General features: G+C 47.2%; 4 protein-coding genes, 2 long non-coding RNA genes and 3 other non-coding genes across 10 annotated transcripts; 8 read left to right on the top strand and 1 right to left on the bottom strand.

Moving 5' to 3' along the window:
* Nucleotides 1-114,209: 114,209 nt before the first annotated feature.
* Nucleotides 114,210-131,971, top strand: LOC138493351 (phospholipase A2, minor isoenzyme-like). Its single transcript, XM_069620407.1, has 3 exons — nucleotides 114,210-114,316; nucleotides 119,076-119,203; nucleotides 131,702-131,971. Exons 1-3 carry the CDS (start codon nucleotides 114,210-114,212, stop codon nucleotides 131,821-131,823), a joined length of 357 nt encoding a protein of 118 aa, XP_069476508.1. The 3' UTR covers nucleotides 131,824-131,971.
* A 104,646-nt stretch (nucleotides 131,972-236,617) lies between these two features.
* Nucleotides 236,618-272,967, top strand: LOC138493350 (phospholipase A2-like). The gene is made up of 3 exons (XM_069620406.1): nucleotides 236,618-236,772; nucleotides 265,829-265,956; nucleotides 272,592-272,967. The coding sequence occupies exons 1-3, from the start codon at nucleotides 236,666-236,668 to the stop codon at nucleotides 272,711-272,713; spliced, it is 357 nt and encodes a 118-aa protein (XP_069476507.1). The 5' UTR covers nucleotides 236,618-236,665; the 3' UTR covers nucleotides 272,714-272,967.
* Nucleotides 272,968-322,297: 49,330 nt separating this feature from the next.
* LOC138492530 (phospholipase A2, minor isoenzyme-like) lies at nucleotides 322,298-382,491 on the top strand. The gene is made up of 4 exons (XM_069619748.1): nucleotides 322,298-322,362; nucleotides 332,030-332,192; nucleotides 354,548-354,675; nucleotides 382,046-382,491. The coding sequence occupies exons 1-4, from the start codon at nucleotides 322,329-322,331 to the stop codon at nucleotides 382,165-382,167; spliced, it is 447 nt and encodes a 148-aa protein (XP_069475849.1). The 5' UTR covers nucleotides 322,298-322,328; the 3' UTR covers nucleotides 382,168-382,491.
* Nucleotides 382,492-423,279: 40,788 nt separating this feature from the next.
* LOC138492529 (uncharacterized) lies at nucleotides 423,280-453,343 on the bottom strand. Its single transcript, XR_011276218.1, has 3 exons — nucleotides 453,232-453,343; nucleotides 430,326-430,457; nucleotides 423,280-423,852 (listed from the first exon to the last, which is right to left on the bottom strand). It is a non-coding gene; the product is annotated as an uncharacterized lncRNA (long non-coding RNA).
* A 107-nt stretch (nucleotides 453,344-453,450) lies between these two features.
* On the top strand, nucleotides 453,451-1,078,866 carry LOC138492526 (uncharacterized). Of its 2 annotated transcripts, XM_069619746.1 has the most exons (7): nucleotides 453,451-453,558; nucleotides 556,735-556,957; nucleotides 770,922-771,045; nucleotides 913,877-915,426; nucleotides 963,100-963,164; nucleotides 1,009,874-1,009,996; nucleotides 1,075,085-1,078,866. In XM_069619746.1, exons 2-7 carry the CDS (start codon nucleotides 556,736-556,738, stop codon nucleotides 1,075,257-1,075,259), a joined length of 2,259 nt encoding a protein of 752 aa, XP_069475847.1. In that variant the 5' UTR covers nucleotides 453,451-453,558; nucleotide 556,735; the 3' UTR covers nucleotides 1,075,260-1,078,866. The 2 variants fall into 2 exon arrangements, with proteins under 2 accessions (XP_069475847.1, XP_069475848.1); XM_069619747.1 differs by lacking the exons at nucleotides 453,451-453,558; nucleotides 556,735-556,957 and adding an exon at nucleotides 763,810-763,944.
* LOC138496255 (U4 spliceosomal RNA) lies at nucleotides 624,057-624,196 on the top strand. Its single transcript, XR_011277784.1, has one exon. It is a non-coding gene; the product is annotated as a U4 spliceosomal RNA (small nuclear RNA).
* On the top strand, nucleotides 720,257-725,193 carry LOC138492528 (uncharacterized). Its single transcript, XR_011276217.1, has 3 exons — nucleotides 720,257-720,325; nucleotides 724,564-724,687; nucleotides 724,840-725,193. It is a non-coding gene; the product is annotated as an uncharacterized lncRNA (long non-coding RNA).
* On the top strand, nucleotides 720,933-721,072 carry LOC138496254 (U4 spliceosomal RNA). The gene has a single exon (XR_011277783.1). It is a non-coding gene; the product is annotated as a U4 spliceosomal RNA (small nuclear RNA).
* LOC138496253 (U4 spliceosomal RNA) lies at nucleotides 733,622-733,761 on the top strand. The gene has a single exon (XR_011277782.1). It is a non-coding gene; the product is annotated as a U4 spliceosomal RNA (small nuclear RNA).
* Nucleotides 1,078,867-1,150,549: the final 71,683 nt, after the last annotated feature.

The following is a 1,150,549-nucleotide window of genomic DNA, read 5'->3' as shown; positions in this document are numbered from 1 at the left end:
TTTGAAGCTAAATGGTGTAATAGTATTATGCTCAGTGGACGGTGCTAGTAGTTGGTCAGCGATGTGCAGAGAGTCTTTTTTTTTAGTTATTGTGAGTTGAACGGAGGACATTTTATTTGATAAGGCGTTCTGTATATTAGTACACTTTGAGACAGTGTCAGCTGGTTGTATGGGGGATTCAATTTCACGGAGGATGGAGAAGAGTTCTTTCGTGTTTGATTGGGCCTTTGTGATTCTGTCATCAAATAAGTTTTTTTGTGTTGATGATTTCTTTCTTGTAATGTTTAGATAGTTGGGCTAATTTGGCTTTATTGTTGTCAGTAGGTGAGTTGCGCCAGATAGTTTGTAACTTTCTTTTCTGTTTTCTTAGGTCATTAAGTTAGGGGGTGAACCAGGCATTTAAATGCGCTTCCTGTTTACTTTTGCGCAGTTTAGTAGGGGCAATGATGTCTAGTGCTTTGGTCATGGCAGAGTTAAAGGTGTCCACTAGGGTGTCAGGATCATTGTTATTCTCCAGACCATTAATAGCGGGGATGAGGAGCGGGATGAGTTTTTCAGCAGTGATATCTTTTTTACTTCTGGCAGGTAAGGGGGTATCATGCTGATAGTTTTGGAGGTGAGGAGATCAAGTGAGGCGGTGAAGTTGATTAAATAGTGGTCTGTCCAAGGTTGTGGGACAATGTCGGTGATGGCAATGTTGCAATTAAGTTCAGATACCCAATCGAGAGTTCTGCCCTTAATGTGGGTAGGTAAGAGGACTTTTTGGGTAAGCCCGTGGTCGTTGAGTAAGGCTGTTATTGAGTGGGCGTGCTTATTGTCTGGGTTGTTAAAGCCGATGTTAAAGTCATCCATCAGTAAGGTTTGGGAGTGGTTTTTGCGTGTTATTCGCTATAAGGCTGGTGAGGTCCTCTTCGAAGGTTCCTAGTGGTCCTGTGGGCCTGTAAATCAGGTCGATGGTCAGTGTACGGTTGTTGGAAAGCATCAATTTAGCTGTGAGTATTTCACAGGATGAGCAGGAAGGCGAGTTGGCAAGTCTAATAGGTAAGGTATTTTTATAGATGATGGCTAAGCCACCGCCTTTAGCTTTTGGTCTATCTGCTCTAAGTATATGGTGACTGTCAGGTACAGCTACCATCAAAGTAGGTCCTGCCGCCTCGTGGAGCCAGGTTTCTGTGATGGCAAGTAGGTCTAGGCTGCCATTACTTAGCATGTCAGAAATTTCAGGGGCATGGGCTACCATAGATCTGGCGTTGATGAGAGACCCAGTTAATGTCAAGGTGCTCTTAGGGATAGGATTATGTGAGGGTTTGATTAAATGTTTGCCTTGATTAGGGTGCTTCTTTGTGTGAAATTGGGTACGCACCAAGTTTGGGATCTCTTTTTTAGTAGCCTGTGTACACTTGGCTAGGTAGTATGGGGTGGGGGGGAATCCGGTAGCATTGTTATTTCTTTTAGGTTCGTAGAAACGAGGTAGTCGTGCCCCAAGTCTAATGTTTCTGTCCAAAGGTGGGCTTGTATTTAAGGTAGCAGAGGCCATGATGGTGAGGAGCCCAATCTTAAGTAGGAGGGTCTAAGTGTTTAGGTTTTTGCTCATGGTGTTAGGTACAACTAAGTTAGGATTCTCAGTGGAGGCAAAGAATGACTTGTGCCAAATAGATGCAATGGAACTGAGAGGTTCACCTACATTTAAGGTTCACCAATGTGCGAGATCGCATTGAAGGCTAAAAATGGCATGTGCAAGTTAAGCAGTATATAGGGTTCACCTAAATTCAAGATTCCTACTAAAGGCTAAGATGGCGTGTGCAAACAGATGCAATTGAGCAAGGGGTTCATCTAATTTCAAAAATCACACTGAAGGCTAAAAATGGAGTGTGCGGGTTGAGCAGTAATTCAAAATTCACAGTAAAAGCTAAAATGGCATGTGCAAACAGATGCAATTGAGCAAAGGGGTTCACCTAAATTCAGAATTCACACTAAAGGCTAAAAATGGCATGAGCAAACAGATGCAATTGAGCAAAGGGGTTCACCTAAATTCAGAATTCACACTAAGGCTAAAAATGACATGTGCAAACAGATGCAATTGAGCAAAGGGGTTCACCTAAATTCAGAATTCACACTAAAGGCTAAAAATGGCATGTGCAAACAGACGCAATTGAGCAAAGGGGTTCACCTAAATTCAGAATTCACACTAAAGGCTAAAAATGGCATGAGCAAACAGATGCAATTGAGCAAAGGGGTTCACCTAAATTCAGAATTCACACTAAGGCTAAAAATGATATGTGCAAACAGATGCAATTGAGCAGAGGGGTTCACCTAAATTCAGAATTCACACTAAGGCTAAAAATGGCATGTGCAAACAGATGCAATTGAGCAAAGGGGTTCACCTAAATTCAGAATTCACGCTAAAGGCTAAAAATGGCATGTGCAAGCAGATGCAGTTGTGCAAAGCGGTTAATCTAAATTCAGAATTCACACTAAGGCTAAAAATAGCATGTGCAAGCAGATGCAGTTGAGCAAAGGGGTCCGCTGCTAGCTTAGGGCTCTACTGGGAGTACAACATAGGGCTTAATGAGGTGGGAGGGTGGTGGTGGGAGGGCTTTTGGGTAATGGTCCCCGTGTTAGACCCCGATTAATGGTGAATAAATGTGGATGTGGCATTTAAGTTAAGGCATAAAGCTGTGCAATGTATGGTGCTGAGTGATGTGAGGACATGGGGCCCTCATCTTCAATCTCATAGTCGAGAGACGTTCATGCCATCTTCACGTGAAAGCATTTTGACTGATACTCAGTTATAGTTCAGACATGTTGCTATTCAACCTCAGTCACAAAGACCAGATATGCTGATAGCCATCTTGAGGTGCAGGCATATCAATGCACACATTTTAGATGTGGACATATCAATGCCTATCTTCAGCCGCAAACGTGTCGATGCTCATCTGCAGATGCAGATATGTCAACGATCTGGTGCTAACAAACAAATGCATATCTTGAGGTGCCAACATGTTGATGCTTCTTTTCAGTTGCAGAGATATCAATAGTCGTCTTTTAGGTTCAGACATGTTGGGTCACATCTTCAGGTGCAGAACTGTTGATGCTCAGCTTTAGGTGCATACACGTCAATGCTCATCATCAAATTCATCTTGGGGTTCTGACATGTCCACGATCATGCTAACATGATGATCATCATCTTCAGGTGCTAACATGTTGATCGTCCTCATCCAGTGCAGACACGGTGATGGTCGTCTCCCAGGACATCTTCAGGTGCTGACATGTTGATCCTCATCATCCGGTGCAGACACAGTGATGGTCGTCTCCCAGGACATCTCCAGGTGCTGACTTGTTGATCGTCATCATCCGGTGCAGACACAATGATGGTCGTCTCCCCGGACATTTTCAGGTGCTGACCTGTTGATCCTCATCATCCGGTGTAGACACGGTGATGGCCGTCTCCCCGGACATCTTCAGGTGCTGACCTGTTGATCATCATCCGGTGCAGACACGGTGATGGCCGTCTCCTAGGACATCTTCAGGTGCTGACATGTCAACGATTTTATGCTAACAAAGAGATGCTCACCTTCAGGTGCTGTCAGGGTGATACTTCTTTTCAGGTTCAGAGATTTTTTTGATCACATTTTATGTTCAGACATGTTGAGTCTCATCTTCAGGTGAAGAAATGTTGAGGCTCATCTTCAAGTGTGGATATGTTGAGTCTCATCTTCAGGTGTGGACATGTTGGGCCTCATTACAAGTCAGTCAGTCCGGAAAGAACGGTGGTGGTAAATCCGCCACCACTGTTCTTTCCGGACCGGCTGATTAAGAGTCCTGCAGGCAGGTGGTGTCACTCCCACCAGGTCTGACCTGGCGGGTTTAACACCATCCGCCTGCAGGCGGACATGGAAACACCGGCACCATTACAGCATGGTGCCGGTGTTTCCACTTCCCCATTCCCAAGGAGTCCTATCGGACTCCTTGGTAATGGTGATGAACAGAATTCTGCATCCGGAATTACCGGGTTGTAATGCCCCGGTGATTCCGGCAATCACAGAGGCGGAATGGTAATACGAGTCTGGCGGTAACCTGCCGGAATTTCCGGCACAGTTACTGCCGGACTCGTAATGAGGCCCATTGAGTCAAGGTGCAGACTTGTTAAGTCTCATCTTCAGGTGTAGACATATTAATGTTCATTTTAATATGTCAACATGTTCATGGACATCTCCTGGTGCAGGTATTTTTCAATTTATGGGGGTTGCTTTTATTACTCTTACGTACCCCTAAAGACATTTCAACGGTCTAAAAATGTTGAGGGGTGGTGTAAATTGAGTAGAAGTTGGAAAAGAGAGAAGGAAAGGTGAATCCGGCAAAGGAAGGAGCCAAATATTGTAATGTTTTGTTTGGTTGTTTGTATACCACTTTCACCTTATTATGCAAAGTGCCAAGGAGGATCAAACGGGGAGAGAAGGAAGCAGATGCAGGGGACGATGGAGTAGAGGGAGCAAAGAGATGAATGTATATGATGCAAAGGCTGTATATTGGGTGTATTGTGAATATCAGGTAGATGTGGTGTGAGGGTCTGTTGAGGATGTGTGAGGGACACTGTGTAAATGTCTAGGCACTATGTAATAGTATTTTAGGCCCCTGTGAGTATCTACTTGAAGCTTTACAAGGCTCTGTTGGAGGTTGTGCGAGGATCTGGTGGAGATTATTTGAAGACATTTTTGAGGTTGTGTGGGGATCTGTTGGTGGTCACATGAAGCTCTGTTGTATGTTGTATGTGTGTCTTTTGAATGGTTATGTAATTTAGTAATTATGAGTATGCAGGGATTGGTGCAGTCCACGCAGCAGAAAAAAGAACCAAGCCAACAGAGGGAGAAGGATATACGTAATTACACCACAGCGCAAAATCACAAATTCAAAAATGTCAAATTCGAAAAGCACTTTGCAGTGAAATTCTGCATTAGTTCCCCCACATTACCTTAACTGCACCCCTCTCACCCCCGACGTACATTTTGGCGGCACACCTCGTTGTGTGGTGCCAACTCCTCTGTCTTCCTGCAATACCAGTTCCCTTCACTTACGTGGATGGGAACTGCCGCTGCAGGGTCCTTTTTTTCTTCTTTTCTAAACAAACTTTATTGTAAAGAAAGCGGGGGACAACCCCGCAACCCTTGATGTCATTATAGCGAACAAGAGTGCGGGGGATACCCCCACAACCCCTGCCCCCATTGTTCGCTATAATGGTCTCGTATGGTGTAACTGTTTGAAGTTTTGGGCTGTAGGAAAATTGAGTACAGCTGAAATCCAAACAATTATACCATACGTTTTAATCTTTTCGAAATGTTCTACCGATACTAGAGAGAAGAGTCGGAGGTGGGGGATTTGCTAGGTGGGATACAGTGAAATAATTGTTGTAAAATAGCAGCATTCTGGCTGGACGATGAAGACTCCCCTAAAATAGAGACAGTTGCACATGGGCTGCTCATTCATAATGAGTGACACCAATCTGCCACCTATTATGGACGAGCCAAGCTAGCCCAGTGAAAACAGTGAGTGCTCCCTCTGCTGAAGCAAGCAACTGAGGGAGTGCTCCAGAGCTGGCTTGAACTACAAGGGGGAAATGAGTTTCCCTTTCACAGTTTCAGTAGCCCAGCGGGTATGCCCAATCGACCATCATGCAAGACCAGGGACATTTTGCTTAACTGGCCTTGCATGGCCCACTGGGGATGCAGGCTGGGCTACTGCAGGGTTGAATGTATGTGTGAGGCTCTTCTGTGTTTGCCTGCTTATTCAGAGGTTGCATGTATGCATGAATGTGTGCATGGGATTGTTTGTGTGTGCACGTTTGAATGAGTGAGTCTATGTTGACGCGACCAGGAGCTGCCACTCGGTTGCTCCTCCCACCACCTATTTAATCATTCCTCTTTTGGTGTCCCCATAGTCGGCGTCCTCAGCAAAGGATGTGCAAAGACAAGGACCTCACCTGTTTGCGCCTGTTTGGGCCTGATAGGGCCATGGGCCTGACCTGCTATCCTGCATTTCACCTACAAACCAATTGCTACTACTGCTACTCACTAAAAGACATCACCATGTTTCTCTTCCCTCCAAAGACCATACCCATTCTTACTAGAGCTTGAATGGCCAAGTGCCCTGGGCAGTCCTGGCAAGCTACCCTAGCAAACCTAATCAATATTGCCCTCGCCCTGATCCACACCCACGGACCACATGCACACGCCCTCTCATGTTGATCAATGCTTGCTCAGCAGTCGCTCATGCTGCAGAGATCACTGACCTCATCTCATACAACAACCTTGATGCCCTGACCATCACTGAAACATGGTTTACCCCATGCTTCCCACATGTTTTCGACATCCTCCTACCCCAAGCATACTGCATCCAACATGCCGACCAACCAGGAAGTGTAGGAGGCGGAGTGGAAATCATCCACAGGAGTTATTGGCCATGCTCCATCATCCCCTCTCCTAGAACAAGCTCATTTGAATCACTCGTCTGCCTTCCCTCTATTGCACAAGGAATCCATCACCTTTTACCTCATTGACAGACCACCTCACAGGAGTGACTCTTTCATGGGACATCGTCACCCTTAATCTCCTCTGCCAAATGAGCACATTCTTTCTCAGTGATTGTAAGGTCCCAGAGTCACAGGCTGACAACCACACTTGAAGCACGCTTTTCGTACTGACTGCTACCATGGACCTTAACGAAATTGTGATCTCCGTCACGCACCACAAAGGCAACACCCTAGACCTATTCTTCACATCATCCCCCTGCATCACCTGTGCAGACCCTATACCACTGGACTGGTCTGACCACGCAGCCATCCCATTATCAGTCACCCACTCGACAATGGCTCACAAAGGTCAGGCTAAACACGCCCTCACTCAACGGCACTCATTCAAAACCTTCCCAGTCAATGGGCTAGAAGAAAACGTTGGCGACTTACCCACCACAGGGAATGCTACAGGCCTCCTGGAATTATTCAGCAACTCTGCTGTGAAACTGGTGGGAACTCATGCCCCTCCAAAATCCATCCGAGCTAAGACCAAACCATCAGCCCCATGGTACTCCCGAGAGCTAGCCACCAACAAATGCTCAATCAGAACCCTAGAAAAGCGGTGGTCAAAAATCAATTTCTCGTGAGACCTCACCAACCTCAAATCTCTGCGAGCAAACACTAGGACTTTGATTACGAGGCCAGAGCTGCTTCTACTCCACCACCATTGTGGCAGCCTCTAACAGGAGAAATGCCCTCTTTGAAGTAGTAAAGAATTATACAAAATCCTCACCAAAACCCAAGGTACTGCCAACTCAGGAACAGTGCGACAGAATCAACAAATTGTTTGTTGAAAAAATAGAAAGAATCCTAGAGAACATCTAATCAACCTCTCACAGTTGTAGCATCACCTGCACCCTGTGCTGAATTCTTTGCTCCCTTTCCCCTGGATCTCCTAAAAATGATTGCCTCCCTCAAACCTACTTCTTACTCTGATGATATAATTCCAGCCTCCATCATTAAACAATTGACATGCCTGGCACCCAATGCGCTCCTCAGCATCATCAATGCCTCCCTCACAGAATGATCATTCCAGGTCCAGGACAATCTCAAAACTTCTATGATACAACCTCTTTTGAAAAAACCAACCCTAGATCCAGACTCCCCGGACAACTACAGGCCCATTATGAACCTCCCGTATATTGGCAAAATCTTGGAAAAAGTAGTTGCTACACAACTACTTGGCAGAATCAAACAACTCCATCTCCTAAATGATTAACAGTCAGGGCTCTGCCCAAAGTGTAGCATCGAGACAGCTATCATCCAGCTGTGGATGATGCTCTCCAAATCATGGATAAGGGCGACCTATGGCTCCTCTTCCTCCTTGACCTCTCGGCTGCATTCAACAGCATCGACCATCACATCCTTCTCTCCCTCCTTGCTGAAAGGATGGGATTCTCTGGCACTGTCCAGAATTGGTTTTCCTCCTGCCTCTCAGGCAGACACTAGGCTGCCCAGATGAACCTGTTGCATTTTAGCTGACTCCAGGTCTCCTGCGGAGTCCCCCAAGTCTCCAGCCTCTCACCAATCCTTTTTAACCTTTACATGGAGCCTCTGAGCATTCTTCTCAAAGATCCCAATATAGGCATCCAACAGTACACAGACAATGCTCAGCTGTACATGAGAGTAAATAGCACGCAGGACATCATTCGTATCCGCGATTACATAGCCATCATGCAGTCCTGGATGTCGACTGCCTATCTCAAGCTAAACCCATCCAAGACTGAATTCATCCTCATTGGCCTGCTCACTAAAAGACAACGTGTTCAACAATGGCTCAATGATAGGCGCCTAGAATAATTTGATCCACAACTGTTAAACTCATCAAAATTCTTAGGTTTCACCAATGACATCAATCTGTCCTTCCAGAAACACATAGCCAAGAAGGCTCAAATAGCTTGGCTCAGAATCTATACCCTTTGAAAAATATAACCCTTCCTCCTGCCGCAGGACTTCCGGACCGTAGTGCAGGCACATCGATCGGGGAAATGCTCTCCTGACAAGGCTCCCAGCTGCTCACTTGTTTGCCCTAAAAGCAGTCCACCACGCTGCAGAACGTCTTATTACGAGAGCACTGAAATTTAATTGAGTTACCCCCATCCTACGTAAACTACATTGGCTTCCACTCCTAGCCAGGATACCTTTCAAGACTGCATGTATCATCTACAAAGCAGTCATGAGTAGCACCCCAGCATTCCTGGCTGCTAAGCTCCACATATCTGGTGGCACATGCTCCTCGCACAGTAAGTCAGCCAACCGGCTTGAGTCATGACTCGCCCGCAAAGACAGAATCCGCAAACAATCCTTCTCTTGTCATGCACCCACCCTCTGGAACTCAATCCCGGCAAATCTCTCAAAACATGGCACTTTCATCAACAAATTACCACCGACCAATTCCAATGAATGCACATACCGATGCATAGACCTTCCAGGGCTGCGCTACTGTTAAAAGATGCCAGTCCAAATGCCAGCTACCCACACTCTGTACATTGCTCCACTGCTCTCGAGCTAGGTTTGCGCTTTAAACAATAACATTAAATTAAAAAAATATATATATGTTATTTGGGTGTGCAGGTGAAGGAGAGCATGCATGTGGCATGGGTACATGGGAGAATTAGAGAGTGTATAACTGTTTTATGGGTGCATGGATGAAAGATTGAGAGAGTGTTTGAATACTGCATGAATGCATTTGTGTCAGGCTGTGGAGCAGGCCTCTGATTTGGGGGGAGCCATTTCTGTAGCACATCCAGTCTAGACATATTTTCTTACTGTGTCATCGCCTTTTCTATTGGACAATAAATGTAAAGTCAACATGATGAGTGTTCTTGCATGGCAGTACTGTCCTACATTGGTGGAGCCAGTCTGGACACATGTTCTCACTGTGGAATGGCATGTTTAACTGGCAAAGCCAACAGGAGTTGGAATAAGTGTTCTTACGTGGCATTATGGGCATGCATTGGTTAAGCCAATCTGGACATATTTATTTACTGTGGCATGGTATTTTGTACTGGACATCAAGGGTAAAGGCAAATATGAGTGTTCTGGTATGGCTGTACTGCCCTACATTGGAGGAGCCAGTCTAGACATACTTTCCTACTTTGGCATGGCATTTCTAACTCTCAAAGCTAACAGGAGTTTGGATGAGTGTTCATATGTGGCCTTACTGGCATGCAATGGTTGAGCCAGTCCGGACATTTTTCTTACTGTGGTATGGCATTATGTTTACTGGCATCAAGGGTAAAGCCAACATGATGAGTGTTCTCAAGTAGCCATACCGGCCTACATTCGCACATTCTGGGCATGTTTTCTTAATGTGGCATGGCATTTTGTTACTGGCATCAAAGGTAAAGTCAGCATGATGAGTGTCAAGATGGACCAATCAAGGTAGCATTGGCGGCGGTCAAGACACCGTCTCAGGAGGGGTGTGGGTGATTGAAAGTCCACCATGAGCGCACACAGTAAATGACACCACACATTACTCTCAGTTAGGTGTATATATCAAAAATACATTACATTTTTAAAGTCCTTTTAAATCAAACACAAGATGAAACCACAGCAATATTAACAATACTAACACAACCTTATATTAGGGAACATGTATACATTAACTATTGGCCTAAAGCAATATTAAACAAGTAAAGATCCACAAACTGTAACAGAAGAGGGTCAGACAGTGCAAATATACTTTAGGCAATTCGTCTGCAACCCAAACCCTAACTAATAGGCAGTCTCAATCCCTACGAAGTGTGCAGCATTGTGATCAAAAGTACTTTTAGCGCGGCAGCGCTTGATCGTGCATTAAAGTACAAAAACGGGTCTCTTGAAGGGGCTTTAGTGTCGCAGGAAGGGGCGTAAGGCGATGAAGAATAGAGTTCCATTATTGAAGGAGGGTCTCCACAACGTCGCAGAGCTATTTCCAGGAATCGGAAATAGGATGATAGTTCAGACTATCCTTACAAAGGTGAGTGGCCATTGGAGGACAATCATGCGTAAAAGTCTATGGATGTGACAGGGGCCACCGGTAAGTGTTACAAGTACTCATCGACCCTTAATGAGGTCCAGACAAAACTTCATCAGACAAGTCCAGTTCGCTTGCAGGTTCGAGTCCAGCAGTTGCGCGCACCTCTGGCTTTCAGCGGCTGCGAGCCCGGACCTCAGTCCTTGGCAGGACAGTGGCCTTTTCTCAGCTTCTGGGGAAGGGATTGGGCATGTTCCACTGCAGGTAGTCTTAGGGCACAGGAGGGCACAGTAACAAGACACCCACAAAGCTCATCATCAGAGCAGGGAGACACGGGTACCGCATAGGTTCGGGTTCAGGCAGACTCTCCTAATTACAGACCTAGGAATTCTAGGTGTACAAATCTTGGCGGGTGAGTGCCTTCTAGCAGGAGCGTACTGTTCCCAAAGTCTCAAGTCAAAACTCAAGATGGCGCCGGATCCAGATAAAAGGTCCTGTATGAGCTGGTCAGTTCACCGGCCAGCCCAGGAACACTTCAGAAGGGGCTCGTTTGCAGGTTAAGCAGGAGGTGGTGAGAGTAGTTAGTCTCTCTACTCCAACGGGTCAAAGCGCCCTTGCAGGCCTTCTGTGGTCCATGAGAAACAGGAGCTCTGACGGGACAACAGCGGGGTTAGGGTGCCAAAGCTTCCAGCGGCTCACCACCGGGTCACCACTGGGTCACCAGAGGTTTCATCAATCTGTTTCTTCAGTTCAGGATACTTTGCTCCTTTACTAAATTCGGTGTGACCGCAGAAGATCGACCTGGAATAGGTCTGGAGCGCCTTCTCTTATCCGAAATCTCCTTCAAGAATTAAGCGAACCCAATAGGAGATCTGCTCACATTCAACCATTCCAAACGTGCACCAATCACGGATCACAGTGGTCCCAGTCATCCCAGCACCCCAGACATCCTGGCACCCAGGATGTGTATTGGAACTAGACAGCTCCAGCCCACATCCTGGGCACACACACACACACACACAAGGCATGCAGAAGCCAGTGAAAGCTTTGGTTTGCACGGGGGTCTGCATGACCAAATAAGGAATTTTCCGGTTCTGTTCGACCTGGGGAAAGCAAAGGGACAAAATGGTCAAAGGACAAAACAACGGACTTTGTGGCATGGACATTTTAGGCACTGACCACTGTCCTGGGCCAAACACAGTAAACGCGGTTTGGACCATTGAAAAGAGTCAACAATGCTTTAAAAGTAACAGCTGCCACCAGCTCTGTCCTGCACACACTTGTACATTCACCAAAAATCCTTTCAGGGTGTCTAGGGCCTAAAAAATGTAAAAGAGACACCAGTGCATTGTCCTGGAAGGTACATTGCGCACTGATAAAATGTTGCCAAGAAATGGCAACAAAATGAAAGACTAAGGGAAACAAAGTCTCCCAGTACTGACAGTGTGTAGGGCATGTCAGTTTCCCCTTAACAGGATGAGCAAAAGCCCAGCAGAGTACAGCAGAAAGCTGGGCTCCACTGGTAAAAGTCAGACTAGGATGATTAGACAAAAGCAAAAAGTTGGGGGGGGTTCACAACTGGAGGGAAAATTACCCATAAATGGAAATCTTTCCTAACACTTGCCGCTCCCAGACCAAGGGCAGGGGGAACTAATACACCACTGGCTGAGTTTGTTGTCCAGGTTGACTAAACATTCTGGACAACCCATCAGCATTGCATGTTGGACACCTGGCCTATGCTCTATGGTGAAGTCAACACCTTGCAGGCTTATGGACCACCTGAGCAACTTTGGATTCTCCCCCTTCATGTTCATGAGCCGCTTTAAGGACTTATGGTCAGGCTGCACAGTGAAGTGTGTCCCACAGAGGTAGGGCCTCAGCTTCCTTAGGGCCCAGACAACAGAGGCACATTCTTTCATTTTTTTATTTTATTTTTTATTTATTGTGCAATAGCCAATTTGACTTTTAACACATTTCAACAAAAAATAACAATACGCAAACCAACAGAAATTTACATATTCTAAAAACAACAGAAGCATCTTGAATAAAAATTTAAAAAAAAGAAAAACACAGGGATACAAATCACTATTAACAATTCAGTCTAAAACTAACTTCAGTTCCCTTAAGCACCTTACAACCTCAATTGATAAAGCCGACTCATTCCCAGAAGATAGTCTTGCCCAAAACTCCTCAGAATTAATATAAGACTTATCATGAACAAATCTATTAAAATGGCCAGCCCTAAGGCTCCAGGTCCCAGAGCAACTAGATAGCAAATGCTTGGTAGTCTGGAGATCACTACTAGGGCACCTATTACAAATCGGTACAATCGCTCCTTCCTTATCTCTAATAGCTAGTAACTCCAAGGTAGGAATTAAATTTAGACGAAACCTAAAAAAAGTAGACCTAATCCGCGGATTTGGGGACTTCTTTGAATAAGCCGGCACGGTTGAAAGGCGTTTATCTAATACTGACAGGGAAGCTGATCTTTTCATTTTTCGCATATCTTCAATGGTTCTTATCCAATCAATCAATTTCATTTTTTCTTTCACTTTCAAAGGGTTCTGTAAAAGGAATTCTGCATCACAGTCGCAGCCAGACAAGAGTTCCAAACATTTTTTCCCCAGTTTACACAGGAAAACATTGTTCCCTAGTTGGTACTCAATAGCAGTTTCCTTAAATAAGGAATTCTTTGGAGGATCTAAGATTAGTCTACAGAGTCATCCACTTCCATTCTAGCCATGATCTAAGTGACGAGAGACCAAGTTCATAGCGCAAACTAACAATTGAAACACAAACTGGCAGACCTAAAGTACTTTTCCAGATCCTAGACTCTATTACATCCCAATCTATCTCCAAAGCTATAATGCTATAATCCAATCCATAAAGAATTATGGGAACTACCTTCCCTATGTAGAATCTTATAAGGGGGGAAATAGAAAATTTGCCGAAATTAGATTTAATTTTTTTCATCTGAGCACATAATTTCACTACTTTTAGGTCAATAGATGACATTAGATTACTCTTTGTAGGAAAAGATCTTAATACGGCTCCCAGATATGTTAATTCTGAAACGGCCTTTACCGGACACTGATCTAACTTCCAGGCAAAGTTCTTAACTATTTTGTTTGGCCTCTTGAATAGTAGGATCTTAGATTTTGAAGGGTTAATATCAAGTTTATTGCTCCTTGCATATGATTCTAAGGCGGTAAGCAGACGTTGTAGCCCCACTTGAGAGTAATCCAGGACTAATATGTCATCCGCATAAGATAATCAATTTATTTTAGTGTGGCCGATATATGGAGATATTAAACCAATATCATGCAACCAATTAGTTAGATCCGCCATAAAGAGAATAAAAAGCAAAGGAGCAAGTAAACAGCCTTGTCGAACCCCTCTAGTTATCCTAATTGGATTAGAAAGTAAACCCGATCTACCTAATCTGACCCGCATATAGTTGTTAGAGTGCAGCTCTCTCAATATAGAAAGTAAACCCGGAGGAATTCCCCAAGCATCAAGTTTTTTCCAAAGTAAATTCCTATCGACCAAGTCAAAAGCCTGGGAAAGGTCAATCCAGGCTCCAAAAAGGGTGGGGCCATCCTTGGTGAATGACTTTACAGCTAAACAATTTAGAACAAGCCCATTCAATGAAGTAGATAAACCCTTCCTGAAGCCAGATTGCTGCTTTGGGATAATTCCCTTTGTTTTAGCCCTGGCTTCCAATTCCCCTAGGATGATGCCCGAAAAGATTTTACTATCTGCATCTAACAAAGAGATAGGATGATAATTAGAGGCCAGAGACCTGTCACCCTTTTTGTAGATAGGAATAACTGTGGAATGTTTCCAGGTATCTGGAAATCTCTTCTGTCTAATGACATTATCAAAGAGTATTTTTGGAACCTTCGCCCAGGTGATTGGATCCTTTTTCAGGATTGAATTACTCAAACCATTCGGACCAGATGCTCTAGAGGCTGAAGATTTCTTAATTAGTAATTCTAGGTCCAAGACATTAAAGACTAAATCCCAGTTAGATGTTAAGGTCTTCATCCCACACTCTGGAGCCTCAGAATCATAAACCATGGTAAAATGATCCAGCCACACCCCCTCCTGAATTACTGAGTCCTGTTTCTGATGGTGAGCTACCTCATTCATTCCCACCATTGACCAGAAATTACGAGAATTCCTGTGAGAGAGAGCAGAAAGCATTCTCTCAGCATCCTGTTGTACCACCAGATGCTTATGGGCACGAAGCCAATTCCTATAGTTGTTCCTTAACTTAACTACCTCTGCCCTATACACTTCCACACATAAACCCGAATTCTTTAAGACAGATCTTTGAGACCTCATCTCTAACTTTTGGGTACTGATTTGATCATTGAAAGAATGTTTATGAATCTTATGGGGTTTCTGTGAGACAGACACTACTGGAGTCAAATCAGATAAAAAATTCATTAAGAGCCCTGGCATGCATAACTCAGATAATTGCTGAAGCGATAGATCATTCACCCTGTTTCTCAGAACCTCATTTAGTAATTGACCCCCTTTTGGAAACTTTCTGATTACATTCCCAGCATTGTTAATGAGCAGCGCTTGACCATAGCAGGGGACCTCCAGGGCACACTCATAAAAGAGGGTCAAGAGAGGCACATTCTTTCTCTACTGTAGACCATCTGAGCCGGCTACCTATGAATCCAGTAGGGTGTTCCTTGCCTTTGTCATCTACCTGTGATAGTACAGCACCTATCCCAGTGTCAGAGGCATCTGTCTGCACAATAAAAGGTCTTTTGTAGTCAGGAGCTCTGAGAACAGGGGCCTGGCACCAGGAGTCGTTTAAGCAATTGAATGCCTTCACCACACTACTCAGACCAAGAGAAATTCTTGGGTTTCTTTGGAGTTGTGAGAGCAGTCAGAGGGGCAGCTATGGTGCCATAGTCTGCCATAAAGTTTCTGCAATACCCAACGAGACCTAAAAAGGCTCTCACCTGAGTTTGAGTGGTGGGGGTAGGCCAGGCTTGCACTGCTTGTACTTTACTGGATAGAGGCTGAATTCTCCCTCCAACTACTTCATGCCCAAGGTAGACCACTGATCCTTGACCAATATGGCACTTGCTGGCCTTTATGGTCAAGTGGGCCTTCTGAAGAGCCTGCAACACAATTCTGAGGTGCTTCACACAATCCTCTCAGGTGGCACTGAAAACTGCTATATCATCCAGATAAGCAAGACAGAATCCATCCATCCCATTAAGGACATAATTCACAAGCCTCTGAAAAGTGTCAGGTGCATTCCTCAATCCAAATGGCATTACCCTGAACTGGTGAAGGCCTTCCGGAGTCAAGTATGCTGACTTCTCCTTGGCATGTTCTGCTAGGGCTATTTGCCAATACCCTGCAGTGAGGTCAAATGTGCTGATGTACTTGGAGGCACCCAAGGTATCCACCAGCTCATCAGTTCTAGGCAAGGGGTGAGCATCTGACTTGGTGACAGCATTCAGAGCCCCGTAGTCCACACAGAACCTTAGCTCAGAGGGACTGCCTTTGGTACCAGAACCACAGGACTGAACCAAGGATTACTGGGGGGCTCAATCACCCCATGATCCAACATCCTTTTGACCTCTGTCTTGATTAAGCATCTCACCGTATCTGACATTCTGTACCCCCTTACTTTTGGTAGGTACCCTATCTCCTGTGTCAATGTCATGTTTGCACCAAGGTGTCAACCCAGGAGCTGCTGAAAACAAGTGGGAGAATTGCCTCAACAAAGTTCTCACCTCATCTTGTTGAACAGTAGTCCGGCGAGGGGCCACTTTGACACCCTCAATGGAGCTGTCTGAAGGACAGCCTTGGAACAGGTCAGGAAGAGGTTCCGATTCCTCCTCTTCTACATATGATGCCTATAGCAGTGCAGCGATTTCAACCCTAGGGATGAAAGACATCAGTCTATTCACATGGAGTACTTTTGGAGCTTGTCCAGCCCTTCCAAGGTTCACTAAATAGTTCACCTCACCCAGTTGCTCCACTATTGAGTAAGGGCCTGACCATTTATCATGTAAAGCTCTAGGCCTTATAGGGTTCATGGTCAGGACTTGCTGGCCTGCTGTAAAGTGGACAAGGGAAGCCTTTTGGTCATACCAGTGTTTCACCAGAGGGTGCCCAGCCTTCAACCAATCACTGGCCTGAGCCATCAGGAGGACCATTCTCTTCCTCAATCCTAGCACATAGTCCACTACATTGGTAGTGATGGGGGAGTAGGCATCTCCCACCCCTCCTTGCCTATAGCCAAGGGTCCCCTAACAGGGTAACCAAAAGAAGCTCAAAGGGGCTGAAGCCAACCTCCTCTTGAGGTACCTCTCTGTAGGCAAAACGTTAGCATGAAACAAGGAGATCCCATTTTCTCCTATGGGGCTCTTCCAGAGCCCCAATGATGCTTTTGAGGGTTCTATTGAACCTCTCAACTAAGCCATTGGTTTGTGAGTGGTATGCTGAGGAAAACGTATAAGTGACCCCACACTCCTTCCACATGGCTTTCATGTATGTGGACATAAAGTTGCTGCCCCTATTAGACACAACTTCTGTAGGGCAGCCAACCCCAGTGAATATGCCAAGCAAAGCTTTAACAACTGACCTGGCAGTCACAGTCTTCAATGTGATGGCCTCAGGATACCTGGTGGCATGGTCGACCAGCAGCAGGATAAACCTATTGCCTGAGGATGTCTGAGGGTCAAGGGGACCAACAATGTCAATCCATACCCTCTCAAATGGTACCCCCACAACTGCAAGTGGTACCAATGGAGCCTGGATTGTTGTGCCACTTTTACCAGATAAGTAGTATGTGGCACAACTCATGCAGGGACTTTCTACCTTACCCCCATCTTAGGCCATTAGAAGTGCATGGCTAACCTTTACTTGGTTCTCTTGATTCCAAGGTGACCAGCAAGGGGGACTTCATGTGCAAGCTGCAAGAGGAAGGGTCTTACATGAAGGGGAAACACCAACCTCCTATGATCTCCTTCTGCTGATTATGTGGGCTCACTGTGGAGGAGCCCACCTTTCCAATAGATCCTATGCTTCCCGGGAGGTTCACCCTCAAGCTGAGAACATGCCTTCCAAAGATGGGCACTCACGGTGGCCATTACTAAACTCAGCCCTATCAGGACCACCTTCAACCAACACACTTTGGAGTTCAGGATGGTCATGTGGATTGAGAATTTCAGTCAACACCTCTTCCTCGTCAGGTTCAGGTGTTTGGTCAACTACCTCCACCTCAGTGGTAGGTGAGTGTTACAACTGTCCACTTGAACTCTGCTACCTTTCTTCGCCGGGTTGCATTTCCCGATTTCCGGCTCAGGATCGGAACTCCCAACATGGAGGTACCCGAGACTGCGAGCAACGCACCAGTTGTTTGCGTTCACCGGACTTTACGGGTAGCCCCGCCCCCGACTTCCGGGATGGGATATCCGGCAGCTGGAGCTTCAGTCCTACGCGTTGCTTCTCTCCTTAGAGTCGCGCTGCGCATCGTGAGTTCGTCTTTTTTCCACCTTCTAGAATCAGCTATCATGTTAGCCTGAATATTAGTCTTATTTTCACTTACCTTTTCTTGTTCTGGCTCCAGAAATCTCCGTTGCTATTCTCATCCGGTAGACGATACCTTCCTGTTGTCACAGCCACGTCCACCGGTAGTTATTCGCCATTTCCTTTGGCCCGATTTTCCCGCAGAGATTTCTCTCTTTTAATCTGTTTCTTTGTATTTACGTCCCACAGGACGCGACCTCAGACCTTACATTTTGCTTCCAGTATCTGCTTGTCATAGCCTCATTATTCAGTTTTCACCCATATCACCTTGGGGCTTGTATCTGTGGGTAAGATTCTTTCCCTTTCTTACGAGTTCATTTCCGAGCTGAATTTGAAACTTTGTCTAACTGTCGTGCTTGACTATAGGCTCCAGGTCTGCATTTTCCTTCGGAGTTTAATACCGAAATCTAATTAAGATCAGGTCTGTTAGGGTAAGCCTTTCTCTTACTTTTCTCTTTCGATATTGGAGCTCAGGAACCATACTTATCTATCTCTATTCTTTTCATCCAGAATTCTACCAGACAAGACTTAAAAGAATACCTTTCTACAGGCGTGAACCTTCAACAGCCGTTGCAGGAATCCACGCTCTCCAGCAGCTCATCGCGGGGTTTTTTCCCTTCGGGGTTTCCCCTGGGGGCTCCACTTCACCCTACCCTCTTGGCCGGGGTTGAGAGGAGTTTCCAGGTGATTCCCTCTACCTTCTATCCCGAGAAGGCTGACTGAAGAGAAGGTAGGTGTCATTCACATTTGCCAAAGGATTATCTGCTTTTTAGAAGCATTATTTTAACTAAGTTATTACAGTAAGCAACGCCTCGCTGACCTTGATAATTATCCTTATTCCTGGCATTTGTGAAAGACTACCTCCGTTATGGATCAACAGATCCAGCAACTTATAGCGGCTGTGCAATCTCTGACCTCAGAGGTACAAAATCTGAAACAAGAGAATGCTAACCTTCGGCAGGCTCAACAGCAATCTCAGCAACAGACTGCGCAATTGGCTTCCCAACAGGCAACAGCCTGCAGGGTTCCTCATTGCTCTGAAGTTCCCCCGGGTCCCCTTCCAGGGGGTCAATTTGATGGCAATCCCCATAAAATAAAAGAATTTCTTGATGCCAGCGCAGTTCAATTCGTTTTTAAAGCAGCTTTCTTTCATACTGATCGGGATAGAGTAGGGTATATGATTTCGCAGATGACAGGACCTGCTTTAGCCTGGGCCACGCCTTTGGTCACTACTAATAACGTCATATTAGACTCATATACTGCTTTCTGTAACAGCATCAGATCTATGTTTGGTAGACAGGAGATTCGAATAGCAGCTCAAGAACAACTACTTGATCTCAGACAAGGGAATCAGGACATCTTGACCTACATTACTAGATTCAAACAGATTGCCAGTGAATCTACGTGGTCAGATGATGCCCAGGTTACTCTTTTTAGGAGAGGTTTATCGGAAGATCTAAAGGATGAAGTGTCTAGGGTGGCTCGCCCCACGTCATTGACTGAATTTATCGCCTTAGTCATGCAGATTGACTATAGGATAAAGGAACGGAACAGTGAACGGCGCAAAGGAAAGCCCGCAACTCGTCCATTTTCCTCTGCTCCTCTTACATCAAGAGGAAGCTCTAATGAAGAACCAATGCAGTTGGGATCAGCTACCCGAGGGCCTTTATCTCCTGAAGAGAGATCCCGTAGAAGAACTCAGGGATTATGTATGTATTGTGGCTCAAATACCCACACGGTCCAGGAGTGTCCTATCACTCCACCGAGGCGGTCGGGAAACGCCAACTCCCGGTCGTAGGAGGAACCACGATCCGGGATTCTAATGTATATTTAGGTTCCTCTTTAAACATACCAGCTTCACAAGGGAGTCAGTATTCCCACTCTCTAATGTTAGTTTTACATATTACTTTTTCTTTTGGTTCCCAGAATTTGACCGAGATTCCGGCACTTATAGACAGCGGCGCAGCCGGGAACTTTGTTGATGAAATTTGGGCTAGACAACATCAGTTACCATTAGTTTCTAAAAGCGAAGCTATCCCGGTGGAGAGTGTAGATGGTAGTCCGCTAACTTCTGGGCCAATTGTCAACCAAACCGGTCCGTTGGCTATGTCTATCGCTACACACAAGGAAGTCATTACCATGGATGTGATACGAACTGCCCATTACCCTGTTATCTTAGGACTGCCTTGGTTGCGAAGACACAATCCCTATATTAATTGGGCAGCAGGTTCACTCTTTTTGGGTTCTGAGTTTTGTCTCCTTAACTGTTTGGGAAGAACTAGCACGATGTGTCATCCTCAATCACAGGAGAACAGACAGGTTACTATTATCGGGTCTGTAATCGGTCTTCCCATCGAGTATCAAGAGTTTTCTGAGGTCTTTTCCTCCTCCGATTTCTCCCTACTTCCTCCTCATCGCAGAGACGATTGTGTGATTGATCTTATCCCAGACCAGCCTTTACCCTTCGGAAGGATGTACATACTTTCCTCTTCAGAGAAGCTTGCTCTTAGGGAGTACCTTGACCTGAATTTACGGAACGGACTTATTACCGAATCTACATCTCCAGCGGCCGCATCGCTTTTCTTTGTGCCCAAGAAGAACACTTCAGAACTCAGACCCTGTATAGATTTCAGGGGATTGAACAAAATCACTATTCCAGACAGATATCCGATGCCCTTAATTCCTGATATCTTAGAGGCTGTAAAAGGATCCCGCATTTATACCAAGTTAGATTTAAAGGGCGCTTATCATCTGATCCGGATTAGAAAGGGAGACGAATGGAAAACGGCTTTCCGGACACCTTTTGGCCATTTTCAATACCAGGTTATGCCCTTTGGATTGTCCAACGCTCCGGCAGTATTCCAGAGATTTATGGATCATCTATTTTCGGATCTATTATTACACACGGTCATCGTCTATCTAGATGATATTCTGATCTTCTCTAAGGAAGCCTCTGAACATCAAACTCATGTCCGAGAAGTGCTATACAGACTCCAGAATAATCATTTGTTTTGCAATTTGGAGAAATGTTTTTTCCACCAGCCCCAGGTGACCTATCTGGGTTATATCCTTTCAGCACAAGGCATTGCAATGGATCCAGACAAAGTAAAGGCAGTCCAGAATTGGGCTAATCCTCGATCAATTAAGGAGATTCAACGTTTTGTGGGATTTTCAAATTTTTATCGTCGGTTTATCCCAAATTTCTCGGCCCTTACTCAGCCTTTAACCAATCTTTTGAAGAAAGGAGTTCCATATGTCTGGAATGAGGCAACTCAAAAGGCCTTCGATACCTTAAAGAAGAGGTTTACATCTGCACCCATACTGATGACGCCTGATCAAACACGTTGTTTTATTCTTGAAACAGATGCTTCTCAGTTTGCCTTAGGGGCTGTTCTTCTTCAAAAGGATGATCAAGGGGTAGAACGGCCTATTGCGTATTTGTCCAAAACCCTCGCTCCAGCAGAATTGAATTATACCGTTCTGGAGAAGGAGTTATTGGCAATCAAGAAAGCTTTCGAGGAGTGGAGACACTTGTTGCTAGGAGCTCAGTTTCCTGTAGAGGTTCGTACCGACCATCAAAATTTAAGGATTCTTCAATACGCCCAAACCTGCAACAGTCGTCAGGCTAGATGGGCTCATTTCTTCTCTCCTTTCAGGATATTATTCTCTTTCATTCCCGGAAGAAACAATTTGCAAGCAGATGCCTTGTCACGAAAGGAGACCTCTTTTCAATGTCCAGTCAAACCAGAACCCATTTTTCCCAGGGGTATTCTTAGCGTTGAAAAGAAATATAAATCTACAGATTTTCTCAAACGCTTGGAATTAAGTTCTGTACCATCTGTCCTAAGAAGGCTGACCAAGAAGGACTTGGAGCTCCTGTCAAAAAAGGACGGTTGCTATTTTCATGGGAAACAGGTTTATGTACCCACTAAAACCTTACAAAAGGAGGTTCTAAATATGTGCCACGACTCAAAATCCGCAGGACATAGAGGTAATATGAATACCCGCGAATTAATCTCCCGATATTTTTGGTGGCCATTAATGCGTAAGGACATTTTTACATACATCAGGTCCTGTCCGGTTTGTTTGCAGAATAAGAGCCCTAGGCATTCACCTTTTGGAACTCTGGTAAAGATGCCCCTACCTACACGGCCTTGGCAAATCATTTCAACAGATTTCATTGTGGAATTACCTATCTCCGAAGGATGTTCAACCATTATGGTGGTTGTCGATTCATTCACAAAAATGGCTCATTTTCTCCCTTTCACCGGTCTTCCCTCAGCAGCTCAAATGGCTCGAACCTTCATTTCCCGTATCTTTTGCCTCCATGGTCTTCCAGAGACTATAATTTCGGATAGAGGTTCTCAATACACGTCCAGATACTGGAAGAAGGTCTGCCAAATTTTGGGTATCACTCGGGCGTTGAGTTCCGGTTTTCATCCTCAAACCAACGGCCAGACCGAGAGACTGAATCAGACATTAGAAGGATACCTGCGGAGCTATATTTCAGCAGCACAAGACAACTGGTTGGGTTTGTTACCAATGGCTGAATATGCTTATAATAATGCTCATCATTCAGCGATTAAGACCTCTCCTTTTTTTTGTTCCTATGGATTTCACCCTGCCTCATTTCCTGATAAAAGGTTTTCGGATGACAAATGCCCGGATGTGAAGGTTCTTCTGGAAAAGATACACCAGGGTCAACACGCAGCCTCTCAGGCACTCAGGACTGCTCAAGAAAGAACAAAAACGATGGCGGATCGTCTTCGATCTAAAGCTCCGGTAATACAACCTGGGGACCTGGTGTGGTTATCTTCCCGATTTTTGCCTAGACATCTTAGACCTTCAAAATTTTCACCGAAATTTATGGGCCCTTTTCGGGTAATTTCGGCAATAGGAGCTGCAGCCTTTAAACTGAAACTACCCAAGACTTGGTCACGGATACACCCAGTCTTCCATGTCTCTCAGCTAAAACCTGACATTAGAAGCACTTTCCATCCGGTGGTTTCTTCTCGTCCCCCTCCAGTTATGCTTGATACTAATGCAGAGTACGAAGTCTTAGAGTTGTGTGATTCACGTATTCACCGAGGGAAATTACAGTACCTAGTGGATTGGAAGGGCTACACCCCTGCTGATCGTACTTGGGAAATTGAATCCTGCATTCATGCTCCACGATTAATCAGAGCATTTCACAAGAAGCATCCGGACAAACCGGGGGGTAGTAACTTTAAGAGGGGGCATACTGTTACAACTGTCCACTTGAACTCTGCTACCTTTCTTCGCCGGGTTGCATTTCCCGATTTCCGGCTCAGGATCGGAACTCCCAACATGGAGGTACCCGAGACTGCGAGCAACGCACCAGTTGTTTGCGTTCACCGGACTTTACGGGTAGCCCCGCCCCCGACTTCCGGGATGGGATATCCGGCAGCTGGAGCTTCAGTCCTACGCGTTGCTTCTCTCCTTAGAGTCGCGCTGCGCATCGTGAGTTCGTCTTTTTTCCACCTTCTAGAATCAGCTATCATGTTAGCCTGAATATTAGTCTTATTTTCACTTACCTTTTCTTGTTCTGGCTCCAGAAATCTCCGTTGCTATTCTCATCCGGTAGACGATACCTTCCTGTTGTCACAGCCACGTCCACCGGTAGTTATTCGCCATTTCCTTTGGCCCGATTTTCCCGCAGAGATTTCTCTCTTTTAATCTGTTTCTTTGTATTTACGTCCCACAGGACGCGACCTCAGACCTTACATTTTGCTTCCAGTATCTGCTTGTCATAGCCTCATTATTCAGTTTTCACCCATATCACCTTGGGGCTTGTATCTGTGGGTAAGATTCTTTCCCTTTCTTACGAGTTCATTTCCGAGCTGAATTTGAAACTTTGTCTAACTGTCGTGCTTGACTATAGGCTCCAGGTCTGCATTTTCCTTCGGAGTTTAATACCGAAATCTAATTAAGATCAGGTCTGTTAGGGTAAGCCTTTCTCTTACTTTTCTCTTTCGATATTGGAGCTCAGGAACCATACTTATCTATCTCTATTCTTTTCATCCAGAATTCTACCAGACAAGACTTAAAAGAATACCTTTCTACAGGCGTGAACCTTCAACAGCCGTTGCAGGAATCCACGCTCTCCAGCAGCTCATCGCGGGGTTTTTTCCCTTCGGGGTTTCCCCTGGGGGCTCCACTTCACCCTACCCTCTTGGCCGGGGTTGAGAGGAGTTTCCAGGTGATTCCCTCTACCTTCTATCCCGAGAAGGCTGACTGAAGAGAAGGTAGGTGTCATTCACATTTGCCAAAGGATTATCTGCTTTTTAGAAGCATTATTTTAACTAAGTTATTACAGTGAGTTAGAGGGAATATTTCTTTCCCTCTCTTGTCTTTCTTGACTCCTGTAGCCTTGGGTTTCACCTTTGGCTTGGGCTTTGCCTTGGTCTTCGCTAAGGCAGCGCTTGTTTGTGACCTTGTGCATGGTCTCTCTGCTGTGTCAACCACAAGACCTAAGTCTTTGTGATCATTCCCCAGCAGGACCTTACCTGGGACTTGCCTCTGTATGCTCACTGGGATCGTAACCATTGTACCATTGATAGTAACATTTACAGGCATTATTGGAAACTTGAGAGGGGAACCATCAGATAACTTGGTGGGCATCAGGGGATCTCTGGCAAGCTCCTCTGGGTTTACCAAAGTTGAATCCACCACGGTTCTGCTGGCTCCACTATCCCTGAGGGCAGGAGTATCTACTCCTTTGATTAGCACACTGTCTTTAAAGTAGTGTGTGATGTTATCTGCAATGCTAGCATATGCCTCTGAGACTTTCGGCTCCCAGGATCCCAGGGGAAACTAGGACTGCTTCGGATTCTATCCCACTGGGGAAGGAGTCTGAGGAGAAGGATGCCCCTTTGATCACTTCCTCCTCATAGGAGGGGAAGGCCAGACTCACAGTGGACCCCCATGGTTTTGACCTTACATCTGGAGGCCCCCTTCACATGGTCACTTGTGCCATAAGCCACACAATATCCACTGGGTTTTGGGACCAGAGTTCTGCCTGGGAGTATAACTCCCACTACCCTGAACATTCTCTTGGGACTTACCCTTGTTTTTCTTTGTGTGGCCCTTTTGGAGGGAGGAGGAAGTTTTATCAGATCCCCCGCCCTCCTTATCTTTGTTTTTTTCCCCTCCTCCTGCTTACCAGGAGTAGGCTTGTACTTGTGGGACACTCTGTGTGACACCCACAAATCTGCTGCACTGGCCAGCTTCTTAGGATCTATCTCCTTTGAATCAGCCAAGTGCTGCTTAAGCTCAGGGGAACAAGATGCAAAAATATGTTCAAGCATGACCAAACATATCATACCCTCAAAGGTGGTGACTCTATAGCCTTCAACCCAGCCAGTCAAGTTATTCAAAGAACCAGTAACATAGGACACCCAAGAGTTACCTTCTTTCTTTTTATACTCTCTAAATCTCTTCAAGTATTGAACAGGAGTCTTCCCAAACTTTAAGTTGACAGTTTGTTTCAATCTTACAGTCTTTTCTGTCAGCCTTTGACATTTCCATAATGTCACTGCAGCCAGAATGGGGTAGTCGAATGAGCAACCATGCAATCTTGTCAGCATCCACAACCTCTTGGACTTCACAGGCATACTCAAATGCAGTTAACCAGTCCATGGTGTCATTCTTTTCATCATACATACTGAGCAGATCTTTAGGAAACCGTGGATGAGAGGAGAACCCAGGCCCATTTCCAGATCTCTTGGAGGAGCCAGTTGTTGCCTGAATCTTGGCCAGTTCCAACTGTGATCCATGTCCTTTTGTTTTTCTGCTTGCTCAACTCTCAGCTTTGCCATGTTGAACTCAACATTCTTCTGCTTAAACAGCAGCTCTTGCTTCTTGAATTCAAGCATGGCTTCAGCATCAGAGCTAACAGACAAAACGTGGGACTCTTCATCATCCCTGTCTTCATGGACCACATGGATGAGGGCAGAGACAGCTCTGCTGGAGCTGCCAGTGGGAGCAGCCCCACCACCTTCTGCACTCTCATCTGAGGTAATGGCATCGAGCTATACCTCTCGGCAATCCATGATCTGTTGGATCATTTCACCTTTGGTACCTTGAGCAGAAAAGCCTCTCTCGATACACAACATTCTCAGTGTCTCTGATTTGGAAGCATTCAAAGTTATGTTAGTTATTGCTTCCATGTTTTAAGATAGGTTGTTAGCCTTTATAGTTACATTTCTACTAAGGTCACTATGTGCCTTGGATAAGTGTAATCTGGGTAACTTTGCCAGTGCGCAACACTGGTTATCTTGGATCCTATCCCACCGCTGTACACCAATTTGTTAAGATGGATTCCTGAACTCTGACCTGGTGGACAGAGGTTCAGAAGGCCAGCCTAGTTTCTTGGAGCAGGGTTAAACATCTGGACAAGCCACACCAATCAAGGTAGTATTGTCGGCGGTCAAGACTAGGGGCCTCATTACACGGTAGGCTGTGGACCAAGGTGCTATTAGAACCTTGATCCATGCCGGTAAAATACCGGCACTGCCTTGGAGCAAAGGGGAATTACTGCCCTATTCCAAGGTTGGCGGGGCGGTAATTCTCCCTTCCCCCATTGCCCTTCCCCATTCCCATTTTTGCCCCATAGGGCATAATGGGAATGGGGAAGGTGCTAATTACGGTACCGCAAATTGCGGTACCGCAATTAGCACCCTGGTCCCATTGCGGGTTGGTTTTTAACGCATGCTAACAAGCAGCCGTTAAAGTACCAACCCGCAAAGGGACCTCATAATCAGGCGGTAAGGGTTAACGGTCACCGGTACCATTACCGGTGACCATTAACCCTTACCGCCTTCCGTGTAATGAAGCCCTAGGTCTCAGGAGAGGTGAGGGTGATCGAAGGTCTACAATGCACACACACAGTAAATGACACCACACATTACTCTCAGTCAGGTGTATATATATATATATATATAAAAATACATATACATTTATTAAAGGCCTTTTAAATCAAACACAAGGTGAAACTACAGGAATATTAACAATACTAACACAACACTATACTAGGAAACATATATTCAGTAACTATTTGCCTAAAGGAATATTAAACCAGTAAAGATCCACAACCTATAACAGAAGAGGGTCAGACAGTGCAAATATACTTTAGGCAATTCTTCAAAGAGTCTCAACCCTAACTAATAGGCAGTCCAATCCCTATGAAGTGTGGAGCCTTGTGCTCAAAAGTACGTTCAGCGTGGCAGCATTCGATCATGAATTCAAGTACACAAGGGGTCTCTTCAAGGGGCTTTAGTGCCGCAGGAAGTGGGTACGGCGATTATGAATAGTATTCCACTATTCAAGGAGGGTCTCCACAAGGTCACAGACACATTTTCAGTAATTGGGAATAGGATGGTAGCATAAACTACCCTAACAACGGTGAGTGGCCCTTGGGGGACACTTGTGCGTAAAAATCTATGGATGCGCCAGGGGCCACCGGTAAGTGAGGCAAGTACTCACCGACCCTTGACGCACTCGGACCAAACTTCACCAGTCAAGTCCAGTTCGCTTGCAGGTTCCAGGTTCTAGTCCAGCAGTTGCGCATCTCTCCGGCTTTCAGGGGCTGCATTCCGTCACTTCAGTCTGTGACGGCAGAGTGGCGATTTCTCAACTTTGGGCAAAGGGATTAGGGCAGTTCCACTGCAGTTCGTTTTAGGGCACAGGGAGGCATAGCAACAAGGCGCCCACGAAGCTTGTCACCATAGCGGGGCGACAAAGGTAACGCATGGGCTCGGGTTCAGGAGGATTCTCCTAATCCCAGACCTAGGAATGCTAGGTGTATGAAACTCTGTGGGAGAGTACCTTCTACCAAGAGCTTACTGTTCCCAAAGTCTTAAGTCAAAACATGAGGCAGTGGCGGTTCCAAGGCAAAGGTCTGTACAAGCTGGTCAGTTCACTGGGCGGCCCAGGAGCACTTCCAAAAGGGCTTGTTTGCAGGTCAAGCAGGAGGTGCAGAGAGTAGTTAACCGCACTACTCCAACGGGTCGAAGCTCCCTTGCAGGCCTTCTTTGATGGATGAGAAACAGGGGCTCCGACAGGACAACAGCAGGGGTCAAGGTGCCAAAACGTCCAGCAGGTCACCAGCGGGTTACACAGATCTGCTTCTTCGGTTCAGCATACTTGGCTCCTTTAATAAGTTTGGTGTGAACTCAGAAGATCGACCTGGAATAGGTTTAAAGTGCCTTCTCTTATCCAGAATGTTCTTCGTGCCAAAATATATCTGAGATGTTTGCGGATTTCGGGGAAGATAAACACCCGATGTTTGGCTTTTTATGGCCATATCCCATCCCATTTTCATCACCCCTCACCTCCCCAGAGATTGTTGAATTATTTTGACACTGTTGTTCCTTGTTGTGTCGGACTATGGCAAGCTGACCATTCAAATACAGTTGCCAAAACACTACATCAAAATTTAAGTGTGTCTTAAAGAATAAGTGCCCACTCAAAAAAGAAGTCCCAGGGCTCAGGTCTGGCAAACACCTACACAAATTAAGCACTACCCTAGAGCCCTGAGGGAAAGGCCTCTAAAATGCCCATGTCATCCCATGGGCAAGTTTCCCTGACCCCTCCTCGACCTTTACTTTCTCCTTGCTCCTATTCATGAAAACACCAGGAAGAATATTTGCGGTGACAATTGGACTGGGTCCAGAATAGGGATCCACCTGGCCATGGAAATCTGACATTGGACTCAATACCTAATGTGAAAGAGTAGGCAAAAGAAAGCTTTCACCCCAGCACAGGAGCCCTAAAAATCCTCTACTGACCAAAAAGAATCTGACTAGCCACGGGGGCTCACTTGATAAAGGGACGTTTTTTTACAGCATCCCTTGGGGCCCCCGGAACTGTAATGCTGAACTGGAAGGACCACCAGAGATGTTAGGGATCCCTGAAGAACAGGATAAAGAGGATGCTGTGAGAGATTAGAGCAGCAATAAGAAGTCACATGACCACATACCCCTTATAACCTCCACCAGTGAGGAACTGAGCCCATCTGTAGTCTCTAATTCCATACCCCTAGTTAGTCAATCTCCCAGAGACAGTTCAAAACACTGTGGTACGGAAAGTCACAGCACCTAGGGAGGATAATTGAAAGAGGTAAAGCAAGCCAAGGAATAAACAGCCACACTAATCAGAGGCTTTATTGTCAAAATTAACAACCTAGGTCCCGATTCATGGAATTATTTGCATGGAAAATAGGGTACTTGCGTGCCAAATTGTGCGCATATCCGTGTTCGTCAATTAATGGAATTGAAAGCGCAGTACTTGCATGGAGTTTGCACAGGCTCGGCACTTCTCTGCGAGCCGCCGAGCGCCTCGAGTGAGACACCACGCAGCGCGTGGGCGAGGCCTGTGCAGAGGGCGGAGTATGGGGCGAAGCACAGAAAATAGGGAAGAACATGCAAAAAAGTGGGCGCTACGAGGGACGGCCCGCAGGCAGTCCATCGCACGCCCACAATTGCATGGCACGAGACGTATTCATGGATTGGAGCGCGCAACCTCTCGGCAGGCAGTTGGCCATGCAAGTTCTTCACATTATCTGCCACCCGAAGGCAGGCATACAGGCACTTGTGCATGGAATTGTGAGATGGTATAATCGCAAGTCGTATTATGGGGAGAGTGCACGCAGTCGGGGTTCCGATCAGACTTAGGGGTGCGCGTACACAGTTTAGCAGGGTGCAGGAACAGTTTACGGGGGTTTGTACGCAGATTTCCCGAGTGATTACTAAATCACAATTTTTCATATGCATGTTGTCAGGGTGCCGGCAAAAGTTACAGGGACCTTGCGCAGGGTCCCCAAGATGCAGGTCTGGTTGCAGGGGACCCTGTGCACTGTTTGAAGGATGCGTGTAATCGCACCCAGGGGAGCACGCAAAGGTAGCTGTTCTAGCTGTTTTTACTTTGCGTGGGGGTGTGTCGGGGGCGTTCCGGGCATGACTTGCGAATACGGTTACTTTGCGCAGTGAATTCCATGAATAGGCAGGGCGCGCATTTTTTATTCTGCAGGCAGGATTGGGCAGTGGCCTTCTCAACGCGCAGCACTTGTGGGATTTCTGCACACATTTCCATTAATCAGACCTTTTCTCTACAGTATCTGTAGCAGCCATCTTGCCTGGAAGATGAGCGGCGTGTTTCTGATGTCTGAGTATGTCACCCAGGTCAGCTGCTACAGAATGCTTCCACATGAACACAGGGCTGACCACGGCCCCTGGGTGACAAACTCACACATCAGAAACACACTGCTCATCTTCAAGGCAAGACTGCTGAACACAGGGCTGACCAGGGCCCCTGGGTGACATACTCACACATCATAAACATACTGCTCATCTTCAAGGCAAGATGGCTGCTGCAGAATACTTCCACATGAACACAGGGCTGACCAGGCCCCTGGGTGACATACTCACACATCAGAAACACGCCGCTCATCTTCAAGGCAAGATGGCTGCTGCAGAATACTTCCACATGAACACAGGGCTGACCAGGCCCCTGGGTGACATACTCAGACATCAGAAACACGCCGCTCATCTTCAAGGGAAGATGGCTGCTGCATAATGCTTCCACATGAACACAGGGCTGACCAGGGCTCCGGGTGACATACTCAGACATCAGAAACACGCCGCTCATCTTCAAGGCAAGATGGCTGCTGCATAATGCTTCCACATGAACACAGGGCTGACCAGGGCCCCGGGTGACATAGTCAGACATCAGAAACACGCTGCTCATCTTCAAGGCAAGATGGCTGCTGCATAATGCTTCCACATGAACACAGGGCTGACCAGGGCCCCGGGTGACATAGTCAGACATCAAAAACACGCCGCTCATCTTCAAGGCAAGATGGCTGCTGCATAATGCTTCCACATGAACACAGGGCTGACCAGGGCCCTGGGTGACATAGTCAGACATCAGAAACACGCCGCTCATCTTCAAGGCAAGATGGCTGCTGCATAATGCTTCCACATGAACACAGGGCTGACCAGGGCCCTGGGTGACATAGTCAGACATCAAAAACACGCTGCTCATCTTCAAAGCAAATGAAATGATATTCTATTTTATTTATATCGCGCTCGTACACAAGTGTTTCAGAGCGCGAAAGGCGAGATAGCTGCTACAGAATGCTTCCACATGAACGTATGTCTGACAAGGGCCCCTGGGTGACATACTCAGACATCAGAAACACGCCGCTCATCTTCAAGTTAACCCATGGTTAATGCACATGTGTGATTTCAGGCTGGTGGAAGACTGTCATCTATGCCACATGAGAGTGAAGAGGCATGTTAGGCGTAAATGCATGATGTCTTTTCCGTGATAGGGCACATCCACTGAATTCAGATTAGATAACTTTAGCATAGCATGTGATTTGAAGCATGTGATTTGAAGCATGTGATTGAAGCATGTGATTTTGACCAAACTACTGGGAAGTCTCTAAGGAATTGTCAGTGTTATATGGGTTGTGTTATTTTTGTTACAATGAATAGAATGATATGCTATGTGCCCGTTATGCATGATCTTATTAGTTTGCTTGCATTTTTAGTCACATTTTAAAACATTTTAATAGGAAAACCGCCTTCATGTCGTGGCATCATCTCAGGTCTGATAAGATGAATCTTGCACAATTCATAGGGTGCATGAGCGTACCCTATTAAAGTACAGGCTTCTTTCGCTCCCCTAAGGGAAACTTTCGTTTCAGTTTAGCTACTCTTTTGGAGATGGACAGCGATAGGATAAGTATTTTAATGAAATTCATTTTGCTCCATGAGCTTAATTTCAAAAGGGGGCTCCTGTCAAAATGAAGAAGAACCGTCTTCCTTAGGTAAGTAAGATTTGTGTTCCATCTTTGAGTCAAATCTCTGGGAATGTGATTCCTAGATAGTGCTGATTGCTACTAGTAAATTGTGTTGCGAAGTCGGGATTCTGTAATGACATGGATGGAGGCACGTGGTACGTCTTTCTCTTTTCTACGCTTTATCATTAGTTGTAAGAAAGAGAAAAAAAACTAAGGGGCTGATTCATGGGATTATTTGCGCAGAAAAACGGCGATTTGTGCACCATTCTGCCCGCAAATCCCTGTTTAACAAATGGGGATTTGCGGACAGAATGGCGCACAAATCCCGTTTTTTTCCGGCGCAAATAATCCATGAATCAGAGCCTTAATCTTATTCCTTTAGAAGTACACATCCCACAAACCTCTTTCCCTCTCCTTGTGAGTCACAGTCCCACCTTATCAATTAGTCTCTATTCTCTAAAGTCCTTCCATCTTTTAATCAGCTCCACCCGCTCCTTCATCCCCTATTCAACTTTTCCATCTATCAACGCTGACACCACTCACAGTAGGAACACCAAACACTCCAATACTCCCATAATGCAGATTGTTATTCCCAGAAATCAGCTCTTCTGTTCCTCCAGATAAATTACGTGTTATCTCTGGAAAGCCTCCATGGATGTAGTGGGGAGATAAAGATAATAGGGCTAGTGACTAGGGAGGGATAATACTCACCTGGCTTCCATTCATAGAATACTGCCTCTCCATTGTAATTTACTAGGCACAATTGGCATTCTTGTGCTGTTACGGAGGCTTCCTATTATGCAAGTTCAAAGACTAGACATCACAACAGATTTGCAATGACATTTGTGAAAACCCTGTTTGTAAATCCAACAGTCAGACCTGAGAATGTCCTCTGACCTGGAACCAGACCAAGATGCATTGGAAGCTTCCACACTTCACCCCTAGCTGAATGAGCTACTTATGCTGCCACAATGACTTCTGCTAAAGGCATAACCCATCTAACCCACCTGCTTAGCATTGATGAAGACACTGGAAGACAGGGTTTTTGAGATGAGATGAACAAATAATCTGCGGTCACTGTCAGGTGTGCCATGAGATCTTTAAATACTTTCAGGCACCGAAGAACACAAAAAGAAGGACATTCATAGAAATACGGACATTCAGTCAGTGAAGAACCCGTTTTTATTCCCTGGGTAATCCTGAACCTCACACCATTTAACAAAAAATACTAATCCGAAAGGGCCATAGCCCTAACATCAGGCATTCTCATGACAACAGGAACATGTACATAACTAGCTTGACTGATAATTCCAGCAGTGATAAACCTCCAACCTTTAAATAAAAGGAAAACCACCATGACATTACGCTTAGATCAGATCCCTTCCTTTGGTCCTTACGCAAAGGCCTGAAGACCTGACTCTTTTCACAAGATACCTAGAGGAAGGACAACTATATAGTTCTCATCTTGACTATGTACCAGCAATCTACCTGTATTGATACCTGTTACCAACTGTATATAGTTTGCCATGCATACAATGTTTTTTACTGGCACAGCCTGTAACCAACTGCAATATGTAACTACCGTAATCATCATTCGTATGTATGCCAGCACCCAGTTGCCACCAGGCTAGGCGGGCTTTACAAATGCCAAAATAAATAAATAAATAAAGAGACGTTATTTTCTATGTCTGGGTGTACCGAAATGCACATTCTTTTAAGAAGGTGACAAATTTGACAACAGCTGATCAATATACAGTACGATGAGTGGAAGAAGAAGTAAGTTCCACAAAAAAGTTAACCTGAATCACATTGGCTTGAAAGGGATCTACACTCCTTCCACTTGTTGTACAAACCAAGCTCCTGCCTCATGCATCAATTTCGGGTGATAAAAACGAGAGGCTGCTTCATTCATTCAATTGCAAGTCAAGAAAACAGCATCCTACATCTATCGGGAACTGACAGCTCTAACCTAACCTGTCCTCCAGACCGCTCAACTTAGTAGGTCACAATTCAACGGATCGATTTGAAAACAAAAAACATACTGTAACCCATCACGAGACCTTCCGGCTGATGCAGTCCGCCTACCACCAGCACAATTAATGCTTTCATTAGTCATTACATCTTCCACAGTGTCCACTTAAGGTTGCCACATCATATGATGACTTCCACTCTTGCAATCACTGCTGAGGGTGGCAGGCATCCATCCCACCATGAAGTCTTCACAGTGGAGTAACTTTGCTGAAAATGTTGGGGGGACATGACATCTGAAGAAAAGGTGCCCAGCCAAACGAATGGGGACAAAATGGTGTGTCATGAAAGTTGGGGCGGACAAATACCCCTGCCCCCCCTAAAATTACGCCCATGAGTCTTCAACTATTTTATGGGCAGTGCATGTTTCATACCATTCAAAGCCACTGCGTGTGCCAAAACCACCTCGTCTCTGGTTCCTGCTGAGCATCACTTTTCCAGTCCCATCATTTGCACATGCTCAAAACTCGCTAAAAACAAGCAGCGGCAAAGCCAAACCTTTCATTCATTGCACCAGTGTCCGACAGCGTCTGCTGAAAGAGAAATATTACTAAGGTGTTACTGACATGATGCAGCTGGGAGGGGGCTGGGCGTGGCGTGAGGCCTAGATTTCAATTTCTTTGGCTCATGTTAATTATAATACATTTATTTTTCTTTATTCACTTTATTTCTCTTTTCTCACACAATCCCCCCTTTTGCAATTGGGTGCAACTCAACACAGAGAAATATTCAGCCTTGATTGTGTTCCAGAAAGCAATCTCAATACTGGTTCCTTGCACTGTTATATCATAGTAGGTTTCATGGGAACCGGGCCTTCGCAAGTAGGCATTGAAGACTTCCCTAAATCTTTATATATAAAGTGGAATGTATGTGTGTGTGTATGTTTGCCCGGCTATACAAATCCACACCGCTGAACCCACTGCTACCACATTTTGCATGGATTCCTCATTTGTCTGGGGCAAGATTGTAGCTTATGTTTGGATGGAAAAAATTCACTCCGTAGACACCCTCATTTACTGATGCTCACCCAATTCACTGCAGTAGGTACTAGACGGAAACACATGTGTGATGTGTTGGTTATCCCTCTGAAATGTATTACTACTGTATACAGTTCCAAAGTGTTTATTGAAGCATTTTTAAAGGGAATTAAAATAAAAAGTATCATGCTACTCCAAATATGGGAAATGGCAAGGATACTGTTTACTTAAGTTCATTCACAAGAAGAGAGCACAATCAATCAATATTTCTTGGACACTTTCTCAAATGTGCTGAAGCCACTGAGTGACTGAAACATGCAGCACAAAAAACGTACATAAATTGAAAAAGCTCCATCTAATGCAAAGCGAAAATCAATATCAAGAGCTTCTGAACAACAAACAGCAGCATGACTTGCCGACCAGAGGACAAAAACAACTTTCTCCTGGGCACATGAGATGCCAGAGCAAACTGAAGCAGGACTTGCTGACATGATGACAAGAACAACATCCTCCAGGGCACGTGAGACACCAGAGCAAACTGAAGCAAGACTTGCTGACACAAGGACAAGAGCAACATCCTCCAGGGCGTATGAGACACCAGAGCAAAATGTAGCAAGACTTGCCAACAAGAGGACAAGAGCAATATCCTCCAGGGCACGAGATACCAGAGCAAACAGCAGCACGACTTGCCGACCAGAGGACAAAAGCAACTTTCTCCAGGGCAAATGAGATGCCAGAGCAAACTGAAGCAAGACTTGCCAACAAGAGGACAAGAGCAACATCCTCCAGGGCACGAGACACCAGAGCAAACAGCAGCACGACTTGCCGACCAGAGGACAAAAGCAACTTTCTCCAGGGCAAATGAGATGCCAGAGCAAACTGAAGCAAGACTTGCCAACAAGAGGACAAGAGCAACATCCTCCAGGGCACGAGACACCAGAGCAAAACGTAGCAAGGCTTCGCGACAAGAGGACAAGAGCAACATATTTCAGGGCGCATAAGACACCAGAGCAAACTGAAGCAAGACTTGCAGACACAAGGACAAGAGCAACATCCTCCAGGGTGCATGAGATGCCAGAGCAAACTGAAGCAGAACTTGCTGACATGATGACAAGAGCAACATCTTTCAGGGCGCATGAAACACCAGAGCAAACTGAAGCAAGACTTGCCAACAAGAGGACAAGAGCACCATCCTCCAGGGCACGAGACACCAGAGCAAACAGCAGCACAACTTGCCGACCAGAGGACAAAAGCAACTTTCTCCAGGGCAAATGAGATGCCAGAGCAAACTGAAGCAAGACTTGCTCACAAGAGGATAAGAGCAACATTCTCCAGGGCACATGAGACACCACTTGATCAGGACAAGGGCAACGCTGGGTACCCCAGCTAGTAACAATCTACATTTCAATGTTCATCGGGGCATCTACTTCTTCTTTTAACTCATGTGGGGCTGGCAGAAAAACATCATTAAACATGATAGATGAATATCCGTTTTGGGATCTGGAGGTGGCAATGTCTATGCTGCTTCCATTATCTCTGCGTTTGCAGCAACATATCAGCATGCATAGTAAAAGAGCAGAGAACAGCAGTAGACTCAGGGCGGTGGTAACCAAAGATTTCTTCTTAACCCTTTGAGTGAAATAACATATCACATCAGTGGGGGTGCACAAGGTGGCCGTCTGGTGTGCTATCTGAAATGCCTGTCTTTCTTCATAAAAGGAAATCACCTCTAATGTGTGTAACTCCTTTTGGACCTCATTAATGCTCTCAACCTGTGGCAGCAAATCTAAACAATTCTCAAACGTAAGAGGAAACAAACTGGTCCAATTTTGTTCAAAGTCAAAATGCAAATTTACCATCTAGTTCCTTTCTGATATCCAAAACACATCATTCTTTGTAGTATTGGTCTGGACAATCAGTACAATGGTGTGGCCCAGTCCAGTACCTCCCTCTACCAGGATTACACTAATACCAGCGCAGCACCTAATGGGGGCACTCTGCAAAGTTTCTTCCTATTCTGATCACACCATTCCACCAGTTTCACTCAGACGCGTGTTATAGCAGTACAATCCAACCTGCATTTGGTTAAAAACATATATTCAACTTTATCTGTTAGCAAAACAGTCTAAAAGAAATTCACAGACAACACTGAAAGAATACATCTAGCTCTGTTTTAAAGTATTTTTATCTATTACCGATCATTAATTTCAAACAACATGGAAGTTTGAAATTGTTAGTCAGTAAGTGAGTCCATAGGGTACTCATGCTCAATGCATCCCTAATCAAGGGCCTCATTACGACTCAAGCGGTAAGTGTTTTACGGCGGCGTAAACAGCGCCGACCCTTACCGCCTGAGTACGAGGTCCCTTAGCGCCATGGCGGATTTAACACCTGCTTTTAGCAGGTGTTAAAATCCATGGCGCTAAGGGACCATGGAGTTAATTACGCCACCGTAATTTACGGTCTCGTAATTAACGCCTTCCCCACTCCCATTATGCCCTATGGGGCAAAAATGGGAATGGGGAAGGGTAAATGGGGATTGGGGACTTACCGCCCCGCCAACCTCGGAATGGGGCGGTAAGTCCGCCAACCACCATGGCGTAAACGTAGTTTACGCCATGGTGGTAAAGTCACGGCCCAGGCGGTAACTTACCGCCTGGGTCGTAATGAAGAGTCTAATAATATTGCCATTTCATCGGTCTAGACACATATACAAGTCACTCATAGGCAGCGGTCCGCAAGTGTTAAAGATACATTGCTTATCAACATTGGCTACACCATGGATGTACACATCAAAAGCCACATGTTATAACAAGCCGAAGATGTCACATCTTTATATGCAATGGATTTCATTCAAAGGAATGTCGACACAGGTGTGTTTCGGCCTTCTTGTTTGGGGTTGACTCTACTAGTATTAATCTGGAGTTAGAAGTGGATGTCTAAAGATGCTAATGAAACCATCACTACACAACTATTGTTTTCCTGAAACAGAATAGCACCTTGTAGCATTGCACCTTTTGCATATCCCTCCCAACATAACCTATTCCCCACTACCAATACCTAACCTCTAGCTAACTAGCTAAGACATTGCAGCTTTGGTGGTTGAGGGTGCCATAATAAACAACGTGTGCCAAATTCTATCCACAGATCACGGGCTGCTCCTCAGGCAATAGTCAGATAGCAAGGCAGGCATCCAGGTGGTTGCACCTCCCATACATCGCAATGGGCCACCCGGTCCCAGTTGCAGTCTGCTCACGATCTGACTTGTCAGAGGCCAAACATCATCAATTGGACTTTTGGTATCGAAGTTGCCCCGCCAACTGCTATACGTCCACTGGTTCGTCTATGGCCACAGACCTTCTGTGATACCAGAATCAATTCCAAGTTCTCATCGCCAGCTCTGAAGGATCACATCTTCCCAGGTTCTTATGAATTGATTGTTCAGGGAGTCCTGCACCTTGGAACAAGTGACGTCACATACCCAGGATTCTCGAGTGGCTGTGATGTTGTGAATGAGCTGAGGCAGAACTCTCTTGTTGTACAGCTGAGGGCAGCAATCGCACAAAGCTCCACGAAATTAGCAACGCAGCCAGGGTTGCACTTGCTCAATCCCAGACTTTGGGCCTCATTACGACCCTTGCGGAAGACCATGGTGCTATTAGCACCATGGTCCATGCCGGTAAGTTACCGACTCCGCCATGGAGAAAGGGGGAATTACCACCCCATCACAAGGTTGGCGGGCGGTAATTTCCCCTTCCTCCATGGCCCTTCCCCATTCCCATTTTTGCCCCATAGGGCTCAATGGGAATGGGGAAGGCGCTAAGTACGGTGCCACAAATTGCAGCACCGTACTTAGCACCAAGGTCCCGCAAAAGGACCTCGTAATCAGGCGCTAAGGGTTTAACGGCGCCGACACCTTTTACGGCGACGTTAAACCCTTAACGCCAGGGTCGTAATGAGGCCCCTGGTCTACACCAGCCATTAAGGTCGGGTCCCGCAAAGGGACCTCGTAATTAGGTGCTAATAGGTTAACGGTGCTGCAGCCTTTTACGGCGCTATTAACCCATTAGCGCCTGGGTCGCAATGAGGTCCTTTATCAGAAAATGTGCTTTAACCCCTCCTGGATAATAGTAATTGTTGTTCATGCTCGAGGTGAATATCTGCTCCTTTTGACTAATTTGGTAACTGAGAGGTTACCTGAAAGGCAGACAGAGGCACGGCAAAGGTAACAGTGCCCAACAATGGATTCACCCCAACATATCTATCTCACTAACTGCATCATACTGGATAGATTGCAGAGTTATCCTAGTGACATTCTGAAACTCAGAGAGATTCATTGAATGAGAAACTAATGTTTGGACAATAGTGTGATTTTCCTTACCACTTACATGTCAACAAACTAGATGGGATGTGTTTGTACATGACCTATTAATGCAATATTTATTGAATTCAGATAAGTTATGAAGAAACAGAAACTGTTAGAGGATTGGTTCACTGCACTATGGGCCTCATTACGACCCTGGTGGTACGGAGTGAACGGCGCCGTAAAAGGTACCGGCGCCGTTCACTCCGTACCGCCGCATTACGAGTTCCCCTCGCGGGACACGGTAAGCACGCCTGGGAAAACCAGGCGTGCTTACCGGGTCCCGCGAGGGGAAGAGGGAGCAAACAACGGGCCATCTCGTAATGGCCCGTTGTTTGCTCCCTCTCCCATTCCCATTCAGCCCTATGGGGGCAGAATGGGAATGGGGAAGGACCGTGTCCGGGTCCTTGGAGGGAGGAATTACCAGGCCTTCTGAACTCGGAATGGCCCGGTAAGTTCTCATTCCAAGGACCTGGACCCCGACGCGATTTCGGCGGCAGCCATGTCGCCAATAGTGGCATGGTTACCGCCGAACTCGTAATGAGGGCCTTTGACTATACTGTCATCGTACCACAACTGTCTCTCCATATCCCAACCGCCATCTTCAAATTACAGGATGGAAACACAATAAAAAGGCAAATTAGATAAAGGTGAAAGTGCAGGCCATGATACTTCACCTGGGGTAGTTGAGGTAGGGGTATACACAGTTCTGGTTTGAGCAGCAGATGCTGGAGTCACTGGCTGTTCGCTCTGCAACAAACACGCAGTGCCAGAGATCCAATTAGGAATGGCTTTACACGGATAAAGGAATTGGCCTACTTGATACTCAGCTGGATTCGGAAGGAATTCCAAGAAAAGGTCTATTGCCCAACCCACAGTTCCCTCCCTGTCAGGTTATTACATATCTTTTCTTATGCCATGGCCAAAACCCAGATTTGGATATAGTCACCACCTATGACGTTTGCGGTTCCCTGCCAGGTCCATGTCTGGTTGGTGCAGGATAAAATTGCTTTGAAAGGAGAAAGCCATTCAGGGTAATCAATATATAACAGAGTGCCAACAACACCTATACCCAGTAGCCTTAAGGCTTCATTTTCAGGTGGTAAGCTCCACCCGCAGTGGAGTGCATGCACCCATGTGTGGAGCTCCCTAACCTTCACAGCTGACCCAGTAGCCAACAATACCTCGAAGGGGCCCTCGACCTGGGTGCCAATGCTGATTTCCGATGGAAGCAGCGAATAAGAACACAGGGTCCAGGCTGAAGGGAATGACAGGCCCTTTCTGGCTCCTTTGGCTGCACTTCCTTCACCTGCTCATGGACAGATCTGATAGTGGAGATCACATGCCTGCAATAGTCAAGAAGAGCGTCATCAGATAGGTGAGTACTGGCGTGTGCATTCTACCACCGGTGGTGAGGAGGATAAACTGCGGCTGCCTCTGCATTTGCACTACGGACACTAAAACACTCCCTGAATTGCGCAATAAATAGTGCAGTGTAATTTGCGCAGCAAATCCCTCACCATTAGATTAACGGGGGCTGTTGGCGTAAGGAGGAAGCATGTGTGTCAGTGATTGGAACATGGGTAACCGTTACTGGTTCAGAAACCTGGCGAGGAACTGGGATGTTAGAAAAGCCCACTGCCTTTACTGTTTCAGGACACAGAGGGATATCCAGAAAGTAGCCAGATTGAGTGGCTGACCTACTGGCTCCTGAGCCCACCAGGGAAGGAAGGGGTTGCCTGACAACTTCACACTGACTCTATGGTCCACCCTCATCTAGGAGTATTTTGGGGTACATAGTGAGGTCTCCTCTCGGGCTGTCTTAGTATTACTCTTCCTTTTGATGCGATTGCAGTAGTTTACTGGGCAGAAAGCTCAGAAGATTAGGGTTGGGTAAGATGCTGTCTCTCGGGAGGGGTGGTGCGGCTGTTGTACTGTGATCTGATTGGGCACTCATTGTACCAGTGTCCTACCTGCTTACAATAGCTACAGGGCAGAGGGTTTGTTTGTTTGTTTGTTTGTTTGTTTATTTATTTATTGTGTGCGCCGGACCCAGAGGTAGCAGGGCGCATGTGACAAGTGGGCTTACAGCTTGGTTACAGAAGTTACAAATTTACAGCAGTTACAAGTTTACAGAACAAGGTAGAAACAGTTTTCTTGGCTCCACAGGATGAGGGTTAGGCAATAGAGTACAAGTACAAACGGAATGATGACAACAAGTCAGCAGGCTGACGTGACAAAATAGCAAGTCTATGTCAGGTACAATACATGCAGTAGGTGAATGGGGAGAATGAGGGTTACATAGCATTCTCAGTGAGCCATTTTATTGTGTTCATTCTGAATTTGTTGAACGTTTGGTCCGATCTAAGTGCGTGAGGTAGGGAGGGTCAACATGCTCAGCAGCTTGTCCGGGCTAATCCCCATTTCATGCTCCTCTTTGCCTCTCTCTTCCCCTCCCCACGAATCCACTTCTGAAGCCTCCCCTTCCTATTGGGGGACCCTAGCCCTGCAGGTTCTGTAACTGTAACGTCATACGTTTCTTCTCAATAGTTTCTTTCTTTTGTTCTTGACACACTACACAGTAGTTCACCACTGTCACTAGCTCAGACAATGGAGTCTTTAGCTGAGCTTGAATTTTAGGGTGCAACCGAGAAGCAAAAGCATTGGGGATACATGTCTTTATATCGAAATATTATATAAAGAATTATTATATGTCGAAACTTTTATATCGAAACATTTTATGTAGAACACAATTTATTCGGGGGTTCCCCCCAAATCCCCATTTCTCACCCCTTAAAACTCACCCCAAACCTTTCCCCACCATATGTAACCCTTTAACCAATCCCTAAGTGCATTCTTCATAAAGATTTCCGTTATAAAATATTCAATATATAATCATTCTTTATAAAATATTTCGATATAAAGACTGCATACCAAGTACTGGCTACCGCCACCTGGACAGTTTTGTCAGGGACACACCTCAGGACACACCTCAGGAACAGAAGCAAGAATCCTATTCTGAGCCCACTCTAATAGCTCTCCTATCCTGGTGTCTGCTCCTGGCCATTGGGTTTGCACAGTACATCTGTGTCCGACCTCCAGAGCCATTACTATCCTCGTGAGTTGGTTCATGTCCTCCCAGGCAGGATGATAACATTGTGTGACAATTTGGAGCGCCACTGTGAAATGCTCAGGCTCCTCTCTTGTGTTGGGAAGTCTTTAGCCAGGTTTCTCAAATCACCTGGAGTCCCAGGCATATGGACCGTCACAAAACAATGATCTACTCCGTCTCCTCCCAGGACCTGCGCACTGGGTGCCAGGAACGTCACACTGGGCCTCATTACGAGTTTGGAGGTAGCCATGCCCTTAATAAGCGCATGGCTACCTTCAAACTCGGGTCCGGCACCAGGTCCCACGAAAGGGGAATTACTGGGCCATTCTGACCTTGGAGGGCCCGGTAATTTCCCTTTTGCGGGACCGAGAGCCAGTACATCCCGATTTCCATTTGAGCTCCTATAGGGCTCAATGGGAATGGGGAGGATGGTAGCAGCGGTACCGTTTATAAAGGTACCGCTGCTACCAGCCTGTTCTGCTCGCAGGTGCCGCTCTGCACGCCTGGTCTGACCAGACGTGCAGAGCGGCTGCCATGAGCAGAGCTCGTAATGTGGCGGCAAGATAACAACGGTGCCGGTAGCACTACCGGCACCGTTGTTACCTTACCGCCACAGTCATAATGAGGCCCACTGTCTTCTCCATAATTAGTTTCTCCCCTAATCAGATTCATGGTTAAGAAGGAAATACCGGGTAGATGCAGGCCCGGCTCCAGCAGTGGGGTCTGGGGGTCCAGGCCCCCCTACGCCAGTCTCTGTCCCCCCCCTAGAAAGGATGCCATGTCAGTGATGTTATACACCACTGGTAACAAAGGGTGTGGGGGGGGTGATATCACTGTAAACATTCAGCAGCAACCTCAGAGGCATCATTCTGAGAGGATGAATTGATTTGTTTTCTTGCCCTGGACAATGATCTATGTCCCACAGCCATAAAAGTAGAAATAACCAGGGAGGTGGAGGACCATTCACACCTCTAATGAGGTAGCACACTTATTCAAGCAGGCTGCCTAGAACTATTTTCTCAAACCTAAAGTCACAATTTTGGTGTCTGTAAATTTATTTTTTGTGGGAATAGCGGTCTTTCACATCATGCTTAATAAAATGGTTAACTATATCAAACAATAAATGACAGGTAATGTTGCATGGACACAGATTTCTGCCGAAGGTGCGTCAACTGACTGGGGGCCCTCACAAATTACATTCAAAGTATATATTCGGCTGCATTACCTACTCGAGTATAAGTGAAAAGATAAGGTTGGTAGTAACAAAAATGTAATCCTGGAGGGGAAGAGTGTAGTAAAATCAAAAGGTGATAAATGCAAAGCTTTGAATTAAACATTACCACTACCGTTGCTCCGCGAAACATTCCATGCCATAATTCTGAAGTATTTCTGTGCGTTTAGGGAAGGGGACAAGCCATTAGCAAATCACTTTTGGTGCTGCCACCAAAAGGTGCAGTTCAATCTCCATTGCTAGGTCGTGTTCCATCTGCACTGGAACACAAGCCACCTTATGAATTCTTAGGTCCTGTGGTCTAGCAGTTTGGGAAGGGCTTCTGACATTAGTGACAGGGCCAAGGCTGATATGCAAACAATGGTATGGAAGGCTGGCCAGAGCAATGGCAGTGGTTCTAATTGATTCAGAGACTTTTTACATAATAGGTCAAACCAGAACACATACTGTGGAACACAGATAGGATGGCACACAAATGTGAGGAGAAACACACATCCTATGGGTGTGTCTGGTCCTTTACCTACCTAACGACTAGCCATGGCTATGTCAATGCCTCACCACCAAAACCTAACCTTTCTAGAACTCTTTGAGCAAGCTCTATCACAAAGTAACACCCAACGTGTTGCTGTATAGGGCCTGACAGTGTCATATCTAATCTTTCTTTTGAGTGTTTAATGACTTAATTGCCTCTGTAAATGATCTCCTGGTGTAATAACATTCTCTTAATGTGTGTCTTCAGCCAGTCGATTTTATAAGCAATATATATGTCAATGCCTCTGTGACTTGCACTGAAGTCCTGTCTTAAAAAAGCAATCACAAAGCCAGCATTTGTGGCTTGCTTATAGGTATTATCAGACATTTCCCAGGCAATGCCATCATATGCCCAGTTACTGGCACCATTTTCCAGCTGTTCCCATTTTATGGCCAGGTGCTACCCTTGTGGCAGGGCCTGGCAAATGCCTATACATTCCTAATCAAAAGCCCAAGCTGTTGGCTTTGCCAATGCATGTTGGCTTATGTTTGTCTCCCTAAGTGATGTGCCCAGATGTGGGTGTCTTGCTTGCTACGCCTAGGGAATTCAAGATGCACCTCACTGAGCTGGTCCAACAAGGCCCTACCTGAACATGATAAGGCTAGGTTGGCAAGTATTGACCCATTTCAGATCTTCTCATGCATACTTACCAGTGGGGCTCCGACCTAAATAGAATGTATCTTTGTTTGGAAGTCTAGTCTACTCTGACAGAACGTTGCATGATTCAAACCGATATGTACTGACTTGATAACCTCATTCTGTTTGAGTAACTTTACAGAGTTTGCATGCAAACAGAATATGTCATGTGTGCTGTGGGATTTGTTTGGAAAGTATGATGTAATTCCTGGATGCTGGGTGGTTAGGCTGTGCCGGAAATGAAACATAAACACCCGTTAAATAACAAAAAAGAAGAGCGTTTTCTATAATGTTGCAGCAAAGTATAAAAGGTGTGCATCTTTTATAACTAAAAAGCAGTATTTAATATTTTCTAAAGAGTGCAATCAGAGGTGGATTTAAAATTTGGACAGTGGACAAATACCAATGCCCCTCCCCCTTGCTCTACTCTCTCCCCTCAAATACAAACAGCCAGGGCTGATCAGGCCCTACCAGTGAGATCTTATCTTTTTAACGTGTCTCAGAGGCAGATGATTTACAACAGGAAGTGATTAGAGATGAGAAAAGGTAAAAAGGCAATAACCACGTCTATGGCACTTAGAAAAAAATATATTGGGCCGCATTATGCAGTAGAAGTTAGCCATGGTGCTGCTAGCCATGGTGCTATTAGCACCATGTCTACCCCCTTACCACATTCCAGGTCCGGGTTCCCGAAATAGGGACTTACCGGGTCTTTCAAACCTTGGAGGACACGGTAAATCCCCATTCCGGGAACCATTCCCCATTCCTATTCGAGCCCCCATAGGGCTCAATGGGAATGGGGATGGAGCTAATAACGGTACCGCAATTTGCGGTACCGTTATTAGCTTTGTAGTTCCTTAACGGGTCCCATCCATAACGCCTGGTAAAACCAGGCGTTAAGGGAGGGACCCGCTAAGGGACCTCGGAATAGGGTGGTAAGGGATTAACGGCACCGGTGACCTTACCGGTGCTGGTAATGCCTTACCACCTACCTCGTAATGAGGCCCATAGGGTTTTAAGAAGCTATTTAAGTGTGATTGTTGGGTGATTAGTAAGTAAGGGGATAAAGAACACGCTGTGTGAAACAATAACCTTGTCATGCATTTCATTTCACTTTGTGTCTGTATGAGATTTTTTGTAAGTTCTTATTAGAGGAATGGTTCGCCAAAAATTTTTATTGCAAAAAAAGATGGGCAATAATAAAAAAAAATAGATTGGCATTTTTTTTTTAAGTCCCTATGTAATATTTTGAGCAATTGAAGCTCAAAATTTACAAAAGCAAGCACATGGGGGCATCCATTTTGTGAAATGGATGCCCGCCTGTGCTCGCTTTTGCTTTTGCGGCACTAATGAAGGAAAAGCCAGCCAGCTGTAGTAAACAAAAGCTACCACTGGGTGGCTTTTCCTTCATTGGTGCCGGGACTCGGAGGACGCAGACCGGAGACTACAGGCAGAAAAGCTGCAGCTGCATCTCGGTAAGTGCTAATTATTTTAAAAAAAATAAGCACTAGCTGCATTTTTTTCCTAAGTTTTCCGGGCTGGAGGAGCCCGGAAAACTTAGAAATAAAACTGCAGCTTTCAAAACGTTGTATTTATGTTTGCGGTAGCCTTTGAAGCTACGGCACACATAAATACGTTATTCTGTTTGAAAACGCTGCGGTTTTTCTTTCTTAGTTTCTCAGGCTCCTCCGGCTCGGAGGAGCCTGAGAAACTTAAAAAGAAAAACTGCAGCGTTTTTGAAACACAACCGCGTTGTGTTTCTGCCTGCCTTGACTTTCACTTCCCCCAGGGGAGCACCGGAGACCCAAAGTGAAAGTCAAGGCAGGCAGAAACACAACGCGGTTGTGTTTCCATGCCACAGTGTTTCTGCCTAAAGCTGTTTTCCCATTTGGGGCTCTCGGGCTCCGAAAAGCCCCAAATGGGAAAGCAGCTTTAGGCAGAAACACAACACGGTTGTTTTCTGAAATACTAAATGCTGCAGTGTTTCTGCCTACAGCTGTTTTCCCATTTGGGGCTCTCGGCTCCCCATGGGGAGCCCGAGAGCCCCAAATGGGAAAACAGCTTTAGGTAGAAGCACTGCGGCATGGAAACATAACCGCGTTGTGTTTCTGCCTGCCTTGGCTTTCACTTTGGGTCTCCGGTGCTCCCCTGGGGGAGTACCGGAGACCCAAAGTGATAGCCATGGCAGGCAGAAACACAACGCAGTTGTGTTTCAAAAACGCTGCAGTTTTTCTTTCTAAGTTTCTCAGGCTCCTCCGAGCCGGAGGAGCCTGAGAAACTTAGAAAGAAAAACTGCAGCGTTTTCAAACAGAATAATGGTGTATTTATGTTTGCGCTAGCTTCAAAAGCTACCGCAAACATAAATACGTTTTTAAAGCTGCGGTTTTATTTCTAAGTTTTCCGGGCTCCTTCAGCCCAGAAAACTTAGGAAAAAAAACGCAGCTAGCGCTTCTTTTTTAGAAAATAAATAGCACTTACCGAGATGCAGCTGCAGCTTTTCTGCCTGTAGTCTCTGGTCTGCGTCCTCCGAGTCCCGCACCAATGAAGGAAAAGCCACCCAGTGGTAGCTTTTGTTTACTACAGCAGCTGGCTTTTCCTTCATTAGTGCCGCAAAAGCAAAAGCGAGCACAGGCGGGCATCCATTTCACAAAATGGATGCCCCCATGTGCTTGCTTTTGTAAATTTTGAGCTTCAATTGCTCAAAATTTTACATAGGGACTTAAAAAAAAAAAAGTGCCAATCTATTTTTTTTTTATTATTGCCCATCTTCTTATGCAATAAAACTTTTTGGGCGAACCATTCCTTTAATTGCTATGCTGGAGCTTGTAGGCTTCCATTCAGGATGGGGATAATAAAGCTATGGTCCGGTTTGGGTCTATTTGACCTAATCACATTTGATCAAATTTATTTGACCTTTTTTTGGTGTAAAATGCGGTAGGAGGCCCTGACAAACCCACACCAACTTTCATTAAACCTAAACTATACCCTTACCCACCGCCATATATATATTTAATTAAATTTGACTGAAAAAAGTTTGAAGAAATCCGATCAAATGTCTTAGGTCAAATGTTTGTAGGTCAATTATGCTAATACCACAGTCATAGGGGATCATTTTCCAAGCGGAGTGGAAGAAGTGGCATTAATGCATGTATCTCCACTTTTTATGAGCTGCTGGATTTTGTATGATTTGACTGGTGAAGTTGGAGAGCAGATCAGACTTAACAAGGTCCCCCTGCCAAATCCGATTGGTATTCCACCAGCATGTATTTTTACGTTGGTGATAAACCGATAGATTCCTATGGTACCTGCCTGACTTTTACACCTGGAAAAAGAGGGCAGAGTCTAAATGAATCCATTGTGGATGGCTCCCACAATTGTTAATTTTGGAAGTCATTTACACTTTTCCAGACACATTGGGCCTCATTACGAGTATGGAGGTAGCCATGGTGCTATTAGCGTCATGGCTGCCTCCATACCGGGCTCCAATACCAGGTTCCTGCAATGGGGAATAACCGGGTCATTCCAACATTGGAGGACCCGGTAATTCCTCCTTAAAGGAACCATTCCCCATTCCCATTTGAGCCCCCATAATAATGGGCATGTTAATAACCCCTCCCGGGACCCAGAAAGGACATCTGGTTTTACCAGACGTCTGTTCCGGGTCCCGCAAAGGGAACCTCGTAACAGGCGCTCCCGTAATGAAGGGTGCCGGTCCCGTACCAGCACCCTTCATTTCGGGACCGCCAGTGTCGTAATGAGGCTCATAGTGTAAAGTAAAGAGGAAAGGCGATTTTTACCTGTGTTTTACTCTCAGACAGGAAGGGTGACTGGTGGAGAGGGTATGAGAAGCAGAAAAGCAGGCAGGAAGAAAGGGTGACTGGGGGATAGGGTAAGATGAGCTGAAAAGGAGCCAGGAACAAAGGGTGACTGGAATAGAGGCTATGAGGAGCAGAAAAACAGGCAGGAAGGAAGGGGGTGGGCTGGAAGGGAAGGTAGGCTAAGAGGAGCAGAAAAACAGGCAGACAGAAAGGGTGACTGGTGGAGAGGGTATGAGAAGCAGAAAAGCAGGCAGGAAGAAAGGGTGACTGGGGGATAGGGTAAGATGAGCTGAAAAGGAGCCAGGAACAAAGGGTGACTGGAATAGAGGCTATGAGGAGCAGAAAAACAGGCAGGAAGGAAGGGGGTGGGCTGGAAGGGAAGGTAGGCTAAGAGGAGCAGAAAAACAGGCAGACCGGAAGGGTGACTGGTGGAGAGGGTATGAGGAGCAGACAAACAGGCAGGAAGAAAGGGTGACTGGGGATAGGGTAAGATGATCTGAAAAGGAGCCAGGAAGGAAGGGTGACTGGAATAGATGCTATGAGGAGCAGAAAAACAGGCAGGAAGGAAGGGTTTCTGGAAGAGAGGCTATGAGGAGCAGGAAAACAGGCAGGAAGGAAGGGTGACTGAAAGGGAAGATAGGCTAAGAGGAGCAGAAAAACAGGAAGACAAGAAGGGTGACTGGTGGAGAGGGTATGAGAAGCAGAAAAGCAGGCAGGAAGAAAGGGTGACTGGGGGATAGGATATGATGAGCTGAAAAGGAGCCAGGAAGGAAGGGTGACTGGAATAGAGGCTATGAGGAGCAGAAAAACAGGCAGGAAGGAAGGGGTGGGCTGGAAGGGAAGGTAGGCTAAGAGGAGCTGAAAACAGGCAGACAGGAAGGGTGACTGGTGGAGAGGGTAAGAGAAGCAAAAAAGCAGACAGGAAGAAAGGGTGACTGGGGGATAGGGTAAAATGAGCTGAGAAGGAGCCAGGAAGGAAGGGTGACTGGAATAGAGGCTATGAGGAGCAGAAAAACAGGCAGGAAGAAAGGGTGACTGGTGGAGAGGGTATGTGAAGCAGAAAAGCAGGCAGGAAGGAAGGGTGACTGGAGGAGAGGCTATGAGGAGCAGAAAAGCAGGCAGGAAGAAAGGGTGACTGGGGGATAGGTTAAGATGAGATTCCCCAGATGGGAAATGTGTATGGCCAGACCAGAGCTCCAGGTTTGCTGGGGATGCTTTGTCTGGCCTCTGGTGCCTGTTTCGCACATGGGTCTATTGTCCGCCAAGCCCAGCGGCATTCCTGGTGAGCCCCAGTAGTGTCCCTGTCCCTCTTTGGAGGAAAAAGCTCTAATGCTTACCGGCCATAGCTCCCGGCATGTTGGGGTTACTGGTTACAGCCTTAGGCACCTGCCTTGTTTGCGGGTCGACCTTCCCCAAGCCCATCGATGGTCCCAGGGAGCCCAGTGTGTTTGTTGTCCCTCCCTAGAATGATAAGCTCTAACACAGCCTGGCCAGAGCTCATGTACGGCCAGGGGTGCTGCCCCCTGCATCGGACACCTATCTCACACATGGTTTTGAACGTCCCCAAGTCCCCAGCCCTCCCTGAAGGGAAAATCCCTAAAACAAAGTAAAAAGCTCTAATGCTGGCCGGCCAAAGTGCCAGGACGTGCCAGGACGTGCAGGTGTGCTAATTCTGGACTGGGGCACCTGCCTCGCACATGATCGAATGTCCCCAAGCCCAGCAGTGGTCCAGGGGAGTCCCCGTCTGTCCCAGGATGGAAACACTCTAATGTAAAGGGAAAAGCTCTAACACAGCCTTTCCAGAACTCCAGGATGACCAGTGGTTCTACTCTCGGCCTGGGGTGGCTGCCTCACATGTGGATTGACTGTCCCCAAGCCCAGCTGTTGTCCCGGGGAGTCCCTGTCTCTCCCAGGTGGGAAAAAGCTCTACGCCTGGGATGTAGAACCCTTTGAAGGATCTGTGACTCTATGAAAGAAACCACTAAAGAGCAGTGTCATAAAATCCTAGCGATGAAAGTGTAGTAAGAAGAATAGAGTGAGCCACTGTGTCAAAGCTGCACTAAGGTCCAGCAAAACAAAAATCGAGGAGAGGTTATGGTGACGGCCATGAAGAATGTCATTTAAAACAGAAAGAGGAGCGGTCTCAGTCGAGGAGCCAGAGCGGAAACCTGATCGATAAGAATGGAGAAGATTATGCAGATCGAGAGAGGAGCGGATTTGAGAAGAAACAAGTCGCTCTCGAATTTTAGAAGGGTAAGGAAGAAGAGAAATTGGACGGAAATTGTACAGTGCAGCAGGATCGAGAGAATGAAATACCAGGTGACCATGTGTATGTTCATTGTGTGCATTTGGGGCACTTTAACCCCCTGATCTCATGCTTCACCCCTCCTGCTTCATGCGCAGCTGCTCTCTTCCAGTCAGGGTAGGATGGCGCAATCTGGCTACTGTGGTGATGCAAGCCTTGCAATGTCTGCTCTTACCTAGTGGGATCTGATATTGACCCCAATATCAGACTATTCCATGTATGTGAAGTGCAGTAGAGTGCTATCGGGCCCGATCTGTCTCTAAACTCTCCCCGACCCCGCCATCCTAACATCTTTAAAAGCCAGAGACATTCCTTGGCGCCATCAGTTTTGCCAAGCCCAAGCCTTTGGACCTCACTGTCGGGAGGAGCTCAGGCCACTGGTGGGTGGTGCCAAGGCGCTACTTCAGGAGCCTGGCGAGGATTCATCCTATCATGGCTGGCATACCCCTGCTTCAAGAACCCCGCACTGATCTGTCAAAGGAAGATGTGTGGACCTGCCAGGCTCCCCTCTTTCCGCCCCTGTAATTTCCAGCATGGCTGGCAGACCCCTGCTTCAAGAACCCCGCACTGATCTGTCAAAGGAAGATGTGTGGACCTGCCAGGCACCCCTCTTTCCGCCCCTGTAATTTCCAGCATGGCTGGCATACCCCTGCTTGAAGAACCCCGCACTGATCAGTCAAAAGAAGGTGTGTGGACCTGCCAGGCTCCCCTCTTTCCGCCCCTGTAATTTCCAGCACGGCTGGCATACCCCTGCTTCAAGAACCCCGCACTGATCTGTCAAAGGAAGATGTGTGGACCTGCCAGGCTCCCCTCTTTCCGACCCTGTAATTTCCAGCATGGCTGGCATACCCCTGCTTGAAGAACCCCGCACTGATCAGTCAAAGGAAGGTGTGTGGACCTGCCAGGCTCCCCTCTTTCCGCCCCTGTAATTTCCAGCATGGCTGGCATACTCCTGCTTCAAGAACCCCGCACTGATCAGTCAAAGGAAGGTGTGTGGACTCCCCTCTTTCCGCCCCTGTAATTTCCAGCATGGATGGCATACCCTTGCTTCAAGAACCCCGCACTGATCAGTCAAAGGAAGGTGTGTGGACCTGCCAGGCTCCCCTCTTTCCGCCCCTGTAATTTCCAGCATGGCTGGCATACTCCTGCTTCAAGAACCCCGCACTGATCAGTCAAAGGAAGGTGTGTGGACCCGCCAGACTCCCCTCTTTCCGCCCCTGTAATTTCCAATCAAGCCTTTGCCAAGACATGATCTTAAAGATCGAAGTAGAGATCCGGTAGTGTCTGTGGATTCTGGGTGGTGGGCACCCTGACCCCACACTGCTCTCTTGGCGCCCGGACCTGGTCTCCCGTCCCCACCCCCCCTATCCGGTTTTCATTTCCCGTTCACCTGGTTACCATGCTTTCTCTTCTACCCTCTCTCTCTTTCTTCAGGGTCGCTGGTAGCGTGTGCACAGCAGCACGGAACTTAGCATAACCTGCCCTTTTTATTGGCATAGCCTGTTTTTAATGTTATGTGTCTTGCGTGTCCTTCATTATTACCCCCATCTCATTCTATTGCCTCATGTCATTTTATATTACACTCATAGATTGTATCCTTTTTTTATTACCTATCAATTTTTCTATTACCCCAGTACTTAATTGTACTGTGGTTTATTGTCCCCTGTCCTTATCTATTGCATGGCCTCCGTCTTGTGCCCTTGTATTGGCCATTGGCATTTTATTGCCCTTCCTTTTTGTTATTGCCTCAATCATTTTAATAGCACATGGCATGCTTTGCCCTGTGCCCATGTTTACCCCTTGGCCTTATTGTTGTCCAAGTCCTTCCTTATTGCCTCATGTACCTTTTCAGTTCCCAAGTTTTTACTGATTAAATCATTTTCCCCGGTTTGCTGTTTATAGCCAGGTTCTCTTTTATGACCTCCTGTTATGGCCCTCTGTTATTGCCCTCTTTCACTGCCCAGTCTGGTTCTAGTCTCTCTACCCATGAGTAGCTGCTATTTCTCACACTGTACATTTATACCCACTTTCTATGCTCGCTGTAGTTTCTCAGCATCTGTCCTTGAATGCCAGCCCAAGAGACGTTGCGGCATCTGCTCCTGCGTCTACCCCACAGTCCCCCACCTGTCCCCGGCGTGATCTTCTCTGTGCATCAACGCCACAATGAATAGTGTTGCAGACACAGGATGTCCTTTCGCTTTGGAAGGGGTTAGTCTCTGTGATACTCAAGGAGGGGCTTAGTCGAAGTGATACTCAGTGGCCCATTCTGGCCCTGCAGCAGCGACTGATGGCGCAGAATTACTAATCGGAATCTAGAAATGAATTTCCGGTCTGTAATGCCATGGCACACAGCAACCATTGCACAACATTCTTAATTGAGGGACCTCTGAGTAAGTTTATGGCAACTTGAGTAGATGGGCATTTAGATCCTGATGAAACCCTTAAATGGATATTTCGACTGAAACCAGTTGATCCTAAGATAATTATGAGTGCCAGCAAGTCCCTTTCATAGCCCCAAGACAATGGAATGCCCTCCCAACTATCCCAAGGAATGAGACCTTGCACCTTGCCTTCTGCAAAGCCCTGAAAATGAGGTTCTTGAACTAGTCCACGCACCACCCTTATGTTCCCCCCTTTGCTACCTTTGTTCACGAATGTAATAGCTGTAGCTGGGTAACCCTCTGAGCCATAGACTCTTCTATCCTCTGTAACACTATACTTTGTAACCGCTATGTCTTGTATTAGGTTCTCTGTAACCCACAAACCACAGACAGACTGTCATTCATGTGTAACTAAGCAAGCCTTTCATGTAACAGCGCCACGATGCCCAAGGGCTGCTTTGTGCGCTTTATAACTGTAAAAAATAAATAAATAGAAATAGATGGATAGCAAACTTCAATGCTTTTGCCACTGGATTTATACATAGATTCGATACGTGATTCACCATTTAAATAAAGAGAGTTAGGGTCTCTGTTTACCACCGCTAAGGTGTGAACATTGCTCTGTAGTAGGTGTGACGAAGTGGTAACAACACAGAAACACAAAATGTTGGTTCAACAAATTGATTAAAGAGAGAGTGGTTGGGCAACACCTATTAGAAAGCGCGTAACTCACAAGGGTCGTCTATTGCCGCAAAGTGTCAGGGTAGGGTAAGAGTAAATGCATGAACAACCTAGTCTGCAAGGACCTACTAAAAAGTCCTTTCCAGTGCCTAAGTGTTAGTAACTCAGAGGGCCTCATTACAAGTTTGCTGGTCCGGTAACTACGGTACTGGTAAGCTTGCCGGTACCATAGTTACCGTACCGGCAAACTACAAGTTCTGCTTGCGGGTGCCTTTTCACCCACCAGGTCCGACCATTCTGAATGTTGCTGGTGCATCCGGCCTCCCCATTCCCATTGAGCCTTATGAGACTCAAATGGGAATGGGAGCATTTTTTACCAGCGCCCGGGTATGGGAAAATACCGGGTCCGGCGGGGCTGTAATGACCCGGTAATTGCCCATTCCCCAGTGCTGGTAAAATTCGCAAGTTCGGCGGCAGCCTGCCGGTTTTACCGGCAAGGCTACCGCCGAACTTGTAATGAGGCCCTCAGTCTCGCTCGCAGTCTCCGAAGTTATAGTGCCCAAGAACACTTTTTTGTTTGTTGGTTGATCTAGTTCTCCCAGCAGGTGCCGTTCTGGCTTCTCTTTGCCTTTACCTTGGCCTTGTGTCGTCTTCAGGACACTGGTGATGAATGGACCCCTCATCCCTCAGGGGTTCTATGGTTGCTATGTTTGGCAGGGCCTAGAGTTCCCCCTCTTTCCATTGTGGAATCCGTCTCTCGGCAACAAGTGCGTGCATTCTCCCTTCACCTGGGTACTTCCGGGTTAGTATTTCCTCCCCTGGTATGGGTACTAGTGGAGGGCTTGCCTCAGTGGCCTTGCAACTGCCCCCAGTTCTAAATCTTCTGTCCAGGCTGACTCTCAACTTCTAGTCTCGGGGCTATAGCGCCTCACTCGCTTCACACTCCTTTGGGGATATAGCGCCCTACTCACTCAAGGCGATCTAGCAACCATGATTTGGTTTAGCACCTTTCTTATATCTGTCTGATCCCTGGAAGTCTCTGCACCCAGGTCCTCAGCAGGTCTTCTGCACATGCCTAGAGTTTTAGCCAGTCCTCTCTAACTGGCAGTGCATCAGAGGAATACTGAATGGAAAAGACGCACTAAAACCGACACGTGAAGACCAGCAATTTCTTGTGATGTCAGCTAGTTGCTGTTAATTGAGGATGCAGTTGTTTCTACCAGTAACACTTACACAAGTGATGACCAGTCAGCAGGTTATCCAGGGTCAGTGCTGCACAACACAGGGACAAAGAGGTGGTTGCTGGCTGGTGGACGATGGAGGGAGACATGTCGCAGGGACCGGGGACAGGACAAACACATAGAACAGATCTAGTTTTGGGCAGGTTAGGAATAGTGAGCAGGAGGGTCAGAGAGTAGGAGTAATAAGGACGTAGGAAGAGGCAGCACTTTCTTGGATGAGTAGGAGGAGCGCAAGAGAGGACCTGAAAAAGTGGAGGGTAGTAGTGATGTTAACATATAGGGTGTCCCAGTGAAGGGAGGCAAAGAGGAAAAAGAAGTCTAAGCGAGAGAGAGCACACAGACGATGGGGACATAGGGCCTCATTACGAGTCCGGCGGTAACCAGGCGGTTTTACCACCTCGGTTACTGCCGGACTCGTATTAGCATCCGTGACTCCCGGAAATACCAGGACATTACGACCCTGGTGTCCCGGGAATTCCAGAAGCGGAATTCTGTAAATCCCCATTCCCATTGAGCCCATAGGACTCAAAGGGAATGGGGAAGTGGAAACTCCGGCACCATCTTGTGATGGTGCCAGTGTTTCCACGTCCGCCTGCAGGCGGGCGGTGTTAAACCCGCCAGGTCAGACCTGGCGGGAACATCACCTCCTGCCTGCAGGAGTCGGGATCGGGCGGTCCGGAACTAACAGTGGCGGCGGGTTAACCGCCACTGTTAATTCCGGACCGCCCGACCTGTAATGAGGCCCATAGAGACTGGGGAGTGAAGAAAAGCATACGGTGTACAGGGAAGTATAGCAAATGATAGTCTGCGCTAGGTGTGGGAGGAGGGCAGTCAACCAGTAGAAATTTAAGGAGAAATTGGTTTTTCAATTAAAGACAACCTGCAGCAAGTCAGTCTTTGGACACGGGTGAAGAGCGGGGACGAATGTAGGGCGTGGTAGGCAAAGCTGAGCCCTTTGTTGAGCAGAGAGAAGGAGCAGAAAGGGAGGCTAAAAAATAGGATAACAGAGGAATCCAGGTGGCTAATTACTAAGATAAGAATGTGCTGCAGGTAATGGGCCGAGAGCCCTTACCAAGCTAGGTCCAAGCAAAGTGAGGGCCTCAGCAAGGGCTTTGGGCCGTTACCGGCCATGTCAGCCCCCTGCCAAGGGGCTGAAAGCCATTCGCACCCCAGGATTTACCAGGGTGCAGATGTTTTTTGTTTTTTTTCCTCCATCGGGAGATGGCCGCAGCGCGTAGATTGGTGGAGGTGCACCAGGACTGGATAGCAGATAGGCAGTCAGGGATGATGGAGGGTGAAAGAGGGTCAGCAGGAAGTTTGAAAAAGAGTTGTGTGTCATCTGCATAACACTGGGGTTCTATGTTCATTCATTCCCAGATTTGTTTTTGCTGATTTTGTTGCCAAAATCTTTTTGCTGAAAAAACTCATCAAATTTCTTTTGTTTATTTGGGGGGGTTTACCCCCCAAACCCCTTCCCTTTTTATTTGGTCTCAATCCTCCCATCACCCCTACCCCTTATATTCCCTTAGACTCCCGCCCCCCATATTTTTCGATTCGTTTTTTCAGCGATGAATGAACGTTGTACCAACACAGGAAATTGGAGGAAAAGGAGGAGATGATGGTTGCAAGCTGAGCAAGGGAGATGTTAAAGAGCCAGGTGGAGAAGATAGAACCATGCAGGAAACCACAGGTGGCGAAGGAAGTAGATGATGAGGAGGTGCCCAGGATGACTTGGGAAGAGCAGTCAGTTAGGAAGGATGTCAGCCAGTCCAGTTCCCATTCCGAGATACCAAGGATATTGTGGAGCCTTTGCATGAGGATGAAATGGTTGACCGTGTCAAAGGCAAAGGAGAGATCGAGAAGGGTGAGGACAGCTGGGGAGTTGGAGTCATGATATGCAAGCAGTTCTTCAGGGGTGTTCAGAAGAGCAGTTTCTGTGCCTCTAGATGCTCGGAATCCAGATTGATGATCGTGGAGACCACCAACAATTTCAGTGTGCAAGTTGAGCTGGGGCAATGCCAGCTTCTTCAGCAGCTTCCCCAGGAAGGGGGTGATGGAAATAGGGCGGTAGTTGGCAGGACAGGTAGGGTCTGCTGAAGGTTTTTTCAGGAGGGGGCGCACAAGGGAGTGCTTAAGGGAGGAGGGGATAGATCCAGTGGCAAAATAATTATTGTAGAAATCAGCAAGTGCGGGGCAAGAGAGCCCATGTTGTCCTTGATGGTCCTGGATGAGCAAGGGGAAGCCTGTTTAGAAGAGACCTTGAGGTGGATCCTCATGACTGGGGCAAGAATGTCAAGAGTATTGGTGATGGACATGTGGCGGTCACTGAGAGCAGAATCAAAGGAAGAAACTGGGGTAGGGGGGAAGGGAGATGAAGGTGGAAGCGAAGGCAGCAGCTGACACTCGTTTCATTGGGCGGATATTAGTGAAAGAGTTTGGCAGGGCTTTTCGGGGTGTGGTCAGAGGGCCAAAGAGACCCAAGTGGGATGAGAGGAGAGAGTGGCCTGACAAGGAGTGCGAATAAGACTTTTAAGTCTAAGGCATCAGTAAAGGTGTTGAAGTAAGATACGTGTATAAATTGGCTATACTTTGTGATAAAACACAAAACACATTGTAACATGGCTTTCTTGTTCAAATGAAAGTGGCAGGTATATAGTTATCTTATTTCGTATTTTTTTTTAAAATCCCAACATTGTTTCGAGATCTCTAGGGAAAATGAATAACAAATTAGACTTGACATTACTTCTATGAATAAAGGAAGAGGCAGGCTTCTTTAAACTCCAAATTAAAGTAGCTTCTCTGGAGCTAATCTGTATGAGGTATTGAAGCGGACAGGTTGCATGAATGCATGTACCTACCATAAAGGCCTCTTTTACGAATACAACCCTTATCTCGGCTGACCATAGCATCTTGGGCAGCGTGTAACGCATTACCTGTTAAAGAGTGGACATGTATGTACTAGACAGTCAACTGCGACATATAAACACTGGGTGCAATGTTTGGGGGACTTGAGGCTAGTCGTGGCTAATGGGAGGGTGGGCGGTGATATCCCTGGAGATGTTACTAAGAGATCAAGCAGTAGCATTTCCATGCATGAATATTTCTTTATTACCTGGGGCCACTTTGATCATATTAAACAATGATTGTAATGAAAAAAGGGAAGAATAAATGGATTATTCATTGTTTAACATGATGCAATGTATATGTGTTGCCTTATGTAACCCCTCTCTTTTAACTTGGTTCAAATGATTATGAATTATTTCAATCACATGTCACGTTAATGTATTCATGTGACCATTGATGATTGGATCATTCTGGTCATGTACAGACTAATTACGAGCAATTTGAACACTGTTTAAGTTTGCCTTGAAGAAGACCAGAATGGTCGAAACATGTGTTGGCAATTGTAGAGGAGGAATGCATTGAGATCAATAGGAAAAATTACTTTCGTGAAAACTATCTTTTGTTGTCTAAATTAGGCAATTGTAGAGGAGGAATGCATTGAGATAAATAATAGAAAATACTTTCGTGAAAACTATCTTTTGTCGTCTAAATTAAACAGGCTATTTCTACAAAAAAACGAGTACTTCGTTGATCAAAGAATTGGGACGAGCGCATTGAGCTTTGCCCATATGTTTGTAACTATTTAAGGCTGTAGAAAGGGGTAGCCTATTTGATGCAAGGCTCTGCAGCTGTTCCAACTAATGTGTATAACGAGTTATTATAACCGAAGCGCCCATAAAACCTGGTAGAGACACCAATTTTCTCTCTAGTGATACTTTTTTAACATGCACAAGTTGGCCTCTTTGAAGGAAAATGCCCTCGCGGTGTCTGACGTGCATTAATGATGGTTACTAGGGTCATTGTCAGGCCATAAATCAAGCACAATCTAAGAGTTGAGGCTTTGAAGTCCAAACACCACATTCTTTCATCCACTGAATATGATGCTTTTCAGAAAAGTGCTGTTCCTCCACGAACAACACATTTCTAATTTTGTGCTGACCTCTGAATTGGGACCTGGATTTGATGACATGACAGGGCACCCAGGAACGCAAAAAGGCACATATTTGATAGCCTCTTGTTTCTAGTTGCCATCAATGTATTGAGAAACTGAAGAACATGTCCATTCATGTGGAATGTTTCAGCAGGCAAATGGAGTACTGCATACAAACTGTGGGGATTATGGTAACCATTCCTAGTTCCTAAGGAGCCATGGCACAGACTAGTTTTGGTTTTCGCTACAGATCTTACAGTGCCGCGGAGGAGCTGCGACTCTCGTTCTGGGGATTCTTTTCTCCAAAATGTCTCATTCCACAGCGTGGTGCTCACATTTCTGTATGAGTTATGCAATCTAATTGTTTTTTAATGCCTTTTGTCATGGCTGCCCACCCATCATAGCATCTCACCAACATGCTTGAAGTGAGACAGCGTTGCTCAGTAAGGGCTGCACAGAGTTTGCTTTGGTGTCAGGGAGTTGGTAGATTTGGCTCTCTCTCATGGGTGAAGTTCCACCGTCTTCTGTGGTCGCTGCATCGTCCCCATCTGATTTCTCTAGCATGTATGCTCAGTTGGGGTAGGGGAAAGAGCTTTGCAGCTTTGTGCTTTTCACTGCATTTCGTTCTGTGGGTCCTTTCACCTTGCTTCTTTAGCACCTTCTTGATTTTGGTAGCAGTCAAGCTCTTGTCGCCTTCCATGTTCTCCTTCAAATCCTCTTTCTTGTTTAGGTCCAGTTTGCTTCTCTGGTACTTGGCTTCAGCCAAGTGGGGTTCCCGTTTGCCTTCTTTCCTGCCAGTGGTATTACAGTTCTCCTGACGTCCGTTGCCCCTGCCATGATCTGCCACCTGTAACCTTTGGTCATTTTTTGAAGATGGAATCACACGTCTCCTCAGCTTTTCATCTGAAGTCAGATGGCCAAACAGAAAGAATGAATAATACATTGGTGAAAAACGTAAACTCTGGGTAGACATATTTGACATGGTGGAATTTATGTACAATATCACATCACATATTTCAACTGGAATTTGATTTGATCTTTTGTTGCAACAACTTTGTGCCATGCACCCCCGGCCAAAGTAGGCATACCACAATTGCACCATCATAAAGTACGCACCTGTGGCATTTATCTTTAGCTAACGCAAATTAAAAGAATTATGCAAATGTTGAATCAGGACGAAGATCAGAGTATCAAGCTGGAATCAAACTGTGGGTGTAAGCCCTGAAACTCTGCAAATACTGTAGTTTACAAGAAAGGTGTGCCTTGTTTGGGGCTCGACTATCTGTTGAAAGGTTATTAACCATTTGACTGTGAGACTTAAGTGAGTATGTCATTGTCAAGTACATCCCAAAATATAAACTATTGAGATGCAGAAAATGCTCACCTCTGAAGTTAACAAAGGTCAATTATTTATCTAGTTGATGAGGAAATGGCATGAACCCAAACAGGATCAGTAGACAGAAAGCATCTCGCTGCTACAAGCTCTCTGCTTGCCCATAACCGCCCAAAGCAACCTTTCAATAAAAGTAAGTCTCACTTTACTACCATGTCCTACAGGCCGATCCGGAGACACTATGCTACTACAACAGATTTTAGAGCACTACACTGAATTCTTTTTTGGGGGCATTCATTCAAGTGGCCGACAAAGAATGGGCACATAGCCTGTGACAGTCCTCTGCCACATAGCTGGGATGTGGTCCAGAGGATCCCCCATATAGCGTGTCCAGGCCGAGCATCACAAAGCTGGTGTAGGCGCATGACCCCTGTGGCTACTCCGCCCAGCACGTCAGCGAAAGGCTCAGAGTTAGTGCTAAAGCAACCTATTGGCAGAGGCGTAGCCAGGATTGTCTTGCAAGTGGGGTCTGAAGCTAATGTAGTTGGCCCCACCGCAGTGACTTTATTTATCTATTTATGATATGATAAGGCATTTATCACGTGCCTATACACATGTGTTTCAAGGCATGACGAAGCAGGGAGGGAGAACATAGGGAAGACAAAGACAACGATTTTACTAGGTCAGGAAACATTGAGATCGCACACGCGCAGTGGAGGGGGGGAAAGGAAAAGTGCGGAGAGGACAGGGAAGGGGGCAGAGCAATACAATGCATAAGATCAACAGTAAGAATAAATAAAAACAGTAGGTAAAAGTGCAGCCAGCTAGTGGCAAGTGCAGGGGTAAGTGCAGTCATCAAGTGTCAAGAGCTGGGGGTCTGCAGGGATACAGAAACAGCCCCCAAGAGCAGGGGTTGCCCGGGAGGCAGTGCAGGTGTGCAGCTGGCGGGGGAGGGGACCTGGGTCAGGGATCAGAGGGTAGTCAGGTGACCAGTGCAGTTTCAGTCAGGAGTTCAGCAGGGGAAAGGAGGAGAGAAAGCAGAAGCAAAGAGGAAGGTCTTGAGGTGCTTCCGGAACCGGAGATGGTTCTCCTCAAGTTTCAGGAAGGCTGTTCCAGAGGGAGGCCACAACCGAAGCAAGAGATCTACCACCAACTAGTTGCTTGGAGAAGCGCCTGACCCTTAGGGAGTTGGAGGTGGATGACATTTATATAACAACCCAAACCCTGGGGTATCAGGGCATTGTTAAACATATATCATCAGGTTACACATATAGCATTAGATTGCAATAGACATCATTAATAATTATTGAATAGACATGTTTTGACAGGTTTTTTTAATACATTGTACGATTGCTCATTTTTGATGTCCATCCGGAGGGTGTTCCAGAGGGTGGGTGCGGAAACGGCAAAGCTACAGCCTCCTGCCTTTTTTTGTCTAAAACGGGGGGTGACCAGGGAGATACTGGCATTGGATCTGAGGACTCTACCTAGTGGTTTCTGAGTGATTGTGTAATTGAGGAAAGTGGGTGCTACTTTGTATATGCATTTGTGTACCAGGGATAGGGTTTTGAACTCGATGCATGCTTTAACTGGCATCCAGTGTACCTCGCGTCTGATGGCAGAGGTATGATCTGAACCCTTAAGCCTAAGTGTGGCTCCAATTGCTTTGTTCTGCAGTAGCTGCAGTTTGGTTAGGTTGATGGCAGAGGGGCCCATGAGCAGCACATTGCAATAGTCCAATGTTGATGGGATAAGAGCATGTGCAAGTGTAAGGCAGTTGGTACGAGTCAGGAATTGTCTGTTCAGTGAAATGAGTTACAAAGTGTAGGCCGTGGGTGACAAAAGGGTATTTATGTGTTTTGTCATGGTTAGTGCTGCCTCAAGGTGTACTCCCAGGGTTTAATCTGTTTCCCAACAGGGATGGTGATACCACCAATGCAGATGAAGGAGAAAGATGGGTCAAGGTTTTTAAGACGAAATGGAGAGCCCACAATAAAGAGCTCGGTTTTTTCATCATTGAAGCAAAGGTTGTGTGTAGCCATCTGGATTTTTTATTATAGTACTGTAGATGGAATTGTCATGACGGTGTCCTAGGAGTTATCTGTGATGGGAATGAGTATTTGGGTGTCGTCCGCAAAGTTGGTGTAGATGACACCCAAGGAATCCAGAGGTCGAAAAGGGGTTTGGTGTAAGTATTGTAGAGCATGCGTGAGAGGCAAGATCCCTGCTGTACCCCTAGGGACGCTGGGATAGGGTCAGCAGCAGCTTCCCCTGTGAACACTCTAGTGGTCCGTTCACTGCGGAAGGACTGAATCCAGGCAGAGGCCTCCAGTGAGAAGTGAAAGTGCTGACTGAGATGCTGACACAGTGTGCCATGGTCGACTAGTTTGAAGGCGGCAGATACATCCAGTAGTAGTAGTATGCCTGTGTGTCCTGAGTCCCTGATGAGATCCATTTGGTTTTTGAGATCCAGTAGGGCTGTTTCTGCGCTGTGTTTTGGGTGGAAGCCTGATTGCCTTGTTCCAAGCAAATGGGTATGTTCTAGGAAATACTGAACTTGGGTGTAGGCCATACGGTCCAGTATCTTGCGGAGAAAGGGGACTTTGGTGATAGGCCTGTAGTTGATTGGGATAAAGTGGTCAAGAGGGTGCTTTTTAAGTAGTGGGGTGATCCAGGCTGATTTAATATTGGGTGGGACTTCATTGGTAAGGAAGGAGGCATTGACAAAATTTGTAATTATGGGGGCCAATGTAGGTGCACAGAGTTAACTACATGTGTTAGGTAAGCATCCTCTTTGCAGTTGGAAGGTTTTAAAGCGCGGATGGTGGCAAGCACTTCCTCTTGAGTAACTTTATTAAATTTGAAAGGGGCAATGTTGGCGGCATGGTTCTTCAGGGGGAAGTTCAGTCTGGTGACGATGGGTGCTTTGGGAGAGAGGTTGGCCTTTTTAACGCTGATTTTCACTTGTAGGGAGGAGCATTTGTGAGCTAAGGCATTTTGTGTGGTGGTGCACAAAGATTTGTCAGCAAGGGACGGGAGGTGCGGTGGGGATGTGATTGTCTAATTCCTTTAGGATGGCAAAAAGTTCTTTGGTATTGGAACCAGCATTATAAATGAGTTCATTAAACGCATTAGCTTTGGTGGTTATGACGGCGGTCTTGTACTTTTGTACTGCTGTGACGAAGGCGATGCTGTTGCTATGGGAGGGTTTCTTTTTTAGAGGTGTTCCAGAGCTTTTTTGTTTCTACGCAGGGAGGTGATGTCGTCATTGAACCAATAGTTATTACTTATGCAGGATTTCGGCGTTTTAGTCCGGCTGGGGGAGTGTTTGTCAATGGTGGTAAGCAGGCAATCGTGATATTGATTTGCAATATCACAGGGGTTCAAATTGAAGATGGGGGGCATGTTTACAGCATGGCTGTCAAGGTGGGCTGTAGCGCCTCGTGTGGCAGTTTATTGGTGTTTCTGTCAAGTAAGGGACTTAGCTTGGGGTCTGGTTGGTGACAGGGGTGGAGGTAACTAGGTTGAAGAGGATTAAGGAGTGGTTTGACCACAGGACTTCGTAGATGGCAGTGATGTCTGCAGTAGCATTGGATGTGAGAAGCCAGTCCAGTATACGGCTTTGGTGTGTGTGGGGTCATCTATTATTTGGGTGAAGCTCATGTCTTCCAGGGCAAGAGCAGGGGCAGTGGCTTTGGTGTCAGCCATGTCCTTAAATCCCAAGTTAATGATGCCTTGGATGATGCATTTGGTGGCTGGTTTAAGGAGTGGTGTGATCAGTAACGGTATGTCTGGCATTGTTGGGCTGGCGATAGATGAAGATTATGTTGATGGTGGTTTTAGGGTTGGTTGGATTACAGAATATGATCAATAGATGTTTGCTTAGCGGAGAATGTTTTCTCAACGCCCATTGACTATTCATGATGTACTGCTTGGATATAGTGTTTTAAAAGGAAGATATGGTATGGCTGCCTGCCATTGCCTCACAACACCACCCTGTCTGTCTGCATTAAAAACTAACAGCACACCTGCCAGAACTAAAAAGTGTTTTCTCATAAGAGTTCTACATTAATTGACCCTAATGTGTACCTCTCAGTGCAATAAACAAAAAAGGAACGTAGATTTCACAACATTCACCTGTAGACATAATTTAGCAATTCTACACATCAATGCTTGTAATCTCTACAGAACGGTAACAACAAGAGGACAAGATAATTGTAGGGTATTATGAAAGTCTGTGAGGTCTCAACAGGGTCAAATGTCTGACAATCTTTGGATTGCAAAGGCTTGAAAAATGTCTGTGGGGCGATATTAGACATAGACTCCAAGGAGGACTTGATAATCAGTGTCAACCCTCAATCCTCAATTGAGATGAAGATTAATAGCAATTCTTGGGCACAATTATTTACCAAATTATTAATGGAATCTTTGGGCTCTTTCCAAGTTATGAGCAGCTCATCAGTATTGAGAGAGCACCTGGACACACTCCAGCGCTTACCTTGCCCTTAACCAGATCAATATTACACAGAGATGGGGAGTGACTGGTTCTTCCTGGAAGTGCAAGCGTGCCTGTCATTGTGCCTGTCTTTATCTGTTCATTATGTGTGCATGCTAGTCAATTTCATACACACACACACACACACACACACACAGACACACACTTCCTGTTATGTGGCTTAAATACCCAGTGTTGCAGCACTGAAGATTTATTGTACAATTTCTTCCATTCCTTTACAGATGCTGTGAGGTACATGACAACTGCTACTCTCAAGCTATGAAGCATCCCAGCTGTGGGGGTATTTTTGACAACCCCTACACCGAGATCTATAGCCACACATACTCTGGAAACACCATTACCTGCAGCAGTACGTACCACCGGCAGAAGCATTTACCCTCCCATTCCTTGAAGGATGCCCTGTACTCTCTGTTACTATCCCCATTCACCCAGAACAGCCTATCCCAGATACTCTCCTCCCCTCCGGATCTTGCAGTTATGTGTATCCCAAAGGTTCTTGGCCTTCCCTCCTAGTCTTGAAGGCGTATATATCCAACAGACTCTTGAACATCCCTCATGATCTTGCAGGAACGCATCCCAATGGTCCTTGGCCATCATCCCTGCTGATATGCAGCGTATCCCTGATGGTCTAGCAACATTGTATCTCAGGGAGGCTCTTTCACCCATTCTGATTCATCAGCTGATGTAATCCATCTTCTTCCTATTTGAATTTCAGATTTAGCTGAAAACATTTTGTGCAACTGTGTTGTTGGCACTGGTCTCCCAACCAAAAGCACACAGGAGTTGTTAAAAATGTAGCTCTTCCGTTGAGTTAAAACACCTTTATTAAGAGTCGTCTTAGTGCATTTAAGTTAAGTGGTGTCACCAACGATATGACAGAAACGGGAACAATAACTTTATTCTCTGCTATTAGTCCTCTAGCCCCAGGTCTACTCTCACCATCAGGTAACACGCAACTCTTTACATCTCCTTCTCTTATTTCCCCAGGTAAAAACAATGAGTGCAAGGCGTTCATCTGTGAGTGCGACCGCGCTGCTGCCATCTGCTTCTCCAAGGCTGGTTATAACCCAGAACACAAGAGCGTGGACAAGAAAAAGTACTGCAGTTAGGGAAAACTGAAGGAAAGAGCCTCATAGGGTGAAATCTGTCTCATCCTATCAACATTGACGAACGGCCCAGTAACCAACATCAACAATATCCACAACATGCCTAGTAATGGTCCAAGCAATAACCAGGGCATGCGTACTATGTCTCAACGATCTGCAGTACTTGCTCCAAGAAAATGTTCCAACATCCTGAGACTGCACAATAAGGAACTCCATCTAGATCCAGTACTTGTTAAGTACCCAACTTCTACATTACAAAAACTACACCCATGGAAGGATGTCAACGATCACCCGTAACTTCACAGCTTCAATAGTTTGCAGACTCTGACCAGTAAAGAACATTAACCACCTTCTGTATATGCCCAACGAAGAGCCTCAACAATGTCCAGTGCCTGCCAAGCAAAGAGCCTTAACTATCTAGAGTACCATCCATACAGTACCATCACAGTGAAGCGCTGCTGTACCTAGCCCAGCAAAGAGCCTTAACTATCTACAGTAGCATCATAGTGAAGCGCTGCTGTACCTGCCCAGCAAAGAGCCTTAATTATCTACAGTACCATCACAGTGAAGCGCTGCTGTACCTTCCCAGCAAAGAGCCTTAACTATCTACAGTAGCATCACAGTGAAGAGCTGCTGTGCCTGCCCAGCAAAGAGCCTTAATTATCTACAGTACCATCACAGTGAAGAGCTGCTGTGCCTGCCCAGCAAAGAGCCTTAACTATCTACAGTACCATCCATACAGTACCATCACAGTGAAGCGTTGCTGTACCTAGCCCAGCAAAGAGCCTTAATTATCTACAGTACCATCACAGTGAAGCGCTGCTGTACCTTCCCAGCAAAGAGCCTTAACTATCTACAGTGCCATCACAGTGAAGAGCTGCTGTTCCTGCCCAGCAAAGAGCCTTAATTATCTACAGTGCCATCACAGTGAAGAGCTTGCGCAGCAAAGAGTACGGTACCATCACAGTGAAGAGCTGCTGTACCTGCCCAGCAAAGAGCCTTAACTATCTACGGTATAATCAAAGTGAAGCGCTGCTGTACCTGCCCAGCAAAGAGCCTTAACTATCTACGGTACCATTACAGTGAAGAGCTGCTGAACCTGCCCAGCAAAGAGCCTTAACAATCTACAGTACCATCACAGTGAAGAGCTGCTGTACCTGCCCAGCAAAGAGCCGTAACTATCTACAGTACCATCACAGTGAAGAGCTGCTGTACCTGCCCAGCAAAGAGCCGTAACTATCTACAGTACCATCCATACAGTACCATCACAGTGAAGCGCTGCTGTACCTGCCCAGCAAAGAGCCTTAACAATCTACAGTACCATCACAGTGAAGAGCTGCTGCCATCTGCAATGCCAGTCTTGTTATGCCCTGCAGTAACCTCTCAAGAAAGTGTTCCTCAAGAAAACATCCTGACGCTGCCCATAAATGAGCTTCAACCACATCCAGAACTTGTCCCGTAACACGGTTATTGGGGTTTGTGTGTTGGTGTTGCCTGCTGTAATTGCACCAACCCTCTGGTGGTACACTATCTTGGAGTATTTTGGTGCCTGGACTGTTTGTATGCAGCAGGTGGGGGCAACACTGGAACACCTTACCAGTCGGTTAAAGCAAAGGTACACAGGATTTTCTCCTCACAATAGTGCGCTCGTTGTCCAGTTAGTCTAAATAAATACTTGATACTTTAACTTGTGTCTTTCCTTTTTTGTGTATTTCATTCATTCAAATATGTGGTCAAGTTATTGATTCATATCACAAGGAAACATACATTTGAGTGTGTGACTTCTGTGACATTCAGTGACTTGGTCAGTGTTTTACATGCATTCGTGTGCTAAGCCAACAATCACCTTTGGCGCACGTGCATCGATACTTCGTCAATTATTTATTTATTTTAAATTTGTATACAGCGCAACACGCCCTTTGGCCTCAGAGTGCACAATTAAGCACAGACAAACATACAAATGAGGGATCAGCAGAACATATCATGTCATTCTATGGCTTTGTCAAGGCTGGAGTTACAGTTTAATGATTCTTAAAACGTTATCAATTTTTCGGGTATTGTTATTTTCGGCCCATTGGGTTTGCTACTTTCTGTATTTTAACCAAACTAGTTAAATGTTGTTTTAATACATGAAATCAGTACATTCATAACATTCCATGGTTTTTCCATCTGCCAAAAAATGTTACGATATTCCACTTTTAATGAAGGTCTGTACAATATTCGGATGCATTCTTAATGGTTTGATTCCTTCTAGCGTATAATATGTATGTTTGTGTTAGTTATGTGAGCCATGGCCATAAAAACTAACATGCACCACTCCTGGGCCCTCCAGCGCCTCATATGCACATATAATCACACATACTCACATTGATTGTGTGCTTGTGAGGTGCTGGGGGCACCGGGGGCAGGCATGGCAGTTTCTACTGGGCATCTATCATAGCACCTCTCATGCAATCTCGTTCTGGAAGCTGAGCACCACACACGCACACATAATTCATTAGACCGTACTCGTTAGTCCAATAGAACAAAGCTGGATGTTACTGCGTAATGTACAGATGTCATCCTATAAACAACTGCAGACCCAACGAGACACTGGGACGACGATAGACCTGCAATCGATTAGCCCAGTAAAGTTTTTGGAAACAATGACGCTGCCAAGCAGGGAAAGACACGCTCAAGCTTGGTAATCAGAACAAACTCCACACTAGACCGAGAATGTCTCAGAGAACTATGGCTCCCAACCTCTAAAATAGATATGGTCACCCCTGCAAGTACTGGAAGGTAATCAGGAACAGGGGTCTACACAAACACTCAAATATACCAATACGCTCACTCTCCCCTCTACACCAACTAACCATAGAATACAGCTATACCCCTCGATCAATTTCGGCCTAGCTGCACACATACCTATACACCTCCATGAACACCTCAAAAGTTTTTAGAACGCAGCTGTACCCCACAGAAAATCGGCCTACCTGCACTCATAATCTCATACAGAGGCTCCACCACTGCCAGAATGCAGATACCGAGGTCAATTCTGCCTTGCTACACACATTCTACTGATCTCACACAATCACTGCACCACGCATAGCCTTAGAATGCAGCTACACACCACGTAAGCCTGACTGGCTGCACACATACTGAGTGCACCCAAGCACCATCTACTACCCTACTCTCTTCACTGACCTGGACTACGGTCCCCGAGGGCATTCAACCCACAGTGCTTTGAGATCATACCAATGGTAACAAATGCGCTATACAAATGCCCAATAACATAACATAACATAACATAACATAACATAACATAACATAACATAACATAACATCTGTGCGTGCACGGGGCTGGGGGCCCCAGGAGGCAGGCATGACATTTTTTACTGGTCATCTCTGAAAGATGACCAGTAATTACTGCCATGCCTATCCGCTGGTGCCCCCAGCACCTTGCACGCACACATAATTACGATGTGATTATGTGTAGGTGCGAGGCGCTGGGGGTCCCAGGAGGCAGGCATGGGAAGTTTTACTGGGTAACTATGCTCAGTAAAAATGCCAGGGGTGTCTCCTCCAGCACCTTGCACACATAAACTGCCCCCGGGGACCCCAGCACCTCACACATAATCACATTGGTATGTTATGTTTTGTTCTTCTATTGGAATACTGGCATGCATTGTTGTAGTCATCCTGATCATGTATGGGCACAGCCAGCTTGAAAATGTTATTCACCTGGCATATATTGTGGGCAAATGCATCATGAAAATGTGTTGGGAAATACTCCTGGGCACTGTTAGTGAATTGCATCTATTGGGCTTTTGGATTGGAGTTACCCTACAAAACCAATTACAAACTGTTTGGCTTTTTACATAAAGTCTGCTGTATAATGCATCATTTTAAACCATTATTCAAAAAGATGGTTTGGGCTCGGTCGCTACGCTCGGGGTTCTGGCAAATCTGTGTGAATTCTTTTTACAGCCCTCCATTTAAAACATTCACCAGCCATCACTGGATGTGTTCCTGGTGGGTGAACGGGTATGAATGTGTGTGTGAAAGGCTGGGGCCCAGGCAATGGGCATTGGAGCAAGAATGTTTTCTTACATGTTTTACTGGTGTTTTGGGCCACAGCCAACTTGGTGAATGTTATTACATGGAGGATGGTTTGGGGTGGGGTGTTTATAGCACAAAGGGGCAGGTAGACTACACATTCTCTTTCTGTAGCAGGGTCTTTTAACTCGCATACGGAGCAAGGCCAATATGATGTGTACATAAAGAGGGTGGGGGCACTTGTGCAGTCAGCAAGTACATGTTTTCCTACTGTTCCATTAACACCAGTAAAACATGCAATACCAAAGTCAACATAATGAGTGTTCTAGCATGTCGGGTCGTGGGTTTAGGCATTTCGGCAGCCAAACAAGGAAATGGGTCCTTACTGTGGCATTGCATGTTTTACTGGCTTTGAGGTGTTCGGTTGGTGGTTTGGCAAGCATTTCTGCAGCAGCAATAACATGTTTTCCTCCTGTGGAGGAAGATTTATACTGGAATTAAGGGCAAAGCCAACAAGCTAATGTTCATAGATGGGGACACTGGCATATACTGGCAAAGCCAGCCTGAACATTTTCGTATGGTCTCATTCCTCTGCGCAATATTACTGGCCATGTAGAGAGTTGGTACATTTGGGTGTCAGAACTCCGAGGTCAGGCACAGCCTCCTTGTTTCTATGTTAAGTGAAAGATTTAAGGGTTAACTAAAATACATGCTTACATCTTTCACCTAGTGCAATGCACAGCGTGCCCATGCAGCAGCATGTTCATAAGGCAACTTGTGCATGTATGGTGGTCCCGGCTGGCATAGAATTTGGCGCAGCCCATGCTTTGGGATGAGCTTGGGCAGTGGGGGACCGTCATCATGGCTAGCCGGTGCTGGACTGCCCCAGGGCAGGACAAAGACTGATATGTTTGGGATATTTCTTCTCTGTGAAAGATAGTGAGCAAAAGACTCTGGGTAAGTCTCTCGTAACCAGGACTAATGTCTGGCAGAGGGACTCCCAGGACCCCCCTTGTTAATTTGCATATTTAAGTAACTTTGGGTCTCACCCCAAGTTACTAGGGGAATCCAGACGTGGACCCCTTGCTCACTATTCTTAGAGAGGCACAGATCCACCCTACTGATGAGGTCCAACCAGACCGAAACACGTGTCTGGGGTTTCTGTTGGTACTCTTGTTCAGAGGAGAATTGCCTAGCATTTCGGTGCTGGACTGCCCCAGGGCAGGACAAAGACTGATATGTTTGGGATATTTCTTCTCTGTGAAAGATAGTGAGCTAAAGACTCTGGGTAAGTCTCTGTAACCAGGACTAATGTCTGGCAGAGGGACTCCCAGGACCCCCCTTGTTAATTTGCATATTTAAGTAACTTTGGGTCTCACCCCAAGCTACTAGGGGAATCCAGACGTGGACCCCTTGCTCACTATTCTTAGAGAGGCACAGATCCACCCTACTGATGAGGTCCAACCAGACCGAAACACGTGTCTGGGGTTTCTGTTGGTACTCTTGTTCAGAGGAGAATTGCCTAGCATTTCGGTGCTGGACTGCCCCAGGGCAGGACAAAGACTGATATGTTTCAGATATTTCTTCTCTGTGAAAGATAGTGAGCTAAAGACTCTGGGTAAGTCTCTCGTAACCAGGACTAATGTCTGGCAGAGGGACTCCCAGGACCCCCCTTGTTAATTAGCCGGTGTGCTGCCACATTTTGTGTAACGCCACTGGTTACGCTCTTCCTCTCGAGTGGGTCTTCAGGAGAGCTACAATCATGCGCTGGTGTTGCTGATAGCATAAATTGGGGATCCCTCCTGCAGTAGCAAGTAGGGCACCGCAGCACTCTACAAAATGTAGAGGCCCGCTGTGACAGTTTAATCATGGGCCCTAACCTCACCTCCAAACTTCCTGAATCTCTGCCTTCTTCCACTCATTTAACTTCAACCCCCCTCTCCTTCTGCTCCAGCGCTTATCTCCTTCACTCTGAAGGGTCCTCCCCTTGGCCTGAGTCATCAGATACAGCTTCTCGAACACACCAAGCCTGGTAACTCCTAACCTCCCTGACTGTTGATGGCAAAATGTATCAAGTCGTGAAACTGAAAGCAGGTGGCCATGTGGCTGAACCTCATTCCCATTCCATGGCATGGCAAGCAGATACAATGTTAGCCCAGAGGCGTTGCCAGGAATCAAATTTAAGAGGGTTTCAGATGGGGGGCCAAAGGCAAAAGTAGGGGGGCCGCCTATAAAAGGTTAATGTTTGACATCAGAAGCACTCCTGCAGAGAAGCTTTTGTGCAGACAAACTACCACACCCCACTGCACCCCCCCTCCCATCAGACTGTAGGCATGAAACCATTAAGTCACTAATGACCCATCATTAGCGCTTTCGTGCTCTACATTCTGATTGGAGGGATTGGTCTTGGCTGCAGGTGGAACCTAACAGTTCTTCATTGTTGTGGGCAGCATTGATTTCAGCCCTGTGTGTGTGCCTTGCGGGCAGACACACCACTGCAGACAGTGCAGAGATAGTAGCCCAGCTGAGGTAGGTGGGGCAGAAGGGGGGCCCATGATTGTAGAGGAGAGGCCCTGCCCCCCCTCTACACCTCCCACCTAACGGCTCCCACATAGCGACAACACTGTGTTAGCCTGGTTTATCATGTTACAACGCACACTGCAGTATTTCCCCAATGGGGGCGTTGGTTACATGCACTGGCGTAGCTGGGGCACCCGTAGCCCCCACAGTGCGGGAGGGCCCGCTGTACAATAACCTATGGGGGGGTGCTATCCAACTTCAGAAACAAATCATTTCTTTTGAGGTCGGAGTGCACTGTGCACTTTGACTCCTGAAAGAAATGATCTCTCTGAGGGGCAAGGCATTTCTTTTTGAAGTTGCATTTCTTTTTGAAGATGGATGCAACTTCAGAAAGAAAAGCTTAGCCTCTGACACGGGATAGAGGCGTTGCGGCTCCACTGCGCACGTCTGAAGCCAGGAAGCTGCCCCTGCTTCCTGGATCTTTTCTGCATGGGGAGCTGGAGGCCTAGATTCCCTCCGTTCGGAGAAGATGGCAGCAGGTAAGATAACAAATATATTTATTTTGTAAGAGTGTGTGAGTAACACATTTTCTGTTATGCCACTGCTTGCACCAACCTTCCTCATAGTTGCCCAAACATGACCCGATAATGCCTTCTTAATTATCCAGGTCCTGCTTAGTCCAAGACCTACTCTAACTAAGAACTGCCACGTTGCAGCGAGCGCTTGTTCTTCTTCTTGCTGATAGATGTTTATCCATCAGCGGTGATTTTTGGATACCGAGGCTTGAGCCTCATTACTCCATCTTCTCGGGTTGAGTATGTAGTCGTGGGTTTGTATTCTTCTTGACCTGTGTGGTCTTGTCACAGTAGGGCTGGTTTCACAGGGTCTTTGCAGTGATGGGCAGCGTGTAGCGGTCGAAGGGGTTTGCAATGGTGGCAGTGAGTCTTCTGATCAGAGGGTTTGGGTTCTGATCCAGTCCTTGGCAGAAGTTCTTACTCAGCTTCCCTAGATGTTCGTCCAACATCTCGATGTCCAGGTCTCTGTGAAGGTTATCTATCCTTGGAAGAGTAGATCTCCAGACGATATCCGCAGGGCCCTTTTCTGGACTATCTGAAGACTCTTCCTGTGTCGCTCATGGCAGGCCATCCATGCTGGGAGGCATACTTCAGGGTTGGTCTGATGATCGCCTTGTAGACGTTGATCTTTGTCCGGAGGGGCATGGACTTGGTCTTCAGGAGTGGTTACAGCGCTGCCATCTTTCCTGTTGCCTTCTGCCAAGTATTCTCGATATGGCTTCTACAGTTGAGCTTGCTGTCCAGGGTCACACTGAGGTAGCGGCTGCTGCTCTCCCATTTGATGGTCTCCCCGTTGAGGCTGATGTGTGGGTGCTCCTGCAGCAAACTCCCTTCCCCAATATATAGGCATCCTTTGGATTTTGGCAGAAAAAGGGTTCCGTTTTCTGGCTGTGGTTACCTGAGTGATTTAGGCCCTCATTACAACCTTGGCGGAGGACCATGGTGCTATTAGCACCATGGTCCATGCCGCTAAGGTTGCAATTCCGCCATGGTGGATGGTGGAATTACCGCCCCATTCCAAGGTGAGTGGGGCGGTAATTCTCCATTCACCAATGGCCCCTTCCCCATTCCCATTTTTGCCCCATAGGGCATAATGGGAATGGGGAAAGGCGATAATTACGGCACCGTAAATTACAGTGCCGTAATTATCGCCAAGGTCCCTTTGCGGCATGGATTTTAACAGCTGCAAAAAGCAGCCATTAAAAGCCATTCCGCAAAGGGAACCTTGTAATCAGGCGTTAAGGGTCGGCGCCGTTTACGGCGCGTAAACCCCTTAAGGCCTGAATCAGAATGAGGGCCTTAGTTTGATCTTTTGATAACCTTAGCCTCAGGTAAAAAAAAACTGCAGATTAAAGTGACGTTAGCCTGTATTTTGTCTCCTTCAGTAGAACAATCTTGTCCTGGCCTGTGTTAGAGCGAATAGCACCACGTAATGTCAGAAGCCAGTAATAATTTGTGTAACCTTTTGGTCAGCTGTCTTATTCAAACTTTACTGTCGTCCCACACAGCTACCTAATCTCTTCAGAATTAGTAGTGGACACAGAGATGGGTATGTACCAACTTTATTCCCTAATCCACAACTGTAACTGAACTCTGTCACTTCCTGCACCTGCCATTTCCCCACCACGCACCCCATGCTTGCAGGCTCCCTCCCTTGACACGTGACTTCCCTCAAGGCTTCATCAGGATGTCGCAACCTCCCCCTTTTGAAAACAACATGTCACTTCTCGGTCCATCTCCTTAATGAGTCTGTGTGGTCTATTCTGCCCCCCCTGGAGCTGCCCAGAGCCATTCACCTGGCCTCAGTCAGGACTCGATCCCTCGGGGAATCACCTGGCCTCAGTCAGGACTCGATCCCTCGGGGAAGGCAGGCAATTCTTCACTTGATTCTTCTCCATCTCCTTCATGTGGGGCAACCCGCCCCTTTGGGTCTGAGTCCTCCTGTCGGGATCGTCGCATGATGATCCCTGGCATCCTTTTGAAATGTGATGAGTTTCGAGGCACACTCCTTCTTTCTCCTTCTGCAGTGACGAGGAACCCCTTAATTCTGGTGACAGCCATCCGAGCACTGTCAAAAGCGGCCATGTGTTTATGGGTCCGGGGTTGCGTCACTATCACAATGTCTCCTGGAATCATGCTGCTTTCACAGGCTCTACGTGTGCTATCCGCAAGCCTCTTCATGTTCTCTTTGGCTCGTGTGTGTTGTTCATGCATTTCTCTGTCTCCTTAATAGGCTTCTTCCGGGACCGTAACATGGGGTAACCTTGTCCATATATTGCGACCAAACATGACCTCCGAGGGTGCCTTGCCTGTGGTGCGGTGAGGGGTATTCCGATAGTCCCTTCGTAGCATCTTCTCGACTGGTTCTCCTGTCAGATGGGTCATCTGAACGTTTTGCTTGATGTTGCTCATGAAACATTCCACCGTCCTGTTGGCTTGTGGCCACAAAGGTGTGATCCACCAGTGCTTGAACCCCATGTATTCAGCGAACGTTTTGAAGTCTTGGCCTGAGAAAGGGGGTCCATTATCTGATTTAACCACTCGCAGTACCTCATATGCGGTGAACATCCTATCCAGGGCCGGTATGGTGTGATACACGGCTGTCGAGCTCACCAGCTGGATGTCCGGGAAACAGGAGTACTCGTCCATTGCTACTAGTACGTGTTCCCCTCCCGCATTGGGTCCAAAAAAGTAAATGGCTATTTCATTCCACGTTTTCTCTGGTACGTCGGTCATGCAAAGAGGTTCAAGTCTGGTGTGAGGGCTGATGACTACATATGTGGGGTACTGCTTAAGGAGCAATTGCACTTGTGGATCCAGTTGGGGAAACCATACCTTTTGCCTCAGCATTCTTTTCGTAGGCACTATTCCTCTGTGTCCTTCATGTGCCAGCTCTGGGATCATTCTTTGTAAGGTCTGGGGATTGACAATCTTGGTTTCTTTTAATAGTATTCCATCTTCTGACCTGGTTAGTTCCTCCTTGACTAATACGAGGCTTCCAATGTCTGCTGTATTTCCGGCCTGGCGCCATCCCCTGAAAGTTTGTCCTGCTTCCACCAGCCTGACGCAACACACCTGAAGATGACCTGGATGGCTTGGTCATTCTCTGTCTCTTTCGCTAATAGTGACAGGTCAACACCCTTTGGTGCAGCGCCTGGACAATGTAGCGTATGTATTGATCTGCAACCGAGGGGCTCGAGACAGCTGATGCAATGGGGTGTCGGGACAAGAAATCTGCAGGGTTCTCATTTTTACCCGGTCGATGGATGATCCAAAAGCTGCCGTCCTGATGCCTCAAACCCCATCGTGCAATCCTGCAAAGCATTTTTGCCTAGGGGTTTCCACAGATAAATAACAGCTCCTGGTGGTCCATGACCACTGTGAATGGCTTTCCATACAGAAACAAGTGAAAGTGTTTGCAGGCCCAGGCTACAGTCAGTCCCTCTTTCTCAGCCTGTGAGTAAACCTGTTCTGTTCTCGAGAGGCTCCTGCTGGCATAGGAGACGATGTGGTGCTTACCTTTTCCAGCTGGGCCTACTTGGGTCAGTGTAGTACCCAGCCCAACAGGGCTAGCATCCACAACAAGCTCTGACTCACTGCAGAGTTGAAATATGCCATATTTTCGGCGGTTGAAATGTGCTGGCGAGCTGTTTCAAAAACTTTCTGGCGGAAATCGCACCACACAAAGGGTACTTGCTGTTTGGTGAGGGCTCTCAGTGGTTCACTCACTGACGCGAAGTCCTGAATATAGCGGTTGCAGTAGCTGGCAAGTCCCAAGATTGATCGTAGGTCTGACACGTTGGCCGGAGGATTTGCACTGTTGAGTGCGGCTACCTTTTCAGAGTCCGGGGTTATGCCTTGGTCTGAAAAGACATGGCCAGAAATTAAAGAGTGCCTTTTCTGAATTTGCATTTTTTCCTGTTGAGAGTGAGGTGGGCAGCTTCCAACGCCACGCACACTCTTGCTAGTGTGTTGTGGTGTTGTGATTGATCTTTTTGGGAACACCAGGATATGGTTGCTGTAATTGAGGCAATTTGGAAAATGCTTAATGATGTAGTGGATCTCGGGTTGGAAAATGTCTGCGTATGCCTTTAAAGTCCCAGGTGAGTGACAAAAGTAGTTATGTACCTGAAAGTAGTATGGTCCCGGGTACCTTGAGCTCTTTGGTTGCAAAAAGATAGATATCTACTACAGCAGTTTGATTTTAAACCCAATGTGGTTTTATTATTGTAAACAAAGATATGTGGTCTTGATGAGTCAGCCGACACGTGTTTCGACCTCTAGGGTAATTCTCAAGGCTGTCATTAAACATACATGTAACATAGTGATAGTTGTGACAAGTGAGTATGTCTGGCATAAGTGGGTTAAACACAAAAATGTGTTAAAAGAAATAGAGCAGGGGGCGGCCCCGGTTTAGATAACAGGTATTGTCATGCAAATCTTTCTTGGGGACTGCAGGCCCCCATGGCGAGGGCCCTACCACCGGTTCGATAATGTCCTGTTCCAGTTTGAGTAGTTCTTCTTCAACCTGCCCTTGTATGTTTACAGGAATGTCACATTACTGTTGAGCCACTGGACGTACCTCCGGGTTGATGTGAAGGGTGATCTGTCGGTCCTTCAGCTTACCAAGACCTTTAAAGAGAGTGGGAAATAATTGTAACATTTTCGCTGATAGGTTGATGTATTTATGGGCCATGAGGCGGTAAAGTATGTTTATCAACCCCATACTAATGCAGCTTTAAAACCTAGGATGCACCCACTGGCAGTGGCGGCTCCCAATACGTGCCTGGGTATTCTTTTGTATTGCGGTTTATACTTGCAGTGTGCCATAAAGTATCCTTTGAACGCAGTGGGTCTTGGACCCATATGGATAGATGTTTACTTCCGCTGGTCATAGTTTCGGGCATGTGGTAGGTTGCCATAGACTTCCTCGCTAATGCTCTTTACCCTAGCTCCCATGTCAACTAGGGACTCGGCAGGCATGTTGTTTACTTGGAGCAGCAGTATGGGGCTCTGTTCTTTTGCTGCGGGATTGCCTAGAGCATACAGATAGCCTCTCTTTCTCCGGTCGTCATGTGGATGTTCCTTCTTTTGTGGCTCTTCCGCCCATGATTGACTGGACACGCTATCTGTTTGGGATTGCTCTACCAGGTAGCAGACATATAGCAGACATATATTTTGGGTCTTCTCCCGGTGTCTTCGTGAAGGTGGTTCATAATACTGACTCATCCCTGCCGTAGGTCCCCGGGGTTTGTCTCTTAAATGCGTTACCCTCTGCCACTCCCTTCTGCTTGTGCCTGACTGCGGTACATGTGACAGACGGCCTTAAATTGGTTGTCTCCTCCACACGCCAAGCATTGTTGTCCTACAACTGGACATGTACCGTCATGGAGAAACTCATATCCACAGCGGTAGCAAACAGGTTATCCATTCCCTTTATGTGGTGGTGTGGTTTCCATTTTGATGATGACCGACTGTCCCGTGGAGACTTTTACATTGGTCATGCCCTCCATCTGGAGGGCTAATGCCATGCCTGATCTCGCTAAGTGAAGGACTTCTTCCAGTGACCAGGGTTTTTGAAGAAATCTTTTCCTGAAGTCCGCACATTCACAATCCGTAATTATTTTGGACCAAAGTGCCTCCTCGTTAGAGCACTTATTAAAGTCAGAATGTTTGAGGCGAATGCAGAGATGAATTACGAAAGTGTTCATTGACTTGCCTTCGATCTGTTTTGTCGTTTGAAATATATGACGTTCATAGTGTGCTGGGTTTAATATTCTGTAAGAGTGGTCCTCAACCCTGCATAGGTGTCATTAGATCCTGCCGGGAACTCATCTACAATGTCACGTACATTTGGAACAATGGTCCAGAGGGCCTATGACCTTTTAGTGTACACCAAAATCCCTTGCCCACTTCTTCCACCTGGGCCCCAGGCTGCTGGTGTCGGATATATCGAAATGGGTGGGTAGTTGCATGACAAGATTGTCCTGAAGTCTCGAGGGTAGGGCCACAGGTGGCATGACGTGCACTGTCAGGTTTTCGGCATCAGACATGATGGCTGTGTGCACAAGTCGGTTGGGGCAATACAAAACCTACCTGCTTCTTGTTGGCTGAGGCAGCCAGTAGCTCAACTGCACACTGTGTTTTCAAATGCTTGTGGACGTGCAGTGCTTTTAAAACGGCATGATTTATTTTCAAGTCAAACACGCAAACACTTGCAGGACACCGTGGCAAAGGCGGTATGCATATTACAGCGGCATGCAGTGGCCCGGAGAGCTGGGCAGTATTGTTTTTCTTCCTGTTTATGTATTTTACGAATGGCTTGGCCTTCCTTGCAACTGGCAAGTCTATTTTTATATTTCTTGTGTGAGCTGATGTCTTGTGCCACTGTGTTTTTCGGCATGACCTTAGTTCCCCGCGTGAGGAAGGCTAGGGCTCTCGCCTAAGTAGCGCGTGCCTCACATTCACTGGTAAACAGGGCCTCTGTGCAGCAAGCCCTGCGCGAACCGCGTCGCAGTGCTCTCTCTCACCTATCCTTCACCGGAGCAACGCCGTAACCCCAGCATAGCTCCACTAGGAGAAAACAGTGGATCCTCGCCCTCACAGCCACGAGGACCACTGGACAGTTTATGCCACGGCTGCATAGCCAGATCACGGGCTGCCGTACCAGCAGAGTCGTCCTCCACGCCGGCACCAACACTGCAACGTTGCGTAGTGAGCCACACTACAAAGATAGCATGGCACGAGTGGGCCAACCTCCCTCCTCACCAGTTTACTGTCATCCCACACGGCTACCTAATTTGTTCAAAATTAGTAGCGGACACAGAGATGGGTATGTACCAACTTTATTCCCTCATCCCCAACTGTAACTGAATTCTCTGTCACTTCCTGCTCCTTGTCATTTCCCCACCCTGTGCCCACAGGCTCCCTCCCTTAACACGTGATTTAACACGTGACTCCCCTGAAGGCTTCAGCTGGACATCACACAAACCATGCTGAAAACTCAATATTCGCAACTTTGCAATGGCATTTATACCTAGCACCCTTCAATCGGCCTCACCCGGTGTGTTGGTGCTTTATCTATTACAGCAATGCTCAATTCATCTATAATAAGGCTCTTAAGTGCAGTACCGGAACTCGAACCTGACTTGCTCTGTGTTGTCTTACTTCCAGGACAAATGCGTTGCCCCTAAGCTATCCTCCTCCTCATAGATGCCTTTGTTTATAAAGTGCTCCAGACACTACACACAGGGAGACAATCTAAGCTACCGTTCAATAATAGGAGGGCAGCATCACTGCACTTTTCACCAAAGTAGACTTAATTTGTGGGTAGAGATTAAGGCCAGGCTTGTTGAGTCAAAAAATAGTAAGATCCCATTGGGGTTTGGAATGGCCTAAAAAGGACAAATGATCTGCAATGAAATTCCTTGTATATAAATGTTACCCATGTGTATTCATTGTGGATGTCTTGAAGCCCTGAGTGAATTGTACACATTTTCAATGCCCTGTTACAAAGTGCGCAAGCACTTACAAGTTTAGGAGGTGAGAACATTGACTATAGATGAGTGTGAAATATTGAATGGGCAGACAAGAGAAGAGAGCTGGCATGATGGGCGACGGCCTGTAAGAGAAATCTTTCGAAGAATTACCCTAAGAGTTGTATCCATACTGGCAGGAAGACAGGAGGGAGTGGGGGATATTGATTGATTGATTGATATTTTATTTCTATCGCGCTCGTACACAAGTGTTTCAGAGCGCGATATGACAGGTTGAGCATGCTCCAGGGGAGGTCTTCTTGCAGAATAAAAGGCGACGTGATCCACCACAGAAAACTCAGGATTGACTTCAAAAAGTGCTTACAAGAACTCTGGATTGATTTAAAGAAGTTCTTCCAAGAAGTCAGGATTGACTTCAAGAAGTTCTTCCAAGAATTTAGGATTGACTTCAAGAAGTTCTTCCAAAGACTCAGGATTGACTTCAAGAAGTTCTTTCAAGGACTCAGGATTGACTTCAAGAAGTTCTTCCAAGAAGTCAGGATTGACTTCAAGAAGTTCTTCAAAGAACTTCGGGTTGACTTCAAGAAGTTCTTCAGAGAAAGCTGAAGGTGTTTTCATCTTGAGGTTTTAATGAAAGTTTTTCTCACACCTTAGCAAACACCACTACGGCAATTAAAAGGACAGACTAATAAAGTGGGTTTAAGCAGTGAATGAAAAGGCTCAGTCCCAGAAAGATGGCTGCTCTTCTTAGCCAATCCAGTCAGTCGAATGTGTCTATTAACTGATGCCATATTTACACAGTTCCAAGCTACTTGAGTGTTTGGTGCAACAACTAGCTTTTGTTTTAACTTACCTTGGCTTCAGCAGCATCAGGGATTCCTCCACCAGCTCCTCTGCAAACTTAATTTCTTCTTGCCACAGGTTTCTCAGCATGGAATTAGAAAGGGGGCTCTTTTCTTTTGAGAAAGAGATCCCCTTCATTTTGCACAGACGGTGGACATCTTTATTTTATTTATTTATTTATTTATTTATTGTAACATTTGTATAGCGCAAATAACTCAAAGGCATCTAGGTGCTTCTTCTTAAGAATTCGGTTACATTGGTTACTTGCATTGACATGTTACAGAAATTTCATTGAAAAGTCTCACATGACGGATGCAGTGCTACAACATTGTGGATTATGGATTGACTATATTGCTTTGTGACAATGGAGTCATTACATTGGTGTCATTGATAAAGCATACATTAGGTTGCAACAGTATCAGAGAGAAGATTGCAGCGCTTTCCTACTCGCAGTGCTAGCTAGGATACCGATCACCTGAGGGGTGTTTCGTTTACCTGAGTTACAGGCAAAAGCAAAGTCATGTGGGTAAACAGAGGGGTACCTAGTGAGCAGATAAGGAAGGAGCAGCGCCCACTGCCGGCTGCCAGAGTGGTCATCAGTCTTGTGTCAAATGAGGTCTTGGGTAAAGAGCCAAGTTTGAAGGATTTTTCAGAAGGACCAGTATCCCTACAGTCCCCCACCAGCACTTGACACCTGATGTCTGCACTTGCACTTGCCACCAGCTGGCTGTACTTCTCTTATTGTTTGTATTTATTACATTTATCCCATGTACTGCACTGTCCTCACCCCCCTCCCCGCTTCCCCTGCACTTGCACGATCTGAATGACACTTGGCCTAGTAGAATCGTTGTCTCTGTCTTCCCTCTGCCCCCTGCCCCCTTGCAGTGTCGCACCTTGAAACACTTGTGCATATGCGCGTTATAAATGGCATATCGTATCATTCATATAATGTGAGGGGTCAGTTCTCGAGGCTGCAGGCATAGTGTCCTAGAGTTTGGCAGCAAACAGCAAGCTAGAGCCACCTGCTTTCTGTCATCGGAATCTGGGGATAGCCACGAGGCCCGCGTAGGTGGATCGGGTGGGTCTATTAGATTGTGTTTTCGAGACTTGTTTACATTCAGGGAAACAAGTCTGCGCTCCGATCATGTTCCATTTGTAGCGCAAACACCATTACCAAAATAAAGAAAAATGTAACTTGACCTGTTGACCCAGTTACTAATACCCTTATAGCTAACAGCTGAGGTCTATACCGGAATGTTAAAGCCCTGAGCACTCGTCTACCTCCTTTGCTTCCCCGGGGTCATGAACTCAGATATACAGACTGCCAGTTGCGAACTATAAAGCTTGAATGCAGTGGCAGCTGTACACTCCATAGCTCATCACTAGAACTAGGAACCTAGGAGTCTAGAAAAGAGAGTAAGTACTCAATGGGCCTCATTACAAGGTTGCCGGTCTGGATTCAACGGTACCGGTAAGCTTACCAGTACCGTTGTATTCAGACCAGCAATCTCCAAGTTGTGCCACGGATGCCTTTCATTCCGCCAGGTCTGCCCTGCACCTGCGAGCACTGCAAGCCTGTAACACCGGCACCGTTCTGAACGGTGCCGGTGCTACAGGCATCCCCATTCCCATTGAGCCCTATCGGGGGGAATGGGGATATACTGGCACAGGCACCCGCGAAGGGGCAATTACAGGGTCAGGCGGCATTCTTGAAGAACTGTCCATAAAAACAAATTTTCCACCTGGCAAGCCATGTTCTTTTACTCTTTGGATTTCGTCCTAGAACTCCTCATAATGAAATATCCTTAAATATGCACATATCAATTTCCATCGCAAATAATGGTCTCTAAAATCGTACAAGACATGACAGGTCTGGCAGCTGAGTGTCCCCTCCAGGCCTTCTGGGGGATTTCAAATGGGGCAAGGCCTCCTGGGTGGTGCTTGTACTTAATCTCGAAACCAACAGGTTTCACTGGCAGGACAAGCTGGCCAGACCCGTCCTGTGTGTCATCTTATGTTATGTTTGTTAAATCCTCCTTTTGCCAAAACAGGCTTCCTTTAAGACCAAACCCCATGGGCTGACACACCAATCTACTGCATAGAAATCATGGCAAATACCAATTTTTCTTACACCCCTCCTCTACGGAGCCCATTATAGTCAAAACAATGTTGTAGATGTATCCAGCGTATTTTAAGTCACTGATAGTGCGACAAAGACCACTCCTATGCAGGGGCGTTGCTAGGGGGGGGGGCTAAGTGGGCTATAGCCCCTGATCTTTTGGTTGTAGCCCGGATAGAATCTCAGGAGCTACAGCCAAAAGACTAGCTAGCCTCCAGTCCCAACAGTTCCGACATCAACTTAGCCCCGGGTCTTTTCCAGACCTAGCAACTCCCCTGCTCCTACGCTCGTCTGGTTTCTGTTAAATTCCCATCTAGCCCAAAGGATCATTGGCAGGGAATCTGTCAAAATGATCACATCTCCATATGCCCAACTTGCTATCATTACATGCAAGATCACCATTCTAACCACCTGTCTTAGAGGCATTCCCGCTAGTACATGATCCATGCTGGCTCTTCTCAGTCTCCCATAGTCTTGTGACGTGTACATCTATAATGCCAGCCTACGGTAACTCACGCACCACCCCATCTAGCATTCAGAACCAGTGTGTGAAATAAAATCAAAGCAATGAAGCTTCCTCTGGAGCAAGGGAGGGGTCCCCCTCCAAGGGCCTTCAAATGCACCCAGGCCCAGAACTGGCTGACGGAGCCGCAACCGGGTGGATTCTCCACTCAGGTCGCAACCAGCGCTAAGTCCTCTTCTTTACCACCGACTGTGACCTCGCTTTCCAACGTATGTCACAAAGACACAGACAGCCAGGTATCAGCTCTCTCTCTCTCTCGCTTCCCACAGAATCAAGCCTGTTGCCCCTGTCTCCAGTTTCAGAACTGTCAACTAACCTCTGATGCTCTCCCATAAGGATGGTTTCATGGTAATACCCTCCTGGCGGGTTTCCCAACCACTTTTATGGTACAGGTGAGAAAGCAGTCCAGCACAATGCAGTGCTCCTCCTCACGGAACTAAAGAAATTCAGCCACAACCCACCCACACTCAAGGAAGTTCACTGGGTACCTCTCCATGCAAGCATCGCCTTCAAGTCGGCTTCTTCCACAGACTACAAAGAACTGATCAACAAAACACTTGTGTACTTTATCTATTTATTGGACATTTTTTATGGCACCTATACACACGTGTTTCCAGGCACCACAAGACAAAAAATGGGCAGAGGGGACATAGGAAAAAAAGAACAACAACAATGGCGGTTAAATTGGCCTTGTGATAATCCTACCGTGCAAGTGCAAGTGCAAGATAAAGTTGGTAAGTGCAGGGGAGGGCTCGGGGTGAAGTGCAGGAGTGGGGAGGCCAAAAGCAGGTGACAAAGGTCTGGGGGGCAATGAGGGCAAGTGCCAGGGAATGGAAGATACGTGCAATGGAGAGGGTGGACCAGGTTAGGACTGGTCTGGGAAAGGGTGCCCAAGGGCAAGTGCTGAAGGGATGCTATGGGGACTGGTAGGGGGTGGTCGGCACCTGTATGACTCAGAAGGGATCAGGCCCCAGTCGCAATGGCAGAGGGACGTTAGCACGAGAGGGGGAGAGGGAAGGAAGGGGAGAAAAGGAAAGTCTTGAGAAGTTTCCGGAACTTTAGAAGATCCGGCTCAAGTCTGGGGGGGGGCAGGTAGGCCGTTCCAGAGGGAGGTTCCTGCCGAGGAAAGGGATCTACCTTCCACTCTCTGCTTGGAGAAACCTCTGACCTGCAGAGAGTTGGAGCTAAAGGACCGAAGAACTCTAGCAGAGAGGTGTTTATAGAGAGAAAGCTGGATGCAGATCGGTCCCAGGCCCCAAACAGCCTTGTGGATGATGCAAAGGGTCTTGAATTTGACCCTTGCGGTCACCAGGAGCCAGTGGAGAGATTTTAGGACTGGAGCGATGCGGTCCCTGGGCTTGAGGTCAAGGATAAGTCTCCCAGCCCTATTCTAGATTAGTTGAAGGGGGGGTCGAAGGGAGGAAAGAGGCAGTTTGAGGAAGAGGCTGTTGCAAAAGTACAGCCTAGAGAGAACCATGGCTCTGGAGACATTGAGCTTCTGTTGGAAGCTGAGACAAGAGAGAATGTCTCTGAGGAGATGGAGCTGAACATTGGACTTCTTGGCAAGGTCTGTGATGTGCGAAGAAAAAGAGAGAGAGAGGAGTCAAAGATGATCCGAAGGCTTTTTGCCTCACAGGTGGGTGAGGGGAGGGGGCCCAAGGAGGGTGTCCAAAGAGTGGGGGAAACAAGGAGCAATCGTGCCAATGAGAAGGATCTCTGTCCTACTGGCATTAAGGCAGAGATCATTGGCCTAGCACTACGGCTGATTAGCAGTCAGGCAGTCAGGTATGAGAGAGGAAGGAGTGGAGGTAGAGGATGGCAGCTTAAAGGAGAGCTGTGTGTCATCTGCATAACATTGGAAATGAGGGGAGATGGTGGAGATCAAGTGGGCCAGAGGGGCTAAGTAGATGTTGAAGAGCCCTGGGGGATCCCACAGGTAAAGAGTGAGGTGGACGAGAGGAAAGGACCCATTTGCACATGGGAGGGTCTGTTAGAAAGGAAGGAGGTCAGCCACACCAGTGCCCGGTCTGTGATGCCGAGTATCATGGAGGCGATTTATGAGGATGGAGTGGTTGATTGTGTCAAAGGCAGAAGGAAGATTGAGGAGGATCAGAACAGAGGGAGCGTTAGAGTCCAGGTTTGAGAGCGAGCAGGTCTTCACAGGTGTTCAGGTGAGCAGTTTATATGCCTCGGGATGCTCTGTAACCAGGCTGGTGGTCATGGGGGCAGGAAGCCATAGTTAGTCGGGCAAGAAGTGTCAGCAGACAGCTTTTTGAGGAGAGGGTGCATAAGAGAGTGCTTGAGAAGTTGTGGGAAGGAGCCGGTGGCAAAGGAATGGTTACAGAGGTCAACAAAGGCTGGAGTTAGAGAGGCAATGTTGTTCTCTATGGTTCTGGAAGAGCAGGGGAGCACCTGTTTAGAGGAAACTTTCATAGAGCAAACTACTCTAGAGACCTCTTCCGGTGCAATGGGAGAGAAGGAGGAGAAGGTGGCCAAGGGAGGCAAGCAAAGAGGGAGGGTGGGGGGGGAAGTAGATGACAGTGAGGACAGGATGTCCAGAGTTCTGGCGGAGAAGTGGGTGGCCAGTGCAGTGCAGAGGGCCTGGGAGGGAGGAGTATAGGAGGAGACTGCAGTAGGATTGGCAAGTTCCTTGCAGATTTTAAAGAGTTCAGCCATGTTATTGGTGGCCCCAGCGATGCGGGCTTGGACATGAGCCCTTTTCTTGGAACAGATGGTGAGGTGATATTGCCTTTGTAGTAGGCGGCAGGCCAGTTTATCAGAGGATGAACTAGAGGCCTGCCACTTCTGCTCAGCAGCTTTGCATTTCTGTTTTAAAGCTGCCAAATCTGAGTCATACCAAAAGTTTCATTTGGAGGCAGGCTTCTTGCAGATCCTCATGGCAGGGGCAAGGATGTCCAAAGTTTTTGAGATAGAGAGATGGAGGTTAGACAGAGCAGAGTCAGAAGGAGAGTCAAAGGTAGGGGAAGGCAGAGGGTTGATGGTAGAGGCAAATGCAGCGACTGACACACGCTTCATCGATCGAATAACGGAGGAGACTGGCAGTGCGAGCAGAGGCGTCATCAGGGGAGAGGGGAGCTCAAGGTGGGTGGAGAGGAAAGAGTGGTTGCACCAAGAGAGAGGGGTAGTTATGGTAGGTCCAGGGGGGTGTAGATGGTAGCAAGAGTAAGGGAGAAGGTAGGCGAGACAGACAGCCTGCAGACAAGGCGTTCAAAGGAACAGTAGGATTGAGTGGGGAGGATGGTGGTAGGAACACACTCAGGCAAGATCAGTGCCACTCTGCCACCCGGCGGTAGTGCCTGGGATTCGACAGGATTTTATAGCCCTCAGGGAGAAGAGTGTCAAAAGCAATGATGGAGCTGGCCTTCAACCATGTCTCAGTGAGAGCAAGGACGTCGAGGTCAAGGTCTTCAAAGAGGAGACAGATGTCAGAGGAGTGTTTGATAGCAGAGCGAGAATTGAAGGTAGCTAGTTGAAGCTGGTTGTCCCCACTAAATGTTTTCCAAGGGGGGGCCCAGGGGCAGGGTGCCACCAGCCGGGGGGAGGGAGAAGGGGTGATGGGAGATGGGGGTTGGCAGGAGAGGGGCAGTTGAAGAGAGACAGATGACACCTGTCAAGAAGGAGGAGGTTGGGCTGGCCAAGAACCCACCATCTTAAGTGACCAATGCAACATCTTCAGAATGGAATTCAAGAAGTGACTAGAAAGTAAGCATTCTGCTGCTACGCTCCCGCACTCTGACACATCATTTCTCCAAGCATGAGGCTGCACCCCCTCTATAATTTAGGAAGGAAATGAAGACCCTGCTCTGCTAGGAATACTGCAACTGATGAGAACAGGATACTGATGGCGACACCCCTCCACTATCCACCACCCTCTCCTCTACCGTTTACCGTTTCCTCAACTTGTACAGCATGATAATGCTCTCTAGCTTGGTTTGCACTATTTTAGTCACATACATAGGTAAGCCTGTTTTTCCTTGAAATTGCCTTGGTACTTGTGCACACTCCTTTTACCCCCCAGGTCACAGATAGACCACTGAACCCATCCTCATACCCGAGACCAGTTGAACAGTGAAGGACATTGAGCAACCTGCAGCAGAAGGATGTTAGCAAGTCTCACAGGAGACGGACTACGTGCTGAGTTCTTACCATACCTCATTCACTGCATCATAGACACCAAGGTGGATTATTTTTAATGGCTCCCAACAGGGACCCCTTTCTGTTTTTACACATAACTCAATAAATAACATTAACAGCACTAAACCACATTACACTCATATTCCCCTTATTTTCCCCCAGCAAGATTTCCCTCTGAGGGTTTTGCCCCATCAGCCCACCCTCCCTAAGAGGACTCATGGATTGGCCCTTAAGGTTGGACAGACCCCCTACTCCCTACCAGACACCACCCACTGTGGAGGAGGGGCCGGAAGATGGACCAAGTGGATGGTCCAATCCCATAGGCAGCCTTCAATAGGCTGCCACTTCTCCTTCCTATCGCACGCTAGGTTATCACTCCTTATTTTCTATACGTAACTCCCCATATATGGCATAAGATACATAAATAACTGTATATAAATACACACACACAATACACACACACATATATATTTCCGAGGCTTGTGGAATCTGCTTAGATCACATGCTAGGCATAGGCCTGCATCTAGTGGAAACTACGGAGTATTACAGTTGTTGTTTTCGGAACTCGCAAAGGGACGCCGACAGGGCTTGCCAGTAATACTATCCAAGTGTGACTTCCACTGTACCGATGTTCTTTCACACGTCAAGGTCCCTCCGATTGTTTTTTTCCACCATCATCTTCCGACGCTATAACGCACAGTTCCCTTCCATCCAATTACGGAAAACATACCATTTAAGTTTTTCCCCAGTTACAACAAAAATTTCCCCTAGAAGGACAAGCAACGGGTGTGCAACCTCTTTCTCCCGAGGGACCACGACGAGGGCCACTTTAGAGCTTGTCAGCTCTTTAAACCAAAGACCCTAAAGGATCGACCAAACCTTGGGCCCACAACGCCATGCAGGCCGAGGCCGTCATCGACGTGGAGGGTGCATCCAGCGATGGCAGCATCGGCGTCTTTTCGGATGACGAAGGTGATAGGGAACCTACCGATTCCCATGTGCTAGCCCCCGACCCCATCAGACAGGCCGGTGGTGCTGTTACGGGGACGAGACCCAGTGGCAGCAACACACACAAGTTAGCCCACACAAAGCACATACCCCAAGGCTGAAAGTCAACGACAACATCGTCTACACGGCTACACACGGCGTTGAGGGGTAGGTCCACTAGCTCCCTGTCCTCTGGGCACTCGAGATCATGATCTCCGCACGACAGGGCCCCAAAGTCGCGAGATAGAGGTGACTCGGACGCCGTGTCCAATACAGCAGCCGAAAGCCGAGCGTTGGAAGACGCAGCTTCGGACCTCCCGTTCGCTGAAATTCAACATTCCTCATTAACGTCAAAATCGGCAAAAAGCACCAAGACTTCTAAAATAGCCCATCTAGTGCAAAATCTTGTCTCAGAAACTCTCCTTAAAGGGAGAACTTCGAAAAAACACTCTTTAAAAAGTCCCCATTCCCACAGGGAGAAAGTGAGTGCATCACATAAGGAGAAAGAGGGTGTTTCTCAAGGGGAGTATACTATAGCAGCAGCCATGGAAAACAATGGGCAGTCTACTCCAGTAATACCACACACACCTGTAACTATACCAAGTTCCTCTCAAGGTCCTCTGAAGACATAGATAGAGTGAAGAGACGCATGTCCTTTATGGCAGACATTTTTTAGAATATCCCCAGGCTATGCAAAGCTTACAGAACATGCCACCCACTACTGGTCCCACTTCTTCACAAACCCCAGCAAAAAGGCCACGTCCAGACACCCTTCTAGTTACTCCTCAACAAGATCCGGTCCAAATTGAGCTATATGATCAAAATACAGACTCAGAGGAGATTGATACACTAGGGGAGGTGGATCAATACTATGTTGAGGATGAAGAAGACGTTTATATCTTACCCTCTCCTGATCACCTAGACCCGCCGGTGGCAGACTCACCGGTGGACAACCAACTTCAATTTAACTATATGCCCATAAAAGCAGCAGAGCATTTCCAAATCCAAACCCAGGAAACGCAATTGGATGAAGATTTTGTAGAGGACATATTGGGGGACAAAAAAGGTGTTACCCAATTTATACCCATTCTACAGTCAATACAAAGGAGAATTCAGCCCTCTCTAGAAACCCGCATATTGAGAAAATGTTCTGCCCTGCACCCACAGACCCACTGTACATCAGGGGCCAATTGAAACCAGATTCACTAGTAGTGACCACAACACGGAAAAGGGCAGAAACACCTCTAGCTTCATCGGAAGCACCCACCCCCGCCCCCCCAATGATAAAGAGAGCAAGAAGCTTTACACTCTTGGAAGGAAAGTGGTCAGCTCAGCGGCTTTTCAAACAAGGATTGACAACAATACCACTTTGCTGTCAAGTTACAACTGCCGCAAGTGGGAGGAGATTGCAACTTTAATGGCCTCAGCCCAAGAACCTCTAAAGTCCCAACTGTCTCTCGCAGTAGCGGAAGGAAGGCAATGTCCAACTGCATCCTAAAAAATAACTTAGATACGGCAGACAATGCTGGTAGGATCATCGTGAAAGGGACACTTATAAAACGCCATGCATGGCTACACCAATCACGGTTTAAATTAGAGATGCAGGCTACGCTCCTCAATAAGCCTATAGAACCTAATGTCTTGTTCGGCAAAGCGGTTGAGGTTGCGTTAAAGAGTGCTAAGGAAGAGTATGACACTCATAAGTCTTTAGGACAGCTCACTAATAAACCATCAGGCCAAAGAGGTGGAAACAATTTTCGTCGCTTTAGAGGACAAAACTCGCAGAGGGGTTCCAGATATAGCCAAAATCAAAGCTCATCTTGGGGTTCCAATGAAGGACAAGCCTCTCAAGGCTTCCAAAGAGGCCAGCATAGATCTCGTGACCGGGGGAGGCCCTCCACTTCCAAAGGGTGGAGCAACACTTCCAAACAATGACCACCTGCCTCAGGTCCCCTCCCATGCCTCTCCAGTAGGAGGGCGTATTACAAACTTCACACACGCATAGGAGGGAATCACCTCGGACAAGTGGGTGCTATCAAGCGTGGTGGGCGGTTATTGCGTGGAGTTACTGCAGCAACCCTCAAACCACCCCCCACGTCAAAAGTCCATCACAAAAGAGGAGCAACGCATCCTTCTAGAAGAGGTCGTAATGCTGCTGCTCAAGGACACCATCGAAATCGTCCCGGCGAACCAGGTAAACAAGGGTATCTATTCAACCTACTTCCTTGTTCCAAAGAAAGATCTAACAATGCGCCCAGTATTAGACCTGCGCCCTGCAAACACCTATGTCAAGCCACAGAAACTCCACATGACAACGATACAAGACGTAATCCCACTGCTAAAGCAAGGGGAGTACATGGCAACCTTGGATATGAAAGATGCCTATTTTCATATTTGAATGTTCCCAGCGCACAGAAGATTCTTGCGTTTCAAGATAGCAAACCAGCACTACCAATTCAAGGTGCTACCCTTCAGAATATCATCCGCTCCAAGGGTATTCACCAAGTTACTGGCAGGGGTGGCAGCGCACCTGCACAGGGAGGCAATCCCAGTGTACCCCTACCTGGATGACTGGCTGATAACAGGGGAGTCTCCCCAGATTTGCAGGCAAAATACACAAAGAACAATAAACCTTCTTTTCCAATTGGGTTTCTCAATAAACAAGACAAAATCAAGCCTTGTACCAAACAAGACCAAACAGTTCCTAGGAGCTGTCATAAACACGGAAGAAGGACTAGTCTTTCCATCAAAGGAAAGAATCCAAAACATGCTACTGCTAATACCTCAGTATCAAGCCAGTCACCAGATAAGCTTACGCAAAGCTATACGTTTACTCGGCATGATGCCATCTTGCATTACCTGGTCCCACACACACGTTTGCGCATGCGCCCGATGCAGCAGTAGTTGGCGAAACAGTGGTCTCAGGCAAGCAGTCAGTGGGGTGATCTAGTGGTTGTTTTGCCAACACTAGTACAAGCCCTTTCGCTGTTGGACAAAGGAGAATCTGTTAAAGGCAAAACCCTTCCACGATCCGGCGCTGCAAGCGGTAGTTACAACAGGCGCGTCACTCTGCGAGTGGAGGCGACATCACCTTCATCTCACAGCACATGGTCTGTGGAATCACGTCACTGCACAGAACCATATCAACCTGCTGGAACTTCTAGCGGTATTCAAGGCGCTTCAAACATTCAAAGCACAGCTGACAAATCAGTCGGTACAGATCCTAAGCGACAGCACCACTGCAATGTTCTACATCAACAAGCGGGGGGAACACATTCTCCAAATCTGTCTAAGCTAGCACAGAAAATATGGAAATGGGCACTCAAATGGGGGATGTTCCTAACTTCCCAACATGTTCTAGGGGACCACACCCCAGCAGACTCGCTAAGCAGAGATCCCTTCCAGAAGAACACTAATGGCGACTCGACACAAGCGTCGTAGATCAAATTTTCTCACAGTGGGGTTACCCCACGCTAGACTCGTTCGCTAAAAGGGGAAACAAGCAATGTCCAGACTTCACGTCCATGTTTGCCCAACCAGACTCTAAGAGGAACGCCCTATGGATGAGTTGGTCAGGGAAATTTCCCTACGCTTTTCCCTAAACTCCTCTAATGAACAGGGTGGAGAGCAAGATTCACAAATAACAGATGACGCTCATCCTAGTGGTTACCATGTGGGCAAGGCAACCATGGTATCCACATCTGCTCAAACTGGCGATGTGCATTCCCATCAAACTCCCATGCCAGACAAATGTTCTGACCCAGCACGGGGGAATAACATTACACCCTCAACCTCACTCAATGAACTTGGCTGTGTGGCTCTAGAGGTTATAGAGTTTAGACTCTAAATCTACCACAAAGGTGTATGGATATCCTCAAGGAGGCACGTAAACCAAACACCAGACACTGTTATTTCGACAAGTGGAGAAGATTTGTAATTTGGTGCCAGTCTAAACAAATAAACCCCATAGAATGTACTCCATCATACATTCTTCATTATATCCTCCACTTGCTAGACTCAGGGTTAGTATTTAACTCTATAAAGGTTCACCTTGTGGTTTCATCAGCTTACACCACGGCTCACAATAAGGTATCATGGTGGAAGGTTCCAGTCATTAAGGCATTTATGGAGGGAGTAAGGAGACTCCACCCTCCTATTTCAAACCCACCACCAGGCTGGGATCTCAATGTAGTACTTGTAAAGCTCATGGGACCTCCCTTTGAGCCTATGCATAAGTCAAGTCTTAAACACCTCACATATAAAACTGCCTTCTTGGTGGCTATTACATCCATAAGAAGGGTTAGTGAACTTCAAGCATTGTCAGTGCAAGACCCATTCTTTGTCATCCACAAGGACAAACTGGTTTTAAAAACACACCCTAGGTTTTCTCCTAAATGAATTTCCAAATTTCATGTAAACCAATCCATAGAGCTACCATCCTTCTTTCAGAACCCATCAAGCTCAGCTGAGAGAAAACTCCATACACTAGATGTAAAGAGGGCGGTCTTTTACTATGTAAACAAGACCAGACCGCTCAAGAAAACAGACCAACTGCTTGTCTCCGTAGCACCAGGCAGAGAAGGAGACTGCATTTCCAAGAATGCTATCTCCAGATGGATAGTCAGATGCATACAGCTCTGTTACTCTTTATCAAGCAAAACACTGTCTTTCACACCAAGAGCTCACTCCACAAGAGGTACAGGAGCTACTTTGGCCTTTATCGCAAACATCCCGCTAGACACCATTTGCTAAGCAGCTACATGGAGCTCAGTACACACTTTCACTCAGCACTACTGCATTGACACTCATTCTAAAGCAGATACACAGCTCAAGCGGTTCTAAAACATCTATTCCACTGGTCCTTCTCACAACTCACCACCTTCTCCTAACACTGCTCGCTAATCTATGCATAGCATATGTTCTATGCAGATTCCACAAGCCTCAGAAGGGATACATTACTTACCGTAATCGTATTTCTGATGCTTGTATCTGCTTAGAGTCACATGCGCCCACCCTTTCTGATGTTTATCTGACCATTATCTGATACATATCTGCTTTAATACACCTGTACTCTACACTTCATGCTACCTCATGCCAGAAACAAAACAATCTGTGGGACCTCGACGCGTGAAGGACCATGGGTACAGTGGACGTCACACTAGGGATAGTATTGCTGGCACGCCCTGTTGACGTCCCTTTTCAAGTTTCAAAAACAACAATTGTAATACTCTGCAGCTTCCAGTAGATCTTGGCCTATGCATAGCATATCAAATCTAAGCTACAAGCATCAGAAATATGATTACGATGAGTAATGTATCCCATACATATATAACTAAACACTAATTACTAATTATATATGCTATAAGCACTAATTGCTAAACACTACAACTAATTATACACATGTCAACCTATATACATTGAAACTTTGCACATTGGTGGCTTAGGAAAGACTTCTGCAGTCAGCCTTACCCTTCCAGTACATGTTATGTGGCATCATTGGTGGGGTGGGCCACCCCAGGCACTGTTCTCTTCCTTGTAGTGCCCTATCCATCACATGGGGCACCAGTTCACTGTGTCCTGCCCATGCCTTTTGCTTGTCCTACAGTGGTCCAACATGTGGGGTTACTGCATCGCTGCTGTGCCACTAGGCATGGAAATCTTCTCTTGGCGTCCTCATCCACCACACTGGCTGCCACGCACACCTCGCACTGGGTGTGCATCCAGTCCTTCTGGACGTTGCCATGGGGATGATGCAGGTGCGTGTTGGAAGTGGAACACCTGAAGCAGAGGTCATTGGGGGGCCTGCCCCCTACATCTTCTGCACCTGGTGCAAGGGGCAGGCCAACCCATCTTCCTGCCCCTCCGGCAAACCTGCCACAGTTCTACACCTGGGCCGCACAAATACCATGGCACGTGACTTCACCTCTTCAGCACATGCCTGTCTGGTAGTGGGCAGGGCAGGCTTTGGACACTGCCTCTCTCACTTCCTCCCGTGCCGCCTCTGGCATGCATGTCCCGGGAGGGCTTCTCTTCAGGCCCCACCCTGCCTGGTCCCGGGACACCCCATTCTTGTAGCTCAGGGGTCCTATTCTTCTACACGGGCGGCCCTGCACAGGTGACCCAGTGTATTTTGTTCTGGTCGCGCGCTAAGGCCGCGCCAGCCATGAGCTTGGGAGGTCTAAAGCCCCCACTTTGACAAAGCAGGCATCACTCTGCTGTTACGCCCAGACCGGGACTCAGACTGCTAGAACCTGTCATATTTCTCACCTCGTAGAGTGGTGTATTTACTTAGGCAAATACACTTCTCTCCGAGGTGAGAAAACAAGCATTGATGTGAAGGTAGAGGCAGAGGACAAAAGCCTGCCATGGGGATATCAGCAGACCCCGCCATGTTGCAGTTAAATGCTTAACTGCTTGCTCAGCTTTTGCATGACCCATGCTTTCAATAATTACCTTGAACTAAAAAAAAGTGTATTTGTGTGCATGCAGGGATTATAGGTATGCATACATGTATAAATGTATTTGTGCATGCATGCGAGGGAGTGTGTAATTGGGTGTATGTCTGTATGCTAGGAGGTGTCAGAAAATGCATACCTATGTGTGAACGGTGTACACTGTACGTGTTAATGAGCGTACAGTCCCTGATCATGAGTTGGCCGATATCCGGGCTGGTATATCACCCCCTATTATTAGTGCTAGCGCTCACCTGTCCGGCAGTATTACCGCCGGATCCTGAGTTGGGCTCTAACTGTTAGTCCCCTTTCCCATTTGGGTTCACTGGTAACTGCGCCGGTAATTGCGCCAAAAATTTGCATTTTTCCAGCGTGTTTTCCCCCAGCTTTGAGCTGGGGGAACAAGCCTGACTGGAGATTGGGCAGACCTTTAAATGTGCCGGTAACACCGTTACCGCTGCATTTAAGGGCTACCACCCAACTCGTGATAAGATGTTTATCTGTATGTATGCACGCTGGGACCTGGACAGGAGCATTAGAGCATGAACATTTTTTGACAAGAGCATGGCATGTTTTACTGCCATTTTTGGGCAAAGGAAAGCCAACATGAGTGTTTTTATGTGATAGTGGAGTTGGATGGAGGGTTGGGGGAAATACTACAGTGGGGCTGGCCTGGCTTGGTCTTACTGTGGCATGGAATGTTGTACTTGCATTAAGGGCAAAGCCAACATAAGTGTTCTTACATATGGAGGGCATGTTTCCTTATTTTGACTTGGCTTTTTATTTTACTAGTGTTATGGTCGAAGGCAGCATAAATATTCTTACATGGGGGGGATGTAACATGACGAGTGCAACATAAGTGTTCTTATATGGGGGAATTTGTGTAATGACAATATGCCCCACTTGTTACAGAATCATGGCTATGATGTTGGGCCGAACCTGGCATACACCGTGTGCCACAGGAAGTTTATTTAGCCCTGGGGGGCTTCTTGAGGCCACAGTACCCCCAGGAGCTGGAAATGTCTGCATCCCTCATTTTCCTTTGCTTGCAGCCAATTTTCTTTTTCCTAACACTTTTCATCTCAACGTTCTCTCTCCTCAACATTCTCTCCCCTGCGCAGTCTACTCATGGGCAGGGAAGGCTTTGTCCCCTTGTCTTTTCAATTCTTTTTCTTTTACATTCCATCCAGCCCCTTTTACATACCATCCAGCCCTGGGTGGGCTGGATGGTATAGTCTACTGTACATAGGTACATGAAATATTTTAAGTATACACTCAGAACAGAGCAAAAAATAAACACAACAATAAATAAAATACTACCCCACCCCGGTTCCCATGTTACCCATGAGCTATACAAATTTCAAAATAAATAAATACATTTCTTTCTTTCTTTATTTATTTATTTCCCTCAGTGGACAAGCATACAGTCGCACCTAGCCGGCATAAATTGGGCCAGGAGCTAAACATTATTACAGATAGCAGCTTTCTAAGAGATGCAGAGGTAGACATATAAGACCTTAGAGAATTCTACTCTTTATATTATCTTAGTGTAGAGATTACACCAGTGGTGCAGGCCGCTCAGTGACTCCCTCTCCAGGCCTTACCAATGTGGGATTTCAAAACCATCAGACTTCTCCTCTTTAGCACCCTAATGGGTAGCAGGCAGTGTGGCCTTGTCGTTATTTTAGCAGGTGAAATTAAATCCTCTTCACTTTCTCCCCACCCCTTGAAAGAAACTTCAATGTGGACCTATCAGATCTATTTCACAGGCTCACTGGTCCCCTTCCAGTGGCAGCGCTCCGCACATATGTGATTTGCAGTAGGATTTTAATTTGAATGTAATTTATTCTGTCCCATGGGCTTACTTTTAATGCACACACGCGGGTATCAGGTGGCAAACAGTTCGGCGAGCGAAGCTGTATTGACAGCTGCAGGCTGGCCTACACAGCGGCTCTGGGCCAGGAATCTTTGTCTCAGTGCTGGTCGGTGGTTCTGAAGCACTGGTCGAGACATCTGAGGTGGCTTTAAGCGACTTCAGCGGAACAACAGTGAACTTTGCAGTCGATTGCAGCTCTGGGGACTTAACTTGCTCAAAAATGTCCTTTAGGTGGGCATCTATAGATGCTCATCAATGCACTTCTCCTCGCTTCTTCACTGGGCTCATGTCGTCCTCTAAGGAGGACGTCCCAAAGCTGCAAAGCTGGGGAGTGTGTTGCAGGCATCTGCCTTGTACTTGTCAGAGACCTTCTGGCACACTGTGTGCTGGCTGGGTACTGGTTCTGGAGCTGATGGAGGTTCCTCTTGATTGGGTATCTCGCCTCTGTTCCCTGGGAGATATTTTGGGGAGGGATCTTGCTTCCCTCTTGGAGTTCCTGGCCTTCCTTCACTAGCGGAAAATGTAAGGCAGACTGTACTTTCAGCCAGGGTACATTGATGAGTTCTTCCTTCTGCTTCTGGTGAACCCTTCAGATGATTTGCCAAAAGAGGGGTTTGACCCTCTTTTAAAGCCAAATGGGCCACAGTGATTGGTGTATAATTGGTATAGTAAGCCTATCTTAATGAACCAATCCTGGGTGCCCACCACAATATCCTGTATGCGTGAGCTTATAACCAAAGTGCTTTGCAACAGAAAAGGTAAAGGGGTGAAAACATGTAATACTAAGTCCCACCCATCTTCCTGTCTGTTGTGGATCAAAGGGTCTCTCTGGTTAATGGAGCTCTCTGTCATTCCTGATTAAAGCAGCAGGTCTGCCTTGAAGCTGCAGCGAGACCAGACTCTGCTGCTCCAGCAAACAACATTCATACCTTATGAATGGTGTCCCCTGCGAGGTGAACTACTGTAAACACACAGTCCCAGACATGACAGTTCACTCTCCATCGATACTCAGGGTGGGAGCTGACTTCAGGTTGACACAGTTTCATATGAAAGGTTGTTGGGGTTCCCTGTTTCCTTTGTTATCCTTAGCAGCCAGGCCCCATGTGGGCCTGTTTGAAGTACAGTCTATTAGTATGTTAATTATGTTAATCACTGTCACCAGCTTCAAGGCCCAACAAAAGGACAGGGCGGATCCATGGAGCCTTTGCCAGTTAATAAGGCAGGCCATGACAGGGGAAGGTTTTGTCCTCCCCCTTCTGGAGATGCATCGTATACTCTTCCTGTCATATCCCAACTAAATATGTCAGGGGGACTGAGTCTGTAGGCTGTGTCCACCCAGACTACACAGTTCTATGTGTATGTCGTGCGGTGAGCATATAAAAATGTGTGTGGATTAGCTCCACACATTTTCCAGAGGTGGATCTACTATCATTCACTTTAATTTAAAATTTCAAGAAAGCTCAGGTGAGCGCACACCCCCATACGGATGGTCGAATTCTTGGTCCTCCCCCTTCTGGAGCTGCATCGTATACTCCTCTGTCATATCCCAACTAAATATGTCAGGGGGACTGCGCCTGTAGTCTATGTGCACACAGACTACACGGTTCTATGTGTATGTCGTGCGGTGAGCATAGGAAAATGTGTGTGGATTAGCCCCACACATTTTCCGGAGGTGGATCTACCATCATTCACATTAATTTAAAATTTCAAAAAGGCTCAGGTGAGCGCACACCCACAATAGGATGGTCGAATTCCTCACACCTGCCCAAACAAATATTGTGTGTTTTCACCCACCTTGGTGACACAAAAGGTTGAGAGCGATGATAAACACATATATCAGAGAGTAACACAATATAGCATAACAAACAAAGCGTAAAGTGGCTTGGCACAACTGCATAGAATGCCATATCATATCAGATTCCAGCTTGTGAGCTTCGGGTTACTCTTAGACCCATACAGTAGATGCATGCACCTCTCATATTATTTTACTAGCTTAACCTTAAAATCAGTGGCCACAGGAAATGTGTGCCTGTCGACTGGCAGATGCATAGACAGGTTGCTAGGAAATCATTATTGAGGTCCTCTAGGCCAATCAGACTGTTTTCAGTGCAGTCAATAACTACTGGTATTGACTGCATTCTGAAAATTCTGTCTTCAAAAGCAGACAGAAAAACAACAATGCAATTTCCAGTCTTATTGCAACGAGACACTTATTTCTGGGAGGAATTTTCTTTCACGGAATGACCTTTGGCGCCCATGATAACGACCCCTCCCTTGGTCTTTAAGGCTATATTATTGTGCCTTTAATGTCTTTTATCAGCTCCTGCTTTAGAAGGGTGCTCCATGGTCAGTCGTGCTATATCTTGACTGGACATAGACTTGTGGAACAATCTTTACATCTTCCTTGCACCAGTCTCAGTTACTGCATCCTTTGGGGATTAAGAGAGCATTAAAGCCCAATCTGTTCTGAGTGGCCAATTTGTTAACTTCTGCCTCTTACAAGCTGCAGAAGTATCAAGAACTCTATGGGGCAGATTCTAAAAAATGAACTCGAATGAATGGAGGGGATTTTTTCATATCACTCATTTCAGAAATTGCCACATTCCTGGGGGGCTGCAATGGCCTGCCACCTTGAATACAATATATTTAAGGCTCCCGGAGCAAACGTGGAACTGCCGTTACACATTTTAAAAAAAGCATCTAGCCGTGTCTGCTGCACACAGCCAGAGGCCTTTGTGGACCTGGCCGCACCTTTGATTGGCACAAGTGATGAGATGCGCGAAAAAGTGATGAGATGCGCGAAAAAAAGGTTTGCGAACCTGGCGCTCTACAATCATTGGAATTGATCAGTCATCAGATTAAAAGTATCAACAGTGCATTAACTCCCCTTAAAGGCAGAACTCCACTGATGGAGTGGTCCGTGATAGTTTATTCCAAGAATTAGTCATTCCTCTTATGGGAAGGCTCCATGTGTTCAACATTCCGCAAAGCCATAGATTTCCCCATATGGTGAAGGTCAGACCCGCGTGGAAAGCAAGGGAACGATAGTGCAGGTCAGGCGAGCAGTGGAAACCCGCAGCCGTCACTATTATCTCGTTCCAGAGGGAAGGTCAGGCAAGGTCAGGCCCGGGAATAAATACCCAGCCGCCAAACCCCACATTTACAGAGTTCTCTCCTGGAACCAACCCACTCGCCAACACCATGAAGCTGCTCCTGATCGCCCTTCTCCTGACAGGTAACTACCCCTGGCTGTACTCCTTACGCAGGGTCCTTCATATTTTAAGTCCCATTTCTAATTCACTCAACTCTCCTCTGTGCCACCTGGACTTTCACGCCTCACTTTAAGTGTCAGACTATTATGCAACTGTATGTAAAAAGGACGAGCATACTCGTCCTTGGCACTTAAGGGGCCTCATTGAAGAAAGTGCTTCAGGGACACAGGTTGGGGGCCAGGTACGATATGACTCTGGGTCGCTTGCAACCAGAGGCTGCAAGTGAGTGGGCCACAGATTAAAATACCTCTGGTTCACTAAGGTGGCCATTTTAGCTCATTGGACAGTCTCATCAGCTAGGTCCCCTTTAATTCCATGGTGGAGTCACGTCAGGGCTGGGAGGGACGGGGTGGGGGGCAGTTCATGACAGAGTGACATTGGGTGGGGCACACAAACAGTCCTGCCAAGGAGGTATTCAAGGCACAGTGGTCCATTCTCGCCAGAGTTGATGCTCTTAGAGCTCGTGGCAACGTTTATTAGGGAGGGTCTCTTTTAGATTATAGCACAGTCAAGTGAACAGGGTCTCTTTCAATCCAGGACACACACTCATTAGGGAGGTGTTCTTATGCCATATCAGTCTCATAGGGGTAGTTTGACTCCCCAGGGCGTGGGTCATAGCTCATGGCACAGTCTCCTGGGGATAGGTTGACTCTCCAAGGCTATGCTCTTAGCTCATGGCACATTCTCACAGGGAGTCTCACAGACTCCCCAGGGCGAGGTTCTTAGCACATTGCACAGTCTCATAAGGGTAGGTAGGCTGACTCCCCAGGGCGAGGTTCCTAGCTGGTGGCACCTTCTCCTAAGGGTAGGCTGACTCCCCAGGGCGAGGTTCCTCCCTACGAGGTTCCTAGCTGGTGGCACAGTCTCCTAGGGGTAGGCTGACTCCCCAGGGCGAGGTTCCTAACTGGTGGCACAGTCTCATAAGGGTAGGCTGATGAGTCAGGGCGAGGTTCCTAGCTGGTGGCACTGTCTCATAAGGGTAGGCTGACTCCCCAGGGAGAGGTTCCTAGCTGGTGGCACAGTCTCCTAAGGGTAGGCTGACTCCCCAGGGCGAGGTTCCTAGCTGGTGGCAAAGTCTCCTAAGAGTAGGCTGACTCCCCAGGGCGAGGTTCCTAGCTGGTGGCACCGTCTCCTAAGAGTAGGCTGACTCCCCAGGGCGAGGTTCCTAGCTGGTGGCACCGTCTCATAAGGGTAGGCTGACTCCTCAGGGCGAGGTTCCTAGCTGGTGGCACCGTCTCATAAGGGTAGGCCGACTCCCCAGGGCGAGGTTCCTAGCTGGTGGCACAGTCTCCTAGGGGTAGGCCGACTCCCCAGGGCGAGGTTCCTAGCTGGTGGCACCGTCTCATAAGGGTAGGCTGACTCCCCAGGGCGAGGTTCCTAGCTGGTGGCGCCGTCTCATAAGGGTAGGCTGACTCCCCAGGGCGAGGTTCCTAGCTGGTGGCACAGTCTCCTAGGGGTAGGCTGACTCCCCAGGGCGAGGTTCCTAGCTGGTGGCACCGTCTCATAGGGGTAAACTGGCTGATACGACGTCCTTTCATCACAGGATGTTTTTTCGCGGGTTTATTTACCGCGATTTCTTTGCTGAAAAAATATCCCACAATGACATGACATGGAACCAAGCTGGCTCCCCAGGGTGAGGTTCTTAACTTTTGGTGCAGTCTCATAGGGGTAGGCTGACTCTATTCTTAGCCCATGGCACAGTCTCCTAGGGGTAGGCGGACTCTATTCTTAGCTCATAGCACAGTCTCCTAGGGGTAGGCGGACTCTATTCTTAGCTCATAGCACAGTCTCCTCGGGGTAGGCTGACTCTATTCTTAACTCATGGCACCGTCTCATAAGGGTAGGCTGACTCCTCAGGGCGAGGTTCCTAGCTGGTGGCACCGTCTCATAAGGGTAGGCCGACTCCCCAGGGCGAGGTTCCTAGCTGGTGGCACAGTCTCCTAGGGGTAGGCCGACTCCCCAGGGCGAGGTTCCTAGCTGGTGGCACCGTCTCATAAGGGTAGGCTGACTCCCCAGGGCGAGGTTCCTAGCTGGTGGCGCCGTCTCATAAGGGTAGGCTGACTCCCCAGGGCGAGGTTCCTAGCTGGTGGCACAGTCTCCTAGGGGTAGGCTGACTCCCCAGGGCGAGGTTCCTAGCTGGTGGCACCGTCTCATAGGGGTAAACTGGCTGATACGACGTCCTTTCATCACAGGATGTTTTTTCGCGGGTTTATTTACCGCGATTGTGATCATTATTCATATATCTTATCTAAGCAAGTCAAAAACATCCTTCAGGATGCACGTTCAACCTTTAACATACGCGATCGCAAAAACAAACCAATTCATCACATTTGACACTGGGGAATTCGCAAGCTACACATATCCTGCCGCGGCAGTGATAGCAATTTCCATATATGGCTGTTTAAATATTGGCAGAGCATATCTTTTACAGAGTGCCGCACAAGCGCTTGATAAGGTTTCCCTTTCACACACATTCTCAGAAAATAGCAAGTCCAAATATAGATATGTTTATGCTTATATTTTGAAAAGAGTGCAAATGCTAACAGTCATTATTCATAGATATACCCAAGGGTCAGTGAACACATGCTGACTTGCAAGGCCACTTCCCGTGCGAGCGATGCATGAGGCTTAACAGATGCTGGCTATGTGTGTGGTTTTTTAGAAAGGCAGGCTGAGAGTATAATTTTCTGATTCTGTGAGCGCGGTAGGCCCCAAGGCGAAACCTTGAGCCTTTAGGCCTTGTACACAGACATGAAGGCAGTTGCTTTAACAGGGAAATGATGCTATAAGCAATGAGGTAGTCTTGCTGAAGCAAATCATTATAGCAATTTCCAGGGGAGAAGGGTTTTCATATTAACAAAACGACCCTTTTGCGTCAGCAAGACTATCCCAACAATCTTAGTATGCATTTAGGTTTATAACTGGTCCTCGTTGTGGCTGTTTGTTCACCACTGGGCATAGTGCAACTGCTGCGCTCTGTTCATTTAATTGTCCTGTATACATTATGCATCGTAGTTCAAGTGTTCCCCTCTCTTTATTTTCATTGTCAGTCATATCAATCTTTTGTAATCCTTCTATTGCCTCTTCCAGTCTTATTATTTCATTAGTGATCATGGCATTAGTAGGTTTTGGTACCAGCGCCCCCATCATTTTCCTGCAACAATCTCCTATGACAGATACACATAAGGGAAAGCACTGAATGCAACAGCAGCAAGCAGCTATTAATCCACCTATGACAAGAAGGGGGGTGAGGAGCTTCCATCCCCAGCTCCGTAATAGATCCCAGAACCACGATGTCCCATCCCCAGGCCCGAATTCAGAATGTATTTGAGCTGCCATTTTATGCATTTCATCGATCCCTTTAAAGATATCGGTGCTATAATCAGGTATAAATGTGCAACAGGAAGTGCCAATTATTTTACAAGCCCCGCCCACCTCTGCCAGCATTGTGTCCAATACCAGGCGATTTTGCAATGCGACCATCCGAACTGCCTGTACTTCTTTAGTGAGGTTAGTCAGTATGTCACCGGTCACGTTTAGTTCCCTTTCTACTAATCTAGCCAAGTGCCTAATGCTCCTGGAATTCATAATTATCCCCATGGGCATCACCATACCTTTCAGAAAATCAAAGAATTCATCCCAAGTGGTGTCTTCCTTAGTTATTACGCCCCTTTTCCTCCGCCCGTAATTTCCTATATCCAAGTTCATTCCTTTTCTTTCCTGTTTTAGGTTTACTGCCCCTAAAGGTTTATAATGTAATCCTAACATTACATAGCCAACGGTACATCTTCCTTTCCAATAGTTGGGTAACCAAAGAAAGGCTTCTTTCCCGCAGATAAACATTGCCCCTTTAGGGGGATAGAAGGGTATAGGAAAATTATTCAGATCTATGATAAATTGACAGTTATGTAGGCCCATAAACATGCCTTCCCGTTCCACCCTAGGTGAGGGTGGAATCCATGAATCTTCTTCTCCTTTTGGTCTAATAAACATACTTTCGTTATATACTCTGTTTCGCTGATAGCAAAAGGGTGCCATACGTACTATATTATGCACATGAATTGGGCGGGGTAGTACTTCTTTATTGTTCCTTTTATATATTGTTAGGGGGATCATCTCTTCCTCCCTGTTTGGACAAGCAGTAGATTTGTTTATATACTGGATGGCACTAGGTGTTAGGGAAATGAGCCTCTGGTTACGGGGTCGGGTAAGGTTATTAGAGGAACGCAAGATAAAATCTCTTAGGGGTATACATGTGTCATTTGTAGCGGGGGTTGCATACCACTCGGGCCCACTTTCATGGCTGTGGGGAACATACGTGCATATGTAACAATTGGTTTTATTTAGAATCTGGTTTGTATCATTCATCCATGTCAGGATGCTATTTCTGGGGTGTTTCTTTCGATACTCCTGATCTATGTGAGGAATAGTTATCAATTCTGGTGTGGGAGGCAATGGTGTAGGAGGCAACAAGTTACGGGCAGCATAAATATCGTGGTGCTCAAGGTACCACAGAAATATTGCAAAGCCTACTGTTATAAAAATGCAAACTAGTGATAAAATCAGTTTCTCCTTTGGGGTACATGCATACTTATTCACTCGAGGACGCCTCTGTCCAGCATCCTCGTTATCCATTGTAACAACCTGTTTTGTTCCCTCGCACAGGGCTAACCCCAATAGCTGAGTTCCGGAACTTGGCCGTTAAATGTCGCACGTATTATATATTTACACAGAGATGTTCAAAAGGGTCCCTAACAATTACCCTAACGGTGCCGTCCGTTTATGCGCTAAGTCGCAAGGGTTGCACAGTATAACCCGTTCTGCTGTCACCGCTTCTGGCACCTTCCTTGACACGTCTCGTTGAGGCTACTTCCTACCCTTGAGGGGAAGCTGAGGCCGTTTCATCTGTGTGTCGGTGAGGCTATTTCCTTACCCAGGAGGGGCTGCTGAGGCCACTTCGTCTGTACGTTCAATTGTCCTTGCTTGTTCCGACCCTTTACCAAGTCCTTTTCTCAGCCAGGTGTCAGAGTTCAAACATAGGCAATCAATGCTGTTTCCTAGGACGTAAGTTGTACCTTGGAGTATCCTCCGTAGGTTCGGCTGCAAAGTGACCCGTGTCCTTGGTCGGGGGGTGGTCTATCTGAGGTGGTGCCCTTTTAAGATGGTTGGCATGGATCCACGTCTTGTGGCCAGCAACCTTCACAGCGGTCTGAGTTGCCAATAGGACCAAGTACGGCCCTTTCCAGCGGGCCTGCAAGCAGTTGGTCCGGTCAAAGCTTTTCACCAAAACGTAATCCCCTGGTTTGATGGCGTGGCCTTCTTCCTTTAAGGCCGATGGAGCTGCTTCTTTCACCTGTTGATGGATAATAGACAGTTTATGTGTGAGTTCAGCACAATAATCTCTCAACAGTGGCTGCTCAATATTTCCAATAACCTTTGGTTTTGGGATGGACCATACGCTTGGAGGGCGGCCCATCACAATCTCGAAAGGGGACAATTTGTGTGTTCCCTTCGGAGTGGTCCGCATGCTCAACAATGCTAAAGGAAGGGCATCTGGCCACTTCAGGTTTGTGGAGGCACAGATTTTTGCCAGCTTGTTTTTGACTACGGCATTCGATCGTTCTATAATCCCTGCACTTTTGGGATGGTAAACGGAATGGAATCTCTGATCGATACCTAGGGCAGTGCAGACATACTTCACAACTTGACCAGTAAAATGTACGCCATTGTCAGAGTACAAAAGACTGGGCACCGTGTACTGGGGCACCCAATATTTTAGGATACATTTGGCTGTGGAAATGGCAGTGTTGTCTCTCAGGGGGTAAGCATCTGTCCAACCGGAGAACCCACACCTCATCACAAGACAATATTTTAATTTGGCAACTGGTTCCATCTGTATAAAGTCCATATACACAACCTCGAAGGGCTGTGTTGGGAGCCTGCTATGACCTGCTGGTACCTTTACTGATTTGCCCACATTGTGCTGGAGGCAAATGGCACATTGTGCTGCCCACCTCCTGCAATAGGATCCAATTTTCCGGTTCTTCCATACCTTGCTCACGATATCCTCCATTGCACTTGCATTGACGTGGGCATTTCCATGGGCCATGTCTACTACCATAGGCAAATAACTATCGGGGAGCAACCACCTCATTTTAATTCTGTCCAACCACACCCCCTTAGAGGTTTGTTCGTTGTTACTGTCCTTAGTCCATGTCTTGATTTCACAATCTGCCGCTTCCTGTTGAATATCCTTAACCACCTCCTCAGGGTCATTTTCTAGTCCACCACCATCCCTCTTCCCTTCCACATCCCTTTGCAACATGTTACACTCTGGAAGAGGCAGTTGACAGTGTTCCGCGGCATATTTAGCCACCTGGTCTGCTAAATCGTTTCCCTGCCCCACAAAATCTACCACTTTCTTATGGGCGGAGCACTTTACTATAGCCACCTGTGCGGGTTCAGCCAATGCTGCTAATAACTTATTTATCAAATTGCCATGTTTTATTTTTGTTCCATGCGAGGTGAGAAACCCTCGCTCTTTCCACAGCAGGCCAAAATTAAAGGCCACACCATGTGCATATGCTGAATCCGTATAGATGGTTACAGCTAAATCTTTGCTTAGTTCTAGAGCCTTTGTCAATGCCCTTAATTCTGCAGCTTGCGCTGATAACTCGGGTATGCGTTCCATATGGACAATCTCACTTTCAGTTGTTACTGCGTACCCAGCTACTGTCTCGCCATTTTCCAGTTTGTAACAGGAGCCATCACAAAATAAAATCCCATCCCCTCCTTCTAGGGGAAGGTCGCTCAGATCGACCCTACCTCGGGTCTGTTCGTCAGTGCGTATAAGGCAATCATGCATGTCTTGATCTCCCTCCCCACTTGGCAGGGGCAGAAGGGAAGCTGGGTTCAAAGTATTGCATCTCATAATAGTCACATTTGGCGCAAACAATGTCAACTCATATTGTGTTAACCGGGCTGCCGTGAGATGCTGAGTCTGAGTTCTATTGAGCAACACATCTACTGCATGGGGAACTCTTACAATAATAGTGGTTCCCAACACTAAACCTGCACTTTGCTTAAGTGCTAACGCTGCGGCAGCAACTGAGCGCATGCATGGGGGAAGCGCTGTGGCCACACTATCCAAAGTGCCAGAGAAATAAGCACAAGGCCTTTGCCTTCCACTTTGTTCCTGTGTCAATACAGATAGAGCACAACCTTGCTGTTCATGTACAAAAAGAGTAAAAGGCTTGCCGTAATTGGGTGTCCCGAGCCCTGGGGCACTGCACAAGGCGCTTTTTAAAGCGTCGCAGGCCTCTCTCATTTCTTGTGTGCAAGTAAAGGGTACCTGATCCTTTTCTGTTTTCAAACATTGTAACAGGGGCTTAGCTATCAGGGAGAATTCTGGGACCCAATGACGGCAATATGAGGTAATACCCAACAATCGTCTCAATTCTTTAAAGGTACTGGGATAGGCCATTTCCTGTATTAACCGTACCCTTTCAGGTGACAATGATCGACCCTCTGCAGTGAGGACGTATCCCAAATAATCAACCTTGGCCTGTACATACTGCATTTTCTTTAGAGACACTTTGTGACCATGGTATGCCAAATGCCGTAACACAATCAAAGTACCTTCTTTACAACATAATTCGGTATCTCCACAAATGAGGATGTCATCCACATATTGGATGAGCATTACGCCAAGGGGTAACAGAATTTCATCCAATTGTTGTTTTAGCGCCTGGCTAAAGATAGCCGGGCTTTCTGTGTAACCTTGGGGTGCTCGACAAAATCTGTACTGTCGTTGTGCTAACACAAAGGAGAAGAGGTATCTGGATTCTTCAGCTATGGGTATGGAGAAAAATGCATTCTTTAAATCCACAACACTAAAGTAAGTGGCCGTGGGAGGGACCATGGTGAGAATACTCGTTACACTGGGGACAACGGGATACCTGGGCTCTACTACCTTGTTTATTCTTCTAAGGTCAATAATAAAACGATACGGAGTCACTTCATCTCCTTTCTTATGCACGGGAAGCAACGGAGAGTTGCATGGGCTATCATCACACTCTTCGACAACCCCAAGTTGCATTAGGTCGTGCACAATCTTAATCAATGCTGCCTCGCCTTCTGGAGATATTCTGTACTGAGGGGTCCGGGGTAGAGGGACTCCATGTTTTACCTTGATCACAACAGGGGGAATGTCCAAAACACCTACATCATTACTACCAGCAGCCCAAAGCTCTGCGGGTAGTTCCTGTAACTCTGGTGGTAATGGTTCAATCAAATAACACCCACCAATTTTGGATTTACATATGGTCATATGAACGCCTGTTGGGGAACAATAGATAGTCGCATTTAAAGCTTTCAAAAGATCCAACCCAAGGAGATTCTCGGGGCACCTGTTAGTGAGTAACCATTTGTTAGTCAATTTCACTCCGCATATAGATGTTTCAATTCTCTGGGACACTGGAGTACATATGGGTTCCCCACCGAACCCTACCGAAACCTTATTTTCACCCGATAGTGGAACTGAGGGGACGGCCTTGGCGTCAACCGAGCTGTTACCTGCTCCGGTGTCGACCAAGCATTTAATGGTGGGGTGCTGTCCTATCTGTAAGTTAACATATGGTCCCTTTTGGTCTATAGGAACAGACACCGTCTCCTCGCATTCACTAGGGGCGTTTCAACTCATTGCTGCTGTGTTATCAAAGAACATCATTCCACTCAGTTCGTCCTCCACAAACCCATTGCCATCCACTCTAACCATTTGTCGCTGCGCTGCACCGTTTGAGAATACATTATTTTCGGGGTTTACAAACCTTCCTTGGCCTTGAGGTGGTCCCGCGGGGGGTCCACCTCGGCCCCTTCCTCTCCCACCCGCCGGTTGACCATTCCGTGCCATTAATATGGGACATTCATTTTTCCAATGTCCCGTCTGCTTGCAAAATGAGCATTGGTCTATTCGCGGGGGTGTCCATTGCGCAGTGTTACCAGTGGGGTTCCTTACCTGGGGTTTCTGGCCCTTTGGTTTATTGTAAGGTGGTTGCACCAATTGTTGCATTAGTACCTTATTCTTTAAATTTCTGTCTGCCTGCTTTCTATTGTCACTCTCCTCTTCTTCTTGTCGTTCGTAATATTTTGCCATTTCCAGGATCTGGGCTGGACTGCTGGTTTGCCACGTACATTGACCTAGTTTTAATGGCTTTTTTATGGTCTTCCTAAGTCCCTTCACAAATCCTGTTGAAAAGTATCTCTGTCCCGTAGGGTCAGTAAGATTGTGGCCTGAATGAGCCTTATATGCCGTTTCAAAACGCAGGAAATAATCCCCCGCATTCTCTATTGGCCCTTGTACTACGGCTTCCAATTTTTCTACATTAATATCAATTTCGGGCAATACTTTTGTTAATGCTGCAAGGATCCTCTGACCCAAACGCTTATCTTCTTCTGACATCATCTCAGTCGGGTTTCGGTTTTCGTCTCTAGCCTCGAAATCCGCCCACTTTATCCCGTCTTCCTCATGGTCCCTCCTCCGAAAGGGCTCCCAAATCTCTGATGGTGTTACCGCCGCCATTATAGTGTCAAGGTCTCGTAGTGTTAAGGATGTCATTTTAAACAGGGCTTTTAATTCCTTATAAAACCCTGCTGCATTTGTTCGAGGGTCTGGTGTACTCCTGGCTATACTTATCTGTTCTTGTCTGGTTAAAGGGACGTACACATAGGTTCTAGTTATTATATCCTTTGCCCCATCTTTCGGATCTATTCTTATTGCTGGGGCACACTCCCTCATGGGCATGGATTTGTCAGGTTTCGGCCACAATTTCTCTAATATTTCTCTAAGGAGTCTGAACATGGTCAGGACGTCAACGTCATCCCAATCGGCATCTACTGGAAATTCCTTCCTACATTCTCTCACCTTCTCGCAAACTTCCTTTTTCCTTTCCTCCTTTCCGCACTCTGACCCTATTCTGGTCAAGAGTTCTTCTAAACAGGCTGCTATTACCATATGTGGGTGTGTTTCGAACACCCCCATCCAAGTTGTCACCTCCTTATTTTTGTCATCTAGTAATAATGTTATGATAGGCCCCGCTCTCCTAATTCCATCCTCTCTCGCTCTCCTTTGTCCGTCTATTTGCATGAACTGTCCTATGGCCTCCTCCTCTTTTTTATCTTGTAACCTTTTTACTCCTTTCAGTACTTTCTCAAACAATATCCATAAACTTGTCCTGCTTCTTTCGGTGACGATTGCCTCAATGTTATTTTTTAAATCTTGTGGCCATTGGTACCCTTCCGTCATTATCCAAGCGTGTAACTCGTCCCCATATTTCCTCATTGTTTCCCTGAACTCTTTCTTTGTACATTCCTTTAATTTACTTTCGATATCATGAGTGGGATGCATAAAGAGTTCTTTACTTAGTGCTCGCGTTTTTTCTTCTGTTGCTTCACTGAACCCAGATGGGGTTCGTATGGATAATTCTACCTCCTCAGGTGTTGTTTCATCCATGGTTCCTCTAACGTACCTAGGGGGGGGGTCTTGTGTCGGGGCGTTTGGGGCAGTTATGTAAATAGGTACATTTAACTTTAAGAGGGCGTCAGTGTCCCTCTCATTTTGTTCGTCGGTGGGTTTAGACTGTTTTTCCGGTAATAGGGGATACATCCCTTTACCGTACTGTATCAATCCCTCCCGGTCTTCCTTTTCCATCTCCTTTGCGAATTCTATATTGTCTAATTCACAAGCCTTCTGTGATTCTGTACGGCGGGCAATTTTATTTTTCCGCGCCTTTCTTTCCGTCATCATTTTTTGTTTTATCGCTTCCGTCCGCCATTGTCTAATAGCATCATACTGAGCTGGCCGGACTTTCTTCTGTAATAGGACTAGCTCCAGATGTTCGATAACCTTAAGGTCAAAGGTCCCCACTTCCGGTGGCCAACGATACTCTAAAGACTTTCTGGTATACTGTTCCCAATTGGGACAAAACTGGGTGGCTCCCAACCCATATTCTGTTAACATAACATAACATGGGGTTCCAATAGCAGGTGCACGTATTGCTTTCTCATTTTTATCACGGTCACATAAGTTTCCCATTATTAATAATATCCTTTGCCAAAGATCAAATAATACGTACCATAAAACTGATACCAATTGTGGCTTACCATCCAACAATACAATTCTCTGCAGATACAATTCACTCACCGCACCAGGGAGACCTCCCCTCTGTCTGGTTCGTCTGGGCCTTGGCAGAGCAGTCGCCTCTCCTTCTTCCCGATCTCTTGTCTCAAGATGAGGACCGCGCTGTTTTGCATCAATCGTGCTATGAAATATGGGCCCAGTTAGTCGTCGCCGGAGACAGGAGCTCGATGGAAGGCACGCATCAAAGCGATGGACTGCGTCTGCAAGAAACCGCCAGCACAGGGACGCCAATTGTAAATGCTAAAATTCACAAGGCGGAGGTCTCCATCAATAAACACACTATTAAGTGAGTTTAGCAATCATTTATTGTAATCAAGACAACAGCTTCCGCGGAAGGGCCGACACATAACACATCATAGAGATGCTGCCAGTGTGTGCTGCTGGATATCACAAAGAGCATGTCTTTTATAGCAACACAGATACATTAAGTCTTATGCCTGGCTTCAAGCCCAACCCCTTTCTATACATACATTTCCTGCCAAAGCACTTTTGGCTGTTATTCCAAACATTGCGGTGAGATTTACAAAGGCCGGACATTGTAAGTGATCATTATTCATATATCTTATCTAAGCAAGTCAAAAACATCCTTCAGGATGCACGTTCAACCTTTAACATACGCGATCGCAAAAACAAACCAATTCATCACATTTGACACTGGGGAATTCGCAAGCTACACATATCCTGCCGCGGCAGTGATAGCAATTTCCATATATGGCTGTTTAAATATTGGCAGAGCATATCTTTTACAGAGTGCCGCACAAGCGCTTGATAAGGTTTCCCTTTCACACACATTCTCAGAAAATAGCAAGTCCAAATATAGATATGTTTATGCTTATATTTTGAAAAGAGTGCAAATGCTAACAGTCATTATTCATAGATATACCCAAGGGTCAGTGAACACATGCTGACTTGCAAGGCCACTTCCCGTGCGAGCGATGCATGAGGCTTAACAGATGCTGGCTATGTGTGTGGTTTTTTAGAAAGGCAGGCTGAGAGTATAATTTTCTGATTCTGTGAGCGCGGTAGGCCCCAAGGCGAAACCTTGAGCCTTTAGGCCTTGTACACAGACATGAAGGCAGTTGCTTTAACAGGGAAATGATGCTATAAGCAATGAGGTAGTCTTGCTGAAGCAAATCATTATAGCAATTTCCAGGGGAGAAGGGTTTTCATATTAACAATATCCCACAATGACATGACATGGAACCAAGCTGGCTCCCCAGGGTGAGGTTCTTAACTTTTGGTGCAGTCTCATAGGGGTAGGCTGACTCTATTCTTAGCCCATGGCACAGTCTCCTAGGGGTAGGCGGACTCTATTCTTAGCTCATAGCACAGTCTCCTAGGGGTAGGCGGACTCTATTCTTAGCTCATAGCACAGTCTCCTCGGGGTAGGCTGACTCTATTCTTAACTCATGGCACAGTCTCATACGGGTAGGCTGACATGGCAATGTGCTTAGCTCATGGCACAGGATGGGCCTGGCTCTCCCCGTGTGAGTATTTGGGCTTTGGATGTGTAGGTTCAGTAAACAACCCACCAGTAGTAAAACCTACTGTTTAAATGCAAATGCAAACTGAAACCAAGAACACCACTGAGCAGTTCGAGGATAACACTTGTCAAATGCGGAAAAAATCCATATGAATACTAATGAATGAGCTAGAAACGATTTGCTATTGGTCGCCTGGAATTACCAACCTGGGTAAACTTTGTTATAGGGAAATGTGTAAGCTCTTTGGGAGTTGTGTGCTTCTAAAATACTATTACGGCTGGGACTGAGTCGGTCACATCTTTACAATCTCCCAATTTCCCCTAAAAGTGTCCCACCACTGCCATGGTCCTGGCCTGCTAGGCCGCGAGTCCCCTGCTCTTGCTTTCTTCCTGCCTCTGATAGCCACAGCATACCTGACGTGGAGTCTCTTCTTCCTCTGCAGTGGCTGCTGCTCACTGGTCCACCCCGGACATCAAGGCTCTGTGGCAGTTCCGGGCCATGATAAAGTGTGCCATCCCTACCAGTGACCCTCTGCTGGACTACAACGACTACGGCTGCTACTGTGGCAAGGGAGGCAGCGGGACCCCGCTCGACACCTTGGACAGGTGAGTGAACCACCTCTGAGTTTATGGCGCATTACAGCCAGCCGGTCCTCATCTTGCCACACCCTCACTTGGTTGAACCAATCTCACCACCCTGGTTAATCACTTCACTATCTTGTACTCACCCGCAACACAAATACCAGCTCGAAGGTAGCAATCTAACCCTCAGGCCTCCCAGATGATCCACCAAGACCTAAAAGTACCTTTTAAAAGTGAAAAGAGATTAGAGTTGAATCTGAACTCACACATCTAACCGTCAAGCATTCACCCTAACTGCTCCTGTAGCCCTGTCAATCTTTTATATTGATACCTGACTGAAAGTGGCGTCCGGGAACTCAGGAAGCAACTATTTGTTATGTTTCTGCTGTTGTCACTCAGTTTGGCCCTATAAGGGTTGTCATAAACCCTTACATTCGGTGTCACATGCTTACAGCTGTGTAGGTAAGAGCCGCAAAGTTCAGAACACTATAGTACAAAGCTCTTCTCTTCTCTTCTCTTCTCTTCTCTTCTCTTCTCTTCTCTTCTCTTCTCTTCTCTTCTCTTCTCTTCTCTTCTCTTCTCTTCCCCTCTCTTCTCTCTTCTCTTCTCTTCTCTTCCCCTCTCTTCTCTTTTCTCTTCTCCTCTCTTCTCTTCCCTCCTCACCTTTCTGCATTGCTCTTTTTCTCTTTCTTGCTCTCACTATCTTTTTGTCTCACTCCCACTTTCTCTTTCTTGCTCTCACGTTCTCTTTTGTGTCAATTTCTCTCTCCCTCTCACTTTCTCTTTTTTTCTCTCTTGCCCTCACTTTCTTACTTTCTCTCACACTTCCTATTTCTCCTTCTTGTTTTCTCTTTCGCTCTCTCTCAATTTCTCTTTCTCTCTCTATTTTAATTTCTCTCTCGCCTTCCCTCTTCCACACCCTCTCCATTTAGACTTAGAATGTGGCAGAATTGTGAAACTGCAATTCTGGGTGGGTCTGGAGAACCTGGAGAAGATGTACACAAAGGTGTCTTTCACTCTTTTCCATGTGCTGACATGCCTCAAATACGGCTTCCCTGCTAGTGAACCGTGCTCCTTTTAGTGACCAATGGAACAAACCATGGTTTAGTAACTGTTATTTGAATTTCCCAGCCTGAACAAAATAATCATGCTTTGGGTATAATTTCTTCAGATTTGGAGAAACTGCCATTAAGGGATGTTATATTGCTGGGATCTCTTGTCCCGTGTTTTTTATGGTTGAGTATAGTGCTTCCGTCTTTACAAGACATCAGTGTAAAGGGCCCCTTCTTATGCGTGTAAAAGAAGATTACAAAATAACCATTGTTTTTCCCAAATGCCTTGCGATCCAGCGTTTACCATCCCACTGGTTCAGCCATGTTGAAAGTTATAATACTGATTCTAGCCTTCCCGTCCAGATTGTCAAAATATCCTTAAATGTACAGATTGTCAAAATATCCTGCCGACCCTACCTGTCTGACAAACTATCGCCCAATCTCTATCCCTTCTTTCCTGGGCAACCCCTGGAAAATCTGGCCATCTCCCAGGTTACTCTCCACACTGAATCTGTTGGTTGTCTCTATGACCATCAGTCTGGCTTCAGAGCAGCCAGAGTCACGGTAACTGCTCTCCTGAGCACCTGTGAAGATCTGCTCTCTAATCTTGATTCTAGCCTTCCTTCTGACCCCATCCTCCTTGACCTTTCCTTTGCTTTTGACATGGTCATTCACGCCATCCTGATCAATCGACTCCGTGAAAACCTGGGCATCACAGATCAGGCCCTGGAGTGGTTGACCTCCTTCCTCCTGGACTGACCCTCCCAGGTCCAACTTGGGTCCTTTCTCTCTGCCACCTCTCTCTCCACATGTGCTGTTCCCCATGGCTCTAACCTCTCACCCTAGCTTTCCAATGTCTACCTGGCCTCTTTGGCCCAATCTCTGCCTTCTCCTCTAACTTTCAATGTTATGCGGATGACACTTAGCTCACTTTCAGACTCCCCTCAGACTCCCATCCTCTCTCGCTCATTCCGGACTGTCTATCTGTGATTCAGGATTGGTGGTCTGCAACGATTTCTGCATTAATGCCAGCAAGACGGAGATCCTTCTCACTGGTAGCCCTACTCCTACTTTCCCTCCCTCACACTCTGGCCACCATCCTTGGGCCTTTTTCTTTGCCTTCCTGTGAGGCAAAAACCTTGCTGTCATCTTCGATTCCACTCTCTCCTTCTCTCCTCGCATCACATACCTTGCCAAGAAGGCCCACTACCAGCTGCACCTCCTCAGAGGTATTCTTCCTTTTCTCACTCTCCCCCAGAAGCTTACTGTCTCCAGAGCCCTGGTTCTCTCTAGGCTGGACAACTGCAACCGCCTCTTTCTCTGTCTGCCTTCCACTACTTTCCGCCCTTTGCAACTAATCTAGAACAGGACTGCAAGACTTATCCATGACCTGAAGCCCAGGGACTGTATCTCTCCAGCCCTGAAATCTCTCCACTGGCTCCCAGTGGCTGCAAGGATCAAGTTCAAGACCCTCTGCATCATCCACAAAGCTTTATGGGACCGTGGCCTGTATTACATCCAACTCTCTCTTCCAAAATACCTTCCTTCTCGTGTCCTTTGCTCAGCTACCTCCAACTCTCTAAGTGCCAGACACTTCTCCAGACAGAGAGTGGGGGGTAGTTCTTTCTCCTCTACAGGCGCCTCCTTCTGGAATGATATCCCTGCCCCGCTCAAACTTGAGCTGGACCAGTGAAGTTCCAGAAGCCTCTCAAGACCTTCCTTGTCTAGTCTGCTTTCTCTCTGTCTCTCCCCTGCTGACCTACCTGTTTGCTGCACCGACAGGTTGATTGGCTACCACCAGAGTCTCACTGGGTACCAGGCTCTTCCATGATCAGTCTCCCCTGCTCTGCCTCCAGGCTTACTGTGCAGGTAGGGGCTGTAGCTGTAACCTCTACAGCCCCTTGCATCCTTGCACTTATCCAGAGCCGTGCTGCCCTGGCAGCGCTCACTCAGAGCAATGCTGCCTTGATTGCACTTCCCCTTTTTCCCTCTCTCTGGCACTTCCCATGCACTTTTTTGCGCTGTCCCACTTGCATGATCTGAATGACACAAGGCCTAGTAAGATCATTTGTCTTGTCCTGCCTCTGTCCCCCACCCTTGTCTTGTCGCACCTAAAAACACTTGTGTACAGGCACGTTTTAAATGACATATCATACCATATCATTGTATTTGCACCACAGGTGGATATTTCCTTAGAATGGTGAGTTGCCACATAGCCATTGTTTTTCAAAGTCTCCCATTAACATATTTGCCAAACCTTGTGCAAAAGATGCACCCATTTCTGTACCCTTGTCTGTAAGTAAAAATCCCCACTACTCCCGTGCAGCATGCATATTGCTAATTCAACAAAATTGTGGGGATGGGTTGTGTGTTCACAGAATGCGTCAGTTGCATTATTGTTGCTTCTCGTTTAATAATGGTGTATAATGCATTAATATCAAAATACACTCAGAGATCAGATTGTGTGTTAAATTCCAAATTTTCCATGATGTTGATGACATTGCGTGAGTCAAAGAGAAAACATTTAGGACCTCATTCCAGGTATTGGGGTCCGGCACCCTTTCCGGACCACCATACTACAATGATGCCGGTAGGTGCCACGGATCCCCCAGCAGGCCAGACCTGCCGGCTTTTTTCAGGTCCCTACCGGCATGGTTGTCACAAAAGCTAGCAACGGTGCCGGTGCTTCCGTGTCCCCATTTCCATGGAGTCCAATCAGACTCCATGAAAATGCGGAGTAACCATTGCCGCCTCCCCTGTCATATTCTGGTGGCACCGGGATATCAGGCGGTAGTACTGCTGTTACACGGTTGCCGGAAACCCACCGCCTACCGGTGGGTTTTCCAGCAACCCCAAAATGAAGGCCCTAATCTTCTTGGCTAAGGGTTGGAGAATCTGATAATACGTTTACTGATTTTGTACAAGCACTCAACTATAGCCAGCATCCTGGATGGCTGATAAAGTGCCTATGAAGGTTTGGAGCCACAAAGAATGCAGTAGTTTGTGGGTCTTTCACATCAAGATAATCATGCTTATTTTGGGGGGCACACTCCTCACTATGTTCCTGGTTTAAAATGTCCCATGCTAGGGTTTGTGTTTCATGTTAGTGGTAGCTAGGCAGGTTTGGCTAATGCTCTATGTTATTATTAAGGTCATGTGCTATTTCATATGTGGGAGACATTCATTACTGCAATGTCACCCATTTTACTTTCAGGTTCAATAAATAATACTTGATTCGATATATGTTCCATCAAAGCTTTCTGTTCTACTTTGTTCAGATTGTGAGATTGATAAATAGGAATCGTATGCAGGTTTTGTTAACATTTAGTAGGAATTCTCTTGAAAGTGTGTACCACAGCTGGCATGTTTGTTCCAAAGTGATAGAGGTGGACCTAGACATGAAATTGGTGTTCATTTCTTCTCGTACCTCATTATGTGTATAAAAAAATAGTTTCAATTTTATTGTATGAAAAAATATATGCAATTCTATTTTGTTTACGTTATGGTGTATAATTGAATAGATACAATTTATGTTGCTGCCTTTATTTGTCTGTTGGTATATGCCATTCAACTTCACGCTGCCTGTATTTGTCAATACATGTCAATACATGTCCTCCTTTGACAATATCATACTGTTAGTATGTGTCTGCATGTGTCAATAACACCATGAGTCCACCTCAGCATCACACAGTCCCCTTATTGGGTTGCATGTTTCTGTCCTTCTCTTCCAGATGTTGCTATGTCCATGACGACTGCTATGGACAAGCAATGAACCATCCCGACTGTAACTGGGTCTTTGACAACCCCTACACCGAGAGCTACAGCCACACGTGCTCTGGGACCAGCATCACCTGCAGCAGTATGTACAGCAGTCGCCTTTTTGCATGTCTTTTCCGTTGGCAGTGTTTCTACGCCATCCTTTGTTCAGCCTATTCACATAACTTCCTCAGTCACTGCTCCACCTCCCACTAGTGGGTTGGGTCTGAGTACTTGCATTACCACAGCATGGAAAAACAGGGCTGTATGGCATTTTCATCATGATTACAACCAACAAGAGGGTTCAGATAGCCAATGGACAATGTAGTTAATAACCATGACCATATAGCAAAAATGGAAGTGGCAGGAAAGGTTTGATGTGTTTCCGACCTTCAAATTACTTTTTTCTAAGTGAAAGAGCGCCTTATTCCAGAGCGAAGGGGCAAGTGTTGAGAGTGCACCACCTCCTTTAGACCTGCACAAACTCCCAAGACAGACAGAAGACCCATATGGGTCTTGGTAGACAAACGAGAACATTTATCAGCCACAGACTTTCTCTAGCTTCATCCAGCATAACTGGCCTGAGCAAGGGCGTTGAAGCTCACTGCAGACCTCTGGGTTACATTCTGCTCCTCTGAAGTGGGCGCCACATGATTACAGCACACAGCAGTATGTGACTGAGGGGGACACATTCTTCACTCATCGAAATAAGAGTCATAGGATCAACGACACAGCTGGGACCCAATTAAATATACACCAATCAGAAACTCACAAGTGCATATCTTCCAATCAGAATAGAGTCACACTAATCTATAGGGAAGTGTGGAAAATTCTATACAAGCTGTGGTCCTGCTGAGTTGCTAGTAGCGCTATGACAGAGGCAGAGGCCAGACAAGCCGCTCTCTGATGGAAATTCCAATTGGCCACTTTCATCTTGGTCCAGTTGCTGACAGATGGATTTCAAAGACATCTTCTGAACTGCCATAGAGGCAATTCCAGTTGATTTAAGATGCATTTTTAGGACTGGTGTTTGGCTTCTAATGGTGTCTGTTGGGTTCAGTTGGTGTATTAGTTCATCAGTAGAGTTTGGATGGTCTTTTCCACTGAAACTATGTGTGCAGCGTTCGTGACCTGACCCACTTGGGTCATTTTTTGAGGACATTGGCCACCTTCTTGGTCACATCCTACCTAGTCCTACTCCACTTACCTTACTTGGAGACTTTAATCTCCATCCCTCCTCTCCTCATTCTGCTTCTCATTTTCTAGCCATACTTGATTCACGTCTGCTCTCTTCACTTCCTACTCCTCCCACTCATACTTCTGGTTCCACTCTTAACTTGATTTTTATTTCCTCATGTACTGCTTCTTCTATATGTGCTCTACCTCACCACTTATCTGACCATTCCTTACTTTCTGTTTCGTTGCTCCCACTCACTTCTCCCAGTATCTCCAGTTCTTCCTCATCCAATACATTCTTTAGGCGTGACTTACGCAACTTTAATTCCTCGCTCTTCTATGATACCTGTATTGACTCTCTTCTGTCTCTCACAAACTTTTCTGCTCTCTCTGCGTCCGCTCTTTCATCTCTTGCTTCTAGTCTTGATCAACTTTATCCTCGTTCTTCTTTTCAGCCCACTCTCAAACCTGGCCAACCATAACTTTCTCCCCATCTCTGTTCTCTGCGCTGTTTTCTTTGTCGCCTCGAAAGGCGATGGCACAAACTCTGTTCTCCCATTAATCATGCCACTTATTTTTCTTATCATACTCTTTATGTCACCTGTATTAACTCTGCTAAACGCACTTATTTCTCTGACCTTCTCCATTCTCAATCTACTCACCCTCGGCGTCTCTTTCAAACACTAACTCGGCTTCTTTCTCCTGCTTTACCTGATCCTTCTTTTAATTCATCCTTATCAGCATCTGATCTCGCAGCAAATTTATTTTCTTCTAAAGTTCACTCCTTACGTCAGGATATTCTATTGTCACCCTCTTATAACTCCTCTCCTTCACCATTCCCTGCTCCTTCCAACACTGGGCCTCATTCCGAGTATGGCGGTAAGGATAAGCGGCCACCGGTAACGAGACCGGTGGCGGTGATCTCTTACCACCATATTCCGAGTTCCCTTTGCGCCCTCGCCCTTAACGCCTGCTTTGAGCAGGTGTTAAAATCGAGGGCGCAAAGGGGCCTCCAAGCCAATAACGGTGACCGTAATGAACGGTCACCGTTATTTCCATCTTCCCCATTCCCATTGAGCCCTATGGGGGCTCATTTGGGAATGGGGAAGAGCCTTGGTGAATGGGGAATTACCGCCCCGCCAACCTTGGAATGGGGCGGTAATTCCGGCATCCACCATGGCGCTGCCGGTCCGGGTACGGCGTCAACCAAGGCGTTAATAGCGTCATTGGTTAGCGCCGTACTCGGAATGAGGCCCACTGTCTCTAACTTCGCCCCTGTTTCTGATTCTGAGGTGGCTCTCCTCTCCTCTTGTCTAACGCTCACCCCACTCATGCCCCTACTAACTCTATTCCTTCTTCACTCATTCCCAAAATCTATCTGCTTTTGGTACCCTTTCTTACCTCTTTATTCAATATCTGTCTCTCCACTCCTACCTCCCCCTCTGCTTTCAAACATGCTATCATTATTGATATACTAAAAAAAACCTACAGCTAATCCCCTTCTTGTCTCAAACCTTCATCCTATATCTCTCTTACACTTTTTATCTAAACTCCTTGAGCGTCTTGCTTATTCAAATATCTCCACATTCGTGTCTGGTCTATCTCTTCTTCTTCCCACTCAGTCTGGCTTTCGTCCCTGTCACTCCACTGAAACAGCCCTGACTTGTGTGCTTAATTCTCTTCTCACAGCTTGTTACTCTAAACACTATTCTGTTCTCATTCTTCTTGACTTATCTGCTGCTTTCGACACTGTGGATCACTCTTTGCTTCTGGACTCTCTTTCCTCATATGGCTTTCATGTCTCTTTTCTCTTGTGGATTTCCTCTTACTTTTCCAATCGCACATTCGCTGTCTCCTGGGGTTGTAACACCTCTTCACTTTTTCCTCTGGATCATGGTGTTCCCCAAGGCTCAGTTCTTGGTCTGTTTCTATTTTCTTTATATACTTACTATTACTATACTATAATCTCTTCTTTTGGACAATCACACCACTTCTATCCTGATGATACTCAGCTCTTTCTATCCTTCTCCTCTTTTACGCCTGACATTCACTCTACTCTCTCAACTTGCCTTTCTGCAGTTAAATCCTGCATTGCTCCCATTCTCTAACTCTGAACGCCGGAAAGACTGAAGTCTTATTCTTTCTCGCTAACACTCTCCTACCACAGTCTCCTCCCCCATTTATTTCTTTTCATCCCTCCTGTCTGTCACTTCTGCTGCCCGTAATCTTGGTCTCTACTTCGATTCTAACCTTTGCTTTGTTCATCATATCTCTCTCACATCCTGTACCTGTTGATTTCATCTCTACAACATTTGCAGAGTCTGACCTTTTCTCACTTTCCATGCCACACAACTTCTTATCTCATCGTTAATCTTTTCTCGACTTTTCCATTGTTCTGTCAGGTTCTTTGGTCTTCCTCACTCATGCCTTGCTCCTTTTAAATCTATCTATCATTCGTCTATTCGTTCACTCTGTCTTCTCTCTCATCGTGACTCGATTTCTTCTTCTCTTACCTCACTTGGTTGGTTGTCTTTCTACTCTCAGGTTAAATACAATTTTCTTTGCCTAGTTTTTAAATCTCTTTATGGACTTGACCCTGACTATCTTGCATCTCTTCTCTCATTCTACTCTCCTTCTCGTTCTTTCCGTTCCTCTGCTCTTTTTAGACTGACCGTTCCCTGTCCTCCTTGCGCTCAATCCCGCTTTCGTTCGTTACAGCTCCTTGCCCCTCTCCACTGGAACATGCTCCCTCTGTCTCTTCGTTCTATTACTTCTTACTCTTTGTTCCATTGCTCCTTAAAAAATCACCTTCTTCAGTACCCTGATTGGTTGTTACTGGCTGTAGCTGAACCATGATTTGCACCATTGATTTTTTATTTTTTTATTCTTTTTTATTTTACTTGATTCAATTTACAAAAGAAATTTTTACAAGAAAAATAGACATTTTCCCTCCTTCCCTACTTTAAATTGTATGTTCCAACCCAAAGATAAATATCGACAATGAGCGAAGGAAAAAAGAAAGAGAGATTCCTTGACACCAGACTGGTTGTGGTCGTGGGTGACCTAACGATGGAATGGTCCATCACCCTTCCAGTCTGAGTGTAAATAGGATAGGCAGGGGTCTCCAACTGGTCTCATTCCTAGATTTCAAGTTCATGAAAAATTGTGAGACTGCAATCACATAAGAGGTGTTGTCTCCCTCTATTAGTTTATTCCACCAGTCCTCTTCTCCACATATAGTCGACTCCTTGAATATGTGGCCAAGGTGTCTACTTTTCAGGTCCGTCAAATTTGTACATGCCAATAGTAGATGTCTCAGTGTCTCAATTTGATCTGTTTTTTTACAGTAACGACAGCTGTTATCCAATGAAATTTTTCTTATGCCTCTGATTTCATTTGTTAACAAAAGGTTCATTCTGAAGCGCATAAACGTGTTTCGTAGACGTCTGTTTGGGAACTTTTTTAGACAGTTTGACATATCGTTTATGCCCTTTGTTGTAGGCGGCTGGTGGTTTATTAATTTGCTTCAGTTTTCCAGAGATGTCGCCTGAATCCAGTCTCGTTCCCACAGTTTTTGTTTAACTTTATCTGGATTTTGTATCAGTTCTTCCTCCGAGCTATCTATCTTGTCCAAAGTTTTTTGATTTTCTATCTCCCAGTTCGTCAGAAGGTTACTTCTATGATCTTCAAGTTCAGCACAGATAATAGTAGCTACATTTGGACATTTGCTGATTTTAATCTTTCTGTATAGCATTATTGTATTTCTTACCACCATCGACTCTAATGATTGTAGTCCCAATTCTTGGCGTATGGTTGAAACAGGCGTTGATGCTGGTAGGTTCAATGTGCTTCGCCAAAAGAGCCCTTCAATACGCTTCCAGAATTTTCGCCGGATCATCCGAATTGCATCTGCTCCGTATGTTAGGGATGGTACCACCTTTCCCTTATAGAATTGTATCAAGGGAATTATTGTAAATTTACAGAATCTTCCGTCTATCATTTTAGCCTGAGTGGCCAACTTATTTGTTTTTTCCAAGAGATGTTCTTACATTGGGCACTCTTGTTTGTTATTGCTAAGGATTACCCCTAGGTACTTAAATTCTTTCACCTCTTCGATCTTCTCGCCTTCCAAAGTCCAAATGAAGTTATCAGTGCATGGGTTATGTTTTTCCATAATCATGACTTTGATTTTAGTTTTATTGATTTCCAAATTGTTCTTCTTTATATAAGCTGCCAACTCATTTAGTTGGTGCTGAAGTCCAATAGGTGTAAAATCCAATAAAATAAGATTGTCTGCATAGAGTAATCTGGAGATCTTAGATCTTCCTACTGTGGGTGGAAATGAGCGGATCTCTAGTTCTCCATCTTTGATATTCCAGAGCTATGAATTAAATAGCGTCGGGGCAAGAGGGCACCCTTGCTTTATTCCTCTGGCCGTGGTGATTTGTTCTGAAAGGCACCCTGCTTGGTTTAGATGTATTCTAATAGAGGTCTTTTGATGACGAGCTCTAATGGGTTCCAAGATCCCTTCCGAGCAGCTTTTTGTTCTTAGTTTTCCCATAGGATTTCCCGGTTGACCTCGTCGAACGCCTGGACCAGGTCAACAAATGCCAGGTGTATTTTTGGGCTTCCTTCATGGATCTTACTTTTTAAGATGCTTAACAGCAAGATGTTTACAGCTGTCCCTGCATCCTCCACAAACCCAGATTGAAGTGGATCTTTATTGCCCGAGGTTCTTGCCCAGATTTGAAAGTTTTCCAGGAGTAGTGAGCCAAAGATTTTTCCAACCACATCGAGGAGAGCTATTGAGCGATAGTTCTTAGGTTCCTCTCTAGGGCTGTGTTTATATATCGGCACGATAGTTGCTGTTGTCCATGAGGTGGGTATGGATCTATGGAATGTACACTTCTTTATCACTTCATGGATAAATTCCACCCATTCTTCTTTATTTTCTTTTAAATCAGCGTTTGTGATGCCGTCTGGGCCAGGGGCCCTCGAGTTGTTTAACCGTACAAGTTTTCTCATGATGTCGTCCCGCTCCCATGTTGTCGCCCAGGAGATGTTTGAGGGAGCAGATGTTGTTGTATTTTGCCATCCAACTTTCTGGAATAAATTACTAAAATGTTTCCTCCAGGCCTCTTCTACGACAAAATTATTTATTGCATTTGCTCGGGTCCCCGAAGTTGTTCTTATCAAGGTCCAAAAATCTCTATCATTTCCTGCTAAATATCGTCCTCAGCATTGCGGCAGCGTCTGCCTGGTCAATTGTTGCTCTATGAAGCCATAACCAGCTTTTATACAACCTTTCCACCGCTTTTACTTGGTTCTTCATTTCAGGGGTTTTTATTTTTCTTGCAAGACGTTTAAGTTTTCGTAGTTTTTTCCTCTCCTCCAAAATGCATTTGTTAAATTTGTGTATATGGTTTTTTATCTCACGATTGGGCCACACTTTTTTTTTTTCATAGATTTTTAATAGTGAACGATAATCAATGTTGTCTTTTTCTATTATCGATCCACTTTGTCAATTTAATTTGCATATGGCAGTATGCATATTGTTGTTAATTCTTCCACTGCCTTAGTCTTGTGCCTCCTTTGCACTCTTCAATCTCAGCAGTCATTGTTGGCCTAATAGTCCTTATATGTGTCCATTTTGCCTTTAATAAATTGTGATCACTATTAGATGTTTTACCACCTCAGAATCGACCATAATCCTCAGCATTTCATTAGAGACAAATATGTGATCTAAATTTGCCTTCTGGTTGTTTCTTTCCCACGTCGGAATTGGTGGGCCATCACTAAGCATCGTTGTTTCTAAACTGTGGAGGTCCCATGCTGACATCATCCCCTTCCATAGGTGGCCTCGGACCATGTTTAGGGGAATTTTTTTCATAGTTCCCTTAGCAACTTTGGTTTTAGGGCAGACCGCGTTCAGGTCCCCACAAAGAATAATACATTTCGGGGCCCATTCTAAGTGTGTTTCTTCTAATATGCTGTTTCCTGTTTTCAGAAAATCTTCGTTCCTAATTGCCGCAGGATTCCAGTAGGTATTTATCAAGACAATTATTTCGTATTTTGCGCTTTTTTTAATTGTTGATGTCTACCGATGTTTTGGTCCATCTTAAAACGGATACTTGGAAGTGGGCGTTAGAGACTTCTGTTTTTATATGTTGGATTCCCACACATGATCTAATGGCCGTCATCAAACCTGACGCTGGTCGACCCTTGCCAGAAAAGGTTGCCGGGGCTAGGAAGGTTTCGTATCCCTCCAAAAAGGGTTTATGGGTTAGCCATGTCTCTTGGAGACATAAGATATCAAACTCCCCAAGATTGACGTCACATTCTGCCAGGGGGTGGGTGAAGCCTCTGGTGTTCCAAATTCCCATTACAATGGTATCAGTCTCATCTTCCGTCCCTCCTCCCCGCACTTGGTCCGTGGGCTCCCTAACTTCTCTTAATGGCTAACTCTTCTTACTTAGTGCTTTTGAGATCCATGACCATCTCTCGACCACATCTTCTTCTACATCCTGAGGGGTGTTCCTAGCTGTTGATCTGTTTTCCCTTGGTAGATCTTCTTGTGGAAATGTTATTGTCAGGCTCCGAGAGGGGCCCTTGGGTATCTTCCATTATTATTTTATTTCTCCTCTGTGTCGAGCTGTAATGATTCTGAAAGCTTAGCATTTTTCTGTGTGACCCTTTCCTTAGATCTCCGTGAGGGGCCTTTTGAGCGTGCCCGCACTTTCTCCAGTTTAAGTTGTGCACTTTCTTGTGTTTCCCATTTGTTGTTTTCATGGTCCCGATGTTTATTTCTTACGTGGTGCTCACACAGACCGTATCCCAGCATTTGGAAACTTTCCTGTTCCGCTGTTATCATGGCCCTAATTATTGGAGATGGAATGTGCAAATAAACACAGCTCTTTTACCCGACGTACTGAATTCCACAAATCTGATATCACCAGAATTAATCTGTCTCAGATTTGGTATACATTTCATGAGGGCCAGTGTGTTCTTCCTGTTCAATATCAATTTATCTCGTGAGTCACCCACACGTTCCAGTTTGAAAGACCTTTCACTTCCAATTTTTTTGCTAGATGGAATATAAACCTCTTTCTCGTTTTCTGAGTTGTTATTTCTTTTGTTTCTTAGTTTTCTCTCAGGACGTGAGTCTCTTTGGTTTCTTTTTCGAATATATTCTGTCTTTATCTTATTAACAGATTTAACTTCCTCCCGTGTCTGGTTTTTTGAGGTTCTTTTTGGGCTTCGTGATCTGCTTCTATAGTTCCTATCCCTTGGATTGCATTCTTTCTCTCTAAATGGAGATCCTCCTTTGTTTCTTTCTCTCGTTGGCATTGTATCCCTTACGCTGGCCGCTTGAACCCCAGCGACTATTTCACGCCGTTCTTCTAGGGTGAGAAAAGAGCTGTTTTTGTCTTTTTCTACCATTTCACTATTTTTAACTTCACGTTCTATTATCTCACGTTCCAATTGGTGCTTCTCTAGATTGGGGTCTATATCCCCGCTTTCGTCGGAATAAACCGACAAGTCCATAATGTCAATGCTTTCTTCATGGTCTTCAGTGTCCTGTTGACATATAGTTAACGGTGCGACTTGAGCTGATTTTTCCCCCGTTGGGAGTTCTACTTCATGAAAAAACACTGATCTCTTTTTCATTTGTTCATTTGACTGCGTTTTCTTTTCCTGGGGATTACAAACTTCCTTTGTTGTCTTAGTGTGAGCTTGATTTCTTTCTAACATAACCACCCTTTGTCCGGCTTTGGTTATGTTTATTTTTCCATTTTCAAAAAGCGGATATGTTAATTGTTCCCTTGTTTGTAATTTAAAATGTTCTGACTCAGAGTTCTCATTTTATGATTTATGTTTTTTTCGCCTCGGTTTGAGGCTCTCTTCTTCCTACATCCTCTGCAGATACTTAGCCCATCTTTTTCCAAGGTCGAAACGACACACCCATTTGTAGGCTGTTTCTTAATTGGTCCCTTCAGTTTTACCCCTTGTTGGTTTCGTACTTTAGTTTGGGGGACTTTCTTGAGTTCTTCTCCGAGATTCAGAAGGGGGATGTCGCTCTCTTTTGTCATTTGTGGTTCACCCGGCTGGTCTCCTGGCTCTCGATCCAGTTCATTTCTGACTTCTTTTAGTGTGACTTCCGTCTGAGTAGCGATTGAGTTGTTTTTCAGGTTGCACCGCAACGTTTCTATGTTAGTTTGTTGGCCAGAATCTCTGTTTATTACGTTATCGGGAGCATGAGGTTTCCCCCCCCTTAATTCCATAGCCATGATAAAACCTTCAACATAGGTCATCTTCGTGTGGAGCATTGCTACCAAGGTTAGTTGGTCCTTTAAAGTATCATGTATGGACTCATACAATTTACAAAATGGGTTAATTGCGATATTTATTGCTGACATTATAGCATATATGTCAGTTTTATTTATTGTTGGTTCCTTCTCATTGTCAGTGGTCACCGTTGAGGATCTTCTATTTCGTGTTGGTGTACTATTCTCATTATTCTCTGTCCAGTTCAAAGATCTTCTATTTTGTGGAGGGGATCTTGTGTAAGGACCTGGCGTGGGGCTATGGACAAAATCGTTAGCCCTTACAGATTTTTCCCTTTGGAGTTCCTCTTCTGTAGTTGTTATTTTTTTCTAGAATGTTATCTTGTTTTTTCCTCCCAGATCCACCCTCCAGTGACAGATCCCTTGGGTTAATTCTCACTTGAGGTATGATTCTGTCTTTCGTTGAAGTTGAAATGACCTTTTCAGCAGCTGGGGTCTCCTGTAGAGGATCCCTTATGAGGATCTCACCCCCCCTCGGGGCAATTTCGTCTATTATCCCCACACTGGGGTCCTTCGGTGTGTGTTGGTCGATCTCATTAATACTGTCGAGTGCGATTACTCCCTTAGATGTGCAGGAGCTCCCTTTGGCCGGTGGTTTCTGTTTCACCGTAGAACAATCGCTCTGATCTTCATGTGTTTTCTCAATTTGTATGTTATTTTGGGATGGCAGGTTCATAGCGGGCGACACCCCCTGAAATTCTGGATCTTTGAAGTATCGAATTCCAGGTTTTAAGGTGGCTCGAGGGGAGGCTCTTCTCATCCCTGACCATACAAACCTTGGCTCTTGCATACTGTCTTATGTTTGGGAAATATCTCCCTCCAGTAACTCAGTGTCTGATAGTTCCTCCCTTTGGTCTTGTGATTCCATTGATGTTTTTTTGAAAAATCTGGCTACTGAGTTTGCAGAGTGCTTGTTTGCTTTTAATCTGAATTTGGCTTTCCTCACCGTTCTTTTAGGTTGTGACCCTAAAGTGTTTTCCTGAGTTGGTTTCTCCTTCTCTATTGATGATTTTGATTTGCTTTCTCTTTGTTTTTGAACTGATTTTTTTGAGATATTGTTTGATGACGGTTTCCTTGGTGTTGTACCCTCCTCACTCTCGTTGGGTACGCTATGTACTTGCAGTAAGCCAATATTCTCGGAGTTATTGTCACTTAGGGGGACCTCCTTTTCTTTGTTTACTGAGTCCTCCTTATGTGGCTCCTGTTGTTGGGTATTTATTTCTGAGACAGCTTTGTCGCAAATGGTAATTGTGTTGTACTTTTCGAGTCGTCTGTTGTTTTTTTCCCCTCGTTACATGTAGGTGGGGGAACATAGTTTTGGGCGTGACTGTCACCCGAGTCCTCCCTCAATTCTAGGTGCATTTTGTAGAGTGGGTCCACCCACTGACACAGCACAGTAAAGATAGAGAGCAGACTGCCCCAGACTGCTTCCAACCTCAGCTTCCAAACTCTGCGTCCGCTCCGTGGACTGAGGTGGGTTTTGTAGAGTGGGTCCTCCCACTGACACAGCACAGTAAAGATAGAGAGCAGACTGCCACAGACTGCTTTCAACCTCAGCTTCCAAACTCCGCGTCCGCTCCGCAGACTGAGGTGGGTTTTGTAGAGTGGCTCCTCCCACTGACACAGCACAGTAAAGATAGAGAGCAGACTGCCACAGACTGCTTCCAACCTCAGCTTACAAACTCTGCGTCCGCTCCGCGGAGTGAGGTGGGTTTTGTAGAGTGGGTCCTCCCACTTACACAGCACAGTAAAGATAGAGAGCAGACTGCCACAGACTGCTTCCAACCACAGCTTCCAAACTCCACGTCCGCTCCGCGGACTGAGGTGGGTTTTGTAGAGTGGGTCCTCCCACTGACACAGCACAGTAAAGATACAGAGCAGACTGCCACAGACTGCTTCCAACCTCAGCTTTCAAACTCTGCTTGATTTTATGTACTGTTGATCTTCTATGTAAAGCGCTTTGGAAAAAGGCACTATATACAGAACAATACAAATACAAAAACTACTATTAGGTTTTAGTGTCTCATTAGATTTTAGTGTGTTGATGTAAAGATCAGAAAAGAAGAAGGGGTTGTGTGGACTAATACGGCTTCCTCATGGAGATTGAAGAGTGAACTGTTTGACAGCACTGGTCAGAGTGTGGATAGAGTCTGAAAGCATAAGAGAGCTGTGATTTTACAAGCGAGAGACACACCACACATAGACAGATGTGAGGGACACAGAGACACACACCAAAGCAGGTACAAATGGGGCAAGAATGTGCAGGAGTGCAGGGGATATGATGTACTTGGCAGTGGTTGAGTTGAGGTGACTCAACCGAGAGATGTTTGTGTTCAGTGGATGCTGGAAGGAAGTCATGGGCGCACAGCTTCAAATGTTGGTATGAATCCATGCCTAGACCGAGCTGGAAGGTTCAAGTTCTAGACCGAGATGGAGGGTTAAAGTTCTGGCCAATACCAATGCCTGGAACAATCAGGGACACGACCATCAAAAATCTTGAAGCATCGCTGTAGCCATGGCATCAAGTCTCTGAAGATGAAGGTTGGTCGGGTGGAAACTAGTAGTCTAGATTACTGAGGACACGGACTGCTAGTGGTTTATTGGTTATATAAGGTCTTCATAGGGTCTGGTTGGCATAGCATGGACATTAGGGCTCAGCAAAGGTCCAGGTAGTAGAATTAATTTGAATTGACTCAAAGAGGGGTCCATGGACAGGGTCATAGTTGTGAAGAGGCTCTGCTAGGCTCTGAGCATCATTCAGGCTGAAGGCTAAACCAAGTACAAGGTAGTATGATGTTGCCAGTAAAAGAACATCATATGTAAGTTATAATCAAGTTAATAAAGAAATATACTGAGGTTGTTGGGGTAAAGTTGAGTTGCAGCCCTTAGGCAACAGGGAAGGGGAGACTGGAACATGGTGTTGCATATTGTACAATGTCCAAAGCCCATATGCTGTGCTTGGATCCAGTGGAAACGATTTGCAACTGGTAAATTGTATCTTTCCCCAGGGCTGAATCTCTCTTTTGTGATCCTGTGTCCCTCAGCTCTCCCCATCTCAGCTCCTCATCTTCTTTCCACAGGTAAAAACAACCCTTGTGAGGCATTTATCTGTGAGTGCGACCGCGCTGCCGCCATCTGCTTCTCCAAAGCTGGCTACAACCCCGAATACAAGAACGTGGACACAAAGAAATACTGCCAGTAAAGATCACCACAGAGCACAACCTGCCCAACAAAAATACCTGGGCGCCATAGTAAGATTAACAACATTTCCAGAGCAAGGATAATCCAAGACCAACCATGATACATACAGAAGCAGGAGGTGGAGCCCTTTCCAACATGGTGCCTGTGCTCACCCTCCTGTTTCAACTGCCTTTATGGGACAACCGACATTTTATTAGCTTTTTCTGATGAATGATCCTCATGGTCTGTCCATGTAGCAAAACAAAATAACCAAGGACAGCTCATGAAGCCGTAAATCCTCTCTTTAACTTATCTGTGTTCGATCATTTAATAAACATGTTTTGAAAAACGATGTCATGTGTACTCATCTCTGTTCAGGTGATCATGAACACCATTGCTGTGCAATAATTAGTGACTTTCCACACCTAGAGGTCCATTGTAGGCAAGTTTGTTTGTTTGTTTGTTTGTTTATTGATTTGATAATGCGCCCTGAGCGCTTGAGCAGCTGGGCGCAGCATTACAGGAATTCTCGAAGCTTAGTTGCAATGCCTGTCACAATTTAATACATACATGTAGTTACAATGTGAAATACATAAAATAATACATCAAACAGTGCAGTCATTTGATACAATGTGGATACAGTGAGTGAGGTGGAATAGATATTGGCTATTCCTAGAGCATGGAGGGGGTATATCGGATAAACGTTAGACTAGCAGGACGTAGGTTAGTAAAAGCCTGTGGTTACAGCTATGAGTAGGAAGATAAGTAAGTCACCGTAGTGCTGTCAGGTGCTTTGACAAGGTTGTCAGAGTGAAGAGGTTAAAGGTCGTTAGAGTGAAGCCATTTGAGGGCATTGGTTCTGAATCTAGTGTAAGGTAAGGGGCGTCTAAGGTCAATAGGGAGTGTATTCCATGCTTGAGCAGCTTTAACTAGGAAGCTAGTTCCTCCCGCCGTGGTGAGTTTAAATCTGGGGATGTCAAGCAGGAAGGTATTGGCAGATCTCAGAGGTCGGGAGGTGAATTTCCTGGTGATTTGTTCCGATAAGTAGGGGGGGTGCTAGATTGTTGAGACATTTAGAGGTGATAGATATAGTTTTGAGGAGGATTCTGTCCTTTATTTTTAGCCAATAGGCCTCTTTCCTGAATTTAGAGATGTGCTCTCTATGAGGGATGTTCAGAGCTGCTCTTAGAGCATTGTTTTGCAATCTTTGGAGGTTGTCAGTGACATACTTGTTGGCTCCTGAGCACAGGGCATTGCATTAGTCTAGTCTAGACATGATAAGAGCATTGGCCAAGGTGATGCAACTGGCATTGGATAGGAATGGTCTGGCAGCTCGGATCAATTTACAGGTGTAGGCGGTAGTGGAGGAGAGGGAGCTAACTGACTTTTTTAGGTTAGGAGAGGATTCCAGGTAGAATCCTAGAGTTTTGACCTCAGGCATAACCTTAATGATATTGTTGTCAATGTTGAAAGATATATAGTTTGGGGTTAGTTTTTTTAAGTTGAAGTCAAATCTGAGGAGTAGGATCTCAGTTTTGTCGTCATTCAGGCAGAGGCCGTGGGTTGCCATCCATGCCTGAATGAGGATGTATATTTTATTCACCAAGGCCAGGTCTTCTTCATAGTTGCCGAAAGGGGTATGAGGAGCTGAGTGTCATCTGCGTAATTAGTGTAGGTGACACCCAATCTATCCAACTTGTCAAATAGTGGCTTGGTGAAGATGTTATACATGGTGGGTGATACACAGGATCCCTTTAGGATTCCACATGTTATTTGGATAGGATCAGCGCAAGAGGAGGTAGAGAAGACTCTGAGAGTTTGGTTGGCTAAAAAGGATTGAACCCAAGCTATGGCTTGTCCTGTGAAGTTGGCAGCAAGTCTTAGGTGGCTACATAAAACTGCATGGTCCACCAAGTCAAAAGCTGCTGATAAGTCCAGCAGTATCAGCAGGGAGGTTTTGCCATTGTCTTTTAGCTCCTCGATTTTAGTCTTAAGGTCTAGCAGGGCTGTTTCGGTGCCATGGAGAGGGCGGAATCCTGATTGTTGTGAGCCTAACAAATGATTTGTTTCTAGGTAGTCCTGAATTTGTAGGTAGGCTACTATGTCAATAATTTTGAGTAGGAAGGGTACAGTGGTGATGGGTCTATAGTTAGTGGGTATTGAAGGGTCAAGAGTTTGTTTTTTCAGTAACGGGAGGACCCAGGATTCTTTCAAGTTGGTACGTATAGTGTTTGATTTAAAGGAGGAGCTGTTAATCTTTGAGATGAAAGGGCCTAAGTCTCTAGCCACATCCTTTATTATTTGCGGTGGGCAATTGTCACCCTTGCAATTGGAAGGTTTCAGGGAGAGAATGACCTTTTCAGTATTGACGATTGAGATGGATTTGAAGCTAAATGGTGTAATAGTATTATGCTCAGTGGACGGTGCTAGTAGTTGGTCAGCGATGTGCAGAGAGTCTTTTTTTTTTAGTTATTGTGAGTTGAAGGGAGGACATTTTATTTGATAAGGCGTTCTGTATATTAGTACACTTTGAGACAGTGTCAGCTGGTTGTATGGGGGATTCCATTTCACGGAGGATGGAGAAGAGTTCTTTCGTGTTTGATTGGGCCTTTGTGATTCTGTCATCAAATAAGTTTTTTTGTGTTGATGATTTCTTTCTTGTAATGTTTAGATAGTTGGGCTAATTTGGCTTTATTGTTGTCAGTAGGTGAGTTGCGCCAGATAGTTTGTAACTTTCTTTTCTGTTTTCTTAGTTCATTAAGTTGGGGGGTGAACCAGGCATTTAAATGCGCTTCCTGTTAACTTTTGCGCAGTTTAGTAGGGGCAATGATGTCTAGTGCTTTGGTCATGGCAGAGTTAAAGGTGTCCACTAGGGTGTCAGGATCATTGTTATTCTCCAGGCCATTAATAGCAGGGATGAGGAGCGGGATGAGTTTTTCAGCAGTGATATCTTTTTTACTTCTGGCAGGTAAGGGGGTATCATGCTGATAGTTTTGGAGGTGAGGAGATCAAGTAAGGCGGTGAAGTTGATTAAGTAGTGGTCTGTCCAAGGTTGTGGGACAATGTCGGTGATGGCAATGTTGCAATTAAGTTCAGATACCCAATCGAGAGTTCTGCCCTTAATGTGGGTAGGTAAGAGGACTTTTTGGGTAAGCCTGTGGTCGTTGAGTAAGGCTGTTATTGAGTGGGCGTGCTTATTGTCTGGGTCGTTAAAGCCGATGTTAAAGTCACCCATCAGTAAGGTTTGGGAGTGGTTTTGCGTGTTGTTCACTATAAGGCTGGTGAGGTCCTCTTCGAAGGTTCCTAGTGGTCCTGTGGGCCTGTAAATCAGGTCGATGGTCAGTGTACGGTTGTTGGAAAGCATCAATTTAGCTGTGAGTATTTCACAGGATGAGCAGGAAGGCGAGTTGGCAAGTCTAATAGGTAAGGTATTTTTATAGATGATGGCTAAGCCACCGCCTTTAGCTTTTGGTCTATCTGCTCTAAGTATATGGTGACTGTCAGGTACAGCTAACATCAAAGTAGGCCCTGCCGCCTCGTGGATCCAGGTCTCTGTGATGGCAAGTAGGTCTAGGCTGCCATTACTTAGTATGTCAGAAGTTTCAGGGGCATGGGCTACCATAGATCTGGCGTTGATGAGAGACCCAATTAATGTCAAGGTGCTCTTAGGGATAGGATTATGTGAGGGTTTGATTAAATGTTTGCCTTGATTAGGGTGCTTCTTTGTGTGAAATTGGGTACGCACCAAGTTTGGGATCTCTTTTTTAGTAGCCTGTGCACACTTGGCTAGGTAGTATGGGGTGGGGGGGAATCCGGTAGCATTGTTATTTCTTTTAGGTTCATAGAAACGAGGTAGTCGTGCCCTAAGTCTAATGTTTCTGTCCAAAGGTGGGCTTGTATTTAAGGTAGCGGAGGCCATGATGGTGAGGAGCCCAATCGTAAGTAGGAGGGTCTGAGTACTTAGGTTTTTGCTCATGGTGTTAGGTACACCTAAGTTAGGATTCTCAGTGGAGGCAAATAATGACTTATGCCAAATAGATGCAATGGAACTGAGAGGTTCACCTACATTTAAGGTTCACCAATGTGCGAGATCGCAGTGAAGGCAAAAAATGGCATGTGCAAGTTAAGCAGTATATAGGGTTCACCTAAATTCAAGATTCCTACTAAAGGCTAAGATGGCGTGTGCAAACAGATGCAATTGATCAAGGGGTTCACCTAAATTCAAAAATCACACTGAACGCTAAAAATAGCATGTACGGGTTGAGCAGTAATTCAAAATTCACAGTAAAAGCTAAAATGGAGTGAGCAAGCAGATGCAATCAAGCAAAGGGGTTCACCTAAATTCAGAATTCACACTAAAGGCTAAAGATGGCATGTGCAAACATATGCAATTGAACAGAGGGGTTCACCTAAATTCAGTATTCATGCTAAAGGCTAAAAATGGCATGTGCAAACGGATGCAATTGAGCAAAGGGGTTCACCTAAATTCTAAGTTCACCGTAAAGCTAAAATGGCATGTGCAAGCAGATGCAATTGAGCGAAGGGGTTCACCTAAATTCAGAGTTCACACTAAGGCTAAAAATGACATGTGCAAACAGATGCAATTGAGCAAAGGAGTTCCCCTAAATTCAGAATTCACACTAAAGGCTAAAAATGGCATGTGCAAACAGATGCAATTGAGCAAAGGGGTTCACCTAAATTCAGAATTCACACTAAGACTAAAAATGGCATGTGCAAACAGATGCAATTGAGCAAAGGGGTTCACCTAAATTCAGAATTCACGCTAAAGGCTAAAAATGGCATGTGTAAGCAGATGCAGTTGCGCAAAGGGGTTCACCTAAATTCAGAATTCACGCTAAAGGCTAAAAATGGCATGTGCAAGCAGATGCAATTGAGCAAAGGGGTTCACCTAAATTCAGAATTCACGCTAAAGGCTAAAAATGGCATGTGCAAGCAGATGCAGTTGCGCAAAGGGGTTAATCTAAATTCAGAATTCACACTAAGGCTAAAAATGGCATGTGCAAGCAGATGCAGTTGAGCAAAGGGGTCCGCTGCTAGCTTAGGGCTCTACTGGGAGTACAACATAGGGCTTAATGAGGTGGGAGGGCTTTTGGGTAATGTTCCCTGTGTTAGACCCCGATTAGTGGTGAATAAATGTGGATGTGGCATTTAAGTTAAGGCATAAGGCTGTGCAATGTATGGTGCTGAGCGATGTGAGGACATGGGGCCCTCATCTTCAATCTCATAGTCGAGAGACGTTCATGCCATCTTCACGTGAAAGCATTTTGACTGATACTCAGTTATAGTTCAGACATGTTGCTATTCAACCTCAGTCACAAAGACCAGATATGCTGATAGCCATCTTGAGGTGCAGGCATATCAATGCACACATTTTAGATGTGGACATATCAATGCCTATCTTCAGCCGCAAACGTGTCGATGCTCATCTGCAGATGCAGACATGTCAACGATCTGGTGCTAACAAACAAATGCATATCTTGAGGTGCCAACATGTTGATGCTTCTTTTCAGTTGCAGAGATATCAATAGTCGTCTTTTAGGTTCAGACATGTTGGGTCACATCTTCAGGTGCAGAACTGTTGATGCTCAGCTTTAGGTGCATACACGTCAATGCTCATCATCAAATTCATCTTGGGGTGCTGACATGTCCACGATCCTGCTAACATGATGATCATCATCTTCAGGTGCTAACATGTTGATCGTCATCATCCGGTGGAGACACTGTGATGGTCTTCTCCCAGGACATCTTCAGGTGCTGACATGTTGATCATCATTATCCGGTGCAGACAGTGTGATGGTCTTCTCCCAGGACATCTTCAGGTGCTGACCTGTTGATCGTCATCATCCGGTGCAGACACAGTGATGGTCATCTCCCAGGACATCTTCAGGTGCTGACCTGTTAAGCTTTAGGTGCATACACATTAATGCTCATCATCAAATTCATCTTGGGGTGCTGACATGTCCACGATCATGCTAACACGATGATCATCATCTTCAGGTGCTAACATGTTGATCGTCCTCATCCAGTGCAGACACGGTGATGGTCGTCTCCCAGGACATCTTCAGGTGCTGACCTGTTGATCGTCATCATCCGGTGCAGACACAGTGATGGTCTTCTCCCAGGACATCTTCAGGTGCTGACATGTTGATCGTCATCATTCGGTGCAGACACAGTGATGGTCGTCTCCCAGGACATCTCCAGGTGCCGACTTGTTGATCGTCATCATCCGGTGCAGACACAGTGATGGTCGTCTCCCCGGACATTTTCAGGTGCTGACCTGTTGATCCTCATCATCCGGTGTAGACACAGTGATGGTCATCTCCCCGGACATCTTCAGGTGCTGACCTGTTGATCCTCAACATCCGGTGCAGACACGGTGATGGTCTTCTCCCAGGACATCTTCAGATGCTGACATGTTGATCATCATCCGGTGCAGACACGGTGATGGCCGTCTCCTAGGACATCTTCAGGTGCTGACATGTCAACGATTTTATGCTAACAAAGAGATGCTCACCTTCAGGTGCTGTCAGGGTGATACTTCTTTTCAGGTTCAGAGATTTCTTTGATCACATTTTATGTTCAGACATGTTGAGTCTCATCTTCAGGTGAAGAAATGTTGAGGCTCATCTTCAAGTGTGGACATGTTGAGTCTCATCTTCAGGTGTGGACATGTTGGGCCTCATTACAAGTCAGTCAGTCCGGAAAGAACGGTGGTGGTAAATCCGCCACCACTGTGTTTTTCCAGACCGGCTGATTAAGAGTCCTGCAGGCAGGTGGTGTCACTCCCACCAGGTCTGACCTGGCGGGTTTAACACCATCCACCTGCAGGCGGACATGGAAACACCGGCACCATTACAGCATGGTGCCGGTGTTTCCACTTCCCCATTCCCAAGGAGTCCTATTGGACTCCTTGGTAATGGTGATTAACAGAATTCTGCATCCGGAATTACCGGGTTGTAATGCCCCGGTGATTCCGGCAATCACGGAGGCGGAATGGTAATACGAGTCTGGCGGTAACCTGCCGGACTCGTAATGAGGCCCGTTGAGTCAAGGTGCAGACTTGTTAAGTCTCATCTTCAGGTGTAGACATATTAATGTTCATTTTAATTTGTCAACATGTTCGTGCACATCTCCTGGTGCAGGTATTTTTCAAATTATGGGGGTTGCTTTTATTACACTTACGTACCCCTAAAGACATTTCAACGGTCTAAAAATGTTGAGGGGTGGTGTAAGTTGAGGAGAGAAGGAAAGGTGAATCCGGCAAGGGAAGGAGCCAAATATTGTAATGTTTTGTTTGGTTGCTTGTATACCACTTTCACCTTATTATGCAAAGTGCCAAGGAGGATCAAACGGGGAGAGAAGGAAGCAGATGCAGGGGACGATGGAGTAGAGGGAGCAAAGAGATGAATGTATATGATGCAAAGGGTGTATATTGGGTGTATTGTGAATATCAGGTAGATGTGGTGTGAGGGTCTGTTGAGGATGTGTGATGGACACTGTGTAAATGTCTAGGTACTCTGTGTAATAATATTTTAGGCCCCTGTGAGTATCTACTTGAAGCTTTACAAGGCTCTGTTGGAGGTTGTGCGAGGATCTGATGGAGATTATTTGAAGACATTTTTGAGGTTGTGTGGGGATCTGTTGGTGGTCACATGAAGCTCTGTTGTATGTTGTATGTGTGTCTTTTGAATGGTGTTATGTAATTTAGTAATTATGAGTATGTAGGGATTGGTGCAGTCCACTCAGCAGAAAAAAGAACCAAGCCAACAGAGGGAGAAGGATATACGTAATTACACCACAGCGCAAAATCACAAAATCAAAAATGTCAAATTCGAAAAGCACTTTGCAGTGCAATTCTGCATTAGTTCCCCCACATTACCTTAACTACACCCCTCTCACCCCCGACGTACATTTTGGCGGCACACCTCGTTGTGTGGTGCCAACTCCCCTGTCTTCCTGCAATGCCAGTTCCCTTCACTTACATGGATGGGAACTGCCGCTGCAGGGTCCTTTTTTTCTTCTTTTCTAAACAAACTTTATTGTAAAGAAAGCGGGGGACCACCCCGTAACCCTTGATGTCATTATAGCGAACAAGAGTGCGGGGGATACCCCCACAACCCCTGCCCCCATTGTTTGCTATAATGGTCCCGTATGGTGTAATTGTTTGAAGTTTTGGGCTGTAGGAAAATTGAGTACAGCTGAAATCCAAACAATTATACCATACGTTTTAATCTTTTCGAAATGTTCTACCGATACTAGAGAGAAGAGTCGGAGGTGGGGGATTTGCTAGGTGGGATACAGTGAAATAATTGTTGTAAAATAGCAGCATTGTGGCTGGACGATGAAGACTCCCCTAAAATAGAGACAGTTGCACATGGGCTGCTCATTCATAATGAGTGACACCAATCTGCCACCTATTATGGACGAGCCAAGCTAGCCCAGTGAAAACAGTGAGTGCTCCCTCTGCTGAAGCAAGCAACTGAGGGAGTGCTCCAGAGCTGGCTTGAACTACAAGGGGGAAATGAGTTTCCCTTTCGCAGTTTCAGTAGCCCAGCGGGTATGCCCAATCGACCATCATACAAGACCAGGGACATTTTGCTTAACTGGCCTTGCATGGCCCACTGGGGGTGCAGGCTGGGCTACTGCAGGGTTGAATGTATGTGTGAGGCTCTTCTGTGTTTGCCTGCTTATTCAGAGGTTGCATGTATGCATGAATGTGTGCATGGGATTGTTTGTGTGTGCACGTTTGAATGAGAGAGTCTATGTTGACGTGACCAGGAGCTGCCACTCGATTGCTCCACCCACCACCTATTTAATCATTCCTCTTTTGGTGTCCCCATAGTCGGCTTCCTCAGCAAAGGATGTGCAAAGACAAGGACCTCACCTGTTTGCACCTGTTTGGGCCTGATAGGGCCATGGGCCTGACCCGCTATCCTGCATTTCACCTACAAACCAATTGCTACTACTGCTACTCACTAAAAGACATCACCATGTTTCTCCTCCCTCCAAAGACCATACCCATTCTTACTAGAGCTTGAATGGCCAAGTGCCCTGGGCAGTCCTGGCAAGCTACCCTAGCGAACCTAATCAATATTGCCCTCGCCCTGATCCACACCCACGGACCACATGCACACACCCTCTCATGTTGATAAATGCTTGCTCAGCAGTCGCTCATGCTGCAGAGATCACTGATCTCATCTCATACAACAACCTTGATGCCCTGACCATCACTGAAACATGGTTTACCCCATGCTTCCCACCTGTTTTCGACATCCTCCTACCCCAAGCACACTGCATCCAACATGCCGACCAACCAGGAAGTGTAGGAGGCGGAGTGGAAATCATCCACAGGAGTTATTGGCCATGCTCCATCATCCCCTCTCCTAGAACAAGCTCATTTGAATCACTCGTCTGCCTTCCCTCTATTGCACAAGGAATCCATCACCTTTTACCTCATTGACAGACCACCTCACAGGAGTGACTCTTTCATGGCAGACATCGTCAACCTTAATCTCCTCTCCCAAATAGGCACATTCTTTCTCAGCGATTGTAAGGTCCCAGAGTCACAGGCTGACAACCACACTTGAAGCACGCTTTTTGCACTGACTGCTACCATGGACCTTAACGAAATTGTCATCTCCCTCATGCACCACAAAGGCAACACCCTACACCTATTCTTCACATCATCCCCCTGCATCACTTGTGCAGACCCTATACCACTTGACTGGTCTGACCACGCAGCCATCCCATTATCAGTCACCCACTCGACTATGGCTCACAAAGGTCAGGCTAAACAAGCCCTCACTCAACGGCACTCATTCAAAACCTTCCCAGTCAATGGGCTAGAAGAAAACGTTGGCGATTTACCCACCACAGGGAATGCTACAGGCCTCCTGGAATTATTCAGCAACTCTGCTGTGAAACTGGTGGGAACTCATGCCCCTCCAAAATCCATCTGAGCTAAGACCAAACCATCAGCCCCATGGTACACCCCAGAGCTAGCCACCAACAAATGCTCAATCAGAACCCTAGAAAAGCGGTGGTCAAAAAACAATTTCTCGTGAGACCTCACCAACCTCAAATCTCTGCGAGCAAACTCTAGCACTCTGATTACGAGGCCAGAGCTGCTTCTACTCCACCACCATTGGGGCAGCCTCTAACAGGAGCAATGCCCTCTTTGAAGTAGTAAAGCATTATACAAAATCCTCACCAAAACCCAAGGTACTGCCAACTCAGGAACAGTGCGACAGAATCAACAAATTGTTTGTTGAAAAAATAGAAATAATCCTAGAGAACATCTAATCAACCTCTCACAGTTGTAGCATCACCTGCACCCCGTGCCGAATTCTTTGCTCCCTTTCCCCTGGATCTCCTAAAAATGATTGCCTCCCTCAAACCTACTTCTTACTCTGATGATATAATTCCAGCCTCCATCATTAAACAATTGACATGCCTGGCACCCAATGCGCTCCTCAGCATCATCAATGCCTCCCTCACAGAATCATCATTCCAGGTCCAGGACACTCTCAAAACTTCGATGATACAACCTCTTTTGAAAAAACCAACCCTAGATCCAGACTCCCCGGACAACTACAGGCCCATTATGAACATCCCGTATATTGGCAAAATCTTGGAAAAAGTAGTTGCTACACAACTACTTGGCAGAATCAAAGAACTCCACCTCCTAAATGATTAACAGTCAGGGCTCTGCCCAAAGTGTAGCATCGAGACAGCTATCATCCAGCTGTGGATGATGCTCTCCAAATCATGGATAAGGGCGACCTATGGCTCCTCTTCCTCGTTGACCTCTCGGCTGCATTCAACACCATCGACCATCGCATCCTTCTCTCCCTCCTTGCTGAAAGGATGGGATTCTCTGGCACTGTCCAGGATTGGTTTTCCTCCTGCCTCTCAGGCAGACACTAGGCTGTCCAGATGAACCTGTTGCATTTTAGCTGACTCCAGGTCTCCTGCAGAGTCCCCCAAGTCTCCAGCCTCTCACCAATCCTTTTTAACCTTTACATGGAGCCTCTGGGAATTCTTCTCAAAGATCCCAATATAGGCATCCAACAGTACACAGACAATGCTCAGCTGTACATGAGAGTAAATAGCACGCAGGACATCATTCGTATCCGCGATTACATAGCTATCATCCAGTCCTGGATGTCGACTGCCTACCTCAAGCTAAACCCATCCAAGACTGAATTCATCCTCATTGGCCTGCCCACTAAAAGACAACGTGTTCAACAATGGCTCAATGATAGGCGCCTAGAATAATTTGATCCACAACTGTTAAATTCATCAAAATTCTTAAGTTTCACCAATGACAACAATCTGTCCTTCCAGAAACACATAGCCAAGAAGGCTCAAATAGCTTGGCTCAGAATATATACCCTTCAAAAAATATAACCCTTCCTCCTGCCGCAGGACTTCCGGACCGTAGTGCAGGCACATCGATCAGGGAAATGCTCTCCTGACAAGGCTCCCAGCTGCTCACTTGTATGCCCTAAAAGCAGTCCACCACGCTGCAGGACGTCTTATTAAGAAAGCACTGAAATTTAATTGAGTTACCCCCATCCTACGTAAACTACATTGGCTTCCACTCCTAGCCAGGATACCTTTCAAGACTGCATGTATCATCTACAAAGCAGTCATGAGTAGCACCCCAGCATTCCTGGCTGCTAAGCTCCACATATCTGGTGGCACATGCTCCTCGCACAGTAAGTCAGCCAACCGGCTTCAGTCATGACTTGCCCGCAAAGACAGAATCCGCAAACAATCCTTCTCTTGTCATGCACCCACCCTCTGGAACTCAATCCCAGCAAATCTCTCAAAACATGGCACTTTCATCAACAAATGACCACCGACCAATTCCAATGAATGCACATACCGATGCATAGACCTTCCAGGACTGCGCTACTGTTAAAAGATGCCAGTCCAAATGCCGGCTACCTACACTCTGTACATTGCTCCGCTGCTCTCGAGCTAGGTTTGCGCTTTAAACAATAACATTAAATTAAAAAATATATATATATGTTATTTGGGTGTGCAGGTGAAGGAGAACATGCATGTGGCATGGGTACATGGGAGAATTAGAGAGTGTATAACTGTTTTATGGGTGCATGGATGACTGATTGAGAGCGTTTTTGAATACTGCATGAATGCATTTGTGTCAGGCTGTGGAGCAGGCCTCTGATTTGGGGAGAGCCATTTCTGTAGCACAGCCAGTCTAGACATATTTTCTTACTGTGTCATCGCCTTTTCTATTGGACAATAAATGTAAAGTCAACATGATGAGTGTTCTTGCATGGCAGTACTGTCCTACATTGTTGGAGCCAGTCTGGACACATGTTCTCACTGTGGAATGGCATGTTTAACTGGCAAAGCCAACAGGAGTTGGAATAAGTGTTCTTATGTGGCATTATGGGCATGTACTGGTTAAGCCAATCTGGACATATTTATTTACTGTGGCATGGTATTTTGTACTGGACATCAAGGGTAAAGGCAATATGAGTGTTCTGGCATGGCTGTACTGCTCTACATTGGAGGAGCCAGTCTAGACATACGTTCTTACTTTGGCATGGCACTTCTAACTCTCAAAGCTAACAGTAGTTTGGATGAGTGTTCATATGTGGCCTTACTGGCATGCAATGGTTGAGCCAGTCCGGACATGTTTCTTACTGTGGTATGGCATTATGTTTACTGGCATCAAGGGTAAAGCCAACATGATGAGTGTTCTCAAGTAGCCATACCGGCCTACATTCGCACATTCTGGGCATGTTTTCTTACTGTGGCATGGCATTTTGTTACTGGCATCAAGGGTAAAGTCAGCATGATGAGTGTTAAGATGGACCAATCAAGGTAGCATTGGCGGTGGTCAAGACACGGTCTCAGGAAGGGTGTGGGTGATTGAAAGTCCACCATGAGCGCACACAGTAAATGACACCACACATTACTCTCAGTTAGGTGTATATATCAAAAATACATTACATTTTTAAAGTCCTTTTAAATCAAACACAAGATGAAACCACAGCAATATTAACAATACTAACACAACCTTATATTAGGGAACATGTATACATTAACTATTGGCCTAAAGTAATATTAAACAAGTAAAGATCCACAACCTGTAACAGAAGAGGGTAAGACAGTGCAAATATACTTTAGGCAATTCGTCTGCAACCCAAACCCTAACTAATAGGCAGTCCAATCCCTACGAAGTGTGCAGCATTTTGATCAAAAATACTATTAGCGCGGCAGCGCTTGATTGTGCATTAAAGTACAAAAACGGGTCTCTTGAAGGGGCTTTAGTGTCGCAGGAAGGGGCGTAAGGCGATGAAGAATAGAGTTCCATTATTGAAGGAGCGTCTCCACAATGTCGCAGAGCTATTTCCAGGAATCGGAAATAGGATGATAGTTCAAACTATCCTTACAAAGGTGAGTGGCCCTTGGAGGACAATCATGCGTAAAAGTCTATGGATGTGACAGGGGCCACCGGTAAGTGTTACAAGTACTCACCGACCCTTAATGAGGCCCAGACAAAACTTCATCAGACAAGTCCAGTTCGCTTGCAGGTTCGAGTCCAGCAGTTGCGCGTCCCTCTGGCTTTCAGCGGCTGCGAGCCCGGACCTCAGTCCTTGGCAGGACAGTGGCCTTTTCTCGGCTTCTGGGGAAGGGATTGGGCGTGTTCCACTGCAGGTAGTCTTAGGGCACAGGAGGGCACAGCAACAAGACACCCACAAAGCTCGTCATCACAGCAGGGAGACACGGGTACCGCATAGGTTCGGGTTCAGGCAGACTCTCCTAATTACAGACCTAGGAATTCTAGGTGTACAAATCTTGGCGGGTGAGTGCCTTCTAGCAGGAGCGTACGGTTCCCAAAGTCTCAAGTCAAAACTCAAGATGGCGCCGGATCCAGATCAAAGGTCCTGTATGAGCTGGTCAGTTCACTGGCCAGCCCAGGAACACTTCAGAAGGGGCTCGTTTGCAGGTTAAGCAGGAGGTGGTGAGAGTAGTTAGTCCCAGTACTCAACGGGTCAAAGCGCCCTTGCAGGCCTTATGTGGTCCATGAGAAACAGGAGCTCTGACGGGACAACAGCGGGGTTAGGGTGCCAAAGCTTCCAGCGGCTCACCACCGGGTCACCACTGGGTCACCAGAGGTTCCACCAATCTGTTTCCTCAGTTCAGGATACTTTGCTCCTTTACTAAATTCGGTGTGACCTCAGAAGATCGACCTGGAATAGATCTGGAGTGCCTTCTCTTATCCGAAATCTCCTTCACGCCAAACTGAAGCGAACCCAATAGGAGATCTGCTCACATTCAACCATTCCAAACGTGCACCAATCACGGATCACAGTGGTCCCAGTCATCCCAGCACCACAGACATCCTGGCACCCAGGATGTGTATTGGAACTAGACAGCTCCAGCCCACATCCTGGGCACACACACACACACACACACACACACACACAAGGCATGCAGAAGCCAGTGAAAGCTTTGGTTTGCACGGGGGTCTGCATGACCAAATAAGGAATTTTCCGGTTCTGTTCGACCTGGGGAAAGCAAAGGGACAAAATGGTCAAAGGACAGAACAAAGGACTTTGTGGCATGGCCATTTTAGGCACTGACCACTGTCCTGGGCCAAACACAGTAAACGTGGTTTGGACCATTGAAAAGAGTCAACAATGCTTAACAAGTAACAGCTGCCACCAGCTCTGTCCTGCACACACTTGTACATTCACCAAAAATCCTTTCAGGGTGTCTAAGGCCTAAAAAATGAAAACGAGACCCCAGCGCACTGTCCTGGAAGGTACATTGCGCACTTATAAGAAATGGCAGCAAAGTGAAAGACTAAGGGAAACAAAGTCTCCCAGTACTGACAGTGTGTAGGACATGCCCAGCAGAGTACAGCAGAAAGCTGGGCTCCACTGGTAAAAGTCAGACTAGGATGATTAGACACAAGCAAAAAGTTGGGGAGGGGGGTTCACAACTGGAGGGAAAATTACCCATAAATGAAGTCTTTCCTAACACTTGCCGCTCCCAGACCAAGGGCAGGGGGAACTAATACACCACTGGCTGAGTTTGTTGTCCAGGTTGACTAAACATTCTGGACAACCCATCAGCATTGCTATGTTGGACACCTGGCCTATGCTCTATGGTGAAGTCAACACCTTGCAGGCTTATGGACCACCTGAGCAACTTTGGATTCTCTCCCTTCATGTTCATGAGCCACTTTAAGGACTTATGGTCAGGCTGCACAGTGAAGTGTGTCCCACAGAGGTAGGGCCTCAGCTTCCTTAGGGCCCACACAACAGAGGCACATTCTTTCTCTACTGTGGACCATCTGAGCTGGCTACCTATGAATCCAGTAGGGTGTTCCTTGCCTTTGTCATCTACCTGTGATAGTACAGCACCTATCCCAGTGTCAGAGGCATTTGTCTGCACAAAAAAAGGTCTTTTGTAGTCAGAAGCTCTGAGAACAGGGGCCTGGCACCAGGAGTCTTTTAAGCAATTGAAGGCCTTCACCACACTACTCAGACCAAGAGAAATTATTGGGTTTCTTTGGAGTTGTGAGAGCAGTCAGAGGGGCAGCTATGGTGCCATAGTCTGCCATAAGGTTTCTGCAATACCCAACGAGACCTAAAAAGGCTCTCACCTGAGTTTGAGTGGTGGGGGTAGGCCAGGCTTGCACTGCTTGTACTTTACTGGATAGAGTAGACCACTGATCCTTGACCAATATGGCACTTGCTGGCCTTTATGGTCAAGTGGGCCTTCTGAAGAGCCTGCAACACAATTCTGAGGTGCTTCACACAATCCTCTCAGGTGGCACTGAAAACTGCTATATCATCCAGATAAGCAAGACAGAATCCATCCATCCCATTAAGGACATAATTCACAAGCCTCTGAAAAGTGTCCGGTGCATTCCTCAATCCAAATGGCATTACCCTGAACTGGTGAAGGCCTTCCGGAGTCGAGTATGCTGACTTCCCCTTGGCATGTTCTACTAGGCCTATTTGCCAATACCCTGCAGTGAGGTCAAATGTGCTGATGTACTTGGAGGCACCCAAGGTATCCACCAGCTCATCAGTTCTAGGCAAGGGGTGAGCATCTGTCTTGGTGACAGCATTCAGAGCCCCGTAGTCCACGCAGAACCTCAGTTCAGAGGGACTGCCTTTGGTACCAGAACCACAGGACTGAACCAAGGATTACTGGGGGGCTCAATCACCCCATGATCCAACATCTTTTTGACCTTGTCTTGATTAAGCATCTCACCATATCTGACATTCTGTACCCCCTTACTTTTGGTAGGTACCCTATCTCCTGTGTCAATGTCATGTTTGCACCAAGGTGTCAACCCAGGAGCTGCTGAAAACAAGTGGGAGAATTGCCTCAGCAAAGTTCTCACCTCATCTTGTTGAACAGAAGTCCGGCGAGGGGCCACTTTGACACCCTCAATGGAGCTGTCTGAAGGACAGCCTTGGAACAGGTCAGGAAGAGGTTCCGATTCCTCTTCCTCTACATATGATGCCTATATCAGTGCAGCGATTTCAACCCTAGGGATGAAAGACATCAGTCTATTCACATGGAGTACTTTTGGAGCTTGTCCAGCCCTTCCAAGGTTCACTAAATAGTTCACCTCACCCAGTGGCTCCACTATTGAGTAAGGGCCTGACCATTTATCATGTAAAGCTCTAGGCCTTATAGAGTTCATGGTCAGGACTTGCTGGCCTGCTGTAAAGTGGACAAGGGAAGCTTTTTGGTCATACCAGTGTTTCACCAGAGGGTGCCCAGCCTTCAACCAATCACTGGCCTGAGCCATCAGGAGGACAATTCTCTTCCTCAATCCTAGCACATAGTCCACTACATTGGTAGTGATGGGGGAGTAGGCATCTCCCACCCCTCCTTGCCTATAGCCAAGGGTCCCCTAAGAGGGTAACCAAAAAGAAGCTCAAAGGGGCTGAGGCCAACCTCCTCTTAAGGTACCTCTCTGTAGGCAAAACGTTAGCATGAAACAAGGAGATCCCATTTTCTCCTATGGGCCTCTTCCAGAGCCCCAATGATGCTTTTGAGGGTTCTATTGAACCTCTCAACTAAGCCATTGGTTTGTGAGTGGTATGCTGAGGAAAACGTATAAGTGACCCCACACTCCTTCCACATGGCTTGCATGTATGTGGACATAAAGTTGCTGCCCCTATTAGACACAACTTCTGTAAGGCAGCCAACCCCAGTGAATATGCCAAGCAAAGCTTTAGCAACTGACTTGGCAGTCACAGTCTTCAATGTGGTGGCCTCAGGATACCTGGTGGCATGGTCGACCAGCAGCAGGATAAACCTATTGCCTGAGGATGTCTGAGGGTCAAGGGGGCCAACAATGTAAATCCATACCCTCTCAAATGGTACCCCCACAACTGGAAGCGGTATCAATGGAGCCTGAATTGTTGTACCACTTTTACCAGATAAGTAGTATGTGGCACAACTCATGCAGGGACTTTCTACCTTACCCCCATCATAGGCCATTAGAAGTGCATGGCTAACCCTTACTTGGTTCTTTTGATTCCAAGGTGACCAGCAAGGGGGACGTCATGTGCAAGCTGCAAGAGGAAGGGTCTTACATGAAGGGGAAACACCAACCTCCTATGATCTCCTTCTGCTGATTATGTGGGCTCACTGTGGAGGAGCCCACCTTTCCAATAGATCCTATGCTTCCCGGGAGGTTCACCCTCAAGCTGGGAACAGACCTATCTCCTTAGGCCTTCCAAAGATGGGCACTCACGGTGGCCATTACTATCAGGACCACCTTCAACCAACACACTTTGGAGTTCAGGATGGTCATGTGGATTGAGAATTTCAGTCAACACCTCTTCCTCGTCAGGTTCAGGTGTTTGGTCAACTACCTCCACCTCAGTGGTTGGTGAGTTAGAGGGAATGTTTCTTTCCCTCTCTTGTCTTTCTTGACTCCTGTAGCCTTGGGTTTCACCTTTGGCTTGGGGTTTGCCTTGGTCTTCGCTAAGGCAGCGCTTGTTTGTGACCTTGTGCATGGTCTCTCTGCTGTGTCAACCACAAGACCTATGTCTTTGTGATCATTCCCCAGCAGGACCTTACCTGGGACTTGCCTCTGTATGCTCACTGGAATTGTAACCATTGTACCATTGATAGTAACATTTACAGGCATTACTGGAAACTTGACAGGGGGACCATCAGATAACTTGGTGGGCATCAGCGGATCTCTGGCAAGCTCCTCTGGGTTTACCAAAGTTGAATCCACCACGGTTCTGCTGGCTCCACTATCCCTGAGGGCAGGAGTATCTACTCCACTGTCTTTAAAGTAGTGTGTGATGTTATCTGCAATGCTAGCATACGCCTCTGAGGCTCCCAGGGGAAACTAGGACTACTTCGGATTCTATCCCACTGGGGAGGGAGTCTGAGGAGAAGGATGCCCCTTTGATCACTTCCTCCTCATAGGAGGGGAAGGCCAGACTCACAGTGGACCCCCATGGTTTTGACCTTACATCTGGAGGCCCCCTTCACATGGTCACTTGTGCCATAAGCCACACAATATCCACTGGGTTTTGGGACCAGAGTTCTGCCTGGGAGTATAACTCCCACTACCCTAAACATTCTCTTGGGTCTTACCCTTGTTTTTCTTTGTGTGGCTCTTTTGGGGGGGAGGAGGAAGTTGTATCAGATCCCCCACCCTTATCTTTGTTTTTTGCCCTCCTCCTGCTTACCAGGAGTAGGCTTGTCATTGTGGGACACTCTGTGTGACACCCACAAATCTGCTGCTATTGCCAGCTTCTTAGGATCTATCTCCTTTGAATCAGCCAAGTGCTGCTTAAGCTCAGGGGAACAAGATGCAAAAATATGTTCAAGCATGACCAAACATATCATACCCTCAAAGGTGGTGACTCTATAGCCTTCAACCCAGCCAGTCAAGTTCTTCAAAGGACCAGTAACATAGGACACCCAAGAGTTACCTTCTTTCTTTTTATACTCTCTAAATTTCTTCAAGTATTGAACAGGAGTCTTCCAAAACTTTAAGCTGACAGTTTGTTTCAATCTTACAAAGTCTTTTCTGTCAGCCTTTGACATTTCCATAATGTCACTGCAGCCAGAATGGGGTAGTCGAATGAGCAACCATGCAATCTTGTCAGCATCCACAACCTCTTGGACTTCACAGGAATACTTAAATGCAGTTAACCAGTCCATGGTGTCATTCTTTTCATCATACATATTGAGCAGATCTTTAGGAAACCGTGGATGAGAGGAGGACCCAGGCCCATTTCCAGATCTCTTGGAGGAGTCAGTTGTTGCCTGAATCTTGGCCAGTTCCAACTGTGATCCATGTCCTTTTGTTTTTCTGCTTGCTCAACTCTCAGCTTTGCCATGTTGAACTCAACATTCTTCTTCTTAAACAGCAGCTCTTGCTTCTTGAATTCAAGCATGGCTTCAGCATCAGAGCTAACAGACAAAACGTGGGACTCTTCATCATCCCTGTCTTCATGGACCCCATGGATGAGGGCAGAGACAGCTCTGCTGGAGCTGCCAGTGGGAGCAGCCCCACCACCTTCTGCACTCTCATCTGAGGTAATGGCATTGAGCTATACCTCTCGGCAATCCATGATCTGTTGGATCATTTCACCTTTGGTACCTTGAGCAGAAAAGCCTCTCTCGATACACAACATTCTCAGTGTCTCTGATTTGGAAGCATTCAAAGTTATGTTAGTTATTGCTTCCATGTTTTAAGATAGGTCGTTAGCCTTTACAGTTACATTTCTACTAAGGTCACTATGTGCCCTGGATAAGTGTAATCTGGGTACCTTTGCCAGTGCGCAACACTGGTTATCTTGGATCCTATCCCACCGCTGTACACCAATTTGTTAAGATGGATTCCTGAACTCTGACCTGGTGGACAGAGGTTCAGAAGGCCAGCCTAGTTTCTTGGAACAGGGTTAAACGTCTGGACAAGCCACACCAATCAAGGTAGTATTGTCGGCGGTCAAGACTAGGGGCCTCATTACACGGTAGGCGGTGGACCAAGGTGCTATTAGAACCTTGCCGGTAAAATACCGGCACCGCCTTGGAGCAAAGGGGAATTACTGCCCTATTCCAAGGTTGGCGGGGCGGTAATTCTCCCTTCCCCCATTGCCCTTCCCCATTCCCATTTTTGCCCCATAGGGCATAATGGGAATGGGGAAGGTGCTAATTACGGTACCGCAAATTGTGGTACCGTAATTAGCACCCTGGTCCCATTGCGGGTTGGTTTTTAACGCATGCCAACAAGCAGCCGTTAAAGTACCAACCCGCAAAGGGACCTCATAATCAGGCGGTAAAGGTTAACGGTCACCGGTACCATTACCGGTGACCATTAACCCTTACCGCCTTCCGTGTAATGAAGCCCTAGGTCTCAGGAGAGGTGAGGGTGATCGAAGGTCTACAATGCACACACACAGTAAATGACACCACACATTACTCTCAGTCAGGTGTATATATATATATATATATATATATATATATATATATATATATATATATATATGTATATATATATATATATATATATATATATATACATATACATTTATTAAAGGCCTTTTAAATCAAACACAAGGTGAAACCACAGGAATATTAACAATACTAACACAACACTATACTAGGAAACATATATACAGTAACTATTTGCCTAAAGGAATATTAAACCAGTAAAGATCCACAACCTATAACAGAAGAGGGTCAGACAGTGCAAATATACTTTAGGCAATTCTTCAAAGAGTCTCAACCCTAACTAATAGGCAGTCCAAACCCTATGAAGTGTGGAGCCTTGTGCTCAAAAGTACGTTCAGCGTGGCAGCATTCGATCATGAATTCAAGTACACAAGGGGTCTCTTCAAGGGGCTTTAGTGCCGCAGGAAGTGGGTACGGCGATTATGAATAGTATTCCACTACTCAAGGAGGGTCTCCACAAGGTTGCAGACACATTTCCAGTAATTGGGAATAGGATGGTAGCATAAACTACCCTAACAACGGTGAGTGGCCCTTGGGGGACACTTGTGCGTAAAAATCTATGGATGCGCCAGGGGCCACCGGTAAGTGAGGCAAGTACTCACCGACCCTTGACGCACTCGGACCAAACTTCACCAGTCAAGTCCAGTTCGCTTGCAGGTTCCAGGTTCTAGTCCAGCAGTTGCGCATCTCTCCGGCTTTCAGGGGCTGCATTCCGTGACTTCAGTCTGTGACGGCAGAGTGGCGATTTCTCAACTTTGGGCAAAGGGATTAGGGCAGTTCCACTGCAGTTCGTTTTAGGGCACAGGGAGGCATAGCAGCAAGGCGCCCACGAAGCTTGTCACCATAGCGGGGCGACAACGGTAACGCATGGGCTCGGGTTCAGGAGGATTCTCCTAATCCCAGACCTAGGAATGCTAGGTGTATGAAACTCTGTGGGAGAGTACCTTCTACCAAGAGCTTACTGTTCCCAAAGTCTTAAGTCAAAACATGAGGCAGTGGCGGTTCCAAGGCAAAGGTCTGTACAAGCTGGTCAGTTCACTGGGCGGCTCAGGAGCACTTCCAAAAGGGCTTGTTTGCAGGTCAAGCAGGAGATGCAGAGAGTAGTTAACCGCACTACTCCAACGGGTCGAAGCTCCCTTGCAGGCCTTCTTTGATAGATGAGAAACAGGGGCTCCGACAGGACAACAGCAGGGGTCAAGGTGCCAAAACGTCCAGCAGGTCACCAGCAGGTTACACAGATCTGCTTCTTCGGTTCAGCATACTTGGCTCCTTTAATAAGTTTGGTGTGAACTCAGAAGATCGACCTGGAATAGGTTTAAAGTGCCTTCTCTTATCCAGAATGTTCTTCGTGCCAAAATATATCTGAGATGTTTGCGGATTTCGGGGAAGATAAACACCCGATGTTTGGCTTTTTATGGCCATATCCCATCCCATTTTCATCACCCCTCACCTCCCCAGAGATTGTTGAATTATTTTGACACTGTTGTTCCTTGTTGTGTCGGACTATGGCAAGCTGACCATTCAAATACAGTTGCCAAAACACTACATCAAAATTTAAGTGTGTCTTAAAGAATAAGTGCCCACTCAAAAAAGAAGTCCCAGGGCTCAGGTCTGGCAAACACCTACACAAATTAAGCACTACCCTAGAGCCCTGAGGGAAAGGCCTCTAAAATGCCCATGTCATCCCATGGGCAAGTTTCCCTGACCTCTCCTCGACCTTTACTTTCTCCTTGCTCCTATTCATGAAAACACCAGGAAGAATATTTGCGGTGACAATTGGACTGGGTCCAGAATAGGGATCCACCTGGCCATGGAAATCTGACATTGGTCTCAATACTTAATGTGAAAGAGTAGGCAAAAGAAAGCTTTCACCACAGCACAGGAGCCCTAAAAATCCTCTACTGACCAAAAAGAATCTGACTAGCCAAGGGGGCTCACTTGATAAAGGGACGTTTTTTTACAGCATCCCTTGGGGCCCCCGGAACTGTAATGCTGAACTGGAAGGACCACCAGAGATGTTAGGGATCCCTGAAGAACATGATAAAGAGGATGCTGTGAGAGATTAGAGCAGCAATAAGAAGTCACATGACCACATACCCCTTATAAAACCTCCACCAGTGAGGAACTGAGCCCATCTGTAGTCTCTAATTCCATAACCCTAGTTAGTCAATCTCCCAGAGACAGTTCAACACACTGTGGTATGGAAAGTCACAGCACCTAGGGAGGATAATTGAAAGAGGTAAAGCAAGCCAAGGAATAAACAGCCACACTAATCAGAGGCTTTATTGTCAAAATTAACAACCTAGGTCCCGATTCATGGAATTATTTGCATGGAAAATAGGGTACTTGCGTGCCAAATTGTGCGCATATCCGTGTTCGGCAATTAATGGAATTGAAAGCGCAGTACTTGCATGGAGTTTGCACAGGCTCGGCACTTCTCTGCGAGCCGCCGAGCGCCTCGAGTGAGACACCACGCAGCGCGTGGGCGAGGCCTGTGCAGAGGGCGGAGTATGGGGTGGAGCACAGAAAATGGGGAAGAACATGCAAAAAAGTGGGCGCTACGAGGGACGGCCCGCAGGCAGTCCATCGCACGCCTACAATTGCATGGCACGAGACGTATTCATGGATTGGAGCGCGCAACCTCTCGGGAAGGCAGTTGGCCATGCAAGTTCTTCACATTATCTGCCACCCGAAGGCAGGTATACAGGCACTTGTGCATGGAATTGTTGTGAGATGGTATAATCGCAAGTCCTATTATGGGGAGAGTGCACGCAGTCGGGGTTCCGATCAGACTTAGGGGTATGCGTACGCAGTTTAGCAGGGTGCAGGAACAGTTTACGGGGGTTTCTTTGGAGTTGTGAGAGCAGTCAGAGGGGCAGCTATGGTGCCATAGTCTGCCATAAGGTTTCTGCAATACCCAACGAGACCTAAAAAGGCTCTCACCTGAGTTTGAGTGGTGGGGGTAGGCCAGGCTTGCACTGCTTGTACTTTACTGGATAGAGTAGACCACTGATCCTTGACCAATATGGCACTTGCTGGCCTTTACGGTCAAGTGGGCCTTCTGAAGAGCCTGCAACACAATTCTGAGGTGCTTCACACAATCCTCTCAGGTGGCACTGAAAACTGCTATATCATCCAGATAAGCAAGACAGAATCCATCCATCCCATTAAGGACATAATTCACAAGCCTCTGAAAAGTGTCCGGTGCATTCCTCAATCCAAATGGCATTACCCTGAACTGGTGAAGGCCTTCCGGAGTCGAGTATGCTGACTTCCCCTTGGCATGTTCTACTAGGCCTATTTGCCAATACCCTGCAGTGAGGTCAAATGTGCTGATGTACTTGGAGGCACCCAAGGTATCCACCAGCTCATCAGTTCTAGGCAAGGGGTGAGCATCTGTCTTGGTGACAGCATTCAGAGCCCCGTAGTCCACGCAGAACCTCAGTTCAGAGGGACTGCCTTTGGTACCAGAACCACAGGACTGAACCAAGGATTACTGGGGGGCTCAATCACCCCATGATCCAACATCTTTTTGACCTTGTCTTGATTAAGCATCTCACCATATCTGACATTCTGTACCCCCTTACTTTTGGTAGGTACCCTATCTCCTGTGTCAATGTCATGTTTGCACCAAGGTGTCAACCCAGGAGCTGCTGAAAACAAGTGGGAGAATTGCCTCAGCAAAGTTCTCACCTCATCTTGTTGAACAGAAGTCCGGCGAGGGGCCACTTTGACACCCTCAATGGAGCTGTCTGAAGGACAGCCTTGGAACAGGTCAGGAAGAGGTTCTGATTCCTCTTCCTCTACATATGATGCCTATATCAGTGCAGCGATTTCAACCCTAGGGATGAAAGACATCAGTCTATTCACATGGAGTACTTTTGGAGCTTGTCCAGCCCTTCCAAGGTTCACTAAATAGTTCACCTCACCCAGTGGCTCCACTATTGAGTAAGGGCCTGACCATTTATCATGTAAAGCTCTAGGCCTTATAGAGTTCATGGTCAGGACTTGCTGGCCTGCTGTAAAGTGGACAAGGGAAGCTTTTTGGTCATACCAGTGTTTCACCAGAGGGTGCCCAGCCTTCAACCAATCACTGGCCTGAGCCATCAGGAGGACAATTCTCTTCCTCAATCCTAGCACATAGTCCACTACATTGGTAGTGATGGGGGAGTAGGCATCTCCCACCCCTCCTTGCCTATAGCCAAGGGTCCCCTAAGAGGGTAACCAAAAAGAAGCTCAAAGGGGCTGAGGCCAACCTCCTATTGAGGTACCTCTCTGTAGGCAAAACGTTAGCATGAAACAAGGAGATCCCATTTTCTCCTATGGGGCTCTTCCAGAGCCCCAATGATGCTTTTGAGGGTTCTATTGAACCTCTCAACTAAGCCATTGGTTTGTGAGTGGTATGCTGAGGAAAACGTATAAGTGACCCCACACTCCTTCCACATGGCTTGCATGTATGTGGACATAAAGTTGCTGCCCCTATTAGACACAACTTCTGTAAGGCAGCCAACCCCAGTGAATATGCCAAGCAAAGCTTTAGCAACTGACTTGGCAGTCACAGTCTTCAATGTGATGGCCTCAGGATACCTGGTGGCATGGTCGACCAGCAGCAGGATAAACCTATTGCCTGAGGATGTCTGAGGGTCAAGGGGGCCAACAATGTAAATCCATACCCTCTCAAATGGTACCCCCACAACTGGAAGCGGTACCAATGGAGCCTGAATTGTTGTACCACTTTTACCAGATAAGTAGTATGTGGCACAACTCATGCAGGGACTTTCTACCTTACCCCCATCATAGGCCATTAGAAGTGCATGGCTAACCCTTACTTGGTTCTTTTGATTCCAAGGTGACCAGCAAGGGGGACTTCATGTGCAAGCTGCAAGAGGAAGGGTCTTACATGAAGTTGAAACACCAACCTCCTATGATCTCCTTCTGCTGATTATGTGGGCTCACTGTGGAGGAGCCCACCTTTCCAATAGATCCTATGCTTCCCGGGAGGTTCACCCTCAAGCTGGGAACAGGCCTATCTGCTTAGGCCTTCCAAAGATGGGCACTCACGGTGGCCATTACTATCAGGACCACCTTCAACCAACACACTTTGGAGTTCAGGATGGTCATGTGGATTGAGAATTTCAGTCAACACCTCTTCCTCGTCAGGTTCAGGTGTTTGGTCAACTACCTCCACCTCAGTGGTTGGTGAGTTAGAGGGAATATTTCTTTCCCTCTCTTGTCTTCCTTGACTCCTGCAGCCTTGGGTTTCACCTTTGGCTTGGGTTTTGCCTTGGTCTTCGCTAAGGCAGCGCTTGTTTGTGACCTTGTGCATGGTCTCTCTGCTGTGTCAACCACAAGACCTAAGTCTTTGTGATCATTCCCCAGCAGGACCTTACCTGGGACTTGCCTCTGTATGCTCACTGGAATCGTAACCATTGTACCATTGATAGTAACATTTACAGGCATTACTGGAAACTTGACAGGGGGACCATCAGATAACTTCGTGGGCATCAGGGGATCTCTGGCAAGCTCCTCTGGGTTTACCAAAGTTGAATCTATCACGGTTCTGCTGGCTCCACTATCCCTGAGGGCAGGAGTATCTACTCCACTGTCTTTAAAGTAGTGCGTGATGTTATCTGCAATGCTAGCATACGCCTCTGAGACTTTAGGCTCCCAGGGGAAACTAGGACTACTTCGGATTCTATCCCACTGGGGAGGGAGTCTGAGGAGAAGGATGCCCCTTTGATCACTTCCTCCTCATAGGAGGGGAAGGCCAGACTCACAGTGGACCCCCATGGTTTTGACCTTACATCTGGAGGCCCCCTTCACATGGTCACTTGTGCCATAAGCCACACAATATCCACTGGGTTTTGGGACCAGAGTTCTGCCTGGGAGTATAACTCACACTACCCTAAACATTCTCTTGGGTCTTACCCTTGTTTTTCTTTGTGTGGCTCTTTTGGGGGGAGGAGGAAGTTGTATCAGATCCCCCACCCTTATCTTTGTTTTTTGCCCTCCTCCTGCTTACCTGGAGTAGGCTTGTCATTGTGGGACACTCTGTGTGACACCCACAAATCTGCTGCACTGGCCAGCTTCTTAGGATCTATCTCCTTTGAATCAGCCAAGTGCTGCTTAAGCTCAGGGGAACAAGATGCAAAAATATGTTCAAGCATGACCAAACATATCATACCCTCAAAGGTGGTGACTCTATAGCCTTCAACCCAGCCAGTCAAGTTCTTCAAAGGACCAGTAACATAGGACACCCAAGAGTTACCTTCTTTCTTTTTATACTCTCTAAATCTCTTCAAGTATTGAGCATGAGTCTTCCCAAACTTTAAGCTGACAGTTTGCTTTAATCTTACAAAGTCTTTTCTGTCAGCCTTTGACATTTCCATAATGTCACTGCAGCCAGAATGGGGTAGTCGAATGAGCAACCATGCAATCTTGTCAGCATCCACAACCTCTTGGACTTCACAGGCATACTCAAATGCAGTTAACCAGTCCATGGTGTCATTCTTTTCATCATAAATACTGAGCAGATCTTTAGGAAACCGTGGATGAGAGGAGAACCCAGGCCCATTTCCAGATCTCTTGGAGGAGCCAGTTGTTGCCTGAATCTTGGCCAGTTCCAACTGTGATCCATGTCCTTTTGTTTTTCTGCTTGCTCAACTCTCAGCTTTGCCATGTTGAACTCAACATTCTTCTGCTTAAACAGCAGCTCTTGCTTCTTGAATTCAAGCATGGCTTCAGCATCAGAGCTAACAGACAAAACGTGGGACTCTTCATCATCCCTGTCTTCATGGACCCCATGGATGAGGGCAGAGACAGCTCTGCTGGAGCTGCCAGTGGGAGCAGCCCCACCACCTTCTGCACTCTCATCTGAGGTAATGGCATCGAGCTATACCTCTCGGCAATCCATGATCTGTTGGATCATTTCACCTTTGGTACCTTGAGCAGAAAAGCCTCTCTCGATACACAACATTCTCAGTGTCTCTGATTTGGAAGCATTCAAAGTTATGTTAGTTATTGCTTCCATGTTTTAAGATAGGTCGTTAGCCTTTACAGTTACATTTCTACTAAGGTCACTATGTGCCCTGGATAAGTGTAATCTGGGTACCTTTGCCAGTGCGCAACACTGGTTATCTTGGATCCTATCCCACCGCTGTACACCAATTTGTTAAGATGGATTCCTGAACTCTGACCTGGTGGACAGAGGTTCAGAAGGCCAGCCTAGTTTCTTGGAACAGGGTTAAACGTCTGGACAAGCCACACCAATCAAGGTAGCATTGTCGGCAGTCAAGACTAGGGGCCTCATTACACGGTAGGCGGTGGACCAAGGTGCTATTAGAACCTTGCCGGTAAAATACCGGCACCGCCTTGGAGCAAAGGGGAATTACTGCCCTATTCCAAGGTTGGCGGGGCGGTAATTCTCCCTTCCCCCATTGCCCTTCCCCATTCCCATTTTTGCCCCATAGGGCATAATGGGAATGGGGAAGGTGCTAATTACGGTACCGCAAATTGTGGTACCGTAATTAGCACCCTGGTCCCATTGCGGGTTGGTTTTTAACGCATGCTAACAAGCAGCCGTTAAAGTACCAACCCGCAAAGGGACCTCATAATCAGGCGGTGAAGGTTAACGGTCACCGGTACCATTACCGGTGACCATTAACCCTTACCGCCTTCCGTGTAATGAAGCCCTAGGTCTCAGGAGAGGTGAGGGTGATCGAAGGTCTACAATGCACACACACAGTAAATGACACCACACATTACTCTCAGTCAGGTGTATATATATATATATATATATATATATATATATATATATATATATATATATATATATATATATATATATATATACATATACATTTATTAAAGGCCTTTTAAATCAAACACAAGGTGAAACCACAGGAATATTAACAATACTAACACAACACTATACTAGGAAACATATATACAGTAACTATTTGCCTAAAGGAATATTAAACCAGTAAAGATCCACAACCTATAACAGAAGAGGGTCAGACAGTGCAAATATACTTTAGGCAATTCTTCAAAGAGTCTCAACCCTAACTAATAGGCAGTCCAATCCCTATGAAGTGTGGAGCCTTGTGCTCAAAAGTACGTTCAGCGTGGCAGCATTCGATCATGAATTCAAGTACACAAGGGGTCTCTTCAAGGGGTTTTAGTGCCGCAGGAAGTGGGTACGGCGATTATGAATAGTATTCCACTATTCAAGGAGGGTCTCCACAAGGTCGCAGACACATTTCCAGTAATTGGGAATAGGATGGTAGCATAAACTACCCTAACAACGGTGAGTGGCCCTTGGGGGACACTTGTGCGTAAATATCTATGGATGCGCCAGGGGCCACCGGTAAGTGAGGCAAGTACACACCGACCATTGACGCACTCGGACCAAACTTCACCAGTCAAGTCCAGTTCGCTTGCAGGTTCCAGGTTCTAGTCCAGCAGTTGCGCATCTCTCCGGCTTTCAGGGGCTGCATTCCGTGACTTCAGTCTGTGACGGCAGAGTGGCGATTTCTCAACTTTGGGCAAAGGGATTAGGGCAGTTCCACTGCAGTTCGTTTTAGGGCACAGGGAGGCATAGCAGCAAGGCGCCCACGAAGCTTGTCACCATAGCGGGGCGACAAAGGTAACGCATGGGCTCGGGTTCAGGAGGATTCTCCTAATCCCAGACCTAGGAATGCTAGGTGTATGAAACTCTGTGGGAGAGTACCTTCTACCAAGAGCTTACTGTTCCCAAAGTCTTAAATCAAAACATGAGGCAGTGGCGGTTCCAAGGCAAAGCTCTGTACAAGCTGGTCAGTTCACTGGGCGGCTCAGGAGCACTTCCAAAAGGGCTTGTTTGCAGGTCAAGCAGGAGATGCAGAGAGTAGTTAACCGCACTACTCCAACGGGTCGAAGCTCCCTTGCAGGCCTTCTTTGATAGATGAGAAACAGGGGCTCCGACAGGACAACAGCAGGGGTCAAGGTGCCAAAACGTCCAGCAGGTCACCAGCGGGTTACACAGATCTGCTTCTTCAGTTCAGCATACTTGGCTCCTTTAATAAGTTTGGTGTGAACTCAGAAGATCGACCTGGAATAGGTTTAAAGTGCCTTCTCTTATCCAGAATGTTCTTCGTGCCAAAATATATCTGAGATGTTTGCGGATTTCGGGGAAGATAAACACCCGATGTTTGGCTTTTTATGGCCATATCCCATCCCATTTTCATCACCCCTCACCTCCCCAGAGATTGTTGAATTATTTTGACACTGTTGTTCCTTGTTGTGTCGGACTATGGCAAGCTGACCATTCAAATATAGTTGCCAAAACACTACATCAAAATTTAAGTGTGTCTTAAAGAATAAGTGCCCACTCAAAAAAGAAGTCCCAGGGCTCAGGTCTGGCAAACACCTACACAAATTAAGCACTACCCTAGAGCCCTGAGGGAAAGGCCTCTAAAATGCCCATGTCATCCCATGGGCAAGTTTCCCTGACCTCTCCTCGACCTTTACTTTCTCCTTGCTCCTATTCATGAAAACACCAGGAAGAATATTTGCGGTGACAATTGGACTGGGTCCAGAATAGGGATCCACCTGGCCATGGAAATCTGACATTGGACTCAATACTTAATGTGAAAGAGTAGGCAAAAGAAAGCTTTCACCACAGCACAGGAGCCCTAAAAATCCTCTACTGACCAAAAAGAATCTGACTAGCCAAGGGGGCTCACTTGATAAAGGGACGTTTTTTTACAGCATCCCTTGGGGCCCCCGGAACTGTAATGCTGAACTGGAAGGACCACCAGAGATGTTAGGGATCCCTGAAGAACAGGATAAAGAGGATGCTGTGAGAGATTAGAGCAGCAATAAGAAGTCACATGACCACATACCCCTTATAAAACCTCCACCAGTGAGGAACTGAGCCCATCTGTAGTCTCTAATTCCATACCCCTAGTTAGTCAATCTCCCAGAGACAGTTCAAAACACTGTGGTACGGAAAGTCACAGCACCTAGGGAGGATAATTGAAAGAGGTAAAGCAAGCCAAGGAATAAACAGCCACACTAATCAGAGGCTTTATTGTCAAAATTAACAACCTAGGTCCCGATTCATGGAATTATTTGCATGGAAAATAGGGTACTTGCGTGCCAAATTGTGCGCATATCCGTGTTCGTCAATTAATGGAATTGAAAGCGCAGTACTTGCATGGAGTTTGCACAGGCTCGGCACTTCTCTGCGAGCCGCCGAGCGCCTCGAGTGAGACACCACGCAGCACGTGGGCGAGGCCTGTGCAGAGGGCGGAGTATGGGGCGGAGCACAGAAAATGGGGAAGAACATGCAAAAAAGTGGGCGTTACGAGGGACGGCCCGCAGGCAGTCCATCGCACGCCCACAATTGCATGGCACGAGACGTATTCATGGATTGGAGCGCGCAACCTCTCGGGAAGGCAGTTGGCCATGCAAGTTCTTCACATTATCTGCCACCCGAAGGCAGGCATACAGGCACTTGTGCATGGAATTGTTGTGAGATGGTATAATCGCAAGTCGTCTTATGGGGAGAGTGCACGCAGTCGGGGTTCCGATCAGACTTAGGGGTATGCGTACGCAGTTTAGCAGGGTGCAGGAACAGTTTACGGGGGTTTGTACGCAGATTTCCCGCGTGATTACTAAATCACAATTTTTCATATGCATGTTGTCAGGGTGCCGGCAAAAGTTACAGGGACCTTGCGCAGGGTCCCCAAGATGCAGGTCTGGTTGCAGGGGACCCTGTGCACTGTTTGAAGGATGCGTGTAATCGCACCCAGGGGAGCACGCAAAGGTAGCTGTTCTAGCTGTTTTTGCTTTGCGTGGGGGTGTGTCGGGGGCGTTCCGGGCATGACTTGCGAATACGGTTACTTTGCGCAGTGAATTCCATGAATAGGCAGGGCGCGCATTTTTTATTCTGCATGCAGGCTCGGGCAGTGGCCTTCTCAGCGCGCAGCACTTGTGGGATTTCTGCACACATTTCCATTAATCAGACCTTTTCTCTACAGTATCTGTAGCAGCCATCTTGCCTGGAATATGAGCGGCGTGTTTCTGATGTCTGAGTATGTCACCCAGGTCAGCTGTTACAGAATGCTTCCACATGAACACAGGGCTGACCACGGCCCCTGGGTGACAAACTCACACATCAGAAACACACTGCTCATCTTCAAGGCAAGACGGCTGAACACAGGGCTGACCAGGGCCCCTGGGTGACATACTCACACATCATAAACATACTGCTCATCTTCAAGGCAAGATGGCTGCTGCAGAATACTTCCACATGAACACAGGGCTGACCAGGCCCCTGGGTGACATACTCACACATCAGAAACACACCGCTCATCTTCAAGGCAAGATGGCTGCTGCAGAATACTTCCACATGAACACAGGGCTGACAAGGGCCCATGGATGACATACTCAGGCATCAGAAACACGCCGCTCATCTTCAAGGGAAGATGGCTGCTGCATAATGCTTCCACATGAACACAGGGCTGACCAGGGCCCCTGGTGACATACTCAGACATCAGAAACACGCCGCTCATCTTCAAGGCAAGATGGCTGCTGCATAATGCTTGCACATGAACACAGGCTGACCAGGGCCCTGGGTGACATAGTCAGACATCAGAAACACGCTGCTCATCTTCAAAGCAAATGAAATGATATTGTATTTTATTTATATCGCGCTCGTACACAAGTGTTTCAGAGCGCGAAAGGCAAGATAGCTGCTACAGAATGCTTCCACATGAACGTATGTCTGACAAGGGCCCCTGGGTGACATACTCAGACATCAGAAACACGCCGCTCATCTTCAAGTTAACCCATGGTTAATGCACATGTGTGATTTCAGGCTGGTGGAAGACTGTCATCTATGCCACATGAGAGTGAAGAGGCATGTTAGGCGTAAATGCATGATGTCTTTTCCGTGATAGGGCACATCCACTGAATTCAGATTAGATAACTTTAGCATAGCATGTGATTTGAAGCATGTGATTTGAAGCATGTGATTGAAGCATGTGGTTTTGACCAAACTACTGGGAAGTCTCTAAGGAATTGTCAGTGTTATATCGGTTGTGTTATTTTTGTTACAATGAATAGAATGATATGCTATGTGCCCGTTATGCATGATCTTACTAGTTTGCTTGTATTTTTAGTCACATTTTAAAACATTTTAATAGGAAAACCGCCTTCATGTCGTGGCATCATCTCAGGTCTGATAAGATCAATCTTGAACAATGCATAGGGTGCATGAGCGTACCCTATTAAAGTACAGGCTTCTTTCGCTCCCCTAAGGGAAACTTTCGTTTCAGTTTAGCTACTCTTTTGGCGATGGACAGCGATAGGATAAGCATTTCAATTAAATTCATTTTGCTCCATGAGCTTAATTTCAAAAGGGGGCTCCTGTCAAAATGAAGAAGAACCGTCTTCCTTAGGTAAGTAAGATTTGTGTTCCATCTTTGAGTCAAATCTCTGGGAATGTGATTCCTAGATAGTGTTGATTGCTACTGGTAAATTGTGTTGGGAAGTCGGGATTCTGTAATGACATGGATGGAGGCACGTGGTACGTCTTTCTCTTTTCTACGCTTTATCATTAGTTGTAAGAAAGAGAAAAAAAACGAAGGGGCTGATTCATGGGATTATTTGCGCAGAAAAACGGCGATTTGTGCACCATTCTGACCGCAAATCCCTGTTTAACAAATGGGGATTTGCGGACAGAATGGCGCACAAATCCCGTTTTTTTCCGGCGCAAATAATCCATGAATCAGAGCCTTAATCTTATTCCTTTAGAAGTACACATCCCACAAACCTCTTTCCCTCTCCTTGTGAGTCACAGTCCCACCTTATCAATTAGTCTCTATTCTCTAAAGTCCTTCCATCTTTTAATCAGCTCCACCCGCTCCTTCATCCCCTATTCAACTTTTCCATCTATCAACGCTGACACCACTCACAGTAGGAACACCAAACACTCCAATACTCCCATAATGCAGATTGTCATTCCCAGAAATCAGCTCTTCTGTTCCGCCAGATAAATTACGTGTTATCTCTGGAAAGCCTCTATGGATGTAGTGGGGAGATAAAGATAATAGGGCTAGTGACTAGGGAGGGATAATACTCACCTTGCTTCCATTAATAGAATACTGCCTCTCCATTGTAATTTACTAGGCACAATTGACATTCTTGTGCTGTTACGGAGGCTTCCTATTATGCAAGTTCAAAGACTAGACATCACAACAGATTTGCAATGACATTTGTGAAAACCCTGTTTGTAAATCCAACAGTCAGACCTGAGAATGTCCTCTGACCTGGAACCAGACCAAGAGGCATTGGAAGCTTCCACACTTCACCCCTAGCTGAATGAGCTACTTATGCTGCCACAATGACTTCTGCTAAAGGCATAACCCATCTAACCCACCTGTTTAGCATTGATGAAGACACTGGAAGACAGGGTTTTTGAGATGAGATGAACAAATAATCTGCGGTCACTGTCAGGTGTGCCATGAGATCTTTAAATTCTTTCAGGCACCGAAGAACACAAAAAGAAGGACATTCATAGAAATACGGACATTCAGTCAGTGAAGAACCCGTTTTTATTCCCTGGGTAATCCTGAACCTCACACCATTTAACATAAAATACTAATCCGAAAGGGCCATAGCCCTAACATCAGGCATTGTCATGACAACAGGAACATGTACATAACTAGCTTGACTGATAATTCCAGCAGTGATAAACCTCCAACCTTTAAATAAAAGGAAAACCACCATGACATTACGCTTAGATCAGATCCCTTCCTTTGGTCCTTACGCAAAGGCCTGAAGACCTGACTCTTTTCACAAGATACCTAGAGGAAGGACAACTATATAGTTCTCATCTTGACTATGTACCAGCAATCTACCTGTATTGATACCTGTTACCAACTGTATATAGTTTGCCATGCATACAATGTTTTTTACTGGCACAGCCTGTAACCAACTGCAATATGTAACTACCGTAATCATCATTCGTATGTAAGCCAGCACCCAGTTGCCACCAGGCTAGGCGGGCTTTACAAATGCCAAAATAAATAAATAAATAAAGAGACGTTATTTTCTATGTCTGGGTGTACCGAAATGCACATTCTTTTAAGAAGGTGACACATTTGACAACAGCTGATCAATATACAGTACGATGAGTGGAAGAAGAAGTAAGTTCCACAAAAAAGTTAACCTGAATCACATTGGCTTGAAAGGGATCTACACTCCTTCCACTTGTTGTACAAACCAAGCTCCTGCCTCATCCATCAATTTCGGGTGATAAAAACGAGAGGCTGCTTCATTCATTCAATTGCAAGTCAAGAAAACAGCATCCTACATCTATCGGGAACTGACAGCTCTAACCTAACCTGTCCTCCAGACCGCTCAACTTAGTAGGTCACAATTCAACGGATCGATTTGAAAACAAAAAACATACTGTAACCCATCACGAGACCTTCCGGCTGATGCAGTCCGCCTACCACCAGTACAATTAATGCTTTCATTAGTCATTACATCTTCCACAGTGTCCACTTAAGGTTGCCACATCATATGATGACTTCCACTCTTGCAATCACTGCTGAGGGTGGCAGGCATCCATCCCACCATGAAGTCTTCACAGTGGAGTAACTTTGCTGAAAATGTTGGGGGGAAATGACATCTGAAGAAAAGGTGCCCAGCCAAACGAATGGGGACAAAATGGTGTGTCATGAAAGTTGGGGCGGACAAATACCCCTGTCCCCCCCTAAAATTACGCCCATGAGTCTTCAACTATTTTATGGGCAGTGCATGTTTCATACCATTCAAAGCCACTGCGTGTGCCAAAACCACCGCGTCTCTGGTTCCTGCTGAGCATCACTTTTCCAGTCCCATCATTTGCACATGCTCAAAACTCGCTAAAAACAAGCAGCGGCAAAGCCAAACCTTTCATTCATTGCACCAGTGTCCGACAGCGTCTGCTGAAAGAGAAATATTACTAAGGTGTTACTGACATGATGCAGCTGGGAGGGGGCTGGGCGTGGCGTGAGGCCTAGATTTCAATTTCTTTGGCTCATGTTAATTATAATACATTTATTTTTCTTTATTCACTTTATTTCTCTTTTCTCACACAATCCCCCCTTTTGCAATTGGGTGCAACTCAACACAGAGAAATATTCAGCCTTGATTGTGTTCCAGAAAGCAATCTCAATACTGGTTCCTTGCACTGTTATATCATAGTAGGTTTCATGGGAACCGGGCCTTCGCAAGTAGGCATTGAAGACTTCCCTAAATCTTTATATATAAAGTGGAATGTATGTGTGTGTGTATGTTTGTCTGGCTATACAAATCCACACCGCTGAACCCACTGCTACCACATTTTGCATGGATTCCTCATTTGTCTGGGGCAAGATTGTAGCTTATGTTTGGATGGAAAAAATTCACTCCGTAGACACCCTCATTTACTGATGCTCACCCAATTCACTGCAGTAGGTACTAGACGGAAACACATGTGTGATGTGTTGGTTATCCCTCTGAAATGTATTACTACTGTATACAGTTCCAAAGTGTTTATTGAAGCATTTTTAAAGGGAATTAAAATAAAAAGTATCATGCTACTCCAAATATGGGAAATGGCAAGGATACTGTTTACTTAAGTTCATTCACAAGAAGAGAGCACATTCAATCAATATTTCTTGGACACTTTCTCAAATGTGCTGAAGCCACTGAGTGACTGAAACATGCAGCACAAAAAACGTACATAACTTGAAAAAGCTCCATCTAATGCAAAGCGAAAATCAATATCAAGAGCTTCTGAACAACAAACAGCAGCATGACTTGCCGACCAGAGGACAAAAACAACTTTCTCCTGGGCACATGAGATGCCAGAGCAAACTGAAGCAGGACTTGCTGACATGATGACAAGAAAAACATCCTCCAGGGCACGTGAGACACCAGAGCAAACTGAAGCAAGACTTGCTGACACAAGGACAAGAGCAACATCCTCCAGGGCGTATGAGACACCAGAGCAAAATGTAGCAAGACTTGCCAACAAGAGGACAAGAGCAATATCCTCCAGGGCACGAGATACCAGAGCAAACAGCAGCACGACTTGCCGACCAGAGGACAAAAGCAACTTTCTCCAGGGCAAATGAGATGCCAGAGCAAACTGAAGCAAGACTTGCCAACAAGAGCAACATCCTCCAGGGCACGAGACACCAGAGCAAAATGTAGCAAGGCTTCGCGACAAGATGACAAGAGCAACATCTTTCAGGGCGCATGAGACACCAGAGCAAACTGAAGCAAGACTTGCCAACAAGAGGACAAGAGCAACATCCTCCAGGGCACGAGACACCAGAGCAAACAGCAGCACAACTTGCCGACCAGAGGACAAAAGCAACTTTCTCCAGGGCAAATGAGATGCCAGAGCAAACTGAAGCAAGGTTTGCTGACATGAGGATAAGAGCAAAATCCTCCAAGGCACATGAGACACCACTTGATCAGGACAAGGGCAACGCTGGGTACCCCAGCTAGTAACAATCTACATTTCAATGTTCATCGGGGCATCTACTTCTTATTTTAACTCATGTGGGGCTGGCAGAAAAACATCATTAAACATGATAGATGAATATCCGTTTTGGGATCTGGAGGTGGCAATGTCTATGCTGCTTCCATTATCTCTGCGTTTGCAGCAACATATCAGCATGCATAGTAAAAGAGCAGAGAACAGCAGTAGACTCAGGGCGGTGGTAACCAAAGATTTCTTCTTAACCCTTTGAGTGAAATAACATATCACATCAGTGGGGTGCACAAGGTGGCCGTCTGGTGTGCTATCTGAAATGCCTGTCTTTCTTCATAAAAGGAAATCACCTCTAATGTGTGTAACTCCTTTTGGACCTCATTAATGCTCTCAACCTGTGGCAGCAAATCTAAACAATTCTCAAACGTAAGAGGAAACAAACTGGTCCAATTTTGTTCAAAGTCAAAATGCAAATTTACCATCTAGTTCCTTTCTGATATCCAAAACACATCATTCTTTGTAGTATTGGTCTGGACAATCAGTACAATGGTGTGGCCCAGTCCAGTACCTCCCTCTACCAGGATTACACTAATACCAGCGCAGCACCTAATGGGGGCACTCTGCAAAGTTTCTTCCTATTCTGATCACACCATTCCACCAGTTTCACTCAGACGCGTGTTATAGCAGTACAATCCAACCTGCATTTGGTTAAAAACATATATTCAACTTTATCTGTTAGCAAAACAGTGTAAAAGAAATTCACAGACAACACTGAAAGAATACATCTAGCTCTGTTTTAAAGTATTTTTATCTATTACCGATCATTAATTTCAAATAACATGGAAGTTTAAAATTGTTAGTTAGTAAGTGAGTCCATACAGTACTCATGCTCAATGCATCCCTAATCAAGGGCCTCATTACGACTCAGGCGGTAAGTGTTTTACGGCGGCGTAAACAGCGCCGACCCTTACCGCCTGAGTACGAGGTCCCTTAGCGCCATGGCGGATTTAACACCTGCTTTTAGCAGGTGTTAAAATCCATGGCGCTAAGGGACCATGGAGTTAATTACGCCACCGTAATTTACGGTGGCGTAATTAACGCCTTCCCCACTCCCATTATGCCCTATGGGGCAAAAATGGGAATGGGGAAGGGTAAATGGGGATTGGGGATTTACCGCCCCGCCAACCTCGGAATGGGGCGGTAAGTCCGCCAACCACCATGGCGTAAACGTAGTTTACGCCATGGTGGTAAAGTCACGGCCCAGGCGGTAACTTACCGCCTGGGTCGTAATGAAGAGTCTAATAATATTGCCATTTCATCGGTCTAGACACATATACAAGTCACTCATAGGCAGCGGTCCGCAAGTGTTAAAGATACATTGCTTATCAACATTGGCTACACCATGGATGTACACATCAAAAGCCACATGTTATAACAAGCCGAAGATGTCACATCTTTATATGCAATGGATTTCATTCAAAGGAATGTCGACACAGGTGTGTTTCGGCCTTCTTGTTTGGGGTTGACTCTACTAGTATTAATCTGGAGTTAGAATGAAGCTAATGAAACCATCACTACACAACTATTGTTTTCCTGAAACAGAATAGCACCTTGTAGCATTGCACCTTTTGCATATCCCTCCCAACATAACCTATTCCCCACTACCAATACCTAACCTCTAGCTAACTAGCTAAGACATTGCAGCTTTGGTGGTTGAGGGTGCCATAATAAACAACGTGTGCCAAATTCTATCCACAGATCACAGGCTGCTCCTCGGGCAATAGTCAGATAGCAAGGCAGGCATCCAGGTGGTTGCACCTCCCATACATCGCAATGGGCCACCCGGTACCAGTTGCAGTCTGCTCACGATCTGACTTGTCAGAGGCCAAACATCATCAATTGGACTTTTGGTATCGAAGTTGCCCCGCCAACTGCTATACATCCACTGGTTCGTCTATGGCCACAGACCTTCTGGGATACCAGAATCAATTCCAAGTTCTCATCGCCAGCTCTGAAGGATCACATCTTCCCAGGTTCTTATGAATTGATTGTTCAGGGAGTCCTGCACCTTGGAACAAGTGACGTCACATACCCAGGATTCTCGAGTGGCTGTGATGCTGTGAATGAGCTGAGGCAGAACTCTCTTGTTGTACAGCTGAGGGCAGCAATCGCACAAAGCTCCACGAAATTAGCAACGCAGCCAGGGTTGCACTTGCTCAATCCCAGACTTTGGGCCTCATTACGACCCTTGCGGAAGACCATGGTGCTATTAGCACCATGGTCCATGCCGGTAAGTTACCGACTCCGCCATGGAGAAAGGGGGAATTACCACCCCATCACAAGGTTGGCGGGCGGTAATTTCCCCTTCCTCCATGGCCCTTCCCCATTCCCATTTTTGCCCCATAGGGCTCAATGGGAATGGGGAAGGTGCTAAGTACGGTGCCACAAATTGCAGCACCGTACTTAGCACCAAGGTCCCACAAAAGGACCTCGTAATCAGGCGCTAAGGGTTTAACGGCGCCGACACCTTTTACGGCGCCGTTAAACCCTTAACGCCAGGGTCGTAATGAGGCCCCTGGTCTACACCAGCCATTAAGGTCGGGTCCCGCAAAGGGACCTCGTAATTAGGTGCTAATAGGTTAACGGCGCTGCAGCCTTTTACGGCGCTGTTAACCCATTAGCGCCTGGGTCGCAATGAGGTCCTTTATCAGAAAATGTGCTTTAACCCCTCCTGGATAATAGTAATTGTTGTTCATGCTCGAGGTGAATATCTGCTCCTTTTGACAAATTTGGTAACTGAAAGGTTACCTGAAAGGCAGACAGAGGCACGGCAAAGGTAACCGTGCCCAACAATGGATTCACCCCAACATATCTATCTCACTAACTGCATCATACTGGATAGATTGCAGAGTTATCCTAGTGACATTCTGAAACTCAGAGAGATTCATTGAATGAGAAACTAATGTTTGGACAATAGTGTAATTTTCCTTACCACTTACATGTCAACAAACTAGATGGGATGTGTTTGTACATTAGCTATTAATGCAATATTTATTGAATTCAGATAAGTTATGAAGAAACAGAAACTGTTAGAGGACTGGTTCACTGCACTATGGGCCTCATTACGACCCTGGTGGTACAGAGTGAACGGCGCCGTAAAAGGTACCGGCGCCGTTCACTCCGTACCGCCGCATTATGAGTTCCCCTCGCGGGACACGGTAAGCACGCCTGGGAAAACCAGGCATGCTTACCGGGTCCCGCGAGGGGAAGAGGGAGCAAACAACGGGCCATCTCGTAATGGCCCGTTGTTTGCTCCCTCTCCCATTCCCATTCAGCCCTATGGGGGCAGAATGGGAATGGGGAAGAACCGTGTCCGGGTCCTTGGAGGGAGGAATTACCAGGCCTTCTGAACTCGGAATGGCCCGGTAAGTTCTCATTCCAAGGACCTGGACCCCGACGCGATTTCGGCGGCAGCCATGTCGCCAATAGTGGCATGGTTACCGCCGAATTCGTAATGAGGGCCTTTGACTATACTGTCATCGTACCACAACTGTCTCTCCATATCCCAACCGCCATCTTCAAATTACAGGATGGAAACACAATAAAAAGGCAAATTAGATAAAGGTGAAAGTGCAGGCCATGATACTTCACCTGGGGTAGTTGAGGTAGGGGTATACACAGTTCTGGTTTGAGCAGCAGATGCTGGAGTCACTGGCTGTTCGCTCTGCAACAAACACGCAGTGCCAGAGATCCAATTAGGAATGGCTTTACACGGATAAAGGAATTGGCCTACTTGATACTCAGCTGGATTCGGAAGGAATTCCAAGAAAAGGTCTATTGCCCAACCCACAGTTCCCTCCCTGTCAGGTTATTACATATCTTTTCTTATGCCATGGCCAAAACCCAGATTTGGATATAGTCACCACCTATGACGTTTGCGGTTCCCTGCCAGGTCCATGTCTGGTTGGTGCAGGATAAAATTGCTTTGAAAGGAGAAAGCCATTCAGGGTAATCAATATATAACAGAGTGCCAACAACACCTATACCCAGTAGCCTTAAGGCTTCATTTTCAGGTGGTAAGCTCCACCCGCAGTGGAGTGCATGCACCCATGTGTGGAGCTCCCTAACCTTCACAGCTGACCCAGTAGCCAACAATGCCTCGAAGGGGCCCTCGACCTGGGTGCCAATGCTGATTTCCGATGGAAGCAGCGAATAAGAACACAGGGTCCAGGCTGAAGGGAATGACAGGCCCTTTCTGGCTCTTTTGGCTGCACTTCCTTCACCTGCTCATGGACAGATCTGATAGTGGAGATCACATGCCTGCAATAGTCAAGAAGAGCGTCATCAGATAGGTGAGTACTGACGTGTGCATTCTACCACCGGTGGTGAGGAGGATAAACTGCGGCTGCCTCTGCATTTGCACTACGGACACTAAAACACTCCCTGAATTGCGCAATAAATAGTGGAGTGTAATTTGCGCAGCAAATCCCTCACCATTAGATTAACGGGGGCTGTTGGCGTAAGGAGGAAGCATGTGTGTCAGTGATTGGAACATGGGTAACCGTTACTGGTTCAGAAACCTGGCGAGGAACTGGGATGTTAGAAAAGCCTACTGCCTTTACTGTTTCAGGACACAGAGGGATATCCAGAAAGTAGCCAGATTGAATGGCTGACCTACTGGCTCCTGAGCCCACCAGGGAAGGAAGGGGTTGCCTGACAACTTCACACTGACTCTATGGTCCACCCTCATCTAGGAGTATTTTGGGGTACATAGTGAGGTCTCCTCTCGGGCTGTCTTAGTATTACTCTTCCTTTTGATGCGATTGCAGTAGTTTACTGGGCAGAAAGCTCAGAAGATTAGGGTTGGGTAAGATGCTGTCTCTCGGGAGGGGTGGTGCGGCTGTTGTACTGTGATCTGATTGGGCACTCATTGTACCAGTGTCCTACCTGCTTACAATAGCTACAGGGCAGAGGGTTTGTTTGTTTGTTTGTTTGTTTGTTTGTTTATTTATTTATTGTATGCGCCGGACCCAGAGGTAGCAGGGCGCATGTGACAAGTGGGCTTACAGCTTGGTTACAGAAGTTACAAATTTACAGCAGTTACAAGTTTACAGAACAAGGTAGAAACAGTTTTCTTGGCTCCACAGGATGAGGGTTAGGCAATAGAGTACAAGTACAAACGGAATGATGACAACAAGTCAGCAAGCTGACGTGACAAAATAGCAAGTCTATGTCAGGTACAATACATGCAGTAGGTGAATGGGGAGAATGAGGGTTACATAGCATTCTCAGTGAGCCATTTTATTGTGTTCATTCTGAATTTGTTGAACGTTTGGTCCGATCTAAGTGCGTGAGGTAGGGAGGGTCAACATGCTCAGCAGCTTGTCCGGGCTAATCCCCATTTCATGCTCCTCTTTGCCTCTCTCTTCCCCTCCCCACGAATCCACTTCTGAAGCCTCCCCTTCCTATTGGGGGACCCTAGCCCTGCAGGTTCTGTAACTGTAACGTCATACATTTCTTCTCAATAGTTTCTTTCTTTTGTTCTTGACACACTACACAGTAGTTCACCACCGTCACTAGCTCAGACAATGGAGTCTTTGGCTGAGCTTGAATTTTAGGGTGCAACCGAGAAGCAAAAGCATTGGGGATACATGTCTTTATATCGAAATATTATATAAAGAATTATTATATGTCGAAACTTTTATATCGAAACATTTTATGTAGAACACAATTTATTCGGGGTTTCCCCCCAAATCCCCATTTCTCACCCCTTAAAACTCACCCTAAACCTTTCCCCACAATATGTAACCCTTTAACCCATCCCTAATAGCATTCTTCATAAAGATTTCCGTTATAAAATATTCAATATATAATCATTCTTTATAAAATATTTCGATATAAAGACTGCATACCAAGTACTGGCTACCGCCACCTGGACAGTTTTGTCAGGGACACACCTCAGGACACACCTCAGGAACAGAAGCAATAATCCTATTCTGAGCCCACTCTAATAGCTCTCCTATCCTGGTGTCTGCTCCTGGCCATTGGGTTTGCACAGTACATCTGTATCCGACCTCCAGAGCCATTACTATCCTCGTGAGTTGGTTCATGTCCTCCCAGGCAGGATGATAACATTGTGTGACAATTTGGAGCGCCACTGTGAAATGCTCAGGCTCCTCCCTTGTGTTGGGAAGTCTTTAGCCAGGTTTCTCAAATCACCTGGAGTCCCAGGCATATGGACCGTCACAAAACAATGATCTACTCCGTCTCCTCCCAGGACCTGCGCACTGGGTGCCAGGAACGTCACACTGGGCCTCATTACGAGTTTGGAGGTAGCCATGCCCTTAATAAGCGCATGGCTACCTTCAAACTCGGGTCCGGCACCAGGTCCCACGAAAGGGTAATTACTGGGCCATTCTGACCTTGGAGGGCCCGGTAATTTCCCTTTTGCGGGACCGAGAGACAGTACATCCCGATTTCCATTTGAGCTCCTATAGGGCTCAATGGGAATGGGGAGAATGGTAGCAGCGGTACCGTTTATAAAGGTACCGCTGCTACCAGCCTGTTCTGCTCGCAGGTGCTGCTCTGCACGCCTGGTCTGACCAGACGTGCAGAGCAGCTGCCATGAGCAGAGCTCGTAATGTGGCGGCAAGATAACAACGGTGCCGGTAGCACTACCGGCACCGTTGTTACCTTACCGCCACAGTTATAATGAGGCCCACTGTCTTCTCCATAATTAGTTTCTCCCCTAATCAGATTCATGGTTAAGAAGGAAATACCGGGTAGATGCAGGCCCGGCTCCAGCAGGGCGGTGTGGGGGTCCAGGCCCCCCTACACCAGTCTCTGTCCCCCCCCTAGAAAGGATGCCATGTCAGTGATGTTATACACCACTGGTAACAAAGGGTGTGGGGGGGTGATATCACTGTAAACATTCAGCAGCAACCTCAGAGGCATCGTTCTGAGAGGATGAATTGATTTGTTTTCTTGCCCTGGACAATGATCTATGTCCCACAGCCATAAAAGTAGAAATAACCAGGGAGGTGGAGAACCATTCACACCTCTAATGAGGTAGCACACTTATTCAAGCAGGCTGCCTAGAACTATTTTCTCAAACCTAAAATCACAATGTTGGTGTCTGTAAATTTATTTTTTGTGGGAATAGCGGTCTTTCACATCATGCTTAATAAAATGGTTAACTATATCAAACAATAAATGACAGGTAATGTTGCATGGACACAGATTTCTGCCGAAGGTGCGTCAACTGACTGGGGGCCCTCACAAATGACATTGGCCCTCATTACGACCCTGGCGGAGAGGGGTTTACGCCAGCGTAATGCATGGCGTACCTCTCCGCCAGATTAGGACTTTCCGTAGCGCCATGGCGATTTTTACGCCCGGATTTTCCGGGCGGAAAAATCCATGGCGCTACGGGTCCCCTCGTTAATTACGCCACCGTATTCTACGGTGGCGTAATTAACGCCTTCCCCACTCCCATTATACCCTATGGGGCAAAAATGGGAATGGGGAAGGGTAAATGGGGATTGGGGACTTACCGCCCCGCCAAGGTCGGAATGGGGCGGTAAGTCCGCCAACCCCCATGGCGGAGTTGGCAGCTCTGCGCCATGGTCCATGGTGCAAATTGCACCATGGACCTCCGCCAGGGTCGTAATGAGGGCCATTCAAAGTATATATTCGGCTGCATTACCTACTTGAGTATAAGTGAAAAGATAAGGTTGGTAGTAACAAAAATGTAATCCTGGAGGGGAAGAGTGTAGTAAAATCAAAAGGTGATAAATGCAAAGCTTTGAATTAAACATTACCACTACCGTTGCTCCGCAAAACATTCCATGCCATAATTCTGAAGTATTTCTGTGCGATTAGGGAAGGGGACAAGCCATTAGCAAATCACTTTTGGTGCTGCCACCAAAAGGTGCAGTTCAATCTCCATTGCTAGGTCGTGTTCCATCTGCACTGCAACACAAGCCACCTTATGAATTCTTAGGTCCTGTGGTCTAGCAGTTTGGGAAGGGCTTCTGACATTAGTGACAGGGCCAAGGCTGATATGCAAACAATGGTATGGAAGGCTGGCCAGAGCAATGGCAGTGGTTCTAATTGATTCAGAGACTTTTTACATAATAGGTCAAACCAGAACACATGCTGTGGAACACAGATAGGATGGTACAAAAATGTGAGGAGAAACACACATCCTATGGGTGTGTCTGGTCCTTTACCTACCTAACGACTAGCCATGGCTATGTCAATGCCTCACCACCAAAACCTAACCTTTCTAGAACTCTTTGAGCAAGCTCTATCACAAAGTTACACCCAACGTGTTGCTGTATAGGGCCTGACAGTGTCATATCTAATCTTTCTTTTGAGTGTTTAATGACTTAATTGCCTCTGTAAATGATCTCCTGGTGAAATAACATTCTCTTAATGTGTGTCTTCAGCCAGTCGATTTTATAAGCAATATATATGTCAATGCCTCTGTGACTTGCACTGAAGTCCTGTCTTAAAAAAGCAATCACAAAGCCAGCATTTGTGGCTTGCTTATAGGTATTATCAGACATTTCCCAGGCAATGCCATCATATGCCCAGTTACTGGCAGCATTTTCCAGCTGTTCCCATTTTATGGCCAGGTGCTACCCTTGTGGCAGGGCCTGGCAAATGCCTATACATTCCTAATCAAAAGCCCAAGCTGTTGGCTTTGCCAATGCATGTTGGCTTATGTTTGTCTCCCTAGGTGATGTGCCCAGATGTGGGTGTCTTGCTTGCTACGCCTAGGGAATTCAAGATGCACCTCACTGAGCTGGTCCAACAAGGCCCTACCTGAACATGATAAGGCTAGGTTGGCAGGTATTGACCCATTTCAGATCTTCTCATGCATACTTACCAGTGGGGCTCCAACCTAAATGGAATGTATCTTTGTTTGGAAGTCTAGTCTACTCTGACAGAACGTTGCATGATTCAAACTGATAAGTACTGACTTGATAACCTCATTCTGTTTGAGTAACTTTACAGAGTTTGCATGCAAACAGAATATGTCATGTGTGCTGTGGGATTTGTTTGGAAAGTATGATGTAATTCCTGGATGCTGAGTGGTTAGGCTGTGCCGGAAATGAAACATAAACACCCGTTAAATAACAAAAAAGAAGAGCGTTTTCTATAATGTTGCAGCAAAGTATAAAAGGTGTACATCTTTTATAACTAAAAAGCAGTATTTAATATTTTCTAAAGAGTGCAATCAGAGGTGGATTTAAAATTTAGACAATGGACAAATACCAATGCCCCTCCCCCTTGCTCTACTCTCTCCCCTCAAATACAAACAGCCAGGGCTGATCAGGCCCTATCAGTGAGATCTTATCTTTTTAACGTGTCTCAGAGGCAGATGATTTACAACAGGAAGTGATTAGAGATGAGAAAAGGTAAAAAGGCAATAACCACGTCTATGGCACTTAGAAAAAAATATATTGGGCCGCATTATGCAGTAGAAGTTAGCCATGGGCCTCATTATGACCCTGGCGGTAAGGGGTTTACGCCAGCGTTAGCTGCGCCGACCCCTTACCGCCAATTACGAGGTCCCTTAGCGCCATGGCGCTTTTAACACCTGCTTTTAGCAGGTGTTAAAAACCATGGCGCTAAGTGACCATGGAGTTAATTACGCCACCGTAATTTACGGTGGCGTAATTAACGCCTTCCCCACTCCCATTATGCCCTATGGGGCAAAAATGGGAATGGGGAAGGGTAAATGGGGATTGGGGACTTACCGCCCCCGCCAACCTCGGAATGGGGCGGTAAGTCCGCCAACCACCATGGCGTAAACGTAGTTTACGCCATGGTGGTAAAGTCACGGCCCAGGCGGTAACTTACCGCCTGGGTCGTAATGAGGCCCATGGTGCTGCTAGCCATGGTGCTATTAGCACCATGGCTACCCCCTTACCGTATTCCAGGTCCGGGTTCCCGAAATAGGGACTTACCGGGTCTTTCGAACCTTGGAGGACCCGGTAAATCCCCATTCCGGGAACCATTCCCCATTCCTATTCGAGCCCCCATAGGGCTCAATGGGAATGGGGATGGAGCTAATAACGGTACCGCAATTTGCGGTACCGTTATTAGCTCTGTAGTCCCTTAACGGGTCCCATCCATAACGCCTGGTAAAACCAGGCGTTAAGGGAGGGACCCGCTAAGGGACCTCGGAATAGGGTGGTAAGGGATTACCGGCACCGGTGACCTTACCGGTGCTGGTAATGCCTTACCACCTACCTCGTAATGAGGCCCATATGGTTTTAAGAAGCTATTTAAGTGTGATTGTTGGGTGATTAGTAAGTAAGGGGATACAGAACAAGCTGTGTGAAACAATAACCTTGTCATGCATTTCATTTCACTTTGTGTCGGTATGAGATTTTTTGCAAGTTCTTATTAGAGGAATGGTTCGGCCAAAAATTTTTATTGCAAAAAAAGATGGGCAATAATAAAAAAAAATAGATTGGCACTTTTTTTTAAGTCCCTATGTAAAATTGTGAGCAATTGAAGCTCAAAATTTACAAAAGCAAGCACATGGGGGCATCCATTTTGTGAAATGGATGCCCGCCTGTGCTCGCTTTTGCTTTTGCGGCACTAATGAAGGAAAAGCCAGCCAGCTGTAGTAAACAAAAGCTACCACTGGGTGGCTTTTCCTTCATTGGTGCGGGACTCGGAGGATGCAGACCGGAGACTACAGGCAGAAAAGCTGCAGCTGCATCTCGGTAAGTGCTATTTATTTTTAAAAAAATAAGCACTAGCTGCATTTTTTTCCTACGTTTTCCGGGCTGGAGGAGCCCGGAAAACTTAGAAATAAAACTGCAGCTTTAAAAACGTTGTATTTATGTTTGCGGTAGCCTTTGAAGCTACGGCACACATAAATACGTTATTCTGTTTGAAAACGCTGCGGTTTTTCTTTCTAAGTTTCTCAGGCTCCTCCAGCTCGGAGGAGCCTGAGAAACTTAAAAAGAAAAACTGCAGCGTTTTTGAAACACAACCGCGTTGTGTTTCTGCCTGCCTTGACTTTCACTTCCCCCAGGGGATCACCGGAGACCCAAAGTGAAAGTCAAGGCAGGCAGAAACACAACGCGGTTGTGTTTCCATGCCACAGTGTTTCTGCCTAAAGCTGTTTTCCCATTTGGGGCTCTCGGGCTCCGAAAGCCCCAAATGGGAAAGCAGCTTTAGGCAGAAACACAACGCGGTTGTTTTCTGAAATGCTAAATGCTGCAGTGTTTCTGCCTAAAGCTGTTTCCCATTTGGGGCTCTCGGGCTCCCCGTGGGGAGCCCGAAAGCCCCAAATGGGAAAGCAGCTTTAGGCAGAAACACAACACGGTTGTTTTCTGAAATACTAAATGCTGCAGTGTTTCTGCCTACAGCTGTTTTCCCATTTGGGGCTCTCGGCTCCCCATGGGAGCCCGAGAGCCCCAAATGGGAAAACAGCTTTAGGTAGAAGCACTGCGGCATGGAAACATAACCGTGTTGTGTTTCTGCCTGCTTTGGCTTTCACTTTGGTTCTCTGGTGCTCCCCTGGGGGAGTACCGGAGACCCAAAGTGATAGCCACGGCAGGCAGAAACACAACACAGTTGTGTTTCAAAAATGCTGCAGTTTTTCTTTCTAAGTTTCTCAGGCTCCTCCGAGCCGGAGGAGCCTGAGAAACTTAGAAAGAAAAACTGCAGCGTTTTCAAACAGAATAATGGTGTATTTATGTTTGCGCTAGCTTCAAAAGCTACCGCAAACATAAATACGTTTTTAAAGCTGCAGTTTTATTTCTAAGTTTTCCGGGCTCCTTCAGACCAGAAAACTTAGGAAAAAAAACGCAGCTAGCGCTTCTTTTTTAGAAAATAAATAGCACTTACCGAGATGCAGCTGCAGCTTTTCTGCCTGTAGTCTCTGGTCTGCGTCCTCCGAGTCCCGCACCAATGAAGGAAAAGCCACCCAGTGGTAGCTTTTGTTTACTACAGCTGGCTGGCTTTTCCTTCATTAGTGCCGCAAAAGCAAAAGCGAGCACAGGCGGGCATCCATTTCACAAAATGGATGCCCCCATGTGCTTGCTTTTGTAAATTTTGAGCTTCAATTGCTCAAAATTTTACATAGGGACTTAAAAAAAAAAAAGTGCCAATCTATTTTTTTTTTATTATTGCCCATCTTCTTATGCAATAATACTTTTTGGGCGAACCATTCCTTTAATTGCTATGCTGGAGCTTGTAGGCTTCCATTCAGGATGGGGATAATAAAGCTATGGTCCGGTTTGGGTCTATTTGACCTAATCACATTTGATCAAATTTATTTGACCTTTTTTTGGTGTAAAATTGTAAAATGCGGTAGGAGGTCCTGACAAACCCACACCAACTTTCATTAAACCTAAACTATACCCTTACCCACCGCCATATATATATTTAATTAAATTTGACTGAAAAAAGTTCGAAGAAATCCGATCAAATGTCTTAGGTCAAATGTTTGTAGGTCAATTATGCTAATACCACAGTCATAGGGGATCATTTTCCAAGCGGAGTGGAAGAAGTGGCATTAATGCATATATCTCCACTTTTTATGAGCTGCTGGATTTTGTATGATTTGACTGGTGAAGTTGGAGAGCAGATCGGACTTAACAAGGTCCCCCTGCCAAATCCGATTGGTATTCCACCAGCATGTATTTTTACGTTGGCGATAAACCGATAGATTCCTATGGTACCTGCCTGACTTTTACACCTGGAAAAAGAGGGCAGAATCTAAATGAATCCATTGTGGATGGCTCCCACAATTGTTAATTTTGGAAGTCATTTACACTTTTCCAGACACATTGGGCCTCATTACGAGTATGGAGGTAGCCATGGTGCTATTAGCGTCATGGCTGCCTCCATACCGGGCTCCAATACCAGGTTCCTGCAATGGGGAATAACCGGGTCATTCCAACATTGGAGGACCCGGTAATTCCTCCTTAAAGGAACCATTCCCCATTCCCATTTGAGCCCCCATAGGGTTCAATGGGAATGGGGAGGGAACTAATAATGGGCATGTTAATAACCCCTCCCGGGACCCAGAAAGGACATCTGGTTTTACCAGACGTCTGTTCCGGGTCCCGCAAAGGGAACCTCGTAATAGGCGCTCCCGTAATGAAGGGTGCCGGTCCCGTACCAGCACCCTTCATTTCGGGACCGCCAGGGTCGTAATGAGGCTCATAGTGTAAAGTAAAGAGGAAAGGCGATTTTTACCTGTGTTTTACTCTTTTCTTTTCCTGTACTTGGTGCAAACAATTCAAATTAATGAATGGCCCTTTTGCAAGAAAGTGCCAACAGGAGAATTCTGATCTGTGGAATTTAGGATTCAAAACAAAATGCCCCCCTTAATCTTTTCATAAACATTTTTCTATAATGGTGACATTGTCAGGTTGGTTTATCATGTGACTTGTGCATTTTTAAAGTAATCTGTATACAATTTAGTATCATTTTAGGTATTCAAAGCCAACAAATATAATTCACACCAGAATAACTGAACATTGATGCAAATAGATGACGTTTTCATTATCTCATAACGGAATGATGCATCTCATCAAATGGTTGAACTAACATAAGAAAGACTTTTTGAACTACAATAAGACATTAATTTTCCTCCTGAAGAAGAGAGTTGAACTCTCGAAACACGTAGAGCTCTGTACTAATTTGTTTTATTTCTGTCATTTAGGGTCAATCTGGTTTTACTTTTGAGCTCAAACAGAGTAATATAATTTGGGAATTCACTTTTGAACTCAAAGAGAGTAATTTAATTTTGGAATTTTTTGGTATGTGAATGTAGTGAATAAATAATGTACATGGATCACTAAAATGGTGTGTCTATGAAACATGGTGAGATTATACATGCAGAAATTGTTGTTTTCATGAAATTTCTGGATTAATGAATCATTAAGAGACTTTTGAGTATTTTGTTACTAAATTTGATTGGAAAAACATTTTTTCCATTAACTGATAGGGGTGCAGGGGACGGGAGTTCCCATTACCAATGGGAATTCTATTGTGTTCATTGTTTTGCTGACTTTTGATACCAGAGTCACTTGTTTTCTCCCCCGGACCCTTTCAATTTACTGAGATTCAATGAGCTTTAGGAGCTCTACTTCACTAAAGACTATAACCAACATTCAGTAACACAGGGTGTGCTTTCTCTTATTTCGTGGTGTATTTAACCCCTTAAGTGCCAAGGGCGAGTATGCTCGTCCTTTTTGCATAGACTTGCAATAACCTGGCACTTTAAGCAGATAACTGTCCAAGTTGAAAGGTTCCGTTAATCCGGATTTTGGTGTGTCTATTCACTGAGTTAAGTTGTGCCAGGCTTTAATGAACTTAATGTGGCACTAATGTACATAGTAAACATATAATGTGCAGGCGTACCCTTAGGTGATACAGGCACCTAGTTTGACTGACCTGTGCACATGGCTGTTCTTCAGTTTTAGTGCCACTCATTCAAATCGTCACTCATCCCTGTTCTGCTCAGACGTACTCACTTTCTACGATGCCGTGAGAAGGGGGGGGGGGCAATTACCAGTCCTTGTGAAAGTGATTGAGGAACTCACTTTCTACATAGATCTTCTGACCCTAATTGCAATGGGCAGGTCTAACTGCCCCGTTTCCCTTACATTATTTCAAACAGATCATGAAAGGTCGCCCAACTTCATCTCATCAAAACAATACACCCGAAGGCCAATAGACCTTTACCAGAGCAGATACCAAACCAGAATAACTGTCAACCGTTTGCAAGTCATTACTAGGTCAAAACAGATAAACCAGAACATGTACCATATCTATTCACCAGGTTACTACTATGACCAGCCCAAAATATCCAGACCAGAATCTTAAATCAGTATTAACATAACCCTGAAGAATTCTGCGTCCTGCTTTGTCATCGGGAACGCCCTTGGCTTCTCTGAGCGGCCATGCAAGTGCACCACTTATGGTCAGTCTTCTCCCAGCCACCCTCTAGTGTTTTTAAGAAGGACTCCTTGGGCCTCATTACGACCCTGGCGCTCCCGTAATGAAGGGGGCCGGTACGGGACCTGCCCCCTTCATTACGGGAGCGCCGATTACAAGCTTCCCTTTGCGGGACCCAGATCAGACGCCTGGTAAAACCAGGCGTCCTTTCTGGGTCCCGCGAGGGGAAGAGGGAGGTAACAACAGGACACTTGTAATGTGCCCGTTGTTACCTCCCTCGCCATTCCCATTGAGCCCTATGGGGGCTCAAATGGGAATGGGGAATGATTCCTGCAAGGAGGACTTACCGGGTCCTCCTATGTCGGAATCACTTGGTGATTCCTCATTGCAGGAACCCAGTAATGGAGCCCGGTTTGGAGGCAGACATGGAGCTAATAGCTCCATGGCTACCTCCAAACCCGTAATGAGGCCCCTTATCTCTGTTCCAGCATGCAGGGTTATTCGGGAGAAAGCTGGTCACAAGTTATCTGCAATCCCGCATTGCGCGACAGGTCCGAGTCACAGCACCAAACTATCGGAGAAACCAAGTTCATCCAACAATTTCGAGCGCTGACGAACAGATGCAGCTTTATTCGATACCCAGCGAATCGCCACACTCTGTGGAAATTGGTAGACAACTGGAGCAGTTTAGACCTTTTCGTAGGCCCTTGCTTTGTAACCTCTGCAGGGGTCAGTAGAGAACGTGACCTAGGGATGCCCTCTGAACGGGGGAGGACAACAGATTGATTATCTGTGCCAGATATCAGGGATTGGCATGACCAGTGCTTGGAATGGGAATACTGAAGTGCAGATGGTGCACTCACTATCCCAGAGTACCTGCTTTCTGTTGAGAAGTGCTGGCACTCCTCCATTCAAAGCATTACATTCCTGCTGAGAAGTGCTGGTACTGTGTCTTCCACATAAAGGAAGTGCAGGTACTCAGGACCGGCCAGTACCCACCCATTTAAATCAACTGACATGACTTTTTTCATTCTTTTTTTTTTACCCCACACCTTACCAGCAGCAATCATCCTCTTGCAACAGAACTGTCCAGTGCCCCACCCGTATATCCTCTGCAATCAAATGCCAAGTTATAAGAATGTCCGATGTGTAAGGAGGCAGCGAAAGGCCTATTCTTCCCCTAAGCCCCAAATAGTAATGACACCTCTATTACTAGTACCTGTGGGGAGACACCATGGCCTGACAAGATTATGAGCAAATTAAATAGTTTTCAGCTATTTATATGTTTTCGATTTTTGTTTCAAAATGCCTCCTAGTGACAACTAACAGCAGAATTGAGCAGTACGTTTTCTCAGTGTTTGCACCATTTCGCAGTGTGAACACACTTAAATGATATAGGGAATCGTGCTTCCTCTTGTCAAAAAACAAGATCAAATATAAAATACTGCCTACAACTGCACCTTGATATTGGATAAGGCAATTACTGAAGGCATGGGTCTATAAAAATGAATGGCTCACACTGCAGATTGTCCACTGCTCATAAAATATTTTGATATCTGCAAAAGAAAAATCAAAGTGTGTCCCTGGCTCCTATCAGCGCCAGTTTAAAGTTCCCTGCCAGCGGCTTTTTGCTGTAAGGGTTCAAAGGGAGTTAAACAGCAAAAACAGCAAAACCAACAGGAAGCCGCAGATGCGGCCTAGTCGCAAACTGCCGATGTGGACGTCAGCAGTAATGTAGAAATGATCACACACATGAAGTGTCTTCTTCCTGACCCATGCTCCACATATCTCCACTTCCCTCTTCCTCGTCCCGCATCTGAGGCCCCAGCCTACATGGCTGGACCCAGCTTCCAATTCCTTGCTCCCGTCCCTTTATCCTCCAGGAGGTATAAAATCTCTCCTTACCCATAATTCCCAATTACAAAATGTCCTGTCCCCCGAACAGGGGCTCAGGGTTAGACATGTGTTTGTCTTTTTTCCAGGATCTTTCTACTCCTGGGCTTTGGGGGGCCTTAACTTCAGGTCCCTTCTGCTATGCTCTGGATGTGGGCGAGCTGGCATAGAGGATGTGAAGCTCTCCTGACACTCTGGTGGGGCAGAATGGTCAGTGGAGGGATGAAGAGGAGCAAGGCGGACCTCACAGCACGGGTGCGAGCTATGCTCTGGGAGCAGCAGGCCGAGGACCAGGAGTTGTCCCATGTCTTGGTGGAGGAATGTGCTGCTTATGCTCACAGGGCCATGCCAAGAGGGAGGCACAGTCCATTCTGGGAGGTTCACTTGCAGGTCCTGGTAGGGCCAGGTGGCCGTGCTTAGAAGAGAAGCAAAGTACAAATAGGGCCCCGGGTGGCCCACTTGCTGATGTGGGCTTGAAGCCTGGGAAATCTGGCTTGCAGCAAGGGCAGCCTGGCAGTGATGCTAGGGGGCGGACTGTACTTGAGTTACCTATTTTGGGGACAGTCGCGGCCATCTTGGAATGGGGAGCTTCTTAAACTTAGCCCAAGGGGGCCGGACCCACACATGACTTAGTCTAGAGGCTGGCATCAGCACTATGAGCTCACGGAAAAAGAGGAGAAATGGAGGTGAAAGATGATGGTGGCTTTTCCTCCTTGGAAACCCAGCCCCACAAGAAAAGGAAGGGGCATCAGAGCTACAAGGCTGGCAAAAGAAAGAAGGTGAAGAGATTGTCAAACAAAAGAGGTTAAACTGATTATGAAACAGGCCATGCAAGGGCAGAAGGACAGGAAAAAGAGGAAGTATCATTCCATTACTTCTTCTTTTTCATCTTCCTCTAGTCCGAGTTTCTCTTCTTCATCTTCTTCCTCAGAAGAAGATACAGACCCCGAGGGAAAGTACTTGGACAGAGAGCAGGGAGGAGGTAGCAAAGATGCTTCTTCAGGTATCAGAGTCCGTTGTGTTTGTGGTCCCTCTTGTTCCCGACACTTCCTCAGTCCCAAGAATTTGCTAGTATTGTTCTCCGGGGTGGATAATGTAATAAAGGACACAGCACCGGAGGATCTGGGATAACGTCTATCTTTATTGAGTTACAACTACGTACTAACTTTCCCCTCGCCAAACTCCTCCCCTACCTCCTTTATTCCTCTTCCCCCCACCAGGCTCATGTCTCCCCCTTAAAGGAGCAGAGACATGTAACATCACCCCCGGACAAATGTTCAAATGTTCAGCATAACATTCTTCAACCAGGCGAGTGGGTCTCTTAATCGTCTCCGGCACCCAATTGTGGGCCTCTTCCAGAGAGGTCCACGGATCATCTTGCGGTTCCTTTGGTTCAGGATCAGGCTCAGAAGGGGGTCATTCGCAGTTCATTCTTTTGATGAGGTGTTTGAACTGCAAACTCTGTCTTGTGACTTCACGGTCCGCGTTTTGCACCATCACCATGGTTCCTTTGATGGTGACAATGTTCAGTGGTTTCAGTGCATGCCTTGCATCTGTCTTCCTTGTCATAGCTTGTTGAATGGGAACCTCAGCTCCCACGTGGAAGACTTTGGGCACAGCTCTTCATCTCATGTCTGAGTCTGCCTTTGCCCGTTCTTTCCTTTCAGTGTCCCTTCTTATGATTTCTGCGTCTCCTTCCCCCTGGGCACTGGGATGTCTCACAATGCGGGTGTGTACCTCGTAGCGTATCATTAGTTCTGCCGTTGTCTTGTTGGTGGCTTCATGGGGCGTGTTACAATAGTCTCGTAGTAGCCTGCATATAGCTTGATGTGGGATGGTGCCTTCTACGCAGGCTATTTGAATTGTCTTCTTGATGGAAGCCATGAAGCGTTCAGCCATTCCATTAGCTTGTGGCCATCAGGGGGTAATCCACTGGTGCATGAACCCCATATGTTTTGCGAAGGCTGCACATTTGTGGCTGTTAAATGGGGGCCCGTTATCCGATTTGATGGACCTAGGGATGCCCCACTCACTGAGCACTTCGTCGAGCGTTGCTGATACTTGGGTCTATGCAGTTGTTGTCAATTTCTTGAATATTCGTGATAAACAGCAGAAGATATTCACCCGATTCCATAGGCCCGTAAAAGTCAACTGCTACTCTATCCCATGGCCAGTCTGGAATGTGAGTCGGCTGTAGTGGGATTGAGGCTTCCGCTCTTGCTGTAGGTTGTATTGTAGTATCACGCTATGGGATCGCCGGCACTTGAAGAGATATGTGTAGTGCGTATGAGGTCAGGATGGATGGGACGGCACAGTGGGATCACCTGCTGGTTTTCGGAGCTCCGGTCCACTGCAGACAGCCTCGTCGCCAGCCGTTACCCGGGATAGATAATGTAATAAAGGACACAGCACCGGAGGATCTGGGAAAACGTCTATCTTTATTGAGTTACAACTATGTACTAATTTTCCTCTCTCCAAACTCCTCCCCTTCCTCCTTTATTCCTTTTACTCCCGCCAGGCTCATGTCTCCCCCTTAAAGTGGCAGAAACATGTAACAAATATAAGCATTTTCCTAAAGCACTTCCGATTTCTGAGACAAGATCCTGGATGAATGGAAGGACCCAGAAAATATTCAAATGCCAAGGTTCATATCCAAATTGTATCCTCTCAAAGGGGATTACAAGGACATGTCACAGTCAGTCGATGTGTAGTCTGTTATTTCGATTCTAGTGAGTTGTTCCTTGATGGCAGCTGAGAATGGGTAGTCCGCGATGCTGTGGACAAAAATAATGACTCTGCACTTAGGAAGGCCTATGCAGGGGTCTTTTTAGCATTGAGGGCTAATTCTAATGGCTCATACTTGGCAGAGACTGTTCGGAATGGATTAAAAAACTGAAAAAGGACATTGAGGAATGGGGGTTCGTGCCCCTATCCCAAGGGGATGCAGAAGCAAGCAGCCCCTCCCTCATTTTCACAAACATACTAGTCTAGCTGACTGTCACAATAGAACTAAGGGAGGAGGATATCAATTCCCTCTCCCGAACCACAGAAGCCGAATGGATCGACCCTCCCACCGTGGTTGGCACGGGCGCCTGGATTTTTTAAATACAGGTAGCCACGTGGCAGTCAATGGGGGGAAGAAGGAGTTAGGGAAAAGGGATGGACTAATAAAGGTAAGGAAGGGAAGACAACTAGACATAAAGAGCAACATCACATACCATTCCTGACTTGATACTGTAATACCCTGGAAACCTAACCTGACTCTCTCTACATAAACTAGTGGGACATAACATAGGTTTCACAAAACACATGGAGCAATATACATGACCTTTCGATTGTTAGTGACCATGACTTACAAAGCAATGACTTAAAGCTACATCAAACATATAGCAAGCAATGACACTGAGACAACAACATACCCCAGTTATGGGTTGACACAAACTCCTGTACATAGCACGACGCTTTCCCCTTGTGGACAAAACAAGGTGACTGAGGAAAGCAGACTTTAGCAGGCTTTTGGTTGTTTCTGGTTAGCAATCATATCCATGCTGTAATTCAGACCATATCATCCAAACATAGGGTTCATAGTAGCAAGTAGCACAAAAAATACTATTAAGAGGGCACACTTTAAGAAAGCACACTTAACTAATGGTCCGGACGTTTCCTCATAACGTCCGGACATCAACGAGTTGAAGCGTTGCTCAATACATGTCGCCGCCGCGGCCCAGGAGGACACAGAACACACATAAACACTTAACTGAGTGTCCGGGCGCCTCCTGTGGCTGCCCCGGACCTGACGCAAGAGAGCAGATCACACATTAGCCAGCGTTAACCGCCGCGACTCGGGAGATGCGAATGCCGCCACGCATGGTCAGCGTTAGTTCTAAAGCTGCCTCGAATTGCCCGCCCCCGCCTCTCACTTCGCTGCTCCGCTGCTGCTGCTGCCGCCGCCCATGCTCTCCAACATCAATTATCAGCACATGAGTATGGGCGGGCGGCCGTTAAGAGCACATCCTCCTAATGCAAAGTGCCAGCAGCTGGTTACCAGCGCGCTTCAGGAAACTACACCCATTCCCCATTCCTGCTGGGAATTGTAGTGTTTTCCCCTATCTAGGCAATACACGTCTTCTCCTGTACCACAACCCCTGATTCCTGGCAGTACCTCCCCTTCCAGGGCTCTTCCCAGGAACTGCTTTTTCTGGATATTTTGCATGAAACATTCTTACCAGGCGAGGAGCATGAACTGCACTAGCAGGTTCCCAGGAACAATCTTCCAGTCCGTATCCAGCCCACTGGATCAGATATCATAGAACTTGCCTTCTCCTTTTCGAGTCCAAAATCTTCTTTACCCCATATTCCAACTGACCCTCTTTGTGGATGCTGGAGTCTCTGCACACGTGTTCCAGGCACTGCGGGTTTAAGCAGACACACATGGAATACCAGGTGGATTTTTAAAGTTTTAGGCAAACGTAATTTTACAGCAACTTCTGACACATTTTTGACAATTTCATAGGGTCCAATAAATTTTGGAGCAAATTTTTGAGATCCTATTAGAGGCAAATTACGTGTGGATAGCCACACCTTATCCCCAACCTTGTACTGAGGAGCCTCCCGTCTCTGTTTATCTGAATACATCTTATATTGAGTCTTTGCGTGTTCGAGATTGTCTCGAGCCTTCTGTCTGATGTTCAGAAGCAATTGTTTTCTGTCTTGGAGTATTGGAATGATTTCTACATCTGGTAGCTGCTCCGGTAACATTTCTTGTACCTGCCCATAAAGGCACTCATTGGGAGCCATTCCCAGGGAAGTATGTTCATTATTATTATAGGTGAATTCAGCTAACCATAATGCTTGAACCCACGTCTCCATTCCGTCATGTAAATAACAGTGCAAGTATTATTCAAGCGTCTGATTCACTCTTTCCGTTTGTCCATCTGTCTGAGGATGATAACTAGTGGACAGGGCACAATTGATTCCTAGCATCTGACAATAGGCGCGCCAGAACTTTGATGTAAACTGTGGACCCCTATCTAAAAGAATAGTACGTGGTAATCCATGAAGTCGAACCACATACTGCAGCCAACTTCCCTGTTCCTGGAATGCCTCTACAAGGCACAAAGTGAGCCTGTTTAGATAAGTAATCCACTACCACCCATATTGTATCATACTGATCATCCAGTGGTAAGTCTGTGATAAATCCCATTGATATGTGTGTCCTTATTTTAGTTGGAGTAGGCAATGGTTTAAGTAGACCTGACTTCTTGGTATGATCTGCTTTACTTTGTACACATGTTTCACATTCCTGCACGTACCTAGTTACCTCTCGTCTCATATTTGGCCACTAAAAAGTATCTTCTACTAGAGTCTGTGTCTTTTTACTACCCGAATGTCCGGCCAAGGGTGAGTTATGACACCAATGCATAGCCTTTTTCTTGTTCCAAATTAGGCAAATACAACCGCCCATCATAGTAAGGGAGGTTATTTTTAAATGTTTCCAAGGGAATATTCACTCCCCAACTCTGATTCTTTTGATTCCTCATTGCCTGTTTCACCTGCTTCATCAACTTGGAGACAACTGCACCTACCACCTTCTCTGCCGGGATTATAGATTTTGTCTCCGATAGAACGTTGTTCATATTTTGTTGACAAGACAATGCATCTGCCTTTCCATTTCTTTTCCCCGGCCTGAAGGTCACCACAAAATCAAACTCGTTGAAAAATTGGGACCACCGTAATTGCCTAGAGCTCAATGTGTGAGCTGTCTTGAAATACTGTAGATTTTTATGATCCGTCACTACCACCACCTGCTGCTTGGCTCCCAGTAAATAATGCCTCCATTCCAAAAATGCTGCCCTAATAGCTAATAGTTCTTTATCTGTGATGGAATAGTTTAGTTCACATGGAGTGAGTTTTCGTGAATAGTAGGCCACTGGGTGCCAAATCCCTTCTGAATCCTTCTGAGATAACACTGCACCTATTGCCAAATTGGACGCATCAGTTTCCACTTGAAACATCCTATCAGGATCTGGATGTCGTAATACTGGGGCTGAGGTGAATGCCATCTTTATTTCTTGAAAATCCTTTTCAGCCCCCACATCCCAACAAAAACTTGTTGCCTTTCTTAACAATCTTGTTATAGGTGCCACAGTCTGTGAAAAATTAGTAATAAATCTTCTATAGAAGTTAGCGAAACCCAAAAAAGATTGAATTTCTTTAATACACTGTGGTGTGGGCCAATCCAGAACTGCTTGCACCTTGCTTTTGTCCATAATTATCCCTTCCGGGGTCAATATGAAACCCAAGAACTCCACTCTTTTAATGTGGAAAGCACATTTTTCTAATTTCACATATAACTGATGTTCTTGTAATTTCTTTAACACTGCCCTTACATGACTCACATGCTGCTCTTGTGAATTGGAATAAATGAAAATGTCATCAATATATACAATAACAAAAATGTCCAAAAACTCACTTAATACCTCCTGCATAAAAAACTGAAATGCTGCACGAGCATTACATAAACCCAAAGGCATAACCAAATATTCAAATAATCCAAACTTAGTTCTAAATGCAGTCTTCCACTCATCCCCTTCATTGACCCGAATCAAATGATATGCTCCATGTAAATCAAGTTTTGTGTACACCACTGCTGTCTTTACTTGATCCAGCAGTCCAGAAATTAAAGGTAGTGGATATCTGTTCTTTACCGTCACCTTGTTTAATGCACGATAATCAATACATGTCCTCAACGTACCCTCTTTTTCCGGAACAAAAAACAATGGGGATGAGACTGGTGATGTGGAATGTCTAATAAATCCTTTCTGTAACATATCATCCAAATACTCTCGCAGATGTTGATTTTCTGTTTCCGTTAATGCGTATATTCTGCTACATGGCAATTTAGCCCTTGGTTCTAACTCTATGACACAGTCATATGGTCTATGGGGTGGCAGTCTTTCCACTCCTCCTTTGTCAAAAATATTCACAAACTCTTGATATTGAGCCGGAACCTGTAACCCCACAGCCCACACCACTTGAACTGTCGGTGGCTGATCTGCCAAAAACAATGCCGGACTCACCTCCTCCTCAATGTGACCTATACATTCTGGATTCTCAAAGAAAAAACTCCCTAGCCGCCCAGTCAATTCTTGGGTTATGCTGAGTCAAACAAGGAATTCCTGAAATAAGACCAAACTGGGGAGCTGCAATTAAATCCAGTACAATTTCCTTCACATGTCCTGACTGACACCTCATTTCTATTGGTTGAGTTTGCTGACAAATGGGTCCTGATATTAAAGGAGACCCATCCACCGACTGCACCCCTTCCACCTGAGTCTTTTCTCTTAATGGCAACCCCAACCTTTTGGCCAAGTCAATGGGCCTCATTACGACCCAGGCGGTAAGTTACCGCCTGGGCCGTGACTTTACCACCATGGCGTAAACTACGTTTACGCCATGGTGGTAGGCGGACTTACTGCCCCATTCCAACCTTGGCGGGGCGGTAAATCCCCATTTTCCCATTTTCCCTTCCCCATTCCCATTTTGCCCCATAGGGCATAATGGGAGTGGGGAAGGCGTTAATTACGCCACCGTAAATTACGGTGGCGTAATTAACTCCATGGTCCCTTAGCGCCATGGATTTTAACACCTGCTAAAAGCAGGTGTTAAAACCTCCATGGCGCTAAGGGACCTCGGAATCAGGCGGTAAGGGTCGGCGCTGTTTACGCCGCCGTAAAACCCTTACCGCCTGAGTCGTAATGAGGCCCAATGTCAATAAAGTTTCCAGTTGCTCCCGAATCTACCATGGCTGACACCATTTGTTTTGTACAGGCAAAAAATAAAGTTACTAGAATATACAAATGGGAGTTACCTTTTTGTGTAGGATTTGCTACCCAAGTGGGGAACCTTTCTACCACTGAGCCTGACATCTGAGTTCCCCCTAAGGCCGGCCCAAGCCTTTTCCTGACTTGCCTTTGCTCTTCTCTCCGCCACCTACCTTCTTGGGAGTGTTTGGACAAGTACGAATATAATGTCCAGGTTGACCACAGTACAAACACAAATTATTCTATTTTCTCTGCTCCTTTTCCATAGCCGATAATGGTCCCCTCACCCCTCCAATCTGCATAGGTTCACCCTCACCATTCCTGTTCACCCTTCCTCTATCCAACCCTACAAAGGGTACCACCTCTGGTTTTTTCCTGTCTCCCTTTCGTTCATTCATCCGATGATCCAACCTTAATGCCAAGTCAATCATAGCTGTACATGTGTGGGGCTGAGGCTGTACCTGTGCCATAGCGTCTTTTAATTCTTCTTTCAATCCTTGATAAAACAAAACTGTCTGTTTATTTTCTGGCCAATCTGTTTCAATTACCAGTCTATTAAACTGTGTCACATAAGAGATCAAATCTCTGGTACCCTGTTTTAGCGCCAATAACTCCTTATCTTGTGCCAATGACACTTCCCTTCGATCAAACAATCGACCAAATTCTGCCAAAAAATGATCCCAATGATAAAGTAACGGGTCATCTTTTTGTACCAATGGCATCGCCCAAGCTGCCGCATCTCCTGTTAAGTATGCAATTACAAAAGCAGTCCTCGCTTGAATAGTCTCAAATGCAGAGGGTTTACAAAGAAAATGTAACCTACACTGGGTCAAAAACATCATGAATTTTTTAGGTTCTCCGGAAAATCTTTCGGGCGCTGCCAAGGGCATACTACTAGGAGCTTGAACCACTACAGTGGGCGCTCTAGCTACTGTTCTGCCGGTAGAGGACCCTTCTTCCTCCAACGGAGTCCCTTGTGCTACCAATCCTTGCACTTGAGCCTTCAGAGTACTAGATTCCTGTGTTACATGTACCAATTCCACTTGAATATCCTGTAGTGCCTTCAGCACTTCTGCTAAAGCGGGAGGGTTCTCCATTTGGCCTGGGTGGTTCAGTAATCCCAAAATCGGTGGCTGATGATTCTGTCACAATAGAACTAAGGGAGGAGGATATCAATCCCCTCTCCCGAACCACAGAAGCCGAATGGATCGACCCTCCCACCGTGGTTGGCACGGGCACCTGGATTTTTGAAGTACAGGTAGCCACGTGGCTGCCAATGGGGGGAAGAAGGAGTTAGGGAAAAGGGATGGACTTATAAAGGTAAGGAAGGGAAGACAACTAGACATAAACATCAAAATCACATACCATTTCTGACTTGATACTGTAATACCCTGGAAACCTAACCTGACTCTCTCTACATAAACTAGTAGGACATAACATAAGTTTCACAAAACACATGGAGCGATATACATGACCTTTCGAATGTTAGTGACCATGACTTACAAAGCAATGACTTAAAGCTACATCAAACATATAGCAAGCAATGACACTGAGACAACAACATGCCCCAGTTATGGGTTGACACAAACTCTTGTACATAGCACAATGCTTTCCCCTTGTGGAAAAAACAATTTGACTGAGGAAAGCAGACTTTGGCAGGCTTTTGGTCGTTTCTGGTTAGCAATCATATCCATGCCGTAATTCAGACCGTAGCATCCAAACATATGGTTCATAGTAGCAAGTAGCACAAAAAATACTATTAAGAGGGCACACTTCAAGAAAGCACACTTAACTAATGGTCCGGACGTTTCCTCATAACGTCCGGACATCAACGAGTTGAAGCGTTGCTCAATACAAGTCGCCGCCGAGGGCCAGGAGGACACAGAACACACATAAACACTTAACTGAGTGTCCAGGCGCCTCCTGCGGCTGCCCCAGACCTGACGGAAGAGAGTGAATCACACATTAGCCAGCGTTCACCGCCACGGCTCGGGAGATGCGAATGCCGCCACGCATGGTCAGCATTAGTTCTTCATCTGCCTCGAATTGCCCGCCTCCACCTCTCACTTCGCTGCTCCGCTGCTGCTGCTGTCGCCGCCCGTGCTCTCCAACATCGATCATCAACACCTGAGCATGGGCGGGCGGCCGTTAAGAGCACATCCTCCTAATGCAAAGTGCCTGCAGCTGGTTACCAGCGCGCTTCAGAAAACTACACCCATTCCCCATTCCTGCTGGGAATTGTAGTGTTTTACCCGTTACAAATGCCACATCATATCATATCACATTTTTAATTAAACAAAAACACATTCATTTAAGTCATTGAGCCCTTTCAGTCTTAAACTGGATAATAAATGTGTCCAAAAATTATCAAGTTGCAAATGTTTCTGCAGTCTATTGCCTGCTCTCTAATGTTTTTGAAACACCTCTGTAGCCCCGGTTTCTCGCAAGGGAGCATCCAATCCTGTGTTAGGTCAGGGACAGTTCCCATGGAAACCACAACGCCCATCCTCCAGCACACTAGGTAGGGAGGGTAGCTGCACCTGCTCAATAAAATCACTAAGAACAGGATATGGGCCACACCCTGAGTTGCTTGATCACTAAGAGACACAGGGCCTCATTACAAAAACGGCAGTAGCCATGGAGCTAATAGCTCCATTACCAGGTTTCTGCAATGGGGACTTACCGGGCTACTCCGAGATAGGAGGACCCGGTAAGTCCTCCATGCAGGAACCCATCCCCATTTGAGCCCCCATAGGGCTCAAATGGGAATGGGGAGGGAGGTAATAACGGGCAGATTATGGGCGCGGTGGGAAGCTTGTAATCGGCGCTCCCGGAATGAAGGGGGCCTGTGCTGTACCGGCCCCTTCAATCCGGGAGCGCCAGGGTCTTAATGAGGCCCACAGACACCAGAGGGAATTTTATAGGGATCCCAACAGGGACCACTTTTTCTTTAATAAAAACACAAATTAATTTCTACTTAACAATAATCATAACTCCACATATATACATACAACATAATGCATAAGACACTAAGGGCCTCATTTTAACCCTGGCGCTCCCGGATTGAAGGGGGCTGGTACGGGACCGGCCCCCTTCAATCCGGGAGCGCCGATTACGAGCTTCCCATCGCGGGATCCGGATCGCACGCCTGGTAAAACCAGGCATGCTTTCTGGGTCCCGTGAGGGGAAGAGGGAGGCAATGACGGGCAAGTTGTACTCTGCCCGTTATTACCTCCCTCCCCATTCCCATTGAGCCCTATGGGGCATGGAGGACTTACCGGGTACTCCTATCTCGGAGTAACCCGGTAAGTCCCCATTTCAGGAACCCGGTAATGGAGCCCGGAATGGAGGCAGCCATGGAGCTAATAGCTCCATGGCTGCCTCCATTCTCATAATGAGGCCCAATATGTCTAATTATAAGTTTGGTGGTATCCGACTGGTAAATCCAGAGGGATACCACTAAACTGTATGGCCCTCATAACGACTCATGGCTAATAGCGCCATGGTTAACGCCGGTAACTTACTGATTCCGCCAATGGTAAATGGGGAATTACCACCCCATTCCAAGGTTGGCGGGGCGGTAATTCCCCATTTAACATTGGCCCTTCCCCATTCCCATTATTGCCCCATAGGGCTCAATGGGACTGGGGAAGGCGGTAATTACAGTACCGCAAATTGCGGTACCGTAATTACCTCAAAAGTCCCCTTGCGGGTCCCTACTTTAACGGCTGGTCCAGACCAGCCGTTAAGGTCGGGAGCCGCAAAGGGACCTCGTAATCAGGCGTTAAGGGTTTAACGGCGCCAACACCTTTTACTGCACTGTTAACCCCTTATCGCCAGGGTCGTAATGAGGGCCTATTTCTGTTACCGGCACTCAGACTGGTGGCATTACCGCCAGATTCTGAATGTCAGTAAGGGCAGTTATTCCCCATTCCATGAAGTCCCACAGAACACCATGGGGGGAGTTGCCGTTATTACCAGAGATTTTTGCTGGTGGGGTGCTGGAATTACCTCAAGCTCCAAGCTAGAGGCAATTCCGGCAACCCCACCGGCAAACTTGGAGTTTGCGGGTGCACAAACGTGCCGGTAAACGGAATTACTGCCACAATAATTCTGGACCGGCAAACTCCTAATGAGGCCTTTCACAATGGGGTGACTGCTGCAGTCAGTTACTCCCTTCACAGTACCTTTGTGGGTCTGTCTTTGTGGTGCTGGCTGTAGGCAATGCTGAATGGTAAGCTGGATACAGCATGCTGGCTGATGTTGACTTTGCTGACCAGTGACTGGCTGGCTGCTTTTCTGACTATAGGGCCTTTCCCATGATGACCAACTGATGGGGCCCTGGGCCCTTTTCTTTCTTCAGAGTGCTCCACCAACCACGTGGGGCCACCCGTACTCACCGGGCACCCTGTGCTCTTAGCCAAGCCCTGGCGGCCCCCGGTGGGAGTGGGGCCCAGCCATGTTCACCGCCACACCCCGTGGCAATATTTATATATTCAGGTTGGGGCCCATTAGTTTGGGGGCCCACCTGACATCACTCCCTCGCCAGCAGCGCCATTTTGACTTCTGGCGATGTCCCCGTTGTTATGGGGATGCCACGTCGTTCACCGCTGCATCTTAGGTTTGATGGCATCCCCATGAAAATGGGGGCACCGCTGATCTCACGTCCACACATCGCGGCCTAAATGGGGCTTCTGGCGCACCCCCTCTGCAATGCATTGTGAGTCACAGGGGACAGGGTGCTGCCTTCACCTGGGCTGCTCCCTCCTCTCTCTTCACCGGGGTTGGCCTTCATGGCCCACCCGGGACTTGAATCTTTGCTGCTCCACCCTCTTGGGAGGAATGGGCTTCACTGCTCCTTCCTTCACCTCCTGAGCTGCACCTGGCATATTCAGCCCGGCAGGACTTCAACGTATAGCCCGCCTTGCTAACCATGAGGCGGGCCATGAGAGGGCACAGCCGGGCAGCCTGGCTGACCCACAGCCCTCACGTGGCCTGGGCCGGGTTGTTCTTCTTAGCCCAGGCCAACAAGCACCATTACTTGAAACAGTGACCCCCCCCATGTAAGCCTTTCTCTATCCCTGCTTTCTCTTCTCTCACTCAATTTGTCCTTTTTCAACTGTTTTCTTTTCATATCCCTCTAGATTCTTTTCTCTCCCCTGCCCAGCCCATTGCTGCGCAGGAGAGTTCTATTCCTTTGTTCCTTTATTCTTCATTTCTTTTTAAACATTCCATCCATGTCCATGGTAGGCTGAATGGATTCTTTCAAAAACACACACACAGAACACATACAAATAAACACACACTACACTTTAAATAAAACCTTTATTATCCTGGTGTTTGCGTCTTTATTTCTAGATATTCCCTTAGTGGTCAGGCATGTAGCTGCACTAGCCCGGCCCTGTCGGGCACAGTCTACATTACTTTGCCCTTTGGGAAATTCCTGTCCCAGGAATGCCACCCACAGCGACGCTAGGGGTTGTCGCTATGATATGACATGATAAGTCATTTATAACGCGCCTGTACACAAGTGTTTCTAGGCGTGACAAGGAAGGGTAAACAGAGGGAGGACAAAACAAATGATCTTACTAGGCCTTGTGTCATTCAGATCGTGCAAGAGTGAGGGGGAGGAAAGAGGAGTAGTACCGGGGCGGGGAGGGGGGGTGAGAGTGCAGTGGCAAGATGCAGTAAGCGCTGCCAGGGTGGTGATTCAAGTAAGTGCAGAAAGGCAGGGGACTGTGGGTTTGCAGATACAGTACCTAAGTGGGTAGGAGACCCGGAGGCAGTGCAAGCAGCTACTGATTGTGCAGGAGAATGGTGCCTGTGAGGTTCAGTGGGTGGCCAGGTAACCAGTTAGTGCAGCAGACAGGAGCATCAGCAGGGGAAAGAGAGAGAGAAAACGTGAGCGAAAAGGAAGGTCTTGAGTTGTTTCTGGAACCTTAGGTGGTCCTGCTCAAGTTTGAGACAGTCGGGGAGGCTGTTCCGGAGGGAGGCCCAGCTGAGGACAGAGATCTACCCCCCACTCTTTGCCTGGAGAAGTGTCTGACCATCAGAGAGTTGGAGGTGGATGAGCAGAAGGCTCGAGAAGGAAGATGCTTAGGAAGAGAGAGTTGGATGGAGTGTGGTCCCCGGCCCCAGAAAGCCTTGTGGACAATGCAGAGGGTCTTGAATTTGCAGCCACCGGGAGCCAGTGGGGAGATTTCAGTTGCTGCAGAGATATGATCCATGGGATTGAGGCCAAGGACAAGTCGCGCACTCCTGTTCTGGATTAGTGGCAAAGGGCGAAGAGTAGAGGCAGGCAGATTTAGAAAGATACTGTTACAGTAGTCCGTCCTAGATAGAACCAGGGCTCTGGTGACAGTGAGCTTCTGGGGGAATGTGAGAAAAGGAAGAATACCTCTGAGGAAGTGCAGCTGTTAGTGTGACTTCTCAGAGATGTCAGAGATGTGAGGAGAAAAGGAGAGGGTGGAGTTGAAGATGACACCAAGGTTCTCTGCCACACAGGAAGGTGCGGTTGGAGGACCCAGGGTGGCCAGTCAGAGTGCAAGAGGAAAAGCAGGAGCAGGGGTCCCAATGAGAAGGATCTCATTCTTACTGGCCAGGGCTGGACTGCCCCACCGGGACACCGGGACATCCCCCGTTAGGCCTCTGGGCATAGGGCCTCTTTGGCGGAAGGATACAAAATGAGTGATTGCGTGCGTCACATGAATCTGCATGGGTGTATTGCATTGAATTGGCTGCCCAAACCCCTCACTGACCGAGGCGCGCTGGCTGCGCGTTTCGTTTCTTCCCAGCAGGGCTCGGCATCTGAGCTGACATCTGAGCTGACTTGACTGATGACGCTGGCTTTTCAGCATGGGCGCGGAGTGGTACGGTTTGAGTATTTTTTTTAAATAGGCATCTTCGAGTTCAGCTTTGTGAGGATGGCTACGATTAATGGTGTTCAAGTGAGGCAGAGGAGACGCTGTGATGGCGCGTGGGGCTCACTTTGTAAGCATGGTGGTTTTAACCTCACAGCCGCTTTGCATTCGGTGGGCAGAATGAAGCCCACATACTGCAACATGTTAATCTGTTCAATGAGTCATGTGAAATATTGATCTGATTTTGTGGATACAGCTGCTAATTACGTTGGTGCACGATGGCTGCAGAGTAGTGAACTTTTCTAGGTCCCATGCTGCCCCCAATCTGGAAGCCGCATTGTAAATGAAATAAAATGTTTACATTGAGGGGAGCGGCTGGCCTGGACAGTGCACCAGAACCCGCACGTGCCCTGCCTGCACAGCACCTGGAGCCAGGACGGAAGTACCAGACTGGAGGGCATCCTACGGAAAGCTGCAGAAAATGTCCTGCAAACCACCGGAACAGAACTGAGATGTGAAGTCAGACAGGTACCGTACGAACTTGAGAGCATCCTTACCATTTTTATAAGAGGCGACAGCTGGGTAAAAGAAGGCGTGTGCGACCGCACATTTGTTTCATGAAGTGGAACTATTTCCTGTATTTTTACAGCAAGTTATTTTCTGATCATTTCGGCACCTTAGGAGCTTGCAATCAACATTGCACATGCAATTCTGCTCAGTGAGCGGTTGAAAGCACAGCACAGAGTTAACCTAATCTGCTGCAGACTTAAGCTGTCTGTTCTGCTTAGGTCTCGAGTGGGCCTCTCTTAAGACAGGGGACGGGAGCTTGAAGGGAACCGAGGGTCCCCAGAAACAGCCACAGGCCCCTAAGCCAGGGGTCCGGGCATGGAGGCTGGACCCCTCCTCCTCCTCCTCCTTGAGCATTGGCACGGCCTACCCCGTGTGTTGCGTGATCTATTTGGTGTCCCCTTCACAACGTGTACCCCTTGCCCTTCTGCTGTATACATAAATTGAACAGCTTTCAGAGGCCGGCATTTCACCCCCTTTGAAGCAGAAACAAGTGGAAAGCGCCACAAAGCAGAGAGAGCAGTGGCCCTCCCTAGACAAACACTAGAGCGTGTAAAGCGGGAATGTACACACTACACGTAAACACTGAGCCACGTGCACTAATATTCCAGGACCAGTACACACATACAGTAATATCCACACTACACGCGCACACTGAGTAACGGGCATTCAAATAGCAAAATAAACAAAACGCACACACACCGCTCACAGTGCAGTAAAGATAGTCCAGCACACAGAGCACAACACACACACAACACTCACTGAGCACAACACACGAATATACAGTAAAGCACACACACACAGCACAGCACTTTCAGTACAGTAACAACAGCCATGCTCTGATACTGTGTAGCACACACCATACAACACTGTGATTCGAATCAGTGATATTTTCTCTCTCTGAAGTGCGATACTGGGATGTCGCTTGGCTTTCAACTTTGCAGTTACTCATTACTCTAAGATGAAGCTTGCCTGTCATCTACAGTAGTCAGGCGTTGTTCTATGATTAAAAACACATTTTAAGCCCTACATGTAAAATCCTATCCTTCGGTGGTCGGTAGCTCACAAGATACATGGGGCCTCATTACGACCCTGGCGGAGGACCATGGTGCAATTTGCACCATGGTCCATGGCGCTAAGCTGCCAACTCCGCCAAGGTGGTTGGCGACTTACCGCCCCATGCCGACCTTGGCGGGGCGGTAAGTCCCCAATCCCCCTTTTACCCTTCCCCATTCCCATTCTTGCCCCATAGGGTATAATGGGAGTGGGGAAGGCGTTAATTACGCCACCGTAAATTACGGTGGCGTAATTAACGACAAGTCCCGTAGCGCCATGGATTTCTCCGCCTGCAAAAAGCAGGCGTAAAAATCATCCATGGCGCTACGGGAACTCGTAGTCAGGCGGAGAGGTACGCCATGCACTACGCCGGCGTAAAACCCTCTCCGCCAGGGTCCTAATGAGGGCCATGTCCTCCTTAACCATGAGACAGTTTGCATTTAGCAAACGGAATCCTGCTTCAAGAACAATTTAGTCGATTGCACTTCCAAGGTGGCAAAGGCTAGTACATTAAAGTGGGTTACCATCTGTTATTACAGCGCTTAGAAGAGGGAAGATGAAGCACTATATAAACAAGCATTATTATTTCTCTTACTCTTGGATATAACTATTTACAATTATTCAGCTTCACATAAAAGGCAACAAAAAAAGTCATACATGTTTTCCATACATGTTTGTAGTGAATAAACTATTTGAATTTCGAAGAAATAGTTCTTCATACCTCAATATAGTTGAAAACATGTAAAAGCACAGTATGATTGGTCTAAGAAAATGAAAATATGCTGTTCATGATTAGAATAACAAATACAAAGTCCCTAGAGACACTGGTTTCAAAAATGGGTCATTCATCTGACACAAATTTACTTCAGTAACCCAAGTTGAACAACGTTGTGATATCAATATTGCAATAAGTAGTTTATTGGTAAAAACTTGAGTAGCAAATCATATTTTATGGGCTGTTAATCAAGCAAGGGATTGCATTTAAAACACTGGATATATTGTGTATTTATTTATTGTAAACTAGCAAAAAGTAGCAGTATTCTGCACGGGTTCTGTAGACAGACATGATAACACTCATCAATTGTTGAAAATCAATGATCCTGTAGGTCGCTGTTCCGAGTTGATTATCGCTTAATGTGCTTTGCACTCTGAAGTAAACTGCACTGAGAATGGGAGCGTGTGGCTGGCTGACATGGAAGGGAGGCGAGAGTTGGTGTGCTGCAGCATACTGGGACCTTCTGTGTCCTCTCCCCACCTGTCGCATCACTCTGGCGTGTTGCAGTGCAGTGCAAATATCTCAGAAATTGTGCATCCTAGGGCCTTGGAACATGGTTTTCGAGGCTTCTCATATTTGTTTCCCGAGCCGAGACGATTAAAATGAGCTTTGCCTGGTTCTTCTACGTCCACATTGATGTGTTTTGCTATTTTCTGGCAACCATCTCTCACGTGAAGGGGCTGAAAGCCAGGGAAAGGAGTGGGGTGTCCAAACGTCATGTAGCCAGTAATGTCTGCAGGGTCCTAACATGTAACAATGCAAAATGTTGTGCAGATTGGTGGAACGGTGTGGAATTGCATAAGGAACAAACAACCAGATTTTCTTCTTTATATATAGACAGAGTAAGCCATTTGAGCAAAGCCACACACAGTACAGCGCCACCCAGTAGCCATTGCTGGAAGTTCCCCTCCAGTTCAAAGCTTAATGGGCAAGTGACCATTGCTTCACTGTGAAGCATTTTATAAAGGATGTATTGATGTCTGACTCAGACCCATTGCTGGGAGCTTTGCTAACAATTACAAAGCCATGATGTAGTAGTAAATATAAATACATAAAACCGACTGGTGGTGGGAAAGGAGCTGGAAATGAAACAGTAAAGGGGAGAGTAGAGGACAGACTTCTTCAAATACATTTTCAGTAATAGCAATACTCTTGGGGTGGAGGCCGCAGATGATCACATTCAACCCTTAGCCTCTCTCGTGGGAGGCAAGGTGGCTCCTAAGGGCCATCTTGAAGATAGTCATTTCCGGAATGTCCTAGAGTTCAGGGATATAGAGTTCCAGTGAGGTGTAGCCGGGAGGATAATAGAATAGGCAGGTGACAGAACAGGGTGCAGGGGTTATGGTTAGGTTGAGGAGAGCTTGAGAATGTACAGTCCAGGGGGAGGGGGGAGTATAGAGTCAGCCAGGTTGGTCAAGTGTCAGCCCATGGATGGATTTAAACACAAGAATGATATTTCATTTATTGGTGTATTGTATACATTTGACTAGGAAGCGATTTAGCTTGGATAGCCACCCCACATCATGATGCTGCTCAGAGGTGAGCGGTGATGGGGGGAGTTTTAGAGTTTGTTTTGTAAGGTTCAGTGACTTGATGAAGCAAAGCGAGTGAGGAGCGTCCTAGGTGGAGACAAGTGAAGCAATCCTGCCGGCTCAGGACCGGAGTGGCGGTGAGTGTTCTGGTGGAGTAAAAGGTTGGCCTCTGTGGTGGCCCCAACTTGCTAGGTGGCCTCGGACAGGCCGACCAACCTATCCCACTACCTCACACCAGAGTACCTCCCCTCTGCACCCTTCTTTAATTAACTAATGGCCATACCTATACCTCATCCTACTAAACTATTCCTTCACCAGGCCGGAGTTTGGACGAGTTCGGAGGCAGCCATGCCGCAAATAGCGGCGTGGTTACCCCCGAACTCGGAATGAGGCTCAATAACTATATACATAACTCCACAAATATACATGCATATATACATACAGCATAAACACCACTTAAGGCACTACGGGGGTCATTACGACCCTGGAGGTAGCCATGCCGGGTACCGGGGCCGGGTTTGTGGAATAGGGAAATACCGGGCCATTCCGACCTTGGAGGGCCGGGTATTTCCCCATTCCAGGAACCCAGACCCTGTACATCCCCATTCCCATTCGAGCCCCGATAGGGCTCAATGGGAATGGGGAGGATGCAAACAACAGGCCAGTGAATGACGCGCCCGTTGTTTGCATCCTGGTCTGCTCGCGGGACCCGCTAAGGATGCCTGGTAAAGCCAGGCGTCCTTAGCGGGTCCCGTGAGGCGACCTCGTAATGAGGCAGTAGGGGGTTAACGGCGCTGGCAGCTCTACCGGCCCCGTTAACCCCCTACCGCCTTCCGTGTAATGAGGCCCTATGTCACAATGGGGTGACTGCTGCAGTCAGTCACCCCCTTCACATTGATCTATCCTTGTGGCGCTGGCTGTAGGCAATGCTAAATGGTGTCCTGAATGCAGCATGCTGGCGGATGTTGACCTTGCTGACTGGTGAATGGCGGGTTGCTTGTCTGACTATAGGTCCTTTCCCTTGATGACCAACTGATGGGTCCCTGGGCCCTTTTCTTACTTCAGGGTGGCCCTGTCAACCACGTGGGGCCACCTGTACTCATTGCACACCCTGTGCTCTTAGCTAGGTCCGAGGTGGCCCCCTGTGCGAGTGGATGTCCACCCATGATCATCGCCGCACCCGCAGTGTTGTTCATCTTCAGGGTGGGCCCTGTTGTCTGTGGGGACCACCCACGCTCACCATCGCACCCCGCGACAATATTTATATTTTTGGAGTGGGCCCCCCTGGCTGGAGGGCCCACCTGACATCACCGTTGCACCTGCTGCGCCATTTTGACTTCTGGTGGATTCCCCGTTGTCATGGATATGCCACCACATTGCCCGCGGCCTTCTTGGGTTTGGTTTCATCCCCATGACAATGGGGACAATACCGATCTCACTGCCACGCTCCGCAGCCTTAATGGTGTTTTTGGCCCACCCCCTCTGCAATGTGTCATGAGACATAGGGGGCGGACCACTGCCTTCACCCGGGCTGAGCCCTCCTCTGAGTTGGCGGTCGTAGCCAACCGAGGACTTGGGCTTCACTGCTCCCTCCTTCACCTCCAGGGCTGCGCCTGGCATACGGAGCACGGGACGACTTCAACGCAGGGCCTGCCTCGCTGCCCACGAGGTGGGACATCAGGGGGCACGACTGTGCAGCCTGGTCTGGGCCGCCCCCTCACACGGCCAGACTGTTCTTCTTGGCCCAGGCAGCACCTGGCACGCTGCCTGTGCCATTGATCCCAATGAGCCCTTCCGGTCTGGAACCCGGGGAGGCCATCAAGTGCCAACCTCCCTTGGATCAGTCTCTGTGGTGGGCTCTCCACGAGCCGCCTGGCACCCATTGCTGGATTTAGGACCCGAGGGCTGCTCCAGGCAGCAACCCCTTCAGGTAAGTCTTTCTATATCCCTGCTTTCTCTTCTTTCCCTCAACTGTCCTTTTTAAACTGTTCCCGCCCATCCCTGCCCAGCCCATTGGCGGGGCTGGGGAGTTCTAGTCCTTTGTTCCTTTCTTTTATCTTTTCTTTTTAAACATTCCATCCAGCCCCATGATGGGCTAGATGAATTCTTCCAAAAACACACACACAGAACACTTATACATAAAACACACACTAAAACCTCTATTACCCTGGTGATTGCGTCTGGGTATTCCCTCAGAGGTTATGCATGTAGCCGCACTACCGGGGCCCCGTGGGGCCACAATCTACACTTCCACAATTTGAAAATGCTGTTATGCAAATGATGATCAGCTAAAAAAAATATCTCACAACCACTGATTTTGCTTTTCTATGATATATATATCTAACATGTGGTTAATAACCCTTTCCTTGATTGGTCTGGTAGTTTGACCAACATTGAATAAAGTACAAGGACATTTCTGTACATAGACACGGGGTGGAGGGCGGTCATTCCGAGTTTGGAGGTAGCCATCACAATGGCTGCCTCCAAACCTGGGTCCGGGTTCTCTGAATGGGGACTTACTGGGTAATTCCAACCTTGGAGGAACCGGTAAATCCCCATTCAGAAAACCATTCCCCATTCCCATTCGAGCCCCCATAGGGAAGGAGCAATAGGGAAGGAGCAAATAACGGGCCCGCTATTTGCTCCCTGGTCCCTTAACGGGTCCCGCTAAGAATGGCTGGTTAGACCAGCCGTTCCTGGTGGGACTCGCTAAGGGACCTCGGAATGTGGCGGTAGGGGGTTAACGGCACCGGCATCCTTACCCGTGCCGTTAACCCCCTACCGCCATACTCGGAATGAAGCCCACATTGTCCAGTTACGCAAGTAGCATATGATTTCAATGAAAACATCTTACCAGGATAAGGGTATGCTGTAGCGTTACCTTTGATATGATATGATATAATGTGGCATTTATAACGCGCCTGTACACAAGTATTTCTAATTTTCTTTCAGAATATTATTGTATATGCTACAATTCAGACATGGTAATGTGCTGGTGCTCTGAGCTGCCAAAGTCCTCTGCGACTTTATGGCCTGCTTCATATCACATCTGATATACATGCAAACATTAATTGATGAAGGTTTAAAGTCAAGGGGCATCATTACACGGTAGGAGGTAACCATGCCTCTATTAGCGGCATGGCTACTCCCTTACCGCATACCGGGTCCGGGTAGGCGGTATGGGGATTTACTGGGTCATTCCGACCCTGGAGGACCTGGTAAGTCCCCATGCCAAATACCATTCCGCATTCCCATTGGAGCCCCCATAGGGCTCAATGGGAATGGGAAAGGAGCTAATAACGGTACAGCAATTTGCGGTACCGTTATTAGCTCTGAAGTCCCTTAGCGGGTCCCGTCCTTAACACCTGGTCAGACCAGGCGTTAAGGACGGGACCCGCTGAGGGACCTCGTAGTAGGGCGCTAAGGGGTTACCGGCACCGGTGACCTTACCGGTACCGGTAATCCCTTAGCGCCTACCGTGTAATGAGGCCCAAGGTTCAGTCAGGAAATAGGTTTCTGTTTTCATCTTTCTGTAACAACTCTCAGTAATATTTCTTGATGATTTTAGACATTTCTGGGACAGGTGGTTCACCTTTCAAAAGGTTGATAGAAATTCCTAATACTTTTGCAATTGAGTCATTGAATAGTTTTGCTGAATACTTTTAATCAGTACATTTTTGTTTGAGTTTAAACAATTCTTCAACCAACGATTCATTGTTGCTGGCAAAACCTGTGATCCTAAATAGGGAACACGGCAATGCAGTTTTGACAGATGTTGGATGAAATAAATTATAATTTGGATTATTCCTAATAGCCTAAGGCCGAGAGTCGCGATTCTATCGATGAGCACAGGGGCAAGCTTTTACACGCAAAACTCTGTTTTTAAATGTTTAAACATCCGTAAGAAAAAACGAATTCCTAGAGTGCTACCACCCCCATAATTCTCTGTTGTAGGGCATGTGGCTGCTCTCCTATAACCAAGTCCTCCCTAAACAGAGCTCTGCCCAATCAACTTCCTCTTTTCGGTGCTAGAGTAGATCCCCATCCGTCAGTCGTGGTAACATCAGGAGCCAGATCCCCCGTAACCATGTGGCCCAGGACAAACCCTCTCACGAGCTTGCTGCGCCATCAGAAGAAACGCTGTAATTCGAAACCTTCTGTGTCTGCAAAACATAACCACGTCGGGAGGGATAATACTCACCTGCATGCTAAAGTCAGGAGGGATAATACTCACCTGCATGCTAAAGTCAGGAGGGATAATACTCACCTGCATGCTCAGTAATAGAATCTCGGCTCTCTGTCCAGGGCTACAAGGAAGTAGTCAGTATTCTGTGTCATGGTCAGGAGGTTTCCAATGATGCATGCCTAAAGCAAAGACATCACTGTAGAGAAAAAGAGAGTAATAGGGTTACACTCAAATCTGTAAAGGACAGATTCATCAGACCAGTCTGTCACCCAAGGGATATTCTAGAGCCTGGCTTCACCACAAACATTTTCGAACAATAGCCACTTGGATAAAAAGCTCTGAATAAGGACATGTCTACATGTGCATGAGCCATCAGCCACAGGACCCACCTGGTCAGGGTAGCAGCTGAAAAGAGGCACTGAGGTTTAAAAGGGAAGTGACCAGCTGGATTGCAAATCTCCCTTGAGTGGCTGTCCTGTGTTTGCACTCCTCTAAACATTGTACCACACAAAGAGATGGAACATCCGACAAAGAAAGAACTTCAGTCCTAGAATAGCCATTCTTAGTCCTTCTAAATAGCTGAACCACATCCCATCTGGAGTGAAATATCGACCTGGCAAGTCTAGAGCCTTTGCATAAGCCACTCTGCGAAAAGACAATAGATACATGTTGATAGGCGATTTCGCGGACAGTTGTTGTAAGGATAAATTGTGGTTATCAGGCCAACCAGTAAGCAGATTCAGAACCAAGATGACATCCCAGAGGGATGAATAGCTGGGCTCCAGAGGAGAAGAAAGCCTCACCACTTCCAGAACCCATTGTTAAATCCTCCTACAACATGTGAAAGGAAGGCATAGCTGAGCAATAGGCATGTATAGTTCTAGAAAGTGCAGCCATAAAGTGGGAAACATGAACTACAGCTGCAGTGAAGGCACACACACTCCGCTGATTGCAACAACATATCAAAGGCGTCCATGTGCATTCATAAGAATTAATGGTGCTGGGAGCCATGAGAGCCAAAGGAAATTCTCAGCGTCTGAAGAAAGGCCGCAGATTGACCATCGACCCCCGAGATTCTCCGGACGAGAAGGGCATGGGCAAGCAAACCTTTTTAGGATTAAAGGACGCAGATCTCCCATGCAGTTCTGGAGGCGAGCCTTTTAGGATTAAAAGATGCAGCTCCGCCTTGCAGTTCTGGAGGAGAGCCTTTTAGGATTAAAGGATGCAGGTCCCCCTCGCAGTTCTGCAGGAGAGCTTTTTAGGATGAAAGGACGCACGTCTCCCTTGCCGTTCTGGGGCAGAGCCTTTTAGGATAAAGACGCAGGTCCAACCTTGCAGTTCTTGAGGAGAGCCTTTTAGGATTAAAGGACACAGGTCCCCCTTGCAGTTCTGCAGGGGATCCTTTTAGGATGAAAGGACGCAGGTCCCCCTTGCCATTCTGGGGCAGAGCCTTTTAGGATAAAGGACGCAGGTCCAACCTTGCAGTTCTTGAGGAGAGCCTTTTAGGATTAAAGGACACAGGTCCCCCTTGCAGTTCTAGAGGAGAGCCTTTTAGGATTAAACGTTGCAGGACCCCCTTGCGTTCTGGGAGAGAACCTTTTAGGATTAAAGGATGCAGGTCCCCCATGCAGTTCTGGAGGAGAGGCTTTTAGGATTAAAGGACGCAGGACCCCCTTGCAGTGCTGGAGGACAGCCTTTTAGGATTAAAGTACGCAGATCCCCCATGCAGTTCTGGGGGAGAGCCTCTCAGGATTAAAGGACGCGGGACCCCCTTGCAGTGCTAGGGGAGAGCCTTTTAGGATTAAAGGACGCAGATCCCCCATGCAGTTCTGGGGGAGAGCCTCTCAGGATTAAAGGACGCGGGACCCCCTTGCAGTGCTGGGGGAGAGCCTTTTAGGATTAAAGGACGCAGGTTCCCCTTGCAGTTCTTGAGGAGAATCTTTTAGGACTAAAGGACGCAGGTGTCCCTTGCAGTGCGCCAAAAAGACCACGCAGAGTGGTGATAGTGCGTGTTATAAAAACCTTGAACATAACATAGCATTTTGGGTAGGCAGGGGTGTGGCCTAAATACATTGCCTGGTGTGCGCATGTGCGTGTTTCCGTCCTGTTCTGTGCCTGCCTCGCTGTGTTCCTCTTGGCGTCCATATCTCTGTCGGAGTGATAGATACGGTGTAGGCCTTGTCCATATCAATGAGCATATCTGCATACAGCTGATTGCTCGATGTATGTGGCTTTATCCATATTCTGGGTACGTTTACATGATTCTGCATGATGGTTATATAAGCGTGCATGCTTGTGCATGTGATATCCATGTTCTGGCATGTTATTAACCTTTTACATTGTGCTAATCACTATAATGGTCTTCAAGCACGGAGGCTTGTCAGGATACCTGGGTTACCAGACCATGGACATGCGCAAAGATATGTGATTGGGGGGGGGCAGTACGCGCGAGCACATGCGTTATGCATATCTGTGAGCATGACTCTCGGAATTGAGTTGATGGTAGGTCGCATGTGTGTTCACTCATACGTAATCAGTGCTTGCTTATCTCTCTCTCTCTCTCTCTCTCTCTCTCTCTCTCTCTCTCTCTCTTTCTCTCTCTCTCTCTCTCTCCAGAAAGATTTAAACGTTTCTCAAGTGTGCTTGTTCGGACTTTGCAACCTTTTGTGGGTGCACCAGCCCCACCTAAGTGCATGAGTGTAAGTACAAGAAAACTCGAAAATCGAAGTGGATAATTTCGAAACATTTCTCTAATGGTGCTATGAGCCCCGTGTAAAAAAAAAAAACCTTTTAAACACCTTCTTTGTCAACATGAATCAAAAATGAACACATTTTGCATGTGCTCGGATGGGACCAAACTTGGCCTCGTTTTCCAATTTGGTGAACTTTCATGGAAGATATCAAAAGTTCAACAAGGAAATATTTTCCTTAGTGTCGTGTAAACGTACCCGTGGTGTCGCCATATCACACCTGTAAATATTAATTGAGGTTAATCTTTATTTATTTATTTTTTAAAATGTATTTATATTTATAAAGCGCACTACAGCCCTCGGGCATCTAGGCGCTGTGAAGGACATGGATGAAGGCATGATTCAGGGTTACAAGAATGCAGCCCCACAAAAGTACTTAGTGCAAAGTGATCGATTGCAATAGTGATCAGTTACATTAAAAATGCCAAGGAAGCATACCGTGTGTACAGCCGCTTATGGCGGTGCCAGGAAGACCTGTCATACAAAGAGCCTAGACTTGATAGCTTTCCCGAAGGCTGCGTGAGAGTCAATCAATAAAGTATCACCCCCCCCCAACCGAACTGGCTTTCTCTAACATAGCATCACAACTTTATGTCTGTCCTAAGCGGTGCAGCCAGCGAGATGACACCTGTCCTGAGCTGAGGGTTGAAGAAGGCATACGTCTCATTTTGAAAAACGTAAAGGCTCGTTGTGCCAGTCTTAGAACGCTAAGGCGGTCACACACAACTTCTCCTCCGGTCTTATGATAGGCTGCTGTGATGGGTGCTGCGCTGCCTGCTCTCTATGATCTGCGCCGAGCCCCTATTTTACGGTCATTGGTGGTTTTTGGCTATTTTATAGGCCTGGTAAAGGCATTTGCCAGGCACTGCCATGAGGGTATTAACTGGCCATCAATGGTAGCATCTGAAAAAGGGAGTGAGTGCATGGGCATGTAATAGCAGTGCCTGGCAAATGCCTAATACTTATACACACGGCAAGGTTGTTGGCTTTGCCTTTGCTTGTTTTACCAGTACTTCGGTGCAGGGCACGCAAAGTGCTATAAATCGAGTAGCTGAAGGCGGACTTGGTTAAGACATTTTATTACACCAGTGGCACGTTTACAGCTCCAATTAGGTCATTAAATCTCAGAAGTCTGCTTGCTTTGGAAAAAGCAGTCGAAGGCACTTCGAGCACAAAGGTTGATAGCAAGGCTTGATAAAGCTAGCTCAAAAAAATCCCAGGAGGATGAGTTTTGGGTGGGGAAGGGCAGGAAGTGGGTGGCAATGGTTATAGGGAGTAGTACGGCTATGCAGAGACAATGGGTGGGTAAATAACCAAACAACACCTACAAGCTTTGCGTCCCTCCTCACATACCATTTCTACTAGCTGTACTCCAATGCAATTCAAAGGATTCTAACATAGGTCGACCAAACTTCCCACAAAAAAACTGAGGTCGATGAAACCACAGAGAACCCTATTTTCCATGTTCACAGGGTGGTTAACACATTCGAATTATGTCTTCAACCTCTTATTTGGGTCCCTGGCTAAGTCATGCTACTCGTAAATGTGGCGTACACTAGAACTGCACAAAGTATGCTGCTAAAATGTACATTGGCGAGCGCAGCTACACCCGGCCCTTTCTGCTTTTTGTGCACGGGCTATCAGCATCAGCATTCACACACTGTGATAGCCTCATTACGACCCAGGCGGTAAGTTACCGCCTGGGCCGTGACTTTACCACCATGGCGTAAACTACGTTTACGCCATGGTGGTTGGCGGACTTACCGCCCCATTCCGACCTTGGCGGGGCGGTAAGTCCCCAATCCCCATTTACCCTTCCCCATTCCCATTTTTGCCCCATAGGGCATAATGGGAGTGGGGAAGGCGTTAATTACGCCACCGTAAATTACGGTGGCGTAATTAACTCCATGGTCCCTTAGCGCCATGGATTTTAACACCTGCTAAAAGCAGGTGTTAAAAGCGCCATGGCGCTAAGGGACCTCGTACTCAGGCGGTAAGGGTCGGCGCTGTTAACGCTGCCGTAAACCCCTTACCGCCTGGGTCGTAATGAGGCCCAATTGATCCTCCGCAAGGTCGGTGTGCACTCGCCTGGGTTGTTTTGAAATGTTTAAATAAAATTGAATGATGGTAGATCGACCTACGGAAAATGTGTGGGGCTAATCTACACACATGTTCCTATGCTTTTTATCTGATTTTCAAGTTCTTGTCGGCTTTTGATCATCTCTTGTGGCGAATCTTTGGTGCTGGTATTATACTTTAGTGCTGCGATCTGCACTCGAAGTACCTCTATTGTGGCTGAAGCAATAACAAAACCTGTATTTTTCTTAAATTGGTACTTGTGTGCGATCCCAGGAAATCAATGCCAGTTGGTAATCCAATAAATAATAAACTGATATGTTTATTAGTGTACATTGTGTATATGTGTTTTTCATGTATTAATTGCATACATTTCCATTGTATACATTTGTCATATGCTTACTATGATATTCGTTATGTTCTCCCATGCATTTTTCATGTATTGATTCCATATCAATACATACAAATTGCATGGGAGATCATAACGAATATCATAATAAGCATATGACAAATGTGTACAATGGAAATGTATGCAATTAATACATGAAAAACACATATACACAATGTATACTAATAAACATATCAGTTTATTACACATTTCCTATGCTCACCGCACAACATAACCATAGACCTGTGTACTCTGAGTGGACACAGCCTAGAGGCACAGTCCCTCCTGTCATATTTAGTTGAGATATGACAGGAGGAGTACACACTGCATCTCCAGCAGGGGAGGGACAAACCTTCCCCCTGCCATGACCAGCTTGATTAACTAACAAAAGCTCCATGAATCTGTTCTGTCCTTTGGTTGGAACCTGCAACTGGTGGCAGCAATTCTGATAATATTCAAAGGGTAATTCAAACAGGCCCACATGGGGCCTGGCTGCAGAGGTTAACAAAGGAGAAAGGAAAGTCCAGCAAACTTTCATATGCAACCGTGTCAACCTGAAGCCAGCTCCCGCCCTTAGTATCGATTGACAGTGAACTGTTGTGTCTCAGACTGCATATTTACAGTAGTCCTTCCTGTAGGGGTACCCCATTCTTAAGGTACAAGAATGTGGTTCCCAGGATCCAGAGAGTCGGTCTTGCTGCAACTTCAAGGGAGAACTGCCGATTTAATCAGGAACCACAGTGAGCTCCATTAACCAGAGAGATGCTTTGATCCACAACAGAGAGGAAGATGGGTGGGACTTAGTATTTACATGTTTTCACCCCTTTACCTTTTCTTTTGCAAAGCACTCTGGTTATGACCACACGCATACATATGATCTTTGGTGGGGTCCCAGGATTGGTTCATTAGGTAGGCTTAGCCTACACAAATCTCTGTGGTCCATTTGGCTTTAAAAGAGAGCCAAGACCCTCTTTTGGCAGGTCTTCTGAAGACTTTGCACCCAGTAGCAAGAATAACTCATCATTGGACCCTGGCTGAAGGTACAGTCTGCCTTACATCTTCTGCCAGTGAAGGAAGGCCAGGACCTCCAACGTGGGAAGCAAGATCCCTCCCGTAAACATCTCCCAGAGAACAGAGGGAGATACAGAATCTGGTGGATCCTCCAGCGCTCCAGAACTGGTACCCGGCCAGTACAATGCGTGCCCTGCTAGGCTCTGCAGCATGCTTCATAGGTAGGAAGTGCCTGAAGGTTTCTGAACCTGAAACCAAGGACAAAGCATCTGCCTGCAACACACTCGTCAGCTTTGAGCCGTCCACCTTAAAGGACGACTCAAGCCCAGTGAAGAAGCTGAGAGAAGTGCCTCGATGAGCATCTACCGAGGCCCGCCTTCAAGGACATTTTCGAGCCAGTCGAGTTCCTCGAGCAGCAACCGACTGCAACTCTGACCATTGTCAAGCCACAGTCGCTTAAAGACATCGAGCCATCTCAACCAGTGCTTCAGACCTGCCAAATAGCACTGAGACAACGATTCCTGACCCTTAGCTGACATTTAGGCCAGCCTGCAGCAGTTCATCCAGCTTCCCTCGCCGAACTGTCTTGCCACCTGATACCCACCGCTGACTCCCATCTTGAACTCTGTTGCAGAATCCTGCAAAGCACCCCGAAGCCGACTCAACCCAGTCAAGCATCAAGAACGCCTACAGCACAAGGTACATTGTGGTTCTGTCCCCCAATCCTTCCCGGTAGGCCCATAGAGACATATTGGCCCTCATTCCGAGTTTGGAGGTAACCATGCTGCTATTTGCGGCATGGCTGCCTCCAAAATCGTTCCGACTCCGGCCTGGTGAATGGAGTAATTACCGGTCCATTCCGAGGTCGGAGGGACCGGTAATCCCCCATTCACCAGGGCCATTCCCCATTCCCATTTGAGCCCCCATAGGGCTCAACGGGAAGGTTGAAGCGGCAATAACGGTACTGCAAATTGCTAAAAGCAGGCGTTAAGGAAGGACCTGCAAAGGGAACTCGTAGTAGGGCGCAAAGGGATTACCAGCACCAGTGTCCTTACCGGTGCCCGGGATCCCTTTGCGTCCTACTTGTAATGAGGCCAATCAAGACCCATTGCTCCATTTGTGCTGAAACCAAGAAACCGTAAACAGTTGTGGTTATTAACCATATCAACTACCCTTCTGTCAGTATCGAGCGTGCATCACTTTTCCTTCTTTGAAACTGTCTGTCCTCTGCATTCCTTTACAGGGTGGGCTGTATTTCATAGTATTGCTAGAAGTGTCTGTTGTGTATAAATAAAGTAGATAAGCCTGATGTTCCATCCATGTTACCAAAATTGGACAAGGAGGTTTGGATCCCTTCTAGTGTACTAGAGGTGTGGGGCTGATTGATGGTTTTGAAACCGATATTCATCTGTCACATTGGTGGCAGAGAGTGGTGTGGTAGCAGTCACCCCACTGTTGAAAAAAAGCGGGACTAGAACCTACTGATGCAGTGAATCTGAGACCCATTACAAATACCTTATTTTTTCTCAAGCTAATTGATAAAGCAGCCACTGTACAGTTACAATCCTATGTCCAGGCCGCTGGTATACTTCATGGGAAACAGTCAGGCTTTAGGAGCTATCACGGCACTGAGAGTGCACTTTTTGGCTTACAGACGCACATGCTCTCGAAGTTGGAACAGAGTAAGTCAGGGCTGCTGAAGTTATTGGATATATCGGCAGCCTTTGACTTGCAAGATCATACAATTTTGCTGGACCGGATGGCCACTGTTGGGGATCTCTCTATGGAGGAAATTACCTGGCTTAGATCTTTCCTAGAGGGCCGCCACTTGCGAGGTCACTGGGGCGACAGTGCATCTGAGGTAGAAATCATAACTTGTGGAGTGCCTTAGGGGGCCTGCCTTTCTCCCTTGTTATTTAATATCGATATCCTCCATTTGTGTAATGACCTGGAAGTGTTGGACACATTTTTCTGCAACTATGCTGATGATTACCAACTGGTTCTGGAGTTCACTGGGGTTCATGAGAAGGATCAACGGATGTTGGACGCCGTATACCAGACTATCAAATGCTGGATGTCAACTAACTGGCTCTGTCTGAATGCGGCTAAGACCGAACTCATGTTGTTTAGTCCCTGGCAGGCCCGAGTTAGCTTCGGTCAGAGGTATGCCAGCTTCATCATTGACGGCAGCCAGATCGAGGTTGTGCAGAAGGTTAAGACTCTTGGTACCTACATGGAAGAAAGTTTAGACTGTGATGCCCATGTAACAGCGATTACCACAAGTACCAATTACCATCTCAACGTGCTTAGGCAAGTAGCGCCATTGGTCTCAGCAGAGAACTGTATCAAACTTGTGAGAGCAGTGATCCTCCCGCGTGTGGATTACTGCAAGGCACTACTGGGAGTTGCTAACAAGTCTGACATCCAACAACTGCAGAAAATCCAGAATGCTGCTAACCGTATCATCTTTCAGATGAAACATTTTGAACCAACAACCACAGCAAGAAAAAAGCTGCATTGGCTCCCAGTGCAGCCCATATTCAGTTTAAACTGTTGTCCACATGCCACAAATGCATCTTTGGAAATGCCCCAGCTTACCTGAAAGATAGGGTAAATATTTAACATCGTAAAAAAAAATCTGGGATCAGCCGAGGGCTCCCTGTTGGAATTACATTGCGTCATCGCGTCAAACGAGCCCATAGACTCGGTCGGGCTTTCCACATGCAGGGAGCAAGGGCATGGAATGCCTTACCAGTACAGCTACGCAAAACCGAGAACTACCTCGTGTTTAGAAAGCAGCTGAAAATGATCTTATTCAACCAGTATGAATGATTCTCTTGCAGACATAACTTCTGCTTATCTGCCTCTAGGCGCGTGGACGCCTACGGGCTTTGGCGTGGTATAAATATAATAACATAACATAACATAACAGAGAGTTGGATCTAGTTGGACCCTTGTGCACAGCTTACTCACCCAACGATAAAAGTACTGTTGCAGGCAACGTTTAGAACACTGCTAGGTATTTGTAATAATCATGGATCTTGACATCGAGACTATGAAAGGCATGATCAAGGATGTCCTGTGCATCCTATGTCAAGAGAAGGGACTGCCCCACAACACAGAGGATAATAAACCTGAGTTGCGGACCAGCCTCCAAGCTTGGGTAGAAGAGAGGGCAGTTGGGAAGAAGACCCCAGGAGACGGGTTAGACCGCAGGTACCCGAATGAAGAAGACCTTCCGGGAGGGGTGGTGGAAGATAACGAGTAAGACATCATGAGTAGTGTTTCACGCCAACCATCCCTCTCGGGGCAAGCATGGTTTCTCAACACTCTAGAGTGTCCGTGAGGTCAGGGGCTAGTGCAGCATTCTGCAGGTACCAGGCCTGGGCACAGTCTCTACGTGGCCATGTAATTGTTCCGGCTGTTAACGATGTAGCAGCTAGAAGGCTCCTGTAACAGGTGAGGAGACTAGCGCTGGAGGAACAAAAACAGTGGGACAAGGTCCCCATAGAGCTGCATAAGCTGGCACTCAAAGACTAGAAGGAGGCCAACAGATCCAACTCTAGTGAAAGCAGCAGTAGTGGCTCAAACCAGGGTGCCCGGAATAAACCCCAGCAGCACATCCACAAAGACTTAGTGCAGGCTTAAGAAATGGGGAAGGAGGTTTTTGACTGGTTTGAAGTGCTCTAACTGGCTTTTCAGCTACAGAAAGTGGACAAGGTACTGTGGGGTGCAGCCCTGATGAGTCACTTACTGACACGAGGGATTGATGTAATTCTTTAGTTAATTCCTGCAGAGAGGCCCATTTATGAGAGCATGAAGGCGGCCCTCCTCAAGAAGTTCTGTAAAACCCTGAACAGTATCTCAAGAGCTTCAGAGAGCTCAGAAAGAAAAGTGGGCAGACATTTGAAGCGTTCACACACTTGTTGAACTATCTGAGAGGGTGGGTGTCTGGTAACAAAGTTGACCCATTTAAGGGGATGTACAATTTTATTGCGTGTGAGCATGTTTTGAAGAATTGTGAGGTTGTCCTATTCTTGTGGACAAGCCTTTTACAGACCAGCTTGCAAACACTGCCGACAGGTTTGTAAGTATTCGATTCCAGAAAAGGGCTCAGGTGAGCACACCTAAACCAGAAGAGAAATCTTCTGACAAAAAAGTTAACAAGGATTGGAAGGACAAAGATCCAACCCACTCCTCTTCGAATTCAGATCCCAAAAAGAATGATGGGACATCCCAAAACTTTAGTTCAGCTGTACACACCAAAAAGAAGAGTGCAGGAACCCCTAACACTGGGACACCTACGTTCTCACCACCCAAAGGTTGTTTCGTGTGTAAGGAGCTGGGCCATAGGAAAGTGGATCCTGCTTGCAAGGGCTTACCCAAGCAATCCTTAGTGAATGTTGGACTCATAGAGGAGGCCATCATTAGTGTGGACCTCCATGAGGAGGACTTCCCACTAGGCCAGGGAGTGGCTGAATATGAATTGGTTACACTGAGTGGAAACCGTACCAGCTCTCCAGAAGAGTTCCCAGTTCCCAATAATAATCAACTCTATTTAGAACATGTGTATATCAATGGATACAAAGCTCCTGCCATCAGCAACACAATGGCTAGCCTCACTGCTGTTCCCCCTGGCAGTGAGTACAGCCAGGCTAGTATATTTGTGGGCCTGATTGTAGCATCAGTGGGTTTGATGGAAAGAGTAAGTGCCCCTTGGCGATAGTAGATTTCAGCTGGCAAGGTGCAACAACCCAGCGCCGTGTAGCGGTGAATGACTCGATCCCTGCCCCATGTCTGTTGGGTAATGATCTTCCTGATACCGAGATAGTCATGGCGGCTACACGATCGAGGGCCAAAGAGGTTGCCAGATTGAACACTCCCAAAGCCGTAAGGCCTGGAGGACTTCCATCTCAGACTGCTGAGTCGCCTACTCCTGAGCGAAAGGGGCCAGTAGCCAGTGGACTCAATGACTTCAGAGTTGTCTGGTGCAGCAAAGGAACCTGAGGTGGAGGACCAGGTGGGTGCAGATCTGAAGGGTCTGCCTAAGCTAGATGAGTTTGCATCAGCAGGGGCCCAGATGAGACTGACCTCTTTAAAGCCCAGAAAGAGAATCCCACTCTGGTGGGCCTGCAGAAGCAGGTGGAGGAGCAGACTTAGGGTGAAGCCCCTGGACTGTTCAACGTGTACTGCGAGGATGGACTCCTGTACAGTGAGCCAAAAGACTCTGAGGGTGAGGGCACCAGAAGGTTGGTGATTCCCCAATGTCACAGAAAGTTCCTTTTGGATTTGGCTCACCAAATTCATTTAGCGGGTCACTTGGGAGTGGCTAAGACATCGGACCGGTTGTCTGCGCACTTTTACTGGCCGCACTTGGGGTAAAAGATAAGGAATTTGCCCAGTCCTGCCCGACTTGTCAGGCTTCTGGCAAGTCAGGTGGTGCCACAAAGGCCCCCTTAATTCTACTACCCATGGTTGGGCGGCTTTTCGACAGCATAGGCATGGACATTGTGGGTCCTTTTATCCCCATATCAGCTCAGCAAACAGATACATCTTGGTGGTGGTAGACCATGCCACAAGTTACCCTGAGGCTGTCCCTCTGAGGAGCATCAAAGCCCCTGTGGTTGTGAAGGCTCTGATTGGGATATTCTCCCATGTTGGTTTCCCCAAGGAAGTTGTTGCTGATAGGGCAGGAAACTTCATATCATCATATATGAAGGCTGTGTGGGAAGAGTGTGGAGTCACCTTCCATCCAATACTAATGGGCTTGTTGAGCAGTTCAAAAATACCCTGAAAGGCATGATAAATGGCTTGGAAGAGCACCTGAGGAGAAAATTGGATATTTTCATGCCATGCCTACTGTTCGCCCACAGGGAGGTGCCACAGAACGGAGAAGGGTTTAGCTACTTTGAGCTCCTGTTTGGACACCCTGTACAAGGCCCCCTCAGTCTAGTGAAAGAGGGATGGGAGGGCAACCCCTAATCCCCCACACGAGATGTGGTGTACTATGTACTTGGCCTTCGGTCAAGAATGACAACGTACATGAAACAGTCGACGAAAAACCTAAAGGCCAGTCAGGAGCTGATGAAGCACTTGCACAACCAGAAGGCCACAGTAACGGTCTATTCTCCAGGCTAGTGGGTGTGGATTAAGGATCCTTTCAAACCCAGTGACTTTCAGGACAAGGTAACTGGGCCTTACTGTGTGCTGGAAAATGTCAGTGAGGTCAATTATCTCACTGCCGTGACAGGACCTAGACAGATGTGTAGGGTCTTTCACGTCAACCAGCAAAAACACCATTAAGCCGGGATGACTTGGTCATGGTGTTAGTGACTAACAGAGAGACTGAGGAGGAGACCGATCCCCTCCCAGACCTCCTGCACACTGAAGCCACAGATGGGTCAGTTGAAGGTGTCAACCTTGCAACCAGACCTGTCAGAACAGCATCTGACAGATTGTCACCGGTCACTGGGACAGTTTGCTGAGCTGTTGTCGCTGACTCCAGGTCACACAGATGGGTGCATCCATGATGTGGACACTGGGGACAGTAAGCCGGTGAAGAGCTGGATTCATCGGATGTATGATAAGGTCAGGAACACCATCAAGGAGAATGTTTCCAAGATGTTGTCCATAGGAGTGATGGAGCCATCCTACAGCCCCCTGGCTAGCCCAGTGGTACTGGTACCTTAAAGGACCAGTGGTGGGAAGACTGAAGTTCACTTTTGTGTGGACTACAGGGGGCTCAATTCTGTCACGAAGACAGATGCTCACCTTATTCCTCGGGCAGATGAACTCATTGACAAGCTTGGCGCTGCCAAATACATGAGTACCTTTGACCTCACTGAAGGGTACTGGCAGGTCAACATTAAAGATGGAGCAGAGAGAGGTCAGCATTTTCAACCCCAGAAGCACATCATCACTTCACTGTGATGCCCTTCAGATTGAAGAATGCCCTTGCCACTTTTCAGAGGATGGTTAACTAGGTTTTGTCTGGACTGGAAAACTTAAAGGTCACCAATTTAGATGAATACAAAAAAGGTAGCAGGCGCCCCTCTCTAGAAAGAACATGGCATGATAGCCTGTTCTGTGTTTTTTTCCCACTTTGAGAGTCCGCAGCCATCGCTTCGCTTTATGCTCGCTGTACTTTTCACAAAGGAGGAATATCCATTTGCATATCAGACTTCGTCCTGTCCACAGGGGCATTCCAGCACCGAAATGTCAAGCAAACCTCCTTTGAACAAGAGTACCAACAGCAACCCCAGACACGTGTTTCAGCCTTGTTGGGCCTAATCAGTGAGGTGGAGCTGGGCCTCTCTGAGCACAGTGAGCAAGGGGTCCACGCCTGGGTTCCACCAGGTAACCTAGGGTGACCAACCCCAAGTTCCTTACAAAAATACAAAAAAGGTTGCAGGCTCCCATGGCATGATAACCTGTTCTGTGTTTTTTTCCCACTTTGAGAGTCTGCAGCCATTGCACGTGTATGGGGTTGCTGTAGGTACTCTTGTTCAGAGGAGAATTGCCTAGCATTTCGGTGCTGGACTGCCCATGTGGGTGGGACAAAGAATGATATGCAAATGGATATTTCTCCTCTGTGAAAGGTACAGTGAGCTAAAATGTGGCTGCGGACTCTCAAGTGGGAACTTTCCCAAAGAACAGGTCAATTGGCCGTGTTCGTTCTCGCAGAGGGGCGACCATATCTCTTTTTGCTTGTTTAAGGGACTTAGGGTTGGTCACCCTAAGGTATTTAGGGTTATCCAGACATGGACCCCTTGCTCACTGTGCTTAGAGAGGCAAAGCTCCACCTCACCAGTGGCACGTTTATAGCTTCAATTAGGTCATTAACTCTCACAAGTCTGCTTTGGATAAACAGTCGCAGGCACTTCAAGCACAAAGTATGATAGTAAGGCTTGATAAAGCTAGCTCAAAGAAATCCCGGGAGGATGAGTTAGGAAGGGAGGGGCAGGAAGTGGGTGGGAATAGTAATAGGGATTAGTACGGCTATGCAGAGTGAATGGGTGGGTAAATAACCAAACAACACCGACAAGCTTTGCGTCCCTCCTCATATGCCATTTCTACTAGTTTTACTCTAATGCAATTCAAAACAATTCTAACATAGGCCGACCAAACTTCCCACAAAAAAACTGAGGCCAATGAAACCACAGAGAACCCTATTTTCCATGTTCACAGGGTGGTAACACATTAGAATTATGTCTTCAACCTCTTATTTGGGTCCCTGGGTAAGTCATGCTTCTCGTAAATGTGGCGTACAATAGTACTGCAAAGTATGCTGCTAAAATGTACATTGGCGAGTGCAGCTACACCCGGCCCTGTCTGCATTTTGTGCACAGGCTATCAGCATCAGCGTTCACACACTGTGATAAATTGATCCTCCGCACGGTGGGTGTGCTCTCGCCTGGGGTTTTTCTGAAATGTTTAAATTAAATTGAATGATGGTAGATAGACCTATGGAAAATGTGTGGGGCTAATCTACACACATTTTCCTATGCTCACCGCACAACATACGCATAGACCTGTGTACTCTGAGTGGACACAGCCTACAGGCACAGTCCCTCCTGTCATATTTAGTTGAGATAGATAGGAGGACACAGGAGGAGTACACAATGCATCTCCAGCAAGGGAGGACCAAAACCTTCCCCCTGCCATGACCAGCTTGATTAACTAACAAAGTGCAATGGATCTGCTCTGTCCTTTGGTTGAAACCTGCAACTGGTGGCAGCAATTCAGATAATATTCAGAGGGTAATTCAAACAGGCCAACATGGGGCCTGGCTGCAGAGGCTAATAAAGGAGAAAGGAAAGCCCAACAACCTTTCATATGCAACTGTGTCAACCTGAAGCCAGCTCCCGCCCTCAGTATTGATTGACAGTGAACTGTCGTGTCTCAGACTGTGTGTTTACAGTAGTCCTCCCTGCAGAGGGACCCCATTCATAAGGTACGAGAATGTGGTTCACAGGATCCAGAGAGTATGGCCTTGCCACAACTTCAAGGGAGACCTGCCGCAAACAAGAACCACAGAGAGCTCCATTAATCAGAGAGATGCATTGATCCAAAACACACAGGAAGATGGGTGGGACTTAGTATTAACATGTTTTTACACCTTTACCTTTTCTGGTTATGACCTCACGCATGCCTGAGATCTTTGGTGGGGACCCAGGACTGGTTCATTAAGGTAGGCTTAGCCTACACCAATGCCTGTGGCCCATTTGGCTTTAAAGAGGGCCAAGTCCCTCTTTTGGCATATCATCTGAAGACTTTGCACGAAATAGCAAGAAGAACTCATCATTGCACCCTGGCTGAAGGTACAGTCTGCCTTACATCTTCCGCCAGTGAAGGAAGGCCAGGACCTCCAAAGTAGGAAGCAAGATCCCTCCCCTAAACAATTCCCAGGGAACAGAGCGAGATACAGAATCCAGTGGATCCTCCAGCCGCTCCAGAACCGGTACCCGGCCAGCACACAGCGTGTCCTGCTAGGCTCTGCAGCAAGCTTCATAGGTAGGAAGTTCCAGAAGGTTTCTGAACCTGAAACCAAGGATAAGGCAGCTGCCTGCAACACACTCCTCAGCTTTGAGTCGTCCACCTAAAAGGATGACACAAGCCCAGTGAAGAAGGTGGGAGAAGTACCTCGATGAGCATCTACCGATGCCCGCCTTAAAGGATGCTTTCTAGCCAGTCGAGTTCCTCGAGCAGCAACCGACTGCAACTCTGACCGTTGTCAAGCCGCAGTCGCTCTAAGAGATCTGAGACATCTCGACCAGTGCTTCAGAACCGCTGATCAGCACAGAAACAGCGATTCCTGACCCCGAGCTGCTGTGTAGGTCAGCCTGCAGAAGTTCATCTAGTTTCCCTCGCCAAACTGTCTTGCCGCCTAATAACCGCAGCTGACTCCCATCTTGAACACTGTCGCAGAATCCTGCAAAGCCCCTGAAGCCAACTCGACACTGTCGAGCATCAAGAACATATACAGCACAAGGTACATTGTGTTGACGTCCCCTTGGTCCTTCCCGTGATGCCCCTAGAGGCATACTAAAACCCATTGTTCCCTTTGTGCTGAAGCCAAGTAACCTTAATCTGTTGTGGTTATAAACCGTACGAACTACCCTTCTGTCAGTAACCAGAGTGCATCCCATTTCCTTCTTTGAATCTGTCTGTCCTCTGCATTCCTTTACAGGGTGGATTGTATTTCATAGTGTTGCTAGAACTGTCTGTTGTGTATACATAAAGTCGATATTTGTTATAAACCTTGGCTGCAAAGTCCTTTTTATCATTGGGTAATAATTGTATTTTCGCTGTGTTGCAACTAACCAGCGATCCACAACCTTTTCGGAGTTAAGCCTGCCGTTCCGTCCACGTTACCAAAATTGGACAAGGAGGTTCATAATTTGCTTGTGTTTCCAATCTGGTCGGATCCCTTCTGGTGTACTAGAGGTGTGGCAGCTGGTTGATGGTTTAGAAACCGATGTTAATCTCTGGACCACTGGTGCCCATGAAGTTGATTGGTCATAAGCACGAAATTCTGGCTGCCAGTGCCATGCCCTTTCCTCAACCCTAGTTCTGGGCTGATTTGCTGTAATCACGAAACTGATAAACTGTCTGGCTCATCAGGTTTTTTTTTGTTTAATGATTTTTATTGATATTTTTATTGATAATTTATTTTTATTGATAATTTAATAGTAATAAACGTTTTAAGAATAAATGTGCTGGAAAGCAGTGCGATCCAAACAATAGGGTTTGGCTTGGTTTGACTGACAACAAAAATGAAAAGAATGACTTTTGCATGTATTGTTGAAACTATCATGACATTACATGAAAGCCACTCACAAAAACTGCCACTGTTGACAAGCACTGGGGCTCGGGCCCTGCAAACACTGGCACAAATTAAGCACTGTCTCTTGCTATGGCACTTCACGCTCTGGTGTCGCTCTTGGGGGTTTCGGAAATCATGAAAACACTATCTGACGAATGTTTGCCTCTTGAGGAATGTTATTTAGCAACCCCAGTAGCGCCTAAAAGCAATTGTCTGTGGACCTCTGTGTTCTATAAATTCACTTTAATCTCTCAATCATCAAACGAAAACTAACACCACCGAATTAACTCCCCGTAAAGATTGATCACCACTGATGTGGAGGCCCTCAATAGTTTATTCCACGAATTAGTCATTCCTCTTATGGGAAGGCTCCATGTGTTCAACATTCCGCAAAGCCATAGATTTCCCCATATGGTGAAGGTCAGACCCGCGTGGAAAGCAAGGGAACGATAGTGCAGGTCAGGCGAGGAGTGGAAACCCCGCAGCCGTCACTATTATCTCTTTCCCAAGGGAAGGTCAGGCCCGGGAATAAATACCCAGCGGCCAAACCCCACATTTACAGAGTTCTCTCCTGGAACCACCCCACGCGCCAACACCATGAAGCTGCTCCTGCTCGCCCTTCTCCTGACAGGTAACTACCCCTGGCTGTACTCCTTACACAGGGTCCTTCATATTTTAAGTGCTGTTTCTAAGTCACTCAACCCTGCACTCCTTCTGCTAGTTGTTCACGTCTCACTATTTCAGAAGATTGCTTTACCTGTTGGCATGAGTTGTGGATTTAAAGCACCTATCCTGGTGGTTCCGTTCCCCAGAGGCGTTGCCAGGGGGTGGCCAGGGGGTATAGTCCGTGGTCTTTTGGTTGTAGCTCTGGACAGAAGCTCAGGGGATACTAGCAAAAGGCTAGCTAGCCCCGACATTAGTGTAGCCCCCAATCTTTTCCAGACCTAGCAACACACCTGCCCGTCCCATTATTTAAAGAGTGCTCCACCTATTGGTGGGATTCGTGGGGCTTCTAAGGTCCTTCTATGGTTGTGTGTTTCTTACTTTTTAGAGACTCTGCTTAATTCTCGGGAGGATAGCTTAGGGGCAAAGTGCTCGCCTTGGAAGCAAGACGACACAGAGCAGCACAGGTTCAAATCCTGGCTCTGCGCTTAGAAACCTCTGGGTATTATAAATAACCTATCATATCATTCATCCAAGGAAAGGTCTTGTACATTCTCCATTGTTGGGGTGCATTGTGAAGAGGTGCCCAGAAGTCTAGCAATCAAAGTATGCCAAGAGCTATCCAGATGAATATTATTGTATTTACTTCTTCAAATCCAAATAGTTTTCTGTAGTGCTCCCCAAATGCTCATTAAGAAAATTCACTTTGATTAAAAAAAATGTATTTCACATACTGCGATCCCATTTTTACATTCTGAAAAAGTTACTATTTTCTAGCTTTGATGGTCTAATTGCACAAATTGTGCTGATATAAATAAGAAAATAAAAGTAACACAGAGCACACATTATTGAGAATTTAGTGTAGTGGTTTTGTGAAATGTGTGTGTGCATGTGGATCAATACCTAGGTAACTGTTAGGTATCTGCCCAAATTCTGTGATATAATAGTTGCTCCCCTGTGTTATTATCTTCCCATAATGAATCTCATTGAGTGAAGTATTGCAGGGACGGAGATAGGGGTGCAGGTACTCGATGCCCCTAGGCCTCTTGCAGGCATAGATGGGTCCTGCCACTGAGCAGTATACACATAACATATGAATTAAGGAAATTCTGCAGGGCCAACCCTAACAGCTAACCCTCAATTGGCCCACCTTGCTCGTCATACGCAAACTCTGTGTTAGGGAGTTTTACAAAAGTCCACCTTAGGTAGGACTGGAGAAGAATCACTCTTAGATGAACAGGTTTCCAATTCTTAGATTTGGCCTGAACTACCCAAAGGTTTGGTAGCTATGGCTGAGCAGCCAGGCTTAGTCTAGGAAGCAAGAGGGCTGTAGGAAGGCACACATGACGCAGAGCATACAGGGTAGTTCAACGATACACAGAGCAATTAGTAGTTCATATAAAAATCTAATTTATTATATACACACTAAAGTTACGGCTGTTAAGAAAGGTAAGTACTAGTCACAGTAAAATCACAGTCAAATAAAAATAGAATGAAAGGCTGTATGCTTTAAGTCAAGCTAGAATAAAAGGTTGTATCCTTTAAATCAAAATATAATAAAAGAAGTCACACTTTAAATCAAAGTAAGAATAAAGCAATGTTAAAACTCTTGTAACAGGTAAGCATACTTTTATAACACCCTGGTAACTTAAATTAACCCCTGCTTAACCAGGCTTCAGCAGTCCAACCCTATATTAGGTGTTACACACAGAGTCCAGGGGTACACTGGTGATCCAGTGGCCAAGGTTGAGAAGGAAGGAAGCAGGTGAGTAGTTGATAGAGTAAAGTTCTATGAAGAAGTCTTCTTCTTTCCAGGTAAGCACAATAGTTTTAGAAATCTAGGCCCAATAGGTTGTTCACTCTAATGGGATCTAGGGTGCCCTAGAGAGGGGTGCAAGTAACAGCTTAACTTCATCCCTCCCATTGCACAGAACACACACCAATACCAAAGTAAGTACCAAGACTTGTCACAGTACCTTTTCAGTGGAGAATTCACCGCTGCAGGTCGGGCCACCAGGTGAGGCAATAGATGTCCTTGAGTTCCGGTTTGTTGGACTGGTAGGCTGAAGAAGGTCCTTCGAAGGGAGCAGCCAGATGCACTCTAGCAGTGGGACGCCCTGCAGTGGATTTCCGCAGCACAGGTGTGTTGAAGCCTTTTACAGGCTTCGGATGCAGATCGGTTATCGTCTGTGGCGTTGAAGTGCTTTCTCAGTCCTCGTCTTGGTTAAGGGGATTTTCCGGAGTGTCATCGAGTCATTGGAGGTCCAGAAGGATGCATACCAACTTTCAGGCGAAACCAACCTTCGGCAGATGTTGCACCGCAAAATGGCACAGGACCCAAGGTATTTGTGAATGGCAGGCTGTGGAGGTCACAGCTCTTCCAGGGAGGGCTCAAACTGAAGTTCTTTAGGGACTGGTTGATCCCACCAACCTAGGGGAGGAAGTCATCATGTATGTGTCTTCCCTGCTGTCCAGAAGTTGATGTTCGCTACAGTGGTTACTCGGCTGGCACTGGCGGTCACTGGAAATTGCTGGAGGCTTCCTTCTTCTTCTTCTTCTGCTTCAGATCTTCAGTCCAGTGGTCGACTCTGAGTTTTGGTTACAACACCCTCACCTTTTATGGTGAAGAAGTGGCTAAGCACACCAATCATACCACATGCCTCTCAAGCAAATCTGTGGTGTGAGCTGTACAGAAGGACAGGCAGCCTTCATTTGGAACTGGTTCCAAGCAGGCACATTGGAGAAAAAAGACCCAGGGGATGTTGGACTCCTGCCCCACTTCATGTCCTTTCAGGCACTCAGAGAGCCTTGGTGGGGTTTCCAAGTGCACCCTGTGAAAGACCAAAGACCCAGGGAAGCCGCTCCCACCCAGTTGGGTGTAAGAAAGCCTCACAAAGGACAAGTCATCAAGAAATGGCGGCCTGCAACAAAAGTTCAAATATATCCACTGCCATGAACCATTCAGATAACTTGGCACTGTAACTAGAAAGTTAGAGGATAAGTGGGAAAAGGGATACAGTATGCCCCCGTCAGCACCCCACATACAGTGTGGGGTGCTGATTCCACAAAATAGAGGTCAGGGTGGATAAAAAGGATTCCCCTGCACTGATAACAAAATACTATCACAGAAAAGTAAAAAGGAAAGCGCAAGGAGTTTCCTAGCAACACTGCACAGAAAGTGGTATGTGCTGCAATAACACATTGCAGATGCCATAAAGTTGGAGGAAAACATAACTCGAAAGGAGAGTATCAAAAAGAGATACAAAAGCTTCCCAAACATAGAGTAAAAGCCTGGGTGAGTGTGGAAAAAGAGTTGCACTCACTCAGCAGAGTCAGATAAAAAAAAAAACAAGAGTCCAGCAAAAAGTGCCAGGGGGCTCACAGGTGGGGAGAATTGCACATAAAAAGGAATTCTACTCTAACACTCAGAATATCCAAGCTTACATGGCTTTGAAAATGCCTCCTCCCCAGAGTCCCAATAGCACAACTCTGCAGCTCAAACACCAACAAACCAGCCCCCCCCCACCAACCTACGCCCACTCTGCAAGCATGAGGTTGCCACGCTGGACATAAAACCCTCAATGCTTGTAACACATCACACCTGGAACGCCGTCACGCACGCAGAGCGTAGGGGGCTTCAGATCTGCACCATCAACACAAAGCACCTCCATCTTGTTTTCCCCTCTCCTCCCTACTAACCTGAGCAATCCCCTCTCCTCCCTACTAACCAGAGCAACGATCAGACCCGATCCACTGGACTCCCGCAGACCAGGCAAATGGCAGGAGCACGTTGTGCAAATCCTACTAGATATTATATTGTATTGTTTATTTATATAGCGCCTACACACAGGCAAGTGTTTCAAAGCGCTCAATAGCAGAAAATAATATCAACAGGGAGGCCACAGCTAATGGCACAGTCTTATCTACCAGGCCTTCTTGCATCTCATGACAAAGTTGCAGCAGGGGTCAGGGCGAGATCACGGTTTATTGGCAGAATCTATTGAGCTCTGTGGCAGTCCAATGAGAGCGGTGTTCCAACCTCACAAGATAGTCTTGAAAAGGAGGTGCCCAGAGCCCGTTGGCACTGTTTTACCAGGGAGGTGCTCTTCCAGCTCATGGCAAAGTTACATCAGATAGGGAGTGCCTGTTTTAGCTCATTTCACTCTCATGTGATGAGACTTTCTTTTTCAACTCAAGGCGCTTGGCCTTATTTATTTATTTCATAATACACATACAGCCAAAGGCTTTGCATATACAACATAAAAACACGTTATACATACATAAAAACATTTCAATTATCACAATTTTCTGTTAATAACCTATCTTGGCCTTATTATGAGTTCGGGGGTAGGGTAATAAAGGTGAGGTAATTCCGTTACCGCCACTTTTTTTGGTCAGTAACAGAATAACCACTGTTTTTACTACACCACCAAATGCCAAGTTTGGAGGAGGAAAAGTGAAGGATTTACCTCCTGCAAAAAGCTGAAGGTAAATCTTCCACTTTTCCTCCAAAAAATCGGCAGAATTACCACAGCAAAATTGCAGGTCGCAGGAATTCTGCCAAAATCCCCATGGAGTCCTATGTATGAACTCATGCAATGAGGACTTACACCACCCTGCCACCACTTGTAATCCCATGGTAAATCCGCAAGACCAGTGGCTGTAACAGTGATCGAGTTTGGCAGATTTATGCCGAAATACCGCCAAACTGGTAAAGTATGGAATTGGAGAATAGAACAGGAAGGCTATGGAATAGTGTAGTTGTGAGGGAGTCGGAAGTGGGCCCTTATGTGAAGGTGTGAAGGACCCCCTCTGCCCCCCATTAATAGAAGGGGGAGAAGTACTTTATAAAAGATACATTTCAGTAACCACAACCATAGATATATCACCCTGGAATGATGTTCTATGCCCATGGCACATTTTTAGAGGGAAATGCCCATTTGGCTCAGTGGCACTGTGTCGCCAGTGAGATCAAAGTTTTATGTGTGAGGTGCTCTTTTTGCTCATGGACAAGTCTAATCAGGGCCGCCTTCTCATTAAGCTCATTGTCATGATCTTATAAACAAGGACACTTTTTAGTTGGGTGGCACAGTCTCCCGATTGAGGTCAAAGCCTCATGTGAGCTCATGGCCAAGTCTAATCAGGACCTCCTTCTCTTTTAACTCATTGTCATGGTCTCATCAGGAAAAACACTTTTTAGTTTGGGGGCACAGTGTCTCCATTCAACTCAAAGTCTTATGTGAGATGTCCTCTTTTAGCTCATGGACAATGTTCCCTCTAAGCTGTGCGTATGTGCGCTTGCCCAGATTCCTCCTGGGTGCCACTCAAAAGAATTTTAGTAACGCACACAGACAGTTCTCACCTATTCAAAATGATTTAAAAAGACACAAGCCACAGCAATTACCTGAAATGTTCTTTCTCTTAAAATAAGCAACTAGTCTTGATATTCTGCTCATTTGCAAGGGTGACTGTAACATCTAAAATCCCTAACAGCAAAATACACACACAAGAGTTTAAACACTAATATGAAAAACTCGCTCCATGAACAGAAGAATCTAACCAAGATATGCCTGCACACATTAAGCAAATAATGTTCCCTCCCCACCCATGACTCCTAAACTTGACTACCACACTTTCACCTTGTGACTCTAACTTCTGCCCCAAGATACTGCTGGACAACCTTGGCACTTCTTCTCTTGGCTCTGCGAAAGGTTAGCAGACGTGTAGCTGCAACCACTTGTTTTATGTCTGTTGTAATACGAATAATGTTACGCGCCAGAATTTCTGCGTCACCCGCCCTATATAATCGAACTACCAGCTGAAATATCAGATACTGACTGTAAGTAAGCAGGCTACTCGGATGTGTAACCTTATCCCATACTTCCTCTTCTTTGTACACATGTCACACAAGTGTTTTGAAAACAGCCCCCTTCAAAGTTAACGCATTATAAACACTCAAATATTAATTTGCCCTTTAAGGATTTTGAGAAGACTAATGTGATGCTCAGCATCTCCTAATTTAGCATTGCCATCATTACCCTATAAGTGGAGAGCAACATTGCAATATAATTTACTTTGCCTACAAGGGATAATGGGTATGGACTATGCCTGGGATTACTCATCCATAGTATCAGGGCACCGGATATTCAGACAGGAGAATGCTTTTCACATAATCTGCATCGTTTCCAAGTGTTCAGAGTTCCCTTGGGCATAGACCTTTACAAATTATAAACTCGCTGCTATACAAAAACGGTTTCACTGAGCACTTGTGTAACCCTACACAATGATATAAGGGTAGGGTATGTTGCAAACAATCTTGTATGCACTGCAAAATAATTGTGTACATGCAGAGTTATGACATTCTTAAAATGCACATAATATGTTGAGGCATTAAATATGACTTGCTTGCATTGTATTGAAGGTCTGCAAATATCCCAGTGGGTGTGTACTGCTACAATCACTCACGTTTTACAGTGCTCTCTCAACTAGTATTGGAGGCTAGCACAGGGGCCGGGGAAGAGTATGGGTTGAACAGCATAGGTCATCACTCCTTGCGTGTGATGAACAAAGCAGCACATTTCAAAAACCAAGGCAGACGTTGCGGCAGTACACTGAAGGAAATGTGTTGCTTGTTTGCTAAAGGATAGGAAATTCTAGTATGTGATATTTCCACATTTGAAAGACGAAAAACACAAAAGATATTTTTTTCAAGCCCTTTTTGTGTTGGCTTTAAAATGCCGAAATATCACATACTGCCCCTGCACGACCAACACGACCCTCTCCTGCTGGTTGTCCTGTTAATCAGGGATTTTAACAACCCCACAAAAACCCTGTTTCACCACCCACAACACTCCCTTCTCAGCATAACACACACTTACTCCCCACACATACGTACACAGACACACACAGACACACACACACATACACACTCACCTGACACTCCTGCAACGACTCCTCTGGGTCTCGCCATGTATGTCAGCCCCTGCGTACACTTGTGTGCGGCAGGGGTGTGACTTTTCGATTTAGAAAGACCGCTCTGTTCGGTCACAGAGCATACTTTCTAAATCAATCTTTTTTTTTCTGGGTGAAGTAAAAACAATTCTTTCACTTAACACCGTCTAGACGGCAGCACCTTCTTTTTCTTTCTATGCTCAGCTTCTGAGGGCTTTTCAATATAACAATGTGTTCTGTGTGTATCGTCTCTAGCATCTCCCTGCATCTTATTTAACTGATAACAAAGAATTACAGAAGAGGGATCCAGAGTTACAGAAGAAGGCACTCAATCAGTTGTATCTCTGATGAATGGAGGCTATCAACTTAAAAGGCATATACATGGGATTTTCTTCAACAGGCCTCCATAATAAACTCCAGTAAGGCTCTTGTTTAAATATGATCTAGGCTGTGGTGCGCAAAGGTGGGCAAAACTATACTTTATTATGTGCCCTGTAATTTCACTCCCTATGTCAGGAGTACAAGAAGGGCTCTAATCAGATGTTCTCCCTACCTGGAGTCAAATGATTTTTGAGGGAGTAAAAAGGTAATTAGCTTTGCCAATAGGTATACTTTCTGTGTATTAAAATGTTTTTCTTTCCCCTTAAAATTTCTGTTGAGTTCGGGCATTAATATTATTAGAGTTCCTTCTGGTCACAAATTAAAAAGAATATCAGTGGAGCTTTGTGGGTTGAAGCAATGATATGTGTAGTACCTTGGGTGGCAGGAAGTTTCAAGTAGTAGGCAGGAACCACTCCAGAGCCAGACATGTACAAAAGGTAAGCTTGCGTTATTGTTCCAGTTACAGGGAGGAAGGGGAGGAAGGTGAGTAAGGAGAGCAGGTAACAAGCTTCTACTCCATCTGGCTCTCCATCTCTTTCCCCACCAACCGGCATCCCTGGAACCTACACACACACACACACACACACACACACACGCACACGCACGCACGCACGCACGCACACACACACACACACGCACACACTCCCCCCCCAACCCCTGATCCGGCGAGGGCACTACAATATGTTCATTGTTTCTCGTTTATTTTATGCACATTTGTTTAGGGAGTAAACATGGATGATGCATATGTCTCTTAGCTGTAAAGCTGGTGTTATCATTACCCACAAAACAACCTAATGTCGATAGTAAGCAGAAGCACAGGAATTTTTGATCATCATATTGTGAGGTTCATTATTTTGATGCAATTATCATCATTACACATTATTAGAAGCATGTTCTCCTGGCCGTTGAATTAGTTCATTAAAGTGTCACTTGAACTCCAATAAGCATGTTTTTTGACACATTGCTTATAATTAAGCAATATAACCCGAGCGGCGGGGGCATTACCGACTCAGGTAATGCCGTGGGGCCGCGAGGGTTATATTGCTATTAGTACCCCAGCCCGCATTATGTGCGTGACCGGGGCACTAAAAGCATTTTTTTCTGTCCCGAAACGCGGTGGCGTTTCCGGACAGAAAAAAAAAAAAAAGAAACGACCAAGAAAATGGCCGCCATGGAAAGGGAAAACGGAGTCCATCTTCCCTTTCCATGGCGGCCATCGGGAGCGGACGCTCTGAGAACACAAGTGTTCCCCGCATGTCCGCTCCCGAAAGAAAAAAAGAAGCAGAAGGTAAGTGGGGTTGGGAGGGAAGGAAAAAAAAACGTACCTGCGTCCCCGGCGAGGGACGAGGGAAGCCTCCAGCCGTGTGGAGGCGCGGAGCGGGAATGGCCCCGCTCCGAGTCTCCACACGGCTGGAGGCTTCCCTCGTCCTTCGCCGGGGAAGCAGGAACAAGCAGGTAAGTGGGAGTAGGGGGGAGGAGGGAGTAAAGGGAGTTTAAAAAAAAAAGCCTTACCTGAGTCCCCGGCGGGGGGCGAAGGCAGGCCTCTCAGCCGCGGGGAGGCTCGGAGCAGGGATGGCCCCGCTTCCAGCCTCCTCATTGGCTGAGGGGCTGCCACGCCCCCTGCCGAGGACAAGGTGGCTGGAATCCCGGCCGAGAATCGAAGGATTCTCGGCCAGGTAAGGACCCGGCGAGAGCCAATCAGAATGCGTGTTGCATTCTGCTTGACTCTCGCCGGGTACTAATTGCCATTAATCCATCGGCAAATGTTGTATTCTTTCTGAATTTAACAGCCACATCAGTTATGACACGAGATATTTGTGTTTTGGAATGCACGTGACAGGAGTGATTTTGCAGTGGCATAAAACATACATTTTTCTATGCATAGAAGTAAGTTTGCAAGGTACTTTGGCAGATGTTGAAGTCTTGGACTGTTTGATGACTTTTCTGTATAATCACATATGACAGATTTTATTTAAGCCTATGTGTGTGGAAAAAGGGTCTTAAGATTTGCAAAGAATTGTAGTGGCTGGGAAAAAGACATTCCTTTCCAAACTGAAGTCTGCAACAGGAGTTCACTAAATATGCATGCTCACAAAGTGGCTTACCTCATTAGTCAGCTGCGCACATAGAAAATAATGTGCGCACAACACCGAAGTAGTTCCGCACATAGAAAAAAAATTATTAGAGGGAACATTGCTCATGGGTATGACTCATCGGGGCCTCCTTCTCATTTAGCTCATTGCCATGGTCTCATCAGGAAGGACCCTTTTTAGTTGGGTGGCACACTCCCCATTCAACTCAAAGTCTTATGTGAGATGTCCTCTTTTAGCTCATGGCCATGACTCACCAGGGCCTCCTTCTCTTTTATCTCATTTTCATGGACTCATCACAAAGGGCCCTTTTAAGTTTGGTGACACAGTAGCCCCATTGAGGTCTTAGTTTTATGTGAGATGTCCTCTTTAGCTCATGGCCATGACTCATCAGGGCCTCCTTCTCTTCTTGCTCATCGTCATGGTCTCATCAGGAAGCCCCCTTTCATTGTAGTGGCACAGTATCAACACTCAAATCAAAGTCTCATGTGCAAGATGCACTTTCAGCTCATTGCTAAATCTAGCCGGGGACTTCTTCTCGTTCCACTCATTGTCATGATCTCATCACCAAGGGCCCTTGCTAGTTTGGTGGAACCACATCCCCACTGAACCCAAAGTCTAATTTGGAAGATACTCTTTTAGCTCATGGCTAGGTCTAATTAGGGACTTCTTCTCTTTCAGCCCATTGTCACAGTCGCATCAGCAAGTGCTCTACTCAGGTTAGGGGCACAGGATTCACATTGAGGTCCCATTTGAGTCTCGTGTTGGAGTCACTCTTTTATGGCAATGACCCCTCCAGGGCTTTGCCTTTTTCTCACTGTCTTTAGATGTGACTGGCGCTGTCATACCCGTACCGATCGCACACCCTCCCAATTCTCCCCATCAGTGACACCACCCCTATGCCGGGCAGGGCTGGCTACACTAGAAGACCTCCCTTTGTTCCTTTCCTTGCGCAGGTGAAGGTCGCAGGGTACCTGACGTGGCGTTTTTTCTTCCCTGCAGTGGCTGCTGCTCAGTCTTTCACCCCGAACATCAAGGCTCTGTGGCAGTTCAGGGCCATGATAAAGTGTGCCATCCCAACCAGTGACCCTCTGCTGGACTACAACGACTATGGCTGTTACTGTGGCAAGGGAGGCAGCGGGACCCCACTGGACACCCTGGACAGGTGAGTGAAACCATCTCTGCTCTGTGGTTCAGTATCCACTTAATCCAGCTGTCCCTCGCCCTGTCCTCTCCCCTGTTCCACCTGCCAGAGTCTCTATTCTTAGTTCATCTCTGTCTTCTGTTTCTCTTCACCACACACACATATGTTCTGCACTGACCTCTGACAGGAGGTGAAAGATTGTTGGAAAAGTCCCATGGGTGGAATCATGCAGGGGTGGACTGGCCTATAGTGAACTCTGGAAAGTTCCCAGTAGGCCTCTACACCCTGGGCCTCTTTTGTGTGGTAACCTATTTTATTTCCAAATTTCCTCAAAGGAAAAGGGTTGGGTTTGCTGAAAATGTGTAATATGGGGCCACTTTGAACATTATTTCCATGGCCTCTTTTGGTTCCCAGTACACCCCTGGAACCTTGAGGTTCAAGAAGTCGAACCAGTTGTATGTTCTTTCATCTCTCCAATGCTTAATGTGGACTCTTTGGTCGAGGCAATTTGCATGTTGCCATATCATCATTTTCTTCTTTTTTTTTTTCGTGGCACCATACCCTCATTCCCCCCACTGTGCCCACCCTCTTCCCCCATCGTCTCAAACCTGCATACCCTTAACGCCCCATGTACACCTATATCTGTTGTGGCAATCAGATTACTACTACCGAACAGTTCACTATAACATTTCTGGAGATTAAACCAGTGCAGACCAGACTAATCCCATCTTCCCCACTTTATTAAATTGTGTGATCCTTGGCAAATCACCCTATATCCTTGTGGCTCAACATCTGTACAACGTACGGGGGCTTTGAAGCAGTTTTAAAGGATTGGTATGATTTGACAGTGGCATAATTGTTTGCTGGGGATTTGACTGTAGTAAATTTTGCGGCGAACCCAATTTTCCCGAGGGCAAAATCATACGAATCCACCCCCAATACATCCCCACCTCCCTCCCGCCCATCTCCCCAGTGCATCCCCACCTCCCCCCTACTTACCTTCCACCGTCCGCTTTACATCTGACCCTACGGCATCAGTTCAGTCCCTGCAACGCGGGTCGGGACTGACGCCGCAGGGTTCCTTACTCTGTTTTCTTTGAGATCTTTTTGTTGTTTTTTTTAAAGTCCCCTGCTTCCAATATCCTGGAAGTGGGAATCACCCTTGCAACCCTTGTTCCCATTGTAGAGAGCAAGTGGAGCGGGGGACCCCCCCCACCTCTGTTCCCCTTGTTCGCTATAACGGAACTGTATGGCCCATTTGACCGAATTTTTGGTTGTTTGATAATTTCGTACAACCTAAATTCGGTCCAATGGGCTGGGCCATACGGTAATAAAAAAAAGAATCGGTCAAATTGGCCAATGCCGTTTTTAATGCTGGCTGTATGCAGCATGTGGACCTTGTAGCATATTCTAGGGACTCGCTGCTCCATGCATCACTGTTCAGCTGCAGCACACATAGACATGTCACATAGACATGTCACACAGACATGTCACATAGACATGTCACATAGACATGGCAGCCACTGTGGTCAACTTGGGAAAGGTCATGAGCTCCGCGTTCAGGGTTAGGATCCTGGGTCCTTAGGCTGAGCGTTTGGGACATATATGATGGCTCGACTTCAGTTTTTAAGTTTTATGTAGCATGTTGATATTTCTATCACTACCACTGTATAGTGCTTTTCAGTGTGAATAAACCAGCCGCAGGCGAGCTATGCTCCGTATTATTTTACTTATGGCTGTGATGAATATATTGGGTTTCCCCTTTAGATTCCTACATGAATCCTTTTGCCTTCAAAATGTGCTCTTTCCAAAGCTATAACCAGCCCCACAGGTGTCGTGTACAGGACACATTCCACCCGTGGTACAACTCCTGGGTGGCTAACTCATCGTGGCCGTTTCCCCGTATTTTTTGCAGCATTCATTTTGGGTGGTGGGAGGGAAGCAAGTTCCTCACCCTTTGCCCAAACCCCCCAAAATTATTAAAAAAAATATACCGTAAACATGCACCTCTCTTTCCCCCCCCCTAAAAATGCCCCTATGAGATAGGTCGGCACTAATTGTTTTAGTGTGTTTGCCATAAACTTTTGCAGGTTGATGCAAACACTCACCCCATGTAACCAGCCTTGGCAGCCTGTAGTCCCCCCAACACCACCAGAACAACTTGGATGTTATCACGGCAACCTCCAGGTGTCACAGGTGTACTGCCCACTTCTAACCAGTGACCGCTAATTGGCTCCTTTTTAGTTTGGGATCTTAGGTGGCACTTTAGCGACACCTAGAAGCTGAAACAATGGCATTGGAGTACAAGAAAGAGGTAGATGAGACCTGCGGAGGGACACACAGCCTGTAGGTGTTGTTTGTTTATTTACCCACCCGTTGACTTCCCAGGGCTATGCTAATCCTGATGGCCATTTCCACCCACTGCCTTCCCCCTACCTAAATGCATCCGCTTGGGATTTATTTAAGCTCCTTTTGTCAAGCAATGAAATCAAACTTGAGCCTGCTGGTGTTTTTTCTAGGCAGTCTGCTGAGAGTTAATGGCTTTATTGCAGCTGTAAATGGCTACTGGCCTAATAACAATGGGCCTCATTACGACCCTGGCGGGTGCGGTATGAACCGCCAGGCCGTCACATTACGAGTGTGCTCGCAGGTGGCAGTATGCACGTCTGGACTGGGCAAAGGTGCATACCGAAACCCGCGAACAGACCAGGATGCTAACAACGGACCCGTCATTAACAGGTCCGTTGTTAGCATCCTCCCCATTCCCATTGAGCCCCCTGGGGGCTCAAATGGGAATGGGGACGTACCGGGTCCCGAAAATGGGATTTACCGGGCCCGCAAATGTCAGAATGGCCCGGTAAATCCCATTTTTCGGGATCCGGACCCGAGTTTGGGGGTTGCCATGCAGCTAAAAATGGCATGGCTACCTCCAAACTCGTAATGAGGCCCAATGTCTTAACCAAGTTTGCCTTCAGACACTTCATTTATATCTCTTTTATGCACTGAAATCCTGTCAAAAACAAGAAATGACAAGGCCAACAGTTTTGGGGTGAGGTATTGGATAAGCATTTGCCAGATACAGACATCATATGCAGAGGTAATCACTCAATTTGTCAACTATTACAATCATATGGGCAGGTAGTCAGGGCTGGTCTTTGCATCAGGCAGCCCAGGCGGCTGCCTGACGTCAGTCAGCCTGTAGGGGGCGCTGCACCAGCAGTCTACAGTGCCAGTGCTAGAATACACATGTAACACGTTAGTTTCCTAACATTATAAAAATGAATGTGCCTTTTCATTTTTATAATGTTAGGAAACGAACGTGTTACACTTGTATTCTACCACTGGCACTGCTGCAGGCTGTGGCCTAGGCCAGGGCAGTTTCTTGTCCATTTGGTGCCCAGGGCGAAACACTAGGAATGCGCCCCCCCACTCCCCATCCCATGCGCCACTCCCACTGCACCCCGCGCTCCACTCCCGCCGCGCACCACTCGCACCGCACCCCACGCACTACTCCCACTGCACTCTGCGTGCCATTCTCAAACTACACCGTTAAAGAACTCCTACCCAAAGTCAAACAGTCCGTCACACAAGGAATGAATTGCCATTTGCAACAGTGGGACACTTTTTCACTGGTGCCCAGGACAATTTTATGCCCCAGTCCCACTTAGGCTGCAGATAATGAGGACTGGACACACCAACCAAGAGACCATGAATATGGCACAGGATGCAGTATATACAACCAACAAAGAACACAAGATGCTGAAGGGGGTTTGGAGGCAACCTAAGCCAAAAGGGGAATGACAAGGAGACACCTGAACCCAATAAACAATCACTTTAACATTCTTTGAATGGGAATCAAGTGTATGCTTTGATACAGTAAAGACTTGACTGTTGTAAGGATACATGGACCAGGATTATTTATTTATTCATGCAATGTTTGTCGGGTACCTGCATATTTATTTATTTATTTACAGGTATCCGACAAACATTGCATAAATAAATAAATTATCCGTCTCCATGTACCCGACAAACATTGCATAAATAAACCGGTTCATAGCTTAAAAGAATATTTGCTCAGCAACACTGGTCAAAACTATTATCCGCATAGTGAAGTAACTCATCACCAGTGCCATGGAAGTGGTTTAAAGTGTAATTGATATATAGTTTGGAAAAGAAGAGACATGAAAGAAATTGCGCTACTTTAATCTATTATTTTGGCCATTTTCTGGGCTTGCAGGGACTCACCATGGGCCCAAACGGGTCTCCGCTTGTACTGTGTCGGGGCCCATGGTGCGTCCCTGCAAGGCACGCCCACTCCCCACAGCCCACTGCACCTCCCCTCCCATCTCAATGCCAGCACGAAACCATTTAGTGACGAATGGGCCACCATTAGCAGTTTCCTGCCGGCATTGTGATGGAAGGGGCTGGTCTTAGCTGCAGGGGGACCTAAAGTGTTTTTATTGGTGTGCTTATGCCCCCCACCCAAAGCGCCATGAAAGTGGTCAGAGGAAGCCTCTGACTTCTGTAATGTCACGTACTTTATACTACGTGACATTACAGTCGGAAGAGGCAGCGCCAGCACCTGACCTGCGGAACTTTCCCCACGTCAATGCGCAGCCCCACAAACTGGGGAATTCCATCCCCTCCAGATGCTCCAGAGACCAAGGCAATTGCCCCTCCGGGGCTATTGCGCCACGGGCAGTTGCCCGCCTCGCCCGGGCCAAGAAACGGGCCTGGCCTCGGCGCTCAGGCAGGGCAGGGCAATTGGCAAATAAATTAGCAAAATGTGTTACTTTATTACCTTCCCCTAGCCCCGGGTGGCGCCGGCGCTGCTGGCGCCAGACAGGCCCATGGGCGCACGTGCGGTGTGCCCTCCTCCAGGCTATGGGCACGCACTGACACTGAAGTGTGGATCGATTGGGGCTGGATGGTGTTGTCGGCCCCGGCCATTACAGAAAAGAGGAGCGAGTGGGTCACTAAATCCTGAATTTGTTCCCATCACAAGCACACACTGCCAAGCAGCAGCAGAATCAGCAAATACAAACAGTTGCTGCATCCTGCCCTCGCTGATTGGCCTTGTTTCAGGAAACCTGGCAGTAACCACAGCCTGCCGAGGCACGCACACTTCTTTCCTCCTGCTCCCATCCTCGCAGGTGAGGCGTATTGCTGCAGAGGCATTTTATTTATTTTAAAATGGTATTGCAGAGATGACTGGGCCATCCAAGAACAGCCTTTGGAGGCCACAAAGCTAGACACTTTTGTCAAGGCTCAAGTAGTCATGAAAAAGGAAGCGAGCACTGGTGGTGAGCTCTCCTCAGATCAAAAGGCCGGTTCTCGGAAGACCTGGGCAGAGTGTCACCGTCAGCAGATCTTAGACAGTTGCACGTTCCAGCAGGGTTGGATTGGTCGGTCCATTGGCCGGGCCAAAATCACTTCGAGGGCGAGTGCCTGGGGGCCAGTACCACGCTTGGGCCGGTTTGGGGGTTACTACGCCCCCTTAGTTTCCGCTCCCGAGCATATTGTTCATCGTTTCCTCTTTCCTGGGCATGCACTGCTGACTTTATTTTAGTGCAAGAGTTTCATACATTTCACTGTTCGCTCAGACTTGTCTTATACTCTTCTTTGTCGTTGTGTTTCTTTTGTTTGGAATAGCAATCACGCTAGTCTAACGAGATAAACAAACACCTACACAAACGCACCTTGTGAATGATGGTGTTAAAGATGGATGCAGGCGCTGGACCAAAAGCTGAGCAAAGTCTGCACAGCAGCTGGCTTGGGAAAGCGACTCAGCAACTACAGTAGAAACCGTCTCCGTGGACGGTTGGTCCGCCTTCCGTATAATGCAAATACCTAGACTTGCAGGATGCATGCTTCACTTTCTTTGTTCCATTGGGGGTGACATGCTGTAACATCAATTCATGGCCTTTAAAATACCCTGCACAGTGTAGCTTCTGATCTCCTTTAACACAAACGCTGGGAAATGGCCATGAATAGCTAACGCCACATTAATCAAAGCCAGGTCTCTAAAGAATGGTTCAAGTGTTGGGGAATCACCTGCTCACACTTTCTGTCGTGTGACCAACCAGTGCGCAAAATATGGTTCAGAGTGTGGGGCTCTTCATGCCACCCATTTGTGCATTTGATACACCAGCAGGTAAACACACCTGGGGAGGACGCTCCTTCTGCATAGTCCATTTCTCTCCCAAGCTCGGGACAATGTGCTTTACTATAATGGAGAATGTGAAAAAGCGCAGGGCTGCAAGGCTGGGGGGTGAGGGTGAAGGGCAAAGCGCACTATGCTTGGGGTACACTGGAGATGCTTCCCCTGCTACCTGCAGTACTCCAAGTCACTTGAAATAAAATGTGTCTATATTTCAAGCAGCACGCGACTAGTTATTTGCAAAAAGTAAACTTAACGAGTCCCAAGAAAAGGTCATCTTCCACCCTTTAAGAATTTTTGTTTTTTTTGTTTTTATGTTGGGATGGTAAACATCATTTTTCTTTGCGATCTTACAGTTTCATGGTGCTGTCGGGAGCTAAAATGCGTGATCACGAAAAAAACATTTAAGAATTTTGAGAGTTCACAAGCATGAGCGAAACAAACCCCAATACTCAAACTGCGATTTCTCTGCCGCGGTAATGCACTGCAGTGTGGTTCAATGTAAAGTCCACATTGGAATGTCATAATTTTAGAAAGCCACCTCTCCAACGTTAACATCGGGAGCTATGTTGAATTGTACATGCACGTTAACTCTCTGCATATGTTTAAAGTAGACTTTACCACTCACATGGAGTAGTGATATTGTTTACGTGTGTCCCTCCTAAATATATTTAACTTCCCGTGAAATATTTGATGCAATACATCTTGCATAAATGCATGTATTTTAATGCTGAGATAGACGGGCTTCTACAGCTATCGGTGGGTCTGTTGCTGGTGCTTGTTCTTGGAGGTTTGAGTAACACTGTTCAAGACCAGTTCATCACCTTTTAAGAGTGGCTAAATGTTTGAGGTCATACGAATGACATTAGTGTAGATCTGAAATTGTTGATTCTCTGACCTGAGTCACAGCAGCAAACTGGTAATTGTTTCTAAAAATGAAGAGCAAAAGCAGACTAACATAACCAGGCCTGTTCGGGTTTGACCCTCTTATTGCTGTTTTCTGAGGTTCATGAAATTCAGCAGATGCCAGAATTGACCATTTTGTTAACTCATAGTCCCCACTCCCGCTCCTCAGCCCATAACACATGCATGAGATCACAGGTCGGGGTAGGGGGCGCCAACGATGCTTCCCACCTGGGGTGCAATCTGTTGTAAGACCGGCCCTGCAGGTAGTATTATTATATCAGGGCCTAGTAAACGCCTATTCCATCCCTGCACAAAAACCCAGACTGTTGATTTTGCTAATGCTTGGTATTTCCTGTCAATGTTTTGGAAAAGTGAAGGAAATAATGATAGAAACTGTCATCACATCAAGCATTCCTCCTACCATTTCCACCTGTCCTGTCTCACAGTGGGACACCGCTGTATCGGTAATTGACTTTATGGAGTTGGCACTTTGACCATTTTGTTAGTTGTTGCCTCTCAGCCCTTCCAATCCTTTACTCGTGAACCTTTACTTTGAGAGCCCCGTCCTCGGTGGCGCAGCTTAGACCAGGCCTGGGAGAGCTATAACCCAGAGTCCAAGCTTCCATGTCACCTATTCCTGAGTGTTGCAAAATCCTCCAGAGAGGGCTGGCCTTAGCGGTGGCACCGTCCTGAGCAGTGAAACAAAAATGTGGGCCCTGAACGCCTCTGGTCAATGCTGGGGGAGGGTGAAATTTTTTTGTAACTCCCTGCTCCCGCGCCACAGCAGGGAGTTAATCACTGGAATAGGGCGCTGAGCAAATGCACCACCGCCCTATTCTAATGAAAACCTCTGCCCACTCCCACGGGGAGGTAACCGCTGTGCATTACGTGAGGATGCGAAAGCCTCAACACCCTCTTGTTACATGCACCCCATTCCCATGCGTGAACGCCCAGCGCCAGCACAAGAGAGGGGTGCATTTAATTTCAATAGGGCGCCTGCTGCGCCTTCTCCCACCACACCAGCTTGAAAGACTCCCCCGAGCTGGCATGCTGGGTGGCTAATGGTGGCCGGGGGGTCGCCCGGTCAGCCCTGTCCTAAGGCTGGCCCTTTCCCCAGAACCTGCTAACGCAGGCACTCTTGTAGCACTTACCTCAAATATATTGACTGCAGTTCAGACAGAAAACCGAAGAAAGAAAAAAACAGATGCATTCAAATCTGATAAACCTACTATGATGACATTCCATTCTTGTCCTACAAAGATCATCAAAGAGAAAGGTCATCAAAGTTCCTTTAAAAAAAACACTTAAATTGGATAAATGAGAAGAAGGTGCTGGAAGTGAAGTGGATGGAGACTCCATTTAGAGAAAAAAAACAAAGTGTCAAAGAAATCACCAAGAAATTCTCATTTTCAGAGAGTTCTTCAGACTTTCCAAATGAAATAATCACACATTCGGCACTCATGCACACTCTTTATGCTCATGTTTTCTCAAATAACCACATCTGAGTGTAAGTAACAGTTAAGAGTCCGGCGGTAGCCGTGCTGGTAAAACCGGCAGGATGCTGCCGCCCCCATAGGGATTTGCCGGTGGATTTGCTGGAATTACCAGGGCATTACAGCCCCAGTGATCCGGTAATTCCAGAGCCGGCATTCTGTAAATCCCCATTCCCGTAAGGTCAAACACGTAATTCAGCGGTGCAGTAAAAGCAAAGTTTATCCGTAAAAAAAAAGTGGCTGCAAAATAACTACTGCCAGTTTTTTACGGCAACACTGAACTTGTAATGAGGCTCGTTGTACTTTATTCTGTTCTGGCCTGTCTCTTTCTCTCACTCTCTTTTCATTCCATCTTCCTCGCACCCGTCTCTGTTAGACGCAGTATACATCTGTCGCTTGCAGGCGAGCACGCCCTACTGGTGCCAGTGGGACGGAACCCACTAGCATGGAATGTCTCTAGGGTTACTGATGGTCTTTGAACATATCCCCCCACCACAACTTGCCAGAGCGTTATTAGTGCCGAGTACAGCCTGAGCCAGTCCCAGCTTTATAGAGCTTGTCATCTGGCTCTACTTGTAACATTTTGGGTCCTTTCTCTGAAGTCTCCGAGGATATCTCAGGGGCAACAGGCTTGGCTTGCAAAACAAGCCAATGCCAGAACGACATGGGTTCGATACCTGGCTGTAGTTCAGCACGAAGTACGATATAAATAACCAGTTTTCGCCCTGATAGATTTACAGCATTGAAGTTCAAATTATTATCCACCCAAATAGAATATTTGAGAATGGTGCTTAAATTTGGATCTACTACAATTTGGAATTTTATTTAAAAAACTTAAATTAAATAATCTTGTAAATGTGTTTGATAAAGGGGCGCCCAACCAACAAAAAAAGAAAGCCCATACTCCTCTTCGCATAATTTCCTTTATTTTCTGTCTGGGGTCTTCTAGAGAGCCTGTTTATTGCCAAAGCTCTCAGGGATCACTAACTCCAAACTGTCACATTCGTGTCAAGGGTGACCATTTGCCTGGAGTGAAACTAGAGCTAGGGGAGTCAGGAGAGACATGGAATTCATGGGTAGGGGTGAACCAGTGCTGAGCCTGGGCGGTGAGGGGGTCGCTAGTACTAATGGTCAAACACGAGCCAATCCAGACAAATGGCTATTTAAAACATGGAGGGGTATTGGTTGGAAGGCATATGATAAAAGGGCCTCAACTGCAGACTGGGCTCACACCCTGGCTTAACCAAAGCCACACCTTGCTTTTCGTAAAGCACTCAAAACCTTGTTTTGTTTGTCTGAACCTTGAACTCTGTACTTTCTCAATATGCAATCACGCTCTGTAACATTCATGCTACTAAGTCGCCCTGTCTGTAACAGCGCCTCGATGCCCCCGGGCTGCATGCGCGCTTTATAAATGTAAAATAAATAAATAAATAAATAAATAAATGTGTGATCTTGGGCAAATCATTTGATCATTTAATCAAAAAAAGTGTGGGGGACTCAATAGACACATTGGGATGTGACATCACCAGAAATTAGCATGCATATCAAGGTGAAATATGCACATTTCATTAAATTGGCTTTGCATAACCACCCAAATTGAACAGTACACATGGCATTTGCTTTTCATAAAATCAACACGCACAAAAAACCAAGGGAGGATATTTTCTTCCAATAGTGTTTTGAAAATGTTAAAATGTGTGTAAACTCCAAGAATCAATACCACTGATGCTGCCCAAGGAAGGACAGTCAATGTTTCTCATTTTGCACACAGCCTCTAAAATACAGGGGGGGAGACCTGTCATGGATTTAAAGACATGGCACAATCCCGACCAGGATTCTTTCTACTGTCCAGGGATGTGGCACACAATAAAAACGCTTTCAAGTTTATTACATTCAGATTCTGCTTTGAGAAGGCAGCCAAACCGTCTCACCCTCCACCCCCCTTGACGTACACCCCATGTCACAATGGACCATGAACCAGGCAGGTGTGCAATAATGAAATATTTATTTATTTTTAAATTTGAATAAAAATCAAACAGATTCATTCAATATAGGGCAGCAATCACTAGTGGGATGATAATTACACAGCAAAATGATAGGATACACTTAATTTAACTTTCTAACATCAGACACAGCAATGCAAATATGAATGAAAGCAAGATTACTTTTGGGTAATACTTTTAAATGGCACAACTGTTATGCATTCCCGCTGCAAAACACATCTTAAGCAGTTCTTCTAAAATAAATCTTATGATAAAGAAAAGAACAATAGCGGTTTAAAGAACCCTTCCAGTTTTTGTCCACCCACAACAAGTTTAACACCTGAAGCGCTAGTGTTTGAGGAAAGAGTCTTGACAGAATTGAAATTGTTGGAAAAGAACAATACCACCACCCACCAGTTTCAAAACCTTACACGAGTTGAACGCCAAGCCATACAACAATTGAAGGACAACAAACAAATAGTAGTGCGAAAAGCAGATAAAGGTGGAGCAATAGTGTTACTAGATTGCGACTCCTATATCTAGGAATGTGAAAGACAACTAGAAGATCAGACTTTTTACAAGAAAATAAAAAGAAGATCCAAACCCACGATTAAAATCGATTATAGAGGAAAATATAAGAAAAGCGTTCAAAAGAGGTTGGATATGCAAACAAGAACAAGAATTTCTACTTAAAAAAAAAACAGTCATACCGAAGTTTTACATCTTACCAAAAATTCACAAGTCATTATCCAACCCACCAGGGCGCCCTATCGTGTCCGGTTTAGGTTTGCTGTTAGAACCTTTATCAAAATGTGCTGACGCCTACTTTAAGAAGCCGCGGGTCTGGGTTCTAAACTAAATGCTCGACGCTATCCGAAAAAAATTGTAAAGACAGCTTGGAAGCGAGCAAGGAACAATAATAGAGAAGCTCTTTTAGAATATAGAGCCAAATCGAAGACCAAAGATCAGATTGTGTTTGTGAGCACCTTCAATTCGCTTTCCAATAAAGTGAATTCCATTATAAAACGCAATTGGCACATACTAAGTGGAGGCAAATGCCCCCTAGAACGCCCGCTATGTGCGTTTAAAAGAGATCCTAATATTAAAGACTTGGTGACCAGGAATGACATCTCTTTAAAACAATCTCAAAAGACACTTACAGAGTCCTGGGGGATGAGTAAGCCCGTAGGCCATACACCCTGTGGCAAATGTAGCTGTTGCTCCAGTACCAAAAGCACCAGAGAAGTGGACTTGGCACTTAAGAAACCGTGGCAACAACGTCAATTTACTAATTGTAATTCAAAAATTTGCAATCTACGTTATCTGGTGTCCTTACCGTAAAATATATATCGGCATGACAGAAAGAAAAGTTAAGCAACGAATTACAGAGCACAAGAGTTGTATAAGGAATCACAATATAACTGCCCCAATGGTAGATCATTTTTTGGCAATGAACCACACACCAGAGTCACTTACGTGGAGCGTACTCATTCAGTTAAATACAATGGAAGATACGACAGCCAATAAGAAGAAATTATTCAACTAAGAACAAAGATTAATTTATCTTTGTAACTCGGTCGAGATAGGCTTGAACGAATCAATTGATTGGAAATCTTTGTAATGAGGAACGGTCACGTTTCACATCTTTTATAAGAACACCATGAATGGCGAATCATACAGAGACATCTACATTGAAGCCATGCCATTAATTGAGGCATAATAATGATTTTTTAAATGTTATCACTTATGCAATCCCAGTCTGAAGGCTCAGGGTCCTCACTTTTGCCGATATAGATTAGAACACCGGCAATCCGCCAATGGTTCGGCGAGATCACTAATACTGCAAAAGCTGAATAATTCAAGGAAAAATACAATCTAAGCTTAAATTTTGCCATTGAGCATTAGTTTCAACTTTTGAGATGATCGTGTTAGAACAAAGTGCACAATACCCCAAAAATAGAGATTGAGGTAATTTTGCTCCAGTTTTAGGATACTTACCATATCTAGTATGGCAGAGCGAATTAACCACGTTGCAGACTTGAGCGCGCAGCTAGTGGTTTTGCAAATGGCAGCTAGTAGTTTTAAACTTCCTGTATGCCGCGGTGAACACAACGCTATCCGCACTTGGAAGGTGACAAAGAAGAATCGACCGCGGACACAGCAAGGCACGGAGAACGTTAGCAGCCTGATAAGGGTGTTTCCCGACAGAGCTGTAAGTAATCGCGAGACGACAAGCCCGTGGGTGCATAGAAGAGTCCGTTAGATCGATAGTATAACGCGAGCAAGCCAAGCCTTACGCAACACTCGTAAGAAGAAGTCGTTCATCACTTAATGTTTAAAAAGATAGTCCTTTAAGGACTTAAACAACAAAGCCTACTTTCGTGTAGATCAAGAGTGACTACATGAAACATCATTCTAGATTATAAAAAGAAAAAAACAGCTTAGACCTGTGTTTTTGGTATTTGTGTTTCCGTGCATAAACCGAGAAGAGCTTCAATGTTATTCTGACGACAGAACGGAAAGAAAATGTTTAACACTTCTTTGGGCATGCAGAAGTCACGGTAGTGATAACATGCTTCCATAGATTCATGGACAAACCGATTCCTACACACAGAATGGTAAGAATCCTGTTGTATTGAATACAGTATGCAGTAGCTCAGGTTCAGTTGCTACATATGTATCGAGTCTTATAGATTAGATGCATCATGCAGGAATTGAATAAGAACACAGCCACCAGGTGTTGCATTTAGCCACATGTGTGATGAGTTTTCACAGAAGAGATTATCGTGCATGAGACCCATAAAAGTATGGATATCAGTTAACACATATTACTAGAGGCGATCTCCTCTCTTTCAGTATTACAACTGACAATTTAGAAAGTGTCTAGTTTCAGTCCGTGGTATTAAAACATCACCCGTCTTGAAACTGTTTTGTCTTTGGAAAGAACGTGTGTAGCTGGATGGAATAAATAATAAATATTAAACCTTTTTTTAAAAAAAAGTAAGTGTTTTGTTCGAGCTAGACACTGAAAATGTGCTACTTTCTTTCACCCCCTAGGGAATAAGCGTTCTACTAAAAAGAAGTGCCTTCTATTACACTTGCCATAAATAAAGATTGCAGTGCTGTAAGCCTCACCTAGAGAAATAAATACTCAGGGTGAGATGATTGTTCAGAAACTGTTCTTAGAACAATACAACTCATTTTTTGTGTTGTTTTCTCCCCTTTTGGGAAGTAACCCAATGAGGTCTGCAACATCGGTCTAACCATTTTTTTTACAAAACATACACTAGACAAGTCTGGTTAATGATACACCATTCGAGCATTGAAGAAGTCCCCTGAAGAATTTCCCTACAAATGATTTACAGATTTTGGGAATGAAACATGTTGGGCCAATGATACTGTGTGACTGTCGGCACAGGGAGAATAGAGCATTCAAAGCTTGAAGTCATTTAGAGATACTAAGGAATCCTAAGAAATAAATATAGGATCCAGTACTAGACATCAGAATATTAAATTTGTGATTCTTTGCTAGTAATGTAAGTTGCATCATTTGATTTGTACAGTGGTTTCTTAATGTGTTTTTACCAAATTATTTTATTTTCCAATGTCAATTTATTACAATCAGTTATTTGATATTGTTTTTACAGTTGGTAATTGAATTTAAGACTGAGGTTTAAACATTTATTTTTTCCTTCTTTTACTTTTTCTATGTTTCTCTTTTTTTTTAAATAATTTGTTTAAAAAAAAGATTGCATATTTATTTGTGGTAATATGCATTTTAGGGAATTATGTATTTTGGTGTAATAAAATAAAATATATATATTTTGTCTAAAATGATGGGTATATTACTGTACTTTGGTTTTTGACTTGGTGGTACAGCCCTCATGGTGGTGTTTTGACAAACTGTCTCATTTTGAAGGGGGGTCTCTTGAGAGGTGACAGGACCTTTTCGTAAATTTCAGTTTTGTGAGAGGGGCACGGTCCTGTCCTCTATTTAAAAAAAAACAGTCCTTCTAAAGTTTAGAGGATGCATTCCCCCTGCAACACTCCCCCAAACCCCTGTTAACCAAGTTTTGTGTGGGCGGAGTGTAGCAAGGAGTCAAATGTAAGAGGCAAAAATCAGATTAGAAATCCAACCTACCACCCCTGAATGGGAGGCCAAAATCGAATTGAAAACCCTTGAAATTGAGGAAAATGGCACTCGGAATTCACTGGATAGTTATTTTACACGTGTGGTTTAAAGGATAAGAGAGGAATTTGTGTGGCTGTACTATATTTTATTTTTTACTTATTTATTTTATTTATTTGTTACACACCCAGACCCTGGGGTATCACAGGGTGGTCACAGACAGCTTAGGCATTGGGCATACATTGTTACAGTGTACAGAAATTAATAACAGACAGAATATCATGCAAAACATTCATGAACATAATTTACAACTTTACAACTTTAGAGCTTATGCTAGCAAAGAATAGCATGCTAATATTGATTAAATAACCAGGTTTTTAGCCGTTTCTTGAAGCTAGGGAAAGAGGACTCTTTTTCCATATTGAGGGGGAGGTTGTTCCAGTGTTTAGGAGCTGGAACAAGGAAGCTACTGGCCCCGCCCTGGTAGTTTTGTAACAAGGGGATACTAATAGTAGATTGTCATTGGATCTCAGTGGTCTAGTGGATTCTTTTTTCTGTAGGGTGTTTTTGAGGTAGATTGGGACTTTCTTGGCAAGACATTTATGCGTGATGCATAGTAAAGATAATTCTAGCTTTGATGGGTAGCCAGTGGGCATCCTTCCTTGTCTTAGAGATGTGATCAGACTTTTTTTATCCCTAGTGCTGCCCTTAAAACTTTATTTTTGCAAGTGTTGCACTTTAGTGAGGTTGGAGTTGGAGGTCCCTAACAATAACACAATGCAGTAATCCAACTTAGATAATACCAGGGACCTGGCCAGGGTGAGGCAATTGGTGGGGGTCAGAAATTGTCAACTTAGACCGATAAGTTTGGATGTATAGGCAGTGGATGATGAGAGCATGTTGATATGTTTAGTCATAGTGAGATTGGTGTCTAGATATACACCTAATGTTTTCACTTGCTTCAGTACTGGGATCAGAGTACTGTCGATATTGATGGGGGAGTAGTTTGGGTGGAGGGCAGCTATTTTAGATGAAGATCCCACAATAAGAACTTCTGTCTTCTCATCGTTGAGACAGAGACTATTCAGTGCCATCCAATTTTGGATAATGGCATATATTTTATTGATGGTCACAGTATCCTGGTCATAGTTACCTGAAATGAGTATGAGGATCTGGGTGTCATCCGCAAAATTGATGTAGATGATACCTATATTGTCTAATGCTGAGAAGAGGAGCTTTGTGTAAGCATTATATAGTGTAGGAGAGAGGCATGATCCTTGGGGTACTCCGATGGGGACTGGTATGGGATCAGCAGATTCTTTGCCTATGGAGACTCTGAAGTGTGTTTGGCTAGAAAGGATTTCACCCACAGAGTGGCATCTTTAGAGAAGTTGAAATCCTTGGACAGGGAGGTGCACAGTTTTTCATGGTCTATGAGGTCAAATGCAGCGGAGAGGTCTAACAGAAGGAGTGTGCAAAGATTCCCAGAATCTCTGATAGCATCCATCTGGATTTTGAGATCCAGGAGGGCTGTTTCCGTGCAATGATTCGGCCTAAAGCCTGATTGTCTAGTTCCGAGGAGCTGGTGCTGTTCCAAGTGTGCTTGGATTTCAGTGTATGCTATTTTGTCGATGAGTTTAAGTAGAAATGGGACCGTGGTTATTGGCCGATAGTTGGGCATCATTGTGGGGTCCAGAGTTGTTATTTTTAGAAGTGGAGTCACCCAGGCTTCTTTAATGCTGGCTGGGACTGTGTTGGTGTTGAAAGAGGAATTGACAAAATTGGTGATAGTAGAGGTATGGGTGGATGCACATGCTTTGACTAGTTTAGCTGGGACTCTGTCCCATTTGCAATTAGAGGCTTTTAACTTCGAGACAGTGGCCCTCATTACGACCCTGGCGGAATTCGGAAAACGATGGCGGAAATGCAATACCGCCATCGAATAGCGCTCGGTGCGACTATGACCCGTCACCGCAAAGTACGATGCCATTAGCGACACCGTAGTGAACGCCAACGCTAACTGCACCAAGCACGCGCGCGCGCGCCATGCCAAACCGTAAACACCACCATGGCGCAAGGGTACGCCAATTCCGACCCTAGCGGACATGTACCTAACGCCATCAAGCATGGCGGAATGCACCATTCCGCCATGGTGAGAAGTACGGCATCGCGAATCAACCGTAAACGGCCCCACTGAGTGCCCGTACACCGCTCCCTGCCCACAAAGTACAACTCCCCGTAGGTGCAATGAAGTCACAATGCAACCAGTGAAATGTACAAGTCACCCATGCATGCCAACGAACAAAAGAAACACAACAGGGGCCAATGGGAGCTGCAGGGCACAGATGGCACGAATACAGAAGCCATCCCAATGGACATGACCACAGTCCCCCACCAAGAAACGCACGCAAACACAGGCACCTGTGACCAGCAATATTCCGAAAATCACATCATTCCACCAGTCCACCTGGCTGACCGGCATCTGTTACACAAAACCCAATCCCCCGCCCCTGAGCATGACAACATTCAAACTGTCATATTGGCAGCCCCCATCCCTGACCTCACGGGCTTCGTAGGCAAACGCGCCCAGTACAGTACCACGCAACTAAACTCCGAAGCTGGAACCCAGTGCAGATCTCCTCACAATACATCGCCCCCCAAATAGGCATATGCCACATCACTTGCAAAGAAGAACGCTACACGGGCCAAATCAGAATAGAAATTTAATGCACATCAAAATCACCAAGCCCATACAGCCATCAGGCCATGAACTCCAAAACACATTTCACCATTTGGGCTGCATCCGCAAGAAATGACCAGCCACTACTTGTGTGACGCCCTGTTCCCTCATGGTACACAGAGCCACATTCACGTACGAAAAGGCAACATGGAAGCGCACAGAACCGCAGGGCCGTCCCAATGGGGAGGCACTAGTCCAGCTGAAAGGCCGAAATGTTGCTCCGAGCCACCAGTACTGCGTAAGGGCATGTGGCCCATTGGCGATCGTCCCATAAGATCGTAATGCTGCTCCACTGATTAACACGAAGCAGCAGGTGTCGGGAGTAAAACCCATCTGCAGGAGTGGCATACAGATGGCAGTGGCAAAAGGGGAGGAGATACCTGTCAACCAAAAGAAAAGAAAAAGAACAGAATGGCCATCAGTACTACATTCCAACAACTCACTGCAATGATCACACTAAATCCACAGCCACATGCATGCTAGCCCACTCCAAAGGTCCATCACCACCCAAAAACCACTTGCGACTCATAACTATCTATATCGAGGTGTAAACACCATCACAAACGAGTGTACCTGTGCATGCGCCTGTGAAAACAGAATCCATCTGATGGGATTGGTAACGTGCATGGACACAAGTGTCTGAGGGCGCGTCGAGACAGGGAGGGCTCAACAAGGCCAGATAGACGATGGTCCCACTATGGCAGCCCTGCATCACATAGCGTAGGGGAGGCGGATAGATCCCAAGAAGCCCTGTACATGGCAAACTCTGTATCAAATCACCTGCCCATGCATCCATTCATCATTCCCTCATCCCGGGATTAAAACGCCTGAATATTTACTCACATAACATTAGAAATATCCATTGAGTCTGTGCGTTATGCAGCCTGCAAAATCCACAGTGCCCCAGCCCGTAATTCCAGTGTAGTGAAGTAACATGTATTTGGGAACGTCCGGCCTCATCGCCCACGTCGCTATTGCGCATCCCAAACCATTCATATCAATCATTGCATTCTCGCCATGGCCCCTGTCTCAAGGACATTGAACAATAGAACGTTATATTTGCAGTCAGACCTGTGGGCATCTCCTCGCCGCTAGCTGAAAACCGAAAGCGCCGCCCTTCGAATTCCTCATTTGCAACATCACGTCGAAGAGGCATCTGTGGCCGTTTGAAAACACTAATTAATCCATCGAGTGCGGCTGTGTGTGAAAATGGCAACTGCCTTCACCCACGAATGGGACGCCCCGCCCGTCGTTGCAACTCGGTACAGTGATGAATGAGGGCCCACCGTTACTCGAGTACTACGTTCCACTGACCCTTCACAACTCTGTTCGCGACTGCACAGATAGTATGTGAAACAATGGGACCACAGCAGAATGAACATATCAACCAATGTTACACGGCCATCGGGTACAAATACATGATTGCAATAGCAAGATGCCATTCCACGAATTGCAGCGTTGTGTGCGGGACGTGCTCGGCCAAAGGGGAGAGCAGTTTGCACAGGTGGAATGAATCACCACAGGTGGAGGCCATTCAGCCTGAAAACACATAAATTGCACAGCCAGTCTCCTCCCACAACCACACCGAAATGCTACCGGCAGGACTCGCGATGTTGGCCCTGGGGGACCTGATAGCACTGCAAGTACTCCAACTCCAAGAAGAAGACGAACACCAACTACAACCGGCCGCACGGAGGAGACGCAGGAGGAGGAGGAGGCCAAGGCAGGGCCAGCAAGGGCCGCCAGCACAGCCACTACCACCACGCAGGCGGCCCGCAATCCCACGCCTCCGAGCACATCCGTTCAACCTCACTGATGAGCAGATCCACACCCTCTACCGTCTGGACCGGGACACCATAGCCGCCATTGTGGACATGACACAGGCTGACCTTGTCAGCATGATAGATAGCCCAACCGCCATCCCACCCCTACTGAAGGTGGTGTCTGTACTCCACTTCCTGGCCACAGGCCCCTACCAGCACACAGTTGGACAGTTGCATGGCATTTCTCAGCCACTGTTCTCACGGACACTATTGCAAGTGCTCGATGCCCTCCTGCAGCACGCAGACGACTACATCTCCCTACCACGCTCGGAGCAGGAAATTACCAACACAAAAGTGGGATTCCATGCACTTGCCGGCATACCGGGTTGCATTGGTGCCATCGACTGCACCCATGTGGAATTGGTCGTCCCACATGCCATGGAGGCCCAGTACCGCAACCGAAAACAATTTCATTCTCTGAATGTACAAATGGTGTGTGACTCCAACAGGATCATTACACATTGTTGTGCCCGATTCCCTGGATCAACCCATGATTCTATGGTCTTGAGGAACTCTACAATACCACGCTACATGGAGCGACATGCAGGGAACAGATCCTGGCTACTCGGTGAGTCTCATTACATGCATGATAATGTGGGGTATGTGATTCGGCAATGACCTGGCAGGAAGGGGGGGGGGTGTGCGTACGTAGCAATGGCATTCCACATCATACGTTTCTCGTCCACATACAGGTGATCGCGGATATCCACTGAAGAGATGGCTCCTCACACCAGTCCGGAACCCACGGGACCAGCATGAGGAGGACTACAACCATGCCCACTCACGTACCCGTGTAGTCATTGAACAGGCATTCGGCCTACTGAAGGGTCGTTTCCGCTGCCTCAGCAGGTCTGGCGGGGCACTCCTGTACCGCCATGAGAAGGTTGCAAAGATGGTGATGGCATGTGTCATGCTCCACAACATGTGCGTACGTAGAAATGTGCCCATGCCCCCTGACGCAGAACTGCAAGCACCTGATGATGGTCATGATGAGGGTGGGGATGTGGCAGCACCTCAAGGAGTCTGCGAGGCACCGGAGGGCCGTGACATTCGTCAGCATCTCATTGATGTATGCTTCTAGCACTCACGCCTGGTGGCTGATACATGGACACGGGACTCGTGGCACTGTGTGTGTCTGGGACATGCACAATATGGACTGTACGCCTATGATGGCCTAGTACACAAAGATCAATGTCCACACATCTCATTGGTTGATCGTGCACTTTTTATGGCATATGTGATATCATGTTGTACACCCTATCGACCCGCCACCCAAGTGAGCCCAACACACCCCCTCCACCCTCCTACCTCCCCCCCGAACACCAGTGTCCAAAGATGCTCATTGTCAGTGGGCAGTCGCTATTGCAAGCCCCCTCTGCGGGTATCAGGGGCACCCCTGCCTGTGGAGCGCAGGTTCCTCCCAGATCTACGTTGGGGGCTGCCCTGGACGGAACTTGCAACGGATGATGTCTCTGCCTGCTCACGTCCATGCATGTCCCTAAGGGTTTGCGAGAGCTCAGTGAGCACACGGCGCACTGCGGCAAGTTCGGCACATACGTCCTTGGACGTCGCATGCAGTTCCCCCCTCAGGCTCTCGGTGCTTCTCTCCATTTGTGCCCTTAGTGTCTCTGTACCTCTCTCCATTTCTGCCCTAAGTGTCTCAGTTGATGTTTCTATGTCTGCCTTAGTGCCCCCACATTCATCAGCATGGTCCTTGAGGAGCGTGGCCAGTTGCTGCTGTTGCACGATTAACTGGTCGAGGGACTGTTGCCTCTGCTGGGCCATGGCCATTTGCGGGGGTGTCACAGAGGGGCTGTTGTCCTCATGTTGCCTTGCCACAGGGCTTGTGGGGGATGGCCAGTCGTCGTCTTGTGGGTGCCCCTGCGTGGTATCCTCATGTTGTACGGGATGGGACAGACAGGGGGATTGGGACAGGTCATGGATGGATCTGACTTCGACATCCCCGTCTTCTGTGTCGGAGCATGCTGCCATCAATGGGGTGTCACCTATGGTGCTGCTGCCACCGGAGGCAGTGCCTTCTGTGGCATCCGTTGGGGGGACCTGTGGTGGTGGTGTTGTGGGCATGCTGGCTGCTGGGGTGCCTGTTGATGTTCCCTCCTCTGTGCTGCCACCTGATTTGTGCTGCTGCCGTGTCTTGATGCGTGCAGCTGAGGTGGAGGGTCTTTGGCCGTTGGTCTTGGCCCTCTTTGCAGGTGTGCTGGTAGGGGTGTCCTGAAGCTCGTCGTTTGGATCGGACCCTGTGGTGGAGTAAAGGAGGGCGAGGGTTATTGATGGGTCTGTGGGAATTGGAATGGCATTGTATCACATGCATTGGGGTGGTACCTGAGGGTGATTTGGGTCGGGGCCTTGGAGGTGCTTTCATTTGTGTGTGGAGTGAGGGTGCAGTTGTTTGGCAGCCTGCAGTTAGGGTGTGCCTGCTGCACGTGTAGTGCGTGTTTTAGGGGTTTTTAATTATTTATGTATTTATTGTGGGTTTTAACGTGCGCTATCAGGCCGATGTGTGTGGACGTTCTCCTGGACATGTGTTTCTGTTGCACTATGTGGACGCATGGTACTTCACATGGATGGACTTTGTGGATTTGGCATTGTTTTATTTGGGCCACCTACCTGAATCTTCGGATGTCTGCACTCCTTTCTCCATCCCTCCGACTCCCTCTATGCTCTCCATTCCGATGGTGGAGGCAAAGATTTCTTCCCAGGGGGTCAACTTGATGGGTGATTCAGGACCTCCCCCGGTGGCTGTGGCAATGTTGCGGTTGGCAGAGAGTATGCTGCGGACGCGTATCCGCAGGTCGTCCCATCGCTTACGGCATTGCTGTGGGGTGCGGGGTGCGGTCCCCACCGCACTTACCCGCTGTGCCACCAGAGCCCATATGGCCTTCTTGTTTGCAAGTGCCGTCCTGGTCATTTGCGTGCAGAAGACGACGGCAGCATTCTCCTGGAGGGTCTCTGTTAGCACGGTGAGTTCCTCACGGGAGAAGTGGACCTGCCGCTTGCGGTCGCACGCTTTCTTCGCTACTTTTCCCATTTTTCTTGGTTTCGCTAGGGTGGATGACGGGTTGGGGTGTGTCTCAGGGTAGTGATTTTAGTGGTTGTGTGGTTTTAGTGGTTTTATAGGTGTACGGCGGGATGTTTCCCGTTCCGGGCCCATGTTTTAACTTCCGTTTCCGTATATTTCCGGTCACCGTACTTTCCGGTAGGCGCACACTGCGGTGTCCGCTGTGATGGGTGGTGGTATTGCACCTAGGGCGCCGTACGGCGGCGGTGTGGGCCGTTTTGGGGTCATTTCCGCCATCGCGGACTTTGCACTTCCGCCATGCCGTGGTGCTCGTGCCCGATGGGTCGGAATGGGCCGCACTTTGCTCCTTCGTGCAATGGCGGAAACGCTATTTACGCTGTGGCGGTCCGGTCAGTCACTTTCCGCCAGGGTCGTAATGAGGGCCAGTGTCAAACACTAGTTCTTGGGTGACTGGGCCGAAGTGGAATAGGGAGTTAGGGTTATCGTTGGGGGTGGGAAGGGGGTTAGGGGTTGAGGCATTTTTATCTTCTAATAACAGTCTTTTGGTGGTTATTTTGTTTTGTAGCATGACAATTTTGGAGGCAAGAGCATCTTGTATGATGGTGCACCTTTCTTTACTGGAGTTGGCGGTGGTTGTGGTTGGTGTGGGATTTTCTAATTCTCTAAGGATAGAGAAGAGTTCTCTAGAGTCTGATGCTGCATTACTGATGCGTGTGTTGTAGGAGTTAGCTTTATGGCAAATGATGGCTGTTTTATAGATTTTGTTGGCGTCCTTGAAAGCTTTGGCAGAGTCAGGAGTGGGTTATTTATTGTGGGTGTGTTCAAGAGAGCGTTTTGGTCCCTCTTAGGGAAGCTAGTTCTTCATTGAACCAGAAATGAGTCTCTTTGTTGGAACGTCGCGTTTTAGTTGTGATGGGAGCTACTTCGTCAATAGTAAGGGTGAGGCATTTATGGTAGTACTCTGCAATGACATTTGGATCATTGCTGACAACTGAATTTGTTTCTAGTGTTTTGTTGAGGATAGGGGCACAATTCTCTGCAGTGAGCTTCCAAGAGTTTCTACCTTCAAAGCTGTCTGTTACTTTGGCCTTGGGAGGTCGGGGATCATCACTCATGAGGGTGAATTCTAAGCAGAAATTGTCCGTCCAGCCGAGGGGTTTGAGTCTATGGTGAGTTTTGTGTTAAGTGTGAGGATCCAATCAAGGGTTCTGCCCTTAATATGAGTGGGGGCATTAACCAATTGGATGAAATTCGTGTCTTTGAGTGCTGAGTGTATGGCTGCAGCTTTAAGGTCTTGGTCATCAGTGAAACCTAGATTCAGGTCTCCGAGGATAATGCATTTCGTGTTAGGTTTATTGATAGGTGCAAGTAGTAGTGGAATGTCTATTTCTGGGTGACTATTAGAACTAGGTGTTTTATAAATCACCACGAAATTGATCATGGTATTTTCATCAAAGACATTGCAGTAGTTCATACCCTGCAATGTCTTTGATGGAACTTGATCTAATTTGTAAATTACTCTTAGCTATGATGGCTACACCACCTCCTGTAGATTTGGTTCTATCGGTTCTGAGGATGGAGTAGTCAGTTGGGACAGCAAGGGCTAGCAGCGGGCCTGAAGTTTGGTGAAGCCAGGATTCTGTGATAACTAATAGGTCCAGGTTTTGTTCAGTGATTAGGTCTTGGATTTCGATTGCGTGAGCTCCTAAGGATCGGGCGTTGATGAGGGCGCTTTTGAGGCTAATGGATGGCTTGGGTTCCACTACAATAGCAGGCTTGGTCATCAGAAAATAAGAAACATTAGGAGTTCTTTTGGTGTTCAAGGCAGCAAGTGGATCGTGTTTTTTTGTTTTGCCAGTAGTCATTGGACTTGGGTGGTTTGGATGTCACAAAGGTAGGTGTAAGGCTATGGTGGAGTAGTTTGGTGTGTGATCTTAAGTGAGGCGTTCTATCGTTCCCTTCAATGGGGTAGGTTTTGATGCCTAATGTGGATTTGGGGATGAGCGAGTGGTCAGTTGTAAAATACGTAGGAGAAGGCTCTCTCCCAAAGATGGTGGTGATGATACTAGGACTATGGGCATAGTTTAAGCTAGATGTAAATGGTGAGGTGGGGGTAGGAAGGGCGTCAGGCAGGGTATGGGGTAATGTCTAGAGCAGGCCAATCTGGCGAGTCTGTTTCTGAAAGCATGGAAGTGGTTACCTGTGCACAGTGTGCTATCTTGGACAAGGCAGAGTGGGAACATAATGATAAATATCCAGCCAAGCATAGCTGTCTTTGGTATGGTGTGGAACTGGAGAAGGGGGTGTGCAGTGCTATGTATACCAGGCATAGGGTTCAATATAAAGTTAGGTGAGCGGTTTGGCAGGTTTAAATAGTCAGTTTGGTGCCAGAAGGCCAGAGTGGCGGGACGGCTAAATGCAGTATGCTACAAAAACATAGAATAGCAGATGGGCTAAATGCAATATGCCATTGAGGGCACAAAGTGGTAGGTAAGCTAAATGAAATATGCTACAAAAACAGAATAGCAGATGGGCTGAATGCAATATGCTACAGAGCATAGAGTGTCAGATGGGCTAAATGCAATATGCTACAAAGACATAGAATAGCAGATGGGCTAAATGCAATATGCTACAGAGCATAGTGTCAGATGGGCTGAATGCAATATGCTACAAAAACATAGAATAGCAGATGGGCTAAATGCAATATGCTGTCGAGGGCACGAAGTGGTAGGTAAGCTAAATGCAATATGCTACAAAACATAGCATAGCAGATGAGCTAAATGCAATATGCTACAGAGCATAGAGTATCAGATGGGCTAAATGCAATATGCTACAAAAACATAGAATAGCAGATGGGCTAAATACAATATACTACTAGCAGTTCAGAATGGCATGATAAGTTAAAAGCACCAAGCTAACAGAAACACAGGATGGTATAATCAAAATAGGGCATAGTAGAATAGATGCATCAAGCTAGCAGCATCACAGTAAGGTAAGGTGGGCTGTATGCAACATACGACCAATACACAGTATGGTGGGGTGTGGAACATGTAAAGCCATGACTAGAGATGGCGGCGTGCTAGATAAAGAAATGTGTTGCTCCAAAGCTGATCGGTGAGCGGCAGACTCTGCTCGGTAGCAAGGACAACAATAGAACATGGCAAAGGTGCTAAGGCATACTGTTTTTTACCTTGGTAAAGCGGTTTAGTCACGGGCGTGTGCTCAAATAGATTATGTTTGATGTAGGTTGCGAGGGTGATTATTGAGACTTTGAATGTTTCCTGCGTGCGTGGTCTCCTAGCACTGTTGCACGGCGGCGCGGGTGCCAGAGACAGATAGGGTTCAGTGCGATGGGCAAGAGTAGCAGGAGTAGTGGAGGAGGAGTAGCGGTCGGGCGGAGGGTACAGGATCACTTTAAGTGAAATGTACTTACAGTGATGCGTTGTGGGGCAGGGACTGCTCGACCAAGTGACCATGCACGGACAGCCACAGACAGGCCCTTAAAATCGCGGCCCTTCAAAGCGAGCAGCCAGCTTCCGCCTCCTGTCGGTAAGGCGTGATTAAATATTGCGCAAGCAATATAGAAGCAAGAAAACTTACAAGCTACAAGGTAAGGCACTAAAAACAGGCATACAGCTGAGAAAATTGACTTTGGGATTTGAAAAACACTGCAGCAAGAATCACACGTGGCAAAATTGCAATTTCTTAGTTTTCACAGGATTAAAAAAGGCAAACAACTTATTAATTGAGCTAAAATCGAAAATCAGTTTTACTGATGAGGTACAAAGCCACATAACAGGTATGATACTAAAGAGAAATGGTGACTCTTGATGACTGACGGTATGGTATACTTTATAGGGAAGGAAAATCAGATTTTTTAAAAAGGGAAATACTTTCACAGGCAAACTCGGTTTTGTTAGCAAAATTATTTGTTCTACTGCAACTATATTTTAGTGGCTATATAGTTAAAGAAAGACACAGTACGCAAGGAGGTTAATTTGCAAGGTTAACCTATTCACGCCACGTTAATCTCTATGGAAAATTAATACATTTATTCAAAATAGTACTTACACAACGGACTGAAATGATTTGGGCAAATTGCGCTAACACATGGAGACTAACACAGATTCTTCTAAGGACAGGATACATGCAGGATTCTGAGAATTTAAGAATTTATGAGGGTGTTTATAGGATTTCTATAGGGTTGGACTGAATGCAAGGTAACAGAGCGGTGTATGCAGCTTTTAGTACTTGGGAAGGTAATACTTACAAAATGCACTTAAATTTGGTAGTTTGGACATCTAACTGGGTCTCTGGACAGCGGGACAAGGATCTGATCACTGCGCAGTGGCTGGGCTTTCCTCTAAGGGATTTTCGGGGCAACCAAAGTCTGGTCACAGTGGGCAGCGGGTGCATCAGCTGGGCAAGGACAGGTCTGGCCACTGGAATCTCCCAAAGGGGTCAGCAGCCTTTCCCCCTTTTTCCCTGAATTATTGGCATTTTTGTAGGGTTTAATTCTAGATAAGTGGTTCTGGATAGGTAGTTCTGCCTGGATAGGAGGTTCTGCCTGAATTTGGATCAGCTACCTCTGGCCTGGCTCTGGAGTCAGGAGTCTTGCAGGGTGAATGTGGAATGTCTGGATCTCTGGATGTTGAATGCCCTGAATTTTGAATTTCAGATTTTTTAATGTCCTGAATTTTGAATGTCCTGGCTCTCTCTATGCTTCCTCTTTTTATAAGCAAGATGACATCAGAGGGTTTTACTATGTGGGCGGAAATAACCTGGACCTACCTCTAAGACGGGATAGGTCAGGCTGTGGATGTTGACCCCTACCTCCGAGCTGTTTGGACTGAAGGAAGGGACCTTCCCTTAAGTGTAAGCATTTTATGACCCATTTTGTTCCACAAGCCACATTTTTCACAAAAAGAGTTATGGAATACAACTTCATATTTTCAATAGTCACCCTTATACAAATCAGGTAGGCACATCCCATATTTCACAAGGAGTGTGCCTGTCCAAACGCCAAGTTTGTGGGATATTGTTTCGCCCTTCTAGCACTCTTTCACAAGTTCTATGGAAACCATTTAATCAAAAATCCTACAACTAGATATACACAAGCCTACCAGTGTCAGGCACATTTCCATCAAATGTTACATCTGTGTCATGTACGCTTTCCCCAGAAATGCCTCTTTACTGCCATTCACGTCCCCCACATGCTATGAAGACCAAAATAGTCTCATCTTGCTGATACACAAATGACATTAAAAACCGTCATAATTTCACAATACTGCTTATTCAGATTACTGAAATAAATGTCTCCATATAAAAAGTCATTTAAATCAAATGGGCTGGCTTTGATCCCAAAAGTCGGCAGTCTTTCCAGCCAAATGTCTTTCCCTGGTCAGCTTTGCACAGAGGTTGCCATGGCTTCTCCTTTGAAGTCCTTCAATTTGAATGCAGAGGATTTCACACTTCTGAGGCAAACACATGGGTTGGAACCCTCCTTTGTTCTTGGGAGCATCTCTGCCATGCAGCCTCAGGCACCCTGTAATTAGCACACCTGTCAGCCCAAAGAACAGGGTCCCTGCCCTGGCAGCATCAAATCACGAGTTAGTGCGACATTTGGCCGTTAAGCCAAACTGGTCTAACAGGAATGCTTGCCTCAATTAGGCTATTGAAGTTCTTTTTGGGAAGAAATTTTAAATAACACAGAGTTAAATATAACTGTATTTTGTTTGAACCTTTTCTTCCCCAAATGCACAGATGTGTTTCTGGGCATTTTACAGTATTATTTCCCATTTAGCTGTCCTAATGTCATTTCCTTTCTCTGATTTTCATTTTTATGTTCACTTAACAAAATGCAGTTTTCCTCGCATTTTTCATTCTGAAGGTTTTCATAGCTATGGTCAATTTCTGTACACAGGGATATGTTCAAGAAATTGATTATTTGAAAGTGACACCAGGCAAAGAGAGATAGAGAGCTCCTTTTGAAGAGCTTTGCATGTGTTTGTTTGTTGCAAAGTGGACGCTGGCCGTGTGGACTGAAATGAATGTCTCTGCTCTTCACAGATTTTATTTGACACAACAATGACGTTCAGGGAGGAATGGCCCTCATTTTATGATGTTCAGCCTGAATATAGATGGGCATGGCTGTGTTTTACTGGAACCAAACTGTGTAATGTTTAAAGATGGAAATAGCACCAGAGCAATGTCATTTTAAATGCAGGTCCTTTCTGGGTGCAGCCTTGAGTTTTCAAGATGACAGCACAGCAGCAGAGAGCCATTCTGCATTTAATTTATTTTCTTTGGGGTGACATGAAGAAAACAAAGTGCAGCCATTCTTGGGGGGCTATGTTCCATCTCGCCCCATATGGGCTCAGCAGTCCCAGTGCAGCCATTACTTCTGGAAATGCCAAAACGCAGTTTTGCGATGCAGGGATTATGTGCTCAGCAGACACAGTACAGCCATTATTCTTGTAACAGCTGAAAATGCAGTTTTGTGATGCAGGGGAGTTCTGCTTGGCTGGTAAATGTACCCCACATCCCTTCAGGTCCCATTATGCTCTGTGGAACCACATTCAGCAGTGGAACCATATTCAGCAGTTCCCCATGCAGAAATGGTAGGGGCTACGCAGGTTTCATCTATGGCTTGATATGGTCTGGCCTACAGCTGCCTATCAAAACAATTTAATACTACCAGTATTCTCACTGAAAAAAGCGGTTTAAATCAGGCCATATGAGTCCACCTGAGCACCACACAGTCCCCTTACACAATTGGGTCTCGCTTTTCTTCCCTTCCAGATGCTGCTATGTCCACGACGGCTGCTATGATCAAGCAAAGGTGCATCCCAGCTGTGGCGGTATCTTTGACAACCCCTACACCGAGAGCTACAGCCACACGTGCTCTGGGACCAGCATCACCTGCAGCAGTACGTACTATGGTCACTCTTACCCTCCTCTTCTTGTGCTAGTGCACCCACACTATTCCGCACACACTCTATACATGTAGAATGGTGCTTGCTTCTTTACCTCTCAATTTGCAAACAGTGAGTTGAGCTTGAGTTCTTAACTTATCCCAGCAAGGCCCAGCAGGGGCTGCAAGGGGCCTTGATCAGGACCACAACCTGCAAAGGGCGGCAGTCGGATATCCACTTGCAAATGTAATTCCTGGACCAGAGATTATAACACAGAACTGGCAGTTGAAAGCAATGTTTGATGTGCCCCTAACCTTCACAGGGCGAATGTTCTCACTGTTAGGGGGCCTTAGACCACAGCAAAGTGCAAGTGTGGTTAGTGTACTGCCTCCTTGAGACTGGAACAACATTTCCCGACAGCTAACAGGCCCACTCGGTCTCAGAGTGGGATGGGTAGAAGAGGCTAGTTACCAGCCACATACTTGCAATGGGTTCCTCCAGTGTCGCTGTCCTCACCAAGGGCTCTGGGGTGCACTGCAGACCCAGGGCCACACCCTGCACTGCATCAATGGGGTCAGATGAGCATAGTGTTGTTTCCCAGTCTGCAGCCTTGTGGGCAGATTCTGCACTTCTGGAGAGGGAGACTCGTGATCACACAGAAGCAGCGCTATGCAGTTGTGAAAGTGTGGCTCCTAAGCAATGTGTTATGAACACCAAGCGATCCCCCTGCTGCCCTGTTGTCTACTCAACTAACTGCTCAGAGGAAGAAGCGGGAAAGGCCGAGTTCCACACAAGCTGGCTCTCCTGAGTAGCCAGAAGGGCTATGGCAGAGGCAGCAGGTGCCAGGCCAAAGGCTGCCTGGAGGAAATTCCAATGGCTTTTTACAAATTATTTCTTCTGGGTTCAGTTGCTGACATATGGGTTGCTCGACATCCACTCAACTGCTACTGAGGCAATCCGGTCGATCCAGTTGCATCCTGAGACTGGTTAATGGTTTCTAATAGTTTGTATTCAACTACTAGAATTCAGATTTTCAACACATTTGTTCCAGAAAGTCACAATTCTATTAAAGACACGGATGTGAAGGATTATGCTTCTCTTTCCTATTTTCTACTCGAGCAGCAAAGAACAAAAGCAATAACATGAATAGTAACAAAGATCAAACTACAACTCCCAGTGAAGCTAGAGTCTTTGGTAGTCCTAATATTATTGGTCTCTTAACTGACCGCGTGACCAACATAACCAATTAACACAGTTCATGTCCATAAACACACCGATCATCCTCCATCACTTCCTCTTTCTTTGCTTGATCGAAATTGTGCCCACCAGTAAGCACAATCCCGTTGCCTGATCAGTGCCTCTCCTCAACTCACCGATGGTTGGAAATCCACCACCATACCTAGTATGACAAAATATATTCGGTGAATGTAAGTCAAAGAGGGTGGGAAAATCGTAACAATACCAACAATTCCAATTTTATACATTTGTACATTTATATAATTTATACTGATTTATACATTTATATACATTTACAACAACAGATAAATAACATGTTCAACATTCATCATTGATCCTATGATTGTAAGGGTGGGATAATCCTTCGGCCCTGTGTCTTTAATAGAATTATGACTTTCTGGAACAAATGTGTTGAAAATCTGAATTCTATGTCAAGACTGGGGCTTGGATTATGCTTGTTGAAAGCTTACTCATCACTAACGATGCCATACTCTCCATTAGCTTGAAATAGAAGGTCTTAAAGGTTGATTCATTCGACCAATCTGCTGACCTCATGATGTCTTCTAGTCTGGCTCCTATGTTAAAGGCCTTGGTGGCCATCGCTCCCCTCACGGAGTGAGCACCGTAAATCACTATGTCAATGTCTGCCTGTAACATCACCCATCTCAACCATCTGGCTATAGTCGCCGGTGTTACGGCCTTGTATGGTTTGCATAATGCTATGAACAATTGGGATTACCCTGGGGGTCTCACTTCCCTCGTAATATCTTCATATGCTGTCAAACATCTAATCGGGCATAATATGGGCTGCACTGGAAAGGAATCGTATGATATAGATTTAAATCCTGTCTTGGTCCTCTTCGCTATGAAGAAAGTCACTCCATTCTGTGATACGCTTTTCCTATTGACCTCCAATGCTCTAATGTCCGAAGATCTCTTGCATGACAACAGACTTAGAAGCATGGATAGTTTTGCTTAAATGGCCTTCCTGGATAAATCCTGTTTGTCAGGCCATGATAAGAATACATTCAATACTGTGTCAACATCCCACAGTTGACACAGTATTTTTCTCTGGACATTTTCACTATTTTTAAAAGTCTGCAATCCCAGGGGTGTTCACCTATAGCGACCCCTTCAATCCTGGGATATCCTGCTGATATTGTGGACCTGGCCGTATTGATGGTCCTATATGCTTTCCATCGGGATGAATGTTCCTCTCCGTACACCAACTATTCCAGTTAGCCCATGCAGATTTGTAAGCCCTGTGCATTCCTGGTGCCCAGGATTAATTAATGATGAGTTCAGCTTCATTCGATAATCCTGGCCTAACCCAAGCTCCCCTGAAATCGCCCATGCGATCAGCTTGAGTTTTCCTGTCCTCACTAGTGGGTGGCTGAGGCCTCTGGGATCCTGTATGATGAGCTTTTATTTGAGTAGAGCCACTGGGTCGTGATATGATAGTTCCAATAAGCTGGGGAACCACACATGTTCCCTCCAGTCTGGAGTAATCAGAGCTAGGGATGCTTTCTGCCTCATCACTTGGGCTAGTGTCCTTGCAATCACAGAGAAGGGGGAACGCATAGTTGGTTTGCTGACCCCATGCTTGGAGAAAAGCGTCTGTTGCTTCCGCTCCTGGGTCCGGCCTCCAGCTGAAAAACCGAGGTAGTTGGCTGTTCAATCTCAATGCAAAGAGATCTATTTGGCATGGTCCCCACTGAACCATCAGGTCTCTGAGATATCTGGAGACTTCGTTCGGCCTGGTAGGTACTCTGCTGTCATGGACACCTGCCTCTGGGGGCAAAGTTCCCAGAATTCCTTCTGAGACATTGTCCATCTTGAGAAGAACACAGCATTGTGCTCTCTCCTGAGTACAGCATCTCACTGAGAAGGACCCGGCAAGCAATTCCAGACTGTTGATGCACAGAGATGTCTCTTATTCTGATCCTCTGCCCCTGTCGACAGGTTCCAGCATCGGGCTCACCAGCCCCATCTGCTGGCATCAGATTTGATGACCAAGTCCAGGGACAAGCCAAATACGGCTCCCCCGTTCCAGGCATCCTTGTGATGCAGCCACCATTCAAACTCCTCCCTTACCTCCTGGGAGATTGTGACGCTTGATTCATAACATGCACTCCTCCTGAGGTGTCTGATCATTAATCTTTGTAGGGCTCTGTAATGTAGAGGCCCCGGGAATATAGCTTGGATCGATGATGCTAATTGTCCAAACAGCCTCGCAATGTCTCTCAGCGACATCTCTCTCCTTGATAAAGTGGCCCTTATCTGTTTCATGATGTCTTCACTTTTGGTAATCAATAAGCTGAGGGATCCCTGTATCGAGTCTACTACGAAACCGAGAAATTCCATGGTTTGTTCTGACTGCACTTTGGATTTCTCCCAATTTATCAGGAAGCTTAGATTCTGCAGTAGATCGACTCGCGTCTGTACTTGTATTCGGAGTGTCTCCCTGTCCTGACACATTATGCATATATCGTCCGGATCGATTATGAGTCAGATCACCTGTCCCCTGAGATGGGTCACCACTGGTTTCATTACCTTGGTGAAACACCATGGTGCAGATGCCACCCCGAAAGGTAGGCACTGAAACTCCCATGTTCCCTCTCCCCAGATAAATCTTAGAAATTTCCGGTGATCTGTCGCTATGGGCACTGTCAGATATTCACTCTGAATGGTGCCGGTGCATCCGATGTCTCATTCCCATTCAGCCCTATGGGGCCGAATGGGGATGGGGAGTCCCTCATCACCGTCACCCGCGAATGGGCAATTACCGGGTCCGCCATACTCGGCATGGCCCGGTAATTATCCATTCGCGGTTGCCAGAAAAAATGGATACCGGCGTCGGCAGCCGTGCCTGTAATACAGGCACAGCTACCGCCAGCCTCGTAATGAGGCCCATTGTTTATGAAGCCTGCTCAGGAGTCCATCACTTGTTTCATCGCTTTTTTGTTTTCTAGCCCTTTCAGTTCTTCTAACAACTGTATGTCTTCTTTGCATAGACATAAACATCTAGGGGGTTCATCTGGTGTGGTATTGTGTAAAAATCTATGTGGAAACCCTGTACCATCTCTAGAACCCAGGTATCTCTGGGTATAAAGTGCCAGCTTTCTATATGCTCTGCTAGTCTCCCCCCTACCGCTGGGGTAATTATGTGCAGGTTGCTTGCCCTCACCTGTGGAATTCTGTTGTCAATCTCTGAGTCGCCAGCCTATGCCCCTACCTCTACCACTGGAGGGGAAGAAAGGGATCTGTTTCCAATCCTTTTGATCTCTCCAGTGTGTCCTATCGCTTGTAGGGCCTGTTGTATGGGAAGTGGCCAGGAAGAGCGACCCCTTGCTCTGCCGGCCTTCCCGAAAATGTGTCTCCCGAACACTCTCTTGAATGACGCTTGCGCCTTATCCAGCGCTGCATAGGAATTTGCGAATTTTGTTAGTTCTTTGATGAACGAGTCCCCAAAGAGTTTCCCCTTCGGTGCAGTCGCTGTCTCTGAAGAGGCTAACTCGCTCTCTGTGATCATAGCACAATATGCGTTCCCCAGCATACAAATGGCCCTTTGGGCCCACCCAATTGGTACCATCAGGTCCACTGGTTCGTTCTTCTCTCTAGTCTCTTCGCCCATCTGCAATATTTTTGTGAGTGGTCCTACTATATCCAACATCTTGTCCTGGCAGGAGCGCCAGGACCTAACCAGACCTTTCCTCACATCCCTTACATATTTTCCCATAAATGTGACAATTTTCTCGTCTATCTCGGGAGTCTCAGCAGCTCGTTCATGTAGGTTTGGTCCTGGGAATTCTGCCCGCAATTTGCTTCTGACTTCTTTCACCAGTGGTTCCCTCAGATGTTTTTTTAAGAAAGGCTGCTATCTTTTTTGGCAGTTCCCATTCGGAAGTCTGTGGGTGTATCAATGCCTTAGGGTCGAAGTCATAGCCTGCCCCGTCCTCCTCGTTATCAACTTTCTTTTTCTTTGGCGCTTTATGGCCTTCTTCACCCTAGAATGATATTGAGAAAACCTCTTCTTCAGAGTAATCATCCTCCCAACTGTCATCCTCCTCTTCTGAGGTATCATATGGTCCGTCTTGCCACCTGCTAGGCCTTGCTCTGGCTCTCACTTTCCTTCTTTTACCACCCTTCTTTTTTGGTGGAGTGCCCGTGGGGGTATGGGCCTCATCTGCCCTATGGGCTGTTTTTCTGCCCCCGTTCACTCTCCACTGGGCTTTAATCACTTTAAGCTCCTCCAGCCCCTGTGAGAACTTGAGCCAATCCTCCATCAGAGCAATTTGCTTGGGTCCCTGCCCCAACAAGGCTCCCAGAGCTTTCTGCAGTACCTGAGTCATTTCCATATGGCTCCTCTTTTGGCTACTACTAGCCTTACCCTCATCACTGGAGGAACTCATTGTTAGCACAGACACCAGGGATTATAATATTGCCAGGTGGTTTTATGGGTTAATTCCATCAAGATTGCAATATATGACTTGTTCCAAGTCAGCGAGCCTTAATTATATATAGTGTTACCTAGGACTGTGCCTGTCAAAAGTGGAAGAGCTGCAGTAGCTCTATGAGGCCTGCAGAGGTGCTGTTCTCAGCACCCGCGATTGTGCTAATGATAATCTCAGTGATTTGTAAAGTGTAAGCGTTCTCTCGCTCCAAGTATATGTTGTTCAATAGGGAAGTATCTACTCATAGGTCTTTGTGGCAGCTTTGATACGGTCACAGGAACAAAGAAAGCGCCAGAACGTTGCAGCCCCATCACGCTCCTCCTTCCGTGACCATGCTGCTCTCTGTGGCTTCAAAGCATCGTTGCGGTCGCTGGAGCACCAGCCGTGTTGCGGCCGCAATAGCTTCTGTCCCCACTATTGCGGATATGCTCCGCCAATACCTACACTGCGCGCGTGCTAATCTGTCTACATAAGTAATCACAGTTATCAATCATAGCATTATAAGGAAAAAAAGAAATGTGTACTTAACTCGCTGCCGAGCAGCAAAGAAAGAGGAAGTGATGGAGGATGATCAGTGTCTTAATGGACATGGACTGTGTTGATTGGTTATGTTGGTCATGTGGTCAGTTAAGAGACCAATAATATTGGGACTGCCAAATACTCTATCTTTACTGGGAGTTGTAGTTTGATCTTTGTTAGTATTCATATTATTGGTTTTGTTCATTGCAGCTTGAGTAGTAAATATGAAAGAGAAGCATAATCCGAGCATCCAGTCTGGACATAGAATTACCCTTGTCTGTACTACTTATCATGTACAGTCCATTGTCCACAACCTTTATCCACCACCTGGTTCCAGTAGAAACAAGTCAACTAGTATTTGCACCGGGGCTGAAAGCCTCCCTTGTTATCATGTCTCCCCAGGTGTACCCCTTATCACAGCTCCTTCTCTTCTTTCCACAGGCAAAAACAACCCTTGCGAGGCATTTATCTGTGAGTGTGACCGCGCTGCCGCCATCTGCTTTTCCAAAGCTGGCTACAACCCAGAGTACAAGAATGTGGACACAAAGAAACACTGCCAGTAAAGATCACCACAGAGCACAACCTGTCCATCAAAACTAACTGTTTGCCACTGTTCAATCCTGGACATGCATAGAGAAGGGTGGGCAAAGATTCAGGACTCTCTCTGAATCCTCCATGCGCTGCAGGTTGTGGCCATTCCAAGGCTGCATCTCTGCTCGTCGTCTTCAGGTTATGCTTCTGGGCCCCTTCATGGAAGAAGAGACCTGCTAGGAGTGGTATAACCTATGCCGAAGGTCAGTCCGGAGCAAATGCCAGCTACCCCTTTCTTTAAAATGGCTGCCTGCTCTCTCGTGCAATAAATGTGTTTTCAAAACAAACTAGTATCATATGTATTCATCACTATACAGGCGACAACTAACATTTTCTTATGCAATCATTAGAGCTAATTTCTTTCACTGTTGCAACTCCAGCTCAAGTGTATGAGGGCCCAAGTACTGGTATGCAAATGCTTGCTAGAATAGGCAGGTACCAAATAGGTTGCAATTAGATGAGTTTGGGCAGCGGCTGGTGATGGACTGTGGGTCACAGTTACCTAAACTAGGCATGCCAGAGTGATGGATGAATGCAGTTGTGCAGAGGACGCAGCATTTGACTTAGTTTTTTAAGCCGCTAAGTGAGATGGAATTTCAGGGAGCTTGGCCCATCAGAGACCACAGAGAACATCTTCTGTCTCCAAGTGACGACATGTCAAGGCTCCTCTGCAGATGCTGCCATGCTGATGCTCACCTATATGCCCAGAGATGTTGATGCTGATCTTTACGTGTTGGCAAAGCAATACTCAACTTCAGGTACAGACTTACCGATGTTCATTTTATGATGTAGATATGTATGATTTCTGGTGCAGACATGTCAATGATCATCTTCAGGTGTTGACATGTCAATGCTTATATTCTGGTAGAGACATGTTGAAGGCAAGTCCCTTTACGCTCATCCCAGAAATAATACAACCCTCTAGTAGAAAAGGCCAAGAGATTGCTTGCAAGGATAACAAGGTTTAATTGTACAAAAGACAAGGGTTTTCAGCAGAGGACTCTGCTGCTCGAGAACGTTCTGGTTGAATTATCATGAACAGTACATTATAAGAGTCCACAGCGTCATACCTGCACAGCTGATTGGTGAGACGATACACAAGGTCCTGCTCCATAGGGGATGCCTATGATTGGTTCCTGTCTCCGCTGTCTGTCTGGTTCCACATGGGTCAGCTGGACTCATCCCTCCATGGACTGAAGGTCAGGCTCTTCACATGTTGCTGTTCCAAGGCTACTATTGTAAGCTAATGTCACTACTACATCATTATGGCATGCACCTGGGAGAGTTGGGGACTGGCACCATGGGGGGGGGAATACCATCAGGCTGACCCACACATTCTGTGCTCTGTTTATATTGCACTCCTCACACCCAAGGCTTCCACCCTCGTGTTCATCTATGATGTATCCCACCCTGTACCTCGTAATACAAAGGGTTACAGATCTTTTATGACCAATGGTTTTATTGCTGGTGGGCTGCGGTCACTTACTATCATGGAATGCAGGGTTTCTTGGACTAGGTCAGTGGCGGGTGCCATTACTCCTGTTGGGCTGGGTGGGGGTTGGAGATCTGCTGTTGGCCTGGCTGTGATGAACGTGCTGTGAGGAGCCTGGCGCTGTCTCGTGGCCTTGCAGGGCACATTCCTTTCTGCGATAGTGAGTAATTGCAACAGTTAAGCGAGAAAGGGACGTTACTGTGAGAATAAGCAGCGCACGCTCACCTGTCCTCAGTGTTTGGGCCTGTTCAGACTTCTCTGCCGGGCCTACGTTTACCGCACAGCCATGTAGGTCTGCTTGTGTCTTCCATAACTAAAACATGGCATCTCTTTATGTGCGCGCACTAAGTCTATGCATCTATAATTCCTGCAATATTGTATCCTTGCCGGGTTTCTTAACACAGCCCTTTCCCCCATAGTGCATCGCACAGCTACCTATGAGATTCGCCTCACTCTAAAATAATTGTAAATGTTTATTTATAATGCGCTTAATACCAAGATGGTTCTAAGAGCAGACCCGGGGATCAAACCTGTGTTGCACTGCGTTGTCTTGCTTCCAAGGCAAGTGCCTTGCCCCTGCGGTATCCTCCCGAGACTAGGGGAGTGGAACAGACTAATTTCCTTTCCAACATTGTCAATGCTCATCTTCTGGTACAGACATGTCAATGCTCATCTTCAGGTGTTGACATGTCAATGCGCATCTTCCGGTAGATATATGTCAATGCTCATCTTCAGGTGTCGACATGTCAATGATCATCTTCAGGTGTCGACATGTCAATGCACATCTTCTGGTAGAGATATTTCAATGCGCATCTTCTGGTAGAGATATGTCAATGCTCATCTTCAGGTGTCGACATGTCAATGCTCATCTTCAGGTGTCGACATGTCAATGATCATCTTCAGGTGTCGACACGTCAATGCTCATCTTCAGGTGTCGACATGTCAATGATCATCTTCAGGTGTCGACATGTCAATGCGCATCTTCTGGTAGAGATATGTCAATGCGCATCTTCTGGTAGATATATGTCAATGCTCATCTTCAGGTGTCGACATGTCAATGATCATCTTCAGGTGTCGACATGTCAATGCGCATCTTCTGGTAGAGATATGTCAATGCGCATCTTCTGGTAGATATATGTCAATGCTCATCTTCAGGTGTCGACATGTCAATGATCATCTTCAGGTGTCGACATGTCAATGCGCATCTTCTGGTAGAGATATGTCAATGCGCATCTTCTGGTAGAGATATGTCAATGCGCATCTTCTGGTAGATATATGTCAATGCTCATCTTCAGGTGTCGACATGTCAATGCTCATCTTTAGGTGTCGACATGTCAATGATCATCTTCAGGTATCGACATGTCAATGCGCATTTTCTGTCAGAGATATATCAATGCTCATCTTCATGTGTCGACCTGTAAATGCTCATCTTCAGCTGTCGACATGTCAATGCTCATCTTCACGTGTCGACGTGTCAATGCTCATCGTCTGGTACAGACAGGTCGATGCTCAGCTTCAGGTACAGCCTTGCTGATGTTCATTTTCAGATCCATGATCCTCTTCAGGTGCCAACATATTGATGCCATCCAAAGGCACAAACATGTCAATGCTCATCTATTGGAACAGACACGTTGATGCTCATCTTCAGGTACCAACATATCATTCATTATCTTTAGGCACATATATGTCAATGCTTATAATAAGGTCCAGACATCTTAATATTTATCTTCAGTACTAAACATGTTAATACTCATCTGCAGGTTCAGACATGTCGATGCTCATCTTCAGGATCATACAAGTCAATGTTCATGTTCAGGCATAAACCTATCATTGATTATTTTCATGTGCAGATATGTCAATGCTTATAACAAGGGGCAGACATCTTCATTTTCATCTTCAGGTCAATGCTCACCTTCAGGTTCAGACAAGGTAATCCTCATCATCTGGTGCAGATATGGTGATGCTTATCTTCAGGTGCAGATGTGCCTATGCTCCTCTACAGGTCCAGACATGTCTATACCCATCTTCAGGTGTAGGCACATTGATGTTCATCTTCAGATGGAGACATGTCGATGCTCATCTTTCAGCATAGACATGTTAGTGCTCATCTTTGAATCCAGACATGTCAATGCTCATCTTCATGTACACACATGTTGATGCTCGTCTTCATGTATACACATGTTGATGCTCATCTGTAGTTGAATACATGTCAGTAGTCGTTTGCAGGTACAGATATGCTTCAATTATTCAGCTGGTCAAGTGACGCAAAGTCACATGCTGTCAGGAATGGCACTCTGTCAAGAGTGGCACAGGGTACCCAGGTAGGGTTTGGGTGGCTGTGCTGAAGTGAGGTAGCAGATAAGCACACACAGCAGGAAGTTCAACAAGAAAGAAGAGTAGGAAACTGTAGCTGTGAGCCAAAAGGGGCAAAAGATACAAAGGTACAAACAAACTGGATTCCCTCTTGGGGTGTATGCTGAAATGGGAAAGAGTGTTCCACGAACCTTAGGAAACTCCAGCCTTCTGCACAGATTGCTATAACAGAGGCCCACGCTGTATGCTCATGGCTGGGAACAACAGCAGTGGGTGTCTGTAACACTGAAAACGCGACAAGGGAAGGCGCAGAGGTTGCCTGCCGGAAACCAACAGGCAAGCTCTGTACAAAGGGATTACATAAGACACATGAGAAGACAAGAACAGAAATATCCAGCGAAAAGGAAGTCAATGAGCTATCTAGCAGAAGGAAATGAAGGAAAGGCAGTTAGACTGAAATAGATAACCTAAGGTGGAGTACAGAGGACTCAAGGAAGAGAACAAGGGAGCAGCAGTCAGGAAAACAGAAGGGCTGCAAAGTAGGAAGCAGGTCTGCAGTCAAGAGTGGCACTAGGTGCAGGCAAACTGTAGTACGCTGCATGGCAGGGAGTCCAGAAGAACAGGACAGAGAGAGATTAGTAGTAGGCGACAGACAGAGAGCCCAAAAGAATATGGCTGCGAGGTAGGGAGCCCAGAGGAGCAGGGCTGTAGGCAGCTAAGTGTAAAACAGGCTGTAAGGCAGAGGAGTGTAGCAAGCCGCAAGGCAGGGAGCCCAGAGGACAAGGGCTGTAGGCAGCAGAGGGAGACAGGCTGCAAGGAATGAGCCCAGAGGACACGGGCTGTAGGCAGCGGAGGGAGCAGGCTGCAAGGAAGGAACCCAGAGGACAAGGGCTGTAGGCAGCGAAGTGGTGCAGGCTGCAAGGTAGGGAGCCCAGAGGACAAGGGCTTGGAGACAGCAGAGGGTTGCAAGCTGCAAGGTAGGGAGCCCAGAGGACAAGGGCTGTAGCAGCCGGAGTGAGGCAGGCTGCAGGGCAGGGAGCCCAGAGGACAAGGACTGTAGGTAGCCGGAGTGAGGCAGGTTGCAGGGCAGGGAGCCCAGAGGACAAGGACTGTAGGCAGCCGGAGTGAGGCAGGCTGCAGGGCAGGGAGCCCAGAGGACAAGGACTGTAGGCAGCCAGAGTGAGGCAGGCTGCAGGGCAGGGAGCCCAGAGGACAAGGACTGTAGGCAGCCAGAGTGAGGCAGGCTGCAAGGCAAGGAGCCCAGAAGCGCAGGGCAGCAAGGAGTGAGCCCAGAGGAGCAAGGCCGCTGACTGTAGAGGGCTGCAGAGGACTGTAGTAGGCTGCAAGGCAGGAAGCCCAGAGGACAAGGGCTGTAGGTAGAAGGCAGCGGAGCGTGATCGGCTGCAAGGCAGGGAGCCCGGAAAGGGCACTGGATCAAAACAGGATAATGCAGCAACAGGAACAGCAAAGTAGAGGGTCAAGGAAAACAGGAGCGGGGTGATCTCAAGATCAAGACACAGTGCTCCTGCAGGCAGCTGCTTATAAAGAGCCCTGCCCTGTTCTGAGGCAGGTTAATTGACAGCACCTGGAGCAGCACACCTGAAGACAATCTGCCTCCTCCCTCTCTGGTCCTGAGCAGGTGGAAGCAGCACTGGCCCCTAGGGCTTCTGGGGATTGTGGTCCCAATAACGATGAATGAGAATAGCCAGGAATTGAGGACTGTATCCAGGTGCATTATGGCAAATGTAGTTAATTGAATAAAATAAGAAAGAACCAAAGTTGAGCAAATGGAAATAAAAGACCAAGGCGTGAATAGGAGTTGTTCAAAGAGTATTGGAAGGATAAATGAGTACCAAGTAGTCCATGATGGTTGCCAATGCGCGCGCCAGTGGCGCGGGCATAACAGTATGCCCCTCTCCAAGCTCCTCTCCAGGCCCCCTGTAGACTGACCAACAAGAAGAGCACGTCCAAGGCCTGTCACACCGCGAGAGAGTCTTATACCAAAAAGGCACATCATGAAGCACCAAAAACTGTTTAATGCTGCAAGGTGAGAGTCTTGAAGGGAGGAGACATTACCAATGTTTCGAACCTTTGAGGTAGAATTCAGAAAAGACAACTTCTTAGGGACCCAAAACCCAACAGTGCGTTCATGAACTGAGGAACTGTGGAGATGTGCTGCAGGCTCCACGGCATATATTGCTTTGAAAGAAGTGGTCTTCCTTAGGACTGGCAACAATAAAGTGCTGAAAGGTGGAACCAGAGATTCAGCTGAATTGGTTGCTCTAGGACGGTCGTCCAAATAGTCAGAAGCAGCAACGGCAACATGAAGATTTGCGACAGAGACTTCTGGAGTAACAAATGTTGCAGGAACTCCATGAGTTGCAGGGAGATCAGGAATGGCAGTAGGAAGTTCAGATGCTGTAACAGCTGGAAGTATAGGTGTCACAGGAGCACCAGCCGACAGGGACGCAACTGAGACTGATGGCGTCGTGACTGGTAGTTTAGGTGCAGCAGTGGCACCAACAGGATCTACCGGCTTAATAGGAGAACCTTTAACTGGCTTTGCAACAGGTACTGTCCTTGCAGGCGGAGAGGAAGGGGGTGCTTCGACTGCAGTAGGAGTGATCTGAGATGCGGCATCAGTAGCAGATTCAGGAGTACTAGCAGGGGGAGCAGCAGAGATTGGGCTTGCAGATCTTGTAACAAGTAGCATGGTGGATGTAGGACCAGGAAAGGGTAAGCTTTCCGAAGGCTGGCCTGCAAAGTCTTGTGTGCCCAAGTTGATACATGGATCTGGGGTATTGACAGTAGGCAAAGTTGGATTCCAGACAGGTACTGGGTATGTTTCAGGATCTGACTCATGGTCAGGAGTACCAATGTTCATAGAAGCAGAGTACATCTCTGATCTGGTCACTTCAGTAGAGGCTGTAAGTGGGAGTAAAGGACCGACATCAAGGGCAAGAACGGAACAATCCTTTGACTCAGCGGAATCTCTAGTCAGATGATTACACTTGCTCTTTGGTGTAATGGCCGTGTGAGCGATCTGGCCCACTGGAGGAGTCCATTCTTCACTATCTGAACGACAGCCTAAGTTACTGTGGCTAGTAAGTGAATGAGCGGTGTCAAGCTTTAACTGGTATGTATATGCCAAGTTCAGGTCTTCCATCTGCTCTGTATAAGTCTGTATCCTTTTCTGTGTTACCAGTACAGGCCTTAATCTGTTAAACTCTAAAGACAGAATGTCGGGTGTTGGACATAGTGTCAGATGGTCTGGTAAATTGTGTCCCTTTGCTAGATTCTTATAATGCAGATGGACAAATTCATCATAGAGGTCTTGGGTTTGTCTTTTAAGGCGCAAGAGCTGTTCTTGAAACTGATATGTTCCATTAGCCAGTTCTACAACTTCAGAATCTGGTGTAGCAGAAAAGCCAGGTGTTACAATCTGAAGACTGACCTTAGAGTTATCGTGGTTACTAGTTACAGGGGAAGCATTAAGACAACCGATGGTCAGTATTGGTCCTTTGTACCCAGGACTAGCTGCTCTAACTTCAGGATACTGAATGTCTTGTCCTGTTAAATGAGTGGTATCGGTAGTCTGGGGAGGTTGTGTAGCTTGCCAAGCTGATCTTGAGGATGTCACTTTGGCAATAACGTACTCTGGTTGAGAGTTTGCCACAATGAGTGCAACATCTTTGGTTGAAGTAGTGTCAAAAGTAATGCCAGAAAGCGCATGAGTGTTTTCCACTGGTTGGGCTAACACAATCTGCAAAAATTCGTTATCTTGCTGTAGTTCTTCTACAGATAAAGACTGTGGATCATAGTTGCAAATGTCATAGTAGTTATACATAGAAGGGTCAGAGAGCCAGTGAGTGTAGTACTGTGCTTGTAAACCTTTGTTTACTAGGGCGAGTCTGTCTTTTAAACTAGGGTTTTTGTTTGCTGTCCTTAGAAAAACCTTAGATTTTTGTAGAGGTTTCTTGAACCAAAAAGAAAGCATCTTTGGTCTGTGTGTGCCTTTCCTGCCTATGGAACAAGAATCTTTTAGGTCTTGCATTCTGTCAGGAATGGCACTCTGTCAAGAGTGGCACAGGGTACCCAGGTAGGGTTTGGGTGGCTGTGCTGAAGTAAGGTAGCAGATAAGCACACACAGCAGGAAGTTCAACAAGAAAGAAGAGTAGGAAACTGTAGCTGTGAGCCAAAAGGGGCAAAAGATACAAAGGTACAAACAAACTGGATTCCCTCTTGGGGTGTATGCTGAAATGGGAAAGAGTTTTCCACGAACCTTAGGAAACTCCAGCCTTCTGCACAGATTGCTATAACAGAGGCCCACGCTGTATGCTCTTGGCTGGGAACAACAGCAGTGGGTGTCTGTAACACTGAAAACGCGACAACGGAAGGGGCAGAGGTTGCCTGCCGGAAACCAACAGGCAAGCTCTGTACAAAGGGATTACATAAAACACATGAGAAGACAAGAACAGAAATATCCAGCGAAAAGGAAGTCAATGAGATATCTAGCAGAAGGAAATGCAGGAAAGGCAGTTAGACTGAAATAGATAACCTAAGGTGGAGTACAGAGGACTCAAGGAAGAGAACAAGGGAGCAGCAGTCAGGAAAACAGAAGGGCTGCAAAGTAGGAAGCAGGTCTGCAGTCAAGAGTGGCACTAGGTGCAGGCAAACTGTAGTAGGCTGCAAGGCAGGGAGTCCAGAAGAACAGGACAGAGAGAGATTAGAAGTAGGCGACAGACAGAGAGCCCAAAAGAATATGGCCGCGAGGTAGGGAGCCCAGAGGAGCAGGGCTGTAGGCAGCTAGGTGTAAAACAGGCTGTAAGGCAGAGGAGTGTAGCAAGTCACAAGGCAGGGAGCCCAGAGGACAAGGGCTGTAGGCAACGGAGGGAGACAGGCTGCAAGGAAGGAGCCCAGAGGACACGGGCTGTAGGCAGCGGAGGGAGCAGTCTGCAAGAAAGGAGCCCAGAGGACAAGGGCTGTAGGCAGCGAAGAGGTGCAGGCTGCAAGGTAGGGAGCCCAGAGGACAAGGGCTTGGAGACAGCAGAGGGTTGCAAGCTGCAGGCAGCCGGAGTGAGGCAGGCTGCAGGGTAGGGAGCCCAGAGGACAAGGACTGTAGGCAGCCGGAGTGAGGCAGGCTGCAGGGCAGGGAGCCCAGAGGACAAGGACTGTAGGCAGCCGGAGTGAGGCAGGCTGCAGGGCAGGGAGCCCAGAGGACAAGGACTGTAGGCAGCCGGAGTGAGGCAGGCTGCAGGGCAGGGAGCCCAGAGGACAAGGACTATAGGCAGCCGGAGTGAGGCAGGCTGCAGGGCAGGGAGCCCAGAGGACATGGACTGTAGGCAGCCGGAGTGAGGCAGGCTGCAAGGCAAGGAGCCCAGAAGCGCAGGGCAGCAAGGAGTGAGCCCAGAAGAGCAGGGCCGCTGACTGTAGAGGGCTGCAGAGGACTGTAATAGGCTGCAAGGCAGGAAGCCCAGAGGACAAGGGCTGTAGGTAGAAGGCAGCGGAGCGTGATCGGCTGCAAGGCAGGGAGCCCGGAAAGGGCACTGGATCAAAACAGGATAATGCAGCAACAGGAACAGCATACAAAGTAGAGGGTCAAGGCAAACAGGAGCGGGGAGATCTCAAGATGCAAGACACTGTGCTCCTGCAGGCAGCTGCTTATAAACAGCCCTGCCCTGTTCTGAGGCAGGTTAATTGACAGCACCTGGAGCAGCACACCTGAAGACAATCTGCCTCCTCCCTCTCTGGTCCTGAGCAGGTGGAAGCAGCACTGTCCGCTAGGGCTTCTGGGGATTGTGGTCCCAATAACAATGAATGAGAATAGCCAGGAAATGAGGTCTGTAGCAGGTGCATTATGGTAAATGTAGTTAATTGGATAAAATAAGAAAGAACCAAAGTTGAGCAAATGGAAATAAAAGACCAAGGCGTGAATAGGAGTTGTTCAAAGAGTATTGGAAGGATAAATGAGTACCAAGTAGTCCATGATGGTTGCCAAAGCGTGCGCCAGCAGCGCGGGCATGACACATGCTTTCTGCCACACACAGTTGGCAATCACAGACTGTCTTTGCGGGCATACATCCTTGCACCCTTTTTCATTTTCTTTTGTGCAGTTGTTCAGCCGGTGCAAGTGGAGAAATGTTACGTGAGCTCTGCCCTGCCTACAGCCAATTGCCGCCTGTCTTTTCCTGCCCTTTTTGTCTGTTCTGACCCTCCTGTACACTCTTAGCTCAGCTCCCAGGGCATCACGCACCATGGCATCCAAAGCGAAAGCAAATTAAAAACAAGAGGCATTCTTGGTTGAAAGGAGCCCTGACCCTCACACCCCACACTTCAGGGAACCCATAGACCATGTGCCTCAGTCCAAATCATGTGCCCACCATCACCAGACAATGCAAACAACACACACCACAGACAGTAACATTGATACCATGCTAAGGTAACCTCATCTCCCTCGTCTACAAACCAACCCACACAATATCCCCTCAAGAACCTAGAACATGATTCAAATCAACACCTCCTCAGAAATCGCACACACCACCAAGATCACAGTCATCATCACTGCCGACTCGCGGGATGCACACTTCATCACTAAAACCTGGGCAACACCAAATTATACTCACAATCTGGGCATCCTCATGCCCATTGGCTACAGTATTCAACTCAGAGTTAGACCTCACAAGTCTGCCAAAGGACTCATCATCATCCACAAGCCAGCCTCACCCAGTAACAGGTTGGAAGTAACCACCACCTGCTCTTTCAAAGCACTCTCCTGCTACTTCCTCCTCTGACCCTGTCGTCTTCAATCTCATCTACAGAACATTAAAGCAGACCAAATCCTTCAGGACCATTTCATCAACTTGGGTCACCCTGTCACAATACGTTTCAGAGTCTTCAAACCCACTACCCTCCTCCGACTCCTCACCTGTAGAACTGGAATACGTCTTGTAATGCGCTGGCTCACGGTACTGGCGTGTAGATGAGGCGGAAAACCTACCTCGATAGGAAGCCACAGTGGGCATCTGTGAGCTGTAGCCCCTGTGGCCTCTCTACCGAAGCAGGTAAATAAGAGAGGGGAAAAAGCCACCGGCTAAAAAGAAACCTCTGCCAGTTTGATGCCGTTCTGGATGTTTAACTTGATGGAAGTATAAGATGATCGAGTCCAGAAGGATTTCCAGGCCAGGTAAAACAGATACCTCCGGTCACCAGGAACTCAATCCAATAGTAGGTATGAGTGGCAGGCATATAAATCAGGCAGCGGTAGCAGAGAAAGAGGATTGCGCCCACAAAAAATACTGGGAAGCAAAAATGGAATGAAAATATCCAGAAGAAAACAAAGGAAACCGAAAGTAAAGAAAGAAGGAGGAACAGAGAGACTTGCAGGGCGAGGAACGTAAGAACGGAGAAAAAAGGCGATGAGGCGGTGGGGGCAGAGCGCCCACACCGTCAAGGTAAGCAAAAGAGGGAGCGGAGAAGGAAATCCACAATGGAGTGTGAAACGGAGGAAAGAGAGTGCTGAAACACACACTGGAGAAAGCAAAGCGTATCCCAGACGTTGCACGCACGGGTAGCTGGGAAGACAGGGAATATGTACCTCCCAGCTAGTCATGCACCACAACAGAAACGTGGAAAGACTAGACCATCACCTTACCATAAGAAACAACGTGTTGGAACAGTGAATGGCTGCTCCAATGGAAACGATGTAACTGTTTCCAGGCACCCGCTCGCATGACACACCCGCCTATCTCCCACACACATCAGCCACACCTTCCTCTTAGGCTTTGACTTCTCAGGAAACACTTCCATCAAGACCCGGAAGGAGCCCCTGCACAGCCTACTGGGCACATTGAAAGTCACCCTCCACACAACCAACCCAACTGACAACAAAGGCAACACCCTGAATTTCAACATCACAGCCTTAACAACTCTCCAAAATAATGCACTGCTATTTCTTGACGGGTCAGATCACCTTCATGTTGCCTTCACCATATAAGATGCCCCCCAGACCAGCTGCTCCAAACCCAAGACTATCAAAGAGACATCTCAATTCTTCAAACACTTTGGGCCTCATTACGAGTTTGGAGGTAGCCATGCCCTTGGAGGGCCCGGTATTTCCCCATTCAGGGAAGCTGGACCCTGTCCATCCCCATTCCTATTTGAGCCCCCATAGGGCTCAATGGGAAGGGGGAGCATGCTAACAATGGGCCTGTTAATGACGGGCCCGTTGTTAGCATGCTGGGCCGCTCGCAGGACCCTATAAGGATGTCTGGTAAAACCAGGCATCGTGAGCGGGTCCCGCCAGCAGACCTCGTAATGGAGCGGTAAGGTGTTTACGGCTCCAGCACCTTTACCGGTGCCGTTAACCCCTTACCGCCCTCCTCGTAATTAGGCCCTTTCTCTTTAGAGCCACAGAAAATACAAAACATCGCCCATGCCTTTACAACATCGGCCACCCTATCAGGAACCCATTAGAAGGGCTGCAGCACCCTACTAAAAACACTTAGGATTAAACTGAAGTGAATTATCACCAACATGGCCCAGAAAAACAAGTAACCATCAGACTTAAACCACTGACTAACTACACACAAGAACTCCAGATCAGCAAAAGCGTGCCATAGAATCAAGAGATGACCTCACATGCTTTCATCCCATCACACATGTCTCTTTCCCAGATAAGATCCTTCAAAGAGATGTAACCACCCGGCTTCAAGCAAGCATTGATCTCAACGTGCCCCTACAGAATTATCAATCCAGCTCCGACACAGATGCAGCACAGAGACTGCCACAGTCCACGTGACAGATGATTCACTTTGAATCCTTGATGATGGACACCCCTGCCTCCTGGTAGACCTCAATTTCTTTGCAGCCTTCTACACATTAGACCATCAAGTCCTTATCAACACAATGCTGCTTCACTCCCCACCTAGAAGATTGCCATCAGTTTATCAAGACGGCTACCTCCTAATTACCAACTCATCCTTATCCTGTAGATGCCCAAAGGGATTGATCCTCTCACACATGATCTGCCACTTCTACACAGAGTCAATGGACGCCTTCCTCATCAACCACAACATTCACAACCACCAATAGACAGAGATTACGCAACACTATCAGAACACATCATTAAACAAAGACACCCACCAAGCCAAAGGATTCCTTGGCCTGATTCAACCCTTGATTTCTAGTGTTAACCGTGAACTGAACCCAACCACATGGAATTCATTCTCCTCTCCAACAACACTGACCACTCCCACATGCAGATCTGTCTGCCATAAACTTGAGGGACTCAGAACACAGCTGACACCCCGTCTCAAGTCTTTGAGATTCCACGCAGACATCCAGCTCTCCTCCAAAACACACATAGTGAAAAGAGCCAGACAGCATAGTACCAACTATCCCCCCTTTGGAAAATGTACCTCTTTATACCAGACAACAACTTCAGATCCATCACAACGTCCCTGGATAGAAGAAACAAGCTGATCCCTGGGCTAAGCGTCACCACCCTGCACCTATGAAAATCACCCTGCAGGCTGCTGTTTGCCTCAACAAAGGTGTTTGCAAATACCACCATGTAGTGATCATGCTCATTAGACTTTATTGCCCACAACCACTACAATCATGTGTCCCATTCAGAGCCAGCAGCATCATACCCAAAGATGCCCCAATGCACTCTCTCTCCCACCTGGAGAAGTCACCATAGCTGGCAGTCAGTGCATCGGATGTCAGTGCCAGGACAGACGAGGGCAGCAGAAATGTATAAAAGAAAGATGGATACATGCGTTGCAAGTCTATGCCCCCAGACGGCGGAATCTCAAAGCCATCGACATGAGACTTACCCCCATCCTCATGCCATTCAGAAGAGAAATAAAGAGCATGCACTTGAAGATGAATATTCTTCACAGTCCTTTGCAGCCCACACCCCTTCTCCACCCATATGCCAATTTCAGCAACTTCCATGTTCCTCAATAAGGGCAATGTTAGCTATTCTCTGCTGGTTAAAATAGTGTGGCAATAATACATGATATGTTACAAGGACTGTTCGCCCATGTTGCAATCCATAGTTACTCACTAGCACAGTCAGTGGCGAAGGATCATGCGAGTTCTAATTCAAAACATCCTGAGGGCCTTAAAATAAGTAACCATGTAATCCTGTAACTGCTACCTATGCATACTGTTCCCTTGCTTTCTGAAGCTAGGATGGCACTCAGTAAATATTCAAAATAAAATAAATAAAACTAGCTGTACCCAGCATATCCAACATGAATCTACCATTCCGCCTTCTCTGCCTCTCCTGCACGCTCTTTCTCTCTCTGTCTCTTTCTCTGCTTCACTCTCCTTGGTGGCAAGCGTGCCATTATCAGGTGAGGGCTTTCTACAGCCAAGTCAGCCTATGCTGACAGCAGTGTGGCAGGGAAAACACACATCTTGAAGGAGGGGCAGGAGGAGGGTTTTTTAAAGGGTTAAAAGTAGAAGGAGAGCAGCAGTGACAGAGACATCTGCAAAGCGGGGATTGACCTGGTACCAGGAGGCATTCAATGGCATTCTGTGTCCTGCAGAAATGTCGCCATCACACTGTGGGCACATTGTGCATGTGTGGGGAAGGGAGGGAGATGCAAACAGGCTCTGGCTGGGGTGCTGGCGTTCCGGCAGATCTTCTAGTGGACCAGAGGACCAGTTTGCAGAGTCTACAACTGTGTTTATTATTATTCTTTTTTTTGTTAATCGGTGATGATTTTACAATCAGTGGCCAGCACACAAAGTTAAACAGAAGAAAATAATTATTGTTTTTATCTAAGCGTGAATCTTCACAAGAAGGTAGGACATTTTGAGTGACATAATGGTCCGTATTCCCAGCAAAGAAAACTATTTTAAAAAATGGACTTAATTAATTCTATTAACATTGTTAACTATTTTTTCTTTACAATGCTCCGTTCTAGTATTTGTTTCCAGTACACACTGTAGCCATAATAAGAATGCGGCACTTGTTTTCCTGAGAAAAGCAAATGATCAAAACCTAAAATAACTATATAAACTAACTGCACCCAGCGTACAACACACCAATCTAGCTTTCTCTCTCATTTTCTCTGCTCTTAGGGGACTGTTTCACTTTTGGCATCTGTTTCCTTATCTCTCTCTGTCTCTTTCTCTTTTTACTCTATGGGCCTCATTACGACTTTGGAGGTAGCCTTACTAAGGGCATGGCTGCCTCCAAAACCGTGTCCGGGTCTGGATTCCCTGAACGGGGAATTACTGGGCCATTCCGAGTTTGGAGGGTCCGGTAATTCCTCCCTCAGGGAACCCGGCCCGGACCTTCCCCATTCCCATTTGAGCCCCCATAGGGCTCAATGGGAATGGGTGCGGGAGCTAACAACGGGCCGAATACGACCGGCCCGTTGTTAGCTCCCTGGTCCCCTCGCGGGACCCGCTCTGGACGTCTGGTGAAACCAACCGTCCAGAGCGGGTCCCGCGAGGGGGACTCGTAATATTGCAGAATGGGTTTAAAGGCGCCACCACCATTAGCGGCGTCCGTTAACCCATTCCGCAATAGTCATAATGAGGCCCTATGTCTCTATCTCTCTCTATGTGGGCAAAAGCCACATTCTCAAGTACGGGGTTGCTAGAGCAACACCAGAGAAAAAGCACAGATATCCAGAAGGAGGAGAAAGTGCAGTGGGAGGGTGCTTTTTATGATTGCAAGTAATATGAGGACAGCAGAGACAGAGGAACCCCTCAAGGTGCGGTCTGGTATTTGGAGAAATATATTGTCATAGCGTATAAATGTCACTATCACATTCAGGATTCATTTTCCGTACGAGGAAGTTGGAGTGGAACAGGGAGAGGCACAGCGGGGGGGCTGCGAGGGTTCCAATATACCTTGTAAGGGACTAGGTGGCCAGGCTGCAGGGTGTACAGCTGTGTTTGTTATTTTCTATTTTGGTTAATTATTAGTGTTTGTGCAATCAGTGGCCAGCATGTAAAACTAAACGTTGCCTTGGTGCTCACAGAGGAAAGAAATCGTTGATTTTAATCCATGTGTGCCCTTTGGATAGACAAAATTATATGTATTCCGGCAAAAGAAGGTATTGAAAAAAATACATTACTTAATTGTGCTCTCATTGTAAACTACTTCTTTTTAAAAATGCACAATTTTCATTTCTAATGATCAGTTCCAGTTTATTTTGTAGTCATAATACACATGCTATACTTCTATTACTAAGCAAAGCACATGATCAAAACCATGTATTATCATTATCATTTGAAAATGCACAGTTTGAGTAATTCAAGTTGTACTCTTTCACACTACCCTTATGGGAAAGCGAAAGGGTAAAATAGCAAACATTAGGATAACTGACTGCTTTTTACAACAGCAAAGAGAATTTTTGAAACTCAAGAATGACCACAGATCTTTACATTTGACAAATATGTCTGTGATAAAGGGCTTCATGCTTGACTCACTAAGTACATAATGGACACAGGCATGAAGCTTATTTTATTTTTCAGAACACTCACCCGAACCTTAAAAGGTTTATAACCATGAACTGTACATACTCATTCATACACTATCAGGCTTTGAATAAGAGGGTAAAATGGCTGTGACGTCTGTTACTCCATTGGGGGACAGAGGACTCAAAGGTTTGGTCAGAAATGTTATTGGCCAAATCGATCAGGTATGTATTTCCGAGCATACATCTGTCGTTCTTACACAAAAATTTCCAATGCAACGCACCCAAGTTTTTTCTCACTTTAACACATGCGAAAACGACGAGCCGGGTACCGCCATCTTGTGCTAATTTGAACCATTAATGCATAGCCCTAAGCTCAAGTACCCTTGCGGCACTAATTCATATCACCCGCCCCTAATGCTAACATCACTAAAGGCTCACGATTAGCTCCATCTAGTGTAATGATGTTAGAATGCAGCGTAGACAAACGTACCCTGTCATCACCAACGTCATAAGGTTATCTAACGCAGTACCAGGAACATAAACACACACATCCACAACAAATGAAAACCTTTGTTTCTTCTCACAAAAGCGAGAAGAAAAAAATCGATAGTCGGGAGCACAGCAAGGACTTTTCATTTTGGCATAGTGCTGAAAAGAGTTCATTAAGTCCACAAAAACTTGGGTCACTTTTTCCAATAGAGGATATAGCTAGCGAACATCACATGGTTCTCATTTTTGTTTAACTGTGAATGGTGATCTTATAATGCCGATTCCATTCATTGATCAATGAATCCCAGTCTTTGCATTCTTCACAGAAAGTTATTATCTTCAATTGCCGATTTTTGATCGACACACATGGGGTTGCAACACTTTCACATCTGCAGGTTTTCAGTACCTATAGGCTGCCATTTTGCTCCTTATTGCTGCAACCACGAAAGGACAGATTGGTGTCTGGCGATCGTCCCAGGTAATGGTTATCACAGATGCATTGTTGATGATAATTGTCCAATTATGGTTGAAGAAGCAGTTGACCGGTAGACTGTACCCATGACAGGTGCACATCGGTATAATATAACTATGTAAAATGGAGAATGCAAAAATATATTTCAGTACACACTTTATAATTGAATATACAAAGTAAATATTTATGTTAACTATCAGATAAGTTACAATTAACACATACAAAATCTATTCTTTGCATCAAATTGGACATTCATCCATCACAACGTTAATCATGTAGCATACAACACACTTTCCATCCTCATTTGCATAAATATTACTCAAAACTTTGCTTACATTGTGTCTTGGGTGTCCATTCTCCCTATGTGATGGATGACCAACCGCTTCGAAAGACAGATCTCAGTAATAGAAACGTAACTTTCCAAAGTAAGCTTTCAATATAGTGAATCTTATCAATCTTTATGGATATTCAACACATTTTGTCCTTCAAATTGTTAGAGCGGTGGATTCAAGGACAAATAAAAATAGGAACCTTCACTCGGTGTTCACAGCGTGCCAGAGTGAGTTTTGTTTTTGGGAAGGCATGCCGCAAAAATGTACAATATTAATGGCAAGCTGTGCAGTACAAAACAACAAAATATTTAAAGTATCCCACATTTGAAAATATTTACATCCACTTTAATTATATCAATGCACCTGGTCACACAACGTTTACGTATTCTTTCAAAGGTTACCCTATGCGAGGTGCAGACAGGCTCAGATTTCCCTATACGTCAAAAGGGCAATGCCTGAAAAAAGCCAAATTAATATTGTGGGGCAGTTTGTTTGGACAAAGTGGGTCACTTCTTTTCTGAAATAAACAGAATTCGAATACACATCAGGAAAACAGGCTTTTGCATTTTGAACCCAATACAATGACTTCGGCAATTCTGTCAATTGGCTAAATAATTTCACCGTTGGGACTATGCAACCTATTTCAAGAGTACTCTATGCACCTAGTACACAACACCTGATAAGTATGTATTGCAGTTATCTAAGTAGGTATTCACTACCCACCATCAGTTCAGATTAAAAACGCACAAACTAATTTCATTAATCTTACTTCACATATAGAGATGGTTACAGCATGAAATATAGATCAATTGATACAGATGAATGAAAAGCAGTGGCTTAATATATAGAGATGGCACAGCCGGACTGGGAAGGGGAGGGGGGGGTGCGATTTAGTACCAGGCTTGGTGGAATGTTGAACCCAGGGCAACCCGTGCAATGAGCAACAATAAAAAAGAAAATTATATCACTTAAATTCCAGCACGCCTCAAATTAGTGCAGTTCTGAAAGGCTTACTAGGTTCTGTGTAGATCTATTCCAGCAATCATATTGATTTCTGCATTGGTGAAGGCATGCCTGGTTGTCCCTCACATGTGGGCCTCCGCAGTAAGATGTAAATGTGCAAAGGCCAAAGGCGCATGTTCATAATGCACATCGGCAAGATACATTCCTTCACCAGTTATTTCAATGTTGGCTAACACTGTGGCACATAAACCTTTTGGTCTATTACAATCTGCAGCCACTTATCATGATTTGTGCTTTCCAGCGAGTTTAGACTTCATTTATTTTATTTATTTATTGGTTATTTGTAAAGTGGCCATACATCAAATGGTGTTTCAAGGTGCCACAAGCCCAAAAAGGGATGGCAGGGAGGAAAACAACAATAGCGGTCCTACTAGGCCTTGTGCCATCCTGATCATGCAAGTGCAATAACAAGAAGTGCAGGGGAGTGGGAGTGGGAAGGGAGAAGGGTATTTCGGGCGGAAGGGAAAATGCTAGATTGGGAGGGAAGTGTGGGACAAGTGCAGGTATACAAGTGCAGGGGAGCCAGGGGGAGAAGAGGGCCAATGAGGCTAGGCAAGTGCTAAGGGGAGGCTAGGCGGGCAAGTGCCAGGGGAAGCAGGGAGTGAGAACCAGATGCTAAGCGCAAGGAGGGGGGTGGACCAGGCCCGGTAAGGATGCACACCCCACCGGGCTTGTCAAGGGAAAGGGGTCTGCAAGGGCAAGCTGTGGGTGAGAGACAGGAAGACGGGTTGCTCGGGTATACTGGGCGAGGAGCTATACAATGCAGGAGGTACCCTGCGGAGCTCAGAAGGGACCAGGCAGCCAGTCAATGCGGCAGAGGGGGGCATTAGCAAGAGTGGGGGGAGGTAATAAAGAAGAGAAAAGGTGGGTCTTGAGGAGCTTCCGGAACTTAAGGACATCAGGCAGAAGCCTGAGAGGGGCAGGGAGGCAATTACAGAGGGAGGCTCCTGGTGAGGAAAGAGATAGATCACACACTCTCTGCTTGGAATAGCGTTTGATCTGCATAGAATTGCAGCTAGATGACCGAAAGTCTCTAATCGGGAGGGATTTATGGAAAGAGTCGGATGTAGTGGTGTCCCTTGCACCAGAATGCCTTGTGGATGATGCAGAGGGTCTTGAGCTTGATCCTCGCAGCCACCGGAAGCCAGTGGAGATACATTTGGGCTGGAGAGATGCAGGCCCTGGGCTTGAGGCCAAAGATAGTTCTTGCAGCCCTGTTCTGGATTAGTTGAAGGGAACGAAGGGAGGATAAAGGCAGATTGAGGAAAAGGCTGTTGCAGTAGTCCAACCTGGAGAGGACCAGAGCTCTGGAGACATTGAGGTTCTACATGCCTGCTACTCCAATATTCTGCTTAGATTCTTCAAATATTTTGAGTTCATTACAAACAGGGCACAAATTTAGGATAGGATAAACAGGAATTACAAGCAGTGCCTCGGTATCCAGCAGTAACCGGTCACCAGGTGCTACCACTAGGGAACAAGGAGCTAGTTTATAGCTTTACATTAGTTGGCCGGGGAAGCCAGAAGTATCTCCTGGTAACTGTTGGTTTTAAGCTAGCCAGGCCCTTTTACATGTGAATTTGATTTAAGTCACATAGTTGAAATATTCAGACTGACATTTATTGTTGTAATATAAATCAATTATTTTAAAGGTAATAAATACAAAAAGCAACGAAAAATAGAAATGTTAAGGCCTACCTATTAGTGTTGCTTCATAAAAAGTAATGAATAAAAAAACAAAGCATTTAACAATTACATCTCAAGTCACATACTATTTTGTACAATGAAAACAGATGCCAAACACTGTGCAAAAGCTTGAAACTTGTTTTGTTAAACATTGTAAAGAGAGCCACAAATCATTTGAATCTTGAAGTCAACCTTTCCACAAGTTCAAGTTTTGGAGGGCAAACCTCTTTTGCAATGTTCCTTGGCATACGCTGGGCCCTGGAAACAAAATCTGGATCAATTCCATGTGTTTGCATGGCCAGCACATTCAGTGTCAGGTCTTTCACAATTCAAAATTTCAAAATCCATCTTCTGGAAGATTGGTTTTGCCACCCACTGTTTGCTTCTTTTGGGAAACACCTTGTTGTAACGAGGCATCCTGAAAATTCCTGCAGTTTTTGCTTGTTCCCTTCCAATGTTCTTGTTGTGTGCAAGCCAGTCTTGTTCTGGCCTTCACACCGTCTATGCCAAAATGCAACCTTTTAGGCATATATTGTGGAACACTTCAAAATCTCCAGTGTGGCAGAATTCAGCGAGTCCCCTTATGTCTCTTGAAAGTGTTGTGTCGTACACAATCTTCTCAAATGCTGTGTGAGGATGGGAGCCTGGAACCAAGCACCTTTTCTTACGCTACTGCTCCTTGCGCAAAGGTCCATGTGCACATTGGTGGAAATGTTTGTTTACTTCCCAAGAGTGTATGTTAGCACAATGGTGCATTAATGAATGCCATTTTTCAAGCAGATTATCAACAGATTCAATAAAGGTTTTTGAGCTCCACCAAAGATGGTTGCTGATAGACTGTGACCAATTTAACATGTTTTCTATAGCATTTTTTTGCAGCAGCTGTAATTCTTTTTTTTTATTGATATTGTGACTTACCATACATCATATCAATGCTTTTTGTCTGAAAACTGCTCCCAAATTGCCTTGGCTATTGAAACGTGCCTGTCTGTGGCTAGCAGGTTCTATTTGCATTCCTCTGGATTGCAGAAGTTGAATGGCTTTAATGAAACCATATTTTATCATGGCAACAGAAGATGTACATGCAGGTACTTACACAATGACTGAACTCAGTATTTTTTGGGTTTCCATGTCTTGCCAAGTGGTAAGTGCAGTATTTAGCAGAAAAACCTGGGCTGTCACACTGTCCATCACTGTCCATCACCAGCAAGACAGAGCCTTTTGCCAGCAAGAGAATTGTCCATTAACATCTGTTCAAGTATTCCTGCCGGGCTAATAGCGGGGAACAAGCAAGAAATCCTTCTGATATTTGTAGAATTGGGTTTTTGAAAGGAACTAGAGTCCCACAAAGTTAGAAAAAACCCAAATCATACTGAAAGTTGATCCACTAAACAACTAGCAGATAAACAAAGTACATTTCCAAGTATAGGTTGAGCAGACCATGAACATGAGTTATGGTGTGCTCACAGTTACCCTTTTCCTTCAGGTTGGTGCCTTTGACTGTATGAGTAAACTCCACCAATGGCTCCCCCCAAATCCTCCTATATAATTTATGATCACATTTAGTCATTTTCATATTCTGGATCAGGCAGCAGTTGAATACATTGTATTTTGGTTCCTTTAATAGCCAATCATCAAGAGTGAAGTCCACATCACAAGCGCAATAGTCAATCAGTAGCAAAGATGATTCAGTTATTTCTGTGTGTGATATTTCCGATTCGTCTACATGTTTTGGGGAGACAGGGACCATTGTCTGTTTCTTAGATAGAATTATTTTAAAGGGTGTTGATTGTGTTAGCAGTTTTGCAAGCAATTCTGAAACATATTCTATGTTGTCTTTCTCTTCTGGGTGACGTTGTGTGCTGTAACAATGATCCAGGGTTACTTTCCATGGGTTGCTGATGACATTCAATTCAAATTCTGGCCACTGGACATCTGCATCACAACACTGAATCTTGCGAAGACCACACTGAGCCTCCAAATGTAGCTGCCCCAAGTGACAACAGTTTGGCAACTGACATCATTAGTTTGTGTAGTTGTCTGAGTCTTTATGCTCCTCTTCTTCCTAGGGCTCTAATTTAAGAGAGAAAAAAACATGCTTAATTTATAGTACACATACAGATATATGAATTAAAACATGAAAATGCAATAACAATGAAACAACTCAGAAACAGCTTATTTTTTAATAAAATCTTTCTGTTATGTACCCATGTTTTTTTTAATTTTCCTTGAAACAGCGAAATTGGATTTGCTGACCACCAAACCAAGCTGAAAAACAGCATTTTGAAATTGTGTAAACCTTCAAATGCACTCTTGTACTTAAAGAATCATATATACATGTATACAAATATAACAAAATGTCACTATGGAAACCACTAAAACATATTAAATATTACATCGCAGTTCAAATGGATGATAACTGATATCTTATGTATACCCCTTGTTCATGTGTCTCTTCAATTTCGATTGCTTCAGTAGTACATTCCTTGTACATAACAAATTCAAAGAACATTGAAGAAATTGTTAAACAATTTAATGTTAAAATCTCAAAGTACATTTTGAGAAAGTTGATTTAATGATTGTCGACCTTATATTATCAGTTAAACTATGTAAAAAGATCCAATAATTGTCTGATTAAATTATTTTTATTAGTGCTAACATAAAGTTGAACACTGTGTACATATAACATTTTAAAACGACATATGTGAAAAATGTACCTAATAACCTTCAGAGATGTCGGAGGGAGTTGGTGTGAGATCATCCTGAAAAACATATTGATTAAATTGTGGCCCCTTTAATGTGTTGTAATGTTATTTTGTTTCACCTAGTCCATTTTTCACTAAGCCGCTAAAGTTTATGAACAAAAACATATACCAATCATACAGTGAAATGGTCTATGTTATTCAGTGATAAAGTACATTTTTCTGAACGGTTTACTTTCATTGTTGCATGTGTTTCTGTGATAAATACATAAAGGTTGTTGATCTAATGCAACTCGTACCTTGTAGCCTGTAATTTGAAGCCTGTCTCTTGTCCTGTCACTCGCTTGGTCTGTTGTCTTTATGTCCGAACTGTCATTGATAGCCAATGGGGATGGATGTGGATGAGGGGAGCGCAATAGGGCCGGTACATTTTCAAAGGACACATGCATATGTTCTTTGCAGGGACGGGGTCTTCAAAGAGGAGACTGGAGACACCACGTCAGGACTGGCCATGTGGATAAGGGTCCCCAGGCGAAAGAACCCTTTGAGGTGAGCATGGTATTCGGCACCTTGGGCGTTCCCATCCACCCAGCTTCCTTGCCAGAGCACCCCCAGAGGTACAAACTGTCATTGATAGCGGAGGGGGATGGATGTGGATGAGGGAGTACAATAGACCAGGAACACAGTCAATGGACACAGACATATGTTGATTGCAGCGACAGGGACATCAAATGGAAGACTGGAGACAGTACGTCTGGGCTGGCCATGTGGACAAGGGACCCCGGGCCAAAGTACCTTTTGAGGTGTACATGGTATTCGGCATCTTGAGCATTCCCATCCTCCCAGCCCCCTTGAGAGCGCACGCCCACAGGAGCGAACTGTCATTGATAGCGGGTGGGGGGTGGATGTGGATGAGGGGAGTGCGATAGGCCAGTAAACGTGTTAAAGCACATCCATTTTTTTACAATACTCTTAGATGTTTGGATGTGTTGTGGACTTACAAAAAACTTCTAACAACTGTTCAGATTAACTCATTTTTTATTTTTTTATTTAGTTTGGTAAAGTGGATGGCAATGTTTTGGAACAAAGAACCAAAATGCAACATTTTTAACACTCATTTGTAGCAATTATGGGACTATCACAGAACAACTCTGTAGAAGTACACGTAAACATTTAACAATAGTAGCGGCCATTCCCAGAGCCATTACTACCAAATGAAAATCCTGCATCATCAGTTTCCAGATGCAGACATGACGAATTTCTTCCTCGGCTGAAGACATGTCGATAATCCTCTACAGCAGCAGACATGTCGATACTCACCTTCAGGTACAGACATGTGAATGCTTATCTGAAGGTCTGTTATATTGCAATGAATTATCTTAGCAAGCACAGGATACACAGGATCATTATGTACAGTACAGCTTCATGCTACATGTTCACATAAAGTTCCAGTTACTCTTTGTAGATGAAGACAAGGGAGAACACCCACCGGCCATCCTCAAGATTAGCAGCGCAGGTTCCATTTGACACGCTCAGAAAACACAATGCATCATCACCCATCCAACATTCTCTGAGCTGTCCGTCAGCCATGGGCACCAACGTTCTGACACCAAGCAACGGATGAACACCAGGATATTTGAACAAGACAATCCAAGTACAATCCATTCATGCTTCTCACACGAGCCAAGATGACATGCTATTAAATAACGCAGAGAAGGGAGTCAGAACGCACACCACCTAAACCACGCGCATACAAGCCATCGAAGGAGAGAAGTAAAGGAGGACCAAAAGTGGTAGCTACAGGAGAAGAAATAGTCACAGAATGCTCAACCGCAGTAGCAGGCAGAACAACAAGAGGGATACAGCCAACAGCACATCCGGTGCTGAACAGAGAAAACACCTTAACCACTGCGGATGTTCCCTTGATCAAACTTCGACGGCAACAAACCCTGAGTCGCCCTCTTGAGCAGAAAGAGGGAGAATAGAAGAGGTAGAGATGCGTAGCTAACAGCCCGGAGGTTAGGGTTGCCTTGAAAAATTGGCAACTTTCATCCAATTCAAACAGTAAGAGAAACAACTAACCACATATATTCGGTGTAGACGCTGTGAGCACAGACAACCTTAAGCTCATTACAACACATGAGCACCTATAGCAAAGCAGTTACTCTGGAGTGATGGCGAAATCCACCTCCAGCACAACAGTAAATGTCCTCTAGTCAAACGCTCAACAGGAGGGAGTGGCCTGGAATAATGGTGAATCCCACGCAAACTAAACATCTACAGGATGTACCCAGAAGAGAACACGCCATGGAGGAGTGGCAGCTACCAATGGAAACTGCCTAAATAAAATACCTGTGAATGAAGTAATTGAAAGAGGAGACTCCTCCGAGAAATGATGCCCCCAAAATGCCACAACTCTGCAACAGCTGCACAAAGTCCACCAAAGGATTCAATTAAATGCAAGTGGATAGCATGGAGGGACAGGAGGCATATAAGAAAAACCATGTATTCAGGCAGAACATTGACCAGACAATGCCACCTACACGTACACGGGGAGGGGGGCGCCCACAAACAGCAGTGCACACAAACTAGAATATCAATTGAATTCACAAATACAGATGGTCAGAGCAAGATACAGATGCGCTGCAGAAGCGAACGCCAAGCAATGGCTGCGATAGCCAATGCAACAAGGTCTAATTTATACTTTTCAGATTATCACCATTAGAGATTGACTACATCGGTTACCAGCGTACTCCAATGTCTTTTGGTTATACTAATACATTTAAGATATGGTGAGTTCAAACGTTTAGTGCACCATAGGGGTGACAATATGCTCTTCCCTATTCTAATACACAGTGTTTTCTTGTTCTACTTTTTTCATTAAGATTGACATCATCCTGAAATGATGAGGCTCACCTACTTTTTAGAAGGGTCTTTTTTCCATGTTGTGTCTGCAGGTGATCAACCTTCTTTTGACATAATCCTTAAGCCTGGTGGTCAATTCTCCAGGTTGGGTTTTCTTGCATGGAGTGATATTTTGGGAAATGTGCTTTGCACTATTGCACGAGCCCCAATGGCATACTACGTGTTCTGTGTCGACACTTTCTTGGGAATGGAATTGGCGCTGTGGCACCCTTGGTGTATGGGATCACCTTAAATTCGTTTTTTGGACTTCTCATGGTGACAGGACACTTTAAATGATCGTGAAAGGGTGTCTTGTGAATAATTCGTTTTCTAATATTGTTTGGGTCGAATGTATGATCTAATTGTATTACTGCATATTTTTAGGTTGACTGTGTACCCCTGATGAAGACGTGTTCATTTATATGCTATTCGTCGAAACCGGTCGGTCCATTACAAATAGCCTGAAGAGGGAAATATGAAATCAAATACCATCTCAAGTTTGGCTATACTGACAAATTTGTGAATATGGTTATACGTTTTTAATTTACATCGATTATTGAAAGCAGTATGTTTGCAATTGATTAACTGAGTACATGGGTGTGACTGTTATTATTGATTGTGTTCATGTAATTTTTTCATCATTGTCCTTCTGCCTTGAATTGATTATGCCTTTGAAGGAGACTAATGATTCATTTTGTTTATACATTTATATAAAATAAATACATTGAAATCTCTGGACTTTTTTCCTGTGTTCTCGCAGACATGTCAATACTCATCTTCAGATGCCGACTTATTGGTGCTCATCTTCAGGTGCAGACATGTCAATGTTAATCTTCCGATTGAGGTATCGTCTAGACCGCAGACTTAAAACACGACACTCAAAAGGGAGTTGCACCTAGGCTGGTGCACAGTGCGTCACGCTTCAGGCCTGCAGGACGGGGACTGCAACCGGCACCAAAGCGACGCGCCGAACGTAAGGGGATGGGATAGGGGTCTGATTGGGCGAGAGTAGCAGGCAAGGTGTGTAGGTCCATGCAGTGGAGAACGAGGTGCCCGGCTCAAAAACAAAATGGCATGGGGCAGAGGAGAGAAAACATAGAACAATCCTGAGGGGAAAGCTTTCGCTGGGCGGCCCTCCACAACAGCAGTCTTTTGCATGCAGGCTTCGGTCTAGACCCTAATCTTCATATACAGGTATTAGTCATGTTACAGTGATTGCTTTTATAATTATTACACAGCCCTCGTGGGCTTGAAAGTGCTTCAAATATCTGAGGATTTTCTGAGATGGGCGACAGGTGGGGGGGTAGAATCAGCAGATGGGGGCAGCGTTATACCTATGCAAGGGGTTTTCTAAACTAGTTGTGTAGCAAAAGAACTCTAAGGGGACAGAGGAGAAGCGAGGGGACAGTGATCATAGTGAGGGTCAAATGATCAGCATCTGACCAATTGTCTTTTTACGAGTAGACTCTTGATTTATTTCCTAAAGTGCCATAGGAAGGGAGCAACGGAAGCGTGCTTCATAATAAGGGTACGTACACATGAGGAAAAGGGTTGTTTTGCATTTTTTCTTTCCTGTTTTTCAGCCTTGAATGTCAAGGCTTTGTACTGAGATGTGGTTTGCAGCCTGGTAGGGGAGACCTTGGTAGCCGCTGCCTTGTACTTGGCTGCTGGCTGCCCTAAGGGTGATGCTTGCCTGTAGTGCGAATCGGTGCCATTCCTTGTGGCTGAATGTCTTTGCACCATGGATGAGGCGGCTGTGGCATGCTGGGTGGGTCACACCGGGGCCGGTGTGGAGTCGGGGCTACCTGCAAGGTGGGCTTTGCCCCATCCCGGTGGTAGACAAGTCAAGCATGGTGGGCCAGGTCCTCCTGACATCAGAAAGCAAGCTCCACCTGTGTGTTTCTCTTGAATTAACACCACAGACCTTGCTTGGGCTATAGCTTGGAAACAGCGTCATCTATGTGTCACTGACTCAGCCCCTTTTATGTCAAACAAGTGTCCAGTGATATGTCACAGAAGAATGCATCATGCTGTTAGAACCTCATCCTTTCTTTGCTCAAACATCTGCTAATTAGGGAATAATTAATCTGTCATTAGAAGCTCATGTCACCGAGGGGGAGGAGCAACGCATTGGTCTTGGAAGCAAGACAACCTGCCGCACCACAGGTTCGAATCCCGATCCTGCGCTTAGAAACCGCTCCCTGGTATTAAGCGCATTATAAACGAACAATAACATTTTAAAAAATGCTAAAGGTAGCAGTGTGCCCAGATATGGTGGGCTTCCCGGGCATTGTTCACCTGAGCAGGCTCAAAGCTACATGATGCACCATCTGCAATGGAGGTGACAACGGGAGGACCTCAAGGAGGCGCCCCGATAACGCGGCCGTGTCCTTCCTTCCCCCATGATAGAGGGGAGGGAGAGGGCAAAAGCCAGCAAAATCAGGACTGCAGCCTGTGAAAGGAAAAGGGGGCAGGATGCCAGCGAGAATGGGCAGCAAAGCCAGCAAAGGAGAACAAAGGGTCGGGGAAGCCAGGAGGTATAAGGAGGCTCACCCAACAAGCAGCACCATCTTTTCCTGCCACGACGCTGCAAGGAAGGAGTCCCGGCCCTGTTTTCTGTTTTGTTTCTTTTTCTTTGCTTCGCCAGCTTTGGTTTCGGTCCTTGAGCGATTTGGAGCAGAGCGCAGCAATCGGGAAGCAGCTGCTTACACCTACTATTTTCAAGCAGGCGGTGCGTGTGCCAGGAGGCCGCCGCCTAGAAGAAAGTCACCCCACCAGGAGTGGTCACCAACGTTGTCCAAAAAAAGCCAGTCTAGTGCAGGAAGGAAGAGGGACCGCATTCTGCACGCTGGCAAGGACCGATCAGCTGACGGCCCGCAGCAGTGAACTATAAGGCAAGGAAGCAGAGGTACGTGCCAAAGAGAAATATATTTCTCAAAGGCCGCTGCAAGAGGTGGAACACGGAGACACAAGGGGCTGGCACACCGGGATCATGCAGTGCTGAAAAAGATCTAGAGCAGTTTCTCCAGATGGCGAGGATGGCAGCAGCCAGGCACGGGGCCAACTGGCTACAGAAAGTTGCAACAGACCTGTAAGGAGGGGTAGCAGGACCTTCACGGGACAGGTTGCAGTCCCCATGGTTGTTTCCTGCTTCTACAGAGGAACAGGTGATGCAGGAGCTGATTGCCATGGGGGACGAGGAACCTGGGGCTAGGAAGAGGGGGACTCTGATGGTGAAAGCAAAAGCAATCAAACAGCAAACAGAAGCTGCCAAAAAAAGAAGAGAAGCAGGGAAAGCAACAGTGGGAGAGGTAGGCAGAGGGAAGAAGCAAGGGCCTGTTGCCACCACGGCAGCTCATGCCATAGATCATTGATGGCCCAAGGGCTGACAGCAGTGGACCCGGCACGCATGCAGCCATCATGGCAGCAGAGGCCCCAGAGGTACCTGCATCCTTGGAGCAAGTGAAAGGTAGAGTGATGCAGTGCTTGCAAGCATGGGGCAATGGGGTTAATGGGCAAATGCTGTGTGAAAATGTTAATGCTTTTGACCAAGTGGGGAGGAATGCAGAAGCAGGGGGATGCTCATAGAGGGGAGGTCAATGTCCGTGGTAGGGGCGGTGGGGTTGGTACACCAGGGCAAGTGGGAAGCGGGCCTGGGGTACTGCCACAAGGGGTAGCTATGCAGCTACATCAGGTGGCCGAAATGGCGACCAGCAGCCTGGGGCAAGGGGATGTGTCAGTTAATTATACCGATTATTATTATTTTATTTTTTTAAAAACTTTATTTTTGGTTTTTCAATATTCTCACCTTACAAAGGCACCTCTAGGGTGCCTAGTCAGAGTGAGACAAACACAGCACAGTTAGAAAGAAAAAAAAAACCTGCAGCTTCAAACAACCCTGCCGAGCCACCCCCCACCCCTTACAGGATCTCGTGGGTTCCTTCCTTATTTACAGTTCAAGATTGTCAAGTGCCCTCTTGCGGGTCTGGACTTCACCGCTCATCTTCTAGTTCACAGATATATCACAGTCTGAGGGATCAGCATTTCTTAGCAAATAATTTATGTATGGACCCCAGATATCCGTGGGGCGAGCATGCAGTGGTAGGAGTCTAATAAATTCGCATTCAGTGTTTTGACAATAAACAATGTCTTTTTTCCAGTCTTCAATCTTGGGGAGCGGGCCTCGACCCCATGACATCGCGATTCTCCTGCGGGCCAGCACCAGGAGCAGGGCCGCAAGTTTTCAAGATGCCGGCTGCAAGTATTTCGTAAGGCAGAGCAGAGCTCCGAGGGGTGTTGGGGTCACTTGTTCGCCAATGATGTCTTCGGTAACTTGTAGAACGGAGGCCCAGAAATTGTGGATTCCCGGACAATTCCAGGCTAGGTGGAGGAAGTCAGCGTTAGCTGCCGCACACCTGTCACATCGGGGTGATGTTTGTTCCTCTTGACTGGGGTGTAGTACGTCTGATGCACGAAGTTAAAGTGAATCAATTTATGCCGAGTGTTTATTGCCACTTTTTGCATCTGGCGGAGGATATAAGACCAGTCGTCATCAGATATCGCTTCTTGAATGGCTGTTTCCCATTTTTGCTGCGCCTTGGATTTGGGAGGTGCATTGCCTAATATGAGGGATTTATATAACAACGACACTAATCTTCCCTCCCCCTGTGCTTGAATTGTATTGTGTAATAAATCCCATGTGGGAGGTTGTTTGGGAAAGGACGGAAACAGCTTTTGAAGGGTGTGGCGTATTCTAAAGTAGATGAACACGTCTAACGAGGAGTTGCCGCCTCTATCTTTGGCCATTTGTGGGGTCAGGAAAGTGCCTCTGGGGAAGAGGTCACCAAAGGAGTGAATGTTGACCTTGTCCGTCCATATTAGGAACACTTTCTCATTAGTAATGGGAATGCCGGGAACCAATCTAATGGGCAATAATGGGGAAAATCTTATTGTCACCCCGTATTTATTAGCTATTTTTTTGCAAATTGCGTAGGTGGATAGGACCGTGTTTAACGTGTTATATGGGACCGGAATATGACTGATAATGACAGCCCTCAGGAGATTAGGGGAGGCTAGGGCACGTTCCACTTTCACGTGGGGCCGAACAAAGTGGACCGTATACCAGTGACTGAGAAATTGGGCCTGGGCTGCCCAATAGTACTTTTCAATATCGGGGAGCGCAAGTCCTCCGTTCGCCACCGGCAACGTAAGTGTGTTGTACGTCACGCGTGCTGGTTTCCCAGCCCACACCAATTCTAGTATTAGGCTCCTGACCTTTTGGAAGAAAGACCTGGGGACCAGTAACGGAATGTTCGTAAACAAATAGAGGAGTTTGGGTAAGATGACCATTTTCGTTAAGGAGGTTCTTCCCCATATCGTTAAAGGTAGAGTTTTCCACCTGTGAATTCGTTCCACCTGTGAATTTGTTCCTGCAAAGAATTTAATGCACAGACATAGTTATCCCTATAAATCTCATGATGATTTCGGGACATATAGGTACCCAGATAGCGAACCTTTGAGGTTTCCCATTTAAAACCGTAATCATCTGGGAATTCAGTTGTGGTCAGGGTCAGGGGGAAGATTACGGATTTTGAATGATTGGTTTTGAGACCTGACATACGACCACATTTTATGACTTCTCGCTTTATCGGGTTGAGATTGGCCTGGGGGTTGCTGACAAATAACATAACATCATCAGTGTAGAGGGAAACAATTAATCTATGGGGACCCAGTTTGAGACCTCGTGTCAGATGGTTGGCGCGAAGCCTGGATGCCAGGGGTTCCATAATGAGGGCAAAGATAAGGGCGGAGAGCGGGCAGCCCTGTCTTGTTCCGCGTTCTAGTGTTATGCCTGCAGACCTGGAGTTTCCTAGAGTAATATATGAGCGGGGGGCACTATAAAGCAGGGACACTAACTTGATGAAGAATTTGCCAAGGCCCATTTGTGTAAGCGTTGCAAACATGAACGGCCATTCAACCGAGTCAAATGCCTTCTCGCGTCGAGAAGGACTGCTATAGCCCATTGTGTTGGATTTAGAGCCTCTATGACGCCAAACAGTCTCCTGATCCCGTAGGTTGTGCTTCGCCCCGGGATAAACCCAGCTTGGTCTCCGATTACAATTGCGGGCATAAGAGGCAGTAACCTTGCAGCAAGGATTTTAGCTAGAATTTTATTGTCCAGATTAATCAAGGAGATTGGCCTGTAGGAAGCACAATCGTCTGGGGGTTTGCCAGCTTTGTGTACCACAATTACGTTGGCTTCACGTGATGTGGGGGGGAGGAAGCCAAGCTGCGAAGATTCTTCAAAAACTCAGAGCAGAAGAGGAGCTAGGATAGATGCATGGGCCTTATAAAACTCTCCGATGAGCCCGTCAGGCCCAGGTGCCTTGGCATTTGGGAGGGATTTTATTGCCTCCAGAACTTCTTCAACTGTTATCGGAGCATTTAGGGGTTCACGTAGCTCTGATTCAACCCAGTACAGCTCTGTGTCATCGAGGAACTTTTGTATGGTTTCTGGATCGGAGGCCCCTTTAGAACTATAAAGATCTTGATAGAAGTCTCGAAATACCTTGACAATGTTTTCTTCAGAATATACCAGTCTACCCTGGTCATTTTTGATACACTCGACTTGAGTCAGGGTTTTACCTATGGATAGGAGACGGGCTAACAAGGCGCCTGGTTTCTGGCCTTCCCCATATTGGCGGACCTGATGCTTGCGGCTCGTGAACTTTATTTCTCGTTCGGCTGTTTCTTTAAACTTCAGCAGTTCTTTCTTTATTTCGGCCTGAACATGTAGGTCTTGAGTAGTGGAGGCTCTCATCTCTAGTTCTTTCAAGCGTTGTTCGCTACTGGTCAAGTCCTTCCGGATCAGTTTTAGTATGCCATTTTCTTTGGCCAGGCAGACTCCTCATACAAAGCATTTTAGTGTTTCCCACATGGTGCTGGCCGAGGCGACCGAGTCTTGGTTTATTTCGATAAAGGATGTTATTTCCTTGCGAAGTTCATCCGCAAAGATGGTGTCGGTGAGTGCTCCGGGCTTGAATCTCCACCGGAGTTCAGGATTGGTGGTGCCTGGAAGAGTGGCTTCTAGTGTGACCATTGAATGGTCAGAGAAGGAACGCGGCAGGATTTGACTTTCTCCCCAGTTAAAAGGGCAGTGGATAGATGCTAGAATGTAATCGATCCAGGAACTAGTGTTGTGAACAGCAGAATGAAAGGTGTACTCTCTGGCGTCACGATTGTGGCGCCTCCAAGTGTCGGATAACTCAAACGTGTGGCAAATCTCACGGACTTGGGCACTGGCTTTAGAGGGGTGTCCTGTTGTATTATGGGACTTGTCGAGAATGGGGTCGATTGGCGTGTTAAGGTCCGTTCCCCAGATAATGGTTGATGCGTTGAACTTCCCCAGCTGAGTCATGACCCAGTTAAAGTTGTTGGGTCCATCGGTATTTGGTGCGTATGAGTTTACTATTACTACCTCTTTCCCTGAGATCAACCCTCTCACCAATAGAGCTCTTCCCTCTGAGTGCTTCACTGAGTTGATGAGGCTAAAGTTCGATTTCCTGTCTATTAAGATTGCAACACCTCTGGCGTACGAAGAATATGATGAGAAGTACCTGTGACAGCCCCATGATTTAGCCCAGAGTTGTTCCGATGAAGGCAGGAGATGCGTTTCTTGTAACATGGCTATATTGATTTTGTGGCGTCTGAGATAATGGAGGATTCTCCTAGTCTTTGCTGGATGGTTACTCCCACGGATGTTCCAGGTGGCGATTTTAAGTGTTGTTCCCGCCATCTGGGTGGTCAGTTAAGCTCCGGTTTATCAGGACTGGAGGTGTTGACTGGATTCTTGCGATCTGGAGGTGGCCGGAAGGGCCCGGCTTGTATTGGAGTAGCAAGGAACCTGATGGTCGTTGTAGAATAAGGGTGAAAGGTAGGTAGCAGCCCGGCTGAACTGGAATCCCACCCTTGAGTGGGCAACCCCCAACTGGCCCACAGAGAACAATCCCTTACAAACAGAACAGACAACATAGCAGTGCTAGGGGCGCCGGTGGCCCCGCAAGAGGCGGCTGGCTCCCAACTCTCGTTGCAAATTACGGTCCGTGGTGATAGAGCTGCTGTATGAGTTTTGTTGAGGCGTCATACCTAATGCGACAATTATGAAGCTGATGTTTATGGTGGATCTCTCCTCAGTCTGTTACCCCTCTGGGGGATGTGGTTGTTTGGGGCGGGCCGGCAGCCGGCTCGGTCTAAGTATTCGCTGATCTCATCTGGAATGTTGAAGAACTGCGTTTTGCCTTCATGCTGAAGGCGAAGTTTCGCCGGGAAAAGCATGGAATATTGGATCTGGTTGGAATGAATCTTAACCACTGGCAATGCTCTGCGCAACCCTCCAGACCACCGTTCTTCGCCTGCCAAGCCATTACAGAAGGGGAAAGACCATATGCAAATCAGGCTTGGCTCCACCCCAAAAGGGGCAGTCCAGCCCGAACTGCTAGGCCACATCCCTTCTGCAAGAGACCACAAGCATCCCCAAACATGTTTCGCCCTTGTTGGGGCTCATCAGTGAGGAGTAGCTTGGGTCTTTAGGCCCAGCAGGCACGGGACCCACGTCTGGGCATACCCGTCCCAGTCGGTGACAAAGCAAAAACAAAGAGGTGATGGCTGGAAGGTTTAGAATGAATTTTAACCACTGGCAATGCTCTGGGCAACCCTCTAGACCACCGTTCTTCGCCTGCCAAGCCATTACAGAAGGGGAAAGACCATATGCAAATCAGGCTTGGCTCCACCCCAAAAGGGGCAGTCCAGCCCGAACTGCTAGGCCACATCCCTTCTGCACGAGACCACAAGCATCCCCAAACATGTTGCGTCCTTGTTGGGGCTCATCAGTGAGGAGTAGCTTGGGTCTCTAGGCCCAGCAGGCACAGGACCCACGTCTGGGCATACCCGTCCCACTCAGGGTGACAAAGCAAAAACAAAGTGGTGATGGCTGGAAGGTTTAGAATGAATCTTAACCACTGGCAATGCTCTGGGCAACCCTCCAGACCACCGTTCTTCGCCTGCCAAGCCATTACAGAAGGGGAAAGACCATATGCAAATCAGGCTTGGCTCCACCCCAAAAGGGGCAGTCCAGCCCAAACTGCTAGGCCACATCCCTTCTGCACGAGACCACAAGCATCCCCAAACATGTTTCGCCCTTGTTGGGGCTCATCAATGAGGAGTAGCTTGGGTCTCTACGCCCAGCAGCCACGGGACCCACGTCTGGGCATACCCGTCCCACTCAGGGTGACAAAGCAAAAACAAAGAGGTGATGGCTGGAAGGTTTAGAATGAATCTTAACCACTGGCAATGCTCTGGGCAACCCTCCAGACCACTGTTCTTTGCCTGCCAAGCCATTACAGAAGGGGAAAGACCATATGCAAATCAGGCTTGGCTCCACCCCAAAAGGGGCAGTCCAGCCCGAACTGCTAGGCCACATCTCTTCTGCACGAGACCACAAGCATCCCCAAACATGTTTCGCCCTTGTTGGGGCTCATCAGTGAGGAGTAGCTTGGGTCTCTAGGTCCAGCAGGCACAGGACCCACGTCTGGGCATACCCGACCCACTCAGGGTGACAAAGCAAAAACAAAGAGGTGATGGCTGGATGGTTTAGAATGAATCTTAACCACTGGCAATGCCCTGGGCAACCCTCCAGACCACCGTTCTTCGCCTGCCAAGCCATTACAGAAGGGGAAAGACCATATGCAAATCAGGCTTGGCTCCACCCCAAAAGGGGCAGTCCAGCCCGAACTGCTAGGCCACATCCCTTCTGCACGAGACCACAAGCATCCCCAAACATGTTTCGCCCTTGTTGGGGCTCATCAGTGAGGAGTAGCTTGGGTCTCTAGGCCCAGCAGGCACGGGACCCACGTCTGGGCATACCCGTCCCACTCAGGGTGACAAAGCAAAAACAAAGAGGTGATGGCTGGAAGGTTTAGAATGAATCTTAACCACTGGCAATGCTCTGGGCAACCCTCCAGACCACCGTTCTTCGCCTGCCAAGCCATTACAGAAGGGGAAAGACCATATGCAAATCAGGCTTGGCTCCACCCCAAAAGGGGCAGTCCAGCCCGAACTGCTAGGCCACATCCCTTCTGCACGAGACCACAAGCATCCCCAAATATGTTTCGCCCTTGTTGGGGCTCATCAGTGAGGAGTAGCTTGGGTCTCTTTCGACAACAAAACACTTAGGGCCTCATTACACGGACGGCGGTAAGGGTTAACGGTCACCGTTAATGGCAACGGTGACCGTTAACCCTTACCGCCGTACTACGAGGTCCCTTTGCGGGTTGGAGGATTTAACGCCTGCTTCTTGCAGGCGTTAAAATCCAACCCGCTAAGGGACCTCGGAGCTAATTACGGCACCGCAAAATTGCGGTGGCGTAATTAGCGCCTTCCCCATTTCCATAGAGCCCTATGGGGCAGAAATGGGAATGGGGAAGGGCAATGGCGGAAAGGGGATTTACCGCCCCTCCAACCTTGGAATGGGGCGGTAAATCCCCTTTCCGCCAAGGCGGTGCCGGTATTTTACCTGCATGAGCCATGGCGCTAATAGCGCCATGGCTCACCGCCTACCGTGTAATGAGGCCCTTAGACAGGATTTCTGAACCAAACAGGTCCGTGCAAATTTTCTCCACGTATTCCTCCATTTTCAGGGCGGGTTGGTGTTCTCTGATTCCGACTATCCTTATGTTATTACGGCGTGAGCGGCCTTCCAAGTCCTCATTCTTGGCATTTACGGCCTTCATTTGGGCCTCCAGTTGGGATACTCTGGAGGATAAGGCCGACGTCCCATAGTCAAGGTCGAGAAACCCTCTATTCAACAGTGTCGAGTCTGTCAGCATGTTTATCCAACCGATGTTGAAGCAGGTCTACTTTGGTGGAAAGCGAGTCTAGTTTGCTCCCCAGGCTCCCTATCCCCGCCTTGAGATCTAACAGAATTTAAAAAGTCTTGTGTCACCTCATCTTCGTTGGGCGGACTTAAATTGGGCGATTGTGGTCTGCTGTTGGAAGAAGACGCTTTGACAGAGGAGCAGCTCTCAAAGTTCAGATTTCTTTGCGATCTATCAGTTTTCCCCATGATCTCGATGGAAGAGGGTGATGAAGTGCCGAGAAGGCGACACGGAGTGAGCTTTGAATTGCCAGTCAAGAGTCTGCTGGGTGTGTTCGTAGAAGGCTTTCCGGGGATCTCTTACGGTTTGCTTCGGCACGCACACTACAAATTTTGGTTTCGCCTCTGTCCCCTCTATTGTCTCCGAGAGGCGTTGGTGAGGGATTTCATGTCGCGGCTGTGGATGAAACGCCAACGTCCCTCGGATACACCAACCTCTCGATGAACACTTGAGCAATTCGCGGGTACAGGCTCAGTGATCGACGCCGTTTATGGCCCAGAACTGATGCAGTGACCTCGCGTGAGCCCTAGGGCGGTTTCACCGTCAGCGGCCGGTGGTGGGGTGCTTCTGCTGCGATCCAGGGCACTGTTTAAATGACTGGTAACCCACCGTGGAGTGATGCACATAGCCGCAGAGACCTTCTCATTCGCGGGGTTCCCGGTGCTTGCCCTGTACCCTCTGGTCTATGGATCTCAGTTGGCCTCTTCCACTGTTGATGGTGTCGCAGGGCTTGTCTATACTCGTTTTATGTATGTGTTCACTAGGCCTCACCACACCGTTGCGGCCGCAGGCTGTGTTGGCGAGCGGAGGAGCCGGGAGACCAATCCTACTTATCGTGGGTGCTGACGATTAAGGGGGCGCACATCGCGCTCGTACCTGGCTTTCCGGTGGTGTTTGGTCATCGGCCTCCGTCGTTCTGGCTCATCCGCGCCTGTCCGCTGGGCCTTCTCCGAGCTCTGCGGCCTCTCAGGGATCGGCCCTCCCCCGTCTCCAAGGAGTCTCGACGCAGCGCGGTCGGTGCTCGGGGGGGCCTCCGCCGCACACCACTACCCTGTGACTTCTCCGCTCCGTCTAACGCCTCTGTGGTACGGTCGGTGCCTTTTGGTGTTACTGCCGGGCACTGCCGCCTCCCTTACGACCGCCCTGCCTCGGCTCTGCCGAGGTCGCGTCACCACCAATATGGCGGAAGGGGGGGTGAGTCCTTTCTCGGGACGTCGCTCGTGGGCAAAAACTCATGCGACAGCCGAGCTCGTTCCAGAGTTGTGCACAGAAATGCCTTAGCTCTCGCTGGGTGTTCACAGCAGCTCGACTAGTCACCTCGGAAGCACGCTATTTTCAGGATCTTTAGGGAGCTACACGGAGCTCACAGGAAAGCCGCCATCTTGGACGGCTCTCTAGCGCCCTCTCAATTATACCAATTATGGGAGAGGGATGCCAGGGTTTGCAACAGTGTGGGCAAAGGGGAACACGTTAGCGTGGCATATCTCAGCACTGATCAAAGAAAGGGTATGGCAGAAGGAGTTTATTGATATTTTCACCTTGCTTGATTTGGAACAGACAGGTCTTGACATGCACCAAATTATGGAGAAGGAGAGGGAGAGGGTGAAGAAAGAGACCCCATTCACAATTGGTTGGCTGGTTTACGAATGCTGGCATCCATTATGGTAGAAAAATACCCAGAGGATGCAGGGGCTTTATAGATTTATGAGCAATACATTTACAACGATTACTTAACTTATGGGGGAGATGCATGGTTAAAATATGACAAGGGTTTCCGTTTAAAAATGCAGATTTGGCCAGCTATGTCTTGTAACTAGGTGGATGTTATGGGTTTCATTGAGAAGATGGTAGCAGCAAAAGAATTGGGGGAAAGGGCGCAGGGTGAGAAGCCTTACTATAAGAAGGATAAATAGTCATATGGGGACATGAAGAGAGGGTCCTTTCGCGGGCGCTCTTCCTGGAATAATAGATCCAGCTATCAGCAGGGAGAGCAAGCTACAAGCTGGAATTTTGAGCAAGGCTATTGCCCTTTCGGCAAAACCTGTAAATTCAAACATGCATGCACCAAATGTGCCGGGAGTCATAGCACGACATCATGTGATGGGGGAAAAAAGAACAATAACACAAAGCCAAAGGAGAATCCAAAACAAAATTGAAAGCTCACTGCCTACACCCATACTCCTAACCAAAATGATGCAATTTCTAAACTCTTACCATAATAGTGCAGATGCAAACGTAATTTGGGAGGGATTTCGGGGAGTTTTGTAATCCCTTACTCTGATCCCACAGGTCACAGGGAGGCGGAGAACCTGAAATCAGTACTAAAACTGCCAGAGGTAGTGAAACAGAGAATTGCCAAAGAAGTTTGTTTAGGAAGGGTGGCGGGTCCTTTCGGCACCCCCCTCTGAGAACTTCAAGGTATCCATCCTTGGTTTGGTGCCCAAAAAGGAGGAGGGGCTGTTTTGACTCATACAGCACTTATCCTTCCCAGAAGGAGAATCAGTTAATGATGGTATCGCAGAGGAAAGTTGTTGGGTGACCTACGCCTCCCTTGAGGATGCAGTGAAGCTGGTGAAGGCCTCGGGGAAAGGGGCATTGATGGGGAAGGCAGACATAGAATCCACCTTCAGGCTATTAACAATCAACAAAGGAAGCTATCATTTGCTTGGCTTCAAGGTCGATGGACAGTTTTATTGCCTGCCCATTGGTTGCTCAACGTCCTGTGCATACTTCGAAAAATTTAGCTCGTTTTTGGAATACGCACTAAAGGAGAGGGCCGGTGACAGGAAAGTGATGCACTATTTGGATGACTTTCGGTTCATCGGCAGGAAAGGGACAGAGGAATGTGGCACTTTAATGGACAAATTCAAGGCATTGACACATGATCTGGGGATCCCTTAGCAAAAGGAAAGACAGTTGGCCCTCTCTCGAGGCTAACTTTCTTAGGAATTGAGATTGACTCAGAGGAGGGGAAGACTGGGCTACCAAGAGATGAAGTGGAGACCCTAAAGGATACTATCATGGGATTGAGGGGAAGGAACAATGCAACATTGAGAGAGCTACAGTCTTTTGCAGGGAAACAGAATTTCGTCGGTAGGGTGATCCCATCGGGCTCGGTTTTCACCAGAAGTTTTGAATTGAAGACAGTGTGCCTGCAACATGTCCATCTGGGTGCAGAAGTAAAAGAGGATCTGACGATGTGGGATGGTTTCCTAGACAGATTTAATCGAGTGCTACTCGTGAGAGAGCAGTGGGCAAGTAGCGAAAGTATGAGGCTTTTTACAGACATATCAGCCGCTCACGGGTTTGTGGCAATCCTGGGGAAGGAAGGATTGGTGTGCATAGGCATGGCCAGCGTCATGGCATGAAGAGGGCATAACCTGAGACATCACACTGCTGGAGTTGTTTCCCATCGTAGTGGCATTTCGGCTATGGTAGACATCACTGGCCAATAAAAGGGTGATTCTGTGGTCAGACAACCTGGCAGTAGTACAGATCATAAATCAAGGGACATCTTGCAATTTAAGGGTTTTGCGGTTGCTTAGGGAGCTGGCAACGAGCTTGCTCACTTTAAACATGAAAGTGTGGGCGAGACACATATCGGTGTAAGGAACATAGCAGCTGACTCTCTCCCTCGTTTACGCAAGGTTTCGTGAGAGCAGACCAGATGCAAGCAAGATGATGACCCCATTCAAGTGCCAGTGGTGGGGCATGATTGGGAAAATGACACAGGGAGGCGATACAAGGTGTGTTGGGACCGATTCCTGACATTCAGGGAAGGTTTTCTGGCAGAGGACCAGGGAGGATCTTCAGTGTGCGCCTTCATTGGGTGGGGTTGGCAGACTCAGAAAACCAGAGCCTGGGTAGCTTACCATCTGGCAGCAATAGCCCACTACCAGAAATTGGAAGGGAAGCATGACCCCACTAAGGACCATTATGTCAGGATGGCAATGAAGGGTTGGGCTAAACGCACAGAGAAGAAAGAGGATCCAAGGTCGCCCGATAGATATGTTGAAGCTCCACAAGTCAATTGAATTACTACCAAAGACATGCAGGAATGAGTTGGAGGTTGTCATGTTCATTGCAGCATTCACCATGGCCTTTTTTGGGTCGTTCAGGGTCAGCAAGCTGGTTCTGGAAAATAAGAAGGGACGGGGTACAGCTTTTTTTAGGCTGGAAGATGTCATGATGGCAGGGATTGGGCACAGATACACCTGAGAAGGTCTAAGAAGAACCAAAAAGGGAAGGGGCGAACAATTACACCCTACTGTGTTAAGGGGAGCCCATGCTGTCCCGTAACTGGTCTAGCCGCATACCTAAAAATAAGGCGTCCTGCAGGAGCAGGTGCGCCTCTCTTTCTGCACAGGGACGGGACGGCCCTGAGCAGGTACCAGTTCAAAAGCGTGATGGACATGGCATTAAAGGACATGGGAATAAGGGAAGGGGTTTTCGGGACCCACTCGTTCATAATTGGGGCAGCCACATCAGCAGCAGGTCTGCGCATGTGGCCAGAAGCTATTATGGAAATAGGGGGATGGAAGTCTAGCAGTTTTAAGAGATATATAAGACTGGACATAATGTGATGTGAATGTGGCACGTTCTCATCTCCCCTTAACAAACAGCAGCCATAAGGAAGAAATGGTCAGTTTGGGTGGTAGGTCACTCTTCCTAGCAAGGGCCAGGGATAAATGGACCCCAGGGAGGGAGAGGATGACAGCAAGCGAGTTTCGGATCTGGTGGCATGGGGTGTCGTGGACGAGATGGGGCCAGCTGGAAGGTCACGTTCAAAGGCTGTTGAGAAAACACCCCAGGCCTGATGTGCTAATGATTCATCTGGGTAGAAATGACCTCACAAGCTTGGGCAGAGGGGCGCTAATGACGGAAATGATGGAGATGGACACCCTTCAGAAATTGCCTTCCCGGTTAGGGGATACCAAAATCATTTGGTCTGAGGTCATACCAAGGCAAACCTGGAGAGGAGCTGACTGTCATTTAGCAGTGGAAAAAACAAGAAGGAAGTTGGACGGGGCAATGGCCAAGTTCTGCAGAGGCAGAGGTTTCACCCAGGTCAGGCACGGTTTGATCAACCGATAGTCTCCGGAGTATTATGAGAAAGATGGAGTGCATCTGTCAAGGGCAGGCATGGATTTGTTTTTCTGGAACCTGTTCCCAAAGCTGCTGGAACTATGTGCCATGGATGGGGGGAGCCACGGATGGGTGTGGGCCCATCAGTGGCGTGGCGGTGTGTTAGCACCATTGACACTGTAGGTGCTAAAATGAGCTTGGGAAAGCGGGAGGTTTTTCCCTCCTCTCGGATCAGCACTCCCCTGAGGTCTAGAGGCATCTAGGTATCTAAGAGGGCTCGGCTTCCCCCGGCAAGAACAGCACTCCCCCAGCCAAGGATCACCTGCAAGGGCAGGTGGGGCACTGACAATAACGGTTGGGGGAGCTTTGGCATAGAGTGGACTTGGTTGGAAAATGGGGGAAGCAATGTAGAGAGGGGGCTGTCGGCTGGTCGCCGCACCTGGAGAACAATTTTACAAACAGTTTTTTGCGGTGATAACAAACATGTAGTGTTTAGTAATGTTGTGATAATAAACCTGCAGCCTTTGATTCCAACAAAAAGAACCAATGTCTACATCTGCCCTTTTTCCAGGAATAGGGGGAGGTAAGGGTAAAAGATGGAAAAGCAATGCTGTTGGTAAATTTCATGGACAAGTGCCCAGGTTATGGAGGTGACGATAGGGGGACCTCAAGGAGGCGCCCAGATAACATGGCCGCCTCCTTCCTTCCTTCCTTCCCCGTGATCGGGGGGATGGGTGGCCAAAAGCCAGCGAAATTGGGGCTGCAGCCCGGGATAGGAAAAGGGGGTGGGATGCCCTCAAAAATGGGCAGCAAAGCTAGCGAAAGCAGAACAAAGAGGGGGGAGCCAGGAGGTGTAAGGAGGCTCACCCAACAAGCAAAACCATCTTTTGCTGCACCGAAACTGCTAGGAAGGAGTCCCAGAGCTGTTTTTCCTTCCATCCACCCTAAATAGGGAATACTACGATGAAGGAAGCAGAAAGACTTCACCGTTGCAGTCACAGAACGCTGGGGCGTTGTGTTAGTGACCAGTGACACTGTAGGAACTACAAATGAGCTTGGGAAAGCAGGAGGTGTTTCCGCTCCTCTCGCAATCAGCGCTGCTCTGAGGCCTAGCGGCAAGGGCACTGGAGGTATCTAAGAGGGTTCGGCTTCCCCCGGCAAGAGCAGCACTCCTCCAGCCCAGGATCACCTGCAAGGGCAGGTGGGGTGCAGACAATAACGTTGATGGAGCATTGGCATAGATTGTACTTGGTTGGAAAATGGGAGAAGCAATGTAGAGAGGGGGCTGTCGGCTGGTCGCCGCACCTGGAGAACAATTTTACAAACAGTTTTTGCACTGATGACAAACATGTAGTGTTTAGTAATGTTGTGATAATAAACCTGCGGCCTTTGATTCCAACAAAAAGAACCAATGTCTACATCTGCCCTTTTTCCAGGAATAGGGGGAGGTAAGGGTTACAGATGGAAAAGCAATGCTGTTGGTAAATTTCATGGACAAGTGCCCAGGTTATGGAGGTGACGATGGGGGGACCTCAAGCAAGGAGGCGCACAGATAACATGGCCGCCTCCTTCCTTCATTCCCCGTGATCGGGGGGATGGGTGGCCAAAAGCCAGCGAAATCGGGGCTGCAGCCCGGGATAGGAAAAGGGGGTGGGATGCCCGCAAAAATGGGCAGCAAAGCTAGCAAAAGGAGAACAAAGATGGGGGGAGCCTGGAGGTGTAAGGAGGCTCAACCAACAAGCAGAACCATCTTTTGCTGCACCGGAACTGCTAGAAAGGAGTCCCAGAGCTGTTTTTCCTTCCATCCACCCTAAATAGGGAATACTACGATGAAGGAAGCAGAAAGACTTCACTGTTGCAATCACAGAACGGTGGGGCGTTGTGTTAGTGACCAGTGACACTGTAGGAATTACAAATGAGCTTGGGAAAGCAGGAGGTGTTTCCGCTCCTCTCGCAATCAGCGCTGCTCTGAGGCCTAGCGGCAAGGGCACTGGAGGTATCTAAGAAGGTTCGGCTTCCCCAGGAAAGAACAGCTCTCCTCCAGCCCAGGATCACCTGCAAGGGCAGGTGGGGTGCAGACAATAACATTGAGGGAGCATTGGCATAGAGTGGACTTGGTTGGAAAATGGGGGAAGCAATGTAGAGAGGGGGCTGTCGGTTGGTCGCCGCACCTGGAGAACAATTTTACAAACAGTTTTTGCACTGATGACAAACTTGTAGTGTTTAGTAATGTTGTGATGATAAACCTGCAGCCTTTGGTGCCAACAAAAAGAACCAATGTCTACATCTGCCCTTTTTCCAGGAATAGGGAGAGGTAAGGGTAACAGATGGAAAAGCAATGCTGCTAGTAAATTTTATGGACAAGCGCCCAGGTTATTGTAAAAGCCGATTAGCGCTTCTCAATCATTACTTACAAGGAAACTGACTACATCCTTACAAGTCTGCCAAGTCTGCCTCCTAGGGGGGACTGTGAACTCTTACCCCACCACCAAGTCAGGTTTCGGGTGGGACCTTGATTGTGTCGAGACCCCGGATTGCATTACGTGGTGGGTGTGCACAGTAAGTCTTGCTTTATCATTGGCTGGTTCTGGGTACTCATTTCCCAGTCTTCCTAAGGTGCAGGTGCAGAATAGGCTTGTGGTCCATGAGCCCTGTAGTGTCTATTGCTGCATAGGCAAGGCTGGTGCAGCCAAAAGGACCAGTGTGACCGGAAGTACAGTGGGTGGCTCCTTGACCCCCATGGGCAGGGGCCATGGTAGGGGAGGACTCGAGTGACCAGTAGCATTACGCTTGCTGCAGTGCAGGCTTACATGATCATGTAATTAAAAAGCCTCAAATGCACCAATCTCTCCTACGTATAGTCGTTTGTGGACAAAGGGCTCCTGGGCTAGTATGGCTATGAGCACCTAGTATACTTCGACCTGTGTGTCCTGGGTGACCCCCTAGACCATACAGGTGGGCCTCTCTGCAAGACAAGTGCTGCAAGCCAATGAAAAGTGGGCAGGCTGGGGTCAAGCTGGAGTCAAACTGCCACTCCTGTGACTTCAGAGAGGGGGCGTGTGATCTTCAGCTGCTGCTGGTGTTGAGCTGAGCAGGCAGGCAAGGTGTCAAGCTGCCACTCCTGTGACTTCAGAGAGGGGGCGTGTGATCTTCAGCTGCTTCTGGTGCTGAGCTGAGCAGGCAGGCAGGCAAGGTGTCAAGCTGCCACTCCTGTGACTTCAGAGAGGGGGCGTGTGATCTTCAGCTGCTTCTGGTGCTGAGCTGAGCAGGCAAGGTGTCAAGCTGCCACTCCTGTGACAGAAAACGTGAATGAAAACCCTGGTTTAAAAAAATGGTGACATAGAAGTAGAATCCTTTACAGTGTTATAACAAAATTCGGCAAACCTCAACAACTCCACCCAACTGTGATCAGAACCCAAATAACAACAAATGTATTTTTCTAACCCCTGGTTTACCCTTTCTGCTTGGCCATTACCCTTGGGATGATTACTAGTAGTCAAGTTAATTTCAATTCCCAATTCTTGACAGATTGCCTTCCAAAGCCTTGAGACAAACTGTGTTCCACGATCTGAAATCACTTGACATGGTAACCCATGAAGTTTCACTACATTCTGCAAAAAGGCTTGTGCTAAAGACATAGCTGTAGTGGCACCCTTAATAGGAATAAAATGTCCTGCTTTAGAAAAAACATTTACTACCACTAAAATTGTTTAACATCCCTTGTCAGATGGCAACTCAACAATATAATCCATCGATACAGTATGCCATGGACTAGGTGGGATTGGCAGTGGTACTAATAAACCAGCAGCCTTTTGATCAGATTTTGCTCGAATACATACTTCACAAGTTCTAACATAGTTTACTGTGTCTTCAGGCATCTTTTCCCACCAAAATTCTCTTCAAAGAAGTTCTAAAGTTTTCTTTACTCCTGGATGACCTGCCAATGGTGAGTCATGGCAATTCTTCAAAGCCTCTTCCTGTAATTCCTCAGAAGGAAGATAGAATTTTGCATCTACATAAGGCAAACCTTCCTTAATACTTCGCAGAGGAAGAATTGCACCCAACTGCATTTAGAAGCTGCGCCCAATTAGCCTCTCTGTGAAAGTTGAATTTAGAATTGTCCCCACCTGCATTAGAATTGTACCCAATTGCATTTAGAAGCTGCGCCCAATAGCCTCTCTGCGAAAGTTGAATTTAAATCTGTTACCACCCGCATTAGAACTGTTCCCACCTGCACCTAGAAGTGTACCCAATTACAGTTGGAAGTTGCGCCGGATAGCCTCTCTGAGAAAGTTGAATTAGAATTGTTCCCTCTTGCATGTAGAAATGTACCCAACGGCATTTAGAAGTGTACCCAGTTGCACCTGAAAGTTTGCACCCAATAGCCTCTCTGTGAAAGTTGACTTTAAAATTGTTCCCACCTGCATTAGAAGTATACCCAATCTTATGTAGATGTTACGCCCAATTGCCTCTCTGAGAAAGTTGAATTAAGAACTGTTCCCACTCGCAACTAGAACTGTACCCCACACCCCCTCTGAGAAAGTTGAATTAGAATTGTTCCCTCTTGCAATTAGAAGTGTATCCAACGGCATTTTAGAAGTGTACCCAATTGCATTTAAAAGCTGCACCCAATAGCTTATCTGAAAGTTGATTTTAAAACTGTTCCGACCTGCATTTAGAAGTGTACCCAACAGCATTTTAGAAGTGTACCCAGTTACACTTGAAAGTTGCACCCAATAGCCTCTCTGTGAAAGTTGAATTCAGAATTGTTCCCAACAGCGTTTAGAAGTGTACGAGGGTGTGAACTAGACGATGATAATGACTGGACGAATGTGTGGGGCGGACGAGTATGAGGAACGGGCGAATATGTGCAACGGACGATACTTAATATGCTTTGGAATGAAGGAAACACTTGAAAACATACATCATACCACACCCCACGCTTACTCTCCCTCTTACACCACCACTTATCTAGAACACAGAGTTACTATGACATCATTCGGTATAACTGTTCTCATATCTACATCTCCCGCTTACTCCACATCACTCTAAGTAATCATTGCTGGTTTCACACCCCCCAGCCAGGCGTTCTCCTCAGGCCTAACGCAGCCACACTCGTTCTGGGTAAAACCGACCAGAGCGAACACATACTCCTGACCTCTCAACCACCACACCTACAGCTAAGAAGCAACTACCACTCGATTTCCGCACCAGCTGCACACATACCTGGTGCGCACACGCACGTTTGGACTCCCTCTACTCTCTATACTGACCTGAACTTCGGTTCCCAAGGGCGTTCAACCTACCAGCGCCTTCAGACCATACCAATGGTATATAAGGCGCTATATAAATGCAAAATAACATAACATAACATAACTTCAGAGAGGGGGCGTGTGATCTTCAGCTGCTTCTGGTGCTAAGCTGAGCTGAGCAGGCAGGCTGTGGCCAAGCTGCCACTCCTGTGACTTCGGAGAAGATGAGCAGGCAGCATCTGCATGAAAGGAGGTTAGTTGTTTGCAGTGATGTCAATTCTCCCCAATTCCAGGGATAGCACACGGGTTCACATGGCCCACGACACCATACAAAGGAACATCACATGGCCACTGACCCACCTACATCACAGAAAGCGACGTTACACGTGTCCTTATACCCCTTATCTGGGAAGTACTTATACCCCTTATCTGGGAAGTAAAAGCGAGCAGGGGTGGAAACAACCTCTGGGCCTGTGAGGCGTAATATTGAATTGGATAATGTGAGGCATTTGAGGCTGCAGTTGGCATACACATTTGATGTTGTACATCCATGTGGCCTGTATACAAGATTTATGGGGTATTAACTGGCACACAATAGCAGCACTAGGGCATTTGAAACTGCACTTGGCATGTGAGGTGACAAACTACAATAAGCAAAAGGCTCATATGATACAAGTAGTTACAAGCTGTGATAAGGCTATTTTAATGCAATCTTGGGCATTTATAGCCTCACATATCCAGGTAATGCCATCGCATGCCAAGTACAGTTTCAAATGCCCTAGTGCGGCCATTTAATACCAGTTAATACCCCATGAACCTTGTATACTGGACACATGGATGTCCGCACGTCACCATGAGATGCCCCAGCACTGCCATCTTGAAGTCGTGTAATTCCTCAGATGTTCGGAATATTCATAATATGAAAGGTACAGCTTCACCCATCTAGGTACTGCCGTAAAATCCCAATTTCCTCTTCAAATACACATTGCAGTCATCTTATTCCAAGAAATTGCTTAAATGCTTCGTTCAGTTATCCAATTCAGTATAACGTCTTATAGGCCACGGTGCTGTATCCCACCCCTGCTCGCTTTTACTTGCCAGATCACGACTGAATGTTAAAATGTTTCTAAAACTGAAGTGACAGGAGTAACTGAAACATGCTGGACCTCTGGTAGTGCTTTCCCCCTACAGATTCTAGGAGCGGATACTTTACTATTCCCATGCCAGGCCTAGAAAATCTGAGGGAAGTTTTTTGTTTGGAGCCACAGGGGGGAGAAATATATTCAGGAGGTCTTTTCTGAGAAGTCTATGATACAGTGCCTGACAACCACACTGCACCCCCAATAGTCAGGGCTTTAAGTGGGCCGGGGCAGAGTCCCGGCAGAAGCCAAGAAGGGCTCCTAAGTTGGGGCCCTGCCGTGGCTAACCCCCGACTTGCCCCAGATATGCTAATGCCTCAGGAAGCCTGTTTTGCCAAAGTGCTGCATGCTTAAAGAGCAGTCGGCACTTCTGATTAGAAAAAAGGGGAGGCATCAGGCAATGCCACTCCTTTTTTCTAATCAGAAGTGCTGACACCTGCAGGCAGCCCTTTAACCATGCAGCACCTGGATGAAAGGGCTACCTGCTGGGTGCTGTTGACTCCCCACTAAAACAAAAAGAGAGGGCGAGTCAGCCCCTCTTCTGTTTCTCAGTGAGCGGAGCTAAACCCAGCAGGCAGCCCTTTCCCTCAAGGAGCAACATGGTTAAAGGTTTGCTGCAGGGGTCGGCGAACCCTGCAGGAAGCCCTTTAACCATGCGGCTCCTTGAATAAAAGGGCTGACTTCAGGGGGTTAGCTCCTCTCATTAAGAAACAGAAGGAGAGCTCTGGTGCACTGGTATCATACTTTTGGTGCGCCCTGCCTCTCCTTTCTTTTCCTGCAAGCGGGATTCGGAGCCTGTGATTTGGGACAAAAAGGAGGGGCTGGACACACCAAGGGTATAATGCTGGTGCACCCACACTCTCCTGCTTGGCTCTCACTGCCTGGGAGCCAAGCAATTACCGCGCCCCCGCACCTCATAGGCAGAGGAGCGGCTCTAGTCAGGGTGTGTGGTCTAAGTACACACATCCGCACTTAGGCCACACCCCCTACCCACAGCCCCTCCCCCTCGATTCTGCCTTCCACTTGAAGCACTGCCACGAGTCAATTTCATGGTGATGAAACCCCAACTTTGATAGGGAGATTCAATTGCTGGAAAGAGTCCAGGTGTAAACACACATTTACAATTAGCTTGAAGGTTAAATCCTTGTGACTGTGCCACCCGGAGGGGAGGGGGGGGGGGCGATTATGCATGTCGGGTCAGCAGTGGAAAGATTGCAAGCTATATGATTAATCTGTGCCAAAGTGAAGGTCAGGCCGCGGGATAAATACACTAGCGCACATTCACAGAGATCTCTGCAGGAAGCACGCACCCGCCAGCACCATGAAGCTGCTCGCCTTCACTCTCCTCTTGGCAGGTATGTATGTGTGTGAGCTTTGTAAAGCACACAAGTTCACCTAGGTTTCTTGCCGCCGTAAAAGGATGTGCCTGAAGACGAGAGGAGGAGAGCAGGACGATGCATCAAGACGATTAGAAGATAGAGTGATCTAGGCTGCGAAACAGGAAGGTTTTTAGAGATTTCCAAAATGCAAGTAAGTTTCTGCAGCATCTAATAGTCAAAGGCCATTGGTCCATATTTTAAAGGCCCTATACCAAAAAGTGATATGGGATGTTCAGGAGACAAAGATCTTGAGGTCTGGCCAGAAAAGCTTCAGTCTACCTGCTAAGGGATTCTTATGGTGGCCGTGTACCATTTTGCAAACTAAACACATGTGTTTAAACACAAACCTTTGTTTTACCGGGGACCACTGCAACACACTAGGCGGCATGTGGTCAAATGTCCTTAATCAAAGTAAGATGCTGGCAGCTGCATTTTGTACACGCTGCAATCTGACAACATTTTTACAAGGAAACCCGAGATAAGCATTGTTACCAAAATCTAGTCTTGATGAAACAATTTCATGAAGGATTGTGATTTGGTTGCATCCACTGAGCCCTGACTCGCCTTACAGGGGAACCCTGTTTTTCAGGAGACTGCTTTCAAGTCTTACAGCTCCTTCCTAACTCTACTGATTGTTCGCCTCTCAATGCTTGTAGGGACTCGACATTCCTTGTTACCAAAATTGAGTTTACTTTAAAATCCTCAACAGTGCCGGCCCTCTCTGACTGAGTTGGCATCTCCCAGTTACAGGCGTGGAAAAACCCAGTACAGAATCTGTTATTGAACAAGTGGATTATGTGACCATAATGATGCTGCATGACCCAACAGCTGGGTCAATGGAAGACACAGTCCACCGCCAGGTGACCTACAAGTGGGGAGGCTCCAAACAGCGAGCCGAATCTTCTGTAGCTCATTGGACAAAGGCTCAAGACAGATGTTGTTTTAGCCCATGGGCATAGTTTCATCAGGGAGGAGCACTCTTAGCCCATTGGCACCGTTTCATCAGGGAGGAACACGCTTAGCTTATTGGCACAGTTTCATGGGAATGGTCTTTCAGCTCATGAGCACAGCTTCATGTGCGTGTTGCACTCTCATCTTATTGGCACAGTTTCATGGGAATTGTCTTTTAGCTCATGAGCACAGCTTCATGTGGATGTTGCACTCTTAGCTCATTGGCACAGTTTCATGGGAATTGTCTTTTAGCTTGTGCGCACAGTTTCATCAGGGAGGAGCACGCTTAGCTAATTGGCACAGTTTCATGGGAATGGTCTTTTAGCTCATGAGCACAGCTTCATGAGGATGTTGCACTCTTAGCTTATTGGCACAGTTTCATGGGAAAGGTCTTTTAGCTCATGAGCACAGCTTCATGAGGATGTTGCACTCTTGGCTCATTGGCACAGTTTCATGGGAATGGTCTTTTAGCTCATGAGCACAGCTTCATGAGGATGTTGCACTCTTAGCTCATTGGCACAGTTTCATGGGAATGGTATTTTAGCTCATGAGCACAGCTTCATGAGGATGTTGCACTCTTAGCTCATTGGCACAGTTTCATGGGAATGGTCTTTTAGCTCACGAGCACAGCTTCATGCAGATGTTGCACTCTTAGCTTATTGGCACAGTTTCATATGAAAGGTCTTTTAGATCATGGGCACAGTTTCATCAGGGAATAGCACTCTTACCTTATCGGCACAGTTTGATGGGAATTGTCTTGTAGCTCATTGGCACAGTTTCATCTGTGAGGAGCACTCTTAGCTTATTGGCACAGTTTCATCAGGGAGGAGCATGCTTAACTTATTGGCATCGTTTCATGGGAATGGTCTTTTAGCTGATGAGCACAGCTTCATGAGGATGTTGCACTCTTAGCTCATTGGCACAGTTTCATGGGAATGGTCTTTTAGCTCACAAGCACAGCTTCATGCGACGTTGCACTCTTAGCTTATTGGCGCAGTTTCATGGGAAAGGTCTTTTAGCTCATGGTCACAGTTTCATCAGGGAATAGCACTCTTCGCTTATTGGCACAGTTTGATGGGAATTGTCTTTTAGCTCATGAGCACAGCTTCATGCGTGTGTTGCACTCTCAGCTTATTGGCACAGTTTCAGGGGAATGGTCTTTTAGCTCATGAGCACAGCTTCATGGGGATGTTGCACTCTCAGCTCATTGGCATAGTTTCAGGGGAATGGTCTTTTAGCTCACAAGCAGATGTTGCACTCTTAGCTTATTGGCACAGTTTCATATGAATGGTCTTTTAGCTCATGAGCACAGCTTCATGTGTGTGTTGCACTCTCAGCTCATTGGCATAGTTTCAGGGGAATGGTCTTTTAGCTCACAAGCACAGATTCATGCGACGTTGCACTCTGAGCTTATTGGCACAGTTTCAGGGGAATGGTCTTTTAGCTCACGTGCACAGCTTCATGCGATGTTGCACTCTAAGCTTATTGGCACAGTTTCATGGGAATGGTGTTTTAGCTCATGGACACAGTTTCACTCTAGGGAGGAGCACTCTTAGTTTACTGGCACAGTTTCAGGGGAATGGTCTTTTAGCTCATGAGCACAGCTTCATGCGATGTTGCACTCTTAGTTCATTGGCACAGGGGGAATGGTCTTTTATCTCACATGCACAGCTTCATGCGCTGTTGCACTCTAAGCTTATTGGCACAGTTTCATGGGAATGGTCTTTTAGCTCATGGACACAGTTTCATGGGGATGTTGCACTCTCAGCTCATTGGCATAGTTTCAGGGGAATGGTCTTTTAGCTCACAAGCACAGATTCATGCGACGTTGCACTCTGAGCTTATTGGCACAGTTTCAGGGGAATGGTCTTTTAGCTCACGTGCACAGCTTCATGCGATGTTGCACTCTAAGCTTATTGGCACAGTTTCATGGGAATGGTGTTTTAGCTCATGGACACAGTTTCACTCTAGGGAGGAGCACTCTTAGTTTACTGGCACAGTTTCAGGGGAATGGTCTTTTATCTCACATGCACAGCTTCATGCGCTGTTGCACTCTAAGCTTATTGGCACAGTTTCATGGGAATGGTCTTTTAGCTCATGGACACAGTTTCACTCTAGGGGTGAGCACTCTTAGCTTACTGGCACAGTTTCAGGGAATGGTCTTTTAACTCGTGAGCACAGCTTCATGCGATGTTGCACTCTTAGTTCATTGGCACAGTTTCATGGGAATTGTCTTGCAGCTCATGAGCACAGCTTCATGGGGATGTTGCACTCTCAGCTCACTGGCATAGTTTCAGGGAATGGTCTTTTAGCTCATGAGCACAGCTTCATGGGGATGTTGCACTCGTAGCTTATTGGCACAGTTTCATGTGAATTGTCTTTTAGCTCACAAGCACTGCTTGGTGAGGATGTTGCACTCTTAGCTTACTGGCACAATTTCATGAGCATGGTCTTTTGGATCATGGAGACAGTTTCGTGGAAGGTCCTCTTTGATCTCATCACTATAGTCTTATCAGGGAGGTGCTATATTATCTCATAGGCACGGTCTCATGAAGAAGATCCTGTTTTAACTATGGGGCACATTTTCGCGGAGAAGCTATCTTTGCGTTCAGGGGCACAGTTTCATGGGGTGCTCTTTAAGCTCATCATGACCACAACCTTGGCATATCATATCCAGAAAGCGATCTTTAGCTCTTGTGTGCAGTCTCATCTGCAAGGTGCTCTTTTATCGCAGCGGTGCAGAGTCATGGTGGGATGATCCATTTAGCTCAGTGGCATAATCTCACCATAATGCAGTCATGGTATTTCACTTCAACTGTGTCATTGGGCGCTGTCACTTCTAGCTCATCATGCAATCTCTCTATAGTGGTGCTCTTTTAGCTCATGGCACTCTCTCATCATCCCGGCGATCTTTAGGGAAATGGCACACTCCACAGTCTAATTATTACCTCAATTCCTAAAATGTATTCATTTATTTTATTGGTCATTTGTTAGGTGCTTATACAATTAGCAAAACTGTTTCAAAGCGCCCACAGGGCGACAGGGTGGGCACAAAGCGAAATAACCAAAGAATTACAACAAGATAAATAATTGAATTAATAGTACAAACAAATGGTGAGACTAACAGGGAAGGGGAGCAAACCTACTATGCCTTGTGAGTGTTCAGAACTTGCACGTGCAGAGGGCGGGGGGTGAGGGATAGGTACTGTGTTGCTCATGGAGAAGTGCTCGGGGTGAAGTGCTAAGAATACAAGAACATAAGTGCAACCTCCCGTGGGAAGAGTGAGCCAAGTAAGTGCAGAAAGTAGACAGTGGTTGGGATGAAAGATGTGGGAGGGTCAGGGCCTCAAGGATACATAAGGGCCCTGCACATCAGTCACGCTACTGTATGATTAGCAGGGAAGAAAGAGTTAAAGAGAAAGGTCTTGAGGCTTTTCCTGAACTTGAGGAGGTCCGGTTCAAGACGCAGAGGGAGCGGGAGGCTGTTCCAAAGGAGAGAGTCCGCTGAGGAAAGTGATCGACCACCAGCTCACTGTTTAGCAAACCGCTTCACACGCACAGAGTTGGCACCGAGGAACGCAGGAATCTAGAAGGGGAGTATTTAGTCAGGAAGCGTTGAAGATAGAGTGGCCCCTGGCCCCAGGCCCCAGATAGCCTTGTGGATGATACAGAGGGATTTGAATTTAATCTGTGCTGAGACTGGGAGCCAGTGAAGGCTTTGTAGGGCAAATGGCTGGTTTGGGGGGACTAGAGAAAGGACAAAGAAACTCGCCATGCTTTGTTTGGGGACAGCAGGCTCTAGCAATGAAAAAAGGCCTGCCAGGCACCTGTGCAGAGCCGGCCATAGGAAAGGGCATGCCGGGCAGCTGCCCAAAGTGCCCTGCTATAAGACCCCCTCCACACCAGCTCGAGGGAATCATTCAAGGTCCCCCCCGAGCTGGCATGGTGGGAGAAGGCGCAGCAGGTGCCCTATTGAAATTAAATGTGCTCCCCTCTCGGGAGCGTAGCACATTTAAAGACAATACGGTGCCTGCCGTGCATATTGAAAAATGTGGCACCTGGGGGAGGAGAGGGCACCACATTTTTGATTTGCTGCCTGGGACGCTGCAGCTTTTAAGGTCGGTCCTGCTCCTGTGCATTAGAATTTACAGGAAAGTGGTAGCAGTGCTAGATCATTTTTGGATGTGTTTCGATGCGCAACAAGACAAGAGGGTGGGGGAACAGGGAGACTAAAACAAACGATCCTACTAGGCGTTGTGACATTCGGAACGTGCAAGTGCAGTAAAGAGAAGTGCAGGGGAGAGAGTGCCGGTCATGGTGGAAGGGCCTGTGAGAAAAGCGGGTGCCAGGGGAGGCCAGGCTGACAGAGCCAGGGGAAAGCAGACAGTGCATGGGGACGAAGGTGAAAGCTAAAGGTGAGGGCTACAAGAGTGCAGGCCCAGCCAAGCTAGTGCAGGGGGAGGAGCCTGCAAGGGCAAGTGCAGGTAGATGGGGGGCAGGTGAGACCAAGTGCAAGGGTAGACTGGATTGGGGGGCCTGGTGCTCTTTATGACTCTGAAGGAACCAGGCAGCCAGTGAAGCAGCAGGCTGGGACATTAGCAGGGGAGAGGGAAGGAAGAAGAGAAAGGGAAGGTATTCAGAAGCTTCCGGAACCTAAAGAGAGCCGGCTCAAATCTGAGAGGGGCAAGGAGGCCCTTCCAGAGGGAGGCACCTGCAGAGGAGAGAGACCTACCCGCACTCTCTGCTGGAAAAAAAGTATCTGATTGGCAGAGAGTTATAGCTAGATGACCGCAGGGCTCTAGCAGGGAGGTATTTAGGGAGGGAGAGTTGGATGCAGAGGGGTCCTAAGCCCCAGAAAGCCTTGTGGATGATGCAGAGGGTCTTGAACTTGATCCTCACAGAAACCCGGGAGTCAGTAGAGAGATTTTAGGGCTAGAGAGATGCAGTCCCTGGGCTTGAGGCCAAGGATAAGTCTTGCAGTCCTATTCTGGATTAGTTGAAGGGGACGAAGGGAGGAGTTAGGCAGATCAAGGAAGAGGTTATAGCAGTAGTCCAGCCTGGAGACAACTATAGCTCTGAGACACAGAGTTTCTGGGGGAAGGTGAGGAAAGGGAGAAGGCCTCTGAGGAGGTGCAGGTGTAAAGTGGGCATTCTTGGCAAGGTCCGTTATGTGAGGAGAGAAGGAGAGGGAGGAGTTGAAGATGTTTTGCCTCACAGGAGCATGACGGGAGTTCCCAATGAGAAGGATCTCCGTCCTACTGGCATTAAGTCAGAGATCGTTAGCAGTGCACCATGCCTCAATAGAAGTCAGGAATGAGAGAGGAAGAGGAGGAGGCAGAGGAGGGAAGCTTGAAGGAGAGCTGTTTGTCATCCCCATAACACTGGCAGTTAGGAGAGAAGGTGGAGATCAAATGGGATGCAGGTGCCAGGCAGGCCAGGCATGCACCTGGCCTGCAAACACTTTTTGCTGCAAGTGGCTTTCACCAATGGAGGGTACTAAAAGGTTTTTCTAACAGTCTGGTAAAAGGGTGGACATCTACGCTGCACACACTGTCACCTGCGCATTGGTGCTTTAGTGAATTGTGTGGTGGTATGATGCCGGCCTCACATGGACCTCATATTGTACCTTGCCTGTACTTTTCGAAATGGTAAACTACATTAGGAGACCATCAAGATGCTCATGAGAGTTTGATACCAATGGAATAGCAGCAGCACTGTCCAATGCGTGCTGTGTTTGCCTTGCTGGACATTTAAAGACATCACCTGCTCTAAATAAAACCTCCCAATCCCCTCCCCCCCCCTGTATGCCAGCCTGCTTCAATGTAGGGCACCGTCTGTTGCTCCACGTGTAACCCCTTTATTTTTCTTGACTCTAGGTGGCAGCCTCTTTGGGTGCTGTACCGGTCTCCCGTTGTTTTCACGAAGTAAATTACTTTGTTGTAATTTACTTTGTGTACAACATTAGTTCAAATGACTTCGAATTGTTGTAGGTATTTGTGGGTTAGGGGTTGCAGGGGGTGGGGTGGGTATTGGGTTGGGGGTGGTAATGAAGGGGGAGAGGGTTATGGGGGGACCGCCCCCCAAAAAAAATAAAAGTAAAATTTGAAGTAATGTACATGAAGTAAATTACAAAAAAAAGTATATTTTTTTCGTTGCAAAAGGGTATACCTACCACTGAGGCTTTGAAACGAGGAATCTGGGATTAAATGACATGGGGTACTCGTACCCACCGTTATTAGCTTGGAATACGCTTTACTATACATTAATCTGCAGTCTTATTCACCAATATAATGCAACTCAAAATGCATAAGCCAAGCAGGTACTGGATTGTAACAGACATCACAAGATGCTCTTCATTTGATTTAGACCCTTTCACTGGCAACCCCCTCCCACGAGCTCCCCTTCAGTTTCACCCTCTGAATGTCAGAAATCACTTTCTAGTTCCGGCACATAACCAAATATCCCAGAATGCACGTGGACACACATTCCAAGTGGAGAGGAAGTGGGCTCTGCCTCTGCCTCTGTGGAGAGCAGGCATGGACAACAAAGCAAAGTTCAGTGTTCCGGTGTGGGGGAGCAGGGACATGGAAAAACAAACTCCAGCAGCTGCAAAATGCGCTGTGTAACTCATAGGAAAGAACGGTGTGCATAATAAGCAGAGAATAAACCACCAACATCGGACTCTTTCCTGTGTTCTTCACACCTGAAAGGCCATACTCTCTGAGGTCCCTCAGCCTCACAGACGCTGTGTACTGGAATGCAAAGCAGGGGCACACACAGTGCGGGGGCCGGGAGTCCGTGATTTCTCCAGGGAAGCGCTCGGCGACAGGTTCCAGGCAGCCTTGGCAGTCACAAGCACAGGTGGCAGAGAGGTCGGCGCGTGGTTGTTCGCCTTGCCACGTTGGGCGACTCAAGGGAGGCAATAAATGCAGCCATCGAGCCCCAGACCAGCACTATCTGATTGTTCAACTACTGAGAGGGTTTCTCAGGCAGAAGTTCCAGCTCGAGTCAGTTGCAGCCGAAAGACAAAGAAAGGGAGAGAGAGAGAGAAAGAAAGAGAGAGAGAGAAAGATAGAGGCATGGCGATGGCACTCGTGAAGACCTCATTTATTGACTAAAGCCAATTCGCATGCATGTTATTATTGTACAGGTGAACTCCTTCCCTTGAGCTTTCTGTCATCATCCAGGAACACTCCCATGTGGCTGGCAGTGGTGTCTTCCATACGGGGAGTCCATTCCATGTGACTGGCAGTGCCATCATCCTCTGGGGAGTCCATCTCATGGGACTGGCAGTGGCATCATCCTCTGGGGAGTCCATACCGTGTAGCTGGCAGTGCCATTATGCATCTGGGGAGTCCATCCCATGAGGCTGACAGCATCATCCTCTGGGGAGTCCATACCTTGTAGCTGGCAGTGGCATCATCCTCTGGGGAGTCCATACCTTGTAGCTGGCAGTGGCATCATCCTCTGGGGAGTCCATACCTTGTAGCTGGCAGTGGCATTATGCATCTGGGGAGTCCATCCCATGAGGCTGACAGCATCATCTTCTGGGGAGTCCATACCTTGTAGCTGGCAGTGTCATCATCCTCTGGGGAGTCCATACTGTGTAGCTGGCAGTGGCATTATGCATCTGGGGAGTCCATCCCATGAGGCGGACAGCATCATCCTCTGGGGAGTCCATACCTTGTAGCTGGGAGTGGCATCATCCTCTGGGGAGTCCATACCTTGTAGCTGGCAGTGGCATTATGCATCTGGGGAGTCCATCCCATGAGGCTGACAGCATCATCCTCTGGGGAGTCCATCTCATGGGGCTGGCAGCGGCATCATCCTCTGGGGAGTCAGTCCATACCTTGTAGCTGGCAGTGGCATTATGCATCTGGGGAGTCCATCCCATGAGGCTGACAGCATCATCCTCTGGGGAGTCCATCTCATGGGGCTGGCAGCGGCATCATCCTCTGGGGAGTCAGTCCATACCTTGTAGCTGGCAGTGGCATTATGCATCTGGGGAGTCCATCCCATGAGGCTGACAGCATCATCCTCTGGGGAGTCCATCTCATGGGGCTGGCAGCGGCATCATCCTCTGGGGAGTCCATAACTTGTAGCTGGCAGTGGCATTATGCATCTGGGGAGTCCATCCCATGAGGCTGACAGCGGCATCATCCTCTGGGGAGTCCATACCTTGTAGCTGGCAGTGGCATTATGCATCTGGGGAGTCCATCCCATGAGGCTGACAGCATCATCCTCTGGGGAGTCCATCTCATGGGGCTGGCAGCAGCATCATCCTCTGGGGAGTCCATCCCATGGGATTGGCAGGGGGACCATCCTCTGGGGAGTTAATCCCAGGGGGCTGGTAATGGCATCATGAATCTGGGGAGTTCAGTGGGAAGGGGACTTCATTCCAGGGCCTGTTCAGATCCCCATCATGAAGGCAGTATTAAGGCATCATGACAATCCTTTAAATTTCATAATCATAATTGCTAAAAATCTCAAGAACCACAAACACACAATTTAGTAATTCCATACAGGGTCAAAGTACATAAAGTGTCACTTCCCACACCAGTCCCTTTAAATGTTCTAGCTTGTTGACCTCGTGAGACTTCACATGGGTTGCATTTAGCACCTCCATGCTTCCTTCGCTTGTCTTGGGGAAGTCTATGAGATGCCTGATGTGTACCTTGTTCTTCCCCCACAGTTGCCGCTGCCGTCTATGGCACCCCGGACATGAAGGCTCTGTGGCAGTTCAGGGCCATGATCAAGTGCACCATGCCAAACAGCGACCCTATACTGGACTACAACAACTATGGCTGTTACTGCGGCCTGGGAGGCAGCGGTACCCCCCTTGATGCCCTGGACAGGTGAGTGAAAGCACCTTCTGCTCTGTTGAGGGGGGGTCTCCTTTCTATCCATCTGACGCTTCTGCTGCACCAATCGCATTCCTCCTACAGTCTCTTATTTCTTTGTCTTCTCTATCATCCATGTTTCTACTCCCGGCATTCACATTGTCTTTCAGTGTTGAGCCTCCACATAAGATGCTGGAGCAAACTGAGAGCATTAAAAACAGGGCAGGGTATTGACCATGGTACCTCCTTCTATTGATGCAAGATTGGTTAAAGCTGTAAACGAGCAGCGGAGGCACGCTTAGCAGTCACCCGATTACCAGCAAGAGGGTACTTGCACCCCAACAAAATCCCCACTGCAAGAACTGAAGACTCAATCATAGGGCAAAGTTTACTGTCTTTATCAATTAGAATGACAGGAATCATACTAGAACAGCATCGAGTTCCAGAAGTTCTCATCCTCCAAATGTGGGTTACACCATTTTAAAGGCTAGCGATGTCCTAAAAACAAGTTATGTCCCAAAAAACCTTCCAGGGAAGGGGATTGGTTAGTCATGGACAATTATATAAGTAATCCATAGGGGTTAGGCTGGTTTTTGGATCACCATATCTGGTGGCTCCTCCTAGGACCACCTCTTAATGTTACAATTACAAAGTTGCGGGTTAACAGGGATGTTATTGGCCACTGCAACATAGTGCGCTTAACGTGAAAGGTAGCTAAAAATTGGACAGAATATGACTTCTCAGCCTTGGGACCTTGGACAGGTACCAGGCTGAGTGAAACTATTCAAGGCAATGGGAGCAATCACAAAGGTGTTGTGTGTTCCCAATAAGTTGCCATCTCTGATCGCCTAAGCCCTGAGGGAATACATCAGCTTTGAACCTGTGTAGTAATTGTATCTTTCCATCTCGTCCGGCGGTAGCCATGCCGGAAATACCGGCAGGCTGCCACCAGACCGGTAATACCATTCTGCCTCCGTGATTGCCGGAATCACCGGGGCATTACAACCCTGGTGACCCGGTAATTCTGGAGGCGGAATTCTGTAAATCCCCATTCCCATTGAGTCCCTTAGGACTCCATGGGGATGGGGACCATGGAAATACTGGTTCCGTCTATGACGGAGCCGGTGTTTCCACGTCCGCGTGCAGGCGGGTGGTGTTATTTCTGCCAGGTCAGACCTGGCGGTAGTGACACCTCCCGTCTGCGGGACTCAGAATCAGCCGGTCCGGAAACAACGGTGGTGGTGGATTTACCACCAATGTTGTTTCCGGACCGGTTGACTTGTAATAAGGCCCACTGTCCTGTTCTTCCAGGTTATGTGTGTACGGACCACAAAATGAAGCTCTTCTGATTGTAATTTTGAGGTTTTAAGATATATTCCTTGCAGGGGTCTTATCGCCTTGGTAAACTGGAAACTTTCTGTCTCTGATTGTCCTTGGCTAGGATGTGCAGCGTGTCTGTGCTGGAGACTCTATCTGTCTGCCTTTAGCTGAATCAGGCTGTCAGCCTCTCCATGTATTCGACGTTTGTTGTGCTTTCGACATTAACTTCAACCAACCCATGGCTTCCATCTTTGTTCTTATGGACGCTCATGTTAGTCGCAATTAAGCATAAGCAAGCTGATTGTGCATATTCTTGGCATCTTGCTGTTTCCAAATAGCTAAATATTTACTTGTATAAGTGTGTCGGACCTCTAACTACTATGAGTCCTACGCATTTGTTTCATGTCTAGCAGCAATAAACTAAAATGTTTGTGTAGCTTCAAGCATGGGTGCCTACATGCTTCATTTATAACGCATCTACGTCATGATATCAGTGGTGACATCATCAGCTTTTCAGGGTTATATTCAGTCAACTTGTTCAATCAATGACAGCTGCATCTCTTCCATATTGTCAATTGGGTACGGCTTAAATGGCTGTCTTCGTGAACTGCGCTTCTCACATCTGCAATAAATCACTGATGGCGATGAAGGGCCTAGGAGTGGGTGTAAATCTCTCATTTCTCTGCCTTTGGGCTGCAAGTCGGGTGGGAGTTATGAGGGCCACATTTGGATCATCCACTTCAATCCCCCCTCTGGTCGACAAGTCGCCACACTCCCCTAACGACCTTCCCTATTCACGTACAGTTACAGAACACAGACCTTAGTCACTCCTCCTAGATGTCCATGGTACTTCGCATGGTTGTCCAAACTCCAGATCATATAGCTGCAATCTCCAACAGGGTTGCACCATACTCATTTTCCCCAATAGTCATGTGAGTTGAAAGAAAACTCGACCACTGTGCCTGGCGGGAACAGGGGACACTCAGTGCATTACGAATCTTTGTTTCCTCTTCTTCTGTCTCTACGTCCAGTAATAACTTCATCCCTATAGTCTTTTCAGTAGTATTCCTGCTTTGTGATATTGCTACTCTGATGACACAAAAGGCATATAACACTAGTATCAATGCTGCTACCAGTACTTTCAGTCCATTGGCCATATGATAGTATCCAGGAAAAGATGTATGATAACCAGTCGTCGTCTGTTCCTATAGCATTCGTATCTGACTCCATTTTAGTGTGCCGGTCTGATATCTTCTGTTAGGTTGCCATTTTCTTTATCATGGGCGGGAATGTATGTAAAGCAGGAAGGCCCGATCGTGGCGCAAATGCCTCCTTCCATAGCTGTGAGAAGGTCTTGAATGTATCAGTTTTGTAGGGCCATTGATCTGACAGCCCTCAATTGTTCTTGATGGCTTTGAACCCCTTGACGGTTTTATCATCTGCATTAGCTCCCATCGCGTGGTCTGGAGCTATTTGGCATTCACATTTGCTTGAACTCCGGGAACGATGGACACAAAGAACATCTCGGTCCTGTTGAATGCTCTGGTCGTATTGAGTCCAGTGCATCTTCCATCTTTGATGACACATAGTTTTCCTCTGTTCACCCTTGTCAGCTCTACAGATCTCTTCTTCTTCTGATGTGCATCCTTCTTAGGGATCCCATCTACTTGTATGTCCTTTCGGGGTATTACTTGTGCTGGTGTTTTTAGCTGTAGTAGAGAGCATATCCTTCCCCAGTTTGGTGGCAGTTTCATGTATGCCTTTGACCCGCGGGCTCAGTAGTGGTCCATTAGCACTGCTGACCGTCATGCCAGGTATCTTCAATATTCGCTTTAATCTTTTATTCTCTCCAACCTTCACTGGACCATCATTCTGGAAACATAATGAGGCACTGTCGAGCAGTAGAATTAGCATAGGGCCAGTTTCATTCTCCACCCAGGTGAGCAAGGGTGCACTTGCTTCCCATTCCTTGAGGCAACCGTCCTTTTCTTTTTGTACTACTTCTACTGGAACTGCATGTGCTTTGCTCCCCACCGTTCCTCTTTGCATCCTTCAGTTGTAGGACTGAGGTCTTTCCCAGCATCCTGGCATTCTACCTCTCTCCTTTTGTCCTGTGTTGGGGCATTGTAATTCCTTTTGTGTCACTATTTTGGCTTCTCCTTTGTGTGGATCATCAGGAATGTACTCTATTGACTTGTCAGTGATCCAGCAGTCATCTATCATCTCTTGAGTCTTGATATAACTGTCTTCATATGGGAACTTCATCCACAGCATTCATCTTAATGTAGGCCATTTCCCTTGAAATCGGCCTCTGGTTGTGCAGAGTGACAAGTGCATGAGGCATTGTGCTCTGGTGGTTGGACTTTCAGTTGCTACGAATGTTCTGGATGTACTCATGAGATAGGGGACGAGAGATAGCAGCTCTGCATCGTAGTTTCTTTCCCCACCTTGGTCATGTGTACAAATGTACCTATTCAAAGTCTATGTTTGCACTACGTTTAAATCTTTTTACTTCTCTGACATCATTAGTCATCTGCCCAGATATAGGTTCCGTAAGAGCATGGATAGGGGTTGCGTTTGTGGGATTCAAGGCATGTGCAATGCAAAAATAAAATCCTGCGCAATGCAAAGAGGGTAAAGTGGTAGAGACAACAGAAGGCACAACACATCAACACAGCAGTACAAATTACAGCTCCCATTTTTGTAGTACCAGATGTCCTCTCTGTTGTTCTGAAAGTCTGTAAAGCCACTTGAAAAGCCTCAAAAACACGATATAGTTGTAGTGTGTTATTCAAGCTCTTCTGTAATACTGTGCAAGAGCTGTGAAAAACAATCATTCCCACACCAAACTAATTCTGGCACTGCTTAGTAAAGTGATGATGGATGCATCGCCATGGGTCAGAAGTGGGGATGTTTGTGCCACATAAAGCAGAAAAGCATGAAAAAACAATCTAGGTAGGATCATCTGTTCGTTCCCAATTATAAATCTGAGAAAGTACTCCTCGAAGGGCGTGTGCAGGTACGGAACCATGTTTTTAAAGCAGTCCTTTTACTTTCACGATGAATAACTAGTGTGAGAAAAGATAATGTGCCTAATTTAGCTCTGTATAGGGTCCTTCCCTAACTTTGTTCATAGATCTAGTCAATCTTTGTTGTGGTGCTCCTCCTTTGTCTTGTTCTTCTTCTTGTATCAAATCGTCTTTGAACTGGCGGGAAGAGGTCTCACTTCGGCAGGGCTTGACGTCTCCAATGTAGTTCCAGGCTTTCTTGCCACTCAATTTCACTGCGCAATCAGTGGCCTGCTTTACATCAAAAGGTCCCTCAAACCTAGGATTAAACCAAGGTCTAATGAATGTTCGTAAATACACAGAGTCCCCTGGATAAAGCAGTGGCTGCATGAGTAGCTTGCAGTTCATTTCCATTGTGTTGTCTTCCTCAACCTTCTTCAACCTCTCCCACTGGGACTGTAGCTGTCAAGAGATAAAAGAGACACTGGCCATCACCGAAGCAAGGCAATCATGTATTTCATCACCTAAGAGAGCAGCAAAGCTATGGGTGTCTGTCAGTGCTCAATTGGGAGTGGCATGCGTTGCCCTGTCACCATCACCTGAGGGGTTAAAAGGTGTCAGATCCAGGATGATTGCGCAATGCGAACAACGATAGGGGCAGGTAATGAAGCCATCCCTTCTTCAATTTGGCTTTAACTTTGGCTATTTTCTCTTTCATTAGGCCACAGAAGCCTAACTTATGCTTAATCCCCAGTAGAGCTGTAATATGTTCAAAAGTCAAATTTAAAAAATGAGGTCCATTGTCAGACCACAGGACCTAGCACACCCCTCATCGTGGGAACACATCTCAAACGAGTAATTTGGCCATCATTTGGGCATCAGGGTGTGAGCAGGGACGAGCTTCGATCCACCGGGAAAATGAGCATACAACTACTATCATATAACAGTAGCCTTGGCAGACTTGTATCATGTCTACATAATCTACATGGAGATGTTGGAAAGGCCCAATTGGGCGGGGTATTGCTCCTCGCACTACTCACAATGTGTAGCCCCAATGTATGGCCCACGTTCCAACCTCTCACCCTGGCTCTTGAACCATTACTCGACACCTCTGGCCCACCTCATCTCTGCCTTCTCTTCTAACTTTCAGTGTTATGCAGATGACACTCAGCTCTCCTTCAGGCTCCCCTCAGCCTCCTCTGCTCTCTCGCTCATTCCTGACTGTCCATGCACGATTCAGGAATGGTGTGCCTCCAACGATGTCTGCCTTAATGCCAGTAGGACTAAGATCCTTCTCATTGGGACCCCTGCTTTCCCTCTTTCACTCTGGCCGGCCACCATGGGCCCGCTACTCGCACCTTCCTGCAAGTCAAAACGCTTTGGTGTCATCTTCGACTCCACCCTCTCCTTCTCGCCCCACATCTCTGACAAGTCCCACTACCAGCTGCCTCTCCCCAGAGGTCTTCTTCCTTTTTTCACTTTCCCCCAGAAGCTCATTGTCTCCAGAGCTCTGGTCCTCTCTAGGCTGGACAACTGCAACAGCCTCTTCCTAAATCTGCCTGCCTCCACTCTTCGCCCTTTGCAACTGATCCAGAACCGGACTGCAAGACTTGTCCTTGGCCTTAAGCCGAGGGATCGTATCTCTCCAGCCCTGGAATCTCTCCACTGGTTCCCAGTGGCAGCAAGGATCAAGTTCAAGACCCTCTGCATTGTTCACAAGGCTTTCTGGGGCCGGGTACTACACTACCTCCAACTCTCTCTTCCTAAACACATTCCTTCTCCAGCCCTCTGCTCATCTACCTCCAACTCTCTGAGGGTCAGACGCTTCTCCTGGCAGAGAGTGGGGAGTAGATCTCTGTCTTCGGCTGGGGCCTCCATCTGGAACAGCCTCCCTGCCTTCCTCAAACTTGAGAAGGACCAGCTAAGGCTCTGGAAGCAACTCAAGACCTTCAACTTTGCTTCTGCTTTCTCTCTCTCTCTCTCTCTCTCCCCTGCTGATGCTCCTGTCTGGTGCGTTAACTGGTTAAATGACCCACCTCTGAACCACATGGGCACCAGGCCCCTGCATGACCAGTAGCCCCTTGCACTGCCTCCGGGCCTCCCATGAGCTCAGGAACCGTATCTGCAACCCTACAGTCCTCTGCATCCCTCACTTACTTGAGCCTCCACCACTGCAGCACTTACCATGCTTCTTTGCCAATGCACTATTGCACCCCTCCCTCCCCCGGCCCTTCTCCTTTTTCCTCCCCCTCGCAATTGAACGATCTGAAGGACACAAGGCCTAGTAAGATAATTTGTTTGTCCTGCCTTTGTCTCCCCTTCCTTGTCTTGTCGTGCCTAGAAACACTTGTGTACAGGTGTGTTATAAATGACATATCATATTTCTTGCATATAGTACAATTTTCCCTGAACGCAGCAATATGCTCTGGCATATTTGGACAGAACCACTCTTCCATAACATGTGCAGCAAGTATGTCCCTACTTATATATCTCAGAAACAGGAATATTGGCAGGAGGGGTGGCCCACAATATCTCGCTCTATGCGGATGACGTGCTGCTATATGTGGATGACCCGCTGGAAAATATACTGATGATCTTGAAAGTTTTAGACAATTTCCGTAAGCTGTCGGGATTTCAGGTTACTCGAGAACAGTTGCTGTTGTTCCCACTGGCGGGTCTCAGCGCGCAGGGGGGATTCTCTCCCGGAGTGGGGTCTCCAATGGGAACAGGAATCTCTTAGATACCTGGGGATCCAGATTTTCCATGACACGGAGGAAACATTTGTATATAATATGGGGAGGGCACTCTGAAGCATAGGGCATGTGGTACAGTTTTGGAAGAGGTCACCCCTCTCGTTAGTGGGAGAGTCGCGCTTTGCAAAATGGCGGTCCTCCCTAGGCTCTTGTACTACTTTGCAAACATTCCTTCAAAGTATTCTTTAAAATGTTGGGCAAGACATTGGGGAAGCTGTTGTGGAACACCGGGCAAATTAGGGTGGTTATACAAACATTACGTCGCAGACGTGAGGAAGGAGGACTCGACATGCCAGACTTTGAACTGTACTTTATGGCGGCACAGTTACAGGTGATAGCCCACTGGCAAGCGGCTCAAGGGGGGATGTGGCTGGGCTGCTTGGTGGAATCCTGCAAGATAGGCAAGGCGTGGAACTTCTGTGGGGATCGGTAGGGGGTAAAGGGGACATAAATATCTTCAGGGTGGTGGAACAGTATGGGGGAAACTATTAGGAAGGCTGCATGTCAAAGGTCTGCATAGAAGAGAGCTACCTATTGGGTTTGACGCCACCATCAGAATACCATTAAGGAGCATTGGACTTACGACTTTGAGGGAACGACACTGCACCATGCTGGGGCACTTCTTCGAAGGGGGCAAATTGTTAACATTTAAAGAATGGAGACAAACATATTGGGTAGTAAGCGGTCACTTCCTCTCGTATGCCAAGGTAGTAAGATGTCTAGCAACACTGTGGGATGGTATCCCAGAGGAGCTGGCGGTAAACCCATGAATTCAGACACTTTTAGACCTAGGAGTAAATGGTGGGAAGGTGTCTCGGGTGTATGGGTCCCTACAAACAACAGGACGGAATAAGGAGTTGGTGTTTAAAGACAGATGGGAAAGGGATTCAGGATCACTCATTCCGGAAAATATGTGGGCACAAATGTGGGGACAGGTTAGGAAAGCATCCAGGAATGCATAATTCCAACTCACCCAATTCTATTATTTACATTGGGTATACTTCACACCGGAGAAGTTGCATGTAATAAATCAGTCGACATCTCATGCTTGTCTGAGATGTGGGGGGGGGGGGCATGCTGGATTTTGACACATGGTTTAGGATTGCCCAGTTATCGCTAGATACTGGAGATAGGTGACGGAATAATTGAACACTCAGTTGGGAAGCAGATATGAATGTACATATGAGGTGTGGTTATGAGGACTTCTGCCAGGGTCGAAAAGGCATATAACCCAGAACAAAATTCCGAGATTTCTGTTGGTCTCAGCCTAATGGCGGATAGCAATAGCTTGGAAGGGACCAGCGGTCCTGTCATTGAGGCAATGGCTCCAAGACGTTTGTAGAAGGGGCTTTGCTGCGGTGGATTATCTGAATAAACACAGAGACCCGGAGGGGGAGAACCTCTTGGTGATGGACTGGGGCATTGTTCAATGAACTGGCATCTACCCAGGACTTAAAACCAGAGCAATCTGACTTAAAGCAAATACTACGAAGGTGGAAGGGAAAATCGAAGCGCTGTTGTCAACACCCAGTGAACCAGGCAGAGATGTTGGGCACTACAGGAGGCAGGGTTGGGACTGGATGGTACACGAGGGGTGGGTGGGAGAGTGGTAGGGGATGGGTCAGCGGGAGGGAGGGAGTTGGTAAGGGCTGGGGGAGGAGCGGGGGTGGTAATGTTAAGTGATAAGATGTTCAATTGTTTAAGAAAAACCTAATAAAGAAATTTGAAAAAAAGTATGTCCCTACTTAAATGAGCAGGCTGATGCAATTGCCTGAGTGAAATTTGGCACAATCCTACTGGAATCACTAGCTTGCCTGTGATCTCCTGTCACCATAATGCGTCCATGGGGGACATCGAACAATACCCCTACTTATCCATAATTCCTTTTCCTCCAATCGTGCCTTTTCCTGAAACTCCACTATCAGCATGGCAGGTAGTGATCTATACCCTTCCTTCAATATCATTTTGCGCACGCGTATACGTATGTTAGATGGGATGTCAAACTAATTTATTTCTGTGAAATATGCTACACACTTCGTTACCATGTCTGGGCTTTGTTGCCATGGGAGACTAAGTCCTCCCCCTTCATGTGCGCTTGGCATTTCACGACCGCTATAGCTGATGGGAGTTGTAACACGTCTATAAGTCTGCCCAATAGGCGATGTGCTGCACTGTTGTGCCGTCAGCAAGTCGGAATCCCCTTCTCTGCCATCGTGACAGTCCAGCATGTACTGTAGACGTCACGTAGGCTGAATTGGTTTACACTGTAGCCTCCTTGTCCTAGCGCGCTTCTAATGCCACTATAAAACCCACTAATTCTGCTGCCTGCGCTGAAACATGTGAAGGCAATCTAGCACTTGCTACTACTTCAACTGTCTCGTCTAATTTCATGTTCACCACTACTTTTCCAGAATGCCCTTTTCCCGTCATCTGGCCTATAGTTGATGACCCGTCAATAAACAGTATTTCTCCCCCCTCAAGGGCATTCTACCCCAATTCAGGGATGTCGTCATACTGTTCCATATATGTAGTACAGTCATGCACATAGTCTCCATCCTCCGCTGTTTCAGCTATAAATGCTGCTGGGTTTACAATTCTGCATCTCACTACCTTTATTGATGGAGTTGAGATAATCACCTCATATCCAGATGCTCTTTGTGTATTCAATGTGCTTTTGGGCTTTTCGAGGATTGCAAAGAGGGCATGCTCCATGTAAAGTGTGGTGCTGCACCCCATTGTGAATCTCGCTGACCTTTCTACCGTGAATGTGGCAGCAGCCAACGCTTGTTCACAAGGATAGTGTCCTCTCATCACTGGGTCTAAACGTCAACTATAATAGGCCTTGGTTTGCATCCTAAGGTTGTCTTCTGTGAGAGTACTGCGGTCATCACTACTCCTTTGGAGTCTGAGAAGAAGTACAATTTGTCATGTAATTGAGGATCCCTCACTACTAGAGCTATGCATATCACCTTCTTCAGCTCCTCAAATGCTTCAGTCATTTTGTGTGTCCATGACTGGTCACCGTCCCCTCTGTGTGCCTCACGAAGCCCGCTTAATAGGGATCTCATGTATGTGCTGTAGTTGAATACCGAGGCTTTGCAATAATTACTGAGGCCCAAGAATTGTTGCATCTCCCTCATTGTCCGTGACAGTGGTGTTCGGAAGATCGCCTCAGCACCCTCTGGAGTTACCCTTTGGCCCTCCTGTGATATCAACTGTCCGATGTACAACACCGCCTCCTGGCAATATTGTAGTTTCGCCTTGTCTACCTTGTAACCCTTTTTTGCTAGTAAAGTCAACAAGTGCACTGAGTCATTTCGACACTGCTCTTCGGACCTACTGCAAATCAATATGTCATCTACATACTGAATGACGATACTCTCCACTGTATGTGCCCTAGGTCCATTTGAAGGACCTAGTTGAAGATAGAGTGTGATTCACAGTATCCCTGTGGTAATTTTCAGTGTTTCCACTTCCAGTTTCTATATAGAAAGGACGCAAAGTCCTTTGACTCTTTGTGGAGTGGTATAGAAGCAAACGTGTTCTTCAAATATATTACTGTGAAGGGTAGCTTCCGGCAGAATGCTCATAGAATTGTAGCTGGATTGGTAACTAACGGAAATTCTACCTCACCAATTTGGTTCAAAGGATGTAGATCTTGAATAAAATGCCATGATCCCCCATCACCTTCTTCACTGGGTACACATCTGTATTACACTGTGACTCCAAAGGGACTAGAATGCCATGCTTTACTAAAGTGGTGATCCGTTCACAAATTCCTGTGTCCGCTTCTCTGGATAGGACATATTGTCTTTCCCTCTGTAAAATAACCCCTAGCTTTAGCTTTATTTTGATGGCCCCTATCCCTTTTAACAGGCCAACATCATATGGACTGCTAGTCCATAGAACACTGGGCACTCGAGCCAAGTCTTCCTCAAGAAAGGTTGGTAGTGCCTTTTTTAGCAAAACCATTCTCCATTGTACTTCCCTGTAATGTATCCTCACCCAAAGGGTAATGCTAATGAAAAACACTGTCTAGTGATCTGAATTAACTTCTTGAAACAGTTCCTAGTCAGTCAAGTCAGTGAGTGTGTGCCCTTCCCCTACTTCGATTACTGTCCTCCATGCTCGTCATATGTCGTCAGTCCCATGCAATACTACTCTTTCGTCACTTAGTATAACTGTCTCCAGGTCTATTGGTATCACATGCCCTTCCCTCTTATCTAGGGAAACCTCTTTTCTGAACAAAAACTGAGTATAAGTAGCAGTTTTCCTGATATCTCTGGAAGCCATGCTATCAGCACTGCCACTCCATACAGAAATAACTCATGGTTTTCTGGCACCGCCCTCTGTACAGTCTGCCCGCAATATGCCTGAATGAGTTTGCTCATGTTCATGTAGTGAATTCCTGGAGTTGAACATGCTATCCCCTGATCAGTGAATGAGACGGCCATGTTAAATTGGCTCATCATGTTCCTATCCATTATATTTACTAGTGTCTGTCGGGAATATAACAATGGCATATTCAGGTCATGTTCTGCTATGGAAATTGGAAGTTTGCTCGTAAAAGGAGACAAATCTGTAGCCCCAGAGAATCCCTGCACATTCCCATCCCGTTTAAGCCGTATCTGTCTGCTGTGAGAAACCAGAGGGTATCTCACCTGCTAGTCCGCAGGGATCTCTCTCTCAGGTGGCTATTGCCTTTGGATCCAGATCCTGGGGGTGGACCAGTGCAGCAGGAACACCTTGGTGGGGGTCTTCAGGGAGTGGGGGTGAGGAAACCAATGGTGAGATGCAGTATTTCACCCTATTTTGTTTATCCAACCGATCCTTTGTTTTAGGATGCACCGAGGTCCCAACTCCCCCCCCTCCTTTTACACAAACACTGGGCCGAGAAAGAGGGTGACTGAGAGTAACAACCTTAACTTTGACACATTGTACTGGCCATGGCCCACTAATAGGGTCAGCCAAAGTCAAGCACTTAATTCTAAGTGCATACACCAGATACCAATTATCTCTCCTCACCCGAATAAAAGGCACAATCCCAAGACACACTGTAGGCAAGGTGGAACATGAGAGCCAGCAGTGCTTCCGGGAAGAAGGCAAACCTATTGAAGCAGAGCAACGGACCAAGGGAAGAGAGCAGTGGGTTGGAAAACCCCAGAGTTCCCCACCCGAGGTCGTTGCCTCCGACAGGCCGTGAGAGACACGTGGAGAAGGCCAAATCCTGCAAGTGAAAACTGCATTATGTTTCAAGGACGCCAGCGACCCTCCCGGGTGAACAGAAGAGTTGGGGAGGCGAGGAAGAGCCTGTGGTACTAACATTGACTCATGAATTGGAAAGCGGAATGCAGAGAAGAGACGCAGACAGCCGGTGAGTTGGCAAGCGACCTGAGAGACCGGTGTGCATTAAAGTTTGAAATAGCAACAAGTTATCAGAAGTGAAGGCTGCACTGGGTTAGGCCAAAATGACTGAGGTCAAAAGGACTGAGTACCAAAAGTCTGACCCCCATTTGTTCGCATATGTATATCTGGGGGAGTAAAGTTAATAGAAAATGTATAGGCGTAAGATGGAGGGGCTGTGGGGGTCTCCCCCCATATATATATATATATATATATATATATATATATATATATATATATATATATGCGAACAAATGGGGGACTGACTTTTGGTAGTCAGACTTTTCAACTCAGTCATTTGACGCAGATCCGCTGCACGTGTGTGAATGAGATGCGAGGAAAGGCAGACCTGTGAGTGAACTTTGAAGTAAAAGATGGCTGCAAGTTCAGCGATACTAAGTAACGGAGTGGTCCGTCGAAAGGAAGTAGCCCACTCTAAGGTCTCAGTGAAATGTGAATTGTTCGAAGCGAGAAAGCGAAGATACAGCAAAAGTGATATCAAGAAAATTCACTCCTAGAGAAGGGGAGAGTGAAAGTTAAACAGTACATTTTGAGTCGAAGTGGTCCTGCAGTGGTCTGAAAAGTAAGCCACGCACATTTATTTATTTATTTATTTATTTATTTATTTATTCACATTTGTATAGCGCACTTGCAGCCCATGGACATCGAGGCGCTGTTACAAGTAGGTGTTGGATTCTTAATTCAGCAGATATGCATGAGACGAGAGGTCTTATGGATACACAATTACAGGCATAGTTACAAGTGAAGAATGATAATAATAATACAGTGACAGAATGCAGTCAGGTACGTTTCACACGTTTCATACAAAGAGCTTGGTTTTAACAGCTTTGCGGAAGGCTTGGTGGGATTCAATCATTCTGATGTGAGGTGGCAGTGCGTTCCAGTGGGTGGCGGCACATTCGAAAGCCTTCCACATCTGAAAGTGGTACGAGTCCAACAGAGGGAGACCCGAAGTGCAGTAAGCTTGGGGAAGGGAGCCCCCCTTGCAAGTTTGTGGTGAACGTTATTTTGAAAAGTCTGAGCCTGGCAGAGGGGGACTTACGAGAACTGTATGGTGCAAGGTCTGAGCCCGAAGGCAGGGGACCTTTTGTGAACTGTTTAGTTAAAACATTGTTTTGGAAGCAAAGAAAAGAGAATAAAACATGGAAGGCGAGATGGCCCTAGGTCCATGTGTTTGAACTGTTTATTGTGTCGAAAGCTGAGCCAGAGTGTGTCATCCTGCTTACAGAGACAGCCTTACTCCGTAAGGTCTAACATGGGGAGGAGAGCTGGTTCAACCACATTTATTCATTTAACATTGATCTTTCCTTTTTCATACATTTCTTCTTTTTACACTTTTTTATACAAGCGATAGGGGCAGGCATTAGGTTTTGTTAGCATAGGGCATTTTCATTTGACAGACTCCACTAGGACTGTGTTGTTTATTTTTTGTTGGTGGAGACTACTCCCATCTTAGTTAGAGGGCAGACTAGGAGTTGCTCCAACCCCAACCATTTCAATAAAGGTTTTACAAATTGTACCATGCCTCCCCTAGACCGCCTACCTATTTATTTGTCGGGACTATCGCCTCATGATCCTCACTATGGGCCTCATTCCAAGTTTTCCGTAAAAAACCTGTTAATACCTGCAATCCGGTATAAGCGTTTCTGGCTGGGCTTGCAGTGGATTTCCTGCCGTACTGCGAATACACGGGCGCACACACAAACCCATGCCGGAAGCGGCAATACCAGCATGCCAGTATTAACGGATGAATGGGAAAAACCTACGGCAATACCGGATGAAAAATGGCACCCACCACAACATTCAGCAGGTAAAGATGCAGCCGCGTTAGCCTTGCGGTAGTCTGAGATTCTACACGTTTCTTCTAGATCTGGATATTAAGGTAAGCCATGTCATGGCACTGGGATACGTTTAAGGAATTAATTACATCAGGCATTTTAACTGATTGCATCCATGTATTGCCACGGAGATCTGGACAGAATCCAGATATCTATTATGCCTCTCCATCCAGTTTTTAGGATGAATTGACCCCTGTTAAATGCTTATTTTCTTTGAATATAACTGGACAACATTAACACAGCACTATGGAACTGTACATAAACCACTTTGGTTTTGTTTATCATTTTCAGATGAGCGCTCCTTTTAAAGCAGGCCGGTAAATGGGCCTCTTATTTTTCTCTACATAATAATTTATTTTCTATGTGATGACTTAGGAATGTAGTAATGATTACTTTCAGTTTCGTTTTGTTGTTTTTCTGTTCTGTTTCTTATTTGCTCGTAAACACCGGGCACGTATTTGTGTCTTTATCTGCATGTATGCTGTCTACGTGGCTATGTTAATGTTTTACTTTGTGGTTTGGATGTTATTTGAACACGCTTATTAGTGTTTAGCCCTCAAGACGGACGTGGGCCCGAAATGCATTGGTTTTTTAAGTTACCTGTTGGATCCACAATGCCTTTTATGAAGAAATAAAGATATTGGGTCACCCTATAAAGACTGACGATTCACAGTTTTGGATGATTTAGAAACACAACAGTTCCCATAATTGTGAAAATGTGAATATGTTTTATGCTGCTTGTCTATAGGCCTAATGAGAGCATTTGGTTGGTTAAGGGGCAACCTTCTTTCAGGCAATAACAATTCTGCTGGAATAAATGGCATTAACACTAGAAAGGCAATAATACCGGCACCAGAAACAGAAATGCTGCCAAAACCAGAATGACTGCAGCGGCCATCATTAATACCCCAATCCAACTCAATACACTGGTTCCCACAGGCATTCAGGCCCAGAATGTATTCCAAAGATGTCTCAGGAGCAGAGCACCCCAGGAAAGTATTCCCGGCAACGGAAACCCAAGTTTGCTGATGCAGAGCTAACAGCCCTGGTGGACTGTGCTGCAGTATGCGGATGAGCTGTTTGAAGCCAGGCAGCGCAAGACAAACCATATGGGGAGAGGTGGTGGCCCATGTGACAGCTGTCGGGACAGTCCCCCGCACAAGAAAGGGCTGTCACAAGAGGTGGGACGACCGTGAGGCAAAGGTCCACACAGCCATAGCAAAACAGAGGAGGGAGAGCAAAGCCACTGGTGGTGGCAATGTGGAAACCCTAAGACTCATGCCATGGGAGGAGTGCCTCAGCAGCATCTCTCCACATCAAGGGGATTGAAGGCATTGGAGGGGCCGAGGCGGGAGCAGGGACCCAAGGAGATGCCAGTAAGTACACTTGCATGTACATGTGCATGTCCAACCCTCCCATTGCAAGCATCCGCCAGCAGAGTGCAGAGTAACGGGCATGGCAAGTGGCCTGGCTCGTGGCATGGCATGCAGTGCACACCCGTCAATGCAAGAGTAACCCAAAGAAATTCCGCATTCATGTTCTTTGCACACACCCAGCATGATCCCCCCGCCCCCCACTGCATGGCCACCTATTTTAGCAATACGACCCATGTGAGACACATGATACCAACAACACTGGGACACACACGTCATGGGATGGGTTGAATGCCTGACTGATGACACATGTGGCCTGACACACCAGCACTCCCCTGCACCATGCCCCCATCACATGCCACAGTTGGAGATTGCTGAGGAGCATGACTACAATGAGGAAGAGGATGTGTCCATGGACTCATATGAGCCATATGGGGGTAGAGCACACCTGTGTTCAGTTCAGCCACCCCCCACAACCCCCTCCAAGCCCACACAGACCGCCACCACTGCCTGAAGGCAACCTGCAGGCAATACGGTAATGCCTTGACCAGAACGAGCGCCAACAGGCAGAGATTCACAATATGGCAGGGGATCAACTAACCGAAATGTGTAAAATAGGCAACCGCATGTAGGGGTGAACCCGCTGCATGGCATGCTTCCTGGGTCATTCCACGCTGCCATGGTCAACTTGGACAGAGGGTCCACGAGCCCTTGGATGGCACATCTGCCTCAGCAGAGGCTCTATCACAGGCCATGCAGTTAACATGGCAGTACGCCCACTGAGGGTTCACAAGAAAGTACAGCAAGGCGTTATTCGATGCACCGCCTGACCACAAAGCTCCAGGAATCAGACCCCAAGGCAAATGCACCCAAAGTGAGGCATAGACATAATTATGGTGTTGATGCGTAGTGTTAGGGTGGGTGATTGGGGAGAGTGTTGTTGGGGTGGGTGATTGGGGAGGGATCGGACGTCTGATACACGTACATTTTGTTTGACACTTTCTAATATAAATACTTTTCCCTTGCAGAATTAATTGAGGGCATGTCTTTATTGTGTGCAATTACCAGTGAACGATGCATTGCTAGGGATAGTGCAAGCCAGCATCAGAAAAAGTTCCCAATTAGCTCTTGGCGAGCAATCCGACCCAACTTGGCCTCTGCACGCGCGGTGTGCTCATATGTGCCAACCGCAGGCGCTGCATCATCCTCATCATTGGGAGGGGGTATGTGTCATGGCCACTTGCCCAGGATCACAGGAGCGGCAACATCAAGTGGAGGGAGCAGGGGGCATCATGGTTCACGCACTTCCCTTTGGGATGTTTATACATGGGGGGTCTGGTTGGACGCAGTCCTGGCACCTTTGGCTCCAGGCTCATGGAAGAACTTAAACAAGACATTTTCATTATGGACAGAAGTGCTTGGAATGGAATGGAACTCTTATTATGGGCAGGAATACTCTCAAGAACTTCTCACGTGTGTGTAACTAGTCCGGGTGTGGCCTCCATCTGCAGCTGCACGTGCAACTTCTAGGAGTGGCAGGGTGTGGCAAGCAGGATTGAGCTAAGGGACGTGGCCTACAGAATTCCGGTTCTCTCATAAACAATTGAAAGCCCAGTGCGCAGTCTTTCCTTGTTTGCCATGGGGTACGCTTGGACTGTTGCAGTAAGTGCATCATTGGAAAACGACTGTCCATGTGTTTGAAATAGGTCAATCTGCAAAAATGTAGCCCCCTCCAAGCGTTCAGTAAATGCAAAGCATTCTTGGGCTTGTGTAACTATGATATCACATACTTCTTTTGCCAAACGATTTACAGTGGTCATATGTATATTGAGACTTGCAAAAGTTGCCTCTAGTGGAAGTTTGGCTTCCAAATTGTCAGTGCTTTCACGTACTCTGCCAATGCACTTGATAAAAGTTGCAGTAGCTTTCTGCACATACGCAGAATCAATGTCTCGCATCTGAAGCAGATTATATAGAATGTCAACATGGAGCATTATGTCATTGAACAAAAAAAGGAAGAAAAGGAACTCCTTCTCTTTCAGAGTTCTAATGAATCCCTGGGCTTCATGCACAGTAACTCCCTCAAAATCATCCTGTTTGTCAATGATCTCAAAGCATTTATGGAGTACGTCCCTATGCAGACATATGGGCTCTACTACCCGAATATGGTCGCTCCAGCGAGTGCGCGATGGTCTTGGAAATCTTTTATCTGATACCTCATCTAGAACTTCTGTTCTTTTTGGAGAGCGAGAAAAATATGCACAGAAGCCAGAGATACCAGTAAAGAACATTTGAGCTTCTGATATTTGGAAACAGCTTGTTCCATGATGAGGTTAAGCTGGTGTGCATAGCAATGTACATGATGGGCATTTGGATACACTTCAGCTGCTTTCTTTTGGACTCAACCAGACACCCCCCACCTTACACTCGCACCATCATATGTTTGCACAATTACTTTTTTTGTGGCAATCTTCAGGGAATACTTTGTCCAATTTTTCCATTATGGCAGTAGCAATGGTCTGTGCACTAGAGTCTTTCAGATGAGTAAATGCATAAAACCTGTCAACAATTCTGAAGCATTCAACAATGTAGCAATAGACTAGCACAGACTGAGTCTTAGTGGAAACATTGGTTGTATCATCTTCCTGAATAGCCACATAATCTATGCCTTTTAACTGCTCTACAATGATCTCTCTAGTGACCATGAGCATGCAGTCCAGTAGGTCATTCTGAATTGTTTTTGAAGTGCCCTTAAATACTCTTGCATTCTGTAAATGCAGTTCCATTGCACTTTCTATGCTGGATACAAAATCCGCCAGGCCTCTAAATACAGCAGGATTCATCGTGGCCATGTAAAGCCAATTCAAATGCACTGCAGAAACACACACAGTCGATTTACTTTGACAGGATGTATCGGTTTTTAGCCACATCCTCATTATGCTTCATCACGCTCTGGCGATAGGCATCGTCCAACTGTGTTGCAATGTTTACACTTCCCAACATGCGCAGCTGTAATATTGTAATATATTCTCAATATGAGATTTGCACGATTCATGTCTCTTGCTTTTTTCTGACAAATGCTTTAAATCAGTGACTCCTGTTTTTGTCCAGGCCATTTCACCTCCAAACAGCAGGCAGGGGAAGCAGAACAAAGACTGCTTAGCAACGCTACCAGTGAGCCATGTTTCTTTTCATACCAAACCATGGAAAATGTGCGTGTGTACGCCTTTCCCCTATCTTGTGCGGACTGTTCAATTTTTAAATGTGTCCGATCGGGCCCATGTAATTTCACCTCCCGTTTTTCACTGTGTGTGAGTCTGGAAAAAGGTTTTAAGAGCAATTGATCCACTGAAATAATTTTCAGCAAGAGTGACACCTCTTAATATGCAAAAAGATGATGTATATATGTATATGGGATCATGTAGTAATTGTTCAAAGGTTTGCTCTTTAATAACACAGAAGTATAATTTGTTGGTACTAGGCACAGATAACATCTGTAATTATACCCAACTCAGCTGTACTCGTCATTGACCAGTACAGTTGAGTTGGGTATAATTGCTGATGTTATCTGTGCATGAATTAACATACATGCCCATTAGCGACTGTGACACCAGCCACACAGTTAGTATTGCATCTTGTTTGGCAAATGAGTGCTTATAGAAGAAATGAGGCAAGTTTGTTCTGTTAATACTGATTTAAAAAACATTGTTTACAATGTGGGGAGAAATGCACTTTGATTTTCCCGACTGCGTCACAAACCCTACCCCACCCGAGCACTGTGCGGGCAATGGTAAAGAAAGAAGGCATTCTGATGTTTCAAAGGTCGTGAGATTTTTCAGCTTTAAAACTGAAATCACTGTATACCATTCAACTGGAAGATACCAGGACATCATGAGGTAAGTGGGAACCACAACCCAATCCTATCCTTCCAGAAACAGTTTCCAAATGGACAATAAGTTTGCTTCTTTTGACCCATACGCAGGCCTTTTAGTATTAGATGTCTAATGACTTTGCATTTTCACATGCCACCCTCTCAGCTAGCCATAGATACCATTGTTTAGTCTGTACTGTTCATCCGATTTTCCCCACCTCTTTGATCCCCACAAGCATGGGCTTCTTTTCTAAAAAAAAAATGTAAGCAAGATAGCTGTGTTCGTTCTTTAATAAACAACCCAAACAGGAACCAACCCTAAAAAAAGACTCATGCTAGCTCACCTGCCTTGTCGTTCTGGAGAATGGTCACTGCAATGAACTCCTTCTCAGGTTATGGGAAAACCAAATCCTGGAGGGTGCACTATGGAGGTTGAAGTACGATGTTTTTAGTTTCACAATTATCCTGGACTGGTTGGGTTTGTTCATGCAAGCTGTTTTCGATGGTCTGTAAAGAGAAAGCAAGAGACTGGTCTATGAAAGGGTAACATAGACTCAGAGCAGTATTAAAATGGTTTTAGACGCGAAGGAGAGAGTTAACTGCTTGTAACATTGAAGCTGCGCCAGAACAGTCACATTACAATGTGTAAAGAAGTTAGATGCCCCCATACAAGTGAGTTTGCCCTTTCCCCAAAGTCTCTAAAGTTACCCTCCCTACATTTGAAGGGCTAGCCCCTCCACCCCACTAAAATGTGTTGCCTTATTTATTTTTAAAAAAACATAACAGAACAACTTAAATGTTATGGTTATTTACCCACCATTGATTGCCCCATGCCAAGCTAATCCCCATGGCAATTCCCACCAACTTCCCACCCTTTCGTGTGCAAAACACATCCTCCTGGGATCTCTTTGAGCTAACTTTATCAAGCATAACCAACAAACTGTTTGCTCGAAAGGCCTGCCAGTGTTGTTTCCAAGCAGTCTTCTGTGAATGAATGACTCAATTGGAGCAAAGTGGTGCATTATTGCCCAGCCTGGGGTATCTAAGGTGGGCAGGAAAAGAGTGAAGTAGAGGACGACGTAGACAGAATAGTGAGCTGTTATTTTATTTGAGCTCCTGTAGTCAGATGCCCACTCTGCAAAAGCCCTTGTTCACAGTGAACACCCACTGAAACCCTGCCCTTGCACTTCAGCAGTTAGTGATGGTCATCATAGCTGGCACGCCCCATATGAGTAATAATTAAATAATCAATCCTTAACATCTTCATATTTTTTCTCCCTGAAGTTAAAGCCATTCATTTAAGGGACAAAGAATATTAAGAAGTTATATTGGTTCAATAATTAGACATTCTTTTTCAAATGTTAATTTTTCGAATGAAATCAAGCATGTTTAGTCACAGCAAACCTTTTCGCACTAAACTGGTAATTCCGGGTCATTTATCTACTCTGATATTCTCTGCAATGTCAGTCTGCCACCTCTGGGACACCAGGAGCTAGGACAGGCTCATGGGTATCTGACATCAACCTGTAGGCCTGTGCCGCCTCTGGGACACGAGGAGCTAGGACAGGCTCATGGGTATCTGACATCAACCTGTAGGCCTGTGCCACCACTGGGGCCCCAGGAGCTAGAACAGGCTCCTGGGTATCTGACATCAACCTGTAGGCATGTGCCACCTCTGGGAAACCAGGAGCTAGAACAGGCTCCTAGTATCTGACATCAACCTGTAGGCATGCGCCACCTCTGGGAAACCAGGAGCTAGAACAGGCTCCTAGTATCTGACATCAACCTGTAGGCATGTGCCACCTCTGGGAAACCAGGAGCTAGAACAGGCTCCTAGTATCTGACATCAACATATAGGCCTGTGCCACCTCTGGGGCACCAGCAGCTGAAACACAGCACAACAAAAATCTACATTCCGCATGACATGGAATCTCATTATTTATGATCTACTATAAATGTCTTCAGGATGTGTCATTATGCGTCTGTGAAAACCTTCCCAAATGCACAAAGTTAATGTAATATAGATTTGTTAGTTTAACACCAGTCTGCCCAGGGAGGCAGAGGTAGCTGCTGGCATCTGTTGGTGTCCAGCGAACCAGGCTCTCCTAGGCTAGACGCAGGAGCGAGCTACCTAGCTCCTTGCCCCCAGCAAGTTCGAACCCTGGTTGATCTTTAGAAGTTAAATCAGTTGTCTGTGTTTAATGAAGCAGACTTGCAAAGTACAACAATGGAATGAGAAATACTCCCGACATTATATGATACAGTTTTATGAAAATCGTATTTGGAAAATATTGTATAATTCAGTCTCAAGTGGTGCTATTGGCCTAAAAGAACCCTCTGTAAAAGGGTGTACAAATCAGTAAACTACACAGATTTCACATTCATTTGTGTTGGTTTCCATGGGAATTAGTGTCGATACTACCAATAATGTGAGGTTTTTCTAAGCTGCTTCATGCACACTCTTTCTGCTTCTAAGCACTTTAATAGCTGATGTTAAAATTGCCCAACGTAATCGTACTCGTACTCGATTTATAGACCGTAGAAGGATGAGAGATGAGTCGGCCCTGTCGGATTGAAGTCTTTGACTGCAAGTTGTGCACAGATATCTGGGGGGAGCGTTTAACTCACGGGGCTATCTTATCCCTCGCTATCACTGAATGAACAAAAACGTATTTCAATTGAAGCCCAATCCGACCACCTCTCCTCTCCTCTTGCAGCACCCATGCCACCAGCAGACATCTACTCAGTGCACCTTGACGCCACGTATCTCTCCTCTATTGCAGATGTTGTGAAGTCCATGACAGCTGCTACAGGCAGGCAAAGAAGCACCCCAGCTGTGGCGGCATCCTTGACAACCCCTACACCGAGAGCTACAGCCACACGTGCTCTGGCACCAGCATCACCTGCAGCAGTATGTATCATGAGGACTGTTTACCCAGCTATGCATTTGTGTTTGCTTTCTTTGCAGGGAAAGGCTAGTGCTTTTTTTCAGGAATACGGCTTACAAACAACAACAGTGGCGAGCCTCGCACCCCTTTGCATCGGCTCTATACCTTGGGTTTCTCCCTAAAGTCCCCATCGGGGATTTCATGTAGTTCCACCCATAAGAATCCAACATCTATACCTTTCCCCAAATGTTCTGGAGTTGGAATAGTAAAGTATCCGCTCCTAGAACATTGAGGAGGAAAGGACTAATGTATGTTATCTTACATTCATATAGCGCCTTCTGCCACATTATATGATATGATTTGATGTGGCATTTATAACGCGCCTGTACACAAGTGTTTCAAGGCGCGACGAGGCAAGGAGGCGGAATCAAAGGGAGGACAAAAACGATCTTACTAGGCGTTGTGTCATTCAGATCGCGCAAGGGCAGGGTGAAGTTCCAGGGGGACGGGGGGAGGGGAAGTGCAGTTAACTCACAAGTGCAGCCAGCGGGTGGCTCATAAGTGCACAGAAGTGTCATGTCTTCGGTACGTACCTCCGGCCATGTCCCGTCATCCAGCACTCACTCTCCTCCACCTGTCCCCCAGGGCTCAAACAGGCAACCCGGTGTGGCTCGCGCGCTGGCGAAACAATCGCCGCACGCTATTCAGTCGCGCCTGCGGCCGTTTTTCCATTGGCAGTTGCCATGGAGATTAGGCAGCCGCTCGAGCCCTCGTACCGTGTTGACCCGGTCACGTGACTCGTCCATACGGTCATGTGCCCCGGGGTCACGGTCACGTGACTCCAATCATCGTCGCGTGACCAGGAGGTGAACGTATTTAAACCGGGCAGTACCAGTACTCCACGCTTCACAGCTGATTTCCTTGGAGACCCTGACTGGTGGCGAACTTACTCGTATTACTTACCCGGCTTCCTGAAACCTTGCTCTTGTTATTTGGACTTCCTGCGGATCACGTTTGGCCACGGCAACACCGGCTCCTCTGTTCAGCACGGCTCTTGACCTCGGACTGTATCACGGATTCCCTCTGGATCTTGCTCTTGGTTATTCCACGGACGGCTCTTCCTGGCTTCAGACCCATCTTTCTGCTCAACGGACTTCTCTTGGATCTTCCAGATCCCCTCGCTGCACGGTGGGTCACGCCTCCCAAGTGGTGGTTGTAATCAGACTGTTGGGACCCTTTATTCCGGTACAAAATTCTTCAGGTGGAGACTGACGAATTACATCTGGTCCTATCCGGTCCCTTGCCTGAGTGAGTCCTGGAACCATCCTCCCTATCAGGTTCAACGTCCTTCCTATCAAGTCCCCGGTAAGACCCTGATTGTTCTCTGTTTGATTACTCGTTGTGCCCTGCTTTCTTGGATTGTAATCGTTGCCTTCCCTTACAGCTACCTGGGGGTTCCTGGTACTTCAGTTCCGGCTTCGGATCTTCTCCACCTGTGGCCTCAAGGGTTGCACAGGGAGTGATAAGTGATTCTCCCTGTGCGGCACTTGGGGACGGAGGTCTCCTATATCTTCACGACTCTCAACGCACAACAGACTGTGAAGCCTAGTCGTGTGAGATATGGAGGGCGCCGCTGAAGACCCCCTGGCCGCTGTTATCCAAGCACTTACGGTACTACGGGCCGACATGGTGGCTGCTAATGCAGCAGTCCATCAGCGACTCGACCTATTACAGAGTGCCCAGCATCCCCTGCCCGCAGATCCAGAGCTGGGTGACGCCACTCCAGCTTCTGTACCCTTTGTACACCCACTTCCGGCTCCCTCGGCTCCTGTTCCGGTGGTCTTGCCCTCTCCCTTTCCTTTGGCTGCCCCAGAAAAGTTCCATGGGGACCCGAGGAAGTTTAGAACCTTCCTTAACCAGTGTAAATTGCACTTTCTGTGTCGACCCCTTGCTTTTCCTGACCCCACCACCAAGGCGGCATTCACTCTATCACACCTAGCCGGCACGGCTGCTGCTTGGGCAAACCCGCTGTTAGAAAACAATCATCCTGCCCTCTATGATTTCGACCAGTTAATAACAGAAATGTCCAGGGTGTTTGACACCAGATACAAAGCGCAATCCCATGATCTAGAATTACTGGATTTATCGCAGGGGAAGAGCTCCCTCATTGAGTACATCACATGATTCAATCAGCTAGCAGCTGAGACCTCATGGCCCGAAAGCAAAAAATCGGTAGTATTCTACAGAGGGCTAAACAACCCTATGAAGGACGCTCTGGCCATGGTCCCGTCCCTACCAGTTCAGTTTCCGGCTCTGGTGGATCTGGCACTCCAAGTGGACGCACGGCGCTCTGAACGAGGGCTGAGGCCGGATTCTCCCAGTCTGCCGGCTCTGCCGTCTCATCGTCTTACTCTGAACCCACCAGTGAGCCTATGCAAATAGGGGGTGTTAGGAGTCCCATCACCTCAAGGGAAAGGGAGCGCAGAAGGGCCGAGAACGCCTGCTTTTACTGTGGATTGGGGGGGCATTTAGTCAAGGAGTGTCCTCGAAAACCCAAAACTAAGAAACCGGATTTTCGTCCAGCTCGATCCTAGATACGGGGGTAGGATCGAGTTCTCCATGCCCTTCCCCGAGTCACATTCCGTCGTTTGGTCGAATCAGGCCCATCCAGGTAGAAGCTACCATACAACCTGCCCCTGGTATCACTCATCCCGTACAGATCACCATAGATTCCGGGGCCTCCGGGAACTATATTGATATCACCCTAGCCCAGACACTGAATCTCCCTTTGATCAACAAACACCGACCCGAACCGGTTCAAGCAGTCGACGGGACTGAGCTTGTTTCTGGTCCCATCAAGCAACAGACAACTCCCCTCATCCTGACCATCCAATCGACCCATAGAGAAACCCTCCACTTCGATCTGATATCCATGCCCCAGTTCGGTATCATCATAGGCATACCATGGTTACGAGAGCACAACCCGCATATCGATTGGGGAACAGGTCAGATATATTTCGAATCCGAGCTCTGCCAGAACTTCTGTCTACCTGCAGACACAGAGACTGACACCCCAGCAGTGGCTCTTGGTGCGGTTGCCCAACTATCAATACTGGGCGGTGTTATTCCCCCTGCTTCACACATAGTGGGTTTAGTCACCAATCACATTCCTGTGGTTTATCGGGATTACAGCATGCTATTTGATCAGGGCTCCTCCGAAGTACTCCCTCCTCACCGCCCATATGATTGCCCGATTGACTTGGTTCCCGGGACTGTAGTACCCTCGGGCCGCATCTATTCTTTATCTATGTCGGAGGATCTGACGCTTAAAGAGTACATCGATAAAGCGCTGCACCTGGGTCACATACGACCGTCTAGATCTTCTGCAGCTAGCCCCATATTTTTCGTGCCCAAAAAAGAGGGCGACCTTCGCCCCTGTGTGGATTACCGTCAGCTCAATGCCATCACTATTAAGAACCGGTACCCGATTCCACTCATCTCTCCTCTTCTAGACCGTTTAACCCATGCCTCCATGTATACCAAGTTGGATTTGCGGGGGGCCTATAATCTCGTCCGCATCCGAAAGGGAGACGAGTGGAAGACCGCCTTCTGTACGCGGTATGGCCTTTACGAGTATACAGTCATGCCCTTCGGCCTATGCAACGCCCCGGCCACCTTTCAGCATTTCATGAATGACATCTTCTCGGACATCCTGGACATTTTCGTGGTGGTGTATCTTGATGACATACTCATTTTTTCTCACACATTGAAGGAACATGTCCAACATGTACGAGAAGTGTTGTCCCGGCTGCTACACCACTCGTTGTTTGTGAAACCCGAAAAATGCTTGTTCCATGTAACTAACGTGGAGTTTTTGGGGTTCAATATTACACCTGGTGGTCTAACCATGAATCATGCCAAAGTACGGGCGGTCCTCGAATGGCCAACACCAAAAACCCTGAAATCCTTGCAATCCTTCCTGGGTTTCGCCAATTTCTATCGGCGTTTTATTTCTGGGTTTTCTTCTCTTGTGTCTCCTCTCACTTCCCTTACCAGTCCTCTTGTCCCGTTCGAATGGGAGGTGATACACCAGCAGGCCTTTGACACGTTGAAGAACGCCTTCACCACTGCCCCTGTGCTCCAGCACCCCGACCCTGACCAGCCGTACGTAGTTGAGGCTGACGCCTCTTCCTTCGCATTGGGGGCTATCCTGTCACAAGCCTGTCCCAATACGGGGCGGCTACATCCTGTAGCCTTTCATTCACGTAAGTTTAACCCTGCAGAAACCCATTATACCGTAACAGAAAAAGAGCTGCTGGCGGTGATGGACGCCTTTCGTACCTGGCGTCATCACTTGTTGGGGGCCAAACATAAGGTCACGGTATACACCGACCACAGAAACTTGCAAGACCTGGCAGCCCTGAAATGCGTTAACAGCAGACAGGTCAGATGGCACCTGTTCTTCGCCGCTTTCGACTTTCAGATTAAACATCGCTCTGGTTCTGAGCATAGAAAGGCAGACGCTTTGTCTCGCTCCCCTGGGGGGGTTTCGTTACCTGTATTTCCTGACACGCTCTTGCCCCGGGGGCATGTTATTTGTACTTGTACTCCTCCTCTACCTCTACTCGAGGAGATCCGCTCTTGGGTAAAAAAACACCCCGATCATTTGTCAGAATGGGATCCCTCCTTTCATAACGGTCTACCGTATGTACAGGACCGTCTAGTCCTCCCTACCACTGACACCAGAAACCTAGCCCTAGAGTGGTCACATGACGCCCCGGTCAATGGTCACCCAGGCCAGGCCCGCACCTTGGATCTCTTAAAACGCTGGTGTTGGTGGCCCTCCATGAGACGGGACGTGGGCTGTTACGTCGCCTCGTGCTCGGTCTGTGCTCAGGGCAAACATCGTAGGGGTCGTCCGTTGGGACTATTACGCCCATTACCCGTGCCGCCAAAGCCCTGGCACACCCTGAGCATGGACTTCGTGACTGATTTACCCAGGATTCAGGGGTATGACACTGTGTGGGTAGTGGTCGATGTCTTCACCAAAATGGCTCGTTTCGTTCCTTGTCATGGTATCCCTTCTGCCCCTGTCTTGGCCAAACTGTTCTTTGATTCCATTTTCTGCCTGTACGGCCTTCCTTCTGTCCTGGTGTCCGATCGTGGTTCTCAGTTTACTTCCCGTTTCTGGCGTGCCCTGACCGCTCTGCTAGGTATCGATGCACGGTTCTCCTCCGCTTACCACCCAGAAACCGATGGTCAGACGGAAAGAACAAACCAGTCCATGGAGCAGTATCTGCGTTGTTTGATGCTGCAGCAACAGACAACCTGGTTACAGAACATCCGTTATGCTGAGTTTGCCTACAACAACGCTACACACTCTTCCACGGGCTTCTCTCCGTTCTATGCCATGTATGGTCAGCATCCCCGATTCCTCCCTGTCCCTGACATATCACCCTCCGAGAACCCTGCCGCCGCAGCCTGCATTCGAGATATGACGTCCCTCCATGCCCAGGTCCTCGTTCATCTGCAGGAGGCGCAGGCTTCCATGAAGGCCTCCTCGGACGCTAGGCGTACCATGGCACCCTTGTATCCCGTTGGTTCTCGGGTTTGGTTGTCCTCCCGTCATCTCTACTTAAAGGGTTGTCGCAAGCTGTTGCCCCGTTTCGTGGGTCCTTATGTCGTTTCCCGGGTCATCAACCCGGTGGCCTATCGCCTGGTTCTCCCTTCCTCTTGGCGGGTTCATCCTGTGTTCCATACCTCCCTCCTCAAGCCCTGTCCCTCCTCAACCCGTCTTCGCCCCTCTCCTGCCCCTGTTTCCCTGGGGGTGCCTGATGTTTTCGAGGTCACAGACATTCTAGGGTCCCGTTTTCTTAGAGGTCGCCTGCAATACCTGGTCGATTGGTTGGGTTATGGTCCGGAGGAACGTTCCTGGGTCTCTGCCTCGGATGTCAGAGCCCCCCGGTTGGTTGCTCGGTTTCACCGGGAGCATCCTTCGTGCCCACGGGGTCGTGGGCCTTTGGGGGGGGGCTCTGTCATGTCTTCGGTACGTACCTCCGGCCATGTCCCGTCATCCAGCACTCACTCTCCTCCACCTGTCCCCCAGGGCTCAAACAGGCAACCCGGTGTGGCTCGCGCGCTGGCGAAACAATCGCTGCACGCTATTCAGTCGCGCCTGCGGCCGTTTTTCCATTGGCAGTTGCCATGGAGATTAGGCAGCCGCTCGAGCCCTCGTACCGTGTTGACCCGGTCACGTGACTCGTCCATACGGTCATGTGCCCCGGGGTCACGGTCACGTGACTCCAATCATCGTCGCGTGACCAGGAGGTGAACGTATTTAAACCGGGCAGTACCAGTACTCCACGCTTCACAGCTGATTTCCTTGGAGACCCTGACTGGTGGCGAACTTACTCGTATTACTTACCCGGCTTCCTGAAACCTTGCTCTTGTTATTTGGACTTCCTGCGGATCACGTTTGGCCACGGCGACACCGGCTCCTCTGTTCAGCACGGCTCTTGACCTCGGACTGAATCACGGACTCCCTCTGGATCTTGCTCTTGGTTATTCCACGGACGGCTCTTCCTGGCTTCAGACCCATCTTTCTGCTCAACGGACTTCTCTTGGATCTTCCAGATCCCCTCGCTGCACGGTGGGTCACGCCTCCCAAGTGGTGGTTGTAATCAGACTGTTGGGACCCTTTATTCCGGTACAAAATTCTTCAGGTGGAGACTGACGAATTACATCTGGTCCTATCCGGTCCCTTGCCTGAGTGAGTCCTGGAACCATCCTCCCTATCAGGTTCAACGTCCTTCCTATCAAGTCCCCGGTAAGACCCTGATTGTTCTCTGTTTGATTACTCGTTGTGCCCTGCTTGCTTGGATTGTAATCGTTGCCTTCCCTTACAGCTACCTGGGGGTTCCTGGTACTTCAGTTCCGGCTTCGGATCTTCTCCACCTGTGGCCTCAAGGGTTGCACAGGGAGTGATAAGTGATTCTCCCTGTGCGGCACTTGGGGACGGAGGTCTCCTATATCTTCACGACTCTCAACGCACAACAAGAAGGGACTGTAGGGCGCAGATACAGACCCTTAAGTGCTGGGGAGCCCAGAGGCAGTGCGAGGGCAACTGGACATGCAGGATCCTTTAGGCATTAAGGCAGAGAACATTAGTGGCACACCATTTCTGAATTGCGGCCAGACAGTCTTGTATAAGGGAAGCAGAGGTGGCAGAGGGGAGCCTGAAAGAGAGCAGAGTGTCATCCGCATAACATTGAAAATTGGAGCAGAAAGTAGCGATGCAGTGGGCAAGAGGTGCCAGGTAGTGGTCGAAGAGCCAGGGAGAGATGCTGGGAACACCACAAGTAGAGAGGGAGAAATAGAAGCGAGAGAGGAAAGGCCCCAGTTGGACCTGATAGGGTCAGGCGGTGAGAAAGGAGGACAACCAGACAAGGGCCTGATCAGTAATACCAAGGTTGTCACAGAGACGATTAAGCAGGATGGCATGGTTGACCGTGTCAAAATCAGAGGATAGACCGAGGAGAACGAGGACAGAAGGGAGATTAGAATCAAGATGGGAGAGCAAGTCTTCACGGGTGTTCAGGAGAGCAGTTTCTGTGCTTCTGGCAGCTCTGAAGCCCGACTGGTGGTCATGGAGGCAACCAACAGATTCAGTATGTAGATTAAGCTGGGAGATGACCAGCTTTTCCAAGAGGTTGCCCAGGAAAGGAGTGATGGAGATCAGGAGATAGTTAGCCGGAGAGGAAGGATCGACTGAGGGCTTCTTTAGGACGGGTGCACAAGAGAGTGCTTAATGGGTAAGGGGAAAGTTCCAGTTGCAAAGGAGTGATTGCAGAAATCGGCCAAGGCTGGAGCAAGGGTGTCGATGTGGTCCTTAATTGTTCTGGATGTGCAGGGGAGAACCTGCTTTGACGAGACTTTCATAGTTCGACTTGTCTAGAAACATCGTCAGGGGTGAACAGGGGAAAGGAGGAGAAAGGAGGAGGAGAGATGGCCTCAGACAGGCCAGGAGTGGTAGAGATGTAGGAAGAGGAGGTGGAGGAAGAGAGTAGGGAGCAGGGAGTAGGCCAATTTGCCAGGGGTTGCGCCCGATGCCCTCCACATCCTCTTGGCCGCCCTACACTTGCGTTTAAGGGCGGCGAGGTCGGAATCGTACCAAGAGTTGCACTTGGATTTGGGCTTCAAATGGATCCTCATAACAGGGGCAAGGACTGCCAGAGTGTAAGAGATAGAGAGATGAGAGTTAGAGAGGGCTGTGTCAGGGTGTGAGTCAGCCAAAGGAGCCGGAGGAGGAGAGAAAGTAGCAGCGAAAACCTCAACTGACACACGCTTCATGGGTCGGATGATCAAGAAGGTAGATGGCAGTGCTTGCGTTGGCTTGACCTGCAAAGCAGAGAGAGAGAGCTAGGAAGAACGGAGAAAGTGATCACTCCAGTAGAGAGGAGTGGTGCGAGGGTTAGATAAGGGGAGGTCTGAGGAGATCAGAACATCCAGGGTGTGCCCTCCAGAGGGAAGAATAGAGAGAGAGCGAGAGATTCGCAGAGGTTGTGAAACAGTCCTGAAGAAGGGCTGGTAGCATCCAGGTGGATGTTCAAGTTTCAGAGGAGGAGAAGTTGAGAGGTAGAGGCAAGTAATGAGGAGGAGAGGTCAGCCCACTCAGAGAGGAAGAGGTTGACCTGGCCAGGTGGCCTGTAGATAGTGGCCACAGTGAGAGAGAGGCCAGGAGAGATAGAGAGCCTGCAGGCCAGGCATTCAAAGGAGGAGTAGTGCTGCATTGGAATGAAAAAAGCAGGGATCCACTCTGGGAAAATCAAGGCTACACCCCCCACCCCCCAAGCCTCCACCCCCCGGGATGGTTGGTTCTGGGTTCTGAGAGGCTCTTGTAGCCATTGGGAAGGAGAGTGTCGAAACTTGTGACAGTGCTGGCCGTGAACCAAGTCTCGGTGAGACTGAATACATCCAAATCAAGCTCTTCCAGGAGACGGCAGATGTCAGAGGAGTGTTTGACAGCTGAACGAGAGTTAAGAGTAGCGATGTGGAACAGGATGCCACATTTGAAGCACTTCTGGGTGGGGTACAGGCCAGAGGTACACCCTGCGGAAGTTGGAGATGCCCGAGGATGGCAAGAGGAGGAAGGAAGAGAAGGCAGGGTAGTGGAAGAGGGAGAAGAGAGTGCCGGAGGGGTGGCAGAGGAGGGGAGCAACAGGGTGGCCAGAGAAGCAGCAGGGGGTGCCAAAGAGGTGACAGAGGAAGAAGGCGGCAAAGGAGCCAGAGAGGGGTAAGAAGGGATAGCAGGAGAGGAGAGGAAGTTGATAAGATGCAGGAAGCGTCTATCAAAGATGAGGAGATTGGCCTGAGGGTCCTGGACCAAGACAGTGACATTTAAGTAGTCATTATTGATGGTCTTAGAGGAGTGGAAGGGGGCCAGACGGCCTCCCACCGGGTGCAACCATTAATGGGAGAAGAGGAAAAAGAAGAGAGAACAGAGACCATATGGGGGGGGTCGATAGACCTGGAGCGGGAATGACAAAGAGTATGTTGGTAAGGATCTGTCTGCAGGAAGCACGATAGGGAGGCCTGGGTTGGAGACCGGGATGTCCCTTTTGAGCTTCTTCCTGCCAGACTTAGTGAGAGGGATAGGATAGTTGATAGAAAATCAGGTAGAAACGATAGGTGAGACAGATAGCACCAGAGGGGGTGCAGGGAGGAAAGAAGAGAGGGGAGCCCAGACAGGGCAGGGTGGAGGGGAGGTCACACAGGGGGGAACACAGGGGAGAGGCACGGGGGGGGACACGAAAGGGAGGGGAGCACAACAAAGAACAAGAACATCGGACGTACAAATCATATGCTGTACAGAACCATCAGAAAGAAAAGAGCACAACAGGAAACCTAGAAGTAGAGAATGCAGATGCAGTACAGAAGAAAGTTAAAGCACAAAGCACAACAGGGAACCTGGAATTAAAGAAAGCAGATGCAATACAGGACCAAAAGCAAAACATAGAGGTCAGCAGGGAACCTAGAAATTAATAATACAGGCAATTGCAATGTGATGCCACAAACCGTGGCTAGCAACACAATACCAAGAACCGTAGAGAGCAAAAACAAAGTCAATACAGTCAACAAGGCACAGAACACAACAGGAACCGAGAAGAAGGATGCAGGCAATGCAAAGTAATGTCAGAAAAACAGAGGCGCATGAGACAGTGTCAGAATAGTAGACAATAGATCGAAGAGGGAAGGGCTGAGATGCGAGAGGAAGGAAGGGAAACGCAGGAGGAGGGAACGGAACAGGATGTGGGGACCTACGATGTGAGGGAGCACATGCGGCTAGAGAAGCAGGGGACCGCACACGGCCAAGTTGTGCGTGCCAAGTTGGTGGCTAAGTATTTGAGCACAGCACAATACAACACACCCAGATTTGACTTTCCCAAAAGGGAGTAAAAAGGCAAGGTTTTGGAGCACCACACAATACAACACACCCAGATTCTACTTACCTGATCAGTCGCAGCAGGCTGGCGGCTGCAGGGTAGGTGGACACTGCGGACACTGGCAGACACCACTGGAGCTGTCCTTGGCCTCTGGTCCCTGGCCGAGGGGGCTGCCATGGCAGGGGGTGCTTTGGGTGGCTGATTTAAAGGGTCTGCCAACCAATGGGAGCAAGGTGGGAGGGAGGGAGGAGGGCCGGGCACCCACGTGCTGCGGTGCAAGAATAAAACATTTACAAATGCACAATTTACTGTGCCACAGAGCATCTGTCCTCAACCCAGCACCAGAGAAGTTGGCGTTGGTATTGCCTGATGATGGTGGGGATGGCCTGTGTGGACAGAGGAAGTTCCTGGGGGGGCGGTGGGATGCTTTACAATGGTAATTACTTATTGCAGATCAGGATAAGGCCAAACTAGAAGTGAATGAAAGTACTGTACACTATTATATATAAATATATAATTCTCCAAGGATGTCTGTACACTGGGGACTGAACATGTGCACAGCCTGGCTTCCCCTCTCCGCTCCACCTCTTCTAAAATTCTGGTTCAGTTGGGTCCTCTGTCTTTAAATAGAGTAACAAATATCGCCTCTATTTTATCCTCACACCAAACTAATACAGGGGCGGACTGGGAACTAAAAGAGGCCCTGGAAATAATTACTGGGGACCAAAAGAGGCCCTGCAAATAATGTTCAAAGTGGCCCCATATGACACATTTTCAGCAAGCCCAATGCTTTTCCTATGAGAGAATTTGGAAATACCACAAAAAAAGGCCCAGGGTGCAGAGGCCCACCGTGAAATCTCCAGAGTTCCCTATAGGCCAGTCCACCCCAGGGTTCATGGTTACAAATACTTTAACGTTAGGGTGAGTGTTGTGAGAAATGTGCACCATGCCCAGTGCACATTTTGTTTTTAGTGTTTCAAGCACACAACCCTTACATCACAGACGTATTTGTCAAACAACAGGCAAAAAAAAGTTGGATGGGATAGGTAGATTTAATCGCAGGAGAGTTGGTCGAAGCCGAATCCATCGAATTTCTTCAGCCGAATTTGGCCTTAAGTATGTGCGCGGGGTTGGTAAGGGTAATAATTAAGGTGGGTGGGATAAGGGGGGCTACAGAGGTCTCCCCCGCATATATTGGCAGCCAAATGCTTTAAAATAAATCAATAAATGTTTTTAAAAACGATGGATTTTGATTCTACCAAATCTCCTCGATGAATTCACATACAACCATTTGGGTATAAGCATTTTTTATAGTTAAATGCTGTACTTGATTTCAATTGGTCTGGTGGTCAGCGAGATTACCATGTGAGAAATTGATCCAGACCTTTAGGGAATATGTTTTTGACGCAGTCATTTGATACTCAGGGCACCTTTACTATCACTTTATACATCTCTGGGCATCTCCTCGGTTGCAAATGACAAAATAATTCTGAAGCAAAAGAGGAGTGTTTCTAAGCTTACAAAGGACTCCTCTGCTTCATCAGCAAGAGGGAGTCATATTCCATAGTGAAGGAGCAGAAGGCGAGGGAGCTCAGCCTCCCCTAGAATGGCCTGTGGTAATAGGGACAAAGAGCAAGCTGATTAAGGCTAAGGGCTGAAAGCTGAATGTACAACACAGAAAAGGCTTCTCCAGATAGTGGCAGTGGGGCCATTTAGCACAGTGAACCAAAGTAAGAGGCAGCAATATTTAGATTGGTCTCCAGTGGAATGCATTGATCAGTGGTCGAGGGAAGAGGGATTTGGGAGGACCATCCCAATTATACGATTGCAAAAAGATATTTATAAAACACTGATAGTGTAATGATGACACAGTACACTTTGCATATTGCAGGGATGAAACCCAATAGAACCCTTTAAATTGTATTGCAGACTCCGGGTCATGCTCCAAACCCAAAGACTGGCCTCATGACCACAGCTTATAAGGCTCTGAAGCAGTCTGCTCTGTGTTCTGAACGGACTAAAGTGGGGCCACATGATTGACTTGGTGCTTTGAAACACAATTCTGTTGTATAAAGTGCCTTACAAATGCTCAATAATAAAAAATAAAGGCCCTGATTCATGGAATTATTGGCATGCAAAACAGGGATTTGCAGGCCATTCTGCCCACAAATCCTTGTTCGACGAAATGGGAACCCCCGTTTTACACACAAATAATTCCATGAATCAGGGCCTTAATAGCTAACGGCAAGTATCCGCTAGATATCCATGTTCTGCACCAATGCGAGGTATGATATTATGTAGTGACCGCAGCATCTAACACAGAGAAGGGGCAGCGCTGCCAACATAACCTGCGCTGTCTGATGTGCGATCACATAATAGAAGGGTACTCAATGTGTGATCATCTCAGATGTTTTGTACTACAACTCCCATTGCAACAACAAAACAAAAACACACATGGGCCTCATTACACGGTAGGCGGTAAGGGTTTACCGATATTTTACCGGTACCGGTAAACCCTTACCACCTTACTACGAGGTCCCTTTGTGGGTTGGGGAATTTAACGCCTGCTTTTTGCAGGTGGTAAAAACCAACCCGCAAAGGGACCAGGGAGCTAATTACGGTACCGTAATTTGCGGTACCGTAATTAGGGCCTTCCCCATTCCCATAGAGCCCTATGGGACAAAAATGGGAATGGGTAAGGGCAATGGGGGAAGGGGGAATTACCGCCCCACCAACCTTGGAATAGGGCGGTAATTCCCCTTTCCACCAAGGCGGTGCCGGTATTTTATCGGCATGGACCAAGGTGCTAATAGCACCTTGGTCCACCGCCATCCATGTAATGAGGCCCATAGTCTTGCACAACAGTACACGACGACTACCGGCCGCAAACACCCCAGGCCCAGCCAACGGACCCACCGGGCTGAGGCCGCCAACAGCACATCACTGCTCTCTTGCACTTTTCCTGCTTCCTCCCACTAACTCAAACTCCCCTCCTCTTTCAAAGCTGCCAGAGCGCCAGGGGACCACTCCGGTGGCGATAGTGCGCGGTACAAATGTACTTTAACATTAACATGATCCTTCATCAGTGACTAGGGTGCGTAGAGCTAATGGAGTGGATGTCCTTAACCTATGAAGGGCCACAAATTGAGTGTCCAAAGTAAGGCCATCTGATCAAAGCATCTGACACTACATATTAATCCTGCACCCATGCTCTGCACATGCTGGAATTGGGGTGGCCAACTTTACAAAATGGTTTCCCACGACACTTTAGACGCGGTAGCCAACAGAAGCACCGCGGATGCCATGTGGCGTCATTCCTGCCCCTTTTTTACTGTACTATGATAACTTTATGGGCAAAAGGCATTTTAACACAAATAAAGCACAAAACATAGCAACACTGTATGAATGTTATGCATTCAGGGAACTGACTAGTTGATTTCTCTTCAGGGACTATCTTGGGATTTCCGAGACACTATACCACAAAAGACACGCAGATCTCCTAATTTGCAGATGACCTGGCATTATCAGAAGTGACATCATGGAAAATAACATTACAAGGAGTATCATATGTTTTCGAAGCATAATTGGTAGTGGCATGAAAGAAGCTTCAATGTGTAAATCAAGAGACAAATATACATGAATGCTCACTATTATTAATATATTATTAATATCTAACAACTCTATAGTTAGGTAAAACGTGCAGACATGTTAATAGTAACAGATGCAAACTAAATCACTTCTGGGCAATTTTGGCAGATCAGGCATAGTGATATTAAATGATTTGCCCAGGATCACTCACGTTACTTGAGGGGTGAAACCAGGATTTGCAATTTAAGTACATGACCACATATTTTCCCAGCTACAGTTCATAGAAGTATGTGTTAGGGTTTCAAGGGATTACATGAAAATTCGTTTTATAGTACTGCCATGAAAAGTACACAAATCACGTAAGACACTAAACTTATATATATATACCTTGTTACAGAAATGTGTTGTGCAAAAGAATGATTATAACTTTATTTTTCCTATCATGTATGAGAGTTTACAGAAGCAGCCTGCAAAGGTATGCAAGAATAAAAACATCTGATATGGTAGTAGCAGAAAATGAGAACAATGTGAGAGAACCTGTTTGAGTTTTACCCCACACAGCTTGCAGCATTTTTCCGCCCTCCTATTTCAATTACTCACTATTCCCGCTCTTAAGGGACAACGGTTCTAAGGACGAGTATGATCGTCCTTTTTGCATAGACTTGAATAAAGCTCAGCACTTAAGGGGTTAAGAGTCCGGCGGTGCAGTAAAAAAGTGGTGGGAATTCCGTTACCAGCAATGTTTTGGGCATTGTGTTCAGTGTTGTTGATGTATTCCTCCACAACTGAAGGAATAGTGAACAAGCTTGCGACAGAAATCCTAGTGAAAATAATCGGGAGGATTGTGTTCCTTTCCGAGTCTGTGAAGGACCGTAAAATGGTGGTCTTGGAGCGGCAGATCCATTTGGTGCAAGGATGTCCATAGATGGTGAGCAGTACCTTGTGGTCAGTGTTGATGTTGAAAGACTTGCCGCAGAAAAAGCGATGGGGTGCTAGCATGCCCAAACAATGGCTGAACTTTTTTTTCTCGGCCCGAGAGTAGGCTCATTCCGTATCAGTGCAGATGAAGCTCCCATTTGAGACAGTCTTCCTTGGAACATCAATGCTGACCTTGCATTGAACTAAAATAGCTCAGAGGCCTTCCGGACTGGCATCCATGACCAGTTCAGTTTACAAATTGGCATCAAAGTATTCCATGCAGCTGGCCCCAACGATGTTTGCTTGACAGTCAGATGTCCACAGATTCCCCTTATGACCTGACTGAATGAGGCACAGTTTTGACTATCGCCCACAGTAACTCGCCATCCCCAGGAATGATCGGGAGGATAGCTCGGGGCCAACGTGCTCGCCTTGGAAACAAAACGACACGGAACACCACAGGTTCGAACCCCAGGTCCGCGCTTAGAAACCTTTCGGTATTAAGCGCGTTATAAATAACCTATCATATCATATCATGATCGAATTGCAGTAAAGTTTGAATGAGATGCAGCGAAATGTCATGGTGTCTACTTTGAACAGGTCAGGTAGCATGCCATCCTTTAAAAAGATGTGCACCTATAATTTAAGGGGAAGCCTTGTTAAATGTACACTTGTCCTTGTTTAGTGCCAGTTGAGCACTGTCCAAAGCTATGCACATTTACCTGCAATTGCTGATGTACAATTGTTGAGATGCGCCGAATACAATAAAGTTATTGCTGTTGTAGATCATGAAGTCAAGGATTACTTGGATAACATGCCAAATCTCTTCCTGAGAAACTTCGGGGGCTGAAGAAATATTGAAACTGAGTGACTTGTCGTGTATGATGAAAGTTATGTTATATCTGGATGCGGGATTCAACTCTAGTTGGTGGTGGCTTTTGTTGAGATCAAGTTTTGAGAACACTGTGGCTCCACTGCGATGGTGAATCATGTTGTGTATTGTTGGGCTAAGGTTAGCGATTAAGTTCACAGTCTGATTATGGGGACTTCTAGTGGGGTGACAAAGAGAGCCGGGTTCCTCCCCAATCCTTGTGGATGATGGGCCTGGTGGTATGGGGAGGATCCCCTAGCCAACTCTACTTAGCCCCATCCATAAGGTAGGAGCAAGTCACAGGTAACACCATGATAACTCTTAAGCCCTGTCCAAGTGATGCCCTGGCTCAGGAAGAGTCACTAATCCACCCCTTTCCAACCGACCAATGACTCTAAGGCCAAGTGCACCCTACGCCCCCTTTAAGGTCAGACCAGCTGGATGGAACTACCTCTTTAATGAAAGGGGTACTCGGAAGGGTTCCCGGGGCAACATAGAGCATACACCTCAATAAATCCCTACCCCTACTTGGAGACCACAGACCAGGGGGCCTCAGTAGATTTTTGTGCTGCTTCACTTACAGGCTCAAACTTCACAGGAGTTTGAGATGGAAGAATATCAGGAGAAGGTCAGTGTACAACGGAAACAGGTGCAAAAAACAAGGGGGGTCCTGGGCGTCCCTCTGCCAGACACCAGTCCTGGTTACGAGAGCCTTACCAGATTATTTATCTCACTATCTTTCACACAGGAGAAATATCCAAAGCATATCAGTCTTTGGCCCGCCCTCTGGCAGTGCAGCTCCAAAATCTCTGAACAAGAGCACCAACAGCAACCCCAGACACCTGTTTCGGTCTAGTTGGACCTCCTCAGTAGAGTGGTGCTGTGCCTCTCTAAGAATAGTTAGCAAGGGGTCCACATCTGGATTCCCCTAGTAACTTAGGGTGAGACCCAAAGTTACTTACATTATGCAAAAAACAAAGGGGGGGTCCTGGTAGTCCCTCTGCCTGACATTAGTCCCGGCTACGAGAGCCTTACTCAGGTTCCTTAACTCACTATCTTTCACCGAGGAGAAATATCCAAAGCATATCAGTCTTTGTGCTGCCCCGAGGCAGTCCAGCATCCCAAAATGCCTTGTGGGTGATGCAGAGGGTCTTCCACTTGATCCTAGCAGCAACCAGGAGCCAGTGGAGAGATTTTAGGGCTGGAGAAATGCAGTCCTGTAGGCTTGAGGCCAAGGATAGGCCTCACAGTCCTGTACTGGATTGGTTGTTGGGGGCAAAGGGAGGAAAAAGGAAGATTGAAGAAGAGGCTGTTGCAGTAGTCCAGCCTGGAGAGGACCAGAGCACTGGAGACATTGAGTTTCTGGGGGAAGGTGAGGAAAGGGAGAATGCCTCTAAGTAGGTGAAGCTGATAGTGGGCCTTCTTTGCGAGGTCCGCAATGTGAACAGAGAAGGTGAGAGAAGAGTCATATATGACACCAAGGTTTTTTGCCTCACAAGAGGGTGAGGGCAGGAGACCCATGGAGGGCAGCAACGGTAGGAGGGAAATAAGGACATGTCGGGGACCAACTGGTGAACTATCTAATTTGAAGCTATTCATAAAGGAAATTATTTAATTGTACTAACATTGTAAAGTCACTCTTTCAAAACTGTACAATGTTCAATACTGATGATCACTTCCAGTGTTTATATAAGAATGTTGCACCTGTCCTACTTAGCAAAGCACATTATGAAAACATAGAACAACTATATGCATTATTTTCAGATTAAAAGTTATCATTCTAAGATGGACAGTCTGTTACATTTCTAATGCTCTCCTTTAAAATACCCCTTTGAGAATTGGGACGGGCACAATAGTATCAATGCAGTTCTTGACTGTTTTGCATAAAATCAAAGCGCAATTTGGAAACATAAGAATTACCACAGATTTTTATATTGGACCAATATGTCTGTGATTATAAAAAGGTTATGTACTTGAATCACTAAGTACATTAAGTACTGTAATGCTTAACACTCGCCGCCGCCGGCCTTAGCAGTTATCTGCCTTTACCACCTTGAGGAGACGTTGGGAAGGTTATTCCCATTCCAAGATGGCGTCCGTCTCATTACAGAACGTTCTGACATCATCACGGGTGCGTTCTCGATCAGGAAGTTCGATCAGAAATATCACCAGGCTGCGGCGGGTAAGCAGTGCGTCGCAGTGATTGCAGTGACGCTGTCTCTTTTTCTTGTTTGTTTTTCGCAAGTCTCCCTTGTCCCCATTCTAGCTTCCGCTCTGTGTTTCCTATTCCTCGTCCAAAAATTCTGCCTTGCTGCCTTCAGCGCTGTTTCCTTTGTCCTCTGAGTTTTCCCCTCTCCGTTAGTTGCTCTCTAGTAATTGCTTGATGTTCCTGAGCACTTTCTGGTACCACTTTTCTCCCACTTCTGGGCTACTGCTCAGTTTATCTGTATTTCCGGTCTCCTCATACCTACAGATTCACATTATTTACAACTTGGAACTTACCTGAGCGAGTGACAACGTGCTGCTGCCTCCCTGAATCTAGTGGTGAATTATTTTTGAAGGTTTCTACCCCATTGTTTTTTTTTTCTAAAACCCTGCACTCTTTGGGTGGCCCCTGTGCCCGCCTGGGTTTTAGCAGTCGGGTTGCACCGTGGCTGCTCGGAGAGACAGGGCTTACCTCTTCGCTCCAAAGGACTCCAAGACCAGAAAGGTAAGGCCTGTCTCTGACAAGTGCTCTGGGCTTGATGCGCAAATTATTTCTCACATCACTAACCCTACCAGTAAAGTGTTTGTAAAAATTAACTATATATACTCATTTAGACAGCCACAGGATTTTGGTGCGACACTAAACTAGCAAGGAGATCTGTTCCATCATTGCAATAGAATGGACGCTATTAAATTTTAGAAGAGATAGGAAGTCGGGCTATATGCATGATCAGTCCTACATGCACAGACATCCTTGGAAGAAAAAAGAAAATATATGTGTCTGTCGCGAAACTTTCGGATTAGATTATTCCTTTTAGGGAATTCCGCATTTGTACAGCTTTTAACTCGTGTTTGATGCACCAATAAAGACTGCTTTTTTTGAATTACCAGACTCAGACCTTTCAGCCTACAGGATTTCTTAGAGTGCAACTCGTTTTACTATATATATATATATATATATATATATATATATATATATATATATATATATATATATATATATATTTCGAAGAAAAGAAGTTATCGCACTTCTCCCAAAGTGAGACGGCACTCGCCAAGTTGCAGCCGTATGCCAATTCAAAGAATTCCTTCAAGTCAGCCCATCACGCAACAACGTATGTATTTCTTATATCCAGTTTTATTTAGGCATTGGTAAAAACAGATTCACCACGGTACAACGCGTTTCGCAAAGCTCCCGTTGCTTGATCACGTACAAAAGAACAGACATACATCCAGCCATTAAATACAGGTACACATAAGAAAAACTCTATGGTTCTATTGAGTTTCTTTGTCCATTTTCACTTTCTACCATAGTTAAATTCTATGTTTTCCATTGTTAAAAGCGTTCGGCCATTTTGTAATGACTTTTGTATTCACTACACCATTAGTTTAAAACATCATTAGTGTGCATTTTATGTTAATATAGTCATTTGTGTATTTCATATATTTTCAGGAATGAATATATTGGAGAAACTACTTTACTAATTTTATTAAAAATATGTAAAGTGCATAGTGCTTGGATAAAATGTATAGTAGTTTCCAAATTGGATTTTTTCCCCGCGGGGAAAAAATAAAATTTCTTGTTATAGTTTTCCTTTTTATATTTCAAAAATATTTGCTCACGAACAACTCTTATGCACACCCATGATTGGATAAAAAGGTGGAGAATAAGGTTAAACCGATAAGAACCTTAATATTGTCAATGTGTATGGAAGCTAAAGTGCATAGTGCATTATTTCTTAAAATATATAGCTGCCACATTATTAATGCTTCTTTCACACATTTATGGCCAAAAGCTTGAAAAGGGGAAAATAGTTAAGGTAGTATATTTCATCATATTTACATCTAAGACTTTACATGGACACTCTATACTTAGGCGGATAAAAATCACATATAAAGTAATTAAACAAGTAAAAAGACTTTCTTAGGATTTTTTTTAGTTATTCCCTTCTTTCTTGGAACCCAGCATCCAAGTCATTCCAAATGTTCACTTTTTTTCCCCAAAATTGGCAAACTATTTCCCAAATTTATAAAATGTACAGTATTCAAACACTATGTGCCGAGGAAAGTATACAACTCTTCATCTAAATTATGTCCCTTAGGCTTTCTAATATAAGCCTGGTTTCCATCTAACGGAGTTCTAATTCTCGATTGCCCCCTCGTGGATTCTCTTTCACTTGGTGTATTCCAAACAACTTGAAGCAATCCAGTTTACTTTGATGGACATCTATAAAGTGGACTGCCATTGGATAGGAGGCATCAATATTCTTTATGGCTCGCATATGTTGCAGAATTCTTAATTTCAATTTGCCTATGATACTTCCCACGTACCAAAGGTCACATGAACAAGACAGTACATATACAACAAACTCTGTGTTGCATGTGATCATTGATTTTACTTCTACAATGTTGCCCAATACAGGATGCACAAAATTGTTCTTGTTTAAAGCATGTTGGCACGCTTTACACTTGGTGCATTTATGGAAACCTGTATTCTTGCTCCCTATCCATGAAGAGATACCAAGCTTTTCTATTTTAGGGGGCAAAAAACTATTCACAAGAAGATCTTTGATGGAAGTTGATTTTCTGAGGGTTATATTTGCTCGTTCCTCAAGGTATGGTTGTAGGGCCTCATCGGATTTTAAAACATGCCAATTTTTGCGCAGTATATTTCTTATTGTCTTGGCTTTGGTACCGTATGTGCGAATAAGCCTTATCTCATCTGTTTTGTTACTTCTTCAGATGTTCGATTATTTAGTAATAAGGCAGTTCGATCTAGTTTGCGTTCTTTGGAGTAAGCTCTTTCAATAATTGCTTTCGGATATCTCTGATTAGCAAAATTGTTGGCTGTGATTTTGCACTCTCTATCAAAGCACTCAAGTTCACTACAATTACGCCGAATTCTAACAAATTCTCCATACGGTATGCTCCATTTTAATGCAGTTGGATGGTTGCTGCTAGCAAATAGAGGCATGTCAGAACTAGTGGGTTTCCGATGAAGCTCTGTACTGATTTCTTTCTGGTTTGTTTTTACCAATACATCAAGGAAAATTAGTGACTCACGGCTGTGTGTCTCTGTAAATTTTAGATTTAAGTTGTTGGTATTCAAAATTTCTACAAAGTCGAGCCACTCCTTTTCCTTGCCATTCCAGAGGATAAATAGATCATCTATGAACCGTAGCCAAAGAACTACTTGATTGGTATACTAGCTATGAGCCTCTGTCCATACAGTAAACTTCTCCCACCAACCCATTGTTAAATTTGCGTATGACGGAGCGAGGCTCGTGCCCATCGCGGTGCCTCTCAACTGGTTGTAATATACATTATCGAATAGAAAAATATTGTTACATAGACATAGATCAATCATTTCCATAATCATTTTGCTGTGTGTACGGTAGTTTAAAGATCTACTGTCTAAAAAATGTTTGCATGCTCTCTTCCCATCCTGGTGCTCTATGGAGGTATAAAGAGATACCACATCTAGTGTTGCAAACATGAAGTCTTTTTCCCAAGCTACTCCTTCAATCCTGCTCAAGAAATCTTTTGTGTCCCGTAAATAGGATGGCAAAGTAAAGACTAAAGATAGCAGTGTTTGGTCCACATATTTCGACATGTTTTCAAGGGAGGCTCCATTCAGGGTAACAATGGGTCTACCTGGGGGACGAATTGGATGTTTATGGACCTTCGGTAAAAAGTAAATTGTCGGTATGGTGGGGACTTATTGTAAAGGTATTTGTAATCGTTATCATTCAGGATGTCAAGATCTGTCCATTTTTTTCAAGAAGTCTTCCACTTTCTTCTTTAATGCATCCATCGGATTCTCATTCAACTTTTCATAACAAGTGACATCAGACAATTGCCTTTCTGCTTCTTTTATATAGTCCTTTCTGTTTTGGATGACTATATTACTGCCTTTATCGGATGCTTTTATAACAACATCATTTAACTCTTGCAGATCTTTAAGAGTTTTCTTTTCTTTTATTGAAAAATTCGATTTGATTTTTTGCTTTTGAAATCTGGCTTTCTTTAGGTCGTGTATAACTAGATCCTGAAAGGCTTCAATTTTCCCTCCTGGTTGGAACATTGGGTTGAACCTAGTTTTCGCCTTCAGTTTGCTTTTTATAGGCCAATCAGTGTCTATATATGATAAATTACTCACTGTAATCTTATTTCTGATGCTTGTATCTGCTTAGATTCAATTGCTATGCATCAGCCGACATTTAGTGGTAGCTGCAGAGTATTTCATTGACAGGGCATGCCAGTAATACTATCCCTAGTGTGACGTCTACTGCACCCATGCACGCATCAAGGTTCCTCAGATTGTTTTGTTTCGACATGAGGTAGCATGAAGTGTAGCGTGAGATACAGATGTAATAAATCAGATGAGAGCAGATAAAGCCAGAGAAACATCTATGCACCTTCTACTCCACAGGGGAGGAAGGGTGGGCGCATGTGAATCTAAGCAGATGCAAGCATCAGAAATATGGAAGAATATACTGGGATTGATTCTCTACCTAGGTGCACTGCCACTACCGCTAGTACCTTGGGGAATACCATTGGAGCAGACACTATGCCGAAGGGTAGCACATTGAATTGGTAGTGTTGGTTCGCTATCTTGAAGCGCGATAATCTTCTGTGCGCTGGGAACATTGTAATATGAAAGTATGCATCTTTCATATGCAAGGTTGTCATGTATTCCCCTAGTTTTAGCAGTGGAGTCACTTCCTGTAGCTGTGTCATGCAGAATTCAGATGGTTTGACATAGGGGTTCGCAGGGCGCGTTGTTAGGTCTTTTTTCGGTACAAGGAAGTATATTGAATAAATACCCTTGTTTTCCTGGTTTGCCGGGATCATTTCTATTGCATCCTTCAGTGGCAGTGCTTTGACTTCTTCCAGCAGGATGCGTTGTTCTTCCTGTGAAGTTTGTCTTTGTCTTGGCGGGTGGTTGGCTGGTGTTTGAATTAGCTCTACACAAAACCCCCCCTGACCATGGTGCTCACTTGTCCGAAGTGATCACCTCCCATGCATGGGTAAAGTGTGAAATACAACCTCCTACTGGAGTGGCATGGGAGGGGAACCTGTAGCGGGTAGTCATTGTTTAGGAAGGGTTGAGCCCCCTCTTAAAGAGGAGGATATGCCACTACTTCTAGTCCTTTTTTGGCCTCTTTGAAAACCCTGTTGGGAGGACAGCCCTTGTGAAGAACCCCAGGACGAACCTTGCCCACCCTGGTTGTATTTAGAGGACTGCTAGGAGTTCTTTCCTCTAAACCAGCGAGAGTGTGAGCCCCCTCTCTGTCCAAAGGGTTTGTTAGTGAGCTGTCATAGGGCTTTGAGGGTATCATATTCCTCCTTTGCGCTTTGAAGTACATCCTCAACTGCTTTTCCAAATAAAGCGTTGGGCTCAATAGGCATGTTTAATAGTGTAGCCTAGGTCTCCAATTGAACCCCGATTGGCGGAGCCATGCGTGGCACTTGACCAGTGTGTCTTCTGCCATGATACTTCCATCATTGTCTGCTGCTTCCAAGTCATTTTTAAGGATGCAGCTGGCTACCTGTTTCCCCTCACCAATGGTGAGTGAGAGCTGAGTTTTTAGGGGCTCTGGGACTTAGCCTATCTGTTGAACGATTTCGTCCCCCTATGGCAATTATAGCTAGCTAATAGTTTTGTATTATTAGCTAATCGTGTCTGATAGGCTGCCGAGAAAGTTACCTTCCTGGCCAGGGTGTACATTTTTTTACTCTCCTTGTCCAGAGGGGCTTCGGCAGAGGCCAGAGGGGTTCCCGCTCTCTTTCTTGTGGTGGTGACTACCAGAGAGTTGGGCTTTAGTTTCCCCGTAATGTATAAAGGGTTTGAGGGGGCAGCTCTAAACATCTTTTCAATGCGTGGGTTGACTGCCCATGTCAAATTGGGTGTAAGCAGAGTGGGCTGAATACGTCTCTGGACCAATTGTAAGAGGGGGATAAATTGAGTTGCCGATTTTTTATCCCCAATGTACTCCACAAAGTCTTTGTCGACTTGGGCTTCTTGCGTGTTTATTTTGAAGTGTTCTGCAGCCTTTAGGAACAGGTCATCTATTGCAGTTAGTTGTCTACTGGGGAGTTAGCCGCTGGAGTGTCGGTGTGGTCTGGGGACTGGATGATCTTATTTTATGTTACTTGGTATTTATATAGCACCTTATGTATCATTAGTATGACCTCAAAGCGCTGGTAGGTTGAATGAACTCGGGAACAGCAGTTCAAGTCAGTAGAGAGAGAGTGTAGTATGGTGCATGGGCGCACCGGATATGTGTGCAGCTGGTGTGGTTGTTGCATGATAGCCGCTTCTAAGCAGTAGGTGTGGTGCTGAGGAAATCAGTTGGATGTGTTCAGTCTGGAGGGTGGAAACCCAGTTCTGGCTGCGTTAGGCCTGAGGAGACACCTAAGCTAGCCGGCATGTGCTCAGCTAGCTGTGTTTTATTAGGATGATGAGGTGTTCGTGGGGTCATGTTAGTATGAGAACAGCTAGGCCAAATGTGTCATAGCATAGCTGTGTTCTAGTTGAATGATGGTGTATAGGAGAGAGTAAGCGTAGTAGTGTGATATGGTGGTTATCAGTAAAGCACCTGCGACCAAGCACGAGAGCAGGACCAGGGGCGTACATAGCGGCATACGTATATAAAGCGACAGGATGGATAGGATAAACATGTGACAAAGTGAAACTACTCACTCAGCATCAACCAGCCCCTAAAGCTGCTTCCAAACTGGGTCCCCTGCCACATCCTTCCTCATGGCAGTCCACCAAGCAAGTGGAAAATGGCATACGTCCTCATCATCGTCATCATAGTATTGGTCCAAATCTTCCCTGTCCCCTTGGTCCTCTGGGTCTGTGTATGAGCCAGTGTCTTGTGAGCCTTGAGTGCTGTAATAATAAGTGTCCTGAGCCAGGTCCTGATGTGACGAGATGGTAGTCTGCGTGGTGTTCAGGCAGGCTTTTTTGGCAGCAGGCCGAGTGTCTGCCGCCCTGCTCTGTGGGGTCCCGTGAAGGTTGAGGAGGACTTTGGGGTGATCATCAAAGAAGTTTATAAAACTGGACATTCTCCTCATGACCTTATCAAATTGTTTTGTGGTCCATCGGCAGGAGCTTGGCAACAAAGAGGGAGCAGGAGTAGGCAGAGATCCACAAGCCTCAGAAATATATATATGCATTCATGCATATATTCAGTGAAAACACCTTTGCTACGAGAGAGTTAAGGTGATCAGATTTAACGCAACAAAACCCTTGAAATTCATCACTCGCTTTTGAAGCAAGTCCAGCTTAACATTGAGCCCCCTGTTTATTTATTTATTTTTTACATTTGTATAGCGCACAAACAGCCCATGGGCATCGTGGCGCTGTTACTTGTAGGGAACTTAGTTGCAGGGAGGTACAAAATACATTTTTTACATTTTACATTGGTAGCACATTAATACATATATTACATTGGTAGCAAATTAGTACATTCAGCTAGTTGCAGGTACAATTGCAGGTTTATCAAGAGATGTGGCGAGTAGTCCCCGGGGACTGAGGTGTTAATCAGTGGATTTTATGGCGTTGCAGAAGGCCCCGAGTGAGGTTTCGGCACGAAGCATCATAGGAAGGGCGTTCCAGTGTAGGAAGGCAAGGTAGGGGAAACTAGCGCCTCCTGCCCTGGCTCCTTTTACTCTGGGCACAGTGAGCATGTTTGCGTAGGGTGTTCTGGTTGGCCTTGTAGATGTGGTGAGGTGGATTCTTTATGATAGGTAAGCCGGTGCAGAGAGTTGGATGCATTTATGGGTAAGAGTCAGGGCTTTGAATATAACCCTCTCCTTGCACAGTGTGTGACCACAATGATGGTATCACAGAATTTCAATGGTTTTGTTGTAATATAGTTTAATGGGGCCTATTAGCCATGGCCTTCGGCCGAGGCCACTATACATATTGCACCAATAAGTTTGTTTGTCGCCTACTAGCCATGGCCTTCAGCGGTGGCCACTGTACATGTTGCACCAACACATTTCTTTGGGTCCCACTTGCCATGTCTGCACTGTAAATGTCACACCAATAGGTTTCTTTGGGGCCCTCTAGCCATGGCCTTTGGCTATGGTCAGTGGCACCAAGACCCATTACCCCCTGCCAGGATAGAGGTGATCACTGTAGGTGTCAAATTTCCTTTTTTTTCCACTCTCTCCCGATTCCCCCATAATGGCAATGAACTACACATACAGCGGCAATGAACTACCCACTCCCGTGGTAATTCCCCCGATAATCCAAAAACGTTTGAAAATCATAAACTCTTCCCAGTCCTCTCAGTCACTCACCAAGTGGCCCCCTCCTCTTTACATGGAACCGTCAACCCCCTCAGCTGCTCCTCCCATCTCCCATTACCCCCTCTCACTCTTTGTTTGTGTGATGCATTTTCTTTTCCGAGCACATCTTCTGTTGTAGTAGCGGTAATCTCGTGAGATTCCCCTGATGATCTGAAAACATTCGAACTGTAACTGGCTCCCAAGAAAACACCCAACTCTCCAATTTTGCATGGTTTCGCCTTCCTCCCTCTCCACCCCTGGCCTAATGCAATTGCATCCTTTTTCCTCTTCCAAATGGCTTTTTGAGCACTTTTCGTTTTTGCATTACCCCACTAATCGCTCTCATTGAGAGAAAAAAATGCAGCTTTTCATTTCTGAAAGGCCTCTATGCTCCAAAACATCATGGGAGATATACCTATATTGTTGGAGCAGGGGGCATGGCCTTGCCCGTGAAATATTTTTTAAAATACTGGATGGATTAACCCCCAACCTGTCGCGTAATTTAAGTCCACGGTTCATGCCCAGGTTGTTTCTTCTTTGGTCAAAACCCACCCAGCAGTTTTTGCGCTTCGGCTTTACCAAATTCAGACTTTTCCTGTATTTTAAAATGAATGGGAGTAGGCCGAAAAAGTGCTTTTTGCTTTCTTAATAACTTTTTTAATTTTTTAACAAATCTTTTCCAAAATCTCCAAACTGGAGAGGAGCCTGTGACCAACATTCTGTTTGGAATATGTCATCCTTATCCGTCATGCAAGTCAAAAGTTGTTAGCAATAGAAGGTTCGGATTTCCTATGACTCAAGGCTATCACCTTAACTATAGGGAGGCAACTGCTGTCCTATAATATATATATGATTAGTATTACTCCACTCAAGCATTTGTTTTCAAAGTGTGCTCCTAAGTGATGTTATAGAGTGAGAACTACCGAATAAGTGCCTTATTCCCATATCATGGGTCAAGTGATCCAACAGGTTCAGCACCAGTCACGAAATACAAGTGCGGCGCTGGTGTGGATGATGATTCGCCAGGCACTAAGTTATTCACAGCCCTATCTCTTCTGTCCACAGGTAAAAACAATGCCTGCGAGGCATTTATCTGCGAATGCGACCGCACTGCCGCCATCTGCTTCTCCAAAGCTGGTTACAACCCCGAATACAAGAACGTGGACGACAAAAAATTCTGCCAATAGAGGGTGCGGGGAGAAACAACTACTACCCGGGGAAGAGTGGCTCCTACACCTTAATATCCAGGACATGCCACCTAAAGGCCCAACCAAGACCCAGGATTGCACATGATCCATCCAGGAGTTGGACGCGGAGCTCGTTCCAAGGCTGGATCTGTGCTCGCTCTCCTCAGGTTGTGGTTCTTGGCGCCTCTGTAGAACTACAGCCGTTTTAGGAGTGGACATTCCACGGCCTGTCCATGCAGCAAAGCAAAAGAGCAAAAGCTAGCTGAATCCTGTCTTTGAAATTCTTCCTCTGCTTCAATAAAAGTCTTCAAAAATCTTGGCTGTATACCTGTGTACACTGAGTGTAGTGCTCTAAGGGGGGAGTCCAAGCAGTTATTTCTGCTCAACATTGTTTCACAAATCCAAGTACAGTCTGGATTTGTGCTTCTGTTAATTGTAAAAAGTGTCATTTGCCATAAAATGTAGATGTTAAGTTGCCAATGTTATACATTCTGAAAATACCAACATTCATAAGCCAAGTACCTAAACATGTACCTGTAGTACAGTTGCTCTATGTGTTGTTTTGTAGTTGTGTTACTTTAGGTTTGCAGGCCTTTAGCAGCAGGCATGGCCTGCCCACCTATTGCTTATTATCTAATTATACAATATTAAAAGGTGGTCTATCCTTGGTAACAAGCGTGAAATGAGATCCGGTGTACCGATGTGTAAATAACTCACACATGTGGCAGCTATTTACGGCAACGAGTAAACATGGAACACGCCCAGGCCTAAGTGTCTCTTAGAGTGAGTGATTTTCATTTCTTTGGGTAAGCTGGGACTTTTGCTAGACATGGAGATTTGAAGTACAAAGGTTGTTCGGTAGCATACAGCCCTGCACTGTGTTGAAAATGTGGACATTTAAGTCTGGCTCATTGCTAGTGCAGCTCTTTGCTGTTCAGCTGCTGTATACCTGCACTATCATTCCAGCCACTACCAATGAACTGGTATATGACACCAACATCTACCTTATAAGAATTCCAATGCCTAGGATGGCAAAACCTCATTGAAAATTGCACCCCCTGGTCATTGAGGGTTGTAGCTAACAGGTGGTGTGAGTACCCAAGCATATGTAGCCAATTACTGCCAAATTCCTAATGATGCCTATAGATTAGTCAAACAACTATTGGCTTGGCCAGTGCTTGTTTCCTTTGCAATGCAAAAAGAATTGTTTAAGAAGAGGATGGTCGCTGGGGTACTACTGGTTTTTCTGTTGGTGGATAATATGGACCTTTTGGAGGTATGTGGCTCCTGAACACGCCGAGGTGTGTAGGAATTGTGTACAATTGTTTTGAGGTTGGGAGGCGAGTGTGATCAGCGAAGTCTTCGATTTTTTGTAATTCTTTATTTGTCGAACTTTTTCAATGCAGGGTGGTCAGATACATGTCAAGTTGACCTTTACAACCTTGTCGCCATTAACCCACCCGTTTGCAGTGCTTGTTATGTTATGTTAGCAGTACTTGTATAGTGCACCATCACCAACGGAATTGGTCCCCAGGCGCTCTGGCGGATCTGTAAACAGGAAGGCTCGGGGTAGGGTTAGTCGGGAGGAGGGGAGAAGGAGAGTGGGAGAAGTGGTGTGCTGTTGGCAGCTTCAGCTTGGTATACACCGAGTGCTGGGCTTTGGTGCTAGTATCGGATCGGATAACATTGAAAACAACATTAACGCACTCTCCTAAAGAAAAAGAAAACTTTCAGTGTTGGATCATGCATAAAATATCCTGCAGCGGACATATTGTGTGAATCAAATTAGCAGTGGCCTAGGTTCTATACAATTATTGCACTCATCAGGGATCGTAAATTGATGGCATTCCGTGGTAAATATCACGTACTTCCATTTCTTTATCAATATAGCTCAGTGATTTGGTTAGATTTGATTTGGTTATTTATATTGCACAAATACTTGAGGAGCCAGGCAGAAACTGCATGTAGGCGCAGATGCTATCAATGTAGTGGACACCGAACTAGAGGGTCATGGAAGAAACCATTTATGAAAGAGATAGGGTTTTAACTGTTTCCTAAATAATGGTATGGAATTGATTTTTTGGAAGATCAGGGGGCAGCGAATTCCACACTCGGGAGTCGCAGTAAGGGAAGCACCTGTCTTCCCGATGTACAAAATGGGAGGCAGCGATCGTCAAAAGATTTTAACCAGCACAAGGTAGTGATCGAGCAGGACAATGTGGGGAGATTTTGGAAACAAGATAACTGGGGCCTAGGCCATGGAGGCATTTAAAAACCAAACACAGGATCTTAAAAAGGATGCTCTGTAACACTGGGAGCCAATGAAGACTTCTACGCAGAGGAGAAATTGACGTCGTTTTGGGAAGATTATCGAGGAGTCGAATGGCTGCATTTTGTGCTACTTGAAGACGCTGCATCTGTCAGTCTAGGATCTAGGCCGCTTTCATCTCAATTCAGGGCACCTGCCCTCCCATTCCATGAAGATACAAAGTTAGGGATTCCAGATGTCAGTGGGCCTGGCTTTCTGTTGCCGTGTGCCATCCTATGATCTAAATCTATGTTTCACACATATATCCAGTCTGTTAACCAGTGCGCTAGTGTGGGTGGGTTTTTTCTTATCCAAAACATGGCAATTCTTCCAGTGCCCATTATCAATGCTAGCTTTATGAATTCAGTATTTAGGTTGCACCGATCACGGAAGACCCCTAGTAAGCATCCATCAGGACTGACAGGGACATTTAGATCTATCAGAAACTGTGGTCTTCTGTTCCATCCTTCTGGTATCCCTTAATCTTTCCACATTGCCAGACCATATGGAGAACGTCTGCTGCTTGTAACAGACACCTAGAGCCTTGATAAGATCTAGTATTAACAAACCTTCCACCATTTCCTGGCGTGTAGTAAAGCCTATGTATACATGTACAGTGTATTAAAAGCACATTTGCGTCTTCTAGTGGAAGTCCTGGTATTTCTGCATGTGTGTGCGCCCAGCACTCGTCATCCAGTTCCATCTCAAGGTCAATATTTGGCCGCCGCTATATGCCTTGGTAAGGGTCCATTTTCTTGCGTACATATCAAAAACGATGTGAGGGCTGTGCCTGCCACAGTGTCTACCAAAGGATGAGGTTTTGGGGGTGCTGGGTACTGAGGCCAACAGGATTGCAATGATAGCTTAATTGTCACTTATTGCGTCACTGAGTCATTTCCGGGGCCATTGTGTGCAGTGTATTGGGTCAATAGCTTCGCAGGGTTTTACAACTCCTAAGGTCATAGATAGGGCAGGGTTAGTTGGGCACAAGTGTGTTGAATGGCTGATCAGGTCGTTTTTAGTTTTGGCTATTAAGTGGGTGCTTGGCAGGACATCGGGGTCCTGTCCACATAGTCGTCAGTTGATTTAGGGCCTGGATGCCATGGAAAAGGAAAAAAGGACATGGAGCCTGATGCAGGTATAACCTCCTTTATTCTCTACCATACAGTAAGGGCTTTCCCTTGGCCCACTCATCCATTTTGTTATTCGTTCGTACAATGGGGGGTTAAACAAATCAGAGCGTGCTTAGGCTAGAGATGAGGAGAAAGAAGGGCGGTACAAAATAGGCATTCCGATTCATAAGAGAAATAAACACTGCAGAAGAGTTGCAGCTGAAGGGAATTCCTAGAGCAAGAGTTCGTGGTATGACTCTGAGAAAGCGAAAGGGCTAAGAGAAACATCAGGAAATAAATCGCCATGCCAAAGTTATTCAATGCATGGAACTTCCTGCTGTTAAGCCGTTGCGGTATAAAAGAAATAGGAAATTGATTTTAAAAAGACTGCAGCAGACTCTGTGGTGCAACAGTAAACCCCCTATCATTCCCCCCCAAAATCCCCTCTATTGTCCTACTCCCCAACAAGCCTTTGCTCCAAAATGTCCACCACATCAGCCACTTGCTGACGAAGTAGGATTTATAGCTTTTCAGTGGGTATTTAATGTTTCAGCTCCTTGCTGATTGGCCTTCTCGTGATAACCGACAGCTATGAACCCCCGGCTGTATTTCTTTGTCTCCATTATAATGTATGCACCACACAAATGGCTCAGCCTGTTTTCCTCTCTAAGCAAGCGGGGCCCCCAACCATCATGTTGAAATGGGCCCCTACACAACTTCATTCGTGCCTTTGTGGTATTTATAAAGCTCAGTTCTAGCTGGGAATTCACGGAACACTGTATAGCGCATGCATCCTAGGGCTTGTGTGCATGGTTAGCAGAGAGGCTGGGGTAGTGTATGAACATTTCAGAAAGGTAGTCGTTGCAATTCAATTCAAGTCAGTGAACACTTGAAGTAAATATGCATAATTGTCAATAAACAATGAGTGTATGTTCTGCAAATGTCACAACCTGCACTGTCCCTCCTTCCCCCCTTGCGCTGTCCCTCCTTCCCCCCTTGCGCTGTCCCTCCTTCCCCCCTTGCGCTGTCCCTCCTTCCCCCCTTGTGCTGTCGCTCCTTCCCCCCTTGCGCTGACCCCCCCTCACCATCCCATTTGCGGTTTCACTCCTTCCTTCAAATGTTGTACAATCCTCCAGTATATGGTTGCTGGCCTATCTTTCATATATTGGATTTTTTTATTCTGACTCGTGTTGCCATTTATTTTTAAATGTTCCTCCCACAGTGCTTCCCTGACCCCCTGCCGCCGCCCTTCATCCTCCCATGCAGTCATTACTTCTTCCCTGTGCTGTCATTCCTCACTCCTTCCCTCCATGCTAAATGCAATAAAATAAAAACGCCCAAACGATTGGCTTTGCCAATGCTTGTTCTAGGGAGAAGCTGAGTGCGCCTTAATGCAGGGATATGTTCCGAGGGATATAGCAGGAGGAAGCACAGTGGTCTGTCTGTCCGGGCAAGTGGGATGTGAAGGGGGCGTGGGAGGGAATCGAATGGAGAGATGTCCTAGACATTTTGCTGCATCATCAGCAGGTAAGTCACGTGCACGCCTGAAGTATGTATCGAGAAACTATGAATGAAAAGGTAGTTCAGCATGTTCAAGTGCTCGCGCCAGAGTTGGGGCCCGTATGCAATTCGCAGGTTTGACTCACGACGAGGCCGACTCAGCCCTTCATCCTTCGAAGGTGAACAAAATGAGTAATATTAGGTTATAATAAAACCTATCATTACAGCACTTAGAAGTGGGAGGAATCCCACAAGAAGCACAATATAATGTGATATTGTTCATTTGTAATCAATGCGGTCTTAAGCACATAAAATAGGAGGTTCTCACACAAACCTGCATACAGTCCGGTTGTCACGACATCTACAAGATCACACATTGAGACAATCCTTGCATGAACTTTTTAGGTAGTGCAAAAGTAGGGGTTGCTGTTGAGAGAAATGATCACACAAATGATTAAAGGAATACACAAAAGTGGGTTGCATGGATAAGGTGTGGAGGATGGGTGCATGCTCGTCTCTGTGAGAATATTTGACACTGTCCCGGATACGTCTACTCCAGCGCTTTAAGTACAGTTTGGCAAATATTGTTTTAACATGTCTCTTTGTTATTAGAAGCTTACTTAAAACGGGAAGCTATAAATTCGTGTTGTGTGGAAGAAGAAAACAGGAAGTAGACCCGAAGTTTGTACATTGTCTGTGTCACGGCCCTTAATAAGTGTGAATGTGTTTGGGCGAGAAGAATTGTGAAGAAGCCATATGTTTCCCAAGCCCACACACATCCAGTTAACTGCTGAATTTGTACCCCATGCCATGGCAAACTGAGTCACAACTATAAACCAACATTTTAAAATATCTAGCTTATTTCCATAATGTTTGCTGTTTGTCCAAAAAAAGGTTGTTTATGAACTTCACATTTGCTATACATTTTGCATGATAACCAGCTTCATGCCTGTGCAAGATAATGACAACAGGCAGATGGCCTTATCACACAGTTACATTTGATGAATGTTTCAAATCTTGCAAGTACATTTGCAAAACCTAAAGACGATTTTTAGGCTCGTATTAATTGACATTTAAGTATTTGTATTGTTCCATTCATAATAACAAAATGTACTCCATAATGATTTAATATGCATGGTCAGGTTGTTTTTTTATGCATTGTGTGCACTTTTCAAGTCACGTCTATAAAACAGAAAATAGCTATTGAAAGCCAAACAATAGCAAACATCTGCACCAATTGGAACTTGGAAGATATTTGGTCACGATCCTAAATTGCAAACTGGACTGGTATCCCATCTTGGCCCATTATATGGTTACAAGAAGTCTAAAGGTAAATTAGCACCTGGGGCTGAATCCCACGATCCAAGCCCGCGTTCCGAGCAACCTAACAGCTACTTCCTCCATCCCACCATCTTCCCCTCACCCTCCCTTCCCTCCCCCACTTACCTGAGGTCTTCATTATGATCATTATGATAAGATATTTTTTATTTATAACGGCGCCTGCGCCACTGCTGCCACCCTGCTGCCGCTCCATCTTCCTGCTGGCCGCCATGGAAATGGAAGAGGAGCCCCGCTTGGAGCTCTCTCTTCAAACTCAATGGCAGCCACCTTGCATAAGTATTTTGTATGAAAGAACGGGACACTGCTAGCTGTCCCGTTCATTCATACACAAAATGTTACAATCAGCACCCGGGCCATAAGCACCTGCTCCACAGGCTGGAACAAGTGGTAACTGCGCCGGGACCCTCGTTAAAGGCCCTAGATACACTCGGCCCTATTAACTCGGGCCCCGGGCCATTCCCACCCGAACAAGGAGCTGGGACGGATGTGTTTGGGAGGAAGAGACAGTGCTGCTACCTTCTAAGGGTGTTGAGCAGGGGCACAAGTTGCTGGACTCCAACAACCATGTTTGTGTTACCTGGCTGATAAGCAGGCAACACCTGGCAATAATTCGAACCTCCCCGGTCCTTACAAGGTACTGAACACGACCCACAGCTGTGTGCAGGCCCAAGCTCTAGGACACGTAGCAGCCTCAGCTCTGTGAGAAGATGGGTCAGATCTATGTTTGTTTTGTTTGTTTATTTGGTAATGCGCACCAAACCCTTAGGTAGCCGGGCGCAACAGAACCCAAGAAATCTTATAGCTTAGTTACAATACGTAGCACAAGTACGTACAGTGGGAGCATAAATACATAAAATACAAAGCATAGCCTTGGTGAGTCAAGGAAACACTGACATGAATATCAATATATCCACATATACAACCATACATATATACAGCGTCATATATCCGTAGTAGATACATATATAACAATATAGATAACCATGCGTGCACAGTTACCTAAACAGTGTGTGACTATGTGTGTGACTATGAATCAGAGCATGACCTGGTGAAGGCAGCTCTGCTCACTGCTATTTGAATGCTGGCCGACACATGCAGGAGGGCGGTAGCTTTTTACAAACTTAACACCCATACTAACTGGCAGCGGGAGAAGGCACCGAAATGCATTGGCATAATAGTGTATCCCAATAGACCGGTGGGTCTATTTTTGCCTCAACAACCGTGTGAATAAACACGTTTTTTAAAAATTCTTAATTGAATTGAGTACAACATTTATTTATCTAGAAGAGTTTTTCTCTTTCAAGAAGAATGGAAGAAAAAGTATATTTATTGAGTACACAGTGAGAAATACTACTTTTGAAGACGTGGAACTAATTATTAGAGCTCGTATTTGAGCTATTTGAGAGCACCAGAGTTAGTCAGGTGGTTCCCACCTGATTTTTTCGATTGCAATGAATGCCGGGCTAGCCATAATCTATTCTCCGCACTTCTCAATATGTCTCTGTTCTTTCGCTTCAGCCTTCCTTCTTGGGAATGTCGATGTCTAGAGTGTTTTGGTTCATTCGTTGCTATCAGGGATCAGTGTCTTCTTCCCTCCCATAGTAGGTTCCTTGCTTCTTCAGGTCATCACTCAAAGTTTTTTGCCTCTACCGCTTCTGTCAATTTTCTCATCTGGAACTTAAGACCAGCCTAGTTGACAGAAGGAATGCCTCCCTCCACCCCCACGCCCCCGCCCCGTTCTCGCCATTCCACACTGCATAATACATTAGAAGGAATGTTGCCTGTAAAGTTGATTTTGCAAGCTTTTTCAGTTAAATTTAGCCTGATCAGTTGAAGCTCTACTTTCTTTCTTGTAGTCTAATTGGGGAGTGCTGGTGTCAGTGTAATCCTGGTTTAGAAGGGACGTTGGTGGTACCTGCATTTTGGAACGGGAGAGGGCTCATACAACACGGCCCCCTGAATATTTCGATTTCCCCAGCCACCACGCGGGTTACCATCCAAGTGCAGATCTCTAGCTAAGGTGTGTTTAAATTCCAAAGGGCCTCCACTTGTCATGTTCAACACACACAGTGACTCTAGGAACTACGCCGCACCCTTCGTAGTACCCCCCCGTTATATCAGGGATCATATATGTACATATAAGGAATAACCAAGCCTCAACCCACGAGAGCTCCCACACTCTGAGGCGAGAGTAGAAAGCATTTTATTTTCGGTACACTTATCAAATCCCTATCATCTTACATACCTTATGAAGTTATAGGCACATGTACAATGAGGCCTTCAGTCGTAGACATATATTTTTGAATTGCTATATTTACATTATCCAAGCCATACAGCACCTGTCTGCATACATACAGCATCATCTAATCCTTGCCTTTGGTTTTGTAGCACTTTTATACAGGTCCTTAAAGCAGAATTACATAACTTTGAGAAGGGATGTTGGAGAGGACACGGTATGCCAGAGGTCTGGCGGTCACTACGAGCTCTTCTGTTCAGCTCCCAAGGGCCCAACAAACCTTGCCCCAGAAGAAAGAGGGGACTCAGCCAAGGGCAAGTTAGAACTGTTGTTTATTACAAAAACCGACACGGACCATATAGGACATTCGCAAATCTCCAGAATCACAACTCCAATGAACATGCCACCCCTTTTTGATGCAGAATTGCGTCAGCACCTGGGCCCTCCCCAAAAAACCTATCACTCGTATTCATTGGGTGCTCGGGTGGTAGACCATATAGATGGCCCACATACATCTTATTCTACTGGTCCTTCCATGTCAGGTGGCTGGCCTGCCCCGTCCCCAAGAAACTATCTATTATATTGTTGCAGGGTTGCAGGATTACCATTGGGCCTTGCCCCCTGCCATCTAACCCTGGAATTCTGTCCCTGATTGGCTAGAACTGGTCTCCTCAGACCTGGGACCCCATTCGGTTCTCAGCCCTCTGTGCACATCTTCAAGGTGATGTGAAATAGCTATGTGTTTCCAATGTAACTGGTAGTAACACCACTTTTGCCTATGAGAGTGCGCTCCATGTTACAATATTGTTAACTTGTTTAGGTTTCATTTCTCATCTGGGCTACTGAGAACTTTTCGTCTTCCCACCACAGGTGAATACCCACTGTCTAGCTCGGCCGCATCACGTGGTTGTGGACCACAAAATCAAGCTCTTCCGGTCTGTAATTATGAGGATTTATTCTGATTTTCTACAGCTGGCCCCTTGTTGCTTGAGGCTTGGAATGTACCGCTTGTCTCTGACCTTGGCTTCGAGCCCTGCCTTCCTGTTTTGTGCAGCCTGGTTTTGCTCCCCCTTGTCTCTTGTCCTGCGGCTTGAGGCCTTATATGATTTTCATCAGACTTATAGTATGATTTCTACACACTTATATCATGCTATATTTCCGATAGGTTAGTCGTATTTGGTTCTGCCAGGCTCCTTATGTGCTCCTGTAGTTCCATAGGGTTAGTTACCATAAGCATCTGCAAGCTTGCTCTGCATCTCTTTGTTGCCTTTCATTCAGTGTTCCTGCATTAGACTAATGAGAAAAATAATAAAAGCTTTGACAGCATGTATATGTATCTGTCCTCTATCTACAGGACTGTGTAAACATGTTCTTCATGTATACGAGTGTATGTTTGTGTATGGCTGTGCATAGCTGCGAGTGTACTTCATGACTAATGCAGTTATCTCGGAAGAATAGCTCAGGGGCAACGTGTGCGCCTTGGAAGCAAGGTGACAAGCAGCAAAACAGGTTCAAAACCCGTGTCCGCGCTTAGAAACCTCTGGGTATTAAGCGCGTTATAAATAACCTATCATATCATGTTGTGGTGTCACTAATGACATCAGCACAGTGGTTTCTTGGCATTTAGTCAGTGTCATTCATCATGCCATTTGTATCCATGACCACTGCTGAAACGCCTGTATCTATAAAGACATTCACTGGATAAGGTTGGAATGGCTGTCTGAGAGAATATCTCTCTGCATACGTGTCAGTCACTGGTGCTCCTGGCGGTTGTCCGAATAATGAGGGACTTTGTGGGTTCTTGACTCTTCGGGCCATCATGTTCATGGGGATTGTTGGGTATTTTGTGTAGATTTGGGGCCTAGCGGTATTTTCTTACCGCCAAAAATAAAAATAATTTAGCAATAATCCCTCCTTACATTCAGATTGGGTTTGGTATTATAGTGGTATTGTGCCTATGCATTATTTCAGTACACAGATATATTTGGTTGGTATACATTTCGTTGTGGTATAGTGATGAGCATAATTTCTTTGTTTTATTTGTGGCCCCAACATACAAAACCCCTTTCTTTTGTCTAGACTGTTCTTGTGATCTCTAGAGGCCTCAGGCTTCTACATTATTCAATAACACCACATTTTCATATGGAGTGCCACTTATGGCTGTTATCACTGATTTATCTACACCAGTGAGCTATGCTTCCATAAAGTATTCACATTAACATGTGGTATAATCACTAATTTATTTACATTAGTGAAACTATTTCCAGAGGACTCTCTCTCTGCTGACTCATGTATGTCCAGCAGACTATCAGATTGTGTTCCACTCAGAAGTCACACACACATATACAGTGAGTGGAACCATGCACACAGCTATTTATAATTACTCATAGCATAACTTTTTCCACATGGGATGCTTGGCATATATTACCTAATAACCTCCCCTTTTATCATGTGATATGGGCTAACTGCACCAGAGAAAAACAGAAGCAAATAAAAGCCTTTACACAGATTGTGATTTACATCAGTTTCATTTCAAAAATCATACATTACCAGTTTGCGAGGCAGTCTTTTCTAGAATAAACATAAGAGAAACAATTGCAAAATACATGGCATTTCATTAGATTCTTTGCAACAATAAAAAGAACAGTGCATCAGTTGACTTGCATTTCTGAATGGCAACATTAGAATGCAGCTATCACTTCGCTGCCTGACTGAAATAGATTTCATTCACACACTGCATTCTCACTTTGTATAAGATAATTACCAGCAAATTGTAGCTGTTCAGCAAGCGAACTCTCTGGGCTGGTCGCTTTCTTTAAATGGCTGAGGGCTTCCTTTTAGAGCTACCGGCGAGAACATGCAGTTCCAATCTGCACTCTTTTGTCCTCAAGCCGGTGCTAATTGACTGGAATATCCAGCCTGTCAAGGTCAGCATTGCACTGGAACCCCACAACAACTCCCCCAAGTCCTCACCGAAGCTGTGCAAAATGTCCACTAACTTTCTTTCTCCCCGGGCTGCTTCAAGAGACCTCTGTTACAGCCCCTAACGTGATGCCTGCCCAATAAGAATCCACTATGTCATACCCTCCTTCTTCAAACAATAGCTCACTCTTCAGTAAGAAACTGTATCCACTAATTTCCTGCTTATTCGAGTTTTGTTTCCTGAGCAAGGACCGTGAAAAGCACTGAGAAAAAGAGAAAGAAAAAAAGATTCTGAATGCCCGTTTAAAATGAGTTTCAGGCTGCCTCATTTTATACATGGAGAACACATTATAATATTAATAAGTTAGAATCATGTTAGTACTGTAATTATATTAGTTCATTAATCCTCTAATGTGTCTCCTGCTACAGAGGCATTTCAGGTGAGAAAAAAAAATGGTGTGTTTTTAAATGTGAAGAAAAATGATGTGCTTTTGACTGAGTAGCCTGTCTTCATTTACATGTCCATATGTTACACTGGCAACACATGGCTTGCTGTACTGCATTATAGCAATACATTGATCCCATGCAGTGGCGCTGCACTCCAAAAACACGCTATACCTTGATCCCGTGCAGTGGCGCTGCACTCCAAAACACACTAAATAATCCTACAGGATGAGGGGGGGCATCCCCGGGACCCTCTGTTCAGTCTCCCTGCTGGTCGACATGTCGATCAATCCTCCACACTTCGTCACTCTTGCTCTTGGTAGCCATATCTTTGTCACACCTCCAAGATATCCGTACTAATGCGCATGATCATTGAAACTCCAGGTCATATAGCTACAGTCTCCTTCTGGGTTGCACCATACCCATTTCCCAAAGTACCTGTTATTGTCGAGTGGATTGTCGAATGTTATCAACTCGGTCGGGAACAGTGGACATTCTTTTATTCTTGTCCTCAGGTTATCTCTTTCTTCTACTATCTTGTCCTTTTCTTTCTCCACATTCATATCCACTATCACTTTCATCCCTGTTGTCTTCTCCGTAGTTTTGCAGCATTGTGAAATGCAGATCTTCACCACACACAGTGCCACTAGTACTAATATTAGTGCTCGTGGTAATACTCTCAGTCCGTCTGCTAGCCATGATGGCATCAATGACCATAGGTATGACGACCAGCTCTGGTCTTTTCCTGTCTCTTTGGCCTCCTCCTCCTCCATTTTGGTGTGCATATTCGATAATCTTGTCACTGCTTCTGTCAGTGTGCCATTCTCTCCATCATTTGCAGGCACGAACGTGCAACAGGAACTCGAGATCTTGGCCCAAACTCCTCCTGCCATTGCTGTGAGTAGGTCTAGAACATATCTGTTTTGGAGTGCCATTAACCCTACTGTTCAGAGCTCTTCTTTTATCACATTGAAGCCATTCACTGTAGAGTTTATTGTCTGCATCGGCTCCCATCTGGTTATCGGCAACAATTTTGCATTTGTGTATATCTGGACAGCTGGAACTACTGACATGAAAAACATCTCTGTCCTACTGAATAACCGATGTTCAGGTGGTACATCGTCTAATGATGCTTTTGACTCCTATGAGAAATAGTTGTCTCTCTTTACTCTCTTCCACTGACTGTTTCTTTCTTCCTCTTCTATCAATCTCTTCCTCCTCTTGTTAGTATCCATTTTAGGAAAGTCGTCTATCTTCACGTCCTTCTGTGGCACTACCAGTTCTGGCATATTGATGTGTACCAACAAGCAAACTCCTCCCCAGTTGGGTGGCATCTTGTCGTATGCCTTGGATCCACACGCCCAATAGTTGTCCATTAATACTGCTGTGCTGACCTTCATTGCCGGATGCTTCTCTGTGTACCTACACTCTGTGTTATCTCCAACCTTTACTACACCTTCATTCTGGTAACATAATGATGGTTTCTTCAGTGGTATCATGGACATCGGTCCAGCTTCAGTGTCTAATGTAAGAATGAACGACTACCGCCAAGGTTTTATGCAGTAGTAATTTATTGGAAAGGGAATTTAACCAAAAAATGTCCCATTCAAAGTCACTTCACTCTCACAGGCTTTTAGTTTCTTAATGGTTGAAGGTTGCAATTGGCTGTCTACTCCTACTCGTAAGAGCCCGAATAGGCCCACCAGTCTTCATCCTTACCCTCTCGTGTTCTGCCGATCTGTAGGAAGAAAGAACGTTGTGGTTACGAGATCACCAATCAGTTCCCTCCATGTTGAGACGTTCCCCAATTGGTTCCGTTCATCAGGCCCTGCACCCTGCCAGAGCCGTTGTTTGCATACTTGCAATAGGGCTACCCTGGTTGTATAAGACATGGACCAGCCTCTGCAACCACTGTAGCAGCATCTGATGGCCCGCCGGAATGGACCCTTGTTCACCAGGTAAGAATGCGTTCCCAACCGCGCCGCTTCCCGGGATGCCAAAAGGTTTCTTTGGCGGAACAAGTAACGAGTGCCATAACAAGGTGAGCGATCATCAACTCCCTGTGTGACATGAGGACTGGTAGGTGCGGTAAGACCCCGGGTAGGCAGAAGGAGAAGCAGGCTGATCTGGTATCCATCCCCGGAGCCCACCGCCGACATCATAGACAGCTGCACTCAACATCTACCCAGGTGAGTAACTTAGAGCTTGAATCCCATTCCTTCAGGCACTTGTCATTTTCTTCTTGCACTGTGTTCACTGGTGCTTGAACTAGGGTGTGTGCTTTGCTTCCTACTACTCCCTCTTTCCATCCTCCGATTGTGTATACTTGGCCATACACAAGCATCTGTGGTCTTTCCCAGCATCCTGGTTCTCCTCCTATTTCCTTGACCCCCCTCTTCGGGCAGGGTAGTTTCCTCAGTGTTATTGTTTTTGTCTCTCCTTTCTGCAGGCCATCAGTTATGTATTGTATAGCTTGGTCTAACTGCCAGTAATAGTTCATCATGTTAAGAGTCTTTATATAACTGTCTTCACAGGAGAATGTTGTCTGAGACATCCATCTCAATGTTGGTGTTTTCTCTTGGAATCGTCCTCAGGTTGTAACCATGGATAGGTACATGAGGCATTGTGCTCTTGCTGCTGGTATTTCTGTTGATATAAACGTTCTGGAGGCACTCATGGCACAGGGGATTAGTAAGCAGACATAGCAGCTCACCCCAGTGTTTTTATTTTTTTACCTACTTTGGTCATGTGTTTGTACCACATGTTGTTAGACACTCGAGCAGTGTCAGTGAAATATAGGTCCACCCCTCCCATGTCTGTGTCAGCACTGTGCTTACCTCTCCTTACCTCTGTGGACTCTCAGGGTAGTGTGGGGAGGGGGCTCAATGAGTTTAGCCAGGGAGTAGGTGGGTGACAGTGTGCAGCTGTCACACCTCTTTGTCTTGCAGGGATCATCAGCAGAGCATATTGCAGGATTAGCAGTCAGGCACTCATGTTTGAGAGCTGGGATGGAGAGGCATTACAGGATGGGAGTCTAAAGGTGGGCAATGTGTCATCAGCAGAACATTGGGAGTGGGGTGCATTGGTGGAGATCGAGTGGGCCAGAGGAGCAAGTTAGGTGTTAGAGAGACATGGGGATTGAGTGGTGCCCTGAGGGATGCCACAGGTGGGGAGTGAGGTGGATGGGTGGGAAGGGCACTATTGCACTTGGGGGTGTCAGCCTGACAGGTAGCCACTCAACCATGCCTGTGCTAGGTACGTCAGGGTGCTTTGGTTGCGTGCATGCATGTGAGTGTGTGCATGCATGCTGCCTTGGACGGTGTGTGCCTCGTAGATGTATTGCTTCTCATGTTGTCAATGTCTGGACATGGCTGGTACTCATGTGGGCATTTGTGTTTTGATGTTTGCGGGCTAATGTTTGTGCAGCTTTGGCCAACGGCCATGGTTAGTTGGCCACTGTATGGGTTGGGTGTGGTCTGTTGCTGTGCATTTGAACATGGGTCTGTGTGTTGTGCGTTACATTTGCATGCACTCTGTCATTGTTTTGGTGTTGCACGTTGTACTCACTGCCCTCTCCAGGTGTCGCTGTGCCAGCCTCCGCCGCTCCCACTCCCTCTATCCCTTCCATGTGCAGTGCACTGCTGCATTTCTCCTCCCATTGAATTAATTTTATTGGTGAGGCAGTCCCACTGTCAGCAGCCAGGTATCCCTTGTGGTGGGCTGACAGCAGGTTGCAGACCATCAGGCGGAGTTCATTCCACCACTTGTGGCGGACGCGTTCTACAAGCGAGCTTCCAGTTCCTGCGGTGATGTTTCCAGTAACAGTGTTTCCATTGCCGGTGTTTCCGTGAGTGACATAATGTAAACTGTGCGACCTACATTGCTGCTGGTGGTGCCACCAATTTTGACAGGCAATGACGGTGTTTCAGTCATGCCAGTCGCACCGTTTCCGTCAAGCCGGAATGGGCGCTCCAGGATGTTATGTGCCAGTTATTCTCTGGTTACGGTTTCTGGAAACGGTGCCACCGGATCCACGGAATCACTGGCACCATACCGGCCAGTGGTCGAAGTGAATGAAAAGAAGTAGTGGAACTATGTTCCCTGCTGGCTTGCACCCACTCCCCACAAACTCCATCATCACACCCCCTCCCACACACAATGCTAACCCCCAAACTCTTGCACCTGCCGTTTAATGGAATGTTCAGTGCAGTGCACTGAAAGTGCAATCTGCAACGTCTTTCTACACTTTTATTTTAAAACGAAACCATTCTGGAACGGTTTATTTTTAAAATAAAAGTATAGGAGCTGTAAAACGTAATTTTAAAAAGTAGAGGAGCACCGCTCCCGACCACTCCCGCTCACTTCGACCACTGAGACCGGCAAACTTACAATGAGGGCCATTGGCTTCAATGCAGTGCTCTCCTCCCAGGCTGACATTTGGCTCAGTATGTCAAAGCATCAAGTTTAATAATTGGATTTATGGATTAAAACATTATTCAACATATTTAGAGATTTTTTTGGAGGGGCAATAGCAAGTGCAGACACAGGAATTTGTTTGAGTGTCCCACATCATTTGAAGGATTGGGTTAAGTCCCAGACAGGAAACTGTTTTTTTTGTTGACTTAAGTATCATTGTAACACCTCACACACATAGGGACGGCCGATGTATATGCCTGGGTAGAGTCAACACCTTTCTGATACAAGCACGGAGTGGCCTGACAAGGGAAGGTAATTAGTGACAGAGACCCTAGGTTCTCTGGGAGGAAGGCAAAGTGCAGTAATACAGACAGGGAAAGATAACTTAAGGAAACTTGGTTCTATTCATTTGAATTTTACCGTTTACGCGTTTCTCTGCTTCCATGCAACTTCCTCTCTGGGATATCCTGGCCTACCTCGTTATCCGTATCTTGGCTTGTTGCTTTAGACCGTTAGTGGGCCCGCTAGCCCCTTTGTTTACACCCTGCTATTTCCTCAGACTTAATCTCCGTCTCGTTAATATTTTATCCTTGGTTTTTATGGGGTCAGCAACTAGCATTCTCATAAACTTTGGCTCCCTTGTATTTCACTGGGTCTTGCATTTCCCCAGATTCGCTGCAGAGCTTGACCACCCAGCACCCTTTCTTGTGCCCAAACCGCATACCTGATGCTTTGCAGTGTTCTCCTCTGCCTTCTGCCCTGCTCCTCTGCTCCCTGCCTTGCAGCCTGCTACTCTCCTCTGCCTTCTGCCCTGCTCCTCTGGACTCCCTGCCTTGCAGACTGCTACTCTCCGAAGACCTTCTGCCCTGTTCTGCTGAGCGTCCTGCATTGCAGCCCTGCTCCTCTGTTGCAGTCATAGTTCCCTGTCTGCAGTCTCTTGCTCTCTACCTCCTATTATCTGGCTCCCTGCCTCATGTCCCTTCTTCCTTTCCTTCAGTCTGTCGTTCCTGGCTTTAGCTGCCAAGTTCGTCCTGGGTTTCCTTGTATCCATCTTCTGTCCTGTCCTTGTTATCCCACTTCAAAACTACAGTTTCCTTGTTTATCTGTCTTCTGTCCAGCCCTTGTTATCCCACTTCAGAGGTACAGATTCCTTGTAATCAGAGATGTTTTTATGGGAGGGCAAAAGGGGCACTTGCCCAGGGCCCCACCCTTGGAGGGGGCCCTACAAGGCTCACTGATCTGAAGAAGTAAGATTCCATTGTTCACCAGTCTTAAATGGCACACGTCAGGATCTTTTACGGGGTGCTGCTGAGGCTCTAAACCCATTGGCTTTACGTTTTGGCAAGTGCATTCTGCCTTGACCACATCATGTATTGCTTTCTGTGTTCATTGTGGTATACATAGTATGTGTGTTACTTATGGCACAACTCTGTAGCATTCTTTCCTTCCTGTGGGAATTATGTTGATCATGTGCAATAGGCAATGGTGAAATGCATATTGATAAATTGAGTGCCACAATGGTTCAGAAGTTAGCTCAGTGTGTGAAGGACCCATTGCAGAGATATGTGTTCATATGCAAAACTAGAATATCACATTCCAGCAAGGCTGGCTGAGCCTGTCTTATGTCTGAAGTTTATAAACCTGCCTGCATATGTACTTGGTTTTGCAGAACAACATCTGCTATTATTAGCAATGTACCTGTACCAGATAGGGGTTGCTATAAAAACTAACATATCATCTGTATGGTGAAGGTCTAGAAATTGGTCTGTTTAGATGGGGTGTTGTGAAACCTAGGCAATCGCCTCCAACGATGGAATAAACTGTTAGTCAAAGAGGTGAATAAGTATCCAAATTCAAGATTATGCAACGACAGAGTTCATTTTTGTATCCTGGATTTGCCAGCAGACGATACAGTGATCCTGGTCAAATCATCTAATATATCTTACATTACTGTGCTGTCTTCTGTGAGGCTTGCCTTCTTGCATGCTGCTCGTATCGTTTAGCCCATTACTTGATCTTTCTTCTTATGTAGGGCATTTGGATGGAAGGGTTGGTATACAGAAGAGAGCAGACCTTATGTTGCAGGCCTCAGGCAAGCATATTTTAAGATCAGCTTGCTGACACAAAAAACGGTTTGCTTTTTGGTAAAAGTCAAAGGTTTATATGCACATTTATAAATGAAAATATCACAAGCCATTTATTTGGAAGTATTTAAAGCTTTAAAATACAAAAAGACAAACCCAGATTAAATTTGTTAAATCACACTGATTGGTATGCTGGTTCTTATATACTTCCCTTGATGATGGCGAGAATGAAGCTAGAATCATCCCCCTTTTGCATAACAACCTTCTATAATATTTTGTTTAAAAAGTGTCAGGTTTGGTAATGTGATTTGTGTATCATCCAAGTCTGTTTGTTTTATAAAATGAGATTGTTTTAGTTCATGGTAAGAACTGGAAAAGAAAGTGTTGAAATGCAGAAATTGCAGAGTTGTCACAAATCCCAGCTTCACCCCTTCACCAATGTGTGATCCTGGGCATCTAATTTAATTTTGTATTGCCAAACCTCTCAATATTGCCAGTCCCTAAACCTTCCAAAATTGTCAGCCCTTCCGAGTGATTTCCTTCTCATGGTATGATCTTCATAAAAAGCCTTATTCATGGTTTCACTGTGTTAACAGTGAGCATATTTACATTGCACACCACATGCATTCGTTCCTTTGATATCTAATGGCAACACTATTTGAAAACCATATCCCACTTCTAATCTCAGTCTGTCTGGATAAAGACACCTTCCTGGTAGCTTGTAATCTGCCTCCAATATCCATGCTACAGTATGTGTAGCGTTCTCATTCCTTCCAATTGGTGGTCTCTATCCATGCATGAGCACTATTGCATTCTGTGACGCAGAAGTTGATTGTATCCAACTTTAGCATTTTAGTGTATTTGTTGCCTACATGCACAAAACAAAGAATATTGTCTAGCCCCACTGTAATAAATACTGGCCTAGATCTAGCAACTCTAACGAGTTATCACAACTAGCTGTTACCATACTGTTTGAGTCTTTTGTGACTCGTCATAGCCATAGTGCTATACCATGCTAAATTGAACTTCAGAGCAATATGTTTGTCACTGTGTTAAACCTAGTATCATTAGGCATTCTATTAGCACTAGGCCTATCAGCTAACCTAACAAAACCCTCTAACCTACAAGCCCTAGATCGCAAGATTATAATTAACATGGTAATGACTCTGGGTACTATGCCCACCTCATCCCATCCTAATGACCTAGCCTATGGACAATTGTTCAGTAACTTGTACCCCCCCCAAACCCTACCCCCAAGGACCACCCTATTCTAATAGACCTTGCAATTTAGCCTCCAGGAACATAAGGCTTCGCTCTAGACTGACCAAATTATTTGAACTACTTGCCAGCTCTACAACTAATTCTGACCTTATGAGAAAAGGTCCACCCAGTAGACAAACTACTACTAGAGAAAAGCCTGCGCTCATCTTCCCACCTTCTGTTACTACGCATAACCCCTCTCACAGAAAACCTCAACAGACTAATCCTCATACCGCCGTACAGGCCACTGGAGCCATTACTAGTCCCTCAGCCCCACTATTATCAGACAGCCTTGCCCCAGACCTCAAGGGAACTCTAATAAACGTCAGATCTCTAGTCACGCATGCCACTGACCTTATTGAGGCAGACAATTATGACTTTCTTGCCATTACCGAATCCTGGCTGCACGCTGCAGCAGGCCCTGCCCTTATGTTAGCAGTTCCAGATGACTACACCATTCTGAGAGCAGACAAATGCGAGGCTCGATGAGGAGGTATAGCTCTTATCGCCAAATCTAACTTATCCATGAGATTAGCCCCTTCCCTAGACATAAAATCCTGCGAATCCCTCACAGCCAAACTACCTATCGCCAACTCCAGTCACTCACCATTCACCTCATATACAGGCCTCCAGGACCCCTCGGTTCATTCGAGGAAGATATTTCCACCATTCTCTCAGACAACCTAAAAAAGCACCTCGCAAGTACTTTTGCTAGGGGACCTCAACTTGGGTTTTAATGACCCTAAAGACCAACAAGCAACTATCACTGCCAACATCCTGTCAGAACTAGGCTTCACCCAGAGAGTGAACTTGCCTACACAACAAAGGTAAATCACTCGACTGGGTGGCGGATTATAACTGCAACGCGTCAATCACCACCATAAACCCCTCAGGCCTGGACAGACCACTACCTGTTGTCATTCCCACTAGCAACTAAAAGGCCTACCCCCAAATACACTCCATCCGCTCCTCCTACTCTAACTATGAACAAAAAGAATATCACGGCTGATAGACTTCTTCCCCATATCTTTCCTACCCTCTATTCTATACCAGATAGTATGGATCCTAATATGCTAGTCGACGAGTACAACAAAATTTTGACAGCAAGACTTGACTCCATTGCCCCCCTAAAAATGCGACAAAGCAAACCCAAAATCCACCTGAACTCTTGGTTCACCCCACATATAAAAACCTTACGAATGGAAAAAAGAAATGTGAGGCTTCATAGAGACTACTTTCCTCTGTGGAAAATAAAACCACCCTCAGCAATATACCATCTCATTGCAAGAAAGAAATACTCCTGGCTAAACGAGAATCCTATAACAATAGAATCTCACAAGCTAACTCAAGCATGAAGGAATTATGTGTAATCTTAAAAGAATTAGAAACACCTATCCCAGCACAAGACACCTGTACAAAGGACAAAACCTGGTGCTCTAATATTCAGCATGCACTAGCCAACAAAGTTACTACCCGTCAGGATAAAATTGCAAAAAAGAAAAGCTTCCTTAACTACCTTGTCCTCATTTAACAATACCCCTGTGCCCTCTCAGAACTCTGCACTCCACTTTAGCTTCTCTAGAATCTCTATTCTTGAGGTTAAAAAAGTCATACTCTCCCTCAAACCCTCGAACTGCCAGGGCAACCAATGCCCAGCCCAACTCATTAAGGACACGGCGAGAGATCTTGCACCTTTCATATCAAAGCTTATTAATGCCTCATTCTCCTCGGGAACCATCCCAAGTAACCTGGGTACTCCCACCCCTTAAGAAACAGACTCTAGACCCAACCATACCAACCAACTACCGGCCTATTACCACAGTGCCATTTCTCCTCGAAATCTTAGATGAGGTTGCCTATCTACAAATACAGACGTATTTGGAGTTTAACCAACTCCTAGGAGCTTGCCAATCAGGTTTTCGGCCACAACATGGAACGGAAACGGCATTAATTGAACTCGAGGCCCAAATTGACAAGCTCAGGGACAAGGGAAAATCAGCCTTACTTCTTGTTAGGCAATGTTTGAATGCAGTACCCTCTGGGAACACTACAAACAACTATGACTACAGGTATAGGCACCCCAACCTATGGTATAAGCTTGTACTACACAGTTTTGGTAGCGTGTTGAGCAGCCAGGCTTATCTCAAGAGGGGAAATGTGAGCTGTAGTGGAGTTACAAAGATTCACAGTTACAGGTATTCAAATAAACTCTTACACTCAAGGTTTCTTGCATAAACAATTAATAATGTATTTATCAGTCAGCTATAAAGCCTTCTTCAGAAGGGAGCAATAGAATAGTAACACACAAATATACTTCAATACTGTACACTTTGAGTTCCTGAATCAGACAAGACCCTTTTGGGATGGCCCACAGACACAACCTACACCCACAGGTGACTTCAGTAACAAGGGTGCTGGGGGCATTAATACCTTACTGTTGGCATTCAGAATACTCTTAATAAGTTGGTAAAAGGCAAAGATTATTAGAACACAAGAGACCACAAATATTCCAAAGCAGTGCAGATATTTTTAGAGTTCACTAGAAGAGTCATTCAATTCAATAGGCTAAGCCAAAATCAATGGGCAAAAGTCTTGGATAGGATAAAGCACTTCTGGTAAGTAATGGAAATGTCTTTGCACAAGTTCTTAGGAGTCTTTGATGAAAAGAAGAATGAAATGTAGGCCCACAAGCTGATTAGACATGCAAGTTGTGGAAGTTACAAGCACTTCTACAGTAATAGGGAAGTTCTCTTAGACTTGTTTTACAGTACCTTGGTAAAGAAGAAAAGATGCAGCTGAGGACTTCTGTTCCTGTGCAGCTCTGCAGATCTCGTTGTTCCTGGGCCTCAGTCGTGGGGACAAGAGGGAGGACGTCGGGGGACTCCTGCACTGGCACTGTCAAAACTGGCAACCGGCAAACTTTACTTTCAGTGAATGTTTCGCGTTTCAGCTCCTTGCTGTACAGCAAATAGCAATAAGCATGGTTCCTGGCTGTTAAGGTGGACTTCCTTGCTCCTGGGGTCCCGCACTCTGCTGAGGGGGCTCAGGCTTGGTCAGTCCTGCTTCGTGGGAGTCCGGAGGATCTTCCAAAAGCTTTAGGCTAGCTTAAAAGTAATGCACACAATCTGGTGTCCCTCTCCCTGGCTATACGGTTCCTGCAGCAACTCTGAGGAAATTCAACCAGCTCCCAGATGGGTGCCAGGTGGCTTATTCTGGAGTTGATTTGCCCCACCAACTCAAAGGGAGAAGTTGTCCTTGCAGGGTCTTCTCTGTCGATGCGAACTTGGCAAGTAGTCACTGCAGCAGGGCTTCACCGGGCAAACTGACGGTCCAGGAGTTGCAGTAGGCGCCCTCTTCGGTTCCTTCGTCTAGTGGTCGACTCTGCCTTCCAAGCCAAAAGACTTGCCTTTTATTCATTTTTCCCCCTTCATTCCAGCCTAGCTGTCACTCACCCAGCAGGGTGTCTGTCCTTGCCGGACAGTCAGCCAGCCAATCACCACAGAGTGCATTTGGGTCTCCTAGGAGACTAAGCACAGGGAGTTCCGGGCACCTCCCTCACTTCCTGCCTACCCCAGACACTCAGGCGCCAGAGGCGGGTTTCTCTCAGAAACCCAGCCAAAGGCAAAATGAACAAAGAGGCAAAATCTGGTTTGGAGCGCAGAGAAACTCTCTAGAAGGACCTTCCCACATAGACCTGGCAAAAAAAGAAGACCGGGCACCATTTTAGTAAAGATGGTTGGATGCCATTTTGAAAAAGATGGCTCCCGCGGTTACCTTACCGGAGCCGCAAATGGTTGCAGTAAATGCCAACCAAGGTAGTTCAAAACGAAACTACTGCCACCAGCCAGTCAATTGAGTAAAGGGTAACAAAGAATGTTACATGAGCATTTAGACACAGGGGATACTAAGTAACGCCTCCAGCACTCTATTGTAAGATAGGGTGTGCTGGGTCTAGCAAGTACAATGCTAAGTAAAGTTAATTTCACTTGACTGCTCTGGGAAACAGTAGTTGATCCCAGAGAAGGTATTTAAACCTTGGGAAATCTGAAAGACTTCCCTGTGCTACTGCACTGAAGGTGCTGCGTGACACAATGTAAAAGATGATGCCTATGGAGTTTGCCAGACTCCATGACCAAAAGAAACACAGAGGTAAAATTCACACAAAAAACCATGAGAGAGAGAGTGGGGAAAAAAGGGTCTCACTCTCTCCAGGTAAAAAAATCAAGTCCTCATAATCCAGCAAAGTTGCTGGTAGTCTCTAAGGTGGAGGAAATTAGCACATTTTTGAGGATTCTCCCTAACACTTCTCCTCCTCGATCTCTCGGCTGCATTTGACCTTGTGGACCACAAGGTCTAATGTAACCGCCTGGACTCAGCAGCACACTTCTCTAAGGAAGCCATAGTCTGGATAGAATCATTCTTAAGTAACAGCACTATGAGAGTTTTCTCACCTTCAGCAGCCGCAGACCCTATCACCATCACTTGTGGAGTGCCCCAGGGATCATTGTACAACATATTCACCAAGCCCCTCTTCGATGATCTGGACCATCTTGGTATCACCTACAGTAACTATGCAGATGATACCCAGATTCTCCTACCACTTACTGGGGATTACGACAAGGATTTGGCCTTGGTGAATAGAGTCTACCTCATCATCCAGGCATGGATGGCAGCACATGGTCTATGCCTGAATGATGACAAAACTGGGCACCACTCGCAACCTCAAAAAACATGGCCCTGAATACATCTCCTTTAATATCTATGGCAACTCTATTAGAGTAGCCTAAGAGAAAAAAACGTTAGGCTTTTCCCTCGACTCCACCCTCACATTCACCAAACAAGTAAACTTCATGGCTTCCGCCACTGCATATACATGCAAACTAATCAGAGCTGGTAAACCATTCTTATTCAAGAATAGTTGTATTATCTTGGCCACAGCTCTCATTCTGTCCAAATTGGACTACTGTAACTCCCTTTACATTGGGGCCAACAAGTACATCATCAGGAGAATTCAAACTCTCCAGAACAATGCCTCAGAGCTGCCCTCGGTATAGCAAGGAGAGAGCACATCTCTGAGATTAGGAGACATAACAATTGGCTATCCACCTGTGACAAAATCTGACTGAAAATGGCCTCTCTCACTTACAAATGTCTGAATAATGCTGTGCCCTACTACCTTACTGTGAGATTCACTAGAAAATCTTTAACTAGGCCGACCAGAACAGCTAATACTAACTGCCTCACTGTCCCAAGATTTAAATTATCCAAGGTCGGGGGTAGCAGCTTTCCAGTAAAAGCAGCACAGATTTTGTAACCCCCTACCTCCATCCCTACGAGCGGACCAAACATACATGAGCTTCAGACAGAATTTCATCAACTGGCTCAAAGACAATGACCAGTAAGCCCCGGTCGCCCACCTCACTGCATTGTAAATAGATATCAGTGTGCTCTATTATCATGTTGTCTGTATAGTGTTCCACCTGTACTGTATGCATCCTCCATTTTATGTACATTATGTATTGGATTTCTTGAGTTATACCTTATATACCAATGTGTAACTTAAGCTGAAAGACTTCTTGTATCCTTTGCGCCCCGATACCTCAGGGTCTGGCGTGCAATATAAATAAATAAACAAACAAGTACACTCCTTGTTTGTCCCCTAGGGTCCAGACACAGGAACCACTCCTGCTTCCCCTTTCCATGGGCTTGCAAGCAGAGCGGTGCCTGTAAAAGTAACTTACACAGAGGCATTGAGCTTCCCTTATATCTGTGGGCAGTCTCTAGTCCAACCTGTGTATACACCCCTAGTGGAAGTCCTCATTGTTTGTCCAGTGCATGGTTCCCATCCCTTTTTTTTCACCATTGAGATCCGTCCTTTCTTCCTGTTCCATAGCTCTGCATTACCTTGCCTATTCTTCATTCCTGTTTAGCTTCCTGCTTTGTGTGCTTACCTGCCCCCTTACATCAGCACAGCCACCCAAAACCTACCTGGGTGCCCTGCGCAACTTATGACACCCTTATACTTCTTGCAGTATCAAATTTCGTCACACATGGGGTCTGTACCAGGCATTTGACATCATTACTGGGGCATTTGAGGCTGCACTTGGCATATAATGGCTGCACATGTGAGCCTGTACCTTACACATGGTGGCTGTGACAAGCATAGGGTGGGATCATTGAGGCATTTGAAGCTGCAATAGTATCTCACCAACAACCCACCCAGCTTATACTGCCCTTTCCTGGCTCCCATTTCCACTGAGGGTAGCCGATGTGCGGGCGTACTGTATACACATTATGAGTGAGGAAAAGGAGAAGCCAAGCAAGCAGGGGCAAGCACCGTATTACCTGAAGGTGCTCAATGGTGCTGTTGAATTCAGAATTTGATTTTTGCTAAATAAAGCAGCTTAGCTGCAAAAACTCTTGTGTGCCGGGCTCTTATTCCAACCCACATTCTCGCTTTCGAGAATACCACAATGTTATGTTATGACCACCATGTTATGTTATGCTATGTCACATCAAGTTATGTGTCACAGTTTTGCCTGGGACTGAGAAGCAGGTCAACGCCATAAAATTAACAATGTTATTTTATTCAGGGTTTGTTGAAAGAAGGGGGTCAACTAAAGTATAAGCAGGATCTTCCCAAAGAAACAGAAATAGGATGGTTACTCTCCTTGATATAGTTTAGTCCCTTGCACCTTAGAGACCTTACCAGAATGTTCTCTGCAGGTGTTCTGGATTCTCAAACTTCCTCGTCTTGGGATTGTCGGTCTCAATCTTTAAAAGTCTAAAGGGGTTTTGCCACCAACTTTCATGGGTGTTGCAGGCTTTACGGCGGCCCAAACCATTCTTCAGTTCTTGATCTAGATACAGGCTTTTCCAGAATCCTGTACCCCAAGATTCACTTGGGAACAAAGTCTTGCAAGCAGGCAAGTCAGTAGGAGAAATTGTCATGGAGAGCTGGAGAGGGCTTTTTGGGGTCCGGTCTTGCTGGGGCGTCCTCCTTTTCAGCCTTATCTCACAGCACCTCTCCGATCTCAAGACCCTGACCGAATCTCCTTCCTCCTCTACTGTAAGGTCATGCCTAGGGTGAACCAGGCCTGCTGAAACCTTCCGACTTTGTATAAGAGGCTGTTCTCTGCCTTCTCTTCGCTCCCTCCTTTGCTACCTGATCTTCCAACCCCCTCTTTTCTGCTACTTCTCTACCTCTGTGTGGTACGTCTGTCTCGTTACCACCACCAGGCCTACACTACTTTCGCCATCTGTTGTTACCACCTCCAAACCTTCTAATCCTTTTGGTGTTCGCTCTTCTGAAGTTGCCTGTTGTTCCCTCTGTTATGACTTCCAACTCCTCTGTACCACCTCAACCAGTTGTTTTTTTCTATTTCCAACTCCTCCCTGTCACTCTCTCCGCCTGATGTTACCACTTTCTTTGTGCCACTTCTGTCCTACAATGCCATTACTTACTCCCCTTTGGGGTTCAGTACCTCCTCCTGTAACATCTTCACTTTAATGTTACCACCTCCTTCGGAGCCCTTCTCTTCTTCCTTCTGTTACCACCTCCTCCTTCACCCTCTTTACTGTCACAACCTCCTCCTGGAGCTGTTCTCCCTTTACCACCTCCTCTTCCCCCTAGCCATCATCATTTCCTCCTGCTCTCCACTGCTTTCACCTCTCCAGCCTCCCCCATCTCTCCAGTCTCTACTCATTCCAATTCACTCCAGTCTCCAGCTACCGCCAAACTCGTGCCTCCCAATCTTTGAAACCACACAACCGGACTGGGAACTCTGGGTTTTATACTCTCCTTCCTATTCCACCTGGGTGGGACTAGTAGTAAGGGTCTGCACCTGTGAGCTGTAATTGGGAGGTGGCTGTAAATGGCTAGGGGACCAGACAGAGCTTATAACTGTCCTGTCCAACATCATGGATTGGTTCCATGTGATAATGTCCCTGCAAAAATGTCGCATGGCAACAAAATAAATAAATAAATAAAACATTCGCAAATAAATGCCCGTTTTTTGCAGGGACATTATCACATTGAACCAATCCAAGATGGTGGACAGGCCAGTTATAGGCTCTGTCTGGACCCCTAGCCATTTGTTTCTCAAGGTGAGCGGGGCTCACCCCTGCAACCCCTGCTGCCCTTGAGCCCATATATATGGTCACCACATATAATGTTGCCACAACCTTTTCCCGGCGACATTATGTATGGCGACCATATATATGGGGATAATATTACCAGATACCCTTGGATTGTATTCCTCTGACCCTCACTCCCGCATGTGCTGCATGTGCTGAATGAAGGTCTCCTGTTCAGCCAGAGTGTGAATGCTGGGGACACACTGGCATAAAAGCTTTAGACTCTTTCTACATCAATAGGTTGTGCTGTGAATTGGCCACATGGTCTGCTCGGCACAAGAATGCTCAGTCAGAAGACAATGCTTTGGTGACTTCATTTCCTCTGTGATACAATCTGCAGTTTAAAGGCCACAAACCTGCAAGCTTTCATTCATGATACTGCCTGGTTCACCTCACCTCATGTCTCTTTGACATTCTGACATAACTTCTTGTGAGGAAGTGCTTTCCCTCTCATAAGACGTCCGTTCACACATATATAGGTGTTAATCATAGGTTTATTTGTAGAAGCCTCCAGGAGGCCAACCTTCCTCAACAGGCATCTTCGTGTATGGTTCGCCTTGACATTCTGGAACCATACACGAAGGTAACCATGATAACAGAGCTATATACTATGATGTAATTGCAGAACTATGTACAAAGCAATATTCTATGTGTATAAAACATCATAACACTTCTCTGAAATTATTGCCGGCTCACTTATAAACATATTAAAACCATTGCTACTAATACCTTGAGAATAAAACTAACTTTGGTTAAAAAGACAGAAGGCTGTTTCTGCCTTTACACTTTGGGTTTGCCTGGAGAGTGCATCAGTCTTAGTTGGGGAGGGGTGCCGTACAACTGCGGCATGCTCTTATTAAGGTTTTGGGAGGGTCAAGGGTTTCAGAATTGGCCTGCCCTTACTCGTTAGTTTGGCTGGTGAACATGAAGATCCCCTGGGGCTGGCCTGCATTGAGGTACTGTGATTATTCCCTGCCATGTGGCAGGGACCTAGGATGGGTGACCAGGTGAGCTTCCTCATACCACCAGAGTCCAACATCCAGTGGCTCGGGGTGGCACCTGGCTCATGAGTCACCACCATGGCGGTCTATTGAACTAGACAGAGGACTTCATCACATATGTTATGAGGACATTTCTTACAGCGCTGCTGCCACTTACGTAACCTATTGATATTGATGGCAATGAGGGCTGGGGCACTCTAATCGTTCATGGAGGTACCCCTCTCACCAATGTCCATCCTCACCATACCTCATCTGTTCATTGGGAGAAAAGAAAAAATGTGCTTTGTGTTGCTGACCTGCATGATCATGAATTGGTTTACGTAGTAGAGAGCATTGCAGAAGCTGCTAGTCACGTGATCAGGCCCTGACGCTCAGTTGCTCTGCCAACCAGCAGTTTTCACGCCTTCCAGGCGATTACTTAAGGACTAAAGGCCAGCTCTAGGAAGACCTAATTGAGGAGGCTGTGGGTCACGTGACCAGGGCCTGTCACTCATCTGCCCCACCCACCCTCAGGTTTCAAGCCTTCCAGTTAGCTACTTAAGGACCAGGCAGACAGCATTGGGGAAGCTGCTGGTCACGTGATCAGGCCCTGCACTCAGATGCTCCACCCACCACCAGCTTTCGCACCTTCCAGACAGTTAATTAAGCACTCCAGGACAGCTCCATTCCATGCAGATAGCATCGAGGAGGCTGTTGTTCACATGTTCAGGCACTGCTTCTCCGCCCACCATCAGGTTTAGAGCCTTCCAAGTACCTACTTAATGACTCCAGGTCAGCTGCAGGCACACAGCATTGAGGCTGCTGGTCACCTGGCCATGCCCTGCCACCCAGCTGCTCTGCCCACCACCAGTTTTCATACTTTCCAGACAGTTACTTAAGGACTCCAGAACAGCTCCATTCCATGCAGACAGCATTGAGGAAGCTGCTGGTCACATGTCCCGCCCACCACCAGGTTTAGCGCCTTCCAGGAATCTACTTAATGAGTCCAGGCACACAGCATTGAGAATGCTGGTCACCTGACCAGGCCCTGCCACCCTGCTCTGCCCACCACCGGTTTCCGGGCCTTCCAGGCAGCTATGTAAGGGCTCCAGGCCAGCTCCAGGGAGACAGCATTGAGGAGACTTGTGGCCACATGAACAGGCACTACCATTCAGCTGCTCCAGCCACTGCCAGGCTTAGAAGATGTGTCCATGATCCATGGATATGCAGCTTTATTTCATGGATAATTATTACGATGAGGGATGTTAATGTTTGGAAGGAACATTTATATTTCTGTCAATAAACTAGTAGTTACAGTATTTCAGAAACCCCTCAAAGGAACCCAAACTCAGAACCCCCACCCTTCTATAATTCAAATTACAGCCCAGCCCAACGATTCCCCGTTCCTCCCTCACCTAAAAGCCAAGGCAATCAAAATCATTTTATTAGCACAATCAATGTGACATGTGAGCTGGTGGCCTACATCTCATGCAGGCAAGGCAGTATGGGGCCATCTACTACCAGGATAGAGAACTGCAATTTCAGTTCCCCAAAGCTTAGCGTATATTTGCATACCCACGATTCTTTCCAACATTAAAATCGATTATGGTTTCATTTAAACATGAATAAATACATTCCCAAAAGAATTCACATGGCACATACAAATGTCTATTTCCATATGACACTGTTCAACTATTTTCATTATAGAATACTTTGTCAATGTGATATTGTCAGGGCCCTATGAAGGTGTGGACCTGCACTAAGCAGCCACTTATTATTCAACAGGGACATTTTAGGGGGGGTTGCTGTTTTTGCCATGCAATAATTGCTGGAACTGTACACTTCAAACCACAGATAGAACGAACACGGGATAAACAAGTATGCCAGAGCATCTACATGTTCATGTTGGTCCATGGATATTCATAGTTAGCCAAACTCTTCGGAATCAGCGGCAACCATGCATGTCCATGGTGCCATGGACACAATTAGACAGGGTTATACATGGTCTGTCCCAAAGCCATTTACCATCCGTGGTTAACCATGTCAACCATGGTCTACTACAGTAACACCATAAACAACCATGGTTTGTCCAATAACTTAAAAATGGGATAGGCCACTAGTATAAGGACTGGCTGGTGGGTCCCTCCTCTGAGGATGGGTCCCAGTTCCGCTGTAGGTCTTGGGGCTGGTTAGTTCTTCCTGTTAGGTGGTCCTCTGTCTGGTTGCCATCCTTTGGCCCTGCCCTCAGGGTGGACTCGCCCCACCTTTCCGTTTTCAACAGTAGGAGTGTGAAAGCCTTTTGTGAGGACTGACTGTTTTGGGGATTCACTGGCTTATCCCAGGTCCTACTCTCTCTGGATATTTTGAGCAGAGATTTCTGCACCTGTGCGATGGAAGCAGAGTATGAAGGCACTGCAGGCTCTGTGGGAGCATTGCTCCCTGAATCCCTTAAAGGGGCAGCAGGAACCACAGTAGCTACAGAGTTGCCAACTTAAGTGGAAACGAAGGAAAGCCCTGTGCTTTGGGGAGAGGTGATTTCCCTGATCCAATACGTGTTCTGTGTTATTTAGCCCCAAGGCATGGAAGGAGCATGTATAAATTGGGCAGGACTATGCTGAATAAGAAAATAGAGCCTTTATTGCAGTTGTGGTAGTAAGGCAAGAGGCTCAGTGAAAGGCAAACACAATCTCCAGGATCCCATCCTGTCTGCCCTCCACCGTCAACCAGACACACCCACGTCCAATCTACATTCCAGTTTCAGCATTCTACAAGCACCCATCATATCAGCTACTCAGGGCAGCATACCAGTGTTTTCCTTTTCTGACACATGTAATGACTTCAGAACTATTCACCCTATTACACGGACCAAAAGTTCTTGGACTCGGGAAGGCAATGACACACACAGACCAATAATTGGAATATAATTGGCTGGTTACAGACCCTTTATTCACACATAAGCATACAGATAACTATTGGAATATATGCAATTGTTATACATAGAACAAGCAAGGATCGTTCTAATAAGGGTCTAACATCACTGGTAGTGCAGTTGCAGGAGAAAACTTCATCTCGGCCACGAACACACTACCCAGTCCCGAGGCAGGTAGGCAGAGAGATCACACGTACTAACGGGGTCTGGAGCAGAGCGTCCTCCCTCTCAGCGAGACTTCATCACCCGGGGTTCCAATTCTCGCTCTACCATCAGGATACCCATCTTCTTATGGGAGACAAATCCCCCGCCCCTTCTAGGTTGCAAATTGTCCCCGGCCAAAGGACAGACAGCAAGCATGGGAGGCAAAGTGCGGCAAAAATCCAGACAGTAGTAGAAAAACACAGTTTGTCTTCCACACGTCTTTCCCAGCACCCCTTATCAATGCACCTGCACAACTCCGACTCCCTTCTCAGCTCATCCTTGAGCGAACAATAGAACTATCCTTCATAGTGAGCTCCTCTTTTTCATAATATAGTATTCCAACCATTGCAGAATTCATGTCTACCTTCCCGCTGAGCTCACAGAAATGTAGACTTTAATTGCAGTTTGGAAGGGAATGTCCGAAATGGCCACGCACATTACAACCAGGCACATAGTATACCACAGTTTCTGCTTTACAGGTAGAGGGGCTGTTTCTCTAAGAGGGAATCTGTCCTTTGTTGGCACCCAGTTGGGGATCCTTCTCATACCGCTCCTGGGCCCATCATCCGCTATCTTGTTGTGGTGGCACTAGTCTCTTTGGTTGCCTCACTTGAGGTCCCCCAGGGTAATGCAGAGGACTTTGACAAAATACAGCTCGAATGGTAACCCCACCCCTACACTTACAACCACACATCAGAATACAATATAAAGAGGGACCTGTCGGCTTTTGTGACGCTAGTTATTAGCAGAGGTGCAATACTGCAAACCAGAGGCTTATGTCATCTCTCCTAACCCTGAAGTTGAAGTTTCCGGCTTAACCATAATACCGATTTTCCATACTGACCTTTAGGACAGTCATTTTTCTATCAAATACACTGCCACAGAAGGTACAAAATCACTCCAACTCTCTGAGGCAGTTCAAGGGTTTTTATTGAAGCTTTAACGGTCCCTCTCGAGTCTTGTAATTAACCTTTCTTCCTTAGTAGCTATCTAATGTTGACCCCCCCCCCTGAGAAAGTGGACTTGTTCTCACAATGAGTCCCTAAGTGATTGTTGGTCTAGGCTCCCCCAGGGACTTCTTAACTGTCCATAGTCTATCCAAAAGCGAGAGTTCTACAGGGATAGGGGATATGCCTTGCAGACATATAGTTGTAAATGATCACAATCACTCTCCCCTTTTCCTTTCCCGTTTTCTTGCTACACTCCTTGTAAGTCTCCACTCATCTCGTTCTCTCCCTTCCTCTCTGCTGTTGATCTGAGGTCACACACTCTTACTTTATCTTACCTCCACTCTTCGATCTTAGTCCTCCCTACTGCTTCGTCCTTTTACATCCTCCTCAACACTTCTACTTCCTTGTCACTGTAGAGGAGCAGGTGGACATGTTATCTTTAGCACCCACCCCCTCATCTACGCCATATTGGACTAATAGAAGAAGAGCCCTATATGGGATACCATGTATTGTCCCAATGCTGCATCCACTGTATGGGAGATGCTATACACCCAGACAACCATATTGAATGCACTCTCACACAGAGAGTGGGAGGATGTCAGCACACACCTATGGACATTATGGACATCATGGAGCGATAAGTGAAGTCTGAAGACAGCAGAGTGACATCATGAAAAATACCTATGAAGACGCACTGAAACAAAGTGAAAATACATAAAGATAAAGATGCAACTGAAGTAACAGAGAAACATGTGCTTAAAGAATTTATACATGTGAGGAAGATAAAATAACTTGTCGATTAATAAGTGTACATATGTAGCAATGCAAGGTAGATGAGAAATATAGAAGCTTGCTTTAGAGGAAAACATAGGAAAATGTAACATGGCTAGGACGGCCATGATAAAAAGATGGACGTTAGACTCGTATTAGAATCATTCAAGCTACCTCAGAGACAGACCAGGGTTGCAGAGTCAGAAGACACTGGAAGAACAGCTTCATGTGCAAAACAAATCGGAGTCTATTGGCTTGGAATCAAGGATGCTATTTCAAAGAATAATTGCAATGCACAAGGGAAGTCAAAAGGATAAGCTATTCCCGTACAAACTATTTCTCTTAGATTAAGGAAAGAAGAAACATTTGCAAGAGCCAGGTAATGGACAATTAAAGTGTATAAAGTATATACAAGATGGAGTGAGCAAGTCCCTAGAAGCCAAGAGAAGCAATTGCACCCACTATAAAGAGGTCGAAATGGAAACTGCAGTCTCCTCACATGTGATCTAGAAGTCAAAAACAAGGGCTATTCATTAAGCCAAGAATGAAGATAGTGACGTGCATGCACTCCCTGAAAAGTCCCAGGACGGAGAACAGGCTACAAGGTCAACTACAGAACAGAAGCTCTGGCTTAAGGCCTGACTGATGAGATGATGGATTAATTGGGAATGCAGGGAGTAGTTTGATGTTGCTCAAGCACCGGAGGTCCATTCTGCTTAAATGCTGCTAATGAGTCGAAAGTACAAGGTTGGGGTAGCATGTCAACCAATCAGAGTGTCTATGAAGCAGCATGCTATACAATGTTGCACGGGCCATCCTGCTGCTATTTTTCAGTTATAATCAGTATCATACATATTTAGAGATGGTTTGAGGTGTGCCTAACAGATAAGGGGCAGCAAATGGTGTTACTAACACTATGTATCCTATAAGTGGTATATGTTCCCCTAACCAATACTTCTCTACGATAGGTTTTTGGTTTGCCACATAGGATGACGTCATAGGTGACGTGCATCGGGGTATAAGGCCCCTTTATAATTAAGTTTGTGCGAGAATGCGACTTCTGCCTGATGTTTGCTAAACTGCCCTACTTTATGCAAGCTGTTAATAAAGTAGTATTTTAGTATTTACCATATTCTTTGAGTCTGTCTGGTCATTTGGGTCTGAGATCTTTATTGGCAATTACATCTACCACATGAGATGCTTCAAGGTACAAGAGCACATCAGCACAGCTATCTTTGCCACATTACTACTTCCTCCACACTCCTCATCCCTCCTCCACACTACTCCTCGCTCCTCCCTCCTACTAAATAACCCTCCTTTCACTTCACAGTTTCTCCTTACCTTTAAAGGAGGGCTGTACGTACTGTGATGAGTAAGAGTAGGAGTAATGAAGATTTTAGTAAGTAAGACTAGGAGTAATGAAGATTATAGTAAGTAATCTACCCATTACCTCCACATCCCTGTTCCTCATCTCAGTACTTACTTGTGAGGAATACCAAATAGTGCTGTGAAACGGTCCATGAAGAAAAACATCACAGCTGCTGCACGAACACCCAATCACCAATTTGTTTCCAGAGGACACTAACCAATCACCTGTTGTAAAGGTCCAGATTCAAAGCCGACAAGCGGGGCACACATACCAGTTGCACAAATAATGTGATGACATCAAGAGTGACGTGGTGGGTGACATTGGGGGTGGGGACATCATTGAACACTGCACTGCTTGCATAAGGTGGCACAGAAGTCCCATGGTGGAAAGCAGTGATGGGTGGGTGTATTGGGCATATTATGGGGCAATTGTATATAGCGGGCACCGAGTGGGGTGTAGGGTGCCGTAGCATTGAGTAAGGTAGCAGGGGGGGGGGGGCTCTTGAGCAATATGTGACCAATGGAGAAGCCATTTTGTTTGTAGGCCCACATTAGGAAAGCATTTCCCGCAGACAGCTCATAAGAAACGAGCTGCAGGTATTAGTGTCACAAGCAGTATGCATTTCATGAACATTCCGCAGAAACAGTGCACTGAAATGTTGCACGGCTGAAGTTTCCCAGGAGAACGCAGCCACAGCAAAGTCACTGTAAGAGATACTTTCAAGGCCAATGAGCTAGGCACCTGGGTGGACAAGAATTAGCAGATAAATAGAAATGAAATACAGTTAATCAGGACTATTGCGTTGCCACACATCTAAACCAGACCCTCAGTTCAGCGGAGGACCTCCCACCTTCCCCATGCACTCAGAATCATCCATCCGTGAGAGCAGGAAGAAGGGAGCACACAGTTGCCCCTCAAAAGCCCAGCTTCAAGAGAATCAAGGAGCAGAAGTCAGCACAACGAACCACCACAGTTTCTGTCAGGATGCCAGGAAGAATACATCTAATGCTTGATGGTGACTGGGAGGGTTATGCTCTCAGTACAGAGGGGAAGGACATATTGGTATTAAATAAAAGATGGAATGGGTACCTGGCAGTTGGGACCTCACAAGTAAGTACTGGGACGAGGAAAAGGAGAGTGGAGGTAATTTGATGTGGTCTATGAGATTAAATATATAGAACCATAATGCCAGCCTCTGTTCTTGCCATAAAATAAGTGATAAAGTATTTTCTTCCACCCTCTAATATAAAGCAAATTTAGTACACTGAATTACACTGTCCTGTCTCCAACGACATGGCCACACGCGGGACCAGGAAGATGAAGGGTAGAGACCTGGTGATGGTACTTAAATATATTGGGCCTCATTCCGAGTTTGGTGGTAAATCCACCCAATTACCACCAATATTAGTTACCGGAACTTGGTCCTGTTGGTTTACAAGTGGCGGTAGTGTGGTTTAAGACCCCATTTTTGGAGTCCATGGCACTCCATATGGGTTTTTGGTGGAACCCTTCCCGTAGTATGGGCTAACCCACAGAGTGCACAGGCAGTCATTGCTGACACATCTGTGGACACTAACCCTAAAGTAATTGATGAATCTGCAAACATTATGAAGATTCCAGCTCTCCAACTAGTTCAATTACATCAGGATCCCTCATCGACCCCATTAAATAGGTCAGCCGTCCTATGCATATTCAAGTCAATCGTACCGCTAAGAGTCATTACTTCGAATGACTTACGTATAGTAGACCAGGTGGTACTGAAGAATCAAATCATAACAAACATCTCCTTCCTAGCTGATGCCTCACTGAATTATGTATGGGGGTTTGAGGCTGACTTTTTACGACTGGGTTACAATATCTCACAAGTTCAAATCCCCTTAAATAAAAATGAAATCGTAACACAAGCGAATGTACTGAATGGTGCCCCAGGAAATTCCCCCTTAAGAGCGGAACATATGGTTAATGATCAAATGGCGACCGCTGACGAGAGTAATGAAGAACTCCTTAATACTCCCCCAGACGGTTACTGGCAGTGGCTGCCTATGGCCTTCAAGACCCACTTCCTTGCTGACCGCCGGTGATGCGATACGGTGGATATGCTCTTATCTTGGAACACAAGAGGGCATACCCACCTGTTCGACAGTGGGGGCCTGATGAGCTTGTTTAGCGTGGTGGCTTTGCAGGAAACTTGGTTACTAGCAGAAGTTCAAATAGATGGTCGGTGCACAGTTCACCAGATTGCCACTCAAAGCACCAAGGGTCGTCCAAAAGTTGGCCTTCTTGTCTCTGTGCACCCCCCATGGAGGATAGAGAAACTAAAACAATCGACAGAGTATATTTTGGTCACTATGCTATCGCTAGCATCCCTTAATATATTGTTAGTGAATGTATACGACCCTCCAAGCATGACTAAGACTGTCGCGAATGTGAAAATCGTTGATGCATTGCTTCAGAAATAGAACCATGAAATTCCAGTGTGGTTAGTTGGCGATTATAATGGGAAAATTGGCCATCTCCCGCTTACTGCGGCTTGTATCTCTGAATTTAAAATGATGGAACCTTATACGGTGAAACAAAACAAGCAGGGAGCACTATGGCAGAACATGTTAGCAGCACATGGGATTGTGAAATTGAATGGTTTGACACCTGGGGACTGTAATATGGCCTTCACTAGGGTTGAGGGTCGTTCGCCTCCACAATTGATTATGCATTATCAAATTGGAATGGCATATCCTACATAAAGGACATGAGCACAGTTACCAGACATGAAAGTGATCATGTTCCTCTGTGTTGGTTACTAAAGATACCACGACAAACACCAACTGCCGCTGAATATGACGGAAATGGCCAATTATCCCTAAACGAGGCTGGGAATCGTATAAAATGGCATGAACGTAATATCAATCGTGCGGAAATAGCTGTGTCAGAATTGTTACCAAACTTCATTCAAAACGGCTCAGGTGGGGTGAATGAAGCGGATGCAATGCTATCGAATTTTTCCGACATGATGCTGAAAATAAGTGAAAAAGTGACTCAAAGACGATCATATGTTAGTAGTGCAGAGCATACCAATTACCTAAACAAACGACGTGTGGGATTTGACAATGCCATTAGTGAGGCTAAGAAAAAGTTGCGAAAAGATATAAGTTACTAGCAGAACATGTTAACAGTACATCTGCACTGGTTGTTCCATCACTAATTAAAATGGCCAAAAGGAACCACAGAAAATGGCTCTCGCATTATAAGCTACAGTGCGGTGTCAAATTATGGAAACAAATTGCAGATAAAGCAAGCACTGGTAACACCATTGGGATATGGAAATTACTCCAGTGCTCAGTTCCCCGCCCATTGACTATTAATTGTATCACAGAGGAACAATGGTGCAGTCATCTAAGCAGTACTCTGGGTCGCCCTGTTTCTAATGATAACATACTTCAAATTCCAACTGAACACTGGGTTTGTAAGAGCTCCATTTCTAATATAACTGAGATAATCACAAAACTAAAAAATTCAAGAGCTGCAGGCCCAGATGGCGTGTGTAACCTGCTCATAAAAAAACAGCCTAAATTATGGGCAACTGCCCTGCACTTATTATTCACACAGATAGGCGCAACTGGTTTGATCCCTCAGTCCTGGCAATCTAGCCATGTACTGACGGTTCATAAAAAAGGTGCCTGGGATTCCCCTAATAACTATCGTATGTTAGCGATGCTCGACACATCATCCAAGATCTTTGCTCGTGTCCTCTTACATGAACTTAATGTATGGATAACAGAAAAAGATATTCTACCTCCAAACCAAATTGGATTTCGCAAGGGGTCTGGAACCGTGCATGGTCTGATATTGCTGACTACCGCGGTCGAGCACGCTTGGCACAAGCGTAATCTTGACGTGTACTGTGCATACATCGATTTCTCTGCAGCATTCGATACGGTGCAGAGAAATCGTCTGTGGCAAAAGTTAGACAACTGGGGGATCCCTTTAGGTCTTCTTCGCATGCTGATGATGTTGCATACTAACACAAAAGTACAGATACGCTTGAATGCTGAGGGCAAATTATCAGCCACAATGCCAACGACCAGTGGGGTCAAGCAGGGCTGCATGGTAGCTGCAGTTCTTTTTAATCTATACCTGGCTGACATGCAATCTGCGTTCTGTTTGAGCAAAGCAAACCCAGTGAAAATATCCGAGGTAATTGTCGGCTGGGTGGCTTATGCTGACGACCTAATCTTGTTGGACTACACCCCTGCTGGTCTTCAGTATATGCTGAATGCATTAGAAAAATATTGTTCAGAGAATGGGCTACTTATAAACATCGATAAAAGCAAAGTGATGGTTTTCACTAAAAAAAGACATCCTAAAAAATATGTTTGGCAATTGAATAACAAAATGATAGAACAAGTAAATTCCTATAAGTATCTTGGTGTCATTGTGGATGACCGTTTGAATTGGAACACCCACTGGACTTCTCTGCAAAATCGCTGCACCATTGCGACAAATGCTCTGAGCATATTTATTGGCAGAAACTGTGGCTATTCAGCATCCGCAGTACTGACCGTATACCCAGCTAAAATCAGAGCCATATTACTATATGCTATAATCATCTGGGGACATAACATCATCAAGCTGGTGGAACGGTTTGAAGTTCGATTGTTACGCAAATTATTCCGCTTACCAGTTACTGTAAGCGCAGAATAAATCTATTTAGAATTTGACCTAATGGGAATGTCACATGTTTTTATAAATCACTGTGTGCTAAACTTTGAAAAACTAAAACGTCTGAATGTTGACACCATAATTGTCCCATATGTTGCTGCTATACTGAGCCTGGAAGGACCCGCTTCATTTGGAATAATGGGCAAACTGATAAAAATCCACTCACAGTGGATTAGATCATTGCCCTTACAATGTAACCCTAGCATCATGAGCATAAAAACAAAACTCAAAGGATTATTGAAAGAAATCTGTTACGAACAACAGCTAGTTAATCTCGCCACTAAATCCCATAGTCTATCCTACTGTCAAGAGCGAATACTAAGAACAAGAATACCAAAATACATTAATGCGTACCCAAGCCTGCAAACTGTTAGAATATATCTTCTACTGAAATTTAATAAATCAGCGGCACTCGATACTCTAGGTGCACGATTGGGATTATCCTATACAAAGCGTATGTGTCGATTATGTGGAAATAATACAACTGAGACATTACATCATCTATTAATTACTTGTGAAAGCTTGGATGCTCTTCCTTATAAACACATGAAGTCATATAACAATTGCTATGATCCCAGCGAAATAGAAGATCTATGGCCTCCATTTCTGTGTGGCGATAATCTGAATCTGATATATTTTATGACAATGTTCTACAAACAGATAGTACTGATTTTAAACTGTCTTGAGTGACTATATAATGTACTGTAGTGTGTATATATGAATTGTGTGTAATGTCTTTGATTTTGATCCAACCTGTTTTTAATCCTTGGGCTATGTGTATTGATGAATTGTTGATGTTATACAAAGCATTTGTTTTGCTATATGTATAAATAAAACCTTGTAACCTCGACAGCATGGTAAATGCGCCGATTCTTGGAGGATTTACATCCAGCAACAAACTGGGAGGTGAATCGGACACTTGTCCACCCAAGGAAATGGCAGATGTAACACACAGTAATTCCGCCGGTGGTAAATCTGCATAAAATTATAATTCTGTGGGGGGTCAGGGGGAATGGCGGTAACTGTTACTGACCAAAAAAGTGGGCATTACCACCACTTTTTTCCCGCACAGCAAACCTTGCAATGTTTTGAAGTGAAAATCACAGAGGTCTGCCTGAAGGCAGTTGTTTGCTGCAGGCTGGCACTCTGTGATGCGTCCAATTTCTAGATATGAAAATTATGTGTTGAAAATGTACATGCGCTTGCACATTTTATTCACAAGGTGCAGGTTTGTGTGAAACAATCCCCTGTCAAAATGAACGCATTCCTTGAGCAGCGACTGCGCTAGCAAACTCAATTCAAAATACCTTATTAAAGCATTCCATAAGCCCTACATAGGCACAAATAGGGTCCATAGCAAGGCTAACCCCAAAACATTGAAAAAGGTCACACCTTTTCACAATTTGTTCTCCCCAAATAACTTCGACATACACGTTTTTATTGGCAAAACATGATCACTTTATTGGAGTCATCTAAGGGGCGGTCCTTGCCCTGCTCAGGACACAAGGATGCCTGGCCTATTTTATTTATTTATTGAGCATGTGTTAGGCACCTATACAACAGAATGGGGTTTCTAGGTGCCACCAAGCAAATCGTGGAGGGAACAAGGGGAGAACATAACATAGGCAAACAGTAAATATACAATCGTGGTCCTACTAGGCCTTGTGGCATTCGGACGTGCAAATGCAGTGCAGGAGATGGGATAGGTGGGATGGCTCTGGCCATTCCGTGTTTACTTAGCATTTTAAAACCGGTAATCGCTCCTCACTTCGAGTTCCATTCTTGCGATAAAAGCACACCCTGATATCCGAATGCCAGTTCAGTCACTCCCATATCCTTCCTATGCAGCGAAACACAGGCCACTGCATTCAGTTGTTGAGGAGTACCAACTGTCCCTAGTGTGGTCAGTGCCCGTAGCACCCCATCCTGGCTCATGCAGTCAGCGGGTATAGCTCACGGCAGGACTTCAGCGTACCTCCTTCTCAACGACCGTCGTCGTAACTCCACCTGTGACAGAAAAACATATTCAAAGCATTGCCAGAAATAACCCAATTGTCAAAAAGAACAGTAGTGAATGCATGCAACACAATCCTGTTCAAACCAAATTCCTGCACCGGAGCTGGGGGGCTGCTGGTGCCCTGGCTGCAAAGAGGATGAACTCCTGCACGCCAAGCCATTTTATGTGCCTTCCCCATGGCCAGCTGGTTCCAGTCGGATCCTGGCGGCATGCCCATTCTGCCCTCCCACGGGAGAGGGGTGGCGGGCCTGACGCAGGGGGCCAGAAGGGCGCCCGCTATGCTGGCTGCCCCTGTAGCACCCCCTGCATCAGCTGGGGGATCCGCTTAGCGGGGCAAACCCCCTACTCAAACCCCTAAACATTGAAATACATCACATCTTATCACAATTTCTTCCTCCCAAATAACTTTAACCACTTTTTGATTGGAAAAACAGGATCACTTTATTGGAGTCATCCTAAGTGGCTGTCCTAACCGCGCTCAGGCCACAAGTATGCATGGCCTACAAATTCTTTCCTGGGTGGCCCTTGCCATTCCCACGTTTACTTAGTTCATTTTAAAACCGGTGCGCACGCCTCACTTCGGTTTCCGTTCTTGCGAGAACGGCCGGCCCTGGCAACCGGCTGCCAGTTCAGTCACTCCCATATCCATTCCTTGAAGCAAAACACAGGCCGTTCAGTTGTTGAGGAGTCCAACTGTCCCTAGTGGTGTCAGTGCCCATAGAACCCTCTGGCTCACGCAGCCAGCAGGTATAGCCCGTGGCAGGACTGCAGCGTACCTCCTTCTCTAGGACAACTGCCGTAACTCCACCACACTTTGAGGGTAGCCCACCCCCTGCCACCCACAATGCCCCCACTAGTTCATTCACCCTTACATCTCCTCCTGCTGACACCAAAACTCACCCTCTCCATTTATGTGCATTCAGAAAAAACCCATCAGATAAAGATGTGTCCTCGTCGGACACATGAACCCTGTCCTGGAGAAACCCAGTACTTTCTGTTGCATAAACCTCTCCGAGATTTTGTTTACCAGAATTTCGATTTTTCCATGGCCACATTGGACCCTGCTCCTCGCCATACACTCCTTGGCAATACCTCTGACCAAACAATTTCGGTTTTAGGGAGCATTTGCCACAAGATCTTGATGGCCTTCTGCATGTTCTTTAACAACCAACCTCTACCTTAGTCTCTACCTTAGTCTATGAGGTCGTGTCCCCTCCCCCACTCGATCACCCCCAGTCCTCCCGAGGTGCACAATGAGCTTTTTTGGCGCATCCATCCTTTCCAGCTGCCTGGGCACACAGCCAGACCAGCTTGATGTTTTTTAATCCTAAATGGCCCCCTCTCAGTGACCACAAACATGCTCTCTGCTCGCATGATGGAGTGGCCAATGACCCGCACTGAGCGACCTGTTGGTTCCAAAAAAAACACAAAACCAACCATTACTTCCACAATTAACCCTGAACACGTAACAAAGGTACCTGCACGATAATCCACCAACCGTTAAACCTTTGTGTGACACCTCCCCTAGGCATAACCCTTTTTCCCTCCGTTATGGCCCCTAGCAGCTCCTACTTGGACAAGGGCACACGGGGGTCATGTCCCTCTTGTCCGACATATCTTGTACCGCTCAGATTCCCATGCGCCCAACTTCATTATTGCTGCTCTGGGCATTCCCTGCTAGAATGCTGTAGTGGCCGCCCCTATTCTGAACCCATGTGAGGACCAACGACCCTGTGGCATCCCACCTTATTTAATAGTGATTCCAACACTTTGCAAAACTGAAAGCATTAATGGGGGAACCATCCTCGTGCACTAGCAGGTATTCTCCCCCCGGTGGCCGGGCCACCATATAACGTGAAAGCAGCCCGGCAGGGCAACACTCCCGGTCGGATGTCCAGTACAAATCTATACAGCTCCCTGACCCACTGGTCAGTTTTGGATCTCCTTAATCTTATTTTCATGCCCATCTTGGTGAACGTCACATCCCCCGTTCCCAGTGCCCTTCCTGACACATCATTCTTTCCTGTGGCGTCCAGTTCGCTCACTTGCAGTCCCCCCAAAAAAAGCAACTACAAATGCGGCCCAAAATGTGTTAATTCAAACCCGCTCACTTGAACATACCTCTTGCAGTGTCCCGAGTAGTTACTAGTACCCCAAAATCAATGGGCTTGCAACCGTCCTTCCTCGGTCCTTCCAAGTTCCCCCAACCTTTAAGAGCATCGTGCACTGTGAAGCCCTTGGTGGGGTTCCCCAACCCGCGCATTTAAAAGGCTATTGCTGCGAAGAGTCCTTGATCTACCTTCCTTGTTTGTCCAAACGAGAAATGTCTCCACTTGCTCTTCCAGCCCCATTGTCGTGTATCCTAGGTCATGAGACACACTCCAGAATTTACCATAGCCACGCAGGTATATGGACCACACGCTTGGTGTGAGCGAGTGCTCCCCAAGGTCCCAGAGCATCGGGTCCACAAGACCAGCTGCCACCATTCTGCTCTGAACTCTATGTGCCTGTGGATGGGCCTTCCGGAGCCTTTCCCACTGAAAACGAGAGAGAGTGTCAGCTGAGATGTAAGCAATACCTTGCACATGGCATACCCTAAACTCAATATTCTGGTACAGGCAAACCTCAACCATCTTTCTTAACAATCCCAGGACCACTGGGCATGAGGCAGATTGTAAATTAATGGCCTGTACCACTGCCATGTCAGACCAAAAGCGTCCCCTCTGTTGCACAACTCATCCGGCCACAGCAGGAGGGCTAGAACAATAGGGAAGAGTTTGAGTGCCATGACGTTACCCAATCTCCCCTTTTCACCACTGTGTAGGTCACTGCCGTGCGCACCATTATGAGCCCAAGATGGTCCCGAAACCTTCCTTTTCTGAAGCGTCAGAGTACACCTGTATTTCCCTGCTGGTCAACCATGGGGCCCGCCTCAAACTAATGACATTGAACCCCTGCAAGAAACTGCGCCACATGAGCAGGTCATCCTTGAGGGGTGCACTCAACCTATGTGATGATGCTTCTAAGCAACACCTGATGTTGCTCTTAGCAACCTTCTAGCAAACACTCTTCCTGCTGGCACTACTTTGGCTGTGAGGTTAAGCTTCCCAAGCAGTTGCTGAACTTTCTCAAGTGTTGTCCTGTACTTAGCCAAGTTGTTGTTAATCTCAGCAATCAGGCACGCCACCTGGTCTTTAGGTAGCCTGCATACACCCTGCACTGTGTCTCTCCCTATGCCCAGAAATGTGATCACCTGTTTTGGGGACTGAGTTTTGTCACGGGCCAGTGGTATGCTCAACTCTCCCTAGTTCTTGCAATGATGCCAGTTCGGCAGCGCTCTTTTCTGACCCTTCTTTTCCCTACAAAGAGGAAATCATCCAAGTAGTGCATAAAGGCCGCCCTGTGTTCCCTCCTGCATGCAGCCAACTCCAGGAACGAGCTGAATTTCTCAACAAAGGTGCTGGATACTGCACATCCAATGGGTAAGCACCTGTCAAAATAGAAATGACCCCGACATTCAAAACACAATAGATGGGAGGATCTCCGGGTGAACAGTCAGTCTAAAAGCTGACTCAATGTCCAACTTTGCCAACAATGCGCACTTACCTGCCTCCATCACGAGATTCATTGCATGGTCGAAGGAGGCATAAGTCACCATGTAGTAGTTTGGGTCTAACCAATCATTCACCGATCCCCTTTTGGTAAGACAAATGGTGGATCAGCATGTACTTCCTTAGTTATTTTTTGGGAACCACTCCTAGTGGGGACACTATGAGGTTAGGGAGGGGTGGCATTGCAAAAAGGTCCATCATTCTGCCTAGTCCTCGCTCCTTTATTTTTTCAGTCACAATGCTAGGTAGTTTGTCAGCCGATGGCAAGTTCCACGCCAACCTTGCCCTTATGGGGCCCTTCGTAAGGAATTCGTAACCCAGCCCTAAATCTCTTATACAACACTCTCACTCATTACCCCTGGGGTAATCCTTTAACAATCAGTGTAGCTCAATCCTGTTCACCTGTGAAGGGCCCTATACCAGGCACCCCCTATTGTGCTCCTCTGTTCGGACCCCTTACTCTCTGTGATCCCTGGGCCCTGTGGCACACTGTGGATGGGCGAGTGCCCTTCTATTTTGCACATTCATGTGCAAACTTGACATTTTGGACAAAACGGTAGTACCCCCCCATTAAAAAGGCTACATGGGCCATTCGAATCCCCTCCTATCCTGTGTTCCCACTGCCGGCATTCTGCAAGCCATTCCTGTGCAGCCACTCCTTGCCCCATGCAGCCCGCTTGCCCTGACGAAAGGGCTTCAAACTTTGTGTTCACCATTCGTCAAACTTACCCTGCTAAGCCCACTTGGGAGTCTTACTCTGCTCCGTTGCCTGGACCTCTCCACCCCCAATCACCCCCAATATATGCTACCCAGCCTTCCATGTCCTTTTGATCCCAGGTCATTCCCGGGACCGGCGCCATCTTGTACCTGAAATTCCTGTCATAGTCAACCCAGCCCGTAGGCCTATAGTGCCTGTGCTCATCCACAATTGTGACCCTGTTTCTCCACAATGTCGGACCCTGCTCCAAGAACCTCTTCATTAGTACTGCTGCTAACCAAGAAACAGCCTTGCTCCATTTACCAATTGTGTCCTCAGCTCTAACTTTTCTGTCTTTTTTTATCATCCTCCTTCATTACTGTCAAGCATGGACGCGCTGTACTCCCATGACCAAATGCGCTCCTTCACCTGCCTCGGGATGTGCAACGCTACTGATGATCTCCCTGACAATAATAGGGCAATTGTCACCAAAGGACCTTCCTCCTCTGAGCCCTCCCAAGGCTGGTGGTTGTCTGGACCCTACATCAGTCCCTTTCACCACCAACACCCCGCCATCCCCCAAAGGCAGCCTTCCATATTTACAAGTGGCACTGCACCTTCTTGTGCCCCTGATGGGGCATGTTGCTCTGTTCTACCCAGACCGTCAGCTGTGACTGCTGTTCACTCTCCCACCTACAGGGGGAGGGGGGCAGACCACACCTTTGTCCCAGCGAGAGCGGTGGGCTCAACAGGTCTTTCCCAAACATCCCTTGGGCTTGCTGGTGCCTTGGCTCCACACTGCTCTTGCTGGCCATTCCTCAACATATTTAACATTTGCTTCATAAACATGGCCATGTCATCCCTACCCCATTATGTGCCCCTGTTGACCACTGTCACCTCTGGTGTTACCTCGCTGCTAGCGGCCCTGGTGGGTGGGCCAGGAGCAATTTCTTCAGGCTGGACATTATAGTTGATCTAAAATACAGGCTAAATTATTAAAAAAAAATCCAAGTAACAGAAAAAACAAAACCCATCAAACCCCCTCTTGTAGTCTCTCCTCCACTTCTTCATTCAATCCTAGCCAGCAAAACGCCATTTTCACTTTCCTGGATGGACTAGTTTTGGCCACTGCCCATGCGACCTCCTCCTTGTACTCGTGTTCATTTTTTTTTCGTATAAAACAAACTTATTGCCACCACTTAGCGTTACTCCTCCTTTTACTCCTTTCACAAACCCTGTGGAGTAGATGTTGGACCAGTACCTTAGGCCTGCAGCCCACTTGGTAAAACCATGTCCCCACTAATGGTGAGAGTATCCCAAAATTCCCAAACTCATTCCCTTTTCCTTTAACTGCAGTGGGTGCCCATGGACTGTCGCATAAGGCACTTGCACCTCTAAAATCCCATGTCTTAATAAAAGCCATACCAAGTGGCCAGACCCTGGCCATATAGGCCAATAGCCAAAGCCACGTGCACACGTTTAAATTACGGCCCAAAAAAAACAAATTCAAAACACTGTTGCAAAAATGAAACATCACTCATCATAAATCGATGTAATACAGCATTGCACCAACACCCGCACGTATTAATAAACTACAGTCTGCAGGACATTCTCACTTTGGCATAACCTGTGGCTTACCAGCAAACCCAATGCTATGCAGACTCTTTGGTTAAAGGATAAAGCCACCATTTTTGACGCACTCTGCGATTTCAGCATTTGACCATATCACTTGCCAGCATTAGTTCATGTACAGTTTGAGTTCCAGGAGCATTACTAATGCATTGTTTTATAGCATACCTAGCAAGTACACACGTCATATAAACAAGGCAATTTAGAAGTGGTTATAGAAACCAGGAGCAAAAATACTCTTGTGTTAGCTTTATTTCTCCCATTCCCAAAGAAATTTCTGTATCATGACAAGTAAGGAAAACCTCACATACTTTCCCCACCTGGAGTGCCTGCAGCCGCACCGGGCAAGCAAGCGTGCTGTTAAGGGAGGGGAATTTAAAATAAATAGTGGTGGGGGCGTGGCCAATGCGTGGACAACATCAACACGTAGACCCTTATCACACTCAAAGGAGCTTCGATAATATCACAAATCAGGCATTGTAAAAGGATACTGTTGGGTTGAAACACCCTCCGGAGATATAATTACCTGCTTTTGTGTGCTGGTATGCGGTGACATCTGACAGAGCAGCTCCTTCTGTTCCCGTAAGCAGTGTCATCTGAGGAAATAGTGGGCTGACAGTTTCCTCTCTTAGCCTACTCTCTGCTGCCATCCAGTGCGCTTCAAGGAAATTACAGAAACATTTCCATTTTTATTTATTTATAGCAGCCTTTATTTATGCCACATATAATTTGTACCCACACAAACATTTGGAAGTAATCATTTCTAAAAGTCAATTATATTTTTGGAAGCCTTTTCAACAACATTAAGATTAAACACCAAAGAGTCAGTGTGCTGAGTGAAGGCAAGCGTCCCCAAAAGGCATTAACCTCCCCGCAATGAGAGGCAGTAACAGACACACCCCAAGAGGGAATGAGGCCAAGACCAAGTGCGGGTAAATTGTAAAAGGTTCTTTATCTAATCAAATAGGGCATGCAAAGGACTCTGCAAACTCCGAGAGCGCTCTGTCTAACAATAGCAAAGACAGTCTTATTTATTACAAAATTTCGTCATAGAAACCTACACACTATAGGGGGCACATGATCTTTGGGATTGGGTGGTGTCGACTAACTATAGGTGCAGTTGTGACGAGCCGCTCTGTGGACATCAGCGCGGTGCCACCGTGGGGCGGATAGGTCATCTGGGCTCATCGGGGTGGGGCTGCCAGGCGCGGTCAGTGTCGTTGATGGACGGGTGCCCTGACATTCTGCCCTTGTGGCCACACGCACACAACATTCATTCATTTAGATAATTCCGGTTGTCCTGTAAATCCTTCAATAGTTTACTCTAAGGGTTAATAAGACACAGGAGGAATACATATAATGTGAAGCTTTACTAATACATCAAGACACTGTTACTTCTGACCTGGTGTCATAAACCTGGGGGTCTGGTCTGAGGGCATGGGGTAAGCTGCACTGTCATTCTGGTCTCGTTAGATGTAATGAAGAATTACTTTACGATGTGTTAGTACAGGGTTGGATATCTGCTCTCCAAGGCCCATTAACTTAGGGTGAACCAGAGTACCACTGGATCAGCGAGGGTGTACCTCTGGCCCCTTGAGGCGGTGGGGTTTAGGACCGGGTTGTAAATAATCAAATTGGCCGACCATGGCGGTCTGGGACATGGGGGGAGGTGAATACTTGAAGCGGGTCCAGCCGAATGACATCTGACATCTTTTTCTCTACCTGTGGTGTCCTGTCCCCCAGGGATTTAACCTCTCTCCTGGCTGTTCAACCAGTATCTGGCACTTCTCGCCCACCGCATCGCCGCTCTCTGCCCCAACTTTCAGTGCTATGCGGATGATACCCAGACCATTTTCAGGCTACCCTCGGCCTCCTCTTCTCCTTCCCTCATCTCTGACTGTCTTTCTGCTATCCAGGAATGGTGTGCTGCCAACAACCTCTGCCTTAATGCCAGTAAGAATGAGATTCTACTCATCGGCACACCCACTCCCTCCTTCCCTGCAGCTCTCTGGCCGGCCTCTCTGGGCCCTCTTCCTGCTCCTACCTGCAAGGCAAAAAACCTTGGGGTCATCTTCGACTCCACACTCTCCTTCTCTCCTCACATATCCGACGTCTCTAAGAAGTCACACTACCAGATACACCTCCTCAGAGGTATCCTTCCTTGCCTCTCCTTCCCCCAGAAGCTCACTGTCTCTAGAGCCCTGGTTCTCTCGAAGCTGGACTACTGTAACAGCCTCTATCTAAATGTGCCCGCCTCTACTCTCCGCCCTTTGCAACTCATCCAGAACAGGGCTGTGAGACTTGTCCTTGGCCTCAAGCCCAGGAACCGTATCTTTCCAGGACTGAAATCACTACACTGGCTCCCAGTGACTGCGAGGATCAAGTTCAAAACCCTCTGCATTGTCTACAAGGCCTACTGGGGCCTTGGGCCAAAATACCTTCAACTCTCTCTTCCTAAATATCTTCCGTCTCGAGCTCTTCGCTCATCCGCCTCCAACTCCCTCAGGGTCAGCCGCTTCTCCAAACAACGAGTTGGGGGCAGATCTCTCTCCTCTGCAGGGGCTTCCCTCTGGAACAGCCTGACTCCCTGAAACTTGAGGAGAACCATCTCCGGTTCTGGAAGCACCTCAAAACCTTCATCTTTGACTACGCTTTCTCTCCCCCTCTCCCCTGCGAATACTACTGAAACTGCACTGAATCTGCAACTGGGCCACTCACCGTTCTCGGTCCTTGGCCCAGCCACTCTCCCCTGCACTGCCTCCCTGGCAACCCCTGCACTACGGGACTGTGTCTGTATCCCTACAGCCCCCCTTCCCAGCACTTGTCTGCACTTACCTCGCACTTGCCACCAGCTGGCCCTTGTTATTTATCCTGTATGCTGTATGCTAATAACCCTGTACTGCACTTTCCCCTCTCCCTTTCCCCCATGCACTTTTCCCTTCCCCTCTACCCTTGCACTTGCGCGATCTGAATGACACCTGGCCTAGTAGGATCATTGTCTGTCTCCCCTTGTTCCCCCCCTGCCTCGTCGAGCCCTGAAACACTCATGATATGGCATTTGTAACGCGCCTATACACATCAGTGTTTGTTCTGATACTTGTTCGCGTCTGGTTGCTCGTGATAACGGGCCTTCAGCGGATCTGCCATGGAGCGGAGGCGCCAGGGGAAGGGCATGGCTCTCTGTGAGTGGGGGCCAAGCTGCAGCATTCGCAGGCTGTCTCGTTGGGATTCAGGTTGCCAGTATCTAAAACGGAGTCCTGATGTTTTCCAAAATGGTGTCCATGGTCTGTTACAGTACAACATGATCAGTCCTGTGTGTCGATCAGTAGTCACCCCGCCACCTGGGCCCTGGTGACAGGGGGGCCCCTGACGAGCCACAAACCTCACATAGGTGGGGCATGTTGGGGAGGGGGGTCTCCTGGACCTATCCTCCCATACAGGAGTTTGATATTTTTAATTATATTCTCCTCAATTGTCTCAACCAAACGCAGGAATACTAACCCTTTCAGCTGTCTTCTTTTGCACAAAAGTTATTTATAAGATTCTTTATCAGAAATGGCTGATCAATCCTTATGCAGTTCCTCGGGAGATCTATCAAGCATCAACAATGCATGGAATTCATTAATGGAGCTCACCTCTATACAGTCTTCCATTTCAATTTTAGACAATAGATCCCTAAGCCTCCAAGATGGATTTATTGCTTTCTTTTTTATGTAGTATTATACAGTTCAATTGCTAACCTTTAATACAAGCGATTTTCAAAAACAGTAAAACAAAGTGCTAAAATCAGTAATATCTCAAATATCCTTTTCCATAATTTAGTAAAATAAATAATGCATCCTTCATTTGTTTCAGACATAAAACATTTCCAGAGATCATCAGCGGTAGTATACATATATCCTACAGCTCGAATTGCCTTGTTCGTAGCACCACTGTTGCAGAGCACTCCAAAAGGAGATGACTAGCCGACTCCAGTTCTAATTCACCACAGAGACAGAAAAATCTTTCTTTCCCGGGGATCTTGAGCCACCCCCCAGTGATTTCAAATGATTTAACCTCATTCGATTTGAGACACATGTAATCCCACACCACTGTGTTACCAATGAAGTGCTATATATATGATGGAGTCAGCGGTCGCTCCAATATTTATGGAATAAACCATTCGCCTGTAGATTTGTAAGCCAGGTTAACGATCAGCTGGTCGTGGATAAAAGCCTTCAGTGAGACCCTCATTATCCTTTTGTAAGAGTCCAGATTCATCACTAAAGGATCACCTTCTACTCTGAGGATCCCCTGGTCAACACCCTTCTTTATGGATGACAAAACACTTAGCTGCATAAAAGAGATTTTACTAGAGAACACCTCAAATAGCCATCCCATGAGTGAGTTTTTCTCAGCATGTGCCAATTTCCAATACAGAGTTAAACAATTTCACATAATTCTCTCCAATTAGCAGTATATTAAACTCCAGATAAAACATTTCTGACGAAACAAATGACGGTAACCTTAAAATGTTCTTTCAAATCATTATTTCTAATTTAGAAATAGCTTCTAAACTTCCAAGTGCCCACGCCTCAGCTGCATATGAGATAACGGGCAAGATTTTAGTAGAGTACAGTTTGACCACAGTCCCGGCAGAATAACCTCCCCCTTTGCGTGCAAAGGAACAGATGCCACCCAATGGTTGTGCTTTTCTAACAAGTCTGTTCGGGTGAGCTGTGCTAGTAAGCTTAGTGTCTTTAATGATACCAAGGTACGTAGGTACGTATGGCGGGTAACTACCTCAATGGGAACACCATTCATTTGCCAATTAATTCTGACCACCCTTTGTCTTTTGAAATCAAACATCATGATCTGAGTTTTGGAAGTGTTTGAGTGAGTTGACAGCGGAATAGGTACACACTTCGTCCATTGTAACGCTTTGTCTCCTAGTTTAGGCATTGTGCAGGTCAAATCCACCAGTGCCTTCCCCATGTTGGATAAACACAAATTAAACAACATTGGAGCCAAGATGCAGCTTTGCTTGACTCCCCTATTGGTATTAATCCAGCTGCAGGTCCCCCTGTTGCTCTCCAGCCGCACTTTCACCCGAGTCTCATCATGCAACATCGATCATTTTTAGCAAACTGGGAGAGTTCCCCCAGCTAGTCAATTTCCCCCAAAGTCTTGCTCGGTCGACCGTATCAAAAGCGGTACTGTAGTCTATGAATGCAACAGACTGGTCTATTATGAATCAGCCATAATTGTTGTACGACGGTTGTTAGAGCTAGGGCATTGAATATAGTGCTACAACCAGTTTGGTTTAATAGTATAATGTTTTCTGCCTCCACCCAAGTGGTTCATTCTGCAAGAAGGACCTGAGCAAACACCTTAGCTGAAACATCAAGCATTGCCAGAAGGCCATTTACTACATTGCACTCATAGCTAACCCGGAAAAATTATTGAGACAAGTCAGCAACCTAATCAGTCATTACATCCGTAAAGAAGTAAACCAAAGATGCAATAAAGTCCGCCTTTTCACATTGGTATACGATTCTAATGTCACTGCTTCAAACAATGTGTGAGGGAATAATAGAGTGGAACAGATCTATTATCCGAGAGCGGTTCAAGTAATCATGTTGAGCCTTGCAAAAAAAGACCTCTGATTTGCAAAGCCTGCTCTGTGTTTTCAATATCACAAGAGTATCGCGGAGTTGCCTGCTGAGTTGCTGCAGTCGGTGGCAGTCTACTCTCTTCTACTCCATCGAGACCTGAGTCTCTCTACAGTTCCTGCTTTTGTGGGTGGACCCATAAAAACTCACACTACCGGCAGAGCGGGCACGGAGTTGGCTGCTGAGTTGCTGCAGTCTGTGGCAGTCTGTGTAGGCGGGGAAGGCCCCCACTCCAACCATGGAAGAAAGACGAGGTGCTACGCCCTCTACTCCATCATCGGGTGGCGAAGACGAGGAGGTGCGGTGGATGAGAAGCTCCAGGCTTGCTCTCCACAGATTCAAACTCCCCCCGCCCCCGTCAGTTTGCCCATCATCTCGACCCAGGTTTCCACCAAAAATGGGGTCTGACCACGTCAGTATTTCCCAACAATTTCAACAAGCGGCGCCTTGTGAAGACTCGTCCCAGTTCGCCTGTGACTTTTTCACGACCTGCCCAACAAAGGACGCGGCCAGCAATAAAGAACTGCAAACTAGTTCCACAATTGTCAAGAATTCATCTACCGTGGACCAGGAGGTCGGCGAGCCAACTTGTTTCACCCCTGCGAAGAATCCATCCGTATTGGACCTGGAGGTCCGCGAGTTGAAATTGGCGCGGGAGCCGGGGAATCCCTGTGCAGAAACGTTCCCAGTGCAACCGACCGAAGGGTGGGCTGCGAGGGAACTGCATGGGGCTCCCAGGCCCGGGACGCCTGCAACGAACAAAGAGGGCACACAAAGAATCAACCCGACCAGCTCTCCAACACTTACCGGGAATGAGGAGTCCCGCACAGCGGCGAATACACAGGACCACGCGACGAGCCTCAGTCAGGCTAGCCCCTCGAGCGACTATGAGAAGTCGCCTTTGCCCGACTCCCCTGCTCCGAGTCCGCAGGGGAGCGTGTCAGAAGCCCAACAAACTCTGAGCACGTTATCTGAGAAGAAGGGTGTGTATGTCCTAGTACACGCCGCTGAGACCGAGGCTCCACTTTATCAAGGGGTTGGAGCAAAGGATCAGCACTGTGAAGGAACCAGATCAAAAGACGACGAACAACAATCTAAAACACCACAATCTCAGTCGAATGAAGAAAGTGAAGCACTTTTAACTGACTCTCCCCCCAGATTTACTCTTCCCAAAAAAATTCTTCCTCAAAAAATAAAAAAAACTCACAGGAAAAAGAAAGGCACAGCCGGCCAGTCACTGCATAATAAGCAAAAGAAATCTTCGGAAAAACTCCTGGCAAATTCAGCGATTTGCAATTCTCTAAAAGCATACTTTGCCAGCCAAGGAAAACGAAAATATGACGTCCTCCTTGAATTGACAAACGCAGAACTGCTGGATGCAACGGTCCGACCTTTCTGGAGGTCCAAAAGCCTGCAAGTTCCCTTACACTCCAAAAGAGGGAACTCTAATTGAACCAAGTCCTTCTCACCCCGACGATTTTGAAAATACTCTTCCGAACTCCCCTCCACCTCAAAGTTCGAAAGATGTTACACCAGCACAGCCTGAAGGCCCGGGAGCTGCCCCCTTCAATCCTTCCTCAATGGGGCTATCTCCCTCCTCTGAAAAATCTCAGGCGTCTAGCCCCACGGGGTCTTTGTTGCCCCCGTTGGACCCCAAACTATTGACGACCATTCAACCAGTACTAAAACAAAGGAGTGAGCGAAAGAGCCCCACGCCCCGAGGCAGAACACCTTCTTACCCGGGTCGCCAGCTAGAATTCAGCCAAACTCCGCCCTCTCTGCCTCCTTGCTGGGCAAAGAACAGCACTCTCCTAAGCCTCTACAATACCCATCTACCCCCCCCCAGCCATTCTCACATCTCACCTGTCAGGAAGAGCGGAGGGGCGGGCCAAACAGAGGAAGCTCAAAAGGATACACCAGCCAAAAAACTAGACCTGACAACTTTAATGTCAGCATTAACGATTGCGCTTGCTCCATTTGGAAAATTGTATGAAGCCATTAAAGGCATGGTCTAGTAAACATTTTTATTGTCCCTATGGGTCGGCCATGTTTTTTTAAGCCTAAGTGGCTCGACTTTAGAAAACTTTCCAATGGACCTCACCCGATTTTTCATCCATTAAACGCACGCGAAAACAAGCACCAGGGAGCCGCCATTTTCTGATAATCCTATCTTTTCCCCGATCGCCCTGGCTGACCTGCTTTTGCGGCACTAAATCAATTCCCCGCCCCTGAGCCTGACATTATCAAAACATTCATATTCCCCTCCTCTCTCTGCGCGACTCCACACAGAACCCGGAAACCAACACAGATCAACTCACAACACAGCGCGCCACAATTCGGAATATGAAACTGTACTTTCAAATGAAACAGCAACACGGTACATTTGGTAAAGTACATTTATTTGACATTAAATGTTTAGAGAATATTCAGCAATTGACATATGAACTCCGGAAGCCATTTATTTTCTTTTATCTGTATCCGCAATAACTGTTCCGTTTCATCTTGAGTCACGCGCTGTTCCTTTATGGTACACAGGGTGTTCATTTTCGTAAAAATAATCACTTTGGAAGCACGGTGAACCGCAAGGCTGTTCCATCAACTAGGCACTAGTCCAGCCTAAAGGTTGATGTGTTGCTTCTAGCCACTAGTACAGCGTAAGGGCATGTGGGCCCTTGGCGATCGTCCCATGATATGGTGATCGTGCTCCAGTTGTTGACACAAAGCTGCAGGTGTCTGCTGAAGAATCCATCCGCCGGTGTCTCAAACAGATGGCAGTGGCAGAAAGGGATCAAATACCTGTTATGAAAACAAAAAAAATGATAATTAGTCTCGCTAGCCAAACTTCATTAATATTACTCATTTTATTTATTACGGCCGATCAGAAACTATTTGCTTCCAAGGATAGTTCAATGGAGTATGTTCGTCTCTAAAATCAATGCGAAAAGTAACGAGATAAATCGAGGCCAACACACAATGATAAACGACAGTCTACATGCGTGAGGAATGATATGATATATGATATGGCATTTGTAACGCGCCTATACTCAAGTGTTTCTAGGCGTGACGAGGCAGGTGGGGAACAAGGGCAGACAGACAACGATCCTACTAGGCCAGGTGTCTTTCTGATCGCGCATTGGGGAAGGGCTGTACATGGTTAGTTGAATACAAATTAAATAATAGGGCCAGCTGGTGGCAAGTGCAAGGTAAATGCCGGGAGAAGGGGCTGAAGGATACAGAGACAGTCCCGTAGTGCAGGTAGGCAGTGCAGGGAAAAGTGGCTGGGCCAAGGACCGAGATCAGTGAGACCAGTGGACCTGCATGCCCATGTGCCCACTACGAACAGTTTTACTTGCTTTTCCTAGCTCTTCATTCATTCATTTATTCATGCATCCATTCATTAAATCTTCATTCCGTTATAAAAGCGTGTAAAGATTTACTTACATTATATTTGAAATTTCCATTGTGTCTCTTCGTAATGCAGTCTGTAAAACGGACCGTGCTCTTGACAATGATTTTTCGTATACTGAACTAAAATGAAACTCGGTCTAGTTTCTGAATTTTCTGCCTTATCGTCTCTTACGTTATTGCGCACTCCCTTCAAATGTAGTTCTTTCGGCATGGTCCCTGTCTCAAGGTTAAAAAACAATAGACCCTTATACTTCCAGTGCGACTTGTGGGCCTCATCTGGGCGCTGTCCTTCGCATTCTTTATTTGCAACATCACGTAGTATAGGCATCTGTGAGAACTTGAAGTTTAGAATCCGTCTATGTAGTGCGCCTCAATGTGCAAATGCGAACTGGCTTCTCTCCCAAATGCCACGGCCCGCTTGGCTGGCGCGTTCTAAGTGCCCCAATTTTGTCCCCGTTGTCTGCGAGCTTTGCAGCCCAAATTGAGACATTTAATTTTTGGCGGAAGGTCAGGGAAAGTAAAAGTACCACAGGAGTTGAATTAAAAGTGAGATTTATTGTTTGTTTGTTTGTTTTATTATTTGCAATACGCAAGCCTCCCCTCTGTTAACAGTGCGCAGCATTTACATTTACATGAGATGAGACATGAAAAAAATATATACATACACATATGTGAGGTGAATAGAGAGAATTCAAAGATGACACCCAGCTTGTTCGCCACCCATGATGGTGAATGTAGGGGTTAGGTTTACAGGTACACTGTACAATAACATTTATTTACAAAAAGACAATCGTATTGCAATTATTTAAACCGGGATTTGTACTTCACAATCAGCTGTGCTTCGGGTGGGCATGGCACAGTCGCAATGTTCGGTGGCAATGGATCACTGCTCTGCACAGAAACGTCCAAAATTCCATATCTGTGCTTCTCTAACACAGCAACAATAAGGCCTTTCACAAAGTCGAACTGCATTTCATCATAGACTGGTTTGACTGGCTATTACTTCAACATTGATGGGAGAACACAACAATGTCGACAGGTTTTTTGGTGGCAAATTTTTGGCGGGTGTAGATTGTGTAAATTGATCTGCAACTACTTCAGAGCTATCTTCAATACATTCAATAACATCTTCTTGTGGTGGTGCTGTCGCACTGTAGCTATGGTCCAATGCAACTTAGCTGTAGTCTCTAAACACAATTAATTCATGTTCTGGCCATTGGAAATGAGCATCTCGAGCCTGAACACGCCTCGCCTCAATTAATAATTCCTCCATAGTGTACACGGTCTGGCAAGCCACATCTCTCATTCGCTTCACTGTCTGTGTGTGTATAGTTCTGACACCCACGGGTAACTGGAGGAGAGACTGGAAAAGGGATGGTCAGTTTAAACACAAGATGGAGTGTAGTAGAATTGACTGGAAAAAAACATAAAATAGTCCCCAGCACAAACATTTTTTTAAAGTTATGAACTGTTTGTAACTAACCTTTTTTTGTTTTTTTTTTCTTTGCAACTTTTTTGACTCTACCTTTAACATCTGAACGCTGTAGCTCCGATTCGTTTCCGCATGTCCTCCCTTCCTCTTGCGCTGCAACGACTATATTTTCTGTATCCGCATAGACAGCACGGAATGAGGCTCCATCGTCTCCCTGAAACATAGTACTTTCATTACTATGTATCAAAATATTGTTAGCATAAAAACACACGTGAGGACGAACACACAGGTACATCTCAATAGCCAAATACGATTTAAACATTGTGTGCAACAATCAAACGACAAGTATTCGACCAGTGATGATCTATTTCGATGGAACTGTCAGTATCCATACCTCTGGCTCTGCATGGACTGCCATGAATGGTTGTATTGGAGAGGAGGCATCCGCATCCCCCTGAAACACAGTACTTGCATTAGTATGCTTTTCAATATTGGAAACACAACACACACTTGGGGTCGACGGCACAGGTACATATAAAGAGATAACCGTAAATGATGCATTGTCCAAAAGAATCAAGGAAAATCCAAATATGATCACATTTCATCAACTTATTTCAACGATTCCTTTACATCTGCATCATCTAAATGAGATGTTGTGATTGTGGTGAAAGCTTCGTCGTCTCCCTGAAACACAGCACTTGCGTTAATAGGGAAAAAAGTATAGCGAATGGAATCACGTTATATGATCACGCATGATGGAGCTGTCATTATCCATACCTCGTGCTTCTGAAGAATATCTATGGATGTTGCAAATGTAGTGCGCACTTCCGAAAGCTGTTGCGCCGATTCGTATACTTGAATGTCAGGCTCTGCATCAAGTGCAGGGGTTGACGCTCCATCAACTGCCTGAAACATAGTACTTGCATTAGTGAGGATTACAATTGTGAAAACATAACACACACCTTGGGTCGACAGCACAGGTACATATCAACGGCTAACCACGAATGAAACATTGTGTAGAACAATCAAACGACAAGAATTCCAGCTCTGATGATGATGCTGCTCGATGGAGCCGTCAGTATCCATACCTCCTGATGTTGAAAAACATCTAGAAATGTTCTAGATGTGGCGGACGCTTCAGCATCTCCCTGAAAGACAGTACTTGCATTAGTATGGATAACACTAATTATAACTGAAAACAAACAACAGTGGACGATAACTAAGGTGTATATCAATTGGAAAGCAGTAACCAAACATTCGGTAAAATAATTACACGATAGAATAAAACTTGACATGCATAAAACAAGTATGTAGCGGATTAGCCTAGTAAGATTACCCGATACGCGCTAGAAGTGGTTGATAACTGCGACCACGTCAAGGATGTAGAATGTTCTTGCTTCAGATTCAAGCGATAGTCAAGAAGTTGTAAAGGTCAATTAATGATTGATAATGAAATGCCAATATTAAAAATAGCCATGTAAGCCGACAGAATACTTGAAAAATGCTCAATACAGCACAGTTCCCTGTCCCCATATATATATACACATTGCGTTTGTGGGTTATGAAATCGAAAAAGAATATATTGATAAATGTCATTATTCAAAATACTATACACTCATATCAATATCGAAATTATTACAAGGGATAGAACACCTACAATATCAATTAATCCATTCGGCTACCTACATACTACCGCAAGGCCTAAAGCTAAATCCGGACACTTGACTCACCGGTGGCGGAATGTGGACGAATAGAGTGGGAATAGCGTTTTCGCGCAATTTCCGTGTCGTTCGCCGTTTATTCTTCTTTGTTACCCAAGAAGTTGTGTACATGTCCAAGGAAAAGTGCCGGCTGCAGATGCGGTATCGATCACCCCTCTTGTCCTCTAAGACTTGTTGGACTCTACTTTCCAGCTCATCCAGTGGATATCCGCAATGTCTGACCCATTCTCTTATTCGATCAACAGTTTTCGGGAATACATGCATTGTAGTTCCTTCAGATTTCGCATGGGTCTTCGAAGGGCAACCGCTAATCGAACAGGCAGGCATTGTTGATAAATCTGAAAAGTAAATATCGACATTATTATACAATCTTCAAGAGTAAAGATTTGATACAAAAGTAAATGAATCATACAATGATCAATGCAAGGTTTGTTTTGGTCGCAGGAACTATACCAGTTCATTATGTGCTGCTTAGTATTTGCATAAGTTGCAGAAATGTATAAGTTGCAGAAATGTATAATTGATGTGACTGAAATCTGAACATGTGACTCGTCCCTTGGATGTTCTGTCTTGCACGAGAAGGAAACATGCTTACATTATAGACTGGACCCCCGAAGGATGCAATTCAATGACAATAGACACAGATGAAAATAAATAGATCTATTGATAGCATAGCAATGGAAACTCAAGTCAATAGCAATGAGACCAATGAACATAGCACTATTGTGTACTCTACTCGAAAATAGATAGAAATTTAAAAATCTGCGAAATATGACCAGGATACATGGCCTTACCTTGACCAACAAACAGTTGGATTCAGCAAGCAGAGCAGTATGTTGCGGGAGAATAGGTGGATGGCCACAGGTAGCGCACTGATGGGTATGCTCGAAGCGGTCACAGAAGTTCACGGATAGCATGACGACGAGCAGATTAGCATAGATCTCAGTGGTTCCCAGGTAGCACGTTCAGGAGTTGACTTGCAAAGCACAAAGATGTTCTCATGAGACATATCGAGAGGTTTTTAAAGTATTAGAAACTGGGGTGTGTTTGTGAATGAATGACGTTATGTATGTCGTGGTATTAGGGGGGTGGCCTGCTTGAAGGGGAGGCCTGCCTGGAGACACGGGGTCTGAGGAGGCCATGTGACCGATGGCCCCTTGGCGTGGGACACCTTTTGAAGTGTACATGTAGTTTGGCACCTTGGCCGTTTGCGCCCGTCACAGCCCCCCATGCCAGCGGGCATCCCCAGGTGTGAACCGCCTTTGATAGAGGGGGGTGGCATGGATGGGCCTGGGGCATGCAGATAAGGCACAGGAAGACTGCTGAATGGAGACACACTTATGTGTATTGCAGGGGGGCGGCCTGCCTCAGCGGAGGCCTGCCTGGAGACACGGGGTCTGAGGAGACCATGTGAACAATGGCCCCTTGGCGTGGTCTACCTTTTGAAGTGTACATGCAGTTTGGCACCTTGGCCTTTCGCGCCCCTGACAGCCCTACATGCCAGCGTTCATCCACCGGCGCGAACCGCCTTTATATCAATATACAGTATATCGCCTTTATATCAATGATAGTATATCGTTGCTTATCAATAACAAATGCCACATACCGGAGATTCTTGTGAGCACAGACCCACACTTCAACCAGTGTATTATAGTGGTCAAGACTGTATAATCCAATGGTAAATGTTAGTATAGATATATGTGTGACTTTTATAGAGACATAACCTACTGAAAGACTTTGAACAAGTGTGTTTTAGTGCATGCATTATCGAGAATATGTTATGTTAGCTTAGATAGATAGTGACCACCCTGCTTCACAGCAACCAGACCTTCACCCATTCGGAGCACAGATGTCGGACGTCCATCCTTGAATGGAGACACACTTGATTCATTTAAAAAATCAAGACAACCGTTGTTAAAATATATGTGGTGTTTTATTTTGTATCTTATTTTCATGACACAAAATACAAGACTTTAAAGATTATACAGGTCAGGTTGCAGCACAGCGAGAGAAAATCCCCTGTACTGACCGCTGTCACTCGGGAACGTTTCCCTAATGGCACGAACGGCACAGGCGGGTATCACTCTTCGAACGCGGTGTCCAAGCCTCCCGTGAAGCCACCATGTAAAGGAACGATAGGCCACCAGCCTGTACCACCTGTGAAAAGGAATGAAACAAACTGTTTTTAAATGACCAAGATAAGTTTAATAAACGTTTGTTGTCAATGACAATTCTTGTAACTAATGGCATTTTACACTGACAAATGCTATCTAGACAATGCACACTATTCAACGACTTACATGCGTTACAATGATATGTAGATGTAATTTGGGATATGGTAGAAGACCATGAAATAGGAGTGGCATGACAAGCAGAGTATACTTACTCATTACTCGGATTACGAGGACGAACAGTTGCTCGAAGTTCGTGCATAAGCGCCATCATTATTCTCAACACGGCCCGTGTGAGGCAGGCTGCCCTGAAGTCTGGCAGCTCGGTGATGCATTGCGGTCGTGGCTCGCCTTCCGAAATGTAGGCCAGGCATCCAGAGTTTTCTCGGCAGCAGCAGTTCTCGTCCTCAGTTGGCATTAGCTCGCACCGATTGCATGTGCACCAGGTGGAGACGCCGTCCATGCGACTAGGCCCAGGCTCTTCATCTGTTGATTCGTCCTGCCAACTGCCGTCCGAATCCCCATCGTTTTCACGTGCTTCCCTTTCCAGTAGTTCCTCCTCGGTATACTCGGGCTCGTACATGTAGGGCATTATTGTAGCCATTGTGTGTTAAACAAACTAAAACAATTTATAGCAGTGGTACTGGTATCTGTTCGCACGGGCAACAAGCGGCGAAGGTAGCTGACCAGAGCACAGAAACGAGTCACAGAATACTCAAAGTAACACAGAGAGAGGAATGGAATCGAAAATCGGCTGCTGTGTGTTGTGAAACGGTCTGTTTATACTTATTGAGGAGAGAGGCGTCCTGCCATTTCCATGGCGACACGTCATTAGCTGAAGCGCAGCGAATGTTGACACGAGACGTGCTTTGGCGTTGGGAAATGGGCGGTACGAGTCTGCTGATGACAGGCTCAGGGGCGGGGGTACTGATTTAGTGCCGCAAAAGCAGGTCAGCCAGGGCGATCGGGGAAAAGATAGGATTATTAGAAAATGGCGGCTCCCTGGTGCTCGTTTTCGTGTGCGTTTAATGGACGAAAACTCGGGTAAGGTCCATAGGAAAGTTTTCTAAAATCGAGCCACTTCGGCTTAAAAAAACATGGCCGACCCGTAGGGACAATAAACATTTTTACTAGACCATGCCTTTAATGACACACTGAAGGACCAAACCACTCTGATCGCAATGATCCACACGAAGATGACATACTTTGAGGGGTACAGAACTGCTAAAGAAAAAATAGACAGCGTGATATACAACAATCTTATAGGAGACCCAGCACGAGCCAAACTTGCCACTGCAACTCCTCTGGCCCAACCAATTCTAATCAAAGACTCAAGATAGTGCGTCTCAAACAGACTCTACTACCCCAAAAGGTACTGACCCAAGGGACCTGACACAATCAGCAGACAAGCTGCCTACCAACAAAATGTGCTTTGATTTCGGAAAAAAGCAAACAAAAAATCAAAAACTGAAGGAAACCATGGAACCAACCCGCCAATTTCTATTTGAAGGGGCCAAAAAGGGAGCGGCCAAATCATGCTTGAAAGAGTCCGTTCCAAAACAAACACCTCCCTTTTTTGGTGAACACAGCTAAAAGCTTGTCAAAAGGAACACCAGCCCAACTAACTAAAACAAATGGGGATCAAAAAAAACCCGATCCAAAAGGACCAGATTAGTTCTTGCAATTACTCGGTCCCACAGTGGAGGAAAAGAGAGTCGGCACCTAAACCAAGTGAGCCCCGCGGATCCTCAAACTCTCCCATCCAGGTTTTTCATTTCGTTAGAAGTCCCTCGCAGACTTCCTCAATGCTTTCGCCAATCACCACGGAAGACTTCCTGAGAGATAAGGCCTCTATGAACATTACCCTCCACTCATCACCGGGACGCTGTACCCAAAGCTATAATGATGAAATTGAGTGCAAAAGCTTGTCCTCGAACCCCAACCGGGACACTTCCCCAATATAAAAACGAAGGAAGACCAGCGATAATACAAAGACGGACTCGCGAAGATCTAACTTGAGATACCCCAGAGGGCCGGAACTCTCTAGAGCGAAACCTGTTACACTAAAAAGAAACTACACAAATAAAATCACCTAACAAAACCGACGAAGACCGAAGACACAGTCCTAACCCGCACAAAAGATCAAAGGAACCCACTGAACAAAAAGAAAACAACAATTTTAGAGATAGAACTTTCAGCCAAAAAATAGCAAAACAACAAAGGCTAGCTTCGGCTACAGTTTTCAAGTTGGTACAGATCCCGGAAAACTCGGAGAAGATAACCCTAAACAGGGGAACGGTTCTAAAGATTTTCAAACGCATCAGAGACCTTGAAGACTTGACGACAGAGGATTTGTTACTAGTAGAACCTTACCACAAAGACCATAAAGCAAAGGCCTACCTACATGTGAGAGTGAAAGCTAAAGGCAGATGGTCCAAAGAAGGCGAAGCAGACCTCCTGAAAAGGGGTTATTACATCACTGACAACTTCAACACAAGGGGAATACCTACTCAATAGGGAAAACCCACTACAGGTCAAAAACAGAATTCAATTCCCAAAATCTGACCCAAACACCAAAGTTGGGCCCGGTCCGAATGTCGGCCATCACTGGCAAGCGGGAGAGTCGGCACTCTCCGACAAGGAGACACACTGAAAGAAACCAGCACAGACCAAGAAGCACCCAAGATGAAAGATCCCCCATCAAGAGCCGGATTCTGTCTCACTCAGAAACTAAAAGCGAACAAAACCAAACAGAAACCTCAATATCCCGAGACACATGGAATCTTCTTCTACTCTGAACAACTTGGCAACATTTGCCCCAATCAAGCAGCACTTGGCTTCCGAAAACTTCATCAAGCCACACGAAGAAATAGCAACAAATACCATCTAGCGTAACGCCGAAGACTCTTAAAGATGCAGCAAGCGCAAAAGATCTCAGTTCAGAACCAGACCACCAAAATCAAACGCTTAAAATGATGTCCTGGAACACCAGGGGTTACACTCACCTCACAAAAGCGGGAGGAGTAAATTTAGGGGAATTTGACATCAGAACCCTTCAAGTAATGTGGCTTCTCGCTCCCCTCACAATTGACGGCTTCTCGGTTGTGGTTTCACCAGCAAACAAAGGCCGTCTGGGCCGCCCATCAGCTGGCCTCCTTGTGGCAGTCCGATCCGGGTCAGGCCTCTCAATCCTGAAAAAGCTCACTGGTGCTCAAAACACATCTTGCAGTACTAATAAAGTGGGAACGACTGGACGCCGAGACTCGTTCCATGAAGTCCTCTCTGATCACCATAATCACAACCTATTGGAACCCTCAAGTAATCTCAGACAGGCTCTTTCTAGCGACCATCGAATCCGAGATTGAGGGCATCATGACCTTACAAAACAACCCTCTTATAATTTTAAGTGGGGACATGAATGCCAAATGCCCGAACGGACTCCCAAGAAGCTTTCCATCACGCCCGACAAGCCAGGTGGAATCCCGTGGCAAATTATGGCAATCGCTCATGGATTCCAGAAATCTCTACAATATCGACCACTCCCTACCTCTGACATCGTACATTCCGACATGGAAAAGAGGGTCACAAGAAGGGACGAGCGACTATATATATATGTATCGGAACCAATGCTGAGGCGGATCATTTCTTTTGAGGTCATAAGTGACCAACACATCCTGCAAATCGTTTGGCCGACTGAAGGAGGAGGCAGACTGCAAATGCCTGAAAAAAATCAAATCTAACTCCCAAGGAAACCACCTAAGCCTCATGGCGGAGAGATTTAAAGAACTCTAAAAAAACTATGCTACACACTGCTCGCGGAATGAAAGGGGTATTAAACTCAGCTGATTACCAACCCTTACTGCTTCCATATCAGCTGCCAAGGAAGTTAAACCCAAAGGGAAACCATCAACCATTACACACTTACGATAAGTAGTTGGTAATGAAACGCCGGATTATGAGAAAATTGAAGAAACAGGCAGCAACTTCAGAATCTGATGGTCCAATGAAAGCTTACCTGAACGAACAAAAACTGTACAAATCCTGGTTAAGATTCCGAAGAGTTCTTCTCTATCAACGCGACGCAGAAGAAATGCTTAGAAAATTGGCAGACGAGAACTCTGGGGGCATTTTGGCAACTGATCAGGAATTCAGAAGATGGTTCAACCGTTATAGGGACCAACAACGTCTCAGAAGAAGCTTGGAAACTGCATTTCTCCAAGATATTCCAGCTACCCAGGCAAACCAGTCCCTTTATTGGGTCCGAGTCAAAAAAAACAACGTGGGAAGACTTCTCAAATAAAGAGGACATCGTGTGGCCATCAGGGGTCTTAAATCCACCAGAGCTCCTGGCCCCGACGGAATTACAAACATAGACCTAAAAAATCATCCAGAGGAATGGGCGAGCTTCATTGGCCAGGTGCACAAAAAATGCTGCCTCACGAAATCGATCCCGAAGTCCTGGTGCTCAGCAGTGATTGCCCCCATCTACAAAAAAGGCGACAGAACTGATCCGGTGAATTATCACCCCATTGCACTTCTGGACACAATCGGCAAGTTATACAAATCATTTCTCTTAAAGAGCTTCCAAGCCTGGGCTAAATCAGCCCCTTGCCAGGACCCCTTTCAAGCAGGGTTTATGAAAACATCATGATGTTAGCTGTGCTCCCTGAATTTAAGTGTCATAAAGAACAAACTTACGTCAGGGCCTGGGAAAGTATAACTGGCGTTTATAGATCTCAGCCAAGCTTTTGATCAAATAGACAGAACTCTGCTGTGGTCCAAACTGTAACAATGGAAATGTCCAAACAAACTCCTTGACCCAATAAAGGCTTTTCACAACATGACGTCAATCAGGGTCAAGCTAAACCAAACAGGTACACTATCCGAAGAAATCTCCACACTCAGAGGGGTCAAACAGGGCTGCCCACTGGCCCCGGCTCTGTTCATCTCTTTTCTTGGTGACCTTAAAGAAAATTCTAGCAATACAAGATCTTTTCCCCCCAAAATAGGTGAGACTTCTGTGACCCGTCTATTGTACGCGGATGACATCATCCTTCTTGACCAGTCCGAAATTGGCCTTCAAAGACAGCTTGATAATCTGGCCAAATTCATCTCAAAAAACAACCTAGAGATCAACAAAGGGAAAACAAAAATCCTGATTCTCGGACAATCTCAAAAAAAGAACTAAAAAAACTTCAGATGGCACATCGAAAACTCGACCATAAAAGTGGTGAAGTCCTCTAAATACCTGGGTGTGATGATAGACAGTTCAAAGTCAGAGTCATCGATGCAAAACCATCTGTGGGACAAGGTCCGAAAACTCAACACCCAGGCGACAATAATCGAAAGGAAATACGGTCGTTTTTCGCTTCTACCAGCCATAAAATTCTATAAAGGCAAAGTAGTTCCAAGCTTGGCATATGGATGCGAGGCAATGCCCTCGATTCCCACGATAATATGGCCAAAACTGGAGGCCTACTTCTGGCAGAAAGTTCTTCAGCTTCCAAATTCCACATCGGTCTCGGTTATTAGAAGAGAACTGGGAACACTTTCCTTGAAAGCCGCCATCGAGGCAGGAGAAATGGCTCCGTTCAGAAAAGTAATAACGCAGGACTCGCCTCCCCTGTACAACATAATCAAAACCGAAATGTCAGCCAGAAGGGGCAAGACCCTCACAACTTGGGCGACCAAGCAGCGAGCTCATTTGGATGACATTGGTTGTTCTGAAGACGAACTGATCCGAAACCCCACAAAAATAAAACGGAAAATGGACCAATTGGACTGGATAGAGACTTTACCATCCGCAGGAAAAAATAAACTTCTCACTCATCTAAACTTCCAGCCCAAAAAACTGCATTCAACCACTGAAGTCCTAAAAAGGTTCCCAGACAAAACCTTAAGATCCATCTTTTTGAGGTCCCGTCTCAACCTACTTCTGACTAACGAAATAAGGGCCTTAAGGGGCCAGTTGCAAACAGACCACTGTCACTTATGCGAGTCGTATTACGAGCCTGAATCAGTAAAGCACCTCCTGATGCATTGTTCTCAACCGAAAAAAATGGAGAAGAGGGTACCTGGGCCCGCTGATTCAACATAGCCACTTCTACGAAGAAGAAGTCTGGTGGAACCGCCTGTTGAGTGGATCGAGGACAACATGGTCAATAGCGACTACAAAAGTTTTAAAGGCAGCCCTAGAGAAATGTGCTTCAAACACAATGGAGATGAGTGACCAGGTTTGACTAACTAAAGGTTTATGAACTTTTCTTGAACACGAGGAATCAAAAAAAAAAAAAGAAAGAATGTGAAGCTCAAAAAACGTATACATGGTTGGACAGAAAACGTAAAAAAAAAAAAAAAAAGTCAAGACTCTCTTTTTGCAAAATCATTGATATGATAAAAGCAAATAAATAAAAAAAACAAAAAATATATATATCACAATCCGAGACAGCCGATCGTGGTCTTTCAATGGTTGAGCATACAGTTTGAACCTCTGCTTTCATTACAGATTTGCATGATAATGCTAGAGCAGTGGAGGCTGTGATAGCGGGTGTGGCAAACAGTTGTTTTAGATTTACAAAGGTACCAAATCTCGCTGGAATTTGGAACTGGTTGTATCAAGTTTTTCATTTTCTCGGCATGCCACTCCCTTCCTTTTACCCACAGTGGAAAGGTCCAGTGTTCAAATCCACAGTAGCAGACTCGGTCCCTTGACTGATCACATCTGTTGGAATACATAGAGGATCAACATATTTAGAAATCTTTGGATGTTTGCACAGCACAACTGGTATGAGGTGCAGTGCCGTCTGGTTCCTGCGTTCCATTGTAAATTACGTTATTACTTTTTACAGTGTGTGAACCAGTGATAATCCAGCTATCAGAGGACCGAATGGGGCTGCCCCTGAACCTGCAATAATGACTGGGTCATAACAGCTTTGAGCGTTTATGATCAGCGTACCTTTTTGCCTGGCAGATGACTTTCCACTTCTTGTGTGGATACAAGGCAACGGGCTCATCAGCTGAGGGGGACACCCCGATGGATGGCGATGAAACAACAGCTGCATCTTGGGATTTGTTGGAAGGTACCAGAAGCTTTCTCATCGTCATCATTGTCTCTATACTAGCCCCCATTTTCTCAAAACAATTCTAGGGACCCTGTAAAATAGTCGAGTTGATGAAGGTAACCTGCATTTTTACAAATCACAATGTCCTGGTTTAAGTGGTTCAAGATATCATCAGATCGAGTAAAACGTTGTGAAAGTAGGTTCTCCAGAACTCCAAACATTGAGGCGGAATCACAACTTGTGGTGCTTATGTCACTGGATGCGAAACATTGACTACATTTGGTGTATCCGAAAGCACATCAGCAGAAAACGGGCTTACATTATCTAAGAGCACAGCCTCACTCACTCCTGAGTTAAAAGACACATTAAATTCATTTAGCACAGTAGATGTGTACACTTCCATTTGAGCCACCAGGTTGACAGTTGAAGCAACAGGAAACATGACTTCAGAGGAAGAATCAACATTGACAAGTCCATTAGTTATGTTGTCATCAAGAAAGTGCTAAACCTACTTAGTGCCTGTGGTGGTGCTATTCTGTACAAAACCAATGCCACCACTCTCGAGAGTTTCAAAGCAGTTTGATCCAGCCTCCAATCTGTATGACATAAAGCCATCCTGAGGACGAGGGACAGTTGTAACAACTCCCCCTCCTAATGCGTTTGAAACAGACTCGATTAATTTAGACCCAAGACATGGGGCAGAGACAGCTCTGCCATCAACTGATTACCAAGGACAGAACAGGGTTAGTAATACAGTCAGCCTTCACAGAACCCACAGCAGCTTTCTTACAAGCAAAGTAGAAGTCAGTAATTCAGGAAGGAGACATCGCCATCATTTTCTGTGAAACTGTTCTAACCTTTTTACTTCCCAGACAGCTCCTTTCTGAAACTCAGAGGTTACCAAATTATTGGTGCGATATATAAATACAAATACTATCCTTGTGATTGAAGTCACCTCAGGGTGTAGGAGAAGTGTATGAAGCATATCCAAAGATCATCCATTAGCTTGACTAATTCTGAAAAGTAATTTCAAAGTTTACTTGAATTGTTACAATCAATTGCCTTTTTAAAAATGTAAAAAGGATGTTAAATAAATAATTATTTATAACTGAAACCTTGAGTAAAATTGTTACTTGCAATCTTTACAGCTCACATTTACCCTTCTTGAGATAGGCCTGGCTGCACAGTCAGGCCTGGCTACACAGTCAACTTGTGTAGTACAGACCTATACCAAAAGGTGTTACCTATTAACAAGCAAATGTCTTGTGTAGTCTCGCAGTGTGACTGCGCTAATTCTTACCTAACACAGAGGGGCAGCCCACTATTCCGGCTACTCCTCTAGCGCCCCCTGCGTGAGCTGGGGTATCTGTTAAACATTTAAATCAGCTAAATATTTAAATCAGCTGAATAAAGAGTCTGGAGATTTTTCTTAAAGAGGTTTACTCAATGATTAGAGAAAAAAATGAAGTGCTCGCACAAAGAAAATGCTTGTCCTTGCTTGGGAACTTTTATTTAAGCATCCCAACTGCTTGATAAGCGTGTGAGGAAGGTTAATCGAGCAGTAGTTTCTCGTTGCGGAAGAATTCTGGGGAGTGAAGACAGCATGGCAGTGTACAGAGCGGTCCGCTTGTTTCTCTGCAATATGCATTTTCAAGCGGTAGCGTAATTGCTGTAGCAACAACGTGGTTTCAGGTGTAAGGCGTGGTTTAAATAAATGTCGAAAACAAGAAAGGGAGAGTTTAAAAAAATATTTAAAAAAATAGTGGGGGCAAGAGTGCGTATTATGCAGATTATAAGTGTCACCGTCGGGGACGTGAGGGGGGGGGGATAAAGTAGGAATACGGGCACCGAGAGTGCTAACCTTCCTCTCGGTTATACCGTAAAGGTAACAGGCAGCATTCTAACCACTTTTCTCAAGCACACGCTTACACACTAGCCAATACAGGGACACAATGTGCCCAATTCAACATGGCCACTCTAAATTGTACCTGAGGCTGTTGAAAGGCTCATGCTCGCATAGTCCATCTCATTTCCTGCTTCAGAACTTTCTTTATGCTTACAGTGTTTTGGCTGCTCGAGTTACTTATCATGTGATCGATGTAGTCTATTGTCACGTGAGTAGCTATTTGATGAATTGCTGCTCCCTGATTGGGCGTATTGCTCCCTGCGATTATTACGCACCCTTCTTCCCTGTGCGCTGATTGGTGGTTTACTGGAATTGTCCAAATTTGATTTGGGAACAGTGTGCTTCTGAATCCAGTAATATCGACGGCGGAAGCCGAGCGGGTGGACAGGAGAGCCAATCCGGCTTGCAGGTGGGGGATCAGGGAGCCTGGGGATTCGTGGGAGGGTAATCTGGCACCCTATGAACGAGCAGAGTGACTCACAAGCGGTTACCCAGCGCGCCCTGGATATAAATTAGAGCGCCTCGAATTAGTGCTCCCCTCCTCCAGTGGGAGAATGTGAATGAATCAAGGGGTGGTGGTACCACATAGCTATTGGAGAGACCAGTTAGAGGAGTAGTGGTTCCAGAGCTCTCTTGTTTTCCCTGGTCATGTGTGAGAAGGCCACCCAGTGCTGCTTTCCTCGGAATTCTGGGACTTTTCCTAAATGTCATATGGAAAATAATAACAATGTAAGTGCCAGACCCCAAAGGGAAAAAAACGAACTGGATTCTGGATTCCTTCTCATGCGTGAATACAGGGTCCATACATGCTAACATTTTGGAGAATGCAAGGGAGATTTTCTTGCATAAAGCAGGAGAATTGAATTCTCCCATGAGAATGTATTCGAGTAAGAACATTTGTAGGAGGGAGAAGGTAAACAATTGCACATTTTGAAGGAAAAACGGGAGGGTTGGCATGTATGTGGGGTGCTTGAAAGCCCTGGGGTTTATATGTATTATGTTATGTTGGTTTATACAGCGCACTGCTACCACGCAGGGGCAGTCTCCAGGCTCTTGCGTGGCTCTGCAAGAAAGAGGATGGGGTTGATTAGTGAGGGTAGAGGGATAGGCAGGTCCAGAACCAGGAGAAACTGGCATCTGCGTGTGTTGTGTTGCACATGGGTTGATTGCGTACACTGTCTTGTTGTGTACGTAAGGGTGAGGCCCAATGCCTGGCGTGGTGGTTGTATTTAAGTTCTATCTAAATGGGATGCATGGCTAATCTTCACAATTCTATCTAAATGTGACATATGGCAATCTTCCCGAAATGTCTGTTGTAACACATTTCATACCCCCAAAATATATCCGGGTGCACCACATTTCTTTCCCACAAAATACATCTATATCTTGCAGGACATCTGCTCCATAGTACATGTGTAGGTGCAACACGTTTCCTTCCACAATTCAGTACAATGGCTAACTATTAAACTTATCCCAATGGCTGACTATGGAGGGTAGCACACTTCAACACAGAGGCTAACAGTTGGCATTGTTTACTGTGACAAATCAACTTCCGGGGCACCAGTGGTCCAGGGATGAATATCGTTTTCTAAACCATCAATCAGGCCCACACCTCTGGTACACCAGAAGGGATCCAAACAGATTGGAAACACAAGCAAATTATAAACCTCCTTGTCCAATTTTGGTAACATGGACGGAACAGCAGGCTTATCTCCACAAGGTCGTGGATCATTGGTTAGTATCAACACAGCAAAAATACAATTATTACCCAATGATGAAAGGGACTGTCCAGTCGAGGTTGTATCAAAATATCTACTTTGTTATTGTTCAGCTGACAGTTCTAGTACACTACAACCCAACCTGTAAAGGAATGCAGAGGACAGACAGTTTCAAGAAGGAAAAGGGATGCATTCTGAATACTGACAGGAGGGTAGCCGGTAAAGTAATTAATTGCAATTGGGTCATAAAATGTCACTGGGGGCCTTTCGGAGAAGGACCAGGTGAACAGAACCACAATGTACCTTGTGCTTGTAGAAGTTCTTGGTGCTCGACAGTGTAGAGGCAGTTTCAGGGTGCTTTGCAGGTTCTGCACCAGAGTTCAAGGTGGGAGACGGCTGCGGGTATCAGGCGGCTGGCAGTTCCGCGAGCGAGGCTGGACGGACTGCTGCAGGCTGGGCTACACAGCGGCTCAGGGTCAGGAATCGTCTCAGTGCTGGTTGACGGGTCTGAAGCACTGTTTGAGGTATCTCAAACGGCATTGGCGACTGCGGCGTAACAACAGTCATCAGTGCAGTCGGTTGCAGCTCGAGGGGCTCGACTGCCTCGAAAATGCCCTATAAAGCTGACGTTGGTAGATGCTTGTCGATGCACTTCTCCTAGCTTCTTCACTGAGCTTCTGTTGTCCTTTAGGGTGGATGGGCCAAAGCTGAGGAGAGTGTTGCAGGCAGCTGCCTTGTCCTTAGTTTGGTTCAGAGACTCTCTGGCACTTCCCATGTAGGAAGCTTGCTGCAGGGCACGCTGTGTGCTGACTGGGTTACGGTTCTGGAGCTGCTAACAGGGTCCTCTGGATTCAGTATCTTCCTCTGTTCCCTGGGAGATGTTCAGGGGAGGGATCTTGCTTTCCTCTTCGAGTTCCTGGCCTTCCTTCATTGGTGGAAGATGTAAGGCAGACCGTAACTTCAGCCAGGGTCCCAATGAGTTCTTGTTGCTACTCCTTGCAAAGTCTTCAGATGATCTGCCCAAAGAGGGGCTCAGCCCTCTTTATAATCAAAATGGGCCACAGTGATTGGTGTAGGCTACGCCTACCTTAATGAGCCAATCCTACACCCCCCCACAACAATCGCCTGTATACATGAGATCATAACCAGAGTGCTTTGCAACAGAAAAGGTGAAGGGGTGAAAACATGTAATACTAAGTCCCACCCATCTTCCTGTCTGTTGTGGATCAAAGGGTTTCTCTGGTTAATGGAGCTCTGTGGTTCCCGATAAAAGTGACAGGTCTCCCTTGAAACTGCTGTGGGACCAGACTTTTGGTCACTGCAAAACCACATACTCATACCTTCTGTATGGGTTCCCCCTGCGGGGATGACTACTGTAAATACATAGTTCCAGACATGACAGGATACCGAGAGGCGGGAGCTGGCTTCAGGTTGATACAGTACATATCAAAGGTTGTTTGGGCTTTCCTGCCCTTTGTTAGTCCTGCGACCAGGCCTGCCGTGGGCCTGTTTGAATGAATGATTAGTATGCGAGGCTGCCGCCAGCAGCTACCAAAGGAAAGAGCGGGTCCATGGAGTCTTTGTTAGTTAATTAGGCTGGTCATGACAGGAGCACGGTTTTGCCTTCCCCCCCTTCTGAGATGCCTTGATGTACTCTTGACTGTCATATTCCAACTAAATATGACCGGGGACAGTGCCTGTAGGCTGGGTCCACCGAGGAGTACACAGGTCAATGTGTATGTCGTGCAGTGAGCATAGAAAAATGTGTGTGGATTAGCCCCACACACTTTCTGGAGGTTGATCTACCATCATTCAATTTCATTTAAAATTTCAAAAAAGCCCAGGCGAGCGCACACTCTGGAGCTCAGCAATGGTTGTGCATCCCGCCCATATTGCCCCATGAAGACTGTTATGGGGCGTGGCAGTGTTCAACACAAACTAGCTATGGTGCGGAACATAATGGCTTACTGCAAGAAGCGGCTAACTTACACCAATAGGCTAGATGTGAGATGAGGCTTCATTTGCACAAATGACCTAGTTGTGAGATGTGGCTGACTAATGGTGGCGGGCTAGATGCATAGGAGGCGAAAATATACCAATGGGTTCAATACAAGTGGCTATATGATGTTGGGTAATAACGGCAGTAGGGTTTTAATGGAGTGCAGTAATTGCAGCACTAACCACCCACACCCCGCTTACCTTGTCAGTCGTTGCTGGTTGACGGCGGCAGGCTTCCCAGGCAAACTCAGGCAAACATGGACTGGAGCTGCTTGGTAGTGGAGCTGTCCTATGCCTAGTGGCCCTTAGCCACTGACTGCCTCGGTAAGGCTGCCCTGATAAGATCCTAATGCCTATTGCACACCTACAAAACCCCCAAAACTGTTATATTCCCAATGTTTGTTTGTTGTGAGTTGACAGAAGGCCCATCTGTGAAGGTAATACAGCCTGAATGTTTTTAATTTCATTACATACAATACTACTGATAATTCTACTTCAGAACCCATCAAACCCAGCAAAGTGTGAGTCTGTTGGGACTAACTCCCGACTTCTCCACCCCTTACCTGCAGTGGCAGCAGTGCAAGGTCAAAGATTGCATGTTCATTCTTGAGTACAACCTGCTGAAGCGAAACCCCTAGAAGATGGTGGGATGGTGTTTGTAGTTCAAGACCACCCCTTTCCTCAAAAGTATATCTCTAAAATTTGTATGGTTGCAGAGGAAACTATACAGATTAAGCCCTGTGATCCATCTTGGAATGGCATTAACTTCAGGCAGGAATCACTCCAGAGCCAGGTAAATAGAAAAGGTGTGTTGCTTTAATGTCACAGTTCACGTAGGAAGGTAAGACTGGAGAACAGGTAATATGCTTGTACCTCCTCTGGCTCTCTCCCTACACACACACAACACACACACACTCTCTGATCTGAATCCCTCCCAGGCATCCTATAGGTCGATGTTAGGAAGCTTCCCTTTTAATGTTCCTGTGAAGGCATGTCACCAACGCTCCTAGGAACTCAGTTCAAAGACCTGCCTGCCAGGACACAACAGTCCAAACAAGGTTGCTGATTACCAGAGACCTGTTTAGCAGACATGGTAAGGGGAGGTCTTCGAGTAGCCTTGGACAGAGGTATAATCCACTATCTTGAATTCTGCTAGGGCACCAAACGTTCTGCCTTCTCCCCACTTCTACAGACAGAGCACTGTGGGGATGACTTCAGAGGACAAATTATACTTGTTACAGCAGCCTGAATTGGACCCCTTACTACAGGCTTGTTTTGGACCAATCAGCTGTAGTATTCTGCCTATAAAGGGGGAGACCCTTCCCCTTATTGATTCAGCTTTGGACTCAGAATAAGGATTCACTGAAACTCTTTTGGGATAACAGTCAATTGCAGGTTTTAAACTCTACTGCAGTCCAAAGTCCTCTGCCATAGAGGTACAGACAGTGGCTCCAAGGGAGAGACAAAAGCTGCTCCCAAACTATACAAAGAGCACATTTGGGGTGACAATCTGGTTCGGCCAGGCCTACTGCAACTGACATACTGGTAACCCAGGACCCTTCTCACTGCTGGTGGCAGGCCCTCCTGGCTGGGAGGTGCAGAAATAAAAGTCTCCCCTGAGGAATTTCAGAAGTTAAGGAACCGCTCTGGGCACAGATTCCCACAGCTTGCGAGCTATCACCTTTGATGCTTGTGAACCACACTGTGTGTGTGTTGGACCCTGTTTAAAAACCAGACCCTGAACCGCTGCTTCAGAAAGACCTTGAAGCAGGCTTGACGATGTTGAGCTACAAAAACGAGACCAAAAGGCATTTACAGTGGTGCTGGCCGCCTGGCCTGCCTTTGAGGGCCCTAGTGACTTGTTAGACCCTGTTCTATGAAGGGTGTTTGCTCCCCTGTGGGACTAGCCCAAATACACTACGACACCCTCCCCTCTCAGGTTTGTGTATTATGCGATGCACAATGAACTAATTCTGGAAGCAACTCAACTGAAAATGTAATATTTATTTGACAATAAGCAAATTATATAAATGAGCAGTATTTTTAGTAAAATGGGATGGAATACAAGTTATGAATCACACATATTGTGAGCACAACAGGTCTTGCGTTCGTTCCTAGGTATTAAGGACAGTGTTCCCTTCAAGACATAGAGCAATTATAAACGTATCACACTTCTTCCAGCTGAATACGTTTGTCAGGATGGCAAGACAACTTCTTTTTGGAAAATAACATTTCGTAAAGGATTGCAAACAACTTCTTCTTGAAAAGTAACCGTGCATAAAGAAATTATTATTGAAGTAATACGTTCTTTCTGCCACACCTTTTTGCCACCAATATGTTTCAACTCCTCTTCTTTCCTAGTCCACTGGCCTTACAGGACGAACTACTATGGGTTCCTTTCCTGTTTCACTCTCCTGCCAGGCTAAAACTCTCACATCTACAATTTTTCACAGTGGCAATATTTGTTCCAAAGACTCTCCACACCAGTATCCCACAAGAGGAGGGCTGAACAATGGTTGCCCTTTTTATAGTCTCTTGACTCTTGGCGATATGGGTTACACACTTTCCCCCGTAGGTATCCCACCAGGAATTGATCCTGGGTTCCTTTTTTGTGGCTCCTGTGCAGCTTCTTGGCTGTGGGTAATACAGCTTATAGGATTCCCCTAAGTGATGCCCCACAAGAGAGGAATTACACCCTTGTTTCTTATATGCCGCTTCTGTACAGCCTTTTGAATGTTGGCAGTGTGGCTTATCGGCTTCCTCTCCTTGATATCCCCTACAAGAGGAATTGTGCCCGGCTCACCATAATGTTTTCTTTGTTCGGTATTCCAAATGATCTTTTCCCATCAAACAGTCTTTTTGGAGTGCCTCGGAGTCACCTCTATTTAGGCCAGCTCAACGGATTGACTTGGCATCTCTGCTTCTTGATTACTGGAGGCGGTGGACCTCCCGTGGTCTGCCCGTGCTCCTGACAGCATCCGCTTAGCTTCGGTGGACTGCTCCTTCTACTTTTGAAGCTCGAGTAACCCTGGAGCTTCTCTGCTTCACCTTGCGCTCCACAGCAGTGTCCGCCTGAATGGGAGCACATCTCACCTTCAGCCCTCTTCCGATGCCACTTCCTGCTGCGAACACTCGGCACAGTCCCCCAGCTGCTTGTTTCGCATCAGCTGGGCTTCCTTCTACTCTAATGACCACCTCAGCTCTCTGGTCGGCTTCAGCTTCCCCGTTTCCACCCTCCCTCGGCTGCATTTTATTTCTCCATGTCCCGCTCTGGTGTTTTCCATTTCAGCAACTAGACTGCTCATTCTGATGAGTTGCTCTTTGGACCTTTACTAACTCTGAGTCCCTCTTCCTCGTCTCAGTACTACAGGCAGTCTGGATCTTGTCTCGGGAGGATAGCTCAGCGGCAACATGCTCACCTTGGAAGCAAGACGACACAGAGCAACACGAGTTCGATCCCCTGGTCCGCGCTTAGAAACCTCTGGGTATTAAACCTATCATATCATATCTTGGAGCCCTTAGTAGTGTTGAGCCTTTTGAATTCAGCCCATTGTGTCGGGGGCCGCCTCAGAACTCACCAGTAAAAATGACAAAAGTAGTCAAAAAGGAGTGTACACCAGGCAAGAAGTAACGCAGCTTTATTCAGTGCCCCATAAGCAGCTGGGATAGCAATATTCAAACAGAACGTGGAACAGAACTGCATGATAAGGCGCAGTCAAAGTAACGCTCCTAAAACGTAAGCTTTTATAACCATCTAAACTAATTAACATTAGGTATTTTGAAACATGAAAAAATCTCTCCACACACAGCCGATTGGTGATTGCATATCAAACCCCTATGGAAAGGTATACATTATTTTCTGTGATTGGGTCCCGCAAAGCTTACCGCACCACCCCTGGCTCACCCATGTGACAATTCAACCCCCAATTACCACATTATAATACCAATTCATTGAAACATTTCAGGATGACGAGCAGAACTTTATTCATCTGTCCTGGTCATCTGATCTTCGTTCTTATGAGAAAGCCTTCTACCATGACACTGTCAGAGCCTTGAACCAAGAACAAGTTACTGTATCAAAGTAACACATTAGGAACTCTTCGACCTTCTTCCCAGGCAGAAATGTATTGGGTGGGCAATTTGAAACCACCATGGGCTTTTCGAAATCACCAGTAGATCAGGCTTCGTAAATTAAATATGCCGTATTATAAAATGGTTGTGCATTCATTGCCTTTCAACTGGACCCGTGAGCTCCCATTTCATGACTTCGAAAGTAACAAACGTTGTTTTGCTTCTTGCCATGCCACCTTGGGATCGTGGGATTTGCAGTGTGCTACCTGCCGCTGTGGCTTCTAAGTAAATTAATGAAATAAACACACATTTTGTAAAAGCATGCTTTGAGGCCTATTTATCGCGCCTCGACCTAAAGCTAAACCTTGTTCTACTTACCTGTGACCCATCGTTATTATTTGTTCCTTTAAACGTGATACAGTGTTATTTTAGGGCATTCTCCAGCCTACTTTAAATTATTGTGTAGCTATCAATGACACCCCCTCCCCGTTCATTGTGCTACTCCCGCCGCTGGTAAGTTCGTGCCTTTTTCCCGCACATAACTTGCGTTTTTATTGCATTATTCCTCCTTTTATTGACCTGTCAATAACTAACACTTTTCCCCTCCCCGTTTCATTTCTGTTATTTTATCTTTGTGAATTCATATTTTTTCTCATCTTGTCATGTCACCCCCATCTTCTTCCCAATTATCTCCACCTTCTTCCCAATTATCTAATGAGTCTTCCACCCATATAAACCCCATTCCATCCTTAAGACACGAGATCCAGAATTGCTCATAGTTTTCTAAATCCTTAGGCTGTGTTCTGACCAATCCATCACTATTCTCCTCTACATCTTCCCCAATTAGTTTATTATTACCCTTCTTTTCTTATACATTTTTAAGGGCAACATACATTTTCCTCTTTGTAAGTATAAAGTCTCAAAAGATGTTTGCCAATGCAGAAGGTGACGAGCAGGAGGACCAACGCAGGGACAGTTACTCGAAATACTCTAGAAAGCTAGGTGGGTCCCCATGTGAAAATGCTGTCCACCCAGTTACTTGATTGCACTCCATTAGTTTTGCTTATCATTTTTTCGTGAAGTGTCTGTATTTCCCTTATTGCTGCTTTCACTGTTCCATTTGAATACTCTCCATCAGGTATTGTGGTGCAACAGCTTGTTTCAAACTTTGCGCACAGCCCACCTTCTATAGCAGTAAGAAGGTTAAGTACATAGTGGTTCTGAAGGGCCACCAAATGTAGTGCCCTCAACTCTTCCTTTATTGCATTTAGGCCTTTTGCTGTTGAATTGGCCAGCTGCAGCAACTCCTAGCGTGTGACTTGCAACCACTTTGCATTGGCAACAGCCTGCACACCTGGAAGCAGGAGGGACGTGAAAAATGTTGCAGGCTTTGAGAACAACCGGAACTCGTTGACGAGGATAGTAGCCAAATTCTCATCACTGTTTTGTGAAAAATAATTATTCTCCCTTTTCATTCTGTTCAATTATTTTTTTGCTTTCCAGTTTGCTGCACCTCTTTTTCCTGCAGCGTGAGTTTCATGGCAGAGCTGTTTCGAGGCACCATCAGAGCAGGGTTTCGCATAGCGCCCATTGCAAAAAGTCCACTCCAGTCAGGCTGCAGATGGATATAGGCCTTCGATCCACAGGCCCGCCATATGTCCATGATAACCGCTGCCCCCTGCGTCAGCCCCGCACTCCGCATCACCTTGGCACAGCCCGTGTTAATCCCCATATGGATAGATCCACTGGACCTGAAACCTAGAGGAAATCATGTAAAGCTCTTTCTCCAGCACGGGGTCTGGCATGGATTCACATGCTCATGAATATTCCCTGATGGGAAGCCTCGGTCAAAGAAAAAACAGTTTCACTTTCACTTAACCAATCACTGTCCTCGGGGTCATACTGCACTATCCAATGACAGTCCTCTCCCTAAACTACTCCTCTGGCAGCCATCTTCAGATTTTTACAGCATGCTTCAGTGTTGGGAGTCCTCGAGTTTGCTCTCCAAGCTATTTGTATGTTTTTTCGTGTTTTCAACAGAAAGAATTATATTTTTGTTTCAAAGGAGCCTGCATGCTCTTTTCTCCATCTGCCGACAGTGGGGACCCATTCACGCCCTCCAACCATGACGGAGGAGAAGGAAGGAAGAAATATCTCTCTTCAGGCCCTGCGCCAAATATGGGAGGACAAGCACTTGAGTGCCTCTACTGCCTGCACCCGGGCCACAAGGAGGTAGAGTACAGAATGCGCCTCGGTTGTTCCAAGAAAACCACGAAGGACAGGCATAGTAGACTGGCGGCATGGCTTAACGCAAAGGCCTCTGACCTGTGCTCTGAGCAGAGTCATGTCTCACCCAGGACCGGCCGGTCAGAGGAGTGGTCTTCTAAGTCCTTTGAGGGTACCTCATCAGTGGGGGCCTAGGATAAGGCCAAGAGCTGCAAGTCCGAGTCCACTGGGTTCGCGCAGAAGCGGTCCCAAGGTGTATAGGGCACAATCAACATCACCTTCTGCCTCCATTGCCAGCCTACCATCAAGCTCCTCTTCAAAGAGGAAGTCTTCTACCCCGGCTAAACTACATGAGAAATCCGAAAAGCCACTGACAGAGGAGAAGAAAGCTGAGCAGCCCAAGCAGGCTCAACCGGCACAGGCTAAGACCTTGTTGGCGATTCCGATAACTACTACTGCCACAACAGCCAAGGGTGCTGATTCTGCCAGGGTAGCTCCCATGCCTCAAAAAGTGTCCCTATCCCCCAAGCCGCGACTCTGCCGCAGTGACTTTGGCAAAGTCTGCAGGCATGCCAGAATGGGCTCCTCGGGGGGGGGAATAAAAGGGAGGGGCGAGTAGACCCCGTAACAGCCCTCCAAGGCCGTCACCCAAGCCATGGAGGTCTTGTCCACGGACTACGAGGATCAGGAGTCCTTCCACACGGTCCACGAGGACTTTGAAGAGGAAGACGGCGACAACAGCGCAGGGTGTAGTTTTCCTGTTCTGCCTTCTTAGCCGAGGGACATTTCCTTGGATATTCTGTCGACTCTACAAACCTTGGAGTCAGAGATCCAGGTGAGGATAGATCCGCCTCCAGTGCCTGTGGTCCCCCAGGACCCGATCAGCCTCCAGCGAAGAAGAGGAAGCGTCATCTGATGTCTCCATTTCGGCCTCCTTTACGACGTCAGATCCCTTCTCCCCCAGCAGACCTAGACACGGGTACGTGGACGGATATGACCGCAACGATGGATGATAAACGAAGACATTGTCGCAGCGGACGGTGAATCGCCACATTTGGATTCTCCACATAGGGTGTTCCCTCCGGATGAGGTGGGATCGTTCCACTTCATGATCCCCAGGGCCTTTGAGCTATTCCAGCTGGTGCCCGAGGAAACCAAGAAGGAGGGCTCCTTGTATCAAAGACGAGAGACCAAGAACAAGACTTTTTAGTGGTGCCCCTTCTGGACAACATTTGGGAAGAGGGTCTGGCCCTCATGAAGAACCCTTCAACAGCTCCAGCCAAACGGGATAGGCTGAAGAAGTAGTATAGGGTGCTGAACTATGCACCCAAGTGCCTGGGGTCGCAGCCATCGCCGGAAATCGGTAGTATCGGCGGCCATGAGGAAATGGTCGGCCAACCCGTCCTCGTCGTCTTCAGTCCCTCCGGCCAGCGAGGAGGGGGGGGTGGTAAGGATGGATGCCATGGGAAATAAGGTGATTCATACCGCAGCGCCCACTATCAAGGCGGCCAGCGCCCTGGTGTACGACCGGGAACTGTGGTACAAGCTGGGTCCGATTCTGAAGTCCCTCCCTGACGATAAGATGGAGGCAATCGATCTCTTCAAGGAAGGGTAAGTGGCGGGCGCCATCATGGTGGCATTGGACGTCCCCGACATGGGGTTCCGGCAAATGGGGAACAGTGTATGCCTTCGTCGCCAAGGTTGGATGAAAGCTATGAATTTCCGTCAGGAGGTCCAAGAGAAGGTGCTGGACATGCACTTTGACTGAGAGAATCTGTTTCGGAAGCTTGTCGACGAGTCCCTCCAGGCCATCAAGACTGACACAGAGACAGCCCGTTCCCTAGGCGCACTCCAGCAATGCTGTTCGTCCTTTCGCTCCTCCAGGGGAAAGTCAAGCAGGTCTTCAAAAGGGTTCTCCACGTCATACCGACAGCCTGCCACTTCCTCAATGCAGGAAGCCTACAGAGGCCGTTTCCAGTCCTACGGTAGCAGAGGACGGCATTGCCATCTCCCACAGGAAGGGACACTGGCGCCGAAGCAAGCCTGAACCGGCCGAGATGTCGGGCCCCCGTTCGTGCACTCTGGTGGGAGGCCGGCTGATGAAGTTCATCAGCGAGCAGAAAAAGATCACCACTGACAGATGGGTGCTGGACGCTCTTGCCCAAGGACACACCCTGGAGTTTCAACGCAGGTGTCTGCGGATCCCTCCAGTTACCCGTCAGGAGCAGCAGATCCCCCAGCTCCTTGAAGAGGTACGGGCCATGATGCGAAAAGGGGGCGATAGAGCTGATTCCTCAACAGCTCCGGGGCTCCGCAGTCTATTCCATAGACTTTCTTGTCAGAAAGAAGACAGGGGGCTGGAGGTGTATCCAAGACCTACGACGTCTAAACAAATACCTAAAGTCCCAAAAGTTCAGGATGGCCATGTTGCAGCACATGCTTGACCAACTGGAAAAAGGAGACTTCCTGATGTTGGACCTGGAGGATGCCTACTTCCACGTTCCCATTCACAAGAAACATCTGCAGTTTTGTGGTGCAGAGACAGCACTACCAATTCAAGGCTCTACCTTTCGGCTTGAAGTCAGCCCCCAGAGTGTTCAAGAAATGCCTGGCGCTAGTGGCGACCCACCTACGTTTACAGGGTATACACGTATACCCGTACCTGGACGACTGGCTGATTTGCGCCCGCTCGCTGGAGATGGCCGACGGACACACAGAGACGACCGTCCAGCTACTGACGGATCTGGGATTCTCCATCAAGTATCCAAAGTCCTGCTTAACGCCATTGCAGAACGTGCTGTTCCTAGGCTCCAGACTCAATAGTGTGTCTTGCCTGCCGTCGCCCTCAGAGGAGAGGGTAGCAGCCATTCAAGGAAAGGTGCCGCAACTGTTGTCGGCGAAGACGGCCACGGTGCGGGCCATCAAGTCATTGCTGGGCATGTCGTCCTGCATCTACCTCATCAGACTCTGCAAATGCAACCTCTTGGGGAGTTCCCCAACCCCTGCTGGATATAGGGGGTCCGGAAGCTCCACAGGCAAGATCTCTCTCAATGAAGAGTTCTGTCGGGGCATAGGATGGTGGGGCGTCCGCTCCAACATTGCCCAAGACACAGGATTTCAAAAACCCCATACCAGGAGACGGTCACCACGGACGCCTCCCTAGAACGATGGGGAGCGCACACCGGACATCTGCACGCCAGAGGTCTGTGGCTGCCGGAAGAGAAGGATCTTCATATCAACATCCTGGAGTTAGGGGCAGTGTTCTGGGCCCTCAAGTCAATCCTTCCGTCTCTGAAAGGGAAGGTGGTGAGGATCTTCACGGACAACACCACCATGTTCTACATTGGGAAGCAGGGGGGCACTCGATCCCCGGCGCTCTCCAAAGAAGCGCAGGTCTTGCGGTGCTGGGCCATCGGACAGGGGATGTTCCTTGTCCCTCTCCACCTGGCAGGAGTCATGAGCACCATCACAGACCCCCTCGGCAGGGAACTGCGCTCCTGCCACGAGTGGGAGCTTCTTCAGGATCAGGTGGGCCACCTATTCGTCAAATGGGGCCGGCCCCAGATAGCTCTGTTTGCAACGGCAGCAAACTCAAGTACCAGTTGTTTGCCAGCAGATTCCACCAGCCGAGGAGCCTGGGGGACGCGTTCTCATTCCCGTGGGAAGGACTGTTTCTGTATGCGTTTCCTCCGTTCCCGCTACGAGTCATCAACACACTCGGTGTCCATGCAAGATGCTACTCATCGCCCCAGTGTAGCTGAGGCAGATTTGGTATCTGGACCTTCTCAGCCTGTAAGCGTCGCCTCTGGTCAAGCTACCAGTGGTTCAGGATCTTCTCACCAGAGAAGCAATCCTTCATCGCGACCCAGGATCGCTGAACCTCTCGGCTCCTGAAGCCCTAGAGTTTGGAGGATATGAGATGCATGCAGACTGCAGGGAGGTCTTCGCCAGGGCGTCATCGACCTTGAAGTGCTACGGTCACAAGTGCAAAAACTTTGTAGGTGGTGCCTGTCTCAGAAGATTATCCCTCTCAGGGTTATGGCCCCATAGGTCCTTCCATACTTGCTATCCGTGGCCAAGGCCAGACTGACGCACACATCGATCAAGGTACATCTGACGGCTATCTCCCGCTACACCAGGTCTCCAGGAAGATCGCCACTTTGGTCCCACCGACTAATCACAGAATTTCTCAAAGGACTGTTTCGATCTTTCCCACCAGTGAAGGCGCCTTCCCCGGCCCGAACTCAACGTGATTCTGACGAGGCTCATGGGGGGGCCCCCTTCGAGCCTATGCATCAGGCCCCACTCAAGTTCCTCTTATGAAAAACGGCTTTCCTTGTGACCAGAGGGGTTGTGAGATCTAGGCCCTATGCTGCAAGCAACTGTACCTGACTTTCCACAAATCGACGGTAGTGCTGCGCACGCACCCCTCCTTCATGCCAAAGGCGTCTGAATTCCACCTCAACAAGCCTTTGGTGTTACCTGTTTTTTTTCCGAAACCTTTGTCGTCAGCGGAAAGGGCCTTGCACTCACTAGACGTTACTCGGGCCCTGAAGTTCTATGTGACGTGCAGAAATAGTTTTCGGAAAGACCTCACAACTTTTTGTGAACTTTGGCCATGTTAACCATGGGAAGGCCTTGTCCAAGGCTTCCGTTTTGAGGTGACTCTCTGGCTGCATCACGCACTATCTTCGGTTGGAAACGGACTTCTGCCTGGCCATCCGAGAGCCTAGTCCACCAGAGCGATCACTTCGACGCCAGCAATCCAGTCTGGTGTGCCCCTGCTGGACATCTGCAGGGCTGCTACGTGGAGGTCCACGCACACCTTCACAAAGTTCTACGGCGTCGACAAGGGGAGGAGTCCAGGGTCGGTCAGGCAGTGCTGCTCAACTTTGTCGCTTGTGGTGAGCCTGCTCCGAAGGTAAGAATTGTTTGCTTCTGTTGAGCCTTGCCACCTCCAGTGGTTGCGTAATGTTGTACTTCTATGTATTCGTTATTCATGAGCATGTGAGTCCATGCCTGACCCCATGCTGGAGAAGCTTTAAGTTACTTACCTGTAATTATTGTTCTCTAGCATGGGTCTGGCAATCTCCTACAAAACTAATGGACCCCCCAATTGTAATTGTGCTAGCTTTCTCAATTGTGGATGCAGCAGCAGCACGTTCTTGCTCACGTGAGAAGTGTCCTTGCTTTACTGGATCTAGGAATCCACTGTAGTATGCTAGTGGCTTGTGTCATTACCTTACCATCTGTATGGGAGAAAAAGTGAAATTTCTTTGTTATTGGGGGGTGGCCAATACTGGTGCATGAGCTAACTCATGTTTGAGTTCATCAAAATGTCCACCCATTTCAGCAGTCCATTTTATGTTTCTTTTGTTTTTCTGAGCTTCTTTTAGTGCTTGTAATAATGGCCTAATGTAAGTGGAATAATCGAAAACCCATGCCCTATAATAAATGCACAGCCCTAGAAACTGTTGCATTTCTTTCACTATTGCACAGCCCTAGAAACGGTTGCATTTCTTTCACTGTCTTTGGCCTAGGAGTTTTGTGTATTGCTTCAACTCTTTATGGTGTTATTTTTCTGTTTATACAATCCGGCCCAAATAAACAACCTCTTTTGTTACAGTATTGCAATTTCTCTTTGTCCGCTTTGTACCCTTTGTCAGCTAGCAACGTTAGTAGTGTCACGGAGTCCTTTCTGCACTCCTCTTCTGTCATGCTACATACCAAAAGGTCATCAACCTATTGTAAATCTGTGCTCGTAACTTGCAAATTGCTCAAATCCATTTGTATTACTCTGTTCAATATGCTGGGTCCCTCACAGTATCCCTGAGGGATTTTTGTGTGTTTGAACCTCGTCCCGCGATATTTAAACGCAGTGAGATACCTGGAATCTGGGTGTAGGGCAGTGGAGAAAAGGCATTCTTCAAATCTACCACAGTGAAATAGTGGGCCTCTGCTGGGATGCTGCAAAAAATGGTTGCAGGTTTTGGAACTAATGGGTATTTTGCCTCAATAATATTGTTAAAGGGGCCTAGGTTCCATATGAAACGCCACACCCCTCCCTTTTGATTTTTTGATTGGATAGATAGCCATGTTACAAGGTGATGTCGATTACTGTCTTATACCTTGCTACCATACAGCATACAATGTCTCATATATGCCCTCATACTTCTCTGGAGAGGGGATATTGCTTTTCTCGTGGTAAGTGCTCTTTTTAATTTGTTGTGCACTGCCCCAACCCCTTTTAGTATTGATTGGTTGATACGCTATTTCTAATGCACCTATACACAAGTGTTTCAAGGTGCAACCGGGCAAGGAGGGGAAAACGGGGGGAGAACAAGACACACAATCTTACTAGGACTAGTATCATTTAGATCGTGCAAGTGCACAGACAAGAAGTGCAGGGGAGAGGAAGGGGGAGAAGGTCACCCAGTGGAACAGTGCCCTGGGTTAAGTACAAGGAAGGCAGTGCCTTCAGGGGAACATGCCTTGGAAGTGCAAGGAAGGCCAGGTGGCAGTGCAGGTTGGCCCGAAGGCAAGTGCTAGGGACTGGGCGGGGCGGGGGAGCAGATGTCCTGTATGAGGAGCACCAGGCAGCCAGTTAATGTAACTGGCCAGGAGGAAGGGAAGGATAGTAGAGGGAAGGCAGAGAGAAAAGGAGGTGGGGAAAGGTTAGCAGGGGAGAGGCAGAGACAAGGAAGAGGAGAAAAGGAAGGTCTTGAGGAGTGTCGGGGGGAAATTCTGCCGGGGTCGGCCTGGCCGTCCGCAGACCTCCAGGCAGGGAGGCCCCAACTCCTCCCGTGTATATCCCAGATGAGATAGAGTATGAGACACACACAAGGAGCAAGGTGACTCTGCTGTTTATTAGACAAAACGGCAGGGATGGGTCAAGGAGCGTACGCGTTCGTCCTGACACACACACAATCGTGGGGCTCGCAGGCCCTTTTTACTGTATTATGACGCGCTACTTGCGTCACTTCAGAAAGTTAACAAAAAACCTATCGCCACTCTTAATTGGGTGCTCGAGTGGTAGGGTTAGTATAGCACACATATAGAGAACGATGTTAGTGGACAAAGGGTAGTCAGGTGGTATATCTGGGTTGTCCCTACAATTAGATACATGAAAATTGTTACATGAAGACTCCTGGGGATTGGTTAACATTACTGGCGTCAGTGATAAGAGCCCCATGTTCTGATTGGTGCGCCCGTGAGCTTCCCAGCCTGGGACCACCGCTGTTCCCAGCCCTCGGTGTACCTGCAAGGTGCAACAATGTTTCACTATGGGTACGTGCAGACAATGTGAGGATTTATTCATAGCTGGAAGGCTGACCGCTCCCACTGTCGCAGATGTCAATTGAGCCTTTCATGTGTATCTGACTGTGTCCCGTAGCGAGAGATCCAGACGCCTCTTCTCTCCTGGGTTTGGCATCTCGTCAGGTTCGGCTTGGTCACGTGGGGAGGGACCGTGAAAGAGGCAGAATTCTGCACAATTAATATTGTTTTTCCACTGCGCGTCTGGTTTAATTTGCCGGTGTGACTTTAACGTTGGTGCGCGGAGTACGAGGTTGCAACATCGTGCTTTTGATGATTTGTTCTTGGAATGTGGGTTTGCAACATTGCGACCTTGGCTGGTTGCTCCACCGGGCTCTTTCTGCAGAATCAGCAACCTGACTCTTGCTTTGTTAATGTCCACGGGAGCTCTTGTTTGAGGCCTACTCGGGCCTGGTGAATAAGTAGTCCGTTTGGTGCATAGGTGCTTTTAGGTTATAGTAGCATATAGTTCCATAACCAGTATCGTGTCTTCATTATACCTCTCATGGTGGTAACGGGTTTCAAGAGAAGCGTGAGCAAGCTTTATAGATGAGTTCATGACGCGTCTTGCGTTTCTGCATTCTGAAAGCCTATGTAAAAATAATAAAGATGCACGTCCGTGAATATGCCTGTCGCCTACGTCATAGCACTGAGTATATTCTTCGTGTAGGTTGGTGTGGGAATGTCCAGTGTGTATATTTGTACAGATGTGCTTCCCGTTGTCTAGGTCGTCATGGCATCTCTAACGACGTGTAGATTTTAGTCTAGTTGATCCGTGCCGCAGGTGTCGGCATGGCCAGTGCGGGCTGCTGGGCAGGCAGATGGACACATCCGTATGTTCCTGTACCAGGGTATCTGGTCGTCTGGTAAATGGACAAACTCTTCTCGTGGCGGGTGTCTGGGTCGTGACCCTCTAGGCCAAGCGCGAGAGGTGAAGGACGGGAGCCTGGTCTTCCATTCTCCCACTTCAGGAGCTTCCTGAACTTAAGGAGGTCCAGCTTAAGGGAAGAGTGGCAGGGAGGCCATTCCAGAGGGAGGCACCTGCAGAGGAAAGAGATCTACCACCCAGTCTCTGCTTGGAGAAATGTGTTACCTGCAAAGAAAATGGAAATAGACGAATGGAGGGCTCTGGAAGGAAGGTACTTAGGAAGAGAGTGTTGCAGATAGTACAGGCCCCGGCCCCAGAAGGCCTTGTGGACAATGTAGAGCGTCTTGAACGTGGTCCTTGCATCCACCGGGAGCCAGTGGAGGGATTTCAGAGCTGGAGAGATGCGGTCCCTGGGCTTCAGGCCAAGGATAAGTCTCTCAGTCCTGTTTTGGATGAGTTGCAGAGGGCGGAGGGTAGAGTTAGGTAGATTGAGAAAGAGGCTGTTGCAATAGTCAAGCCTAGAGAGAGCCAGGGCTCTGGAGACAGCGAGCTTCTGGGAGAAGGTGAGAAAAGGTAGAATACCTCTGAAGAGGTGCAGGTGGAAATTTTGACTTTTTGGAGATGTCTGTGATGTGTGGAGCGAAGGAGAGAGTGGAGTCAAAGATGACCCCAAGGTTTTTTGCCTCACACGAGGGTGAGGGCACAGAGCCAAGGGAGGCCGGCCAGAGTGAAAGGGGAAAACCGGGAGCAGGGGTCCCAATGAAAAGGATCTCCGTCTTACTGGCATCAAGGCAGAGATCATTAGAGGCGCGCCATGCCTGAATAGCGGAAAGACCGGGGTGAGCAAGGGTAGCTTGAAAGAGAGCTGCGTGCCATCCGCATAACACTGAAAGTAGAGGAAAAGGTAGAGATCAGGCAGGCCAAGGGGAAAAGATGGACATTAAAAAAAACAGGGCAAGAGGATAGATCCCTGGGGAACACCACATGTTGAGAGTGTCATAGATGAGAGGAAGGACCCAAGTTCAACCTGGAAACGTTGGTCCAAGAGGATAGCCACGCCAGAGCCTGATCCGTGATGCTCAGGGTATTTCGGAAACAGGTGATCAGGATGTTGTGGTTCACGGTGTCAAAAGCAGAAGAAAGATTGAGGAAGATGAGGTCCGGGAGAGTTAGAGTCAAGGTTAGAGAACAAATCTTCAAAGGTGTTCAAGAGTGCAGTTTCCGTGCCTCTGGCTGCTCTGAAGCCAGACTGATGGTCATGGAAACAACGAACGGATTAAGTGTGGATGGTTAGCTGGCAGATAGCCAATTGCTCCTGGAGTTTGCCCAGGAAAGGAGTCATTTGTATTTGTTTTATTTGTATAGCGCACTTGGCCCACAGGCATCTGGGCGCAAATCTTAGGTTACATTGACCTAATCTGACAGCATGACAGTAGAACACAAGAAGAACACAGAAGGAACTTTACAAAATACTTACAGGATATACATATATATATGATTACAAAATACTTTACACTATATATACAAAGAGAATGCAGGGTACTTGGAGCGTGGATCTGGTACTTAGAGCGTGAATCTGGAACCATAGAAATTGGGCGATAGTTTGCCAGCATGGAGGGGTCGGCAGAAGACTTTTTGAGCAGGGGCGCACAAGGGAGTGCTTGAGAGGAAAGCGGAAAACTTCAGTGGCAAAGGAGTGGCTGCAGAGATTGGCCAAGGCTGGATTGAGAGAGTCATTGTTGTCCTTAATGGTTCTGGAGGGGCAGGGAGACACCTGTTTGGATGAGACTTTCATAGACGGGACTTGTCTGGAAACCTAATCGGGTGTGACAGGAGAGGGAGGAGAGGAGTAGGGGAGAAGGGGCAGCCAAAGAGGGCCTGATGGAGGAAGAGGGAGCGAGGGAGGGGAGCAGATGAGAGTGAGGACACAATGTCCTGAGTTTTTGTGGTGTGGTTAAATGAGGCAAGGGCCGAGTAGAGGGCCTGGGTGGGTGTGTTAGAGGAAGATACTGCAGTAGGATTGGCCAGCTCCTTGCAGATTTTAAAAAGTTCAGCCTTGTTGTTGGATGCCGCGGAGATCCAGGCTTTAATGTAGATGTTTTGTTTTGGAGAGGATGGAGAGTCTATAATGCCTTTGAAGTAGGCAGCAGGCCAGTTTGTCAGAGGGTGAACCTGAAGCTCCCCATTTCTGTTCAGCTGCTGTGCACTTACGTTTCAGGGCGGCCGGGTTGGAGTCGTACCAAGAATTGCACTTTTTGGCAGGCTTCTGCTGGGTCCTCATGACGGGGACAAGGATGTCAAGAGTGTTAGAGATGGAAAGGTGAAAGTTGGAAAGTGCTGTTGGGATGGGAGTCTGCTGCAGGAGTAGGTGAAGGCAAAGGCTGCCACTGACCCTCTCTTCTTGAGTCGGATGACCGTGAAGGAGGGTGGCAGTGCTGGGTAGGCCATTGCCAGGGGAACAGGAAGCTTCAAGGGAGAAGAGAGAAGAAAGTGATCAGTCCAGGAAAGAGGAGTAGTGAGAGGGTTAGAGAGAGGGATATCAGAGGAGATGAGAGCATCCAAGGTGTGTCCGGCAGAGTGGGTTGGGGCAGACGATAGAATGGAAAGGGAGAGGGACGCAGAAGTTGTGGAAAAGCTCTTAGGAGTCAGGATATTCCAAGTGGATGTTGAGATCCCCAAGGAGGAGAAGCTAGGAGGGAGAGGAGAGTAGAGGAGAGAAGAAGTGAGGTCAGCCCATTCAGCGAGGAAGAGGGTGGCCTGTAGAAGGTGACCAGGATCAAAGAGGCGCCAGGAGAAACGGAGACCCTGCAGACCAGGCATTCAAAGGAGGAGTAGGCTTGAGTGGGAATGATGGAGACCGGAATCTACTCGAGGGGGGGGGGGGGATTTCAGAGGGGGGGCAGGGTGGGAGGGGGAGATCAGGGCCACTCTAGCTCCGGACCTGTTGGGCCTGGGCTCAGAGAGGTTCTTGTTGCCCACAGGGAGCAGTGTGTCAAAACTTGTGACAGAGCTGGCCTTAAACCATGTCTTGGTAAGAGCGAGAACACCCGATTTGCAGTGATTTGCCCGCTGCTGAAAGTACCGCGGTCGAAACGTTTGCATGAGAATGGTGCGAACTACCAAAAGTTTGCACCTTTCTCATGCGAACACACATACACACATACAAACTCACACAACACACCCATAACATTCCCCCAACCACACCCCCAACATAAACAAACCCCACTTACCTTCATCTTCACGCTGGGTTCCTGCAGCGCCAGTTCCCTTTCACTTCCATGATGGGGAACCGGTGCTACAGGGTTCTATTCTTTTCTTTTTTTTTTTGTTGTAACGGAAGGCTGCGGGGGTGTCCCCCGCAGCTCCCGCTCACTATACCATGAAGTGTAGTGAGCGGGGCGATGCGGGGGACACCCCTGCAGCCCCCATTCTTTTTGTTTGTTGTTTTTTCTGTTTTTTATTATTATTTCTTTTAAACGGAAGGCTGCGGGTGTGTCCCCCGCAACCCCGCTCACTATACCATGAAGTATAGTGAGCGGGGCGCTGTGGGGAACACCCCTGCAGCCCCCATTTTTCTTTTTTTTACAATGCTACCACCAAAGCTTAGAACGTCTGGTGTTTGAACCTTTGGTGGTAGCATTTTTAGAACTTTTGGTCATTGCGACCATTTATTTTCGGTAAAATTGGCCTAGACCAGAACATCTAGATCCAGCAGTTCAAGGAGGTGGCAGATGTCAGAGGAGTGTTTGACCACAGAGCAATAGCAGTGTGGAGCAGGTTGCCACTTTTGAAAGACTTCGAGGGGTACAGGGGTCCCCACCAGAAGTGGCAGAGGAGCCTGGGAGGTAGAGAGAGGAGGAGGCAGAGGATCCAAGGAAGACGTGGATTGCAAAGGGGCTAGAGAGGTGGCGGCCAAGGGAGGCGAGGTAGCCTGGAGAGGGGCATCTGGCAAGGGAGCAAGAGAGGTAGAGGACGAGGGAGCCAGGAGAGCCAAAGCTGGCAAGGGAGCCGGAGAAGCAGAGGGAGGGGGTGGCAAGGGAGCCAAGGAGGCAGATGGTGTAGGTGCCTTTCCCCGTCTTACTACGTGTGAGAGAAAAAAAAAAAATAACAGGCAAAACCCCTTGTCAGGGAAAGATGCACTGAGACCCGGCTGCAAGAGTTCAAAGGATGGATTATTTCTCCAGCTAGGAAATAACCCAAAAAACTCTCACACATTTACATCAGTGCCAACATTTACATTAGTTAAAGTAACTCTAACAAAAAATACTAAATGGACCCGATTGGCCAGACGGTGTGGTGCTGTAGGTGTGGGTAGCATCTCTTCCTCCTGGTTGGCTGAGTAGCTGACGGACGTCAAACATCTTGTGCTCCATGCAGGTCAGGGTCCGGTCACTGTAGTCACTACCTAAGCTAGTATTGTTTCATACTAAATGACAAATTATTTAAAACATTTTATGTTACTTGTCACATTTCTACATGAGTTACACACAATGATTATTGTCAGTTACAATTGGGTCATTCGTGGCTTTAATTGAAGGCCTTGACCTTTATTGTGCATGTAAAAAGAGTCAGGCTATATTCGCATCTCTTTCTAGGTTTCAAATTCATTAGTGCAAGTAAAAGCATATATAATAATAAAAATGCTTGAGGTTAGTAGTGGGTGTATTGGGTGGGTTTCGCAGCACAGGCGAGGGTCTGGCACTTGAAAGAAATACCTTACAGGGGGTGCAGGGTCAGGATGGCAATAAATTGTTTTAATGGGGGTGGGTGGCTTGCACGTTTGAGGACGAATCGAGCAGAAAGTGCTTAGCTCATCTTGGTTCACGTGCCGGTTCTCAGACGAACAGTGATCTCAGAGGAAGAAAACGGTAGCATATTGATTGTTGCAACTTTCTCCGGCTTCAGCGTGAGAATGGAAGCGCAGAGCTTTTCCTTCACAGGGGGAGTGCAAGGGTGGGGGCCAGCCAGCTCCCTGCGTGCCTTGTGTGTGTGTGTCTCTGTCCTTGGCTGCTGCGGTGGAAAGGGGAGCTGAGCATTGCTGTACTATCGCAGTGAAGCCTGTTTACCCAAGATGGAGTCGAAAGGGGGCACAAAAGATGGATGCCTCGTGTCCTGCTCAGTAGTCCCATCTATGCAGCTTTCAACCGTGGTTAACTTTACATAAGGGCAAGGGGCAATACCACTACCGGAGGCACGCGGTGCAAGCCTTGTACTGAGGAGCGTACGAAGCGAGGGGGCCTAAGGACCCCTCGCGCCCATACAATGGCAAGGGAACCAGAGTAGCAGAGGGAGGGGGTGGCCAGGGAGCCAGAGTAGCATAGGGAGGGGTGGCAAGGGAACCAGAGTAGCTGAGGGACGGGTGGTAAGAGAGCCATGTAGGAAGATGGCAAGGGAGCCAGGGTGGTGGACGGCGGTGGCCGAGGGGCCAGCGCAGAGGTAGCCGGGTTTGCAGATGGAAGAAAGTTGATGAGGTGAGGGAGGTGCCTATTGAAAAGTAGGTTGGGCTGAGGCCCTTATACCATGATAGCACTATTGAGATAGACATTAATGATGACTCTAGAGGAATGGAAGGAGGCTAAAACGACCTCCCCAACGTGTGCCACCATGAATGGGTGAGGAGGAGTAAGGAGAGAGCAGAGCGACTATATGAAGGGTCCATAGGTCGGGTGAAGGAACGACAAAGAGGATTTCAGTGAGAGTCTCTCTGGCGGAAGCACTGACATCGGTGTCAGCGATGGAAAGGTCTGGGTTGAAGACCAGTGTGTGCCCTTCTTAAGCTTCTTCCTACCAGACCTAGTGAGAGGAGATGATTAGGAGATAGAGAAACAATTAGAGAAGATGGGCTGAGCAACTGAGGTGCAGGGAGGGGTGTGATGGGAGGGGGAGGGAGAAGAGAGATCAGGGATGCACAAATACAGGGAATAGGCTAAGAGCAGTAGGTTACAGTAGGGTAACAACCTCTACAACAGAGTACAGAGAACAACAGAACAGTGTAAGGAAGGCATGGTATCAACAGTAAGACAGACACAAGTGACCACATTTCAAGGGTGTTTATTGAACTTCAACAAGGGTGTGATAAACGCCTATCTAATCCTAAATCTTCAGTTGGGCGCAAGCCACGACCATCAAATAATAATAATGCAGTCCTAGTGGAGTCTCGTTAATGTTAAAGGATATTTGTACCGTGCACTATCGCCACCGGAGTGGTCCCCAGGTGCTCTGGCGGATCTGTAACAAAAGCGTGGGTAGGTTAGGCGTATTAGTAGGACAAAGTTTGGAAAAGAGCTAGGGAGCTGTGAAGTACTGTTGGCAGCTTCAGTTCGGTTAACACCGTTTGCCGAGCATATTGGTGTGTTATTCGGTTCTAAGTCCGTCGTGTGCTGTTTGGGGGTCTGTGGTTGTTTTTGCAGTGTGGTGAAGTGCATGCGGGTTGCTGCTGATTTAAGAGGTTTGGTTGTGAAATAAAAGGGCCTATACTAAAAGAACCTATTGCCAATCCTTACCAATAAATACAAATAGTGTGGGGTAGTGTTCATGAAAAAGAAAGAAGTGTTCAAAAAATGATACGTCGGGATGTTCAGGCTGTTGGCCTCCCTTCCCCACGTTTTCAGCACGGGACAAGGCAGATCACTCTAGCAAAGCGCACACTCTGGCTTCTTCGGCACGAGAATACAGTTCCATTACCAGCATCCAGGCCTTCTCTCTTTAGTTATCAAAGTCTCTTTATTCAGAGGGCCTGACGTATCAAAAACAAAATACAAAGTTATTTTCCTTTCACAAGTATTCAATTCCTGTGATTCACTCTTCACCTTGGATCCCCCTCAGCCGGGCTCAGATCCCCTTTACAATGTTCAGAGAATATTCTTTCTCGGGTGACTCACGGTTCACCCCAGATCCCCCTCAGCTAGACTCAGGTCCTTCCTCTTTACACAATTAGTCTCCCTCCGGCCGGGCTGGGACCAATTTCAGTTTGCATCAAACTATCGAAGACTTTTCGAATCTGCACAGGGTTTAGTTTGACCCATTGCAGGACCACATCGATCTCACAATTGCAAACCGGTTGGATACCTAACAGAGACCTTTGAATGAGCACCCACGTGGTGCTGAACCACTCTGCCTACGGTATCTTTCTTGGCATCCAAAGTTCAATCACTCCTCTGGGTTTCAATTATATTCACGTCGCTCGTCACATATGTTTCACACACTCTTCTCTTTAGATTTCTTCATACAATGTTGCCGCTTGCAAACCTTGGTTCTTACACAAGCTGGTCTAGTATGAATGTCTCTGACTCACCGGCTCTGCTGTCTTTACTGGTGCTGCTTTGTTGTAGGAGCCAAGAACAGTACCACAGCGGCAAACATTCCTCCCCGCCTTGGTTATCGACGCAGGAGAGCCCCGGGTACCTGCAACACACAATTCAGGTTTCTTCAGCTTTAGTCCCAGGTCTTAGGTTTCTTATTTCCCAAGGTTCACGAAAGCCAGGGTGTGAAAAGGTCAAGGGCACTCCCCTCCTTGCAACCCTTTCTGGTCTCGCCGTCTTTCTCCTCTTATTAAACTGCCATTTTGGAACTCCTACTTCCTTGTGTGCTTTGCGTTGTTCAGCGTGTGCTTTCGTGCTCCGCCTTTTATCCGTGTGGGGAAGTGTGATGGAAGTCAGGGGTGTGTAATGATCCGTAATTGCCTGACCATTGCATTGGGACATGTCAGGTATTCGGCTCTTGTGTTGGTCAGTTTTTGCTCACAGTAACCTGTCCGTGATAAAGTATTTGTGTCGGGATAGTGGGGGTGGGGGGTTGAGTAAGTATCCTACCTGGTAGGAAGGGGAAAAGGTGTTACAGGGAAGGAGATGCCACGTCTCACCACCTGGCGTCCCACTATCACTCTCTGAAGACTCCTCATCCAGGTGATCCTCCCACACTGGTCCACCCCCAGGAACTGTATCCAAAAGTGATGGCCGTGTCCTGGCCACCTGAATGAAAGATCCCCGGGGACTAGTGGGTGAGACACCTTTAGGTGTCTCACAGTAGCCACAGGCAACGAGTACCAACAGTGGGAGCCAGCTCAGAGCACCCTAGTGGGGAGAGCTGGAAGCCAGAGTGGGGGAACCTAGAGAAGAGGACAAGGGCCTTTTGGAAAAAGCAAATCATGAGAATAGAGCCATGGCCCAATACAGACTGTAGGAGAAAGTAGTTGCATGGGTCTACAAGCGTTCACCTAGAAGGAAAAGCAGGAGATACGAGAGGAGTTCAAGAAAACAGTAGTAGTAGTGGTGAAGAAACTGAGTATGGCTACCCTGGAGAAAGGGCAGCATAGTGGATGCATGGGACACAGTGCAAGGTAAGAAATGCATTGGAAAGTACGCACAAGGCAGGGCAGTTTAGTTGGATGCAGTAATGGCTGTGGCCCCCACCCGCACCTTTCCTACCTTGCGGTTGCTGCTGGTTGACAGCTGCGCTGCATGCTCGCACTCTTCGATTCTGTGTTCCATTCCGACCCCTTCGTCGCCAAACACCTGTGTCGCTCAGCACCGCGGTCTTGTCCTGCAAGGGATTTGCCGCAGAGGGTCCGATCCTTGGTTCTTAAAGGCTTGGAAGTGTGGACGTCGCGTTTGCTTGCTATGTATCATTGGGAAGTGTCTCCTGTGCATCTCCGCCTCTTAACACTGCGGCCTTGTCCTGCGGGGGTTTTAGGATGTATTCCTACACCATGGGGTCCATAGGGTCTTTGGAACTTTCTCCAGATCTTCTTGCAAATATTTATTTTTTCATTTATTGTGTCATCAGAGACACTGCTCTTTCTTTTATGTGTACTGCACATGGAATGCTTAGTTCGAACACTGCCTCTCCCTCATCGTCTTTGGTAGTGAACAACTCTGTGTCTGTTACTCCTGTCAGATGTCAGGGTGGGACCAATATATAATATTGATCGCCACTCCATATTGTGATCATCAGTAGCAACTAGTATTATGCCTTTTTCTTACCACTACTTCCTCTAGGTACTGCAGTGTGTGTGTGCGCCTGAAGTAACAGTGGAGGGACACTGTGGTCTGAATAAAAATTAATTGGACAATCAAAACACCTTTCCTTCAATTCCTGGTATGCAGCACATGCACCCCATACAAAAACACTTCAGTGTGTGTGGGTATCTCCATCATCGTGCTGTGGGCATAGTATGCCTGTATCAGCACTGCCACTCTAGCTGGATACATCCCAGTTGCGGTGCACACCATCCCTTTCTCTGAAAATGAAATTGTGGCATTCAGTTTGCTGAGCAAGTCTCTTCCTAGAATGTTTATGCTGTGTCTCTATTGTTAAGGGTAAATCTTTAGTCAGGGGAACCTTCAAAATTGTCAGCGAAAAGCCTTGTGTGTCAACATTTTTGTTGGATAATGGAGATCACTCTTCTTTTATACATGATCCATCTGGTTGCTCCAGTATCTATGAGAGAGGAAAATTCCCTTTGTCCTATTTGAACTGCTACCTTAGGCTCCTCCTCGGGGGGTCTTCAGACAGGACACACTCACATTTCCCGTGGGCACCCCGTTGGGAAAATATATTCGCATAAAACGTAAATGGATTGCCAACCACCACTGTCACTCCTGTGTGTTGGGGCACAGTATTCTGTACGTTACCTTTTCTTGTACTTGTGTCTGTGCTGGTGCCTGAAGTATGCTCACTGCACCTTGTGTACCTGCCATTTCCCTACCTTGTACTTGCACTTGTCCCTGGGCGGGTATACCCTGTGTCTGTGCAGGCATCGATTATAGTTGCTGCTGTGGTATCACTTGCATCTGTATGTATGCCTGCCGTTGCTGCCCTATTTCTGCTGTTAGTGGGCATGTCTGGGCAAAGCGACCAAAGTTACTGCATGCAATGCGCTGTCCTCCAAATCGTGGCCCCATACCTCTAGACTCCACTCCCCTTCCTCTTGTATAATATCCTCTCCCTGTCTGATAGTGACCTGTGTAATTGTTTATTCCGCCTGCATATGAGAACCCTTGCTGTTGTTGTGGCTTTGTATATGCTGGTTGTTGTTGCATCTGCACTGTCCCCTGCTGCTGATTGTATGGTGCTTCCGTGTATCGGTATCCAGACTTTCCATCGAAAATGTATTCATCGAATACATTTCCATCGAAATGTGTTCATTGACTTGTTTTTTCATCGAAAAGCATATTCATTGAATACATTTCGATGGATAATTAGGGTTAGATTTAGGGTTCGGGATAGGGTTGGGTTAGGGTTAAGGGGCGGTGTGCGTAGGGAGGTGGGGGGGCCATTATACAATAAACAATAAGGGATAGATTTAGGATTAGGGTTGTGTTACGGTTAGGGTTGGGGTTAGGGTTGGATTAGGGTTAATGGGGAGTGTGCGTGGAGGTTGGAGGGCTGGGGGGGACACCCGCCCCAATATAAAATAAACATTAAAATGTTACAAGGAGCTGGCCAGTGCAGAAATTTCAGCACTGGACAGCTCCATATAACGTTTTAACGTGCAAAATAAATGCATCGAATTGCTATCATTTACATTTAAAAGTACATATCCATCGATACTTGCCCATTCCTATATTTGATGGACAAGTTTCGATGGATATGTACTTTTAATGTAAAAGATAGCATTTTACGATGCATTTGCTTCTATAGTTTCATTGTTCAATGGATTTATTTTGATGAAAAGACCATAAACTGTGTGTATCGTCCTTGCTGTGTTCCCACTGCTACTGGGAGCCCCCTTGCTGAGCAGGGGGACTGTGACAACTGGTCCCGTGAGCACTTCTCCCTCCATGCTTATTTTAGCCCATTTTTTCTGTACTAATCTATTCTCTGCTTTTACTGCGTTGTCTGCTGCCTCTTTATCTTTATCCTGCTTCCTTTTACAATAATGCACAATTGTTGCCTGTATCTCAGGCCATCCTTTCGCTTCAAATCCCACCATTTCTTTTTTTATTTTATAGAAGTGTGCAGGGAGGCCCCTCTCTAAGATGTGATAAAACAAAGGTATTTTGTCATCCCACAACGGTTTATTTTCCTGTGTCCACATCTCATGTATGGATGGTATATGCTCTGCTGGGTCCTCATCCGATTTACATTTTTCATGCTAATATTGACCCGTATCTGATCTATCTGGATACAGCTCTCTCAGAACATTCCGAACGTGTGCTCGATAATTGGTAAAGGGTGCTCCATCATGTATGTTGGAGCTTCATTTTACCCCTGCATATCCCGCTTGTTGCGAAATCTAGTCACTTCGTTCCCCCACCAATACCGCCAATAAACTCTTAATTTCTCCTATTGCTAGTGGAATCCCGGCTGTCTCCTTCTCAAAAACCTAAATCCATTTACTCGCTCCCGCCATTAGTGAAGGTAAAATATGGATCATATTATCCCTATCTATCATCTGCCAAGGTACGTAATGCACATCGCCTTTTGCTTTCTGTAAAAAGGGGCTTCTGTGTTTGTGCTCTGTGCTTATTCCTTTGCCACGTTTTTTTTAGCTACTCCTATTCTAGTCGTCCTGCTCCAAAGCCTAATTCCCTAATCTCCCAGTGATTCTTCTCTTTCCTGTTCCTCCCGTTCGTGCCATCTCCGGCCCATGTTCGTTATATTACATGTGTCAAGTTTGTCAACGCCAATGATCGCTGTCGCTACTGTCCTCCCAGTCGGATGCAGTGTGATCTACATCTGTCGTATCTAACTCGCCGTCGTCCAAGTCCTGTCCCTAATTATCAATTTTAAATGTTATGCGCCTTGCTGTCCTCCCTGTCGATCTGCTGCCTTTCTGTTTTCCCTTTCTTTTTTCTCTATCTCCCTTTACATTGCTTTCTCTGCTTCCCGGAACACAGAATCAAGTTGTTGTTGTGTGCTCTTCTTAATGTCCATTAAATACTTCTTTCTCCCCTTCTCATTCTTACTAACAGTTCTATTCACACTCATCTTTCTTTTGTTTTGTTCCCTCCTTATCGTGAGACATTCACTTAGGGTTTATATCCCGCAGCTGGTTTTAACAGTGGGTAGATTGCATAGGGAAACTAGCCCCTGAAGGCCTATCTTGACCAATACCTTCATCCGTCCCTCGAAGTCTCCAGCAACCAGTCCTCTATTCTTCATACCGAAAAAGGAGGGGGACTTGAGAACGTGCATCGACTATCGCGCACTGAACCAGATTACCGTAAAAAAACTCTACCCCCTGCCACTGATCTCTGAATTGCTTGATCAAGTCAAAGATGCCCAAATCTTCACAAAACCAGACCTGAGGGGGGCATATCACCTTGTTCACGTAAAACAGGGGTATGAATGGAAAACTGCTTTTCGCACCAAATACGGCTTATACGAATATCAAGTAATGCCCTTTGGCCTTTGCAACGCGCCTGCAGCATTTCAATACTTCATGAACGATGTCCTACGGGAATTGATTGATGTCTGTGCTCTAGTGTACATCAACGACATTCTAGTATATTCTGCATCAAAGCAGGACCATGTTAAACATGTCCGATCCGTATTGGAGAAACTCAGTCAACACCAGCTCTACGCCAAGCTCGAAAAGTGCTCGTTCCACGTCTCCAAGGTGGAATTCGTGGGCTTTATTCTCAGCCCGAATGGAATCCGAATGGATGTACACAAGGTAGATGCTATCCTGAACTGGCCATCCCCAAATTCATTCAAGGAGGGTCAAAGTATGCTGGGTTTTGCAAACTTCTACCGCCGGTTCATCCCAGGATTTTCGCAAATCGTGCATCCCATCACGTCATTGCTAAGGAAAAGCAACAAAAAGTTCCAGTGGACAACAGAAGCCGAGGAAGCTTTCCAGGAACTCAAAGCAAGATTCACATCTGCCCCAATCTTCACCCTCGCCCTGATCTCCCATACCTGGTGGAAACGGATGCCTCAAGCATGGCTATGGGAGCCGTCCTCTCACAAAAGGACCCCGAAACGGGCCAGTTACACCCTGTTGCCTTCTGGTCGCGTAAATTCACACCCCCTGAACTCAATTACGCTATCACAGACAAAGAACTCCTGGCCATTAAGTCAGCCTTTAAGGCATGGCGGCACTACCTCTTGGGTGCCAGACTCACAATCACAGTAATAACTGACCACCGGAACCTCCAGTACCTAAAAACGGCAAAGGCCCAATCCTCACGACAACTACGTTGGGCTCTTTTTTTTTGCTGAATATGACTACGTGATTACATTTCGACCAGGGGTGAAAAACGGGAAGGCCGATGCCCTTTCCCATATGTGGGTGGAAGAGCAAGGGTATCGGACCCTGACCCAATAGCAATCATCCCGAGTGACAAGCTTCTAGGAATCACAGCAACCATAACTCAGAAAGAATTACATGAAGAAATCCAAAACCTAATGAGTCCGGAGCAATTACAAGCGTGGAGTGCACAAGGAGAACATTACATGATAAAAGATCAGTTGCCGTACTTCAGGAATCGTTTATTCTTACCAAACCAAGAACTACGAGAACAAGTCATGTCCGGTTATCATGATTCCTTGATCGAGGGCCACCCCAGAATCGCTAAAACCCTAGCCAAGGTAAAACGAAATTATTAGTGGCCCACGTGGCGTAAAGACATTATCCAATTCTTCCTATCTTATGGAGTGTGTGCTCAAAACAAGTCATCCAAGCAGAAACCGGCTGGGCTATTACTAACATTGGAAATCCCACCAGCACCCTGGCACACGTTGTCCCTCGATTTTATTACTGACTTACCACCCAGTCAAGGGTTTAACACTATTCTTGTGGTCATGGACCTATTTTCAAAAATGGCACATTTCATTCTTCTTAAAGGCATGGTCTAGTAAAACATTTTATTTAAAAAATAGATAGGCAACATAAAAAAAAAAATACTAGCATTCTCTTTTTTAAAACTTCCTATGTAAAATTTTGAGCTATTCAAGCTCAAAATTCGCAAAAGTAAGCACATGGGCGCATCCATTTTGTGAAATGGATGCCCTCCTGTGCTGGCTTTTGCTTTTGCGGCACTAACGAAGGAAAAGCCAGCCAGCTGTAGTAAACAAAAGCTACCGCTGGGTGGCTTTCCCTTCATTAGTGCTGTACGCGGAGGACGGGGACCGGAGACCAGAGCAGGAAAGCTGCAGCTGAATCTCGGTAAGTGCTATTTATAAAATAAGCACTAGCTGCAGTTTTTTTTCTAAGTTTTCCGGGCTGGAGGAGCCCGGAAAACGTAGAAATAAAACCGCAGCTTTAAAAACGTTGTATTTATGTTTGCGGTCGCTTTTGAAGCGACCGCAAACGTAAATACAACGTTATTGTGTTGGAAAACGCTGCGGTTTAGTTTCTCAGGCTCCTCCGGCTCGGAGGAGCCTGAGAAACTCGGAAAGAAAAACCGCAGCGTTTTCCAACACAACCCCGTTGTTTCTGCCTGAATCTGCTTTCCCATTTGGGGCTCTCGGGCTCCCGGGGAGCCCGAGAGCCCCAAATGGGAAAGCAGATTCAGGCAGAAACAACGCAGCATTTAGCATTGAGAGCCCCAAATGGGTAATCAGCTGTAGGCAGAAACACTATGCGGCATGTAAACACAACCGCCTTGTGTTTCTGCCTGCTGTGGCTTTCACTTTGGGTCTCCGGTGCTCCCTTGGGAGCACCGGAAACCCAAAGTGATAGCCACAGCAGGCAGAAACACAAAACACGGTTGTGTTGGAAAACGCTGCGGTTTTTCTTTCCGAGTTTCTCAGGCTCCTCCGAGCCGGAGGAGCCTGAGAAACTTGGAAAGAAAAACCGCAGCGTTTTCCAACACAATAACGTTGTATTTATGTTTTGCGGTCGCTTCAAAAGCGACCGCAAACATAAATACAACGTTTTTAAAGCTGCGGTTTTATTTCTAAGTTTTCCCGGCTCCTCCAGCCCGGAAAACTTAGAAAAAAAACTGCAGCTAGTGCTTATTTCTTTTTTTAAATAAATAGCACTTACCGAGATTCAGCTGCAGCTTTCCTGCTCTGGTCTCCGGTCCCCGTCCTCCGCGTACAGCACTAATGAAGGGAAAGCCACCCAGCGGTAGCTTTTGTTTACTACAGCTGGCTGGCTTTTCCTTCATTAGTGCCACAAAAGCAAAAGCCAGCACAGGAGGGCATCCATTTCACAAAATGGATGCGCCCATGTGCTTGCTTTTGCGAATTTTGAGCTTGAATATCTCAAAATTTTACATAGGAAGTTTTAAAAAAGAGAATGCTAGTATTTTTTTTTATGTTGCCTATCTATTTTTTAAATAAAATTTTTTACTATGCCTTTAAGGGGCTCCCAAATGCTTCCACTCTTCCAAAGGTATTCCTTGAAGGCATCGTACGGCACCATGGGTTTCCTTCAGTTTTAGTCTCAGACCGAGGTACTCAATTCATATCTAACTTCTGGAGGAAATGCTGCTCTATGGCCCAGATCGACATCCGGCTATCCACCAGTCACCATCCCCAAACGGATGGTCAAACTGAGAGGACAAATCAGACGCTCGAGCAGTATCTGTGTTGCATGTTACACCAAGCTGAAGGAAGCTGGTTCGACCTATTATGGATAGCTGAATATGCTTATAATAATTCCCTACACACCAGCACTGGGAAGACACCCTTTTATACCATGTATGGCAGGCACCCACGTACTTCTGAGTTGGACGTTCCTACAACCCTGGAAATGCCAGCTGTCAAAACCGTGCACAAAACCATTTCTCAAACCTTTAAAAGCGCAGCTGAACACCTACTTCAAGCTAAGAATCGCCAAAAGAAGTTTGCTGATCAACACTGAGCTAAGGCCCCCAACTACCAAGTGGGAGACAAAGTCTGGCTGGCGTCTAAACACGTGTCCATTAAAGGAACCCGAACTTTCCGTCCAAGATACCTGGGCCCATTCACCGTCACCTTGTGATAAATCATGTGGTGGTCAGACTAGCTTTGCCGTCAAAATGCAGATTCATCCTGGGCTCCATGTGTCTCTCCTTAAACCTGTTCAACCTGGAACCCGGGTAGCGACGCCACCGCAGCCAGTAGTAGTCACCGGGGAGCCAGAATTCGAAGTCAAGGACATCCTGGATTCAAAGTACGTCAGATCCAAATTGTACTACTTAGTAGACTGGAAGGGGTATGGTCTACAAGATAGGACATGGGAGCCTTGTGAGTACATCCATGCACCTCGCTTGCTTAGACGATTTCATCAAAACCATCCAACAAGCCAGGACCAGACAGAAGAGCCACCTTGAGAGGGGCCTTGGGGGAGGGGGGGGGGAGTGCTGTCATGATTCCTGCCCGTCATGTCCCCAGCCCTCCAAGATGTCAGGCTGGAGCCAGGCCACGATCACCTACATGGCCTTCAAGGGCCTCTCCATCCCTCCAAAGACCCACTGGAGTTAGACTTGGCGCTTGTGGCACCAGACTCACTCACTCCCATTGGGGATTGGACTTGTAGTGCATTGATGGGGACAAGATGGATGCCCCCACATATTTCGGTTCCCAGAACTGCATGTGCAGTCTAGTCTTTTGGGTGTGGTTCAACCCAGAGACACCTGGGATACCCAGAGACTGTTTAAGCCACGCCCAGGCTGAGAAACATGCTTTGTGTTTTCTGCACTTGCAGCGTGACACTCACCGTGTTCGGATCGGTCTCTAGTAGGCCTGCATCTTTCTTCTGCGCTCAGCTCCTGCAAGAACAAGAACACCGTTAGGAACAGCCTTACCTTGCGGCGCTTCTGCCCATCATTCATCGCTTCTCCTGTTCTGCAGGCATCTTCGGCGGTGTCATTCCCATCCCGGCACGCCACTTCCTAAGGAAAAGGGAAAAGAACAGAAAAAAGACATTAGTAAGCATTCAGCAAATCTTTGCTTATTTTTAAAGACTGTACGAGCTTCAAACGCTTACCTGAATCCCAGCCGCTCTGGGGGAACTCTGTTTCCGGAACTTCTCATCCATCTGCAAGAGGGAAAAGACACTCCAGGTTAGCGTGGAAACATCTAGAGGTGCCGCATACCGCACTTACTCACCGCATTTCTTCTTCATAACCGGCATCCATGCTGAAAACGTCACAGCACCTAAAAGACACAGAAAAAGGACTCAGTTCAATACAAATACGAAAGGGTCGCATCACGCTCTCACTCACCTTCAGCGCTACTCATCTCAGCAGCACGTCACTATCCCTGGACGCCGGCCATCATCTAAGGAAGGAAAGGAACGAAGTTAGAGAACTGTTCAAAAGACTCATTATACTTACCTGTCGGACTCTTGCCAGTGAAGTAACTAGGCAGCAACGAGCCCGCATCAATGAACGCACCCCTGTGCTGAAAGCAGGACGGAGAGCACACTTTCCAAGAAAACAAGTGAGCTGTGGATCAAAGGGAAGGGTTGGACCCCGGGGAAGAAGGGGTTCAAGCACACAGAGACAATAGGGAGTTAAACTCTACCAATCCTGTGTTTCAGGCCCAGTCTCCAGTCGAGTAGACTCCAGGGACGGGTTCAAGGTTGTAAGAGGTCAGAACAGGCTGAGTGACGTCCTCGTGGATACCAGGTGAGTGTTACAGAATCCCCACACATGGTCAGTAAGACTGATGAATATCGCTGAGGCCTCCGGGGAGGGGAGGGGGTGGAGGAGTCGCCTCAGTACTCGCCAGTAATAATTTCAAAAGTAGTGAAGGCAATTCCCTGTTTACGCTCATGCGTAATACAACCCTCTGGGGAAATAGGCCAAGAGATAGCTTGCAAGATAACAAGGTTTAATTATACAAAATATCTCAAAGGACTCTGCTGCTTGAGAGCGGTCTAACTCCAGGCTGAATGTTGATGCCTTTTGAGAGGCCACAGCGTCACGTATGACATCACATATAGGGTTGGAACCCGCACAGATGATTGGTAAGACAGTATACATGATCCTGCACCATAGGGGATGCCGGGCTACAATTGTTTCCTTGTCAGCCACCTGTCGATTCCCACGTGGGTCAGCTGGGCTCATCTCTCCATGGAGTGAAGGTCAGGTCTCTCATAAGTTACATTGTGATAACTATGATAATATACTAAGCCTACTACTAGTACATCACTGTGGCATGCCTCTGGGAGGCTCGGGGACTGGTGCCAGGGGGAAAGGAGGAAGAAATACAGTCCTACTGACCCACACATTCTGGGCTTTGTTGATACCGCTTTTCTCGCAATCAAGGCTTCCACCCTCGTTTTGATCTATAATGTATCCCTCCCTGTACCTTGTGTTGCAAAGGATGTATTTTATGCTGAGGGGTGACAGTCGCACATGCTTAGATCTTTTATGGTCACTTGGTTTATGCTAGGGGCTGGGGTCACTCGCTATCATGGAATGCAGGGGTGTGTGTGGGTAGGGTTAGTGGTGTGGGCACTGGGTTGGCTGGGTGGGGTTTAGAGGCCTGCTGGCAGCTTGGTTGTGATGAATGTGCACTGCGAGGAGCCCGGTGTTGCCTCACGTCCTTGCAGGGCGCATTCTTCCCAATGGTACTAAGTATTTGCAACAGTGAAGGGACAAATGGGAAGTGAGCTTCTGTGAGAACTTGTGGTGCAGACCCATTCTGCCTTAATGATCTGGGCCTAGTCGAATCATTCCATGGAGCTAGACTTGTGCAGCTCAGCGAGAAAAGACAGTGCCTCTGACACTACACGATTTCATATGGGATTCGCCTCACCTTAAAGCGCCTAGGGGGGTGGGATGGACTCATTTCCATCCCAACAGTAGTAAAAAAGAAGTGTACGCCAGGCAAGAAGTAACGCACCTTTATTCAGGGCCCAGACATAGCTGGGACAGTGAAATTCAAATAGAATGCGGAACAGAACTGCATGAAAAGGCTCCGTCAAAGTAACACCCCTAAATCGGAAGCTTTTATAACCATCTAAACTAATTAACATGAGTTATTTTGCAACATGAAAAAGTCTCTCCACACGCAGCTGATTGGTGATTGCATATCAAACCCCTTTGGAAGTGAATACATTATTTTCTGTGATTGGGGTCCCACAAACCTTAACACACCACCCCTGGCTCGCCCATGTGATGTCACAATCTAACCCCCAATTCCCACATTATAATGCCAATTCATTGAAACATTTCAAGATGACCAGCAGAACTTTATTCATCTGTCCCGTTCATCTGATCTTCTTTCTCATGAGAAAGCCTTCTACCATGACACTGTCAGAGCCTTGAACCAAGAACAAGTTACTGTATCAAAGTAACACATTAGGAACTCTTCGACCTTCTTCCCAGGCGGAAATGTATTGGGTGAGCAATTTGAAACCACCATGGGCTTTTTGAAACAGCCAGTAGATCAGGCTACATAAATTAAATATGCTGTATTATTAAATGGTTGTGCATTCATTGTCATCCAACCGGACCCGTGAGCTCTGATTCATGACCTCGAAAGTAACAAACGTTTTGCTTCTTACCATGTGTCATGATGCCTACTCCCAGGGAACCAGACCAGGGCCAGCAACCACGGAAGCAGGCATCAAGTTATTTTGAGCAAGCCCAAAATCCCCTGCTAGGGGCTGTTTGGGTGCGGTCCTGGCGCCTAAGGCGCCAGGCTGATATAGAGAGTCAGTCCTGGCGCCTATGGCACCAGGCTCATAGAGTAAAACTTACCTGATGCAGACCATGCTGCAGAGCTCCAAGCCAAATGAGGCTTGGAAGGGACTATTTTACCTAAGGACTATTTTTTACTCAGGTGGGGCTGGGGAGGAATACTTACCTGGGACTACTTTGGAGGCTATTTAAACAACACCCGAAGAGCAACACACGCTTCGCGTTATTCTGCATCCAGCAGCGTAACGCTGACCGTGTCTGCAAGCCTGCATCCAATCTTCTGCCACGCCCGCCTCGAGTCTGCAGCTCCTAGAAAAAGGGAGGAACGGAAGGAGAAGAGGTTAGAATAAGAGCAAAACCTTCGATCCTTACCTGAATTCCGGATCCACCGCGCCTTCGAGCTGCAAGAAAGAAGCATTTTACGCGCACCGCCTCGCCTGCTGCAGCGCCGCGCTGAACTCACCGGCCTCCGCAGCATCCTCACGATCCACCGCATCCTTCTGCACGTTCCCGCCGCACTATGGCACCTAAGGGGAACACAAGAACAGCAAAGGTGAGCCAAGGGAATAAACAGAGGCAATAGTAACTACCCCCATAGACTTAACTGATTACCGCTGGGGGTACTATTCCTCTTCACGGGTCGGCACAGTCTCCATTGCATCCTCGCCGTACCCCGGCCCCTAAGGGGAACAAAAGGACAACAAGGTAAGACAAAGGGACAAACAAGGGGAACTCTTCTCACCACAATAGACTTACCTAATTTTACCGCCGGAGGCATTATTCCCCGAACTTCATATTTTCTCTCCACACCTGAATAAGGGAGCAAGCAGCAGGTTACATTCTGGCCTTATTTTATTGAACTGTGTAGGATAAGCCAAATCCTTACCTGAACTTCGTCAGCTACCACAAGGAACTCTTCGCTGGGGTCAAGCTGCAAACTGCAAGGAATCGGACAAGAGTGAAAGTCAGACATGTGAACTCTTACGAACTACATACTTTTCGGAGTCAATATTGTTCTGTAACTCACCAATTCCTTCGAGCCAGTGAAGAAACTGGTTATCAACACGCCCCTGCGCTCAATGCAGGATGGAGAGCTCATCTTTTCAAACCATCAAGTGAAACTATAAGAGGGGACATCAAAGGTGATCTGTTGGGTGAACAGCGGGGGTGGGGGGATTTACGCTCAACTCGACGGGTGGTTAATTCCGTTTCTCCATTTGCAGAAGAATATTCCTACGGGCAAAGCAAACAAAGCTAGGTGGGCCAGTCCAGTCCGTCATCTCGGCCCTATGCGTTACATTGGTGGAGACCGCAGCTGTCCAGTTCAGATGGACGCCTCTGTGGGAGTCAGGTGAGCGTAACAGAACGTGAAGCCTATCCACAAATTCCCAGCCGGGCGTTATGGATACCTCAGAGACTGACCCATTGGCCCAATTACTAGGGGAACTGAGGGCTGAAGTGCATTCCGCCCGTCAAGAAACCAATGCTCTTAGGAGAGAACTGATTTTGTCAAAGGAGCGAACTTATGACCTTGCTAGGCAACTATTGCAAAGCCAGGCTGGACAAGCACCCCTACCTGGTTCCGGGGGAAATCCAGCTCCTGTGTTATCGAGTAACCCTGTGCAAATAAACCTACCAGGAAATATTCCATTAGCTCCACCCGAACGCTTTGTCGGAGATCCCAAAAGGTTCGCCGTGCTTATGAACCAATGCCGCTTGCACTTTTTATGCAGACCTGGAGCCTTCCCAAGCGATCAAGCCAAGGTAGCCTTTGTATTGTCATATCTCAGCGGCAGTGCAGCAGATTGGTCAATTCCACTAGTTACTCAGGATGACCCAATTCATCGGGATTTTCAGGGCTTTCAAACTAGCATGAAAAGACTATTTGCCCGGAACTCCCAAGGACAGGCCCTGGATAACAAACTTTTGTCCCTACGACAGGGTAACCAGGACCTTCTATCCTTCATCACAACCTTTAATAGGTTGATAGTGGAAACTGGATGGCCTGAGGTAAAACGAATCACGTTATTTCATCGAGGGCTTCGAGGAGAACTCAAGGATGTCTTGGCTCAAGTCGTGAACCCACCTCAAGACTGCGCTGAATATATAGACTTAGTGGTCCAGTTAGATCACAGACTTCAGAACAGAAAGGCTGATCGAGCCAAGTTTGAGAATCGGGTGTTGGTCAAAACCCACGCTAACCCCAAAGGAGCAGATGCTTCAGAACCCATGCAAATCGGAGGGGTTAAAGGACCCTTAACCCAGAAGGAAAGAGAAAGGAGACGGCAAATGCAATTGTGTCTATATTGTGGAACTTCTGGCATTTTCTACGGGATTGCCCTGTAAAACCACCCAAGAAGGTGGTAGGAGCTGCTGATAAAAGCCATATGGAGTCAGACTCGGGAAACGACCACGCCCGACAAGCGTAGATGTCCGCTTGCTGAGCTTGAAGAAGGATACTCAGACCTTGCATTTCATCATACCATTGGTCCTCGTAGATCCAGGGCAGCCATCGCATATGCACGCAGTAAGGGCATACATTGATAGCGGGGCCATAGGAAACTATGTGGACTATGAATTGGCTTCCAGGATGAATCTACCTCTCTGCCGAAAAACCACCTCAGATGTCATCACCACAGTCGATGGAACTGAAATTGCCTCTGGGCCTGTAACTCATTCCACCGCAGAGATGACACTATTGGGTCAGGATGGGCATTGAGAGACTATTGTGTTTGATCTAATCAAAGCCCCACAGTTCCAAATAATACTGGGGATACCTTGGTTGGAAACACATAATCCTTGTATTGATTGGCGAGAGAAGAGAAGAACCTTCCCGGATTGTGCACAAACCTGTTACCCAAAGAAAAATCAGAATGCAGGCCTGGCCACAGTAACCACAGCAGTCATGCAACTACCTCCAGAACACCAAGAATTCCAGGATGTCTTCCAAAAGGAACAGGCAAACACCTTACCTCATCACAGATCGTACGATGTCAAATCGATCTCATACCCGGTGCACAACCCCCTTGTAGCAGGATCTATGCCCTTACAGAACCTGAGAACCTTCACCTACGACAATACTTAGACCAGTACCTTGCCAATGGCTTTATTCGCCCATCCAAGTCCCCTGCATCTTCAGCTTTGTTCTTCGTGCCCAAAAAGGAAGGTGACCTCAGAACGTGCATAGACTACCGCGCATTGAACCAGATAACTGTTAAGAACCGATACCCATTGCCTCTGATCCTTGAACTACTAGACCAAGTGAAGGACGCTTGTATATACACTAAATTAGATCTCCGGGGGCATACCATATGGTACGTGTAAAAGAGGGCGATGAATGGAAGACTGCTTTCCGCACTAAGTATGGGTTATTCGAATACCAGGTGATGCCATTCGGGTTGTGCAATGCACCAGCAGCCTTCCAATACTTCATGAACGATGTCCTTCGTGAACTCATTGACGTTTGTGTTGTCGTGTATATCGATGATATTCTAGTATACTCCTCTTCAGAATCTGACCATGTGAAGCACGTCCGAGCAGTCCTTGAGAAATTGCGCCAGCACAAACTATATGCAAAACTAGAAAAATGTGTTTTTCATGCCACAGAAGTTGAATTCCTTGGGTTTACCCTGACCCCAAAGGGAGTCCAAATGGACTCGCGAACGGTGGACCCAATCCTTAAGTGGCCATCACCAAGTTCAGTTAAAGGAGTACAAAGCATGCTCGGCTTTGCCAATTTCTACCGCAGATTCATCCCAGATTTTTCACATCGTACATCCCATCACAGCACTCTTGCGAAAAAATAAACGCTTTATGTGGACTGAAGAAGCGGAAAATGCCTTCCAAGAGCTGAAAGTGAAATTCACGTCTGCACCTGTGTTTAAAGCACCCGCGCCCTGAACTTCCATACATAGTGGAAACAGATGCATTCAGTCTAGCCATGGGAATTGTTCTGTCTCAAAAGGACCCCGAAACTGGCCAGCTTCACCCAGTAGCATTTTGGTCCAGAAAGTTCTCGGCACCCGAGTTAAACTATGCGGTTACCGACAAGGAGTTATTAGCCATTAAATCCGCCTTCAAGGCTTGGCGGCACTATCTTCTCGGTGCCAGGCATACCATTACTGTGATCACCAATCACCGGAACTTACAGTATTTAAAAACCGCCAAGGCCCAATCGTCACGTCAACTCCGATGGGCATTGTTCTTTGCCGAGTTCGATTTCGTGATAACCTATCGACCAGGTTGTAAGAATGGTAAAGCAGACGCCTTATCCCGAATAGGGATGGGAGAGGCAGAAGTGAACCCAGAACCAGTACCTTTAATTTCCGAACAAAGGATTCTTGGCATGACTACTCTACAGACACTAGAGGACATTCAGGTAAAGATCCAGCAACTCTTTGATCCTACAGCCCTGCAGGACTGGGTAAAGAAAGGCCCGGACTACTCTGTCACCAATGATCTGCCTTATTACCAAGGGCGGCTATTTCTGCCACACAAGGAACTACAAGAGCTAGTCATTTCCCGTTATCACGATGCCCTAATGGAGGGACACCCAGGTATTGCAAAAACTGAAGCTAAAATTAAAAGACAATTCTGGTGGCCCATTTGGCGAAAGGATATTAAATCATTTGTGATGTCTTGTGGCATTTGCACCCAAAACAAAAGTCAAAAGAAAAAACCAGCTGGACTCTTACAACCTTTAGACATTCCGCCTACACCATGGCACACCTTATCGTTAGACTTTATTACCGATCTACCTCCTTGTAATGGGTTTAACACCATTCTAGTTATTGTGGATCTTTTTTCCAAGATGGCCCACTTTATTCCTTTAAAGGGATTACCTTCAGCTTCAATCCTGGCCAAGGAGTTCCTCGAAAACATTGTTCGCATACATGGATTTCCGTCCCTGTTGGTCTCTGACCGGGGCAGTCAATTCATTTCGCATTTTTGGAAGAAATGTTGTCAATTGGCGCAAATCGACGTGAGATTATCGACCAGTCACCGCCCCCAGACCGATGGTCAAACGGAGAGGACCAACCAGACTCTTGAACAATACCTGCGTTGTATGTTACATCAGACTGAGAGTAATTGGAAGGACATTCTTTGGATCGCCAAATATGCATACAATAATTCAGTACATTCTGGAACTGGACAAAGCCCCTTTTATACCCTATATGGGCACCACCCTCGAACCTCAGACCTTGACTCACCCCAACACTTAGAAATGCCTGCAGTGGACCATCTACACGCTACGATTACACAAGCCTTTAAGGAGGCAACTGCACATTTAAAACAGCTGAAGGAGAAATATAATAAAGATGCTGATCGGCATAGAAGTGATACGCCACAGTACCAGATAGGGGACCAAGTATGGTTGGCCACAAAACACATACCTCTCAAGGGAACGCGGACCTTTAATGCTAGATATTTGGGACCTTACTCTATTAAGGCCATTATCAACCCGGTGGCGTCAAGTTGGACTTACCTGCTAATATGCGAATTCACCCCGTCTTTCATGTGTCACTTTTGAAGCCAGTGCAACCAGGGACAATACTAACCAAGCCACCAGACCCCATCCTTATAGACGGGGAACCCGAATTTGAAGTTAAGAACATCCTGGACTCCAAGATGGTGAAGATAAAACTTTTTTATTTAATCGACTGGAAAGGTTACGGACCACAGGAAAGGTCTTGGGAACCTAGTGACCACGTGCATGCACCTCGATTGGTGAAAAGATTCCACCGAAATTTCCCAGACAAACCAAAACCACGGGGAAGAACGACTTTAGGAGGGGCCTTGGGGGGGGGGGGGAAAGGAAGAGTGCTGTCATGATGCCTACCCCGGGGAACCAGACCAGGTCCAGCAGCCCCGGAAGCAGGCATCAAGTTATTTTGAGCAAGCCCAAAATCCCCTGCTAGGGGCTGTTTGGGTGCGGTCCTGGCACCTCATATGGAGAGTCAGTCCTGGCGACATAGGCGCCAGGCTCATAGAGTAGAACTTACCTGATGCAGACCATGCTGCAAGCTTACCTGATGCAGACCATGCTGCAGAGCTCCAAGCCAAATGAGGCTTGGAAGGGACTATTTTACCTAGGGACTATTTTTTACTCGGTTGGGGCTGGGAAGGAATACTTACCTGGGACTACTTTGGATTCTACTTAAACCACGCCCAAAGAGCAGCACATGCTTCGCGTTATTCTGCATCCAGCAGCGTAACGCTCACCGTGTCTGCAAGCCTGCATCCAGTCTTCTGCCACGCCCGCCTCGAGTCTGCAGCTCCTAGAAAAAGGGAGGAACAGAAGGAGAAGAGGTTAGAATAAGAGCAAAACCTTCGATCCTTACCTGAATTCCGGATCCACTGCGCCTTCGAACTGGAAGAAAGAAGCATTTTACGCGTGCCGACTCGCCTGCTGCAGCGCCGCGCTGAACTCGCCGGCCTTCACAGCATCCTCACGATCCACTGCATCCTTCTGTACGTTCCCGCCGCACTATGGCACCTAAGGGGAACACAAGAACAGCAAAGGTGAGCCAAGGGGAACACAAGAACAGCAAAGGTGAGCCAAGGGGAACACAAGAACAGCAAAGGTGAGCCAAGGGAATAAACAGAGGCAATAGTAACTACCCCCATAGACTTACCTGATTACCGACGGGGGTACTATTCCTCTTCACGGGTCAGCGCAGTCTCCATTGCATCCTCGCCGTACCCTGGCCCCTAAGGGGAACAAAAGGACAACAAGGTGAGACAAAGGGACAAACAAGGGGAACTCTTCTCACCACAATAGACTTACCTAATTTTACCGCCAGAGGCATTATTCCCCGAACTTCATATTTTCTCTCCACACCTGAATAAGGAAGCAAGCAACGGGTTACATTCTGGCCTTATTTTATTGAACTGTGTAGGATACGCCAAATCCTGAATTTCGTCAGCTACCACGAGGAACTCTTTGCTGGGGTCAAGCTGCAAACTGCAAGGAATTGGACAAGAGTGAAAGTCAGACATGTGAACTCTTACGAACTACATACTTTTTGGAGTCAATATTGTTCTGGAACTCACCAATTCCTTCGAGCCAGTGAAGCAACTGGTTATCAACGCGCCCCTGCTCTCAATGCAGGATGGAGAGCTCATCTTTTCAAACCATCAGGTGAGACTATAAGAGGGGACATCAAAGGTGATGGTGGGGGGATTTACGCCCAACTCCACGGGTGGTTAATTCCCTTTCTCCATTTGCAGAAGAATATTCCTACGGGCCAAGCAAACAAAGCTAGGTGGGCCAGTCAAGTCCGTCATCTCGGCCCTACGCGTCACATTGGTGGAGACCGCAGCTGTCCAGTTCAGATCGACGCCTCTGTGGGAGCCAGGTGAGCGTAACACCATGCCACCCTGCGATCGTGAGATTTGCAATGTGCTACCAGCTGGTGGGGCTTCTAAGTAAATTAATGAAACAAACAAATGCTTTACAGAAGCATGCTTTGAGGCCTATTCACTGCGCCTCCACTCTAAACCTAAACCTTGTTATACTTACTTGTGACCCATTGTTATTATTTATGTTTCTTTAAACGTGATGCCCTGTTATTTTAGGGCATTCTCCATCTTAGTTCAAATTATTGTGGAGCTATCAAGGCCACCCCCAACCCCCTTCAGTGTGCTACACCCGCAGCTGGTAGGTTTGCTCCTTTTTACCACGCAGAAAGTGCATTTTTACTACACCGATCAGATTGTTTTAAAAATTGAGAGTTGTCAGATTTATGAAATGGAAAAAAGGTTTGTGTTCTACCCTTGGGATTAGGACATCTATATGAGATAGTTGTATTACAATGAGAGGGTGTTGTATTTTCTCAACGCCCAAAGTGTACATGTAAGTCTGATTTATATGACCTGTCACAACATCTCCTCTGGTTAGTTTCCTGGGAGGGAATTGAACAATGACAACATGCCATCAGTTATCTGGGAATTATAAGATTCTCATCCTCCGTAAATCATGAATACCGTGTCCCTCCTAAAGGAATCACCACTCTTCCCTCCCCCACCCCCTCCCCTGACAGCCATCTTCTTCCATGTATTACAGGAAACTAAAGGAGCTTCTTGGTGGGTTATATGTAACAAAAAGGGAGTACCAGGCAAAGCAAGAGGGAAACTGTCTTGATTACCTATGATTAGGGATGACCACAAGCTTCTATCTCCACATCGTTTGAGGCTGTGAAAACAGACCCCTGGTCATCAGTCACTCATTTCAAAACTCACCCTAGGCCTTGTCTCAGTGCTGAAAGACAGGCATGCCTAGGTTCATGTGCTCATCAACATGATTAAACATATACAGTCAGGAATTGTAAAGTTCTTAGACTGAAAGAGATACCACTCTTGACGCGTTGCTCTGAATTATACACTTAACACAGGAGTTATCATGTTAATGCATTTAATATGACCCCCTATCTTCTGTGGGTTCTTATTTTCATTAAACAAGCTAAAGCAAAAGCAGATATAACATCACACATATGAACAAGATTGCCATGTGGGCAAAGAGCATGTTTGAATGTGTAAGTAATAGAACACGTGGTGGTTTTAGTGCACATGGGTAACCTATATCTCTCATCAAGCTGCGCTACACTACACTATACTATACGCCGTCAGTCTCCATGCACCCAGCAAGCGTCCACCTGTCACTCACGTTTAGAGCGGAGTGTGCTTCAAATGAAATGGCTCCTTCTGGGGTTGACGAGTCCTGCTTAGCTGTGTCTGGCTGCCTTGCTTGCTCATATGCTGATGCTGCTCTGCATTCCCCCTACCCCCCTCCAGCCCTTCCAGCTTGAAATGGACTGGCTAGGCTGCTGGGCTCCTTTCTCCCTTTTCCTTCTTGTGCTTGGCTATATATCTATCCAGTAACATGGCGGCCCTACATGTGTGGCTTCGTCATATCCGCTATTTGGAACAGTGAGAATGCTAGAGGTAGCGTGTCACTTTGTTCGTTTGAGTTAGAACTCCCATGTGAAACTACGTTGGATGGTTTTTTGCATCTCAAAGTGGGATCTCTGGACCCGTCAGTAAATGCCTTCACTGTACTCTATAGCATCTGTGAAGTTCTACACTATCACAGCATTTATGCTTCTGCAGGCTATCTTAGCTGGCTTTCTGTTATCAAGGGATATCGTTCATACTTGTTACCTATTTTTTTCTATTGTACCCTATGGGCTTTGACTTTGCGAATGTGAAAGATGCTTCTGTTCACGTTTCAGGTCCCTTGGTACAGGAGCCTTAGTACAGTTATTTTAGGTTGTGTTCGGTTTGTGTTCACAATATTTCCTTGACCATCATGTTAGCCAGCTACCATTCTCCCAGTCCAAAATGGTGAACTTCCTGCTCAGCAGTAACTGGAGGAGTAAAAAGCAGTAAACGCTACTGTGATGCAGTTTGGAACCTCTGGAGAGGTTCTAAGCTGCCTTTCATTCAAGATCCTTTAGGAAGTGGTCACAGCGCTCAAGAGCTACGGAGAAAACAGTGAAACCAGAGTAAAGAAACCACACAACTAGAACTAGGAAGTAGTTATTCTGAAAGTGCCTGAGATCAATTCAGAAAAGTGACTGTTGAGAAATAGAGTCCAGTTGAATTTCAAAGCAAATCTCTATATGAAGCACAGCTTATGTTAATATGTATAAGAAGAATAGTCAAATGAAAGCTAGAAAACTGTTAAAGTAGTGTTTCAGCCTTCTGTTGTTAATATTGCAAGAGACTTAAGGCAACACAGGCTTTACCCTTGCACGCGCGAGCGTTGGAATATAATTGTTTAAGTAATTGCCTGTATAGCGTGCACGTGCGATTAGCTGGTAACGTTACTGTATGTGAGCGTTGGAAACCTGGCTGAGCTAGAGGAAAGGACCTATTGGCGCGTGTCAGCGTGAGGAGGAAGCGTTGGAATCGCAATCGCGCTGCGCTAAACTCTTCGGTTCTTTCGTAACAGCTGCGGATCGCATAGTATGTCCAAGTTGTCAGCTGAGTGACAGCCGGCAAGCAAGTGCATGGAATTCGTGAGGTGAAATAAACTTTTAGTGAAATCCAGCGCGGTGAGTCCAATTAATTGAAAGGAAGAAGTGCACGCAGACCACAGTCGAATTTCAGCGCGGCGAAGTGCGTAGAGAACATTAATGCGCATGTGTTCATTTAAAAGCAGTAAAGCTCACGAACAGCAGTTAAAAAAAAGAAAGCATCAGATATATAAAAGCCAGTGGTGTTGTGGAGAAGCTTGATCCAGTTAAGTTTTCAATGAAAAGTTAAATGGCAAACAAAAACACTAAGCATGTAAATAGCAATTCAAGTCTTGGAAATTCTTCCAGTTGAAGAGGAGTTAAGCCCAAATGTTCTTCAGGCTGAGAAAAGTATCATTGATTAAAAGGTTCATAGATAAGTTAAGTCTCTGAGTAAATCTTCTCAAGGATGTAAGCAACAGAGACTATTGTCCCTGAGGGTGCAGCAAGAGACAGTTACAAAATAAATATTGAGAGGCGCTCCAGAGAGAGAGTATTTCAAGAATTAAGCTACAGAGGTTGCAGTACCGATTCTGCACAATACAAAGCGGAATACAAGGAGAATCTTCCCATAGGAAGGTTAAAGGCTGAGGCAGTCAGGTAATTGTGGGTTGAGGTGAGGTGTATATATATCGAACTAGAGATGCTAGTGTATTCAGGTTTAATGCTTAATCAGATATGTATTAATTGCAGGTAATCCAGAGTTCTGAGATATCCAGAAGTCTAAGGAAACCAGACGAATCCTGTCCTGACAATTTTTCATTTTATCCACTACCCCTTTTCCCCCCGAGTTGGTCAATTCAATAGTTGTATCCATTGACTGTTGGGTGAACAAGTTTGGGGGATGTGGTGGACTATTTGTCTGCTCCTGCAGGATTTCGGCGCTGGGACCTGATATCACGTCTTTCAATTTCCTGTTCTTGAATCCTTATCAGATAACACTTAACCGTGGGAGCTTAAAAGGCTGCTATCAGATAACACCTAATGGTGTGAAGTCAAACAGGCTGCTAGCTGACAGCTTTGTGGTCGGCCGATCTGCCAGAACAGGAAACAAAGAACGTTGGTTGATCTGCAGGTCCTAAGAACACTCGTGCACACTTTGTATGCATCATTACATTTTATGTTAATGTTGTGTCTGTGTAAAGAACATCTTTCATGACTACAGGCTGTATGAGATATGAAAAGCTGTCTTAAATTAGTCTGAGTTCATGTCAGCCCCCTCAAAACAGGTATCATAGATCAGAGATTTGTAGCACTGTGAAGCCGTCATTAACAACTTCTAGTAGCTATATTTGCAAAACAGGCCGCCTATGTTGCGGGCAAAAATAAATCATACACATCCTAGCAATGGTAAGTAATTATTACTGCATGCAAAAGTAAATGGGCCTCATTACACGGACGGCGGTAAGGGTTAACGGTCACCGTTAATGGCAACGGTGACCGTTAACCCTTACCGCCGTACTACGAGGTCCCTTTGCGGGTTGGAGGATTTAACGCCTGCTTCTTGCAGGCGTTAAAATCCAACCCGCTAAGGGACCACAGAGCTAATTACGGCACCGCAAAATTGCGGTGCCGTAATTAGCGCCTTCCCCATTCCCATAGAGCTCTATGGGGCAGAAATGGGAATGGGGAAGGGCAATGGCGGAAAGGGGATTTACCGCCCCTCCAACCTTGGAATGGGGCGGTAAATCCCCTTTCCGCCAAGGCGGTGCCGGTATTTTACCGGCATGAGCCATGGCACTAATAGCGCCATGGCTCACCGCCTACCGTGTAATGAGGCCCAATGAGTTGCTTGGTGAATACATGAGCGCCTAGAAACATATTGTAGGTGCTAGGAAAAATCAAATGAATTAGTGCATCGCACTTTGAAGCAGTTAGCGGTTATGGCTAACACAAGCATACATTAATACATGTATTTAAGAGTGAGGTTTTCAGGATAATTAGGTTAATTCAACTCCTTACTGGCAATAGTTTGGTGGTAAGACACAGGATTATTAGAGAACCCATTAGAAATTAACAACCAGCATAACCTGGCTCCGGACTTTCTGACCAGTACGCTTTAGAACGTGTGATCTTGAGTTTATGACCACATGTGTAAACCGTCCACAGTTTAAATTGGTGCTCCTTGAGGTAGACCAAAATGTGAGTGCCTCTGTTATCCACAGTGATTTGCAAGTGGAGGTCTTCCAATACGTATGTATGTCGTGTGCACACACTTGTACCTTGTGGCATATTTTCAGTTTTATGGACCCTGATTGTGATGCCAGTAGTGGCGGATTCCGCAGAATTTCAGGCTTTCTGAACTCGGGGTTTGCTGCTAATCTCTTTTTGATGTGCGTTCGGAAGCAAAGTGGTGAAGGAAACAAAATGTGCATGTCAGATTTCTGCAAGGACATGGGCATTGGCTTATTTTGCCATGCACTCATGGAACCAAAGGTATCCATCACGTGTCTCGAATGTGGTGGCTTCCCGGGCCCCAGGGTTTGAGAGTAGGCATGTGTCATCTTGTGTCTGGCTTGAATCAGGCTTTGCGACTAGAGGCTCAGTTGTTTCACTTGCTGGTGTGTTGGCCTCACGGGAGACATCTGAACGTACTCTTTGTCCGAGCGGTTTCCTTTTCCTTGACATGCTTTCCTGGCAAGCTGTGGATTCTGGTGGGGGATGGGGGGGTTTCAAGGAAATCCCAGTCGAACACTTAAGGGAAGAATCTCTGGATGCCACACACGTCTCTGTGCACGGACAAAGTTCAGTGTCTACAGCAGCATAAAAGAGAAAGTCCAAGTATTAGCAGCAGTCCACACCAGGAACCAATTGGCGAATAAGTCAGTCTTTTAATGAATGTGTCCAGCGTGGTCAGCCCTTTTTGAAGAGCTTTTGTGGCAGTCACCGTAACCACAGAAAAAAACTGTATTCATGCCAGTTAACTGTGAGCTGTCGATTTTAAAGAGTGCTTGGCCTCTTCCATTGCATCTTCGGAGGCTAGTAGAGATGCAATCTGTTTGACCACTGCGGAATGTGCTTCCAGATAAGACTCTTCACTGCAACACACTTAGACTCATGTATTGCAGTCGTGCCATATGCAAGCTCAATATTGAATATTCAAATAGTCGTAACTTGTACCTTGGCCAGTGTAAGGATGTCAATTGGGATGGCCCAGGTGGATTCAGAATAAACCCACAGCACTTAACTTGTGTACTCACAGTAACCAGGGTCGGAACCCCCATTGAAACATGACAACAGGACTCATTGATTTGCACCAGATATGAGCCATTAGATAAGCTGTGTACTTGACTGTGAAAAAATGCAATTGGTGTAATATGAAGTGTGCATTTAGTGTTACTGTCACATGAATTCACTGGCTCTGCAAGTGCGCAGACCATGCGAGTAGACCCTTTGCATTCACGTAATTAGTACAGTGTTATTTCAGGACTTGAAGATGACACACATGCATGTGAATAAGGCCCTACATAGTCTTCCCTGATCCAAGTGCACATTACCCCAGGACTGCAGTTCCTGACATACCATGGAAGATGTCGCCTGAAGGGGAATATTTAACGCACCATGCAAAATCCAGGCTAATGATGCTGCAAAACATTTTGCAAGTACACAAAGAAACAAGAACGTCGAGTCTGACATTGCCTTGCGAATTGCAACATTGGACAAGTTGAGTCTGGCCATGAAATTACATTCCAATCTGGGACTCCTCTGCTAAGAGTGTCCAGAACATCTGTTACCACAGAAAGACTTAGTGCAGCTTCTTGGTCGTTTCTAATGATAGACGGGTCACTCTGAACCAATCGCACTACATCTGTATTGACCTCTCTTAGCGCATAGAAGCTCTGTTCTAGCTCTTGATCATTAGAATCTTATGCACGAAATCCTAGTCGCTCTGCTTCACTTTCAGTCCGCAGGATTTGCATTATTGCTTGTGACAAAGTGTATGTTTGACATGTTATTGACACTTGTCCCACCGCACAAGGTACTCTAGGGTCAGAGGTGGTGCAGGTAGCTGATCTCCTGACACACCCACTCTGTGCACCTCAGAACAGCAGCTGACTGCATGATAGCTGTCCAATTCTCTTCTTTAATGAAGTTATCTAGAGATTGTATCACTTCACTCAGGTGATACTGTGTAAGCATTCCTTGGCACAGCTTATCTATGGATATAGCTTGTCAGGGAAGTGTTATGGGAATTCCATGTCCTAAATGGGCCCACACTGGTTCCTGCTTTTCTTTTATTGCATTAATTTGCTTGAACCGCCCATAATACATGCCTCCCTGAGGCATAGGTAATATGCTTGGTGCCATTGCGTTCTTTTTCTTCTCTGTAGGACGCACTCCAGAACTCACCTTCTTCCCTCTTCCAGTCGGGGTAGAAGCTCAAGTTTCTATTAATGCAAGTGGTCTGGAACTGTGTGTAATAAAAATAAAAACATCCAATGTGGGAATCTACATGCCATGTCTGACGTGTGAACACCTGTGATTTGCCATATCTGCTGACCGCAAGTAGACCACAAGGGACAGTTTCCCGCCATGTTTGTTCAGTCATGCTTGAGAAGTATTCTGTCAAAAACGACTGAGTCTGCAACATACATGTGCTGTGCACCATTTTTCAAACCTGTAATCTCCTGCTTGGTATTGTCTCAGTGAAATATATGGGAACTGTGCTTGGAATTCAGGACTATCGGGTTGGAAAGGCACTGCAGAGTGTTCCCAGAATGTGTATTTGTGCCACAGTATTATCTCACGTTTGACAAGTAAAAAGGCATTGTAATATCGCACATAACACACATGGAACCCCATCTCATGGAGCTCCTCAACAACATCAAAAGCATCAAACTAATCATTTTGCGCAAATGTCTGGAGCCTTGTTCCTAACAGTTCTCTGTATGTCCTGGACACAGAATTACTCGGTGCAAACAGTCTGGATTCATCAATCACAGAAAAATGGGAAATTGGAGCTGCTTCGCTGGGCCAGTAAACCTCTTAAATAATGCATCCACACACGACCCATGGTTAGAGGAAACATTTGTATTGAGGCTGGAGTTCATAGCTCTTGAAGCTCTCTTTTCTCTAATATGTGTGAAGAACCTAAAGAAACTTCTTTGCTGGCAGGTGGAGTGGAAACCTTGATAAAAAAATATCCCGAAGTCCGTGAGGAGAAACGCAGTGAGGCTCAGCCACAGTAGAAGGAAGTATACTGCCAGCATTATATGACACTGTTTCAGAAAGTCTGTCCAAAATAATTCTTTCATTACGTTAGCAACCAGAAAGGCTGTCTGTTTCCAAATTGGCAGACCTGCAGTACTTCCCTGAATTATGGAGTTGTAGTCGAGAGTGGCATATTCTTCCTCATCTTGCACGCCAATCATCATTTATCGAATCGATCTCCATCTCTTCTGCTGGCTCCTCATTTGGAAGAGAATGATTGCATGGAAACATTGTGGTAACCATCTGGAGCATGTTTCTGGTGATCCACCGAAACTTGTCTGGTGCCTCTCTTGGGTGGTATTGCGGGCAGGACAGCAGTTCTGGAACCTTTCAATCTGATCTGGTCTGTAGGACGGGCCAAACAGAGTCTTATCATGGATCTTCTCCAGGACCCAAACTCCTGCTTTGAGAGTGGTCTCGGGACTGGCGTCAGCAGCTTCCATCTGGAGGGATTCCCTCAGCAGCGTTGTCGCCAGCAGTTGCTCTTGCCTAGAGAGGAGGCTGGGGAGAGTGTGCAGGTCAGGCATAAACATCTTTCTCCCAAACAAGAGTTCAAATGGAGTGTTACCGTTGCATAGAGACTGGCGTGGTAAATTATTTAAACTTCTGCTAACTAGATGCACCTGGTCTACCCAGTCCTCCCCCCCCCCCCTCGCCCCCATCGAAAGGATGCATTTAGGCACGACATGGAGTGGTTTGCCATTCCTATGTGCCCATTTCATCTCTGGATAATACAGGTTTAGAAAAGTGCAGCTCTGATCCCCAAGCCTCTAATGCCTTTCTCAGGGCCTGCCCTGGGAAAGCTGGACCATTATCAGCATGGAGTGTTTGAGTTGCTTTCATGGCTACTACACCCCGGAGTGCGTGTATGACTGATTTTCAGCCAGTTCTCTTTTGAGGAATCATCAAGGTGAACCTAGTGCAAGAATCCACATCTACTAGAATGTATTTGTAATTGCTGCTAGTGGGCCTATATGGTCCAGATATTGAGTCTCAAAAGGTGAGGTTGCCTTTCTTAAAGGAGCCTCTAGGTTTTCTGCTGTGGTCCACGGTTGTCTTCAGACGTGTCACAGTTTGCTATGTATCCATTAACCTGTTGCCGTAATTCTGGCCACCAATAGCTGTCAAGGAGCAGCTGTGCAGTTGCAGTAACTCCAAAATGGTTAGATGCAAGTCCAGCATGTGTGGCTGCTATTAGCTTTTCCCTGTCTGCTCTATTAGGGATTAATCTTTGAATAGGATTCCCTTTTTTCCATATGATTTGTGACTACTGCTTTATTTTTCTCCATGTCATAAATATAATTACTTGGGGAAACCTTTCTGCCTGGGTATAATAACCAAACATGCTTCTTTTATTTCCTCATCCATTGCAGTTGCTGAGTGAGTTATGGCTGCTATTGTTTTTCTCACTGTGTGCTCTTTGGCATATTTATCTGCTAATGCATTGCTAATGCAATAATGTGCTCTTTAGTATGTGCTCTTGTGTGCATCACCCATAGCAAAGGGTAAGTCTGTTTAAGGTCCCACACCTGTTTTGCTTGAAAGCAATAGTTTTATGCCTAATGTCTCTAAAGTCATTTAGAATCCACCAATGCAAATCAGTGTTATAAGCCCTAACAATGTAATCTGAATCTGAAACTACTAGTGTGGGCTTCTCTGAGTCAAACTTTGTGCCAGACTCCCCAAAATGTACGAACCCACAGCCAAATCTCTAGACCTCCTCTCTAACAACCTGTCTAGAAACCTAAGAAGTGCCCAGCCTAATACCAAAATATCTCCGCACAACTCGACTAACACTCAGCACCCACTCCAGCTCAATAGCCAACTCTCTCGAGACCCTACCACCTGCCCAAAACTCCCCCACAACACTGCGATACCACCCACTGAGCCCACACTGCCAGGTATAAGCAGAGCCCTAATAAATGCTGGTCTCCGGTGGCACATGCCACAGAAATAGCCAACCTTATCACAACGGAAACAATGGACTTCCTCGCCATTAAGGAATCCTGGCTGCATTCAGCAGCCGGCCCAGCTGTTATATTAGCTATTCCTGAGGACTATACTCTTTCAAGAATAGACCGCACGTCCTCTTGAGGCGGTGGCCTAGCCATAATTGCAAAAACTAGCCTAGCGCTGAGACTTGCTCCTCCACTAAAGGTAGACTCCTGCGAACTCCGGACCGCCAAACTAACTACCGCAACTACTCAAACCATATCTATCCACCTTATCTACAGACCTCCAGGCCCTCTAGGATCCTTTGAAGAAGATCTCACTAACATCCTTTCAGATAACCTCAATAATACATCGCCAACTCTTCTAGGAGATTTTAATCTTGGCTACAAAGACCCCTCAGATCCTAATGCCACTCAAATCAACGAATCCATCGAGGAATTAGGCTTCGCCCAAAAGGTAACAGGCGCCACTCACACTAAGGGCAGAATCCTTGATTGGATAGCGGAACACCATTGTGTAACGTCCATTAATGCCATAACACCCCTACCCTGGTCTGACCACCACCTGATCTCTTTCGCCCTTGAAATCACAGCCCCCATCATACCATCAGTATAGCTCCTGCTATTCCTACTAGGAACAAAAAGAACATTACAGCTGACAAACTAATTCCCCTGATCTAACAAAAACAACCAAAAAAAACTAGCCTCCCTATCCAAAAAAGAAATAATCTTTGCTAAACAAGAATCTTACAATTTGCGCATCACCCAAGCTAATTCCAATGCAAAAGAACTTTTCACAATCCTTAAAGAATTGGAAACTCCTATCCAAGCCCCTGACACCTGCCTCAAGGACAAAACCTGGTGCACTAGCATTCAGAGTGCTCTAGCTAATAAAATAACGACCTTGCAGGCTAAAATTAACAACAAAAAAGAATCCCTCCTCCTCGTCTCTAACTCTAACAATATTACGGCCCCTGTGCCCTCGAACACCTCACCTCTCACCCTGTCCGAACTACCTCAACCCCTTTTCAACTTTAAGAAAGTATCCATTCCAGAAGTTGAAAAAGTTATCTGAACTCTCAAACCTTCCAATTGCCACGGCGACCGTTGCCCTGCACAAATCATAAAGGATGCCGCAAGGGACCTTTCCCCATTCATAACCAAACTTATAAATGCCTCATTCTCTTCCGGTACCATTCTCAACAACTTGAAACAGTCGTGGGTCCTCCCAGTTCTAAAAAAACAAACACTTGACCCGACCATTCTCACAAATTATTGTCCCATTACGACAGTGTCATTCCTGCTTAAAATTCTGGACAAGGTAGCGTACCTCCAAATTCAACAATATTTGGAATGCAACCACCTCCTAGGAGTACGTCAGTCAGGTTTTAGACCGCAACATGGAACAGAAACTGCACTGATTGACCTTAAAGCACAAATAGACACCCTGAGGGACAATGGGAACACAGCACTACTTCTGCTGCTCGACCTCTCAGCGGTGTTTGACTTGGTTGATCATAAGACTCTCTGCCACCACTTAGACTCGGCCACCCACTTCTCACAAGAAGCCATTGGCTGGATTCAATCCTTCTTCGATAATAGAACCATGCGGGTCTTCGCACCTTCAGCAGCCGCAGACCCTATTCCTATCACTTGTGGTGTGCCTCAGGGCTCATGTGTTTCACCCACTCTGTACAACATCTTCACAAAGCCCCTTTTTGATGGTCTAGATGGCCTGGGTATCACCTATACTAACTATGCAGATGATGCACAGATCCTCATCCTGTTGACGGGAGATTGCGACAAGGATTTGGCCTTTGTGAACAGAGTATATCTCATCATCCAGGCATGGATGGCCTCTCATGGACTATGCCTGAATGATGACAACACGGAACTCCTCATTCTGGGCACCACGGCTAATCTCAATAAATTAGGCCATCTGTATTCTAACTTTACCATAGACAACAACAATATCCCAGTAGCCAAGGAAGTGAAAACTCTTGGATTCTACCTAGACTCCACTCTCACCTTCAAAAAACAAGTAAACTCCATGGCCTCGGCCACCGCTTACACATGCAAGTTAATTAGAGCAGCTAAGCCATTCCTTACACCTAACAACTGCATTACTCTAGCAAGAGCCTTGATATTATCTAAACTGGGTTATTGCAACGCCCTATACATAGGCTGCAACACATACATTACCAACAAAATCCAGATCTTACAAAATAATGCTTTAAGAGCAGCCCTCAACATTCCCAAAAAAGCCCTCATATCTGACTTGAGAAGATCCAACAACTGGCTCTCCACCAAAGATAAAATGCTCCTCAAATCAGCCTCCTTAACTCATACATGCTTACATATGGCCGCCCTCCAGTACCTTACCTCCAGATTCCGGAGGCAATCCACTAACCACTCTTCCAGAACAGCCAATACTAAGCTACTTCAAGTGCCTAGATTCAAACGTATGAAGACTGGTGGTAGTAGCTTTCCGGTCAAAGCTGCTGTTAGGCAGAAACCTGTGCAGTTCCCTTAGGGACCACTGCAAAAAGTTTAGGACTAGAGGAGTTAGCAGTAAACCCAATTGGTAGCAGTCTGCACCACCCAGATTTACCTGGTAGCTGTGGCTGAGCAGTCAGACTTCTCTCAAGAAGAGTTAGGCAGTATACAGAGCATACACAATAGGGCAGGTAAACACAGTAGAACAAGCAAACACTGACCAGAGCTTTGGTGTAAAAGATATATAATTATTTATTTAAAAACACATCTAAGAAAACACACTGGCACTAATCTCAAGCACGTTCAAAAACACAGTCACTAAAGTATATACACTCCCTTAAAAGAATATTAGACAAGTCTTAAGTAAAGCCCCACTTATTTTCAGACAGCGGTGAGCGCTTAACGCAGATGGCACTCTAATAATTCGGTTTCAAAGGGAGAGAAAGGCAGAGCATAAGTTGAAACAGATCCCAACACTTTCAAAAGAACACAGCAAGAGAGGAAGGCAGAATCTTACCGTGAAGTTATAGTTCAGAAAGCCGGATCCACTTTAAGAGGATCAGAACGAAATGTGTCCAAGGTCACATAGTTGAAAAGTGCACAAAAGTCTCAAAGGTTCAGAAAGAAGTTGGACCAAAAGAAAGGGACCAGTTACATGGTCAAGAGGCCAGCCCAGTCCAGAAGGTTAAGGATTTACTGTCACCTTGCAGCAATCTATAGAAAGGGATGCCAGACGGACACAGTACCTTGAAATGGTGAGAACACTCCAGCGGGGGCAGTTGTTCCTGGCAGCGGTTGCGAGTCAGTGCTTCGTCTGGCAGAAGAGAAGATCTCGGCGGGGAGGAAAGCAGGAGGTCGTTGTGCTGCCAGGGAAGAAACCAGCCATGGAGTTTCTCGATTAAAAGGAGTGGTCCTTTCTTTCGCGATTCAGTGGTAAGTGGCCATCCGGTTGCCGGGGTGCTTGGCACGGGCAATTCGACCACTAGACGTCCTGGTAGGTGAAAAAGGAAAGCAAACTAGTTGTCCCCACCAGCTCAAGGGGAAGGGTCTCTCTGGCAAGAAGATCTCCTCTGTCGTCGGGAAGTGGTGAGACGGTTCAGCAGGGCACCACCGGTGGTGTCGTCGTTGCAGGTCGGCTCAGCTTCTCCCTCTTCGGATTCTCATGTCCTGTGGCGACTTATGAAGTTCCAGTCTCAAAAGCCCTGCTTTTATGCAAGAAACCCCCATTCATTCAGCCTAGCTGTCAATCAAACATGCTAAGTGGTGAGCCGGCCGGCTCACCACTTGGGCCAATCACACAAGAGTGCGACTTGAATTGCCAAGGCAACTCAGTCCAGGGTGCCTAAACCCCCTCCCACACCCCCTGTGGTACCCAGACAGAGTGGCACCACTTTTGGAGGCTTCTGTGGAGAAGCCCGCCAAAAAGTGGAACAAAGGGCTCGACTTGGGTTGGAGTCACAGAAGAGAACACAAACGCCATTTTAGAATCGAGTTCTGGCAAAAAATACCAACCGGTGAATTAATATTAAATAAATAACCCACCGGTATGTTTGAGGCTATAAGAATTAAATAATTAAATTTGGTAGCTTCGAACAATGGGAAAATCCCATAGAGATATATTCGCGGTCGAATATAAAAAGTAGTATCCACTGCCACCAGCCAAAACTCGATCAGGGGGGACGGAGACGTGCCCCCTCGAATAACAGACCCCGGGGCAATCGAATTGCCCCGAACAGTATGTCCACAATATGATGGTTTGTACTGGTTTCCGTTCATATTTTGGGACTAGTAAAGTCAATGGTGACTTTACATGCCCTGGGAGACAGTAGTCAGTCCCAGGGTATGGAGTCTATGGTGGGGTGTCACTATGACACCCCTGTGTCACTGCACTGAGGGTGCTGTGTAACACACATAATAAAAACACATGAGACCCTATGGAGTAAAAGACCCCATAGCCCATAAAACACATTAACAGTCAAAGGAACCCCTCAAATCATGTCCAAGAGTGTGAGGAAAAGAGACTCACTCTTGGTAGGAGAAAAAAAAAACTCCAGAAATCTAGCAAAGCTGCTGGGGGACTCACTGGGTTAGGAAATGCAGAATGTGAGTGTGCTCTGGCAACCAATGAGCTGCTTTGAAACATGTTTTTTTTTTATCAAAGCATACAATGGTTTCACTAGGTCGGCAAAATTAAACACAGAATATCTGCCAAAATTCAAAAGCCCTAAAATTGCTTGCAATTGTCCGAGTGTGTTAGGAGGTCGTATCCTGGCACACTTCTCAGGAAAATCTGCTGACAAGCCTCTGCCCTCATCTGTAAGAGTGAATCCTACGAAGCTAACCCCACAATGAGCTATTCTTCTGAATGACTCAATGAGTGCGTGGGTTCTGCATTCTGTAAAACCTGCAGGGCTGCAGTGTGTTTTTTCTCACCTTTCACAGTCTGGCATCTTTGCCTGTATGGAATGAGATGAACTCTCATCAATGCAATACATTTGTGTACTCTTTATTTGTCTTCTGTTTCTGAAATCATAGTCTGTTGGTCTAGGACTGCCCCCTAGGTTTACCCCAGGATCGTATACCGCTGTGAGTGCCTTGCCACTGCGGGGCATCCCTATCTCCTGTAGTTTTCCCATTCTTTGGTTCATGCTTTGGGCATTTTTCTTCCTCTGCTGGTGAAAGCTGGTGTCTCTGTGTTCTACCACCCCTTTTGCCTTGAAACAATTCCCTTCCTTTTGAGGCTCTCCCTTCCTGGGTTGTCTCCTTGTCTGGCTTACTATCCTTGTTAGCCTTCTTCTGTTACTTTTCAGGTCTCCTGACTAGGTGATCTCTGCCTAGTGATTGACAAGTGGATGTCACTATGTCCCCAAAATGCTCCCTTTTTTCTTCCTCATTTAACTGGGACAATTTTCTATGAACTTCTAACCTTGCAGGCTCTCCTTTCAATAAGGGTAGAATTATGCTCTCAACCATTTGATAATTATTGGATGCTACGGACAAGCCTAAGTTCATGGCAGCAGCAGCGCTTTGTGTTCCCATAATGTCTGCCAATATTGATGCTCTATCAGCTGTTGATAAAGCCAGTTATAAATTGAGATCCAGCTGTCACAGCTTGCTAAAGGCGATGTGCAGTCAGAGGGAAGGAACATGACTAGTGCCCTATGCCTATGCTGTGGTGTAACCTGGGGATAGGCGGCTTGCAGCTGTCCTAGCTTTTCTGAATACCACTTGGGTATTCCTCATTTCTGGAAGGGCATGGCCCTAATATAATTCTCAATGTCTGTACTTGCACTCCTCCTGCCTCTCTCTGTCCTTGTGGCTGCTGGGCAGGCGCTATGCCATGCTGCGCAGTATATTGCAATGCAAGGTTACGCACAGTGTTAAAATGTGTAGCCAGTAGTTGATGGTCTGTTTATAAAAAGGGGCCTCTGCGGTTTGGATGAAACCGGGCTAAAAATTCTAGTGACAGGTTGGGTGTGGCTAACGGTCCATGTCTATCATTTGTTTGTGGATAAACTAGATTGCCTCCAAACCAGTTAGCATGATTTGTATGTGTTAAAGCCAATTCGGGAAACTGGTATGGGCGATATTGAATGGTGTTTGTCTCCCTTATCCGGAGAGTTGCATACAGGTTATTTACCTTGTTGGCTGGGGTTTTCAAGTAAGTGAAGAGCGATTCAGCAGGCAGCCCTCCCTGTTTCCCAATCGCTACTGTAAGTGTCATAACCTTAGCCAAAGCGAAAACCTCAGTTCTGCAATGGATGGAATATTGTTTTCCTGATGGGCCATCTTCTATACCCACCTAATGGCCCTCATTACAACCGCAGCGTTAATCAATGGCGCTATTAGCGCCATGGTTAACGCCGGTAACTTACCGATTCCGCCATGGTGAAATGGGGAATTACCACCCCATTCCAAGGTTGGCGGGGCGGTAATTCCCCATTTACCATTGGCCCTTCCCCATTCCCATTTTTGCCCCATAGGGCTCAATGGGAAAGGGGAAGGCGGTAATTACGGTACCGCAAATTGCGGTACCGTGATTACCTTCAAGGTCCCTTTGCGGGTCCCTAACTTAACGGCTGGTCCAGACCAGCCGTTAAGGTCGGGAGCCACAAAGGGACCTCGTTGTAAGGCGTTAAGGGGTTAACGACGCCGCAACCTTTTACGGCGCCGTTAACCCCTTAATGCCTGGGTCGTAATGACCCCCAATGTCTTTTGATTTAAAAAGCTTTTTAGAAAAAATATTTCTGCCTGGTCCGTTTATCGTGACGGGGGCATGAGGTTATTATGTGATATGGCATTAATAACGCGCCTATACACAAGTGTTTCAAGGCTCGATGCGACAAGGGAGGGGGAACAGAGGGAAGATAAAGACAACTGTCTTACTAGGCCAGGTGACCTTGAGATCGTGCAAGTGCAGGTGAGGGGGGCAACGGGAAAGTGCGGGGGGAAGGGAGAGGGGGTAGTGCAATACATAGGATGAACAGAAGAATAAATAAAAACAATAGGTAAAAGTGCAGCCAACTTGTGGCAAGTGCATGGGCAAGTGCACACATCAAGTGTTCAATAGCTTAAGGGAAGCTGTAAGGATACAGAAACAGCGGCCAAGTGTAGGGGTTGCCCGGGAGGCAGTGCAGGTGTGCAGCTGGCGGGGAAGGGCGGGGGGCTTGGGCCCGAGATCAGAGGGTAGCCAGGTGACCAGTGCAGTTACAGTCAGGAGTTCAGCAGGGGAGAGGAGGAGAGAAAGCAGAAGCAAAGAGAAAGGTCTTGTGGTGCCTCTGGAATGGGAGATAGTTCTCCTCAAGTTTCAGGGAGGCTGTTCAAGAGGGTGGCCCCAGCCAAAGAGAGAGATCTACCGCCAACTCGTTGTTTGGAGAAGCGACTGACCCTGAGGGAGTTGGAGGCGGATGAGCGAAGAGCTTGAGAAGCAAGATATTAAGAAAGAGCAAGTTGGAGGTATTGAGGCCCCAAACCCCAGAAGACCTTATGGACAATGCAGAGGATTTTGAACTTAATCCTCGCAGCCACTGGGAGCCAGTGCAGAGATTGTTGTCCTGGAGAGATACGATCCCTGGGCTTGAGGCCAAGGACCAGTTTCGCAGTCCTGTTCTGAATGAGTTGCAGAGGGCGGAGAGTAGAAGCAGGCAGATTTAGAAAGGCTGTTGAAGTAGTCCAGCCTAGAGAGAACCAGAGCTCTGGAGACAGTGTGCTTCTGGTGGAAGGAGAGAAAAGGAAGAATACCTCTGAGGAGGTGCAGGTGGTGTGACTTCTTAGAGACATCAGAGATGTGAGGAGAGAAGGAGAGAGTAGAGTCAAAGATGGCCCTGTTTTTAGCCTCACAGGTGGGAGAAGGAAGAGGGCCAAGAGAGGCCGGCCAGAGAGCGACAGGAAAGGAAGGAGCGAGTGTGCCGATGTGGAGAATCTCAGTCTTACTGGCATTAAGGCAGAGATCGTTGATGGCACACCATTCCTGGATAGCGGACAGACGGTCAGAGATGAGAGAAGAAGAGGTGGCGGAAGTGAGCCTGAAAATTAGCGGATTGTCGTCCGCTTAGAACTGAAAGTTGGGACAGAGAGCATCAATGCGGTGGGCAAGAAGTGCCTGATATTGGTTGAACAGCCAGGGAGAGAGGTTATTATTAGCAATGCTGCGGTCATCTCTAAGAAGTCCCATCTCTCTGGGGTGCCACCTGTCTTGATTGCCTATGTTTAGGCGTGACGGCAAGCCTCTTTTCACAGCCTCAAACAAGGTGGATATAACAGACCCCTGGTCATCATGTCAAAACTTACCCTAGGCTGTGTCTCAGCGCTGAATGACAGGCAGGCCTAGGTTCATGTGCTCATCAACATGATTAAACATATACAGTCAGGCATCATAAAGTTCTTATACTCAAGAGATACTACTCTGACACATTGCTCTGAATTATACACTTGACCCACGCGTTATCATGTTAATACATTTAATATGACCCCCTATCTTCTGAGGGTTCTTATTTTCATTAAACAAGCTAAAGCAAAAGACCTAACATAACATAACATTGCACCTATGAACAATATTGCCATGTGGCCAAAGAGCATGTTTGAATGTGCAAGTAATAGAACAAGTGGTGGTTTTAGTTTACGCATGGGTAACCTATATCTCTCATTAAGCTCGCTACACTATACGCTTCCAGCCGCCATGCACCCAGCAAGCGTCCACCTGTCACTCATGTTTAGAGCGGAGTGTGCTTCAAATGAAACGGCTCCTTCTGGGGTTGATGAGTTCTGCTTAGCTGGGACCGGCTGTTTTGCTGATATGCTGCTGCTCTGAACTCATCCCCAGCCCCTCTGGCTTGAAATGGACTGGCAATCTGCTGGGCTTCCTTCTTCCTTTCCCTCCTAGTCCTGGGCTATATATCTATCAAGTAACATGGTGGCCCTGCATGTGTGGGTTTGTCATATCCGCTGTTTGGAACTGTGAGAGCGCTAGAGCTAGCATGTCACTTTGTTCGTTCACTCCTATGTGAAACTATGGTTTTTTGCATCTCAAAGTGGGATCTCTGGATCTGTTAGTAAATGCCTTCACTGTACTTTATGGCATCTGTGAAGTTCTACACCATCACAGCATCGTATGCTTCTGCAGGCTACCTTAGCCGGCAGTGTGTTATCAAGGGATATCTTTACTTGTTACCTATTTATTTCCATTGTACCCTGTGGGCTTTGACTTTGCGAATGTGAAAGATGCTTCTGTTCACTTCTGTCAATTTCCTGCACTTGAATCCATACATTTTACACTTAACCGTGTGAGGTTAAAAGGCTGCTATCAGATAACCCCTAATGGTGTGAAGTCAAACAAGCTGCTAGCTAACAGCTTTGTGGTTGGCCTATCTGCCAGAAAAGGAAACACACCATTTCCTTGACGTTGGTTGATCTGCAGGTCCCAAGAACACTTGTGCACACTTCATATGCATCATTACATTTTATGTTAAGTGTTGTGTCTGTGTAAAGAACATCTTTCATGACTACAAGCCGTATGGGATATGATGAAAACCTGTCTTAAATTCGTCTGAGTACATGTCAAAACGAAGTGCAGTGTTGGATGTAGGGAGCAAGTGACTATCTGGTGACTTAGAGGAAACCATGGTGGATAACGATTTAGTGAATCTGATGGTTTCCTGGTGAAATGTCACAAAGCTCCTGGGCCGATGGTGGGGGTGATGAAAGAGACTTGAGACTTGAGGCTGAGGGTACCTCGGGAAAGAACCTGGAGGTGGAGGGGGCTCCCGAACACACCTTTGAGGGACCAATGATGGCACAAGAGGTGTATGTTATTCCTGAGAAATGATCTGCAGTCACCCACCTAAAATAATTGCCCTAAAGGAAAATGTGACGGTTGTGGCTCCAGAAGGACAATGTTTGGCTCAAACAGAATGTTTGAGAACTACTGTGTAGAGAAGGCCGTGGACACTGGTGGCATGTCTGAGATGGTACACGAGGCACTGTGGGATCCAGTGGTCGAAGTGTATGAAAAGAAGCAGTGGAACTATGTTCCCTGCTGGCTTGCTCCTGTCCCCCACAAACCCCCATCGCAACGCCCCCTACCACGCACAATGCAAACCCCCAAACAAATGTGCCTTCTATTTAAGGGGACGTTTAGTGCAATGCACTGAAGGAAGTGCGCGTTTTAACTTGTTCCTACACTTTTATTTTCAAACGAAACCATTCCGTAAGTTTCTTTTTAAAATAAAAGGATAGGAACAGTAAAACTTAATTAAAAAGTAGAGGTGCACCGTTCCCAACTGCTTTGCCCACTTCGCCCACTGGTGGGATAAGGCTTTCCAGCAGGAGGATGAATGGACATGAGCCGAGTCTGCCCTGAGAAGGAAGATTTGCCAAGGGTCTCATTATGAGTATGGTGGCAATGGTAAAAACGTGCTATTTTAAATACCTCCTGACATTAATAGGGTGGGGGTCGGCATGGTTAATTAATCCCTTATTTACCCTTTTCTTTTTCTGTACTTAATGCTGTAAAATTCTATGCAATCTCAAGGTAGTGTTTTAAAAGTAGGATGTATTTAAAACTTTTGATGGCACCATATTAATAATTATGCTCCAAGAAGACGCTGTGAGGACCACTAGAAGGTGGGGTCTGGCAGTGGAAAGTGTGTAAGAAGAGAGTCACTTGTGTCACACCCATAAACATGCCCTTAAAATCTCATTGTGATCCGAGTGTCAGTCCCAAGGCTTGGATACAGTATTTCTAGGAGGTATACTAAACGGAAGGCATAGTTGGGGAATTTGCCCTCAGCCATTCAATCATATAGGTTTTTCCATGCATGACTCACAAGCATAGTTTTTACGTATGTTTTCAAGTCTGTTAAGTCATTACTAAGCAAGCAGCTCTGTCCTGGCCCTCACGCAGTTCCGGCGGACCGCTTTAAGTTTCATTTGGACCTCTGGGCTCCCTTTTCAAGTAATGTTTTTAATGCTTTAATGTCACTGATCGAAGCCCCGGGAGCTGGAGGCAGGCCCTCATTGTACCGATCTGTAAAAAGGGGGATCGGGCGGCTCTTCAATCATATCGCCCAATCGCTCTATTGGACACAGGAAGCTTTTTGCCAAATTGGTCTTTACCAGGCTTAATGAGTGGGTTGCGGCAGAGGGGATTTTGGCTGAGACACAGGGAGGTTTTCGCTCTCGGGCTGGGTACGAGAAAGCAAACCCTTAATCTATACATCCTACTGGCAAGATACTATTATTTGTATGAAGTACCAATGTGTATTTGGCTTTTATGGATCTCTCTACTGCCTTTAACATGGCTAATCAGGCTAGGCTTTGGGTGGTCTTGGAAGGATTAAAAATACCACTGCATCTTTTAGCAATGATAAAGCTTCTACATTTTGACACCCTGGCAGCAGTTCTCTTTGTACTTGCGGGCGAGTGTACCCAGTACTTCAACATAGGTAGGGGTGTGAACCAGGGGTGTGTTTTGGCACCACTTCTTTTCAACCTCTACACCACTGTGTTGGAGACTGAGTTGAAGGCTACGCTCACCGGCATTCCCATATTGCTGGTACACATACATACACCAGTTCTGAGCTGCTCAGATGATGCAGTGTTAGAAGCCAAGACGCCAAGAGCACTGAAGGCCCTTATTAGCAAATATTCCAAGTTCATGGGGTGAAGAGATGTAAAAGTCGACGCCACTTAGTTCAAAGTAATGACTATTGGGGAGAAATAATTTTTTCAGAATAATATTAAACTACAGCAGGTGGACCAGTTTAGTTATTTGGGTGTGGTATTTACAAACGAATGGCACCGGAGGGGCCATCTATCCAGACAAGCACTATCTATGGATATGACCTGTGTTATCATTAATAGCACTGAAAACTCTAGGATACCAGTCTGTTGCAACTACTTTGAAAATCTATAGGGCAACACCTTGTGTGATAGCAATGTATGGTGCTGAGTTTTGGGGATTTTAGGACACACGTAATTCAACGAAAGGAGGATGCATTTTATTAGATGCCTCCTCAACCTCCCGCTTTTTGACATGCACTCGGAACGGAACCATTTCTTTATAAGTGACAAGCTCAGGCTAAGACCTATTTGCTTGTGGTTATCACTATGGACTAATCTCTAAGCTGGTTTGTCCCAAAAAAGCTTGAAGGATCTTTTGGTGAGAGAAACCGTATGTAAGATCCCGTTGTTAAACTATGCATACAAGACCCTGATGGAAGTGGAAGCATGAGAACTGTTATGGACCCAAGCACCATCCCCACAAACGATCTTGGGCTAATTAGCGGGATAGTTAAATCCATATGGGACGTAGCAAGGAGAGAACATGAGTTGAATAAGAAGCATGCCACTATTACTATCCCAGGCCAAAGAATGGATTATTTTTCTTCTTGCAGCAGTAGGTCACTATAACTAGCCTTGGGTTGAGTTTTCTGTCGAGTGGAAAGGTATTTAATTGGAGAATACATACCTCGCCCCAATGGTCGGCCTACCCACATTTCCCGCATGCAGAGGAGAATACTAAATACGTTATGCTTTTATGTGAATTCTATAGAAAGATTAGGCAGAAGATCCTCCTCTCTCCGTTAAGACGTGCAGTATTAGAACTACTGGGTGGGCTTTGCAATGCCTATTAGTTGTCGCATAGCCGACACCCTAAGTTGCACTGTAGAGTTACATTTGCATTGCACTCAGGCTGTACAAACGATATATAATGGGTTATCGGCCTATTTTTAAATTTTGTATGATATGATGTGCCATTACATTTTTTTCTATATTTTAATGTATTCATGTATAATGTTTTAAATGTGTCGCACTTTTATGGCTTGTGCCGAATAAAGTTGATGATGATGATAAAAAAAAAACACGAGGGCTGACCAAAACACATGTGTAGTTACCAAAGGGAAGCGAGAAGGACATGCTCTACGCGTGTCTCAGATCGAGGCAAAGAGGAGGAATCTCTATATGAATTGATGGTGGGATCGGGATTTAAAACTAAAGATGCAGAGTGTCCTAATCGAGGGGAAGAAGCAGATGCGTTACAGACGTGCGCCTTCAGCAATGCTACTTATGTTACTAGTGGAGATGGGCGGAGACGCCAGAGACATCCTCTCTGTCCCAGACTGCATTAGAGCGGGGTAGTGAGGGTTCAGAATTGAGGATTAACAACGTAATTCATTGGGGAAACAAGGAGTATGGTCTTCAGAAGTAAGGGTCCGCAATATTACTGTCGCGACCTCGAACCGAGGCTATGGGTCTTTGGGCACCATGGCCCCCACCTCAGTACTTCTCCAAGGTCAGAAAGACCCACACTAGCCTGCTACGGGTGCCTTGGTCGCAATCCTGGCGCCAATGGCACCAGGCAAGTATGGTTCCCAATGGACAATGGGTGAACACGGCTGCCCCCGCGAGGATTATCAAGGAACTGCAGCAAGCTGGCTAGCTTCAGGACGGGGTCGGCCCCTAAGGCACCTGGGATACCTGCCGGGTATTTAAACCACGCCCGACCCGGGGCACGCGCTTCGTGTTGTTCTGCTTGCAGCGTGACGTTCACCGAGCCCTGCTCTGTATCCTGGCCTGCTCGGGCGAACAACTGAAGAACATTACTATTCTTACCTGCTCAGCTCCAGCTCTTCCATCCAGTAGAAGCCTTCGAGGACCTTTCCATCGCTCCTCTGCCACTATTTCAGGACTAAAGAGGCAAGCAGTATAAACTTACCATCTCACCTGGAAGGTCTCCGCCACTCTGAACATCTCTTTTGGCGTTCTGTCCTTCATTCCATTGTCGCTTCCAGGAACTCTTCACGACCTGAGAAGAAACAAAGCACAGGTCAGCTCATTTACAAGGACGCACTCAGCGCCGCAACTAGCGCATCCTTACCTTCTTGAATTCTGTAGCCGTCCTCGGCTTTCTCCATCAGCCTCTGCAAGACAAAAGAAGAAGGTTATTCGAACAATTATCAACATAGACTTTATTCTACAAACTCTAAAGACTTACCTGAAAAGGGGGAGTCGCAGCCGGTCTGGACTCCAGGTTAACACCAGTGAAGTAACTTGGTGGACCAAGCCAACAACGATGCGCCCCTGCATAGCTCGGCAGAACGGAGAGTGCGGCATTACGAAAACCAAGGTGAGCAAAGTCCCAAGGGGAACCCATGCATGGGAAGACTGAGAGGTGGGCCCCGGGAGACAAGGAGAGTCGCTAAAACATCCCTCCTATTTCCTAGAACTGATCCCAAGCCGAACAAAGTCCGGGAGAGTTGCTGAGAGCCCAGCAGTGTCCCAGACCAGTCCAGAGGCATCCCTGTGGATACAAGGTGAGCGTTACAGAACGCAAAGCCGTACTTAATAATCCACCCGGGCGCCCGGTATGGAAACCTCAGAGACAGACCAATTAGCCCAATTGTTGGGGCAGTTGCGCGCGGAGATCCATTCGTCGCCACAGGAGACCAATGCCTTGAGGAGAGAGCTAATTGTGACCAAGGAAAGGACAGACGACCTTGGCAGGCAACTGCTCCAATCACAAGCCGGACAAGCCCCGTTGCCTGTGGTCGCTCCCTCTAGACCAACGCCAATGAGTAATCCGGTTCAAATCAACCTGCCAGGAACAGTACCACTAGCCCCTCCGGAACGGTTCTTGGGTGATCCCCGACGTTATGTGACTTTCGTGAACCAGTGTCGCCTCCATTTTCTGTGCAGGCCCGGGGCATTCCCAACCGACCAGTCGAGGGTGGCCTTCGTTCTCTCCTAGCTCAGCAGGAGTTCAGCTGATTGGTCGGTGCCATTCATCAGTCGGAATGATCCCTATTGCAGGACTTTGCGGGGTTTCAGCGGGAGTTGAAAAAGCTTTTCGCCCGACGCCACCATGGACAGACCTTAGATAACGAGCTTCTGTCCCTTCGACAAGGGAACCAGGACCTGCTGACATACATCGCTACTCTCAATAGACTGGTGGTAGAAGCTGAATGGCCTGATGACAAGCGAACCCCCCCCCTGTTCCATCGGGGCCTGCAAGGAGAGCTGCACGATGTGTTGGGTCAAGTGGTGGATCCACCCCAGGATTGTGCGGAATTCATTAACCTTGTAGTGCAACTAGATCAAAGGCTCCAAGACCGAAAAAGCAATCGTGGCAAGCCCGATGCCCGTCCAGTGTTTGTGCGACCCAAAGACCAAGCTCCCTGAGGGTTTCAGGGTGCCATCGAACCCATGCAAATAGGAGGAGTCAGGCCGCCTATAAACAAAGTTGAACGGGAAAGAAGAAGAGAGTTTCAGTTGTGCTTGTATTGTGGCAAGGCGGGCCACTTCCTAAAGGAATGTCCAGTCAAACCGCCCAGAAGAACCGTCGGGGCTACAGACAAGGAAAATCCCGGTGAGTAGCCGGAAAACTGCCAAGCCCGGCAATTGTAGGGGTCCAATTGTCGAGCGAGGAAATTCATCTACAGACCTCCCATTTTGCTCTGCCTATAACCTAATTACTCACCAGCACCCATCGGTTATGCATTCAATGGAAGCCTATATTGACAGTGGAGCCGTGAAACAAATTACCATCAAAAACCATTATCCTCTGCCGCTGATCCCGGAGTTGTTAGACTAGGTCAAGGAAGCCCAGATCTATACTAAACTGGATCTTAGAGGAGCCTACCACCTAGTGCACATTAAAGAAGGGGACGAGTGGAAGACGGCATTCCGCACCAAGTACGGCCTATACGAATATCAGGTAATGCCGTTTGGCCTGTGCAATGCCCCAGCCGCATTCCAATACTTCATGAATGATGTGCTAAGAGAACTTATGGATGTCTGTGTCCTAGTGTACATTGATGACATCCTGGTGCACTCAACATCGGAACAAGAACATGTAGGGCATGTACGGGCCGTCCTGACCAAGCTTCGACAACACCACCTCTACGCCAAGCTAGAGAAGTGCTTGTTCCATGTTACGGAGGTGGAGTTTCTGGGTTTTGTCCTTTCGCCCAGGGGAATACGTATGGACGCTCATAAGGTTGATGCGGTACTCAACTGGCTAGCACCAAGTTCCGTCAAGGGTGTCCAGAGTATGCTGGGTTTCGCGAACTTCTACCGCCGCTTCATTCCTGGGTTTTCCCAAATTGTACACCCGATTACCTCACTCCTTCGGAAGTGCAACAAGACCTTTCGCTGGACAGAGGAGGCGGAGAAGGCGTTCCTGGAACTCAAAGCGAAGTTTACCACGGCCCCAATCTTGCGGCATCCACGTCCAGATCTTCCCTATATCGTAGAAACAGACGCATCCAGTATGGCGATGGGTGCAGTGCTGTCACAAAAAGACCCGCTCACAGGCTAACTGCATCCAGTGGCCTTTTGGTCACGAAAGTTCACGCCGCCGGAGCTCAACTATGCCATCACCGATAAGGAGCTGCTGGCCATTAAGGCAGCATTCAAGGCTTGGTGACATTACCTATTGGGGGCCAGACATACCATCATAGTGATAACAGATCACCGAAATCTCCAGTATTTGAAGGATGCTAAAGCTCAGTCCTCCCGGCAGCTACGTTGGGCTCTTTTTTTTTTTTTTTTGCCGAGTACGATTTTGTAATCGCGTATTGGCCTGGAGTTAAGAATGGCAAAGCAGACGCCTTTTCGCGCATGGGCACCGAGGAAATGGCACTCGTGCCTCCCAATCCCGTGGTCATTATCCCTGATGACAGAATCCTAGGCATCACCACCACTATGACCCAGGACAAACTCTTATATCAAGTTCGGCAAGTACTAACTCAAGAACAACTGCAGGAATGGGGTTCCAGAGGCGAACATTTCTCAGCTAAGGACCGGCTGCCGTACTACAGGAACAGATTGTTTGTACCAGTGAAGGAACTGCAAGAACAAGTTATATCTGAGTACCATGACTCTCTTATGGAGGGACACCCGGGAATTGCAAAGACCTTGGCCAAGGTGAAAAGGAGCTACTGGTGGCCAACGTGGCGCAAAGATGTAATCAAATTCGTTATGTCTTGTGGAATCTGTGCCCATAATAAATCCTCCAAACAGAAACCCGCAGGACTTTTTCAACCTCTGGACATCCCGCCGGCCCCGTGGCACACTCTGTCCCTAGATTTTATTACGGACCTCCCTTCTTGTCACGGCTACGACACAATCCTGGTAGTTGTGGACCCATTCTCCATCATGGCTCATTTTTTTCCATTTAGGGGTTTGGCCAATTCCTCCGGCCTCGCCCGAATCTTCCTCGAGCAGATAGTACGCCTGCATTGATTCCCTTCGGCCCTAATATCTGACCGCGGAACTCAGTTTGTGTCCAACTTCTGCAGAAAATGCTGCTCTCTAGCCAAGATAGACATCCGACTGTCCACTAGTCACCACCCACAAACGGACGGTTAAACTGAGAGAACGAATCAGACCCTTGAGCAGTATCTACGCTGCATGCTCCACCAAACCGAAGGGGATTGGAAGGACCTCTTATGGATTGCTGAATATGCTTACAATAACTCCTTGCACAGCAGCACTGGACAAATGCCATTCTTTAGGGTTTACGGAAAGCACCCGCGCATGGCCGAGCTAGACATTCCAACTACTCTGGAGATGCCAGCCGTCACCACCCTCCACAATACCATCACACAGTCTTCAAGAGAGCTCAACAACATCTACAACAAGCCAAAGCACGCCAGAAAAAATACGCATATCAGCATCGCATCAAGGCTCCGGACTACCAGGTAGGGGATCAGGTGTGGCTAGCCTCAAAACATATACCTATTAAGTAGAAGCAGACATTTCGCCCACGGTTTCTGGGACCGTACCCAGTAGAATCGGTCATCAACCCAGCTGCTGTAAGATTGTCATTACCTGCCCACATGAAGATACACCCGGTGTTCCACGTGTCACTTCTAAAACCGGTGAAGTTGGCCCGTAATCATCCATGGAGAACCGGAGTATGAAGTAAAGGGCATCCTGGACTGTGAGGACAAGACTGTACTATCTGGTGGATTGGAAAGGCTACGGCCCACAGGACAGAATGTGGGAGCCCAGTTAGTACATCCATGCTCTGCGCCTGCTTCAACGTTTCCATCAAGAGCACCCAGATAAGCCAGGCCCGGACAGGAGGATCACCGTGAGAGGGGCCTTGGGAGGGGGTGGGGGCGGTGCTGTCACGACCTCAAACCGAGGCTATGGGTCTTGGGCACCATGGCCCCACCTCAGTACTGTTCCAAGGTCAGAAAGACACACACTAGCCCGCTACGGGTGCCTTGGTTGCAATCCTGGCGCCGTTGGCACCAGGTGCACCTGGCAAGTATGGTTCCCAATGGACAATGGGTGAACGCGGCTGCCCCCATGAGGATTATCAAGGAACTGCAGCAAGCTGGTTAGCTTCAGACCGGGGTCCGCCCCTAAGGCACCTGGGATACCTGCCTGGTATTTAAACCACGCCCGACCCGGGGCACGCGCTTTGCGTTGTTCTGGTTGCAGCATGACGTTCACCGAGCCCTGCTCTGTATCCTGGCCTGCTCGGGCGAACAACTGAAGAACATTGCTATTCTTACCTGGTCAGCTCCAGCTCTTACATCCAGTAGAAGCCTTCAAGGACTTTTCCATCGCTCCTCCACCACTATTTCAGGACTAAAGAGGCAAGCAGTAGAAAATTCTTACCATCTCACCTGGAAGGCCTCTGCCACTCCGAACATCTCTTTTGGCGTTCTGTCCTTCATTCCATCGTCGCTTCCAGGAACTCCTCACGACCTGAGAAGAAACAAAGCACAGGTCAGCTCATTCACAAGGACGCTCTCAGCACCGCAACTAGGGCAGCCTTACCTTCTTGAATTCTGTAGCCGTCCTCGGCTTTCTCCATCAGCCTCTGCAAGCCAAAAGAAGAAGGTTATTCAAACAATTATCAACATAGACTTACTAAACTCTAAAGACTTACCTGAAAAGGGGGGAGTCACAGACGGTCTGGACTCCAGGTTAATGCCAGTGAAGTAACTCGGCAGACCAAGCCAACAACGACGCGCCCCTGCCTAGCTCGGCAGGACGGAGAGTGCGGCATTACGAAAACCAAGGTGAGCAAAGTCCCAAGGGGAACCCACGAATGGGAAGACTGGGAGGTGGGCCCCGGGAGACAAGGAGAGTCGCTAAAACATCCCTCCTATTTCCTAGAACTGATCCCAAGCCGAACGAAGTGCGGGAGAGTTGCTGAGAGCTCAGCGGTGTCCTAGAACAGTCCAGAGGCGTCCCTGTGGATACAAGGTGAGCGTTACAGACAGATTGTTGGAAATCCAAGAGGTCATTGGAAGAAACCTGGGAATTCACCTGGAGCAGGAAAGCCGACCTGTGTAGAGTATCTGAATATTTTATGCTCCGCATAAAAGACTTATCTAGGAAAAGAATCCCAAGTGACTCTGGGATGAAATTTTGTTATCCTTGAAATGAGTTTAGGGTCCAGGAGGTGCAGACAGTCAACTTGGATCCTGCCAGGAAATAATTGTTCAGACGACAGTGTTTGCTCATGACCCCAGGAAAAGAAGGAGAACATGGAAGCGGCAAGTGGGGTTTCTTCGGGATAATGGTACAAGTGCCAGTGATTCCTTTTGTTTTTCTTTCTTTTTTTAAAGCAGCAAAGAAAGCTGTAGGCTAGTAAGAGGAAGCTTGTTGCTTTTTGGTGACACAGGTAAGGCCAATGTCATGAAGGAGGGGGGGCAGGTGTGTTTAAAACTCAGTAGGAGCAAAGAAAATAAACATGGCAGTCTTTTATACAGGTGTACTCGGCACCCTTTGCTCTGTTTTCATTGCACATGCCTAGATTGCAGGCAAAGGTGTGCAGTTGCTACTCTCGCTAGTGATTTGTTTTGTGAAATAAAATAATAAATGCCCCAGTTTTGCATCCTGTACAAAGCTGTTCCTGTGACATATAAGGCACTCCTCATCTTCTGGTTGTTCAGGGCACCTGCCTAATGCCACCTAACTGTGCCTTCTTAAGTGCAGCATTATTGACTGAATAGCACACACACCATGCCCCCACGATGTCCATGTTTACATCCAACACACCCTGAATCTCATTTCATATGGGGTACCCTCGGCCTAAAGTAGTTTTCATTCTTTATTTGTTTAGATTTATAAAGCGCAAACCGCCCTCGGGCATCGAGGCGCAGTTACATGTGTTGATCTCAGTTACAGGGGGCATCGGGGACGCCCTGGGAGTCAATACTGATTATTTGCATGCATTTATACATAGTAGGCAGGCAGTATACATGGCAGGCAAGACGAATTGGCAGTGTAGTGTAGGTGAGGCATATGGTGAGGGTTTAGATGAAGAGTAGTGTCTTGACCGCTTTGCGGAAGGCTATGAGTGAGTTTTCGGCTCTGAGAGATGGCGGAAGGGTGTTCCAGTGCATTGCTGCCAGGTAGGGGAAGCTGGCTCCACCTGCTCTGACTCGCTTGATCTTGGGAACTGTGTGCCTGTTAGAATATGGGGTTCTAATAGGTATTAAGTGTATTCTTTGGTGTAGGTGAGGGGGCAGTTTGGTGGACACATTTGTGGGTCAGAGTGAGGGTCTTGAAGAGGACACGCTCCTTGATGGGTGTGCCAGTGTGCCTCTCTTCTGGGGGTGGTTGTGTGTTCTCTTTTGGGGATGCCTAATGCTGCCTGCAGTGCGCGGTTTTGGATAACTTGTAGTATCTCTATGTTTTTAGCTGAAGTGCCTAGGAAGAGGGAATTACAATAGTCTAGTCTAGAGCCAGTGATGGCTCTAGCAATGGTTAAGCAATTGTCTTTGGATAGAAAGGGTCTGGCTGAGTCTAGGAGTTTGGCGTGGTATGCCACGACAGAGGCGATGACATTGACTTGCCTGGTAATGCAGAGGTTTGAGTCCAAATAAACTCCAAGCGTTTTAACTGAGTCTGAGATTGGAATTTTGATGTTATCAATGGTGAAATGACTGAATTGAGTATTACTATTTTTTTAGCGTTTCAGTGGAGCCAATCGGCAGAAGCTCAGTTTTGTCGCTGTTAAGGCAAAGTCCGTTCAGGGCCATCCAGACTTGGATGGTGTTGTAGATGGAGTTGAGGACTCTCGTGTCAGATTCATAGTCACCTGTTAGTGGGAGGAGGATTTGAGTATCGTCCATGTAGTTAGTGTAGGAGATACCTAGTACGTCAAGGATGTAGAAGAGAGGCCTAGTAAAAATGTTGTACAGGGTAGGTGAGATGCAGGACCCTTGGGGCACGCCACATGTGATGAAGGTTGGTGCTGCGGAGGCTCGGTCGCAGAAGACTTGCATGGTCCTACCTTGTAAGAAGGAAGTGATCCAAGCGGTGGCGTTGGGCGAGAAGTTGGCTGTCAAGGTCAGGTGGTGGCACAGGACGTTGTGATCAATGAGGTCAAATGCCGCCGAGAGGTCTAGGAGCAGAAGTAGAGCGGGGTTGCCTGAGTCCCTGGCATCGTCCATTTGTTTTTACAGATCAAATAAGGCTGTCTAGGTGCAGTGGCATGACCAGAACCTGGATTGGCGCAGTCCGAGGAGTTTCTTTTCCTCGAATTGTTGTACTTGTAAGTACGCAGCTTTATCTAGTATTTTGAGCAGGAAGGGGACAGTGGTTATGGGCATGTAATTGTTGGGTGACAAGGGGTTGAAGGTGTGTATTTTTGTTTTTGTTTGTTTTTCTTTTTTTTAATTTTTTTTAGAATAGGGCGGACCCAGGCTTCTTTGAGGCAGGGCGGTTACCTTACCGTTGGAAAAAGAGGCATTGACGAAAGCAGTCAGGAATGGGGTAAGGGTTCTGGCACAGTCCTTGTTAATGGCTGCAGGGCAAATCTCTCCTTTGCAGTTGGAGGGTTTGATAGATTTCATGGTGTTGATGATATCCTCCTCCTGAATTTCCTTGAATGAAAAAGTGATGGAGGACCTTTGGTTTGAGGTGGTGTGGGGAGGGGAGAGTTGGTCAGGGTTTGTTGGGCTTTTTTGATTTTGGTTTGTAGGGTGTCAAGTTTGGATCTCATCGCACCAGGTTTTGTCTTTGATAAAGTTCTGGGTTGGGGTGGTAGGAGTCTCTAGATCCCTAAAGATAGACAAGATTTCTTTGGTGTCTGATTTTGTGTTCCAGATCCTAGTTTTGAAGGAGGTGACTTTGGCTCGGATGATGGCTTTTTTATATTCTCTAGAACGGTTTTGGAATTCTAGCTTGGCCAAGTCTGATTGGCTAGTTTGCCATAGGTATCGGGCGCCCTGTTTTTTGAAGCGGAGTTCCAGGGGGTCTGTAGTGAACCAGGCATTGGTGTGACAGATAGTTTTGGCTTTTCGAGCTTTGATGGGAGCAATAGCATCCACTGCTAGTTTGATAGCTGTGTTGTAGGTTTGAGCAAGAATCTCTGGGTCGTTAGAGAAGGGTGGCCTGAAGGTAGGAACTTGTAGGTGGGAAAGGATTCTTTCAGCAGTGAGCTGGCAAGAGCTTCTGTAGATTGTTGACGGGAGTTATGTAGTCGGGCGGGGTGTTTTCTTTAGGGTGGTGATGTTGAACAGGATGACGTGGTGGTCCGACCAGGGTGTTGGTGAGTTTCCAGTGATGGAACTAGAACAGTTGTGCTGGGCTATCCAGTCTATGGTGCAACCTTGAATGTGGGTGGGATCACAGATAGTGTTACTGAACCCTAGTGTTTCAAGGGCAGTGTTTAGGGATTTGGCGGCAGGGTCCTTAGGGTCGTTAAGGCCAAGGTTTAGGTCTCCTAAGAAGATGGCTTTAGTAGTTTTCTTGAGGTTGTCGGAAAGGAGGTGGGTAAGAGCTGACTGTAAATCGCTTAGGGGTCTTGGAGGGCGGTAGACAAGGTGAAGAGTAATTGTGCTGTTGTGAGAGAGATTACGTTTGATTAGAAGGTAGTCACTGTTGTTGTCCATCGTTTTGTCAGTTTTCCTAACGGATAGGGTATTTCTTGCTATGAGGGCAACTCCCCCTCTTTTGGCAGAGCGGTCCTGTCTAATGATGGTGTATCCTGGTGGCAAGGCGAGAGAGAGGGCTGGGCCGGAGGCTTCATGTAGCCAGGGGTCTGTTATCATAAGGAGGTCTAGTTTGTGTCTAGTGATGAGGTCATGAATGTCCAGGGCGTGTGCGTTGATGGATTGGGCATTGATAAGGGAGCATTCTGAGTTGAGTTAATCGGGATGGTTATGGTCATTATGGGTGGTGGCTTTGGGGTTTTAGTTGTGAGCAAGGCAGCAGCCTCCATAGCATTAGAGATGGGCATTGTAGTAACATGGTGCGACAATCACTGGTATCAATAGGCATGGTAGTAACATGGTGTGGCAAATCACTGGAATTAATAGGCATGGTAGTAACATGGTGCGACAATCACTGGTATCAATAGGCATGGTAGTAACATGGTGTGGCAAATCACTGGAATTAATAGGCATGGTAGTAACATGGTGCGACAATCACTGGTATCAATAGGCATGGTAGTAACATGGTGCGACAAATCACTGGTATCTATAGGCATGGTAGTAACATGGTGCGACAAATCACTGGTATCTATAGGCATGGTAGTAACATGGTGTGGCAAATCACTGGAATCAATAGGCAGGGTAGTAACATGGTGCGACAAATCACTGGCATCAATAGGCATGGTAGTAATATGGTGTGGAAAATCACTGGCATCAATAGGCATGGTAGTAATATGGTGCGACAAATCACTGGCATCAATAGGCATGGTAGTAACATGGTGTGGCAAGTCACTGGCATCAATAGGCATGGTAGTTACATGGTGCGGCAAATCGCTGGCATCATAAGTGACAGGGGGAGTATAGGCAGCATTGACAGTTACATTGGGTGGGGTGGAATCCGGGTGTGGCATGTTGCTCACAGTGGTGTGCGATAGGGGCGTAGCAGCCTTAGAGGCATCGGCAATAGTCCTATTCCTTATGATTTTTGGTTTGGCAGCAGGATTGTGTGGGGCCCCCTTGACAGAGACATTATGCAGTGGGGTCACAGCGTGTGAAATGATAACGTCGTAGGTATTTTGGATGGTAGAGGTACAGTGTAGAGCGTCAGGCCTCTTTCCATAAGTAGGCGGTAACGGGTCTCTGAAATGTCTCATCCTTAGTTTAGCGGGCGGCAGATACCGCTGTTCATGACTACCACAAGTGGCATTGTTTGAAAACGTATGTGTTATCTTGGAGTACATGGAGTAGTTTGTTCATTATGCGTTGGGGAGTGTTGAGGGTCACTGCGCATTACGAGGGATCAGCGTGAGCCAGAGTGTGGACCGCTCGGGGGACAGGAGTGGCTGTCCTGTTGTTAAGGTGAGTGTCCGGTAGAGGAGGTGGGCGCCGGATGCAGGATGAGGCACGGGGCAGGTGCGGGCGTGGAGGCGCGTGTGCCTGATGGATATTGAGGGGCATTTACTAGAGGTGACCAAGGTAAGCGGAGAAAGAGGGAGGGGCTAATGTGGCCGGATGCAATGCTCAACTGGTTGGTAGGAGTGGGGTAGTTGAGGCTTACCTGAAGATAGGGGCATGGCTTGCAGCATCGAGTAGCGGAGAGCTGCAGAGAGCTTTGGCGGCCTTTTCCTTTGGCCGTCCCTGCACGGCTTCGCCTGCCAGCCCCGCTCCCTTTGCCTTTAAGGCAGGAGGGCAGGGGAGGGGCGGGCAGGCTGGGGAAGCCAATCCAAACCCAGGCCTGCAGCGGTGAAATTTCCGGACGACTTATTGTTGATGGTGGTTGCCTCAGCAACTGTGGCAGCCATTTGATGTGCTACAGATGCCGTGTGGAGCGCAGAATACGCAGGAGATGCGGGGGAACACTCGGGTGTCCATTGTTAGACAGAACCAGCTGTTTCCTGCACCAGCTGAAACGATGCTTGCAGCAATGCTGTAAAGAGATTCGGCTGCCTTTTCCTTTGGCCTTAGGAGGGCCCAAGGTGTTATGTGCTTTTTTTTTTTAATAGTTTTTCAACACAACCAACAATACAAACAAAACACGCAGTGCAATCCACAATCATTACATTAACATCAATTGGTCTTTGTTCACTGCACCCCTGTTCCCACCCCCCTTCACGAGCCTGTTTGTCCTTCACATCCAGTATCTACCGCACATAGCTGGGCGTCATTTTCCTCAGATTCCTGAGTCTGTCATTGTCCCGAATAAGCCAGATATTAATGTTTTCCATGCCATCAGGGAACCCACTTCTTCCTCCCAAGACATGCAACTTGCCTCTTGCCACACCACCGTTTCAGCCTCCGCCCATTTCTGTAATTCTTTCCACCATACCTCCACCTGTGGTTTATGACACTTTTTCCAACCCATGGCTATCCTGCGTTTTGCAAGCACATACACCAAGTCTTTCAATTTCCCCACATGCTTCAGCTTTCGTGGCCTAGGAAACCCTCCCAACAGGCAGGCCCAGGCCGTCTCAACGGCAAGCGTGACCCCTTTCACTACTAGCTTTTGTGCGACCTCTCTCCAGAAACACTCGATCACTGGGCACGCCCAAAACATATGTGTCATATCAGCATTCTCCTCATCGCACTTAGGGCATGCCTGTCTCCCAGCATTCCAGAAATTTAGATATCCTCAACGGGGTCATATACGCCCTATGCATTACGTACAGCTGTATCTGCTGCAATCTAGCATTCCTAGATACTTTCTTATGGTATCCCAAAGCCCGCTCCCACATCCCATCCTCCATTTAGGCTCCCACTTCTGTTTCCCAGTCTAATCTCAAATGTGTCAATTCTTTCCCAACCTTAGTCATTACCATCTCATACAATCTAGAGATCTCATGTCCCCCCTCAGTTGTATCATATATCATCCCCACTACGGCGTCCGGTTCCTCCGCCAGCACCGTCTCAGGCCACATTATCCTAATCTTCCGCACCAACCTATGGTACGTAACATATTGGCCCCCATGTAATCTCACCTCCTCTCCAAGTCCTTCAAACTCACTGATAGTCCCCTCCTGCCATATATCACCCAGCATTACCAGTCCCACCGACCCCTCAGTTGCTCATCTCCTCCCGCCAAAGCAACTAGAGGTACCTGCGGGGAACACGGGAGCGGATCTAAATTCTGGGGTTGCTTCATCAGCGAGCCATTTGGCCACAACCTGTAATTGACTTGCTATGTAGTAAGCCTCAAAATTAGGTAACTTGACCCCCCCCTTTTTCGTGAAAGTTCTGCAATTTCCAGAGCGCTATTCTATTCCGAGTGCCATGCCACAGAAAGTCCCTACACACACCATTCAATTGGACAAAAAACCTCTTAGGAATCATATACGGGATGTTGCTAAAAAAAATGCAAGAGCCTAGGCAGGACTACCATCTTAAGCATCGCTCCCCGCCCCATCATTGCAAAGGGCAACTTCTCCCAAAATCTCATACATTTGCGGATTTTCTCAACTGCCCTCTCGGTATTACCCCTATGTTCCTACTCCGCCGTATTACACACATCTATGCCAAGGTAGCGGAAAGAGACCACAGTCCACGGCACCTGCAACACCGGCAACCTTTCCACAGGGATCCCTTCATAACTGCCCAGCGGGAAAATGCTAGATTTTTGGGGATTCACCTCTATACCGGACAACCTCGCATACCTTTCCATCACCTCCAGAATATACTGAAGGTTTTCTTCCGGGTATCTCAAATACAATAACAAATCATCTGCATACAGGGATATCGGGTGCCGTTCCCCTCCGACCTCGATACCTATCTCATCGTATTGCTGCCTCAGGTATAGTGCCAGCGGCTCCAGAGCTAGAATGTATAACATCGGGGACCAGGGGCACCCCTGTCTGGTGACCCTGCTAAGTTGCCATCTCTCAGATATTACTCTTCCTGTTCGTACCCTGGCTAATGGCGTACTATACAGCATCTCTGCCCACTTAATGTATCCCGGTCCCATCCCATACTCCCCCAGAGCCGTCAGCAGCCATGCCCATCTAACCGAGTCGAATGCTTTCACCGCGTCCAAGGACACGATAGCCATCTCTCCTTCATTGTCGCAGCCCCATTCAATCACCCGATGGAGACGTCTGTGGTTGTGAGTAATATTCCTGTCTGGAACATAGCCTGTTTGGTCTGGGTGTATCAGTTTGCCAATTACCTTCCGCAGTCTGTTCGCCAGGACAGCAGTTAATATCTTGCTGTCCTGGTTCAGCATCGACAACGGCCTATACGATCCGCAGCTATGCCAAGGTTTATTTGGTTTAGGGAGTGGTATTATGACCGCCTCTCTGAGCGACTCCGGCAACCGTCCCACCTCAAACGCCTCGTTGAGCATTTCCAACATCGGGGGGAGCACTTCCACCCCATATGCTTTATAAAATTCACTAGGTAGTCCATCTGTTCCCGGGGTCTTACTAGTAGGTAGTTGTCTAACAACCTCCTCCAGCTCCTCCAACGTAACGGGTGCATCTAGTTCCTCTCTTTCCTCTATACTTATCTTGGGCAATTCAATGTCTTGCAGAGTTTCCAGCATTTCCTCCCGGCTGTCTCCCCCTCTATTTTCATATAATTTTCTATAGTAATCCGCAAATTCCCTGTTGACTCCCTCTTGGGTATCTGTCACCTCCACATCTTCTCTGGTGATTGTCCTAATCGGGGGCTTTGGGGTCTCACTTTTATATAGCCACGCCAAAAGTCGGCCCGTTTTGTCTCCCCCCGCATGTTGTCTCTCAACGTACTTTCTGTAATTAAGATTACAAAGCCTTTCCCAGAGTTCCATACACTGTTGCTGTAGCAAAAGCACCAGCTTGGTGTCTATACATTCACTTTTTAGTTCTCTCTCTAATTCTCCTTCCACCTTTTGTAGATCGGCCAGAACCCCATCCTGCAAGCCTTTAGATTTAGCAATGACCACACCCCGTATCACCACCTTGAAGGCCTCCCACAATGTCCCTGCCGAGTCAACGCTGCCTGTATTCACCTCAAAATAACTGATGATTTCGTCTCTCACATCATCCCGAAAAGCCCGGTCTTTAAGCGCCTCCGCACGGAGGCGCCACGTCGGGATCCGTGCCCTAGGGCTGCAGTATTGCCATCCCACGATCAGGGGCGAGTGATCCGACAGGACCCTCGCCTTATATTCTACATTAGTGATCTCAATCACCACATCCGACGTGGCAAAAACAATCAAGTCTGGTGTGCAACTGTTGTGGGGCCGAATAGTGTGAATACTGCCTCTCATTAGGGTGTTTAGTTCTCCACACATCTACCAATCCAAAGTCGTCTAACGACGATTGCAGTGCCCTAGCTGCTGGGGCCGGCCTGACCATCTTGTCATCCGACCTGTCTACTGCGGGGTTCAGCACACGATTAAAATCCCCTCCCCAGATCACCGCGCCACCCACGCACCAGCTCAGGCTGGTGCACATGGTCCGGAAGTACTCCGCTGTGTTTTGGTTAGGGGCGTACGTGTTTACTATGCACACCTCTTTATTCTCCACCACCCCTCTCACTATGACCAAACACCCCTCAGTACCCACCTTTTCCTGTATCAGTTGGAACGGTACATGCGGCGCCACCCAGACCAGCACACCCCTAGCATATGCTGAATACGGAGACCCCACTACGGTACCTTTCCACTTTCTCCTCACCAGTTCCAGTTTTTCCCGTGTCAAGTGCGTTTCTTGCAACATCTATCTTCTGTCTTTTCAAATACAGCATAACCTTGTTCCACTTTAAGTAGCTACTGAGTCCCCTGACATTCCACGTCACTATTTTAAGCTCTCCCATTGCTCATTGATACCCACCTCCCTCCTTCTTGGCCCGCCCCATACGCCTGCGCAACACAGATACAATACTATGACTTCCCCTTGTAGGCTCGCGTGTAAACTCAAATTCCCATAAACTATATACGCCCCAAACTCCCCACCGCCCTCCCCTCTCCCCTCCCACCCCTTCCCCAACAACTTCAGCCCCAACTGTTGCCCAGCTCCATCCCTGGATCTCAGGCACCCCCACATCTAGCCCTGTCTAATACACTCAGAGCTCAGTAGGGTGAAGTCGCGGCCGTCCTAATGGTCACTTAACTAATAATACCAAATGGGGGTGTGAGGACTAGCCCTCGAGGGCTCCCTACTAAAGCAGCAGCCGCAGTGCAAATAGTGCATTATCTATGCTACTCCAGGCCCGTCTACCAACAGGTGACTTCAATACCTATAATCCAGTCCCATAGTCTTAAACCGCACAATCTCACTGTGCATTGTGCCCCCAGCACTCATTACTTATCTCTCCCATCTCCTTCTTCGGCCTGGGCGTCCGCTTCCTGAGGGCAACCCTGCGCATCAAGCCATCCCATGGCATCCTCCGGGGTGTCGAAGAATAAAGTTCTGTCTTTATGAAAAACCTTCAATTTCGCCGGATAAAGTAGCATATATTTCCGGCCCGCCTCCCTCAATCTCCTCTTAACCGCCCCAAAGTTCATTCGGCTCCTCTTTACCATCAAGGTATAGTCCGGGTAAGCTGTTATGTTTGCCTCTCCTCGCTTGATTGTTCGACCTTGGCGAAAATGTTCCAGAATCCTTTCCCGGTCCCGATAATTAAGGATCTTAGCGATCACTGGCCTGGGCGGGTTGCCTGGCGGCGGCCTCCTCGACAAAGCCCTATGCGCTCATTCCACAGGGAATCCCTGAGACAGGGATCCACCGGTGATCTCCTGTAACAACATATTTTCGATGAACTCTGTGGGGTTGCAGCCCTCTGTACCCTGCGGTATACCCACAATGCGGATGTTATTCCTTCGGGCGCGTCCCTCCGCTCTGTTCCCCAGATTTCCCACTCTCTGCACTAGGGCATGTAGATCTGATTTATGTGCGGCACAGTCCGCTGTGTTCAAGCTCCCCTCTTTCTCCAGGCTCTCTGTGCGCTCCGACAGGGACCTCACATCCTGCCGGAGTAGGTTCACTTCCTCCTGCACTTCACCGACTTTAAGGTCCAACAGTTTTCAATTCAGCCACAACTAATTCGAGCTTGGCCTCCCAGGCCGCTTTCAAATCTGCTTTCAAGTCCGCTATTGCAGCCAGAACCTCCTGATTTGGACCCACAGCAGCCATGCCTCCTGCAGGGGGCTTGTCTTTACTTCCGGCACTTTCCGGACCCATCGGAGTTCTGGCAAATTCGTCTAGCGTAGGTTGCTTCACCTTTTGTCGTGGCGGCTTATTAGACATGGCGCAATAGTTATGTGTTGCGGGTCCACCCACCTCTGTTATTCCGCAATCAGGGGGAGAAGGGCATACTCTCTGTTCCAACATCCAATGCCCTACCTCCGCATGAGGGGCCACAGAACCTCAAGAACACCACTAGCCTCCTCCGTGCCACGCTCTCTCGGCCACCATACACACCAGTGTGCAATGTATCTGTAGTTTCCTTCCGCTAGAGTCGCTGACACGCCCACTTTCACTTATAGTCTACAATGTCTAGCATCCACCATCGCCTTTACCCTAAATGCAGCGAGGACTCACTGTTGTTTGCACAGTCCCAGATGGGTGGCCCGCTGCTATCATCCGCACCTGAGGCGATCCCCACACCAGCGTCCCAAGCCTATTCCCAGCGTGCTGCAATGGATTGTGCTCCCCCACGTAGGTAAACAAGTCCCTCACGGGGGTATCTTTCGACACTCATCCGGATCACGAACAAGACCCACGCATCATCGAGGCAATTGTACCCCCTGAAGTACCCCAGTTATGTTTAGGATTACCCCGGCACTATTTTGCGTGCCTTCCAATTGACCTGCACCAGTTCAATCACGCAGTTTCATACTGCCGTAGTCCGTGCCAGTAACTATGCGCAGCACTGCCCCTAATCATGGGACACTGTCCCAGATGTTATTATGGCGCAGCTCACAATAGCACACTGCCTGTGTACAGGTGATCCCTAGCCCCCGTGGTCCAGGGAGCTCCTTTTGTGCGTGTTTGTCTACTTCATCAGCCAGCATTGGCTCAAACACTTCCTTTGTTCGTGTCGGGCTCCCATGCCCTCCATATCCGCGATGGTATGGAGTCGGATCGTATGTCAGGGCTGTCTAATACAGTGTCCTCCGGTACGCTGTAAAGAATCCTTTGTCGGCTTCACTCTGCCGGGATCTTATCTGACGCACGCAACAATGTAACACTGCCTCGTCGCGTAATGCCAAGTCACTACAGTACACTTGGCTCTAAAGGAAGCCGGAGTACAACTGTTCCCCACTGTGGATACAGTTGCGGTTTGCCACTTGGTTCGCCTGTCTCACTTGTGCAGCACCGCCTTCATTGCTCACTCGCAGCCCTTCATTACAATGTCCGCCTTTGTCTGCGGGCGTCCACCATTTCTTTTCCACCGTCACAGGGCCGGTCCTGCCTCCAGCATTACACAACTCTTATTTCACTTGGCCCGTTCAGATCACAGAAAGTCTTGACAAGCCTCCCACGCTCCGACCGCCACTAGAGTGCATATGCATATTTTCGGGCATCTCTGATCGGCGTATGCAGCAGGAGTGCCGCAGAGCAGGCAGAAACATTCCATCACGCTGCAAGTGTTCAAACCATGTCGAACACATGGGCTCTCATAAGGGGCACCGCCACAACCCTCCGGTTCGCTACAGCCTCTTCACACCGTAATCAGCCGATTCCTTTGTCCGCGATGTCGGGCGGCCATCTTGCTCCCTCCGTCCGTCCGACTCACGGTTCTTTCTTTCGTGATTATCTTCGTCGCGGCTCCACTTCTATGTCAGCAAACTTCAGAGGGCACGGCCACACCATTCATAGACCCACCCATGGGATTTTAGGCAACACAAGCATTTATCAATGCACTTCTGCCACAGGATCAATGCCGGATTAGAGGAGTGCCCTCCGCACACGTCTCTTCACATGGCCCTCTTGGCCACGCCCCCCCCCCCCAAGGCGTTATGTGCTTATAGTCAAGAGGCGAAGGGCCTTGCCTTATTTGGTTTATATTCAAACAAAGACTGAAATAAAGATTTCATGATCCGAAACAAAAATTAGATTCTGGGTATCGGGCATCGTCCAGTAAGCAGAAGCTAACTCTGGTGAACGAGGACCTAATACATAGGGTCTCATTACATGGACGGCGGTAAGGGTTTACCGGTAAGGGTACCAGTGCCGGTAAACCCTTACCGCCTTACTACGAGGTCCCTTTGTGGGACCCTTCCTTAACGGCTGGTTTTACCAGCCGTTAAGGACGGGAACCGCAAAGGGACCTTTGAGGTAATTACGGTACCGCAATTTGTGGTACCATAATTACCGCCTTCCCCGTTCCCATTGAGCCCTATGGGGGCAAAAATGGGAATGGGGAAGTGCCATGGTGAATGTGGAATTACCACCCCCACACACCTTGGAATAGGGCGTTAATTCCGCCATTCACCATGGCGGACTCGGTAAAATACCAACGGCAACCATGGTGCTAATAGCGCCATGGTTACCGCCGTCCGTGTAATGAGGCCCATAGTGTGCTGCAAATCTAACTCCCATGTGAGTTTCAACTGTGACCATTTGTGCATTATGCACTGTGCTTGTCATGTCTTAGAGATTTCCCAATGTTTCTTTATGCACCTCCTCAAGCACATTGCGTTAATGCCACATACATATCTATGTATAGCACCAATTGCTCTGGGGACTCAAAGTGGCTCCTCCTAGTTGTTGATATTGAGCTGAACAGCTTCTTTTATGTTGCGTACAAGAGAAATTTCAAACCGGTTGAGTAACTTTTGTGTTGGGTTGCGTGGGCATGCAGAAGACTCTGTGGTCCCAAACTTGTTTGCACATACAGATTCTCTCAGTCCGCAAGTGACTTCATGGGATTCTCTGCAATTGAATATTCTCCTTACAGGAATCGAAATTAAGATTAGATGAACAGGAGATAAAAGCAGCTCCTGTGTATGCAACATTAACCAGTGACCAGGAGCTACCACTGGGGAACGAGAAGCTAGTACACAGCGTTCCACAAATTGAACTCCCACCTAAGATGCAAACGTATTATTTCATCCATTATGAATGACCTGTATGCTTTAAATGTGATATACACGTGTCCTAATGTTTGTTTATGGATTGTCACAAACGCTCAGAGTTAAATTCACATAGGTGTCTTTGTCCGACATTAATTGGCGTCGGGAGCCAAAGGTATCTCCTGGCAGCAGTTTGTTTTAAACTAACCTAGCTCTTCTAGACTACATGCAGGGGCTACATAGGTCCTCTTAATTTTGAACACTCCATTGGCTTTACCCGAAAGGATCTGCAGCTGGCCAGGTGTTTTGAACTAAAACAATCATAATCCCTCACCATTGACTATGCTGGCTTGGGTGTGGGTGGGATTTGTCGTGCAAAACATCTGCATGCCGATAGATTGTAGACTAATCCTATGCGAGTTAATCCCTTATTTTATGCTGCTTTTTTGTGTTGTGAATTTTATGTTTTCAATATTGACTCTTAGTGAATATCATAAAAGCAAGACATAACCTGATTAGTGGGATAACTTCATCTGAAATTCTAAACCCAATTTTAATAACACTGACCGAAATGTAATTTTCCATACATATTAGCATCAATATAATATTGTATTGTACATTTTAGGGCCATACATGGGAATGACTTCATGAGAAATAGCAGCTGATGCATGTTAACTATGAAACTGTAGTAAACCTATTTGGTATAAAAGGACCACAGGAAATTAAGTGCTCCATATTAATAGAGACTGCAGGCTTGTGGGCAGACTTCTGTTAGGAAGGATTTCTTTTTTTGCAACTTTTCCTCCATAGTTCTATTCTTTTGCTCTGTTTTTAAACCTGTTCTGACCTTTTTGAGGGGACGTAAAGCATTCATCTTCCCGTCCGTTGCCTTTTGCTCATTGTTATGTAATGTAACTGGCATTTGTATAACGCCTTTTCCCATTGGTATGGCCTCCAAGCGCTGTAGGTGAACACCCTTTGGTGACCGTAGTCCAGGTATGGGAAATTCGTCAGAGGAGTTTATAATGTGTATGTGCATTTTAGCCGAGGTGAAGGTATGTAGGGGTGGCCAAGTCTCTGCTAGCTACCCATGTGTGGCTGGCAAGTGGATAGGTGCTGTAAGGTAGTCTGTAGAGTATGTGGGTGACCGTGCCTTCGGCTATATTGCATAAGCATGTGATATGTAACCGTGTGTCCTGGATTGTTTCGTAGATGCAGCTGGATTTAGAAAGGGGCAAATTCAAAGCACGGCTAGATTCTACACAGGGACTATTTATTAAAAAGCAGCTACATATAACACAGTGGCTGTGCTAAAAAAAAAATGCAGCTAATTGTAAACAGTGGCTATACTCAGAAAAAAGGCAGCTAGATAGAGCAGTTGCTATACAAAAAGATGAGCTAAATATAACAGTGACTATAATCAAAATGCAGCGAAGTATGTGGCTATGCAGAAATAAAGTGCAGCTAAAAACTGGATATACACAAAAAGCAGCTAAACATGACAGTGGCTATACTAAAAAATGCAGCTAAATATACCCTTGATGTACTCATAAAAGCAGCTGAATTTAACTTGGTGGATATACCCAAAAAGCAGCTAGCTAGATATGACGCAGTGGATGTACTCAAAAATGCAGCTAAATAATAACAGTGGCTTTTGTAAGTGGCTATTGTAAGGAAGGCATGGCATCAAACAGTAAGACGGACACAAGTGATCACAGTTCACGGGTGTTTATTGAACTTCAGTCGGGTTTGAAAAACGCCTATCTAATCCTAAATCTGAAGATTGGAGCAACCATCAATAATAATGCAGTCCTAGTGGTGTCTTGTAAAAATAAAAGGGCCTATACTAATAAACCTATTTCCAATCCTTACTTCTAAATACAAATCTATTTATCGATATTGGTTTTTATATAGCGCAAAGTCGCAGGCAGCCCTCTGAGCGCTTACAAATACATACAGCATACTAACAACATAGCTACAGCTGAGATCTAGTAACCTGGGCATGGAAAAGAGTTAGCATATCGCTAACTTTCTCCCTCATCGAATAGACGGGTCTTAAGTTGTTTCTTAATCACAGCAAGAGACCCACCATTCTTGAGCGTGGAGGACAGGGAATTCCATACCATTGGTGTCCAGAAAACAAAGTTGGCACCGCCTACTCTTTTAAGGATTTGACATGGTTGGTACAGATCAATATTATTATTAGAACGGAGGTCTCTTTTACTGGGTGCCTGCTTTATCTTATTAACAAGATAGTTAGGAGCAGTGCCAGCTAGGCATTTATAAACTATAACTGCGCCTTTTGAATTTGATCCTCTGTTCAACTGGCAGACAATGGAGCTTCCTCCTGGCTGCTGAGATCTTAGAACGTCGGCTAAATCTGCAAACAGCCCTGGCTGCTCTATTCTGCATTGTTTGCATTTTTGTGATATTAGTCTTGGAGGTGCCCATCAAAAGACTATTGCAATAGTCTAGCTTGGAATTTATAATGGCACCGGCGATCAAGGCGAGGTTTTGCTCAGACAAATAAGGGCGAACTTACCAGATGAGATTTTAATAAAAATGCACAGGTTGATTTTAAATATGACATGTGCCTCTTAAAAGAGAGATGTGAATCCATGTACATTCCTAACGTTGGTACATGATCTGATACCACAATATTATTATTGTCTATTTTGAAACTTCTGTATTGGTCATCCAATTTGTTTTTACTTTTGAGAAGTGCCTACTATTAAGAGTTCAGTTTTTTTCTTCATTGAGTGCTAATGAATTTGTTGCCATCCATTTTTGGAATGCACAAAACACCTCCTTGAATCTTTGAGCGTCCCTTTCATAGATTCCGGACAGCACGAAGACCAATTGGGTGTCGTCGGCATAGATGGTAAACCAGACACCCAATGTTTGCAGTATGATGCACAGAAGTTTAGAGAAAATATTGAAAAAGCAACAGGTACAAACAAGACCCCTGAGGGACACCGTATGTCAGCAAGGTTTTAAGTGAGGTGAATTTTCCTTTAGCCACTTCCGCCATTCTGTGTCCTAAGAAAGATTTAAACCATTTAGCGGCTGATGGGGAGCTTCTACCAACTGTCATTAGCCTCTCTGCAAGAAGATCATGATCTAAAAGATCGAACGCAGAGGAGAGGTCAAGCAACAGAAGTAAGGCGGTGCTTCCTAGTTCAACAATATTAGCAATATTCGCCTGGAGGTCTTAAAGAGCCGTCTCCATACCATGCTTCGCTCGAAAGCCGCATTGTTCGCTAACCAGTATATTGTTATTTTATATGAATTTTTCATATTGGAGGTATGCGATCCTATCAATTATTTTGAGTAGGAATGTAACGTTTGTAATGGGCCTGAAGTTTTCAGGGACAGAAAGATCTAAGTTCTCCTTTTTAATAAGTGGAGTAATCCAGGCTTCTTTTATGTCCACTTCAACATAAGCCTCATCGAATGACTGATTCACAAACTGAATCACTCAAGGTGCCAGGGTCTCTGCATAGTCTTTAAAAAGGTTCGCGGGAGAATCTATCCCCCGCAGTAAAAAGAAAACTGCGGGACCAAGATTGGTGCGAAACATCGGAGCAGAGAGCCATGGCTCAAGCCGCACCTGGAAGGGGAGCACGAAACAGGCTTCCCAAGTACTGCGAAAGATTCCAATGTAACAAGAGAAACATTTTCACGAAGCTACGATTGAATCAATTTTGTACAAAAGAAGTGATCAACCTGATGAGCAAGCAAAATGAGGATGACTCCAAATGCAGGTTCTGTAATACGACTGAAGAAACACTGAAACATCTAGTGCTGTATTGCAGTAATCTTAGGGATATCAGAACTAAATACATGGGCAGTGAAATTGCCAAAAGGCCACATTTAAATGGCGAGGAATGGTTGATGGAGATGGCGGAAGGTACCGACAAAAAGAATACAAGAAACACTGATGCAGACCATTTAATTGATTCATAGCGTATTTTAAATTTTAACTAAAGATTTGCTGAGATGATTGGAGATATGTGATTGCTAATAATATTTTACATTTTTTTAAATACACTGTATAAAATAAATACATAAAAAAAAAAATATCCCCCTTACATGAGGGGGTCTTGAGGTTATGGATAACCTCTAAAACCTCTTTCACCAATATTTTTTCGAAAACAAAAGATTAGCCCCAAAGGGAGGTACAGCCACTGAGCAGGGAGGAAACATCTTGGCTATTACTATGAGTATAATTATTAGCTTTTTGTCTGGGCATCCTAGAGAAGTGAACTGTATTCGCCTGGAAACAGTTACTTCTTACCTGTGATTGCTCACAGGCAGATTGTATTGCCTCTAGGACCTCCAGAAGCCCCATATTTGCTGCTGATGCAAGGCTGGTGGCCCGTACCTTTCAGTACCTTATACGGACCTTTACTGACCATCCGCGGCGTCCTGGCGCTGATGCGCTTGTCGGGTGGCTTTAACGTTGAACGAACTACACGGAGCTTGGGATATGTAGTTCTTTCAACGTCTGCGCACGTGGCAACCTTCAACAACTCTGTATCTGCTGGCGTGCAGACACAAGAGTATGGAGTCATGGCACACTCGCAAAATAGATACAACAGGAAATGGGAAGACTAAAATTACACTTAGGGATAACATTACACTTTCCTAAAAATAAAAGCAAAGACTTTAAAAGCAATAGTTAAAATATGGAAAGCATGAACAAAAAGCAAATTCCTTCCGTGGCACAACAAACCTAGGCTAAATAGAAAAATAGTGTGGGAAACAATGTTGGCCTCCCCACGTTTTCAGCACGGGACAAGGCGGCACACTTCAGCTTAGCAAAGTCTCTGGCTTCTCTAGCACGAGGATGCAGTTCAATTCTCTTATCGGGCCTTCTACGTCAGTCTCTTTGACAATCAAAGTCTCTTACTTCAGAGGGCCTGAAACATTCAAAAGTTCCTTTCTCCTCAGAATTCTCATGTATAACTTCTTGGGTGATTTTTGATTCACCCCGGGCCCTCCTCCATCTGGCTCAGACCCACAAAGCTTTCAAATGATCTCCATCTGTCGGCTCGGACCAAATTCATGTACTTTTCCAAACCTTTGACTGTGCGCGGGATTTGACTTGACCCATCGGAGGACCACTTCGATTCACGTTTATTCGTTTGATCTCCCTCTGTTGGGTTTGTACCAAATCCATCTACTTTTATCACTTCTCAGCTGGGTACCTTGCAGTGACTTTCGCTTTGCTCACCAGCGTGGTGCCGGACCACCTATACCTATAAAAGGTATTGTAGCTTGCTTTAAAGTTCAGTCACTCATCAGCAGTTTAACTTCATTCACGTCTTTCATCACACACGCTTTAACAATGTTTGTTCCAGCGCTCGCTATACAATGTTGCTGCTTACAACTTTCAACACAGACCGGTTTTGCATCGGTCTCCCCAACTCACCAGCTGTGTTTGGTTTCACTGAAGCCGCTTTGTTCTTGGAGCCAAGGACAGTACCACGGTGGCTGGAGATTCTCCCAGTCTTCATAACTGATGCTGGAGGGCCCCGCGTACCTCCAACACACAGTACAGGATTCTTCAGTCTGGTTTCCTGGTCTTACGCTTTCTCTCGTGGTTTGGTGGAAGTAACGGTTACTTGTCGAAGAGGTCAAGGGAACTTCCCTCCTTGCAACCCTCTTCTGTTTTGCTGTCTTTCTCTGTTTTGCCATCTTTCTCCTCTCGTTAAACTGCCATCTTGGAGCTGCTGTTTCCTTGAGTGCTTTGCTCATAGTGTGCTCTTGTGCTCTGCCTTTTATTTGTGTGGGGAAGTGTAATGGAAGTCAGGTGTGAGTGATTGTCGACAATTGCCTGACCTTGCCTGACCATTGTATTGGGACATGTCAAGTATACTGCTTGAGTGTTAGTCTGTTTTCCCTTAGAGTGGACTGCCAGTGAGAAAGTGTTTGTGTTGTAAAAGGGGGTGGGAGGGCGTTCTTAAATATCCTACCGGGTAGGATGGGGTAAAGGTGTTACAGGGACAGGGACAGGGATACCGCATCTCACCATCCGGTCTCCCACTCCCCGAAGACCCTTCACCCAGGTGATCCTCCAGCACTAGTCCATCCCCAAGAACTGAATCCAAAAGCGATGGCCGTGTCCTGGCCACCTGGATGACAGATCCTCTGGGACTAGTGGGTGAGAGACCTTCTGGTTTCTCACACTATACTCAAACATTACTCAAAAATGCAGCTAAATACAACAGTGGATGTACTAAAAAATGCAGCTAAGTAGAACAGTCGCTATACTCAAAATGCAGCTAAATATGTCACTGTGGATATACTCCATGGCAGCAGGATTTACCAGGGAGAGTTCTAAGCAAGGCTAGCTTTTCCACAGTGGCTATACTCAAATGGCCGCTGACTCCAGCACTGTGGCTATATTCAAGCTGCTAAGTCTTAACACAGAGGGGCTGTGTTCAAATTGCCGCTAGATTAAGCATAGTGGCCATGCTTAAAGGGCAGCTAACTTTAACACATTGGCAAAATTCTGAAACGCTGCTAAATTCAACACAGTGGTTACGTTAAAGTCGCTGAATTTAACCCAGAGGCAGACTTCAAGGCGTTGCTAAATTCAATCACACGACGAATACCGACCGTAGGGCACCCCAAGCCCAGCCAGCAGACCCACCAGGCTGAGGCTGCCAACTGCACATTGCTGCTCTCGCACTTTTCCAGCTTGTTCCCACTAACTTACCCCCCTACACACTTCCCTTTTTCTGAGCCGCCAGGGGACCACTCCAGTGGTGATAGTGCGTGGTACAAATATCCTTTAACATAACATGCAAGTTAAACTCAAAGCAGCTAAGATTAACACAGTGGCTAAGGGGCGTGGCTTGGATGGCCACGTAGGAGGCTGTGCCTTCGCAGAGCTCCGTAGATCCTGTATTGATCCTGAGGAGATGGAGCGCGTGCAGTGACCAGCCGGCGCTGCAAAATTACACACACGTGTACGAACATTGAGGCGACATTCGCTGAAAGTTTGGCGCGTGGGGAATGCTCGGAGCTCGAGTTACCCTCACCGTGTTGCAGTGGGTCCCGGACCGAAGACACAGACAAAATGGCACAAAGAAGAAGACTGGAGCCGCGAGGGAGCCGCTGCGGTCTTTGGCTTAGGACCTGTGAGACCCCCGTAACGAACTTTACGTTCGCCGCCCGAGGACAGATCGAGGAGCGGAGCAGGAGTGCTGGGAGTGAGCACTGTGGGGGCCGCGGACAAGACTGACTCGCGGGCTGTGGGCAGCTGAGATCCCGCTGGGCGACCTGCTATAAGCCCAAGCAGATACATTGTTGCCACGTGAGGGAGAAAGCCAACGCGGTCCTCGCTGGCAACAAGGTCGCTGTGGATCCTGCGCACTCGCGAGGGCGGCTGTTGCTGCGAGTCGCCTGACACAGTGTGTCCGTTCGAGGAGAAACAAAACTCTGTGAGAACTGCTGACGGAGGGCTGCGGATCTTCCGTGTGCCCCCGTGGGCCTTTGAACTAGATCGTCTGATAGGAGGGCTCATATGAGCACCGGAGGATGCGCTGGGCCCCCCCCCTGAAGACATTGGGAGCAGTGGAGGCTGTGCTGAGAAAGGGCCCAAGTTAAGTGTGCACTGGATTGCTGGCACTGTGCCCGCACGTGGAGGGGGTGGCACGAGCTTCTTGAACGGGCTGATTTGGACCTTTGCAAGCCCCTTGCACCCACGGGGGCCCCACAGTGTAGACTACCCCACAAAACGCATGACTTTGGGATTGTGAACTTGAAGCACCAAGGCACCGTGGAGTGCTGTTCATAGATCATGCACGGCAGAGCCCAGTAACTTAACGCCAGGGGTGCGCGAGCACGTGGGAGGACACAGCCCACTCGGGGCGTATGCTGCAGGCGAGCGCAGGCTTGAACAGCAGAGGGTGGTCAGCGACCACGCGAACAGTGGAGTGAGGAGCAGCACGGTGAGACCGTGTCCAACTGACGCGACAGGATGTCCAAGTGGCGAGACCCCGGATCAAGCAGCCCACGATGGAGGCCTACACCAAGTCGCCCCCGAGCGCGGAGGGGGGCAAGAGTAAAGAGACCCCTGCGGCGGCGGGGGACCCACCGGGCACAATCCCCGAAGATCTTGAATTATCGTGACCGCGAGAAGATTCTTGAATTTTTCCGGAAAGGAGGAACGATAGAAAGGGGGTCAGCGAAATTAACGGCGTACCCGGACTACACGCTCCTAGTGTAGCGGAATCGAATGAACTTCGGAGCGGTAAAGAGGAGGCTCAGAGAAGCAGGCCACCGCTACATGTTGCTCTATCCCGCCAGGTTGAAGGTGTTTTACAAGAACAAATCCCTTTTCTTCGAGACTCCTACTGAGGCGATGGATTGGCTGGATTTGCAGGGCCAACCTCCAAGAACCGGATGCCCAGACGGAAGCGGCCGGAGATAAGTAGCACGTCACAAGAGCACCCTAAGTGCCATAGTTCTGACACTGGGACTGGAATATAGAATGATATTGTGCTTGTGGGAGGGAATCCATGGCATCTGCCGGCGGGTCCCGTTGGACGCGCCTCTCCTAACATAGATGACAGAGCTCCTGGGAAGCGCCCTCTGACCCCAATAGTAGTTCATTTAGTTAGGTCACCGTTAGATTGGTGATGCCCTACGGGGTCCTTGTTCTCGGATACGGGACAGGTCCAGAAGTGGGTAGGCCTGAGATCCAGGGATGGAGCTGGGCAACTATTGGGTGTTGGTAGGGAGGGGGGAGGGAGGGAGTTGTGTGCTGTGGGGTGGATTTGGGGGATGGGGAAGGGGGATTCTGTTTGTAATTTGTCGGGAAAGAGCCGGAAAACTAATTAGTAATGGGAGCATCGGGAGAAAGTTTAGGATGGGAACAGCCCGAACAGATGGCTTCGGGTAATCTCAAAGTTGTGACCTGGAATGTACGGGGCCTCAACAGCTACCTGAAACGAAATAAAGTGATGCTGTATTTAAAGAGAATGCGCATAGATATAGCCCTGCTGCAGGAGACACACCTTACTAGGGAGAAGCAGGAGGTGGTTAAGAAGAAATGGAAGGGCACTGTGGTAGGGGCTGCGTATTCGGCGTATGCTAGAGGGGTCATCACGTGGGTGGCGCCGCATGTGCCGTTCCAGGTGCTTGGCTCCACTGAAGACCCGGAGGGTAGGATGGTGGTGGTAACGGGCCTCTTGGAAAACAGGGAAGCGCACATTGTAAACGTGTATGCCCCTAATAACGACACGGCAGCTTACTTTAGGACTCTTTACAGTAAACTAGGGCCCCTGGCAGGGAGTACGGTAGTGTGGGGGGGGGGACTTTAATTGCACTCTGAATCCCAGGATGGACAGATCAATGGACAGGGCAGGAAAAACGGCGCCGGCGGCCAGAGCGCTGGGAACATTATTGAAAGACCTAAGCCTAGAGGATGTATGGAGGAGGTTGCACCCAGAGGATAGGCAATATTCACACTACGCAGCGCCACATAATTTGCACACCAGGCTAGATTATATATTTGTAACGGCCGAGATAGTGGGAGACATAGTGGGAGCGGAATATAGTATTATCTGACCACTCACCCTTGGTAGTGGAGTGGAGACACCAACCCCCAAGACCGCGGATCCCAACATGGAGGCTCAGGACCGAGGCGCTGCAGGACGAGGGGTTCCGGGAGGGCCTACGGGATGCCATCGAAGAATATTTTGATATAAACACGGGTAGTGTACGTTCTGTGGGCACTCTGTGGGAAGCGTTCAAAGTGGTGGTGCGCGGGGTGGCCATTTCTAAGGCTAAAGGGCTCCAGGGGGGTATAGAAAGGGAACTCCAAGTAGCGGAAAGGGAGCTGGAGGAGCTCACGCGTTGTGAAAACACCGCCCACGACAGCAGAACTAGGATAAAAGAATTACAGGCTACCTGCAGTGAACTCTGGGACAGGCTGTGCAGACTTAATCACAGGAAATATACGGAGAGGATATATGCAGGAGGTGACAAGCCGGGCAGATTGCTAGCCTGGCTGTATAAGAGTGAGACCTCCCGCTCGGTGATCAGTGAGGTCAAGGATGAGGGAGGTTGCATGTGCAACACCCAAGAGGAGGTAAACAAGCAGTTCCATACGTTTTATAGACACCTGTACAAGGACACAGGGGAGGATATGTGTCAAGTCATACTTGACACACTGGAGGACATAGAGTTGCCCACCCTAGATGACCTAGAACGCGCAGAATTAGACGCACCTGTCACCTCAGATGAGCTGGAGGTGGTGATCCAGAATGTGCCCACATGCAAGGCACCTGGTTCAGACGGATTGCCTAGTGAGTTCTACAAAACATATAAGCAGGAGCTAATCCAACCACTGCTTGCCACTTTCAACGAGGCCTACGAGCAGGGGGAACTCCCGTTGTCCCTCCGCGAGGCTGTGATCATCCCACTCTTGAAACCAGGTAAGCCGGCCGAGGAGTGCGGGTCTTATAGACCATTGTCCATGCTCAACCAGGACAGCAAAATACTCACTGCGGTGCTGGCCAACAGGTTGAAAAGGGTGATTGGGAAGCTGATACACCCAGACCAGACAGGTTACATCCCGGGCAGAAACATTACAGATAACCACAGGAGGCTACACCATATTATTGACCAAACTGAAGGGGATTCGGGCGAGCTAGCCATAGTGTCACTAGACGCGGTTAATGCTTTTGACTCGGTAAGATGGCCCTGGTTGAAAGCGGTTCTGAAGGGATATGGAATGGGACCTGGATACCTCAGGTGGGTCCAGCTGCTCTACAGCGCCCCGCTGGCGAGAGTCAAAACAGGGTCCACAATCGCAGACACCTGGCAACTTAGTAGAGGGACCAGACAGGGGTGCCCCTGGTCGCCCATGCTATATATACTAACATTAGAGCCGTTGGCAATATGCCTGCGTCATCAATACGGGGAGGTGGGCATAAGTACGGGTAGCGGTAGGCACCTGATATCACTATATGCGGATGACATGCTTCTTTACTTGCGTTATCCGGAAGAAAATCTGCAGTACGTGTTAGAGGTAATGGAACGATATGCCGCTCTTTCTGGTATATCGGTGAATCTCAGAAAGTCCAGTCTCTTTCCTCTGGGCAGATACAGGAGTGTCCCGTCGCAGAGGTTGCCTATCCTACCGATTCCATGGCAGTCGGAGACATTCAGGTATCTGGGATTAAATATCTACCACAAAATAGAGGCAGAACACAAACATAGAGGCAGAACACAAACATAATACGGAAAGAGCGTTAGAAGGGATTAAGAATAGCATGGTGTTTTGGGCCAGATTGCCCCTGACCATGATGGGGAGAGCGGCCTTGCTTAAGATGGTGGTCTTGCCTATACTTTTGCACTTTTTTGTGAACGTCCCGTTTTTGATACCAAGAAGCCTATTCGTAAAACTACATAGCATGTGCAGGGGTTTTCTATGGGGAAACTCCAGGAACAGGGTGGCCCTGTGGAAGCTCCAGAACCCGTATGACAAGGGGGGCATAGGCCTGCCAAATTTTGAGCTCTACTACCTGGCGGGGCAGCTGCTGTATGTGGCTAGGTGGCTTTCAGCGGAAGACTCGGCGGAGGTGCGGCTTCTGCATGGAGATTCAGCCCCATACTTCCTGCAGGAGGTGGTGTGGTTGCGTAGGGATAAAATGGTGGGCAGGGGGCGGCTGTTGAGGCTGGGCTGGGAGATCTGGCAAAGGACTTGGAGGATGATGGGAGATCAGGAGCCGTACTCCCGGCAGGCCCCGCTGGTGGCTCTGTGCGGGAACGACTCTCAGCTATTCGAATCAGTCCGAAGATACTGGGAGCAGGTAGGCCTGGCCACCCTCGGAGACATATGGCAGGATGGCGAGGCACTGGACTTCCAGAGGTTGCAGGAAGAGACAGGGGTGCATGAAGGCCAATATATAATTTACGCTAGGCTTGTTAAAAAGACTAGAGAAAGATGCCCCGAGACAGTGCTAGCGGAGGACCCCGAGGCCTCCCTGGAAACCATGTATGATGTGTCAGAGGGCGGGCACAAAATCTCGAGGATATATGAACTCCTACGGGTGAGGGCGGGGAAAGAGTTGCTCCAACTAAGACAGGATTGGGAAGAGGAGGTGGGAGGACCTATGACGGATGGGCAATGGGAGTGGGCACAGAGATACCATAAAAAGGTGTCTCGAAATGCTAGATTCCAACAACTTCAGCTGTACGTTACTCACAGGGCCTACCTGACCCCTGGGAAGATTGCAAGGTTTGGGGGACTAGCCACGCAGCAATGCCCCAGGTGTGGGGAGGTAGATGCAGGGCTGCTACATATGTCCTGGGCTTGCCCGGAAGTGCTCAAGTTTTGGTATGAGGTCAAAACGAAGCTGGCTGGCGGGGGAGTGGTGCTGGATGTGGAATCGGCTTGGTCATGCATGCTAGGGCTTTTTCCTAGACCCAGGCACTCCAAACACATAAGCAAGATGAAGGACCTGGCTTATGTTCTGGCCAAGCGCAGGATTGCAATGGGCTGGAAGGCGGCCCATCGACCCAGGGTGGAGCTATGGTGGGCAGACCTCCTGAAATGGGCGGAAGCTGAATCTGTTGTCTGGTTTGAAGCGGTTACCAGGGGGGGCGAGGAGGAAGTGGGGCCCCTGCTGGCCTGGCGGCAACTGGTGACCTCTATGGCTAATCCCTGCCAGGGTAACAACGAAACAGAAGATTCGGGCAATGACCGTTTAAGTACTGTACTATCCGATAACGCTCCAGTAGAAGACATGGGAGATTTGGCTCTAGTTTAAGGGGGGGGGTGATTTGGGGAGTTCTAATGTAAACTAAATGGTACAATGATATTTTTTGTATATTGAAACAGTTGAAATGTGTGTTTTGTTTGGTTTTGAAAATTGAATAAAAATAAATTGGAAAAAAAAACACTGGCTAATTTCAGAGAGGAAGCTAAATTCAGCACAGTCAAATAAAGCGCATCAAGAGTGAAAGTTGTGGTGAAACTGCATATCAAGTAGATGAAGGAAAGTGTTAGGAAAGCCCAAATACAGATACACAACTGGCTGCACAACCAAACCGTCTTCTCCTACCTGGAAGTTGCTGCAGAAAGCCCCAGAGGCATGGCTGGTGCGCAAAGGGCGAACCGGCGATGGAAGGTGCCCGAGGGCAGTGCCTTTTGCCTTGGACCTTAACTGGCTGCCCAGAAAGACATACTGACATGTAGAGGATCCGGTCACATTTGCCGTGCATGCACCAATTCCAGGCTTTGAGGGCAGGTAAGAGGAGAGGGGAGGGCGCGTCTGGGGGAAGGTGCATGGTGCACTGAGAAATGGAACCCAGGAACCCAATTACAGGTGAAAAAAGGAGAAATCGACAAAGGCTCAAAGAAATGCTGACTGCTTACCCACGAGGATGGTGTTGCCTCAGAAGCACTAATGAAATGGGCCAAAAGGTGTCCCGAGTACGAGAGGGAGTCCCCTAGCCTCTAAAGTGTGTGTGTGTGTGTGTGTGTGTGTGTGTGTGTGTCTGTGTCTGTGTGAAGGTGCACCGAGAAATGGAACCCAATCACGGATGAAAAAGGGAGAAATCAGCAAAGGCCCAAAGACATGAGGGCCGCTTAACCACGAGGATTGTGCTGCCTCGGAAGCACTGATGAAATGGGGAATCTGATCAGTCCTTTAGACTATCGGTACTGGGAAACTGTTACCCTTTTGAATTCTTGTACTTTTTAACATAGCACCTAGCAGTGCAGTGCAATTGGGATACTTTTGTATCACCCTAGCTTTTTACACTAGGGTTTTGTGCTTACTTTTATACATGCCTAAAGACAAGCTGGTGGCAGCAGATATATTTTTACTATTCTTGCATTTAGTGTGCACATTCGCGTTTACCTTATGTGGTCATGCACTTGCCCGGGAAAGCTGCTCCTTTCGCAGGATAGTGATGCCTTTGTGTGTGTGTGTGTGTGTGTGTGTCCCAGGAACAGGGTGGGACTGTCTAGTACAAGTCCACCTCCACAGTGCCAGAGGTGTGAGGCAAATGTGAAACCAGTAGTTGTCCTTGATTGGACAATTACTGGGTGTTTGAATGGTGCAGATCCTTACCATTGGTGGGCTTGGACTTGCTCCCAGATAGAATTTTGGATAACAGGAGGATCTCTGCTGCCATTTCCTATGATAATCATTGGAGCCAAGAATCCCTTGAAGAAGAGCAGCCTGCTGAAGCTGAAGAAGACTCGTGAAGTGGCCCAGCATCCCTTCTTTTGTCTGGCCTTGTGAAGCACTGTTTGACTTCCTGATCTCTGAAGACCCTGAGCGGGGCACCAGCTCTGGGGCTAGTGGGACCAAGTAGTCTTGCCGACTTCCCGAGGATCCTGCCTTCTGACCCTTCGGAAGTGTGCCTGAACTGCCCACTGGGCTGACCAGCTCTCTTGTAGGTTATGTCACCAGAAGCGTCGACGTTTCCACGTTTAAGCCCGGAACTTCGATGGTCACCAGCTCGTGCCACAAGTCACCATTTCCCTGAATTTCAGCGTCCCAGCATTAAGGAATCCTGTCCTGTAGCAGCTTCTGTGACCGCGACTAGGAAACGCTTGTGTGCGGAGACATTCGCTGGAACTCGCCTCTCTCCAACCTGTGACATGTCGTGATGAGGTCTGCATCAGTGTTAATTGTATTCTTTTCATCGACAGAGGTTGCATCCTGCAGCTGCACCCAACTGGAGGAATCCTTGAATCTGCAACTCCTGGGCACCTTTCACCGGAACTAATGGCAAACGAACATGCCCCCAGTAACCCCCAGATGATCCACAGTGACATCTGGGAAAAGCTGAGTCAGGGGGGTAAGTAACTACAGTGCATCTGTCCCCCCTGTCCTACATAGGATAACATTGGGAACAATTCCCTTTGTTTCCTTATTCCATTCAACTCACCTTATGGTCGTCGAACCTGGGTCGGATATCCTGTACCTGGGTTAGTCGTGGGTCTGGAATACAAGAAAACGTTTACTTGCCTTTAGTAAAATAGTCAAACATTTAAACTATCACCAACACAAGCCTAGTGAAACCTACATGCAGAGGTGCCATTCTGGTGAACAGCATTGTGGCTCCTGTGACTTTTGGGCACAAGGCCCCATTTATCTTAGGGTTTGGACTTCTTAAGATTGATTTATTGTCTTGGGATCTGGTTCCATCATTGACTGCATCTGAAGTACTTGCCTGCTCTGCTGAAAGTTATTTGAGATATATTAATGTGAATGTATACATTTGTATCATAGTTTTGCGTGATAATGCTACCTCTTGGATTCATTTTTCAGTGTGTTCAGAAGGCCCATAATAAATAACGGTATATTTATACAAGATTGTCTAAATTGACGTACTGTGTGCCATATTAGGGGGGGACTCATTGAGGGCCCCTGATCCCACTCGCACTCTCCTGAGAATAAGCATTGACTGCTCATCCATGTACCTTGATTGGGTTTTGGCTAACCTTTCAGAGGTCCCTGTTCACTATAACTAGGGCGGCCTCCTAAAATCCATCCACCAGGCCAGATTCTAGAAATCCATCTTAACAACTGGTCAGACTGGAATGCAGACTTTCGTTCTTGGCGTCCGAGTGCTGATGGAGAGATGGGTGCTATCCCCTAAACCTCTGGCATACATGTATTATTTCTTTATGAAAATATCAAACTAAGGTTCCATGACCCATATCCTTTGGTTTGGCTAGCAGACACCCAAAATAATGCTGTTGATGAATTATTGACTTTCTACCCCTGTTTGTTCTGTCCTTTTGGTGTAGGATGGAGACCCTGGAGGAGTTTGACAAGGAGTGCCCGCTCACAATGTCGTTTTGCCAACTCATCTCGACAGAAGAGTTTGAGGAACAGTCTGTAGCTTACACTGAACAAGCCCTCAGAGACCTATACAAGTCTATGGACCAGACTCCGAGGTTGTACGAGCGGGTTATCCGCAAAAGAAAGCAGCGTGAGCTTGAGAAGGCCAGCATTGCATCCTTTATAGAGGTAAATCGCACCCTCATCCTCCACCAAAAGGTGGCTCTGTTGGCGATGAATTCTGAGGAAATGCATTTTGTGGTACTTTTCCGGATCCTTCTAATCACTGCTTGCCTCTTTCCAGATCTTTTGCTGAACCACATTACTTTTCTGTTCCCTCCATTTCAGAGTGTGTTGTGCAAGTCACTAAACTAGAAAGATACAAAAGTAAACCCTGACGCGTCAAGAGAGGCATAGATAAATGTGTATTTGTATTTTGTTTATTTGTATTGCGCTCCCAGCCTAGAGGCATCTGGGTGCGTTTCTTATAATATAGTTACAGAAGGGACTGATATATACAGGTTACATAAATTACAGGATATACTGATATATACAGCAGTTACAAGATTTTACAGAGAGTTAACACGTTGCAATGTGTGTGAAAACATAGGTTACAGCAATCTTATAGTTACAATTTTTACATAGGTATACAGTGTGCAGAGCTATGGAATGCTGCATTTAAACAAAATATCAGGCTTTACACAGTATGGGTGAGGTGAAGTATTCCAGTAGTTTGCAGATTACAGGCTGGATACAAGATAAGCTAATGTTCCTGCATTGAAAGCAAGATTTTGGCATTTCATTTGAAAGGGTGGAAGGCTGGTTCGGATCTTAGTGGGAGGGGTAGTGAATTCCATAACTTGGCTGCAAGTACTGGCAAACTATTCCCTCCTGCCTTTTGCCATTTGAAGTTTGGGATTTTGAGGGAGTGTGCCTGGGCTGATCTCATAGTTTGGTCTGATGTATTCTGTGTGATGTTGTTTGTCAAGTATGGAAGAGCTAGATTGGCCAGGCATGTGTGTGTGTGTCAAGGAGGTAGTTTTGTGGGCTATCCTTTGCTTGATTGAAAGCCAGTTGAGGTTCCGTCTCACCTCTGAAATGTGGTGGGATCTAGGAATGTTTAGGGCTGCCCTTATGGCGTTATTTTGTAGGACTTGCATTTTGTTCAAGTTGTGTTGATTAGTTCTAAGATAGAGTAAATTACAGTAATCTAACTTGGAGAGTACTAGCACTCTGGCTATCGTAGTGCAGTTAGGTGTAGTGAGAAATGGTCTGCTGGCTGTAATTAACTTTCACGTGTAGGCAGTGGATGAGGCTATGGCATTGACCTGTCTTGTTAGGTTTAGCAAGGAGTCAATGTATATGCAAAGAGTTTTCACCTCTTTGGAGACCTTGATGGAATTGCCGTCGATGGTGAAGGTGTCATACTGCTTGCTGAGTCTGTTGAGTTTGAGATTCGAGCCTAGGAGGAGGAGCTCTGTCTTCTCGTCATTGAGACAGAGTCTGTGTTTTGCCATCCAGGCTTGGATGATACTGTAGATCTCATTGAGCCGTTTGGTGTCAGTGTCGCCAGTGACGGGTATGAGGATCTGAGTGTCATCTGCATAATTAGTGTAGGTGACACCCAGATAGTCAAGGTCGTCGAACAGAGGCTTGATGAATACATTATAATGGGTGGGGGACACGCAGGAGCCCTTTGGGATGCCGCATGTGACTGGTTCAGGGTTAGCTGATGCTGTTTGAGAGAATACTCTCATCATTCTATTGTCTAAAAAGGATTGGATCCATGTTGTGGCTTTGTGAGAGAAGTGTGCTGAGGTCCTGAGATGAGCACAGAGGATTTTGTGGTCTAAGTCCAACGCTGCCGTCAGATGGAGAAGTAGGGGGAGAGCTAGTTTACCTTGTCTTTGATCTCTATTTGTGTCTTTAAATCGATAAGGGCTGGTTCCGTGCCGTGACTCGGCCTGAAGCCGGATTGCCTGAGGCCGAGGAGGTCGTTGATTTCTAAATGTTCGTGGATTTGCAGGTAAGCTGCTCTGGCAATGATTTTTACCAGAAAAGTTAAAAATAATTTCTATAAATGATATAGAAATTATTTAATTGACATTTCATAATATTTTAATGAACGTATGGTGACTGACCCAGCTGGTATTTTGAATAAGAAGAAAGTTTCCCCACTATTGAGCAGTATCCAGTACAAATAAAACTACTGAAGGTCCCCCATACCCAGTGATTGGCCATCCCGGTTCTTTCCAGAAGCAAAAGTCACCCTTTCCTAAAGGTTTTGGCTAGGCCTGGCCGTGAAGCAGGAGTCGGGACGTTCTGTGGCCAGGCTGCAGGACGGTGGAGCCTGAAATGAAAAATTCTAGTAAGTAGAGTTGAGGGAGATAAGGAGTACAGGGTGTGTACTGGAAGAGGGGAGGGGGGCCGCAGTACAGACCTGGGTTGTTAAGCAGATAGGAGGGAAGGTTGAATAGAAAGCTGACTGTAGGGAGGTGTCCACCACCATCATGGTGTAACCAAATAAAATATAATCTGCAAGGTTTGTAAAGGTAGAGGGGGGGGGTATTGTTTCAACATTTGGAATGGATAACTTTCAGGAGACAACCTTTAGGTCATTACCATTGTGAACTCAGAATGCCGATGTTTGGGAAGTCTGCCTTCAGTCTTTTTCGAAGGACTCATGAAGAATGACCTTTGAGCATGGATTGTATTTGTTTATTGTGTATTAATAATGAATGGAGTGCAGAGAGAATGAAGAAATAGCTGCACCTGTAACTGGGGGTGTCAGTCTACTTTGAAGTCGTGCTGTAACATAGGTTTTCTTTTTTTCCAGCATTTAAGAATGCTCTATACACTGGGGTGGAAGCAAGACGAGTGGGTAGAGCAAGGTTTGCATGCTTGTGGTCGGAGCTGAGAAGCACTTGCAACTCTAAGTGTTGGCATGGGACGAGTGCGTGTTGCGATAATCCGAGAGGCCAGGTGGGTCTGCAGAATGACATTCTGCACTGATGTCAAGCTGGGCCTTTCTCTTGCATGGTTTTGTGGTTGATTGAAAGTGACATTTCTTTTTGTGTACATTTTTTATTTATCCCTTTTGAAATGTACAGTACATCAAAATACATTCTCCTAAACCTTAAAATAAAAAACAAACACTGTACCCTACCAACTCCTGCCCCCTTCATGCCGGTGCCCACGCATACAGTAAGAAAACAGTCAGCGACCCCCGCCCCCTACTCATATCATGATTGGAAACCTTCAAACATCCATCACCCCAACAGCCAGGCCCGCCGTCCTGACTGCACTTTTTCCTTGGAAGGGGGTGGCCTGCCTCACCAATCCCTTGTCCCGATCATGGCGATCCTCTTTGAGCACTTACCCTACTTGGACCCTTGCTCTATACTTGCATACAAATCTCAACCACTCTCCTTCTCTTGATGAGTGAACATCATGTAGTGTAGCTGTGATATTTTCCATCAGAAATAACTCCCTGGCCTTGGAAACGTATTCCCTCTCCAATGGCAACATTCTCCTTATCCATCCAATGACTATGAACACCCTTGCAGCCATAAGTAAAAAATGAGCCAAATGCGGGAGCGACCTCCAGGATCTCTCGTCTTCCAACCCAAAGAGTAGCCGTATGGCATCCAATTGCTGCTCAAATCCTTCTACCCCTTGACCCAACACTTCTTTCCAGAAGGCCTGTTCCGTACTACAGGACCACCACATATGCCAGTAAGTGGTTCTTTTCCCACAGCCTCGCCAACACATGGGATCCACAGCGGGCAACATTCTTGACAACCCCCTGGCTCATATGCAATAACTTTATCCCATGCATCTTGTACTGGCAAGCTACCCATGTCTTCAACACTTCATTAAACATTGCCCCCCACATATCTGTATCAACATCCCTAACAAAGTCTTGCTCTCATTTGTGTCTAACGTGGTCAGCGCTGCCACCCTTAACCGTCAATAACGCTCCATAGAGTTTCAAAATAAACCCCCTATTCCCTCAGCATGTGTCCAGAACTTTTTCTACCGGTGTTAAACTTTGCTGTATTTTATTTCTCTGCTTTTCCGCCATCAACACACCTTTTTAAGCTGCAGATATAAAAACACTGAGAGCTTGCCTATACCCAATGCGCCTTCCAGCTCCTACATGGAGATAAACCTTTCCTTAACCCAGAGCTGTCCCACCCGTTTCAGCCCAGCCTCAACCCAAGCTTGAAACCTCAATGCATCCCGTCGCTCGTCCCTCACTGGGGGCCCAAAGATGACTCAATGGAGACAGTCATGTTGTGACCCACCTCGCATTCCTGGATTCTGTCTCCATATACCCCAACATGTCTCCAAAACCTCATGCTCCCTAACCCTTCTGGGAGAGTTTACCACTGGGGACTCACAACCATTCTCCCACAGGGACCGGTTGTAAACATATTTTCCAGGTATACCCATTGCTTTTGTACAGCCCAATGCCCTCAACTGTGCCGCCCTATAGTATGTGGCCAAGTCTGGAAAACCAACCCCCATTCGCCCCCCTGCTACCCTTCTTTTCTTTCGGGAAGATGAGCATACCATAGGCCACCCTTTGCTTCCTACCCTGCCATAGAAACTGCAATATCTTAGCCTTCGCTTCCCTCAACGTTTCCTCGGGTACCCTTGTCGGCAGCATTTGAAATGGGTAAAGAACACGGAGAACAGTCATCTTCAAAGCATTCAATTGTCCCATCCAGGAAACAGTCAGTTTCCCCCAGTGATCCATTTACCCATATACAGCCTTCAATAAAGGGGTGGAATTCGCATCAATTAACTTTACAAATGTTCTAGTCACCTTCACCCCCCATGCAAATCTGTAGTCCCGAATGCTTCAAAGCTTCCACGTCTCTCCCCTCCTCATCACCAAATAGAAAGAGAACTGACTTTGATTTGTTAACTTTATATCCAGCCAATACCCCATATTCCTTAATTACGTCAAACACTGCCGGTGCTGAAACTTATGGGTCTCGCAGGTGGATGAGCATAGTTCCGTTGTGAGAGCAAAGAACATCAGTGACAATGGACACACCCTATGTAAGGAGAACCATAATTTCCCATTTGCTGCCACTCGCCATCGGGTTTGAATAAATGGCACTAATCCCCCACAGTAATCAAGACCCGGATTTCGTCAGAATAGCATACATAAGGTTCCACCTCACCCTATCAAATGCTTTCTCAGCATCCAGGTCTAGGAGCACCAGGTTTCTTCCTTGAAATCTACACAAATCCATGAGATTCAGTGTCTTGCGCATTGCATCTTCCATCTGCTGCCCGGGAATGAACCCTACCTGGTCCTGGTGTACCCGTTTAGGCAGGACCCGTTCGAATCTGAACGCTATCCATTTTACAAAGAGTTTGGCGTCCAAATTGAGCAATGAGATTGGTCATCACGACGTGCATTTTGTAGGATCCTTGTCCGCCTTTGGATTACTGCAATTACAGATTATCCAAAATGAAATTAAACAGTTTTATGAGAAATGGGGAATCAAGGCTGCAAACCTATTGTAAAACCCCACAGTGAATCCGTCATCAGCAGGGGCCTTCCCAGAGGACATTCGCGATATAACCTTCAAAATGTCCTCCTTATTAAAAAGGGCATCTAAAGCTTTCATCTCCTCTGAATTTAGCTGCAAGAGCCCTATAGTCTTCAGATACATATCAATACTTCCCTCTTTGAAGTCAGACTCCTTCCCATAAAGATTCTCATAAAAGCCTGCAAAGCCCCGCAATATCTCATCTGCGTCCGTGTAAAGTTGGTACTCCCGAGTGTTCAATCTCCGCCACACACCTTTCTGCTCTCTGCGACCTCTGCCTCACCACCAATATTGAAACGGCCTTATCACCTTTTCCATAAAATATTTGCTTCAGAAACATTTACACACAACTTCACTGAGTCCTAATTCCATAAGGTCCGCCCACTTCCCCTTGGCCTCCACCAGCAGGTTGCCATACGCTAGCTTTGTGCTCTGTATCTTCTGTTCCAAGGCACCTATTTCTTTACACAGCTGGTCACACATTTACCGCCATTCTCTCTTCCTCCTAGCCCCTTCCCTTTGTAGGAGTGTGTCTTCTTGCAGGCCTGGCCTATTGGGCACAGTGGGTGTCCTGAGGAGAGACTTCTGACTGTCTCCCACAGCTACTGGCTGAATAAGGGAGACTGTGTTGTGTTTGATTTCTAACTGAGTCCCTGGTTGGCCCACTCTTTGCTGATGTGGTTTCCTTCACCACACCTCCCCGGATCAGGAACGGAGTCCCCACGGGGAATTTGGGGGGCTCTTCAGTAAATACCCAGAGCCGTGTTGTAGTCACCTTCTTATACTGTCAGAAGGCGCCACCCCTCAGCACCCCAGACAAACAGCTTTCCCAGGCTGGGAGAGGCAGAAAGTTGACAGGACCCTATCATATCTTCTGATCAGGGGTTGTAAACTGCGTAAACAAAGGGCTCAGTGGAAAAAGGATACCAGGGATTATTCTCCACGGGTGGGAGGGCTCTTAGCTATACTAGTTGTGGGAAGTGGCTTTTTAGCCCAAAGAGTTAGAAGGTGCTGCCTTTTTTACTTCACTTCGTTTTTTATATGAAGCCGTTTTTACTATGTATTTTATTTTTACATTAGAGAATGTGTAAATGATTAAATTCCATTGAGGGGTAATGCACTACTTGCCTGCACTCGTGACTTGGGGGAGAGCGTTAGTTCTGTGTAGTTGAAAACGGACTACGCTTCCCAGAAACCCGAGTGCAAGTCACATGCGTTTCGTGTCATTCAGATGAGACACAGCCCTTAACTGGCTCGCGTCAGCGCGAAGCCTGTTGAGGCCTGTTTGCGGCCGAGAGCGGCGAGCGGCGGGATACGCTTCCGGTTTTCGGTGCCACAGGGCCTTATTACTATTTTGGGTAAGTCAAAGCTACAGAGGATGGAGCTCCAAAAAATAAAGGTAACTTACACAAGTACAGAGATGAAAGCCTAGAATACTGGGCAGGGCCACTTGGACTTAAGATGTCTGGATAAAATTCGCCAGCATGGACTGGAAAGGGTTCGGCAGAGGACAGGGCAAGAGGGAAATACTACATTTAAAATTGCTTCTTTGAATGCACGCTCAGCAGTGGCTCACGCTGTAGATGTGGGAGAGCTTATTCAAGAGTTAGATTTGGAGCTGTTTTGCCTGACAGAAACCTGGTTCCAGACCATGTTCCATAAATTGGTCCCAGAAAAATATACCATTCAGTTAATTAATAGAGAAGATGGGAGAGGAGGGGGAATTGCTATAATTTACAAGTCGGCTATGACTATTTCGCACCTGGAGAAACTAGACTGGGATGATAACACCCAGTTCGGGGTTTTCTCAATTTCGGTGTCACATACACAAACTATGAAAGTACTGCTGGGCTACAGACCACCTGGACCTCTACTGAACTTTCTAGAATTATTAGATGCCCACCTCACATTATGGGGGAGAAAATATAAAGACATACTTTGTATAGGAGATTGGAATATTTGGCTAGAAAATGATAATTTGCATCCACATCATGCGGTGCTGATGCAACTCTTAGACAATCATGATCTGGAGCTTATTACTAGAGAACCCTCCCACAAGAAGGGACACTAACTACCTAGATCTTGTCGCAGCAAGAGGGGGTGTCGTTCAATTTGGAGAGACTATTCCACTCCTATGGTCCGATCACTACTTACAATTAGCGACTATTAGAGAAATAGGACATCAGAGGGTAAAAGGACGGGAGACTCCACCAATTTGGTGCCGGAAGATGTCCGACTTAGAAAAAATTCCAGGGAAGGAAATTGAAGACCAATTGGCATGCCTGGATACCAATACGGCAGGTGAATAATTTTTTAGTAAGGGGGAAGATCTGTTAAGGGTAATTTGTGATAAATACGCCCCACTTAGACTTAAGACAGTTAAAACATTCAAATCTTGGTATACCCCAGCACTGGGCCTTATGTGGAAACAAGTTCGCCAGGCGAATAAACTCTGGAGATCCTCTAAAGTAGTTGAAGACGCAGTGAAAGCGAGAGCCTGAATAAAAGATTATAAAAATGCCCTTTTTGTGGCCCAAAAAAACTTCCTTCAAGAAGAAATTAAGCTAGCAGGTAATCGGGCAAAAGCCCTGTTCAATGTAGTGGCAAGGTTCAGGAAACCAGAATGCATGGCAGTACCGACTGCCGACTCTAAGGAACAGGCAAGTAAGTTCAATGATTTTTTAGAATAAAAAATCATTGGGATTCGGAAAAGCATCACTAAATTGATAACTGCGGAAGAATGGGGAGAATCTGGAGAAGAGGGAGAAGTAGTAGAAAGCCAGGGAACCGAGGAGAACTTTCGCTTCCAACCTATTGAGAAGGAAGATATAGAAGCTTTAATACTCAAGTTAAAACCCACTAAGGACTTGGCTTTTCCTATACCACCATGTACCGCTATTCGTTTAGCAGCCAACCTCACCCCTTTTTTAACAATATTTGTAAATAAATCCCTATCAGAGGGCTATGTTCCTTGCTCACTTAAGCGAGCGGTGGTAAAATCGCTATTAAAAAAGCCCAAGTTGGACCCCATGATACTAAAAAATTACTGTCCTGTGGCTAATCTATGCTGGCCTACTAAAATTCTTGAAAAAATTGTTTGTAACCAATTCCAGCAGTTCGTCGACAATCGAGACATCTTGGACGAACACCAATCAGGATTTCGCCCTAATCATGGGACAGAGACTGCCTTACTGGCAGTCCAGGATGACCTACTAGAAGCTGCGGACAGAGGAAGCAACACAATACTGTTGATGCTCGATCTGTCGGCAGCATTCGACACAATCGGCCACAAAATTATACTCCAACGGATTGGAAGTATAGGCAGAGCAGCTAAAGTTGTGGTGGATTGGTTTGATTCCTTCCTACAAGACAGAACTCAACAGGTGGCCCTGGGAGCCTTCCTCTCAGAGTTAATACAACTGAGATGTGGAGTCCCCCAAGGCTCAGCGCTTTCAGCTCTGATTTTCAACCTATATATTCGACCACTGTTTGACATCCTCAGGAAACACGGTCTACGTTTCCACTCTTATGCCGACGATACGCAGATCTATGTGGAGACCGATAATCTGCCGGAGGCATTTGAAAGGATAGACTGGTGTATGCAAGATGTCAAAAAATGGATGGCGTGCAACCAGTTACAGCTCAATGCAGCCAAAACAGAGGTAATCCTGTTCAGATCAGAGAACAAAAACAGAGAGGAAGGAACCCACATAACTCCACAGATCTTAGGTGAAAACATCCTGTTCTCTAGGAAAGTAAAAAATCTTGGTTGCATCTGGCAAGAAAACTTGGCCAGTGAAGCACAAGTTGGGGCAAAAATAACAGCAGTATATTACGCCCTGCGCTTGCGTAGGAACGTTCTTCCTTTTTTAACACCCCAAGATCAGCCGTGGTGGTGGGAGCCTTGGTAAATGCCCATCTTGACTATTGTAACAGTCTCATGACGGGGATTCCTATGAAACAAATGTCAAGACTAAAAAAGGCCCAGAATGCGGCAGCGAGGTTAACTGCCCACCTGGGCAAAAGAGATCACGTTTCTACATCTCGGAAAGCATTCCACTGGCTGATGGTGGAGGACCGTATTAAATTCAAGGTGGCGTGTCTGGTTTATAAATGTTACCACAAACTCGCACCCAGATACCTGAACACGAGAATCCACCAGTATTACCCTACCAGAGACCTCCGTTCAGGAGACAAACTCCTGCTATGTGTCCCTCGGACAAAATACACCTCTAAAGGAGACAGGACGTTTTCCATGTTCGGCCCCAAGCTGTGGAATCAGCTGCCTTTTGGCATTCGTTCATGCACTACACTGGCAATGTTCAGAAAGGAATTAAAAACATTCCTATTCAAATGAACCTAAGTAACCATGGTGACCCTAAGCCTCCACAGCTAAACATATAACGTATAGTTAACATCTGCGCCCGAATGCAATTGCTTGCTTGGTGCGCGTATGAAATGAATCAAAATCAAATGAACAAACAGATCCCTTCCCCTTCTGGGTAGAGGAGAAGGTCATCCTGGCAGCTGTTCAGGAGCAATAAACAGAGGCCAAATGGTCTTGAAGTTGGCCAGGTGGGGTCAGGGGCACTGTAAGGTTACACATGACCACTGTGTGGGGCCTCTTGGAAAATGCAGGGGCTGCCTGTGTTGGTGACATCAGTGACCATAGTCATACATGGGCAGTTATTGGCAATTCTAATAACAGATTTTGGGCTTAGTTATTGTATGTACTTGGCTTCTGGGGGTTGTGAGGAGTCCGAAATGAAAGCCAGACACAAAGTTGGCATGTTTTTGGTTAAGGACCTTTATTAACTTAAATGGGTTGGGGAAAAGGCCTCTCTACCTATAACCAAAAACTAATGATCTGTCTGTGTCAGGAAGTCAAAATCAAAACCGTCCTTCTGTCCAAACTTTCTATCCTGACCCTCACACTATAAATCAAACTATAAGGTGAAAACGTCTTTAATTTGATGATTGTAAAAAGTGTTCATAAACCCCTGGATTCTTTAACACTCTGCCAATGAGTCTTGGTCTAACAATTCTTTGTGTCTTTCCAGGCACACAACAATCCTTGTTGCTACAAAGCTCTTTAGCCTTGTAGACCCTTCTTTCAAATGTTCCTTCTTGGATTTGACAAACAGTCTTTTCTGGGGACTTCCTATAGATTTGCATCTACCTGGTATACTCCCCTGCCAGGTGTGAGAAACCTGAAGGTGTCTCCCTGACTAGTCTCTGGGCGTCTGTCAACCAGGTGGCCATGACACAGCCATTGCTACTGGATGCAGTTCCTGGGGGTGGACCAGTGGGGGAGGATCACCTGGATGGGTGGTCCTCTGGGATTTTGTGGGACACCGACGGGTGAAACGCAGTATCCCCCTTCCTTTGACCACTTTTCCCCAACCTTCCACGTAGGATACACAAACACTTTACCTATACTGCCCCCTTTTAGAACGCAAACACTTTATAGCATATTACAAAGGATGACGGACTAACACTCGCGCCATTTACCCGACATGTCCCAACACCAGGGACAGGCAATTAACCAGAACTTCACACCCCTGACTGCCCTTTCCCTTCCCTCACAGGGATTGAAGGTGGAGCACAAGAGCACAATATGGGCAAGGCAGACCCCACTTCGTGAGAGCTAACTCAGCATGGCAGTTCAAGAGGAGAAAGACAGCGCGTACCGAGAGGGTGACCAGGAGAGAGGCGGCCTTGCCCTTTCCGGCCAAGGCCTGTGAAACCTCCGCAGAAGGAATCGTAAGACCCCGGACAATAGCCAGCGTGTGTTGCAGCAGATGTCAACGGTACACGAGACCCTCCTCTGCTGATAACCAAGCGGGGGAGAGACGCTCGTCTCCATGCTACCAACCTTGACTCCAAAGAGAAAGAAAACCAAGCGATTCATGACAGCCAGTAAGCCGAGGGGAGAGTCGATAAGAAACCGAACTGTGTTGAACGAAAAGTAGCAAACGGCTAATTCAACTGTGAAAGCATGAAGAGCGATTGATGCGAAAGGCGGAAAACCAAGGGGGAAAACCAGCAACAGAGGAGTGCGGCACCACGTGGGTGCTCACTCAGGAAACTCTGGGCGATTATCCGATTGTTGAAACTACCATAACCAGAAGGCCTTGGGGAATGGGGAAAAACGAGAATGAGATCAATGTGGTCATACAGGGGTCTTGAAAAATCCTTGGTACAGTCAAGTCTTTAACCGACAGATGATTGTGAAGCTAAGGGAAATTAATCCTGCATCGTAAGAGTTGAATGAGAAAGGCACGATTGGCAAGAGTGAACCCGAAAGAGGGATGCCGATAAAGAGGGGGTGAAGTCTAAAGTCCCGAAATTCAGTGTGTTGACAAAAGTGAACCGTGCCAAGGGATGTCCACAGTGAAGTGTATAAAAAGACATTAAGATTTGCAAAGGCCACAACAAAATTGCATTGAAAGCCATAGTGCACCAGATCGAGGGAGGCGATCTGAACCCGGAAGAGGGGGATCCAAGAGTGAGAAGCCAACACCCACCGACCCGTGAATGCAACAAAGCAAGGTACAATAGGGAAAGCCTTTTGAATGCATGCTATGGCAGAGTGACATCAGACAAACAAAAGCTAATATTCGAGAGGGGTCTTAGCCAGGAAGAAGGGAAACCCAGGGGTGAAGAACTGTCACCCAAATAAAACCAGAGAAGAACTCTAGAACCTTGTGTTGAAACTTTTACTTTGAACCTGTTAGGCCCTCTTGCTTTCGAGGGCCTAACTATCAAAGGTCCTGGTATCAATAAGGAACTTTCTAGGGATCTGCGCCTGGAAGAGGGAGATCCAAGGGTGAAAGGCATCACCCAACGTGCAAGCAGAAAATAATGTATTATTTCGAATACATCAGGCCCACAGCGGCAAGAGACTTTTTGTAGAAAAGGAGACTTCACCACGGAAGGCCCTGAGAGTGGAACTGTTGGCTTGTGCTGGGAAAGCTTGAGCATGTGCTGTGCTCAAAAATCCTACCTTATCCCGTGCAGAAAAACAGGGGGAAGAGAGACCCTAAGTACCGCATCCTGATTTATTATTATTTGTGAACACTTCCCTCTTTCTTAAGAACATTATCCCACACTTATTTTGTATTTGGTGTAAGGATTGACAATCTTTTTTTTAGTATAGGCCCAGGTGCATATTCCTGTCAGTTTATTTGTCACAGTCTGTGTACTTCTTGTTCCCAGGCACAGCCACAACTTGCAGTGGAGGCTGTGGAGGCCCTTCTGTAGCCCAGAGGGTCCAGGGGCATTGCCAGGTGGGTGGAGTTACGCAGGGTGATGGAAGAAATGATGCATAGTACCAGCTTTCAGGAAGCAAAGCGCAATAGCAGGACAGAAACAATACCAAGGGCATATGTCACTATCTTCCAGCCTATATTTTCCAAGAAGTTCTTGATGGTCTGCAGCCAGGCCATAGAGGTGTCAACAGGTACCTCCCCAATTGATGCAATATGGGAGTTGTGACTTAAGGTGACATTGTAACGGTCATCAATGAAAGTGCAACATTGTGTTCCTGTCAATAAGCAAACTATACAGGAGTGTGGTGTTTCACGAGATAGCAGCATCAACATAACCTATATTATTTCCTTACGGAGTCCATTTATACAGTATTATATATGGAAAAATACATATAGACATGAAAGCTAGTCAGTATCCTGAATACTTGGGATCATAAATTCAGTCAATTTTAATAGTGGAAAGAATGACAACAACGTATATCGAAGATTAAAATCGGCACAGGCAACAAATGAAAATAGTAACTAAACCGGGAAGAAGTCCCTAGTATGGGTGGTTGCGCACTGCTTGATTAGTTAGTGTGAAACTGGATTAGTCCGAGAGGTTAGCTGCAATAGTGAGGCAAAGAAGGGTAATTCTCCCGGTATCCCTTCCAAAAAAGTGTACACCTGTATTAGAAAATGTCTCACAAGTTGCGCCCTCCCCCACGTGTATGTTGGAGGCGTTTTAGCATAGATACATATACATCCAATTTCTGTTTATAGAGACAGGTAACCAGAAGCTATATAAATAAGTATAGTCTCCGTCAGATAGTTTTAGAGGTTTATTTGCAAACACTACACGCCAACACCTGTTTCAGCCCTCTCTGGCCCGTCCTCAGGGCGTTTAAATAGGTGATAGTTAGGATTCACTGTTAACATACATTGTAACAAAGTAAAGTGGCGTTGTCATCATTGCAATGTAATCGATTGAAAATCAAGGAAAAAACCATACCATAATATTAGATCATATTTACACAATCAGCACCAGGTGCAGGTGTGAGGAGAGAGGAAAGAGACCAAAAATTGGGGGGGGGGAAGAGAAGAAGAAAACAAATTAGTAAGTAATACAGTGTGACCAGCAACTGTAGTTAGCTGCATCAGGTAGAGAAACAAAAATAATAATAATTAAGGTCAGTGACTTTATATTTAAAATAAAGGCATCTAGTATCCTCCCACAAAATTAGTTGTATTAGAAGTCTGGCGTGACCACATCAAAGAGAGAAAAAGCAGTTCAAAGACGCTTGGTACCTGTTAGTGGTCCCTTCATCAAATGTCTTAGTTAACTTGGTGTCTTTTTCTTTTTTCAAAGTAAACTGTGAAGTGAAAAATGTGCCACTCGTTACTAAGTGTATTAGTTGCGGTGTCAAGTAATAAGGTTTACCAAATAAATGTCAAATCTGGATAATGGGTTAAAAAGCTTGTGCTTACCAACAGAATCAGGTTAAATGCATATTGTAAAGAATAAGGCACTGTCGCTTCCGTGCTGCAATTCGGTTTTCAGTTCTAGGTATAACATGGGAAGAAAGCACAAGAGGCAGGTTTCCCATAAGCCGCAGTGCGCATAGTTCTGCCGTATTGTTCAAAGGAAGAGCCGTGTTTGCAGATGCTTACCTGTAGCTGCTTCTCATTAGCCGCTTCAATGCGTGTCTGAGTGCTGTCTCCAGCACGTCCATCAGTCGAGTGACTCAAGAAATGTGGGTGTTGTCTAGTTTAGCCATTCACAGGACAGATGGGCCTTAAAGCCCACGGTCATGTGATACAGTGCAATTAGGGTTGCCAAGCAACCAAGTACAGAGTACGAATTCGGAAGCTGCTGTGTTCTTTAAGTTTTAAAGAAGGAAAACAAACGATCCTGGTACTGCAACCAGTTTTAGGAATATGCAGAAGAATATTAAGTGCTACTACTGCATTATTTAAGTATTTGGAGTGATTAACAATGTAACGTGTTATCCGAATGCTAAATTATAGTGTGCCTCACTTAAACAGCACATGCTCGTTTAGAGTGCAGTTTAACAGGGCAATGTGTTAAATATGCACAAAATGTACTAAAGTATACTGGGTGTTGTTAATGCTACTTGCTGAGTATATATTTAAGTATTCCATCCCATTGGAAAGACGCGTATATGGAAACCAGCTGCCTGGCTGGCGATTGGTCAGCCGTCTGGCTTATAGAAAAAAGTATATATGTCTAGCTTTTAATGTACTTAACAAGCCAGGCTGCTTGTTAAGTTAAGAACAGTGGTTTGTTGCTGTGAAAGTTGTTTGTCCTTTGAACAATACGGCAGAGCTATGCGCACTGCGGCTAATGGGAAACCTGCCTCTCGTGCTTTCTTCCCATGTTATACCTAGAACTGAAAACCGAATTGCAGCACGGAAGCGACAGTGCGTTATTCTTTGCAATATGCATTTAACCTGATTCTGTTGGTAAGCACAAGCTTTTTAACCCATTATCCAGATTTGACATTTATTTGGTAAACCTTATTACTTGACACCGCAACTAATACACTTAGTAACTAGAGGCACATTTTTCACTTCACAGTTTACTTTGAAAAAAGAAAAAGACACCAAGCTAACTAAGACATTTGATGAAGGGACCACTAACAGGTACCACGCGTCTTTGAACTGCTTTTTCTCTCTTTGATGTGGTCACGCCAGACTTCTGATACAACTCATTTTGTGGGAGGATACTAGATGCCTTTATTTTAAATATAAAGTTACTGACCTTAATTATTATTATTTTTGTTTCTCTACCTGATGCAGCTAACTCAAGTTGCTGGTCACACTGTATTACTTACTAATTTGTTTTCTTCTTCTCTCCCTTTCTCCCCCCCCCCCCATTTTTGGTCTCTTTCCTCTCTCCTCGCAACTGCACCTGGTGCTGATTGTGTAAATATGATCTAATATTATGGTATGGTTATTTCCTTGATTTTCAATCAATTACATGGCAATGATGACAACGCCACTTTACTTTGTTACAATGTATGTTAACGATGAATCCTAACTATCACCTATCTAAACGCCCTGAAGACGGCCCAGAGAGGGCTGAAACACGTGTTGGCGTGTAGTGTTTGCGAATAAACCTCTAAAACTATCTGACGGAGACTATACTTATTTATATAGCTTCTGCTTACTTGTCTCTATAAACAGAAATTGGATGTATATGTATCTATGCTAAAACACCTCCAACATACACGTGGGGGAGGGCGCAACTTGTGAGACATTCTCTAATACACGTGAACAAATGAAAATATACTGCAAATATAAATCTTCTACTTGAATCAATTATATGTGCAAAACACAGCTATAAAGTGCATCAAACAGTAAGGTCTACATACATATCTAAATTCATCTGTGTGAGTATTATATATCTTGGATGTAAACCTAATACAATATGAAACATACAGCATTAAAGTGCAAGAATTATTCAAAACAGAATACTGATCAAGTAATATATAGACGACATTATGTGCCCTATTAGGTCTTTCGAATGTCAATAGTCAATAATGACTGTACACTACTTTCTAAAATTTTATCTCAAACCATTCGTAGTGGACGAAATTGTCAAATATGTGGTGGTGGCAGCATAAGAAAACGTATTACCTAAAATGTTCCCTACGGTATGTAAATAACAGAGACCATCTGTGAGGGGTCAGAAATGTGAGCCAGACAACATTTAGATAATTTCTCAAACTTTAATAAAATGGCAAAGTAGAAGTCTCATCAAACGCCTCACTATCCCTACTCTGACGAGGATTTAACTTCCTATCAAAACTAAAAGAAAACACTCCAACACATGATATCTGGCACTCACACTTCAACATCAAATACATAAAGAAATATATGGCAATTCATAATAACATCAACAATGATATTCAGTCTTTCTTGGTAACCCGGGTGAACTCCTCTGCCCCAGGTTTCAAGGTAATTTCAGTTCCAATGTTCAACATAAAGAAACCAGGAAACCTGGGTTTGTAATAGTCTCGATTCAGTTCTTGGCTCCTTCAATAAGTCAAAAGAAAGTTTTATTAACCATCGTTCCACCACCAGGAAAACCTCTGTTCTTGCTGGAATAAAGGCTTTCCACTTCCATCAAGTAGCATCAGTGTTATTTCCAGGCAAGGTACTTAGCCACAACTTCTAATTGTCCAAGAAGAAACACCACAGTTCCTTGTTAGGTTCAAATAGACTCAACTGCTGGTAATATTAGTGAAACCTAGCTCTTGGTTAACACTTAGTAAGTCTTTCTGTATAATATTAGGAATAACAGTTTGTATCTTTGTCAGGATGACTTCACAGAACTTATACCTTCATCTAAGCAACTCTCCGCTTTGAGTAATGTCTGCAGGATTTCCCCATTAGGGTCTACTCCTCTACCTCACCGTAGTCCACCTCCAATTGTGCTAAGTATCAAATCTACTGACAACCAAAACATCATCACAACTGCAGTACTCTGTGACTTTGAACAGTTTGTTTCCAGATATGACAAGATTCACTTATGGCACTTCAACACCTTCAAGTAAGCAATGCACACTTCCTCTGAATATTCCCTTTCCAGGGGGCAGCCTCTTTGCCACTCTTGTCTGTCTGCAACAAATGACAACTCATAATTGCCCTTAGGATACACTTCTCTATTCTTTCTATTGACTTTGACAATATAGGTTGTATCCGCTTCTAAAGAATAATTAGAAGCAGCAAGCTTCCCTTTCCCCAGCTGTGCCTTTACCTATTGTATTCTGCCAGCCAGCATGATTTACCCAGAAGATTTGTTGTTAGTCTCTCTTGTCTTCAGGTAATGCTTGCACACTCTTGGCGTGGGCAATGCAGGTATTCTGGTATGCTTATGTTAATGCTTGCACCATTCCTTAGCTTTGGAGAAAATGATTCCAGAAACACTTTGTTCACTTTTGGCTTGGGCACTGCTTGCTCTTTACAACTTGTAATGATAACGTTTAAACGCTTAACTTTTATTGTTATCTTGAGTCAACTGATGTAGTATAGATTCAGAAGTTACCCTTCCTCTCAGAATCTTTATTAAGCACACGTGACCACCTATGTGTTTTAATAAGATGAATGCTCAGTGAAGAGGTTTCACTGTGTTTCCCTCGTACACGAGTGAAAGAAATAATGTTCGCTTAGGCGCGAGTACTACATTTCAAGTATTACATTGTTTGAAAATCAACTGTCAGTTTCATATCACCTTTACTCGCACTGAGTGATTGCATTTGGATACTGTTGCGCAAGGCAACACAACACTCAGTGAGACTCACCGGCTTTTGTAATCCTTCCTTCGCGTGCTGCAGGACTTCTGTGACTTCTGGCTTCTGTTTGGACCGAGTGCCTTCCTTGTTTAAGGTGTCTTCAGTCCGGCCACGCAATTAAGGAGCCCCTCTCACTTTTGAGGCCCACGGCTTCACAGTACCCTCTGTCCACGGTCTCCGCCATGCTTCCTGCTGCGCAGTCTCTGCAGTTAGGTTCACATGGGAAAAATCAACTTTCCTTCATGCCTTCCGCTGCTCAACCTCTGCACTTCAGAGTTAGTGGAAACAGGACCGTTGCAGGACAGGCAGTTGATATCTGCTGTAAATCCCGGCGTCCCTTCGGTTCTCCCACTTCTGCCTGGATTGCCAACACTGTGCTCTTCCTTCTGCTTTTACTGCTGCCGCAAGCACTCCAGCCACAGTTCCATCTACATCTCCATCTCCTTCTAATGGCCTGCACCTCAGGGGGCTTTTTAAACCTCTCGGCTTCCTTCAGGTGTGGGCTATCAGGTTTATTTGCCCGACTACTGCTGCAACATTTCTCTTTAGCAATTTTCCTCGTCCTAACACTTCTGGGATTATGGGACTTGTAGTCCCTGACAACAAAATTAGGTTTTCATGTCCATTTTTAATTTTAAGAGCAGATACATTTTTTATTTAAGGACAAGTCATCAGAATTCACTGGTAAAGAGGAATGCAGTAAATTTAAGTCAGCATTTATAGATGCCCTTTCACCATACCTTTGGGGAAAAAAGGGGGGATTGTTATCCTTATAGATCTCAAATGATCTTTCTTTCCTTGCGGTTTTTGAAGATGTTATATTAACTGTGTCCACATCCTGTGAGTGGTCAGAAATGTGAGGCGGACATATTTAGAGGATTTTTCAAACCATGCCATTTTATAAATCAGCACCTATCTTGCCATACTCTAACAGGGATTTTCTGCCTAAGAAAACTAAGGAAAAACACTTGTAACATTGCTGACCCTCACACTTATACAATAACATAAACAAGAAAGTATATGGCAGTTGGTAAATGGAACACCTTGTATGTGTAACACCTTTGAATTGGATGGTGTTATCTGAGTGAATTCCCCTTCCCCAGGTTTTAAGTCAAAGTCAGGATCAACACAAAACAGTAAGGAAATCCAAGGTTGAAACAGAGTTCTGACACAGTCCTGGTAAAGTCTATTTGGATTGAATGCAACTTCCAACACCTCACAGTTCAACCCAGAGAGGATCCTTCTCCTCCAGGGGATATAGTTGAAGAAGTTCTTTAAACAAAAATGTACTGCTCCTCTTGCAGTGCCTGATGACAAATTAACTTCTTGACTCGAACAGTCTCTCAGTGCTTCCTCCTGGCACCATGGAGCACTCCAGTTTCTTCTGAAAAAATGTCACAGTGCTCCCTCCTTGGCGCCATGAAACGCAAGGTTTGCTTCGCAGTGCTTTCCTCGTGACACCATGAACCATTGGGTTCGCTTCACAGCACTTGCCTTTTGGCACAATGAAACATAAAGCTCTTCACAGTGCTTCTCTCCTGGCACCATGAAATATAACTGCTTCAACTTCCACTGGGGTGATCGACTCCCAGTCTTCTACCTCTGCTTCTGTCTGGTCCACTCTCCTGCCAGACCCAAGTGTATACCACACACTATTCTGCTTTTAAACTCAACAACTTCTTCCACTTTAACTTTCAACATTTCTGTACAGTTATAATGAAGACCAGTATTTCACCAATGCCCTTTTTAGCTCTGCTGGACAAGCAATGTCTTTGCCTCCTTTTTAACACCACCTTCCTTCTAGGGCTATTCTTTAAACAGCCTTGTTTTTTTGTTCAGCCATCAACCAAGTATCTTCCAATTCAACCTCTATTGCTTTTGACAATGTAAGCTCCTGACCAATAGCTGGATCTCCCATGCCATAGTCCATCATGTACAAGTTCTATTTTTAAAGATGTTATAGCAGCCCCTTTTCCTCTGTAAGAAATGGTTATTCCCAAAGGAACCGTTATTTCTGTCTCTCTTGATTGAGGGCAATTCTTGTTCACCTCTTGACTTAAGGTAATGCTTGTTCGTTCTTTCCGAGCTTTATAGAGGTTTAATAATTGGATAACAAGATACAATGTTGTCAGGTCTTTACCAAGGCTTGATATTTGTTTAAAAGTCACTTTTTAGGGCACGCGACCACTCTTAACGTTGTTAAAGCTGTTTTGAAAACGTATTAGGTTTAAACTTCCTTCTATGGCGTATTTGCTTCTGCATGAGTGCTACATTTGTTGCACTCGATTGTCTGACACGCTCTGGTTAGCTTTATTCAATTTCACTCCTTGGTGGGTGAAAAGCAACTGGTTACAATTGCCCGCCATCACTTCCTGAAGGCTTGAGAACGTGTGCAAACACTCGCTGGCTCCTCGGCCTCTGTCACAGGCTGCAGGGCTTCTACCACAGGTGTTTACTTGACCAAGTACGCTCCTCTCTACAATCTGCCTTCTTTTCCACCCCACAGGCACAGAGTTCGGCTCACCACTACCCCATGGAGCACGCCAGCCTCCTGGCACGATCTACCTGCGCTTCTCGCTGCAAAATCTCTGCAATTAGGTTTATATGTGGGAAAGCTTTCACACTTTCCGCTGCACAACCTCAGCAATCCATACTTTGGGGGGAAATGGACCAACTCAGGATTGGAAACTGGAATAAGTGGATGGTAAATCCTGGCGTCCCTTATTTCACCAGCAAAGTGTTTTCCTCTGGCACCTCCTCCTGCCCAGCAGGTACCTCTGCTACTACTTCTCCCACCACGATTGTTTCTATTGGCATGCACCTGAGAGAGCGTTTTAAGCCTCTCGGCCTCCCTCAGGTTTTGCCTGTTAAGTCTAATTGCCTGACCTTCAGGCCTGCACTGCTCTTCAGCCCTCTTCTTCTTCCCGGTACTCTTGGGATTATGGGACGTGCAGTCCCAAGCAACAAAATCAGTTTGAAGTAGTCCTTTACTTTTCTTGACTTTAGAACTATTTTGTTGACGGATTATTAAGTCATCGTGTTTAATCACAGTGAGGAAAGGCAGTTCACTCAAGCCACCTTTTACAGATTTCCTTTCTCCATACCTTTGGGAGTAAGGGGGATGTTTAATCACATTAGGTGTAATAGGTTCCTCCTTAAGTGCGATATTTACAGATGTTACATCCCATTCAACCATAATTCTCAACTTAATATGCGGTTCATACATATATAATGACAATCCATTGTATGTTTTGGTATATATGAAAGGTTATTCCCTTTCAAAGGAGGATACAGTGTCTCATCCCACGGGATCCCTTCACCTCCCTTCAATCCCTCCTCCCAGGTGATTCTCCTGTGGTACACCACCCACAAGGTCAGAATCAGGAAGCGTCTGACTTTCCTTGGCCACCTAGGAGGAGACTTTAGGCAGGGGTACAGTGAGGGATCCATAGGATTAATCACAATCCACAGTCCACAGGTTTAATATCTGGTTCAAATGCACCATAACGACAGTATGCCATTACATGTTTGACAACTTTAAAAAGTTCTCCCCTTTTAAGGATCAATACAGTGGCTCATTCCACAGGATCTCCTCACCACCCTGTGCCTTGTCTCCACCCAGGTGATCCTCCCGCAGTACACCAACAACCAAGGTCAGGATCGGGAAGCATCTGCCTTTCCCTCGCCACCTGGTAGGAGACTTTAGGCAGGGTTACATTGAGGGATTCGTAGGATTCATCACACCATCCTTCCGGTATAGTTTCGACAGACAGAAAACTAATTTCATCCAATTGTGCCTGTGTTCCTCAGGACAAGCGGACCCACTCAGTTGCTTCCTGTATATTATTACTTCACGGTAGAGATGATGATACAACAAAGCACACAAGAATGTTCCTCCCTAGTGCAGAAAGATCTAAAAAGTAAATCGGCAAACATCTAAAATCACCCTTTGTAGTACAAATTGCCCCTCCCATGTAAACTCGCCCCATATTACTTAAAGCAATTCATGCCACGTATCTATTTAGCTTAAATTCTTTTTAGAGAAGGCTACTCAATTACCTTCAGTCTTGTTTAGATGTGGACAACCACCATAATCGCATGTTGTTCAATCAGCGTTGCTGGAGACTCAATCCCCTACAACAGCGGAAAGAAAATACAAAAAGCATACAGGCGGCCAGGGTTGAGGCTGTCCAATCGCACTGTTGTTTAGAAACTACACTTTAAAAAATACATGTCCAGCACACAGTACATGCCTATGCCTCAGATTCCATCGGCTCAGTGCTGACAGCAGAGCAAGTCACTGAGTCTCCTTTATAGTCAAGGGAGTGGTCAGAGCACTTGGAACTGTTGGTTGCTGCGCCTAACTTCTAGTGGAATGACGGGTTTGTTTGCGCAAGCTGCCACTTGTCGGAACCAAAGGGCCAGTGCTCTAAAGTTATATGTCTGGGAAAAATAGGTTTTGGTTGGGTTCCTACGTAGCTGGTGCTATATGGTTATACGCATCTTGTAGTTGTCATTCAATCATTCATTGTTCATTTAAAAAGGTTTAGAGGTCCACTCGTTTTTTTCCTTTATACCATTGTGTTTTTTTTTATTGTTGATTAGATCACCATAGGTGCCGACACGTGTTTCGACCAACAGACAGTCTTTATCAAGGCTTGGGTTAGGGTGTCTCATGCGTCTCTGTTCGGTAGGGTCTGGTGGCCCAGGTTAGGGTGTCCCATGCATCTCATTTCAATGGGGTCTGGTGGCCCAGCATAGATGTGATCACCATGATAGGTAAGTCTCGTTCTTGTGGTGCTCGAGTGCACTGTGGTCCGGTCTGGTCACAGGACTGATCGACGGCAGACCAGACCGCAGTGCACTCGAGCACCACAAGAACGAGACTTGATCTAATCAACAATTTAAAAAAACACAATGGTTTAAAGGAAAAAAACGAGTGGCCCTCTAAACCTTTTTAAATGAACAATGAATGATTGAATGACAACTACAGGATGCTTATTACCATATGTTCAAGCGTCAGCTAGGTAGGAGCCTACTTAATATTTACCACAGGGGAATCATAGCGCATAAATCATATTTTCAATCAGGTAAGGGTATTTCTTTACCCATATTTGGATGTCTGATGTATTCTCCTTTGATTAGGTTGGAGCAGTGCTAGCAATTTAGGCAGGCAAATGTACCACATTTGTGTTTTTTCCAACAATGTTTGCATTGGTTTCTGCATTTTTTCAGCCTTGATGATTGTGTCGCTGAGGTTTCTTCCTCCCTTATATGCTAACATTGGCGGTTCTGGAAAGAGACGATGTAGATTTGGGGCAATTTTTACCAGGTCCACGGTTTTGTTTATGATCCTTTTATCTGGTAGCCTTGAGTGGAAAATTTCAGAGAATGGATCAATCTGGTATTTTCTTTTTTCTTATGGCCTTTGAGGAGGTCCTCCCTCTTCAATGGCAACACTCTTAATCTCGCTTTTTCTAGAATTTCTTCAGGAAAACCCCTTTCTGAGAATCAAGTTTTCATGTTTTCATATTCCTTTTGGAGATGTTCAGTGCTGGATGTGACTCTTTTGAGTCTTAGAAATTGACGGAAGGGTACATTTTCTGTAGGATGTGTCGGATGAAAGCTGGCATGTAGACAGGGGAGCTGGGAACGCATGGCACATAATTGTGTATAGTGATATATCACAGTCACATGTTTATAGTAATCTAGCAAAAACTGTGGCACAGGATTACAGTTTAGTGCCATACATTTACAGTGAGCAATCCAATCTTATAGTGCAGGGTTTCGAAATTGAGGGGAGCTGGGAGCTATTTTGCTCCTGCTGTAGCCTAGAAGAGACTGGTTAGCTTGGCACCAACAACTACCAGCAACTACTTTTGGCTCCCTAGGCCAACTGATGCCAAACAAACACACAGATGTGAATTTAACTCTCTGCATTTGGGACAATCTATAAATAAACCTATACGACATTTAAAGCATAAGAGGTCCTAAATAATGGACAAAATAATATGTTTCCATCTTATGTGAAAGTTTGATGTGTGGAACGCTATGTACCAGCTCCTCGTTCCACAGTGGCGGCTCCAGGTCACTGATTGATGCTGCACACCCAGGAGCTGCTTGTAGCTCCTGCTTGTCCAATCTCGATTTCGAGCCCTGCAGTGTCACAAAAGAGTCTGTAGTGTAATATAACATTACACAGTTACATGTTTATAGTATTTGAAGGGACCCATTCCCTGACACTACATCCAAAACTCTGAATAATGGACACACCCCAGTAGGGAATGAGACTAGGAGATAGATTGCAAGTTGAACAAAGTTTATATCGGGTAAATTATGCATGCAGAGAACTCTGAGAGCGCTCTTACCAACAATACACTGGCAGCGCATTAAGAAGGCACCAAGCGTCATGAATGACATCACATATAGGTAACAAATCAGGAGAGTGGATTGGCTAAGTACATATATTGAACCTAGCCCCATATGGGATGCCTGGGTTCCATTTGTTGGCGTCCTCCTTCAGTCATGATGCATGTGGTCAGCTGGGCTCATCTCCGTAGGGTTAAAGTCAGGCTTGCAGATGGTTACACAGCTAACTATCTAAATAATTCTCAGGAGATGAGAACAAAAGAAAACCAACAGTCATAAACAATAGGCTGGAATGAGAGGTGCTTTAGAGTTCACTGACAGATATATAGTTATGATGCCCCTTACACTCAGGGGTCTATAAAACCCATATGCCAGCCATGATGGGTATTTGATCTACCTGATGCCTCGTGATTTAGAAAGGCACATGTAATTGCTGAGTTGTAGAATGTGTGCAGGTAATTAGGGCTATGGTGGGTGTTCTGACTTGGTCAGTTCAAGGGGTCAGATGTGCATCTTCATCAAAGAGCACAGGGGGCATTGACTGGGTGAGCTGTGACCTGGCCGGGTGAAGGAGAGGGAGAGCATGGGCAGCTTTGTGGAGACTGATGAGCTCAGCTGGCAAGCAGGCCTGGGTCGGCTCCGGTCACACACGGGTCAATGATCTCAGCGGACACGGGAAAGATACTAAACATTTGCAACAATACATGGCCGAGTTTCTGTGAGAACTGGGTTTGTGCAGAGCTGGCAGGTGGTGGAGCGTGGATCACGGGTTGGTTGTGCGAGGCGCTGGGCAGAGTGTGAGAGAGACATGCTTTCTAGAGATCATTTCTGGGCCTAGCAAAACATGGCTTTCAGAGTGATGCAAAATGGAGTCTTGGTGCAGAGGCCGTGTCTCTTGTTTATGCTTATTGTTTAGTATTTGGTTCAAATTCTACAAACAGACAAACATGGGGACGTCTCACACCTTAACAATTACAGAATCCATTTTGTGTGGGAACGTTAAGGGCGGTGTGAAAGACCACCTCTCCCCAACATAATACAGCAAACCAGTGGCACAGGATTACAGCTTAGTACCATACAGTTGCAGTGAGCGCTCCATTGGTACAGTGTACAGGTTTAGGAAGGCAGGCATGATATAGTAGTGCAGCAATGTCCGGTACACAGTACGTAGTTGGTGCTTCTGCGGTGCGGTGCTGGGGTGACATTTGCGCAGTGAATTTGTGATTTCTGCCTGTGATAGTTTGTTGTTGCATGTGCACAGTGCAGCAGTCCCAGTTGGTGCAGCGCAGGAGGGGGCGGGGGTCAGTGATGCCAACCGGTCTAGGTGTGGGAATTCCACGACTAAACATTAACAACACTGTTAGGCAGAAACCTGTGCAGTTCCCTTAGGGACCACTGTAAAAGATTTAAGACTACAGGTGTTTGCAGTAAACCCACTTTGTAGCAGTCTGTACCACCCAGATTTACCTGGTAGCTGTGGCTGAGCAGTCAGACTTCCCTCAAGAAGAGTTGGGCAGTATGCAAAGTATACATAATAGGCACTCAGATACAATAATACAAGCAAACACTGACCAGAGCTTTGGTATCAAAGTATATAATTATTTATTTAAAAACACACAGTTGAAACACTCCAGCACGCTTATGGTAAAATATTCTAAACACAGTTACTATTGTAATATATACACCCCTTTTTCCTTATCAGATAAATCGCAGTAAAACACCACTTATTTTCATACAGAGGTGAGCGCTTAACTAGATTGCACTCTAATAAGTTTGTGAGAAAGGGAGGGAAAAAGACAGAATATGGAAAGGTACACCACTCTAAGGTTCAGGAACACTGTTAGCAAGGCAGAAGAGCAAAAGTCACTGGTGAGCCAAAGTCCAAAGGCTGGGCCCACTCTTAGAGAGAGCAGAGCACAAATGCGCCCAAGATCACACAGTTACACTAGGCTTAGAAAGTCTTGCAGAGGGTTCAAAAAGAGTTTAGAGAGGCTTAAGAAAGTTTAGCCAGGGTGTCCCAGACTAACCCAGGTTCGAAAGCCGGGGGCTAAATCTACCCCGTACAGTCGGTAGCAAGGGAAGCCAGGCGGGACACGGTACCTTAAATGGGAAGGATCCTCCAGCGGTGGCAGTTGTTCCTGGTAGTGGGTGCAAGTTGCGTCGTCGTCCAGGGGAAGAGAAGATCTCGAATTGGAGGAAAGATGAAGGTCGTTGCACTGCCAGGGAAGAAACCAGCCGCAGACTTTTCCGGTTAAAAGTGGTACCTTTGTTTCGCGGTCGTGGTAAAACATGGTATCCCGGTTGCCGGGGTGCTTGGCACGGGCAAGGCGGCCACGAGGTACATCGGGAAAGCGAAAAGACGGTGAAACTGGTTATCCCCACCAGTCAAAGGAAGAAGACTCTCCGGCGGGAGATCTCTGTCGTTGGGAAAAGTGGTGAGGCAGTCCAGCAGGGCTCCACCGGTGGTGGTGTCGTGGCAGGTCGGCTCAACTTCTCCCTTGTCGGATTCTTAGGTCCTGTGGCGACTTCTGAAGTTCCAGTCCCCAAAGCCCTGCTTTTATGCAGCAAACCCCCATTCACTCAGCCTAGCTGTCACTCAAACATGCTAAGTGGTGAGCCGGCCGGCTCACCACTTGGGCCAATCAGGATGGAGTGCGACTTGAGTTGCCTAGGCAACTCAGTCCAGGGTGCCTAAATTACCCTCCACCCCTCCTAAGTACCCCAGGCAGAGTGGCACCACTTTTGAGGGCTTCTGTGGAGAAGCCCGCCAAAAAGTGGAACAGAGGGCTCGACTTGGGTTGGAGTCACAGAAGAGAACACAAACGCCATTTTAGAATCAAGTTTTGGCAAAAAATACCAACCGGAGAATTAATATTAATTAAATAAACCGGCGGTATGTTCGAGGCTACCGTAAATAATTAAATAAAGGTAGTAGCCTAAAACAATGGGAAATCCCATAGGAAAATATTCGCGGTTGAATATAAAAAGTATTATCCACTGCCACCAGCCAAAACTCGATCAGGGGGGGACGGAGACGTGCCCCCTCGACTAACAGACCCTGGGGCAATTGAATTGCCCCAGCCAGTACGTCCACAATATGATGGTTTGTACTGGTTCTGTTCAGAATTTAAGACTAGTAAAGTCAATGGTGACTTTACATGCCCTGGGAGACAGTAGTCAATCCCAGGGTATGGAGTCTATACTGGGGGGTCACTATGACACCCCTGTGTTACTGCACGGAGGGTGCTGTGTAACACACATCACAAAAACACATGAAGCCCTATGGAGTAAAAGACCCCATAGCCCATTAAACACATCTAGATTCAAAGAAACGCACTCAAATCATGCCCAAGAGTGAGGGTAAAAGAGTCTCAATCTTGGCAGGAGAAAAAAATAAACCCCAAAAATCCAGCAAAGCTGCTGGGGGACTCACTAGGTTAGGAATGTCCCTTTTGCAGGCTCACACACTGTGCATACCTCAAACTCTTCATCACTGATCTCGAAGTACTCCTTAATTGAACTCTGCTTCTCCTCTGCAAACACCCCATCCCTCCAGAGTGACTCAATACACCTCAATTAAGTGTCCTGACAGGACAAGCCTCCCTGTGTTACATTCGCTACTACCATGTCATGGTCCTACCATCCAATTGGGACCACTTCACTTGACTCCACCCTGCTTAACATTTCTCTGACACATATGTAATCAATCTGGGGGTACATACCATGAGGGTGGGAATAAAAGTTGTAGCCCACCCCCCGGGGCCGCCGACTTCCATCTCTAAAAGTCTCCTTACGTCCTTGACTCAAACAACCCTCTTAGGGTATTCCTATTTTGTGGTTCACCCCAAGGACTCACACCTTTTGACACTTTTCTATCTAATCCAGGATCCACCCATATATTAAAATACCCACTTAGCAACAGTTTCCTTCAACACCATATCCAGGGCCTCTGCACAGAAGGTTGCCTGCCCCTGATATATAGCATAAATAGTGCCGACCGTCAAGTCACAACTGCCCACATTGCCCTTGACCAATAGCAGCCTCCTGTAAGGAAGGCATGGTTATCAGAAGCACGACAGGCAGAAGGAGTACAATCCAAAGGTGTTAAACAGTATAAGGGTGAGAAAAACTCCTAATCTAAACCAAAATCTAATATAGGAGGAAGGTATGACCATCAAAGTAAAGAAATCGCTGTCCTCGTGGTGTCGTGTCAAAACAAAATGGCCTATACTAAAAAAAAATTGCCAAATCCTTACTGTATATAACAAAAGGGTGCAGAACGATATGTATAACAAAAGAGTGTAATGTAAACTAAAATGTCCAAAAGGGTTTCAGTAGTTCAGGACTGCTGAACTAATACACTCCCTTCCCCATGTTGCATCAAGGGACAAAGCGGAAACAGTGGCATGACTGTGAGCACCTCTCAAGTCTATAGGCATCAGGAAGCTGTTTCTTCCGAATCAATGTCTTTTGCCTGGCAGCATAAGTCTTTTCCCAAGCTCTCACCATGCGGCATTCACCTCTCCTGCGGCTTTCTCGTGATACCCCTTTGTTGGGTTCACCTTCGTCTTTACCCCACTGCTCAGTCACTTTATCAAAATGCCGAATTCACCTTCCCTTGCTTTCACTTGGCATCCCTCCATCGGGTTCACTTTAGCCTTCAAATCACAGTTCAGTTAACTTTACCAGTTCTATTAGCTTATAGCATTTAGGAACTCTTAATGTCTTTTTAAACAAATATTTGGTTCACTTTCACCAGTTCACTCAGGTCCCACTCCTCTGGGTTCAGACCTTCCTCTGCAAACAGTCCTGGCGCAAGCCTTCAAACCGTCAGCATCACACTTGTTTCTTTGTAATCTTTCACGCTTCCACTTTTACGTACTTGCCAGTTCGATTCAGAGACTTCTGATAGGCGATCACGTCTCGCCAGGCCACTCTGTTCTATTATAGCAAGCGCATTTGCTTTTCACAATCAATCGTCTCTTTGTCACGGCTGCTGTTCTATGCGCAACCCACAATACTGGATACAGTTCAAAGGTTTATACTGGCCTCCTCTTCCGAGGCCTTCTGGTATCTGCAGTTCCTTTCACTTCTTTTCAAAGACCTTTGAATGTACGAGGGGGGTTTGTACCCTTGACTTTCTCCTTGTATGACCACTTTGACTATTTGCCTCCTTTCTCTGTTATTTTCTCTCACAGCTTCTCAACAACCTAATCAAGCACTTCAAACGTTAATGTCCTTTTCATTCACTATCACAAGCCGGTCTCTCTTTCACTCAGGGCTTCTGGCACAGTGTGGCTCACCTCCTTTCAAGTCCTCACGCCATACATGAAGGAGGTACTACCGCGACCTTCTGCAGTGGCAAGAAGTTGTCCCTTTTGGATTCTGTAGCGACTTTGACCTCGCAGCTGGTAGGACTATGGCCTTTCGTTGGCCTCCTGGTCCTGCCGGCTCTGCTTCCATATTCGCATCGCCTTCATGGGATTTCGTTCTGCTGGTCTTGCTCGCTTTGGTTGCCCTTCTCGCCTTGCTCTCCGGGTGCTCTCATGTGCCGCTTTTTATCCCAGTGGGGGAAGGTAACAGGATTAAGGTGCAAGTCATTAAGGTTAAGTGCCTGACCCTGATGTTGGGTCATGTCAAACGGACTGGTTGTGTGTGAGTCTGTCTTTTCCTGAAATGCCTTGTCCGTGCAGCAGAGTGTGTGTAGGAAAGGGGGGTGGGATAGATAGTACATGGAATGAGGGTCTTGTACAGGGATACCGTGTCTCTCCTCTGGGTGCCCCACTCCCCAGGGAACCCCCCCATCCAGGTGACCCTCCCGCACTTCTCCACCGCGGGGGTCTTGATCCAATAGCAATGGCCGTGCTTATAAATGCTTATATTGCCTGCATCTGGACCACAATGACGATGAGGAGGGATGCAAGGTGTGTTTTGGTTTCTCGAAGAAAGCCAAAAAAGACTGCGACAGCAGACTGTCAGCATGGCTCAAGTCGAGCAAGGCCACTGAATGGACCTCGGGGCTGGATCAAGCCTTATCCAGGACCTTCCACTCCGCGGAGCGAACTCCCTCCAGGAGGAGGTTGAGATCCTTTAAGGGCGCCCCACTCGCGGGGGTCCAAGAGAAGGCCAAACTCTGTGACGCTAGCTCCGCTGGGTACACTGCTGATACGATCGCCATCACCGTTGGCCTCCACAGTGAGCCTTCTAACAAAAGGGGCATCTTCAAGGATAAAGTCACTAACCCCCGTCCAAACTCCGTGTCTGCAGATAAACCGACGAGGGAGAAGTCTGGAGGGGACTCGTCGAAGCTGGCCAAAGCCTTCGCAGCATGGCGCTGAAGGAGAGTGGGTCCACGAAAGAAGTGACGACCACTCCACGGGTGCCCTTGTCCCCAAGGTGATATACGGCTGTGTAGGCAGCGACTAAGGCACCAGAGTCAGGAAAAGACCCGGCAACCGCATCGACCCAGCAACCTCCTGAGAAGGAGAGAGAGACAGTCCCTCTGGTGGAACTTCCCTTGTACATGGACTAGAGGGCTGCTCCAGATAGGCAGGAGCAGATCTACTCAAGTACCGACGAGGGAGAGCGTGATCTGCTTGGCAGTTACTGCACAGATTACGAAGGGGGGATCTAGAGGCAGGAGTCCCCTACTTGCAAGAGAAGACTCATCAGACGAGACCCCACCCTGCTGGCTCCTTTCACCCCCAGACCTAAGGACGTGTCGCTGGACAGTATAATGACCCTGCACACACTGGTCACCGAATTCCAGCAGAGGATGCCGCCACCGGAACCTACACCTCCACAGGAGACGCCAGAGCCTCTTGAGGTTGAACACTCCCCTGCGGAAGAGAAAGTCCAAAGGAGGAGCTGGTCCTTGGCATCATCCGACTCCTCCACGATCACCCACACACGGCTGTGGGCACCGACGAGGACGATTTCATTGCAGCTGATGGAGAAAGGCCACACGCGGACGAGCCCTATAGGGCCTCCCCACCAAATGAATTTGCATCCTTTCATTCTGTCATGTCAAGGGCCTCTGAACTGTTTCAGTTGGTTCCAGAGGAGACTAAGAAAACGGGTTTCTTTACCAGCGGCACGAGTCGAGAAGAAAGACCATCATGTCCGTTCCCTTCCTGGACAACATCTGGGAGGAAGGCCTAGCTCTAATGAGAAATCCAAGCGGGACAGATTGGAAAAATGTACAGGGTGCCAGATTCAACTCCTAGGTGCTTAAGGTCGCAGCCCTCCCCTGATTCGGTGGTCTCGGTCCGGATCCAGAAAGCGCTTGCGAACTAGTCATCAGCAGCCATGGTACCTCCGGACCAGGAGGGGAAGAAGCTGGATGCAATGGGCAAGAAGTTCATTTATACAGCAGCCTCTACCATCGAAGCAGCTAACGCCCTAGCCATTTTTTCCTGATATGACCAGGAACTATCTTTCAAGCTGCATCCTATTCTGGACTAACTGCCCGGAGACAAGAAGGTTGAGGTGCTAGAACTCTTCCAGTAAGGGGAAGTGGCCTCGGATCACGCCATAACGGTGGCAGTGGACATCGCAGACACGGGTTTCCGTCAGATGGGGAATGGGTGCCCCTGCGTCGTCAAGGTTGGTTGAAGGCAAACTTCCGCCAGGACGTTCAGAGTAAGGTACTGGATATGCTGTTCGACGGGGAGAACCTCTTCGGAAAGGCAGTTGGTGAGTCTTTGCAGGCAATTAAGACCCACGCAGGGACGGCACACTCCCTGGGAACTTTGCAGCAGCAACAACAGATTTTCGAAGGGTGGTTATACTCTGTACCGGTAGCCTTCATGCTCTTCCCCTCAAGAAGCATACAGGGGTCACTTTCAAGGTAGTGGAGGACATCAGTGGTGCCGCCAGCAGGCCAGGGCTCCGACCCCCAAGCAGGTTTGTACCGGCCGTGGCCCTCGGGCCCCCACTTATGCATCCCAGTGGGAGGCCGGCTCACTAAGTTAGTCAGCACGTAGTAAAAGATCACAACGGACAGATGGGTGCTGGACGCTCTTGGACAGGGGCACACATTGGAGTACCAATGCAGGTGTCCTCGCACCCCTTCAATTCAACGACAGGAACAACACTGATCAAAGCTACTCCAAGAGGAGCGGGCCATGTTAAAGAAGGGGGATAGAACCCCTCCCCCAGCATCTACGGGGCACCGGAGTATATTCCACATATCTGGTTTTAAAGATAGCAGGGGGTTGAAGGCTGCGTCGTCTCAACAAGTACTAGAGTCCCAAAGGTTCTGGATGGTCACGTTGCAACACGTGCTTTGCCAGCTGGAACAAGGAGATTTTCTGACGTTGTGATCTGGAGGGCGCCTACTTCCACATCCCCATTTACAAGAAACTCTGCAAGTTCCTACGATTTGTAGTTCAAGGTCAGCACTACCAGTTCAAGGCTCTACCCTTCGGCCTGAAGTCGGCCCAAGGGTTTTTACAAAGTGCTTAGCTCCGGTGGCAGCACATCTTCATCGACAAGGCATCCACGTATACCCCTACATGGACGACTGGCAGGTGCGTTCCCGCTCACACTCACTGGCAAGTGAACACACATTGAAAACCGTACGTCTGCTGACTGAGTTGGGGTTCTTCATAAACTATCCAAAGTCTTGCTTGATGCCATCTCAGGATGGGCTGTTCCTAGGTGCCCGACTCAACACAGTGAGTTGTTTGGCATCGCCCTCGGAGGAGAGGGTGAGAGCCATACAAGGCAAAGTGCAACAGTTGTCATCATTTCAGACGGAGACGGTTCGGTCCATCAAGTCGCTGCTGGGCATGATGTCCTCCTGCATCAGCCTTTATTGCCTCTGCAGACTTCACATGAGACCTCTCCGGGAGTTCCTGGGTGCGAGGTGGATGCAAGCATCGGGGAACTTTGTGGAAAAGATCTTCCTCAACAAGGAGTTCCGTCAGGCGTTAGTGGGTGGGTGGGTGTACGACCGCATCTCGTCCAGGAAACTCCATTTCAGGTTCCTCCTTACCAGGAGACGGTCACCACAGATGCCTCTCTAGAGGGATGTGGAACCCACACCGGACAGTTGCACACCAGAGGCCTCTGGCAACTAGAAGAGAAGGACCACCACATAAACGTCCTAGAACTTCGGCCCGTTTTATGTGTCCTCAAGTCTTTTCTGCCATTGTGGAAGGGTGAGGTTCTTTAGACAACACCACCACCATGTTCTAAATCTGGAAACAAGGAGGGACCCGCTCACCGGCACTCTCCAAGGAGGCCCAGAACTTGTGGCGCTGGGCCATTCGTCAAGACATGCTCCTCGTCCCGTTTCACCTTGCGGGAGTCAAGAACACCATCGCAGATTCGCTCAGCAGGGAACTGCATTCTTGCCACGAGTGGGAACTTCACCAGACCAGGTGGATCCTCTGTTCGGCAAATGGGGGCAGCCCCAGGTCGATCTCTTTGCGACGGCAGCGAGCGGCAAGTGCCAGAGGTTCGCAATCAGGTTCCCTCACCGAGGAGCATGGGGGATGTGTTCTCGTTCCTGAGGGAGGGACGATTTGTGTACGCTTTTCCTCCGTTTGCACTCCTCTTACATGTGTTCAACACACTCGGACAGTGCCACTGCAGGATAATACTCGTTGCCCCAGGGGGGGGAGGATTCTGCATCACGACCCAGAGTTTCTGAACCTGAGGGCATGACTCCTACAGCTCTAGAGTTTGGGAGTTATGTTTACCTGCAGAGTGTAATGTCATCCTGGCCAGGGCCAGAGCTTCGTCAAAATTGAAGTACTACGGGCATAAATGGAAAACACTTCTGTGTGTGTTGCTGGACTCCAAAGATTACCCTGTTGCGTGTGTAAGTGAGAGGCCCCCGAAAATGCAGTTAAACCCCCTAATGGAGTCAGTAAAAACGCATCCCAGGAGGGAATGAGACTAAGACCAAGTGCTGATGGTATCAAAGGCTTTATCTAAAATAGGGCAAGCAGAATCTACTCTGCTCGCTTGTCACTGTCCTAATGGCCATATGCGATAGAATGAGAATAGAACGGAATGTAGAGAAAAAGTGAAATGACCCAGTCCCTCTTGTGCTACTGATTTCCACACCTTTTTTACCCAAATCATTGTTTATCCCAGGACCTTCTAATCTGACTCACACCCACCTTTCAATATCACCCGCACTTGATACTCATGTGTCCTTCTTGATTCGAGACCCTCCGGACCCGATCAGTCAGTGTGCTGCTCCTCGCTCAAAGACCACGCCCGGCTCCGGCGAGTGGTATGGTGGGTTTTGTAAAGGGGATCCCGTACCCTCTCGCCCTACTGCGTGCGCGCGTCTAGGTGTACCGGTTGCCGTTAGCAGGTAGTTATCGAGGGAGCGCGCTCTGGGTCAAAGCAAGGGGACGTCTCGTGCCAGAAGGACGGAAAAGAACGCTATCTCGTCGGGGTTACCAATGTAAGTGAGAGGCCCCCAAAAATGCAGTTAAATCTCCCAATGGAGTCAGTAAAAACACATCCCAGGAGGGAATGAGACTAAGACCAAGTGCTGATGGTATCAATGTCTTTATTTAAAATAGGGCAAAAAGAATCTACTCTGCTCACTCCGAGAGCGCTCTGCAGAAAACATGTTACAATTTGGTTGTATACAAAAAACTCGTCATCAAGTTGTGGGAAGGCCTAGGGGGCACATGAATAGTTGGGATTGGACACTAAGAGTGGACACCTATAGTTGCCATAGGGTCGGAGGCAGTCGTTGACTTGAGGGCACGTGGTGAGACGATGACGTGTCCTGAGTCAATCGGTCAGCTGGGCTCATCATGTTGGTATGTAGAATTGTTACTTGCAATGTTTCTTTGCCGCATAGCCATTTAACATTTGCCCTTGTGGCCACACACACCCATTCATTCACTACCATAATTTGTCCGGTAAGCTCAAAGACCTGGATCTTAAGTACTTATGAAAACATGCTTCAAAGGAAGCATATTTATTACTGGTCATAGATTAAACTTCATCCATTAAATGCTGCGCTTGACGTGTTTAGAAAATTTGGAATATATTGACTAAAGGGTAGAGCTTGCGGGGTCCTTGTATGGCCTGGGGCGTTCATCAGACAACAACAAAGAGGATTTTAAATATATGGCAGAAACGACTAGGTCACAAGAGGCACATACCATCATGGGCATACATTTCATTGTGGGGGTTTAGTGATCAGACGTCCAAACATCAATAAATCTCTACTAATCTATCTTGACACCATGAAGGGTAGTGATGAACTCTTTGCGGCATGGTTCATCGTTGCACAAAGAAACGAGGGCCTTTAGAACACACTTTTTCATGCAGACCTCTTACACATGGCTTTCTATGTTGCATTCAAGTCACACTAGTTTAAAGTATACTATATTTAGTAGTCGTGCTGACCTTTACTTCGAAACGTTCCTGTGGTAAAGATCTTTTGCTTGGAAGCTTGAGGAACTCGTGGAGGGATTTGTGTGGCCTATTGGGGGTTGATGTTCTAAAGGAACCTGGAGCCTCGATTTGGATGAACCCTTCAGTTAAGATAAATGGTGGTGTGGTGTTCTGGGCGGATTGGTTTCTGGGAGGTATACACTATATCTCCGATATGTTTAAGGATGATGTTTGGTTGACAGCGAGTGAGATGCAACATCGATTTAAAATTGAGAATTTCAGGATTGCGGATTACAGAAAGCTTAAAAAAGCAATTGGGCAAGTCAACTTTTTGAAGAGGATTAATTTGGATCTGTTCACTAGCAAAGCGAGGGGAGAGGAAGGGGGATTGGCCAGCAGAGTTTACATGGAGATTGTGTCAAATTACAGAGGTAATGATTTACTTCGAGGGGAGTGGAGTAGGAGGATAGGTTTGGATATCTCAGAGGACTTGTGGCAACGAATGTGCGTGAATGTTAGACTGTGCTCGTTGGGTCTCACAGAAAGGTCGAGGCAGATTAAGATTCTCAATCGGATTTATTGGTCACCGGAGAAAATGTGGAGAAGGGGGATGTTGGGAAATTCGGATTGTTGGAGGTGGGTACATGAATCCGGTACGGTGGAGCACATGCTGTGGGATTGTGGGTTGGTGAGGTTGTTTTGGAGTGGGGTTGGTCGAGTGTGTGATAAAGTAATTGAGGGATTGCCTGCATTAGATTTTAGTATGGTGATTTTGGGAAGTGATGAACTATTGGATGACCTTACACAGTGTCAGAAAAAATGGTTGTTCAGGGGGACTATGATGGGCAAGAAGATAATCTCGCGCAACTGAAAAACTACTCTGACTTTGGATATTGGATCTTGGATGAATGAAATGCACAATTTGGCAGACATTGAAAGGGTGTTGTACAGGAGGGAGGGGAAGATTGGTTTGTTTGACAAAATCTGGGGAAAGTTTCTCTCGCAGTACTAATTTGTTTTTTGGGGCGGGTGGTAGTGGGGGGAGGTTGTACATAGTTGGGTTATTGATTGCTTCTTAATTTGCGTGTTTTGATCCATAGGCTTATTGTGTACTGTTTATACTTATGGTTAACCTGTAAATGAAGGTTAAAAAAATAAAGTATACTATATTTTACATCTGACTAAACATTCTCATCATAATAAAAGAAAACAAAATAACTCGTCGCGAAATAAAAACGTGTACTTGAATCACTGTTCATCGTTCATTAAGAGCAGTTCATTGCTCGGGGTCTGCGCGTGCAACCTTAATAAGTGTTATAATGTGGCGAGAGCGATTAGCTGCTGTATTACGTTTGCATGACATTATGCATATGTTCACATTTGAAGTTATGAAACTGAGGTAGTTTAGTGCTGGCATGTGCAGTATTCTACTAGTTATGCATTACGTTATTACACTCTAATTCTATAAGCATTACTGTATCATAGGTCAATATGCATCATACTTTCATTATTAAGGTTTAGCATGAGAACTTCTAGTTACACATATATGTTATATTAATCACTCATATACACATTGGCCCATCTATGTTTGTACGATCCCACATGCAAAAGGCATGTTGGCTCTGTCCATATTAGCGCGTAAATAAACAAACGAGCTCAAGGGTCCCTCCTAAATGCTGACTCTATCCTGAGGGGCATAGGGATCATGTTCTTTATGGCCAGGGTCTGTGGGGTAGGTTTATAGCACAGATAGCTTTGCTCTGGTCCCGGCTCAGGGTTGTATCTGGGTCAGAGAGGTGGGGCGGAAGACAGATACAGTGTGAATTTTGTTGCATTCTCGTAGCTAGTCTTCTCATGGGAACCGATCAACTGCAGGGACGGCAAGAGGGAGGAGGTGGGGGGGAGAAACTTGCTCGCTGTGTGCGCCTGGCTGGGAGAGCTGCAGGTCTGCGTTGAAACTTCATAGCTGTTTTACTATTGCAAAATGGAGTTGGTAGCTTGCAAAATGGAGTCTTATTCGATTTTAGTCTTACACTGTTATAAGGGGTGTTACAAAGGGGGTCACAGTTCATAAGGGTATTCCCGCACAAGTGCTCTGGGGCCGGGGTCCCTGAACCCAAAGCAGCCGCGACTGGGCCTACCCAGGAAGTGTAGGAATAGGGGAGGGAGGTTCAAATTGCCCCCTCCTGCCACTCATTCCCCCCTTTCATTACTTAAGTAACGAATATTGTAACTGTCCCAATCTCTTACGTTCTTCCTCCTCTGCCACTGCTTCATCCCAAGCAGGCGTCCCCTTTATTGGCATCCAGGTCCTGCCTACGCTCAGAGGCTTTCCCCCCTCCTAGTATATTCATCTGGGGTGCAAGTCAAATACACCCTCCCTCATCCTCCAGATCCACCCATACTTCTTTGTACCATTACAGCTCTCTAGGTTCCGTTATGGTTGTGTGATGTACTCTGTGCCCTGTGTTGTATATGGCAGTCATTCTATTATTTAGGCACTGAATTGTCCCCTGTTTGCACCTCCGCCTCATGTCTGATTTGTGCCACACCATTTGCACGACCCATTGTTACCATCATCAGCGCACCATTTGGTACTGCATTTGCACAGCATCGGAGTCCTAATTGGCACACACACAAAAAATGAGGAGCAAAAAGACGATGAGTGGTATAAGGAGCTTTACTGTCATTCCTAGCCAGGAAGGTACCCAGGAAAAAAGATTGTCAAACCAGATGCTGGACTGTGCCCCTCCTTCGTCCTTCATCCGCTCTCCGAGGTCGTGCACTGCTGCTATCACGTATGAGAGGGATCCGTTCTCTGCATCTGCAGAAGGTACAAATGTGGCAACATGCGCTGCCGATTTTTCGGCAAACACCTCCATCAATTTCTGTTAACAGGTCCAGCACATATCGATTCTGCATCGTCATTAATCGCAGAGCTCTAAGTTCCACTTTGATGACATTAAACCCTTCTTCAGTGTCGTTGGCCAACTGGATGAGCTCCCACCTCGTGATTTGGAGCTATTTTGCATTCACTCTCGCCTGGATGCTTGGAACGAGGGACGCAAATAATGTTTCGACAGAGCTGAATACCCGGAATTGATCCAGTATTTGGGCCAGGAGGTCTGATGACTTGGCTGAAATATAGTTCAAGGAGTGGCTTTTGTACACCTTCCTCATCTATGGCATACACAGGAATTTCTTCAAGAGGTGTTGGTGATGGTTCTTTTGGGGCTGCCACACGTGTGCCTCCTTCATGGAAATGGCTTTCTGGGATTACCGTCAATGCAGAATGCAGCATTGCCAGGGAACATGTGCCTCTCCATGATTGCGGGAGATGCAGGTACGCCATGTTACCGCAAACCCAGTATGTGTCCATCATTGCAGCTGTTCCCTTTTTCATGTCTGGTATTATGAGAGTTTTGCACAGGTTTTTGTTTTCCCCATGACTTTTTCCCTTCCCCACTGAAGCACAGTTCGTAAGGAATGTCTTTTTTTCAATTTGAAGGGTTTCTCGGTGGCGGTAACCCAAGTGAGCTTTGTTATATGTTCAGTCCATATGGGAGTGCATGTTCTCTGTACCCACAAACGTTTTTCTTCAGACAGCCCTTGCAGTGCTACTGCCTTGCATAGTATTTCTTATTTCTTCCTTTTGCCATTTATTGTCCGTGTGCAGTGTCCCTTTTATCACCAGAAAAGGCTCCTTCGCACAAATGACTCCTTGCGCCGGGAGTAACGTGTCCGCTCGTTCTGCAATAGTTCAAATGAAACTGTGTGTGCTTGAAAAGTGTTTTTTATTCAGCATAGTGCGAGATGTAGGAGACACTGAGCCTCTGCAAATGGAATTTCTTGTGGCAGCAGTACCTTGGGAGTGTCCGAGGCATGGGGTATAAGTGAGCATACATAGCAGCTCTCATTAGTTGTTTTGCTGTGCTGCTCATGTCCGCATACCATTTATTTGTTTGGTGGGTGTGTTGGGGGTCATCAACTGTGTCTAGGCCGAATTTATAATGTTCTTCCCATTTTTCCTGTTGCGTTTCCCTCTTTTTTTCACCTGATCCTACCTCCCTCATTTCCTTGGGCCTGCTTGCCACCCTCCCATTGTGTATATAAATTGTAGTAAGTGATGGCCATATGTTGGTCATCATTTCTCCCTTCTCTGGCGGTTGTGTTTTCTGATGTTGCTATTTCTGAAACCGGCATGGTTGTTGGGTACGTGTGATTCTGCACCCATGTGAGCTCTGAAGGAGTTCTGTCATTCATTGTATACACACTAAAATCAGATTCATTTATATATGGGGACTGTGGGGTGGTCTGCATCGTTGTGATGTGTGATACCTGTTGTGCTATTATGCTCATCTTCGTGGCTTCCGTGGGCTCATATTAACTTGGCACCATCCCAAATTAGATGGGTCCCTTTCTTGATGGTTTCTATGCCCACACCCCCCTGGCCGACATCGATTGAAATATATACAATGACCCAATATAGAAACGGGCCAAACAATGTTGAAAAGAATACTACCGCACACACAAACAGCACACACTCATGAATAACTACTCCTATCTACACTATCATTTGCTGCGGTCGGGGCCTCGCCCATGCCCATTGGAGCTCCTAGTAAATAAAATATGAGCAATTGTTAATCGTACATATTAATCCTTTATGTTTACATGACGTTCATCTGGCGGATTAAATTCAGCTTCTCTAATTCACTTTTACTTTTCATTTCTCATATAGGTAAGTATCATTATCATTGTTATATTTTTTCATTTTTTCTTTCTTCGTATCCTTCCGGTTCCCTCCCCTACACCTCAAGTCTGGGGAAGGGGAACCGAGGGAGACAAACCTCTTGTCATTGAAGGATATAGTCATGTTGAGCTTGCTGAGAAGGTCCCTTCCCAGCAAATTAATGGGCGACTCTTCGTAATACAGCAGGGGTGCCCGCACAGTTTTTCCCCCCACCGTTATGTCTAGCTCTTCAGTGTATGGAACCTCGACCACCGCCCCAGAGAATCCTTGCGTTTCCAAAGTCCGATTTGAAAGCGGGAATCTGCCATCCTTGAGGCATGATTTTTCTGCTCCCGAATCCACCATGAAAATAAATTGTTTCCTATCGCCACCCCTACCAGTGGTTCCTCTGCTGCGTTAAGGGTCGTCGACAGTACTGGACAGGCAAGTGTTCCCTGTGGGCTGTCCTATGCTGAATGCCATGGGAGTTCATCAACATCAAAAACATTCCCTGTCACCATTGCTGTCCCTCTACACGGTGTAGGTGCACCATTTGCAGTGGTAGCATAAGCATTATTGCGCATGGGGGTAGTACTATCATGGCACTGAGGGTGTGAAGATGTATTGTGTGGGGACATTGGGCGCTCATTCATGTACCTTGGGTCGGGCTGGCTGTCTCGTCTATTCCCGCCCATTGGTAGCCCGTAGGGGCTTCCTGGGTGGGGGTGTCCGACCTGGTGGCCGGCTTAAGCATTCTCTCATAAAATTTCCCCACCTTCCACAATTCCAGCATTGTCCTTGCATTCCCCCTCGGGCCCTCCATACCCCGCACCCCCTCCTCTTGATCCCCTGAATCCTCCTCTATTGCCCCGCCCCCCTCTCGATGGCCACTGTGATCCCTCATATTGATTTTCCCCTGACCATTGATCCTGGCTGTTACCTGTTTGCCACCATCTGCATTGGTATTCCCATCTGTCCGTCTTCTTCCTCCTGCGCTGGTGGCTGCCACTGCACTGACCTTCAGTAGTTTACTTTGCACTAATTTAGCTTTGTCTGCCAAACGCTGATGAGCCATCTCCTTTTCCTTCTCTTTGATCCTCTTGCAATGGTGTACTATGATGCTTTGAATTTCAGGCCACCCCTTGGCTTCTATCCCAGCTATTTTATCAAGGGCCTTCTGTACTTCCTTTGGGAGCCCCCTCTTTATAATGAAGTAGAACAGGGACGTTGATTATATTCTTCCTCCCTGTCTGATGTCACCCCTTCCTCTTCTATCTCACGTTCACTGTCAGCTGTGTTTATTTCTATGATTTGCGTGGGGGTGTCATTTATTCGAAATAGTATTTCTGCCTTCTTCATCCATCTTCCCCCGCCCCTACACTTGGTTGGGGCGTCTCAGCACGTTCCACCCAGAGGGGCAGTGACCCCCCTGGTTCTCCCATGGCCCTTAGGCGGAACAGCTCAGTTTGAGCCATTGTTAGTCGTGAATCTAAATCCTGTGTAATCTTCTCAATATCGATTGTAGGGGCACTCACCTGTCCTGTTACTCCTTGGCTCTCATAAGGGGTGGTGCTGTGGTGGGTAGCATGAGTATAGAAGGTGCTGTGGGTTGTTCTATGTACACAGGGTCACTGTATCCCTCTGCGGGCACTGGTTTTGACAGTAAGGGTTACACACGTGTGACCTCTATCGTTTTCTCATTCTGTGTGGTTGGCCCTACACTGCCAGTTGTCAGGGGAGACTCATTAGGCTTGCTGCTTTTCTCTGGGGGCACTTCCTCAAACAGACGCCACAAGTCCCTTCTGTTTTGCAACTGTTTCCCCTTATATTTAATGGACTGACAGGTGGCAACCATATCTAGTACCGCTTTATCAAAGGACCCTTCCTCCGGCCAGGCTTGGAGCAATCCTTCTCCGTTCAACTCCACGACCCACTGGTCGTGGTACTTATTAATTTTTTCTGCATAACCTGGCAACGTCTTACAAATGTTGGCAATGGGCGTCTCTGCACCCATTGTACTTTACTAACAGTGGTACTCAACTGACAATTTCTATCTAGACTTGAGCACTTCTCATATGATCAACTCAATGTGCTATGCAATCCTTCTCAATAGAGATGGGCTTACTTTCCAATACGTTAAGCCTGCATCAACATAAGTACAATTCTTTCCATGCAATGTCAAACCTATTCATTGGAATTCATGCACATAAAACAATGTTTCCACAATGAGACGAACACTTAACAAATTTCACATACAACGAGAAACATAAACAACATAAAATGTACCTCACCGTCCCTAGTACCCCCTCTACTTCTGCTGAATTACCTTCCCCTAGAACAATTATCTCCCTTCACTTTGCTCTAGTCCACCCGAGAGGGAGAGTGAAAGAGATGGGTAAGATGAAGTTGGAAAAAGCGTTTCTAAATACTATTCCGGGTCTTCCTTGGGACTCCTACGTTATCCTTTTTTGCTTCAATTTCCCCACACTCATATATCCTGTACTAGTCGAGATAGCACTATGCGGCGCCGCCATTCCACCACCCACCGGATATAGGATCCACATTAACCTCTTTTGACTTTATACTTTGTCACTGTCCTAATGGCCATATGCGATAGAATGAGAATAGAACGGAATATAGAGAAAAAGTGAAATGACCCAGTCCCTCTTGTGCTACTGATTTCCACACCTTTTTTACCCAAATTATTGTTTATCCCAGGGCCTTCTAATCTGACTCACACCCACCTTTCAATATCACCCGCACTTGATACTCATGTGTCCGTCTTGATTCGAGACCCTCCGGACCCGATCAGTCAGTGTGCCGCTCCTCGCTCAAAGACCACACCCGGCTCCGGCGAGTGGTATGGTGGGTTTTGTAAAGGGGATCCCGTACCCTCTCGCCCTACTGCGTGCGCGCATCTAGGTGTACCGGTTGCCGTTAGCAGGTAGTTCTCGAGGGAGCGCGCTCTGGGTCAAAGCAAGGGGACGTCTCCTGCCAGAAGGACGGAAAAGAACGCTATCGCGTCGGGGTTACCAATGTAAGTGAGAGGCCCCCAAAAATGCAGTTAAATCTCCCAATGGAGTCAGTAAAAACACATCCCAGGAGGGAATGAGACTAAGACCAAGTGCTGATGGTATCAAAGTCTTTATCTAAAATAGGGCAAGCAGAATCTACTCTGCTCACTCCGAGAGCGCTCTGCAGAAAACATGTTACAATTTGGTTATATACAAAAAACTCGTCATCAAGTTGTGGGAAGGCCTAGGGGGCACATGAATAGTTGGGATTGGACACTAAGAGTGGACACCTATAGTTGCCATAGGGTCGGAGGCACTCGTTGACTTGAGGGCACATGGTGAGACGATGACGTGTCCTGGGTCAATCGGTCAGCTGGTCTCATCATGTTGGTATGTAGAATTGATACTTGCAATGTTTCTTTGCCGCATAGCCATTTAACATTTGTCCTTGTGGCCACTCACTCCCATTCATTCACTACCATAATTTGTTTGTCCGGTAAGCTCAAAGACCTGGATCTTAAGTACTTATGAAAACCGGGTTCAAAGGCAGGATATTTATTACTGGTCATAGATTAAACTTCATCCATTAAATGCTGCGCTTGACCTGTTTAGACAATTCGGGATATATTGACTAAAGGGTAGAGCTTGCGGGGTCCTTGTATGGCCTGCGGCGTTCATCAGACAACAACAAAGAGGATTTTAAATATATGGCAGAAACGACTAGGTCACAAGAGGCACATATCATCATGGGTATACATTTCATTGTGGGGGTTTAGTGATCAGACGTCCAAACATCATTAAATGTCTACTAATCTATCTTGACACCAGGAAGGGTAATGATGAATTGAAACCCGTTGTGGTATGGTTCATCGTTGCACAAAGAAACGAGGGCCTTTAGAACACACTTTTTCATGCAGACTTCTTACACATGGCTTTCTATGTTGCATTCAAGTCACACTAGTTTAAAGTATACTATATTTTACATCTGACTAAACATTCTCATCATAATAAAAGAAAACAAAAGAACCAGTCCCGAAATAAAAACGTGTACTTGAATCACTGTTCATCGTTCATTAAGAGCAGTTCATTGCTTGGGGTCTGCACATGCAACCTTAATAAGTGTTATAACTTGGCGAGAGTGATTAGCTGCTGTAGTACGTTTGCATGACATTATGCATATGTTCACATTTGAACTTATGAAACTGAGGTACTTTAGTGCTGGCGTGTGCAGTATTATACTAGTTATGCATTACGTTATTACACTCTAATTCTATAAGCATTACTGTATCATAGGCCAATATGCATCATACTTTCATTATTAAGGTTTAGCATGAGAACTTCTAGTTACACATATATGTTATATTAATCACTCATATACACATTGGCCCATCTATGTTTGTACCATCCCACATGCAAAAGGCACGTTGGCTCTGTCCATATTAGAGCGTAAATAAACAAACGAGCTCAAGGGTCCCTTCTAAATGGTGACTCTGTCCTGAGGGGCATAGGGATCATGTTCTTTATGGCCAGGGTCTGTGGGGTGTGGGGCAGGTTTATAGAGACAGATAGTTTTGCTCTGGTCCCGGCTCAGGGTTGTATCTGGGTCAGTGAGGTGGGGCGGAAGACAGAAGATACAGTGTGAATTCTGTTGCTTTCTCGCAGCCAGTCTTCTCATGGGAACCGATCAACTGCAGGGACGGCAAGGCAAGAGGGAGGAGGTGTGGGGAGAAACTTGCTTGCGGTGTGCGCCTGGCTGGGAGAGCTGCCGGTCTGTGTTGAAACTTCATGGCTGTTTTACTATTGCAAAATGGAGTTGGTAGCTTGCAAAATTGAGTCTTATTCGATTTTAGTCTTTGAATGTTATAAGGGGTGTTACAAAGGGGCATCACAGTTCCTAAGGTTATTCCCGCACGAGTGCTCCGGGGCCGGGGCCCTGAACCCAAAGCAGCCGTGACTGGGCCTACCCAGGAAGTGTAGGAATAGGGGACGGGGGGTTCAAAATGCCCCCTCCTTCCACTCATGTGTCGCAGCCCGGAAACTTCTACCATACTTGCTTTCCTTGGCCAAAGCGGGACTGGCTCACGCCTCAAGGTGCATTTCTCTGCCATATCCAGGTACACCAGGTCTCTGGGCAGACCTTCGCTGTGGTCTGACTCGTCAAGGAGTTCCTCAAGGGGCTCTTCAGGACTTTCCCGCCGGTGAAGGCTCCTGCCCCGGCTTGGGAGCTCAATGTGGTGCTAACTAAGCTCATGGGAGCCCCCTTCGAACCTATCCATCCGGTCCCAAGTCGGACAAGCAGTGCTACGCAACTGGTTTGAGGTGAGTCTGTTCCAGAGGTGAATGTTTTTATTTCTGTTGAGCCTTGCCACCTCCTGTGGTTGTGTATATGTACTCCTTTGTAATTGTTATTCAGGAACATGTGAATCCATGCCAGACCCCATGCTGTTGAAGGTTTAAATTACTTAACTGTAACTGTTATTATCCGTCATGGGTCTGGCATGGATTCACATGCGAACCGTCCTTCCGTCCCCTACGTGGCTCTTCTTGGTTCATACTGACACTTTATGTGCTTACCAAATCTGAAGATGGCTACCAGGGGACTGTCATTGGATGAGGGCAGTTTGACCCAGAGAACGGTGTATGCTTTAGAGGAGAAATACAGCTTTGAAGTGAAAGTGAAACTGTTTTTTGCTTTTACCGATGTGAAGATGAAAAAGGAAGCTGGCGTCCAAGAAGAAGATTGGTTCTCGCTCACGTTCAGTTGGGCCCCATCATGGATCTTGCTGTCCCGTTTCCCCTAGATCATGTCCTGCAGCAATAGCGTGTGACAATGTCCCATTTTCACCATCTTCGGAAGGTACGACTGTGCAACATGAACTCCTGATCTTTTTGCAAACCCCCTTCCATTGCGGGCAGCAGATCCAGTACATACCGGTTCTGCATAGTCATCATTCTGAGGGCACGCAGCTCCACTCTTATGACGTTGAAACCTTGCTCGGTATCGTTGGCCAATTGGATCAGCTCCCAATGAATGATCTGTAGCCATTTGACATTTGCTAGTGTCTGTATGCTGGGTATTAAGGATGCAAAAAATGTCTCTGCAGATGTATACAACTTGTATGCCATCAGATATTTGTGCGAGCAGTTAGGAGGGGATTGGGTCCTCCGACGTATTCTATATCTATGACCGGTTATCACCACAGCTGTGCTGCATCGGAAAATGTTCTGTGTCCTGCGTTGATGACGTCAATACGCCGTCCTCGAGGGCCTCCGTCGAGCCGACATCTCCGGATGTTATAAGTAGGACGCATGACGCCCGTAGCCTCAGTTCTGTTTTTTCCACAAACGTGTTCGCTTCGGAGATCTCGGCGCGCCTCTGTTCTTCTGAGTTCTGTTCTTTCGGTTCTTCGAACCTGTTTGTTTGTGAAGATTTCCATGATGTCTTTGTCTTCTTCTACCCTGCGGCCGGGTTTCAAGAAGTGTCGGGACTGCGGTTCCAAGATGTCGCTGACGGACCCGCACGACGCCTGCCTCTGGTGCCTCGGTGAGGACCACGCCACTGATGATTGTGATGATATCCAGTCGTTAACTTCGAAGGCCTTGTGGGAGCGTAAGAAGAAGCTTTCTGTCGTTAAGGTGGCCAAGCCCTGGAAGTTGAAATCCGCTGGGCTTTTGACTGACGATTCGAGGGGGGACTCTCTGCATCGTCAGCGTAAGTCCGGGGGGGGTCTCGGAGTGGGTCCTGCCATTCCTCTGCCTCGTACCGGCGCCTTATGTCGAGGGTAACGGAATACTTGGGGTGGTCTCCGCCACCAGTGGATTTTCTGCAAGATGACCTGACGGATATCCTTGACCAAGGTCCACCAACTGACCCGGTACTGCCATTCCATATGGCCTTGTAGAGAAGGGTGGCAGCGCCTTGGACTGCTCCAGAGAGTCTCCCGGCGGTGAGCAAGTCATTGCTGAAGAAATATCGTCCAGCCAGTAGCGACCCCAGCTACTTGACTATGCACCCCACTCCGGAGAGTTTGGTGGTGCAGGCGGCTGCAGCCCCGGCAAAACAGGCGTCGTACCCTACCATCCCTCCTGATAGGGACGACAAACGTTTTGATGGCTGGGCGAAGAAGTGTTTTCTTCAGGGGGTATCGCTTTACAGGCAGCCAACTCTGTGTGCCTTAGTACGTTTCACTCATATCATACTCTGTAGAATTGTGTCTCTTTGGCGGCTGAACATAATCCCGAAGGGGAGGAACGGAATGGCTTTCTTGCTCTTGTTCAGGATTGCAAGGATGCCATGTGTGAATCCGTTCGGTTGGGTCTGGACATGGCAGATTGCGTCAGCTGGTCCATGGCGGCGAGCACCGTAATGCGCAGATTTGCGTGGTTGCGGAAGTCGGGGTTTGCTCCTGATGTTCAAGCCCGGCTTCTCAACATGCCATTGATGGTGAGCATCTTTTTGGCAGCAAGGCTGACGAGAGCCTTAAGAGGTTGCAGACCTCCAAAGCTGCAGCGAAGTCGTTGAGTGCTGCAGTTCGACAACCTCTGCCTTTTCGTCCTAGGGGACAGCAGTGGAGGGGAGGTTCCTTTCGATATTACTCATCCGTTGGTAGATCGAGAGGAGCTGCAAGTCAAAGGGACCACCGTAGGAGTACCAGAGGTGGAAAACAAGGTACTCGCGGTGCCAAGGCCGCTCGGGCAGTTGCCTCTTTGCCCTCAGGCAATGCTGCAGCCGCTTCAGCGCAGTCATGAGGCCATGTCCCATGGTTCACCGGTTGGGGGAAGGCTGGCGCAGCATCTTGTAGAATGGCGTGCCATTACTTCAGATGTGTGGGTTCTCGAGATCATAGCCCACAGCTACTGTCTTCCTTTCCGGCAGAGGCCTCATGACAATCCACCAGGTAATCTCTCTTTGAAGAGTCCGGATCCGCTCCTTGCGCAGGAAATACAAGCCCTGCTGGAGAAAGGCCCCATAGAACTTCAAGTGGATCTCTTTGCCTCCAGTGTCAACCGGAAGTGACGATCATGACGGACGCATCCCTCACGGGATGGGGAGCTCATGCCGAGTTGACAGTCAGTGGTCGTTGGTCTCCGTCGGAGTCCAGACTCCATATCAATCTGTTGGAGCTGAGGACCGTCGGGCTTGCCCTGAAGGGGCTTTTCTGCCGACTGTGCGAGGAAAGAATGTCCAGATTCTGACAGACAACACAGTGGCCATGCACTACCTCAACAAAAATGGGGGGGCAGTGTCACTTGCTCTGTGCAGGGAGGCGATGCAGCTCTGGTTCTGGGCCATCCAGCAGGAAATTTCGATCTCGGCAGTTCATCTGGCCGGAGACGAAAACGAGACGGCGGATGCTCTGAGCAGGCAGAGCGCGATCTCTCACGAGTGGGAGCTGGCTCAGGAGATTCTCCTGGAGATCTTCACCCTTTGGGGGGACCCCTCAAGTGGATCTCTTCGCCTCCAGTGTCAACCGGAAGTGCGAAAGGTTCTGCTCACGGGAATTTCCTCCAAGAGGAGCCTTAGGAGACGTGTTTGTGGTGGAGTGGTCCTTCCCACTGCTGTATGCGTTTCCTCCAGTCCCCGTCATCCCGCAAGTGCTGCGGAGGTTCGTTTCCCGGATGATCCTCATTGCTCCGGCATTGGACCGGAGAACGTGGTACCCGGACCTTCTCGACTTGTCCATCTGCCCTCCACGCCATCTTCCCTACCGAGACGATCTGCTCTCACAGGAGGGGGCTCAGCTTCTCCATCCAGAGGTCAGATCCCTCAACCTTCACGCTTGGCTTCTGAAAGGTTGAGGTATAATGATAAGGACCTCCCTGAAGACGTGATGCAGGTGTTGCTTTCGGCCAGACGGCCTTCAACAAAGTCCCTGTACCGTTGCCGTTGGAGAAAGTTCTGCGACTGGTGCAGGGTTAAGAATGTGGATCCTTTTTCATGTGACATTCCTGTGGTTCTGTCTTTTTTGCTTTCGTTAGTCCACAAGGGCCTGCAAGTGGGTACCGTTAAAGGTTAACTGGCGGCGCTGTCCATATTTAAGCGCTCATCTGAGGAGTGTTCTATTTCAAAATTCCTTTAATTTCTCAGTTTCTGAAAGGGCTCACTAATGTGTTTCCACCATCACCTTTCCAGGTGCCCGGTTGGGATTTGAACCTTTTTCTAAAATTCGTAATGGGTGCTCCATTTGAGCCTTTACATTCTTGTCCTTTGAGACTGTTAACCCTTAAAACTGTATTTTTAGTTGCGGTTACTTGAGTGAGTTGCAGGCACTTTCTGATAAGCCACCCTTCACAGTGTTTCATAAGGACGGGGTTGTCCTTAAGGTTCGTCCTTCCTTTCTTCCGAAAGTGGTATCAGAATTTCATTTAAGCCAGAAGGTCATTCTTCTGGCATTTTATCCTCCTCCACATCCTGGTAAGGAAGAGGAGAGGCTCCAAAGGGTTGGATCCTAGGAGAGCTTTAAGTTTCTACATTTCACGCATGTCCCGGGTCAGAGTGGACGATCAGCTCTTTATTGGTTACGCTGGAAAGCGTTTGGGACAAGCTGTTACTAAGCAGACTTTGTCTAGATGGATTATCTTGGCAATTTCTGAATGTTACCGCTTGGCGGGTAAGGACCCTCCGGTAGGCTTATGGGCCCATTCTACTAGGGGTATGGCTACCTCTACTGCCCTGCAGAGGGGTGTTCCTATTCGTAACATCTGTGAAGCAGCCACTTGGGCTTCAGTCCATACTTTTGTAAGACACTACTCCCTAGATTCTATCCATGGGCAGGATCTGGCCTTTGGAAAGGCGGTCCTTTACTCTGCAGTTTGATTGGGCATTCTAAATTTCTATATTCTAAATTCTTTTCCCTCCTCCATACATTAGTACTGCTTTGGAGCACGTCGGAGGACCCAATCCCCTCGGAGAACAAGTTACTCTCTTACCTGGTAACGTTCTTTCGATGGGATGGTCCGACGACGTATTCCATATCGCTCCCTCCCTACCTGCCCCGCTACAGAATTTCTTATGCGATTGCAGCTTACCTTTCCGCAAGGCTTTCTGTGGTCATACTGGCAGAAGATTGGTGCCACACGTTCTGGGAAAAAACTACAACTGAGGCTACGAGCATCGTACGTCCTACTTATAACATCCGGTGACGTCGGCTCGACGGAGGCCCTCGAGGACGACGTATCGACGTCATCGACGCAGGACGCAGACGCAGAAAATTTTCCGAAGCAGCACAGCTGTGGTGATTACCTGTCATAGATATGGAATACATCGTCGGACCATCCCATCGAAAGGACGTTACCAGGTAAGAGAGTAACTTGTTCGTTGATATGTAATTTGATGCTCTTTTCCTTCTTCGCAATTGACCATACGCTGTTTCTCAGGAAGGATGCGAAAGTCTGGTGGTGGCAATGTGTGCTGTGCTTCGATTGTTGGGGGCACTGTGGGTACTTCCTCAGGCAGTGCCCCCCCCCCCTGCCCTTCTGGGACTACTAACAGGGCTCAGTGTAGTGTAGCTAGCAAACAATGGCCCCTCCAGGAGGGTGGGAGGTGCAAGTACGCCTATTGGCCACACACCCAGTAGTAGTCCATCAGTGCTGCGGCCCCCTTCTTGAGGTCTGGAATCAGCACAGTTCGGTTTCATCATTCATTTAAGCTGACCAGAATAGTTCTTTTGCTGATAAAGCACAGTTCACAAGTCTTTTCCTGGTGCACTTTTACTGGTTTCTCTATGGCTTCAATCCAGGTCAGTTTTGTGATGTGCTCTGTCCATGTTCGTGCGCACGTCTGTTCCACGAGTGCCACAGTTTTTTCTGCAAACTCTAAAAGTCCTTCAGCTTTGCTCGCGAGTGTTGTTTCTTGCCACTTGTTAGCGTATTATGCTCCGTCGATCACCAGGTAGGGTTGTTTTAAAATTTTGGTTTCACTTGTTTTGCACTTATGGATGTTCATATCAACAAGTTCTAAGTGGATTTTGTGTGCCTTGAAAGTGCCTCTGATCCTACATAGCGAACGATGAATTGAGCATTGTGCCTCTGATTGATACTTCTTGCGGTACTAAAACCTTGGGTACCCTAGATGCGTGCGGTATTAAGTATCACACATAGCAACTGGTATTAGTTGTTAGTCTTTCCACTGTACTCATGTCAGAGTACCAATTGTTGGAGTGTTCGAGATGACGGATGTCTTCAACTGCATCCAGCCTAGGCCATGGTATGCATCATATTTGGGTTTACCTACTTGTCTTTCCATTCTACTATGTCGTGGTATGTGCCTTTTTGCTAACCTACTTCTGCTGTTTGTAATATTTGCAGTACTACTTACATTCCACAAAAGGTTTTTGACATTTGTAAGTATTATTTCAAAATTTTACTTGTACACAAAGTTGTGGGGGAGTTGCTTGCATTTATGGGGGTCACATCATATATGGTTCTGGTCATGTTTTCTGCTTCTGCTTTCATTAAAGGGCGTGCTTTCATTAAAGGGCGTGCTTTCATTCAAGTTCAGTCTTGGGGGCGATTCAGTTACATTAAAGGGTGTACTTTAGTTTAAGTTCCAGTTCCCTGTGTCACTCCTTCTTTTAGATGGCCTGCCCAGATAAAAGATGCCCCCCCCCAATATGTACCTAATAGGAACATTAGAAAGGGACAATAGTAGGCCCTCCAGGTCTAGGTGGAGTATCATTCCTGGAATTAACTCTGGGGGGGGGGGGAGTTAAATATTACGGGCCGAAAGATGAAATCAGTGGGTACTCTCCAGCAAGTTCTGGTAATCTGGGGGACGGCTCGTGCGAGCACTGTGATGCCATAAATGAACATGTCAGGGTTGACGGGGATGCCTCGCACTGCTACATCTCGTGCCATTGCATGGATCAGGAGCATTGCCCTTAGTGAGCACATGCCAGGCATTGCGCAGAGGATACCGCTGTCTGTGAATGAGGTCATCATGTTTAGCTTACTTAGCAGATCCCTACCGAGCAAGTTGACAGGAGAACTCCGAGTATAAGAGGGGGGCCCTTACAACCTTCCCTCCCACCTTCACATCTAAGTCTTTTGTATATGGAACAGTTAAAACCGCCCCAGAGAATGCCTGCATGTCGAGAGTTTTTCCTGATGGCGGGATGTCACCTTCTCTGATGCACAACTTCTCCGCTCCTGAGTCCACTATAAAGATGAATTGTTTGTTCCCTATCTCTGCCTCCACCAACGGTTCCTCTTCTGGATTCAGGGTCATTAACAGGACTGAACACGCAAGTTCTCTCTGTGGACTGTCCTAGTCAGGATATGTGTCTGTCCCAGGGAATGAAAAAGAGGTTCCCCCTACCACTGTATCGCCTTGAAATAAGGCCACTGTGACATTAGGCGCAGTGCCAAAAGTGTTCCTGTTCTCCACTTGCTGGGGATTGGGGCGGGGTTGGTACTGTTGCACGGCCTGCTGTTGGTGTTGTGGATGATGGGGGCCGTGGATTTGTGGGGGTAGCTGTGTGTAAGCCTGGTGGATCTCATATGGTATCAAAGCAATTCTAGGCGGTAACCCTTAGGGGTTCCCCTGATGTGGAGGGCCATAATACGGCTGATTGTAGTTGTAACCCCCTCCCTGCCTACTCCGGCACTCTCTCGAAAAATGCCTCCATCTGCCACATGTCCAGCACTGTCCTGGGCCCCTCCTCTGGGCCAAGGCCCCCGAATCTGCCTCCCCTTGAACCTCGGAACCCACCTCGTCCTCGCTGCTGTCCTCCTTGCCAATGTGGCCCAGTGAACTACGGGTTCCCGCCCCACTGTCCTTGTCCTCCTTCAGCCCACACTGTCGCTATTCTTGCATTCGCTGCATTAGGGGCTTCCGCCGGTGCTGGCGATGGCCCTTTTGCTACCGCAGCTACTTTCACTTACCTATTTTGGACCAGTTTCGCTTCCTCAGCCTGTTGCCTCTGAATAGTTTCCTTATCTTGCTCTTTTGTTCTTCTACAATGGTGAACTATGATACTTTGAATTTTTGGCTATATTTTAGCTTCTACCCCCGCCATTTTGTCAAGCGCTTTCTGTACTTCTTTAGGTAGGCCCTTTTTTACTATAAAATAGAAAAGTGATGTTGATTGGTCCCAGGCGCTGCCCGTTTCTACTCTCCACATCTCTTGGACACTGAGAATGTATTGGGCTGCATCTTCATCACCCATTGTGCACTGCATAATCGATTGTAAGTCTGGAGTGTTGGGAAACGTTTGCTGCAACACATCCCATATAGTTGCTCTAATCTTGTTAACCAACGCTCCATCATGGGCATCATTGCTCAATGTTACTTTTGCTCTGCTTTGACCCACATATTTTTGGAGTGGTCCCCAACTGCGGCCACTAACAGCCTTTTAATAATCCCCTATTGCTAAGGGCACCCCCGCAGTGTTCTTTTCAAATGTGTACATCCACTTCCCAGCCCCTGCCGTGAGTTGTGGGAGTGCCTTGCGGAGGTTATTTTTGTCCATTTGCGCCCAGGGTACTAGTGGAGCCTCCCTGCCCCCTTGTGTATCAGTGGCATTTGCATTTACATCTTGCCTTCTCCGCCTTTATTCACACTTCCCTTTTTCCTAGCTAAGGCTATCTTACCAAATCTTTCCCCCAGTCTCCCATCCCACATACTTTCTAATCTTGGGATGTGCTGGGGTGCTTGCTCTGCGTCCCCGACCCCCACATTCTCATAGCCCAAGCTGTCTGTTTCTCTGTCACGCTCTATGTGAACGGTTCTTATGGGTGCTCTTCGCTTATTTTTAAATACTGTTCGAGCTTCAAACACTTACCTGAATCCCAGCCGCTCTGGGGGAACTCTGTCTCCGGAACTTCTCATACATCTGCAAGAAGGGAAAGACACTCCAGGTTAGCGTGGAAACATCTAGAGGCGCCGCATACCGCGCTTACTCACCACATTTGTTCTTCATAACCGGCATCCACGCTGAAAACATTGCAGCACCTAAAAGACACAGAAAAAGAACACTCTCTCACTCACCTTCAGCGCTGCTCATCTCAGCAGCACACCGCCATCCCCGGACGCCGGCCATCATCCAAGGAAGGAAAGGAACGAAGTTGGAGAACTGTTCAAAAGACTCATTATACTTACCTGTCGGACTCTTGCCAGTGAAGTAACTAGGCAGCAACGAGCCTGCATCAATCAACGCGCCCCTGCTCTAAAAGCAGGATGGAAAGCACACTATCTAAGAAAACAAGGTGAGCTGTGGCTCAAAGGGAAGGGTTGGACCCCGGGAAAGAAGGGGTTCAAGCACACAGAGACCATAGGGAGTTAAACTCTACTAATCCTGTGTTTCAGGCCCAGTCTCCAGTCTAATAGCCTCCAGGGAAGGGTTTGAGGTCGTAAGAGGTCAGAACAGGCTGAGTGACGTCCCTGTGGATACCAGGTGAGCGTTACAGCTTTTCACACATGCACCTCACGCCTTCCTGATACGTCCACACACCACATACACGCCCCTCCTGGGCCGCCTCCATACACCTAAAAATACACCAACAAAACAAATTAAAATAGCAAGCTAAAACAACCACTACTATTCCCGAGCTCTCTAATTATGTGAAGCGCCTATATTTATCCTTATATTTTTCCTGCACTGGTCGAGACAATGCACGTGGTGCCACCTTCCACTTCATTCAGGGAGGGGCTCGCTCTATTCCATTTTCCTTTACTTTAATATCCTTTCAAAGTTAATAATAATAAAAAAATGAAAAATCCACAAACTCCATAAATATGCCATATTCTTAATTTCAGTCACTGTTCACACTATACACACTGCTCCATACACCCAACCCTACTTTGTTATCCCTTGCAGGCTATACTCAGGTGCATGTGTTCTCCTGAAGACCTGTTTACAGGGTTCCATAACCGGCCTGCACCTCTCCTTGGGGCCGCACCCCACACCAAAGAGCAGGCGAGATTCTGCAAAGACGGCTCCCATAAGGCCACTCTGAGTACGCGTTTCGGGACTGGTGACTGTAGGTGTGCGCGGGGGGGCGCCTAGATACCTCCGCAGGTACGGGGGCAATGGGATGGTATCCAGGCATTGTTTTGAAAACACAGTTTCGAATGACAAAAATTTCGAAAAAAATGCATAGAAAAAATCTACTTTTTTTGTAGGTAAAGTTTTTTTTTTTTGGACTAAAATGGGTGTTAATGGGTAATTTATTTTTTTTTATTCATTTTTTCGACGCATTTTTATTCCACACTTTGACATTCAAATCTATGTCATTCGAAACTATCACTAGGAACCAATGGGATCATGTCAGGGTCAGCAAATGAAGGCAAGTTCCTGGTTACGCTTGCGCCAGAATGAATACATCCCTCTAGGGAAAGAAGCCAAGAGATAGCTTGCAAGGATAACAAGGTTTAATTGTACAGAATACAAAATAAAACAAAAAAGGACTCTGCTGCTCGAGAACGTTCTGGCCCAAATGAGTACAAGCAGAGACTTAAAAGTCACTAACACATAATCAGTATACAGTAAAAATGTGTGCCTCTAATTGGTGAGACCCTATACATGGTCCTGCTGCTTTCTCTGCCGTCTATCTCCACGTGGGTCAACTGGGCTCATCCCTCAGCGAGTGAATATCTGGTCTCTCATAAATTACAATTATCAAAAACGGGTCTAATGCACTAAACCTACTACTACATCACTATGGCATGCACCTGGGCGGCTGGGGGACTGGTGCCAGGGGGAAGGGAGGAAGAAATACAGTCACACTGACCCACACATTCTGGGCTTTGTTGATACCGCTCCTCTCGCACCGAAGGCTTCCACCCTCATTTTGATCTATAATATATCCTCCCTTTACCTCGTGTTACAAAGGATGTATTTATGTGAAGACGTGAAGCAGTCACTCATGCTTAGATCTTTTATGGCCAATTGGTTTATGATTTGGGCTGTGGTCAATCACTTATCTTAGAATGCAGCGGTGCGGGGATCAGGTCAGCCATGTGGGCCATGGCTCTAGGTAGGCTGGGTGGGGGTTGAGGCCTGCTGGCAGTTTCCTGTGATGAATGGGCACTGCGAGAAGCCTGGTGTTGTCTCACGGCCTTGCAGGGCGCATTCCTCCCAGTGACACTGAGTAATTACAACAATGGAGGGACAAGATGCTGCGTCAGTGAGAACTGGTTATGCGGGCCTCATCCCGTCTTAATGATCTGGGCCTAGTCGAGTCCTTCCCTGCAGCAAAGACTTGTGCCGCGCGGCCCTGTCCGACTATACATCCGCCATAATTACAAAATGGTGTTTCTTTCTATGAGCACGCTAGGGTTATGCATTTGTCATTCGCGCTATATTATATCTGCGCCTTGTATACTACACACTTTTTAATGGGAATAGCCTCACCTTAAAGCGCCTAGGGGGTGGCATAGGCTCATTTCCACCCCAACACAGGCCAGCAAGCCTCTGTTCATTGACATGTGTCACAGAAGTTATTTTGTATGACACACATCAGCCTGTAGCTTCATACAGGTAATGAGCATCCAAAGCACCATTCATCCGTCGTTATCTGAACTGTGCACCGACTGGGCTTTTAAACAAGGCTAAAGTCCTACCAAAGAAAGCTGTGTGTGGACACTGACGTCAAATGTATTGAGCTCCTTTCCTCTTGATCATCCATGCAATGTTTGACTATGCAAGAGGCTCATCCAAAAACCTTCACATAGAAGGTAGAGATCTCATTAGCTCTGCAATTGGGATCTGGTTTATGGCCAGTCCCATTGCTTTTATATGGACTGCTGTCTCACTTTTGATTTAATGTTGATATTTCTTGCATGCAGTTTTTTTTGTTCCAGTGTTTGTACTCCTGGCATGTCTGGGGCATGCCTGGAGCAAAGCACTAGTGCTGGATTTACCAGCGTGGAGGTTGCCTGTCAGTAGGCGATTTGGCTGCTGCTTGTACGGGTTGCTTTAATACAGTGACAATTGAGGCTCTTGTCATATACATGCCTCCCCAGAGAAGGCTACCACTTAACTGGCCACCTTCACTGAGCCTTACTGTCAAAGCAAATACAAGGAACAAAATCTGGGCGGTGGTTTTTGACACTGGCCTTTTCACATTGTAGCTCACTGCTGGGGTTCAAAAGTCAGCCTTCTGCTGCCTCAAACTCCCTGACGGATCCCTTCTTTCCTCGAAAGCGCACACAAGATCACACCAGTGTGTGCAGACTTCAGGTCCAGCGTGTCTACTATTGCAGCAGCTCTGTGGGACTCCTTGCTTAGGTCCTATCTCTGCAAGCCTCACAGGGTCCACAACTGTGCTGCAAGATTGGTCTTGAACCACAAGAGTGTTCACAACAGCCCAGCTATGAAATTCCTCCACTTGCTGCCTGAAATATCAGGACTATCTTGAAGATTCTCTGCTTCGCACAAAAAAAGTCCGCAGTCTCAGTCCAGGATATATCACTAAACTCTTCACTCGCTACCGGCCTGCCAGACCCTAAGGATGGCTGACAAAAATATGTTGGCGACCCAACGACCGATTTTATTTATTTATTTATCGTGTTTATCAAATTTCTTTGATTTTACAATGTGATGCGAAAGTGCGTGAGTGGATCTTCACATCTGAATGCTGAATGGTTGTCGTTCTGCAGGCGAGTCAGTTTGTCTTACTGGTGTTGTATGTAGTTATTCACCTGCCAGGCTTTCTGGAGGGTTTTCTTCTCTGGGACAATCTGCAAGGGCTGCTTCAAGAATCTTAACTGCCGCGATTGTCCAAGTGGTTTTGTTCTCTCTTATGAGTCGATTCCACCAGGTTTCTTCTTCGCGTAGGTCAAAAGGCTTTAGTAACGGGATTAGGAAAGCTTTCCTCGGGGCGAAGGTTTTTGTGCATTTTGTTAGAAGATGGCGTACTGTTTCAATTTTTGTGGAGTCATTGCACAATCTGCAGGTACTAGAGTTGGGTAGACCTCTTAATGCTCTCATTTCATTTGTTGGTAGGAGGTTTAATCTTGCCCTTATGAAGGTTTGCCTTAGGGTTTTGTCTGGGAATCTTCTAATGACTGATGCATTGTCGTTTAGTTTTTTGTTTTGCTGTGGCAAATGGGCAAGGAGTTTGTTGGATTCTGCTTTGTCTTGCGTGAGCATCCAATCGCGTAGGTCCATCTTTTTCTTGACTTTGTTAAGGTTTAGGAATAGGTCTTCTTTGGTACAGCCAATTTCTTCCAGAATGTTTTCTTTTTCTGCTGCCCAGGCTGCTAGTAATTTGCATTGACCTCTTTGGATTTCTTGTTCGATCAGTTTGTATTGTATGGGGGCTTCCGGCATGATTACTTTCCTGTATAGCGACATTTCGTTTGCGTCCACTGTCGCTTTCAGTGAGGATAGTCCTAGTTCTCTTCTGATTGCCACAATCGCTGTTGATTTAGGGAGTCGCATCACTTCTCTCCAGAAGTGGCCCTCCAGCTTGTCCCAGATGCCTTGTGGGATTGTGAGGAAAGCTTCCCCTCCATATGTCAGGGAGGGGACAACTTTGTCTTTGAAGAACTTTATGGCCGGCGGCAACGAAAAGCGGCCAAATTTCCTGTGCATGGCTCGTCCCTGGGCAGCAAGTTTCCTGTTTTTTTCCCAAAGATTGTGCTGCATTTTTGCCTCGTTCCCCATACTGTCAATCATCACTCCTAGGTATCTGAACTTCTTTATGATTTCGATGTTCTCGATGTTCCAGTGATGTGTTTTCTTCCGGGTTGCCGTTTTTTCAAGAATCAGGATTTTTGTTTTTTCTATGTTTGTTTCAAGGTTGCTTTTTGAAATATAACTTGCTAGTTTGTTTAGTTGGCGTTGCAGCCCGATGGGGGCTTGGTCGAGGAGGATAATGTCGTCTGCATAGAGGAGCCTTGGGACTGGAGTGCCACCCAGTTTAGGTGCAAAGGTTCTGAGCTCTTTGCCGGAGTCTTTATAGTCGCCAAGGAAAGCTGTGGAAAGTGCTGGCGCTAACAGGCATCCTTGCTTTACACCTCTATTGATTGCGATTTCTTCTGATAGAGCTCCGATTTGATTTAGCTTAACCCTCATTAAGTTGGTTTGGACATTTCCATTCTTCCAGTTTGGACCATAACCTGCCACGTCAATCTTGTCGAAAGCCTGTGTTAGGTCAACAAAGGCTATGAAGACCTTGAGTTGTTGTGCGCGGATTTTGTGCTTTACGATGTTCAATATCATGATGTTTACTGATGTTCTAATATTTTTTGTAAAACCTGATTGGAATGGATCCCAGCTGGGTGAGTTTCTTGGCCATCTTTGGAAGCCCTTTAATAACAGTGAGCCGTAGATTTTCCCGATTGTGTCCAGTAATGCAATCGGGTGATAGTTGCTGGGGTCGGATCGGTCTCCCTTTTTAAAGATCAGGACCACCGTCGCTGTTGTCCAGGAACGGGGTATCGACTTTGTGCTTGTTGTTGCTTCAAAGACGAGGCTTATAAACTCACCCTACTCCTTGGGATTGTTTTTCAAGTCGATATTAGTTATTCCGTCTGGTCCTGGTGCTCGGCTTGACTTTAATTTGCGGATTGCTCCTTCCAAGTCTTCAGCATTAGAGAGGTCTTCCCAGGCCGAATTCCTGACAGAGGTGTTTGGTGCGCGCAAACCTTGGGGGATTTGAAACGGGGCAGAGAAATTACTCTTCCATCTTTCTACGCTCACCGTGTTAGCTTGCTTGTGGTCCTGTTTTCTGTCTGCCGTTTTTATGAGCTACCAGAATTCCCTGGAGTTTCTACCCATTACCTTTTTTGAGCATCTCCTCCGAGTCCAGTTGTTAGAGTTTCAGGCGGTAAAATTTCAGCCATGATCTGTAGTTTTTTACTTCTTCGTTCAGTCTTTTTTTGATGGATACCGATCTGGATTTTGCTGCCTGACGTTTTAATTTTCTTAATGCACGGCTCCTGTCTACCAGTGTTTTGTCGTACTGGTGGAAACCTTGAGGTTTGCCTTTTTTCTGATGCTTTGTGGGATTCGCCTGATATTGAATCAACAGGGGTTGGTAGTCTATTTCTGCTCTGCGCCTATCAGGTTCTTTTCCAAGTTTCTTTTTGTAGTTGTGTGTCAAATCAGCTATCCTTTCTGCGGTCAGTCTTAAGCGGTTTCCTTGAGTCGACACTTCCACCTCTTCCATCATTGTGTGTTTTTCCAGGTGTTGTGGGGGCCATGCTATTTGTAGAATATTATGATAGCTTGCCTCTGTTCGTAGGACATCGAACGAGGTTATGAGGTATGATATGATATATGGCATTTGTAACGCGCCTATACAAAAGTGTTTCAAGGTCTAGCATTTCTTCAGAGGCGAATATGTAATCAATTGCTCCCGCTTGAGTTGGGATTTGGAGTTTTGTTGATAACAGCTGTGCCGTGTTGTGGAGGTTTCTTGAATCCATTAGTTTTAACCATTTCTGACCTCTTGAATCTCCTCTGGTAGTGGTGTTGGATGTTGTCCGGTGAGTGTTTATGCTCAGGCATTTGGCATTCAGATCTCTGCAGATGATTATTTGCGTATTCTCTGAGTTTATTTGTATCTCGTCTATTTCCAACTAGATTATATGTAGAAATTTGTCGTCTTGGATTTTGTCAAGGTTCCAGTAGGTTGTTATTATTGCGATTGGAATCTCCCAGGTTTTGTAAGTCTTTTGGTTTTGACGGGTCCACCTCACCCGAACCGATGGATGGCTCTGCAAGGCGGATAGTTCCTTTTCTATTGACAGACCGCTGCCTAACCGAACTGCAATCAAAAGACCAGCTGAAGGGCGGCCTGTCTGTCCTCTTGAGGCTGGGGAGGTTGTTATTCCGTATCTGTCCATCGCCGGCGTGGTTGTGAGCCAGGTCTCTTGTAGTGCTAAAATGTCAAAATCGCCTACGTTTGTTTTTCCTGTTCTCATCAGGTGTTTGAAACCTTGTGGCCATTTTCAAAGTTGACCGCGTCAAGAGCAGTCTTGTTGTTTTTTCTGAGGATGATTCCTTTTCTGCTCTCGTTGGTCGTTGCTATTTGGTAGACCTGTTTGGGGTTGCTTTGGGCAGCCATGTCCATAGTTGCTTTATTGGCGCAAAGGAGAGTCCGGTTTGCTTTGCCTGTTCTTTTCTGATTGATCCCTCGATGTTTGGGCCTTTTTGCCTTTATTTTCTTTATCTGTGTTGTCATTTTCCTTTTCTTTGCCCCCCTGTTCTAGGGTTTGGTCCTTTTGTTTTTTGTCTAAGGGTCTCCGACTAGGGGGGAGTCGGCGTGCATTTTGAAAGCTGTTTACCAGACTATGGTTTGCTTCTGTTTTTTGACCTGGGGTGAGTCGACTGGAAGTTGATTGGAATGCAGGGGGTCTGCTAATTGGCGGTTTGAGAGTCTGCCTGGAGCTCCGTGAGGAGATAACCTCTTTGTCGTAAATCCGCGTTGGTCTATTTGGACTGATTTATTCCTGCGGTTTCTTTTGTGTATATATGCTTTTGCCTTGCGGGCTTTGTGGTACGGTTCTACTAGGGAAATGTCCTCTGGTCTCAAGTTTTTGAGGGCCCTGATGTTTCTGAAGATCTTAATTAGCGTCCCTCTGTTTAGGATTACTGCTTCGGAGTTTTGGTCTGTTTGTTCTATTTTGAAAGTTTTTGTCTGATCGCATTTGTTTTTTTGTACTTGAGAGGTCCCTCACTTTTCTGGGCTTGCTCCAGAAGGCTTTTTTTCTTGATTGGGAAGAGCTTGTCGGTCTACGAGCGGGCGCTCTTTCTTTTGGCCTTTTAGAGGGGTTTCTTTCAGGGCGATAGTTTTCTTTGTTTTTGGCGTCTCTTCTGTTGTCTGGGTGTGCTGCTTGTCTTCGTTGCTGTGCTGGGGTACCTGTTTCTTGTTGGTTCGAGATGGTTGGTCCTTTTGGGTATCTCGAGCTCGCTCTTGAGTTTCGCCGTTGTGGTGTTGAACTGTTTAGTCTTCTTCTTTTAGTGCTGTTTCCCAATTCGATTTTGGTGGCGTGGATTCTATGTTGATTACTGTCTCCTTTTTTGCATCTGGCTCAGGCGTTGAATGCGTAGTCAGATACATTGAGTTTTTGTCTGCCATGAAATCTTCTATTGATCGTGGGGATTTTTGTGTTTGCTGTTGTCGTTTGTTGAGTTGGCAGTGGGTTAGATCGTTGGTAGGCGAAAGAGAACGGGTTGCTGAGTGGAGTCTTTGCTGAGCCTGACCTCCCTGCGATTGTACTTTCTATTTCTTTGGTTGATTTATTTTTTTGTGCCACTGAGATGTTTTTTTGAGCTTGCTGGGGCCTATGAGAGGCGCCATTATTTGGTGTTGATCCTATTATTATGCAGGCTTGGTTGGCTGGTTGTTGATTCTTATGTGTTTCTTTTTCTTTGGTTCCCGGGTTTTTCTTTGTTATTGGTCCATCGTGTGGTCTGCTACGAAAACTAAAGATCGGAGGGCTTGTCAGCTGCTCTGTTTGGGTTTCTGCGGTTGATTGTTTTTGTTCTGACCTTTGGGTTTTGCCTCTTGTTCTTTGGCCATGATGAAACCTTCTAGGAAAATTAGTTTTGTATGCATGAGTGCGGTTAAGGTCGTATGGTCTTTTAACAGATCATTAAATGCCTCATAGAGTTTTCCGAAAGGTGCTAAGGCTATTGTTATGGCCGACATTATAGTCATCATGTCCGGTTTTCTTGAAGTGGTTTCGGTTGTTGACTGGAGACTTTTCCGGCCGTGTCTTGCCGGCGTTGTTTGAGATTGTTCTAATCTTAATCTTTTTTGGGATTGGTTATGTGCTAGGTGACTTTCTCTTTGGGTCCGTGTAGAGGAGCTTGTTCTCGAGGGCCTTGGCGTTGTTGATCTCCCAGTCCACTCCTGCTTCCAGAGCTGGTGGAGCATACGTTTGCTCAATTTCTTTTCAAACGTCTTTCTTGGGTGTTGGTGCCCGCGGGGACTTGCTTTGGGGACTGGTGTTTTTCTCTATCTCCGACTCCTTTCTGTCTGCATGAGGAGGCGATTTCGCCTCCAGGGGTGTCTTGGTTTCTTCTTGTGGTGGAGGGCCGGTGGTTGGCAGTGATTGAACTCCTGGTATCAGAGCTTGCGGTACTGATGAGTCCAGATGGATTATGTCAGTTGGCACAGAAGTTTCAGACAGAGGTTTATTGGGGTTTTGGCTCCGATGATTGCCTAGTTTTGCACTGTCAGTAGATTTTCTTTTTTTTTCGAATTCAGGGCGTCTGAGGGTCGTTTTGCGTGCTTTCGGTGCTGGTACAGGGTCTATAAATGCTTCCAGTATCTCGCCATCCGTTAGTTAATTGAGGACTTCATGTTTCCTTTTGCCTTGCCTTGAAAAGAAGTCTTTCAAAGAGTTACAGAATGTTGTTTTTAGTAGTGCTTCCTTTGATGGGTCTTGCTTGCCTTCTTTTGGTTAACACTGATTTCAATTTTTTGGGGGATTTTCTTTTTTCTTGCGTGCCGTTTGTGGACGTTGTTTTGTGTGTTTTTGATCCGGTATAGGCCGGACACACTTTTGTCTTTTGGGGTCCATCGGTATTTATCCTTTCTTCAGGCTCTTTTTCCTGAGCACCTTTGTTGCCTGGAGCTAATTCTTCCCAGTCATTGTTTGGGTGAATTCCGTCGAGCACCTCTGGGGGCGCTCTTCCGGGCAAAGGGGGCTCGGAGCAGGGAGCGGGGAGGGCGTGTTGTGTTCAGCCCAGCCTTCGCCGCATTCCGCCTCCCCCTCGATTTCTGCTTCGTGGATCTGAGCAACAACGATGTTGCGGGCGGCCCCACAGTTAACCGGCACCTCCGTGTACACTGGTGCCGGCGGGGTCCTTGGCTGCTGCTTCGTCTCCAGCTCCTCGCGGTTGCTGCTAATTTCAGGTAGGGTCGCTTGATCGTCTCTGGGGCTTGTATTTTTGCTGTGGGCTGGCTCGCCGGTATTTGCTTCACTCGTTGGAGCAAGGGCCCTCACAGCCTGCCCTTCGACATGCTGCACTGGGCTGCTCTCAACTGGTGGGCGTTGTCACAAGGCCAGTTTTTCTGTTGATTCCTTTGGCGCTGGATCACCGCATATTTCCCTTTGTGCCTGAGTGGCAAGTTTGTGGAGTTTTGCCACGCAAGCTGGTTCTGGTAACACCGGCTGCTTGATTTGGGAGTCTTCGCCCGATGGTATGTCTTTGTCCGTTGTTTCCATGCTGGAAATAGTTTGTGCTCCCACTTAATACGGTGGGCTTTGTGAAGGGGGATTTCAAGCCAGTATTTGGTAGGGCTGGTAGGCATAGTCTGGCAGTTTGTTTTACGGGTAGATGGCCGATTGTTTGAGGAGTTTGTGATGTGGGACGTGAGCTTCTAAGGCGTCTTTTTTCGGCGTCCTTGGCCTCCTTTGTTGGTTTCACCGGCGAACGTTGCAGATTCATTTCTTAGTAGCCCAGCAGCCTTTCAGTCCTGACAAGGACTGCAATGACTGCTCAACTCTGCTCGAACTCCGCGACCGCTCTGCGGTGCTGGATAGATTTTGTAGGTCCTCCCACAAAATGGTAGGCTGCTGAATGGAACACAGAGAGGCAGCCTAGGGTCTCCTGCATTGACTGCTCAACTCTGCTCGAACTCCGATTTCCGTTTTTGTTTCAGATCCCTGTAGACTCAAGGCTCCTCTCTCTGGACTAAACATTCTCCCCTTCTCTGTGCCCTGTCCAGTCACCAACAATGCATAAATATTCCAGTCGCCTTATATAACGACAGTGGATCCTCCTCCTAGTCACTTGAGGACACCTGTTTTACTCCCTGAATCTGCCATTTATGGCATATCGTGACAAAATAAAACATGGCAGGATGTTTAGTAGTTGGAGGCAAGCAACAGCCCTATATGTACAAGGATGCAGTGCCACAGGCGGTTACTGGAGGACTGCTGCATCCAAGCACAGCAGTGGATGTTCAAGGTTGCAGTACCACATGCTGTTACTAGAGGGCGGCTCGAGCCGCGCACCAGCACTGGAGGTTCAAGGATGCAGTGCCACATGCTGTTACTAGAGGGCGGCTCGAGCCGCGCACCAGCACTGGAGGTTCAAGGATGCAGTGCCACATGCTGTTACTAGAGGGCGGCTTGAGCCGAGCACCAGCACTGGAGGTTCAAGGATGCAGTACCACAGGCTTTTACTAGAGGTCAGCTTCAGCCCCGCAGCAGCACTGGATGTTCAAGGATGCAGTGTCACAGGCTGTTCCCAGAGGGCTGCTGGAGCCGAGCACCAGAAGTGGAGGTTCAAGGATGCAGTGCGATGCAGTGCCACATGCTGTTACTAGAGGGCGGCTTGAGCCGAGCACCAGCACTGGAGGTTCAAGGATGCAGTACCACAGGCTTTTACTAGAGGTCAGCTTCAGCCCCGCAGCAGCACTGGATGTTGAAGGATGCAGTGTCACAGGCTGTTCCCAGAGGGCTGCTGGAGCCGAGCACCAGAAGTGGAGGTTCAAGGATGCAGTACCACAGGCTGTTACTAGAGGGCGGCTTGAGCCGAGCACCAGCACTGGAGGTTCAAGGATGCAGTACCACAGGCTTTTACTAGAGGTCAGCTTCAGCCCCGCAGCAGCACTGGATGTTCAAGGATGCAGGGTCACAGGCTGTTCCCAGAGGGCTGCTGGAGCCGAGCACCAGAAGTGGAGGTTCAAGGATGCAGTACCACAGGCTGTTACTAGAGGGCGGCTTGAGCCGAGCACCAGCACTGGAGGTTCAAGGATGCAGTACCACAGGCTGTTACTAGAGGTCCTCATGCGTTACAAGAGGACACTTTGGAACCACAAACATGTACGTGTTGTACCGAGGGCGCATTACCAATGTAATAATGTTTTATAGGCATTGCCATGGCAAAGAGTACAAGAATGATGAAACTTGATTTGTAGTAGCACATGTACGGCTTCATTATTAGACCCAATGCGCGAGGAAGTGGATTCGTCTTCCGCGAGCTACTTGTTATACTGGTCACATGATCCTGTCTTCCGGGTCTCCGCGCATGCGCCTTCTCCCTGGAGGGAGGTTCTGCAGTCTGATCGCTCGCCCTGGATTCGGCCATTGTTTGGGGTTCTCAGGAATCTGTCCCAACGCATCTTATTTGCCTCGACGGCTTTGATCGAGGGTCGCTTAACGATGTTTGATTCTGAAAATTGCGGGTTTATTTTTTATTATTTATTTTTGCTAATGGTAATCATAGGGTTTTAAACATCGCTTTCCTTAGTTGGGCCACAATTGTATCGTTTTTATTTTTTACCTTTTCCGTTGTGCCGGGAAAGTATTATTTAGTGCATTTCTCTGGACATTGCGCACTTGTTTCCCGAAGCGTAATCGCTCGTTTTATGGCGATGAACCTCGCACTACACTGTCTTTCTAGAAACATGTATTTTTTTTTATTGGCGGATGCGTGGTCTTGCCGGTCGTTCGTCAGTTGCCATCGAGAAATGTGGATGTATACGGGCTGGGCGGAGCCAAAGTCTGATCTATGCAGCATTGCAGCTGTTAATTTAGCATGCTCGTTCCCAGAGTGCTCCACGCGTATTCTAGAATGTTATTCTGGTAGAAAAATGATTAAAAGAGCCTAGTAGTATTTTTTCCAGGATTATCTACAACTTTAAAACATAAAGCTGACGTAGTTGGAACTCTGGGGGATAACCATTTTATTACACACTCTCACTTACCTAGGAGATAGTTATGATGACTTCTTTAAATTACATACGGTTCGTTAGCTTTGCGCAGTGGCAGTATCGTAGCCAATGAGGTGTAACCGAGGCGCGATTATTGCTTATTGAAAACTTTACCCAATACCCCGCCAAGACGATTTGAAATATAGTCGTCTTGGTAATTTTTGACAGTCTCCAAGGAGACTGAACTATACAAGTACAAAGTAGATCCGAATTGGTTATCTGAGCATAAATAGAATACAGATTATCAACTGAAAGTCATGATTCTATTACAGACTGGAGGGAAAGATAATGCTCTGATCGTCTCTACTTTTCGAGCAGCAAATATATATATAAAACAATGAAAAACAATAACCAATAAGAACTACAATTCCCAACAACTGCAGTGAATTCGTAGTTCGTTTTTCATAGGTCCATAAAAAGACATGTGACTTTTCCAGTCCAATCACCATGTACTTCTCATTATCAGCCCTCTATGCCCATGAATAAGGGGGGAATGGCTGTACTGTGCCCCTGTGGCTCCCTCTGGGTCTTTGGGGGAATGGCTATACTGCGCCCCTGTGGTTCCCTCTGGGGCTCTGGGCCGTTGTCAGCCATCTATGCCCATGAATATGAGGGGAATGGCTATACTGCCCCCTGTGGCTCCCTCTGGGGCCCTGGGTCGTTGTCAGCCCTCAATGTCCATGAATATGAGGGGAATGGCTATTCTGCGCCCCTGTGGCTCCCTCTGGGGCCCTGGGTCGTTGTCAGTCATCTATGCCCATGAATATGAGGGGAATGGCTATACTGCCCCCTGTGGCTCCCTCTGGGGCCCTGGGTCGTTGTCAGCCATCTATGCCCATGAATATGAGGGGAATGGCTATACTGCCCCCTGTGGCTCCCTCTGGGGCCCTGGGTCGTTGTCAGCCCTCAATGTCCATGAATATGAGGGGAATGGCTATTCTGCGCCCCTGTGGCTCCCTCTGGGGCCCTGGGTCGTTGTCAGTCATCTATGCCCATGAATATGAGGGGAATGGCTATACTGCCCCCTGTGGCTCCCTCTGGGGCCCTGGGTCGTTGTCAGCCATCTATGCCCATGAATATGAGGGGAATGGCTATTCTGCGCCCCTGTGGCTCCCTGAGGCCAGAAATTCCCATGGATGATGAGGAAAGGCAAGTTATTCCTTTGGAATTAGACGAAGCGGTTGTAAGAGTAGAAAGGGTGATGCTTCATGGGACAGACCAGGGAAGAAGATAGAGAACAGTGATAGTCCTCAATAAAGGATATGGGCTGACAGATTTGACAGATGAGGAACTATTTAGGGATGCCTATTCAGATGACGAATTCATATTTCTTATAAGTCTCACTTACTGGATTAAAGTTCAGGTACCACGGAGAATGGCGTTGGTAAAATCAAAGCCATAATTTTTTCAGGATGACATGGAGAAGGTGGCAAGTATCTTATGGACCATAAGCCTACCTCTCATAAGCAAGCGTCTACGCAGTCTTTCTACCTTGCGTTTCAGCGTATTTACACTTATTGACCAGTGGGTCACTGCATTCTTCTTTGTGTTTATATGTACTACATTATGGAGCACATATTTTTCTTGGTACTCCAGTTTCCTCGTTATTCTTAAGTATGTTCATATTGTTTCAGCATAGATTCATATATCTTCTTTGGGACGTTCCTTTGCTGTCATTAGACTTTGTTTAACGTATATCCTTGTTGCATACCATTTTATTCATAGCTGCATTCCGGCAACTCGGTAAGGGACATCCTTCTTGGTAACTTTCCTCCACTGTTTCAACGTGAGGGTATCTTCTGAATGGCTGCCTGAGTTAATATCGTCTTTCATATAATCAACGTGGTATGGACATGTCGCATAAACTTCTGCATGGGTTCCCAATTGTGGCTCCTCGTCTGCTGTTCCAATAGGACGGGGGGAGGGGAGGTTACTAGGGAGAATGCGTCCACTTGCTCCTCCACAGTAGGAGTAGTGGGGGCATGGTATAGTAGTAGGAGCGAAGGTAGCAGTCGTCGTTGGGAGAAAAGGTAGCCGGTGGTGGGAGTAGCGAGGGAAGGACATTAGTGGTAGAGGGGGAGTTAGTAGTAGAAGAGTCAGCAGGGCATGAACAGGGGCAAGTAAAAGGCTATGGAAACAATATCCCCAGGTTCTGTAACAGCGAGAGTGGTGTGCAGGGCACCATATCCTTGAGTGTAATGGTAGTAGGGAAATAGCAACAGTAATAGAGCGGAAAGAGCAAACGTGAGAGGGAGAGTAGGAGGAGCTATTGCCATTAAGTGAGAGAGAAATAATAACGAGGGGAATAGCAAGAGGTGGAGAAGTAGAGTGAGAGGAAGGAGGGAAAAGGAATTCAGGTAGAGGGATAGTTGGAAGTACAAGCGGCAGTAAAGAATAGTGGGAAAGGAAGTAAGATCGAAGGGTGGCGGTGGAAAAGCGGAGTGAGGTTGGAGGGACAGTAATGTGGTAGGAGGAGAATAGATTAAGTGATCAGTACAGGAAAGGATCAAGTGTGAAAGGTTGTGAAAGGAGTGTGCGTGATGGTGGGTGAAAGAAGAAACCATTTCCTTTTCCCGGAGAGAATAACCAACGATAGTAGAGGGAAATTTGAAAGTTCCAGAGGGAGACTGGTAGCCAGCGTTTTAGGGAAAACGCCTATAGTCATAGTTAGTAGAACAGATGGGTGTTACCAATCGGTAGTGACTAACAACCCGGTAGGGACGTCTGTGGGTTGGAGGTGGGTCCAAGGCCCAGGAAAGTTGAGGGTGGAAAGGGATGGATCTAGTGTCCATCATCTCCAGTCCCTTAGACCCTAAAGAACCAAGAATCGAAGCAGCCATTCTGACAATTAAGTTTTCAAATAAACACCCTTGGACTTTCATAAGAGTCAGCATGGTTATTTGTGGCAGGCCGCCCCGTCACATGATACATAAGAGAAACTTCATCACGTCAATAATTCATCTGTGATTCAAACAGTCATGTTAGAATGTGAAAGAAAGTGCTTGTGTGCAAATAGTCACACATTTGTCACAACATACATAAAATTCACAAGAACAACTTCATCATGATGTGGAGATAAAAGGTAGAAGCAAACTCTTCCTCATAAACACGTGTTCCGGGCCTAGGTGTATACAAGACAGCAAAAGGTGTCTCAGTCTATGCATATCTAGTCAAATTGATTTGGTTTAAACCTGTCCAAAATGCCTACACATCAGTTTTCTTTGTCTCCACAAAAATGGCAACTAGTGTTCCCTAGTCTCAACGAATAGCTGTGTTGGAAAGGCCAAGTCTTCTTCAGGGCTAATAAGTTAAAAAACAAAAGGACACTCCCATAATCCAGTGTACACACTAATAACACTACCATTATTCCAAAAGTAAGACTAAATTCAGAATGGATCTACAGCTGCATTTGTTCCTTTCTATTTTTGTTAATGTTGTAAATTGGCTCTGTTTAAGATTTTAATTTCTTCTGATCACTTCCCGTTTGTATTGTAGTCTAATCCGAATATCCCACCTGACCTGTTTTAGTGAGCAAAGCATATGGAAATTTAGAATAACCACATTCATTATTTTCTGATAGGCCATCATTCCTAGATGGAAAGTACTTGTATATGAGTTTTTTATAAAGTGCTAAGATACCTGCAAAGCAACAGAGCACTGCACAGGTCGTTGAGGGTAATGTGTGAGTTAAACAGGGATACAATATGTGGCACAGGATGTTCCAGCCATGGGGGTGGCATGTGATGCAATAAGGCAAGGGGCCTAGGTGGCAGCCCGGCATTGACTGAAGAGTACAGTATTGAGTTCCTCCCTGAACTGCAAAAGCGTTGACGCAGTCCAGATTGCCTTACCAATGGTTTACCAGTAGAATGGGCTTAGCAAGGAAAGGCCTGTTTCCTGTGGCCTGGCTCCTGAAGGAATGCAACTCTCCTGATCACAAAGCTTTACAGCTAGGCAGGCAGCAGATGTGCTTGCAGTGGTTGCCTTCTAGCTAATGTAGGCAGTCTTAAAGAGTACTCAGGCTGGGATGGAAAGCCAGTGCAGCCCCCTATAGCGCTCTTATGAAATAAACCTATGAGAAAGTGTAATGGGAAAAATGGCCCCAACAAGAAAGTTCCTGGCTGCTTTGTATCAAATTAAAGAACATTTTAGGAACATAAGAATGGCCATAGATCTGTAAATGCGAACAGGGTGTAAAATGTCCACTAGCTTTTTATGGCTTTCTAGTGTCTTGCAACTTAAATGTTTTCCCATGTGACCCATATGTCTGTGATGAAGGGGCTGTATGCTGGAATCACAAAGGACACAGTACACACTGGGCTGGATGCTGATTTAATTTTTAACACTCCATATTGAGGTGGAAGTTTAGACGAGTCTTAGGGTCCTGATAATTGTGAGTATAGGGATGTGTGCATGCTGTGTACCCAGTGAACAGACGTTAGTAGAGCATTATGTATACATTGTGAGGGGTCAATGCGACGAGTCAACTTCCGAGGGGCACCAGTGTTCCAGGGATAAAGATTGGTTTCTAGACCATCAATCAGCCCCATACCTCTAGTACAGCAGAAGGGATCCGAACAGTGGACGGAACGGCCGGCTTATTTCCGCAAGGTTGTGGATCGTTGGTAAGTTGCAACATAGCGAAAAATACAATTATTACCCAATGATAAAAGTAACTGTCCAGTCAAGGTTGTATTCAAATATCTACTTTATTATTATTACAACAGACAGTTCTAGCACACTAGACAATACAACCCACGCTGTAAAGGAACACAGGGAACAGACAGTTTCACAAAGGAAAGGGATGCACTCTGGACACTGACAGGAGGGTAGTTGGTAAAGCAATCAGTCTTACTGTTCAAGGTTATTTGGATTCAACATCAAAGGGGCAAAGGTTTGTAACTGTCTATAGGCCCTTCAGAGAAGGACAAGGGGGGCAGAACCACAATGTACCTGGTGCTGAAAAAGTTCTTGGTGCTCGACAGCATCGAGGCGGTTCCAGGATGCTTTGCAGCCTGTGAGACAGAGTTAGTGGCAGGAGACAGCTGCGGGTACCAGGCGGCAGGCAGTTCGGCTAGGAAGGCTGGACGAATGTCTGCAGGCTGTCCGGCGTGGTGGCTCGGGCCAAGACTCGTTGTCTCTGTGCTGGTTGGTGGATCTGGATTGCTGGTCGAGGCGCCTCGGAAGGCTCTGGTGACTGCAGCGTGACAACAGTCAGCGGTGCAGCCGGATGCGGTTCGAGGACTCGACTGTCTTGAAATTGTCCTTAAAAAGATGGAATTAGGATGAGGCTTGTGTGCCACTCCTCTTAGCTTCTTCCCAGGGCTCGTGTCCTTTCAAGGCAGATGGCCCAAAGCTCAGGAGGGTGTTAGCAGGCAACAGCCTTATCCTTTGTCCAGAGCCTCTTCGGCACTTCCCACCTAGGAAGCTTGCTGTCAGAACCTAGCAGGGCATGCTGTGTGCTGGCTGGGTACCGGTTCTGTAGCTGCTGGACAGGTCCTCTGAGCCTGGTATCTCCCTCTGTTCCCTGGGAGATGTTTAGGGGAGGGATCTTGCTTCCCTCTTGGAACTCCTAGCGTTCCTTCACTGGCCGAAGATGTAAGGTAGACTGTACCTTCAGCTTGGGTCCAAATGAGTCCTTCTTCTTACTCCTTGCAAAGTCTTCAGATGATCTGATCCCTGGGGGGCTCAGCCCTCCTTGGAAGCCAAATGGTGCCCATGGATTGATGTAGGCCAAGCCTAACTTAAGTGAGCCAATCATGGGTCTCCACCAACAATTTTCAGTGATTCTTCAGGTCAGAATCAGAGCGCTTGACAACAGACGGGAAGTATGACAACATATACTTCTAAGACCCACCCATCTTCCTGTCTGCTGTACATCAAAGTGTCTCCCTAATTAACTGAGCCCTATGCGGCGCTTGATCACAACATGGGTCTCCTTTGAAGTAGGGAGTTGCAGGCAGACCTTTGTCTCCTACAATTCACATACTTGTGGTTCCAGACAGGACATTGTTAGTACCAAGTTGACACATTGCATTACAAAGAGGTGTTGGCGTCTGGTCTCCATTGTCACTTCATGCACCCAGGCCTTCCCTGAGGCCTGCTAATTAACATTCGCCAGTATTCGCCGTCACCAGCAGGGTTTGACAATGGAGATGTAAATCCATGGGGCCTTGAAATTCTAATCAGTCTGCCCATGACCAAAGGCTTTTGATGTACCCACGGCTGTCAGGTGTCAGCTACACATGACAGTGGAGGGTGGCGCTGCTAAACTGTGTCCTCCCAGAGTGCATGACTATTTTTCTTCTGTGCGGTGAGCGTGGAAAATGTGTGCGGGAATGGCCCCATCATTCATTCTTTTAAACAAACAAAAGAGCCCAGGCGAGCGCACTCTTCCTGTGAGGATGGTCAAATTCCTCACATGACCCCTAGTCTCAACATGTGAACCACCACCCTACTGATGCTCTAGTCTGTCATCAAGGCGAGAAGTACCGGCTGAGGCCATTTGCATTTGCATGCTGGTATCCTGGCTTGTGCTGGATGGCCATATCTAATCCCTATATGCAAAAGCTTAGGGAACTGGAGGCTCCGTCCAGCCCTTTAAGATGAGTAGCGGTACCCTGGAGATAGATGGGGATGCAGATTTTATTCATACATCAATAATCAAGACGACACAAATAGTTTTGCAAAAGTTCGTCTATTTTAATGCAAGTATTTAAAACAGGGAGTACAACGAACATCAGCAATCACTAGATAGTCTTACTCTAACAACTTCATAAAAAAGATGGGTTCTTATACCCATAATTGGTCATAGCTGACGTGTTGACCTGCGTCATTACCAACGTCATCCTACGTGGTAAACTACTAAACTTATCGGGAAGCAGGATTGGTTCTAAGTGAATAACTAGGCATAGGTTCTATATCTGTATGGAGTAACGGAGCGAGGTAATAGGATAGTTAACACCAGGTGGGGCAACTAAGCCCTCCCTTCAGAATGGCCACTATGAACGTCACTAAATGTACAATGTCCCATTGGCTACACAAACTATAGGACCCCAAACTACGAGGTCCCCTACAATTGGTTGGCTACTAACCCCGTCAGTAATTTTCCACCTACGTGACCAGCACGTAGACCGAAAAACCAGGTGCGGGTGAGCTTGACTTGATACCAGCTTCCCCCAATTAAAAATGTGATCCATCATCACCTCAATGGCCAGTGTCAATTAGTACTTTGAAGTTGGCCTTGAGTCTGTACTGTTCTCTGAGAATGTTTAAGGAGTATGGGTACTATCCGGCTTCCGTACGTAGGTGTGATCTCCTCATTTGTCCAACTTTCTCTATCACATGACACCATGAATTGAGCCTTTTAGTGTATTTGATTTTATTCTTCAATAGTCCTCTGACGTCTTTTGTTTTTGCTTGACCTTCTTCAACAGGAGCTTCTGTTCTTTCACGTTAATTGTATCTAATGTCAGCCAACTTCAGTTTGATAAAACCTTGGCTTTCTTGGCTCAGTGAAATGTATTCTGTTTAATACAACAAGCAATTGAAACTGCGACTTCCTCATTGTTCAGTACTGCTTTATACGTAGTGGAAACATTAATTCTTGACTTAATCCATATGTATCTATGAGGTATATAGGTATATATATTGGCGCTTGCCGCGGTCTAATCTATTTAAGCATGTGGCTAGCTTCAGGATTACTTTGCTGCTTGTGTTACATTGCATCTGTACACGTTTAAACTAACTAAATATCTTTATCATGTTTATGGCATAAGTCTCTTCATCTTGATCCCAAGATGTCACTTATCCTTGGTATCTCTTTGTTCTTTGTAAACCGTCTGCCTCTCTGGTCCGGTTATCTTTCTATCTTGTCGATTCAGCTTTGTATGATGTCACCATTCATCCTGGTCATTCAGTTTCTTTGTTTCATCAGGAATCTCGTTCAAATGGCCATCATATTATCTTGTATGCAAGTATGGTTTCCTCAATGGGTACTTTACCTCCCATATTCTCTTAGGTATAGGTACTCTTATGGGTACTGCACAGAGCCCATGCTCTTCTCTTTGCTGGTGTAACTGTTCAGCATACGTCACATACCTTGGTTCATACGTCTCAGGTAATGTAGGCGGGGCAGGTGGAGTGGGGTACTTGGCTCCTCCTCTACACTCCCCCCTCTGGGCGATTTATCGACCACTCTCACATTGTGAATTCTCTGTTTAGGCTGAATTTCCTAACCTAGTGAGTCCCCCAGCAGCTTTGCTGGATTTTTGGGGTTTCTTTTTTTCTCCTGCCAAGAGTGAGACTCTTTTACCCTCACTCTTGGACATGATTCGAGTGTATTTCTTTGAATCTAGATGTGTTTAGTGGGCTATGGGGTCTTTTACTCCATAGGGTTTCATGTGTTTTTGTGATGTGTGTTACACAGCACCCTCCGTGCAGTAACACAGGGGTGTCATAGTGATCCCCCAGTATAGACTCCATACCCTGGGACTGACTACTGTCTCCCAGGGCATGTAAAGTCACCATTGACTTTACTAGTCTTAAATTCTGAACAGAACCAGTACAAACCATCATATTGTGGACGTACTGGCTGGGGCAATCTAAATAATACAAAAATACTGTATTGTTTGGTTTGGCGCCTTTATTAAACATTCATGTTATTGTTCACTGCAATAAATATGTCTTGCAGTTAGTTTCCACTTTGGTCTCAATTGATTATATCCTAAATACTCTCTTTAGGATCTTGAAAGTTTCAGTTGTCATTGTGTATTTAATGTCCACTTCTGATGTCCATTTTTACCCTTTTGTTTGGGTTGGTTGTATCCTAAATCTCCTCTTTAGAGTTTATAAATTGCCTAAATATCCTTGATTTGGTTGTGTCCTTGTAATTTGATTGTATCCTTGTTGTCCTCTATTGTCCTCTAGTTTTGGTTGTGTCCTTATTGTCCTCTATTGTCCTCGACACGTGTTTCCCCGTCTTTGTATCTGACGCTTCTTCAGGAGGATCTTTATTAAGTTATTGCTTAGGAGGATCTTTGTATGTTTATTTCTTTCCCCAATTGGTCTGTTCGGGTTTCGTTTATCTTTATATTGACCCTTTATATTGACCGTATGTCCATAGGAATTGCCTGTAAGAAAAAAAAATCCCCGCGTCACTATTTGCATAGCTCTGGTTTGCCGTTGAAAAGTTTCCTATATCTTTGGTATCCACAATTATGTTCTTTGATGTTACTGGTTGAATTCACACATAGTTGTACCTTATTTTGCTTTTTTTTCCCAAAATCTTCTGTTTTAAAATTTACCTATATCTTTGTTATCCCCAATTACATTCTTTGATGTTAATAATTGAAATCACACATAGTTTTACCTTATTTTACTTTCTTTCGAAAATGTCCGTTTTGTAGGTTTCCATTTGTTGTGTTTTTTCTCGTTGCTTTCTAATGTTTGTAATGGATTTCTGAAAGGGGAATATGGAAAATGCCTTACTTTTATTATTTGAAGTGTGACCTTCTCTGTCCAAAATGTCTACCATCTGATTTGCCTGATTACATAGTCTTATGATCTTAAGTCACGCATGGCCCTACGTCTTACCGTTAAGTTGGTTTCCGTGATCTCCGTGCTTCTCGTGTGCCTGGTCCGCCTTTGAAAGGAAGCGCCCCCAATTCAGCACGATCCTCCCCGCAATGAGAGACAATAAGGGACTCTCCCGTAGTGGGAATAAGACCAAGACAGAGTGCGGGTGAGCGTAAGTGGGAGTTTATCCAAGGATAAGGCATGCAAAGAACTCTGCAACCTACGAGAGCGCTCTGCCTGACAATAGCAAAGACAGGCGTATTTCTAATACAAAAAACGTCATCAACACCTAAACACTATAGGGGGCACAAGTCAATTGGGATTGGGTGGTGTCGACTAACTATAGGTGTTGCTGGCGCGGGGTTGGTCTTGGCGGGACGACGTCACTGGTCAGCCTCGTGGGTTGGGTTGGGCCTGGCAGGCCGGCTTGAGGTCATCCATGCGGTGTTGATGTGCTGGGGCAGCCTGTGACAATAACGAATACCTTTCCTGTCTCATTTGCCCTAGGCCATGCACACTACAGTTATTCAGAAAATGACATTTACGTTCATTAATAAATCGCTTCACCAGCTTATCTTATAAAATAAACACAACACATGAGGAATGCACCTCGTGAGAGGTCTGGTGGTTGTTGGTTGGGGTGAGATTTACCTGTGTCTTATTGACCGGTATTTTAGGTCACGGGACGGGGCTCTGGGACCTGGGCCGAGTGATACATGTCTGTCTGCTGCGTTAGAAGTTATTATATAGATGGGTCTCTGTGTCTTGTCCCAATGATGGGGGTCGTCCTTACACGGGGTCAGGATTCTTGGGGGGGTTCGTGGGGATTTATGAGAGGGTGCTGGTAGATCAGTGGGTTCATCCGTGGGTTTATTACCGTGCTGTAAATAACACAGGTGGCGGGCTGTGGCCTTGGTTGCGGCGCCGGGGCCTCTGACTCTCTGAAGTAACGCCAGCTTGGTTGGGGGAGGTGAGGGAGCGCAGCACAAGTCTTAGCTTTTTTATCTGGCAGGCTTGGTGGGGTGGGAGAGGGAATGACCTTGCATATACTCACAAAGGTATTTTCCTCGTGCGTTGCTGATCAGTGAATGCAGAAGTTTTATACTGTTCTGCCTTATTTTAACGTTATTCAGACACACATATATATATATATATATTTCATTTTCGTTACACATTTCTTTAATACAGTCGGTTCCAGTACCTTTTCATTACCTAACATTATGTTCACTACATTGTGTGCGTATTGTATGTACATTAGACGTTATACGAGGGATATCTAGGTTATGGCCTACAGAGATTGATGCTCGCCGCTTTGGGTGATTCAAAACATATATGAGTTCAAGTTTCTACATACTATTGAAAAACACTTTTACAAATAGAGGTTACACGTTTGGTCAACATCTTTCTCCGTGGTTATAGCAGCATTAGTCCAGACCTGGAGGGATATCATATAACGTTACATTTTTATGGTTCGTTCACATTTTAAACAGAGGTAGTTCATTAATACCAATACTTGAACTATTTTCTACCTTCTTCAGATAGTGATGCTTCAGCTTTTTTCCCCGTTGCCCCGGCCTTGCGGTCCGGGTCATACGGGGTGCAATATCACATTGTTACTAATATAATGTTGCCGTGTTGGCATCTCGGGTTTAGCTCATCTCCGACTTTCTCATGGGAACGCGCTCGCAGCGGATCTGCCAGGGCTGCTGAGGCGGCAGAGATGCATGAAAGGCCCTCCAAAGGTGGGGGCCTCGTTACAGTGTGCTGAACTCACACCATGTTTGCTGTGCACGATGGCGTCTAGGCCTAACTTAAGTTTCGGTAAATGCAAAGACAGGGTGCGTGTGGGCAATGTCGTCGGCGGGTGAACCCCCCTCCACCTGGGCCCGGGTGGCATGAGGGTGCTCCCACCGAGCCATGGTCCTCACCTGGGGAGGGAGCTGTAGGTGAGGAGGGCCTCGTGGCCATTCCTCCCCTACATTTCCCCCCTTTCGTTACTTAAAGTAACGAATTTCTTTAGCTCTTCTAATCTTCTACATTCTTGTTCTTCTAACACTGCACCATCCCATGCAGGGGTTCCTTTTATAGGCATCCATGCTCTGCACACCCCCCTTAAGCTCTCACCTCTCCTAGCATACTCGTCTGGTGTACATGTCAAATATATACAGTCGCCGGTCTCTTCCAGATCTACCCAGACCTCCTCATACCATTCCAGTTCTACGTCTCGTGGTTCTTTAATCGTGGTGTGCCATAGCTTATCTACTATGTACTTGTCACGGCACATAGGCACTAACTGGTACCTGGGGGTGTTGTCTGTTCCTGTCTGCACATGTACTTCTTGTGTTGCTTTAATTGTACCACCGGAGTTGCCCATTGTCACCATCATCATTGCACCGTTAGGGACTGCATTAGCACAACATCGGAGGCCCACCTGGCACAGGCAGAACATCACAAGGATGATCACCACTATTGGTATCAGGAACTTCATTGTCACTCCAAGCCATGAGGGAACCCAAGAGAAGATATTGTCGAACCACGAGCTATCCTCAGCTCCACCTTCCATTTTCATCTTCTCGCCCAGGTTATGTACTGCTTCAATAACGTGGGACAGGGACCCATTTTCTGCGTCTTCGGAAGGTACGAACGTGCAGCATGCACTTCCTATTTTTCGGCAAACACCTCCATCGATTGCTGTTAACAGGTCTAGAACATACCTGTTTTGCATGGTCATTAATCGCAGAGCTCGTAGTTCCACCTTTATTATGTTAAACCCTTCTTCAGTGTCATTGGCCAACTGGATCAGTTCCCACCGTGTGATCTGGAGCCATTTTGCATTTGCTCTTGCTTGGACACTTGATACTAGTGAAGCAAAGAATGTTTCCACGGAGCTGAACAGGCGATACTTGTCTGGGATCTGTGCCAATAAATCAGATGATGCTTGTGATATGTAGTTCGAGGCTCGCTTGTTCCTTGAGAGCTCTTCTCCTTTCCCTCCGGAGGACAGGACATAAAGGTGCGCTTGTGTAGTTGGAGACGCTGCATTCTGGTTCAAGCCTTCGTTCATCGTGTTACTTCTGTCAATATGGCTTTCGGGAATCACCATTAGTGTTGAATGCAAAGTGGCCATTGAGCAGCTACCACTCCATGATTGGGGAAGGTGCAGGTACGCCTTGTTCCCGCATACCCAGTAGGTGTCCATTAGTGCTGCTGTTCCTTTTTTCATATCTGGGATGGTGAGAGTTTTGTTACAGTTCTTGTTCGTTCCTATTGCCATTTTTCCTTCTCCCTTGAAACATAGTTTGTTTTGTATTTCACTTTGTAGCTTAAAGGGTTTTTCCATCGCTGTTACCCATGTTAATTTAGGGATGTGTTCTTTCCATATTGGCAAGCACGTTCTTTCCATCCACCGCAACTTTTCCGGTTGAACACCCTTCAGTGCTTCTGCCTTGCACAGCACTTCTTCGTCTTTCCATTTGCTTTCGGAAAACAGTGTCCCTTGTATTGCAAAGAAAGGTTCTTTAAGGCAGATCACTCCAGACGCTTGCGAATAGCACGTTTTGTTGTTCTGTACCATTCTGAAAGAGACATCGTGTGCTTGGAAAGTGTTCTTTATTCTACACAGCGTGAGATGAAGGAGACATTGGGCATCCACAATGGGCAATTCTCGTGGCAACAATACTTTAGGTGTGCCTGATGCATGGGGGATAAGTGAGCAGACATAACAGCTCTCATTGGTTGTTTGTTTAGCTGTTGTGCTCATATCTGCATACCATTTATTTGCTTGGTGAGGGTGTCGTGGGTCTTCCATTTTGTCTAACCCTAGCCCATAATACTCATCATACCCTTTTCCACCAGTCTCTCTTCTCCGCCTACTTTTCTCCCTTCTTCTGTACCTTCTCGTTATAGGAGGTGAAGAACCAGGCCCCCCTTCCTCCCTCCCACCCCCCTTTTCTAATTCTTCATATAGGGACTTGTGTTCTGTCATCATAATCACTTTTCCATCCTCATTAATAAACAAGAGATCGTTGTTTGAAATTGGGGCGGGAGGGATCGTGTGGTTGTTGTATGTTCCAGGTTGGGACATTGTGTCATTATCTACATTTTTGGTTCTCCATTGTGAGAGGACAGCAGTGGGTGGTGTAGTATAGTATCCCCACACAAAGTGTGATCCATCCCAGATCAAGAAATCACCTTCTTTGATACCTACAGTCGGAATTGTTTTCGTTCCAGGAGCAAGGGTGGTGTTGTTCCCCCCTCCCCCCTCGTTCATCTCGGTAGAGATGAACGCTATAATCCAGTGTAACACCAGACAAAACATTGAGATGAAGAACACGATAGCACACATTGATAAACCACATTCAAATGAATATGTTAATCTAGCCACTAACATTTCTCTAAATCTAACATATCTATTAGTTGCAGGCTGCCCATTCGATGCCATGATAAATCCTGTTTGAGACACAAAAGTTCATTAAATACAAACATGTAAGCATTTCCACATTGTAACGTTTCGGTGATAAAATATAGGGTTGGGTGAGGAAGGGGGTTTGTTGACAGACAAGGTAGCTTTCAGTCAATATTATTCGTACCTTACTATATATATATATAAATAATAAAAAACATGACATTTTTAAAAACAACAATAATAAAAAACATCTTAAAGAGTACAGGAAGGGAAAAAAGAACCCCACGCAAAACTTTCAAAAATTGTAAAAAGAAAATTTACATATACATGTGTACATGTTTTAGTCCAGGACATTTGTTGCGCGCTAATTGTGTTCACTGTTCATCTCATGAAGCACACAAAATTCCAATCATTCATTCCGCACAACTTCATCGTCCGCTGTTGCCTGTGCCTCATCCTGCACCTCACTCTCCGCAGCGCTGTAAGCTTTACGTACATCTGTCAAATGCACCCAATATCGCAGGCCCTTAACCTTTACTGCTGTAGGCGTGCAAAACACTACCTCATAGGGGCCATGGAAGCGTGGTGCGTTCCACCTCCGCACAAAACTTCTAACATATATAAGGTCACCAGGCATTAGCTGTAGTGGTTTTTCAGGCAAACCGTTTGGTTCAGTCGCGTTCCCCTCCTCTCTTGTCGAGGGGGGGGCTAGTTGCTTTGAAATTACGCGCGCTGCCCGTGTCAATTTTCGCAGGTATTCTGTGAACTCCTCCCCCAATATAGCTGCGCTTCTGTGTGCATCAGAACGCTCACGGAGAGGCGAATGCGCTGTGTGCATTCTTCTTCCCGTGACGATCTCGTGCGGGGACAAATGGTGATCCTTACTTGGCTGGTTTCGTAGTTCAAACAAGGCCAAAGGCAGGCAGTACATCCAAGTCTTTTTAAGGGAAAAACAAAGTTTTGATAATCTGCTTTTTAACAGGCCGTTTATCTTTTCTACGACGCCATTACTTTGAGGATGATAAATCGAACATAATTTGTGCTTTATTCCCAATAATGTAGTCACTTCTTTAAAGAGTTCATTAACAAAATGCGTCCCGTTATCTGAGCGAATAACGTCGCAAATTCCCCAGCGCGGAAACACTTCCCGCACTAGGAACTTCGCGGCGCCCTTCGCGTCAGGGCGGGCACAAGGGCCTGCCTCCACCCACCTCGAAAATGGACATACAACCACAATCATGTATCGAGCCCCGTTACACCTTTCTCCCATGTCTACATAATCAATGTGGAGCTCTCTGAATGGGCCACTTGGTTTTGGTATCGTACCCCTTAGTGTACGCAATGTCATACCTGAGTTGTAAATTTGACATGTCGTGCATTCTAGAGCTAACCTTGTGACGTGTTCCTGGAGGCAAGGTGTAAACCAATCTTCTTGTATCTCTGCCATTATGTGTTTCTTTGTGTTGTGTGCAGGAAAGTGTAGTTGTTGAAATGCTATTTCTAACAGCGTGATTGGCATTACCACTTTTCCTGAACTCTCTTGTCGCCACAATAAATCAGTCGGTGATTTGCTGCATCCTCTCTTAGTCCACAGCAATTTTTCCTCTGCACTAGCTCCCTCTTGCAGCTCTATTATCTCCTGTGTGGACATCATGTTGTATCCTGTGGGGACTTCTTGGCTTGCTGTGTGGTGCAACATGTACTCTCCTATTTCACCTTTTTGTAGATATGAAGCTGCTTTGGCAGCGGCGTCTGCTGCCGCGTTCCCCAAAGATATAAAATCTGTATTTGCGGTATGAGCTTGACATTTTACGATGGCCACTGCCGTGGGGTCTTGCAGGGCCTCAATCAGTTCTTTCAATAATTCTGCATGCTGGACTGGCGTTCCGTCTGCTCGCCGAAACCCTCTCCGCCCCCACCGGGCCAACCCGCCGTGAACTGTTGTTGTCATGTATGCTGAGTCTGTATATATGGTCACTGCGCACCCCTTGGCGGCATGCAATGCTTCTATTAGCGCTATTAGTTCTGCTGCTTGCGCTGAATAGTGTGATGGGAGGCGGTGTTGTACTAGTATCTCATATTCATCTTCCTCTAATCGTACCACTGCCATACCCACATGCTTTTCTCCTGTCTCCATGTCGATTGATGCTGACCCGTCCACAAAATACACCTCACCCTCGGTCAGGGCATTTTCAAAAATCACTGTATCCTTACTTTCGTCACCTGTGTACGTGGCGCAGTTGTGGTTTTGCATGTCCTCTATGGTGCATGCCTCTGTGATGAATGTGGCTGGGTTCACTGTTTTACATCTTACTATATGGATGTTAGCGCTGGACAGTATTATCTCATATGCTGTGGCGCGTTGTGTTGTCAATGTGCTCTTTGTTCGCTCTAATATTGCAAAAAGTGAGTGTTCCACAAACAGTGTCACCGGGCAGCCCATTACTATCGTGGCACTTTTTTCAATTGCGAACGCGGCTGCAGCTAGGGATTGCTCGCAGGCGAAATGACCTTGCATTACTGCGTCTAGGGTGCCGCTGTAGTAAGCTAGTGGTTTGTGCCCTAAGGATGTTTTCTGTGTCAGTACTGCTGTCATCAATGTTCCTTTGCAGTGTGAAAATAAGAAGAATTCGCGCCCATAATCTGGGTTTGCTAGTACTGGAGCGCTTGATATCAGCTCTTTTAGTGAGTTAAATGCTGTGTTCATCACCTCTGTCCATTCTATGTGTTTGTGTTCTTGTTGTGCTTCTTTCAGTGCCTGTAGCAGGGGCCTTGTGTACGCCGCATAGTCCAATATCCATGCTCGGCAATAGTTACACATACCCAGAAATTTCTGCATCTCTTTTACTGTTTTGGGCTCCCCAATTGTTCTAATCGCCTGTGCCCTGTCTGGTATAATTCGCTTGCCATCCTTTGATATCAACTGACCCAAGTATAGGACCTCCGTCAGACAGTATTGTAACTTCCCCTTGTCCACCTTGTACCCCTTATTTGCCAATAATGTCAAGAGTGTTATCGAGTCCTGTCTGCATTCTTCCTCAGCCTGTGCACAAACCAATAAATCATCAACGTACTGAATCACTGTGCTTTCTACAGACAAATTCCCCAGATCTTCATGTAGTACCCTGTTAAATATGCTTGGGCTCTCGCAATATCCTTGTGGTAGTCTGCAGTGTTCGAACCTCCTTCCTCCCAATGTAAATGCTGTCAAGTACCTGCTCTCTTCTGCCAAGGGAATCGAAAAGAATGCATTTTTTAAGTCAATTACTGTGAAGTGTGATGCTATTTTTGGAATGTTGCACAGTATTGTCGCCGGGTTCGGGACTAAAGGGAACTCCTTCATTACCACATCGTTCAATGGGCGTAAATCTTGTATCATCCTCCATGAACCCCCCTTCGCTTTTTTGATTGGGTAAATGCATGTGTTGCATGGGGAGTTTGAGGGCACTATTATACCCTGTGCTAGCAGTGCTTCTATTGTCTCTCTGATCCCTTCTTCTGCTTCTCGCGACAGTGGATATTGTTTCACCCGGGGTAGTATTGCTCCTTGTTTTACTTTTATCACCACAGGCTGAACTTCATGTAGCAACCCTACATCGTGGGGGCCATTAGTCCATAAGTTAGCGGGTACTGAACTCATGTCTTCATCAAAAAATGTATGCGGTGCTCCTACTACCGCCATTAGTTCAACTTTAGTTTGTCTGGCTGTAACTACGATGTCGCAGGGCATTGCCAGTTCCATCACTACTTCACCATCTCCCTCAGTGTCAGAAAATAGCTCCTCGTCCGAGAGCTCTCTCAGGGGGATATTTGCATTTGTACACAATACTGTCCGCCACTCACACCCTTCCATGTCAATACCAATCACGCATATTCTGTTTGCTGATACATGTATTGCATGCAAATCCAATGATAGTACTTCCCCAAGAGCAGTGTCAGGGCTTGCTATGGGACGAAAAAGGAATTCTGCTGGTATTCTCCACTCCACCCTTTTTAGTTCTGGTACTATGAGAGCCAATGTTCTCATGCCTTCAACAAACATCTCCTCATTTCTTGGTACCCCTCTGATCTCTTTTATTATTGTGTGGCCGTGTATTACTGCTAATATACGGAGGGGGCATATGCCTGGCGTTGAACATACGATGCCGCTCCCTGTGAATGATATGGTCATGTTTAGTTTGCTCAAGAGATCTCTCCCCAGTAAGTTGATGGGAGAGTTTTCATAGTACAGTAAGGGTGCTTTCACTGTTTTACCCCCCACTGTCACATCCAATACCTCTGTGTAAGGAACTTCAATTACAGCCCCAGAGAACCCCTGCGTCTCTAACGTTCTATTAGATAACGGGAACCGGCCCTCTCTAATGCATGATTTCTCCGCTCCCGAATCCACCATGAATATGAATTGCTTGTCTCCTATCTGCGCTCCTATCAATGGTTCCTCTGATGCATTGTGGGTCGTAGACAGTACTGGACACGCAAGTGCTCTCTGTGGGCTGTCCTATGCGGGGTGTCTCATTGCCCCCCCTTGATCGAAAATATTCCCCGAAACTACTGACACTCCACTGTAAGGTGCGGGGGCTGGTGCCCCATTAGCTCCTGTGGCGAAAGTATTACCAGGCGTGTAGTGCACATTGTCATTATTCTGTGGGCTGGTTTGTGTTCGGTATTGATGTCCGTGTAGTTGTGCGTTACTCCTTTGTACTACATTGTCTGGTTGCTGGTATTGTCCCATGGGGAGGCCGTAGGGGCTTCCTGGATGGGGGTGTCCGTACTGTTCTATCTCTTGGAAACCGTTGTTTTGTCTGCTCCTACATTCCCTTGAGTAATGCCCCCATCTCCCACAATTCCAACAGCTCCCCTGTGGACCTCTGGGACCCTGCCACCCATTTCCTCCCATTCCTCCATACCCTTGTCCTCCTCTTCGCCCCCTGTACCCACCTCTTCCTCCTCTTGGGGCCCACTCTTGCCACGTTGGACCTCCGTTCTGCTCCTGCTCTGTCCACTGTCGTTGCCCTTGTCCTGCCCAATTCGCTGCTATTCTTCCTTGTATTGCTATTTGCCCCTCCTCTCCTTCCTCTCCCTCCCGTATGAGTGGGAGTCCCGCTACCGCTGCTGCGACCTTCACCAATTTTGATTGCACCAACTTCGCCTCGTCCGCCAACCTTTTCTGTGCTACTTCCCTCTCTCTTTCTTTGATCCGTTTACAATGGTGTACTATTATGCTTTGGATCTCCGGCCAGCCTTTTGCCTCAACACCTGCTATTTTATCTAGTGCCTTTTGCACTTCCTTTGGGAGCCCTCTTTTAATGATGAAGTAAAATAGAGACGTGGATTGGTGCCAGGGCGTACCCGTTTCCGCTCTCCACATCTCCTGCACCCGGAGAATGTAATCCATAGCGTCCTCCCCATCATTCATGGTACATTGCATTACTGACTGCAGATCAGGGGTATCTGGGAAGGTTTCCCGCAGTGCGTCCCACACCCTTGCTCGCACGGTGTTAAAAGAAGCCCCATCATGGCGATCACACTCCAAAGTTACAGCTGGAAAACCCGCTTTAGCCCACACTCTGTCTGCCTGATCCCCTACTGCGGACACTAGTAGGCTTTTCACATCGCCTACTGCCAGCGGTATACCCGCGGTATGTTTCTCAAATGCATATATCCACTTGCTTGCCCCTCCTGACAGCTGTGGTAGTAATTTCATTAAGTTAGCCTTGTCCATCTGAGCCCACGGTATATAGTTCGGCCTCCCACCTCCCCTGTGGAGTAATGGTAGTTGTAATTTCCCTTTTGCCGTTGCAGCTTCCTTTTCCTTAGTCACTGCTGACTCTAATGACGCCATCTTCCCCACCCTATTTCTTAGTCGTCCTATCCATTCATCCTCTATAGTCCCCAGTGAACATGCCCCATCTAGCTCCTCGCCTTCTCCTCCTACTGCCATGCTCAATCTATCACTCTCATCCCCCCCTCCTCTGACATCACATAACAAATCCTCTCTGATCCCTCTCTCTCGCGAGACATCACCAATGCTTCCTTCTGCTGTCCCTACTTCTATTATCCTGGTCGGTTCTTCCTCAATTCTGAACAGTATTTCCCCCTTTTTCCATCCTTCCTCAATTTGTCTACTTTCGCTCGACGCTCTAGACGTGCGTCCAGATTGTGTGGGGGCGCACGCTGTGCGTTCACATATGTCTTTTATTCTTGAGAGCTCATCTCGTGCCACTGTAAGCCTCGACTCTAAGTCACTCGTTAACTTCTCTATGTCCACTCTCTGTGTGCCTCCCTGGGTGCGCTCTCTGGTGTTTTCGTATGGTGGGGGTGCAGTTGGTCTTTGTGGCGTGCTGGTTGAAGGGGGAGGCACATAAATCGGGTCGCTATATCCTGCTGCAGGGGCTGGTTTAGGTAATATTGGGTACAACATAACCACTTCCGCAGGCTGTTCTGTACTTAACTGTTCCTTTTCCTCTCGCGGGATCATTAGTGGATTGTCTGTGGTGGAGGGTAAATCAATATTTGGAGCTGGAGCTTTGGGTGGGGGTACTTCCTCAAACAATCTCCAAAGATCTAATATCTCCTTCCTGTTCTGCCATTGTTTTCCCTTATACTTGAGGCGAATACATGTACATACCATATCAAGAACGCTTTTGTCAAAAGACCCTCCTTCTGGCCAAATCTGGGGCAACCCCTCCCCTTTCAATTCTGTTAACCATTGATCATGATATTTATTTATGCGTTCAGCATATCCCGGCAAGCTCTTGCAAATGTGTGACAAGGGAGTTTCAGCCCCCATCCTTTAAATCGCTAGCGCTACCACGTTCGCTTTCGTTACCTTTTATTAGCTGTAAATATGCGTATGTATTCCTTTATGGCACAGACAAGAGCGGACCTCTTAAAATTATCACCCACCGTTATTCACTGCACAAATCTCTTCTCACTCACCATATCTCATCTCCTTCCCATTCCCAGGCACTCTTATGTGATCTCACTTGTAATTGATCAAGTACTGGTTATGGCCACACTCTCTGACACCACCTCGCGGCCACCCGTTCGTCTCTCACACTCGTACGGTGCGCGCACCCTTCACAATGCTTTCCACTCACACTCTTTGTCTTTCTCCTCCCTTTCCTCCCTAACCAGCTGTCCCTGTTTTCCTGCTAAGGTTACTGTGTTCACGTCTGTACGTGCCACTACTGAGTCCCCGCTTTTTAAGATGTTCTAACTTCTTTATACCCTTCTCATTTTCGCCCCCTACCCCGTGGAAATGGAAAAAGAAGAAATAGAGAGAGAGAGCACAATCACTAAAAAATATTCCCGGTGTCTCCTTTTGCTAGACACCAATAACTTATTTCTCACTTCTTCATATATTCCCAGTACTAGTCTAGATAGCACTATGCGGCGCCGCCTTCCACCCCCTCTCGGAGCTAGGTTTCCGTCACTTCTACCACGTCACTTATTTCTTACTCCTAATGGCCATATGCAAAAGAAAGAATAAAGAAAATTTCAAGACCCGTCTGTAGTAGACCCCCGATATTCTTCTCCTCTACCTGTCCCCGTTCTGTTATTCCCAATTCCCTTTCTTTTCCCCTTGACGATCACTCGCACTCGGTACTCACGTGCCCGTCTTGAACCGATACTCTCCGAAACTGGGTCCGTCCAGGCGGCGTCACCGGTAACTCAACGGTCAGCCCCTGGCTCCGGCGAGCGGCACTCAAAGGGGATTTTTTTCCAATCGGGATCCCGTACCCTTTCTCATTGAGTGCGCACTTCTTATTGTGCCGGTCGCCGTTGGCGGGCGGCCTCCCGGAGACGGCTCACCGTGCGTATCCCTTCTCGACCGGAGATTCTCGTGCCACAAGGGGGTCGTTTAAGAAGGAGTTAGGAAAAATAGTTTGGAGATATCACGCTATCGGGGTCACCACTGAAAGGAAGCGCCCCCAATTCAGCACGATCCTCCCCGCAATGAGAGACAATAAGGGACTCTCCCGTAGTGGGAATAAGACCAAGACAGAGTGCGGGTGAGCGTAAGTGGGAGTTTATCCAAGGATAAGGCATGCAAAGAACTCTGCAACCTACGAGAGCGCTCTGCCTGACAATAGCAAAGACAGGCGTATTTCTAATACAAAAAACGTCATCAACACCTAAACACTATAGGGGGCACAAGTCAATTGGGATTGGGTGGTGTCGACTAACTATAGGTGTTGCTGGCGCGGGGTTGGTCTTGGCGGGACGACGTCACTGGTCAGCCTCGTGGGTTGGGTTGGGCCTGGCAGGCCGGCTTGAGGTCATCCATGCGGTGTTGATGTGCTGGGGCAGCCTGTGACAATAACGAATACCTTTCCTGTCTCATTTGCCCTAGGCCATGCACACTACAGTTATTCAGAAAATGACATTTACGTTCATTAATAAATCGCTTCACCAGCTTATCTTATAAAATAAACACAACACATGAGGAATGCACCTCGTGAGAGGTCTGGTGGTTGTTGGTTGGGGTGAGATTTACCTGTGTCTTATTGACCGGTATTTTAGGTCACGGGACGGGGCTCTGGGACCTGGGCCGAGTGATACATGTCTGTCTGCTGCGTTAGAAGTTATTATATAGATGGGTCTCTGTGTCTTGTCCCAATGATGGGGGTCGTCCTTACACGGGGTCAGGATTCTTGGGGGGGTTCGTGGGGATTTATGAGAGGGTGCTGGTAGATCAGTGGGTTCATCCGTGGGTTTATTACCGTGCTGTAAATAACACAGGTGGCGGGCTGTGGCCTTGGTTGCGGCGCCGGGGCCTCTGACTCTCTGAAGTAACGCCAGCTTGGTTGGGGGAGGTGAGGGAGCGCAGCACAAGTCTTAGCTTTTTTATCTGGCAGGCTTGGTGGGGTGGGAGAGGGAATGACCTTGCATATACTCACAAAGGTATTTTCCTCGTGCGTTGCTGATCAGTGAATGCAGAAGTTTTATACTGTTCTGCCTTATTTTAACGTTATTCAGACACACATATATATATATATATATTTCATTTTCGTTACACATTTCTTTAATACAGTCGGTTCCAGTACCTTTTCATTACCTAACATTATGTTCACTACATTGTGTGCGTATTGTATGTACATTAGACGTTATACGAGGGATATCTAGGTTATGGCCTACAGAGATTGATGCTCGCCGCTTTGGGTGATTCAAAACATATATGAGTTCAAGTTTCTACATACTATTGAAAAACACTTTTACAAATAGAGGTTACACGTTTGGTCAACATCTTTCTCCGTGGTTATAGCAGCATTAGTCCAGACCTGGAGGGATATCATATAACGTTACATTTTTATGGTTCGTTCACATTTTAAACAGAGGTAGTTCATTAATACCAATACTTGAACTATTTTCTACCTTCTTCAGATAGTGATGCTTCAGCTTTTTTCCCCGTTGCCCCGGCCTTGCGGTCCGGGTCATACGGGGTGCAATATCACATTGTTACTAATATAATGTTGCCGTGTTGGCATCTCGGGTTTAGCTCATCTCCGACTTTCTCATGGGAACGCGCTCGCAGCGGATCTGCCAGGGCTGCTGAGGCGGCAGAGATGCATGAAAGGCCCTCCAAAGGTGGGGGCCTCGTTACAGTGTGCTGAACTCACACCATGTTTGCTGTGCACGATGGCGTCTAGGCCTAACTTAAGTTTCGGTAAATGCAAAGACAGGGTGCGTGTGGGCAATGTCGTCGGCGGGTGAACCCCCCTCCACCTGGGCCCGGGTGGCATGAGGGTGCTCCCACCGAGCCATGGTCCTCACCTGGGGAGGGAGCTGTAGGTGAGGAGGGCCTCGTGGCCATTCCTCCCCTACACCTTCTTGTACTGTCTTCCTCGTTCGTACTCGCTCCTAAGTTGATTTAGTTTTATTGACGTTGGTGCTTGTCACGTGATTGTGAAGTTTGCGATCACGTTGCACTCAACATGTTGCGGTCGCCATTTTAGTTTGGGCTGTTTATTTTATCATTGTTTTCTGCAGTTTCTATCTTTCGCTGTTTGCATTATTTATTCTTGTACACACTTGTATTCTGTTAGTCGTCTATTCTGGATGTTACATGACACACTTTTTAATTACTATTTTGAAAAAATGACGATCACGTGACACTTGTTGATTTCGATTTCCATATTGGTTTTGGGCAATTTTTTGTTGTTTGACTTTTGCACTCTTCAATGATACCATGTTTCTATCATGAGCACAGCATTTCCCAAATTTCCATGTGTGAATTATTATTTTCGTTGTATTTGTCTTTTACAGGCAATGTAGATGCTTGTGTATCTTTCATTGTGTACCATTATTTTGCTTGCCAGACTTGTGAATGTTTATAAAAACTAGTCGGTGCAATGCCCAATGGTTAGATTTCTTCTATGTTGTTCTCTCACAAAAAATGATGCATTTCTTGGTCTTTATTTAGACCTGTGTAACAAGTATCGAGATTGAAAATCCAAAAGGCCTCTCTTTGTCTAAGTATTTTTTCCGCATTCCCGCCTCTCGGTGGGGTGACAATTTTTTCAATGCCGAAATATTTCAGTTTTCCAATGTCCTTAGATGTATGATGCTTCTTAAAGTGATAAGCTAGTGGTGTTTCTGGTGTGTCATTTTTGATGGATCGAATGTGTTCGCCTATTCTAGTTCTGAGCATTCGTTTAGTGCTGCCAATATATAATTTTGCACAAATGCATTGTATTGCATATATTAGCATTGTACTGTTGCAATTGATAAATTGTTGTATTTTCTTTGTTTGTCCATTGGATTGCCCCAGGGTCTATTAGTCGAGGGGGCACGTCTCCGTCCCCCCTGATCGAGTTTTGGCTGGTGGCAGTGGATACTACTTTTTATATTCAACCGCAAATATTTTCCTATGGGATTTCCCATTGTTTTAGGCTACTATCTTTATTTAATTATTTACGGTAGCCTCGAACATACTGCCGGTTTATTTAATTAATATTAATTCTCCGGTTGGTATTTTTTGCCAAAACTTGATTCTAAAATGGCGTTTGTGTTCTCTTCTGTGACTCCAACCCAAGTAGAGCCCTTTGTTCCACTTTTTGGCGGGCTTCTCCACAGAAGCCCTCCAAAGTGGTGCCACTATGTCTGGGGTACTTAGGAGGGGTGGAGGGGAATTTAGGCACCCTGGACCGAGTTGCCTAGGCAACTCAAGTCGCACTCCGTCCTGATTGGCCCAAGTGGTGAGCCGGCCGGCTCACCACTTAGTATGTTTGAGTGACAGCTAGGCTGAGTGAATGGGGATTTGCTGCATAAAAGCAGGGCTTTGGGGACTGGAACTTCAGAAGTCGCCACAGGACCTAAGAATCCGACGAGGGAGAAGCTGAGCCGACCTGCCACAACACCACGACCGGTGGAGCCCTGCTGGACCGTCTCACCACTTTTGCCAACGACAGAGGAGATCTCCGGCCGGAGAGTCTTCTTCCTTTAACTGGTGGGGATAACCAGTTTCACCGTCTTTTCGCTTTCCCGACGTATCTCGTGGCCGCCTTGCCCGTGCTAAGCACCCCGGCAACCGGGATACCACGTTTTACCACGACCGCGAGATAAAGGTACCACCTTTTACCGGAAAACTCAGCGGCTGGTTTGTGCCCTGGTAGTGCAACGACCTGCATCTTTCCTCCACGTCGAGATCTTCTCTTCCCCTGGACGACGACGCAACTTGCAACCACCACCAGGAACAACTGCCACCGCTGGAGGATCCTTCCCACTTAAGGTACCGTGTCCCGCCTGGCTTCCCTTGCAACCGACTGTACGGGGTAGATTTAGCCACCGGCTTTCGAACCTGGGTTAGCCTGGGACACCATGGCTAAACTTTTCTAAAGCCTCTCTAAACTCTTTTCTGAACCCTCTGCAAGACTTTCTAAGCCTAGTGTAACTGTGTGATCTTGGGCGCATTTGTGCTCTGCTCTCTCTAAGAGTGGGCCCAGCCTTTGGACTTTGGCTCACCAGTGACTTTTTGCTCTCTGCCTTGCTTATAGTGTTCCTGAATCGTAGAGTGGTGTAACCCTGCATATTCTGCCTTTTTCACAACCTTAGTAGAGTACAATCTAGTTAAGTGCTCACCTCTGTATGAAAATAAGTGGCGTCTTACTGTTATTTTCTAATAAGGGCAAAAGGGGTGTATATATCATAATAGTAACTGTGTTTAGAATATTTTACAATAAGAGTGCTGGAGTGTTTCAACTCTGTGTTTTTAAATAAATAATTATATACTTTGATACCAAAGCTCTGGTCAGTGTTTGCTTGTATTATTGTATCCGAATGCCTATTGAGTATACTTTGCATACTGCCTAACTCTTCTTGAGGGAAGTCTGACTGCTCAGCCACAGCTACCAGGTAAATCTGGGTGGTACAGACTGCTACCAAGTGGGTTTACTGCCAACACCTGTAGTCTTAAATCTTTTGCAGTGGTCCCTAAGGGAACTGCACAGGTTTCTGCCTAACACTGGTGTACAGCGGTGGGTTTTGTATTGAGTATACACTTTAGAGTGCTTTAGGATACCTTAGTGCAACTAACCACAAAGCTTAGCACTGAAAAAGTCATCTTTCTAACATGTCAACTATGGAAACTTATAGTCGAGAGTCCCTTGTTACAAAAACTGCTGATTGTTTAAGAGTATTGTGTAAGCATAAGAACCTCCTGACTAAAGGCAAGAAAATGGAGTTAATAGAAAGGTTGTTAGCTAACCAAAGTCTGGATGATGGGCCTGAGGAACCTACCATGCCAGAAACTGTAGATAACAGTATAGAAATTGATATTGATACAAATGTTGATAATCTTGAGGAAGAGTCAGAAGAGGAGGGTGAGGCTGCTGTGACTGTCCCCCCTAGGCCTCTGTCTGCCCTACCTGCTGTACCTACTGGGCCTTTACCAAGTCCCACACTAAGTCCTCAATATCTCGAATTAGAGAAAATGAAACTTCAACTAGAGTTCAAGAAACTGAATACTCTGGCTGAACAGAGACATCAGGAAATGAATCAAGAACTAAGGCTAAGGGAAATGGAGCTCGAGTATGAGCTAGAAATGAAGAAATTGGCTGTCCAAAATGCTTCTCTCTCTGGCTCCTCCAGAAGTTCCAGTCCTAAAAGACCCCGGATGCCTAAAGAATTGGTTGGTATGTATGAGCCTAAGTTGGATGTGTTGGATTGGTTGTCTCTGTTTGAATATATTCATGGGCTCCAGAACATCACAGGAAATGACTTACTCACCTGGTTGTTCTCTAGGCTTCCCCCTGTTGCAACTGATGTGGTAATGGAGTTGGGGGAGGAGGATAGGAAAAAATATGAATGTGTGAAACTAGCTTTGATAGCTAGGTTTGGGAAGACCCCTTCCCAGTATCTTAAGAGGTTTGGAACCCTCAAAAAGCATGATGGTACCCCTTGGGCTGAGTGAAGGGTTGAAAAACGTAGAGGGATGGATTAAGGGTTACAAAGTGAACACTTATGAAGGTATGAAGAATCTTGTTATGTTGGAGTCAATTTATGATGCCTGCTCTCCTGAGCTCAGACAGCACTTGGCTGATTCAAAGGAATTAGATTCCCGAAAACTAGCTAAGGCTGCTGACTTGTGGGTTGCCAACAGGGCCACTCACAAGGAATCTGGGGTAACTCAGAAAAAGGATGAGGGGAAACAGCCTAAAAAGGACTCCAAAGAGAATTCTAATACTGCAAATTCCAAAGAGGGCCCCAAACAAAACCAGAAGGATAAGCCACCAGGGAAACCACAGCAGAATAGTGTTGTCATATATCGCCCATGGAAAGTATGGAGCAGATGGGCGATATGGAAGAAGGACTAGACTCCGAGTCACTGCAAGGTGCGGTCTAGTCTTTCTGTTGTACTACCTACAAGTACCTGAGAATGGAGAACACCTGTGCGTTGCAACTTTCTTGCTGCCTACGTGAGTTTACTACGCTTGTGCTCTGCCTCCAGTTGTTTCTCTGTGTTTTCCTTGCCTTCCTTCCTTGTTCGTCTGCCCGTTTCTTTCCGTTACCGCTGTTCGCGGTTTACCCCTCCCGTTTATTCCGCTTACCTGTTTGTTTCTGCCTCCGCTGTTGTGCCGCGCACTGCGCTGCCTTCTAGTACTCTCTCCTGCTTCAGCATCTCACCTGCCATCAGTCGCTCTTTGCTGGGAACACTTCGTTGTCCAAGTTCTTTGGAGTACTGTACCGTTTGTGCTGTTCCGCACTGGATCGTTATTTCCTTATCTACTACGAACACTTACCAGTGCATGCTGGTTATTGAAGTGCGGATGCACGCCGACAACTTCCTCTCTGGATGACTACAACTTACCCCTGCCAACTACAGCTACACAATCTTCCAGGGTTTTTCGGCAAGGCTTTTCCCTGGTTTGGGATGGGCTCCCCGGAGTCCCCGCTGCCGGGCTAATTGCTTATAGGCAAAGTGGCCTCCGAGGGAGCTCGCTCCTATCTCGTCAAACAGAAGAGTACGACCGTCAAGACAAAGACAGCCTGGAGGGAAAAGCCGGAAAGCTCATCCGACGAATCCGTAAAGACCCACACAGAATCATCAGGTGAGGAGTGGGCTAGTGGTAAGGAAAGTGTGAGTGATAAACCTACAGAATCTGAGAAGTGTCTCCTCTGGTGCTAAGGCATCCAGAAGGCATTTGGTAAATGCTTTGTTTGTGGCTCTACTGACCATGTGAAAGGAGATCCCAGATGCAAGGGTAAACCTTCAGGGATCCAACTTGCCTCCTTAGCCTTCGCTCCAGATGAGGAAGTCCCAATGGCAAGTGGAAACTTTCTACTGCTGGCTGATGAACCCATTGGAGTCTCAGCCAGTGTTTCTTTAGTCTCTCTGGGGTTGTGGGAACAACAGAATTTAGATGTGTATAATTCTATCCCAGATAATACTAAAGAGTATTATAAAGACAGTGTCCAGGTAAATGGTCAGGAGACTCCTGCGATTAGAGACACTGGGGCCAGCATAACTGTGGTGGATGAATCTTTTTTCAAGGCAGAGGATATTGCTAAGGCACCCAAATGCCTCACCAAGTTAGCTGGAGGGCCTGTGCAGATGTGTCCCCAGTTACCAGTTCTCATCCAGTGTAATGACATGGCTGTAAAAATACCTGTCCGTGTACAATGTGAAGTGCCAGGTAGGGTTCTGTTGGGTAATGACCTGAAAGCTCTTGGAGTTGTGTCACATACCCCCAGACCACCTAGTAAGCGGTTACAGGAGCTCACAAAACCTGCAAGAGAGAAAACTCTGAGAGGGTTATCTCAGGAGATGATGACAGAGATCACTCCTTTTCCACTGGAGCAACTCACTGTAGTAACTACCAGATCAGGAGCAAAGGGGCAACCCAAGACTCCTAGGAAAAAGTCAGCAGCAAGCACTCCAGTGCTTCCAACAGTTACACCTGTAACTCCCCCTCCCCCTCCAGCTGAGGCTGAGAGGGAGATACAACCCTGTATGGTTGAACTAGACTCTGAAGAAGAGCTAGTGGGAGGCCCAGAACTTATTGGAGATCTAGACCCTGAGGACCATCCTGAGCTGCAGTCTTTACTGGCAGAAGGTGGGCCCAGCAGGGCAGCTTTCCGTAAGGGACAAAGAGAATGTCCAACTCTGGAGGGTCTCCGCCAACAGGCAGCTGCTCAGGCTGATGGGCAAGAGCCTGGGAAGTATAGGTTGCACTGGGAAGATGGCCTTTTCTACAGTGAACCAACTAAGTCTGAACCTGGAGACTACAAATGCCTTGTAGTACCTCAAGAAAACAGACAACAGTTCTTGCACTTAGCCCACGAGATTCCTTTGGCTGGTCCCTTGAGTTTCAAGAACACCAAGGAAAGGCTCTCACTCTACTTCTACTGGCCAAAAAATGGGGGCCGAAGTAGATAGGTTCTGCAAGAGCTGCCATACCTGCCAAACATCTGGTAAGGTTGGCGCCAAGAATGTGGCACCATTAGTGCCTCTCCCAGTTGTGGGAGTCCCATTTGAGAGGGTAGGGATTGACATTGTTGGTCCCCTTGATCCCCCTACATCCTCAGGCAACAGGTTTATCCTTGTTGTAGTAGACCATGCTACTAGATATCCTGAGGCAATACCTATGAGAACTGTTACAGCTCTGGCTGTGGCTAAGGCCCTCCTTGGTATTTTTACCAGGGTTGGGCTTCCTAAGGAAGTAATCTCTGACAGGTGATTAAACTTTATGTCCCACTACATGAAAGCCATGTGGAAAAACCTGTGGAGTTACTTACAAGTTCTCAACCGCCTACCACCCCCAAACCAATGGGCTGGTAGAAAGATTTAACAGAACCATGAAGAGCATGATAGGTGCTTTAGAGGAACCCCTGAAAAGAAAATGGGACCTTCTACTGCCATGCCTTCTCTTTGCTTATAGAGAAGTCTCTCAGGAGGGAGTAGGTTATTCTCCCTTTGAACTTCTCTATGGCCATCCGGTGTAGGGGAGGACTGGTCCAAGAAGACCCCCCTCGCCTGCGCTTTCTCCCCAGGTGAGGGCTATGGCTCTTTTGGGCGTCCCCTCATGCCACCCGGGCCCAGGTGGTGGAGGGTTCACCCACTGGAGACATCGCCCACACGTATTAATTGCCCACATGTATTAAAATTTAGCTAGGCCTAGAAACCATTCTGTCTGATAAAGGCGGTGTGAGCTCAGCGCACTGTAGCGCGGCCCCCCACCCTTGGAGGGCTTCAGTCATCCTTGTTGCCGCAGCACCCTGGCAGATCCGCTGCGAGCACGTTCCCACGAATAAGACGGACATGAGCTAGTGTGATACACTAACATTGTAACAGTTCACCTCCCGCAGTGTATCATCGCTCCCAGCATGACCCGGCCAGCAGGCCTAGGCAATGAAAAGAACAGTAAAATAGTCATTGGATGACAGACAATCTTTATATATTAATGTTGAGACTACTCGCAAAGGATGCTTTCTTCCACAAAATCCTTTTATATTACAAAAGCCTGTAAAATGTATAATTATCAGAAATCATGCTTCCATGATATAAGCGATGGTGAGCCCACACCATTGCAGTTGGGTGCTAATAATAAAGGAACGCACCAGGAATCTATTTGTTACGGGTATTACTGAGAAACTTACACCCCAGGGGCCCGCGCCATAACTGAACTAATGCTGCTAGAGTATACGAGAAAACGAATGTAACCATACTGTGGAACTAATGTGAAGGATGCGCAAGAAATGCACTTGTTACGTGTGTATGTCTAAGCCCCTTATGTGCCACCACCGTCACGTACAGTGGCGAGTTATTTCCTATGTACTCCACCAACCCGATTACTACCTCACTTACTACAACTGTATATGCATATAATTAAATACTGTAGTTGTTAAAACATAGTGTACGAATACGGTGTTCAGACTGGGTATAATCGAGACACATCCAGCAAAGTTGAAATGCATGTTTTAAAATGATTTGAATAAGTATTATAGAATGTTCAAATGTTTGATGTTTTTACCTAACTCAGCAACACACGAGGGAGATACCTTTGTGAAATACGTGCAAGGCCATTCCCCCTCCCACCCTGCGAAGGCTGCCAAAGGCATGAGAGCAGAGACCGCGCCGCGCTGCTTTACCTCCCCCAACCAGAATGGAGCCGCTTCAAAGACTTGTAATCCCCTCTGTAGCACCCAAGGCCGCCACCTGCATTATTTACAGCACAGCAGTAAACCTCTGCCTGAACACACGCGCCCCCTCGTAAACCTCACAACCCACCGGACCATCTCAGACTTATGGCCCTGTGCAATCAGGACACCCAACACTTTGACAACACACAGCGGAACATCCATAACAACTTCTAACAAGGCAGAAAGACATGTACCGCCCGTCCCAGGCCCTGAAGCTTAGCCCCTCGACCTATGGCCCCGGTCAACAGGACACTGGTAACCATGCCCTGACGTATTACCTCCAGTCCCCTCACAAGGTGCATTCCTCCTGTGTTGCATTAACCTGTTGTATAACCTATTGAAAGATTTACTAAAGAAGATAATATCAAAATGTCAGAATGACTGCGGTGTGCATGGCCTAGGGCTAATAAGTCAGGAGAAGACATTCGTCTCTGCCACTGGCCGCGATGGCCCCACAACACCGCCTGGATGAACTCCGCCACCCTGCCAGGCCCAGCCCAACCCACGAGGCTGACCAGTGACGTCTTCCAGCCAAAGCCAACCACATCACAGCAGCACCTATAGTTAGTTGTCGCCACCCAATCCCCATGAGCTTGTGCCCCCTATAGTGTGTAGGTTCTTATGACGTTTTTTGTAAATATATACGCCTGTCTTTGCGATTGTCAGACAGAGCGCTCTCGGAGTTTGCAGAGTCCTTTGCATGCCCTATTCTGATTGATAAACTCCCATTTACGCTCACCCGCACTCTGTCTTGGCCTTATTCCCATTTTGGGAGAGTCCTTCATTGTCTCTCATTGCGGGGAGGATCGTGCTGTTTGGGGACGCTTGCCTTCAGTGGTGACCCCGATAGCGTGATTTTATTTCTTCCTAAACTCGTTATAACCGTCCCCTTTTGGCACGAGAATCTCCGGTCGAAAAGGGATACGCACGGTGAGCCGGCTCCGGGAGGCTGCCCGCCAACGGCGACCGGTACACTAAGAAGTGCGCACTCAATAGAGAAAGGGTACGGGATCCCGGTTGAAAAATCCCCTTTGAGTACCGCTCGCCGGAGTCGGGGCTGACTGTTGAGCTGACGGCGACACTGCCTGGACGGACCCAGTTTCGGAGACTATCGGTTCAAGACGGGCACGTGAGTATTGAGTGTGAGCGATTGTAAAGGGAGCGGGGAGAGAAGTGTAGGACAGGGAACGAAAAGGGGGTACGAAGATATACTAAAGATTATTCTAAAATTTCCTTTCTTTTTCTTTGCATATGGCCATTAGGATTACGAGGTGAATAAGAGATAAAAGTGACGGGAACCTAGCTCCGAAAGGGGGTGGAAGGCGGCGCCGCATAGTGCTATATTGACTAGTACTGGGAATATATGACGAAGTGAAATACAAGATAAAAGTGTTCAGCAAAAGGGGGCACTGAGAATATATTAGTGATCGCTATTACTTCTTTCTTTTCTTTTTCTTTAGGGGTAGGGGGAGAATAAAAACTGAGGTTAGCACGAACTTGGGAAGAAAATAAGAGAAAAAGGGGGTCCTACTAGAAGGGGGAGAGCAGGTCCAAACATATAAACATCTGCATATGCGCATCCATCTATCTAAGTAAGACAGTAAGGAACAGCCGGCTAGGGAGGAAAGGGAGGGCAGCTTGAATGGTGAATTGAATGCTACCAAGAGGTGTGTGCACCTCGCATGTGTCAGGGAACGACTTTGATGTTGCGAATGTGTAAAACGGCTATAAGTGTATAATTGTTAAATGGTCATGGTAAGTGTGACCGGATAAAACTTTTTGACGGCAACGTTGATACAGTGACGTGAGTGGGTGCCTTTTGATTTCCGGGTTGATATTGTCAAAATAAATGATGGGTTGCTCTTGTATGTGTCCCCCAAAGAGAACAAAGTAGAAACTGTGTACAGTCAGTTTTGTATTGTACAGTCAAGGGAGGGAGAGCCCAACCGAGCATAACATTGAATGTGAAGTAGAATACGAAAAATAATATTGATACTACATTCACATTGTAGTTGCAGGCACACAGAGACACATAAGCACTAGAGGGGCACAGAGATGGGGGCTGAAACACCCTTATCACATATTTGTAAAAGTCTTCCAGGGTACGCGGAGCGGATTAAGAAATATCACGACCAATGGGTAACTGAGTTGAAGGGAGAGGGGCTACCCCAGATATGGCCAGAGGGAGGGTCATTTGATAAAAGCGTTCTGGATATGGTGGTCACATGCATTTTCTTGAAGTATAAAGGAAAACAGTTGCAAAATAGGAGGGAAATAATAGATCTCTGGAGGTTGTTTGAAGAGATACCACCGCCTAAAGCACCAGCATTAAATCCTGATCTCCCATCCACTACAGACAATCCACTGATGATACAGAAAGATATCAAAGAATTGTCAAGTGTAGCGCCACCAATAGAGGTAATAAGTTTGTACCCAATATTAAAAAAGCCTGTACCCGCAGAAGGATACAGTGATCCAACATATGTACCTCCCCCGACAACTACTACACCCCACCGGCCCACTGCACCCCCACCATATGAAAGTACAAGGGAGCGAGGCCAGGCAAGTACACAAAGGGTGGACATAGAGAAACTCACAGATGATTTACAGTCAAGACTGTCAATAGCAAAAGATGAGCTCTCAAGGATAAAAGACATGTGCGGACAAACAGCACTTAATGCGACTAGATCAGGGCGCACGTCTAGAGCGCCAGGCGAGACAAGAAGAGCTTAAGAGGGGTGGAAGAAAGGTGAGATACTGTTCAGAATTGAGGAAGAACCAACCCGAATAATTGAAATAGAGACACGTGAGGGAGATCCTGACAATGATGAAAGGCCTATGGGGGATAGAGAGGAATTACTATGCGATATAAGGGACGAGTTAGAAGAAAGTGACAGGTTGAGCATGGCTATGGGAGGGGGAAGCGAAGGGGGGGATGGCACATGTTCAGTGAGAACACTGGACGATGAGTGGTCGGGACGACTAAGGAACAGAGTGGGGAAAATGGCATCACTAGAAGCATCAGCACCCACATCGGGTCCGGGTGCCATAACGAAAGGAAAGCTACAGCTCCCGTTGATACACAGAGGAGGAGGGAGACCTAACTATATCCCATGGGCACAAATGGACAAAGCCAACTTATTAAAGCTATTGCCCCCGTTATCAGGAGGGGCAAGTAAGTGGATATACGCCTTTGAAAAACATACTGCTGGAGTACCCCTAGCTGTAGGAGATGTGAAAAGTCTGCTCGTATCAGCGGTGGGCGATCAGGCTGAAAGAGTATGGGTTAAAGCCGGTTTCCCGGGAGTAACGTTAGACTGCGACCGCCATGATGGGGCCTCCTTTAACACAGTGCGGGCTAGGGTGTGGGACACCTTACGCGAAACATTTCCAGATACACCTGACTTACAGTCCGTGATGCAGTGTACAATGAATGATGGGGAGGAGGCTATGGATTACATTTTTCGGGTCCAAGAGATGTGGAGAGCGGAAACGGGCACGCCTTGGTATCAATCGACCTCTTTATTTTACTTCATTATAAAAAGAGGGCTCCCAAAGGAAGTGCAGAAAGCGCTCGACAAGATAGCAGGTATTGAAGCAAAGGGATGGCCAGAAATTCAGAGCATAATAGTACACCATTGTAAACGAATAAAGGAAAGGGAGAGGGAGGTAGCTCAGAAAAGATTGGCAGACGAAGCAAAGTTAGTACAGACAAAATTGGTGAAGGTCGCAGCGGCAGTAGCCGCCCTCCCACACAGCAGGGAGGGAGACGATGAGGAGGAGGGGCTGATAGCAATACAAGGAAGGATGGCAGCTAATTGGGCGGGAGCAGGACAGCGGCAGTGGAATGAGCAAGAGCAAGGTGGAGGTCCGCAGTGGCAAGAGTGGACCCCTCGAGGGGGACGAGGTGGGTACAGGGGCCGAAGAGGAGGCGGAACGGGGCATGGGGGAATGGGAGGAAATGGATGGCAGGGCCCTAGAGGTGCACAAGGAAGTTGTTGGAACTGCGGGCGATGGGGGCACTATTCTAGAGAGTGCAGAAGCAGACCCAATAACGGGTTCCAGGAGGTAGAACAATATGGCCATCCCCACCCGGGAAGCCCATATGGCCTCCCAATGGGACAACAACAACTAAGAAACCCAAGCCAAGGTAATGCCGGCCAGCAACAGGGACCCCAGTATAGAACACAGAACCACCCACAAAACATGCAAAACAACGACAGCATGCAATATACACCAGGCAACCCTTTCGCGACAGCAGCAAACGGGGCCCCCGCACCAGCACCTTACAACGGCATGTCAGTGGTCTCAGGTAACATATTCAATGAAGGGGGGGCGATGAGACACCCCGCATAGGACAGCCCACAGAGAACACTTGCGTGTCCAGTTCTATCTACCACCCACAGTGCAGCAGAGGAACCATTGGTAGGGGCGCAGATAGGAGACAGGCAGTTTGTATTCATGGTTGATTCGGGAGCGGAGAAATCATGTGTCAGGGAGGGCCGGTTCCCGTTATCTAACAGGAAGTTAGAGACGCAGGGGTTCTCTGGGGCTGTAATTGAAGTTCCTTACACAGAAGTTTTGGATGTAACCGTAGGGGGCAAGACTGTAAAGGCACCCTTACTGTATTATGAACAGTCCCCGATAAATTTGCTGGGGAGGGACCTTATGAGTAAACTTAACATGACCATATCATTTACCGAAGGAGGGATAGTGTGTTCTACACCCGGGATATGCCCCTTGCGTGCAATGTTGGTAGTGCAAGCCTACACAACCACACAGGAAATACGAGGGCTGCCACAGAATGAAGAGATGTTTATTGAAGGGCAAAAGACTTTGGCCCTTATAGTTCCAGAGCTAAAAAGCATGGATTGGAGGATTCCAGCAGAGTTCCTCTTCCGCCCCATAGTGTGTCCAAACGCAGCACCAGGATCAGTGGTGTCGTTGGATTTGCACGCTGTGCAGGTATCAACGAAACGGATCGCTGTGATTGGAATGGACAGAGAAGGATGTGAGTGGCCCACAGTGTTGTATACAAACGCCAACCTCGCCCTACGCGAGGTAACAGATGAGGATCTCTTTTCAGACACAGAAGCAGATGGTGAGATAGTAATGGAAATAGCGATGCCCTGTGACATTTTGATCCAAGCCAGAGAGATCCCCGTCCAATTGATGGCAGTGGTAGGGACACCACCGTCATTCTTTGATGACGACATGAGGCTCGTACCAAACAATTTATGGACAACAGGCCCCATGATGTAGGGCTGTTGCATGGAGTACAACCTGTGATAATAAAACTAAAACAAGGAGCTATCTTACCCCGAGTCAAACAGTATCCATTGTCCCGTGAGGCTGAAGAAGGGATAAAAGAAACGATAAATGCACTACTAGTACAAGGGATAATAGTGCCTTCAAACTCCCCATGTAACACATGTATTTATCCAATCAAAAAAGCGAAAGGGGGATCTTGGAGGATGATACAGGACTTACGCCCCCTCAATGATGTAATACAGAAAGAGTTCCCTCTAGTCCCGAACCCTGCATCAATACTATGCAGTATCCCATAAGCAGCATCACATTTTACAGTAGTGGACTTGAAAAACGCATTTTTCTCAATACCCCTGGCTGAAGAAAGTAGGTACCTTACAGCGTTCACATTGGGGGGAAAAAGATATGAACACTGCAGACTGCCACAGGGATACTGTGAGAGCCCGAGCATATTCAACCGCATATTGCATGAAGACTTGGGAAATCTATCAGTAGAGAGTACGATTATTCAGTACGTGGATGATTTATTGGTGTGTGCACATGACGAAGCAACATGTAGAAAAGATTCAACAACGCTCCTGACTTTACTAGCCAACAAAGGATACAAGGTAGACCAGGAGAAGCTACAGTATTGCCTGACTGAGGTCCTATACCTGGGACAGCTCATATCAAAAGATGGAAAAAGAATAATTCCCGACAGGGTAGAGGCAATAAGATCAGTAGGAGAACCCACAACAGTGAAAGATATGCAGAAATTCTTGGGGATGTGCAATTATTGCCGAGCATGGATACTAGATTATGCAGCATACACCAGGCCCCTCCTACAAGCACTCAAAGAAGCACAACAGGAGAATGAAAAAATAAAATGGTCAGAAGAAATGAGCATGTCGTTTCAATCACTGAAAGAGCTAATTTCAAGCGCTCCAGTACTAGCAAACCCTGATTATGGACGCGAATTCTACCTATTTTCCCATTGCAAAGGAACACTTATGACAGCGGTACTGACACAAAAAACATCCTTAGGACACAAGCCCCTGGCTTACTATAGTGGTACTTTGGATGCCGTGATGCAGGGTCATTTCGCGTGCGAACAATCGCTCGCAGCAGCCGCATTCGCGATTGAGAAAAGTGCCACAATAGTAATGGGGTGCCCTGTGACATTGTTTGTGGAACACTCATTATTTGCAATACTTGAAAGATCAAAAAGCACACTGACCACACAGCGAGCAACAGCATACGAGATTATATTGTCCAGCGCCAACATCCATATAGTGAGATGTAAAACAGTGAACCCCGCCACATTCATTACAGAAGCGTGCACATTAGAGGATATGCAAAATCACGACTGCGCAACCCACACAGGAGAAGGAGGGGAGGACACAGTGGTGTGTGAAAACGCTCTCAGCGAGGGGGAAGTGTACTTTGTGGATGGGTCCGCATCAATTGATATGGACACGGGAGAAAAACACGTTGGCATGGCGGTAGTGAGATTAGAAGAAGGTGAGTTTGAAACACTAGTACAGTACCGCCTCCCGTCGCATTACTCTGCACAGGCAGCAGAACTGATTGCGCTCATAGAAGCGCTACACGCAGCAAAGGGCTGTGCAGTAACAATATACACAGACTCAGCTTACATGACAACAACAGTACATGGAGGTCTAGCAAGGTGGGGCCGTAGGGGATTCAGACGGGCAGACGGAACACCAGTGCAGCATGCAGAATTGTTAAAAGAATTAATTGAGGCCCTACAAAACCCTACTGCTGTAGCAATAGTGAAGTGCCAGGCCCATACATCCAACACAGACGTTGTGTCTTTAGGGAACGCGGCAGCGGACGCTGCCGCCAAGGAGGCTTCCTATTTTCAGAAATATGACACAGGTGAGTACCTACTAAAGAACAAGACAACCGAAGAGCCCCCAGAAGGGTACAACACGATGTCCATATCACAAATACTAGAATTACAGGAAGGAGCTAGTGCAGATGAAAAATTGACGTGGACAAAACGGGGATGCAGCCAGTCGGGAACAGACCTACTGTGGCGACAAAATAACTCAGGGAAAGTGGTAATGCCACTACAGTTACTAGAAGTTGCATTTCAACAGCTACACTTCCCTGCACATAATACCAAACAGCACATCGCAGCGGAAATACAGGAAGAATGGTTCGTGCCCTGTCTCCAGGAGCATGTGTCTCGATTGGCGATGGAATGCACAACATGCCAAATATACAATTCAGGAATGACATTGCGCACACTCCGGGGAACAATTCCTAAACCCATTGGCCCGTTCAGAGAACTGCATATAGATTATGCAGACATGGGGGAAAGGTGCAATGGCGCACGGTACATGATCGTGGTTGTGTGCCCATTTTCAAGGTGGGTGGAAGCAGGACCATGTGCGCGACCTGATGCCAAAAGCGCCGCCAAGTTCCTAGTAAGGGAAGTGTTCCCGCGCTGGGGGATTTGTGACGTGATTCGCTCAGACAACGGCTCTCACTTTGTGAATGAACTTTTCAAGGAAGTGACCACATTACTGGGTATAAAACATAAATTGTGTTCGATTTATCATCCCCAAAGTAATGGCGTAGTGGAAAAGATGAACGGACTGTTGAAGGGCAGGTTATCAAAACTATGCTTCTCATTAAAGAAAAATTGGATTTACTGTCTACCCCTGGCGCTATTTGAATTGAGAAATCAGCCAAGCAAAGACCACCATTTGTCCCCGCACGAGATCGTGACTGGGAGGAGAATGAATACAGCACACTCTCCACTGCGCGAACACTCAGATGCTCACAGAAGTGCCGCAATATTGGGAGACGAGTTTACAGACTATTTACGAAAATTGACAAGAGCAGCGCGCGCCATATCAAAACAACTCTCCCCACCCTTCACTAGAGAAGAGGGAAACGTAACAGGATCTGTCACGGAGCCAGAGCAACAGCTACAGCTGATGCCAGGCGACTCAATTTATGTTAGAAGCTTTGTGCGTCGGTGGAATGCACAACGATTCCATGGCCCATACGAAGTAATATTCTGCACACCCACGGCAGTGAAGGTGAAGGGCTTGAGGTACTGGGTGCATTTGACCGACGTACGAAAAGCATACAGCAATGTACAAGAGGAGATAGATGAGGAGGCACAGACAACAGCAAACGATGCAAATGAGTAGGATGTCTAAATATCAACTTGCGTGTGTGTGTGTGTGTGTGTCAGCACTGGACTAGAATGGAATAATGACTGACAAGGATATTCCAAGAAAAAAAAAAAAAAATTGTGTGTGCTTTCTTTTTTTATCTTGTTGAATGGTATGTAATTAATGAAATAATAATATTATAGCTTGTTTATACCCTTGTCTGTGAATACCCCTTCCCCGCATCCCCACCCGCTTCCATTCCCCGTCAAATGTATTGGCACAGATGGTGCCAGCAAAACGTTTACATGCATGCACTTAATGCACTTTTATATCTCAAACAGGAGCTTCCATGGCATCTAACGGGCAGCCTGCAACGGATAGAATTAGTAGAATGAGAGAATTGGTATATGAGAGATGTAGATATTCGTATGAGTGTGGATTATCAGTATGCATCACATTGTTTTTTATGATAATGTTTGGCTTGGGTACATATTGGTTTATATCGTTCATCTCTATCGAGATGTACGAGGGGGGAGGGAGTAACAACACTACTGGACCAATTAACAGTACCACCGGGCCCAATGCAACTGCAGGTGTCAATACCAGGGAAGGTGATTTTTTGATATGGGACGGAACTAAACTTGTATGGGGGTATCATACCACACCATCCAGTGTTGTAACCTCACAAAGAGAAAAGCCACATGGTGGAATGCAGAGCAACACAGTGTCTCCACCAGGGGTATCCAATTACAATGCTCACAGTCTCAATGACCGAAACCCGTCTGCCATATCATGGTTGTATAACACCCTCACCAGCCAGCCTGCCCCCATCCCAAAAAACAATCTGCCAGATAACGTCAGGAAAGAAGACGAAAAGCTACTAGCAGTGCACGAAATATTATATGATGAATGGGCCAAGGGGGGCGGGAATGAGAAAGGGGGGTCTAGTTTGTCCACTGTCCTGGGGGTTGGGAAGTACATGAGTAACAAGAACAACTTCTACGAAAGAGGGAAGCAGGGAGGAGGAAGTATGATGAATACTATGGGCTAGGTCTAGATAAGATGGAAGACCCACGACACCCCCATCAAACAAACAAGTGGTATGCAGACATGAGTGCCACAGCTAAACAGACAACAAACGAGAGTTATGTCTGTTCCCTCATCCCCCATGCATCAGGTACACCCAAAGTGTTGTTACCCAAAGAGTTGCCTATTGTGGATGCCCAATGTCTCCTTCATCTCACGCTGTGCAGGATTAAGAACACCTTCCAGGCACACAAAGTGACTTTTCAAATGCTGCAGAACGAGAAAACGTGTTACCCAAAAACGGCAGGAGTGGTATGTTTGAAAGAACCATTTTTTGTGATAGAAGGGACACTTTTTTCTGACAACAAGCGGAAGGATGAGGAAGTGCTGTGCAAAGCGGAAGCACTAAGAGGTGTGGCACCGGATAAATTGCAGTGGATAAAGGAAACATGTACACCAGTATGGAGAGAACACATTTCAAAACTAACTTGGGTAACTGCCATTGAAGAGCCGTTCAAACTACAGAGCGAAATGGACTATAAACTGTGCTTTAAAGGAGAAGGGAGAACCCCCATGGGAACAAACAAGAACTGCAACAAGACCCTCACCATTCCAGATCTGAGGAAAGGAACAGCGGCCCTGATGGACACATACTGGGTATGCGGCTACCAGGCATACCTACACCTCCCTCAATCATGGAGTGGCAGCTGCTCAATGGCCACTCTGCACTCAGCCTTAATGGTGATACCAGAAAGCCACATCGATGGGAGCAAAAGGACACAGGAACGCATGCAGAGTGTGGGTCAACCAACTGCAGAGCCACAAATATATGTCCTGTCTTCTGGAAGCAAGGGAGAAGTGCTAACCCGTAACAGACGAGCATCAAATTACATATCAAAGGCATCATCAGAACTATTGGCTCAGATCCCAGACAAGTATCGATTATTCAGCTCAGCAGAAACATTCTTTGCCTCACTCGTCTCAAGTGTCCAAGCAAGGGCAAACGCAAAATGGCTCCAGATAACACGCTGGGAACTAATTCAGCTGGCAAACGACACTGAAGAAGGATTCAATATAATTAAAGTGGAACTAAGAGCTTTACGACTAATGACCATGCAAAACAGGTATGTCCTGGACCTGTTGACGGCGATGGACGGTGGCGTTTGCCGAAAAATAGGAAGTGCCTGTTGCACTTTCGTACCTTCTGAAGACGCAGAGAATGGCTCCCTGTCCCATGTGATCGAAGCAGTCCACAACCTAGGAGAGAAAATGAAAATGGAAGGTGGAGCAGAAGCAAGCACATGGTTCGACAACATCTTCTCCTGGGTTCCCTCATGGCTTGGAACAACTGTGAAATTTTTAATACCAGCTGTGGTGTTCCTCCTTTTACTTTTTTGCCTGTGCCAGGTGGGTCTTCGAGTTTGTGCCAACGCAGTACCAAATGGTGCAATGATGATGGTGACAATGGGCAACTCACACGGTACAATAAAAACGATGCAAGAAGCACAAGTACAAACAGGGATAGATAACTCACCCAGGTACCAACTGGTGCCTATATACCATGATAAAAACATTGTAGATAAGTTGTGGCATACCACCATCAAAGAGCCCCGTATATTAGAATGGTATGAGGAAGTTTGGGTGGATTTGGGAGGAGATGGTGGATGCATATATCTCACGTGTACCCCAGATGAATACGCCCGGAGATGTGAGAGCTTAAGGGGGGTGTGCAGAGCATGGATGCCCATCAAAGGAACTCCTGCATGGGATGAGGCGGTGATGGACGAGGCAGAATGTGGGAGGATAGACGATTTAAAGAATTCGTTACTTTAGAGAGCTTAAGGGGGGAAATGTAGGGGAGGACTGGTCCAGGAGACCCCCCTCGCCTGCGTTTTCTCCCCAGGTGAGGGCTATGGCTCTTTTGGGCGTCCCCTCATGCCACCCGGGCCCAGGTGGTGGAGGGTTCACCCACTGGAGACATCGCCCACACGTATTAATTGCCCACATGTATTAAAATTTAGCTAGGCCTAGAAACCATTCTGTCTGATAAAGGCGGTGTGAGCTCAGCGCACTGTAGCGCGGCCCCCCACCCTTGGAGGGCTTCAGTCATCCTTGTTGCCGCAGCACCCTGGCAGATCCGCTGCGAGCACGTTCCCACGAATAAGACGGACATGAGCTAGTGTGATACACTAACATTGTAACAGTTCACCTCCCGCAGTGTATCATCGCTCCCAGCATGACCCGGCCAGCAGGCCTAGGCAATGAAAAGAACAGTAAAATAGTCATTGGATGACAGACCATCTTTATATATTAATGTTGAGACTACTCGCAAAGGATGCTTTCTTCCACAAAATCCTTTTATATTACAAAAGCCTGTAAAATGTAGAATTATCAGAAATCATGCTTCCATGATATAAGCGATGGTGAGCCCACACCATTGCAGTTGGGTGCTAATAATAAAGGAACGCACCAGGAATCTATTTGTTACGGGTATTACTGAGAAACTTACACCCCAGGGGCCCGCGCCATAACTGAACTAATGCTGCTAGAGTATACGAGAAAACGAATGTAACCATACTGTGGAACTAATGTGAAGGATGCGCAAGAAATGCACTTGTTACGTGTGTATGTCTAAGCCCCTTATGTGCCACCACCGTCACGTACAGTGGCGAGTTATTTCCTATGTACTCCACCAACCCGATTACTACCTCACTTACTACAACTGTATATGCATATAATTAAATACTGTAGTTGTTAAAACATAGTGTACGAATACGGTGTTCAGACTGGGTATAATCGAGACACATCCAGCAAAGTTGAAATGCATGTTTTAAAATGATTTGAATAAGTATTATAGAATGTTCAAATGTTTGATGTTTTTACCTAACTCAGCAACACACGAGGGAGATACCTTTGTGAAATACGTGCAAGGCCATTCCCCCTCCCACCCTGCGAAGGCTGCCAAAGGCATGAGAGCAGAGACCGCGCCGCGCTGCTTTACCTCCCCCAACCAGAATGGAGCCGCTTCAAAGACTTGTAATCCCCTCTGTAGCACCCAAGGCCGCCACCTGCATTATTTACAGCACAGCAGTAAACCTCTGCCTGAACACACGCGCCCCCTCGTAAACCTCACAACCCACCGGACCATCTCAGACTTATGGCCCTGTGCAATCAGGACACCCAACACTTTGACAACACACAGCGGAACATCCATAACAACTTCTAACAAGGCAGAAAGACATGTACCGCCCGTCCCAGGCCCTGAAGCTTAGCCCCTCGACCTATGGCCCCGGTCAACAGGACACTGGTAACCATGCCCTGACGTATTACCTCCAGTCCCCTCACAAGGTGCATTCCTCCTGTGTTGCATTAACCTGTTGTATAACCTATTGAAAGATTTACTAAAGAAGATAATATCAAAATGTCAGAATGACTGCGGTGTGCATGGCCTAGGGCTAATAAGTCAGGAGAAGACATTCGTCTCTGCCACTGGCCGCGATGGCCCCACAACACCGCCTGGATGAACTCCGCCACCCTGCCAGGCCCAGCCCAACCCACGAGGCTGACCAGTGACGTCTTCCAGCCAAAGCCAACCACATCACAGCAGCACCTATAGTTAGTCGTCGCCACCCAATCCCCATGAGCTTGTGCCCCCTATAGTGTGTAGGTTCTTATGACATTTTTTGTAAATATATACGCCTGTCTTTGCGATTGTCAGACAGAGCGCTCTCGGAGTTTGCAGAGTCCTTTGCATGCCCTATTCTGATTGATAAACTCCCATTTACGCTCACCCGCACTCTGTCTTGGCCTTATTCCCATTTTGGGAGAGTCCTTCATTGTCTCTCATTGCGGGGAGGATCGTGCTGTTTGGGGACGCTTGCCTTCACCTCGTAATCCTAATGGCCATATGCAAAGAAAAAGAAAGGAAATTTTAGAATAATCTTTAGTATATCTTCGTACCCCCTTTTCGTTCCCTGTCCTTCACTTCTCTCCCCGCTCCCTTTACAATCGCTCACACTCAATACTCACGTGCCCGTCTTGAACCGATAGTCTCCGAAACTGGGTCCGTCCAGGCAGTGTCGCCGTCAGCTCATGGCCATCCGGTCAGAGGTCCATTGGCCCTGATTAAGGAGGGGTTGGAAGGCGCTCCTCCCCTCAAGCCAGTCAGAGTGACTGACTATGTGATAGGTCTCCGAAGGAGAATGTCACACATGATGGCAGAAGCTAGTGATAACCTGAAAGCTGGACAAGCTTTGGTCAAGCATTGGCATGATCAAAAGGCTAACATGGTTGAGTTCACTCAAGACCAGCTAGTTCTCGTTATGCTCCCAACAAGGCAGAGGGCCTTGCAAGACAAATGGATGGGACCCTTCAAAGTTGTGGGAAAACTTGGAGAGGTCAACTATCTGGTGGATCTGGGCAGACCCAGGGAAGCTCCTAGAGTCTTCCACACCAACCGACTAAAAGCGTATATCTCCAGACCTGAAATAGGAGCCTTGCTTCTAGCTTCAGCAGCAGAGGAAGAAGAGAGTGAGTCTCTCCCTGATCTCCCCAGAGGTGTACCTTTAGATGAAAAAATTGAAGGAGTCAATCTCTCTTCAGATCTGACACCTGAGCAACAAGAGGAGTGCAAATCTATGTTAAATCAGTTTGCCTCCCTGTTCTCACTCTCACCAGGCTTGACCCCTTGGGGACAGCACGGGATACTCACTGGTGACTGTCTGCCAGTCAAAAGCAGAGGATACCGAATGTCAGAAAATGTGAGAACCCATATCAAGGGGGAGGTCAAGAAGATGCTTGATCTCGGGGTAATAGAACCCTCTACTAGTCCATGGTCTAGCCCAGTTGTGTTAGTACCAAAGGCAGGGTCCAAAGACTTGAGATTCTGTGTGGACTATAGGGCTCTTAATGCAGTCACCAAGACTGATGCCCACCCTTTACCAAGGACAGATGAGTTGGTGGATAAACTTGGTGCAGCCAAGTACCTCAGCACATTTGACCTTACGTCAGGCTATTGGAAAATAGCCTTGACAGACCATGCCAAGGAGAAAACTGCATTTTCTACCCCAGTTGGCTTGTACCAGTTTAAGGTCATGCCTTTTGGATTAAAAAATGCACCTGCTACATTCCAAAGGATGGTAAACCAAGTTCTAGCTTGGATGGAGGACTTCTGCATGGCATACTTGGATGACATTGCAGTCTTCAGCCACTCCTGGGAGGATCATGTGAACCACCTAGGACATGTTTTGCAGGCTCTTGGACAGGCCAATTTGACTATCAAGGCAAGTAAATGCCAGATAGGTCAAAGTAAGGTGGTCTACCTTGGACATGAGGTAGGAGGTGGAGAAATAAGGCCTTTGCTCAGCAAGATTGAAGCTGTGCAAAATTGGACAACACCTACTACTCAAACCCAAGTGAGAGCCTTCCTAGGCCTCACTGGGTACTACAGGAATTTCATTGAGAACTATGGGACCATAGCTTCTCCACTGAATGTAATATCCTCTCCAAAATTCCCTAAGAAGGTCAAATGGAATGAGGAGTGCAATCAGGCCTTTGAAAAACTGAAGAAAGCTCTTTGCCAAGCTCAAGTATTGAGAGCTCCTGACTACCACCAAACTTTCATTGTACAAACTGATGCTTCCAATGTAGGTATGGGTGCAGTCCTCAGCCAACTGGATGAGAAGGGTAGGGAGCACCCCATTTGCTTCATCAGCCGGAAGCTGAAGGATCCTGAGACAAGGTGGGCAACAATAAAAAGAGAATGCTTTGCTATTGTGTGGGCAATGAAGAAGTTTAGGCCATACTTGTATGGTTCCACTTTTGTCATTCAGACTGACCACCAACCCTTGAGATGGTTAATGCAAATGAAGGGAGAAAATCCAAAACTATTGAGATGGTCAATCTGCCTGCAAGGGTTTGATTTCACCATTGAGCACAGGTCAGGGTGTCACCATCAAAATGCTGATGGACTCTCTAGGATGTATGTCATCGACTAGAGGTATGAGGTTCATCCAGGAGTGGATTAAATCCTCCTGTCCCTTAGTCTGGGGGGGGGGGGCGAGTATTAGGGGGAATTCTCTGTTTAGGCTGAATTTCCTAACCTAGTGAGTCCCCCAGCAGCTTTGCTGGATTTTTGGGGTTTCTTTTTTTCTCCTGCCAAGAGTGAGACTCTTTTACCCTCACTCTTGGACATGATTTGAGTGTATTTCTTTGAATCTAGATGTGTTTAATGGGCTATGGGGTCTTTTACTCCATAGGGTTTCATGTGTTTTTGTGATGTGTGTTACACAGCACCCTCTGTGCAGTAACACAGGGGTGTCATAGTGACCCCCCAGTATAGACTCCATACCCTGGGACTGACTACTGTCTCCCAGGGCATGTAAAGTCACCATTGACTTTACTAGTCTTAAATTCTGAACAGAACCAGTACAAACCATCATATTGTGGACATACTGGCTGGGGCAATTCGATTGCCCCAGGGTCTGTTAGTCGAGGGGGCAAGTCTCCGTCCCCCCTGATCGAGTTTTGGCTGGTGGCAGTGGATACTACTTTTTATATTCAACCGCAAATATTTTCCTATGGGATTTCCCATTGTTTTAGGCTACTATCTTTATTTAATTATTTACGGTAGCCTCGAACATACCGCCGGTTTATTTAATTAATATTAATTCTCCGGGTGGTATTTTTTGCCAAAACTTGATTCTAAAATGGCGTTTGTGTTCTCTTCTGTGACTCCAACCCAAGTCGAGCCCTTTGTTCCACTTTTTGGCAGGCTTCTCCACAGAAGCCCTCCAAAGTGGTGCCACTATGTCTGGGGTACTTAGGAGGGATGGAGGGGAATTTAGGCGCCCTGGACTGAGTTGCCTAGGCAACTCAAGTCGCACTCCGTCCTGATTGGCCCAAGTGGTGAGCCGGCCGGCTCACCACTTAGCATGTTTGAGTGACAGCTAGGCTGAGTGAATGGGGGGTTGCTGCATAAAAGCAGGCCTTTGGGGACTGGAACTTCAGAAGTCGCCACAGGACCTAAGAATCCGACGAGGGAGAAGCTGAGCCGACCTGCCACGACACCACGACCGGTGGAGCCCTGCTGGACCGTCTCACCACTTTTGCCAACGACAGAGGAGATCTCCAGCCGGAGAGTCTTCTTCCTTTAACTGGTGGGGATAACCAGTTTCACCGTCTTTTCGCTTTCCCGACGTATCTCGTGGCCGCCTTGCCCGTGCTAAGCACCCCGGCAACCGGGATACCACGTTTTACCACGACCGCGAGATAAAGGTACCACCTTTTACCGGAAAACTCGGCGGCTGGTTTGTGTCCTGGTAGTGCAACGACCTGCATCTTTCCTCCACGTCGAGATCTTCTCTTCCCCTGGACGACGACGCAACTTGCAACCACCACCAGGAACAACTGCCACCGCTGGAGGATCCTTCCCACTTAAGGTACCGTGTCCCGCCTGGCTTCCCTTGCAACCGACTGTACGGGGTAGATTTAGCCCCCGGCTTTCGAACCTGGGTTAGCTTGGGACACCATGGCTAAACTTTTCTAAAGCCTCTCTAAACTCTTTTCTGAACCCTCTGCAAGACTTTCTAAGCCTAGTGTAACTGTGTGATCTTGGGCGCATTTGTGCTCTGCTCTCTCTAAGAGTGGGCCCAGCCTTTGGACTTTGGCTCACCAGTGACTTTTTGCTCTCTGCCTTGCTTATAGTGTTCCTGAATCGTAGAGTGGTGTAACCCTGCATATTCTGCCTTTTTCCCTCCCTTTTTCACAACCTTAGTAGAGTACAATCTAGTTAAGTGCTCACCTCTGTATGAAAATAAGTGGCGTCTTACTGTTATTTTCTAATAAGGGCAAAAGGGGTGTATATATCATAATAGTAACTGTGTTTAGAATATTTTACAATAAGAGTGCTGGAGTGTTTCAACTGTGTGTTTTTAAATAAATAATTATATACTTTGATACCAAAGCTCTGGTCAGTGTTTGCTTGTATTATTGTATCCGAGTGCCTATTGAGTATACTTTGCATACTGCCTAACTCTTCTTGAGGGAAGTCTGACTGCTCAGCCACAGCTACCAGGTAAATCTGGGTGGTACAGACTGCTACCAAGTGGGTTTACTGCCAACACCTGTAGTCTTAAATCTTTTGCAGTGGTCCCTAAGGGAACTGCACAGGTTTCTGCCTAACACACATCATCTTCTATACCTAGACATCCTGGTTTGAAGAAATGCTTCTTAGGGATCCATATTTTTATGACTCCCTTAAGGCATCCAGCTGATTTCACATGCTCATCCTTGTTCCATGTCATGAGCATGCACTGTCCGCTTGGACTGCAATAGATCCATCTTCCCACATACTTATGGTCCTTTTGGATAGAGGAACTTTGTTCCCTCAGGTGCATGGATGCTAGCCTTCACAAAGTCTCTGATTTCCTCATCAGTTAGATCTTTAGGCTTCCATCCTGGTTCAACATCAATCATAATTTTCACCCCTATGACTTTCTTTGCTGTCTTCTTGCATTGTGAGATTATTATCTTGATCACACAAAATCCAAGCATCACTAATAATAACAAAGCTCTTATTACACGGGTAATAAATAAACTCATAAACCCAGACCGGATATGTCCCAGGCAGAAGCATATCCGATAACCATAGGAGGCTCCATCACATCATAGAATAGGCGGTGGCCGACCCAACTGAAATGGCAATAGTTTTGCTAGGCGCGGTGAAAGCCTTCGACTCTGTAAGGTGGCCATGGCTGATGGCGGCCTTGAAGGAATATGGGATGGGACCTGGGTATTGACGGCAGATGGCGTCATGTCCTCAACAACGAAAGGACCGTTGAAACTGGGCTCATCCCACTTTTTCCTTGTGTGGTTACGAATTAGGACTTTATCTCCTGGGTAGATTCTTGGACGTAAAAATTCGGGAGTTTGGGTTGTTGAAGCATCTCCTTCTGTGTTCTGTACTGACCTACACCCTCGTCTCTGCAACTGTCCTGAAATCACAGAAAAGCTAGATGCTAAACAGTTCAAATTGTTTTGTAATTCAAGTCCTAACATTTCTAATGTTGGCTGAGCATCACTTCTAACTTGGGATGGAGGCATCAAAGGTATTCTCATTCGCCTTCCTGTCACAATTTCCTGCTGCGTAAGATGGTGGTCAGAACCTGGTTGGTTCCTCAATGCATACAATGCCAGTGGTAGGCAGTGCAACCACCCTTTTTTCAAAGTAAGCTTCAACTTAGCTATTCTTTCATTTAACAGGCAGTTGAGCTTTTCATAGATACTGTTTCCTTGCGGATGATAAACCGAAGAAAACAAAGTGAGGCCTATTATCTGATCTCATCACTTCGCACACTCCCCATCTGGGAAATACTTTGCGCACGAAGAACTTAGCTGCACAGGTAGAGTCTGGGTGCGTACATGGACCTGCCTCTATCCATCTAGAGAAAGGACATACTACAACTAATAGGTATCTATATCCATTGCAAACTTGTATCAAGTCGACATAGTCGAGATGAAAGTGTTGAAAGGGGCCATTAGGTCTTGGGATGACTCCTGTCACTATGCGCAGTGTATGCCCAGCCATGAATTGTTGGCAAACAATACAACTTGCCATAAAAAATGCAACATGCTCCATTAGGTTCGGTACAAACTAATCCTCAGCAATGGTTATAGCAAGATTCTCCCTAGTTGTATGCGCTGGGTAGTGTAGCTGTTCTAGCGCTACCCTCAATAAGGCTATAGGCTTCACTGGTTTACCAATGCTGTCTTGTCGCCACAATGCTTCGGAGGGCTTAAAACAACACGCTCTTCGCTGCCACGGGTTCTTTTCCTCTTGCGGTGCCTCTCCTTGAAGCTCCACTATCTGTGTTTTAGACATATGATTATAGCCCTCATCCACAATCGTCATCAGTCATTCTTTCATTCACATTAATGGTTTCAATATTCATCATCTCTGTGTCTGTATTTGCTGTACGTTTGGCTTCAGCGTCTGCTGCTTGATTTCCGCGCGAGATAAAATCTGTACCATTCGTGTGAGCTGCGCATTTAACGGCTGCTATGCCCACCGGGAGATGTAGTGCCTTAATGAGCCTGTCCAATAAGGCTGTGTGCTGCACTGGCGTGCCGTCTGAACGGAGGTAGCCCTTCCTTTTCCAGCGCGCTAATCCTGCGTGCACCATTGACGTCACATAGGCGGAATCGATGTACACTCTTACTTCCTGGTCTGCGTGATTTTCAATTGCGAGTATCAACACCAATAACTCTGCAGCTTGTGCTGAATAATGAGATGGCAATCGAGTACGCACTCGAAATTCTCCTTTTGCCAGATGTTTCACTACCGCGCCGCCTGTATATCTTTGCTCATCATTTTCACTACGGCAGCGCCTGTATATCTTTGCCCATCATTTTGATAAATCCTTGAAGAACCGTCAATGAAGACAATCTCTTCCCCCTTAGAGCGCATTCTCCTTTACTCTAGGGAGCTCATCACAAAATTCTTCATAGTTTGCACAATCGTGTATAGGCTCTCCTTCGGTTGTTGGCTCAGCTATAAACATAGCTGGATTCACTATTCTACATCGAACTACTTTAATTGCTGGAGTTGATATGATTACCTCATAGGTAGAAGCACTTTGAGTAGTCAATGTGCCTTTTGGTTTTTCTAAAATAGCTAATAGTGCGTGTTCAACAAATAACGTCATGGAGCATCCCATCACTTTGCTCATAGCCTTTTCTATGGCGAACCCGGCGGCTTCCAAATTATGTTTGCATGGAAAGTGACCTCTCATTATTGGGTCCAAAATTCCACTGTAATATGCAAGGGGCTTTTACCCCAATGTGGTTCTCTGTGTGAGCACTGCTGTCATAAAAGTACCATCTGTATGCGAGAATAAAAATAATTACTCTGCATAATTGGGGATCCCTAGAACTGGGGCTGTGCAGATTGCTTTTTTCAATTCCTCAAACCCTTCTTCCATTGCCTCAGTCCACACGATATTTTCTTTTGTTGCCTGTGCTTTCTTTAAGGCCTGAAAGAGCAGCCTTGTATAGGAGCTGTAGTCAAAGACCCATGCTCTGACATAATTACATAGTCCTAGAAAACTCTGCATTTGTTTGATCGTGTGTGGCGTGGCTGTTTTTAAAATGGGCTCAGCTCTTACAGGGGTGACCTTCTTTCCCTCGTGCAAAATCAATTGGCCTATATACAACACTTCTTGTTGAGAATATTGTAACTTTTCCTTGTCAACTTTGTAACCTTTGTCAGCAAGTATAATCATCATCTGAACAGAATCGCATCTGCACTCTTCTTCTGTGGTACTGCAAACTAGAATGTCATCTACATATTGCAGCACAACGCTTTCTAAAGCAATATTGCTCAAGTCCATCTGGAGGACTCTGTTAAAAATTGATGGGGACTCACAGTACCCCTGGGGCAGCCTTGTGCTTTTTAATCGCACTTGTCTAAAGGTAACTGATGTCAAATCTTGTGAGTCTTTGTGCAATGGGATTGAGAAAAACACATTTTTCAAGTCAATCACCATGAAATAACGTGCATCAACAGGTATATTACATAAATTTGTAGACGGGTTAGGGACTAGAGGGAACTCAGCCTCTACAATTTTGTTTATTGGGCGAAGGTCTTGTATTAGTCTCCAAGACGCCCCTTTATTTATTTATTTATATTTATATAGCGCGCAAGCAGCCCAGGGGCATTGAGGTGCTGTTACTTGCAAGAACTTAGTTACACAGGTACAAGCATGGTAGCGTTCGTTGACACATTGTGAAGAATACCACAAAACATCATACTGTTGTTACAGATATTGCACATAGTCATTATATTACAACTTGTGCAACGGGTCATATTAGAAGTATTCATGCTGATGTGTAGGGCCTTATGTGAAGAGGATGGTTTTCAAGGCTTTGCGGAAGGTGGTGAGGGAGGCCTCACCTCGGATAGTGGGAGGTAGGGCATTCCAGTGAGTGGGTGCGAGATAAGGGAAGCTGGGTCCGCCCACTCTGGCTCTTTTTGCTAATGGTACAGAGAGCATGTTGGTATACAGTGATCTGATTGGCCTTGTAGTGGAGATAGGGTGGATCCTTTGTGAGAGGTAGGCAGGAGCAGTGAGGTATATGCACTTGTGGGTCAGTGTCAGGGCTTTGAAGACAATCCTTTCCTTTATTGGGAGCAAGTGGGCTTATTTTCTGGCCTCAGAGATGTGTTCTCTTTTAGCAATGCCTTGGGCTGCCCGGAGAGCATTGTTCTGTATGACTTGTAGTCTCTCTAGGTTTTTATTGGAGGTTCCTAGAAAGAGTATATTGCAATAGTCTAGCCTAGAACCAGTGATGGCTCTGGCTATGTTGGTGCAATTCTCTTTGGAGAGAAAGGGTCTGACTGCGTTGATTAGTTTGGCATGATAGGCAGCTGCAGAGGCTATTGCGTTGACTTTTCTATCCATGGATAGGCTGGAATCCAGGTAGACTCCAAGAGTTTTGACAGAATCTGAGACAGGAATTTTGATGGTGTCAATGGTGAAGTGACTGAATTGGGAGTCTAGATTTTTTAGCGTGTCGGGGGAACCTACCAGGAGGAGTTCAGTCTTGTCAGAGTTGAGGCATAGTCCATGAGGGTTAGGGAGTCAGTGTCATAGTTCCCAGTGAGGGTGAGGATGATCTGAGTGTCATCGGCGTAGTTGGTGTAGGAGATGGCCATAGCGTCGAGGATGAGGATGAGGAAGAGGGGTCGTGTGAAGATGTTGTAGAGGGTGGGGGAGAGGCAGGAGCCTTGGGGCACCCCACAGTGTATGATGGTTGGTGAGGCAGAGGCTAGGTCAGAGAATACTTGCCTGGTTCTGTCTTGTAAGAAGGAGGTGATCCATGCTGTGGCCTCTGGGGAGAATTTGGTAGTAGAGGAGAGGTGGTGGCATAGGACACCATGATCTACAAGGTCGAAGGCCGCGGATAGATCAAGGAGTAGGAGAAGTGCTGGTTTACCCATGTCTCTAGCATCATCCATCTGGTTTTTCAAGTCAAGTAGGGCGGTTTCGGTCCAGTGTCTGGGACGGAAACCAGATTGGCGGAGTCCAGGGAGTTTGTTCTCTTCAATGAAGTGCTGAACCTGCAGGTAGGCTGCTTTGTCCAGTATTTTGAGGACGAAAGGGACAGTGGTGATAGTACTGTAGTTGATTTCTTGATAGGATAAACTGACCTATTACATGGTGACTCTGACGTCACTAAGATACCTTGGTCCATCATGGCAGAAATCATCTTAAAAATGCCTTCATCTGCCCCTTTAGACCTTGGGATATTGTTGTGTTCGAGGTAAAATTGCTCCTGGTTTCAATTTAATTTTCACTTCTCCAGCATGGGGTCTGGCATGGATTCACATGCTCATGAATATTCCCCGTCGTCAGGCTAGGAATCCTTGGTAAAGAAAAAAATCAGTTTCAGTTTTGTTTCTGAGCTGTCTTTCTACTAGTAACCAATCACTGGTCTCTGGGTCATACTGCCCCCAGCCAATGACTGCCTTCTACCTAAGCCCCTCCTCTGGCAGCCATCTTCAGATTTTTACCGCACATTCAAGTGTTGGGAGTCCTCGTGCTGTATCTCTCGAGCTTTTACTGCGTTTTGCGTTTTTTCGAAGTGTTTACTCTTATATTTTCAGTCAATCGAGCCTCAGGCTCCACCGATCCTCCTTCTGATCAACGGGAACCCGTTTTCGGAATTTTCTATGCCCCCCAAGGGCACATTTTCATCGAGTTTCCACTTCTCTGAGGATTCCAGAGGACCCTTGAGGCCTACCCCGCGTGCTCATGGCCCAGGACAAAGGAAGCATGATGCCTGTTGGAGCCAAGCTGTTCAGGAGCTGCTCTGGATGCGGGCTACAGAATGTCTTCAAGGAAGATGAGCACTCCCGGTGCCTCTACTGCCTTCACAACGACAAATCGCACGTGGAGAAGGACTGTGCGTTTTGTAAGAACATGTCCGAACGGACAATGAAGGAACGTCGTACTCGACTCACCAACTGGCTGGAGGGGAAGAGCCCAGCAGCAGGTGAGAAGAAGAACCTGGAAGTGGACCGCAAATGGCTGTTGGGCTGTGCCACAAATCTCTCTACAAATCCTCATGGCCCATGCGAGTCGGCAAGAGGAAGCGCAGCGGGCTACTGCTGCTCGCAACTTCCACTTCACGTTGCAACAAGCAAACTTCCCCATGTGACTTGGGACACGCCTACTGGCACTAGCTCCGCCCACATCATACCGAAGCTCTGTGCCTGCCTACTAATACTATTGCACCCGTGCACGCACCCGGAAGTGGACTGCAAGTGGCTGTTGGGCTGTGCCACGAATCTCTCCACGAATCCTCTTGGCCCCTGCGAGTCGGCAAGAGGAAGCGCTGCGGTCTACTGCTGCTCGCAACTTGCACTTCACGTTGCAACAAGGTGCCTTGGATTAACAACGCAACCTGTTTGGAACTGTTTTTAGGACAGCTAGGTTCTCTCCTGCATCTGCTCTTCTGCTGAGACTTACTGCTGAGACTTATTGCGGGATTGTGTTGCCTCTCGCAACTTGGTAAATGATTTCTCCTTTTCCCGCAGCTAACTTCCCCCATGCGACTTGGGACACGCCTACCGGCACTAGCTCTGCCCACAACATCATACCGAGGCTCTCTGCCTGCCCACTAATACTATCGGGGCCCGCGCACCCGGAAGTGGACTGCAAGTGGCTATTGGGCTGTGAGGGTGGGAATGCAGTTGAAGCGGATCTTAAGGGCTTCTAGCTACGACTGTAAGTAATTGCCCTTTAAAACATGCATTGTGTAATCTGCACAAGGTCGTGGTTGAATGTTTGTTAGTGCATTTTGTCTCAAATGGTATACTCCCTGCGCAGTGGTCGGTTGCCTCGCGCATTAGCAGCTAAAAGTACATACTCTAAAAAAAATCGAACCAAGTTGCAAGCGCACCGCTGCCCAGAATTTTGGAACGCTCCAATATGGCACATCTAGGCGAGGACTTAAGCCTGCTGCCTAGGTCAAATGCGGCATCCTCCAATGACCTAATTTGCCACGAAGAGGCTTTTGCTTATGCCCGCACGCAGGGCGAGGCAATGCTGTCCGCCTTGCCCACTCCTGCCGTCCTCTTGCTTACCCAGGTCTTGCTCAGATGTTCTCGGCTCATAAAAGCTTTCTTTGGATGAGCCTTCTATAGCTGGGGATGGCAACAGTGACGGACTCGGCTCGTCCCCCTCTGATAATTCCTTTTTGGCTCCTGTGGTTCTTGCAGCCCTAGAGAAACGTGTATGTCTCTCCGTTGGCCCATCTACCCCGGTCACATTGCCCAGTAGTAGGAGGGCCGATGTGCACATGCACTGCAAATAGAGAGAAAGGTCTGACAGTTCTAACATTTCACCCTTCTTTGCAGCTTGCAAAAAACAGTTACTAGCCTCGCCGCCTGCCAATCAATCACTGGGTGCATGTCCAATTACCGGCAAGAAATTCACGGCCCTGACGTTAGGCATTGCCTCCTCTCCAACTACAAAGGCTCCAGTACCCCCTTTTAGGGTTTGACCTTCTTGACCCCTCTGAGGACATGCAGTCTCTGGAAGCCTCATATCCTGTCTTATCAAGAATTCTTAATTTATTGGATAGAGGCCACGACTATACACGTTATGAATTAAGGAACTGTAAGTCCTCGTGGAACCAAATTTTGTTTAAAATTAACAAATTGGAAGGATTCATTTTCGCTGACGCACTTCGATGTGAGGGTGCCGGGCATCCGCTTTGGAAGGGCGTTCCTGTGGGCTTTGCCAGTGTTGCCACCCAAATTGATGTTACAGACGAAGGGGTGTTTACAGGCCAACAGCATGTGATCCCTCCCACTGCTTACTCCTTTGCACATTCGTTTGCCCAAACAGTGGCTGCCCCACAGGCGATCTCATTGAATCAGATATTTACTCATGCCCAACTGTGTCAAAAGGTCACCTCTAATGCTGAAAAGATAGAACAACTGCTATTTTTTATTCAGGAAAACCCAAATGAGGTAGCTTGGGAGTATTCCATCCGGACAGCCCCTCAGCTCTCATGAAGCTCTTTGAAATAGATACTCAAAGCATGTCAGTTTCCCCGGAAGGGAAAGTTGATGCCAATGGTGGTTACTCTGCTAGCGCCGGCCAACTTTTTGTCTCTCGGAAAGAGAAGCGTCTCTTTTTCCGAGCTATAAAAAGAAAAGCGGATAGGCAAGCAACTCTGGCTGCCTCAAATATAGCCGTGCCAAAGGCCAAAAAAAAAAAAATATGAAAAAAACAGAATAAGCCACACACATGGGAATTTTGGCCCAGTTGGGGCAGGCTTGCCCAGAGACTGAACAAGGTTTCGAGGGGATTGGGTCCTCCGACGTATTCCATATCTATGACATGTAATCACCACAGCTGTGCTGCTTCGGAAACTTTTTCGGCTCCTGCGTCGATGACGTCGATGCGCCGTCGTCGAGGACCTCCTCCGACGTCATCCGATGTGATAAGTAGGACGCACGACGCCCATAGCCTCAGTTCCGTTTTTTCCGCGAACGTGTTGCTTCGTGTTTCTCGGTTCTAAGCCTCGACTCTTTGGAGTTCTGTTCTTTCTGGTTCTTCGAACCTGTTCGTTTGTGAATTTCCTTCGGCGATGTCTTCCACTTCGTCTTCAACCCCGCGTCCGGGCTTTAAGAAGTGCGGGGAGTGTGGGTCCAAGATGTCGGTGACTGACTCGCACGACGCCTGCCTCTGGTGCCTCGGGGAGGCCCACGACACGGATGACTGTGTCGACTGCCAGTCGCTCACGTCCAAAGCCTTACGCGAACGTAAGAAGAAGTTGTCGGTAGGTCGGGTGTCCAAGCCCCGGAAGTCGAAGTCGGCGGGGCTTTCGACGGATGATTCGAGGGGTGACTCTCCGCGTCATCGTCGGAAGTCTCGTCGGTCTTCTTCTAGGAGTGGGTCTCGCCACTCCTCGGCCTCTTCGAGGCATTCTCGGAAGCGCCGTCACCGGTCGCCTTCCAGGTCATCTTCCGAGGATTCTGCACGGCACGTCGGTTACCCCACCAGCCGTGCGACGCCGGAAGAATGGGCTTCCTTCGGGAAGAAAATGTTGGCGATTCTTGAGTCGCAGGGTACTCAGCCGTCCGCGCCCTCGAGTGGGGTCGGCCGTGTGAGGTCGAGAGACGCCGCTCGCAAGAGTGGTCGGCACGAGTCACGGGAGCGGTCCCGTTCGGACAAGGAGGCTCGTTCTCGCCGTACCCGTTCCAGGTCCCGGTCCTCGACGCGTTCGAGACCGTGTGCTCCTGTGAAGTCTTCGAGGAAGACATCGACGTCTGAGGCATCGAGGGCATCGACAGGCTTTCTCGAGGCTCCGGCTTCGAGGGCCTCGTCGAAGCCGTCGACGATCAGGTCGTCGAGGGACACGCTCGGGGCTCCGGCTTCGAGGGCTGTGTCGACGCCGCCGATACTGGAGGCGCTGCATCTGACGTCGACGCCGATTTCCTCGACGTCGACGCCGATCCTCTCGGCGCCGTTGCCGGTTTTCTCGGCGTCGGCGCCGATTCGCTCGACGCCATCGACGCCTTTCGTGTCGGAGGTGCCCCGTGTCACGGGTGTACCCCCTAGGAAGGCTCTGGTTAAGAGCAAGCACTCTCGGGTGCCTTTTCGCCACCTGGAATATATTTCGGAGGCGGATGAGGATTCTGATGGCCTGGTTCCTAGTCAGGTGCCAGATGAAATTGTCTCGGGCCATAGTCAGTTTGACGATTTGAGGCAGTCACTGCATGATGCCAGTGGACTGGACACCTCTCCGGAGGTGGAATTTTGTAGGCCTGAGCCTAGCTCCCATGCCGATTCCTCGTACCGGCGCCTTATGGCTAGGGTGTCTGAGTATCTGGGATGGTCTGCTCCCCCAGGGGAGTTTGTGCAGGATGATCTGACGGACATCCTTGATGTTGGTCCCCCAACTGACCCGGTACTGCCGTTCCATATGGCTTTACAGAGAAGGGTGGCGGCGGCTTGGACTGCTCCGGAGAGTCTCCCGGCGGTGGGCAGATCCTTGTCGCGTAAATACCGTCCAGCCAGTAGCGACCCCTGCTACTTGACCAGGCACCCCACTCCGGAAAGTTTGGTGGTGCAGGCGGCCACGGCCCCGGCAAAGCAGGCGTCGTACCCTACCATCCCTCCTGATAGGGACGACAAACGTTTTGATGGTTGGGCGAAGAAAGTGTTTTCTTCTGGTGGTATGGCGCTTCAGGCGGCCAACTCCATTTGTGCCTTGTCACGTTTCACGCACACTCTGTGGAACTGTGTTGCGTTAGCGGCTGAACATATTCCCGAAGGGGTTGAACGGGATGGTTTCCTTGCTATGGTCCAGGATGGTAAGGATGCCATGTGTGAGTCCGTTCAGTCGGGTCTGGACTTGGCTGAATGCGTCAGTAGGTCCATGGCGGCGAGCACCGTGATACGCAGGTTTGCGTGGTTGCGGAAGTCGGGGTTTGCTCCTGATGTGCAGTCCCGGCTCCTCAACATGCCCTTTGATGGTGAACACCTTTTTGGCAGCAAGGCTGACGAGAGCCTTGAGAGGTTGCAGACCTCAAAAGCTGCAGCGAAGTCGTTGGGCGCTGCAGTTCGCCAACCTCCGCCTTTTCGTCCTAGGGGACAGCAGTGGAGGGGTGGTTCCTTTCGCTATTACTCATCCTTCAGTAAAGCGAGAGGAGCTGGCAGTCAAAGAGGCCAACGCAGGGGTACCAGAGGTGGACGACAGGGTACACGTGGTGCCAAGGCCGCTCGGGCAGTTGCCTCTTTGCCCTCAGGTAACGCCGCAGCCGCTCCCATTCAGTCGTGAGGCCATGTCCCATGGTTCGCCGGTTGGGGGAAGGCTGGCGCAGCATCTTGTAGAGTGGCAAGCCATTACTTCAGATGTGTGGGTTCTGGAGATCATAACCCACGGCTACTGTCTTCCTTTTCGGCACAGGCCTCGCGACAATCCACCGGGGAACCTCTCTTTGCAGAGTCCGGATCCGCTCCTTGCGCAGGAAATTCAAGCCCTGCTGGAGAAAGGCGCCATAGAACTGGTGCCTGTAGCGGAGAGGAACAAGGGATGGTATTCCCCTTATTTTTTGGTTTCGAAGAAAGACGGGGGATTGAGACCCATCATGGACTTGCGCGATTTGAACAAATTCCTCAGGAAGGACAAGTTCAAGATGGTTACTCTCTCTCAAGTCCTCCAGGCCCTTCAGCTTCAGGACTGGTTGGTGTCACTCGACCTCAAGGATGCTTACTTCCATGTGCCGATCCATCCCAAGCACAAGAAGTACCTGAGGTTCGCGGTTGGCGACTCGCACTTTCAGTTTCGGGTCCTGCCGTTCGGATTGACCTCCGCCCCGAGGGTTTTCACCAAGCTCATGGTGGTGGTGGCAGCGCATCTCAGGCAAGGGGGGGATTCACGTCTACCCCTACCTGGACGATTGGTTGATCAGGGGGAGCTCTCCCGAGCAAGTCCTGGATCATCTGTCGATCGCCTGTCGCTCCCTTCACAGGCTGGGCTTCTCCCTCAATTTAAAGAAGTCCCATTTGACGCCAACGCAGCGGCTCCAGTACATCGGAGCAGTGCTCGACACTTCCCTGGGGCAGTGTTTTCCTCCCCAGGTGAGGGCTCTTCACATTCAGCAGATGGTGCACAAGTTTCAGCATGCCCAGACGCTCCCAGCGTTCGAGTTCTTGAGGTTGCTCGGCCTCATGGCATCCTGCATTCTTCTGGTGCCAGAGGCTCGCCTGCGGATGAGATCTTTGCAGTGGGCTCTCAAGACGCAATGGTCGCAGTCCTCCGGCAGGATGTCGGACTCGATTCAGGTGCCGTCCTCGGTCGCCCGGGACCTTCTGTGGTGGGCCGTCGAAGGCAACTTGATGAAGGGGGCTCCATTTTGGCTTCCCTGGCCGGAGGTGACGGTCGTGTCGGATGCATCCCTCACGGGATGGGGAGCTCATGCCAACGGGCTGACAGTCAGCGGTCGTTGGTCTCCGTCGGAGTCCAGACTCCATATCAATCTGTTGGAGCTGAGGGCCGTCAGGCTAGCCCTGAAGACTTTTCTGCCGTCTGTGCGAGGGAAGAATGTCCTGATCCTGACAGACAACACAGTGGCCATGCACTACCTCAACAAAAAGGGGGGGCAGGGTCACTTCCTCTGTGCAGAGAGGCGATGCAGCTCGAGTTCTGGGCCATCCAGCAGGAAGTTTCGATCTCGGCAGTTCATCTGGCCGGTGCCGAAAATGTGACGGCGGACGCTCTGAGCAGGCAGAGCGCGATCTCTCACGAGTGGGAGTTGGCTCAGGAGATTCTCCTGGAGATCTTCGCCCTTTGGGGGACCCCTCAAGTGGATCTCTTCGCCTCCAGTGTCAACCGGAAGTGCGAAAGGTTTTGCTCGCGGGAATTTCCTCCGGAAGGAGCCTTAGGAGACGCGTTCGTGGTGGAGTGGTCATTCCCGCTGCTGTACGCGTTTCCTCCAGTCCCCGTCATCCCGCAAGTGCTGCGGAGGTTACGGAAGTTCGGTTCCCGGATGATCCTCATTGCCCCGGCGTGGGCTCGGAGGACGTGGTACCCGGACCTTCTCGACTTATCCATCTGCCCTCCACGTCGTCTTCCCTACCGAGACGATCTGCTCTCACGGGAGGGGGGTCAGGTTCTCCATCCAGAGATCAGATCCCTCAACCTTCACGCTTGGTTTCTGAAAGGTTGAGGTATAAGGATTGGGACCTCCCTGAGGACGTGATGGAGGTGTTGCTTTCGGCCCGAAGGCCGGCAACAAAGTCTCTGTACCGTTGCCGTTGGCGTAAGTTCTGCGACTGGTGCAGAGTTCAGAATGTGGATCCTTTTGCATGTGACATCCCCATGGTTCTGTCCTTTTTACTTTCTTTGGCCCACAGGGGCTTGCAAGTGGGTACCGTTAAGGGTTACCTGGCGGCGCTGTCCATCTTTAAGCGCTCGTCTGAAGAGTGTTCTTACTTTAAAATCCCTTTGATTTCACAGTTCCTGAAAGGGCTCACTAATGTGTTCCCTCCGTCGCCTTTCCTGGTGCCCGGTTGGGATTTAAACCTGGTTCTTAAGTTTCTTATGGGTGCTCCGTTTGAGCCTTTACATTCTTGCCCTTTGAGGCTGTTGACTCTGAAAACTGTGTTTTTAGTTGCGGTTACTTCCGCTCGCAGAGTGAGTGAGTTACAGGCACTTTCAGTTAAGCCTCCCTTCACTGTATTTCACAAGGACAGGGTTGTCCTTAGAGTTCGTCCTTCTTTTCTTCCGAAGGTAGTGACGGAATTTCATTTGGCCCAGAAGGTTGTTCTTCCGGCATTCTATCCTCCTCCGCATCCTGGTAAGGAAGAGGAGAGGCTCCATAGGCTTGATCCTAGGAGAGCTTTAAGCTTTTATGTTTCACGCATGTCCCGGGTCAGAGTGGATGATCAACTCTTTATTGGTTACGTTGGTAAGCGTTTGGGGCAAGCTGTGACGAAACAGACTTTGTCTCGCTGGATTATTTTGGCCATCTCGGAGTGCTACCGTTTGGCGGGTAAGGACCCACCGGCTGGCTTGCGGGCCCATTCTACCAGGGGTATGGCTGCGTCTACTGCCCTGCAGAGGGGTGTTCCTATTCGCAACATCTGTGATGCAGCCACCTGGGCTTCAGTACATACATTTGTACGTCACTATTCCCTTGATTCCATCCGAGCACAGGATCTGGCCTTTGGCAAGGCGGTCCTTTGCTCTGCTATTTGATTGGCTATTCTACATTTTGATTCTAAATTCTTTCCCTCCTCCTTGCTTTGGTACTGCTTTGGGAGTCTGTCATAGATATGGAATACGTCGGAGGACCCAATCCCCTCGAAGAACAAGTTACTTTCTTACCTGGTAACGTTCTTTCGATGGGATGGTCCGACGACGTATTCCATATCGCTCCCGCCCGGCCTTCCCCGCTGCAGAATTTCTTTTGCGATTGCAGCTTACGTTCCGCAAGGCTTTGTGTCTGACTGGCAGTTGGCTTATGTCACACGTTCTGGGGGGAAAAAACTACAACTGAGGCTATGGGCGTCGTGCGTCCTACTTATCACATCGGATGACGTCGGACGTCAGAGGAGGTCCTCGACGACGGCGCATCGACGTCATCGACGCAGGACGCAGACGCCGAAAAAGTTTCCGAAGCAGCACAGCTGTGGTGATTACATGTCATAGATATGGAATACGTCGTCGGACCATCCCATCGAAAGAACGTTACCAGGTAAGAAAGTAACTTGTTCTTCTCTCTTGAGGAACTATCTGCAGAGAGTAAAAAAGCCCTGCAACACTCCAGCACAGCGGAAGGTGCTAGTACACTGCATGGTAAGAAGGAGACGAAATCAGCGGCACAGACGCAACAGCTCGGGGTGGCTAAAAATACTGTAGCCCCTTTGACCACAGCCTGTGGAGAACAAAGTGGTACAAGAACGGAAGGGCTTGCGTAAGGCCCTACGTGATGGGGGGCCCGCGCAAGATGGCAAGCCAACCAATAGTGGCATTCCTACAGGAAGCGTACTTTCAAACACACATTCCGGACATCACTCCGGTAGAACTATTGATAAAAGTACAAAATCCCCCGGATCCTTAAACAGGTCAGGTTTGCCATCTATGTCCCCTCCAGGAGTCTTGCCTGCCAACCCTGTTACTAAGGGCAAGCCTGAAGTAACATCCGCCACTATTATCGGATGGGAGACTGATCCTGTCATTTATGAGGTCAAACGCATGAATCGCTCTGCCCTCTTGAAGGCATTCAGGCAAATCCCTGCATTGCGCACCTTGCATTCGGATGACAAAGAATGGGTTACTCTTCCCCATATTCACAACCATCGGATGGTGTGTAAAGTCCAATCCAACATCATCACAGACTTAGTGTGGCAGTACAAACGTGAACTACAATTAATTGGACTGTCCCCTGTAATCTTTGATTCTGTTGACGATGCAATCTGTTTCATGGAAACTTCTCTACCTCTTCCCACCCAATCTCCACCATTAAATTCCGGCTTAGACGTACAGGGCGAGTTAAAATCTGTAGTAATAGCACAGCTTGTCTCTCTGTCTAACATCAGTAAAGATTGGTCATGGTTGAAATCATTGGATTCTACCTTAAATCCCGCCATGGACAATGTTCCCACGTAATAAATCCGATTCCTTGACGTTTCTGTCTTAGAATTCATGCGGATTTCATAATTTATACACATGGCTCAAATATTCTACTTCTGCGGCTAGATGTGACATACTTCTATGCCACGAAACAATGGCTGTACAAAAGCTTACGCTGCCGGGCTTTACTGTGCATCAAGTGGTGGCTGAACGGGGCTTGAGGGGGCGTCCGTATGGTGGAGTGGCTATTTGTGTGAACACCACTCTGAATATCAGCACTCAGGTTATTCTTAAATCTACAGCATTTCTAGCTGTGTTCATTTCTTTCACTGAGTCCCCCCTTGACTTCTACCTCTGCATTTCTGTGTTTCATAATCCTGTCCAAGTAAAGATAGCGAATATATTTGAGGTACTCAATGAGCTGTTTGACGAAGTATTAACTAAGTATCCGGTTTGCCGAATAGTGATGGGTGGCGATTTGAATGCCGAATGCTTGGAATTGCATGACCACAGTCTAGCTGATGAGTCACTCTCACCAACCTCACTAAGAGGCCACTTATGGCAGGAGCACTTAGTACTATGGGACATAGCTTTTGTACCATTTAATTCTAGGGGTTCATAGTATACATGGAGGAGGGGTTCTATGCTATCGTGTATTGATCATTATGCCATCTCTGCAAACCTTCAGGCCTGGTGCAGTAAAATTGAGACGTTTGAGCCCGGCCTAGGGGACCACCTTATTATACAACTGCTTATTGATGTTACTACTAGCAGATTAAATCACGATACAAACCAACTATTTTTAGAAGGTGATCGCCCTGGACTCTCCATCAGATGGAGTAACAGGCTCTGTGATAAGATCAATGCCTCAATCGATGCCTGGCTTGGCTGCCACAACGGCCCTTGTAAGCCTTATTCATCTGAGAAATTGGAAGCAAAGTGGTATTTGAATGTGATAGCAAGTGTGATGGCTAACATCCGAAAGGAAAATAACAGCCTGTGGAACACGAACACAGACCCTGGTTGCATGTCAATCCAACTTGCTAAACGCATCAAAAACGCTGCATTGCGTAAACTCAAAATCGCATGTTGTCCACTGGAAGAGTATTTGAACCAAAAAAAGAGGATTTGCGATGCTTATCGCAATAAGTGCATGAACCTGAAACGCTATACACACAATTTGTCCAATCAGAAGATGCTTGCCTCACTATGTCGAAATGACAGATGCACAACATGGCCCATGCTCAGGGCTGACTCACACTTTGAACAAGAATCAGGCCTCCATGATAGCCACAGACACCTGGTTGGAGTTTTTTAAGCGTAAATGTGCTCTTCCCTCGATGTTTGTCAACATTAACACAAAGAAATTGAGAACTCCCAAATTACCCTTACCAGTATGGGCCATTCAGGATATGTGCAATTCATGCCTTAAAATATTCCAAAGCTGCAGGGCCTGATGGCATTCCACCTTGCGTGGTGAAGCGTAACCCTCTGCTCTGGGCAAGATTATTGAAGTGTCAATTTGATAACATCGTAGCTACGCTTGACATTCCCCGTTCTTGGTTATGCTCAATAATTGTCCCGATACACAAAAAGGGTCCAAGACAAAACCCAGAAAACTTTCGGCCTATCGCCCTCAGACGCCGCGGCTAAAGTATTTGCAATCTTATTGCTTCGTGACCTCCATGCCCATCTGAAGCAACACAACATTCTTTCACGCTTCCAAATAGGCTTTCAGGCTCAGTTGGGGACTGCACTAAACGCAACAATAATGGCCCATTTGCTTGCCAAATCAAAAGTTTCCGAATCTGGGCCATTATACATGGCATCAATCGATCTGACAGCCGCCTTCGATTGCGTGGTTCGGGGTCTGCTTTGGCAAAAAATGTTACTGAAGGGTATTCCTTTGCATATTATCTTTCTAATTGCAAAACTGCACGAAAATACTGCCTATTAAGTCAGAGTAAATCATACAGGCGCAACCACCAACGCCAACCCAATTGGGGTGGGGGTCAAGCAGGGCTGTAATTTGGCGGCCACCTTATTCAATCTTTATTTATGTGGCATTAATGCAATTTGGGCTCAACAAGTCAGTTATCCTGCAACGTTAGCCCATTTAAAAATACAATGGCTCACCTTTGCCGATGATATTGTGATTTTCGATCGAACACCTTCTGGTTTACAAACAAAACTGTCCCTGTTTGCTGAGTACTGTTGCACACACAACTTACTCTTTTAATGCAGAAAAATCCCACATATTTATCCTCAGGAATCTCAAGAGATGGCCGTGCGCTTGGAAATGGTGAATCGGAAGCATTTCTATTCTAAAAGCCTCCACAATCAGATACTTAGGCTACTCAATATCTGACTCTATTGCAGTCACAATGTGGAAGGAGGTTTTGAATGTAAAGAAAATTCTTGCCACCCAAATGCGCATGGTTTTCATCAAACATTGTAAATTCTCATTACTTCCTCTCTTTGAATTTTACACCCTGAAAGCTGAGGCAATCCTATTGTACGCATTGGCTATGTGTTTAGCAGATATTGATCAATTTCTTGACCAGCTTCAAGGAGGCTTATGGAAGGGTGTTTTGCGATTGGTCAAGTCTCTGCCCAATGCGGTATTAAGACAAGAGTTGGGTTTGACCTCTTTGTCCGCCCGATACAAATGGCGTCAATTGTCAAATTTTGGAAAGATGTTATTTCCTCCTAAAAATTCATTATACGAAGATCTGGGCTTAATGATAGTCACTGCCAATCCGCCATCTGTTGGAAAATATTAAAATAAAATGGTGGCACTACTTGCTGAATTAGCTCTAACTCCTGCTGACTTACAGTTTCGGCAAGCGCATGTAAAACTCTGTCTTTTCGCGTATGACTGGTGTAAAACCTTGAATATCATTGAGACATTGAAGAGCTACGAAGAAGCAGCCAAATTCTCCACAGGTAGATTACTGTACAAACCATACTTAGTGCAATTTCCATGTCACAAAGTAAGAGATTCATACTTGAGGTTCAAACTAAATCAACTGTTAACATTAGATAGAATCAAAAACTGGGATTCGTACACCTCCCTCAACAGCGGATATGGGTGTAGATTCTGCAAGGATGATATCCAGTATGAATCCCTAAAACACTTGACCATCTATTATGCATACTTTGAAAAAGCTTGCCTTGTCACCCCTCACCCTTCATCACTGGTCCTCCCAGGGCAGCCCTCTGCCCGTGCAGCCCCCGGCTAAGGGCCCCAAGGCCAAGGGCGGCTCCAACAGAGGCGGCTCCAGGAAGTGTCAGCAGGTGTCCGCAAGGGGACGCCAAGGAAGCCAGCAGCCAACAGACACCAACAAAAACCGTGAGTGTGGCATGGGTGGGGAGTAGAGCAATCACTCTACTCCAGAAAACCCCTGCCACTCTATCTTACCTACCAATAACATAGAGTGCCATAATACTTCCATGCCCACTCTTAGATAGAATTGTGAACATTGGCCTGCGTCGCATCTAGATTGAATTGTGATTCTTAGCATGTCCACTCTTAGATAGAATTGTGAATGTTAGCATGTCCACTCTTAGATAGAATTGTGAATGTTAGCATGCCCACTCTTAGATAGAATTGTGAATGTTAGCATGCCCACTCTTAGATAGAATTGTGAACATTGGCCTGCGTCGCATCTAGATGGAATTGTGAATGTTAACATGTCCACACTTAGACAGAATTGTGAATATTAGCATGTCCACACTTGGAGACAGAATTGTGATTGTTAGCATGTCCACACCTAGACAGAATTGTGAATATTGTACTGCGTTGCTTCTAGATGGGACTTTGAATGTTAGCATGTCCACACCTAGACAGAATTGTGAATATTAGCATATCCACACTTGGACAGAATTGTGAGTATTAGCATGGCCACAGTTGGACAGAATTGTGAATATTGGCCTGCGTTGCATCTAGATAGGACTTTGAATATTAGCATGTCCACTCCTAGACAGAATTGTGAATATTAGCATGTCCACACCCAGACAGAATTGTGAATATTAGCATGTCCACACTTGCTAGTCCACACTTAGACAGAATTGTGAATGTTGGGGCAGACTAGAGTACGCAGGGCGGACCCGAGCGCGCAGGGTGGGCCGGAATGCATGAGTACATGGAGCGGACCGGAATGTATAGAGCAAACTGGGGTGCATGGAGTAGATAGGAGTGCATGGAACGGACAGGAGCGCATAGAATTGCGTGACGTGTATACTATGGTCTGAAATGCAGATAACGTTTGAAAGAGCATATAACCCATCATATCACACCATCATGCTTACTCTCTCCTTTACATCACCACTCAACTAGAACACAGGGATACTATGACACCATTCGGTATAACTGTTGTCATATCAACATCCGCCGCTCACTCCACATCATTCTAAGTAAACACTGCTGGTTACACACCCCCCAGCCAGGCGTTCTCCTCAGGCCTAACGCAGCCACATCCGTTCTGGATAAATCCTGCCAGAACGAACACATACTCCTGACCTCTCAACCATCACACCTACCGCTAGAAAGCAGCTATTACACGGATACCGCACGAGCTGCACACATACCCGGTGCTCACACGCACCTTTTGACCCTCTCTACTCCCTCTACTGATATGAACTTCGGTTCCCAAGGGCGTTCAACCTACCAGCGCCTTCAGACCATACCAATGGTATATAAGGCGCTATATAAATGCAAAATAACATAACATAACATTTGTAACTGATAGCGTGGGAGTTTTGGTTGCTAAAAGGGAATGGCTCTGGCTCTCATGCATGTGTGGCAATAACACCAAAGCCATTTTACGGCTCATGAGGTTCCTGAACATTTTAAATGTGGAAATGGAAAAAATAAATTTGAATGATGCTTGAAGCCACCCTCGCCTAGCACTTTAAACATTTTACATGACCTGGCTATTTCTGTGGTTCTATATATATCCCAGTTGAACTAATGCATTTTGGAATTGTGATTCGCAACAGGAGCTATTTTTTAAAAAAGGTTCCTTGTGCGGTACCCGAAGCTTATGTTAACAGCTAACATCTTGCTCCCGGAGTGGACAAATTATGATCTAGGTTGATTTTTACTTGTTTTAAGATTATGTTGTTGTTTTAAATGTGGATGCCATTTTGTGTAAATATTTTATTTCAAAGGAATGGCGACATATGTAATGTATCTTTTTTGGTGGTTTGTTTCTTTTTCCTTTTTAACATGGATTGTAAGTGGAATGAAAAATGTAAATGAAAGTTGTCAAAGTTTGTTAATCAAACTATAAACAACATTTGAATTAAAAAAAGAAGTCCGAGCGGTCTTCTAAGACCTTTGAGGACGCTCCGGTGACGGGGGCCCAACAAAAGGCAAATCACTGCGAGTCCGCGGGCACCAGGAGCGCCGATCGGTCGGGCTCCTTGGCTGCCAGGCCGGGCGCGATATCACCAACGCCATCAACCACGAGCCAATGCTCTGGCCCGGTGAAGAGGAAGTCAGGGAACCCGGGTAAGCTTTGGGAGAAGCCCCGGTCGATACCAACGGAGACAGCCGAGGGGGAGCGAGGCGGCGCCCCTCCCCCCAAGTTGAAGGCCTCAGGTGCGCCCAAGGTCGTGAAGGCCCTGATTCGCCCTGCTAAGGCCTCGATTGAAGGAGTTGTGGCGGCCCTGGCGAAACCTAAGGAGGCTTTCCCAGTGGAGACGACTTCAGGGGCTAGAGTTTCCCTGCCACCCCGGAGGGAATCATCTTTTCTGCCTATCGAGAAGACCCCTGTGAAACGCCGGGAGGAGAACGAGGTGGGCTGGCACGGTAGCCATAACGGACACGGATCTCGCCTCTGAGGATGAGCTGGCTAGTGTCCAAAGGATCCTGGACAAGAAGTTCGAGGAGGCCAGGGCCTGCGGGAAGGATTCCAACGAAGCCGACGAAGAGAGCAACGGGGGGGCCGACGAGGAAGATCTCCAGGGCATCCGAGCTCTTCCAGCTCTGCCCCAAAGAACAGAAAAAGGAGGGCTTCCTCTACCAACGACGGGAGGCCAAGAAGAAGACTGTCCTCTCAATCCTGCTACTGGACGACATCTGGGACGAGGGGCTGGCACTACTGAAGAACCCGTCCACGGCTCCTCCCAAGAGAGAGATCGGTACGAGAAGAAGTACCAGGTCCCGGACTCTGCCCCTTTGTGCCTCAGAGCACAGCCGTCGGCGGCGACTACGATTAAAGCGGCCAACGCCCTCACGATCGTGGCACGCTACGACAGGGAGCTGTGGTTCAAGATCGCTCCCCTCCTGGACTTCCTCCCAGACGACAAGAGGGCTGAGGCCCTGGAAATCCCACAGGAAGGCGAGGTGGCTTTGGACCACGCCATCACGGTGGCCACTGACCTCGCCGACAACGGCTTTCGCCAGATGGGCAACAGCGTTTGCCTTTGCCCGCGCGGTTACCTCAAGGCCAGCGATATCCGTCAGGACGTGCAGACCAGGGTACTGAACATGCCCTTCGACGGGAACAACCTGTTCGGCAAGGCAGTGGACGAGTCACTGCAGGCCATCAAAGCGGACACCAAGATGGCCCAGGCGTTGGGTTCTCAACAGTAACGACGGATGTCCTTTCGGACCCCCGGAGGCAAGTCTTAAGGTGCCTCCAAAGGTTTTGGTGGCGGTTCATTGTCGTACCGCCAGGCAGCCCGCTCCTCGTCGCAGGACGCCTACAGAGGCCGCAGCAAGGCCGGAGGTTCCCATCGCCGTCGCCAAGGAGTCCAAGATGGCAAGGCCGCGGCGAAGCATGACTGAACCGGCTCTGACGTTGGGCCCCCACCCGAGCACCCCGGTGGGAGGCCGGCTGGCGAATTACGTCAGCGTGTGGGAGTCCATCTCCACCGACCGTTGGGTGCTAGATGCCCTGGCCCACGGGCACACTCTGGAATTCCAAAGAAAGTGTCCCCGTCTACCACCCGTGGCCAGGAAGGAAAATCACGTGCCACAACTACTCCTGGAGATACGAGCGATGCTAAGGAAGGGCGCCATAGAACTCGTCCCAAAGAGGCTCCGGGGCTCCAAAGTATACTCGCGGTACTTCTCGTCCGAAAGAAGACCAGCGGTTGGCGACCCATTCTGGACCTTCGCTGTCTAAACAGATGCATCAAGTCCCAGAAATTCTGGATGGTCTCGCTCCAGCATGTACTCGGATCTCTGGAGAAGGCGACTTCCTGTCGTCGTTGGACTTGAAGGATGCCTACTTTCACATCCCCATACACAAAGGACATCGAAAGTTCCTATGATTCGTGGTCCAAGGGCGGCACTACCAGTTCAAGGCCCTACCCTTCGGGTTGAAGTCGGCACCGAGAGTCTTCACCAAGTGCCTGGCGCCGGTGATGACGCAGCTGCGCCTGCTGGGGATCCACGTATACCCCTACCTGGACGACTGGCTCATCTGAGCAAGGTGAAGGGAACTCGCTGTCGATCACACAGCGAAGACCGTCCAACTGCTCACGGATCTGGGATTCTCGATCAACTGTGCAAAATCCCACTTGGTACCATCGCAAGACGCGCTGTTCCTGGCAGCCAGACTCGACACAGTGGCGCGATTGGCTTCTCCGTCGGAGGAAAGGACGAAGGCCATCGCAGGCAAGGTACAACGGCTGTCTCTACTCGGCATGATGTCATCGTGCATCTACCTAGTGCACCTATGCAGGTTGCGGATGCGGCCACTACAGGAGTTCCTCTGCGCCTGTTGGATGCAAGCAGCAGGCAGCTTCGAAGACGAGATCCCCCTCAACGAGACGTTCCGTTGAGCGATCCGGTGGTGGAGCAACCGTGCGCATCTAGCGGCGGGCATGGACTTCCAGGCCCCGGCACACCAAGAAACGGTGACGACAGACGCCTCCCTCGAAGGATGGGGAGCACACACCGGAGATCTGCGTGCAAGAGGCCTTTGGCTCCCGGAGGAGAGGTCTCTACACATCAACGTCCTAGAGCTCCGAGCCGTGTTCTGGGCCCTCATGTCGTTCCTCCCGTCCCTCAAGGGCAAGGTGGTGAGGGTCTTCACCGACAACACCACCACAATGTTCTACATAAGAAAGCAGGGGGGCACCAGATCCCCAGCCCTATCCAAGGAAGCGCAGGATCTGTGGCACTGGGCCGTGGCCCAAGGGATGTTCCTGGTACCCTTCCATCTAGCAGGAATAAAGAACACCATTGCCGACTCACTCAGCAGGGAGCTGCGCTCGTGCCACGAGTGGGAGCTTCGGCAGGATCAAGTAGATCTCCTATTCCGACGATGGGGCAATCCCCAGATCGACCTATTTGCGACGGCGATGAACGCCAAGTGCCGGAGGTTCGCCAGCAGGTTTCCCCAGCCGGGGAGCATGGGCGATGCCTTCTCATTCCCCTGGGACGGCCGGTTCCTGTATGCGTTCCCTCCGTTGCGACTCATCAGTCAACTCAGACGGTCCCGGTGCAGGATGATCCTCGTCGCACCAGCGTGGCTGAGGCAGATCTGGTTCCCGGACCTTCTGGACATGTCAGCGTCCCCCCCCCCCCAGTCAAACTGCCGACGGACGCGGATCTTCTCGCCAGAAAAGGAGGCGTCATCCGCCACCACGACCCGGGATCTCTGAACCTGCAGGCCTGGCTCCTGCAGCACTAGAGTTCGGAGGGTACGATATTGCGGCGGATTGCAAGGAGGTGCTTGCAAAGGCCAGGGCGTCCTCAACACTCAAGTGCTATGGACACAAATGGAAGAGGTTCTCTGTCTGGTGCCGTGCACAGAAGATTAACCCTCTGCGGATTACGGCCCCTCCAGTGCTGCCGTACTTGTTGTCGCTGGCCAAGGCCGGGCTGGCTCATGCCTCCATCAAAAGGCATCTGGCGGCGATCTCTCGATACACCAGAACTCCAGGGCGATCATCTCTGTGGTCTCATTGCCTGATGAAGGAGTTCATGAAAGGACTTTTCCGGTCGTTCCTGCCGGGGACGGCTCCGGCCCGTGCGTGGGAGCTCAACGTGGTGCTGTCCAGGCTCATGGGGCCGCCATTCGAGCCTCTACATACGGCACAGTTGAAATTCCTATCGTGGAAGACAGCGTTTCTTGTGGCCCTCACCTCCGCACGACGAGTGGGAGAGATCCAGGCCCTCTCCTGTAAACATCCATACCTGACATTCCACAAGACGAGGGTAGTGCTGAGGACGCACCCCTCCTTCATGCCCAAGGTGCTGTCGGACTTCCATCTCAACAAGTCCTTGGTGTTGCCTGTTTTTCTTCCCGTCGCCTTCCTCGCCGGCCGAGAGGACTTTGCACTCGCTGGATGTGGCTAGAGCGCTGAAGTTCTACGTGGACCGCACGAAGAGCCTTCGGAAGACATCACAGCTGTTTGTGAACTTTGGACCTGTGAACCAAGGCAAAGCCCTCTCGAAGGCTTCCATTTCCAGTTGGCTCTCCGGCTGCATCATGCACTGTCACCGGTTAGCAAACCGACCGTTTCCCAGCCATCCGAGAACCCTTTGAACCAGAGCGATCGCTGCTACCAAGGCGTTCCTGTCTGGTGTGCCCCTGCTCGACATCTGCAGGGCTGCTACATGGAGGTCGACGCACACCTTCACGAGATTCTACTGCGTCGACTGGGATTCCAGGGAGGAGTCCAGAGTCGACCAGGCAGTGCTGCGCTACCTGTTCGCTTGAGGGTGAGCCTGGTGAGGAGGTAAGAGATGCTTAATGTTGAGTTGTTGAAATGCTTAATGTTGAGCCTTGCCACCTCCCGTGGTTGTGCATGTGCGTACTGCTGTGTATTCTTGTATTCATGAGCATGTGAATCCATGCCAGAGCCCATGCTGGAGAAGGAACAAGTTACTTATCTGTAACTGTTGTTCTCCAGCATGGGTCTGGCATGGATTCACATTCACATGCGAACCCTCCCTCAAACCCCTCTGCGGCTCTTCTCTTGGTCCTACTGCCACTTTACATGCTACCAAATCTGAAGATGGCTGCCAGAGGAGGGGCTTAGGTAGGGGGCAGTCATTGGCTGGGGGCAGTATGACCCAGAGACCAGTGATTGGTTACTAGTAGAAAGTCGGTTCAGAAACGAAACTGAAACAGATTTTTTTCTTTACCGAGGATTCCAAGCCTGACGACGGGGAATATTCATGAGCCTGTGAATCCATGCCAGACCCATGCTGGAAAACAACAGTTACAGGTAAGTAACTTTTTCCTTCCCCCAACTCCTTTCTGTAAGCCTACGTCATAGGGGCCAGTAGTCCATAAGGAAATTGGCAACTTCACCATATCTTCATCAAAAAAATATTCAGGACGCTTCTTTGCTAGCATCATTCTCTGTGGGACTTCTCTCTTAATCACCTCGACCCAATAAGTAATGCACATTTCAAGTATCACAAAATCATCCGATATGTCATCTCCAAACAAGTCCTCATCAGTGACATCAGTCACTCTGCAACCTTCCTCAATGGCAATTATTGTGCTCCATTGTCTACCTTTATCATCAGTTGCATCAAGTAAAGCCATATTTCCTCGGACTATAGATGCTTCTATGTCTAAGGGGAAGGTTTGCCCCCTCCTCTTCGTCCATGGGTATCTGAGGTTTAAATGGAAACTCATCTGGTATTCTCATGGTTCTGCCTACTAGACCTGGCAGCCACGTTAACAAAACATGTATTCCATAATGGAACACTTCGGGTTCCAATGGTATCGGTCTAGGCGCTATTTTCCCTGCGTATGCTCTGATCATTTCGCACACGCTTAGATAGTGCATTCCCGGTGTTAAGCATATTATGCCATCGTCTGTAAACGAAATGGTCATATTCATTTTCGTCATTAAATCTCGTCCTAATAGTTGACGGGTGTTTGCCTCGAAAAAGCAGTGTCACCTTCATATTGCATTCTCCTATGGAGACTGGTAATTCTTTTGTAAAAGGAACACAACTTGTTGCTCCTGTAAAGCCCTGAGTATTCATCGCATCGCCAGACATTGAAAATCTGCCCTCACGTATGCACAATCGTGTTGTACCCGTGTCCACTAAGAAGGAAAAAGCTTTGCCGCCTATAATTACGTCTACCCTTGGCTCCTCATGAGGATTCGGTGTAATAGATAGGACTGAACATATCAGGTCTCCCAGTGATCTGTCCTATTGCGGGTACAGTCTCACTCCATCACCCATGAATGGATTTCCTCCATCAACAGTAACACGTCCTATTCTACGCGCAATAGACGGTTCTGTGTTCGTGTTCTGCTGAAGTTGCATAGGAGAATGCTGCGATTTGTCCTTGTGGTGGATTACCTGTTACTTGCTGTGATTGCAAGCCTTGCTGCACTCTCGGCGCTTACTGCTGCACTGTTTGATCTTGCGCAAATCCATTTCCGCCCTGCTGTGAATATGCAGGTGGATTTGGCATTCCTCGTCTTGAAAATTGATCCTTCTGTACCATCCCTTGGTCATTCCACATGTCCAACACACAAGCGGTTGTCTTCCCATCTGCCCATATTGCATGCTCTGATTACCATTTTGCATATTCTGGAACCCTGCCTGATTATTCTGCCAATACCCTTGATTACCTTGCCAACCTCTCCCTCGATATCCCCTTCCTCTTGGAGCATATCCATTATTTGTCTGATCAAACTGTCTTTGGTTATTAACTTGTGGCATGTGCACGGTCTGCTGCGATTTGGATCCGCCTACGTTAGTTAACATTGCCCCTTCAATGGCATACTTGGACAGCTTTTTCTGAACTAATTTTGCTTCTTCACCTTTTCGTGCATCGTCCTTTTTTCGATTCTTTTCCTACAAGAGTCTACAATAATGTGCAATGGTTAACTGGATTTCCGACCACGGTTTGGCTTCAATCCACACTCATTTCTTGAGCTGTTTCTGTACCTGCTCTGGCAGCCCTTGGCATAATATATGATAAAATACAGGTATAGACTTCCCCCAAGCCACACGTGTTTCAAGCGCCCATGCGTCTTGAAAACTTTGAATGTAAAGCAAAGGGTCCTCTCCTTCCTTCATTTTTCTCATCATTATAGCTCCCATATCGGACGTGTCCGGATATAGCACTCCAAGCGCTTTCCAAATTGCTGCTCTACAATTGTTAAATGGTGCTCCATCATGCGCAGTGTTGACTGTAGTCACACCAGGGTAACCTGCCCGTGTCCATACATCATCAGCTCTTTCACCAAGTATGGCGATTAGAAGACCTTTAATATCCCCCTATAGCTAATGTATTCCCGCCCGTCATTTTTCTAACTCATGTATCCATTTCTCCAGCATGGGGTCTGGCATGGATTCGCATGCTCATGAATATTCCCCATCGTCAGGCTGGGAATCCTCGGTAAAGAAAAAATCAGTATCAGTTTTGTTTCTGATCTGTCTTTCGTAGTAGTAACCAATCACTGATCTCTGCGTCATACTGACCACAGCCAATGACTGCCCTCTACCTAAGCCCCGCCTCTGGCAGCCATCTTCAGATTTTTACCGCACGTTCAAGTGTTGGGATCCTCGTGCTATTGCTCTCGAGCATTAGTGCTTTTTTCGCGTTTTTTCTCAGAAAAATGTCTCTTTTTCAGTCAAAAGAGCCTCAAGCTCCACCGTTTCTTCATCCGATCAACAGGGACCCGTGTCGGATTCGTCTACGCCCCTCTAGGGTGAAGATTTCGTCGAGCCACGCTTTTGGAGGACTCCAGAAGTTTCTCAGGCCCATCTCGGACATGGCCCAGGAGAAGGGAAGCTCGACGCCCGGAAAGCTGTTCAGGGTCTGCCCTGGATACCAGCTTCAGAATGTCTTTAAGGAGGACGAACAGTCCCTTTGCCTTTACTGCCGACATGAGGACAAGACACACGTGGAGAAGGACTGTGCGTTTTGCGGCAATATGTCGGAGCGGACCATGAAGGACCGCCATCAACGTCTCGCCAACTGGCTGGAAGGAAAGAGCCCGTCAGGCGAGAAGAAGAAGAAGTACGAGCGGTCTTCTAAGACCTTTGAGGGCGCCCCGGCGACGGGGGTCCAACAGAAGGCCAAGCACCGCGAGTCCGCTGGCACCGGGAGCGCCGAACAGTCGGGCTCTACGGGCGCCAGGCAGGGCGCATCCTCCCCGGCGCCATCAACCACGAGCCAACGCTCTGGCTCGGGTAAGAGGAAGGCCGAGCACCCGGCGAAATTCCTGGAGAGACCCCGGTCGTGCCCTAAGGCCTCATCGGAGGGGGAGCGAGGTGGTGACCCTCCCCCAAGGAGAAGGCGGTGAGCGCACCTAAGGTGGTGAAAGCCTTGATCCATCCGGCTAAGGCCTCTATCGAGACAGTCGCGGCGGCCCTGGCTCAGCCTGTGGAGGCTACACCAGTGGTGGCGACCCCGGGGCCCAGAATCTCCCTGCCACCGCAGAGGGAGTCCTCTTTCATGCCCATCGACAGGACCCCTGTGAAACCTCCGACGGAGAAGAAAAAGGGGGGGCAGGAGGTCGTCGTGGACTCTGCCTCAACCTCTGAGGAGGAGCTGATCGAAGTCTTAGGCCACGGCTCTGGCGTGGAAGAAGGCCATCCTGTCGGGAGGGACCCCGAAGTAGAAGACGACAAGGGCGTCGAGGGTGCCGACGGGGCTCCTGATCGCCCGTCGGATCTCCCTCAACCAGTGCCGCAAGACAACTCGGCGGCCATTTTGTTGGCTATACAGTCCTTATGCTCGGAGATAAGGACGAGACTGCCATTGCCACCAACGGAGGAACCGCTCCCGGCTGGGGACCCGGAGCAAGGCCCTTCTGGGAGCCCTCCCCCAAAGAGAAGAAGGATTCATCCTCCACCTCCTTTTCAGCCATCGCGCCCTGTTCAGCCCTCCTCCCCGTCCACGACACGTGGGGATGATACGGGGACTGACACGGCCGTCGTCACCTCCCACCCGGGCTTCTCCGCCGACGAGATTGGATCGTTTCACTCCATGATCGCCAGGGCATTCGAGCTTTTCCAGCTCTGCCCGGAAGAGAAGAAGAAGGAAGGTTTCCTTTATCAACGGCGCGAGACCAAGAGGAAGACGGTCCTCACTGTACCTCTACTAGACAATATTTGGGATGAGGGCCTCGCCCTCCTCAAGAACCCATCCACGACACCGGCTAGAAGGGATCGGTACGAGAAGAAGTACCGGGTCCCGGACGCGGCCCCCTTGTGCCTTCGGGCACAGCCGACCCCAGACTCGGTCGTCTCCGCGGCGGCCAGTAAGAAAGCGGGGGGGGTCGCGGCCTCTACGTCAACCTCCCCGCCGGACGGCGAGGGAAAGAAATTAGACACGATGGGACGCAGAGTCATGTCGTCGGCAGCGACGACGATTAAGGCTGCCAACGCCTTGGCTATCGTAGCCCGCTACGACAGGGAGTTGTGGTACAAACTGGCCCCCCTGCTGGACTTCCTACCAGACGACAAGAGGGCGGAAGCCCTAGAGATCTTGCAGGAAGGAGAGGTGGCATCGGACCACGCCATTACGATTGCGACGGACATCGCTGACACTGAATTTCGCCAGTTGGGCAACGGCGTGTGCCTTAGGCGGCATGGATGGCTCAAGGCTACTGACTTCCGTCAGGACGTGCAGACCAGAGTCTTGGACATGCCGTTCGACGGAAACAACCTGTTTGGGAAAACAGTGGACGATTCCCTTCAAGCCATCAAGGCGGACACGGAGACGGCCCGCGCTCTTGGGGTTCTCCAGCAACGGCGGCCGCCCTTTCGGAGCGGCGGAGGCAAACAGGGTGCCTCCAAAGGTTCCAGCTGCGGATTTTCCACCTACCGTCAAGCGGCCCGTTCGTCGTCACAGGAAGCTTACAGGGGACGAGGCAAGTCAGGCGGACCCCGCCGTCGTCGCCAAGGAGGACAAGGCAGCAAAGCCTTGTCGAAGCAGGACTGAACCGGCCGTGGGGTCGGGCCCCCACCGAAGCATCCCGGTGGGAGGCCGGCTGGCGAGCTTCGTCAGCGTGTGGGAGTCCATCTCCACCGACCGTTGGGTGCTGGACGCCCTAGCTCAGGGTCACGCGCTCGAGTTTCTAAAGAGGTGCCCGCGCGTCCCCCCTGTGGCCAGGAAAGAACATCACGTCCCTCAACTTCTCTTGGAGGTAAAGGCGATGCTCAAGAAGGGCGCCATCGAGCTCGTCCCAAAGAGGCTTCGGGGCTCCGGAGTTTACTCAAGATACTTCCTCGTGAAGAAGAAGACAGGAGGATGGCGTCCCATCCTGGACCTACGATGACTGAACAAATTCATCAAGGCACAGAAGTTCCGGATGGTCACCCTCCAACACGTCCTGGGTCAACTGGAGGAGGGCGATTTCCTGTCGACGTTGGATTTGGAGGATGCCTACTTCCATATTCCCATCCTAAAGGGACACCGAAAGTTTCTCAGGTTCGTGGTCCAAGGGCGTCACTACCAGTTCAGAGCCCTTCCCTTCGGATTAAGGTCGGCACCCAGGGTGTTCACCAAGTGCCTCGCACCGGTGGCGGCGCAGCTGCGCCGAGAGGGGATCCACGTCTACCCCTACCTGGACGACTGGCTCATCCGAGCAAAGACGAAGGAGCTCGCCGTGGAGCACACGACAAGGACCGTCCGACTACTCACGGACCTGGGATTCTCCATAAACTACGCCAAGTTCCACCTAGTGCCCGCGCAAGACGCACTGTTTCTGGGAGCGAAGCTCGACACAGTGTCGCTTCTGGCCTCTCCGTCGGAGGAAAGGACGAGGGCCATCTTGGGCAAGGTGCAGCAGATGCTGGTTGCGGACGCGGCCAGGGTGAGGTCCATCAAGTCCCTCCTCGGAATGATGTCTTCTTGCATTTATCTCATCCGCCTGTGCAGGCTCCGGATGCGCCCGTTGCAGGAGTTCCTGGACGCGCGCTGGATCCAGACGACGGGCAGCTTCGAGGAGAGGATCACACTCGACTAGAGTTTCCGACGAGCGATCCGGTGGTGGGGCACCCGCGCGCATCTGACGGCGGGCATGGACTTCCAGACCCCCGGCCACCAGGAGACAGTGACCACGGATGCCTCCCTGGAAGGGTGGGGAGCGCACACCGAAATTCTGCACGCAAGAGGCCTTTGGCTTCCGACAGAGAAGTCCCTCCATATCAACGTCCGGGAGCTCCATGCAGTGTTTTGGGCGCTCAGGTCCTTTCTTCCGTCCCTCAAGGGCAAGGTGGTGAGGATCGTCACCGACAATACCACCACCATGTTCTACATCAGGAAGCAGGGAGGTACCAGATCCCCAGCCCTGTCCAAGGAGGCGCATGATCTGTGGCATTGGGCCGTCGCCCAAAGGATGTTTCTGGTGCCGTTTCATCTGGCAGGGATAAAAAAACACCATCGCCGACTCGCTCAGCAGAGAGCTGCGCTCGTGCCACGAGTGGGAACTACGACAGGATCTAATGGACCGCCTCTTCCGACGGTGGGGTACACCCCAGATCGATCTGTTCGCGACGGCGACGAACTCCAAGTGCCGGAGGTTCGCCAGCAGGTTTCCCCAGCCGAGGAGCATGGGCGATGCTTTCTCGTTCCCCTGGGAGGGCCTGTTTCTATACGCGTTCCCTCCATTGCCGATCCGGCTCATTAACCAACTCAAGAGGTCACGGTGCAGGATGATCCTCGTCGCACCTGCGTGGCCGAGGCAGATATGGTTCCCGGACCTTCTGGACTTGTCAGCATCCCCGTCAATCAAGCTGCCAGTGGACGCGGATCTTCTCTCCAGGGAAGGAGGCGCCATCCTCCATCACGACCCGAAGTCGCTGAACTTGCAGGCCTGGCTCCTGCAGCGTTAGAGTTTGGAGGCTACGACATACCGGCCGACTGCAGAGAGGTTCTTACAAAGGCCAGGGCGTCCTCAACTCTTAAATGCTATGGACACAAATGGAAGAGGTTCTCTGTCTGGTGCCACGCACAGAAGATTAACCCTACACGGATTACGGCTCCCCAGGTACTGCCGTACCTTCTGACGCTGGCCAAGGCTGGACTGGCGCACGCGTCCATCAAGATTCATCTTGCTGCGATCTCCCGATACACCAGAACCACGGGGCGGACGTCTTTGTGGTCTCATCATCTGGTGAAAGAATTCATGAAGGGACCGTTCAGATCGTTCCCGCCGGTGAAGGCTCCGGCCCCGGCGTGAGAGCTCAACGTGGTGCTGACCAAGCTCATGGGACCTCCGTTCGAGCCTCTGCACTCGGCTCCGCTGAAGTTCTTGTCGTGGAAAACAGCATTTCTTGTGGCCATCACCTCCGCACGAAGAGTGGGAGAGATCCAGGCCCTTTCCTGCAAGCTCCCGTACTTGACTTTTCACGACACGAGGGTAGTGCTCAGGACGCACCCGTCCTTCATGCCCAAGGTGCCGTCGGACTTCCACCTCAAAGAACCCTTGGTGTTGCCTGTTTTCTTCCCGTCGCCTTCGTCGCCAGCCGAAAGGACTTTGCACTCGCTGGATGTGGCTAGAGCGCTGAAGTTCTACGTGGACTGCACGAAGTGTTTTCGGAAGACGTCACAACTTTTTGTGAACTTTGGACCTGTTAATCAGGGGAAGGCTCTCTCGAAGGCCTCCATTTCCAGATGGCTCTCCGGCTGCATCATGCACTGTCACCGGTTGGCAAACCGAACGCTGCCCGGCCGTCCGAGAGCCCATTCGACCAGAGCGATCGCTGCTACCACGGCGTTCCTGTCTGATGTGCCCCTTCTCGACATCTGCAGGGCTGCTACGTGGAGGTCGACGCACACCTTCACGAGATTCTACTGCGTCGATTGGGACTCCAGGGAGGAGTCCAGGGTTGGCCAAGCAGTGCTGCGCAACCTGTTCGCTTAAGGTGAGCCTGGTGAGGAGGTAAGAGATGCTTAATGTTGAGTTGTTGAAATGCTTAATGTTGAGCCTTGCCACCTCCCGTGGTTGTGCATGTGCGTACTGCTGTGTATTCTTGTATTCATGAGCATGTGAATCCATGCCAGAGCCCATGCTGGAGAAGGAACAAGTTACTTACCTGTAACTGTTGTTCTCCAGCATGGCTCTGGCATGGATTCACATGCGAACCCTCCCTCAAACCCTGCTGCGGCTCTTCACTTGGTCATACTGCCACTTTACGTGCTACCAAATGAGGATGGCTGCCAGAGGCGGGGCTTAGGGAGAAGGGAGTCATTGGCTGGGGGCAGTATGACCCAGAGACCAGTGATTGGTTACTACTAAGAAAGACAGATCAGAAACGAAACTGATACTGATTTTTTTCTATACCGAGGATTCCCGGCCTGACGACGGGGAATATTCATGAGCATGTGAATCCATGCCAGACCCATGCTGGAGAACAACAGTTACAGGTAAGTAACTTGTTCCTTATTCAACTTCCTTGTGCCAAAAAAAAAGATTTGACAATGCGCCCAGTATTGGACTTAAGGCCTGCAAACAAGTATGTCAAGCCCCAAAAATTTCGCATTACTACTCTCCAAGAGGTAATCCCCCTCCTAAAAAAGGGGGATTACATGGCAACATTGGACATGAAAGATGCTTATTTTCATATTTCCATGTTCCCAGCGCACAAAAGATACTTGCGACAGTCGGCACTACCAGTTCAAGGTACTGCCCTTCGAGATAGCCTCGGCTCCAAGGGTATTCACCAAGGTACTGGCGGTGGCGGCGGCACACCTACGCAGGGAGGCAATCCCAGTGTACCCTTATGGGACAAGAGATGTTCCAGAGGAATTAATAAATCCTCAATCAAAAATGCAGGATTTGTATGAATGTTTACAGTCTGCAAGTGGAATAGACACATCTCCTGAATATGAATTTGAGAGACCAGATCCAGCAGAACATGCTGATCTGGGTTACAGAAAACTCATGAATAGAGTAACAGAGTTTATGGGGTGGGGTAATAATGCACCTGTATACCAGGATGATGACATGACAGATATTTTGTCAGGAGGTCCTCAACCAGACCCCATACTTCCTTTTCATATTGCCCTGCAAAGGAGTGTAAATGCTGCTTGTGAAAGACCGGAATCTAGTCCAGCAGTAAATAAAAAATATGTGGCAAAATACAGACCTTGTAACTCTGACCCAGAGTATTTGAGTAAACATCCTTCTCCTGAGAGTCTGGTAGTTCAGGCAGCCACATCAACAAAAAATGCTGCATACCCCACTATACCCCCTGATAGGGATGACAAGAAAATAGATACTTGGTCGAAAAAGATCTTTACACCAGGGAGCATGGCTCTGAAGTCTACCAATGTATCTTGTACATTGGCTAGATTTGATTATACTCTGTGGGACTGCATGTCAGCGGCAGCTCAACACATCCCGGAAGGAGAGGAACGTGATGGTTTCCTATCCATAATTAAGGATGGTAAGGAGGCTTCGGGAGAATGCCTTCAAGCAGGTTTGGACACTGCTGACAGTATCAGCAGGTCCATGGCGTCTAGCGCAGTGCTACGCAGATTTGCGTGGCTAAGGAAGTCAGGTTTTGCACCAGATGTTCAATCTAGACTCCTTAACATGCCATTTGATGGCTCAAGGGTGTTTGGCAGAAAGGCGGATGAAAGTTTGGAGAAGCTGCAGACCTCCAAGGCAGCGGCAAAGTCACTTGGTGCCGCTATACGACAACCTCAGCAACGCCCCTACACGGGCTCATCTTCCTGGAGGGGTCGTCCCTTTCGTTTTTACTCCTCATTTGGGAGAGGAAGGGAGAGGCCAATCAAAGGGGGCAAAGAAAATTTCCTCTGGGGTGAGGAAGAGGCGCTAGATCTGCCCCGGCAGCAGCATCTGTCCCTTCAGCCGCTGCTGGAGCTGCCGCAAAACCACTCTGAGGTTTTGACTCGCAAGACCCCAGTGGGAGGCAGGATCTCGCAGCATCTGAAAGAATGGCGGAGCATTACTTCAGATGTTTGGGCACTGGAAACAGTATCCAAAGGTTACTGCCTTCCTTTTCTAAAGAAACCTCAGAATCACCCACCGGAATACAACTCTACCAAAAATCCAGACCTTCTCCTGTTGCAGGAAGTTTTAACCCTGTTACAGAAAGGTGCAATAGAACATGTACCTGTAGCGGAGAGGAACAAGGGTTGGTATTCCCCATATTTCCTCATTCCAAAGAAGGACGGAGGACTGAGACCCATCTTGGACTTGAGAAACTTGAACAAGTTCCTCAGGAAGGACAAGTTCAAGATGGTCACTCTTTCTCAGATCCTTCAGGCTCTCCAACTTCAAGACTGGTTGGTATCATTGGACCTTCAGGATGCTTACTTTCATGTGCCAATCCATCTCAAGCACAGAAAGTACCTGAGGTTCGCGATTGGCAACTCTCACTATCAGTTTCGAGTTCTGCCTTTCGGGTTGACCTCCGCCCCAAGAGTTTTCACCAAGTTGATGGCAGTAGTGGCAGCGAGTCTCAGAAGAGGGGGGATTCATGTCTACCCCTATTTGGACGATTGGATGATCAGGGCACATTCTCCAGAACAAGTCCAGGATCATCTATCCAAGACTTGCCACTTCTTTCACAAACTAGGGTTTTCTCTGAATTTGGAAAAGTCAAACATTATACCATCACAGAAGCTCCAGTTTATGGAGCAGTCTTGGATACTCGTTCGGGCAAAGCCTCGCCTCCCGAAGAGAGAGCTCACCACATTCTGCAGATGGTGACAAAATTCCAGAATGCCCAGTATCTACCGGCCTTCGATTTTCTCAGGTTGCTCGGCCTCATGGCATCCTGCATTTTTCTGGTGCCAGAGGCCAGATTGAGGATGAGATCCCTTCAATGGGCCCTCAGGACTCAATGGTCCCAATTTTCAGGGGAAAGGACAGATCTCTTACAAGTTCCAACCAGAGTAGCTCAGGACCTACAATGGTGGGTTTGCAAAGAACACATCCTCAAGGGACAATCTTTTTGGCAGCCATGGCCGGAGATCACTGTAGTGACGGATGCCTCACTCACGGGGTGGGGAGCCCACACCAATCATCTGACAATCCGTGGTCGTTGGTCTCCATCGGAGTCCAGACTACACATCAACCTTTTGGAGCTGAGGGCGATCAGACTAGCGCTGAAGGCCTTCCTGCCCTCTGTACGGGGAAAGAATGTCCTGATCATGACGGACAACACAGTGGCCATGTACTACCTCAACAAGAGAGGAGGAGTAGGGTCACTGCCACTGTGCAGAGAGGCAATGCAGCTCTGGTTCTGGTCAATACAAGAAGGGATCTCTCTATCTGCCATTCACCTAGCAGGTGAGCAAAGCACAGTGGCGGATGCTCTGAGCAGGCAGAGCACAGTCTCTCACGAGTGGGAGATAGCTCAGGAAGTCCTTATGGAGATCTTTGCCCTTTGAGGAACCCCTCAAGTGGATCTGTTTGCGACCATTGTCAACAGGAAGTGCGAACTGTACTGCTCAAGGGAATTTCCCCCGAGAGGAGCTCTAGGGGACGCATTTGTAGTAGAGTGGGAATTTCCTCTTCTATATGCGTTCCCTCCAGTCCCTGTGATCCCTCAGGTAATCAGGAGGTTGAGAAAGTTCAGGAAAACCATGATCCTAATTGCCCCGGATTGGGCCAGGAGAACGTGGTACCCGTACCTTCTCGACATGTCCATCTGCCCTCCAATACGTCTTCCAAAAAGAGAGGATCTTCTCTCGCAAGAGGGAGGTCACGTTCTCCATCCAGAGGTCAACATACTCAACCTTCACGCATGGCTTCTGAGAGGTTGAGATACAAGGGTTGGGACCTTCCGGATGATGTTATGGAGGTGTTGCTTTCGGCCAGAAGGCCAGCAACAAAATCTTTGTACCGGTGTCGTTGGAATAGATTCAGTAACTGGTGCAGGGATAAGAATGTGGATTCTTTTGAATGTGACATTCCAATGGTATTATCTTTTCTATTACATTTAGCTAATATGGGGCTCCAGGTTAAGACAATAAAAAGATATGTAGCAGCACTATCTATCTTCAAGCGCTCATCAGAAGAAAGATCTTATTTTAAGATACCCTTAATAATACAATTTCTAAAAGGTTTAAACAATGTTTTTCTTATATTTTTTGTTTTGTTTTATGTAAGAGGAGGAATACGTGGGAGGAACATCCAATCGAAAGAACGTTACAGTTGGTAAGTAACTTGTTCTTCTGTGGCATTGGGGAACCACCAACCTTCTGGTGTCCTTGCCCTCAGAATCCTTTGGCTCACTGTAAAGGAGTCCATCCTCCCAGTACACTTTGAATAGTCTAGAGGCCTCACCCTTAGCCTGCTCCACCAGACCCGCAAGAGTGAGACACTCTTTCTGGGCTCTGTAGAAGTCAGTCTGATCTGGGACCCCAGCTGATGCGAACTCATCCAGCTTGGCTAGACCCTTCAGATCTGCGCCCACCTGGTCCTCCACCTCAGGTTCCTGCGCTGCACCAGGCAACTCTGAAGTCATGGGGTCCCCGCTACCAAAGTAGGGTTCTCTGTGGCTACTAGCCCCTCTTCCGCAGGAGTAGGCGGCTCAGTAGTCTGTGGAACTGGTCTAGGGGCTACCGGCGACGCCGGTCCTAACAACAGGCCCTCTGGAAGTACTCCAGGCCCAAAGGCTTTCAGAGCGTTCAATCTGGCGTTCTCTTTGGCCTTCGATTATGGAGTCACTGCGACTATTTCGGGATCAGGAAGATCATTACCCAACAGACATGGGATAGGGATGGAGTCTTTGACCAGCTACACAGCGCTGGTTTGTTACACCTCGCCAGCTGAACTCTACTATCGCCAAGGGGCACTTACTCTTACCATCAAATCCACTTATGCACAACTCGGGCCCATCAATAAACTGGCCTGGCTGTATCCACTGCCGGGTGACAAAGGTGACACTAGCCGCGGTGCCTCGGACCGCTGGAGATGTGTGGCCATTAATGTACACGTGCTCTAGATAGAGTTGAGTATTATTGGAACTGGGGTCTCTTCTGGAGATCCGGTACCATTCCCACTCAGTGTAGCCAATCCACATTCGGCCACTCCCTGGCCTACTGGGCAATCCTCCTCTGAGAGGCCCACGCTAATGATGGCCTCCTCCATGAGTCCAACATTTACTATTGCTTGCTTGGGTAAGCCCTTGCAAGCAGGATCCCCTTTCCTATGGCCCAGCTCCTTAAACACAAAACAACCTTTGGGTGGTGAGAACGCAGGTGTCCCAGTGTTAGGGGTGCCCACGCTGCTCTTTTCGGTATGCAAAGCTGAACTAGAGTTCGAGTGTTTCCCTTCGCTCTTTTGGGGACATGACTTTGAAGAGGATTGGGCTGGACCTTTGTCCTTTCCATCCTTGTTTACTTTTTTGTCTGCCGATTTCGCTTCCGGTTTGGGTGTGATCACCTGAGCCTTTTTCTGGACTTGAGTACTCGCAAACCTGTCTGCAGCCTTTGCAATCCCACTAGGATCTGTGATAGTCTTGTCCACTAGTTGCTGGTCTAGGTCAACCTCAATTTTTCAACACGTGCTCACACACAATCAAATTGTACATCCCTTTAAATGTGTCAACTTTGTTACCAGTCACCCACCCGCTCAGATATTTCAACAAGTGTGTGAACCCTTCAAATGTCTGCCCACTTTTCTTTCCAAGCTCTCTGAAACTCTTTAGCTACTGTTCTGGGGTTTTACAGAACTTCCTGAGGAGGGCTGCCTTCATGTTCTCATAAACTCGCCTTTCCTCAGGAGTTAACTAAATAATTGCATCAGTCCCTGATCTTGGTAAGCGACTCATCAGGGCTGCACCGCCCACAGTACCTCATCCACCTCCTGCAGCTGTAATGCCAGCTTGAGCGCTTCAAACCAGTCGAAAATATCCTTCCCCACTTCATAAGCCTGTACTAAGTCTTTGGGGATGTGCCATCTGGGTTTATCCCAGGCACTCTGGTTTGAGCCACTACTGCTGCCTTCGCTACAGGCAGATCTGTTGGCCTCTTTCTTCTCTTCAAACGCCAGCTTGCGCAGTTCTATGGCATCCCTGTCCCGCTCAATGGCAACCTTGTCCCGCTGTTTCTGATCCTCTAGCGCTAGTCTACTCTCCTAGAGCAGGAGCTTTCTAGCCGCTACCTCATTAACAGCTGGAAGAATTACTCTGTTCCTTAGAGACTTTGCTGAGGCCTGGGGCCTGTGGGATGCCGCACTAGCTCCTGTCCTAACTGACACTCCTGAGTGTTGAGAAACCACACTTGCCCCCCGGCGGGATGTTTGGCTGAGAAACACTGCTCAAGCGGTTGTCCTCATCATTTACCCCCTCTGGAAGGTCTTGTCCATTCAGTTACACAGGGTCTAGGTCTAGCCCGTCCCCCGGGGTCTTCTCTCCAACCGCCCTCTCTTCTACCTAAGCTTGGAGGCTGGTCAGTAACTCAGGTTTATTAACCTTAGTGCTGTTGGGAAGTCCCCTCTCTTGACATAAATCGTGCAGGACGTCCTTGGTCATGCCTTTTATAGTCTCCATGTCAAACTCCATGACTATTACAATTACCTAGCAGTCACTAAATGTTGCCTGCAACAGTACTTTTTTTTTCGTTGGGTGACTAAGCTGTGTGCAAGGCTCCAACTGATCCGACCGCTTGCCACCAATGTGACGAATCGTCTTCCGGGGCACCAGTGGTCCAGGGATGAATATCTGTTTCTAAACCATCAATCAACCCAACACCTCTAGTACACCAGAAGGGATCCGAACAGATTGGAATACAAGTGAATATACAATGTTGGTAACGTGGACGGAACGGCAAGTTTATCTCCGCAAGGTTGTGGATCTTTGGTTATTTGCAACACAGCAAAAATACAATTATTACCCAATGGTAAAAGGGACTGTCCAGTCAAGGTTGTGTTAAAATATCTACTTTATTATTACTACAACAGACAGTTCTAGCACACTACAATTACAACCCACACTGTAAAGGAACACCGAGGACAGACAGTTTCACAAAGGAAATGGATGCACTCTGGATACTGACAGGAGGGTAGTTGGTAAAGAAATCAGTCTTACTGTTCAAGGTTATTTGGTTCACCACCAAAGGGGCAAATGGGCTTAACTGTCTCTAAGGGCCTTCAGAGAAGGACCAGAGGGGCAGAAACACAATGTACCTAGTGCTGAAGAGGTTCTTGGTGCTTGACAGCGTTGAGGCGGTTCCAGAGTTCTTCGCAGCCTTTGAGACAGAGTTGGTGGTGGGAGGCAGCTGTGGGTACCAGGCGGCAGGCAGTTCGGCAAGCGAGGCTGGACGGGCGTCTGCAGGCTGTCCGGCGCGGCGGCTCGGGCCAAGAATAGTTGTCTCTGTGCTGGTTGGCGGACCTGGATTGCTGGTCGAGGCGTCAGACAGCTCTGGCAACTGCGGCGTGACAACAGTCAGCAGTGCAGCCAGATGTGGTTCGAGGACCTGACTGTCTCGAAATTGTCCTTAAATAGATGGACGCAGGATGATGCTTGTGTGGCACTCCTCTTAGCTTCTTCCCAGGGCTCATGTCCTTTCAAGGCAGACGGCCAAAGCTCAGGACAGTGTTGTCCTTTGTTCAGAGACTCTCTGGCACTTCCCACCTAGGAAGCTTGCTTTCAGAACCTAGCAGGGCGCGCTGTGTGCTGTCTGGGTACCAGTTCTGGTGCTGCTGGGCGGGTCTTCTGAGTCCGGTATCTCCCTCTGTTCCCTGAGAGATGTTTAGTGGAGGGATCCTGCTTCCATCTTGAAACTCCTGGCCTTTTTTCACTGGCGGAAGATGTAAGGTAGACTGTACATTCAGCTCAGGTCCAAATGACTCCTCCTCCTTGCTCCTTGGGAACTCTTCAGATGATCTGATCAGTCAGGGGCTCAGCGCTCTTTTAAAGACAAACGGGGCCCAGGGATTGGTGTAGGCCAAGCCTAACTTAAGTGAGCCAATCCTGCATCTCCACCAACAATCTTCAGTGATGCTTCAGGTCAGAACCAGGGCTCTTGGCAACAGACAGGGGAAGGATGACAACATATACTTCTAAGTCCCACCCATCTTCCTGTCTGCTGTACATCAAAGTGTCTCTCTAATTTACTTATCCCTATGCGGCGCTTGATCACAACATGGGCCCCCTTTGAAGTAGGGGGTTGCAGGCAGACCTTTGACTTTTACAATTCACATACTTCTCTGCAAGGAGTGGTTCCAGACAGGACATTCACTGCCCTTTCATACCAAGGAAGTGTGTTAGTACCATGTTGACATATTGCATTCCAAAGAGTGTTGGCATCTGGTCTCCATTGTCACTTCCTGCACCCAGGCCTTCCCTGAGGCCTGCTAATTAATATTCTTCAGTATTCGCCGCCACCAGCAAGGTTTGATAATGGAGATGCAAATCCATGGGGCCTTCAAATTCTAATCCGGCTGCCCATGTCCAAAGGCTTTTGATGTACCCACGGCTGTCAGCTACACATGACTGGGGAGGGCAGCGCTGGTAAGATGCGTTCTCCCAGGGTACATGACTATTTTTCTGCTGTGCAGTGAGTGTGGAAAATGTGCGTGGGAATGGCCCCATGATTCATTTTTTTAAACAAGCAAAAGAGCAGCCCAGGCGAGCGCACTCTTCCCGTGTGGATGGTTGAATTCCTCACAGCTTCCCTCTTGGAAATCCTGGACTTCCTTCACTGGCAGAGGCTGTAAAGCAGAGACTGTACCTTCGGCCAGGGTCGAAATGAGTCCTTCTTACTCCTTTCAAAGTCGTCGGATTATCTGCTAAGTGAGGGGCTTAGCCCGCTTTGAAAGCCAAATGGGCCCCAGTGATTGGTGCAGGCTAAGCCTACCCTAATGAACCAATCCTGGGTCCCCACCAGCAATCTTCTCTTATGCGTGAGGTCATAACCAGACAGCTTTGCAACAGGAATGGTAAGGAGTGACAACATGTACTACTAAGTCCCACACATCTTCCTGTCTGTTGTGGATCAAAGTGTCTCTCTGGTTTATTGAGCTCTCTGTGACTCTTGATCAAAGCGCAGGTCTCCCTTGAGGTTTGTGGCGAGAACAGACTCTGTCTCCCTCAAATTACATACTTCTTCCCTCTGAAAGGAGGTTCCCTGCAGTAAACAGTTGTCCCAAACATGCCATTTAGTGCCCTTCATACAGAGGGGTGGGCGCTAGCTTAAAGTTGACACATTGCATATCAAAGAGGTGTTAGTGTCCTGCCTCCTTCTCTGTGCTCATGCCTATCACAGGCCTGTTTCAAGTAACTCATCAGTATGCGCCGCAACCAGCAGAACTTGGACAATAGACAGGGCAGATCCATGGGGCCTTTGATATTAGGCTGGCCATGGCTGGAGGAAGGTGTTGCCTTCCACCTTACTGAGATGCTTTGATGTACTTGCGGCTGTCACGTTCCAGCTAAATCTGACATGGAGGCCTGTGCCTGTAGGCTGTGTCCCTCCAAAGTACACTTGACCATGTGTTTTGTTGTGCAGTGAGCAGAGAAAAATGTGTGCGGATTAGCCCCACACATTTTCTGAGGTTATCTCCCATCATTCATTTTAATTACGAAACTTAAAAAAAGCCCAGGTGAGCTCACATCCTCCGTGCGGATGGTCGAATTCCTCACAGTCAGAAATGCGAGTCGTACACAAAGGTACAGCTTTCTCAATGTTAGCCATTTATTAAATGAAAAAGGGTCATATCTTTCCCTATCCTAACGAGGATGCCCCTACCTAGTAAACTAAAGAAAAATGACCTTGCGTCCAAAAGTCTCTTACGCTCACACTAATACAAACACAAGCATACAAGGAATATTTGGTTGTCTTCAGCTTGGCAAAACAGTGTAAAAGTTCAAACTCAGAAAGTACTCCTTGTGACCAGGTTTGTACTCCCTTTCCCTGGATCGATTCAGTAATACCCTTGGAAAAGTTCTGATTCAATGACGTTCTGTTCATTTCAACTCAAAATGTCTCTGCCCTCCACGGCGTCCTTCCACTTGGTAAAGTAAATGTCTCTTTCACAAACACTTGCTCAAAATCAAAATACTCCACAATATCCTTCTTGGTAAGGCCAATGCCTTTTTCGCAAAACAAAAGTTCATAAAACAATGGAATACTTTGTCTGGATAGCCCCACAACTACCTCTGGTAATGCAACAGTTTGTCAGAATTATAATAGAGTTAATAGGTTCTTTCCACCACACCTTTTTGCCATAATTACACTGCTTCAAAATATTTTATTTCCTGGTCAACTCGCCTGCCAGGACTAACTACTATGATCCCTTTTCTTGTGTTCTCGTCTGTCAGAAAGAAAACTCCTACAAATGAAGTTGGTCTTGGTGGAAATATATGTTCCAGGATTCGCCACACCAGTGTCCTATGTGAGGATGGCTGAAAAGTGGCTGCCACTTTTTATAGTCTCTTGATTCTTTGCAATGTGGGTTACAGGTTTTCCCCCAAGTGGTGTCCCATAGAAGGGGAATTCAGCCCAAGTTGTCTCTTGATTTTATTTGTTTGATATTCAAAGATATTCTTTGATGTAAAATGCCCTGCCCAGCGCGCCCCGGAGTCACTGTTGGTGTTTGGCATCTCTGCTTCCTTGGTTGCTGTTGCGGCGGACCTCTTGCTTCCTGCTGCTCTGCTGCCAGCCCCTGTGTTATTTCAGCGGACTGCACGGCTCTTCTCCGGAGCTCTGCCAGCTCAGTTGGTCTTCCACGTCCTCTCGTTTATCGAAGCGCCACACGTTGGGATAGAAGCACGTCTCCCATTCAGCTGGTCTTCTCTTCCCGATGCAGCTTCCCGCTGTGCGTACTCTGCAATGTTGCACGCCTTTCTCTCGCTTCGGCATAAGCTGGCGGTCCTCCTTCTACTTTTGCGGCAAATCTAGCATTCCGGGCTGCCTCTGCCTCAGCTACTCCTCCCATGTCTTTGTCCTTCAGCTTCAACTCATTCCTGAGTTTAAATGTCCTGCTCAGGTGTGGTACTCTATAATGACTAGACCGCACATTCTGATTTGTAGCACTTTTGATCCTAACTCTGGGCCCTTCTTCCTTGTCCCAGTATCATAGAGATTATGGGCCTTGAAGTCCATAATGGATTGCATAGTAGTTGCATTGGCTTGCTCTATTTTACAATATGCCATCAGTGATTCAGGAAGAATCAGGGAATCATTTCAAGAGGTCACCAATTCCCCCTGCTACGAGTCCCCTCTCATGTGATCCTCCCACATAAAACTGCCCCCAGGGTTAGGATCAGGTAGCGGCTGCCATCCCCTGGTCACATGAGAGGTGGCCTATAACCTGGTTTGTGATGGTCTCACTAAAATCATCACAACATGCAGAGGAATACATGTCAAGTTGCAAGATACTAGCCAGCCATAAAAGTAATTTGCCACCTCTATTCTACTTCTACACACAGCACATCATGTCTTACTACCCAAAGCCCATTATCCCTAGCTAGTGGCGAGTGCACATTTTGCACTGAGATTACATGATATTAAGTTGCACCTCCATGTAACCTTTGTTATCCATGAACCAAGTTAAGAAACCAGAAGTTATTTTGTAGTGCTCATTGCATCTTGATGGCGCTTTTATGACTGATACAAGTCCTTTTGCTGAGATGTAAGGGTGATACCTGTGTGTTTGATGTTTATTTTGGTAAAGGTTGCATAATGTATCAAAATGCTTTAATTTTAGTTGCTGCCCCTTCCCTTCACGAGGAATTTATGGTCCCAAAAATACTTTAAATCATTCAGGAAATAATGCTAGTATAACCTGGACCCCCTACTCGCCAACTACTTGTCCAGAAATGAAAGTGAACCACAAGCTCCGGCACTTTTGAATTGCAATAGGGATTTGCATTGTTTGTTAATTTCAATGACCCCAAACTTCTCTGGATCTAGTGCCATATTTTCACTGAAAACTCTTAAGTGAATTGACCAAACCATGAATCCAAGCAAATACCTTCTATATTCTCAGTAGGACACCTCATTCCTTGCTGGTATACACAAGTGTTGCGTGGCATGAAATCTGAATCCAAGGTCTTCCATGTTAACCCCAGAAGTAAATGCTTTAATCCAATTTTTGAGCCAATTACTTTGTTCGTCTATCTGCTTGCTTATGCGCGTGCTTCGCTTCCTTCGAGTTAGCCACAGTAATTAACCCTCTGCTATTCGGCCGTAATAGCACAATTTGTCAGTTTGTGGAAGTCTGGTATTTGGGTTTTTAATCATGGTCCATGAAGCTTTTCAATTATTCAATTTCTGTAGCTTCCGTCGCCGCAGTAACTGTGATCAGGCCAGCAAGCCTCTGTTTATTGACATGGATCACAGAAGTTCTTTTGTATGACAGACACCGGCTAGTCGATTCATACAGGTAATGAGCATCCAAGACACCATTCTTCCAGACCCCAGACTGCGGTCTGTCGATATCGGATCACTGCACCAACTAGGATTTAAAAAAAGGCTGAAGGCCTACCAGAGAAAGCTGTGTGGACACTGACGTCGCATGTATTAAGCTCCTTTCATTTTGACCATCCATACAATGTTTGACTATGCAAGAGGCTGATCCAAAAACCGTCACATAGAAGTTTTTTCTCATGGTAGAGATCTCATTAGCTCTGCAATTGGGGTCTGGTTTATGGCCAGTCCCATTGCTTTTATATGGACTGCTATCTCACTTTTGATTTAGGGTGGATGTTTCTTGCATGCAGTTTGTTTGTTCCAGTGTTTGTACTGGCATGTCTGGAGCAAAACACTAGTGCTGGATTTACCAGCGTGGAGGTTGCCTGTATGTAGGCGATTGGATGCTGCTTGTACGTTTTGCTTTAATACAGTGACAATTGAGGCTCTTATCATGTACATGCCTCCTACCACTTAACTGGCCACCTGCACTGAACCCTAGTGTCAAAGCAAATAGAAAGCAGAAAATCTGAGCAATGTTTTCGACACTGGCCTTTCAATGGTTTTCACACTGTAGATCGCTGCGGTTAAAAAGTCAGCCTTCTGCTCCTTCAAATTCCCTGACTGGTCCTTTCTTTCCTTGAAAGCGCACACAAGATCCCACCGGTATGTGCAGTATTCATCTCCGGCCTTGTCTACGGTTGCAGCATTTATTTATTGGTCACTGGTATTGTGCACTATACAGCAGAAATTGTATTTGGAGGCACATCATTTGTGGGCCTCCTTGCTAAGGCCCTATGCAAGCTTCACGGGGGCCACGACTGTGCTGCAAGACTGGTCTTGAACCACAAGAGTGTTCACATCAGCCCAGCCATGAAATTCCTCCACTTGCTGCCTGAAACATTAGGACTGATTTGAAGATTCTCTGCTTCACTCAAAAAAGTCCAGTCTCAGTCCAGGATATATCCCTAAACTCTTCCCTCGCTACCGGCCTGCCAGACCCCAAGGATGGCTGGCAAAAATATGTTGGCGACCCACCGACCGATTTTCATTTTTGTTTCAGATCCCTGTAGAATCGAGGCTCCTCTCTCGGGAATAAACATTCTCTCAGATCCCTGTAGAATCAAGGCTCCTCTCTCTAGAATAAACGTTCTCCCAATCTCTGTGCCCTGTCCAATCACCTACAACGCATAAAGGATTCCAGTCAGTTTATATAAGGACAGTGGATCGTCCTCCTAGCCACTTGAGGACACCTGTTTTACTCTCCGAATCTGCCATTGACGGCGTATCATGAATTACAGAAAAAACACGACAGGATGTTTTACTTTGAGGCAAGCAACAGCCCTGAATGTGCAAGAATGTAGTGCCACGTGCTGTTACTAGAGAACTGCTGGAGCCGAGCACACCACTCGATGTACAAGGTTCGGGTACTACAGGCTGTTACTAAGGTAAGTTGTGGCGCCACCATTGGATTTACCCGGTGCAGGGCCACATGCATTACAATCGGACACTTTGGAACCAGAAACAAGTATGGGTTGGACCCAGGGGCATTACCAATGTAATAAGGTTTTGTATTGCAAGCCAAAGAGTACAAGAATCATCAAGCTTGATTGTATAGTGTCACATGTATGGCTTCTGTATTGGGCCAATGCGCCGCGCGCGAGGCCGAGGAAATGGGTTTCGTCTTCCAGGGGCTACTTGTTCTACTGGTCACATGATCCTGTCTTCCGGGTCTCCGCGCATGCGCCTTCTCCCTGGATGGAGGTTCTGCAGTCTGATTGCCCACCATGGATTCGGCCATTGTTTGGGGTTCTCGGTAATCTGTCCCAACGCATCTTATTTGCTTCTGCGGCTTTTAACGAGGGTCGCATAACGACGTTTGAGTCTGAAAATAGCGTATTTATTTTTGCTAATGGAAGTCATTGGGTTTTAAACATCGCTTTCCGTACTTGGGCCACAATTCCAAAGTTTTAATTTTTTTGCTTCTCCGTTTGCCCGGAAAGTATTATTTGGTGCGTTTCTCTGGACATTGATTGCGCACGTGTTTGCCGAAACGTAATTGCTCGTTTTCTGGCCGTGAACTTCGCATTACACTGTCTTTCTATAACAATGTTTTTTATTGGTGGAGGCGTGGCATTACGTCGTCCTTATGTACACGGGCTGGGCAGAGCAAAAATCTGATCTATGCAGCATTGCAGCGTGCTAATTTATCATGCTCGTTCCCAGAGTGCTCCACGTGTATTCTAGAATGTTATTCTGGTAGAAAAATGATTAAAAGAGCCTAGTAGTATTTTTTTATTCCAGGCATATCTCCAACTTTAAAACATAAAACTAAAGTAGTTGGAATCTGTGCCATTATATGCACACTCTCAATTACCTAGGAGATTGTTGTGATGACTTGGTTAAATTACCTACTGTTCGTTAGCTTTGCGCAGTGGCAGTATCGTAGCCAATGAGGTTTAACCGAGGCGCGATTATTGCTTATTGAAAACTTTACCCAATACCCCGCCAAGACGACTTGAAATATAGTCGTTTTGGTAATTTTTGACAGTCTCCACGGAGACTGAATTATACAAGTATAAAAATAGACGATTTTTGTTGTTATGCAGGCATATTCATATCGGGATAACAGATAATATTTACAGTGCAGCACAGGTATATTGATGGATTGTGCCCTGAGATTACTATGGTATGGATGTTTGCCGAGAGGGCGTTTTGAGGCTGTGAGGAAATAGACTCTGCACGGTGGGCGTGCGCTCGCCTGGGATTTTTCAATCTTTTTTATTAAATGGGATTATGGTAGTCAGCCTCAGAAAAATCTGTGGGGCTAATTAATCCACACACCTTGTCCTATGCTCACACCACGATAACCGTATAGACCCGTGTACTCAGGTGGGGACAGCCTACTGGCACAGTCTGCCCTGTCCTATTTAGTTGGTATGTGGCAGCCAGGAGTACACTATGCCATCTCCAGCAAGGGGGGGGGACCAAGCTTCCCTCTGCCATGGCCAGCCTGATTAACTAACAAAGGCTCCATGGATCAGCCCTGCTCTTATGTTAGGCCCTGCAGCTGGTGGCAGCGATTAGCATACCAATAGAGGGCACTTCAAACGTGCCCACATGGGGCCTGGCTGCGGAGGATAACCAAGGAGACCGGAAACCCAGCAACCTTTCTTATGTAACTGTCTCAACCTGAAGCCAGCTCCCGCCCTCAATATCCATGACGGTGAACTGACATGTCTGTGCCTTTTGTTGCAGTAGACCACCCCGCTAGAAGGGACCCCATTCATAAGGTATCAGAATGTGGTTTGCAGAAGCCAGAGAGTCTGGTCTCTCTGCATCTTCAAGGCAGACCTGCAGCTTTAATCAGGAACCACAGAGAGATCCATTGACCAGAGAGACTCTGATTGATCAACAGACAGGAAGATAGGGGGTGGGGCGGACTCAGTATCACAAGGGAGTGTGGCCAGAGCTCTGTCTGTTAAGAGAAGGTTTCTGCCTTACTGGTTCTGAGACCCGCCCCTGGTTCCGGTTTCACCCCTTTCCGTTTTCCTGTTGTAAAGCACTCTGGTTATGACCTTACACACATAGAACATTGTTGGTAAGGACCCCAGGATTGGTTCAATAAGGTAGTCTTAGCCTTCACCAATCACTGTGACCCACTTGGCTTTAAAAGAGGGCTGAGCCCTCTTTTGCGAGATCTGAAGGCTTCACAAGAAGTGTGATGAATCAACTTCCGGGACACCAGTCGTCCAGGGATGAATATCGGGTTCTAAACCATCAATCAGCCCCACACTTATAGTACACCAGAAGGGATCTGAACAGATTGGAAACACAAGCAAATTATAAACCTCCTTGTCCAATTTTGGTAACGTGGATGGGACGGCAGGTTTATCTCTGCAAGGTATTAGATCGTTGGTTAGTTGCAACACAGAGAAAATACAATTATTACCCAATGATAAAAGGGTCTGTCCAGTCAAGGTTGTATAAAAGTACTTAATTATTATCACAACAGACAGTTCTAGTACACTACAAAATACAACCCACCCTGTAAAAGAATGCAGAGGACAGAGAGTTTCAAGAAGGAAAGAGGATGCACTCTGGATACTGACAGGAGGGTAGTCAGTAAAGTAATTAATAATCGCAATAGTTCAAGGATACTTGGTTTCAGCTCAGGGGCCTTCAGAGAAGGACCAGGGAGACACAACCACAATGTACCTTGTGCTTGTAGAAGTTCTTGGTGCTCGACAGTGTAGAGTTGGTTTCAGGGCACTTTGCAGCTTCTGCGACAGAGTTCAAGACTGGAAACTGACCGCAATACCATCTTGCATTATCAAAGCCATCATCCTCACAACCTTCAGAACAACTTACCATATGGACAATTTCTACGTATCCGCAGGAACTGTACCAATATTCAGGAATTTAAGACACATGCCTCACTGCTGAACAGCAAACTAATAGCCAGGGGGCACCCCAAAAAATTGCTGCACAATACTCAGAAAAGAGCAAGATATACCCCGAGGGAATCCTTACTGTCCATCAAAGAGAAAGACAACTCGGAAGAAGACAACATTACGTGTGTTACTACATTTGGCCCTAATACAACCCAATTAAAAGTTGCCATAAAGAAATTCTGGCCACTAATCCAATGTAGCCTACCAGGGGAACAACTGCCCAGAATGGCCCTTAAAAGATTGAAGAATCTGAAAGATATACTAACACATGCCAGGATCAGCAAAACGAGCACTAGATCAGCCCTATGGAATCTTAGAGAGATAGTGGGGCACCACCCTTGCTGTAGCTGCACGGCTTGTAAATTTACCCATAAAACAACATCCTTTCCCATAGGAAACAAAGACTGGCAGCTACGCCACTTCTCAAATTGTAAATCATCCAACATGATCTATGTAATTGAATGTCCATGTTGCCTAAGATATGTGGGCCAAACCTCTAGGCCAGTACACAAAAGGATCAGCGAGCATAGATCCAGAATCCGATGCAAGAATATGTCAGCGCCGTTGGTACCACACTTTGTCGAATTCCAACATGGCCCAGACAATCTGCTCTGGTGGGTTGTTGACAAAGTCCCACAAATAAACAACCCGACCAACTCTCTTAACTACAAAGAAGCCTGGTGGATTTTCAAGCTAAAATCCACTTCATTGAGACTCGATGAGCTAGAACCACCAGGCCAATTTACACGAAATTACACCTAGGTCTCACACAGTATTGTACACAACACTTGTTGCATTCCTGCTTACACAGCCCCTCGGGTTGGTTGCATCAATATTTTTTGTACCTCACTTCCTCAATATAGACAACTAAGCAATGTATTTCCTAGCCTCTTACAGGCCAGATTCACCGATACAGGCACTCAATAGTGCCACCCCTATCTATTACAGGTCACGGCCCCTCTTGGCAGTACTGCACATTACTTTATTTTCTACATGCATTCAGCCTCACCGATCCTTATTTTCGGATGTAAACATTTGACTTTATACTTACATATTATTAGCCACGCTCTGTCCTTTCAGAGCATGCACAAGGCTGTGCATTTTCCACTGCCAGACGCTCTTTTCTTGTTTGACTTCCGGCATTCTGCCGCGCTTCAATTAGACACTGACACAGTTATGCCCCGCTATCCGCGCATGCGCGAGAGAACAGTATGCCCCGCTACTCGCGCATGCGCGGGCAAACAGTATCCCTTGCACGACGCATGGGCCCATGCGTATACTTACACAGATCAGGATACTGTAGCCGCACTCCGACCAGAGCAACGCAGTGCTGCTCCCTCGCGTACCCTGCCTCAGAGACCACAGCATCCGTGATATTCTCTATCCAGCACGAATTGAACGGCGTGCCTAACTCCAAATAAGGAGGAGCCGGAAGCATAGAGCCTTTCTCTCTACTGAAGTAGACGGAGGTACTTTACTATACATCATCCCACTGGATTCATCTCCAGTCCGCTAACTCACATGATCGACAACCACCTAGATTCATGAGTACACCAATCTGATCACACCCTATCTATTTTTTTGTCTCATGGGTCTTTAGAGACAATATCCGCATGCTATGGGATGAAGTAACCACAGCAGCTTCTCCAATACGGGCCCCATATTCGCCCACCTCAATTCAACAAGCCAGAACAGCGGCCACATTGGTCGCCATTATCGTTAAGGTCAGTACCTGTTTGGAATTGTGCTTTCTAGCGAAATAGTTCTGAACTCATTTTTTTAGCCTGTGTATAGATTGCTGTGATACTCATTAGAAGTTAGTAACTCACAATGGTTTTAATTACGAGTTTCTCACAGTTCCCTCTGCTTCTTGCAGGGGTTTTAAGTGCCTTGACTCCAGAAGAAGGCTTTTTCCACATTATATGCCGACGTCCAGTAACCGAAGTGCAACCAAGCCGGTGCCCTTTGGGTCCCCTTCCCGGGGTCTGATTTAATATCCAGACGTCGACTTTTTAAGGTCACCCTGTAGCCTGGCTGAAAAATTGACTTTTGGTGCCCTTGTGAAGGTAATATCACCTAGATGAAATACAGTGAATTTATTTTCATCAATAAAAGACACTAGAACACGTTGGTATTTGGAACTTCCGCATACCATAGGCACTCAAAGTAATGCACTTGGTGTTATTTAGGAACTCCATAATCACCTGTGAAAATATCAAACACTATTGTGACTGCATTTGACATCTATATGTGTTTCAAGATTATGTGATAAATTGCAAAGGCATGACGTAATGCCTATGCTGAGTTTTGTTATGAAGATTGCATTAAGTAATGTGCCCGATGTTCTTTAGCCTAACTCGACATATCATTTGTAAAAATATGTATTAATGCACTGCATCCTGTGATTTTCAAGTTGTACGTCTCTCACATATGTTACAAAGTGCATACATTTTAAAACACGTAAAAATGGGTCAGTCATGAATAAATAAACTGAGCACCATTCTCTTGCGGGTTTTTCACTGTATTCTCTGTACACAGCAAGACAGTGTTTGCCAACTAATGATATGCTGGCAAACAGGTCCTTAAGAAATAATAAGTGCATTAGAATAAAAATGCAGAATATTAGAAACCACATAGGCAGGACCACTTTTTCTTGTTCATGGTATCTGATGGTAGGCAGGTTGGCGAGGGAGGCTGGACGGACAGCTGCAGGCTGGCCTAGACAGCGACTCAGGGTCAGGAATCTTCTCCGTGATGGTCAGCCGGTTTGAAGCACTGGTTGAGGCGTCACGGGGCGGCGTTAGCGACTGCGGCGTAACAGTCAGCGGTGAAGTTGGTTGCAGCTCGACTGGCTCGAAAATGCCTTTTAAGGCGGGCGCTGGTTGATGCTTGTCGATGCACTCCACCTAGCTTCTTCACTGGGCTTGTGTCGTCCTTTAAGGCGGATGGCCCAAAGCTGAGGAGAGTGTTTGCAGGCAACAACCATGTCCTTGGTTTGGTTCAGAGACTCTCTGGCACTTCCCACCTAGCGTTGAGGCGGTTCCAGAGTTCTTCGCAGCCTTTGAGACAGAGTTGGTGGTGGGAGGCAGCTGTGGGTACCAGGCGGCAGGCAGTTCGGCAAGCGAGGCTGGACGGGCGTCTGCAGGCTGTCCGGCGCGGCGGCTCGGGCCAAGAATAGTTGTCTCTGTGCTGGTTGGCGGACCTGGATTGCTGGTCGAGGCGTCAGACAGCTCTGGCGACTGCGGCGTGACAACAGTCAGCAGTGCAGCCAGATGTGGTTCGAGGACCTGACTGTCTCGAAATTGTCCTTAAATAGATGGACGCAGGATGATGCTTGTGTGGCACTCCTCTTAGCTTCTTCCCAGGGCTCATGTCCTTTCAAGGCAGACGACCAAAGCTCAGGACAGTGTTGTCCTTTGTTCAGAGACTCTCTGGCACTTCCCACCTAGGAAGCTTGCTTTCAGAACCTAGCAGGGCGCGCTGTGTGCTGTCTGGGTACCAGTTCTGGTGCTGCTGGGCGGGTCTTCTGAGTCCGGTATCTCCCTCTGTTCCCTGAGAGATGTTTAGTGGAGGGATCCTGCTTCCATCTTGAAACTCCTGGCCTTTTTTCACTGGCGGAAGATGTAAGGTAGACTGTACCTTCAGCTCAGGTCCAAATGACTCCTCCTCCTTGCTCCTTGGGAACTCTTCAGATGATCTGATCAGTCAGGGGCTCAGCGCTCTTTTAAAGACAAACGGGGCCCAGGGATTGGTGTAGGCCAAGCCTAACTTAAGTGAGCCAATCCTGCATCTCCACCAACAATCTTCAGTGATGCTTCAGGTCAGAACCAGGGCTCTTGGCAACAGACAGGGGAAGGATGACAACATATACTTCTAAGTCCCACCCATCTTCCTGTCTGCTGTACATCAAAGTGTCTCTCTAATTTACTTATCCCTATGCGGCGCTTGATCACAACATGGGCCCCCTTTGAAGTAGGGGGTTGCAGGCAGACCTTTGACTTTTACAATTCACATACTTCTCTGCAAGGAGTGGTTCCAGACAGGACATTCACTGCCCTTTCATACCAAGGAAGTGTGTTAGTACCATGTTGACATATTGCATTCCAAAGAGTGTTGACATCTGGTCTCCATTGTCACTTTCTTCACCCAGGCCTTCCCTGAGGCCTGCTAATTAATATTCTTCAGTATTCGCCGCCACCAGCAAGGTTTGATAATGGAGATGCAAATCCATGGGGCCTTCAAATTCTAATCCGGCTGCCCATGTCCAAAGGCTTTTGATGTACCCACGGCTGTCAGCTACACATTACTGGGGAGGGCAGCGCTGGTAAGCTGCATTCTCCCAGGGTACATGACTATTTTTCTGCTGTGCAGAGAGTGTGGAAAATGTGCGTGGGAATGGCCCCATGATTCATTTTTTTAAACAAGCAAAAGAGCAGCCCAGGCAAGCGCACTCTTCCCGTGTGGATGGTTGAATTCCTCACAGCTTCCCTCTTGGAAATCCTGGACTTCCTTCACTGGCAGAGGCTGTAAAGCAGAGACTGTACCTTCGGCCAGGGTCGAAATGAGTCCTTCTTACTCCTTTCAAAGTCGTCGGATTATCTGCTAAGTGAGGGGCTTAGCCCGCTTTGAAAGCTAAATGGGCCCCAGTGATTGGTGCAGGCTAAGCCTACCCTAATAAACCAATCCTGGGTCCCCACCAGCAATCTTCTCTTATGCGTGGGGTCATAACCAGACAGCTTTGCAACAGGAATGGTAAGGAGTGACAACATGTACTACTAAGTCCCAAACATCTTCCTGTCTGTTGTGGATCAAAGTGTCTCTCTGGTTTATTGAGCTCTCTGTGACTCTTGATCAAAGCGCAGGTCTCCCTTGAGGTTTGTGGCGAGAACAGACTGTCTCCCTCAAATTACATACTTCTTCCCTCTGAAAGGAGGTTCCCTGCAGTAAACAGTTGTCCCAAACATGCCATTTAGTGCCCTTCATACAGAGGGGTGGGCGCTAGCTTAAAGTTGACACATTGCATATCAAAGAGGTGTTAGTGTCCTGCCTCCTTCTCTGTGCTCAGGCCTATCACAGGCCTGTTTTAAGTAACTCATCAGTATGCGCCGCCACCAGCAGAACTTGGACAATAGACAGGGCAGATCCATGGGGCCTTTGATATTAGGCTGGCCATGGCTGGAGGAAGGTGTTGCCTTCCACCTTACTGAGATGCTTTGATGTACTTGCGGCTGTCACGTTCCAGCTAAATCTGACATGGAGGCCTGTGCCTGTAGGCTGTGTCCCTCCAAAGTACACTTGACCATGTGTTTTGTTGTGCAGTGAGCAGAGAAAAATGTGTGCGGATTAGCCCCACACATTTTCTGAGGTTATCTCCCATCATTCATTTTAATTACGAAACTTAAAAAAAGCCCAGGTGAGCTCACATCCTCCGTGCGGATGGTCGAATTCCTCACAGTCAGAAATGCGAGTCGTACACAAAGGTACAGCTTTCTCAATGTTAGCCATTTATTAAATGAAAAGGGGTCATATCTTTCCCTATCCTAACGAGGATGCCCCTACCTAGTAAACTAAAGAAAAATGACCTTGTGTCCAAAATTCTCTTACGCTCACACTAATACAAACACAAGCATACAAGGAATATTTGGTTGTCTTCAGCTTGGCAAAACAGTGTAAAAGTTCAAACTCAGAAAGTACTCCTTGTGACCAGGTTTGTACTCCCTTTCCCTGGATCGATTCAGTAATACCCTTGGAAAAGTTCTGATTCAATGACGTTCTGTTCATTTCAACTCAAAATGTCTCTGCCCTCCACTGCGTCCTTCCACTTGGTAAAGTAAATGTCTCTTTCACAAACACTTGCTCAAAATCAAAATACTCCACAATATCCTTCTTGGTAAGGCCAATGCCTTTTTCGCAAAACAAAAGTTCATAAAACAATGGAATACTTTGTCTGGATAGCCCCACAACTACCTCTGGTAATGCAACAGTTTGTCAGAATTATAATAGAGTTAATAGGTTCTTTCCACCACACCTTTTTGCCATAATTACACTGCTTCAAAATATTTTATTTCCTGGTCAACTCGCCTGCCAGGACTAACTACTATGATCCCTTTTCTTGTGTTCTCGTCTGTCAGAAAGAAAACTCCTACAAATGAAGTTGGTCTTGGTGGCAATATATGTTCCAGGATTCGCCACACCAGTGTCCTATGTGAGGATGGCTGAAAAGTGGCTGCCGCTTTTTATAGTCTCTTGATTCTTTGCAATGTGGGTTACAGGTTTTCCCCCAAGTGGTGTCCCATAGAAGGGGAATTCAGCCCAAGTTGTCTCTTGATTTTATTTGTTTGATATTCAAAGATATTCTTTGATGTAAAATGCCCTGCCCAGCGCGCCCCGGATTCACTGTTGGTGTTTGGCGTCTCTGCTTCCTTGGTTGCTGTTGCGGCGGACCTCTTGCTTCCTGCTGCTCTGCTGCCAGCCCCTGTGTTATTTCAGCGGACTGCACGGCTCTTCTCCGGGGCTCTGCCAGCTCAGTTGGTCTTCCACGTCCTCTCGTTTATCGAAGCGCCACACGTTGGGATAGAAGCACGTCTCCCATTCAGCTGGTCTTCTCTTCCCGATGCAGCTTCCCGCTGTGCGTACTCTGCAATGTTGCACGCCTTTCTCTCGCTTCGGCATAAGCTGGCGGTCCTCCTTCTACTTTTGCGGCAAATCTAGCATTCCGGGCTGCCTCTGCCTCAGCTACTCCTCCCACGTCTTTCTCCTTCAGCTTCAACTCATTCCTGAGTTTAAATGTCCTGCTCAGGTGTGGTACTCTATAATGACTAGACCGCACATTCTGATTTGTAGCACTTTTGATCCTAACTCTGGGCCCTTCTACCTTGTCCCAGTATCATAGAGATTATGGGCCTTGAAGTCCATAATGGATTGCATAGTAGTTGCATTGGCTTGCTCTATTTTACAATATGCCATCAGTGATTCAGGAAGAATCAGGGAATCATTTCAAGAGGTCACCAATTCCCCCTGCTACGAGTCCCCTCTCATGTGATCCTCCCACATAAAACTGCCCCCAGGGTTAGGATCAGGTAGCGGCTGCCATCCCCTGGTCACATGAGAGGTGGCCTATAACCTGGTTTGTGATGGTCTCACTAAAATCATCACAACATGCAGAGGAATACATGTCAAGTTGCAAGATACTAGCCAGCCATAAAAGTAATTTGCCACCTCTATTCTACTTCTACACACAGCACATCATGTCTTACTACCCAAAGCCCCATTATCCCTAGCTAGTGGCGAGTGCACATTTTGCACTGAGATTACATGATATTAAGTTGCACCTCCATGTAACCTTTGTTATCCATGAACCAAGTTAAGAAACCAGAAGTTATTTTGTAGTGCTCATTGCATCTTGATGGCGCTTTTATGACTGATACAAGTCCTTTTGATGAGATGTAAGGGTGATACCTGTGTGTTTGATGTTTATTTTGGTAAAGGTTGCATAATGTATCAAAATGCTTTAATTTTAGTTGCTGCCACTTCCCTTCACGAGGAATTTATGGTCCCAAAAATACTTTAAATCATTCAGGAAATAATGCTAGTATAACCTGGACCCCCTACTCGCCAACTACTTGTCCAGAAATGAAAGTGAACCACAAGCTCCGGCACTTTTGAATTGCAATAGGGATTTGCATTGTTTGTTAATTTCAATGACCCCAAACTTCTCTGGATCTAGTGCCATATTTTCACTGAAAACTCTTAAGTGAATTGACCAAACCATGAATCCAAGCAAATACCTTCTATATTCTCAGTAGGACACCTCATTCCTTGCTGGTATACACAAGTGTTGCGTGGCATGAAATCTGATTCCAAGGTCTTCCATGTTAACCCCAGAAGTAAATGCTTTAATCCAATTTTTGAGCCAATTACTTTGTTCGTCTATCTGCTTGCTTATGCGCGTGCTTCGCTTCCTTCGAGTTAGCCACAGTAATTAACCCTCTGCTATTCGGCCGTAATATCACAATTTGTCAGTTTGTGGAAGTCTGGTATTTGGGTTTTCAATCATGGTCCATGAAGCTTTTCAATTATTCAATTTCTGTAGCTTCCGTCGTCGCAGTAACTGTGATCAGGCCAGCAAGCCTCTGTTCATTGACATGGATCACAGAAGTTCTTTTGTATGACAGACACTGGCTAGTCGATTCATACAGGTAATGAGCATCCAAGACACCATTCTTGAGACCCCAGACCGCGGTCTGTCGATATCGGATCACTGCACCAACTAGGATTTAAAAAAAGGCTGAAGGCCTACCAGAGAAAGCTGTGTGGACACTGACGTCGCATGTATTGAGCTCCTTTCATTTTGATCATCCATACAATATTTGACTATGCAAGAGGCTGATCCAAAAACCGTCACATAGAAGTTTTTTCTCATGGTAGAGATCTCATTAGCTCTGCAATTGGGGTCTGGTTTATGGCCAGTCCCATTGCTTTTATATGGACTGCTATCTCACTTTTGATTTAGGGTGGATGTTTCTTGCATGCAGTTTGTTTGTTCCAGTGTTTGTACTGGCATGTCTGGAGCAAAACACTAGTGCTGGATTTACCAGCGTGGAGGTTGCCTGTATGTAGGCGATTGGATGCTGCTTGTACGTTTTGCTTTAATACAGTGACAATTGAGGCTCTTATCATGTACATGCCTCCTACCACTTAACTGGCCACCTGCACTGAACCCTAGTGTCAAAGCAAATAGAAAGCAGAAAATCTGAGCAATGTTTTCGACACTGGCCTTTCAATGGTTTTCACACTGTAGATCGCTGCGGTTAAAAAGTCAGCCTTCTGCTCCTTCAAATTCCCTGACTGGTCCTTTCTTTCCTTGAAAGCGCACACAAGATCACACCGGTATGTGCAGTATTCATCTCCGGCCTTGTCTACGGTTGCAGCATTTATTTATTGGTTACTGGTATTGTGCACTATACAGCAGAAATTGTGTTTGGAGGCACATCATTTGTGGGCCTCCTTGCTAAGGCCCTATGCAAGCTTCACGGGGGCCACAACTGTGCTGCAAGACTGGTCTTGAACCACAAGAGTGTTCACATCAGCCCAGCCATGAAATTCCTCCACTTGCTGCCTGAAACATTAGGACTGATTTGAAGATTCTCTGCTTCACTCAAAAAAGTCCAGTCTCAGTCCAGGATATATCCCTAAACTCTTCCCTCGCTACCGGCCTGCCAGACCCCAAGGATGGCTGGCAAAAATATGTTGGCGACCCACCGACCGATTTTCATTTTTGTTTCAGATCCCTGTAGAATCGAGGCTCCTCTCTCGGGAATAAACATTCTCTCAGATCCCTGTAGAATCAAGGCTCCTCTCTCTAGAATAAACGTTCTCCCAATCTCTGTGCCCTGTCCAATCACCTATAACGCATAAAGGATTCCAGTCAGTTTATATAAGGACAGTGGATCGTCCTCCTAGCCACTTGAGGACACCTGTTTTACTCTCCGAATCTGCCATTGACGGCGTATCATGAATTACAGAAAAAACACGACAGGATGTTTTACTTTGAGGCAAGCAACAGCCCTGAATGTGCAAGAACGTAGTGCCACGTGCTGTTACTAGAGGACTGCTGGAGCCGAGCACACCACTCGATGTACAAGGTTCGGGTACTACAGGCTGTTACTAAGGTCAGTTGTGGCGCCACCATTCGATTTACCCGGTGCAGGGCCACATGCATTACAAGCGGACACTTTGGAACCAGAAACACGTATGGGTTGGACACAGGGGCATTACTAATGTAATAATGTTTTGCATTGCAAGCCAAAGAGTACAAGAATCATCAAGCTTGATTGTGTACTGTATGCATGTGGCACATGAGTATGGCTTCTGTATTGGGCCAATGCGCCGCGCGCGCGCCGAGGAAGTGGGTTTCGTCTTCCAGGGGCTACTTGTTCTACTGGTCACATGATCCTGCCTTCCGGGTCTCCGCGCATGCGCCTTCTCCCTGGATGGAGGTTCTGCAGTCCGATTGCCCACCATGGATTCGGCCATTGTTTGGGGTTCTCGGTAATCTGTCCCAACGCATCTTATTTGCTTCTGCGGCTTTTAACGAGGGTCGCATAACGACGTTTGAGTCTGAAAATAGCGTATTTATTTTTGCTAATGGAAGTCATTGGGTTTTAAACATCGCTTTCCGTACTTGGGCCACAATTCCAAAGTTTTAATTTTTTTGCTTCTCCGTTTGCCCGGAAAGTATTATTTGGTGCGTTTCTCTGGACATTGATTGCGCACGTGTTTGCCGAAACGTAATTGCTCGTTTTCTGGCCGTGAACTTCGCATTACACTGTCTTTCTATAACAATGTTTTTTATTGGTGGAGGCGTGGCATTACGTCGTCCTTATGTACACGGGCTGGGCAGAGCAAAAATCTGATCTATGCAGCATTGCAGCGTGCTAATTTATCATGCTCGTTCCCAGAGTGCTCCACGCGTATTCTAGAATGTTATTCTTGTAGAAAAATGATTAAAAGAGCCTAGTAGTATTTTTTTTTTTCCAGGCATATCTCCAACTTTAAAACATAAAACTAAAGTAGTTGGAATCTGTGCCATTAAATGCACACTCTCAATGACCTAGGAGATTGTTGTGATGACTTGGTTAAATTACCTACTGTTAGTTAGCTTTGCGCAGTGGCAGTATCGTAGCCAATGAGGTTTAACCGAGGCGCGATTATTGCTTATTGAAAACTTTACCCAATACCCCGCCAAGACGACTTGAAATATAGTCGTTTTGGTAATTTTTGACAGTCTCCACGGAGACTGAATTAAACAAGTATAAAAATAGACGATTTTTGTTGTTATGCGGGCATATTCATATCGGGATAACAGATAGTATTTACAGTGCAGCACAGGTATATTGATGAATTGTGCCCTGAGATTACTATGGTATGGATGTTTGCCGAGAGGGCGTTTTGAGGCTGTGAGGAAATAGACTCTGCACGGTGGGCGTGCGCTCGCCTGGGATTTTTCAATCTTTTTTATTAAATGGGATTATGGTAGTCAGCCTCAGAAAAATGTGTGGGGCTAATTAATCCACACACCTTGTCCTATGCTCACACCACGATAACCGTATAGACCCGTGTACTCAGGTGGGGACAGCCTACTGGCACAGTCTGCCCTGTCCTATTTAGTTGGTATGTGGCAGCCAGGAGTACACTATGCCATCTCCAGCAAGGGGGAGGACCAAGCTTCCCTCTGCCATGGCCAGCCTGATTAACTAACAAAGGCTCCATGGATCAGCCCTGCTCTTATGTTAGGCCCTGCAGCTGGTGGCAGCGATTAGCATACCAATAGAGGGCACTTCAAACGTGCCCACATGGGGCCTGGCTGCAGAGGATAACCAAGGAGACCGGAAACCCAGCAACCTTTCTTATGTAACTGTCTCAACCTGAAGCCAGCTCCCGCCCTCAATATCCATGACGGTGAACTGACATGTCTGTGCCTTTTGTTGCAGTAGACCACCCCGCTAAAAGGGACCCCATTCATAAGGTATCAGAATGTGGTTTGCAGAAGCCAGAGAGTCTGGTCTCTGCATCTTCAAGGCAGACCTGCAGCTTTAATCAGGAACCACAGAGAGATCCATTGACCAGAGAGACTCTGATTGATCAACAGACAGGAAGATAGGGGGTGGGGCGGACTCAGTATCACAAGGGAGTGTGGCCAGAGCTCTGTCTGTTAAGAGAAGGTTTCTGCCTTACTGGTTCTGAGACCCGCCCCTGGTTCCGGTTTCACCCCTTTCCCTTTTCCTGTTGTAAAGCACTCTGGTTATGACCTTACACACATAGAACATTGTTGGTAAGGACCCCAGGATTGGTTCAATAAGGTAGTCTTAGCCTTCACCAATCACTGTGACCCACTTGGCTTTAAAAGAGGGCTGAGCCCTCTTTTGCGAGATCTGAAGGCTTCACAAGAAGTGTGATGAATCAACTTCCGGGACACCAGTCGTCCAGGGATGAATATCGGGTTCTAAACCATCAATCAGCCCCACACCTATAGTACACCAGAAGGGATCTGAACAGATTGGAAACACAAGCAAATTATAAACCACCTTGTCCAATTTTGGTAACGTGGATGGGACGGCAGGTTTATCTCTGCAAGGTCGTAGATCGTTGGTTAGTTGCAACACAGAGAAAATACAATTATTACCCAATGATAAAAGGGTCTGTCCAGTCAAGGTTGTATAAAAGTACTTAATTATTATCACAACAGACAGTTCTAGTACACTACAAAATACAACCCACCCTGTAAAAGAATGCAGAGGACAGAGAGTTTCAAGAAGGAAAGAGGATGCACTCTGGATACTGACAGGAGGGTAGTCAGTAAAGTAATTAATAATCGCAATAGTTCAAGGATACTTGGTTTCAGCTCAGGGGCCTTCAGAGAAGGACCAGGGAGACACAACCACAATGTACCTTGTGCTTGTAGAAGTTCTTGGTGCTCGACAGTGTAGAGTTGGTTTCAGGGCACTTTGCAGCTTCTGCGACAGAGTTCAAGACTGGAAACTGACCGCAATACCATCTTGCATTACCAAAGCCATCATCCTCACAACCTTCAGAACAACTTACCATATGGACAATTTCTACGTATCCACAGGAACTGTACCAATATGCAGGAATTTAAGACACATGCCTCGCTGCTGAACAGCAAACTAATAGCCAGGGGGCACCCCAAAAAATTGCTGTACAATACTCAGAAAAGAGCAAGATATACCCCGAGGGAATCCTTACTGTCCATCAAAGAGAAAGACAACTCGGAAGAAGACAACATTACGTGTGTTACTACATTTGGCCCTAATACAACCCAATTAAAAGTTGCCATAAAGAAATTCTGGCCACTAATCCAATGTAGCCTACCAGGGGAACAACTGCCCAGAATGGCCCTTAAAAGATCGAAGAATCTGAAAGATATACTAACACATGCCAGGATCAGCAAAACGAGCACTAGAGCAGCCCTATGGAATCTTAGAGAGATAGTGGGGCACCATCCTTGCTGTAGCTGCACGGCTTGTAAATTTACCCATAAAACAACATCCTTTCCCATAGGAAACAAAGACTGGCAGCTACGCCACTTCTCAAATTGTAAATCATCCAACATGATCTATGTAATTGAATGTCCATGTGGCCTAAGATATGTGGGCCAAACCTCTAGGCCAGTACACAAAAGGATCAGCGAGCATAGATCCAGAATCCGATGCAAGAATATGTCAGCGCCGTTGGTACCACACTTTGTCGAATTCCAACATGGCCCAGACAATCTGCTCTGGTGGGTTGTTGACAAAGTCCCACAAATAAACAACCCGACCAACTCTCTTAACTACAAAGAAGCCTGGTGGATTTTCAAGCTAAAATCCACTTCATTGAGACTCGATGAGCTAGAACCACCAGGCCAATTTACACGAAATTACACCTAGGTCTCACACAGTATTGTACACAACACTTGTTGCATTCCTGCTTACACAGCCCCTCGGGTTGGTTGCATCAATATTTTTTGTACCTCACTTCCTCAATATAGACAACTAAGCAATGTATTTCCTAGCCTCTTACAGGCCAGATTCACCGATACAGGCACTCAATAGTGCCACCCCTATCTATTACAGGTCACGGCCCCTCTTGGCAGTACTGCACATTACTTTATTTTCTACATGCATTCAGCCTCACCGATCCTTATTTTCGGATGTAAACATTTGACTTTATACTTACATATTATTAGCCACGCTCTGTCCTTTCAGAGCATGCACAAGGCTGTGCATTTTCCACTGCCAGACGCTCTTTTCTTGTTTGACTTCCGGCATTCTGCCGCGCTTCAATTAGACACTGACACAGTTATGCCCCGCTAACCGCGCATGCGCGAGAGAACAGTATGCCCCGCTACTCGCGCATGCGCGGGCAAACAGTATCCCTTGCACGACGCATGCGCCCATGCGTATACTTACACAGATCAGGATACTGTAGCCGCACTCCGACCAGAGCAACGCAGTGCTGCTCCCTCGCGTACCCTGCCTCAGAGACCACAGCATCCGTGATATTCTCTATCCAGCACGAATTGAACGGCGTGCCTAACTCCAAATAAGGAGGAACCGGAAGCATAGAGCCTTTCTCTCTACTGAAGTAGACGGAGGTACTTTACTATACATCATCCCACTGGGTTCATCTCCAGTCCGCTAACTCACATGATCGACAACCACCTAGATTCATGAGTACACCAATCTGATCACACCCTATCTATTTTTTTTGTCTCATGGGTCTTTAGAGACAATATCCGCATGCTATGGGATGAAGTAACCACAGCAGCTTCTCCAATACGGGCCCCATATTCGCCCACCTCAATTCAACAAGCCAGAACAGCGGCCACTTTGGTCGCCATTATCGTTAAGGTCAGTACCTGTTTGGAATTGTGCTTTCTAGCGAAATAGTTCTGAACTCATTTTTTTAGCCTGTGTATAGATTGCTGTGATACTCATTAGAAGTTAGTAACTCACAATGGTTTTAATTACGAGTTTCTCACAGTTCCCTCTGCTTCTTGCAGGGGTTTTAAGTGCCTTGACTCCAGAAGAAGGCTTTTTCTACGTTATATGCCGATGTCCAGTAACCGAAGTGCAACCAAGCCGGTGCCCTTTGGGTCCCCTTCCCCCTTCCCGGGGTCTGATTTAATATCCGGACGTCGACTTTTTAAGGTCACCCTGTAGCCTGGCTGAAAAATTGACTTTTGGTGCCCTTGTGAAGGTAATATCACCTAGATGAAATACAGTGAATTTATTTTCATCAATAAAAGACACTAGAACACGTTGGTATTTGGAACTTCCGCATACCAAAGCCACTCAAAGTAATGCACTTGGTGTTATTTAGGAACTCCATAATCACCTGTGAAAATATCAAACACTATTGTGACTGCATTTGACATCTATATGTGTTTCAAGATTATGTGATAAATTGCAAAGGCATGACGTAATGCCTATGCTGAGTTTTGTTATGAAGATTGCATTAAGTAATGTGCCCGATGTTCTTTAGCCTAACTCGACATATCATTTGTAAAAATATGTATTAATGCACTGCATCCTGTGATTTTCAAGTTGTACGTCTCTCACATATGTTACAAAGTGCATATATTTTAAAACACGTAAAAATGGGTCAGTCATGAATAAATAAACTGAGCACCATTCTCTTGCGGGTTTTTCACTGTATTCTCTGTACACAGCAAGACAGTGTTTGCCAACTAATGATATGCTGGCAAACAGGTCCTTAAGAAATAATAAGTGCATTAGAATAAAAATGCAGAATATTAGAAACCACATAGGCAGGACCCCTTTTTCTTGTTCATGGTATCTGATGGTAGGCAGGTTGGCGAGGGAGGCTGGACGAACAGCTGCAGGCTGGCCTAGACAGCGACTCAGGGTCAGGAATCTTCTCGGTGATGGTCAGCCGGTCTGAAGCACTGGTTGAGGCGTCACGGGGCGGCGTTAGCGACTGCGGCGTAACAGTCAGCGGTGAAGTTGGTTGCAGCTCGACTGGCTCGAAAATGCCTTTTAAGGCGGGCGCTGGTTGATGCTTGTCGATGCACTCCACCTAGCTTCTTCACTGGGCTTGTGTCGTCCTTTAAGGCGGATGGCCCAAAGCTGAGGAGAGTGTTTGCAGGCAACAACCATGTCCTTGGTTTGGTTCAGAGACTCTCTGGCACTTCCCACCTAGGAAGCTTCCTGCAGAGCCAAGCAGGGCAGGCTGTGTGCTGGTTGGGTACTGGTTCTGGAGCTGCTGGGGGGTCCTTTGGATTCAGTATCTCCCTCTGTTCCCTTGGAGATGTTTAGGGGAGGGATCTTGCTTCCCTCTTGGGAAATCCTGGCCTTCCTTCTCTGGCGGAAGCTTTAAGGTAGGATGTACCTTCAGCCAGGCAAGTGTAAAAATAAAAAAGTGTTAGGTTTATCCTGGAGACTCTGGGTTTTTACGCTCGTCTTTGGGTCTCCGCGGAAGAGTGTGGAGTCTGAGATTTCTGGCCCCTTCAGTAACTCTGCCTACACCTTGATGTGATTGGCTACAAACAAACCAATGTTAACCAATCCCGTCGAGGCATGGTCAGATGAGCGTAAATATCGCTCAGATTGGCATCATTTTTGTAGATTGATTTTATTTTTATTTTTTTTAATGTGGGAATCTCAGGGGAAAGGGGCGGGGTGTCTGATGTGTCATCCTCTGGGTTTTTCTTTAGAAAATGTAGGCAGGTCGGCACAGGGGGCGCTGCGCTAGAGCCAAACATTAGCACCACGCATCCCAGGGTGCAGTACCACCAACTGTCACTAATCGTCTCCCTGGGGCCCGCACGAGACTGGATGTACCAAGATGAAGTGCTGCAATATCACGGATTTAGCACCATTTATCGATTCATTGAAAAACAAAAACTTTTATTGCCATGACTATTACTTTGACATTTCTGTAGGGAAGGCTAAAACGTAACTATTGCTTTCCGCAGCCTCCGTGTATACTCCTTAATTCTCGAACTCAAACCAGATTTTTAGAGGCTTTCATAATAGTTGTTGGACTTTTTATTTAACTCGGTATTCTAAAGTACATTTACAAAAACTCTCCTCAGAACATTGACCAGCCTCTTCACAGATAACTTTGCAGTAACATATGCTTCTTCCGGCCGACCCCTTGTGCCACCTGAACTGCTTCTCTGGTGTGTTCAGACCAGTGGCCTGACCCTGCTTCTACAAGCAAGGCCTCTGCTATATCTCCGGGGGTGAAGCTGACAAAATGATGAAAAGGCCTCGTTTCATTTACGGGAATTGCTAGCTACAAACGTTTGTTGGATTATGAATATATATATATATATATATATATATATATATATATATATATATATATATATATATATATTTATCTATTTGTAAAAATTTAAATGATTGTCTTGCCTAAATATATGCCAGCCTGGAATGAGGAGTACATTTTGAACTCCCTAAAAACCCTTTTACTCCTAAATTCCTAAAATGGGGAGTGCAACGCTTACGACTCAAATTCATTTTTGGAGCCCCAATTACAATGTATTGATAAGGGAATCAGTCCATTTGTCATTCTCTCTTTTCCATCATGTGAGGAGGAATTGTCCTCCCAGTGCCACCGAAAAAATACTCTTTTCAAGCTTATTCCCCCCAAAAAGACAATGCCTGGATTTTGTCATGTCAGCTGTTTTTTCCACATCTCATCAGTACAGACGTCAGATTGTGGTTTGTGTGTTTGGCCTATGTATTGCAATACGCACCCGTGCTAGAAATTCAAGTCACGTGATTTGTTCTGTATCCAAGTCCAGCATCATGAGTTTTTGAGCAGTGTAGTAAATATCCCAGTGGGGCAAATAGGATACTTACTGGCCAAATATAAATGGCAACTGAAACCCAGTAATAGTCTCCAGATGCAAGCGGAGTCCACTGGGACATTATCAGTGGCACTTCTGAGAATGTTGTGAAATCCAAACCATTGTTACAGGTCAACTGGGCGTTTCACCAGCGATGTTACAAAGTCTTTTAGTCCTAATTCCATCCATATTGCAGCAGTAAGGCATGATTGGTAAAAGCAGGGCCAAAGCGGACGATGACTTTCTCTTTTTTCCCCCTCCAATTTATTTATTTATACCTGTTTGTCACATTAAGATCCTTTCACGTTTATCCACACATTATTCCAATCCAATAACATACTTTTTTTTTTCATATTCCCACTTCGTTACAATCTCTAAAATATTTCAGTGAAATACATTGGTTACATTTGGACATTTCATCCAAACAGGGCCAGGCGAAGCTTGCAGCCCAGGTAGGACCAATGCCAGCTTCCATAACCAACAACTACAACTTTGGAAGGGATGTTGCAAGTCCCTTGCATACAGGTTCTGGTCCCGCATGCTGGGGCCACTGCACGTTTCCTGTACGAGCTTGCACAAGTACAGTGTTGGCAGGGCAATTGTCTGCAAAAACCTCTGCTAGCTTCTCTTATAAATGAGCATGTGCATTGCACAAAGAGGATCAGTGCAAGGCAGGATTTTCCCATTAACTGTTACAGGCACATCATGGGAACAGTCAGTGCAAGCTTCCCTTACAAAAGGTTACAGATGCAGCATGTCGGGCCATTACCAGCAAGCTTAAGAAGGACAGACGGGGACGTGCCAAGGGCAAAGCAGAGAGAGGCTGCAGGGCGAGTGGTTGAATGGATGGATGGATGGATGGATGGATGGATGGATGGATGGATGGATGGATGGAAGGATAGATAGAGAAGAGCTATGGTGAAGGGTGATGGCTCTAACGAAGTAGCGCTGTGACCAAGGAAGAGGGCTTTGATGAAGGAGAAGGTTGGAGAAGGACTGGGATGGCGGAGGACTGATGAAGGATAAGAACACTGATGAAGGACTAGCTTAATAGGACTGTGATGAAGAAGGACAGAGATGAAAGGCTGTGATGAAAGATTATAACGAAGCACTGCAACAACGAAGGAGAAGGGGTTTGATGGGAAGGTCCTGATGAAGGAGGACAGCGGATACGGGCTATGGCGAACGAAGAATTAAAAACTAAAAACACAAGTGTGCACAGGGTAAGTTGAGGTGCAGGCAGTCGGGGAGGAGGTCGAAGTCCAGCCGGAGCGTGTGTGATGGATTAACGGAGCAGTACCCCATGAAAGGAAAAGTAGGTGTACTTTATTAAAATACACAATTTCATTGTAGCATTTCAGGCAGCGATGCATTTGGTAACAAAACATTTAAATCTTAACAGATCAACATTGCATTACATGGCAACAAAACAAACCTACACACTCCAGACTCTGTAGCTTTTTTTGTAATGTTCCTCTGCAGTTTCATTTGGGAGAGAATGTTCCTCTGCAGTTTCGCTGGGGAGAGAATGTTCTTCTGCAGTTTGACTGGGGAAGAGAATGTTCCTCTGAGAATGTTCTTCTGCAGTTTGACTGGGGAGAGAATGTACCTCTGCAGTTTGACTGGGAAGAGACTGTTCCTCTGCAGTTTCACTGGGGAAGAGAATGTCCCTCTGCAGGTTTACTGGGCAAGAGAATGTTCCTCTGCAGTTTGACTGGGAAGAGAATGTTCCTCTGCAGTTTCACTGGGGAGAGAATGTCCCTCTGCAGTTTGACTGGGGAGAGAATGTTCCTCTGCAGTTTGACTGGGGAAGAGAATGTTCCTCTGCAGTTTCACTGGGGAGAGAATGCTCCTCTGCAGTTTGACTGGGGAAGAGAATGCTCCTCTGCAGTTTCACTGGGGCGAGAATGCTCCTCTGCAGTTTGACTGGGGAGAGAATGTTCCTCTGCAGTTTGACTGGGGAAGAGAATGTTCCTCTGCAGTTTCACTGGGGAGAGAATGTCCCTCTGCAGTTTGACTGGGGAGAGAATGTTCCTCTGCAGTTTGACTGGGGAAGAGAATGTTCCTCTGCAGTTTCACTGGGGAGAGAATGTCCCTCTGCAGTTTGACTGGGGAGAGAATGTTCCTCTGCAGTTTGACTGGGGAAGAGAATGTTCCTCTGCAGTTTCACTGGGGAGAGAATGTTCTTCTGCAGTTTGACTGGGGAAGAGAATGCTCCTCTGCAGTTTCACTGGGGCGAGAATGCTCCTCTGCAGTTTCACTGGGCAGAGAATGCTCCTCTGCAGTTTCACTGGGGAGAGAATGCTCCTCTGCAGTTTCACTGGGGAGAGAATGTTCCTCTGCAGTTTGACTGGGGAGAGAATGTTGACTATACTCTGAATTCATTGTCCGCACTTTGTAGAGTACTCTGTTGCTAGCTCACATAGTTTGGGCGTTAAGGCTACCTTTTGAATATGACCATACCTGGTATTTGAGGACATAATGACATAATGTGCCAGTTCATGTCTACATGAGGTTGCACTTGGCACCTTATGGCGTTGCCTGGGAATTGGAGACTGTATTTCGCATGTGGCACGTAAGGCTATAACTGGCATAAAAAGGCAATTGAAAAGGGTGACTCTGCGGAGCATGCTCCAGGCATACTCTGCTTGCACTTCTGGCATACCAAGGCACCATCCTGTGGTTGGTAATTAAAATAGACGTTTGCCAGCTTTGACAACTTTGTTATAATATTGATCATGCACATCAATGAGGTCAGATCTTGAATGTCACCAGGGTCTAAGGTCTGGTGACATCAATTCGTGGCCATCCGGGTTAGAAAGGTTTAGTGCTGCCACTTCCTCAGCAGGCATGTGATATCACTTCCACTACCCATGGCCTTTCTGTGATTTTACGTCCCTGACGACCGCTCTTCCACTGTTTTGGTGGCTGCATCTGTGTTCTGCGTATTGCACAAAAGTCGCTGAAGTGGACCCGTGTTCCTCCAAGAAATGGCTTGGATCTCCCTGTGCACTATTTCTTCTAGGACCCGCGCCACCTGCATTATTACACCAGCATGCAAAATGTGCACTTGCCACTAGCTATTGTCCAGTGATATTTGACTCTTGGCAAGAAAGAAATTGTGTACTGTGTGTATGTATAGAATTGAGGTGGCGAGTAACTTTTTTAATGGCTGGCAAGTCGCTTGCAATTTGTTGCCCCCTGATTACAGTGTACAGTTTCTGTTCTCGGTCAGGGACTGGAGGTTTGGGGGGGATAGATCTGAGGCGAGAAGTTAAATGGAAGAGCACACATGGATAAAAAGAAACTATAAACAAATAAAGAAAGGGAAGCAAATTGAACAAAGGAACAACATAAACCTCAGCCCCTCCGTGTTCATCATGTTATCAGATTAACAGAGCCCTGTCTGGTGTTGTGGTGTTGGTTGGGGCCAGAGGCGTCATGACTGTTGTTCCTGCCTTGCTGTTGAAAGCAGTTTAATTCTGTGGTTTTTCTTGGAACTGCGATTTATAATCCTATTGCTTTAGGAGACTTCCCGTAACGCAGCATCATGGTAAATGGTTTGTTGGGGGCGCGGCGGTTATCTTCTGTTATCGTTGCTATGCGACATTCCAAGTGAGCCCGAAACGTGGTTACGCTGGGCTTGAACATTGTGACGGTCCATGTGCATTTTAAGGGTAAGTCTACAGCACAGCAATCAGCTGTGAGCAGCTGATTGCTTAAGTTGTGAAATAAAAGGTGAACTAAATGCTTTAAAAAAATTGAAAAACTGCTTGTGTGTTTTACAACCAAAACTACACATTGTATTTGCATATTGCAAAACGACATGCTGCCTGCCTGCTTCAAATAATGAAAAAAAGCGAATGACCTTTATCGAGAAGACAGTTTAGCCTACTTTTCGCTCACTCCTTTCCCAACAAGGCCGCCTTTCCCAACCAGAAGCCTGTCGGATATAGCGTTTGCGCTTATTGCGCCTCACCCGGGGCAAAGGACGTGGTGGCGGCTGGCAAGATAAGAAGGGGGCCTGGCCGCCTGGGGGAGATGAAATCCTGGGTGGCTGGGGAGGTGGGATGTGTATGTGAGGGAGAAGGGGGCAAAAATCGTCCCTAGAGGGGACAATGGGGGTCATTTGCCACTTTCCTCCCACATGACCCTGCTGGAATCAATTGGCCATGAAGAGCAATCACTGGGGTGGGGGCCATCACTGTTAAAAGCAGGCCCCCTACACGCTGGGCACACTATTGTTGTCCAAATGTGCACTTTACACTTGCACAGAAAACACCCAAAAGACATTTCCAAACTGAAACCTACCTCCACTAGTTTTCTTTAAGATGTGTTTGTTTGTATCGTACTACCACACATATACCCTTTTAATTTTGTGCTACTCCCTTTGTGTTTAGGATATATTTCTAAAGATGCTTTATGCTTGTAAAATTCATTAATCCCAAATAAATGCTTCTATCAAGCTAACGGCAGTTTTTGGGAAACTGAACTGGGATCAGCCCAACCCATCCCCTGGCCGAACACTTTTTACAGCACTTGTTTTTTTGTAACGAATTGCAAAAAGTCATAAGATATACAGCCAGTTTTAAATATATAACAATCTCGGCAACAGTCATTCAACCTGCTGAGCTACCCTGGTAGGCTTCAGCTGTATGTCTATGGATCCCTTTAATGTGCTCACTATCACTGCATTACCAAGAGTGCAGTTCATGTTCATGTACTTGACTTCAAAGTCAACAGTCTTTAACGTCCAGCCACACTGGATCTGTGCGTAGATTGAGGATGAACCAGTAGCAGCTAATCCCTAATGGGCGAGGGGGCGCCGACTTACTGGAACCTTTGCCCAATATGGAGGAGCCAGTCCAGTGTAAATACAGAGCACTCCCTCGGCTGCTTTTTACAGCTGAGGGAGTGCTCCTGGGCAGGCTTGAACGGTCAAGGGGAAACACGGTTCCCAGCCTTGCATGACGCACAGGGGATGCTGGCTGGGGAACTGCATGTTTGTATGTGTGATGAATCCGATGGAGTCATCACTGATTCCCCGGCGGTGACCACCTCCCATGTGGCCAGAGGACGGAAGCCGCTACCTGATCCTGGGGGTGGTCATATGATGGAGGATCACATGGGAGGGGACAAATGCCAGGGACATGGGGGTGAGTCCATTGGATGAGACGCGGTATTCCTCCTTTTCCCTGATAAAGACCTCATAATAGCCAAGTTCTTGGTGGCTTGTTGTCCCCCCACAATTCCCCCTTATTGTGAAAATCAGGATTCCCTTCCTTTCTGTCACTCTAGGGTCTAGACAAACTCCATGCATAACTAAAACATTCACAGCGCACATAAAACACCTTTTATTTCTGACATTTCTTTATCTAAGATTCTTGAACAAGAGCACTTTAGAAGTCCAATTACATCTATGGGACTTCAACTCCCATAAAGCCTCAAGCACTGAGACGAAGAAGAGGTGGGAAGACTTGATGCAAACCAAGCCGAGCCCAAAGACTAGCATGCAGACAAGTTGTTCTGTCGAAACTAAAGTGCCCAGGACCTTTAAAGATGGCATCCGCAGTATTGAGCAAGGCAGCACGGGAGAGAACCGTACAGGAGAAAGCCGACAGAGAGAAGACGGGCACATCCCTGCAGCGGCTCACGAACACGAGTCACACACACCGGCTTGAAGGAATGAGAGTTGAAGCAGACATACCCAAAGTACCGTGGGAGCCCCGATGGGCACAGCGGAGCTTCTGGAGATACGGCATTCTCCGGTCCAGGCCACAGAGAGCCGGCGAGTGAACGTGGAGGCACAGGAAATGCTGGGGAGATGTTTGCCAGAAGCCAGCCCAGGGAGGAAACCTCACTGCAGAGGCACACCATACATCAGAGATGCGGCAAATAACCAGCGAGTCTGCCCGACAACCATGTAATCAAGTGAATTAAGTGCGTGGGATTGATATTACAGCCAATGCTCAAAGGCAGTTTAGACAGACAACACAATGTTAAATCGATGCTTGAAAGAGAAAAGATTTGAATACCGACAAGAGAAATTGCAACAACGGAAAATTGAACAAATACCTATGCTTGAGATGTCAATGTGGGGGAGAGCTGAAACAAGTGTTACCTCAAGTAAATACATTGAACAAAGCAGATGCTGATGTGGTTTATTGAAAAGGACATTAAAACCAATAAGAAGTCCTGGTAAAGAGAAGACACTAGGCAGCTGACACCTGGCGACTAAATATACCAGGGGATCTGTAAAACCCCAGTGGAGGATTCCTGGCAGGAAAGTATACCAGGTAATCAACTAAAGTTGTGGAAAATATTTTTAACATAGTGGCAGGATACCTGGCAGGGGAGTATACCAGCAAATCTGAAGAGCCCCATGAAAGGATTCCTGACAAAGGCGTATATCAACAATTCACCCAGGAAGAAGTTTATAACAGAAGTTCTGGAAGCTGAATCCACTAGGTGTTTTGAAAACTGTGGGAAGATATCTAGCAGGGAAGTATACCAGGGGATCTGAAGAACCCAGAGAGGATTCGGAAGTATACCAGGCAAACCACCAGACATGTAAAAGAAAGTTTAACAGTGATACAAAATACCTGGCAGGGAAGAATACCAGGGAATCTGAAAAGTATATGAAAGAAGTTCTGACATGTAAAAGTAACAGGCTTTTGAAGTTGTATCAAGACTCTGAACATTTTGGAAGAATAACCGGCCTGGTAGTATATCAGGAAGTATACAACGCCCACAAGATGATCTCTTGTAGAGGACTAGATCAACAAATCCTTCAAATTTACAGAACAAGAACCAGTGAATGAAATTTAAAGACATTTTTGTTCAAGAGAAACACCTTTTGCTACAAAGACGATGTTGGATATTTTGGAATGTGTTGGTTGAACAAGAACTTTGCGAATCCAGCATAAAAGCCGCAAGGAATTGTTGGATAAAGAGAAACTCGTGATACAGAGACACTATTGTTTAAAAGAGACACTTGGCATCCTACCTAACGATCCAGGGGAAGGGAACATCCTCTGGATCCAAGGGTTTCTCCTTGGAACACAATTTTTGGATTTGTCCTTATGTTTTGATTGTGCACACTTTACACTGGACATAAATCAGATACATTTCCTTGCACCTTCTAATTGTTTGTTTCTCGTGTGAGAGTCAGTTTAGAATGTTTTAGACACGAGTACAGTTTCCTAGTTAGTAACTCCTTGACACAGACCGATTCTTAGTTTTAGTTTCCTAGGCAGGAAACCGCTTTCTTTAGGATATGGCTAGAGCGGGGTTATTCCAACCCCTTTTTGTGTTAAAGAAAATGTCTGACTCTGAGAATATTGCAACCTAATGTCCACCTCTCGTTTCTGACTCCTCACAGGGGCCACTCCTGCGCCTCTTCGCACATACAAATGAAGCGGGGGGCTTCGTCACCAGTGCTCCGGCTCTTGCGTGCCTGTGTAGGAACCATGAAGCACTCTTTGCTTCCTGATCGTGCTACTCAGGAGCTGGAGCGCTGGGAGGAAACTTCAGGACCAGGGCAGAAAGTAAGTTCATGTTTATGTATGTGTATCCAAAAACTGTAAAATTGTCCCTCCAGGAATGAATTGTATAGTAACATTATTTGGAACAACAATTTCCTTAACACTCATGCTTCATGGTGCTGGACAAGAAAGATCAATCAATCCTTTCGATTCATTCAGAAAAGGAAAAAAAGATATTTCATCATTCATGTAGCAGTCCAGACACGTACATTTTTGTATCTGACACATTTCATACATTTACCTATACAGAAAATGATCTCTTAGCAATTTAAGGAAGGCATGGTATGAAAAACAGTAAGACAGACACAAGTGGTCACAGTTCAAGAGTGTTTATTGAACTTCAATTGGGTTTGAAAAATGGCTATCTGATTCTAAATCTAAAGATGGGAGCAAGCTACGACCATCAAATAATAATAACGCAGTCCTGGTAGAGTCCTGTCAAAATAAAAGGCCTATACTAATAACCCTATTGTCAGTTCTTACTTCTAAATACAAATCATGTGGGAAAAATGTTATGTAAAAGAAGTGTTCAAGAAATGATATGTCAGGATATTCAAGCCGTTGGCTACCCTTCCCCACGTTTTCAGCATGGGACAGGGGGGCAACTCGAGCTTAGCATACTCTGGCTTCTCTAGCACGAGGATGCAGTTCAAAATCTCAACACCAGGGCCTTCTGTGCCAAAGTCTCTTTGCTATTCAAAGTCTCCTATTTCAGAGGGCCTGATGCAGCACAAGAAACATTAAAGTTCCTTTCTTCTTAGGATTTCACATGTACAACTTGTTTTTGATTTGCTGTTCACCCCGGGCCCACCTCTGCCGGGCTCAGACCAACTTTAACACAAAACCTTCAATTGGTCTCCCTCCGCCGGGCTTACACCAAATTAAACTACTTTTCCAAACTTTCTTTACTTCAACAAAATCAAAGACTTTCGACTGTGCGCAGGATTTTGCTCGACCCGTCGCAGGACCACTTCGATTCGCAATTACTTGTTCTCTTCTTGATATAACATTTTTCACATTTTCACTTATGGCACTTCTCAGCTGGATGCCTTACAGAGACCTTCAAGGGAGCAACCACGCGGTGCCGGTCCACTTTGTCAAAGGGATTGTATCTTGCTTTTAAAGTTGCAGCACTCATTAGCAGTTCAACTTTACTTGCGTCTCTTATCACACGCGTTTTAACAATGTTTGTTCCAAAACGCTCGCCATACAAAGTTGCTGCTTGCAATCTTGGCTTCAACCCAGACCGGTCTTGTATTGGTCTCCCCAACTCACCAACTGTGTTGGTTTCACTGATGCTGCTTTGTTCTAGGAGCCAAGGACTATACCACAGCGACTGCTGCCTGTCCCCGCCTTGATTATTGACGCGGGAGGGTCGCGGTGTAAGGAATTCATGGTGGCAACAGTAAAGACAGATGCAAGTGATCACAGTTCAAGGGTGTTTATTAAACTGTAAATGCAGGGTGGAAAAACGCCTAACCTAAATCTAAGATGGGAGCAAGCGTCGACCATCAAATGAAAATAAGGCAGTCCTTGTGGCGTCTTGTCAAATTAAAAGGCCTATTCTAAAACAAAACTATTGCCAAATCCTTACAACTAATTACAGAAAGAGTGTGGGATAGAGTTTTCAAATAAAGGAAAAAGTGTTCACAAATAATAAGTCGGGGTGTGATTGTCTTGAGGTCTCTCTTCCCCACGTTTTTTTGTACGGGACGAGATGAGACTTTGGAGCACAGCACACGCGCGAGCTTTCCCAGCACGAGCCAACAGTTTTCTATCAGCGAATCAGGTTCTTCGATGGTTAAGTCTCTTTTTCAATAAAAGTTTCTTGCCTTCGAGGCCTGATGTTCTCAGCAAACAAACACAAAGTTCTGTTCCATGAATACTTTGGGTGATGGCTTCACCCCTGGGTCCCCCTCTTCTGGGCGCAGACCTTTCATAAGTCGTATTCAACAAAATAAACCAAACCGTTCTTTTCTCAGTGAACTTTGGGTGATGACTTTCCACCCCTGGATCTCCCTCGGTCGGACTCGGACCCCAAATGAGAAGGGGGACACTTCACCTCCCCTTGTATTGCAATACTTTTTGCTTTCCTAAATCTTAATGTCTTTTTAAATGGTTCCTCTGGATTCACCCTTGTTTGTCGGCCTCCCTCGGCATGGTTCACTCTGGCCACCTTTTTCAAAACAGTTCACTGTGGACATCCCTCGGTAGGCTTTACTTCTGTCAACTCACTGTTCATAGGGACTTCAGGCTTTGCCCTTTCTCGTTAGCATCCCTCGGCCGGGTTCACTCGTGTCAACCTTTACGAAACATTTCACTGTTCATACACTCATTTCACCAAGCGGGATTCATTTCCCTTAGTTTCCCAATCAACTGTTGTTCTAATACTTTCGAGGGTACATAGGATTTTACAAGACCCCTGTATGACCACTCTTCTCGCCTTTCTCCCAAGGCCTTTTGGTAACTGTAGTTCATCAGCAGGGTAATCGCCTCGAGTGAACACCCACGTGGTGCTTGATTCTGCTATGCTGGCTTTCCCCTTTTCTTATATCAACAGTTCTTTGTTTTCTAAGTTCAATTAGCCTCTTGCTACTTACGTTCAACACAGTTCGGTTTCTTTATTGGCTCTCCCCTCGCATACCGATTGTGATGAACTGTTTTTCTTTCATGTCTGTGGAGTCAAGGCCGGTACCATTGGGCCATGCGTCTCTCCCCGGCTTGGCTGTCAGCGGAGGAGGCGCCCTGGTACTGTTGACATCTGCTGCAACACACGCAGGCTATTATTTGTGGTCATAATTAGGGTGCAATCCTTGTGCGACGGCGGTGAAGTAAACGAAGATCCGATAGTTGAAGAGGCAGAAGTTGAGAGCACGGTCTCTGCGCTATAAAAGGGAGATCATAGCGGCCCAGCTGCATTAAAGAAACGTCTGGAAAGTTGAAACCATATTTTGGACTTTACCAGACGGTTAAGAATACGTACCTGCAAGGATTGATACGGATGATACTAATTAGGGTGTGACAGGTTGATGCACTATAAGATTGATGTAAATACTACAGGAAATTAAGTGGGGAATGAAGAAAACTTCTCAACAAACTAAAGTTATGTCCTAATTATTGGAAAGTGACAGCAGAAACGTTGTTTTTACGTTTTTGAGTAGTGTAACTCACCCTACTCGGTTAAATGGGAATGATTGAATTCCCCATTGTGGTCTTGATGAAGGTTGCATTATCAAGTGGATGAATGTGTTGAAGTCCAAACAGACAACCGAAACACGTGTAGACAGCTGTATCTGTGTTATTGATTATACATGGATAGAACCATCTGAGAGTCTGGTGGAGGGCCGTTCACAGTGCAAAAAATATATATTGTTGACCAAGTGGTCGTAGAGAAAGGCGTGATATGTACGTTTTTTTTAAAGCAACTGATATTGAATGGATGGTAGGATTGAATGTGTGTGAGTTGAATTCTGAATAAAGTGTTTTTATGTTTTATGAATTTACATTTTATATTTGTGTACGAAAATAAAAGTAATTTGAATTCAAAGAGTGACATTTATTGATATCTTTAAAAAGATAAATGTATAAGATGTGCCATTCCCTATCCTATTGGTCAACTCCTGTTTGTTCTTGTAATGCAATATGGTCTATACGCTTCACCCCGCAGGTCAAAAATCCCACTCATGCTCCAGAGGTTGAGCCAAGGTCAAAATACGTTACAAAGCAATTGTGAGGAATTAGACCATCTGCACAGGGAGTGTGTGCACGCCTGGACTTTTTAGATTTTTATGAAAATGAAAATGATGGGAGCCAACCTTCGAAAATGTGTGGGGCTAATCCGCACAACAAGCTCATAGTCCAGTGTACTCTGGGGGACACAGTCTACAGGCGCAGTCCTCCCTGTCACATGTATTTGACAGGTGACAGCGCAGGGTGCACAAAAGCATCTCAAGAAGGGAGAAGGTGACACCTTCCTCCGCCCATGGGCAGCCTAATTAAAATATCAAATGCTCCATGGATCCGCCCTGTTTTATTGTCTAAGTCCTGTGTGGTGGCGGCGCATACTGATGAGAGTTAATTGAAGCAGGCCTGTGAATAGGCCTGGTCACAGAACTTAACAATAGGCAGGAAAACGAACAGCTCTTTGATATGCGATGTGTCACCTTGAAGCTAGCTCCAACCACCATGCACCAAGGGCAGTGAATATCATGTCTGGGACAACTGTTTACAGTAGAAAAACTCCCTTTCAGATGACTGAAATATGTATTTTGATGGAGACAGAAGTCTGTTCTCACCACATACTTCAAGGGAGACCTGTACTTTGATCAGAGTCACTGAGAGTTCAATTAATCAGAGAGACATTTTGATCTACAACAGACTGGAAGATGCGTGGGACTTAGGGGTACATGTTGTCACCTCTTGCCTTTCCTTTTGCAAAGCACTATGGTCCTGACCTGATGCATAACGGAAGATTGTTGGTGGGGACCCTGGATTGGTTCATTAAGGTAGGCTTAGCCTGCACCAATCACTGGGGCCCATTGGGCTTTAAAAGAAGGCTGAGACCCTCACTCAGCAGATCACCTGAAGGTTTTACCAGAAGCAGAAGAGAAGAATTCAGCATTTGACGCTGGTGAAAGGTAGTCTACCTCACGTCTTCCACCAGTGAAGGAAGGCCACAGTTTCCAAGAAGGAAGCAAGATCCCTCCCCTAAATATCTCCCAGGGAACAGAGGGCTCCAGAACCGGTACCCAGCCAGCACACAGCATGCCCTGCTAAGTTAAGCCAGCAAACTTCCTAGGTGGAAAGTGCCAGAGAGTCTCTGAACAAAGGACAAGGCTGTTACCTGCAAACACTCTTCTCCGCTTTGGGCCGTCCGCCTTAAAGGACGACACAAGCCCTGCGAAGAGGCTAGGAGGAGTGCCACAACAAGCATCAACCAGCGTCCATCTTTTAATGACATTTTTGAAGCAGTCGAGCTCTCGAACCGCTACTGGCTACACCACTGACTGTTATCACGCTGCATTCACTAAACCCGTCCGAGAACCCTCAACCAGCGTTCCAGATCCGCCAACCAGCACAGAGACAATGATTCTTGACCCTGAGCCGCCGTGTAGGGCAGCCTGCAGCCGTCCGCCCAGCCTTGCTTGCCAAACTGCCTACCAACTGATATCCACAGCTGTCTCCCGTCTTGGACTCTGTCGCAGGAGCGGCAAAGCATCCTGGAACCGACTCGACGCTGTCGAGCACCAAGATCATCTTAAGCACCAGGTACTTTGTGGTTCTGTCCCCCTGGTCCTTCTCCGAAGGCCCCTAGTGACATTTACGACCCCAAATAACCTTGAACAGTTGAGACTGATTTCTTTACTGACTACCCCCCTGGCAGTATTTAGATTGCATCCCTTTCCTTCATGAAGCTGTCCGTCTTCCGAAGCCGCCGTCCTCTGTGTTCCTTTACAGTGTGGGTTGTATTTTGTAGTGTGCTAGAACTGCCTGTTGTAATAATAATAAAGTAGATCTGTTTACACAACCTTGACTGCACAGTCCCTTTTATCATTGGGTAATAATTGTATTTTCGCTGGGTTGCAACTAACCAACGATCCACGACCTTGCCGAGATAAGCCTGCTGTTCCGTCCATGTTACCAAAAATTGGACAAGGAGGTCTTATAATTCACTTGTATTTCAATCTGTTTGTATCCCTTCTGGTGTACTAGAAGTGTGGGGCTGATTGATGGCTTAGAAACCGATATTCATCCCTGGACCACTGGTGCCCCGGAAGTTGATTCGTCACATGGACAGAGCTCCTCCACAGACGGCGTACTACGCTACCGAAGAACAGTTTCATCTGGGCAGGTTAAAAAAAGGTGTGATGCATGACTCACTGCTCCTCCGCATCTTCTGACAGGGCAGCTTGGTCGTTAATTCTCAAACCAGCTGGCAAATCGCAGCCGCTGATCTTGCCCTTCCGATACTCTGCTGCATCCCACTTGCACACAGGGCAGGAGAGTGCTCTGGTCTCCACCGAATGGACCAGTAATATCCAGCAGGTGCAGAACATAATTGATCTAATCGAGCTTCAGCCCTACCTCACCCCTCTGAATTGTGAGCTGAGGGGTGGGGCTTCCGTAAAGCCTTTTAACTTGGTCTCCTGTTCTGTCCAGCCACGGCTCTGTGGGTCAGCCAGGGAGGACTAGAACCCAATCTGGTCAATGTTGTTGCGCCACTGGTTAGGAGTGCACAGGTTCTGCTAACTGACTCCCCAGACACAGCTGAAGGCAACACTGCCTTGAAAACAGATTTGTTTTATCTGTGAGCTGCAGTTATCATTGTGTGCCATGCTTCTTCTGAATACAGCACTTTTAACACAAATAAACACGTTTTTTGGCACAGGATGCAGCGCTGGCTCTACTTGAGCTTGCATCCTCACTTGCAAACAGTTTTTATTTGGAGGTGTGGTTTTGCAATCAGTTTTGCGTGGAATTTAAAGACATTGTGACGTGCATCAGGAGTGACGGCGCAGGTCAGAAGCACCCGAGTCTTGAGTGATGATCCTCTTCAATGGGTTTGGGGATATGTTCTGAAACGTGGTGTGATCCTTTGAAGTGGTTTGTGGAAACCTTGTTTATGTAAAGCATTTCATTCTTATCACCTGCATTCAGATGAATACATTTTTAGGCAATTGATATCGTGATGAGGGGTTAGTACTTGCATGCCAGGGGTGTGATTGGACGGGTAGAGAGGGGACAGGAGACAGCTCATTCTCAGTGCAGTACTTACGAGGGTGCTTTCAGACTTGGAGAGAGTTAACTGCTTGTCACATTGAAGCTGCGCTAGAATAGTCTCATTAGAATGCGTAAAGAAGTTAAATGCCCCTACACGAGTAAGTTTGCCCCTCCCCCACATTCCATGAAGTTTTCGCCTCTCCCAACATTTGAAGGGTTAGCTCCCGCCTAAATTTTGGATGTGCAGATTTTGTTGGGCAGAGAGTTGAGGGAAGCCTTTCCCGAAAGTGGCATTGTTTAAGTGTGGCATTGTTAAAGTGTTGCTGTGTTTGTGCAGAAAAATGTACTTGAACAAGCGCAGTAAAACTTTCAAGCTGCTGCTTTCAAGAAAGGCTTCCATCACCTCTCTGCATATTGCGCTTTAAAATGTACTATTTGATAGTTGGTCCCTACACCAGACCTGGCGGTAGAACAGTGGGGATGGAGCCTTCAGGTTTGCCCTGCCCATTTTCTGAAGTGGCCCCTCCCATCACAAGTTAGCCCCACCCCAAAATATAAGTTTTACTGCGACACCCTGCTCTTGGGTCAAAACGGCTTCACTTTTGCTGTTACTTAAAGAGCAGCACAAACTGCGGCCTCCTGCAACTCCCTTCTTAAGCTTCTTAAGACAGCACAAACAACACTGCTTTGCCCTGGGTGGTGGGCTTCTCCCTTCCCCACAACAGGTTGATGCTTCTCTCCCACTCCCTCCACACAGGCACTTAAGTTACAGCCACAGCCGATCAGAGACCACTCGCTGCCATCGATTACGTTGGGCTACTCCAGGTTTGAGCCAAGTTACCAATAAAGGGCCCTATTCATGGAATTATCTGCTTGAAAAATCAGGACTTTGCGCGAACAAACCGTGCACGAAATCCTATTTGTCGATTCATGAGTGCCTTGTGCGAGACACCACGCACAGCGTGTGGATGGCTTGCGCAGGGGGCAGCGAAGGGGGTGGAAATCAGAAAATGAGGAAGAACAGGTCAAATGTGGGTGTTACGAGGATCGACCCGAAGGCAGTCCATCGCACACCCACTATTGCGCTTAACGATACGTATTCATGGATCCGACCGCACAACCTCTCTGCGGGGAAATTGCAACACAAATCCCTCATACTATCCGCCACCCGAAGGCAGGCGTACAGAGACTTGCGCATAGGATTCACTGCGCAGAGGTAAGATCTAGTGTTGGATTTAGGGGTGCGTGTATGCAGCCGAAGGTTCTGATCTAACTTAGGGGTGCGTGTAGCAGGGTGCAGGAGCAGTTTACGAGGGGTGGCACACATATTTTCAGAGTTTTACCTGAGTTATGATAAATCGTACGCATGTTGTCAGGGTGCCGGTAACATTTACAGGGGACCCCCCCGCAGGGTCCCCGAGATGCAGGCCTGCTAGCAGGGGACCCGCTAGAGAGTGTGTGTAATCGTGCCTGGGGGAGCCCGCAAAAAGGTAGCTGTTACTGGCTTTTTATGCATGGGGCATGTCAGGGGCGTTCTGGCCGCGACTTGCGTATACGGTTACTTTGCGCAAACAATTTCATGAATACGTGTGAGCGTGCACAAAAAAACATCTGCGCCGTACTCGGTGCATGGGCTTTGCAGGATCTCTGAGCACTGTTTCATGAATCGGGCCCAAAGACTTCAGCACACGTGCAAGTGTAGGATTCTTCTTTTATTCTTCTCAGTGTGGTCCCAGACACATAGATGGAGGGGAGGGACTTGCAGTTGTCAAGTGAGGGACAGCAATACACTAGTGCCCGCCACCCAGGCGGTCAACTTCCAACGGAGTCTCGTAGAACCCGTGATTCACAAGATGCTGCCTGGGTTCTGATAGTGACATCGGCTATGACGTCACACCAAAGTCACTAGCCACAACACTGTACTTGTGCACGCTTGTAAAGGAAACTTCCAGTAGCCCCAGCATGCAGGACCAGAACTTGCAGGCAAGGGACTTGCAATATCCCTTCCAAAGTTGTATTTGTTTGATATGGAAGCTAGCATTGGTCCTACCTGAAGCTAGCATTGGTCCTACCTGGGCTGGATCTTTACCCATTTGTGAAGGAAGCTTTGCCTGGTCTTGTTTGGATGAAATTTCCAAATCTAAGTAATGTGTTTTACATTAATATTTTAGAGATTATAACGAAGTGTGAAAATGGAAAAATGTTATGTTATTGGATTGGAATAATGTGTGGGTAAACGTGAAAGGATCTTAATGTGCCATACTGGTATAAATAAATTGGAGGGGAAGGGGAACATAGACAAACTTCTTCTTTGGCCATGCCTTACTGCTGCAATATGGATGGAATTAGGTCTATAAAATGTTTAACTAGTGCGCAGGAAGCATTTGTAACATCGCTGGTGGTACGCCCAGTTGACCTGTAACAATGGTTTGGGTTTCACAGCATCCTCTGAAGTGCCAATGAGAATGTCCCAGTGGACTCCACTTGCATCTGGAGACTATTACTGGGTTTCAGTTGCCATTTCTATTTAGCCAGTAAGTGTCCTATTTGCCCCACTGGGATATTTACTACACTGCTCAAAAACTCATGATGCTGGACTTGGATACAGAACAAATCACGTGACTTGAATGTCTAGCACGGGTGCGTATTGCAATACATAGGCCATACACACAAACCACAATCTGACGTCTGTACTGATGAGATGTAGAAAAAACAGCTGACATGACAAAATCCAGGCATTGTCTTGTTGTGGGGAATAAGCTTGAAAAGGGTATTTTTCGGTGGCAGTGGGAGGACAATTCCTCCTCATATGATGGATAACAGAGAATGACACATGGACTGATTTCTCTTATCAATGCATTGTAATTAGGGCTCCAAAAAAGAATTTGAGGCATAAGCGTTGCACTCCGTATTTTAGCAAATTGGGGGTAACACGTTTTTTAGGGAGTGAATAATGTTGTCCTCATTCCAGACTGGGGTGCAGGAGGGGGTATCCCCTACAAAGGTAGGAACTGGGATGAGTAACTATTCTACAAAAGCCGTTGTTCCAACCAGACGATAATTCAATGTCTATTTAGCAGCTTCTTTATATAAATTCAATTTGAGATAAAATGGCTATCTAATTCAGAAAATGTGAGATTAATAGGTACTCTTAGTGGCTTGATTTAATCAAGCATTTTTAATTTTGTATTGGTTTGAGCATGAGTCTCAATATATCCTAGTGCATAATGTTTACACAAGTTTATAGCATAGTTCAAATACCAGCAATATTACACAAAGTGCTAGGACAAAAGACCGTGCAAGCTACATTGCGTATACATAACTCAAATGATGAGGTTGTCATGATGCATAACCCCGGGCATCCAGACCACGTCCATCAGCCCCGGGAGCAGGCATCATGTTGCCTTGAAAAAACCCAGCAACCCCTGCTACGGGCTGTCTGGGTCCAGTCCTGGCGCCAATGGCGCCAGGCTCATATGGGACATCAGTGCACACTTACCTGATGCAGACCATGCTGCAAGAAGATCCAAGCCCATGTGAGGCCTGGAAGGGACTACTTTACCTTAGGGACTATTTTGTTACTCGGGTGTGGTCGGGGAGGAATGCCTACCTGGGACTACTTTGGAGGCTATTTAAACCATGCCCGAAGAGCAGCACACGCTGCGCGTTATTCTGCATCCAGCAGCGAAACGTTCACCGTGCCAGCAGCAGCATCCAGCCTTCTGCCACGCCCGCCTCGAACCTGGAGCACCTAGAAAGAAGGAAAGAAGCAAAGGTTAGAACAAGAGTATTACCTGATTTCTTACCTGATCCCGGATTCATCGCATCTTCAAACCTGAGGAAAGACTTGGTTTTAAACGCGTTGCATCGCCAGCAGCAGCGCCGCGCCATACTCACCGTTCCACGCATCATCTCTTCGATACGACGCTGTCTCCATCTTTACATCGCTGAATTCCGGCACCTAAGGGGGACAAGAAACAACAAGGTGAGCAGAGAGAACAGACAGAGACAATCTCTTTAGCCGCCATATGCTTACCTGATTTTACCCCCAGAGGTGGTATTCATCACCACGCCACATCTTCTTATGCCGCACCTGTCAGAAAAGGAGAAAGCAGCAAGTTTAACCTTTGGCATTATTTACCGGACAGTGTTGGGTAACACAGACTTTTACCGGAGTGCTTTTCAGCTGTCAATCTTCTTAATGGGTCAAAGCTGCAAGATAAAAGAGGAATTGGACAGGAGTGAATTCCAGACATTTTGAACTCTTACGAACTTTATACTTTCGGCTCTTCGCCAGGACCTTTTGGAGTCAGGATTCATCTACAACTCTTCCAATATCTTCAGGCCAATGAAGTAACGGGTCTTCAACGCGCCCCTGCATACTTCGCAGGATGGAGGTCTCATCCTTCAAGAATATAAGGTGAGATTGCTGAGAGGGCGCTTCAGAGGTGATTAGAGGGGAGGACAGTGGGGGTGCAATCACTTAAATCCACAAGTGGCTAAATCCATCTCTCCACTTGTAGGAGAATATTTCTACGGGTCAAGCAGACAAGAATTGGAGGGCAGATCCAGTCAGTCATCGCTGCACTACGCATCACGTGGGTGGAGGCCGCAGCAGTCCGGGTCCGACCGACGCCCCTGTGGGAGCCAGGTGAGCGTAACAGAGGTCCCCATTCTTGACTGGCATATATTTAGGCAAAATCATATTTAAATGTTTACAAATGTGTTTTTTTTGTGTGCATTTTTATCATTTTGTCAGCTTCACCCCTGCCTATAGCTGAGGCCTTGCTTGTAGAAGCTGGGTCAGGCCACTGGACTGAACACACCAGACAAGCAGTTCAGATGGCATAAGGGATCGGACAGAAGAAGCCTATGTTATTGCAAAGTTCCTGATCGTTACTGGGAGGAGAGTTTTTGTAAATGTACTTTGGAATACCCGAATTAAATAAAAGTCCAATATCGTGAAAGCCCCTAAAAATCGAATTTGAGCTTGAGAATTAAGGATTATACCCGGAGGCTGAGGAAAGCAATAGTTACGTTTTAGCCTTCCCTAAAGAAATGGCAAAGCAATGGTAATGACAATACAAGTTTTTGTTTTACAATTTATGTAACTAGTAACCTGTACTAAGTTTATTTGATGTTGGGCCACATTCCTTGTAACCCTGAATTAAGCCTTTTTACGCTCCTTTGATAGCGCCTCGATGCATGTGGGCTGTAGTGCGCTCTACAAATCCAAAAATAAATGGATCGATAAATGGTGCTAAATCCTCGATATATAAAGAGCCACCTGTTAACCGCCTGTGGTACTTCATCTCAGTACATCCGGTCTGGTGCCGGGCTCCAGGGAGACCGCTAGTAACAGTTGGTGGTACTGCACCCTGGATGCGTGGTAGTACTGCTTTGCTCCAGCGCAACGCCCTGTAAACTGCTTCAGGTAACCAGAGTTTGTTTTACATCATTTGGTAACACACAGGAGGATTGACACAGAAAAGGGCTGATTTGCTGTTGTGGAAAATGCCATGTTATGCACAAATTTCAAAACCGTTTTCGCCAGCTCATTGCCTTTTTACACGGGACTGGCCACCATTATCACTGCTGACAAACAGCAAAACAAGTTTGGCGATTGTGGCACTTAGGGCTGAGCTTCGCTTCTTCTAGCTCTTGGCTTACTTTCTAGCTACCCTTCCCCAAGTTCAAAGCAGTCCCAAAAAATCTCAGGGTTCCCTTCCCTAAGGGGACAACACAGGATTGTGTGGTTCCCTTCCCCAAGAAAACGGCAAAGTTCCAAAAAGTCCTCAGGGTTCCATTCCTTAAGGCAACAGCACAGTTAACAACATCTCAGGGTTTCTCTTACCCAAGATGTCCGCTCTTCCAGCTTGCAAATTCACAATCCGTTCAAGTCAATAGTTTATACAGATTGCTATCTTTCGCATTCACTTCAGCAATCTAATTCACAAGTGGAGATTGTTTATATTTACTTTCCTTGGCTATTCCAAACAGGATATCCACGGTCTTGGCGCAGTTGTCGGGCCACGCGGTCCAGCCATTACAAGTCACGCAACCGATAACCCTAGTTTTTCTTGCCCACACAGGTTTCTTTCTCACTGAACCAGTGCTTTGGTTCACATTCACTTTGGATTCTCCTTGACAGTCTCTTGGTTTTGCCACAGTGTATCCTTTCACACAACTCATTCCGTGGTGCTCACTCTCTTCTACCACCTTGCTTTCACAATCTTCATAATTGCTCATCACTTGCTTTTCATTTTATTCATAAAGCTTAATTCTTTGTCTTTAAGTTTTCATTACGTGTGTTTCACACATGCTTTAATTTCACTCGTAGGCTTATCAAAGCTTTCCTTTAGTTCGGTATTCAATAATGCTTGCAAAGCTTTCCTTTTAGTTCGGTATTCAATAATGCTTGCTTTGTACTCAAGTTACTTCACGTATAGTTCGTTTGCCCCCTCATTTTGGGTTCACCATTACTTACACACAAATTTCAGTTCATCCAGCATTACCATATGCCCAGTTGTAGCCCCAGGAGCGCCCTGGTACAAGGGTTCCGTTCAATTTACTCACCGGTCCTCGGTACAGTACAATGTGCTGGGGTCCCATTTTTAAGGCCCTAGACACCCTAGGGGTGTTTTCAGTTAATGTACAAATGTGCCTTGGACAGAGCGGGTGGCAGTTGTTACATGAAAAGTATTTTTAACCCTTTTCTATGGTCCACACTGCATTTGGCCCAGGACAGTGCCCAGTGCCTAAAAATGGCCATGCCACAAGGTCCTTTGTTCTATCCTTTGGCCATCTTGTCCCTTTACCTTCCCCATGTCGAGCAGACCCGGGAAATTCCTTATTTGGTCATGCAGACCCCCGCGCAAACCAACGCTTTTGCAGGCTTCTGCATGCCTTGTGTGTGTTCCCAGAATGTGGGCTGGACTGTCTAGTTCCAATACACATCCTGGGTGCCAGGATGTCTGGTGTGCTGGGAATGACTGGGATCACTGTGGTCTGGGATGGCTGTATGTGAGCAGGTCTCTCATTGGGTCCTCTTCGTGTTGGCACGAAGGAGATTCTGGATAAGAGAAGGCATCTTACATTCCAGGTCGATCTTCTGAGTTCACACCGAACTTTGTAAAAGAGTCAATAATCCTAAAACCAAGAAGCAGAGCCGAGGAACCACTGGTGACTCGCTGGAAGGTTTGGCACACTGAGCCCCCTGTCGTCCCATTGGACCCCCTGTTTCTGATCGAACTTAGACAGTCTGCAAAGGCGCTTTCACCCATTTGAATAGTGGTACCAACTATTCTCTGCACCTCCAACTTAACCTGCAAACGAGCCAGCTCGGAAGTGTTCCTGGACCACCCAGTGAACTGATCAGCTTGTACAGGACCTTTGCCCTGCAACCGCCGCCGTCTTGTGTTGACACTTGAGCATTTGGCGACTGTAAGCTCTGGTATAAGGCACTCTCCCGCAGAGTTTCGTACACCTAGCATTCCTAGGTCTGGAATTAGGAAAGTACGCCTGAACGATGTTCAACAGTGGTTACAGGTTGTTGCACATACAGGCAGGTGAATATAATGCATTACAAAGTGGTTCGAGGACCTGGTTACAGAGTAGTCCGGAGAGAAGCATAGTAGGTTATGGCAGGACCAGGTTACAGTTTGGTTCGCCGCAAGCATAGCATACATTTGAATGAAGAAGCAGATAATACATTAGATTACAATGAAATAAGTAGGGTAGTGGACACATTTGGTATAGTTAAGTGCCTTGGGCAGACTATTGTTGGGTGCTGAGCAGTTCCTTGACTTTGGCTGAAACGACCAGAATGAGGTGTCTGCTCTTATTGTCATGGGTAGTTCATTCCAGTATTTGGCTGCCAGTACAGGGATCTTGCTCCCCCAGCTGTTTTCAGGTTAAACGTTTGTATATTGAGTTGGTGAAGGTAAGGTGATCTGGTTGGTCTAGTGGTATTCTGTCTCGTGAATTTGGTAGCATGGGGCTGTCGGGTATAGGCATTTGTGAGTAATGACCAACATCCGTAGTTTCATTCTTTCACGGAGAGGGAGCCAGTGGGATTCCTTTCTGAGCATAGAAATGTGGCCCTTGCGTGGAAGATTGAGGGCACAGCGGAGGGCATTATTTTGGATTATCTGTAGTCTATTCAAGTTGTTATTTGTAGAGCCAAGGAAGAGCGTGTTGCAATAGTCCAACTTAGACAATATGAGGACTCTAGCCAATGTGAGGCAACAGTGGATAAAAGTGGTTTACAAGTATTTATGAGTTTATTAGTATATGCTGTGGCTGAGATGGTAGTGTTGATTTGCTTTTTGACGGAAAGTGTTGAGTCAAGGTACACCCCCAGTGTTTTGACTTCTTTCGACACTTTTATGATGTTACCATTGATGGTGAATGATTGGTATCTGGGATCCAGTTTATTGAGACAGGACTGTGAACCGACAATAAGCAGTCTGTCTTATCGTCGTTTAAGCAGAGGCTATGGGTGGCCATCCATGCTTGGATTTCTAGGTAGATCTCATTCAGTTTAGCAACATCCTCCTCGTAGCTCCCGGTGAGGGCAATGAGGACCTGGGTGTCGTCCGCATAATTAGTACATGTAACACCCAGATTGTCAAGGCGGTCAAAGAGGAGCTTGGTGAAGACATTGTAAAGTGTGGGGGAGATAAAGGAACCTTGGAACTTCACATTGGATTGGGACAGAGTCGGTGGCGGGGCCACCAGATGGGGAGCGGACCCTGGTAGTTCTGTCCGATAGGAAGGACCGAATCCAATTGGTGGCATCCTGGGAGAATGCAGCAGCCGAGGAGAGGTGTTAGGTGAGAATTTGGTGGTTGACTAAGTCGAAGGCTGCAGACAGATCCAACAAGAGCAGGATGGCCAGCTTGCCCTTGTCTTTGGCTTCATCCATTTGGCTTTTTAGACCCAGGAGGTTGTTGTCTTTTTGGAGGTAGGCTACTCTGTCTAGTATTTTTAGGAGGAAGGGGACTGTAGTGATGGGCCTATAATTAGTCGGTGTGTTGGGGTCTAGGTTAGGTTTTTTGAGCAAGGGTAGGACCCAAGCCTCTTTGAGATTGTTTGGGACAGCCGCATTTTTGAACGAGGCGTTAATCAGTGAAGTGATGTGCTGTGCCCTCAGACCCGATGCAGCATAATTGGTCTGATTCCTTTATCAGGAGCGGAGAAATCACCACTGTCCCACAAGGAATCATCCCTGGAACGCAGACCCTGAAAGCTGCAGAGCAGCGCAACTGCAGGATTTGAACCTGCAACCGAAGTGGACTCAACTGCTGAAGTTTGGTCCGGAGTGCGCCGATGGTCGGTGAGTAATTGCAACCCTTACCAGTGGCCCCTGGTGCATCCATCCATTTTTACGCACGAGTGTCCCCTGAGGGCCAGTCTTCTTTATCGAGGTAGCCTGTTCTACGGAGCTATTCCAATTCTTGGATCCTGTTCTGCCCTTGGGTAGACCCTCCTTGAATAGTGGGAACTTATTCTTCACTGTCTTACCCCCCCTTCCTGAGTCACTACAGCCCCTGCAAGAGACCCCGTTTTGGCTCTACAGCACGATTGCGTGCACCAGCAACAAAAGTACTTTAGAGCACCAGGCTGCACTCATCTTGGGGACTGGACTGCCTCATTAGTAAGGGATTGAACTGTGAAGGACTACCTAAATAGTATTTGCACTGTGTGACCCCTTTCATTGCAGGTTGTGGATCTCTACTGTGTAATATTCCTTTAGTTCAACTGTTACTGTATATATGTTTGCTAGTCAGGATTGCGTTAGTTGGTTTACGATTGCTTTGATTCTGTTGTGTGTGTTACTTAAAAGGCCTTTAATAAATGTATATGCATTTTTGATATGTACACCTGACTGAGAGTAATTTGTAGTGTTGTTTACTGTGTGTGCTCATAGTGGGCTTTCGATCTTCTCACACCACCTGAGACCTAGTCTTGACCGCAACCAATGCTACCTTGATTGGTCTGGCTTGTCCAGAAGGTTGCCCTGTTCCAAGAAACTAGGCTGGCCTTCTGAACCTCTGGCCACCAGGTCAGAGTTCAGAAATCCGTCTTAACACTCGCCTTCTGCAAACTTTGCTGTGGGTTGCTGGTAACCTGCAGTACTTGGGAGTCTTCCGTGCCCCACAGCTCTGGCTGTGAGCACAAGGCAGAGGAGACTCTGGTTGATTCAACCCTCTCACAGTCCGCTCGGGCCCCGGCGTCCGTCTCCTCTGCAGTAGCCGGCGACCTAGCCTCCAGGCCGAACTCTCCTCGGCAGCCCCCTTCTGGGCAGGAATTCTCGCCTCTCGGGCTGTCTCTCCCAGCCCGGTGTCTCTCCTGCTGGTTTCCCTTTCCTTGCTGGTGGCTCCACCTTTTATGCACCTGTGACCTGTTAACAGGTTGCATGTGCAAGCCCTCGAGTACAGTTGCCTGACCACAATTACTGGTGTTCTCTGTAAATGTCTGCACATTGCAATAGTTTCCAGGCCTCTTCCTCGTCCCAGTACTAGAGTGGTATGACTGAAGGGAAATAAGACATGGCTCATACCTATGAGGGTTTATCATCACAAGGGAAAGGGGATAACTTGCCTCACCCAAAGACATCCACTCCCCAAGGATCCCTCACCCAGGTGATCCTCACTCGCATCTCCACCCCCATGGTCCGGATCCAAGACCGATGGCCTTTGCCTGGCCACCTGAGAAGAGGATCCAAGGGGAGTAGGTATGACGATGCCCTCAGGTTTCTCACACAGTCCCATGATCTATAAGGGAGGGGTAACTCGGTTCTAATGTAAAATGGCAATTTTGTTTTTTGTGACATAACCTGTGATGAAGAATGTGCTAGCTTAATAAAATAAGAATAATTATATTATTCTGTAGATCAGAAAGAACAATTCCAGATGCTGCCTGTCCCTGTGTGTACAGTTTTTACAGAAATAATTATTTTCCCCATTTATATTCATTTGTTTTCTATTCCGCCCCAGGACAATTTCACATATGTTGGAAGATATCATTTTGAGTACAAACTACAATTTGTTTTAAGTCGATAGGATCTTCCATAATGGAGATATGGATTTTCAAATGATTACATGTTTGTGGTTAAAATGCAACATGTGACTAACTATTAACTTTGTGAACGAAGAAATGCTGACGGTGGCCCACAGAGGTCACTGTTTCTACGTCCCCTGCACATTTATACATGTCAAGGCATGGTTTCTTTTGCTTGTTCACAGAGATCAAATAAGGTATTGCACGACGTCAGCCAATGGATTTTAAGAAGAGCCTGCAGTTTGATATATGTGACGGGTCTCTTGGTACTTCACATGAGCCGGCCACCTGGCAGTGCTTTTATGAGGGATTAATGTGGAAAAAAACAGTTTAAACACAGTGATTCATGGCGTTAGTGGAGCCCCATGTCTTGTGATGTTGCTGGAGGATGTGACTTTTAGGCCAGTTCAAGAGACAAAGCACTTATACTAAGAAAGACTAATGACTACCCCTCTCATCGTCCAGGCAGGTTGGGTAAAGTGATATATCTGTTAGTCACATTTGTTTATAATGCAAATCTCCTATTGCTAAACCAGCGTACATAACCGTCTTACTTATACACTTTCACACAATACAAAACATTACAAATCAATAATCATAAATGTGTCTACATCAATTTATTGTCAAAGGCACATTTAGAAAATTAAAAAGAGAAAAGAACGATATATAGATATCAATCAATAAGTGCATAATCAGCTGAGTCTAATCTTAAAAACATGATAGGGGTTAGAAAATACAATGAGAACTGGCTGGTATTGGTGCAGCCGTATTCTAGATATTAGACTTTAGGAATTAATAAGTCTTGTCTTGTGTCGACATGTTTCGGCCTTGTTGGAGATTGAGACACTATCTCTAGTGTCTTAACACCTGTGGTTTTTCGGCCTTCTTCAGGACAGACAATTTCTTTTATTCAAAATGGAAATCTCTTTCATATACCCCGGTCAATTTGAATAGTCTAAAAAAATACATATAAAAATATTGTAAGCAACAATAGTCTCAAATACCAATATAACATATGTTGTCCAATGTAAGAGATTATTTGTGCAAATGTTAACAGGTTTGTACGCTATCTATCTCCTCTAATTCAAAAGTTCATGCAAAATGGAGAGAAACACATGTTTAAAACACATCGTAACTAGCATTAAAGTCCCACTTTTGGGACACCAAGCACACAGTATTATATATCACGCTAGACCACAACTTACATCCTGAATGGACGTGAGAAAAACGGCTACAAATAGCTGTGATAGTGTAGAACTTCTTATCACCGGGGGTGCATAGATCGCCTGTTCGTTTATTCACCCGACCCGACAATTAATGGGACCTACATTTGAGTGGAAAACAAATCTTATGTCACTTATTGTCTCCACAAGTCTGTATTATTTTAGACAAACTGTATATTTTTCATATTTGACTGCTTACTGATCTTGTTTTTAATTATTACCTCAATTTTTCATATATCTTATCACGGGATAACTACAGATAAACAACACAGAGAAATTGGAAAAAATGCCTCGCTTCAGTCGACTTAGTTGGTTCGGTTAACTCACCTCACTGGGGGAACATAGTTCTGCGAGCAATAAAATCTACTATGCGTTGGGACACTCGGGCGGTTCTGCCTATTTTCTTATCCAGTGTCAAAGTTTACAAAGAATCTTCAAAGCAACTCGAACAGTTGTTTGTCTGAAAAATGAAACATCCATTTCCCCATTTTTAAAGAATTAACACATATTATCGCATTCTAAATGTGTGGACCAAGAGCTAACAGACTCATTATACAACTCTTACCTGGAGCAGCTTACTACGTGGGTCAAACCGAAAGTATCCTCCCGTGAATGGTGTACTCGCGCCTTGAAGCCAAAAGGGCTATTTTATCTTGTACTGCTGAAATCAGGTGATCAATCACATGATCGCCTGGACAGGTGATCAGTCACATGATCACCTGATGCTCAGGCTGTGAGTGTGTCTTAAAGGGACCGCTTACTTATATGAAGTACAGTAATTAACCAGCGTCAAAGTAAACCTCAGAAAAGGCCAATCAAGAGCGCATTGGTGTAAATTTACGGAGGCGCCAATCAAGAGCATTTGGAGTATTTATAAACATGTACCCTCCACTTAGGCGCCTCCGTAAATTAACATCAATGCGCTCTCTCGGGATCCGGCCAGAGTCAGCGCCCAAGCCCATGAACCGCACTGGAAAAAAGAAAAAGAAAAAGCATCCGCGACGGCAGCATTTGCCGTTTTCCGCAGTTCTGGCACTGATGTGTAATGCACAATGCTCACTACATGTACAACTGAAAGGGCCCGTTAGGCCACGCCCCCCTGACGAGCCCCGGCTCAATGGGCTACTGGCATCCCTGCCAGGCAACCTTTTGTAGTGATACAACACCCTCTCCCCAGGTGGGAGAGGGTGTTGATCTCTGCATTTATATTCTATAGGCTTGCCTGGCAGGGGACACAGGGCCTTGCCTATTCAGCCTTAATGGTGGCGCTGCCCCTTGCCAGCTGCGTGGGGGCAGCGTCACCGTTAAGGCTGAAGGGGTGAGGCCTCTGGAAGCTGAGGCCGTTTTCCTGAAGACTGAAACTCTACAGGAAAACGGCCTCAGCTTCCAGCGGCCTCGCGTTTTCTCCGTAATGGTGGCGCCGGCCCACGGGCATCTCCTGCTTAAAGGGATGCCTCGCAGGTGCGGCGCCACCATTACGGCTAAAAGGCATTTTTTTCTGGAGCCTGAAGCTTTTGCACACGAGCGAGAGCTTCAGGCTTCAGAAAAAAATCCTTTTTGTGTAGGTAAAAGGCAATGTTACCGTTGTGGGCACTTATTTTTCTTTCTTTTTTTCTAAAAGTATTTATTTGATTGGATGGCCACTACCAACCCCGCCCCCTCTAGACCACACCCCCTGTGCCTCCCCCGCCCCCCCCCCACTCCTCCCCCACCCCGGCACTTGTGGGATCCCCCACCACATTTTTTCCATTTCCACCACTGCTAGCTGGAAATCTGAAAGTCCTTCGGCCGATGCTACCAGAATGACGCGGTGTGCGTGCTGGCGCCAACGCCGGCGCCATTTTCTCCCGAGGGTGAAATGCAGTTGTTCCTTGAGGGGGCGTGGCTCCAAAAGTACGACGACTGACGGGAGACGATGCAGGGCCGAACACCCTACTTCCGCCCGCCACCCAGCTTGTACTATTTATCAGACTTCGTTCTACATTACACTTTATAGTATTGTGGTTAAGCAGCATAGATAGCAAGTACAGTTATTGAAAACGAATACAGGTTTCTATAATGTACAAGTCCAATTTGTTTTCTGTGTGCTTGGGACCCAGGAACCTAACACTCTGCCGAAATCCCAGACTTACCCCCGGGTCTGGAGCGCGATATAAATAAATAAACAAACAAACGTGTTCCTTTATTTTTACACTTATCCCGCCAATGTTTTGAGATGCGCTGAGTTATTTTTGATGTAGCAAACACACACTCTGTACACAATTCAAACTTACCTGTGCATTTTTCTACATGTACTCCCATACTAATTAGGCAATAGTTTAAGAAATGTGCAATTTCCTTTTGTGTCTTGCAAGCATGAAATCAGGCTTCTGACATGTGTACATGTAACAGGTTCCTGTTTGGGCCTCGCCATGTCTTCAGCATGGACAAGGCAGTCGCCGGATTTATTGTGAAAGACGTTAAAGATGGTCGCAGACAGTTCGTGGGATTCACTTTTACTCCGTTGAAAAAAAATCCTCCGGTGCACAAGCAACTTTATATCATTTTACATGTGCGCCCTTTTCATCATGGCAGTAAGCAAGAGGCAGAAATCTCCACAAAACGAATTCTTTCGGGCAGTGCCTCGATCTCGCTGTGTAGACGGACTTTTTTGTAGTCAGTTCACTTTAGACACTTATCCTTTAGGACCAAAGTTCCTTACACTAGAACCGAGTCAGTTCATACCATTGATGCCATCTTTTTATGGACACAATGTTGTCCCTCCGTGCTCCTATGCAAGTTTCGTATTACCCAGATGTGTATTCTTGTAGCACTGGCCCGTTGTCAGTTTCATTTCACTTGATTTAGCAGGAGGATATATATTCTCAACAGCCAGTCCGTGCAGCAAAGATTCTAGTGTACTGGACTGACTTCAGAAGAAACTGCACATATTCCCACCCCTTCTGCTACCAGTCACTGGAGTAACTTGGGCAGGGCAGAGCACTCTTCCAAAGGAACATGAGTGAAACATTGTCTGTATGCTGTTATGCATATCTTTTTATAGCACAAGGTCTGACACTAACATGATCTAGTGGTGCCTTAGGATCTACAAGATGGTGGAAGGACACTGATATACTGTTGGAGGGATCAGGACAAGGCTGCTTTGCTGTAATATGGATGTCTGAAGATCTGAAAGGGCAGGGCTCTTACTGATGGGAATGTTTTCGATATTGTGCGATTTGACTGGTGTAGTGTAGTTGTGTGTGATGCCTGGCAGGGTTGTGTTTCAAGGAGCGTATGAAGAGCTGTGTTGGTGTTTAGGGAAATGCAATGTAGACCTGTGTCTTCAGGTGGTGTATGTTCTGTTTCGATGTTGGGAATTGTGTGTTGAGATGTGTTGTTGGTTGTGTAGGGCAGGAGGTAGACTTATGTAGGGGTGCTTTTTGATATACCTTGCCCAATAGGCCAACCAGTAACCACTGCAGACCTTTTTGATTTTTGGAAACATCAGAGATTGCATTTATTTGTTTGCATCCACACAAAACACACTCTTCCGCCAGCTTGTGTGCCGCCTTCTGCTATGTGATGTTGAGCTATGTCATCCTGTGTCACTCTAGTCTACCCTATGACAAGGCACACAACTCGGAGGCCACAATGTGTAGTGAATTGCCAGTCCTAGCACCAGTCAGTCTTAGGCAGGTAATGCCTTTGCAGAGCGCTCTGCCCAATGTGCTATGTATTGCACCATTTGTACAATTCTCACGGATTCCCACAAGCATTTCTTGGCAGGGAACTGGAAGGGGGCCCTGCACAGTAAGTTTGCTACGCAGTCTATGAAAGTAGCGCCGTGTGACACCTTTTGGAGCGTTGGCATTCCCTCCACCTTGCCCATTTCCACCAGAAATTTGCCTCGTTGCCCCCTCTCTGATGTAAATAGTATTTCATACCGACTGCTGTCTTCAAACTCTCCTGCACCCATACATACCTTGTGATTTTCTGCCATCTGCACCTTTCAAATCTGACTTGAACTTCTCTTTTCCAAATGCAGGCCAAGTTTTTTTCAACGGTGCAAGGAGACTTAAATCGCTGCAATGCAATGGGGCACGCAGAGCTGAAGCGACGAGTGGAACAACTGAAGGCAGAGATGCAGAAAGTGAGCCGCTACTCACGAGGTAAGGGGTGTGGCTGGGCCTGGGCTGAGGTTGAAGCGGAAGCCCCTTTCCCTCCAGTCTCTTCCTGCTGCTCTTATTTCAGCCCTGGGCCCTCTGCCCTCAATGGTAAGGACAGCTGCGTAGCAAGGGAGGCCCGCCGCTGATCAGTCCAAAGGTTCTGCAAAGCTGTATGTCTTATGGCTGAGCTTGTTTAAGGCATATGGGAGATTAAGTGAGAAAATGGGGATTTCCTGAAAACCTCTGGAGTGCACCTTAAACGGCGACATGAGTGTTTACAAAAGCAGTTGTTCCTAACCATTAATGTGTTATCTTCCGCCTATTTTTTCAGCAAAAACAACCTTCGCGTCTATCTTATTTCCCCAATGTTTGTAAGCATTTGCTGTGGTTGTCCTCCATTTTGTGGGCTGTTATGTGAGTCAAGAGCGGACATACCATCTGCAGATCATTAGAGCAGCAAAGGGGCATTTTCTTTCACTGTACATCGAGTTTACTTACTTGCTCCTACCACCCCGCCGTTAACATCAGTACCGGAAGCGGTAGTGCTACCATTAGCAGTCACAGTAGCAATGCTACCTTAGTAACAATAGTATGTGTCCTAGCTGTAGAAGTAGTTGTACTACTACCATTACCAGTATTATCAGCTGGAGCAGCAATAATAGGGGTGTAAAAGAGGACAAGATATCCACTGACGGGCCCATAGGTCAGTGCTCACCCTCTAGTACTTGTAAGACAAGATAGCTGCACCACGTGAGGGATGGGGATGCAGGATTCACTTACTCCAACACGACTCAATAATGAGGACTCAGTAGTTTGGCAAAGGGAAATCCGTTTAATGACAAGTACATCAATCAGGGAAGCAGTTGGGAATCAGCATCGTTGCGACCACCTGTCTCGCTCCGACTTCCTCGAACTTCAGTTGAACAGCAACCTTTATGCATAAAACACATCATCATTGACGTCTAATTCTACAAAAAACTCGACATGCAATATAATTGGTTAGGAAAGGTAACAAGTATAGGTGCTATATCTGTATATGATAATAGAGCATGCGGATTGGATAATTCTTATCGGGTGGGCGTCTACGCCCCTCCCTCTACATCACACGTTATAGACGTCACTACAAGTATGACGTCTCATTGGTTCTACGATATATAGGACCCTAGATAACTTGGTCCATTGTGATTGGGCAGGTTACACCCCTAGACATAAATTTCCATTTTTAATTAGCAGCATGCAGAATGGACACCCAGGTGCCAGGTGTCCCAAGTTTCACCCTGCCTCCCTTCCATCAATCAGTATCTTGGGGCTATGTGCCAATTAGTTGCCTGGGCATCGTCTCGAAACTGCAGCCTCTTATCTGGAGAAGTTATGGCAACCTTGGATCTGGGTGACATCAGACGTTGGTAATTCTTTGCGCCTGTCTTGGTCACATGTCTGTTCACCGTGAATCTGCTTCAGTTTCCAGCTTTTAGTGTATTTAATTCTGTTTTCGGCCTCGCCACCTGCATGGGCCTCCCTTATCTTGACCTTCACGAGGCAGGCTGGTATGCTCTGAAGTTTGAGTCTTGTTATCTGATGCTCTCCTCCCTTTCTCTGGATGACCTCGATTTCCTAGGCCTGAGCCGCTCTTTGTTGAGTTTCGATTCCGCTCCTTCTCTTGACTCTGGCTGGGTTTATGAAACGTGGCCTGTTAGGCCTCTGGCAGCCTGGGTACATTTCTGCTTTACAAAATGGAGTCGCACTTGTATAGCGTGCCTTATTGAGGTAGATATAGTTGGCGCTTGCCGCGCTATTCTTCTACTAAGCATTGCAAGCAGTATCGTTTCCTTTAGCTTCTTGCGTTCCAAGCCTATTTACACATGTTTAACTGGTCGGTTGCTTCCTTCTTGTCTCGTAGCAACATTTCCTCACGTTTTAACATCGTCTCTTTCCTGTGTCCATTACATTTATTTTCGTAGCTACGTGCACTAGCGTTCTATCTTCGATAGCTGGTTTCGTTCATTCGCAAGTCTGTCCAGGCCCTTGTGCCATTTCCACTGGCCTTCCATTAAGGCTCTTTGGGTCTCTTCATGGACCGTTTGTAGGTACTCTTCTTTTCGTCTCAGCGGCTGGTACGGCTGTCCAATAGGGTATCGTGCTGCCCAGGGCTGTCTGGTTATGGGCGCTTCAACAGGTATGGATCTTCTGATGTACACTGGGCAGAGTCCCAGTGCAGCTCTTTGTTGGTTCATCTGCTCCTCATACGTCACATACCTTGGTGAGTGCTCTCCTTGTACCTCGAAACGAGGGGCAGGGGTGCAGGCCATGTCTGGGACCTCCTCTACACTCCCCCCTCTGGTCGGTTCATCGACCACTTCTGCGATCTCTTTTGCATTTATTGCCTTTGATTCTTCGGTGTCATGTTCATCGTCTTCAGGGTTTGTACATGATGGTGTCAACGTGTGAGTCTTTGGAGTCCATATTTTTATCACCCCCTTCAAACTCCCTGCTGTTTTCACATGTTCATCTTTGTTCCATGTCATTAGCTGACATTGTCAATTTGGACTGCAGTAGATCCATTTTCCTTCATACCTTTTTCGTTTCTTAGGATATGTGAACTTTGTACCTTCTGGCGCAAATTCACTAGCCTTCACAAAGCTTCTTATTTCTTCATCAGTCAAATCTCTGGGCTTCCATCCTGGTTCGACATTGACCATGATTTTCATCCCAATGGCTTTCTTCGCAGTTTTCTGGCACTGTGTGATGATTATCTTGATAACACAGCATCCTAGCAGTACCATTGCTATTAAGGCTCCCAGAAACTTGACTATATCCGCCATCCATTGTGGGACCCATGAGAATAGGGATCCAAACCAGCTGTCGTCGTCCACCTCATCCCTTTCCATCATCTGCTTTTTTAAGTGTGTCAACATACTTATGGCCCCTGTTAGGGTTCCGTTTTCTTAATCGTGCGATGGTACAAATGTGCAACATGATTCTCCGATTTTTGCACAAACACCTCCATACATCGCTGTGATCATGACAAGCACATATCTGTTCTGGAAGGTCATCAGTCTGATTGCTCTCAGTTCTTCTTTGATCGCGTTAAATCCTTTTATAGTGGTATTGATGGTCTGCAATAACTCCCATCTGGTTATCTGTAACCATTTCGTATTTACCCCAACTTGGAAGTGGGGCAGGAGTAGTGTTGTGAATACTGTTGAGGTGAGGCTAAACAGTCTGTGCTCATAAGGGATTGCATGGAATGCTTCTTCTGACTTGGTAGAAAAGTAATTCTCTCTCTTTATCCTGGATACCAGTTCCGCAGATCTCCTTTTTCTTAGATGAGCATCTGTCCTCGGGAAACTGTCAATACACAGGTCATTCTTAGGGATCACTAGCACGGGAACGTGGACGTTCACCAGTGTGCATAAGCCTCCCCAGTTTTTCGGCAGCCTTATGTATGCCTTGGATCCACACGCCCAGTAATGGTCCATAATAACTGCGGTTCCTTGTGTCATTCCTGGGGCTTCAAAGATTCGCCCGCAGTTTACATTCTCTCCCATCTTCCTCATGCCATTACTTCTGAAGCATAGTTTTGGGCTTTCCAGTGGTACCATCTGCAGGGGTCCTCCTCTGTCTTCGACCCATGTTAGCAGCTTTACCAGTTTTGGCCATGGAGGTTTCCACAACCTCTGCAAATTCTCTATTGCTTCTCGGCAGACTCCAAAGACCATCCAAGATCGGCAGATTACTACTTCTTCCCATCCATCTGGGGAAACCACTGTTCCCCAAATCTGCATTTGGCCTCTGTTCTTCCAGATTTGAGCCTCTCCTGCAGTTTTTTCCTTGAACGTTCAATCTTGGGTTTATTACCCAACGTGTTCCAGATCCTTTGACGTCAGGATTCTCGTATCTGATCACATGATTCCTTGTGTGCGCCCTGTTTCTTGTCTTAGTGTCCTGGACGTAGCCATCTTCATCCGGGTAATCCTTTTCGTTGGCCCATACCAATGAGGCGTCTCTTCCCATAAATTGTCCTCTGGTGTTGCACATTGCGACATGTGCTATACAGTGTGCTGTGGGTACATCAATTTCTACAGCCACGAAGATCTTGGATTTTCCCATGCTATATGGTAGGAGTGCACAGACGAAGCATTCTCCTTCTGACTGTCTTCGTCCTACCTCCTTCATGTGCTGGTACCATATGTTCTCCAGCATGGGGTCTGGCATGGATTCACATGCTCATGAATATTCCCCGTCGTCAGGCTGGGAATCCTCGGTAAAGAAAAAAATCAGTATCAGTTTCGTTTCTGATCTGTCTTTCGTAGTAGTAACCAATCACTGATCTCTGCGTCATACTGACCACAGCCAATGACTGCCCTCTACCTAAGCCCTGCCTCTGGCAGCCATCTTCAGATTTTTACCGCACGTTCAAGTGTTGGGATCCTCGTGCTATTGCTCTCGAGCGTTAGTGCTATTTTTCACGTTTTTTCTCAGAAAAATTTCTCTTTTTTCGGTCAAAAGAGCCTCAAGCTCCACCGTTTCTTCATCCGATCAACGGGGACCCGTGTCGGATTCGTCTACGCCCCTCAAGGGTGAAGATTTCGTCAAGCCGCTCTTTTGGAGGACTCCAGAAGTTTCTCAGGCCCATCTCGAACATGGCCCAGGAGAAGGGAAGCTCGACGCCCGGAAAGCTGTTCAGGGTCTGCCCTGGATGCCAGCTTCAGAATGTCTTTAAGGAGGACGAACACTCCCTTTGCCTTTACTGCCTACATGAGGACAAGACGCACATGGAGAAGGACTGCGTTTTGCGGCAATATGTCGGAGCGGACCATGAAGGACCGCCATCAACGTCTCGCCAACTGGCTGGAAGGAAAGAGCCCGTCAGGCGAGAAGAAGAAGAAGTCCGAGCGGTCTTCTAAGACTTTTGAGGGCGCCCCGGCGACGGGGGTCCAACAGAAGGCCAAGCACCGTGTTAGGCAGAAACCTGTGCAGTTCCCTTGGGGAACACTGCAAAAGATTTAAGACTACAGGTAGAGCAGTAAACCCCTTTGGTAGCAGTCTGTACCACCCAGATTTACCTGGTAGCTGTGGCTGAGCAGTCAGACTTCCCTCAAGAAGAGTTAGGCAGTATGTAAAGTATACACAATATGTACCAAAACACAATAGCACAAGCAAACACTGACCAGAGCTTGGTTTCAAAAGTATATAGTTATTTATTTAAAATACACATAAGTTAAAAACACTCTAGCAAAAATATAGTAAAAGCACTTCAACACAGTTATACTGAAAGTAAATTCAATCCTTTCTCCTATCTAGACAACTCTAGGTTAACACCACTTAATTAAAACAGAGGTGAGTGCTTAACGTTAGATGACACTCTAGTAGTTTCCAAGAAAGGGAGAGAAAAAGCAGAAATAGGTTAGACACACCACTCTAAGGTCCAGAACACTTGCAATAGGCTTAACGAAGAATAAAGTCACAGGTGAGCAAAAGTCACTAGGCAGGGCCCACTCTTAGAGTAGCCGGAGCGAAAAATGTGCCCAAGATCACACTGTTAGTTAGAGATTCAAAGTCTTGCAAAGAGTCAAAAAGAGGTTAGAGTGGCTCAGAAAGTTTAGCCAACGTGTCCCAGGCACTCCCAGGTTCGAAAGCCGGGGACTAAATCTACCCCGTACAGTCGGTAGCAAGGGAAGCCAGGCAGAACACGGTACCTTAAGCGGAAAGGATCCTCCAGCGGTGGCAGTTGTTCCAGGCAGTGGCAGCAGGGCTCGACGTCGGTCAGGGGAGAAGAAGTTCTCGCTGAAGAGCAGAAGAAGAGGGTCGTTGCACTGCCCGGGAAGAAACCAGCCGCGGAGTCCTCCGGTTAAAGGGTTGGTGCCGACTTTCGCGGTATGGGGGTAAAGTGTGGTATTCCGGTTGCCGGGGTGCTTGGCACAGGCAAGGCGGCCACGAGATACCTCAAAGAACGGAAAGAAGGCGAAAACTGGTTGTCCCCACCAGTCAAGGGAAGGAGCCACTCCGTTAAGAGTTCTCCTCGGTCGTCGGGAAAAAGTGGTGAGACGGTTCAGCAGGGCTCCACCGGGTGGTGTCGTCGAAGCAGGTCGGCTCAGCTCTTCCCTCGTCGGATTCTTGGTCCTGTGGCGACTTCTAAAGTCCCAGTCCCCAAAGCCCTGCTTTTATGCAGCAAACCCCCATTCACCCAGCCTAGCTGTCACTCAAACATGCTAAGTGGTGAGCCGGGCGGCTCACCACTTGGGCCAATCAGGACGGAGTGCGACTTGAGTTACCAAGGTAACTCAGTCCAGGGTGCCTAAATCCCCCTCCACCCCTCCTAAGTACCCCAGACAGAGTGGCACCACTTTGGAGGGCTTCTGTGGAGAAGCCCGCCAAAAGTGGAACAAAGGGCTCCACTTTGGGTCAGAGTTACAGAGGCGAACACCAACGCCATTTTAGAATCAAGTTTTGGCAAAAAGTCCCAACCGGAGTTATAAAAATAAATATATAAACCGGCGGTATGTTTAAGGCTACCGTAAATAAATAATTAAATGTGTTAGCCTAAAACAATGGGAAATCCCATAGGGAAATATTCGCGGTCGAATATAAAAAGTAGTTTCCACTGCCACCAGCCAAAACTCGATCAGGGGGGACGGAGACGTGCCCCCTCGACTAACAGACCCTGGGGCAATCGAATTGCCCCAGCCAGTACGTCCACAATATGATGGTTTGTACTGGTTCTGTTCAGGATTCAAGACTAGCAAAGTCTTTGGTGACTTTACATGCCCTGGGAGACAGTAGTCAGTCCCAGGGTATGGAGTCTATGTTGGGGAGTCCCTAGGACACCCCTGGGTCACGGCACAGAGGGTGCTGTGTGACCCACATCACAAAAATACATGAGGCCCTATGGAGTAAAAGACCCCATAGCCCATTCAACACAAGGTTTAACCAAGAAAACACACTTCAACATGTCCAAGAGTGAGGGTAAAAGAGTCTCACTCTTGGCAGGAGAAAAAAATTAAACCCCAGAAATCCAGCAAAGCTGCTGGGGGACTCACTAGGTAGGGAAATTCAGCCTAAACAGAGAATTCTCCCTAACACTCGCCCCCCCCAGACTAAGGGACAGGAGGATTTAATCCACTCCTGGATGAACCTCATACCTCTAGTCGATGATATACATCCTAGAGAGTCCATCAGCATTTTGATGGTGACACCTTGACCTATGTTCAATGGAGAACTCAAAGGTTTTCTTTTGCAAGCTAACGGACCTACAGACCCTTTGAGGAACATCAGTCTTTTTGTTATAGGGGATCTGGTTGACCAGTCCCTCAGAAGTTGGTACAACTTCTGAACCTATGTTAGGCTTTTTCAAGGGGTCCTTATAAAGGATTCCCTTAGATCTAGAGGGGCCTCCAAGGTTCCTCACCACCTCTCTTGTGGGAGCAGGTTGGGTCTTAGGCCTCTTGGTTGGAGGGGTTGGGGTTAGGCAATGTACCTGCTTCCCCTTCCTCTTAGATCTACCCTTACCTATTTTAGGAGTTCCCCCCCTAATATTAGGATTTGAGTTGGGGTCTTCAGTAGAAGGTCCAACAGTCTGAAGGTTTTTGGCCTTAGACTTTTCTTTTCTGGTTTTCCACCAGCACTGAGAATTACCAGTTCTCTCGGGTCCAGATAGGGGCCTAGTTGGTCTATCCACCTCTTCCTCAGAAGCAGGGGGAGTCAGAGACTCTGAGACTAGGGGAACAATGATGGAGCTTGGTTGGGGCGCCCATGTTCCTAGCATACTATCCTGAAATGTGCCTGGGTTAGAGGTCAACTTACTAAACCCAGGGCTTGTAGTGGGGTTCTCAGTAGAGGGTCCCACAGGCTTAGAAGGGTCCTTCAAGGTAGCCTTTCTAGCCAATTTGGTTAAGTTCTGCTTCTCCATACTGGGAGGCCTGGGGGTATGTGACACTACTCCTAGAGTTCTTAGGTCATTCCCTAACAGGACCTTCCCAGGTACCTCAGCCTGAACACTGACAGGGATCCTTACTGTCATGTTGTTACATTGAATGAGGGCTGGTAGAATAGGAACCATTTGGACAGGGCCTCCAGACATCCTAGTGGGACCTTTGGGTGCTTTGGCCACATCTTCAGGTTGAAAGAAGCTTTCATCCACTACTGTTCTGCTGGCCCCAGTGTCTCTCCTGGCAGGAGTATCCTGGCCATTGACAAGAACACTGTCCACATAATACACCTTAGAGTTAACAGGTAGGGAGTTATACACAACCCTATTCTGGGGACTAACCAGACCCATAGGCTCTAAGTTTACAGTTGCTTGAAGACCCAAGGGTTCTTCAGCAAAGAGTTCAAAGTGGGCACTAGCCATCTGTACTTCATCCTCAGGAGTGAAGGCTAAGGAGACTGTGCTGATCCCTGCAGGTTTACCCTTGCACTTGGGATCTCCTTTGATATGGTCAGTACCCTGACAGACATAGCATTGTCCAAATGCTCTCTGGAAGGGTGGCTTGTTCTGACCTCCTTCTGGCTTGTGGCCAGAAGGTACAGTAGCCTGACTAGGTTTCCCATGTGGCTTACCCTGGTTATTTTGTGGTTTGGGGCCCTCTTTGGGATAGGAATTATTAGAATTCTCTTTGGAGTCTTTTTTAGGCTGTTTCTCCCCATCCTTCTTCTGAGTTACCCCAGAATCCTTGTGAGTGGCCCTGTTGGCAACCCACAAGTCAGCAGCCTTAGCTAGTTTCCGGGAATCCAATTCCTTGGAATCAGCCAAGTGTTGTCTGAGCTCAGGAGAGCAGGCATCATAAATAGTCTCCAACATAAACAAATTCTTCATACCTTCATAAGTGTTCACCTTGTAACCCTTAATCCATCCCTCTAAGTTTTTCAAACATTCACTCACCCAGGTAGCCCAAGGGGTACCATCATGCTTTTTGAGGCTCCTAAACCTCTTAAGATACTGGGAAGGGGTCTTCCCAAACCTAGCTATCAAAGCTAGTTTCACACATTCATAGTCCTTCCTATCCTCCTCCCCCATCTCCATTACCACATCAGTTGCAACAGGGGGAAGCCTAGAGAACAACCAGGTGAGTAAGTCATTTCCTGTGATGTTCTGGAGCCCATGATTATATTCAAACAGAGACAACCAATCCAACACATCCAACTTAGGCTCATACATACCAACCAATTCTTTAGGCATCCGGGGTCTTTTAGGACTGGAACTTCTAGAGGAGCCAGAGAGAGAAACATTCTCAACAGATAATTTCTTCATTTCTAAGTCATACTTGAGCTCCATTTCCCTTAGCCTTAGTTCTTTGTCAGTTTGAGCATTAAGTTTCTTATACTCCAATTCTAGCTTCATTTTCTCTAGTTCAAAGTACTGAGGACTAAATGTGGGACCTGGTAAAGGTCCAGTAGGCACAGCAGGTAGAGCAGGCAGAGGCCTAGGGGGGACAGTTACAACAGCCTCACCCTCCTCTTCTGACTCTTCCTCAGAATCATCAACATTTTGCTCCATGTTAACTTCAACACTGTCATCTACAGTTGCTGGAGTGGTAGGTTCCTCTGAACCATCACCCAGACTTTGGTTAGCTAACAATCTTTCAATCAGCTCCATTTTCTTGCCCTTAGTCAGGAGATCCTTATGTTTACAGAGTACTCTTAAACAATCAGCAGTTTTGGCTGCAAGGGACTCTTGACTATAGCTTTCTATAACTGACATGTTAGAGGTTTTACTTTTTCAGTGCTAAGCTTTGTGGTTAGTTGCACTAAGGTATCTAAAGCACAATAAAATGTATACTCAATACAAATCCCACCGCTGTACACCAGTGTTAGGCAGAAACCTGTGCAGTTCCCTTGGGGAACACTGCAAAAGATTTAAGACTACAGGTAGAGCAGTAAACCCCTTTGGTAGCAGTCTGTACCACCCAGATTTACCTGGTAGCTGTGGCTGAGCAGTCAGACTTCCCTCAAGAAGAGTTAGGCAGTATGTAAAGTATACACAATATGTACCAAAACACAATAGCACAAGCAAACACTGACCAGAGCTTGGTTTCAAAAGTATATAGTTATTTATTTAAAATACACATAAGTTAAAAACACTCTAGCAAAAATATAGTAAAAGCACTTCAACACAGTTATACTGAAAGTAAATTCAATCCTTTCTCCTATCTAGACAACTCTAGGTTAACACCACTTAATTAAAACAGAGGTGAGTGCTTAACGTTAGATGACACTCTAGTAGTTTCCAAGAAAGGGAGAGAAAAAGCAGAAATAGGTTAGACACACCACTCTAAGGTCCAGAACACTTGCAATAGGCTTAACGAAGAATAAAGTCACAGGTGAGCAAAAGTCACTAGGCAGGGCCCACTCTTAGAGTAGCCGGAGCGAAAAATGTGCCCAAGATCACACTGTTAGTTAGAGATTCAAAGTCTTGCAAAGAGTCAAAAAGAGGTTAGAGTGGCTCAGAAAGTTTAGCCAACGTGTCCCAGGCACTCCCAGGTTCGAAAGCCGGGGACTAAATCTACCCCGTACAGTCGGTAGCAAGGGAAGCCAGGCAGAACACGGTACCTTAAGCGGAAAGGATCCTCCAGCGGTGGCAGTTGTTCCAGGCAGTGGCAGCAGGGCTCGACGTCGGTCAGGGGAGAAGAAGTTCTCGCTGAAGAGCAGAAGAAGAGGGTCGTTGCACTGCCCGGGAAGAAACCAGCCGCGGAGTCCTCCGGTTAAAGGGTTGGTGCCGACTTTCGCGGTATGGGGGTAAAGTGTGGTATTCCGGTTGCCGGGGTGCTTGGCACAGGCAAGGCGGCCACGAGATACCTCAAAGAACGGAAAGAAGGCGAAAACTGGTTGTCCCCACCAGTCAAGGGAAGGAGCCACTCCGTTAAGAGTTCTCCTCGGTCGTCGGGAAAAAGTGGTGAGACGGTTCAGCAGGGCTCCACCGGGTGGTGTCGTCGAAGCAGGTCGGCTCAGCTCTTCCCTCGTCGGATTCTTGGTCCTGTGGCGACTTCTAAAGTCCCAGTCCCCAAAGCCCTGCTTTTATGCAGCAAACCCCCATTCACCCAGCCTAGCTGTCACTCAAACATGCTAAGTGGTGAGCCGGGCGGCTCACCACTTGGGCCAATCAGGACGGAGTGCGACTTGAGTTACCAAGGTAACTCAGTCCAGGGTGCCTAAATCCCCCTCCACCCCTCCTAAGTACCCCAGACAGAGTGGCACCACTTTGGAGGGCTTCTGTGGAGAAGCCCGCCAAAAGTGGAACAAAGGGCTCCACTTTGGGTCAGAGTTACAGAGGCGAACACCAACGCCATTTTAGAATCAAGTTTTGGCAAAAAGTCCCAACCGGAGTTATAAAAATAAATATATAAACCGGCGGTATGTTTAAGGCTACCGTAAATAAATAATTAAATGTGTTAGCCTAAAACAATGGGAAATCCCATAGGGAAATATTCGCGGTCGAATATAAAAAGTAGTTTCCACTGCCACCAGCCAAAACTCGATCAGGGGGGACGGAGACGTGCCCCCTCGACTAACAGACCCTGGGGCAATCGAATTGCCCCAGCCAGTACGTCCACAATATGATGGTTTGTACTGGTTCTGTTCAGGATTCAAGACTAGCAAAGTCTTTGGTGACTTTACATGCCCTGGGAGACAGTAGTCAGTCCCAGGGTATGGAGTCTATGTTGGGGAGTCCCTAGGACACCCCTGGGTCACGGCACAGAGGGTGCTGTGTGACCCACATCACAAAAATACATGAGGCCCTATGGAGTAAAAGACCCCATAGCCCATTCAACACAAGGTTTAACCAAGAAAACACACTTCAACATGTCCAAGAGTGAGGGTAAAAGAGTCTCACTCTTGGCAGGAGAAAAAAATTAAACCCCAGAAATCCAGCAAAGCTGCTGGGGGACTCACTAGGTAGGGAAATTCAGCCTAAACAGAGAATTCTCCCTAACACACCGCGAGTCCGCTGGCACCGGGAGCGCCGAACGGTCGGGCTCTACGGGCGCCAGGCAGGGTGCATCCTCCCCGGCGCCATCAACCACGAGCCAACGCTCTGGCTCGGGTAAGAGGAAGGCCGAGCACCCGGCGAAACTCCTGGAGAGACCCCGGTCGTGCCCTAAGGCCCCATCGGAGGGGGAGCGAGGTGGTGACCCTCCCCCCAAGGAGAAGGCGGTGAGCGCACCTAAGGTGGTGAAAGCCTTGATCCATCCGGCCAAGGCCTCTATCGAGACAGTCGCGGCGGCCCTGGCTCAGCCTGTGGAGGCTACACCAGTGGTGGCGACCCCGGGGCCCAGAATCTCCCTGCCACCGCGGAGGGAGTCCTCTTTCATGCCCATCGACAGGACCCCCGTGAAACCTCCGACGGAGAAGAAAAAGGGGGGGCAGGAGGTCGTCGTGGACTCGGCCTCAACCTCTGCGGAGGAGCTGATCGAAGTCTTAGGCCACAGCTCTGGCGTGGAAGAAGGCCATCCTGTCGGGAGGGACCCCGACGTGGAAGACGACGAGGGCGTCGAGGATGCCGACGGAGCTCCTGATCGCCCGTCAGATCTCCTTCAACCAGTGCCGCAAGACAACTCGGCGGCCATTTTGTTGGCTATACAGTCCTTATGCTCGGAGATAAGGACGAGACTGCCGTTACCACCAACGGAGGAACCGCTCCCGACGGGGGACCCGGAGCCAGGCCCTTCTGGGAGCCCTCCCCCTAAGAGAAGAAGGATTCATCCTCCACCTCCTTTTCAGCCATCGCACCCTGTTCAGCCCTCCTCCCCGTCCACGACACATGGGGATGATACGGGGACTGACACGGCCGCGACGGGTTCAGACGACGAGGTTTACGACGAGGATCTCCCGTCGTCACCTCCCACCCGGGCTTCCCCGCCCGACGAGATTGGATCGTTTCACTCCATGATCGCCAGGGCATCCAAGCTTTTCCAGCTCTGCCCGGAAGAGAAGAAGAAGGAAGGTTTCCTTTATCAACGGCGCGAGACCAAGAGGAAGACGGTCCTCGCTGTACCTCTACTAGACGATATTTGGGATGAGGGCCTCGCCCTCCTCAAGAACCCATCCACGACGCCGGCTAGAAGGGATCGGTACGAGAAGAAGTACCGGGTCCCGGACGCGGCCCCCTTGTGCCTTCGGGCACAGCCGACCCCGGACTCGGTCGTCTCCACGGCGGCCAGGAAGAAAGCGGGGGGGGTCGCGGGGTCGCGGCCTCTACGTCAACCTCCCCGCCGGACGGCGAGGGAAAGAAATTAGACACGATGGGACGCAGAGTCATCTCGTCGGCAGCGACGACGATTAAGGCGGCCAACGCCTTGGCTATCATAGCCCGCTACGACAGGGAGTTGTGGTACAAACTGGCCCCCCTGCTGGACTTCCTACCAGACGACAAGAGGGCGGAAGCCCTAGAGATCTTGCAGGAAGGAGAGGTGGCGTCAGACCACGCCATTACGATTGCGACGGACATCGCTGACACTGGATTTCGCCAGTTGGGCAACGGCGTGTGCCTTAGGCGGCGTGGATGGCTCAAGGCTACTGACTTCCGTCAGGACGTGCAAACCAGAGTCTTGGACATGCCGTTCGACGGAAACAACCTGTTTGGGAAAACAGTGGACGATTCCCTTCAAGCCATCAAGGCGGACACGGAGACGGCCCGGGCTCTTGGGGTTCTCCAGCAACGGCAGCCGCCCTTTCGGAGCGGCGGAGGCAAACAGGGTGCCTCCAAAGGTTCCAGCGGCGGATTTTCCACCTACCGTCAAGCGGCCCGTTCGTCGTCACAGGAAGCTTACAGGGGACGAGGCAAGTCAGGCGGACCCCGCCGTCGTCGCCAAGGAGGACAAGGCGGCAAAGCCTCGTCGAAGCAGGACTGAACCGGCCGTGGGGTCGGGCCCCCACCGAAGCACCCCGGTGGGAGGCCGGCTGGCGAGCTTCGTCAGCGTGTGGGAGTCCATCTCCACCGACCGTTGGGTGCTGACGCCCTAGCTCAGGGTCACGCGCTCGAGTTTCTAAAGAGGTGCCCGCGCGTCCCCCCTGTGGCCAGGAAAGAACATCACGTCCCTCAACTTCTCTTGGAGGTAAAGGCGATGCTCAAGAAGGGCGCCATCAAGCTCGTCCCAAAGAGGCTTCGGGGCTCCGGAGTTTACTCAAGATACTTCCTCGTGAAGAAGAAGACGGGAGGATGGCATCCCATCCTGGACCTACGACGACTGAACAAATTCATCAAGGCACAGAAGTTCTGGATGGTCACCCTCCAACACGTCCTGGGTCAACTGGAGGAGGGCGATTTCCTGTCGTCATTGGATTTGGAGGATGCCTACTTCCATATCCCCATCCTAAAGGGACACCGAAAGTTTCTCAGGTTCCTGGTCCAAGGGCGTCACTACCAGTTCAGAGCCCTTCCCTTCGGATTGAGGTCGGCACCCAGGGTGTTCACCAAGTGCCTCGCACCGGTGGCGGCGCAGCTGCGCCGAGAGGGGATCCACGTCTACCCCTACCTGGACGACTGGCTCATCCGAGCAAAGACGAAGGAGCTCGCCGTGGAGCACACGGCAAGGACCGTCCAACTACTCACGGACCTGGGATTCTCCATAAACTACGCCAAGTCCCACCTGGTGCCCGCGCAAGATGCTCTGTTTCTGGGAGCGAAGCTCGACACAGTGTCGCTTCTGGCCTCTCCGTCGGAGGAAAGGACGAGGGCCATCTTGGGCAAGGTGCAGCGGATGCTGGTTGCGGACGCGGCCAGGGTGAGGTCCATCAAGTCCCTCCTCGGAATGATGTCTTCTTGCATTTATCTCATCCGCCTGTGCAGGCTCCGGATGCGCCCGTTGCAGGAGATCCTGGACGCGCGCTGGATCCAGACGACGGGTAGCTTCGAGGAGAGGATCACACTCGACGAGAGTTTCCAATGAGCGATCCGGTGGTGGGGCACCCGCGGCATTTGACGGCGGGCATGGACTTCCAGACCCCCGGCCACCAGGAGACAGTGACCACGGATGCCTCCCTGGAAGGGTGGGGAGCGCACACCGAAAATCTGCACGCGAGAGGCCTTTGGCTTCCGACGGAGAAGTCCCTCCATATCAACGTCCTGGAGCTCCGTGCAGTGTTTTGGGCCCTCAGGTCCTTTCTTCCGTCCCTCAAGGGCAAGGTGGTGAGGATCTTCACCGACAACACCACCACCATGTTCTACATCAGGAAGCAGGGCGGTACCAGATCCCCAGCCCTGTCCAAGGAGGCGCAGGATCTGTGGCATTGGGCCGTCGCCCAAGGGATGTTTCTGGTGCCGTTTCATCTGGCAGGGATAAAAAACACCATCGCCGACTCGCTCAGCAGAGAGCTGCGCTCGTGCCACGAGTGGGAACTACGAAGGATCTAGTGGACCGCCTCTTCCGACGGTGGGGCACACCCCAGATCGATCTGTTCGCGACGGCGACGAACTCCAAGTGCCGGAGGTTCGCCAGCAGGTTTCCCCAGCCGAGGAGCATGGGCGATGCTTTCTCGTTCCCCTGGGAGGGCCTGTTTCTATACTCGTTCCCTCCATTGCCATTGCTGATCCGGCTCATCAACCAGCTCAAGAGGTCACGGTGCAGGATGATCCTCGTCGCACCTGCGTGGCCGAGGCAGATATGGTTCCCGGACCTTCTGGACTTGTCAGCGTCCCCGTCAATCAAGCTGCCAGTGGACGCGGATCTTCTCTCCAGGGAAGGAGGCGCCATCCTCCATCACGACCCGAAGTCGCTGAACTTGCAGGCCTGGCTCCTGCAGCGTTATAGTTTGGAGGATACGACATACCGGCCGACTGCAGAGAGGTTCTTGCAAAGGCCAGGGCGTCCTCAACTCTTAAATGCTATGGACACAAATGGAAGAGGTTCTCTGTCTGGTGCCACGCACAGAAGATTAACCCTCTACGGATTACGGCTCCCCAGGTACTGCCGTATCTTCTGACGCTGGCCAAGACTGGACTGGCGCACGCGTCCATCAAGATTCATCTTGCTGCGATCTCCCGATACACCAGAACCACGGGGTGGACGTCTTTGTGGTCTCATCGTCTGGTGAAAGAATTCATGAAGGGACTGTTCAGATCGTTCCCGCCGGTGAAGGCTCCGGCCCCGGCGTGGGAGCTCAACGTGGTGCTGACCAAGCTCATGGGACCTCCGTTCGAGCCTCTGCACTCGGCTCCGTTGAAGTTCTTGTCGTGGAAAACAGCGTTTCTTGTGGCCATCACCTCCGCACGAAGAGTGGGAGAGGTCCAGGCCCTTTCCTGCAAACCCCCGTACTTGACTTTTCACGTCACAAGGGTAGTGCTCAGGACGCACCCCTCCTTCATGCCCAAGGTGCCGTCGGACATCCACCTCAACGAACCCTTGGTGTTGCCTGTTTTCTTCCCGTCGCCTTCGTCGCCGGCCGAAAGGACTTTGCACTCGCTGGATGTGATAGAGCGCTGAAGTTTTACGTGGACCGCACAAAGTTTTTTCGGAAGACGTCACAACTTTTTGTGAACTTTGGACCTGTCAATCAGGGGAAGGCTCTCTCAAAGGCCTCCATTTCCAGATGGCTCTCCGGCTGTATCATGTACTGTCATCGGTTGGCAAACCGACCGCTGCCTGGCCGTCCGAGAGCCCATTCCACCAGAGCGATCGCAGCTACCACGGCTTTCCTATCTGGTGTGCCCTGGCTGGACATCTGCAGGGCTGCTACGTGGAGGTCGACGCACACCTTCACGAAATTCTACTGCGTCGATCGGGAATCCAGGGAGGAGTCCAGGGTCGGCCATGCAGTGCTGCGCAATCTGTTCGCCTAAGGTGAGCCTGGTGAGGAGGTAAGAATTGCTAAATGTTGAGTTTGATCTAATGCTTAATGTTGAGCCTTTGCCACCTCCTGTGGTTGTGCATGTGTGTACTGCTATGTATTCTTTATTGATGAGCATGTGAATCCATGCCAGACCCCATGCTGGAGAAGGAACAAGTTACTTACCTGTAACTGTTGTTCTCCAGCATGGGTCTGGCATGGATTCACATGCGAACCCTCCCGCCTACCCCTCTGCGGCTCTTCACTTGGTCATACTGCCACTTCACGTGCTACCAAATCTGAAGATGGCTGCCAGAGGCGGGGCTTAGGTAGAGGGCAGTCATTGGCTGTGGTCAGTATGACGCAGAGATCAGTGATTGGTTACTACTACGAAAGACAGATCAGAAACGAAACTGATACTGATTTTTTTCTTTACCGAGGATTCCCAGCCTGACGACGGGGAATATTCATGAGCATGTGAATCCATGCCAGACCCATGCTGGAGAACAACAGTTACAGGTAAGTAACTTGTTCCTTCTTTCCGAGGTGGGCTGTGCTGTCCAGGTAATCATTGAGTTCATTGTTGTCTTCATGTGGGTTTCTCTTAATCCTCAATGTCCTTTTGTAGTTAGCTATAACCACATCTCTAAATGTGTCTATATGACTCTTTCTTGTTGGAGGATTCTTGGGCATGCTTGTTAGCGGAGCGGCTTTCATTACCTGTATCGCTGTGGTAGGAGAAGTTTTTGCATTTCTTTTCCTTTTGTAATTTTTCGTTGTTCTCTAACCGCCGTTGGCTCACCAACTCCCCAATGCTTGGCTGTGTCGTACGTCTGGTGCTTGTTCCTTGCATCTGAGCTGGCGTGCTTACTGTTCTAGTCTCTGTAGCTTTATTTTTCAGCTCCTCGTGCAGTTTCCTTGCTTTGACAATGAATGGGAACAAATAGTCTATCCGTGTTTGTGTTTTCTCTGTGAGTTCCTTTGTGGCTACTTCTGTTCTTTTGAGGGATTTTGCTATGCCCTCTTTCATTGGTTTCTCACTTGGTTCTCCTCGGTCGCTTCTGCTATTTTCTGGAACTGATTGTTCGGCAGGCAGTCTCCCCTTCTCTGCTGCCTTCGTTGGAGGCTATGTAGCCATAGACACTTGCCCCTGTCTGTGTGCGTGCAGTGGGTGCGTGCAGTGGTCAGTGCTGCGTTTTCATTCATTCCGTGCTGACCCTGTCTCCAGCTTTTCTCGTCATTCGTTACCACAAGTGTGTCTGAATCACTGCTAATTATATTTAATTTTAGTTCGTTGACTTTACCATCAGGTTTTCTTGGGACTGGGATAACTATATAGGGTCTGGGTGCTTTCGTAGGCCCAAGACATTCATAATCTGGTGGGTGCACTGAGATTGGGACACTTCGCGCACCAATAAAGAAAGCAGTTCTGCTAGTCAACGATAGAAAGACAATGATAATTACTACACATATACACATAATAGACTTGTAGGACATCTGCCAGCATTTCCCTCCAGGGATAACGGGGGCGCCCCTGTGCTGGTGGTAAAACCAGGTTACTGTTCTGTGCCCCCATTTCAGACAAGTCCATAGTCAGTTATTTATTCTTCTTTTTGCTCTGATCTCGTAGCTTAAGTGTTTATTACTACTAAAGTGACAAGTGCTTTTCGTGTGTTCCCCCCTCTTGCGGGGGCTGTCGGTAATCTCTGGGTATGTAGTACAGTTTCTGTGCTAGACTATGGAAAAGGGTTAGACTAGCAGCTTTGATACATCACATTCATAATGCATATTTACTGTGGGTAAAGACCCAGTACATTCCTCGAATTTGCCTTGGTCCTGAGGACATGCTGTAACCTGTTCAATGCGAAAGGCATGAAAAGATGGAACTGCTAAAAAAAAATCCCACAAAAATAAAACGTAGTAAAAATAAAAGTGAACATGAAAAAATAAAAAATAAAAATAAGGAAAAGTAGAGGAAAAAACAAAACGAAAAAATGAGATGGTGTAGTTCTTGTCTCTGCTCTCCTCTATCTGTCTTGTAGCGGAAAATTGAAGAACTGTCTCTCTGTCTCCATGATCTGTCCCACGGCGGAAAGCCTCACTCTGGATACCTTAGGATTCCAGAGAGAAACCTAAGGTATTCTCTCTGGAAGTTGGATAGCTCCACCTGGAGTGTGCCCATGTGTCGGGTGTTGGCTGGATCTCTAAGGAAGGTGATAACGTCAACATCTGCAGGCCTCCCTACCATTTCCGGATAGTCTGTGACTAGTCTAAGCAGGACGTTGTGCGCCAGCCGGGTGTCCTCGGGTGATAGGGACATTTGTCCTGTTTGGCAGGGTCCCTGTCATGAGCTTTTCTTTTGATTCGCACAGTCTCTGCACCTTCCTGTTGCGTGGACTACCACGAGGTGATTTAGCTTAGTCCACAGTTGGTTCAAATGAGTTAGGTTTCTTGGGTCTCTGATGAAAGTACGTGTGTCAGTTGTTCTCCCGATGAGTCCTGGGCATTTCTCAATTATTTGAAAGAACAAAGTAAATGTGAGTTCGTCAATCTCTACTGGCGGTGGAAGCATTTGTGTCTTTTTCACTGTGCTCAGGCAGCTTGGCAAAGGGTTCCGCGATGACAGTCAGTAGTTGCCAGATTGTTTTCTTGTTCGCAGAGTCTTGAATAACGTCTGTGACACTGGTTTCTCTCCCTATGAGTGACGAGTGTATTAGCACCAGTTGAAAGTAGGTTAACACATCCCACTTGAGGTTTCTGCTGGGAGATACCATAAGTTCTGTGAACAAAGTCTCGACACTGGTTGCTTTCAGGACGCTGTGTTATGCTCTCTAGAAATGTCTTTCCTTTTTTTTTTTCTTCCAGTCTATCAGAGTCTTGATTCTTTATGTTACTTGAGCATGACGTTATTTCAAAAGTTTGTTTTATCAGCGTTGGTGTGGCTGTGTATGCAGTTCTCTTCTTTATCCTGCAACTGTGGTGCACAGAGTGTCGGTATTATTGTTCCTTATCACCTTTCTATGGTTTGGGGAAATGTTCTTATTTAAAAGGTCTCAAATTGAAACAGAGTTCTTTTGTCATTGTTTTGCTGCTCATGCGTCCTTCTTCCTCACATGGATCTTGTCTGCACATGCTGAGGTTCTTCTCCGTTGTCTGTGGTTTCTTTGTGGTTGGATGCAGCTGGAGGGCTTTCTCCTATATAAGGTTTAATGTCATTCAGGAAGAGCCATGCCCTTCTGCCCTGGAGTTTGACGGCTGAAGGAGTGCAGTCCTCCACGATGAAAGGACCATTGAATCGTGGCTCATCCCACTTCTTCCTTGTAAAGTTCCTTATGAGGACAGCATCACAAGGGAAGACGGGTGGCGCACATAGACTTTGCGCGGAGTCTGTTCCAGTACTTCCTGTTGTGTTTTGTGCTGCCCTGCACCCTTTTCTTTGTCGCTGCAACTGGCCTGAAATGAGAGACGCTGGATGTCATACAATTCAAGTACTCCTGCATCTCTGTCCCCAGGACCTCACTGGTTGGCTGGGCGTGCCATCTAGCTCTATCTCGGGGGGTAAAAAGGGTCCTCATCCTTCTGCCTGTGACTATCTCGTGCGGCGTGAGATGGTGGTCGGAGCCTGGTTGGTTCCGAAGTGCATACAATGCCAGTGGTAGATGGTGCAACTATCATTTTTTTTATGTGAGCTTCAACTTGGCTATCCTCTCCTTTAACAGGCCATTGAGCCGCTCACATATACCACTCCCCTCCGGATGATACGCCAACGAGAACTTGTGCTTTATACTAAGCAACAAGCTGATCTGTTCGAAAACTGCATTAACAAAGTGAGCCCCGTTGTCTGATCTCATTACCTGGCACACCCCCCATCTAGGGAACACTTCCCTCACTAGAAATTTGGCAGCACAGGTAGAGTCTGGTGTGCACAGGGACCTGCTTCTGTCCATCTAGAGAATGGACACACCACCACAATTAAATACCTCTGCCCATTGCACACTTGAATCATGTCGACGTAGTCGAAGTGTTGGAATGGCCCATTTGGCCGGGGGATTACTCCTCTTACTACTTTTAGTGTGTGCCCAGCGGTGAATTGCTGGCAGATTATGCATTTCACCATGAAGAATGCAACATGCTCTTATAAAACCAGTCTTCTGCGAGCGTTGCAGCGAGATTTTCTTTTGACATGTGTATAGGGTGGTGTAATTGCTCCAATGCTACTTTCAGTAGGGCGACAGGCATTACTGGTTTACCAGTGCTGTCCTGCCTCCACAACCTGTCAGACGGGTTTAAGGAATACCCTCGATGCTTCCACACATTTTTCTCCTTCTGAGGTGCCTCCCCTTGTAGCCCCATTAGCTGAGTCTGCCCCATGTTGCTATAGGCTTCGGGTGTGGCTCGTGCTACCATCATATGCTCATGGGTACGTGCCACCTCCACGCCCATGATTGTTTCACTCTTGGATGCCATGTGCTTGGCTTCCGTATCCGCTTCATGATTTCCACGTGACACGAAATCTGTCCCTTTCGTGTGGGCGGTGCATTTCACGACCGCTATGCCCACTGGGAGTTGTAGTGCTTTTATCAACCTGTCCAATAAGGTAGCACGTTGCACTGGCGTACCGTCCGCTCGGAGGTAGCCCCTCCTTTTCCAGTGCGCTAAGCCTGCGTGCACGGTAGATGTCACATAGGCAGTGTCACTGTACACCGTTACTTCCTGGTCTGCATGATTCTCAATGGCGAGTATCAGCGCCAATAGTTCTGCACCTTGCGCAGAATAGTGAGATGGTATTCATGCACTGACGAGTACCTGGATCTCTCCATTCGCTAGGTGTTTTATCACGGCCACGCCTGTGTATCTTTGTCCATCTTCTTGGTCGATCCTTGATGAGCCGTCAATAAACACAATCTCACCACCTGCCAGGGCATTTTCCTTTACCCTGGGGATTTCATCATAGAATTCCACATAATTTGCGCAGTCATGTATGGGTTCTCCCTCTGTGACCGTCTCAGCTATGAATGTAGCTGGATTCACAGTTTTACATCGCACTATTTTGATCGATGGGTTAGAGATAATTACTTCATATGCGGATGCTCTCTGAGAGGTTAGCATGCCCTTAGGCTTCTTTAGTATGGCAAACAGTGAGTGCTCGACATACAATGTCATGGAGCATCCCATCACAATGGATGACGCCTTTTGAATGGCGAATGCAGCAGCAGCTAGATTTTGTTCGCATGAGAAGTGGCGCTTCATGACTGGGTCCCGACTCCCGCTGTAATATGCTAGGGGCTTGTACCCCAGTGAGGTTCGCTGCGCGAGCACTGCCGTCATAAAATTACCATCGGTGTGTGAGAATAGGTAGAATTCCTCTGCATAATTAGGAATCCCGAGAACTGGGGGATTACAAATCGCCCCCTTGAGTTCTGCAAACCCTTTTTCCATTGCCTCAGTCCATTCGATTTTTTTCCCTTGTCGCCTGGGCCTTCTCCAGGGCCTGAAGCAAGGGCTTGGTATACGAGCTGTAGTCGAAGACCCATGCTCTGACATAATTGCACAGGCCTAAGAAGCTTTGCATTTGTTTTATCGTGAGCGGTTTAGCCGTGTTCATGATAGCTTCAGCCCTTTCTGGGGTTACCTTTTTCCCTTCGTGTGAGATTAGCTGTCCTATGTACAGCACCTCTTGTTGACAGTATTGTAGCTTTTCCTTGTCAACTTTATATCCTTTCTCAGCCAGGATAGTCAATAGCTGGACAGAGTCGCGCCTGCATTGTTCCTCAGTGACGCTGCAGATCAGAATGTCATCCACATCCTGCAAAACAACACTGTCTACTGCAACATTGCTTAGGTCCATCTGCAGGACTCTGTTGAAAATGGATGGAGACTCACAGTACCCCTGTGGCAGCCTCGTGCTTTTCAGGCGCATTGGTCTGAAAGTAAATGACGTCAGGTCTTGTGAGTCACGGTGCAACGGGATTGAGAAAAACGCATTTTTCAAGTCAATCACTGTGAAATATTTTGCCTCAGTGGGTATGTTGCATAGAATTGTGGATGGATTAGGGACTAGAGGGAACTCGGCTTCAACTATATTGTTAAATGCTCTTAAATCTTGGATTAAACGCCAAGACCCTTCCTTTGATTTCTTGACAGGGTAAATCACTGTGTTGCAAGGTGATTCTGACGTCACTAGGATGCCCTGCTCCATCATGACGGAAATTGTCTTCGCAATTCCTTCATCTGCCTCTCTGGACATTGGATACTGTCGTGTTCTTGGTAAAATTGCTCCTGGTTTCAGTTTAATTATCACTTGACCTGCCCCCTTCAGGAGACCTACGTCATAGGGCCCTGTAGTCCATACTGTGACAGGCACTTGGGCATGTCATCTTCGAAGTATTCTGGACGTATCAGTGCCAGCATCATTCTCTGGCGCACCTCCCGTTTGATCATTTTCTAGATCAGGGTGTTCTTCGAACAAATCATCATCGGTGACGTCAGTCACTCGATACCCTTCTTTGATGGCGATGATCGCGCACCATTGTCTCCCTTAGTAGTCATATCCTTCGACCAATACCACTTTCCCTCGCACTGCGGCAGATTGTATCATTAAGGGAAATACTTGTCCCTCTTCTTCATGCATAGGTATTCTTGGTCTGAATAGAAACTCATCAGGTGTCCTCATAGTTCTATCAGCGAGGCATGGCAATCCCGCCATGAGCACCCGCACGCCATATGCAAAGACTTCTGGCTCTAACGATATAGCCCGCATGGCTATACATCTGGAGTATGCTCTGATCATCTTGCACAAGTTCGAATAATGCATTCCTGGAGTGGAGCACACTATACCATTCTCGGTAAACGAGATTGTCATATTCAACTTAGTCATTAAGTCCCGACCCAGGATGTTTACTGGGGTCTGACGTCAATATAATAAGGGTACATTCATTTTGCGCTCTCCGACGGAGACTGGGAGCGCTTCCGTAAAGGGAACTCTACTGTGAGGTTCTGTGAAACTGAGTATCTATGGCTTCGCGGGACAAGGAAAAGTTGCCTTATCGTATGCACGAGCGTGTCGCGCCCGTGTCAACTAAGAAGGAGTATTCTTTACCCCCTATGACGACATTCACCCTAGGTTCCCTATTAGGGTCTGGTGTCACTGATGAGATCAGAATCCCCCGTGAGCTGTCCTACTTCATATATAAGTTTGGCCCGCTGTATACTTGCTGATTTCCCCCATTTCCAGGGTTGACTCCCCCTCCGGAGCTTGTGCCCTGCGACATTTGCGGTGGTCCCTGCTGGGATTGTCCTTGCGGTACGTTCCCCATGTACGCATGTACGAGGATTGAACCACTTACTGTGAGCCTGACACCTCCTGCTGCACTGTGTGATGGGTTAGTCGCTTGCTGTGCGTGTGGTTCAGCTGGGCTTGTCAGCATGGCTCCCTCGAGAGCATACTTTGAGAGTTTCTTTTGTACCAGCTTCGCCTCCTCACGCTTACGAGTTGCCTCCTTTTTTTCCGATTCTTGCAACAATCTACAGTAATGTGTAATTGTCAACTGTATTTCAGCCCATGGTTTGGCTTCTATTCCTACCAATTTCTTAAGTTGTTTTTGCACTGGCTCGGGCAACCCCTGGCATAATATATGGTAGAATACAGGAATAGATTTCGTCCAAGACTCATGCGTTTTGAGCACCCATGCGTCTTGAAAATTTTGGATATAAATCAACGGATCCTCTGACTTTCATTTTCAGAGTCATTATAGCCTCCATATCAGAAGTGTCTGGATATAGCATTTGCAGCGCTGCTGCTCTACAATTATTAAATGGCGCTCCGTCATGGGAGGTGTTAATTAGGGTTACCCTAGGGTAGCCTGCCCGTTTCCATACATCATCCGCTCTTTCACCAAGTATGGCAATTAGGAGGCCCTTCATGTCCCCTATAGCTAAGGTGACACCCCCCCGTCATTTTTTCTAACTCATGTATCCATTTCCCGCTCCCGGTGTCAGCATTGGAAGCTTATTTTTTAGGTTCTCTCGGTCCATGTGTGGCCAGGGAATATATTGTGGTCTTGCTCCCCACTTTTATAGCTGCGGGAATTGGAATGCGCAGTCTTCCTTTTCCTTCCCCATAGCTCTCCTGTCAACCGCTGGGGTGGCATTTCCGCCTTGCCGTCTCCCTGGCAGTGCCCTTAATCTGTCTGCATAAGCAGGTACTGACGCCCCCCCTTTGACCGTGGGGTGTTCCTTCATGTCGGCCGGACTGCGCGGCAGACTTCGGTGTCCTACTTGCGGACTCGCTAGCGTCGTATCCCTCGGTCCCCTGGGAGCCGTTTTCCCCACCGTCTCCCTTCCTTGTGTGCTTCATCCTCTGTTTCCCCACTGATTCTCAATACTCCCAGTTCACACAACTCCTCGCATTTTCTTCGTCCTGCCCAATCTCCAGTCTGTCTAGGGACAGTCCCTTGTTCTCACTGCTTCGGGTGACATCCTCTGTGTCATATAGCTGAGTGCTCTCCAGGCGCTCATCTTCCCTTCCCCCATGGGATCTCTGTTCTAGCCCAATCTCATTGTATATCTTATCAATAGTTTCCCCAATGCTTCTGGTGTCGAAGTCATCCTCAATACTTGTCCCACTCGTACCTGGTACCGAGTCATTTGCTGGAAATAATTCTTCTATGTCCTCCCACTCTACAACAGGATTCGGTTTTTTGACTTCCCGCTCCAAATATTCCAGATCCCGTGCCCTCTGTCTGCGCTTACGTTCTGCTTCCTCATTTATTTCTTTTCGCTTCTTCTCTAGCCTTATCTATTTCCCTCATCCTTTCGTCTCTACGTTCCTTTGCCCTTCTAATTTCCTCATCTTCTCTTCTCTTCACTTTCTTCTCACTTCCCCTTTGCTCTTCTTCCAACCTTTGCTTATTCTGGTCTGCACTGGTCGTAGGCTGCCTTCTGTTTGCGATCAAGCTGTTTCTCTTGCTCTTCGCGATCTAGTTCTTCTCGCTTCAGCCTATCCTTCCCTCTTGTCCTTTCATCATCACTTAGTTTCAGCAATATCTGCCCTCCCATCCATTCGTCTTTTGCGAATGTTATCTCATCAGTTCTACCTTAATTTTCCTTTCGTTTCCTTCCCTCTCTCTCCCTAACGAGAGATGCATAACTCTGTGCCTGATCCTTTCCTTCGTCATTGCGTCTCTCCTTGTCCCTCGGGACTGTGGAGGCAATATTAGTTTCCTGGTCCTTTTCTTTATTGTCGTTGCTACTATACGTAGGCGACTCATATGCGGGGTTGCTATACCCCGTGGCTGCCTTTAGTTCTCTTAGCGGGTAGAGCCCCTCTGTCTTACTACCCTCGATGGCTGGCTTAGGCGGGGCCGGTGGCGCGGTAGGCGTCTCAGCCCCCTCTGTGCATACGTTTAATATCCATTCTGCAGGAGGCTCTTCCTCCTTTGTCTGCTCAAACATCTTCCATAGTTCTAGAGCTGTCATGCATACCCCCGGGCATCCGGACCAAGCCCATCAGCCCCGGGAGCAGGCATCCAGATGCTTACTAAAAGCCCAGAATCCCCGGCTAGGGGCTGTCTGGGTACAGTCCTGGCGCCATTGGCACCAGGCTCATAGAGGAAATCAGTCCTGGCGCCATAGGCACCAGGCTCATGTACATTACTTGCCTCATGCAGACCATGCTGCAATGAAGTCAAGCCAACGCGAGGCCTGAATGGGACTACTTTACTTCAGGGACTATTTTTTTACTCGGGTGTGGTTCTGGGGGAAATTCTTACCTGGGACTACTTTGCAGGCTATTTAAACCATGCCCGAACAGCAGCACATGCTTCGCGTTATTCTGCATCCAGCAGCGTAACGCTCACCGTGCCTGCAGTCAGCATCCAGTCTTCTGCCACGCCGTCTCGAATCCAGAGCTCCTAGAAAAAGAGGAAAGAAGAAGAAGGAAGGACATTATTTCTGCACGCGTCGCATCGCCAGCTGCAGCGCCGCGCCATATTCGCCAGTCCTCACAGCATCTTTCGATTTGGCGCTGTCTCCATCATTTTCTTCGCCGAACTCCAGCATCTAGGGGACAAAAGAAATATAAGGTGAGCCGAGAGAGCCAACAAATACAATCTCTTTTTAACCACTATAGACTTACCTGATTTACCACCGGAGGCATTATTCTTAAACATCCCACAACTTCTTACGCCGCACCTGTAAGGAGAGAGAAAACAACAAGTTAAATACACGCATCTTTTACCGGACAGTGTTGGGGTAGTACAGACTCTGACCTGAACGCCATCAGCAGCCACAAGACAATCTTCTCTTGGACCCAGCTGCAACACAAGAAGGGAATGGGACAAGAGTGAACATCGGACATATTGAACTCTTTGGACTTTATACTTACAGGTGTTCGCCAGGAACCTCAGAGTCAATATTCATCCGGAAACTCTTCCAAGGCCTTCGACCCAGTGAAGTAACTGGTATCTACGCACCCCTGCATTCCCCGCGGGATGGAGAGCTCATCATTCAAAAACATAAGGTGAGATTACTGAAAGGGAATATCGGAGGTGATTGTGAGGAGAACAGTGGGGTGCCATCACTAGAATCCACGGGTGGCTAAATCCCTTTCTCCACTTGCAGGAGAATACTTCTACGGGTCAAGCAGACGAGGTTAGGCGGGCCAGTCCAGTCTGTCATCTCTGCACTACGCTCCACGTTGGAGGAGACCGCAGCTGTCGTGGTCCGATCGACGCCCCTGTGGGAGCCAGGTGAGCGTAACAAGAACAGCAAGACGTTTCTCTAGCTTCTTGCCTGTATATGTGGCATGTAGATAAGTCGTCATGTGCTATAAGACAGCTTTTGATAGGGACCCATTCTGTGGCCAAGGCATAAACATCTTGTGGGCGGTACCCTTATCCCACTCTGTGCTATACCTTTTTAATTTAAGTGCATGCTTAGGTAGTTGCTTGCATAGATGCACAAGTGGGGTGACCTCCTCCATTTCAATTCCGTTACCAATAATGTTTATACAGTTTGTTATCCTTCTACTAGTATGAGCGAGCACCAGATACGCAAGCTCCAATCCAATCTTTTCCCGCCAAAATGTATACTATCAATTAACTCAAAACCATCAATTCATTGGTGATTCCCTCTTCACAGAATCGCGTAAAATCAAATTTGATCTCACACAATCAACAATACCGTTCTCTTACATTCAGCATACAACAGAACACATAGGACAGACACTTGACAGACTAGACGGACACCAGCTGGTCATACATATACCTGCCTTCTAATCAATACCGCGTCATGGAGTTTAAACAAACTACTTTAATGTGTCTTTAAACGTCATCGTAGTCTAATTGTCCCTTATTATATGGGCTCTGAGTTCACGTTTCTCCTGACCGCTGTATTAAAGTGCAGGAACAAGGCGAATCCTTATGTTTTTCTCTCGGGTGCCCCCCGGTAACCTTACGTTTTTTCTCTTGGGTGCCCCCCGGTATCTTTACGTTTTTCTCTCGGGTTCCCCCCCTGTATCTTTACGTTTTTCTCTCGGGTTCCCCCCCTCCCGGTATCTTTACGTTTTTCTCTCAGGTGCCGGGGTATCTTTACGTTTTTCTCTCTTATACTCGAGTTATTAACTATATATATATATATATATTAGGGCCTCATTACACCGTAAGGGTTTACCGGTACCGGTAAATCCTTACCGCCTTACTACGAGGTCCCTTTGGGGGTTGGGGAATTTGCGGTACCGTAATTAGCGCCTTCCCCGTTCCCATAGAGCCCTATGGGGCAAAAATGGGAATGGGGAAGGGCAATGGTGGAAGGGGGAATTACCGCCCTGCCAACCTTGGAATAGGGCGGTAATTCCCCTTTCCACCAAGGCGGTGCCGGTTTTTTACAGGCATGAACCATGGCGCTAATAGCGCCATGGTTCACCACCTACCGTGTAATGAGGCCCACAGTCTTCTCTACTTCTATTTTTCTTTCCTCTGCCACCCTCCGTTACCTTTCCCTTGCTTGTTCTAATGCCTACAAGACATTTGCCAAAGTAACAAGTTTCTTGTTTTACTCACCGATCGCATCTTTTCTTCTCTGGAGCTTCGGGATCACCGCCCCTTCCTCTTCAGCCTCTTGTGGTTTTTCGTCTGATTGGCTGCCCGTGGAAATGAGAAGGTTTATGCTTGGAAAGGCGGGTTCCTTCAGACCCACTGCAGATTTTTATTGACTTACTCTATCATTGTCCCGGGAAGCTTCTCAGCCTACTCAGCCGGAATGGCGAAAGGACTCGTGATATTGCCGAAGGCCTAGAGTTACTTTGTGCCGTCGGTCTATAGGTGTCTTAATAACTATATTAATCAATAATCCATAATTGATGGCCGAAACCATCCTCACACTACCAAGTGTAAAAGAGGACAAGATATCCACTGACGGGCCCATAGGTCAGTGCTCACCCTCTAGTACTTGTAAGACAAGATAGCTGTACCACATGAGGCATGGGGGTGCAGGACTCACTTACTCCAACACGACTCAATAATGAGGACTCAGTAGTTTGGCAAAGGGAAGTCTGTTTAATGACAAGTGCATCAAACAGGGAAGCAGTTGGGAATCAGCATCGTTGCGACCACCTGTCTCGCTCCGACTTCCTCGAACTTCAGTTGAACAGCAACCTTTATGCATAAAACACGTCATCATTGACGTCTAATTCTACAAAAAACTCGACATGCAATATCATTGGTTAGGAAAGGTAACGTAAGTATAGGTGCTATATCTGTATATGATAATAGAGCATGCGGATTGGATAATTCTTATCAGGTGGGAGTCTTCGCCCCTCCCTCTACATCACACATGATAGACGTCACTACAAGTACGACGTCTCACTGGTTCTACGATATATAGGACCCTAGATGAATTGGTCCATTGTGATTGGGCAGGTTACACCCCTAGACATAAATTTCCACTTTTAATAAGCAGCATGCAGAATGGACACCCAGGTGCCTGGTGTCCCAAGTTTCGGCCTGCCTCCCTTCCATCAATCAGTATCATGGGGCTATGTGTCAATTAGTTGGCTGGGAATGGTCTCGAAACTGCAGCCTCTTATCTGGAGAAGTTATGGCACCCTTGGATCTGGGTGACATCAGACGTTGGTAATTCTTTGCGCCTGTCTTGGTCACATGTCCGTTCACCGTGAATCTGCTTCAGTTTCCAGCTTTTAGTGTATTTAATTCTGTTTTCGGCCTCGCCACCTGCATGGGCCTCCCTTATCTTGACCTTCACGGGGCAAGCTGGTATGCTCTGAAGTTTGAGTCTTGTTAGCTGACGCTCTCCTCCCTTTCTCTGGATGACCTTGATTTCCTAAGCATGAGCCACTCTTTGTTGAGTTTCGATTCCGCTCCATCTCTTGACTCTGGCTGGGTTTATGAAACGTGGCCTGTTAGGCCTCTGCCAGCCTGGATACATTTTTGCTTCACAAAATGGAGTCGCACTTGTATAGCGTGCCTTATTGAGGTAGATAAAGTTGGCGCCTGCCGCTCTATTCTTCTACTAAGCGTTGCAAGCAGTATTGTTTCCTTTAGCTTCTTGCGTTCCAAGCCTATTTACACACGTTTAACTGGTCGGTTGCTTCCATCTTGTCTCGTAGCAACGTTTCCTCACGTTTTAACATTGTCTCTTTCCTGTGTCCATTACATTTATTTTCATAGCTATTCGCACTAGCGTGCTATCTTCGATAGCTGGTTTCGTTCATTCGCGAGTCTGTCCAGGCCCTTGTGTCATTTCTACTGGCCTTCTATTAAGGCTCTTTGGGTCTCTTCATGGACCGTTTGTAGGTACTCTTCATTTCGTCTCAGCGGCTGGTACGGCTGTCCAATAGGGTATCGTGCTGCCCAGGGCTGTCTGGTTATGGGCGCTTCAACAGGTATGGATCTTCTGATGTACACTGGGCAGAGTCCCGGTGCAGTTCTTTGTTGGTTCATCTGCTCCTCATACATCACATACCTTGGTGAGTACTCTCCTGGTACCTCGTAACGAGGGGCAGGGATGCAGGCCATGTCTGGGACCTCCTCTACAGGGGCGTTCTCAGTAGTAGTGTTGCTGCTGCTACACCAGTGCAGATACTAAGGACGGGGCTAGCATTAATGCTGTTTGTAGAGCTGTCACATCATCACTGTTGAATTCCACAGGAACTGCTGAACGCCACAGACCCCTTGGAGCATCCGGCCTGCAGCAATGTGTTTTCACTGCTGTATTGAAACCACCCCCAGGGAAAGGTACATTGGATCAAATGGGGAAGAAAACGGTATGCAGTGATTTTATCGAATGGATACAGCATTTTGGTCTAATCCTTTTCATCAAAAAAAATAACAAATTTTTTTAAAACTGTATATGGGGGTGGGTTAAGGGGTTAAAACGGGTGAGGAGCGGGTCTATAAATGAAGTGAAATGGGGGGAGGGTGAAGGCACCAACCTTATACACGTGTCCCAATAATGTCACAGCCCGTCAGGGAATAAGACCAAGAGAGAAATTGCAAGGTAAACTAACGTTTTATATAATATCAATATGCCAGCAAAGAACTCTGCTGCCCGAGAGCTCTGTGCCAAAAATTACACATGCAGCACAATAAAAAAGGCAAAAGTATCATTAGTGACGATTTAGTTTAGGGTAAAAGTTAGGCTGCTGGTTGGTGTGGGAGGTATGGACCGGCCTGCTCTATATGGGATGCCAGGCCCTAATTGGCTGCTGCTTCCCAGTCGATCTTGTTGCACGTGGGTCAGCTGGGCTCATCGCTGCAGTGAAGGCCGGGTCGTGAGGGTTAAACATTCTATCCTACTATCTAAGCTAAACTACAGGAACCAACAATTCATACACAAAAAGGGGGCATGCCAACCTCCACATTCAGGGCCTCTTTAATACCGCAGTTCCCCCACACAAGTTTCTCCCCTTGGGGGGCTTGATCTACTACCTGCCTTCTCTGGTGCCTCATGATACAAGCAGACGTGTGTTGCTTTTGGGAAAATATATTCTTGCACAGGATTAGATCTGTGGTAGGCAATCTGAAATGGGCAAGGCCAGGGGGTTAGATGGTTATCGTCATGAAAGGAATTGGGGGGGGGGTCGCGATGGAGAGGCCAGGTGGGCTCTGGCCTGGAGGGTTGGAGGTCGAAGGGCAATGAGCAGTTTAGTGGAGATGGATGGGTATTTGTGCTGTGGCCTGCCTCTGTCTCACGTTTTCTGCAGCGTGCATTCTTCGGGAAACAATGCTGGGGATTTACAACATTGAACAGATGGACTTCCGTGGGAACAAGGCTCGTGTGGAGCTGGCCTGATGTGTTGATGACTTGGTCCCTTCTGTGAGAGAGGCTGGGGATGCAAGTGCCGCAGCCTCACAGAGGGGTGGTTTTTGGGCCTAGTAAAAGATGGTGTCTAGGCCTGATACAAAATGGAGTCTTGGGTCGACTGTGTGGGCTTTGTGATTCTTCTAATTCTGTATGGCGTATGGCTTTGTGCACATATATGGGCGGGGGTTTTCCTCCTTTTGGCTTACCCACGTATCTTGTGGCTATGGGGGGTGGGATAGGACCATTTGCTTCCCAACAAGGACTAGGGGGTAGTTGGGGTGGCCCAAATAACATTTTTCTTTAAAATTCTGTATTTATTTTGTTAAAAATATTTAGATTAAAATGTTATTCGTTATTATCTGTTAGTTAAAATCACATGTAACCTAAACATATTCTCTCTTATGCCAGAGATGTACAAACTAGGAAAAAGAATAAATCCTAATGAGGTACATTGTCCTGGGTGGTTCTTTTTTCCCCCACTACTGCCTCCTACACCCGTACCCTGCAAAGGACCCAAGGTCACCTGTTCCCCTCTTCTGAGTGCCTGGAAGAGTGCCTGGTGATAGCTGAATGAGTTCTTGTGACTTATTGTTCATCTCAAACCACACCCTCCACAATAAATGCCTTTACCTTAGGTGGCAAGTTAGAGCTCCTAGAAATGTGCTTGTTGTACAGACCTTTACTAATTTCCTCGCTTCGATAAATCATCTAGGGGTCTTCAAACTGCGGCTCTCCAGATGTTTTTGACAGCTCCTATCATCCCTCACCATTGACCATGTTGACTAAGGCTGATGGAAGTTGTAGTTCAAAACATCTGGAGTGCAAGGGCTGCAGACCTCTGCACTTAACACACACATCTGGAGTAGTGGTTGTGACAAATCAACTTCTAGGGCACCAGTGGTCCAGCGATGAATATCGGTTTCTAAACCATCAATCAGCCTCACACCTCTAGTACATCAGAAGGGATTCGAACAGATTGGAATACAAGTGAATTATAAGACAACCATGTCCAATATTGGTAATGTGGACGGAACGGCAGGCTTATCTAAGCAAAGCCATGGATCGTTAGTTAGTTGCAACACAGCGAAAATACAATTATTATCCAATGATTAAAGGGACTGTCCAGTCAATGTCTACTTTCTTACTACTACAAAAGACAGTTCCAGCACACTACAATTACAACCCACACTGTAAAGGAACACAAAGAGGAAAGACAGTTTAAGAAAGGAAAGGGATGCACTCTGGATACTGACGGGAGGGTAATTGGTAAAGCAATCGGAGAATTTAAAGATCCAGGAGGGCGACTCGCCCCAGGCTGTGCGGCTGTTCAATACGTGGAATAAACCTCATATTCTTTGCTATTAAATTGTGTGATACTTTGATTTGGTTACAGATTATTTACTAATCTGAGCGTGAGTCGCCCTCCCGGATCTTCAAATTCTTTGTTTACATATTCCAAATCATAGTGGGTGATTTGTGGGGAGTAGGGTGCCCGCTGCCTATTTAATAACAGAACCTCAACAGGATGGTATTTTGAAGGTGGTCAAGAGCGCACAGAAACTTTTATCAAACCTACTCATCGCATTCTTTTGGTAAAGCAATCAGTCTTACTGTTCAAGGTTATTTGGTTTCAACACCAAAGGGGCAAAGGGTCGTAACTGTCTCTGGGGGCCTTCAGAGAAGGACCAGGGGGTCAGAACCACAATATACCTGGTCCTGAAGAAGTTCTTGGTGCTTGACTGGTGGTTCCAGTGCGCTTCGAAGCCTGTGAGACAGAGTCAGCGGCAGGAAACAGCTGGTGGTACCAGGCAGCAGGCAGTTCGGCAAGCGAGGCTGGACGGACATCTGCAGGCTGTCCGGCGTGGCGACGTAGGGCCAAGAATCGTCGTCTCTGTGCTGCTCGAGGGCTGAGCCGTCTCTGAGGGATCTGGCGACTGCAGCGGGACAAGAGTCAGCGGTGCAGCCGATGCGGTTCGAGGACTCGACTGTCTCGAAATTGTTCTTAAAAAGATGGACGCTGGATGATGCTTGTGTGGCACTCCTCCTAGCTTCGTCGCAGGGCTCGTGTCCTTTCATGGCAGACGGCCCAAAGCTCAGGACCGTGTTAGCAGGCTACGGCCTTGTCCTTTGTCCAGAGACTCTCCGGCACTTCCCATATAGGAAGCGTGTTGTCAGAACCTAGTATTCGCTGCCACCAGCAAGGTTTGACAACAGAGATGAAAATCCATGGGGGCCTTGAAATTCTAATCAGGCTGCCCACGGCCAAAGGCTTTGGATGTACCCGCGGATGTCTGGCATCAGCTACACGTGACAGGGGAGGGCAGCGCTGGTAAGCTGTGTTCTCCCAGATTACATGACTATTTTTCTGCTGTGCAGTGAGTGTGGAAAATATGTGTGGGAATGGCCCCACATATTTTCAGAGGTTGATCTCCAATCATTCATTCTTTTAAACAAACAAAGCACAGGCAAGGGAATTCTTCCCTTGCGGATGGGCGAATCTCTCACATGCCCCCTCAGCCTCAACATGTGAACCACCACCCTACTGAGGGTCTGGTTCATCATCAAGGTGAAAGTACCGACTGAGGCCATCTGCATTTCCATGCTGGGAGCCTAACATGTGCTGGATGTCCATATCTAATCCTTATAGGGATATGGCCCACCGCAAAAGCTTTGGGTTCTCCCCTTGCATGGCCATTAACCATCGCAGAGGCCTGTGGTCCATTTAGATCGTAAAGTGAGACCCACAGATGTAGGGTTTCAGCTTCTTTACGGCCCACATGACCTCATACACCTCTTTTTCTGGGACAGCCCAGTTCCTTTCCCTTTTTGTCAACCGCCTGCTAATGTAGGCGAGAGGATGCTCTACCCCTTCAGAGTTCAGCTGCGCTAACACTGCTGCAATCCCAAAATCACAGGCGTCTGTCTGGAGAATGAATTCCTAATCATAGTCTGGAACTTTCAGAACTGGGGCCCTGCACAATCCATCCTTTAAATCCTGAAAGGAGGTTTGACAGGCGGAGGTCCAATTTACCTTCTTTGGCATCTTTTTGGACGTTACATCATTCATGGGGATGGCAATGGTCCCAGACCCTCCGATGAACGACCAGTAGTACCCTGTGAGGCCTAGAAAGGCTCTCATCTGCATCTGTGTGGTGGGGATGTCCCACTCCTTCACAGCCTGTACCTTTGCGTCAAGAGGTTCTCTCTTACCTCCACTGACCAGGTGGCCTAGGTAAGTCATGGTACCCTGCGCTGTCTGGCACTTCATGGTCTTGATGGTCAGGCCTGCATTCTGCAGCACCTGAAGCACTTGTTTCAGGTGGGATAGATGATCACCCAGGTGTGGCTGAACACAGCAATGTCGTCTAAGTAGGCGACACTGAAGTTTACCAGCCCAGACAAAACCTGGTTAACCATCCTCTGAAAAGTGGCAGGGGCATTCTTCAATTCCGAAGGGCATCACAGTGAACTGATAATATCTTTCTGGGGTGGAGAATGCCAACCCATCTTTCGCTCCATCTGTCAAGCAGATCTGCCAATACCCCACTGTGAGGTCAAAAGTACTCCTGTACTTGTCAGCGCCGAACATGTTAATGAGCTCATCTGCCCAAGGAATGGGGTGAGCATCTGTCTTCATGACAGAACTGAGCCCCTTGTAGTCCACACCAAAGTGAACTTCCGTCTTCCCACTACTGGTCTTTTTAGGGTGCAGTACCAATGGGCTAGCCCTGGGGCTGTGGGATGGCTCTATCACTCCTAGGGACAACATCTTGTAAACATCCTCCTTGATGGTGTCCCTGACCTTATTCGACATCCGGTGAATTCTACTCTTCACCGGCTTACTGTCTCCAGTGTCCACATCATGGGTGCACCAATCTGCGCGACCGGGAGTCAGCCAAAAGAGACCGGAAAACGGTTCCAGTAAATGGCAAGAGTCTGTCAGTTGCTGTTCTGACAGGTCTGTTGACCCCTTCAACTGACCCATCTGTGGCTTCAGTGTGCAGGAGGTCTGGGAGGGGATCGGTCCTCCTCCTCAGTCTCTAAGGCCATGACCAAGTCATCCCGGCTATAATGGGGTTTTAACCCGGTTGACATGAAAGACCCTGCACATCTGTTTAGGTCCTTTCACATCAATGAGATAATTCACGTCACTGTCCTTAAACAGCACACAGTAAGGCCCACTCCACTTGTCCTGAAGGGCACTGGGTTTGACAGGCTTCATAATCCACACCCCCTGGCCTGGACAATAGACTTTCACTGTGGCCTTTTGGTCGTGCCAGTGCTTCATCAGCTCCTGACTGGCATTTTGATTCTTTGTTGACTTTTCTATGTACTTTGCCATTCTAGACCGAAGGCCGAGAACATAGTCCACCACATATTGTGACTGGGATGAGGGTTTGCTTTCCCATCCCTTCACTAGACTTAGGGGACCTCGTACAGAAGCTCAAACGGGCTAAACACTACTCTGTTCTGTGGCACCTCCCGGTAGGCGAACAGAAGGCATGGCAGGAGAATTTCCCATTTTCTCCTCATGTGCTCTTCGAAGCCACCTATCATGCCTTTCAGGGTCTTGTTGAACTGCTCAACAAGCCCATTGGTTTGTAGATGAAAGGAGGTAGAGAACCGGTAGGTGACTCCACACTCTTCCCACATAGCCTTCATATATGCTGATATGAAGTTTGATCCCCTGGCAGAAATGACTTCCTTGCGGAATCAGGAGAATATGCCAATCGGAGCCTTCACAACCACTGGGGCTTTGATGCTCCTCAGAGGGACAGCCTCAGGATATCTTGTGGCGTGGTCCACCACCACCAAGATATATTGGTTACCTGAGCTGGTGTGAGAATTCAAAGGACCCACAATATCCATAAAACCGCCCAGCCACGGGTAGTGGAATGTAAGGGGGCCTTTGTGAAACCTCCTGACTGGCCAGAAGCTTGACAAGTCTGGCAGGACCAAACAAATTCCTTAACTTTTATGCCAAACTGCGGCCAGTAAAGGTGCACAGGCAACCAGTCCGATGTCTTAGTTACTCCCAAGTAACCCACTAAAGGAATTTGGTGAGCCAAATCCAAAAGGAACGTTCTGTGGTATTGGGGAACCACCAACCTTCTTGTGTTCTCGCCCTCAGAATTCTTTGGCTCACTGTACAGGAGTCCATCCTCTCAGTACACTTTGAACAGTTGAAGGCAAGTCCCTTTTTACGCATACTCCAGAATAAAGACAACCCGCTAGGGAAATAGACCAGGAGATAGCGTTGCAAGGATAGCACGTTTTCATTGTATAGAATACTAATACAAGCAAAGGACTTTGCTGCTCGAGAGCCGTCTAACCAGTCATGATACAAACAAGAGCTTAAAAAGGCAATTTGGGTCATCGCATATAGTACAAATTGGTGCCAGTCGTGCTGACCCACACATTCAGGGCTTCATTGATAGTGCAGTTCCCACTCTCAAGGTCTCCACCCTGGGGTTTGATCTTTAATTTATCCCTCCTGGTACCTTGTGTTACAAGTGATGCTTTGTTGCGAGCGAGAAATATAGCCACACATGCTTAGATCTTCTGTGGATACTGGATGGGGGTTGGGACCTGGGGGTTGCGTGCTTATCATGGGATGCAGAGGTGGGCGGGTCGAGTCAGTGGTGTGGGGCTCGCTCCTGGCTGGGTGGGGGTTCGAGGCCTAATGGCAGTTTAGTGGAGATGAATGCACGCAGTGCGAAGCCTGGTGTTGTCTCATGCTGTTGAAATCCTTTGGAAGATATGAAATATTTGCAAAACTGAAGGGGATGAGGGGGAAGTGGACTTCCGTGGAAACAGAGCTCTTGCGATGCCAATGTGTTATACAGGAGTGGGGCCTTGTGAACCAGGATCGTGAACCACATGAGCCTGCAGCTTATCCCTTCTGGGCCTAACACAAAATGGAGTCGAGGGCTATAATAATTTAATTAATTTAATTTAGCATTTATATAGCGCTACGAACCCTCAGGTATCTGAGCACTGCTTATTATTACCCATAGTGTGTGGTGCTCATTTATCGACCTCGGAAGGATGAAAGGCTGAGTTTGGCCCTGCCGGGATTCGAACCTGCGTCAGCAGGCTCTGCACAGATGGCAAAGCCAGCGCTCTACTCGCTGTGCTATCAGATCAGCCTATTAACTTTTCTAGTGCCATGCATTTACGTCTAAGCGTTGTAGGGCCCTTGTATGTGACCCAATAATGTGGATTGCTCCTCCCCTTGTACGTTACATCGCCTCATATGGCGTTTGCCTTATTTGGAAGCACCTAGGTGGGTGTGATAGGCCCATTTCCATCCCAACACAGTCCAGGGGCCTCGCCTCGCCCCTTAGCCTGCTCCTCCGCCTGCTTCCACAGACCGCCAGAGTGTGGGACACTCTTTCTGGGCTGTGTAGAAGTCAGTCTGATCTGGGCCCCCAGCTGATGCAAACTTATCCAGCTTGGGCAGACCCTTCAGATCTGCGGCCGCCTGGTCCTCCACCTCGGGTTCCTGCGCTGCACTAGGCAACTCTGAAGTCACGGGTCCCCTGCTACCAAAGTAGGTTCCTCCGTGGCTACTAGTCACTCTCCCGCAGGAGTAGGTGACTCGGTAGTCTGTGGAACTGGACTAGGGGCTACCGGCTACGCTGGTCCTTCCAACAAGCCCTCTGGAAGCACTCCAGGCCCTAAGGCTTTCAGAGCGTTCAATCTGGCGTTCTCTTTGGCCGTCGATCATGTAGCTGCTGCGACTATTTCGGGATCAGGAAGATCATTACCCAACAGTCATGGGACATGGATGGAGTCTTTCATCGCTAGACGGCACATGGTCGTTAAACCTCGCCAGCTGAATTCTACTATCGCCAGGCGGCACTTACTCTTACCATCAAATCCACTTATGCACAACTCGGGCCCATCAATATACTGGCCTGGCTGTACCCACTGCCGGGTGACGGAGGTGATGCTAGCTCGCGGTGTCTTGGACCACAGGAGTTTTTGTGTGCATTGATGTACATGTGCTCTTGATAGAGTTGAGTATTATTGGGAATTGGGGTCTCTTCTGGAGATCCGGTACCGTTCCCACTCTGTGTAAACAATCCACATTTGGTCACTCACTGGCCTAGTGGGAAATCCTCCTATGAGAGGCCCACACTAATGATAGCCTCCTCCGTGAGTGCAACAATCACTATGCCTTGCTTGGGTAAGCCCTTGCAAGCAGGATCCCCTTTTCTATGGCCCAGCTCCTTACACACGAAACAACCTTTGGGTGGTGAGAATGCAGGTGTCCCAGTGTTCGGGGTACCTGCACTCTTCTTTTTGGTGTGCATGTCGCGATCTTCCTTTTGGTGTGCATGTCGGAACAGTTTGGGTGTTTCCCTTTGCGCTTTTGGGCACCTGACTTTGAAGAGGATTGGGTTGGACCTTTGTCCTTCCCTTCCTTGTTTACCTTTTTGTCCACCGATTTCTCTTCTGGTTTGCGTGTGCTCGCCTGAGCCTTTTTCTGGACTCGAGTACTCACAAACCTGTCGGCAGCCTTTGCAATCTCCCTAGGATCTGTGATAGTCTTTTCTACTAAATGCTGGTGTAGGTCAACCTCCCAATGTTTTCAACACATGCTCACACGCAATCCAATTCTACATCCTACCAGTCACCCACATGCTCAGATATTTCAATGACAAGTGTGTGAATGCTTCAATTGTCTGCCCACTTTTCTTTCTGAGCTCTCTGAAGCTCTTAAGATACTGTTCTGGGTGTTTTACAGAACTTCCTTAGGAGGGCAGCCTTCATGCTCTCATACACAGGCCTTTCCTCAGGAGTTAACTGAAGAACTGCATCAGTCCCTGGTTTCGGCAAGCGACTGCATCCCACAGTACCTCATCCACCTGCTACAGCTGGAATGCCAGCTCTAGCGCTTCAAACCAGTTGAAAACATCCTTCCCCACTTCATAAGCCTGTATTAAGTCTTTGAGGATGTGCCGTCGGGGCTTATCCCGGGTACTCTGGTTTGAGCCACTACTGCTGCCTTCGCTAGAGGCGGATCTGTTGGCATCTTTCTTCTCTTCAAGCGCCAGCTTGCACAGCTCTATGGCGCCCTTGTCCCGCTCAATGGCGACCTTCTCCTGCTGTTTCTGTTACTCTAGCGCTAGTCTCCTCAAGCAGGAGATTTTTAGCTGCTATCTCATTAATAGCCGGAACAATTACTGTGTCCCTTGGAGACTATGTTGAGGCCTGGAACCTGCAGATGCCTCGCTAGCTGCACTCCTCACTGACACTCTCGAGTGTTGAGAAACCACACTTGCATCCCAGCGGGATGATTGGCAAGCAACACTGCTCATGCGGTCGTCCTCGTCATTTACCCCTCTGGAAGATCTTGTCCATTCGGGTACTCATGGCCTAGCCTGTCCCCTGGGGTCTTCTCCCGAACCGCCCTCGCTTCTACCCAAGCTTGGAGGCTGGTCGGCAACTCAGGTTTATTAACCTTAGTGCTGTGGGGAAGTCCCCTCTATTGACATAAGACTCACAGGACATCCTTGGTCATGCCTTTTATAGTCTCCATGTCAAGTTCCATGACTATTACTATTACCTAGCAGTGACTAAACATTGCCTGCAACAGTACTTTTATCGTTGGGTGACTAAGCTGTGTGACGAATCAACTTCCAGGGCACCAGTGGTCCAGGGATGAATATCGGTTTCTAAACCATCAATCAACCCCACACCTCTAGTACACAAGAAGGGATCAGAATAGACTGAAATACAAGTGAATTATAAGACCTCCTTGCCCGATTTTGGTAACGTGGACGGAACGGCAGGCTTATCTCCGCAAGGTCGTGGATCGTTGGTTAGTTGCAACACAGCGAAAATACAATCACCCGAGGATAAAAGGGACTGTCCAGTCAAAGTTCTATACAAATATCTACTTTATTATTATTAAATCAGACAGTTCTAGCACACTACAAAATACAACCCACCCTGTAAAGGAACACGGTGGACAGACAGTTTTACAAAGGAAAGGGTTGCACTCTGGAAACTGACAGGAGGGTAGTCGGCAAAACAATCAGTCTTAACTGTTCATGGTTATTTGGTTGCAGCACCAAAGGAGCAAGGGGTCTCAAATGTCACTAGGGTCCTTCAGAGAAGGACCAGGGGGACAGAACCACAATGTACCTGTTGCTTGAGATGTTCTTGATGCTCGACAGCATTGAGTCGGTTCCAGTATGCTTTACAGCTCCTGCAACAGAGTTCAAGACAGGAGGCAGCTGCGGGTATCAGGTGGCAGGCAGATCGGCAAGCAAAGCTTGACAGATGGCTGCAGGCTGGCCTACACGGCAGTTCGGGGTCAAGATTCGTTGTCTCTGTGCTGGTTGGCAGATCTGAAACGCTGGTCAAGGCGTCTTGGACAGCTTTAGTGACTGCAGCGTGACAACAGTCAGTGGGGTAGCCGGTCGTGGCTCGAAGGCTCAACTGCCTCGAAAATGTCCTTAAAAGATGGCCGCTGGTTGATGCTTGTTGTGGCACTCCTCCTAGCTTCTTCATAGGGCTTGTGTCGTCCTTTAAGGCAGACGGCCCATACCTGAGGAGAGTGTTTGCAGGCAACGGCATTGTCCTTTTTTCAGAGACTCTCTGGCACTTCCCACCAAGAAAGCTTGCTGGTTGAACCTAGCAGTGCACGCTGTGTGCTGGCTGGGTACCGGTTCTGGAGCTGCTGGACAGGTCCTCTGACTTCGGTTTCTCCCTCTGTTTCCTGGGAAATGTTTAGGGGAGGGATCTTGCTTCCCTCTTGGAAATCCTGGCCTTCCTTCACTGGCGGAAGCTGTATAGTAGACTGTACCTTCAGCCAGGGTCCGATGCAAATTCTTCTTTCCTGCTTCTGGTGAAGCCTTCAGACGATGGCGTGAGGGGCTTAGCTCTCTTTTAAAGCCAAATGAGCCCCAGTGATTGGTGCAGACTAAGCCTACCTTAAGGAACCAATCTGGGGTCTCCACCAACAATCTGTTATTTGTGAGTTCACGACCAGAGTGCTTTGCAACAGGAAAGGTAAGAGGTGACAACATTTACTCCAAAGTCCCACCCATCTTCCTGTCTGTTGTAGATCAAAGTGTCTCTTTGGTTAACTGAGCCCTCTGCAACTCTTCATCAAAGCGCAGGTCTCCCTTGAAGTTTGTGGTGAGAACAGACTTCTGTCTCCCTCAAATCACATACTTCGTCCCTCTGAAAGGGGTCCGCTCTGCAGGGGTTGCCTACGGTAAATAGTGGACCCAGACCTGCCATTCACTGTCCTTCATACAGCTGGTTGGGAACTAGCTTCAAGTTGACACATTGCATATCCAAGAGGTGTTAGACCTGCCTTCCTCTTGTCCATTCTGCGATCAAGCCTGTCGAGCCCTGTTCCAAATAACTCCTACTAGTATACGCTGCCATCAGTAGTTTAGACAATAGGAATGCAGATCCATGGAGCCTTTGATATTGTAGTTAGGCTGCCCATGGCCGGAGGAAGGTGTCGCCTCCCCCTTCTTGAGATACTTTGATGTACCCGTGACTCTCACGTTCCAGCTGAACATGACTGGGGAGAACCGCGCCTGTAGGCTATGACTGACTATGCGTGTGGTGAGCAGGGAGAATGTGTGCAGAATGTCCTCACACATTTTCGGAGGTTGATCTCCCATCATTCATTTTCATTTCCAAATATATCAAACCAACCCAGGTGAGCACACACTCCCCGTGCGGATGGTCGAATTCCTCACACTAACAGCCCCAGAAGTAGCAGTACTGGTACTTATAGTAGTACTATGTGTATGATAGCCACTGGGAGTAATACTACTTGTAATATTAGTATGAGTACTACTAATACTGGTATTAGTAGTAATGATGGCAATACTATTCTTATTGTGAGTACTGGTAGTCACAGTATTGTTACTGTTGCCGGTAGTCGTGCTGCTGCTACTATTGATGTCACAGGTTTAGTAGACAGGTTTAGTAGATGAGTAAACTCATCGATGCAAAGTAAAAGACAATGCGACCTTCCTTTGCCCATTTGCTGTCATACCAGATCTGTAAACGTCACTTTCTCTCCTGATGTCACTTCCTCTTTAAGGCCTTTATGTCAACGGGGAACAGCCATGACAAGTAAAATGCTTAGAAAAATATCAAGAATAAGAAGGGCAGGCATGTTGGTGTTTTTTGGAAGTAAACTCGGCAGAAGATTAACCATTAATTCGGAACAACATGTTTTATTTTTGTAACAAATATGTCCTCTTTAAGGACTAGGGCTGCAGTCTGTAACTTCAAAGTAGAACACCAGCAGGGATGGCCCAGCGTTCCTTCCTGAAAGATTACTACCACCAGTACCTGTTCATTGGGTTGTAATGGTTATATTGTATACTAAGTGTAGAAATGTACAGAATGGCCCCCGTCTACGTTTTCTGGTGTAATCATATTGTTACCAAGAAGACCTTTTTAATTAGAAATGTTTTCAGCCTTCAGGGTGGCGATTTCCCCAACATGTGTGAAACGAGTATGGGGTTGGGTGAGATGGGAAGGGGAGAAGAGAAGGGTGTCTGTCTTACTTGGGTATTGGCTCCTGGTATAATAACACCTACAGTTCAGCTTGATGGAGCACCGATTTCCCAGGATCTGCAAGACCCCTTATAGCAAGACATCTTGTGATTGTATATATTTGTTTATAGCCACAGGCCAAAGGAATGTGGGCATAATGATAGGCGGGCAAGGTGACTTTTCTATTTAGAAGAGTACGAAGCCGAACATGCTTTCTTGTGCACTCACGAGGAATAGCCCACCACTTTGCTGCAGTGTGCACCGCTCTCCAGCATGGAGACTTCCATAGATTGGCATTTTGAAGATCTCGACGACTTGGAGCAGTGCTTTAATGAAGTCCAGTCATTCTGGTTGTATCTGTATGATGGAGGTCGATTCCAAACGGACCCACGATGGTCAACTCCAATTTCTCTTTTCGACCATTCTGAAAATGTGTTGGTTTGCATTTGTAGTTTTCTGTGGGCGTACTTTCTCTTGATCTACCTAGAGCTCCTTTTAATCATTTTACATACATTTCAAGGCATATGTATATTTTAGCCCAAGTTGTATGTATTCAGTTAAATGTTTTGTTCAACAGTACATGTTGCTTTGCAGCCATCTTAGAGTGCTTAACCCCTAGGCAGATGTGGCATGACTGTATGTTTGGATCTGAAGTCGGTCGGAGGTGTTGATTGTCCATCAGCCAGCGATACATTTTTTCTAGTGTTCCAGGGAGATCCCACAGCAGTATGTTCTCAGATTCAGCTGGCCCATCTCTTAGCAGAGGAATGTTCTAGCGGCAGTCTCAATGCGTTGGTTAGGTAGCAGAAACTGTTGACAAACCTCCCCTATTTTCAAAGCCTGCAGTGGATAATACTGTTTGTTTCCAGGCAAACCTGGTTTGGGAAAATGTGACCTGATTCACAGGGAGATGGTCAAACTGAAATGTCTGTCTGCAAAATGAGGTATCCTGTTGTGTCCACGAAGTAAATTACTTGGTTGTAATTTTCTTTGTGGGTATAACTTCAAAATGCTTTTTAGGGTAAGGGAACACAGGGGGCTGGGGAGGGGTTTGGGGTGGTCTTGTAGTGAAGGAGAAGGGGCGTATGGGCCCCCGCACCCTCAAACAAAAATGTGTGGGTATTATTTCGAAATGTTACTTCAAAGTACATTACAAAAAAGTGATTTAATTCAAAATTCTGAAATTACATGTAACCCAAAATGTATTGATCTGCTCGAACAGCCCAACAGGCTCCTAAAGGCTGGAAATCAGATATTCTGGCAAATCATACTTTAGAAGAAAAGTGTTTCAATCTTTTATCAAATAATCAGTAGTGGATCCATGAGCCGAATCGCCACTGGGAGGTAATTCACAAGCTAGTGGCCTGAAGGGTCTCCCCATAGCTCTATTATATTGGAATCTCTCGATGGATAGAATGTGTTCCTAAACTGGAGTTTCTTTGTAGGTTTTATGATGCCGTCCCATATTGACGGCTGAGTGATGTGACTAGGGTGACTACGGGGCCGGGACCACCACCCGCTCCATGATGTTGGGTCCCGAGCCGATAGGAGGATCCCCTGTGTTTCCCATTCCAGCACCTTTTTTATGGAAATTGCTACGTCACTAAGCCCTAGAACCCTGTGAGGTATGAGGGCCACTGAATAATAGCTACCTGAGACCCGTGCGAGGGACACCAGAGTCCGACTGAAGGGAATCAAAGGGATCTGGGGAAAGTAAAGCTATCCAAATACTCCCTGGAAAAATACCAAACAGCCTTCTCACCAACACATTAAGTCCAACCCCTCAGCGACAGGAGTGCATTCCCTACAACCACTAGTACAGCTGAACATTTACTGAGTTGTTTATCACAACTTTGACCTGTTAGTGAAGCTTACAGAACACATGCATCTGAGCCAGAGCTGTAGTACACCAACCCCCTTAGGACATGAATGTAATAAAGAACCACTTATGCAATGCCTACAGACGACAAATTCACGTTCAGGATTTTGCACAGTGGATTACCTGGGAAGCGGCGTTGGCAAGATTCCTGCCACCACCAAAGTCTGAAACTGGCAGATAATGGCGTCCGGATGCACTTTCAAGGAAGCAAACCAGGTTCCCACAACCCAGGACTTCAATACATCCAGCAATGCTCCGCTGGCAAATCGCCCAGCGCATTGTGCGCACCTGCAAGGATGTTTACTGGCATTGAAGCTCATGTAGGCAAGATACTAGGAGCTGCAAGGTGAACCAGTGGTGACAGCGACCTCTGAAATCTGACATGCAAGATGGTGCACTGCCTTCATGAGATCTCTGCTTTGTGCACAGCCGCAGGGGAACAGGGTAAAACTATAAGAACAAGTTTGACCCTGGAGCACCAATCCCTGTGCACAGCTACAATTGTTGGCTCTACGGATGGACACTGTGATGAATCCGGTGGACTCATCACTGATTCCCCGGTGGTAACCTCCTCCCATGTGGCCAGGGGACTGCAGCCACTACCTGATCCTGACCCTGGGGGCGGCTATATGAGGGGTGATCACATGGGAGGGGACAACTACCAGGGAGATGGAATGATTCCATTGCATGAGAGGTGGTAATTGTCCCTTTTCTCTGTCAAAGACTCTATGATACCCAAGTACTTGAAGGCTTGTTGTCATCCCACAATTCCTCCTTATTGTGAAAATCAGAAACCCTTTCCTTTATGTCAATCTAGACAAAGCTCCATGTATACTCTAAACATTCATAAAACACATAAAACATCTTCTGTTTTACATTTCTTTATGTGAACATTTTGAACAACCTCATTATAGAAATCCAGTTACATCTAGGGACTTCATCTCCCATAAAGCCTCAAGCACTGAGACGACGAAGAGGAGGGAAGAGTTGATGCAGATTAGGCAAAGTGCAAAGACTAAGATGCAGACTAGTTGTTTTCTATCTAAAATGCCTGGGACATTTTAAAAATGGCATCCACAATACCAAAGGCAGTATGGGAGAGAACCGTGAAGGATTAGACTGGCACATCATACGGCAGCTCACAAAAGTGAGTCACATATACCGGTGTGGCGTGAAGTAAGGAGAAGCGCTGCACGCATACCTGAAAGACTGTGGGAGCACCGGGAACCACAGCAGGGCTACTGGAGGTACGGTAGTGTGGGGAATCCGCATTCTCCTGTCCAGGATAAACAAGGATGCCGGTGAGTGAACACAGAGCTGCAGGAAACATTGGGAAGACGTCTGCATCGCATGAGCGGCCAATCCAGTGAGGAAACTTCACCCCAGAGTCACGCAGAGACATTGGGCACCCCGGAGCGTGCTGACACACAGGCAATCAAGTGAATTATATTATGGACCATGCTCAAAGGCAATTTAAACATTGACAAAACCCAATTTTGAATCGATGCTTAAAAGAAAAAAGATTTGAATATCGACGAGAAGAAGTGCGACAACGAAACCTAAACAACCTATGCAAGGGATGTCAATGTGGGAGAGAACTGAAACAAGTGTTATCCCAAGTAAATACATTGGACAGAACAAAGTAGATACTGGTGTGATATATTGAAAAGAATAGTGAAACGAATAAGAAGTCCTGGCAAAGAGAAGGCATCAGGCAGCTGACATTTGGGGAAAGATACCTGGCGGGGAAGTATACCAGGGGATCTGTAAAACCCCAGAGAAGGATTCCTGGTAGGAGAGTATACCAGGTTATCCACCAAAGTTGTGTAAAGAACTCTTAACATTCGAGGGAGTAGACCATGGAATCTGAAGAGCCCCATGAAATTGCCCTAACGTTCAGAGAAGATAACTGGCAGGGGAGTATGCCAAGTAATCTACCAAAGAAGAAGAAAGTTTAACAGTGATATGATATTTATTTCGTGCCTATACACAAGTGTTTCTAGGCGCCACAAGACAAGGGTGGGAAACAGAAGAATGACGAGACAAAGGATCTTACGAAGTCTTGTGACATTCCAATCGTAACGAGAAAGTGCAGGGGAGAGGGTGCAGGGGGAAGTGCAGAGAAGGGGTTCGGGGAAGGGGTACAGGGAAATGCGGTCAGGGCAGTAGCACTCTGAATAAATGCAAGGACGCAAAGGACTACACAGGTGCAGACTCAGGCTGGAAGTGCGGGATAGGCCAGGAGGCAGTGCAGGGTGACTGGTCAAGGGGGGGGGCATGGTGTTCTTTGAGACTCTGAGGGAACCACACATCCAGTCTGGATAAGCAGACAGATAGATTAGCAGGGGAGAGGGAGACGGAAGGAGGAGGAGAAAGGGAAGGTGTTGAGCAGCTTCCAGAATTTCAGGTGCTTCTTATCAAGTCTGAGATGGGCAGGGAGGCCATTCTAGAGCGAGGCACATGCAGAGGAGAAAGATTTACCCCACACACTCTGCTTGGAGAAACGTCTGACCCGCAGAGAGTTGGAGATAGCTGAGCGCAGGGCTCCAGAAGGAAGTTATTTAGGTAGAGAGAGTTGGATAAAGTGGAGACCACAGTCTCAGAAAGCCTTGTGAATGATGCAGAGGGTCTTAAACTTAATCCTCGCGGCCACTGGAAGCCAGTGGAGTGATTTCAGGGCTGGAGAGATGCAGTCCCTGGGCTTGAGGCCAAGAATAAGTTGTGCAGTCCTTTCCTGGATTAGTTGAAGAGGGCAAAGAGTAGAGTTGGGAAGATTGAGAAAGAGGCTGTTGCAATAGTCCAGCTTGGAGAAAACTAGAGCTCTGGGAACAGTGAGCTTCTGGGGGAAAGTGAGGAAAGGCAGAATACCTCTGAGTTGGCGCAGCTGGAAGTGGGTCTTCTTGGCAAGGTCCCTGATGTGTGGAGAGAAGGAGAGAGTGGAGTCTAAGACTACAACAGGGTATTTTGCCTCAAAGGATGGTGGGGGGAGGGGACCAAAGGAGGGTGGCCTGAGAGCAAGGGGGAAAGTGGGAGCAGGGGTCCCAATGAGAAGAATCTCTGTCTTACTGGCATTAAGGCAGAGGTTGTTGGAGGCGCACCATCCCTGAATAGCAGATAGACAATCAGGAATGAGCGAGGAGGGAGAGGAGGCAGAGGGTAGCCTGAAGGAGAAATGTGTGTCATCTGCATAACACTGAAAGTTAGAGGAGACAGTGGAGATCATATGGGACAAAGGGGCCAGAGAGACATTGAAGAACCAGGGTGAGAGGATAGAGCCATGGAGAACACCACATGTGAAAGGAGAGGTGGTGGAGAGAAAAGATTCTAGTTGGACCTGGGATGGTCGATCCAAGACGAAGGAGGTCAACCACGCCACAGCCTGGCCCGTGATGCCAAGATTCACGCTAAGACGATTGATCATAGTGGCGTGATTTATTGTGTCAAATGCAGAGGAAAGGTCAAGAAGGATAAGGGCAGTGTGAGAGCTGGAGTCAAGGTTAGAGAGCAGATCTGCACAGGTGTTCAAGGGAGCAGTTTCCTTGTCTCTGGCTGCTCTGAAGCCAGACTGATGGTCATGGAGATAACCAGCAGATTCAGTGTGGAGGTTTAGCTGTGTGATGGCCAGCTTTTCAACGAGTTTGCCCAGGAAAGGAGTGATGGAGATCGGGCGATAGTTAGTCGGACTGGCGGGATCGGCAGAAGGCTTTTTTAAATGAGGGTGCACAAGGGAGTGTTTGAGGAGAGAGGGGACGTTCCAGTGACAAAGGAATGATTACAGAAATCGTCCAAACCTGGAGCAAGGGAAACAATGTTGTCCTTAATGGTTCTGGAGGAGCAGAGAGGCACATGTTTGGATGAAACTTTCATACATCACTTGTCTAGAAACATCATCATGTGTCATAGGAGAGAGAGAGGAGAGAAGAGGAGGGGGAGGGGAGCCAAAGGGGGCCTTAGAAAGAGGGAGAAAGATGAGGAGAAGAGGAAAGCGAGTACTGGATGTCCTGGGTTTTAGTGGTGAAATAAGAAGCCAGGGGCGTACAGAGGGCCGGGAGGGTACAGGGGAGGTAGAGACTGCAGTCAGATTGGTCAGCTCTTTGCAGTTTTTAAAGTTTGGCTATGCTTTTAGAGGCTGCAGAGATGCGGGCTTGAATGTGGGCCCTCTTCTTAGAGAAGATGGAGAGCCTATAATGTGTTTGGAGGAGGCAGCAGGCCAGTTTGTTAGAGGATGCCCCTGAAGTCCTCCACTTCTGCTCAGCCGCTCTGCACTTGAGTTTCAGAGCGGCCAGGTCAGAGTCTTACCAAGAGATGCACTTAAAGACAGGCTTCAGGTGGATCCTCATGAACGGGGCAAGGATATCAAGAGCATTGGAGATAGAGAGATGAAGGTTGGAGAGGGCTGAGTCAGAGTGGAGTCGGCTGCAGAGGTAGGAGGGGGAAGGAAAGTGGAGGCAAAAGTGGCCACTGATATTTGCTTCTTAGGTGAAATGATGGCGAAGGAAGGTGGCAGTGCTGGGGGTAGGTTTTGCCATGGGGACAGGCAGCTACAGGTTAGCAGAATGTGGTCAGTACAAGAGAGTGGAGTAGTGAGGGCTCGAAAGGGGGATGTCTGAAGAGATGAAAACATATAAGGTGTGTCCTGCTGAGTGTGTCGGACCAGAGGGAAGAAGAGAGAGGGAGAGAGAGCTGCATAGGTTGCGGAAAAGCCAAGAGGGCGGGGGTCATAGGGGTCCATGTGGATGTTGAAATCCCAGAGGAAGAGAAGCTGAGAGTAGAGATGAGAGAGGAGGTGAGAACAGCCCAATCAGAGAGCAATAGGCCTATAGATGATTACCAAAGTTTGAGAGAGGCCTGTAGAGATGGAAAGTCTGCAGACCAGGCATTCAAAGGAGGAATAGGCCCGAGTAGGAATGATAGAGGCAGGGACCCACTCAGGAAAGATCAGGGCAATCCACCCCTGGGACGATTGGTACAGGGCTCGGAGAGGATCTTGTAGCCCTCAGGAAGGAGAGTGTCAACACAAGGTCTTCGAGGAGGTGGCAGATGTCAGAGGAGTGTTTGACAGCAGGGTGAGAGGTGAGAGTAGCTATGTGGGGCAGGTTGCCACTTTTGAAAGAGTTCCAGGGTGGGGTACAGGAGAGTGGTACACCCAGTGAAAGTGGCAGAGGTAGGAAGAGGGGGGAGCCAGAGAGGAGGTGGTGCAGGTGGAGGGGAGTGGCTGGGGAGCCGGAGAGGTAGGAGGTAGGAGGCTGAGGAGCCAGAGCGGGTGGTAGATGGAGTAGCAGAAGAAAGGAGGGAGTTGATGAGACGCGGGAGTCGCCTATCAAAGAGGAGGAGGTTGGGCTGAGGGCCCTGGACCACGACCGTGCCATTTTGGCTTTGGAGGACAGGAAGGATGCCAAGAGGACCTCCCATCTTGTGCCACCATTAATGGGTGAGGAGGAAAAAGGAGAGAGAACTGCGACCCTGGGACCACTCCGGTGGTGATAGTGTGTGGTATAAATATCCTTTAACATTAACACGTGTAAGGGCTTTAGGTCGCGAGAGGGAACAACAAAGAGGATGTCGGTGAGAGTCTGTCTGGAGGAGGCACTGATGTAGCTATCAGCGATGGGAAGGCCTGGATTGGAGACCAGGATATCCTTTTTGAACTTCTTCCTTCCAGACTTAGTGAAAGGGATAGGATAGGTGATAGAAAACCAGTTAGAGAAGATGTGTGAGACCAAGAGCAAGTGTAGGGAATGCAGGGAGAGAGGAAGGAGAAAGGTGTGAGGGGTGTGAGGATAATAAGGACAGCACAGGCCTAAGCCACACAGGATGCACTGGGTGGGGATATAAGGGGGTGGGGGGTGACGCAGAAGGAGGACAGTAAGGAATGCAACAGAAGAAAGCACAATCACGCACGACTCTACAGTGCCTAGTGAACACCAACAGTAGTCACCGGTACACAGCAGTGGGGTAGGAACCTAGAGAGCACAGCATAACCAGGAATGCCACGCCCAGAGGGAGAAACACAACAAAGGACAGCAGAGAGTCACAAACATAAAGTGAGGCTAACTGTGAGAGGAGTGCGCAGAGGCAGTGTACGTTGAAACAGACGTTTAAGTGGACGTACACACAAACGCAGAGCAGTTTAGTAGAGAGCACTATTGACTGCTCGCCCTGCCCACATCTTTCTTAACTTGTGATCGCTGATGGTTGGTGGCTAACACCTGCGTCGCACAACAGCACACCCTTGGCCTACGCAGGCTTTGCCGCAGAGGGTTTGGTCCTCGGTTCTTAAAGGATTCGATGCATGGATGTATCACAACATGCTACATATCGAACGGCCTGCATCTCCTGCGGTCCTGCTTCGCACAGCACTGCGCCCTTGGCCTACTCAGGATTTGCCGCAGAAGGTTTGCTCCTCGGTTCTTAAAGGATCTGATGCGTCGACGTAGCGCAACATGCTATGCATCGAACAGCCAGCGTGTCCTGCGGTCCTGCGTCAATACCAAATACCTGGCAAGGAAGTATACCAGGGAAATCTGAAAAGTATATGAAAGAAGTTCTGATGTTTAGATAAACTAGACTATTGAAATTTTTGAAGAATCTAACATTTTAAGGAAAATACTTAACCTAGGAGGATACTAGGAAATCCAAAAAGACTGAGAGGATTTCTGGTAAAAGAGTACATCAGCCAAATCTTCAAGCTTACGGAACAAGATCCTTGTGACTCCTTTATAAAAAAAATTGTTATTCAAGAGAAACACTTTTGCTACAAAGGCATTGTTGACGTTCTGGAATTTATTGTGTGAACAAGAACTTTGAGTCCAGTATGAAAATCTAAAGAAATTGTTGGCTAACGAGATGCTCTTTTGATACAAAGAAACTATTCTTTAAAAGAGACACTTTTGCCATTCTACCTAAAAATCCAGGGTAAAGGAACCATCCTTTGGATCTAAGGGATTCTCCTTGGAAAACACTTTGTTGGATTTATTTTTATGTTTTGATTATGATCACCTTTTCGCTAAAGAAATTTCAAGAGATATTTCCTTACACCCTTAGTTGTTTGTTTCTAGTCTGAAGGTCAGTTAAGAATGTTTTGGACGCAAGGACAGTTTCTAAGTTACTAACTACATGACAGACTGATTGTTCATTTTAGTTTCCTAGGTAGGGAACCTTTTTCTTTAGGATAGGGCGTTATTCCGACCCTTTTACTGTTAAATAAAATGTCTGACTCTGAGAATATCTTGTGTATGCCTCTCATTACTGGCCCCTCACAACACGCACAGTTATAAAGTGTCCCAGCATTCTATACCGAGCGTGGGTGACAGTGGATGAAGGATGAGAGTCTGGAAGAGAGTGAGCAGTAGGGGAGGAAAAGCAGAGGTGGTGGATCAGTAGGGGAGGGAAGGCCAGAGAGTGGTGCGAAGAGTAGATTGAAATGCCCTGGAAAGAGCTGAACAGAGTGAGGACTAGGAAGGTAGGTGGAGAGTGACACCAAGAGCAGAAGAGGCTGGGACAAAGTCTTATGCCTCACCCTTGATGTAGAGGGTGGGTGACTAAGGTAGCGGAGTGCCGCCATGTGGTAATGGGTCCAAGAGTAGTGCCGAGGAGGATCCCCAGGCCTAACCCACCAGGCAGTTGGCGGGGGCTCATCACGGGGAGCAAGACCATGCCACTGTATTTAAAAGAAGCTGCCTGTGTGAGTATAATCTCTAAAACACTATCTCTCTTTTCTATGCTATTTATTGATCGCAGTCCTAGCTTCGAGAAACAACTGAGCGCTTTACAGAGGTATACAACAATACAGATACATAACAGAGCACTTTTCAGAGGTAACGGAACAGATATACAGCGGGGGTAGGATACAGATGGGCACAGAGTAGGGGTACAGCTCTGGCGCGTAGGCGAGGGTCAGGCTTAGGAGAGGGGCAGGCTGCGTCTAGTGAGTCAGGTGGTGCGAGGGGTGACGTGATGGCCTAGGTGTTGAGGAGGAGACGCCCCTTGAAGAGGTGTGTCTTGAATTCTTTTCTGAATTGTAGGAGTGTGGGCTGCAGTTGTGCCCAAGAGGCATCTAAATCATATGTGCTAGATTCTGAGAAATAAGTGACATGCTGCAAGGACACGGGGTCCCGCAGTTGAAAAGCATTCTTCGGCACCTCCACTGCGAGAAACCTTTTGTCCTGATTCACATACACAAGTGAGCAATACCCTGGTATCTAAATGTCAAAAATGCTGGGCGATCTTCATCATGCCGCAGACCACATTGCCCTACTAGAAGAGACAAGCGCATGGAGGTGGCATAGACAGCAAACAAGTACTGCTTGACCAATCCAGTTTTGAGCCTGAAAAACAAATACCTGAATATGGTTAAGCAAGTCTTGTGTAATGGCTGCTATGTGGGATTTACTATAATTGTGTGGTTGTTTGCAGGTCCAAGAGTGGAAGCTTTGGAGTGTTACGGAGGAGAGAGCAGGAGATTAAATCAGAGCAGGAGGCTCAATGAAGTTGGCCAAAGATTAGGTGAAGAGTAAGGATGTGGTGTAGAGAGAGGAGGAACAGCAGAAGGAGTGAAGAAGCAAGAGGGAGAGGCTGAAGGAGAGAAGGAGTACAGTGAAGGTTGGAGGCAATGTCAAGAGAGGGGAATCAGAGAGCAATCAGAGAGCAATGAGGAGGAGCAACATCTGGAGGGAAGTGTTTGGGAGTACAGAGAAGGTAGCTGGGGGAAACATCTGGAGGACGGACGTTAAATAGAAAGGTGTAGACAAAGAGAAGGATAGAAGAGATGAGGCTGAATGGGTTGAAGTAGAGTAGGGATGATACAAGCATAGTATAAGGGAGTTGAAGAGCGGTGGAAGCACAAGAATGTGGTTTAGTGTTGAGGAGGCACAGAAGAAAGAGTACTGTTATGTTATGTTATTGATATTTATCAAGCGCACATACACCCAAGAGTATCGTGGCGCTAAAGAAAACTGTGCAGAGGAGCGGACTAGAGGGAAGGTCCCCTTTTGTATAAAAACAATTTGACTTGACGAAAGAGGTAGATAAGAAAGGGGTGTGCAGATAGAGTGTGGATCCTGTGCCAGGGATGTGTGAGGGAATTATCTGTCAGACCTGTTCAGATATTAAGATTGTTAGCCTCTTGGTGACTACGCTGGGTGTTCAGCCACCATTTGCCCATGAGGCTGTTTTGTCTGGTCTGGCTTAGCGTGCATGTGCATTCATGGCCCTAAAACCCAGGCAATGGGTCTTCCCAGGGGTCGAGGACGAGAAGCAAAGGATCTGAAACTACAGAGAAGAGCATCAAGAGAAGTTTGGGGAAACCCAAGCCCTCAAGATGGAGAGACTGAAAAATGAGTAAGTATAAAAGGAAGGTAGACTGTGAGGATTATAAAACCCCGAGACCTTGAATCTCAAGGTTGAAACATCTGGTTGTTGAGTTCTAGTTTCCTTTGTTGACCCACATGCGTAATACCGCATAATAAACATGTATGTTTAAACCCTAAACTTCTGTGCAGCCCTCGTAGTATTCTACCCTTGTTTGTGACAAAGGCAAGAGAGAGGGAGAGAACAGTAACACGAGTGTGGAGGAGCAAACCAGATGACAATTGCTGGGACAGAAAGAGGAGCATAAGATCTGAGGATGTTGGAGATGTCTTGACAAGTAATCGGCAGAAGGGAGGGAAGGGAAAGCTTAAATGAGTCAATATCTGGAGAGGAAGAAAGGTTAAAAGGGAGGGAGAAGAAAGAAAGGGCTGGAAGCCAAGAGGGGAGGCGATGAGAACTCCTCTTGTGGGGCATTGAGGAGGGGTTTGGTGAAGTAGAACAGCGGAGGAGATGGGGAAGAGCAAGGATGACCATGAGAGGTATTCAATCCAATGATGCCTACCACCCAAGTTCTTGTAGAGACTGGCAAAGTGTTAACAGCACTGTAGTATTTTTGTCTTGCCATCCGAGGCCTAGAGAGGTCTGATGCTGCTTCAAACAGGCTTTAACCCTATATAAGCAAATCAATGCCCCCTGGAACTGGCCACCAAGAAGACGGTCATGCTGACCAAAGAGACAAAGGAGCCACCGCTAAGCTAAGCCAAGGAGGTAGTGTTGGATACTTGACACCTCTGAGTAGAAGTGGCTTTTACTTGACTGCCAGGAGGTGGAGCCAAAGGGAAGTGCTGGTCAAACTGACAGACTACTGTCCTTTTAACAAGCTTGATTTTGTATGGCAGGTCCCTTTTGTATTAATAAAAAAGAATCGAAAGGGCCCAAAAATGCAATGCACGAGATTTGAGAAAAACTAAAATGTATTGTAACTGCCAGGACAGGGAAATACCTAGCAGACATTCAAATTCTAGTAAAGTGAGTGCATGGTTTTATGGTAGTTACAGAAAGCAAAAAGCAACAGTTTGTTACAAATTTCTTCAACAGTCCTTGGCTGGTGTGAGTTACAGTATAGGGGCTTCCACACATTACACAGCTTCATTGGCTTATTCTGCCCATGTAATAACCGTGACGTATGTGCTAGTTGGCTCATGTTCAGTGAAGTCATATCTCTTCTCACTCTCCGTGATTGGATGGTGAGTGGTAAAACATGTAACTGTCTGATTGAATTTTGCTATTGGCTGATCCAGGAGGAGTAGATCTGAAGTGAGTAAGCACAGAACTCGCGTGCAATCATAATGTGAGATGTGATAGTGTGACAAAAAATGACAACATAAGTTCCGTCCTAGATGATCTAAGCGGTTGGCAGCAGAATACTGTTACAATCATTAAGAACTATGTACTATCAGGTCATTTTGCACCTCCCTTGGTGGTAAGATTACTTCCACAACCTTCCTGCTTTTAATGATTGCATTTGTCCAGACCCTGAGCTTACGCGCTGGGGCCTGGCTGCTGACAAACTTTGCTTTTCATAATGGCGCAGATGTGCATGTGTTTGTGTAGTGTATATTGTCATGCAATTGTCTTTAGTTAATATTACATTCAGGTGGTGTGACTTAGGTGCCAGCTACTACCTTAATCATTGGTCCGTAGATGGTTCTATTATGTTAATGTTAAAGCTATTTGTATCATGCACCGTCACCACCGGAGTGGTCCCCAGGCGCTCTGGCGGATCTGAAAAGGAGGGGCTGAAAAAAGGAGTCTGAATCATTTTCTGTTGCGCTTTCATAATCTCACTACCGCAAACTAAACCCTGGGAAAGCCCTTTCCTCCCCTCGCTTTGCCAATCATTGGGCAACATTCGGCCTGTGGCTGTGTGAATGTTGCAACTGAGGATGTGTGCCTTTCAGAGAGGAACTGACTGCTGCTTTCTGCTATGGGGTGAGATTTCAATTCTTCAGTAGCGGCAAACTAACTCTTGAGGCCTACGTATTATGTATTCGGCTGATGTAAAATATTGGCGATCATGTATTCATCAATATAAACATTTCTCCAAAATATCTCTTATTGATGTTAAATGCAGCTGGGTTTGGGCAAAAGTACATGCCTATATTGGTCTACAAAGGGTGTGCTATGACCTGGTTGAAGCGTAGCTACTAGTGCTCTGCTCTGTTGGCCTAAGCATGGAGCCTTTTGCTGAACGGCACCACTTGCTTCGTCGCAGCACGCTTTTCTCACAGTGACTTTTGCAGCTTATATTTTCATGCAAGTTTGGGACATTGGATAGCTCTGCCCATATTCTCATACTCCCCTACAATTTGGTCATCCTTGGTTTATTTGAATGCCCCACATTCTTAATTTCCACGTACAGTGAAACATTGGCACATTTCTGTGGTTATTTGCTTTTCACTATACCGTCTGGGTGCTGAGTTCTGTGTTGGTCCCTAGGTGTTCCTTACGGAGTGAGTAGTGGGATCACTAACCTTTAACCAGTAAAGATTGACCCAAGCCCTACCTCACCCAGAGGTTTACATTCTTATACCTGCAATGACGTCATCACTCCTCTGCCTCTGCTCATGTGGTCGGGGGACGGCAGTCGCTACCTGATCCTGAGGACGGCTATATGAGGGAGGACCCACATGGGGGGGGCGACCATCGGGGGGTGAGGGGGATGACATGACATCATCAGAGAAAGTCACATACCCCCCATTCCTTTTTAGGGATGTTCCCTCCCTTCCTCATGCCTTGATGGCATATTGTAACCCTCTTCCTCAACCACTTGCCAAGTATACCCCAATATCACGTAAAGAATAGTTTGTCAACAACTGAGATGAGGATGAGGAAGAGGCAGGGAGCGGTAATGATTACTCCCAATGAGATCCAATATCACCTAAAGAATGTTATGGCAACAGCTAAGACGAGGAAGAGGAGAGGAGCAATGATTATTACTGCTAATCGGAACTACTGTCAGCAGTCTAGTTGCTGGGGAAATTCGTTTGGCCCGCCATGGTTCAAAACAATAACGAGAAGAGAAGCATGGAGTTCTCCAGCTCAGAGCAGAGAGAGGTGCCGGCGGCAACGTTGAGGTCCATGTAGCTACATGGAGCGAGAGGGCAGCCTGGTGAGCAACGCACTTTGGGAAGCTCTGCAGAAACTAACGAAGTGTGAGGAAGCAAGTCGTGCTTCCCAATCACTGCAGAGAATGGAAAGCAAAGCCGACCAAAGCCTGAACGCCTACTGGAGGTGCCGGCAAGGAGGGAGAGAGATGTGGAAGCCAGAGAAACATCCAACTTGGAGTCGGGAATGCAGAGGAAGCACAAGAAAAATACCAGTGAGCCCAGGGAAAGGATTGAGACTCTGAAGCACTGTTGGGCGAGATAACGAAAGCCCTAGGCAGTGAGACTGGGATATGAAACCCTCAGTACGAATCTGGGGGAGACCAAGAAGGGCGAACAAGAAAGGAAAACGGAGAGATATTACATGTTGAAACTTGCTAGGAAAAATATACAAAGTGTTTGGAAAGCAAGCTGAATGAGTATGTTAAAAGTACCAAACACACGTTGTTGAAAGAAACTGCTTAGAAGTCCTGGTAGGAGAGTATACCAGGCAAAGCCCAGTGTTTGAAAGAAACTGCATAGAAGTCCTATCAGCAGGGGTATACCAGGCAAAGCCACGTGTTTGAAAGACACTGTGTAGAAGTCCTGGCAGGAGGATATACCAGGCAAAGCCCAGTGTTTGAAGGAAACTGCATAGAAGTCCTGGCAGGAGGGTATACTAGGCAAAGTCAAGTGTGTGCAAGAAAGTGAAGGAGACTGCCTCCAAGACCTGGCAGGAAGAGTATACCAGGCAAAGTCCACAGTAAAAAGAGAATCGCAAGGAAGATCCATGCCCTTAGAACTCTTGAACTGTCTTGAATGTGAAGAGACCTGGGCAAGAGAGCCATTTTCTCAGGAACAGGGAACCCACCAAGAGGAGGGAGTTGTCCTCTTGGATTACAAGGAATGTGGTTATTCTTTGTTTGAACTTTTCTTTTGGAGAAAACAAAGCTGGGGAAGATAGCCATTCCCTGGAACTGTGAACTTTGTTCACTTAGATCCTTTTGATTGGCTTTATACATTTTGTGTTGAATTTGAACATTTCTGCACTTTGGTAAATAGACAATGTTTTTTCACTCTTTCGTATTCATTTAATTTCTTTGGGCCTCATTACAACTCAGGCGTTAAGGGTTAACGCCGTCGTTAACCCTTAACGCCTGATTCCGATTTTAACGGCTGCTTTCAGCAGCCGTTAAAATCCATGGCGCTAAACCGCCTTGGTGCTAGTTACGCCACCGTAATTTACGGTGGCGTAATTAGCGCCTTCCCCACTCCCATTATGCCCTATGGGGCAAAAATGGGAATGGGGAAGGGTAAAATGGGAAATGGGGATTTACCGCCCCACTCACCTTGGAATGGGGCGGTAAATCCGCCATCCACCATGGTGTAAACGTAGTTTACACCATGGTGGTAAAGTTGGCGTACTTACCGCCTGGGTCGTAATGACCCCCTTTATGTCTTTGCTTTTTTTGAATTACATATATAAAGTTTTTTTTTTTAACTGTACCACATTAAATAAATAATAAACTGAGACAATATCCTTTGCACCTTAGATTTAGTTTTAAAGTGTGAGGGCCAGAATAGAATTTCGGACACAGGACATATTTTTGCTTTGGACATCTTGACAAAGGACATACCCATTAGTTCTGGTTGAGGTAGGGAAACTCCTGCTAGATTAGGGATAGTGAGGCATTTTCCAACCCCTTTATCATTTAATAAAGGTTTATAACAGGAAGGAGTCCTCTATGCCGGTGTCTCATGCCTGGCTCCTCACTCGCCCTTCTCCAAGAGGTATTAAAGGGGCAAGCAAAGGAGAGGATCCGGTTTAGCCAAGGGCCTTTGGGCCCGAACCATGTGTCCTCCTTCTGCCCTGTGACCAGAGTTGCTACTGACGTTCGGTGAGGAAGATGTGAGCTCCACTAGAGACTGTTTAAAAGCACCTCCTCTCGTTCATTTGATAATGACCTTAGCTGGAAAGGTAGGTGAATTCAGCCCCACTGACCTGCCTTTTTGGCCTGCCTGGAATACCATTCAAGGGGCTGGAAGAAGAACGCTGCAGGTCTTCTGATATCAAAGAGGTCTTCCCTACTATCAGCCCATGCTGTGAGGGACATGGAACCAGAGATACACGCATAGGTACATGTTTAGGCCCTGACCCCTCGAAGACAGAACCGACTGTTCTCTGTGATAACTGCATCAGAATTCTGTTGTCATAGAATACATCCTTGGTGAGCTGGTGTCGGGCCAGATCAAGGTAAAAAGAGCTTAAAGATGTTGTTGCGAGGTGGCCACCAGGGGGCGCACGGGTGATGTCGTGCCCCGTCTGAGCTCGCTCATCAGAGGTCCTGCGAGAGGTCTGAGCCCCCACTTCTAGGACCCCCCCCACAGCTGAGACTCGAGACGAGGCTTTGGGAAGGTGCCCCCCGCCAGTGGCAAAAAACCCGGAGCTAATCGGTGGAGTTTTCGCCCCGCACCGATCAACTGAAGTGCTCCCCCTTTCCACATCGAAACGAAATGAAAGCGTGGAGCCCAGCATAGGCCCCGCCTAGCAGGAGCTCTGCGGAGGCCTTGCAGCCAAATACAGGCAGCTTCGAGTGACTGGAAGCGGCAGCGGCACAGCGCACATATTGCGCCTTCCCCCCCTGCACAGTTTCGAACGGCGGATCGGCAGAGAAAGCCGTGGACATTGGAGCACCGACAGTGCGCGGAGGTGCGCTCCCGGTCTGCGGGTAGGCCCCGTCTGCGCACGGCTCGTGTGGGCTGTAGCGGTAAGGGGACCTACAAATCTGCAGCGGGGCGGCTCTCACCCCCGGCAGATGAGCCGCGGATGGTTCCACGGATTTGGGAGCTCAAGAGACCGCCCTACACCGCCCTACGCCCTCAACAGTGCGGTGCGGACGGCCGCGGTTGGGGCGGGGTAGCCCTGCGGAGCCGCGGATCCCCATGAGATCCGAGAAGAAAAAGGGCGACCACCCCTTCCTACATTAACGGGTCACTCCGGTGGGTGCACAGCAAAACATTTGCTAGGAGGGCGGCCAGCTCGGCAATTTGCGTCGCAGACTGCAGGACCAGGGACAAGGCCTCTAATAGACATCCGTGGGGGAAAATTGGAAAAGCAACCCAGACCATAGCATTGTGGGGTTCGCCCAGTTACTGTGACAATTGGCAAGCTGAGGGTTGGGCCCCCAAACCTTGGGGCGTGTGCCCTCCTCGATTACGCTGGACATTTTGCTTCACCCAATACCGACAGCCAAACCACGTCAGTAGGTGGAACCCTCACACGCTTAGTGTGGACATCGCAGCAATGAGTCTCTCCTACTCCTGTTAATCAGGCAACCCACTCATTGCGCACACAGTGACCGAGGTAAGGAGCTACAAACCCTGCACCCAGAAATCCACACGACGACTTAGATTTCCCTCTGCCGCCCCTTTGGCTCGCTACAGACTCGTTCCAGCACTATTGGGGCCCTGCTTAACGGATTACTGGCCCATTTTAGATCTATGGACTTTAAACAGAAATTGGCCAAATTTCAGTATAATCAGGTCTCTGAAGCACCGCCCCTGCGTGAATCCTCTACCATGGCCTCCAAAAATCCAGAGGCTGCACTGACCAGGGGTGACATCGCCGACCTCCTTTCGGAAATTAAAGGGATGAGAGCAGACATAGGCAATAAGATTGACAAGATCACAAGCAGAATTGACAAAATGGAGGAAAGAATCGAGGAGGTTCAGCACAATCAGACCTCCTCAGGCATCCTTGAAATGCAGGTCGACCACCGCCTTATGGAAATTGAGGGCAGGGAGGAGGAACTCCGGCTAAAAGTCGATGATTTAGAAAATAGAGAGCGTCGGAACAATATACGTGTCTTTGGTGTTCCTGAGGTGGACGGAGAATCAGAGACACACCTCAAAAAAACCCTACATGACATTCTGAAACTTCTGTTTGAAGACGATGGAATAGATGAACCCAAAATTGACAGGATCCACAGAGCCGGAGGTAAACCGGGTAGCCCGAGGTCCATCCTGGCCCGGTTCCACAATTATGCAGATGGAGCCTGGATTCTAGATAAAGCCAGGCTTGCATCGCAGATTTCCCTGGAAGGGTCACGCATCACCATTTTCCAGGACCTGTCCTCCCTTACACTAGCGCTACGAAGGAAATGCCAACCAATTACCAAATTTCTCAAGGATAAAGGTGCCAGATATCGGTGGGGCTACCCATTCTCACTAACATTCGAATGGGACGGCACGAAGATGAAACTCACCTCGGAAAGAGACATTTCCAACGCTGTTACTGAATTACTAGGCCCCCAAGCAGATGGAACTCCCATCCCAACAAAGAAGAATGCTGAAGAAACTTGGCAAACTAAAGGCCCTCGAAGACGGAGAATGCAGGGTTCCAGGAAATTTAGGAGGATGAACGCCTCATCAGACATGGAACATTGACTTCTCCACTACTTTGATCATCCACTATGAAGAGGCAAATCGAACGACAGAAGCGAATCGAGTGACACTTCTACTACGCTGACTCCCAAGCTGGACCCAAGTAAGAGGTTGGAGGGCGGAGTCATGCGAATTGAGGTACAGGTTGGGATCAAGGGGGGGGAAATGTTTAAGATCTCGACTACACCTGGGCGGAAAGGGCCATTTTCGAGATTCTGTTGGCCGGTAATGGAGGAGGCCTCTTGCCCTCAGGCATCGAATGACTCGATTGGGGGGCTCGAAAGTTTAAGTTATGATGTGTTTTTATTGAGAAAGGACCGATTGTGGTGCGGTTCACACTGGTGGTTCGATAACGGTTGGGTGATGTCAACCCAACTGCATCGGACGCCGCGGGAGGGAATGTTTAGGGGTGACCCTACAATGGGCCACTCTGTTCTTGGTGGGTGGGAGGGGGTTTGGGGTAGAAAAGTTGGACTTTTACAGGTTCCTTTTACAGAACGCAGGATACATTTGCAAACACGTGTCGACCTAAGTGCACTTACTCAGTTTGGCAAGGAGCACACTTCGACCACATGGCTACGAGGGTCCACAGAGTCAACACGACAGGCACAGAGAGTAGCGAAATCTTCATCAGTAAACCCTGATGGCAACCACACTTAACATTGATCAACTACGCATAGGCACACTGAATGTTAAAGGCCTAAACTCCCCTACGAAGCGTTCCTTGGTTGCAAGAGAATTTAAGCGCTCCAAGATTGATATCTTATTCATCCAAGAGACACATTACCCGAGAGGACAAGAGAGGGCAATCCCAGGTAGACCTATTGGCTATACCCTATGGAGCTCCGGTATAACAAAAAAGGCAGGAGTGGGGATATTAATTCGCAAGAACCTACGCATGTCGGTCCAAAGCTCATGGGTTGACACAGAGGGAAGAATGGCAATCATTACAGGGCTCATACAGAACGTGTCTGTCACTCTGGCCACGGTATATGCTCCCAACCAGTGCCAAAAGAGGTTTCTCCACAAAGCAATTGAAAAAGTGTTTAATATGGCAAAAGGGCAAATGATCCTTGGAGGAGACTTCAATATGTGGATGGACCCCGCCCTAGACAGACAAAGCGAAACAGACACACTCAAACCACCACGGCCAGCTGAGGACACCGATATGAAAGTAGCGCTCTCAACATTTGGGCTAACTGACAGTTGGCGCCATCTCCACCCCACAGACAGCGGCTTCACCTTCCGCTCCATTCCCCATGGAACCCTCACACGAATTGATTACTTGTTCCTGTCTGAAAAACTACTCCGAGAAACCTTTGCTGCAGAGATATGTCCGATCTCGTGGTCAGATCATGATATGGTTATGACAGAGATACGATGGGTGATGCACATCCCCCAAAACACAAAATGGAGGTGCAACGACTCTCTGTGGAAAGACACAGCGTTTAGAGATGAATTTGAAAACGAAATTAAACAATTCTTCGTCTCCAATGACACTGGGGAGATTTCAAAAACTTCGGTATGGGAGGCAGCAAAAGCAACATGGAGGGGTATTCTTATTAGAGAGGGGGCCCGCAAAAAGAGAGAGCGAACCTTGATCTAAGAAAAATCAGGCAGAAATTGAGCGCAGTAGAGAAGCAGGCACAATCAAACCCACATGAAAGAGCGAAATACATCAATGAAGCCAGGGAACTCAGAGAAGAACTAAAAATACTGGAAGTCGGCAAAATTACCCAAACCCTACAGTATTTAAAGCAAAAATTTTACGAAAAAGGTGACAAGGCTGATGCTCTTCTAGCAGCAAGACTACGCGCACAGAGAGCTGAGAGGTGGGTGAACGTAATAGAGAGAATGGACGGCACACTCCTAGACACCACCGAAACCTCACCCCAAGGGATTCAGGAGGCGTTTGCCTTTTTCTACGAAGACTAGTACACTTGTGACCCGCCATCTCCGCCAGGTGCCATAGAAGAATACCTCAAAGACGTCAAACTACCATCGTTGTCACGCGCTGAATCGGAGGTGCTCGACGTCCCTGTAAATGAAGAAGAAGTCGCCGACGCTATCAAGAGACTCAAAGCAGGGAAGTCTCCAGGAGACGATGGATTCACCCCTAGCTTCTATAAGTCGTTCACCGCGTACGTTGTCCCCTTCTTAACTACGCTCTTTAACGAAATCTTTGAAACAGGCAAAGTGCCCCCCTCCTTCGCACAAGCACTGCTAACAGTTATTCCAAAAGAAGGCAGAGACCCGAAATTATGTGAATCATATCGTCCCATATCGCTTTTGAATATAGAGGCCAAAATATACGCAAGGGTCATAGCAGCCCGAATAGAAGTCCATTTGCTGCGACTGGTGAATCCGGATCAGGTTGGCTTTGTGATCCAAAGACAAGGGGCAGACACCATGAGGAAAACACTCCATCTGATACACGAAGCACGGGGCATGCCGGGGGACCCCACCCTCTTGTCACTGGACGCCGAGAAGGCCTTTGACAGGGTGGACTGGGACTTTCTAGAAAAGGTACTTATCGAGGTGGGACTCGGCCCGAGGCTCCGCCTTGCTATAAAAGCTTTATATTCATCCCCGCAAACATCCGTCTCTGTCAATGGTGGCTATTCTAGATGGTTCCCCCTGGAAAGAGGAACGAGACAGGGATGCCCACTGTCCGCCATCCTGTTTGTCCTCTCTCTCGAACCTTTGGCACAACGGCTAAGACGGGACTCCGGGGTCCGGGGGATCAGAGTCGGAGACAAGGAATATAAGTTGGGTCTCTATGCTGACGATATATTACTTCATCTCACCTACCCGCTCGAATCTATCCCGGCAGCTCTAAATATTATTGAAGAATATGGACAGATGGCAGGCCTGAAAATCAACACTGGGAAATCAATCCTGCTCCCGCTTGACAAGAGCAGAGACGATGAAGTGGAAAGATTCGCCCCACTAGGAATGAAAGTGAGCCTGACCACCCTGCGATACTTGGGCCTCAACGTCACCCGAGATCTCGAGACTTTGTACCAAGCTAACTTCCCTCCCATGTCGCTAACATTGCAAAACGATATGAAAAATTGGGCCAAACTCACAATCTCATGGATGGGGCGCCTAAACGCCATTAAAATGGTAATTCTCCCTAAGATCCTATACCTGCTTCAGATGCTCCCTATAAAGATGCCTAAAGAATTCTTCACCGAAATGATGAAGTCCCTGTTGGCTTTCTTGTGGCAAGGTAAAAAACCGAGAGTCCCCAAATCCCATCTGTGTCTCAAGAAAGATGACGCGGGAGTGGGCCTCCCGAACTTGGAATCATATTACAGAGCGGCTCAGCTGCGAATATTAATCCCTCACCTGAGACAGCAGACGGACTCACATTGGATAGCCCTGGACAATTTTCATCTTCGTCCGTATACTGTTGGCGAATGGATATGGGTTCCTGGACCCCAACTGCGAAAACAGTATCAGAAATCACCCGATACTCGGGACCATTTGGTCAATCTGGAAACCAAATAAGGATATGAAAGGGATTACAACCTGGCCCTCTCCCCTAGGACATCTTTGGGTCCCGGCAATATGTAACGACATATCCGAACCACTAAGCTACCAGTCTTGGTATGAAGCCGGCCTAGAGCGGGCAGGCCAATTGTGGAGAAATAAGGCTTTCATAACCATACAAGAACTCGAGGAGGCACTCAATACAGGTCCTCTATCAGTTTTCCAATATTTAAAACTAAAAGGGGTGATGTCACGAGAGAAGTGGAAGGACCAGCGGCAGAGGGACCTCACGCCTTTTGAAATAATTCTGGACACCTGGACGGGCTCCAGAGGTTTGATAAGCGCCATGTATAACGCCCTGATAACAACCAATATAGTCCCCTCAACCAAACTGAGGAACAAATGGGAAACAGACCTACGCAGACCCCTGCACGACGAGTTGTGGCTGCGCATGTGCAGGCAGACAGCCAAATCATCAATATCATGTCAATATAAACTTCATGGGCTCAAACTCCTCCACAGGTGGCAGTATGACCCGCTCAGACTTGGTAAAATGTATCAAGGGGTCAACCCGCAATGCTGGAGGGGCTGTGGCCAAGACGCGAACTATTGGCACATGTGGTGGGGCTGTAAAAAGGTACAGGCTTATTGGGACGAAGTCCTCAGTTGGATAAAAGATCTAGATGATGAGGATAGAGAGAAACATCCCCTACTGGTCCTCTTCGGCTTAATTGAGGAAGACGAAATGATCCTAAAAGCCCCTAAGATGATCTTGGGTCTACTGCTGGCTGCAAGAGCTTGCCTCACAATTGCATGGAAAAGACAGCCCTCCCCACTAAGACGGAATGGGTGAATGTCACACGAAACATCTTCAGAATGGAGAGTTTGACCGCTGCTCTACACCGACATGGTACCTCGGTGGAAACCGAATGGGCTGACTTCCGTGCACAATATATTACATGGAAATTGGTGTGTGTAATGCCTTAGTTTGATCTCATAGACTTATCTGATGCCTGTATAAATAACATGTTGTTTTCATTTTTCTCGAACACTCGTGCCTACTGTTGCCATTCGAACTCTGTAAAGAACTTTAATATGAAACAGGAGAAATGTCCCTGTTCGCATCCTGGACGCAACTGAAAGGGAGGGGGTGATTGATGTTTGTGATGTTCTCCTTTTGCTGTTACCAGTATATCACATGCCATACTCTTATATGTTTTTTTTTTCCAGGTTATATGTTCTTTTTCCGCGCGCATGCTTGCATAAAAGCGGTGTCTCTGTTTTACCTGTAAAACCAATAAAACTGAAATTTCAACAAAAAAAAAAAGATGTTGTTGCACACCTTCAGAGTGCTTTGCCATCCTACAGAGGTTTGTTGCTAGAGATGACCCTGGAGCATTTTATGACTAGCTTCGAGTAGATAGCAGAGTCTGCCAAGTGGGAGAAGGAACATTGCAGCAAATTCATTGCTCCACTACTTACAAGGGGAGTCCTAGTAACTGATATATTGGGTCTGAAATAAGCTGACTCAGTGGATCAGTAGACTGTTCGTTAAGGTGGTCAAAGACGTACTAATCTTGGAACTGTTCTGTGCTTCCCTGTGCTGTTATTAAATACTCTGTCAAACAGGTACACCAGTCATTGCTTGAACAAACAGTCACTGGATACCACCGCACCCCTCCTGGCTAAGCCCAGTCAATCTGATACGATAGCTAAAAAGTAGCACCAGCAATGAAAAAAGGAGTTTGGGCCATAGGTTCTACTGCCCAGACTTGTTAGGGATATGGGACCATGAAGCGAAGCACACCAGAGTCCATTGACCAGAACCGGAAGAGAAGCACCTCCTGAAGCTGAACACGTTTTAATTGCTACACCCCCAGGTCAGACACCCCGTCCCAAGCCTCCCCCAAGAAATCTACTGAATAGCTTGTAGATACAAGTTATTGTTACCCCTCAATGTTCCACAGGAACTTTAACTAGCTGTTTGTATTTCGCTTTTGGGGGGAAAGGGAGGATGGGACAAAATAACTCGGCCTCATCTGGTTGGGATTTCAGGGGCTAAAAGACACCAACAAAAAAGATTGTTAATTTACCTACTAGATTCAGGATTCATCTCTATACTCACCCCTTTGGTAGATGTACACCTGTACATCTCCACCAACTAGCTGGGGGTAAGATGATGCAAGGGTTCAGACTCTACAAGTTTGGTTCTCAGGAATTAGTACCCAGTGGGCTGGGTGGCATCCTCCAAGCCAATGAGGAGGCTTGGAACGGGGGAATTACCACATGTTAATCCCCCCGCTCTGAGCCTCCTCATGGCTGGGGGCCCCATATTCCCCCGCCAAGAATTCAGATAAGTGCTCCTGTGCCCCCTCCACAGATTCCCCCCATCCCTCCACTTACCTGCTTCATTGCTCCTCATCGGGTGCGGGCGCACTGGAAACACTTCTGACTCCAGCGTGTCCGCTCCCGATCTTTGACCGGACACATTGGAAAGGAAGAAGGGACCATCCATAGTCCATTCTCTCCTTTCCATGGCAACCTTTTTTTTTGTTTACTTTTTTTCCCTATTTTCGAATGGCCGCCATGGAAAGGGAGAAGGGACTCCCTTTCCATGGTGGCCTTTTTAGTAGTTTTCTTTTTTGTATTTTTTTTTCAATGGTTGCCTTGGAAAGGGGAAACTGACTTCCTGGGTGGCCTTTTCTTTTACTTTTTCATTTTTTTCATTTCAGAACCGAAAAAAAAAAATGCTTTTAGTACCCCAGTCTTACGGGCCGGGGTGTTAATGGCAATAATCCCTGAGCAGCGGGGGGCATTACCACTTCAGGTAATGCCTCCCCCCTGCTTAGGGCTTAATTAGTGCAGAATCCCTCTAGAAAGTAGTCTTATTTGGTTCTCTTTTTCTTCCCAGCTTTATTTACTCCCTAAAGATGCTCATCAGGATTGCTTACGTAACTCCAGCCCACCTCACAAACTGGGTAACTAAATACACTAAACTCAACTGAGTACTTACCAATTGGTATCTAATCTAACTCTTCCTTGTACTGTCCCTACCACCACATAAAACACCACTAAACCTTGAGAGAGCACGGACGGTTGCTTCAAATAGTATACTTCAATAGAACTTGTTCATTCTCTACGGTCTCCGCAACTGGCAGAGGTTCTCTGCTATCCCAGCATAACAATTGGCACTTACCTGGAACGAAGATCAGTAGTTCTGCATTGCACCTGGCAAGCCATTGCACCGGGCAGGCGTTGATGCTCAAACGGAGGAAAGAGTGACTGTCTAGAGAATGCTCCCTGAGAACACTTCCTCCGGAGACACCAAGCGGGAAGCCATTATGGAGGACTCTTGAAAAGGGGCCTCCCCAGACAGGATACACAGCTGGGGTTGATGCTGTGGTTCACATCCAGTTTTGTCCGTGCACCGACTCATAGCCACCAGCTCGCACACCAAGCAGCACAAGCACTCGCTAGGCAGCCATGACAGCACCTCCTTGCAACTCTGCCTGGAGCTGTGTGTAAAAAGTATAGTCTTAACGTCAAATGGAAAAACATCTACCTACCCAGATAACAAAGAGAGTTCACACCCCCAGGAATCATTGATCGTGTCACTCCCCCCGCCCCCACCACACACTCCACTTTAACCCACATTCTATAACAAGAATCTTGCTGGTAGGGAATTGTGAGAAGTGATGGGGCCACTAGCGTTCTCAAAGTGCCCTGACGCCTCTTCAGTGCTCAGTCTGTGGCAAGGTAGGCCACACCCAAGTCTGCACCAAAAAAAACGATTTAAGATCCCATGGATCGTGGTTGTTGTTTTCTGACAGTACTCAATGAGAGAAATATTCAAGAAAATAGGGTTCACAGATCTTAGGTTTATTTTGGTTTACACAAAATGGTATCAACTCCTCAGAAGGAAGTAACAGAATGGCCTCTTCTTGGATCCCAAAAAAAGAAAACCAACATGTCCTCTGCAATCCAACATTTCTGCAAACATAACTCCCTCCTGCCAATCCTTGGGCTTTTGTCACTCGCCATCTGGGACGTTAAGTGTCTCTTGCATTATTATCTTTGTCTTTAATGGCCTTTTGGTTCTCTTTTGTCACTTCAGCAGTAGAGTCCTGATCCATGCATCACATTACGCTGTCATCCAGATCTTGTCAATTGAGAGCAGCCATCAAGCTTAGGTTCCAAAGCTTGCCGCAGGGTGTGGGCCGGTCAAACTGGCTATGTGAAACTCTGGTCTGGGGGACCGGTCACTGGTTGTTAACCCCACCAGCTCTCTAATCTTCTTACAGGTTTGTGACAATCTTGTTCGTTGGGAAATTCTCCTTTTCTATAGAGTCCTTGTAAGGCAAAGAGTACTGCCTTCTCTTCCATCAAGTTGCTATTTTGCCCTATTGATATTAGCACTAGCCTTCTGTCTTTCTGCAGCTTGATGAATCCCAGTCTGGTGTGGTTCTCCCTTCCCCATTATGTCTTCTTCTCTGCTGACCTTCAAGTCGACTGGGTGGTTGTGGTGAAAATCTGGGGAGGCTAATTTGTCAACTTCCATGTGGTGAGACAAACTTGACACTTGTATACCACCTTAGCGAACACCTTTACCCCCTGTTACCATGATCCCCATACTTGGTCTTGTCACCGTCAATTCTTTGCCCACTTCTCCACTGGATTCTTTCATCTGATCTAGAACACCGAACTGCTATCGACGACCTTTGCATCCAAAAGTGCCAACAAAGGTACCGAATAAAGATAGCACTTTGTGTACACTTCCTTGTCTGTGGACTTATAACTTAAGGTCTACTAAAGAAAGTCATAATTTTCTCTTAACGTTCTTTTTACTCAACACGCATTGAGTCTGCTTCTAATCCTTCTGCAAAAAAACTCTTCGTCCCTTTGCCATTTCAACCACCCCTCATTTGATGTCTGTAAACAACTTCCTGCTTTTTTGCTGAATTTGTGCAGCTGTTTCCACCTCTACGCCACTGTTGTCTCCCTGGTCTCCACTGCACCATGTGTCCTGTCCTGACTTCACCTCGCCACACCTGAATTTACGCCTCCTTATATTGACGCTCTTCAAACGTTCCTCTGTAACCTAATCTGGTCCATGCCACCCTCTGTTGAGTGTTGAAACTATGCCCTAGTTCCAGCTGCCGCGTGCTACTTCCAATCTCGGATAACTGTTTATTTTATTTATTTATTTATTGGGTATTTAAGTTGCTTCTATACAGCAAAAGGTGTTTCAAGGCGCAACAAGACAAGAGGGAGGTGGGGGAGATGGGGATGAAGAAAAACAAAAACGGTCCTACTAGACCTTGTCATTCGGATCGTGCAAGTGCAGTAACAAGAGGTGCAGGGGAGAAGGGAGGGGGTGGCGGAGGGCCAGTCACGGCGGTAAGGGCCCATGGGTTAGGCGAGTGCTAAGGAGAGGCCAGGTGGACAAGTGCCAGGGGAATGCAGTGTGTGCAAGGGAAAAAGGTCCATGTGCTAAGTGCGAGGGACTGGACTGGAAGGGCTCATTGGGGTGCAGACCCAGCCAGGCTAGTGCAGGGAAAGGGATCCCGGAAGGGCCAAGTGCAGGAGTAGACTGGTTGAGGAGGGCCTGGTGTCCTATAGTCATTGGAGGGTACATTAGCAGGGGAGAGGGAAGGAGGAAGCTTCTGGAATTTAAGTTGGAGAGGGGCAGGGAGGCCATTCCAGAGGGAGGCACCTGTGGAGGAGAGAGATCTACCCCACCTCCGACTCTCTGCTTGGAAAATCATCTAATCTGCAGAGTTGGAGCTAGAAGACCGAAGGGCTCTATCAGGGAGGTATTTAGAGAGAGAGAGAGAGAGAGGGAGAGAGAGAGAGAGAGAGAGAGAGAGAGAGAGAGAGAGATATGCATGTAGCTGGATCCCGTGCCCTAGAAAGCCTTGTGGATGATGCAGAGGGTCTTGAACTTGATCTTTGCAGCAACCGGGAGCCAGTGGAGAGATTTTAGGGCTGCAGAGATGCTGTGCCTTGGCTTGAGGCCAAGGATAAGTCTCGCAGTCCTGTTCTGGATTAGGTGAAGGGGGTAAAGGGAGGAATTGGGCAGATTGAGGAAGAGACTGTTGCAGTAGTCCAGCCTGGAGAGGACCAGAGCTCTGGAGACATTGAGTCTCTGGCGGAAGGTGAGGAAAGGGAGTATGCCTTTGAGGAGGTGCAGCTGAAAAGCATCCTGGCAATGTCTGTCATGTGAAGCGAGAAGAAGAGAGCAGAGTCGAAGATGACAGCAAGGTTTTTTGCCTCGCAGGAGGGTATGGGGAGGGAGCCCATGGAGGGCGACGAGAGAGTAGGAGGGAAAGGGGTAGCAGGGGTCCCAATGAGAAGGATCTTGGTCTTACTGGCCTTAAGACAGAGATCGTTAGCAGTGCACCATGCCTGAATAACAGACAGTCCGGAATGAGAGAGAAAAAAGAGGAGGCAGTGGAGGGAAGCATGAAGGAGAGCTGTGTGTCGTCTGCAGAACACTGGAAGTTAGGATAGAAGGCAGAGATTAAATGGGCAAGGTAGAGGACGGCGCAAGGATAGAGTGCTCGAGGAGTAGCGCAAAGGAGCTATTGGCAAACGAGTGATTGCAGAAATCAGCCAAGGCTGGCGCAAGGGAGGCAATGTTATCCTTGATAGTTTTGGAGGAGCAGGGGAGCACCTGTTTGGATGAGACTGTCATAAAGCGGACTTGTCTAGAGACCTCATCAGGTAAAATCGGAGAGAAAGAGCAGAGTAGGAGGGAAGGGGAGAAGGGAGCCAAGGGAGGCCTGAGACTGGGTGAGGGATAAGAGCGTGGTGTAGAGGAGATTGAGGCTAGGATGTCCTGAGTTTTAGTGATGAAGTGAGAGGACAGTGCAGTTCGGAGTATCCTGGCAGGCAGAGGAGAAATGAGGACTGCAGTAGGATAGACGAGTTCCTTGCAGATTTTGACAAGTTCAGCCGTGTTGTTAGTGACCCCAGAGATGCGGGCTTGGATATAAGCCTTCTTTTTCAAAAGGGTGTATAGTCTGTATTGTCTTTGGAGCAGGCGGCAGACCAGTTTGTCAGAGGATGTGCTTGATGCCTACCACTTCCGCTCAGCATCTCTGCACTTGCGTTTCAGAGAGACTAGGTCGGAGTCATACCAAGTGTTGCTCTTGGTGGAAGGCCACATGCAGATACCCATGACAGAGGCAAGACTGTCCAGAGTATTGGAGATGAAGAGTTGAAGGTTCATAAGGGCTGTGTCTGTCCGAGAGTCGGTGGCAGGAGTGGGAAGAGGAATGAAGGTGTCGGCAAAAGCAGCAACTGACACTCGCTTCATTGGTTGAATAACGGAGAGCGAGACTGGCAGTGTGGGCGGGGGTTTAGCTGGGGGACAAAGGAGGTCCAGGTAAGAGGTCAGGACAGCATGATCAGACCAGGAGAGAGGTGTAGTGAGAGGGTTGGAGATGGGGGATGTCTGCTAAGATGGGAGCATCCAAGGTGTGTCCGACTGAGTGCGTCGAACTGATGGGAAGAATGGTGGGGGAAAGAGAGTAACGGAGGTTGCAGAAGAGTCCAGAGGCCACATCAGTGGAGTCAAAGTGAATATTGAAGTCTCTGAGGAGTAGAAGCTTGGAGGTGGAGGCCAGGGGAGAGAAGGTGAGGTCAGACCACTCTGAGAGGAAGAGGGAGACCGGACGGACCAGGGGGCCTGTAGATGGCCGCAAGAGGCAGCGAGAGGATAGGAGAGAAACCAAGCCTGCAGACAAAGCATTCGAAGCAGGAGTAGGACTGAGTGGGAATGATAGTAGCAGGGACCCATTCAGGGAAGATCAGGGCCACTCCACCCCCGGACCGGTAGGCCTGGGCTTAGACAGGATCTTGTAGCCCTCTGGGAGGAGAGTGTCAAAACCTGTGACAGAGCTGACCGTGAAAAACATCTCGGTGAGAGCGAGGGCATTGAGGTCTTCAAAGAGGTGGCAGATATCAGAGTAGTGTTTAACAGCAGAGCGAGAGCTGAGGGTAGCCAAGTGGAGTTGGTTGCCACTTTTGAAGGTCTTCCAAGGAGGGGTACAGGAATGTGGTACACCGGTCGGTCGGTGGTGGCAGAGGGGTGGCAGAATGAGGATTGTCAGGAGAAGGGAGGAAGTTGATGAGAGACGGAAGACGACTATCGAGAAGGAGGAGGTTGGGCTGAGAGCCCTGAACCATGACAGTGCCATTCAAGTAGGCATTAATGATGGCCCTAGAGGATGTAATATGCCAAGAGTACTTCCCAGCGGGTGCCACCATTAATGGGTGAGGAAGAGAAAGGGGAGAGCCTTGAGGCCATATGGGAAAACGAAAGGTCCGGAGAGAGAACGACAATGATGATGTGACAGTCCGCCTGGAAGAAGCGTTGACATGTGTCAGCGATGGGCAGGCCTGGATTGGAGACCAGGAGAACCTTCCTGAACTTTTTCCTTCCAGACTCCGAAAGAGGGATAGGATAGGTGATAGAGTACCAGTTAGAGAAGATAGGGGAGATTGAAATCACCTTGGAGGGAGAGCACGTAGAGAAGGATGGGGGGGAGGGGGAGAAACTGCAGTGCACAATGCTCGACTTCAACACAACAGCAATGCATCCATCTCGAGTCAAATGTCCGGTATAAAGGAAAAAAGCCTAGATTTCAGCATACAGTAGAAACATTAAAAACACCTAGATTTGAGCTTCCTGGATAGAGGGAAAAAGCCTAGATAGAGGGAGAGATAAAAAGCCTACATTTTAAGCACACAGCAATGCAGAAAACCCAGATTCGACTGTTTGGAGGGGAAAAAAGCCTACATTTCGGTGTCCTACAAAACCATTGACCACACAGTCCTCCTCACTCATCTCTGCATATATAGCATTGCATGTGTTGCTTCATCTTGCTTTTCTTCTTTCCTTGCCAATCTGATAATCTGTTTCCCGACATTTTACTCTGCCCTTTGCCACATCACATGTTCCAGCCACTCTTTTTAATCTTTATGTACAGTCTCTTTCCCCCCATTCTTTATGTATGTGGGTGCTATCCAGCTCCTTTTTTTGGGCAGCAGGACCCCCACAGCATCTAGGTTTCAATCTTGCCTGTCCACCATGTCCAGGGTGACGGTTCTCGTCACTTCTCCCTATTGGGAACCCTCCCTTTTGAGGCTTGGGAGTTGCAGCTGCCCATTAGTCCCCCTGTGGGTGGTAAAAAGCAGGAGGATCTCATAGGGAAAGACTCCCTTCCTGTAAAAGATCTTCCCAAACCCTTGTTTCCTGAAGCCATAGGCCTATTGACGACTCCTCCCTCCCAACCATAATCTACTATTATGTTATTAGTATGTTATTGTGAATGCTCTACTATTGCATCTACCAGATAAGTCCGAACCAAGAGGAAGAAGAACCAAAGAAACATACAGAACCACAATACAATAGAAGGGGGTATTCAAGAACTGGGACGAGATGGGCAGCAGGAGGCATGAAGATAACCTCAAATGCTTTTATAACAGGTATTGACAATACGCTAGGAGGGCCCCAGCAGTATAAAGTAAAGACAGAGGAAGGACTGGGTGAATTTGGGAGCAGGAATAGCAGCGAGGAAAGCTAGCGTGCATCATGCAGGGCTCGGGATATTCAAACCCATGCTACCCGAAGTATGGAGAGATAGTCGTTTCTAGAGATGAGGCTGAAAGGAATTACTCAAGCCGGAGGGAATCCAAATCACTGCAGAAACAGGAAGAATCCAGCAGTGGCGTGGCCTCTCCAAAGTGGACCGTCTGGTCCGTAAAACACGGGGAGACCGCTGCAGCAACAGTTCAGCGGAGCCGCATAGACCAGAGAGGAGGCAACCAGGAAGACTTGCTGAACGTGTGCAGAGGCAACGACAACCTGAGACCCCAGGAAGAACCGGTAGCGCTCCCCACTGAAGATACAGGTAACTCGAGTTGTTGAAACACCGGGTGGAGTCCAGGGAGCCTAAAGAGTATTCCACAGGACTGATCTCCTTCATCACAGTAGTGATACCCAAAGAATCAAGAGTCAAATACTCTTTGGAAGTGATCTCCCTAGTCACAGTAGAGATATTCAGAAAACCGAGAGCCAAGTATTCCTCAGCAGCAATCTCCCTTGTCCCAGTGGAGAAATCATAAATCTCAAGAGTGCCTCGAGAGTGAACTCCCTCGTCACAGTGGGAAACCCAGCATATGTGAAAAGATATCCAAAGAACCAAAATCTGTCAGGGAGTGATCACCCCAATAGTCAAGAAAAAAAAAAAGTCACGACACAGCCTCAGCAATAAAAAGGAGAATTGATAAAGTCTTATCTCTGTTGTGTGCTACCCCCTGGGAGGAATTAAAGTGACTTCTAAAGACGTGTCCAATCCAAAAGACTGTCAAAGAACAGTCTCCACAGCTCTTCCTGATAGACCAGGAGAAGGGAGTCATTCTCCTGGTATAAGCATGCCTGGTAAATCAGATACTATGGCGAGAGACTGTTAAGTCAAAACTAGATTGGATTGCTTCACCAGTAGAAGGGAACCATTCTCCTGGTGGCTGGGACTCAAACCTCATTGACTTCTTTTCTTTTCGGTTTATTTGTTAGTGGTAGGGATAGAGTAGTTGATTTGGACAGAGGGCGGCATATCGATTTCTTTTGACTTGCATCCTGATAAGCACCCAAGTTATTCTGTGTTGAGGTAGGGAAAACCACTCTAGAAATAGGGAGGGACAGATTCCTTTCTTTTTATTTAATAAAAGTGCATAGCCAAAAATATACCAGCCTCCTTACTCAATCACGCCACACCAGGTAGTCTCAGCATCTTAACTCCATTCATGAGATTACGGTATTTGGCGCCCTCCAACTCCTGCGTCCCGTCCCCTTTCTTCCATACTCGTAGGTGTCCAAGCCATGTGCACAGCAAAATGTCCTCCACATTAAAAAATGTGGGTGTGGTCCGGGTATGCTGACTCTGCCCACCGGCAACACGTGCCAGCCTTTTTTTCCATGGGGCCAGTTGTTGTGCAGTAGCACTACTTCTATTTTAATTTTTTCCTCCAGGTTTTACCGGATTTTCCCTAGGTTCTGCCAGTGTTTTCCTGCATTTTGTCAGCAAATAAAAGCCAGTTTTTCAGTTTGCAGGTCATGCATACAACATTTCACAGCACGGGTCCCCTCACTTCTTCTGTCTAGATGTTCTTGGTCCTGACAATAGCTGAAACGTGCGCACATCCTGCAATATGCTCTCATTGAGCCTGGAGGAAGGGGATCAAGCATCGGGAAGACCCTTTCCAGTCATTCCTGCTGCAGCATCTTTGTCTCTTGAATGTTAAATGTTAAAGGTATTTGTACCGCGCACCGTCACCAACGGAATTGGTCCCCAGGCGGATCTGTAAATGATAAAGGTGGGATGGGTTAGTAAGGTGAAGAAGGGAGTAGGATAGTGAGAGGAGTGGTGTTCTGTTGGCAGCTTCAACTCCGTATACACCAGGTGCTGAGCTTTGGTGCGGGTATCGGATCGGAGTCAGTCCGCGTGTGCTGTTGTTCCGACTTATGTGTTGTTGCAGTGTTGTGAAGTGCGTGCGGCTTGTTGTGCGAGAGATGGTTGTCTGAGTTTTTGAGTGAGATAAGTATGCAGAGTTTGAGCTTATATTGGTTAGTGGGTTACTTGACCTTTACCATGCTAACATTCACAGTTCTGTCTGAGTGTGGCACTTGTTGGCCCTCACATTCCCATCTAGACGCAGCGTAGGCCCATGTTTAGGACTCCATCCAGGTGTGGTCATGCCAACATTCCCACTTTTATCTGGATGCGGCGCAGGCTAGTGTTTAGAGACCCGTCCAGGTGTGGGCATGCTAACATTCACAACTCCATCTGAGCGCCACGCAGGCTGATGTTCACAACTCTAGGTGTGGCATATGTTAGCATTCACATTTTTCTAGGCGCGGGCATGTTATCCTTCAATCGATCCTATCTAGATGCGACGCAGACCAGCGTCTATCTAGATGCTTCTGCCGGTCTGGATATGTTCGTCCGGTACGTACGAGTGGGAGAGTCACTTGAGGCTTTCGTCTGGGCCTAGCTATGTGGTCAGTCTCTGCAGCCTTCCTTTGTGGCTATTTTCCATGATGTCTTATGCTCTGTCGGGTGGTTGGTTCTTTGGTTTGAGTGTTTGTCCAATTTGAGAGTGGTCGAGGTTGGAGTTATTTTCGTCATTGCTTTAGTGTCTGGGCATTCTAGTGCGTCTCCGTTGTGGTTATGCTTTGAAGAGCCATGATTTGAGGAGTCTGCTGAATGCTAGGTGGTTTGTTGTATTCCGTATATCCTTAGGTAGGTCATTCCAGGTTTTGGGTGCCTGGTGAGAGAAAGACGATCCTCCAAGTTTTTTTCTGTTGTAGGGTTTTGGTTCCAGGCGTATGTCGCTGCTTGATCTTAGTGTTCTTGTCGGTTGGTGTAGGCGTAGTTTGTCGCTTAGGAATTCTGCGCCAAGAAAAGAGGTTCACCCATTTTCTCTATGGTACCCAGACACAATGGCTACTTCCCCAGGGAAGAGCCATCTTGCAGGGAACATCTGAGTCTGCCTGTAGCTTGTTGATGTGCTTCTAGGAGTGAACTGAGGCTAATAAATCTTGTCAGCATTGTATAGAAGTGTTACAAATCCCTCAGCCCTTAAGTGTGTCACAGCCCCAGCAGAACAAAATGCAGCAGTACTCTTGAGCCAAGGTCCGGTGCAGTTTTGATGATTGTTGTCATCGCTGGAAAACTCAGACCAGGCTTCTCCACTGGAATTGGGTCACGAGTCCATAAGGGGGACGTCATACCTTTCATGGAGTCGCACATCATGGTAACAAACCTCACAAGCTCCTTCAGGTTCTCCGATCCATGAGGTGGGTACACCACCGGCAACCTCTGCATTGACGCCAGCCTCTTGGATCCTTGCCACAGCATCTACCGTTTCACGGGCAGCATTCAAGGACACGTTTTATGGATACATTTCAAGCTTTGTGGAAGTCACCTGTCGTATCTTAACTTTAAGGGTCTCATGAAGAAGGGACTATCAATTGCAAGGCTCCCCTCTTCTTACCCTGTCCCTTTCTTTCCCTCCACCTCTACAACTCCCTCAGATGGGACAGGTCAGGATAGTTTTCCACCCCATAATCCCATGAAATTGCTCCTTCTGAACTGTTTCAATTCAGGTATGTGCCTCACCCAGTATTTGTTGAAGATACTTCAGCTCCTCCGGAAGCTCCGGTTCTAGAAACCATAAATACAGATCCCATTTTGGGGGCCCCTCTCTGACCTACCAGCACAAGAAAGGACCTGCCTTTTCCAACCTGATCTTTCCATGTTCACTTTTGTCAAAGGTTTGTAGAACTTCCCACCCTGGAGGAATCCCCTGTGAGTCAGGGTGCTTTCGGAGGTTGTAGGCCTTCTGGCTTCAGTCAATTCCGGTCTTCCCCCTCCAGCAGCATGTCCTGGCTGAGGCAGCCAATGTATGGCAGAAGCAAGATTTTATCGCTTTCATCAATAAGAAATTGTAGCATAAATATCATTAGTTGCCCTCAGACGTAGCCTACCAGTCGCCTCAGCCCATGCCTTCATCCTCATTTGTAGCGACTGCTTCCCTTTTTCGTAAAACCTTGGTAAGCATGTCTTACTCCTCAGTATTTACCACCGCCTAGATTTTCCCTGAGGCCAAGAAGAATAACTTCTCGATAAGTCATGGCAACAAAGTGTAGCACTATACATAAGGCATTCAAATGCAGATGCACTCCTGTTACCAGGCAACCAATGCCTCTGGAGGGAACTGGCAGAGTTTCAAGTGGATCCTTCCCTCACCCCCGTAGTGTAAGGCAGGGCTGGCCTCACTGACGCTCTGGGTAATAACTCAAGATCTCCTGGAAACCTCTGGCCTTCATGTAGCTACTGCAGCCAAAGGCATGTGCCTAAGGGCAAATAGGTCAGCTTAGATGTAAGCTACACAATTCTTGTTGGATGTTTAGGATATGATTCTAGAGCTAGTATTTGAGGGAACAGAGCCCTTCCACAGCAGTATAGCTGAGGCACTCGGAAGAAGAAAACCTATACCCTGACAACCAAGTCTATGGCAGATATGACTTAACTACCTCAGAAAACCTTTCAGCCTTCTTCTGGCAGCAGGAAAGACTTTAAGTCCAGAATGTCTGGCAGCTTTCAGGGCTTTCTAGAGTGCAGGAAGGCTTAAACTAGTCATTAACCCTCACATTGCTTTGAATAGTCTTCCATATCATTGTTTTTGGCCACTATGCATTATTATAGAAAGGGATCAGTTATATGCAAATCAATCTTGGTCCTAAAATCCCAGAGAACCCTTCTGCCCGAACAGCTATGCCAAATCCACTCTTAAATTCTAGAAAGTATAAATGATGTTGGGACTCAGTCAGCTTTCACCTTTTTGTGGTCAGCCAGAGATTTATCATTTGGTCACAAGAGCAACTTGAGGTACCTCACCTTCTTTTTCTAGGGGAAGTGTTAATCCAGCAATGTTTGGACTGGTTTCTTCATGCTTTCCTGCTAATTCTGCTCAGTCCATTAGGCGCCATAACCCTAACAGGACCTGGACATTCCAGAGATCTCTGGTTACAATAGGGTCATCCCAAACCTTTCCCATAGAGCAGGATCTTTTTTTGCTGCCAGAGGGGTGCGGGGGTGGGGGGGTTGGGGAGGACGGTGTTGATGTCAGTTGTGGCACACTACTTCCCACAATTGCTGATGTTGGTAGTATGGTAAATGCGGACGCCCTTGCTATCCCAGGAATATTAATCCACATGGGCAAGATTCCAGTGCAAGTGGCTCGGGATTTGCCACTTGATAATGCTTCCTATAAGCGCATGTCATTTTCGTCTCGTCCGGCATTCAATTTGATTTGTGCAGGTTGTTCCTGAAACTGTATAATACATATATGATATGATATGTTATTTATAATGCGCTTAATACCCAGAGGTTTCTAAGCGCGGACCCCGGGATCGAATCTGTGGTGCTCCATGTCGTCTTGCTTCCAAGGTCAGCACATTGCCCCTGAGCTAACCTCCCGAGACTATTCCCCTGTGTATAGATTTTCAGTTCTTAATAAAGGTAAATGTCCTATAGAATTCTCCTCTTCTTGTAAACACACAGTGTGCGGGCTCTTTCTAGTTTTGGGACTTGAATTATTCCTTTTCAGCATTTCCTCTTAAGCATATCAACCCCATAGCCTCCAGTAATGCAAAACTGCTAATATGCAAGGCACAGCTCTTTGTTGCATTTATTTCCGCTTACTGGGGAAGCTATCTTTATGCTCTGAAATTTGGCAGTACAGTATTTCACAGAAAGATTGTCAAGGACTTTGTTTCTTCCTGCTCACTTTTTATCCATGGTTCATGTTAACAAAAGATCTACAGTTGCACTCATAATCTCATGACACACTAATATATGTGCATGTCTCGGGTCTGCAAAAGCCATTCACTCACTTAACAGAGGGACTATACTCCATTGAGAGATAGATTGGCCAGAAAGTCCTTGTGTTGTTCTAGTAATTGGCCCTAAACACCTCCTAAAGACAGCGCATACCCTCTGCTTACTCCAAACTCTTTGGCAAAAATGTCTTTTAGGGAGATTTTTCCACAGCCCTCGGGTGACGGCTGTAAAACTGTCAAACCTACTGGCAAGACAGGGATCCGATCCAAAAGTTAGACCAAACACTCTCAAGGTAGGAGTGACAGAGCAGTCAGGCTTCACTCAAGGTAGTTAGTTCCAATGCTTACCCGCCCTCCCTGACAGTGCGTATACAGAAAAGTATACACTTTGTAATAAAATCACACATAGGATATCTATTGGGTCAGAAAAGAACTGTGGGTTAAACATAGCATGGTGTAAAACATTGTTTGTGTAACAGCTGGAAAGGGTCATAGACGGATCCAATACACTCCAAAGCTAAATCTATGCCCACTACCTGGTGGTAGGCACAATGAATATAAGGCTAAGGTGTGGGGATAAAAAGGGAACTCTAGACAACAGCAAGCCTGCATTAACATTTTCATGCTCAGGACCAATACAACCAACACATAGGGTCACAGAAATCCCACAACCTCTAGTACATGGTTATCCAACTCCAGGCCCCTAGGGCCGGAAACATGTTGGATTTTCAGGATATCTCTCATTAATATCATGAGATAAATGTGCATACAATGATTCTAAATGTATGTACAATTTTTCTCATGAATATTAATGAGGGATATCCTGAAAACCCATCAGGATTCCGGCCCACAAGGTCTGGAGTTGGACAACCCTGCCCTAGTATGTAGTAAAACAAGTTATTCATATGTAGATCCTGTACTAATACAGCATGTAGAGGGAGAAAAAGGAGTTGGCCCTTTTCTAACCATGCCCAGAGGGTCCCACAACATCAGAGCAGTATTAGGTTTATAATACCAGACCCTTATGGTCTCAATAATGAAGCTCCTTCAGCCACTTCAGAAATGAGATGCAACGGTAACTAGCATTTGTTATACAAAGTAATTTAGTACATTCAGCAGACAGGAGTGCAATACAGCGCTTTTAGAAAATACGTAGTAAATCAGTTGTACAAAGTGAAATTCTTGTGTTTTGGGTAGAAAAGTTCAGGGACCCAATGGAGACCCAAGACACACATCAGTGTTCAGGTAAATACCTTCCAACGTCACTTTAGTGGAGTTTAAATGGTGTTGAAAAGTTCCCCCATAGTACCAAATCCAATGTTAAGCTCTTCTTTCCCAGCAGCCACATCTTTATTTTGCCTGTTATTTCGAATTTCATGATAGATAAGGGCCCCAATGCTATGGCATGTGGAAGCTTTGGGGAACGGTTGCATCACAAATGCACTTGTGTTTAGATTTTTCCACACGCGATTGACACTTCTCTTAGACTGTGCCATGTTCCAGCTCAATTTGTTGAGCGCCTACCAAGAATGGGGCCTGGTGGCGGAGGCCCCACACATCTTCCCGGGGTGCAGCATCATGCAGCGGGAGGTGGCCCTCATTCCCCATGACCAACTCATCATCTTCCTCCAGGTACAGGCAGGCGACTTTGCTACATCCCCACATCATTCTTTAATCACTGCAAGTGCACCTCCTTTCAATCTGCAGACACTCGTGTAAACGCAGAAACAACAGACATCACTGCACCACTACTTTTCAATAGCCTCCTTGCAAACATCCTCAATGCAAAATCCCTCATGTGGTTCAGGTCTGTGCTGAACACCCGTGTCACAAATGCCATCTATTGTGTGTGCTTGTCTTGAATCGCTTTATCCATCAGCACTTGCTTGTTTCCTGGCATGACACTAACCTGAACTCTGCTTTCCTCTGCCTTGTCCACTGTCCATGCAACACAGTAGCCTAAACATTACTGCATTTGTCTGCTGCTGCTACAGCCAAGTAGCAATTAATTAAACATGTTCTGTATTTTTCTTTTACTTCATTTTCTTTATCCTAGTACAAAACCAAGTAAGGAACCAAGAAATTATAATTTGTTTAAATCTGGCAACAAGTTAGATGGCTAAGTTTGGAATATGCAGAGCAAGTAAAAAGAAAACCTGGAAATAATGTATCAGAAGTGTTTTAATTCGAAGACCCTTAGTTGTCAGTTCCGTAAGACATGGATCAAAAGAGCTGGCGCAGGGAATTCATCCTCTACTTCACCCACCGGTTTCAATCGAGTGAGTGAAAATGCATTTAGTAGGGAAGCTTATGAATGTCCTAAAACGTCACAAAGTTTATAAAATTAATTCAGGTCTGAAGGTATTTTAGGCATCTCACTCCATAGGTGCAAGGTAGGATTTAGTCCATGCTTGTTCGCGAATCCCAAGAAGAAAGAGTATTAAGGCGATCAGAGTGATCAACGGTGTCAAAGGCAGCAGACAAGTCAAGGAGAATTAGGATAGAGGATAGGTTTGAGTGTTTACCAGAGTCAATGAAGTTGGACACAATCATGAGCGCAGTTTCCATGGAGTGACAGGAGCAGAGACTTGCTTGTATGGGGTCCCAAAGGTTATAAATGTCTAAGAAATTGGAAAGATGGTTGAACACAACCCTTTCGAGCACTTTAGAGTAGTGCGAAGGAGAGACACAGGGTGAAAGTTAGCCGGTAAGTTCAGGTCAGCCCCTTGCATTTTTAAGAAGGATGACCGGAGCTGTTTTGAAAACAGATGGAAAACAAGCAGAGTTGAGAGACAAGTTGAAGAGTTCTGAAAGGTGAGGGGCCACTGTTGGGGCAATAGGCTTGACTAGCTAAGGACCAAGAGGGTCTGATGGGGCACAAGAGGAGTTGGCCATCATTAATAGAGATGGCACTTTATCAGTATTAGTGTGACTAAAGTGGGATATGGATTCAGAGTAGGTGGAGTGTAAAATATAGGAGAGGGGGTGTGAGGGAGGTCAGGAGAGAGTCTCTAATTTTGGAAATGCTTGCAGCAAAGTATTCAGCTAGGTCATTATTACCTGTGAGAGTGGAGTTGATAGTGAAAGACTTTGGAGGAGTGCATTTAGGATGCCATGTAGCCGTCGAGGATGTTTGGAGTGAGAGTCAGTGAAGCTTAGGTAGAATTCCCTTTTCGCTCTATCAAGACTGGATTTAAGAGAGTTCAGGACAGAGGTGGAGTTGCAGGTCCTCATGCAAGTGGGTACGCTTCTATTTGTGCAGCAGCCAACGCGTGTCTGTGCCGAGAGGGTATTGTAAAGAAGGCATGGTATCAACAGTAAGCCAGACACAAGTGACCACAGTTCAAGGGTGTTTACAAGGGTTTAATAAACGCCTATCTAAACCTAAATCTACAGATGGAAGAAAGCTATGACCATCAAATAATAATGCTGTCCTAGTGGAGTCTCGTCAAAATAAAAGGGCCTATACTAAAAATAAATATTGCCAATCCTTACTGTTAAACATACATAGTGAGGGTTAGTGTTCATGAAAAATAAAAAAGTGTTCACAAAATTATATGCCTGGATGTTCAATCTGTTGACCTCCCTTCCCCATGTTTTCAGGACGGGACAAGGCGGTTCACTCGAGCAAAGCACACATTCTGGCTTCTTGGGCATGAGGACACAGTTCCATTACCAGCATCAGGGCCATCTGTGCTGCAAGTCTCTTTGCTTTTCTTAAGTCTCTTGACTCAGAGAGCCTGATGTACAAGAACAAAATAAACAGTTCCTCTCCTCTTTCGAGTTTTCAATTCGCGTGTCTCACCCGGGCTCAGATCCCCCTTTTCCATTGTTTACAGAATTTTTCTCGGGTGACTCACGCTTCACCCCAGATCCTTTCTCCGTCACAATTAGACTCCCTCAGCCGGGCTCAGACCAATTGTAGCACGCATTCAACTATTGAAGACTTTCGAATGTGCACAGGATTTAGCTTGACCCGTTGCATGACCACTTCGATCACAAATTTCCCCTTTCAATAGTTGCCAATACATTGGATACCTGACAGAAACCTTCGAGTGAGCATCCACCTGGCGCTTGACCACTCTGTCTATGGTATCTTATTTGGCCTCCCAAAGTTCAATCACTCCTATGGTTTTCAATTATATTTGCGTTGATTGTCACATACTTTTCACACGCTATTATCTTTCGATTTCTTCATACAAGGTTGACGCTTGCAACATTGGTTCTAACATAGGCTGAATTGGTATCAGTCTCTCCGACTCACTGGCTGTGCTGTCTTGACTGGCGATGCTTTGTTGTAGGAGCCAAGGACAGTACCACAGCGGCAGCCGCTCCTTCCCACCTTGGTTATTGACGCGGGAGAGCCCCAGGTACCTCTGACAGACAATGCAGGTTTGTTCAGCTTTAGTTCCGGGTCTTAGGTTTCTTACTTTCCAAGGTTCGTGAAAGTAACGGTCTGAAAGGTCAAGGGCACTTCCCTCCTTGCGACCCTCTCTGGTCTCGCCGTCTTTCTCCTTGTATTAAACTGCCCATCTTGGAACCACTGTTTCCTTGTGTGCTTTGCCTCGCTCAGAATGTGCTTTCGTGTTCCGCCTTTTATCCATGTGGGGGAGTGTGATGGAAGTCAGGTGTGTGTAATGATCAGTAATTGCCTGACATTGCCTGACCATTGGATTGGGACATGGCAGGTATATGGCTCTGGTGTTACTCCATTTTCGCTCACAGTGAGCTGTCTCTGAGGAAGTGTTTGTGTTGGGGAGTTGGGGGTGGGGGGGTTGTTCCTAGATATCCTACCCGGTGGGACGGGGAAAGGGTGTTACAGGTAAGGGGATACCACGTCTCCCCTTCCGGAGTCTCACACTCCCCGAAGACCCCTCATCCAGGTGATACTCCCGCACTGGTCCACCCCCAGGAACTGGATCCAAAAGCGATGGGCGTGTCCTGGCCACCTGGATGATAGATCCCCGGGGACTAGCGGTTGAGACACCTTCAGGTTTCTCACAGTATGAATGGGGTAACCCTTGGTTGAAGATGCTGAGACATAGGGGTGAAAGTAAGCGGTGGGAAGTGAGAGGAGAAGGGGTTATATAGTAGGGATTGGAAGCTGGAGAAGGCAGTCTTACTGGAAAAGGTATCTGGTGTGAAGGAGGAGGGTGAGAGCTGTAGGTCAGAGAGAAAGGGGGAATGGCAGAAGGTTTACATTTCACTTTAGTAATAGGTGGAGCAAGTGGTGAGGAAAGGTCAGAGAGTGGAAAGGAGATGGTGGTGAAAACAATTAAGTGATCAGATATGGATGGTGTGACAGTAGTATTAGTGGCTTAGAGAGAAGTGGAGATGAATAAGAGATCAAAAGAGTTACCCCCTGTGTAGGTAGATCGATTATGGATAGATTGGAAAGCATGGTCACTAAGTAAAGACTGAAGCTCAGATTCCTGAGAAGTGGTTGGAGAGGGAAGGTGAAAGTCGCCTAAGAGAATGATGTGATGCTTAGTGGAAAGTGAATCAAAGGGTTGCCTAAGATCATCAAAGTGGTCCAGTGGGACCAGGAGAGCGATAGATGGAGATGGTGTGAGGAAGAGCAATGGTAGAGATTGTGAATTCAAAAGAGGTAGAAGCGGATGTGGCATTGGAGATTTGTGATGCATTGAGTCTGGGAGAGTGTAAGTGTCAGATGCCTCCACCTCTGCCAGTCGGACGAGGATGGTGAATGAAGGATAGTTTGGAGTCATGTAGGCCCGCCTGAGTGGCAGTGTCAGATGGAGATATCCAGGTTTCATTGATAGCAAGAAGCTCTAGGGGAGGAGAGCTGGAGTGAGTAGTCAGGAATAAAGGATGTTTTGTTGCATGCAGACTGAGCATTCTGCAGTCAATTTCCAGTTGGTGAGGTAAGGGAGAGCAGGGCAGTTGAGTCTCAGAGGAAGAGAGACGAGGTGGATATGTGTAAAAGGAGGTATGGTTAGCTCGTTGGCTTTGTTTGTTCGAAGGAGGTGAAAGAGAGATGGATTAATGGGAGTTTCGAGTTGTGGGTTTCATAATGGGGATAGGAAAGGAGGAAGTAGTAGCGTGATTGGAGAAAGCGTAGGGAGTGGTGAGTAGGAGAGCATCAGGAGGAGCAGGAGTGAATTAATTATAGGTTAGTAGCACAGTGTGGAGAGAGAGTGCAGTAATTAGTAAGCTTCGGGTACTCACAGGTGCAACAGGGAGAAAGGCAAAAGCTAAGGCACATAGGGTAAGAGGCTGGTCTACACCCTTCACTGTTCTGCCCTTAACTGGGATGACCCGGTTGGACGCCCCTGCAAAGTTCCAAAGGAATGACACACACTCTTGTCACCTGAACAGCTAGTCCATCAGTGTTTGGTCTCTCTGATATTGTCCCTGCTGTTGCTGGGATGATGCAATTTCTTCAGTTGTGCGTTAAAACGCTGTCATGCGTAAAATGAAAGGCAGGTTCTATTCAGGGGTTGTAGCTGCTCAGGAAGGGGCTTGAGGCAATAAAGAATACGTTCCTATTCCTAGCGAAGGGTCTACACTTTCGGATAGATCGACTTTCGGAGTTCGGTAATAGCTGCGGCGCGCAGGCTATCCCAGCCAAGGTGAGTATCTTTTAAAGGATTCTTGAGCGTAAAAAGAGATGGATGTGCCAGGGGGCCACCGCTAAATTATGAAAATACTCACCGACCCCCGACACAGTCCAGACCAAACTTTGGCAGTCTAGCCCACTTTGCTCGTAGGTGTTAACCCTGCAGTTTCATGACTCTCTGGCTCTCAGCAGCTGTGGGTAGGGACGATTGTCCGTGGCGGGACAGTAGCCTTTACTCGGCTCTCAAAAAAAGGAGAAGGATAGTTACGGTGCAGCTCATCTCAGGACACGGTAGGGCATAACTGCAGGCACTTTCAGCGGTGGTCACCACCGAGGGCGACACAAGGGCCGCAATTGCTCGCAGTGTGGCGCACTCCCATAAATCGCAACCCAGAGGAGCTAGGACGAGTTTTGGCAGGAGGGGGCCCAGGACCACAAGCTAGCGATTCCCAAAGTCTCGAGTCTCAACTCGTAACGGCAGCATTCCTGTGCGATACCCTGGGTTCGAGCTGGACAGTTCACTGGATGGCCTTTTGGGAAGGTACTTGGGAAGCGCAGAGAGTAGTTGTTCCCACTACAAGCATGTCACCTGCGGTTCCTCAAGTCTGCTCTCTCGTTAAGGATACTTGGCTCCTTATGAAGTTTGGTGTGAGCTTCAGGTGATCAGCCTGGAATGGATGCAGAGCCCCTTCTCTTATCCAAGATTTGTTTCGGACTCCAATCTCAGATAGCCACTCACTAGAAGATCTGCTCTCTTGCATGCACACAAGGCGTGGGCCAATCGTGGCCAACGGCGGTTCCACTAATTCAGGACTACCGGACATACTGGCACCAGTAGTGTGGATTGGGACCAGACAGTGCCAGCCCTTTTCCTAGCACACGTGACATGCAGGAGCCCGCAAAAGATGCGGTTTTCGCGGGAGGCTGCATGCCCAAGTAAGGAATACCTGGGTCTCTCGACTTGTGGGAAGGCAAAGGGACAAAATGGCCAAAGGACAGAACAAAAGACTTTGTGGCACAGCCATTTTTCGGCACTGGCCTCAGTCTTGGGCCAAACGCGGTAAACGCGTTATGGTCCATAAAAACAAAGTAAAAATACTTTAAAGGTAAACTGCTGCCACCAGTTCATCCTAGGCACACTTGTACAAACACCCAAAAATGCTTAAGAGGGTGGCTAGGTCCATAAAACAAAAGGACCCCTATGCGCGGTACTGGAAGGTACTTGGCGCATAGATAAAAAGTTACCAAGAAATGGCAACATAGTCGATGACTAAGGGAAATATAGTTCCCCTGTACTGACAGCCTGAAGTACAATAACAAATGAGCAAAGGCCCAGAGGAGTGCAGCTGAAGGCTAAATGCTGCATAAATACAATAAGAATACAAGTTACTTTTGTTTATTTATCGTAAAATTGAAATATGCAAGTTACATAAAATGACAATTATGCTCACATTATGATTCGCACTGTGAATACATTTCAATAAATATCATTGTTTTGTCTGTGCCAAGTCCTGCCAACTGTCCTTGGCAATGTGGAACCTGGCAAGAGAAGAACAAGTTACTTACCAACTGGTAATGTTCTTTTGACTAGATGTTCCTCCAACGTGTTCCACATCTTTGACAAGTAATGTCCACAGCTGTGCACTTCGGAAACTTATTCAGCACAGGGCGTCCTGCGTCGATGACGTCGGGTCGATGTCCCTCGAAGGGCTCCGCCAAGGACGACGTCACCGGATGTTATAAATAGGATGCACGGCGCCCGTAGCCTCAGTTAAGTTTTTTCCCTCAGAACGTGTGGCACCAGTCTCATGCCTGCTTGACTTTACGGAAACGGAAGCTGCAATCGCATAGGAAATTCTCCAGAGGGGCAGGCTGGGAGGGCGATGTGGAATACGTTGGAGGAACATCCAGTCGAAAGAACGTTACCAGTTGGTAAGTAACTTGTTCTTCGAATGGATTGTGTCCTCCAACGTATTCCACATCTTTGACAGACTCCCAAAGCAGTACCAGTAAATGGAGGAGCGAAAAGAATTTAGAGTACCCAATTAGATTGTGGAATAAAGAACCGCCTTCCCAAAGGCCATATCCTGACTATGGATTGTATCCAGGGAATAATGTTTAACAAAGGTGTGGATTGAAGCCCATGTAGCGGCATCACAAATATTCCTAATAGGAACACCCCGCTGGAGGGCGGTGGAAGTATCCACTGCCCTAGTGGAATGAGCTCGCAACCCTTCAGGAGGGTCTTTAACCGCCAATCGGTAACACTCCGTAATGGTGAGGATAATCCACCTGGACAAGGTCTGTTTCGTAACAGCCTGGCCCAATCAGTGTCCAGCATATCCTATAAAGAATTGATTGTCCACTCTGACCCTGGACATCCTAGAAATGTAAAGGCTCAGAGCTCTCCTAGGATCCAACCGATGGAGTCGCTCCTCTTCCTTACCAGGATGAGGAGGAGGGTAGAAAGATGGAAGAACCGCCTTTTGACTCAAATGATATTCAGATACTACCTTAGGTAGAAAGGAGGGACGTACCCGCAGCACAAACCTGTCCTTGTGAAACACAGTATAGGATGGCTTAGATGAAAGTGCCTGCAATTAACTCACTCTGCGAGCGGAAGTAACCGCAACCAAGAACACAGTCTTGAAGGAGAGTAATCTCAAAGGACAAGAGTGCAAAGGTTCAAACAGAGCACCCATGAGAAACTTCAAAACCAAATTCAAATCCCAAACCGGCACCTGGAAAGGTGACGGCGGAAATACATTAGTCAATCCTTTAAGAAACTGGGAAATCAAAGGAATCTTAAAGTAAGAACATTCTTCAGACGAGCGCTTAAAGAGGTTCTTAGTGATTGTATCGAATGCAAAAGCATCCAAAAAAATGCATCTAAAAAATGCTTTTAAAAAAAAATGTAATGGGGGGGTCCCCCCATCCCCTGTTTTCTTGCCCCTTAAAAACCCATTCTAGTAAAAAAAAAAAAACTTTACCTACAAAAAAAATGCTATGTATTCGATGCAATGCCTGGATACCCTTAAAGATAGACAGCGCCGCCAGATAACCCTTAATGGTACCGACTTGAAGGCCCCTGTCGGCCGAAGAAAGCAAGAAAGACAAAACCATAGGAATGGAGCACTGACAAGGATCAACATTGAACACAGTCTTGAAGTACAGTAATCTCAAAAGACAGCCGTGCAAAGGTTCAAATGGAGCACACATGAGAAATTTCAAAACCAAATTCAAGTCCCAAACCGGCACCTGGAAAGGGGACGGCGGGTATACATTAGTCAGTATTTTAAGGTTCCTTTGATTTCTCAGTTTCTTAAAGTAAGAACATTCTTCAGACGAGCGCTTAAAGATAGACAGCACTGCCAGGTAACCCTTAATGGTTCCCACTTGAAGGCCCCTGTGGGCCAAAGAAAGACAGAAAGACAAAACCATAAGAATGGAGCACTGAAAAGGATCAACATTGTGACCCCTGCACCAGTCGCAGAACTTATGGCAACGGTACAGGGATTTTGTTGCAGGCCGCCTGGCCGAAAGCAACACCTCCATCACGTCATCCGGGAGGTCCTAATCCTTATACCTCAACCTTTCAGATACCAAGCGTGAAGGTTGAGAGTCTTGACCGCTGGATGGAGAACCCGACCCCCCCCTCGCGTGAGAGCAGTTCCTTTCGGCAGGGAAGACGATGTGGAGGGCAGATGGACTTTTCTAGACGGTCCGGATACCACGCTCTCCTGTCCCAATCCGGAGCAATGCGGATCATGTGGGAGCGAACCGCCGTAACCTCCTCAACACGTGAGAATGACAGGGATTTGAGGAAACACGTACAGCAGTGGGAATGACCAATCCACCACGAACGCGTCTCCTAAGGCTCCTCTTGGAGTTAATTCCCTTGAGCAGAATCTCTCTCACTTCCCGTTGACACTGGTGGCGAAGAGATCCACTTGCAGGGTTCCCCAAAGGGCGAAGTTCCCCTGAAGGACTTCCTGAACCAACTCCCACTCGTGAGAGATCGTGCTGTGCCTGCTCAGAGCGTCCGCCGCCGCATTTTCGTCTCCGGCTAGATGAACTGCTGAGATCGAAATGTCCTGCTGGATGGCCCAGAAGCAGAGCTGCATTGCCTCTCTGCACAACAGAAATGACCCTACACCCCCTTTTCTGTTGAGGTAATTCATGGCCACTGTGTTGTCCATCATGATTAGGACACTCTTCCCCCGTAGAGAGGGCAGAAAAGCTTTCAGGGCTAGCCTGATGGCCCTCAGCTCTACCCGATTGATGTGTATTCTGGACTCTGACAGAGACCAACGACCGCTGGCGGTCATGTCGTTGACATGACCGGCCCATCCTGTGAGGGAAGCGTCTGTCACTACAGTCACATCCGGCCACGGTTGCCAAAACGGTTCCCCCCTCATCAGGTTCCCTTCGTTGGCCCAACACAATAGATCCTGGGAGACCGAGAGTGGAATCTGAACGGGATCCGACATCTTGCCGGAGAACTGCGACCCATTGCAGGGATCTTATCCGCAGCCTGGCCTCTGGCACCAGAAAAATGCAGGATGAGACTCTGGGCATGTTGAAACCTGTCCACCATCTGCACAATGTGATGAGCTCTCACCTTGAGCACTTCCCCAAGGACGTGTCTAACACAGCCATGATGTACTGGAGCTCTTGGGAAGGTGTCCGATGCGACTTCTTGAAATTCAGGGAGAAGCCCAGCCTGTGGAGGGTGCGGCAGGTGAGACTAAGGTGATCCAACGCTTACTCGGGAGAGCACGCCCGGATCAGCCAGTCGTCCAGGTAGGGGTAGACGTGAATCCCCCCTCGCCTGAAGTACACTGCCACCACCACCATTAGCTTGGTGAAGACCCTCGGGGCAGAGGTCAATCCGAATGGCAGGACCCGAAACTGAAAGTGCGAGTCGCCAGCCGCAAACCTCAGGTACTTTCTGTGCTTGGGATGAATCGGCACATGAAAGTAAGCCTCCTGGAGGTCCAGAGACACCAACCAATCTGAACTTGTCCTTCCTGAGAAGTTTGTTCAACCAACGCAAGTCCATGATGGGTCTCAATCCCCCGTCTTTCTTCGGAATCAAATAATAAAGGGAATGCCATCCCTTCCTCCTCTCCGCTACAGGCACCAGTTCTATAGCGCCTTTATCCAGCAGGTTTAGGATTTCCTGCGCAAGGAGCGGATCCGGAAGCTTCAAAGAGAGCTTCCCCGGTGGATTGTCGCGAGGCCTCTGAAGGAAGGGAAGACAGTAGCCGTGGGCTATGGTATCCAGAACCCATGCATCTGAAGTAATGGCTCGTCATTCTTCAAGATACTGAGACAATCTGCCCCCAACCGGCGAACCATGGGACATGGCCTCATGACTGTTTGGAAGCGGCTGCAGCAGTGCCTGACGGCAAAGAGGCAGCTGCCTGAGCGGCTTTGGCACCACGATTTCCCCCACCACCACGGGTACTTTTTTGCTGGCCCCTTTGACTGACGGCCCCTCTCGTTCTACCAAAGGAGAAGCAGGAACGAAAAGAACCTCCCCTCCATTGCTGTCCCCTAGGACGAAAAGGCAGAGGTTGACGTACAGTGGCGCTTAAAGATTCAGCTGCAGCTTTCAAGCTCTGCAGACTGCAACCTCTCAAGGCTCTCATCAGCCTTGCTGCCAAACAAATGTGCGCCATCAAAGGGCATGTTGACAAGACGGGACTGCACATCCGGAGCAAATCCCGACTTGCGCAACCACACAAATCTGCGTATAACGGTGCTCGTAGCCATAGAACGGCTAACCCTGTCGGCCGTATCCAAACCCAACTGAAGGGATTTGCACATGTCATCCTTGCCGTCTTGCACGAGAGCAAGGAACCCATCCCTTTCTTCCCCCTCGGGAATATGCTCAGTCGCTAAAGAAACACAGTTCCACACAATGTGTGAGAACCTTGCCAAGGCACAAGTGGAGTTGGCCGATTTCAATGCCATGCTCCCAGCAGAAAATACCTTCCCGGCCCAACCGTCGAAGTGCTTGTCGTCCCTACCCGGAGGGATGGTAGGGTACGCTGCCTGCCTCGCGGTGGCCGTAGCCGCCTGAACCACCAAACTCTCGGGAGTGGGGTGAGTAGATAAATAGCTGGGGTCGCTAACAGAAGAGCAGTATTTCCTTGTCAAAGATTTATTAACTGCTGGAAGAGATTCCGGAGACGGCCAAGCAGCTGCCACCCTTGCCTGTAAGGTGAGATGAAATGGTAAAACTGGGTCAGAGGACGGAACTTGATCTAAGATGTCCGTTAGATCATCCTGCACAAAGTCTTCAGGAGGACTGGCCCAGCCCAGATTCTCCGAGACCCTAGCCATGAGCCTCCTGTATGAAGACTCTGCATGAGCCCCAGGCTCATGCCTAGCAAATTCCACTTCCGGGGAAGTGTCCAACCCACTGGCATCATGGAGGGTCTGCCTCAACTCCTCCAACTGACTGTCTCCAGAAAAAAGTGGAGCTTCATCAAGTTAACCAGGGTCCTCAAACTCAGACCTTTCTTCCTCTTCATACATGTTAGCCAGAGGGAGTTGAAACCCAGGTCTGGTGACAGAAGAGGGCCTGCAGTCCAAAACTGGCCTGACCGACTTTGCCGTAGCCTTCCTAGGAGTATCCACCACATCGGGGTACTCCAATGGTAGATTGCGGGCAAAAATACCCGGAAGCATCGAGCGCCTAAGGCTTCGACGTCGACACAGGTGCCGACGGCGCCGTGGGCTGATATGACGGCAAAGCGTTGACGTCCGAGTCGGACGGACACAGCGCCGAACGAGTCGACGCCCACCTCAAGCCCTCAGTAGGTTGTTGCAGTGTTGCTGGGGACGAGGACCGAGACTTAGAAGCACGTCTCTTGCGACTTTCCGAATCCTTGTCCGTATGCGACCTCGAAGGCTCCCGATGCGAGTCGTGTCGTGGACCCGAGCCCGAAGGCGTGCGAGCCACGGTACGAGACCGATCTTGGCCGGCTTCGTTAGAAGGCGCGACCGGACCCATGCCCTGCGATTGAAATATCGCTACCATTTGCTCTTTAAATGCAGCCCATTCCTCCGGAGTCGAGGACTTCGTCCGGCATGCTACCTTCCTCGAGGCACCATCTCTGAGGAGGATGGGTAAGGTGACCGGTGACGGCGCTTCCTAAAGTGCCGTTACGAGGAAGACGAATGGCGGGAACCACTCCTTGACCGAGATACCTGGGACTCCTTCCGACACAGAGAGTCGCCCCTCTAGTCGTCGGTGGAAACCCCCTTGGACAATTTGGATTTTCGGGACGTAACGGGCTTAGAGCCCTTGCCTACCTGGAGCTTCCCCTTCCGCTCCCACAAGGCCTTGGCAGTCAGCGACTGGCATTTCGAGCAGTCGTCGGTGTTGTGCGACTCACCCAGGCACCACAAACAAATGCTATGCAGGTCGGTGATCGACATTTTCGACTTGCAGTCCTGGCAGGTCTTGAAGCCAGACCGCGGAGTCGGAGGGATCGAAGAAAAAGATATCTCAACGATGATAACACAGGAGGCACGCCGAGTTTCACGAAGCAACACGTTCGTGGAAAAAACGGAACTGAGGCTACGGGCGCCATGCGTCCTATTTATAGCATCCAGTGATGTCGCCCTCAACGGAGGCCTTTGAGGGACATCGACCCGACATCATCGATGCAGGACGCACTCTGCTGAAAAAGTTTCCGAAGTGCACAGCAGGAGGACACAATCCATTCGAAATACACTTTGAAAATAAAAAACAAAGCAAAACCTTTCAAAACATAAATGCAGGGTTACATGCACGTTAAAAATAGACAGCACTTAATATGGAGTGACCTACTTAATCTCGACTACCTGACTCATTCAAAACAGCAGCCCCTCACTTAAAATCATATTTACTTAGATATGTTGGCGATATTTCTAATTCAGTTTGGCATGGAGATCTTTCCCAATCTTTCCGCCTGCTTTGCTTATGTTCGCTCAGATAAGGACTGCTCCAGCATTAGACAGCTAGTCAGCCAGTGCTGAGTTCCGTCTCTCTCAAGCCCTCTGTTACTTTGCCTCCCAGTGCCCGAAGATGTCTGGAAAAACTACTCCCTCTTTTCTTCATTTTATAAAATCTCCCTGTCACTCAAGGGAAATACCTCCCCTTGAGCGAGCAGATCATTCCACTGTAACGGCATGTGATTCCATTGATGGAGAGCAAAAGATACATCTCTCCTTGAGCTTCCTGCTTAACACAATGCCCTGTTTTCAGTGCAACAGATCTTCAGATTTTTTTATCACCCAGTGCAAATCCAGCCTGCATGTTTAATGTTGCATTCTTAAAACTGCCTTCAGGCTATTTCATCATGTTCTACTTTGCACTAAAAGTTATTGAGGGATTCAGTTACATGTTAACTGGGGTTGGGGTAGTATGTTAATTTATATTAGGATTATGTTTAGTGCAGCGCAATCCATTGAAATATCATCCTGAAGCAATGTGCAATTTCAATCATGTGCTCTGTGAATTGGCATCTATTTAATTCTGCCTGAGACTCCCACTCTTGAGTCCAGAACTGAGTTTCACCCCCTGCGCCCTTATTGCAGTTCAAACCCACACTATCGTGTGCATGCTAAAATGCGACTCACCGCTAAAATTCAGAGCCCCTACTCCTACACTCCCTTCCTTTTTACTGCTGGGATATAACCCAAAATCACTGCAGGAAAACAAACACAGATGTTCTGAAAACACATGTGCTTCTCCCAACTCAATCTTCTCTTATCAGTTGAAAATAAATTGCACGCAAATGGCCAAATTCCCACATGAGAAACATTATGTAAATTTCTAGTCTGAAGCAAAAGAAGTATAAGTCTTGATAAAAAATAAAAAATAAACAATATCTTGATTAAAAAAATAATTTTATTTTAATCTCTTGAACACCTTTATCTTTTTTTTATGGAATGTATTAGTTTGTTAGCAAACTTTTTCACACTCATTTTATATTGAACAGCAAATATAGATAGATAGTTCAATCATTTTAACTTGTTAAAAAGATGATATAAACAGTTAATTCAGTAATTTTTAAATAGTTAACTCTTTCGTTTCTGTACTTCATGAATGTTGTCTCGGTTTGATGTTACTTAAGTCCATTATCGAGTTCCAGAATTGAATGATTATAAAAATCAATGGCTTGTCGTTTCCCATCAGTATTGAGGCCCAACGCTGGCTTGGTTCGAGTTGGCATCTTGGATGTAGCAGCATCCCACTGAACAGCTTTCCTTTGCCATCCAGGGCAGCACATTCCATAATGATGTGGTACAAAGTCTCCACTTGATTTTGGTCTCAACAAAATCAGTAGAATGCAAGTACTTCCGGCAGTTGTTTTGGCTTTGTCAGACGTTCTCTAGTCGGAAGGATGTTCAAGCGAAGTCTTGTAAAAGTGTCTCTCATTGATCGATCTGGAAACTGCTGGAGGTACTGTGGGAGTTGGTTAAACGTGCGAACATCGATTTCGTGTGTTATTGAACATTTGTATTGTTAATTGTGTTCGATCGTTCGTATTCAATCGTTTCTTAGCAGTTTTATTTTGGCTTTCTGTGGTCAATTTAGTAGCATATCTAGTGAAATGTCCTTGCATTAATTCCAGGATTTTATTTCAAGTATCTTTCCATACATTCAGGGCCGTTGCTATTATTGTTATTTCCTTCTTACGCAATATGTCAATCGATGGTATATTATAGTTTAGTAGAGTCTTTCTGAATAGCGTTAAGGATTTCCACTTTTTCATTGTTTCCAAAGATTGTAAAGCCTCCATATTATCCCTTCTAACATTGTCCACATATCTTGTTGCGTGTTCAGCATGGCTTCCCATCCATATGTTATTATGGCCATTATTTTCTGCCTGTAAAATGTTATCACTGGTTTTAAAGAATACACCCCATATTTACGGTGTAGGGTGTTTCCCTGCCGAGCTAGAGATGATGCTTTTTATTTTATCAACCCATTGTTTTTCAGTTTCTGATTGATTTATCATTACCCCTAGGTATTTCATTGAAGTTTCTGATTCGAGTTTGCTTCTTTGAGATCTATTGTTAGGGGTTTCTGCTTTGTCGTCAGGTTGTGTGTTCGGGTCATCCCTCAAGTTTTTTTTTGCATTTATTTTTAGATCGTTTGCATCAATATATGAGACTAAACCGTTGATACTCCTTTGGAGTCCTATTTTCGTTTTGTCAAATATTACCAATATGTGTTATATGTGTATATGTGTTATATGTGTGTTATTTGAGTGTTATTAAGCTTAGGAGGATTGGCATTTGTATTCTGTTGATGGTCGATTATGTCTGATGTGTATAGATTGAAGAGAGTTGCTGCAAGGGGGCAACCCTGCTTCAAACCATTCGATGTAAGGATTTTTGTGGACAAATTACCAGCTTGTGATAATCTTATTTTCACTGAGTTATTGGTATAAAGGGATTTAATGGGTTGTATGATGTCATTAGGACAGTTCAATTTTTGAAGTTTCTCCCATAATTTATTTCTGTTGATAGCATCAAACGCGGGCTCAAGATCAATGAAAGCCATGTAGGTCCTGGATCTCTCCTTCAATGCTTACAGCTTCAATACATTTAGGAGGAGCAGATTAATACCTGTCCCAGCATTTTTAACAAATCCCGTTTGTCTCGGGTCAGTCCTTCCAGCCACAGTTGCCCACATTACCAATTTCTGTAAGAGCAGAGATCCAAAGACCTTGCCGGGGGGGAGGGTCTAACAACGCTATGGGCGGTAATTTCTTATATAAAAATCGGTATAAGGATAGCAGTTTTCCAAGTAAGTGGAATGGTAGAATGGTATTGGTTGTATTAATCACTTTGAAGATTTCAGTACAGATGTCTGTCCATATTTCAGGATTTTGCTTCAGTTATGCATTTCTCAATTCATCTGGGCCTGGGGCCCGGGATGGATTTAGGTTTTTAATATGTTCCATTATCTTTATCTTTTTTTTATTACTGATCTGTTTTGTCTTTTTTTAGCTTTTGAATATTTTTTTCATTATTATCTTTTGATCATCTTTAGCCTTTTATCTTTTTTCAATTGGTGACCCATTTAAAAAAAAAAAAAACATTTTTATAGGACTTAATTCTCTTTTTCAGAAAACATGCATCACCATGTCATTGGTTTCAGTCAAATGCAAAAAAACTGTAAAAAAGTCAGTTTGTGATAAGAATCCATTTTGTGATAAATATCGTCCATGATAAAAAATTGTTTTTGTAAATGCAGTCTGTAATAAAGTAGTTTGTCATAAGAATAGCAAAAATAGTCTGTAATATGAATAGACTTTGTAAATAAAAAATCACACAGAAAACTGGAACTCCATTCCGGGACTCCATGGGGCTTCTTTCAAGGTCATCATCTTCACCCCCTTCTTCAGTCCAGGGGCTTGCCAGAGGACTCCAATCCAGTGGTATCCTCCAGGGATCCGGCGCTGACGGGGGAAAACAATTATTTTTCTAGAGTAAAAAATAAAGACACCTTAAGTATCAAGCTCATCAAACCTTTTACTTTCCTTTCTCACTGGAGCATCTAAAATTAAATTTATTTAGTTATGCACACAAATATAAATTATAGAAATACCATGACATGCAGCCAAGCGATTTTCTCACGAACTACTGAAAAATTTAACATGAAGTAATCACATTTCGAGGGGATTGGGTCCTCCGACGTATTCCATATCTATGGCAGGTAATCACCACAGCTGTGCTGCTTCGGAAACTTTTTTCGGCGTCTGCGTCCTGCGTCGATGCGCCGTCGTCGAGGACCTCCTCCGACGTCATCCGATGTGATAAGTAGGACGCACGACGCCCGTAGCCTCAGTTCCGTTTTTTCCGCAAACGTGTTGCTTCGTGAATCTCGGTTAACGCCTCGACTCTTTGGAGTTCTGTTCTTCTCGTTTCTTCGAACCTGTTCGTTTTTGTGAGAATCTCCTTCGTGTGAAGATGTCTTCTACTTCGTCTTCGACCCCGCGTCCGGGCTTCAAGAAGTGCGGGGAGTGTGGGTCCAAGATGTCGGTGACGGACTCGCACGACGCCTGCCTCTGGTGCCTCGGGGAGGCCCACGACACGGATGACTGTATCGACTGCCAGTCGCTCACGTCCAAAGCCTTACGTGAACGTAAGAAGTTGTCGGTAGGTCGGGTGTCCAAGCCCCAGAAGTCGAAGTCTGCGGGGCTTTCGACGGATGATTCGAGAGGAAACTCTCTGCGTCATCGTCGGAAGTCTTGTGGGTCTCCTTCTAGGAGTCGGTCTCGCCACTCCTCGGCCTCTTCGAGGCATTCTCGGAAGCGCCGACAGCGGTCGTCTTCCAGGTCCTCTTCTGAGGACTCTGCCCGGCACGTCGCTTACCCCACCAGCCGTGCGACGCCGGAGGAATGGGCTTCCTTCGGTAAGAAAATGCTGGCGATTCTCGAGTCGCAGGGTTCTAAGCCGTCCGCGCCCCCGAGTGGGGTCGGTCGTGAGAGGTCGAGAGACACCGCTCGCAAGAGTGGTCGGCACGAGTCACAGGAGAGGTCGCGTTCGGACAAGGGGACTCGTTCTCGACGTACCCGTTCCAGGTCCCGGTCCTCGACGCGTTCGAGACCGTGTGCACCTGTGATGTCTTGGAGGAAGACATCGACGTCTGAGGCGTCGACAGGCTTTCTCGAGGCTCCGGCTCTGAGGAAGTCGTCAAAGCCATCGACGCTCAGGTCGTCGAAGGACACGCTCGACGCTCCGGCTTCGAGGACTGTGTCGACGCCGTCGATGCTGGCGGCGCTGCATCTGACGTCGACGCCGATTTACTCGACGTCAACGCGAATCCTCTCGGCGCCGATGCCTGTTCTCTCGACGCCGGCGCCGATTCACTCGACGCCTTTCGAGGCCTGGGTGTCGGAGGTACCCCGTGGCACGGGGGAACCCCCTACGAAGGCTCTGGTTAAGAGCAAGCACTCTCGGGTGCCTTCTTTTCGCCACCTGGAATATATTTCGGAGGTGGATGAGGATTCTGATGGCCTGGTTCCTAGTCAGGTTTCAGATGAAATTGTCTCGGGCCATAGTCAGTTTGACGATTTGAGGCAGTCACTGCATGATGCCAGTGGACTGGACACCTCTCCAGAGGTGGAGTTTTGTAGGCCTGAGCCTGGCTCCCATGCCGATTCCTCGTACCGGCGCCTTATGGCTAGGGTTTCCGAGTACTTGGGATGGTCTGCTCCCCCAGGGGAGTTTGTGCAGGATGATGTCACGGACATCCTTGATGTTGGTCCCCCAACTGACCCGGTACTGCCGTTCCATATGGCTCTACAGAGAAGGGTGGCGGCGGCTTGGACTGCTCCGGAGAGTCTCCCGGCGGTGGGCAGGTCCTTGTCGCGAAAATACCGTCCAGCCAGTAGCGACCCCTGCTACTTGACCAGGCACCCCACTCCGGAGAGTTTGGTGGTACAGGCGGCCACGGCCCCGGCAAAGCAGGCGTCGTACCCTACCATCCCTCCTGATAGGGACGACAAACGTTTTGATGGCTGGGCGAAGAAAGTGTTTTCTTCTGGTGGTATGGCGCTTCAGGCGGCCAACTCCATTTGTGCCTTGTCTCGTTTCACACACACTCTGTGGAACTGTGTTGCGTTAGCCGCTGAACATATTCCCAAAGGGGACGAACGGGATGGTTTCCTTGCTATGGTCCAGGATGGTAAGGATGCCATGTGTGAGTCCGTTCAGTCGGGTTTGGACATGGCTGAATGCGTCAGCAGGTCCATGGCGGCGAGCACCGTGATACGCAGGTTTGCGTGGTTATGGAAGTCGGGGTTTGCTCCTGATGTGCAGTCCCGGCTCCTCAACATGCCCTTTGACGGTGCACACCTTTTTGGCAGCAAGGCTGACGAGAGCCTTGAGAGGTTGCAGACCTCAAAAGCTGCAGCAAAGTCGTTGGGCGCTGCAGTTCGCCAACCTCCGCCTTTTCGTCCTAGGGGACAGCAATGGAGGGGTGGTTCCTTTGGCTATTACTCGTCCTTCAGTAAAGCGAGAGGAGCTGGCAGTCAAAGAGGCCAACGCAGGGGTACCAGAGGTGGACGACAGGGTACCCGTAGTGCCAAGGCCACTCGGGCAGTTGCCTCTTTGCCCTCAGGTAACGCCGCAGCCGCTAACACTCAGTCATGAGGCCATGTCCCATGGTTCGCCGGTTGGGGGAAGGCTGGCGCAGCATCTTGTAGAATGGCGTGCCATTACTTCAGATGTGTGGGTTCTGGAGATCATAACCCACGGCTACTGTCTTCGGCACAGGCCTCGCGACAATCCACCGGGGAACCTCTCTTTGCAGAGTCCAGATCCGCTCCTTGCGCAGGAAATTCAAGCCCTGCTGGAGAAAGGCGCCATAGAACTGGTGCCTGTAGCGGAGAGGAACAAAGGATGGTATTCCCCTTATTTTTTTATTTAGAAGAAAGACGGGGGATTGAGACCCATCATGGACTTGCGTGGTTTGAACAAACTCCTCAGGAAGGACAAGTTCAAGATGGTTACTCTCTCTCAAGTCCTCCAGGCCCTTCAGCTTCAGGACTGGTTGGTGTCTCTCAACCTCAAGGATGCTTACTTCCATGTGCCGATCCATCCCAAGCACAAGAAGTACCTGAGGTTCGCGGTTGGCGACTCGCACTTTCAGTTTCGGGTCCTGCCGTTCGGATTGACCCCCGCCCTGAGGGTTTTCACCAAGCTCATGGTGGTGGTGGCAGCGCATCTCAGGCAAGGGGGATTCACGTCTACCCCTACCTGGACGATTGGTTGATCAGGGGGAGCTCTCCCGAGCAAGTCCTGGATCATCTGTCCGTCACCTGCCACTTCCTTCACAGGCTGGGCTTCTCCCTCAATTTAAAGAAGTCCCATTTGACGCCAACACGGCGGCTCCAGTAATCGGAGCAGTGCTCGACACTTCCCTGGGGCAGTGTTTTCCTCCCCAGGTGAGGGCTCTTCACATTCAGCAGATGGTGCACAAGTTTCAGCATGCCCAGACGCTCCCAGCGTTCGAGTTCTTGAGGTTGCTCGGCCTCATGGCATCCTGCATTCTTCTGGTGCCAGAGGCTCGCCTGCGGATGAGATCTTTGCAGTGGGCACTCAAGATGCAATGGTCGCAGTCCTCCGGCAGGATGTCGGACCCGGTTCGGGTGCCGCCCTCGGTCGCCCGGGACCTTCTGGGGTGGGCCGTCGAAGGCAACTTGATGAAGGGGGCTCCATTTTGGCTTCCCTGGCCGGAGGTGACGATCGTGACGGATGCATCCCTCACTGGATGGGGAGCTCATGCCAACGGGCTGACAGTCAGCGGTTGTTGGTCTCCGTCGGAGTCCAGACTCCATATCAATCTGTTGGAGCTGAGGGCCGTCAGGCTAGCCCTGAAGGCTTTTCTTCCGACTGTGCGAGGAAAGAATGTCCTGATCCTGACGGACAACACAATGGCCATGCACTACCTCAACAAAAATGGGGGGGCAGGGTCACTTCCTCTGTGCAGGGAGGCGATGCAGCTCAAGTTCTGGGCCATCCAGCAGGAAGTTTCGATCTCGGCAGTTCATCTGGCCGGAGACGAAAACGTGATGGCGGACGCTCTGAGCAGGCAGAGCACGATCTCTCACGAGTGGGAGTTGGCTCAGGAGATTCTCCTGGAGATCTTCGCCCTTTGGGGGGACCCCTCAAGTGGATCTCTTCGCCTCCAGTGTCAACCGGAAGTGCAAGAGGTTCTGCTCGCGGGAATTTCCTTCAAAAGGAGCCTTAGGAGACGCGTTCGTGGTGGAGTGGTCATTCCCGCTGCTGTACGCGTTTCCTCCAGTCCCCGTCATCCCGCAAGTGCTGCGGAGGTTACGGAAGTTCGGTTCCCGGATGATCCTCATTGCTCCGGCGTGGGCTCGGAGGACGTGGTACCCGGACCTTCTCGACTTGTCCATCTGCCCTCCATGTCGTCTTCCCTACCGAGACGATCTGCTCTCACGGGAGGGGGGTCAGGTTCTCCATCCAGAGGTCAGATCCCTCAACCTTCACGCTTGGCTTCTGAAAGGTTGAGGTATAAGGATTGGGACCTCTCTGAAGACGTGATGGAGGTGTTGCTCTCGGCCCGAAGGCCAGCAACAAAGTCTCTGTACCGTTGGCATAAGTTCTGCGACTGGTGCAGAGTTCGGAATGTGGATCCTTTTGCATGTGACATCCCCATGGTTCTGTCCTTTTTACTTTCTTTGGCCCACAGGGGCTTGCAAGTGGGTACCATTAAAGGTTACCTGGCGGCGCTGTCCATCTTTAAGCGCTCGTCTGAAGAGTGTTCCTACTTTAAAATCCCTTTAATTTCACAGTTTCTGAAAGGGCTCACTAATGTGTTCCCTCCGTCACCTTTCCTGGTGCCCGGTTGGGATTTGAACCTTGTTCTTAAGTTTCTTATGGGTGCTCCGTTTGAGCCTTTGCATTCTTGCCCTTTGAGGCTGTTAGCTCTGAAAACTGTGTTTCTGGTTGCGGTTACTTCCGCTTGCAGAGTGAGTGAGTTACAGGCACTTTCAGTTAAGCCACCCTTCACTGTATTTCATAAGGACAGGGTTGTCCTTAGAGTTCGTCCTTCTTTTCTTCCGAAGGTGGTTTCGGAATTTCATTTGGCCCAGAAGGTTGTTCTTCCGGCATTCTATCCTCCTCCGCATCCTGGTAAGGAAGAGGAGAGGCTCCATAGGCTTGATCCTAGGAGAGCTTTAAGCTTTTATGTTTCACGCATGTCCCGGGTCAGAGTGGACGATCAACTCTTTATTGGTTACGCTGGAAAGCGTTTGGGACAGGCTGTGACGAAACAGACTTTGTCTCGCTGGATTATTTTGGCCATCTCGGAGTGTTACCGCTTGGCGGGTAAGGACCCGCCGGCTGGCTTGCGGGCCCATTCTACCAGGGGTATGGCTGCATCCACTTCCTTGCAGAGGGGTGTTCCTATTCGCAACATCTGTGATGCAGCCACCTGGGCTTCTGTACATACATTTGTACGTCACTATTCCCTCGATTCCATCCGGGGACAGGATCTGGCCTTTGGCAAGGCGGTCCTTTGCTCTGCTATTTGATTGGCAATTCTAAATTTTGATTCTAAATTCTTTCCCTCCTCCTTGCTCTGGTACTGCTTTGGGAGTCTGTCATAGATATGGAATACGTCGGAAGACCCAATCCCCCCGAAGAACAAGTTACTTTCATACCTGGTAACGTTCTTTCGATGGGATGGTCCGACGACGTATTCCATATCGCTCCCTCCCTGCCTTCCCCGCTGCAGAATTTCTTTTGCGATTGCAGCTTACGTTCCGCAAGGCTTTGTGTCTGACTGGCAGTTGACTATGTCACACGTTCTGGGGGAAAAAACTACAACTGAGGCTACGGGCGTCGTGCGTCCTACTTATCACATCGGATGACGTCGGAGGAGGTCCTCGACGACGGCGCATCAACGTCATCGACGCAGGACGCAGACGCCGAAAAAAGTTTCAGAAGCAGCACAGCAGCTGTGGTGATTACCTGTCATAGATATGGAATACGTCGTCGGACCATCCCATCGAAAGAACGTTACCAGGTAAGAAAGTAACTTGTTCTACTATCACATGGTACTTTCAGATAACCGCCTCAAACACAACAATCCTTTCCCTTATTTGTCTATTTGTACTTTTGTGCACTAGCTTGATATATATTTTCTTTTTAGCACTTTCAACCTCCTTTTGATATCGTTGCACTATTTACACCTAACCACTTGCTATGGCAATTCTATTTTTTTTTTACTCCCTGTTAGTTTCAACTCACTCTAGTCTTTTCGCTTAATGTTTCGGGTGAAAGGGTTTAATTTTATAAACATGTACAAACTGTTCCACTGTTAATTCTCCCTCTTTTTTTAGCAATTCTGTATACCACAGGTGAAACCTTGTCTACAATTCTATATGGCCATTGCCATGCTGCAAGAAATTTTGTGTTTTTATGTCTCCCCTTCCCGAAGTTAAATTTGTAAATCTAGTCTCCTATTTCATATTCTCAAAGATGCCTTCCTATCATAATATGTCTTTGCACCATCAACAGCCTTTTCCAAATTTCGCTGTGCAAATGCAAACACATATTACAAGTGCTTTCTCAATTCTTCAACATATTCATGAATTGTGGACACATTTACAAGCACCTGCTCATTTGTTCTGTAAAGTAAGTGCTGTGGCAGAACCATTTTCCTTCCTGTCAATCGTTCATGAGGGCTGAGATTAGTTGATTTAGAGGGCGTCGACCTGATAGCCATCAGTACCAATCGAAGCCGCAAATCCCAACTAGAACCTACTTCGCCTACAAACCTTTTCAACATATCAACTATTGATCTGTTACACCATTCCACTCCCCCTGAAGACGAGGGCCCGTAAGACATGTGTAGCTTTCTCTTCACACCCAAGATTTGCCATATTTTTTTTGTCATCAATGCACTAGTGAAATCACTTCCACGGTCTAACTCTATTCTTTGAGGTAAACCAAATCTTGAAAAAATATGATTTACAAGTAAAGTGGCCACCGTCTGCGCACTACAGTCTGGTGCTGGAATGCCCCCCATCCATTTGTACATTAGACAAGTTACTGTCAGCATGTACCTGTTTCCCCTGCTGATCTTCTTATGGGTCCGATGTAGTCGACTTGTAAATTAGACCATGGGAGTGTCAAGACCCTTTTCATCAACGGTGCTCTATGAGCCGGTGATGCAGGTTTAAACTCTGCACACACAAAACACCCTCTGGTGTAGAGCTCAACTGCTTTTGGCGTCTTGGAGCGCGTTATCGCATCTACCTGTATTTCACAAAGCAGGTGTTCAATAGGAAAAAACTCTCCATTACAGCTCCCGTTTTGGCTAGTTGATCTGCTTTATCATTTCCCTACTTATCAATACCTCGCTTTTTCAAATGACCATGTATTTTCCTTCAATAGACTATCCGTTCATTCTCTGACACCAGCTTGTCTATGTCTTTAATCATTTGCCATGTTTAAGTGGCATCTTGTTATAGGTGAGCATGCCTTTCACTTTCCAGCCAGGTAAATAATCTACAAAACGATTTCTCTCATCCGAATCAGTTACTAGAACTATTTCTTTGAGTTTATTTTCTACTGCTGTAGATATTGCCTTATAACTAGTGGCCAATTCTGCCACTTGACTACTTCTGGGACATATCCTCATGCTTACTCTTGTAATGTTTCCTATTCCTGCTACAAGCTCTTTTCTGTATCGTTTTCTACATGGTATGCGCATCCATCTACATACACAGTTGGTAAATCCTTACATGTTTCTTTGTTGAATGCTTTGTGTGGGGATTGCTCATATTCATTCAAACCTATTTCGATCTGTGTCATCAGGTGCACACAGAGCTGCACAATAATGCATTTCTGCTAGTCCTTGAGCAACTGGCCTCTTTTTATTTTCTCCATGTTTCACTTCTACAGGAAATCCCTGAAGTGCTTATGTCCAGGAAGTAATTCTTGACTGAGCCAAACTCCCTTATCTGATTCTCTTTGCAGAAATTGCAGAGGCTGGTGATTTGTTTAACCAATCACCCGCTCCCCTTGAATTATGGGACGGAAATGTTGTAATGCCCAGACACTGGTCAGAAGCGCTTTTTCGCATTCACTAAAGTTGGTCTCTACCTGTGACAATGCTTTGCTAGCATATGCAATAGTTTTGTTATTCACATCATGTTTTTAATATGACACTGCTGACGTGCATTGATCTGTAAATCCTATTTCTACAAAGAAATCTTGGTTTTTCATTGGATATGCCAAACATGGTGCTTTCATTAGACACTCCTTTAGCTTGGCTACTGCCTCATTTTGTTCCTTTTCCCATTTCCTTGGCTACTGCCTCATTTTGTTCCTTTTCCCATTTCCAGGGTATGCCCTGCTTCAGTGATCTTGCTAAAGGTTGTGTAATCTCTGAATAATTTTCAATACATTTCCTGTTATAACTTGTCATTCCTAACAACTTTTCAAATTAGTGGAATCTTTTAGTTCATGAATCGCCTCCACCTTTTTCTTTTGTGGGTTTAATCCATATTCTGTCACCTCATGACCTAGGAGGTTTACCTTTTTTCTACACCACTGGGCTTTCTGTAAAGATACTTTTGCCCCAGCCTTCTGTAGCTTACTAAGCACATGTCTAATCTAATTGAAGTGGCTTTTCAGATCTTGATTTGTGAATAGGACATCATCCAAATAAACTAAGGTCCCCCTTTCAGCTGCATTCGGGAGTGCCTTACAGAGGAATATCCCAAACTCACTCCCAATATTGACATACCCAAAAGGTGTCCGGGGACCACGCATGCATATTGTGATTTGTCAAAAGAAAATGCAAACAAATGTTGAATATCTTCAACTAGTGGCACATACCAGTATTCAGCTTTAAGGTCTAATGTGATAAACACCTTTCACCCGTGTGTATGAAAACAGCACTTCAGTCTTTTGAGATTTCTTGATCATCTAACCCATCTCCCCCTAAAACTGGCTTTAAAAATTGGCAAAAGTGCAGGAAGAAAATGTCTATAACTGATCCCCATCGAGTTTGCCTCTGGTGTTTGGCTCTGGACTATCGAGTTGACGAATGCGGTTCCTGTCAGGCTATGACGAATAAAGCTCTCAAGGAACGACAAGGTAAATTGGCGGTGGGGGAGGAATCTTCAAAGGCCTCTTTGAAGAGAAATGAGGACTCCGCGGAGTCTAGGGATAAGTCCTGACGTAAATTGAAGAAATCAAAGTCGAGGAGTCGGTCAAGAAAATCTTTGTCGTCTTCTTCGAAGAAGGCGAAGAAGAGGCGTCACCGATCTCCCTCTTCTTTGTTGTCTTCTGAAACTTGGTTTATCACTTGCCCTTCAAAGCATGATTCCCCTAGAAAATGGGGGGCTTTGCGGCCATGACCCCCTCAAAGAAATCGCGTGAAGAACATGCCCCAGCTCATCCCAAGGATGACAGAGGAAGGTCAGAGACTAGACGCTCTCAATCCAGTGAAAAATCATCGAGAGTGTTGCCGAGAGAAACCTCTCTGATACCTCACAAAAAGAGCAAGACAGGCCTGTCGGTGCATAAATCGAAGGCGACACCAGACAAAATGGCATCGGGTGCCAAACCATCATCAAAACCTGTGTCGAAGATCTCCTCAACACCTTTGTCGAAGACTTACTCGACACCAGTGTCGAAGGTGGCCTCGACACCTTCCTCGACGGCGCTTGCATCTAAAGCTCCTTCGACTTTATCGAAGTCAGCATCGACAATATCAACGCCATTAACGCCTGTGTTGAGGGCAACATTGATTCCAACACCGGTAACGACGCAAAACCAAGGTCAATGCCCTCACAAACCATGGATAAACTTTTTCACCCTGTGCCAAGGAAAGACTTTTTCAAGTCTATGGCCTCTATTTATGAGGAGGAACAATCCTGGAATGAGGAGATTTCCCCTTTTGGGGTACAATATGGTACAAGGGATGTTACTGAAGAACTAATTGACCCTCAGTCCAAAATGTCTGACCTCTATGACTGTCTCCAAACAGCTAGTGGTATAGACACGTCACCTGAATTGGAATTCGACAAACCTGACCCAGCTGACCATGCCGACTCAGCTTATAGAAAGATTATGAATAGGGTGGTGGAGTTCATGGGGCGGAACAGAAATTCACCCACCTACGAACAGAATGACATGATAGACATTCTTAGTCAAGGTCCTCAAAAGGATCCTGTTCTTCCTTTTCACACAGCACTTCAGAGGAAGGTTTTAGCTGCATGGGAAACTCCAGAATCTGGACCAGCGGTGAACAAAAATTTTGCTAGGAAATATAGACCTTCTTCCTCTGACCCTGACTATTTAACTAAGCATCCTACACCTGAAAGCTTCGTAGTCCAGGCAGCTACAGCCACTAGACAATCGTCATACCCTTCTATTCCCCCAGATAGGGATGATAAGAGAATTGATGCCTGGTCTCGCAAGATTTTTTCTTCGAGCATTATGGCTTTAAAGTCAACAAATGTGACTTGCACCCTTGCAAGATACACATACACCGTTTGGGATTGTATTAATGTGGTGGCTGAACACATTCCTGAGGGCGAGGAACGAGACGGCTTCCTTGTGATTGTGAAAGATGTAAGGAGGCTCTGGGAGAATACCTCAATCAGGACTGGACACTGCTAACAGCATCAGCAGGTCCATGGCGTCTAGCACAGTGCTACGCAGGTTTGCATGGCTGAGAAAGTCGGGCTTTGCACCGGATGTGCAGGCCAGACTTCTCAATATGCCATTCGGTAGCAAGGCGATGAAAGTTTGGAGAAGCTGCAGACCTCTAAGGCAGCAGATAAGTCACTTAGCGCATCCATACATCAACCTCAGCAACACTCCTACTCAGGCTCATCTTCCTGGGGGGGTTGCTCTTTTCATTTTTATTCCTCATTTGTAAGAGGACCGGCTAGTCAAAGAGGACAAAGAAAACTTCCTCGGGGTGGACGAGGAAAAGCTGGTAGATCAGCCCCAGCAGTGGCATCTGTCCCCTCAGCCGCTGCTGCAGCCACTGCAAAGCCACTCTGAGGCCTTGACCCACAAGACCCCGGTGGGAGGCAGGATCTCTCAGAATCTGAACGTATGGCAGGGCATTACTTCAGATGCTTGGGCACTGAAAACAGTGGCTGAATGTTACTGCCTTCCTTTTCAGAAAAGGCCTGAAGACCATCCACCAGGATACAACTCTGTCAAAATTCCAGATCCGCTCCTGTTGCAGGAAATTATGATCCTGCTAGAGAAAGGTGCATTAGCAGAGAGGAACAAGAGTTGGTATTCCCCATACTTCCTCATCTCAAAGAAGGACAGAGGCTTGAGACCCATCTTGGACTTAAGAAACTTGAACAAATTCCTCAAGAAGGACAAGTTCAAGATGGTAACCCTTTCTCAGATCCTTCAGGCTCTCCAACTCCATGACTGGTTGGTATCATTGGACCTTCAGGATGCTTACTTTCATGTGCCAATCCATCTCAAGCACAGGCAGTACCTGCGGTTCGCGATTGGCAGCTCTCACTATCAGTTTCGAGTTCTGCCATTCGGGTTGACATCCGCCCGAAGGGTTTTTACCAAGCTGATGCCAGTAGTGGCAGCAAGTCTCAGGAGAGGGGGGATTCATGTCTACCCTTACCTGGACGATTGGTTAATCGGGGCACGTTCACCCCAACAGGCCTAGGAACATCTGAGCATGACCTTCCACTTCTTACACAAGACTGGGCTTCTCCCTCAATTACAAGAAGTCAAATATGATACCATTACAAAAACTCCTATTCATTGGAGCAGTCCTCGATACTTCCTCGGGCAAAGCCTCGCCTCCCGAAGTGAGAGCTCATCACATTCTGCAGATGGTCACAAAGTTCCAGAATGCCCAGCATCTGCCGGCCTTCGATTTGTTTGAGGTTGCTCAGTCTCATGGCATCCTACATTTTTCTGGTGCCAGAGGCCAGATTGAGAATGAGATCCCTTCAATGGGCCCTCAGGACTCAGTGGTCCCAATTTTCGGGGAATATGTCAGATCTTTTGCAAGTTCCAGCCAGGGTGGCTCAAGATCTTCGGTGGTGGGCTTGCAAGGACAATATTTTCAAGAGAGAATCTTTTTGGCAAACATTGGCGGAGATAACAGTAGTGACAGACGCCTCCCTTACAGGGTGGGGAGCCCACACCAACAATCTGACAATCAGAGGTCGTGGGTCTCTATCTGAGTCCAAACTACACATCAACCTTTTGGAGCTGAGGGCAATCAGACTAGCGCTGAAGGCCTTTCTGCCCACTGTACGGGGAAAGAATGTCCTGATAATGACGGACAACACAGTGGCCATGTACTACCTCAAAAGGAGAGGAGGTGTAGGGTCACTACCACTGTGCAGAAAAGAAATGCATCTCTGGTTCTGGGCAATACAAGAAGGAATCTCTCTGTCGGAAGTTCACCTAGCCGGAGAGCAGAACACAGCTGCAGACGCTCTGAGCAGGCAGAGCACAGTCTCCCACGAGTGGGAACTTGCTGAGGAAGTCCTTCAAGCGATTTTCACCCTTTGGGGAACCCCACAAGTGAATCTGTTCGCGACCAGTGTCAACAGGAAGTGCGAACTGTACTGCGCAAGGTAATTTCCTCCAAGAGGAGCTCTAGGGGACCAGTTTGTAGTGGACTAGGAATTTCCACTCCTGTACGTGTTTCCTTCAGTCCCCGTGATCCCTCACATAATCGGGAGGTTGAGAAAGTTCAGGAAAACCATGATCCTAATTTAAGCGGATTGGGCCAGGAGGACGTGGTACACGGACCTTCTGGACATGTCCATCTGCCCTCGAATACGTCTTCCACTAAGAGAGGATCTTCTCTCACAAGAGGAAGGTCGGGTTCTCCATCCAGAGGTCAAGATACTCGGCCTTCAGGCATGGTTTCTGAGAGGCTGAAATATAAGGATTCGGACTTCCCGGACGACGTAATGGAGATTTTGCTTTCGGCCAGAAGGCCAGCAACAAAACCTTTGTACCAGTGTTGTTGGAAGAAGTTGAGTAACTGGTGCAAGGATAAGAATTGGGATCCATTCCTATGTGGTACACCTATGGTACTTTCTTTCCTATTACATTTGGCCAATCGAGGCCTCCAGATTGGTACAATAAAAGGATACTTGCTGCGCTTTCTATTTTTAAGCGCTCCTCGGAAGAGGTATCTTATTTAAAATTCCATTGATTGTGCAATTCTTAAAGGGTCTCACCAACGTGTACCCTCCAGACCCATTTCAAGTCCCTGTTTGGGATCTAAATTTAGTATTAAAATTCCTGACATGCACTCCTTTTGAGCCTTTGCATTCTTTTCGCTAAGGCTTCTCACTTTGAAGACAATCCTACTAGAGGCTATTACATCAGCCCGCAGGGTGAGGGAGTTACAGGCTCTCTCTTGTAAGCCTCCTCACACCATCTTCCATAAAGACAAAGTTATACTTAAAGTCAAACCTTCATTTTTACAAAAAATTGTCTGACTTTCACTTGTCTCAAAAGATCACATTGCCATCTTTCTATCCTCCCTCTCATGTAAGTAAGGAGGAAGAAAGACTCCACAGGCTGGACCCAAAAAGGGCAAAGTGATCAACTTTTCATTGGATACACCGGCCACAAATTGGGCCTGACAGTAACGAAACAGACCTTATCCAGATGGATAATTTTTGCAATTGGAGAATGTTACAAGCTGGCAGGTAAAGAATCTCCAGATGGGCCAAGGGCTCATTCCACTAGGGGCATGGCGACTTCGACGGCTCTTCAGAGGGGTATCCCGGTGCAAGATATTTGTGCAGTGGCCACCTGGTCGTCAATGCACACTTTTGTGAAACACTATTGTTTAGATTCCACCTCAGCCCAAGGGGGTCTTTTTGCTTAGGCCGTTCTACTTGCGGTCGATGAGTAAAATTAATTAGTACTCCCTCCACCAAATTTTCACTGCTTTGGGAGTCCATCTAAGATGAGGAATACGTGGGAGGATGCAATCCATTCAAAGAACAAGTTACTTACCAACTGTAACGTTCTTTCGATTGGATGTTCCTCCCACGTATTCCTCATCGACCCTCCCAACCTACCCCGCCTTACAATTTATGTATTTTACACTCAATGTTCCTTGAGAGCTTACTGTCTAAGGGTACGCTTTATCAACTCAATTAAGATCGAAAAAAGAGAACTGAAGCCAACGGGCACGCTCGAGTCATTTATACTGCGGATGACGTCAACACTCTACGGCAGCCCTCGAGGGACATCGACGCCATGACATCGAGCACAGCGCCCTCTGGTGTGGAATTTGTTTTCCAAAGCAGCAAAGCTGACAGTACGAATATCTAAGATATATGTGGGAGGAACATCCAATCAAAAGAACGTTACAGTTGGTAAGTAACTTGTTCTTCTCAATTGGTCTCTTTCCTGGTCACTTGTGCAAGCATCTGCAGCTTCAATTTGCTCCTCTACCATTGTAGAGAACTCCGGGAAGTCCTACAAAGAAGGAACCTCTGTACTTTCCTATAATCGTGTGGCAGTATCTCTTTGGAGGGTCGCTACACTTAAATATTTTGGAACATTGACCTCCATTTCAATATGCTGCTTTTATCTTTTAGATTCACTTAACTCGAATAGAATACAATCATCTTGATGACAGCACACTATTCCACTTGGCTCATAAGGGTACATAGACTGAACTTTAAAGATTCCTTTAGATTTGGAATCCAAGGATTCTGGCAACTCACCCTGTGCAGTCTCATAGCTTTCAGCAATGTTCCCATCCACTACGTTACTGAAATCGGCAGTGTAGTAAGACTTCTATATTGCCGTTCCTATTGCTGAATTCTCTTCCAAGTGTCTTGACGCCCTTTTTTGTCCACCAGGATTTGAATGGGTCCATCCCCAATCTCTATCCGTGGTGTACATTCTAACCCTTGCTGCCTAATGGATTCATTTAGGCATACAAATGCATTAGAAACTTTTATCTGTTGTCCCTTTCTGTATTTTAACGCTACTGTAACTTGTCTGGTGAAGGCGGGAATGGTAACATCCCTTTTCACCTGCAGTTCAAATGCATATGGTGTCATTTGGGCGCAATGGTAAGCTTGTCTTTTGTTTTCAAATTCAGGTGCTGCTCCAACCATCCTGGACCAAACCTTTTGATTTAGAAAGTCTAATACCATACACATCCTGTGCATGATGTCATTTCCCAAATAAAATGTATTTTGTGTCCCGCTTACGATCCACGCATTGTGATGGATACTCTTAGGACCAATTGTAGTCTTTAACATGCATCTTCCTACAATTCTTTGTCCCGACTCTGGGTCATCTAGGCCAAAAATGTGTTGATTCTTTATCCTGAACTTTGGATCTCCTCCTTATCAATTATTTGCTGGAGTACCTTTTCATTAATAAAACTCCCATTCACGTTCAAGTGCTAAAGTGGCTTCAATCATTTCAGGATGCCCATTCACATGGATATGAATCCATGGCTGCCCATCTCCCATGTGTATTTCTGAGATGATTGAAATGTGCTTTTCTTTATTTATCTCTGGAGTGACACTTGGTTTGCATTTATCTTCTTTTAGATAAAAACGCAATGTGTTTTCATCTATTTCTGTTTGCCATTTTTTATTGGGTTCCAAATAAATCTCCAGACTGCTTCTCTTTTTCGCCTCGCATTTCATCCCGACACATGAGAATGACAGTGACGGTGGGCACACAGCCATTCTGAAGATATACTTCCACTGCACTTTCTGATTTAGCAACGGTATGGCATTCTTTTACACTGTTATTTTGTGTCATTATTTTCTTAGGTCTCAATGGTTTTTTAGCTAAGGACCACAATACTCCCATTTACCCCATCAATGAGGGGGACAACCTCTTCAGAAAATTCGTCCCTTTGAGAAAAGTTATTTCATTAATGGATGTGATCAATACATCCGATGTTTCCCTATCTTTGTCAACCTCACTGATGCCTTCGATAGGTATTTCTTCCCCATTAAAGTTGTGCACAGGGCCTTCGTTTTTCCTTACCTTTATGTGATTTTGTGGGGATCTCTCTTCATTGATACTTTTCACTAGTTCTTTTGACATTATTGTTGCTTGGGCACCTGTATCAATCATTGCAAATGTTTTTCTTCAATAGTAATAGGAGCATATTACCTATCTTCAACCACTTCTAGTACACTTAAAAAGTGTGAATTTGTGCTGATTTCAGGATTCACTTTCCTTAGCTCTTTTTTACTCTTTGCTGGGCAAAAGGGCATATGAAATGACATCTTTCCCTCCTTTTTGCCCACTTCATTTTGAATTTCTTTTTCTATTCTCCTGGGCTCGGAACCCATTTGGAGTGTAGCCTCCGACTGCCCCTCTGGCTTGGGACCAGTAGTGTTCCCACCCCAATTTCTTATTGTACTTTTCTTATTGTCTGGATTCTCTACACTGCAACCTTTTGACTGGATATTTTAACAAATGTTACATGACAGCCTGTCAACTTCTGGCACATGACACTTGTCTGTGTTTTGCATGGAGCCTGTCATTTCTGTCCCTTTGAATATCCGTGGTTCAAAATACTCCTCAGAAGACTGACTTGCACCCTCCTTTTGAGCTACTGCTTCCTCTGTATGGGTATCAACAGTATTCTATCAAGTGAGGATAATCTATCTTTTGATCCTGACTCTTCTACTTGTGTTATATTTTCACATTGGATGCTCTTTTTAAATCCGTTTCTCTGTTCTTTGTTTTTCTTGTTCCTTTTCCCCCTTTTGTTCTTCATTTTCACACACCTCAATAGTCTGTTTCAACTCTAAATTAAACCACACTTCCTTTCTGTGTGTTGAAATTCCCTGTCTCACTTTCATTCGTTTGTTTTCTTATTTTTAAATCAGTAAGCAATTCAGAACAGTTACTCCAAGGTGATTCACAGGCTTCTGTGTTTTCAACAGTGCAGAGATTATTAGCTAGTTACTTATTGTCAGAAGGCACAAGATCACTCCTATGACATTCTGTACCTTAACTTGGCTGTTGCTTTTGAACTGAACATAACTTTCTTATCTGTTCAGACAACATTTTAACTTGGGCCTCTGAGCATTGAAATCTGTCCATGTCTTTGAATTCTTCTCTTTGTGGCCTGGGTCGGAAGTGATTAAACTCATCCTGTTTAGGCTTATTCTGTTACCTCACAGGAAATTGGTTTCTACCTCTGAATTCATGCGACACAGGAGGTGTAGAACGCAGAGTGACCATCCTATGACCATGGTCGACTGATGGTGGCGATTGGTTATATTGGCGAGAGACATCATTCATATTTTGTCTTTCATTTGGTGGGTATTGTCCCCTATGCTGGTTTCCATTTTCAATTAATCTATCCACATATCCACATATCTTTCTTGGTGGCCACATACCCTTGTATTAGGGTCAAATCTACTCTGAGTCCTTAGTGTCTGGCAAGGGCCATTGTACGTTTGATTTTGATTGTTATTTAGACCTGACGTATCGTGGCAAAATCCCACTCTGGGAGAATTACCCATATATCTAGGGCTAATATGAGTCCATATTGCTGGGATCAATGGATTGGAACATAGGAGTTTGGGGTGATGTCCTCTATGGAGGTATTCCCCTTTGGCTAGGTGTCATGTTGTTTCTTGCCTGAGTCTAGGCTGATTCAAGCACCATCTTTACAGATTTTACCTCCAGAATCACTGGAGGTAAATACCTTCTTTATACTTTGTTTTTTTCTCCTTATTTTTAGGTCCCTCCTCTCTGACCAACTATCACTTCATATAGTTTGGGCCCCTGTCCTATTATCCATTCTAGTGGTTTTTCCCTGTAAAATTCACAAATTAACTGGGATACAATTTCTTTTTGGAGTCCATAAAAGTATGCAGTCTTAAATTCTACAGAGTTGGGGTTAAAGGCCACATCAAAGCATGAAAACGCTCTTTTCAAATTCTGAAGGTATTGGCGAGGGGACATATCAGGCTTCGCCATCATAGTATAAGCTGCTTTTTTGGCATCCTGTATAAACTGATGAGGTGAAAATTGATGTTGAACCTCTTTCTCAAAGTCCGCCCATGGCAAATGTTCCTGTTCATTGAGACCACGAATGACACTAGCAACTGCTGAATCTAGGGTTAGGTGAAAGTACTGTCTATATTGTTCAGTAGGTATCTGGAGGGCTTTAAATATATCATGAACGGTTTCTAAATGGTCTTCCATGCAACAATCGCCTCCCTTTTTGAATGGTTTAATCAAAGTCTTGATAGATTTCATAATTTTGATAGGACTACATGATGCATTCTGTTGTGTCATTCTGTCGCTCATTTCTGTTCTCTTGTGGGCCGGAATGATTGTGAACATTTGCCGGAGATTCAGATCCCACCATTGGGTTATAAGCAGGTCTGGTCACAGAAATAGCTGTTGGTGCATTGTTTCCTTGACCAGAGCTGTGACTGAGTTCAGTTCCTTTGAATGTATTGCCTTGTCGCCTTTCCTGAGACTTGAGACTAAATATTTGCTGTTCTATGTTCTTGCACTGTCCATGAAGCTCTTCTGCCCCATGACAGAGAACAAAATGGATAGTTCGGGCTCCTCGGCTGCCAGGCAGGGCGCGATTTTACCGGCGCCATCAACCACGAGCCAACGCTCTGGCTCGGTGAAGAGGAAGTCTGAGAACCAGGGTAAGCTTCGGGAGAAGTCCCGGTCAATCCCGACAGAGACCGCCGGGGGGAGCGAGGCGTTGACCCTCCCCCTAAGGTGAAGGCCTCTGGCACACCCAAGGTGGTGAAGGCCCTGATTCACCCAGCGAAGGCTCTATTGAAGGAGTTGTGGCGGACGTGGCGAGGCCTATAGAGGTTTCCCCAGTGGATACAACTTCCGGGGCTAGAGTTTCCTTGTCACCCCAGAGGGAATCCTCTTTTCAGCCTATCGATAAGACCCCCATGAAACCCCGGGTGGAGAAAGAGAGGGGGCACGGTAGCCATCACGGACACAGATACTACCTCTGAGGAGGAGCTGGCTCGCGTCCAAATGATCCTGGACAAGAAGTTCGAGGAGACCAGGGCTCACAGGAAGGATCCCGACGAGGCTGACGAAGAGAGCAACGGAGGGGCCGATGAGGAAGACCAGGGGTGTGGGGGTCCCCACGCCCCAGCCGTCAGGCCCGTTGCATCCGTTGCCTTTACCACAGGACAATTCAGGAGCAATCGTGATGGCTATACAGACCCTGTGTACGGAGATATGGACAAAGTTGCCCTTACCCCTAGCGGACGACCCAGCGGCACCTGGACCGTCAGGGAGCCCACCGAACAAGCGGAGGCGAACCCATCCTCCTCCTCCCTTCCTGCCTTCGCCTCCATCCCCTCCGCCGAGGGACGAGACAGGAACGGGCACAGCGCCGACGGGCACGGACGACGACGGTGGTGACGACGGGACGGACCTCCCATTACCCCCTGCCTGGGCCCCCCCCCACGACAAAATTGGCTCCTTCCACGCCATGATCGCCAGGGCATCAGAGGAGCTCTTCCAGCTCTGCCCTGAGGAGCAGAAGAAGGAGGGTTTCCTCTACCAACGGCGGGAGGCCAAGAGGAAGACTGTCCTCTCAGTCCCATTACTGGACGACATCTGGGACGAAGGACTGGCACAACTGATGAACCCGTCCATGGCTCCTAAGAGGGATCGGTACGAGAAGTAGTACTGGGTCCCAGACTCTGCCCCTGTGTGCCTCAGAGCACAACCGTCCCCGGATTCAGTGGTCTCCGCAGCAGCCAAGAAGAAATCGGCAGGGACAGCAGCATCAACTTCCACTTCCCCATCGGACGGTGAGGGGAAGAAGCTGGACGCCATGGGACGATGGGTCATCTCGTCGGCGGCGACGACCATTAAAGCGGCCAACCCCCTCACGATCGTGGCCCGCTACGACAGGGAGATGTGGTTCAAGATCGCTTTCCTCCTGGACTTCCTTCCAGACGACAAGAGGGAAGAGGCCCTGGAAATCCTACAGGAAGGCGAGGTGGCTTCAGACCACGCCATCACGGTGGCCACAAACATCACCGACACCGGCTTTCGCCAGATGGCAACAGCGTTTGCCTTCGCCGGAGCGGTTGGCTCAAAGCCACCGATTTCCATCAGGACGTGCTGACCACGGTACTGGACATGCCCTTCGACGGGAACGATCTGTTCGGCAAGACAGTGGACGATTCACTGCAGGCCATCAAGGCGGACACCGAGATGGGCCGGGCCTTGGGTTCTCTCCAACAACAACAGCCGCCCTTTCGGACCTCAGGAGGCAAGTCTCAAGGTGCTTCCAAAAAATTTGGCGGCGGTTCCGCGTCGTACCACCTGTTAGGGAGAATTCTCTGTTTAGGCTGAATTTCCTAACCTAGTGAGTCCCCCAGCAGCTTTGCTGGATTTTTTGGGGTTTATTTTTTTCTCCTGCCAAGAGTGAGACTCTTTTACCCTCACTCTTGGGCATGATTTGAGTGTGTTTCTTTGACTCTAGATGTGTTTAATGGGCTATGGGGTCTTTTACTCCTTAGGGCTTCATGTGTTTTTGTGATGTTACACCGCACCCTTAGTGCAGTAACACAGGGGTGTCATAGTGACCCCCCAGTATAGACTCCATACCCTGGGACTGGCTACTGTCTCCCAGGGCATGTAAAGTCACCATTGACTTTACTAGTCTTGAATTCTGAACAGAACCAGTACAAACCATCATATTGTGGACGTACTGGCTGGGGCAATTCGATTGCCCCGGGGTCTGTAAGTCGAGGGGGCACGTCTCCGTCTCCCCTGATCGAGTTTTGGCTGGTGGCAGTGGATACTACTTTTTATATTCAACTGCAAATATTTCTCTATGGGATTTTCCCATTGTTCGAGGCTACTATCTTTATTTATTTAATTACGATAGCCTCGAACATACCGCCGGTTTATTTAATTAATATTAATTCTCCAGTTGGTATTTTTTGCCAAAACTCGGTTCTAAAATGGCGTTTGTGTTCTCTTCTGTGACTCCAACCCAAGTCGAGCCCTTTGTTCCACTTTTTGGCGGGCTTCTCCACAGAAGCCCTCCAAAGTGGTGCCACTCTGTCTGGGGTACTTAGGAGGTTTGGAGGGGGATTTAGGCACCCTGGACTGAGTTGCCTAGGCAACTCAAGTCGCACTCCGTCCTGATTGGCCCACCACTTAGCATGTTTGAGTGACAGCTAGGCTGAGTGAATGGGGGTTTTCTGCATAAAAGCAGGGCTTTGGGGACTGGAACTTGAGAAGTCGCCACAGGACCTAAGAATCCGACGAGGGAGAAGCTGAGCCGACCTGCCACAACGACACCACCGGTGGAGCCCTGCTGGACCGTCTCACCGCTTTTCCCAATGACAGAGGAGATCTCCCGCCGGAGAGTCTTCTTTCTTTGACTGGTGGGGATAACCAGTTTCACCGTCTTTTCGCCTTCCCGACGTATCTCGTGGCCGCCTTGCCTGTGCCAAGTACCCCGGCAACCGGGATACCACGTTTTACCACGACCGCAAATTAAAGGGTAATACCTTTAACCGGAAAACTCTGTGGCTGGTTTCTTCCCTGGCAGTGCAACGACCTTCATCTTTCCTCCAAGTCGAGATCTTCTCTTCCCCTGGACGACGACGAGACTTGCACCCGCTGCCAGGAACAACTGCCACCGCTGGAGGATCCTTCCCACCTAAAGTACCGTGTCCCGCCTGGCTTCCCTTGCCACCGACTGTGCGGGGTAGATTTAGCCCCTGGCTTTCCAACCTGGGTTAGCCTGGGACACCCTGGCTAAACTTTTCTGAGCCTCTCTAAACTCTTTTCGAACTCTCTGCAAGACTTTCTAAGCCTAGTGTAACTGTGTGATCTTGGGCGTATTTGTGCTCTGCTCTCTCTAAGAGTGGGCCCAGCCTATGGACTTTGGCTCACAAGTGACTTCTGCTCTTCCGCCTTGCTAAAAGTGTTCCTAAATCTTAGAGTGGTGTACCTTCCCATATTCTGTCTTTTTCCCTCCCTTCTTCATAAACTTATTGGAGTGCCATCTATAGTTAAGCGCTCACCTCTGAATGGAAATAAGTGGTGTTAACTAAGACTTTTATGATAAGGAACAAGGGTTGTATATATTATAATAGTAACTGTGTTTAGAGTGTTTTACCATAAGAGTGCTGGAGTGTTTCCAACAGTGTGTTTTTAAATAAATAATTATACACTTTTATACCAAAGCTCTGGTCAGTGTGTGCTTGTATTGTTGTATCTGAGTGCCTATTGTGTATACTTTGCATACTGCCTAACTCTTCTTGAGGGAAGTCTGACTGCTCAGCCACAGCTACCAGGTAAATCTGGGTGGTACAGACTGCTACCAAGTGGGTTTACTGCTAACACCTGTAGTCCTAAATCTTTTGCAGTGTTCCCAAAGGGAACTGCACAGGTTTCTGCCTAACACCGCCAAGTGGCCCGCTCCTCGTCGCAGGAAGCCTACAAAGGACGCGGCAAGGCCGGAGGATCCCGTTGTCGTCACCAAGGAGGCCAAGGCGGCAAGGCCGCGACGAAACAGGACTGAACCAGCCGTGATGTTGGGCGCCCACCCGAGCACCCCGGTGGGAGGCCGGCTGGCGGATTTCGTCAGCGTGTGGGAGTCCATCTCCACCGGCCGTTGGGTGCTAGATGCCCTGGCCCACGGCACACTCTGGAATTCCAAAGAAGGTGTTCCCTTCTACCACCCGTGGCCAGGAAGGAAAACCACGTCCCACAGCTACTTCTGGAGGGACGAGCGATGCTAAGAAAGGGAGCCATAGAACTCGTCCCAAAAGAGGCATTCCGGGGCTCTGGAGTTTACTCATGGTACTTCCTCATCCGAAAGAAGACCGGCGGCTGGCGACCCATCCTGGACCTTCGCTGCCTCAACAAATACATCAAGTCCCAGAAGTTCCAGATGGTCACCCTTCAGCATGTGCTGGGACAGCTGGAGGAGGGCAATTTCCTGTCGTCGCTGGACTTGAGGACGCTTACTTCCACATCCCCAAAGGACACCGAAAGTTCCTGCGATTCGTGGTCCAAGGACGACACTATCAGTTCAAGGCCCTGCCCTTCGGGTTGAAGACGGCACCAAGGGTCTTCACCAAGTGCCTGGCACCGGTGGGGGCACGGCTGCGCCTGCAGGGGATCCACGTATACCCCTATCTGGGCGATTGGCTCATCCGAGCAAAGTCAAGAGAACTCGTTGTCGATCACACAGTGAACACCGTCCGCCTGCTCACGGAACTGGGATTCTCAATCAACTTCGCGAAGTCCCACCTTGTACCCTCGCAGAACGCCCTGTTCCTGGGAGCCAGACTCGACGCAGTGGCACAGTTGGCTTCTCGTCGGAGGAGAGGACGAAAGCCATCCTGGGCAAGGTACAACGGCTGTTGACCATGGAAGTGGCCAGGGTGAGGTCCATCAAGTACCTCGTGCGCCTGTGCAGTTTGCGGATGCGAACACTGCAGGAGTTCCTCAACACCCGTTGGATGCAAGCGGCGGGCAGCTTCGAAGACAGGATCTCCCTCAATGAGACTTTCCGCCAAGCAATCCGGTGGTGGGGCACCCGCGTGCATATAGCGGCGGGCATGGACTTCCAGACCCCGGCACATCAGGAGACGGTGATGACGGACGCCTCCCTGGAAGGATGGGGAGCGCACACCGGATATCTCCATGCAAGAGGCATTTTGGCTCCCGGAGGAGAGGTCACTACACATCAACGTCCTGGAGCTCTGAGACGTATTCTGGACCCTGAGGTCATTCCTTCCGTCCCTGAAAGGCAAGGTGTTAAGGGTCTTCACCGACAACACCACCACGATGTTCTACATCAGGAAGCAGGGGGTCACCAGATCCCCAGCCCTATCCAAAGAAGTGCAGGATCTTTGGCACTGGGCTGTTGCCCAAGGGATGTTCCTGGTACCCTTCCACCTGGCAGGAATAAAGAACACCATTGCCGACTCATTCAGCAGGGAGCTGCGCTCGTGCCACGAGTGGGAGCTCCGGCAGGATCAAGTGGATCTCCTATTCCGACGATGGGGCAATCCCCAGATAGACCTTTTCGCGACCAACGCCAAGTGCCAGGGGTTCCCCGGCAGGTTTCCCCAGCCGGGGAGCATGGGCGATGCCTTCTCATTCCCCTGGGACGGCCTGTTTGTGTATGCGTTCCCGCCGTTGCCGTTGCTGCTGCGACTCATCAGTCAACTCAGACGGTCCCGGTGCAGGATGATCCTCGTCGCACCTGCGTGGCCGAGGCAGATCTGGTTCCCGGACCTTCTGGGCATGTCAGTGTCTTCCCCCGGTCAAACTGCCGATGGACGCAGATCTTCTCGCCAGGGAAGGAGGCGCCATCCTCCACCACGACCCGGGATCGCTGAACCTGCAGGCCCGGCTCCTGCAGCACTAGAGTTCGGACGGTACGATATCCCGGCGGACTGCAAGGAGATGCTTGCAAAGGCCAGGGCGTCCTCGACTCTCAAGTGCTATGGACACAAATGGAAGAGGTTCTCTGTCTGGTGCCGTGCACAGAAGATTAACCATCTGCGGATTATGGCCCCTCAACTGCTGCCATACTTACTGTAGCTGGCCAAGACAGGGCTTGCGCATGCCTCCATCAAAATCCATCTGGCGGCTATCTCCCGCTACACCAGAACTCTGAGGCGGTGGTCGTACCGCCTGGTGAAGGAGTTCATGAAAGGCCTGTTCTGCTCGTTCCCGCCGGTAAAGGCTCCGGCCCCGGCGTGGGAGCTCAACATGGTGCTGACCAGGCTCATGGGGCCGCCATTCGAGCCTCTGCATTCGGCACCGTTGAAGTTCCTATTGTGGAAGACAGCGTTTCTTGTGGCCATCACCTCCGCACGACGAGTTGGAGAGATCCAGGCCCTCTCCTGTAAACCTCCATATCTGACATTCCACAAGACGAGGGTAGTGCTGAGGACGCACCCCTCATTCATGCCCAAGGTGCCGTCGGACTTCCATCTCAACTAGCCCTTGGCGTTACCTGTTTTCTTCCCGTCGCCCCCTTCTCCGGCTATGAGGACTTTACACACACTCGTTGGATGTGGCTAGAGCGCTGAAGTTCTACGTGGACCGCACAAAGAGTTTTCGGAAGACATCACAGCTGTTTGTGAACTTTGGACCTGTGAACCAAGGGGAGGCCCTCTCGAAGGCTTCCATTTCCAGATGGCTCTCCAGCTGCATCATGCACTGTCACTGGTTGGCAAACCGACCATTGCCCGGCTGTCCGAGAGCCCATTCAATCAGAGCGATCGCTGCTACCTCGGCGTTCCTGTCTGGTGTGCCCCTGCTGGACATCTGCAGGGCTGCTACATGGAGGTCGACACACCTTCACGAGATTCTACTGCGTCGCCGGGATTCCAGGGAGGAGTCCAGAGTCGGCCAGGCAGTGCTGTGCAACCTGTTCGCTTGAAGGTGAGCCTGGTGAGGAGGTAAGATATGCTTAACATTGAGTTGTTGAAATGCTTTATGTTGAGCCTTGCCACCTCCCGTGGTTGTGCATGTGTGTACTGCTATGTATTCTTGTATTCATGAGCATGTGAATCCATGCCAGACCCCATGCTGGAGAAGGAACAAGTTACTTACCTGTAACTGTTGTTCTCCAGCATGGGTCTGGCATGGATTCACATGCGAACCCTCCCTCCAACCCTTCTGCGGCTCTTCTCTTGGTCCTACTGCTACTCTACGTGCTACCAAATCTGAAGATGGCTGCCAGAGGAGGGGCTTAGGTAGAGGCCAATCATTGGCTGGGCACAGTATGACCCAGAGACCAGTGATGGGTTACTAGTAGAAAGACAGTTCAGAAACGAAACTGAAACTGATTTTTTCTTTACCGAGGATTCCCAGCCTGACGGGGAATATTCATGAGCATGTGAATCCATGCCAGACCCATGCTGGAGAACAACAGTTACAGGTAAGTAACTTGTTCCTTCAGTTTCGCATAGAGATCTTCCCCAATCTTTCTGCCTGCCTTGCTCAGGGTTGCTCAGATAAGGACTGTTCCAGCATCAGACAGCCAGCCAGCACTGGGTTGCGTCTCTCTCCAGCCCTCTGTTACTTCGTCTCCCAGTGCCCGAAGATGTCTGAAAAACTACTCCCTCTTTTCTTCATTTTATAAAATCTCCCTGCCACTCAAGGGAAATACCTTCCCTTGAGCACATAATTCCACTGTAATGGTACGTGATATTGTTGCTGGCAAGCAAAAGATACATCTCTGCTTGAGCTTCCTGCCTAACACAATGCCCTCTTTTCAGTGGAACAGATCTTCACATTATTTATCACCCATTGCAAATGCAGCCTGCACGTTTAATTTCCCAAGTGCATCACGCATTTTCGAAACTGCCTTCAGGCTAATTCATTATGGACTACTTTGCACTAAATGTTATTAAGGCATTCATTTGCACGTTAACTGGGGTTGGGTTAGTATGTTAATTTATATCAGTATTATGTTTAGTGTGGCTCAATCCATTGAAATATCCTGAAGCAACGTGCATTTTCAATCATGTGCTCTGTGCATTGGCATCTATTTAATTCTGCCTGAGACTCACACTTGAGCCCAGAACTGAGTGTCACCCGCTGAGCCCTTTTTGCAGTCCAAACCCACGCTATCTTGTGCATGCTAAAATGCGACTCACCGCTAGAATTCAGAGCCCCTACTCCTACAAGAGCCTGTAATACTATTCCCAGGTGTTTCACATGTTCTTCAGTAGACTGCTACATCATCTAGATGTGCTAAGCAGAATTCATCCAACCCATTTAGGACATGATTCACAAGCCTTTGAAGTAGCAGGTGCATTATTTAATCCAAAGGCCATTACCCTGAACTGGCAAAGACCCTCTGGGTTTGAGAATGCTCTCTTCTCCTTGGCATGTTCTGCTAGGGCTGTTTGCCAATACCCTGCAGTGAGGACAAATATGCTGAGGTACTTGGAGGCACCCAAGGTATCCACCAGCTCATAAGTTCTAGGCAAGGGGTAATCATCTGTCCTGGTAAAAGCATTCAGAGCACTGTAATCCACACAGAACCTCAGTTCTGAGGTACCTGCCTTTGGCACCAGAACCACAGGACTGGACCACTGACTACTAGAGGGTTTAATCACCCCAAGTTCTAACATCTTGTTGACCTCCATCTTGACGTAAGATCTCCTTATCTGACCTCCTGTACCCCTACCTTTGGTAGGTACACTGTCCCCTGTGTCATTTTCGTGTTTGCCCCAAGGTGTCAAACCAGGAGTCAGTGAGAAAAAAGGTGAGAACTGCCTAAGTAAAGTTCTTACTTCCTCTTGCTTGGTAGCAGTCAAGTGAGGGGCCACTTGGACACCCTCAACGGAGCCATCTGAAGGGCTTCCTTGGAACAAGTCAGGCAGAGGTTTGTATTCCTCTTCTTCTGTCTGATGCCAAAAGTAGTGCAGCTATTTTAATCCTAGGGATGAAAGCTTTTCAGCTTATTTATGTGGAACACTTTGGGGGCCTGACCAGGTCTCCTAAGGTCCACAAAATAGTTGACATCACCCAGCTGCTCCACAACTGTGTAAGGGCCTGATCACTTGTCCTCTAGGGCTCTAGGCCTTATAGGATTCATGATCAGGACTTCTTGGCCTGGGGTGAAGTGAATAAGTGAAGCCTTCTGGTCATACCAATGTTTCACCAGGGCCTGACCTGCCTTCAACATATCACTGGCCTGAGCCATCAGAAGGACCATTCTCTTCCTTAAACCCAGCACATAGTCCACTACAAGGAGTAGGGAGCTCCCAACCTTCCTTGACTATGGCCAGTGGTCCCCTAACATGGTGACCAAAAAGAAGCTCAAAGGGGCTGAAACCAACACCCTGCCGAGGTACCTCCGTGTAGGCAAAAAGTAAGCATGGCAACAGGAGATCCCATTTTCTCCTTTGAGGTGTCTCTCCACTAAGGCATTAGTTTGTGGGTAATAAGCCGATGAAAACGTATGTGACCCCACACTCGCTTGCATGTACTTAGACATAAAGTTACAGCCTCTGTCTGACACAACGTTTTTAGGAAAGCCAATCCTACTAAACATGCCTAGCAATGCTTTTGAAACTGATTAGTCAGTCTTCAATGGGATGGCTTCAGGATATCTGGTGGCATGGCCAACCAGCACCAAGATAGACTTATTGCCAGAGGATGTCTGAGGGTCAAGGAGACCAACAATATCGGTTCCTACCCTTTCAAATGGCACCCCCACCCCAGGGAGTGGCAACAATGGAGCCTGGATTGTTGAGACATTCTTAACAGAAATCTGACAAGTGGCACAACTCCTACAATGACCTTCTACCTGGACCCCCATCGTGGGCCAGTAGAAACGCATGGATAGCCTCTGCTTGGTTCTCTTGATCCCAAGGTCACCAGCTATAGGAATGCGATGCGCCAGTTGTAGGAGGAAGGGTCTTACTTGAAAGGGGACCACCAACCTCCTATAGTCACCTTCAGTAAATTCTGTGGGCTCACCATACAAGAGCCCACCTTCCCAATAAATCCTATGTTTCCCAGAAGATCTGCCCTCAAGCTGGAAACAGGCCTGTCTCCTTAGGCACTCTTAAGATGGGCACTCACGTTGGCCCTTACTAAACCCTTCCCTATCAGGACCACCTTCAACCAATAAACTTTGGAGTTCAGGATGGTCGTGTGGGTTAAGAATTTCAGGCAGCCCCTCCTTCCGCGTCAGATACAGGTGCTTGGCCAACTACCTCCACCTCAGTGGTAGGGCAGTTGGAGGGAATATTCTCTTTCCCACTTCTGAGATGTTTTACTCCCTTAGCCTTGGGTTTCCCCTTTGGCTTTGGGTTGGACTTGGCCAGGTCAGCCTTTTTCTGTGACCTTGTGCATGGTCTTTCTGCCGAGTCCCCCACAAGACCACAGGTTTTGGCGGGAGAGGGCCTAGGACCACAAGCTAGCGATTCCCAAAATCTCTAAGTCTCAACTCTGGAAAACAGCGTTCCTGTGCGATACCCTGGGTTTGAGCTGTACAGTTCACTGAATGGCCCAGGAACACTAACGAAGAGGCTCTTTACGAGGGTAAGTAGGAGGTGCCGAGAGTAGTTGTTCCCACTAATCCAAAGGGGCAAAGTGTAAGCCAAACAAAAGCAAAATGTTTGGGGGTGTTCACAAATGGAGGGAAAATTGCACCTAAGGGAAATCTTTCCTAACGGGGATTTGTTAGGCTCACATTAATCTGCATGACGCTATTGTGACTTTGCATGCAGGATGGGGAGAATAAAACTAAAGCCATACTCTTATTGCTCAACATATTTCTATGACAATGTTAATGTTATATTTATACTGCGCACTATGACCACTGGAGTGGTCCTCTGGCGGATCTGAAAGGGAAAGAGGGTGGGATGGGTTAGTAGGACAGAGCGGGAGAAGAGCAAGAGAGCTGTAATGTGCTGTTGGCAGCATCAGTTTGGTTAACACCGTTCGCTGAGCTTGAGTGTGGTTTTCGGTTATTTGCCGTCATGTGCTGGTGTGCAGAACTATGTGTGGTTTGTCATTTTGTTGCGGTGTAGTGACGTGTGTGCGGTTTGTTGTGCTTTGAGGTGTGGTTGTGTTTGGTTTGAGTATACGATGTGTATGCAGAGGGGTGAGATTTTTAGTATGGTTAGTTAATTGCATCACTATTTAGATGTGGCGCATACTAATCTCCATCTTTTATTTTTTTAAGTATTTCTTTTTCTTTTATAACAACGCATAGGTGTGTACATTGCACCATGAGATCATGAATCACATTTTGTTGACACTGTACATTCTGTGTGCCACCTTCCACTAAATATGAACTACCCCATTCCTCCTCGCTCCCCCAAACTATCCGGACTGTAGTATCTCCTCTACATTAACACTCTTGAATTATACCGCTCTTATTATCAACTATTTCTCAGTGCAATTCTACTTCGTCTGTTCCAGTACTTGCTTTTAACAAGGTTAGTGTGAGTTCTGTCCAACCTAACACGTCCTCCCTCAAGTCTTGATTTTGCACACTGCACACCCCGACTCTGCCGTTGACCATTTTTGTAAGTCCATCCACCACCTCTGTGCAGGCGGGCCCTTCTCAGACTTCCATTCCATTGCTATGCAGCGTTTAGCCAGTACAAATGCTAGATCTTTTCATTTCCTATGCGCGTTCCCTTTCTTGCTCCTCGGGAATAGCGCAAGTATACATGCTTCCGGTGATTCGACATCTAGTTCTATTTGTCCTTTGGACTTTTTTTTGTGCAACCTCCATCCAAAACTTTCTTATGGCAACGCAGCCCCAAATCATATGTAGCCTACCAGCATTCTATTCCTCACATTTCGGGCAGACTTCTCTTCCACCCCCCCCATGAATCCAGCTACTGTGCTTGGTGTTAGGTACGCTCTTTGTGTTACGTACATTTGTAGTGGCTGCAATCTAGCATTTCTGGAGACCCTCTTATGATAGTCACCTTTTGCCACTCTATCCGTGAAAGTCTTATCTAGTTTTGTTTCCCATTTCGCTCTAGCTCTCAGTTTCCCTTTAGAGTGGTTTTCTATAAACACATCGTACAATCTTGATATGGTATGCCCACCTTCTGAGAAATTTATTATCGTTTCCACTTCCTCACATTCTATCGTGTCGCCCCCTATTTCTGGCCACCTCCCCTTAGCTGTGTTCAAAATAGATTGATGTAGAAGATATTGTCCTACATGTATTCCTGTTATTTCCTGCACTTTTTGAAGGCTTAATAGGGAATCTTGGCTCTACAAGTCTCCATTGTTATGATCCTGCAGGTCTCCCAATGCAGCCTCACATTCGCCTTCAGGCCTCTATCATCTGACATCACCGCAGCTAAGGATATATGTGGCGATATCGGGTCCCTGATCTTTAAGTTTTTTTACAGGTTCTACGCCATATCTGTATGCCCAATTTCGCCAGGTATGGATATCCATGTAATGCTGTCGGGGGTGCCCATAATATCTCATTTAAGTGTAGGTGTTGTATTGCCAGTTGTACGAGAGTTGTGTCTATTGTGGGATCGTCGGCAAGCCAACCAACTATGTACTGCTTCTGGCTTGCTAGGTAATATATTTAAAACATTTGGATTCTTAGCCCATAGGGTTTCTGTAGACTAGCGCTACTCTGTCTACCACCCTGCCATAGGAACCTTCTGCACTCTTTTTCTAGTCTGGCAAAGAATGTTTCGGGTATATTGTAGGGGATATTCCCAAAGCAATGTAGGATTCTGGGTAGTGCCACCATCTTTAACAATGCTGCTCTTCCCATTACCGACAATTGCAGCTTCCTCAGAATTTCATTGAATTCCCTAGTCTTTCTAACGCTTTTACAGTGTTGTGTGCGTGCTCTTGCCCAGGGCTGTGGTATATATCCAGCCCCAGATATCTAAAGGTAGCTTTTGCCCACAGTCATGATAGTGCTGGAAGCTCCACCTCGTTTCCAGAAGCAAACTTGGCTAGCGGGAATGCACAGGATTTGCTCCAATTGATCGTGATTCCAGACAGCGCGCCAAAGTTGTCTAGTAACTCCCAATATGTGCTGCAGATTCTCCTCGGTGTCGCGTGTATATATAGCACTGTGTCATCCGCATACATAGATATTACGTGCCTCATTTCATCTATCCTGATTCCTGCATCCTGGTATTCACGCCTAGGAATGCTGCTATTGGTGCCATTGCTATTAATATAGAGCATCGGGGATAGTGGGCGTCTTTGTCTGGTTCCTTTGCTCAACTCCCATCTCTTGGAGAAAATACCCCCCATTTTGACCCCGGTCATGGGTTTAGTACAATTAAATTTTATCCACTGCGTATACTTCGGCCCGAAGCCTAATTTCTCCATAGTCTCCTAAAGTCAAACGCTTTTGTTGCGTCTAGTGAAGCTATGGCACAAAACTCATTCCAATCTTTTGTACTGCTAATAACGTGATGCAATCTATGTAAGTTCCAAGAAATATTCCTTCCTGTCACATATCCCATTTGATCGGGGTGTATTAATTCTGTTATTACTCTCTTAAGCCCATTCGCTAATAATGCTGTTAAAATATTATCCTGATTCAACAGGGAAAAGGGCCTGTAGGATCAGGCCCTTGTCCCTGTTGAATCAGGATAATATTTTATTAGGCTTGGGGGTGAATTATCACTGCTACTCTCATGCTTCCTAGGAGCGTTCCTACTTCCACGTGTACTTTAAGCAAGACCGGTGCAAGTGTGCCTGCATATGCTTTGTAGAATTCCCTGGGTAGCCCGGCCATACCCAGTGTTTTACCCGAGGGTAATGTTCTAATTATAGACCGGATCTCCTCTGTCGTTAAAGGTTCTTCTAGCATCTGTACTTTCTCTATTTGTGGTAAGACTATGAAATCAAATGCTTCCTGTAGTTCCTTGTAGCGCTCCTCCCTGGCAACCTTGTACAACTCACTATAATATTCATAAAATGTGTTGTTTACTTCCATTTGTGTGTTATGCACAGTGCCTTCTTTAGTCTGGACAGAGTGTACTGGCGTTTTCTTCCTATCATTCCTGTATAGCCACGCCAGTAGTCTGCCTGGTTTATCGCCCTCCGCGTGTGTTTTTTTTCTAAATGTTTTGCACGGCTAAATTGACCCAATCTATCCCATTGTGTTAGGCACTCTTGTCTTAATCTGATTACTTCCTCCAAATTATCCTCTCCCGCGCTATTTCTTCTCTCTGGCTTGACTAATTCTTGTTCTATTCTGTTTAGTTTGACAAAATAGTTTTGCGTACCCCTCCCGCTTGAGCTATCATCTCCTCCTACTTTGAATGCCTCCCATAATGTTCTGTCGACTCAACGCGGCCTTCATTTATCTTAAAGAATACCTTCGTATGCTTCTGCACATGTTCTTTGAATGCTGTGTCCAGTAGGGTTTCGCTTCATAATCTCGCTTCATAATTGGTATAACCGGTCTGGGTGGCGTTATTACCCACTTGAGTTCAAATGGGGCATGATCTGACAATACTCTGGCGCTGTATTCTGCATCCTCAAATTCTTTCATGTGTTCCTCGCCCGTGCATAAATAATCTAACCTTGTGTGAACTTTGTGTGGGGCGGAGTGGTGCGAGTAATCTCTCTGTGATGGGAGGAGTGGCCTCCAAATGTCTACCAGGCTAAAGGATCGCAGCAGGGCAGGTAATATTTTTTCTGGTGGTGCGGGCCATCTAAACTTGTCATCAGACCTGTCTATTTTAGGGTTTAATGTGCCATTAACGCCCCTACCCCCAACCCCCACAGCAGTACACCGTTTCTGAACGGACTTAATCTTACATATGGGGAACAGAAAAAAGTTGTAGCGTCGTGGTTGGGTGCATAGGTATTCACAATGCATACTTCTCTGTTTTCTAGGGTGCCATGAATACGTACCATCCTTCCTTCATCATCAGACTTAGTGTGTATTGCCTTCAGAGGGACAGTAGGGGCTATCCATATGAGTACTCCCCTGGCATAAGTAGAGTATGTGGATCCCGCTACCACGTCGCCCCATTTCTGTGCTAATTTGCCTTGTCTGCTTTTGTTGAGGTGCGTCTCTTGCAGTAAGGCTACTCCTATTTTGTTCCTGCGCAAATACGTAATTGTTCTGTATCTTTTAACATAGCTATTGAGACCTCGAATGTTCCAGGTCATTACTTTAATGTTACCCTCCATTGTATGCGTTTATGATTGTTCTTAGTTGTCTCCCCTTTATATCTTTGTTCCTTGAGGCTATGTCTCCATACGTGACTATGAGTAGAGATACGTTGTCTGGCTTCCCCTTTGTTCCCATTGGTAAACCCCACCCCTCCCCCCAGCTCAACTGTTTCATCCCAAACTTAAATCGCCCAGCTATGCAGTGCATGCTCAGACAAACCTGCTTCCTCTCCCTCCCTCCTAGTCGTCCAACCAGGTGCTCGGTGCCCAACGTGTGGGTACTTATAGCGTATCCTAACAGAAATGTTTAGGGATGTTGGGGTGCCTCCCTGTCCTGTGAAACCCTTCCCTGAAAGACGGTGTCCTCATTCCGTACTCTCCTGCCCTTTAGCGATTCTTCAAAAACAGCAGCAGTTATGTTCAATTTTTGGGATTTTTGCCGTTCTGCCACAGAGTAACTTTCTGTGGTCTGTTCCTCGAGGCTATCGCTTGTGCTTAGTTCCCAGGACTCCCATTCCTTCTAACGGTCTTGTCTCAGGGCTTGTCCTTTCCAAGAGTCGTTTGTCAGTCTCTGCATGATGCTGGTGATTTCGCTGCCCAACCAGTCCCATGCTTCCTCAGGAGTGTCGAAGAACAATGCCCGTCCATTGTGCATTATCCTCAGTCTGGTCGAGTATATTAACATATATTTTAGCTCTGCCTTCCTCAGTCTTTCCTTTATTGCTATGAATTGGGCTCTACGTTTCTGCCCTTGGAAGGTTTAGTCTGGGTATATTGCCAATTTAGCTGAGGCCCGTTGCATCGCTCCTTGTCCTGTCTTTATTATTTAGTATTTTGGCAATGATGGGCCTGGGAGGTGCCCCCGGTGGTGGTTTCCTAATTAAGGAACAGGTGTGCACGTTCCACCGTGAACCCTCGCGTGAGATTTCCTGGTCCCAGTTGTTGCAGTAACACATTTTCGACATAACTAGTGGGGTCAGTTCCTTCCATTCTTTCAGGCAGTCCAAGAATCCGAATTTTATTTCTCCTAGCATGCGCTTCTGCGTCCTCAGCTCTGTCTTCAAGCAATTTTACTTTTTGCTTCAGTATATCGACATCCGCTATTCCTTGCTGCATTTCCTTGGTGTTGTCTATGACCTGTATTTCCAGCTGTCCTGTGCGTTCTGCTAGCACACAAATATCTTGTCTCAACAGACCTACATCCACCATTACCACATCTATTTTCGCTTCCAAAGCTGACTTGAGTGCTGTTATGGTGGCTAGTATCTGCCGGTCCCCTTTGTCCAGTGCGTCATCCGTGTTTCCTGTTGACTCTGACACTGTCTCTCCTTTGAGGCTGTCTTGGCCTTTGTTGAATGCTTCCATGATGGTCTGCTTTCCTTTTGCTTTGGCTCCTTTAGACGCCATCTGCTTTTTAAGCTCTTCTCCTTTTTCAGCTTGCTTGTTTACGTGCTTGCTTGGCCCTCACTGTGCTTGATCTCCCAGCAAGGGGGGGCTTGCTATTTCACTGCTCCTCTTGTACAAATGACCTCTTGCTCTGTGGTATGTGGAGCTTTTCTCCACTTGTCTCAAATCTTGCAGTGAGTCAGCGCTGTCTGCGTGGGTTTGGCTGTTGGTTATTTTGCCTGTCTGACCTAGTTTCCTTTCCTCTGCTTGGATGCCTGCGTTATTCCAAGCCTACCGCTGTCTTGCGCTGGCTGCCCCGTGTGTCCCGCTGTTTGTGGCTGCTCGTCTCCCCTTGCTTCAACCGACTCACTTGTCCCCTTAGCTTCTTATTGTTAACGTATTACGTGATCCTCTCGGGTGTTGGGTGCATGAGTTGGGTCATTACAGGGGGTTCCTTCTTATGTATATGCTGAAATTTAGAGTAACTCGGTCGCCTGCTCGCTTTCTCACTGCTCCCCCCCCCGCTCACCTTACCGTTATCTTGCTGTGTTCTGCGGGCTGACGCTCCCATCCACAGCTTTGAGGGGGGTACTTGCTTCTTCCGACTGCGTCTGTCACTCCTCCCCACCGGTCACTCAGGTACCCAAAACCGCGTGAGTCCTATGTACACAGACTCCTGCGGTCCTCTGTTACTGGTCGAGCGGGCTGCTCCATCCTGCTCCTCTTCTCCACTTCCCGCACCAGTCTCCAATTGCAAACGTACCCTGCACGGGGGCTCATCAGCGCTGTTGTGCTTTGCCGATTGCCAGCAGCACGTTCTTCTGCAGTTCCAGGTTGTCGGGTGCTCAGTTATTGCGCTTTGGTGCAACTTCTTACTGTTATACATGCTTTTAGTCCATGCTATATTTCTTGCCATTTCACTGGATAGATGTGAAATCTAGCAGGAACTTCCGTGAGGCATGGCCATTAGCCATGCCCCTGCTAATCTCCACAATTCTAGATGTGACTCATGCTAATCTTCACAGTTCTTTCTAGATGTATATAGTTAGTTTACTATGAAAGGCTACTTTATTATGTAATGTGGTTTGCTTACAAGGCATTGCTATAAATAAAGTATTATTTAAGCACATGGAATGCAAAACAAAACATTAATAAATATCTATATTATCTACACCTGGGAAGATTTGCTGAGTTGCTTAAATTGTCCGCATCCCGTTTTCACCATTTAACTGAAGTGTGTCCTCCCGGGCAAATCATTTAATCTTATCTGCATCTCTGCAAGTGATTCTGATTTACTTCATAGCTTATGTTAATATATCATTCTAATGGATTGTGTCCTCCAACGCATTCCACATCTTTGACATGTAATGTCCACAGCTGTGCACTTCGGAAACTTTTTCGGCAGAGGGCGTCCTGCGTCGATGGCGTCGAGTCCATGTCCGTTGAGGCCGACGTCCCCGGATGTTACAAATAGGACGCACGGCACTCGTAGCCTCAGTTCCGTTTTTTTCCACGAACGTGTCAACTTCGGGAGACTCGGCGCACCTCGTGTGTTTTCTTTGTGAAGATGTCTTTCTCTTCGACCCCTCCGACTCTGCGGTCTGGCTTTAAGACCTGCCGAGACTGCAAGTCGAAGATGTCGCTCATAGATCCCCACCGCATTTGTTTGTGGTGCCTGGGCGAGTCTCACGACACCGATGACTGCTCGAAATGCCAGTCGCTGACTGCAAAGACCTTGCGGCAGCGGAAAGGGAAGCTCCAGGTAGGTAGGGGCTCGAAGCCTGTTAAGTACCGTACATCTAAGTCCAAGGGGGTTTCCACCGACGACTCGAGGGGTGACTCTCTGCGTCGGAAGGAATCCCGGGATCTCGGTCCTGGAGTGGTTGCCGCCACTCGTCTTCCTCGTCCCGGCACTCGAGGAAGCACCGTCACCGGTCGCCTTCCCCATCCTCCTCGGAGGATGGTGCCACGAAGAAGGTTACGTGCCCTACGAAGTCCTTGACTCCAGAGGTATTGCCAGCGTTTAATAAATCCATGATGGCGATTTTTCAATCGCAGGACACGGGTCCAGTCGTGCCTTCTGACGAAGCCGGCCAGGATCAGTCTTGTTCCGTGGCTCGCACGCCTTAGGGCTCAGGTACGCGACGCGACACTCATCGGGAGCCGTCGAGGTCCTGTACGGACAAGGAATCGAAAGGTCGCAAGAGACGTGCGTCAACTCGGTCGGCGCCATGTGCGTCTGACTCGGACGTCAACGCTTTGCCATCCTACCAGCCCACGGTGCCATCGGCACCTGTGTCGACGCCGAAGCCTTCGGCGCTCCCGACGTCGAAGTTGTCAATGCTCTCGACGCCGAAGCCTTCAGCACTATCGGCGCCTTCGGGGATTTCTTTTCAGAGTGTGCCTTTTGGAGTTCCCGGACGTTGTGGATCCTCCGAGGAAGCCTACGGCGAAATCTGTGAGACCTGTTGTGGACTCCAGGCCCTCTTCTGTCACCAGATCTGGGTTTCACCTCCCTCTGGCTGACATTTACGAAGAGGAGGAGAGGTCCGAGTTTGAGGACCCTGGTGAGCTGGATGAGGCTCCACAATTTTCTGGTGACAGTCAGTTGGAGGAGGTGAGACAGACCCTCCTGATGCCAGTGGGTTGGACACTTCCCTGGAAGTGGACTTTGGTAGACCTGAGACGGGGCTCATGCAGAGTCTTCGTACAGAAGGCTCATGTCACGGGTCTCGGAGTTTCTGGGCTGGTCCAGCCAGTCCTCCTGAAGACTTTGTGCAGGACGATCTGATGGGCATTTTAGATCAGGGTCCATCCTCTGACCCGGTTTTGCCTTTTCATCCTTCCTTGCAGAAAAGGGTGGCAGCTGCTTGGCAGTCCCCGGATTCTCTTCCGGCTGTGAATAAGTCCTTGACCAAGAAATACCACCCTTCCGTTAGCGACCCCAGCTATTTATCTACTCACCCCACTCCTGAGAGTTTGGTGATTCAGGCGGCTACGGCCACTTCAAGGCAGGCAGCGTACCCTTCAATCCCTCTGGATAGGGACCACAAGCGCTTCAACGGTTGGGCACGATAGGTATTTTCTGCTGGGAGCATGGCCTTGAAATCGGCCAACTCCACGTGTGCCTTGGCAAAGTTTACACACACTACTGTGGAATTGTGTATCTTTTGCGGCTGAGCGTACTCCCGAGTGGGAAGAAAGGGATGGTTGCCTTGCTATCGTGCAGGATGGCATGTGTGAGGCCCTTCAGTCGGGTTTGGATACGGCTGACATTGTGCTGCCATTGTGCAGATTTGCGTGGTTGCGGAAGACTGGGTTTGCTCCGGATGTGCAAGCCAGTCTTCTGAACATGCCCTTTGATGGTGCACATTTATTTGGCAGCAAGGCTGACGAGAGCCTTGAGAGGTTGCAGACCTCAAAAGCTGCGGCAAAGTCTTTGAGCGCCGCAGTGCGCCAACCTCCGCCTTTTAGTCCTAGGGGACAGCAGTGGAGGGGAGGTTCCTTTCGTTTCTACTCCTCTTTTGGTAGAACGAGAGAGGCCGCCAGTCAAAGGGGCCAGCGAAAGAGTACCCGTGGTGGTCGGGGAAATCGTGGTGCCAAAGCCGCTCAGGCAGCTGCCTCTCTGCCTTCAGGCACTGCCGCAGCCGCTTCCAAACAGTCGTGAGGTCATGTCCCATGGTTCCCCGGTTGGGGGCAGACTGTCTCAGCATCTCGAAGAATGGCGAGCCATTACTTCAGATGCGTGGGTTCTGGATACCATAGCCCACGGCTACTGCCTTCCCTTCCTTCAGCGGCCTCACGACAATCCACCGGAGAAACACTCAGAGTCCGGATCCGCTCCTTGCGTAGGAAATCTTGTCCCTGCTGGAGAAAGGCGCCATAGATCTGGTGCCTGTAGCGGAGAGGAACAAGGGATGCAATTCCCCTTATTTTTTGATCCCAAGGAAAGACAGGGGATTGAGACCCACCATGGACTTGCGTTGGTTGAACAAACTTCTCAGGAAGGACAAGTTTAAGATGGTCACTCTTTCTCAAGTCCTCCAGGCCTTTCAACTTCAGGATTGGTTGGTGTCTCTGGACCTCAAGGATGCTTACTTCCATGTGCCGATCCATCCCGCGCACAGGAAGTACCTGAGGTTTGCGGCTGGCGACTCGCACTTTCAGTTTTGGGTCCTCCTGTTTGGATTGACCTCCGCCCCAAGGGTCTTCACCAAGCTCATGGTGGTGGCGGCAGCATACCTCAGACGAGGGGGGATTCACATCTACCCCTACCTGGACGGCTGGCTGATCCGGGCGCGCTCTCCCGGGCTGGCGTTGGATCATCTCGGTGTCACCTGCTGCACCCTCCACAGGCTGGGCTTCTCCCTGAATTTCAAGAAGTCGCACCTGACACCTTTCCAACAGCTCCAGTATATGGGGGCTGTGTTGGACACGTCCTTGGGGAAGTGTTCGCTCCCAAGGTAAGGGCTCATCACATTGTGCAGATGGTCGACAAGTTTCAGCATGCCCAGTCTCTCCCGAATTCTTGAGGTTACTCGGCCTCATGGCCTCCTGCATTTTTCTGGTGCCAGATGCCAGGCTGCGGATGAGATCCCTGCAATGGGTCCTCAAGATGCAGTGGTCGCAGTTCTCCGGCAAGATGACAGATCCTGTTCTGATCCCACGCTCGGTCTCCCAGGACCTTCAGTGGTGGATGAACAAAGGGAACCTGATGAAGGGGGAACCGGTTTGGCACCCATGGCCGGAGGTGACGGTGGTGACGGATACGTCTCTCACAGGATGGGGCGCTCATGCCAACAACTTGACAGCCAGCGGTCGTTGGTCTCTGTCGGAGTCCAGACTCCACATCAATTTGTTAGAGCTGAGGGCCATCAGGCTAGCCCTGCAGGCTTTTCTGCCCTCTGTACGGGGGAAGAGTGTCCTGATCATGACAGACAACAAAGTTGCCATGCATTACCTAAACAAAAATGTGGGGGAAGGGTCACTTCCGTTGTGCAGAGAGGCGATGCAGCTCTGGTTCTGGGCCATCCACCTGGGCATTTGGATCTCGGCAGTTCATCTGGCCGGAGACGACAATGTGGCGGACGCTCTGAGCAGGCAGAGCACGATCTCTCACGAGTGGGAGTTGGCTCAGGATGTCCTTCTGGAGATCTTCGACCTTTGGGGGACCCCGTAAGTGGATCTTTTCGCCACCAGTGTCAACCGGAAGTGCGAGATGTTCTGCTAAAGGGAATGTCCTCCAAGAGGAGCCTTAGAAGACGTGTTTGTGCTGGATTGGTCATTCCCACTGCTGTACGCGTTTCCTCCAGTCCCTGTCATTCCTCAAGTGTTGCAGAGGTGCGGTTCCCACATGATCCTCGTTGCTCCGGATTGGACCTTCTGGAAATGTCCATCTGCCCTCCACCCCGTCTTCCCTGCCGAGAGGATCTACTCTCTCTCTCTCTCTCTCTCTCTCTCTCTCTCTCTCTCTCTCTCTCTCTCTCTCTCTCTCTCTCTCTCTCTCTCTCTCTCTCTCTCTCTCTCTCTCTCTCGCGCGCGCGAGGGGGGTGGGGGTTGTAGGGGACGGGGCGGCAGGGCAGGGCAGGGCGGGGGGGGTCAGGTTCTCCTTCCAGAGTTCAAGACTCTCAACCTTCACGCTTGGTATCTGAAAGGTTGAGGTATAAGGATTGGGACCTCCCGGATAACGTGATGGAGTTAATGCTTTCGGCCCGGCGGCCTGCAACAAAATCCCTGTACCGTTGGCGTAAGCTCTGCGACTGGTGCAGAGATCACAATGTTGATCCTTTTCAGTGCTCCATTCCTATGGTTTTGTCTTTCTTGCTTTCTTTGGCCCACAGGGGCCTTCAAGTAGGTACCATTAAGGGTTACCTGGCGGCGCTGTCTATCTTTAAGGGTATCCAGGCCTTGCATCAAATGCATAGTATCGAATGCAAAAGTATCGAAGAAAATGCATCGGAAAAATGCATTTTTTTTTTGTAGGTACAGTGTTTTGTTTTTACTATAATGGGTTTTAAGGCGTAAGAAAACAGGGGATGGGGCGGACTACCCCACCATTAAAAAAAAAATTTAAAAGCATTTTTTAGATGCATTTTTTGGGATGCTTTTGCATTCGATACAGTCACTAGGAACCTCTTTAATCGCTCGTCTGAAGAATGTTCTTACTTTAAGATTCCTTTGATTTCCCAGTTTCTTAAAGGATTGACTAATGTATTTCCACCGTCACCTTTCCAGGTGCCGGTTTGGGATTTGAATTTGGTTTTGAAGTTTCTCATGGGTGCTCTTTTTGAACCTTTGCACTCTTGTCCTTTGAGATTACTCTCCTTCAAGACTGTGTTCTTGGTTGGTTGCGGTTACTTTCATTCGCAGAGTGAGTGAATTGCAGGCACTTTCATCTAAGCCACCCTTTACTGTGTTTCACAAGGACAGGGTTGTACTACGGGTATGTCCCTCTTTTCTACCTAAGGTAGTCTCTGAATATCATTTGAGTCAAAAGGTGGTTCTTCCATCTTTTTACCCTCCTCCTCATCATGATATGGAAGAGGAGTGTCTCCATCGGTTGGATCCTAGGAGAGCTCTTAGCTTTTACATTTCTAGGATGTCCAGGGTCAGAGTGGACGATCAACTCTTTGTAGGATATGTTGGACACTGATTAGGCCAGGCTGTTACCAAACAGATCTTGTCCAGGTGGATTATTCTCCCCATTACTGAATGTTACCGATTGGCGGGTAAGGACCCTCCTGAAGGGTTGCGAGCTCATTCCACTTGGGGCATGGCTACTTCCACCGCCCTCCAGCGGGTGTTCCTATTAGGAATATTTGTGATACCGCACTTCAATCCATACATTTGTAAAACATGATTCCCTGGATACAATCCATGGTCAGGATATGGCCTTTGGGAAGGCGGTTGTTTATTCCACAATCTAATTGAGTACTCTAAATTCTTTTCCCTCCTCCATTTACTGGTACTGCTTTGGGAGTCTGTCAAAGATGTGGAATGCGTTGGAGGACACAATCCATTCAAAGAACAAGTTACTTACCAAATGGTAACGTTCTTTCGACTGGATGTTCCTCCAACGCATTCCACATCGCCCTCCCAGCCTGCCCCTCAGGAGAATTTCCTCTGCGATTGCAGCTTCCGTTTCCGCAAGGCTACGTGCAGTCCAGCAGGCATCAGACTGGTGTCACACTTTCTGGGGGGAAAAAACTTAAACTGAGGCTATGGGCGCTGTGCGTCCTATTTATAACATCCTGTGACGTCGCCCTCGATGGAGGCCTTCGAGGGACATGGACTCGACGCCATTGACGCATGACGCCCTCTGCCGAAAAAGTTTCCAAAGTGTACAGCTGTGGACATTACACGTCAAAGATGTGGAATGCGTTGGAGGAACATCCAGTCGAAAGAACGTTACCAGTTGGTAAGTAAATTGTTCTGCTATTATTAAAAAAACCTAATGATTATAGAGTTGCTCCATATATAATAATAGTGCAATTTAGGTATTTTGCACCACAAAGTTATTTGCCACTTGGTTTACTTATGGCAACTTATTCTAAAGTCACGTCCATGCGGCCTCCATTTATCAATGACGCTCCTTGCAATATCTTTTTCTTTGAAGTCATTTATGTTGGTGCAATCCATATGCAAATTAGGAGGTTTGCATGTATTTTGACCCAGAGCGCCTGCACAGAGCTCAACAAGTTTTTTATATTGTGTTAAAATGTCATCTGCCTATTGTTACCTATTAAGTAGATTGGGGAAGGGGTAGACGGGTTGGGGGTGCGAATGAGACCGTATGGAATTGCGCACCCTGCATGGGGGGGTAGCAGGACGTTTTTCGCAGCTCCCCACCACCCACTCTTTGTATGCCAGTATTTGTCTATTTTACAGAGCAACAGTGGCTGATTTGTCTCTTATAAGTGGGGATGATTTGGAAATGGCATGAGGATGTAAGAGTAGGCACCGGTTGGACACCATAGTGCTGCTTAATTCGTAGCATTTTGACATTCTTACAGAACTTATCTCAGTCCTTTTCCCTGCTCTTTGGCCAACTGATGCATCTGCCGGCTGGCGAAAGGGTGCTAAAGGAAAAGCCAGACTGGGTGCGTTGTGTGGGTGGGGCTTGTGCGCAGGGCATTATTTGCCCATATGCTCTAGGTTCATGTTTTTTTGGCAAGGCACCCCATTCCTTTCCCATATAGTGGATGGACATTCCATCTGTATAAAGTAATGGACAGCAGTGAGGAGGGCTTTAATGTAAGTCGAGTTAGATTATCGTAGTCTTGAGCAACTTGCAGTGTTTAAAGCATATATTTGCAGTTGATGATTCTCAAAAAGTGTATTCAAATGTTGATATATTCTCCCTCTTCTCTCTGCAGAGGCAAAGTGTATGAGAACCAGCACATCTGAACGACTGGATAGTGGGCACTCCACTCGAAGCTTCAACTCTCCATCGTGTTACTCCACAACATTTCAAGCCCCCGCTCCTTATCCCCGCGAACATCCTCCTTCTGTTTCTGCAGCTCCTCCCTTTTCTGGGACCCTATCCTCTGTTGCGGCACCTCCTCGCAGCTCGATTCCTTTTATTGTGACTCCTGTTCATGCACGTCATTCAAGTCCCATTTCTGTTGCGACTTCCTCTGATGTCCCTCCCTGTGTTCTTCCTCCTGTGACTCCTTCACACGTTCCCTCTGAACCTCGCCTATGTGTTCCCACATCAGACCTCGCTCGTCCTCCTGTTCGTCCTTTCTATGGTCCTGCACCAACCACCTCTCATCCAGCAACGCCATTTTTTGTCTCTACAAACCTTCTTTCTGTTTCTTCACCTGCCATTCCTTCAACTGTTGCTTCACCCCTTCCTATGATGCCTGTTCCTGCTTGCTCTTTCCCTCTACCTGTGACATACTCTTTTATTGAAGTTCGTTCTTCCTCCCAGTTGCCCTCTGTCCCTCCATTCTCTGGTCCATCTCTCTCTCATTCACATACAGTTATTGACTGTCCTGTGCGGGGGCATTCCCCTCATGTGAGCCTCCCTGTGTCAGCGCCTTCTCCCCTTGAATCGCCTCCTGGCGGTATTTCTCCACCGTTTTCCTCCCGCACAGACCCTGTGACCCATTCCAGTGTTCCTGCACCACCCCCCTTTCAATCTGACCCTCTGGTCCCCTCCAGTGTTCCTGTCCGTCCTGCCTCTCACCCTGACCCTGTGACTGCATCGACAACTCCTTCACCTCCTATTGTCCATGCAGAAGAGCTCATTGATGCCAGTGCTCCTGTCCGTCCTGACTCTCATCCAGACCCTGTGACACCTTGCAGTGGTCCTGCACCCCCTACCTGCCCTTCCGAGCCTGCGACACCTTCCTGTGTCCCTGTGTGTCCTTCTCACCTAGACCTTGAACTGCCCTCCCGTCCACCTTCACCTGCTTCTTCACATATAGACCATGAGATGCCGCCTTGTAGTCCCACTCTTCCTCTGCCTCATCATGATCCTGGGATTCCTTCCTCTGTTCAGGCACCTTCATCTTCTCATTTCAGCCCGACAACTCATGCCCATGTTTCCTCTGCATCATGTACCACCCCTTTGACTCCTTGTATACCTGCACCTTCTCCGATTCCTCCTTCTTCCTCCTCTATACCTTTTGGGTCTCTTTATAACCCGGCTCCTCCGCGCTCTCAACCAAACCATGGGACTCATTCTTGTAATGCTGCACCACTTCCCATTCATCTTGACCCCTGGAAGGCTTCTGCTGTTGCATCCATTCACCTGCGCCGAAGCCCTGAGATGCGGATCTCCCATCCAGACCCTATCACCTCGTTCTCTGTATGTTCACCTCCTCCAGCTCCACCTCTTCCTCCTCCAGCTCCGCCTCTTCCTCCTCCAGCTCCACCATTACTGTCAACTCCCCTGCAGCATCGGATCAAGAGCAGGCAGGTTTGTTTACTCTTAACAGGTGGCATAGTTGATTCAGTGGTCACTGTGAAGTGCATCAGCCTCCAAGATGGGGTGCGGCGCTAGGAGGCAATCTGCTTTGCAGCGGGTGGGGTGAACCTAGAGGTGATCGACCAATGAGTTGGAGGAGTAACAGGTTTTGAAGAGACAGAAATAGTGTTGCAAAAAATAGGTGGGGGATGAAGGGAAAAGTTACTATAAGGACATTGGCAGTGCCCATATAATGGTAGAGCCTTGCATGTGAGTGTCAGTCTAGCAGTAGTGATGCTCATGTGGGGGGAAGGAGGATCTTCTAATAAGACCTCTCTGAGAGAAAATGAATTCCTGAACAGCCAACATTTTTACTTTTAGGAGATCTTTTTTTGAAAGAGTTGCATCCCTTTCATATTTACCACCCCTTCTGCCTCCCTCGCCCTTTCCCAGCTGGTCCCATTGTAGCTGACGCCCTGCTGAGGAGGATTTCGAAACAATCCTGAGTGGTGAATATGTAGACCTGCTTTCAAATTGAGAAAGTTCAACTAAGCCTTTGCTTCAGTCATAAGGATTGTAAGGTTCTGCTGATACCAGGCCACTTTCATTAGTAACTAGCAGTTATACCCGTGCTTCACACGGTAATTCCTACAAAACAATCTTTTAACATAGGTATATTTACATGTTATACTTTATATTGTCTACACCATGGAGCCACATGCCAAATTTCACGTTTGTAGCATGTTGGCAAGCATGCTGAACATTTCGAACTGACAAACGCACATATCCACAAATTTCCCTATATGTGTATACGTTTTGTATACTGATTTATTTGCACTTGATTTTCGTTCACAGAATCTGTTCTGTTTCTTTCTGTTCTTAATTATATAGGACCATATATATGTCTCTTCACCCTTTTCACTTTTCACTATTCTTTCTGTTACCTAGCCTAAAGCGAAGCTCAGCAGTGTTGCAACAAGTTATTTGTGTATTTTCTCTATGAAACAAGTGTTATAGATGGACAGTGGCATTGTCACACTATTGGTGTTAATAACAGACAGGAGGGCTTGTATCATTGGAAATTGAAGAGTTGCGAACGGAGGGTTGTAATTGTACTGCTTAAATGCCCTTATACTTTATGTTGGTTGACTATCAGTTTGGGTCAAAGATGTACAGATGTAACGCACTGTACATGGAACATTGTTTTAAGTGCCACGTATAGGTAACCCGCCCTTATAAACAAGATCGAGCCTTACCGGATGTTCTGAAATGCATTGCGCACTTTCGATACAAACGTTGTCATTTTAAGAGCTGTTAACGACTGTTTGCAATTGTACCGTTTTAATGCACTTGCACTTCATGTTGGTCGACTGTGGGATATACTCTGCGCCAAAGACACATAGTTGCGCCAAAGACACATAGGGGCGATACATTGACTGAAGTCCCATACTTATCAGACGGACCAGCCCACGCAGATAAGATGGAGTTCTATCAGATGTTCGATATGCATTATGCACTTTAACTAGAACTTGATCAGCAAGTATAGAGGTATTAGCTGATGGTCCTATCTCATCTGAATTGCTGAGATGGGGATGGAACTATGTGGTCCAGCGGGATTGGAAAATCCTGGGCAATGTTAAACGTGAGAACTGTCAAGTGTATATGTGAAATAACCTAGTAGGATTCTAATAACATACATTACACAATACTTGCAGATGGAAAGTATTAAGACATTTACACGGCAGTCTACACCTATGATTTCAAATGTAAATAATGCCCCAATGTCATGACTCGGGATCAGAATGATGTTTACACTATTGATTTAGCAGCAATTGATTTAAAGATGTTATAGTCTGGCACTGAGCGATTTAGAGCAAGTACGGCAGAACAAATATTGGGATGCTCCCAACACTAAGTTACATTTGTCAGCGCATATGCAGTTTAAATTGCATATTTAGGGACCACAAGGGGGCGCAGGAGAAGATGGCCGCCTAGGCTTGTAGCTCCCACTCGCTCCGGCAGCATAAGAGGATATCTGGCATCCGCGCCCGAGGTTCTGAAATCCTCACACATCCACGAAGAGGGGAAGCCTTTTGGAGTCTGAGCGGTGAAAGTTAGCTTTAAAGTAATACAGCTGAGGGAGAAACGCTGGTGGAAAGAAACAGTAGTGCACTCCGGCACTACCGGCAGTGGAAAGGCCGACCGAAGCGTGCATTGGTGACACGCCCCCGAACTCGAAGAGCGGAGTGAGGGAGCAAAGAATGCCAGGTGGGCCCGAGAAAGTGAAGCAGACCAGGTGTGAGTTCCCCCCCACCCCTCCAGTGGACCGCATGACGACGATGGTCCTTGCACCGGGCACCGGAGGAATCCCCATTGGAGGGTGGTGAGCAGAAGAGACAATTGGCCGATCCGGGACCGGACAGAGGGACCCCAGTGCACTGATCGCACAGAAGACGCCTCCCTGTGACCCAACGGGGGCAGGTTTTCCGAGAAGTGGAGAGAAGACCCCACTGTAGGCCGGGTAGCAGGAGCGCCGAAGGAGGCGTCCAGAGCGGATGAAGAATACACCGCGTGGCATACAAGGTATGCCCGGGCCCCCTCGAAGTATCCGGCAACGCGAGTACAGCGGCACACCCAGGAGCCGAGGGAGGCCCAGGGAACGGAACGCTCCGGACCTGGAAGTGTGAGAGGAGTGGAGGGGATGCGGAAAACGAACCCCCACTCGTTGGAGCTGACCCCTTCGGCGTAGGGGCGGCGCTGCGCGTGTCACTGCGAGCTCCAAACTGGGGAAACTGGCACCAAAGACTAACATATCAGGATGAGCCAAGGTACCGCAGAGTCGTCTGAGCGGAACGGAGCATAGAGTGTGTCCGAGGAGGGGCAATTCAGACGTATACAAGCCCATAGGGGTACATCCCAGTGATCAAGTGAAGGCTGAATGGAAGGACATTGTAGTCACCAGCGCAGCGATCCAATGGATAAAGGCGTGCACATCAGAGGCGGAGGTGGACAGACGGCAGAAGGATAGGGAGGGAGCTAAAAAAAAAAATCACCTGGGCCCCACCCTGGGGTGGATAAAGGGCCTAGAGGGAATAGATAGAAAAATTGACCCCTTACTGGTGTTGTTCGGCATGGAGATAATCGAGGGAGATGGGTGAAGCTCCGGCATATGCCGCACTACCTCCTCCTGTCGGCCAGGGAGTGCTTGGCAGGAGGATGGTAAAGAGAAAGGCTCCCACCGAGAAAGAGTGAGCCTCAAAACCGTTGGACCTCTATAGAATGGAGGAATTAACTAGACAAATAAGACCCCGACAGCGGCAATAGAATGGGAGGCATTCCTAGTGAAATATGACCTGGAAATCCCATAGAGGGAAGACAACGGGGAAGGAATGGGGGAAGAGGGGAATGGAGCAGGGATGTAGTGCCTAGGATATATATACCCCGCAAAGGAGGGGGACAACGCGACAAGAGGGCGGCCCACGTACAGCACAGAGCCCAGGAGGAAGGAACTAAAGGTGTACCCTTGATGGCACCCGGGAAATGAGACCGAGACCAACCGGGCATTCCTGGCGGTCAGGAGCACACGACCCAAAGAGACTAAAGCTTTGAAAGTCCTGGAGCCACAATATACCAGTTGGGGGAGGGAAAGAGGAATTTGACCTTGTTTGGGGGTGAGAGAAAAGATTTAAAACTTGTACGGTGAAAATATGTCGCTGGGTATGGAATAATACTTTTTTGTTTTACAATGTTGTAACTGTGCTAATTCACCAATGAACCAAATAAAAAAAAATGCATATTTAGCAACTATGCTTTCCGTACCTTAGAGACCTGGACTTTGTAATAGAGGTTCACTAGATAGCCCAATGCAAAAGGTCTGAAACAACTTTTTTAGTCCTCTTTTTACTTTGATCACTTTGCACTATTATGGTGTTTTAAAGGCTCAACAGTAGAAGGTGGAGTTACTGTGAACAAGCCACGCGATAGTGGCGAAACGTGTTAGTTGCTTCCACTCTGCTGGCACACACCATGTTTGGGAAGATGAAAGATTGTATGAAAACAAGGAATTTTTTCTAATAAAGTTTCAAATACTTTTTAATTTTTATTTATTAATGTGATACAGTTTTATACATATGTAAAAACATTACACACAAAAAATCAAACAAATCACTATAAACACCTGAGAAAAGCAAAAAAGACAAATTCCCTAATAAATGTAGGTAAATGTTACAAAGCCTAAAACTTCTTTTCAACTCTATAGTTTACGTAACGATTTCCACAAAGAGAGAATATACAGAAAACAAATAAGAATCAGCAGAAACAGATAAAATAGAAGATACAAATAAAAAGAAAAGGAGAAAACCAAACAGGCAAATAGCTAAATAAATATATATACAATTTAATTAATCACCTGCTTTAGTTTTAAACATTCAAACCTAACTTTCTGATTACACTTCAAAAGAGAGACTACATTGTCACAGAGCCCACCCTGATACAGCGGGTCATGCAGATTATTGCTTCACGCCAAACCTGGAATAAGGCTAAATGCAATTTAGGCTTAAATGTATTAATACTTTGATACCAAAATTCCACTTGCCCTATATATTCGAGTCTATTCACAAATTTCCCAAGGTTTTTTGCACGGCTTTTACTCCTCAATCGACATCGAGTGAGTACATGTCGGGCAGTTTCTAACTCCGTACGTGTTTCTCATATTCTGCAATACCTTTCTGTTCTCAATAGGACCATTTCGGAGCCTCTAGAGTGCAAAGTTGGCAGATGGTTGATGCGTAGTAACAGGACGAAATGCCTTAGAGACTCAGAGGGGCAGAGATTTAAGTATGGCTGAGCCTTTTTGTAGATGAACAGAACATGAGAGATACATTTATATCTTTTCAAGTTTTCTAAATGTACAAAATTGTTCTGCCAATCCCAAATATGTAGGCGTTTATGTAAAAGTTGAAACAGGTATTCATTATCCTGTCCCCTTTTAATGAACTTTTGGACTCTTGGCCCTTGTATTCTAAGGAATCTTCACGGGAGTGCTGCGCATCACACAGCGTTTCATCACCGCCCAGTCTTGGATGGATATATTATATATATATATTTCTCATTCTATGGCTAATTTCCCTTACCTATAGAGTCCCCCAGCAGCTTTGCTGGATTTGAAGGGTTTGTTTTGGCATATTTGCTATGTGTGTTATAGGCTATTTTTTCTGTTTAATGTCTATGGGGTTTATCTCACCCTCATAGGAACCATCTTTATACACATGTTACACAGCACTCTCAGTGCATTGACAGAGGGGTGTCATAGTGACCCCCAAGCATAGACTCCATACCCTGGTACTGACTGTCTCCCAGGGCATGTAAAGTCCCCATAGACTTTCCTAGTCAATTTTTATGAACTAAACCAGTACAACCCATCTTACTATGGAGGTACTGGGATGGGTTAATAGTTTTTCCCTGGTGTTCATTTTCAAGAGGGTACCGTACAGTCCCTCTCTCAAAAGTTTCTGGCTGGTGGCAGTGGTTACTACCAAAAATATTTCCCTATGGGATTTTCCCATTGTTCGAGGCTACCACTTTTACTGACAGCCTCTAACATACCGCCGGTTTATTTTATTATTAACTCTACTCCGGTAGCTATTATTTTCCAGAACTTTAATATAAATTCTTTACCGTGTCTTTCTCTAAACTCCTAACCCATGTCGGGGATCCTTTGTTCGTCCTTTTGGCGGGCTTCTGCCAAGAAGCCCTCCTTTCGGCGCCACTGAGCCTGGGGTGGATCCATTGTGTGGGAGGGGGAGTAGGACCCCTGGACAGGGTTGCCTCAGCAACCAATGTCGCAATCTGCCCTGATAGGCTGGAGGGTCTCCCGCCAAGATGACCACTCCACTGTGTGAGTGCCAGCTAGGCTGTATGAATGGGGATCTTTTTGCATAAAAGCAGGGTCCTGAGGACTGGAAGAGCAAGACGTCGCCACTGGAACTAAGAAGCCGAAGAGGAGAGAAGCCAAAGACATCTGCAATGACTGAACCACCGGTGAAGCCCTGCTGCAGCGTCTCACCACTTTTCTCCACACGACGAGAGAAGATCTTCATCTGCAAGAGCCTTCTTCCCTTGAGCTGGTGGGGCCAACCAGTTTGCCAATCGCCTTCCTGGACCTGCCCTGGTCGAATCACCAGTACCCTGTACTCGGAGACCGGATAGCCAGGCACCCGTCCACCCGGACCGCGATTTAAAGGAGTATACCTTTTATTCGTTGGGAAGCACCTCGGCTGGTTTCATCCCTGGGTTTTGCAGTAACTCTAATCTTCCTCCACGTCGAGAGCCTCTTTTCCTCTGCTGGATCCCCCGAACTGCAGGAACTACCAGGACCAACCGCCACCGCCTCTTCTTCATTTTAAGGTACATTGTTCCGCCAGGCCGCCCTTTTCGCGTGGTAGTGCTAAAGGTTTTTTAAATCCTTTACCTACCTGTTGGGTTGGCTGCCCCTATCCTCTAACCTTGTCTTTCACCTTCTGCATCCACCTTTTCGAATCGTTAACCAAAGACTTGACTGCAGCTACAAGAACATTTTGCTCCTGGGCCCTTTGCCCTGTACCACTGACTCTGGCTGAATTATTTGTTAGAACTGCATTCTCTAGATTGCTTCTCAGCTAGAACTGTGTTGATGCACCTAATTCTTATAACCACCTTTTCCTTCCCACTTTTTAAACTTGTGAAGTGCCATTTTGCTCGGCTTTCATTTACGTATTCTCTATGCTAAAGCACTGCCTTGCCTAAACTTGTTCACAAACCTATGGGAAGTGTTGCTAGGGTGTGTAAGAAAATATTCCTGTATAACTTGTGCTTTCCCTCCCTTGTGAGAAATTGCTAGAGTGCCATTTGTGTTTGGTTTTCACTGTGCCGTTTTGCTCAGTTTTCACTCTTGCTCAAACTTGTCTACAATTTAACTAGGGAGTTGTGTAAACTTTTGTTGACTGAATTTAACTTGCTTTATTAACTGTGAGTAATGTGTTGAACTAGAAGTGTGTAAAATAAATATATATATATTCTTTTTAATACAAAGCTTTGGTCAGTGGTCCCTTGTGCCATAATACTGTAGCCCTATTGTGTAAACTCTGAATACTGCTCATCTCCCTCTTGAGATAAGTCTGACTGCTTAGCCACAGCTACCAACTAAATCTTTGTGGTACGGAATGATAACAAAGGGGATTTATTGCTCATACCTGTAGTCTTAATCTTCTGTAGTGCTCCCTAAGGGAACTGCACAGGATTCTGCCTAAATATATATATTTCTGATGCTTGTGGAATCTGCTTAGATCACATGCTGTGCATAGGCCGACATCTAGTGGAAGGTTTATAGTGATAATACCGAAATACAAAATCTCGAAAAAAAAAATCTCGAGTTCAAAATCTCGGAAAAAAAAATCTCGTTTTTTTTTTTAATACGTTTTTATCTCGAAATGGGGGGGTTCCCCCCCAACCCCCCTTTTTTTCTATTTTTTTTTATTTTAACCCTTTTTTTTACTTACCTGACCCCAAAAACACATATAACTAAATAAATAAATAATTCGAGATTTTTGTTTTTCGAGATTTTGGATTCGATATTTTTGCAGTTCGAGATTTTGTTTTCGGTTTTTTGACTGACCACCCTAGTGGAAGCTGCAGAGTATTACAGTTTGTTTTTCGAAACTCGAAAATGGGCGTTGACACAGGGCGTGCCAGTAATACTATCCCTAGTGTGACGTCCACTGTACCCATGATCCCTCACGCGTCTAGGACCCTCAGATTGTTTTTTTCCGCCATGCTGGTCGGAAGCACTGAGCGGAGTTCCCTGACTTAGTCAGATTTTGCAAATATTGTTATATATTTCCCCGTTTATTCCACCTATACGTCGAGTCTCCGAACATTGACACTCGACGCCGGATCGGAGAAAATTCAACCGTCGGACTACAGCGACGGATTTGGGCCTCGGAAGGCCTCTGGCCTCGGCCCGGGCCTCGGAAGTCCCCTGGACTCGGCCCTGCAAGGAGGGAGAGTGGGGGGTGGCACATATCCTACACTCTGATTAATATAGGTACATTACTTATATTCCTACACTCCCAGCCCGCTGCCACAGGGTGCGTATGGAGGGTACCCCTTTTCAATTTTGCCCCAAGTGCAACGGCAAGTATCCTTGGGTTGACAGACCCGCCACGTGTAATCTCTGCTTGCCGAGGGAGCACCCCGAGGCGAATTGCAGAGCGTGCATTCAGTTTAAACCGAAGACCCTTAAGGCGTTGGGCCCACCACGCCAGGCGACAAGAGGCCATGGGCGCGGAGAGTGCCTTCAGCGATGGCGGTGACGCCGTACTTTCGGACGGAGAGGGCAATGTGGCGTCGATGGACAGCCAAGCGCAAGTCCCCGACCTCGGAAGGTTGTCCGGAGGGCAGCTATGGGGAAGACCCCCGGCGACACGAGCGCTATCCACACCACTTCCAGCAAACAAAGGTCCAACCGAGACTCAACGCGCACGCGAGTTCTCAGAAAGAGGCACGTAGAGAACGGTCCACTGAGTCAGTGTCCTCTGGGCGTTCGCGTTCGAGATCGCCTCATGACACCAGGCAACCCTCCACTGTTGCTAAGAGTGCCTCGCTCCCCTTAGTGACTGAGGTTCGGTCGTCAGAGGACGATGCCGACCTCTACCCCCAGGCCGCACTCCAGGAGTCGGCATCTACAGGCAGCGCGAAGGCTGCTACCGAATCCCTTACACTCTCCAGAGACAGGGACTCTACCCCCGAATTTCGGTGCCAGGCATCGAAAAGCTCTGATAGGGCCCAAAAATCGGGGAACACTTTCCACCTGCGGGGAGGGGGGAAAACAACAAAGTAAGCAGTCCCAGCCTACTTCCACTCCTAAACTACATTCTACTCCAACTAAACAGATGGACAAGTCTCAGTCTCTTGTCCGTAAGGCCCCTGTTCAGGCCAGTAGGTCTAGTCAGGACAAATCTCAGTCTGTTGTCCCTAAGACCTCTGTTCAAACCAGTAGGTCTAGCAAGGATAAAACAGGGAAAGCACTCCAGGAAAGAGTTATTCCCAGTTCAAGGGAATGGTCCAGTGATGACAAAGACAGAGTAATGTCAAGGATGTCATCATTGGCAGATTTATACGCCAAAAGCCCGGAACACTTTCTCTCTTATACCCCAGAAGGGTCAACTCCCTCAGGCTCTAAGGATCCAATACCCCCAAGTAAGAAGTCCCGGGGTGAAGCACCAACTCAGTCTTCAGACCCCTTCTATACACAGCCCTATTCTCAATATCAGGAAGATCCATCCTTTGGTGAGGATCCAGACGTGGGCATGTTCGAAGAACAGACTGGGACAGGCTATTATGGGGATGATGAGGACCAAGAGGAGGAGGACGACCCAGATACATACAGGGTAGATTCCCCGGTAGAGAAAGAGCCAGCGGTTACCGACTCGCCTGTCGACAACCAGCCTCTCCTGAATGAAGTCCTGTCCAGAGCGGCACAGCACTTCCACATTGACACCTAAGGTGCTCAGGAAGAGAGGGACTTTGCAGAGGAATTGGTGGGAGAAAAGAGACCTGTTGCTCAGGCCATCCCTATCCTTAAGTCAATACAAAGGAGGATAGACCCTTCCCTTGTTAACCCCAATCTCACTAGGGCAGTAAACCCCAGAATTGAAAAGCTTTTCAGGGCAGCCCAATCTGACCCACTGTACATAAGGGGACATCTCAAACCGGACTCCCTGGTTGTTACAAACACCCGTAAGAGGGCGGGAACACCCTTGTCATCGTCCGAAGCTCCCCCCAACAAGGAGAGCAAGAAGATTTATGGCTTGGGCAGGAAAGTAGCCTCCACTTCCACCTACCAGGCAAGAATTGCCAACTCCATCACCCTGCTGGCTAGTTACAACTGCCACCAGTGGGAAGAAGTCGCGGCTCTCATAGACTCCGCCCCAGATACCTTAAAAAGCCAATTGGCACGAGTTTCGGCAGAGGGGAGAGCCATGTCAGGTTGCATTTTAAAATCAACCTTTGATGCTGCGGATAACGCCGGCAGATTAATTGCTGAAAGCACGGTCATCAAGAGGCATGCTTGGCTACGGCAGTCTGGTTTCAAGGCCGAGACCCAAGCATCATTGATAGATAAGCCGGTGGAGCCGGATCTATTGTTTGGAAAGGCGGTCGAGGACGCGCTGAAGAATGCCAAGGACGAGTACGAGACACTCAAGTCCCTAGGGCAACTAACCAACAAACCCCCTAACCAGAGAGGGAATGGCAATTTTCGTCAGCCTCGCAGACAAAACTCCCAAAGAGGCTCAAACTATTCCCAAGGCTAGGGTACTATATGGAACACTAACCAGCAGTCTACCCAGAGTTATGGCAGGGGTAACAAGAGAGGTCGTGGTAGGGGTAGAGGCAGTCCCAATAAAGGAGGGGGCACGCCTCCACCAAAACAGTGACGCTCGGTTCAGGGTCCCTTCTCACGCATCCCCAGTAGGGGGACGCATTTCCATCTTCACCCAAGCTTGGGAAGGGATCACATCAGACAGATGGGTGCTGTCCACAGTGTCCGCAGGATACTGCATAGAACTCCTAGAGCGTCCCCGAAACCACCCTCCACGACAGAGAATACACTCCTTAGACCACCAGAAGATCCTACTCGAAGAGATCGAAAATCTTCTCGCAAAGGACGCGATAGAACTCGTCCAGGGACACCAGGTAAACAAGGGTATTTATTCAACTTACTTCCTTGTGCCAAAAAAAGATTTGATAATGCGCCCAGTATTGGATTTACGGCCTGCAAACAAGTATGTCAAGCCCCAAAGATTTCGCATGACTACTCTCCAAGATGTAATTCCCCTCCTAAAAAAGGGGGATTGCATGGCAACATTGGATATGAAAGATGCCTATTTTCATATTTCCATGTTCCCAGCGCACAGAAAATATCTGCGCTTCAAGGTGGACAGTCAGCACTACCAGTTCAAGGTACTGCCCTTCGGGATAGCTTCGGCTCCAAGGGTATTCACCAAGGTACTGGCGGTGTCGGCGGCACACCTACGCAGGGAGGCAATACCAGTGTAGCCTTATCTGGACGACTGGCTCATCACGGGGGAGACCCCAGTAATTTGCAGGACAAACATTCAAAGAACTATCGACCTCCTCTTCGAATTGGGCTTCTCCATAAACGAGAAAAAATCAAGTCTGGTGCCCAGCACCTCCAAGCAGTTCCTAGGAGCTGTTCTAAATACTCAAGAGGGGTTGGCTTTTCCTTCAGAGGAAAGAATTCGGAATATACTACTGCAAATTCCGCAATATCAAACCGGTCGTCAGATAACAGTACGCAAAGCAATGCGTTTGCTGGGCATGATGGCCTCATGTATTTACCTGGTCCCCCACGCGCGCCTGCGCATGCGTCCCATGCAAGAATGGTTGGCGAAACTGTGGTCTCAGGCAAGTGGTCAGTGGGACGATCTACTGGTCGTTTCGCCAACACTTGTACAAAGTCTCCACTGGTGGAAAAGAGACAATCTATCCAAGGGGAAACTCTTTTACGATCCTGAGATACAGGTGGTAGTCACGACGGACGCATGCCTGACAGGATGGGGAGCTCACCATCTCCACGACACAGCTCAGGGTCTCTGGTCTCACACAGTGGCCAAGAATCACATCAACCTGCTAGAGCTTCTGGCAGTTTTCAGAGCACTTCAAGCGTTCGAGCCCCACCTACTGAACCTGTCGGTGCAGATCCAGACGGACAGCACGACAGCCATGTTCTACCTGAACAAGCAAGGAGGGACTCGTTCGCCAAATCTGTCCAGACTTGCCCAAAAAATTTGGATATGGGCACTCAGACGGAACATCTTTCTGTCATCTCAACATGTTCCAGGGGATCTCAATTCTCTAGCGGACGCTTTGAGCAGAGATCCCCTTCCGGAGGAACACGAATGGTGTCTACACAGAGAAATCGTAGAAGATCTCTTCTCTCAGTGGGGTTCCTCACTATAGACCTATTCGCCTCAAGCGAAAACAGACAGTGCCCAGGATTCGCATCCAGGTTTCCCCAACCAGACTCCCTGGGGAACACCCTGTGGATGAACTGGTCAGGGATGTTTGCATACGCTTTTCCACCAACTCCTCTCATCAGGAGGGTGGTGAACAAGATGAACAGAGAGTCGATGACGCTCGTCCTAGTTGCTCCCATGTGGGCGAGACAACAGTGGTTTCCACACCTACGCAGACTTTCGGTGTGCGATCCCATCAAACTCCCGGGCTGGTACAATCTTTTGTCCCAGCACCAAGGTCAGAAGGTGCATCCTCTACCCAACTCCATGAACCTAGCAGCATTGCTCCTGAGGTCATAGAGTTTGGACATCTCAATTTACCACAGAGGTGTATGTACATCCTAAAAGAGTCTAGGAAACCGAACACGAGGCATTGCTACTTCGACAAATGGAAGAGATTCGTTATCTGCTGCCAGAATAAACAAATCAACCCAGTTGATTGCACTCCTTCCACAATCGTGACATACATGCTCCACCTGCTCGACGCAGGGTTGGTTTTCAACTCACTAAAGGTACACCTGGCAGCACTGTCAGCGTACACCACCTCACATAGCAAGGTGTCGTGGTGGAAGGTACCCGTGGTTAAAGCCTTCATGGAGGGAGTAGAGAGACTTCATCCTCCTATGTCTAACCCACCACCAGGATGGGACCTGAACGTGGTGCTATCTAAACTCATGGGCCCCACATTCGAGCCCATGCATAAAACAATTCTCAAACACCTGACCTATAAGACTGCCTTCTTAGTAGCCATTACATCCATAAGAAGGGTCAGTGAAATTCAGGCTCTGTCAGTGCAGGATCCTTTCTTTACTATTCATAAGGATAAGCTGGTTTTACAGACACACCCTAGGTTCTCACCTAAGTTTATTTCTAAATTCCATGTAAACCAGTCCATCGAGCTTCCGGCTTTCTTCCAAAACCCACAAAGCTCGGCTGAGGTTAAACTACACACCTTAGATGTGCATAGGGCGGTCCTTTACTACGTAAACAAGACCAGACCGCTTAGGAAAACAGATCAACTGTTTGTCTCCATAGCCACAGGCAAAGAGGGAGATCGCGTCTCTAAGGGTGCCATCTCCAAGTGGATTGTCAACTGTATCCAGTTGTGTTACTCTCTTTCTGACAAAACTTTGCCTTTTTACGCCCAGAGCCCACTCGACAAGAGGCATTGGGGCCACTCTGGCTTTCATTGCAAATGTTCCCCTTGACACCATTTGCAAAGCAGCTACTTGGAGCTCTATTCACACTTTTATTCAGCACTACTGCATTGACACCCATTCCAAGACAGATACTCAAGTGGGACAAGCGGTTCTAAGACATTTATTTGCTCATGACCCTTCTCAAATCCCACCTCCTTCTAACACTGCTCGCTAATCTATGCACAGCATGTGATCTAAGCAGATTCCACATGCCTCAGAAGGGATACATTACTCACCATAATCGTATTTCTGATGCTTGTATCTGCTTAGATTCACATGCGACCCACCCTTCCTCCCCTCTGAGAGAAGGCGCATGGATGTTTGTAGTCTTATCTTATCTTATCTATCTTCTATCTGCTTGGATCATCTGTACTCACGCTACTCCTCATGCTACCTCATGTCAGGAAAAAATACAATCGGAGGGTCCTAGACGCGTGAGGGATCATGGGTACAGTGGACGTCACACTAGGGATAGTATCAGTTGGAAATGTTCCATCATGCACATGAAAAGCTCTTCCACTGATAAGTGCGTTTGTAACCAGAGCGCTTAACGACCTGCTGAGCCACGTGTGCCTGGGAAAATGGCAGTGCTTGAATGATGTTGATCTGGGCCGATTCTATAACTGGCTCGGGAGAAAGAAAAAGAGTCCAAACACGTCTCTTGAGCCCTGTAAAAAGCAAATGAACTAGTGGTACGGCCAGCGTACCAATTATTTATATTACACTTCCAGCATCGAGGCTTCCATTCAAAATCAAGCGGGGGAGAGGTGGGCTGTTATATTAGGTATGGTACTTCAGCGTCCTGGGATCTTGACCCTGTATCTCTTACTAAACCATTCAAAGTTCCAACATATTCCAGCACATTGACTAGGCCACTCTAAACAACTGAATACCCCTCCCAATATAAGAAAATCAGTACTCTACACACAACGCATCAACTTTTATAAACTAATCAGCCCACGCACCCTAACACGTACAGGGGCACCCAGCACAGCAGCATCTGAATACAAATAACTCAAGTACTATTTAGAAATCACATTCAGAGAGCCTGGGTACTTTGCACGCATGGCATAATGGCACGCTTTATTGCATTTTCCCTGTCCCTACTCACCAAACGAATTTCTTAGGAATCCTATAGCGCCAAGATACCATGAAAAAGCAATGCACAATATAAGTAAACCCTTTAACAGCATAGCTATAAAGTACTGATTAGCAGCTCTGGTTGGCATTCTTAATTAAGCATTTTAAACAGGCAGCATGGAAACAAAGCAAGTATTCCCCAATCTACAAACAACGATTTCCCGAGAAATGATCGTGTAATGAGGCTGACGCAGTGCAGTGCGTGCTGCCTCTCTCAAGGATGAAGGATGAAGCTAGGTTAAAGGGTAGGTGTTCCACACACTTTCAGGTCAAGGATCTCCACACAGGCACAATGGCGCACGGCCTGCAGTTTCACTTCAAGGCCAGAAACATAGCCACGCCTGTGACACCTCACAGACCACAAAGACGAGCTTGGGCAAAAACCCCAAGGAGGAGTCTGCAGACTGCGAACTCCTCCACTGTACAAGGGTAAACAAAAGAGGGCATGGTCAGGGCCACCGGACACATCTTTACCCTCGGGATCCCCACGTTGTTGGCCATTCAGCATCCCAACTAGGACACGCAGTGCTGGGGATGATTTATGAAGACATCCAAGGGTTGCATGTTCCTCTGCCCTTCGAGGAATCATTGCAAGTCAGAAAAAAGGGAAAATAACTCCCAAAATCAATACTCCTATTCAGCATTCATAACACAAACGCACAGCTTTCCCTAGCAGTCAATCTGAAGAGACGATGAACACTGCTCCAAAAAATGGCAAACAGATTCTCCGCTTGCTTGAGTTTGGGAATTCTTTTTTAAGTGTTGAGGGTTAAATGTTTCATACGCTTGCTACAGTGCATCTAGTGGAGGAAAGTATGCTTTTTTATGAGACTAAAGATAGCGTAAACAGTACGAAGTAGAAAATGAAATGCTCCGTAATGGCTATAATGGCATGGGGTAATGGCCAGGAGAGAGCCACGGGGGAAAAAAGCAACTGAGGGGTTTGGGGGGACCATGGAAAGTGGAGGGGGGCACTTGGTGAGTGCCTGTAAAGACAGTGAAGAGTTTTGGATTTTCAAGCATTATCGGTGGAATCCTTCAGGAATGGGAAGTGGGAGGGGGGGTCATTTTACACCTGCAGTGATCCCATTTCCTAGCCATGTGGTAATGGATCTCTGTGCCAAAGGTCATGGCTAGTGTGCCTTAAAAGAAACTATTGGTGCAACATTCCCAACAGGGGGCGCATAGTTAAGGTGGACTTGCTCAAAATGCCATTGCTGAATTTCAGGAATTTTGTTGCCTTAAATGTGATCACCTTAACTCTCTCAACAGTTTCTTTTCCACTGAATATATATTTATATCTCACTCTATTTCATTTGCTCTCACTCGCTCTCACACACTCTCGCTCTTTGATGCCAAGTCCCCCGTCTTTGGGTTCAGCAGGGTCTGCCTTCCTCCAGGACTCACAAAGGCATCTTGGGCTGGCTGCTTTTTATCTTGTTTTATTTGGTGTCTGCTCCTCCCCTGGGCTGGCTTCAAGGGAATGCCTTGTATCTGGATGAAGGGGGTTGTGCTGTTCCCTGATTGAACCAGGTGTTTGTAGTCAGGTGGTCTCTCAGGAGGTGCCTAAAGCTAGCTAAATAAGGATTAGGTACCATCTTCTATCACCAGGCCCTCCTCGCCCAGTCTACCGCAGCACGCCTGTCTCCCTGCCCCCTCCTGCCCCCAACCTGCACTTGCCCTTCCAGGCCCCTTCCCCTGACTAGCCGGTGGATTGTGCTTCCCTGCCGAGCCTGGTCCACCCCTGTTCTCGCACTTCGCATGTGGTCCTCACTCCCTGCATCCTGTGGCACTCTCCCACCTGGCCTCCCCTTAGCACTTTACTAGCCCCAGGGGCCCTCTTCTTCCCCTCCTTCTCCCCCTACACGTGTCTGCCTCTACACTGCCCCGCACTTCCCTCCCTTCCACCCTAGCATTATCCGCTCCGCTGCTGCACTTCTTGTCACTGCACTTGCACGATCTGAATGACACAAGGAATAGTAGGACCATTACCATTTGCTGTATAGGCGCTTTATAAATACCTAATAAATAAAATAGCACCCACGTGATCGCTTCTGAGGATTCCTGTTTTCCCCTGTGTGTATTGGTAAGCCAAGTATGTATTCCTTCCTTCTCTGAAAACCCTCCTGTAAGCCTGGTGAAGTGTGGGTTACATTTGTTTCCTCTGCCATTTGTTTAGGACTGAACAATTATAACATTTCACCTCCTGTGACGCTTGTTGAAGAGTGTGGCCAATGCTCTATACATCTCACCTGTGTCTGTGTTTGTTTTCTTTCCTTTAGTAAAAGGAAACATTGATGCACTGTATGTGTGCAAGCATTCAGATTGATTTTCCTCTGCAATGCTACTGGTCAATGCGAAGTAACAGAGCGATTGTCTGGGTTTCTGTGAAACTTTCCCTTGTGTGGTTTAAAGAAGCCCTGTCTCTTTCCTATAGATAGACTGGGTCTGCAGACAAAAAGCTTTTATCCTGCTTAGACATACAGGTTTTAATGCCAACAGGTGTTTTCTGGGCCCTGCAGGTCCTAAGGTGGGCTCAAGTACCAGGCTTTGAAACATAAAAAGAAGTTGGATAAACGAAATAGAAGGGAGAGAATACCTTCCCCTTTCTTTCCAAAGGCATCTGAACCCAATATCACTTTAATTTCAGATTCTAAGGATTTTGATCCCTCTAAATACTTTTCCATGCCATCTGAAAACCTATTTAGTATGTGTGACTAATTGGATTTTGCTTTGCAGGAGTACAAGTATGAGTAGGGGTTAAATGGTCCACTCAGCTCTCACACTTCTGCAAACCAAAACGAAAGGCAATCATAAAGGTGAAACAGGGACAGGTAAGTGAATACCTCCTTCACCTTTTGAGGTAATGTGGGCCGAGGGAAGGCTATGATCTTAAGAGGGGTGTGAAGGTGAACCAGTAGTGACCCAAACACAGTATCACAGTCCAAAATAAAAAAACAATTTAATCAAAACGCACACCAACTGCACATAGAACAAATGGAAACATCTTGGTAGAAAATAGGAGCGATCATGAACTAACCAGCCTAAAGTGGGCCGAGGGGGCAGTTCAGAGACTGCAGTACCTGGATTCAGTTCTTGGTGGGCTGACTATGTCGGACCCGAGGTTGAACGTCGATGCACGCTGATCTGGCTGAGTTCAGGCATGCAGGATCGTGCAGGCCACTAGCAGCGAGGGAGTGTCGAGTAGAGGCGAATGCGGGTGCTCTGTGCAGTAGAACAGAGGCTCTTTAAAGTCGGGCTTTAGCTGCTGGGATGGGTTGATGAGTGATGCTCCAGTGGTTCAAGTCGGCGGGTGACAGTCATCAAAGTGGTGATGTTGGGTCCGTCTTTGTGCGATCAATGAGGCAGCAGTTCAAGGACTAACTGGGCTGAATCATGGTTGTAACCCTTGGTTTGAGTCGGGAGTGACTCTTCAGTGATACGGTTCGGGTCCCGCAATTGAGTAGTCACTTCAGGTCTACCAGGTGACAAGCTTTGATTGGGATATGATGCTGTGTGGAACTGGTCGAAGGTGCACACAAATGTTTGATTGGTGGAGGAGCACAGCCACCAGCGTCAGCGACTTCCCTCTTGTTCCCGGTGCAGTGAACACAGAGCAACGGGTTTGGTGCGGGAACAGGGAGCTTCAGCTGGTCCTCCGGTTACTGTAAGGCCCTTTCATGGGGGCTCGAGGATAGGATTATTCCATTCAGGGTCTGCTCTCCCAGCTTGGGAGATTCCAGTACAGAGTAGTAGGTCTGGATCCACAGCAGCGTTTACTTCTGACGTGCCCTGGGAGTGTTAGGGGACAGATCTTCCTTCTGTCTTGGGTGATTCCTTCTTCTCCTCAGGCTGAGGGCTTTGGAGAGTATAACTCTCCCAGAGTAAGTCCAGTGAGATCTTCAGAACAAATCTGCGGCCTTAAAGGATCCAAGAGGAACTCTGTGAATCTCTTGAAGAGGTGGAAGACCCTTTCTTTTAAAGGCAAAAATCCTCAGGAGGTTGGACTAACGCTAGCCTGCCTTAGTGGTCCAATCCCTGCTCCGGGTCGGAGTGGACTTTACCCTGTGAATATCACATCCAAATTGCTTTGCGCCAGAGGAAGTGGAGGGCACAGGACATTGAAAATCAAAATGGTCTAAACCTCCCATTGACCAAAGCCCTCCTGCCTTTCATAATCCTGCCACCTTCCCTTTTTAATAAGAACAAACACCTTTAGAGATGCAGCACCCTGGTGTGAGGCTACTCCTTTTGAATGGGCATGCTCTCTTGAGGCCCACGCACAGGACCGCGGCTTGTGGGAAATAATTCATTCATAATGCCTGATCGCTGACACACTCCAAGAGAATGAGATACCGGGCGAAATCTGTGGCTGCAGCAAACCTCTGTCCACCTCTTGCAGTGTGCCCCACATCCTTCGCCGTCCACTGATTGTTTTCCCCCCGAACGTGGCACACTGTCCAACTGGATCCTATCCGAGACGAGGTCCCATCTGGGGTGCCATTTTGTGGGAAATAATCCATTCATAATGCCTGCTCGTTGACGCACACCAAGATCATGCGATACCGGCACAGCGCTGTTTGGCAGTTAAAGGTTTATTCATTCAGAATGCGTTTAAATGGAGAGCAAAACAGCGAACACTTCGTCCATACCCCTGCCTTCTGTCAGAAAGCTTCATATTTATACACATTGGCCAATAGGATTACATTTTTGTAATTATTTTATTTTATTTTTGTTTTAAATACGTTTTTCTCCAACATGGTGTCTGGCATGGATTCACATGCTCATGAATATTCCCCGTCGTCATGCTGGGAATCCTCGGTAAACGAAAAACCAGTTTCACTTTGACTTACAAACAGTATTTTTCCTCTAAACCAATCACTGAGCTCTGGGTCATAATGCCCCCAGCCAATGACTGCCCTCTCCCTAAGCCCCTCCTCTGGCAGCCATCTTCAGACTTTTACTACACGTTCAAGTGTTGGGAGTACTCGTGTTTTGCTCCGTGAGCTATTCTATGTTGTTGTGCTTTTTTCGATAAAAAGTTCTATTTTGTCAAACACAGCCCATGTGCTCTTTCGCTCCTTCGGCCGACCAGCAAGGATCTGTTTGTCAGTGAATTCCAGAAGGCCATCTGGCTTACTCCGCACTCCGGACCATGTCGGAAGAGAAGAAAAGAGGGAAGCTCCCTTTTCAAGCTCTGCTCCTGCTGCGGGCTGCGGAATGTTTGTAGAGGACAAACTCCTCCAGTGCTTCTACTGTCTTCATCCGGATCACAGAGAAGCAGATTTTGAAATCTGCCTCAGATTCTCCAAGTGAACCGTGGAGGATTGTCACAGTAGGTTGGCGTGGCTCAGCGCCAAGGCCGCTCCCCCTTGCGGCAAGCAGGGGCATGCCTCACCCAGGAGTGGCCTGTTCAAGGAGCAGGCTTCATTCCTGTGAGGGCACTACATCCTTGGGGGCCCAAGACAAGGCCAAGCATTGCGAGTCTGTTTCCGTCGGGGTCGCCGCGCAAGCAGGTCTCGCTCATCTTCACCATCTGCCTCCATCTCCAGCTGCTCCTTGAAGAGGAAATCTGCTAACCCGGCGAAGCTGCGGGAAAAGCCAGAGAAGACGAAGGCAATGGAAAAGGGGACCAACCTACCCCCAGAAGGCTCAGGCGGCCCAGGTGAAGTCGATGATGATTGAGTTGGTGGCTACTGCCCTCTCAAGGGCCAAGGGGGCTGTCCCAGTCAAGGTAGCCCCAGCAGTGCCCAGAGTATGCCTACCCTGAGGTGTTAGGCCCCAGCCAAGCCGGTGGAGAGGACACCGGAGAAGGGGATGCCATCCCTAAGCCGGAAACTGACCCCTCAGGATGCAAAAAGGGCAGGGGGACATTAACCAGACTCCTGGGCACGGATATTTTTTCCTCGAACGAGGAGGACTAGGTGTCTGTACACATGATCCAGGAGGACGGCAACAGAAACGCCAAGGGGTTGGCGACGGCAGAAATGCCTAAGACGACATGGGGCCCAGTAGGCCTACCGCCCAACCCCTCCGAGGGATTTATCTCTTTACATCCTTTTGACCCTACACACCCTGGTGTCGGAGATTCATCTTGGCGGTGCCTCTCCTGGACGATGTTTGGGAGGCGGGCCTAGATTTAATGAGAAATCCGGCCCTGGCCAAGAGGGATAGGCTGGAGAAAAAGTACAGGGTGCCGGAGTCTGCACACAAATGCCTACGTTTGCAGCCTTCCCCGAACACGGTGGTTTCGGCGACAGTGAGAAAGAAGTCCTCTAACCCCCTCGTCTTCATCCTCCATTCCTACACATAGCAAGGGGAAGAAGTTAGATGCCATGGGAAGATAGCGAGAGGAAGGAGTTAGATTCCACGGGAAGACAGGTGATCTACTCGGCGGCATCAAGAGTCAAGGCGGCCAACACATTGCAATCCTGGCCAGGTACGACAGGGAGCTGTGGTATAAAATGGCCCCGCTGCTGGAGTTCCTACCTGACGACAAACGGCTCGAGGCACTTTCCATTCTCCAGAAGGGGGAGGTGGCATTGGACCATGCCAGCACAGTGGCCCTGGACGTTCTGGACACAGGGTTCCGGCAGATGGGGAACGGTGACTGCCTCAGTCGTCGTGGCTGGCTGAAAGCCACCAACTTCTGTCAGGAGGTCCACACGAGGGTGCTGGACATGCCCTTTGATGGGGACAACCTCTTTCGGAAGGCCGTTGATGAGCGATTGCATGCCATTTAGACTGACACGGAGACGGCCTGTGCCCTGGGCACTCTTCAACAACACCGCCCTTCCATTTGTGCCTCTGGCGGGAAGTCCGGCAGATCAGCGAAACATTTCGGCGGAGGGTCCTCTTAGTACCGTCAACCCTCCCGGTCCACGACCCAGGAGGCTTACAGAGGCTGTTCCAAGGTTTTCGATGGAGGTGGCAGACGTCATTGTCGCTCCCAGGGCGGCACGCAGGCCCCGAAGCAAGATTGAACCGGCCAGGACGTCGGGCCCCCACCCAAGCACCCCGGTTGGAGGCCGGATGGCGCGCTTCATCAGCGAATGGAAGATCATTTCCACCGACCGATGGGTGCTGGACGCTCTTGCTCACGGACACACTCTAGAGTTCCAGCAGAAGTGCCTGCGATTACCACCAGTGGCCCGGCAGGAGCAGCACATCCCTCAGCTCCCGCAGGAAGTACGAGCCATGATCAGAAAAGGGGCAATAGAACTGGTTCCAAAGCGACTCAGGGGCACCAGAGTCTACTCGAGATACTTCTTGGTAAAGAAGGCCGAGGGCTGGAGTCCCATTCTAGACCTGCAGCGTCTCAACAAATACCTCAAGTCCCAAAATTTCAGGATGGTCATGTTGCAGCACGTGCTTGGCCAAGTGGAGGAAGGAGACTTCTTGACGTTGTTGGATCTCGAGGACGCATACTTCCACGTCCTCATTCACGAGAAGCATTGGATGTTCCTGTGCTTTGTAGTATGGGGAAGGCTCTACCAATTCAAGGACCTCCCCTTCGGACTGAAGTCAGCACCCAGGGTGCTAACGAAGTGCCTGGCTCCAGTAGCAGCCCATCTGCATCTACAGGGTATACACTTGTACCCATACCTAGACGACTGGCCAAGTCAAGGGAAGTAGCCGTCAAATACAAAGAGGACCGTCCGGCTGCTGATGGATCTGGGGTTCTCCGTGAACTATCCAAAGCTTGATACCATCGCAGAATGCGCTGTTCCTGGGGGCCAAGCTCAACATGGTCTCCTGCCTGGCAGCTCCTTTGGAAGAGAGGATAGCAGCCCTGCTGGGAAAGGTGCAATGGCTGTTGGCACTTAAGAGTGCTGCGGACCATCAAATCGCTGCTCGGCATGATGTCGTCGTGCATCTACCTGATCCGGCTCTGCAGGTTGTGGATGCGACCCCTGCAGGAGTTCCTGGACGCTTGCTAGATCTAGGTGTCCTGAAGCTTTGCAGACAGGATTGTCGACAAGGAGTTCCATCGAGGGATAAGGTGGTGGGGCGTATGCTCCAACATCGCCGTGGGAACAAGATTTCAGAGCCCCCCTTACCAGGAGACGGTCACCATGGACGCTTCCCTGAAGGGCTGGGGAGCTCACACCGGACATCTCTGCGCCAGAGGCCTGTGGCTGCCGCAGGAGAGGGGTCTCCATATCAATGTCATGGAGCTGCGGGCAGTGTTCTGGGCCTTCAAGTGCAAAGTGGTGAGGGTCTTCACGGACACCACCACCACGATGTTCTACATCAGGAAGCAGGGGGGCACCAGATCCCCAATGCTCTCCAGAGAAGCGCAGCACTTGTGGCACTGGGCAGTCACCCAAGAGATGTTCCTCATGCCTTTTCACCTGGCTGGAATCGAGAACACCATCGCTGACTCCCTTAGCAGGGAGCTGCGCTCATGCCACAAGTGGATATTCTGACAGGATCAGGTGGACCGCCTTTTCCTCAAGTGGGGCAGACCCCATATTGATCTGTTTGTGACTACGACTAATTCCAAATGCCAGAAATTTGCCAGCAGGTTCCACCAGCCGAGAAGCATGGGGGATGCGTTTTCCCTCCCATGGTAAAGCCTGTTCCTGTACGCGTTCCCTCGGTTGTCTCTCCTGCTGCGAGTCATCAATCAACTGAAACAGTTCCAATACAGGATGATCCTCGTCGCCCCGGCATGGCCAGGGCAGATTTGGTGCCCGGACCTTCTCGCCCATCAACGTCACCCCAGTTCAAGCTGCCGGTGGTCGAAGATCTGCTCACCAGAGAAGGAGGCGCAATCCTGCATCACGACCCAGGGTCACTGAACCTGAGGGCCTGGATCCTACAGCCTTAGAGTTCGGAGGGTACAAGTTGCCGGTGGACTGCAGGGAGGTCCTCGCCAGGGCCAGAGTGTCATTGACTCTTAAGTGCTACGGGCACAAATGGAAGCATTTCGCTACGTGGTGCCTTGCACAGAACAGCAATCCTCTGAGGGTCGGAGCCCCGCAGATTCTTCCGTACGTGTCATCCTTGGCCAATGTGGGGCTGGTGCACGCCTCTATCAAGGTGCATCTGGCGGCTATCTCCCACTACACCAGGTCTCCGGGACGTATTCTCTTTGGTCCCACCGTCTTGTCAAGGAGTTCCTCAAAGGACTGTTTCGATCATTCCAGCTGGTGAAGGCGCCTTTCCCAGCATGGGAACTAAACGTGGTACTGACGAGGCTCGTGGGGGGGGGCCTTCGAGCCTATGCATCAGGCCCCTCTCAAGTTCCTCTCACGGAAAATGGCTTTCTTGGTGGCCATCACCTCTGCCATGATGGGTAGGTGAGATCCAGGCCCTATCCTACAAACAGCCTTAACTGACTTGTTCCTTATTGATCTTTTCCACAGGGGATGGTACATTTCATTTCAAAGAAACAACAAGGCAAGAGAGCAAAACAAGGAATACCAATGAAATACTTCATGGGCACCTGGCCCGTTATTGATCTCAAGAATATGCAGTGTTCTGTCGAGGGGAACCCCCTGGGAAATCTTCCACTCTTGTGCTATATCCCTTGATCGCCCTGTCGGTGTTAGAAACAAACAATATCAACCAACAGTATCTAACCTTCTATCATTCCCCATCCCCCTCCTCCCCCCACCGTCCTCCTCCCTTCCCTTCCCCGGTTGGGATGGATGGAACCAGGTTGTGAGGTGGAACAGCTTGGTGTCGTTGTGAGGTATCGGTGGCAAGATGAAGAGGGGGACGGCGAGTGAGGCGGGATGTGTCTTGGCTGAGGCTGGGGTCAGCCTTGTTGGGTGATCTTGCTGGGGTTGGCGATGCTGTTTTCTGGGTTTGTCGCTTTTATGTAGCCTGTGTGCCGATGGTGCTGCTCCTGGAAGGGTTAGCCACTGTGCGTCTATGTGTTTGTGGGTCTCTGTTAGGACTGCTGTCATGCTCTCCATCTCGTAAATTTTGTGTGCTTTAGCTACCCATTCGCGTCAGGAGGTGTTCTTGTTTCCAGTGGATGGTGATACATACTATTGCCGCTAGCAGCAGTTTCCTTTGCATGTGTGGCAGTGTGGTGTGTTTACCCACCTGTCCCTCTACCCCAAACAGGGCCAACAACGGTTATGGTTCTCTAGTGATCCCGTCCATCTTCCTGATCTAGCCCAGCACGTCTGTCCAGTACTGGCGCGTAGTTGGGCAATCCCACCACATGTGCCAGTATGAACCGATCTGCCTGCATTTCCGCCAGAACAGGCTACGAAAGCCAGTGTACATCTTGGAGAGCCTCTGTGGTGTCAGTTGCCACTTGAAAAGGAGCCTACTCTTGTGCAACTTATACTACGTAGTGATCAAAGAGGACCACACTGCTCTGTAGATGGTTTGCCATACGTCTGTGTCCTCTGAGAGGCTCAGATCTGCGGCCCATTGTTTGGGGGGGTTCGGCACTAGGATGTGACCCCGGGTTAACAGCGCACCGTAGAGGGCTGAGATGAGGCCCGTGGAGTCCATATATGCATTGAGGACTTGTTTGAACCTGGTGAGCGAGCGACTCAATTTGTGTGCCCAGCCCTGGTCCGTGAGGGCCCCTTTCAGTTGGAGGAATGTCAGTGCTGAGATTCCGGAAGTCCTGAGGGCCCCCTCTAGGTCGGCGTTTGGTATGAATGTGCCATCCTTCCATGCTTGGCCTGTTCTGATGAGGCCTGCCTCGTAGCGCGGTTGGAATCTGAGGGGTTCTGAGATCTTATCCCTAATAGGGGGTACCCAGATGCAGCCAAGAGGTGATGGCCAGGACGTGACCCCTTTTGTTTCCCCTGAGGGTCTCCAAAGATGTCAGAGGACCGCGAGGAGCTGGTAGTCTCCTGTGTGGGACCCAGAACCATTCCCCTAGCATTACCGGTGCGAAGATGCTATTTTCCATTGCAGCCCATTGCTTTTTTCTGCACTCCTGCAGGTGGTCCACCTGGACCCGAGACGATGTGCAAGTATTTATAGAAGTCTGGGAAGCCTGTCCCCCCCCACCCCCTCCTCTTTGGGCAGGACCAGGGTGCTGTATGCTACCCACAGGAAAGAAAGGGCTGTCCTCTTTATTTCCTTGTGAAAGTGACGTGGCAGTATCAGTGGCAGTGCCTGGAACATGAACAGAAGCCTCGGCAGGATGTTCATCTTGATTGTCATGTGGCGAGCCGCCCACGACAATGTCTGTTTTGACCATTTTTGCAGGTCCTGCTTGATTTTGTTCCATAGAGCGGGGTAGTTTGTGTCAAACAGGTTTGCATGGTTCAGGGTGATAAGCACCCCGAGTTATTTTATGCTGGGGTGGTGGGATTGCATACCCTGGTTTGCGAGAGTGTCGACCGCGATAGAGGAGAGCAGCTTCAGTGGTAGCGCCAAGGTTTTTCGAGATGTTGACTTTGAACCCAGACCACCTTCCATAGTCCGTCAGTGTCCTGAGGAAGGCGAGGGACTGAGGAACTGGTGTACGAAATGTATGGTAGGACATCGTCTGCATAGAGGGCTAGTTGGAATTCTGCCACCCCTATTCGTATTCTACCCATTTGCTCATTGGCCCGCAACGCCGCAGCCAGTGGTTTCAGCGCCAGGACGAAAATTAACAGGGACAGTGGGCACCCCTGCCGGGTTCCGCAGGTTATTTGGAACTCCGGGGAAGCCACGCCGTTCACCACCACCTTGTCCCTCGTGTTTGTTTATTGCCAGTTCCCCCGCCAGCCAGCTTGGGCCAGGCCCATTTTCTTCAGCACCTGTTCCATGAACCACCACTCAACACGGTCGAATGTCTTCTCGGCGTCTATTGACAGCAGAATGGGGTCTGCCGTTGCCTCTGTGACCCCTGCAATGACATTCAGGGTTTTGCTGGTGTTGTCCGCCCACTGCCTTCCTCTGATGAAGCCGACCTATTTGTGTGAAAAAGCCCCGGCAAGATCGGGTTCAATCTCCCTGCCAGGACGCTGGCATAGATCTTAGCTTCTACGTTTATCAAGCAGATGGGCCTGTAGGACCCACATTACGTTATATCCCTGCCCTCCTTTAGGAGCACCACGATTTGGGCCTAGGTTAATGATTCTGTAGCCTCGCCTCCATCCAGCATACTGGTGAACAGCTGGACTGGGAATGGTGTCAGCAGTGGGCCATGGTGCTTTATAAAAAGCTGGCGTGTACCCGTCTTGTCTCGGGGCCGAGCCTGGCTCTAGTTTGGAAATGGCATTGAGTATTTCATTGGTGCTGATCGGGCGTCTAGGGCTGATCTGTCTTCCGGGACGAGTTCTGGGAGCTCCAGCCCATCAGACCCAGAGCACTCCGTGGCGTACAACCTGGTATAGTATTCGCCAAAGGACTGTGCTATAGCCTCGGTTGGCTGCGCAGCTCACCACTCTCCCATCTAATTTTGTAGACTGCTCATCATTCTGCCCTTTGGCCCCTCAGCCGGGCTGCCAACAGTGTGTGTGTTTTGTCCCCCATTTCATAGAATCTCTGTTTTATAAAGCGCAATAGTGCGATTGCCTTTCCCCTCCAAATGTCACCCAGTTCTCCTCTCAGCTCTCTGATCTCAGTGAGTTTTTCCTTGCCTCCCCCGTTCTGGTGCCGCAGCGCCCTCTCCCTCTACATGATTTCCCTTTTTAACCTGTTTTCTAGCAAAGTTCTTTCCCTTTTCTTGGCCACCCCCACGGAGATCAGGAGACCATGGAAGGTGGCCTTGGCTGCCTCCCAGATTGTGTGGAGGGGGGGTGTCTGCGATGGTACTGAATTGGAAAAATTCTGTGATCCCCTTTCGGAGGGTTTCCTTTAAGGCCACATCCCTGTTTAGTGTTTCGTTACATACCGAGCGTGTGTCTAGGGGGGCTCGATCTCCAGGGACAGGTCACATCTGTCATGGTCTGACTGCCGGACCTCCTGTATGTCTGCGTTTTTAGTATAGCGTGTTCCTGTGAGCCGTCAAGCAGGATATAGTCAGGTCTAGGGAACGTGTCGTGTGGGGGGGTGGTGTGTGCCTGTGCTGTGGGGTGAACTGTTCTCCATGTGTCGATCATGAAGTAGTCATTCAGGAGGGAGTGCAGTGCCTTTCCGGCTTGGGCTGATGGGGGGACCGCAACAAGTCTCAGGGAAGACCGGTCCCTAGATGGATCTATTATCTAGTTAAGGTCGCCGCCACAGATAAGGCGGCCTGTTCTCCACGTACTGAGTAGCTCGAAGGTGGTGGCCAGAACTGAATCTGCCGTTGGTTAGGGGCGGCACTGACAGCAGTGTGGCCTATATTCCCATTCACCACCAGCAATCTCCCCTGCAGGCCCCTTTTAATCTGTATTATTTCCAGTCCCAGGGACTTCCTGATCAACATTCCAACCCTGCTTTTTTTGTTGGGCCTGAGGCCCACAATGCATTCCCCTGGTCCCGTTCCCTTAGAATATATTCCTCCTCTGCTTTTAGTTTAGTCTCTTGTAGAAAGAGTATGTCCAGTCCCGAGGTTTTAAATTCCTGTAGCACCATGGAGTGCTCCTGAGGCGGGTTCAACCCTTTTACATTCAGCAACCCCACCCTGATATGACTGTTAAACATATTCAGGAATGTCGCATTTTTTCTGTTACTTCCCCGCCTGCTCATTGTTTTAAGACCTTTGTGCCGATCCCCGACCTCCTCCCTGTCCCTGGTGCCCTCCCTCCTCGTCGACACCCTCACAAGGGATTGCTGCCCCATGATTGCATCCATACCCCATTCCCTCTCGCGACCCGTTGCATAACAGGGTGGTAGAGCGAATCCCTTCTGATTGGAGATGCCCAAAAACAAAAGTGAGGGCCAACCTAGGGAGACCCCTCGTCCCCTTGGCAAACCCTGAAATTAGCTAGGGGCGGGTGTCTCGTACCCCCTTCTCTTTTGCATTGTACTTGGTCTCTTCTGATTTGTCCATTTAGTTTCCCTCTACTTTCAGCTGCATCAGCACCCCTTCCGCTTCCTCTTGCATGTTGATCCTGTATTCTCCATGCTGCTGGACACTGAGTGCAAACAGGAAGCCCACATCGGTATTGTATGCCTTTCTATTGGAGCCATTGAGTCAGGGGGCGGGATTCCCGCCCCTTATTCAGTGTCATGGATGACAGGTCCTGGTAGATGTGGGCCTGGGAACCTTTGAACGCAACATCTCCTTTCGCCCTGGCCTTCTGGAGTATATCCACTTTCTACAGTGGCATTTTGCCAGGACTGACCTGGGCCGTTGGGTGGGCCCCCCCGCCCCCCTGTGGATTCTGTCCCCCACCCCCCTGTGGATTCTGTCAAAAGTGATTTCTGTGGCAGGGGCTCATCAAAGAGGCTGTTAATTGGGGCTCTCACACGTTGTTCCAGGACCATGGCTGATTCAGCCTGTGGGGTCCTTGATTCTGAGCTTGGACCTGCGTTCCTGGTTCTCAAGGTCGTCTGTCTTCAGGGTAAGGTCCCTCTCCTTCTACTCCCATTCCTGCATACAACCTTCTGCCCTCATTTCGATCAAGTCCACTGAGAGCTGGTTATTTTCGATTGCCTTGAGTATTCCTCCACCTTGTTAACTACCATGTAGGTCTGTTATTGCCCTTGTTGGGCCTGATTTGATCAACCGGATATCTTCCAGCAGCATGCATATGTCCGCCTTAGTGAAGCCCTCCTTGTCGTCTCTCGGTAGGGGCTGGGACTCCGTGGTCTGTGCCATTGCTTCCGTGCTGTTGTCTCCTGAAGCCCTTCAATGTTTTGGCCATCTCTGGGTTTAGTGGGAGGGTGTGGAGGGCCGCTACCATCCTTTTCCTCAGAGCCGTGTCGTCGGTGGGGAGTTCCCTGGTATGGGTCTTGCCGTGTACGGCCGATGTGTGCTCTCCTTAGGGCCTGGGCTGGTGCGCCAGCACGTGGACCACGGACTGAGGGCATGTTCCTTGCGAGGTAGGTCTTGGGCCAGGCAGGCCTTGCTCTGTGCAGAGTGGGGCTTCAGTGGAGATGTCCGCAGTGGCGGTCAGGGCTTGGACTTCTTGGGGTCCAGCCAGTCCCAGTGGTTGTGTGGTGACACGCTAATTGATTTGCCAGTCCAGGTGTGGGGCCCCGTCTCCTGTGCCGTTCCAATGTGTGGGTACTTTGTCAGGTCTTAATGGCTATCCGCTGCCTCCCCGGGCCCGATTGTTGTCTTTGGGCCCTGCCTCGGGGCTGGTGGGCCAGCTGAGTGTTGGCCTGCTCAGGGGTGGGGGGGACCACAGCCCGGTGGCTGGTGTGGTTGGCCGTGTTTTGTCCCCACGCCACTGGGGGCTGTCTGTCCCGGGTCACGGGAGGTGAGGGAGGCATTTCAGGCGGCCTCACCACTGAGTCTCTTCGCCCTGTCCTTTCTCCCCTTAATGTGGCGCGGTTATGCTGGGGGTAGGGGGAACTGACCTCCGGTGCTGGTTGGTGTTGCTGGGGTTTGATGGGGTGTTGTGGCCCCCCCTAGGGGATGCGCGCTTTCAGTCCTGTCTTGGGCTGCCGGGCCCCCTCACTTGCACTAGCCCCTGCTCCTCCTTGAGTACAGCATGGACTGTCTCGCTGGCTGCAGCCTACACTTTCCGGCGGTGTCGGGGTGTATACCGGAGCGGGAGCAGGCCGCTCTGCTTTGTGTTTCCTGGCTCCTGTTCCCTTGGGGCGATTAGGTTCAAATTTGGCCAAAGGGCTCTGGACGAACTCCGATCACGGTTCCTGCATTTTGGACCGGTATGCTCTGCTGATTCCGCTGATATATTGGGATGTTTGCCAGGGGACAAGGGAGACGGTGGGTTAGTTGTCCATTCTGCCTGCGCCCCCTGGTGGTCTCCCTTTATTTTATTTCATTGTTTTTTTATAACGCGCCGAATACCATACTTGAGTTTGGTGTTTAGGCACAGATCTGGGATTCGAACCTCTTGCTTCCAAGATCAGCTTGTAGCCCCTGTGCTATCCTTCTTTTGCATGACGCATAGTTACAATAAAAAGGAGCACAATGAACATAATACGCACAAGACATATTCTTAGCACACGGTTGTCAGTCAGCCACCTGGTTTGTGCTTTACAGTTTGGAATGTGCATCGGCAAGCTAGGCCAACAGAATTAGCCCTCCAAGTGAATTCTTGTTTTCCCTGCACGCTGAAAGAACTGCTTGTTCATTTAACTAATCGCACATATACTGAGCTAGAGTCACAAACGGCCCTTTGAACATCAGTTCTTTCACCACCTTTTGAAACAAGGGAACCTTCAACTATGCACATAAGTGAGTGGCAAAACAGTAGAGCCAGTAATACCTATGGCCATAATGTCCTTGATGGCATTTTTCTGCATCATGAAAGCATGTGTGGCTGCAAAGAAGTGGCTGACGGTTTGAGGCACATAGTTATTGTCTGACATATTGCAGGAAGGCAATTGCTACATAGACCTACAAGAAATACTATTGCTAATACTACCATGAGAATGGATAGCAACTTCCAACCAAAAGAATTGAACATAGACCACAGGGAACCAACTATATCCAATGTGTCAGTAGGGACATGAGCTTGGTCCGCAATACTCTGAACAAAAGTATTTTACTCTATGATCCTTTCTCTCTGATACTGCTGGATCGGAGACAGGGTGGCATTGGGGTCACTGATTAGTGTACCAAACAAGGATGGCGCTACATAATATTCCAGTAATAACCACCCTCCTAACACACAATCAGTCCTAACAGTACTGCATATACAAAACCCTTGGAACAATTCTATTTTCCATTTTTGTCCTGGCATAGCTTGTGCATGGAGCAAAACAGCAAAAGGAAATTCCAAGAAGACAGGTTTCACGTAGCTTAAGTGCTCCTTGGAGAGTCTCTTTGTGCTAATGCACCCCAAAGTAGTCCATTAAAGTTGTCAGTCTTGACCGCTTGGCAGTTGTCACTCGCGGAAAGGGATTCCTTATAGTTTCCTTGGTCGTAGATTATACCTTGGCCCCTCTACTGTTCCAGAAATGTCTTTGGGGCTAGCAGCAACGATGCAAGTGTCAAATATCTCAGCAGAAGGGGTGCTTTCAGCACCAGACAATGGTGTGGGTAACAGAGAAGATGGTGCTTGCATCGGAGTGGCGAGCAATACCTGCGCCAGCCCTTTCCACCTGGGCCACAGTCCTGATGGACGACCACCTGGGTTGCAGATCATGGAATATTGTCACTCCCCAAGATTACCTAGCCTTCCCCACTGTTCAGAACCATTTTATTGAAAGTAAACCTATGTACTTCTGTAATACAGGGGGTAAAGCTAAAGCCAAGAGTACTAGGACGAAGAAGAGCGTAGGAGACATAAGGCCATTTACTGTACTAGTAAGTACTGATACGAGGTAGCCCAGACGAAGCATGAAGATTAAGTTATCAACAAGAACAAAGGACTTTTACAATCTGCCAGGGCGGGATTAGCAACATTGTAAGTATGTATGTATGACGAACTAACCAAGCTGTCCAAACCCAGCTAGGAGAGGCGAACAGGCACGGAAACCAGCAGGAGTATTTAAACACTGTGGGCATGCCAGAGTCAGAGAAGAGCAGAGGACGCCGGTGAGGCAAAGAGGCTGTCCGCGGGTCCATCGGAAGCTGTTGCGAAATGAGAGCGAAGAGTCGAGCATCGGACCGGAGCGTGGAGCCACCAAAGTGCTGTGGAAACTGAAGAGAAAAGACTGGATGTGGCAAGGGGACACGAACACTGACATAACAAGCATCCGAGGATAACTTCCTCGTTGCAGTGGCAGTAATAAGCCCACTGACCACCAGAGAAGGGTCTGGTACCCCAACCGAAGGGAACCGAGCAAGCAAGGAGAACTTACTCATCGCAGTGGCGGCACTGAGCCCAGTTATAAGCAAAGAAGGATTTGGGACTTGGCTAACAACAAAATAGAGTGCCAAAGTGTACATCAAGCTGAGGGTTGTGAGGAAGAAGGGAGTCATTCTGCTGTAGAAGGCCCAAAGCTCTTGGACCATACATTTAAGACACCAGGGGCATGGAGTGCTTCTCCCCCGAGCCCCCTGTCCTTGTTGTGAACTGTGCCAAGGAATACCAGGAGAATGGAGGCATTCCCCTGCTACCGAACTGAGAGTTAGAGACACCATGTGAAGGGAGTCATTCCCCCTGGTTTTAATTGGAAACTGTGGTGATCTACAACAGGAGAGGAGAACCGTTCTCCTTGATTTGGAATTGTGCAAAGGCTTTGTAAAACCTGCAAGCCAGGGGAAGGGAGTCATTCCCCATGGCATATTTTGGTTGCAAAAGAGCATTCTATTGAACACTATCCAAGCATCAGGAGAAGGGAGACATTCTCTTGGAGAAGGAACTTTCTGTTGGATTATCTTTTAGTTATAGGGTGAGGGATAGAAGTAGGTTGTGACACAGGACGGTGGTGTTTTGATTTGACAGACATCTTGACGGACCCTTTAGTATGCGTTTTAGAGATGGGAAAGCCCCTCTTAGAAATAAGGACAGTGCGGGATTGATTTATATACAAATAAGTCTATAACTAAAACCATGCCGCCTTTGTGTCAACTTCCTTCTTCGACACCCTTACACTATGTATGGGTGTCTGGGCAATTATCTTTCTGCAAGCGAAGTAATTCAGCTGCTAAAGGAACTAGGCTAAGCCCGGAGCACTGGTTCTCTACACAACTAATATAGGATAGACTGCAATATATTTTTGCACACTAAAAATTATTATATATATGTTTGTGGCTGGCTAAACCTGTATAGCACCTCGATATTCTAGAATCTATGAGCTATGTGAGTAAATGGCTAGGTAAATCATTGGATAGTTGCTCGCTCAACAACTCTTGGTTCAGATATGTCATTTCACATCTGAAAGCATTCTTCATCTATGTATTCTATAAAGATCTACATAATGCCTATTATAGCTTTTTCAAGTGCAGCAATGCACTTCTAGGCGCTGCAGCCTAAATGACATTGGGCAATGACACATGCGCATTCACACGTGCTACCTACTCTAGCAACATGATAAATCATGTCTTCATAGACTCTGCATAACACCAGACTTCACTTGCTTTCCCTTTCAGGTGGCCCAAGTCTGACCAGTCCTGTTAGGCATTTAAAGCCAACACTAAACTAATGTCTATTATGATCAGAAAGGAGACCTGTATCCATGGCTTCCTTTCTCCTCTTGGCTGGATTGGGCAAAATTACATGTCACTGGGTGGGCCACTTTCCAACCAGTGTTTTCACCTTGAGATTCACGAACACATAGGCTTCAGCACAGATCTGAAGTTCAACAAGGTCTCCGATTTATGTAGTCCTCAAACCAGGTGTCCCGTATACAGCCCCCCCCCCCATCCTCTTAAATCCTCACTGCTCAGTCACTCTGTCTTGGGAGAGGACAGGGTTGGTTGTCCCTGCACTTGTTCCTTGGTACTTTCCATGAACTCAAGTCCTCTGCGCTTCGTCCTCAACTCTGGTAGACCCATCGCCTGCCTCCAGTGGTCCCACATGTGCTTACACATTGGATCTGGGCAGTGATTATTGTGGCTAGTTGATACAGAATGAAGCCGCAAAGCTTTCACTATGCGGGTGGCCATCTGAGCGTATTTACAGGTTGAGTCAGGGTGCCTCCTCTAACTTCCTTGCCTTAGTTTACAGGACCTAGTCCTAAATGCCCCTTTCTCATCTATGTTCTTGACAAGTCGCAACAGTCTTGTGCCAAAGGGAACCTCTCCTGTACTTCTCATCTCTACCTCTCCTTTCGCTCGCATGCCCACTTCCTCGATGCTTTTCTTTCTGCTTGTGCCTCCACCCCAGCTCTGCTAAATCCTCAGCCTTGGGGTGTATTTATTGTATATATTGAAGAAGCAAGAATCCTTTTGAAGGGAAATTACTTGCAAAGTAATAAGTAACAGAGTGTAGGCAGAGAGGGGACATAGACTGGAGGAGATAACAGTTGTGTAACATTAACAGGCTGAGGGCAGTATACACACGTACAAATTACATAGCGTGGTCCTGAGGGCAGAATGCAGGAGTCATGGGTTGGGTGGTTATTTTGTTTTGGGTAAGAGGGTGGAAGGGTTTGGGGCCCTTCAGTCGCGAACATGTTGAGGTTAGCCACGTTTTGAAGAGTTTCACTGAACAGATTGCTTTGATGGCTGGGGGGTAATGGGAGATACATTCCTGTGAAGTGGAGCAAATAGAGAAAATTAGCAGCATTAAATGTATATTAGTACCAGGTGGGGGAGGGGGGGCGGCAGCCTCCCAGCCAATGGGAAGGCTCAGAATGCTGGCGGTACCACATGGTAATCCCACTGCCCTGAGCCTCCTCATGGCCTGCAGCTGCCATCTCCCCTCACCGGGGAATCAGGCACCTATCCCCCCTTACCCTCTCCCACCACCAACTCCCCAGCACACTATCCCCCCTCCCACCACCAACTCCCCAGCACACCATCCACCCCTCCCACCACCAACTACCCAGCACGGCCAATCCGGGCCAAATGTGTCTTAATATTTATTTATTTATTTGTTTTGGTTATACATAACCTTTCCAAAAAAGAAAGAAACACTTCAACATAAAAAGATAGGAAACACAACTGCTTACATAATCAATCATTTTACAATTCATAAAATCCATTTAAACGCAATTAAAATAACAGACAGAAAAAAGAAGGCATATGTTACATATGCGTTGTCAAAATAAGCTTACTCACTGAAAAGTCACATTAAAAAACTACTTCAGTCATAGTTTTAAATTTCGGTTCTTCTACATAAATCAAATCGTTTAGCTGACAATCCAATCTGTCTCAGAAATCTTACCACCGAAAGCTGTAGAATAAAATTACTTCCATGTAATATTTCAAACCATAGCCGCAAAAGATCCACATTATCCATATTCACAAATCTTAAGAAATAATGTATGCGTACATTTCTTAATGCTGTACAGTATATTACAACATGCTGTAAGGTTTCAATTGACCCGGGTAAACCACAGAATCTGCACAATGTCGATATCCCATTCCTCCTTTACCGCAGGTCTATGATTTCCCTGGTGAGCAACACGTTGCATCTAAAACGCAAGAATTAATTTCGCCATCCTTTGTCAGGAAACTTAATCAGGTATGACTCCACTATACCCCCTATTTTATAGCCAGATACAACATGCCAGTAGAGTTTGGTTCCAGTTATCTTTGCGCAAGTGATGTTCCAATCTAGTTCCGCATATTTTTTTGCCTTATTTAGGCTAAAAATGAGGAACTCACATGTTGCACCAAAGGAGGTCAAATACTCTAAAATTTCCCTTATTAGCTCATTTAGATACTCAGATACACATGTACCAGTTTGAATCTTGTTACCCAACAAATCATACATCGTATCTTTAGAGCTCACAATAAGTTTCCTGAATAGGCAAGCTCGGCGCCACATAACAATGCTTCTAAGGGAAAGTAGACCTAGTTCATACCGCAAGACTTCAAGCGGCACACAATTAGGCAGACATGTAAGGACCGATCTCAAGATCCTAACCTCATATTTATCTAGCTCATCAATCGCCCACCTGGGAAACAACTCCAGGCCACAGCAGAATTGTGGAATCACCTTGGATTTATAAAAGCGCAGGGTCGACATAAAGGAAAATTTCCTATATTTAGCATCAATTTTTTTTAAGTGGATGATTTGCACCTGCACTTTTTTATCCAGGAATTGCTGAAATTTCTATTTTTTTTTTGGTTTAAAAAATCGGATAGCCCAGATATCGCAGATTAGATTGCGCACACAGCTTTTCATTATTCAGAAACCACACAGGATTACCCCTTGTAGCACTACAATGTAGTCTTAGAATCACTGTTTTCTTAGCATTTATCAAAAGGGAGTTAGCAATAGTATAGTCTCGAAATTTTGTTAGCAACCTTTGAAGTCCCCGCGGAGTGTGGTCAAACATAAAGTCGTCCGCATAGGCAGACCAAGATATCTTTGCCCCTTCAACTGTAGGTGGCACAAAGGCAGCTGTTTCAATAACCTTGCCAGCATCTGATACATAAAGATTGAATATTGTAGGTGCAAATAAGCACTCCTGACGTAAACCATTTGCTGCAGAGATCGTCTGTGTTAGAGTTCCCATATTACTTAGCCGTACCTGTAACTTCGAACCTTCATGTAAGTGGTACAGGATAGACAATAAGTCCCGGGGGAGCCCTAAATGATGTAATTTCCCCCAAAGAATACTTCTGTCCACCATATTGAAGGCCATGGTAAGGTCTATTGAGGCCACATAGACCGGAGGACTACCTTTTTTCCATGCTTTCCGTTGTAATATATTCATGAGCAGTCCCCCGGCATCTGTGGCTACTCCTTTCCTAAAACCAAATTGGAGACAGGATAGGTGTTAGGGAGAATTCTCTGTTAAGGCTAATTTCCCAAACCTAGTGAGCCCCCCAGCAGCTTTGCTGGATTTTTGGGGTTTATTTTTTTCTCCTGCTAAGAGTGAGGCTCTTTTTCTCCCACTCTTAAACATGATTTGAGATATCCTTTGACTTTGTAATGTGTTTTATGGGCTATGGGGTCTTTTTCCCCATAGGGTTTCATGTGGTTTTTGGTAAATGTGTTACACAGCACCCTCAGTGCAGTAACACAGGGATGTCATAGTGACCCCCAAACATAGACTCCATACCCTGGGACTGACTACTGTCTCCCAGGGCATGTAAAGTCACCATTGACTTTACTAGTCTTAAATTGGGAACAGAACCAGTACAAACCATCATATTGTGGAAGTACTGGTAGGGGTAATTAGATTGCCCCTAGGTCTGTTTTTCGAGGGGGCACTGTGCAGTCCCCCCTCGTCGAGTTTCTCGCTGGTGGCAGTGGTTACCACGCAAAATATTCCACCGGAATATTTTCTATGGGATTTCCCCATTCATTTTAAACGCACCACTTTTTGGTCCAATGTTAAAGATACCGCCGGGTTATTGATTTAATATTTATTCCCCGGTTGGGTCTTTTCGTCAGAACTTGGTTTTAAAATGGCGTTTGTGTTCGCCTCTGTAACTCCAACCCAAGTCGAGCCCTTTGTTCCACTTTTTGGCGGGCTTCTACACAGAAGCCTCCAAAAGTGGTGCCACTCTGTCTGGGTTTACAGGATGTGTGGGAGGGGGGTTTAGGCACCCTGGACTGAGTTGACTCGGCAACTTAAGTCGCACTCTTGTGTGATTGGCCCAGTGGTGAGCCGGCCGGCACACCGCTTAGCATGTTTGAGTGACAGCTAGGACTGATGAATGGGGGTTTGCTGCATAAAAGCAGGGCTTTGGGGACTGGAACTTCAGACGTCGCCACAGGAATCCAAGGAGGGAGAAGCTGAGCCGACCTGCAACGACACCACCACCGGTGGAGCCCTGCTGAACCGTCTCACCACTTTTCCCGACGACAGAGAAGATCTTCATCCGAGGAGTCTTCTTCCTTTGACTGGTGGGGATAACCAGTTTGCCCGTCTTTTCGCCTTCCCGGATCATCACGTGGCCGCCTTGCCTGTGCCAAGCACCCCAGCAACCGGGATACCACGATTTACCACTACCGTGAATAAAAGGGTAGTACCTTTTAACCGGAGAACTCTGCGGCTGGTTTCTTCTCTGGCAGTGCAACGACCTTCAGCTTTCCTCCACGTCGAGATCATCTCTTCCTCTGGACGACGCCGCGACTTGCACCCGCTGCCAGGAACAACTGCCCCTGCTGGAGGATCCTCTCCATCTTAAAGGTACTGTGTCCGCCTAGCCTCCCTTGCAACGGTCTTTACGGGGTGACTACTAATACTCCTACGTCCCGTCCCCTTTCCTCCATACTTGTGGGACATCTCTCCGTCCTGTGGGACGGGACCGGAGCACTTGGTAAAAAGCATCAAAATCTTTCCAAAAATGTGTCCTTCCTCTCTTTACTGCACGGGGCCCGGCACGCGGCCGTAACCCCGCCCTCCTTGGCTCCGCCCCGCGCATCGCCCCTCATTCCTTTTCTGCGCTCGATTGGGGCCGGACGCACTTGCATCCTCGGAAGACTTTATTCCCTGTTTTCCTCTCTGGCTCTCGCTAGCATTCGTCTTCTAGTCTGTCTATGTCTTTTAAATTAGACTTTCCAGACTGTTCTTCGTGTCATCGTCGCTTCGCGAGGGCGGATCCCCATCCTCTTTGTTTAGAGTGTTTGGGTCCGGAACACCGTTGGGACTCCTGTTTTTACTGTGACTTCTTTTCGGTCCGGGCTCTTCAACGTCGGTTGGAACGGTGGGAGGAGGTGTTCCAACGGACTCCCCCATCTCATTTTCAGGCTTTCATCGACGAGAAGAAAAAACGCCCGGTAAGTTCTTTACTTTTCAGAGCACCCCGGCCGGGGGATACCTTTCCGGGTTCCTCTCGAGCCTGGAGGGGCGTTGATCGCTCTGTCACCGGGGTTCGCCCTGAGGTGCCTGTCGGGCCTAATAATTCTACCAGAGTTTTCTCTGAGGGTCTCCGTAAGGGGCCTGTGTACATCGCAGTAACTTCCGAGGCCCCTCCTGTGGGGGCTGTGTGTAGACCCAGTTCTGCTGAGTCACAGGGTACCGGAGGTTGCTCTGAGGCCTCTCTTTCGGCTTCCCTCAAAAACAAGACCGGGGTGCACCCCGAGGCCTTGGCTGGGCTTGTGTTTACCGAACGGATGTTCGAGGCCCGTGCGGATAAGGCTATTACCGGGCCTAGGCCCAAGGTCCCTCGTACAGAGGCTAAGGCTACCAACAGTTCTGAGGGGCCGGGCAGGGCCCTGTCGGTGAAAGCGGTTTCTCACTGTTCCCGCTCTTGTGATACCAGATCTGTTGAGGGGGCAAAGAAGCAAGGTTCTTCTTTTACGGCAGTGCCGAGGTCCTTCCTTCGAAGGCTCAGTTGGCGGTTGGTATGTCGCAGAAACACTCCAGGCCTCACAGTACCGGCTCTGCCGAGGTTCCTTATGTTAAGGCTAAAATTAAGACCCTTGATCCATCGACGGGGACCCCTGCCTCACCTCCTCACGTGCCGCAGTTTCCCTCAGATGAAGACAAAATGGCGGCCGTTCCCGCCACGACCACGGCGGCCATTTTAAGTACTACCCCTACAACTACGCCATCGGCCCCTGGTGTAGGGTTCGGTCCTTCAGGTGAACCTAAGGTCACTTGTGCGAAACCTTACCGGCCCGTTTATGATTGGAACGCCCGGATGCCTCTTCCGCACAATGTTTTGTTGCCTGCAGGGGCGGCCCCTTTGATTTATGTAGATACGTCGGCGGAGGGCCCGGCGTGGCACCCTTCTCCGTTACGTCCCTGGGTTTGTCCACCTCATGAGAGGCCTCCTCAGGTTCCGAAGCAATCTACTGAGGATGCTTTTTTCAGTAAATTTCAAGCGCTTATGCGCACCGACCCCATGAGGGAGTATTTCAAAGGGCTTTTTAAGGAAATTCGTCCACCAGCGCCCCCGGCTCCACCCGTTCCTCTGGTGGTTCAGTCGGCGTTTCCTTTGCCAGTGGTGCCTGCCCCTGCTCTTCCGCCTTTTCCACCATTATCCCCAGTGGACAAGGCAGTGCCTGACACGGTTCAGCAGGATCCTGACCTGCCAGATGACCTTCAAGGCGAGCAGGACAACAAGGACCTTCCCCGCTCTGTTAGAGCTTTTCATGACCGGGTACTGGACATGATGAGTTTCTTAGATGTTCCAGTTCCCGAGGCACCTGCTCCACAGGAGGGCGTGCTTTCTGGGGCGTTCACCCTGTCTCCTTTGGAGCATACCGGCCTTTTTTTCCTGCAGAAGGATGTTTTGGCCGAGGTCCGAAGAGTCTGGGAGAAGCCACACTCGGGACTTTTTGTCAATAAAAAGATTGATGCGAGGTACAGGCTACACTCTTCGGAGGAAGTGGCCTTGTCGTCTTGTCCGCCTCCCTCCTCCACAGTGGTGGCTGCGGCCACGTTGCAGTCCAGACCTGCAGCATCCTCTTCCGCGACGGCTACTCAGGTCTTGGGAAGGGAGGACAAGCTCCTGGACTCCCTAGGGAGGAAGATCTTTGCCAATTCGGCCTTGCAGCTCAGGCAGGCCAATGCCAAATTGATTTTGGCGGGAGTTAACATGCGGATGTGGAAAGGTCTGTCGGAGTTTGAGGAGCACATTCCGGTCGAGAAGTTGGAAGACTTCAGAGGTGGCCTTTCCGATGCCAGGGTCTTGTCCCAGGATCTCCTGGAGGCTGCGGCTCATCACGTAGACACCTCGGCTCGGGGCATGATGCCTCGAGGCAAGCGTGGTTGCATGGCACTAAGTTTTCGAAGGAAGTGCAAGACAAAGTATTGGACCTTCCATTCGATGGTAAGGAGCTTTTTCATTCTTCTACTGATGTAGAGCTCACCAAAACCAAGGATAGCACTCAGACGGCTAAATCATTGTCTGTTCCGGTTAAAGCTCCTTTCAAACCTCAGAGACCGCTATCTCAGAGTCGACCTTCTTCTGGTTTCAGGGGCTTCCTCGACCGCAAATCACGCAGAGTGGATACTCCTGCGGGAAATAACCACCGTAGACAACAGCGTACGTGGTATTTCTCCCGCTCCTCAGCCTCCTCATCAGGTTCAGGTGGCACTGCCACCGATAAACCTGCCAAATGAGGTTTTTCCGTGCTCACACGAGACCCCGGTGGGAGGACGCATTGCGTCTCATTGGGAGGCGTGGCAGACCATCACAGAAGACAGATGGGTCTTGTCAGTTGCTCGGGCGGGCTTCCGCTTACCTTTATCCCCTACCCCACCCCTCAACCCTCCTTTTCAGATGTCGGGCTCACCTTCCCTCAAGGCCGAGGTTCAGAAACTTCTGCTCCTCAGAGCTGTGGAACCCGTTCCCCGTGGGGAGCGAGGGGAGGGCTTCTACTCCCGGCTGTTTACGGTGCCCAAACCCAACCAGTCTGGCCTGCGCACCATCCTAGACCTTTCCCAGTTCAATCTTTCTTTACCCCAAGAGAAATTCAAGATGATCACGCCCTGCCAGATTCGCTCCTCGTTGCAGGCGGGCGATTGGCTTAGCGTGGTGGACCTTCAGGATGCGTACATGCATATCCTGATTTGGGCTCTACACAGGAGGTACCTCAGTTTCTCTTTGGGAGAGGAGCACTTCCAGCTTCGGGTGCTTCCTTTTGGCCTCAGCTTGGCGCCGCGTGTCTTCACGAAGATGATGTCGGTGATTGCGGCCTATCTTCGTCTTCAGGGTATCCATGAGTATCCGTATTTGGACGACTGGCTCTTATGCCGGGGTGCGCCCCGAGGCCTTGGTGGGGCTTGGTGCTACCGAACGGATGTTCGAGGCCCAGCACGAGTAAGGCTATTACCGGAACGGGTCTGAGGTCCTTCGTACAGAGGCTAAAGCTACCAACATTTCTGAGGGTCTGGCAAGGCCTTATCGGTGAAGGTGATTTCTCACCGTTCCTGCTCTTGCGGCGACACCAGATCTGTTGAGGGGGCAAAGAAGGGAAATTCTTCTTTTACCGGCAGCGCCGAGGTCCTTCCTGAGAAGGCTAATTTGGCGGTTGGTATGTCGCAGAAACATTCCAGGCCTCATAGTACCGGCTCTGCCGAGGTTCCTTATGTTAAGGCTAAAGTTAAGACCCCTGATCAATCGACGGGGACCCCTGCCTCACTTCCTCACGTGCCGCAGTTCCCCTCAGGTGATGACATAATGGCGCCCGTTCCAGCCACGACTGCGGCGGCCATTTTGAACGCTACCCCTACAGCTGCGCCATCGGCCTCAGGTGTAGGGCTGGTTTCTCAGCCTTGTGCACATCCTTATCTGTCAGTTTATGACCGGAATGCTCGGATACCCCTTCCGCACAATTTTTTTGTGGCCTGCGGGGTGGGCACCTTTGGTTGATCTGTCCATCCAGATATAGGAGCGGGCCATGCTTCATGGCGTCTGGCTGCTTGCAGTGCACAACAGATGCCCTCAGCCGGCGGACAGTGGTCAGCTACGAGTGGGAGTTGAAGGCGGAGGTCCTCTCAGGGATTTTCTCGCGCTGGGGCACACCGCAGGTGGACCTCTTCGCGACGGCGGCGAACAAGAAGCTTCCTCTGTATGCCTCCAAAGGGGGGCTGCCAGCCTCCTCTCTGGGGGATGCTCTAGAGATTCCATGGCACAACATGAGAGCTTACGCCTTCCCGCCTCTGCCTCTAGTTCACCGGGCAATTTGGAAGTTGAAGAACTCGGTGAACTGTTCTCTTCTACTGATAGCCCGTGGTGGCCAGCCAGGTTTTGGTTCTCAAAACTCCAACACCTGTCGGTTTATCCGCCGATCAGGTTACCGGTAACTCCCGATCTTCTCCACCACGGGGAGCAGCAGCTGTGGCACCCCTCCCCACAATCGCTCAGCTTGGCGGCTTGGTGGCTGAGTTCAGGACTTTAGAGCATCTGAATTTGTCTGCGGATAACATGCGTATTATCCAGGCAGCCAGAAAACCCTCGACCAGATCTCAGTACAAGAGTAAATGGCAGTACAAGAGTAAATGGCTCAGGTTCTGTCATTGGTGTCTAGAGAAGAAGTTGGATCCAAGGGGGGCTACGGTTGACACGGTGTTGTCCTTCGTGTCCTCCCTAGCAGAGTCAGGGGTTCATGTTCTGTCATGCAGGACTTACCTTTCAGCGGTCTCTGCTTATCTTTCTACGGATCAGTGTTCGTACTCTCTGGCTAACCCTGTGGTAAAGAGGCATTTCGTTGGTTGCACACGCCTTTGCGCTATAGAACTGGTGCCTGTAGCGGAGAGGAACAAGGGTTGGTAGTCCCCTTATTTTTGATCCCAAAGAAAGATGGGGGATTGAGACCCATCCTGGACTTGCGTTGGCTGAACAAACGTCTCAGGAAGGACAAGTTCAAGATGGTTACTCTTACTCAAGTCCTCCAGGCCCTTCAACTTCGGGATTGGTTGGTGTCTTTGGGCCTACAGGATGCTTACTTTCATGTCCCAAGCACAGAAAGTACCTGAGTTTGCGGCTGGCGACACACACTTTCCGTTTCGGGTCCTGCCATTTGGATTGACCTCTGCCCGAGGGTCTTCACCAAGCTAATGGTGGTGGTGACAGTGTATCTCAGGCGAGGGGGGATTCACGTCTACCCCTACCTGGACGACTGGCTGATACATGCGTGCTCTACAGAGCAAGCATTGGATCACCTTAGTCTCACCTGCTGCTCCCTCCACAGGCTGGGCTTCCCCCCTCAATTTCAAGAAGTCGCATCTGACACCTTCCCAACAGCTCCAGTACATAGGGGCTGTGTGGCACGTCCTTGGGGAAGTGCGCACCTCCCAAGGTGAAGGCTCATCACATTGTGCAGATGGTGGACAAGTTTCGACATGCCCAGAGTCTCCCGGCTTTCAAATTCTTAAGGTTGCTCGGCCTCATGGCATCCTGCATTTTTCTGGTGCCAGAGGACAGACTGAGGATGAGATCCCTGCAATGGGTTCTCAAGATGCAGTGGTCGCAGTTCTCAGGCACGATGTCGGATCCTGTTCAGATTCCTCTCTCGGTCTCCCAGGATCTTCTGTGGTGGGCCAACGAAAGGAACCTGATGAAGGGGGAGCTGTTTTGGCAACCATGGCCGGAGGTGACTGTAGTGACAGATGCTTCCCTCCCTCACAGGATGGGGCTCCAATGCCTTGACCGCCAGAGGTCGTTGGTCTCCTTCGGAGTCCAAACACCACATGAACCTGTTAGAGCTGAGGGATGTCAGGCAAGCCCTGAATGCTTTTCTGCTGTCTGTGCGGAGACCCGGTCCTTCTCAAAATGTTCATCTGCCCTTCACGTCGTCTTCCCTACCGAGAGGATCTGCTCTTGCGAGAGGGGGGTCAGGTTCTCCATCCAGAGGTCAGGGCTCTCAACCTTCACGCTTGGTATCTGAAAGGTTGCGATATAAGGATTGGGACCTCCCGGATGATGTGATGGAGGTGTTGCTTTCGGCCAGAAGGCCAGCAACAAAATCCCTGTACCATTGGCGTAAGTTTTGTGACCGGTGCAGAGGACAAAATGTTGATACTTTTCAGTGTCCCATTCCTATGCTTTTGTCTTTCTTACTTTCTTTGGCCGACAGGGGCCTTCGTGTAGGTACCATTAAAGGTTACCTGGCGGCGCTTTGTATATTTAAGCGCTCGTCTGAAGAATGCTTTTACCTTAAGAGACCTTTGATTTCTCAATTTCTTAAAGGACTGACTAATGTATTCCCACCGTCCCCTTTCCAGGTGCCGGTTTGGGATTTGAATTTGGTTTTGAAATTTCTCACGGGTGCTCCGTTTGAACCTTTGCATTCTTGTCCTTCAAGACAGTGTTCTTGGTTGCGGTTACTTCACAGATTGAGTGAATTGCAGGCACTTTCATCTAAGCCACCCTTTACTGTGTTCCACAAGGACAGGGTTGTACAATGGGTACATCCTTCCTTTCTACCTAAGGTAGTGTCTGAATTTCATTTGAGTCAGAAAGTGGTTCTTCCTTCCTTCTATCCTCCTCCTCCTCCTCCTCATCCTGGTAAGGAAGAGGAGCGACTCCATAGGTTGGATCCTAGGAGAGCTCTGAGCTTTTATATTTCTAGGATGTCCAGGGTCAGAGTGGACGATCAACTCTTTGTGGGATATGGTGGACACCGTTTGGGCCAGGCTGTTACCAAACAGACCTTGTCCTACTGGATTATCCTCCCCATTACTGAGTGTTAACGATTGGCTGGTAAGGACCCTCCTGAAGGGTTGCAAGCTCATTCCACTAGAGGCGTGGCTACTTCCACCGCCCTCCAACGGGGAGTTCCTATTAGGAATATTTGTGGAGCAGCAACATGGGCTTCTATCCCCACTTTTGTTAAACATTACTCCCTGAATACGATCCATGGTCAAGTTATGGCCTTTGGTAAGGCGGTTCTTTATTCCGCAACCTGACTGGGTACTCTAAATTCTTTCCCGCCTCCATTTTTCTGGTACTGCTTTGGGAGTCTGTCAAAGATGTGGAATACTTTGGAGGACACAATCCATTCTAAGAACAAGTTACTTACCAACTGGTAACGTTCTTTTGACTAGATGTTCCTCCAACGTATTCCACATCGCCTTCCCGACCTGCCCCTCTGGAGAATTTCCTATGCTATTGCAGCTTACGTTTCCGCAAGGCTATGTGCAGTCCAGCAGGCATTGTATTGGTGCCACACGTTCTGGGAGAAAAAACATAAACTGATGCTACGGGTGCCGTGCGTCCTATTTATAACATCCGGTGACGTCTCCCTTGAAGGAGGCCTTCGAAGGACATCGAACCGACATCATCGACGGAGGACGCCCTCTGCCGAAAAAGTTTCCGAAGTGTACAGCTGTGGACATTACATGTCAAAGATGTGCAATACGTTGGAGGAACATCCAGTCGAAAGAACGTTACCAGTTGGTAAGTAACTTCCCTTCTTATTCCCTCTAAAAGCGGGTTCCCATGCAGGGGTTGCCTACTGTAAACAGTTGTCCCAGCCATGACATTCACTACCCTTCATACAGAGGAGTGGGAGCTAGCTTCAAGCTGACACATTGCATGTCAGAGTTGGGGTTTCATGTCCCCTTTTGTCTGCTCTGCGATCAGGCCTATCGCAGGCTTGTTTCAATTAACTCATCAGTATGCGCTGCCACGAACAGAACCTTTAACAATAGGCAAGGCCGATCCATGGAGCCTTTGATATTTAATTAGGCTGGCCATGGCAGGAGGAAGGTGTTGCCTTCCCCCTTCCTGCAATGCTGTTACCTGGGGCCATCACATTCCAGCTGAACATGACGGGAGGACTGCACCAGTAGGCTGTGTCAACCCCAGAGTACACGTGACTGTGTTTGTTGTGCGGCGAGCATAGAAAAATGTGTGCAGTTTAGCCCCACACATTTTCCGAGGTTGATCTCCCATCATTCAATTTGTTAAAATATCAAACCAGCCCAGGCGAATGCACACTCCCCTTGCGGATGATAGAATTCCTCAGTCATGAACAGTACTTTTTAGAAGCCATAACTGGTACATTTTTGGGCAGTTTTGTTTTCTTGCACTGCTACTACAGCACTTTAAGAACATTCTGTGTTTACATTGATGCTTTTACATAGTTATGCATTTGCATTGTTGCATTACCATATTTTTTTTTCTGAAACGAGGGCAGTCCCCCAAATGTAGCCACAGCCTTCTGCCTTGCCCCATCAAGATACCCAACATAGCTACTGGACACGGCCTGCCTCCAGAGCCAGTAGCCTGTTGCATGGACTTCATCCAAGCACCGCCGAGCTATCCTTTTTTTCAGTAAAAATAGGTTGTGTTTTTAAATGCTTCCTATATATATTTTTTTATTCCAGCTATTGGAGTTGGAATCACATGGAATATTTACGGCAAGGCGTAGAAAATAAAAGTACTGTAATGATCCCGGTTCTATGTTCTTAGATCGCCAGTTTTTTTCGCTGAGTCTTTAAAAAATGGTGGGGGGGGTTAAAAGTACAGAGGAAAAAGGAGATGAGAATTCTGTGGTGTCGATGCTTGCAGTCCAGTAGTACACGTTTCGGGAGTCTGTGTTTCTAGGTGGGAAGGAATCTTGGATGTGTGCTTCTTCCACAAGCGAGAGACCAAGATAGATCAGTTGAAGCAAATGCTTTGAGGGCCTAGTTCGACACTTGTGTGGGGATGGCAGGGCTGTATAATGGGAATATGGAGTGGCGGTGTTGCTCGGTCAATGCTGCGTTTTTCTAGGCAGGTTGCTGTAGTGTGTGGTGATTGATTTTTGTGAGTAGTGTAAGATGGGGAGAGAGAGATGTCAGTCGATTAGAGGGGGGGAGGGAGTATAGGAATGGATAAGCCAGAGAGAACCTTTTCAATCAAAATTGTTGATGCAGTGTTTTTGGTTGATGTCTCTGTTGATGAGGCGTATTGCTGTTCTGGATTAATTTAAAGTTGCAAATTAGTCCAATTTTTCTTAGTCCTTGGATGGTAGTGGGTGGAGTTGGGAGATCTGAAGAACGTAGTAGTATGTTGTGGTGTTAGCTCAAAGATTTTGGTGTGGAAAAGCTGCCTGGGGAATAGGAGGTCGCTGGAAATAAGAATGGAATATTCATGGGCTGGAAAAGGGTGTATGGTGTGGGCACAAGGACTAAGCGGCACAGTCGTGAGTTTTAGGAGCTTTGGCTGTTGGGAGGGGAGCAGTGGAGAAGCACAAGGTGTCTGATGGTGGGTATTTCCGAGGCACTGGGTATCAAAGCACCAAATGTGGCGTCCCTGGGCAAAGCATGTATTGACTATTGAGTCCAAGCTTCAGAGGTGCATGGAACTGGCAATTAAAAAAATATTTATTTCTTTTTTCCAGACATTGAGCACTGCAACCCCCGATCTGCTGGCAAGTTATGGACTTGGAAAACTCAACAATACAAGGTTTTCATTATTTAGTGCTGTAGTCCTTGTCCTACATGGTATGTGCACGCTTATTGGCACAACTGTGTGCTCGACTGGTGGGAGATTCTTGTTTCAGGTGCAGTTGTGATCTCTGTTGTGTGATTTCTGACTTTGTTTGAGTGCACAGTTATTGATTACTTCTTTGCAAGTGCCAGCTGATCTGTCCGAGACAGGCTGTGGAGCTCCCTCTTGTTTACTTGGTGTGCGAGAAAGATTTGGGAGTGTGACTCTAGACGGTTGTGAATGCATGGTCTGTTCTTTGTGTGATGTGTGCAAGCATGATCCAGTGCTCTATTCTGTCTGACCTGTGTAAGCATGATTCAAGGTTCTGTCTATTATCTGTTATCTGTGTAAACTTGGCTCATGGCTCTATTCTGTCTCATGATGTGCGGAAGCATGAATTAAGGATCTGCTGTGGGTGGTTTTCCGGGCTCTGTCCAGTACTTGTTACCTGTATGAACATGGTTTTATTTTGTAGCGATGCACTACGCTTTAAACCTTTTTGTGTCATGATTCAATGCTCAATTCTGTATACATGTGTGGAAGTTGGATCAGTGTTGGTATTCTCTATACGAGTGAGTATGATTATCGGGCTGTGTTCATAGTACATGATGTACAAATGTGCAGCCGTTGGGCTCCTTTCCCTCGGATTTCTGTTTGTGCCATAGACTTGGTTAGGAAATGCTCTTACAAGCTGGCACAAGGTGACTGTTCATATGTTCCTCCTATATAAACCAGCACTCACATCTACCTCCTTTCCAGTCTGGTTTCTTTACCTCATTCCAATGAAACCGCTTTTTATGTTTCGCTCTTCCTTTAGATATATCTGCAGCTTTTAATACGGTCAAATTGTTTTTATTTTTTGTTCTATTTTTACCTCTCTTGGACTTTTATGCTTTTGAGATTTTCAGATCTTTTTCTCTTTATTCTCCTTCTCTGATAATCCACACCACCATCTCTTAACTGTCTCTTTGCCACCCATGCATTCTCATTTCCTCCATCTCAATACTAAGACTGGAGTTCTTTTTTCCTGCATTCTCCCTTCTCTTCTCTTATCCCTTCTATTCTTGCGTTCTCACCATCTGTGTGCAATCTTGGTGTTACTTTTCACTTGACTCTTTTTCCTTGCATATTTCCAACACTATAATTAATTATTTCAGGCACTCTCAGGGAGTGTCTACTTAGTTTGCAGAGTTGAATCGGCTGCACTCTTAATTCCTCAAGGGGCTGTTGCCTGAGTGCTGAGGGTTTAATCCAAATGCAACCTCACCTTATATAAGATTAGAGAGTAAGTCTCTAATCAAGATCAAATATTTATTTTGATTCCTCTAGGACACCCAAATATTAGAATTTTTGTTTTCATTTTCACACTTGTTACATAGTGAATAATTTGCTTCATTATTAATTTGCTTTGATGTAAGTTCATCCCACATTACAATACATGAAAACAGTACTTATATGTGAACTTTACTGTCAACATGTTTCAATCCTTAGGATCTTCTTCAAGGTTATTAGATTAAATATCATAATCTATCATCAATCCTTAATGACACCAATTTAAATGAAATATTTTCTTACCACAACCATGCCCCCCCACCCTCCTCAACACTTACCCAGCCCCTGTGGCCCCACCTTCCTGTGCTTCTCCCGCCCCTTCCCTTATCCCAACCCTTCCGCCCAGACCTGCCCCCTCACTTCACTTGCATGGCCTATTAGGACAGTTTGTTATTGTCGTTTCTACTCTGTCCCCCCTCCCTTTTGTCTTGTGGCGCCTGGAAACACTTGTGTATAGGCATCTCATAAATGTCCAATAAAATAAATGATTGACCTATATTTTGTGTTCCACATGCACTTTTAACATCTTATATGAATTACTTATCTTAATATCACTTTATACAAAAATTAAAGAGAAACTAGAAATAGTGTAAACAAATGCACATTAATAAAGTATCTACTATTAATCATTGTAAGCACACGGGGTGGAGGGAGCAGCCAATCTGGTTCCTTGGATTGTGGGCTGAAACTGCTAATCTCATCCCACGTTCCATGGAACTCAAACTCTACTTCCCTGCAACGCCATCTACCCCCATCCTCCCTGTTTTTTTTTTTATTCCTCCCTCCCCTGCTCCACTTACCTCTTTTCTGCGATGGTGGCATCATGGAAACTGGAAGAGGAACTCCGTATGGAGCCCGGCCTTCATATCCATGGTGGCCATTTTAAGACCGTATTTTCATTCAATGAAAGTACCTCATAGGGACTCCTTTCGAGCCATTACACTTGTGTCCTTTGAGGATGCTAACACTTCAAGACTGCCTTCTTGTTAGCTATTATGTCTGCCCCCAGGGTAAGCAAACAGCAGGCCCGATCTTCAAAACCACCTTTTACATCCTTTTTTAAGGACAAGGTAGTGTTAAGAGTACGTTCATCTTTTCTTCCGAAAGTGGTGGCAGAATTTCACCTAATGAAACCGATAGTATCACCAATGTTTTACTCACCGCCTTATCCATCAAAAGAGGAAGTGCGTGTTCATGGCCTAGACCCTAGAAGGGTGCCAAGTTACTACATTTCCCAAACCGCTAATGTGTGACAGGATGACCAACTTTTTGTAGGATATGCAGGACAGATATTAGGTTTAGCGGTAGCAAAGCAAACTATTTCACGATGGATATTTAAGTGCATTACTGAATGCTACTCGCTATAGTGGGAAAAGACTCTCATTCCACTAGAGGAGTGGTGGCTTCTTCGGCTATGGAAAGAGTGCTGGTGCAGGACATCTGCAGATCAGCTACTTGATTGTTCCTTCATACATTCAGCAAATTCTACTGCTTAGAGTGTGTCATGAGAGGAGGCTACATTTGGCAAGGCTGTCCGCCATAACATTAACAAATAGAAATTCTTAGCACCCACCTTCTAAGACAAACTGCTATGGGAGCGTATCAAAGATGAAGAATACATGGGAGGACACAATCAATTCGAAGAACAAGGTACTTTCCCGTGGTAACTTTCTTTTGACTGGATGTTGCTCTCACGTATTCCTCATCTGCCTCCCATCCATTCCCTCTTGCTTGCCAAGAATGTATGTGTTTTACACTTTCACTTCTCACAACATCAGATTCGTCTCGATCTGTGGCAAAGTATGCAGAATAAAGGGGACAAAACTAGAATTAAGGTAACGATCACTGCGCGTGCTTCATACACCAGCGTCAACGTCACGGCCCAGGACAGTACGGTGGCCGTTGAGGGCCATGACTCTACGACGCTCTGCTGTATAAAAATTTTTTCCAAAGCAAGCCGCAAGCAGACTTGGATGTATCAAAGATAAGGAATACGTTGGAGGAACATCTATTCGAAAGAAAGTTGCGACTAGTAAGTAACTTGTTCTTCTTCCCTAGGGTTCCTCTTTCCATCAAATGCTATTTTCCAGCCCAGGGTTTATGATTCCCTTTTCCCCTGGTTTTTACACATTGCAGAAGTTATTTATTTTCACCATGTATTATATATTTGGGTGTGGGTCAATCAATTCACCTGGGGGCTTCACCTGCCAGGACTTCCTTATTTTCTTCACTTTGCTTTTTCCACTTTTGCAACTTTCCATTTTAGGGGGTATGACTCTCCACTGACTCTCATACACTCAAGGGTGTTTCCTTTCTTTCCTTAATTACAACAATTTTACAATCACAGTTCTCTTACTATTACATCCCGTCCCCTTTCCTCCATACTGCATGGGCGTCCCTTCCTAGGGACGGGCGACTTAACCTTTTTCACCAGAAAAAACCTTCTTCCCCTTTAAATTTAGAGGCGTGTGGGGGTGCGGTCCTCGGAGCATGCGCTGCCCTGACTCCACCATCCGGTGCCATACCCTTGTCCCCTTTTCCACGTCGAAAGGAATGGGCCAAATTCACCAGCGCACCTGGGTTTGGCTTCGGCCATGTAATTCCACGCACAGATACTACTTCTGTCTTTTTGTCTTTTTTTCATTCAGGTACTTGGTCCTCAGGTGCTCCTCCCCGGCACATGTCGACTTCAAAAGGGTTCAGCAGGTGTCCATCCTACAAAGGACTCTTTCCAACTTCCGACCCCCACGCTCTCTGCCTCCGTTGCCTTGGCCCCGACCACGGCTGGCAAGCTTGTACCGCGTGCAACGCGCTTTCTTCGAGGTCTCTGAAGAACAGACTAGCCAGGTGGTGGGAGCTCTTCCAGAGGTCTCCAGAGGACCTGAAGGACTTCATCAAACATCGATCCAGGCCCAGGGTAGGGCCACTCTTTTCCAGCGGACACCGCAAGGGAGACCCCTTTCCAAGGACTCGCCCCCGCGGGAGGTACCTCTCAGGTTCTCATACCAGCACAAGTAGCAAGGCTAATCCAGCTACCGGCTGACAGGCTGAGGAGTCAGTTGATCCTCCCGGTGACAGTGCTGAGGGACCGGAAGTTTTTTTACCGGGTCTTCACCCGATGGGCCACGCCCTAGTACCAGCAACATGTACCAGCAACATGTCAGAGGGGGTGCCTATACGCGGCACTTCCGGCAACCCTGCCAAGGGCGATACGCCTGTGAGGTCTCGATCTGAAGTGCAGGGTATGCCTCATGATCCACACTCAAGAGTCCTGGACAAGGCTGGGCCCAGTGAGCCAAGCAACACGACTCAGGCACGTGGAAGGCAGCTCAACAAGATGGCCGCCATGCCAGATATTATGGGCACCCGTCCGATACTGCACCACGGAAGGGAGCAGGTGGAGGAACAAGTGTCAAGGTAGGACTGGTGTCAACCAGGTATGTGGCCTACAGCCTATCCTTCATTTGCGCAAGGCAGGTTCCCACTGCGTCCGTATGGGCAAGGCATGAAACGGTTCCAGCAGCCGCCCGCTACCCTGTCAATATAGCCTACCACCCCTCCGGCCTGCGAGGATAGGTTCTTCGAGAGGTTCCTCATGCTCATGAAATCTCCTCGAATGGGGGTCATCCTCCGGGATGCCATCAGGGATGTACTCCCGCCAATGGCTCCAGCGCAGCAGGCCCAGTACAGTTGCCGTAGGCCCCAGTGCAGCCCCTGCTGCCCGCTCCGGCTCCCCAACCGATAGTGCAGGTGGCTCCGTACCAGCCTCCGGCTCCGGTCTCCACACCCCATCCTTCTGTTCCCAGCACCCCTCCACCAGGGCCAGACCCTCCAGACCCCCAGCTGGACACGGACGAGGAAGAGGACCCTGACACTCCGTCATCAGCCAAGGCCTTCCACGAACGTCTTGCGGGGCTGGCAGAGTACTTGGGCCTTCCTCAACCCGAAGTTGAGCAACCAGAAGAAAAGGTGCTTGCTGATATCCTCACGCTAGAACCGGGACACGATGCAGAAGGACGTTGTCACCTTGGCCAAAAAGGGGTGGCTCAAACCCCACTCTCTCCAGCCGGTCAATCGGCACCTTGACTCCAAGTACAGGCAGATTGAGGGGGATGCACTCTTGCAATCGGCCCATCCTCAGCCACACTCTTCAGTAATTGCTGCAGCATCACTCTACTCCAAGCCTCAGTCATCCTCGGACTCCTCGTCAGCGGCACTGCTAGGCAAGGAGAAGATCTTGGAGGTGTACAGGAAGAAGCTTTATTCCAACGCTTCACTGCATCTTCGTCAAGCCAATACGGATGCCATGCTGGCAGCCGTTAACCAGAGGCTTTGGCGGGAAATTGCATACTTTCTCCCACAGCTTCCGGCACAGAGCCAGTCACGAGTCAAGGCTGGATTGGCAGAGGCCAAAATGGTGGCACAAGACATCATGGAGTCCACCATGGCCCACATTGACACCTCTGGCTGGGTAATTTGCATTGCCGTGGACATGAGAAGAATGGCCTGCCTCTGTGCTACTAAGTTCAACACGGATGACCAGGAACACATTTTGTACCTGCTGTTCAAAGGGGGTGACCTCTTCCACTCTACCACAGACGAGGAGCTGGATAAAAAGAAAAACAGCTCACAAACGGCGACGTCTATCCATACTTACAAATAACACACCCAAAACGTACACCCAGTCACAGCAGCACTCGGACAAGGGGCGTACATACGGAGGGTTCCGTGGCTTCCAAGAGCAGGGGTCCAGGCAGCCGGACAGTTCGCCGACCCAACATCGGCGCAAGCAAAAAAAGGGGGGGTGGGGAGTAAGGGCTTTTTCCAGTCCCCCTCCTCTGCAACAGCCTCAGAGGGAAAGAAGGAATGACACGCCCATCCGGGTCCACGTGTCTCCAGTGGAGGGCAGGCTTGCTCTCCATGCACATTTCTGGCGCCAGAATTTCACGGACCCCTAGATCCTCTGTAGTTTCCACGGGGTACCGCCTACCTATCCCTGCCTCTCCTCCCTCTTCCCCTCCACTCCCACAGGTTGGGACAGCAACTCTTTTGGTGGAGATCCGGTCGCTCGTCGAGAGCCAGGCAGCGGAGGAAGTCCCAGCCTCTCAGCGAGGCTTGGGCTTTTACTCCAGGATTTTCGCCATTCAGAAAAAGAACCAGGCGCGCCTGAGAGTTGTGCTGGACCTATCCACCCTCAACCTCTCCCTACCACTACAAAAAGTCAAGATGGTTATGCCAGCTTTAATAGCGGAGACATTGTGCAAGGGAGACTGGATGTGATCCCTGGATCTGATCGACGGCTACCATTTCCAATACAAGGTGCTTCCCTTCGGCCTCATCTCGACCCCCAGAGTCTTTACCAGACTGATGGACTCATTGGTGGCCCTCCTCAGGTAGTGATTGCTCCACTCTGGCGGTTTGCGCTGTGCTTTGTTTCCTCCCCTTCTATGCCACTTCAGTATGATCTGTGTACTAAGTCCTCTCACATTGTTTGTGTACTCTTCTGTGCCTCATCAGGTCCTCAGTGAATAAGGCTACCCAGCTTCTGCCCACCATTTGCCTCAGAAAGCCTTAACCCCCTTGATCTCTAGTTTTGTTTTAACGGTCCGTGGCTCTGCAGACTGCAAACCCAGTCTGAAAGTCATAGGCATCGAAGAAAGCCTCCCCGCTCCTTATTTTGGATGGTCTAGCAGCGGTGCTGCACCACAGCACTTTGTGTTATTAACTAGCACAGGCCATCTCCTAGCACCGCATTCAAAACCTGTGTTATGATATCTCCCAGCACATCATTTAAAAATAGTGTAATTTCTACTGGTATATGATTGACGCTTTCCCATTGCAGCAGTGGCTTAGTATATCAGGTACTGCGTTAGTGATCGGGCACACACTTACTGTGCAGTGCATCTAGTTTGGCACTGTTGCTGTTTATCATTTAGAGGAAGCGGGCCGGGCCCTTATTCTACCAGCCGCCGGGGGTTCGGATTCACAAGAGGTGCACATTTCATGAGATGCTCATGCTTCTCCGGGAAGAGCGTGTCTGAAGTGGGAAATCGGCAATCACCAGAGAGAGCACAGAGCTCTAAACCAGCTCTGTGGTGCAGCAGAGGCTGGGACTCGGGGTCTACTGCTTTTATCATTATGGAGTGAATCTAAATAAAGCATTATTGAATTAGATACAAACGTCACATCCTTGCAGTGGTGCTCTGAGATGCACTGATCCGACTGATATGTGCAGTTTAAATACTTTGTTCAGCTGAACAACGTGATTGTGTGATCCATTCACCTTGTGGAGAAATGACCACACGCTCCATACAAAAATGGCCCACCAATCCCAGCGGCATAGCTCATTACACTCAGTCTCGAATTTCACTTGATTATTTGTTTAGGAAAACAAGGGAAGGTCCCTCCACCACGGTACCTAGTGCCAGGTGCACCCAGGACCTAACTGTCCTGCGTTCACCTCTAAAAACAGGCCTGTCCGACCACACTGTGACCAAAACATGAAAAGCGGGAGAGAAACCTGCTGCTTAACCTCCAATAGTTGTCTTTTTCTGTAGAGTTCAGTTCATGGGAAGCCGGGTTCTGGGGGAGGCATGTGCGCGGGAATTGAACATGTCCAACCATGCTCAGGTTGTGCCAGATGCCTGAATACAATTGCAAATATGTTAAAATAATGGCATTTTGCTGTTTACTTCCCCTAGACTTTCGTCTGAAAAGTTTAGTAATGCGAAAGATGGGTAACGCAGTGGGTTCATTGCCTGCTGCATTGCATAGATATGTGTGCAACCTGCAGGTTGCAAGCTCAGCTTCCACACAGGGTGGCTCATTGAATCACTGGGTTGAACGCTGGTTTAATGATTCTGCTGCTGATGTATTTATGTAACTTGCAGGTCACAATTCCAATAAGAAAGCAAAAAGGATTGTTGGTCATGCTGCTCTTTGTGTAACTTGAATATCCCATAGTGCAGATCCAGTAAAGAAGCTCAGTTGGCTTGTGCACCTGCTGATTCCCGATATGCCCTGCTCTTGTAATTGTAATTGGTTATTTATAACGCACTTAATAGAGGTTTCTAGACGCGGACCCGGTGATCGAACCTGTGTTGCTCTGCGTCGTCTTGCTTGCAAGGCGAGCACGTTGCCCTAAGATATCCTCCCTTGCCTCTTGTGCGACACCTTCTTAGTGTGCTGTTTTCTTGTTTCCCTGGATCATACTCGCAATTTGCTACACTTGATGGCCAGCCGGGTCCGTCCTCAGTGTGTGTCCATTAACTTCTCCTTCTGGCTGGTTAGGGAAGAGACATCTTCAGTTGCTTATGCCAGCATCTCTTAAACACCATGTGGTTGTCCATTCATGTCTTATTAATCACTTCTTTTTGCTGTATTCCGTATGTGCGTTCTTCCATCTTTTCCCTGTGCTGTTAAAGTGGGGGGATGTGTATTATCTGTCTGTCCTGCATGCTTGAGATGGATGGAATCATTCCCAATCCTGACTGAGTGAGTGATGCATTTGTGATGTAATAGGGTCCAGACCAGGACAATCTGACATTACACGATTCAATGCTTTTTATTTAACTGTCCAGTGTCCATCCATACCCCCCTTCTATTAAGTCGTCTTTGTCATTAATCATGTTCATGTATTGTTTATTTCATTAAACCAATAGAAAGCATTTCCTTTATAGTCCATACATTTAGTGAACTTAGAATGCAGGAGGCGCTACTGCTGTGCTACTAATATTAATTTGTGAGGCAGATTCTGTGTTCCACTAGAAGAACCCCTCTGTTGTAGTACCAACCCATCATAAAACAAAAGATCTTGCTAATGTTTAGAGATGTAAAAGGGACACAATTTGAGATGAGCTAAAGTCTTAGGATGAACAGAGCACCCAAATGTCCCTTGAAGTAGAGCTTGTTGTGCCGCAAATTCGCACTCTTCGCTTGCACACTGTGGAATCGGATCACTAAGCAAGCACTTGCTCACTGGTGGGCGCTGATTCAGCGCCACCGAGTCACCGACCACCACCAGCCTGGCGACACGTCACTGAGTTGCGCACATTACTGAAAAACAGCCCGCACACAACTATTCGTTGGCGCACACAGCACAAAAAAATTAGAGGGAACATTGGTCTTGCTACCTCAGCCTCATTCTGATAGCTCCATGGTGGCCAGGCGGGCAATGGTTCTCAGAGCTGCTCCGCCTCTCGGAGAGACCACTCATTTGCCTTCCGACGGGCCCAGCACATCATCTGGTGCAGCAGGATGGCAGGGTCATCCACCCTGTGCCACAGAAACTAACCCTCACAGCGTGGTTCCTGAGAAAGTCACGCTCGGGCACCTCAGCCTTTCCCAGGCTAATCTAGAGATTATACAGGGTGCAAGGAGCAAGGCTACCAGAGCAATAATAATATAAGAGCAAGTGGACCAGGTTCTGTCTCTGGGCAGACTCTAAGGCTGGCAACCCCCTTGCATGTACGCTGGACAACGTGCGCTCCTTCTCGGCACACCTTGCCCACTCGGGCGTGCAGGTGGACACCTGCCGCACTTATTTGGCAGCGATAGGGGTCTACAGAAACTCAGAGGAAGAGGTAATCCTCCTCTTCCAACCCAATAGAAAAGAAGCATTTGATGCGCCTCGCCAGACTCTACACGCCCATCAAGAAGCCCCACCCTGTGTGGGACCTCAAAGTAGTCTTGGGTGCCCTGACGCACAAACCATTTGAGCTGATGGCGTCCAAGGACATCAGGCTGGTCACCATTAAGATGGCCTTGCTAGTCAGCCTCATTTTGGCTCGCAGAGTCAGCGAAATCCAGGCGCTAGTCGCCTCAGAGCCCTATACTACTTTACACAAGGATAAGGTAGTCCTGCAGATTCACCCAGCATTCCCATCGAAGAGATAGTGCTGCCTACATTTTTTGGTGAACCTAAGGATGAGGCTCAGAGAGTTCTGCACTGCCTCGATGTCGGGCGTGCCCTGAAATTCTACATGGACAGGACCAAGGGCTTCCGCAAGTTGGACGCACCGTTTGTCACCTTCTGCGGATCAAGACCGGGGTATCAGGCATCCAAGGCCTCTATAGCCCGGTGGATGGTCTCGGCTAACAAGGAAGCATACGAGGGACAGCATAAGCCACTACCGGCCAACATGCACGCCCACGCAGTCTGAGCCATCGCATTCCAGCAGCATGTCCCCTGGCAAGGCCACCTGGGCCACCCCTTCGGCTTTCTGCAAGCACTATTTGGACGCCGGCTCCAAATCAGACGTGGCTTTTGGACAGGCGGTTCTTAGAAACCTGTTTGCTTAAGGAGGGTCTCCTCTCCACCCTGGGGCTACACTCAGTTGTAATCATCCATACAGTATGGAGGAAAGGGGACGGGACGTAAGAGTAATTATAAGTTACTCACTGTAGTGATCAACTTACTCTTAGTCCTTAGTCCCCTTTCCTCCTTACGTCCCACCATCCCCCCTCCCCCGCCCCCTAGAAAAACTGGTGTCATTAGGTAAGGTTATTCCGTTGTTGACGCGTCTATGGGGACTGAGGAGTGGCGCTAGAGGACGGAGTCAGGGCAGCGCATGCACCCAGGGCCGCGCACCTCTAAATTTAAAGGGGAAGGTTTTTTCTGGTGAAAAAGGATCCGTCTCCCGTCCCTAGGAAGGGACGCACATGCAGCATGGAGAAGAGAGGACTAAGGACTAAGAGTATGTTAGTCACTACGGTGAGTTACTTATAATTTCTCAGAATATGCAATTTTCCAGTCCATGGGTTATGGTCCCTTCCCCTGGATTTCCCCCATTCAAGGCTGTCTTTCCTCTTATTGATTATTATAGTTTATTCACAATTGGGTGCAGGTCCCAAACTCGCAATCACATTGCCTGGTATACTCTCCTGCCAGGGTTTTCACACTGTTCGCTTTATAATTTGGTCTGGGTACCAGACTTGCAACAGGTTGCCTAGTAAACTCTCCTGCCAGGGCTTTCTCCACACCTAACAGTTTGACTCATTCACCCAATGGGTCCTCAACCCTCTTTCATCTGTTTCACTCCGTAATGCACAGTTTGCTCAGGTTCGCCCTGTGAATGTCGGTCTTTCCTCGGTATACGCTGCAAAGCACCTTGATGTCCCAATTCCCCTCTCCGGGCTTACATGTCTCTTGTGGCTGCTTCGGCGTTCTCCACGGCCTTCAGTTGCTCCAGCAGGGCATCTCCTCCTGCTCTCCATTACTTGCTTTGCATTGGCCTAATTTCCACAGCGTCTCATGCTGCAGGCCTCTTTGTGGTGTACTTTTGACCTCAGAGCTTCTTGTGATGGCGCCGGTAGGAGTTCTCCTGTCCCCTTCTGCAGCTGGCTTCCACCTCGTTTCCCAACCCACTTCGGGTTATAGTGAAGCACCATCTTTTGTTAAATGCTCCGGCACCTATCGGATCCCTCCAACCACTAGAGTGCATCTCTAGTTCAGCATTGCTCTCGTGCTGTTCCTCGTCTCAGTTGTTTTGCAAAGTGTATAGGAAAGAACTCTACTGTCAGTGCAAAGTGCATGGACTGGATCTATGTCACAATATGCTATACAGGTTTGGGAAGTGAAAGTGTTGGTGTCCTACCCTGAGTGGAAATGGGGATACCAGGTTCTTGCCTGTAGGTCTCCTTCCCTCCCATGAGGATCGTCTCCCCCATATGGGCCTCCCTCAGGCGTTCCCCTGCAGAATCCAAACTTGAAGTGTCTGAAAATGTAACCCATCTGCGCCTTGGACTAGAGCCATCCAATCTATTTTATTCACGTTCATTCTGGTGATTCTCCGGAAACTTCTCAGCTACATATGAAAAAACCTTGTCCAGCTTAAACTTTTATGTCTTTCACAGTTTTTTCGTCTTCCTATACAATGCCGTTGTTTTTAACTGATCAAATTGGGCATTGGTTTCCCTAAGCTTCACCTGTGCATCTGCAATAGATGTGTTGGTGCTGAATTGCCTTTCCTCATGATCGAAGTACTTCTGAATTTTATCACTGATCCTCTGCTCTGTGGTTAGGACCATAAGGTCCCTGCAAATGTTGTAGCGATTTGGCCTAAGACTGTATTATAATCCTGGTCATCCAGGAACAGGACTGACTCATTCCTCACTAGGAGACCTGCCAGAATTATGCTTGCCTACAATTACTTCCGGAGGAAGTGCCTGTGCAGTTCTGTCCAGAAGCACTTTTTCTTTAGGTTCAGGAGAGCTGTGTCTGATGTAAGTTGTAATGTCGGTAGATCAGTGCCAGTAGGGTTGAACATGGAGGGCCCTCTCATTATTTCAGAGGTCTGTTGTGACAAATCAACTTCCGGGGCACCAGTGGTCCAGGGAGGAATATCGGTTTCTAAACCATCAATCAGCTCCACACCACTAGTACACCAGAAGGGATCCGAACAGATTGGAAACACAAGTAAATTATAAACCTCCTTGTCCAATTTTGGTAACGTGGACGGAACAGCAGGCTTATCTCCGCAAGGTCGTGGATCTTTGGTTAGTTGCAACACAGCGAAAATACAATTATTACCCAATGATCAAAGGGACTGTCTAGTCGAGGTTATATAAATAAATCTACTTTATTATTATTATTACTACAACAGACAGTTCTAGAACACTACAAAATACAACCCACCCTGTAATGGAACACAGAGGACAGACCGTTTCATGAAGGGAAGGGATGCACTCTGGATACTGACTGAAGGGTCGTCGGTAAAGCAATCAGTCTTAACTGTTCAAGGTTATTTGGTTTCAGCACCAAGGGAGCAAGTGGTCGTAAATGTCACTACGGTCCTTCGAAGAAGGACCAGGGGGACAGAACCACAATATACCTGGTGCTTGAGATGATCTTGATGCTTCACAGGGTGTTACGCTCACCTGGCTCCCACAGCAACATGGGTTCATAAAAACTGCGAACCTTTTTGGGTCCCCAGCAAAGCGTTCAGGTGGAGCTAAAGGAATAGCCCCTGGTAAAACCACTTGCATCGGATTGCTCGATGAAACAGGAGTTGGATTCCCCCCCGAGTCCTGGTAAAGGTGTTTGCCCTGCTTGGTTTTGCAGCAGCTGCCTAGCCAGATCTTCAGTGCGCTCCTTCGAAACAATCAGTTCTTTCCTGAGGGCATTAGTCTCTTGGCGAGCGGAGTGCACTTCCGCCCTAAATTCCCCCAGTAATTGGGCCAGTTGGTCGGTTTCCGAGGTTTCCATAACGGCCGGGTAGGGATTTATAGAGTGGCTTTGCGTTCTGTTACGCTCACCTGGCTCCCACAGGGGCGTCGGTCGGACCCGGACGGCTGCAGTCTCCACCAATGTGATGCGTAGTGCAGAGATGACTGACTGGACTGGCCCTCCGATTCTTGTCTGCTTGACCCATAGAAGTATTCTCCTGCAAGTGGAGAGATGAATTTAGCCACCCGTGGATTCAAGGGATGGCACCCCCCCCCACAGTCCTCCCCACTTATCACTCCGAAGTGCCCTTTCAGCAATCTCACCTTATACTCTTGAAAGATGAGCTCTCCATCCTGCATGGATTGCAGGGGCGCGTTGATGCCAGTTACTTCACTGGTTTGAAGGCGTGGGAGAGTTCCGGAGAGTATTGACTCTGAGGTTCCTGGCTAGGACCAGTAAGTATCAAGTTCATAGAGTTCAATATGTCCGATGTTCACTCTTGTTCCCCCCCTTCCTTCCTTGTCTTGCAGCTGAGTTCGTGAGAAGATGCTCTTGTGGTAGCTGGTGGCGCTCAGGTAAGAGTCTGTATTACCCAACGCTGTCCGGTAAATGTTGCACGTGTTTAACGTGTTGTTTTCTATCTCTTTGCAGGTGCGGCACATGAAGATGTGGAGAGTTATAGAATAATGCCTCTGGTGGTAAGTCTGTGGTGATAAGAGATATTTTTTATTGGTTTTCTCGGCTCACCTTGTTGTTTTCTTTTGTCCCCCAGGTGCCGGAGTTCGGCGAAGAAATGATGGAGGCAGCGCCGAATCGGAAGATGCTGCGAGGACTGGTGAGTATGGCGCGGCGCTGCAGCTGGAGATGCGACGCGTACTGAAATGATGTTCTTTCCAGGTCCAAAGGCGAGATGGACCCGGAATCAAGTGAGGAATTTGAAAATAGTTCGTTTCTAACCTTGTCCTTTTATTTCCTCTTGTTTTTAGGAGCTCCAGATTTGAGGCGGGCGTGGCAGAAGACTGGATGCTGGCTGCAGGCACGGTGACCGTTACGCTGCTGGATGCAGAATAACGCGAACCGTGTGCTGCTGTTCGGGCGTGGTTTAAATAGCCTCCAAAGTAGTTCCAGGTAAGAAGTTCCCCAGAACCACGCCCGAGTAAAAAATAGTCCCTGTGATAAAATAGTCCCATCCAGGCCTCACGTTGGCTTGGACTCATTTGCAGCATGGTCTGCATCAGGTAAGTAAAGTCTATAAGGCGCCAGGACTGAACCCAAACAGCCCCCAGCCGGGGCTGTTGGGGTTTTAATAAGTGTCTGGATGCCTGCTCCCAGAGCTGATGGGCTTGGTCCTGATGCCCGGGGGTAGGCATCATGACAACGCTCCCCACCCCCCCCCCCCCCCCCCAAGGCCCCTCCTAAAGTTGTTCTTCCCCTTGGCCCTGGTTTGTCTGGGAAGTCCCGATGGAATCTCTTCACCAACCGAGGTGCATGAACGTGGTCACTAGGCTCCCATGACCTTTCTTGTGGTCCGTAGCCCTTACAATCGATTAAATAAAAACGTTTTGATTTTACCATCTTGGAGTCCAGGATATTTTTTACCTCAAATTCAGGTTCTCCATCTATCAAGATGGGGTCGGGTGGTTTGGTTAATCTTGTTCCTGGTTGAACTGGTGTCATGATGCCTACCCCCGGGGATCCAGATCAAGTCCAGCAGCCCCGGAAGCAGGCATCAAGTTATTCCAAGCAAGCCGAACAACCCCATCTAGGGGCCATTTGGGTGCAGTCCTGGCGTCTATGGCGCCAGGCTCACATGGAGAGTCAGTCCTGGCGCCGTAGGCGCCAGGCTCATAGATTAAAACTTACCTGATACAGACCATGCTGCAAACTTACCTGATGCAGACCATGCTGCAAGAGCTCCAAGCCAAAAGAGGCTTGAAAGGGACTACTTTACCTTGGGACTATTTTTTTACTCTGGTGGGGTTGGGGAGGAATACCTACCTGGGACTACTTTGGAGGCTATTTAAACCACGCCCGAAGAGCAGCACACGCTTTGCGTTATTCTGCATCCAGCAGCGTAACGCTCACCGTGCCTGCAAATCTCCATCCTGTCTTCTGCCACGCCCGCCTCGAGTCTGGAGCTCCTAGAAAAAGGGAGAAATAAGGAGAAAAGGTTAGAACAAGAGCAATACCTTTGATCCTTACCTGAATTCCCGATCCACCGCGCCTTCGAGCTGCAGCGCCGCGCTGAACTCACCGGCCTTCGCAGCATCTTCACTATCCACTGCATCCTTCTGCATGTTCCCGCCGCACTCCGGCACCTAAGGGGAACACAAGAACAGCAAGGTGAGCTAAGGGAATAAACAGAGGCAATATTAGTTACCCCCCATAAACTTACCTGATTTTACCACCGGGGGTACTATTCCTCTTCACGGGTTGACGCAGCCTCCACTGCATCCTCACCGTACCCCGGCCCCTAAGGGGAACAAAAGGACAGCACGGTGAAACAAAGGGACAAACAAGGGGAAACCTCCTCACCACAATAGACTTACCTGATTTTACCGCCAGAGGCATTATTCCCAGAGACTTCATACTTTCTCTCAGCGCCTGAATAAGGGAGAACGCAACAGGTTACATACTGACATTATTTTATCGAACTGTGTTGGATAATACAAATCCTTACCTGAATATTACCGGGTGCCATGAGGAACTCTTCGCTAGGGTCAAGCTGCAACCTGTAAGGAATCGGACAAGAGTGAAAGTCAGACATTTGAACTCTTACGAACTACATACTTACGGCGTCTTGCCGGAAATCTCAGAGTCAATAATGTTCTGGAACTCACCAATTCCTTCGAATCAGTGAAGCAACTGGTTATCTATGCGACCCTGCGCTCAATGCAGGATGGAGAGCTCATCTTTCCAAACCATCAAAAGAATATTCCTACGGGTCAAGCAAACAAAGCTAGGTGGCCCAGTCCAGTCCGTCATCTCGGCACTACGCGTCACATTGGTGGAGACTGCAGCTGTCCAGTTCAGATCGACGCCCCTGTGGGAGCCAGGTGAGCTTAACAGAACGCGAAGCCTACCAACAAATTCCCACCCGGGCGTTATGGATACCTCAGAAACTGACCAATTGGCCCAATTACTAGGGGAACTGAGGGCTGAAGTGCATTCCGCCCGTCAAGAAACCAATGCTCTTAGGAGAGAACTAATTTTGTCAAAGGAGCGAACTGATGACCTTGCTAGGCAACTACTGCAAAGCCAGGCTGGACAAGCACCCCTACCAGGACCCGGGGGAAATCCAGCTCCTGTGTCATCGAGTAACCCTGTGCAAATCAACCTACCAGGAACTATTCCATTAGCTCCACCCGAATGCTTTGCCGGGGACCCCAAAAGGTTCGCCGTGTTTATGAACCAATGCCGCTTGCACTTTTTATGCAGACCTGGAGCCTTCACAAACGATCAAGCCAAGGTAGCCTTTGTATTGTCATATCTCAGCGCCAGTGCAGCTGATTGATCAATTCCACTAGTTACTCAGGATGACCCAATTCTTCAGGATTTTCAGGGCTTTCAAATGAGCATGGAAAGACTATTTGCCCGGCACTCCCAAGGACAGGCCCTGGATAACAAACTTTTGTCCCTACGACACGGTAACCAGTACCTTCTATCCTACATTGCGAACTTTAATAGGTTGATAGTGGAAACTGGATAGCCCGAGGTAAAACGAATCACGTTATTTCGAGGGCTTCGAGGAGAACTCAAGGATGTCTTGGCTCAAGTTGTGAACCCACCTCAAGACTGCGCTGAATATATAGACTTAGTGGTCCAGTTAGATCACAGACTTCAGAACAGAAAGGCTGATCGAGCCAAGTTTGAGAATCGGGTGTTTGTCAAAACCCACGCTAACCCCAAAGGAGCAGATGCTTCAGAACCCATGCAAATCGGAGGGGTTAAAGGACCCTTAACCCAGAAGGAAAGAAAAAGGAGACGGCAAATGCAATTGTGTCTATATTGTGGAACTTCTGGGCATTCTCTACGGGATTGCCCTGTAAAACCACCCAAGAAGGTGGTAGGAGCTGCTGATAAAAGCCATATGGAGTCAGACTCGGGAAACGACCACGCCCGAGAAGCATAGAGGTCCGCTTGCCGAGCTTGAAGAAGGATACTCGGACCTCGCATTTCATCATACCAATGGTCCTTGTAGATCCAAAGCAGCTATCGCGTATGCATGCAGTAAGGGCATACATTGATAGCGGGGCCATAGGAAACTATGTGGACTACGAATTGGCTTCCAGGATGAATCTACCTCTCTGCCGAAAAACCACCTCAGATGTCATCACCACAGTCGATGGAACTGAAATTGCCTCTGGGCCTGTAACTCATTCCACCGCAGAGATGACACTATTGGGTCAGGATGGGCACTTTGATCTAATCAAAGCCCCACAGTTCCAAATAATACTGGGGATACCTTGGTTGGAAACACATAATCCTTGTATCGATTGGCGAGAGAAGAGAATAACCTTCCCGGATTGGGGGCGTGGCCTGGCAGCCATGAGCTAGGACGGTCTCTAGCTGGCTCCTGAATAATCCTTCCAAGATTCTGCGGAATAAGCACACCTAATTTGAAGCACGAGGCACAATATTGGCAGTTTTGGATGTGGGAACGCATGCAGCACACGAAGGACATCTCCTGGTAGGAAACCGAACTGTAATGAAGTAGCTACAGTGAAAACTGTAACGAAAGCGGACTGCGGAGACCTCTGAGAAAATGGCCGCCGGCACTGAATGCATCACGAAAGGAGAGGCTTTGTGAAGAGGCGAGCCTGTGGGGCGTTTGAACAAGAAAAGAAAATGTCTGCGATACAACGGCGAACAACACGCATTGGGGGCTAGAATGGAATTGAACCCCTGAGGCTCCGAGGGAGAGCAGCTGCAAAGCGACGCCGACGGTGGATTAGTGCCCCCGTAAAGCAGAAAGAGAAAAGGCGCAGCGCATCATGCACCCGGCACTATATTAGAAATTAGGGGCACACCGGCAGCGAGCACAAGTGCCCTCACTCACCTCAATGACCCACAGTGGCACACAGAGAATGGCTAGAGCACGGGGGACAGCACCGAATGTATGGAAGTGGGGAGCAGGCAGCTGATGAGAGCTGCATTACGAGACCACGTTCATTCCAGCCGCAGACGGAGGTGCTGTGCAACTGTTGCAAACGGACTGGGGTGCGGCCAAGATCCGAAACCCAAAGCACGGCATAAGCGGATACATTGCATCAGTGGGGAGCGGCTCTGTCAGCAGCTGAATGCTCTAAGCGAGGAGTACATGTAAACTGGAATAGGAAGGTAGATGGTACAGGGCACGCAAGAGAGCTATTCAGTGATCGGATAAAGTTAGAGGCACAGTGTACAGTGACCAGCTACGTGGGGGGGGAAGGGCCCCACCCAGAGATCAACACAGACAACACTGGAAAGTGGGCAGAAGCAAGCTACGGAGTGGCCCTGTAAGACGGCAGCGGCCTGAACTCTTCCCTGCTGTAGAGGAGCCACTGTGGGTGCAGCAAGTAGGCGCACCCGTGGCAGAGCAGCCAGACAGGGGGCACCGGTGCTGGGTAGTGCAGCAGGGCTCTGGGGGACCGAAGAGGCGCACGCCGGATCTGAGCACCGCAACCGGACCCTGCATACACGCCTGAGGCCCCCAAGACGGGTGGCGCGGCAGGCACATCTAATACACGCCTGCTAATACATATAAAGGCGGCCCGCCCGGAGGAGGCTGGCCGCGAAGCTACAGGAGGGCCGCACACGTGGGTGACAGTGTGGCGACTGAGGCACGGCAAAGCAACTTGGTGAGAGGGTGATGCCGTAATTGAGAAGGTGTTGATCACCCCAAGGTGAGGTTGACGTGGGAGTGCAGGCTGATACGTGGGAGAGAGCAGTCCATTGCGGATAATAAGGGTCAGCTTGAAATAGCCCGAGGAAACCCTCTTGGGTGTGAATAACTGTACGCACTGGATAACGGTAACCCGGACGCTTTGCACAGAACCCCGATGATATTCTGCATGGCAGTGGAGCACCTCCGAGCGCAATCATGTGTGAGCTAAATAATACAAAGGTGCTGCCCAGCACGTGTGTCCTGGTACCGCCCAAATAACAGGGAAGGAGGGTGTGAATGGACTTGTTGATCGCTGTTGATTGACTAGGGCACGCCACGAAGGAGGCTGGCAGAGTTTTTGAGGGTCTGAGGCCCCCATACTTGGGTAAGGCCCTGGATATTGGAACGGAGTGTGCATCCCCCCCCTACTTGTGGGGCATAAGAGGTGGGCGGACCCACAACATACGGCTGCTGCGTCATGTCTAATAAGCCTCTAAGACAAAAAGTGAAGCAACCTACGCTGGACGAATTTGCCAGAACACCGCCGGGCCCGGAAAGTGTCGGGAGCAAAGACAAGCCCCCCCAGGTGGCATGGCCGCCGTGGGTACGAATCAGGAGGTCCTGGCTGCGATTGCAGACTTGAAAGCAGACTTGAAAGCGGCCTGGGAGGCCAAGCTCGAAATGGTTGTGTCTGAATTGAAAACAGTGTTGGACCTTAAGGTCGGTGAAGTGCAGGAGGAGGTGAATCTACTCCGACAGGATGTAAGGTCCCTGTCGGAGCGCACAGAGAGCCTGGAGAAGGAAGGGAGTTTGAATACAGCGGACTGCGCCTCACACAGTCAGATCTGCATGCCCTGGTGCAAAGAGTGGGCAACCTGGAGAGTAGGGCGGAGGAAGCGGAAGGACGCGCCCGAAGGAACAACATCCGCATTGTGGGTATACCGGAGGGAACAGAGGGCCACAACCCCACGGAGTTTGTCGAAAACATGTTGCTACAGGAGATAACCGGAGGAGCTCTGTCTCAAGGATTTGCTGTGGAACGAGCACATAGGGCTCTGACGAGGAGGCCGCCGCCAGGCAATCCGCCTAGGCCAGTTATCGCCAAGATCCTTAACTATCGGGACCGGGAGAGGATTCTGGAATACTTTCGCAAAGGTGGAACAATCAAGCGAGGGGATGCAAACATAACAGCCTACCCGGACTATACCCTGATGGGGCAGCGGAGCCGAATGAACTTCGGGGTTGTTAAGAGGAGACTGAGGGAAGCGGGCCAGAAATACATGCTACTTTACCCGGCGAAATTGAAGGTTTTTCATAAAAACAGAACTTTGTTTTTTGACACTCCGGAGGATGCCATGGGATGGCTCGATACGCAGGGTTGCCCCCAGGAGCCCGACATCCAGACGGAAGGAGGCGGACGAGATAAGTAAAGTGTAATGGGAGCACTGAAAGATGGTGCGGCTTGAGACTATGGGACTTTACTATAGTCATTGATGTGGCCTGTTAGTAGAGGGGACCAGAGTAGAATAGATAATGTATTGTGTGCACAGTGACTGTTGCTTTATTAAGGAGCCTTGCGGGGCTAGTCCTCACACCCCCATTTAGTATTAATAGTTAAGTGGCCATTAGGGCGACTTCACCCTACTGAGATCTGAGCGTACCATACAGGGCTAGATGTGGGGGTGCCTGAGAACCAGGGATGGAGCTAGGCAACAGTTGGAGAGGGAGTTGTTGGGGAAGGGATGGGTGGGGGGAGCGGAGGGAGGTGGGGAGTTTGATGTGTACATAGTTTTGGGGAGTTTGAGTTTAAACGCGAGCCTACAGGGAATAGCCCTAGAATTGTATCTGTATTGCGCAGGCGGATGGGATTGGCTGAGAGGGAGTGAGATGGGTACGGATGAGCCATGGGGGATCTTAGAATAGTGACGTGGAATGTCAGGGGACTCGATAGTTATCTAAAAAGGAATAAGGTCATGCTGTATCTGAAAAGACAAAAGATAGATATTGCATTGTTACAAGAGACGCATCTGACACGGGACAAATTGGAGCTGGTGACGAGAAAATGGATTCGGCCTATGCTAGGGGAGTGCTGGTCTGGGTGGCGCTGCACGACCCGTTCCAGATTACACAAGAAATAGTGGAAACTGATTGGCGGTTGGTCATAGTGAGAGGGTTGGTAGAGAATAAAGAGGTGTGCCTTGTGAACACGTATGCCCCCAATCAAAACACGGCGGAGTACTTCCGGACTATGTGCAACAACCTGAGCTTGTGCGTGGGTAGCGCGGTGATCTGGGGAGGGGATTTTAATTGTGTGCTAAACCCTGCAGTAGACAGATCGGATGACAAGATGGTCAGGCCTGCCCCAGCAGCTAGGGCATTGCAGACGTTGCTAGACGACTTCGAATTGGTAGATGTGTGGAGAACAAAGCATCCTAACGAGAGGCAATATTCACATTACTCGGCCCCACAGCAGCTGCGCACCAGACTTGATTATGTTTTTGCCATGCCGGATGTAATGATAGAGATCGTTCACATAGAATATAAAGCGAGGGTCCTGTCGGATCACTCGCCCCTGGTTCTGGGGTGGCAATACTGCCGCCCTAGGGCACGGATTCCGACATGGCGCCTCCGTGCGGAGGCGCTTAAAGATCTGGTTTTTCGAGAGGATATAAGAGATGAGATCATTAACTATTTTGAGGTGAACACAGGCAGTGTTGACTCGGCGGGGATACTGTGGGAGGCCTTCAAGGTGGTGATGCGGGGTGTGGCCATCGCTAAATCGAAAAGGCCTGCAGGACGGGGTCCTGGCTGATTTACAAAGGGTGGAAGAGGAATTAGAAAGAGAACTAAAAAGTGAAAGCATAGACACCGAGCTGGTGCTTAAACTACAGCAGCAGTGTACAGAACACTGGGAAGGCTCTGCAACCTTAATTACAAGAAGTACGTTGAGAGACAACATGCGGGTGGAGATAAAACGGGCCGTCTTTTGACGTGGCTATACAAGAGTGAAACCCCTAGGCCCCCGATTAGGACAATAACCAGAGAAGATGGAGAGGTGGCAGATACCCAAGAGGGAGTCAATAGGGAATTTGTGGATTATTATAGAGAACTATATGAGGACAGAGGATGAGGCAGCCGGGATGAGATGTTGGAAACTCTGCAAGATATAGGATTGCCCAAGATAAGTGCAGAAGAAAGAGAAGAACTAGACACACCGATTACTTTGGAGGAGTTGGAGGAGGTTGTTAGGCAGCTACCTACTAGTAAGACCCCGGGAGCAGATGGATTACCTAGTGAATTTTACAAAGCATATGGGGCGGAAGTGCTCCCCCCCAATGTTGGAAATGCTCAATGAGGCGTTTGAAGTGGGACGGTTGCCGGAGTCGCTCAGAGAAGCGGTCATAATACCGCTCCCTAAACCTAATAAACCTGGACATAGCTGTGGATCGTATAGGCCGTTGTCGATGCTGAACCAGGACAGCAAGATATTAACGGCTGTCCTGGCGAATAGACTGAGGAAAGTAATTGGCAAATTAATACACCCGGAACAAACGGGCTATGTCCCGGACAGGAATATCACTCACAACCACAGGCGACTCCATCGGGTGATCGAATGGGGTTGTGACAATGAAGGAGAAATGGCAATCGTGTCTTTAGACGCAGTAAAAGCTTTCGACTCGGTTAGATGGCCGTGGCTGCTGGCGGCTTTGGGAGAGTATGGTATGGGGCCGGGGTACATCAGGTGGGCGGAGATGCTGTATAGTGCGCCGCTAGCCAGGGTGCCAACAGGAACAGTGATATCTGAGAGATGGCAACTTAGCAGAGGCACTAGACAGGGGTGCCCCTGGTCCCCGATGTTGTACATTCTGGCTCTGGAGCCCCTGGCACTATACCTGAGGCAGCGATACAACGCAATAGGTATTGAGGTTGGAGGGGAACAGCACCTGATATCCCTATATGCGGATGATTTGTTATTATACTTGAGATACCCGAAAGAAAATCTTCAGTATATTCTGGAGGTGATGGGAAGGTATGCGAGGTTGTCCGGCATAGCGGTGAATGCCCAAAAATCTAGCATTTTCCCGCTGGGCAGTTACAAGGGAATCTCTGTAGAAAGGTTGCCGGTGTTCCAGGTGCCATGGACTGTGGGCTCCTTCTGCTACCATGGAATAGATGTGTACCATATGGCGGAAGAGGAACATAGGCATAATACCGAGATGGCCGTGGGGAAAATCCGCAAATGTATGAGGTTTTGGGAGAAGTTGCCCTTAGCAATGATGGGGCGGGGAGCGGTGCTTAAGATGGTGGTTCAACCTAGGCTCCTACACTATTTTAGTAATATTCCACATATGATTCCCAAGAGGTTTTTTGTTCAACTGAATGGTATGTGTAGAGACTTCCTGTGGCATGGTACCCGGAATAGGGTAGCGCTCTGGAAGTTGCAGAACTTTCACGAGAAAGGAGGTGTTAAACTACCTAATTTTGAGGTCTATTATATAGCAAATCAATTACAGTTTGTGGCCAAATGGCTCTCTGATGAAGCGACCCCTGAATTTAGATTGTTTGGGCAGGACTGTACCCCGTTTTACCTGAGGGAAATTATCTGGTTGCCTGAGTCAGAAATGAAGGAGCGCCCGGGGATGATGAGGCTGAGGTGGAAAATGTGGCGTCAAGTATGCATAATGATGGGGGACCCGCTCCCGTGTTCCCCGCAGGTACCTCTGGTTGCTTTGGCGGGAGGAGATAAGCAACTGAGGGTGATTATCAGAACCTACTGGGAGTCGGTTGGGCTAGTAACGTTGGGAGATATATGGTAGGAGGGGACCATCAGGGAGTTTGAAGGACTTGGGGAGGAGGCAGGATTACATGGGGGCCAGTATGTTACGTATCACAGGTTGGTGCGGACGATTCGGATAACGTGGCCGGAGACAGTGCTGGCGGAGGAACCGGACGCCATTATGGGGATGATATATGACACAGCTGAAGGGGGGCATGAGATCTCTAGATTGTATGAGATGGTAATGGCTAAGATTGGAAAGGAATTGACACATTTGAGATTGGATTGGGAAACGGAGGTGGGAGCCCAGATGGAGGATGGGATGTGGGAACGGGCCCTGGGATACCATAAGAAGGTATCTAGGAATGCCAGATTGCAGCAAATACAGCTGTACGTAACGCATAGACCCCGCTGAGGATATCTAAATTCAGGAATGCTGGGAGATCGGCGTGCCCTAAGTGCGATGAGGAGAATGCTGATATGACACACATGTTTTGGTCATGCCCAGTGATCGAGTGTTTCTGGAGAGAAGTCGCACAAAAGCTAGCAGAGAAAGGGGTCACGCTCGCCGTAGACACGGCCTGGCCCTGCCTGTTGGCAGGGGACCAAGTATGGTTGCCCACAAAACACATACCTCTAAAGGGAACACGGACCTTTAACCCCAGATATTTGGGACCTTACTCTATTAAGGCCATTATCAACCCAGTGGCCGTCAAGTTGGACTTAACTGCATATATGCAAATTCACCCCGTTTTTCCTGTGTCACTTTTGAAACCAGTGTACCCAGGGACAAGACTAACCAAGCCACCAGACCCCATCCTTATAGACGGGGAACCCGAATTTGAGGTCAAGAACATCCTGGACTCCAAGTTGGTGAAGTCAAAGCTTTTTTATTTAATCGACTGGAAAGGTTACGGACCACAGGAAAGGTCATGGGAACCCAGTGACCACGTTCATACACCCCCATTGGTGAAAAAATTCCACCAAACTTTCCCAGACAAACCAAAACCACGGGGAAGAACGACTTTAGGAGGGGTTCTGGGGGGGGGGAGTGCTGTCATAATACCTACCCCCGGGGATCCAGATCAAGTCCAGCAGCCCCGGAAGCAGGCATCAAGTTATTCCAAGCAAGCCCAACAACCCCAGCTAGGGGCCATTTGGGTGCAGTCCTGGTGTCTATGGCGCCAGGCTCATATGGAGAGTCAGTCCTGGCGCCATAGGCGCCAGGCTCATAGATTAAAACTTACCTGATGCAGACCATGCTGCAAGAGCTCCAAGCCAAAAGAGGCTTGAAAGGGACTACTTTACCTAGGGACTATTTTTTACTCGGGTGGGGCTGGGGAGGAATACTTACCTGGGACTACTTTGGAGGCTATTTAAACCACGCCCAAAGAGCAGCACACGCTTCGCGTTATTCTACATCCAGCAGCGTAACGCTCACCGTGCCTGCAAGTCTCCATCCAGTCTTCTGCCACGCCCGCCTCGAGTCTGGAGCTCCTAGAAAAAGGGAGAAAGAAGGAGAAAAGGTTAGAACAAGAGCAATAACTTTGATCCTTACCTGAATTCCCGATCCACTGCGAAGAAAGAAGTTATTTTATGCGCGTCGCCTCACCTGCTGTAGCGCCGCGCTGAACTCACCGGCCTTCGCAGCATCTTCACTATCCACTGCATCCTTCTGCATGTTCCCGCCGCACTCCGGCACCTAAGGGGAACACAAGAACAGCAAGGTGAGCTAAGGGAATAAACAGAGGCAATATTAGTTACCCCCCATAGACTTACCTGATTTTACCACCGGGGTTACTATTCCTCTTCACGGGTCGGCGCAGCCTCCACTGCATCCTCGCCGCACCCCGGCCCCTAAGGGGAACAAAAGCACAGCAAGGTGAAACAAAGGGACAAACCAGGGGAAACCTCCTCACCACAATAGACTTACCTGATTTTACCGCCGGAGGCATTATTCCCCGAGACTTCATACTTTCTCTCAGCGCCTGAATAAGGGAGAAAGCAACAGGTTACATACTGACATTATTTTATCGAACTGTGTTGGATAATACAAATCCTTACCTGAATATTACCGGTTGCCACAAGGAACTCTTCGCTAGGGTCAAGCTGCAACCTGTAAGGAATCGGACAAGAGTGAAAGTCAGACATTTGAACTCTTACGAACTACATGCTTACGGCGTCTTGCCAGAAATCTCAGAGTCAATATTGTTTTGGAACTCACCAATTCCTTCGAACCAGTGAAGCAACTGGTTATCTAAGCGCCCCTTCGCTCAATGCAGGATGGAGAGCTCATCTTTCCAAACCATCAGAAGAATATTCCTATGGGCCAAGCAAACGAAGCTAGGTGGGCCAGTCCAGTCCGTCATCTCGACACTACGCGTCACATTGGTGGAGACCACAGCTGTCCAGTTCAGATCGACGCCCCTGTAGGAGCCAGGTGAGCGTAACAACTGGTTTTAAAAGTGAAACACGGAAGACAGGATGAATTCGCATATTAGATGGTAATTCCAATTTGATGGCCACCGGGTTGATAATGGCTTTAATGGTGTAAGGTCCCAAATATCTAGGGTTAAAAGTCTGAGTTCCCTTCAGAGGTATGTGTTTTGTAGCCAGCCAAACTTGATCCCCAATCTGGTATTGTGGAGTTTCACTTCTATGTTGATCAGAGTTTTTCTTATATTTCTCTTTTGCTTGTTTCAAATGTTCTGTTGACTCCTTAAAGGCTTGTGCAATAGTAGAGTGCAAATGACTAACTGAGGGCATTTCTAAGTGCTGAGGCGAATCTATTTCTGAGGTTCGGGGGTGATGTCCATATATGGTATAAAAGGGGCTTTGTCCGGTTCCTGAATGTACTGAGTTATTGTATGCATACTCGGAAATCCATAAAATATCTTTCCAATTACTTTCGGTCTGGTGTAGCATGCAACGTAGGTACTGTTCAAGGGTCTGGTTGGTCCTCTCCGTCTGACCATCGGTCTGGGGATGGTGACTGGTTGATAGCCTCACGTCGATTTGCGCCAATTGACAACATTTCTTCCAAAATTGTGAAATGAATACACTACCTCGGTCAGAGACCAATACGGAAGGAAATCCGTGTATTCGAACAATGTTCTCGAGGAACTCCTTGGACAGAATTGAAGTAGAAGGTAATCCCTTTAAAGGAATAAAGTGGGCCATCTTGGAAAAAAGATCCACAATAACTAGAATGGTGTTAAATACATTACATGGAGGTAGATCTGTAATAAAGTCTAAAGATAAGGTGTGCCATGGTGTAGGTGGAACATCCAAAGGTTGTAAAAGGCCAGCTGTTTTTTTTCTTTTGACTTTTGTTTTGGGCACAAATGCCACAAGACATCACAAATGACTTTACGTCTTTTCGCCAGGTGGGCCACCAGAATTGTCTCTTAATTTTAGCTTCAGTTTTTGCGATACCTGGGTGCCCTTCCATCAGGGTGTCATGATAATTGGAGATGACTAGTTCTTGTAGTTCCTTGTGTGGTAGAAATAATCGCTCTTGATAATAAGGTAGGTCATTGATGACTGAGTAGTCCGGGCCTTTCTTTACCCAGTCCTGCAGGGCTGTTGGATCGAAGAGTTGTTGAATTTTTACATGAATATCCTCTAGTGTCTGTACAGTAGTTATGCCAAGAATTCTTTGTTCTGAAATTATAGGCACCGGTTCCGGGTTCGCATATGTTTCTCCCATCCCTATTCGGGATAAGGCATCTTCCTTGCTGTTTTTACAGCCTGGTGGATAAGTGATCACGAAATCGAACTCGCCAAAGAACAATGCCCATCGAAGTTGGCGCGATGATTGGGCTTTGGCTGTTTTTAAATACTGCAAGTTCCGGTGATCGGGGATTACAGTGATGGTATGCCTGGCACGAGAAGATAATGCCGCCAAGCCTTGAAGGCAGATTTGATGGCTAATAACTCTTTATCGGTAACCGCATAGTTTAACTCGGATGCCGAGAACTTTCTAGACCAAAATGCTACTGGGTGAAGTTGACCGGTTTCGGCCTTCTGGGACAGGACAGCTCCCATGGCTAAACTGGATGCATCAGTTTCAACTATGTATGGAAGTTCAGGGCAGGGATGCTTTAAGACAGGTGCAGACGTGAATTTTGCTTTCAGCTCTTGGAAAGCCTTTTCAGCTTCTTCGGTCCACAAGAAGCGTTTGTTTTTTCGCAAAAGTGCTGTGATGGGGTGTACAACATGTGAGAAATCCGGAATGAATCTGCAGTAGAAATTGGCAAATCCGTGCATGCTTTGTACCCCTTTAACTGAACTGGGTGATGGCCACTTGAGAATTGCGTCCACCTTTTGAGAGTCCATTCGGACTCCTTTTGGAGTCAGGATAAATCCAAGGAATTCAACTTCCGTAGTATGAAAAACACATTTTCCATTTTTGCATATAACTTGTGCTGGCGTCGTTTCTCAAGGACTGCACACACATGCTTAACATGGTCTGATTCTGAGGAGGAGTATACTAGACTATCATCTATGTATACGACAACACAGATGTCAATGAGTTCACGAAGGACACCGTTCATAAAATACTGGAAGGCTGCTGGTGCATTGCACAACCCGAAGGGCATCACCTGATATTCAAATAATCCGTACTTGGTGCGAAAGGCAGTCTTCCATTCGTCGCCTTTCTTTACATGTACCAGATGATATGCCCCTCGGAGATCCAATTTAGTGTAGATGCAAGCATCTTTTACTTGGTCTAGTAATTCGGGGATCAGAGGCAATGGGTATCGGTTCTTCACCGTAATCTGATTTAATGCGCGGTAGTCTATGCATGTTCTGAGGTCACCTTCCTTTTTAGGCACGAAGAACAAAGCTGAGGATGCAGGGGACTTGGATGGACGAATAAAGCCATTAGCAAGGTATTGGTCCAAGTATTGTCGTAGGTGAAGGTTTTCGGGTTCCGTAAGGGCATAGATCCTACTGCATGGGGGTTGTGCACCGGGTATGAGGTCGATTTGACAATCGTATGATCTGTGAGGTGATAAGGTGTTTGCCTGTTCTTTTTGAAAAACATCTTGGAATTCTTGATATTCCTGAGGTAACTGCGCGACTGGGTTAGCAACTGTGGCCAGGCCTTTGTTCAAGGTTTTGTCCGGGTAACATGTCTTTGCACAATCCAGGAAGGTTATTCTTTTCTCTCGCCAATCAATAATAGGATTATGTGTTTCCAACCAAGGTATCCCCAGTATTATTTGGAACTGCTGGGCTTTGATTAAATCAAACACAATAGTCTCCCGATGCCCATCTTGGCACAACAGTGTGATCTCTGTGGTGGAATGAGTTACAGGCCCAGAGGCGATTTCAGTTCCATCAACTGTGGTGATGACATCCGAAGAGGTTTTTTGCAGAAAGGTAGATTCATCCTAGAAGCCAATTCGTGGTCCATATAGTTCCCTACGGCCCCGCTGTCAATGTATGCCCTTACTGCGTGCATACGTGATGGCTGCCTTGGATCAATAAGGACCATTGGTATGATTAAGTGCGAGGTCTGAGTGTCCTTCTTCAAGCTCGGCAAGCGGACCTCTACGCTTGTCGGGCGTGGTCATTTCCCGAATCAGGTTCTGTTTGATTTCTATCAGCGACTCCGACTATTTTCTTGGATGGTTTTATAGGGCAATCCCGTAGAAAATGTGCTGAGGCCCCACAGTATAGACACAATTGAATCTGCCGTCTCCTTTCTCTTTCCTTTTGAGTTAAGGGTCCCTTAACACCCCCGATCTGCATAGTTTCTGCTGCATCTGTTCCTTTGGGGGTGACGTTGGGTTTAACCAATAACAGATTCTCGAACTTAGCTCGGTCAGCCTTTCTATTCGGAAGCCGATGGTCTAACTGGACCACTAAGTCTATATATTCTGCGCAATCATGAGGTGGGTTAGATGAAATAGTGTAATTCGTTTTACCTCTGGCCATCTGGTTTCTACCACCAGCCTATTAAAGGTTGCGATATAGGTTAACAGATCCTGGTTACCTTGTCGTAGGGATAAAAGTTCGTTATCCAGGGCCTGTCCCTGGGAATGTCTAGCGAATAGTCTTTCCATGCTCATTTGAAAACCCTGAAAGTCCCGAAGAAGAGGGTGTTGGGCAGAAACCTGTGCAGTTCCCTTAGGGAACACTGCAAAAGATTTAAGACTACAGGTGTTGGCAGTAAACCCACTTGGTAGCAGTCTGTACCACCCAGATTTACCTGGTAGCTGTGGCTGAGCAGTCAGACTTCTCTCAAGAAGAATTAGACAGTATGCAAAGTATACACAATAGGCACCCAGATACAACAATACAAGCAAACACTGACCAGAGCTTTGGTATCAAAGTATATAATTATTTATTTAAAAACACACGGTTTGAAACACTCCAGCACTCTTGTTGTAAAATATTCTAAACACAGTTACTATTGTAATATATACACCCCTTTTTCCTTATCAGATAAGTCACAGTAAAACATCACTTATTTTCATACAGAGGTGAGCGCTTAACTAGATGGCACTCCAATAAGTCTGTGAGAAAGGGAGGGAAAAAGACAGAATATGGAAAGGTACACCACTCTAAGATTCAGGAACACTATTAGCAAGGCAGAAGAGCAAAAGTCACTGGTGAGCCAAAGACCAAAGGCTGGGCCCACTCTTAGAGAGAGCAGAGCACAAATGCGCCCAAGATCACACAGTTACACTAGGCTTAGAAAGTCTTGCAGAGGGTTCAAAAAGAGTTTAGAGAGGCTTAAGAAAGTTTAGCCAGGGTGTCCCAGGTTCGAAAGCCGGGGGCTAAATCTACCCCGTACAGTCGGTAGCAAGGGAAGCCAGGCGGGACACGGTACCTTAAGTGGGAAGGATCCTCCAGCGGTGGCAGTTGTTCCTGGTAGTGGGTGCAAGTTACGTCGTCGTCCAGGGGAAGAGAAGATCTCGACTTGGAGGAAAGATGAAGGTCGTTGCACTACCAGGGAAGAAACCAGCCGTGGAGTTTTCCGGTTAAAGGTGGTACCTTTGTTTCGCGGTCGTGGTAAAACGTGGTATCCCGGTTGCCGGGGTGCTTGGCACGGGCAAGGCGGCCACGAGGTACGTCGGGAAGGCGAAAAGACGGTGAAACTGGTTATCCCCACCAGTCAAAGGAAGAAGACTCTCCGGCGGGAGATCTCCTCTGTCGTTGGGAAAAGTGGTGAGACGGTCCAGCAGGGCTCCACCGGTGGTGGTGTCGTGGCAGGTCGGCTCAGCTTCTCCCTCGTCAGATTCTTAGGTCCTGTGGCGACTTCTGAAGTTCCAGTCCCCAAAGCCCTGCTTTTATGCAGAAAACCCCCATTCACTCAGCCTAGCTGTCACTCAAACATGCTAAGTGGTGAGCCGGCCGGCTCACCACTTGGGCCAATCAGGACGGAGTGCGACCAATCAGGACGGAGAGTCGCCATTTTAGAATCAGGTTTTGGTAAAAAATACCAACCGGAGAATTAATATTCATTAAATAAACCGGCGGTATGTTCGAGGCTACCGTAAATAATAAAATAAAGGTAGTAGCCTAAAACAATGGGAAATCCCATAGGGAAATATTCGCGGTTGAATAATAAAAGTAGTATCCACTGCCACCAGCCAAAACTCGATCAGGGGGGGGGGGGGCGGAGACAGGCCCCCTCGACTAACAGACCCCGAGGCAATTGAATTGCCCCAGCCAGTACGTCCATAATATGATGGTTTGTACTGGTTCTGTTCAGAATTTAAGACTAGTAAAGTCAATGGTGACTTTACATGCCCTGGGAGACAGTAGTCAGTCCCAGGGTATGGAGTCTATACTGGGGGGTCACTATGACACCCCTGTGTCACTGCACTGTGTAACACACATCACAAAAACACATGAAGCCCTATGGAGTAAAAGACCCCATAGCCCTTTAAACACATCTAGATTCAAAGAAACACACTCAAATCATGCCCAAGAGTGAGGGTAAAAGAGTCTCACTTTTGGCAGGAGAAAAAAAATAAACCCCAAAAATCCAGCAAGGCTGCTGGGGGACTCACTAGGTTAGAAAATTCAGCCTAAACAGAGAATTCTTCCTAACAGAGGGTCATCCTGATTGACTAATGGAATCGACCAATCATCTGCACTGCCACTCAAGTATGATAATACAAAAGCTACTTTGGCTTGGTCATTTGGAAAAGCTCCAGGTCTGCATAGAAAGTGCAAGCAACATTGGTTCATAAACACGACAAACCTTTTTGGGTCCCCAGCAAAGCGTTCAGGTGGAGCTAAAGGAAAAGCCCCTTGTAAAACCACTTGCACCGGATTGCTCGATGAAACAGGAGTTGGATTCCCCCCGAGTCCTGGTAAAGGTGTTTGCCCTGCTTGGTTTTGCAGCAGTTGCCTAGCCAGATCGTCAGTGCGCTCCTTCGAAACAATCAGTTCTCTCCTGAGGGCATTAGTCTCTTGGCGAGCGGAGTGCACTTCCGCCCTAAGTTCCCCCAGTAATTGGGCCAGTTGGTCGGTTTCTGAGGTTTCCATAATGCCCGGGTGGGGATTTATAGAGTGGCTTCGCGTTCTGTTACGCTCACCTGGCTCCCACAGGGGCGTCGGTCGGACCCGGACGGCTGCGGTCTCCACCAATGTGATGCGTAGTGCAGAGATGACTGATTGGACTGGCCCTCCGAATCTTGTCTGCTTGACCCGTAGAAGTATTCTCCTGCAAGTGGAGAGATGGATTTAGCCACCCTTGGATTCAAGTGATGGCACCCCCCACAGTCCCCCCCACGTATCACTCCGAAGTGCCCTTTCAGCAATCTCGCCTTATACTCTTGAAAGATGAGCTCTCCATCCTGCATGGATTGCAGGGGCGCGTTGATGCCAGTTACTTCACTGGTTTGAAGGCGTGGGAGAGTTCCGGAGAGTATTGACTCTGAGGTTCCTGGCTAGGACCAGTAAGTATCAAGTTCATAGAGTTCAATATGTTCGATGTTCACTCTTGTTCCCCCCTTCCTTCCTCGTCTTGCAGCTGAGTTCGTGAGAAGATGCTCTCATGGTAGCTGGTGGCGCTCAGGTAAGAGTCTGTATTACCCGATGCTGTCCGGTAAATGTTGCACGTGTTTAACGTGTTGTTTTCTCTCTCTTTGCAGGTGCGGCACATGAAGATGTGGAGAGTTATAGAATAATGCCTCCAGTGGTAAATCAGGTAAGTCTATGGTGATAAGAGTTATATTTGTTGGTTTTCTCGGCTCACCTTGTTGTTTTCTTTTGTCCCCCAGGTGCCGGAGTTCGGCGAAGAAATGATGGAGGCAGCGCCAAATCGGAAGATGCTGCAAGGACTGGTGAGTATGGCGCAGCGCTGCAGCTGGAGATGCGACGCGTACTGAAATGATGTTCTTTCCAGGTCCCGAGGCGAGATGGACCCGGAATCAGGTGAGGAGTTCGAAAATAGTTCGTTTTCTAACCTTGTCCTTTTCTTTCCTCTTGTTTTTAGGAGCTCCAGATTCGAGGCGGGTGTGGCAGAAGACTGGATGCTGGCTGCAGGCACAGGCAGGTAAGAAGTTCCCCAGAACCATGCCCGAGTAAAAAATAGTCCCTGTGATAAAATAGTCCCATCCAGGCCTCACGATGGCTTGGACTCACTTGCAGCATGGTCTGCATCAGGTAAGTAAAGTCTATGAGCCTGGCGCCTAAGGCGCCAGGACTGAACCCAAACAGCCCTCAGCCGGGACTCTTGGGGTTTTAATAAGTGTCTGGATGCCTGCTCCCGGAGCTGATGGGCTTGGTCCTGATGCCCGGGGGTAGGCATCATGACACAGGGTCAAGTCGGTTTCAGGACTCATTGCAGCTCAGATGGGAGACAGCTGCGGTATCAGACGGCAGGCAGTTCGGCAAGCGAGGCTGGACAGACGACTGCAGGCTAGCCTTCGCGGCGGTTTGGGGTCAAGAATCGCTGTCCCTCTGCTGGTTGGCAGATCTGGAACGCTGGTCGAGGCTTCTCAGACGGCTTTAGTGACTGTAGCGTGACAACAGTCAGTGGTGCAGCCGAGCATGGTTCGAGGGCTCGACTGCCTAGAAAATGTCCTTAAAAGATGGACGCTGGTTGATGTTTGTTGTGGCACTCTTCCTAGCCTCTTCGCAGGGCTTTTGTCGTCCTGTAAGGCGGACGGCCCAAAGCTGAGGAGAGTGTTTGTAGGCAACGGCCTTGCCCTTTGGTCAGATACTCTGACTCTTCCTATCTAGGAAGCTTGCTGGCAGGGTACCGGTTCTGGAGCTGCTGGACGGGTCCTCTAAGTCTGGTATCTCCCTCGGTTCCCTGGAAGATGTTTAGGGGAGGGATCTTGCTTTCCACTGGCGGAAGCTGTACTCATTTGGACTGTACCTTCAGTCACAGTCCAAATGAGTCCTCCTTACTCCTTCTGAAGTTGTCGGATGATCTGCTAAATCAGGGACTCAGCCCTCTTTTAAAGCCAAATGGGCGCCAGTGATTGGTGCGGGCTAAGCCTGCCTTAATGAACCAATCCTGGATCCCCACCAACAATCTTCTGTTATGCATGCGGTCATAACCAGAGTGCTTTGCAACAGGAAAGGTAAAGGGGTGACAACATGTACTTATAAGTCCCACCCATCTTCCTGTCTGTTGTGGATCAAAGTGTCTTTCTGGTTAATTGAGCTCTCTGTGGCTCCTGATCAAAGCGCAGGTCTCCCTTGAAGTTTGTGGCAAGAACAGACTTTCTCTCCATCAAATCACATACTTCTTCCCTCTGAATGTGGGGTCCCCCTGCAGGGGTTGCCTTCTGTAAACAGTTGTTCCAGACAATACATTCCCTGCCCTTTGTTCATTCTGTGACCAGACCGCTTCGCAGGCCTGCTTCAATTCACTCTCATCAGTATGCGCTGACACCACACAGAACTGACAATTAATAGGGCGCATCCATGGAGCCTTTGATATTTTAATTAGGCTGGCCATGGCAGAAGGAATGTGTTGCCTTCCCCCTCCCTGGGATGCTTTGATGTACCTGTGGCTGTCACATTCCAGCTGAACATGACAGGAGGACTGCGCCTCTAAGATGTGTCCCCCCGAGAGTACACTTGACTATGTGTTGGTTGTGCGCCAAACATAGGAAAATGTGTGTGGATTATTGGGTATTGTCGCTCCTCTAGATGTGGAAGGATTCCCCCCCCCCCCCCGTGAGGCCAGGGTGGTGGGCACTCAGCGGGAGGACCTCATGGGGGGACCCTACTGGGAGCAGTGATACCAGAGAGAGAACGCAGTATCTCCTTGCCCCTTCCACCTTCACCCAAACCCCTTCTCTGTACCCTTTATCCAGTACCACAATATACTGTTCTATTGTTGCTCCAGTAAACCCCAAAGAGGGGGAAAGACAACCATAAAGTAGCTAATGACATTACTGTGCAGAGGAAGAGGACACAAGCAATGAAGATCACCAGCGGGAACAAGAGCAGACATTCTAGTCCTTGCGTTAACATGATTACCCGCTTATCATTTAAAGATCCAGCGGGAAGGGAAGGATGGCATCTTGGATCCCAGCTCGGTACTGTGAGAAGTCAGAAATGTGAGGCAAACAACTTTGTGAAGGTTTTTCAGAAGATGCCATTTTATTAAACTTAAAAGGTTGGATAAACGGCTCACTATACCTACCCTGACAAGGATTTCCCTACATAAAATAAACTAAAGGAAACACTCTAAAAATGTTTTCTGTCCCTCACACTTTATATGGCAGTTCAACAAGAAAAGATATAACCGGCTTTGGTTTAACTGTTCAAAAAGTATAAGGAAATCCTGGTTCATAACAAAGTTCCACTTCAGTTCCCTTGTAATCCAATTTGACAACACAAAGTTCTAACTTGGGTTCCAAGGGTGATTCACAATTGTTTAACAAAGCTTTCCTCTTTCCACTTGTAATCAAAATGTCAGGATAACTTCTTGTCATCAACAAAGAACATTTCAAAGCTTATTTGTTTCAACACAGTTGCTGCTTCATAAACTTTACCCCACCACAGTACTTCATAAACTTTCACCTGGTTTACTCTCACGCCAGGTTTACTACTACTACAACTTTCTGTTCCGGTATACTCTCCTGCCGAATCAGAACCAATTGTCACAAAAGTGCTTGTGCCTGGTTAATCACCTGCCAACTAAGACAAATTACTGCAGCTCTCTGTTCGGATATACTCTCCTGCCGGAACAGAATCAATTAGCACAAGGTCTTATGATTTGGTATACTCCCTTGCCAGGACAAACTACGAACTCCAGGTGCTTCTGTGGTAAGGGTCAACTTAAATGTTTTAACACTGTCTTCTGCTTCACACAGCTTGTTTTTAGAATTTCTTAAAGGGTAACAAGAATCACTGGTGCTATTCACTAAACCTATGTGTTTGCCACACGGAAGACAGGCAATGCTTTCCTCCTCCTGAATCTCTTTTCTGCCAAGGGCAGCCCTCCTGCCAATCTTGTTCAACCTCTGTACTATTAAGCAAGTGCTGACATTAACTCTTTCTCTTCTTCACACTTCTTTGGCTTTGGCAATGTAGGTTCAAGTCATTGCTTAATATAACTTCCTCTACACACGGGCAATATTCTTCACAAACACTTAAATGCTCAACGATATTCTTTTGGCTTGGGTGACATTGTTTGTTTATCAATTGCCTTAGTATGAGTCTTTGTTGGCTTTGACAATTGTGGCTTGTATGCTTTTCGAGGTATTGCCCCTTTTTGTTTGGCTTCTACTATGACCCGATATATAACTGTCACAGCCTTCAGATTGGATGTTTAAGTTCTTATCAGGCCAATTGCCTAGGCTTTGATCAGCTTGGTATGTGTCACAATAAATAATTGGTTTTACATTAGTTTGGTATTCAAAATTAGATTGTGTCACAATGCAACAGTGAACTCACCGGGTCTGGCGTGCCCGTCTGTTTGCCTCGCTGCCTCCAGCTCGTTGCTTCTGTTTTCTTACGCTGCCCGGCAGTCTCCTCTCTACTGCTTACCATGGTTTGAGTCCTTCACTTCCAGAGCCCTCGATGCTCTCCCAGTGACCCAGTGCTCGCCTCCCACCAGTGAACGCTTGACAATGGATGAAGTTACAAAAAAGGTGCGTTTTCCGCAGTGCGACCTCTGCAGATGAAATCTCGAGCAAACATGACCCCTCAGGACCGGCATCTTTTCTTGCCACAATTATCCCGGCGTCCTGGCTATTGCACGATTTCTACCTATGCTGCTTTGTGGAGAGTTCAGAACTCCTCCACCGCCTACTACTACCCTCCTCCTGCTGCTGCGACTGCTTCTCCTTTCTTTAAGCCTCTCGGCCACCCTCCGGTGTGGGTCATTAGCCGTAATGGGGCTGCACTTTGCAACGTTGTGACTCTGCAGCCCTATTCTTCGTCCCAGTACCTTGGGAATTCTGGGACTTGAAGTCCATATCAAAATCAGTTTTCTCGATGGAATTTTTATCACAAAGTTCTTCTCTCTCCTGATTTATATTCCTTAAAGGAGTATCCTAAGAATGAAAAGATACATTTGGTTTTACCGAGTAATGAGGTTTGTTGGGATTTAAATTGGTAGCCTTTAAAGACTTCTTTGCATGATTTTCCTGCGGCTCATAGGGTTTCCGATTTTTGAGAGTGTCAGAAGTTTTACAAGAGTTATTCTCACTCTTAATACATGACTGGTTAGGAGTGTCTCGACTCATACTCTGACACTTAACTTTAGGGAATAATAGTTCTTTTTGACAACATGCCATTACCTGTGTCGGTATAAATGATATTCCCTTCCTTGATGGAGACAAATACTGGGTCTCACCCCACAAAGTCCTCCTGTTACCCTAGGGCCCTTCTCCTCCCAGGTGATCTTCCCAGCTAACACTGCCTCCAGTGTCAGGAAGGGTCTGCCTTTCCCTGGCCACCTGAGGAGACTTTAGGTAGGGGTTTCGTGAGGACTCTGTAGGGTTCATCACAGTACCGACAAGCACTGGGGCACAGAGAAAGCAGCATTGAGCGCAGACAAGGGACAGACATGCGGGACACCAACAACGCAAGAGGCGGACGAAATTTACCTGCGGATTCCCGGGGCTGCTCCGGAGACACTGACCCAGAAGTAACTTGCTGCAATGGCACACGAAACAACCGCAGAAGGCGCTACAGAGCTGGAGAAGGTGCCTGGGAGACCCGTGAACAACCGGAGCGATGAGGCCAAGGCCCGACAGGTACATGGATGGCCAGTAGGAAGGTTGGGGAGACCCAGAGGGCACAGGGAATGTAATCCGAGGGAATAAAGGAATACTTACTGGGGCAGAGGGTCCCAGAAGAGGGGGCCTGGGACCCGGGGCAGACTACCATACCCCACACAGGAATAGGGGAAAGTATGAATTTTGTATATGTGGAGAACATCCATACCCTTGGCAGGAGAGTGAACCAGGGCTATGGAGTGAGACAGAGTAAGGAGAGACACCATTGTAATCAATCAAGTGGAGAAAAGTAAATCCCCAATTTAGGACAAGGTGGGGGTGATCCCTACAAAAGCTAGTGACAAGCACAGACCCTGGCAGGGGAGTAAACCAGGGCTGTGGAATAGAGAGAGATTAAAGTAAAGAGATGCTAAAAGTGAACACATGGAAGGGATTGAGAATCAAGTTTGGGGAAGTGATCCCCAAACAATACTTGAGAAGGATACGAAATATGTGTGGACCAGTGACAGCCAGAGACCTTGGCAGGAGAATAGACCAAGGTTGGAGGTGAAAAACCTGGTGTAGCCTACTTGGCAAATAAAGTGGGCCAAAGAGGGGAGTATTGTGAATAAGGTTGTAGACCCACAACAAGTGAGAAGAATACGTGCAATCTGTTGCGACTTTTAAAATGTATTTATTGGATATTTATAAGGCGCTTGTACAACAAGACAGTGTTTCAAAGCGCCACTTAATTGCGGCCTTAGGAGGCAGGTCTGCATATGAAAGATAAACCTTGAAGAAATACTGGAAAGACCTTGGGGGGGAAAGGGAGTCCAAATTCTAGGTCTAATGGAACTTTTGTTTGCTTCCCTACATTGGTTTTGAACCTCACTGTCACAGCTGTGGGAAGCAGGTCTACTTATCAGGAATCGAGCTGGTAGAATACAAGAAAGGCTGTGGGGGGAGGAGAATCCACCCCTAGCCTTGTGGAACTTATATTTATCTTTTTGACACCCTTATTGAATTCTCATTTGGAACTTTTGTGTTGAATTGAAGATCGGGCTGTAGGTTGGCAGTCAAAGAGACATTTACCCTTTCACGTATTCCTAAATTTAGCCTGTGAGGGATAGGATAGGTTTTGGACACAGGACGCTGGGTTATATTTTGGACATCCTGACACTGACAGTATCCTTCGTTTGTTTTGTTGAGGCAGGGAAACTCCTCATAGAAGTAGGTCTAGTTAGGCCTTTATCCAACCCCTTTTGTTTTGTCTTGAATAAAAGTTTGTATTAACCAATATACCACCCCTGTTTCCGTCTCTTACTCCTAGACTCTCACACGAACCCCAACATGAAGGGTTGCCTGATCTGACCACATTTACCAGAGCACTGGAGCAAAAACACTAGTGCAACGTATCAGGAGCTCCTATTTGAGTTTTACTGAGGTGATAAAACAGGGAGCCTATATTATGAAGCAAAATAATTGAAGCAATGTACACAACAACAATATAATAACAAACAAGCTACTCTTGGGTTATTGCTGCCCTGGTTCCTCCACGGGGGCTCCCACATTCCTCTCTGCTAGTTCCCATTTCTACTCCACTCCGACACCTCTCTCCTTAGCACTTCTGCAACTTTCCCTCCCGCAATGGTTTAACTCTTTCACTCTCTCCTCCTTTACCTTCTCCAATCTCTTCTGCTCTCATCCCTCCTTAATCATTATTTCTGCCTCCATGATGGTGATCTGCCCCAAACCTCTTTGTCCACCCTGTACCCCCTCCTGCTCATTTAACACTTTCTGCACCTCCTCCACCTACAATTCCTTTAGCGTCACCTCTGCCCTGCCACTCCAAACGCCCATTTTAATCTTCCCTCAGGGGTTTCTATAACCCTGTTTGTATGAGTGTAGGCTCTGCCCTCTCAGGCACTTGCTGGTTGCCTTGTACCTGTTCTGCTTCCTCTCTATACTGCCTTTTGCCCATCAGTCCCCTACCTTTCTCCTGATGTCGTCCTATATTATTGTCTATATGTTTAAGAGGTGTTCATTATGCTGAGCAGTGTTTTATAGGCTGACCCGCACCCACTCTATCTTCACTATTGCCAAGGTTTGGGTGTACCTGCTTTCCTTTCCATGTTCTCTTTGCTTCGCCCCATTCACACGTTTTTTTACGATGGCCAACCTTTTTTGGTGTTTGCTCCCTTGAAAGACCCATAACTTTGTTCTGAGTAAACCAAAAAAAGACAATGGCCTTCCTTTTGTTTCATTGTATTTACATTGCACTAGGCAATAATGCGACTTGCCCAGAATAGTAGCTATGATAGATCCAGTCTCCAAGCAAGGCACCCGTCGAGTTTACATGCAGGTGAACGCTGTCCCTTTGGTGCTAGCATGTGAAAAGTGTTTGTTTGCTCGCTTCATTTGAATAAATCCAAATGCGTGTGTGTTCAGCTGCACCGGGATTTGAACCGTATGCTCTAGCTCATCCCTTCTTTTGTGCAAAAAAACCAGTTGAGAATCTAGCACAATATACTGCTTTTTGCCTGAGCTCAAGGTGAGGACGCTGGAAATTTACGTTCAGTTTCCTGTCTGTGGGAGTCTTCTCCTTCGGCTGATGAGCAGAATTCTCCATCAATGAACAGACAGGAAACAACCCTTGACAAACTGCAGTACAGACAGTAGCAGCAGATGAACAGGTTGCCCTCACCGATGCCACTCACTTGCTCTTCTTTTTTGTCTTGCCCACTACCGCTGGCTTAAACTCTTCCTCCTTTGACGGAAGAGGGCGTTCCAGAGGACGTTGATTGGGTGACAAAGGGAACATGACCTTCCATTTTACTCAGATTCAGATGGCGAACATGATCATCATTCCCCCTTCTGCCTTGAACATGCTTTTAGCTGTCCCTTTTGTTGATCTCCCCCCTATACGATGCCACCTCCAGCACCCCAAGTGCAACTACAAATGGAATCCATCAATAGGCTGCTAGGTCTGGCGTTCTCTGCTCAGCGGAACGATGGGAGGAAAGTCAGACAGGTTTGCAGCTGTGCTTCAACTGTACTGTGAGTTTATACTCCACGCATTTAGTTTACCCTGCAACTGATATCACAGTTTGACCCTTTACTGGTGAGCCACTGCAAAGGCATGCGGTAAAGCAGGATCCTTACACTACCCTCACATTGCAGTCTACTTTTCCATGTACTTAGTAATTCCTGAGTAATGTATTCCTACTTAATGTGACCTGCTGATTCTCTCCTCTTTCTCTGTACTTTTCTCTTCCAGTTCACACTTTTAAAAAATATGTATTGTGGTGACACGGAATGAAGAGACTGACCAAGTGTTGCAATAATGGTTGGTGTAGACTTTTATTAAATGAAAAACAAACCTATACCTCCCCAATTCTAATGAGGTTTCCCTACCTATGTTAAAGAAACTCTGGTGCTTGTCAGGAAGTTTGTTAGAGTCAAAACAAAAATGCACCATCATGGTCACAAAGGCTCATATTCTTTCCCTGTCACTACAACAAAACATAAAGTCCAGCAACTGTTCGTAATCCAGGAGAATTACTCCCTTCGTCTGGATGTGAAGCATCCAAACGCCTCTCAGGTTGTACAAAACAAACGTGTTCTCCGTAACCCAACAGAAAATAAACAGTTGCATAAAGTTCTTGTGGGGCTAGGAGAATGACTCCCTTCTCCCAGCTGATTCCCCAATGTCTTTTACAGTTCTTGATTGTTGCTCCCTTATGGAGGTTTTCACAATCAGTTTTTTGCACAATTCGTGATCCGCCCCACTGGAACGATGAAGCTGTTCCCACAAGCCCCTTCCGACTCTCCAGCAACACACTCCAGTGGAACTAGACTGGGAACTGTATCACAAATTGGTTCATGCTGTTCTCTGTTTATGTATAGTTTATAGTCTCAAAGGTTTTTTTCTTCTATTTTCCAGTCTTTTTAAGCACAAATGAAATGACAATGTTATCGTTTATCTTCTTATCTTTGAGGAAGGCAGGATAAGGTCATGAGCTGAAAAGACGGGACTCCTGGCAGGATATGGTATTGACCTATCCTGCCAGCAATGGGTGACATGGATGTCACTAGAGGATGATAGGGGTTTGGCTCGATGAACCAGCCCGAGACTATTCTAAGGTGCGTTCTGTGATTCTCTCCTTTGGCAGGGTTTTCTCCAGCGATTTGATGTTCGGAGAGCATAAACTATCCCCGGGCCTCCAACCCTTTTAGGCCCCTCTGTTGTACTTTTCAGGGTCAATAAGATAACACCCTTTTATGGCGTTTCAGGGAGTTGGGGGTCTTGGGTTCATGGACTGCGTCTCTTCTCAATTCTTATATGTATTGGGGTCGGGATGCTTCATGAGTCGGTGGGATTTCGGGTGACGCCATCGGCCTTCTCTGTTGCAGGGCTCCAATTCTTGGAGTCTTGCACCGCTCGTGTGTTTAATGTCAATAGTGGCTTTGACTGTCCTTCTCATATAGGCCCAAGCACAACCAGCACTCCATAGTTTGCCCTGGCTCGTTCTCCCTTCTCTATATCAAGCCTGTGGTAGCAGTCTCGGCTTAGTTGTCAGACCCGGCAGTCCACCCACTACAGGTCATCGCACTGCCATAAACTCTTTCTGTTGGGTCCTCTGCCGGCCCTCTGAGGAGAGGCTTTCCGCTCGTCAGGGGAATTTGTGTTGCCGGGGAGAAAAGCCTCTCGTACTTGGTCGCAGTCTGATTTCTACTTGTCTGACACCAAGTTTATTTTTGATAACGTTTGATGTTCGGTCTTCATATAGAATATATGTTCCAGTCTCTACTTCTACTTCTTCCCCCAACACTGAGCGGCCTGCTGGGTTATGTTATATTAGGAGAATTTCTTATATTAGGAGAATTTCTTGAGCGCACAGCCACCCTAAGGTATCTTGGCGCTAGAAAGTCAGGCAAACATCCACAACTAAAAAACAGAAAAGGCAGCCAAGACCAGACCGCCTAGAAAAGGAGTGTCTTTACCACCTTTCCGAAGGCCAGATGGTTAGAGAGTTTCTTTATGGATAGCGGCAACTCATTCCATAATATAGCAACAGCTATGGAGAAGGCCCGACCGGCAATCCGCATGCGTCGGTCGGGAGGCACAATGAGCAAATCAGCAGATGCGGAACGCAACTGACGGTTAAGATGCTAACGTGCAAACCTTAACCGAAGGAACTCTGCACCCTGATCATGCAGAGCCCGGTGTACTATACATAAAGCCTTAAACCTGAAACGTTGGGTCACAGGCAGCCAATGAAGCAATCATAATACCGGGGATATGTGAGCTCCATAAGGGGTGCCAGTTGCCACCCGGGCAGTTGTTGAATGAGCCCCTTCGGTTGGGCCAGGTAAAGAGAATTGCAATAATCCAGCCGGGATAGTACCAGCGCTGCTACCACCAGCAGACGAAGAGGCTCAGAGATCATGGGGAGCACTTTTTTCAGTACCCGTTACTGAAAGTGTCCTGCTTGAGAGACGGCTGCAACTTGACCATCCATAGATAAAGAAGCCGACAGAACTACACCCAAGTTTTTCACCTTCCCCGCCAGGGTGGGGAGGGGACCAAGAGAAGAAGGCCAGAAGGAAGAGACCCAAAGTGAGGGATCGGGAGGGCACCCCACCACCAAGACCTCTGTCTTGTCTCCATTCAATTTGAGCCAATTGTGGTTCATCCACTCCCCCACAGCAGCCAGGGACCTCCTCAAGCACGAGGACATCTCAGCCCGATCAAGATCTAAACGGATCAGGATCTGAGTGTCATCGGAGAAGCACCTGATGCCGAAGGAGCAGATGAGACACACAAGTGCCCAGATGTAAATATTAAATAGAATTGGAGACAAGGAAGAACCCTGTGGAACTGTGCAGCTAAGATGACAAGAGGCAGATAGAAAAGGCGGAAAAGAGAGAGCCTGAGAACGAGCCGCCAGGAACGAGGTGAACCAGGCTAGTACCTGACCAGATACACCCATCTGGGCAAGACGGGACAACAGGATGGGGTCGTTGACAGTGTTGAATGCCGCTGATAGATCTAATAGAATCGGCGCCCACCCCACCTGAGTCCACTAGCATGGTCATATCGTCCTGGACAGAGACCAGAACACTCTCTGTACCTCTGCCAGGCCTAAAGCTGGACTGCACAGGGTCCAGGAAGAGAGAAGATTCAAGAAACGTGGAAAGTAGAGGTGACACCAGGGACTCGAGCAGTTTCTTGAGGAAAGGGAGAAGAAGAAATATAGGATGAAAATTAGCCAGGACAGTAGGGTCAAGTGATGGCTTCTTTAAAAGGGGATAACCCTAGCAGCTTTTAGCTCGGGGGGAACTAACCCAGACTGACATGAATTGTTATGTGATTTCCATCAGAAGATCTGGGGAGATCTTTTTCATAATAGCCACAGGAATGGCATCCAAGGGGGAACATGACTTAATCTTTTGGATAGCAGCCAAAACTGCTTCTTCCAAGAACTTCGTGAAGGACGACCACTTCGTGGTGCCTGCCAAGACTGAGGGATGAAATTAACAGCCTTCATTGCTAGGGGAAGTGTTAACAGCATTCAAGATAGTCAGCCGATTATTACTAATTTTAGTAATAAAGAATTGAGATGGATCAACACACAGTTTCTATGTAGGTCTAACACGTGAGGTAAGTTTAGCTGATGATGAAAGGTACTTAACAAATGGAAACAGGGCTTTAGGTTGGCATAAGGCAGCTTCAATTTTCTCAGATAGTTATAGTGTTTTAGCTGCTTTAGTAGCTGCCGAGTAGTGACTTATATAGTGTTCTGTGTTAAGGATCATAGATTGTACGCCATTTGTGCACAGCTTGTCTCAGTTTCAGCCTCACTGCTTTAAGGTGGTCAGAAAACCAGGGCTAGGAAGGCAGTCTGCGCGGTTGGACAAGTCACAACGGAGCTATCTTATCTGCAGCCTCATGAAATGTTTGAGACAGCAGAGAGAGGTAAGCGGCCGAGCTCACGTTGCATTTAGCGGCAACTAATGAAACCAGGCCTTGGATATCAGCAGAATGCCAAGAGCGCAGCCAGAGTTTGGTTGCCAGAATCTTAGCTAGTGGTCCCATTATGTTGAACAAACAGGTTATCAAGGAATGGTCTGACCATAATACAGGTTCAACTGACTGTAGAGTCAGTAAGGTTTCTTTGGCGAAAATCAGATCTAAGGTATTACCTAGCTTATGTGTAGGGGCCCGTACCATTTGGTGTAATTCAAGGTCCAGCAGACAATCAAAAAAAAGATTTAAGGCAGGGTGCCTGGGAGAATTACATTTCAAATTGCGGTCGCCTAATATCACCAGGTGAGTATATTGCACTTGGAGGTCCGCCAAGAAGTCTGTAAGAAGTTCGCCGAAATTCCCCAGAGGACCAGGAGGACGGTATATAAGGAGGAAATGGCATGAGCACACGGGATATAATGCATCTAAAAAGAAGTGCCGCCATATCCAGGCCATGATGGCAGCTAAGCTGGGTGACATTTATCTCAGGGTGTCCTCATGCATTCTCCTGAACCACATCTTCCATGCCCCTCTATCTCTCTCTCGAGCTGTCCTGTTCTTCCTTCTGTGATAGACTTGGCCTTGATTGCCAAGCCCTTCTTGTTCTTTCTCACTCTCTTGGCCCCCTCCTTGGTCTCCGTTCTCATTCACGAGTCTCTCTCCAGCCGCGACGCACCCTAGCATTTCCTCTTCACCCTTCTGGCTCTTTCTCTGGTTCTCTCTCTAGTACTCTCTCTGGTATCCTTTCCGGTACCCTTCCGTCTTCATTTGTTTCCGACGGCCTGATCTAGTAAGGTCCGCCCTGACGTATGTCCATTCAATTGACTACAGCTGTTCTGGTGTTTTTCCCACTCACTTGTAGTGTTCTCGGGAGCTTCTTCATCTCAGTACCTAAACCATCAGGGTAGTTCGATGTTCACAGTAACACATGGTTTTAGACATGAAATTAGACCCATATTGTCCAGATACGAACGTCAGATGACCGGGTATGGGTTAAAGGGATTGTGCATTCCAATGCTGTCCTCCTTCCCAGGAGAGTAGTCCTTCCCCATGAGATCCTGCTGCATTTTACCACCCACAGAGGTACTATTGGTTAGTGGCCCTACCTCCCCAGCCTCATGAGAAGGGATTCTCCCCTGGGTAGAAGTGACTCCATCTGAAGGGGAGAAGTGATGCCATCTGAAGGATCGTCACAGTATACTTTTCAACTGTATGCTTTTTTGTGTGTCCGTTAGTCTGTCTGTCTACTTGGCTCCCTCTAGGTCTGTGTAGTGTGCAGTGTGAAATGATGTTCAGAGTAAAACTGTTTATATAATTTAACAAGTTCCTCTCTCGCCTTCTCCCTTGTGTGCCTTCAGTCTGATGGATCAGAGCCCGGGCACTACGATCGCCGGCGGTAGCAAAGACAACCTCAGCAGCCTGCAGGCTGAGCTCCAGGCTGGTAACCACACAAATCGACTGCGAAATACAGGCATGATCAGGTATGGCCCGTGGACCCCCTAAATATAAACCATGGCTTATAAACATTAAGGTGTGCTGAATCGGCACGCCTGCTACCTAATGTTTTCTTCGCCTCTAATGTTCTATTGTAGTTTAAAAAATGAATTTCTCTACCTCTTGCTGGAATAGTTACTTTTAAGAAAGTAAATGTGTGGTGAGGTAATGCATGAGGTAATTGAAGACGGGAAGTGCTCATATTATCACAGAACCAAGCTTCATAGAACTAAAATGCAGATTATTTACTGGTAGTCTTTGTTACTCTCAAGTCTTACTCTTCTTCGTCACAACGCGTACACTATCAAGGAGATTGGCACCACCAACAATCAAGTGAAGGACAAACCAACTGCCGGAAATTGGAATGGCATTTCTTTTGACTTAAAAAAGATCTAGAGCAAGTTCACTTGAAGGCATTCTGGTTTAGTCAAGACACTGGGTATACTGCAAGAGCTCCTTTTGAATAGAGCAGCAATTGGATCAATTTTACCAAGAAACTGTTAACAAACACACCCTATCATATAGGGACCATATGGTCCTGGCAGGACATTTTTATGGGTAAGGTACTGGCACAACAGGTTATAAAGTTACCAACTTAGAAAAACAGCCAGTAGGGATCAAAAACCCTGATGTATGAATTTCTAATGATCCAAGGGAGTACAGGGAATTATTCAGACGTTTACAAAGACCTGTATAATCCAGGGGAGAGTCAAGAGGCAGTGGATGTTCAAGAATATTTAGCTCAACTTCAGCTCTCATCATCTTCCCAGTGCTAACAAAAGTCATTAGCTCAGCCAAGCAAGCTGCAAGAGATTCTTCAGACTATCAGCCTCTACTAGGAGGTGAAGCAGCAGGGCCACAGGGCATCCTCTGGGAAGTCTTCCAGACATTTAGGGAGGCTTGAATTCTGTTTGGACTGATCGAGGAGATCAAGGCGCATGAAAGTGTGCCCCTTTTCATGGAAGGTTGTAACCTTGAAACTATTCCTAATGCAGGTAAAATCTTATTGGTCGATTTCCTTAATACATACAGCAAGTTGTACTAAAAAATGCTGGTATTATGTTTGTCAAAGGTGAACTGTAATATCAGTCATAAACTCGAACATTGCATCATTCCGAACTGGGGCATGACCAAGCATACACATCTTGGATGGTTTATGATTGATGTTGTGAAGGAGGGGCCGGAAGTCCAGCACAACTGCACCTTTCAAGATGCACAAAAGGCCTTTGATCAGGGGAGTGGGGCATTTCTATGGGCTGTGACATCAAGACTGGGGATCCTAATGGTTTTTATTGGAATAATTAAGGCCTATTACCAGGACCTGTTCTTATTGGTGGGACTGGGAGGTGAGGACACGAGGGCTTTTAAAATTAAGAATGGGACTAAGCAGGGGTTTCATCCCCTTTTGCTTTTTTAATTATTCATTTAACCTGTGTGCAGCACTTGCAGAGGGAGGAAGGGATCAAACAATTTTCCAAGGGCGACAGAGGTGGTCAAACTGACTTTGTATGTGGATGACATTGTAGTTCTTACCTCTGTCCCCAACTCAAACTGTTCCTGAGATTGTTTGATTAATTGTCTGGCTACTTAATTAATGAGAACAAATCAGAATCTATAATTTGGAACGGTCTGTAATATCTTGGTCATCAGGTTGCTAGGTATAATATATAATAGTATAGTATATATAAAAGGTATACTAATCCAGCAGGAACCAGGATGAAAAATCTGGATCGTGTACATAGGGGCGTACAGGCACTTATGCAGAAGTGGCAGACTATCCTTACCCAAGTGTCCGGCAGGCTCAAACCAGTTAGATTGGTCCTACTTTCAATATGTTTATCAATTCTAAGTCTTGTCCTTACACAGTTGGCACGTATCGAGTCATGAAGGCCCATCTTTAAATGGGATAAACGGTCCTTCCTGCCCCAACCTAGTTAGACCTGCCTGTACCTGAGATAGGAAATCTGAGGGTTTTCTTTCCCCAATATGCATTATAATAATAATTAGTATTATTATTATGGTATTTATTGAGCACGGACCTAGCTTCGAGAAGCAACAGAGACTTTACAGAGGTACACAACAATACAGATGCACAACAGAGTGTTTTTCAGAGTTAACAGAAAGATATACAGCGGGGGTATGATACATAGGGGCACAGAGGAGAGGTACAGCTGTACAGGGTGGCAAGGAGGAGGGGGGTGGGCGGTGTCTAGCAAGTCAGGTGGCGCGGGTGGGCGACGTGATGGCAAAGGTGTTGAGGAGGGGAGACTCCTTAAAGAGGTGAGTCTTGAGTTATTTTCTGAATTGTCAGAGCAAGTCTGATGCTGACAGGGAGGAGGTTCCATAGTCTTGGGGTGTAGGCAGAGAAGGCTTGTTTTCTGGTCCTTTACTTTTTGAAGCAGCAGATTTGAAGTCTGCATGTGTCCCGGCTTCTGATGATGCGCTGTCCACTAGGTATGCAGAGTTTCTCCGCAAGGCAGCTGGGTGATTCGAGCGAGTCTGCCTTATAGATGATGCAGCAAGACTTGAAGGTGATTTCGTGGGAGCCACTGAAGTCCGATGAGGGCCAGGGTGATGTGCTTGTATCTGTATAGACCTTTGACAAGGCGTGCGGTCGCATGTAGAACACTTCTTAAGGGCACACAGGAGGACGGGAGACCTTGTGGGAGGGCATTGCCCCCATCCAAGTGGGATAGAACCAGTGCTTTAACAGTGGAACTAAAAGCTGTCCGTAGGGAGGAAGGGAGTGACTTTCTGCAGGATGGCGAGCTGATCCCAAGCTGTTGAGTTTTCTTAGCTATGTGTATTTTGAATTAGAGGTGTTTGTCAATGTGGAACCCGAGGGACTTGGCGCATGAGGTGAGCTTGGGTGTGAAGCCCTCATAGTTCATGGTTGATAGCCAGGTCTGTATGTCTGGAGCTTTGGTGGTGTTGGTGAGGAGTAGGAATTCAGTCTTGGTGGGGTTGAGCTTCAAGTATGCACTGGACATCCAAGACTGGATCAGCGAGAGGCCAGGTTTTGAGCCTGTGGATGTTCTTGATGGCGTCGATCTTGATGTATAACTGTATTGTCGGTGTATTGGTGGATGTGGATGTTGTGTGTGGCTAGGAGGGCTCCCAGAGGCTTCATATACAGATTGAAGATCACTGGGGAGAGGTTGGAACCCTGCAGGACTCCACAGGTGATGGGCAGCATTGGCGATCTAGAGGAGTCCATCTGAACAAACTGCTGGTGGTTGGCGAGATAGCACTAGGACCGGCATAGTACAAGGTCGCTGATCCCCATACGCTGGTGTAGGGTGTCCGTGAGCGCCTGGAGGTCTGCTGTGTCGAAAGCGTCAGAGAGGTAGAGTAGAACCGGGAGGCAGGGGTTCCCATCGTCAAGGATGTTTGAGCACGTTGCCGACTACTTATATGGTTGCCGTCTCCATGCTTCATCTGGATCTGACCCCGGATTGGTAGGTTACGAGGAGATTGTTGGTGTCGATGGGTTGCTGCAGTTGCACGACTACCACTTTCTCAATGATCTTACCTAGGAAGGGAAGATGTGTAATGAATGATAAGTTGCTTAAGTTGTCGGCATCTAGAGTGGATTTCTTTAGTAGAGGGAGGATTTGTCCTGTCTTTGGGGTGGATGGGAAGGTGCCTTGAGTTACGGAGCTGTTGATGATCTCCCGGTAGAGCTGGAGAGCTTCTGCATGGAGGGTCTTGAGGATGGATGCTGGGAGGATGTCATCTCTATACGATGTTGCTTTGAGGGAGGCCAGGGTTTGTACTAGATCCTCTGTAGCAAGAGTCTTGAATGTTGTCCCGGGTGTAGAGATTTCGCGAGGAGGTAGGTGAGGGGGGTCTGTGGAGGCAGAGCTGGTGCCTGTGCTGGCAAATCTTGCTGATTTTGTCGATGAAGAAAGTGTTGAATGCAGTGGATTTTTTGATGAGTGTGGTATGGCAGGGCCGGGTAGCGTGTTGACCCAGTGCTTGACCAATTTAAAGAGGGCTCTGCTTTTGTTAAGTTCTGCTGACAGTAGGAGGCCTTGGCTGTGTTGATTAATTGTCGGCGGGTTGCTCCGAGTTCCTTGAGGAGCGTCAGGTCGGATGCGGTCCTGGCACAGCGCCAGGTTTTCTCTTGTTTCCTGATGACTCTTTTGCAGAGGTTGAGTTCTTGCGTATACCAGGGTGCTGACGGTTTCCCTTTGCAGATGCATTGTTTCAGAGGTGCGTGTCGATCGATTGAAGCTGAGAGAGTGCTTCCAGTAAAGAGTCACAGTTCGGTTGTGGGTGTTCGGTCAATGTGAGGTGGAGGTTGGCAAGGTCTTCCGTGAGGGCTTCCACCGGGAAGTTCTTGAAGGAACTGAAGATTTGTCTGATGGGTTTCTGTTGGGAGTGCTTGACTGGGGTGGTGTGCATGATGTTAAAGGCACAGCCAGGTGGTCAGACCAGGCAAGCAGGCGAGGACAGCTGTAGTGGAGGGAAGGCAGTGCAGTGATGATTGGGTCGAGGATGTTACCTTTCTCGTGTGTTGGGTCTTTCGTGTGCTGCGTGAGGCTGTGGGTGTCGAAGGCCGAGGAGAGCTTCCTTCATCGGTTTGGTGGCGTTGTTGCCTGCGAGGTTGATTTAGTCAAGGAAAATGTTGTTTGGGTGCGTGAGGGCATAGTAGTGACCAGGTCGGTGACGTTTCCAATAAAGGCAGTGTTGGGTTTGGTTGCTCTGTAGATAAGATGGAAGGTGACTGTGTCCGTCGGGGAGAACGGGAAGTGGCAGGAGAGGACTTTGAAGGAGCCAATGTTGTTGACCTCAACTCTGGTGCAGGGCCATGAGGTCTTGTGGATGACTGCTAGGCCCCTGCCTGTCTTGTTCAGTCAGTGTCCATGCTGGATGCTGTAGCCATTGGGGACAAGGACGTCTAGAAGGTGGGTGGAGGTGGGTGTCAGCCAGGTCTCTGTGATGGAGATGGTGTCAAGGTCATGTGTAGTGATTCGGTTGTCAGTGTCTGCTGCATGGGTGATAGCTGAGCGGACGTTGGCGAGCATAAACTTCTGTGTTGTGGACCCGTGTGGTGGACGGTGAGGGGGTGATAATGGGCTTGAAGCTGATGTGGGTGAGGTTGCTACATTGCAGAGTCCATGCCTTAGTGGAGGGGTGATGTCATTGATGTTGGCGTTGCCTGGTGATCGCCTGTGGGGCGCGAGATAAAAAAACCTGTTGGCACATGCTTACCTGTTTTCTGAGCAGGGGGCCCCTGGGTCCTCCCAGTCCAAACAGGAATTGCCCTTTTCTTTCTCTGCCCTTCACTTCGGACCCCGTTGATATAAGAGTTAAGAGCAGAAAGGAGGAGGCAAGGGCTAAGAAGGCGCGTGGGGCTTAAGCCACGTGACCGAGGTCCACTTGCACATGCTCAGCAACTGCAAAGAAAAAGAGGCTGGAGGGGCTGCTTAAGTAGGGGAAAAGGTTCAATTGGGCTGTCTTAACCTCCCGTTTGAAGGCGGTTTTACTGACAAGGGGGCCAGTTCTAGTCCAATCATGGTATGACATTAGATGCAAATATAGCTCCCTGAATTACCTGCTCCTACCTATCATTGGGGTAAATTGCGCCTTCTTACAGTATTCTATGGGGAGACAAATGGTGGGCGATATGCATTGGAAGTGATTCAGCTGGGACAGTTTGACGGAGGGCTCAATGTTGGCCTTTGATTACTTAGTTCATCGCTTTAGCATCCCTGTGAAGATGATTTCAAATTTCTGCTGCAAAGACCCTTCCTTTTGACAGTAGCTCCACTGCCTAAGATAGTTGAGTTAATGGGGCATTTTTTTCTCTGAGTTGAGGGAAACAACTTAATTACACAATATTGTCAATTGTACAGCTGTAATATTTTGGCAGGCATGTTGTGTCAAGCAGTGGGGGATGACTCTGAAAGCATAGTGAAACAGTGCTTAAGAACTAGCAAGAGGGAATCAGAGGCTTAACCAATGTAAGCTTTTATTTTGCTGGTTTTGTAAACCATTTAGATAAACTAAATTGAGCACTACCACAAATCATAGGTGTGCGAAATGTGATGAGTAAGAGACAAACTGATTTGTGTTGGAAGCCTGTCCAGGCCTGTAAGGCTTCTGGGCAAGAGGTATTCTTTAAATTGGCAGCAACAACTCATTAGGCTCGGTCACTACTCGATAAGCTATCCTTTTTGGCACCGATTCAGAATGAGGCTCTTTGGCACTGGGAATTAAAAGCGAAGTACTTGTCTTTCAGGTTATCATATTGGTCCAATTGGCATTCGGCAGAGTCTGGGAATATCAGTCACCCACCTCCAATTCCTCACGCTTAATCCCCCACCCCCCCCCAATCGTATGAAGAGTTTGGTATAGCAAGTTTATAAACTACAATTCCGAAAAACATGTTTTTACATTGACAGTGCTGTAGTATTGGTTCAGAAAGATCGGGGGCAGGGGACGATTGAAGGATTATGTTTTGGAAGAATGTATCATAGATGTTTTATTTTACTTATTATAGTCGGGGTGATTGAACTTTGTTGACCAGCAAAAGCCCTTGGCCGTATCGCAGGCACTAGCATGTGCACTGTATTGCTATTTTGAACTATATTTTTCTCTTTGTTAAAGGTTCTTATATGCAATGCTTGTGCATTTTACCTCAATTGTGCATTTTTATGATCAGCACTTTCGATTTTTTGTATTTGGTGGATAATCAAATGTTATTTATAGAATGATAGTTGACGATTTTGGGTCATGTCTGATGTCTTCTGCCATTAATAAAAACAATAGAATATATTCCTCAGTTATATTATGGATATTTTAAGTAAATGTTCACCTCAGGGTCTCTTGGTATGTGGTGATAGGGCCGAGAAAAGAGACGTGTGCATGCGAAATAGTAATAATAGCCATATTATTAAGGTGGACATAAATAAATTATTGTTAATAAGACACAAGAGGTATTGTGTTCTAGAGTTGGACAGGCTAGTAGCATAAATAAGAGGCTCCAAAACAATTGCTTCAATGGCAAGGCAACGAAAAAAATGAAACATCAGAGCTTATCCACCAGAAAGGCTGGACGATGACTTTACAAGGCCCGACAGATGATACAAAACATCTTGAAAAGATGTATCCAATTTTGTTGGCGTAGAATAGGAGAGATATGATCTCACCTCTTCATTCCAAAGGTAAAACGGGCATCAGCATTCTGCACAATTTGCAGTCGTTTGATAAGATATGCTTGGCAGTGTTGGGATGCACGTGCAGCTTCCAAGCGCGGCCAAACGATTCAGACTAAGGAATGTCTGTTAGCGCATGAAGTGAAGGTGCATGGCAGCAGAGGTTTGGAGAGTGCTGCTGGGAGCTGGTTATGACGTTTGCATATGAAACCGATGCACCTCATACACGCACTCCAAGATGGCGACAGTGCAACATGTGATAGTTGTTCTACAACTGGGTGTGCTCCATCTGAAAGAGACCTGTCTGAGAGACCTGTCTGTACATCCCCATATGGTCTCTTATGCTTTGTTTCCCAGGTTTAAAGCTGACTTGCAACTCCAATCCCACCACCTTACAGCTCTGGTTCCTTGGTTACCTGTCCATGAGATGTCTGTATAAGATACACCAAACCTTCAACCATTCCCAATGAACTTGAAGGCGATTGAGATGGAGAACTCTTGAAATCCAGCTGGCCTTTTCTCTTCTGCTGCTTGAATCTTTCTTGAAAAGTCCTGACCTTTTGTGGATTCAGGAAGGTCTCCTTACTAGTGCAAATTGAAGCAGTTGACTGTAATTGTCAGACGGGCTTGCGGGTAGAGACGCACCCACAAAGCCAAAGGGAGAAAAGTACACAAGAAGCAGGAGTACAAGTAGTCCTGCAGACGAGAAAGGGTGGGCAACAGAGGCAGCGAACAGAAAGGGGCAGGGAGTACAAGTAAAACAAACAAGTTAGGTTCCCTCTTCCCTCTTGGGTGTACGCAGAATGGGGGAAGAGTTTCCCACAGAGCCAGGGAAACTCCAGCCTTCTGAACGGGTTACTATTACAGGGCCCCACTCTGAATGCTCATGTAAAGGAGCAACCGCAGTGGGTGTCTGTGTCTGAACCCTAAGGCACGAACAAGGTAACAGTACTTCCAAGACTGAAGCCTGTACGGGTCCAGCAGGAACTGAACAATGACTGGCTCCTGAAACAGGAACCAGCACACCGTTAACAATGACAAAAAGTACAATACGGAAACGCGACAAAGGAAAGGGGCAGAGATTGCCTGCTGGAAACCCAACAGGCAAACTCTGAATAAAGGAATTACACAAGGCACAAGTGAAGACAAGAACTGTAACAGAAATATACAGGGGAAAAGGGAAATCAAAGTGAGCAAGGGTCAGGACAGAGAACCGGAAGAGAGAAGAAAACCAAGGAATCTCGACTCTGAGTAAAGGGGTAAGGAGACTGGAAACTGTAGACTGGTAACAAGGAACAGTAACTCTAGACTGGAATAACAAGAGTAGGACTGCAGAGAGAAAACAATGAAACTGTAGCTCTGAAGTGGGATTAACACAGGCAGGACGGAAGACTGATAACAAGCAAACTGTAACTCTGAAGTGGGATGAAGACTCAAGGAAGCTAAAGGCAGGTAACACGACCAATGGGCACAGCAAAAGAAACTGCAGGCAGGGAACAAGATAATTGATGGTAGAGAGCAAGGCGCTGTAGACAGGGAACAGATGACTGCAATCAGGGGAGCAGGGCTGCAGTATGGGAAGCACAGAGGTGCAGAGCAAAAGGCAGGTGTGCGAGGCAGGGAGCACAGGGCTCTGGAACAGAAGCAGGTTCTGGAAACAGGACACAGCAGAAATCCAAGGATCAAGGCAAGAAAGGGCTCGAAGCAAGCTCAATGCAAGAGTCCTGTGCTCCTGCTGGCAGCTGCTTAAATACTGACCTGCTCTGTGCTTAAGCAGGCTAATTAGCAGCACCTTGAGCAGCATACCTGAAGGTAATTGGCCTCCTCCCTCTCTGGTCCTGGGAAAGTGAAAGCTGCACTGATCTCTAGTGCTTCTGAGAATTGCAGTTCTAAGACTGCTGCATAGGAATAGCCAGGGAATGGGAAATGCTACAAGGTGCATTATGGCACATCTAGTTTGTGAAATTAAATAAAAGTTCCTGTCAGGGTCCGGCTTGCCAAACTTCCGCAGGAGCTGATGCTAGCCCCACAGACCCTCACCAGGAGTTTCCTTCTCAACCTACATATATTATAGCTGAGCTGAGAACCCCAAGAAAGGGGAAGTGGAGAAAATAACAAACAAGATTCTGCTGTCTTGCGACCTTCTGGTAGGCTCAGGTATCTGTGGTAAAAACAAATATGCTTGGTTACTTATGCTTTATGTAAAATTATCTTCTTGAATGCATTCTATCTTATACTAACCTCTTTACCTGCTTAACCTCTGCTTTAGCTTAGAGGTTCAGAAAATCAGTCTTAACGGGATAGTCCAGTAAAAAAATGTATTTAAAAAATAGATAGGCAATATAAAAAAAATAATACTAGCACTATTTTTTTTAAAAACTTCCTATGGAAAATTTTGAGCTATTCAAGCTCAAAATTCGCAAAAGCAAGCACATGGGCGCATCTATTTTGTGAAATGGATGCCCGCCTGTGCTGGCTTTTGCTTTTGCGGCACTAATGAAGGAAAAGCCACCCAGCTGTAGTAAACAAAAGCTATCGCTGGGTGGCTTTTCCTTCATTGGTGCCGGGACTCGGAGGACGCAGACCGGAGACCAGAGCAGGAAAGCTGCAGCTGAATCTCGGTAAGTGCTATTTATTTAAAAAAAAAAATAAGCACTAGCTGCGTTTTTTTTTTCTAAGTTTTCCGGGCTGGAGGAGCCCGGAAAACTTAGAAATAAAACCGCAGCTTTAAAAACGTATTTATGTTTGCGGTCGCTTTTGAAGCGACCGCAAACATAAATACAACGTTGTGTTTGAAAACGCTGCGGTTTTTCTTTCCAAGTTTCTCAGGCTCCTCCGGCTCGGAGGAGCCCGAGAAACTCGGAAAGAAAAACCGCAGCGTTTTCCAACACAACCGCGTTGTGTTTATGCCTGCTGTGGCTATCACTTTGGGTCTCCGGGGCTCCCCCAGGGGAGCCCCGGAGACCCAAAGTGAAAGCTAAGGCAGGCAGAAACACAACACGGTTGTGTTTCTGCCTAAATCTGCTTCCCCATTTTGGGCTCTCGGGCTCCCCACGGGGGGCCCGAGAGCCCCAAATGGGAAGGCAGATTTAGGCAGGAACACTGCAGCATTTCCCATTTGGGGCTCTCGGGCCCCCCGTGGGGAGCCAGAGAGCCCCAAATGGGAAATCAGATTTAGGCAGAAACACTGCAGCATTTAGCATTTCCCATTTGGGGCTCTCGGGCCCCCCCGTGGGGAGCCCGAGAGCCCCAAATGGGAAATCAGCTGTAGGGAGAAAAACCGTGGCATGCAAACACAACCGTGTTGTGTTTCTGCCTGCCTTGGCTTTCACTTTGGGGGGAGCACCGGAGACCCAAAGTGATAGCCACAGCAGGCAGAAACACAACACGGTTGTGTTTGAAAACGCTGCGGTTTTTCTTTCCGAGTTTCTCAGGCTCCTCCAGCGTTTTCAAACACAACGTTGTATTTCTGTTTGCGGTCGCTTCAAAAGTGACCGCAAACATGAATACGTTTTTAAAGCTGCGGTTTTATTTCTAAGTTTTCCGGGCTCCTCCAGCTAGTGCTTATTTTTTAAAAAAAATTAATAGCACTTACCGAGATTAAGCTGCAGCTTTCCTGCTCTGGTCTCCGGTCCGTGTCCTCCGAGTCCCGGCACCAATGAAGGAAAAGCCACCCAGCGGTAGCTTTTGTTTACTACAGCTGGCTGGCTTTTCCTTCATTAGTGCCGCAAAAGCAAAAGCCAGCACAGGCGAGCATCCATTTCACAAAATTGAGCTTGAATAGCTCAAAGTTTTCCATAGGAAGTTTAAAAAAAATAGTGCTAGTATTATTTTTTTTATATTGCCTATCTATTTTTTAAATAACATTTTTTACTGGACTATCCCTTTAAGGATTTACTTTTGTAGATAAGAGATGCTTTTGATATAAGGTCTCAATAGTCTATAAAAGCTCTCTGGTGAATAGTTTTTGCAAATGCTCTTTCAATAGAAAGTCTATGTGAAAGTTTTTGGAATTGTGTCACTCTCCTGCAAACTTGTAGTTAGGAAACACCTTCTTTAGGTAAAGTTGCTTTTAAACAGAAAATGTCTTTTTACGAATGCTGTTCCTCCAGCGCATGTGTTAATACCAAAAACGCACGTTCAAAATCATTTAAACCTCTTGCGCTTTCATTTGCGCTTACGCGACGATTACACGCGTCTGCACTGCTCCACGCTCTTATTCCTTTTCATTACATGCGTTCTTAACACGCGCGTTCAATTTTACTTCTGCTCGCGCTCTTTTCCTTAAAACGATGAATAACGGCAAAGTTCTTAACTATACACAGGAAAAGAATGTATCTACAGTCTTTAAGTCTTTCTTTAATATAGTCGTTTAACAATGGCTTCTTAACTTACTTTTCTCAAGATTTCTCTCTATCAAATTTACTGTTATCTTCGTTTCAAACATATTCCTTGAATCTGTGAACTTTAAAATAACACACAAACCTTTCATTCGTTTAGGTAAACTGATGCCTTACCTTCAAATCCTAAAGTCTAATATTTCCTGTACTTAGTATGCCACCCCTTCTCTCTGTAAAGTTGCCAAAGGAACCTGTGATGCCGTAGAGCCTGGCTTCACTGGTTTCAGCAAGCAAGCATAGAACACAGAGTAAATCCACAACCCTGTGGGAAAATTTAACCTCACAGCTACCTTCTTAAAAAAGGCTTTAGACTGAAGTTGGTGCTTCCCTTAATCCAAATATATTTAGTTGATGACCAAACGTTACATCCAACCTTATAATCTGGATCCTTTGCTTTTCTTCTTAGACACAAAGGGCCATTCATGGAAAAGAGCGTTTTTCTACCGCAAATGCTGCGCGCCCAGAACGACATGGTGTGGGCCTGCACGCAGAATAAAAGGTGTGCGCCCCGCATATTCATGGAATGTACTGCGCAATGTAACCGTATTTGAAGTCCCTCCTGGAACGCCCCTGACACGCCCCTGACACGCCCCCACGCAAAGCATTAACAGCAAGAACGGCTACCTTAACGTGCTCCCCCAGGCACAAATAAACGCACCCTCCAAACAGTGCATGTAGTCCCCCGCAAGCAGGCCTGCATCTCGGGGACCATGCGCAGGGTCCCCCGTAACTGTCGCCGACACCCTGACAACATGCTTATGAAAATTCATAACTGGGGTTAAACTCAGAAAATCTGCGTGCAAACCCCCGTAAACCTTCCCTGCACCCCTCTACACTGCCTATGTGCACCCCTAAGTTAGATCGACACCGGTTGCGTACACAAACCCCTAAATCCGACATGCAAACCCATCTCTGTGCTGCATTTTCTATGCGCAAGTGTAGAGATCATGGGATTTGCATTCCATTTCTATGCAGAGAGGCTGCATGAGTGGTTACATGAATACGTGTCGTTTGGCACACATGTGGGCGTCCCTCGGAACACCCACTTTTTCGCATGTTCTTCCCCATTTTCTGTGTTCCGCCTCCCTACCAGCCCTCTGTGCAAGCCACGCTCTGCATGGTGTCTCTCGCAAGGCGCTCAGCGGCTCCAGAGACGTGCCAAGCCTTTTCAAACTGCATGCAAGTCCTGGAAAAGTCCCACGCATTCCATTCCATGAATCAACTAATGGGATTTCGCACACATTTTGACGCGCAAATTCCCCATTTCCTGTGCAAATAATTGCATGAATAACTGTTTATCCTCCTTCATACACTACAGCTGATCTTTTACCGCTAAGTTAATTCTGTTTTGGGACCCTACCTCACATAGGAACCATGGATATTGTCCCAGTTAGCATAAAATTGAGTCATTGGGCCTCATTACATGTTTGGCAGTATTTCAGTGGTAAAGCCATCGGAATATCGCCAAACGGAATTACTGTTCTCCAGCATGGGTTCTGGCATGGATTCACATGCTCATGAATATTCCCCGTCGTCAGGCTGGGAATCCTCGGTAAAGAAAAATCAGTATCAGTTTCGTTTCTGATCTGTCTTTCTTATTAGTAACCAATCACTGATCGCTGGGTCACACTGCCCCCAGCCAATGACTGCCCTCTCCCTAAGCCCCGCCCCTGGCAGCCATCCTCAGATTTTTACCGCACGCTCAAGTGTTGGGAGTCCTCGTGTTTAGCTCTCGAGTTTTTTTACTGCGTTTTCACGCTTTTTCAGGAGAATTTCTTATTTTTTCGGTTTAATCGAGCCTCAAGCTCCACCGTTTCTACTTCCGATAACGGGGACCCATTTCGGAATTCTTCTACGCCCCGCAAGGGTGACGTTTTTGTCGAGTTTACACTTCTTGGAGGATTCCGGAAGATCTTCGGCCTACCTCAACGGACATGGCCCAGGACAAGGGGAGCTCGACGCCCAGAGCCAAGCTGTTCAGGAACTGCCCTGGATGCGGATTATATAACGTTTTCAAGGAGGACGAGCATTCGCGATGTCTCTACTGCCTCCGTGGGGACAAGACGCACGTGGAGAAGGACTGTGCGTTCTGCAAGAACCTTTCGGAACAGACCAAACAAGATCGTCGTTCCCGCCTCGCCACCTGGCTGGAGAAGGGCACAGCAAGTGAGAAGGCGAAGAAGAAGTCTGAGCGGGCTTCTAAGTCCTTTGAGGGTTCCCCGGCGATGGGGGCCCAACAGAAGGCCAAGCACCGCGAGTCTGCGGGCTCCGGGAGCGCCGAAAGGTCAGGCTCTTCGGTTGCCAAGCAGGGCGCTACTTCCCCGGCACGTTCGACCACGAGCCAGCGCTCTGGTTCGGGGAAGAGGAAGTCCGAGAACCCGGGTAGGCCGCTGGAGCGGACCCAGTCGATCTCGAAGAGGGAGAGAGGCGCTGACCCTCCCCCCAAGGCAAAGGCCCAGGACGCACCTAAGGTGGTGAGGGGTTTGATCCACCCGGCTAAGGCCTCTACCGAAGTGGTCACTGCGGCCCTGGCGGAGCCGGCTGAGACTAAGCCGATGGAAACGGCCTCTGGGCCCAGAGTATCCCTGCCGCTGCGGAGGGAATTCTCTTTCCAACCCATCGCTAAAACCACCATGAAGCCCCCGGCTGAAAAAGAGGGGGGGGCCGGTGGCCATTACAGACTCGGAATCAGCCTCTGAGGAGGAACTGGTGGAGACCGAGAAGAGCCTCAACGAAAAGGTCCATAGGCCTCAACGAGAGGTTCATAAACCTCAATGAGAGGTTCAAGAAGGTTCGATCCCAGGGGACGGTCCCTGCTGACGTGATCGAAGATAACGACGACGAACAGGGCCCAGTGGAGCGGCCATACCGTCCGTCGCAGCCATTGCCCGAGCCCCAGGATAGCTCGGCGGCCATTTTGTTGGCAATCCAATCCTTATGTACCGAGATAAGGACGAGATTACCACGCACCCCAACGGAGGAGCCAGAACCAGGCCCGTTGGGAAGACCTTCGTGCCTGCAAGACTGGTGGACCCCTCACCCCCCTCGCCAGGAGAGGATACGGCGACGGGGACGGACGATGACGGCGGCGATGACGCAGCAGACATCCCGTCAGTCGAAACCCACCCGCCCCCCACACCCCACGCGGGCGTCCACAGCCGACGAGGTTGGCTCTTTCCACGCCATGATAACCAGGGCATCCAAGCTCTTCCAGCTTTGCCCTGAAGAACAGAAAAAGGAGGGGTTTCTGTACCAATGACGAGAGGCTAAGAAGAAGACGGTCCTCGCGGTGCCTTTACTCGACGACATCTGGGATGAGGGGCTTGCTGTCCTCAAGAACCCTGCCACGACACCCGCCAAGAGGGACAGGTACGAGAAGAAGTACCGAGTCCCCGATGCCGCCCCCTTGTGCCTCAGGGCTCAGCCCATGCCGGACTCGGTCGTCTCGGCAGCGGCTAAGAAGAAGGCAGCGGGCGCGGCGGCTTCAACTTCCACTTCCCCGCCAGACAGCGAGGGCAAGAAGTTGGACTCTATGGGACGACGAGTCATCTCGTTGGCGGTGACGACGATTAAGGCGGCCAATGCCTTAGCTATCGTCGTGGCCCGCTACAACAGGGAGCTCTGGTTCAAGATAGCTCCCCTGCTAGATTTCCTGCCTGATGACAAAAGGGCGGAAGCCCTAGAAATTCTGCATGAGGGCGAGGTGGGGTCGGATCACGCCATAACGGTGGCAACGGACATTGCAGATACCGGATTTCGCCAACTGGGCAACAGAGTTTGCCGCCGCCGACGAGGATGGCTCAAGGCGACAGACTTTCGCCAGGACGTCCAGACCAGAGTGTTGGACATGCCGTTCAATGGCAACAACCTCTTTGGTAAGGCGGTGGATGAGTCTCTACAAGCCATCAAGACCGACTCGGAGACGGCCCGGGCCCTTGGGGTGCTTCAGCAGCGACGGCCCTTCGGAGCCCCAGAGGCAGACAGGGTGCCTCCAAAGGATCCAGCGGTGGCTCCTCCACTTACCGCCAGGCGGGCCCGCTCCTCTTCCCAGGAGGCCTAAAGAGGTTGCGGCAAGAAAGGGGGTTCCCACTGTCGTCGCCAAGGAGGCCAAGGCGGCAAGGCCGCTTCCAAGCAAGACTGACCCGGCCGGGTTGTCGGGCCCCCACCGAAGCACCCCGGTGGGAGGCCGGCTGACGAAGTTCGTCAGAGTGTGGGAGTCCATCTCCACCGATCGTTGGGTGTTGGACACCCTGGCCAACGGGCACTCGCTGGAATTCCTAAGGAAGTGCCCTTGCATTCCTCCCGTGGCCAGGAAGGAGAATCACGTCCCTCAACTGCTGTTGGAAGTAAAGGCGATGCTCAGGAAAGGTGCCATCAAGCTCGTCCCCAGGAGGCTCCGGGGCTGAAATTCAGGATGGTCACCCTCCAGCACGTGCTGGGCCAGCTGGAGGAAGGTGGCTTCCTATCGTCGTTGGACCTGGAGGATGCTTACTTCCACATCCCCATTCTAAAAAGGCACAGGAAGTTCCTCAGGTTCGTGGTTCAGGGACGCCACTACCAATTCAGAGCCCTACCGTTCGGATTAAAGTCGGCACCCAGGGTTTTCACCAAGTGCCTGGCACCAATGGCAGCTCGGCTGCGCCTGCAGGGGATCCACGTCTACCCCTACCTGGATGACTGGCTAATCCGGGCAAGGTCAAGGGAACTCGCCGTCGATCATACAGCGAGGACCGTCCGGTTTCTCACGGAGCTGGGGTTCTCCATCAACTACCCCAAATCCCACCTGGTTCCGTCGCAAGTAGCACTGTTTTTGGGGCCGAAGCTCGATACAATGGAGCAATTGGCCTCCCCTTCAGAGGAGAGGACCAAAACCATCCTGGGCAAGGTATGGCGACTGTTAGCCACAGACGTGGCCAGGGTGAGGTCCATCAAGTCCCTTCTCGGGATGATGTCCTCATGCATCTACCTTGTACCCCTTTGCAGACTTCAGATGCGTCCGCTACAGGAGTTCCTCGACTCCCGCTGGTTTCAGGCGGGGGGCTGCTTCGAGGACAGGATCCCCCTCGAGAAGGAGTTCCGTCGGGCGATCCTATGGTGGGGCACCCGGGCTCACCTCCCGACGGGCACGGACTTTCAAACCCCGGCATTTCAGGAGACGGTGACTACGGATGCCTCTCTGGAGGGTTGGGGGGCCCACACCGGAGATCTCCACGCAAGAGGCCTTTGGCTCCCGGAGGAGAGGTCTCTTCACATCAACATCTTGGAGCTCCAAGCAGTGTTCTGGGCGCTCAAGTCTTTCCTCCCGTCCCTCAAGGACAAAGTGGTGAGGATCTTCACCGACAACACCACCACGATGTTCTACATACGGAAGCAGGGGGGCACCAGATCCCCAGCCCTATCCAAGGAGGCCCAGGATCTGTGGCACTGGGCCGTCGCCCAGGGGATGTTTCTGGTTCCCTTCCACCTGGCAGGAATAAAAAACAACATCGCCGACTCACTCAGCAGGGAGCTGTGCTTGTGCCACGATTGGGAACTGCGCCAGGATCAAGTGGATCGACTCTTCCAACGATGGGGCAAACCTCAGATCGACCTGTTCGTGACGGCGACGAACTCCAAGTGCCAGAGGTTCGCCAGCAGGTTCTCACAGCCGAGGAGCATGGGCGATGCTTTCTCGTTCCCTTGGGACGGCCTGTTTCTATACGCGTTCCCTCCATTGCCATTGCTGCTCCGCCTCATCAGCCAGCTCAAGAAGTCCAGGTGCAGGATGATCCTCGTCGCACCGGCGTGGCCGAGGCAGGTCCGGTTCCCGGACCTTCTGGACTTGTCAACGTCTCCGCCAGTCAGGCTGCTGGCGGACGCGGATTTTCTCTCCAGAGAAGGAGGCGCCATTCTACACCACGACCCACAGTCGCTGAACTTGCAGGCCTGGCTCCTGCAGCACTAGAGTTTGGAGGGTACGATATCCCGGCTGATTGCAGAGAGGTTCTTGTAAAGGCCAGGGCGTCCTCAACTCTCAAGTGTTACGGTCATAAATGGAAGAGGTTCTCTGTCTGGTGCCGTGCACAGAAGATTAACCCTCTGCGGATTACGGCCCCTCAAGTACTGCCGTACTTACTGTCGCTGGCCAAAGCTGGACTGGCTCACGCCTCCATAAAAATACATCTGGCTGCCATCTCCCGATATACCAGGACTACGGGATGGGCGTCCTTGTGGTCTCATCGCCTGGTAAAGGAATTTATGAAGGGACTATTCCGATCATTCCCGCCGGTGAAGGCCCCTGCCCCGGCGTGGGAACTTAATGTGGTGCTGACCAGGCTCATGGGAGCCCCATTCGAGCCTATGCATTCGGCGCCTTTGAAGTTCCTGTCATGGAAGACAGCGTTCCTCGTGGCCATCACCTCTGCACGACGAGTGGGAGAGATTCAGGCCCTATCTTGCAAGCCTCCATACTTGACTTTTCATGACACAAGGGTAGTGCTTAGGACGCACCCCCCCTTCATGCCCAAGGTGCCGTCGGACTTCCACCTCAACGAGCCCTTGGTGCTACCAGTTTTCTTCCTGTCGCCTTCGAGGCCGGCCGAGAGGACTTTGCACTCGCTGGATGTAGCTAGAGCGCTGAAGTTCTACGTGGACCGCACAAAGAGTTTTCGGAAGACGTCACAGCTATTCGTGAACTTTGGGTCTGTGAATCAAGGGAAGGCTCTCTCGAAGACTTCCATTTCCAGATGGCTCTCCGGCTGCATCATGCATTGTCACCGGTTGGCAAACCGACCGCTGCCCGGCCGTCCGAGAGCCCATTTGACCAGAGCAATCGCTGCTACCACGGGGTTCCTGTCTGGTGTGCACCTGCTGGACATCTGCAGGGCTGCTACGTGGAGGTCGACGCACACCTTCACAAGATTCTACTGCGTCGATCGGGACTCCAGGAAGGAGTCCAGGGTCGGCCAAGCAGTGCTGCGCAACCTGTCCGCTTAAGGTGAGCCTGGTGAGGAGGTAAGAGATGCTTAATGTTGAGTTGTTGTATTGCTTAATGTTGACCCTGTTGCCACCTCCCGTGGTTGTGCATGTGTATACTGCTATGTATTCTTTTATTCATGAGCATGTGAATCCATGCCAGACCCTATGCTGGAGAAGGAACAAGTTACTTACCTGTAACTGTTGTTCTCCAGCATGGGTCTGGCATGGATTCACATGCAAACCCTCCCACCTACCCCTCTGCGGCTCTTCACTTGGTCATACTGCCTCTTGGTGTGCTACCAAATCTGAGGATGGCTGCCAGAGGCGGGGCTTAGGGAGAGGGCAGTCATTGGCTGGGGGCAGTATGACCCAGAGATCAGTGATTGGTTACTACTAAGAAAGACAGATCAGAAACGAAACTGATACATATTTTTCTTTACCGAGGATTCCCAACCTGACGACGGGGAATATTCATGAGCATGTGAATCCATGCCAGACCCACGCTGGAGAACAACAATTACAGGTAAGTAACTTGTTCCTTCCCTGTCCATTAATGTACTTTTCAGCTGGGAAGTACATTGGCTTGCACAAAACTAGGTTAGATGTGGAAACCCAACAAGTAGAGGTGGGAACCTGATAGAGTTTGCAATACCCATGCATCGTCTACTGGCTAATCACAATTGTGAAATATCACCTCCCAACGGAAGTACCTGAATCTCGTAACACTGCTCTGTGGTAATGGCTTGCTGTCTCGTAGCCGCAACCTCCTCAACCTCTGGAAGGGAAGAATGTGTATTGTTGGAGGGAGTCCCAGTAGGACATTATGCCAGACCACTTTAGGACCTATCAGCATGATGGTAAGAGCAGCCCGCTAAGCAGCCCGTGCTTTGGCCTGCCCTTCTGAAAGCGCATAAGAGAAATAAACTACAGGTTGGTGATTGTGTCTTCTCCAAAGCAGTGAAGGTGTTTCATGAACATGCTGAGTTTCTTTGCAAAGGGATCCCTGAATAACCCTACACTGGCCTTGGGGCCCATTTCGGAACATGTCAGTTCTCTGAGTTTGGTATACATTTTAACCAGCATGTCTCAATGGCGGTCTGCAAAGATGTGCCATTTCCATTGCCCATAAGGCACATACCCCTCTGTGCCTAGCCTGTCAATATGACTGGTTGAATGTCCTGTCTGGTATCCATGGCTCATTCACTGAGATCCATCATCTAGGCTAGTGCACTTGAAAGATCCAACAACACTTCCAGGAACGGCGAGACCTTTCTTTGGGTCCATCCCGGCCTCAGACACAAAGCTCAAAACCATCATATCTATATTTGGGGTGAAAGTCTTTGCCCCCCAGGCCTGGGGCATTCAGCTTAGCCGTCCCGTCTTTGTCCAGAGCTTTTCTCATCCTGGAGGCCATATACTATGCCACCTGGGGAGAAGAAACCCATTCGGACAACCTTTGCTGGTGAATGGCATTGAGCTTGGCTGTCATCTAGGAACCATATTTCGAATGCATTGTGTCCTCCAACATATTCCTCATCTTATATGTATTCCATCCAGCTTTAGCTGCTTCGGAAATGTTTTCTCGGCAGAGGGCGGCGTGCTTCGATGTCGTCGAGTCGATGGTCCCTCAAAGGCCTCCGTCGCAGTTCGCGTTGCTTTGGAGACTCGGTAGTTCTGTGACGCAGTTACTGAAGATATTCGATAATGTCCTCGTCGTCGACCCCGACTACGACCCTGCGATCGGGATTCAAAAAGTGTAAATCCTGCAGTTCGAAAATGTCCATCACGGACCCGCACCGGGAATGTCTGTGGTGTCTCGGTGAAGGCCACGACATGGAGGCCTGTACGAAGTGTCGGGCGATGACGGGGAAGGCCTTGCGAGAGAGGAAGGGAAAACTGCAGGTATGTTGTAAACCCGACCGAAAAGCCTCCAGCGTCGAGGTCCCATGAGGAGAAATCTCGACACAAAAGATATCGGTCTAGGTCCCGAAGCAATTCTCATCGCTCTTCGTCTTTGACGTAAAAGTCCAAAAAAAGGTGCCACCGGTCCCCTTCCAATTCGTCCTCGGACGAATCCCCAAAAAGAAAGAAATTCCCCACAAAACATTCTTCCTCCGAAGAGTGGGAAAAATGGGTAAAAATGATGGAGATGTTTAAAAAGGCTAAGCCTCGGTCCGCGCCTTCTTCGGAAGCCGGCCGGGAGCATTACCGTTCCGACACTTGCGCGCCCTCGAGCCAGGGTGATTGAAGGAGGAAGGATCGGGAACCCTCCAGGACGACGAGCGAAAAAGACTGCTCAAGTCGAGTCAACCGTTCGAGGTCACCGACGCCGTCTGAAACCCGACACACCTTAAAGGGTAAGTCTTCGAAGAGCGCCTCGAAGCCAGCTCCGTCGACGACCACTATTTCGGCGACGCCATCGACGTCGACCCCGAAGCCCTCAGCGCTAAAGATTCAAACAACGGCTCCAACTCAGCCAAATCAGCCAGAAGCTGTAAAAATAACAGCAAAAGATAAGTCTGCAAAGGCTATGGTGCCTTCAGGTTCCACTAGTAAACCTCCCCCACCTCTCCCAGAAAAGGTTTTTAAACCTCTTCCAAGGAAATAATTTTTCAAATCCTTAACTTCAATTTTTGAAGAACAGGAGAGGGGTGATAAGGAGAATGTTCCTTTTGGACTGGAATATGGCACCCCAAATGTCCCAGAATGCCTGATTTCTGAGGAAAGCAGGATGAGGGACCTGGTGGAAACCTTGCATAATGCAAGTGGTATTGATACTTCCCCTGAAACAGATTTTGGCAGGCCAGAACCAGAGGGACATGCCAGTCCCTCATACCGTCAACTAATGACAAAGGTGGTTGAATACTTAGGATGGGCTAGACCACCAACTCAGTTCATCCAGGATGATCTGACCGATATATTGGATCATGGTCCCACCAAAGATCCGATTTTACCCTTCCATGTAGCCTTGCAAAATAGGGTGTCCAAAAATTGGGAGACTCCGGATTCTATTCCTCCGGTGAATAAATCCCTTACTTCAAAATACCGCCCTTCCAGTAGCGACCCTGGCTATCTGTCTAAACACCCTACTCCCGGGAGTCTGGTGGTCCAGGCAGCCACAGCTTCAAATAAGGTGGCGTACCCATCTATCCCTCCAGATAGTGACGACAAGCGTGTGGATGGTTGGGCACGCAAGGTATTTTCAGCTGAGAGTATGGCGTTAAAATCGGCCAATTCCACATGTGCCTTGGCTAAATTTTTGTACACTCTGTGGGAGTGCATCGCAATGGCGGTGGAGCACATACCAGAAGGGGATGAAAGGGAAGGATTCCTAGCCATTTTTTAAAGATGGGAAAGGGGCCTTTATATATGGAAAAGAGGCCATGCATGAATCTCTTCAGTCTGGATTGGACACTGCAGATAGTGTGAGCAGGTCCATGGGCACTGGCACAGTAATGCCAGATTTGCATGGTTACGGAAGTCGGGTTTCGCACCAGACGTGCAAAACCGTCTTCTGAACATGCCCTTTGATGGGTCTCACCTTTTTGGCAACAAGGCTGACGAGAGCCTGGAGAGTTTACAGACCTCAAAAGCAGCTGCCAAGTCTTTAGGAGCTGCTATTAGACAAACTCAGCCTTCTCGTGTGTCAGGACAATCTTGGAGGGGACGATCCTATCGTTACTACTATTCATATGGAAAGGCGAGAGGAATGGGCAGTCAAAGGGGCCAGAGAAAGGCCACTCGTGGTAGACGAGGGAAACATGCAAAGCCAGCTGCAGCCTCTTTGCCATCAGCGGCCGCAGCAACTGCCACAAAACGACACGTGTGGGAGGCAGGCTGTCACAGCATCTGCAAGAATGGCGAGCAATTACTTCAGATGTTTGGGCTCTAGAAATAATAGCCCAAGGTTACTGCCTTCCGTTTCTAACGCAACCTCAAAGCAATCCACCAAGGAGACACCCTTTGATGTTTCCAGACCCGCTCCTACAGCAGGGAGTTCTAACCCTGCTGGAGAAAGGGTTAATTTCCCAGGGGGGTTAATTTCCAAAGGGTTAATTTCTATAGAAAGGTGCTATAGAGCCAGTACCTGTAGCGCAGAGGAACTAGGGATGGTACTCCCCTTACTTTTTGATCCCCAAAAAGGACAGAGCACTGAGACCCATCTTGGACTTAAGAGGCTTGAACAAGCTCCTCAGGAAGGACAAGTTCAAGATGGTTACTCTTTCTCAGATCCTTCAGGCCCTTCAACTTCAGGATTGGTTGGTGTCATTTTCATGTGCCAATTCATCTCAAGCACAGAAAATACCTGAGGTTCGTAGTTGGTGACTCACACTATCAGTTTCGAGTCCTGCCATTCGGATTGACGAGGGTCTTCACCAAGTTAATGGTAGTGGTGGCAGCGCACTTCAGGAGAGGGGGGATTCACATCTACCCCTACCTGGATGATTGGTTGATCAGGGCACGTTCTGCCGAACAAGCACTGGATCATCTGAAAGTCACCTGCCACTTCCTCCACAGACTGGGCTTCTCCCTCAATTTCAAGAAGTCACAAATGACACCTTCCCAACAGCTCCAGTACATAGGGGCTGTGTTAGACACTTCCTTGGGAAAGAGCTCGCCTTCCAAGTCGAGGGCCCAAGACATTCTTCAGATGGTTTCCAAATTCCAAAATGGCCAAAATCCCCAGGCCTACGACTTCTTAAGGTTGCTCGGCCTCATGGCATCCTGCATCTTCATAGTGCCAGAGGCACGCCTCAGGATGAGATCCCTTCAATGGGCTGTAAAGACTCAATGGTCCCAGTTCTCAGGTCAAATGATGGATCTTCTTCAGATTCCGAACAAGGTTCGGCAGGATCTTCTGTGGTGGACTTGTACAGAGAATATCCTAAAAGGAGAACAGTTTTGGCAACCGTTGGAGATTACAGTAGTGACGGACGCCTCACTCATGGGGTGGGGAGCTCATATCAGCGATCTGACAATCGGCAGTCGTTGGTCTCCATCAGAGTCCAAACTTCACATCAACCTTTTAGAGCTGAGAGCAATCAGACTAGCGCTGAAGGCTTTTCTGCCATCTGTCAGAGGAAAAAAATTCCTGATAATGTCGGACAACACAGTGGCCATGCATTACCTAAACAAAAGAGGAGGTGTAGGGTCACTACCACTGTGCAGAGAGGCAATGCGGCTCTGGTATTGGGCAATTCAAGAAGGAATCTCCTTAATGGAAGTTCATCTAGCTGGGGTGGAGAATATGACAGCGGACGCTCTGAGCAGTCAGGGCACGGTGTCCCACGAGTGGCAACTGGCTCAGGAAGTCCTTCAAGAGATCTTCACCCTTTGGGGAACCCCTCAAGTAGACCTGTTTGCGACAGGGATCAACCGGAAGTGCAAAAGGTATTGCTCAAGGGAATTTCCCCCGAGAGGAGCCCTAGGAGACACGTTCGTCGTGGAGTGGAACTTCCCACTGTTATACGCGTTCCCTCCAATTCCGTCATTCCTCAGGTCATCACAAGATTGAGACGGTTCGGAAACCGCATGATCGTAATTGCCCTGGATTGGGCCAGGAGAACGTGGTACCCAGACCTTCTAGACATGTCCATCTGTCCTCTGTCGTCTTCCTCAGAGAGAGGACCTTCTCTCACAAATGGAGGACCAGGTGCTTCATCCAGAGGTCAAGGCTCTCAATCTTCATGCGTGGTATCTGAAAGGCTGAGATACAAGGATTGGGACCTTCCAGATGACGTCATGGAGGTGTTGCTTTCGGCAAGAAGGCCAACAACAAAATCTCTATACCGTTGCCGTTGGAAAAAGTTTTGCAACTGGTGCAGAGAAAACAATGTTGATCCTTTTCTATGTTCCATTCCAGAAGTGTTGTCCTTCCTCTTGTCCCTAGCACATAGAGGTCTAAATGTTGGGAATATTAAAGGTTTTCTTGCAGCGCTTTCCATTTTCAAGCGCTCTTCGGAAGAATGCTCCAATTTCAAAATTCCTTTAATAGTACAATTCTTAAAGGGGCTCACCAATGTGTTTCCTCCTTACCCCTTCCAATTACCGATTTGGGATCTTAATCTAGTTCTAAAATTCTTAATGTGTTCCCCCTTTGAATCCCTGCACACTTGTCCCTTAAGATTACTGACATTGAAAACTGCTTTCCTAGTTGCTTTAACATCTGCAAGAAGAGTGAGCGAATTGCAGGCACTGTCTTCTGAGCCACCCTATACTGTGTTCCATAGGGACAAAGTGGTATTAAGGGTTAAATCCTCATTTTTACCTAAAGTTGTGTCCGATTTTGATTTAAATCAGAAAATTGTTCTACCCGCATTCTACCCTCCACCTCATCCTAGTAAGGAGGAGGAAAGATTGAACAGGTTGCACCCGAGAAGAGCTCTAAGCTTTTACATTTCTAGGCTTTCCAATCTTAGAGTGGGTAATCAACTTTTTATTGGCTACACCGGAGGGAAATTGGGTCAATCGGTGTGAAAACAAACCATATCATGTTGGATTGTGCTCTGCATTTCAGAATGCTACAGATTGGCAGGAAAAGACCCACCAGAAGGCTTAAGGGCCCATTCCATCAGAGGCATTGCCTCTTCGACAGACCTTCAAAGGGGTGTTCCCCTAAAATCCATTTGTGAAGCTGTAATAATTGTTGTACTCAAACACGTTTAAATAGTAGCAAACGACAAGGAAAGAATCTTCAGCAAGGACTCACCAACCGGGTAGTATTCTTGGACCAGTTTGTGACTGAGGCTCGGAGAAGGTGATGCTGATAGAAATTCCCCTGAACTCTCCCTCTCCCTCCGTGGCACAAAACCCCAGACAGAGAGAAAGACCCCAGGGAAACCCTTGGACGGAATAAAACCCTGCGTTCTGTCGATTCGTCTGCTTCGGGTGTCTTTCTAAGCAGCTACTACTTCGAGGTTTGCTCAACCGTAAGGTCTAATATGAGAGATGAAAAAGACACAGTAAGTAACAATCTTTATAGATACAGATTGTATATAAATGAGAGGAAACAGGACGAGATTCACACCTTGTAGTTTTACCATAATGAATTATGACACGTGGATCAAGGAACTCAGACTTTGGAAAGATTCACTACCAAGAAATGATGTGTTAGAAAGGGCTTTGAGAGACTGTATATGTACATATCACAGCGTGAAGTACCTGTTATGAGGAATGGTACTGCTTCCGATCTGCGGTTCGGAAAAGTAATCAGGTGTCTGTCGGGAGTTGTGGAAGCAAAAGGTTGACTGAAAATGAAGGGTTCAGTGTTGGCACAATTCCTAATTGTGTGAGTGAATTAGGAAGAACTAGCCCTGCATTCGTACCTCGGAGGTAACCGAGGGTTGATAGTGTTTGATGTGCGGGGGTAACCCGGAAGAAATCTCTGAAAGCGTGAAAGTTCGTTCCGATCGTGATTGCGCTGAGGTTTCAGGTCTACGGCTGGGAGTCAAGGTGTGCTGGTAGCGGAAGACAGAAGGTAGAAAATAATCACAAACAGAACACGTAATGAGGACAGAAAGACAAAAAGCCTAGGTCCATTCTTACGCAGCGTTGGTATGAAAGAGTAGCTCGTTGTGGGGAGAGACACGTATGCTGTGTTCGGTCGAGGGGGCGAAGCCGAACTGCTGTGTGGGAACTGAACAACTAGACTGCAGCAGGCAGATGGAACCGCCATCTTAGAGGTAAAAATGGGCGCTGCATTCCTCCGAATCCTACCGTGCCAGAGGGACCAGCGCTTCCTAAGGGGCATGACAATATGCCCCCTCCGAAGGGTCGGGGCACCCGACTTACCGAGGTGACAGATTGAAACGCTGGAGCAAAGCCGGGGCATGCATCGCAGAAGCAGGTTCCCATGAACGATCTGCCGGAGAATAACCACGCCAATCAGCCAGGTACTGAAGACGGCCCCAATAATATCGGGAGTCACAAATGCCGGCCACTTCATACTTGAGTCCCAAAGGTGTAGATACGGGAGGTGGACGAGAACCCCGGTGTCTAGCAAAACGATCTACCACATCCTTCTTAAGTTGGGAGACATGAAAAAAAGGATGAATCCGGGACCATGAGGAAGGGAGCTGAAGACGGAAGGCAGCGGATCCCACACGTTGAAGAACAGGGAAAGGACAGAAGAACTTGGGAGATAATTTGGACGGCACCAAATGTCGGGGCAAAAAGCGGGATGCCAACCATACGTGATCCTCTAGAGCCAACAGTGGAGCTGGGATGCGGTGCCTGTCAGCAAACGCTTGACACGTTCCTGTGCCACCAGAAGAGAGGTCCGAGTAGATTGCTGACACTCCCGAATGTCCAAGAGTAAACTATCCACATCTGGAAATCTAGATGGGGAAGATAGACCTACAGGAAAACAGGCAGGATGAAAGCCATAAGAACAATGGAATGGGCTGGTGTTCAGAGCAGAATGTCTCGAGTTATTGTAGGCAAATTCCGCCAAGGGCAACAATTCGCACCAATTGCCCTGGCAGGCTAAAATGTAACAACGTAAGTAACCTTCAAGGGTCTGATTGAGACGCTCAGTCTGGCCGTTGGTTTGTGGGTGGAATCCTGAGCACAGGGCCCTGTTGATCTGTAGACATTTACAGATCTGGCGCCAGTACCGAGAGATGTACTGCGGCCCCCGATCTGAGACAATGGTTTCCGGGAGTCCATGAAGCGAGAAGATCCGGGCGACAAATATTCTTGCCATCTCAGCGGCTGTGGGAACCTGAGGAAGTGAAATGAAATGGGCCATCTTTGCAAAGTAGTCCACAACCACCATTATCATCGTGCATCCTTCGGAGACGGGTAAGTCTACCACAAAATCGGTCAAAATGATCTGCCAGGGCCAGACTGGAACAGGCATAGTAGAAAGAAGGCCCTGAGGAGCTATGCGTTTGGACTTGGTTTTTAAGCAGATCGAACAGGCCGAGACATAGTCCTGGATGTCTTGAACCAACTCGCGCCACCAAAAATGCAGTTGAACCAGTTCCGTAGTGTTGGCAATTCCTCAGTGTCCTGCTATTCGTGAATCATGACATAATTGCAACACCGTCCTTCTGAGATCTTCAGAAGGTACAATTATTCGCTTCTCACGGTAGGCACAACCTTGGGACAACACTAGTTTTAGGTCTTTCAGTACAGTAGGATTAGTTCTCAGAAATTGTGTTGTAGCTTCAGAGACGGATTTCAGAAACGTAGTTTCTACCTGCAGAAATTGTGCCCTGGGAAAAAGGGGCTCTGATCGAAAAGGATTATAAAAGGTGGAATATTTCCTTGACAAGGTGCTGGCCTTGAGATTAACCCTGCCAGGAATAAAAGTAAAAATGATCTCATAAGGAGAAAAAAAATGTCTCCTAACAGGAGTAACGGGACAGTTCTAAACCACAGTACATACAAAGATTTTGGTGGCGACGTCTATTACGTTAATCTGGAGTCAAACGACCGTGCGTCGCTCGAATTTGCATAGGCTCATCTGTTTGAGTTTTAGTGGGAATGGAGGTGACATCCGAGGAAAATCTTGGATTCCTGGGCCTGCGACGTTCTCTGTCTTTCTTGTAATCGGTAATCCATTTGCATCACCACAGAAATCAATTCTGCGAGATTAGAGGGACGAGGCACTCTAGAAACTTCATCTTTTAACTTCTCACTTAACCCTCTTCTAAATAGAGTAATGAGCGCATCATCAGCCCAGGAAGTGCCTGCCGCCAATTGTTTAAACCTGGTAATGTAAGACAACAAGTCCTGCGACCCTTGCCTGAAGTCCAAAAGCTGTTCTTGGGCTGAGACAGTGATTTGTTGCCTACCAAACATGGTCCTACGGCTATTCAAAAAAGCCGGGTAAGAATCCAGTAAGGGATTATTAGTGGTGACCAATGGAGTGGTCCAGGCTAAAGCTGGTCCGGTTAAGTTAGAAATCATATGTCCTACTTTATCCTGATCACTGTGAAAGAATGCGGCCTTAAAAGAAAATTGCACAGTGCAAGCTTCAATGAAAGATTTTAGTTTATGGGGATCCCCGTCATATAAACATCCGGGTATTGGGCCAGGGGGTAATTCGGAGCAACTGGGAGCTCTCCCCATATGTTGACGTAATATAGCATTTTCCTGTTTCAAAGACTGTACCTCGGCTGTCAATGACTGGACAGCTGTCAGCAGTTGTTGCTGTTGGGCCGGGTCCATATCGAGAATAACGCTCAATTCGGAGAGCAATACTAAAGTCTCAATCCTTGTCCTCAACCACTATTTGATTTTTTTTATTTTTACAGGCTTTGCTAACTGTAATAATTGTTGTACTCAAACACGTTTAAACAGTAGCAAATGACAAGGAAAGAATCTTCAGCAAGGACTCACCAACCGGGCAGTATTCTTGGACCAGTTTGTGACCGAGGCTCGGATTAAGGGGATGCTGATAGAAATTCCTCTGAACTCTCCCCTCTCCCTCCGTGGCACAAAACCCCAGATGGAGAGAAAGACCCCAGGGAAACCCTCGGGGGGAATAAAACCCTGCGTTGTCTGTCGATTCATCTGCTTTGGGTGTCTTTCTAAGCAGCTACTACTTCGAGGTTTGCTCAATTGTAAGGTCTGATATGAGAGATGAAAAAGACACAGTAAGTAACAATCTGTATAGATATAGATTGTATATAAATGAGAGGAAACATGACGAGATTCACACTTTGTAGTTTTACCGTAATTAATTATGACACGTGGATCAAGGAACTCAGACTTTGGAAAGATTCACTACCAAGAAATGATGTGTTAGAAAGGGCTTTAAAAGAGACTTTATATGTACATATCACGGCATGAAGTAACTGTTATGAGGAACGGAACTGCTTCCGATCTGCCGTTCGGAAAAGTAATCAGGTGTCTGTCGGAAGTTGTGAAAGCAAAAGGTTGACTGAAAATGAATGGTTCAGTGTTAGCGCAATTCCTAATTGTGTGAGTGAATTAGGAAGAACTAGCCCTGCATTCGTACCTCGGAGGTAACCGAGGGATGATAGTGTTTGATATGCGGGGGTACCCCGGAAGAAATCTCTGAAAGCGTGAAAGTTTGTTCCGATCGTGATTGCGCTGAGGTTTCAGGTCTACGACTGGGAGTCGAGGTGTGCTGGTATCGGAAGACAGAAGGTAGAAGGTAATCAAAAACAGAACACGTAATGAGGACAGAAAGACAAAAAGCCTAGGTCCGAACTTACACAGCATTGGTATGAAAGAGCACCAACGCGTCCACTCGTTGTGGGGAGAGACAGGTATGCTGTGCTCGGGCGAGGGGGCCGAGCCGAACTGCCGTGTGGGAACTGAACAACTAGACTGCAGCAGGCAGATGGAACCGCCATCTTAGATGTAAAAATGGGTGCCGCATACCTCCGAATCCAACGGTGCCAGAGAGACCAGCGCTTCCTAAGGGGCGTGACAGAAGCAGCAACTCGGTCATCGCTGTACACTTTTTCAAAATTCTATAGTCTGGATGCTTCCCAGTCTAAGGAGCTTGCTTTTGGTAAAGCAGTGCTATATTCCACCATATAATGGTATCAAAAATCCTACTCCCTCTTCCAGAGAGTTTTCTATACTGCAGTGGGAGTCTATCTAAGATGAGGAATATGTTGGAGGACACAATCCATTCGAAGAACAAGTTACTTACCAACTGGTAACGTTCTTTCGATTGGATGTTCCTCCAACATATTCCTCATCACCCTCCCATCCTACCCCTCTGTAGATTTTCCGGGTTATTGCCACTTCAACTCTCGCAAATCTGATGCCTAACAACCGGCACAATCTACACAGTAGAGCAAGAGGGGGAAAAACAGAACTGAGTCAAACGGGCGCCGCCCGTGCTACATGTATACCCGATTACATCACCCTCGACAGAGGCCTCTGAGGGGCCATCGACTCGACATCGATGCAGGGCGCCCTCTGCCGAGAAAACATTTCCGAAGGATGGAATACATCTAAGATGAGGAATACGTTGGAGGAACATCCAATCGAACGAACGTTACCAGTTGGTAAGTAACTTGTTCGCCTTTGCTATTGCCTTGAAAGTAAACTTTCTCCTGTGTGTTTGTTCTCGTCATTCCTCTTGTGATCCATGTTCATCATCGGCATCATCAGAGGTTGACCACTTGTCTTCGCCTTGCGGATCAGTCTCCCAAAGGGAATGAAGTGCACCAGTAGTTAATTCCCCAGCAGGACCAACGGTCTAAGGCTGAAAAAGGTCCCCTTTTTATCGTGAATGCTGCCTTGAGATTCTCAAGGTCAGCCACGGCCTCAGAGCCAAGGAAAAGTGATTGGAAGATGGTAGAAGGGTCAGGTTTCAGCCAGACTAGATTACAGATCCTTTTATGGACAATTTGTGGTCTGGCCAGTAACAACGATTGGTTGCTCAGGGCACCCTGAGAGAAAGGCTTGCATAGAGGTGCTCTGGGTTTAACAGCTGGAGTTCAGATGAGCTTCCATGGTGTCCAGGTGTTGCTGGATTGGCTTAATACCCTCTGCCACAGCTGACCAAGGCACTCTAGAAGATGTGGATAATGCAGGAAGACAGAGGCTCCATACTGAATCGACAAAGCTGTCAGCATAGTGGCCACACATTGGGGCTCACTAAGAGTTTGGCGGTGCAGTAAAAAAGTGGCAGTGATTCCATTACCGCCACTTTTTCTCTTCTTATAATTTGGCAGTGCAGTAATTTCACTGGTGCTTATTCCGTCGGCGCAATCAGCGCCAGCAGAATTGGCGCCAAAAGAAAACAGTAATTCAACCGAATTAAAGGTGAACTACTACTGAATTTACACCAAAAACAAGTGGTAATTCCTCCAAAAATACACTGCAGTTACCTCCACCCATATTGTAGCGGTAAAAGCATGCAGGTGATGGCAATCAAGCACATTTTCCAATTATAGCCTCCATTTATTTAAAGCCCACACCCTCCCCAAACACACTTCCAAGCAACATGCAGCCCAACCAGACGTGTGTTGCGGAGGTCCCCTATGCCACATGCCCATCCGACCCCCTGGTCTATAACTGATGGACAGTTGGTCTTGCTGTATCGCTTCGACAGGAACACCATAGGAGAGCTGCTAACCCTCATAGACTCAGATCTCCACAGCGCCATACACATCAGAACTGCAATCGAACCAGTGCATAAGCTGTTGTCTGTCCTCCACTTCTGTGCTACAGGTGCATTGCAGCAGACCATGGTGATGCTGCATGGTATGTCCCAGCCAACATTCTCAATAGTGCTATCGCAAGTGTTGAACGCGGTCATGAGGCATGCCCATTGACACATCTCGCTGTCCAGCCGTGAGATCATATGTGAGCTAAAAAGTCCCATAATCCTTTTACCATGTAGCACTAAATAGGTCATAGCCCATAATCAAACTAACGCTGGCCACAGAGACACCTGAGATCATACTGCAGTCTCCTGCCTGTGGCCACAGAGTCACTGCAACCCCTCCAACCCTGTCTAGTACAGGGTGTCAGCCCTACACACATGAGCACACAAAGGCCACCAGCACAATAGCGAATTAAATTATCATTCTCCAGCATGGGGTCTGGCATGGATTCACATGCTCATTAATATTCCCCGTTGTCAGGCTGGGAATCCTCGGTAAAGAAAAAATCAGTATCAGTTTTGTTTCTGATCTGTCTTTCTTAGTAGTAACCAATCACTGGTCTCTGGGTCATACTGTCCCCAGCCAATGACTGCCCTCTCTCTAAGCCCCGCCCCTGGCAGCCATCCTCAGATTTTTACAGCACGTTCAAGTGTTGGGAGTCCTCGTGCTATAGCTCTCGAACTTTTACTGCGTTTTGCGCTTTTTCAAAGAGATCTATCTCATTTTTCGGTTTAATCGAGCCTCAAGCTCCACCGTTTCTACTTCTGATCAACGGGTACCCGTTTCGGATTTATCTACGCCCCTCAAGGGTGAAGTTTTCATCGAGTTACACTTCTTGGAGGATTGCAGAAGTTTCTGAGGCCTACCTCGCGGACGAGAAGAACATGGCCCAGGAGAAGTGAAGCTCGACTCCCGGCAAACTGTTCAGGATCTGCCCTGGATGCAACCTACAAAATGTGTTCAAGGAGGATGAGCATTCGCAATGCCTTTACTGCCTCAACGAGGACAAAACGGACCTGGAGAAGGACTGTGCGTTTTGCATGAACATGTCGGATTGGACTATGAGGGATCGTCGAACCCGTCTCTCCAACTGGCTGGAAGGCAAGAGCCCAGCAGGTGAGAAGAAGAAGTCTGAGTGGTCTTCTAAGTCCTGTGAGGGTGCCCCAACAGAAGGCAAAGCACCGCGAGTCCATGGGCACCGGGAGCGCCGAACGGTCGGGCTCCTCGGCTGCCAGGCAGGGCACACCTTCACCGACGCCATCAACCACGAGCCAACAATCTGGCTCGGGGAAGAGAAAATCCGAGAACCCGGGTAAGCTTCTGGAGAGGCCCCGGTTGATCTCGAAGGAACCGGCCGAGGGGGAGCGAGGCGATGACCCTCTCCCTAAGGTGAAGGCCTCAAGTGCGCCCAAGGTGGTGAAGGCCTTGATTCACCCAGCTAAGGCCTCTATCGAGGGAATCGCTGCGGCCCTGGTGAAGCCTGTAGAGGCTATCCCAGTGGAGGCGACCTTGGGGCCCAGAGTTTCCCTGCTTCCGCGGAGGGAATCGTCTTTTAAGCCCATCGAGAAGACTCCCGTGAAGACCCCGGTGGAAAAAGAGGGGGTGGGCCGTGGCCGTTACAGACACGGACACAACCTCCAAGGAGGAACTGACCGAGAATTTGGAAGAGGCCCGGTCCCACGGGAGGAATCCCGATGAGGGGGGCGACGGGAGCGAGGGGGGCGACGACTAGGTTCCCGTGGAGGAACAACCGTCGCTCCCGGCACACCTGTCGCAACACGAACCGCAGGACAACTCGGCGGCCATTTTGACGGCAATCCAAGCCTTATGCACAGAGATAAGGACGAGACTGCCCCAAAGGACGACCCAGCTGAACCGGGGTTCAAACAAGAGGAGGAAAATTCATCCAGTGCCCCTTCAGCCCTCACGGCCTTCTCAGCCTTTGTCGCCTTCCCCGGTCCCGAGGGACGACACGGGAACAGACACGGCCAGATGACAGCGGTGATGATTCCTCGGGCGTCCCCGCCCGACGAGATTGGCTCCTTCCATGCCATGATTGCCAGGGCATGTGAGCTTTTTCAGCTCTGCCCCGAAGAGAAGAAAAAGGAAGGCTTCCTCTACCAACGGCGTGAGGCCAAGAGGAAGACGGTCCACGCTGTGCCGTTGCTGGATGACATCTGGGATGAGAGACTTGCCCTCCTCAGGAACCCGTCCACGACACCTGCTCAGAGGGACCGGTACGAGAAGTAGTACCGGGTCCCCGACTCTGCCCCGTTGTGCCTTAGGGCACAGCCGACCCCGGATTCGATCGTCTCAGCAGCGGCCAAGAAGAAAGCGGGGGGGGCATCGGCTCCATCTTCAACTTCCCCACCGGACGGCGAGGCAAAGAAGCTGGACGCCGTAGGACGACGAGTCATCTCGTCAGCGGCGACGACTATTAAGGCAGCCAACGACCTAGCGATTGTGGCCCGCTATGACAGGGAATTGTGGTACAAGATCGCCTCCTGTTGGACTTCCTCCCGGACGACAAGAGGGCAGAGGCTGTGGCGATCCTACAGGAGGGTGAGGTGGCGTCGGACCACGTCATAACTGTGGGCATGGACATTGCCGACACCGGTTTCCGCCAGTTGGGCAACAGCGTTTGCCTTCGATGGCGGGGGTGGCTCAAGGCGACGGATTTCCGCCAGGACGTGCAAGCCAAGGTTTTGGACATGCCCTTCGACGGGAACAATCTGTTTGGAAAGACAGTGGATGAGTCGCTACAGGCCATCAAGACCGACACGGAGACAACTCGGGCCTTGGGAGTTCTGCAGCAACGGCGGCCGCCCTTTCGGAACTCCGGAGGCAAGCAAGGTGCCTCCAAAGGATTCGGCGGCGTCTCCTCGACCTACCGTCAGGTGGCCTGCTCCTTGTCGCAAGAAGCCTACAGGGGACAAGGCAAGTCAGGTGGATCTCGCTGTCGTTGCCAGGGAGGCCAAGGAGGCAAGGCTGCTTCCAAGAAAGACTGAACCGGCTATTGCGTCAAGCCCCCACCGAAGCACCCTGGTGGGAGGCCGGCTGGCGAAGTTCGTCAGCGTGTGGGAGTCCATCTCCACCGACCGTTGGGTGCTGGATGCCCTGGCCCACGGGCACACTCTGGAATTTCTAAAGAAGTGCCCCCGAATTCCTCAAGTGGCCAGGAAGGAAAACCACATCCCTCAACTGAAGTAAGGGTGATGCTCAAGAAAGGGGCCATCGAGCTCGTCCCAAAGAGGCTCCGGGGCTCTGGAGTATACTCAAGATACTTCCTCGTCAGGAAGAAGACGGGAGGTTGGCGTCCCATCCTGGACTTGCGTCGGCTAAACAAATACATCAAGGCACAGAAGTTCCGGATGGTCACCCTCCAGCACGTGCTGGGCCAGCTGGAGGAAGGCGACTTCCTATCGTCGTTGGATTTGGAGGATGCGTACTTTCACATCCCCATCCTAAAAGGACACCGAAAGTTTCTCAGGTTCGTAGTCCAAGGGTGGCACTACCAGTTCAAGACCCTCCCTTTCGGATTGAAGTCAGCACCCAGGGTGTTCACCAAGTGCCTAGCACCAGTGACGGCGCGGCTGCGCCTGCAGGGGATCCACGTCTACCCCTACCTGGACGACTGGCTCATCCGAGCAGGTACAAGGGAACTCGCCGTCGAACACACAGCAAAGACCGTCCGGCTGCTCATGGACCTGGGATTCGCCATCAACTTCCCCAAATCCTACCTGGTTCCGTCGCAGGCCGCGCTGTTTCTGGGAGCCAAGCTCGACACAGTGGCGCGACTGGCCTCGCCGTCGGAGGAAAGAACGCAGGCCATCCTGGGCAAGGTACAGCGTCTGCTGGCCACGGACGTGGCCAGAGTGAGGTCCATAAAGTCCCTTCTCGGGATGATGTCCTCTTGCATCTATCTGGTGCGCCTGTGCAGGCTTCGGATGCGCCCTCTGCAGGAGTTCCTCGACACCCGTTGGATTCAAGCGACAGGCAGCTTTGAGGACAAGATCTTGCTCAACGAAGCATTCCGCCAAGAAATTCGATGGTCGGGACCCGCGCGCATCTCGCGGCGGGCACAGAATTTCAGACCCCAGCATACCAGGTGACGGTGACGATGGATGCCTCCCTGGAGGGGTGGGGAGCGCACACCGGAGATCTTCACGCGAGAGGCCTGTGGCTCCCGGACGAGAGGCCGCTCCACATCAAGATACTGGAGCTCCGAGCAGTGTTCTGGGCCCTCAAGTCATTCCTCCCGTCCCTCAAGGGCAAGGTAGTGAGGATCTTCACCGACAACACCACCACAATGTTCTACATCCGGAAGCAGGGAGGAACCAGATCTCCAGCCCTGTCCAAGGAAGCCCAGGATCTGTGGCACTGGGCCGTTGCCCAGGGGATGTTTCTGGTACCTTTTCATCTAGCAGGGATAAGAAACACCATCGCCGACTCACTCAGCAGGGAGCTGCGCTCGTGCCACGAGTGGGAACTACGCCAGGATCAAGTGGATCAACTCTTCCGGCGATGGGGCAAACCCCAAATCGACCTGTTCGCGACGGCGACGAACTCCAAGTGCCAGAGGTTCACCAGCAGGTTCCCCCAGCCGGTCCCGGTGCAGGATGATCCTCGTCGCACCGAGGTGGCCGAGACAAATATGGTTCCCAGACCTTCTGGACTTGTCAGTGTCCCCACCAGTCAAAATGCAGATGGACGCAGATCTTCTCCTCAGAGAAGGAGGTGCCATTCTTCATCACGACCCAGAGTCGCTGAACTTGCAGGCCTGGCTCCTGCAGCACTAGAGTTTGGAGGGTACGATATCCCGGCTGACTGCAGAGAGGTTCTTGCAAAGGCCAGGGCGTCCGCAACTCTCAAGTGCTACGGACACAAGTGGAAGAGGTTCTCTCTCTGGTGCAGTGCACAGAAGATTAACCCTCTACGGATTACAGCCCCTCAGGTGCTACCATACTTACTGTCGCTGGCCAAAGCTGGACTAGCTCATGCTTCCATCAAGATACATCTGGCAGCGATTTTCCGATACACCAGAACTGCAGGACGGTCGTCCCTGTGGTCTCATCGCCTGGTGAAGGAGTTTATGAAAGGACTGTTTCGATCGTTCCCACCGGTGAAGGCTCCAGCCCCGGTGTGGGAGCTCAACGTGGTGCTGACCAGGCTCATGGGCCTGCCATTCGAGCCCTTGCATTCGGCTCCATGGAAGTTCCTGTCATGGAAGACAGCGTTCCTTGTGGCCATCACCTCTGCACAACGCGTGGGAGAGATTCAGGCCCTATCCCACAAGCCTCCATACTTGACTTTCCACGAGACGAGGGTAGTGCTGAGGACGCACCCCTCCTTCATGCCTAAGGTGCCGTCGGACTTTCATCTCAACAAGCCCTTGGTGTTACCAGTCTTTTTCCCGTCGCCTTTGTCGCCGGCCGAGAGGACTTTGCACTCGCTAGAATGCTGAAGTTCTACGTGGACCGAACAAATAATTTTCGGAAGACATCACAGCTGTTTGTGAACTTTGAACCTATGAACCAAGGGAAGTCTCTCTCGAAAGCTTCCATTTCCAGATGGCTCTCTGGCTGCATCATGCACTGTCATCGGTTGGCAAACCGACCGTTGCCCGGCTGTCCGAGAGCCCATTCGACCAGAGCGATCACTGCTACCACAGCGTTCTTGTCTGGTGTGCCCCTGCTGGACATCTGCAGGGTTGCTACGTGGAGGTCGATGCGCACCTTCACGAGATTCTACTGCGTCGACCAGGATTCCAGGGAGGAGTCCAGAGTCGGCCAGGCAGTGCTGCGCAACCTGTTCGCTTAAGGTGAGCCTGGTGAGGAGGTGAGAGATGCTTAATGTTGAGTTTTATGTAATGCTTAAATTTGAGCCTTGCCACCTCCCGTGGTTGTGCATGTGTGTACTGCTATGTATTCTTATATTCATGAGCATGTGAATCCATGCCATACCCCATGCTGGAGAAGGAACAAGTTACTTACCGGTAACTGTTGTTCTCCAGCATGGGTCCGGCATGGATTCACATGCGAACCCTCCCTCCTTTTCCTCTGCGTCACTTGGTCATACTGCCACTTTACGTGTACCAAATCTGAGGATGGCTGCCAGGGGCGGGGCTTAGGGAGAGGGCAGTCATTGGCTGGGGGCAGTATGACCCAGAGACCAGTGATTGGTTACTAATAAGAAAGACAGATCAGAAACGAAACTGATACTGATTTTTTCTTTACCAAGCTTTCCCAGCCTGATGACGGGGAATATTCATGAGCATGTGAATCCATTCCAGACCCATGCTGGAGAACCACAGTTACAGGTAAGTAACTTGTTCCTTCAGAAGCAATGGAATAAAGGTGAACACTCTCCTTCCTACCTGTTGTAGGTGACGCAGGCTATCCGCTGCTACCGTGTTTGTTGATGCCGGTGAGGAACCCTGGTATACCGCAGGAGACAGCCTAACATGAGGCACACAAGAGGACGAGGACGTGCATAGAATGCACGTTTGGTCTACTAAAGGGAAGGTTCAAGTGCCTCCACCAGACGGGGAGCACTAATGTTCACCCCTACAAAAGTGGGTAAGATTGTCGACACATAACATGTGCATACAGCGGAATATACCCATGCCTCCAGATGAGAACATTGCACGCCCTGGCTCAGATGATGTTGAAGATGCAGGTGAAGTCAGGGCACGTCATGATAGACGTAATGAATTGAGAGAAGGACGTAGTGTCCTGCAGAACATCATGGACAACCATTTCTGAAAACACATATTGAAACCTGTCGCAGTACATATAACTGCCTCTGTGTTCACACGTATCACTGCAATTAAACAAGCACAGGATTCCTGGCTGTAGTCAAAGTGATTTATTGAACATCTGTGCACCCCATCCCCATCACCACATCCCCAACTGTCCCTTGCCCACAAACATCCCCGTAACAATGCCTGTGGCATGGTCCCTCCTATTTCTTAACATGTCCATGTGTCGCAGCTGGTGAGGGAGGCCTCAAAGCAGTGCTGAGCAAGCAGGGATCACTAAGTGGGCTTGGCCGAGATGGAGTTTGCCATGTCAACCCCAAGGATCCTCTGTAGTGTCGGTCATTGCCATCAGCAAGGTCTCATTGACCGAGGAAATGGACTCTGCCAACTCCTGCACCCTTTGGCACACTACTGTCACTGCCACGGTGGCATCAGCAAACCTCCTGCTCTGCCTCTTCACAGAGGCAGACGCCCTTCTGCAGGAACCCTGAATGGCATCCCGTATTGCTTGAGCATGCCCCAGGTGCTCCTGTGCAAAGGCCTCCATATGTTCCTGCCTCGATCAATTTGGCTCAGTCTCTGCCATATCGCGTCCAGTGTTGTTGGGGGGACTGGTGATGCTGGTTCATGGGGCATATCCTATCACCTCACCCCAGATCAAAGTGGCCCGCTAGTTGTGGTGTCCTCATCAGAAGTGGAATTACTCTCCTGATCATGATGCCACTGCAGAGGCTGGCCAGTGTAGGTGGGCAAAGACATGTTGGTGAGGGGGGAGACTGAGGGAAGTGGTGGAGAGTTGAGCTGATGGGACAGTCCCATTATGATGGCAGGAGTGTAGGCAATGGGTCAAAAGATATATATGGCCCATGCTGTGGAAATCTTAGCATCTGCCCAAAATGTAACACCTCCCCGGGTGTGGACTTACCCTTATAGTGAGATGGGAGGAGTTCCAAAAAGTAGAGTCTTCAAACAGAGGGCGCTGTTGCAAGGTGAGAACAGCCTGCCTGGTGGTTCTGTAATTTCTGTGCATCAGGAGATAGAAGGGATATAGGATTCAGAGTTGCTGAGTGCTCAAAATACTATTATGTCACTAAGTGTCAAGTGGGTGGTATAAAAGCCCCATCATTTCGCAGTATACATATCAAAGAAATTCAAAGGGTACTTGGTCCAATTGATCAAAGTCTGTACTCCTCTTGGTATGGTCCCAGAAATGGGGATGGTATGCTGCTGAATGTGGATTACAAAGAGCAAAAACCTTAAGGTAAAGGAAGAATGTGTTTCAATGGTGGCTTCAGGGTGGCTAACCAGTATGTGGGCTCAAACCCTGAAAATCGACATACCTTGGCGGCTTTGCATGATGAATTGTATGCTGTGTATTAGTCTTCTGGTCGCAAGAAAACCTCCTGCTGATTCTTGAGCACAAAGTTCATGGTCTCTTCTGGAAGTGCTAGAACAAAACAGCCTTGTTTAGTAATTTCTGACTCAGTGCTGTGATATAGCATACTGTATCTGTGCGTTGTGGCTGGCGTTCCAATGTGTGATATACGCTCCTGTACTGATTGGGCTCGTTGACGCCGGCTCTGCGTATGACGTGAGAGGACATCACAGGTTGTGTATCCGTTGTCATGCCAATCCCTGTGCTTTGCGGGACGGGAACGGCAAGCAGCGAGGAAGCCTCGGTTGTTGCTCCAGCAACCATGACGTGTTTGATCAACTGGATTAGTGTATATGTTGTCCAAGCAACCGCTTGTGCTTTTCAAGGACCAAACATCAGTCAGTTTTGAAACCTCAAATGTGATCCTGCTAATTTATGCCGTTTCTGGCAATCTTCTATCTTAATCTGGCAAAGAGTAGTGTACACAAAAGGTCAGAGCCAATTGAGGTGTATGGGTGGTAGTCAGATTGATCGGCATGTAGGGTCGGAATAAATCAATAGGGTTGGGACAGCCCGTGTTTGGGTCATTGTCAATGACTCTAGCCCAGTGATTCATTATGAACAGTTGTAATGGTGAAATTGACGGCTACCCACCATGTTGAATATCGGTCAGTTTAGAAACCCCAAATGTTGTCCCTCTGGACCTCGCCATTTCTGGCAATCCTCCATCTTATCCTGGCAAAAAATGGTGGACATGAAAGCTGCGTGTCAGTTGAGTTGTGTAAGTGTTAGTCAGACTGATCGTCATGTATGGTTGAAAGAAATCGATGGGGTCAGGAAGTCCCATGTTTAGGTCAAGTGAATGACTATAGCCAGGTGGGTCACCGTAAACAGTTGTACTGGTAGTCCTGATGTTTAGGACTGCCATCTGGCGATCTCATAGACCGGCATGTTGGTACATTAGGATTGACCAGATGATGACAGCTACCAGCCGTGTGAACTGATAGGTCACATAGCAATTATGCTGGAGATAGAAATTCTTCATTCAGACCTTGTTGATGGGTATCCAGTCTGTGGATCCAACATGCTTCTTTAAGTAGGAGGCTTCTCATTATATTTGGAGATTCTTTTGCAGTGTCTAGCACCCACCATAGAATATAGTTAGCTGTGTGTTGATATTCAATATAGTGGTTGACCATAGGTGCTGAGGCTCTTGCAAAGTATTTTGGCTCTGTGCTCAGAGAAACTTATATGTACTGGCCTGGTAGTTTGACCCACACATCGAAGGCCACAGGGGCACTCAATGCAATATACAACTTGTTTGGTTTTGCAATTGGTCAAATTGAATAGGGTCCATATGCGATCTCCAATGTTGAAAGACTTCAGTGTATTGGTAAATTGACTAACTATGCAGGTCCCACATGGGAAGTGTCCACTGGTGGCTCTTAGATTCCATAATCCAATCAGGGGTGTAGATTTGGGCAAACTGGAGTGTACCAGTTTATCACGCAGGTTCCTTGCACGCTTAAAAGTGAACCTCGGCATGGGCTCATTGGGTAAACTAAGACTGGCTAGGGGCCAATATTTGGAAATTCTTTTTTTGACCTGGAAGGTGTGCAGACTATGAGTAATGACGCATGCCATCCTTTGCTCTTCCTGTGCCTGATTGCAAGGTGTTTTGAGGGTTAGTAATATATCTCTACCAGTGAATGTGGCACGTTTTCTGGATCTGCTAATGAGTTTTTTTTTATATCCCCTGTGTTTCAATCGTAAGTGCAAGTCATTGGCGTGGTTATAAGTCGGCCAGTTATGTACAATTTCTTTGAATTCGAAGATACTGTCCATAGGGTAGATTGTAGGTGGTGATTGATCGCGGAAAAAGTGTATTATTGTATTTCTGTCACTCGCTGTTCTGAAAAGACTGGATTTGAGTTTTCGTGATTCCGTTGAATTCTGAGGTCTATGAAGTGGACCTCCACATTAATATATTCCATAGTAAATTGGATGTTAGTATCCACACTGTTCAGCCATGTGAGAAAAGATTTCAATCTATCCTCTGGACCATCCCAAATGAAGAGGATGTCGTCAATGTATCCTTTCCAATACAAAATATAATTTTGAAAAGGATTCTTGTCAGAGAGGATGTTTATAGATTCAAAATTAGCCATGAATAGAATCGCTAAACTGGGGGCGAAAGCCGCTCCCATTGTGGTTCCCTTAGTTTGAAGATAGAACTGTTTGTTAAATTCGAAGTAGTTCTTGCATAATGCCAGACTCATTAGCTCAAAAATAAAATTGTCGGGCACCCGGTCCTGCAAGCTAGACTGGGTCAAATGTTCTCTCATGCACTCAGCCTGATCTTGTGGTATGCTAGTATAAAGCGACTTGATATCCATAGTAACTAGCCAAAGGCTACATTAGTTAAATTCTAAATTATAAGAAATCTGAATTGTGTGAGTTGTCTCGCAAGTATGTAGCTGTTTGTGTACTCAAGGTTTTTAGGAAAGTGTCTGCAAATTTGCGAAATGGTTCCAGGACTGAATCACCGCCCAAGACAATTGCTCTGCCCAGTGGGTTCTCTAGGTCCTTGGGCATTTTGGGTAGGGCATAGATGGTTGGTCTACGGCCCTGACTTGTAATGAGTAAATCATATTCTCTCTCAGTAATCCATTGGCGATCATACCCATACTTGACTCTTTCAATAGCCCCTTTGATGTCTTTTGTGGGATATTTTTTAAGTTTTTTGTAACTGTCAGAGTCAAGTAGCAATTCATTCACCATCTGTTGGTATTGGACATTTGTCATAATCACAATCCCACCACCCGTATCAGCTGGTTTTATGACTATATTAGTGTTCTTAGATAGATTGTTGAGAGCCACATTTTCCTCTCTGGTCAGATTGTGTTTGTGAAAACCTTTTTTTGTTTTCAAGGTGTTTAAATCTTTTGAGACACATTTTTCGAATGTTATGTCCTGTGGGATTTGGTTGTCTTGAGGGGAGAAGGTGGACGGTACATTTATACCTGAGTCTGGTTCCCTTTCTGTATTAGGGAAGTCTTTAAAGAATGTTTTTAATCTTACTGTTCTTAAAACTCTGCAGACTTGCATTTCCAACATGAACCAGTCAGTTTGTTGCTATGGTACAAACATCAAACCTTTGGAGAGAACTGAAGTTTGTGCTTGAGAGAGTTCCATATTAGGCAAAATAAAAAATTGGTAAGGTATACATGTTATCAGTTATCTGTTGGGGCGTCTCCGTCCCTGTGTCTGCCGCCGGAGCGTGGGGAATGGTTGTCTCAGTGTCCACTGACACCCTTGTTGCAGAGCTGAGTATTGTCACACTGGTGGCCTGAGCCACAGAGACAGTGGTGCCGGTGGTCACAACTGTGGGTGTCATGGAGACTGCTGTGGTGGTGGTGGTGGCCACAGCATCACATCTGCTGGAGGAGGGGATGGCACTGCTGTCACCTGACAGGCGCAGCTGCTGCTGCTGTCAGGGCATCGGGCACAATGGTGGCTGAAGCAGACTTTCTGCCTTTTATCCCTCTGACAGCTTTCTGTCCTGCATACCTGGTGGTGTGAGGGGAGGGTGGTTCTGGGGTTCAGGTAGTGGTGCCAGAGGTGCCTGTTGTGCTGCTGCCGTGGCTACCTGTGATGAGATAAGTGAAATGCCATCAGATACAATGTGCAAAAGGGGTTGTTTGTGCATTGCATTACAGCGTTGATCTTTCCCCACCAACCCAATACAGATCATCAGGAGACGGGTGTGGGTGTTTCACATGTAACGCCAGGGACTGGATAGCGTTGTACGATGCAATTGGTGAATGCGTATTCACTGCATGAATGCAGTAGGTGTCGTGGCCCTGAAGGGTAAGTGTTGTGGTGGCCGCAGGGGGTGATCATTGCTGTGAGGCTAGTTGCAGAATTTCATTGAGTAGGCCTTAACTGATGGGTGCAGCATCCCATAAGCCCCTCATGGGACTTGTTTGTGTGTGGATGGGCGGCATATGCCCCACATATGTCTCCCTAGCCCATTGCATGTTAGCCTATGTTCGGCCCTACATATAATGGGTGTATTGACCACTTTTACTCCATATAAATGGACAAATACTCCCAAAAAATAATACTCCCAACTAAAAAGTAGGAATCCTACACATGGAACATTGTGCCCCTGCTTTAGCCGATACAGCCCTATTGATATGTTTGGACCCGTAGTGAATGTAGTAATACAGGAAGAAACTACTATTATTACTGTCTGATCGGAAGAAGTAAACGTGCATCTTTTAATGTGCATAAATAACTAGGTGTTTCATTTTTCCAGTCAAAACATATTTTTACTCTCGTATAAAATACACCCATTGGGAATTAGAAGTACATTTTCACTACCTAAAAAATAATTTTACTCCCAACTTTAAAAAAATAGGGAGTAAAATACTCCCATTTCCAAATCTTATCTGGAGCACTGCCTATGCCACTGTGTTTAAAGGTGATGCTGTATGCCCATACACTGGAAAGGATGGACCATTCAGGGTAAATATGGCAACTTGTATGTTGCACATATGGTACTGTTTTAGGCTGTCCTCTCACTGCATGTCACGTGTTGTTGGGTGTGAACTGGCAGGTGGCCTGCTCATTGATGTGAACCATTGTGCATGCCAGACCCATAGGAAGCAAGTTGACAGGCAGTGGAGGCCTTGTGTTATATGTTGTGAGTCTGATGTTTCACATTGCGCTTTCCAGGCACAGGTTGCTTGCCAGCTCTGCACTCAGCTGCTCATACTCCGTCTAGCCCTGTGGAAGATGGTGCAGATAGTCTCCTCTAAGGGGGTCAGGTCCAGGGCAGCCATGGTACGTCCTCCTGTGGCAGCTCTCTCCTTGTGGTGTTGGGCAAGGAGACTGTGCACACTGACCCTCAGGCCATTCCATTTTTTTGTTATGTCCTCCACATCCCTGGGTACAGTGCCCACTACCACCACCTTCTCACTGACCTCTGACCAGTTGGAAGACCTACACTGCAGTGTGGTCTTCCTGCTACTGGCCCCATGCAATGCATCTGCGTTCGTCACCACCTCATCGGCCAGGACATTTGGCTCTGCCTCTGTGAACTTTGCATTATGCAGCCTCATTTCCGGGACACAGGATTTAGATTTGCCCCCTGACATGGCTGATCACGTTTGTTGGCTTGGATGGCTGCTGCAACTCGAGATATTCAACAGAGTTTGTTTTTCAAAATGGCTGCCGATCAGCTTTCCCTTTTTTGCAGATTTTTGGCAGAATTACTGATCGGTCAGTAACTGTAATTTCAGCTGAAGTTTGGTGCGCACACCCGTTCACTTGTAATGTGGCAGTAATTCCGCCGGGACCAATGGTGGTAAGGGTTATTCCACCTTGCAGTATTACAATGATTACTTTCCACCAAACTCATAATGAGCCCCAATATGTACAGAGTGAGCAGCAGCTTGTCTGCGCATGCGTCTCAATGTCATTAGGGTCCCTGTGCCTGTACAAGTAACTTGTTGGACTGCAGGCGTTTACCAACAGACCTACAGCATTGCTCGGGTAAAGAGTGGTGTCCTCAAACAGAGCTGACTGAGTGGAGGGCACACGCAATTTGACATTTTAACACTGCACCTCTACCTCACATGAGCAGTTATGGAAAGCAGGGTTTGTTTGAAGAGGTGGCCAGGACACAGCAAAAAGGAAGTTCCCATATGCTTCCTAAATCCAGTCTGCCAATTTTTCAGCCTTCCTGTTTGTTTCCCAGGTTTCAAGATGCCCCAACAGCAATATTGCAAACACCTTGCTGTCAGCATCTAGGATGGCTATTGGTCGATAGTTGATATGTTCTGAGCGGAAGCCCTTCTGGTAAATGGGAACAATATATGCGGTAGACCAATCATTAGGAAAGGTAAAAGTATCTGCCACATGCTTTAAAATAATGGATAATATGATAGCCCAAACTCTGGATTACCCCTAAATAATACACTTGGTAATTTATTAGGGCCATAGTCTCATGATCTAATAATCTTCTTTATTGCTTCTTCAATACTTACACAGTTTACTTCAAGCTTCCAATCGCCATTTAACTCCCCCGAAATAAGACCCTTAAGGCAAACTTTTTGTTCAGAGATGGAGTACATTGCTTTAAAGTGGGCTACCCAATGTTGCTCAGACACCGGGTCACAAAGTCAGTAACATACATTCAGCATTCCTTTGGTTCCTAAGCAGACTGATTCCTCTCAGCCAATCTTTATAAACTGACTTTACCTTTTTGATCTTGACATAGGTTTCCGTCGAATCAAGGCCCCCTTTTATTTTTAAATGTCTAATCTGCACTCTCACATCTTTCCTATTAGCAGCAACCTCAACATCATAAGCATGTAGATGTTTCTTAGTTTGACAACTATCGAAGATTTAGAAATAGTCAGTCAATTTTATTTATTTAATATAATCAATGGTGGAGTGCGAGGACCCATTGTGCTAAGCATAATTACTTGGAAAATCTCCATTAATAGCGCTTAATAGCCCCGTACAACATTCAAAGGTCGAGGCCACCAAGAGCCTTTTATCAAGAGCATCCATAATAATCTGACAGGCACCCTTTCATCCATTGAATCCACTTATATGCGTGTTGCTTTTAAATCACCAGACAGAATAATTTGACCATCTAGTGACACATTACTCCAATCATTTACATAAAGTAACATTTGATCTAAAAAAAATGTAAGATTACCAATATGCCAATAGACATTCAAGATCAATGCATCTAAAACGCTTGGCTTTCAGAGAAAATAGGTAGCTAAGACACCTGTGCAAACATTTTTGGATTCAAAAACCTCAAACTCTTTACTAGACTTCACTAGAGTTAGTAGACAACCCTTTATAGCCGACTGAAAAATTGAGACATAACCATCCAAAGGAGGGGAGACCGTTAACCATGTCTCTTGTAATGATATACAACTATGTTTCTTCAGAGCAAGACTAAACAAGGGGTTGGTAAATAAATTATGGTTTCCTTGTTTATTCCATGACATGAGAATAAAGCAATCATCAGAAGTGGAACCGCTAGGAAGAGAGGGTACTACGCCCATGATTCGAGGAGCACAATGCTCCAGATATCCAGGGCCAGTCACTAGTGGCTCAACAACGGAGGACTTGCTCTGAATCTCACGGGCATATCCAGAGCCCTGATCTATTGAGATGAGTAAATCCCTTGGGAGCGGTTGATCAATAGGAATTTCCACTTGAGATTCACCAGAGTAGCCATTCAAGGAACAGAGAGGTAAATCTAAACCAAACGCTCTTATGGTTTGCAATTCCTTGGACTCGGATACAATTTTCAAATATTATGCATATATGCGCTCGATCTGTCTTATGTAGATCAATATAATCTACCTGCTCTATATCCTTTGTAGAGATTGCCTGTAAATTGGGGATTTCTCAGACTAGACAGAGAATGTTCGAGCGGTTTAACACTACAGATTTGTTTTCAGGCAGTACACTTTCCAGTAAGATTTTCAAGGACTGACCAGAATTTAGACCTCTATAGTCCAAGAGCTTTTCCATGATTGAAATCAGTCCCAGGGCCAGGAGGAAGTGTGAGCTGGAGAAACCTAGGTCAGTTTCAACAGCCTTACTGCCTTTTCGTACAATGTAGACTTCATTACTGCTTTTCACTTTGGCATCAGCACCATCCTGCCAGAGGTTTACATTGGTACCTCTTCCCATCTGTATATCTTTCCCTGGACAGCAGATTGAATCTATTTTTCCACGTGGTAGGGAGGCACCCAGACCTAGATGTAGGTTGCCGAACCCGGATGAGAAGACTACTTCCGGCTCCGGGCGTTCGACAGTTTGGCATACTTCCTCATGATGATTATGTATTTCTAAAATTGCAGGTTCCGAAACCAGCACCACAGAAGTGGGGGGTCAGTTTATACAGAATGTGAAACAAATGTTTGTTAGGCAGAATCATATGCAGTACCCTTGGGGAACATTACATACAATTAAGACTACAAGTGATAGTACAATTTCACCTTTGGTACAAGCCTGTACTGCACAGTAAAGTGGTAGGGATGGCTGAGCCGACGTATCTCAAGAGCAAATGAGCAGTAATAGGGATTACACAAAGGACTACAATTACTGTGACTCAAGCAAACACTGACTCAAGGTTTCTGGTTAAAAAATATGACACTCCAAACAATACATTTGTTTTTAAACCATCTGTTCACAAAACACTTCACTTCTATTAAATAGAACCACACTCTAAATATACTACACACAATCAATTCCTCTTGTTCAGGTCAATTCAAGCTAAGCACATTAGGATTTGACAGACCAGTGTTTCGAAACAAAGACGTTACCGTGGGTTAATACGCGATCACTTTTTGACAGTAATGACATTTCAGTCTTACGAAAATAAAGCGTACCCGCAAGAAGAAATGCACCGAAGTCCAACACACTTGGCACATAGAATTAAAACAAGGGAATAGTGGATAAAAATCATAGGCAATACTTTTGTCAAGGCAATAGAATCAGAGGACATTTTCTAAGAGGCAGATAAAAGTCAATAGGCCTGCGCCAGTGTCAAATGAAGCAGGGGCTCTGCTGTCGAGCATCACATGGTTATAATAGTTCAAAATGAAAGTTGCTAGGAGTACTGGATATTGTCAAAGGGAAGCAAAAGTTATAAGACGGAAGGAAGAAAGGACAAGCCTTCGGAAAGGAAAAGGGTTCACCCCGATTCCTCAAGGTCGGACGGAGAGAACGACCAAATGGACACAGTACCTTATTCGGATGAAGAAAGCTGGTGCTACGGCAGTTGTTCCTGGTAGTTCGTGCAGACTCACGGTTCCTAAAGCTTCAGTCGTGGGGACAAGGACGACGTCTGGAGCGATCTGCACTACCCAGGGATGAAGCCAGCATCAGCGAAGCAACAATGAATAAAAGGTGCGCTCCTTAAAAACAGGAGAGGGCTCTTCTGATGGCTATCCGGACCACTACATCTCAGTGCAGCGATTTCGACCCAGAAGAGGATTCTCTGGCTGTAGAAGGTGAGCTGGTTGATCCCACCAGGCACAAGGGAAGAAGACTCCGGACTGGATCCTCTCTGTCATTGAAGGGTAGATTGCTCAGGACTGCAGCAGGGCTTCACCGGGATCCAGGAGTTGCAGCAGCCGTCTTCTTTTCCACTTCTCTTTGGTTCTTGTAGTTCCATTGGTAACTGACTTCCAGCCCAAGAGTCCTGCCTTTTATGCCAAAATCCCCCATTCACACAGCCTGGCTGTCAATCACACAGGAGACCCTGTGCAGGGGGTTACTAAACCCCTCCCTCACATTCAGCCCACCTAGACACCCAGACGCCAAAGGAGGGCTTCTTTGCAGAAGCCTGACAAAGGACAGCGAACAAGGAAGCCAAATCAGGTTTGGTGGGAAAAGCAAACAACAAGAAAGACCTTTCCAACACGAAATGGCAAAAAACCATGCTAGGCCCCACTATAAAAATGATATGGGGTAGCAGGTTTTATGTTCACATCTGTCACCACAGCCAGAACACTAACACAGGAATCTGTGTAAAAATGATAGTTACCACTGCCACCAGCCATGTCAAGTCGGGAACGGGGACACAAAGTGCCCCTTGAGTTACAGAAGGACAGGGGAAAGATATTCCCCTCCAGTACTCCATTGTAAGATGGCTTGTACTGGATCTGTATTTTTAAAAAGGACTAGTAAAGCCAATGGTGACTTTACATGTTTTTGTGGGACAGTAGTCATCCCCAGAAATGGAGTTCACAAGGGAAGTCTAAAATACATCCCTGTGTCACTGCACAAAAGGTGCTGTGTGACACACACGTAAAAAAGATGATGCCTAGGGAGTTGGTGACACTCCATAGCCCATGAGCACAAAATGTACAACATACGCATAAAATGCACTGTAAAAGTGGGAAAAAGGCTCACACTCTTAACAGGTGGAATAAATAAACCCTAGAAATCCAGCAAAGCTGCTGAGGGACTCATTAGGCAAGGGAAATTAGCCATAAATGAGAATTCTCCCTAACAATGTTTTAACCCCCAGACTTGGGGGATCAAGAGACATAATTAATTTGTTGTGCTGTGATCGACCCACCGACTCTCCAGGTAGGCTTTGTTGGTTTGACTGATTGTTCACCGGTGCTTTCTCCAGAGCTGCTTTAACTGTAGGATGCTTGGTTAAAGAACGCACACACTTTTTTGAGGCCTGCTTATTAATATTTCATAAAAGCAATTTCTTTTTTTTTTCCCTGTTTGGTTTGTCTTGTGGGCGGTTTTTGAAGTTGGTCTTATTTTTGCCCCTTTTCCCCATGACTGCATGCTGTTCCTTATAAAGACCATCTGATCCAGGTGAAGTTCCTGTACTGGCAACTTCAAACTAAGATGGACTATTCGGGGAGCATTCTCATTCAGGATGCAATCTAGTATCTAGGGTTCTGCAGCCACCTGTAGCGGTGGATCATAAGGAACTGAAATAGATTTGCCTAGCAGAATGGGAGCAGGGAAGAGGACCGTATCCACCTCAACCACACAATGTTGAGGGTGTTCTTAAGAAAGATCTTGATCAGCCCCACTCTCACTTACCATGTTGGCCCTGGGCAAGGCCATCCTCTCATCAACCAACTCATTGGCGAGGGCACCCCTTAGAACATTTCCTTCAGGCCTCCGATTGTGCAGAAATTCCTTCAATTTGTTATGCACATTATTTTCAAATTTAAATAAAAGGGATGCCGACTGAGTTGAATCATTTGGGATTCAACTTTGAGTCCTTCATAGAAGGAAACCAGCACACAGAGGACTTGATTGATTTCCAATAGAGCATCATCATGGCCGTCCAAAAGCTTGGTATCCAATTGCTTTAACATTGCTGACCGCCTCCTAAGAGGCACAGGCACTGGTGTCGGGGCAAATGATGAAATTGAGGTATCTGAGTCCCGTGATATCACCTCTGAAAGGTCTGGAGGCATATCAGGTAAACATTTGTCATTTTCCCCTCCTTTCTACAAAGCATGGAGCTGCTACATTCACTATCCTGCCAGATTTTACTGTAGAATTCTGTCTCATTCTTCCTTTCTTCTAAGGTGGGTCCTCAACCCCCGAGTTTTAACCTCTTGCACTTTTTCACATGGCTTCCAGATCGCTCTGGGCTGTCACGGGTTCTCCCCAACTCATTCTGCCGTTCCTGTGTGGGTCCCAGACCCCTTTAAACTTCCTCAGTTTCTCACCAACTTGCTTTGGGCCTCAGCCCCTTGAAAGTGTCCATTTCTCTTGTATGGGTCCCCAACCCGTGGCTTGCTTTTGTGGGTCTTGCCCGCCTTCATATCGGGCCTGACCCTGGTGTGTTTCTCTGTCAACAGAACAGACATGGTGTATTCTCCTGTATTGTTCCGCATAGGATAGTGTACACAGTTCGTTTCAGATTTTCCTTTCCCTCTTATTTCTTTCGGGTTTCCGACCCAGCTTTGCTTCTGCAATTCCCTTGGGTCCCAGACACCTTTACATCAGCCTTCCAGGATACTTGGTGCACTCTCCAGCCAAGTGTTCACTGGTGAGGCATATTGGTTTGTCCTTGTACTCCTCTTAGGATCTTGGATCCCTGTACCATTAGCTTCAATGTGTATTGGGTCCCTGTCACACCTTAGGTTCCCCTTGTTCGGTTTCTTGGACCCTGGCAGCACCCGTATCTTGATTTTGGCAACCGGCTCTGTGGCGTCCAATTCGGGCGACTCTGCCTCTCTGGGTGACTATCCGATCCTCTTGTTTCTTCTCGTGCTCTCTTCCCCGTTCCTGCTTCGGCTTCCGCATGTCAGGCTGCGTGGCTTCGCTCCAGGAGGCATCCCAAGTGTTCCACTCTCTTGGGTTCTCCTCCACTTCTTGGGGTCTGACGGTTCTTGGCAGCACCTTTGCAGACGGCAGATTCGTTCCACTGTCTTCCCGTTCTACAGCTCCTTCCTGTGGTTCTACCTTTATGGCATTTAAACGTCGCTCTCGGTTCCTTCGGGGGCAGGCTTGTCCAATAGTCTATCTTCTAATTTGTATTCTGTATGACCAATAGGCAGTCTCCAACAACTAGACTGCGCCTTCTGGTTCCCATCAATAGTCCTTATTGCTCCACCATTCCTCCTTGTCACAGTTCTGAACTGAGGATCCCTATAGGGTTCTGTATCACTCTTCTTCGTCTCAATATTTTCTTGGGACTTGGTTTCTTCAACTCTACAAAGGTGAATTTAAGTTTGGGGAACTACAGGGTACTCAGTGGTAACTAAGAAAGGGAGGGAAATACAGTGTTCTCCCAAGGTGGTTGTCACTGGTCCCATGGAGGACTTTCCTCCCCATGAGATACATCTGCTGAGTACCACCCTCATGGGGACTATTGGGTAGCAGCCTCACCTCCCTGGCCTCATCAGAAGGGGCTTCCCCCATGGAAGCAGTGACCAATACCCTGAGATTCATTGGAGTCTGGAAACAGCCATTTGCAATGCACTCTTGGAATCCTGGGCCCTTCTTGGTATATTCGTTGTACTCCTTAGGTTGTACATGCACATAGCAGAGGGGATATTGGCAAACACGCAGCAGTGCAGATCAAAAGGAAATTGCTCACTCACCGCAAAGTCGGACATAAATATGGTCCGAGGACCAGGTACAAGGTTTGTCTCAAGCGGGATTGGGGCAGAACAAAAAAACAGCTGTCAGAAATTTCCAGAGGCGCCGACAGAAATAGCAGCTCTCCAGGCCTGAGATCTTGAACCATTGAACTGCCGACGTCGACCTGATGTCCCTCGATGGCCTCAGTCGTGAGAATGTCATCGAAGGTATATATAGCACACACAGCGCCCGTTGGCTTAAGTTCTGTTGTTCAGCGAATGCTATCGCTTTGAGAAATACAGCATGCTTCTTTACTCCATAAAAACTTCATTGCTTTGAGAAATTGAGTATGTCTTCTTCGTCGACACGTACTACCCCGAAGACCGGGTTGAAGAAGTGTCGAGATTGTGGGTCGAAAATGTCATTGACCGATCTGCTCTGTGTATGTTTATGGTGCCTCGGGCTGGAGCATAACACCTTGGACTGCTCCAAGTGCCAGTCGATGACAGGAAAGGCCTTGAAGGAACAAAAGGGGAAATTGACGGTAGGTTGCAACCCCAAATCATCTACCCCGACCAAAAAACCTTCGACTGACGAGTCGAGAGGCGACTCTCCTCGGAGGAAGAAAGTTAAGAGGTTGAGATCGTGGAGTGGCTCCCACCAATCATCGTCATTGAAGAAGTCCAAGAAGAGGTACCATAGGTCCCCTTTGACTTCGTCGGACGCTCCCCCTGAGAGGGTATCTTGCCCCACAAAGAAATCCACTCCAGACGAGTGGGAGGCTTTCAGAGCAGAAATGCAAAAAATATTCGAAAAACAAAAGCCTCCAAGCTAAGCTACTACCGCACCTTCCATAGAAGCCAGGAAGGAAAGGGCTCAACCTAAATACTGCACGCCCTCGAGTCCGGGACGAAGGCCTGATCCTCATCGGGAGCCATCGAGCCGAACGCATAAGTCGAGGTCAAGGTTGTCGACACCATCGACCTCGGCTGCGCCTTCAACGCCAGCCAAGCCATTGATGTCGCCATCGATGCCGAGCGCCCCATCAAAACCTATAGCGCCCAGTGAAAAAAGTTTTGACGGCTCTTCCAGCATCAAATCCATTAAACCCTTGATGCCTTGTTGAAAGACCTTCATCACAACCTGCAGATGGCCAGTGGGGTGGGCACCTCACCTGAGCTAGAGTTTGGAAGACCAGAGGCAGGGGAGCATGCTGATGCATCGTATAGACCGCTCACGTCCAAGGCAGTGGAGTACATGGGGTGGAGTAGGCCCCGTTACCTTTCGAACAGGATGATCTGACAGACATCCTGGATAAGGGTCCTCCATCAAATCCTATATTACCTTTTCATATTGATCTGCAAAAAAGGGTGGCAGCGAATTGGGAAACGCCAGAAACCAATCCAGCCGTGAATACAAATTTGACCAAAATGTTCTGCCCTTGCAGTAGTGACCCAGACTTAGCTGTCCAAACAGCACACTCCAGAGAGTCTGGTGGTACAGGCAGCTACAGCAACTTCTAAGCAAGCAGCTTATCCTACCATCCTTCCAGATAGGGACAACTAAAGAGTAGATGGATGGGCAAGGAAGGTATTTTCTGCAAGGAGTATGGCGCTTAAATCAGCCAACTCCACATGTGCCCTTGCAAAATGTACATTCACTCTATGGAACTGCATTTCCATGGTGGCAGACCACATTCCCAAGGGGGATGGAAGAGACCGGTTCTTAACCATAATTCGAGACGGCAAAGAAGCCATGCGTGAATCTCTTCAGTCAGGTCTGGATACTGCTGACAGCATCAGCAGGGCCATGGCTACTAGCACCATTATACACAGATTTGTGTGGTTGAGGAAGTCTGGATTTGCCCCGGATGTGCAATCCAGTCTCCTCAACATGCCCTTTGACGGGTCTCTCCTTTTTGGCAGCAATGCTGACAAGAGCCTTGAGAAGTTGCAGACCTCAAAGGCAGCAGCCAAATCTTTAGGTACCAAAGAAAGTTCCCTCGTAGTGGACGAGGGAGAGGTGCGAAGGCAGCTCAAGCAGGGGCATTGTTACCATCTGCCACTGCATCAGTCGCCTCAAAACCTCTCTGAGGTCTTGTCACAACTCACCAGCGGGGGGCATACTGTCTCAGCATCTAGAAGAACAGCGAGTCATTATTTCGGATGCTTGGGCATTGGAAAACATAGCCCAGGGTTGCTGCCTTTCTTTCATGCAGAGACTTCAGAGGAATCCCCTGGGGAGCCTCTCTTTGAGGATTCCAGATCCACTCCTTGTGCAGGAAATTTTAACCCTGCTGGAGAAAGGCGCTATACAATCGGTGCCTGGAGCGGAGAGGAAAAAGGGATGGTATTCCCCTTATTTTCTAATACCCAAGAAGGACGGAGGACTGAGTTCCATCTTGGACTTGAGATACTTGAACAAGTTTCTCAGGAAGGACAAGTTCAAGATGGTCACTCTTTCTCAGATCCTTCAGACCCTCCAACACCAGCGGTAGATGGTGTAATTGTACCTTCAGGATGCTTATTTTCATGTGCCCATCCATTCTCAAGCACAGAAAATACCCGAGGTTCGCAGTGGCGATTCTCATGATCAATTAAGAGTTCTGCCATTCGGGCTAACCTCTGCCCTGAGGGTTTTCACCAAACTGATGGCGGTGATGGCAGCGAATCTCAAAAGAGGAGGGATTTACGTCAACCCCTACCTGGAAGATTGACTGATCAGGGCACGTTCTCCCGTACAAGTCCTGGATCACGTCAACGTCACCTGCCACTCTCTTCACAGACTGGGCTTCTCCCTCAATTACAAGAAGTCCCATATATCACCTTCTCAAAAGCTCCAGTTCATCAGAGCTGTACTGGATACATCCTTGGGAAAGAGCTTTCCACCTGAGGTGAGGGCTCAAAACATTCTACAGATGGTCACCAAATTTCAGAGTGCCCAACGTCTCCCGGTCTTCGATTTTTCTGGCGTTGCTCGGCCTCATGGCATCCTGCATTTTTCTGGTGTCAGAGGCCTGCCTGAGAATGAGATCCCTTCAATGGGCTCTCGGAACTCAATGGTTCCAGTTCTCAGGAAAGATGTCGGACCTACTTGAGGTTCCAAGCAGGGTTGCACAGGATCTTCTGTTGTGGGCCTGCAAGGACAACATTCTGTAGGGAGAACCTTTTTGGCAACCATGGCCGGAGATAACAGTTGTGACAGATGCCTCACTCACAGAGTGGGAAGCCCACACCAACGATCTGACAGTCAGTGGTCGTTGGTCTCCATCTGAGTCCAAACTACATATCTTTTGGAGTTGAGGGTAATCAGACTAGCGCTGAAGGCCTTCCTGCCCTCTGTGCAGGGCAAGAATGTCCTGATAATGATGGACAACACAGTGGCCATGTACTACCTCAACAAGAGAGGTGCTGTAGGGTCACTACCACTGTGCAGAGAGGCAATGAGGCTCTGGTACTGGGCATTCAAGAAGGAATCTCCCTATCAGCACTTCACCTAGCTGGAGAGGAGAACACAGCGGTGGACGCTCCGAGCAGGCAGAGCAGTCTCCCACAGGTGGGAACTAGCTCAGGAAGTCCTTCAAGAGATCTTCACCATTTGGAGAACCCCTCAAGTGGATCTGTTTGTGACAGCTGTCAACTGGAAGTGCCAACTGTACTGCTCCAGGGAATTTCCCCCAAGAAGAGCTCTAGGAGATGCATTCGTGGTGGACTGTGAATTTCCACTCCTGCACGTGTTTCCTCCAGTCTCTGTCATTCCTCACGTGATCAGGAGGTTGAGAAAGTTTGGGAAACACATGATCCTAATTGCCCCGGATTGGGCCAGGAGGACGTGGTACCCGGGCCTTCTTGACATGTCCATCTGTCCTCCAATGCGTCTTCCACAAAGAGAGGACAGTCTCACGAGAGGAGGGCCGGGTTCTCCATCCAGAGGTCAAGACACTCTGCCTTCACGCATGGTTTCTGAGAGACTGAGATATAAGGAGTGGGAACTCCCGGATTACGTAATGCATATTTTGATTTTGGCCAGAAGGCCAGCAACAAAGTCTTTGTACCATTGCCATTGGATCAAATTCTGCAACTGGTGCAAAGACCAGAATGTAGATCCTTTTTTGTGTAAAACACCGGATGTTTTATCCCTTCTACTATCTTTAGCCTATCTGAGGCTCCAGATTGCTACTATTAAAGGCTATTTGGCGGCGCTGTCCATCTTTAAGTGCTTGTCAGAGGAATGTTCATATTTCAAAATTCCACTTGTGACACAATTTCTAAAGGGGCTTGCCAATGTGTTGCCCCCAATCTCCTTTCCAGGTTCCAACTTGTGACCTTAATCTGGTATTCACATTTCTTATGTGTGCACCCTTTGAACCTTTACACTCATGTCCTTTAAGGTTGTTAACCTTTCAAACCATTCTCTTGGTAGCCCTAACTTCAGCCCGTAGAGTGAGTGAGTGAGTTGCCGGCACTTGCATCTAAACCTCGCATCGATGATCAACTTTTCAGCATTTCGGTGCTGGACTGCCCATGTGGGCAGGACAAAGACTGATATACAAATGGATATTTCCCATCTGTGAAAGGTACAGTGAGCAAAAGGCGTGTGCTGCAAACTCTCATCTCAGAACCGGTTATCATGCCATGCTCCTTCTGGAGCGGAGCGCCTGCTACCTTTTTTTGAAACTTTTCATTGGATATACAGGCCAAAAACGGGGTCAGGCTGTTACGAAACAGACCTTATCCAGGTGGATCAGTCTGGCTATTTCGGAGTGTTACAGAGTGGCAGGCAAGGATCCTCATGAAGGGTTAAGAGCCCATCCCACCAGGGGCATGGCTACCTTTACAGCCCTGCAAAGGGGTGTACCGATAAAAAGTATTTTTGAGGCAGCAACATGGTCTACGATTCACATGTTTACAAAACATTACTGCCTAGAGTCTTCTCTCGGTCAGGATGGGAGCATTGCAAAAGCAGTCCTGCATTTGTTTCATGAAAACCTATAAGAAACTGAAATTCTTAATGGCTCCACCAAATCCAACGCTGCTTTGGGAGTCTGTCAAAGATGAGGAATACGTGGAAGGACACAATCCATTCGAAGAACAAGTTACTTAATCCTGGTAACGTTCTTTCGACTGGATGTTCCACCCACATATTCCTCATCGCCCTACCAACCTACTCCACATACAATTTCCCATGCTATTACAGCTTTTGCTCCTTCAAGGTGGAGTACTGCCATTCCTGTGGTTATGCAGGTATTTCTACTGTAAGAAAAAACAAAACTGATGGGTGCTGCACGTGCTATATATGCCTTCAACGACATCATCCTCGAGACTGAGGCCCTCGAGGGACATCGAGTCGATGCCATCGACGCACAGCGCCCTCTGCCGAATTTCTTTTTCCGAAGGCAGCTAAAGCTGGATATCGAATATCAAAGATGAGGAATATGTGGGAAGAACATCCAGTTGAAAGAACATTACCAGGGGTAAGTAACTTGTTCATCCCTGCCACTAGTAAAAAATAAAAAAAAACTTCAATAATCTCTACCATCTACAGGCCCCCTGGCCCTATCTCTTTCTGCCTGTCCGATTGGGCCGACCTCACCGCCTCCCTCTTGACCTCCAAACTCCTCCTCCTTTAACCTCCACCTCGACTCTCCTGAATCAGCTACTTTATAGTTCCGTGATCTCTGTGACTCCGTCTACTACTATTCTTCATTCCGGTCCGACCCACCCAGCCGGACAAACTCTGAATGCCTTCATGTCTGGAGACATCCCTGTCACTAACGTGGTCACCACCCCCTCTCCTGGTCCGATCACACTCTCTTCTCATCCCACTCGGGGGCCCTCTGTCTGAGCCGCTTCCCGCACTGCCAGCCTACTTCACGGTCATTCGACTGATGAAGCGGGTGTCAGTAGCTGCTTTTGCCTCCACTTTCATCCCCCCTCCAACCCCTGGTTCTGACTCGGTCCTCGCTAACCTTCACCTCTCCATCTCTAACACCGTTGACGTCCTTGCCCCTATCATGAGGATCTGCCTGAAGCCTGCCTCCATGTTCAGTGGCTGGTTTGACTCTGATCTAGCCTCTGAAACATAACTGCAGAGTTCTGAACGGAAGTGTTAGACCTCGGGTGCATCCTCTGATTAACTGGCCTGTCGCCTGCTCCGAAGGCATTATCATTTTTCTATCCGCTTAAAGAAGAGGGTCCACATCCAAACCTGCATCTCTGGAGCCACTAACACGGCTGAACTTTTCAAAATCTGCAAGGAACTGGCCAATCCAACTGCAGTCTCCACCTCTCTCCTTCCTTCCCAGGCGCTCTGCACAGCGTTGGCATCCCATTTCACATCCAAAAAAATCCTTTCCTCACTCTCTACCACCTGCATCTCCACTCCCACTCCCCTCCATCCCTTCACCCCCCTCCCTTCACCACCCACCTCACACTCCTCCCTCCTGCCCATAGCACCTGATGAGGTCTCTAAAGTTGTCCGCTCTATGAAGGTCTCATCCAAACAGGTGCTCCCCTGCTTATCTAGAACTATTAAAGACAACATCTCCTCTCTCCCCCAGCTCTTGTTGACCTGTGTAACCACCCTGTCGCCTCCAGCTCTTTCCCTCTATCCCTCAAGCACTCCCTTGTGCACCCTCCCCTAAAAAGGCCGTCTGCTGACCCCTCCTGCCCGACTATCGCCCTATTTCCACCACCCCCCTTCCTGGGCAAACTCTTGGAGAAGTTGGTCCTTTCCCAATTGATCCTCCATACTGAACTTGTGGGTTGTCTCCATGACGGATTCTGGACATCCAGAGGCATGGAAACCTCTCTCCTGAACACCTGCAAATCTTGACTCTAACTCTCCTGCCGTTCTCATTCACCTCAATTTCTCCTCTGCCTTTGACACGCTCAACCATTCTACCCTCATAAAACAGCTCCGCGATACCCTTGGCATCACCGACCAGGCACTGGACTGGCTGACCTCCTTTCTCACTAACCCCCCTTCCCAGTTGCAACCTGGACCTCTCTAGGTTGGACTACTTCCTCAATATCCCCCCTTTGCTCCCTATGCTCCCTTCAGCTAATACAGAACAGGGCTGCAAGACTTATCCTTGGCCTCAAGCCCAGGGACAGTATCTCTTCAGCACTAAAATTTCAATTGTATATTTGTTTTTACGTTGCCATTGTTATTTACCCCCTTGCTCCCTCCCCACTTTGCCTCGTGGCGCCTGGAAACACCATTTTGTTTTATAGGCGCCTTACAAATACTCAATAAATAAAATCAACAAAGATCCCGGGAGAACTACTCTCTTCTTCTGGTATAAGAATTCATTCTTAGGCTGGGTTAACAGCAGTCTTTTGCAATAGGGCCTGATTTACCAGTATGAACAGGGTCTGATTTACCAGTATGACCAGGAGAAGGACTTCCTTGAAGGCTATACTGTTGCAGTCTTCTGCACAATTCTTTAAAAGTCTCTTGACGTCCTCCAGGGGCTCTTCACAATATATTTCTTAAAGTGAGAAACATTGCAAGTAATCACCTGATCTGGAAATCTCGTGGTCAGCATGGGCCCGTTGATATGGGATACTGTCATGGGCACCAGGTGAAACATAGACTCTGGCTTCCTCACTTATCAGGGGCCAACCAGCACCTGATCCTCCACCCCCCGCCCCCATGTATGGAAGACCAGGCGGTATGTCTTTTCTGATCCTCATATGCCCTCTTTCCTATAATGGTTAGCTGTCACTACTTCTCAATGCAGTTCTTTCATGATCGGTATTTGTGTTAACCTTGTCCTTTGTTTTCTTCCACGCATCAGCTTATTCTGTGAGGCAAGTTCCTGTAATTTTCCAGCATGTTGCACAGCGCTTAATTGAGGGACATGGTGCTTTGCTCATTTTGTTGCATCATCTTCTTGAGATTGTGAACCTCTCGACCATTCCATTGGCCTGTGGCCACATGGGAGTTATTTTCCTCTGAGCACCTATCTAGCACAGGAAGCTGACAAATTCTATGCCACTAAAGGAAGTCCTGTTATCTGGCTTGAGGACTTCTGGGACTTCCCATGCTGAGATGATGTCATCCAGATCAGGAATTACTGCAGTCGCCATTGTGGGGGCGATATGACCTGCATCATGTCTACCAACAAGTACTTTCCATCTTTGAGAGGCCCAAAGCAGTTGACTGCGACCTTGCTCCATAGAGTCTCGGGCGCTTGGTTGCAACCATCCCTTGATGTCCCTCATAAGCAAGATCAACTATTTGTTGTCTAAGGCTGAAAGGAATAACCAGGCGAGTGCCCCTCATGACGAGCCCATCAGCGGAGACGGATAGTTCATCTTGTACTTGCTTGAAGGCACACAGGTCTGCCACTGATATTTTGCTCACTTGGTGACCCTGCGGTGTCACAGAGCCCCGCCGCCTGGATGCTATATTAGCTCTTGTACCTTGAACATGGTTTAATCCTGTGAGTAAATTCACTAATGAGGGAGTTAGACACAGGTCCAGACAGCAAAGTCTGGGTGATAAAATTGACATACTCCTCCCTGATGTACTGACCCTGATGGACTGACCCTGTGCTGGGTCAGGTAAGGGATATATGGATATGAAGTCGGCTGGATTGTATTCTTTTCGCGACTTGTGAAGAATTTTGAAATCCTATACCTCGAAGCGAAGGCCCCATCGCTTTATGCGAGGCAGCATTTTGCACTGGGGATTTCCATAAATGGTTATGAGCGCCTTGTGGTCAGTTACTATTCTGAACCATTTCCCAAACAAGAACATGTGAAAGAGTTCACAGGCCCAGACTACAGCAAGCCATTCCTTCTCTAGTTGAGAGTACTGTTGTTCGATGTCTGATAAGCTCTTGCATACATAGGCAGTCACTGCTCTCTGAGATTCCCTCCCCAGTCTCTCACGCAAGTATGGCCCCCAGGCCAACAGGACTGCCATTCAAAGTCCCCTCACACCGTAGATCCGGATCAAAGTATGGCATGTGATCCACATAGGCAATGTCCTGTTTGAATTGTTGGAAGACATCTTCATACAAGGAGGAACATTGAAGTGCCATAACTTGCTTGACACGGTCCCGTTGCAGAACGCTCATGGTAGCAAAGTCCTTCATGTACCTGCTACAGTAGCTAGCCACCCCCCCCTCAAAAAACTACCAGACATCGCTAATGTCCTTGTTAGCTTAGATTTGCGAGATGACTTCTACTTTTCCTGGGTTGGGTCTCATGACTTTGTGAGAGAATGTGTCCAAAGAATTTCAGATGAGACTTGTGAAAGGCACGCTTCTCTGCATTGAGTGTCAAATCTTCCGCCACCAGTGCAGTGCGCACTTGCAAAAGCGCCTGATCATGTTCCAGTGTGGGCCCAAATATTAAAATGTCGTTGCTGTAACTGAAACAGTTCCCAATGTGTCTGATTACCATGTAAATTCTTTCTTGAAAGATTTCGGCAGCCAAGGAGATGTCAAAGTTTAGATGCTTGTAACTAAACAGACCCAAGTGCATGGAGAAGTAGGTTATGTGCCATGATTGCACGTCCAGTTCAATCTGGTGATACCCCTTGTTGAGGTCCAGTTTCGAGCAGACTCATGTCCCATTGTGCCGATTTATCATGTCATCCAGGTGCATTCCTTGGTGTTCAATTGGATGTGAAGGTTGCATGTTCTACATCACAGCCGCGATGTTCATGGCTATCACGGTTGTTCGCCCTAGAAGATCGCTTACTGGGACCTCCCCTTGAAGGACATGAACTTCTGATGGTAACTTTCTATCTTTGTGGCGAAGGATGGTTCTGAATTTGCCATGGTTTATCACCGGGCCCTTCGCAGCTCATTGAAACACTCTCAGTTCAACAATATATGTCTCAACATATATTGTTGAACAACGCTGCACCTGTCTCTATGACAAACTTGGCCGCATGGTCTCCTATGCACACGTCAACGTCACTTTCCTGAGAGTTTACCAGATCAGACATCATGTAGGCATAGTGTTCACTCTCACCATGAACAAGAGGGGGGGCAACGGAGGATGACCCGTCGAACATGGCTCACTAGTTCCCTTTTGGCGTTCATATAAAGTTTCATAAGCGCAGGATGCTACGCATTCACCTCCCACCTCATGGGTATGGAGTTGCAGACATTTGCGGGGTGGTTTTCTCTGTCACAACTGCTACACTTTTCTCCTAATGCAGGACATTTCACATTGTCTTCATGTGGAAAGGGTAGCACTTGCCTCTTGATGAATTTCTTCTCATCGGAACACTGCTCCCGTACTGTTCTTGAGTGAATGTGAGATTTAATAGAGCAGTTCGCCTTGGGATTCTTTTCCAGTTTCTATCGGCGCAGCTTGTGCTTCAGCCCTTGCTTCTGTACTGGCCATCATAAGAATGCTTGCAAGGGGAGGGGTCTTCCGAAAAAGTGATGAATGGCATCCCCCACTGATGTGTAGTCGAAAGGCCTCCTCGTTCTTGAAGTTGTGGAAGTCACTGTGGGCCACCAGTTTGCATAGCCTCCATACGAATGACTCCATGGACTCAGCTTGCGACTGAGAAGCTGTATTAAAAGTATTTCTTTCATGATCAATATTCTGTTGAGGATCAAAATACACACTTAAGGCTTCCTTCAGTCCCTTCTAGGAGTCAATCAGATCAGGAGGCAGAATGGGAATTAAATCTTCCACTTCATCCTCTATGTTGATCAGAAGTCGCCAGGCTAACTTGTCTGAAGAATTCTCATTGTAGGCCTCCAAATAGTTCTCAAAGATGCACTTGACAGTTGTGCATTAGTGGTTTTATTGTCGGACATGGTGGGCACCGTCTGTGAGGATATAACACCTAATCTGTTCTCCATTTGTCAAGATGGCTCTTCATTTGCAACCCCAGGTGTATTGCCACACTTCGTTGTACTCGCAGATAAGGATCTCCTGATATTCTTTGTATATCTCCTGCCAGTTGTTTAAAATATATATATTCAGACAACTTGTCCACTGCAAATTTCAAACCAGTATCGCAAGTATGGAACAAAAATGTTAGAGCACTCGGTCTGTTTAACGTGCAAAAATGGCTTTAATTTTTAATCGCACATCGTCACAATGAAAGTTCATTTTAAAACCAACATGGCCTTACAAAACAGTATAAGCAGTCGAGTTCACCTCCAGTTCTGAGCCACAACAGCAAGGCATTGTGGGTATGCAAATTAGCTCAAATGCAAACCATTTTCTCAAGGAAATTGTCTTTCTCTATGAGGGCAGTGCTACTTTATGGGGCAGTCTTGTGATGTTCGTGAACACCTGGGAGGTTCGGGGGAATCTATGCCTATTTCTGCATTACAGGCTTGGTGAAAAGCAGTTTTTTGATGGCTTATAACGTTGGCGCCACTCAATGACTGCATGAAATCTTGGAATTTCATTCTAGACTAGATTCTGAATGGTATTGAAAAGTGTGGTGCTGTTTTGTCAAGAGGGAGCACAATTAGAGGGGGGCCCATCTTTGATGTCCTGGGTGTTAGCAGTGCATGGTGGTGCCGCGAGTTATGGTTGCTTAGCTTACAATAACTGGCTAATGTCTGAGTTTTTTTGGTTTTACTTGTAACCATAATGTCCCTTTAACAAAGTCTTTTTATTGAATGTCATAGGTTTTTATTAGTGCAACTTAACCATAATGTCCCTTGAACAATGTTTTTTCAGTGAATATATACACACACACATACATTTATATAATTTTTTTGTCATGGATCTACCATGAATGCCTTCATTGTTGCCATTCTGAGGCGGTGCGGAGCACTGCTCCCCGTTAACTCCGGGACAGAATCACGAGGAGTCCGAGTGAACGGGAACTTCTTTATTCAGATACAGTGCACAAACTGAACTTGTGTGTTTCCCTTTCCCTACGCATGCACCGGGCTCTCAGTGCCGTTGCCTCTCAGTACATGAGATGCGCCGCATCAGCATTGCCGAATCAGGGCTAACCCTGATGATGCCAGGACACGACACCTAACATTAAATTGAATGCACCACTAACGAGGTGCACGTGCTGTAGAGGGAGCAGGGCACAGGGTGCTTGAAAGGACTGGTTTGCGTTATCCCATTGCCTTGCGCTTTCTAATAAACATGTGAATGCTGCTGGCAGTGCATAAGTGGTCGGGAGTCTCCTATTTCTTTTAAATTAAGTTTGACTGTTCGTATACTTTTATTTTTAAAAGAAAACATTCGTAATGGTTTCCTTTGAAAATAAAAGTGTAAGAAGAAGTTGAAACTTGCACTTCAGTGCTCTGCGTCAGGGGTAGGTGTCACTTAAGAGGTGTGAATTGTGGGTGATTAGCACAGGGAGGGTGCGTAAAGCTGCATGTTGTGGGGGACAACGAGTAAAGTTAATAGGAGTCGATTAAAATGCAGTTTCTTTCAGCCTTTACACATTGTTGGGGGTGGACTTGAGGAAAGGCGGGACCCAGGTACGGGGTTTGTATTGAGCGTACAAGGGGGCGACAATGGTGCTTGTGGTGGGCGGGTCAGCAGGGAACATAGTTGCACGACTTTTCGTATACTTCCATCACTGTGGCAGTATAAATTGCTGGCGGCAGATTCTTCTGAGAATGTATGCACACTTTGTCAAGGAGCCCTGGTGTTACTAGTGGTCAGCCCTTTTGCCATAATCTGTACATAAATTAATAATTAGAAACAGTATTTATTAATTACTTTTTTTTTTCCTCTGCAGATCTCCTGGGGGTACTCCCATGATGGACTCCAGTGTAACAAGCACTCCCTCTCTCTCCTTTAACACATCCCTTCTGACCAAATTTCAGAATGCAAACAGCCCAGAAACCTCCGGCAGCGATAGTGAAAACTCAGGGTTTGAAACTCCATCAGCGACACCTAATGGTACACCTTAAGCCTCCACTGTCATCCAGTGTCCTGCTGTGTATAAGAAACCAATAAAAAGTACAGGTGTGACTATTGTGTTAAATGTAAAGACTGAGGCTGTTGGGTTGATCTGCTCTGTGAGCCAAAAGTGCTCCTATCAGTCCTATCAACAAAGGTTGCATTTTCAGATGCTTGGCAGCACATCATCTTCATCCCAGGACATGACGCACACTGAACTCAACCAAGCATCAATGTCATTATCTGTTATAATTCATAACTTCTACGGCCCTCTAATCCATATCTCCGGTGGGCAACACACTGTCAGGAAAAAATACTGAAAGTTGGGTTCATGCAGCCCATAACATGAATCTCTTAAGTGCAATGTAGTTTTAGTGTCAGTATGCATATTTTTTATATTTATCTATAATGTTTGTGAACAAATATCTCGGGCTCACCCTCTTCACAACTTCATCATATCCAACGGTCTCTGGGAAGTTGTTGAAATTAGTCTTGACACTGGTTTTGCTGAGAAAAATATGAGATATGCGTACACTTTAGAAACATGTTGACTGGTTGTATCCCCCCGGCTTCCAGAGGTAGTCCAACTCCAACAGCTGAAGAATATACACGTGTTCTGGAACATTCCATAAATGCCTTACAAAGTGAGGCCCGGGATAGGTCATCGTCCGCTGTGTGCAGAAAATCAAAAATAGCACTTTTCAAGATCATCACTTAAGACATTGATTAGATCAGCGAGGTCTCTGCAGAAGTTCTACATAAGGTTTTAGTGGATGATGGAAGCCTGTTTAATGGCATTAAAATTCCCTCGTGCAAATCAGAGATAGTGCAGTGAGAAATGAATTAAAAGTTGTAACCTTGTCAAATGTGTAGCTCAAGTTGTTAGACATGTATGTATGAACTTGTTTCGACTATTAATAGTAACAAAACAGCCTTTCCCAGGGCTCTATCTCTCAACAATGTTTCACTAAAATGAAGGGGGGACATGGTAATTGCCCACCTGCCGCATCTCACCAGGAAATGGAAATTGTGGGCCTGAATTAAAATGAATGTGAGTTGGTATCCTTTCAAATGTAGTGTTCCCTAATTAGGAGAAATACAGTTCACGGTTAATAGTTTTTACGGGGTTCAGACATTTTAAATCTTAACTAAGTATGAGTCATTTAGAGTAGTAAATCTTTCATTTTGCCTTGTGCAGCCTTTCGTTAGGAAAACTGGGTTGCTTCACATAATTAAATTAAAATGTTTAGTGGCATTCTCTGAGCTAGGCGTTAGTACATTGTGATGCCTTAGGATAGACCCAATGATAGCTAACAACAGAAGTGGCTTCTATTGCAGTAACTCACGTGCAGATAGCTAATCTCTGCATCCAGTTATATTCATTGTGGCTTGGACCTCATACATGTAAACAAACCCCTTGCCGCCTCACGTCATGAACAAATTGTGGTAAGCCATTTTCAGAGTCCATTGCTCGGCATATACCTTACAATAAAGTAGCAAGCACCCCTTTCTTGGCGTTTTTACTGAGGGATATACCTGATCACAGAGACTCTGTGGTCAAAACTGTGGGTGTTCCAGTTGGCCTGTATGGGGTTCCATTGTTGCCACCGTTTTGCGAATTAAACAAGCAGGATGTGGTTGTTATAAAGGTTGCAGGAACTATGGGATTCAAATGTCTGAATTCTTCACTTAGTAAGAATTAATAAAAACCTAAGCCTCTTTTAGAGCATGACTATAGTTTAGGGTAAACCGATCTCTGGCTTGGTACTGTGTCGTTCAGTGTTGTCTGTCTGTCCATGAAGATTGATAGATGTTCATGTATGTATCATGACCTACAAATAATTGTTGACCGCAATTCCCCTTAATCAGAGCTGTTTGTGTTCTTGACTCTGCTTTTAGTTAAAGTGGTGTGTACGTATGTATCCCTTTCTGAGTACAACCCTTATAAAAGTGGATACGTGTGTAACCATTGGACACAAAGGGAGAGGATTGACCATATAGCTAGCAGATAACAATTGGGACATTAGGCGGCCCACACAGGGGATGCTTGACAAGATGGTTTGGGATATGCAACCGGCTTTATCCAGTCATTCCTGCCCACCCACTGTATTGCAGGTTTGTGGGTTCTACTGAAGCAGAAGTACCAGTGATGAACCAGTGAAAAAGCTCTTTTATGTCAGTCTCTTTTCCCTAGTGCTAACATCCCTGGCAGTGAATGCACACTATGCACTTGCCCTGCACATACATACAAAAGACATTGCAGCCATCTTGTGCTCGCCTAGAGTTGCTATGATTCTGTATAGTTTGGGGCCAGTCTGGATCCGTGTCTATATTGCTGCTTGATTTGTTAAACCTTTTCCACATTAAGTATTTTTGATACACAAATGAAATGTCTAGATAAAGTAGCAATAATGTGCCGGGAATTAGCACCGCTCTAGGCCCTAAGTAACGCATCATCACATGATGTAAAGAATATATCGTGCTCCTTACCTGGCTAAAAAAGTACCTGTAAGATGAGCATTAGGGCCTAAGTATACACCTTTTGACATGATGTAAAGAATATATTGTCTCCTTACCTGGCTGAGAAATTACCTGCAAGATGAGCCTGAGGCCCAAAGTAAACACTCATTACATGATTTAAAGAATGTATCGTCTCCTGGACTGTCTGAGAAATTACCTGCAAAATCAGCTTTAGGCCCTAAGTATACACTCATGACATGTTGCAAAGAATGTAACCTGTTCCTTTCCTGACTGAAAAATTACCTGTAAGGTGAGCCTCAGCCCCAAAGAAAACACTCATGGCATGATGTAAAGAATGTATTGGGCTCCTTATCTGGCTAAGACATGATCTGCAAGAGGCTCTTTAGAGCCCGAGTTTACACTCATGACATGATGTAAAGAATGTATTGGGCTCCTTACCCGGCTAAGACATGACCTGCAAGAGGCTCTTTAGGGCCTGAGTAAACACTCATGGCATGATGTAAAGAATGTATTGGGCTCCTTATCTGGCTAAGACATGATCTGCAAGAGGCTCTTTAGGGCCTGAGTATACACTCATGACATGATGTAAAGAATGTATTGGGCTCCTTACCCGGCTAAGACATGATCTGCAAGAGGCTCTTTAGGGCCTGAGTAAACACTCATGACATGGTGTAAAGAATGTATTGTGCTCCTTGCCTGGCTAAGGTATGATCTGCAAGAGGGTCTTTAAGGCCTGAGTAAACCCTCTTGACACGACGTTAAGAATGTATCGTCTCCGTAACTGGCTGATAAATGTCTTTCAAGATGAGTCCATGGACTCTTAATGGCGATGCTCTACGGAAAGGCACACCTGGTAAATATGGTTCCACTGTTCCTTTGTCTCCTCTGCTGTGTGCTCCTTGTACTTTCTTTACTGGGGTTTGTCTGTATTTTCTACTATCGATCTCTTTGTATATTTTTGCTTGTTGTTTCTATGAGATTTTTTGTACTGCCAAATGTTTCATAACTTTAAGTACACCTGTGTGTCTTTTTACATGTTTTAAACCTTTGTCAGTCTTTTACTGTAAACTTGAAACAATATATAGAATTTACAACATTCCAAGAATATGTATAAATTAAATATTTTATATGACCTGACTTCTCTTCGCTGTTTTTTTTTAAGTTTCAGAGAGCTATAGAATATGCATCTGTGAGTGGCTTGTGAGGTGTATGGTTTTGGGTTAACTGGGTGAATGCATGGGTTTCTTGTATGAAATGATGTGACCTGCTGGACCTAATTTTTTATGTGTTATTTTATTGGTTAAATAAACCTTTTAGCACATTACAGAAAAAGAGAAAAATATATCAAATACATTCATTAGATAAAATCTTTTATTAAGGAATATAATTATAAAAACAATTCTCATTTCCATATATAAAATCTATATGAAATACTTTCCATTCATCTGTATTACAAATCAATTTGATTGTAATTTCTAACAAGAGCTAGTGTGCTCCTTGTATATATTTGTTTCTGAGGCTTGTGGAATCTGCTTAGATCACATGCTGTGCATAGGCCGACATCTAGTGGAAGCTGCGGAGTATTACAGTTTGTTTTTCGAAGTCGAAAAATGGGCGTCGACACAGGGCGTGCCAGTAATACTATCCCTAGTGTGACGTCCCCTGTACCCATGATCCCTCACGCGTCTAGGATCCCCAGATTGTTTTTTTCCGCCATTCTGGTCGGAAGCACTTCATCGGAGTTCCCTGGCTTTGCCATATTTTCACTAAAAATAATTATAATTTGCCCCGTTTTTGTCAACCTTCGTCGATCAACATCTCGACGCCGAACCGGGGAGGAGATCAACGTCGAATACCGACGGATTGGGCCTTGAGGCTTCCGCCTCGGCTCGGGCCTGGGCCGCTGGCCTCGGCCCTACAAGTAGGGAGAGTGGGGGGTGGTACACTTCCACACTCGACACCTTATTACCTACACACACTTGCCCGCTGCCCACAGGCGCGTATGGAGGGTACGCCCTTTCAGTTTTGCCCCAAGTGTAATAAGAAATACCCTTGGGTAGATAAGCACGCTACGTGCAACCTTTGCCTACCCAGAGACCACCCCGAGACGGGTTGCAGGGCCTGTAGCAGGTTTAAGGCAAAAACTCTTAAGGACCGCTCCACCAAGCGTTGGGCCCACCACGCCAAGCTAGCAGCTATGGAGGCGGAGGGTACCTTCAGCGACGGCAGCGACGCCGAACTTTCGGACGGCGAGGGCACCAAGGCGTCGAAGGACAGCCGAACGCACGTCCCCGGCCTCGGAAGGTCGTCCGTCCCGGCGACTATGGGGAAGTCCCCCGGCGACAAAAGCGTTACACATACACACGCTAAACACAAAAAATCCACCCGAGATTCGACGTCGTCGAAACCTCGGAAAGAGGCACAGAAGGAGCGGTCCGAAAGGACGTCCTCTGGGCGGTCCCGGTCGAGGTCGCCGCACGACGTCAGGCAAGCCTCCACACTTGCACAGAGTGCCTCGACCATTAATATCCCGGAAGATCAATCGTCCGAAGACGAACACGACTTCCACCCCCAGCCTGCACCCCAGGAAAAGGGTACTTCACTTGGGAGTAAAGAGGGGCCAGTTTCGAAGCCTAGTTCGAAAGACAGGGATTCCACCTCCGATCCTCGACGCCAGGCGTCGAAAGATAAGGGAAAGGGGAAACACACTTCCACCCACGGGGAAGGGGGTAAACAGCAAAGGAAACAACCCTTGCAGTCCTCCACTACAAAAGAACTGACCAAGTCTTCTCAGGGCCAATCCATAGAAAGTCCCAGCAAGGTCACCCCAAGCTCAAAACTCTGGTCATGCGAGGACATTGACAGAGTAATGTCAAGGATGTCTTCCTTGGCGAATTTTTTCGAAAGACACCCTGAACAACTCCTAGCTTTAAACCCTCAGGAAGATTCTCCCTCAGGGTCTAGGGACTCTATCCCCTCAAATAAAAGACCCCGGGTCGAGACACCATTTAGGCCTTTAGACCCCATCGAGGTCCAACCCTATTCTTACCTCTTCCCTACAGACCAAGGAAACTCTTCCCTTATAGAAGGTCAGGAAATTGACACGCCAGAAGATCCTGCAGGATCAGATTATTACGGCGAAGACGAAGACGAGGATGAGCCAGAAAATAGCCCAGATATTTTCAGAATGGACTCACCAGTCGAAAGGGAAGCCCCAGTGTCTGACTCCCCAATAGATAATCAGCCCCTCCTTAATGAACTGCTCTTTCGGGCAGCTAACCACTTCCACATAGACACACAAGGTGTCCAGGAAGAAAGGGACTTTGCGGAAGAACTAATAGGGGAAAGGAAGCCAGTAGCCCAAACCATTCCCATCCTAAAATCTGTTCAACGCAGAATAGCACCATCCCTTGTCAACCCAAACCTGACAAGACCTGTAAATCCGAGAGTGGAGAAGCTGTTTAAAGCAGCCCAGTCGGACCCCCTATATATTAGAGGTCAACTTAAGCCAGACTCTCTAGTAGTAACCAACACCCGCAAAAGAGCTGGTACACCATTATCTTCCTCTGAGGCTCCCCCCGACAAAGAAAGTAAAAAACTTTATGGTTTTGGCAGGAAAGTAGCTTCCACGGCAGCCTACCAAGCCAGAATCGCGAATTCCACCACACTGTTGGCTAGCTACAACTGTCACCAGTGGGAAGAAGTGGCAGCACTAATAGACTCTGCTCCCGAACCCCTTAAAAGCCAGCTAGCTCGCATTTGTGCGGAAGGAAGGAACGTGTCAGGCTGCACTGTAAAAGCAACTCTGGACGCCGCTGACAATGCGGGTAGACTTATAGCAGAGGGGACTGTCATCAAAAGGCATGCTTGGTTGAGGCAGTCGGGATTCAAAGCAGAAACACAAGCTGCGCTCTTAGACAAACCAGTGGAAAGTGATCTCCTGTTTGGGAAGGCAGTCGAGGACGCTCTAAAAAACGCTAAGGAAGAATTCGACACCCTCAAATCCCTTGGCCAGTTAACTACCAAACCACCTAACCAAAGAGGGAATGGCAATTTTCGTCGCCCCCGCGGCCAAAATTCCAATAGAGGAAATAGCTACTCCCACACCCAGGGTACACAGTGGAACACCAGCTCACAACAGTCTACCCAGGCGTATGGTAGGGGTAGTAAAAGAGGACGGGGTAGAGGCAGAGGCAGCCCCAGTAAAGGAGGAGGCACGCCTCCACCAAAGCAGTGACGCTCAGTTCAGGGTCCCTTCCCATGCAACCCCAGTAGGGGGACGAATATCAAGTTTCACCCAGGCATGGGAAGGGATAACATCCGACAGATGGGTGCTGTCAACAGTATCCAATGGGTACTGCATAGAACTACTGCAACGTCCCCTAAACCATCCTCCAAGACAAAAAGTCCACTCTTTACAACATCAGAAGATCCTCCTCGAGGAGATCGCCATTCTGCTAGAAAAGGACGCGATAGAACTCGTCCCGGGACACCAGGTAAACAAGGGTATCTATTCAACTTACTTCCTTGTGCCAAAGAAAGATTTAACAATGCGCCCAGTTTTAGACTTACGGCCTGCCAACAAGTATGTCAAGCCCCAAAAATTCCGTATGACCACACTACAAGAGGTAATCCCACTCCTAAAAAAGGGGGATTACATGGCAACCTTGGATATGAAAGATGCCTATTTTCATATTTCCATGCTCCCAGCGCACAGAAAATACTTGCGCTTCAAGGTGGACAGTCGCCACTACCAATTCAAGGTACTGCCCTTCGGGATAGCTTCTGCACCAAGGGTATTCACCAAGGTACTGGCGGTGGCAGCTGCACACCTACGCAGGGAGGCAATCCCAGTGTACCCTTATCTGGACGACTGGCTCATAACGGGGGAAACCCCAGGAATCTGCAGGTCAAACATTCAAAGGACCATCGACCTCCTCCACAAATTAGGCTTCTCCATCAACGAGAAAAAGTCAAGTCTGGTGCCAAGCACCTCAAAACAGTTTCTAGGAGCTATCCTAGATACTCAGAAAGGATTGACCTTCCCTTCGGAAGAAAGAATTCGGAACATACTTCTGCAAATTCCGCATTATCAGTCAGGTCAACAGATAACAGTACGCAAAGCTATGCGGTTACTCGGCATGATGGCGTCATGCATTTACCTGGTCCCCCACGCGCGTCTGCGCATGCGTCCCATGCAGGAATGGTTGGCGAAACAGTGGTCTCAGGCAAGTGGTCAGTGGGACGATCTAGTGGTCGTTTCGCCAACACTCGTACAGAACCTACACTGGTGGACAAGAGAGAATCTCGCAAAGGGGAAACCCTTTTACGATCCCGAAGTACAGGCAGTGGTGACTACAGATGCATGCCTGACGGGGTGGGGAGCTCACCATCTCCACCACACAGCTCAGGGTCTCTGGTCTCACTCAGTAGCCAAGAACCACATCAATCTGCTAGAGCTTCTGGCAGTATTCCGAGCGCTGCAGGCGTTCGAGCCCCATCTACTAAACTTGTCGGTGCAGATCAGGACGGACAGCACGACAGCCATGTTCTATCTGAACAAGCAAGGAGGGACTCGTTCGCCAAATCTATCCAAGCTTGCCCAGAAAATATGGATATGGGCACTCAGACGGAACATCTTCCTGTCATCGCAACATGTTCCAGGGGAGCTCAATTCCCTAGCGGATGCTCTAAGCAGAGACTCCCTCCCAGAAGAACACGAGTGGGTCCTTCACAAAGACGTAGTAGAAGATCTCTTCTCTCAGTGGGGTTTCCCCACTATAGACCTATTCGCCACAAGCGAAAACAAACAATGCCCAGGATTTGCATCCAGGTTCCCACAACCGGACTCCCAGGGGAATGCCCTGTGGATAAACTGGTCAGGGATGTTTGCGTACGCTTTCCCACCAACTCCCCTCATCAGGAAGGTGGTGTACAAGATGAACAAGGAATCGATGACGCTCATCCTAGTTGCTCCCATGTGGGCGAGACAACCATGGTTTCCACACCTACGCAGGATGGCGGTATGCGAGCCCATCAGACTCCCAGCCTGGTACAACCTTCTGTCCCAGCAACAAGGTCAAACAGTGCATCAGGAACCCAACTCTATGAACCTAGCAGCATGGCTCCTGAAGTCATAGAGTTTGGACATCTCAAATTACCACAGAGGTGTATGGACATTCTAAAAGAGTCTAGGAAACCAAATACAAGGCACTGTTACTTTGACAAGTGGAAAAGATTCGTTATCTGGTGCCAGAGTAAACAAATCAACCCGGTTGATTGCACTCCTTCCAACGTTGTAACATACATGCTCCACCTGCTGGATGCAGGGTTGGTTTTTAACTCTCTGAAAGTACACCTGGCAGCCCTCTCAGCCTACACCACATCCCATAACAAGGTTTCGTGGTGGAAAGTACCAGTAGTTAAAGCCTTCATGGAAGGAGTAAAGAGACTTCACCCTCCTATCTCGAACCCACCGCCAGGATGGGATCTCAATGTGGTGCTATCTAAGCTCATGGGGCCCCCCTTCGAACCCATGCATAAAAGTAGCCTCAAACACCTGACTTATAAAACGGCCTTCTTAGTAGCCATTACCTCCATAAGAAGGGTCAGTGAAATTCAGGCTCTGTCAGTGCAAGATCCTTTCTTTACTATCCACAAGGACAAACTGGTTTTACGCACACACCCTAGATTCTCACCAAAATTCATATCCAAGTTCCATGTAAACCAGTCCATCGAGCTTCCGGCTTTCTTCCAAAACCCACAGAGCTCAGCTGAGGTGAAACTACACACCCTAGATGTGCGTAGGGCGGTCTTATACTATGTAAATAAAACCAGACCGCTAAGGAAAACAGATCAACTGTTTGTCTCCGTAGCTACAGGCAGAGAGGGGGATCGCGTCTCTAAGGGCGCTATCTCAAAGTGGATTATCAACTGTATACAGCTGTGTTACTCTCTTTCTGAAAAAACTCTGCCTTTTACGCCAAGGGCCCACTCTACCAGAGGCATTGGGGCCACTCTGGCTTTCATTGCAAATGTTCCCCTTGACACCATTTGCAAAGCAGCTACTTGGAGCTCTATTCACACTTTTACTCAGCATTACTGCATTGACACTCATTCCAAGGCAGATACACAAGTGGGACAAGCGGTTCTAAGACACCTGTTTGCTCATGACCCTTCTCACATCCCACCTCCTTCTTCTGGTACTGCTCGCTAATCTATGCACAGCATGTGATCTAAGCAGATTCCACAAGCCTCAGAAGGGATACATTACTCACCGTAATCGTATTTCTGATGCTTGTATCTGCTTAGATTCACATGCGACCCACCCTTCCTCCCCTCCGAGAGAAGGCGCATGGTTGCTTGTAGTCTTACCTTTCTGTCTATCTGCTTGGACTATCTGTACTCACGCTACTCCTCATGCTACCTCATGTCAGGAAAAACACAATCTGGGGATCCTAGACGCGTGAGGGATCATGGGTACAGGGGACGTCACACTAGGGATAGTATTACTGGCACGCCCTGTGTCGACGCCCATTTTTCGACTTCGAAAAACAAACTGTAATACTCCGCAGCTTCCACTAGATGTCGGCCTATGCACAGCATGTGAATCTAAGCAGATACAAGCATCAGAAATACGATTACGGTGAGTAATGTATCCCATATACGTCATCCCAACCTTTAAAAATCTTTTGATTTCATTTAGCAGTTTCCAATAGTGCTTGTATTTTTTGCCACATATGTTATACTGTAAAATTCAAAACTGTCAAATTCTCTGAAATTATTGCCCATGATTGATCAGAGTTATAATTAGCCAGTCCATATCTCAGGTGAAGATAGCCCTTTTTATGTATATCTCCCAGCTTGTCCCAGTGTGTTAATACATGTCTCGGACTCTCAATTTCTATGTTACTGAGTCGACACAGCCTTTTTGTATATGGGATGCCATTCCATGCCCCAATTCTTGAATAGGTTGGTAGCAACTTCAATCTAAGCATCATCATAAATCTTCTGACTGTCAGTGTTTTGTAAGGTAAGTACATGGTGTATGAACCGGAAAGCTCTGTTTAACATATATCCCATATATTATAATTTTACCCAGTTTCGTGATATTAGTATCACGATCCCAGACCATTGCCAGATTTTTTATTTTCCTTTCCATTACCATTACCGGGGTTTCTTTTTCAAACTTAAAACCAATCTCATCAAAGAACACCATGACCTAATATTTCCATTCTTTCAAACTATGTGCCAGGTCTTTCTCCTCCAGCATGCCGCCGAAGACTGAACACAGAGATTCCTTATAGTCTATCTTAGTGCTGGTATAGAAAATGCCCATCCTTATTTTCATTTGTGTAGCCAATGAGTTCAGTTTATTGACTCCACCAGGGAATTCTTATGTAGTCCCAGCACTCTGCGCCATACTTTCCCCACCCAATTTATTGACCCACCTTATTTCCTTTACGGTCAATACCTCCAGTCCATGTGCTATGCATGGTATTAGGCATATTTTAAACAGTTTTACCAAACCTTCAATCGATAGATTACTTTTATGTTTGATAAAATTCGTAATTGCCCGAAACCTTTTTTATATTTTCTGGCATATAAGGTTCTCCAGCATAGTAGCATTCATTTTGTCTGAAATAAACATCCCCAAATATATATATATATAACTGTGCACCACCTCAATATTCACATTATCCATCTTCCAGTTATATTTTTGGGCCTTTTTTTGTGTCTGAGCAGATCCTCATAATTTTGGTTTTATTATAATTGACACTTAGCTTGTTGTTTTTCATCATGTCATCTTTATTTTGGCATAAATACCATAAAAGCATAAACATATAATAAAAAGAATGCCAATTAATTACACAGTGATGTGTTAAAAAACTAGGAGACCAAATATCATTTCATGTTTTACCTAAGTGCAACAAGGATCAAAAGAAGATAAAAACACACAAGAATGGGTATCGTAATACTTAATTTAACAGGCCAACCCTTCCAGCTATTCCCAGTTATCACAAGTGGGATGATTTGCAACTAGAAACAGACGTTAAGTGCAAATACAACTCATAAATGTTTTAACTGAAGCATGTTGACCACATCCTCATTCACGTTCATCTTCCTTCCTTTATAATGTTGCCCCTTATTCTCCAAGCCAGGTCTAGGTAGCTTGCCACGCAGTAGACCACACTCATATTTGCACTATTTCTAAATAGTTGCAACGCCAAGCCTGTATTGCGGATACCATAATTATTAGATATTGTTTTAAGGTATTTACCGCATCCAACCCTACAGCCTCTGCAAAAGAACAAAAAATGGAGCACTGTCTCCTTGGACAGGCGACAAACTGGGCAGAGATCATTCTTACTAGAGTACCATTTTGATGTGCGGTAAGTCACATTCAATTGTGACAGTCTAAGGTTACGCCTCAGTGGGGGGACCAAATAGTCAAGGTAAGCTTCAAACCCAGTTGATCAAGTAAAGCCAGATCCATCTCTAAGAGCCTTCGCAGGGCCACTTTGGCCTTACCAACATCACTCTAGATCAGGCTTGCCCATATGAGGCAAGAGTTTTTTTTTCATGTTGGAACAAGGTAGGGACTTCCTGCCCTACGATTCCAGAATATGTAACACCCCCTCTCGGGAAATCTGTAGTTCAGGGGTCAACCATAATCTAAGCCAAAATAACACTGGCCGGAACTAGACCTCTTTTTGAATTGGGCTTAATCCCAGTTCAGAATAAATGGGAGCAGAGCAGCAACCTTTTGCATGTCCCAATAGTTTCTCTCGGCCAGACTCACATTGTTACATTTTGAATAGCCCCATAATTCTGCCCTATAAGTGGCTGCTGGTTTTGCCTTGAATTAAAGCATCTTGATTGCAGGTGAGATAGCACCCGGATCATGCGAGTAAAAAACCTTGTCATTCCTCCCCCATATTTTCCCATGGTCAAACTGGATTTTAATAACTGTGGGGTCCAGTCTCCAGTATCATTGAGTCCAGATAGTCATAATTGTGTACTTGTTTCAGTAATGCCCCATTTATGGTCAACAACACTGGGATTGACTTTTTACGTCTGGGTCTAAAGACCAATGTTTTGGTTTTGGCCATGAGGCTCTCTGCATTTTGTCACAAAGGTCTCTTTTTATTTTTTTTAAATTCTTTATTAAATCCAACAAACCAAACAAGCAGAGCATATGTCATCAGAACCATTGTATATTTTACATCAATGCACTGCTTCCCCCGCCCCTCCCCCCGGTCCGAGCCTAACCATCTTCACTTTCCGTATCTGCATCCCGTGGCAGATGCTCCTTCTCCGTGGATTCATCTGGGTCCGGAATTGACCCAAACAGTTACGCTATTAGTGATTTCCAGGCCATCAGGGACTCCGTTCCCTCCAATTCCCCAACATTGCTTGCCTCCTGCCATACCATAGTTTCTGCCTCCACCCATTTCTGCCAGTCCTTCCACCACACCTTCACCCTTGGTCCATGACATGTCTTCCATCCCATGGCTACTCTTCTCTTTGCCAGCACATATGCTAAGTCTTTCAGTTTGCTCACATGTTTTAGCTTCTTAGATCTTGGCAACACCCCTAACAAACAGGCCCACACCGTGTCTACTACAATCTTGACCTCCTTCTCTGCCAGTTTACGTTCCACCTCCCTCCAAAAGCGTGCAATGACCGGGCACGACCAGAACATGTGTACCATGCCCGCATTCTCCTCATCACACTTGGGGCATGCCTGCCGACCTACATTCGCAAACCTCGATATCCTCTGGGGTGTCATATATGCCCTATGCGTATTTTAACCTGGCATTTCTAGACACCTTCTTATGATACCCCTGCACCTGTCCCACATCCTGTCTTCCATCGGGGTCCCCACTTCCGTTTCCCAATCCAATCTCAGTTGGGTGATCTCTTTAGCCACTTTGAGCATCAACATCTCATATAATCTAGATATCTCATGCCCCCCTTCCGCTATGTCGTAGATCATATCCACTATGGCATCTGGATCTCCCTCTAGCACGGTTTCAGGCCACATTCCCTTAGCTCTTTGCACCAGTCTATGGTATGTAATGTACTGACCCGGATGCAACCCAGACACATCCTGCAACTCCTCAAAGGCAACGATTGAGCCCTCCTGCCAAATATCTCCCATGGTTGCAAGCCCCACCGGCTCCCAGTGGTTCCTAATTATCTTCCTTAGCTGTGCGTCCGCCCCCGTCAATGTAACCAGTGGTTTCTGCAGAGAGCATGGAGTTGCATTTTCCAACATCTTGCACGCTCTACGCCACACCTGCCACCCAAGCAACATCATCGCAGGACGCCCTTTCAGTTCTGCTCTGGGTACCCACATCATTTCTTTCAAATAAAAAGGTGTGCAATCCTGCCCAAACAACCTGAATTCAGAGGATTCTTCATCAGAAAGCCATTTAGCGACGTACTGCAGTTGGCTTGCCACATAATACACCTCATAGTTGGGTAATTTTATCCCTCCTCTATCGTGGAAGTTCTGTAGCTTCCATAATGCCACTCTGTTCCGTGTGCCATGCCACAAAAAATCCCTACACATACTGTTCAGTTTGGTGAAGAACTTCTTAGGTATCAGATATGGAATGTTCGCAAAATAGTGCAGGAACCTAGGCAGGACCACCATCTTGAGCATCGCTGCCCTCCCCATCATAGCTAAGGGCAACCTCACCCAAAACCGCATGCAGTTCCCAATTTTTCCCAACGCCACCTCAGTGTTGTGCCTATGCTCTTCTTCCACAGTGTGGTAGATGTCTATCCCTAAAAATCGGAACGTACCAACCGCCCAGGGCACCGGCAGTACAGGTAACCTCTCCTCCGGGATCCCCGTATACCTGCCCAACGGGAACATGCTTGACTTCTGGGGGTTCACTGCTATACCAGAAAGACCCGCATATCTATCCATTACCTCCAGGATATATTGAAGATTTTCTTCCGGGTGCCTCAAGTACAGCAACATGTCATCTGCATATAGAGAAATCAGATGTTTTTCCCCCTTCACCTCAATGCCTATTGTATCATACTGTTGTCTTAGGTATATCGCTAGAGGTTCCAGGCCCAGTATATAGAGCATTGGGGACCACGGACAACCCTGTCTGGTGCCCCGACCTAGCTGCCACCTTTCCGATATCACCGATCCTGTCTTAACCCTGGCCAGCGGCTCCTTCTACAATATTTGCGCCCACCGTACATATCCTGGCCCCAGCCCATACCCTTCTAGGGTCTCCAACAACCAAGCCCACTTAACCGAATCAAAGGCCTTTATTGTGTCCAGGGACACTATCGCCATTTCCCCGGTATGTTCGCTACTACCTTCAATGATTCGCCGGAGTCACCTGTGATTATTCAAAATATTCCTGTTTGGGACATATCCCGTCTGATCAGGGTGTATTAATCTACCAATTACCGTCTTCAACCTATTTGCCAATACAGCCGTCAGTATTTTACCATCTTGATTAAGCATCAACAAGGGGCGGTACGAGCTACAGCTGTGCCCAGGCTTATTGGGTTTGGGTAGCGGTATTATAATCGCTTCCCTCAATGACTCTGGCAGATTTCCCGTCTCAAATGCTTCATTCAACATTTCCAGCAGCGGAGGGAGAATCTCCTCCGCATATATTTTATAAAATTCACTCGGGAGTCCGTCCGTCCCTGGCGTCTTGCTAGTGGGTAACTCTCACTACATCCCCCAGTTCCTCCAGGGTGATTGGTGCGTCCAGCTCTTCTCTCTCTCCTCCTCGCTTATCTTGGGCAACCCAATATCCTCCAATGTCTCCATTATCGTGTCTCGGCAGTTTTCCCCCTGGTCTGCATATAATATCTTATAATAGTCTACAAACTCTTGGTTGACTTCCTCTTGAGTATCCGCTACACTACCATCCTCCCTTGTAATGGTCCTGATCGTAACTCTGGGATTCTCACTCTTATATAACCATGCTAAGAGTCGACCTGGTTTATCCCCCCCCCCCCGCGTGCTGCATCTCTACATATTTTCTATAATTCAGGTTACACAATCTGTCCCAGTGCTCCGCACATTTCTGCTGCAGCCTGAGTACCAACTCTAATTTCTCTTTGGTGTCGTCTTCACCCCTTAAAGCCTCCTCTAGTCTCTCTTCCGTCTCCCGTAGGTCAGCCAGAATGCCACCTTGTAACCCTTTAGATCTTGCAATAGCTGCCCCTCTCATCACAACTTTGAAGGCTTCCCACAGTGTTCCCGCCGAATCTACGCTACCTGTATTCTCCTCAAAAAAAATTGTAATCTCCTCCCTCATGTCTTCTCTGAAGAGGGGGTCTTTCAATGCCTCAGCTCGCAGGCGCCACGTCGGAATCCTCGCTCTCAGAGGGCTATATCGCCAAGTGAGAATCAGGGGCGAGTGGTCCGAAAGAACCCTTGCTTTATATTCTATTTGTACCAACTCTGCTGCCACTTCAGATGTAGTGAAGAAATAATCTAGCCTTGTGTGCAGCTGCTGCGGGGCAGAATAATGAGAGTATTGCCTCTTTAAGGGGTGGCACGCTCTCCATGCATCCACTAGCCCAAAATCATTCAACAATGCCTGCAGTGCCTTGGCCGCAGGAGCAGGTCTATCCATCTTCCCATCTGACCTATCTACCCTTGGGTCAAGCTCCCAGTTGAGATCTCCCCCCCCCCCCAAATCACAGCACTCCCCACGCACTTGCTCACGTTAGTACACAACGTCCTGATGTATGCCGCTGTGTTCTGGTTCGGGGCATATGTATTTACTATGCTTATTTCCCTATTTTCCAACAGCCCTCTCAGAATGACCACCCTCCCATCTGCCTCCGCCACCTCTTGTAACCGTTGGAATGGGACGTGCGGCGCCACCCAAATAAGCACACCCCTGGCATAGGCAGAATAGGATGAGCTCACCAAAACTCCCTTCCACCTCTTAGCAATCATATCCGCTTTCTCACGTGTCAGGTGAGTCTCCTGTAGCAATGCAATGTCTATTTTTTGTCTACGCAGGTAGAGCATAGCCTTATTCCTTTTCAAATAACTGTTTAGCCCCCTCACATTCCACAGTATTATTCTAAGGTCTCCCATGACTTCTCCAAGTGCCTTTCCGCCTCCCACAGGCGCAGTCCGACTCCGAGGTCTCTACTCGTCTACATAGGCTCGTTCCCAAATTCCAACTCCCTTTAACCAAAAAAGAAAACACACGCTAAAAACTATATACACATCCAACTCCCCACCTCCCTCCCCTCCCCCCGCCCATCCCTTCCCCAACAACTCCCTCCCCAACTGTTGCCCAGCTCCATCCCTGGATCTCAGGCACCCCCACATCTAGCCCTGTCCGATACGCACAGAGCTCAGTAGGGTGAAGTCGCCCTAATGGCCACTTAACTAATAATACTAAATGGGGGTGTGAGGACTAGCCCCACAAGGCTCATTAATAAAGCAACAGTCACCGTGCACACAATACATTATCTATTCTACTCTGGTCCTGTCTACTAACAGGCCACATCAATATCTATAGTCAAGTCCCATAGTCTTAAGCCGCACCATCTTCCAGTGCTCCCATTACATTTTACTTATCTCGTCCGCCTCCTTCTCCCATCTGGATGTCGGGCTCCTGGGGGCAACCCTGCGTATCAAGCCATCCCATGGCATCCTCCGGAGTGTCAAAAAACAAAGTTCTGTTTTTATAAAAAAAAACTTCAATTTCGCCGGGTAAAGTAGCATATATTTCTGGCCCGCTTCCTTCAGTCTCCTCTTAACAGCCCCGAAGTTCATTCGGCTCTGCTGCACCATCAGGGTATAGTCCGGGTAGGCTGTTATGTTGGCCTCCCCTCGCTTAATAGTTCCACCTTTATGAAAATGTTCCAGAATTCTCTCCCGGTCCCGATAGTTAAGGATCTTGGCGATAACTGGCCTAGGCGGATTGCCTGGCGGCGGCCTCCTCGTCAGACCCCTATGTGCTCGTTCCCCAGCAAATCCTTGAGACAGAGCTCCTCCGGTTATCTCCTGTAGCAACACGTTTTTGACAAACTCCGTGGGGATGTGGCCCTCTGTTCCCTCTGGTATACTCACAATGTAAGTGTTGTTCCTTTGGGCGCGTCCTTCCGCTTCCTCCGCCCTACTCTCCAGGTTGCCCACTTTTTGCACCAGGGCATGCAGATCCGACTTGTGTGAGGCGCAGTCCGCTGTATTCGAACTCCCTTCTCCAGGCTCTCTGTGCGCTCCGACAAGGACCTTACATCCTGTCGGAGTAGATTCACCTCCTCCTGCACTTCCCCGACCTTAAGGTCCAACACTGATTTCAATTCAACCACAACTAATTCGAGCTTGGCCTCCCAGGCCGCTTTCAAGTCTGCTTTCAAGTCCGCAATTGCAGCCAGGACCTCCTGATTCGTACCCGCGGCAGCCATGCCACCTGCGGGGAGCTTGTCTTTGCTTCTGACACTTTCCGGGCCCGGCGGTGTTCTGGCAAATTCGTCCAGCGTAGGTTGCTTCACTTTTTGTCTTAGAGGCTTATTAGACATGACCCAGCAGCCGTATGTTGTGGGTCCGCCCACCTCTTATGCTCACACAAGTAGGGGGGGTGGTGCACACTCCGTTCCGATATCCAGGGCCTTACCCAAGCATGGGGGCCTCAGAACCTCAAAAGCTCTGCGAGCCTCCTTCGTGGCATGCCCTAGTCAATCAGCAGCGATCAACATGTCCATTCACACCCTCCTTCCCTGTTATTTGGGCGGTACAGGGACACCTGTGCTGGGCAGCATCTTCGTATTATTCATTTCACACGCGATTGCGCTCGGAGGTGCTCCTCTGCCATGCAGAATATCATCGGGGTTCTGTGCAAAGCGTCCTGGTTACCGTTATCCAGTGCGTACAGTTATTCACACCCAAGAGGGTTTCCTCAGGTGCTACCAGGGCCGGTTTCTGTGCCTCCCCTTCCGATCTTGGCTCATGTGGCCCTCAGTTCATGATGGGGACTATCGCCAGGGTCCACCGGGCACAGGCGCCCATCCAGATGTTCCGTGACACAATAGTTGTCCCACCTCGTTCCGAGGCTATTCTATTAGGCCCTATTCGTTGTGGCTGCTTCAAGTCCACCTAGCACTCTGTGCAGTTTATCTGTTCTTCTCTCCGCTCTGGTGCTTTATGTTGGGTCCTCTCCCACCTGAGCTGCTTCTGCAGCAGAGGGGTAGGGGGCCAGTTCCAGTGCAGCCTTTCCCTTATGTCCTGGCTTCGTGGGCTGCAATGCCCTTTGTGTGCTTCCTTCACTGCCCTGTGTGCTCTGCCACCAGTCTCCCCCAAGTTACTTCACTTGCCATGGAGAGTGTGATGTCAGCCTGCTTGCCCCAGCACGAGTGTGTGCCTGCCCCTGTGCTGACTCCATCTGACAGGCAAAACAAGCTGAGGTTAAATTGCTCACTGGGCAGTTGGTTTTTTGGTATTTTGTTTTTTGTTTACCCCCCCTCACACCATTCAGTGTGAGGCGTCCAGCTGTTTTCCTATCCAGGTCGCTTAGTGTTTTCGGGAGGTGCCACACATCAGTTACCTACTGTTGCGCTCCATCCGATCTGCTTCTTGTGGCAATTATGTAGCAGGTTTAGTGTGCTGCGTGCGAGAGGGCTTCCCCAGCCATCTTCAATCGGCCGGCAACTGTGTATATTCGCCGCACGTCTGTTTCACTTCACGGCGTTCAGTTTGGAACGTTCGTTCCATTATAATGTTCCGTGTTCGGGCCCGGCTCCTTTCACTTTATTTCAGCGCCGCCTGAATGCCGCTGCACGGCCCCTGCCTCTGCTTCTGTTCACAGCCCCTGCGCCAGAATGCTCCTCCAGCACTCCATTCGTTCATCTATCCGGCGGGCACCCTCCATCTCCTGTGCTACCACTGGCTCCCTCGTTCCGAGGCTAGTCGCTCAGCCCACCGCCTCACAGTGTTTGGGGTTCTGTCCTCGCACAAGTTCCCAGCTGTGAATAGACAGCGCCAGCTCTTCAATCCGTGTCAGTGGGCTTTTGAATCATGTCCGTGGGCTCTGGTCTCGCAAATCCAGCTCAGTTTCCTAATCTACTCAGGCCATCTCTTTGTCTCAGGCCCCGCACCATTTTGATTCCGGTGGCTGCGGACTTCAGCGAATCCTACTTTGTGCGCGGCTCCCCAGTCAGATGGCTTCTTCCTCCAGTGCCTTGCTCATATCATGCTGCCAATCTTCATGTACTCGCACTATCAAGAGTGGAGTGTTTGTTCAGTTTGGGACATAGTTTCCAGGCAAAATCATTACGGATCAGCAGGAGCGCTCTGGGATGCACGTCCTCTTACATGGCCACGTAGCCACGCCCCCGTCACAAAGGTCTCTAGTGTGGTTTTGAGGCCCTTCATGCATGTTGATAGTCAAACGCCATCATCCGCAAAGAGGAGGATTGGGCAGGTCTCCCGCCCCAACTTTGGGGGGGTCTAAGCAGTGAAATTTTACATGGTGGACTACCTCATTGATGTATATCAGAAAGAATAGAGGCGCTAAAACACATCTCTTTCATACCCCTTTAACTACTGCAATGGGATCAGTGAGCCCCCCCCAATCCCCAACGTACTTTAGCAGAATTATCAGAGTACAGCTCGATCAGTATCTGGAGGAGACCAGCTGGAATCAAGAATTTCCCACAGGATCTCTCTCAAGACGCTATGAAACGCAGTCCTGAGGTCAATGAATACAGCATATAGCCTCATCTCCCTCGGTACTGTGTATTTTCGTGCAATGAAATAGAGCCGGAACACTTGGTCCCGTGTACTTACTGCGTAGAAAACCCTGCCTGCAAATGGTCAATAATGCCATTCCCGTCCACCCATTCTTGTAAATGCACTGTTTCTGCAAACGTTTTCCCCACCCCATCTACCAAGGAAATTGGCCTGTAATTAGATGGATCACCAAGTCCTCCCTTTTTGTAAATTGGTACTATGGTAGCTTTGCACCAAGACAGGAGGACCCTATTCTGTTTCAAGCAGGCATTAAACGAAAGGCACAAAGTTGGAGCCCAAACTCTGACCTCATCGCTAAAGAGGTTGACAGGCAATAAATCAAGGCCCGGAGCCTTTCATAAGGGTCACGCAAGACTTCCAGGACCTGTTTTGTTGGGTCCAAGCTATATAATTCCTGGAAGTGGTGTATCTAGGCATTGGCAGGTATCTCTGTTCTCAAATCCCTTGCTTGATTATTGGTGTTCCCACTTACTAAACTCCAGAATGTGCGGCAGTCGCTGGAGATAGAGGCCACATACATTTGGTCCCATTCGACCCAAACATGGGCTTCTTTTTTGGCCTTAATTAGGGACTGGTAGGCCAGCCTCCGCAATCTCAACAATGGTTTTTATCTACATCCTTTCCTCTTTACAAGCATTTCAGTACACCTATTTGCCCACCCACATTCCTTATCGTACCACAAGTATATTTTAATGGCAAGTCTTTTTATATTTTTACCAGTTTTTGTTACAAACAGTTGGACAAGGTGGACAAGATCATCATACACTTCAAAGACCTCTGGGTCCTCCAGAACAATACCTGTGAGTTGCTCTAGGGCTGGCATGATGGCCTCATAAATGAGTGGTTTTACTTCCCCTTTGGCAAGATTGCACCATTTAATGTGCTGTCTGGAAGGGCCCTGTGCAAAGATCTCTGGGCACTTCCCGAAGTCCCTTCTTTATCTGGCCATCCCTCCATATTGTCTAATTTTAACATCCAAGGCTTGTGGTCACTCCCCTGCACATTCAGGACCTTAAACCCAAGGGCTTTGCTCTACAGGTTCCATGAAAGAAGAACATAATCAATAATCGTAGAATAATTTTGACCCTAGAACGTTGGTCTGGGCGGTTGATCATCTTTAAAGAGACCATTATACGCTCGAAGTCCCATTCCCAATAATGCAGTAGCACAGCTAAGGGCCTTAGGATGTGTCCTATGTTTTGTCGGTGGGATCAGGGGTGGGATGTCTCAGGCCTCATCAATATCATCCCACGCACCCTTGAAATCCACTAGGGGTTCAACCTGGAGATTTAGATCACCCACCATCAGGGCCTGATGATCCATATTGTCAGATGTTAACTCCAGCAGCTGCCCGGCCATTTCAATAATGTTCGTTGGATGTTTACCAGCCACTCGAATATACACATTAAAAAGGGACACATGCTTAGCACCCCCAGTCGTCAAGCTTATATAGTAAAGATCGGGGGAGCCAGTTTCTATATTCATAACCTTGTAGTCTAAAGTGGTATTAATCCAGGTGGCTAGGCCCCCAAAAGGCCTACCCTTAGGTAGTCCCTGCTGGTACACGAAACACCTCATAGCCCTGAAAGGTAGTTAGCTGCATATCCCACGTTTCCTGGAAACAATATCGTGCCCCTGGATGAAATCGCACAAAGTCGGGTCAACCAGGTTTTTCACAAGTCCTGCTCCGTTCCAGGAGATACTACTGATCTCTATTCTTTCACGATGGACCGGTTGGGCCAGATTAACATCATGTCAATCTATTGCCTCCAGATCTACATAGGTCTGGGTGTTATGTGGTATAGCATTCCTCTGTGCCATAAGGAGACAGGGAAACACCACAGGTGAGGGAATAATATCATAACAACAAACCCCATTATTCATAAGTGTCATAAGTGATGATCTGAGTGTAATTCTAGAGCCCATAGTGGGGTAGGTTCTCGCTTCAATTGACAACAGGCCATCGACCAGCCATTCACTTTTGAGATAGACCACAATCTTATCACCATGGGATCTCTCACGCCACATTATATCACATTATATCACACCTAATTATGGAGTTACATTCTCTTCTCTAAGAAAGTGAATTACCTTATAAATGAGGGATTCCTGCGATTCTGAAGAAGCTTACAGCGGCCTACATTATATAGTGTCACTGTGGGCCATGCTGATTGTCTTGGGGGCCCAAGGGTGTTCGATAAAATAAGACGTGGGTATTCACCCCACCTATGGATCTGTCTTCCCAATACTTGGGGACCCATGCGATCAGCATGGGCCTCAGTAATCTGCCGCAGATTCCATTGCCTACCCCATATGTGACCAGGTCTCTCTCGCATAGAGGCACACACGGGACAAGCATTGGGACCTGAGAGCCACATTGGGGTATTTGCAGTGCCTAGTCCACAGTGGACCATATTGGGAACAAGGGTATTTGTAGTGCCTAGTTCACTATGGACCATATTGGGAACTAACATAGCCCTGAAGGCCCAGCATGAGGTTTCTCGTGAGCAAACCTATCATGGGCCAGCGGTACTATAGGTCCAGTCGGAAACCGAGGCCCTTTCTCACCAAAACACCCTCTCTCGTTTGCCCCCAATGTGTCTCAACTGAGGGGGTGGTTATTGGGCCCTGCAGGGTGGACGGGGGCTGCCGATTAGTTTTAGTGAGGGGTTTACTAAGTGGAGTTTGGGCTGTAGATGTTTTCAACTCCAGGCTCGTCTCACTGGGAAAAGCTACCATCCTTTCTTTAATGACAGCTAAGTACTTTAATATAGACCAGAGAAGCTCTCTAGTAGTATATCCCAGTTGCTTGAGGGCAATTTCAATAGGAAGCAGCTCCCCCTTTAATACTTCCTTCAGGGCAGAACTGTGTCCTTCCATGTCTATTGGTAAGGTCAAATCAACACCCACTGATTTTTACCGAACAATATACAAGTTTCTGGAGGGGGAAAATCAGTTTGGGTCCCCATTTCAATTCCACCGTCAGTCCCTTGGTGCTTATCGTCCTGCTCATGAGATAGTTTTACCTCCAACTGTTCATCGGTTTTGGTTATTACGTTCCCCCCAGTGGATTTCACTTCCAGCACTTTGAAGTGATTGGACGTGGGGACCAATATTTCAATATACCCTATATGGTCCTTCATCTTGAGTGAGCAAGCTTTTTCTCCCCCTCCAACCTCTGGGGAGTTTTCAACATTTCCACTCTTAGATAGAGGGTGGGGACTGGATAGGTCCAATAAATTGTCAGTGGGGGAATGCAGTACAATCACTTGGGGAAACCCCTTCCCTTGGCCTTTGAACAGGAGGACAATTCTCCCCCCACCCTTCCTGTCCTTCAAAACGGCCAATCTCAAATGGCCCCAAAAATTATTTCGGCTTCTCCCGTTTTCTAAAGAGGTTGGCCTGTGCTTGTAGAATGGGTTTTAGAGTGGGGGCAACACTTTCAGAAAGAATTTCTGTGTCCTCCATTATTGCCACACAGTTATGCGCTGCTTCCTTCCTTATGGCAAGCTCCATTACCTTCTTTTTTTGGGGGGCATTCAATGTCATCTAATAAGTCTTTGATTTCTGTGATTAAAATGTTCACATCATCAAAGGGTTCTAACAATTTAGGTGCCCTTTTATTTTTCCCTACAGGGGAGATAGACCGAGCTGCCTTGTGTTTTGTCATAGTGACAATAGTGGCAGTAGTGATATACACAATACGGCAAATAAAGTGACCTAGTTTAGTTAATTTCAGTTTGATATAATCAATAAAGAACTTAAATTCATAAAAACAGCTTCTACTTAAAACAACACTAGTGCACCACTTATAAACAGTTAAAAAGAATGCTTATGTTCCAAATTAGTGTCCGTGGAAAATAATAATAAACATTTAGGTGAAGGGCCCGCACCCTGTGAGCCAATGCTCCAAATAGTTCAAAGATTGGGGTAAAAAAGAAACACACCCAATTTCCAGTCTACTCCTTACAATTCCCAGCTCTCACGACACCAAATTGAGACAGTCTGTCCTTTATCCAGTGAACAGTCATGAATCAGTGAAAACAGATTAGTCTCCAGTCTCCAAATCGTCAGATCAATGGTTGACGTAGGTCTTGGGAGAAAACACAATTTTTGAGAAGATCGCCCGACTGGCTAAGGGGCATCCATAGTCAGACCCCCCCCCCCAAACAACCAATGGAGTCAAGTTTGCGGCAGAGTTAAGAACCCTCACTCTGGTAACTTATCGCTCTAAGAATACCAATAGAGCAATATGCAAAATACACAAAGATACAGGAGTGCTCAATGGGCCAATGAACCATTAGTAATTTCTCACTCGCAGCCCTGCTCTGTGATCTTTTCCCAAGGATTCAGTAATACAAGGATTCAATGTTATACTGCACAATACGTCAGATAATGACAACAGGTGTTTCTTTACTGGCAGAGCACTCCGCAGCTTACCCGCTGATAGCAGCCTTACATAGTCGTCCAATAAATCCAATGTAGTCCTACCAACGGCCACCTAGGCGGTGAAAACCAGCGTGCCAAACAGTGCGCCCGTACCGCCGGCAATACTTAGATTGTTGTTTTTGCTGTAACCCAATCAGTGTTTGATCTACCAAAATGCTATTGTCCGCATAAGCTAACCAGCCTATAGGGGCATAGCCCACTTTAGGTGGAAAATTATGGGCTTGGCTGAGGTTGTCATTCATATCTGAAACATATATATTGTACAATGTGGGCACAAGAGGGTAGCCTTGCTTTAATCCAGTGTTTGTAGTGATTTCCTCACTCAGGTACCCCTCCAGATTAAGTCGGACCTGCACCACGTTGTCACAATATAATTCTTGGATGAAATACAATATGATAGGACTCTGCTTTCTCGCTCTCATATTTGCCCATGAAATGTGCCTATCCACAGTATCAAATGCTCCTTTAAAGTCTATGAAGCAATACAAAGATGTATCCCTCTGGTTTATGCTCTCGTGTAATAAGTACATAAGTGTACAAATATTGGACAACGTCCCCATCTCACTTCTGAATCCCTTTTGCTGTCCAGGTAGTATATTATTCTTATTAATCCATAGATTTCGTTCCGATAATAGAATTTGTGCAAACATGTTAGAACAAGCGTCTAATTTAAAATCATGTGAAGCTATGTCAATTAAAATACCCACAGCCAACTCTCAAACGCTGAACATCCACCTTATATACAGACCCTCTGGCCCTATCAATACCTTCATTGAAGACCTTTCCACGATTCTTTCGGAAAACTTAAAGGCATGGTCTAGTAAAAAATGTTATTTAAAAAATAGATAGGCAACATAAAAAAAAATACTAGCATTCTCTTTTTTAAAACTTCCTATGTATAATTTTGAGCTATTCAAGCTCAAAATTAGCAAAAGCAAGCCCATGGGTGCATCCAATTTGTGAAATGGATGCCCTCCTGTGCTGGCTTTTGCATTTGCAGCACTAATGAAGGAAAAGCCAGCCAGCTGTAGTAAACAAAAGCTACCGCTGGGTGGCTTTCCCTTCATTAGTGCTGTACGTGGAGGACGGGGACCGGAGACCAGAGCAGGAAAGTTGCAGCTGAATCTCGGTAAGTGCTATTTATTTTAAAAAACAAATAAGCACTAGCTGCGGTTTTTTTTCTAAGTTTTCCGGGCTGGAGGAGCCCGGAAAACTTAGAAATAAAACCGCAGCTTTAAAAACGTTGTATTTGTGTTTGCGGTCGCTTTTGAAGCGACCGCAAACATAAATACAACGTTATTGTGTTGGAAAACGCTGCGTTTTTTCTTTCCAAGTTTCTCAGGCTCCTCCGGCTCGGAGGAGAAACCCAGAAAGAAAAACCGCAGCGTTTTCCCACACAACTGCTTTGTGTTTCTGCCTGAATCTGCTTTCCCATTTGGGGCTCTCGGGCTCCCCACGGGGAGCCCGAGAGCCCCAAATGGGAAATCAGTTGTAGGCAGAAACACTACGCGGCATGTAAACACAACCGCGTTGTGTATCTGCCTGCTGTGGCTTTCACTTTGGGTCTCCGGTGCTGGGAGCACCGGAGACCCAAAGTGATAGCCACAGCAGGCAGAAACACAATGCGGTTGTGTTGGAAAACGCTGCGGTTTTTCTTTCCGAGTTTCTCAGGCTCCTCCGAGCCGGAGGAGCCTGAGAAACTTGGAAAGAAAAACCGATGCGTTTTCCAACACAATAACGTTGTATTTATGTTTGCGTTTGCTTCAAAAGCGACCGCAAACATAAATACAACGGTTTTAAAGCTGCGGTTTTATTTCTAAGTTTTCCGGACTCCTCCAGCCCGGAAAACCTAGAAAACAAAAACGCAGCTAGTGCTTATTTTTTTAAAAAATAAATAGCACTTACCGAGATTCAGCTGCAGCTTTCCTGCTCTGGTCTCCGGTCCCCGTCCTCCGCGTACAGCACTAATCAAGGGAAAGCCACCCAGCGGTAGCTTTTGTTTACTACAGCTGGCTGGCTTTTCCTTCATTAGTGCCGCAAAAGCAAAAGCCAGCACAGGAGGGCATCCATTTCACAAAATGGATGCGCCCATGTGCTTGCTTTTGCGAATTTTGAGCTTGAATAGCTCAAAATTTTACATAGGAAGTTTTAAAGAGAATGCTAGTATTTTTTTTTTTTTTATGTTGCCTATCTATTTTTTAAATAAAATGTTTTACTAGACCATGCCTTTAAAGGATACCTCCCAAACTTTATTGTTAGGAGACCTCAATATAGGCTTTAATGACACTGACGACCAACAAGCCACTGCAGCGGCCAACACCCTGACAGAACTCGGTTTTACCCAAAGAGTGAACGAACCAACTCATAATAAAGGGAGAATTCTCGACTGGGTTGCAGATCATAACTGTAATGTCTCTATCTCTTCCATCTTACCCCACATCTGGACGGTCCATTACCTGATATCTTTTATAATAGCAACTAAAAGACCCACCGCACAGCCACCTCTTGCCCCTCCTATACTTAATAGAAATAAGAAAAATATCACGGCAGTCAAACTACTCTCCTGTATCTTGCCCACCCTTAACTCCTTACCTGACAACATGGATCCTAGCCTCCTAGTTGAAGAATATAACAAAGTTATGAACAAACCTCTTGATAATAGCGCCCCGCTAAAACTCAGAAATAGTAAACCTAAAAGCCACCTAAACAATTGGTTTACTCCTCATTTAAAAAACTTAAGACTAGACAAAAGAAAATGTGAAACTTCCTGGAAACTTCATCCCACTGCAGAAATCAAATTAAAGCTAATCAATATTTCATCCCAATACAAGAAGGATATCCTCTTGGCCAAACAAGAAACTTACAACAACAGAATTACGCAAGCGAAATCTAGTATGAGGGAGCACTTCACTATTTGAAAAGAATTAGAAAATCCTATCATATCCCAAGACAACTGTGCCAAAGACAAAACATGGCGCTCTGATATCCAGTATGCGCTAGCCAACAAAGTCTTGAACCTTCAAAATAAAATAGCACTAAAGAAAGCGTCACTAATCTCTACGACAATATCCAACAAAACAGCACCACCTAAAATCAAACCTATCACCCAATTTCACTTCTCCAAAGTCTCTATTATAGGGGTTGAGAAAGTTATATTGGGTCTCAAACCATCTAACTGTAAGGGTGACCAATACCCAGCACAACTGATCAAGGACCCCGCTAGGGATCTAGCACCGTTCATTACCGAACTTATCAATGCTTCCTTTACATCCGGCACGATACCTAGTAACCTTAAGGAGACTTGGGTACTCCCACTCCTTAAGAAGCATACGCTAGACCCCTCCATGCTGACTAACTACAGGCCTATCACTACTGTGCCATTCCTGCTGCAAATCTTACACAAGGTTGCATACATCCAAATCCAGAACTTCTTAGAACTTAACCAACTATTAGGCTCTCGTAAATATGGTTTCCGGCGATTGCATGGCACAGAAACAGCACTCATTGATCTTAAAGCCCAAATAGACAAATTAAGAGACAATGGAAAACCTGCATTACTCCTCCTTGACCTGTCGGCGGCTTTCGACTTAGTGGATCACAGTGTCTTATGTAGCCACCTGGACTCAGCTGTCTTTTTCTCCAGCGAGGCAGTAGCGTGGATACAATCTTTCCTCAGCGACCGAACCATGAGGGTTTTCTCGCCATCGGCAGCCGTGGACCCCATCACTTGTGGGGTGCGCCAGGGCTGCTGTGTATAGATTGTCTGTATATTCTATACCACTGTATATTCTCTACCACTGCTTACTGTATGTACCTATACCCAATGATTGCTAGATTTGTTGTTTTTCTGATACTTTTGTAACCAATGTAACTTGTGTAGCAAGCTGTATGACTTCTTACTTACTGCCTGCGCCCTGATACCTTCGGGTCTGGTGCGCATAATAAATATTAAACAAACAAACAAACAGACATGGCTAGCAATTTATAGTTATTGGAGTTATCGCGTGCCCCCTTTTTGAAGATTGGTGTCAGAATAGATGCTTTCCAGCTCATTGCTATAATTCCCGTGATTACAATTGAAGTGAACAGATGTGAGAGTATGCTGGACAAGTATTGAGGTCTATGCTTATATAGCAGATTTGGGATCCTATCAGGACCTGCTGCTCTAGATGGTTTGTTTGATTATCAATTTCTCAATATTTTCCTTTGAGAGATCCAGAGTTATATCTGTGTCTGTGTCAGTTTTACTTTAGAGTAGCAATGTTATCAGCTCTGTACCATAACTGATGGATATTCATTACCAAATTCCCCTCTGGTATTGGGTTTATCTCTTTTTTCCCCCATTATACATATTACAGTGGGACTGATATAAGTCCCAAAATCTGCGTCCATCAGTGTTTTTGAGTACGTTTTGAAATTAGATATTATTTTATTCCTTTCCAAATCCCTGCAGACCCTCCTCTTTGCACTCTTTATTTCTTTATTGTATATCTTTTTTTCCTTTGCAATCACTACATCATATGATTTCCTCTTTGCTATTTTTTTGTCCGCATGTCTTAGTTTCTAGTGTGTGTGTAAACTGTTGAGCACTATTTGAGGTTGATATAAACATATCTGGCCTAATATTATCTTCCGGGTGATATTCCTTCAATAAATTATCGAAAAAAGTCATATAACTGTCCATGTTTTTATTGACCAGGTAAATCTATTGCCACCTTGTTTAATTATGTATCCATCTAGGGTACCAACCTTTTTTATGATTTCAGATTGTATGCAACATTTCTGAACTACGTGATCACTTAAATGCGAGGGGTGAAGGGATAGTTCACCCATAGATACCATCATTGAGTTGGACAAAAATACATAATCTATCCATGAATGTATGCCTTTTGCAGACCATGTCTATGAGCTCTTTTCCTCCTCCACTTTAAGTGTATAGAGTTGGCACACACCATATATAAACGATTCCCATGCATCATTTGGTTCAACATTAATCTCTCTCTCTTGTGTAATGGTAGCTCCCCAATGATTCACAGTTATTATTAAGTTCTTTCGAATTTCTCTCATGGGGTTTGTGAATCTTGTATAATTGAAGTCTCCTACTATTATATCTAGCGCCCCAATAACTTCATTGGTCCATTCATCAATGATGTTACCCAGTTCTTCTATGACTGACCCTGTTCTGATGTAATTGGGTGGGTTTATATACATTGATCACAAGTATTTTTGTATCACCTCATTGCTTCTAAGAGCAAGGGTGGCCACCAATGTACATGGGTGAAGAACAAGCTTGTTATATTCTGTTAAAATTAGTTGATTCTTGGCTCCTATTCTGAGGCCACCAGTTGGCCTTCACTTTCCCCAAATATTTGGCTATTTTTTGTATTATTGTGTAACCATCCAAAAGGAAATCGTAACATAAGTAAGTCTCTTGAATAGCAAAAACATCTGCACCCAGTAGGATGGCCGTAACCTCTATATTGGTGGCAATGGAATGTTAACCACGGGAGTTCCAAGTTATAAAGCTTTAAAACCTCCTTATATGCATCCTTCTGTCAATCAATATCCTCACACACTCTAATTGGTGATGGCTCATTGTTCATGTTGGGGGTATACGAACCACCAGTATTGAGTACTTCCACAATTGTATGTACCAGATTCTTAATACTCCATCCTCTCCTATTCCTTTTTGTCACTTTGGGTTGTTTGGGTTAGCACCATGCACCCTATTCACCTTTTCATTGATTTCTTAACAACTTGTATCCCATCTCTTTACATTGGCTAGCATAAGTCATTCTGCACCCACACACTATGGGAGACACCAGGTGTAATATAGCCCAGTTTGGTTCACATGCTGTTTTAGGAATTGCCACAAGTGCAATCTCTTTTGAGGTAATGACTTTCAGGTCAGATACTTGGTGTAACAATTTAAGGGCATTTGTTCTGTTTAAAAATGGGCTATGAGAGGAAGCGTACATATCAACAATTGTCATCTTATTTGTCCTACTCATAGTGGAGCTCAGGATGTTTTTTAAGCCTGGGGTCTGAGTAGCAATCTTTTCCTTTACCCTCATATGCCCATTATCTAGGTCTACGTGAATCACAGAGTCCTCAAACACATCAATTTCATATACCATCTAATCTTTGGAAGGTTCCTCCTCCTCCTCCCTCCCCAATTCAGAAAATCTAACCATGTTCATCCGAGTATGCTTTAGGGCCTCATTCTGTAACCATGTTTTTGTTGACCCTCGTGTAGTTCCCACTTTGCTTTTGTTTACAGTTTTTTTTTTTAGCCTTCCTACTTGTACATTTGTTTTGATAAGGCGTAGCCGTATTGTTACGTCTTTCATCTTCCACCAGTTCAAAGTTGTAATTTGATTCTACACATATTACTCTTCTGAGTTGTTGCCGCCAGCGATTGCGCTGCTCTTTTCCCAGTATTTTTTCTCTTTTTTATTCTAGTGGTTGTCTGGCACCTCTTTTTGGCCATCTTATTTCTTATTTGCTGCATATTGGGAGAATTAGGAGCATTACTATGTGTATCTATTCTGTCCATATTTGTGGACACATATATCTCGTCATGGACTGTCTATATAGAAACATCCACGTTTAAACTGCAGCCATTTGCACAATCAATGTTCACCTGAGTCATTTGGTATGTTATCCTGGGCCTCAACCATTATAGGGTGGGGTTTTGATATATTTAATATCATGTCCACCAATTTATTAAAACCTTTTTTCAATTGTTGTTGCTCTTTACCCCTTTAACTGCTAAGGGTACCCCCCCACTCCTCCAGTGCAAGGCCTTTTTTAGTGATTTTGGTATGTCGCCATTCAATCCCTTGTAACTCTTTGGTTACATGAGATATCTTGTCCAAATTTGGCCCCTTGTCTTCCCACGTATAGGCGGTCATAACCAAGGAATCCTAGTTTGCTGTAGGGGGTGTGTGAGAAAATAACAAAAAAGAGAGAACATTTTAGTTTTTTTCAGAAAATGCCAATAAATGAGGTACGAAGAAGCTTGTGGTTTTTTCCTTGTAAGCGCTAGGAACAAATGGTTTGCCATTTTCTAGGCTTTTAAGAACAGGTTGAGTGGAAACCAAAGAAACATATTTTGATATGGTTACCAGCCATTTTGTGAGAGGTAGACGATTTTGCCCTTTTTTTTTTTTTACAATAGGCTATGCGTGGATGGAATGGAAGAGGATAGTAGGAAAGCTGAATGGGAAGACAGAGGCCTACATTTCTGAAAAGTAGACTAAATTCCAAGTTTAGGAAGGGGTGATCTGCACAGGTCAGGCAACAACTACGTAGGGAAGAATTCCATAGTTTGGGGAAAAGTAGGAAAAATGACTGGGAAAAAAAAGGTATGTGGTGGACATGGTGGGCCCAGTAAGGCAATGGCTTCTGTGAATTTTGAGAAAAGCAATGCCCCGCTACATCCCCCTGACTCTTCCACCTAGGAAATCACACATTTTTTGTAATGTTTCACAAAACCAGCAATACCCCAAGCCAAAAACGGAGGCATGGTACATAGGATTTTTATGCTTGCAGCCTAAACAGACTTACCTGGCATGTGTAAGTAAGGAAAACAAATGTGGTGAGGAATGGCATGCATACATTTTTTGACCTTTTGTGCAGCAGCAAATGTTCTAAAACGTTATGAAAACCACACAAAACACAACAAATGTCATATGAAAATGGTACCTCATGTGTGGGTGCACCGACCTGGGCGCAAAGGGAAAAGGCTAAGCCACTGGTCACCCCAAGTCTTTCGGCAGGGCAGATTCGGTGGGTTTTCACTGTTGTGGACAACCTACAGATTTGGGCCTAGGGTGTAAAAAAGCCACCAAGGAAAACAGGAAACTGCATGCATTTCCAAAAAGGAGACGCTCGTGGTAATCCACAGAGGCCTGACTTGCGTGAATCGCCCCATCATTTAATACCCACAATCCCTGGCAAAGTCAGAAATTTGGCGAAAAAAACCCACAATTTTCAGACATTTCTTTCTGCCCACCCACCAAAACACGCGCCAACAACACATGTCCTATCTTCCCACGTTCCCACAGGTGTCCCGACAAAAACGGTACCTTACATGTGTGGGTGCACCTACCTGGGCGCAAAGGGAAAATGCCAAACCCCCAAAGGGTTTGGGGAGACAACCTTCAGATTTGGGGCTAGGGTGTGGAAGCCACAAAGGAAAACAGGTAACCCCATGCATTTCTGAAAAGACGACACCTGTGGGAATCCACAGAGGTCTGACTTGCGCGAATCGCCCCACAATTTATTACCCACAAGCCCCGGCAAAGTCTGAAATTTGGTGAAAAAACACGATGTTCAGACATTTCCCTCTGCCCACCCACCGAAACACACTGCCAACAACACATGTCCTACCTTCTCGCGTTCCCACAGGTGTTCCAACAAAAACTGTACCTCACATGTGTGGGTGCATATATTTGGGTGTAAAAGAAAAATTATCGACCATCCCAAAGTGCAGCGGCAGTCCCTGGGAGCCCCAGCAGGGTCCCTATCCCTTCCCTGAGGGAGAAGTTGCAACGCAGGCTAGCCAGAGCTTCAGGATATGTGGGTTGACCATCCCTAAGTGCAGCAGCTGCCCCAGGGAGCCCCGGCAGGGTCCTTATCCCTTCACTGTGGGAAATTCTGTAACACAGCCGAGCCAGAGCGCCATGATCTGTTCGGGGGTAATGTCCCTGGCCGGCTGTCTCCCATGTGGGCTGACCATCCCCAAGTGCAGCAGCAGTTGCAGGGAGCCTCGGCAGGGGCACCGTCCCTCCCAGAGGGAAATTTTGTAACGCAGGCCAGCCAGTACTCCAGGAAAGTCAGGGGTAATGTCCCTGACCTTGGGCGGCTGGCTCCCATGTGGGTGGACCATCCCCAAGTGCAGCGGCAGTCCCAGGGAGCTTTGGCAGGGTCACCGTCCTTTCCCAGAGGAGAGAAGCTGTAATGCGACCCAGCCAGAGCTCCAAGGAGGTAGGGGGTTCATATCCCTGGCCTTGGGCGGCTGACTCCGATGTGGGTTGAACGTCGGCAAGTCCAGCAGTGGTTCCCGGGAGGCCCGGGACATTCATCGCCCTTTCTCAGAGGGAGAAGCTATAATGCAGGCCAGCCAGAATACCAGGATGGTTGGGGATCATGTACCTGGCCTTGGGCACCTGTCTTACATGTGGGTTGACCATCCCCAAGTGCAGCAGCAGTCCCAGGGAGCCCGGCAGGGTCCCCCTCACTTCCCGGAGGAAAATTCTGTAACGCATCCCAGCCAGGCCTCCAGGATGGTCAGGGGTGATGTCCCTGGCCTTGGGCACGCATCTCCCATGTGGGGCGACCATCCCTAAGCCCAGCCTGGAGCTCTGGCTGGGCTGCGTTACAGCCTTTCCCTCCGGGGAAGAATGGGGACCCTGCTGGAACTGCCACTGGATTTGGGGACGGTTGACCCACATGGGAGACAGCCGCCCAAGGCCAGGGATATCAACCCCGACAAATCCTAGAGCTCTGGCTTGGCTGTGTCACAGAATTTCTGTCGGGTGAGGGATGGGATCCTTGCCAGGGCTCCCTGGGACAAGCCCACCAAGGCCAGGGACATTACCCCCGACTATCCTGGAGATCTGGCTGGGCTGCGTTGCAGCTTTTCCGTCTGGGAAAGGTTGGGGACCCTGCTGGGGCTCCCTGGGACTGCCGCTGCACTGGGAGATGGTCAACCCACATGGGAGACAGCTGCCCAAGGCCAGGCACATCACCCCTACCCATCAAGGAGCACTGGCTGGGGTCTATTACAGAATTTCCCCCTAGGGAGGGAAGGGGGCCCTGCCAGGCACTCCCTGACGCTGCCGCTGTGCTTGGGGGTGGTACACCCACATGGGAAACATCACCTCCAATCGCCCTGGAGTTCTTGCTGGCCTGTGTTACAGCTTTTCCCCACCAGGGAGTAACGGCAGTGTGCCAATACCTCCCCAAAGGGAAAAGCTGTAACGCAGCCCAGCAAGGACCTGTGGAGGGGATGTCCCTGGCCTCGGACATCAGTTTACCATGTGGTTGTACCATCTCAAAGCACAGCGTCAGCTCCAGGGAGCCCGGGCAGGGTACCCTTACCTCCCCCGAGGGAAATTCTGCAACGCAGCCCAGCAGCACTCCAGGAGGGTCGGGGTGATGTCCTTGGCCTTGGGCAGCTGTTTCCCATGTGGGTCGACCGTCCCCAAGTCCAGCGGCAGTTTCGGGGTAGTGCAGCCTGGGCTTGCGGACGGCCAATCCACATGGGAGACAACCGCTCCCAGGGAAACACCAATGTTATGCTGGCATGGGGGCCTATTTGTGGGCTGACCCTGCAATTGTGTTCGAGTCCACCAAAATACCTCACCAGATGTCCCACTCCCACCCACACCACCAACAATCCAGTCCCAGTCCCACCCACTGACAATGTGCCCTAACCGTAGAATAATAAAAAAACTGTAATCGCGTAACGTTGTAGCTGCTCATGTATAAAAAGCTGTAAAGGAAACAAAAAACATCTGTTACCTATGGTCAGCCCAGCAAAAACAAATCATAACTACTACTCTTCGATCACTGCCCCCCTTTCAAGGCATCTCTGGTGGTCTACTGACCCTCACCCCCAGTAAAAACACATGTGTCCCTTCCTAGGGGCAGATTGCCATATTGCACTAGCAATCTGCTCCCAGGGAGGGCTACATGAGATGCCCCGCAACCATGTTTGGTGGTGAGGGGCCATCCCCCTTTCCGCTAAAAACATCCATGGTGGTTTAGTGCCCCCCCAAAAACAAATTTCTTTTTTGTTTTCTTTTTCTTTTGCCTCTTTCCTAGGGGCAGATGGGCACATTAGTGTGCCAATCTGCCCCCAGGGTGGTCAAAACTTACGCCCCATGCATTGGCAGGCCATTCCAATGTTTTCTGTTTGCCCTCTCCCCCCACCCCAAATGGATGGGGGGACATCTCATGTACTCCTTTCTAGGGGCAGATTGCACTATCAATCTGCCCCCAGGGATGGCTACATGAGGTGCCTTTTCATTATATAAAATGCCTGGTGGTCTAGTGGCCCCCCACCCAAAGCTCATTTTTATTTTTCATTTTTTGTGTGTTTCCCCTTCCCTAGGGTCAGATGATCACCCATCTGCCCCCGGGAGGGGAGGGGCAAAATGTGCTGCCCCATGCTTGGCGGCCCAGGGGTGAGAGGGCCAATTACATAGTGAGCAGCCCCCTTTACCCCCCACTTCACAAACAGATCCCTGGTGGTCTAGTGGCATTGCTGGGCGCGACTGAACGCCGTTGGAAAGAGGAGAATCTCCCCTTTCCAACGACACCTGCCTCGATCTAAATGTCACAATAGTGCCACAGTTCGAGGGGGAGAAAGCTAGAGACTCACTTTCTCATTTCACTGCGGCAGCCGAAAATGGCTTCCGCAGTGAAATGTACTTTCAGTTTCATGTCGGCGTGCATTACGCACGTCGACGTCAAACTGAAAGAAATCCAACCCCCGGGTCATGAGGAGGTACCTCCTCCTCACATAGCCTTTGTGCAATCCCTGCTGCCAGGGACAGGGACAGTGATTTCTTCCGATGTGAAACCAAACTCCAGGGCCTCCCTGTTGCCCTGGAGATTCAGGCTGGCTGCATTCATCCCTCAGAACCATTCCTTAAATATACAAGAAAATAATTAATTTTGAGATCAGAAATGCGGGGAAGAGCAGATAAGGTTAGGTCTGTTCTGCAGCACAGGTCACAAGTCCCATTTAAAGTGCATTAGTGTGGCCATTAGACCTTGAAGGGGGAGGCAAAATCTAAACACAGATCCCTCTGCTGGCGTAATGTGCCTACAGAGGAGAAGTTAAACTTAAAAAAGGTGGGGGGTCTATCAATTGAGGGGTGAAACTGCACATTGCTTTAAAATGGGAGAAATGCATTTTATCACATAAAATGGTTAATGTACATCGCACAACAGTCATTCTAGGCTTTTATTAAAGGTGTGTTACGCTCACCTGGTATCCACAGGGATGCCACCCAGCCGGGTTACTCGCTGGTATGCTTCTCAGTGGTGCCCAGACGTGTTCTGGGGGAAGATTCTGCCTGAAAATACAGGAGGACTGTGTTCAAGACTGGCCGACCGGGGTAAGTATCCTCCCTCCACCCCTGTATGATTTCAGCCCCTCTGGGGCCCTCTCCTCACCTTGTGGTAGAGTTAGGCATGCTCTCCGTCCTGCCTTCTTTGCAGGGGCGCGTTGTCTTTCGTGGGCGTGTGCGGTCCAGTTACTTCACTGACGCTGGCCCATTTGATATCGTTCAGGTAGGTCTTATTTCTGTTCTTTAGTATTGTTGCTATCCTGCATGCCTTTCTTTGTTTAATAATGTCTCTTTTTCTCCCTTAGGTATGCTGAGCTTCAGTGCGGCGAACTGGCTTGGTTGAGCCTCGCTGGAAAATGATGGCGCATTAAGAGCGCTATGATGCGGTAAGTAAGCGCTATGCGCAACGCTGCAATGTCTTGCCTTTGCTAACCTGTTTTTTCTTTCTTTCCTTGTAGGTTGCGGTGTTCCTCAGCGCGTGTGGAATTTCCGGAGTGGTCCTAGCCGAGAAACGACCAGCCAGGTAAGCCTTTAGAGCAGTTCGTAATTTGCAATGTCTCTTATGCTTTCTTTAATGTTGCCTCTATCTTCCTCTTTCAGATCGTTAAGTCCGGGAGACGTGCAGATTCAAGGAAGCTGTTCTCAGGAGCTGCAAGTAGCTAAGATGACAGATGAAGACTGCAGGTAAGAGGCCGCTGCTAATGATGTTCCTTTTGTCTCCTTGCAGGTTCTGCTTCTCCGAGTTTCGTGGGTATAGCTGGACATGGTGAGCGTCACGTTGCAAAACTGCAAAGTAACGCGAAGCGTGTTGTCTTGCTCGGGTGTGGTTTAAATAGCCCCAACAAAATAGTCCAGGAAAAGTAGTACCTAGGCTACCACACCCAAAACACTGGACCACATAGCTTGGTTCCTAGGAACCAAGCTATGTGGATGCCTTCACGTTGGCTGACAACACAATAAAGTAGTTCCCAAGCACATGTTTTTCATGGTGTATGAGCCTGGCGCCATAGGTGCCAGGACTGGCCCCAGGAAGGCTTTTGAAGAGGATGCCAGCTCTAGAGGCCCGAGTTCTGACTTCACCTGGCCAATGGGATTGGCATAGGGGGTTTTGGGCGAGGGTCGTGACAAGGTGACAGTTAACCCCTTCCAACCATGCTAAAACGATTTTGGTGAGATAAACACAACTAAAGATAATGAAAGTGTGATTTGGACCTTCCCATGGTTAACAGCAATACGAAAAGTTGATAAAAGCATGCCAACAATAATTGACGCCCGTAAAACGGCATCTTTTTCTGTGATATGGTTCTTGAGTAAATGAAGAAAAACTGTATCTCTGCACAGAAAGGATGTGTAGAGACCATGCTAGTCTCATCTGATTTGCCTTAAAATATAGTTGTCCAAAATGTATTCATACATGTAAAGTTTTGGAAATTAAGGGTACTTGCCATGTTGAGATATTTGAAGTTCAAAAAAATGAACCAGTCCATCTGTGAAAGTGGGATGATGAAGCTCTCTCCTCCCACTGCTAACCCAAAGAACTCCCCCATCCCCTTTTCCTATCAGCACACAGGTGGGAGGGGGGCATGGGTAATCAACCAACCAATCCCTTTCGTGAGAATCATGATACATTGGTGATGTAATTTTCCCTATAACTAAGCCAGTTTGCATAAGACCTGGACTTCCTCCAATAATTCCAAGAGGCGACCTGCTGAAACCTGGAGAAACATCCCAGAAGTGGGGCCATTGTCTTGCCGTGGAGACAGGAGCCAGGAGACATAGAAGCTGATTGGGGCCCTTCAGAGGAAAGAGAGGAGATCCTTGACTGACCCCATTGGCTGTCCCAGCGGTGTGCCCTGATGCTCCTTAATGCCCAGTCCAGACCTCTCCTGTAAGTAGAACTAACCCCAAAAAGACAGTGTGTGTAGGCCTCATATATTTTTCAGCATTGTTTTAGTTATTTCTCCATTGAAAATTCCTGCTTGTCTGTGTAGATCCCTAGCATATTTGTTAAACCAAATCAATTAATTTGCCTATTGAATTCACGGGATTGGTATTGTTGACATTTGAAACCAACAATCTTTTCCTAGTGTGTTGTGAGCCTGTATAGTCATAAAAACTGGCCAAAAGAATTAACCCCTAAGCCTGCTTCCATGTGTGTGCGCAGGGTGTAAAAACGAAATTCCCCATTGATCCTTTTTATGTTAAATCAAAAGTGGGAAGCCGAGCATTGTCTGTGTATATGCAAAGTGTGGAAATTAAATTGCACCTGTGTACCCCTTTTGCTCTGTAAACCAAATTTCCTATTTGCATTTTCTTGCTCACATTGCAATGGTGCTAAACATCCCAAAACCAAAGTTGCCATTGTGTGCTGACTAATATCCCAAAGTCCTGCCTGTCCTTTTTAGATGTAGAAAAACAAATTTCCCATTTCTTTCTATTCTTTCCCATTGCAGCTGTGCTAAGTAGTGCAAAACGAATGTTCCCATTACCTTTCTGTCTCCCATATTGTTTCTGTGATTAATGCTCAAAATCCGATTTTCCCATGATGTTTGGAGTGTGAGGATTGCTGTTCTTCTTCTGTCTTGGTGGGTGATTTAGTAGAAATTAATTGTGAAAGCATCTCTCTATGTAAGTGCCTCTATGGAAGTTGTGTTTTTGTGTTGCCACAACATTGGTGGCTGATGTAATCTATCGGTGATATTTGGCTAAATAAATTAATGAATAAATATATTCTTAATACACACCGGCCTGGTTCGTAGTCCATTGTGGCACCGAGTATTTGTTGGGGTTGTATGCGAGACTGGTTGCAGGGCTAAGAACCTAATATCAATCAAAATACTTTCTTTTGCGACTCATTCATTGTGGGGGAATGATCTCCCTGACTTGAGTGTGACTGTGTAATAAACCACCACAAGGTGCTCCCGGCCATCAGTTTTGTACTGCTTGCTGGGTAAAAAGGGGGCATGGCCAAGTCCATTTTTTAAAAATTGTTGTAATATATGTCCAATCATGCCCAACACGCGACAAAATCTACAGAGGGCTCCACCTTCCTTCCGGGTCTCTCCAGCACTAAAGGTGCACTCCTGGCGGACCTCTTGAAACCAAAGATGAAAACAATAATGGCCGAGACATAAGAGTCTGATCTCTGCTGCAACATAAGGACTATCTTAATTGGTCAGTTTCTATAATTATGCGGTTTGGATTATTAACATGAATATTGGTCTGAGGTTGCAGTAATACTTGGCACTTCGGGGGCACTGAATATTGCTTCTATAATTCTGTGGATGAAGCCTGAGCGTCTGCTTCAGTGGCCGTTCTGTCAAGCAGAAGCTCAGCCTTCATCCACAGGATTATAGTACGGCTACCTCAGACCAATATTAATGTTAATAATCCAAACTGCCTTGATAAAGACCCCCAAGTGGTAGAAACACGTGTTGGCATCTTAGTAACAGTAAATAACAATTGCACAATGCAAGATACAAGTTGTCGTTACTTTTTCAAATGAAAACATGACAAACACAAATCAAGTGTTCTGTAATATGTTAATCTTGTGTACAGCGCCGATTCCTTAAGAATCTCCAACCCCTTTGTATTGTTCAGTTTATTTCTGTTCCCATCATGTTTGCTTTGAATGGTATTCCTTTCAGGAAACCTATGAGGTGCTTTTTAGCCCATATGGCTCCCTATCAAAGCCTGCATTGACTTTAAAACTTCGCCCATTGCTCACTGCTGCATTTTCAAAGAAGCCCCGCTCTACCTGAACAGTAGCATTGCCAAGAGACAGCTGTGCGCCCACTCTGATCATCCAGCAACCTCTCTCTTGACCCTCTTCGATTTAAATACGCCAGAGCAGGACAGGACAGGAGGTGTCCGTTTCTGTGTCACAGCCCCCACCCTCTGGAACTGACTACCGCCTAACATCAGAAATGAACTTTATGACAAATATGACTAACTTTAACCTGCAAATTGATGCTGCTAATTGATGTCCTTCTTTCTCACCTGTACAAACGTCATGATACCCCCGTGTTCTAGGCGTTACACAAATGCTTTAAATAAATAAACATATTTTTAAGATTGTTGGAGGCAGATTCTTTCAACTCATGTTGTAATCTCACTGTTAATGGCGTTCTTCTCCCTCATGTTATCTGAGGTGTTGTGTGTGTGCTCGCCCCTTGTTGCCAGCAGGTGGCAGTGGCTTCCTTTACTTTTTAAAATCGCACGGGGATCTACACAAACCTGCATGAACAAATGATATCCAAGATGTCTGTCCCTGACACAAGCACGTTTTAACAGGCTCTGCTTTCCAGCTGGCCTCACTGTTTTGAGTGGGTACTATACTGAAGATAATAAAGGCTATAACCTCTGTGACTCAATTCTGTGTCTGCACACCAACCCGTCGTATACAACGCCATTCCCATGGCAACCACCAATACTAATGTATTCACCACTGCGCGCCCGAATTGGCTCCCCCAGCTTCCTGCCTGCAGCCCTATAAATGAGCCGATGTACAGCCGGCAGGTGAAGCCGTGCTGCGAGGCCTGATGGAAAGCCTACAGGGCTCTATGCAGCTCTCCGCTGCTTGCCGCTACGGACACCCCCACCCCAACACCTACAGCCTCCAACGTGCGCACACCACAGGTTGTTGCCTCACAAGGCCTTGGCTTCCCTCATGACTCTCCCCCTACCACCTCCCCTGCATGTGCCCAATGCATTGGGCTCCCCTGCATGTGCCCAATGCAAGTTCCCCATGCCTCGAAGAGATCAGGCCATAATCTATCCCACACTATACTCGCCCGCCTCTGTACACTCCCAAAGACCCTTGAATATACACGCTTGGCCACCAGCATCCAAAACAACCGGTTAGGCCGGAGAACCATAACCCCCCACCCTTGGTCCCACTCTGGCCTCTGCTACGTGCTCCACGCCACCACTAGAACGCCACAATGCCTACATTCTATGCAACACCGTGCCACCATTATCCACTCATCAGGAAAGTTGCCGAACTGTAAGCAGACCGCCCACACTGCCCCCACACAGTAGCATGCCACTGGCACCACTGGCGAAATCTTCAACCACAAACCGCCCACGCGGACCAACCCCAGTGGGTGCACTAGCCTCTCAGAACTTGTCTACAAACTTTGAGGTCCACAGCCTCACTGCAACGGTGCTCCTTGCGACCAATAACACTGCTACGGCAACCTACGCTAAACATGCCTGCAGCCCCACAGTCACCGCAATGACTCCTGTCGCCTACTCAATCCCGAGGCCTAAATTGGTGAGCACTTCTCCGTCTCATGAAGCTGTGAGCTCCCCTTTTAGGCTAGATGTTACCAGCTCCCTGCATTTACCCAATGTCACTAGTACCCTGTTGATGCCTAATGCTATGATCACCCCTAGGTCGCCGCTTGCTGATGTTTACACCTTGCCTATGGCAAATGCTGCTAGCACTCTGTTGTGAACACGCCCAAAGCTGCCAGCACTCCATTAATGCCTAATGTTGTTAACATGCCCAATGACGCTAGCCTTCCCATGATGCTTAAGGATGTGAACATGCCCAATGACGCTAGTACCCTGTGGATGCCTATTGTTATGAGCACCCCTATGATACATGATAATGCCTGCACCCTGCCCACAGGTAACATGAAGGGACAGCCCTGGAGTGGGAAGGACAATGGGCTGAGCAGACACTTGAACAGGGGGGTGTCCTACCCTCTAGAATTTAAATCTTTGCAATGATTTAATGCAGAAATATTCAAACCCTTGAAAACAGTGAGGCAATGGCAATTTTGGCTCATGGGTAAGCGACCTAGAAATACACAAGACAATCTGTAGTATTTCTACAGCTCTTTATTATTTAGCTGTTATATTCATATTTTTGAGCAAGTCATAAATAAATCAGTTGTGCCCATTATGCTAGAACAGTGTCTTCTGAACACCTCATTCAGCAGCGCCCTCATCAATGCACGTTCCCTCCCTGCACATGCCCCTGATATACACTACCTTATCACCACGCACAACCTTGATCTCCTCATATACCATTACCCTCCATATTGTCTATCGGCCCCCCAAACCCATAGCCGACTTCCAGGCAGCCTTGACACACCTCCTGTCCGATAACCTAAAAAAATCAACGAAGGCCATCCTCCTAGGAGACCTCAATGTCGGCCTCAAAGACTCTTCTGCCAAATCACTTGACAACGCGCTCGAACCCCTAGGCTTCAAACACGCTATCACAGACCCCACCCATATAAAGGGTCGCATCCTAGACTGGCTAGCTCACCACAACTGCTAACTTACTATCAAGGCTAATTCCCCCTCCCCATGGACAGACCACCACTTCACCCTATTTGACATCTCCACCCCCAGGAAAGTGCACCAGCCCGCTATGCCTCTCCCACCCACTCTCACCTGGAGCTCTTGTTAGCTCACCAAAGATAGGCTCCTACCCCACCTACTAGTGCCAGCCTTCAGGCCTCCCTTCTTCAACGACCCCGATATCCTTACATAAACATAACACCACTATGAAACTAGCAGTGGATGCCATTGCCCCTTTGATGTCTAGGAAAGCCAAACCTACAAAACACACCAACACCTGGTTCTCCTCTGAGCTACAAGAACTCTGCTCCAAAAAACGGACAGCACTATCCATTTGGAAAGGCAAATTACCTCGACTCAGCCAAGCTAGAGTTTCGCAAACTTGCCAGGGAATACAAAAAACAATCGTCCAAGCGAAAGCCACCTCTTTCAACACAGGGATTGCCAATGCGAAAATCAGATAGCAAAGAGATCTCCATTTTCAGGGAATTAGAAACACCTACTCCCACCCATCAGACTAACAACAAAGATGAAGCTTGATGCAACGGTATACAATCAGCCGTGTTGAGCAAACTAGACACCCTGCACAGCAAAATCAAAGCCAACCGAAAGACCTTGGTCCAACCCACTCGACCCACCTCATAAAACCAGCAATACACCTCTTCTCCTTCAAGGATGTCAACGGACTGGAAGTCATCGCCCTCATGAATACCATCAAACCCTCTAACTGTAAAGGGGACATTTGCCCGGCCCCTCTCATCAGACTGTGCTGGCACACTCGCACCTTTCCTTACTGCCTTCATAAAGGCTTCCTTCTCGGCTGGGTCTATCCCAGCCTGCCTCAAAGAAGCATGGGTACGCCCGCTCCTAAAGAAATCCTCACTTGACCCTACATCCCCCGGCAACTACAGGCCGATAACCACTGTTCCATTCTTGCTAAAAATCCTGGACAAAGCAGCTTACCTACAAGTCCAACAGTTACTGGAAGCCAATAACCTCCTCGGCCTCCGCCAGTCTAGCTTTCGATCTGGCCACAGAACCGAAACAGCTTTACTCGACATAAAAAAAACAAATGGATGACGTCAGGGACTCTGGTAAACCTGTCCTACTCCTCCACCTGGACCTGTTCGAGGCTTTTGATCTTGTAGACCATAAAATAATCTGCCACCACCTCTCATCCTCAGCACATTTCTCCCCCAACGCCACAGCATGGATCACATCATTCCTGCAAGGCAGGGCCATCAGAGTCTTCTGCGACCAAGCCTGCGCTAAACCTGACATCATCCAATGTGGAGTGCCACAGGGTTCATGCATATCCCCTACACTATATAACAGCTTCACCAGACCACTCTTCAACAATCTGGATTCGCTAGGCATCACATATACCAACTACACTGACGACACACAAGTCCTCCTCCCCTTATCTGGCGACTAGGAGTCTGACACCAAGACCCTCAATGCCGCCTATGCCACCATCCAACCCTGGGTGGCAGAGAATTGGTTGTGCGTGAGCGGAGACAAGACAAAACTACTCCTGATTGGATCCACTGAAACACTAAAGAAATTGGAAAACTAATACTTATTTTATTTATTTTTTGCATTTGTATAGCGCACAAGGCAGCCCCTGGGCATCGCAGCGCTGTTGCTTGTAATTACACCTGGTTACAAAAAGGGAAAAATACATTACATATCTTGTGGAGTAGGAAACATCTCATTATACATACATATCAGGTGTGAGCAGTGATTTCCCTGTGGAGTGGGCAGTGGTTAGATGAAGAGCAGTGTTTTTACCGCTTTCCTGAATGCCAGGTGTGAGACTGCTCCATGAAGTGCAGGTGGTAGTGCGTTCCAGTGTGTGGATGCTAGGTAGGGGAAGCTGATGCCACCAGCTCGTGCTCTATTGAATCTGGGAACTGAAAGCATGTTGGCGTATGGCATTCTTGTGGGTCTGGCCACGGAGATGGGGTGGATTCTCTCAGAGAGGTAAGAAGGGATGGCTTGGTGGATGCATTTATGAGTTAAAGCAAGATATTTGAAGAGGATTCTTTCTTTGACTGGGAGCCAGTGAGCTTGTTTTCTTGCAGCCATGATGTGCTCCCTTTTTGGGATGCCTAGGGCAGCGCAGAGGGCATTGTTTTGAATGACCTGTAGTTTGGCCATGTTTTTTGTAGAGGTTCCTAAGAAGAGGGCATTACAATAATACAGTCTGGAGCCAGTGATGGCTCGTGCAATGGTAAAGAAGTTTTCTTTTTTTTTTCTTTTTTTATTTACTTGTAAAGGAGTTTTCTTTGGATAGGAATGGTCTCGCTGCTGTCAAAAGTTTGGCGCGGTAAGGCTGCCGCGATGGCATTGACATGTCTAGTCATTGATAGTTTGGAATCAAGGTAGACTCCCAAAGTTTTTACTGCGTCAGCAACTGGGATACTGATGGAGTCAATGTTGAAGTGGTTGAACTTAGAGTTAAGGTTTCTGAGTGTTTCATTTGTGCCGACTAAGAGAAATTCTGTTTTGAGAGTTCAAGCATAATCCATTCACTGCCAGTCAGGCTTGGATGGTGTTGTATATGTCATTCAGGGTTTTAGAGTCAGTGTCATAGTCTCCTGTTAGGGTAAGGAGGATCTGGGTATCGTCGGCGTAGTTAGCATACGAGATACCAAGTGAGTCTAGGATGCAGAATGGTGGGCGAGTAAAGATATTGTATACGGTGGGCGAGATGCATGACCCTTGAGGTACTCGGCAAAAAATTAAAGTGGGTGAGGCAGTGGCCGAATAAGACAAAACTTGCATGGTTCTTCCTTGCAGGAAGGATGGGATCCATGTAGTGGCGCCTGGTGAGAATTTGGCTGTAGTGGTTAAGTGGTGACATAGGACCTTGTGATCAACAAGATCAAAGGAAGTCGATCGGTCTAAGAGGAGGAGAAGAGCCGGTTTGCCTGCATCCCTCGCCTCGTCCATCTGGTTTTTGAGGTCCAGAAGGGCAGTTTCTGTCCCATGTCCTGGGCGAAAGCCTGATTGGCGCATCTCTAGGAGTTTATCTTCAATTAATTTTTGAACCTGTTGGTATGCCGTTTTGTCTAGAATTCTGAGCAAAAAGGGCACTGTAGTGATGGGCCTGTAGTTATTGGGAGAGGATCGGTCTAGGGTAGGTTTTTTTATATGCTTCCTTGAGGCAGACGGGACTTGGCTGGTAGCAAATGAAGCGTTCACGAAAGCTTTAAGGAAGGGTGTGAGAGGGCTAGCGCATTCCTTAATAATTTTAGCTGGGCATGTGTCTCCTTTACAATTATATGGCTTAATGGATTTCATGATGTTGATCATGTCAGTTTCTTATATTTTGCTGAAGGAAAAGGATTTGCAGGTGTCTGGGTGTGGAGGTAGTGTCGTGGCCGGGGGTGTTGTGGTCTTCGGAGTTTGTCTGGTAGTTTCGATTTTGTTCTGGAGTGTGTTCATTTTGTTGATCATGGCTGATTGGATTCCTTCGCACCAAGTTTTGTCTTTGCTAAAGTTCTGTGGTGCAGGCGTGGGGGTTTCTAGGTCCCTAAAGCTAGAGAAAATCTCTTTGGTCTGGGATTGGGCTTCTAGGATCCTAGTTTCAAAGGAAGCGGCTTTTGCTCTGATTGCTAGTCTGTATTCTTTGGCGCAAGCCTTAAAGTCGCATTTGACTTTTTCCGTTTGGGAGGATTGCCAGGGTGTTAGGGCTGCACATTTTTTGTTTTGTAGCGCCATGAGGTCGGTAGTAAAGCAAGCATTGGTATGGCCTGAAGGTTGGGTTTTTCGTGGTTTTAGTGGTGCAATATCTTCGACTGCTGCTTTGATGGCTTTGTTATAAGCAAGTGCAAGGATCTCCGGGTCAGCTAAAAAGGGGGGCCTGAAGGCAGGTTCTGATAGATATGGCATCAGTCTTTCCTTTGTGAGTTGTCTGGAGCTTCTAGCGACAGTCTGTGGCATGGGTGGCGCTGGGATATGTTTATCTCTGGTAGCAGGGATACCGAAATGGATAATGTGGTGGTCAGACCAAGGGGTAGGTGAGTTGGCGGTAATAATGAGGGGGCAATTGTGTTGGGCGATCCAATCAAGGGAACGTCCTTAACTGTCGGTGGGCCCGGTAAGTGTTGCTGAATCCTATGGTCTTGAGTGTGGCGTTGTGCACTTTAGCTGCTGGGTCATGATAATTTAAACCTAAGTTAAGGTCTCCTAGTAGTATGGCCTTGGTAGATTTGTTTAGGTTGTCCGATAGAAGGTGAGTAAGGACTGTTTGGAAGTCACCTATTGGTCCAGGTGGTCGGTAGATAAGATGTATTGTGATGGCGCAGTTGTGGGAGATGTTTACTTTAGTAAGAAGGTAGTTGCAGTTATTGTCTGTGACTTTATCGGTTTTTCTGATGGCTAGTGTTTCTTTGGCTATCAGGGCTACTCCTCCACCCTTGGTGTACTTGGTCTTCACTATTGACAACATTCAAATCCCAGTATCTCATGCTGTAAAAATCCTCAGTCCACCTAGACTCCAACCTCTCCATGTCCAGGCAAGTCGGCTCCATCGTGTCCTCCGCAGCCTACCACTCTAAGCTTCTAAATGCAGCCAGACCCTTCCTGACTACAGAAAACTGCCTCACCATAGCTAGAGCCATAATTGGATCCCGACTTGACTACTGCAACCTCCTATTTTCTGGCACGTCAGTAAAAAACTTGAGCAAACTCCAATCCATCCAAAACAGTGTGCTCTGTGCTGCCATTGGCATTCCCAGAAGGGACCACATCTCGGCTGCCAGGAAACAGGCCCACTGGCTACCCATCAAAGAACGTGTCCTCTTCAAAACACTTGCCCTAACCCATAAATGCATTAACCACACAGCCCCTCAATACCTAACTCAAAGAATAAACAGACCATCTTCCTCCAGACCAACCAGAACACCATACGCTAATTTACTCACAGTGCCCAAAGTCAAACGAGCCAGAGCTGGCGGCTCCAACTTGCCATTCATCGCTGCCATGCAATGGAACTCCCTGCCAACCCCACATTAGAGCAGAAACATCCTACCTCGTTTTCCTCAAAGCTATCAAAACACTGTTATGTGCATGAACCTGTCAGCTGTTCAGCTAAGGTGCATAATATGCTATGTAAAGCACCATATGTCAATACCTAATTGTAAGTCATGTTTTTACATGTAACACTTTATGGTACGCTCCATGTAACTAATGTGTCTTCTTGTAACAGCGCCTCTATGCATGCCCTCGGGCTGTTTGAGCGCTTTATAGATTTAAAAAATAAAATAGCTAGGTCATAGTGGTTGGGGTGTTTGGTTTACTACAGATTGCGGTGCATTTTGGAAGCCTTTAGCTCAACAAATGTCCCTCAGGGCCTCGCCCTAGGTAAAGTTTGTGCGCATTGTTTCCCAGAGCGCATTATCCAGTTGTACAAGGACTTTGCTCCCATAACATAGTCCTCCACTCTCTTTAACCTCTTCACTGCTTGGTTAAAACTGCTACTGTACCGCTCCCAAAAAACCTCTGCTCACCCAATAACTCCAAATATCGACCAGTCTTCTTCCTCCTTTGCCACTCAAAGCCTACAGTGTTTAGTGTTACTTTATTACGGATTACCTGGAGACCATTCGCCTCGGCATCCACCTTCAGTCTGGGTTCTGCAGCAATCGTGGCATGAGCAGTACGCGCATCACACTGAAAATCTCCATTTCCATCCTTCTTGATCACTCTGCATTTGAGGCGGTTAATCGCCCCTCTGTCCCAACTAATTTCCCTATCTAACATTGGCATCATCAGCACTGCCCTCATGCCTATTGAGCAGGTGCTCTGCTATCTCCTGGAATGCACCCCCCCCTCCAACTGCAGGGTCCTTAAGCTTCTGTCATCGGCCCTCTTTTCTTTATTTATTTTATGTATTGTTCACTTGTTAGGTGCTTATACAGGAAGTAAATTCTGTTTCAAAGCACCCACAGGGCAACAGGGAGGGGACAAGGGGATGAGAAACGATTAGAATGCAGAAAATATTAAATAGTGTATTCTAAACAATTAGAATACATATACAGTGGGGGGCGAACCAACCATGCCTTAAGAGTGTTCAGAACGTACTAGCCTCTCCCTTCATTCTGATTCTCCTACCACTTAGTCGCTAATAACACACAAATATTCTGCTTCCCATCTTTCAGCTCTACAATACGCTACCTTATAGCCAACTGCGTCTCTGCCTTCTGACCCTAGACCTCATCTCCCAAGACTCACAAGCTTGGTGGGCCCCTGACAACAAACTAGATTCATCAATTTGCTTGCTCTACTGCCACAGCTGCCAACTGAACATACACAAAATCCTCCACCACTCTACTAAAACCTTGATTGCCACTGCCACCTTGTCCTCAGTTGACCAGACTACTGCTCTAGCCTCCTTTAAGGTCTTCCTCTTTACCCCTTTGCTGCCCCTCAAAGTACTAAGCCAGGGATGCCAAATATATGACCTGCAGGCCAGGGAGGGCCTCTGAAGCCCCATCCTCTAGCCCGTGAAGGTAGATGTAGGCCAGAGTATTGCAAAGTGCAATTCACGAGGTCATTAGCCTGCGGGAACATGCATCAACCACCTCTGCTGTCAGTCTACCTGTGAAGGGGAGGGTCCAAGTCGCCATCACGCGGCATGCAGCATTTAAGGCAAGTTCAGCTCTAGGGAACACAGCTGTACTTTGCGGCTGATGCAGAGCGAGTGTGTGGGGTGCGTGTTGAAGAATGACCCTCAGAAAATGTCCACTACGGCAATTGACAGAGGTATTGCGGACAGCTCTCTGGGTTAAGCCGGGGTCAGGGCGAGGAGGTGGCCATAGGTAATGTCACTTTTAAAGGTCTGCAAGAAAATGTCGACATTGGAAGCTACATTTTTATCATCTCGCCATGCTCTGGAAATGGACAATCCGTGCTGCTCTTTGCCTTGTGGGCAGTGGTCCCAATGCATCTTCCAGGAAAGCATGTTTGCAGAGTGCAACACTGCCAGAGGGCTCCCTGGCAATTGCCATTTGAACATCAGCACCACAACTCGTTGGAGATTTGCTTGGGTACAAGACAATGTAATTTTCCAACTATTTGCAAAACGTAATGCCCTGTTGTTCATTTTCAATCTAATGAAAGACTGTGCCACATCATAGGGGCTTGTGCAACACATCTGCTTCCCACCCTGCTCTTGTTCCTGGGAAATGATGGGTTGCTGCTGCTCAATGCAGCAAAACAGCCTCTAAAGGAAGGTTTCTCTATATAAATCACCTGCATACATACAATGGAGTAGGCTTTACTGGACCCCAACACTCTGAAAAGACCAGAAAATACAATTAGGGGGATGATTTTGGGGTTTGCTGAACCCTACTCTCTCTTACTAGCTCATGACCAGCAGCTGTTGAGGCTCCTCTTTACCCGAAATCTATTGTCCTCAAAATGTGTCCTCTTTTATTCCATTTTAGAGCCTTACTCTCTGACGTCAGATGTCTGGAGTTCAATTGAAGCTACACCTGAGTTAACCCCAATGTATCATCCCTCTTGAAAGGCTCATATGTCGCCAGAAAGCCGTATACATTCAGCTATAGAATTTCTGCATTGTATGTTGAGGGCTCCCATCCCATCCAATCTAGAGGAAGGGAGGCTGTCAAGTTGGCGAGCTGAACATGCACAAAGGTAACCCATATGGGCTAATGTTCAACCAGGTCTTTGTTCAGTATTAGCACAAGAAAGGAAAAAAAGTCACTTTAGATAGTTCTCAGTTTCAGGGTTTACCACACCTTCCTTTGCCCTCCAAGGAGCCTGCCCACAAGTCTCTTGAAATATGGAGTCCAACCCAAGTCACTAATTCCCTCTTCAGCTGGTCTAGTCCGTGAGACTTGCTCCACTTGCAGCTGCTCTGCGTCCCCCTATGTAACAAACAGGGGTAGCCGCCTGACCATAGTTAGAGCATAGTATTAGTACTGTATGCTATTATTCAATAAGAGGCTTATGGTGTTTGCACAGGTCACCGTTAATATAAGCTTATGTCAAAGTCTAAAAGACCCCAAATTGGTAAAGGCTACACGCACATTCATTCGTACATGTAAGCACAAGTGTTATACATAGTGTAATTTTATTATAACAAGTTCATTGATCAACAATAATCAAGGTGTGACAATTTCATGCTTTCGAGAACAATCAGGTAGCCTTTTTGGAGACATGGAACCTAAAGACCTTCTGCAGCAAAGCGTTTACAGAAGTGAAAAGTGTTCACAAGTGTTCACTACATCAAGAGAACACATTAGTTGTAGACTGATGAGTATGAAAGCAGAAAGCAACAAATGCAGAAATACATAGAATTCATTTGCAACAATTTCATGCAGTAAAGGATGGTGGTAGACTGTAGTAAGGCCTCAACATGTCTAATAGGCACTGTTCTCTAGTGCAGATACAAATATATGGACGAGGTCCTTGTCCTTGTAGAGTCAAGACAAGACCTATATGTATAAGACATTAGTCTGTTAACTATAGGCGACCAACCCTTGCCAAAGGTACACCTCCCTGGGCCCAAGCATCTCCCATGCCTCCCTTGCCTTTGCTCATCAAGCTGAGCTGGCTCGTCTTGGGGAAAACCTGCTCTCGTGCCTCTATCTGCCTTGGGCTTTGCCTCTTCACATGTGGGCTGCGTCCGTAACATCCACCCTGCGTCAGAGTAATGCCCCCCACACCCACCTCCAATAACTGGATCCCACTAGCTAGGGTCTGGATATTTCTTCCCATCTTTTCTCTCTCCTCCATGTCCGCTCTCCAGTCTCTTTCTCACTAACCTCCACTTGCTTGTCTACCTCCTCTATCTGATTGATGTTCCTCCTTGCCACCCACTTCATCTGTACTACCAACCTCTGCCCTCGTGTTTCTCTTCACCTTTACCAACCCCCTGTGGTCTCCCACCCACGACCTCATATCTTCCACCAACCACCCTCTGTCACTCACCACCTTCTTCAAACTCGCTCTCAAAGCTCTTTCAACCTCCACCTCTGCATTCCAACTGCCAGCATATAACTCCCATACTGGCAGACCACTGCTGCTCTTTTATGCGTGGCCAGCCCACTCACTCAGGCTAGGCCATCCAAGCTGACTTCCACCTACTGTGGCAAATTAGTCTTGGCTGGTGATTGGTAGCCAACATTTCTACAGGTGCTTGTAGTGAATTGTCGTAAGGTGGGATCAAGGTTTCAAAACCCTTGCGTGTCATCTTGGTTTCCTAAACAAGGCTTCGTCTCTGTTCGGTGTTCATGAGTGGGCTGCGACCATTCCTAGTGTTTGCCCAGTCCTAAGCGGCTTCTCATACCACTGCTTTGATGACTGTGATTCTCCTGCTGCTTCACTGCGAGCGCTTTGGTATGGTTCTTTGCCCTGTTCATTGGCCTGCGCTTATCCCTTCATGCGGCCAGTTTGCGTTCTTGGCCCGTGAACCATGGCGAGTAAGGATGAGCGTCTCCTATGCATAGAAGACTGGTTTCCCTTTGTGAGAGAAGCAAGTCAGTTAATCAGACCGGTCCATGGACTGCTGGTTATATTTAAAGTTACCCGCAATGTCTATTGGCACTGGCCTTGGAAACTCTCAGATTTGTAAGGCCTTGTCAATGTCCTAATGGAACTGAGTGAAAGTCAGAATCTCAGTACTGGAGACTTGTCTGTAGCTCCAAACTTGGAGCATGTGAATTGTATCATTCTTAAAGGGCTAAACTGCCTGCTCAGTGAGCGAATTCCATACACCAGGGTCTCTGCGTTTGACCAGGGGTGCCTTTCCATACCGCCTCGGGTACATCATCCACTGGTTTGGGAAGGTACCTGGCCCCATTATTCACCCCATAGAGCCAGTCAGGGGACGTCTTCATAGAGCCCCAGAGTTTTTCTAAAGAAAACCTTCTGTACAGGGACAAAGGCCTGCTTCCCTTACTATAGAGCCAACTGATCACCCCAGACTCAATTCACCAAAAGCCCTCAGAAATCTATACGTCCCAACATTCAATTATTTTATTGTTGCTAACTGTCATGCACTTACCTTACCATTCTGAAGAACAGTGGACCAAACATTGGGTCTACCAGTAGAGATCGGCTCTTATTCCACAAGTCAAGTCACATAAACATGAAACAAAAGTCACGTTGCAACATCAAAGGAACCTAAGAAAAATGGACCAGATGCTACAGAGGGTTGCGTCTGTGCAGGCCCTTGCCACAGGGTGTGTGGGGGGGCACCCGATATTCTGTAACCTTTGATCTTCCATTGATTCCATGTCTTCAGCGAAATTCAATGGGAGCCGAAAAGGCTCAATAATGGGTTCTCGGATGCTTTCATTGTACAGTTCTCCTTCAAGGCATCCTTCTTCCCGACGATAGAGCCAATGTTGGGTATATGGTTTCAAACATAACAATAAGCACTCTAGCCTGGGCCACTCCATTGGTGACATCAAGCAACCCAATCCCGGATAACTATCAGGGGTTCATCGCCAGCTTAAGGGCCATGTTTCGCCATCCTGAACTAGCATGCACTGCCCAGGAGATGTAATTAGACTTTAACCAAGGAAATCTTGATGTCTTATCTTGCATATGCTTTCAACAATTTTCATCAGTAACAGATTGGCTGGAAGAAGACCAGACAAGGTGGTCTGTAGTAAACTGAACGAAGACCTAAAAGACAGTCAGATTTCCTTGTATTGGCAGCCTTGCTGAACTGATCATGATCATTTGACAGTTAGATTACAGATTGCAAGAATGCCAAAATGAGAGGAAGAAGGGTGAAGTAGCAATAGGAAACATGCAAGAACTGACACATACTTCCCTTAAGCCTGGATGATCCGGAGCCTATGCCGATAGAGGATGCTTGAGGCCCTCTCGCAGAGGAAGAGCGTTTCAAGCGACAAAACCAAGTACTATGCATGTATTGCACTTCTCGGAAACACCTGATAAAGTAATGCTCTGTAACCGCCTGTTAGGTGTTCGGGAAATCCACCTTCTAGTCATAAAAGGGATGACTGATCAGAAAAGAGGAGCTCCGTATGGTCCTCACCTTCCACCTTATTTAACATGAAGCACTCCTGTGTTTAACTAGCAATTCTGCATTTAACTATATCGTTTGGTTATTCCGGTCTCTCAAGAGTACCAGACCTTGTGGATTGTGGATCCGCAGGTCTATTTTTGAATGATTCATGGGCAGTGGTTCAAGGAATTCATTAACTTGCCAAATAGGTGATCCAGACAGTGAAAGGGGTGACTGGGCAACCACTGGTTTCTGGACTAGTTGGGGAACAAGCCGTGCTATCAACACCTTTCGCCGCCCATCAGGAGTCTACATGAGGACAGCGCAGCAGACACACAACTGAATTGGCCATCTGGCATGGTACCCCAACCGGAAGCATCAGCCGTGATAAAGAAATCTGGGAATACTCATGGACAACGGTCTCGCACTAGAGCCTCAATCAATGCTATAACCAAGAAATGTTTCAACCTCCTGCGGCTACTTACAGGGATCCTCCCCTACCTCTCCTTCCCACACAGAACCCTTGCAATCATCTCCCTAGTGCTATCAAGAATTGATTACACAAACAGCCTCTACCTTGGGATGCCAGAAATACCCACTAAAAACTCCAACGCGTACAAAACACTGCAGCAAGGATTCTCTTGAGACTAAACAGAAGAGACCACATCACATCAGCCCTCAGAATCCTTACACTGCCTCCCAGTAAAATAAAAACATAAAATTCAAAGCCCTCTGCATCACCCACAAATCACTGCACGGACAAGGAGCTGAATTTCTCCAAGCCAAGATAACCCACTTCGAACCAGGAAGAGACCTAAGATCAAGCAATGGCCTCCACATCGAAACGAAAACGTTCGAAAAAAGGAAATTCGGAGAACCGCATGGAACTCATCCTGAAGGAGATAAGAATGACAGAAGACCACCTAACTTTCAGAAAAAAGTGAAAACCTGGCTATTCAACACAGTGATGAACATAAACCAGGAGCACCCAGCATTATCACTAGGAACCCGAGACCATCCAACAACAGCATAAACTGTGGAACTAACAAACACCTTATACCAACCACTAACCTTACCCGCTCCTTGCTCCTCTCCAGCATACCCCACAAATACATCACATGATCCAACGGATCAGTCTCCCCTCAGGAAAACAAACAAGCCATAAACCCACTGAAAACAAACGGCCACAAACTAACATCCCAGCCACTGGCCTTTGCCCTTACGGACACAACAACCCCAGAGTTCACACAATCCAAACACACACGGAAAGCAGACCCGCACAGACATCAGTTTCTCCTGGTTCTACAAGCACAAACGGTGCCCCGTTACTTGAATCAAAAGTTAATAGACTTTTAAGGGGTTCCTATGGGTGTCCAACCGCCCTCAACTATAGGGCGGTTATCTCTGCATTATAATAAAATGGACATTTGTGGATATGTGTGTGTTTCTGTTCGAAATGTTCAGCATACTTCCCAACATGCCACAAACCTGAAATTTGGCATATGGGTAGGTTCCATGGTGTAGACAATGCAAAAAGTATAAATTATAAATTTTTTTTAATGTTTTTTGTTTTTTAAGCGATCTGCAATGCTTGGATGTGTGTGTGTGTTGTGTGTGTCTGTTCGAAATGTTCAACATACTTCCCAACATGCTACACAGCTAAAATGTGGCATGTGGCTAGGTTCCATCGTGTAGACAATGTAAAAGTTATAAAATATAAATATAACTTTGTCTAATTTGTTTTTGTAGGAATTATCGTGTGAAGCACGGGTACAACTGCTAGTTAAATATATTATAGTTAAGGGCCGGTACTTGCAACCCTCCACGATGCATGTGGAATTACAACCATCTTCGAGAACAGCGAGGGAATAATGAAAATATTCAGGACTAAGGGGTACAGCGGATAAACTGTCCTTTCCGAAGAATCAGTGTTTTAATAACAGATCAGAGGGGATAACCAAAGTTGAAGGTAGACGCCGGTCTATACACTACCTGCAAAGTCCTACAATTTCAATGAGGTTAAAAGTATGCAATGTTGCATCAGTTGTTAAATAGATACATGTTAGTCAGGATGTTTTGTACAATCACGAAGCTCTTCCACATCCTTGAAAGTACAGTGAGGGGCTTGTGATATTTATGATATTTATATAGGAGTCCCCATCAGCAAGGATCAACTTTATCCCGTAAAGCGTAAAACTTTTTAGTAGGCGGTTTCTTTATTGGCTAATATTTAGATGTGCAAGCCTTGCTCTCAAACATACTCCTTGTTGAATGCTGAACTAGTTGACACCACAAGGAGTGCCATTGTTACTGTAACTGTATGGAAACCATGTTGTTTGTCCTATGTTGAAAATATAATAAAAGTGTTCAAACAAAAACATGAACAGAAGAAGGATGCAGAAAGCCATGAAGCCAGATCCATTTGAAGAGCAGAAGAAGGGTGTGGGAAAACCTAAAGCCTGATCACCGGGAAGAACAGACGAAAGTAAGAAGTGTACTATGACTCTCATGTAAGTACCAACCTTCTAATCATACTTTACACGTAAACTCACTTTTTGCAACCCGCATGGCTATATGACACCATTTACACACACGCTGTTTCAATGACCTTCCTTATCAATTAAATAGTTTTGCAACAGGCCCCTTCAATAACCTCAAAAAGTGCCTACATCATTTCCAGTACGGGGTGCAAATGTAACCCCTTACTCAATTTAGGTTTATATCTGCAGTCTGTTTCTTCTGTGTCTCTCTGTGCATACTGTTCCCTGGGCACTGTGGTTGGACAGCAAGGATTTACCTTTCCTTCTCTTGCTGGTTTCAGCAGGGACATCATCAGATTCCAATGGGATGCCAAACAGTTACTATTTGTACCATATACTGTAAAAAACAGTTTACTTTGTTATATATGTTGGTTATGAACTGATACAAATTGAATGTTGAATTATTGTTTGTCTAAATTAACCCTAAGTGGGGTATAGAACTCATGGATGACAAAATCATCCCTTTATAAAGTTTTATTTTGAAATGATGCAAGAGAATTTGGTTGTTTTTTCAACTACAGGGTGTGCAAGGGACGGGACTGCCCTTTCCTGTTGAAGGACAGGAAAGGAAGCCAGTTTCAACAATATGGCTTAGTAGTGGTTTGGGCGATCTCCACTCCATTTTGGTCCGTAGTTCTTCAGAATGGTACAGTTACCAGTGTTGCCATAGGGACATGACTCTCCAAGTAAGTGCATGCCAGTAAAAGTAAACCCCTTGTGATGCTTGTGGAACTCGGCTTCCATGGGTCAAGCCATTGAAAATAGCATAGAAGAGGACTGGAGACATCCCTGAGTTGCATATCTGGGATCTCATATTCAGAGCCGTCTTCTGTCAAGACAGGCATGGCTTCATTGTCCGCCCAGGGAAGCGATCTAGCACAAGGCTTAAGTTGAGAGACATGGACGGCCCAATTAATTCAAGACCATGATGGAAATAACTTTAAAGTGTAAGAAACAGGATTCCTTTGCTTAACTATCCTTAAAGGTCCAGAATACTTTGGAGATGGTTTTGGTGGAAAGGATTGGTTCTTGGGTATGTTTATAGCCGGTACACCTCTTTACCCTGGCTCAGAACAGACTGCCTGCAGACCAGTTAATGTACAGATTATGTAGCTTCAACCAGAGGAGGCAGAGTATCGCAGGAAAATGTGCAGCTCTAAGTCAAAGAATGCTTTTAAATTGGTTTGTGCCGTGCACTGTTACCATTGTGTGGTCTCCAGGCGCCCATGTGGCTCTGCAAGAAAGTGGGTCGGAAAGTTAGCTGGGGAAGAGGTACAAGGGTAGAGGTGCTTTTCTGTAGGAACTCATAGTCCCCCGCCCTCTGACTGCAAAGTTTTGTAAAGATCTGTTAAAAAATAATAAAAAAGTTACTAAGAAGACATTCTTTTTCCAAAGTTGCGCCAGACAAACCGGGTCAATTTTAATCAAAGCGCAAGATGGATTTGTACCAAGTCCGAAACAACTTGGGCATGAAGCGTTAACTCGCGATCCATGCTTGGTTTGGAGTTATTCCGTGCAGTATTTGAATATTTGACGGAGAAGGGGGGGCCCCCTTCTCCAAAATAGATAGCTATATCGCGGGTAAATTACCAAAACCGGGTTTTTTAGAAATGAAATGGCCACCATCTTGTTTTCTCTCAATGCGAGAGATAGCCGAGGATACAGGAAAATGAAACATAGAAGAAAAGCCATTTGCAGGTCAAAAAGCATGCAAATTGCATCAGGCTAGAGGTGGGAGTGGGGGTGGGGGTGGTGGCTAGAGGGGCACCAAGTGAAATTTGGGAGCCGGAGTCGGAGAGGGGGTCTAGCGACTGAGTTTGCAGCACAAAGCTTTCTGTAGCCTTGAAAAGCTGACATTTCAAAGCAAACTGCATCACAGAAACAACCTGTGTTGTGGGGGAGGTGAGGAGATGAGGGGGGGCAGGAAAGCCTTTTTTTCTGGTGGTTTTTCCGATATCAACGGCTATATTAAACTACAGATAACCGCATCTATCTGTAGTTCATACATAAAATAACTACAGATAGCCGAGGCTATCCGTAGTTCCGTACCCACGGTTATATATTTGTTTCTTCTATTTTTTAAAGGTATTTTTACAGCTATATGTAGTTGTCCACGACCAGTGATACGAAAGCCATCCAGGTCTCTCATCCATGCAGTAACCAGGACAGACGCTCCTTAGCTTCAAAGTGAGGAAGGGGCCAGCCTCCTCAGGCCATGTTGCCTGATAAACGAGCCGAAGTTACAAGACCACATGGCTTGAGTGGGCTGGACCTTTCCTAGCTTTGAAGCGAAGCAGGGTCAGTCCAGGTTACAACATGGATGGGCGAGCAAGTGGGCATCCACATTATTTTTTTTTCAAACCATGAAACTGTTTCACTCAGAGATTTATTTTTGCCTTTTGCTGAATTGCATTCTGGTATTTGTAGTCTCCCAGATAAGATGGGGGGAATAATGCCACAATTGTACACTTTTTGTCTCACATAGTTCTAGACAGATTTATATATTTGAGTGACACTATGGTACTTGTACTTTTCAAGTTACCTTCAGCTACCTGTCTCGGGAGGATAGCTCGGGGGCAACATGCTCTGCCTTTGAAGCAAGACAACACAGAGCAACACAGAGCAACACAGGTTTGATCCCTGGGTCCGCGCTTAGAATCCTCTGGGTATTAAGCGTGTTATAAATAACCTATCATATCATATCATAAAGCAGAGTATTGCGGAAAGCCAGACGGGGGGGTGAGGTAGGGAAATGATGAGAGGGAAACTAAGTCATGATTATTTGCCCACAATGTGGCAAGAGAGTTTGCAATCCTGGATACTGGAGCACTTATTTTCCCCTGATTATGAATGTTTTTCATGGCACAAGTAAAGGACACATGTGGGCGGACAGCGTAACATTTTTTCAGAGGGCGGACGCAATCCCCTGGTTTTTGTTTTAGATTGGTAAGCTTGCTCAAGTATTTGGCTACCAGGATTTTACTCAGGTTGTCATGTTCCCAGTGCAGATGCTTACAAGACCACAGGCACTGGTTTTGTATTGGGATTTTGTTTTTATTTGACGACAGATTGCTTGGTTTAAAAGTTGAGCACCTTTTATACTTTGTCAGCATATTTATGGGAAGATTTCCTCCCTAAGGTTATTTTCTGGTGTTTATTACTTTTTTTTAAAAGTCCAATGCTATTTTGTCTTGTGCACTTTCTTGTAAGGAGTAGGTCAATTGAACTACATTTGCGTATTTCATTTTAAGATATAGGTTCACTTACTGTCTGTATATTCATGGGGGCCAGCTTTTGATTTTTGCTATGGGGGCAAAAGTACCTGGGCATATGTTATTTTTGCAACCGGTTATTTTTTCAACCTTTCCAGTGCTGCTTAAATGTGGTTAGTTTGGGTTATGCAATATATTACAACAGTCACTAAGAAACAGCCATAAAACAAGGAGCTTGTTGCACGCTGCTTAACCAAAGTGAGAGATCCTCAGGAAATAATTTAATCTCACTGCGCATTTTCTAAAAACATTGCTCTCAAAGTCTGCAATATTTTATACATAACAATACTGCTGTCAAAACAGGTCAAAATGAGTTTGTGATTGATGAACATCGTTGAGTGATGGGTTGCAAGTGTTTTAAAATATTAAGTGGCCGTGCCCACCGGACATGGACGAAAGCCATGGCTAGTGGTCTGGTAGTGTTCTAAAATGGACAGAGGGTCCGGCCGTAGGCTATGGACCCTGACCATAAGTGGGAAAAAATCTATGGAATAACAAAGCCCTTGAAATTCAAGGAAAACCCTTTGGGTGTAGGGCCGTTAAGGTGAGCAATTCATTGTAACAAAACCTTTGAAATTCAAGGAAAAAACTTCAGTTGCAGGGACGTTAAGGTGAGCAATACATTGTAACAAAACCTTTGAAATTCAAGGAAAAAACTTCAGTTGCAGGGACGTTAAGGTGAGAATTTAACACAACAAAACCCCTGAAATTCAGCTAAAGCTACCTTAACTTTGCACCACCTGTTGTGTAGCATATAACCATATAACCACAATGATGACATCACTAATGACATCACTTATGACATCATCTATGAAATACAAAAAAATTAATCTAATCAAAAATTGGATACTGTTTAAAGATTACTTTTACTCTGTACAGTATGTGTTAATCACTTACAAAAGACATACAGAAATACATCTATGCACATGTTTTCAAGCAAATGATCAATGTAAAACTTTCTTTTCTATACATATATTTTTCCAAAACGCATTTATGGAAATCTTAAAATATATCCTAATAGTTCCTTACAGTTGAGTATTTACGTATGAACAAGCAACGTGTCGCGAAACGCGTAATGATGCTGCCAAACTTTGGGTTTTTGTTCCTTTGTTTAGGAACGCCGCATTTGGACGGCTTTTAAACTTGTGTCGATGATGCTCCAATAAAGACTGCTTTGGAAAACATGGACTCAGACTAGCTGCTTCAATCACGAAGACTTCTTAGAGTGCAACTCATTGTATTACTGCTTTGCAGCAGTAATTGAACATGTTTATTTTAAAACGTAATAAATAATTGGGGTTTAACATGTGTCTCTTTCAAATTATTTCTACTAATTGTTTTGTAAATGTATATACAGATTATATTATAGTGAACTTGTCTTAGATATATTTGTAACAAGCAGGAACATTCAAAACAGTGTACTATTTATAATTCAGATATCATCTTTTACCAAAGTACTACAATGGAATGCTTCACAAGTAGTGATATGATGCATGTGCAGCTGTTTACTGTTTTAAACAATCTACTCATTGTTATGAACTATTCTAAAATGCTAATATCACATATGAAGAAACACAAGGGTAGTCTAAATATGGGCAAATACCTAGTGTGATCTTATAGCTGATGTCATTACTTAACTAATCATTGATGCCATATATGATGCTATTAGCAGTGTCACCAGTGATGCAATCAGAGATGTCATCATTGTGGTCATAGGCTGCGCAACAGCGGGTGCGAAATTAAGGTGGATTTCACTGAATTTCAGGGGTTTTGTTGTGTTAAATTCTTACCTTAATGTCCCTGCAACTAAAGTTTTTTCCTTGAATATATAGCATGATGAACTTCCCTCACTTTAGTTTCATGCCATTCTCTCTCTCTGAAGGCGTTAAATGTACTTTTTGAAAAAAATCCCATACCCTCTCCTCACTGTGTAGCCTGCTCAGGTAATTGTAAGTTTTTCTCTCCAGATCACAGGTGTGTGTTAAAGGATTTCTCCATTCACTTAACTTGCTTGGAGCCTGAGCCTTCCAGTTAATCAGAATAGTGGTTTGCACTGTGAAGAGCAGTATTTCCAGTCATCCACACTCTTTCCTAACAAAATGGGCACGGGTGAATGTACTGGTGAAAAGCACCCATAGCACGTGACTAAGTGTTCCAGTTTTTGGTTACACTCCCTCCAGCAATATGTGTTGGTTATTAAGCCCATGGAATACATTTTGCACAGGGTAAATTGGGTGTGTTGCACAATGTTTTATTGGATTTCTCTATTCTTGATGTTATTTAATACTTGATTAATCGAAGAAAAGAAGGAATGGGCATCCTCACAATCTATAAAAATACCTAAGTCACTGTAGCATAATTTAGCCAATGTGTCATTGTGTAGTGCATTGCTTGGTATGCACAGCCTGTGCATATTTCCAAATTACCAAATGGTACTGGCTGAATTCGGCCAGTTGTACCATATGGTCAATTAGAAACAACCAATTTGGGTAATACCGTCCGCAACAGGAGGGCTAGACCACTGTCGCCTTTACTTGCTAGGAGAGTTTTGACATTGATTCTAGCCTTCTTATGCCGCCAAATACACTCCCCAATACACTCCCTTCTCCCCCGAATAGAGCTGAATACGCCAGTCAGATCAAAGCTTGTAAGGCAGAAATCTGCAAGGCAAAAAAAACCTTCTACTGGAACAGAATCTGTAACACTTGTAATACCAGCAGGGAACTCCACAAGATCAATTATTAATTCAGGGACCCTTCCTGCACTTCCTCCCTTTTCCCCCACTCCCAAGCACTTTGTGATGCTGTTTCAGACCACTTCCACGACACAGCTGTGAAAACAAACCGCACCATCTATACTAAACTAAACATCATCCTGATGAACCCTCTCCACCTGTCATGCTATTTTAACCTCCTGTCAATAGGTGTTATGCTCACCTGATATCCCCGGGGGCGTCTGGAAGGCTCTGAGATCTGGAACCCGGGATGCGTAGTTGCCCAGTGCTGAATAACGAATCTTAGTTATTTGTAGGGTGAGCTATCCGTCCTGCGTTTCTTGTACAGGGGCGCTTGATGTTTGTTGGCGAGTTGCCCGAGTTGCTTCACTGGTGCAGTACGCCTTCCTTGGGCCCAGGCCTGCTGTGACCCCGAATCTGCTGGTAGGCAGGTAGGTTTGTTAATTGTAAGTCTTTGTTCTGTTTATGGTGGGAATTTGTTAATGTCTTTATCTCCCTCTTTTCAGGGGGAAAGTCTTGATTCTGGCGTGCCGGACGGAGAGGCACGTTTTCTAGGTAAGAGAAAGCGTGAAGTGCAGCGCCTTTCTTCTTCTTCTCCTCACAGGCCGCTGTGGTTCTGCGAGTGGATGAGAGCGCGATGAAAAACAGGACCCTGGAATCTGTTTAGGTAAGTACAGCGCTGTGCGGTTGTTTAATATTGAAAGCGAACCTGAATTGTTAGGGAGAATTCTCATTCTATGGCTAATTTCCCTTACATATAGAGTCCCCCAGCAACTTTGCTGGATTTGAAGGGTTTGTTTCTTTTTCCTGCTAAGAGTGAGACTCTTTTTCCCACTCTTAGGCCTTTTTGCTATGTGTGTTCTAGGCTATTTTTGTGTTTAATTTCTATGGGATTTTCTCAACCCCATAGGAACCATCTTTATTCACATGTGTTACACAGCACCCTCCGTGCAGTGACACAGGGGTGTCTTAGCGACCCCCAAACATAGACTCCATTCCCTGGTACTGACTACTGTCTCCCAGGGCATGTAAAGTCCCAATTGACTTTACTAGTCAATTTTTATGAACTAAACCAGTAAAACCCATTTCATTACGGAGGTACTAGAAAGGGTTAATAGTTTTTCCCTTATGTTCATTTTCGAGAGGGTACCGTACAGTCCCTCTCTCAAAAGTTTCTGGCTGGTGGCAGTGGTTACTACCATAAATATTCGACCGCAAATATTTTCCTATGCGATTTTCCCATTTTTCGAGGCTACCACCTTTTCTGACAGCCTCTAACACACTGCCGGTGCATTTTAATATTTACTTTGCTCCGGTAGGTTTTATTTGCCAGAACTTTAATATAACTTCTTTCTCGTGTCTTTCTCTAAACTCCTAACCCAGGCCGGGGATCCTTTGTTAGTTCGTTTGGCGGGCTTCAACCAAGAAGCCCTCCTTTCGGCGCCACTGAGTCTGGGGTGGGACCATTGTGTGGGAGGGGGAGTAGGACCCCTGGACAGGGTTGCCTCAGGAACCCATGTCGCACTCTACCCTGATAGGCTGGAGGGTCTCCCGCCAAGATGACCACTCTGCTGTGTGAGTGACAGCTAGGCTGCATGAATAGGAATCTTTTTTGCATAAAAGCAGGGTCCTGAGGACTGGAAGAGCAAAACGTCACCACTGGAACTTAGAAGCCAAAGAGGAGAGAAGCCAAAGACATCTGCAATGACTAAACCACCAGTGAAGCCCTGCTGCAACGTCTCACCACTTTTCTCCACACGACGAGAGATCTTCATCTGCAAGAGCCTTCTTTCCTTGTTCTGGATCGGCCATCCAGTTTTCCAATCACCTTCCTGGTCCTGCCTATGTTGAATATCCCGTACCCTGTACTCGGAGGCCAGATAGCCAGGCACCAGTCCACCCGGACCGCGATTTAAAGGAGCGTACCTTTTATTCATCGGGCAGCACCGCGGCTGGTTTCATCTCTGGGTAGTGCAGTCACTCGAACCTTCCTCCACTACGAGAGCCTCTCTTCCTCTGCTGGATCCCCCGAACTGCAGGAACTACCAGGAACAACCGCCACCGCAGGCGCCACTTCTTCATTTTAAAGGTACATTGTTCCGCCAGGCCCCCCTTTCTTCGTGGTAGCACTAAATGTGTTTTAAATCCTTTTCAAAATCGTTAAACAAAGACTTGACTGAAGCTACAAGAACATTTTGCTCCTGGGCCCTTGCCCTATACCTCTGACTCTGGCACAGGCCTACTGACTCTGGTACATTTGTTAGAACTGCCTTCTTTAGATTGATTCTCAACTAGACTTGTGTTGATGCACCTACGTCTTATAACTACTCTTTTCTTCCCCTTTCTAAAGCTTGTGAAATGCCATTTTGCTCCGGTTTCATTTAAGTATTGCCTATACTGATGCACTGCCTTGCTTAATCTGGTTCACAAACTTATGGGAAGTGTTGATAGGGAGTGTAAGAAACTATTTCTACATAACTTGTGCTTTCCCTCCCTTGTGAGAAATTGCTAGAGTATTCCTTGTGTGTGGTTTTCACTGTGCCGTTTTTCTCAGTTTTCACTCTGGTTCACTTGGTCTACAATTTAACTAGGGAGTGTGTATATTTTTCCTTGACTGTGACGAATCTGTTTTACTAGAAGTGTATAAAATAAATATATATCTACTTTTGAATACAAAGCTTTGGTCAGTGTTTCCTTGTGCCATAGTATTGTAGGCCTATTATGTAAACCCTGAATACTGCTCATCTCCCTCTTGAGATAAGTCTGACTGCTCAGCCACAGCTACCAACTAAATCTTTGTGGTACGGACTGATACCAAAGGTGATTTATTGCTCTCACCTGTAGTCTTAATCTTCTGTAGTGCTCCCTAAGGGAACTGCACAGGATTCTGCCTAACATGAATATGTCTCTTTTCCTTTGCCGATGTTGCTGTGGTAGCAGTTCACCCGAAGTCCTTAAGCTAGTACTCACAGGTGAGTGATGTTTCTTCTTCTCTCGGTTTCCACAGATTGCAGCCCAGTTGAGATGCTGAGTGCTGGATGGTGTTTTCTCAGGTAAAACAGAATATTCTTGTTCTTGTAGGATTACAGGAAGATGCTGAAGTCCAGGAGCTGGACATGGTGAGCGTCACCCTGCTGGTTGCAGAATAACACGAAGCGTGTTCTGCAGTCAGGGTGTGGTTTATATAGCCCAGGTAAAGTAGTACCAGGGAAAGTAGTTCCTGCCACACCCAAAACACTAGACCGCATGGCTTGGTTCTTAGAACTAGACTGTGTGGGTGCTTCCATGTTGGATTTAAAGGCCCATGTACATAAATGGGACCTAGTTTGAACAGCCCTTCCTTCCTACATATGAGCCTGGTGCCAAAGGTGCCAGGACTGGCTCCAGGAGCCCTTTTGCAGTGGTTTTAAGGCCCTCATGGTTCTGGTGGGAGCCTGCTTGTGGCACAACTTTTGCCCCCTCAGAGTGGTCATGACAATAGGCTGGGGCAGCAAAGGGACCCTCAAATGAAGTACTGAGCAACGCAGAGAAAGGATTGCAGCAGAACGCAGGACAGGAACACACGAAACCAGAAACTCTGGTACTTATCACACTCAATGTCAATGGAAGCCACATCGACCGACCTGCATGCATCTGCAGTCTCATGAAGACTCTTGAAGACACATCGCACAGCATATCTGTCATTAGAACGCAGCTAAGTCACTTATCAAAAATTTGATCTAGCTGGACACATCAGTCTACCTGACTCGCATACTCTCCCTTTAACCTGACGGCACCCATCCACATGCCAGCTCGACACGGGTTGCTAGCAGGTACTTGGCCACCCCATCCTACTTTTGTATTGGCTGAAAATGCACACATGCATTCTATACTCCCATTCCACGTACTTCGGTCCCCTGAGGGCGTTCACCTACAACGCTTTGAATAGGTGCTATACAAATACCATATTACATTACGTCCCATCTCACAAAACCACAACTACCTGGACAACTTTGAAGACACTCACTATGGAAGACTTCACTGATGTATAGCATCTCTTAAAGCCATATCGTATACGGATGACCTCCTCCCTGCCTATGTACTCAAGACACTTCTAACTGAAGCACTCCTTCCTTACCCGACCATCATCAACAGCTCCCTAACTCAAGGCACCTTCCCCTCAACCCTCAAGATCGGACAAATCCTCCAGCTTCTCAAGAGACCAACGCTGAACCCTGATTACCTCGGCAACTACTGCCCCATCACCCATCTTCCCTTCCTAGGTATAATCCTTGAGAAAGCAGTAGATATGCAACTTCCCAAACACATCGAAGCCAACAACCTCCTTCAGTCCTACCAATCTGGCTTCAGATCCAGATGCAGCACAGAAACGGCTACCATCAAGGTGATCGATGATGCCCTTAAAATCCTTGATGATTGCTATCCTTGCCGCCTGGTTTTCCTTGTCCTCTCAACAGCCTTTGACACAGTAGACCACCAGACACCAGCTGACAGTCTACATCACTGCATGGGGATCAGTGTGATCATCCTCAGCTGGATCAAATCGTACCTTGCTAATCGACACCAGTTTGTACAAATGGAATACTCCAGATCCCCAACTCTACCCATCTCCTGTGGAGTCTTGCAAGGATTCATTCTCTCCCTTTGATCGCCAATCATTACATGGAACCGTTTGGAACCCTCCTTGCTCCACAGTCACATCCACCATTACACCGATGAAATGCAACTCTACCTCAAGATATCCTCTATCGAAGACATCCGCAGACTCAAAGCCTTTCTTTGATCCAGTCTTAGTTGTCCAGTGCTTACCTAAAGCTCAACCCCTCCAAGGCTAAATTCCTACTGCTGATCAACAACACTGAACACCGGGGCATCCAGAACGGGCTCTCTGCTATGCACCTCGAAGGCTTCACACACCAATTGGTTATATGCACCAAGTCCCTTGGGTTTGACATCGAAAGACACCTCCTTCAAACAACACATAGCAAGAAAGACACAAACGGTGCGTTAACAAATTTCTCTCCTGTGGAAAATCAAGCCCTTCATCCCAGAAAACAACTTCAGGTCTGTTGTTAAAGCCTTGGTCCTCTCCCACCTAGATGGTGGCAATGCCTCCTTGCATGACCTTCACTTGACTAACCCGGGCTCCACTGAGATGTGTCCTGCATGCTACAGCACGACTTATCAAAGGACTCTGCAAATTCGACCACATCACCCAGACCCTCATCGAACTGCACTGGCACCCGCTGCAAGCCTGCATCATCTCCAAATCCTGATACATCATCTACAAGGCTGTCACCCTGGAGTCCCCAAACTACCTCACTGAGAAACTCATCTCCGGAGGCCTACGATCCACCAGAAGTAAGGACATGTGCAGACTTGAACTCTGCCGGTGCAGGAAAGAAAAAAGCAGAAGACAGGACTTCTCTGTCTATACTCCAAGACTCTGAAACCCCCTCCACATCAACATCGGACTCGCCCGCTCACTTCTACAGTTCAGGAATGCGCTCAAGACCTCCTCTTCAAGGAATGGATTCTCCCTAACACCTAGGTCCATACACCATCCACTCCCCACCATACCTGAGGCAGGGTGATCTGATCCCCACTGTTTCCTCCCCTGGTTACTTGTAGACCCATTGCTGACAATTGCACTCCCTCCTCTGTTGTTAGATCCTCACTCCCATGTTTCTCTGTTACCTAACGTTTTCCTCACCCTATGATTGCAAAGTGCGCCGCTGCTTCCCAAATCTAGGTCTGTGCTACGTTTGTCGCCTACTTCAAATAATGTTTGTGCTGGTTTGGAAAAGTATTTTTATGCTGTAGAGGAGCAGCTGTATACATCTGCATGAGATCCCGCCCCCTACCTCCCATGTATTGGAGACATGAGACGGTGCCTTGCCTGACACCAGCTATAGTACCAATACTGCAGCGAGTATTTGGAAGGAGATACCCATTGAGACAACCCTATCAAATGTACCCCCCGAAGCAATGACAACCTGTAGGAGGAACTCCCCGAAGGAATATGAGAAGGAGCTAAGTGAATGAACTGATGGCATCATAAGAAAGTGTGCACAGCGTCCCAAGATACTGACTGAAGACAGTGTTTGGATCCTAGAGGACACATGATGAAGTAATAAATCGAGTGAACTGTCAACATGGAAAAGAAGAAGATTGCAAGTTAAACAAAGGGCTGTAGAAAACAGAACTTCAATGATGTACAGACGTTGAAACGCAAGGTAGATCAAGTCTTCATATAGGCTAGCTAGGAGTAGTAAATAGAATGTGGGCGAAGCGCTATTGTACAGAAACTGGACGTTGGTATCATGAAATAAATAAGCCAGAAACTATGAAAGGGGGAATGGAAAAGCTGTGTTGCAGCAGAATAGCAGGCTTAAGGAGCTGCGTGGCGAGGCTGTCTGGCCCAAAGTCAAGATCGTAGAAAATGAGGTCAGCTATCTACTCTGAAGACGTTTGTAGAGGATGAATCTTCTCACGTTGAGGTGCAAGAAAGAACACAAAGGATGCCAAGTTTTCATTCATTAGAGCATTTAAAAGCTGCAAAACGGACTAGATCGTGGTCTCCTGTCATGTGAGCCAAGGATGGAAATAGAGTTTGAACTTGAGTTCCAGACACGATAACGAGTGCTTGCACTCCCGTACATTGCCAAAGACGAGAATACTCTACAAGGCCAAGTACAAATACAATTTCATGGCAGAATGCATGGGTGATGAGAGATGCTAGATTAATTGGGTGGAGAGGTAGCTTCATGTCATATCACCCTGCACCTGGGTCTGTGCTTAAATGCTGCTAAATGAATCAAATCTTCCAGTTGTATTAGTTCATATAACGAAGGGCCTTTTAGCTTGTAAAACCAATGAGAAACTTTGCATCTAATGTTTCTGAAATTACATGTTTTAAGAGGTAGGCATAAGTTGTCCACCTGATAAAGGAAAGCCAAAACAATCCTAGCTTCTATATAAGTGTATACATATTTCCCATAACCAATGTCAACCCTTGATAGGTTTTTCACTATTGCCACGTAGTATGACGTCACTCTGATGCATAATTGAGTATAAGAATTGTATTTTTTGTGGCGATCATTCAGACACTGAGCGTACGTCTGTTGATGTTTGTTGTAACTTCCCTGTTTTAGATATTTGTTGATAAAATAGTAATTTTCCACCTTCTTGAGTCAGTCCGGTTATTTCGACTCAGAATTATTCTGGTGTAATCCCATCCATTACATATGCACGTTCCAAAGGGCCATAAACTCAGTGCTCTGGATGTTGTGATTGTTTTCAGTTAGGCTTTGATCTTACTCAGCTGGGGTGCCAGCGGCTACTCTCTCGTTGCTGTGTGTATGCATTCTGTGTGTTGGAGTTCTGTCAGTAATCGTTATTTTTTTCCCATTTTTTCATCTTACGTGCCCATCATGAAATACAATGGCCATGAACTTGAAGCTTAAATTGCGTCCTAGCATTTTAGGGTGTTATATCTTTCTGTCAAATTATGGACCCAAAAAGATGTGGCCCCTCGATTAGATTTTAGAAGAAATCTGTACGGTCAATTGATGCTAGGTTAAGTCTCCAAGGGTGTGTGGCTTTAATTATATATGTAAATTCCATGTTTAGTATGATGGGTGCTCGATAAGAAAGGGTCATCTGTAAGATTTCACAACCTGATAATATTTGAGGGTGTTAACCAGTAGTCTAGGCGGGTGTAGCTATGGTGTTGATGTGAGAAAAAGGTAAAATCTCTGTTTGGTGGTACATAGCGTGCCACACATCTATGACTCTACACTCAGACATAATCGAACAAGTGGGGGTAGAGTCAAAGGCTACCCTAGTCATGGACATGACTGGAGGTCACCAAATGGTAGCAGCGGAGATAGATGGCTGCTAGCTCAAAATAGATCACCGTGAGATAAACGAATATCAAAAAAGGAGCTTTTATTCAGATTAACACAGAGACATATTCACACAGATGGACATGTGCCGTAGCACGAAAGATATGCATAATAGAGTACATAGTGGTATGCATATTGGTGAGTTAGTAAGCAAGTGACAATTTATTTCATGCATTTCTTTCAATAGCAATACGCTAACGTTGTTATATGCATACCACTACGTACTCTATTATGCATATCTTTCGTGCTACGGCACATGTCCATCTGTGTGAATATGCCTCTGTGTTAATCTGAATAAAGCTTCCTTTTTTGATATTCTTTTATCTCACGGTGATCTCTTTTGAGGTAGCAGCCATCTAGCTCCGCTGCTACCATTTGGTTACCTCCAGTCACGTCCATGTCTAGGGTAGCCTTTGACTCTACCCCCCCTTGTTTGATTATACTTTCTAACCCTCTAGAGTCAGGCCCCCTCACAAAAAAGAGGGTTCCACCCTTATTTCTCACATCTACACTCAGACATTATGTGGGCTAGTTTCATGGCCTTTTTGGGGGTGGGATGGTTAAGGGGCATGGCTGGGTGGCTGTCTAGCATACCAGAGATTGTAGTGTTAAAGTCACCCTCTGTGAAAGTCATTTGGGTTATGTATGTTGAGAACGAGCTAATCACATGGACAAAGAAGCCAGGGTTCTCCTGCGCTGGGCAGTACAGGTTCAGCAGGGTTATTCTTTGGTGAAATAGAGTCCCATGAACCATGCCATACCCAGTGCCCTTTGTCAGCAGATGTCTGCTTGATCCAACCCTTCCGAGGTTTTTCAGGTTCTGCGAGATCAAGATGCGTTTCCCAAAGGAATGCTATATCTATTTGATTATCCTGCAAGTAATACAACGTTCTGCATCTTTTAGTTGGGCTCTTTAGCCCTTGAACATAGTGTCAATATGTGTAAGTTGAGGTGCGTCATGATGGGGGAAGGTTAACGCCCTTAGACCCGTGTCTTCACCAGAGTCATGCTCACGCCAGCGTGTATCTTTGCTGACCATGTCCATCTGGTCAATTACAGATCTCCCATGGGTACCCCGTGTTGTGAGTGTTAGTGGGGCTGATTCATGGAATTATGTGCGCCGAAAAACAGGCTTTGTGCGCCATTCTGCTCGCAAATCCCCATTTGTAAAACAGGGATTTGCCGGCAGAATGGCGCACAAAGCCCGTTTTTCGGCGCACATAATTCCATGAATCAGTCTGTGTGTGATGTTTAGGTGTATTGATCTTGTGGTATTTGACAATCGACCCTGGAGGCGTACTGAATATGTTGGAATGTATGCTTTGAGCAAAGTAGTAAGTAGAAACATAACAAAACAGAGAATACAACATTGTGTGCCTGAGATCGGACCACAGTGAGCGTAAGAAAGAAACACATGTGGAAGTATAGGCCGAACATTACTGAGATGCTTGGGCCGCAACACCACATGAACCTATAGTTAAATATAAAATGGTTGGGAGGTAGTAGCTAGGTCAGCATCACTTATAAAGGGAACAGTGGTAAAAATTCCACCTCCCCAAGTGGCAGCTTATCTAATTATTGGGACCCCTGGCGGCTCTTGAAGAGGCAAAATGTTCTCTGAAGGGCAGGGTTGTCTCTCTCTCCTCCTACCTCTCCAATCCGGGTTGCATGCCTCGGGAGACCACAGTCCTCAGGGGGATCGGCAGCGTGTGCGTCTCATTCATTGTGTGAGATATGACTCAGAGTTGGCTGTGTATTTAATGGAGAGCTGGGGTTCTGTGCAACATCGCACCACATGTTATCCTATTCTATATGGTCCCTCAAAAATAATGTTCCAGACTTTCTGGATCGTTTCCCTGTCGTTAGATCTTCATTCTATTCAGGGCCTACTTTCTTCCAGGCTTGATGAATGTCCTCAAGTCGTCTTCTTGGCAGGGGTGCCTATCCCGGATCGCCTGCGCCGGTACTACTTGCACTATATTATGCTGCCGCAGGAATCTCCATGCATCTTCAGGAGTTTTGAATGTGTGCCACTATTTTTGATGTTGAAAACACCATAAGTGAGGAAACCAGAGATAATATCGGTGATCGGAAATTTTCAGAGCGTAAAATAGAGGGTTGAATTATTTTAACCTTCTCAAGACCTCCAATGAAAAATCATTAAAAAATCTTATTGTCGAGCCTTCCTGCCTGAGTGGGCCTTTGGCACAGAATTCCCTCATTGACTGTGGGAGGATAGCTCAGGGGCAACGTGCTCGCCTTGGAAGCAAGACGGCACGGAGCCACACAGGTTCGATCCCCGGGTCCGCGCTTAGAAACCTCTGGGGATTAAGCATGTTATAAATAATGTATCATATCATTAATGTGACTTTATGTTGAAGTTTAAAAAGCGCACAGTGATTGTTCTAGGCCTCTCTGCTTTCTTTGGTATAGGGGTTGGGTTTCTTTGGGCGGTTCCTGTGCGTTAGGGATTTGCAGGTCTTCTTGAATTAGCTTATATAAATACTGAAGGTTTGCACCCTCAGAATCTTCAGGTAGCCCTACCTCTCACATTATTCTGATCCTCTATTTTCGTATTGAGTCTTTGTATTTCTTTTTTTTTTTTTGTGAAAACTCTTTTTATTGAATTTTACAACATATTTAAAACATTTCCCCCAACATACCCTCGCCTGCCCAAGGCAATGATCATTCAGTTCCTGATTCTCTTTCCTTCTGGGCCAACACTCCACGTTCATTGTAGGTCTAGCAGTCTCAGACGTTGCGGGCACCACATCACCCTGAAATCGTCCTTAAGAAAAGTCATCATTTCCCCCCACACCATGGCAAAGTTCTGTATCTTATTATCCATGGCATACATTGCCCATTCTAGAGCTACTATTTTCCAGACCTTTCGTAGCCAATCTTGAATCATGAGGGCTTCCGAGCATTTCCATCTTTCGGCTATTATCATCATAGCTGCCAACGTTAGCATCACTTTCGCTTTCTCCCTTGCCCTAAATTCCCCCACTCTCGTGTTTCCTCTAATGCCTAGGAGGATCTGTACTGGTGTTCTTCCATCCCCCGGGCCAAAAGCCTGCTCCTGTGCCTTCTGCAACTCCCTCCAGAAAGGTCGATTTTTGGGCATTCCCACCAAATATGCTCTGCTGTGCCTGCCAACCCACAACCCCTCCAGCACCTCCCTGAGGTTCCCGGATAAATCTTATGGAGACGGGCCGGTGTATAGTGCCACCCAACCATTATGCTATACCAAGCTTCTTGTAGTTAGGGGGCTTTTGCCAATTCGGGTATTTTCCTCCACAGCATCTCCCATTCTGCCCTGTCGAATTCCCTCCACAGGACACAATCCCATTTCTGCATGTACGCCCACTGATGACCTGCATTCCCGCCATCCAGAGTCTTATACAGGTTGGATAGTAGGCCCTTCGTTCCATCATTGGTCAGAAGAAAGCTTTCAAATTTTGTTGGTTCTCTAGAAGCCGCCGTTCTGATCCCCGGGTGTAGCACCCAGTGTCGTATCTGTGCGTACCTTAATCTTTCCCCTTCTTGTATCACAAATTCTCACTTACAGTCATTGAAAGACAGTAATTCCCCTCGGAACATATCACTCAGCTTCCTGCAGCCTCCCTCTTGCCAACGCTTAAATGCCCCCTTCTCTAGCCCCGGTGTGAAGTCCCCGTTGCCAAAAATAGGAGTGAAAGGTGACAGAAACATCGTGATTCCCTTGGGTCCCGCCAATTTGTCCCAGACATCCGCCATGAGCTTGGTTGTGGAGCTCTCATAGAGATGCCTAGGTCTATGCAGTTTAGGGAGCCATAAGACTTGCACCAAGTTGCGATGTGCTACCGCCCTGTCCATCTTCACCCATAGTTTGTCTTGGGTACCCTCGTCTCCCTTCAACCATTCCCTAATGACCCGGAGCTGCGCTGCTTCATAGTACCGCCTACAATTCGGTAGTGCCAGTCCTCCCTCCCCCTTGGATGCCATCAGTAAGTGGTTACCCACCCTAGCTCTTCTCCCTTCCCATAAGAATCGATTTGTCAGCGTTCCCAATTACCTAAAAAAACTCTGTGGTATCGGCTGCAGGATTGCTTGAAATAAATTCAACAGTCGTGGGAGTGTGACCATCTTAACTGCAGCATTCCGCCCCAACCATGACATCCTGAGACCTCTCCATTTTTGGAAGTCTCTCTTAATTTCCTTCAGAAGTGGGGGGTAATTGGCCATATAGCAACCAGCCAGGGTTGCTGTAATCCTACCTCCTAAGTACTTAACCCCTCCCGGGCTCCATATAAAAGGAGTGCTCGCCCTCAGCGTGTCTCGCTCCTCTGCCCTCAGTGTTAAGTTCAGAATTTCAGATTTATTAGCGTTAATCTTTAGCCCTGAGACCTCCCCAAACTCCCTCAACAGGGCCACGCTAGCTTGAATTGAGGCAACTGGTGCCGTCAGGGCGAGCACCATGTCATCAGCAAACGCTGCTACCTTCAATTGTTCACCCCCCAAAGGGAATGCCCTGTATCCCCTCTGTCTCCCTTATTGCCTGTAAAAGAAGCTCCAGATATATCGCGTAGAGTATTGGGGATAGCGGGCAACCTTGTTTTGTTCCCCTCTGCAATCGTACCGGCCGTGTCGTTGTTCCATTCACCACTATACGAATGGATGGGGCCTGGTAGTTAGCTTGAACCATAATCAAAAATTCCCCTTCAAACCCCATTTTCTGCAAGACCCTGAACAGAAAA

Source organism: Ambystoma mexicanum, chromosome 10 (assembly GCF_040938575.1).
Source record: "Ambystoma mexicanum isolate Mex_15411 chromosome 10, UKY_AmexF1_1, whole genome shotgun sequence".
Lineage (NCBI taxonomy): Eukaryota > Metazoa > Chordata > Amphibia > Caudata > Ambystomatidae > Ambystoma > Ambystoma mexicanum.
Note: the sequence above shows the minus strand (reverse complement) of the source record. Positions and strands in the feature narration are given on the sequence as shown.

Bases quoted from the DNA above. Each gene is read 5' to 3' on its own strand.
- LOC138493351 (XM_069620407.1), top strand. From the start codon at position 114,210: ATGATAAAGTGTGCCATCCCTACCAGTGACCCTCTGCTGGACTACAAC. The intron at 114,317-119,075 runs GTGAGTGAACCA...CTTCTCTTCCAG, and splicing joins CCGCTCGACACCTTGGACAG to ATGTTGCTATGTCCATGACG. The intron at 119,204-131,701 runs GTATGTACAGCA...TTCTTTCCACAG, and splicing joins GACCAGCATCACCTGCAGCA to GTAAAAACAACCCTTGTGAG.
- LOC138492526 (XM_069619746.1), top strand. From the start codon at position 556,736: ATGGAGACCCTGGAGGAGTTTGACAAGGAGTGCCCGCTCACAATGTCG. The intron at 771,046-913,876 runs GTAAGGGGTGTG...TTCTCTCTGCAG, and splicing joins AGTGAGCCGCTACTCACGAG to AGGCAAAGTGTATGAGAACC. The intron at 915,427-963,099 runs GTTTGTTTACTC...TCTTTTTTCCAG, and splicing joins ATCGGATCAAGAGCAGGCAG to ACATTGAGCACTGCAACCCC.
- LOC138493350 (XM_069620406.1), top strand. From the start codon at position 236,666: ATGATAAAGTGTGCCATCCCAACCAGTGACCCTCTGCTGGACTACAAC. The intron at 236,773-265,828 runs GTGAGTGAAACC...CTTCCCTTCCAG, and splicing joins CCACTGGACACCCTGGACAG to ATGCTGCTATGTCCACGACG. The intron at 265,957-272,591 runs GTACGTACTATG...TTCTTTCCACAG, and splicing joins GACCAGCATCACCTGCAGCA to GCAAAAACAACCCTTGCGAG.
- LOC138492530 (XM_069619748.1), top strand. From the start codon at position 322,329: ATGAAGCTGCTCGCCTTCACTCTCCTCTTGGCAG. The intron at 322,363-332,029 runs GTATGTATGTGT...CTTCCCCCACAG, and splicing joins CTTCACTCTCCTCTTGGCAG to TTGCCGCTGCCGTCTATGGC. The intron at 354,676-382,045 runs GTATGTATCATG...TTCTGTCCACAG, and splicing joins CACCAGCATCACCTGCAGCA to GTAAAAACAATGCCTGCGAG.